The 1,115,912-nt window shown below is 38.9% G+C and overlaps 132 protein-coding genes, 7 long non-coding RNA genes and 2 other non-coding genes across 317 annotated transcripts in view; 72 read left to right on the top strand and 69 right to left on the bottom strand.

The window, feature by feature from the left end:
- LOC135161630 (transducin beta-like protein 2) overlaps nucleotides 1-15,800 on the bottom strand; it is a 42,480-nt gene extending 26,680 nt beyond the window's left edge. Inside the window, exon 1 of one of the 3 annotated variants that reach the window (XM_064119361.1) lies at nucleotides 15,364-15,800. Coding sequence is in view for 2 of the 3 variants with exons in the window: in XM_064119360.1 (XP_063975430.1) it covers nucleotides 6,976-7,096 (121 nt within the window). In the remaining variant the exon portion in view is untranslated. Of the gene's footprint in view, nucleotides 1-6,975; nucleotides 7,909-15,363 lie in introns of those variants that run through there. The other 2 variants (XM_064119360.1, XM_064119363.1) reach the window with 2 other exon arrangements.
- The window catches only part of LOC135161643 (uncharacterized), a 73,085-nt gene extending 21,763 nt beyond the window's left edge, over nucleotides 1-51,322 (top strand). For 2 of the 5 annotated variants that reach the window (XM_064119401.1, XM_064119400.1), the window contains 6 exons: nucleotides 46,883-46,952; nucleotides 47,097-47,289; nucleotides 47,383-47,480; nucleotides 48,082-48,218; nucleotides 48,275-48,631; nucleotides 48,768-51,322. In XM_064119401.1, the coding sequence (XP_063975471.1) occupies nucleotides 46,905-46,952; nucleotides 47,097-47,289; nucleotides 47,383-47,480; nucleotides 48,082-48,218; nucleotides 48,275-48,631; nucleotides 48,768-49,098 (1,164 nt within the window). In that variant the 5' untranslated portion in view covers nucleotides 46,883-46,904 and the 3' untranslated portion in view covers nucleotides 49,099-51,322. Of the gene's footprint in view, nucleotides 1-45,638; nucleotides 45,841-46,335; nucleotides 46,621-46,882; nucleotides 46,953-47,096; nucleotides 47,290-47,382; nucleotides 47,481-48,081; nucleotides 48,219-48,274; nucleotides 48,632-48,767 lie in introns of those variants that run through there. The other 3 variants (XM_064119398.1, XM_064119397.1, XM_064119399.1) reach the window with 3 other exon arrangements.
- Nucleotides 18,939-20,528, top strand: Chchd2 (Coiled-coil-helix-coiled-coil-helix domain containing 2). The gene is made up of 3 exons (XM_064119415.1): nucleotides 18,939-19,281; nucleotides 19,719-20,113; nucleotides 20,364-20,528. Exons 1-3 carry the CDS (start codon nucleotides 19,241-19,243, stop codon nucleotides 20,369-20,371), a joined length of 444 nt encoding a protein of 147 aa, XP_063975485.1. The 5' UTR covers nucleotides 18,939-19,240; the 3' UTR covers nucleotides 20,372-20,528.
- On the bottom strand, nucleotides 20,995-26,740 carry LOC135161631 (mitochondrial Rho GTPase). 4 transcript variants are annotated; one of them, XM_064119365.1, is made up of 10 exons: nucleotides 26,302-26,740; nucleotides 24,601-25,367; nucleotides 24,325-24,445; nucleotides 24,043-24,235; nucleotides 23,336-23,602; nucleotides 23,050-23,262; nucleotides 22,640-22,836; nucleotides 22,293-22,331; nucleotides 21,988-22,059; nucleotides 20,995-21,247 (listed from the first exon to the last, which is right to left on the bottom strand). In XM_064119365.1, exons 2-10 carry the CDS (start codon nucleotides 25,364-25,366, stop codon nucleotides 21,121-21,123), a joined length of 1,995 nt encoding a protein of 664 aa, XP_063975435.1. In that variant the 5' UTR covers nucleotide 25,367; nucleotides 26,302-26,740; the 3' UTR covers nucleotides 20,995-21,120. The 4 variants fall into 4 exon arrangements, with proteins under 4 accessions (XP_063975435.1, XP_063975434.1, XP_063975436.1 ...); XM_064119364.1 differs by having other exon boundaries at nucleotides 24,601-25,657; nucleotides 26,302-26,739; XM_064119366.1 differs by lacking the exon at nucleotides 21,988-22,059 and having other exon boundaries at nucleotides 24,601-25,657; nucleotides 26,302-26,736.
- Nucleotides 28,483-32,141, top strand: LOC135161626 (allergen Cr-PI-like). Of its 2 annotated transcripts, none has more exons than XM_064119348.1 (3): nucleotides 28,483-28,590; nucleotides 29,002-29,618; nucleotides 29,996-32,141. In XM_064119348.1, exons 1-3 carry the CDS (start codon nucleotides 28,515-28,517, stop codon nucleotides 32,024-32,026), a joined length of 2,724 nt encoding a protein of 907 aa, XP_063975418.1. In that variant the 5' UTR covers nucleotides 28,483-28,514; the 3' UTR covers nucleotides 32,027-32,141. The 2 variants fall into 2 exon arrangements, with proteins under 2 accessions (XP_063975418.1, XP_063975417.1); XM_064119347.1 differs by having other exon boundaries at nucleotides 29,993-32,141.
- LOC135161655 (troponin C) lies at nucleotides 32,314-34,138 on the bottom strand. Its single transcript, XM_064119414.1, has 4 exons — nucleotides 34,104-34,138; nucleotides 33,792-33,897; nucleotides 32,706-33,126; nucleotides 32,314-32,593 (listed from the first exon to the last, which is right to left on the bottom strand). The coding sequence occupies exons 2-4, from the start codon at nucleotides 33,792-33,794 to the stop codon at nucleotides 32,565-32,567; spliced, it is 453 nt and encodes a 150-aa protein (XP_063975484.1). The 5' UTR covers nucleotides 33,795-33,897; nucleotides 34,104-34,138; the 3' UTR covers nucleotides 32,314-32,564.
- On the bottom strand, nucleotides 34,139-41,627 carry LOC135161642 (P3 protein). Of its 6 annotated transcripts, none has more exons than XM_064119394.1 (8): nucleotides 40,046-40,218; nucleotides 39,410-39,727; nucleotides 39,071-39,280; nucleotides 38,777-38,951; nucleotides 38,385-38,647; nucleotides 38,140-38,326; nucleotides 37,121-37,208; nucleotides 34,139-34,175 (listed from the first exon to the last, which is right to left on the bottom strand). In XM_064119394.1, the coding sequence occupies exons 1-8, from the start codon at nucleotides 40,058-40,060 to the stop codon at nucleotides 34,154-34,156; spliced, it is 1,278 nt and encodes a 425-aa protein (XP_063975464.1). In that variant the 5' UTR covers nucleotides 40,061-40,218; the 3' UTR covers nucleotides 34,139-34,153. The 6 variants fall into 6 exon arrangements, with proteins under 6 accessions (XP_063975464.1, XP_063975462.1, XP_063975465.1 ...); XM_064119392.1 differs by lacking the exons at nucleotides 34,139-34,175; nucleotides 40,046-40,218 and adding exons at nucleotides 40,345-40,541; nucleotides 40,884-41,373 and having other exon boundaries at nucleotides 36,106-37,208; XM_064119395.1 differs by lacking the exon at nucleotides 34,139-34,175 and adding an exon at nucleotides 36,106-36,527.
- LOC135161628 (uncharacterized) lies at nucleotides 41,915-45,664 on the bottom strand. Its single transcript, XM_064119356.1, has 8 exons — nucleotides 45,544-45,664; nucleotides 45,324-45,457; nucleotides 44,028-45,026; nucleotides 43,552-43,780; nucleotides 42,999-43,471; nucleotides 42,803-42,933; nucleotides 42,407-42,685; nucleotides 41,915-42,102 (listed from the first exon to the last, which is right to left on the bottom strand). The coding sequence occupies exons 2-8, from the start codon at nucleotides 45,429-45,431 to the stop codon at nucleotides 41,997-41,999; spliced, it is 2,325 nt and encodes a 774-aa protein (XP_063975426.1). The 5' UTR covers nucleotides 45,432-45,457; nucleotides 45,544-45,664; the 3' UTR covers nucleotides 41,915-41,996.
- An 87-nt stretch (nucleotides 51,323-51,409) lies between the features above and the next one.
- On the top strand, nucleotides 51,410-55,776 carry LOC135161622 (enolase-phosphatase E1-like). Its single transcript, XM_064119344.1, has 2 exons — nucleotides 51,410-51,505; nucleotides 51,978-55,776. The coding sequence occupies exon 2, from the start codon at nucleotides 52,004-52,006 to the stop codon at nucleotides 55,643-55,645; it is 3,642 nt and encodes a 1,213-aa protein (XP_063975414.1). The 5' UTR covers nucleotides 51,410-51,505; nucleotides 51,978-52,003; the 3' UTR covers nucleotides 55,646-55,776.
- A 278-nt stretch (nucleotides 55,777-56,054) lies between these two features.
- On the bottom strand, nucleotides 56,055-62,757 carry LOC135161618 (transcription elongation factor SPT6). Of its 2 annotated transcripts, XM_064119334.1 has the most exons (6): nucleotides 62,362-62,757; nucleotides 62,226-62,283; nucleotides 61,866-62,141; nucleotides 61,369-61,488; nucleotides 61,268-61,285; nucleotides 56,055-61,100 (listed from the first exon to the last, which is right to left on the bottom strand). In XM_064119334.1, exons 2-6 carry the CDS (start codon nucleotides 62,262-62,264, stop codon nucleotides 56,436-56,438), a joined length of 5,118 nt encoding a protein of 1,705 aa, XP_063975404.1. In that variant the 5' UTR covers nucleotides 62,265-62,283; nucleotides 62,362-62,757; the 3' UTR covers nucleotides 56,055-56,435. The 2 variants fall into 2 exon arrangements, with proteins under 2 accessions (XP_063975404.1, XP_063975405.1); XM_064119335.1 differs by lacking the exon at nucleotides 61,268-61,285 and having other exon boundaries at nucleotides 62,362-62,756.
- A 322-nt stretch (nucleotides 62,758-63,079) lies between these two features.
- LOC135161641 (proton myo-inositol cotransporter-like) lies at nucleotides 63,080-65,683 on the bottom strand. Its single transcript, XM_064119389.1, has 4 exons — nucleotides 65,157-65,683; nucleotides 64,407-64,953; nucleotides 64,115-64,313; nucleotides 63,080-63,913 (listed from the first exon to the last, which is right to left on the bottom strand). Exons 1-4 carry the CDS (start codon nucleotides 65,230-65,232, stop codon nucleotides 63,362-63,364), a joined length of 1,374 nt encoding a protein of 457 aa, XP_063975459.1. The 5' UTR covers nucleotides 65,233-65,683; the 3' UTR covers nucleotides 63,080-63,361.
- Nucleotides 65,684-65,834: 151 nt separating this feature from the next.
- On the bottom strand, nucleotides 65,835-68,045 carry LOC135161649 (progestin and adipoQ receptor family member 3-like). Its single transcript, XM_064119409.1, has 6 exons — nucleotides 67,566-68,045; nucleotides 67,309-67,490; nucleotides 67,039-67,189; nucleotides 66,807-66,959; nucleotides 66,399-66,678; nucleotides 65,835-66,125 (listed from the first exon to the last, which is right to left on the bottom strand). Exons 1-6 carry the CDS (start codon nucleotides 67,629-67,631, stop codon nucleotides 65,992-65,994), a joined length of 966 nt encoding a protein of 321 aa, XP_063975479.1. The 5' UTR covers nucleotides 67,632-68,045; the 3' UTR covers nucleotides 65,835-65,991.
- An 814-nt stretch (nucleotides 68,046-68,859) lies between these two features.
- Nucleotides 68,860-72,927, top strand: LOC135161636 (cytochrome P450 4C1-like). Its single transcript, XM_064119380.1, has 10 exons — nucleotides 68,860-69,434; nucleotides 69,546-69,655; nucleotides 69,934-70,024; nucleotides 70,195-70,389; nucleotides 70,459-70,528; nucleotides 70,764-70,890; nucleotides 71,145-71,223; nucleotides 71,578-71,690; nucleotides 71,771-72,008; nucleotides 72,193-72,927. The coding sequence occupies exons 1-10, from the start codon at nucleotides 69,260-69,262 to the stop codon at nucleotides 72,537-72,539; spliced, it is 1,545 nt and encodes a 514-aa protein (XP_063975450.1). The 5' UTR covers nucleotides 68,860-69,259; the 3' UTR covers nucleotides 72,540-72,927.
- Nucleotides 72,714-79,501, bottom strand: LOC135161648 (progestin and adipoQ receptor family member 3). The gene is made up of 8 exons (XM_064119408.1): nucleotides 79,333-79,501; nucleotides 77,888-78,021; nucleotides 75,473-75,654; nucleotides 75,249-75,405; nucleotides 74,741-74,893; nucleotides 73,887-74,166; nucleotides 73,520-73,684; nucleotides 72,714-73,253 (listed from the first exon to the last, which is right to left on the bottom strand). The coding sequence occupies exons 2-7, from the start codon at nucleotides 78,011-78,013 to the stop codon at nucleotides 73,545-73,547; spliced, it is 1,038 nt and encodes a 345-aa protein (XP_063975478.1). The 5' UTR covers nucleotides 78,014-78,021; nucleotides 79,333-79,501; the 3' UTR covers nucleotides 72,714-73,253; nucleotides 73,520-73,544.
- A 1,778-nt stretch (nucleotides 79,502-81,279) lies between these two features.
- LOC135161657 (ubiquitin-conjugating enzyme E2-17 kDa) lies at nucleotides 81,280-85,480 on the bottom strand. 2 transcript variants are annotated; one of them, XM_064119418.1, is made up of 7 exons: nucleotides 85,384-85,480; nucleotides 85,112-85,246; nucleotides 83,827-83,890; nucleotides 83,272-83,303; nucleotides 83,105-83,182; nucleotides 82,922-83,027; nucleotides 81,280-82,563 (listed from the first exon to the last, which is right to left on the bottom strand). In XM_064119418.1, the coding sequence occupies exons 2-7, from the start codon at nucleotides 85,133-85,135 to the stop codon at nucleotides 82,424-82,426; spliced, it is 444 nt and encodes a 147-aa protein (XP_063975488.1). In that variant the 5' UTR covers nucleotides 85,136-85,246; nucleotides 85,384-85,480; the 3' UTR covers nucleotides 81,280-82,423. The 2 variants fall into 2 exon arrangements, with proteins under 2 accessions (XP_063975488.1, XP_063975486.1); XM_064119416.1 differs by having other exon boundaries at nucleotides 85,112-85,442.
- Nucleotides 85,481-85,565: 85 nt separating this feature from the next.
- LOC135161652 (uncharacterized) lies at nucleotides 85,566-87,235 on the top strand. Its single transcript, XM_064119412.1, has 3 exons — nucleotides 85,566-86,174; nucleotides 86,609-86,959; nucleotides 87,026-87,235. Exons 1-3 carry the CDS (start codon nucleotides 85,835-85,837, stop codon nucleotides 87,052-87,054), a joined length of 720 nt encoding a protein of 239 aa, XP_063975482.1. The 5' UTR covers nucleotides 85,566-85,834; the 3' UTR covers nucleotides 87,055-87,235.
- Nucleotides 87,236-87,801: 566 nt separating this feature from the next.
- Nucleotides 87,802-150,589, top strand: Jvl (javelin-like). Of its 5 annotated transcripts, none has more exons than XR_010298785.1 (6): nucleotides 87,802-88,461; nucleotides 142,539-143,843; nucleotides 143,941-144,039; nucleotides 144,197-144,898; nucleotides 146,017-146,113; nucleotides 148,006-148,147. XR_010298785.1 is itself a non-coding variant. In XM_064119165.1 (6 exons), exons 3-6 carry the CDS (start codon nucleotides 142,590-142,592, stop codon nucleotides 148,312-148,314), a joined length of 2,364 nt encoding a protein of 787 aa, XP_063975235.1. In that variant the 5' UTR covers nucleotides 87,802-88,461; nucleotides 118,858-118,956; nucleotides 142,539-142,589; the 3' UTR covers nucleotides 148,315-150,589. The 5 variants fall into 5 exon arrangements, 3 of the variants coding, with proteins under 3 accessions (XP_063975235.1, XP_063975234.1, XP_063975233.1); XM_064119165.1 differs by lacking the exon at nucleotides 146,017-146,113 and adding an exon at nucleotides 118,858-118,956 and having other exon boundaries at nucleotides 148,006-150,589; XM_064119164.1 differs by lacking the exon at nucleotides 146,017-146,113 and adding an exon at nucleotides 93,589-93,714 and having other exon boundaries at nucleotides 148,006-150,589.
- On the top strand, nucleotides 88,470-116,877 carry LOC135161522 (uncharacterized). 2 transcript variants are annotated; one of them, XM_064119192.1, is made up of 4 exons: nucleotides 88,470-90,973; nucleotides 91,304-91,565; nucleotides 92,006-92,210; nucleotides 115,930-116,877. In XM_064119192.1, the coding sequence occupies exons 1-4, from the start codon at nucleotides 90,875-90,877 to the stop codon at nucleotides 115,961-115,963; spliced, it is 600 nt and encodes a 199-aa protein (XP_063975262.1). In that variant the 5' UTR covers nucleotides 88,470-90,874; the 3' UTR covers nucleotides 115,964-116,877. The 2 variants fall into 2 exon arrangements, with proteins under 2 accessions (XP_063975262.1, XP_063975261.1); XM_064119191.1 differs by lacking the exon at nucleotides 115,930-116,877 and having other exon boundaries at nucleotides 92,006-93,582.
- On the bottom strand, nucleotides 143,195-148,012 carry LOC135161529 (uncharacterized). Its single transcript, XR_010298793.1, has 2 exons — nucleotides 147,743-148,012; nucleotides 143,195-147,486 (listed from the first exon to the last, which is right to left on the bottom strand). It is a non-coding gene; the product is annotated as an uncharacterized LOC135161529 (long non-coding RNA).
- Nucleotides 150,590-153,719: 3,130 nt separating the features above from the next.
- Nucleotides 153,720-162,638, top strand: LOC135161521 (proton-coupled amino acid transporter-like protein pathetic). Its single transcript, XM_064119189.1, has 8 exons — nucleotides 153,720-154,105; nucleotides 155,092-155,220; nucleotides 155,397-155,547; nucleotides 156,630-156,836; nucleotides 158,371-158,813; nucleotides 160,514-160,680; nucleotides 160,799-160,995; nucleotides 161,261-162,638. Exons 1-8 carry the CDS (start codon nucleotides 154,077-154,079, stop codon nucleotides 161,345-161,347), a joined length of 1,410 nt encoding a protein of 469 aa, XP_063975259.1. The 5' UTR covers nucleotides 153,720-154,076; the 3' UTR covers nucleotides 161,348-162,638.
- A 799-nt stretch (nucleotides 162,639-163,437) lies between these two features.
- On the top strand, nucleotides 163,438-176,940 carry LOC135161520 (proton-coupled amino acid transporter-like protein pathetic). 2 transcript variants are annotated; one of them, XM_064119188.1, is made up of 8 exons: nucleotides 163,438-164,256; nucleotides 170,477-170,554; nucleotides 170,985-171,077; nucleotides 171,611-171,968; nucleotides 172,435-172,710; nucleotides 172,813-172,991; nucleotides 173,248-173,417; nucleotides 173,976-176,940. In XM_064119188.1, the coding sequence occupies exons 2-8, from the start codon at nucleotides 170,493-170,495 to the stop codon at nucleotides 174,236-174,238; spliced, it is 1,401 nt and encodes a 466-aa protein (XP_063975258.1). In that variant the 5' UTR covers nucleotides 163,438-164,256; nucleotides 170,477-170,492; the 3' UTR covers nucleotides 174,239-176,940. The 2 variants fall into 2 exon arrangements, with proteins under 2 accessions (XP_063975258.1, XP_063975257.1); XM_064119187.1 differs by lacking the exon at nucleotides 163,438-164,256 and adding an exon at nucleotides 167,140-167,572.
- LOC135161527 (uncharacterized) lies at nucleotides 166,702-170,978 on the bottom strand. Of its 2 annotated transcripts, XR_010298791.1 has the most exons (3): nucleotides 170,231-170,955; nucleotides 169,749-169,938; nucleotides 166,702-167,146 (listed from the first exon to the last, which is right to left on the bottom strand). It is a non-coding gene; the product is annotated as an uncharacterized LOC135161527 (long non-coding RNA). The 2 variants fall into 2 exon arrangements; XR_010298790.1 differs by having other exon boundaries at nucleotides 166,702-169,938; nucleotides 170,231-170,978.
- On the bottom strand, nucleotides 174,753-178,296 carry LOC135161525 (sensory neuron membrane protein 2-like). Its single transcript, XM_064119194.1, has 7 exons — nucleotides 178,064-178,296; nucleotides 177,775-177,926; nucleotides 177,549-177,711; nucleotides 176,915-177,160; nucleotides 176,612-176,823; nucleotides 175,996-176,170; nucleotides 174,753-175,118 (listed from the first exon to the last, which is right to left on the bottom strand). The coding sequence occupies exons 1-7, from the start codon at nucleotides 178,217-178,219 to the stop codon at nucleotides 174,753-174,755; spliced, it is 1,470 nt and encodes a 489-aa protein (XP_063975264.1). The 5' UTR covers nucleotides 178,220-178,296.
- A 749-nt stretch (nucleotides 178,297-179,045) lies between these two features.
- Nucleotides 179,046-184,232, top strand: LOC135161528 (uncharacterized). The gene is made up of 3 exons (XR_010298792.1): nucleotides 179,046-179,771; nucleotides 181,941-182,130; nucleotides 184,095-184,232. It is a non-coding gene; the product is annotated as an uncharacterized LOC135161528 (long non-coding RNA).
- Nucleotides 184,233-185,086: 854 nt separating this feature from the next.
- On the bottom strand, nucleotides 185,087-199,419 carry LOC135161514 (cadherin-23). 2 transcript variants are annotated; one of them, XM_064119161.1, is made up of 7 exons: nucleotides 198,421-199,419; nucleotides 193,537-193,745; nucleotides 193,310-193,461; nucleotides 192,660-193,040; nucleotides 190,942-191,071; nucleotides 185,980-190,699; nucleotides 185,087-185,822 (listed from the first exon to the last, which is right to left on the bottom strand). In XM_064119161.1, the coding sequence occupies exons 2-7, from the start codon at nucleotides 193,727-193,729 to the stop codon at nucleotides 185,705-185,707; spliced, it is 5,694 nt and encodes a 1,897-aa protein (XP_063975231.1). In that variant the 5' UTR covers nucleotides 193,730-193,745; nucleotides 198,421-199,419; the 3' UTR covers nucleotides 185,087-185,704. The 2 variants fall into 2 exon arrangements, with proteins under 2 accessions (XP_063975231.1, XP_063975230.1); XM_064119160.1 differs by having other exon boundaries at nucleotides 185,089-185,825; nucleotides 198,421-198,744.
- A 397-nt stretch (nucleotides 199,420-199,816) lies between these two features.
- Nucleotides 199,817-204,602, top strand: LOC135161519 (sterol O-acyltransferase 1). Of its 19 annotated transcripts, none has more exons than XM_064119179.1 (5): nucleotides 200,296-200,603; nucleotides 201,472-201,730; nucleotides 201,910-201,989; nucleotides 202,250-202,389; nucleotides 202,939-204,602. In XM_064119179.1, exons 2-5 carry the CDS (start codon nucleotides 201,649-201,651, stop codon nucleotides 204,284-204,286), a joined length of 1,650 nt encoding a protein of 549 aa, XP_063975249.1. In that variant the 5' UTR covers nucleotides 200,296-200,603; nucleotides 201,472-201,648; the 3' UTR covers nucleotides 204,287-204,602. The 19 variants fall into 19 exon arrangements, with proteins under 19 accessions (XP_063975255.1, XP_063975249.1, XP_063975246.1 ...); XM_064119176.1 differs by having other exon boundaries at nucleotides 201,417-201,730; XM_064119177.1 differs by having other exon boundaries at nucleotides 200,296-200,680; nucleotides 201,498-201,730.
- Nucleotides 204,603-205,140: 538 nt separating this feature from the next.
- LOC135161515 (mediator of RNA polymerase II transcription subunit 1) lies at nucleotides 205,141-216,488 on the bottom strand. Its single transcript, XM_064119162.1, has 8 exons — nucleotides 216,127-216,488; nucleotides 215,021-215,166; nucleotides 214,787-214,920; nucleotides 214,570-214,711; nucleotides 214,257-214,476; nucleotides 211,644-213,902; nucleotides 207,199-209,382; nucleotides 205,141-206,309 (listed from the first exon to the last, which is right to left on the bottom strand). The coding sequence occupies exons 1-8, from the start codon at nucleotides 216,155-216,157 to the stop codon at nucleotides 206,287-206,289; spliced, it is 5,139 nt and encodes a 1,712-aa protein (XP_063975232.1). The 5' UTR covers nucleotides 216,158-216,488; the 3' UTR covers nucleotides 205,141-206,286.
- A 680-nt stretch (nucleotides 216,489-217,168) lies between these two features.
- Nucleotides 217,169-218,127, top strand: LOC135161524 (MICOS complex subunit MIC10-like). The gene is made up of 3 exons (XM_064119193.1): nucleotides 217,169-217,323; nucleotides 217,415-217,462; nucleotides 217,829-218,127. Exons 1-3 carry the CDS (start codon nucleotides 217,248-217,250, stop codon nucleotides 217,954-217,956), a joined length of 252 nt encoding a protein of 83 aa, XP_063975263.1. The 5' UTR covers nucleotides 217,169-217,247; the 3' UTR covers nucleotides 217,957-218,127.
- A 183-nt stretch (nucleotides 218,128-218,310) lies between these two features.
- Nucleotides 218,311-221,444, top strand: LOC135161518 (pyrethroid hydrolase Ces2a-like). Its single transcript, XM_064119167.1, has 4 exons — nucleotides 218,311-218,587; nucleotides 219,282-219,744; nucleotides 219,937-220,216; nucleotides 220,357-221,444. Exons 1-4 carry the CDS (start codon nucleotides 218,327-218,329, stop codon nucleotides 221,357-221,359), a joined length of 2,007 nt encoding a protein of 668 aa, XP_063975237.1. The 5' UTR covers nucleotides 218,311-218,326; the 3' UTR covers nucleotides 221,360-221,444.
- Nucleotides 221,433-224,943, bottom strand: LOC135161517 (proline-, glutamic acid- and leucine-rich protein 1-like). The gene is made up of 2 exons (XM_064119166.1): nucleotides 223,859-224,943; nucleotides 221,433-223,787 (listed from the first exon to the last, which is right to left on the bottom strand). Exons 1-2 carry the CDS (start codon nucleotides 223,970-223,972, stop codon nucleotides 221,445-221,447), a joined length of 2,457 nt encoding a protein of 818 aa, XP_063975236.1. The 5' UTR covers nucleotides 223,973-224,943; the 3' UTR covers nucleotides 221,433-221,444.
- LOC135161526 (uncharacterized) lies at nucleotides 224,881-226,160 on the top strand. Of its 4 annotated transcripts, none has more exons than XR_010298788.1 (3): nucleotides 224,881-225,006; nucleotides 225,121-225,313; nucleotides 225,748-226,160. It is a non-coding gene; the product is annotated as an uncharacterized LOC135161526 (long non-coding RNA). The 4 variants fall into 4 exon arrangements; XR_010298789.1 differs by having other exon boundaries at nucleotides 224,884-224,901; XR_010298787.1 differs by having other exon boundaries at nucleotides 224,892-225,033.
- A 9,257-nt stretch (nucleotides 226,161-235,417) lies between these two features.
- Nucleotides 235,418-254,407, top strand: LOC135161198 (peroxidase). The gene is made up of 14 exons (XM_064118561.1): nucleotides 235,418-235,675; nucleotides 243,433-243,612; nucleotides 245,960-246,039; nucleotides 246,249-246,342; nucleotides 246,410-246,601; nucleotides 247,015-247,211; nucleotides 247,854-248,106; nucleotides 249,621-249,766; nucleotides 250,170-250,411; nucleotides 250,783-250,915; nucleotides 251,003-251,130; nucleotides 251,370-251,742; nucleotides 252,044-252,152; nucleotides 252,668-254,407. Exons 1-14 carry the CDS (start codon nucleotides 235,665-235,667, stop codon nucleotides 252,798-252,800), a joined length of 2,271 nt encoding a protein of 756 aa, XP_063974631.1. The 5' UTR covers nucleotides 235,418-235,664; the 3' UTR covers nucleotides 252,801-254,407.
- Nucleotides 254,408-254,414: 7 nt separating this feature from the next.
- LOC135161199 (dentin sialophosphoprotein-like) lies at nucleotides 254,415-257,264 on the top strand. Its single transcript, XM_064118563.1, has one exon. It carries the CDS (start codon nucleotides 254,795-254,797, stop codon nucleotides 256,634-256,636), a length of 1,842 nt encoding a protein of 613 aa, XP_063974633.1. The 5' UTR covers nucleotides 254,415-254,794; the 3' UTR covers nucleotides 256,637-257,264.
- Nucleotides 257,265-257,675: 411 nt separating this feature from the next.
- On the top strand, nucleotides 257,676-259,623 carry LOC135161967 (eclosion hormone). Of its 3 annotated transcripts, none has more exons than XM_064120008.1 (3): nucleotides 257,676-257,722; nucleotides 259,216-259,315; nucleotides 259,424-259,623. In XM_064120008.1, exons 2-3 carry the CDS (start codon nucleotides 259,222-259,224, stop codon nucleotides 259,591-259,593), a joined length of 264 nt encoding a protein of 87 aa, XP_063976078.1. In that variant the 5' UTR covers nucleotides 257,676-257,722; nucleotides 259,216-259,221; the 3' UTR covers nucleotides 259,594-259,623. The 3 variants fall into 3 exon arrangements, with proteins under 3 accessions (XP_063976078.1, XP_063976080.1, XP_063976079.1); XM_064120010.1 differs by lacking the exon at nucleotides 257,676-257,722 and adding an exon at nucleotides 257,752-258,682; XM_064120009.1 differs by lacking the exon at nucleotides 257,676-257,722 and adding an exon at nucleotides 257,752-258,690.
- A 125-nt stretch (nucleotides 259,624-259,748) lies between these two features.
- On the bottom strand, nucleotides 259,749-267,907 carry LOC135161965 (centrosomal protein Cep290). The gene is made up of 5 exons (XM_064120006.1): nucleotides 266,939-267,907; nucleotides 265,752-266,800; nucleotides 264,947-265,347; nucleotides 260,041-264,311; nucleotides 259,749-259,960 (listed from the first exon to the last, which is right to left on the bottom strand). The coding sequence occupies exons 1-5, from the start codon at nucleotides 267,116-267,118 to the stop codon at nucleotides 259,895-259,897; spliced, it is 5,967 nt and encodes a 1,988-aa protein (XP_063976076.1). The 5' UTR covers nucleotides 267,119-267,907; the 3' UTR covers nucleotides 259,749-259,894.
- A 51-nt stretch (nucleotides 267,908-267,958) lies between these two features.
- Nucleotides 267,959-273,763, top strand: LOC135161966 (2-oxoisovalerate dehydrogenase subunit beta, mitochondrial). The gene is made up of 8 exons (XM_064120007.1): nucleotides 267,959-268,130; nucleotides 268,205-268,282; nucleotides 268,980-269,182; nucleotides 269,818-269,973; nucleotides 270,716-270,887; nucleotides 271,206-271,351; nucleotides 272,573-272,659; nucleotides 273,027-273,763. The coding sequence occupies exons 1-8, from the start codon at nucleotides 267,986-267,988 to the stop codon at nucleotides 273,165-273,167; spliced, it is 1,128 nt and encodes a 375-aa protein (XP_063976077.1). The 5' UTR covers nucleotides 267,959-267,985; the 3' UTR covers nucleotides 273,168-273,763.
- A 6,625-nt stretch (nucleotides 273,764-280,388) lies between these two features.
- On the top strand, nucleotides 280,389-358,737 carry LOC135161840 (uncharacterized protein). 5 transcript variants are annotated; one of them, XM_064119765.1, is made up of 3 exons: nucleotides 325,362-325,635; nucleotides 325,710-326,215; nucleotides 350,737-358,737. In XM_064119765.1, exon 3 carries the CDS (start codon nucleotides 350,782-350,784, stop codon nucleotides 352,165-352,167), a length of 1,386 nt encoding a protein of 461 aa, XP_063975835.1. In that variant the 5' UTR covers nucleotides 325,362-325,635; nucleotides 325,710-326,215; nucleotides 350,737-350,781; the 3' UTR covers nucleotides 352,168-358,737. The 5 variants fall into 5 exon arrangements, 4 of the variants coding, with proteins under 4 accessions (XP_063975833.1, XP_063975835.1, XP_063975834.1 ...); XM_064119764.1 differs by having other exon boundaries at nucleotides 325,362-325,858; nucleotides 325,985-326,215; XM_064119763.1 differs by lacking the exons at nucleotides 325,362-325,635; nucleotides 325,710-326,215 and adding an exon at nucleotides 280,389-281,224.
- LOC135161333 (uncharacterized) lies at nucleotides 288,657-321,252 on the bottom strand. 2 transcript variants are annotated; one of them, XR_010298764.1, is made up of 4 exons: nucleotides 321,116-321,252; nucleotides 320,844-321,044; nucleotides 289,128-289,449; nucleotides 288,657-288,784 (listed from the first exon to the last, which is right to left on the bottom strand). It is a non-coding gene; the product is annotated as an uncharacterized LOC135161333 (long non-coding RNA). The 2 variants fall into 2 exon arrangements; XR_010298765.1 differs by lacking the exons at nucleotides 320,844-321,044; nucleotides 321,116-321,252 and adding an exon at nucleotides 295,818-296,326.
- A 13,060-nt stretch (nucleotides 358,738-371,797) lies between the features above and the next one.
- Nucleotides 371,798-373,494, bottom strand: LOC135161474 (carnitinyl-CoA dehydratase-like). Its single transcript, XM_064119071.1, has 4 exons — nucleotides 373,224-373,494; nucleotides 372,902-373,152; nucleotides 372,297-372,591; nucleotides 371,798-372,146 (listed from the first exon to the last, which is right to left on the bottom strand). The coding sequence occupies exons 1-4, from the start codon at nucleotides 373,339-373,341 to the stop codon at nucleotides 371,869-371,871; spliced, it is 942 nt and encodes a 313-aa protein (XP_063975141.1). The 5' UTR covers nucleotides 373,342-373,494; the 3' UTR covers nucleotides 371,798-371,868.
- A 47-nt stretch (nucleotides 373,495-373,541) lies between these two features.
- On the bottom strand, nucleotides 373,542-376,185 carry Sec6 (Secretory 6). The gene has a single exon (XM_064119056.1). It carries the CDS (start codon nucleotides 376,058-376,060, stop codon nucleotides 373,793-373,795), a length of 2,268 nt encoding a protein of 755 aa, XP_063975126.1. The 5' UTR covers nucleotides 376,061-376,185; the 3' UTR covers nucleotides 373,542-373,792.
- Nucleotides 376,186-376,232: 47 nt separating this feature from the next.
- On the top strand, nucleotides 376,233-394,146 carry Mv (mauve). Of its 5 annotated transcripts, none has more exons than XM_064119043.1 (10): nucleotides 376,233-376,378; nucleotides 378,209-378,497; nucleotides 379,795-379,880; nucleotides 381,681-384,229; nucleotides 384,624-384,689; nucleotides 385,006-385,190; nucleotides 385,476-385,717; nucleotides 386,244-392,618; nucleotides 392,833-393,108; nucleotides 393,427-394,146. In XM_064119043.1, the coding sequence occupies exons 2-10, from the start codon at nucleotides 378,375-378,377 to the stop codon at nucleotides 393,626-393,628; spliced, it is 10,104 nt and encodes a 3,367-aa protein (XP_063975113.1). In that variant the 5' UTR covers nucleotides 376,233-376,378; nucleotides 378,209-378,374; the 3' UTR covers nucleotides 393,629-394,146. The 5 variants fall into 5 exon arrangements, with proteins under 5 accessions (XP_063975113.1, XP_063975112.1, XP_063975114.1 ...); XM_064119042.1 differs by lacking the exon at nucleotides 376,233-376,378 and adding an exon at nucleotides 377,084-377,761; XM_064119044.1 differs by lacking the exon at nucleotides 376,233-376,378 and adding an exon at nucleotides 377,085-377,730.
- On the bottom strand, nucleotides 393,659-442,770 carry Ankrd49. 6 transcript variants are annotated; one of them, XM_064119078.1, is made up of 6 exons: nucleotides 442,053-442,770; nucleotides 441,419-441,551; nucleotides 418,029-418,280; nucleotides 395,064-395,245; nucleotides 394,630-394,790; nucleotides 393,659-394,549 (listed from the first exon to the last, which is right to left on the bottom strand). In XM_064119078.1, the coding sequence occupies exons 4-6, from the start codon at nucleotides 395,206-395,208 to the stop codon at nucleotides 394,214-394,216; spliced, it is 642 nt and encodes a 213-aa protein (XP_063975148.1). In that variant the 5' UTR covers nucleotides 395,209-395,245; nucleotides 418,029-418,280; nucleotides 441,419-441,551; nucleotides 442,053-442,770; the 3' UTR covers nucleotides 393,659-394,213. The 6 variants fall into 6 exon arrangements, with proteins under 6 accessions (XP_063975148.1, XP_063975150.1, XP_063975149.1 ...); XM_064119080.1 differs by having other exon boundaries at nucleotides 442,545-442,770; XM_064119079.1 differs by lacking the exon at nucleotides 442,053-442,770 and adding an exon at nucleotides 441,631-441,646.
- On the top strand, nucleotides 395,846-397,572 carry LOC135161478 (radial spoke head protein 9 homolog). The gene is made up of 4 exons (XM_064119076.1): nucleotides 395,846-396,075; nucleotides 396,140-396,305; nucleotides 396,565-396,853; nucleotides 397,279-397,572. The coding sequence occupies exons 1-4, from the start codon at nucleotides 395,849-395,851 to the stop codon at nucleotides 397,437-397,439; spliced, it is 843 nt and encodes a 280-aa protein (XP_063975146.1). The 5' UTR covers nucleotides 395,846-395,848; the 3' UTR covers nucleotides 397,440-397,572.
- Nucleotides 398,107-405,703, top strand: LOC135161467 (titin-like). Its single transcript, XM_064119057.1, has 11 exons — nucleotides 398,107-398,290; nucleotides 398,882-398,994; nucleotides 399,066-399,217; nucleotides 399,935-399,998; nucleotides 400,694-400,995; nucleotides 401,838-402,586; nucleotides 402,932-403,234; nucleotides 403,376-403,434; nucleotides 404,413-404,576; nucleotides 405,129-405,291; nucleotides 405,433-405,703. The coding sequence occupies exons 2-11, from the start codon at nucleotides 398,893-398,895 to the stop codon at nucleotides 405,445-405,447; spliced, it is 2,073 nt and encodes a 690-aa protein (XP_063975127.1). The 5' UTR covers nucleotides 398,107-398,290; nucleotides 398,882-398,892; the 3' UTR covers nucleotides 405,448-405,703.
- Nucleotides 408,778-436,970, top strand: Zasp52 (PDZ and LIM domain protein Zasp). 8 transcript variants are annotated; one of them, XM_064119050.1, is made up of 16 exons: nucleotides 408,790-409,327; nucleotides 421,897-422,048; nucleotides 422,288-422,459; nucleotides 422,553-422,692; nucleotides 423,364-423,464; nucleotides 424,627-424,885; nucleotides 425,672-425,857; nucleotides 426,174-426,279; nucleotides 426,606-427,355; nucleotides 427,475-427,528; nucleotides 427,926-428,058; nucleotides 428,933-428,971; nucleotides 434,537-434,672; nucleotides 435,319-435,626; nucleotides 436,119-436,234; nucleotides 436,464-436,970. In XM_064119050.1, exons 1-16 carry the CDS (start codon nucleotides 409,223-409,225, stop codon nucleotides 436,539-436,541), a joined length of 2,835 nt encoding a protein of 944 aa, XP_063975120.1. In that variant the 5' UTR covers nucleotides 408,790-409,222; the 3' UTR covers nucleotides 436,542-436,970. The 8 variants fall into 8 exon arrangements, with proteins under 8 accessions (XP_063975115.1, XP_063975117.1, XP_063975116.1 ...); XM_064119045.1 differs by lacking the exon at nucleotides 428,933-428,971 and having other exon boundaries at nucleotides 408,778-409,327; nucleotides 430,808-434,672; XM_064119047.1 differs by lacking the exon at nucleotides 428,933-428,971 and having other exon boundaries at nucleotides 408,779-409,327; nucleotides 426,606-426,758; nucleotides 430,808-434,672.
- On the top strand, nucleotides 437,587-446,957 carry LOC135161470 (probable tubulin polyglutamylase TTLL2). Of its 5 annotated transcripts, XM_064119062.1 has the most exons (9): nucleotides 439,980-440,198; nucleotides 440,599-440,701; nucleotides 441,524-441,642; nucleotides 443,092-443,324; nucleotides 443,390-443,522; nucleotides 444,029-444,305; nucleotides 445,136-445,611; nucleotides 445,869-446,155; nucleotides 446,430-446,957. In XM_064119062.1, exons 3-9 carry the CDS (start codon nucleotides 441,568-441,570, stop codon nucleotides 446,548-446,550), a joined length of 1,602 nt encoding a protein of 533 aa, XP_063975132.1. In that variant the 5' UTR covers nucleotides 439,980-440,198; nucleotides 440,599-440,701; nucleotides 441,524-441,567; the 3' UTR covers nucleotides 446,551-446,957. The 5 variants fall into 5 exon arrangements, with proteins under 5 accessions (XP_063975131.1, XP_063975132.1, XP_063975134.1 ...); XM_064119061.1 differs by lacking the exons at nucleotides 439,980-440,198; nucleotides 440,599-440,701 and adding an exon at nucleotides 437,587-438,873; XM_064119064.1 differs by lacking the exon at nucleotides 440,599-440,701.
- On the bottom strand, nucleotides 446,765-449,597 carry LOC135161479 (small ribosomal subunit protein eS4). Its single transcript, XM_064119077.1, has 5 exons — nucleotides 449,468-449,597; nucleotides 448,460-448,718; nucleotides 447,828-447,925; nucleotides 447,408-447,709; nucleotides 446,765-446,974 (listed from the first exon to the last, which is right to left on the bottom strand). The coding sequence occupies exons 1-5, from the start codon at nucleotides 449,468-449,470 to the stop codon at nucleotides 446,848-446,850; spliced, it is 789 nt and encodes a 262-aa protein (XP_063975147.1). The 5' UTR covers nucleotides 449,471-449,597; the 3' UTR covers nucleotides 446,765-446,847.
- On the bottom strand, nucleotides 447,234-447,368 carry LOC135161981 (small nucleolar RNA SNORA16B/SNORA16A family). Its single transcript, XR_010298890.1, has one exon. It is a non-coding gene; the product is annotated as a small nucleolar RNA SNORA16B/SNORA16A family (small nucleolar RNA).
- LOC135161979 (small nucleolar RNA SNORA16B/SNORA16A family) lies at nucleotides 448,173-448,307 on the bottom strand. Its single transcript, XR_010298889.1, has one exon. It is a non-coding gene; the product is annotated as a small nucleolar RNA SNORA16B/SNORA16A family (small nucleolar RNA).
- Nucleotides 449,598-449,753: 156 nt separating the features above from the next.
- Nucleotides 449,754-451,141, bottom strand: LOC135161477 (deoxyribose-phosphate aldolase). Its single transcript, XM_064119075.1, has 4 exons — nucleotides 450,814-451,141; nucleotides 450,590-450,716; nucleotides 450,132-450,508; nucleotides 449,754-450,050 (listed from the first exon to the last, which is right to left on the bottom strand). Exons 1-4 carry the CDS (start codon nucleotides 451,021-451,023, stop codon nucleotides 449,886-449,888), a joined length of 879 nt encoding a protein of 292 aa, XP_063975145.1. The 5' UTR covers nucleotides 451,024-451,141; the 3' UTR covers nucleotides 449,754-449,885.
- A 129-nt stretch (nucleotides 451,142-451,270) lies between these two features.
- On the bottom strand, nucleotides 451,271-453,841 carry LOC135161471 (putative ATPase N2B). 3 transcript variants are annotated; one of them, XM_064119067.1, is made up of 7 exons: nucleotides 453,501-453,841; nucleotides 453,013-453,390; nucleotides 452,706-452,891; nucleotides 452,215-452,628; nucleotides 451,795-451,935; nucleotides 451,610-451,729; nucleotides 451,271-451,546 (listed from the first exon to the last, which is right to left on the bottom strand). In XM_064119067.1, the coding sequence occupies exons 2-7, from the start codon at nucleotides 453,385-453,387 to the stop codon at nucleotides 451,424-451,426; spliced, it is 1,359 nt and encodes a 452-aa protein (XP_063975137.1). In that variant the 5' UTR covers nucleotides 453,388-453,390; nucleotides 453,501-453,841; the 3' UTR covers nucleotides 451,271-451,423. The 3 variants fall into 3 exon arrangements, with proteins under 3 accessions (XP_063975137.1, XP_063975136.1, XP_063975138.1); XM_064119066.1 differs by having other exon boundaries at nucleotides 453,583-453,838; XM_064119068.1 differs by lacking the exon at nucleotides 453,501-453,841 and having other exon boundaries at nucleotides 453,054-453,317.
- A 108-nt stretch (nucleotides 453,842-453,949) lies between these two features.
- On the top strand, nucleotides 453,950-456,616 carry LOC135161482 (kxDL motif-containing protein CG10681). The gene is made up of 4 exons (XM_064119084.1): nucleotides 453,950-454,273; nucleotides 454,449-454,648; nucleotides 454,731-454,865; nucleotides 456,237-456,616. The coding sequence occupies exons 1-4, from the start codon at nucleotides 454,125-454,127 to the stop codon at nucleotides 456,359-456,361; spliced, it is 609 nt and encodes a 202-aa protein (XP_063975154.1). The 5' UTR covers nucleotides 453,950-454,124; the 3' UTR covers nucleotides 456,362-456,616.
- Nucleotides 456,617-461,591: 4,975 nt separating this feature from the next.
- Nucleotides 461,592-483,881, top strand: LOC135161465 (protein CBFA2T1). Of its 3 annotated transcripts, none has more exons than XM_064119054.1 (8): nucleotides 461,592-461,971; nucleotides 469,143-469,523; nucleotides 474,158-474,594; nucleotides 475,935-476,081; nucleotides 479,921-480,165; nucleotides 481,201-481,817; nucleotides 482,702-482,961; nucleotides 483,040-483,881. In XM_064119054.1, the coding sequence occupies exons 2-8, from the start codon at nucleotides 469,160-469,162 to the stop codon at nucleotides 483,271-483,273; spliced, it is 2,304 nt and encodes a 767-aa protein (XP_063975124.1). In that variant the 5' UTR covers nucleotides 461,592-461,971; nucleotides 469,143-469,159; the 3' UTR covers nucleotides 483,274-483,881. The 3 variants fall into 3 exon arrangements, with proteins under 3 accessions (XP_063975124.1, XP_063975123.1, XP_063975125.1); XM_064119053.1 differs by having other exon boundaries at nucleotides 461,596-461,971; nucleotides 482,699-482,961; nucleotides 483,040-483,877; XM_064119055.1 differs by lacking the exons at nucleotides 461,592-461,971; nucleotides 469,143-469,523 and adding an exon at nucleotides 470,047-470,165 and having other exon boundaries at nucleotides 482,699-482,961; nucleotides 483,040-483,877.
- An 18-nt stretch (nucleotides 483,882-483,899) lies between these two features.
- Nucleotides 483,900-486,035, bottom strand: LOC135161468 (nucleolar protein 9). Its single transcript, XM_064119058.1, has one exon. The coding sequence runs from the start codon at nucleotides 486,033-486,035 to the stop codon at nucleotides 484,254-484,256; it is 1,782 nt and encodes a 593-aa protein (XP_063975128.1). The 3' UTR covers nucleotides 483,900-484,253.
- A 156-nt stretch (nucleotides 486,036-486,191) lies between these two features.
- LOC135161473 (U11/U12 small nuclear ribonucleoprotein 48 kDa protein-like) lies at nucleotides 486,192-488,033 on the top strand. Of its 2 annotated transcripts, none has more exons than XM_064119070.1 (5): nucleotides 486,192-486,326; nucleotides 486,421-486,589; nucleotides 486,670-486,732; nucleotides 487,157-487,301; nucleotides 487,400-488,033. In XM_064119070.1, the coding sequence occupies exons 1-5, from the start codon at nucleotides 486,231-486,233 to the stop codon at nucleotides 487,926-487,928; spliced, it is 1,002 nt and encodes a 333-aa protein (XP_063975140.1). In that variant the 5' UTR covers nucleotides 486,192-486,230; the 3' UTR covers nucleotides 487,929-488,033. The 2 variants fall into 2 exon arrangements, with proteins under 2 accessions (XP_063975140.1, XP_063975139.1); XM_064119069.1 differs by having other exon boundaries at nucleotides 486,222-486,356.
- Nucleotides 488,024-489,497, bottom strand: LOC135161475 (BRISC and BRCA1-A complex member 1-like). Its single transcript, XM_064119073.1, has one exon. It carries the CDS (start codon nucleotides 489,480-489,482, stop codon nucleotides 488,571-488,573), a length of 912 nt encoding a protein of 303 aa, XP_063975143.1. The 5' UTR covers nucleotides 489,483-489,497; the 3' UTR covers nucleotides 488,024-488,570.
- A 347-nt stretch (nucleotides 489,498-489,844) lies between these two features.
- On the top strand, nucleotides 489,845-492,823 carry LOC135161469 (T-cell immunomodulatory protein). Its single transcript, XM_064119059.1, has 4 exons — nucleotides 489,845-489,986; nucleotides 490,547-491,348; nucleotides 491,545-492,279; nucleotides 492,479-492,823. Exons 2-4 carry the CDS (start codon nucleotides 490,569-490,571, stop codon nucleotides 492,740-492,742), a joined length of 1,779 nt encoding a protein of 592 aa, XP_063975129.1. The 5' UTR covers nucleotides 489,845-489,986; nucleotides 490,547-490,568; the 3' UTR covers nucleotides 492,743-492,823.
- Nucleotides 492,824-492,897: 74 nt separating this feature from the next.
- LOC135161476 (cyclin-dependent kinase 5) lies at nucleotides 492,898-495,334 on the bottom strand. Its single transcript, XM_064119074.1, has 6 exons — nucleotides 495,215-495,334; nucleotides 494,958-495,046; nucleotides 494,347-494,540; nucleotides 493,942-494,201; nucleotides 493,432-493,643; nucleotides 492,898-493,258 (listed from the first exon to the last, which is right to left on the bottom strand). The coding sequence occupies exons 1-6, from the start codon at nucleotides 495,249-495,251 to the stop codon at nucleotides 493,151-493,153; spliced, it is 900 nt and encodes a 299-aa protein (XP_063975144.1). The 5' UTR covers nucleotides 495,252-495,334; the 3' UTR covers nucleotides 492,898-493,150.
- On the top strand, nucleotides 495,326-496,701 carry LOC135161483 (uncharacterized). The gene is made up of 6 exons (XM_064119086.1): nucleotides 495,326-495,406; nucleotides 495,472-495,559; nucleotides 495,619-495,681; nucleotides 495,741-495,818; nucleotides 496,050-496,163; nucleotides 496,538-496,701. Exons 1-6 carry the CDS (start codon nucleotides 495,330-495,332, stop codon nucleotides 496,691-496,693), a joined length of 576 nt encoding a protein of 191 aa, XP_063975156.1. The 5' UTR covers nucleotides 495,326-495,329; the 3' UTR covers nucleotides 496,694-496,701.
- Nucleotides 496,702-496,708: 7 nt separating this feature from the next.
- On the bottom strand, nucleotides 496,709-509,960 carry LOC135161484 (orcokinin peptides-like). Its single transcript, XM_064119087.1, has 4 exons — nucleotides 509,791-509,960; nucleotides 506,926-507,013; nucleotides 501,618-501,729; nucleotides 496,709-498,593 (listed from the first exon to the last, which is right to left on the bottom strand). Exons 1-4 carry the CDS (start codon nucleotides 509,866-509,868, stop codon nucleotides 498,401-498,403), a joined length of 471 nt encoding a protein of 156 aa, XP_063975157.1. The 5' UTR covers nucleotides 509,869-509,960; the 3' UTR covers nucleotides 496,709-498,400.
- Nucleotides 509,961-513,072: 3,112 nt separating this feature from the next.
- LOC135161345 (prothoracicotropic hormone-like) lies at nucleotides 513,073-515,088 on the top strand. Its single transcript, XM_064118824.1, has 4 exons — nucleotides 513,073-513,114; nucleotides 513,566-513,748; nucleotides 513,942-514,118; nucleotides 514,667-515,088. The coding sequence occupies exons 1-4, from the start codon at nucleotides 513,094-513,096 to the stop codon at nucleotides 514,829-514,831; spliced, it is 546 nt and encodes a 181-aa protein (XP_063974894.1). The 5' UTR covers nucleotides 513,073-513,093; the 3' UTR covers nucleotides 514,832-515,088.
- Nucleotides 515,089-520,813: 5,725 nt separating this feature from the next.
- Nucleotides 520,814-547,259, top strand: Dnalig3 (DNA ligase 3). Its single transcript, XM_064119628.1, has 18 exons — nucleotides 520,814-521,083; nucleotides 530,459-530,786; nucleotides 531,011-531,256; nucleotides 538,062-538,300; nucleotides 539,131-539,210; nucleotides 539,288-539,365; nucleotides 539,826-540,006; nucleotides 540,265-540,420; nucleotides 541,705-541,836; nucleotides 542,221-542,300; nucleotides 542,384-542,471; nucleotides 542,533-542,610; nucleotides 543,131-543,472; nucleotides 543,791-544,222; nucleotides 544,402-544,515; nucleotides 544,750-544,841; nucleotides 545,585-545,678; nucleotides 546,734-547,259. The coding sequence occupies exons 2-18, from the start codon at nucleotides 530,471-530,473 to the stop codon at nucleotides 546,872-546,874; spliced, it is 2,889 nt and encodes a 962-aa protein (XP_063975698.1). The 5' UTR covers nucleotides 520,814-521,083; nucleotides 530,459-530,470; the 3' UTR covers nucleotides 546,875-547,259.
- On the bottom strand, nucleotides 521,624-531,675 carry LOC135161761 (uncharacterized). 2 transcript variants are annotated; one of them, XM_064119629.1, is made up of 4 exons: nucleotides 531,366-531,675; nucleotides 525,095-525,261; nucleotides 524,574-524,811; nucleotides 521,624-523,220 (listed from the first exon to the last, which is right to left on the bottom strand). In XM_064119629.1, the coding sequence occupies exons 2-4, from the start codon at nucleotides 525,254-525,256 to the stop codon at nucleotides 523,165-523,167; spliced, it is 456 nt and encodes a 151-aa protein (XP_063975699.1). In that variant the 5' UTR covers nucleotides 525,257-525,261; nucleotides 531,366-531,675; the 3' UTR covers nucleotides 521,624-523,164. The 2 variants fall into 2 exon arrangements, with proteins under 2 accessions (XP_063975699.1, XP_063975700.1); XM_064119630.1 differs by lacking the exon at nucleotides 531,366-531,675 and adding an exon at nucleotides 527,720-528,045.
- Nucleotides 547,260-549,001: 1,742 nt separating the features above from the next.
- Nucleotides 549,002-556,637, bottom strand: LOC135161764 (prohormone-1-like). Its single transcript, XM_064119631.1, has 3 exons — nucleotides 556,509-556,637; nucleotides 553,567-553,681; nucleotides 549,002-550,628 (listed from the first exon to the last, which is right to left on the bottom strand). The coding sequence occupies exons 2-3, from the start codon at nucleotides 553,672-553,674 to the stop codon at nucleotides 550,464-550,466; spliced, it is 273 nt and encodes a 90-aa protein (XP_063975701.1). The 5' UTR covers nucleotides 553,675-553,681; nucleotides 556,509-556,637; the 3' UTR covers nucleotides 549,002-550,463.
- Nucleotides 556,638-561,420: 4,783 nt separating this feature from the next.
- LOC135161759 (uncharacterized) lies at nucleotides 561,421-569,786 on the top strand. 3 transcript variants are annotated; one of them, XM_064119626.1, is made up of 5 exons: nucleotides 561,421-561,494; nucleotides 561,825-561,889; nucleotides 565,239-565,402; nucleotides 569,189-569,356; nucleotides 569,568-569,786. In XM_064119626.1, exons 3-5 carry the CDS (start codon nucleotides 565,253-565,255, stop codon nucleotides 569,652-569,654), a joined length of 405 nt encoding a protein of 134 aa, XP_063975696.1. In that variant the 5' UTR covers nucleotides 561,421-561,494; nucleotides 561,825-561,889; nucleotides 565,239-565,252; the 3' UTR covers nucleotides 569,655-569,786. The 3 variants fall into 3 exon arrangements, with proteins under 3 accessions (XP_063975696.1, XP_063975697.1, XP_063975695.1); XM_064119627.1 differs by lacking the exon at nucleotides 565,239-565,402 and having other exon boundaries at nucleotides 561,427-561,494; XM_064119625.1 differs by lacking the exons at nucleotides 561,421-561,494; nucleotides 561,825-561,889 and adding an exon at nucleotides 564,166-564,635.
- A 992-nt stretch (nucleotides 569,787-570,778) lies between these two features.
- On the top strand, nucleotides 570,779-575,959 carry LOC135161754 (lysosomal alpha-mannosidase-like). Its single transcript, XM_064119614.1, has 10 exons — nucleotides 570,779-570,951; nucleotides 571,039-571,141; nucleotides 571,876-571,957; nucleotides 572,084-572,269; nucleotides 572,338-572,543; nucleotides 573,216-573,352; nucleotides 573,434-573,567; nucleotides 573,658-575,302; nucleotides 575,378-575,527; nucleotides 575,614-575,959. Exons 1-10 carry the CDS (start codon nucleotides 570,829-570,831, stop codon nucleotides 575,830-575,832), a joined length of 2,985 nt encoding a protein of 994 aa, XP_063975684.1. The 5' UTR covers nucleotides 570,779-570,828; the 3' UTR covers nucleotides 575,833-575,959.
- Nucleotides 575,960-576,024: 65 nt separating this feature from the next.
- On the top strand, nucleotides 576,025-579,356 carry LOC135161755 (uncharacterized). The gene is made up of 4 exons (XM_064119615.1): nucleotides 576,025-576,373; nucleotides 576,929-577,723; nucleotides 577,978-578,418; nucleotides 578,745-579,356. Exons 1-4 carry the CDS (start codon nucleotides 576,025-576,027, stop codon nucleotides 579,170-579,172), a joined length of 2,013 nt encoding a protein of 670 aa, XP_063975685.1. The 3' UTR covers nucleotides 579,173-579,356.
- Nucleotides 579,181-587,596, bottom strand: LOC135161757 (sialin-like). Of its 2 annotated transcripts, none has more exons than XM_064119619.1 (7): nucleotides 587,466-587,596; nucleotides 585,811-586,140; nucleotides 583,077-583,288; nucleotides 582,768-582,898; nucleotides 582,512-582,617; nucleotides 582,039-582,123; nucleotides 579,181-581,866 (listed from the first exon to the last, which is right to left on the bottom strand). In XM_064119619.1, the coding sequence occupies exons 2-7, from the start codon at nucleotides 585,854-585,856 to the stop codon at nucleotides 580,893-580,895; spliced, it is 1,554 nt and encodes a 517-aa protein (XP_063975689.1). In that variant the 5' UTR covers nucleotides 585,857-586,140; nucleotides 587,466-587,596; the 3' UTR covers nucleotides 579,181-580,892. The 2 variants fall into 2 exon arrangements, with proteins under 2 accessions (XP_063975689.1, XP_063975691.1); XM_064119621.1 differs by lacking the exon at nucleotides 587,466-587,596 and adding an exon at nucleotides 587,164-587,412.
- Nucleotides 587,461-590,767, top strand: LOC135161758 (uncharacterized). Of its 3 annotated transcripts, XM_064119624.1 has the most exons (8): nucleotides 587,461-587,828; nucleotides 587,898-588,004; nucleotides 588,077-588,380; nucleotides 588,628-588,754; nucleotides 588,839-588,953; nucleotides 589,092-589,150; nucleotides 589,677-589,874; nucleotides 590,082-590,767. In XM_064119624.1, exons 3-8 carry the CDS (start codon nucleotides 588,089-588,091, stop codon nucleotides 590,299-590,301), a joined length of 1,011 nt encoding a protein of 336 aa, XP_063975694.1. In that variant the 5' UTR covers nucleotides 587,461-587,828; nucleotides 587,898-588,004; nucleotides 588,077-588,088; the 3' UTR covers nucleotides 590,302-590,767. The 3 variants fall into 3 exon arrangements, with proteins under 3 accessions (XP_063975694.1, XP_063975692.1, XP_063975693.1); XM_064119622.1 differs by having other exon boundaries at nucleotides 587,461-587,757; nucleotides 587,898-588,380; XM_064119623.1 differs by having other exon boundaries at nucleotides 587,898-588,380.
- On the bottom strand, nucleotides 590,319-608,379 carry LOC135161756 (cuticlin-4). 3 transcript variants are annotated; one of them, XM_064119617.1, is made up of 6 exons: nucleotides 608,163-608,379; nucleotides 600,050-600,129; nucleotides 593,138-593,916; nucleotides 592,613-592,930; nucleotides 591,894-592,209; nucleotides 590,319-591,758 (listed from the first exon to the last, which is right to left on the bottom strand). In XM_064119617.1, the coding sequence occupies exons 2-6, from the start codon at nucleotides 600,107-600,109 to the stop codon at nucleotides 591,348-591,350; spliced, it is 1,884 nt and encodes a 627-aa protein (XP_063975687.1). In that variant the 5' UTR covers nucleotides 600,110-600,129; nucleotides 608,163-608,379; the 3' UTR covers nucleotides 590,319-591,347. The 3 variants fall into 3 exon arrangements, with proteins under 3 accessions (XP_063975687.1, XP_063975686.1, XP_063975688.1); XM_064119616.1 differs by lacking the exon at nucleotides 608,163-608,379 and adding an exon at nucleotides 600,478-600,841; XM_064119618.1 differs by lacking the exon at nucleotides 608,163-608,379 and adding an exon at nucleotides 600,483-600,841.
- Nucleotides 608,380-619,328: 10,949 nt separating this feature from the next.
- On the top strand, nucleotides 619,329-625,338 carry LOC135161241 (5'-nucleotidase domain-containing protein 3). Its single transcript, XM_064118644.1, has 8 exons — nucleotides 619,329-619,765; nucleotides 620,915-621,090; nucleotides 621,195-621,419; nucleotides 622,227-622,367; nucleotides 622,823-622,980; nucleotides 623,123-623,309; nucleotides 623,720-623,860; nucleotides 624,399-625,338. The coding sequence occupies exons 1-8, from the start codon at nucleotides 619,570-619,572 to the stop codon at nucleotides 624,753-624,755; spliced, it is 1,581 nt and encodes a 526-aa protein (XP_063974714.1). The 5' UTR covers nucleotides 619,329-619,569; the 3' UTR covers nucleotides 624,756-625,338.
- A 1,280-nt stretch (nucleotides 625,339-626,618) lies between these two features.
- Nucleotides 626,619-629,450, top strand: LOC135161180 (uncharacterized). Its single transcript, XM_064118524.1, has 4 exons — nucleotides 626,619-626,845; nucleotides 626,918-627,051; nucleotides 627,282-627,872; nucleotides 628,394-629,450. Exons 1-4 carry the CDS (start codon nucleotides 626,828-626,830, stop codon nucleotides 629,250-629,252), a joined length of 1,602 nt encoding a protein of 533 aa, XP_063974594.1. The 5' UTR covers nucleotides 626,619-626,827; the 3' UTR covers nucleotides 629,253-629,450.
- A 296-nt stretch (nucleotides 629,451-629,746) lies between these two features.
- Nucleotides 629,747-635,030, top strand: LOC135161175 (lysosomal alpha-mannosidase). 2 transcript variants are annotated; one of them, XM_064118519.1, is made up of 8 exons: nucleotides 629,747-629,906; nucleotides 629,993-630,095; nucleotides 630,704-630,785; nucleotides 631,018-631,203; nucleotides 631,378-631,583; nucleotides 631,971-632,107; nucleotides 632,566-632,699; nucleotides 632,856-635,030. In XM_064118519.1, the coding sequence occupies exons 1-8, from the start codon at nucleotides 629,796-629,798 to the stop codon at nucleotides 634,900-634,902; spliced, it is 3,006 nt and encodes a 1,001-aa protein (XP_063974589.1). In that variant the 5' UTR covers nucleotides 629,747-629,795; the 3' UTR covers nucleotides 634,903-635,030. The 2 variants fall into 2 exon arrangements, with proteins under 2 accessions (XP_063974589.1, XP_063974588.1); XM_064118518.1 differs by lacking the exon at nucleotides 632,566-632,699 and adding an exon at nucleotides 632,286-632,419.
- Nucleotides 635,031-635,622: 592 nt separating this feature from the next.
- Nucleotides 635,623-638,412, top strand: LOC135161193 (signal recognition particle receptor subunit beta). The gene is made up of 4 exons (XM_064118557.1): nucleotides 635,623-635,794; nucleotides 636,870-637,036; nucleotides 637,355-637,494; nucleotides 637,711-638,412. Exons 1-4 carry the CDS (start codon nucleotides 635,704-635,706, stop codon nucleotides 638,045-638,047), a joined length of 735 nt encoding a protein of 244 aa, XP_063974627.1. The 5' UTR covers nucleotides 635,623-635,703; the 3' UTR covers nucleotides 638,048-638,412.
- LOC135161197 (uncharacterized) lies at nucleotides 637,972-639,199 on the bottom strand. The gene is made up of 2 exons (XR_010298714.1): nucleotides 639,060-639,199; nucleotides 637,972-638,003 (listed from the first exon to the last, which is right to left on the bottom strand). It is a non-coding gene; the product is annotated as an uncharacterized LOC135161197 (long non-coding RNA).
- Nucleotides 639,109-641,203, top strand: LOC135161191 (pyridoxine/pyridoxamine 5'-phosphate oxidase). Of its 3 annotated transcripts, none has more exons than XM_064118552.1 (6): nucleotides 639,109-639,233; nucleotides 639,748-639,904; nucleotides 640,178-640,277; nucleotides 640,407-640,460; nucleotides 640,563-640,762; nucleotides 640,861-641,203. In XM_064118552.1, the coding sequence occupies exons 1-6, from the start codon at nucleotides 639,128-639,130 to the stop codon at nucleotides 641,024-641,026; spliced, it is 783 nt and encodes a 260-aa protein (XP_063974622.1). In that variant the 5' UTR covers nucleotides 639,109-639,127; the 3' UTR covers nucleotides 641,027-641,203. The 3 variants fall into 3 exon arrangements, with proteins under 3 accessions (XP_063974622.1, XP_063974623.1, XP_063974624.1); XM_064118553.1 differs by having other exon boundaries at nucleotides 639,201-639,337; XM_064118554.1 differs by lacking the exon at nucleotides 639,109-639,233 and adding an exon at nucleotides 639,408-639,547.
- On the bottom strand, nucleotides 641,000-642,897 carry LOC135161189 (histidine protein methyltransferase 1 homolog). Its single transcript, XM_064118550.1, has 6 exons — nucleotides 642,739-642,897; nucleotides 642,398-642,637; nucleotides 641,879-642,039; nucleotides 641,515-641,762; nucleotides 641,222-641,337; nucleotides 641,000-641,140 (listed from the first exon to the last, which is right to left on the bottom strand). Exons 1-6 carry the CDS (start codon nucleotides 642,776-642,778, stop codon nucleotides 641,097-641,099), a joined length of 849 nt encoding a protein of 282 aa, XP_063974620.1. The 5' UTR covers nucleotides 642,779-642,897; the 3' UTR covers nucleotides 641,000-641,096.
- A 1,289-nt stretch (nucleotides 642,898-644,186) lies between these two features.
- LOC135161815 (uncharacterized) lies at nucleotides 644,187-648,929 on the top strand. The gene is made up of 7 exons (XM_064119739.1): nucleotides 644,187-644,506; nucleotides 645,133-645,465; nucleotides 646,123-646,408; nucleotides 647,078-647,232; nucleotides 647,649-647,812; nucleotides 648,440-648,602; nucleotides 648,748-648,929. Exons 1-7 carry the CDS (start codon nucleotides 644,407-644,409, stop codon nucleotides 648,927-648,929), a joined length of 1,383 nt encoding a protein of 460 aa, XP_063975809.1. The 5' UTR covers nucleotides 644,187-644,406.
- LOC135161195 (uncharacterized) lies at nucleotides 648,930-651,788 on the bottom strand. Its single transcript, XM_064118559.1, has 4 exons — nucleotides 651,377-651,788; nucleotides 650,914-651,056; nucleotides 650,346-650,471; nucleotides 648,930-650,005 (listed from the first exon to the last, which is right to left on the bottom strand). Exons 1-4 carry the CDS (start codon nucleotides 651,426-651,428, stop codon nucleotides 649,886-649,888), a joined length of 441 nt encoding a protein of 146 aa, XP_063974629.1. The 5' UTR covers nucleotides 651,429-651,788; the 3' UTR covers nucleotides 648,930-649,885.
- Nucleotides 651,789-652,480: 692 nt separating this feature from the next.
- Nucleotides 652,481-669,398, top strand: LOC135161174 (uncharacterized). Of its 6 annotated transcripts, XM_064118515.1 has the most exons (20): nucleotides 652,482-653,164; nucleotides 654,616-654,777; nucleotides 654,855-655,064; nucleotides 655,878-656,079; nucleotides 658,290-658,450; nucleotides 658,822-658,953; nucleotides 659,385-659,564; nucleotides 660,119-660,370; nucleotides 660,610-661,182; nucleotides 661,657-661,866; nucleotides 661,931-662,094; nucleotides 662,575-662,722; nucleotides 663,456-663,570; nucleotides 666,895-666,954; nucleotides 667,027-667,151; nucleotides 667,353-667,514; nucleotides 667,876-668,229; nucleotides 668,431-668,646; nucleotides 669,091-669,192; nucleotides 669,260-669,398. In XM_064118515.1, exons 2-20 carry the CDS (start codon nucleotides 654,625-654,627, stop codon nucleotides 669,341-669,343), a joined length of 3,603 nt encoding a protein of 1,200 aa, XP_063974585.1. In that variant the 5' UTR covers nucleotides 652,482-653,164; nucleotides 654,616-654,624; the 3' UTR covers nucleotides 669,344-669,398. The 6 variants fall into 6 exon arrangements, with proteins under 6 accessions (XP_063974582.1, XP_063974581.1, XP_063974587.1 ...); XM_064118512.1 differs by lacking the exons at nucleotides 666,895-666,954; nucleotides 667,027-667,151; nucleotides 667,353-667,514; ... (2 more) ...; nucleotides 669,091-669,192; nucleotides 669,260-669,398 and adding an exon at nucleotides 664,092-665,782 and having other exon boundaries at nucleotides 652,481-653,164; nucleotides 660,652-661,182; XM_064118511.1 differs by lacking the exons at nucleotides 666,895-666,954; nucleotides 667,027-667,151; nucleotides 667,353-667,514; ... (2 more) ...; nucleotides 669,091-669,192; nucleotides 669,260-669,398 and adding an exon at nucleotides 664,092-665,782 and having other exon boundaries at nucleotides 652,481-653,164.
- A 28-nt stretch (nucleotides 669,399-669,426) lies between these two features.
- LOC135161187 (coiled-coil domain-containing protein 34-like) lies at nucleotides 669,427-671,915 on the bottom strand. Its single transcript, XM_064118537.1, has 5 exons — nucleotides 671,624-671,915; nucleotides 670,970-671,311; nucleotides 669,987-670,402; nucleotides 669,626-669,766; nucleotides 669,427-669,551 (listed from the first exon to the last, which is right to left on the bottom strand). Exons 1-5 carry the CDS (start codon nucleotides 671,677-671,679, stop codon nucleotides 669,427-669,429), a joined length of 1,080 nt encoding a protein of 359 aa, XP_063974607.1. The 5' UTR covers nucleotides 671,680-671,915.
- A 64-nt stretch (nucleotides 671,916-671,979) lies between these two features.
- Nucleotides 671,980-675,769, top strand: Alix (ALG-2 interacting protein X). The gene is made up of 5 exons (XM_064118520.1): nucleotides 671,980-672,392; nucleotides 672,782-672,897; nucleotides 672,970-673,097; nucleotides 673,225-675,121; nucleotides 675,517-675,769. The coding sequence occupies exons 1-5, from the start codon at nucleotides 672,187-672,189 to the stop codon at nucleotides 675,639-675,641; spliced, it is 2,472 nt and encodes an 823-aa protein (XP_063974590.1). The 5' UTR covers nucleotides 671,980-672,186; the 3' UTR covers nucleotides 675,642-675,769.
- Nucleotides 675,770-676,172: 403 nt separating this feature from the next.
- LOC135161181 (uncharacterized) lies at nucleotides 676,173-681,066 on the bottom strand. Of its 2 annotated transcripts, none has more exons than XM_064118525.1 (8): nucleotides 680,898-681,066; nucleotides 680,220-680,522; nucleotides 680,053-680,140; nucleotides 679,358-679,387; nucleotides 678,670-678,815; nucleotides 678,421-678,508; nucleotides 677,242-677,500; nucleotides 676,173-677,013 (listed from the first exon to the last, which is right to left on the bottom strand). In XM_064118525.1, exons 2-8 carry the CDS (start codon nucleotides 680,500-680,502, stop codon nucleotides 676,390-676,392), a joined length of 1,518 nt encoding a protein of 505 aa, XP_063974595.1. In that variant the 5' UTR covers nucleotides 680,503-680,522; nucleotides 680,898-681,066; the 3' UTR covers nucleotides 676,173-676,389. The 2 variants fall into 2 exon arrangements, with proteins under 2 accessions (XP_063974595.1, XP_063974597.1); XM_064118527.1 differs by lacking the exon at nucleotides 680,898-681,066 and adding an exon at nucleotides 680,677-680,843.
- A 121-nt stretch (nucleotides 681,067-681,187) lies between these two features.
- Nucleotides 681,188-689,023, top strand: LOC135161184 (NF-kappa-B inhibitor cactus-like). The gene is made up of 3 exons (XM_064118532.1): nucleotides 681,188-682,016; nucleotides 682,471-682,826; nucleotides 687,039-689,023. The coding sequence occupies exons 1-3, from the start codon at nucleotides 681,586-681,588 to the stop codon at nucleotides 687,437-687,439; spliced, it is 1,188 nt and encodes a 395-aa protein (XP_063974602.1). The 5' UTR covers nucleotides 681,188-681,585; the 3' UTR covers nucleotides 687,440-689,023.
- A 220-nt stretch (nucleotides 689,024-689,243) lies between these two features.
- Nucleotides 689,244-691,874, top strand: LOC135161179 (stress-induced-phosphoprotein 1). The gene is made up of 2 exons (XM_064118523.1): nucleotides 689,244-689,565; nucleotides 690,020-691,874. Exons 1-2 carry the CDS (start codon nucleotides 689,557-689,559, stop codon nucleotides 691,649-691,651), a joined length of 1,641 nt encoding a protein of 546 aa, XP_063974593.1. The 5' UTR covers nucleotides 689,244-689,556; the 3' UTR covers nucleotides 691,652-691,874.
- A 125-nt stretch (nucleotides 691,875-691,999) lies between these two features.
- On the top strand, nucleotides 692,000-704,113 carry LOC135161170 (uncharacterized protein). 7 transcript variants are annotated; one of them, XM_064118497.1, is made up of 17 exons: nucleotides 692,000-692,278; nucleotides 693,064-693,484; nucleotides 693,800-693,826; nucleotides 693,969-694,367; nucleotides 694,518-694,778; nucleotides 695,023-695,211; nucleotides 695,416-695,517; nucleotides 695,594-695,734; nucleotides 695,848-696,086; nucleotides 696,261-696,491; nucleotides 696,692-696,845; nucleotides 696,915-697,022; nucleotides 699,562-699,657; nucleotides 699,846-699,986; nucleotides 700,080-700,094; nucleotides 700,338-701,083; nucleotides 701,184-701,346. In XM_064118497.1, the coding sequence occupies exons 1-17, from the start codon at nucleotides 692,243-692,245 to the stop codon at nucleotides 701,223-701,225; spliced, it is 3,348 nt and encodes a 1,115-aa protein (XP_063974567.1). In that variant the 5' UTR covers nucleotides 692,000-692,242; the 3' UTR covers nucleotides 701,226-701,346. The 7 variants fall into 7 exon arrangements, with proteins under 7 accessions (XP_063974567.1, XP_063974562.1, XP_063974566.1 ...); XM_064118492.1 differs by lacking the exon at nucleotides 701,184-701,346 and adding an exon at nucleotides 701,353-704,113 and having other exon boundaries at nucleotides 692,003-692,278; XM_064118495.1 differs by lacking the exon at nucleotides 701,184-701,346 and adding an exon at nucleotides 701,353-704,113 and having other exon boundaries at nucleotides 692,008-692,102.
- Nucleotides 704,114-704,890: 777 nt separating this feature from the next.
- On the top strand, nucleotides 704,891-725,070 carry LOC135161172 (multidrug resistance-associated protein 1). Of its 12 annotated transcripts, none has more exons than XM_064118505.1 (14): nucleotides 704,891-705,026; nucleotides 707,820-707,922; nucleotides 708,210-708,500; nucleotides 708,577-709,022; nucleotides 709,312-709,332; nucleotides 709,571-711,327; nucleotides 711,913-712,090; nucleotides 712,173-712,299; nucleotides 712,553-712,772; nucleotides 716,816-717,036; nucleotides 720,934-721,114; nucleotides 721,184-721,292; nucleotides 721,434-722,330; nucleotides 722,441-725,070. In XM_064118505.1, the coding sequence occupies exons 2-14, from the start codon at nucleotides 707,878-707,880 to the stop codon at nucleotides 722,553-722,555; spliced, it is 4,608 nt and encodes a 1,535-aa protein (XP_063974575.1). In that variant the 5' UTR covers nucleotides 704,891-705,026; nucleotides 707,820-707,877; the 3' UTR covers nucleotides 722,556-725,070. The 12 variants fall into 12 exon arrangements, with proteins under 12 accessions (XP_063974575.1, XP_063974574.1, XP_063974569.1 ...); XM_064118504.1 differs by lacking the exon at nucleotides 716,816-717,036 and adding an exon at nucleotides 715,621-715,841; XM_064118499.1 differs by lacking the exon at nucleotides 716,816-717,036 and adding an exon at nucleotides 719,184-719,404 and having other exon boundaries at nucleotides 704,892-705,026.
- A 580-nt stretch (nucleotides 725,071-725,650) lies between these two features.
- On the top strand, nucleotides 725,651-727,579 carry LOC135161186 (uncharacterized). Its single transcript, XM_064118536.1, has 4 exons — nucleotides 725,651-726,082; nucleotides 726,261-726,419; nucleotides 726,776-727,148; nucleotides 727,371-727,579. The coding sequence occupies exons 1-4, from the start codon at nucleotides 725,651-725,653 to the stop codon at nucleotides 727,532-727,534; spliced, it is 1,128 nt and encodes a 375-aa protein (XP_063974606.1). The 3' UTR covers nucleotides 727,535-727,579.
- Nucleotides 727,580-728,771: 1,192 nt separating this feature from the next.
- Nucleotides 728,772-731,808, top strand: LOC135161190 (uncharacterized). The gene is made up of 5 exons (XM_064118551.1): nucleotides 728,772-728,998; nucleotides 729,960-730,180; nucleotides 730,510-730,582; nucleotides 730,733-730,819; nucleotides 731,270-731,808. Exons 1-5 carry the CDS (start codon nucleotides 728,772-728,774, stop codon nucleotides 731,463-731,465), a joined length of 804 nt encoding a protein of 267 aa, XP_063974621.1. The 3' UTR covers nucleotides 731,466-731,808.
- LOC135161185 (uncharacterized) lies at nucleotides 730,963-734,403 on the bottom strand. Its single transcript, XM_064118533.1, has 5 exons — nucleotides 733,702-734,403; nucleotides 733,181-733,393; nucleotides 732,469-732,659; nucleotides 731,920-732,308; nucleotides 730,963-731,628 (listed from the first exon to the last, which is right to left on the bottom strand). The coding sequence occupies exons 1-5, from the start codon at nucleotides 733,978-733,980 to the stop codon at nucleotides 731,534-731,536; spliced, it is 1,167 nt and encodes a 388-aa protein (XP_063974603.1). The 5' UTR covers nucleotides 733,981-734,403; the 3' UTR covers nucleotides 730,963-731,533.
- Nucleotides 734,002-737,487, bottom strand: LOC135161183 (meiosis-specific with OB domain-containing protein). 2 transcript variants are annotated; one of them, XM_064118531.1, is made up of 7 exons: nucleotides 736,926-737,487; nucleotides 736,223-736,623; nucleotides 735,607-735,946; nucleotides 735,170-735,335; nucleotides 734,836-735,043; nucleotides 734,448-734,588; nucleotides 734,002-734,135 (listed from the first exon to the last, which is right to left on the bottom strand). In XM_064118531.1, exons 1-7 carry the CDS (start codon nucleotides 737,041-737,043, stop codon nucleotides 734,127-734,129), a joined length of 1,383 nt encoding a protein of 460 aa, XP_063974601.1. In that variant the 5' UTR covers nucleotides 737,044-737,487; the 3' UTR covers nucleotides 734,002-734,126. The 2 variants fall into 2 exon arrangements, with proteins under 2 accessions (XP_063974601.1, XP_063974600.1); XM_064118530.1 differs by lacking the exon at nucleotides 734,002-734,135 and having other exon boundaries at nucleotides 734,436-734,588; nucleotides 736,926-737,064; nucleotides 737,117-737,487.
- A 135-nt stretch (nucleotides 737,488-737,622) lies between these two features.
- On the bottom strand, nucleotides 737,623-755,605 carry Arms (Ankyrin repeat-rich membrane spanning). Of its 8 annotated transcripts, none has more exons than XM_064118485.1 (7): nucleotides 755,411-755,605; nucleotides 754,826-754,906; nucleotides 753,352-753,847; nucleotides 747,324-747,455; nucleotides 743,046-747,077; nucleotides 742,116-742,230; nucleotides 737,623-739,252 (listed from the first exon to the last, which is right to left on the bottom strand). In XM_064118485.1, exons 3-7 carry the CDS (start codon nucleotides 753,409-753,411, stop codon nucleotides 738,447-738,449), a joined length of 5,145 nt encoding a protein of 1,714 aa, XP_063974555.1. In that variant the 5' UTR covers nucleotides 753,412-753,847; nucleotides 754,826-754,906; nucleotides 755,411-755,605; the 3' UTR covers nucleotides 737,623-738,446. The 8 variants fall into 8 exon arrangements, with proteins under 8 accessions (XP_063974555.1, XP_063974556.1, XP_063974560.1 ...); XM_064118486.1 differs by lacking the exon at nucleotides 753,352-753,847 and adding an exon at nucleotides 749,175-749,497; XM_064118490.1 differs by lacking the exon at nucleotides 753,352-753,847.
- A 682-nt stretch (nucleotides 755,606-756,287) lies between these two features.
- LOC135161192 (tRNA (guanine-N(7)-)-methyltransferase) lies at nucleotides 756,288-758,392 on the bottom strand. Its single transcript, XM_064118556.1, has 7 exons — nucleotides 758,129-758,392; nucleotides 757,698-757,837; nucleotides 757,303-757,487; nucleotides 757,013-757,126; nucleotides 756,838-756,939; nucleotides 756,494-756,622; nucleotides 756,288-756,392 (listed from the first exon to the last, which is right to left on the bottom strand). Exons 1-7 carry the CDS (start codon nucleotides 758,218-758,220, stop codon nucleotides 756,384-756,386), a joined length of 771 nt encoding a protein of 256 aa, XP_063974626.1. The 5' UTR covers nucleotides 758,221-758,392; the 3' UTR covers nucleotides 756,288-756,383.
- Nucleotides 758,393-758,702: 310 nt separating this feature from the next.
- On the bottom strand, nucleotides 758,703-764,713 carry LOC135161188 (E3 ubiquitin-protein ligase MARCHF8-like). Of its 11 annotated transcripts, none has more exons than XM_064118548.1 (9): nucleotides 763,731-764,713; nucleotides 762,465-762,627; nucleotides 762,015-762,371; nucleotides 761,585-761,693; nucleotides 761,112-761,143; nucleotides 760,960-761,051; nucleotides 760,587-760,767; nucleotides 759,874-760,139; nucleotides 758,703-759,620 (listed from the first exon to the last, which is right to left on the bottom strand). In XM_064118548.1, exons 4-9 carry the CDS (start codon nucleotides 761,631-761,633, stop codon nucleotides 759,359-759,361), a joined length of 882 nt encoding a protein of 293 aa, XP_063974618.1. In that variant the 5' UTR covers nucleotides 761,634-761,693; nucleotides 762,015-762,371; nucleotides 762,465-762,627; nucleotides 763,731-764,713; the 3' UTR covers nucleotides 758,703-759,358. The 11 variants fall into 11 exon arrangements, with proteins under 11 accessions (XP_063974618.1, XP_063974609.1, XP_063974608.1 ...); XM_064118539.1 differs by lacking the exon at nucleotides 761,585-761,693 and having other exon boundaries at nucleotides 762,164-762,207; nucleotides 762,270-762,371; XM_064118538.1 differs by lacking the exon at nucleotides 761,585-761,693 and having other exon boundaries at nucleotides 762,164-762,207; nucleotides 762,270-762,627.
- A 155-nt stretch (nucleotides 764,714-764,868) lies between these two features.
- Nucleotides 764,869-766,657, bottom strand: LOC135161194 (E3 ubiquitin-protein ligase RNF4-like). The gene is made up of 3 exons (XM_064118558.1): nucleotides 766,389-766,657; nucleotides 765,999-766,288; nucleotides 764,869-765,516 (listed from the first exon to the last, which is right to left on the bottom strand). The coding sequence occupies exons 2-3, from the start codon at nucleotides 766,247-766,249 to the stop codon at nucleotides 765,174-765,176; spliced, it is 594 nt and encodes a 197-aa protein (XP_063974628.1). The 5' UTR covers nucleotides 766,250-766,288; nucleotides 766,389-766,657; the 3' UTR covers nucleotides 764,869-765,173.
- Nucleotides 766,658-767,048: 391 nt separating this feature from the next.
- On the bottom strand, nucleotides 767,049-768,506 carry LOC135161196 (protein dpy-30 homolog). The gene is made up of 3 exons (XM_064118560.1): nucleotides 768,366-768,506; nucleotides 768,163-768,233; nucleotides 767,049-767,605 (listed from the first exon to the last, which is right to left on the bottom strand). Exons 1-3 carry the CDS (start codon nucleotides 768,379-768,381, stop codon nucleotides 767,363-767,365), a joined length of 330 nt encoding a protein of 109 aa, XP_063974630.1. The 5' UTR covers nucleotides 768,382-768,506; the 3' UTR covers nucleotides 767,049-767,362.
- An 84-nt stretch (nucleotides 768,507-768,590) lies between these two features.
- LOC135161182 (E3 ubiquitin-protein ligase parkin) lies at nucleotides 768,591-770,960 on the top strand. Of its 2 annotated transcripts, XM_064118529.1 has the most exons (4): nucleotides 768,591-768,730; nucleotides 768,842-768,918; nucleotides 769,201-769,405; nucleotides 769,631-770,960. In XM_064118529.1, the coding sequence occupies exons 1-4, from the start codon at nucleotides 768,661-768,663 to the stop codon at nucleotides 770,671-770,673; spliced, it is 1,395 nt and encodes a 464-aa protein (XP_063974599.1). In that variant the 5' UTR covers nucleotides 768,591-768,660; the 3' UTR covers nucleotides 770,674-770,960. The 2 variants fall into 2 exon arrangements, with proteins under 2 accessions (XP_063974599.1, XP_063974598.1); XM_064118528.1 differs by having other exon boundaries at nucleotides 768,661-768,918.
- A 2,681-nt stretch (nucleotides 770,961-773,641) lies between these two features.
- On the bottom strand, nucleotides 773,642-778,469 carry LOC135161177 (T-box transcription factor T). 2 transcript variants are annotated; one of them, XM_064118522.1, is made up of 7 exons: nucleotides 778,319-778,469; nucleotides 777,915-778,240; nucleotides 776,999-777,094; nucleotides 776,685-776,928; nucleotides 776,056-776,209; nucleotides 775,793-775,981; nucleotides 773,642-775,092 (listed from the first exon to the last, which is right to left on the bottom strand). In XM_064118522.1, the coding sequence occupies exons 2-7, from the start codon at nucleotides 778,124-778,126 to the stop codon at nucleotides 774,329-774,331; spliced, it is 1,659 nt and encodes a 552-aa protein (XP_063974592.1). In that variant the 5' UTR covers nucleotides 778,127-778,240; nucleotides 778,319-778,469; the 3' UTR covers nucleotides 773,642-774,328. The 2 variants fall into 2 exon arrangements, with proteins under 2 accessions (XP_063974592.1, XP_063974591.1); XM_064118521.1 differs by having other exon boundaries at nucleotides 777,915-778,469.
- A 290-nt stretch (nucleotides 778,470-778,759) lies between these two features.
- On the top strand, nucleotides 778,760-799,323 carry LOC135161938 (dnaJ homolog subfamily B member 13-like). Of its 5 annotated transcripts, none has more exons than XM_064119959.1 (6): nucleotides 778,760-779,004; nucleotides 797,996-798,217; nucleotides 798,294-798,438; nucleotides 798,606-798,783; nucleotides 798,873-799,044; nucleotides 799,105-799,323. In XM_064119959.1, exons 1-6 carry the CDS (start codon nucleotides 778,940-778,942, stop codon nucleotides 799,289-799,291), a joined length of 969 nt encoding a protein of 322 aa, XP_063976029.1. In that variant the 5' UTR covers nucleotides 778,760-778,939; the 3' UTR covers nucleotides 799,292-799,323. The 5 variants fall into 5 exon arrangements, with proteins under 5 accessions (XP_063976029.1, XP_063976027.1, XP_063976026.1 ...); XM_064119957.1 differs by lacking the exon at nucleotides 778,760-779,004 and adding an exon at nucleotides 796,940-797,100 and having other exon boundaries at nucleotides 799,108-799,323; XM_064119956.1 differs by lacking the exon at nucleotides 778,760-779,004 and adding an exon at nucleotides 796,940-797,100.
- LOC135161925 (uncharacterized) lies at nucleotides 779,891-796,648 on the bottom strand. Of its 3 annotated transcripts, none has more exons than XM_064119932.1 (10): nucleotides 796,516-796,648; nucleotides 795,587-795,968; nucleotides 795,424-795,521; nucleotides 788,103-788,419; nucleotides 786,880-787,146; nucleotides 786,628-786,760; nucleotides 786,249-786,418; nucleotides 785,648-785,929; nucleotides 781,096-781,236; nucleotides 780,144-780,485 (listed from the first exon to the last, which is right to left on the bottom strand). In XM_064119932.1, the coding sequence occupies exons 1-10, from the start codon at nucleotides 796,550-796,552 to the stop codon at nucleotides 780,159-780,161; spliced, it is 2,154 nt and encodes a 717-aa protein (XP_063976002.1). In that variant the 5' UTR covers nucleotides 796,553-796,648; the 3' UTR covers nucleotides 780,144-780,158. The 3 variants fall into 3 exon arrangements, with proteins under 3 accessions (XP_063976004.1, XP_063976002.1, XP_063976003.1); XM_064119933.1 differs by having other exon boundaries at nucleotides 786,880-787,143; XM_064119934.1 differs by lacking the exons at nucleotides 795,424-795,521; nucleotides 795,587-795,968; nucleotides 796,516-796,648 and adding an exon at nucleotides 789,641-790,999 and having other exon boundaries at nucleotides 779,891-780,485.
- A 960-nt stretch (nucleotides 799,324-800,283) lies between the features above and the next one.
- Nucleotides 800,284-802,475, top strand: LOC135161934 (dnaJ homolog subfamily C member 1-like). The gene is made up of 4 exons (XM_064119950.1): nucleotides 800,284-800,699; nucleotides 800,912-801,013; nucleotides 801,089-802,066; nucleotides 802,153-802,475. The coding sequence occupies exons 1-4, from the start codon at nucleotides 800,553-800,555 to the stop codon at nucleotides 802,228-802,230; spliced, it is 1,305 nt and encodes a 434-aa protein (XP_063976020.1). The 5' UTR covers nucleotides 800,284-800,552; the 3' UTR covers nucleotides 802,231-802,475.
- A 42-nt stretch (nucleotides 802,476-802,517) lies between these two features.
- Pea (peanuts) lies at nucleotides 802,518-807,485 on the bottom strand. The gene has a single exon (XM_064119916.1). The coding sequence runs from the start codon at nucleotides 806,299-806,301 to the stop codon at nucleotides 802,651-802,653; it is 3,651 nt and encodes a 1,216-aa protein (XP_063975986.1). The 5' UTR covers nucleotides 806,302-807,485; the 3' UTR covers nucleotides 802,518-802,650.
- A 925-nt stretch (nucleotides 807,486-808,410) lies between these two features.
- On the top strand, nucleotides 808,411-813,146 carry LOC135161935 (deoxyribonuclease-2-beta-like). Its single transcript, XM_064119951.1, has 8 exons — nucleotides 808,411-808,543; nucleotides 808,740-808,956; nucleotides 809,428-809,842; nucleotides 810,568-810,672; nucleotides 810,735-810,843; nucleotides 811,857-812,001; nucleotides 812,063-812,122; nucleotides 812,950-813,146. Exons 1-8 carry the CDS (start codon nucleotides 808,416-808,418, stop codon nucleotides 813,013-813,015), a joined length of 1,245 nt encoding a protein of 414 aa, XP_063976021.1. The 5' UTR covers nucleotides 808,411-808,415; the 3' UTR covers nucleotides 813,016-813,146.
- A 269-nt stretch (nucleotides 813,147-813,415) lies between these two features.
- Nucleotides 813,416-824,589, bottom strand: LOC135161913 (GATOR complex protein Iml1). 9 transcript variants are annotated; one of them, XM_064119898.1, is made up of 14 exons: nucleotides 824,013-824,588; nucleotides 823,365-823,828; nucleotides 822,027-823,242; nucleotides 821,700-821,885; nucleotides 821,483-821,611; nucleotides 820,665-820,673; nucleotides 819,368-819,585; nucleotides 818,863-819,056; nucleotides 818,552-818,726; nucleotides 818,134-818,334; nucleotides 817,212-817,307; nucleotides 816,257-816,330; nucleotides 815,199-815,309; nucleotides 813,416-814,949 (listed from the first exon to the last, which is right to left on the bottom strand). In XM_064119898.1, exons 1-14 carry the CDS (start codon nucleotides 824,182-824,184, stop codon nucleotides 813,545-813,547), a joined length of 4,650 nt encoding a protein of 1,549 aa, XP_063975968.1. In that variant the 5' UTR covers nucleotides 824,185-824,588; the 3' UTR covers nucleotides 813,416-813,544. The 9 variants fall into 9 exon arrangements, with proteins under 9 accessions (XP_063975968.1, XP_063975969.1, XP_063975977.1 ...); XM_064119899.1 differs by lacking the exon at nucleotides 816,257-816,330 and adding an exon at nucleotides 815,479-815,546; XM_064119907.1 differs by lacking the exon at nucleotides 820,665-820,673 and having other exon boundaries at nucleotides 821,661-821,885; nucleotides 824,013-824,589.
- An 827-nt stretch (nucleotides 824,590-825,416) lies between these two features.
- On the top strand, nucleotides 825,417-828,750 carry LOC135161939 (caspase-1-like). The gene is made up of 4 exons (XM_064119961.1): nucleotides 825,417-825,812; nucleotides 826,004-826,263; nucleotides 826,801-827,106; nucleotides 827,613-828,750. Exons 1-4 carry the CDS (start codon nucleotides 825,724-825,726, stop codon nucleotides 827,876-827,878), a joined length of 921 nt encoding a protein of 306 aa, XP_063976031.1. The 5' UTR covers nucleotides 825,417-825,723; the 3' UTR covers nucleotides 827,879-828,750.
- On the bottom strand, nucleotides 828,343-837,159 carry LOC135161924 (uncharacterized). 2 transcript variants are annotated; one of them, XM_064119930.1, is made up of 4 exons: nucleotides 836,972-837,159; nucleotides 834,747-834,948; nucleotides 833,505-833,662; nucleotides 828,343-832,971 (listed from the first exon to the last, which is right to left on the bottom strand). In XM_064119930.1, the coding sequence occupies exons 2-4, from the start codon at nucleotides 834,898-834,900 to the stop codon at nucleotides 831,103-831,105; spliced, it is 2,181 nt and encodes a 726-aa protein (XP_063976000.1). In that variant the 5' UTR covers nucleotides 834,901-834,948; nucleotides 836,972-837,159; the 3' UTR covers nucleotides 828,343-831,102. The 2 variants fall into 2 exon arrangements, with proteins under 2 accessions (XP_063976000.1, XP_063976001.1); XM_064119931.1 differs by lacking the exon at nucleotides 836,972-837,159 and adding an exon at nucleotides 835,044-836,139.
- Nucleotides 837,160-837,167: 8 nt separating this feature from the next.
- LOC135161936 (uncharacterized) lies at nucleotides 837,168-843,150 on the top strand. Its single transcript, XM_064119952.1, has 6 exons — nucleotides 837,168-841,060; nucleotides 841,392-841,517; nucleotides 841,570-841,659; nucleotides 841,924-842,212; nucleotides 842,363-842,712; nucleotides 842,894-843,150. The coding sequence occupies exons 1-6, from the start codon at nucleotides 840,741-840,743 to the stop codon at nucleotides 843,018-843,020; spliced, it is 1,302 nt and encodes a 433-aa protein (XP_063976022.1). The 5' UTR covers nucleotides 837,168-840,740; the 3' UTR covers nucleotides 843,021-843,150.
- Nucleotides 843,151-843,290: 140 nt separating this feature from the next.
- LOC135161933 (26S proteasome non-ATPase regulatory subunit 11) lies at nucleotides 843,291-846,185 on the bottom strand. Of its 2 annotated transcripts, none has more exons than XM_064119949.1 (5): nucleotides 846,049-846,185; nucleotides 845,449-845,819; nucleotides 844,524-844,918; nucleotides 843,913-844,237; nucleotides 843,291-843,626 (listed from the first exon to the last, which is right to left on the bottom strand). In XM_064119949.1, exons 2-5 carry the CDS (start codon nucleotides 845,767-845,769, stop codon nucleotides 843,396-843,398), a joined length of 1,272 nt encoding a protein of 423 aa, XP_063976019.1. In that variant the 5' UTR covers nucleotides 845,770-845,819; nucleotides 846,049-846,185; the 3' UTR covers nucleotides 843,291-843,395. The 2 variants fall into 2 exon arrangements, with proteins under 2 accessions (XP_063976019.1, XP_063976018.1); XM_064119948.1 differs by having other exon boundaries at nucleotides 845,881-846,147.
- Nucleotides 846,186-846,542: 357 nt separating this feature from the next.
- Nucleotides 846,543-849,919, bottom strand: LOC135161919 (pre-mRNA-processing factor 6). The gene is made up of 2 exons (XM_064119923.1): nucleotides 849,763-849,919; nucleotides 846,543-849,384 (listed from the first exon to the last, which is right to left on the bottom strand). Exons 1-2 carry the CDS (start codon nucleotides 849,855-849,857, stop codon nucleotides 846,684-846,686), a joined length of 2,796 nt encoding a protein of 931 aa, XP_063975993.1. The 5' UTR covers nucleotides 849,858-849,919; the 3' UTR covers nucleotides 846,543-846,683.
- A 373-nt stretch (nucleotides 849,920-850,292) lies between these two features.
- Nucleotides 850,293-852,320, top strand: LOC135161930 (nucleoporin NDC1). The gene has a single exon (XM_064119943.1). The coding sequence runs from the start codon at nucleotides 850,456-850,458 to the stop codon at nucleotides 852,163-852,165; it is 1,710 nt and encodes a 569-aa protein (XP_063976013.1). The 5' UTR covers nucleotides 850,293-850,455; the 3' UTR covers nucleotides 852,166-852,320.
- LOC135161920 (WD repeat-containing protein 36) lies at nucleotides 852,308-855,575 on the bottom strand. Its single transcript, XM_064119924.1, has 2 exons — nucleotides 855,434-855,575; nucleotides 852,308-855,358 (listed from the first exon to the last, which is right to left on the bottom strand). The coding sequence occupies exon 2, from the start codon at nucleotides 855,113-855,115 to the stop codon at nucleotides 852,437-852,439; it is 2,679 nt and encodes an 892-aa protein (XP_063975994.1). The 5' UTR covers nucleotides 855,116-855,358; nucleotides 855,434-855,575; the 3' UTR covers nucleotides 852,308-852,436.
- A 67-nt stretch (nucleotides 855,576-855,642) lies between these two features.
- On the bottom strand, nucleotides 855,643-858,988 carry LOC135161928 (putative lipid scramblase CLPTM1). The gene is made up of 3 exons (XM_064119939.1): nucleotides 858,341-858,988; nucleotides 856,761-857,820; nucleotides 855,643-856,597 (listed from the first exon to the last, which is right to left on the bottom strand). Exons 1-3 carry the CDS (start codon nucleotides 858,404-858,406, stop codon nucleotides 855,816-855,818), a joined length of 1,908 nt encoding a protein of 635 aa, XP_063976009.1. The 5' UTR covers nucleotides 858,407-858,988; the 3' UTR covers nucleotides 855,643-855,815.
- Nucleotides 858,989-859,549: 561 nt separating this feature from the next.
- On the top strand, nucleotides 859,550-864,627 carry LOC135161931 (protein mothers against dpp-like). The gene is made up of 2 exons (XM_064119944.1): nucleotides 859,550-861,327; nucleotides 861,527-864,627. The coding sequence occupies exons 1-2, from the start codon at nucleotides 860,048-860,050 to the stop codon at nucleotides 861,684-861,686; spliced, it is 1,440 nt and encodes a 479-aa protein (XP_063976014.1). The 5' UTR covers nucleotides 859,550-860,047; the 3' UTR covers nucleotides 861,687-864,627.
- A 138-nt stretch (nucleotides 864,628-864,765) lies between these two features.
- On the top strand, nucleotides 864,766-870,265 carry LOC135161921 (piwi-like protein Siwi). 2 transcript variants are annotated; one of them, XM_064119926.1, is made up of 9 exons: nucleotides 864,766-865,062; nucleotides 865,300-865,508; nucleotides 865,622-866,008; nucleotides 866,098-866,283; nucleotides 866,422-866,878; nucleotides 867,014-867,366; nucleotides 867,462-867,864; nucleotides 868,178-868,513; nucleotides 868,576-868,769. In XM_064119926.1, the coding sequence occupies exons 2-9, from the start codon at nucleotides 865,323-865,325 to the stop codon at nucleotides 868,623-868,625; spliced, it is 2,358 nt and encodes a 785-aa protein (XP_063975996.1). In that variant the 5' UTR covers nucleotides 864,766-865,062; nucleotides 865,300-865,322; the 3' UTR covers nucleotides 868,626-868,769. The 2 variants fall into 2 exon arrangements, with proteins under 2 accessions (XP_063975996.1, XP_063975995.1); XM_064119925.1 differs by having other exon boundaries at nucleotides 868,178-870,265.
- Nucleotides 870,266-871,681: 1,416 nt separating this feature from the next.
- Nucleotides 871,682-877,008, bottom strand: Bel (belle). Its single transcript, XM_064119935.1, has 4 exons — nucleotides 876,733-877,008; nucleotides 876,014-876,092; nucleotides 873,018-874,883; nucleotides 871,682-872,581 (listed from the first exon to the last, which is right to left on the bottom strand). The coding sequence occupies exons 1-4, from the start codon at nucleotides 876,775-876,777 to the stop codon at nucleotides 872,487-872,489; spliced, it is 2,085 nt and encodes a 694-aa protein (XP_063976005.1). The 5' UTR covers nucleotides 876,778-877,008; the 3' UTR covers nucleotides 871,682-872,486.
- A 905-nt stretch (nucleotides 877,009-877,913) lies between these two features.
- On the bottom strand, nucleotides 877,914-879,790 carry Rpl8 (Ribosomal protein L8). Its single transcript, XM_064119962.1, has 5 exons — nucleotides 879,699-879,790; nucleotides 879,224-879,370; nucleotides 878,893-879,034; nucleotides 878,402-878,715; nucleotides 877,914-878,155 (listed from the first exon to the last, which is right to left on the bottom strand). The coding sequence occupies exons 2-5, from the start codon at nucleotides 879,359-879,361 to the stop codon at nucleotides 877,976-877,978; spliced, it is 774 nt and encodes a 257-aa protein (XP_063976032.1). The 5' UTR covers nucleotides 879,362-879,370; nucleotides 879,699-879,790; the 3' UTR covers nucleotides 877,914-877,975.
- Nucleotides 879,791-880,212: 422 nt separating this feature from the next.
- On the bottom strand, nucleotides 880,213-881,566 carry LOC135161941 (RPA-interacting protein-like). Its single transcript, XM_064119964.1, has 3 exons — nucleotides 881,430-881,566; nucleotides 880,911-881,148; nucleotides 880,213-880,795 (listed from the first exon to the last, which is right to left on the bottom strand). The coding sequence occupies exons 1-3, from the start codon at nucleotides 881,553-881,555 to the stop codon at nucleotides 880,458-880,460; spliced, it is 702 nt and encodes a 233-aa protein (XP_063976034.1). The 5' UTR covers nucleotides 881,556-881,566; the 3' UTR covers nucleotides 880,213-880,457.
- A 254-nt stretch (nucleotides 881,567-881,820) lies between these two features.
- Nucleotides 881,821-885,901, top strand: LOC135161923 (GATOR2 complex protein WDR24). The gene is made up of 4 exons (XM_064119929.1): nucleotides 881,821-881,961; nucleotides 882,044-882,160; nucleotides 882,774-883,674; nucleotides 883,909-885,901. Exons 1-4 carry the CDS (start codon nucleotides 881,865-881,867, stop codon nucleotides 885,164-885,166), a joined length of 2,373 nt encoding a protein of 790 aa, XP_063975999.1. The 5' UTR covers nucleotides 881,821-881,864; the 3' UTR covers nucleotides 885,167-885,901.
- Nucleotides 885,902-886,090: 189 nt separating this feature from the next.
- On the bottom strand, nucleotides 886,091-890,695 carry LOC135161943 (ras-related protein Ral-a). Of its 6 annotated transcripts, XM_064119967.1 has the most exons (7): nucleotides 890,542-890,606; nucleotides 890,266-890,358; nucleotides 889,452-889,573; nucleotides 889,165-889,373; nucleotides 888,768-888,942; nucleotides 888,126-888,242; nucleotides 886,091-887,268 (listed from the first exon to the last, which is right to left on the bottom strand). In XM_064119967.1, the coding sequence occupies exons 3-6, from the start codon at nucleotides 889,554-889,556 to the stop codon at nucleotides 888,126-888,128; spliced, it is 606 nt and encodes a 201-aa protein (XP_063976037.1). In that variant the 5' UTR covers nucleotides 889,557-889,573; nucleotides 890,266-890,358; nucleotides 890,542-890,606; the 3' UTR covers nucleotides 886,091-887,268. The 6 variants fall into 6 exon arrangements, with proteins under 6 accessions (XP_063976037.1, XP_063976036.1, XP_063976041.1 ...); XM_064119966.1 differs by lacking the exon at nucleotides 890,266-890,358 and having other exon boundaries at nucleotides 890,542-890,695; XM_064119971.1 differs by lacking the exons at nucleotides 890,266-890,358; nucleotides 890,542-890,606 and adding an exon at nucleotides 890,616-890,639.
- LOC135161942 (protein N-lysine methyltransferase METTL21D-like) lies at nucleotides 890,677-891,905 on the top strand. Its single transcript, XM_064119965.1, has 3 exons — nucleotides 890,677-891,136; nucleotides 891,198-891,384; nucleotides 891,550-891,905. Exons 1-3 carry the CDS (start codon nucleotides 890,895-890,897, stop codon nucleotides 891,778-891,780), a joined length of 660 nt encoding a protein of 219 aa, XP_063976035.1. The 5' UTR covers nucleotides 890,677-890,894; the 3' UTR covers nucleotides 891,781-891,905.
- Nucleotides 891,902-895,105, bottom strand: Cdc5 (Cell division cycle 5). The gene is made up of 2 exons (XM_064119927.1): nucleotides 894,907-895,105; nucleotides 891,902-894,339 (listed from the first exon to the last, which is right to left on the bottom strand). Exons 1-2 carry the CDS (start codon nucleotides 894,949-894,951, stop codon nucleotides 891,994-891,996), a joined length of 2,391 nt encoding a protein of 796 aa, XP_063975997.1. The 5' UTR covers nucleotides 894,952-895,105; the 3' UTR covers nucleotides 891,902-891,993.
- A 207-nt stretch (nucleotides 895,106-895,312) lies between these two features.
- Ap-2mu (Adaptor Protein complex 2, mu subunit) lies at nucleotides 895,313-898,737 on the top strand. 2 transcript variants are annotated; one of them, XM_064119945.1, is made up of 5 exons: nucleotides 895,313-895,464; nucleotides 896,233-896,610; nucleotides 896,692-896,942; nucleotides 897,033-897,286; nucleotides 897,375-898,737. In XM_064119945.1, exons 2-5 carry the CDS (start codon nucleotides 896,271-896,273, stop codon nucleotides 897,853-897,855), a joined length of 1,326 nt encoding a protein of 441 aa, XP_063976015.1. In that variant the 5' UTR covers nucleotides 895,313-895,464; nucleotides 896,233-896,270; the 3' UTR covers nucleotides 897,856-898,737. The 2 variants fall into 2 exon arrangements, with proteins under 2 accessions (XP_063976015.1, XP_063976017.1); XM_064119947.1 differs by having other exon boundaries at nucleotides 895,453-895,593.
- Nucleotides 898,738-899,909: 1,172 nt separating this feature from the next.
- LOC135161946 (uncharacterized) lies at nucleotides 899,910-925,213 on the top strand. Of its 2 annotated transcripts, XR_010298873.1 has the most exons (5): nucleotides 899,910-900,379; nucleotides 900,499-900,718; nucleotides 900,847-900,929; nucleotides 911,677-911,740; nucleotides 924,980-925,213. It is a non-coding gene; the product is annotated as an uncharacterized LOC135161946 (long non-coding RNA). The 2 variants fall into 2 exon arrangements; XR_010298872.1 differs by lacking the exon at nucleotides 924,980-925,213 and having other exon boundaries at nucleotides 911,677-911,747.
- LOC135161918 (uncharacterized) lies at nucleotides 903,155-941,249 on the bottom strand. Of its 5 annotated transcripts, none has more exons than XM_064119919.1 (15): nucleotides 941,167-941,249; nucleotides 936,292-936,484; nucleotides 914,746-914,910; nucleotides 911,648-911,784; nucleotides 910,935-911,223; nucleotides 910,579-910,850; nucleotides 909,653-909,805; nucleotides 908,779-908,973; nucleotides 907,886-908,274; nucleotides 907,085-907,321; nucleotides 906,522-906,701; nucleotides 906,235-906,382; nucleotides 905,846-906,115; nucleotides 905,090-905,427; nucleotides 903,155-904,529 (listed from the first exon to the last, which is right to left on the bottom strand). In XM_064119919.1, exons 2-15 carry the CDS (start codon nucleotides 936,296-936,298, stop codon nucleotides 904,187-904,189), a joined length of 3,123 nt encoding a protein of 1,040 aa, XP_063975989.1. In that variant the 5' UTR covers nucleotides 936,299-936,484; nucleotides 941,167-941,249; the 3' UTR covers nucleotides 903,155-904,186. The 5 variants fall into 5 exon arrangements, with proteins under 5 accessions (XP_063975989.1, XP_063975987.1, XP_063975988.1 ...); XM_064119917.1 differs by lacking the exon at nucleotides 941,167-941,249 and adding an exon at nucleotides 940,782-941,144; XM_064119918.1 differs by lacking the exon at nucleotides 941,167-941,249 and adding an exon at nucleotides 940,824-941,144.
- A 4,669-nt stretch (nucleotides 941,250-945,918) lies between these two features.
- On the bottom strand, nucleotides 945,919-988,856 carry LOC135161937 (fringe glycosyltransferase). 2 transcript variants are annotated; one of them, XM_064119953.1, is made up of 9 exons: nucleotides 987,987-988,856; nucleotides 986,557-986,799; nucleotides 982,759-982,807; nucleotides 979,436-979,538; nucleotides 966,373-966,535; nucleotides 956,645-956,730; nucleotides 949,211-949,376; nucleotides 948,175-948,260; nucleotides 945,919-946,857 (listed from the first exon to the last, which is right to left on the bottom strand). In XM_064119953.1, exons 1-9 carry the CDS (start codon nucleotides 988,275-988,277, stop codon nucleotides 946,800-946,802), a joined length of 1,245 nt encoding a protein of 414 aa, XP_063976023.1. In that variant the 5' UTR covers nucleotides 988,278-988,856; the 3' UTR covers nucleotides 945,919-946,799. The 2 variants fall into 2 exon arrangements, with proteins under 2 accessions (XP_063976023.1, XP_063976025.1); XM_064119955.1 differs by having other exon boundaries at nucleotides 956,645-956,727; nucleotides 987,987-988,855.
- A 518-nt stretch (nucleotides 988,857-989,374) lies between these two features.
- On the bottom strand, nucleotides 989,375-998,812 carry LOC135161915 (lethal(3)malignant brain tumor-like protein 3). Of its 6 annotated transcripts, none has more exons than XM_064119910.1 (14): nucleotides 998,483-998,812; nucleotides 995,382-995,586; nucleotides 994,996-995,305; nucleotides 994,488-994,727; nucleotides 993,414-994,042; nucleotides 993,181-993,331; nucleotides 992,907-993,081; nucleotides 992,422-992,671; nucleotides 992,029-992,227; nucleotides 991,737-991,954; nucleotides 990,594-991,456; nucleotides 990,425-990,499; nucleotides 990,019-990,313; nucleotides 989,375-989,865 (listed from the first exon to the last, which is right to left on the bottom strand). In XM_064119910.1, the coding sequence occupies exons 1-14, from the start codon at nucleotides 998,698-998,700 to the stop codon at nucleotides 989,740-989,742; spliced, it is 3,954 nt and encodes a 1,317-aa protein (XP_063975980.1). In that variant the 5' UTR covers nucleotides 998,701-998,812; the 3' UTR covers nucleotides 989,375-989,739. The 6 variants fall into 6 exon arrangements, with proteins under 6 accessions (XP_063975980.1, XP_063975981.1, XP_063975982.1 ...); XM_064119911.1 differs by having other exon boundaries at nucleotides 994,551-994,727; XM_064119912.1 differs by lacking the exon at nucleotides 998,483-998,812 and adding an exon at nucleotides 996,623-997,236.
- Nucleotides 998,813-999,141: 329 nt separating this feature from the next.
- LOC135161927 (uncharacterized) lies at nucleotides 999,142-1,003,198 on the top strand. Of its 2 annotated transcripts, none has more exons than XM_064119938.1 (5): nucleotides 999,142-999,305; nucleotides 999,470-999,829; nucleotides 1,000,442-1,000,576; nucleotides 1,001,266-1,001,517; nucleotides 1,001,778-1,003,198. In XM_064119938.1, the coding sequence occupies exons 2-5, from the start codon at nucleotides 999,523-999,525 to the stop codon at nucleotides 1,003,094-1,003,096; spliced, it is 2,013 nt and encodes a 670-aa protein (XP_063976008.1). In that variant the 5' UTR covers nucleotides 999,142-999,305; nucleotides 999,470-999,522; the 3' UTR covers nucleotides 1,003,097-1,003,198. The 2 variants fall into 2 exon arrangements, with proteins under 2 accessions (XP_063976008.1, XP_063976006.1); XM_064119936.1 differs by having other exon boundaries at nucleotides 999,145-999,305; nucleotides 999,521-999,829.
- A 1,989-nt stretch (nucleotides 1,003,199-1,005,187) lies between these two features.
- Nucleotides 1,005,188-1,032,556, top strand: LOC135161914 (uncharacterized protein). Of its 2 annotated transcripts, none has more exons than XM_064119908.1 (17): nucleotides 1,005,188-1,005,797; nucleotides 1,009,501-1,010,060; nucleotides 1,010,578-1,010,688; nucleotides 1,010,785-1,010,876; nucleotides 1,010,959-1,011,051; nucleotides 1,011,408-1,011,511; nucleotides 1,023,992-1,024,056; nucleotides 1,024,202-1,024,361; nucleotides 1,024,443-1,024,576; nucleotides 1,024,975-1,025,341; nucleotides 1,026,673-1,026,954; nucleotides 1,027,590-1,028,017; nucleotides 1,028,118-1,028,264; nucleotides 1,028,417-1,028,912; nucleotides 1,030,497-1,031,000; nucleotides 1,031,067-1,031,181; nucleotides 1,031,435-1,032,556. In XM_064119908.1, exons 1-17 carry the CDS (start codon nucleotides 1,005,744-1,005,746, stop codon nucleotides 1,032,130-1,032,132), a joined length of 4,410 nt encoding a protein of 1,469 aa, XP_063975978.1. In that variant the 5' UTR covers nucleotides 1,005,188-1,005,743; the 3' UTR covers nucleotides 1,032,133-1,032,556. The 2 variants fall into 2 exon arrangements, with proteins under 2 accessions (XP_063975978.1, XP_063975979.1); XM_064119909.1 differs by having other exon boundaries at nucleotides 1,005,189-1,005,724.
- Nucleotides 1,021,445-1,023,776, top strand: LOC135161944 (uncharacterized). The gene is made up of 2 exons (XM_064119973.1): nucleotides 1,021,445-1,021,860; nucleotides 1,022,543-1,023,776. Exons 1-2 carry the CDS (start codon nucleotides 1,021,811-1,021,813, stop codon nucleotides 1,022,865-1,022,867), a joined length of 375 nt encoding a protein of 124 aa, XP_063976043.1. The 5' UTR covers nucleotides 1,021,445-1,021,810; the 3' UTR covers nucleotides 1,022,868-1,023,776.
- A 723-nt stretch (nucleotides 1,032,557-1,033,279) lies between the features above and the next one.
- Nucleotides 1,033,280-1,041,507, bottom strand: LOC135161929 (nuclear receptor-binding protein homolog). Of its 3 annotated transcripts, none has more exons than XM_064119940.1 (11): nucleotides 1,040,843-1,041,507; nucleotides 1,039,110-1,039,193; nucleotides 1,037,461-1,037,685; nucleotides 1,037,238-1,037,368; nucleotides 1,037,053-1,037,147; nucleotides 1,036,441-1,036,524; nucleotides 1,035,757-1,036,044; nucleotides 1,035,291-1,035,450; nucleotides 1,034,817-1,035,003; nucleotides 1,034,618-1,034,737; nucleotides 1,033,280-1,034,356 (listed from the first exon to the last, which is right to left on the bottom strand). In XM_064119940.1, exons 1-11 carry the CDS (start codon nucleotides 1,040,969-1,040,971, stop codon nucleotides 1,034,051-1,034,053), a joined length of 1,809 nt encoding a protein of 602 aa, XP_063976010.1. In that variant the 5' UTR covers nucleotides 1,040,972-1,041,507; the 3' UTR covers nucleotides 1,033,280-1,034,050. The 3 variants fall into 3 exon arrangements, with proteins under 3 accessions (XP_063976010.1, XP_063976012.1, XP_063976011.1); XM_064119942.1 differs by lacking the exon at nucleotides 1,040,843-1,041,507 and adding an exon at nucleotides 1,040,429-1,040,588; XM_064119941.1 differs by lacking the exon at nucleotides 1,039,110-1,039,193.
- A 3,257-nt stretch (nucleotides 1,041,508-1,044,764) lies between these two features.
- On the top strand, nucleotides 1,044,765-1,058,400 carry LOC135161310 (CKLF-like MARVEL transmembrane domain-containing protein 8). The gene is made up of 4 exons (XM_064118768.1): nucleotides 1,044,765-1,045,183; nucleotides 1,055,858-1,056,025; nucleotides 1,056,188-1,056,307; nucleotides 1,056,688-1,058,400. Exons 1-4 carry the CDS (start codon nucleotides 1,045,013-1,045,015, stop codon nucleotides 1,056,766-1,056,768), a joined length of 540 nt encoding a protein of 179 aa, XP_063974838.1. The 5' UTR covers nucleotides 1,044,765-1,045,012; the 3' UTR covers nucleotides 1,056,769-1,058,400.
- On the top strand, nucleotides 1,045,220-1,055,936 carry LOC135161296 (dynein axonemal intermediate chain 3-like). Its single transcript, XM_064118742.1, has 2 exons — nucleotides 1,045,220-1,048,545; nucleotides 1,050,737-1,055,936. The coding sequence occupies exon 2, from the start codon at nucleotides 1,052,580-1,052,582 to the stop codon at nucleotides 1,055,520-1,055,522; it is 2,943 nt and encodes a 980-aa protein (XP_063974812.1). The 5' UTR covers nucleotides 1,045,220-1,048,545; nucleotides 1,050,737-1,052,579; the 3' UTR covers nucleotides 1,055,523-1,055,936.
- Nucleotides 1,058,401-1,059,439: 1,039 nt separating the features above from the next.
- Nucleotides 1,059,440-1,062,059, top strand: LOC135161311 (uncharacterized). The gene is made up of 5 exons (XM_064118769.1): nucleotides 1,059,440-1,059,597; nucleotides 1,060,114-1,060,251; nucleotides 1,060,836-1,061,015; nucleotides 1,061,173-1,061,295; nucleotides 1,061,536-1,062,059. Exons 2-5 carry the CDS (start codon nucleotides 1,060,138-1,060,140, stop codon nucleotides 1,061,608-1,061,610), a joined length of 492 nt encoding a protein of 163 aa, XP_063974839.1. The 5' UTR covers nucleotides 1,059,440-1,059,597; nucleotides 1,060,114-1,060,137; the 3' UTR covers nucleotides 1,061,611-1,062,059.
- A 139-nt stretch (nucleotides 1,062,060-1,062,198) lies between these two features.
- Nucleotides 1,062,199-1,064,920, top strand: Sing (singles bar). The gene is made up of 4 exons (XM_064118767.1): nucleotides 1,062,199-1,063,047; nucleotides 1,063,609-1,063,791; nucleotides 1,063,955-1,064,095; nucleotides 1,064,170-1,064,920. The coding sequence occupies exons 1-4, from the start codon at nucleotides 1,062,898-1,062,900 to the stop codon at nucleotides 1,064,242-1,064,244; spliced, it is 549 nt and encodes a 182-aa protein (XP_063974837.1). The 5' UTR covers nucleotides 1,062,199-1,062,897; the 3' UTR covers nucleotides 1,064,245-1,064,920.
- Nucleotides 1,064,921-1,065,202: 282 nt separating this feature from the next.
- LOC135161312 (uncharacterized) lies at nucleotides 1,065,203-1,067,228 on the top strand. Its single transcript, XM_064118770.1, has 3 exons — nucleotides 1,065,203-1,065,464; nucleotides 1,066,804-1,066,942; nucleotides 1,067,027-1,067,228. Exons 1-3 carry the CDS (start codon nucleotides 1,065,413-1,065,415, stop codon nucleotides 1,067,187-1,067,189), a joined length of 354 nt encoding a protein of 117 aa, XP_063974840.1. The 5' UTR covers nucleotides 1,065,203-1,065,412; the 3' UTR covers nucleotides 1,067,190-1,067,228.
- Nucleotides 1,067,229-1,068,144: 916 nt separating this feature from the next.
- Nucleotides 1,068,145-1,083,928, bottom strand: LOC135161292 (multifunctional protein r). Its single transcript, XM_064118728.1, has 11 exons — nucleotides 1,083,773-1,083,928; nucleotides 1,082,411-1,082,826; nucleotides 1,078,454-1,081,927; nucleotides 1,078,256-1,078,360; nucleotides 1,072,820-1,073,074; nucleotides 1,072,326-1,072,577; nucleotides 1,071,951-1,072,115; nucleotides 1,071,438-1,071,771; nucleotides 1,071,244-1,071,359; nucleotides 1,069,907-1,070,671; nucleotides 1,068,145-1,069,138 (listed from the first exon to the last, which is right to left on the bottom strand). Exons 1-11 carry the CDS (start codon nucleotides 1,083,873-1,083,875, stop codon nucleotides 1,068,374-1,068,376), a joined length of 6,750 nt encoding a protein of 2,249 aa, XP_063974798.1. The 5' UTR covers nucleotides 1,083,876-1,083,928; the 3' UTR covers nucleotides 1,068,145-1,068,373.
- LOC135161298 (uncharacterized) lies at nucleotides 1,073,084-1,077,817 on the top strand. The gene is made up of 4 exons (XM_064118745.1): nucleotides 1,073,084-1,074,124; nucleotides 1,074,563-1,074,861; nucleotides 1,075,402-1,076,921; nucleotides 1,077,106-1,077,817. The coding sequence occupies exons 1-4, from the start codon at nucleotides 1,073,865-1,073,867 to the stop codon at nucleotides 1,077,709-1,077,711; spliced, it is 2,685 nt and encodes an 894-aa protein (XP_063974815.1). The 5' UTR covers nucleotides 1,073,084-1,073,864; the 3' UTR covers nucleotides 1,077,712-1,077,817.
- Nucleotides 1,083,929-1,083,989: 61 nt separating the features above from the next.
- LOC135161305 (pyridoxine/pyridoxamine 5'-phosphate oxidase) lies at nucleotides 1,083,990-1,086,729 on the bottom strand. The gene is made up of 8 exons (XM_064118760.1): nucleotides 1,086,615-1,086,729; nucleotides 1,086,330-1,086,545; nucleotides 1,085,817-1,085,941; nucleotides 1,085,512-1,085,611; nucleotides 1,085,363-1,085,440; nucleotides 1,084,664-1,084,866; nucleotides 1,084,343-1,084,449; nucleotides 1,083,990-1,084,155 (listed from the first exon to the last, which is right to left on the bottom strand). The coding sequence occupies exons 1-8, from the start codon at nucleotides 1,086,630-1,086,632 to the stop codon at nucleotides 1,084,046-1,084,048; spliced, it is 957 nt and encodes a 318-aa protein (XP_063974830.1). The 5' UTR covers nucleotides 1,086,633-1,086,729; the 3' UTR covers nucleotides 1,083,990-1,084,045.
- An 852-nt stretch (nucleotides 1,086,730-1,087,581) lies between these two features.
- On the bottom strand, nucleotides 1,087,582-1,100,186 carry LOC135161300 (atrial natriuretic peptide-converting enzyme). The gene is made up of 12 exons (XM_064118752.1): nucleotides 1,099,473-1,100,186; nucleotides 1,093,937-1,094,120; nucleotides 1,091,035-1,091,248; nucleotides 1,090,355-1,090,726; nucleotides 1,090,065-1,090,297; nucleotides 1,089,778-1,089,984; nucleotides 1,089,455-1,089,668; nucleotides 1,089,245-1,089,390; nucleotides 1,088,936-1,089,107; nucleotides 1,088,555-1,088,805; nucleotides 1,088,209-1,088,327; nucleotides 1,087,582-1,087,763 (listed from the first exon to the last, which is right to left on the bottom strand). Exons 1-12 carry the CDS (start codon nucleotides 1,099,518-1,099,520, stop codon nucleotides 1,087,590-1,087,592), a joined length of 2,334 nt encoding a protein of 777 aa, XP_063974822.1. The 5' UTR covers nucleotides 1,099,521-1,100,186; the 3' UTR covers nucleotides 1,087,582-1,087,589.
- Nucleotides 1,100,187-1,101,671: 1,485 nt separating this feature from the next.
- Nucleotides 1,101,672-1,110,067, bottom strand: LOC135161299 (armadillo segment polarity protein). Of its 7 annotated transcripts, none has more exons than XR_010298759.1 (8): nucleotides 1,109,911-1,110,067; nucleotides 1,106,638-1,107,996; nucleotides 1,106,191-1,106,532; nucleotides 1,105,944-1,106,108; nucleotides 1,105,570-1,105,872; nucleotides 1,104,565-1,104,661; nucleotides 1,104,330-1,104,391; nucleotides 1,102,962-1,103,038 (listed from the first exon to the last, which is right to left on the bottom strand). XR_010298759.1 is itself a non-coding variant. In XM_064118746.1 (7 exons), the coding sequence occupies exons 2-7, from the start codon at nucleotides 1,107,967-1,107,969 to the stop codon at nucleotides 1,102,851-1,102,853; spliced, it is 2,427 nt and encodes an 808-aa protein (XP_063974816.1). In that variant the 5' UTR covers nucleotides 1,107,970-1,107,996; nucleotides 1,109,911-1,110,067; the 3' UTR covers nucleotides 1,101,672-1,102,850. The 7 variants fall into 7 exon arrangements, 5 of the variants coding, with proteins under 5 accessions (XP_063974816.1, XP_063974817.1, XP_063974820.1 ...); XR_010298760.1 differs by having other exon boundaries at nucleotides 1,102,963-1,103,038; nucleotides 1,104,330-1,104,388; XM_064118746.1 differs by lacking the exon at nucleotides 1,104,330-1,104,391 and having other exon boundaries at nucleotides 1,101,672-1,103,038.
- Nucleotides 1,110,068-1,112,681: 2,614 nt separating this feature from the next.
- LOC135161954 (ADP-ribosylation factor-like protein 13B) lies at nucleotides 1,112,682-1,115,349 on the bottom strand. Its single transcript, XM_064119983.1, has 7 exons — nucleotides 1,115,150-1,115,349; nucleotides 1,115,021-1,115,091; nucleotides 1,114,611-1,114,744; nucleotides 1,114,397-1,114,512; nucleotides 1,113,720-1,113,896; nucleotides 1,113,229-1,113,443; nucleotides 1,112,682-1,113,099 (listed from the first exon to the last, which is right to left on the bottom strand). Exons 1-7 carry the CDS (start codon nucleotides 1,115,206-1,115,208, stop codon nucleotides 1,112,801-1,112,803), a joined length of 1,071 nt encoding a protein of 356 aa, XP_063976053.1. The 5' UTR covers nucleotides 1,115,209-1,115,349; the 3' UTR covers nucleotides 1,112,682-1,112,800.
- Between the last annotated feature and the right edge of the window lie 563 nt (nucleotides 1,115,350-1,115,912).

Below are 1,115,912 nucleotides of genomic sequence, written 5' to 3'. Positions count from 1 at the left end.
CCTGCCGTAATACCGTAATGCCGGGAAATTAATCCGATACTATTGTTCTTTGGGGGAAATTTTTGAGAGTTGTCATCAGCGGGTGGAATTTTTGGGACAAGTATTCCCCCAAACCTGTCTATGCCAGGATCACGCCATTGACAATTAAACCTGTCCCACCAATTGTATCGATGACCTGCTCTGACAGACGACAACCTGCTTAAGTACCTCTGTACTCAGCTGGTACTTGAGTCAATAACCTGTCAAATGTGGTGCTAATGACTTCTGTCAACGTCCAAGTTTGCAAAGAATTTTCTGTGTCATCCATTCGATATCTCTGGTATTTTATCCTTCTCAAAATTATTTTATAGGCCCCATGAATTGACAGGTCAACGGAAGAACCTCCCAGGTAAAATAATAGATAAGGTCGGCAAAATGTAGGCAACCGGTGGGCGACGAGGGGTGAGGGGTTACAACGGCGTATCAGCAGCGCACAGTGCGCTGCAAATAAATGACCGTAGAAATTATTCAGAGCATTTGGAAATGACCTACATATCGAAGAGAAAAATTCAAACACGTGACCAGTTTTTCCCCCAAATTCTATTTTGAAAGAAAATTATTTCTGTTGATGCGCACAACAAAAATTTGAAGAATATTTTACTGTAAAAACAGTCGAGCGCGTCACGGAGTCTCCAAAAAAAATGGGAATAAAAAATTCAGCGGAGACACAAATGTTATTCTACATTGAATTATGTTTGTAAACAGGCGGCAAAAACACTGCAATTATCTGCGCATTATTCTTAATCATCATTGGCCTGCAGTCGATCACCTTTTGCAACATGTGATAAGTTGATAATGAAAATACCGGACAATGTACAACGTTTACACCTGTCGTAATAAGCCGTGTATTTTCGATGTATGAATTTTCTGACATTTTCGTTTGATAATATTTTTATTTTACTCTGTTTGATGAGAGCAGACATTTGCCTTTCAAAATTTATATACTTTAAATGTTTATGTATTCGGATTCAGCCTCCAATTGATAAATGTCGATGGTGCTAGGGAGTTATCATTTATCAATCCACTTGCGTACGCAGGATAATAAAATTCGCTGTACTGAGGGATAAACAGTAAAGTTCTTGAACAAATACTACTAATGCAAAAAAAATAGTTCAAAATGACCAGAAGGGAATTTTTTATGCCAAACGTGAAGCGCGATTAAAACTTTTTATTCCAAAAAAAGACTTTGTCATTTAAGATTAAATTTCTATCTCCGTGAATGCAAAAGATGAAGTTTTTGAAACAGTTTTATCTTTACGATACGTTCAAGGTTTATTGGAACTTGTAAACAAACTCCAAACATTCTACTGCATTCGGACGTTTTTTTTTTTCAAAATTCAAAAATTAAGATTTGAGCTAGTGCCTTATGAGATAACGAATCCTTCGATTATAATTCAAGTTTAGAATCTAATTGTGTTATCATTAGTTGCGAAAGAATGCAAAGATTTTCCGACATTTCATTAAAAATGATTAATTATTTTTAAGCAAGTTATATCACTTTATATTGAGCAGTAAATATTTTAAGAATATCAATATTTAGCTACTCTAGCGGAAGTAATACTGACCGAGACTATTTAAAAAAAAACCTTTCTCATGTAAATTCGATGAGAAGTACAAAATAGAAAATATTTAATAGTTAAATAAGTGAAAATAGACCGGAGAGTAGAGATACCTCGCGCGACATAAAAAAATTATGCGATAATAATCTTGTGACTTAAGGATAAAATATTCCATACACGTTTGTATTTTGACGAATTTCCCTTTGTAAAACATATTTTTATCCTGAGAAGGCTTTATCTGACATGAATAATCCACCTGTATGTTGGTCTTGTTGAAACCGTAGCAATAATTCATCCTGGAATATTCTAAATCCAAATATAAAATTTTTGTTATTCCGGTAACGATCGAGTACAACGAATTCAATAGGATAAAACTCGAAAATTTTTCCTATTATTTTGTCCCACCAGAGCTACGTGAATTTGCTCCTAAATTACCCCAAGACACAGTTCCCTATTGAGACATGATTGCCTCTTTCACTGACCAGTTCCAAGATCAATGATATCGACCTTCGCAATTGAAGCGACTCATTGATTACCATAAGTGTATCCATGTGCTGTACTTATACGAAGTCGATTACTCGGGCTCAATTAATTTATTATGGGAATTCATTGACAAAGAGCTCACAGAGCGGAAAAATTATTTCTTAAGAAGAGATTTGACGAAAAAAATTTATTAAGTTTGTTCCAGAAATTATTCGGCGTAGTCGATAGAATTAATGATTCCATCGCAGGAATTCATTGATAAAGAAGTCACAGAGAAGGAATATCTCTACTTAAAAATAAATTCTACGAAAAAATTTGATGTGATTTATTTCTGTGATTATTCGAAGAAGTGGGTAAAATTGGGGATAAAACTCTTTTTTTTTTCCAGAACGAAAAATCGTGAAAATGATAATACAATATGTCCATAGTAACGAAAATATTCTTTAATGACCTTGGTAGGATTGTTAGAAGCAAATTCCTCGATAATAAATTCCCATTGAGTGACTAATGGAACGAGCATTTTCGCGAAAATTTATTTGTGATCAATACAATACGAGAACGACTTGAAATGCCTAGAAATCACAAGATCTTGATACGACAACAGTGAATACCAGCAAAATATTTCCGATCTATACTATCTCATTAGCTGAAAAGCATTAATCATTCGAGCAATTTATCGTACGATATGAGAGATTATCCTAATGAATAAACAAGGAAGAACCTCATTTGACTGGAAAAACTTTGTCTGGTACTATAATTTTTTTACTAGGCTCCTTTGTTATTGTAAACCTGTCGGATTAGTTTTACAAATTTGGGCTCTTTAGACAGGTGATAAGTCTGCGACTGGCTCGCCTGATGCAATCAAAAGACACAACCGTTGTCGTGGGCTTAATATCCAAAAAACCTTAGCCGGAAATTGCGATTAAAAACGATACATTTGACAATCATCTTCTACAGTTCAGATGGTCCGTAAAGGTCCCATTGAAATTACGGTAGAGTAGCTGATCATTTAAATGCGAGACTTGAGAAGAGATTAAAAAATGGGGAAAAAATAAGATGATAAAAATTTAAAAAATCGTGCAAAGAAAAATATTATCAGAATGTGATATAAAAAATTGTTTCACTTAGTGGTTTTTCCGGGTCGTGTCTCGCAATGTTTCCTGATTTTTTTTTTCTCCGTCCTGATAACATGCCGTAATAAAAATCACGAAATCAAGATCATTCTTGGAATAAAATAATCACCCCCCATCGTCTAATTTAAACGTAAATGCGATCATTATAACTATCGCTAGAATCATACCATTCAACAACGAAAACCTTGACCTGTTTAGCGATAATAGTAAATGCCGCAAAAAAATAAACTATCGCAAACGCACGCTTTTTCCCCGATTCAAACGCCATTCGCGGGCATGACAGGCATTTTTTTTTCATCGACTACATTAATATCAGCTGCATAATTAAAAAATAGCGGCGGAAAAACTCGAGATGTGATTTTGCGCGGGAATATTATCGGAGGAAGATGGAAATCGTTTTCACGAATGAATGAGGAAAAACCAGATTCACTCAGGATTCCCTCAAGTCCGGTAATTTTTCCGGACTATTTCCGCTGAGGGAAATGAAAACTCATAGGGAAAAATTTATTTTATTGAGGAGCCCCTCCCCTTCTGACCATTACGATAAATAAAATACTTCCCTGTGAACCTGGATAAATGACGTTCCCTATAATGTTGTGTTTGTACTCGAATACTGAATGCGGAAGAAATAAATTCATATTTTCTTTATCGAGATGGTGGGTCAACCCTTTGTTACCTGTGTGTATGTGAGTAAAGGTGTGAGCCATTCTCTATAAAGAGTGACGCATACTTCGGGCTTCATTTCCATAATTTTCTGAGGAGCTCCGTTCAAATGAAAATTATTTGATAAATATAACTCGTCGAACTTTCGCCTTTTTAAACGGAAAAGATGATTTTCGTCGAGAATACGATAACTGATATTTTTTTGTAAACATTAGCGGAAGAAAATATCGTATGTTCAGATCAATCAGTCCCAACCGACCCAAATGCAACTTTAAAGATTAATATTATGTTGAACTGACATAAAGGATTAGTATTCAACAAGTAATCCTGGATGAGGATTCGATAATAATTATTAACATTTGAAATTATTCTGAATTATTTAATTTGGAAAATATGTTCTTCTGTCACGAATATTAATCTTTAGTGGAAATAATTCTCATCTCAGTGTAATCTCATTTTTTTAATTCCTCGTAGTTAATTATCAAGATCTCCAAATTATTCAGTTGCGGTTGAAACGTCAACGCCACTCCAAAATTAGACTATTTACCAGCCGCTATTACGTTTAACACATTTTAAATGTCTTTTCAATAATAATTTTTTTAACGACTTCCTGCGGAAAACAAAATTCTAGTCAAATATAGTTTTCATTTTTTATGACATTAGAGCTGATAAACCTTAATTCCAACCTCGCCTCATTAGACCGGAATTTTCGGTCTCAATAACAAAACATTGTACGTCACATGACGTTAAAAGTTGTGACTCCATAATCCCAGTCTTAAAATTATTCAAAACCCCCATCATTACATCGATCTGCAGATTGTAATTGCATCGAATACCTCAAAAATCAGTCTATTTTTCACCAAAAAAAATTTCAAAAAATTGCAAAATCCTAGGACTGAATTATCCAGTAACATTTCAAGTCATTTTCTGATACTGTAAAGTCATCTTGAAAAATAAGGAAATAACAGACAGCCACGTGGCGGCGCGTCGATCGTTGATACGATTCACTCGAGCTGCAATTCTCTGTCGTGGATTCACGTGCAGTCCAGTTACACGTGTGCGCCAACCATTTTTCTTCCCTTTGCCCCCCCCCCTCACCATGTCCCCCTTCCCCTGCCCACTGAAGAGAACGAGAATGCCTCGGCGCCGGCAGATATATAACAAAACCGTACAAGTTTATTTTTACGCTCAGTGCATTGAGTGCAAGAAAAAGAATAAAAGGAGTCACAAGGAGGGGTAATTCATCGTTCCCCCGGTACATTGCCATCGTCGCCATTTTGTATGAAAAAAATATTCACATATCCTCCAAATATTTGCAAATGCATCCCCAACGAGAAGTACACTCGAAAAAGGGTCTGTTTTTTTTTTCATTGTCTTCGGGTATTTTTCTAAGAATTTGGGGCACCTTTGGGAGTTTGGGTGATTTTTTTCAATGAAAATGGCAAATGCACGTTGTCTCTGGCGTCTTTTCTTCATCGGTAAATTCAACACGTGCAAAATAGTCTCCCTCTCTTTCTGGTGGAAATTCAACTCCACAAACGCCTGGATCATGTCATCCTTGTCTTCCTGTTCTGAAAAGAACTCCAACGAGTACCATGCGGCGCCCCTCGGGCCACAGCTGCCGTCCAAAAAAGCTGCTTAGAAACTTCACGAGACGTTCGATAAACCCGAGTAGACAATTCGCATGATTCATTTATTTCAAGCGCAATTCTGCAATTGTTATCGCAGGATAGAGTCGAATATGAACAAATGAATATTCGGTAATAGTTAACAAATAGCTTCTTGAATTTTTTTTGGCATTGTAATTGTAGTTAAGCCGGATTTATCAAACGTAATGAATGGTTTATAATTGTCGACATAGGTAATTATTAACGAGGCAATTAGTGGCGACCGCAGTAGATGTTTTAATAATGAGTAATCTCGTGGATCAGTTTATGGAATACTTCAATGATTTATTAAACCACGTGGAGTAGTTATTTGAATGTCGTCATGTGTTCGATCAGCCGGAGGAAGTTGGTGATTCATAGGTGAGGGCGCGTGGATTTTTCAATTCCTCACTCATCCGGGAGTTCATCAAGAAACAGTTGCTCTTGCATTTTAATTTTAAACACAAAGTCATTTGTACTTTAGCGCTCATTTCGCGATATTGAATTGTCATTTTACGGTGATGCTAACGATTAAGAGATGTTTCCTCATTGTTCGGTGGATTTTAATGGGTTTTTGATGAAATACTTGCAGTGAGGAAGTTTTTCACTTGTGCAATTGGTAGCTAACGGCTGACTCAATGTCATACACAGCAACAAATTCTCGATTATTTGTTGTCTGAGGCTTCACTCAGTCGTGAGGGAATTGAGTAAGCTAGACTCGATGCCGGGAAGTGCCTTCATCTCCCATTCAAATAACATTGACCATAAATGGATTTTTTAAAAAATAAAATTCTCCCATAAAAATTTATTTTAACTGCGATTGTTAAGACGATGACCATTAATTTTCAATGAGTTACTGCCTGAATTTTAATTCAGAACGTGAATCACCGGGATAAGTGGGCCTTGACTCGTGCCCTTCAACCCCAAATTCACCTAAAAATCTCTCATAAATTCAATTTTTTTTCCATTGAAAATTTTGGGTAGAAAAAAGTTCATATATATTTTATTTTATAGACAAAATTTAGTTGAGATTTTCAAATCGTAGATAACGCCCAATTATCAACTCAATTATCAATACCAAATCTCTCCCAAATCTCTATTAATTACTTTTTGAAAGTGAAATACTTTAGAAAGCGCATTATAAAACTATTCAGTCACGTGCGACTCAAATCACCAGTAAAAAATCAACTTAACAATTGACTTAAATCGATGGCTATCAAAATATTAACCACTACAGTAATTATTACGACAAAATTCGGGTTATCGCGGTAAAAATGACCTCAAATCGGCTATCACCAAAATTCGAAATCATCTAAATCCCTGCAAAAATCCCACTAGACACCAAGTTAAGGGACACCAGCTATCTGGCCCCTATCACACTGCCAATAAAACAGGGCCAACAATTGCCAATTTTCTCCAAACCCCCCATGACGAAATCATAAAGCATCTTACGTTTAGTCCTCGTAGACCCGGTGCGTCGTCCGAAGATGAATCCCACGAGTATGACAAGCGCGCCAAGCACGAGGGACCCCACAACCACGAGGTCGGCACTCCTTATTCCAAAAAATTCCATATCTACTCTAGAACAATAGGCACCTCAGGATCTTCCCGAAATTATCACTTCTCTCCTCCCCTGCACACCCGAATCACTTCGCGTCGCGAAACTCCCCCGAGAAATCAACAGTCCCTCGTGTCCGAATCACACAATCGCGGAATTCAACCGAAGACTCAATTTTCTCACAAGAAAATTTTTTTTTTTGAGAAAAATCTTTCGGTTCGTCTCGACGATTTGGCGCGACGATGCCTCGAGGCAGACGCACGAGACGTGTCTGTGCTTTAGCTAGTTTCTCTTCTCTCTCACTAGCCCCACAGCGAGATTCACTCCGGCTCTTCCCTTCCCCTGAACACCAAAAATCCACCACAGACCAATGGTTTTTGTACGGTATGAAGATGAGGTTGCTAAATAGAAATTTTCGCTAGTCTCTGCGACGATGCGGGCGCACCGAGCGTCGTGACGCCGAAGCTCGACGTACGGATTTACTGCTGATGATACTGATGCTTCTCTTAACACTTTTACTCGATAACACACTGCAATTGCTTTCCACGTAATTATTCAAAAATCCCACAATGTTCATTCTCCACTCGACTCTGATCTCCAATAAATCAATTAAAAGAAAACAAAAGTTATTTTCCCTCGATATTATCGAAGTCAATGATCCGTTGACTACTATTACTACCACCGCGATATTGACCAATATTAATTATTGAACTATTTATTTGTTAATTAACTAAATTGATTCATACGTGGAAACGTGCTTTCACGGGGAAATCCTCCGCGTTTCTGATCGGGTGAGAGCACGAGACACTGGTAGATACCGGCAATGTACCTTCCATGCCGGCACCATGTCGCCCCACCAACGGGGATTTCCCCCTTTTCTCGCTTCCCCCACGCCAGTCCGTACTACTTGCGCGGGCACCTGCCTTTATTACTTGAACTGTGCGGCTTTTTTCCCTTAGGAAACGCGGGGAAGGACGCGCGGAATAAGTGGTGGACGATTTTTTTCTCCTGCGGGCAGGAGAAGGGGTGGACGTTGGCCCAATCGGTGGGGATAACACGGCGACGTGGCCCGCTGAATTCTGAGGAAGTGATCTATCGATTGATTTTGGACGGTTCGTGGAGACAATGCGCAGGTGGTGATGAATTTTTTGGAGCTTTTGGCGCTCGCACGGAGGTGGGGTAAAACTCATTTCGTCTTGATTTTTCTACGTTGAAAATTTTAATTTTCTTAGAAATCTCATAATTCGAATGTTCTACATTTGTTGTAATGAAATGAAAAAAATTTGATGGCTCCAAATTTTTAATGAATTCGCGCCGGGGAAGACCTGATGATACAAAATTAATGAATTTTCCTCTTGAATGAGGAATTCCTAATGTCAATGGTATGCGCCACTTCCGAGAAAATTACGAGTTCTCAGTAGAACGATATCGATGATTCAGCGGGAGTTTCAGTGGCGGATGATGTGGGACGTAGGAGAAGGGGTTATCACATGTGGTTTAGACTGGTGTGATGCTCGATTGCTACAGAACTGGTGTACAACGAGTATGGCAATGAAGTTTTTGATTTCAAAACAGAGATTTCCCCTAATGGCGAAATACGATAAATTATTATCAATCTTAGAAACGACGGATAGCTTGAGGGCGAGTAATGACGTAGGAATATCGGGTGAGACAACTCGGATGAAGCCAGAGATTCTCGTCCTTGAATTGGTGCATTTCACTCGGCGGCAAATCCAGCCATTCAAGAGCTTAATTGTTCCTAATTTCCCCATTGGCCCATCCTCCGTTAGTAATTAACCTCATCCCATTGAGCGAATACAATCGCAGAAATAATTTGCATCGATGATTCATGAAAAATTGATTTTAATCGCCGATTTTTGAATCTCTTGAAATTTTACTTTCATTGAAACGTCACATAATTTTATCGTCGATTTGTCAGTCACTCGGGAAAGAGAAATTCAAGAATTGAATGCAGTAATAGACAGTAATGTCTCATTGGACCCGATGGAATGATAGGAATTCCATTATCACTAATCGATAGTAATACCTCGGGTGATAGAAATGAAAGAGGATCAAACGAAAAGGAGATGGAAAATAAAAGAGAAAGAGACAGTGCATTATATTCGGCTCCGTTACTCGCCCCGTTATTTTTCCTCCTTTGATGCCCACCAACGTCCCCAATACGGGAACGAAGACCAGCAGTAATTTGAATAGCAGTGGCTTCCCCTTGGCCATCCCAACAATCCACAGACACATATGCATATCACTTATGTCTATAATACACATCACCAACCTGTCCATTTGACAAACGTATTATTCCTCAAATGTGTTTCGTGGGTATGTAACGGGACAGCCGGGCAAATGAGCCTTAAACCCCCTATTTCCTCTCCTCGTTCTTTCGATCGTTACCTCTGAAACCTTTGGAATAGACGAATTGGAATCCTCATTTATAGGTCTATTAGGTATATTCTCCCGTTATGCTCTCCAGCTTCTCCGAAAAATTTAAAAAAAGATTATTTCTCTAGTGTGATTTTATTATTGAGATCATGACTTGTCGTCATCTAGGAGTTATACTATTTTGGAGAGAGTACATTTAGTCACTAGGTCGAACAAATTTTTATTTTGGCTCGTGAAGCGGTTACGGGAGGAACCGAGGGGGATCAGAGAGAGGACGAAAAAAATTATATTTCGGTACGAGCGCGGGAAATGCATTTTATGTCAGAGCTTTTATGTGAAAAGCGCGATTTTAATGTGGTTTCATTGAGTGAAATGGCGACTTTTAAGTCTCGCGACATGACATATCGTTAGTTAGTTTTATTCGATTTTTTATGTTGGTAATGCAAAAACAGAAACATAATCCCTCTATCATAATATCGTCAAAAACAAATTACATGTCTCATGAAATTGACTCTAATGAGCCATTATCGATAAGTTATGGATGTTTTAATGAACCCTAAAGTGTTCTCCAGATGGAAAGCTGAATAAAAGACCTACCTCATTTCTTAAAAAATTGAGTTTTAAGTTGTTTCACTGGACGATTTTTTTAATGAACTTTTGATAGACCAAAGTCGATAGATTTTTGTTTAAATTTTTGTTTGAATGGGTTCTGCGAAAGAAAGGCCGAATAGCAGGGAAAATGTTTAAATTGTATTTAAACATGGAACATCTGTTCAATTTCAGTTAAAAATATTTTTCTAAGAGATTTCAGTAGACAAGAAAAATTACACAGAATTCAATGACATTTCCTTTTTTCTTCGACTCTGTGATTGATTATCAAAAAGGCAATTAATTTCGACTTAAAAAATTTATGAACAACTTTCGAAGAATTACATTATTTAATACAATAATTGGCCACTGGCTCATGAGCTTTAACTTCCTATAATTTTCAAAAATAAGGAAGCGGATTTATTTATTTATTCATTTCTCCCGATAATAAAAAATACGTGCCACAACCGAACCGACTGTATCACCCCACATTTTCAAAACAACAAATGACATATGTAATATTTCGAGATAATTTCCACACACCTCAAAGCTTCCAAAGCCAAATGCGTCCAATCAGCATATTCCTTATCAAATTCGATGTTCACAAATATAAACAACGGAATTATTTTCCAAACTTCATTCCATATCGGAGTAACGTCATGAGAAAGAGATGAGTGAGAGAATGACTGCAGACACGCGCGAACGAAATCACGAGATATCGCCTATCGCATATTTACTAATATTGAAACGTGAGTTCGTGTCTTTACGCTTCTCACTATTTTCTCACTTATCAGCGGATTTTTTATTTGCTAACCTCCGTGACCCCATTGTCGAGTAACTTTTTTTTATAAATGTTAATAAACTCGAACTGGGTTAAACATTAATTGACAACCGGTGATTACTATTTTCGCTTAACGGCCCTCACTCAACATCACTTGTAATCTTCTTATCACAGATGGAACATCATGCTCCAGGTGGCCATATTCTGCCATTTGATTATTATAAATTGATGCGATTTTCCTCATTGCTTTGAAAATATTGACTTCCTTCTGTACAGAAAGACTAAATTAATTTATGTCCGGATAAATCTAAAAAATTGTACAAAAAAAACCTCGGGGTTGTAAAAAGCAAAATGTTTTCAACAGTCCGGTAAATAAAACGCGTCAATCCCCGAGATTCTGTAGATCTCCGCATCAACTATATCTCAATAATAATAATCATTGTTATTAACCATTATAAGATCATTTTTATGTCGTAAGTCAATCAAAACAAACGACCAAATGATCGTTGGTTCAAGTACATTTTTCTCGGTAAAACAAATTGTTATGTCAATGCACTCCAGTTTTCTGGAAATAATCGATTATCACTCAGATTCCGATTAAGAGTATTTATAGAGATTAAGAACTCGAAAATATTTATATTTATTTGGTGTTTTAAATTTTTTTTATTCATGACAGCGTGTGGAAAAGGGGTGCTTTGAGCACGCGAGGCTCGCTGGACATGTTATATTATGCCCTAAAGGGGTGAAGTATTTTATGATGCATGTGACGTATATGATATATTATGAATAATAATCAGATGAGGTACAAATTTTATTTACTGTCGTGGTATATCCGACTTTTCAGGCCCCAAAGGCATGAAGTTACAGTTTCCCCCCAAAGAAAAAGGGTAAGAAGGGTAAAGATTACCGGATTGTGGCGCAAAGATTAATGTAAGAGAATTTAACTTGCCTCCTAGTGACTCATCACTTTGGGAACCAAAAATATCGTTAATTTTTCTCTGACGATTTGAGAAATTTTCCAGTTCAAAACGTGGAAATAACTCAGCACGCTCAGAAATTTTTCCTTTTGCAAATGCAATATTTTCAATTTTTTTTAATTATCTAATTTTAGTTCCAGTTTTAATCACATTTTCATGGATTCGGAATTTACATATATGATGTACTGTACGTATTTTCTTTATGGCGTTCATCCAAGTGATCGAAGGAGCGGGGAGAGTTTTATTTCTAAAATTATCGTTTAAGGTCGTCGGCCCCCACGAAGGTTTTTCAAGCATCCAGTTAGCTTGCACTCCCTGGCATTCGCGTTTTCCGCAGCCGACGTTGAACAAAAAAGTGAAAATAGTCCGGTGAACGGTGGGACAAAGGATGACAAAAATAATTTTCCGGAGATTATGAGGCAAATGGACGTTACAGATCTCTTCTTGAATGAAATTCCTTTTTTCTCATGGGTCAAGAGGTTGACGCAGCAAGGCTGATGTTTTGCATTAGAATAATGAACTGCGTACATCTCCCAACAATGACATAAATGCTCACTCCGGCGCATGCACGTGTTTGTTTGGAGTTTCTCGCTTCCTGTCCGTCAACACGTGGTGCCATTAAAGCGCGCGAAACTACGTCATTAAAGGCTCAATATTTCCTGGGTGTAGCACGTCCATGTGAATACGTCAATATTGTGGACTTTAGCATTGTGTACTGTTGTAATTTGTTGTTGGCAAGATGCCCGGTTTTGTTGATGCGCAATTTCAGTTACCGATTCACCTCATCCGCTGGGCAAATTCGATGAATTTCTTTGTCTGTTCATTTTTAAAAAATCTGGGCTGCAGTATATTTTTTTTCAAGAAAAAAATGAGAACAGAAGAAGCTCACAGATGTAATTTTCTGAAAGTGACGACTTGACCGAGGTTATTGACACAACAATTCAATACCAAAATTTGCCAATCCAATTCTTATGAATCGAGTCACTAAATTAACAAAATTCGAACGATTATTTTCCTAATCTGACTGATAAGAAAAACCCAGACATTCATTCCTGTGAAGAATGACTAATCAATAGCTTTACGGAATTAGTCAGCGCCTGAGACCCCTGCCCTCCTCCACCTGATCGCATGCTCTATCGATATTTTTGGTAAATGATTGCCCGGTAAATTCAAATCTTTGAGTACCCGATTTACTTTTATTTAAAAACCGACAAGCTCCTGTTACCCGAACTATTGGAATCGTAAATGCTTTGAATATCTTTTGTCAGTCGTCGTTTACGATGCGAAGAAAGAAAATTCGTATCAGGCGTTTCTCTATCCCCTGCCGTCCATGGCTCCGCAACGTCGCCTTGGAATTTAAGATTCACGACAGTTGAACAATAAAAACTATTTTCTTCCTCGCCCTCATCGAATTGTAGAAGTACTTTGATCCGGAAAAGCTCGGACTACAGTAGATGCCTCTTTCAATATTTCACGTGAAATCCACTGCAGGGATAATGCCTCACTCCCCCGCCCCCACAACCACCCACCCACCCCGCGAATCTCCTAAAATATCCCTTTCGACCCAGTTTTTCCGGCGTCTCGGTGGATCTAGGCCGGATATTTCCTATCGTCCACAAACATCAAAGCAGATATAAAAATCAATAAAAACTTTTGAGAGCGATTAACGAATAATTAGAAAGCAGCACAATACATTTAATGAAGTGAGTCACTAATTCATTGATTTTTCCGACGATTTTTCATCAAAAACATGCGACTTTTTACGGTAGAAAATGATATTAAATTATTGCGGCGAGATTGCAATTTAAGTACATTTTTCATCAATGAAGTTTAGATGAAAATCACAGAAACACAATCTCACTTTCTGATACGTATACGGAGAAGAAAGTTGTGAAAACAGTACCGCGGAAATCACGTAAAAATTACGTTGTCAGACGTAATTGTGATGCATAAATAATACCGCGTAGAAATCACTTGTTATAAAAATTATAATAATTGACAGATGTGAATATTCCTTTCCATTTTCGTATCATGCGTCAAGATCAACAGGAACTTGGAAAATGGTGAGAAACTTCAAAGAAAATGAAGAAATCGTGCGTCACCAAAATTCACTGAAAACCCACTCGAATTATTTATTTCAGGAATAATTATCAGAGACATTTGTCTTGTTATATTTATACGAACAAAAAAAACGAGAAAATGACTAGTGATTCACGGTCATTTATTCAGACTGTCATTAAATTCCTGAGTAACCTCAAATTGTTTTCTCAATTCCAATGAAAAAACTCCAGAAACGCAATTTCACTTTTCATCACGTAAGAATTACGTTGTGCGACGTAATTATGATGCATAAATAATGCTCCCTAGAAATGACTGTTCTCATAATATTCCCAAAACTTGAAGTTGCGCAAGCATGTCTTAAATTTTAAAGGAACGGAAGTTGATAACAACCGAAACATTCTGGTTGAGTTCGTGCTCAATTGACAGACTAGTATTATTCATAATAATCAATTTAGAAGTGGAAAAACAATGGGGAGTCTCTCGTGAGAAAATATATTTGGCAATAAAAATGGAGGAAAAATTGAAAGCAGAAGAAATCCTGAACAATTTAACTTTTATATAATACATTATCAACTATAAATAAATATAGAATTATGAGTATCATTATAGTTAACATATAATTATTATACAATGGTGAAGAACTATGTTTTCCAGCCATTCAAAATTTATTTTAGAATTAATCTCGGTGAATTTCCAAAAAAAATTATCAATCAATCAATTTGTTGTTTCATTAGCCCCTTACTGACTACTTTTTTCTCCAAAAATCGTAAGAATTATTTTCTCATAATAGAAAAGTGGCGGCTAGGGAAGGAGCCGTAACCCCTTTTGGGCTATTCCTCACACGTTGGAAGCCCCTATTTTATTACGAGAACAATCTTACGCTATTAAATTTTTTCTTGTTAACCGACACTTGCACTTGTACTCTCCATATTGTGCATTTAACTTCATCTAAGATTATCTCCCGGCATCCCTCATTCAGCTCAGAAATTCAGGATGAGAGGGAATTTTCTTTAATTATTGCGTAAATCAAAAATTCCGTTCACCTCAATCTGCAAATTATTCCAAGTTTCAATCTCAATTTTCGGAGTAATTTACCACCAGCAAACGGAAAAACGTGTTTGCAAGAAATTTCCCATAAGCAGCAACAATTAATTCATCAGTCGGCATTTCTTCCGCATTTTCAAACTTTCCGAAAGACCATTCCCCTCTCAAACGTTTCGTCACGTAATTATTTCCCGAAGTTTTCCCCCTGCGGTTATCATTGACCCCGATGACCCGAACGAACTCACCCCTTCCCGCCCCAAATAAATCCAGATTAGAAAAACTCCCAAGACCCTGTCAGGTGTGTTTCAACGCCTCATCAGGCGCACGTGTCGTCCACGCGCGACACCCAGTGACAGCTCCGAACAAAGCCCTCGCCTCCGAGTAACTCCCACAGATGATAAAAAAAAAACCGCTAAAACAATAAAGTAACTCACCAACCCCCTGAAACCCCGCGAATTGTCCGCCTATAGCCCGAACTTTTCCACTTCCTCCAGTCTGACGCAACGAATTCCTCTCAGCGAATCATCCCTCCGATTCCGCTGTCCAGTTCTCCCACCAGGAATCCGTATAATCTCCCAACACAAGTCAATCTCCGTTGATTAGCCGCGATTGATCGAAATGCGTCGTAGCCGCAATCACTTCGATAACTGAGCGCAACGCAGTTGACGTACACCGAATGCATCCTTCGTCGACGATAGTGGTTCGCGCGTCTCTTTATCGTGTTAAAAAAATACGAATGAATAAAGAGGGAGAAACAACAATGATGTGGATAGAGCGGAGAAATAAACAATAAGTAAATTAACAGCGCAAGGTAAAAACGTTGACCGCGTGTGTCTCGGGCACACGACGTTGAGTCTCTGTTCGTGTTTTAAAAGCGGCCGCTTGAATTCAAACAGCAAAATGAAGAGAGACGGATAAGAGGGAGAGAGGTGTGTAATGTGTGCGCTATCCCGGTCGAACACTCGCCAATTTGCCTCTGCGAAACCACTCACGCACTCTCTTTCATGACGAACATCTACATCACCAGAGACTTTTTGTTTCTTGTGTCTGTGGGGAGTATTGACACATGCCTGGTCTCATCTTCTCGCTTCTGTTAATGAAGAGGGGGAGAGAGAGAGAGAGGGAGAGAGGGAGAGAGAGGGAGGCGAGAAGACGGAGGCGTTTTAGGGTGCGATAAGGTGTGATAAGGAATGATCCGACAAAAGCTGCTCCATCTGAGGACATATCGGCATTTTTAACATTTTTTTCTCTCCCACTTGGGAATTTTTTTTTTTTTTCGTGCTGGTGGGTGACCTCCACTGGTGCACTGTGGAGGCGGAGGAGAGGGTCATCTCGTTGACGCAGATGGTTTATATGCGGTGAGATACGACTTACTTCGCCGAAGCCACCGAACGATCCGGTGCATTACTCGAGGCGATTGGGGTGAGGTTTCTACGTTGGATTTTTCTCCCTTCGTGACTATCGGCGGTTGTGGATTTTGTTTTCTTTCTTCGGTTCTATCTTGTTCACTTGGCTTGTTCGAGGTGTCAGCGGAGTTCATGATTCGCGGGCAAAAGCACGTGTTTCATGGAGTGATTCGCGGGATGCGTTGGCAGGATTCAATTTGATCGGGGATGTTTGTTTTTTTAAGGTTGAGAATTTTCTTCGTGGGAATAAAAATATTCAATATTGTTGCTGAGGTTAGAATAATGTTATTGATGGAGAATATTTACAGGAGATATTTTCCTGGTTGGGAGCATGATGATGATGATGATGATGATACAATGGGATTTTTTTTTACGACTGTTGTCGCGCGATAGTCTGTAAGAAATGGTCAATCGATTGAATTTTTTTTTTGGGAAATTCACTGATGTATTTTCTTACTCCAAATAATTTTTATTTGCAAAATTATCGAGCAGTTCATTGTTTAATAATTGTAATCAGTTATCCACCATTCGGACAGGTAAATAACTACCAAAATTATTTCTATTTTCTTGTAGGTACTTTATTGTCTTTGTAGCAATAATAGGTGGGAATATGGGGAACGAAAAGACTTCAAGGATTAACTGATAACTTAGTTCCGAAGTTTATCGGTAATTCTATGATCCCGTGGTTTTATTGAAATGCGTAGCGATAGGTTGAGGAAGTGGATACGCTCCGGAGGTTGCCATCGAGGTGAAGAACTCAGAGGCGGAACTCGTATGCCACCTACTCTTGTAGATGAAACAAGGAGGGAATAACAAATAAATCATGACGCTCCCGAACAAAAAGAGTCTCGAGCTGATACCAAATTCGCTAACCGATTTTACTCGCCTCTCAAGGCCCACATCGGAGGCCGAAGACTTTTTTTATTAGCACTTTTTTTTTTATCGCTCTTCGGTACTCCCACTCAATTCAATTCTTTGTCTCTCGGCTGTGCCAAAAATATTTTACGGCTTTTGCCGGCTGCATCGCAATGACTCGACATGTAAAGTCAATTGTTGTGACGTGACCCTGGAGATAATTAGATAATTATTATCGGCGGGTCAATTGCCGGGATTTCGCAGCATTTTCTTTCCATTTTCCGAGTTATATTGAACTCGACTATCGCGGGAGTTGTGATAAATTCTTCAATGCAATTGGAGGTGAATTTTCATCATCCAAAACTGCGCAGAATTCCACGGAGGGAGATTGATTTATTCGAAATGGGGCTGGGGTACGTTTTATAGTTACAAAGAGAAGACAATACAAGATTCTGTCAATCAAATTTGTTTCGGGCAAACGGGTACCCATAATTTTCATACAAAATCTTTTTGAGGATTTTGTTTATAAAAGTGATATTCAATTTAGGTATTAGTGTGAAAATTACAGTAAAATGACGTAAACTTTTTCAAAAAAGGAACCAATTCTCCTCCTGATGTCGTTCCGATTTTTTTTTTCGGTTTCCAAACAAAAACGATTTCAAAAGCAGTTTCGCCGTATCTTTATCCATATATTATTATAATTATTGCTATATCTTTGTCCTCGCCGAAGCTGTCAGTAGTGTAAAAAGGCGCATCAATTAAATTATTCAAACCACTACCTCTCGTCCATTTATAGATGTAATCGCCATTCAGTTTGAGTGTGAAGCAATCGATTCTGAGTACATTAGCTTCATTATAAATTTTGTAATTAGTTTAAAAACTTCTGCAGATTGATTGCCATCTACTGTTGACTCACTAAACTTCTCACTAGTCTTTTCGCTCCTCGTCGATAAATAGTTTCGTCGGGTGAATCAGCAGGCATTATTTGGATCATTGCCCGGGAAATATATTTCTCGGTAAACATACGTCTGTCGCACGTGACTCTTCGTCATAGTGGCGCTATTTTTCAACGCATGACATTGTTCACTGCATGATGAAACTCCGTTCAAAGTGCAGAAACATCTCCGCATTTTACTCAGTTCCCTCTCCACGAGAATTCAACGAATTCGAAAAATAACCTACGCAATTTCAAATACGACGGAAAAGTTACCGCTCGAAGTTGACTGGAAATTTTTCGGTGAAAAGTGCGCAGTCATGGGGGTTAATTATGCTTAATGAAGATAAATTCATCACTTTGTTTTTCATCCAACCTCTCTGGACAACCGTAACGAATTTAAATAATTTTCTTTGATGGAAAATCATCCTTAAATCTAAACCCAATGGGGAGGTCAGTGTAAAAAATTCTTTGGCCACCATAATTATCCATATTCTCATCTGAAATAACTTAATATAATTATACGAATACAATTCAATTAATTAAATCACCATTTGTTCTACTAAAATCGAGTATGACGATCGGAGCTTGTATTTGGTCTATATATTAAAAAAAATCAGAAACTCTAATTACAAATAAGAAATTCGAAAAATCTCAAGTCCAATAATATTCTGACTGAAATTTCCAGAAATTAGAATCGCTGTTTCTGTATTCAAACTAGCCCGCCAGTCGTATTCGAGTAGCATGGCGCTAGTTGTCAAATCTCAAAGCCGAAACATGCGTTCAAAGTCCAAAAAATTTCGATAAATCCTCAGTCCTTTGTAAAATCCATCAACTTCTCTCAATCGTGATATCCAGCAACGTTCAGGCATCGCCTTAGCGGTTTCACAAAAATCAGCAATCATCATTCGCGAAAATTCTAGAGAAGTACCGAGACTTGCGCGTGGTAGGTCTCCCCTTCCTCCGTCGGGGCTTACGCAACGTGACGTTATCGACAAAATCCCTCGTTGCTGTTTTCCTCAGCGCAGTCAGTTCGACTCAGTTCCGAAGTGAATAATCAAGTGAACACACGTGAAATTTTCATCAAGCCCTTTGATTACACCCAAATTACCAAACATGCCACGACGAGGACGTGCATCTGGGCCTCCCCCAAGAACGTAAGTACAATTAACTCATCCCAATCGATAAATTCCCCTCAATATCTCAATTGGTTTTGATTTTACAATTTCACGAAGCCGTTACGTCACGAGCACAAGGTCTAAGACGGTAAACGCGTGACGTAGACGTAAAAAAAAGGGGGATGAAGCTCCTAGACAGTCATTTTTATCGTAATTTCATGAATTCCACCCGCTCAGTTGAGGTAGTCATTGAAGTCGATGTAAATTGATGGATATCTCGAAATTGAATGACAATGGGGCAATTTTTGTAAGGACCATTTCCTCAGAGCTTTTTTTGATCCACAAAAAAGCTCTCCTCAAAGATTTCGAGATTTCTTTTCGTTTCGGAGATATTCACCAAAAACTGATTGAAACCCCTCCGATCGCTCCCTAATTTACTCTGCGAATAGAAACATAACGACCAATTCTCGATTTAGGGTTAGGCCATCAGCTCCAGCTCGTGCTGCCCCCGCAGCTCATCCTCCAGCACCAGTCGCGGCCCCGGCAGCTAGTCCAATGGTGGCAGCGGCGCCCCAGGGTCCTGGACTGATGGGTCAAATGGCAGCCACTGCTGGTGGTGTCGCCATTGGATCCGCAGTCGGGCACACCATTGGACATGCCATGACTGGGCTCTTCAGCGGTGGCTCATCAGAGCCAGCAGCAGCTGCTGCACCAGCTCCAGTGGCACAACAGAGCATGCAAGCTCCTCCTCAAGCTGGGGGGGCCTGCGCCTGGGAGATCAAACAATTCCTCGAGTGCGCTCAGCACCAGTCTGATCTCACACTCTGCGAGGGCTTCAATGAGGCTCTACGACAGTGCAAGAGCGCTAATCGTTAGTATTTTTTTCATGATTTGTCAGGTGCTGAGAGAAAAATAGTTTTTGCCAAATATGAAGTTACTAACAAACAACGCCATTCTCACAAATTGATTCTAATCAGACTCATCTGGCGCAATACGACGTTTAAAAAATATATTGTCTCAAGTAACTGAATATTCGGCAAAATTAACTTTGTTTCAGCTCAACTACGTTCATGTTAATGAAGAGAGCTGTGTTAATGATAACTTTTTCCCTTTTCTTTCAGATATGTAAATCCTTGTGTAGATGATTTCGTAACTTATCCACCATTGAATCCTGTATTTTTCTGTCTTTGCGTTTAAATGTTCGATGAAGTCGACGAAGTATTGATCCAATCAGTTCATGTAATAGAAAATTGAGGGAAGTGAATAAAAAATTAGCTAAATCTAAATACCATTTGTCTCCTTGATTACCTTATTGATCTTACTATTCCCCAGTGTTCGTGAAATATCTCAGAATCTAAGGAACATAGGAAAACGTTCGTCATTATATTTTTTGTGGAGCAAATGGAGGACTACAAAAATGGTAATGACCAAGATTATCCTATCGCTCTTAGAGTTTGAGATATATATTTAACACTGTCCAACAGTGGAGATCGATTTGACCTGTATGGTTTTATAATAACAATTTCGTTTTTGGAAATTTTCCAACGTCGTGCTTACGTTTGTTGACAAAATTTCGCAATTTAAATGAATGGTTTGTTGCACATGGAGGCTTTGGGCGAGGTACAATAGGGATTAATTTTTTTTTGGTATTTCTGCTCTGCAATTAAGATAGTTGGCTATCTAACCATTAATCCTTAGCAAAATTAAATTCCTGTTCATGAAAAATGGATAGGTTTGAATGAACGATAAACATTAAATTTGGGAACAGTGTTTATTAACTTAACGCGTGCTTTACGGTAAGGATATTGTTTTCTTAAACAAGTGGTATAATACGAGGGAGGGGAATAGGAGGAAAAAAATATATATAATATGGTAAGACTATCTTTTGTTCGTATTGAGTACACGCATCATCATAAAACCAGCTACAGTGGCTGCTGCTATTCCAAGGCCGGCTTTCCACCAAACAACCGAATCCCCCTGGACCAGGCCAAACTGCTTCATGTGTCTGAAATCACCAAAATGTCAATTCAAACATTTAGCTGATTATGAATGATGAGTGGAGCATGCTGGACTGTTGATTGACAACATAAAGCCAACGGCCATCTTTGAGCTCGCATTGCAAATGAATTGCCACAGTTACATCAATAAACAGACATGTGCATGTTTGCATTCAACACTGGAAACGGTTTCTATTCGTATTTCTCTTCTTCTTTAATCGTCAAGTTTATAAAAAAAGAGAATTAAAGAGAAATTCGTTACCGCATCATTCAATCCATATTTTCCTTCAATTGTCTAGTGCTGAAAGTTTCCCAATTTTTTTTCTAGCATTTTTGTGTATTCTGTTCTTGCTATTTTGCGAATTTTCTCTGATGGATTCAATAATGCGTTAAAAAGTTTTCATTCAACTCTTTGACTTTGCGAATCAAGTCCTGGTGCCCTTGAGAAGAAAATACCCTTCATTACGACATCGAGGAATTTTCAGTCGCCTAACGTAATATCAACGAAATATTTCTTCAATTTTCTAAATATAAAAAAGGCGTAATCCTTTTTTAAATATGCGCATATCATATGTGGATATAAAATACAACGTTATTCACTTTATTATTACTCATAAAATAAAATAAAAAGCCAGGATTAAATTTAAGCATGAAATAAGAACTCCATGCGCATTCCAAAGCCCTCAAGTATAAACAATAATTAATTGATAAAAAAATCTGATAAAACATGAAAAATACGAAGAGGAACCTTGTGAAACAACTCCACCATTGACTTGGTGAAGGATTGACAAGCAACATGTGGACCATACGCCTCAAAGGGCTGAAACAAGTCGAAAGAATAAATGGATAACTTGTTTCCACGAATATGATCGTTTCTTCTTCAGCAACAATTAATATGCATGTGTAAACACATTATACGGTCCCAGAAGCTTGGTTTTAATTTTCAGCATTTAACATTCAAATTGTGAATGACAAAAAAAAATAGAGCAAATCGTTTCAGCCTATTGACGTGCCTACGATTAAAATTTAAACAGTGAAGAAAATTGAACCAACCTGTGTTTGTAAAATAATACCCACGCTGCTTGAAAGCGGCTAAACACGAAATTGCTTTCTATTAGTTTTTGATTTTTTTTTTTCAACTTGAGAGAAGGTTTTAAAAAACTGTGTCTCAGTGATTTCATGTCGTAATAAAAAATTAAATATATATAAGAGGAGAACTTGCAGGGAATTTCGTAATGAACTTATCGTAAGTCGCAGAATTTCTAATGCAATTGGAATATGAATATTCCTTCAAGCAGACTAGTTCTTGGGTGGCATTCTTTATGCATTGAATAACCCAATGATAAATGTAAAATATCGTTCACTTGTGAATAATATAATTTATCACGAGTTATACTCACGGAAAGGCAGCCATTGTTGCTAGTTTGACGAATATCTCTGGTCGTACAGTACGAGTGATGCTGTATGGTTGCGGGGGCATGAGTTTGTATTTGTTGCAGAAGCTCGGTGGCTGGAGTAGATACTCTTGTTTAACTTCAGCGAGATCACTCTTGTTTGCTACTATTAGTACCGGTATCTTGCTGTCGGCAAAATATTTCTGGAAAACATTAAGAATAATTTAATTAACTGTCATGCAAATTATCCCTCAGTATTTCTTCAATCTTCTTCCAAATGTAAAGCTTCCAATTTGATAAATCTAGATAAAAACAAAATACATTTGCGAGACGTTTGCGTTTAAATTTATAAAACAAAGAAGATCAGCTCATGAAGATGCTTATCAGATAAGCTGATAATACAGACCCATACTTACAATATAAATACGAGCGATATACTCGAATGACTTTGGATCGCTAGTATCGTAAACAAGAGCTGCAGCATCGCACTGTATTTGGGCAGGAGTTAAGGCATCTTGAACATTCAAAATATTAATATCTCTCAATATAATAGTCTTCTCCTGTCCATACACGTGCACTGTATTCGCTGCAATCTGAGCGCTGGTTGGTACATTATTATCCGCCAATTTCTGCGAACAATTAAATGTGACTGGTTCAATGTAAAAACAACTTCGATTATCTAGGGAACAGTGAGTTCATTACCTCCAATTTGGGATCGATAAATGTCCTACATAGAGTAGTTTTTCCACTGCTCTTTCGACCAATTACGTGACAAGTGTAGACATTTCGACTGGACTGTTTTTTTGCGAGATCCAGTTTCTTTTCTCTTGTGACATGTATAGCAGTCGTTTGACACTCGTTGTTAAACATATTGTACCCGAGGTATGCCATGTACTCGAGGGTTTTCCGTACGTTGGTTAGAGCTATTAGGGCCCACTGACACATATATCCTTGATATGTAATCCAACCCTGAAGAATTTATTTGATTAATTACGGAGATATATGGATTGTTTGCAATATGCTGGAGAAAAATGTTGAAAACTTGTTTAGAAATGAATAAGATCATAAGGCCTGACCTTATTGCAATAAATATATTCTACCGAGAAATGGACAAATTGGCAAAATGCCCGACCAGTGGGCTCCCTAATTCTCTTCATATTAGAAAAAAGTTTTTCAGTAAACAGGAACATTTTCGTAATAATCTGTTTCCAGGATTCCAATTTGAATAATGACGGATTTAATGAGGTAGAACAAATTCTTCTAATGATCACAGAATGACGGGAATATCTTTAAAAAACATTCAATTCACTTGTCGTGTTTTATAATTTCTTATATTAAATAATAAAAATCTGTTCTCGGGGCCATCGCTGGCCTCATTTGTCCTAACATATCCTAGTTTCTAAAAATACCTTTTCATTAGTAGGTACGGTGTATTTGTACTCGTCACCCCATGGTGGTGTCACGCAACGCGAAAACAACGATTCCATTTCAGGTGGTGATAAAGCACCATCGCGATCTCTATCGTGCAGCATGAACAGTATTGTCAGGAATTCTTGCCCTTTGTGGGATAACTCTGTTGTGCAACCAGGTGGTACTTTCAATCTAAATGAATGAAAATTCATTAGAATTCAAAATTAATCAAGAAAATCTTAGACCATGATTGATGCTCATGGCAGAGAACGAGTACTTACGGTGGGTGGATGTAATCTTTCGACATCTGGAGCTCGTTGTCGTAGCCAAATTTTCGGAGAACTGCCCACGTAGTTTCATTCCTCCCTCGTTGAATAAATAAACATTGGAGATACATGAAGCCTGGAAGTCAAATCAAGTAATGATTTAACTCTGAGAGTTGCGAGGGGTTCGGGATTTAATAATGGGATTGCAAAAAAAATGTTTAAACAATGCGGAGGCGGGAAGGAATCGGGACGTAAAAGCAAAACAATCCTCAAACAGATCAGTTCGCTCACCTTTCATGGTAACACATCCGTTGCAAGTCCCATCATGAATATTCTTCGAGAGTACAGCCTTGACATCCTCGAGGACTTGGGGCTGCAGAGGAGTATTGAAGCACGACTGTTGAAAATTATTGAGCTCCATATCATTAAGCAGGCCATCATTATCGAGATCACAAATCTTGAATATTCTCTGCAAAGCCGTCTTGCACTCCTCCGTGAGTTCCTGAGTGTCGTAATTGTACAGGGGAGTTGTGGGATGGAGAACTGCTTTTTGGGCGTAATAAAACATCTCCGAGATATTCTGGAGTGTCTTCGCCGAGCACTCGATGCAGCTCTCGATCTCCGAGTACTCCTTCATGATGGGATAGACTGCCTCGATCGTGGAATAATCGACAAGATCGATTTTATTTCCAACGAGCACCACTGGACATCTGTTACTGCTCGAGCACTTTCTCACCAGGGGCAACCAGTAGCTGGCAGCCCGGTCCAATGTGTCCTCATCGTCTACAGAGTACACAACGCAGATAACGTGGGCCTTTTGGATTTCATCTACGAGTTGATCATCGGTCTGCTCAATCGACGAATAATCGACAATGTGTGTGGGCACTTGCTCAGGAGTAACGTCCGCTGGTATCGTTATCTCCTCGGCCTTGGGAGGCACCTCCTCAGCGTACTCTTCACTCACCAAAGACAGAATCAAGGACGTCTTGCCCACACCCTGATCACCGATCAGGAGGATCCTGACGTTACGTCGAGGCACCACCGGTCGCTGCACCATCCTTAATTAGTCAATCAAACTGTTAATTCTACCGGTAATTCCATCCAACAGTTGCATGCACCATTGGGGATTATACACATTTGATACGGTTGGGCACTTGTTGGGGGTTGGAAAAAAATACTGAGTACTGATGAGTCCTTCCATGCACTGGTGTTAGAGGTTAGAGCTTGTGTTGTTCATGTGTGGGGGGGTAATTCTCACGGTACGCCGCAGAACGATGGCGATTGGCTGGGACAGGCGGGCTGTTTCAAATTGTGAGAGTAGTCGACCAATTCGATGAGGGGAGGAGATCTATCAGATAATTTAATTTAGGGTAGGTTATAGGGGCAGGAATGACATTGAGGGCTTTTGGGGGATTCCGGGGGTTAATGAGGAAGCGGTTATGGATGCCGGCAATCGATTTTTCAGGTTATTAAATTTTTTGTAGGGACAACAATTCATTAGCGAAGTGGCAAAACGAGATTAGGCGCTTTTGACTATTGAAAAATCGCTACATACTACAACGTACAGCAAGAAATGTCGTTACGATAAATCTGTTATCTCTCTTAGATTTCTTTCGTGGAAATAATTCGTCCGGTGGCGGGCCATTTGAAATCGTGAGCAATTGTAATTTTGAAACGGAAACGATCGAATTGCGGATTGAATGATTATATTTATGGAGAATGTCACAAATGTCGTCAATCTATTTTTAATCTTCCGATATAGGGAAGTTATTGACATTTTGTTTGAACTTTCTGAATGTAGGATTTCTTGGTTGTCTTGAATTTCCCTCCAAAAGGCAGCAATTACTACGAATCAATAAACATGACATAACGCACGAATAAATTACTTCATTTACTATTTTTATCTCATAAATCGATGGAAATAGACTTTGAACTTTGGAAATGACGAGTAAGAGGGGTGATTTTCATTCACATATTCACACAAGTACTCACTTATTTTTTGTAATGACAATAATCCCTTTGTATAACGCTCCAATCCAGGGCCCCGAACTCGCTCATCTGGTTCACATTTCTCCAGCGTAAATTTTTGAAAGTCATTCACTCAAAAATCCTCATCGGAACTTGAATTTTAACTCGAACTTCTTGCGAAGTTTTTCGGCGCAAGTGGAAATCCTGATGAAGTCTCAGTGAGAGGTTAAAACATCCCCGTGGAGCATGAGAGAATCGTTCCCACACTCAGTTCCCTTCCATTTGCCACTCCACCACGAAAACATGGGCCCTAGTATTTAGTCACTTTTTTGCTGCTTCACGCACATGAAAAGTGCGTATACGCGACACTAGGCGGACATGCGGCTTTTAGGGAGTAAAAACAACCCCACCCGCCGAGAAGAAGCGCTCCGTGGGTGACCGGGTGTACGGGAGGTCGTCGAGGAAATTCAAGGTTGAGGGAGTGAGTGAGATGGATTCGGCGGATTGAAGGGAGATAGGACATCGCGAATCTCAAATGCCCGGCGCTGATTGTGCGCGAGACCATCGATTTATTTCAAGGGGATGATTTTAGGGAGGGTTTCAGGGTTGATAAGACCGCGGTGTCGTCACGTGGGAGCCGGACCATGCGCCTGAGTTGACTGGTTCAAACAAGACGTCTACATACGTGAAATCATGACTGAATTTCACCCCTAAAGGAAAAAATGTATTTGTCTGACATTCAGACAAATTGTAATTTTCCTCAACCGTTTGTTAATGAGAAAAATATTTATCAAAGATTAGTTGAAGTTGATAATAATCTTTATGATAAATTTCAAATCGATTAAAAACCGCGAAAAAATAGTCAACACTTGATTACGTCTGGGATAGTAATATTTTTTTCAATTACATTATTGTTTTGATTGAAAAAATATATTTAAAAATTAGGTTTGAATCGAGGACTTGTGTGCGAAAATTATATAGTACTGATCGATCCAAAACTCATAAAAAATGAGACCTCATAAACAACATCCTCCACTTTGAAAAAAACACATTATTTATTTATAAATATTGGTCAGGAAACTAAACGAAGATTTGAAGAATGTCAATGTGATTTCAATGCTACGGCTGGAAAAAAATATTCAACAAATTTAGCGACACCAAAGGGGATCCGATTTTGAAAATTTTTGTTCAACTGTTGAAGACTTATCTTGTTTTCAGAAGTCACTACTTAGGTTGGGATGTTGCAATGCTCTCGAGATGACGATTGTCACGGATCCGTGGGTGGTTATCGCCGAGTTATCGAAGTATTAGCGTTGATTAGTAACTCGTGACTTATGCACCATTCTAATGCGCTCCATGAGAGCCTAATAAATTTTCCTGGAGTAATGGCCCCTCATATTTTCCGACGTTTTATCTGGGCGTCAAAATTTCATCGCACATTACGAAGGGATGAAATATAAAAAGCGGTGACATAACGTTGATCGAAAAAACATTACTATTTTGCACGATTCCCTCGAACGCACAATATTCACAGATTAAAGAATCATTTCATAATTAATTATTCATTGTTTTTTTCCACAATCGCTTGTCATGCCATAAACAAATGTAACAATTCCAAAATAGCTAATCAACTGCAGGAATGAGACAAAAAAATTTAATGAAATAAAGGAACGAGAGCTGAGGAATTTTTTTTAAAACAAATATATAGAAAAATCAAACGATTGGCAATAAATTTTGTCTTTTTGTCTATGGTCGGTAAAAATATGCAATTCCATTGATGATTTTATAGAATGATTTCTACTGAAAATTTTCTATGAGAAGAATAGTCCCGATTCCGGGAAACCCCAAGAGTCGTTTTACCATTTCATTTTGGATGGAATTTGCTATCGCGTTCACTGAAACTTCTAGGATTTTTTTTCGCGAGTGTATGCCTCTAGGAGACGGTGAAACTATCGCCGAATTATTCAGAGGAATTGCAAAAAATTTCATCACTTCGACATCAAGAATAACATTCTCCACCCAACCGAATTTTTCAACGACCCCTGTGACCCCTTCCGTTCGAATAACACAGGAATATACACGCAATAATCATCGCAATGCAGACATCGCATCTCCGGGATGGTGCAGGGTCAACAGGTCGCTGAAGATACCCCCGAATTTATTGATACCATGGGACTACAAAAGCCGGCTACTGCAAGGTGGAAAGCACAGAACAGGTTTCGTGTTCTCATTGAACAATGCGATTCGCTCTTGTACTCGCGGCCCTAGTGGCCACAGTGGCCGCCATCCCTACGCCCCTCAAGATTCACGCTGGTAAGTGAAGTCAAAAAATACTACTCATATTTTCTATTGGACAGCTTAAAAAAGGTCCAGGATGATAGAGAATACTCTGAAATGTTCTGGTATTCTTCAGGAATTTTTCGATTGAATTAGAAGCTAATGATTGGAAAAATTATGGACAGAAATTTCTACATCAGTTTCGCTAGTATTTTCTAAAATTCCTCGTCTAACTGTGCACTTCAATACAAACACGAGTGAAAGAATTTATTTTTGGAGAAATTCGCGAATTTGCTCGACTATTCCATTGACTTTTTATTCATTTTTACCAGAACTTCATAGAAAAGATATTTCAAATTAATTTGCTAGGTTCTCCCACGATTTTTTTTCGCAACTGGCCAATTTGATGTGGAATAATATTATACAAAATTCGTTCACAATGTTCAGCTGACCAGGACTTACTGAAGAAGCAGCAGGATATCATCAACCTCTTGGACCAGATCCTCCAGCCAATCCCCAACCAACAATACCAGCAACTCGGTCTGAACTACGAAATCGAGCAACACGTCCAGGAATACACTGAACCCGAGCTCGTCAAGTACTACCTGACACTCGTGAAATTGGGTGAGATCCAGCCAAAAGGAACGCCCTTCTCAGTCTCCGTGCAAACCCTCCGCAAAGAAGTTGCCATTCTCACGAGAATTCTCATCGGTGCCAAGAACTACGACACCTTCATCAAGACCGCCGCCTGGGCTCGTGTGACCGTCAATGAGGAGCAATTCGTCAAGGCCTTGATCGCTGCTGTTCTTGTCCGCCCAGACACCCAGGGAATCGTACCACCAGCACTCTACGAAATCCTGCCCCAGCATTACATCGACAGCAGAGTCATCCAGCATGCACAACACGTCGTTAACAACCCACTCACCAAACAATCTGTCATCATCAATGTCAACTACACTGACACCCTGCCAACTGCTGAGCAATACCTGAGCTACTTCACCCACGATATCGGTCTTTCCCTGTACAACGCCTACATTGGTCTCGCTGGATTGATAACTCCAGAAGTAATAGCCGACGAATGGAATATTTTATGGGGTTTTGGCCGATTTTGTTAACGAATTGCAAATCGATTTGGGTCTTACTTTTTGTGGAATATCTCTGAATTTAATGGAGACATCACAATTTTTGTCAAAATGTTTTTGGAGAGTGACTCAGAGCTCCCAACAATACGACAAAAATTTTGCCATTTCCCTCACATTTGGAGATATCCTGGAATTTTTCTGCACAATGTTGTCCATCAAAGATTTCATTCGAAGAAATACCCACATTTTTTTCAAAATCGTCCAAAACTGATAGAAAATTTAAACGATCTTCATTAGAACTCTCTGATATTCGCTCCGATTCTCGGGAATCCTCTAATCATTACCTCTCTCCCCAGCAGAAAATCCACGGCGTCCAGGACGAGCAGACCCACGGTCACATTGGACGTGGTTCAATCTACTACTACCTCAACCGTCAGCTCCTCGGTCACTACAACCTCGCCCGCCTGTCCAACTCTCTCGGCCCCATCAAGGACCTGAACCTCGAGCAGCCAGGAGTCTCCTACCAGCCCCATCTTGTCCACATCAATGGTCTTTCCTACCCAGGTCGCAGCAGCCAGCTCAACCTCCTGCCAAAACAACACCAACTCATCAAGAAGGTCCAGACACTCGAGAAGAGGCTCATCCAAGCCATCGACGCCGGCCACGTAATCACTCCCCAGCAGTCCTTCCTGTCTCTCTACCAGCCCCAGGGTCTCAACATCCTCGGAGAGTTGATCGAGGGTGTCGGCAAGAGCGTCAACCCCAGGTACTACGGTAGCCTCCAGGCAGCAGCTCGTCAACTTCTCGGCAACGTGCCAGACTTCCACAGCATCTGGGATTACACTCCATCAGTTCTCGAGCAGGCCGAGACCGCTGTCCGTGACCCCGTCTTCTTCTCCCTCTGCAAACGCATCATCAACCTCTTCCAGCACTACCAGAACGGTCTTCCAGCATGGCAATACAACGACATTGTCCTTCCAAGTGTCAAGATTGAGAACGTTGTCTTCCCCGACCTTGTCACCTACTTCGAGCAGTACCAAATCAGCTTGAACAATGCCGTTAACCAACCCCGCACAGTCGAGCAACAGAACGTCAACGTCAAAGCCCAAGTACCAAGACTGAACCACAAACCCTACGAATACAAAATCGTCGTGAACGCTGAGCAGGCAATCCAGAACGCCGTTGTCCGCGTCTACCTTGGACCGAAATTGGACAACAACGGAAAAATCGTCGACATCAACACCCACCGCCAGAGCTTCGTAGAACTCGACCAATTTGTTCATCAGCTCCAACAGGGCCAGAACGTCATCGTCAGGGACTCCCAACAGGCACCTCACCTCAGCTACGATTACCCATCAATCAACAACCTGAAGGTACACCTCGAGAGCGCAATCCGCAGCCAGAACCCCTACTACGTCCATGAGCCACACCAGATCTTCGGTTTCCCAGCTAGGCTGTCCATCCCTAAGGGACAATACGGTGGTCTTCCACTCCAGGTCCTCGTGGTCATCACTACTCCTGAACCGACTCAAATCCCATACGGACCCGTCGTCACCCCTGACTTGCAGAACTACCAGACTGTTCACTACAAGGTTGTCAGTGTCAACGAGTACCCACAGGTGATCCAGGAGCACGTACCATTGGGCACCCAACAGACGGTCGATGTCGTACCCGTCCAGACATCTCAGGTTGGATTGAGCGGACAACAGATTGAAAAACTGAAGTACTACTACGGAAACTACCTCTACAAGAAGTACCCCACGAGCTACCCCTTCCCCGCTATGATCCACAAGGGCCAGGCTGGAGTATTGCCCACTGAACAGGTACAGTACTACGGACAACAGACCACCCCATTGGGCGGAGGCATTGGACAGATGACATACGGCCAGGGTAACACAGTCCAGGGACTGCGTCAAGGCGTTCACCAGGGTGTACATCAGACCGGCCTTCACCAGGGCGTCCAGGGTGGAATCCTCGGACAAGGTATCCGCAATGTCTACCCAGGAGTCCAAGGAGTCGAAGGAGTCCAGGGAGTCCAGGGAGTCCAGGGAGTCCAGGGAGTCCAGGGAGTGCAGGGACTCCAAGGAGTACAGGGAGTCCAGGGTGTCTACCAGCAACAGCTGTCACAGGGTGTCTACCAGCAGGAGAACATCCAGAATGTTGAGGGTGTTTACAACCAGCGCCAGCACAATGTCGAATACTTGAAGAAATACTACCAGGGTAAACACATCAGCAACGTCATCGGTGGTGCTGTATCCCTTGACAACAAACCCTTGGGATGGCCCTTGGACAGACCACTCGCCAAGAGTGCTCTCTTCGTACCCAACATCTTCGTCACCGGTGTCATGGTTTACCACGTAGACCAAGTAGACATTCCCTACACGCAATAAGCTATTATGGAATGATTAATTATTTTTCTTTTCATTGATTTCTCTAATGCTGTTTTTGTAATGATGGGACTGTAAAAGTCGAAATATTGAAATTAATAAATTCTCTTCAAGGCAATACATTTGTTTTCTTTATGGTTCATACCGATAAATCAGAAGTATTACTTCAATGATTAACTCTTTCGATTGGTGAAATCATTCGAGAACATAATCCATCATTTCGACTCTTCAATCATAGGAGCACAAGGTAATCGAATCAATAAGATCAGTAAAACTTCAACGACTCATAGTTGAATAGAAAATTTTGTTTATTTAGCGCTTAGTCACTATTGCTAGTCCGTAATTAATTCAATTGAGGGGGAGGAATTTAGTCGAATGATGAGGATCGTCTGGTTTTCTAAATCATCATCACTTCAAGTGATGAGCCGCCTCGATCAATGAATTTAATTGCAACCACAGTGTTGCGATCATCATTCTGAAGATTTCCAATTCTTCTCACTTTATAATTTGACAAATGAGCTCAAACGACAGGAAATGACTTCTACTCTCCAGTCATCATCTCCATGAACTCTGAAATTAGAAGCAAACACGTTAGTCGAGTGTCTAACTTGTCATCTAAAAAAAGCCACCTCATTAGAGATGAGTGATGAGCTGGACCAAGGGGCGAATATTCTCTACGAACCGTCAAAGTCCACTGTGCCAGAGCCGTCGGTGTCGATTTCGGCGATGATGCCATCGAGATCGGAGCTTGTTAGTTTGTCATCCAATGCGGCGAGAATCTCCTTTAGGGTGGCGGTTGTTATGTAACCATTGCCCTCGCGATCGTAGAGTCGGAAGGCTTCCTTGAGCTCCTCCTGCATGGCCTCGGCGTCCTCTTCCTCGAGAAATCGTCCAGCGATTTTGCAGAAGACGTCAAAATTCACTTTGCCAACGTGATCGGGATCATTCTCCTCGATCAGGGCGTTGAGATCGGCATCGTCGAACAGCTGACCCATGGTGTTGAGGATGGTGGAGATCTTCAGGGTGTCGATGAAGCCACTCTTCGTTGTATCGAACATCTGAAAGGCCTTTCGCATCACTGCGGTTTTCTGCTCGTCTTCCTCCTGCGAATTTTAATTTCATTCAGTCGTGAACGAGTCGGAGATTCTTCTATTTGTTATTGATCGATTCTTTGAAAATATGCAATAGAAAAAGTAGATTCGATTGGCTTATTCATTTTTCCTGTTTCCACTGAACCCGATAATAGTTAATCACCATCACTAAGATATTAATTAATGTCATAATTCGGAATTGAAATATGTAAGTTAATAATTTATGATTTTTAAAGGTAAATCAAAATTAGGTAAAAAAATAGAAAAAAATACATAAGATGAACGAAAAAAAAAATTTGTAATAAAAAATATTATCTGCTCCATTTTTTTAAACAGTCTGCATCCATCAGATTGTCGTGAAATAATTTACGATGGATATAAATTATTCTCGGGGATATTTTGTCAAAAATAATGAAGAAAAGTAATAAAAGAAAATTCCGCAAGCACCGAATTGCCAAACCTAATAGGTATTAACTAGCTATTTGTACACCGCAAGTAACACATCACTTTCCGAAAATGATAGATCATACATCATCGCCAAGAGATTCGCCAAGACCTCATAAATAAATCAAAATAATTGACGAACAATATGGAATAATCGAGCAATTGTCACTATTCACAATAGCTCACTCACTCATATAGAAGATAATCACAGTAATCATTAGACAATGTCTTACCATGTTGATGCCTCTGACGACGGATACAGTGTACCTGAAGTGATGTTTGTCTCCACCGGAGGATATAAAGGCCTGGTGGTCAACTGTCGTATCGTAGGAAAACCAGCTAGAAATTTTCGTCTCGTTGGTTTGGGCAAGCAAAAATAGTATCTTTCGTGACACAGACCAACGAAAAATGAAATATGTTATAAGTGCGCGCGTCTAAGGCTCTGGTATGGCAAATGAGGGGAGAAGGACGCTCACGCACTGGTGGATTTTAAGATATATCAAGTAGTCTCATTCTTGAAAATGAGGAGAAAAAATAGTACAAACCGAGTTGAAACATCATGCAATCCATTACAACAGTTATCCTCCTTCACAGCTTAGAGACTCCACCTGTTGCAACTAGAGAAGGTAAAAATATCATCAAAGTTAGTTTTTTTTCATTCTTTTGGCCGGTTAATTCAGGAGAAGAATGCATTCCAGTTGACTAGGTCATGAGCCAGACGGTTTTCAAGTAACGAGGGAGGTGTACTTCGTTAATGAACTTCCTAGATATTGTTTGCCATTCTTTAAAAAGAATAGAAATGAAAAACATCGTAGGGAGGACTGACGCAATTTTTGGGATCGAAATGATCGTAGGAAATGTTTTAGTTTCTTAATCCCAATAATCTTTTTTTTTTTAGACATTCTATTCAGATCTTAACGTTGAAATTTCAGGGCGAAGCTTTCAGTTGAATTGCGTAATTTGTTTTTATCCATATTATTTGATAATTCCACACGAAAGTTGCAGATGTACCACCGAAATCGATGAAAATCCGATCCCATTCCATTTTTCAGCTGAAATTATTCAAGGAAAGCACTAGGTTCCTCTACTAAATTGCGCAATTTGTCTACAACAGCTTCTGTTGAATAAAATTCTCTAAAATTTCCTGAAGCATTGAAACTTAATGGCAAATATCCTCTTGAAATGTCCAATTTTCATTTCTTTGATGTTAATTTAATCGTCAAGTCATTGGATAAATAACCATCTCCACGTGTATCCCAACGACTTATCCTCGATTATGATCTCAATGACAAGTGTATAAGATCCAGCACTAGATTGATATAGAACTTCTAGACATTCACGATTACATCTTCAAGAAAAACTAATACCCGCGCAGAATAAATGGACACACAGTCCTCATGAATTGCCCGTGGTTTCACGGTACATTTGAATCGTCGACGCCTCGTCCCAGGTATATCACACATATCTCTAATGTAACACCCCAACAACTCTGTCTCATCGGTATGGAAATTCGTGCCAAAATAGTTTTTCATTAAAATGGAAGAGGTGATTTTTTTGAATACTGCCCAAACTATCACGGCGCGGATACGACTCGTTAATAAATGAAACTAAGTTCTCAGGAATTTTTGGTATTCGTCATTGGTAATATAGTTGTTTAACAAAATTTGTAGATTTCTCGGGTAATTTCAACGAAAATATTTTGAAGAATTCCAGGGATATTCAGTGTGACTAACCATCTCTCATTGAATGCGATCCGTTTCGCAATCTTTTCTGATTTCCTCTTTTACTTTTATTTTAATCGAAAGGTTTATTTTATTTCTCTTTGTTACTTAACCCAATATTTATAAAATAATATTTTCCGTGCTTATCAAAACCGAATAAAATTGTCCAGCAATTTTCTCATATTTTTCTCTCAAATTTCTCCGTAAATTATAGTCCATTTTGGCAAACAGTCACATTCGTTGGTAAAAAAATTCCATTCCAAAATCCCAATCGAAACGAAATGCCATTCTATTCAACTCATCAATTACTCATCGGCCCGAAATGATGCATAAACTCCTTGAGAGGTTCGTTAGCCTTCTCCGCGTCCAGATTTTCCATTACGCTGACTAAAATGTCCCATTCCCCCTTGCTCCTCGCCCATTATTTATCCACAAGGCTTACTCCATTCCTCCACGTGCAGGTTTCACCTCATAACGTTTTTTTTAAATACCGATACACCTTCCGACACTCTTCAGTATTAACAATCGAGGATAACTCGTCACGCGTCATCACGCCATGTGCCGCAATTCCAAAAATAACTTGGTGAATTTTCGGTGCATGACAGGATACCCAAAAATTTACATAACGCATTGTAAATAAAGCTACCGGAAATTTTCCCCCCGATTGGAACAGACATTATTTTTCCCGGAAGGCTCTCTCTCCAATTTTTTAGATTCTATTGGCGAAGTGGAAGCAGAGACATAGGGTATTTAAAGCTTCGCATAAATTCAGAGATTGTGTAAACACAGCTGGGGAGAGAGATTTATAGGGAGTAATTGCTAAAAGTTTGATCTTTCTACAAACTTTATATAAAAAACAGTTTTTTGTTCAACAAAACAAATACACTATAAATATTATTATAATTTCGATTGTCACATTGGGTGGATGAACTTCAAAATAACAGCCTTAACAGGATTTAACGTTCATCTCAAAACGATTGTTTAAATTATTAACAAAACGGCATTAATTCTAAGGGAAGATGGTGGGTGTTCCTGCACTTTTTCATTTCAGAGTCAATAAAAAACTGAAAAGAATGAGTTCATCTCCCCCCTGTGGTAACTCCAGTTATCCACTGAAAAATATCCAGTTCGAAATTTCTAGGATGGGAATATGATCCACTGATGAATTTTTGAATTCCAAGAAGTCCAGAATTCCAAAATCATATTCTTCATTGATCCGATGACATTTTTCATTTATGTCCCCATGTCCTATCAACAAACGAAATGCTCTTTTTTTATGAGATCTTAGAAAATACGAAGATATTTTTCACTGGATAATATTTCTACACCGTAAATTCCATCGTATATAAAATTTTCTTACATATAATTCTTTTTGTACAAACATGATAGGTTCGTTCAACGTTCAACGCTGGGTAGCCCATCTCAGACTCATCTAGGTTTAATAAATATTGAACTCTCCAATCTCAGAGAAGAATAAACAATAATTTCTCAATTTGAGCCAAATAGGTAATTTTCCCTTTTCGAGTATTACTTTTCCCTGCACAGGGATACGACGATATTTTTCATTGACGCAACTGTTCCATCCCAATGATGGAATGACTCCTAGGGAGGGAAACAACCACCGGTTATAACTACATTCTAATATTCGAACAAAACAACAGGGTCCGATCTTTGCAATGAAATTCAAGGATACCAGGTATCCTTGAGCGTCATTAGCCTCCAATCTGCTGGAAAATTAAGTAGTAAATGCTCGGTATTAATGGCATCAGTTAGAAACTACTGACGAGGGAGTTGTAGCCAGTGGTACCTCGCTTTGTGCTTTTTCCATTGATGGAACGTACTTTTTTTTTCGACGATCCACTACCAATTTTATTAGCCAGAGGATCCCCAGGGGTAGTGGTGTCATCATTGAACAGGCAACTGGAAGTACTGAAACAATTAAATAACATTGTTAATTCATTGATTACTAAAACTAGAGGTTATTGAAGAAGATTTAATCTTTTGAAATTATAAGCCAATAAACGAAAACGAATGTAGAGAAGACTTTAAATCATTCAGTTATCGAAGGGCCGTTTAATTATATAACAAGGGAAAATAGAAAATTCGATTTCTTCCATAATCCCTCATAATTAAATTATTCAGAATCGGGCGCGATCGAAAAATGCGGTAAAGGGTCGAGGGGTGAGGGGTACTCATTGGTTCCTTTTTATAATGTCACGTCCCTATACTGTTAACGACAATTTAGGCACACGGTTGCACTGTCTCTTCAACATTTGCGAACATTTGTCGCAAGTCCATGAACTTGCAACTGTTTATCTTCACTGACCTCGTTGCTCTCTTGCTCAACTTGCTTGTCCATGGGGACGATTACTCACAGTCAAAACATACGAATCCAACTTAATTAAAACATGAATACATACTAATTAATTTTTATAATAAGAGCTACCGCAATATTTTTTCCTCAGATAATGTCTGTTTGTTTGCCGCTTCTAATGCAATTTTACCGCTGCCTTAACTTGTGGGGGATTCGGTCTTGCTTTCTCTTCATTAAGTTTTGTTTGTGCTGTCAGCATTAATCACGGAGAGTATACATTCCTGGCCCCTTTCGCCCGATTCTTTCACCTACATTAATCTTATCTGTCGCTAGAGATTTACCTTTCTGACTCCTCTTCAAGAAAACTCAAGATTTCATACTTCTTCATTACGAAAATCAATCAAAATTATAAACATTGAGTGAAACTAATGTTCTAGTGAATGTCTGAATAGAATGACATAAAATTCAATAGAACTATTCAAAATTATAGACGTCATTAAAATCCTCAGAAGTGGTGACATAACAATGGAAACATGATTCCCTTACCTGTCGTCAAATCCGCTGCAGGTTGTTTCAAGCTGAATCTCAACAGAAAAATCGCAATTCCAGTGTTCTGAATGCCAGTCTCAATGGCAATCGCCCGAACATCGGCTCGCGGTTGTCGGCAAATTGTCATGGCCAACAAACCGCAAATAAAACCCAACCAGGGTAATCCCATACCCGATAATACAATCTGGAACGTAAATATATTTTTATATGGTAAACCACAAAACGGAAAATTAAATCATTACCTGCCACGAGAATAACTCGAATAGATACAAGTTGGTGAATATAGCGAAAACGACGATGAATAGAATCAAAATGACGGAGAATGGCTTCATGATCCGCACCATTATTCTGGATAATCTTGGAAACTTCTTCTGGATAAAGTATCCTATTGCCAGGGGCAACACCAGGCCAACCGCTATGTAGGCTATCCTTTTGTAGGGAACTATGAGATTTCCACTGTCGAATATGTGTTTTCCGAGGGTGAAAATCCAGAATGGTATGGTTGCTAACAGAACATTATTAACGCAATTAAATCACTGCAATTAATTGACTCAGCAGTGACATAATTAGGGACGTTACGCTACCCTCGGGTCTATAGAAACGTTTAGAAATATTTTCTTTATTAGTTTATTACCAAAAGAAGCTAATGTCGATAAAGAAGTCATGGCAATGGAGAGATTAAGATTTCCTCCCAGCAGAACCGTCCAAATATTTGATGCACCACCACTTGGACTGATGCCCGTGAAAAAAATACCAATTTGCATTGGTGGATTGTCGGGGAATAAGACTCGTCCAATGCCAAATGCCAGCTGCAAACAAACAAATATAAATTCATCCCATAAATTGTAGTGGTCGGAATTTGTCAGATTGAACGAAGATTGAGCAGTCCATAGAGATGAATTAATAACGATCGTTTATAATTACTAACGAGTGGCATTATGAGAAATTGGCAAACTCCACCAATGAGTGGACCGATGGGCCGACTCAGGGTCTCCCTGCATACCGACCAATCCATTGCACAGCCAAAATTTATGTACAGAATTGATACTAGTGTCGCTACACTGACTGTGAACAGAGTGTCTATTACACGTTCCGGGCGAATCACTGTCACGGTGAGTCTTTCGGTTGCAGTGACAATCTGGAATTTTATTTGTCATTCAGAAACCTAAGAAAATTCTTGTTCAAAACATGTTTAAATAAAATTTAGATTTTTTCTAAATAATTCGCAAAGTTTGTTGATTTTTTTAATTCCGACAAGAACACTCACATCATCGTCATTCACAACATCGAGCTCAACGGAAGTCAGTCCCAGCAGCCGCCCATTGATCCTGATACTGTCGTTCCAAACGTGTCCTTCAGGTTCACCCCGAGGAACTTCTACTGTCGCTATATTTTTGTCTGCACTTTTTCCAACTATACTAACGACACCATTGTAACTTTCTGGCAATGACAGGGAGAATGGGATAGTGATCGTGTCGTCTACGTGGACCTCCACATCGGTGGTATTCAAAGCTAGATGGAAGTGTTGGGCACTCGTGAGGCTCAGGAGCATCAACAGCCCTAGGTAGATGACTCCCATGGTTTTCTGAAAGAAATTTTTAGTTCAGATCATTTCTTAAGAAACTGACTTGTAATGTTAGAAAAAAATTGATTAATTCCGAAGGTGAAACCCTCGGGTTTATTTTTACGGTTATTCCATTTCCATTTCATATCCTACAATTGGTAGTTTTCCAGTCATGGATTAAAATACATTCCGTCAAACTGAAATGGGGGTAATTATACCCCTCGCATTTTTATTATCCATCAGTCTATTTATAGTCGAACTCTTCGTTACGATTCGTGATCAAATAAATAATATAAAGCTTCATAAAAATGATATGCTACTAATCGAGTTTTCATGGACCTTTTGCTGGGCCATTAATCATGAATTAAGACCAATGTTTAATTAACAAAACCAATTAAGATTGAATCCTCGTCTAAGATCATCCTGTGGCCCGAGAAAGACTCCCAAAAAATACGGAAAGGATCTTTTGGCCGAATGCAGTTCATATTTAGAACTTTAATTGTTATCTCTAGCTCAATGAGCTCTTCATAATAACCGATTACTGACGGATAGAATATAATCGCGAAGGATTTGCGGTGGTGACTTCTGTATTGAAAACTTGTGATTAACTACAGCATTAAATCTGCACACACACACACCTCAATGGTTGTAAATGACTTCGTTGCAATTCACTGTTTGTCTCACACCATCGTGAGTTAGTCAGCAATTTCTTTACTTCTGGCTCGATTAATACGAGTGACAGAATAGTGGGGGAATTACGTCCGCTGATATGAATTGCGATATCAGATACGAGGATCTGTGGTCGATAAGATATTTAATCACCCATCGATCAAGTCTAGGATGAAATAAACACAAGATTATGTAATATTCTCCCAGTCCCACAGCGGAATTAGTTCCATATTAAATTTACAACACAGAGTGGAAATTTCCAGCTTCGAATCACTAAAATGATTACATTTGATTACAATGATTACATTACTATTGAAGTAATTGTGTTTATGTTATATTATTATGTTTATGATTACGTTATTGATGAGCAACATCACAGTTGAAAGTGTTCAAATATCATGTTGAAAAAAATCTATTCATGATGTTATTTTATTTTTCATGTGGCCATTGCCCGAGGGCCCTCAGGCAGTATATAAAAGAATATATGTAATTTTCGCGTTACACTCACATAATGGGCACAAGTAATTTTTTTTCAGTGGCTCAATTTACCAGACATCTCAGCTCACGTGATCCGAGAAAGGTCTCGTGTGTTAAAATATTGTTCTACTAAAGTCACGGGTTTTTAATGCATTTTCAATGATTTTATGTGAACGTATTTATGATGTAATACGACAAGACAAATTCTCATTTATCACTGAAAATAATTTTTTCTCCCAGGTAAATATTGCAGCGATAATTCCCGAAATGAGATGATTATTACTCAACACTGATTGCACAATTTATTGCGACTTATATGTAACCCGGTGACATTAATTTTTAATTGTAAAAGGTATTATTGTTATCCAACAGTTCCTCCGAAGTAATTTCTCATTTCTATTGAGTAAGGTGGGATAAGGAATGATAATACATCATCTAATGTTTAATTCCACTAGTTAACAAAAGTATTATGAAACACTTGTCTGTAAGTTTCGCACGGACTCTGTTACAGTATAAAATGCACTATTTACTCACGTATTACGCACTCCACAACTGGTTTTTCACTGTGATTTATCCTTCTTTGATGCAAATGAAGTTAGCACTACCGGCATATTGGACTGCCAGTGGAGTTCGATTTCCACTTGAACTGGGCACGCAGTGGGGATCACGTAGCACTGAAATATAAACCTGTTCCATATGGTTCAGGTGTATGGGAGGTATGGGACTTAATTACTGATAATCGTGCCCCTAAAGGCCGCCACGAGAGGCATGGGAGGCATGCAACCATTGACCTTGCGTAGAATTGCAATTTGGAAACGCCTGAGAGGTTATGTGGCTCCATCTTTGAAAGATGGTTGGAATGCTACGAGATGGCTCGGTAAAACAGGAGCAAATTATTTTTAGCGAAAATCGACGGTCGCTCCTCCGACCGCCGCGGTCATTACCAATATTGACGTGAGCCTCTATCCTAGTCGATCCTATTTGCAAAAACAGTCACAAGTACCTGCTGACGTCAATTAACAAAGTGACAATTAACAGAAATGTATGGTAGAAGTCTCGACCTATTTTTTCATCGCTTCACTTTATTCTTGAAGTATAAATTCATCCAAATGTTTTCGCATTAAAAAAACGTACAATTAAGCGTCTAAAATTCCAAGAATTCTAGTTCGAAAAGTCTTTTAATCACGTCATCAATTTGAAGCTCTTTGGAGACATCAACTATCAATTCGTCGACCAGTTTATCCGCAATCCTGTAAAAAAATTATAATCGCTAAAATTTTTCAGTCGATATATTTGAGAATCACACAAAGCACTCAATTTATGTTGTGGTCAATTGTCAGAATTCGTCCAACTCGTATATATTTTGAACTGAATATATAAAAATTAAGGACGATATTGAGCATAAGAAATGTCACGAGACTTCATCAAGGATACAATCTAGACAGCTCTTGATTTCTATTAGATTTTTCATAGATTAAAAAATTGATCATTATGTGGATTTATTCTGCTACAGTGCGACCAACGGACTGTTATTTGTATCATGAATTATCTCACCAAGCGACGACCTCCCAAGGTTTGTTGGGACTGTTGCTCGTATACATTGGACTTGACCGGGAGGAGGTGTTGTATTCATCCCGGTAGTTCAGTAACATCTGGGAGGATTCCTCGGAGACGATCAACTCGGTTAAACGACAGTCTTTTCTCTTTGTCAGTCTTGAAGTTTCCTGGGTAGCTTGACACGATGCGTCGGTGTAATTTGACGGTCCTTTATTGTTCTCTTGAGATAAGCAGATCAATTGCATGTTTCGGGGACCACTGGGAGCTTCAGCCAACCTAATTATTCAAGTGAAAATATTAAGAAGAGATACAGGAATGAGGAAAAAAATACCTCTCGTACAAACATGTACAACAGCTGATTTTTCTATTAAGTTTTTGCGCCTAGACTTTTACCTAATATTAGAAGCCGAAGCATCACTCTTCGTTTTATTATCGGAAATTCCCTCCGATTGCTGGACATTTTTAATAATTTCAAGTAAGCTAGCTATCACCGTCGGCTGGCTCTCCTTTTCTCCGTTACTGGGCTAAAATTACGCCAGAAAAAATCATAAAAAGAGCTGGACAAATCCTCCACAAACCCTCTATTCACCTTATTCGCAACCAGACTCATGAGATCAGCAATGACAGGAACCAAATTAGCCAATCGTTCATTCGTATCCTGTCCTTCGCCAGTTCCATTGATACTTATATTGCTCTTCACGGAAGTCTTAGAATTCCTCTCCAAATGTTGTTTGGCACGTCTCTTGATGCTAATCTTACTCTCATTAGAACCAACAGAGTGAAATTTCCTTGACACACTACTCCCCTGATTCATCATTCCAAAATTATCCACATTGCCAAGATCAGTTCTGCTATTTATCGCTGTCACAGAATCACGAGGTATTATATCCATCATGGTGCTGATATCATCACCATGGACTCCATAACGTCTCTTTCTCCTCGTCGAGTCTTTAGATGATTTACGACCGATGGAATTTGTGTAGATCTGCTCGGGAGTTGGTGGGGGATTGTTTAATGACACTCTAGGAATATTTCTGTCTTTTGGATAAACTCCAACTGTAACTGCAGGTGTTTATAAACATACATGTCAGACACCGACTGTACTAATGCCTAATTAGATGCGAATCAGGTATCTTAGTTACCTGGTCTACGTTGTCGCTGGGCCTTTCGATATTTCGAGTCCATAGTGTACATGCTTAAACGATTTTCCAGAGTTTTCAAGCAATCAGGACGATTGGTTTGTCTTTTTACACTGGGGGGAAATTGTCCTGTCATTACTGATTGCCGAGCAGTGAATAATTGGGACTCGTTGTCGGAGTGAAGTCGAAGTTTCGACAGAATTGCATAGCATCGACTCTGCAAGTCATTGCCCTGAAAATAATTAATAAATCTGTCAGTCCGATTGGAAAACCCACTTCAGTACTTTGGACAACAAAGTTTATGGTAGCAACTTAATTGCTTATAAATTCTTTCCAGAAAATATCTTTCAAAAAAGACAATTTCTCAGATATCTCTTCGAGCATCCTTTGGAAATAAAATAGAAGCAGTTGAAGAAATAATTCAGTTAGAATAATTGTAGAAGAAAATACTTCTACAAATTCATGAATCATCAACTTACCAATCCCTGTGATCCAGTGTCACCCCCTCCGACCTCCTCAGCCGTGATATTAATCCTCCCGCAGACGTCCTTCAACTCGACGACGGTCCCCAGAATCTCCTTGAGCTTTCCAGGATGTGCCTGAAGCACTGAGCTCGGTATATGATTGCAATAGGCCGTGAGAGCACAAGTTAGAAGTTGATGTGCAGCACAGAGCTTCTGCTCGAGGGCCTGCATGTGCAGGACAGCTGCACGTCGCCTTCCCTTGCCTTTCAGGATACCCTTGAGGTGCTTCTGAATATCTCCCACTTGTCTGCTAAGCTCGTACAGATAATTTCTCGAGAATCGAATTCCAAATTCCGCGACTCGTTTCTGCCTTCTTTTGAGGTCGTTCTCCCCATCAGGTCGAGGAACTCTGCATAGTCTATAAGATATTTCGTCCAGAAGCTCGGAGATCCTCCCCTGGAGGCCCAGAATCTTCTGGGCGATCACTGGATGTGGTTGGACCGCCAGACACTCCTCATCATCCCCAGATTCGTACTGAGACGTCAGATCAGGACTTGAATTGCACTCCAGTCGATTCAATTTTCGTAATAATCGATTCTTTCGATAGGTGCTGGACCTGATGGTGCTCTCTGAACTCGAGTGCTTGGACTTGACGTCCAGCTTCGAGACTGGCGACCTTTCCAGGGTTGAGACATCGTCGTCGTCGGCATCCTGCAGGAGGAATGTGAGGCTACTCCTTCTGCTGAGGGCTCCGGTATCGGTGGCGTTCAAGTTTTCAGGATTTCTGCTGGATCTGGAGATCCTGTGGGTCTGGGAAACTCCTTCGGGGGGAAAACTTTGGAGGTCTAGATTTATGTCGGAATGATTCGCCCTCAAGGGGTGCTTGAAAGGTTTCAGGGGAATTCCGGTGATTCTCTGGTCCCGATAATTTGTCCAGAGTTTTTCCTCGTTTCTGTGGGTTCTCTCACGTCGCACGTCCTTCAGGATCTGCTTGAATTGGCCCGAGGGGACGTACTGGAATTTTTTGGCCGTGCGACAAGAGGTTGTTAGGCAAAATGAGACGTTTACGGTCAGGGTGGATATTTGGGGGTTCAAAGGGAAGCTGCAGTGATGGTTCCAGCGAAAAGTGATAGATAAAAAAGTTTACGGATTGACCAGAGCTTTAGGTTTGAGAAATATGAATGAAATAGGGCTTGAAAAGAAGGTTTGTTTGTCTTTCATTCCGAAATGTTTATCAAAACGTCAAATCGCAATGAACTGATTCATTAAACCTCCAGATGCACTTTGTACGATGACTCTAGCTCTTCTTACCTTGAAATCAAAGTCATTGTCCTCACCGTCGGAAAAAATGAATTTTTCCAACCCCTTGTTCGTCAGGTAGTCGAATTTTAACGGCTTTACAGGGACCACAGATGACATGTCCAATTTATAGGTTAGAATTTCCTCTAGAACGATTGTTTCACTCTTTACGTATCAGGAAAATCCCTGACGTCCATTGCATGCCATTGTACAATTATTTATAAAAACTTACACTGTATATTAATAGAAAAAATCAACTCCGGGTGTAATTGTGTGTCGGATTTTCACAAACACCGACGAAACGGGGGTGGATAGTTTGTTTGGGGCTGCAAAAAATTCGGAGTGGGAGAGACGTAAACATTGTGCGAGTTCATTGATCGATAACATAGCTCGCATCTGCACGATCTTTTGAAAAAAAATTATAGAATTTGATTTCACAATATATGCAAAAATCCATTAATAAATTGTTCAATTCGTTCCAGAAAAATGATTTTCTTTTGACTTCCGGAAGGAATGACGATTGGAGATGGTAATTCGATTTTATACTTTATTGCAAATGTATTTTAAAAAATAGAGAAAAGTGTTTTGTGCACTTTGCTTTAAAAACAATTTACCCACATGAAATAATACTTAACAAAAAAAAAGTTCTTTATTCAAATTAATTTATTAAATCATTTCTTTCATCATGTGATCTTTCTATCTTCAGTATGAATCATCTCTGCAGTTCTCCCTCACAAAAAACTACCCCCTCTCTCTCCCAGTCCCACCCCCAAATCCAATCACCTCCCCCTCACACCAAATTCCCCTCCAAATTTTCATTCATAAATCCAAACTCAAACAGTCATCGAAAAAAAACCGAACCTCGCATTTTCATAGTCACCGGTCATCGAACCCCTTCATCCCCTCCCCACCCCATCCCCTGCGCACAGGTGTATAATCCACACAAAAAGGTGCGGTCGCAACTACAATCGCAAAATGACCGCCCCTCCATCCTCAGGTGGATCAATACTCCCACCCGGCATCCCTCAATTCCGTGAAAAGCGCCGAAGAATTTCCCTCGTTGCTCCCCATCACGAACCCCCAACGTCTGAGCATTTGGTGCGTCTCCCGCGAACTGTTACCTAAGAATTTTCTGAAGAAAAAAATTAAAAATTACGCGACAAATTCGCCTTCTACCGGGAGTCGAGGCTCCGGTGCCGAGATTGACTACTGGTGGTGAGGGCGTTGATTCCGGTACCAAAAATCCCCGTCTCACCCCCCTCAATCATCCCCCAGTCTCAACGAGTTCCGGTCTTATTCATCATACGACGTAAGCATGAATTTGCAATTTTTAATTGAGTGTGCGCATTTTATGGGGCCCATTATATCGACTTAATCAATTTTTCCGTTTAAATTATCGTCCCTCGATGATTATCCGTGACCTGGGGGTTGTGGATGATTAATGGACGGATGTGGTTCACTTTAATTCGCTGACGCAATTAAGTTCCACTGGATAGACGTTATTATAATTCTACGCAATTTATCAGTGAGGGGTGGTAAACGGGGGTGATAACGGTTGCTTGGGGTTTCAGGGATACCAGTGACATCATCAGCATGACATCCAAGGTTCTCGTTAAGCTGCCAACGGTGCCATTCACCCAGGTCAGTGACTCATGATTTTGTTGGACGATAAGGGGTGAGGGGTGGAGTTGCGGGGTGTAGTTAAAATTAGAGGGATTGATTGCGGTGGGAATGGAGTGCGGAAGATATCCAGAGGGGTCTTAATAATTGATTTTCTTGGAAAAGGGAAAAAAACCGAGTGCTGAATTGGTGACATTGCCAACGAGGAGTGATGGTGCAGCTCAAATCAGATCCCAACAGGGGATCAGTGATCGGGCTGCTCTGTTGGAGCAGAACATGAAGTTTCTCCAGGAGCAACACCAGGCGACACTCATCGCACTCCATCAGGAAGTGGAAATACTACGGCAACGAAATAGAGGTATTAGAATCATTAACCAGGAGTTGACGGTGGTTTGATTAATTGTGAATGTAAAATCAGTAAATTGATGTTGTTGTTTTGTCCCTGGGATAGATTTACAGTTTCAATTGGTATTCACAAAAGGCACCGCATGTGTATCAAGTAGTCCATCATCACCGGAGGACAATTCGAATGGGTTCGTGAAGACGAAGGTATTTGATGATTTTTAATGACTTCTGAATTGCTGAGGTGGAACGAGATAAGTTGACTGTTACTGTGGAAATAGTATCTTTTGATACCCGCGGGAGAAAATTGGATTTTTCTGCACGCACATGTGACACATTTTTTCGTGATATCTGATATTTGTGTCAAAAGTTTTTCACGTCAAGAGACTTTTCAATTGTGCAGTAAGAGATTTTTTTACACTCCTGGTAGTTTTAAACTTGAGATTTTCTTGGTTTAAGTGGGAATTGTTTGAGAACTTTTTTCCCTCAGGGTACCTCAAGGGCCTCCTGGGGAATATCTCTGAATCTAAAAGAGATATCTGAATTTTCATGAGCAACTTTTTTGCGGAGGTTCTGTAAAAACACTTTCAAATAAATTATCCTTGTGAAGAGATCGTTTTTCGGTCGATATATGCAAATTTGGGAGGAACAGTATAATTTTACGAGTTTTTTCTTAGAGCAAAAAAATGTTTTTCAGCAACAAAATTTCTCACGTGCAACAGCACTTATTTCGTTATCACACATGAACAACTAATTTAATGAGTGTATCCGTGACTTCGTTGTTAGATATCTGTGTGTTTGAATACAGGGAAGCCCAGTTAGTGTCAATGTTACTCCTCTACAGATTGAATTACTTGAACGAGACCTGGAGGAACTCAGGGTTTCATTCAACGAGGCGAAAAAGCAAAATCAACAGCTTCAGGATGTCATAGAAGAGCAGAAAATGTGAGTAAGAGCATCGTCTCGTGATCATGCCCTTGTGAACGTTTGATTGTCCTCAGAAAATTGGAGAACACTGAGGAACTACAGGATCAAAATGAAGTCACGGACGTGGGAATTCAGGTGGGGGATGCACAGGATGTTCAGGCTGATCTGGCGGTTCGTCTGGTGGACGCTGAGGCCCTCGTGAAGCGTCTGATACGCCAGAATGCTGATCAGCAGAGGGAAATAGCCTCGATGGAGTCGACATCGGGGAAAAATGGGAACAGAAGTGGTAATGGACGAGGTCGTAGTAATGAGAATGGACATCACAGTCGAGGTGCCTCCGGTGATCCGGGACAGTCTAATCGGCATCGCTACAAGTTCCCACCGCTCGAGGGGGACAGCTACTGGAGAAATACGTCTAGAGGACGTGGCAGGTAAATTAAAATATCGAGGCGTTAATTATTATCAAATTATACTTTACTGTAATTATTCCTATCAAAATAAAAATTTGGGTTGATAGGATGAGTGAAAAATTTTAGAATGTAGAAAAGAAATTATTGCATTCTTCAGTTACGATCACCATTCAGCGCACTATCAGCGTCGAAATCGTCTGGATGATGAAGGAGCAGACGGCGACATGTCGTGTATAGTCCTTCCCGAATTGCGAATCGGTGGTATTAAAAATGAGGCCCCGTGCTATCCTCCGATGTATCGGTCTCAACGGGGCTATCACAACGGTGGCAATTACTACCGAGACAGTGGCAACCGAAAATTTCGAGGACAGGGACGTCACCGTCGAGACCAGGAGTCCCGCGATCATCGTGGGGACTACAAAGACAGAAATCAAAAGGGTCAGCAACAGGGGGACTACAGTGATGCTCAGACACCGAAAAAAAATTAAATCATTGATAAATTTGCATTGATGGGAGATGAAACATGTTCTTAAACAAGTCTGGTTAAAAAAAAAAGGCAAGTTGAAAATTACCAAGACTGAATTGTCTTGAAAAACTATCTAGATTTTTTAAATTCATTTTTAAGGCGAGGAGAAATAAATCTGGAGGAGAATAATTTTAAAAAAGGGTTATTTATTTGTTTATTCATTTTTTGATCTGTCAAATCGATTAAAAATGAACGGCGCTTCAAGAAAAAACCGATAAAGTTTTATCAAGTATTGGCTGAATTTTGCTATTAAGATGATCTGTCTGGGAAATTTTCAACGGACGATTTTTTTTTGGTTTAAAAAAGATTTCTTTGAGAATATATTTTTTTTTGTCAGTGTACCGTGTACGCATGATAATGTTGCTTGCGCGAGCAGACTCTGTGTTTTAGTTGTAAAGTCGGGCTGAGAGGCAAACAAAAAAAATCATTATTCTCCATAATAAAATTTTCAATTTAAATAGACTCTTCAATATGAATACTGAGTGATCCAGATAACATTTTCCTCGTATGTAATTTGTAGCACAGTGGCTAATTATGTAATGGAGCCTTGGCAATTATAATTAGTAATATCTATAGCTGTAATAAAAGCACCACCAAGTGAAGAATAACGAACATGAAGAAACAAATTATTATAAAATATTTAAAATCGTGTTAGACGGATTTATGGAGTATATTATCAGTATTTTATTCATCATAGATTGTGTAACGAGTATTTAAAGGAATAAGAAGGAAGAGGTTTTGGAATATAAATTTGGGAATAGTCAGATTTGTGGAATGTTAGCGAATCAATTTTTCGGTGAATCAATATTTTTTTGAGGGAAGTCATTACTTATGAGTCATCACTTCTTATGATATGAAAAATCATTTGCGATTGCCATTTTTCTCTGTTCGCTTGCGAACAAATTTGAAATTGTTTAAAATTCTTATACAATTGTAATGGGACTGGAACAATTCATGTATGACGTAATATTTTCTTCTCTCATGGAAATATTTATTGGGACAGAAAACCTCGCACCTTAAAATTGAAGATAATAAGGAGAAAGAAGGATTACTAAAAAAATAATCTTATGCCCTGATTTACCAATATCTCCTTTGCATTAATACTCTAGGGTATCGAGTGGCAATATTCAGGTGTCTATACTCAATGGAAGTAATTGAAACGAAAATTGAAATGACTAGTTCAGTAAAGATCAGTGTTATTTGTGCTTTATTCATTTCAGATTATTAGAGTTAATTCCTGAATTATTGAGGCTCACGGAGAAATGATGTATGAGCTATTGAATTGTCGAACAATTGCTTGTAATCACACTGATGAACTGTGCTTTATAAATTATCAAACAGTTGACAGATATTTTATTATCACATTAGTACAGCTCGAATTATTCCCATTTGTTGTTGAATACTTGGAAAGATTACTCAGTATTTTTGTCTTTCGCGTTATTACATATAATGGAGAATTTTATGAAGAAAAAACATTGAGAGAATGTCACTCATGCATTTGCTTGTTAGAGAGTGAAAAGGGGAATTGAGTGGAGTCAGGGAATTATTCCAGTGAGAAAATAAGTCGGTTAATAAGGTTCGTAAATTTAACAGAAATGTCAAGTGAATTGGCTTCACAACTATATTTAATTTTTGTTGATCTTTCCAATTATTTTTGTCTAATTCTATTGAGAAAGTTCGAATGCAGAATATAATTTTCAAAAAAAAATTAATAGGATTCGGTTTGTTTACCCAAGTCATTATCCCAATATTTTTTGTTGAACTTTCTCCCTTCGAATATTTTTTTCCTCGTTCCATTAAATTTTTTCCATCAAGATTTTGATACACATAATTGCTCTTGGTAGAAGCAGTTATTGTCAACTAATAAATATGTGAATCGATATCCTCTCCCTCCACTCAATTTCTGAAAATACTAACGATTTTTCCCCTCAGTGAAGATTTTTCTTTTATTCTACCAGTCATGAAATAAAAACTCTTGAACCGTAAAAAAATGGGAGGCACGAGTCTGCATGAAAAGCTTCCCGACGACATTTTCAGAGATTAAAATATCGATATTATGCGCCTCGTGTTGCAACTAGACTTCAACAACCAATTTAAACATAAAAATCTTTATAATCGTGAGGTACAAGACTTGTGCGGCTTGGATGGGTGATATATACATTAAATAATGAATAATTGCACTTGGAGTCCTGTCTTTCATTTTGACCAGTTCAAATTTTCGTATTTTATTCATTCGTTTGTTCATCACGGAAATCCCCGAGTGTTTGACGATTGTAATGTTTTCCCGCCTTTTCTCTAGTATACGACATTGTAAAAACGATTGGAGAGTCATAACAAATAATTATTGGTCTTGAAAAAGGGTATTTGGTGTAAGTATTCCTGGATTAATCTCAATCATCTGAAATCATTTCTCGCGTAATGAAAATCGTGTTATTGAAACGCAAGTACTGAACGTTGCTTCTACAGTCTGAACTATTTGGTTTTGAGGTTAGGGTTGTCTTGCAATAACAAACAAAATGCAAGAAAAAAAATTAAGAAACTGGAGATGATTGAAGACTGGTGGCAAGCCTGTGATGAATTTTTAATCACAATGGATCGACACATTATTTAAGTTGTTTCTTTATAATTTATTTGATGTTTCGACTCTAGCAATTTTTGTTAATGTCTTCGCTCAGGTTCTCTAAATATATAAAACTTCTGCTCAAGATTTTGCGGAATCTGCACCAGATGCTATAAAAAAATTAAAAGCCCTTAAACCTTTCCAGTAAAATAAAAAGAATAATTGGAAGTCTTATCACGAATATTCTCCAATCTTCCCACTAATCTTTCATTACCCTCAAGGTTCATGCTGTGGGCATCCTCCCACGATGTCGATCCCCTCGGAGAACACCTACGAGAACATTCAGCGAGAGGAGCGTTACAAAAAGCTAGAGCGAGCAGTGAAGCTCCTGAATATGCAGTTGCAAAAGAAGTCCTGTGACATAAATCCCTTGGATCCTCCGTGGCCAAGTGTCTCCAGCATCAACGTTGATCCCCTTGACACAAGCTGCGCAGGATTCTCCTTGCATTCCTCCCGCATGGGCAGTGACGTCCTGGCATCAAGCCGTAACATGCACAAGATGATGCACAATCGCTCGAACCCTCCAAAAATCCCCCAGGGGCTAACGACCTCCAGCATTAAGCAGTCCCCGAGGACAGTCTCCCAAGAAGAGCGAGTTCTGATGCCTCCACCGAAGACAATTGGTATCCTCGCACATTCGTCCCGAAGGAATTCCCTAGCCGGTCCAGGGTACTCAAAATCCACGCTCCAGGGGGCGTTAGGTACACGTCAGGGGTTCTCTGCGCAGAGTGTCATCTCTTCGATAAAAGGCTCTTCTTCGGGACGAGATCTGTACCCAACAGCCTTCGAGAAGGAGAACTGGAGAGACCATCAGCCGGGAGTTGAGGTGAAACCAGACAGGATTTTCTCAAAATGGAAGCCAGTTCTGAACGACAAGGGCCTGCTCATAATCAAGGGTACCCTGGACTGTGGAAAAGTAGCTCGCAGTAAACCAGTAATCCGTAGGCTCTCCTCGGTCACAGTGCAATCAATCTTCAATCACATTTATCACCTGCATGGGAACATCAACGATGAGAGGCACGAACTCCCGGACTATATTCGAGGAAAATTTTACAACGGATTCCCCGATGATTGGGAGAATGTCTACCAGGTCTGGAGTAATTTCGTGGCTGATGGCAGCAGAAAAAGCTTCAGATGGCCCACACCAGTCACCGACAGTGATGACGACCTCCAGAGTGAGGTCTCCGACATCACAATTCACAAGCCGAGGAGACGTTTGAGTCCCAGGAAACAATCAGCATCGATAAAAAATCGAGGAGAGGAATTATCGGAAGCGACATCAAAGATGACAGGAAGTACCAAATTGAGCCCTAGGAAGCGTTTGAACTCGAGCAGAGACAGACGAGATCGGTCCAGTGAAGCAGTACAAGAGGATAAAAAATTGTTGACTCCTAGGGGATGTCTGAATGGCAGCAGAGATTTAGCACCTGGGGGATTATCAGAAAATAAAAGCTGCTGTTGCTCGAGGGAAACGAACTCCAAGAACTGTGAAAGAGAAGAGAACAACGATACTATCGACAATTTCATGGAGAAAATAAAAAACCAGCAGATGAACAGTTCAGCAGCCTCACTGACTCCATCCTCAGCTGGGAAACTGGGGCTGACGTCTCTCAAAGACATCATTCAGGAGGACAAACTGAAGATCATCCTTGAGAACCTGACGACCAGAAGATGTTCGATAGAGTACATAGACAAAATAATTGCAATGTTTGACTGTTTGAAGTACGTTGTGTCGTATCAGTCAGACGACGCGGCTGAAACTCCTCTCCCCCGAGGACCTCAACCCTCGAAGCCATGTGTCCATCGAGATGAGGTACTTAATTCTGACAAGACATCGAATCCCTCCGAAACTTCAGAGACTCATCACCGAAAGCGAAATCCCCCATTGAGAAGAAAACTCTCCCAAGAAGATTACGACAGCTCTGATGGTCTTGACGAGTCTTCTGACAACGACGGAAGACCAAAATTGCCTCTGAGGCTTCGGGAGAAGCCCCTGGATCAGTTGAGATCAACCGAGAAACGACGCAGACCCATTGAGCCCCCAGTCAGCGAGAGTGAAGAAGAGGGGATTTCTCCAGCGAAGAAATTTGCGTCTACACGTCCGCAGGTTAATGGCAAAAAATGCCAGAAGACGGAAACAGTGAAAGCACCAGAACGACCTCTCGTGAATTACGACTCATGCGTGAGTTTGACGGAGGATGAAAGACGGCCTCTGCAACCGCCTCCTCATCTCCTGAGACCCAGAGAAAAAACATTCCTGAGAAATCGAGGTTATCGGGCTGCACCCTACGATTCAAGCGTGAGTTCAACTGACGACGAAGTAGGGGGTGATTCTCATAAGCAAGTGGACACCATGAAACATATGCAGAAAGCTAACACAAAAGCTCTGAAATTGACCGACGCTCCAATGAAGCGAAATTTTCTGAAGGAAAATTATCAAAAGGATCTTCCCACTGTTCCGGAGAAGACGAAAGAGGAGACGCAAAAGGACAGTGAAAACAAGCAGAACCTGAAGGGGTCTAAACCCCTCCACAAGGACGAAGGGATTCCTAAGATTGTTGAGGAAGTCATTGAGGAGGTATCACTAGAGATAACGTCCCCAGAAAAGAAGAAGAAGAAACCGGTTGTGGTTAATGTTGAGAAAGTATCAGTGACCCTTCCTCAATTGTTAACCAAATCATCTTCCCAAGGTTCCAATAAAGACCAGAATACATCCAAAAAGGATCCGAATCGATCGAAGAAGGGTTCCCTCGAGGATTCCGTGGAACTGATACCTGCAGACGTTGAAGATAAGGATTTACGAGTGGAATTGAACGATGTCGTGAAGGAATCCAAAAGGTCGAAATCTAGCAAAGATTCCGTGAAGAAGGGAGCATTCGGCACAGAGACAAATCCAAAAGTTCTCACTACGTGGTTTCCCAAGCTCGTGAAGAAACCAGGTGGAAATTATGGACTGATTTTCGTGGGAAAACTGTTGAATGAAGCTGGACATGTGGCGAGCAGGAGGTTCTCCACGGATTTTGTTCTGAGACGAGTTAATGCACAGGTCATTGAGACTGAGGTCCACCAATTCTATCAGCTGACAGGGGAACTCTGTGATACAAAGCACACTGTCCCGAAAGAGATACAGAAGCAGTGCTTGAAGGGATGTCCTGGGAAGATCAATTACTTCTGCGAGAAGTGGAGGAGACTCATCGAGGAGACGAGTCCTGATAAGAGGGAGACTAGTCACAATACGACTATTGACGTGATTGGAGTGCCAACAAGCTCGAGGGGGAGGAGGATCTTGCCTCCTTTGTGCTATTGGACCGGGGAGAGAGTAACCCTGAAAGGCAATATACCTGTTTACAGTCCTGGAAACAGCCAAGAGTCCTCGATTCCGTCTTCTCTGGAGATATCATTCAGAAAAGACGCGAATGGGAAAGACCTTTCGCAGAACTCCTCGAGGAAGAAAGACACTAGTGCCAAAGACACGTCAGCCAGTTCAACATTGAACAACACTAGTGTCAGGAAGGCCGACAAGAATGGGAAACCTGAGGATCGAGGGGGAAAATCGAAGAACAGTCCAGTGGAGCTGGAACAAGCGACAAAACCCACGAGATCCACCAGTAAGAGACGACTCAGGAGGGATATTAAGGATGATTCTAGTGGTCCTGAGGAAGTGGAGAGGGAGACGAGGGTGAAAAGAAGAAGGGCGCGGAGGGAAGAGGGCAACTCTCCTGAAAAAGGGAAGGAGGTCGTCAAGAGCAGAGGGAGGAGTCGGGAAGACACCAAGGGCAGTCGTCGTGAGGGCCTGAAGAGACAGACTTCGGGACTGACTTGCACCTATCGAACCAATGTGCCTTATCATGATGATGTTCTGTCCGATGACCAGTTATCGACCATATAATTTTTTGAATTTATGTTAATAGTTTGGAATTTAAGGAATACTGTTTGTGACTATGTGCCAATGAAGTTATCAGCTTTCCGTGTTTTGTCATTTTGGATATAATATATGTATAACAGTGATGTTTAAAGGAATTCATGTAATTTATTTCACCCTTTTCAGATAATCCAAGCAATATTTTTAACATATTTATGAGCAGTATGCTTTTTTTACATTTTCTGATTCAATAAGTGAGGAAACTTTTTGCTTCTCCTTGAAAAGCACACTTTCCACTTCCTTCGGATTTTATAACTAATTCCCCATGATTAAAAGTAGAAAATGCAATTAAAATTTCAAGAATCTGAAATAATAAATTGGGCTAAAATGCCTGGTGACTGTTGGAGGGAGTCATAATAAAAAGAAAAATTCGATATTTAGATTGGCTTTCACAGATATTTTGTTAATCTGTATCTTTTATTCATTCATAATTTAAGAAAATAAAAAAAATCGCTTCCAATATTTCCCATCGAATGTACGGATTTCGTCATTCTATTCTATAAAAAAATGAATACACCAGCTGACGCGACTGCTCTTTACGAAACAATCTTTACAAAATAAAACTAATCAAATAAAAATCCATGAGGATCAGCAATGTTAACAAAAATCTTCGCGTTAAATATGACTTTTATTATCATGTCACGTTCATTATACAAAATATAATCATTGTCTAAACCTAAACAAGACAACCTAGAGGGAAAGACGAATTGAATTAGAACCAAAATAAAATTGATTCGATAAATCATGATTAAATTCCCTAGCTCTCATCCCAGAGAGGTGTGCAGTCTCCACTGAGAGACATAGACCTGGGGCTTGAATTGGTCTGGGGTGTTCTGGGGGATTTACTCGAGGGTGTTCTAGATCTCTTTCCATCGTACCTCGGTGTGGTCTTAAGCCTAGCCCAGGCTTCAGCAGCTTTTTTCCAGTCCATGGCATCTTGAGCAGCAGTAGATATCTGGGCAGTGGGTCTGTGGGAGGGAGTAGACCGATGAGGTGGTGCTGGCTGTGTGAACTGATGATTTCTTGGTGTGGCATATGGGGTCATATAGGGTGTCTGTCCAGAGGGTGTGTACGGAGTATTTGGATAGACATAAGCAGCCCCAGCAGCACCAGGAGTGTGTGGAGGATAGTGAGGAGTCTGATTGGCAACTTGGGATAATGAATGAAGCATGTGGCTTGGAAGATTCTGGGCGACCCTGTGAATGGCCTCCTGATTCATGGCAACCCCTGGTGTCGTGTGGTAAGGCGTCCTAGATGTCTGAGCACCCCTGGGAGTGCTGGGTGTATTTTGTCCCGGTATCTGCTCCCTAAAGTGCTCTTTAAACCATCTGAACAGGTCATTGACTCTGCCAAACATCTGTCTCCTGTACTTGAAGCCTTCTGGAGTCACCTGAACATACTCATGAACCACTTTGTCCCTGGGTAAGTAAGACAGGAGAAAAGTTCCTGGGCACTTCTTGACTGCTGACACGATGTAAGGAATTCCCCCAGGATTCTCCTTCTTCTGTCCCTTGAGAATCTCATCAGCCTTATCCTTCAGCCCATTCACTCCTGGTTTATAGTACTTGAAGTCCAGTAGTTCTGAAGCATAAGCTGCCATGGGGTTTACATGCCTCGCAATTATTTCATCCAAATCCTCGAATTCCTCAGACGCTATCCACAGACTCTTTCCCAAGGAGAACTCATTTGCCTTGCCTTCCTCCTTAACGTCTATGTGCTGATAGATGTCGTCAGTCACCTTCCACGTGACAGTCAGGTGATCTGAGCCCTGTCTACTAGGTCTTATGATCGCCTCCCCCTGCTTCATCGTCCTCATGATTTTCTCAGCCTCTGAATAACTGATATTATGGAATGATGGATGGACAATGACTCGTTTCACGTAGGTCTGTGTCTGCTTGACTTTTTTCGTTTCATCCTCGACCTTCATGTCCTTCAATTCAGCCTCATTATCGTAGAAGGGATCCTTCTGTGGCCTCCACTCGTGATTTTTATCAGCGAGATCACTGCTCTTACTGGTACACTCGACACTGAATCTGTCAACTTCAATTTTAATGACTCGGCAGTTGACAGTCTGTCCCATGGCAACTCGCTCCTCAGGATCAGCTACGTGTTTATCAGAAAGATTTTTAATGTGAATGTAACCAGAGATCCCATTGTCCAGACGCAGCTTGATACCAGTAGCCTTTCCAGGACATGCCCCAGCATCAAAATGATTCCAGACTTCAGACAATTCTGGAAAGTCATTTTTGAGGCAGAAGGGACACTGCCAAAGACCAGTCTCGTCGTTCCTCACTGGATTCGCCTGATCCAGCTGCTCACCCTGGGGTTTTCTCCGGCTAATTCCTGTGACTATCGCCTCAATCCTCTTTCCAATGTAAAATGTTTCTGGGGTCTCCTTTGTCAGAATATCGAAGAGCTTCTCGGGACTTGGAGATTGATACGGTGTCCTCAGGTCTTTGTATCTACAGTTGAGCTCTGCTCTGATGTCATAAAGTGTCACACATTTATTACCGAAACCTTGCCTTTCGAGCTCCTCGGCAAAGGCATCCAGATCGAGATCCTTGAGCCTCTCCGGAGACTCGAGAATTTCGTCAACTGCTCCTGCAGGATTGGCGTCCTCATCGTCGTACTCCAGTGCGTCCACCGCCATTTTTCTCGCCCACTCATACGTCTCAGGGTGAACCCTTGAGCCGTCTAGCACCTCGACGTAAGCCTCTGTACTGTCTCCAAGACTGTTTGTATCTATCTTTATAAATCCTGCACAGTTGATGAAGACCTTGGGACCCATGTGACAGGCAGTTACCAACTGTGTTCTGTTCTCCAACCTTTGGTTAGTCTGTTTGAGCGTTTTTATGAGTGCTTGACCCTTCCTTGGACCCAGTCCACAGACAAATTGCACTAGATTGCCAGCGTACGCTTGCTGCACTGCCTTATTCACATCAACACCAACTTCGTTGACTCTGTTGACAAATTCTAGGTAAATGTTCTCCAATAGTTCCTCTTTTGGCAGTTGATCCTGAAGATTATGATACTTGAGACAGAGGATTTCGTCGTCAGCAGTGCATAGCTGGGAGAACTCAACGAGTGGATCCTGGAGACGTCGAGCAAGGGATATGGCTTCTCGAAGAAGACTAGGATAGTCCCTGAATTCGGCAGTTCCTTTGTTGCTGTTGGCATAGATCTTGGCTAGATCATTGTCCCCCACTTCCACACTTATCGCTGGGAACTGTTCCTCCTCAATAAGACCTGTTATACATTCCTTGATGTCACTGACAACCATCAAAGTTTCTCTGGACTCTCCACCAACGACCACAACATGCGGCTTCTTTGTAGCTATAAAATTACGAATGGCCAACAAATCTGCCTCCTTCATGACCTTGTCCTCTTTTCTGAAACTGTTCTTTCGTTTCAGAAGGTGGGGCAGACGTAAGTAGTCCGTGCATTCACCATCCGGAGCAATGAGACAGGCGAAGGCAGCTTGAGAGTAATCAGGTACGTACGAGACTCCCATTACTCTCAGCCCCTTGCTCGTGTCCCACTCATCGTCCTCCTCTTCAGGAAATGAACAGGTGAATGGAGCGACTTTAATCCAATTGTACATTTTTCGACAGCATGCTCTCATCACCGACTCCTTCCCTTCAGAAATAAGATTGGCACGAAGCTCCTTCTTCAGAGCAGGTATCACCATCTCATTCAGCGCCATCTCAACACTTCCAACTCGAATGTTATTCCAGTCCTGAACATTTTTACTAAACTCATCTCTGATATACAACTGCTTCATCTCGTCCACATAATTACTACTAGTATTTCCTTCGATGGTGTTGCTCATCGTGAGAGTAACAAGTTTATCCTCCTCAGCCATCACCAGTCGCAGGAACTGATCGCCCACCAGGTCGCGAACTGGCTTGTCCTTGAGGTACTTCATGGTGTAGATGGGATGAGTTTCATCGATCATCTTGATACCTATCTTGGTCGGTGTGACACTGATTTTCGCCCTCTCCATGTACATCTCCCTTACGCACTTTTTCACCAAGGGCTCTCGAGCCAGCTGAATGGCGACCATCAGCTTGACAGCCTTGAGTACCTCCTCAGGATTCTTGAATTGTGGTCCAACAAAATCTTGTCCAACAACAAGTGGCTCAATGGGCTCCTGATCCACCTCGTGACGTTGATAATTATCTCGCAAATTCTCAGCAAAGTGTTCAGGTGTTAAGCCAAACTTTTTCGCAAATGTATCGAGACCTGCTTTTCTGCAGATAGCATAGGGGCCTGTTCGAACAGCGTGTTTGAGGTTCTCGTCGTTTTCTAGCTCCTCTTCGATCTCTATATCCTCCTCTGGTGGTGGATCCTCACCGTTCTCCTCAGCCTCTAGTAGCTTGTGCTTGCGTTCAGCAATCTTCGCCTGACGTTTAGCCTCCTTCTCCTTTACCCTTACAGCCTCTTGCATAGCTGGAATATCGTGGGAGTAGTACAGCATGAAGTGCTGATGGACATCATTCAATTCTTCACTCGTCTGCACGTTCTTCAACCGCTCTATGTCCTCGTCCTTGATGATACGTACAGAGTCAGGAAGGGGTGCGTCTGGATCTTTCATCAACAGCTCCAACTGGTGGTTCCTCATCTTCTCGAATAGGGTCAAAAGATTTTCCTTGCGTTGACGAAGCTGGCACCATTTGGCGTCAAATTTGTACACCTTCCACAGATCGTTGATATTCAATTCCGGAAGAACGTATTCCTTTCTGTAGAAAGAGATGAAGGGCACCTCGAAGTGCTGGACTCTCATGAAGTCCAGGGCCTTCTTGATTTTCCCAACTGTCTGTGGGCCCTTTCTCGCACGATCCTTAGCCTCGGCATTCAGGTGGGCATCCTGAACGGATATTGTTGGCTTGCAAAAAGCTTGTTTGTAAATCCACTCAGCCTCTTGCTCCAACTCGTCCGATCCCTCTGGTACCGATGTCACTGGCATCGAGCGCAGTTGCATTCGTTCCGGAATGTCTGTAATTCTTATCTCATTGTCCATATCTGTGAAATGGCCACGCTTGAGTTCGCTCGGCTCGTAGATCTCGAAAATGCTCTTTTTCGTTGGTTTTTTCTTGGGGGTTTTCTTAGGGCGCCTGGGACGTTCGCCCTCGCCGTCATCCTCGACGTACTCATCCTCTTCCTCCTCTTCCTCTTCTTCGTAGCCAGCATCGTCGTATTTCCCAAACTCATCGTAGTCGAAGTCCACGCCGAAAATGTCCTGGGCTTCTTGGAGGGCTGCGTCGGAGAAAATGGGCTTCTTTTTTCGTCGGCGCTCGGCTATTGGGCGACCCTCATCGTCCACAATGAAGTCATCGGCATCCGAATACTCACCCTCACTACCCTCCTCATCGAAGGTCTCGGGCTCCTGTCGGTGACTTCTCTCGCTGCGCCGTTCATCCTCCTGTTGGTAATAAATGCCTTTTCTTCTCAACGTGCAGCAAAATATTTTTGAATACTTTATTCTAATCCCATTAGATATTGAATCATATGCTGATAATGAGCGAGCCTAAGAGTGAAAATTACATGTCTCCGGAGTCGTATCAAGTGTGCAGAACAAGCTCTACCTACCACTAGTGCATCCCTCTCCTTAACACGACAGCAGAAACGAATAAGTATATTTAGAAACCAAACATCAATTGGAATGTCCATCTAACTTTTTTTTTACTCACATCCCCAGATCCCCCTTCGAACAGCTCATTAGCGATGGCGTCCCTCTCTTCTCCAGGATGATGCTCCTCCTCATCATCAGACTCTCGATCTTGCACTCGTTTTAGCCTTTTGAATCGTTTCTAAGTCACACAAGATTTTCACGAACTTATACTCCATGTTGTATGGTAGACAAACGAGGTAGTCATTAAGGGGTTAAACAAACTCTTAATTATCCTTAAGAAATTTATAATCTTATTATTTATTGTTTCACAAAGTAGTCGAGAATTGATTTTGGGCAGAGTCAATAATTAAGAAATAATATTCATCAATTGTTTTTCGCCTGGGCTTGTGAAAAAAGGCAACAGCTGTATTTTCTTAGATAAAGATTATGCCATTTCCTTGAGTCATTAGAAATCCAAAAAAGTCTCAGACAAATCTGCGACTGACGGTCGAATTCTTCTAGATTCATGAATTTCGAAAAATAAAAGTATAAATAAACAAATCATCAGGTACTCACCCTCTCAACAGTAATTCCCAGATTTTCCTCAATGAGATCATAATCATCGTCCTCAAGTCGATCATCAAAGTCTTCATCATCACTCTTCTTACGTTTTTTTCCTTCTGAGCCATCACTGTCTTCCCCCTCACTCTCATCAATGGGTCTGTCATCAATAAGATCCTTCAATTCCTCCCTAATCCGATCTTCGTCATCCTCATCGTCCTCATCGCTCTCCTCCATAGCCTTAACCTTTTTCAGTTTCTTTCTCTCATTGTGATCCAACTCTTGCTCTTCCTAAGCCCCAAATCCACGGAATTAATTAATGGACATACAGAGAATAGTGACATTTCTGATGAGATGAATAGAAAAAACATTTACCTCACTCTCCTCGGCCTCCGAATCCAGGAAATCAGCCATTATTTACTCCTAATGGTCTCTGCAACAAACAAGTAGCACAGTGGATTCTTCATTCCATCATTCCAATGTTAGTGACTGATAATCCGTTGAAACTCACCCTTAAGGGCTTAACTACGAACTGCAGCAATATTTATTACGTTGTTATTCACTTTTTGCTGATAACGTTAATTTATAAGAAAATTAATTGCACGTTCACTAATTCAGCGAACTGCAGTGGTCAAAAATGGCCGAAGTAAGGCACACGCCATTGCTTTTACAAAGAACAATTTGTCGTTGCATCCGACAGAGGGCGTAGCTATGTAATTTTGCTCAGGGAATCGGTAATGCGGTAAGGCATTATTACAAAGAACGTGCTTAACTGGACGGGAGGTTTTTGGCTCTAGTAGGCCCAGGAGCCGATAAAAACGCGAAAAAGGAAAAAATCCACTTTAGAATATTCCTGGAGCCCTACAAGAATCACAAATGGGCTGCCGCGAATAGTGTGCCACCTGCCACGTACTCTGTGGTTATGCCTTACTAACAGGCACATCCACCATCGTAGTTCATGCGCCACCGCTACGAAATTTTGCGGTTGAAGCTATTCCATAAGCGTCAGCAATTTTCCCGATAATTAGTAGTATACTTACATACCATTCATAACCTCAATTTGTAGTTTAAAAATTTCTACACTACCACACCATTTTTATTGCTCGCCAAGATTTGACGTTTTCAAAAACAACAGTAAGTTTTAATTTATTAAATAACGATTTTGCATTAAGGCTCCCTAGACAAACCGCCATGTTTCCCCGACTTCAGGGGGATTAAAAAAAATAGTCATTAGTTTGGTGGGAGTCTCCACCAATTGAGAATTTATTAATCAATTCTGTAGTCCAATTTAATAAATGAGGTTCCTTCTTTTTACAATTGTTACTTACTAAAAATGACAGTAAATGAAAAGTATACCTTGATATCACATTACATGACTCAATCAACACTGAATTTCTTCTGAGTGCTAACAAGCACTGAATTTCTTAAAAGTATCTGTATAACTGGAGAGGAACACAGGCTTTGGTTTCATTCTCACTTCCAACTCATCGATAAATCACGTCTATTTGGATTTATTGTTTGTAACCGCTGCGTAATCCACGGGCAATCTCTTCGATGTTACTTCCCTTGGTCTCAGGAACGAAGGCCACAATGAAGACAAAGTAGCATATACACAGTCCAACGTTAATTAAAGCTGCTGTATATGCTGGGATGTCGATGAGGCTGGTAAGCCCCACGAGAAGAAAAAGCACAATCCAGGAGATGGTGACAGACCACATGTAGCCCAATGACAGGACTGCTCGTGGGAATACTTCGGTGGCAATGACCGATGGCAGTGTACCAATACCAGCATAGTAAGCAATTATGGACAGAATTGCTAAAGGAATCAAAATCCACACTGATGCGTGCAAGTTGTAAGGGAGCAATGCAATTGTAACATAAGCTACAAAATAAATGATCGTTCCAATGCACGACACGAACAGCAACTGTCGGCGTCCTCCCCAGCGCATTAGGATTGACGATGCAATCGATCCGAGGATTTGACACGTTAAAAAAATTATCACAGGAATCACTCTCACTTTGTCAGCTGTTATAAGCCCGTGCATGTGCATCCAAATATGCAGCTAAATAAAAAATCAACTCATTAATTGCTCAATTTGCTAGTCAATATATTAAATAATTAACGGGTCAATTACTGTAGCAATCAATTGATTGGGTCATTCGTTGTTTAGTTAATATAGTCATGAATTGACTGTTGTAATTTATAAGAAACACATTTGCGGATAAGTAGAAACGTCTTTCTTTTATGGAAACATTTATCTTACCGCGGTTATCACTTGCCAGACCGATTGTCCACAGAGCAGACCACAAGCTGCGATAAAACCGCGACGTTTTCCTGGGTCTTTGAAGAATTTCCCGAAACAATATGATTTTGAACTGACCATCATTTGGCCATTTTCCCTCATACGAGATAGTTCATAAGTGACACAGGCTTGATTATTGCCTCTCAGTTGCATCAAGGACCTGTTGCATCAGAGAAATGATTTATGAATTAATAGACACTGAAATTTAATTGAACATACAGAAGAACAAATGCCTAAAATAAAAACTACTCACTTCGTAGTGTCTTCTATTCCAGAAGTCCCGTACAAGTAGATCGGCGTTTCGGGCATAAATGCGAACCCCAATCCCAAGAACAAGGGAAAGAACATGACAATGTACGCAGAGTCCCGAAATGCCCGTTTATAAGTAATTAGATAAGCACTTGCCAATCCAATGGTCATGAATATAGCACGAACTGTGCCAAGTCCCCCTCGTATGCCATCGCAGGATATCTCAGCCACATAAATCGGTACCGTGAAGAGACACAGGGCACTTCCAACTCCTCCGAGGGCGAAGGCGATGGTCAGGAGGACCAGGGTGTTCTCCACAACGGAGAGCAGGACGCAACAGAGGGTGAGAGGAATCGCTGCTATGCAGAGGGTGAATTTACGGCCGTAGAGTTCACAGGAAAAACGGGCAATGGGAAAGCCGAGGAGCATTGAGAAAGGGGCTACCACTTGGAAGCTGATGTTATTCTGGGGCCTCAATATCAAGCCAAGTTGATCGTAAGTGCTCACCAGAGTTGCTAGCAAGACGACGGCCATAAAGGTGTACATATTGGCTGGAATTTAATATTTGTAGAGGTCATTAATATATAGGGGGAGAAATTCCTGAGGAAAATCTACGTCTGTAAAAATTATCCAGAAATTCCAAATTTTCCCGAAATTTTACCTTAACAGGTTGCAATTTTTTTTAAGCAAGAGGTTGTGACCAAGTTCACCAGATGTTCCAAATTAACTCTGTAATTTATTTCACGAAACTCACCCATGACAGTGGCAATCAGCTGCCTCGTTTTCCCCGCATTTTTGTTGACATTGTACCTTGCTTCTTCGATTTCCATTTTTGAATCGATTTTTCAAGACAATATTAATGTCCCAATCACTTCCGTTTGGAATTTCTTTCTCGGGATCTTCCGAACTTCTGCTGGCGATGCATTTGAAGAGCTAATGATGATGTTAACGATTCCGTGGTCAATATAACTGATTGGACTCGAGGTATTCGATAATCACTGTTCGATATACTGTTGATGAACTGAGTTCGATGAGTTCTATTGAACGCACCGCGCAGGAGGTTTTCGTCCCTTTCAGGAGCGACCGCTAAAATGCGACAGCGATGGAATTTTGTTTCTATTGAGAATTTTTATTTTGAGGAAAAATTGTAACGTGATTGCGGAACATCCACGATGACCGTGAGGCGATGGTTTTCCTCATGACGCATATCTAATTCTTCTACGCGCAAAGAAATATAAGTTTTCCTAGTCAATCGAGGCCTACCTTTTCCCTGTGATCGCCATCTTAATTGATTTATTCAAATTTATAAAATTAGGAATGATCACATGGGGTAATTGTGGATGAGATCACAGATAAAAAAACGAATGTCTAAATTTCCCACAACTTTTGCAACGATTTTGCTGACCGTAAACACTTCTGAATAAAATCAAAGTCACTTCAATTAATTTATTGTCTTTCAGTATTCAAAGATACCTTAAAGTCATGTGTCATTTTGCTAGCTATTTAAAACAGTGCAACGATAATAGACAGAAGATAAATAAATAAATTAATAATTTGAATTGTAGCAACGAGCGATTCTGCTAGTACTACTATGTAAGTACTATACACCCGTGATTATTGATATACTCAAAATAAAGGAGACCGGTATTACGCCAGTAGAAGAATGCAAACAGTATCAACAAATGCCACCACTGATGGGAAGACCCGACGTAGTCAACAGCACCTGTTTAGGGAATAATGAAAATAAGTCCATGACTACATCGAAAAAAAATTGTCCAATATTTGTTTCCTTCAAAGTGTTTATGTCTGAAAAGTGTATTTTTTCGTTCCGTCACTCCCAAGCGAAGATTACTTAAGTGGAATCATCTCATGATTATTTACTGTTCCTATATTTTTAATTTGTTATATTAATTCATTGTAATGGCGTTTGATCGTGACAAAAATTGAATCAGGAATGACGTTGATATTTTTCTTTGGACGTGAAATGCACAATTACCTGGAAAGAACCGTTCAGGTATCTTAGTCTCGAAGAGGAAAAATGCCAGTGAAGTTATAGCGTACATGCCCATTATCCTGGGAAACAACTGCTGTACCATGGGATGCTGTAATCCACCCATGACTATGATTCCATGAAGCGTCGGTAGAATCCCATAGGCTGCCCAGCCGAAGAGAACTGATATCTTGACGTTAGGACTGAAGTTGTATTGAGGAATTTGCAGTACGATTGCGATTGTGAAAATTAGGAGAACTGTGATCAAGTAGAAAAATCGATGATACTGAAATTGAATCGATGAATTGATTGATTAACAGTTTTCATCTCAGAGAGACGATGTATCAAGTATTTACACAAATAAATAGAATTGAGCATGTCCTGGAACCAATTTACTTCTAAAGAAATTGGTACCTCGTAACACGTGAAAGCGAAATATATTCCCGAGAGATAAATAGCTAATAGACTCAAGGAGATGCCAAACATGTCGACAGCTAGCAGGCAGTCGTAGATTTTGTCATTTCTGCAGGAGAAGATGTGATAAATTGTTGAACTAATCAGGGCAATCTGTGAATAAAATTTTACGATCAATTAAAATTAATAAATTAGTAAATTAATAGGATCCTCGTGGTAAATGCGATTTTACCTGGAAATTTATGCTCGCGAATAGGCCTATAGCTTTTTGTAGATATGACGCGTCTGTAAAGTAGACGTCATAGCATGCCAATACGAAAAAAAAAATAAAACCTAAGACATGACTCCAAATATTGACAGTTTCATTTGTCCACCAAAAAACACTGAAAACGATTAATTAATAACCCATTCAGCACATTTTTTCTCGATGTATTTTTTTCGAATATTCGTACTTTTTTTGTGTCAAATAAATTAAATAAATTAACTAATTAATCCCACGAACCTTTCCACACACAATTTTTTCGTTTTACATCCCCTGTATCCATTCAAAATATACGGATTATGTCTTAGATAATTCGGGGCCTCTTCGATTGTGAGAATTCGCCTCATTTCCTTCTCCTTCTCCTTTTCCAGGGCGTCATCATGCAGTAGACCTTCATCAGATTTTTTTCTATAATTTCTCCCCTGGAAATAAATACCCCAGTAATTAACAAAACACCACAGATTGTCAAAAAAGACGAAGTTTCATTCGTGACTCACGTGATTTACGGTTGAATTTCTCAGTTGATCTGTCAGCCGCGATGCAATTCCAATCTTCCTCGTCATCCTTCAATTAGTTATACAATCAATTTTGCAGATTGTTATTAACATTCGTAAGACGGCATTGAGTTACGATCGACCCCTCGACATTTCAGTTAAACAGCAATAGTCGGTTTTCTTCAAGGAAAGCGCGCTTATCACTCCATGCATTATCATTTTTTCGATGCAGTAACTCGACAACAGTCGACATAGTGATGCATTCATACAGCAAGTTTGCACGTAATAGTAGGGGATAGGAGAGGGGGGAAGTTAATTGCTGGGTTTCCGTGTTTTCACGATAGTGGGAAAATTTCACGTCTAACAACTATTTCGTAGGTGCGCTGGGTGACTTCGCAGTCTTTAGATATTTATGGAATCAATCCGTTTAAAGTCAATGTTTGAATGCCTATTAACACGGTGAATAATGTAGGGGTCTATTACCGATAAGGCAGAGACAATTTTGAAGAGAATTGCAGGAGTTATGCAAAATTTTTTAAGATATCTTAAAAAGTTTAATGGGAAAGGCTGAAATTTTTTGCGGAATTTCTATTTTCACGAACCCAACGTTCAATTAGAACTTCCGAAGGGCATCGGCGGACCTAAAGCACCAGTTTTACGTACAGTGTGCGCAAAATGAATTTTACGGAATTTGATCTGGGACTTGACGGATGTTGAGTGGAAAAAAAATGATTCCATTTGTCTAAATGGGTGGGAACTTCGCTGATGAATCGGTATTCGATCTGAAGAAACATTTATCAACCGCACCTGCGGAAAGGCATGTCATCGTATAGTAATATAATCTATAATACCCTTCATCCTAAAAATACTCGCCAAAGTCACCATTATCTTGTTTCAATTGTAATGATGACTGATTGGAACTGGAAAGATGATGAAGCTGAAAAATTAATGTTTAATCGAAAATTGACGGCTTCTCCTCGTGACGAAGCAGTTCCAGTGTTATTAAGTGTTATAGTGAGCAGTGAGTTGAAAATTATAATCACTTCAAACCCAACTTCACTGTACAGTTACATCACTTCTCCTGTGATTCATCTGATCATAAGTATTTTATGAGTGAGCTCTAGACAGAAAAGCGAAGACTTTCTGCTTTAGGGCGGAAAAATATCTATTCCTTCGTTACTATAGAAGAGATCTCCATTAATTGTCTAATCTGTCGATCCATCGGGGAATTAATTTTAAAAAATCATCTCTCTTTCAATTTTGTAATTTTTTCCAGATTTTTTTGAAGGTGCGTTGTTTTTCGACTTGTTGAGTCGGTTTAAGTATAACCCGATGATAATTAGTATTTGAAAAAAATCGGGAGGATCTTCTTGAGGTAGATTAGTGGTGTGAAAAATCGTGGACCAAATCGGAGAGGTCCAGGTCATGGATTACCCCGATTTCGACTGGCAGATCGAGCCCATCCTCACTGTAGAATCCAGCGATTTCTCTTTGTAATCAGTGAGAAAAAAATTGCGCAGATTGTTATGGCAATTGTATCTTCTCATTCGCTGCAGTAACTGTTAATCCGTTCCTGCTTCCACTTTATCAACACAGAGAGGGGATATTATACGTGGGAGTGATATATACAAACGACGCGGCAAGAGTACACCAGTATGAAATGATAATTCAGCAAGTGTCACACACAAACTGATACAATGGAAACATTGTGGATTACCGTTGTCAGTCTCTCGCTGATAGTTGGTTATAAAATATTCCAAAAAATTTATAACTACTATCTATGGCGGCGAAGAATCAACGAAATGCCGGGCCCCCAAGCACGGTTCCCAATTATCGGTGTGTCGTGGGAAATTATTAATCTCAGGGAAGAAGGTAAATTGATCTATTTATGCATCACATCTTTCAACGATGATTAACGCGACATTTTGAAAAATATTAACTATTATTACGCATTCCGTTGCTTCACTGTGGTACGGAAATTAGATCGCCTCCGATGGTTTCACAAAATATCAAGTCGTTACGAAAATGGAATTTTCAAAATATGGATTGGAGTTGATCCATTGGTCCATATCACAACACCTGAATACGCTGAGGTAATTATGTTATGTTTATTAATAATGCGATGTGATGAGTTAGCATTTTGACCCTCTTGGAGGCAACAGTTCAGTTCAGCAGTTCAGTTTTCAATAATTTCGTAGGAAACTCCAAAATTCCATCACTCATTTTTTTATGAATAAATTATCACCATTTTAGACACGAGTTCCCTTCTTTCCTTAGAGTACGACATCAAGTTATTTAAATAATTTTTTTAGACAAAATTTCAGCTTCTGATAATGCTATCAATAATGACTTCATCTTTCAACATTTTCAGATCATTCTCCGGAGTACAAAACATATCGACAAATCGATGGTGTATGAATACATAGAGCCATGGTTGGGAAAAGGTTTATTGACATCATCAGGTAGATAAAAATTAATATCCAACTTGTTATGTTGCTGACTGACTGGCTCCACAATTATCAAGATTCAATATTAAACGAGATATGAGAGATTAATTTCTCATTATCTGTCATTTTTCATCTGACACGTTGAAGCATCACACGAAAATTCTTCAAAATTGCCCCTATTTCAGGAGAAAAATGGTTTCACGATCGAAAATTGATAACACCGGCTTTTCATTTTGGTATTCTTGAGGATTTCGCTGAGGTGATTGTAGAAAAAGCTGCAATATTAAATAAACGGTTGAGGGAGCAGGTACAATTGCATGGTCAGGAGCCATTCGATGTATTCAATATGACTGGGAAATGTGCACTGGATATTATCTGTGGTGACTCGAAGTTTATTTTTTTATACTGTCTAGATGTAATCAAATGATGACGGATAAAGTTTATTTTAGAAACTGCAATGGGTGTGAACGTCGATGCCCAGAGCCAGGTTGAGAATGAATACAGTCGAGCTGTTGAATGGTATGTTAAAAATTACGACAAATTTAACTCTCAATATGACAATAGCAACTAAATTTCGATACAAATTATTTTATGGAGAAGACAAGACTTGTCTGAAAACTTGTTGAAACCACTAAAAGAAGAGAATACCAGGAATACTAATATAAACCATTGAAATAAAATAATAAAAATAATATTTTATTCTCTATAATAACTATATTTATTCATTTTAATACAATTGTGGCCTTTTTTCCAGTATATCAAAAAACGTGGTGAATCGCATGATGCGGCCCTGGTTGAAACTAGACTGGATTTACTACCGGACAAAGGGGGGGAAACAATTCAAGGCAGCTATCGAAACAACGCATAGGAGAAGTACGCAGGTAATTATTTCTTCACAAATGCTGAGTTTATTCACAACGAGGATAAGCAAAAAAACTAGTAAAAATGATTATCCAAGTTTCCCACACTTTGATTTGCAAATACACGTCTGAATAATTAAGCGAATTAAAATGAAAAGGAATAAAAAATAATTAATTAATTGGAATTTGCCTGAACTGAACAAAATTGGAAGAGTAATTTAGCAGCTGGTAAATGATAGAAGAGGATGAATGAAACATTAAATTTTTGCTCACAGGTGATTGAGCAGAAAAGAGCTGAGAGACAAGAAAAGTCGACAATCGTTGGTGATAATCAGGATGCAAACGAAGAAATAAGTAATAGCTCGTAGAACAAATGGTGTTTATAATCTCCCTAAGTGTCCAGGAAACATCGATTAGTCCCAGTAATATAAGTGACCGATAGTTGATCGATAGTTTTAATTGTCACAGCAATTTAAAAGTCGATTATTCAAACGAGGGGTTGTTATGTCGATTATTGAAACTGTAGGTGTAACTGACGATTTCCGGGATTTTCATTTGAAAAGAAGGGGGGTAAAACGAATTAAGATGATCAGGATTGTCCTGTCACTTCTTTCAAAGTCTTCGGAAAATTATAATCATCGCATTATTATAGAAATAAATGAGTAATTATAAATACAAAAGTAGATGAAGATGTCGTTTGTTTCACAGAAACCAAGAAAAGGCGAGCATTCTTGGATTTATTGCTCGAGGCCAGCGAAAATACCGTAAGACCGTTAACTATCGAAGAAATACGAGAGCAAGTCAACACTTTTATGTTTGCGGTAAGTTATCAAGAGCAGATGATGAATTATATATTTTAAAATTACCACAGTTGATGAATAAGCTGTGGTAAAATTTGCAGGGTCATGACACAACAGGGGCACTCATGAGTTGGGCCTTATTCTGCATCGGAAATGATGAGAAAGTTCAGAGTAAAATTCATGAAGAGTTGGATGAGGTTTTCGGTGACTCGGATGAGCCAGTCACTACGAAACAAGTTCATCAGTTGAAATATCTGGACAGAGTTATAAAAGAAGTCCTGAGAATGTTTCCGAGTGCAACAGCTGTCAGCCGAAGTTTGTCTGAGGATTTACAAATGGGTATATTTGAATTTTTCAACATTTTTTTGTCGAAAATTTACAGTAGTGTTAGGCCTCATTTAATTTATGTTGTAATAACATCGACGATTGACTCAAAATAGCTCTGGGAATCATACAGTAAAATAAACATTCAAAATTTTAATGAAGTTATAATCAATTTTGGTATTAATTCTCATTTAAACAGGTCCCTATACGATACCCGCAGGATGTATACTGACGTTGCAAATTTATCACCTCCATCGTAATCCAAAGCACTGGCCAAACCCAACGCACTTCGATCCTGATCGGTTTCTGCCGGAAAATTCAACAAATCGACATCCGTATAGTTGGATACCTTTCAGTGGTGGTCCACGAAATTGTATTGGTCAGAAATTTGCCTTACTGGAGGCTAAAATTGTGCTGACCGAAATATTCCGAAAATGGAGGGTTGAGAGTCGCGATAATCATGATAATATTAAGTTATATACAGCGATTATATTGAGACCCTGTGATGGCATTTACATGAACTTTTATCCACGAAGTCGTTTGTAGCTATCTCATCCACGTGGGGCTCGAAAATTTAGATTTTTTCAAATGAATTTTGTGTAAACAATTTGGGAAAAATTGTGTAGTTAGAATTAACGAATGATATTTTATTATAAATGAGTAAACAATAGAAGTTGGTTGGGAGGAATTTTCTTAATGTGTTTAATAAAAATTCCTAAAACAATTTATAGACATATTATTAATTAAAAATAAATAGGTTATTGAATACATTATAACAATATCACGTAATAACCAACGCTCTTGGCATCCCTTCCAGGGTTCCAAATTATGAAAATACTCGATTTTCAACGCAAATACTTCAACAACAATTCAAGATAGACGTAGCAACAAATGTATGCGAAAGAATAAATGAGAATAAAATATCTACAAAATATTTTCGTTGAAATCCATTTCCATTTGGTTAACTGCAGTGATGGGGTGCAATTGCTACTGCTATTATTTAATATTAAATAAATGAACTCGTTGGATGGATGACAATGTCTGTTGACTGAGAGATGAATTGCAAACTTGATACTACATTTTACTACCGAGTTTCTCTCGTTCACTGCAATGTTTTCTGTCGAAGTCCGTAGTTCATGTAGGCGGTGAGCGGTTCTACAAAACATACATTTTCCGATTTATCGGCATAGAATGTCTGTTGAAACCAATCGGCCCGCTCTGTAATCAACCCCTGAGAACACGACTGATGGGCAAAAGAGTCTGAAAAGAACAAATTGGAAATTGGTCCATTGAAAAAAAAAAATGTGACAATGTTTCAGAGCATAAATAAGCGAAGAAAAATCGTATTTCATTATTTTCTATTTCGTAAGAACATTCGTTGAAAAATTCTGGGAAAGTATTTATGTCTTTGTAGGGAATAATTTATTTATCTTCCGTGATTTTTACAGTTTTTGAAATAGTAAAATATCTTCAGGGAATTACATACAAAAAGCAATCAAATTTCATTGAATTAGCAAAGTAATTACCTGAGTGACCATCAATGCCCTCATGTCATAATACCATATTGCTGGGACATCCATGATTCATCCTGTACTCCACGTAAAGCATGCCGGTGTTGTGCCAGTAATACAGTGCCAGTACCACAAGGACATGCCACCATTGATGAGAGGAGCCGATATAATCTACTGAGCCTGTTCATAACAAACATTTTCTATCAACACACGATCTTTCGTTATTTTCTAAACCGATTTAAAATTTTTTCAAGCTCCGGCAAAAGACGCAGCAGTCCGGGAAAGTAGGTACGGTCCGTTATGGGTCGGACAAGTGCCCGGGCAACTTAAAAAGGTCGTAAAAAACAATGATCTTAACTTGCAATAATTTTGATCCACTTACCAGGGAACCAACGCTCCGGAATTTTAGTGAGATAAATAGCAAATGCAACACCACTGATGACATACATTCCCAGAACCCTGGGCACTAGCATTTTAACCATGGGATTCTCCATGCCCCCCATGGTGATGCCCCAGTGCAATGTAGGAAGGACTCCATAGATTGCCCATCCGACGAACACCAGGAGTTTCACATTGCCATTGACCTCTAGGCTAGGTATCTGCAGTACCATCGCCAGGACGAATATCAGAAGGACTGTGATCAAGTAAAATTGCTGGAGATCCTGCGATCACAAACATCTCATGTCACAAACAGCGGATTTTTTTATTGTTGAACAAGAAGGTAATTAAATTCATGGCAATTGAAAATTTACAACTTTTAAGATGTTTTTTAATTCAAATGTTACCATGAGAGACATTATTTAGAAATATAAACAGAAAAGTATATTCTTATCTAGTAATTATGAAGAGAAAAATGGTTCTATTTAAAAATAAAAAATAAAAAATGTAAAGTAATTCTGTTTTCCACAATAAAATATTCGATTTAAGAGGCGAATCGTTCCCACACGATAGCGTTCTCCCAGAATAAAAATATCTCTCATAAATTAACTCCAAAATAAGATGTAAAACTGCAAAAGTCGTCTCAATGAATAAATAAATTTCATTTAATTCAGGAATAGTTATTTCAAACGGCAGGATTACTGCTAGAATGTCATCATTATGAGATGTTATTCGCCTCTTATTTCCGCATATCACCTCTTCCTCCCCCTCACCACCCCCTTATGTAATTCTTGAATATCCCCGATCCATATAATCTCCATCTTCTATCTAAAATAGACATTTTTATGTACACATTACCTTGTGGCACCAGAAAGCGTAATAAACCCCGGACATGTAAATCGCCAGTAGACTGAATGCAATACCGAACAAGTCATAACACAGAAAGCACCAGTAGTCCATCTCACTTCTGCAGGAGAATGTGTGGTACACAGACGATAAAATCATGCAGGCCTAATTAAAAAAGAGAAAGAATCACCATTACTTGATTACAGCTTTAATGATTCATGGGGTGAAAGAGAGAAAATTCACTGGGGAGTTACATGCGGTTTACGAACGAACCATAAAATATTTCATATATCTTTATAGCACATTTTCCCCGGGAGGGAAAGACAAAAAACTTTAACGAGCGGATAAATGATGTTTTTAGCGCGTGGGAGATTTACGACTTGAGCCAAAGGTAAAGGTTGCAATTACACCCGTTGAAAGTGTCATTGTCAAATTTGGGCGCAGGTATCTCTCGCAGATGTGCTGGAATATTTTCTTCATTAGTCCGTGAAGTTGATGAGGATATTTTGTGATTATTCACCTGAAAGCAGACGAGGAGAAGGGCCACGATGATTTTATCACCGAAAGGTGCGTGAATATTCAATAAACAGAGGTCGTAGAGGGTCAGCCCGAGGAAGAGCATCCAACCGAAGATGTGACTCCATATGTTGATGGTTTCATTGGTCCACCAGAAAATACTGAAGGAACAAAATGGAGATGAAGGAAAAAGAGACGGAATAATTGTATTTAAGGAGCATTACGAACCTTTCTATACATAATTTTGTAGTTAAATATCCCCGATATCCATGGAGGATGAAGGGATTGTGTGTGAGATACTCTGGAGCTTCTTCAATGGGCAGAAGACGCCGCATTCGTTCCTCATCTTCAAGGGTCACTTCTCCTTTAATTGGGGAGCCCGCTGGCTGTTTCGGTCTCACATGGGTCGCCTGAAATAATCAGAAGCCTCTTCATCACTTCGTCCTCGAAGCATTTATCGAATAATCGAACGTGAACTACTGTCAATCATAATAAAATTACCTCAACAAAATAAAATTCTAATTATGTTGGAAAGATTGTAAAATACTTGCAAATAGTACAGCCAGATAATACCCTAGTCCTGACACCTGTAATAAACTGATCTGAAAACCCAGATGAAGGTCGCGCCTTTTATCGCATTTCACTTGTCGCAAGTAGGTCAAATCGTTTTCTTTTTCATCACTGGGCATCAAACGAGATTAATGACTCCATTCATCAAAAGTACGAACGGAGCAAGAGCATTATTTGGAATTAGTATAAAATTGAGTTAGTAAATTCTTCCAATCGTCTCTTAACGATGGAAATCATTTTGAGTTGTCTAATGTGCATCGAAATGAGGAAAATTGCGTTACAGAGTCGTTGGCATGCACGGCACATCACGGAAATTGAGTGCTCGATCAACACTCATTGCATAACACCTTTTGACCCTCAAAAAGTAAATGTACACTGTCAGCACGTGGATTTACTGGGTCACGTGTTTCAAAATCACTGGGTCATGAAGACAATCGATTGGCTCGACAATTATTTAGATCGACTGAGAACCAAAGGATACAATTTTTAGATTGAAAATTAATTCATCGAGGACAATTTTTAGGTAATCAGAAGCACACTAATTATTCTTGTAGGCATTTTATTCATTTGTCAATCACTCCAGTAATTAAATGATGATTAATACTTGATAAAACATTTTCTAACAAATAAAAATTGCGAAGTGAAGTGGATGCTACATAAATGTGACATAATTACTCAGTGTTGACTAATTAAGTATCAGTCTGGAGTTGGAAGGAAGTCCCGATGTTAAACTACAGATATTAAGTGGGAATTCAATTGCAGGTAAATCACTGAAGTACTTGAATATCCCGAAGTGTTTTAAACACTAATAAAATGTTTCACAGAACACAGGGAAAGTTTCCAGCTGTAGCATAACTTTCTTGCGGTTTTCAAGTGATCCCATTGATTCACGATCCGATGACACTATTTCCGTCATTTTGTGCGGATTCTCATCGTGCAATTTACAACGAATTTTGCATTTCTGTGGTTTCAGAATGGCGAACGAAAAAGCGAGAGGGTTTCAATGGAGGAGGAATAAGGCCCCTGGTCTCTTGCTATTGGGATGCTGATAGGAAAGTAGGAAGTAGGTCACAACGGGACCTGCTTCTCATCTCACTGTGTCGTATCCATGACGCGGAATACATTCTCTCAATAATATCCAGTGAAATTCCCTTCTCATCCATCTTTAACTCGAGAGTTTCGTTGTTTTCGGCGATCATTGTTACGGTCACATTGACACAACGGATGATTATTTTTTACAATTTTTATTCCGTACTTTCGGAGAATGAGCATTAGAAATTGTTCGTAAATAACTGAAATTACTCCATAACCCGGAAAGTAACAGATGCGTGTCCAAGACGGGTTTAGTCTGATGGAAAAGAGTGAGTTGAAAATTGTGGAACTGTTGAAGGGGAATTTATTTCAATGATGTTTTCAAGTAATGATGGTGACGGCGGAGACGGGATTTTTTTTATTCGGTAAATTGGTGAGGAGCTGAGGATCGTAACAGTTGGGAAAATTATTCAGAAAAAATCTCTAAATTATCAGTTCTAGATTCGCTGAGAAAAAAATTAATAGGGAAACGCTGAGCATTTCTTCGGTACATTCTGTTCATTGTTTTGCCGATTTATTGAGCAACGCCAATAGAACGAGAAAGAAATTTTGATTTCTTCAGCGCATGCATATCGTCCAGATTTTTTAAAGCGCTGGCTGTATTTATTTCATTTTTTACTGGAAAATAATCTGGAGTATTCAGGTACTAAAATTCTAGCTGAAAAAAATCGCACGTAAAAAAGTGAAGGGGGGTTCACATCTGCGAATTTTCCTATCAAAATGTATTAAATATGAAGAATAATAAATTTTTATTGATTATCTTTCTATTGAATATATTAAGAAAATAATTTGCAACTTTTTGGTTACTCTATAACAAATTTTTGTGTACCCCCACGTCATTAATTGGACGGCTCCTTAATACCTTTACTACTGATTAAAATCCGATGAGGACTTGCGAAGTTAATGCTTCAATAGGTCTATAATGTCCCCTTTAAGAATAAGTCTCCACAAAATAATTTGTCGGAGTGATTGTTCAATTACCTTATTGTGAAATGGCTTTTTCTCCTCCGATTTATCCACATTATTATTATTTGTCGCTTGGGTGTCGTTTATTTCACTCGTGCCATCCTCGCTAATCTCCTCCACACCGGCCAGTAATTTCATCATTGATGCAGCTGTAGATCATTCAAAATGTTTAATTACTGATATCATCCTCATTATCTTTTTAATTTTATCAGATTGAGGAAATATTCTCAGTAGTTTTATGAAGCAATATTTTTGATAGGATGGGATTAAGTCCTAAAAACCCAGAGAGGAAGGAGAAAATAATTTTTGTTACCGTGCAATAGGACTTTTGAAAATTTACGACAATTTGGTTTCTAGAGTTGTCTGAATTACTCGTTCCGGATACACTTGCGAATACCCAACTCAACTCATTGCCGATCAGCTCATAAAGCAATTCAATCGTTAATGACTTTCACCCCTATCGCATCTCAGTCGCGTGTGGAAAATTTTTGTGAATCAGGAACTCGCGTATTTCCGGAGAAATACATAGTAATGAAACTGGACTTTAAGTTGGAATAAAAATAACTTTCTCTTTATTACAACCAGGAAATTAAGCTGATGGTACTTGAACTATGCGCAACATTAATTTTGACTGGAAATTGTGGCTGATTTTTGGAATTGAACGATTCGGTTTTGGGGAGATCGCCCTTGTGGCCCCATTTACCAGACCCGAAGAAGAGTCCGCATCACTCTCACACGAACCCACATCTCGCGTGGTATCATGTGAAAGTCCAGAGAAATGAAATTGTATTCTACCACATGACGAGAACCTCGGAGTGAACTTTGAACTTGAAATTAATGTGACCAGTCGTACTTGAATAATTCGCGGGTTCAAATGCTGTGTACGCAAAATCGAAAGAACACTCGTAAGTGAAAGAGAATTATGATTTTCGCACGAAAGGGGGACTCATTACGATGATAATTACTCTGTTTACATAACGTAGAGAAAATAAATTTGTTGTTCTCACGGCTCGATTGAATAGTTAGAATTCAATTATTACAAATGTAATTGTTTATGAATTGTTTACTTGACATTAATTGACACGGGAACTTATATTCTCGTTATAGTTATTTAAAGACGTTTTCAACAGATCAAAATTGCGGTTGATATTTGCTCTTGATAAATTAAAATAATAAAATAATGACAACTAACTGAAAGAAAACACAAAATGGAATGAGTTCGCGCGTTAGTTCTCCGCTCGCAATTTGAATGCTCCCGTAAATTAGATAAGCGAATGCACATGTGTATTCTCTCGTACACAGAAAATTAATTCAGACGACTGCGCTAATGTTTAAATAATTTTAAAAAATGATATCACATCCCGAATGACGTGATTTTCGATGGCACGATGCCATGAAAAATGGAGTGCAATTCTCATCAACTTGTAATTCATTTCTCGGGAATAAATTGCATCACTTACGTAAAAAATCCAACTCCCCAGAAATTGAAAAGTAAATGCACTAGAATGGTAACATGTCTTGCACGAGAACATGTACCCAAGCGACAACACTCGTCCCCACGTCACGGACAACTGCTGGTTCGTTGGAAAGAATACCCGTGTGTTTTCAATCAACTGACCCCACAAAACGTCCAAGAGTCCAAGTCCCCTCGAATTTTCCCCCACGTTCATCCTTTCGTCCAGTCTGCACGAACAGGTAGAGGGGACTTGCGTTATTACACTCTCACCAGTCCTATAAAATTCGCTAAACTGAAATTCTCGAACAGGTGATCCGGCAAAAATAATTGACAACATTGAACTTTTCTTGCAAAGTCAGAAAAAAATGAGAAAGTCGCTGACAATGCCATTGAAATTCATGAATAAATTTCATGTAAATATTTTTCATTTTTCATCATCTTTACGATTTATCGTATGTGGACTTTATTATATAAAGGGCTAATGCTATAATGTACACATGATAAGTTATTAAAAATGTTCATTGCATTTTTAAGACAATAATTGTACATGAATTTTTTGTAATTTTTAATTAATGTGAACAATCAGAAATAATTTTTAGAATTTAAATGTCTATCGTGCCGCGCTTACCACATGATTTTTTTTAAATTAATTTTTATATCGCAAGGCTAACGACAATTTTGGAAAACTGAAGGTGCATACATTTGGTTGTAATTTTCGTACATGAAAATTTTATTCTTCAATGTTTATGACTCATTTGGGATGGAGTGGCTGTTTGTTCATCGTGAATACCGGTTTTTTAACTCGAAATGTTGAGCACTGGCTGCACTAGCACTTGTGATTTTTTGTCAAGCGAAAAAAAAAAACTTCCACGCCGACACTGAATTTTGTTTTATGTTGAACTGCTGTAGCTTTATTGAGCGGTCAATGGTCACTGTGCACCACCATTCATTATTTATTTTGCACTATTGTATGCAACAATGAGTCCTCAGGGGGGAGGGGGAGGAGAGAATCTCGTGATGAAGTAGTAGAACCTGAGATCGCGTCGGTTTTTCATTTAATGAAGTAGTGAAATATCTCGCTGGTGAGAAACTTCAGGGGAAAATTTTCAGCCTTTTTTCTGTCAAAGTGGTCTCTTAGTTGTTCATTAATTCTATGTGATAGGTCTGCATTCGCCTGACGCACTCCTTAACTAAAAATATTCACCAGAAATGGTTTCTAGACAAAATCACAAGATTTTTCATTTTCCAGACGCTCTACTGAGATATTTTCTACAAAATTTCCACTGAAATAATTTCTACAGAATTAATTTGGAGAGGAAACTCTCTTGATTTTCTCCGCATTAAATTTTCTATTGAATAATATTGCCATTAGCCAGCGAAAGACTAACAGAATTTTTACGTAGAAACATTTTCACCCTTAAGCTATTAAATCCGAGATAAATGCCCAGTCAGCATGAAAATTGCTAATGTCAACTCAAGTACTTCCACTTCATCACAGAATCCCAACAATTTTCAGTCTCGATTGGGCCCACCGACAGCCACAGGAACTACAACAGTATCAATTGAAAATTTCAAGTAATAAAAATACATTTAATTCATGAACTACACGTTCTGTCTGATACTGAAAAAAAATTGAGATAATTGAATGAAATGTTCCCTCACCGTCGGTATGGATGAAAAGGGCCCAGTCAAGCTGAAGTGAAATCTTGAGAAAAAGCAAAGGATGGCTCGTACAAGTAGACTGAGGAGAGTTAAATTAATGTGATTAACTAGCCGGATGATCGACAAATTATCAACTAGGCGAGTGGCAAAACAAGAGGGCAAGCATTACTGAAAAATAAATGGGCAATTTTACATTCTCATCAATGAATGTTACAAACAACTGAATCAAAGCACAAGCAAAAACAAAAAAATTAACAAGCTACTCTAAACTGACTCCACAATTAATGAATTAAATTTCAATTAAAATATTTTATTAATTAAATACAATTGTTCTTATGCCAAGTGCCCCTAGTCCAATTTGCCGTTCAACCTATGAAATTGTAAATTAACAATTAAATTATGATTTTTTTCCACACCTTCAAAACCGCGTCACAATGATTCTAATTTGTTATTCTAATTATCGTCGACTCCATCTAATTTTATTGAATTAAACTGTGGTGGAAGGAATTTTAATAATTAAACAAAATTGATAGAGTTATAGTAGTATTTATATAGAGCCCAGTCTTACAAAAAAATTGACCGCATCGTTTTCAACGGGACGGGCAGATGATTTAACTGCGAATTATTCAATTTTCATTCATAATTTCTCTCATTGTCTAATTAACGATCGGTGTGATGTCAGGTTCGAAGTTGCTTCATTTTCACTGAAGAAAGTAGGGATATTTACGATATACAATAAGATAAGCACAATCAGTAGAAATTAAATTACTTAAGTTGTTTTTTTTGGGTTCAGTTTTCTTCCATTTTCTGCTTTTTTTATCATCAAATACAAATCCTACTTTCACTCTCCTATGTGTCTGTGTTGTGAATATTGTTGTACCGGTTTTTACTCAGTTTTCAAAATTGTTTCTTAATTCAAATTTGTTTTAATATGAAAAATCAAAGCGAACATTTTTTTTTCATTTTTTATCATTTTTTTTCTTTAATTTATCTCAGTTTTCAGATATATAATGTTTACGTGACCACCTTTTGAAAAGAAGAAAATTGCCAGAGTAGCCATAGAATTCGTCGTCTTAAAGTCCCGCAGGGTATTCAGGACAGAAATAATAAAAAAAAATATGAAAAAAAATCCTCATGATGGTTTTGATTTTAAAAATCGTCGGAATTGAGATAACCGCCCTGAACACTCAACGAAATTGAGAAAGAAAGGGGGGGGGGGGGTAATGGGTGGAGGGGGGTAACAGAGGAGCCCTCGAATAAAATCGAATTGATCATGATTAATTATTTGTTTTTTTTTCTTTTTCTCTCAGTTGGTTTTAAGACAGGACGAGCCACATAGCTACTTCGTAATCGGTGCTGAACGATAAAAGTGGCATTTTAGGCTGGGGCTGCTCGTTGGTGGCGTTCGGATGAGGTCAACGAAAATTGGCGCATCACATGGCATATTTGCGCGTCCATTCACGTGCCAATTCGTTGTACTTCTCACGATCAGTTTTGTATATCCTTGCTATTTCCGGTACAAGTGGATCGTCTGGATTAGGATCACACAGCAGAGAGCATATTGACAGTAACACTGTAAACAAAATATTAAAAATTATGGATCAATGATTAATTTGACAATTTAATCTATTAAATCCAAAATTAAACGAGTCTACATAACATTAACGTTAATGTATAACATTTATTCTATATGTAGTGGCAGATGATTTAATCTATTTTTTAAAAATGTGATTGAATATTTTTGGCAGTAGCACCACCAATAAAATACCCAAAACCCTGTACTAATGATAAATATGGCAATAAAATGCATCATTGACCTATTCATATGGTGCATTGCATTCATTCTGAATGTGGTTAAAAATAATGTGATGATTCGGGGGAAGAAAAATTACTGGATATTTATAACCCTGAATTAGCCATTTTTCTTTTACCTTTTGATATAGTGAGTGCTGGAGACCACTGCGATCTCAAAATATCCAAGCAAATACTTCCGTTACTGTTAATATTGGGATGATAAATTCTGGTCGTGAATGCCACCTGTGCAGAAAAAACATATTGACGATTGAATTTAATGATTTGGCTTGACTAAATACTCAATATTTTATTTGACATACCTTGGGAGGTTTGAATGGATAGTCTGTGGGGAAGTGAATTGTAAGGAAAAATACTCCTCCTTGGTAAGGGCTGTCAGGCTGCAAGAAAAAAATTGAAGCAGTGACAATTAATTGACTTTTATTCTAAAATGATTCTGAGATATAACATTTTAGGAGGGAACACTCACTGGTCCCATAATGGTCGCTTGCCAATGGAATACTGCAAAAAAAAACAACAATTATGTCATTAACAAATTAATAAATACCTCGAGGTAAAAAGTATAAATAAAAAGCCTCGAAAACCACGAAAAATTGACATCGCAATTGCTCAAGGGTGGGTCGATATGGCACTGAAACTTGTGGCCTTGGAAACCTTGTCCCATCGGAAGAAAATTAATCAACAAGAAATTATACATTAACAAAAATACATTCCAAACGAACTCGAAACCCGTTTTATTAATAAATTATGAAGGAAAAAAAAACATTGGCTAATAGGAATGAAAATAAAAATATCTTCGTCAGTGTTACGGTCTATAAATAAACTAGGAAGACTCGTCAGAGGGTAATGCAGTCGTTTTAATATGTAGAAAAGATGATATTCCATAGTCCAAGTAAACATTGAGAATTTAATCATCAGAAGTATTAAATCGTTTTGAAACCCAATTTGGCTAGTGTCCAATCAGATTTCAATAGTTAAAATAAAATACAAGCGTTAAAAATACTTGAAATAATTTTCAACTCACAGTCGTCTCCTACAGGTCCAGCTGAGCATTGTGCAGGGGGATCCCTTCCAAGATCCTGAAGTTCCTGCGGATAAGAGTACAAAAATTACCAACAAACTATTAACAAGCGTTTCCACCCCCTATTGAACTCCACGAGAACGTGGAAATGAATTAATTAAATAAAAAATATCGAAAATTCTAAAAATTTCTCTGATTTACTCCAATTGAGTGCTTTAATTACTCAATTATATACTCCCTCCATAAATCAATACACCTCAAGGGAAATGACAAACGCAGTGATGAGCCTCGTCAACATCCACAACCTCCACGTCCCATCAATTGCATAAATAAAACTCCGATATCAACAATGTGCGTCTTATCTAAGCATCACAGGCTATTTCCACTCTGTATACTAACTAATTCGGCGTCAGTAAGCATCCAATAATTGTCCTCATGACTGCTAAACCCCAGTAGCATTAATCATTTCAATCTCGATCAAAACACTCTCATAGTGATAAACAACAAGCTAATGACAACGCAATTTTCCTCACATTATCCACAATGAATTCCACAACAAGACACGAATAACCAGGAAAAAAAGAGCCATTTAATGTTTTCTCTAACCTGGGCGTCACAATGTTACAGTTATAATGGTTGAACCACAACTCAGAACATCACACACTCCCAGGGAGACATTTGTGACTCAGAAACGACAGGCATGAGCATGATTTGACTCTCCTCTTCATTTTTTCTTACAGCGAGACAAAAAAAAAGTGAAATCTTTTTCTTTATACTTTATCAATCCTCTGTCTCCCCCACCCCCTTTGTTGCATACAATCAACAATATATTTCCCACTGACTTCCGGTTGCTTTGATGCCTCTGATGATGTGAAAAAAATATCACGCTGGGAATAAGTTTATTTATCAAATGAAAATTTCATTTTTTTACTCTGAAAGAATTTCACTGTCACCACGGCCAATGTTCGCCGGTACATATTCGATGACTCATGGATATAAAATATATCCAAAATGTTGATTAATAGTCTCAGTGGTGTGATCATTGAGCTCGATTGTTATCGATGACTGGGTAATTATTGGTTGATACTTAATTAATACAAACGTGAGGCTGATGCCAGCATGATTATTCTCGTAATGCCCCTTCTGGCACTGTTGGCTCACATTGCTTCCCCACTTATTCTTTTTTTGGGACGAAAATCGTTATGGGCGTTCGTACCCATTTAATACACACAACACGTTACAATGGATATTAATTATTATTGTTAACACTCATTGAACATTCACGTACCTTATTAATTCGTTTTAAAGCCATCTGATGAACTGTGTGTTGATATTAACTGGCCGAAAACCAGACAACGAAACCCGCTAGCCAAAGATCTTTGATTAGGGATTGCAAGATGGCTGACTTCTAAACGTCGTTCAACTACGTTGGTCAATAGCGTGATTAATTATTTTTTGATTGTACGGAGAAATGATTTTTAGGAAGATTTATGGGTATTAGGGGGACAGATCATTTTTGATTTTTCTAATTACTGGTCAATATTTTGAGGTTAGAAATACCTGGAGGGAGGTTTTTTTGGATTTTCGGAGAAATTTTTGAGCACTCGGGGACGATGGTGTCTCCACGGATTTCCTTTTATCGGCAACTGGTGTCGTTGCTGGGGTAGTGTAGATAATTGACTGCAGATCGCGACTTGGCGCGGGAATCGCGAGGGATTTCAAGTGATTTGAGAGTAATTTCAAGTCATAATGGAAAATGTCGGTCGCTTAAATACTATTTGAGGTCTTAACCTTTGTGAGTCGGAGATTATCATTGAGGGATGAAACAATGATGTCTATCAACAAATTTTTGGGCTGGAAAATTTGATAAATTAACCTTACAATTGAAGCCAAATACAGAATTTTTTTTTCTGATTTCGATAGACTGAAATTATAAAAATGTTCGGAATAAAATTGAAAAGTGCGGAGGATACGTCTGGAAGAATTGAACGGCATTGAATTACCCGGGGCGATGTATTATGTGTGGGGTAAGCCGTCGATATCAAGGCCAACGCAGACGCGTCCGGCCCAGCAACCGACAGCCAGTGCGAGAAAACGAGAAAAATGCAAGAGAAAACGCCAGAACTTGGTCTGGAGTCCCGAGGAAGAGGTCTGGCACGAGCCTTATATGGTGTGCCTCCACAAAGATTTTTCCGATGCATCAATTCGATGTGACTCGACACTGGAACTCCCCTGGAAGGACATAGCTCTTCCACTGACTGGGATGCGCATCAGACCGGAAGTGCGAGTGCCATTGACTGTTGACGATGAGGAGGGAGATACGGAGAAGATTGAGGAGCCGGAGAAAAAAGGTTTGACGTTTCAATCTACAAAATGCACTTCTTTTTCATTCGCAAACTGGTTTTTCTCAGGTATCAAGAGTTGGGAGAGAAATTGCGAGGGAATTTCGCGCAGAGCGTGCGCAAAATGTCACTTTACACACACTCTAGTGAAAAAGTCTTCGATACACCCTGAGGAAGTGTTATAAATCTCTCACGAGCCCACCCTCATAGCGAAATGTACAATTTTATCGTTTGTGCGTAAAGTGGAGTTTTGCGCACGATTAACGAACAAAAAATACAACAAATTTCATCTCATATCGACATCTCCGTGAATATCTCACTGAATTCCTCAGCAAAAACTCGATGAATATTTTGGTCTAGACCATCGGAAACTAGACCTTTAAATAATTTCCATCATATGATTGTCTTATCAATCAATTATTTTTTTCGAACGATGAAAAAAGAGTCGACTGGCCGCATGGAGCTACCCTGGCACGACCTCCTCGTGTCAGACGTGGTGATGCCCCAGATATCCCCGGACCTCGCCGCCTGTGACTCCAGAGTGGAGATCCCTTGGGGCCAACTATCGTTCGAGGAGCCCCCAGAAATCAAGCCCCCACCAGTCAAGCGTACGTGCTCCGGAGACGCCATAGAGGTGCCCTGGGACGACATCATGATACCCAGGAATATAATCATTGCCACTAAGGCCCGAAAACACCCGTCAAATACGACAAAACGTCGCCCGGAGGGCCCCGAAAAATGCCAGCCCTGCAATCGCAGCCCCAAAGAACAGAAAACCAGTCGAAAAATACCTGGTGAGGTGTCTCGTACTGGTACTTGGAGAGCGATCAATAAAATGTATTTGACGTTTTCGTTTTCAGTCATCAAGTGCCCGGCTGTCAGAAAATAATCGCTGAGTTGAGTCCATCGGTGGAGAAATCAATTTGATTTTTTTTTCATTAATTTTCGAGGACTTTCGAGGCTTTGGGTTGTCCTGAAATGTGGTTTTATGCGGATTTTAATTACCGGGTTTGAAAAATAAAAAGTTATTGGCTATTAAATGCAGCTGCATTGTGACGTCGTAATACAGACGTTTATTTTGGGGAAAATGGGCCTTTTTTATTGATTCACACACATCAAGTCGAAGTTAGAAATTTAAAAGTTTCCTACAGAATTATTCTTCACGTATGAGACTTGAATTTTAATAACTAACATTTAAAAAATAAACGTGAATACGTGGACTCAACATCGTGAACGATAATAGCAAATCCAAAATTACTAGAACAATAAAAAAAATTGTTCTGTTGTTAATAAAATTAAGTTAAACAGCTCTTCATGGAGGAACTCCAATGGGTTCTCCATTACATGCAAAAATGGAATATTAACATTTCACAAGTGGCGGAACAACTGGAGTTTCGTATTGAAAAAAATTTAATTTCATCAAATAGTGTAATTTCCCGGTTATTGTCCAGCAGAAAACAATCGATTAAACAAGACTGTTTATTATTTAAAAGAAATAAAATGAAAAATAGCAAAATTGAAATTTAAAAAATGCAAATCTCCAATACCGACGGAGTCAGTTGGTAGGTTCGCCTCTCGGGGCGCTGCGATCGCACCGAGGCATCGACACCTCAGGCGATCGACGCGAGCCAGTAGGCTTTCAGCCATCACTCGCGAATGGTTAACGTACGTAATCGAGACTCATTCCGCGAGTCAGGTGTGTTATGGGTATATCCCAGTGAAAATGGCGTAGCCCCAGTGCACCAGTGATTCCAAAACCTCCTCAAAGTCGCAAGAAAAGTCCCAAAAAACGTTGAATTCTGCCACAACTCCAGGGTTGAGGCTCACAATTCTCTCCCTCAACAACGCGAATCCAAAACAAAGCAACAGTGAGTGTCGAGTGTAATGATTGGTGCGTCGAGAATTATGAGACAGGGAGGACTGCCCAGTATGATTCAATAACACTATCCTCCAAACGCTAACCTCAAAGTGAAATAATGATCAGTGAATGTGTCTCGTTGTTAGATTGTTATTAATCGGTGTAATAAATAAAGACATCGAACGATGTCGTTCACAAAGCGTCGAAAATACGTCCTCGTGACAGCTTGACGATTTTCATCATAACACAAGATGGCACCACCGGCTTTTTGACATTTAACCACACAGACACACGCCTATCAGCTGGATTAAAAAAACGTGACGACTGTTCAGTTTTTTGTTCTTTGTTTTTATTTTCTTTATTGGGAGTTATAGTGCATCAGCAGAGTGTATTATGAGCAGAGAATTCTACGTACCCTGCACACCATACGCATATCCGGTGAGTAAAAAAAAAATTCATGCACAGTGTAACGTCCTCGATTTATCGATTCTCAACGCCGGGGGCAACGATTAGAAAGTTAAAATGCGCCTTCTCGCGACCTTACAATGTTTTATGATTTTTTAATCAATTTTTTCTTCACACTATTGTCTTCGGGAGATATTGCGAGAGGTTTTGGGGGGATTGGGTTGATGGAGTTGGCGTGGGAGACATTTAGCAAAATTATTTCATGGGGAGAACAAAGAGTTTTTGGTTCAGGGGGTGGGGGTTGTTTTGGAAATGAGGATCAGAGGGTTGGGGAGATTAGGAGGGTCTTTAAAAGGAATTTGGGGTTATTAAATGGTGGTCGGTCTAAGTACATTTTACTCTGGGATTCATTTGCGAAATATGTCGGAGTAATTAGTAGCCTAGTGATGAGGCACTTTTGACTATTCATAAATACCTCGTAATCTAGGGGAGGGAAATACAACAAATGCCATTATAACAATCACGCCAGCTTTATTATATTGGGCTTTATTATTTTGTCCAAAAACTCAATAGAAATTTATTTACTCAAACTCGGTCTCTGTTTTTGTATATTAATCAGGGAATGAATCAAAAATCGAATTGACTGAATTTTGTTGATCCTTTGCTACTGATTTTTTGGATGAAGCTGATGATGTAGAAAATAAGCTTAAATGAGGAGGATGAATGTCTCTATGAAAATATCTGATTCATCATGATGACAGTAAAGTGCTAATGAGGAGCTGGTTGGAAAGAAGGCCCTAATGGACAGAATGATAAAAGTGACATTGAAGCTGTTTGTAATAGACGATTAATTGGGCTAGGGTTTTATTTTGAAAATAGGTTGAAGTTGCGTCAGAGTAATTTGTCAGGAGAGGTTTTTGGAAAATATTTTTTACTATTTTCTTTTACGAAGATGATCGTTTAAAAGATATTGGCGAATTTATGTGGATGATATGGAGAACAGGTATCTTAAATGAGGGTGATGAATGTTTGTCTTTATGAACATATGTGATTCATCATGATGGCGATGAAGTGCTAATGAGGAGTTTATTGGGAAGGTAGTCCTGGTGGACTGAGTGAGACATTTGACACCAGTAGCATTGAAGTTGTGTGGAACGTACGATAAATCCAAGTTGAAATGGACATTTTATTTTCAAAATACCTCTGAAGCGAGGAAATTAAACAAAATTATCAGCAGAAAATTTCATAGCTTAACGGACAGCTATTTTTACATTATTTAATGACGCTACTTATATCAAACATATTTATGAAATAATGTGAATGATATGACGAATAAGTTTCTTAAGTGAGAACGTTGAATGATGATTTTTCTCTGGCATTACCCGATTCATCATGATCGCCATGAGTCGCTAATGACGAAGAGTTGATTGGGAAGAGGGTCCTTGATTATAAGGGAATTGAGATCCTCTGGAACAATAAAAATATGAAAGCACATTGTTGGTAGAAAATTTTATGAACCACAAAAAAATCTTGACATTTTCTTCCAAACTCAAGTAAATACTATACATAAAACTATAGTTATACTTTCAAATAAAAGACAGACCAATAAAATGGTTTAATCCATGAATTTTTAAGATTTCATTTGCTTGAAATGTTTTCTACAGTCGTACGAACAATAGCAATCATTTTTATTACCGAGTTCTCAGAAGTCTGTGCGTAGGGAGTGGATGTTGAGACAAAAGTTATTGCTCTCGAAATTGTTCAACGTCGATAAAATCGAGTAATCGAGAGATCTTGGATTTCCAACCAAAAGTAGAGTACAAAGGAATTATTAATAGTTTCTCGGTGTTTCATAAGTTTTCTGAAAATCCAAATCCCGAGAGACAGCATTTTCCTTCTGATTGTACGCCCTCAATTGCTTCTGGTAATTGAGGTTGTTCATGATTTTTGTATTTATAATCTTTGCGGTTATAATTCTTCTGCTATTGTTCTTATTCTCTCGGTCAAACAATTCATCACATTTTCAGAGATCATCTCGAATGAATTTTTCATTTCCTCTACGATTTATTCAGTTATTGTAGTCTTCAGGATCTCAAAGTCTGGGTGGTGGAGGGTAGGGGGAGAATTATTTTCATAGTCAACCAGTTGATACCGTTTGAATTGAAGTGAAAAATAAATAGGACATTGTACTGTTGATCTTCTCAGTAATCAAAGCACATCGAATTAACTCAGGTGTATTCAATGGGCCATTGATTAACCGTGCAGTTCACGTCAATTAGAATTAGAATAAAAAATATCAACTATTTATTCATGAAGTTGTCTTCGAATGATTTATCACAATGGCTGTCACATTGACACAAATTGAATTTTTGTCTGTTATTATTTCTCACTGTTACTAGAGAAATAAAAATAATTAAATCATGAGTTTTGGGTATGGTAATTAATAATGTCACAGGATCAAGTGGACTCTTCATCGACGGAGAGTTTACCAATAGCTGATGGAAGAATTAACAAGTCATCCATAACGGCGAGACTCTGTGAAATGGTTTGTTTTCGTAACTTTAAGAGGTTCATGTTTACGTTGTCAGGAGGGAATGAGTGAGAAGATATTATTGTGGTGGAAGAGACTGATATTTAAGGTATATCCCTGGATGAGATGGTTTTCTGGTGATTGGTTCCACGTCTCCTCTCGATCATGTTCATTCTAGCCAGTGAAAAACCACTTATAAGGGTAATAATTAGGAGTAGTAGTTAAAAACATTTTTTTTGGTTGTGGAAATCCATTGGGTGTGATTTTTGGGTGGTAGTGTCTCGGGATATACCTTGAGGATTTTTTTTTATTCGTTTCTGCTCATATCACTTTGAAAATGTGTAGATCAGATGGAATCTCCCCAACTTTGGCAATCACTTCAGGCGCTTGATGGGATTGGGAGGTGTGTCTGATGTTGATCAAGAACAGGAAAGTGGAAATGATAAAATTAATGAGATGGGGAGTCATACAGAGTATTCTAATGAGGATTTCTCGGTGCGGGAGTCTAGTTCTGGTGAATCCAATGACTTTACTGTCTCCATTAGACCTGGAAATTTAGCTGAGTTCTTTGGAGGCAATTATCCGTCAACTTCAGATTCTGCTCGAAGTAATTCGAAGACGAATATTCAGTTGTGAAGTGGGAAAATGAGATCTGTTGAAGACGTTCTGGGAATGATGTGCTTTATTTGGTGGATATCTTGGAGAATTTGGGGGGTTGGAGAGAATTCATCGAGGGGAGAACCTTCTAGGGTTTGATATCCTCAATAAAAAGGTCTTGATAATTTTTCTGGACCTTCCAATTCTCAAAATGTTTACTGAATGTAAATTGGGAAGTTTTCGGTGAATTTTTTCGATCCTCAGATTGATTGACTCATTTTTGATTCATTACCCATGGGAAAAATATTTCTTTCAAAAGAAAATTTGCCCACGTCATTAATAATTCAATGAGTCAGCAAAATTTTAGGGGGAGTCGATACTATCAATTTTACGCTATTTGTCCCTAAAATGAAAACAAAATTCTATCCGAATATTTTTCGTTCATCGAAGTTGATGAACACAGTGAAGCAGATCTGAGAGTCTCGACAATTTTATCACCCCTGGACTATTCAACTCGTCTGATGGTCTCAAGTGGTGTCAATACTAGCACCAATGGCATTCATCCGCTAAATATCGCCGATGTGATAAATGAAGATGGTGTTATAATAGCCCAAAATCCAGGAGATTTTGCTGCTGCTCTTCATGCACGAATGGGGTATGTGATTCCTACAATAGGCAACACTAATGGACTTCAGTTGTTCCCTAATTATCTCTCATTATTCACTCATGTTCTAATTATTTGCATCTCCATAACCCATGGGTAGACGTGAGAATAATTGCGAGCAATCATTATTCGTCCATAAAATCACGTTTTTCAAATTTATTATTTCGGTTTTGGTGGCACAAGGTGTGGAACAATTGGGCTTTGATTGGGGTTCTGTTAGAATATTTGTGCATAAGTACTTCATTGTGGACTCTTTTATGGACGGTTGTACTCCGAGTTCGGGAGGGGATCAATCTGAACCACGTGCTGACATTTGAAGAAAGGTTCTTTCCCCTAGAGTCATAAATATGTCCTCAGGTATCTCAATAAAGATTTTAAAAATATTATAATTGTCTCTGGACAATCCCTCGTTGGCCAAGACCGCCCCTTGATGTTAATGAAGAATAGTTTATTAAATTGCTGCTTGAGATTTGGTCAATCACTTGCAGGTATATTGGAATAAAGCCTTGGGCCTAGGGCAATGGGCCTTTCTGTGATTGGGTCAGCAGTCGATTGCCCTTGTGGATTATTAGTGATTTTCAAGACTTCAAAAATTGAAAAATTGTTTTGAACAATTTTTTATCAGTTTTATTTGCTTATTGGCATTTAATTTATTTTATTCTTCATTGCAATTGGACGTAAACGGTGACTGGAAGGGCTGCATATGTGTGACGCGTTATTTCCAATATTTGTGAATGATGAATTAATCATTTAGGACAAAATTAGAGTTGGGAAATGAAAACAAAATTATGCATGTTGCCTATTCAACCTTCAGAAAATGAGTTCTCAGGTCTATTGATCGGTGAGGCCACCACATGGGCTTCGTAGGTGGTTTGTCACACTAGGGTTGATTATCTAGGGCCTCTGGTGACCCCCACCGGGTTGCTCGGACGACTGAGTCAAAACTCACGTGTGTGGTGCTGTAGAGTTAATGGGATTTGTAGAATCATTCAGGGATTTTTTTTATAGCTTCCAGGTGGTGTGAGTCATCAATTTGGGGGATCAATGGAAATGATGAGTCGATCGGGGTTAAGGTCTTGAGACGATAGGTCAAACATTATTTTGAATATTTTGGGGATGGATGAAAGGGCGAATGGGGAATGAGATAAGGGCAGGATTTATTGGTGGATTCATTTGTTCATATCTTTCGGGGGGTAGTGAGGGAGGGGGAGGGGGTGAAGTGATTTATCGAGGGAATTTCTTGGTTTTCCTTCTTCCTTTTTGAAATAATCATATTAAAAAAATCAGAATAAACGATTTTTTTATGGATTAAATTTAGTTTTATTGCATTTGCAATAATTTTAAATTGATATCGTGGTTTTTCAATTAGTAATCAATCGGCCGATGGCTTCGAGACACTCTTCGAGCCCCGTCATGTACCCCTATTCATGCCATCTCATGAAAACAATGATTACACAATGAGCTCAACGACAATTGATTCCAGTTCGTCGTATGGGTAAGCCAAGAAAAAAATATTTCCATTCTTTAATTCAATGATTGGCTCCTACACTGAGGGAAATGTATGAACTGATGGAGTGAACAATCCAATCTTTATCTGGGAAAATAGTCGGGGAATATTTTTTCTAGATGCAAACGTGATGGCCTCTAATATAAAAATATGCCAGATTGATGATGATGAGATGATATTTTTAAAAGCTCGAGGAAAGTCTGCAATAGGCAGATGATGTTATTTCTGTTATTTGAACTCACAGCTATTGAGAGCAAGCAACGGTCATAATTCAGAAATATCTAGAGGTTTTCTTTTGCATGAATTCTGTATTCATTCAATATGAAAGTCCCTGATTCATGAGTCAGTGGATCGAAATTTTGATATTTTTTTTTTATTTCTCGTTCTTGTACATAAATATGATTTTTACAGTCGATTTTTTTTATTCCAATTGTAGTGGTCTTGTCAGTCGTTAAAAAAATGTAGATTCCAAATGTGGCCTGACTTTTCAAACTTCAATTCAGAATTTCAGCTCAACAATTTTAATAATAATTCAGTAAAAGAGCAAATCGCGAATTTTGGGGGATCGTAAGAAATCAGTGGAAATTACCGATCACCGGATTACTAGCTGTATAATTTTATTTTTTTTAAACAGTTATATGTTTGTGATATGTTTGATAAGAAAAATTGGGCCTCTCATGTTGAATGGTTTTCTCTCAGTGTAGTTGTCAAATTCTTGGTATTTTTCCGCCCTTAGTCAAGGTGCATCAAGAATTTCATCGACTGAAACAGTTTACAGGAGACGCCGGACGTGTGCTCTCAAAACTTATTTATAACACATACCTTTCTTTATTTCCTCATCTTCGGGTTTTTTTTTTTATCAAGTCCCAACTAATATTCCCTCCCTCTCGCTTCTCCTCTCATCAGTTACTGCGGTTTAAATCCCCTTTGCCTTATCCCTACTTTGTGGTACCTCGGTTACGTTGAGTCGCGTGTTGACCGCGCTAAAAAAAATCAGTAACGGTATCGCCTTGCGGTCGGTTTACATTCAACTTCTACGCGACACGCACCACAAAACCAATTGAAAATGACCTTTTTTTTAGTTACGACCATCGATTTGTATTGACGCTGAATTAAGTATCCTGCACTCTCACTGCGGGCGAGTATTATTGACTTTTTTGGGGGACATTACTTTCTTTGAAAGAGAAAAGAGAAAATTCCATTATCATTTTTTTTCTGGTATATGAGACTGCTCAGGCTGGCTATTGTTTATTTATCATGGATTTGCGACTTCCACCTAATGATTTTTTCATTTCATATCTAAGTGATGAGATGAATTTGGCAATGAAACATTTTTGCGTTTTTATTTGCGAATAATTGAAGTAATTTTGGGAAATAGTGTCGAATTATAATCGAGGATTGTTGAATACAAATGAAAATCAATACTTTCCTTTTTCCTAGGAAATACGACGTCATCCGGAAGTGAATACGAAGTACTCCAGAATGCGAAAGAAATTATTAAAATTTTTTTTTGTGAAATTTGCGGTGCGTAAAGTCAATTCTCGATAATTTCTCGATCCGAAAGTCTCTTTACATTATCTCTTCCGGGCATTAGGTCTTTCTAAAACTTTAGCAATTTGAAGATATTCCCCATAAATATTGCTGTTGGGATTTTTTCTACTTCGGTTGTTATCAATCCTCGCCTTCGGCTTGAACGTCATCTTCACACGGTTAAAAAAACCTGGGGCACTCTCCAAATATACTAGTTCCGCATGATCTTGAACTTTACGTACTTCGTCCATAAAAACAATCACTGTATCCACTACCCGCCGGAACAGAGAATTCGGCAGGTACCATAATTTCGATTTTTTTTTAACACTAGACCGTGAGAAAGTTTTCTGGTAAATGCGAGGTTGCAGAACGAGCCGACGGCGAGTTCTGTAATTATATGAGCTAGAACAGTTCTTCACGGACGTTTATCAAATACTATTTTTATTATTTACCCGGGATACCGCGATTTAAAGCAGTGAAGCCGCGTTAAAATCGCGGGTTATCGGCCCTAGTAATTTTGTAATATTCAAACCCTAGTAATGTAATAGTTTATTTTAATACGGGGACAGAAACAATATTTTATGACAATTGGGAAGTTGGTAGTGACCCCAAGATCGTCGACAATTTTCTCCGAAGGGTGCGGAAAATTTCACTTTACGTCCGAGTGACAAAAAATGTTCATTATTATCTCACTGATTGAATTTCTCGTCGATACAAATCCAAGATATCTTATTTAACCACATGCCACATGACCCATGAAAATCCTTGATGATTTCAATCGATAGCATCAATTAAATTTTCTCAATTCACTGAACGTCAGAATAATAATGACCTACAATTGTTCAAGGTATAAAAAAATTAAATACTTCTTGAGGTGTTAGTTCTATCGCAATACTCGCAGCATTGCGTACACGTACAGTGAAATCCTACGGTATCGAGTGAGTGCATAAACTTATATTTGTATTGGTGACTGTGACGCCCGGTTACCCAGGTAAACGTGACTCACAGTAAAATTGTCTCTCTCTCTCTCATAATTTTTAAAGAATAATATTTCATACACTCGTGTATCGATCGACTCCAACTATCCCTTTGATTTCGGAGCGAAAGTACCCGGAGTATTCAAGGCCAATATTGACTGATTTAACGCGTTTATGTGGACTTTTACGAAGTACCAAAGACTGATACATGAATTGAAAATCGATAAAATTATGAATAATAATTTTTATCAGTTTGTTTCTGTCATGGTAGTGTCATGTAAATTATTATTTTCAAGCTGTACATGACACCGGGGGGTTGTTGGTGGAAAAGGATAAGAATTGTTAGGGGGAAGTAATGAGAGTATTGAGGCACGACTTGGGACCTCGAAGAGTTGTATTTTCAGTCTACATGGTATATATTTGCGTGGTGATGCCCCGAGGTTGTAACATTCGATCGTGACTCACCAGTATTTATTCAGCTATGGATTGCAATACGTGTCTACATGCGATAACTTCCAGTCTATAACCTACGCAATTGGTCCAGTATTTGATGGGAATTAGAATTGAATTTTAGAGATTTTTTTTTTTTAAACATGGCAGTGCTACTCGTGATAGGGTAAATTTTACATGGCTGGTGATAGTAATTGGGGATTCATGTCGTGAAGGAGTGGCTGGGGGGAAAATGTCGGGGGATTTTCTCAGTGGATGAGATTGTTTTTAACAAAACGGTGTTTTTAATTTTTTTGGGAAGCGAGGGTAGATCATGTGAGAGATTTGAAAGCTCTGCTATGAACTTTACTGATGAATAATTGGGAAACTTGAGAGATAATCCGTGTTTTAATTAATTTTCATATAAACTTTTTTTTTTATGACAGCAATTTTTAAGGAAGAGGTGTAAACAAAATTTTGTGAACAAATTTATATTTGAAGGGTGAAGGGGATAATGTCGTGCCTTTCAATTTACTAATCAACCATTTTTTCAACATAACATTCGTCAATTTTTATCCTTGCGGGATAATTGATATTTTAGAGTGGCTGAAATTTGATGAAAAGTTATAAAAAATACCTTCAGAATGTTCCAAGGCAACGAAAAAAACTTGATATTGTTGGATTGTTAATTCCTTGAAATGTAAGAGGTATTGAAGTTCACGTCTGTTAAGATTAGAGAAATAAATAATCGCTGATATTTTTTACACCTGAAAAGACAAAAAATACTGAGTCTATAGAGAATTGAGTAGAAAGTCTGATATTCATGTAGAACACCATTAGTCAAAAAGAACTTAAGTGGGAAAAAAGTTGAAAATAGTCAAACCTTAATTTACTTTCAACACAATAAAAAAAAATTAACTCACGCTTCATCACTCTCATCCAGACCTGGAAATTTTTTTAATTAATTGGGTCATTTATGTGGTCTAACCGAGGGGAAATGTCTGGAGACTTTTTGTAGCTGACGATATTTGGGGCAGTTCTAGCAAAAAATTGACCCTTCACACTTTCTCTCAAAATCATTCATCAATGAGCTAGATTCATTTTTAACCTGTGAAATTGCATTTGTTATTCAAATTCACAGCTTTAGCATTAAATTTGTAATTTAAATTTTGTACGGAAGAGTCTTCGCTGAAATTTGTTCGTGAAAAATGTTAATTTGAAAAATGTTTGCTCTCTCATTACGAATATTCAAGATTATTTATTTTATTCTCTCGGTTTAGTTAATTTTTTTGTCCTCTTGAGACGGTGTTTCTTTCCTGTTAGTACACTGGTTTCATTTAAAGTTCATGGGCGATGATTCCAGTGTCTAATTACATGTCCGCAGTGAGATGCATAAATCAGCAATGAAGGAGGGTTGAACAGTTGGTGACGGTGGGCTCCTGGCACGGATTATGGATTTGGCTATCCGATATGTTGGGTAGTGAAACGACTGTGGCGTGCCGATAAACCCTTTTGCCAACTTTCAATTCTCGTGAAGACCTCAAAAAGCAATTTCAAATTGAGGTTTTCTTCTACTACTTTAATCAACTCAAAACTGTTGAAGGAAAATGAAAATAAATTCGTTCTATGATTCATTGTCATTCCGGAAGTGTATGAATTTTCCTTCAGCATAAAGCTTAACAAATTTGAACAGAATAAATACTAACTATATAAAAAACCTTTTAACAATCTCATTGTCATTTCCGCCTTGAATTGTAGATGAAATTATTTTTAATATTGGTGGCCTTAGATTCAATTTTTTGCTACCTTCAATCTCAAATTTACTCGACCGTGATATTTATGTGAGGAGTAATGACTGGCGGCAAAAATGATAATGAACTGACGGATTAATAACAGGCCGATGTTTCGGAAGTCAAAGTTTCAATTTAAAAAGTGAAAAAAATATATATTTTGTATTTATGATGAGGAAAATGTAGAATATGAATTAATCTCGTAAATCACTAGGGAGATGTTACATAAATCAATTCGATATTATTCAAGTTGAGAAAATTTAAGCAATTCAATTTTAGAATTGGAATATTATCTGAATTGCATGTGATACCCAACTGGGAAATTCCGTGTGGCCTACGTGACCCCAGAGCAGATTGACTCTCCTCACTCTTAAACTCACTCAACCATGAGATTTATGTTAATGAGTGATGAAAAAATGATAAGAACTGATAAAGAGACAGCTGCGAGAAATAGGTTTTCATTTACATTTGAAAAAAAGAAATCATGAATATACGGAGAAGGCATTCATGGTTTGTCCTCAATCGGGGCCATAAACTGACCCTTTGAATGTCCTCAAAGTCCTGGAGTCTCGGTGAATATGGAATGGTTCATTGATTTTTTATTTATTTATTTATTCTCGAGGTTTCTCGGGAGTTTCATTTTGATCTCGTCGGGATGAGATGAATATATTCAAATTTAGAAACTATTTTATCAAACAATAATAGTTATATAGCGCGTTGGGGGGTGAATGAACAATAAAAATAATCAATATCGATTTATGGGAACTTAATTAATAGTTTTAATTACGTAATGAAAGAATTATTATACAGACAGAGTTATAACATTAGAATTATAATGTTGTAATCCATAATCTATAATGGTTCTCTAATTATATAATTATATAATGCTGTTATGCTGATAACAAAGTAAAATTTCATTTTTTTTTCTTAAATATAAATCAATCTCGATATAATTATCATTAAAATTCCCATATCTTGATATTATATTTAATTTTTTCTGTCATTGGATGCAGTCTCATGTCAACGAGACACAATAATACAATCACAAAGACAAAAGACACGTGTCACGAGCACGATGAGTCTGATCATTGCTGGTTGCATCTCCTGAAATAATAAATCATCACTCCATGTAGTTTTCAAATGGAAATAACCAACTGAGTAGGTGAATAAGAGGTCGTCTGGTTTGTGAACGGTAGTAGTAGGTCGATCCCCCAAGAAAACGAGGATTATTGCGGTCGTGTACCGGTATAAACTTCGTATGTATTATGTCCCTCTAAGTTTTCCGGTGTCTGCGATGGTTTCTCCTCTCTAGGCCGATCTATTGTATCTCGTCGGGCCTCAAGTCACGATGAATCACTCGTGATGTTTCACAATACGTCAGATATATCTCCTCCGCTGTATTTTTTAATAGGCGATATGTTACTTTTTTTGTTTTATTGATTATGCAGCTAGTCAGAATAATGCTTGAATCCATTCAGCTCTGTTGTTTAGCGTTTGCGTGCTGACGGAGATTTTTATGTTTGCAAATAATGCCTCATTTCATTACGCTTGAGAGACAGTATCTATACTTTATGAGTAAGTGATAGGTGGCTTGTGTTATTGCTTACGGGACTGTATCACGCTATTTATTGTCATTATACATCATTTTTTATGATTATTTTTAGATCCTCCGGTTGAAAAAAATGGTGGGACGATAGCAGTTGTTAAATAACAATTTTTCATTTGAAAAATTGCATTCGATACTCCTTTCCCTTTTTTTATTATCATAAATTATAAATAATCAAAACTTAAAATACATTCAAATCAATTTTTCATTATTCGCCGGAATAAAAAAAAATATTTGATAATTAATTTTCAACCAAAAGGTTTCGTTCAGTTCATTTTTTTCTATCAAACACAAATCAATAAGGATTTGCGTCAAATGATTATTTTTTATGGTTATTGATCAGTATCAGGGCAATTATTTAATGATTTAGTCTGGAAAAGGTTTCTTGTTGAAGTTGAGAATTTTTTTTATTGAATTTTTTATATTACTTTTTCTGGAAACATCATATGAGTATCACCCACACATCACAACTGTATTATTGTTGTAAGTCTTTCGGCTCGATGCACGCGAGTACGCACACACGCAGGCCTTTGCTCATTATTTTAGAAAGCAAGAGTATTGTACCGCCAAGCGTCGTCCTACGTCAAGACGTCGCTCATGCAAAGCATACATGGCATATGGCTCCATGTAAAATCACTCGGGATCACCATAGAATTGCCTTTCTTCCGAGGTAGAATTGAAATGAATTTTTAATACCGGTACTTTCAAATTGCCGCATCATCAGCCCACACGTGCGATACCGGTGATGGGTAACCTCGATCTATCGATTATATTCGATATTGTGTTTATGACAAATGTCAGGGGGGAGTGATTGATAAAATGTTGGAGGTGTTTTGCGGACGGAAATTACATCATTTGATTGTTTAATTGGAAAAGTACGAGAAGGGAAATATTGAGGGAAAAATTGTGAAAGTCGAGAATTTTTTGAGGAAAAAGTTCTGGTTCTGGCAATGAACATTTTATTTGTTTAACTGGTGATTATTCCTGAATTTCTGTTAATATTTTCGTGTGTTAGATTTTTAGCCTCTGAAATTTTTTAATCCACGAGTTTCATATCCAGTAGAAATTTTTTCGTTGACCTAGTGACAAAGAGACAGAGGTGAGGGAGATTTTCGCATGGACAATGTGCGTGAAATAGTCCCTTCGCAACCAAAATAACAAAAAGAATCAAATGAGAAGCTCCAATTATCTCTAAATATCCTGATTATTCCATTAAAATAAATTACTCAGCTAAAATTTTTTTTTTTGTGAAAATTTGCCCAAAATTTTCAACTCCATCCTCGAGATAATGATGATTGCCCTATGGTATGATTCAGAGTCCCCGAAAAACTCAATTCCAGTGCGTAGAAAATTTTAAATAAGAGATGAAAATTTTTTGAAGTAGATAACAAAATTTTCTCTCTGATTTTACAGTGACACCACTTGCAAAGTACTGTTATCAATGCGTAACATTTCTTTCTCTGTGTTTAATCACCACAAATACAATTGTATCTTTCACTTTCGTATTCTGTACTCAAGGTCTTCCTTGAACGTTTAATGAGCCCATTATTGCGATGCGCGAATTTTCCGGCAGTCCAGCGGTGCTAACAAGCAAACGGTAATAAGCAAAAGATAAGAAATCTTGCGGTGATTTTAGAGGTGTAGAATGGAAAAGTGAGAGGGAAGGGTTGATTTACTGGTTGAAAATTTAAATAATTATGATTGATATCCAATCGTCATTATTTTCTCAATAACACATTGCTACAGAATTACCAAACTCTTCTAGTAATTTTTATTGAACTTCTATCATCGTGGATTGTCTGAGCGAATGACGTAGAGAGTAAAAATACTACTGTTACTATAATGCCATTACTAATAGCGATACGAGTGATGATGACGAAGAGGAAGCCGACGAATTGGAAATATTGCGGAGAAGGCGGGAGTTCTATGACAATGTTACTATGGGACACACTGTGAGGAAGCAATTTCACAATCTAGATGACGAACCCCCTATATACTGATTTCGAAAGTGAATGGATTGTACTCGACTTAAACGGTAAACTAATTGCATAAAATAATCATGAAAAATCTTTAGATCACCTCCTGAATTTGGAGTGAATTGAAAATTGTTAAATTTACTGTACAAAATGACGGTAATCATTCCAACAAAAAGTGATTATGTAAAATTCAGTAGCTGAATGAAGCAATTCTGACACTAACTGCTATATAATTTAGTATATATATTGTGCAGTTAAAAATTTCTAGGATAATATTTACCAGACATTTTTTACAGCATAATTTCTTTGAAGAGCGAATAGAATGATCAAAAATATAATTTTTTAAATTATGAGCATTTTTCATGAACAATTTATGACAATGAATTCGTTTCAGTTAAAATGAGCTGTTCAGAATCGAAATTGATTTATTTATTTTGTGAATTTTTCATTAAAAATTCTACGAATCAACAAATTAATCATCCAGCTGTAGTCTTTTCTCGAAATCTGTAATTGAATGAACGTCTTCGGTTCAAATTGTTCTTCATTATTGGGGAGCAATGAAAATAATTATCGATAATTTAGTTAAAATTATTTCTCCCTCAGTGAAAACCTCACGATACCAAGTTCAGGGAATTGTAATCGTGTAACAATCGAAATAACAACAGCATGTACATTTAAACCGTAACAAGTAAACGGTTGACCCTCATTGTCGTCTCCTGACCTGTACCAACTAGTCACGAAACAATTTCAAGCTGAATTTACAACTGAAAATTTACCGACAAATCCCTGCAATTGCACTACACAATTCGCCAGTTGTGGGCCAGATGATTATTTCACAACATTACCATGTGAGAGACAGTGTAATTGTTATCTGGCTTGTGAAAATATTATACTTTTTATTTCAAATTCTTCCTACTCTCCCCCTAGATGAGACCCGGAAGCCTCGTCGAGTCAAGTTCCTCTCAGTTGTCTCAAGTTGTCAAGTCTCCTCACCCGGCAATTTCTTCTCCTCTCGTCTTCTCAGCATTAACGATGAATAGAAAATAAACTAAAAATGTCTGACAAAATTTTTTTTATTCGTTGGCGTACGAAAAAAATGTGACTAATTAGTAATTAACGGGTGTGAGGGAGAATTCTTGGGTGGGATTATGAGAAAGAAAATTGTAATTACAGAGTTATTCGGTATGAGCGGAACAATTAGGGCAGATAGTTGTGGCTCTTTGATGAGTAGATGTTTTTTCATCATCGGGGCAATAAGGAACTGCCACCGGAAACTAACGCCATCATTGATAATAAGTGCATCACATGGGTAAATCGCTGGTAAATGTGGTATGGATGAGGTTGATTTTGCGGAAGTCTATTGGTAAAATGCACCTAATGACGAGAAGAAATGGTGAGATTTTTATGATAAAGGGGAACATGAAACAGTTAACGTAACGCAGGAAATCGATTAATAAAAATCAAGTCATGAATCGAAGTCATGAGCAATGTTTCATAATTCTTCTGACGTTTGTTGATAACTGTTTGGGATAATGAGGAGAAAATTGAGTGCAGGTGGTGAAATGTAACGGAATACCTCGGTTTACCACGTCTTCGTGTACATTAAATTATTTCAATGAGTTATTTTTGGGAAAAATATTCGCAATTTGCGTTTGATATTTCTACAGTTATCGAAGGAGTTGTTTTTATAACCAATTTTTTATTGAAGTCTATCGTTTTTAAGAGTATTTTATGGGTTTGGGTGTTAATTATTGGATCATTGTGATGATGAAAGAGTTTAAGAGAAAATATAAAGACTTTTTTTGTTTGACGAATAATAGTAATAGTGTTTCAACAAAAAAATTGACAGTTAATTTTACTGCATCAGTGTTTCTTTATGAACTATTGCAGTACGAGTTCATTTTTTTATTTGAATAAAAAAAAGAAGGCCTCTGAGTCATTAAAAATAATTGTAATATTTGTAATGTATCATTAATTAGTGCAGGAAAAATTGTTCTTTCATCAGGAGAATGTTTTACATTTTCCACAAAATTATTCTGACTTTTTCTCTTCGTGTACGTGACGAAATTAGTTGATAAAACGGATCTTTTGACACTTTCACTTGAAATTATTACACATTAACGAGATAATGACGGGGTTTAACGGGAGATGTCATGAGTTGATGGATTACGTTTTGTTCTTCAGACCTGAATTCATGTGTGACGTTGTGAGTTATTTCTTAAAAATTATTCTGTCATCCATTCATAAGTGGTGAATGTGACAGGAAGACAATTGAATAAAGTAGAGGGAGGTATGGGAGAGACTAACTATAATATGGATGATTGTTAATCATTCAGTTAATTCTCGGGTGATTGTGACAGACACTTTCACCTTAAAGTCCTCATTAACGAAATGATTATTTTATTAAGTCACGAAATGTCACATTTTCTTGATCAAATTTTCAGTATAATATAATCATCAGCATTATGTGAATCGGTTATTATGTTGCGTCATTGCTCGAACATCTAATCTAGTCTTTTCTAATTTATTCAAATTGACAAGCTGATTTTATACGTCAAAACAAGTAGCTGCTTTTCACTTTGAAATAATCGAGGTTTTGCGGGGGGTATATTGTTGCATGGAAGAATAAACACCTTTATTTATTTATCATTTGGTGAGGCAGCTTTTGCACTACTATCTGGTAAATTGATCTGTGACTGGACGGTTCAGTCATTCTGAGGTATTCGTGACTTTCTGCGAGATAGAGGAGTCATTATACCCGGGATATAACGATCACTCACAATCCAGGGGTGATAGTAGGGATAGGACGATTACAAACTCATTATGGATTTCACTTGAGTTTTCGTTGGAATTGGAATAAAATTTTAATTGGATGAAAATATTTTGATATTTTCTCGAGATCGTATAACTTTAATTTTTATTTAACAGAACATCCTGCATTCAGATGTCAAAGCAACTTCATAAACTGAATTTCATGATTTTTTTGAGCTCTTCCAGAGTGTTTTACTGAAATTTACGTCTTCCGGCAATTGATAATCTAATAATCAAAGAGTACGATGAATTCTTGATTCCTCAATAAGCAGATGTTCTGGAATGACAGTAAAAATGTCATTTGATAAACATTTCCGGAATTTAATACGGAAAATTGATACCAAAGTGCTGAACAGGGACGTTGTTTCGTCAGATGTTGGACAAATAAATACGGAAATTTTTGTAATAATTTTTTATGGAGGTCTGATACACTCGACTCCACAAAACCTTAATAATCTAATCTAGATTATGAGATATCCTTCAAAAACTATTGTTCTAAACTTTCAATGTGTCAAACGTCTGGGAAAACTGATTCCACATTAATTTCTGGAGGAGTTTTATCGTTAAAAATTCAGAATTCCCCTGCTAATTAGCTTGTTATTGCTGTCCCAACTGCTAGTTAACGGAGTAGTCAGATATGTGAAGGGCCTTATGAAATTAATATGAAAAATCACGTCTGAATCGGACCGAAGAAGAAGAAATTTTTCTCCAAAACATTTTATTACTTTCACTTCGCCCTATTAAATGCCCCCTTGATAAATTTCGTTGTCTTCCATAAGTTGAAAAACATTCTTCAAAATCTCGTGTGAAAGTACAATTTCTTTATTCCACATTGGTGTGACAAGTTGAGAGTATTTGAGTTAAAAAATGACTGTTTCCTCATCAATAAAAACAGAGAAATAATTTAAACTCTCCAATGAGAAATCTAAACAATCAAAGGAATGGAATGAATCAAATAAATTTCACTCAAAACATTCACAACGAGCAATATTCATTCTGTCAGTTGTACATTGTTAGAAAGTGAGTTACGTGATTATTGCGCTGTATGCCCCAATGCGCTATGCTTGTCAAGCTTGTTCGATGCATCACCGATAACTCATGACAACTCAACGGTGTGATTATCATGTGCTTTCTTTTTATCTCTCATTCAATAACACAGCCGCCTTGCTAGTCCCTCATTTACGATAATTGCAAACTCTTTTAACGTCTCATTACTCAACTCTGGACCAAAAAACATGACTCATGCCAGCAGAATTATTAAAGTCACAAATCAGTTTTAATCGAGAAAAGTGAATTGTGACTCATCATGTGAGAAAGTTTCAATCATTCTGATAGTTGAAAATTTCACTGGCGATTTTCCTTTTCGATCTAGAGTAAAAAACAACGAAAACGACTCCAGAGGAGGATGAAAAGTCGTTTATGCTTCGGATGAATTGATTTTGCAAATTTCTCGGGTGATTTTCATTTTCGAAATAGAAAGGAACATTGAGAACAGCTTGAAGTGAAGATGGAAGAAATTTCATCGTTATTTAAACGTCATTTTACAGATTTCTTTGGTTCTTTTATTTTTGAAAATGAAGAAAAATCGAAGCCAGATGAGGGATTGTTAGGGCTTTAGATAAAGGGGTTTCAATTTATATTCTTTGTCTTATAAGTTGGCTCTAGAATGTGGTAATTGGCCGTCAAAGTCATGATTAAATTGAGAGTGAAGACAATCATAATGATGAAATTGATGAGAATTGTTGTGAAGTGACTTGCGCAGTCCAATCGTTCATTGTTCCATCTGGAGGGACATCAGCCATCCAAACCGGAGTTTCGCTGGGTGGGTTTGTCTGCTGTTGTGTGCCCTTGGGTCTAGAGAGTCCAATCCAGACCATGTTCACAGATAAAATATTCCTCCTAAATTATAAATATTATACGTCATTCACGAACAATGGGGACTCGACTTGGAAACTTGACAATTCGACGATTTTGACGGTTGCGTTGTATCAGTTAAATGACGGGACTCTTTCATTCTGATGAAGAGACACAAATGGGATGAAAATCACTCGACTTAACATTACCTTATTCATAATAATTGATTAAGCTGTTCTATCAGCTCAATAATCTTCCAGAACTTTTTATTTTCGCATCGAATAGAGTTCAATCTCAGTTTTTCTCAGTTCACCCCTTCACTCCTCATATTATGATCTCATTAATTCTAATTCCGGGTTTGTGGACCCACCTATTGCATTATTGACACATTTAATATTTAATATCACCCCTCGGGTTTTATTCGCCTTATGTCTGTGTTATGAATAACGGACTGACAGTACTTCAACATTTTACCTGGTGAATATGTCGTGTACAGGAACTAGACACAGTATCATGATCGCAGGCCCAATCCCCGGATGAATTCCCAGCACGTGGGTCACTCCCATTAGTCACATGTTTAGTAAATAAAAATCTCGGATTACTTTGTGCAGTTGAAAGTCTGGTTTCTTTACAATCCATTCGAAATCTATCACTTTCGTGAAATCTCTCGAGCACGGATGAAGAGCTTCGGGAAAGTCATTTGTATTTCTTTAGAATCTCTTTTTCCATCGATAGAAATCCGAATTTATTCAACGCTAAAAGCTAATACGGGTGAGGGTAATGCGGGTAATTTTGGGACGGTGTGGTAGCTGGTTTAAGCTGACCCAACTCTCGACGGGATTTTCCGGAAATATCTCGTAATCGGAGAGGGGTTAATGACATTTTTGTGAATATCTTTCTTGAATTATTGAGGTTTTGGAGCGCATTAGGGGCCACTGAGGTCGTCAGGACAATTTTCCCTGAATTTTAGGTAGCGTCAGGTATATGAGGCAGGAAAATCGAGTTATTGGATGGAAATTCCAGGCTTTTGAGTCATTTTTTTTATTAAAATAATGTTTAACAGTATTTTTATCTTAACGAAGGGAAACTGGTTCAGAGAAGCGAAGGAATATTTAAATTTCATTAACAATTTAATAAAATTCCACAAATTTGGAATTTTTACCTGAAACTTAAATATTAAATACGAAGTTCAATATAATATTTCATTAATTAAAAAATCAGGAATATATTAACCTTAATTTTTTTGATTTCTATCAATTTTTGGCAGAGAAATTTATGAAAGTTTCAGTCAAACTCTCATTTTATTAAAAATTTCCATAAAATCTACTGGTAAATTCTTCCAAAAATCCCAGCGATCGGGCATTATTGACATGAATTTAACATTTAACTGATTCCCTGAATCTTTGATTGATACCTGGCACATGTTGACACACGTGACCACTGGTATCTCCACTCATAAATAATTGGATTATCAATTTCATCCGGATCATAACAAATCCATTTCAATTTTGATAAATCCCTTGTCACCTCTATCCCTCTCACGTGAGTCAATGTATTCCCTGACAATAACATAATTCTCAATGCTCATATAATAATGAACAAACTGCGTCATTGACCGAATAAAACGACAAGATGTAATCATCAGTGTCTCGTCACGAGACAATTTTCTACCTCTTCATCATCATCATTATCATCACAGGGAGGTGAATCGCTACCTCGGAGATCCTGGAAAGGCTTCTTGGAAATTGTCGAAGGACAAGTGGAAGCCACTGAAAACAGTCTCGGCGTCACGTTGGCCTCACATTTATCTCGCCATTTTTTTTCTTACCCAGAGGGAGGCTTGAGTCATTAGTCTGCATATACACCTGTAAAAAAAAAATAAATTCTGCACATATCCCGAGTGTGTATGAAACTCTGGTGATGTCTCGAGTGAAGGAGAAGTGCCCCATAATTACCAACACCTATGGTCTCTCGGTACACAAGAGCCCATCGTACTTTCGCTTTCACAGGGTGTCACAAACATTCCCGAATGGTCAACAAGTGGATGTAAACGGTGAAAAGACAGACTCACCTTCGTACTTGTACTCTTGACTTATTATCGATAATTTTACTTTGTTTTTTTGCTGGTGGGTCAACAAAGACATTGGTGATGAGAGTTATTCCGTTATTGCTCGATCTAGAATCGATTTCCAGGAGTTTTTTTGTCGAACAGAGAGAATGCGGTTGGATGGGTCATTTTGTACAGTGAAAAAAGACGGAGAAAAATTACTGAACGAGTCGAGTAATCGTGGAACGAAGTCTATTTTCAGTTGTTTTTTATCCGATAGCGGGGAAAAAGTCGGAGACGATTAGTCATTTTTTTTTTTCGTCAAGACGGGAAATTTACTGAACGTGACAAGTCTTTCGTTCTTGGTGATCTGTTTCTTTTAGGACATTGGAAATTTTTTGAAATTTCTTGGAGCATTTGGGGGTAATTCACATGGGAGTGACATTGACAGCCAATTGAAAGGAAAAGTTTTTGCAAATTTTTTGGGAAAAATTCTGAGGAGAATTATATCAGGAATAGTCGGAGCGATAATAATTGACCTGAGAAATTACTTATCTTTCTGGTTTTTAAATTATCCGACCAAACCTCAGGGGAATTTTTTTTTCTTCGAAGATAATATTTTGTGAAATATCGATGGAAATAAAATACCATAAAAATCCCTGCGATTCATGTACAATTAATCTGTCAAGATCGAATGAGTATCGTTAATAGTGAATACGTTTTTCATTGTGCACCTTGAGCTTCAGAAGAACGTTGGGTACCTTTATGCATCACTGGCTGTCCTTGATTCCATTGACAAATAAAACAACTAAGATTTAAATTCTTGATGTGCTCCACTTGTTCCCTTCTCTCTGGTAAAATTTTCAACTCCATTTCCACTGTCAATATACACTAAAAAAATGAAAGCTCCACGACGTGAGATACGAAAAGGGGGATGAGAAATTATACCAATTTTAATGTAACTAAATATTCCCAAACACGACGTGGAATTGTTTATCATTATCTAAACGACGTTCCCCCTAGCGCAGAAATTACCGATAAGACTTTTCTTCAGTTTATCACATAATTGTAATAAACGTGGAGATAACAAATGCGGTAACGATTGTCTACGCATAGCAAATACTCAAGGCGTTGGGTTAAAATACCGGCACAAAGAGCCGCAAAAAATCTACTTCAGAGTAAAGAGACCGCTCGAGTGACTCGAATCATAGCCGATCGATTTTTTTATTATCTCTTATCAAGGATTCCCTTTATTCCGAGTCGGCTTGAGAGTCACGAGAACTAAACCGGTTGATATCGGTTATGAGAGGGGTCAACCATAATCGGACAATATATTGATCGTAAATATTGACATTCAACGACACGTTGTGTGGGTGTGCGGATTTTCCAGTGCAATGGCTGGAGGAGGCTTTGAACCTCTGACATGTAGGAAGAGATGTTGGAGGGCTTGAGGATACAATTTTCCATGTGCCATTGCAATGAGAAAAACAAGACTTTTTTTTTTCCACACGGAGAGAAAAATTCTTGAAAAATTACGCGCCTGTTCCATAATCTGCCAGTCAAACCAGTATTCAGGCAAAATTATGGAACAGTTACGTATTTTTTCACTGAACGTTCTTTACTTTTTCCTAAGAGTTCATTGAAAAAGTGCGTAACTGTACCGTTATTTTTATCGAATATTCTTTTCACTGGAAAGTTACGGAACAGGCACGTAATTTTTCGGGAATTTTTCTCTTCGTGCAGAGATATATGTCTTTATTTATACCACGAAACTCGTGAAGTGTCAATACGACCGGGTTGATTTTTAATCCAAATGACGAGATGTATTCTCGATATAATTTTATTCAATTTTTTAAACTGTCCCGGAGCTGATTATTTCAGTCGATTGAATTCAATTTTATATTGAAGAATGCCGATTCTATATATGCATTACCTCATTAATGAGCTTTAAAAATTGAATGAAATACGAGGAACCTTCTCCGTAATTTATCTTATTAACGTTCCAACTAAATGAATGATGAGGCCAACTAACGCGCCATGAGCGTAAACACCGTAATGAATAATTCAGTAAAAACTCATAATTAATTGAAGTTGATACAGCTACCGTCACGGAATATACTGTAATTTTGTTTTATAACACATCAGTAATGTTGCCCATAGCCCACTCAATTGAGTCAACCCCCACCCAATTAAGAAATTAAGACAATAATGTTAAAAGTCGTTAACAAGGGGGAAATTATATTAACCTGACTGGTTCGACGCGTGTTGGTTTATCTTTATGGCAGTTCACCAGAAAACGGTACTTTTCACCACTACTCAGACAGACTGATTGACCCTTTTGTCCAAAATGAAAGGAAAGCGGAAGTTCCATCTGTCTTACCACCGACCGATAAATTAATGTGCAACAAATCGGATAATTACTGAATGATAAATTTATTTATATTTATTGTGGTAAAAAGTTCATTTATTCATTATGAAACGCACACTTTATCGGTGGAGCGAGACCCAATGGGGTTGGCACGCACGTCTACAATAATTTTCAACGATGTCTGAATGAACTAAAGCTTTCCAGACTCCTGAACAGTAATAACATTTCCGGTTTGATGCACTACTGCCAAGTGACTTCCTAGTTCTCTGGGTAATTGAGATCACTATGTGATTTAAGATTTTCTAGTATTTAGTTGTTAACATTCTTCGCTGTTAAAACCAGTCAATTTTGCGGAGAAATGAAAATCACTTGGCGATTCACGTGGAGATTGCTTTTGCGATTGCATTTAAGATTATGATGACGATATGAGAATTTCCCTCCCGGAGAGAAAAATTGTTTAAAAATTACGTATCTGTTCCGTAATCTGCCAGTGAAAACAATATTCGGTAAAAATGACGGAACAGTTACGCATTTTTTTAGTGAACTCTTAGGACAAAGTCCAGAATGTTCCGTAATTTTTTAATAGTTTTTCCCTCCGTGTTGTGTGATGAGTAATCTCACAATTCGATAATATAGTGATGAAATCATTTATAACACTTCCGGGGAATTAATTTGCAATATTCTGACCTGAGCACTGACAATTAGATTAACAAATTTATGAAAATTATCAATTCGTGCCCAATGAGCTCAGGGAAATTAATAGAAATCAGGAGACCTATCGTAAATAGTCAATTTGTAATTTATTGAAAATTCAACCCATGGAAATCTTCCGGTTAGATAATAATATTGACTCTTGACGATTCATTTATGACCGTTTCATTAAGAATCATTATATTATATTTTAACTGTTACCATTCACGACAAATGAATAAGCTTATGGTCAATTATTTTTATATTTGCGTTTGAAAGAGGGTAACAGTATGCATTAACCTTTTTTATGCATTAACCTTTTTTATTACAAATAAAAAAACCTTGAAAATTATTCCAGAGGCTTTTAGAACATTTTCTAATCACTCCCGAAAGCCCCCCTCCCTGCTGCCTAAAAACACGAGGTTTTCCTATTATCACATGCAAAATTATCAAGGCCTTTCACTCCTCCGTAATTTATTCACGAATACGCAGTTCAATGAAATCTATTAATTTTTTTCCTCAATAAAAATGTGGATATTGTGTAATTATTCAGGAATTCTGTGACTCACTGGTAATGAATTGAAATTCAATGTAGTCGACAGTGGCTCAACATTGTCGGTAGAAAATTGTTGAATCCGTATTGCAAAATTATTTGCTATTTTCTACATTGTCAGAAAGTTAAGAATCAACGGTGGAGAGAAGAAATTATCATCGTTGGTGTTGTTCGTTTTGCTGTACTTTAACGGTCTTCCATGGTTGACTTATCGTACACAACGTTTTTCAAGTTGACTTGCGGGGCCTATTTTACGAGGCACTTAACACTAGCACTGGGCCCAGCCCACCATGGGCTATTAAAACAGCAAAAGTAGAAAGAGATAGAGATGTGTCTGCCATAATTTAAATGTTGGATTGCAGAAAATGTACGTGGTATGACTGTCACCCATGAATTTTCGATAAAATTTACATTTGAATCGAAAATTTTTCACTGTTCTATTCATTTCGTCATCAGGAATATTGAATTTATAGCAGTTACCGAGGATTATTGAATTCACTGAGACAAATTATCATTTTTTTATTCTCTTGACATGATGTTATGAATAAAACTCAACGGAATTGGATTTATATAAAAATTCATGAGATACTTTCACTCAGAATGGTATAAATTTGTGTTGAATTTGAAGAGTATTTGGATTGCTAAGTAAATTTTATGGGGAATTAATGTTTTAAAAGATAGGCGGAAAATATTTTGTATTTCTAGTAGAAATTCATCGATTTGAATATTTCTTCGTATTTGATTTGTGTTGAGCATTAGGAATTTCATAGTTGATGGAATCGATCATCCATTAAATCAACATTACACATAGATTCGTTAAAATTTGTTTCAACCGGAAGTTAAAAACCATTATTAAAGTGATCATTACTGTTCCTTCAATAACGAAACTCTCAATCCAATAATGAATTAAAAAAATTTGAATTAGCAATTAAAATTCCCATGTCTGTGCAATTTAGAAGAACTTAATCCCCTCTAATTCGAATCATAAACAAAATTCAGGGGACTGAGCGTCAGAATCCGTACGATATTAGCAATAAAATCTCCAAAAAACATGAAGACCCTCTATTATGACAACCAGTTTTATCACTCTCAACTGACCATAACCCCTCCCCCTCCCCCTTACTCCACCAAATAGCCCAATAAATCACTTTGATTGCCTCCAAATAGACATTAAATATCATTCTGAATAAATCTTTTTAGTTTTCGATTCTCGTTAAATATATCCACAATTAATTAACATTTGCTGAAGAATTCATCAGCGGTTAATACTCCCTGGTAAACGTATAGCGAATAGAGTGGCTAGAAATCACTGCAGGTCATCGTTGCGACCGCATCAAAGGTTGGACAGTGCGTCGGCAAACGGTGGTAGATCACAGACATTGATAACGTTATAACGAAGCTAATGTATGCGACTCAGGTACTACGAGTTCCTGTTCAACGCCCCGCTATGGCTGACTGTACCCTGACATCGCACGTGGGTATTTATAAAAACAATTGCACAGGGAAAAATATATAATAGAAATTGTTTCAAAGATATTCTATTATTTAACAAAAGCTGGGGGACAACGAGCATATGCCAATATGCCTATCACTGGCGTGGGAGGGGGGGGGGGAGGATAAAAATACTTGAATCAAGTATAACCCTAGTAGGTTCGATTTTCAACTAAAAAAAAAATTTTCATCTATTAGGATAACGTCTATTAATTAAATGAAACACACTGTCACTGAATGGTAATCACCATGAGGAGTGCGAACTTGTTAAAGGTTTATAAAAAAATCCTGGTAATGTTAAATTATATTTGAGGTTTGACACGCTGTGTTAAAAATCTGATGGTGACTTCACGTTCCCGATTTCCGGATTTTTTAGACAATAATTAATTACTGGTAATTTTTTTTACACCGATAAATGCCCACAACTGGTGTTCACTATTCGATTTTTCTCAATATCATTCATTTGAAGCGAGAAATCAGTCTCATGGACTCAGTGTTTTGCGGCAATATTTTTTTACGGAATCTATTCCACAAATGCGGAAACAAACTAGATTAGATTGTCGGTTTTTGCAAGGTCTCCATCAGCGTTCGTCGACCCGATGAAAATCTCAAGTATTTTTCATTAGTCACAGTGAGAATGAGTCCCTTTGAACGAGTAAATATACGAGTCCAATTTCTCAGGTTAATTTTCACGTGACTCTGTGACATACTGGCTTACATAGTACTCGAGTCACTCTTCGTATCCCAAAGGAACATTTTAAATACTTGAGAGGACCACATGTGACCGAGCCCCCACAAGAATGAATGAGAGAACTAAATGAGGCAAGAGTGCGCGTGAATAATGTACTCGTGGTTGTCATTGAAGTTGAAGATTAAAAAAATGCTGGGAGCGAGGCCGAAAGAAACTCCTCACGGACTTTACTATTAAAAATCCGTCGTAGAACATTCACATGAAGTAATAATCAACGAAATTGACGGTAAGAGATCGCATGAAAAAATCAGATTTCATCAAGTCGGAAATTTCAAGAATTTTTCTAGAATTGCAGGGAACATTCTCTTGTCATTGCTTCCAATGTCCATCAAAACCAATAAACCAGTAATTAACCACATCCATCACAATCAAAGTCACAACAATGACAAATTACCATCACCATTATTCTATATAGAACACCCTAACTTTAGATAAATACAGATTGTTAACCGTGTAAAGGTCAGTCTTCGCTCGTAGGGTCACCATTAAATGTACCAATGGGCGCGTGTGTATATCCGCCCTTGTGACAAGTTGATTTATACGACAGGGCAATGAGAAAGGTGCGGCCCACCATTTTCAGACACCACCAAAAGGCAATACACGTACATTAATACGCATTACTAAAACCATTAGTATCCACTGGATTGCCAGCAACAATTAAACTCCGTCTATTCTGTGATTGAATTGTTCAAGGTCGAATGAATGATTATCGAATAATTGTTGAAATATTAAAGAAACAATTGCAACATCACCAAGTGCAACATTACCGAATGCATCTATTACGGAATTACTTATTTTTCTTTGTTGAACAAAAGATATATCCTCCTGCCTCTCACCCCCTCTTATTGTTTTTACTTCCACGAAACCGGATGTTTACTGTTCCCCGATCCCCACCCTCTCTAACACCAGTGCAATTCCACCATCGTTTTCTTAAGGCATTACCATTCTTCTCGCGTGACCGAGTATAGCCGACAAAAAAATCACTGTCCAAAGTATATTCCCTTCGTTTATTTCATCTCTGTCCCTCTCTTGGGTTCCTCCGAAGTGTATTACGGTAACTGAATTCATAAAATTATTGTCCATAAAGGACCAATAAAGTCAGGCTTCATTTTCCTCGATGATGGCGACTTCAATAATGCAAATTGTCGGGAATCAAGTCTTTAAGAGGAGATTGCTGGGAGTTCGAAACATGGTAACCTATGGGGGGTAACATTTCTCACGTATTAAATATTGAATTATAATTTATTATTAAATAAATGGGGACAGCCAGAAAAATAACATCGACAGAACAATTATTCTTAGGATATGTTGAATATATTTATTTTTCCAGGCGAGTTCGGAAGAATTACTTAAAAATTACGTAGCTGTTCCGTAATCCGTAATATTTACTGAATATTATTTTGACTGGCAAATCATGGAACAGGTGCGTAATTTTTGAATTGTTTTTCAATAAAATTAGCCATCAGGAGGTGTATTTTGGAGACGTAATGAGCACGTGTTACAGAACATATTTTTTTACAAATTACAACAACTTTTGGTGCCATAGAAATTACGATCCTGGACCATTTTTGATGTTTTTAGAGCCTGCGACGCTCACACACACTAATTAGTAATTATCAGACATCTGATGGAGCATCAATCGATGATAAATTGTCCTTTAATAGTCTACGATTTTTAAAATTGATTACCCTCTCCCTTCGAATTTTTATTGCAAAATCTCAAGTGTTTTAACAGCAGTTTGATTATCCGCATAACTCTGATGCATGTGAGAGTCATTTGCTGAAGATCCTTTATATATTATTCATCCCAAAAAATAACGGTCAGTGTTTATGACCCCTGCTGTGCACCGCTGGTATTATTACCATTATCCACGTTTAATTTTTTTTTTTTCCTGGTGAATCGAGTCGTGTGTCGTTGGTACTGTTAGTCGTAAATGAGGGCTGATACGTGAAAAAGTAAAACGTTCTACTTATGTTTATTACGGCATGTGAAATGAGAGGACGAGTGGAACAATCACTTTAGGGTATTCATTTGAAAGATGTAATCATTTTCATCGATCTTGGGTATGAGACATGGTTCATAACAAGTAGTGAAGGGAAATTTTTATGATACACATCACAAAGTGAAAAGTTGGTGAGTTTTGTGTTTACGAGAAGTCTTCGTGATTTTTTAAAAATCATTGTTTGGTTGTTTGTTACTTCGAAAATTCAATTGTCACCTGTGAACAGTCGGTATCAATCACCTTTAGAGATTAATGTTTGTGCGGATGTCTGTAAATTGTTAGTGAGGGCAGTGTTTTACTAAAGGGACTTTCTATTTATGTTCAATCAATTGTATGTCAATATTTCCACTCCAAGATGTAATGTAACTAAGGAAAAAGGTTCCTATTGCGTCAGACGAGGCTCTTGCGAGATTTTCAATTCAGTTTGATATTTTTCTGCACCATAATTTTCACTTATGTCAGTTGTATTGTACGGAAAACAGTAAAGTGAATCAAACAATCACTTTGGAATACTTTAAAGTTATAATTATCTTCATTAATATTGAGTACATGACGTCTGGCTTCAAAGAGGTGAAGAAGAATGTTGATGATATACATTACGAAGTGAAAACGTTCATAGTTTATTTGGCCCCAATCAAATAGTCACTATGAATCGCGTTTCTGTTAATTGTAAGTGGCATAGGATTTTTTTGTGGGTCAAAGGTTCTACTTCTGTTTACTCAGCTGCATTTTGCTGTTTTCACTGTGAGAAGAAGCTGAAGATTAGATAAAAAATTCCTCGCGTTGCGTCATTTCAAAAACCTTTGGGTAAAAGTTTTGTGAGAATTCAGATCCTCATCGTTACTTTTTTCATGTCAAACGTTCAACTTATGTTCTTTATGTTGTATGTGAAGGGGAGGTGGGTTAAACAATCACTTCGGTGTACTTCAAAAGTAATTATCTTCATCGACATTGAACGTATGACGTCTAGTGTTGGAGAAGTTGTGAAAGATGTTGATGATATACATTACGAAGTGAAATCTTTGATACTTTTTTATTCAGCTTCGATCTGCAGTTACTTAAGGGCCTCTTTTCGGTACTCTACTCTCGAAAAACTCCATCTCTATAAAATACGAAGTGAAAACTTTGGTATTTGGCCTGGAACAGTAGATATTTTAAACCTTTCTTCCACTTAAAAAACTCGAGTTCTAACGGTGAACAATTGTTATCAAATAGGCCTTCGAAATTGAGGAATGCGCATAATGTTTGTTAATTGCAAATGCGGGGTGATTTTTTGTTCCACCTTTTACTCATTCTATGGCATTCCTTCGTTAAAAATAACCAGCAAAATTACCGCATTTTTTTTACACAAAAAATCTGACTTACGTTTCTCATATTAAAATGTAAAACAAGAGAGCGAATGAATCAGTCACTTTGGAGTGTTCCAAAATTATAGTTATCTACATTAATGTTGGGTACACGACATCTGGCCTCAATCAACAGATAAAAAAAATCCCTTGATGACATGCATCGTACAGTGAAAACTTCGATACTTCGTTATTTACCCCAATTAGCATAAATTTCCGAGAATACCGAGTCTTCTTTATTCTTCAAAAACTGAATTTCCAACGATGAATATTTGCTACCAATCACGAAACAAGATTCAAGCATGTACATAAGAATTAAGCCACAAGTGAGTGGGATCTAGGAAGTAACTCTTGTGGTCTAACCTGGAGATCGCATGATCCATCGGCACTTCCCTCGCTTCGTTAGATCCCCAATGTCTAGTGTTAGTGTGATACAAAAACATCACGGAATAGATGTACATTTTTTCGATCTTGTAAAGCCAAACACCTACACAAACTGATGATTTACCAGCATTATGAATCGGCTAGCTAGTCTACCGAGACATAACCCCAGGCTCTTCCTTGGCTTCGCTCCCTCGGCATATCTCCCTCCTTTTCTTGGGTGGGTGGAGGAGAAAACATGTCAATTTTCGGCCCACACCCTCTTTACATAGACAATCCAACCACCCTTCATTCTATCCATTTTATGATTTTATTGCAAAGGTAAATTACGATGCACTAGACTCAGGGATTATCTGCTCCGTTTATTATGTTACTGGCTCCGGAACAAATACACGATTGTTAAATTATTTTCCATTTGCTGTACGATTTTATCGCCTAGAAATGACCTTGCAATTTTAAATAACTGTAATTATCCTGTACTTGATTTACAAATAACTAATGTTCTTGTTGTTTTTTTTCTATGTTGCAGGTAAGTCATGATTTCTACATCGTGCATGAATCATCGTTGATCGTTCTTGGAGATCAGAGATATTAATTTAGACAATCGAAGGAGAATATCCTCTTACAGGTACATATGAATCAATATTTTCCATACGTTTTGATCGATCAGATAAATTCCCCTCCTCACCCCTCGACTCTTGCACTTCTAAAAATAATTCCAATATTGAATCCCAACTCTCTCTTTCTCTCCTACCTCGAGGAGATCTACGTCTGGGATTCAGCATTGGAGTCACACGGCAAATCAGCCAAGGTAGGAACGAGTTCTGGAACTAGACGACCTCCACAAGGAAAAACCCAGTGGAATTGTGCTCGTTTGCATGCACATGCTACTGACCGTATGCTAAAATGAATTTACCAAGTAGATGTGCTACTGTTGTACTCCATCGTGGAGTAATCCCAGAGCCTCCTAATAAAGCCAACCTATCGGCTATGCTTATTCTATCTCTCAGCCATTTGATTCTCCACTTTCTGATCGTTAGTGTTTATATCCAATTCAAGCCAAATGCCTTCGTGCATTGACTTCTTTAGAGTCAAACACCATTACCATAAATGACAGTACAAGTCAAAGCCAAGTAAATCTCCAACGCACCCAATTTGGATAATCGAGTTTACCTAATGTCGTTTGTGTCCCTCCAATGCAATTATCATCAATCTGGTTTCGAGTCTTTAAATAGAATTTATTATTCTTTTACGTTTTTCAGTCTCATTTAAATAATCACGTGCTATTCTTTCATATATCTTCGGTAAAAAGAATTTTACGGAATTCACGAATTAATTTATTTGTATCAGTTTCGTTATCCGTGAGGAATTTTTTTTTTATTTGAATCATTAGGAGTTAAGGGGATTTTTAGTGATAATTATCAAATATGATTCAAATAAAATTTCCCAACTCATTTGATTTATGAAATTAAAAATCTATAGTAAATCGCAAAATCTTGAAAAGTTTAAATCAAGTTAACTTTGACATATACTTCCATTTAAATGCGACTGTTTTTTATTATTTTTACTGAATAAATTGATCGCGTTTTTCCGTCCTCATTGATGTTTTTAAAAACATGAGAGAAACAAATGGAATATATTATTTTTTAAAACCATTTTCCCCCATTCCAACGGTTTTATCAGTGGGAAAATGTTTGGGATTTAGCACGAAAAATTGTGAACATAATTTCTAATTGTACCGGGTAATCAAACGCTTTCTCTCCATGCGATTATATTCTAGTAATATTTTGGAAAAATACTAGTCCTCTTTACATAAATCAACTACACAATTATAATTTGAAGTGGGCTATGATCTACTTCGAATTCTCCACAAAATTAATGAATACAAACCGACTAACTAGACCGTCTCCTTCGGCTTCCTGAGTTTACTACCTGGAACATGATACAGAACTAAACAACCCACTCACCTACGCATTTGTCCCGCTTCTGCTAGACGTGTCTGGGTTAGTTGATACTTACGATGATCATTGAGAACAATTCAGGAGACAATTAACTGGGCTGGTATGCAGGATAAGTATCACTCGGCTAATGAAAAAGTATAAATCTCTGTAGGTATTCGCCGATTGAGAATCCCAGGGAATTTGGGGTCACGTGCCTAGCGTTGTTGAACCCTGTTTGGAACACACATCCGTCCTTTCTCCGCCCCTCTCCCTCATTCGTAGGGAGAAGTTGGCAATTAATCAGCATTATGCTTGTCTTGAAACTAACTCATTCGCCCACTGTATCGAAGTGATGGATTGACATTGATCTAATGCCTCCATTTGATCCCCCAGTTATCCCAGTTGCATCAACTTTCCAAATGATTTTAAGCGATACCTTCATTTTGTCAGAAAATTCAGACGAAAATGATGCAATACCCCGACAAAATTACGTAACAGTTCCATGAAATTTTCTTACACTCGATGCCACTCCATAATTACGAAAATTATACGTCATTTTTTATTGAATATTGTTCCCCATGTAGTCTATATGAAACCGTGCGTAGACAACTAGTTCTCGTTTCGCCTCAATTTTACGTTGTAACCCAGAACCCCAGTCACCAAGACCATCAGATTACATTGAGTTTACTAAATTAGATGACACATATATAACACAAGAAATTATGAAATTAGAGTTCAGTTTTATGTCCATCAACGGATGGACCAATTCTGTTTTTACTTAGATTCATGTTCCACATTCAGATAAATCGTCAAGCTAGACGTTCTCTGCCTTTTGAAAAATACCTAGAAAATTTTTTATAGTGAAATTATTCGTGTTTACCTGTGTAGTCATAGTATAACGTACCAATAAGCTCATTCAATATCAATTCCTCCTGGTATTCTATTTTTGGATGAATTCATCCAGTCGAGTTGTTCCACTGGCATTTAACAACCTGGCAGTCAAACCGGATCATATGGCTGTGCAACTAATGGCTAAAAGAAAATGACGATTACACATCCTCCGGAAACGGATGTACAGCAACGGTTCGCCAGGTTCTACCAACCCCGTTTGTTTTGGCTTTTGTGTCTGCTGGAAGTGGCGATTCTGAGGCTTTCCGGTCGTGTACGACGGATTGAATTTATTATAGAAAATTGCTATAATCTATCCCTTGAAAAATACTCGGTGCTTGAAATTTTTGCAAATTTAAAACGCTTAACTATGATATCAACGTTCTTGAATGAGAGAAAGAAAAAATAGGTGTAGCTGAAGGGCAGGTTCTTCAGCGCGTGCCACACGTGATTAGCTTTATGTATGGATATGTGCCCGATAGACTAGGCTGCTGAACACGATGGAGTTTGCACCTTCGATCGACAAGTGTGTGGGATGCTACAAGTTATTGGTCGGTATGTACAGTCGCACCAGGAAGCTCGGAGCTATGAATTCCTGGCGCTTCCGAGAGCGTGCCCGAGGATCGTTAGTTATGCGGTAGAATAGTGAGGAAGAAGGTGGATATTATTCCCAAGACAATGTATTAATTATATCGACATTAATTATTTTATAACTCTGTAAGCAGAGAAGCTTGCGTTTCTCCTCTTCGTGATGATAGCCAAAGTGGTTAGAAATTTTTGTTTCAATTTTACAGGGCGAGTCTTGGAAATCTTTTCAATCGTTACTTTAGAAATTCATCATTAAGTTTTTTCCATAATGTTATTCTGGAAATAAGATATCAAGTTTGTTGAATTAATGAGAGGTTAAATTAGGTGAATTGGATTTCGTTGGCAGATTTCATTCTCAGAAGTTGAAAATTGGCTCAAATCCTGATGTTACGCTGTGTCAGTTTTTTTTTGGCTTTCAAAATAGTTCGCCTTTACCTTCGTCAAACTGATGTCGGAGGACATTATATTACTGAACACAAGTAACCCTCCGGCTAGCCAAGAATTTCCTGAACACGAGGTAAAAGATGATCATGTGTTTGACGTTTAACATCAGACGTATCATCAACACTTTTCATGGCACGTTCAATCCAATAATTATCAAGTTTTTTTTTTTGTTATTTCTCTCGTGTAACTGGACTTCGGTGTTTCTATGCAGAATAACATTACCGTAATGGCATTTGACATTGCCAGGATGAGGTGAATTCCCTGAAGTTGGTTTTTCAATTAATCCATCTGCTGTACATATGCCTGAATTTCTCACGTTCTGGGTTTATGTTGAAGTGAGACATTGTGAGGGATCAAAAAGACGGACAAAATACTACGAATGAAGTAGGGAAGAGAGGTTTAAACTCTTGGGATAGGTTGAACGCCCTGGTAACGACTAAGGCCACACAAATGATTGAATCGAGCTGTATAACGCCAGAAGGCATCCTCAGAGCTGCAACTGGCATCTTTTAACCGGATTAGGAAGCCCGACTGGAGGGGTGAATCAAGACCCCGGGTATCTCAAGACCCTCTGTCGATGCTATTCGTGGAGGATAGGATGTCTGCTTTCAGGGGATGTTTCAATAAACCAAGATTAGATAATTTCTATGAAAATGTCATTCACGTGCGGTTAGAAATACATTTTTCCTTCCAAACAACAATTTCCACTGGTGTCTACCATCAATTAGTTTCAATCAACAATTGCCACTAAGTCATCCAGCCAAACCAGTCCAAGGACTCTCAAAATGTCAGTCTATCTTTCTGTTATTTTTGGTTCTTATCTGTGAGGAGTTTGTCATAGCGGGAACGTCTCAACTCCCTTAAAGAGTTCAACGTGTGTGTTGGATGGAGGAGGACCGTTATATTGGGGTATAACAAGACCGTGTCATTATCGTTGAGAGGACAGGATGACTGCTTAGATGCGATGTCACGTGACAAGGAGATAACATGATTTGGATGAAAGTGTAATTCAAGTTCGTTTTCAAAGATATCTTTGTTTGATGATTGAGTGAGTTCTGAGGGCTTCTGGGGGATTTCGGTTGAATCGTGATGTTAATTATGTTGATAGAAAGTTGGAAATGCATTTGGTTGGATAGGTTGTGGTAGTCGACTTGGTTAATCCTGATGTGACAGGATGTTGTCGAATGAGTTCAGGGATTTTGCAGAATATTTTCTAGTTGAGGTTTCTGGATGTCTTTTTCTTGTCGGATCTGTAGGAATATTGTAACGGGCGAATGTCTCAATTTATTTACTGGAGAAATTTCACGTGGGCTTTGATTAAGTGTCTCAGACAGAGACTGCTGGTATGGTTGAAGGGGGAGGGGGTAGGGCGAGGAATGGAGATAACATAATTTTAGCAAAACTGGAATTAAAGTTTATTTTTGGAGATTTTTAGTGTAGGATTGGCACAGTATTCGTACACAACAATTTATAAATTTATTGCGCATTTATCTTGTTTATGGAGTCATCTTGGACTTCTCGAGTTAGTGTTCTCCTCTTGAATGACAGTCTATACCTTCATAGAGTTTCGTTAAACCGAATGTATCAGTGAAATCTTCATGTAACCGAGCTTTAAAAATTATCAAAACAAAAAAATTCTTAATTGCAATGCGGAATGATTCTTACTCTTGTTTTTGATCACCAGTTCATGATAACATGTTCAATACCAAGGGATGTAACGTGGGAAACAGATAACGATGAAAGTGTAATTCAACATTAATTACATCAATAGAAAGTTGGCGATATATTTTATTACACTGATACAACGAAAAGGATACGACTCAATGGCTTCAATAGAACAAAAATCAATGTTTGAGTTGCACACACTTTTGGAGGTATTTTCCAAGCAGTAAAAATTGCAGAATCGATTCCAGAGTAATTTCATTTATAGATTCATATCGAGTTCTTCCATATCTCGAGTTTCCTTCCTCTTCTCCAGTGACGAAGTCACCTGACACATCAATAAAATTACGTAAAATTGCGTCTTACGATGAAATCTTCGTGAATCAGTGTTGGTAGTATAGCAATAAAAAACAAATATATCCCAGCAGGGAAAGTCTTAATTCTCTTGCTGAATGAATCTCACTATTTTTTTCCTTTTTCTCTCTTTTTTGGAAAAGAGGAAGATAGAAAGTTTTCAACACGCGAAATTTATTTCACGATGTTTACCATGAGTGTATAGGAGAGTATCCATTGCGATATGGCGGCTTGATAGTACTCCATTATGTCTAAATAACTGGCTGACGAGATCTACTCACTGGCACTCTGACCATGGATAAAACAACGCACTTTGCCACGCTCTACAAAATTCAGAGTGAAAATTTTCGCTACCAACCGCAGTATCAACTTGTTTTTCCTTTACGATTTCCACAGATGTAACTTTAAAAAATCCACGTGAACTAGAATTTTTCTATTGAATTATCGTTTGTGAAATTAATCAGATTGGAAGTTTATTATGTCGATGGATCGAATTAAATGGGGCAAAAATTCACGTGCAGTAGAATTTTCCATTGACTTAATCGTTTGTGGAATTAATCAGATTGGAAGTTTGTTATGTCGATGGATCGAATTAAATTGGCTGGATTAATTAGACGGGTGAGAGTTGTTGGGATCTTATCGATGAGACCATCCGTGATTCCCTGGTCTCCAATTTATATTATGAATTTCACTTCCATATTGAGGATTTGATATTGGATGGCAAATGAATAACAGTTTCTTGTCATTTTCTCCGGTTTCCATTGAACGCAAGTCCTCCTGGACTTTATTCCTGGCACTGCTGCAATACATCAACGGTGAAATCTGAGATATTTTCAGTTACTTTGGATCTTAACAATATTCTACTATCGTGTTACAGGCTTTGTAATCGGTGAGATTGAATTTTTTTCCTTCCCAACCAGTGGCCATCTGTCATACTGCATGACCACCTGTTCAACATACATATGGGATAACGTGAAGTTGTATCAACCACATGAGTTGTTAATTTGTAGAAACAATGATGATGGTGGACAGGTGGAAGGGAATCTAGGATGTGGGAGAACTCGATAGTTGCGCAGACATTTTATTTATTATTTTATCTGTAATCTTCATTTTAGTCAGTGTTTTAATGAGTGATGATGTACTTGTGGACTGAGAAAAATAAGCCTTCAGTTTCAGGGAGGATTTCAACAATTTTTTAAGACTTTAGGACGGATCTTCGAATTATTCGAGTCGCTACAAATTTTTATTCGAATTTATTTGACATTTTATTACTCTCCATTCGATGAATTTCAATTACTCGATTGAATATTATTTCTGCAATTAATAAAAATTAATTGGGCACAGCAAATTGTGTGCAATTAATTCACTTGATAATTTTTACCCTTGGGAACAATTCTATTAATTATATTCTGAAATTTTTAATTAATTGGAGATTGAACGTACCTCAGCATATGGAATTTGCCACGAAATATCTCATCAAGAAATCATTCTTAATAAATTCTCCATTCACAGTACATCCTTTTCATTCGCAAAACCATTATAGTTTTCTCGGTAGTATTACCGTTACGGCAATTCGTCAAAAAAAAAGATTATGATAATCACAATAATTTCTCAGATTATGAACGCCAACGGAAAAGTACCGGAAAATGAAAACGACGTCAATTTCCTCGCCCCGAGTGAGCAAATCCGCCGACAAAAATTTATTCAACCTGCAGATATCTTCACCGCTGTCCTTGAAACACCTGCCTGGGCAGAGTCGATCGCATTACATAATACCAGATCACGGGAAGTGATACAAATAGACTTCCTCCATTGTTCGCGCCCAATTGTGGTGCTGCGCAGAAACTTCCAGTCTGCGATTAACCGACGAAAAAAAAAAAATAGTTAATTTCCCTCCCGTGGAGTGCAAAAAAGATGAGTCTCGTACAGTAAACAGGATGACTATTCCGTGTCATTGTGCGATTCTTCCTCACCTTATGTGATGCTCCATGACAATTTGGCTTATGAAATAGTCACAGGGTATCGTACCCACGAGATTAATTCCGTAATAAGCGAAAGTAACGATCACTTCCGATGATAGTCCAAAAATCACCATAAAAAGTGAGTGCCGTTATCTCCGGGAATAATAATCCCCAAACCTTGGCCATCAAAATTTTGTGGATGTAATTGACCTCGGAGGGATTATAATTTCATGGACAATTCGGTGGTAATTTGTGAAATGTGAATTTCATTAAAAATTCTGGAGATGAACAAATTCATTTCGTTTCGAAGCCAGTGATGTACTCTGAATTTTACTATTCGTCTTTCTTTGGATAATTTTTAATTATCCTCTTTCTCTTCGTATAAATTTCTCAAAACCAGTGCCACGTTCCTGATAAGGAATTTTTTTTTCACAGCGTTGAAGGGCTATTCAATAAAATTCGTTGAAATGGGGACACATTAACGATTATTTTCCCCATTTCGGGCAACTCTGGGGACCGAAGAAAGTAGCATTCTGACATGGCCTTGCCGCTCGACTCGTTTGATATTGCAACACGTGCGATGATCTTATCGTTTGTTGAGAGAAATATAACATAAAAATTTCAGCACAACATCACGATCAAACGCACTTTATCGACGCGTTAGTAACTGAAATAGCGCCGAGTTTTCTAAGGACATTCATCACACGATCGAATATTCCGATGATAATCAGCGCACGCGGAGAGATAATTCCACGCGTAATTACATAGTTGAGAATTCCTTGATGGTAATTTTTTTTGCCCCCTCCCCCCTTCCCACCGCCGGGGCCTGAATTGATGTGAAAATAGGAAGAAATAGAATGACTGTCGTGGGATGCTCAATTGGAGACTCTTCATCCCGACGATATCATCATAAACGTGGGATAATTACTGCCAATCTTTGTCGAGCATTTCGCTGTGCGTCGACAATGAGTAATATCAGGAGATTATACCTTTCACTGGTAGAAAGTTGAAGAAAAAAAAATATTATGGTGACAAATGACATTCATCGACTATCGAGTGAATTTAAAAAAATCAATTATGATTGAATGCTCATTACATTATCGCAGCCACATCTGATCTCCGATCGGATTGTGTTTAATGATATATATCTGGTCGGTATGTGGATAACACTCGTGTCCTCGCATCTCAGTTTTTTATTTACTGTTTATACATGTATACATGAAAAACAGGGAATTATATAACTCACTGGATCGTGTTCTTGGGGATAGCGATCGGTTCGTGTTTTCCTGTGATTCATAAATCATCGGGCTATGCATCACGAGCTTATGAAATTCGGTTTTATTTATGGGTATCGGGGATTTTGAAAATGTATAGGGAAAATATAAGCATTTGCGGTGATGACGGCTTTGAAAAGGGGAAATTTTTTGGGCCAAATTCATTTATTTTTTGGATGAATAATATCAATCTAACGGGGTTTAATCGGTTTGTTTTTTTCCTCGTGAGCGATTAATTTAGTGGATTTCTTAAGGTATCGTGGGGTCATAGTTTTCAGGGGATAGGGATTGCGTCGGCATTCAAATGTGGGAAAATTTCCAATTAAAGGTGATTCATTGTTGGGAAAATTGAAATTTCATGGGTGGATCAGTACTGGATTTCAAAAGTGCTAGAGATTTCATTGGATTTAGGAGGGAAAGGGACTTGAGAACTTTTAAGTACATGTTATATTGAATTCAAGGGTGTCCAGTACTTCCAAAATACTTTCAAAATAATGCTGAAGTTTTAGAGAAAATCATTTTCAACTTCCAATTCCACAAATCATTCCCTAAAATTAAAAAAAAGGAAATTTTTTCTGTGAAAGGTGCCCACAGACAGAAAAAAAAAACAGCCGAAATTACTGAATAGCTCAGTACAATTTTTTAACTGTTTAACAAAAATTATTTACGTATGAAAATAATTTTTTTTGACAATGGTGAACTGTCCTGGATATTTGAGTAATTTTTTCCCTAACTGCCAAACCGCAAGAGTTGCCCATGGTTTTTTTACGGAAAATTTTCCGCGTATATTGAGACTTTTTCTCTATTAATTAAATTTAATAACTCAAAAAAATAAATATAATTTACGTGGCACTTAACAATGTAGGTGACTGCATGCATAACTAGCCTATTATGATTCAGCTCTATATGACTGTCAATCAGTCGCATCCTGTGACCCCATTTGGTGTCACGTACTCAACTGACTTATGTCAAGTATTCAATCGCACTCGTCACCCATCGCCATTTTTCCAATTGATGTATTTGCCATTTTGCAAATTGCCGAGGAATCCCAGTGGTTTTCGGGTAAAATATTCATTGTAATGGATCTTCTGACGTCACCCTGTCACGCAAAGACCTGTCTCCTGTCATCAGGCCATTTCATTATCTCGTCTTCCTCTAATTTATTATTTTTTCGTGTTTGCTCACCACGACCTTCATCAAGGTAAAGGCGAGGTACATTAGCTTGATAAACCAGTCGTTATCTGTCATCGAGTTGTGCTAACTTATCATGCGAATTGCTGACTGGTCACTTGTTGGTTGTGAACTGGCCATTTGTTGCGGAAGTTGGTGAAAAATTTATGTAAATGAAAAATAGAAATATTCAATGCATCGAGAGCACGCGCGATCTCCAGATACTTCCTGGACGTTGACCCCATGCACTCAGGAATGAATTGTTAACTATTTTTCACTGAACAATGGCACAACTAGGAAGCTTATTTGAGAGTGTTTTACTTTCTCATATGATTGCTTGAGCTTATCAGTGGATAATTACGACGCGGACAATTTTATTTTTCATTGAATAGGAATTTTTGACGTCCGGATATGAAAACACTACACGACACGTGAGGGCTCATTATTTAATTCATTCAGATCGCGGAAAAAGGGGGGATTATTTAATGAGATGATGGAAAAGTGAAATTTCTTGGTTTAGGATCTTCATAAGTCTTAATTTTAATTCGGGAAGTCTTCAGGGGCTTTCAAATGCTTGAAAATGAGATCTTCAGAGTTGAACTTGTTTTTTTTTTGTCGAGGATATTCATTGACATATTAGACATAGAGACCGTGTATTTTTATAAATAATCTTCAATATTCATCATCACATTGTAAAAATTATTCTGAATTAATAGCACTCGGTGCCCATATCAGTTCACACCGTTTTCGGTGTGAAATTTCGGTGTTAACATCACATCATACGATGGAATATTGTTTATAAAATCAATTATTTATTAGAAATTTCTACAAAGTATTTTTTAATGTGCACATGAATTTATTTATCAACAAATAATTTTTTTTCCCAATGTCCATGAATTTGTTCCCTCCCCAAATTTAAAAGTTTAATGAGAAAAAACTCTCAGACCGAAGTTGACGAAAGTTTTAAGAATAAATTGAACCGAAAACTGGGACAAATATATTCGGTGCACATTTACATTGAATTATTTATGCTTCAGTCATCTCCGTACTCGTAGTGTTCTCGTAAAAACAGTTATTCTTGTGGGGCTCAGCCCCCTCGAAAGTAGAAATCCTTGACTGTCATGACGAACCTCAGCAATTCAACGATGGAGATTCCATCGCAGCACGCAGGATTGTTTGATCGATACTAACAAACTTTTCATTTGACACGAAGTGCCCAGATATCTGTTGGACTTTTGGTGCTTAACCTGAGGTACATCGGCATCACAATCTCGGTTATGGTTACCTGCACGTCATGAATATCAGCGTCAGTCACGCTGGCTGGCACCCCCGATGAAATTCATGACATCTCGAGGCAAAATTTACACTGCCAATTGTAAACCCTTTTTTCTGAGTTACTGGGTCAAGGCTATAGTTTACTCTCCAGACGTTCATGTTTTTCAATAATTTGTTGCTTCAAATTACCCTGGATATAAGTATTTCCCGATAATTTGCTAAATTCTGATGTTATTTTGTTTAATTTTTAGTGCATCTTAATTTTCATGAGGTATCGCGGAGTTTCATAGTTAAAAGTTCGAAATTCCATTCATTTTATACGATTTTTTCGTCTTTTAAATTGCATTCCATAGTCGTTTTTGCCTCCAAATTTTTTCTATCACTTTTTCCCCCGAAAACCTCCGTTAATTTCAAACTCAATTACCTCATAAAAAAGTCCTAAATTGCTGGGATCATCTACAATATTTTTTCGGAAAATTTCAACTCAAAAACAATTTAGTTACATCCAATGTTTTTTTTTCCTCTGCACAGTCCTAATGAACGAGTACCGTACACAATTCTCGGGATCTGACACATTGAACTTTGTTTAAAATCCCTAAACACTTTTCTCTCACTTAACTGTATTAACCATCACTAGCGGATTTCGTCGTTTCTCAAGTATAAATTAATGAACACCGTCAGTAAAAAAATTTCAGAATTTAATTTACATCGAACAACACTCAACTGCAATCTCACATGGTGTGTAACATCCGCATCGGAGTTATTTTGCGTATATATGTGATGCGCTCTTGTGCACTCTGTAAACATTCTTCAAGACATCCTGAACACGGGGCAGCTCAGCTAGAAGCGTATACACATGTGGTATGCATACGTTGGGTTTTGAAAAAAAAAAATCCCGTAAGAAAATCACTGACGAGAAGGCGGTATAACCGTATCGTAACAAAAAAAAGCGTTTGTCTTCGTCGGCTGACGATAAATATTTCGTGTTTGCTGACGACGATGATGATCCAACATTTTTAGGGCATCTGGAATGCCTCATTCATGGAGATCAGAATTGTTTCGATCTGCTGGAATGTCTTCTCGCCAAGTGGCAAAAAGGGTGAAAGCAGTTGGCAAATAATATTCTGCTCTTCTTTTATTCATTCGGCCTTTTTTTCCTTCTTGTCAGTTGCGTAAATCCAGTGTGCAATAAGTCCTTGTGGTACGTGGAAAGGGGCCAATTTAATTTCGCAATTGTTACAAAAGGATTACTTTGGAGTATTCGTTAAATGTGGAGTTTTATCGCTGGAAAATTGTGGACGTTTGGGAGGAGATGGACATGCGATGTTTTATGTAATTCCCAGGGGCCTAGACTGATTGATTAATTATTCCACATTTTTTACTCCAATTATTTTTAACGACTGGAGTGTTGATCATTTTTTTTCAGAGTCCAATGCTACGCAGAAAAAAAGGTTCGTTCGTGGTCAATAAAAATTGGATTTATTCAATTTTATTTTACTTTAATTTTTTTTGAGTTGTTTCACTTATTTTCTTGCGAAGGATTTAATTATTCAAAACAATTTATGAATTTCAAAGGGGAAATGTTTGAGTCTGGAGTGTTAATCATCTTGTAAAGGGACAGTTCCACCTGTCTCCGTCAGTTTTTCATCGCTTTCCAAAAAATATCCCGGAAGACTCCCGCATCACTGGCATGTTCAACTCCCTTTGCCTGTCAAAGGAATGAATGTCCTAATCCCACAATTACCCAAGCTTTACTCTCCATATTTATCATCGTTACAAAAGTCACCTATAATCACTCGCCTCCACCGGATGTTGTTTACGTTTGTTACAGGACTTACTCAATCCTTGTGAAATCAATCGAGCGATCCCAATGAATTTCCGCAAACGTACTTTACCATCTCAATAGGAAATTGAAATAGAAACTGAACAGAGAATTGAAACAGACCGTCTCACTGTAAAATCTTCCCATAAAATTTGAAACAACTTTTGATGAATAACCGAGAAATATTACAATCACATTTTCAACTACGACGGAAGTGTCTAAAAAATTACAGTAACAATATATTTTCGAGACTAAATACATTATTAACATAAATAATTGGTAATTACTTAGGACATTCATATCAGACAGTGGCCTTTGATTGGATTGCATTTGTTTTTTGGTGATAATAATTACGAAATAATTTTTGTTTTCAATTTTTTTTTTTCTTAAAAAATTCTTGGAGCGTTGGAATTATTATTAAAATTTTGTTCAGTCATTGTTGGTTAAATTATGGAGACTCTAGCTCTTGGAGCGAGAACACCTACATCACAATGTTCTCGCCTTCAGTGCGCGATGACAGGAAAAATAGGCTCCTGAATTAAAAAAAAACTAATAGATCCATTCAGTCGTAGTAGTTTTCGGTATACGAATGGGAAACTTTCTAGTTGATAAAATCAATTTGTCACATATCGCGGGAACTATTGCGCCAAAACCCATTGCTTTTTCTCAATCAAACGCTGAAAGTACTGATGTCAGAGAAACTGATCCCATCGAGTGCAGCACTGGCAGATAGAAAGTTTATGGGGATTATTTGTTATGTAACGTTCTGTAAATCGTGATGATCGAAATTTAAGGAAGAGAGTCTTCAGTCAATAGCTTCATTTGAGACTTCAAAAAAATCTCAAAGTTATGATTTCGAAAGTGTCATACATTAATAACATTTCAAAGATCCATTGTCAGTCCCTGAAAGTCATCGCAAGGGCGAAAATAATTTTTTTATAACACAGAAATAATTTCTCAGAGGATATTGGGTTGAATTATAATTTATTGATTATTTTTTTAGTTTCAAATGAAAAATATAAAATTATTCAGATTCCCAAAGTGTCTGGGTGGGTTTGAAATGTCGTTTCCTTATTGTTAATTAACAGCCAGTCCCTTTCTATTGATTTTTAATTTTATAGCCATCGGTTTCGTGACACCAGGAGCGTGAGGGTCCCAGTAGATGATGCTGCCCCAGAAAAAAATTTAAAAATGAATAAATAAATTAATGCAGTTGCTCTCTCCCCCCCAAAAAATCATATTCTCTTCACACAAAAATATTTTGTTCTTAAATATTTTAAAGCTACGATGTTCCTGCCGTAAGAACTTTTCAAAAGCCTCCATTGTTCTCAATAGTCAGTGAATTTCCCAAGACTTAAGAAAAATAAATAGCCAGTATTATCCTCTCTTCATCAATTAAGGCCTCCACAAAACTCACTTACCTGAAGCATGAAAAAATTTAATTGCCAACGATGGCCTCAACCGCTGGACTGAGTGAATAATAAGCACATGGCAATGAGAATTGACGACTTAAAAATACCCAGAAAGCACTGAGGTGCGGCAAAATTAGGTCCCGTGACTCCACCCTTATCTCTTTCCATGCCCCCAAGTACTTCCTACAACCCATCACGAAACACCTCCTTCTCCCTTTGCAAAACGATTAATTAAACTATCCGTGAACTATTCACATTATCTCTGTTATTTTTTATTTAGCCCGTCCCCTTGTTTATCATGACAATACGTGTGCGATTTAATTAAAGCACGAGAAGCGATGGCTTCGCGGTTGAACGAATTAACAAACCCACGGGACTGTATCGATATCTCGATACAATCGGGCCACTCTCCATTTCACTTGACTTCCTTTCTCATGAGTTTTTGAATGATTTTATTTTATTTTTCTTCTTTTACGTGTTATCTCTTGATTCTTTTCTCTCGCACTTCCATCCCGTTGACGCAAAATGTCAACTTTCGATTTCGATTTAATTCATCACGAGTTGCATTCGAGAGAAACACGTTACGTTTGTTATTCATTGGAGAGGGAGGGAAATTATTTATTTAAATTACATAAAGGGAAGGAAAAAGAATGATCATTAACGGATGGAGTTGAATAAAATAAAATATTTATGGAAAATTGGTGAATAAATAAACATTTATATTTTAATGGCTCTCAGGGCAATTGCAATCAGTTCAAAGAATGATGAACATGGAAAACTTAATTCTTAAGCGATTAATATTTTTTAATTCCCCTGGTGAAACTTTCGCTGGGGTATTTAAGGAGATATACGTTGAGTTTAATTAAATGAATGATATGTGGCTGAATTAATAATTAATTTTCGTGTACTTGTGGGTTAATTGCAATTACAAGATGATTGTTTGATGAACCGTGAAATGATGGTATGAAGATTGTATTTTATTTTTGATGATTGGAATACTTTCACTGGAATTAATTGGAGTATTCGGATGAATTAGTCACTGGGAGTTTCTTGATCAATGAATTCGTGAAGAATATTATGATCCTTTGATGGGTGATGTTATTTACAACCTCTGAATGGAATTTGATAGTGAACATGTAATGAGGAAATGTTAGGGGGGGTCTTGGTGTTCGGTTCCATCAGTCACGTTTCACCGATTATCGAGGATTAATTGGAATGCTAGTGGATTCATGCGGTGTAGAGACTCGTTACTGACCGATCTTACTTTAAGGATATTCAGGCAGTTCACACTATTTCTTTCTGAGGTAAGGATTAAAAAAAATTAACACACTTTTAAGTTTTTTACCTGAGATTTTCATTCGTGTCATTCTGATTTGCTCGATCTGATCGGATCTGTCTAATCTGGGGGGCCAATATTGATGGATTATCCATGCATACTCACTCCTGTCGGGGATTATTAATTCGATGTAAAGAGGATTTTAGGAGGAATTGGGATCACGGTTGAGTAACGGGTCCATGGCCGATGATCAGTTTGCGATGGCAGCTGGCTGTCGGTTGATCTCTCCTTATATTGATGCTGGAGTCAATAAATTCCATAACAGGATGCAGTTTCCCGTCTTTGGATGATTATGCAAACATGGGGGGGGGGGAGGGCTGTCTGTTGCATGTTGCGTGTGCTCCGTGATAATCGTAACTTTCGCGGATGAGAAAGGGTGCGATGAGGTTCAGGGGATTAGAGTTGATTCGTTGGGAAAATTTTATTTGTGAGAAAGACGATGATGTGTTTGAATATGTAACAGAATAAAATATTTTCCAAACGTTTTTAAACGATTCGGTAGCGAAGTGGCAAAACGCGATAAATTCCCTTATCATTGAATCGCGTTTTTGAGCTGTATCTGGGAATCTGAGAGAGATAGCGAAATTTTTGTAATGACATTTGTTGTAGTACACGAAGTGCTCTACAAAAAAGGTTATGATAAAAAAATTGCTATCTTCCATAGATTCCGAGATATCGATCAGAAAGCTGTCGTACAGTAATGAAAGGAGGAATTGATAATGGTTAGTGGATTATTAATTCAGGGAGCCATGATAAATAATAATGCACGCCGGTAAAAGTTCAAAAATAAAAAAGAGCTTTTCTGCGAAGTAAGCTAAGATCACCAGAAAAATTCTCCCATTCCCGACAATCTCACCGCCTTCCTTAGAACTGCATAAATTTACTCGCAAAGTCGAGTTGATTCATCTTGATTCACCGCACCGACAAAACGATTCAATTGCAGTTAAAGAGGCTTCTTATATACTAACGCCATTCGTTAATACCTAACGAATGACATGAATAGTCGAGAAGTCTCGTTAACACCGCACACCTTTACAAAATTCAATCATATCAAAATTATTAGTAAATAAAAAATTATAACTTTCTCATTTCACGTCAATATTTAATTACCACGAAAAGAAATTAACTTCCCTTAGTTCGACATTCGGCCGGGGATCGGCCAAGGTTGGGGCAGCCTCGGTCTAACGTTGACAAATGCTGGCCCATCCCCGGCCTAATGTCCGCCGGGCGTAGTTCCTGACTATCAGGGCGATATCGCTTTATATAATCGACCCCGAGCTTGGGCCGACCTTTGGCCCAATTTGGCCGTCTTACCTGGGCTTTGTGGGAATCGCCGAGATTCCCTCTCCTGTCACTCGATAAAATTCAACGATGGCATCGAATAACTATGCCAACTCGGTGTGAAAGCCACCGCAAAAGATGTGCTCATAACCACCCGATAGAAAATCGATCTCTGGAAAGTCATCGACAAGTCCTACTTCTTCAGTCCTCCATGTTTGCCCCAGTAAAAAATGATTAAAAAAAATTAATAATCCCACGATTCCGGGGCTGATGCGATGGGTGAGCACAACACGTAGTGAAACCAAGAGACTTTTCATTTGGTTCATGAGCAATCGCAAAGGTCACGGCATCTTGGGTGGGGTCAAGGTGAATCCGCCTCGTTGAAGGATCATCGTCCTGGCATGAGGGGGCGCTCGCAAGCTCTTCCCCCAGAGGCCAACTGGCTTCGTCGGAAAAAATAAAAAAGGGGAAAAAAATTATCAGTGAAAAAACTACACCGGCCTCGTTCATTCTCACTCGAACTAATTACCACCTTCCAGTGAGTTCATAAAAATATGCCCACGCACATCAATTTCCAGGGAGGCTTCGGCCTTTATTCGGAAAAAAAAAAATTTGATTAACGTTCTTTTAGAAAATTAATCTAACCATTCATCCTTGGCCTCGCGCCAGGGTGAGGTTCAATGAACTTGTTTTGTCCCACGTCATTACTGAGTAATTACAGCAGTTTGTGTCGTCAAGGTACTGTGAATAAGGGGAAATGATTGTGATTCAGATGTTATGTAAGGCAATCACGATGTGGGGCTTTGGAGGTAGTTTTTATTGCTGAAGATGATTGGGAATATTTGAGATTAAAATGAGACGAATTTCCAATTTTCCCGGTATTTTCGTCGTCCCACAATTTTTAGGAAATTATTACAAAGACAATGAAGACTCTCAATAAAGTTTCTGAGTAATATCTCGAAATCTACCGAAGATAGCGGAATTTTTGTAATGACATTACTTGTAGAACTCAATTAGCTTCACAAAAAAGGTTCCATTGAAATTTTCCTAGCTTCCTCAGTGTCTGAGATATTCATCGAAAAGTGTTTAGAAAAGTCTGAAATTCGCTGCTGATTTTACCTTCACTACTGTCCAACATCGAGCAATTAATTACGGCAGAATAATCAATCTCATCGATTAATTTCCATGAAGGTCACGGATCGGGGTCCCTTCCGTGAATCCCGGATGAAAAAGATCGATGACCGCCGAGTCATCATAAAAGGCTTCATTTCCGTTGAGGAACGCACGTACAGCCCACACATTATCTCCAACCATATGTCTACCAGCGTCGAGCTGTCTCCCATACTAAAATACTAAAGACATTAATTTCCGCTCAGTTGTGCTGCGATTCGGTGAATCTCCATTGCCCTTGACATCACTCTTATCATGTTTCCATGCTGATAAACCTGGGTGGACGTCAAGAGTGCCAGAGAAAGCCCGAGTTAACTGAAAATCACCCCGAGAGTCAGTGTGTCACTTTCCCAACGGAAGCCACGCCTATCTCCAGCTATTCATCCGTTAAGCGGATGATCAATCAGCTGAAACTTCTGCATATTCAACTTTATAACTCATCCGTTGGGCAAACGTTGTAATAACGAAAATTTTCACTCGTCCAGGTGCCCAGCATCTCAAGAGGGGGAAAAAAAATTGTATCAGTGGATAATCTTGGAGGGAAGAAACCGTTTATCAACTTTTACTCGTAAAAAATAATTACACCAGTTGAGGATTCTTGGAACATTTTATATTCATGTTTACGAGGTTTTATGGGATCTCTTTGAAAGTAAAAAGTCAAATTGTTAAATAGGGAGAAAGGAAAATCGAGGAAAAACGTGAGGTGTATCAATTTTCCTTTCCTTGTGTTCTCTTTCGGTTGTTCACCTACTTATTGCGCAGGAGTGTAGCTCCTGTTTTTATTGCTTTTGGATTTCTAAGACTGGACGTGGGTCGCAGGCCTTGAACCTTGATGGATAGTTTTCTATTGTAGTTCACGATTATTCTGGAGTCTCGGAAGAAATTTATTAGATTTTTTCGCCCATCACATTCTGTCGAAATAATTCTCCAATTTTTTCTACGATCCACAACCCAAAGGATTATGATAAATCAATAATTTTGTGGCTTTCTATTATATATCTTTCAATTTTTCCAAAAATACATGTTCCTACTTCTTTTTGGATCTTGTTTGTCGTAGGATATTTCGCAAATATTCTGTCATTAAAGAAAATCGCTGGAGCTCATCAAAAAATTAAGAAAACCCCAAACATTTCGACATAATTCAGAGACTATTTCGTTGAATCGAATAAAAATATCGCGAACCTTATTTGCAGACCGTGAAATTCTTCGCAAAAAAAAATTCCTGACCTCTTCATCGGCGCCTACTTACTCCCAAGATATTTATAAAAAAAAAAATTGCAAATTCATTCTAATGTTTTTCCATTTATTTCACCGCAACGTTGAGAATTTTTTTTCCGGTTCCGATAATTCGTTTTATTGGTCATTGGCACGTAGACTCGAGCGAGTCATGCAGCGGAGGCGGACAGGATTCCCCATAAGATACTGCCGTTGTGGACAGGAAGAAGGCCGTGGGCATTGCACTAACATTTTCGCCTACCCTCTCAAACGTGATTCAATGCATCAGACAGATCCTTATATGAGGAGACACTCACCCGGTGTAAGTCGAGACATATCATGAAGATTCCTGGATATTCGTTAATGCCCACAATCAGTTGCACTCGCGTGCTTCCCTCAATGTCCGTGACGCATCGTCCACAGGGTTCAACCAGTTACTGAACAGATAACAGATATCTTTGGGAGCGTCAACACGAGTGAATCATCGTTTGTTGACAGTAGCTAATAAAAAACAACAGCTATTGAGGATTGAGGTGTTCGTGTGTGACCTCCTGAGCACGAAAATTGATTGATAACATTTATAATATTCATCTCATTTATCTGATGTTAAGAGAATTGCGAAAAGACTTGACAGTGTTTTACGTATTAAAAGAAACCTTCGTGGAAAAGAGAAAAAAATGGAAAGATCTCATTTTACTCGTCTAGGAAATATTCTAGATTATATATCTTCATAAATAATTAAAAAAACAGAGGATATAATGGACGTACAGGTAATAATATTATGTGATAAATAAAATAACTGTTTGCGTCTCGACTCGAACAATTCAGGAGTATCACTTTATCAATGGGACGACAATCGACATTTTATTATTTTTTTAAACTTTAAACTTTAGGTGCCATTCCAACTCTATATTTCTCCTTCTCGTCTCCATTAGAAACAAAATAAACAACAAAATTTATGGTGCATCAGTAGGTGGTTGTTTGGTCGTTGAAATGGATCGCAAATTACCCCCTGACAGACTATCGTCATTGAGAGTTTTATTATTCCTCCCCAGAGCGAGGCCAATCCATCAAAGAATTTTCTGGCTGATTAAAGAAAGTGTCCTTACCCCCTCTATCATTGACAATTGATTTATTAACGCAAATGGAACTGGATCGATTTTTGTTCATTCCTTATCTCCCATTTCTCATTGCAAATGTCCCCCTGAATATTCAGTCACTGGAAACCGGATCTGTAACTCGATGCCCCGATGACCATACATGTCTTCTGATTCTCATTCTCGATGAAAAAAAGGGGTTCATTTTTTTTTCCTTTCCTCTTTGAACTTTGCTTTTTTTTATCTTCGTCAGTTTTGTCTTCGGGAGTCGTATCACTGGCGAAGGTGGACTGGTGGAACAATGGAATTTCAAAGTCGGATGGAATTTAAGAATTCTGGTGAGCTCTGGCCCCTGGGGCACGTCCCTTGCCTTTCAGAGGGTCCTCAAGGTACTCTCTTGTTACAACTAGCCCTGGAGGAGTTGAATGATCGACAATGGGATTAACATCACTATTAATCGCTCTATTAAAAAATTGTCTAATAGTAACGAATATTTGTAAATTTAAAAAGAATATATTTGCATAAAAAATGATTCATTGGCATTATTTTAAAATTATTCCAGTACCGGAATTAAAACCGAAATCAGAAATTAACAGATCAGATAGAAACAAAATCATAGTATATATTTATACCTATGTTTATACCAATATATAAATATATATATGCATTATATATATTTTTTTCTGAAGAGCTTCGTTTGAAATTCAATTTAACAGATAACAGACATTTTCAAATGACATTGTTAACGTTTTTTCAAAATTCTGACAGTCGATCATTCCACGCAGACTAGTAAGCAACAATAATGTCATCTGCTCTCGAATGAATAGAAAAATTATCTTCGTGCTCTCAATTGAAGGGGAAATTTGGGTTCGTTCTTTGGACACCTCATGGTCATAACTCACCTCAGTCTAGAGTCGTCTAGACCAATCTGCACGTACACCTCGTCCCCTTATTTGTATGTAGATAAACCATGTTCCCAGTGTCTCTAGATTAGTCAAACGAAAGAGGAAAGTGTAGGGAAGAGAAAACTGGGGTTTTGTGTCAAACTCGTTCGTGAAATAATTCATATTGAGACCAAAGAAGATGAAGTGGATTCGTCTCTTGTCTTTCTTTTCCATTCAGGGAACATTGGACGACTGTTAACCGAGACATAATCGTTTGCATCGTCCCTCGGAGGGCAACACGACTGGGGAATATTTTTATTTTGTCTTTTATAGTCTGGTGAAATAAAACCCAGGAAACGATACATTCACTGGGTATAAAAAGTGCAATTGAATTTTTTTTTTCACAGCTAATCGCAGAATTGCGAAACTCGTTGATGCAGGTGTTGAGGTGATGTGGAGAACTGAGAGATAATAAACACGCGATTTTTTTTAACGTTAAATACTTTTTTAACAACATTAAGAGGTTCATCCGGTTTATTTCGGTTAATAGGGTATTTAATTGTTTATGTGGATGAGTCGGGGGTAATTGTTGGAGAAGAAAGTAAGGGGCATAAAAACAACTGTGGAATTAAAATAAATACTGTTCATTTCTCGTGTTTAAAAAATTCTCAAGAACTTTCAATACAGTTGGATATCTTTACAGACTTTTTCTTAGTTTTTATCGGAATTTACAATTTGTTTATGTTTTTTTTTAATATTAAAATTATTGTCACATCGGACAAGAATTTTTCCGATTTGATTTTTTTTAATGTAATTGAAAGATTAATTCTTTACCCCAAGAACCGTCGAGCCCGCATCCTCTCTTATTTATAACAGCTGAAGTACAGCTGCGATTGATTCAATAGTTCTTGTTTATACAAGTGCCCTTTGATGAATTCATTACTCGTTGAATATATTTTATTCATTGCGTAATGGACAGGAAATCACTGAAACGTATGAAGAGATCTCCAACTATTTGAGTCTCGCCTTCAAAAGAGAATCAATTGACTGCAATTATTCCTTGGCACACTGCAATTTAGAACGATGAAATGCAATTTGTTGATTTTTTTTCATTATAAGTTAAATATATTTATTACGCAACTCAAGAGATAAATGAATTTTTTCTCATGGGATACGAATGAGATTTGTTACTGTGTTGATGAACTTTTAGACTCATTCTTCGTTCAAATAGAGGCGAAGACTTTCATTTTTTAATAATGAAAAATAACGTTATTCTTCCTTCTTCCTCGAATTGTCGTTATGGTAAAAAATTGCACTTTCAAATGCAATCAATTACGTGAACTATGATTATGATTTCACGTATGAGAGGAATGCTGTTGGCGTATTACTCATGTAAGAGGCGTTGTAAAACCTGATCTACCGAGAAATTAGATAAATTTAAGACATTTAACATTGCCCAGGGGGGAGTAGATAAATTTATTTATAATAAAACATTGACTACTATAAAATTGAAATAAAATACATAAAGGTACTGATACAGCTCTGGGGCGATTGAATTTTATGATGCGAAGTGAATTTGTAAATAACATTTCATTATATTAGCGTCAAAATGAACCGGGAAATTGGAGAATGATTATACTTGGTACACTTACCCGTGAAGAATAAAACGAGTGAAAACCGTCTACATTAATCCAAGGGAACTTTGAATGTATGCGATTAAGTACTGGTGCTTTACTCGCATGGGAGGTCATAAATTATTTTCACGTGTATATGAAAGTCACTTGATTTCACCCGTCATACTTAGGTACCCATGCCTACTCAGTTGTCATTTCGATGGGGGGGAAAATTAACAGAAGTGTTATTTATTTATTAATTGTCGAAAAGAACCCGACAATAGGACAAATAGTGACATAATTAGATTAAATCAGGTGGGAAACATTCTCACTTTTTTAAAATATCTTGGAAACGAATTCAGGAAAATTGAGAAAACGTATTTATTTTAATTTTTCTTACTCGATAATTAGAAAAACATGTAGTAAAAATTATTTGGCACCCGCTGGTGATGAGAAAATACTACATTTCATAACGACGACAAAACAATTTGAAATCATGAAGATAATGAAGATTCGAACAATAAAGATATCTATTTTTTAGGCCAATGACGATAGCGATCGTATTCGTTTTGTCAAGGTCGTATAATCATAATAATTACACCATTAAGCACAACTTTAATATTTAGACCTGACCATAGATGATCCGAAAGTGCCTATCTTGGACAAATGCTTTCCTCAAAGACATTTTCTTCTGTCAATGCTATCGCTCCTCGGCTAAATAAATTTTTATCTCAGTCTAGTTTACACAACTTACAAAATCAACGTAAATATCTTATACTGATCAATCAACTAATTTTCCTTCGTCATTTTTCTTCATGTTGCAGCAGTGCGGTGGCCCAACCGACGGCGTAGTGGTGAGCAACGATCCCGTGGGTATGGACTGTATGCCCCTTCGGCCCGGACCCTTTCACTACTTGATAAGCGAGCAGGCAAAGTCCCTGGTAGCCCTCCAGGAGCTGCAGAATGAGGTCGGTGCACTACTCGAATTTCGGGACCTCGTTATCGAGACATTCCCAAACCTCAGGCACAAGATGGCAGTGTCGGCAACGGCCTCGGTTTCCGGCTCCGTGATGTCCTCCTCAAATCAATCCTCTCATATACCATTGCCATTATCATCGCCATCGTCTCGGAGAATTGGCGAATGGGAGCCGGGGAAGGTTAGGAGGAGGATAGCACCACGAGATGGTGATACATCGTCATCATCATTACCAAGAAGTCGTAGTAATTCGCACAGCGGTGGTAGTAAGAACAGTGGAACAGTTCAGGACTCGGGTTTCAGTACAGAAACATCGTCAAAGGATAGTGCATCAACGGCAATACCACGTCCAGCATCACCAAAGCCTGTTCTCGATGAAGCTGAGGATGAATTGTGGAATCTTTTGGATGTAATCCATAGAAAAGGAATAAGACTTCGAGAAGAGGTTGAATCACTTCAGGGACGACTTGAAAGTGTTGCACCCGATGAATTAGGTATTACCGATGATGTTTTGGAGGCTGTGAAAAAGGTGACTGATAACCCTGGTGAATTATCCAGAGACGATCTCTACGAGAATGATCACGAAGTGACACTTCTCAAACGAGAGAAGGAACAATTGCTCGATAAGGTTGCAGAATTGGAAGCCGAGACGATCTCCAGTAGGACAAGGGCACAAGAACTTCAACTAGAACTTGCTGCTCTATCAGCTATCAAGAGTGGACTTGAGGATAGACTCCGTGCTGGCCTCGAAGGGGACTCGGAGATCGTGGTGCCTTCGGTGCAGAGAAAACCTGTGGGTATTGTCTCATCTTCTCCACTCACTTCCCCCAAACATTCGGTTAATATTAGAAGTAAATCTTCGGCGTTTGCCTCGGTGGGCTCCAAGGCGCATAAGAATCGCTTCAGAACGAGGACCATTGAGAAGAATGTTCTTGCAAATGGGGCTGTTCTGCCGGGGGGTGAGGATGTCGATCCTGAGGCTGCTGCTCATGCCAGGAGAATCAGACTGGGTGCACTGGATTCGGTTCTCGTGTCTCCTACTAGGATAGCTCATATTAAGAACGTTGATTCCGGAAAAATCGCTGCGATTCTCAGGGAACGCTCGCCTCTGGAACTGCAGAGACATCTTATCACTACTACCGTCCATAATCAGGTACATGAGCAGGGTTTGACTTCGTTACTTCACTATAACTACAATTATGTTTCTTAGACCCATCAATTTCACTTCTAATTAAATCTGGAATTTTCAGTGCCTGCAAAACCGACTAGACGAAGTGAAGAAGAGTACAGAAACCCTATCAGATCGTCTGGACAAGGTTCGAGAGGAGAACGACGAATTGCGATACCAGGTATTTATTTCCTCGTCATATTACAAATTTATGAGCGTAAAATAACAGTCATTACTCGCCTACTTTTTTCCTCACCGCACTCACACACTTTACACATCTTTAATTCTCCCCCAGAGCCCTCTGAAAGTCTCCCCCTAACTCTCTATAATTTTTCCAGCTGGAGGAAAGAAACATCGAGTTGGAGGGTACCCGCGCTCGAGTCCGTGTTCTGGAGAAGCAGCAACAGCGTCCCTCCACGGAGCCACTGAACGATCCTGATTCCTCGGAAGTGGAACCCAGATGTGAGCCAAGCTGTCTAGAGCCAGGAAGCAGTACAGAATCGGCTCGAGATCACCATCAAATTGTGGAAGTGAAGCCCTCCCCCCGACGACGTCCACCAAGTAGAATTCCCCTACCGGGTACCAAGCCAACAGCACCAAGACCCCCCACAAAAAGTGACAGTCGTGAATCCCTAAAGACATCCCTGAAATCATTAACAAAACCTACGAGGGACTCTAGTCGTGAGAGTAATAATGACAGAACAAAATCATCATTGACGAAAAATCGTGACTCGAGTCGTGAATCACTGAGCAAAAGCCTCCCAAAGACTGGCAAGGATACGAGTAGAGAATCCCTGAGTAAATCATTACCCAGGAATAATTCAAGTCGTGATTCACTCAACAAATCATCACTATCACGTGCCAGAGATTCCTTAGAAACGAATAATCATCATTATCAAGGGCTTAATCACAATTATCAGGGAATTAATCATCAGGGAATGATTATGAAAAGTGGTACTGTACCGAGACGACCAGTTGCACCAGCAAGACGATCGCACAGTTTAGCAAGGGCCTCGGTTGATACTGACACTACCGGCAAGGTACGACCAGCTAAACAACACTTTTGGACTGCCTGGATGAAGTAAAACATTCATCGATCATTAATGATAGTATTGAGGGAAATCAAAGTACAGTTGTCGATAATGGGACTAGGGAATGAGGGATCGATGTACCAGAGTATGAAGGGACCTAGGGCCTGACTCTGGACTACGCTCTCCTGTGTTCAATGTTACTTTAACATGTGGAGATTAACATTTTTTTAAGAAGGCCATTCTACATCTAGACGGGTTTCTACTTGTTGATTTCTTTGGATTAATAACATTTATTGGAAGGGCTGGACTGAGGGGCAGCTAATTTTAATTATACCCTGGAGAGCTATTTCGATGTTGCTCTGTGTAGATGTTTTTGTAGAGGGATGTTTTTGAAGGGGAAGAGGAGGGTGGAGAAGGGGAACGGGGTCATGTAATTTCATGATGAGGATTCATTATAAATTTTTTTGGGACGTGCTTGGTAATTTTTGCAAAGTAAATTGGGTGGAAAAGAATTTTGCTTACGAACTTTGTTTATTTAGGTGGATGAGAAGATTTTCATGAAAGAATTGTCAGGAGACTTGTTAACATTTTTTTTTGTAGAATAAATCGAGATTTATGAGGGACGTTTGAACGAAAATTCGTTGTTATCTATTGAATTTAAAAATATTTGTCAAGAATTTGACGGAATTTTCGTAGGAAAATGATACATAGTGAAGTAGATGTAGCAAAAATTCGTGGAAAGACTCATCCTGAAATTATAATTAATTAATTCCCCTTCATCACTCCACTGCACTGCAAGTTCTTGGAGTATTTTCTGGATGAATTCACTCAAAAGAAGGTAATGAAATGGTTTTGCACAGCCATTTATTTTTATTGAGTGAAATTTTGAAGGGAATATCTCTAGAATGAATGACAACTAAAAACTCCATGGGTAAATCTTGCCTGGCTCCTTCAATTTAACGTAGCTACTCATTTTTCACATTAAAAAATTAATCCTACTCCCCAACAGTGACTTTGACAACGGAATTTAATCCAACTGACTCGTCAATTAGATTAAATTTTGAGAAATTACAATAATTTTGTATTTAACAAAAATTAAAAATACCGACTGACTACTCAACCACTAGCGAAATGTCTGAACTGGAGCGCAGGCGAGCGTGCGTTCGACTCCAACCCCGGCTGTTCAATCCGAAAATGGCCCCTTCTCGCGTCCGTCAGTCTATCGTAAGTTATGCTTCTTTTATTATCATTTGCTTTGACGCTTCATTTTTTAGTTTATTATAATGGAATGCAGTGAAGCTTCGCCTACGATAGGATTACTTCTAGTAGCATTCTCCAGTCTCCTGTAGTGAGGTAGTATCTCCTGTTGGTGAATTGATTTTTTTCTTTGTATTCAGCAGCAAAATGGTAAACAGTTTTAAGTCGATTTTGACTATTGGTTGCACTTCCATGAATGTGTCGGAATCCAAGGCTGGTAGCAAAATTGTTGTTGTAAATGGTTTTACCCTTTCGCTGCGGAATCGCAAGTAATGAAAATGTGAAGTGATCTATTTTTCTTTATAAGCAATCGGATTTTTTGAAGAATCAGTTTTTTTTCGATAAATTTAATTTGCTGAGATTCTTCTTGACACAAATTATTGAATCGATATTTTTTTTAATATGTCTACAGGATTTCCTGCATGTCTTATCAAAATATATGGGCGACAAAATCCATAAGTCGTTATAAATAAATAAACTACACTCGAAGATTTGAAAAATGCAAAGTTATTTCACAATTTCATTGCTCTTTGGGTTGGCACTTTCTTGGAATGAGTGCTTAAGAGAATGTTGAATGAATTCTGGGACGATAACTTCAAGTAGAAATGGACAAAATGTCATCAGACCGAAGATCCCATTAGTTTCCTAGATTATGAAACATTAGCTGATTTGGAAAATATTATTTCTTTGGTTTCTACACTTCGATCATTTCAAAGTGAAGTAGATTCTCAAATTAAGTAGGAAACATTTCCTGTAAATTTCAAGGGACTTTTTCGTAAATTACAGCAAATATTTTATTGTTTTTTCCTGTAAATTTATAGCTCCACAAATATCTACGTAATAACAAGTATAAAATCGTCAGTTTTATTTCCTTCATTACAGAATATTTTTTGTCGTCTGCATGATGTTTTGTTATAACTTACCACTTTGTCTTCTTTGTTTGTCCATCCTCGTTGACCACAGCACGAAATTGCTGGATATATCTGTCACTCTTCCCTTCCTAAAAATTCTTAACATCTCTGCCTCTGGTTTTTATTACCTTGCTGATTATTTTCGCTGAATTATGATTTGGTTTGCTGCATTTATCCCCCCAAGAATGCTTGACAATACGGACGTAGAAAAGTGAGATAATTACCGATTTTTTTTTGCACTTGAGGAACAAGAAAATTGAGCAATGTATAACTCTCTTAATCGACCACACGCTTACCTGCTTGGCCTGCGGTTCGTCGAGCAACTATGATTACAATTATTAGGACTTGTCTATATCTCAGACATTTTGCAGTTGAATGAACATATTTCCTCACCTATTCATTCGAATTTATTCTTCAAGATAATGCAATCTTAAATGAGAATGAAAAATGTTAATCAAAGGCGAAAACTCAGAAAATTAATCCACAAGTGTTTCGAGAATAAATAACATAAAATTGTAAATCGAATTCTTTTAAACTATTACAAAATAATGAACTCAATAAATTGCAGATAATTTTTTATTCATGACTGGAATGAAGATTAAATTGATAGCTAATAAGTACTTAAACAATGTGTGTAAAATTTTTCATTCTCGAGATATTCACTAAAGAATCCAAGATCGCTCACCCGATTCTGCAAAATTATTCTTGTAATAAATACATCTGTAATTCTCCATGTTCAAGACCTAAAAAAGCAAAACTAATGAGTATAGACAAAAGAAAAATTATGTGGTAAAACCATGAATTCTCGAGCGTTTCACATTGCGCAAGAAGGTTGAATGCATAAATTAAGCGATAAGAGCCATAAAAAATTGATAATTATGATGATAAATCACTGACACCTGTGTCGATTCATCAACGATGATTAATAGAGTGCAATAACTTTTCTAGGCCCTCACTGATCCCCCAACCTCCTGGTGTTCATCAACCAGTTTCCGTCACAGTGAGTCATCACTCTATCCAGACTCATTGAATCAGGATTCATCCCTCAACGATTCAACAAAAATCGAATTCATAATTGGCTCACCAACAAGGAGATTTCGTCCACCATCCGCCTGGCAAAATTCCTACTTTGATAGCATTGAATCATCAGCAATGGCAGCTGAGAGCCTTTCCACTGGTGAATTTCCACTGAGAGGCGGTGAGGCACTTGCCGAATGCGATTCGCTCGAGTGCCATCCAATTTTCAGCGAAGGATAAAACATCATACAGTGAACGAAATTATCTGCAATCAGCACTTCAACTCAAACACTTACAAAAACATTCTTTTCAACGAATTTGAGAGCTTCCAAGGACAGCCTTGAATTTACCAACGATAATTTCGACAATTAGGTTATTCGTGACAATTCTAATGATATTAACAAATTGACACGTGAGAACACTCAAAATTATCAACAAAAATCTATTTTCATTTGCATTTTTATGAGGTTGGAGTGGAAGAGGGAGGCAATTAATTAATGTAAACCGAAAGTCAAAATAATCGAAATCAATAGGTCCATAGGTTTTCCACGAAAAATTCTCACAAATAAATTAACTTTCCTCCTTCTACCACTTCAATCACAACTGAAATAATAAGACTCATTCAGGAATCAGTTTGCCGCGCAAACTTTGTATTCCTTGACCCCTAAATACCTCGAAATTACTGAAACTCGTTCAGTCTGAATCCACGTGCATTTTGTATCCTAGCTGATAAAAAAAAACACATAACATCATTTTCTATTTCAATCAGGCTGTGTCTGTCTGTGCTTAGTTAAATTTTTTATAATTCAATTAAATTATAAAGTCCTAAGTAAACGATACTTGTAATAACTTGTAAATAATTTTTTCTTTCAATCTAAATGTGCGTAGAAACTGGTGGAAAGCGCCGGGAATCGTTGATTTTTTTTTGTCAGGAGATAATGCAATTTATTGCATTCCAATGAGCATTTGTGATTTATTATCTCATTATTATTTATTATTAATATTTTGATGTAGATGCATTGTTAGGATTGTGACACTTGAGTACAATTGTTTGTTACAATGAGTGAATTATGAATTAATTATCGAGATTAATAGGGGGGAGTCTGGAGGGAATATTTAGAAATATATTTAGTCTTGTACATATCAGAGAAGCCGACAGAGTGAGAAGGAAAGGATAAATCAAGAACATCAAGTCCCAACCACTATCATTTTATGAACTATTTTTCATCTCTGGCAGATAGAAATTATTTTTATGTGTAGGATCATTCCAGGGTCTAAATGGAATGCTAAGAGGCTTCCTGCTTCAAGTATGAAAAGAAAATGATAAAAGTATAAAAATGAATGAGTGCATGTCACCTGAACGTCAGATTTGAAAAATAGCTGGAAATCCATACGCGATAGCAAATTGTTCATTGAAATCTTTTTTGTAGCTCTATTTTTTTCTCAAAGAATGTACTGAAAGATTTCCCCATCTTCATTAGATTTGAAAATATTTATCAAAGAATGAAAGATTCAATGAAAAGTTAAAAGTGTAAAATCTGACGATTTTTGAACTCAGCCGAATATCACAGAGGATTTACCTGTGATCTAGTTTATAATAAATTAAGACTGTGCATACAGTTTGATCAGATCTCACGATGACTCTCGACTTGAAGCTCATTCAGTATCTATTTAAAAAACAATATATAAACATCCCGAAAGACTTGTTAATTTTTTTCTTTTTAAAATGATGTAATCAAGATCAGTTATTGTCTAAATAGGGATTTAGAATATCAATTACAAAGACTCGTGTGAGATTTCTTCAAGCGTCGGTACGTGTACACATGGTCACTAACTTGTGATTAACATAGATAAGCTAATAGGACTGACAGGACATTACTTATTACGTTAGTGCCTGATGAATTTTTTTGTGAAGTGAAATTTTCCTGTAAAATTGAGTGGAATGAAATGAAAAAAAATGACAGATGATAATTGAGTGACTAGAGGGATTAATAATTAATTAGGAAATGCCTAAGGCAGTTAATTCATGATTATAATTTATGATTATGTAATTTTTCTTTATTTCTCTTCCACTCGGTTTTGTTTCGCTAGAGTTACACGTACTGATGACTCTAGCGTTTGCAAATGAAATTCTGTATTGAAGGGGGGAAGGGAGATGTGTCGAAAATTTATTAGCAATTTATTTAACAGATATCTTGACAGTTAGTAGGCGCAGAGGAAAAAACAAATTTTTGCAAGCCATAAAATCATGAAATATTGGCGAAGCATTGTGCGGTTTATTTTGAGACTAATTATTTTACAAATAAATTCGTTTCATCTCTCAATTTTCACCCCTTCAAAACCGAATTCAAAAAAGGTTTTGTTTGCGTTTAATGCCATCGTGTGATGGCTATTGCAACCGGAGTTATGGAAAATATGCTCAGATATTGTAACTACGACGTCTGTCACTGGAGACTATTATTTTTATACGAATATAATTGCAATGAAATGTCGAATGAAATTATCCAAAACTTTTTATGAGATTTATTTTGTTTGTCAACTGAAAATGTTCCCCTCTTTTTTATTTAATATTCTAGGATTTTGAAAAATGCACTCCAGGGATGTGTTAATGAGTGTACGATGAGAGAACAATGTTAAGATAATAACGTTAAATTTCATTGAAATTTAAAATGAAGGATTACTAGGTAACAGTTGTGGATAGTTAACGAATGAATTGTGAGAGTTTTATTTATAAAACTATGATAATCCGTGTACATAAATTATGGAAATACAGAGGAGTACGTGTAAAATGTGCGATAACGTGATAAGTATATTAATAAAATGAATAAAAGTGAATAAAAATGAATAAAAATGAAATTACGTAAATCAAGTGAAGAAAAAATTATGTTTTTGGCATTTATTATTGCTATTTGTCTTCTCATGCAAATTGTTTGTATTTTACACTGTGGTATTATTCTCGTTGCGACTCGAACTGTCTCAGGATCTTTCTTGGAAGTGTCCTCAAACTGCACCAAGGACTCGTTTTATTTAGAGAGGGAGGAATATAAAAAACAATTGTGTGGGATGCTACGAGAATGATGATGACGAAGGTAACATCAGGTGTTCTATTTATCATTTTTTTTATTGCTCCAAACGTATAATCAGTCATTGACGGAATTTCCGCGTTGTTCCGATATCGTGTGGTGTTTGTGGTCACACGTGCACTGATAATAATTAAAACAGGATTTTATATATTTTAGTCTGAATTCATAGTCATATTGGACATTTAGAAGCTGAGAATTTTTATGGGTCCTTTCATTGGAGGCAACATATCGCTTCGAGGAACTTTTTGTTGATCGTTTTGGAATGACAGCACTTCTATTTTCGCCTTTCGTGGAGGACCAAGAGGTACGTCGATAACAGAAGGTTGGAACGTAAAATGAAATTCATATCAATCGAAAAATCCATCATCAAAATATGTCCGAATACAGAAATAAAGAAATAATATCGATTGTAATCTCTTATGCCTGAGAGATAAACAGCCTGAATCGCAGAAGGCGACCAACATCATACGATAGAAATGTCTGAGTAATTCAATTAAAATGATTCAATGACGTAGACGCCAGGAAAAAATTCAATGATTTTACATGAAAGGGGATAAGAATTTTCAGATACTCATCGACAAGTGAATAGGATCCGTTAGGGCCGCACCAAGCATTTCGATTAATTTTTTTCACGTAGAAGATCACTCTTTTGGCAATCGTCCACCGTAAAAACTCAAGAATTTCTCGATCGTTATCGGCCAGAATCTAATCAGCACTAAATCACGTGGAGCGTTTTGGTGAACGTCACCAGCCGCGATGTCAAGCAAATTTCGTTTAAACAAGAAAATGATCCAAACTCTCATGTAAAGGCTTATCGAAAATCAGCATTGTCTGACTTTTTTTCTGTATCTACTAGTTTCGGGGATATTTTTAAAATATTTTCCTTGAGACACTACCGAGGCTGACTATGAATGGGAAACCCACTCCGCAATTATTTCCATAATCATTGAATTCTTAGAAAAAATTCAAAAGACGATTATTCGTTATGCATAAAATTGCATATGAAAAAAAAACGTAGGAGTTACAGAAATATTCGAGAAATAGTTTCTGCGAATAGCGAATGAATCTAGACATGTCAGAAGTTTATTTTCTGAGCACTCCAACTCGTTATCGTTTTACTTATTTTCACAGTAAGTGATATTTTTCTAGTGTAATAAATTAAAAAAATCATTTTCTCAAGACGTCTGACTTTTTCAAGACAATTTTTTATGGAAATAAAATTAATACAATTAAATTAATCCTTCAAACAGTCTCCAAACGTCATTATCGACTATTACCGATTAGTTCAGACTTAAACGAGCTAAACTGAAGGAGGTCACAAGCAATTTAATGCGATGAAAAGCATAATCACGATTTACAATAAAAATCCATCGACAAACCAATCGAAATCACTCAATGACGCATAAACGAGAGTTGCAATCGCGTGGAAAGAATCCAGTGAATTTGTCCTTGCGGAGGAAGAGATATTCTGCCAATATTGACTTTCTCAATTCCTGTGAAAAAAAGGAACAAATTACAAGCCAGAAATGAGTGGAATTTTTTCTACCTTTTCCTCTCGTTTTCCCCTAACTCGAAACGATTCATTTGAACGTCAAGAGTTAATTGACTTCCCGGGGACCTTCCCCGGGTCATCAGCACTGCATCACTCGTTTTATCATGTCATTTGTGTTGTCACTCGTATCTCATGAGAATTCAAATAAATAAACAAGTAACTTTCTGGTACGACCGTGGCCACTTATACGTGTCATATCGATCAAGGCGCCTCGGTAAGTTTGAGGTCAAGTACGATTTCGTAATTTTATTTCACTCCGACACACATGCATTATACCATATTCAGTTTCCTAGCGTCTCCAGGTTTCATTGGCACTTCGTGTCCAGAATTAAATACCAAAACCGCAACCTATTTTTTTTTCCGCATTGCCAACGTCATTAAGGGGATTTGCCACGAGGAAATATGGTTTTTACGATCGCAATCAGAGCTGTTGATGGTGAATAATTCATGGGCTTGAGGACTGGAATGTGCCGACAGTTGGATGAGTTAGAATATTTCAGGGATATTTTCAGGAATTTCTCTGGACGTTGTCTGTTGTCAGGGAAATGTCGATAGAACTTCTTGAAAAATTAATTTTCCCGCAATAGAATTTCATAAATCCTTGGGGTAAAATTCTAGTGGAGATATTTACGTCTTTTCTGATCGACAATGAAAATTGCGTATGGAATTTATAAACAACGGATATATGAGATTTTTAAACTGATAGGCGGGAAACCTTGATGAGGGATTTGCAGGAAACATTGTTACGTTATCTAGTGGATTATAAGATATTCTCACAATGTTTGTTAACATCATCAGCATGAAAATAATTGATAAATTCAGTTCCAGTCATGTGCGCTTTTTTAAACAACTTTGTGGATAATTTTTAAGGGCTCAGACTTAGTCCAAAAATTGTTGAGTCGATGCACTTTCGCTCAGAAATGACCGAAAATAAATTCAAATAAATTATTAAGGCAATTGTTTTCACGAGAGCATTCCATAATGGCGCCAGCTGACGATAAATAATCCGTCACAGAGAAAAAAATCCACAAAAGTCACTTGATAATTAATACCATTTTTGTCTCGAGGTGAAATAACAATATCACCGGAGACTAAAAGGAGATAAATTACGCATTGAGCGAGGTAGGCTCTCAATTACACAAAACGGATATTGGATGAGGCTAGAAAGTGACTATCAGTGACATTAAAAAAGCGTCAAGCAGAATTAATTGTCCTCTGAAACATCCAACGGAATTTACATCACAAGATCTTGATAAAGAGGTTCATGTTCCCAGGATACTCGACACCAATAGCAGAATGTAATTACTCTGCTCGCAAAATATTATGCACTCGGTGACTTAGACGTGAGGGTTGTCAACGAGACCACCATGACTTCGGAGCTTCCATCTTCCTTGGAGTGAGAATTTATTTTTAATTACGAAAAATTCCTCAGTCCAATGCATTTTTCAATTGGGAACTCCACCGACGTTTTTTAAATCGATTTTACAATTCTACTGATTATTTAAATTATCATGACGTTTACGAAAAAAATTTGCAAGAAATGATGTGGGAAATCCTTGAAAAATTTTTATAGAAATCAAAGAAAATTTTCTGCAGATATTTATTTTATGAAAAATGACTCTTGAGAATATTTTCTTGTGATTGAAATGTGCTCGTATACTTATCGTTTGTTCCATCCTTATCAAGGAAATCAAGGAAATTAAACGATTAAAGCGCTTCATTAATTACTCCCCTGGAGACAAATATCATACATTCATGCATTTGCAAGAAAATAAAAAATTGCGATACGTTATGTCTTTCTTCTGATAATATTCTCTTGATTTCATCTTCGTCATTAGCAATCCATCTTCGATTTCCAAGAGATATTTTTTTGATAAGAACTTTTTTCCTATTCATAAATACCTCATAAACATTTCCTGGCTGCTGATATTATTCAGTTGACTAATAACAAATCTGACAATAATAGAAAATATAAAATGATCCTCCTCGTAATATTCAAAATGATCTCTCCATTTCCTCTTCAAGTCCTCAAAACTCCCTCACAGACTTCTTTAACCTCTAGCATTGCCTACCTTTCAAAAAGTCTTAATTTTTTTCCTAATTACCAGAGCAATTGACTTCAATCATCGACAAATCGTACAGTTATCTAAAATTTATTTAATAAAAAACCAAGTAAAATTCCTATCGATTCAAATCAGCAATATCACACGCATTAAAAATTACTTACTTAATTACCTACCTCAATAAAAATTAATATCATTCGATTCGATTTCCTTTTAATGATTAATCAAAATTCTCACGAAAAATATTCTTCAATTTCTCTAAAAATTACTCGTTACCAAATCATTAGATTTCTCATTCCCATATTTTCCCAATCTCTAGCACAATTAATCACGATAATGACGAAGCAGATGCCTCATTAGGGGATGAGTCCCGCGAAATTCCGAAGGCTGACACCGAGGCCGCTAATTACGATCCATGGGCAACACGATCATCGACTCAACGAAATTCGTACGAGAAAAAACTAACAATTGATTCTCAATTCACTCAATTCACTGCAATAGTCCAAGTAAACTCCCCCATTTGTCTCCATGTCCTTGAAAATCGGCGGATTGCGTTGAAAAGCAGCTAAATTGGGGTGACAATAAGTAAGAGGTGAATTATTCGATATATTCATTCGATTGCAGTGACACCGCAGTGTTTATGCACCTGCTGAAGGCCTCGATCGGTAGCGGCATACTTTTTCTCCCACATGCATTCAGAAAAGCTGGATACGCTACCGCCCTTATATGCGCATTTATCACAGGCCTGATAAGCTGCCACACCGCTGTAATCACAGTGAGCGACCAATCCTCCCCCGATTCCATTATCAAACCCAATTATTCCCTCCTCCATTTCACTCTCACTTCATCAATAATCTCAAGGATGTCGGCGTCGCGGAACACCGTTTAATCGCAATCTGCGGGTTTTATTTAATTGAGTCACGAGATTTTTCGTCATTGGGGGGAATAAAAAGGAGCTGAAGAAAGGACCCGCAACATTGGAAATCTACTCGGAGAAAGAACATTTATAGCCTTCAGTGAATATGGTTTTTCATCACAAAATCAATTTCATAATCCAATTTTTTATAAACGAAGTAATCGGTCTGAGAAGGTCTTCACAATTACATTAAAGAAGACGAAAAAAGGGAGGAACTGAAAAATTTGCGTCAAGAAATTTTCCCCCCACAACGAAGACGTGGATTATTAAACCGCCAAAATAAACTCCTCAATTAAGTCCCCGAATTTCTAGAAAATCCTAGAAATATTTTCCCTTAAATAAATCCCAGTCACATCCGACAAACCCTCCCCATTAAAAACCACCCGAGTTGACTTATTTTCTCTGGAAATCGGTCTGACCAAAAACGACTATACTCCTTCCCACAATCACAACAATTGAAAACCATCAGATAATTCAATTAATTACTCCCCCCTCCCGCCCCAAAATCCCAAAAACTTGTCAATCCCCATCAAACAAGAAGGCAAAGTCATTTATTTATTTTAAAAAATCTATTTATTTATTTATTCATTATTTTCCGCGATGCCCTTTCCCGAGACATTCCTCACAACCTTCGAAGCCATTTCCCCCGTCTCCCGCCGTAATGTAGCAACAAAACTAATTGTATTCATATTCTCGTATGCACAATGCTCCCCGTCTACAAAATATCAAGGTAATGTCACGTGAGTCGTTGCATGAGACTCGATTTTATTGTGTATTTCAATCTCGTATGATTTTACGCAACGCCATCCTTTCTTTCTCCACCTCCCTCCCCCCCCCCTCCTCCTCCACTATTCGCCGTCTCCTTTTTATCACCAACTGCTCGTAATCAGTTGTCTCCCTTTCTTTCCCATTCTCCGTATCGTTAACTCGTTTGTCCGCAGGTGCAGTGCACTCAGAACCTATGCACAAGATCACGAAAATCATCGCTGAGTTTCGCCGAAACGGCTCGTGTGTCATTCGAACACGGACCCAACTGCATTCGAAAGTACTCGACGGCATTCGGTGTATTTGTTAATGTACTCGTCTGCTTTGTCCAATACCAGACGAGTGTTGTATACACTCTGTACATTGCCACCTCGAGTCAACAGGTGCGTGGGGTAATCACTTGGGGCATTGGAAAATGACCGGATTACGTCAGGTGCGGGACTTGGGGTCCCAGGAGAGGCAGCGGTCAGCTTTTTTTATTTTATAGTCAGTATATAGATCATTTTTGGTTGCTCAACAATTTTGAATTGCGTAGGGAGTTACTTGGAGATTTATTAAATTATAAAAAATTAGATGAGTTATACAATTTCATTATTTTTAGATTTTTTATTGAAAGATATGAGTAAATATATGATGTGCAATATGTATGATATGTAATATTGAGAGACGTCGGAGTACATCGGTATTTTATGTGTTTTTTTTAATATTTTTATAATTCAAGTTTCTGCAAAGTGAGAGAGAAGAAATTCTCTGCAGTTTTGAGATGAGATTTTTATGAGAATAATTTATTATCATGTACTAATTAGATACTATAAATCTACCGATTTCCGGCTGTATCATTCATATTCAACAATGGGATGGGATAATGAGCAATTTTGAATGGTGTGAGGTACGAAAAAAATTTCCCGTTTTTATGCGACTCGAGTTGAAAATAATTACATAATCAATTGGAGTACTTAATCTCTCGATTGCATTCCACAATTCAGTACAAAATCATGGAAATCAGCAGTTGAGAGAACCTATCACGAGTCATGATCAGTATTCTTAAGTATACTTATATCCCGGAAAAACAGCAAATCACCTCCCACCGTCATTAAATTCTGAATTATTCATAATGATCTCAATATTCCGAGTGAGGTAGATAGATTTTTTCTTGTAATTCATCGCCACTCCCGCTAAATTTCCTCTCACAAATTGATCCTCTGAATGTCACACCGGTGATTCACTCCGACAACGGAAGAATTATGTCGAAAATGTTAAATTATTCTTATGCTTCTCTCTCCCAAATCATCATTTACTAATTCCAGTCCGTTTACATCACCACAGAAAAATATAGCGTTTACAAAAACAGTATTTACCCAGTATTTCAACCGTGAATTGCGATAAGGAAATACACGATTTAGGAATTCATTGAAGGTGACATCAATGTTGTCTGTTTGAATAAACATTTCTGAGTTTAACAAATTCTAAACAGATAAGCAACAAATTTTATTGCGGTAGTAAAAATGTTTACATCACTTCACCTGACATTTTGGTAATTTTTTTCATTGTAATTTCGGATTTTTTTAATTAGTAATTTATTTAATGGGAAATTTCCGATGTTGAGGACGACAATGAACATATATGTGCCCTATAACATATTTGTTCTCAGAGTTGATTATTATTTTTTTAAACTGTTGAATAGACTCGTAACGAGAATATGTCTCAACAAAAATTCGAACGAACCGCCTCAACTTTTTAATTAATTTTTATTGACCGCCGCCTTTTTATAAAATCATCGACAAGGGCGCATGCCTCAATATAAGACAAAAAACAAGTCATTTCCTGTGCCCCGGCTCCATTGTACGCGATAGATCGCCGGAAATTAGATGCACGTGCCGAAGTAATTGTCATCCTAATCAATTCTCCCATTTGCAGATTATCGAATACTTCACAGGAATAAATTTGGACCTTAGGCTGTACATCGCTCTGATATTTCCGATATTATGTGCTCTCGCAATGATTCCAAACTTCAAATATTTAGTCCCGGTTTCCGTGATCGGGACTGTGCTGATGTCCTTGGGGATAATCGGATCATTGATGTACTTTATCAAAGATTTTCCCGACGTCAGGAGACTCGAGCCTTTCACCGACTCCAAGGAAATCCCAATGTTTTCCAGCATTTTTCTATTCGCCATTTACAATATGTCGATTATTCTACCCCTGGAGAACACCATGAAGAATCCCAGGAGGATGGTCAACATACTGACCACTAGTATGATAATAAATATCTTCATTTACGCTGTCTTCGGGTTTCTTGGGTACAACAAATACGAAAACTCGTGTGACACTGTCATCAAGAATTTACCTGTCGAGGAACGGTATGTAGCTTAATATGTAATAACATCAAATTTTATTTCAAATTATTTCAATTTTTAAAAATTATTTTAGCAGACGATCATTCTGACACAAACAAAACTCGTTATTTTTCTCTTATAAAAATAATTATCGCAGTCGTAAAAATATTTTTTATTGGACGAATAGTAATTAATTTTGGTAACAGGTATTTTTAATTTAACAATATTTCACTGAATTTTGTAAATGATTTTTAACGAAATTTGTCGCCCACCCAGTGAGTGGTGGGATATTTCGGAAATAATGGAGACGTAATTTTTGTAATTATCAGATTTTACTGCACCACTTTGTGGCAGATTTGAGTATCTAATCCGCGGTGTTGAGTTCTCTGGCGATAATACGTCCGAGCAATCGCTTGGAATTTGCTGAGCGTGAATTTTTTATTCGATCCATTCACTGATTGCCGGGGTACGGGCGATAGAATCAGTGATTTTGTGGCCCGAAGGATCGAGTAGTGGAGTGTTGGAGTAGATAATTGCCAGTCATTTCAATTATTTAGAAGCTATCGCTGGAGGGAGAAGGTTTATCGAACTCTATCGAAATACTTTCCACGAGTGTAATGAATATCATGTTCTACAAACGTGACATTCACTGCGAAATTGATAGCTTCACGTGTACTCAAGATTCTGTTGAATATTTTTTCAGCTAAAAAATTCACTGTGTTTTTTCGCACAATTTTTATTATTCTCTCATTGGAAAAATTCGAGCAAAAAATATAGGAAATTCAGGTCCAGCAATTTCCATAACAATGAATTAAATGTGTGGAAATAAATATCAGACCTATTAATTTTTTTACATAAATTTACTATTGATTATTTTTATTTCTTCTTAGAAAAATCGAGGAGTAGAATGGCTCGAGTAGATAATTACCAACGATTCCTGTTATTTAGAAGTTATCGTCGGAAGGAGACGGATAAACCTTTTCGCATTGAAATCAAATTATTGCTAAATCAAAATATTCGACATTTTTTTTTATTACTCCCGCACCCCAATTCCCCATTATCCGCATTAAAAAAATCCCAGAAAAAAATGTAGGAAATTTTCTACAGAATTTCCATTTTCATTCAAGTAAACAAAAATCCCTGAAGAATGAACTCCATAAAAAAATCCGAATTATCATTCTTTCACGAAAAAATTCATCAGTGACAAACGATGTAGTTAAAAAACTAATTTCGAGAATAAAGAAAAACCTCTCACTTATCTCTCCGTCCCCAGGACCACCAACCACAGTCTTCCGATGATAAAAAACTCCAAAAAATCCCTCACTTGTCTCCCCGTCCCCAGGACCAACCACAGTCATCCGATAATAAAAAACTCCAAAAAATCCCTCTGTTGTCTCACAATCCTCACTTTTAACCCAGCGCAAATCGCCGAATCAATCTACTCCGGGAAATCATCGGAGCCCTGGGATAATTTTCCGTCTTTCCGGGTCATTATTTCGCGTAATTTACCAATAACATAAACTCCACTTAAAAAATCCTGTTCATCATTTTTTTACAAAAAAATAAGTCAGTGACAAACGTCACACTTATAAAAATTAATTCTCGGTGAAACAAAACCCCCGAAGTATCTCCACTCCCCCAATCCCACCAGACCACAGTCCTCCCATAATAAAAAAAACCACCCAGTAATATCCCTTTCTTGTCTCACAATCCTCACCTTTTAGTGGAGCGCAAATCGTTAAAATCATGGTAACACTGTCGGTGGTATGTACATACGGCCTTCAATATTATGTACCAGTTACCATTCTCTGGCCGATAATTGCGAGAAAAATCGGAAGAAATCATCGAAGCCATGAGATCATATTCCGTCTTCTCGGCGTTACTCTATCATGTAATGTAACAATAAAACAATAATAATCGACATTGAAAACATCTGCACCAATTATGCTAATATCATCCGTGATATATTAACCTCACAATAAAGTTTAATTTATGATTTATAATTGCAGCCCTTCTGGCAGTTGCTGTGCCACAAATGACGCCATTACTCGGTTTATTTACAGCGTTAAGTATAACAACCGTTATGCTACTGATACCGGTGGCAATCGAAGCATCAACAATGTGGAATTACACCGACAATCGAAAGTCCTTCTGCTGTCTACTCATCAAAGACATAATAATTTTCATCGTCTGGTTGTTAATGCTCGTGAGTACACAATCACCCACCTGTGTTCCTTTATTTTCACACTGATAAATTTTTTTTTTCATAATAATTTTGTATTATTCATCGCAATCAATGTGCGTCAGAGCGGAACGGTGTATTCATCACTAATTTCTCTCTATTTATTTGTCATTGAATATTTCATTTTCACATTTTTTCCCCAGTGGGGTAATTAATTAATGTGGAAATGTTTATTCTGAATCAGGTGATGAGTTATCCGATGATTAACGCACTGATTCATGGGTTTTAGGTATTTGGAGTGTCACAGAATCTCGAAGAAATTATTCAAACATATGGAGTTGATGATGAAAATCTGTTCTTTTGTTGGGATGTTTAATTAATATTCGTGGGGGATTGAACAAAATAATTTTGATAAATTATGTACCGATTTCTCATGTATCATTGAATAATTTAAAAATGGGGTAGTAATTTTGTGGGTGTGTTTGACGATCCTTCGAAGGAAACAGTAAAACATTTTTAAAGGTTGATTTATTACTCCGGAGGACAATTCGCCGTCGATAATGGGAAACCTTGACTATAATTGAAGAATAATTAATTATCTCGGTTTATTATCACCATCTTTACGATGACATTTGTGATGACTTGATAATGATGTCGAACGTGATATGACGATAGGTTTAAATGGAGTGGTTTCAGGGAGAGATCTTGACCTCCCATCGTTAAAATCACTTCAGTTTTCATCAGTTGTATTATTAGTATTAATAAACTGATGTAATTTAATGTCACTCCATCATTAATTACTATTTTTAGGCGTGAGACATTGGGCATAATTAAGTGTACGGGGTCATTAACCTTATTATCATTATTTCTACATCGCAGTGATAATGATAAAGGATAGGGCAACTTAATCAATCACGCGATATCGCCGATTCCTTGGTGTAGTGCGTAATATATTCAAGGTCTTTTCTAAGAGAAAAGTGTCTACACAGTTTGGAATTTTCGATTCATTTTTTTAAATGAAAATTTCGGAATTTTTATTTAAAAAATTTTTATTCAAAAAATAATTAAGGAAACTCTGACTCGTTTGGTGATAATTATGAAAAAATTGTCTGTGAATGTAGAACATATATAGGACTATGTAGTGCATAGAAAAGAAATAATTAAACAAAAAATGTATTTTCTAACAACATGCACTAAGAAAAAATGTTAATCGTCCGAGAACTGGTGCGGGAATCACTTTGCAGGTAGAAATACGAAAAACCTCTTTTCGTTGATGAATGAGGTAAAATCTTTTGGGGTCACGATTTTCCCACTTTTCAACGTATCCCGTCGTATATCAAAAGTCGCTCAATGAGGTCCCCACTTCTACCGAAGCCTTTCAAATGTCACCGGGCCCCCCGCAAGAGGTAACGGTCCCCCTCGCATGCCATGAACCGTACCATCGCCCTCGTGCCCACAATTATTCATTTTTGGAAATCTAAGACCTCAGGCAATGGCCAATATGGTAATGCAGTGATTAGTTTTTAGTTTTCAAAAATTAATAACGTGTCTGCACATGCCAGTACCGTTACTACTTAATTGGATGACAGTAAATCATGCATTTGAGTCTGATAATTGAAATATTGTCATTAAACGAAAATCTGAACATTGAAAATTTATGTGAGAATTTAAATCACCTCAAATCCCATTTTTTCAAAAAATTCCCCCCAGACTGACCCCCAAACTTCCAGCTCAGCAGGCGCAGACATTCCGTCGTGATATCCCCACCTCTGCCAATGATTTCATCAAGACTATACTCCCAACCAGATGAGTTCATACCCAGAAAAAAAAACAACCTTCTCCACGAAACAACTCCGAGGTGCTCCACGTCCACCTCCTGAACCCCCTCAACAATTCCCCCAATTTCTGCACAAAATGCAAACGATTAGCTGCATCAGGTCATCAAATACCGAGCGATTCGCCATTAATTTCCCATAAACAATCCTCCGGATCCTTTCGATCATCAACACAACGTACTTTGACCCCATCCCCGCCGCCAATATCCCATCAATGGTCCTTCCAATCCCCTAAACTATCCACAATGATAACAATCCCCAGCGCCGAGAGAGGGAGAAAAAAAAAGTGAAAGGAAGAGCCAGAGTGGGGCCCCTCCACCTGCCCCCGCACTCGTCTCATTCTGCACCGATGTGCAACAAGGATAGTCCCATTGAGCTCACTCAGCCCAAAATGGGACAGCCTCCCAGGACAAAACATTGGGGCACTGGTGGTGGGAAAAACGGGGACAAGAAAAAGTTATTGTATACTAATGAGACCGAGTGAGACAGATCGATGAGAAATGAGGAAAAAAAAAAATCACGAGAATTGTTTCTGTTCTCGTGGTGTCTCATCGTGGTGGGGAAGTCTGAGACACATGGATGAGGAGTGGCGGCTTTTAGTTTGACGAGAGAAAGGGAAATACGAAGTGCAAACTGTAAGGTAACCGGAGTTAATCGTGGTTAACGGCTTCGGGGGCACGGACACAGACTGATCTGCATTACATGTGCTCCTTGTTTATATCACTGGATTATTTTTATTGACGTTCTGACGAGCTGAGGGTCGATCCTCATCGGAAAATATCGGACCCCCCTCGACCTCCCCCCGCTCCACCTGGCTCACGCGGAAAGAGGACGTAAAAAGCATTTTTTTCCCCACCACTCGAATTCACTTTTTCCTGTCATCTCTCATCCTCGGAGTTACTCATGAATTACGAACACTCACGTGTGTACTTATCGGTATATAAACTGGCGTGAGTTGCGGGGAGGCCGCAAATCGATCTTCAATACGTTCGGAGTTATCACAATTATTTTCATCCCCCCAAATTTGTTTATTTACCTCGACTTCGAGGATCTGATTTTGAGGGGAAAAAAAATATCAAACGCCCGTTCAACTCAGTGAAGATTTGATCAATGATTACGGAATTACGGCGAAATATCAATAAGTGAATGATTGTTATCTAATAAATGGGAGCAGTGTGAGACTGATTGATTTTTGTACACTTAATCGATCAGTAGAATTGCCGATGTGATAAGAATTGTTATTTATTTGGTGAACATTCACGTGGAGATTTCAGTCGTCGATCCACTCACGGTTGCAACTGTCAGTGGAAGTCACTGGGTCGTCGTACTCGGTACATTTGAGATTTTTTTTTTATTTATTTACTGTCATCGGGAGATTTTCCATCCGTCGAGGACACCTGTGATTTATTGAACACGAGTCTACGACATTTGATTTCTACTGGAGTTACAAGTACGTAAGATTTATTTATTGCTGGTCGATGCGGAATCGTTGGGAATGAGAACACAGGATTTATCCTTTTTCGAAGGAATTTTCTCTTGGTCGTGTTGGTCTGTTGTTTTTGCTGTCGGGGGAATTGTTTCTTCGATGATAGTTTAGAAGTTGTCGGGAGAGTGATGGCGGTAATTGATCGCAATCGAGTTTGGGGAAAAAATCATGTTATGAAATTATTAAAAATTACACTATCAAATTGTGAATTTTAAATGATGAATTTTCTGGGAATCAGGGGATCGCTGATAAGGAAGAATATAATATATATCGGAATATTTCAAGGGGAAATTTTCAAGTCGGAGAATTGTACGGAATTTTACAGTGCAATAAAAATTATGACGCGATTGTTCATGAAATCGCGCATTTCCTCAACAAAGAGGAAATTTGCAAAGAGTTGAACGCTTCCTATTGAAGTGAATTCATACAAAGAATAATTCCGTTAAAAATTCGACGTCATTAAAAATTCAATCAGGTTTAAATTATTTAAACAATAAAAAGACAAGATTTCCATCAAATACGCCAGTTCCCCCGATTTATATTCATTTTTTCAGTCGTGAAATTTAATTTGTAATTTCTACCAACTTTTCCGCAAACGACAAATTTATAATCATGACATTCCAGTGCAACTATTACTCTAGTATTGAAAATATTTTCCAAGGGAAGTAATTTATCCTTGAAATAAATTCACTGCAGTTCCAATGGACTTTCATTAATTTACGTTAAACCAGAGATTAAAGTGGAAATTAAGTTCGCGAGAGTTAGTCAACTGATTAGACTGCATTTCCGGTCATTATCCGTTACGTCTGTTTATCATTTTTGTTTTTATTTTGGCTGTCGAGTAACGCAGTGTTTACTGTTTATCTTTCACCCACGTGGCGCAAAATCCGAGTGGGATTTGCGGTGGAGAGTGGAAAAAAATCGGTGTAATTAACGAAAGTGAAAAGGTTTATCCACCTGTGACACATATTTGCGTGGAAAATTTATCATCGTAAGAATTTCATAATTTCAAAATATATGATATGACGAATACTGTAATTATTGCGTCGTATCGGGCGATATTTTCCTCTCAATCTCGTTCATCGGGGTAATTTATGCACACACGAGGCACGAGTGAAGGCCCAGGATCATTGGAAATCTATTATCGCGTGACAATTATTCGCGAGAGGCAATGAATCGATGTAAACGCAATGTTTAACTGTCACTTCGCGGAAATTATGTAATTACGGGGTATCGTTTCCGTTCTATTTGATTTGCATCTGAGATTTTTGATTGATTTTTGCGGCGGAGACGTGTGTTACTGTGTGGGCGGCTTGACAATTTCAAAACACCGAATGTTTATCGGTTATCTGACAGTCATTTTCATTACCTCAACTCCTCATTAAATATGCAAATTACGTAAAGTTCTTACTAAAAATAAAAATCGTTACAAATTAGTGGACCCGACGAGGAAAAATTATCATGAAGATCATTTTGTATTAAAAAATTGTCTCGCTGCTGTCTCCATAAATATTTACTGGAGTTCGTCAATTCCGCACTCCGAATTCTTCAGTTATCAAGGCAATACATCTTTCCGCGATTCATTGATAATCTCAGATTCCAGTGACGATGATCTCAAAATCGTATGTGTACACAACTTGATGCGCAAATATTTGACGATCATACCGAGTAATTCTCGTGTTGTCATAGACGAGGTGCTCCCGACACAGTAGAAACGGAGCTCATCCGTGCAGACATTAACTCCATTACCGCTTGTATTAGATTATCGCTCGAAAAGACCGAATTTTCCCGAAAAATGAGAGCGTCTGACTTCTTAAATTGAATTGAAGTTTAAATTGAAAAGTCTCAAAATATATATCGACCCAAATGAAGGGAAATTGTCCAGGAAATGAGCAAAAATTTTCTACATTTTTTTCTGTTCTGTGGAGTCGATGTCAGATCGACCGGTCGACAAAGTACATTAACCTGATTTTTTCGTAATTGGAGATTATTTTCATGGCCGAAAAAATGAATTAACTCTTTCTAATTTGTATCGTACGGTAAAGTACCCGACATTTACAAATCACGCACACAAAGTACGCACTTGAACTAGATGTTGTAATTATGGAACAATTTACAAATGAGATTTGATGACTCGACCATTACATACCCGATGATTCACATAATTTATCAAATGAATAAAGTCAAATGTGTCTTTAATGTTCGCATTGATAAGGCCAAGTCAGCGGGTAGTCTGAATGGCGAAGTTTACCACCACCAAATTGATATCTATCACTCAATTAAATTAAAGCCTGGGGAGTTGTGTTTATCAAACACTTTTCGGTGGTCAATTGATCCGCAATCAGTTGATGTCCGGATAACAAAATAATTGAATATTCGTTGGGTGGAAGTGAGCAGTGAGTTTCGGTATTTATTTCATTGATAAATATTTTTTATTGAAAGTTCTGGTACAACTTTTGGATTTAACTTAAAATTTCAGTAACAATCTCATAATTTTAATTAAAAACATTCACAAAATGTTGTATTCATTTCAAAAATTGATGAAGAGAATTTGTTTTTATTCCTGTTAATTAATCGTTTACATTTCACTGAACGAATGGGAATAAATTTCCAAATTTATTTGTATTTTTGTATTTTTGTATTTTTGAACGTGCTACGATTCACTGAAATATTTCATTAGCATTCCAGTCAAATCATAATTTTTTGCATTTCCTATAAATCCCTTGAAAATTGTCAGTCCAGTGATAAAAAAATTTCCATTTTTTTCGAATACTGTACTATCGCGAGGGTGATAACATGTGGCGTTGCAATGTCACTCATTTTCCTCAGTTGCTTATGGCTAGAGTTGTTGCGGCTGAAATTGAAGTGTTGTGTTGTTAAAATTTTGCGTTTATAGTCCCAGCAATTTGTATCAAATGTTGGGGGGAAGTACCGTCGAACTTGCAAATTAAAAGATTCACTACTCGAAGAAGAATTTTTTTAATTTTTACGAACCGTCCAGTTACCCGCACGCAACAATTATCGTGGAATACCACAAAAGACTAACACAAAACCATTGAATTCCCATAAAATAATTGATAGAAAATTTTATTAAAAATAAAATATTGATCTGAAAAGTCTGGAAAACTCAGAAAATAACGTTTTATTATCTTATACCGAGCGGAAAAAAATTAATATTCAAATTGGACTTTTTCCGTATGTTGGACCACATTATTATGTGGAATTTCAGAAGAATTCGCTACCAAAGGATCAGTCGGAGCGAATGTTTCAAATTTCGAAGGTATCGAGTCCCACTAATTGACATTTTTATTTGTTAGAATCCCCCACATTAAATCAGCCCGATAAAATAATTTTCTTCTCCTGCAATAGATAAAATAATTAGAAAAAAAATTTGTTTCTAAAATAACTTCAGCTTCTTCCATTGGTCTAGTCGATTACTCACAAGTCAATGTTTTCCTCTCGATAAAAATCTCATTTACATGCACTACGGTATTGTAGGAGAGAAGTAATTATTTATCTCCATGTTTTCAATCATTTCTGATGTAATGAATCGTGATTATCTTTTTCTGTGTAAAATTAATCACAAATGGCACCGTGAACTGTCTTTTTTCATCCAACTTCGCACTTACACATTCTTTTTCAGAGCATAAACTTGCTGATTGCATGAGCTGTTCAGTATTTCGTGCATTTTACTCTGATTCGCGGTGTGAACTTACATAAATTTTTGAGTTATTTAATCATAAGTTACATATTTAACGCGGGGAAAAAAATCTAACAAAAATGTCTGTTTAGTACAGGAAAATGGGGGGTAGTTGTGATGGATTTGGAGAATCCAAAGTGATCACAAATGTCATCGTAAAACATCCTCATCTCATCTCGCTTCATAATTATTCATTCCTCTCGAGGCATAAAAGTTGCATAAAAATAACCTTTTGCAGACATTGTTCAGACGTGAAAAAACGTCTGAATGAAATAAAAATTTCTTTGAATCTCAATCATGAGTTACGATGTCCAGGCACCGGTTTGTCTGAAATTCAGATAATTTTTGCATTTACCAGACATTTTTTAGCGCCTGAAAAATGTTAACAGAAGATACGTGAATTTCAGGTATTTGTTTTTACTGTGTATTCTTAGCGCGTTCTGCCAATATTATTTATACCGTCGAGTTGAGTCAATCGACGTTATTTGCATTAAAAATTTACATAGTTTATTTGCTGTTGAACGGCATAGTTTATGCTTTTATTGATTTTCTCTGTTGAATATAATTGATCACGAAAAGGGCTTCTGTACTTTAACATCTGCCTTCGCGACAATTGTCTAGACATTTGTATACATCTGTACAAATTTATTTATATAATTTTTTATGGCATATATGGTTCATTATTCAACCAATCGAATAATTAGAATAATTCGGTAATGAGTCTTCATATTTGAACAGTCAATTCGAGTGAGTGCGAGGTCTCTTGTTATCAATTTATAGATTTTTCAAAATTCCAGGAAAAATTGTGGAGTGAATTTATCTCCATTCATGAAGAAACTTGTCAACATTTAAACCAAGGGCTCTCGAAGTACTAGTTTCCGGTCAATTAAATCACGTCTGTCCTCCAAACTCATACAACTCGACCTCGCACAATACAAATACTCGTCACGGATGGTTTAATCGAGTTAGATCGCAGTTCCGCATTCGATTTGGTGCCAATGACAAAGAGTTTCACTGACACCTCCGGGAAAAGATTCTCGACCTTACGCTGTCTTCAACTGTTGATGAATAGTCTCTCCAATACTTTTTTTTTTTTCTGGAATTTTTCATGACATTTATCGATTCTCATGAATGACACTGCTTATCGCACTATTTTGAAATTATAAGCAGGCAGGACTAGGAAATGTGTGCAGTGTTGAGGATTTTCTGGTTGATCGATGTACGTCGGTTTTGACTAGACAATTTTTGCATCGTTCCAATACTTTTTAGTAATATTTACCGAGTGATAGTTACACTGAAATTTCGAGAGATCTGGGACATTTACACTTCAGTTTTTCATGAAAAAAAATTGAAAATTTTTTATCAATAAAAACTGTTCTTTCAGGTTAGTTTGTTAATAGTTTTTTTCTAATGTTGGACTATTCAGATGACTATATTCTTCAATTTTCTACTGATTACGTTTCTAGGCCGATTTGGTACCGATATTTAAAATTACTTGGAGAACTCTTGTGTTCTAGTCCTCGATATTTTTTCAGTTCCACGTGGAGAGAATTTGTATCGCCTTTTTTCCCAAGGTTACTCCTTTTGTAATTTTAAGGATAGTCTAGTCATCATTTTTGACGAAGGGATTGATTCGAAGAGTAAAGTATGAATAAGTCAGAGGCTCTCATTAATTTAATTCATATTGAAATTGAAAAATTCATAATGTTCAGGCTTTGAATCAATTTCCGCGTCTCTCTTGGAAATTCCTACTAACCAGTTCATGGAATTCGAAATTTTCTTTGGACGTTTCCAATTCCCGTCAAGGCAATGTTCTCTAAATTTTTTACTCCGTGCGCTACAAAAAATGGCATTCCAAGCATAGCCCAGTCGTGATCCTCATTGGAGTGGCATTGGATTGGATTCAAAGGGGAAAAGGCCCACGAACTGCCTGTGTCAGACCCAGCCTGAATGAATTTCAAGTTATAGTTCAAAATTATCTGGCAAAATTGTCGGTCTTAAAAGAAATTCTTCGTTAGTGACGTCTTCATTGAGATAAATAGAAATAAACTGTGAAATATTTCCATTTTTGTTTAAAAAAATCACTGGAAATAGCACGGTTCAATTAAATTAGCTTTTGGTACAAAGGAAATAGTTATTAGTTATTTAATAATAAACAGACGGAGAATTCAAACGAATCTAATTAAATTAAATTAAATTAAATGACCGTCTCCTCAAAGCTACAGCTAAACTACTTACAAACTTCTGTTTTTTTGTGCGAAAAGTGGGGGAATAATGATCCCTTGTGCTCATTATTTATCGCAACCGGTTCTCGTACTAGAGTTATCACGGAAGAATGTTATGATATTATTTATGGATCCAATCCGGCAACAGATTTCATCCGCTGGTTTTTCCCAAGTTAACGACGAAGATCCCCAGTCTCATGATTCTGCAGAAAAACATTTAGTCGATTCATCTCATTCCACTGATTTATTCTTCTTTCAGAAATTGGAAATTCAAAATGTGGAAGAAAACTAGTGAAAAGGAGAATCCTGGCAATCAGATGAAGGAGTTCAGTAGCACGTAAGTGATACCATCATGACAATCGCTATAACAATATCTTCTCTACCACTTCAAACAATGTAAACACTAAGTTGCACTTGGAAAAATACTATCTCAACGATTACTCCTCGATTGTCCCTGAATCTGTTGATTTGGTAAATAAAAAATTGCCAATTTCTTTTTTCACGATATCGAATTCCTTTGTCGATATCATCGTGTGACGTTTCGTCATTGACACAGTCTCGGTGAGATAAAATTTTAATCATGAATTTCTTGTCAAAACGATGGAATCAGACAAGTTATGATTGATCCGTATAAAATTGCGAGACTGACGAATTACTTATTCAAACATTCGTATCCACTCGTATTCATTCGATAATGAAATCTCGTTTGGGGGAATTCCGTGAAATATGAATCGACACAATTAACTGATTATCTTGTGTCATTTTAGGACAAAGATTGCACCGGGACCGATTGGGGAATACCACGAGAAGGATGAACTTTATGACCCCTTTGAGAATCGCGATAAGAAAGATGCGAATTCGTGAGTATTTAATCTTCAGTGATATCTTGACACACGAAAAAATAAATAAAATTGTTCTGTCTTTGAACAAGTTATAGGCAGTTGGAGGAGAGGGATAAAAATATAGAAAATAATTGAGTGTACAGAAATGAAAATTTATAATAATCGTCATGATGATACCATTTAATTAATTGGACAGTCAAAAAGTTCCTCGAGAAAAAAATAATTATTTAATAACGTGAACTTAATTACCAATTAATTAGGAATAAGAAAAAGAGATGAAGTGCAAAATTAATGTTGTTGAGGGAAGTTCTTCGGGAAAAATCACGTCAATAATTTCGGAATTTTTACGGAATATTTATCACTGCGATAAATAATTTCTCCAGCAACTGTCTCTTGAAATTATTCTCTGAACCATTTCTGTCCCAATTCCCCCGTTCCATTTTCATCTGACCCAATTAGACATAAACAAAGGGCGGCCAAAGAAAGTAATATCAATGTCACTTTCACACTTCCCAATGATAATCTCCATTCATAATTTTGTATTCAAACAGTGACTTGGGCTCGCTAGCGCACATGATAAAATCGTCCCTGGGTACGGGCATACTTGCTATGCCCAATGCTGTGAGAAATGGTGGTCTTCTTTTTGGTGGAATTGGTACAGTCATCATTGGCATCGTATGCGCCCACTGTGTTCACATACTTGTGAAATCGTCTCACGTTTTATGCAGGCGAACTAAAACACCGAAGATGACGTACGCCGAGACAGCACAAGCGGCTTTTGCCTCGGGGCCCAAAAGTCTCAGGGGTTTTGCGCCTTCTATGAAAGTACTTGTCGATGCGGCACTTTGTGCCACTTACATCGGAGGCTCTTGCGTCTATGTAGTTTTTATAGCTACGTCTCTTAAACAGGTAACTCACTTAATTGACTGTGTGATTCAATGATTCATCCAATTTTTATTTATTACGTTCGTTTCTACGCGAACAAATAAAATACGAATTCAAGATTTTTTTTTCTGGATTTCACAATCTCCAATTTATAAATTGGATCAGTATAAAATGTAGCAAACACTCCAATTATTAATTATTCTTTTACAACAATTATTTTATTTCATTAGTTTTTTTAATAAAAAAACAGTAACGATTCAATTCAAGGAATTTAATAAAAATATCTGTCATTTCTATCGGGAACTAATCGGGTGCAGCCGAATTCCACCTGAAACTTCCAATTTCTTCGTTTTTTTCCTCAAATCAACTTCAATGTCACCCACATGAAAGTTGTTTCCAGACTGTCCATGACATTTTCCTGCTAACAACCTGCTGCTGTCTCTTCAAAAATGTCGGTTTATTCACCTGTTGAGTTTTCCAAAATTTTCAGGTGGTCGATTTTCACGCGGATATGGACATAAACATAAGGCTCTACATAATAGCACTGACACCAGCGATAGTTCTCCTGGTTCAAATTCGAAATTTGAAGTACCTAGTGCCGTTCTCAATCCTCGCTAATCTCTTCATAATGGCAGGTCTCGCAATGAGCCTTTACTACGTCTTCAGTAACCTCAAGCCCATCAGCAGTGTTAAATATTTCTCCTCGCTTGAGCAGTTGCCCAAGTTCTTTGCCACCGTGATCTTCGCCATTGAAGGAATCGGTGTTGTAAGTCTCAATGATAATTACGCAATTCTATGTTGCAAGAGCATTTCAATAAGAGTTATAAATATGCATGAATATAACTGGTGTGTTTATTTATTAATGCAGGTAATGCCCGTGGAGAACAGCATGCGGAAACCACAGCATTTCCTGGGATGTCCCAGTGTTCTGAATATCACTATGAGTATTGTGATTTTTTTGTATGCTACCATGGGCATCTTCGGTTACTTAAGATATGGGGAGGAAACTGCGTCAATAATTACCCTCAATTTGGATATCAAACAAGTGTGAGTACAATTTAAATATTTTAATAGATAGAATTCCTTTATTTAAAAAAAGTCTAACGTCTTTAGCTGACAATTTATTTCGCACAGGCCAGCATTTCCTTAGAATCTAATGAAACATTTAATTAAAATAAAATATATTGAGAAATAATTATTAATATCATTTTACACATACAATAATATATGCAATAAACATTGCATAAATATTTGACTGTCCACCTAATGACATAAAATTGACTGAGTCCTCTTGAAATTTTAGAATGGCTCAAGTAGTAAAGATCCTCATTGCGCTGGCGATTCTCTTCACGTACGCCCTCCAGTACTTCGTGCCACTGGAGATCATGTGTGCCTCAGTGAGGCCGAGGTTCAGCCACAGATTTGTCGGGATTGGAGAGACCTGCTTCCGAACTTTCATGGGATTAGTCACAAGTAATTACTCGCCTCTTATCACAAATCGAAATCTCGTTTAAAAAAATATCACAACAGAGTTTCGAGAAAACGGTTTCAAGTAAAATATTGAAAACTATTTTTTTATAATTCTGGAGACTGGCTATAAACTTATTTGATGGATACCTGTCAACTGATTGAATGAAAAAAGCCACCGGAAATTTTTGTTGACCCATATAAAGCCATCAAAGACAGCTGGAATTTTTAACCACTTCAAAAACCGGTTTTTACTTTGAAATATCTCAATGTGATTATTAGTTACCGGTAAGAGTCTAATTTTTTATAAAAAGAGAACAGCTACACGTGCTGTACACCTCATCTTCTCACGTGGCAACGCTTCGGTGTCAGTTTCACTTTCACGTTTTTACAGTATGATATGAACATTTTTATTTTCCTTTGAATTTTTCAAATATAATAATCTCTAAAATCTCACAATAATTAAATAAAATAACAATATAATCACAGTGAATCCCCTAAAAAACCGAGGCCCTTCATTGTCTCACAAAAAACGAGCCTAACGTCCCAAATTTCTATCCGTAGTTGCCGTGGCCCTAGCAGTCCCCAACCTGGAGCCCTTCATCTCCCTCGTCGGTGCGATATTCTTCTCCTTCCTCGGTATATCCATTCCAGCAGTCGTCGAAACAATTTCCTGCTGGGAGAGTCATCTCGGCACTTTCTACTGGAGATTAATCAAGAACATCTTCCTCTTCGCATTCTCCCTCTTCGCACTCTTCACCGGCACCTGGGTATCCCTCGTCGACATTATCCACAGTTACTCTGGCAACTCCACCACACACGTGTAATGTCTTCTCGTACAATACGAGTGACGTGTAAACCAGTGAATTGCCACCAGTGTCAACCCCGAGAGTACTCTAAACTCGAGCCATTCAAAGTCTCGGGCGCAATTGCAAGTGATCGACAACTTGTCGATCTGGTTGCCAGGGGGATAATCTCACTGGAATGTCACACCACGTGGATAACGTGGATAAGTGATCTGGTAATACATTTGGTTGTCAATGAGGCAGGCTTTCATTATCAGCCAGATTCCAATGAAAAGTAGTGGCCAACTGAGATACAAACAAATGTTGTGAGCACGATGACAATTTATCACACCTTTCATTTGTTCTACTGTTGTGTCACTCGTCTGGAAATAATGGATTCATTCAGAATGTTATGATTAGAGAAGACGGGATTTTAATACTGATTTCCGTGATACAAAGCCAGAGCATTGCCGACAGTCGGCCGAGGGTGGGCCAACAGTGGGCCGAATCTCGGCCCACTGTTGGCCGTTCTTCATCTCCTACCAGGGGTTGTTGCCTATTCGTGAATCTTAGATTGAGCAATGCTAGATGAGCTAGTGCACAATGAGACGAGGGAAATGGAGGATTTTAGACGTGGAGTTGTGTGAGTAGATATGGACGGAGTGGACGGACTTACCTCCTCAGCCCAGAGAAGTGGAAAGTAACCGTCTGACACGTTTGTAAACCATGGCACCGTTGGGATGCTGGACATCTTCATGTTGAGTTGGATTTTTTTGGAACCTGATATGGGAGCTCCTGTTAACGGATCAAGCACTATGAATGTCTTGTGTTTTTCCTCGCTGGGATGGAGACCTTGAGCGTAGTCGAGAAGCTCCGAGGAGGCGTGGAGGAAGTGGGGCTCGGAGAAAATTACTGGGACCTCCTGGAAAGTGAAAAGGATTTTCGGAGTTGCGTAGTATCTTCGGAGATATTTTTCGGACGGAAAAATCAGATGAGTTCAATTAATATTTCACTGAAGGTCAAGTGTGAGTTAAAATGTTCAGAGGAGTGTAAAAATATATTTTCGGGATTAATGAATGGGTCTGAATGTGCGGAATCCTCGAAGGAGGTGAAGATGTGAGGTTTTTTAGTTCTTTTGCTGTTCATCTCCGTTTTTTCGACTTTTTTTTAGAATGTTTTAGTAGTAAGAGAGGTGTCCAGAATTTTTGGGAGAAAAATTTACTGTGGAAGAACAAAAAAAAATTTTTTACTGCAAAAGTTGGGTGAAATTGTGTCATTGTCGATGAAGAAGATGATCTGTGGAAAATTCTAAATGCAGTCAAGTTTCTCCGCAAAAAAATTATGCAACGGAATGTAAAAGTGATGCGAAATCCTCTTCCGGGAATTTTTACATAAAAAGTCGGAAAAAATAAGTGAAAAATTAATTTTCACTCTTGAGTCCTGAAAATTTTATGGATTGAAACGTAATTTTTACGGGCTCGTACGTAATTATTACATAACACTCCATAAAACTCGTACGGAGACCAGTGATTTCTGCGAATCTGCAACGACACATCGCAATTACCCTAAGAATGTAATTTTCACGTGATTTCCACGATACTTTGTTCGCCACTTTCTTCTCCGTATTGAGTGTACCAATTGTGAGGAGTAGGAGTTGAAGTGATTAAGAGCCCCAGAAGTGTGCGTCCGTCTCAGTCGTTGAGAAGTTGAAGAGTAGAAAAGACAGAGAGAACAGCAGTGCTTTTTTCATAAATTTTCTTGAAAGTATTTTTGCAACTTCATGAATGACCTCCTCATACCTGACACTTGTCGATGTCCATCAGACCGGAGGGTAAACACTCCATTACTTTCTTTTTATTCCTCGGACAGTAGCACTCCATGTCCTTCTGATTCCACACGTCCGCGGTCAATTTATATTGATAGCCCATCAATGTATTCAACATCACTTCTTTCATGAAGGAAAGGTTCAAGGATCTAAGATGAGCAATTCCAATCATGATGATCCGATAGAGGAATTGAATATACAACAGCGGTCACAAATGTTAATTTAAAATCTTCACGACTTTATTTTTAGATTATTTTGCAAATTTTAATTATCTCCATTTAGCAAGAAGCGAAACAGATCAATCTGTCCAAAAATTATCATTTATCAATAGTATTGAGTATTCCTTAAATTATTGGCGCTACAGAGTTACTTGAAACAACAATAATCAATACAAAAGATTTCTTTACATTAGTAATTTCGAAATTGATCCCCCACTGAGTAAAAAATTGATAATTCGTCGGACAAAAAAAAATTTGTTGAGGTCAATCATGTAATAATCACTGTAATTACGGCATACATTACAGATGAATATGGTAAATTACCAAATAATTGTTTGTGTTCTCTCATTATTACATTTTAATTATACATACCGACATAACTGCGGTTCGTAGCCTTGAATCTTTGATAATTTTTTAGGCATTGGCGGCCAAGTAATGGCATCAGTACCCCTGACGACGTTGCAAGTCTCATTGGCCCAGTAATTAGTTACCCTCATGTTCTTGAACGAAGTTGTGTTACCCAAGCTGTAAATATTTTTAATCCCTCGATTGACAGTGAATGGGCCCTGGACTGTCCCATTCACCTGTAATGTATTTTACAATTGTTAGAGCTATGTTAATTAGTTGATAAGAAATTTTTATTTATTACGAATTGTACGTTGACGCAATAAATACCCGGTAGAAGAGACTGTACAAGAAGAGACCAGGTGTGTCGGTTTTTTTCAACAGAGGTGGGGGATTTCCCTTTAGTACATTGCAAATTAAGTTGAGAGCCTTGTCGACATTTGTGCAGTCCAGGGGAAGACCTGAGAAGATGATCTCCCCTGCTTTGGCTGTCAGAAAGGGACTCACTACGCCAGGAAATATTTGGTGGATGATTGGACCTATTTTCTTCAGGAATGTCGCCGCCAAACTTATTATCTGGCCACCAAGGACATTTGAATTCATTTGGTGAGAGTGGAATAATTATGTAAATTTGGGAATTACTTATTTTTTTGGGGTGAATAATTTGGAAAAATTTGGGATTCATTTACTTATCCAATCGTACTTAGAATTAAGATACAAAAATTACCAGCGAAATGCGAAAACACAATGCAGTGCATTGATATGAATTGGTAAAAGTTGGAACAATTTTCAGACGGTAGAAAGACATCAAAAAAATTAATTAACAATTTAGAGCTGAGGAGATACGTTTTCACTTCGTTGTCACATCTAATTTTTGAGATAATTCGAAAATTAAAAATGAACTATGACGAATCGTGATGTTCACATGTCTCTAAAGATTCCATTGAGCCAATTCAACAATTACCTTCTGTATAGTTCCCAAATAAGCGAAATTCAAAACAGTGACGACTGTATCTTCTGTCAAATCCCCAGACTCTTTCTGATTGAAGAAGTACGTTTTAGTGACGGTGAAATTGATCTCGTCAGCAGCCTCGTCGACCCGAATAACATGTTTTTCAATGTGTAAACTGAAATATCGATGAAATTAATTATCTGCCTGGGCTTCAGAATTTTTAAATTAATTATCATACTCATAGACAAATGGTCCAATTTCCCTCAACGACGGATTGTCACCTGCCATCACAGCCTCAGGATTAGTCACCTCGAAGAGCCAAACGCGAAAAAAAACCGTGAGTTTGAGGAACACGCGGTAATTATCATTTTCTTCCCGCAGCTGAACAATCTGATCAGTGAAAGAAAAAAGAAAATTGTTTCAAGACAAAAAATGCGCTTGTTCCCTGCAATTTCCTCAAATTACCGAAGAACTTGGGAATAATTTAGTACTCACAACCCAACAGTTTGCTATGATAATTGACCCACCTCGTGTATTCGATTGGTTATGAAACGGATATGTGGCTGGTCAATCACGATATATAAGCCAAGTGACAGTACCAAGAGACCTGGAAGATATGCCAGGGGCTTGCGGAACTTGTTCAAACCGTTAATTTTCCCCATTCGATTTATTATCGATTTCATGGAGTTATCCTGACTTTATAAAACCATGTAATTTAATTTGATATTATAAAGAATTTTTATTACGACCGGTTTGTTAGGATAATGGAAAACTTTTAGCTCAAGGATTGCGATATTTCATGATACCGGCGAGGAAAACTCAACTCTTTTTTTATTTTCAGTTGCACTTTCGTGATAGCTCTTACATTCTGCATAAAATATTTATGACAATCAATCGATAATGGTCATTGTACATGACCACTGAGTTTCATCGTTAATTATTCATTTCGTTAATTATGAATAACGTGGTAATGAAATAATCGCATGCTGGGTTACTCAGCGTTCAGGGAGATCAATAATTATGCAGACGTTCTTCAACGAATTCGAGGTATGTAAACATTCTCCGGGTGTCGCACACGTAATTCTAGAAAAAAGTGAAAAATTATATTTCAATTAAATGGCAATGCTAGTTCCGCTCGCGGCAGAAAAGTCGATAATTGCAGATACTCCGTCGATATGAGGGTTCCGGCGGTGCTGCACAGAGGTCGATACTTGCATAATTGGTTTAAAAATGAATAAAAAACTAACAGAACATTTTCCCTTCAGTACAAACTAACGCGAATCTAATACAAACGCTAGAATCTATTAATTTTGCGACGTGAAATAACCTGTTGGCTATATTTTGTTGCGGTAGTCGCGCCCCCCACTGTTGGGGTCATTACTAACATTGGGGTGAGCCCCTATTGACTATTCTTTCAATAAATCAATAAATAAAAAAATATATACAATTTGATTGACCTTGAGTATCAATTCCTCATCACATAAGTTATGAATTGGTCGGTTATGAGTTGTAGTAGGCGAAATTGCAGAGTATACTCTGAGTATATAATATACCCTGAGATATGTAATCGAAAATTGAAATAAAATCACTGGAAAAATATTCCAAGAATTGACCGACATTCGACGTGAGAAAATACGTTTCGTGGAAACACCCATGTACTTGAAGGGTGTCAGGATGTAAGGGCGTGAGCTTTACCAGACGTACGCAATTGATCCGAGAAATTGAACAAATTTTCCGTCAGTTAGAACATCAGGTACAATGATTATCGGTATGCGCACAGGTTCAATACGCAACGCGGGAATATGTATTGAACATATCTCTACTGAAACTACCGACGGTATTAGCTGTCGAAAACTGTTGGAACAACGGCATTGGGCGAGTCCCGGCTTACCGACTATAAAAGCTCTCCTGTATATCTTAGAGCACGTCAAACGCTGTTGGTACACGATACCGTTAAAAACTCAATCCTGTGAAACAAAAAGTACAATTACTATGTCCCATTATACGTGTCACCAGATAATGGAAAATGTCAAACATCGTCGCCGCTATTCGTGATAACGAGAAATAAATTTTTCATTCCTAAATCCCAAGCATTTCTTCTTCAGCAATATTTTAAAATAATTTTTCATTGATTGTCAACGCTGTGAAGTGCAAGTGACGAGAATGCTAAGAATTCCCTGTAAATGTAATGAAGTGAAAAAAAATCGTGAAACGTCTAAATGGAAAGCTGTTCCCGTGAGTCTTGAACATTATGTTAAACAATTATGATAGACTTACGGTGGCAGTTCGAGATTGCAGTGACAGTTGGAAATTACCTCTTCAGCTTTTTCGATTCCAATTAATTGAACATTGAAATTAATCAATGGCTGCGATACCACAAAATTCCCGGTACTGCAGGGGAATTATTAGTGGATCGTTACGTCACTGATGAAATAATTTGAAATTTAATATTTAGTCGACGATCATATCTAGTTTCAATCTTCCATTACTTCGAGGGATGATTGAAAATTACTAAAAATTACGGAGACTATTGATTGCGGTACCGAATGATTCTTTTTTGAATCAAATACATTATCTAGCTTCGATAGAATGGTTCGCTCTCATATGTTTCTTTGAATGTCCGGTCATGGAAAATATCAGAAAATATCAGATAATCTGAATTCAATAAGTGAGGGCTTATAAAGAATTCTTAAAGAAATGGTGAATAATTGACTTCTCGTGTGTAGCTAGAAGTAGTTACAGATATTCCATTATACATTCATATAATACATCTCATTGAATTGAAATACTGACCTGTTTGGACCTATACCCACACCCATTTAATGTGTCAATGAAGAATAAGGTGAACAGAAAAACGGCTTAAAACGCTTTACTTCCAATATTCAATTATTGAATGGGCTGGCCACTCGCCGATTTGGGGTTCAAAATTATGGTAGAAAATGACCGCGATGCCTGTCTTTTCTTCCCATTTTTTGAAAGAAATATCTGGTACAATATAGGGGAGCTTCCATGTAATGATGATTGTACATGAACTAAAATGACGTCATAAAGGATCATATTTTCTTAATGACTACTGTGATTTTCGGCTGATTTTGCGTTTTTCCGTTATCCGAGAATCCGAACAGACGGATTCATCAATCGCGGAGGGAGCTCTGTGGTGCCATATTGCAGCAAACATTAACGATTAACAGTTAATGGGTACGATGTTTCGCAAGAAATCAAATTGAATACCCGTGTAGTTGTGATCGTTGAGGATCAGGAGGAGTTTCGACTCGGAGACGAGTTCTCTCTCAACGCAAAACAGTTGGATGCTAATCCTGGTACATTCTGCCCGCGCGAAATGGCTGCCAGACCATAATACTGTGCCTCCACAGGCAGTTGAAGATACTCGGTGGCAGCGCCGATCTCATTTTTCCACGTGCCACGAAGATTATTGAATAGACCACAGGTCAATAAGTGGATGACTGGACCCCAATGATGGGGTGACTGATCCAGAGCTTTTAGAGCGTCAATTGCGTCGGAGATGGAGCAGGTCAAGAAGTTGAGATCGGCGGCGTCGTACATCGTGCAATGGGCATGGAGCCGTACCAGAGGGCCCATTATATGTGCGTTAGGGCCGATAGTCGGCTGAAGAGTTCTGGCGTTTTCCGAGTAATATTGTCTATACATATGTTCCCGGGCTGCCATGTCCCTATTAAAGTGCACCGCGAGGTACCTAACGCTATCCCAGAATTTGATAGCCCCCCTCCCCCCTCCCAATGTTAATTGCGGGTGAACTACCATTCACGACGATTTCTCCGGGTGTTTACGTTTCTTAGTAGACATAGATTGTGTCGGCGGCAGCCTCTTTTGGCGCGGGAAAATCACCTCAGTTTTACACTTGGACAGTTCGAGAGTGGCTGATGAGCCTGACGAGGAGATGTTCAAGCCCTGCTTGACCTTTCCTATCTAATTCTTTGCGCTTGTTACCCGATACGGGTAACACCTACTTGTTATCGTCATCGCGATTGACTTATTTAGGCAGCTCTACTACCACGGCATCCATGGAGCGTCCATGATTGGCGATTTTTTTTAGAGAATTTGGAACTCCTCCCCTTTTTTGAGACGTGTTCGTGCAGGTTTTTCTGCGCGGCACGTCCTTTGAAAAGGACTTCGGCGCGTTGCGGTGCCCTCTGGCGGGAGCGTCTGCTACTTATTCTCACGACTTATTTGTTGTGTAGTTGATTCCATTATGACATGGAATTATTTAAATCTGGAATGATTTTGACATAAACGTTGGCACATTACGTGGTACATAGTTTATACGTAAATGAACATTTGTGTATGCGCCAGTTATCTGGAACGGACAATTCAGTTATTGCAGTTTATTACATTATATTGTGTTCATATGCTTCTTTGTTTCAGAGGGCGTAATTAATTATTTATACAAAGGATGATTCTGGCGAGTTTGTTCATTATGATTACCCTAATGAATTTGGCAAACTCTATGTATAACCACAAGAGGATGGCGGATGAAATGCTTCTGGAAATTTCTTACGTTGCGACAACTTGGGAATCCCATCAGTATGATGGTAACTGCCCAAAAATTACTGAGGTATATTTTAGTCTATTCTGTAGACAGACTACATCTCAATATTACCTACCCACCCCGCTATTTGAATTAAATTTTTGATGATTTAACGACAGGAAAAAAATATAAATCCCTAGTGTGAACGCTCCCACTCCTAACTACGACAGAAGAAGTTATGGTTCATAACGAAATTTTCAATTTCGGCTGGAGAAAACAGGCTAACTTTTCCCCCGTTAGCTTTTTCCCCAAGTCTTCTGAATGATAATGCCTAAAGAGATGGGCGCCAGGCATTATTGACCTCGGCGAACGATCAACTGGAATATCCTCAATGATAAAATACCGCAAAAGAGATCAGGGAATTATTACCAGATTAGTCCTCCTCTCCCTCCCTGCAGTCACAGACCCGCGATTTTTCAGTGAAAGCGCCCGTGTTCTGCCTTTTGATTCGATGGAGGGCGATGGCTGCACCCTCTGTCGTTCCCGGAAAAAAGTCCGTCACCCTAGTAACTCTTGGCAGTGCTTCCTTCTTCGTGAGAAGAGGAAGCTCCCTTCTCATGATATGACGGCAGCCACCGCCCTTCTGACCCAGTCTTTCGATTGGGCATTTGTGCGCGTCACCCACAGCCCCCTGGTCACATTAATGGTCCTGAAAGCCCCGAATTGGACCGCCCTGGTCCCATCCGAACATTCCGTCAACTAACGCCTGCTGAATGTCTTCGGCCTGAGCCTCACGTCAGGACCGGTTCCGTATAGGTGGCTGGCACTATGGCCACGCTGCCACCGCCCTTCATCATCTCCCTGAACGAGGTTGCTCCAAGACCCTCTCTCATCATCAATCACTCAAGCGATCGAACCCAAACACCTATCCAGCCGTTTTCCAGTCAGCTGGTCAAGTATGGCGACGTCTAATACCCTAGGGGTCGTGAAGCCCTTCCGGTGGAAATGCGTCAGGTTGCGCAGTTTGCAAGATTCTTCTTCCAGGGCACTAGTCCGCCATGAGCCCTGTGACCTAGTGGGAGAACCTCTGAACTTGCATCCGGAGCCTAGAGATGTCTTGTCTCCTCAGAACTTCGTTAAAAAAGGAGGGAAATGGTAGCGCTCAGGTATAGATGTACCTGTGTCTGCTAGCGGTCTGTCAATTCGCAGTCCCGAGTGCGGAGGAAAGAATCCCCAGACTATTCCAAGTACATAGTAGAACTAGCGCGGACCGAGCGAGTTGCTTCGAGAGCTAGTCAGGGGAGTTCAATGCTCAAGGCCAAGCGAGACGCAGCGAAGGGCCGAAGATCACAACAGAAGTCTCATTGTAACTGTCTCACAGATCAGGTCATGCGGTTGACGCGGCCGATCTCTGGTGCGGAGCAGTGTCGCGTGACGTAGCGCTAGTAGTTCCGACTACAATGGCACCGAAAGGCCGACGGTCTGAAGTAAGAATTAGGAGCTTAGGAAATGGCGCGAGGGCTACAACGTTTCTTTTTCTCGTTCTTTGCCACTTTCATTCACATTCCAACCGATTTCATTTCAGGGAAATGGTTTATCGTTTGACGGAATTATTTGATGTCATATTTTATTAACCAGAGGCTTCTATAGTCATGTAAGCCAATTTAAATGTTTAAATATTCGGTAAAACTTCAACTGGAAGTGAAGTTGTTGGTTGGATGCGCACCCCTTTATACCCATAATATTGTCGTCATGTGCAGGACAAGATTTTCTAAGAACTTTTCCCATTGTCCACTACTGTAAACGTTGGTCAGTGTGGCGATGTGAGAAACAATCACATGAGCAAAAATGAGATTAACAAAAGGATAAGAAAAATTTATGACATTAAAAACGTGAAACTTTTTAGCTCTAGGACAGCTAATTATTTTCTGTTAACAAATTTTTAACTTGCGTGTGTTCTATGTAATTACTATCATGTTATAGCATTCCAAAATAGTTCCATGAATCCAGTGATCATGAATATAGGAACTAATATATCAACTTTTACGCAGACACAAGTCCCACCAGACCTACGTGCTCATTACGCTAATGGCCGAAGGAAGAGAATCGGCTCGCTCTCAATCACGAATCCCATGGATGTGCTCAAACAACGATTTCTTTTACTATTGGCACGTAGACAACAAATGCAGCAGGAGGAACAAGCTAAGGCTAATCGAGAAATACTCAATGATATTGGAAAGCGCTCGGCTGGATATTATGGGGCAGCTTGTATAAGCATTGAAACATTGAAAGGCCCAGTTCTACGTAATCAAAGGAATCAGTTGTATCCTAATAGTCGCGATTGGAGTCACCAAGGGAAATTGAACTGGCACGATGTGCAAAATTTCAAAGAAAAAAAATTTAATTTTGCGGAATGGAATGGGGTGAGTTGACACCTGATTGTATTGCTGTGTTTAATCTGCAGACGTCGCGTATAAATTTCCATTGTTGCACTATAAATGATCGGTAATCATTGAAGTACATGAGCTGATCGACTGTCTGATATAACGTCAACAGATCCAGTCGCAATTCGGTCGGTTCGATATTTATGTGATATTCGCAAAAAGAAGATTAGAGGGGATAATAATATGTAACCGTTGTGTTATCAATTTACGGAAAATATCGTCATATTTTAGCAACATAACAATTTTCAGATGACGCGACAATAGGTGTTTGACCGCAGTAGGAATCCTACAACTCTAACGAAAAAATTAGTGATTGTCCAGAAAGCGATCTCATCATTACCGCTCTCTCTGTAACCCGATGCATCGGAGAACCAGAAATCCAAACGACTACACTGAACCGCGCGAACAATCAGTAACAGGATCAAACAATTTGCGAAATATTTGGAATGTTATAAACCCAAGCAGTTGGCTTTGAGATAAAGGAATATCACACAGGGATAACTAATAAAAATAAATACATTTAACATCTAATCATTTTTATTCATTTATTTTACTGATCGAAGTTTGGATTCGAGAAGAGAAGTTGTTCGGTTTTCCACTGAATTCTTTCCATGTGCAGACCCAGCCTTTTGATTGAATCAGGGGCCTCTTACCTTTGACTGGTGGGGTACCACATGATGGACTGATGTCACCGAATGTTCCCTTTTTCAAAAAAGGGTCACGTTCACACCTTACTCGGCGTCACCCGTAATCCACGTTTATCTCGTCAGTTCGGCGGAAACCGGAAGGCCCCTCCCTGGGACTGAGACCGGCGTCCCGAGCGACATCAGAGTATTGCAGTTGAAAATGTCCGGCTAAATTGTAGTAATTGAGGATATGCAAAGTGCTTTGTATAGTTCTGAATTTTTTTATGAGAGGATTAAATTTTTTGGCAAATATTTTTTTTATTTACAGCTCAATTATCTCCATTAGATATTCATAAAAATCACGTACAGTAAAATTTGGTATGGTTGATATATGTATAGTTATACACAGAAACGTAGTTCAATATTATCGAGAAACTTGCGGTAATCTTTGCTTTCAATTACAGAAAATGAAATGTAGTATCACTCTTAACAAATAGATGATAAATAGCGTGGAAATTTACATAAATGGTCGGTAATAAATATTACGTAGAATAATTTAATTGAATATTTACAAAATAAGAATGGATCATTCTACAGTTCAGTAGTTTCCACTTTTTTTCCGAGGGGATTGTTGAGTATGGGATTCTGCTGTTGGTATGCTGCAGACTCACGACTGAAGACAGCTTGGTTGTCAGTGACGGTTTCAACACTGCTGTGAACATAAAAATTGGCATCGAAATATTTAAATGGTTATTTTTCTCTTTCGGCTCGTTGGTCTTGTTTGAGGATCATTACAAAAAATGCACAACCGAAAGAAATTCATTGATTTGAACCCGGTTCGATTAAAAATAATGTATGTCGCTTACCTGGAAATTGAAGAAGGTCTGTGTTGCCTCGTCGCACTGTAAGAATTATCGTTCGATTTCTGCCCCGATCTTTCCTCATTCGTTGTCTCCTCATTATTCAGTGCATTTTCATCAAGGGAATCCCTGTCTGAGGTATGACTGAATGATTCATCATTTTTGAACCATTCATTCTCATAAGCATGCATCCATATTGGATTACTTCCTTCAACACTATGTTTATTGGTATTTGGAACTCTCTCTGGGCCCCGAATAAATTCCGAATCTGTTCCACTAAAGGGAGAGGCATTGGCAGCTTTGAGTTGTCTTTGGAATGACGCCCTTTGAGACAAACAGAGGGCAATACAGAGCATTAAGAGGGCTCCCAAAAATATCGTAAGGGCCAATAACCACAGCGTCGTGGCTGTTTGTTCGTATTGTACAATTTGAGAGGACTGGGCTGGTTGAGTATCGAGGACATTGAACTCCTTAAATAAATCATCCAGTTTCTCAATATTTCTGTCAACCAACTCCAGCACTTGTGATACATCAAAAATCGAATTGTCCTGTCGATTGACTAAATGCAAGTAAAGATCTGTCCTCGTACGATCCACCGATCCATCATGATTTTCATGAATTTTGTATTCATCGACATTAACAATTGCTCCCGTGACATTCCCCAAAATTTCTCTGAAAGCGTCGATTCGATTGCGAACTTCAGGTGGATGTTGTCTCAGAACAAATCGGACTCGTTGATCTTCTCGTAGTAAGTAGATGAAAACACGTGCTGTATCCTGAAGACCGTCAGTGTCATTGACAATTACCATGAAATCGAAGTATCCTTTCATCCTAGGTTGAGGATCAAAGTTAAGGATGACGGCTCCTGTCAATTTGTCAATGAGGAAGGGTTGTAAGCTCATGTCGTCTAGGCCTTCGGTCAGTGTCATATGAATTTTACCTTCCTGGTAGTAATTCAATACAGCGTTATCTCCCTCGTCCAGATCGAGCGCCTTCAGGTGCATGAACTGTGTCCCGAAATCTGCTGCTGTTGTCACTCCACCAGTGAAAACCCTATTCAGAAACTTCGGAGGATTATCATTCACATCGCTCACAGTGATGTTGACTTTCAACAGAGTATTATCCGCTTGACTAGCAAAGCTCTGATTCATTGGCAGCGTATTACAATCCTCCGTCGCTTTAATCATCAACAGATACTCTTGCTGCTGTTCCCTGTCCAGTGTCTTGCCAGTAGTCAACTTGTGTGTGATCATATCCAGTCGGAAATATTCATCGTCATTACCGCCAACAATGAAGTAACAGACTTGGGTTGGTGGATCATCAAGATCATCAACTTCATCCTTGTCAATGGTCTCAGGAAGAATCACCGATTCCGCCCCTGGAAACTCCTCCTCGGTGAATGTCACCCTGAATGCATCCACCACAAATTGTGGCTCGTAGTCATTAATGTTCGTGACATAAATTATAAGATCCAGATCTGTGCTGAGGGGAGTGGGAGTCCCAAAATCATGTGCCTCTACCCTAATTTGGTACATTTTTTTTGTCTCACGGTCTAGGGGATGTTTCAATGTTATCACCCCAGTGGTGTCATCAATATGAAATGTCCGCCAGTGACCTGCAACGTCCTGCTTCAAACGATAGTGAACATCTCCATTCAATCCAATATCTGCATCCACAGCTTCAACTTGAATTATCGACGAACCAACAGTGACATTTTCTGGTACTCGTATCGTCGTGTTATGTTGAGGACTCAAGAACACTGGAGGATTATCATTGTAATCACTCACACAAATATGCAAAATTTTCTCATCTACATTTACGGGATTTCCCAAGTCTCGAGCTTCCAAATTAAGTGAGTAGTTTCCAAATTTTCCTCTTAAAGACCCAACCGATTTAATTCGGGCAGTCCAATGGTCAATCTGCTCCAACATGAAGAAAGCCATTTCATTACCTGCTGATATTCTAAAAGTAACCCGACCATTAGGGCTCTCTGGATTATCAGAATCTTTGGCTTTTATCAACGCGACAACGTCTTTGGGATCATGAAATTCAGAAATCATGACACATTCCTCTGGAACGTCAATTATGGGAGTGTTGTCATTAACATCTTCTACTAGAATTTCTATTTGCTTGAATGCGTTTCTAGATTCCCCAGTGGTGTAACCAAATTGATAATTATCCCAAGCCTCGATAATTAAAACATAGCTGCTCTTGACTTCCCAGTCAAGGACATCCACTACGGTTAGCACACCAGTGATTGGATGAATTGCAAATTTTCCCTGTGACGACAGTCGATCTAACAGATACGTTATTTTACCATTATCTCCAGCGTCTGGATCTCTGGCTTCGATCCTCATGATTTCAGTGGAGATTTTTGTGTTCTCCAATACTGTGATATTGGTAATATCAGTGATGAAATACGGGTTATTGTCATTTTCATCCAATATCTGAACGTAAACTTCGGAGAGGCTTGATCTGGGGGGAATCCCCGAGTCTGTGGCGCGAACTGTCATGTTTAACCAGGCGAATATTTCTCGATCTATTTTATTAGCGGCCACCATTTCCCCTGTCTCAAAGTCCAAATGAACCAAATCTGCTATTTGCGAATCACTTTCTAATGAGTAAGTGATAGTGCGGTTCTTATCAGCATCATCAGCAACAACGCTAGCGATGTGCACTCCATTTTTGCTATTCTCGGTTAATGTTCTTCTATAGAACGGTCTTCTAAATCGTGGATTATTGTCGTTCTCATCTTCGATTATGATATTGAGGATTGCTGATGCTGTCTGGACACCCTTGACAGCTGCTAGATCCTCGACGATCAAACCTAATTTTATGGTCTCGACTTTTTCCCTGTCCATGAGCCTTTTCACTCTCAATAAACCGTCAATGGCATTTAATTCAAGGGCAGCTAGGTAATCGTACTCCTGCAGCCTGATCAGAGTTCCTTCTTCATTTCGGGCTTCTGAAGCATTTGAATCTATTCGGTACCGCAGGATTGGGGATATGTCCGGGTCATGTGCTACGATACGATGAATATAAGCTCCGATTTCAGTATTTTCTTTGATAAAAACTGTTCCTGGATCCTTGAAGATTGGGGGTTTATTGTTAACGTCGATAATCGTAATGTTTACTAGAACTTCGGCGGATTTTTGGTTTTCTGTTCCACTGTCTATTCCTACAACATTCAGAAGATAGTTCACAGTCTTGGGGGAAGTTAAATCGGGATCCAGGTTAGAGCCTGGAGCAATTTGAATGATTCCACTTTCAGGATTAATGATAAATTTATCTCCAGCTCCATTTTGAATTCGGTAAACAATTTTGTTATTTGGGGCAGATAAGTCCTTGTCCCAGGCTTTCACCTGTAAAACTGTTGTTCCACCTTCTAAATCTTCAGGAATGTTCTTTTGATAAAGGGAGCGTTCAAACATCGGCTCGTTATCATTAGTGTCCTTCAGATAAATCGTTAAGGGCGCATCTGAACTTAAACTTGGGATTCCCATATCCCTCGCGCGGACAGTGAGTTTCAGGGCTCGAATCGAAGTCTCTTTGTGGCCTTGATTGATTGGTAAATTTTCATAGTCCATTGCAGATGCTGGTTTGATTATTCCTTCTTTAGGATCGATCGTCAGATTCTTTGAAAATTCACTCGCAACGATGGAATATATAATTTGACTGTTTTTCGTACCGTTAAGATCAATATCGAAAGCTTCTATTCTCAATGGTGATTCAAAATTATTTTTATTTTCCAGTAGAACCGCTTCATACTTGTTTTGCAAAAAAATTGGAGGGTTGTCATTGACATCCTCGATGTTCACAATTAGTTGTACGGTATTTCGATTACCTCTGCCAAGATCGTCGCGAGCCTCAACTGTTAGATAATGACGTGAGACTAATTCTCGATCGAATCCAGGTCCAGTGTTTTTGATAGTAATGACTCCAGATGTTGTATTTAATTTTAATGCATATGCTATACTACCCCCTAAGTTGGTATATCTGATCCCTTTGCTACCATAATTTCCACTGTCCGCATCCAGTGCCTGAACCCAAGCTACTGTAGTACCAACTGGACTGTTTTCAGGGATATTGACTTCATAAATATTATGAACAAATTCTGGGTAATTGTCATTCTGGTCTTTGATTAGAACCGTAATCGGAACGACTGTGAATTTCGGTTCAAAGGAAGCAATTTCCTTGGCTATGAGGGTAAAATTTATAACTGAAATTTGCTCGAAGTCTAATTTTTTCGAATTTTTAACGCGAATGAGAAATGGAGCTTCGTTGATGCCTCTGAATGGGGTGATCTCGAAGACACCACCATCTCCCTCAATGTACATTCGAAAGGTACCATTGCTTCCCAAATCGTGATCATAGACTTCGGGGATAGAGCCACCGATGAAGTTGACTGGCGTATTCTGGGGTGCGTTTTCGTTGACCTCTGCTAGGTATCGATCACTGCGAAATCTGGGTGTTTCATCGTTCACGTCAATCAAAATTATAGTCACTTCTGTAGTCACTGATGGCGTAGGGAGTACTTTTGAAATTTCTTTCACAGTTATTTCGAGAATGAAGGTACCATCGTTATTATCTTCAGCTTCACGGTCTAGTTGTCCTCGGGTGAATACTACGCCTGAGGTGGAATCAATGTCGAAGAGGTGTCTGGGGCCCTCGGTGATGCTGTAGGAGACACGGTTATTAATTCCTTTATCTCCGTCGATTGCTCGAACTGTAAATATCGAAGAAATCGTTTTAAAAATGAAGAAGCCAAGTTGTGAGAATGGCCTCCAGGGAACGATATAGAAATATTAATAAGTTCGATTATATTGATTGGAATTGATGAACCAAAGGGACTGGTACATCATCGATACGGAATAAGAGCTCAATTTAATACTTTTGATAAAGGTTTTAGACTCGAAAATGTTTTATTCCTTCGGTGCAAAGCAAGGAAAAGAATGATGTTTAACAAACCATGAAGAACGGATGTTCCGATGTTGGCGTTTTCACTAATTCTTGCAACTGGAGTCATGGCAATGAACTCTGGTGGCTGGTCCTCTACATCTTGGACTTTTACTATAATAGTTGTAGTGCCGGTATTTACCTGTTATCAATGGGACGAAATATTATTCATCATTCATGACATTTTTTACAGCGATTTAATCGATATAATACTCTGATATGAACGGGTATACTAAATTGCTATAGTTAGAGAAGTTCGACTACATCCCAATTTAACACGCGTAAATGTTAATAGACCCCAATTGAAGATAGATATTCCAGACTCCACTGAGAAAAAAAATTGTCTCTTGCCAAATGTATTCAGTTAGTACCAGTGGATCTACATAAATATTTCCATAACAGATGTTAATGTCGCGTAAACAATGTTGTGGTTAATAAATGTTTTTAATGCACGAATTAATTGGTTCGAGAGTAATGTTTTTTCTTAATGTATTTGTAAGCCTTCGAAATTTGTCTAAAAAAAATAGGTAATGTTTGTAAAGTCAATGAGATTTACAAGAAAGTCAGAACTATTGCGCCACCGAATATAGAATTTTTAGGGGGCTGACTACTTTTATGGAACTGACTTATAATTTTTACATTCTACGAGATGTAAATTTCCACGAAGGGACGGTTTATTCCTTCCACGTATTTCATGGGGCGTTTTCAGGCCATCTAGCTAGAGGGAGAAAACGGTTGTTGGGTTTGTTGCTGGGGAAGAGAAAAAACCAATCGTAAAATACGAGAATTGAAGCGCGACTAACGTGATGTTTGAACACGTAAATTATGATTTTAAAAACGTAAATGATGAGGTCTTGGAAAGTTACGTCCAGGTGATTCAGAATCATCTGACACGTAAAGATTTCATATTGGCAAAAAAAGTTTTTTTTTTCGATTGCATTTATAATTTTATGAATTAAGGATTTTTCGTGATTGAAAAATTATAAATTATGTTTCAAATCTCGTATTTTGCCATAAATTTTTCCTCGTGAATGATGTTGTGTGATGTGCCAAGAAAGTATTGATGTTATTAGAAGTTATTAAAGAAGGATTTGCTAATATCTTTTAAAATTCCCGAATCGGGTCAGTGGAATTCTCCCCCGCTGTGAATCACGCATGGATGCCTCATTTTTACGGAACTCGGCGTAAATTTTCTGTGACGGCGACGTAAGACTTCAGGTCTGAGTCATAATTTTTATGGAATTCGACTTCGCTGACCGATTACATTAGTGAACGAAATTTATTTTTTTTGTCTTTTTATTGAATATTTTTCTCGGTGTTCAAAAATCGTCACACTCTTGTAGTACGATGTTCCACAGCAATGTTTTTCTGTGGTAGCGTTTTATGAACTACTAGAAATTTCTTCTCGTGCATAATCCATTTCGTTGTACATAGGGTAATTTAGTTGTTTACACCGGACTGTGTATTTTATCATGTGTTACAATCTCGGCATAAACTGCAATGCAAAGTCTAATGATCAACAAGGAGATCGACGCTAAACAGCTGATGCAACAGGTTCCATGAAGGAGCCCAACCTCGGCAATAATCGGATATCTTCGGCGCTCATCATTAACCAATCAAAATAAATTAACGAAAAATTGCTCGATTTTAGTACCGGACACAGTAATTTTTCTTTCTCCTCTCCATGTCAAAGTAAAAAGAATTAACGAAACTAATGAAAAATGAATTACTTTTCCACTGATTGCTCGATCGACAGCCAGAATTCGCAGTTGATACAAATACTTCTTCTCATAATCCAGTTCACCAACAAGTCGAATGACTCCTTTTCCATTAACAGTGGAGATGGAAAATAGATCATTATCTCCATCGAGTTCCTGTAGATGATAAACCACTTGACCGTGAGGGCCTTCGTCCAAGTCATTAGCCTCAACGGTCGTCAGGACTCCCTGTCCCGAGTCTTCTCTTACCGTCAACGTAGTGGGATGTGGACGAAATATTGGCACGTTGTCATTTATATCTTCTACAAGGAGGAGCAGACTTTGGGTTATGAAGTTCCCCTCTCCCAGTTTGTCGTCGGTTAATGTTAGAACTAATGCATACTCATCTCGAACCTGTTAAACAATTAATCAATGCATGAATGAGTTTAATATCTAGAACTTTAATATCAATTAGATGATCGGTTTGAAGTACGAATTAATCAATTGAGACCCTTTGAACGAATCTTCAAACGCGACAAAGTTACATTCAATAAAAAATGAGTCTAAAGGAGATTAAATACAGTTACATTCGATTATATTTTTCGAAATGATGATGTGATTAGCTGCAATATGATACTGATGTACCTCGAAAATCTATAAAGTTGCATTCAATTTAAAATTACCTCTCTGTCAAGAAGTCTGTTCAGGAATACATTGGCCTCTTGACTACCAAAGTTTTCCACTCGGATCACATCTGCCCCAGGTTGATCCTTGACACCGAAAGTAAGAGCATCTCCATCTACATCAATTCCTCGTAATCTGTATATCAATGTACCTGAAATAAACCAGGAAAGCTGTCATTTTTTCCACAGATGTTACTTTTGTCTCTGTGGAAGGGAATAATACGAACCAACTGGTGTTTCCGGGCCCTCCTTCAGCCTCACCACAATTTCAGTCTGTCCATTAATGAGGAATTGCGGTGGATGATTCCTTGCGCTCGAGAGGGACATTAGACATGCAAACACGCAGATGAACCCAAGGTCTTCTCTGTGACGGACCTTCCTCGATTGTTCAAAGAGACTGCTCGTATCATACCAACGCATTTTCGAATCACGGACACTGGAAAATTGGTTTGATATGAATTAATGGTAAGTGCAGGTCTCCATAGGCTTCATTAAGGTGCTTATGATGTGGTCAGGGAGAATTAGAACAAGTGATTCTGCATTAAAGACTCGTCTTAGGTTTTACTGTTTATAAAGTGCTCGTTCCTTGAATGATTGAGTTCTACCCGAAAGGAATTTTGCAAAAAAAATATTACTATGTTGGCATTGCAGTGGCGGGCCGCCCTTAGATTTAAAGATGTCCTAAAATTGTCTGTTGTCTATTTTATTATTATACGATTAAAAAAAAAAATTTTTACCACCGTGAATTTTAATTTTGTACCTTCTTCATTTTCGTATTTGCTGGTCTATGTGACAAATGATCACCGGAAGTAAACAATTAGCCACTTACAGTTGGTGTCCCTTTACGTCGAGGGCTCCTGAGTCACTGAGTCGAAGCGAATCGACGTAGAGCCTTGTGATTGATCATTAATTTGATAGTAATTATATACTTCGTTGGATAGTTTAATGCACAATGATTTCTTTCTCAGATTTGAACTTTTTACTATTTTGCAATCATTTTTCTTCGCTTTGTCAACTTTGAGTTCGTTTCATTATACCGAGAAAAATATAAAATACATTATCATTATCCACCTGATTACCGGAAAATTATACCCTGATGAAATATCAACAGTTTCCTGTTATTTCACGCAATGTTCGATTTCAGATGGTTACGTCCTCAATCCTGAAGTACCTGAATTATTTAATGCTCTTCGAACACCATCGTGAAGTTAATTTTTCCCGTTAAAATCTGAAGACGCAATTATTTTGTCAGTCTACATTGAACACTCTCGCGGAAAATAATATCCATTGCAAAACGTCACGGTTTGTTGATATTCTGATAACGGTAATTTTTGGTACGGTGAACTGTATTGGTGATGATCTCTATGGTGGATAATAGAAGTTGAATATTGGTGGATTTAATCAGTGATGGAGTAGTTTAAGGACCGCGAGATCGAGAATATCATGATCGATCATACTATAATTTTGGTGTAGTATTATTATTATACAGGTGTCCCATTTAAAACAATCCACTTAAATATCTCCTGAGGGGCACAAGTGGCAGGAGAAGGTTTCAGACATCAGTTGTAGGGTTTCGAGGGAGGGAGATATTTTATGCATGTATTTTGTTCCTCTATACATACATACATACATTGTATATAGCAGAAATTATAATTGATGTTTTTCAAATAACAACTTGTGTGTTGAAAAATGACGAAAATAACGTTTTTAATCTCGTGTTTTATGATTGTTGTTTTCTGTATAAAGTTCAAGAATTAAATAAAATATTGGATTAATTTTCAGGGACTGCTTAGGGGGATTTTTGAAAGGATTCCCCATTAACAATGGTATCCTCCTGAAGTTCAAGTATTTCATCATTTCCCTAGGACGAAACTGTGTCCATCTAACAGTAATAATATTGCCAGTAATTCCTTTTCAATCAATCATCCTTAAACAATCATTCACTTCTCTTGAAAAATAACACCGTTAAGAAAAGTATTTTGCTGACTGTATTGCTTTTTACTGGGTGATGGAATTCAAACACTCAACTCTTACAAACCGGTGAATCTAGACCGTCAGCTAAGGAGAACTCAGGTAAGTAGATTTCAAAGTGAGATACTTTCCTGGACGAGAAAGACACGTCTGAATGTGCACTGAGAGAAAAATATCATTTTGCCAATCAGATTTGTTTGGGCGAACAAATGATCAAAATTTCCATTGGAAAATCCACTTTAAATTCTTGTCAGAACATCAATACAATGTTAAAATATTCGGGTCGTTTTTTTATTTATTACCATAGCAAAATTACGTTCTTCACATTAAACAAAATACTATTTCTGAAATTTTGCATAGTTGATTGCAAAAAATTACTCTGCTCCAAAATAATTGTAGTTTTGCTTTGTTACATAATATTATTGTTGAAAGTATTTGTCTTCATCAATGTTAAACAATTCTCTGTCTGTGTTTATACTGCGAACTAAAACACAGGAAATTTTTAAATTTTTAATTAAATTTTTAAATATGCAATGTTCCATAGTAATTTTTCCTGTAGTAGCATTTTATAAACAACTAAAAATATCTCTCCGTTTAATAACAAAAACGTTCTATACGTGCAATAGTCACACCGGTCTTGAGGAATGCCCTATTTAAGAAATATCATCACATATAATGATTTATAGAAAGTGATGATTGCGCAAGCGATTGCACAGAAGATCCTCTTTGTTTCCGACAATAATGCGGTGTGCGCTTTTCAACGCGATACAGTTTCATTCAGGATAAGTCTAGTTTAGCTGTTTCGCCGAGCGACACCCAATTGGCTTTCACTAAAATATAACCGAGGTAAATACTGTAATTATAGGGACCACAACACACTCTTGACATTGCGGTTCGTGAAGAAAGCGTTGCAGATTTTTAAAGTGATGCTCTTCCTCGTTGAGTTGTGGAAAATTATCAAAGAAAAAAGTCAATTCACTCGTGCGGCAGATAATTCTGTTTTTTCGCTTCCGAATCGAGGCCTTGTATTTGACCGATTTTTCGATTCTCTCATTTCAATTGTAAATTACCCAGAGTTTTATGCCACGCGAAAAAACACTAGTAATAATTCACTAAATATTTTAACCCAAAATTCTTCAAATCTTTAAACCAGTCTCTTCACTATGTGGTATTATACCCACCTTTATTAATCATTCCTGCACTTTATAGCAAACTTGTGGTGAGTGGTAAGAAATAATCATCGAATTAATAATTTAACAACTGAATAAGTCAATCAATCAATAATTTCCTTAATTTTTCGCAACATATTTTACTCTTGATATTATTGGTCAGTTTTTGGTTTATTTCAAATGCAGGGAAATTTTTTTCGATAATGAAATAATCATGCCTCTGCTTCCCACACCTGCCATGCGTGTTTCCGTCAATGATAGTCAAGCCATATGGGATACATTCACGTTTTTGTATTGTGAGCTCACCACTCACCCCCTTACGAACCAGGAAAACAACCGTTGCGTGACGACGCCAAACGCCCCAAACTTCGCTAGGGTGATACATAATGCGCCATTTCTCCGAAATATGTCTTGATTCATTAAAAAAAACATCCAGTCAAAAATAGAAAAGCAAAGTTTTTGAAAATATTGTATTTCGGCCCAGAAATCGATCAAAAATAATCGATTTTCAAATCTCGATATTCGATAATTCCAGAAAATCGCATTTAGCGCCGCGGCCGCGGCGTTGATGCCGGCTTTGCCTTTTCTTCACTAATCGATTATCGACTGTCAAAGAATCGATTACGACAATGACATAATCGATTATCTCCATGAATTATTGACCCGTATCGTCTTTTACGTAGGACTAGTTCCACGGACGGCCGCCTATTTCCTGTGTCGCCTGTCATGTTTCGATTACGCCGGCGATTTTCGATTAATCGATTTCAGATGTCATGTCTCTTTTACATAAGGATGGAGTATTGTATGATGTACGAAAGGACGAAGACAGAGTTCAATCAGTGTCATTAATTTTCTCACCGACGAGCCCTGAACGATTCTTCCTTTTTAATTTCCATGACATATTCATCCTAAATTAGTCCTTCCTCAAACACGGTCCCAATAAAAATGTGGCCTTGTCCTGTTTTACCCCTTCAGTACTGAACTGGAGAACATGCATCAGAGTTATATAAAGATTATTGTTTGGTAAATGCATTTTTGATATTTTTTCCTTCTATATCGGGCAAAATATTACAAATACAATAGCTCGTTATAGTTCCCCGATTATGAGTGTTATTTATTATGTGAAATTCTCGCTTATCGTATCAAACGATCGAAGAAAATAAACATTTCCAGATTTATGCCAACTCTCACCCATTTGCAATTAACTGACAGGAATTAATTAAAAAATTCTTTTATATAAATGAGCAGGTAATTCACGGGGATTAATGTACACAATGAACAGAGGAAATTTGAAATTACCATTTATTATGGTATCACGCATGCCGGTGTGGTAGACATTGGCAAAGTTGTGTGATGGAAAGAGTAATACCAGTATTAATTACATGTCAGCAGAATTTGCGCGGCATCAGTTGAATTTGATGGGCGTTTTAGGAACGAGGGAGGTACTCAAAGCTACTTCCTCTCACTTAAATTTGATAATCGTGCAAAAATTAACGGAGAACATAACAAGTGGATATCGCTTGGTCGAGGAGAGAAAAGTTGCTGAAAAATTACTGTGCCGGGCACGAGACTCGATGTGCAAATTGCTAGAATACTGGAGTGTACTTTATTCACACGTAAAAATTCTTATCAATCCACAGCAATTTTTCGATAACTCCATATCAATACAGTGAATATAGTGAAATTTGGGAAAATGCAATTGTTTTTTTTTATCAATCAACATCGTAAGGTTTCATTTTAGACCGCCGTATAAACACAGACAGAGGCCAATTTAAAATCATAATAATAAAATTTAAAGAGAGAGAAAAATATAATTTATCCAATCATATTTCTTTTGGACAAACGATTCCTCGAATTTTTAATTTGAAAATCGGCTTCAAATTCTCCTCAGTAGAATATTTAATTCGCAAAATTATATTTTTCTCTCAGTCCACTGTTTTCATTCGCAAATAAGAATGGGAAAGCACTCACGAAAATATCCAATTTTCTCGATAATCCAAAATGGGAAATTGCAAATAAGGAACGCATTATTTTCACTGATTCACTACTCAATATGTTGATGACTGCGTGAATTATCCAGTAAGTAAATTAAAGCGTTGGCGGCGAATCGGCGAAATATGCACCTGGCCAGCGGTGCGGTGTAACACAAACTGAAAGTTAACTCGTCTCGTGATATGACGGAGTCAGTCCTCGGAAGCGCTGTTGTTTCCCCGAGTAGCGGCCGGTGGTTTAGTTGGACTGGCATAGGCTGCACACTTCGGTGATCACTGACCGTGTCTCGGAAATAGTAAAGTAATGCACAGTTTTCAAATTTTAATATTTCATTTCCCCTTTTCAAGCCGAAACACGATTTTATCTCATTTTTTTCATATGTATCTCAATTAAACTCAAACTTTTCTATATTTTGTCTAATTTATAACTTTAGAGGGAGACATTGATGAAGATCTAAAGTCCTTGATGAATAAATCTTATTCTCGAGTGATTTCTGTCTGTCTGTCTGTGAATTGGTAGAAATGAAGAAAAATAGCGTCGGTCGCTTGATAGAATCGAAAGGTCGGATCGATCTTCATTCGCGACCAGTCAAGTCCGAGCTGCACTCACTGCATTCCCATTTCCCAAATTGGAATCCACTCATTTTCGTTCTTTAATTTAAACGAGATCTTCTCACTCATTTGTACCTTCATCAAGACTTTCAAAAAAAAAAAAAATTACCTCGTATAACCGGACAAGGACCGCCCTTATGAGACAACGGAATCATCAAAAGCCCTAAACCCAACACTTTTACGTTCGCACTTACATTTCTTATGCTAGGGATCAACATACAAAATAAATTAAACCCAGCGTCTTTGATATTGCTATTTAAACAAATTTTAAAATTAAATCGCTGACATTAATCGCCCTCTGGCTCGTACCTGTCAAAAAATGAAGCAATAAAGCACTCATTCTCTATTTTTTCATCAACCCCACATTGGAGGGTAGATTCTTCGTGAAAATAATCCAAATAAATTAAATAATCCAGATAAATTCCACCCGCATAGAACTCTGGTCCTTTAGTACTGTAGGGGGTATCTTACCGACCGGGTCCCCGGCTAATACGCGACATTTTTTGCCTTATCGATTGCGATAATTATCTATCCGATGAAATTGAGGGTAACAGATTTACAACTACGCTCTTCATGAGCATCTCTTCATGAGGCATGAAGGTAAAACCAATTTTAATATGTAGATCCCTGATAAACGGAATGTAAAGACTTACCATGCGATGATAAGCCATAAAATTACATTTCTACCGCTCCATTTTAACTACAGTAATAATCATGCCTGTAAGAATGACTATAATTAATAAGCATTACTATGTTCCAATAACAATTACTATACATAGTAGGAGCAGTTACCACATGACAGGATGAGACAGACGGTCCCGGCCGTCTGAATGACGACCTTTTTCAACCAAATCCTGCCGCCAACTTGAAAGATTACGGTAATCACAATTTTTCAAATTTCCCTCCGAGAATTACAACACATCTGATGGCATTTTAAGTATATGATTATAATTTGTCAATATTTAGAGGAATGTAATCTAAGAACTTAGTATTAGATTGGCAGTGTAAATAAATCTTTTGTACGGATTTCAACACTTGAAATAATAATAACGACAACAACAACAATAATAATAATAATTCTTCTTATTAATAATAATAATAAGAAGAGGAAGAAGAAGAAGACAAAGTACATTTTCATATCTACAATATAAGTATCTTCCAAATAAATTATAACAAAATATTCGGATTAAAATCAATCATCTCGATTCAGAAAGAAAGTGACAGTGAAATAATAGATAGATAAGGTGTTCACAATGCGGTCGTACTAATCACCCAGTAAAGAAATTCCAGTGACACGTTTCTCTCTACAGAAATGCCTCAAGGGCGATTTAAGACCGCAGACTGGGGGAGATACAATCGCCAATGAGATCAAAGCGTTAAAAGCGACGGGTATTCGCGAGGTCTAACAAGAACAAATAACAATGAATAAATCAGTCAGATCTCAATGACGAGGAAGATAACGTACGAGCTCCCCGATTGCCCAATAGTGATATCTATGGAGCTGTTTTCATCAATTCTGTGTGATCAATCACCACATATTTGAAATACAAAGTACAGTGATTATAGATAGCCAATCGAAGTGATACACTGAAGCCCTCGTGGTTGATTTTCCGGTGATTGAGCACTTGGTTCGTGACGGTGTCCGATAAGATTATTAACGGAGTATGAATAAACTCCACTTGAGTTTTAAAGGATGAGAAAAGTTAATTTGAAGATACAGAACAAGAATCAATTGTTCTGACCATTCTTCCATTAATTCTATTATAGTATGATTGGTTGTTGAAATTTTTGATGAGGGAAGACAACTCGGTGAATTTTTTTATAATTTTTTTTTAATGTTAATGGCCTTTTGTTCGAGTAGGGTGTTACGACATAATTTACTACTTTGACACAGCAGAAATATGAATTATTCAGAATTAAATTGTGACCTTGACCTTAAGGAGATGAAAACTTCATTTAGTTTTCATTCATTATTCGTAAAGTGTTATTTTGTACTTGAGTCATGGGTCCAAAATGACACTTTCCACATATGCGATAAAAAATAGAGTTCGGCAGATCGAGGAAAGCAATTTTCTGATTCTGAAGATTTTTTTTTCACTTCATTTATTTATTTAAAATTTTATAAACCTCCAGGTTTATGCAGGTGTATACAATATGACAAATTATATTGAGAATATAACGAATAAGGCTGATTATATATAATTTTTTTTTACCGATTTAAACTTTAGTGTTATTTTGATGAAAATTGCTCAGTACTTGGATACATTTTTTTTCAATGATTTAACAAATGTACGTGTTTATGGTGCGGGAAATATCCCAGCCATGAGAAGTCCATGAAGCATTGACTCTCTATGTTGATCATAGAGAGGACCTGAAGAGATTTGTCTCTCAATTCTAACTGGAATATATTGAAAAATAGTAAACAACCAGGGAGGGGTGAAACAGAAGTTTTATTTTATGAGTCGGGAAATGGAACGGATGTCGACACGTCAGTCAGTTCTGAAGTGAGTGAATACACACAGTGACCGAGATTGGGCGATAATGACTGACTGATTGTGAGCTCAGTGCGCGTAGAGTTGATGTGAAGAAAGGGAATATGAGTAGTGACAAAGGAATTCGGAGAACTAGACGAGGGGAAATTCCTAGGACGAAAAGTACTGGTGACAAATCACTATTCAGTAATTCAGGACATGATTGATTTGTACTAATTGAAATTAAGATAGAAGAATTAATCAATGAAATTCCCTACCATGTTTTGTTTAGTTGTTATAATTTAACGCTTCGCAATGGTGAATCACCTAAAGACACTGTCTCAAGCGGATTAATAATTTTTTAATTATTTCATGGATTATCCTAGATACTGGGGATGATCATCAGCCGCTGACCAATGAAATGACGGGGAAAATATCTATAGAAGATGTCAGGGAGCGCATGCAGGTGACATTTCACTTGTTATAAATATTACAAAATAATAATAAGAATTTTTCCGAACTGATGTTCATGTTGAATGAGTGATTATCTCGAAATATGAGGTAGATAACTATATATTTTAAATATTGACTGCCGTCGGTTTCTTTACTTAAATAAAGACATTTCGAGTAGATTCGCTTCAAACATCTCAATATCTTCGATTTTCATATCTTCCCACCCAAGTGAATGCATTCTTTGAATTAATTAAACACATTATTATTTTACAGCGGCTGCAACAAGATGTCTTAGCTCAAATTACCAATCGATTGGATGATCTGGTCGCAGAAGTCGTAGAAGGAATAGAAGACATTGCACACTCGGGGGTTAAACGCACTAGGGCAGTAGAAAAATTATACCATGACAAAAAGTAAGTTTGTACCTTTTATTTCATATATACAAAAATAAATTTAACGTAAAAAATTGCTATGTTCGCATTGCAATGATAGACCATACTTGCAATCAGTAAAAGTGCTCAGCGCGATATTGGGAACCCCCGATTCGTGTCTCGCCTGAATTGAAGCGCAATTTTTTTTCTTTATAATTCTAAATTTTCTTCGAATTCTTTTTTGTACGTGGCGTACAACTCCTGGGTTATGTGCGACAGGGTTGAAGAGGAACTCAGTCCAAGATACCTCAAACACACTGTAAAAACCCATATAGTGTATACATGGAATAAATGATTAAGTGATTTACGTACATTGATCATGACGGACTAATATGTACATGTCCTATATACACGTCAATTTTTGCACAGACGCAATGAGTTCATTTGTCACATGACTACCACTGGTCCATTTTGCCCCTCCTTTCCTCAATTTCAGACGCTACAATTTTTTTTCTCAATAGAATAGTACTTTTTTGCTTCATGTAATGTAAAATTACTATTTCCATCCTACCCTGGTCTCGACTTTTGCAGGGACGTTGGAGACTCTGGAAGGCTACCAGAGAAGGAATTTCGAATACGAAATTCCGTCCTCACGGACGTATTCAACGATGTGAAACATGTCCGACCAATCTACAACGTTTGGTTAATGATATTACTATCACTATTCCTTCACACAATTTCAAACGACCTCATCGAGAAGGGAGAAATGAATTTGGGATTTCTCACCATGGCCGCTGGTTTGGCGAAGTTCCCCACCGTCATCAAGCTTTGGAGTCTGATGTTCAAGTCATCTCTCCTCGTTTACATATTTCACAGCTTCTGGGCGCATCAACGACTGAAGTTCCACCCCAAATCATCACTCGTTAAAGTTTGGGACAAATTGTGGTTGTTAATTTTCCTTGGATACCAGTTAACGTTTTTATTCTTACCTGCAAAGGCGGTCATAGCAGCGGAACTACCACCTCCATCCTCATTGATCATTGTTATGGAGCAAGTACGAATGGTCATGAAAATCCACGCTTTTGTGAGGAGCACGAGCCCTAGAGTTACGTCTTATAAAGCACATACAGAGGGTAGAGAATTGAATTATCCAGGATTTTCGAAATTTCTGTACTTCATGTTTGCACCGACACTTATTTATCGAGACAGCTATCCGAGAACGAAAACCATCAGCTGGAGGTTTGTCGTTTGGCACTTCATAGAAGTCGGCTTTGAGATGTTCTTCGTTGCATTCTTCCACGAAAGATTTATCCTCCCGACGTACAAGAATTTTGGAATAGAACCAGTCACAGTGAACAACGTCTTACCACAAATATTCAGTTCATTTCTGCCTGGACTAGGACTCTATCTCTGTGGCTTTTACTGTCTTCTACATTCGTGGATGAACGCTTGGGCTGAACTACTCAAGTTTGGCGATCGTATGTATTACAAAGACTGGTGGAACTCAGTGTCTTATGGCAGCTTTTACCGTAATTGGAACGTCGTAATTCACGATTGGCTGTACACATATATCTACAAAGATTTCTATGAAATTATCTTCCCGAGGAAGAAGGCGATCGCCATGTCTTCGGCGTTCTTCATATCCGCACTATTCCATGAGTACATCCTCAGCATTGGCTTTCGCATGTTTTATCCGATGATGTTTGGAGTTTTCCTGGGAACCGGATACCCTCTGGTGTGGCTGACGCAGAAAAGATCTCATTCCTTCGGAAATGTCTTCCTCTGGTTCTCACTGCTGTTTGGTAATGGAGTACTTCTCAGTGCCTATTCCATGGAGTATTTTGCAAGGATCAACTGTCCTGGATTTGGAAGTGACCTTAAAGATGTGATGTTCCCGAGAAGTTGGATGTGTAACAGTACGAAAGCAGTGAATTCTTGAAGACTAGTTAAATTATTCAAGTAAAAGACATGGGAATCGATGTTAACTTCCTACACGAAGAGAAATAGTTTGTAAACATTACGTATCTGTTCTGTAATCCTGGAGCGACATCTACTGGAGGAAAATTTTACAGTGCTGCAGAGAGAAAAAAATGATCTTAACACACGAGATTTAAAATGTAGAACGAAAATATCACCGTCTTTATATTGCCAGATATTTATGTGGCAAGTTCGCTGTTAAGATATTTCTTGTGAATGTCTACATATAAATGGTCCATTGTTGTTGGTTATTAATTGCATAAACAAATTAAATGTAAGGAATTTTTGTAATTTTGCATGTCCCCAATTCACTGCTTTTACCGAAAATGGACGCAAAAACCGTGGAACTTTGCAAGAACATTCGAAAGAAAAAAAATGAAAGTAAATCGAAATTTTAAGGTACGTTCCTGTTTTAAATCTATCTGTACATGAAGAGTTAACTATTACAGTAATTTTATGCTATTCTAATTATGAAACTAAGTAGAGTACGTCGAAACTACTTCAGATATCGCAATTATAATTTCTAACTTTTAATAAAAATACATATTTACAAGCAAACCAATTTCCAAGAGGTTGAATTCATTTAAACTACTATTTTTCGGCATGTTATGAATCACTACTTGAAGATTAACGTGCAATAGAAAGAAAAAAAACGGAAGGGGTTGATCCGAAGAGAAATGCTGTTGAAGGAGAGAAAGAATACAGAAACAACCAAACAACACAACAACCTTAAGTCTAAATCAGCACTCTCCTGCTCACCCTTAGCTTTATCCTTTAATTACTGTACGTGATCAAATGAATTAAATAACAACTGGATTTTTAAAACAAGGAAATATATTTATTCGCGAGCCTCAGATCATTAATCATAGGTCACCGGAAGAAAAAGATAATACGTCATGATTATGTATATGTACATGTATACACATACCATATGCACATATATATACATGTAAACATACTCACTCCTTCTCTGTATTATTTTTCAATATTCTTTTTGTCGTTTTTTTATACATTAGTTTTCCATTACATTTTACTTTACATGTACTATCGCATTTTGCATACGTAGACACTATAGTTTTTACAAGTTAATGAAATATCTTCTTCTCAGTGCCATCAATTGGGTTGGAAATGTATTTTTCTTTCTCGATTGGGCAGTACATAGTTTAAAAATTTGTTACTTTGAACTTTTATAGTGAACCACATTTTCGTCATTCAAAGCTCTCAATCTCCGTGTCATCGGCAACAATTATTCTACAATTTTTCCATCCCTATCTAAATAATTTATTCCGACAGACTCTTCAGTACTCACAAACACGAGTTTAACTGTTAAAAAAGTGAGAAACGGAGAAATAATGTTATTAGTATTATTACCGTACCCATGGGCGCAGGATCGAGGGAGAAATAATTGTTGTATTATTGTCAAAGGGAAGCACACGACGATTTAAACCGGTTAACATTTACAAACTATTATCGTTGATTGAAGACCTTCATATTATTTAGAAAATCAATATTCACGATCCGGGTGGTAAATGAGTTGCAACAGAAAGTGAAAAAAAAAATTTAGAGGATTCATTTTCAGATTTTTAGTTCATCTCCTGGAAGACTTCAAAAATCAACATAATATTCGAAAATTCTGACAAAACGAGATACTAAAATCCAAGAAAATAAGGCAAATGTTTAAGTCTAAGGCCTAACTGGAGTATTTTTCGAAAATCATCTCGATAGTTTCGTTTGACAGCAATTACAGTAATTGAGGAATCTCTGTAATTTACCTTTGTACACAATGGGCCCAATGGCCAATTCACATATTACCTGCCAGAATGTTTCAGTGAAATGATAATTCCCCTCGGGCTCAAATTCAGAGATATCCACCAATAAATCACCCTGAGATTGAACTTACTCATTCTGTATTAGAACTTCATTTCTGACTTTTTTGACAAATATCTCGGAATTGAAGCGAAGTTACAAAGCATTCGTAGACCTTCCTGCAGAGCAAAGAGAGACACGGAAATTATTTCAATAGAAAATTCGGTATCATAATGCTCCCTTCGACCATTTCTCTTCCCCTAATTCAGTAGCGAAACGTTAAACCGAGAGAAGTTAAGAATATCTCGCGATCTAGGGAAAATGAAGAATAAATAAAAAAAAGCCGGGTGCCGGTGACACTATAATTTTAATTTCGATGTTTATTTACTCAATGGGAGGGGGAGGGGCTTCACCACCATTGCCACCCCCAGTTCCCCTTGAAACACTATCCCCTCGCTACGTTATCGTTGTATCCACTCAACCCAATACATCAACGTGACACTATAACCGAATATTTAAATTATTCCCTAATGAAAATAACCCGATTGATTGGAATCAATCGAGTCAACGGTGTAATCCTTGTTAGGAAAGCACAAGCACATAAATTAAGTTACCCAAGTAAGACATTTGCTAACTTCATGTATAAGACTTTTTCCTCATTGGTCAAAGTATTCGAGACAGGAAACTCGAATACGGCGCACAGCGCGCAGTTTTGTCCCTTTCATAACTCACGTCACCATTGAACCCCATTAGTCTTAAACTCCCACAAACGTTGGGATTCCCCTAAATGTAAATACAAAAATGTCGCTGTCTCCCTCAGATTCCCAGATATTCCCCAAAAGCTCAACTGCGAGACAAATCAACTGATCTCGATTCACCATTTCACTACTGAATTGTTAGATATCAACATTGTGGCCCGTGAAGAATGTCCCATACTATCCCACCCCCACTTGAAATGACATAATTTTTGAAAAATACAAATGTCGAAACGTCGGATAATCTCATTATTTCTACAAATGATTGCCTGCGTTACTGAGAAACGCCGGGCATTCAGTAATCTTCATTTACCTAATCCCACCAGTGCCTCATCCATAAGTTCATCATCAGTAATACAGGGCGATGCTGCTGAATGCGGTGATGGTGGAATGACCCTGGGTGATGGAACTGGACTCTTGAGAATATGCACAGACACTGATGGACTCGGTGGAAATGTTGGCGGTGGTGGAGGTGGAGGTGGAGTATTTCTCCGGACAGGAGTTTGAAGGCTCATCGCTCTTTCAGGAATACTCGACAACGAAACCTTTCCCACATCCTTCGGTGTTGAAAAATCCAACAGCATATCATTCGCATCAGCACTAGGCACTGGAGTCGTTGATTTAACAGGTGCATCTATCGACAATGATGTATTTGAAGACATTGGAAGAACTGATGAAGTTTTCTCTTTACGATCGTCTGATTTGTATTTGCTCAAGGCAGTATCAGCTGGTTTGGTGCACAGATTCAAGCTCTCCGAGGCAGCAGATAATGAGGAATCTGACGGGGGAAAGGTTGATGTCTTTGATGAGACAATAGTGTCCGACGTGTCGGCATGAGGCAGGATGTTATCATCATTTCCATCACCTGTTGGAATATTTTTCAGAAATTGAGGAGTTGAATTCCTAGGGTTCATTGTCAAATCCTTGCAGACATCCCTTGTCTCCACGTCTGGTTGCATCGACAAGTTCGTGGGTACATCGGAGTCATGGGTAACAGGTACATTTGATGATTTTAGAAGAGATCCATCAAGTACGTTGATGCTCATCAGTGGCAAGACAGTCGATGAATTGTCCGACTTATTCTGGGTCACTTCACGTCTCTCCAACAAATCTGAGGATTTCAAGCTCGACATATTCACGTTCTGAATCTTAGAATCGATCTTACTCGTCGACAAACCCTCCAAGAATTTGTTTCCGCCGTGCTCGGAAGCTGGCAGTTTATCACTCGTTGATTTTTTATCACCCGAGTCTGTGTTTCGCGCTGACAACTTTGGTATCTGAAAATTAGTGTCCAATTGCTGTTTGATGAGACCCTCGACCAGCATCTGAGGAGGAACACTGGACATTGATGCGTGTGCAGCAAGAAGTTTGAAGGCCCTTTCCGTTTCACTCTCCTCTCGCAGAGCTGATGGACTGGCCTTTCTATCCGTCGACTTTGATCCAAACAGTCCCCCAGATTTCTCCCCCGACTTTGGCATTCGCGATTTGTCGCGACTTCTGCTCAGATCAGTGGCGCCTGAGCTCGACATTTTCGGTGATCCTGACGATTTTGATGTGATGTTTTTCGTGAGAATCCCACCTCCACTCGATGATCCTGAGGTCGACTTCATTGAGACTTTCTGACCCGGCAAACCGACCTTGTTCGACATACCTGCAGCATTCATGGCTTGTTGACCCTTCAGAGAGGACTGCGACTGAGGCTTCTTCGAAGCCGGTCCGGAGTTGACCCCAGGCTTTAGTCCAGTGTGAGTTTTCGGGGATCCATTTCCCGATGACGACGATCCTGATGAGCTCACTGAGTCTCTCCCTCCACCAGAGGACATCTTCATGTTGCCAGTTTTCGAGTCTTTAGCCCTCGTCTTGTTGATCGTTATCTTCATTCCGTCTGAACTGTGTTTTACCATGTACTCACCAGGATTTTTGCTATCAGTCGACGGACTGTTTTTTCCTGCACTCTTACCCTCGCTGCTCTTCGTTGATGAGGTTGGAGGTCTTTCCTTGGAGTTAGATTCCCCGGATTTACCACTGCCGTTTCCCTCGTCGCTGACGTGTTGAGCGTTCTTCAATTTATCGATCACAGCACTCAGAGAGCCTTTACGGTTCCTCGCTTGTTGCTGGGCCGATGTTGATTTACTTAGGTCGGAGCTACCAGAAGGTGGAGTACTGCTTCCACTACCGGGGAGCGATGATTGGGCCTCTGAGCTCGGAAGAAGATCGATTGACTTCACTTTGCTACTTGAGGATTTTGTCTTTGGACTTTGGTGACCAGAACCACTGAAGGATAATGCCGAAGAGGATGCGGTTTTTCGGTCTTTGTCTCTGAAGGGATCTTTACTCGAGGATTTTGGCTTCGATGAGCTCTGATCGCTGCTCTTGCTCGAGGGAGAGTTGTTGGTTGCTGATTTCAAGGCAGACATGCTTGGCTTCCCGGAACTGGCAGAACTCCCGTGCTTCGGGGATGATGTGCCGTGTTTTGGGCTTACGTTGGCAGATATACCTGTACAGTTAAAAAAATAAAACGTAATGTCAGTGTTTGACCTTTTAACAACTTATTTAAAATATTTACTGTTAAAATATTTTGTCTGAATCTTTCGCCGCGAATTTCGGAAATTTTTATTGGATCGCAATTCCACCGAAATTGTAAAATATCTTTGCATTCAAAAGGTAGAATTTCATAGAAACATCAAACTGAACTGTAAAAGTTCATTTCATATTCTCCAAATGCGATTAAGGTAGAAAAAAAAATTTCGATTTCTCTTAGAATGGAACTTGACACTAGATCTTTGTGTTACGATTATTATGTTATATCCTGGCCCTTTCCGGGTTAATGGGCCCTACCCTGTCTGAACTCTGCAAATGCACCGAATTCGCATCCCTTGAATGGAAAATGTAATTTTCTATAAGAAACCACGTGAACCCCGAGAGGAATTGCCAAGCATTGACAACAGAACGAAGCCTGTCACTTCCTAGCATGGGTCTGATGTCAACCGATGGTGATGTCAATCTAGACCAACGTTATTTTGATAAGGCACCCGGAAGCCCGATAAGTGAACCTAGTTCATAGCCTGGTTCCACCTGATTGCCAGGCTTGGAACTTTCTACAGTGGTGCCCGCTTCAGCCAATGGTCAGACCAATGGAGTCATAAAATTATGAAAAATTGATTGGAGTCGATTATTTATTATTTTTATTAAAAAAATCAACAATTCTCTTATGTTAATGGTTGATGAATTTCAAGTTATAAATGGAAAATAAATTGGAATAAATGTAAATTTCATGTTATAAATGGAAAATAAAATAAATATGCGTTAATTTTGATTCCTAGTCTATTGAATTCCAAGGCCTGGTTGACGCCAGGCTTTGGTTTAGATTAGCTTGGCTCAGGTCTGCTTTAGTCTGATGGGCCTATGTTGGGCCTCACCCTTGGACCAAATCGAACTTCCCAAGCTTGGTCCAATGTTTCACTCCCAGCAGATCCCACGCTGGGTCCAACCGATGACGCCAGCCTACAAAGAGGCCTGGCTTGTCTTGATCCAAAGCTGGTCCAGGAACTCGAACGCGGAATCCATAGATGCGTTCAGTCGATCGTGGGACTTCAGACTCACATGTGTCTTCCCGCCATCGAACCTCCTCCTCGAGTACTGGCTCACCTCAATCAGGGTCGTGTCCAGTAACTCGTGGCGGCCCTCATTTGGGCCAAGACATTCTGACTCTCAAACCTTGAGAGCAGATGCCTGGAGACTCCATGCCCGGTCTCAGACCTCCAGAGCAACTTAGTGGTCCAACGGTGGTGCAGCTCCCGTCGGATTTCGAGCGACGAAATTTCAAAGTTAACCAGTCGAATGTGTTGAATCAACAAAATTATCAAAATTATTGCATTACCCTCTGAATTATGGTCCAGAAAACATGTGATTGTAATTATCATCAAAATCGGATTCAGCGAGAATAGGACTTAACACGTGAGGAAGTCATTTATTCAATCTTCACAAGATTGCAATTTCACAAGAAACCAATAAATTTCCCAGCTACTAACGAGTTCGAGTAAAAAATATTGAATCAGCAACGGAAAAGGCATATGATGACAGGACCACCTATATCACTGCTGCAATACACGGAAAGAAATTCGTAGTAGTTTACAAAATGCTACCACAGTAAAAATTGCAACGTAACATCGCACTACAAGACCATACGTCATTTATTTAGTATTTTATACAATTTTGAAATAGTATTTTGTTTAAAGTGAAGACTTTAATTTTCCTATGGTAATAAGTAGAAAAACGAATCGAGTATTTCAAAACTTTATTGATGTTCTGGTACTTATTTGGGTTATTCGCGTTCTGCAACTGGAAATATTCAGAGTAATTTGACACTTTTAACGCAAATTTTTATTAGTTTAATAAGCGTCTTTCGCAATGGTTTCAAAATTTTTGAAAAAATATCTCTGAAATTCGGGCCCAGATGATTCAGAATCATCTGAAACGTAAAGGTTTCATACTGTACTCGTACTTTACGTCTCTAAAAATCACGTAAATTGCGTTTTAAATATCGTATTTACGATTAGTGTTTTCTGTGCGTAGATCATGTTGAAGTAATAACCAGAGGCAACCTTATGCCTTGAGACAAACAGTTTCAAATTTCGTAGCGTTTTTACAAAATGAAGTCTTCCGTATCGCATGAGCAACTCAATTTATCAATTAATAAACCCGTTATTAATCTATCTATCGATCAATCTACGTATCAAAAATATTCTGTTGCCTCACCTGAGGACGTGTGTTTCGGACTGCTGTAGACCGGTGAATGTTTGGGGCTCGGCAAGGATTTGCTGGAAGTCGAAGAGCTTGACGAGGGTGTGCTGTTTCCCGACGACGAGGACTTAACCCCCGGCGATGACTTCCCAACAAGCGCTAACGGACTCGTATGCGTCGGCGAAGGATTAAACCGCTTAATCGTGGCCGGTGACGATGGCCTCGAAATATTCTGCTGAGGCTCTGGCTTAATACTGACAGAAATTGGTTTGGATAATGGATCCTGCGACTTAATAGGTAGTTTCTCAGGTGGCCCCATGGGACTGTCCTCCTTCTTTCGTTTCCTCCTCTTCTCCATCCTTCCCTTATCGTCACTCTTCTTCCTATCCCTTCTGTCCTCCGGATTCATGGGCTTTATCGTGGCTGGAGCGATCGGAGTGATCGTCACAGAACTGGATAAAGACGTAGATGTTATGGGAATCAACTCAATCCCAGGTCTTCTCTCCAAACTAATCCCAGGTAGCACTGAATTATAACTAGTTGGTGTGATAGTAACGCCACTATTTGTTATCTGTGTTATACTGAGTGACGAAGGCACCAAACTACTTTTCTCATCGAAAACATTCGGGCTCTTCTTCTCCTCTCGATTTTTTCTCGACTTTCTCTCCTTCTTCATGATTTCGTTATAATCATCAGGCAAATCATCAACCTCCATCACCTCAGATCCATTATCTACATCATAATCAGTGGAACTTCTCGTGTCACCACTGACAATATCACTAGTATCAAGATTTGAAAGATCCAATCCAGTGACCAAACTGACAGCTGCTGACGTAGGCGTAGGGGTTCTTGTACCATTAGCATTATCTCTAGATGTTGGTGTACCCAGGGGTGTTGAATCAGAGCTCGAGCTCTCGAGTAAAATTTCTCCTGAATCATCAGTCTTACTCTTGGGGCTTCTCCAAATGCCATCCGCTGCCTTTCTTTTTCTATTTTTCTTCGATCTATCCGACGTTGGTGTTGTCGAGGACATTCCACCAACTGGTGAACTCTTTCCTTGCAGTAGTGCACCCAATTGCAATGGATTTAACATCGTATTTTGTGTATCGGATTGGCCGGAAAACGACGGAAACCCGATACTATTCTCCGTTCCGGCATCTAAAAAAGACTGCTGCTGTTGATTTGTTATTTGCTGTCTCATACCATTACCATTCAATCCAGGCTCAACTTTAATATTACTATCGCCATTTGTAAAATCCATGGGTGTATTACCATCGTGACCGTTCTGGGGTCCCTGTAAATTACCACTGTAATTACCACCATTTGTTGTACCACCACTAGCACCGCTGTTGGTAATATTACTCATTGGAATTGAATTACGTCCTTCCCAAGTGTTGATGAGTGCTCTCATTGTTACTGGTATATTAAGGCACCTTTGCAATACTTTACTTATTACGTCAGCAGTTTTTTCATCATCACTTACACTGACACCGTACAATTTGCATTTAACAGCTGATATATCAGATAAATCGAGTTCAGCTGTTGCCATTGTCTCCTCAAACGGATGCTCGAGGCTTATTGACACATGCTGCCATGACAGGGCACTTATTTCCAACATTGTCGTGTGTTCGAGATCGTGACGTGCCATTGGCCGAACACAACTGGTGAGGAGAGTGTTGAAGAGGGCTTGTTGACGAAGATAACCGAGAATTCGTGGTACGTGAGCTGGATGAGTGAAGGGAATGCTACCCACCAGGACACCCTCCATGCTCTTATTCTCGGTCATGAAGTAGCAGTGCTGTTGGTCAGGAAGGGTTACGTACAATCCACGATTGTTTCTACTGTCCAATTGGCCGAGACTCGAGTGCTGGACGATGAGGCTTAAGAGGGGCTGAGGTGGGGACACATCGATACAATCGAGTTCAGTGACTTTTTGGATTTGATTCAGGAGTTCCACGCACATTGGCATCCTCTTCGCGAGCTTCAGAACGAAGCAAGCTGGCAGCATTGACGAATTTGAACCTGTCAAGGGGGCGTATGATGGGGTATTCTTACCCGTTGCTGAACGATTCACTGTCAGGATACTTGTTGTGGGGAGCTTGTGGGCTGTTGAACCTTCGAGACAAACTGTCACTGAGTGACCAATCTTACGAGTTATCACTGCTTCCGGTGTTAGTTGATCGCTTATGCGATTCTCCAGATCGATCAAGTCGTAAGGCGAGACGAAGTACGTTAACTTCATGGCGTGACCACCTTTTCGCCTCTCGAGGATACCTGGAAGAGAGATCAAAGGGTGAGTGAATGGTTAAGGGGATTCCTGGGAGATCGGGGTGGTATTCCGCCGAGGGGTAAAATCATGATTGCTGGAATCGTAAATGCCATCGAAACAAAAACCCTTACGTCTGAGATGATTCTATAAAGCATCTGAGTACAATTTTCAGACATTTTTTCAAAAGTTTTTCACGGCAATTTTGAATATATTAGGAAGACGCTTATTAAACCAATACAAAATCTGCAAGTATCAAATTACTCTGAGTCTTTGCCGTTACAGGACGCTCATGAAAAATGCGAGCAAAGTGGCGATCAATAGGGCCTTTGAAGTTTTAGTTACGAAGTAAAACCACTTACCAACTGGGCTTTTGTGAACGAGATTGAAAGGTTCCTTCATGAAAGTCTGTAATTGCGCTAAAACCCCCAAATCCGCTTCCAGAGACTGCAAAGCACTGAAAGCTTTACACTTAACTTTCTTATCAGCATTCAGCTGATAAATCGACGCAAGCCCTTCGAGTTGAGCAGTGAAATCTACAAAATCACCTCTCTCGAGACAAGAAACCAGTTCTTCACAGCTCTGAAAATAATTGAAATTCCGTTTTTTAACTATAAATTTTACCGTATCTTTTTATAATTTATAAAACTAATGGATATGAAAAATAGTTGCTACCTGTTGTTCGCTCTTTCCTTCGTGTTGAATTTTCACATCCTTAACGACTCCAGAGGGTTCCAGAAGCACCTCCAGGAAAAACATATCAGATGAGATGAATAATCCTGTCTCAGTTGTACTGGGTACCATAGCAAACTTCAATCTATAAAAAAAGTCAAGATAATCGATTAAGACAGTTACCTTCGAAGGACAATATACAGAATAGCAAGAAGTGTACCCTAATTGCCTGGTGAGACTCTCGAGCCTTTCTACCATTGACTGGAGTGATGTGACTTTGATGGAATGTTGGAGTGTGTCGAGACATTTTTGTAGCTGACCTTTCTCAACGCTGTCGATGGCAAACCTCTTGTCCTTTATGAAAACAGAGAATCCAAGAATGTTATCTTCTAAATATTAGGGAATGATAGAGTTCAAAACTTTAAATTAAAAAACGGTAGAATTCGAAACTTACGAGCATTGCCATTCGTAAGTTCTTAGCAGTTTCCACGAGACTCTTCAGTGCTGATGATTTTGATCGCAATTTCTCCATGAGCAGCTCCATTTGCCACTCTTTATTCTTATCCACACCGGTGGTCCCTCCAGTGGGTGGATGCCCACCTGAATCCCACAGAAATATTATTTAAACAGAGCTTTCAAATTCATCAAATTATTTATTCTTAATGTGAAGCGAAGGCTTTAAGTCATTCCCAATTGCTTCAACTGGCATTACCTGTCAATTGGCGATCAAGAAATTATCGAAAACGAAATGCAAACCTTCTATCGATCAAAACAAAGTTACATCTAATAATCTGGAAGTGATTTGTCCTATTCTACTCTTTCATTATAGGGCTATAATCAAGATAAAGCGCGAAGATGTCATTACATATAACGGTCATTAATAGATACTGATTTTAGAAAAAATTTCATTTCAAGTCTTTGTAAATCTGAAAGTAATTGAAACATAAAAAATTTCATATAGACATTTCTAAACGAAACGAAGTTACAACAAATCCCACGAGAACATTCCCCAATAAAAATCACTTCCCCAACATTTCGTAACATCTGCTCATCTCCAATTAACTAATTTTATTCTACTCCTCCAGCCCCTCATAAAGAGAATATTAAAATCCAATTGAATCCACACCTTTAATTATCGGGTTCATTACAAAAGGATTATAAGGTTCTCGTTGACATGTCGAAGTGGACGACAAATTAATCCAGCGAAATCTTCCAATTAAATACGAAATTAAAAGATAAACAATTGTGACACTATGGACATTCTCGTCCCAATTCAAGGCTCTTCCCCCATTAGCCAAAATCAATAGATCTCGACATAAGAAGTGATTAAAAATTAATTAGTAGAGAAGCAGACCAAGTGAATAACGAGTAAAAACGTTAACCCCCAAACACACACATTGTGATATTTTTTGCTCCAGAATGAATAAAAAATACTTCAAAAAAATCCTACATTGACTCGCCACAATTGTTGCCATCAATCAGCCTTTGAGTCAGTCGCAATTAATTAGTAGATTGTTCTTCCTCAAAGCTAAAAAGATATAAATTAAGTTGTGACCTTACCGAAGGGCTTCTGGCCATTAGTAGCATCCATAGACCCTCTTCAGAGATCCTATGAATGCCTTTTTACCCTGTGAGTCAATCCTTCACGGAAATTAATGACATTAAAATGTCCTGCTACATTATGACAGTAACATCTGCTTCACTGATAGTTTATCGTAGACTCCACCAACACTAGATCTAACCTTTGCACATCTTGAAACAAGTAGTCAAACGGTCGTTCACATAAACTCGAAGCGATTGGAGTTTCGTCGTACGAATACAGTGACAATATTTGATATATATATGTGTATAAATAAATGCCGTGACGACGACGCTTTACCTACTGGTCTGTACGACCTCTCTATAGATATACGAGTGAACTTATAGAGCTTGTGCACCAGAGACAATGATACCAGATGAGGAAGAAATTCCACGCGTGGAATGTTCGTGCGCATCTACTCCACGCAGGGAGGTAGTGCGCATGTCTCTCTTCTTTATCGACTCAAAATAGAGTTTTTTGTATTTTGGTGCGAATATTTTGATCGATATTTTAAAAAATTAAGGCCCGGTTGGAGAGGCCCACGTGATCATAAATCGCGAACATAAATAAACTGTTGAAAAAATGGTTTAATTACCGGAATTACCATAATTACCAGCCGACGGAAACAATAAACGAAAGATAGTCAATGGGTTTGTTAATTATTAAATAATTATTTTATGTCAATTGTCAAATAAGTCCTATCGTGGTCTAAATAGCTAGTAAACTAACTAATGTCGCTTAAGCTCTTCGAACTAATTTATTCTTCCTTTTTAGTCTTCAAATTCTAAAATTCATTAGTTCGGCGACCGTGGCGCCACTAGGATACAGATCAAATATGGCGGCGAGTGCCCGCGAAAAAACGAAATTATTTCATTTCGACATGAAACGAAACTCTGCAAATGTCAGTTCAGGGAAGCAATTTAATGCATTTTCATAAATATTTCTGATTACTGAAATTACCCTTTGAATCTCGATCACTTCCAACGAAATTATTCAGCCAATTAACCTCAACTTCCACCCTTGAATCCATCGATCTCACCAAGTCTCGATAAGCACACACGTGTGACGTAACGGATAGCTGTCCGCTTTTTGGGACAAAAAAATGGCTGGCACCTTGGCTGAAGATGAAATTGGACGAAAATGGGACCGATGTTTCGCGGACGCAGTCATCAAATTTGGTGAGCAACATCTCTCATATGTCCTTGATACATCGAAATATTTCTAAAAGTTGTTATTCCCTATATTCATTAATGTTTTGACATTGACTAGGCGGCGGTATTGTCATCGGTTCTGTTGTCTCCCTGCTGTTTTTTAGGAGTGAGTAACAATCTCTGTCCCATTTAGGGTTAATTATAATTCTTGAACCCAGTTAAGTTAATTCAACTATTCATTTCGGTCAATACTCTGCGATTAAACAATTTTCCTTCACATAACCTCAAAATGTGCCTTATCAAAATCATAGTTTATCCTTGAATATAAAAATAGTTCTTTGAAGAGTCGAATAATTCAATGACTAGAACGTCTTGGGAATTAAAATTAATTATTGATTCAACTGAATGACAATTAGAAAATCAAATGACCTTCTGTCCCAATTTCAATTGATAAATAATAAGAGATAAATGCACAGGGCATAATTTAATTACGAACATCTACATATACAATATTTATGCATTTTCTTTACAGAGAGGTGGCCCATTATAACAGGGGCTGGCTTCGGCCTAGGTATGGCCTACTCAAACTGTGAAAACGACATAAACTCGTCAGTAAGCCAATACAAACCGAAAGGACGAAAGTGTGACGACGCCACATGAGACAATTATCCTTATTTTTTAAATAAAACAATTCAAAATCATGATGTTCAGGCAGCAGGCTATAGAAAATTAATTAATTCAATCGTGAAAGCTCTGCCAGTCTAGTTAAATTTGTAACAATTATAAATATCATAAGATCATTGCTGTGAGAATAAAAATCCATACAGTGTACATATATTTATTATTATCACTGTGCTGTAAATTAAGTTGATGAACAATTGAGAATAAAAATTGAATTTATTTCACGCTGTAGTCAGGAATAAACTTAGTTGAGGGAGACATTTGCACTGATGTATCCCTCCTATTCTTTAATTCTTATCGAAATGTTTGACGTGGAGGGCAGTAGCAAAAAGATTTTTGCATTCGAATAATGGAACTCGTCGTGGAGAGACGTTTCCTCGCTCTCGTCATTTTATTCGTCTTAATTAGTCCTTTCGAGTGTTCGAGTAGAGTCAAACGAATCGTGGGGGGAAATCACGCCGCCAAACCCCCAGAGGATGATCCGGTGGTTTTTGTGAATAGAGACGATCGCGACGCAAGAATTTACGGTTCTCGTGATCCTGACAAAGGATTTTACGTCTTCAAAGGGATCAGATTCGGCGAACCGCCTGTTGGGCGCAGTCGATTTCAGGTAATTAGTGTCCCATAGTTAATTGAGATGAATGTTTTTAACGACTGGAGCTGACAATATTACTGTAATCATGACTTAACTATGTGATAGAAATTTTTAGTCAGCAAAAAAAAATGTCAAGAGTTTTTAAATGAGAAATGTCTATTGAACTGTGATACTCAACAAACCAACAAATCAATCAACAACCCGATAATTTATTTAATAGTTAAGATACCACTGGAGAAAAACCCCACGTCTCGTTTGTGATGATTATTTGGAAGATAATTGCAGTTTTATTTTAGGACTCTTTTATCTCTTTTGAAATGGCTTGAACAGTTTTTATTATCATGTTACATCCTGTTAATTAGCTGGCCAATCAGCATGGCAGATAAAAAAATATATTTTTAGTTCAAATGGCCACAGAATTCCTCGGGATCTCTCCAGACAGGGACAGGTTACCAAGCAATGTAAATTACCCAGATAATATATTGTCAGTGTCAATCGTATTAGAGCAAACTACAATGTAGGAGCATCACTACCCCGGGTTGGAATTATAAATCACCCGGGCTGCTCATGCGGAGCAGAATCTCAGGATTTTGACCACATCCTGTGGTACTTTCCCAATTTCCAAAACAACGAAACAAATTGTTAATTAGCCTAGGGAGGTCTGCCTGCACTCCTCTTGCAACTAATTGCCTTGAAATACCTGATCCAGCGACCAAGAGCTGTGCATTTGAACGGCGAGTACAACGCAACGGCCTGGGGTCCACCGTGCCCCCAGCTCCACAAAGGAAAAGTTGTGGGTTCCGAGGATTGCCTATTCCTGAATGTCTTCACCCCAGCACTTCCGGACTCTGGGGACGGCTATCCCGTCCTCATATGGATCCACGGAGGAGGATTTCGCATTGGTGCAGCCTGTCAATACGAGATGAGGAATTTAATCAAGAAACACATGGTCGTTGTCTCCATCCAGTACCGACTCGGGTCGCTAGGATTCCTGAGTACAGGGACTCGAGATTTACCAGGAAATAACGGAATGTTTGACATGACTCTCGCTGTCAATTGGGTGAAGAAATATATTGGATATTTCGGGGGAAATCCGGAGAGAATTGTCGCCTTTGGACAAGGCACTGGGGCTAGTTCCGCCCTGATGCTTTCTCTGTCGTCCTTGACTAAAAGTGAGTCTCTGAAATCTAGCCTTTTTATTAACAAATTTTCCCTCAAAAATTTTGGCATAAATTTTTACGGTGACTTTGAGGAGACGAATGAAATTACGCAATTTAAATTGATAATAGAGCTGTACAATTGTCACATAAATTAATATTCTACCCGATTCCTGATTCGAAAAAATGATAATTCTTATCCTCTAGATCATTTCAGTGGACTGATTGCAATGTCTGGAACTCTTCTATCCAATTTCGTTTTTGATAGAGACCCCATGCAAACGACAAAGTTCATAGCTTCTTCTCATGGATGTCCTAGTGAGAATGTAACCGAGATGGTACGATGTCTTCAGGAATTACCGGTAGAAAAATTAATTTCAGTGGATGCGAAACTATCGCACATTCGAATGGTGGCTGATGGCTTCATTTCGGAGATATCCGCGCTTTTGGCAGCTGGACCTGTGGTGGAAGGAAGGGATGACGAAAGGTACCACGAAAAATCCTCTCGCGGTCCGACTCAGAAAGCTCAATTAATTAATCTAATTAAAGTTCATAAGTTATTATTCATTGGTCTCTGGAGGCCATTATTTTTCAATAATTCACCCCATCCCTTTTTCTTTTTCAAAGGGCACTTCCAAATTTAATGACTGACACACCCGAAAGCGTCTTAAGTCTCGGGAACTTCCCGAAAATTCCTCTTCTGACTGGAGTCGTCAAAGACGAAACTGGAGGATCCATCGCCGGCGGCTACAGGAGCGAAGTTGATAATAAACTGAAGTCAGTCCCAGACTTTTTGACTAGAGAATTGGTTCCATCTCTTCAGAACACAATTCCATTTTTTGGTAACGGCTCAAGGCAGTTCATTCCCAACGCTTTCAGCGAGTACTTGAAGATCCCCGAGGGTGGGAGTCTACGGGAGAGTCTGACGAAAGTTGCCGAAGCCGTCACCGACGCAATATTCAATGCCCCCGCCCTTCTAACCCTCAACTACTGGAGCAAAAAAGCGAATGCTTATTTCTACAGCTTCGATTACAACAGCACACACTCTCACGGAAAGGACTTTTTGGCTGGACTTCCTCTGGTGGACGCCAAGGACCCGTCACTGGGGTCGACAGGCCACGGAGACGATCTGGGATTTATTTTTGGGCAGAATGACATCTTCGGAGAACAACTACCATCGGTACCATTCTCGGAGAAAGACCAGGGAGTCACTGACACCTTCACAGAAGTCATTTCACAGTTTGCTAGGACAGGACAACCTGGGGGGGATGGACCTAATGGAGTTCTTCCGTCATTCTCCAGTAACGATAACTCCTACATCAGTATAACTGATGAGATAAGACTTATGAACAACTTTAGATTGTGCGAAATGAGTTTATGGACTGGAGATGCAGAGAAACTTGTGTCACCGAGTTGTGACGTACTCAGGGTCACGTCTGAAACTGTCAAGAAAATTGGCAAGGAAACTGGGAAAATTGTTGATTTAGTGTCTCCGAGTGTCGATAAAATAAAAAAACCGATTGATGCGCTAGGAAATGTGGGAGGGAAGGTAGTTCCTGGAGGATTTCCGCCTGTAGCTGTTCCAAAAATCCCCAAAGTTCCAAAAATCCCTCTTTTCGGCTATTTTTAGATAAGACCATTCTAAACGTTGTAATCCCCATGAACTTTTGATTTTTCAGTAATAAATTAGAATATAAAACTCATTATTTTAAAAACTAATCTTTTATTTGATCGCAAAACATACTGAGGATAACCTCGTCATCAGACCCATCGTCCTTACTTCCTGATTTAGTTTCACTCTCAATTATACTAATTTCCTTGGAGAGACTGACCTCCTTGATGATCTCAAGAGGTGGATCTGAACTCGTAGAGGTGTTACCCGAGACCCTCTGAGCATCCTTGATCGTGAAGTAGGCGCTCTCTCCTCGATTGCTGTCATAACTGTCCTGGGAGTATCGTTCAGGCACGTCCTGGCGGATTTCCTCGATGGAGGGACTCTTCATAGGACTGTCGTGGCCCTTTCCGCGGGGTGGAATGCAGATATCCTCGACAATTTGAATCTTCCTCTGCTTCTTTGGAGGCTGATGCCGACTGGCGTCAATCACCTCGATATCATTGTCCTGGACCTCATCCCCTATCACTTCAATTTCATCAAAACTATTATCTCGTTTCCTCCCCGTGCCATTCGTCATCACTTCCTCATTTCGCTCCTTATCATGCTCCTGATTTGAAGACTCACCAGTCCCGGACTGGAGATGATCATTTCTGGAATCATTAATTCGCTTCGCAATATCTCGTATTTTGTCAAGAGCATCGGTGTCTTTAAAGGTCCCAATGATGGAATCGACATCCTGAAAGGTGTCTTCGTGATCCTGGAGGGGAGGAAAGTCGAGAGTATCCGCACTGGGGTGGACAATCTTCTCCAGCTCAGCAAGAGCCACTCTAGCTTCATTCATGACCTCTTCATTGTCATCATTGATCGCCAGCTGGAAGATCTGGATGGAAAACTGGGTCGGAGGTGGTGTCAGTGGATTAGGATTCATCTGGATAGCCCTGAGGGCTCTCAATAAATGAAGTCTACACTCGACGTCCGTCGAATAGAGGCTCTGCTCGTCTTTCTCTAGGTAAACATCCAGGAGCAGAGGGACCACAATTTTTTGAAGAGCCCTGTGCATCACTGGCTCCAACGAGACTCCTGAATTATACAAAATATTCTGCAGAGTAACGAGAGCTTCTCTACACAATTCTCCGTTTGTCAGTGGATTCTTCACGACTTTAGGGCCAGATCCAAGAGCTGGACTATCGTACTGGCTGTCCTTGAACTTCTTGAGGGCCTTTTTGGACATATTCTGGGTTTTCTGAATCGTCAAGAGTACCTGCTCCTTCTCTGGGGTCACATCCGTGATGATGTTTGCCAGAATGTCGTCTGCTATCATGTCAATACCCGACAGACTCCCCAAACACTTCAACCACAACGATAAACTCCTGTAGACTCCAATCCTGATGTTCTTGAAGGGCTTGCTGCCACTCATCGTCTTCTCGCTCACCTCATCAACCTTTCCAGTCCACTTTAACGTCTGTCCGTACAGTTGCAGAATCGTCAAAGCAAAAGGCACGAGTTCTCCCCGAAAACCGTTGATAAAGGCATTCAAGACGTTCAATAAGCTCATTTGCATTTTTGGGAGCATTAAATACAGTATTTCTTTCTTGAAAGAGTCGTCGCTCGACAGACTGTCAGGCGTCACTGCCAGTCCTCTGCAGAGAAGCTTTATTATTGTCTTGCAGGAGACTGAATTCTTTCCTGAACACCCACGAAGGGTTGTGGCCAGGTAGACACACAAATTCTGGAATCTTCGTTCGACGTTCTGGTAGTATTCAACGACATTTCCCTGGGAGAGATTCGGCAGGTCCAGGGATCCCCAGGTATCTGTGGTATTGAGCTCAATGACACCAGTGAAGAGCTCATCCAATATGGTATGGAGATTGTGGCTGATGAGGGCTTGTTGATGAGCAATACAAGTGTAATCAGGGAATTCTCCAGGTGGTTTAAATGATCGTTCAGTCGCTTTTGCGAGCAGTGTGAAACAGTTGGCGCCAGCCTGAACCAAGTTTCTGTGCTTGGAATCGATCAGGGGAATAATTAGCTCCTGAATCGTCGACTGGAGGCGTTCACAGGGCTCTCGATAGTGATACAACAGTGTCGCTATTATGTAAAATACCCCACCTGTTTTTTTGTCATCCTCCATGTTGGAGATGGTGGCTATCAGCTGCTTGACATTCTGCATTGAGATCTGCTTCTGCAGCTCGGGAATATCTTTGCAAGATATTACTAATTTTGAGAGGACTTTGCAGGAGATATCGATAGCTTTTGAGGTGTTCTGGGGGTTCTCCAGGACTTGTGCGGCTTTTCCCACCCAGAGAGGTGCATGTTTTGATAAAATTTCTCGCGAACATCTTGGGAGAATTCTCAAAAGAATGGTTAAACCCTCTTGGCGAGTCCCTGATTGATTCAATCGAGAGTTTATGATACTGATGATTGAATTCTGCAAAGTGGTTACCTGGAGACATGTGCCAATGAGTTAGCGGTCCTGTTTATGGAGAGTTTGAGGTTAGAGAGAGGTTAACTTACTTCTTCGCTGGTTAAGGGCACATCAGAACTGACTGAGAGAAGGTTCTCTATGAATTCGATACACTGATCACTGGTTTGGTCCAGTGATTTATATAAATTCAATATTTTGGACATTATTAGGGACTTTGAAGCGGTCGTTCATATGTTTATTGTTTTCACGTGTTTTGAACTAGATGAGGGGGCCACGTGGGTGCGCAACAGTCGCACGAGACCGGCGGACTTGAAAAGAATGGATGAGGTTATGGGAGTAGAATTTGTTCTCTAGCAAAGGTTTTTTTCTGAACATGCAACAAATGGCTAGAAATTTTTTTTGGATGTGTTCTTCTACTCCTTTAGTATTTATTTATTCCGGGAAACAAATGGAAACAAGCAGGCGACTGACACTATTCGACAGAAGCGATATGACCGATACTTTGCGGGTTTTTCTCTTTCATTTCTAACAATTCGATTGGTAGAGTGCTACCTAATGCGTCCGCGCCGATTCGATTTCGAACATGAAAAGCTAGATATTCGCGACTAGTTCAAATCATAGTTTTTATATCCTCAAAGCTACGATTTGAACCTGCTATTCCAATTTTTCATCAAATTATTGGGAACTATTGGACCGATTGAGCTGAAACGATGCATCAAAGTAAAGATTAATGATAACTATCATAGATTGAAAATTCAGATTTTTAGCTACGAACTTTACCCTTTTTTTAAAAAAATTTTATAGCATAAAAAACATCCTCTCTCGCATTTTATAACATTCAAACTAATTTGCAATTGAAATTAGAGATTGGAAAAATCGGTCAAGTACAAGACTTCCATTCGGAAGCAAAAGCAAATTTTCATTCCTTCTATTTTATTTTTTACCAGAATAATGACTGACAGATAATAAACGATAAGACATTGATTATTGAAACGGCTTCAGTGTATGACAGCTGCTTGAATTTTGCAATATAAAATGAGGTTCGTCGAAGACAAAATATGAATTTTACAATGCGTAAAGTCTTATCAGCAGAATATTCTAGTCCGTCTTAGAATATTCGAAGAAGAACAACGTAAGAGTGAAACTGTTGAAACATCGAGCCTTATTTCTTTTACTCACCAACGTTCCGCACTTAAAAATGATAACCAGTACAAAAGATGAAACTAAACTTTATGATGTTGGTGACCCCAACCCGAATCCTAGAGTATTTTGTTCGCAATTTGGGCCGCACTGGCGTTGCAAATAACAATATCAATTGAATCTCACTATCTATGTTTCAATTTATGCACAGGCACGAGCATTCTACGTCTCCACGTTCCTGTCAGGTATATAATGAAGAGCAGTTGCTCCAGGTCGTCAGTTATTTCAAGTCATCGATCTTCCAGAGTCACTTGTGATCGTCAATATTTGTCTACTCAGTAATGAAGACCACCGGAAACTGTATTTTCCTGCTGATTTTCATGGCGACTCTGGTGATGGCACAAGTGAGTTGAATATAATTTTAAAAGTAATAAATTAATCCTAGACATTATTCGATTATTCCTCGCGAATCCCTAATCTGGGTCTTTTTCCGGTACCCTAACTCCTAGACAACCTCCTCCTCATGTTGATAGGCCAACCCCCAGAGGTCACCTCCAATCACTCCCATTGGGTATTTCTCCCTCCATATCCTCATTCCCAAGTAACACCGACTCAAAGTCGTTATTCTTCAAACTTGACTGACCATATGACTTACTATCAGACTAAAATGTTCAATCCCATTATTTTCTCGAATGAAATGCAACATCCAGAGTATTTAATTTAGTCCTCATTTTGAATAATTATTCCGAGAATAATTGAAAGTCCATCATTTCAATCCGCAATCCAACACATCATTGACGTTATGATTTTTTAATTTTTCTCTTTCTTATTGTCCCAGAGGGTTCCTGGTGACTTCCAAGCACCGAGATTCGGCTTTAATGGTATGGATATTAATACCTGGATGAACAAATTTTGCACACATTTCTGCGATCCCTCGATGTCAGTGGCCCTCAGGACATTCTCCCTGTGTTCTATCAAATGTCCCACCACTACAACAACTGAAAAATCATCTACATCCGATACAAAGGCCACAACTCCCCCAGCTTCTAGCTCGACATCATCAGACGTCCCGGTGACCCCTTCAACGACTATGCCGAGTGTTTTACGAGAATCGAACAATGGAGGTACGGTCATTGTTGTCGATAAGTCGACTCCAAAGGCAGCAAGTAAGACTTAAGATTTTTTGACGATTTTTGGAGGCTCGAGGTTCTATTAGATTCTCAGAAGAAAATAAATTTGTAATGTAAATTATCCGAGATTACTTTTTTAACTTTTTAGTTAAACTAGTGCCTGTTAAAGATAACAAGAACTCTGGTTAATGTTTCGTCAGAACCATATGAAAATTTCCATTTTCACTTGACCCTGAATTTCCCAAGAATTTTCACAGAATTTTTCTATGTAATATTTCGAAAGAAATTTAATTGCTAAAATAATTTCCAAAGTTAGTGTTGGAAAAGAAGTGACGAAAAACTGAAAAAACCACATTTTTTAAATTATGAATTTATTAACAATTAACACGTCTATGTGATAAATCAACCCACATGTTGAAAAGTTTGTCATAAATCGATTTCATGTCCGAAACAATGATTCCGAGACTTTAAATAATTGCAGGTACTGAATTATGAACAACGAATGTTTAGACAACCAATAATACTGAAATGTTAATGATTTTTTACTGTCGACTGAGAACATTATAATTTTTCAACTCCAAGTTTCCGTTTTTATTGTGTGAGGGCAACCAAATATGGTCTAACGAGTTCGATTATGGGGTTGTAGATGACATCAGATATCTCCTAGCTCAGAGGGAACCATTTCCCAGGAATCATGAAAAAAATCTATTGTTAATAAAATCGCATTGTGCTATGCTTCTCAGGGTATCAACAATCCCGATCGAAAAGATTCAACAAAGCAAAGTCCCTAATATCCAATATTCCTCTGGCTATATGATCTGCGATATCACAAGCGTTTCAGGTGAATTGTTCACCCATTAAATCGAGCGATTATAATTATGGGAAATTGAGCAAGATTCCTCGCTGGGGGAATATCGTAGTCCGTGTTATGAGTCCCCAGCCAATGCAGATCGAGAATAAAAGCCACCGGATCAAGTGAGATATGAAAAGAAGGCAAAACCCGTGACTATTCGGGACGATATAAACTGGGTCGCTATGCGCAACTTGTTGATGAGGTACCTGAGTGCGAATCCCTTCCAATAGCCGATTTCTTTCCATTTTAGATATTGCTGTATATCACATAAGACTCGGGTGAACTAAATACGAGTCACGAGATCAACCGGTCCATATTTACTGGGGAATAATGTGTCGCGAGTGATTAATATTGCGAATTTTTTTATTTTCTCAGGATGAAAGTTCATGTCGCACTGAAATAACTAATTAAATCATTGATCGAGGGATTGTTTTTTATTATTGAAAGATTATTTAGGACAGCATTGCGTTAATGTAAAGTTGTAGGGAAGTGATGGAAGGATTTATTGTCGATCCAGTAGTTCTTGTTATATAGCAACATTTGAATGAAAACAGAAGGGAAATTGAAAAAATTCGGAATAGAATTGTTCAAAAATGCGATGAAAATTTTAAAAATAAAAAACAAAACACTTCGATTTTTCCCTTCAATTCACTAGGATTTTTTAAACATGAAATTGAGGAAAAGATCGAAATCAAGGGGAATCGTCGGAATTTTTTTTATGCGCCTGGAGAACCCGATTTGTCCTAATGGAGATACATCATCATCGGCGGGATCAGGTGTGTAATTAATAGACTCGTGATCTAATCTTTCATTAGTTAGTGGCTGTAGTCCAGCCGACCCTGATCACACCATTCGTGGCCTGCATTCTGCTTTGTAAAAGATCAACTTTCGCCTGGTCACATGAGCAACACGCAATCATGCTGCATGTCTTCCATCTCTTTCTGAGTAAGTAGTGAAGCCCCGTGTTGGTTTTCACGTGAAAGAATCATATTTCCGTAGCCAGAAAACGAGAGACAAAAGTCTGGGGAACATCTGGAGTAATTAATCGTGCGAATGTTGCTTTTCAATGAGGTGACACTCCTCTGCGAGCGAAAAAAGTCCTGATCGTTAGGATTTTATGAGCTAGCAAAGTATTAGGTGATGACTAGACGGTGGCGTTGGTATTTTTAAAATATGGTTGTTAATCTTCGATAATGACTTTCCTTAATGACTCAATTTAGAGACGAATATTTTGAAAAAAAAAATTGAATTCATTTATTTATTTCTCCAGAATATTTTTCGTTAAATAGTTAGAACAACTAGAATTCTCCAGCATTCGTTACATTTTCCAAGGAAAGATTTTCATACGGGACGGGAAGTAATCGAAATGAAGAGGATAAAAAATGAAGCTTGACCCAGTTGAAATAGATCACCTCCTTCAGAGGCCTTTCCCTTTTTCCTTCCAGATATCTCCATTTTCCTTTTGTTCTCCCCAACTCACAACGAGTCCTTCGAACGATCCACTTCTCCACGCAAAATAACAGCGCACGGCACCGAGATTAATAACAACGAATTAGCGAGAACGTGCGCGATTACAGGCACGCGCGGCACCAGGGGGTATTAGGGATGATTCACACTAGTCGTGGAAGCCGCCAGGTTTTTTGCAAGGAGTGTGCTCTCAATATTTTTAAAATTATGCGCGATAGTCGGAGACATTGAGCATTTTTTTTCGGGCGATTTGAGTATTAAATTATAAGTCGGTCACAGGTACACATTAACAATTGGATCCGGTCTGGACTAGGCTTGAACCAAGACAAGCCAAGCCTGTTCCTAGACTGACGTCATAGCTTGGACCTAGGGTGAGGTCCTCCAGTATAAACTGGGCCTGATCCAACCTAATCTAAAGCGACGCCTGGCGTCAACCAGGTCTTGATAAAAACTGAAAATTAAAATTAACACAAAATGTTAGAATACTGGAATGTGTTGTGTTTACACATTAAAATTCGCATCAAAACCATCAATTGTGGTGCAATATTTTTATTTGAGTTTAAATGAAAAATTAGTAAATATCTTTCAAAAATTGTTATCCAGATCATTTTATTTTATTGTGTCTTCCTTCATTTTTTACTGTACGACACACCAATTTTCATTAACTCATTTTGATTGGTTAACGATGAACCCCGAATATGTCCGATTATTCCCGACACTGGACTCTGCCATGGGACCTGTTGCATCAGCCGTTTGACGTCGACGTCCTCGTCGCTCATTAGACTTTGAATTTGAAAGAAATTTTACTAGACGACATAGTAATTTTTCTCAGACCTGCAGTTTACCCCGAGATTGTAAAGCAGCACAGTAATTTTTATCGGAATTACACTATAAAAATTCACAGATTTTTCTCTCCGTGTCCCCCCGGCTAGGATATGCTATTTATACTATAATTTAAAGGATGATATTAGTCAAGGTTTGGCGCTCAATATATTACGTTCACACTCCATTGAGGTCACGATACAACAGAGAATGCCAAGGTCTCCGAATTACTGGGGCGGTGGTACCGTTTCCGTCGCCTGGGACTTACTGAACAGCCTTGTCCTGCTACGTCCATTCTTCATGAGGACCAACGATATTTTTTCACTGCAAGTAATGTACGATTACTAACGAAGACCGAAAAAAATCATTTTTGAAGCGATAGCTTTTACGCGCCTTCGGAAATTGTTGCGTTAAACGCTTAACGCTTCAGTGGAGGGGGAATCGCGTTGAACGTCTGACGTGTCAGTGGAGGGGGAAGAGCGTTGAAAGTTTAATAGCGTTCAATTGTTAATTTCCACCTCGGTAATTACCAATTAGTCATGAGTCATCATCGATAGAAACCCCTTCTCGAGGAATACGGAGTATGGAATTCCCTTTTTATACGATAATTCCTTCACTTCATCTCGATGTTTACCCTCACGTCATGTCAAATTATGTCTCACGGGTGGTAAACAAACATCAAGTGAATATCAATGAGGGAATCGACTGAATGAGAGAGATAATACGACTGGAAAAAAGATCAATGTGTGACCAGAAGGCGATCATTGCTCTATCAACTATTGTAAATGCATGTATCGATAACTGTATCAAAACTCTCAATTATTTCACATTCTATCGAATGCACTTACACAGGCGATGATGAAACGAGTGCTCGAGGCCACTGAACGAGTTACCTAATAAAAAATAAACCCTGATTATTCCCACCAGTGTTTGTTCTTCTCACGTCCTCAAAATATCAATTATTGAAAATTTATTTCCACTATTTTTTCCGGAATTTTTTGATTTTTTTGCTTCACTTCCTAATGATTAAAATCTTATGATAAAAGGTGGTGGACCGATTTGTTATACTTTTGACACTTAAAATTGTGGAAATTTAATTATCCCCCTCTGGCTACATCAATTGAAAGTGTGTGATTACAAGTCATGTGATAGGATTCGATGAAATTCGGTCAGTGAGATCGTTATTTTGTCGATTATTTTATGCAACTCAACGTCCTGAAATAAATACGAGCATAAACATGATAAAGTTTGTGATTAAAGAGGAATTATACTCGCTGGAGTTTAATTAATTAAATTCTTCTGACGGTTTTGAGAAATTAAAGATCTTCACGTTTTCTGTTCTAATCATCTTAGTTGTAAATAAAATTCATATTCCATTGTTGTATTTGAAAAGTTGGAATAATCATTAATTATTCCAACTTTGTGCAGAAAGGCTGCCAAGTGGTAATCATTAGCTCTAATAGGATTGATAGTAACTATTATTTTTCTCGAAAGTTTCCAGTTCTCATGCCAAGTCTTAGCAGTGTCCCTGTAAGCCACATATCATTATCATTATCATTATCAGCTCTGGAAGCCACATGTAATTAATCACAAAATGTATTACAAAATTTATGGTATTGACAGCAATTTTTATGTGTGAATAAATCTCATTATGGTATTCTAGCATTTTGCACCTCGATTTTAGTGCCCGTCGTGGTAATTTTTCTGTGACTTTTCTCTCCATGTAGCACAACTGCTAAGAAATTGTTGATAACTATTTTCCAAAACCATTCACTGTGAAGAACAGGAAAGCGTGGTTGCTACTCACATTCGTAAAATGCATCTCATGTTCGGTCATTCGCGTGACCTCAACATGACATCAGACTCCTTTCACGGTGAAAGTTATAAATTCTCGTTTCTTGTTAATCGCAGACTGAAAAACCGCGGAACAATGCAGAAATAAAAATAAAAAAAAAAATGTCAAGTTCGTCAGAGGATGCGGTGCGATATCCTGTGATTGACGCGCCCATTACTCGGTGTTTTCAGTTGGACAACACGCGGTGAGTCTGCGGTTTTGATAAATTAATTGCTCCGCAATGAGATGAAATAAATCGCCGCGAATGGAGAAACAATTTCAGATATTTTCCACGATTTCGTTGCTCATGTGCTGCTAAATGAGGTAAAACACGGATTTAATGGACTCTTTACCTCACAACTGAGGTGTTGATTGCTCTAATTACTTTTTTTGCAGCTGTGAGATATTTAGGTGGGGGTAATGTTCGGGAACTTGATGAATCAAACATCCGCGTGATATAATTCTAGCTCGAGTACTCGTGGAAGCTTTTTTTCCGGTAGATGTTGTTCGTTGGCTGTCGATGCGAAGCCGATATTACATGCAATGGGTTTATTATTTCTGGGCTTTTATTCGAGTCACTTTCATCCTGGAACTTTCACTGAGCGTTTAATGCAGAAAACTTTGTAATAATTGGCTGGAAATTAGATACTTCACACTCGGATTTCCGGTATTGGTTGACATTCAGGTTTTTAGCTACAAATTTTACCGTATTTTCTTTATAATTTTGTCGAAGTTGCGAATTTTCCGGCATATCCACACAGACATGGTATAAAAAACACCGTTTTTTCGCGTTTCATAACATTCTAGATAATTTACAACTGAAATTAGAGAAACGAAAAATCGGTCAAATACAAGGTTTCCATTCGGAAGCAAAAACCATAATAATGAAGAGAATAAAAGTCCTGAAATTATTCATCATAAAATTTTCTATCCACAAATCAAGGACATCCTCATCACGTGGCCTCATTTCCTGCTTTTCCATTCATTTTTTCGCGACTCAAACCTTTACTCGTCTCTGTAATCACAAAAGTGGAACGAAAAACCGGAATCTCTCGAAATTTCGCAGTAAAAATAGTGATTTTGTCAGCGTAATCCACGAGATTAGACAACAGATGGGACAACGACGCTCCGCAATCGGAAATATTCATTTATTTTTATTATCGTTCACCTCTAGTGCACGAGAATAAATTTAAAGAAAAAACTGCTGTGTTAGCAACAGACCTTCTGTGTGCATGTGCTGGAAAGCTCGGAATTTCGAAGATAATTTTTGAGAAAATTATGAAAAAATACGGTAAAATTTGCAGCCAAAAATCTCAATCTAAATTTATGGTACCTATCATTAACCGTTACCTCTCCCTTACTTTTTCACTTTTGTAATACACGAAGTATCGATCACATTACTTCTGTCGAATAGCGTCCACCATCGAATCGACAAGTCATCAACAGCATTTTCATCTCCTTAAGACCACATACGAAAATGGTTTGAAACGATTATCATCTCTGAATTATCTGGTTCATAATTGCCCACCTTATAGGTTCATCCTTTCACCGGAAAGATCCACATACACCGAAACTTTTCTCGCAATCGAAGGAAATACTCCCGTTCAATCGATAAAAAAAATCGACGAGCAAAAAAAAATCACTGCAATCGTATGTTGGTTTTTTTTCTGCCGGCATTTATCGCCACATATCATTGGCGCAGATTTCTGCTCGAATTAGTGATTGCCCCTAATTTGAAGCTATTATTATGCAGTCTTTTAGTATTAATGCGACTGCCGGGAATTCCGAATATCTCCCCATGATAAAAAACATTTTGGCTCAATTCATAAAAATTAATGATTTATCACATTTTATTTTTCCTCGTAAACAGGATAAATTATTGCTAAAAAAAATTGGTCGAGCCAGAATTATGTGGAGTGAGTAAATACGAGAGAAAAATTTCATTTATTTGCACAATCTTGGACAGCAATTCGTTTTGCTGCTACTGTGGATAAAATTATATTTTAAATTCTTTTGGTTGAACGTTTTGGTTCACTTTTTGCAGAGTTTCAAAGTACTCGTGAAAAAGTCCAGGTAACATTCATTTTTTCCAGTCATAAAGAAGAAAAAATTAATTGCGAGCTTTTGTTAATTTTGAATAATTTATAAAATGAATAATAAAAATTACAACCGAGATATTCAAAGGGTGCTAATCGTTTTTGGAGATATTTTCGAAACACCAACATTTGTTGATGTTTTAACACATATTATTCTGAACACGAAATATTTAAAATTAAAATTTTCAAACGAAAAAGGAAAGAATTAATCTCATTCATTATTCCTCTCTCTGCTATTCCCACCGATAGAACCAGCTCGATTTAATATTTTAATTGATCGAATGTTTATAATTTTTTTCCTCAACGCAAACCCAATTATGCAATTTACACCTCATTTCGAACAGCAACACACGAAAAACAAACGTTCACCGAAGAAATGAACAAAGGAGATGGTCGGCGATTGCATCAAGGAGTCAGTTTCCACGAGGTCTTTCATCCGCATCAAGAGCCGTGTCGGCTCGATCATGTGATGCTACTTCACTTTTACTTTAGCCGCCTTTACCGCACTCGTGACTCGAACGTGACTCGTCAACGGGGCTTCCTCTTCCCCACCCCGAGTCATACCATTCCCGTCCTCATCGCCTCGTCCAGTAGACTCTCGCACTTCGTCGTGTTTGTGAGTCTTTCACTTTGAAAATTGGAGCGTAGGTGGATCACAGACGGTGGTAACAGATTATCTCGATGAGGTTTCCAACTGATCCGTGTGCAGATGCCCTGAGAACCCGCGGTTGCTTTCTGATGTCCGGAAGAACTTGCGAGAAATGAGGAGCTTGAACGAGGGGGTGGAATTGGTGGAGGGTGGGGTGTGGATGAATTGAAGTAATGAAATTTTCAACTGAACTATTGTAAATATTTTTGTTATATTAATTTTGTTAGTAATTTGTTTGCTTGATGTTGACAAAATGGGGTCACGATTTTTGTTAAGAATGAAAATAAGTTTTTACATCTGAATTAATAATTTTAGATATTCTGTAAATATTTTTTATAGCAATTTAAAAAAAAACAATCGCATTTTCCCAAATTTAAATTGCAGCACTTTTGAATGTTATCATGTTACACATGAAACGTTCAAATGAATGACGTATGATCTTGTAGTGCGATGCTCTCTAGCAATTTTTACTGTGTCATTTTTACTGTGTATCGTATTTTATAAATTATTAAAAATACCTTTCCATGAATAAAAAATCTATTTATGCATTTGCGGTTGAAAATCCTTCAATTTCACTCCAAAGCCCATCGCCCACGCAATTATCCCACGGACTTATGCGCAATTACAACTCCCAATCCTTTCTTTCGCAAAACAAATATGAAACAGAATGCCCACAGTTAATACAAACGGAATTCATTAGTGGCGTAAAGTTAACGGTTCAAATTACTCAGCGACCAAAGAAAAAAATCTGAAAAGAGCATTAGCCACGTTTCACTAATTATCGTAAAATTTAGTTTTACGTAATTTCATGCAACTCGTGTGTGGATGACATAAGTCGACCAACTTCCAAGATTAAGTGCAGGTACCAGGGTGACCTCGAATTTCCAGAGAAAAAAAAAACTGAGAAATGGGAGAGAGGGATGACGAAGAAAGGGAGACTGTCGGGGAATTGTACAGCAACGTCATTGAAAGCGTGTGCCACTTCTTTATGAATTTGTTACTCAATGATTATCGATCACGAGTCCGATCCTTCGGTATATCCTCGTCTATGAAATGGTGAGGTAATCGGCGATGCACACATGTAGTCGAGGTGCATTCAGCGAATGAAAATCATTACGTGGAGATTCATTTTCGTAATCCCAGGAGAGTTTACGTGATTGTGAGCGTAAAAATTCTGTTCAAAAGTATAAAATTGTGATGAATTTCTAGCAAATTTGGCTGACTCATCGGCCATTTGGCGTCAATCTCCTCGTCGCTCATTAGAATTAATTTTTACGAGGCTAATGCAGAAGTTTCCTGAGTCCATAAGGAAATTTTACTAAACAACAGTAATTTTTCTTAGGTCCGCATTTTGTGCCGAGATTGTAAGACAGCGCAGTATTTTTTATCGGAATCGTACTACAAAAATCCACAGATTTATCTCTCCATTTCGGAAGCACTAGTCCCCGAAAAATCGCAAACATCGAAAACAATTCGAGACAATCTCTCCTGGCGAAAGGAAAGTCACCCGACCAATGCCAAACAAAAATGAAGTCACAGGCAGAACAGTCCCAATTTCTCCCTTCTCAAGTTCCCCGTGTCGGCGCAGAGCTTTCGAGTCCCACCCTGGAGGGGCCCACCGCACACCTACGCCGCGATATCGACGAAGGAAACAATCTCAAAGACAGTGAACAGCTAGGATACGAGTTGTCTGCGATCAGAAGTCGAGGAACAAGCGCCGAGCGAGGTCGGTACCGATCACCTCATTGAGTCCCTCTTCGTGGGCCTCACAACACTGGTCTGACCACTAATCGTCTTCCTCCACTGTTTCGTGATTATCCGTCGCGTGTGCAGTGACACTTCTGCGATAAACAATTGATAAAATAAAGAATTGACAGTGGGAGACTGCGCTGTCGGCCTTCAAGATGATCGATAGGTAAGTGATCGTCTCAATTGAACTGATTTTATTATCCGGTTGTTGCTGATGATCGACGGAAAAGTGAAAGGATCATGTGCTCCTGCTATTTCATCTTGAATTACCACATATCGTTATTTGACAATTTAATCCTGTCTCCAAGGCTTTCGATATTTATCGCGCCGAAATCGATCGTCAGGGGAGGAGAATGCGACTTCTGGATTAATCGAGACAGTCGAGGCAAAAATTTAATTTTGCCAATCGCATTTGTTGTGGACAATTAAATGCCAAAATCCCCATTCAAAATTCACTCTAAATTTTTCTCAAAAAAAATTTTTGTTCGACAAAATTATATTTTTCTCTCAGTGTATTCCACCCTTGAAAAATCCGCGCAAGTTCTCGGCGTAGACTCGTCCCTTTATTTTCCGGGATTATGTCCCACTCGTCAACTCATCAATCATTCTTTCATAACCGAGTCAGAGTGCAGTGAAAATCGTATTGGTTAATTCCACACGCGGGTGGACAGGAATAAACCGTCTCATTAATAAAACCATCCGCTGAATTTTCTGTCCCCACGTTTACGGGTTTAATAATTAAGTCGTTGATTGATGGACTCTTCGGAGTTCATTAAAATGCCCCTTCAAAGAGCTATCAATTCTCGCGGTCTTTAGTAAAGAAAAAAAATTGTCGCGCTCATTAATGAAACAAAAAAAATTCCCGCGTCGTTCAACAAAAAAAATTCTCGCGTCCTTTAACGAAAAAAATTCTCGCGTCCTTTGGACTGTCGCCTACGAGAGGACAATGACCACAACTACTTGGGCATTTGGAAGAAGTGATAATACAGATGTCATTGTCAATAATTGATTACACGATCGCTCCACACTTTCACTTCCTATTTGTTAGTCCTAAAACCGCGGAGTCGTTTGACCGTGAAGCTGAAGCGATCCCTATGTCTCAGGGTAAAGAAAATATCGCGAGAGAATCGGTACTGAGGCTCCATAATGATAACAATGAAAAAATATGTGAAGAAATATCCCAATCAATTTTCTCCAGTCGTTGAGTTATTTTTTTTCAAGTGAAACTTCTTGAGCGACTTCGGAAAAGGTTGCGTTAAACGCTTAACGCGTAAGTAGAGGGAAAATAGCGCTCATTCGCAGTTTCAATTATTCAAATTTCTAAAAATATTTCCCTCAAATAATTTCAAATAATTCCAATGTTTTCTTGATATGACTTTTAATTAATTAATTCATTCGTTTGGAACATTTTATTGTAGTTTTAATCGCACAGTCATAATTATATTTGTGCGAAAATCATTGCAAAAACAATAACGTAAGTGTTGTACCGATAAAAAACCTCAGGAGACACTTGAAAACGGGATCAGAGGATTCAACGACCTATTGTAAGGCTATGCAAATAGGCATTCTAAACTCATACATGACAAGGTCAGCAGTCATTAGACAGGACACTAGCCAGGGGCATTCATAATACCACAAACTATTCACCTGTGATTAACGTAACGAATTCACATTTGCGAAAGGCGCGAGGGGCATAAAAAAGTCCCGCGAATTTACAACTCAATTAAGAGAGACATTAGGATATGTGTTAATACGCTTGTTTGAATTATGAGTTTTTGTTCATTTAACGTAGGGAAATACTTTTCCGCAATTGATTTAAATCGATTGGTAACGATATCTGCGGAATTTTCATTCAAGATCACGACCTGAATATTTTTACTTTTCGCAAAAAATTATGCAGAGGGAAAATTTTAAAAAAATGCATTTTGTTTTGTAATTCCGAAACGAAATTGGTTTTAAGAGGATTTTATTAATGAAAAATAATTTCTGCCTAATGTTATGCAAAAAATAAATTCACGTCAAACTCGCGTTCGTTTGGTAATTTTTCTCTGAATGACAGTTCGTACAAAAATTACCAAAATTTTTATTTAACGTATTGTGGGATATATCGGTAAAGGATTTTCAGTTGAAACACGACACTTCTACACTAATACATTTATTCAATTTAAAACGGTACACTACAGCTTGTTAAAAAGTATGCTACTATTCTCTACAAATTAGCGTCTAATATGGTCTAGTCTTAACTTAACTTCAGCTCTAACTCTAACTCTAAACTCTAACTCTGAATTCTAACTATGAATGCTCGACTCTACCCGCTGACCTTCTCCTCAAGGTCTCTCGACACACTCTAATGTTCTCCCTCCTCATAAGGGTCTATCAGGGTGCCCTACGTCGCCCCCCACTCCGAGGTCAACACGGTCAGTACGGGAAAGGTTTTTCCCCCTGACGTCAGCGGCATGGGCCAACGTGACCACCTCGTGTGCGACGTTCATGGGGAAGTCCCCATGGTCGTCTCTGACCTGGGTCTTCCGACCCGCAATATATCTGGATTGCTCGTCTATGCTTGAGTCCTCGGACCCATCATAAACGAACTACTCCAGCACTTATGGACAAATTACTATTTGTCCTAATCCTAACTTACTATAAACTTACTCTAAACTTAAATTACAAACGCATTTACGATACTACACTCGGCCGTCCTGACAGGAACATTTGCCCTCAAATGTTAATCTACTCATCATCAGAGTAATCAACATCAGGTAGCCATGGCTTCATGTAGTCAGCTGATGTGGATGTCTCTTGTGGACCTTCGTGTTCTCCTACTTTTCTCACAATGTATCGATCATTGCGTAATTTTCTCACTACACGATATGGAGCTAAAAACTTTGGATAGAGCTTCAACCCTGGCCCTAACTGAGTGCGTTTAATAGCAACAAGATCTCCCTCTTTATAATACTTGGCCTCTTTACGTTTTTTATCATAGTTCCTCTGATTTTCGGCCTGAATTTTACAAATTTTTTGCTTCGCGTCTTTTCTAATCTCATTGCGCTCTTCCTCAAACATATGCATCCACTCTTCCTCAATCATCGCGCGAACCTCGACATTTTCTTTTAAACGCATATTCACTCCGAAAAGCAACTGGAATGGCGTTCGACCCGTACTTCTATTTGAGGTCGCATTCAAAAACATCTGCGCTGTGTGAACATGTTTAAACCACTCATCGGGTTTAGGAGCGGACAACTTCGTTAATAATGGGATCAACGTACGGTTTACCCTTTCCACTTGACCATTAGCCCTCGGAAGGCCAGTACATACTAAGGAATGCTGAATATCATTCTCTAGGCAATATTCTTTGAATGCATGTGATGTGAATGCGCTACCTCGATCCGATACGATTCGTCGCGGATTACCAAAAACTACTGATTGCTTAGTTAATCTATCAATTACCTCGGCTGCATCTGTTGACCGAGTAGGATATAACCAAACAGATTTAGAAAAAGCATCTACAACTACAAAAATATGTCTATAGCGTTTCTTTGTAATTGTCATTGGGCCAATATGATCGATATGGTAAGTGTCAAGGGGTTTGTCTCCTTTCTCTATGGGATTAAGAAAACCCTCTTGTTTCCCTTGCTTTCTTTCACTTACTATGCAATTTATACAACCCCGTACAATTCTCTCGATTTTCTCTCGCATTCTCGGAAACCAGTAATCTCTCTTAACAATTTCCTCAGTTTTAGTGATGCCAAAATGGCCCTGCTCATGTGCCTGTCTAATAATTTGCGACTGCAAGACATGAGGTACAACTAGTAAAACATCATCTCTCATTCGCTTATATAATAAATTATTTTGTACAATAAAATCAGTGGTTTCACCATTACACACATTCTCAGTTAAACTTCTAATTTCTTTATCTTCAGTCTGGCATTTTTTAAATCTGGCGATTAAACTGTCATTTTTCTCTTCTATCAAAAGTGCTTCTGGCAAAGGATTTCGACTTAATGCATCTACATGTGACATGCTCTTGCCGGGACGATGCTCAATTTCAAAATTAAACTCCTGTAGGAGTAAAGCCCATCGTGCTACGCGTACACACAAGTCCTGCTTGTTCATTGTCATCGTGAACGCTTGACAATCGGTGACAATCTTAAAAGGAATACCTAATAGGTAGACTCTAAATTTTTTCAAAGATTTAATTATCGCGAGTACTTCTAACTCGTAGCTACTATATTTTTCTTCGGCTTTAGACGTCTTACCGCTCGCGAAATAGATAGGATGGAAAGAATTTTCGTTTTCATCCTTCTGTAAAAGGATAGCACCATAACCGAGCTTTGATGCGTCAGTATGGAGCTCTGTCTCTGCGCCTACACGATATAGCCGTAAAACTGGATGACTAATCAATGCATTTTTGAGGTTAATAAATGCATCTCTCTCTTCATTTTGGAATTTAAATTCTACATCTGCTTTCAACAGATTCGACAAGGGTCTGGCTAAACGTGCATAACCGGGAATGAATTTACGGAAGTATCCGGTTAAACCTAAAAAACTTTGAATATTTTTTACGCATTTTGGCTCTGAGAATCTCACGACCGCCTTGACTTTATTCTCTGAAGGCTTCAGGGTACCATTTTCAATGATATGGCCTAGATACTCGATGCGCGTCTCCAAAAATTTGCACTTTGACCAATTAATTATTAATCCGGCCTCCCGCGATACTCTAATGACAAGTTTTAGTCTATCTAAACCTTCCTGAATGTTGCATGCCGGAATAATAATATCATCCATATAGGTTAAGACGATATCTTTCGATATTAGATCTCTAAACACCGCGTTTATAAATTTCTGAAAAACTGATGGAGAATTACATAATCCGAACGGCATCTTTATAAACTCAAATTGCGCGGTCGGCGTTACAAACGAAGTATATTTACGACTCTGTTTTTCCACATCTACATGAAAAAATCCATTCTCTAAATCAAGGGCTGTAAAAACTCGCGCGCCCTGCAAACGATCTAGCTGGTCTTCAATCAATGGCAACGGGTATCGATCCTTAATGATTTTTTTATTCAATTTCCGAAAATCTACGCAAATTCTCGTTTTCCCGTTTTTTTTCGGAACCAGTACAATAGGGCTTGCAAAATCTGAGTTCGAGCGACAGATAATACCCTCTTCTAGCCATGCATCCGTTTGTCGATCTACTTCCTTTCTCTCGGCGTAAGATAATCGTCTAGGCCGTTGGTGAATCGGTGTTTCATCAGTTAAGATGAGTTTCATCTCTATCCCTACATCTCGCGTCTTCTCGGGCTTATAAGAATCTATTAATGCTTCGATTTCTTCACACACGCTACCATCTTTGATATGGGATAAATCTATACTCTTTTCTTCAATTACATCTATTTTTAATACTTCAGGCAATTCGGCATCGTCTCTAAGCATGTTCTCAGGAATCTTCTTGATAATGACTTTACCCGCGACTGACCGAAAATCTACCAGATTCAAAAAATCGGCACCAATTAGCACGGGATACCTCATCATACTATTATCTACTACGTGAAAATTAATCTTAAAACGTTCGCCATCGACTGTTAAATCGCTCTCAAACGAACCATCGGTACAATTATTTTTCGCGCCTAGTCCATCAAACTCGATTCTATTGCCCAACACTGGCGATCCAATCTTATTATAAGTGTCTCTAGTTATTAAACTTAAATCGCTGCCAGTGTCAATGACAGCGGAATACCTCATATCGATGATTTTTACTTCCTTCAGTTGTTTTCCTTTTGACCCTTGGGATGATGCGTATGAAGAAGTCTTCTCGCTGCTCTTCTTGGTAGGGCACTCAGATGATCGATGACCCCAATCCTTACATTTGAAGCACTTCATGCCCTTCTCCTTGTTGGGACAAAAGCGTCCGATGTGGCCGTTCTCGCCACAGTTGTAACAACCCTTTCCGTCAGGTTTTCCAGCCTTGGACTCTGCTCCGGATCCTGTCTTGAAGTCTGTTCTGAACTCTGCCTTGATGTCGCTCCTCAGAACTTTCTTTTTATCTTCTTGTTTCGGTATTCTGTTCCTCATCTTTGCTTCATTCTTCATGGCTTCGTATTGAAGAAAACGGTCTTTCAGTTCCCGAATTGTCTTGGCTCCATACAACATTGTTTTATTATGTGGCTCATCTGGAATTCCTGTTATGATGTATCTGATGACTGCAGGCGTGTCAACGTCAGCTTGTGCTGCAATCTCCAGCATACTGTAAATGTAGGCTTGGAATTTCTCTTCCGGTTTCTTCTTGCGCTTCGATAGCTCTTGATGAATTTTATAGCTATCCACTGTTTCTGCAAACTCATCCTTCAATGATTTTTTCAGCACTGACCACTTTCTGCACTTTTCAAAATTAACAAATGTCTTTGCTGACCCTCGTAGCAACTGTTTTGCGTAGGCAACTTTCTGAATGTCATTCCAGTGACATGTTTCAGCTACTTCCTCAAAATCATTCAGCCACCTGACAACATTGACATGGTCTTCACCGCTGAACTTTTCAAGCGACGCTTCTACGTCCTTAAATGATAACGTGTACTGATCACGGTGTTTACGCCTTCGCCTGCGTCTACGTTCATCATACTCGTCTTCACTGTCCGATTGACTGGAACTCTCTGCTTCACTCACTTCACTGTTGACTTCTGGCTCTTCTCTGTGCTTCTTCCGATCAGGAGTGTTCTGCTTATTTTTTCTTTGTACACGTCCAGATGGTGGACGTTGTCCTCGTTCCTGTTGCCACACATTTCTCAATCTTATCATGAGCTCATTTTTATTCCCAGTCGTCTTCAGTCTTCTCTGGCGTAGCTCTTCTTTGATCTCTATTAATTTCATGGCTTCTAAGCGTGATTCTAATGTGGCTTCGTCCTCAGTGTCGTTGGCTACAGCTTCTTCTCGTTCTTCTGCGTTTTTCTCGCTGTCACTTATCATTTTGATCGCTGGTTATCACTCACGCACTTCTTAATTACTGAATCCTTTTTTCGATATCCCGGACGAGCCCCCAAAATTATGTGGGATATATCGGTAAAGGATTTTCAGTTGAAACACGACACTTCTACACTAATACATTTATTCAATTTAAAACGGTACACTACAGCTTGTTAAAAAGTATGCTACTATTCTCTACAAATTAGCGTCTAATATGGTCTAGTCTTAACTTAACTTCAGCTCTAACTCTAACTCTAAACTCTAACTCTGAATTCTAACTATGAATGCTCGACTCTACCCGCTGACCTTCTCCTCAAGGTCTCTCGACACACTCTAATGTTCTCCCTCCTCATAAGGGTCTATCAGGGTGCCCTACGTCGCCCCCCACTCCGAGGTCAACACGGTCAGTACGGGAAAGGTTTTTCCCCCTGACGTCAGCGGCATGGGCCAACGTGACCACCTCGTGTGCGACGTTCATGGGGAAGTCCCCATGGTCGTCTCTGACCTGGGTCTTCCGACCCGCAATATATCTGGATTGCTCGTCTATGCTTGAGTCCTCGGACCCATCATAAACGAACTACTCCAGCACTTATGGACAAATTACTATTTGTCCTAATCCTAACTTACTATAAACTTACTCTAAACTTAAATTACAAACGCATTTACGATACTACAGTATTGGACTTTATCTTGTGTAAATATTATTCTCGACTATTTGTCACATTGCGGTCGTTGTCTCCTATCGCGTGATAAATCGCATTGTCAGATTCGTGTTAAAACAATCAGATTCAGACAATGGTGAACAGCAACATCAGACAGTGGATACTGTTAAGAATAATGTACTCGCCGAGGTGAAACGTCAACTCGATAGATTAATCGTGGTGATTAAAACGGCGAATGAAATTCGTGAATTGTTCACGAGGTGAAATTATCATAAACTTTTGGATTGTTGGAATGTTTCAGGTCTGTTACGGTGAGCGTACACTTCGTGGTTTTTTACCTGTTGACCACGTGTTGCTGGGGTGGACTGCAGTTTGACACGTTTGACAGTTACTCCGGTGATGAGGGCTGTGCTCTGATTCTCAATGGCCCAGGGAGGTCTAACGCTTACGATTATACTTATAATTTACTCAGGGGACGAGAGTGAGTATCCGATAATTCCAAACATTATTTATGAAGAAAACATTCACAGGGTGACGTTTTAAAAAATGAGAGCTCGTAGAAGAGTTTTGGGAGGATAAACCGAAAAATTGATATTCATTTATTGGATTATGGATAGGGATTATTAAATAATGTGGGAACGATTTATTTATGAAGTTGAATTCATAAAATTCAATAAATTGGATGTTGATTAATGGACAGTCATTTCAACATCGTAGTTTTTATTTTAGCCTGGCCCTATCGAGGTATATTTCACTTCAAAATGACCTGTCATTAATATTTATGAACTGAGATAATTACCGATTGTTAAAAATAATTTTAGTCGCCTCTGTCTTAATTTTTTTTTTAATTATGCATAAGCAGCTGCGTATTTTCATATTTCAGACAATTTTCCATCGTTTCCAAATAACATTATAAAAACCCAAGATAAACGATTGCAATTCTTCCACTCGGAAGCAAAAGGCAAGGTCACCCTGAATTCTAGTTTTATTCCAAAGTCCCACAATCATTTGTACTTTCAAATCCTGAAATTCCAGCGGTTGTGGCGGCTCAACGGTTAATAAGAAAACTCCTTGCATGTAGACGGAGAGAAAAATCTGTGAATTTTTATAATGCGATTCCGATAAAAAATATTGTGCTGCCTTACAATCTCAGCGCAAGCTGCAGAGCTGAGGAAAATTACTGTATCCCTAGGAAAATTTCTTTCTCGGCTTAGGAAAACTTCTATATCAGTCTCGTAAAAATTCAAAGTCTAATGAGCGACGAGGAGATCGTCGCCAAAGGGCTGATGCAACAGGGCCCAACGTCGGCAGTAATGAGATATATTGGGCGTTCATCGTTAACCAATCAAAATGAACTAACGAAAAATTACTGTGCGACACAATAAAAAATGAAATAAGGCACCATAAAATGAACTGATCTAGATGGGAATTTTTAAAGTTGTTCCATCAATTTTTCAGCTAAACTCAAATAAAAAATAATAAACCTTCAAATTTTATAGTGCTGTTTCGTAAATTGTACGTAGCCACATATCACTAATTACAAAATGTATTACAAAATTTATGGTATTGATAAAAATTCTTATATATGAATAAAACATAGTCCAGTATTCCAGCATTTTTCCCCTCGATTCTAGTGTCCGGCACAGCAATTTTTCTACGACTTTTCTCGCCGCATAGGAAAGGTTATCAGTCGATATGAAGCGTGCACAATGCTCTATTTTTCCCAGTTCAACTCTGCAATTTGTATCCGTACATTCGGATCATATTTTATCCCCCGTCAATTGGCAGTTGCGATCCGGTTCATTCATTCTGGTTCCTCGTTCATGACGCAATTTCCCTTTCATAGTCGTCATACAGTTCCACTTGAATAGTTCAAATCCGGATGAACTATGGAATTCTTCAACTCCTCAACATATAAATTATCTTTTCGCCAGATGTTTCAACGGAGCTGAAGAAATTAATTTTCTCCACAAAACGAAGAATTTCGTCCGGCCGCAGGCACAATCGTCACTAAATAAATCCCCTGATGTCTTATTGAATACTCATGACTTCAGAAATCTTATTAAACGTGAAATGCTCTCGATTGTGCCCTCGAGCTATCGCATGATAGTCGACTATTCGCAATATAATACGAGTGGTCCCCCTTTGATAACTGATCATTCTCGCCAAACTACTGTCTCCACGTGCTGGTGAAAGCGTCAGCAGGAGTACCATTGCCGGATTCGGATCTAATCTGAACCGCACCTACTGCTCGGTTTGTGGTTTCACTTGGTCGAACAGGGGCAATGCAAATAATGTCGGACAAACTCACGTCCACTAAACTTGTCTCCGAAGAAAGTGAATTTTTGCTGGTTCAGTCCAAAAGAAGGACCGAATCGTTGGGTAATGCGAGGTTTCCTTTCGTTGCTCGGTTGTTATTGGATCTCATTACATTAATACCAACATATAAATATCCTAACTCTTCCCTCAGAGAATCTCATTTCATTAATAAAATGAGAAATTAATTATTAATTGATTAATCAATCAATATTCCTATAAATAAATTCTCACGTCTCAATATTGATATAATGAGATGAGGTAATTTTCAATGTTTCACTTCTAAAAAAATGTTGTCTCGATGTACTCGATTGGTTAGAATATGCTATAGCCATTCATATTGATTCCTCGAGATATTCCAATTTTTCTCTTTTGTCCCCAAAAGTTTGTTAGCACTCTAAAGTCACGAGAAATCACTCCTCAACGTATGAAGCGCCCCTGTCCCAGTAAATCCTATTTCACCAGCTCAATGCTGTTCATCAACTCCAATAATCATCCATTACCTGTTCCAGGACACCCTCCGCAGGTTCCCATACCTGCATCACCTACGACGCTGTTAATCGTGCCTATTATGACGCACGAAAGCGAATCAGTGAGTTACATTATTTCTCTCCATTCTCAGGATATAAAAATTATCGTAATAAATAAATAAAGTAAGAGGTACTGGTATCTGAACTGGTATTTTCAAATGGTTCATTAAACTCGCACAAGTGGACTTTTACAGGCCATTATTATCCAACCATAACGATAAATATTAAAATCTTGATACCGAGAATTAATTGTTATTTTTTCTTTATCAAGATGTTGCTCAGCCGCACTCGAAGATCTGGAAACCCGAGGAATTGGCGACCGTTGGAGAACTCCTTCTGGACATTTCCACGACATTAGCACAGGTGTAAGAATTCTTCGGTATAAATCAGGAAATGTAAACCGATTATCTTAATAATTATTTATAATTGTAGATATGGATTGACAAGTGAAGAGATCGAACGGGATCTCCCGAAAATCGACACCTCGAAGACACTCATTCAGGACATCTGTCCAGCTTTCGTCAGTAACGTCGAGTGTCGTCCAGGAAAATACCGCAGATTTGACGGTCTCTGTACCAATCTCGAGAATCCGACCTGGGGATCTTCGCTCTCGCCCTTCACCAGGTACTACCCAATTACCCATTGAAAAAATCACTGAGTACTTTCGATTTTGATATTGTTAACCGCAAGATGTAAATGTCCAGTGGACGTTAGTCCTTTCTCGAATCCTTTCAATTGACCTTCCTTTCCCCATCGACCCAGATCGATGCACTCAATCTTTATTTCGGTGGGACCCAGACATCTTTTTTCTCATTAAGACGTCCGAAATTACCTGTCAATCGCTCCTCCCTTTCCTCAATTCCGTAGCGAAGTGATAAATCGAGATACGTGATTTTTTAAAATAGATTAGTTTTTTATAAATATCTCGAAATCTACACGGAAACAAATTTTTAGTAATTTATAAAATGTTACGACAATAAAAATTTATCGAAAATTGGGTGAGAGATAAATTTTTAATGAACTTTTATGGCGATTAGGATGATGACTCCAGCTTTTGCCGATGGAATGAGTGCCCCAAGAGTATCCGTTACCGGTGGTAAACTTCCTTTGTCGCGTGTTGTGTCCAGGACTATGCACCCTGACGATGGTTTTCACGACCACGCTGGAACAGTCATGGTTATCGCCTGGGGACAATTTATGGATCACGACTACACATTAACTGCAACACCACTCGGTAATTCAGCATTGGTCTTTATAGACGGTGTGATATTTGTTTATAATAATTTTTCCCGGACGGAAGAAATGGTTTAATGAATATTTAAGGTATATTTAAGGACAATCTTGTGTTGGGTCGATTTATAACTCAACAAATATGAAAGATCAGTAGCGAAGAGGTGAATGGAGATAAGTTGCTTCGGACTAATGATCAGTATTTAATTAATATCTTGGAATCTAAGAGAGGTAAACATTTTTTTGTTAGAACCTTTTTTGTGGAGCACATCGCATTCTGTAATAAAGGTAATTATAAAAATTTCGCTATCTTGTATGGATTAAGAGATATTGGTTAAAAAGTCGAGGGGGACATAAGGGAACGAGTCTTGATTTGCCAGTGTCTCCATTGGAAATTTTATTTTGTATTTATTTTGTTTATATTAACATTTGTTGTAGCTCTCCATTAGCTTTGGAAAAAAGGTTTCTATGAAAATTTTGCTCACCCCCTGCGTTTCAAGATATTCATCACAAACGGGTCAATAGTCAAAAGACTTATTTAGTGTTATCACTTCGCTACTGAACTCATTTTTATAGTCACTTTATTCATTTCGTGTCATGTTCCCTTCGAATTCCTTCGCACTGACATTCAATCAATGAATTCCAGACCCCATGAATCGAAACGACCCCGAGGAGTGCTGTTCCCGTCCGCCCCATCGCAAAAATCCGTACTGCAACGAAATTGAAATACCAGAAGACGATTATTTCTACCGATTGTTCAACGTCAGGTGCATTGACTTTGTCAGAGCCTTCCCCGGAGTGAGGGCGGGCTGTCGTCTCGGGTCACGAGTGCCGTTTAATCTTCTCACTGGAGTTCTCGATGGCAATACTGTCTACGGAATTCGCGAGGAATTCGCCCGGTGAGTTACGCGGAAAGAAATTTTTAGTAATTTATAAAATGTTAACACAGTGAATATTGCTAGGGACATTGCACTACAAGACGTCATTTATTTGAAAATTTGATACTTTCAACAATGCTACTGTGTAGAATTCATTTTTGAGAAGAGCGATTTTTTTAAATCAGCTATTTGAAATGAAAAAAAAAATAGTATTTTGTACAAAGTCAAGAATTTAATTTTACTCTGATAATAAGTAGAAAAACAAATCTAGTATTTCAAAACTTTATTGATGTTCTGGTACTTATTTGGTTTATTCTCAGAAAATTTTGAAAAAGATTGTATGGTAGGCAGAAAATTAACATTTACTCTGGTAAAAAGACAACTTAAAAAACACACACAATAAATTAGAGAGGAGACTATGTGATGACGTCTTTAAATCCAAGTATGGTCCACCATTGCAAAGCTAACTTCCCATTTTTTTCTTTAAATTTCTTTCTGCGTATCTTTTTACTGTTTTCATTTCATTTTCAACTCAACTTTCTTGCAACCACCGAATCAACGTACATATGTCTGCATGTTTTTCCGCCAGAGATTATCAATTACTCCACGGTGACTAATAAAATTTAATAGTTGAAGTATTATATCAGTCGACGGTGGGAAAACCGTGGAATTTTTTTTTCCTGATATGTAACGTATAACTTTGCATTAGTCGAGTAATTCGAATGCCCAGTGATGTTGGAGATACGCCTTGGGACGTGGGTTTTTAAATTCTTTTTTTGCTGCATCGGTGCGAACATAAATCAACTATGTCAGTTACCTGTGTTCCATATTTTCTAGACATCGCACTGTGGCTTCCCGACTTTCTATCATATGAATTTACTAGCTGTTGCCTCATTGAAGAGAGTCATTCTCACTCAGTCATGTCTTCTCACGTGCAAGTTGCTTGTAGCTGATGAAATTTTTATGAATGATGGGTCCGTTGGGGAGAATTTATGATACAGAAAAAAACAAATAAAGGCACATAAACACTTCAGAATTATTTTTTAAAGAGGAATTCCAGTGCTAGCAAGAGAACGAAGGCCTATAAAGTAATACCCCGAGGATATTATCAGTATTAACATTGAAAACTTGATGAAATATGTGATTTCTGCTTCCGAATGGAAGCACTGTATTTTACCGATTGTCGATTTTCTAATTTCCCTTGCAAATTATGTAGAATGACATGAAACGCGAAAAAACGAGGTTTTTTAAATCATGTCTGTGTGGATGAATTTTTCCCATACAATTTTGAGAAAATTGTAAACAATACCGTAAAATTTGTATTTAAAAATCTAAATTCTATCAGAACACGTCGCACACACCAAATTTACTATCATTCCAATTACTATTATTCTTTCCTATCATTACCACGACTAAACCCATTATTCCTCAGTCCGGAAAATCATTTATCCGAGAAATATAATCGCAATAATTACTACCATTCCAAAGACCAGTGACAAAATTCCCGAGAATATTTATCTTCCCATCGATTCCAGAAAATTGAGATCAGGCTATGGTGGACAACTCCGGATGAATCCCGTATTCGCTGAGTACGGACTGAAGGATTTATTACCCCTGAAGTTGGACATTCCGGACGAAGGCTGCACCCGTCCCAACAAATCCATGTATTGCTTCGAAGCTGGTGAGTCGATCGTTACCCTGTTAATTCCCAAGAATTTCCCAATTCATCAGCCAATAATTTTTCTCAATCCCTTACACTTCGGTTCGGGAAAAAAAAACTAATGAATAAAAATCGACGAATTGATTAATCGACGGCACCACGCATTCCCCTGCATATTCACCTCCCCCTTCCCCCCTCAATTAGCCCCGGGGTGAACGTGGTGAGGGGGAGGGGAGGTTAATGCTACCACTGGTTAGATCAAATATTACATAACAATTCCCTCCGGACAACATTCTTACCCTTATACGTGTGCATTTTAAGCCATTGAAAATGAAGAATGGCACGAAATGAGAGCATGATTCTCATTTAAGGGGAGACGTTGACTCGGTGAAATTGGTTGTAATGTGGTGATTGAATTTTATAGGTGAAATTAGAGTTAATGAACAGCTTGTGCTCACTTGTATGCACACACTTATGGCCCGTGAGCATAACAGAATAGCGAAGGGACTGGCCCAAGTGAATCCACACTGGGACGATGAGACCCTCTTCCAGGAGTCCAGGCGCATCACCATCGCGCAAATTCAACACGTCACATACAACGAATTCCTTCCTATTCTATTGGGAAAGGAAGTCATGACGAAATTCGGACTTCTCCTGGAGAAAAACGTAGGTCAAGTTCTTCTGGAATTATATGTATGTGAAAAAGATAATCACCAACGAAAATTCCTGTAGCCTGCAGTAAAAATTCTGGTGCTGGCATCAGAAAAAAGTGTCAGACCCAGACTTGGCACCTGGAGCTGGGCAAATTCACGTGCCAGCACCGGAATATTTACTGACTACAAAAAGAATTTCTCATGGAAGATCCGAGAGGACTTTCCACGGTCCCCCATTAAAAATTCTGGTGGTAGCACCAGAATTTTTCTCGGTTAGTTCAAATGAACCCATTTTATCGTGTTGCCACGGTAATTATTGTCGATGTTTTTCTCCGTGTAATGAAGAAAATTGAGCAAATAATTTTCATTAATTAAAATTTCTAGAATTACTGGGACGGCTATGATCCAAGTGTTAATCCTGGAGTAATCGACGCATTCGCCGCGGCGGCCTTCAGGTTCGGTCACTCCCTGCTGCCCACAGCTGTTGAAAGATGGAGCAAAGCGCATAAATTCATCGGCAAGTTTTTTCCACAATTGCCAGTTTATGTTTTATTCATTTGTCATTGCTATGTGATTTATCAATTCACTACGATTATTTCTACAGCTTCTAAGAGGCTGTCCGATCTTATCCGAAGGCCCTATGATCTTTACCGCGCCGGTGTTATCGATGAGTATTTCATGGGACTGATGAATCAAGTGGCGCAAGCTATGGATGACTCCATCACACAAGAGGCGAGTTTCACATTGTGAACATAATTTATTTCCGAGAATTATTTTTTCAATTTCCATTGATTGTTTCTTTAAATAGATGCACCAGAAAATCATGGAAATTATTTCAAGTATTGAATGTAGTGTGTGTAAATTCAAAAATAAAAAAAATTGTAAAATTGCTGCCATTCGAACGCAAAAATATATATTTAAAATATAAATTTGAATAAATGAAATTCATGTTTATTTGTCATCCTCGATAGGTCACGAACCATTTGTTCAAGAAAGTCGGAGCCCGGTTCGGTGCCGACCTCGTCTCCTTTAATATGCAGCGGGGAAGGGAATTCGGTGTCCCCAGTTACATGGAATTCCGGAAATTATGTGGACTCTCGGAGGCGCATAATTTTGAGGACCTCTTTGGCTCGATGTCCAATGAAACGATCAGACGTTACAGTTCGATATTCATGCACCCCAGTGATGTCGACCTGTGGTCAGGAGGTGTCTCAGAACGTCCACTTCCTGGGAGTATGCTGGGGCCAACCTTTGCCTGCATTATCGCGACGCAGTTCAGTAATTCGAGACGAGGCGACCGATTTTGGTATGAACTGCCCAATCAACCGTCGTCATTCACTCTCGGTAAAAATGACAATCTGTTTGGAGAGTTTGGTGGACATTTTTACAGACTGAGAAGAACAATTATTTTTGCCAAATATTTATTTACTTGGGAGAAGGATTTTTTTCACAAAACAATTTCTTATGTTTTATCTTTTTTGCTCGCAAGGGTAACTATGTTGCATATAATTTTGAATGAACTGCGCTAATGACTGTTCACTTCTTCCCACTTTTTTAATTTTTAGAGGAAGAAATTTTGGGAAAAATATTTTTGTTCTCAGTGTTGACATTGATATTTAAACTGACATTTTGTGGTGCTTTACAGGTCAGTTGAATGAAATTCGGAAGGCGCGGTTGGCTAGGCTCATCTGTGACAACACTGATCTCATTGACACGATACAATTGTATCCGATGGTCCTTCCTGATCACGAAATGTAAGTGAAATAATGGGCAGTAAAATAAAAATTTAGAGGAAAATTGGGAAAACTTACACTAGAGAAAAGTGAATGATAGAGATGAGCAAATATAGGAGATTTCACTATAGACGAAGAAAGACCCGTTGGATATTAAGTTTGTATATTTTTGTTGGTGATAATTTGGCTGCGATATTTTTATTTGTGATCATTTGTCTGTGATATTCTCGATTGTAATATTCTTGGTTCATGATATTTTGATTTGTGATTCTTTTACCGCGATTAGTTTGATTATGATAAAAAGACCGTGATCAATTGGCCGGTCACCTAATAATAAGGTACACTGGGACCCTGCACTATCGGTCGACTGTACGGTAGGGGTTTTCCATGGTTTCCCTGTACCCCTGTGGATGCGGTACAGTTGGGCGAAAATTCGATCCCCTGGCACCGCGGGGGAAGGGAACACAATGTAAAGGCTCGAGAGGGTCTTTTGGAAAGAAAATGGAAAATAATCATGAGATATCATTAACTTTCAGAAACCCCCGAGTTGCCTGCAAAAGTGGCGTACTCCCCAGCATTGATTTCAACAAGTGGGCTGAGTATCCAACCAGTCGTGCTGCCCAATACGTGAGTAATCTAGCGGATCAGTATGGGCACTTTGGAAAGTAAGAGAAGGTCCTCCGTCACGAGTTCTGGGTTAATCAGACATATAGAACACTTTGAGAATGGATAATCGTGCGCAGTTGAACACGTAAAATAGCCCCTGCGTTGTTGTTTCCCTTAGGTTCCTAAGAATTTTTCAAGATGAGGTCAAATGGAAACTCTAGACTTTTTTTAGATTCCCATTGAGAAAAAAGTACTTTATTGTCACGGCAGAAAGAAATAAATTAATTATTTATCTGAATGAATTATTAATTATTTATTTTCGAGGAAAAATTGAATAAAGATCTGACGTTTGAATGAAGTTTAGTGTCCATTTTGCCTCATCGTCCCCTAAATTTAAATATTGAGTAGAATATCGCACAAAAGTCACAGGATTTTTATTATTTACTCTTCTGAATAAGATTAAGTTTTTCGAGACTAAAAGGCAGACCGCCTGAGAGTCACAATAACTCGACTATTCCCCTCTAATTGATAAGAACGTTCGTTACATCCAGTCTAACGTAATTCGAATGAAAATTGTTACACAATATTCATGTCGATTGATTGACGCGACGTCATTGAGACTTTCGATTTTTTATCAACACACAGAAAAAACAAGTGGTAAAATACGAGATTTAAAACGTAAATGTAAAATGTAAATTACGTTTTAAAAAAAATTGCGATTTCTAAAACGTAATTTACGTTTTAAAAATCGTAAACTACGTTTTCAAAATTTCGTTTTAAATCTCGTATTTTACGATTAGTTTGTTTTGTGTAAACAACGTCGACAAGGTGTCTATGTGCCATGGTACCGCCGACGGCTAGACAACATCATTTACCATCAACTTCACCCAATAAAATACAAAACATCAAGGATGTAAATAAAAATCAAGCTGTGACTGGTTGAATTGATTCTCTCCAGTTCTTCGGGTTAATAATTACGTGTTCTTACTGCGTAGCATTTACTTTGAGATTAATATATTAAAGAACGAGTTTGTCTTAAGTGTCAGGACGGGCTTAAGTGCAGTTCGTCGAAAAACAATTGGTCGATTGATACTTTATGCAGCAGTAAATTGTAGACCAATTAACATTCGATGAATTATACCAGATCCGTCGGGGTGTTACGCACCGGCTAGTACATAATGTATTTCACTAGAATTTAGGAAATTTAATGTAAATATACCATGTCGGTGGCACGAGAAATTTCGAAAGGTATCCGGAGAGAAAAGTCCCAAAAAAATTACTGTGTTGGGCACTAGAATATTCACGAATAACAACTACTGTCAATATCAAAAATTTTGTAATACATTTTGTAATTAATGATCTGCGGGTTCCTTCAATTTACGAAACAGTAATTTTTATCGGAATCACACTATAAAAATTCACAGATTTTTCTCTCCGCGGAAGACTCAAAGAAAAGAAGGAATTTTCCTCTCATGACGACCCGAATTTTATATTTCAATGAAGTCCCGACCCGAGCCCTTCGTTTTCTAATTCCCATCAGTTGTTTTCTCCCAAACTAATTCCTGCATCCTTACCATACGTAACTGTACAGCATAAACATAGCATAGCATTGTTTATACACGAATTTTTGTACATAGTAATAATGAATAAATAAAGTCTTTGTCACACCAGTGCCATTAAACCAATTTAAAACCCGTCTCTGGAAGGTTTTAATCATCTGGGGAACATCCACGAATGCACAGCAGTAATTTTGGTTTGCAAAAGTCACGTAGACGAAGAAATTGCACAGTAATCAACACAAAAAAACCAGTGGTAAAATACGAGACTTAAAACGTAATTTGCGAGATTTTCAAATTCGTAAATTGACGTCTATAAAAATTACGTAAATTACGTAATCATAATCTACTATTTTACAATTAGTTTTTTCTGTGCGAAGTGAGAAAAGTTCAAAATTTGTGTGAACCCTAAGATCGTATTTTCAGAGAAATAAAATTGGAACCCCCTGGACAGAATTCTATCTCGCAGGTGCGAAGTTTAGGAGACCCCATCTGAACGTGATGGACACCGTTCCATTACCCTCCACGTCCTTCCAATCACTGACCAAGGGCCTGTTTTTTCCCGAGCCCCCGAGAAACACAATAACATCATCATGGAAATTCTCGGAGGTGTTCAAGCCCAGATATCTAAAGCCCAAAATTCCCCCGCGTTTCAAACGATCAACAGACAACCTCCACCCGACTCCAGTTCCCAATCATCCACCCAAATCCAAAATAGGAAAGAGGTATTCGAATCTAGAGTTTGTGGGGGTGAAACCGGACGTCTTATATCGTCACCCGGAATTGAGCCTCGAGGATCAGCCGAAATATCCCAACTTCCAGAGTAAAAAGATCTCCCAAAGGGTCGCAGTACCTAGTGAATCATTCAGGAGAGCGTCGTCAGGACTGAAGGAACCGATCAGAGTTCTGCAACTTCCAAAAGACAGGACGTCACTTCGAGAATCTGCGGAGCCGCTCCCAAAACACGCGGAGGTGCTTCCAAAAGCCGTAAAGTCGCTTCCAAAAGGCCCGATGCCGCTTCCCTACATCAAAGTCATCCAGGACTGCAACGAGACTTCACCAATAGAGATATCAGACCTGAATGCTCCGGTGGATCCGACTAAATTCCTGGGGAGAATCGTCGTCCCGGAAACGGATCCTTCCAACGTTAGCGAAGAGCCTCAGAAGATCAGTCTCGAGACAAAGGAGTCGAACGGCACTTACGTGAGTCTCCAGGATCACCAGGCAGTCATCAATAGCTCTCCACAACAGGACAATCCACCTGACATATCTCCTTACAATCCTGCGAATATTCCGTACGTCGAAGTGCCGGATTACACCGACAGACGGGAGGAGAGTCTGGACGACAACGACCGCCTCTCCAAGGACAAATCCGCCGGTGACAGTGATCTGGACAACGATGCTGTTGACCCTGGAGGGCAGCCACTTGAAGAAGGAGAAGGATCTTCATCGTTTGGTGGGAGGGAAAGTGATGGAGCCCGTGAGGATCTTAGTGTTGGAAAAAAACTGGCCAATGACTCGGCAGATACGTCTCGAGGAAGAAGTGATACCGGAAGGAGTGGTAAGGACAGCGAGTTGACTGTGAGGCCGGAGGAGGAACGACCGATTAAACATTCGAGTCGTGAAGACAAAGGTGAAGAGCCAAGTGGGGCTAATTTTTATTCTAAAAATATCACAGGATCAGCTGAGGAGGAGCCGATTTCGTTCGATATCGAGGACTACGCGAAGCCTTTTGATCTCGACAGATTTATCGATGAGCTGTTTCATCGAGATGGGAGGAAACATAAAGAGTCAAGGGTGAAAGCATCGAGGAGAAAACCTGGTGATGAGGGTGAGGGTGAGGGTGAGAGTGAGGATGAGGTTGACGAGGAGCAATTCAGGGATTTTTATGATTCTGGAGATGATAGCGGGTCTGGACGAAGTGATGAGTCTGAAGGATCTGGAGATGAACGTCAGGAGTCGAAGGCACATACAGGAGGGAACGAGGAGTATCAGGATGAGCTGCAGGACTACTTCGAGTCCGCCGAGACTAGGAACGAAGCTGTCTACGCAGCTGCTGATGATCATCACCGGGATCAGTCTAGTGATGATGTCAATCCCAAATTCCAGACGCGTCAAGTGGACGGAGACAGAGAAGTGAAGGTTGATGGACAGAGAGTGAGAAAGTTCTTATCGAAACTGCCTCAATACGAAGACCAGAGGGATAAGATGAAGGGGAGGGACGAGGGGAATAATCGGGGAAAATACTACAAACACTGGGTCCTGGAGTACAACTTCCCCTCGAGTAAAGGTGAAAAAAATTGGGTGCGTGGAGTTCCGCACGGAACAAATGAAACATCTTAGTGATACTCGAAGAAATCCATGTAATTTAATATAAGATAAAATTTATTAGGAATAAATCTCTCAAAAAAAGATCTCCGGAAAATTGCCCTCCAAAAATTCGAAGAGAAAATTTTGAAAAACATTTTTTTCAAGTGAGATAAATTGCTGTTCTCTTTCCGAGTGGCGTTAGACGTTCAACGCTATTCATCCCCAGTGAAGTGTTGAACGTTTAACACAACCTTTTCCGAAATCGCCTAAGAAATTTCACATTAAAAAATCCAAAGCTCGTAACGGATGATGCGGTGGATTCACAGTCGCAAGGTCTCTTCCTGACTGCTGATAAATTGTTAATAAATACATCGTGATAGCCAATCACTGTTGAGTAATACAATGTTGTTTATAATCTTTATCTAGAGTTAATGCCAACATTTTGATTAATATGGTTGGTGTAAGGGTCACCATTATTTCCGTATTCGACGTGACTAAATTAAAACCCGGAAGTTGGTGATAATTTATTCAATTCATCCAAGGAAATAAATATTCTGCTGTGAATGATCGGTGTGAGAACTGATGGTATGATTCTGGCGGAGAAATAATAAATCGCCCGAAGTAAAAGAATTGGGATAACGGTTCTTCCCAAAAAAAATTCTTCGCAAGAATTCAGTAGCGAAGTGGTAAAACGAGATAAGTCACTTCTGACTGGTGACCAATTTTTGATGAATATCTCGGTATCCGAGGATGCTGGCAAAATTTTTATTATAACCTTTTTTGTGGAGCGAGTTGAGTACTACAATAAATGTTGTAAAAAAAATTCCGCTATCTCTCTTAGATTCGGAGATATTTCTAAAAATCTTGAAGCAAAGATAAGTACTTATCTCGTTTTATCACTTCGGTACTGAATTGTCACTGGAACTTCCTGCCTTCGAGTGCTGGAAATTGAGGGAATTGAATTATCACTGCGATAGGGGGCTGGAGTGAATTCACAGGGGGTTGTTTTGGGGTTGAGATTGTTGGGATATAAAAACAGGGGAGAGTGTCTTCAGTATCACTTCAATCCTTCCAACGAGTCGTTTCCATTGTTAGAAGGAGAATCATTTGAATTATTAGGTAAGTATCCATCACTTTTTGGCATTAATTGGGGCCATTCTTCCTGGAGGGCAATTATCTCTGCATCTCAGCAATTGCAGAACGCTAATAAAAAATTCGAGCATATCATAAAAATATCGTAAAATACGTTTTAAATCTCGTATTTCACCAATAATTTCCCTGTGATCACAGTTTCCTTCCATAAAACAAATTTTTTTCTTATCTATTGATCTTAATTTTGGTCTCACATTTATCTAATTTAGTAGAACGAGCCCCAACGTTCGAGTCCTATAAAACTAAAAATAAAAAAATGTCGTCATTACACCAAACCAATTCGTATTCATCTCATAACAATAAAATTTTATCGAAAACGCGTCGAATCGTGAAACACGAACAGCGTAAAATGCCATTTTTATCGAACCGACGATGACGATGACATTTCAAAAAAGTTTTGACTACTAATCGACTCCTCATTAAACCCAATACCGTTTTCTATCACATTCTAATGACCGAAAACTTCGGGAATCCCCGTGCGATAATCTTCCCGATGAATCCCTCCCCTTCAATCCTGAATCCTGGAATGAGACAATGGATCGTCAAGTATTGAATTCCACAATGGCGAACAGGTAACGCGGAAGTGATGGTGAAGATTCCGGTTATAAAATGTCGGCATAAAAAAGTATCGGTGTTCATTGCTGAAGGTGTGGGACAGGCGCCGGCTTTGGGGGGGAGGTCTCCAAGCGCGAGTGATATATACGAATTATTAATTACCACAAGCCATCGGACTTTTATATATTGCGAGAACTGATGCTGTGGGCCCATACCGCGAGGGAAGATAAGTCGCCTCGGAGTGGGACCTTCGAATAGTACTCGGGCTTTGTGAACAAACCCGCGGTTTATTTCGCGTCATTTCGAAGGGAAATCGAGTGATAATCGGTATCAGAGGGCCGAGTGAACGGGACAATCGATTGAGAAGGAAAAGTAATCAAGTATTGCACGTTTGTATGATAGAAGTGATGATTGACAGGAGAGGAACGGTGGGACGTGAAAATTCCCGAAATTCCATTTACGATTATCATCAAATGTGAGAATCCCGGATTCTGCACTTTCCAACTAGAATTAACGCATTAATTCAAGTCGAAAGTTGGTATAAAAATATTTTTTATTTCGACTTTCTTGAAAGTATGACGTGACCACGTGGTGAGAGCACCCGATTCATAATCGGAAGATTCCGAGTTCGAATCCTGATGTGCGCAGAAAGGAATTTCCTCGACTACTAAAAATTTATTTCCCTGTGATCCTAGTTCTGATCCTTCGGATAATGATAACGAGAATGATCCTTCGGAGGAAGTAATTATTTACTACGAAAAGTTTGGAATAGGGCTGTCCCTCTAACAAGAATTTTGAATCTGGAAACTTAGTCTCATAAATTATGGCATTCGGGGATTTTGACGTATAACCACAAGAACATGTGTCCCAGGCTTCATCAATTCATCAATTATTTCGATATTTAGGAAGCCATGGCGTCCTTCAATCGTCTCGTTCTCCTGGTGCTCGCCGCCCTCGTCATCGTCTACCTGACGACATCAGCAAACGCCACCAAAGACCGAGTCGGTCAGTAAGATTCTCTCTGATAGGAACGGAAGTGGTTGCTTGGGCTTTTTGTTATTATTCATTAAGGATAGATTGACGTTAATTATCCATTTTCATTCTTGATAATAGGTACATGTATCCGGAACTGCGCACAATGCAAGAGAATGTTCGGCGAGTACTTCGAGGGTCAGCGTTGCGCTGAATCCTGCCTCAAGTTCAAGGGGAAATCTATTCCGGATTGCGAGGACATCAACACTATCGAGCAATTTATTCATCGGGTCGACGAGGACGAGGACTAGGGAGGGCCATTTCGAGTCTGGCGCGACTTTTCATTCCATTGAACTTTGGAAATTGGGCATTTGTCACTAATCAATCGTTGATTCATTGTTTCATTTTTTTTTCGCTGGAAGACGAGTGATCTCAGATGACTGCATTGTTTTGTTTTACAATTATTTATTTATCTATGTTCACGTTAATTATTGTATATTTCACGGTAATAAACGTGTGATTGATTCTTTCGACAATGAAACATCACAGCAATTATACAAATAATTATTTACAATGAATTCTGATTATTTAATTTCTGGGACTCGTATCGCTTCATGACGAGGAAGAGTGACATTCGGGTATTGTAGCGAGTGTTTGTCTCATTTCAATTTGATGAATCTGAAAGGGAACAATAATACAATATTGGATATATTCAGAGAAATCATTGAGTGCTTCATCATAATTAATTACTTAATTACCTTCTGGCGAAGGGCTTTCTCGTTAGCAGCAGCTCGCGTCATCAACTGCTTAACCTTATCCAGCAATTCGGATTTATGGGCCAGTTGATGTTTGAGAATGCCGATTTCTCCACAATTTTCCTCCTCACTTCGAGCCTTCTCCAACATGAGAATCCTCTGCTCGGCCAACTGCAAGTCAGTTTCCAGAGCAACTACACGTTTCTTAGCCTGTTCGTATTGAAGTTTTAAAGTTCCATTGCTGTCAGTAGCATTAACTTTCGACGCCGATGACGAATTGAATTTAGTCAGACGATGATGATGTTTGGAGTTCGCTCTCAGCCTCTTGTTCTCACTCTGCAACTTCTCGACGATTCGCTTGAGCACGAAAATGGTTTTCTCCAGTTCCAGGATCGATTTTTTTGACGGGTGCTCTTCGTCTTTCTCGGACGATCGGTCCGAAGAGTCCGAGGACTTCTCGACCTTCAGTATTTTCACATATTTCTCGAGGTGGTCCACTTTTTCACGAAGACGGGGCGTGTCGACGTGCAGCTTCTCGAGATCCATCCGGAGCTCAAAATTCTCACTCTCCAATCGAATATTCGCCTTTTCCAATGTCGCCCTTGCAGTTTCCAACTTTTCCAGTTGATCGACAGTATGAGAATTCCCCTCAGCAACAATTTCTAAAGCCGCAATTCTGCGGTTCTGCTTCTCCAGTTGAAGCAGCAGCTGGTTATTGTCTTCCGACTCCAAGCGATTCGTCAATTCATTAATTCTATCTCTCAATGTTTGGCACTCAATTTGCAGATCTTCAGCAATTTTCAAGTTGAAATCCGAGCGGACTGCGAATCCGCTGCTAATGTTTCCACTCTCGGATTTGATTTTACTTCTCAGGTACCACTTTTCGCGCTCCATGCAGGACACAACTGCTTTCAACTTATCATAACTTGAACTTAACTTTTTGTACTCTTCACATTTCTCCTTCAACTCCTTCTTCAGCTTTTCCGCCATCAGCTGCCACTTCTTCTGCTTCTCCCACAGAGACAATTCCTCAGCTGTCTTCACCCTCTTCGCCTCTTGCACTCTGTACTCATGATCAAGTTGTAGTCTAGCTTTATTCAGCTCTTCCTCCAAGTTCTTCAACTTTCTCTCCAGCTGCAGCTCCCGTTGCGACGCTTTTCGCTCCTCAGTCTTCTCCGCCATGTACCGTCTGCTCAACTGCTGCTTCAAATCCGCAATCTGATCTCTATAAAGTTTCTCCTTCTCGATGACAGATTTGTACTGCCGTCGGAGATGATCCAGCTCCGTCTGTAGATGATTGGACGCCTCGCGGCCATGCAATCCTTCCTGAGTCTTATTCGTTCCCAAACTGTGAACACTCATCGGCTGCGACTGATTCATCTGCTCCATCATATCAATATCGTTTTGAAGTTGTTGATAAGCCACCGTCAACTCTTCAATCTTCGTGTCACGTTCCTGGAGCTCCTTTGACAGTGAAATGTTCCCTTTGGATAGTTTCATCCGATTCTCGGAGAGCTGTTGTCGAAGAGCACTCGTTTCATTTTGCCACTTGTCTAACTCACCTCGATAACTCTCCAACTCGTTCTTATGCTGCGCTTCCAGTTTCTCTCTGATGTCATCCATGTGCTGGAGTCTCTCTTCAGCCAGTCGCCTCCAACGATCGCTCAGTTCTCTCGCGATATGGAGATCTGCCTCGAGAGTGGACACTTGCTCCTCCAGTCTTGCGATCTTCTCTTCGACTTCGACGTCAGGTTGCGATTCTTTTTTGCTCTCTTCCGGCATTTTGGCGTGAGAAGTATCACGCTCAGGCACTTCCTGAAGACTTTTGTCTCTTTTCGTCTCGGTCTCAGTTCTCAAAGTTGATGTCTCCTCCCGGAGGTTCTGTATCTCTTCTTGGAGACGAGCCGCAGCCTTACTGTGCTCGTCTCTATCCTCTTTGAGGAGAGTCTGGTACCTGGTGATGGTCTCGTCTTTCTGAGTTATCAGCTGTTGTAAGCTGTTGATCGTTGACTTCAATGCTGCTTTGCTCGCTTCCTCAACGTCTCCACTGCTATCAAATGACTTCTGGTTTATCAACTTATTTTTCTCAACTAACTCCGAGTCTTTATCAACCAGTGCCTTGTCCAGAGCTCCCAATTTAGCTTTGTATTCTGTGATCTGAGATTCAAATTCAATTAGCTTTGCTGAACGGTCCGACGCTAGTGTCAGTGCCTGCTTCAACTGATCCTCGAGGAATAAGATCTTATTGTCGGTGGCATCAGTGCTCTCTCGTCTGCTCGACATGATCTTCTCGATTGTTTCTATCTGAGGGACTTTAGGAACTTGAGCCATTGGCAGCGGCTCGACAATCGGATCACTCTGTGTTGCCACTGAATTGCTCTCGACTCTGGCTTCTGTGAACACTGAGATCTTCTCCACAACTGGAGGCACTGCCGAGTGAACTGGAGAGACATTCTCGACGATTACCGTCTCGGATCTTGCCTTCCAGATCTTCTGGATGTTCACTAGTTCGTATTCCATTTCGCTGATCGTTGATTCGTACTCAATCAATTTCGAAATTGTCAGCTGGAGTTCACTCTCCAGTTGTGCAATTTGTCTCTTGTATCGATACTCGTTCAAAGTACTTTGCGAATGCTCCGAAAAACTGTGCATCAATGATTGTAGCTCAGGAGTCCCGATCTGCTGTTCCAAAATCCCTTTCAATTGATCGACCAGAGCAAGACGACTAGTCAAAGTGTCTTGATGAAGTTTCGTAGCTTCAGTCAGGTCTTTAGCTTCTTTGAACATCGACGATATTTCTTCTCGGCTTTTATTCAATTTCTGTAGCATATCCCCGTATCTCTGCAATGACGTGATTGATGTACTCCCAGAGTACTGGATCTGCAAGAAATCGACGGTTTCTTGGTAGACTTTGCATTTGATGCTGCAGTGACTGCGAAACTCCTCGAGTCTAGCTTTAGCCTCATCTCGTTTGTTTATCGCCACCTCCAGATTACTTCGCAGTTGAGAAACATCGGATTCCAGTTGAGCTTTTCGTTTGCTCATTTCTATTTCCATAGCTTTGGAATTGTTCAGCTCGAATCCCAAACGAGCGATTGTCTCCTTGTCCTCGGAGATCGCCTGGAGATCCAGGACTTGATGTCGCAAGTTATCAAGCTCCAGAGTCTTCAGTGAATTTATTGTGTAATGCATCTGCGCTTCTTCACGAGAAATCGCCAAAGTTCTCAACAAATTTTCGTTCTCGATTTTTAGAACGCCGATCTCCTCCTGAAGTTCACTGATTTTGTTCTCTTCATCCTGTGAAGGTGGAGCCTGCAAATACTGCGATAAAGTGTTTTGAACTTGGATGAGCTGATCTCTGAGTTCGGAGTTGATTGTTAGGAGATTCTTGATGTTATCTTCTTTCGGTTTGGATCCGGGTGAGTGAATGGCAGAGTCAGATCGATCAGTCGATCCTTTGGAATCCTCGCCAGTGTTCACCCCAAACTGTAGCTCATATGATGTTCTCAAACGCATACTGACTTCATCGTACTTCTCCTTCAGATCATTGTACTCGGTCTTACGGACAGAGTTCAGAAGATTACGCTCTAAAGTCTTGACTTTGTTCTCCAATAAGTTAGAACGTTTATCCACATCAGCGACGATTTTTCTGTAAGTGCTTTCGGCCGCAACAGCGTCTTTCTTCACTTGAAACAGTTTTGCTGACTCTTTACTGAGAAGAGACTCAGCTGCTGAACATTTCCTGGCGACGACGATGAGATTAATTGCCGATTCCGAACATTCTCTGGTTCTTGCGGCCAAAGCTTTCTGAGTCTCTTCTTCACCGGATTCAATCGCCTTCAGGTCTATCTCAAATATCTCCAACTGCGCTGTGGATTTTTCGTTCACTTCCTTGAGCTCTTCGTTCTCTTTTCGAAGAGACTCTCGCTCCTGCTCCCAGTTTTCGAGCTCTTCACGATAGGCAGATTGAAGTCGCTGCATGTCTGATATCATTGTCTTGACGTCTTCATTATCTGATTCAGACACTTCGGCGGAAGATTTTTCGGACTTCGTGTCCCTTCTCGTTGCTAATCTCCGAAGTAAGTCGTCTTTCCTTTGATTTTCCTTTCTCAAGTGCTTTATCTGACCTCTCAATTCGGCGTTGCTTCCTTGAACGACATTCAGACGTTCTTGGAGTCTCATAGCTGGATGATACCACCCAGCTAAGTGTCTCACATCCAGCGCCTCCAGGAGGCGTTCAAGAGTGTTGGATTGAACATCGACTGTTCCTTTTCCTGGAGAAAAGTTGAAAGCAATCTAAATATTTTTAATGCTCCAAATGGAAATTGATGAAGAGAACACATGATAGATGTGGTGTTGTAGATTCCAAAGTGTAGAAAAGAATTTATTCGACAGAAGTCATGTGATTTTTCCTTCATTCCAACGTCTGATGCTTCCATACGATAAAAGTTATGATCATTACAAATTATAACTTGCTGTGGCAAAATGGCAATTTTGAAAAAAAAAAATCTGTTCAGTGGTACATGAGATATTCAAGGTAATACATTCACACAAAAGGTGTAATATCTCGAACCGGCACATACGCATAGACAGAATTTTTAACAACAAAGTTTACGGTATTATGTAGAATTTTCTGAGAAAAAACTTGGAATTTACGAATTTTCGGGCACATACGCATGGACATGAATAAAAAACATCGTGTCTCCGCGTTTCCTAATAGATTGCAATTGAAATTGATTGCTGATTGATTGATTGATATTCTAGATAACTTCCAATTGAAATTAGAGAATCGAAAAATCCGTCGAATACAAGGCTTCCCTTCGAAATTAAGAAAAATGACTGTCAGAGTTGTGGATGATAATAGGAGATTGTGCATTACACCAGTACCATCAAAATCAAGAAAATTCACCATCTTGATCATGAATGCTATCCAGAATCTCATGCAATCCTTTCCTCAACGCCTCGTTTTCCTCAACGATCATTCGTATATTCTCCTGAAGCCCATCCATTTCCGTCTTGTGCTTCAGACTTATGATCTCCTGCTCCGCCACCCAATTAACACTAGCCGACGGATCAGAGCGTAATGATCGTCGCCGAGAGTCAGATGCCTCGCGCGACATAATTATTTTCTCTCCTAATTTATTCAATTTGTATTTCAGAGTTCGTATATCAGCCTTCAGGTCCACATTTTCCTGCTCAAGTCCGGAATTCTTCTGCATCAACTGATTTTTAATTTCAGCTTCTTGCTGATGTCTCGACGTAACACCCTCGATTGACACTTCCTCGTCCTCGGGTAATCCCAACTTTTGCCTACAGTAAAAAAGTAATTAACAAGGAACTCGTCCCAGTTGGATAGATTGAACTATCTGGAGTAGATATTTTTTTTTCTATTCTATGGGAAACTGCGGTGGAGTCCTGGATCAACTAGAGGTCCACAAAAAAAATGAAAATATGTATTTATCTTAGCATATTAATTAAAAATGGTCTGATCATTATTTTGGTTTTTTTGTTACTTTTTTTTCAAAATATTTTCATTTTTTCTGTACATCTCTTCTTGATACAAAACCGCATCAAATCTTTAGATAAAATATAAGAACAAAAACATCTATCTTAAATAGTTCCGTCTATCCAACTGGGCCTGAAGCCCTTTAAACAATAAAAAAAAACAAGGAACGCAATCAGTGCGTAATGAATTCGGGAAGAGACTTGAAAACCTCATCGCTGCGATTTGCATATCCTGATGAGAGCTCAGATTCTCCAGTTTATTGATGACAGTCACCAGATCCTGGATGTGCTGACTCTTCGCCTCCAGCTGCCTCTTCAACTCCTTGACCTCCCCTAGAGCCTCAGCAAGTCCCTGATCCCTGTCCTCGTATCGTCTCAGAGTGTCCAACAGCTCGCAGAGCTGCTCGCTCTTCTGCATTAAATTCTCCTCCGCCACCTTCAGCGATTCCTGGAGTCCAGCAATCCTCTCGTGCGCCTCTTGTGTCTTCCTCAACAAGTCCCTGTGCTCCTTGCGTTTTCCAATCTTCTCCAGCTTTTTATTACTCCTCTTCAGCTCCTCAATGACACCCGCACTCTCGTTCAAGTCTTTTGCCGCCTCCAGGAGTTTTACCTCCAGATCGCCGATGGCGGCGTCTCTCCTCTCAATTTCTTCGTTGAGATAGACAATCTGGGACGTCTGGGGTTCTCTCATCCCCGTGGAGCTGTGAATCCTCGAATGCGACACTTGTTCCTTCAACTGGGCTATCATCGCGTCTTTATCATCCAAAATGTCTTTCCATTCTGACACCCGGATGTCGATGGCCGCCCCGAACTCGTCGATTATTTTGTCTCTGTCGAGCTGCTGCGACGTTATCTCCTCAATCTGGGTCAGCAGAGCTGTCTTCTCCTGCTTCAAATGCTTCAGCTCCTCCTTGGACATCACCTTTTGCCTTCGCAAATCGTCCAGCTCATTGGTCATGTCATTCATGCTCTCGGTGGCGTCCTCCATCTCTTCTTTCAATGTTTCCAATTTTTGTTTCAAGTCAATGTTCTCATTCTCGATTCCCTCCAGTTCCAGCAGCAGAGTCTTTATCTTTTCGTTCTTGGCTTGGAGAGTCTCTTCGTAGTGTTCAACGAGGGAGGAGTCCGGAAGTTTCTGACCGTTGTCGGCTTCCTCAATGCCATCAGTCTCCGGGGGTCTCCGGGTAGTCTTTGATGATGATGAGGCAGTCGCTAATTTTTCTTTTAGTTCGTCACATTCTAATAATAACGATTCCACCTGGAAGCGAGGATAATCAGTGAAAACTGGCTGAAAACGGTTTATTATTTACAGGGAAGGCCCAGTTACACTATTATCCTCCCATTTTGGGTAATAAAATTTAATAGCGCCATTTCAGTAATTGAATTATTTACTTACCTGATTATCCTTGTACTGCAACATCTCCTGCGATAACTTCATGAGAGCACGCAAGTCAGAGATATCATCAACTTCCTCGGTATCGCATTTTATCACCATTGGAAATAAATCCTCGATCTCTTCGTCTGCTAATGATGTGGCTTTGACAGCTCGTATACGAGCCCAATCGATTTGCACCATTTTTAAGATTTTTACGGCAGCTTACAGTCATTTAGACACTACGGATTGACACAACTGGCTGCATCTGACGTTTGTTTCATTGTGGCATTCACCTGGGTTTGTATGAACGCGTACATTTGTTGTCATGGCAACTGAATCGAATACAGCAGTGGGGATAAACACGTGGCAGGCTCGGGCATAGGGGTGGCAACAAAATTCGACATTTAATTCGGAGGGAGGGTGGAAAAAAAATTTTTTTACAATGTTATCTTATTTTTTATTTTTATTTCCACACATATGCACCTTCTCGAGCCTTTACATTTTGTTCCCCCCCCCCCAGTATGAAAAATGTTTCTACGAAACTGGTGGGAAATGGATCCAGTGCCAGACATGTGAAGAATGGGCTGCAAATGTTGAGGCCGATGGGCCTGGGCAATGGCACTGTGACCAGTGGGACTCATGAATAGAAATCTTGTGGATTTTTATTCCTCATTATTTTCACAATTTATTATTGTCATTAATACGCTATTATTATCATTATCAAATTCCGGTGGAATGAATTCAAAATTCACGATTGTCAAGAGATAGAATTTTCAGTACTCGCACGACAATTCCTATGAACAATTTTTCTGTGTACATAATGTTTACTATGATTACAATGAGTAAACTTTGAAATAAAAAAGTTCGTTTTACTCCCCCCATAAAAAAACATTTTTAACGAATTTAAAATGGAAAAAAAAATCATTGCAAAATAAGAATTTGCTGGAATTCTTTAGCTAGTCACCTCACTCGATAATCGACCGCTCGATTGCGACAATGTAAATGACTTATATAAGAGACACCTAAACTACGTTATCATTTCTGCGTGGCGGATAGTATTTATCGAGCATGCTTCTCACCAAGTTGTGTACGGGCTTTCGGCACACGCGATCAAAGCTATCGAATCCAGTGACGATTGTACCACGTGAAAATAACATTTTCTCCAGGAGTTTGCACTTCACATTTGTGCCGGACAAAAAATCGCAAAATGGGGGTAACGCGATTTCTTTATTCCCCGGAAAATCCCGAACTATCGCATTATTACGATCATTCGATATTATCTTATAGGGGAAACCCAAAGGCTGAACATGTTCCAGGCGATAAACGACGGACTAAAATTGGCATTGGCACGAGATCCAACAGCAGGTATATTATGATAATCGATTGTTCTCTAATTTTGATCATTTCTGGATGAGAAAATTAATTCAACTGAGTCTTTGTTGATGCAATGAACTACAATCTTATCTCCTTTGGTGACGACATACCCTAGTGTTTACCCGATTTGGACCACCGTTCGATTTCAACGGACCGACGATTTATTCAAAGTAGAAAGACAAAATTGTAGAGGACATTTTCTGATGAATAGAATTTTTTTAACATAAAATAAAAATAATTATATGAAATAATTAATGAGCCAAGACCACGACCATACGCACATACACACATGGCGCTCACATTTTATATTTATACGTTTCAAAGCTTTCATTCGGAACGAAAAATGGCAAAATTTAAGTCCAGAAATTGTTCAAATAAAAGTCTCGACAGAATTGTTTACTGCTCGAGGGATCTTGATATGCTAAACAATGATATTATTCACATCAGTATGATAGGGAAGTGGATACTCCGAAATGTCACATGAATATGTCATCATAAATTATTTAATTATACTCCGCGATCGAGGGCGGTTAGATACTACTCCGATATCCAGTCAAGCGTCCAGTGTTATTGACCCGCCGTCTATTTCATGATAAAAAATGTAATAAAACACGTTGCATGCAAATTATACGATACGTGATTTATTCACATACTTTTCCCTGACTCAGTTATTTTGATTATTGACTAGTTATTTTCGGCGAGGATGTCGCCTTTGGAGGAGTCTTCCGGTGCACTTTGGGCCTGAAAGATCAATTTGGAGCTGATCGGATATTCAATACCCCATTATGTGAACAAGGTATCGCGGGATTTGGAATTGGTCTTGCCAATCAGGGTGTAACAGCTATCGCGGAAATGCAATTTGCCGATTACACATTTCCGGCTTTTGATCAGGCAAGTTTAATAAAAATAATCGATTTCTTCCTCTGAAACTCTTTTTTGGAAAGATTTTCCCTTCTCCAGACCTCGGGCCTCAAAAAATTAAGAGAATAAAATTGGAGATTGAAATTTTTTCATAAAGAAATTGCAAATTTTCTTTTTTGATTGTCAATTTTCATTACAACTGCTAATTATTTTTCTTACAAAAAAAAACTTGCGGGTTGGGAAGGAACGGTAATTGTCAAACGGATGATGTGCGCCTCCGGTGGTCGTCCACACGACGCACCGTTTATTCTAGCGAGTACTTGGACGAGTGTCGGCTTAGCCGCACCTCTCCCCGTGGGTCTCCCGGCGTCCGTTATAAATGTAGAGATCTACTGTGTTCACCGAGTCAGTGTAACTGATGAACACACTAGGATCCCTGCATTATGGACCGTCGCCTGGCTAGGGTTTTCCGTGGTTTCCCTCAGTACTAACCATGTGGGTTACAGTTGTAAAACTTGTCCCATGGCAATGCAAAAAAGGGAGAGGAGAAGTGGAAGAGGCAATAAGGGCCTTATCGAAATGTAATGATAACAGAAAAAGAGGGGATTCCCTCGGTCTCACTCCGACGTAATGAGAATAATTTAAATTAACATTTATACCACCAGTTGGTTAACGAGGCAGCGAAAATGAGGTACAGAAGTGGCGGGCAGTTTGACTGTGGAAAGTTGACAATTCGCACCCCGTGCGGAGCTGTTGGTCACGGTGGGCTATACCACTCCCAGAGTCCGGAGGCCTATTACGCTCATACCCCAGGATTGAAGGTAAAATTGAAATCTACCACTGGAAAACTTCCTAAACTACTTTGGTTCCTTCCCAAGGGTAAAGAAGATTCCCACGATTGTCACTCAGTCAATATTGACTTCATATAAGCTAGACCTAGTGAACAATTTTTTCTGTTCGTCCACCCGTTCCAATTCTAACAATTTGTACCCAACCAGGATTGACTCCTCTGCCCCGACGCCGTTTACCCAGACACTGTCAAGCTCCTCCTCGTAGGTAAAACAGTAAAGACTCGTCCGACACTCTAGAGCTCGAAGGAAGCGGAATCGCCGCACTTTCCTACGAGCTCCTGCCCTCTACCACCAGTAGCCCCAATCGCTCGAACCCCCCCAATGCCATCCTAGACCCGCAGATGGCAGCATTCATCAGCTCGAAACTTCAAATTCCGCGCTATCAGCATGATATTTAAAGTTCACTCACATCATCCCGCAAATGAGTTCCATTCAACTCGGAATAATTAATGAACAGCTGACACACGAGCTACCAATGATCCTAAAGGTCGTGGCATCATTGTCATTCAATACCAGATTGTATCACTCAACGAACAATAATAACCACAAGCGTTATCAATCGCCCATCATTCCCTCCCATTCTCCAACCTTTCACTCGGGTCCAGCGTATCCTTTCATCCACTTGCAATTTTCATTCGACCCTTTTTTCTCTCTCTCTCTCTCCCTCAATCCTTTTTATTCCTCGTCGAAAGTAAAAACCGATGATTTGCAGATTGTTGTGCCTCGAGGTCCAATTCAGGCGAAAGGCCTGCTGTTGAGTTGTATCGAGGATCCGGATCCATGCATAATATTCGAACCCAAGGCACTTTATCGAGCTGCCGTGGATGACGTACCCACTGGTGAATTCAGAACGCCAATTGGCAAGGCTGAAGTCCTGAGAGAAGGTAAATCATCTTGCGATGCATCGCAAACGTCTCACAGACCATTCCCAATAATTCCAAATAAGGGCTCAACCTCGGTCGCATTGTTAAAATACACAAAGCAATATGAACCGATTGTCACCGTTGGGCAAGTGGGGTGACGTTCCGGACCAAAATTCGTCACTCAGTAAAACAATACAATTTTTTTTCGTACTTACCAGTTATCGGGTCTATAATACGTAAATACCTGGCAGAAGGCCCCCGGGCGCTGGCCAGTAGTTCTTCCAGGAAGTAGCAGCGAATTTCGTTAAAAATAATGAATTCTAACTTTATCATCACCAGGAAATTCCGTGACACTTGTTGGTTGGGGCAGTCAGGTACACGTTTTACTGGAGACTGCTGATATAGTTGATAAGAAACTCAATGCAAGCTGCGAGGTCGTGGACCTCGTATCGATACTCCCCTGGGACATCGAGGCCGTCTGCAAGGTAATCAATTTTCCAATCGATCAATATCGCCCACGATAAATGAGAAAATTAACTGTCGTATCATGATCAGCCAACTGGCTGTTGCATCACATCTTGTTTACCACAAAATCATAAATAAAATAATACAGGAGATAATAATGGACCAGACGTAACAGAAAATTAATAATGAGATAGCGAAGAGTCAAGTGATTGAACCTATTCTGTACATATTTTCGTCACTGCTAATGTCACTGATTTACGCTAATCGATGCCGCTAGTTAATGATACTCCATGAACTGTAAAACTATTGAGAGCAGAGGTAACGGTACTTGTTGGTGGATAATGTTACTGACGTGGTTATAACTTCGTAATTGGAAACTCGTTTCACGTAACTCTGATACGGACAATTTCGCACTGGGTATTTGATATTCTCAAGACAGCGACATTTAGAGATCAACTTTTTTTTTACGGATGAAATTGAGCGCAGGATTCAATGACTCGGTGGTGAAGGCGTCGATGACATGCTCGAATCGTCACTTTAATTGAGATTTCTTAATTGAGAAATGCTGTCTCATTAACGCTTGACGATTGAAAAAAAAAAAGCGAAGACGTCGACTGCACGAGTCTATCGCAATGCGAGTCGAGATGAGTTGGAAGCGAGTGGTTCATTCGACTGTTTGCAGATGAGGATGAATGCAGATATGGATTTAATATCGTGTCAATGTATTGAGGCACTTGTGTGCCAGTGCATGTCCGGGATTGACGATGGGGTTGTGATAGTTGAAACAACTTTCTGCGACGAGCCACTTAACACCACTCGCATAAATAATGGATTTATTATTATGGTAACAATGTGTTATCACGAGAAGACAGTAAATCATTTTTTTTATGTCGAATGTGATTGGAGGAAGCGAAAAAACGTGAGGTCAGCGATATTGACCCTTGAGCCAGTATTAAAAGATAATTTATGAAATTTTAATGGCTAACGCAGAATCATTGATGATATTGTGTTGGCAGGAGTGATCGGGAAAAAATATTGCTTCGTCCCAATATTAGTTTTCCGTCAGTATTTCCGATGATCGACTCGAGAATTATTACTGTTTACACAGAATGAAAAATAAAGGTTTAATTTCTCTTCGTCTCATTTCAAGCACAAGTCCAACACAATTCCTCATTAAATTAGAAAAATTATCATTCCTATATTAATAAAAATTTTCAATTTTCCCGAATGCTGTTTGGCAGTCTGTGAAGAAAACTGGACGACTGGTAATAGCGCACGAGGCACCTATGACTAACGGATTTGGTGGTGAAATTGCGGCTACTGTTCAGGTACTGTTGTCCACATAAATATCCACAATGGCATTCACCCGGTTGATTGAAAATTCACCGATTCTATATCTCACCATTCACCATCGCACGATATGTGAGCGCAGTTCGTGATACGTGAATATATCGGTAACGTTATTCTATTCGATCGTTTCTCTTATCAAGGACATGCAAGGATCACGCACCTTTTCCTTATCCGATTTCTTTCAACCGATCTCCTTTCATCCGATTACCGAGATAACCAAGCGGTATCTTTGTATTGAATCGCAATTTGTTGATGGAAAGGAAAGAGAAAAAATTCATTTCCATCTGTGATAACTTCAGTATAATTTCAGTAAATGGAAAATCAATTAATTTTAAATTATTTCAGGAGGAATGCTTTTTGCATCTCGAGGCACCGATTCAGAGGGTCACCGGGTGGGACACACCCTTTCCGTACATTTTCGAGCCTTTCTATTTGCCAGACAAGTGGCGCTGCTTCGACGCCATCAAGAGAATCTTAAAATACTAGTGTTACATTGAGCCAATGATATTTTTTCGTTTATTTTCTACCTTTGAACCTATTAATACTATTACATGTGTCACGTTTTATTCACGTGCCCGCAACCGGTATCACCTAGCAAGAACATTATTTCAACGTTGAGGCGCATGGCAACCGACTTGCAGGTCCGGTCCAGCCTCCTGTGGGTAATTTTATCTACACATGTGATTTATCGATACCGCAGGATCTCTCAAACCAACAGACAGTTGCATTCGTTATTATTATTTTCATCAATTATTCATTATTATCAGAACTATTGAAATTATTCTTTTCGGGCACTCTTAACTACGCTGCTGTTGCATTTCACAAATAAAATAATTTAATTCAATTGTTTGTAGGAAATGTTTTAAAAGTTTGGGGGACTATTGAAATATTTTCTTTTAAATAATCCTTCCAATCAAGAATGTTTTTAATTATAACTCTTATAACACTTCGAAAAATTCCCTCACGCGTTGAATTATGTCGCTTCATTTTCTAGAAATATTTAATAAGATTAACGACTAGAGCATTAATCTGTATAATATTTGCAGCTGGATTGTGATAAATAAAATACGATGTTTAATGTCTTCCGTCTATTTTATCTATATTTCCATATTTATCTATATTTCTCGCGAATATCGTATAGTCAGACGCCTGTACTTTACTCTCTCTTTCGCACTCTTTCTCTCAATCTTCTCCTCCCGAGTGGCGTTAAACGTTTAACGCAACCTTCGCCGAAGTCGCCTAAGGAGTTTCACGAAGAATAATTTGAAGCTGAAAATGAGTGTTAACTCATCCCAAATAGAAACGTATTTTTGAACATCAGTGAAATTGATTGCGTTCACAAATCTTTTTAAAAATTCACCGAAGGAATTCCGCGAAACGGGTGTAAGCTGCAGATACCTCTGACCCTGGCCCGATTATGGCGGAGGCCACTTCCACCTGAATTATGCCGCCTTCTCTTCTCCTCGAAAAATGGCCGGATGATGCCACTGATTCTCGCCGGCGATCGAGTTTCAACGGTAACTGATAACACGTCTTTCATCGAGCCCGTCCGGGGAAAGGTGAGTGAAAGGAAGACGTAATGGCGAACAAAAAAAGCGAGAGCAAATAAAGGAGATTAAATGAAAATGAAAGGATAATCTGTCGTGCGTCAATAGAGCTTTTATATAAATACGATATTTCAAGATGACATTTATCATCGGAAATTAACGACAATACAAAGACCCAGAGACGTGCGAACAATTATAGCAAGGGGTGATTATCCATTTTACTTTATCTCGGTTATCGTCATATCTGGCGATATAAAAATACACGTTTTGAGTGCGTAAACACTCGCGGATTTCCGGAAAGAAAAAAATTATTTCATTCTCAGGCATTATTGACAACTTCGTCGAGGCATTCGTTCGCACACGACTTCTTATCATTTTTTTCTACCTCGCGAAGTGAGACATGTCGTGCTCCGGGGTGTATTTTGTAATTTGGAAGGGAAACAACATTCTTCAACTTCGTATTATGATACGTGAAAGTTGGCAGCATTGGTGCACATGGAGACACGAAGTGGATAAACGTGTATCAGGGATATGGATAAACGAGCGAATACTCGCGCATAAAAGCGCAGGACATTTGCCATCAACATGAAGAGAGATGAACCGAGAGATTTCTCCAGTTTAGAGTGGCAGTCGGCAATCACTGTAACCCCGTGGTTTAGACTACATCGAAGGTCGCCAAGTTTACTCCTTTGTGTCGATTTCGTCTTCGCGATTTTTCTCGTTTCCTTCCCGATCGCTTTATGAAACTGATTTTTGTCAAATCGAAATTCGTCTGTTGGACATTCTTGCAGAAGTGAAATTAGGTAATATTTCAGTCCCAACATATTCCACGCTAGGCTATGATATTGTTAATATATATATATATATATATATCTATTTCATATTTTTTTTCAAGCGCAAGACAAAATTCTCAAACAACGTAACATAATTTTTTCAAAAGCGAATGCACACAAAGAGTAATTTAGACCGCATCAAACGATTGTTTCAACAACTAATGATTTCCGAGACTTTCCTCAATCGTAACTGCAGAAATAATTCTCATGTACATGTCTAAGTGCTATAACATATGCGCAACAGACTTATCGTTTTTCCTGGAAAATTTCAAAGACACATGGACCTTGAGTGCTAACCACAGCGAAAAGGATTCCATGGACTTGATAAAGTACTACTGATTCTATCTGAACAGCAATGACTTCAAGTCCTTTAGCTCCAATGGTGCACACACACGCACGTCCCTTAATCTGGACGATGTGACAACTAACATCCGTGGGATAGGGTGCGTACAATCTACGAGTGAGACCCGCAGTTCAAAACAAGAAGGTAACGATAAATAAATGGAGTAACAAAACTTAATTGTTCTATTCCTAGGATCATCGTCGGGGCATTGACGTCACAAACCGGTTCACAATTTTATGATCAATTAGTTTTATCATGCGGGAAGAAAAGGAAGTTCTCGGAACGTTCTTATGGTTCCATTTGAATGAGAATTTTTCAAGTGATAAGAGAATATCTGGTTTAAAAATTTCGAGTCTGATGAGGACAATTGATAAATCGAACCACGAGTGGTACAATATTTTCAAGACCGAATGAAACATAAATACGTGAAGAACAATAATAATTCGATGGTGTCATAGAGACAAGAAAATTTCTGATTATTTTTCAGTTGTGTTTTCATAATAATATTGGAATTCTACCATAGAAATAATTACGATATCTTGTTATCCAACGAAGTCATTAAATGAAGTTTAATGCGTGTTGTAAACGAAGAGAAAAACTAAAAATTCGAATCAGCTGTTCGTTAATGCCAAATATTTCATTGTCAAGAGAAAATCGTACGCCAAATTTCAAATTGGTGAAGGAATTTTTTGAAATTTCTCGAATTGCGATGAGAAAATTAAAGTATAACCCGGGCTACTTCACCGATAAATAATCACTTGTTTATGCAAGACCTTGGGCCCGCGGTTATTCCCCTGTCGCCATAACGCGGGTCATAACAATGAAATTAAAATAAAACAAAGATAATTACGGAAGCTCTTACGATTTTTGGAGTCAACAGGTTCGCTCACTAATGAGCCTTGAAACGAATCATTCAGGAGCACAAGTATTTGCGTTTAACCCCTGTCATTTTTCTGAAAAACCATTTGATGACCCTCGTTTGCAATTATTCAAATGATCTCCCGCAATTTATGTCGTTATTAATTGATCAAACTTGATCAATCAATCAAATTCACAGTCTCGTATTCATTAAACATTTCTTTTTCCTCACTCGCTTCGCGGTAATTGACTGTCATTAAAGAAACGCGTTGGTGTACCGTATCTTCATATATTTTTCTGAACAAAAACATATTTTGAGAACTTCGTAATTTTTGATAATCGACTATTAAGGTGCGCGTAGAACAACAGATGTTAGACTTCACGATACGCAGAAGTATTTTTCGTTTATTGACATTGCCAATGACACAGAAACAGCGGCGATCACGTACGTTATCTACACCACGTGCGCCAATGTTCGGTGAAAAACCAACAGTTGCGAATTAAGATATTTGCTTTTGTTACGACGATAAAAATACTGAAGAGGTTTTCTGGTAGTACTTGAGCTGTTGCTTACGAACGGAAATTTTGCATTTGAACGATTTGGCGATTCTCTAATTTCAATCGCAAGTTAGCTAGAATGTTCTGAAAAATTCTAGACAATTCGCAATTGAAGATTAATTTTGAGGAAATAGTAGAAAAAATGCGATGATATTTGTAGCTAAAATCTGAATTTTCAACTTATGGTAGATATAATTATCCTTTACTTTGATGCGTCGCTTTAGCTCGATTGATTCAGTAGTTCCTGTTTTTCCAGTTTTCCCTCACTATCTCAAAAACTACTACCAGGATTTCAACTTTTTTTTCAAAATGCTCGTATCTGTGGATCCTATCTATATCGATCGGAATATTCACGTTTTTCGGGTAAAATGTCGAGATATCGCCGTTCATAGGTTTTATTATCACAAACGTTGTGAACATCATAAATTAACCAAAAATAGAGATAGCGAGTTAAAATTTGTACACTTGTAGCTCTCATAACATAAAAGACTGCTATTTTTGACGGGCACAATCAGCCAGGCGGTATCAGAGTTATTACACCTTTTGCGTACATGTATTTCCTTGAAAGTCTCATGAACCACTCAACAGATTTCAATTTTCTTTTTTCAAAATACTCGTCTCAGTGGCCACCGTACAAAGCTATGAAAATATTTATACCCGATGATGTTTTTTTATATTTTCAGTATTCTGTACTCAATAATTTTTTGAAAAATTGCAATAGCAAGTTAAAATATGGTATGACCGTAGCTTTTATGATCTGAAAGCATCAGATGTGGGATGGGCGCAATCCATTGGGTGGTTCTCGACTTCGGAAGCATATCACCAATCGAATTGGTAGAAATGAAGTAAAAAAAAATCCTGACGCGTGAAGTATGGATCATATCAGTTCTGTCGAATAACACTGATCGCCTGTTTGTTTTGAATTTGAAATGTTATCCTTCTACTTCATCAAACACTCATAAGCGAAACCTTGAATAAATTACGTCAGGTAATTACTTCAGCACTATTAAACTTTCAAAACAGTTAATGGCCAATGGCTGAGAAATTAAGTTAATTCGGTAAATTAATCCATATGTTGATATCATATTTAAAATAAAAATAACAGAGAAAACATTTTATACAAAATTATATCAATAAATCAGCATTAAATCCAGTTACAACAGCTTCAAATATTTGGAAATCGGGAATTAACTCAAGCAATTGAGTAGAATTATCTGGTCTTATCGAATTGAAACTCATGTACGGAAATAATTAATTAGAAACACGTGGAGAAGTCAGACAAAATTAACTGAGAATTTTGGACATTGATGACAAGAAACTTGTATACTTCTCTCCAGACAGTCCGGAGCATCGTCATCTGTTCCTCTCACGATAAACATTTTCATAAACATCGTGTGTAAATCTATTTATATCCGACCCCACCCACATTATGACTAAATTGATAGGAACAGGAACAATTGCGGCAGATTTTGTGGTTGACACTGTGGACTCACTCCAAGAGACAATGAGTGCCGTTTTCTAAATATAAACTCATCGCCCTCGGACTTCAGAATCCGAAGCGCCACGATGGTGTGACGTGTCGAAAATAACCATCCCTAGAATAGATTTGCACTCGACGAATGCCAAATGATGTCCGTAGAAAATTCATCCATCAGTAATGGTTGTGGGAGAAATTGGAGACCATTTCTTTTCTTTAGACTTGACATTTTAATTTTAATCTGTTGACTCTTTACTCAATTCCAACCGGAGAGAAAAGCCCCAGAAAAATTACTGTACCGGGCACCAGAATCGAGGTGCAAAATGCTAGATATTGGAATGTGTTTAAGAGCATAAATTTTGTAGTAAATTTTGCAATTAATGATTTGTAGCTTCCTACAATTTCCGAAACGGCGCTATAAAATTTGAGTCTATCATTTTTTATGAGTTGAAATGAAAAATCCTTAAAAAATTGATATAAATCCTTTAAAAATTTCTGTCTAGATCAGTTTATTTTATTGTGCCTTCCTTCATTTTTTTGAAGAGCAATTTGTCGTTAACTTATTTAAATTGATTAACGATGAACGCCAAATATATCCCATTATTGCCGAAGTTGAATTCTTTCGAGGGACTTGTTGCATCAGCCGTTTGGTGTCGATCTCCTTGTCGCTCTTTTGACTCTGAATTTTTACGAGACTGACATAAAAGTTTTGATAAGCTAGTAAAGAAATTTTAGTGGGTGCAGTGGCATCGATTACCTTAGAGTGTGGAAAAAAAATCTTCGAAGGTAATCTCCGCGGAAATCCCCACTGGATGAATTATTAACGCGGGGTATGACAAGTTCGATGTAAAAATCAAACTGAATTAACTCGAGAATATATGATAGGAAAGAATCGCGAAGGATACAACGTGATGCGAAATTTAAATCTTGACCACAAACTCATTCATCAAGATTGCCCACTAATTTTGACGTGATCTTTTTTGCGAAGTAATTAGCCATATGCTGCGGAGCAATTGCGAATTTTATACATTAAAAAACAATTCTGAAAGTCCAGAAAAGAAGTGGAAACTTCGTGCCAAATTTCAAGTTGATGTTTAAATTTTTTTTTCAAATTGTGAATTTTTACTTTTCCGATTGTTCTACATCATTTCCACCAAAATTAGAAAATCCAAAAATCGACCTTCATTTAAATTTGTAAGTCGATCTCCTTCTCATTAATTATTGAATCAACATCTGCCCAACATTGGACGGACATCCGTCCCGTAGTTGCCATGCATCAACTCTACACAGAGTTATAAATACTCAGGCTCCCAACCCCAAAATTAGTCATGAATCCATGAAAAATTCCTTAAAATCAACCTACTCCAGCGCGTCCATCCGCCCCTAACATATCTCCTATCAACAACACATTAACCAATAAACCCATCGAAGAATTAACCAGCACCACCCCACCCCCTCCCGCAAACTCTAATATGTTATCAAGAACCTCTCGCAAATACCACAAAATCCTGACAAAAAATGAAAAAATTCCACCCTCGAGATCCCTAAATTTCCGCTGACCCCCAGTCTCCCAAAACTGATAATTAACCAATTTTCATCCGCCATTTTTCGATTAGAATAACTCTCCCCCTCCCCCAATCCGCCATAACGATGAAATTAAACTTACATCTGGTTTAATTCCCCTTCCTCTATTGTGTCAAGTTCTATCTTTATCTCCGCAACCTCTATGTCTCGAACGCTGGGAGTCGCATCTTCAGCCGAAGCATTTTAATCAGTTCACTCGCTTGTTCGTTTTCACGACAAGCTGATCACATCTGTCTCCTTCCCCAGGAGCTCATTACCATATTATCTGCGTTAGAAGAAATAAAAGATAACAATTATTGTTGTTCCACACGTCCAAGCATTGATTTAATTGTGAACAGGGGGTACCTTTGCAGCGGGGCACTGTGCGTCTTCCTCGTCAAGGTGAACAACGATCATTGAAAAAATACAGAGACAATAACTAGTTTACGAAACTCGGGCAGTCGACGCACTGCGATCTCCTCCCCGCGCCCTCTCCTGTCGTTGTCGCTCAGTGTGGATTGGACCGTCGCTGCCTAGGCTCGTCTGCCGATGTTTGTTCGCATTTATCCAAGTGTATTCATTTCGTAAATAAAATAAAATAAAGAAAACAGTGGATCGTGGCTGACGAGAATAAAGACGGGGTGTGTGCTTGTGAGGAGCAATAGAATAAAGGACAGAGCGTTCGGCTGTTGGCTGTGTTAATGTATCTTGGCGTTGATCGAACGCCGGTTACTAAGCATTCGATCTTGTGTCGCGCATTCAATATTGTCAAAGTAGTGGACAGTTGATGTTGACCGAGGGACAATTAGTACGACTTTTTTGGTGATCCAACACTGGTTACAAAGTATTCAATAGATTTTCCGGGTTTCTAACGATAATTATCGAGGGGTTAGTGAGAATATTGAAGTTGGTCGAGGGACAACTTGAGCAGCGATTTTTTTAACGGCTTTTTTGATCATCGGACGCCGGTTACGAACTGCTCGGTACGTTTTTCGTACTTTTATTGGTATTTATCGTGGGTTTAATGAGAGAATTTTTGTATCGACTTTTTTGGCGACCGAACGACGCTTTCACACTATTCGATACCTTTTTCGTGGTGTTTCTATAATTATCGAGGGTTGAATAGAAAAATCGAAGTTTTTTGGAGGGACAATCGCGACAAAAATTTTTTCATCGGCGTTTGTGGTGAATTTGAGACGGTGAAACAGTGAAGTTGCTGCAGAATGGCGGGTACCAACCAGGTGATGCAGTCACCACAGCCAAGGAACGAGGAAAACTCGGTGCTGAGCGTCATTGAGACCGGTGGCAAGGTCGAGGAGCCAGGGGAACAGGTGAAGCCCGTTGGAGTCATTCAATTGATGCAGGTAAGAGATGAGTTTAGTGCTTTTTGATTATGTAATCGTTGGGCGACCGTTGGCATTTGCCAGTGCGTCGGGGAGGGGATCGACTTGTGGGATTGCGTTGAGTAATGATGCAGTTGAGGATATCCAAGAGGTCTTTGGTTTTTTTTATTAAGCGAAATGTTTTTACGGTTGGTTTTCAGCAGATGAAATTTGAGGTCTCTTTGATATGAAGTTTCCGGACTTTTTCGAGGTGATATTATTCAAATTTGGATTTTGAAAGTTGACGAAGCATCGGGCAGGTTTCTTTTGCAATCGTCTTGAAAAATTGCATCTGCATGTTGGCAGCTCAATCCTTAGGAGTTGCCTTTAGTTATTCACAAAACAAATGTTTTTCATTTTTTTCTTCTCAGCAATTGGTGAATTCAATAATCGCTCTCAGACTCCCGAAATCTCCCTAATTAGACGTTTCATCGAGGAATTTTCCTCTCTATTTAATCGCCGTAATACATAACATTGATGAATTTAAAAAATACAAATTTTGATATATATATTTAATTAGCATAACAAGTATATGACACGAGCAACTGCTAATCACCCACGTATTGACCAATAGTCAACACCAGAGGAATGTGTTAAGTTGCTGGTTGAAAACTTAGTAAAAATCAATTGACGTGACTGAAATATAGTTATGCTCGGGTATGACATATCGGCAACAAATTTTTTCCTCCACCCATTCTGCAATTTCATTTTATCGTAGTTTTATTTCTACTCATTTTATCTGGTAAACTTTGATTTCGCGTTATCGGAGATAAAGTCCGGTTTTCAAGTGTGTGTTCAGGGGCTACACCAATATTGTTTGTTCAAGATTATCACCTATTTATGATATATCAGTCAGGCATCTGTTTGAAGAGGAAAAGAATATATTGAGTTCTTCGGATTTTATGAGCGAGGGGGGAATATTGGAAATGGAATATTTAAAATAACGAAACTGTGGAATAATTAACTTGAAATACTTTATTTGTTAATCACTCGGAAGACACATCCGCTCGTCACTGATTCGTTACAGGCACTAACATAAATAACAAAGAGGTATTTTGGGTTTTAAAACACGCGAAATTACTTTTTTGATTAATTAAAGTACTTCAAAATATATATCAGAATTTCCCTTCATATGTCGATTCAAGTAATCTTCTCCCCAATCAGGTTTATTGAATCTTAATTAGGATCAATTGCGAAATATTTTTAACCGGATGATTACGTCCCGAGAATTATTCACCAGAGGATTATACCTCGGGAGATTTTCACCGGGTGAAACCGAGGAAAATATAAGACTGATAAACAGACGCAGAATTAGACGTTCCATCTCACTCATCAATACTGAATGAAAAGAGAAGAACAAACCAACTGTGACAACTGTAATGAACCTCTTGCAATTGAACATATATTCCTTAGCAGCCGAGAGCACGATCAAACAAGACGAAAGCTATCAATAGGAAACTACTAACTAAATTCGTTACAGAACTCGCAAGGGGATGCACTCCGCATGCGAGAAAGCAATTAAGTATCTTGAATTAATAAAACTTATCAACAAATCTTGAACATATAAACTCCATTCACAGGTTAAAAAGTCCTTATATTTGCCTAGACTATTATTAATCCACCTACTAGGAACGAAAAATGCTCTTACAATTTAATTCGCAAATTTTGAGACATTCATGACGCCAATAAAATTTCCCAAAGTACGAGACGCCCTGAGTTGGCAATTGCGTCACAAGCCTGACCCGGAATTACGGTGTAATTTCCTGCGCTCGCAAATATCGATTGGTCCTCTCGGCGTGTCGGTGGATACCCCCTGAAACTGCGTGGGATGATATACACCCACGCAACATTTTAAATTACTGCATCCCCTTCGGTTACTATACATTTCTCCCCTCAAGCGTTTAATGAATTCCCGATGAACATCGGATACTAAATATTTATTCTAATCATTTCAGTAGTGATCTAAAATACCTTTTTCATATTCAATTTTACCTGTTATCAAATGGGCAATGTCGGCCGAATGTTGGTTCAATGTCGGCACAAGTTTATATGATAAATTAGTGGCAGTTGAAAAGAACTACTTACTTGTTAATATCACAAATAGTCATCGCAAATCATTAATTTTGATATTTTATTTGGCATTAAGCAAGGTCCATGACGTCGTAAATCCTGGACCCATTGGAGTACACCTGTCATTTTACGAAAAGGTTAAGCACTTCGTTTCATACTATCCATTTCTAATATAGCGCCTTATAAATAAAATACGCAGGGGCTATCGAAATGCCAAATAAACAAAATCTGTCCAGGGGAAATTAATTATGAGGGGATTAATTTTTGTTTTGACCAGGCCGGGATCCAAAATATTATCGGTACGTTAATAGTAATATTTACGCATTATTTATAATAATGAGTATATCATTATTATGTCAGTATATAATTATTATTGTCAGAGTAATAAATGTTTGTAATCCATAATAAGTACTACAACTCGTAAATAGTAATACATAAGTATATAGTACTTAACACCAGTTTGAATTTAATCTATATACGCACATGTACTTGCTTTTTTTCAAAGAAAAGAATTTAAAAATTCAATTGAGAATATGAAGGGGAGGCAAACTCTGGATAAATTGATCGTTACGAGAAGGGCGAGACGGAAACTTGTTGCTTCTTCGCTGAAATTCAACCTTGACCGACTGCCGAGGGCGTCGGGTTCCAAGGCCCACGATTTTATACCTAAAAACATATGTGCCCTTGGAGAAAGGCACTCGGTGAGCGTCTGTAGGTGAATAAATGTATAACGGTTTTTGCAATTGTCCTCTGGCCCTGAGACAGACGATATTATTCCTGAGAAGAGTTTTCATGCAAATGCTGTAGGATAATTCAATTCTATTCAACCATTTGAGTGAGGAAATTACATTTATTATTGAGGTGTCAATATTCAATTAAACGAACGTCTCTGGCCTTCTGGATAAATTCATTTTGGTGCTTTTAGACGCCGTTAAGAGATACATTGGGGATTTTAATAATAAATAAATCTTATCTACAGATTTCAACATTTTAAATGATACAAAAAGAAGGAAAATTCCTCATTCCACTAATAACATTTTTATTTTTCTGCATTTATGTTCAACAGTTTTATCCTAATTAACAACGACACCGATCACTTTTAATTCATGAACTACGACGCTCTTAACGATTTTACCATACCATTCTAATCAGAAATATGATCATTAACGTCATGACGATTTACTATAAATTTGTGCTGTTGAATTAATTTTTTCAGTTCAAATGTCATAATTCAATGCGCTTTTATTATCGTACCTTGAATTCAACGAGCAACAACTATTATTTATTCATTTCTTTTTTAATGTGTAATCTCTCTCACTGATGATCGCAACGAGTAATTAATCATGAAACGACAAATGAAGGAGCGATGACTCATCGGATCGAAAGCCGGAACATTTAATTTCTTTTTTTTTGTGCAATTTCGTTTTTTATCTCGGTGTTTTCGGTCTCTTCATCGATCTCGGTCTCGAGAGTGCGCTCGAGGCTTGTATTACCATCAAATTGACCATTCATCTCGCGATGAGTTAAGTCATCCCACATGATGTCTTTGTAACACTCACCCGCACAACGCATAACACAATTCAGGAGTGAAGTGGTAAAACGAGTTGAGTTGACTCATCTCAGCGTCAAGTTTTTGAGGAGTAACTCATAATGTAAGAGAGATGGCGGAATTTTTGTAATTAAATTTGATGAAGAACCGAGGATTTTCTGTTTTTTGGATCTTCGGGAAATCTAGAATTCTGCTAATGACTTGGATGACTATGTTGATGATTTCCAGGATCATGTACTTAATTCGCTCTAAAAAATCTTCTAATCAAAATTTTCCTGCTCCCTAGATTTTCAGATATTCGTGAAAAACCAATCAATAGTTGAAAGTTACTTATCTCGTTTTACCACTTCGCTACTGAATTTCTTCCGCGTAGAATGCATGCGATGGTACAAGGACGCTCAGATTTTTCGCTGAAAATTCTTGATGCCTTCGTAATGGTCTATTAATACAGCGGGGATTATTCGGGGAGAATTTAGCCTGCGTTTTTATAACTTGTTTAACATTTTTTGACTTCGGATTTCGTAACGGTGGTATTTTTAACCGAAAATTCAGGAAACGACGGGTTTGGCATAATTTTGCGTATTTATTATCTATTTTCGAAGGAATTCGACAATATCCTGAACATGCATTCTATTAGAGTATAATCGTATGGCCCTTTTATTTATAAATATTAACATTGAGATGGTAAAAAGTCGCAAATTTTTTTTAGTTGATTTTAATCATTTGTTTTTCATTTTAAATATTTAATTTACGAAACATCTATGTTATTTTTTTTAATTCACCCAAATTTGGTTATATTGTTTGCCTTTTATCCCAAAGTTCTATAAATCTTCCATTCGCAAGAAAAAATCGCTTGAAGAATCCATCAGTATGAAAATTCAATCTCTAATATCGCATACCAAAGGAACGTAGATTTTTCATTAAATACAACCAACGACGGCAATTGCTGAATATCTGATTGACAAAAGAAGCCATTAATGGAAAATTCATGCATCACGTCCGACTAATTCCCGCTATGAGCACTGACCCCCTTCCCAATACGCCAAATTGAATCGACAATTGATGGATTGATTCGCCCCCCGGGAATCGATCGATATTCCCTGATAGACGCAATAAATTATTGAGATTAATCGCCGGCGATTGGTTGCATTAAAGATCAGTGACGGTACAATACAGAGACGTAAATCCATCGATTGATATAATACCCCGGTTTTTCCAAAAATAAATGCAAACGTCGGAATTGAATGCTCGATAATGTCGTCAATTCCTTTGAAAAAAAAATTTATCGTAGGCCGAGATTTTTACAACTTATTTCCTTTCTTATCGCCCCCCGGTGTGCGCGTATGGTAGACACTGTCCCAACATGACGAACGGTTGATTGTCACGCAGTGACAGACTCGCCCGCGATTCCTCAAATGTACGACAATCATTTACCTCATTATTTCTGCGCCTAATTATCCAGCTTACCCTTTTACTAGTCTAACCCGTGAGCCTTTCCACCCAGAAAATGAATAATTACACTGCAGCCGATGAGGAAAAACACAGGAAAATGAAGATAAGAACAATAATACTAATAAGAGTGATAACACAATTGGTCAACCTGATAGAGATCACACACTGAGAGAAAAATATAGTTTTGCCAATCGCATTAGTTTTGGACAAACGAATGATCGAAATTTCCATTCGAAAATCCGGTTTGAATTCTTGTCGAAAGAATATTTAATTGGCAAAATTATATTTTTGAACTATATATTGAACGACATTTTTGTATCATTTGTTTATTGAAGAAATACAATCCCAGAATGACATTTTAAAAAACCAACAACAAAAGTGGTTTAATCTGTTGGCTTCTCGCCACCGGAAGGTCCTTTTGCTTCCCATGAGCTAAAAAACCCCCTTCTCTCATGATTTTGAATCGATTCCTTCCATCGAATTGTGGGGAAAAAGCAGAGGCTCAGCTCGTTGCTCGAAAAAGGTTTTCCTCCAACGACAATATTACCTATCTGACTCCAAATCCTTCTAGTGACTGAACCGGAGGCGATAAATCGCGGTCGTGTAACGGGGTAAAACAAGATGATTAAAAATTCACGATGACATATGGCGACTTCCTATCGACAGCGCGATACCTTCTTATGTCATCCTGTCGTGTCGCATTAGATCCAACCTTTTTTCCCCGCACATCATCGCGACTATTCGTTTCTATTGTTCCTACTTACCCACTGACCGTCATTCAGTCGCCATAACTGCGAATAAGAGGGACAAAAGTAACTTTCGACTTCGTCGAGAAATGCCGGGTGTGTCGATTTTTTTCCGCAAAGTCTATTGTGAATGAGTTTTTTCCGTCTTACTCGCGAAACAGTGCGTCATAAATTTAACGTCAAAATTTAACATGGGTGGATGATAAACGTGTGCAGTGGATGACGTCGGGATCTTGCAACGCGTCCCAGTTTGTCTTTCTGACGTTCTCTGGGGGCGATCAATGGGTCATTGCACCTGTAGAGGCGGCTGGAATAATTTAGGAATGTTCGATAGAGATCGACTTTTGAATATATCGATTTTGTCGTTCGAAAAGCCATTTTTCAATCGATATTTTCCACTTCGCTATATCAAATGTGGATGTATTGTATGTATGCGTAGGTATATCGATATTCACATTTAAAATCTCTTTATTTTTGTTTTCAATGTTGAACATTCCCAGAATATTTTCAAATTAACAGAAACCTATGACTGATTCATCCAAATTCAACCCAATTTTTTCTCGCCATTTTCAATCGATTCTGAAGTTTTTAACTCGCGCCAAACGTGACAGAAAAAACTAGATGAAGGAATTTCGTGGCGTGGCCTTGAGCCACTCGAACTCGCTATCAATTCTCAACTTCATTTCGCCATCAAAAATACCCAAAACATTTTTTATTAATGAATTCAGTAAAAACAAAACGAAAATATTTAGACATAATGAGAGACAAAAAAATTCATTTTCGATGGAACCAATCTCGGAATGAGAGCAAAAAATATTTGAATGGAGTGAAAAAAAAATTGCTTTTTTTAACGATCATCATTCCCGATCCCGGTCAATTTATTCGGTCACACGAGAGAAGGCCGCACGACTCGATTGCGTGACCAAAGCACCGTCACGAAGTTACCGAAGTGAAAAAGAAAGGTGAAGAAGTGGAGAGGGGAAACTGGGTATATCAGCGGTAGTTGCAGTCACCATCAACGGTCGGATCGTCTTTACTTTTCTTCGCCCCCCTTCCCCAACATCCCTCCCCCCTCCGCCATCGTTTCACCAACCAACGGCTTTATGCACTGGATCTAAGCGCCCTCGTCGGGAATAATTTATGAAGCTAGTTTTCAGCACTGCAAACTGCCAACATGAAGTCATGAGGATCGAGATCGCGATCATTCGATAATCCCGGGTGAGGAGAAGTTTGAAATAAAAAAATGTAACCCATAACCGTGTGATCTCGTTAGTATCGTGGATCGACGGTGATTCCTCGAGGGCGACCGCGGTAGATTAGATTATCCGGGAAAATATGAATTGAATGAACTATTGGAAAAGGGAAAAATGTTGTAAATTTGATCGGTATCGCTTGCGGCTCACTTTCTATAAATTCTCGAGAGTTTCATTTCCTCATTCTGGATTAATTGTTTCTGGATGAATTATGACATCTAGTTTTTATGAAGATGGTCTGCCTCGTACTGGAAAATAAGCAGAAATAAATAATTGAATATTTTTAATCTTGAAGTAACACGATTTAGTAGAAAAATTCGTATAGAACTTCTATACGAATTTTTCTTTTCTTCATTGACCGGGTCCCAGGTAGGAATTGACAATTGGGTGAAGCCTGGACCAGTCTTGGGACCAAGACAAGCCCCGTCTGTTTCTGGACTCGCGTCATAGCTCGGGCCTAGCGTGGCATACGCTGGAAATGAAACATTGAATCGAGCTTGAGAAGTTCAGTTTGGCCCAAGGGTGAGGCCCAACATAGGCCCACCGGTATAAAGCAGGCCTGATCCAAGCTCATCTAATCCGAAGCCTGTCGTCACTCAGGCCTTGGAATTAAATAGACTGAACATCAAAATTGACAAACATCTCTTTTATTTTCTAATTTTATTATACCCTAAAAAACTCAGCAGAAATACACAATTCCCACTCAACAAAAACAAATATGTTATCTCCACATGTTGTATCATTCGACGAGTATTGGCAAGTTCCACTATATTTGCATGCAAAACACAATCTAAATGCAAAGAGTATTGACTCACCCCATCCCTTCGAATATTCACATGGTAAAATAATCTCGTTGGCTGGAGGCTAAAATCATCTGTCACTGGATTCTCTCCCTGACGAGGGACCTGATTTTTTCCCCTGAAAGTGTATTCACTCATTTTGCGACTCTCCACCACTGTTGATAATCCGTGAGTGTTAATTGACATGTCAGTGGTGTGAGGACATGGTGCCGTTGTTTCATTGAGATGTAGTAGGGACAGTTCGACACACAGTCGCTATTTGCGGATCAAGGTTCCCTCTCGAATCACATTCGACTCGATACAACGGGGTATATCTACCTGTCACAGGCAGTCATTCCTGAAAAATCGGATCTTTCATCATCGGTCTTCAGGGGCGAAGAAAGAATGACAAAAGCCAAGCACGACTTTCTTTGTTCGAGGAGAATATTTTCTTATTCTATAGAAAGCAGGAGGCAAAAAAAAATCTGTTCATCATATTACTGAAGGGAAAGACACTCGCGAATTACCGAATGTCGAGGATCGATTATTTTTTGTAATCGATAATCGAGGTGAACTTTGAGACAAACTTAGTACTTAGTAATCCCCGTGATTTGATGAAATTCGACCTTTCTCAGAATAACTTTACTCATTTGTTTTTTTAATTTTCGAAAAGACGGCCAAGATGACCTTGAGCACAGACACATAGGCACATGAAGCTTCTATGCGATTGTGACGTTACCATCAGTCAAAATGAAAAGAGACTGAAATGCTCGATTACTCGATAAATTTGTCAGTCACAGGAACAGCTCTAAATCCGGCGAATATTCCTCATTTCGTAATGACACACGTGTTTTCTAACGTAATCTCTGTGTACGTGCATTCTCTTTCCCAGTACTCTATCACACTTCCGGTCTGGTATTATCACCGTCGCAACGCCTCCGGATTCGCTCCGGTATAAATACATTCGCATAAGTAATGACAACATGTGTTATGGTCCAGGGCTTGAAAACCGTAGGATGTTGTGAATGTTGAAAAAGGTCACACCGATACGTAATCGTCGACTGCACACTGATAAAATTTTTCATAATCAGCTGTTGCGTGTATCTGATATTTGAACTTTTCTTGCTGATCAATAGAATGGAATTGAATAAATAACCAATTACTCAATTTCAATAGTCATTAGGATAATTCAGTAGTTAAGTGGTAAAACGAGATAAGGCACTTTTGACTGGTCACAACTTTTTGATGAATATCTCGAAATCCAAGGGGGATAGCAAAATTTTTATCGGAATCTTTTTTGCGCAGTAAATTGAGCACTACAATAAATGTTCTAATAAAAATTTTGCTATCTCTCTCGGATTCGCAGATATCGCTCAAAAACTCGACTCGGAAATGAGTCAACTTATCTCGTTTTACCACTTCGCTACTGAATTGTGGCATCATTACTCCCCATTCAAAAGCGAAAGTTGCAACAATTACAGTTGCAAATTAATGATAATTCCTCGTACATTGAACTACAAAGTAATGAATTCCCACTATCATTAAATTTTCATTGGAAATAAGCGTTAGATGTGACAAGTTTACTTGTAATATTGGTTGATTGATGGATTTATTGTTGATAAAAATTGTGATAAACAAATCAAATACTTTATGTATCACACGTTAATAAAATTAGAGGTGGAGCAATGGGGATATCACGTGTAGCCACATAACGTAGGTGTTCGGTATCTGGTAGAAAGGCGAGGCCTTGATATTTTGTTATAATCAAACGCAACATTATCTTTGGGAATGGGGAGGGCCGCAGGGAGGGAGGGGGGCTAAGAAGGTGATAGGCCTGTTTTTTTTTAATGTCTAGATGACAAAGTTGCTCACAGAAAGCCAATTGCGAAATAAATTAACAAAATTATGACTCGGTTGAAGATCGAAAAGGCCAAGTGTTTCACTGAAGTTTTGATTTTTGCGTTCACTCAGTCAGCGGATCATTAAAAATATTTATATTTTATTGAATGATGTAGGAAGTTGGTAAGGAGATACTTCCGCTTTCTTATTATTGAAAGAGCTATTGACAGCAAGTCTGTACAATGTAACTGGGTAATTATGGAAAATTACAGAAAATCTAATAACGTCTTTGTCTGGGGGATTGTTACATTGTATTCAGACAGTTGTATGTAGTCAGTATACGTACGAGGATGTGAATATATTAGATAATGGCATTCCATGACTCTCACTTTTCAGAAATTTAGTTTCTCGATTTGAAAACAAAAAGGAACATTATATTTTTGTAATGAATAATTATCGTTATTATTGATAATAATTAATGATTACTCTCAAAGACGTTTTTAAAACTTTATTTCGCATAATTTTATTTTTTTTGTATTTTTCGTCAATTGTTTAAGCAATTGTTGAAAAAAACTTTTCTGTTTAATGCCAGATCGTTCACATCTGTCTGAAAAATGGAGCAAAAAATATCTCAAAAAATTCTCATCATCAATGAACTAATTAGTCCGTTTGATTGCAATAAAAATTGAAATATTGACACTTGTTCAGCTCTCGAAAGAGTCGTTGATCCGTCAATATACTGAGTAATTCGTTACGAGACATTGTTTTTACGATTGTCATCGCGAATTGCAATTTTCTCGTCACACTGACTGTCGTAAATGACACACCGACTGTAGGAGTGACTAGAATATTTCTACGGATACAGGGGAATATGTAGATGAAAAAAAAAATGTACTATTAACGTTCACCGAGTCGACAAATTGATCATTGAACCGAATAACGCCGCGTGTCCCCCACACTAGAATTACGCAATTATCCACACGTACTCGGTGAACCGATAAGTTTCCATATGCCACGCGCTATTAGGATTCTTTCTATCTCCAATATTGCTTCTTTGATACTATGATTATTCATTAACGCGCGGATATTCAATAAATGACGATGACATTTCGCTTGATGGTCAGTAATTATTCAAAATTCCATTGCATTGACGACAGGCCCAAGATTGGTTGGCCTGGCTGATGGTGATGCCAACCTAGGGCCAACGTTACTTCGATAGGTCACCTCGAAGCCCGGTAGTGACCCAAGTTCATAGCCTGGTTCAAGCTTGTTGCCAGGCTTGGAACTTTCTAAGGTGGCTCTGACTTCAGCCAATGGTCATACCAATGGAGTCATAAAATTATGGAAAACTGATTGGAGTCGATTATTTATTGGTTTTATTTAAATAATCAACGGTTGTCTTATGCTAATGGTTGATTAATTAAATAAACATCACTTGCACATTTCGGACAGTTCGGATTAAAACTTTGTTATGTTTAAGTGTTGGATGGAAGATTTTTATAACAATGTTATAAATAGAAAATAAAATAAATATGGGTTAATTTTGATTATCAGTCTGTTTAATTCCAAGGCCACGTTGACGCAAGGCTCTCGTTTAGATTAGCTTGGGTCCAGCCTGCTTTCTGCTGTTGGGCCAACGTTGGGCCTCACCCTTGGGCCAAGCAGAATTTTTTATAATCGCGATTCAACAACGTCAAACACACATGAATAAATAAATATACAATTATGTGGCGTTTAACGTTTTATTGGGATAGACAATTTGAAGAAACTCGTAATTAAAGTGGCCATAAAAGACGAATAAAGTGTAGAAAGTACTTTAGAATAATTTTTCTCTATCGTGAATTTTCATTGTAAATAATATCCATCATTATGCGATTGTAAAATTTCACTTGGTTACAGAAAGAAATTCTAATATTGTCGTCAATTTCAATGCTCTGCGGCCTGTATTTTTCACTCATTAATAACTCCCACAAATTATATTCCAACATACCACTGGTTTTTTATTGCTGGGGGAGATTGCTGCACGACAAGAGTGCAGATTACACAAGGTTAGGGAAAAAATAAACTTTTTCAGGGGAACATTAGCTCATTATTCTGTTCTACGAGTCCAATTAGTCAATTATCTTCGGCGAGTCACCAAAGAACGGATTTTATACTTGCAAATATCTGTTATTCACTTTTTCCTTATTTTTACAAATCAATTTACACTGAATTCACTGGAACTTTCATGAATCTCGGACAAATTTGTAATTCTATATTTTTCAAAAGTAAAATTTGTTAATTAAAATAGTTAGTTAACAAATTGGAGTATTAAAAAAGACCTTTACAGGAATTTACAATTATTGTTACATATTCATTGTTCATAAATTATTCGTAAAAGAACTTTTCTAACTTTCAAAAAATGTAATTTGTTAAATGATTTTTGATAAAGAAATATTTAATATCTTTTTGATAACGTAAAATTCCAATTTCTTTCTCATTAAACAAAAATTTAAGATATACGAAAAGGCGTGATTTTTTTTATGAATAAATAGTTTTTCGTCGATTCAACAAAAACTTTTTCTTCAACAAATTCCTTATGGCCTCAATTGCAATTTGAACGTAAAAACTTCGGGGGGATAACAATTATCGATAATATTCTCGCCAAACTTTCTTTCACACTCGGTTATTACCTCTGTCATTATTGAATTATATTTAATGATCAACGTGATGTAAATAGTTTCCGAAGGATCTGTAGGTGGTGGTTGCATTTGTTTAATCAGCATGACGCCGTGTTTGACACCTAAACATTCGCCTTTTCATTGAGGTTGAGCACCCTCACTCGTTATGCACTCGTGGGCGCAAATGACAGTATTTACAAGTCTCCATAAAGTCCCTGGCTAATTACAGCTCTTAACAATTAAAACGGTTCCACATAAAAATGATGAAGAAAAAACCGAACACATTAAAATTATTTCAATTGAAATTCTTGGCCTGAAATTTTCTGTAATTCCAGATTATTTTGTGAAATTTTTCCTGCCAATGTCTACAAATCTTCAGAAAAATTTGGAACATTTCAATGTAATTATCTTTCGAAAACTGAGAGAGATCTTCCGAAGATCTTTCAATATTTTTTTATGAAGATTTGTGGAATATGTCTCGTAAACAAAAATTGTTCTACGCGGGAGGTAAAGAATGAAAATTCAAAAATCGACTCGTAAATTTCCCCAATGGTTTAATGTCGGAAAAATGTTATCACTAATTGCGCATAAATACATAATAACAGGTTACTCTTGACATTTTTTACTTTATGATCTTCAAATTGCGCAAGGGACATACGTCATCTGGGATCGTCGATGTTTATACTATTTTTTCACGCACACTATCCATCCGAGTTGTATTGGAATTGTGGGGTTTAGCGGGCAGATGATCACCAGGTAGCATTGAAAAAAAAGGCCCAGTGTATTGATGTTGCCCAGGTGGGAATTAACAATTGGACCAAGGCTGGAGGACCAGGCAAGCCTAGTCTGTTTCAACACCAGCACAAGACCATTGTTGATTTTGAAAATAAAAGTAATAAATAATCGACTGCAATCAATTTTCCATAAATTTATGACTCCATTGGTGTGACCATTGGCTGATGCCAGAGCCACTCTAGAAAGTTCCAAGCTGACAAGAAGCTTGAACTAGGCTCACTACCGGGCTTCGGGATGGCCTTTGCAAATAGTGTTGGCTCTAAGTTGGCATCGTCCTCGGTTGAAGGCAGACAGATGGTAGGACATGGCAGGATTGACACTTCAGAGTCAATCGAGCTTGATCCTGTTGTCAATGCTTGTCTGTGTGGATTCTTCGAAGTGAGTACAAAGAAGTTGAGTAGAAGCAACATGAACATACAGGAGCTGTTGTGAGTATCCTGGTGAAAGTCTCACTTCACTGGTGCACAGGATGAATGTATATGTTAATCCATGTGATGCATATGGACTCGGATGTATTTATGGAGTGTTAGAATTTTTTTCAATTTAAGGAATACAGTAGGGAAGAAATTTTGTTTCCCAAATGTTGATTTAGTTCAGAGAAGTATTAGAAATGGGGTTTAATTAAATATAAAATGCAGTGGATTTACGATTATAATTTCTTTTATTTTATAATTGCCACGAGGAGGAAATGTCTGTATGTCTGTAAGAAAATTGATTGATTTCTCATTGATAAATCAATGAAAATTCCGTGTCAACTAAAGGTTTTTTATTAAAAATTTCTGGAGCAATTAAGCTTTAGGTTCTTCCAATAAAAAAAGCTTCATTTTTTCTCGAAATTCCCGGTATTCCCCCGCTGTAAATCTCACTCGCGAAAAGTCCTATCAGCAATATGTTTTCATAATCTGTCAAGTGGTAGGAGACAAATAATATGAGCGAATCCAATGACGTGAATGTCACCGTTGAATGGTGGAACGTCATTGGCATTAGCAGATAACGCAGCTGTTTTCCGGTGATACATGACATGTAATTCCGTCATGTTTTTCCAGTGGAGCACTCCTTTCGTATCGGTTGTTATCAAAAGCGTCATAAATTTTTCATGACTCATTACCTACTCGCGGGGGCATGGAGTGCCATAATAGGAGATGAACAATTGTTTGATTAGTTTGACGCACGAAGGGAAGTTTTCACGAAATATTGCGAAACGCTCGGAAACCCCTGAACTCGCGAAAGTGATACAATTTCAGAAATTTCGGTGAAAACGGACAGTTTCTCTCATTTTTTTTCACGTCTCCAAGAAGATATTGACAATTTCGCACACTTCATGTCAATGTTTTTCAATATTACATCACTGTTCCACGAAATGCGAAATTATTAAAAAATTACGTGTCGGTTCCGTAATCTGCCAGTCAAAACAGTATTCAGTAAAAATTACCGTAATTTAACGCCTTTCCAGCGCGTTCTAGACTTTTTCCCGAAAGTTCACCTGAAAAAATCCGTAACTGTTCCGTAATTTGTTCCATAATTTCCAGAGAATTTTTCTCTCCATGTAAACGGCGAATTTTTTTAGTCTCGTCCGCTGGAACATCTTCTGTCTTTGTACATCATATTTCGGACAGTTCCAGAGCACATGTTCCCAGTCTTCACTGGGATATCTACATTGGCACTGGGGGATATTAATCAATTTTTTTCGTTTGAGGGGCAACACAATAATTAACTCGCCGCAACAAAGCTGCACCGGTGGGGCCCGAGGAGGGGACTCGGACCCAGGACCCGATATCACCTCTTTCCGAGCTATCGTTGCAGTCCACTTTCGAAGTGGCGAGTTACGCCCGCTCGTTACGAAATACCGTTATACCCCGGGAGGCCGTATATAAGTTTCGCTTATACCGATCACGCTACGTGTACCTCCAGGACACTCGCCATCCTGGCGTGTGTGCAATGTGACAGAGCACTGTTGCTCAAAATGTGTCTTAGATAAGCACGGGTGCGCATATATGCAAATCAAGTGTTGTTGCATATCGACACACGGGAGTCTCTTTATGGCCTTTTTTTCCCTTCATTTACCATTTTTTTTATTGGAAATTTTTTTTATTCATTCACTCGAAGATTGCGGAAAATAAGTCTTGTATAAGTGGTGAATGGTAACTCGTGCTCATATTTTTATTCTAATCGTTTTATTCTGCATAAATTTAATTTTGCATATATTTTAGTTTATTCGCTAATACTATCAATGTAATGGGCAACATGCCGAGGTGTTTATCATATTAACGATTACGTAAATGTGGTGAATGCACGGGGGAATTTGACAGGATTGGAGAGAGATTCAACCATTCACTTCGGATATTTATCTTTTTTTTTTTCCTGGATTTTCTTTGTTACGGGTGCAACGACGAAGCACTTTCCTCGTTTCTATTTATAAATCTAATGACTTGTCGATGGTTAAACCAATAATACTGAGGTCGATGTTGAATTGAAACAATGCTATTAGTTATCTTAATTATTTAGGGTTACTTTTGGGTTTTCTAATGAGAGAATTGTTGTCAGGCCTTTTTCATTCGATTTTTTGGTATTGAAAATTCTGAGAGTTGTTTTTTTTAATAATTCAAAAGTCTACAATAATAATTGAAAAATGCAGGAATCTATTTTGCAACTTTAGTAATTTTATTGCATATATTGAAATTTTCTTTCAAATAATTAAGCCACATTTTCCAATTTGGTTAACAGTATCATTGTTATTATTTTTATTGGCCCTTTTTTATGCACAACCGGTTGTCTCTTTTGCGGTTTTAGATCGTCCTCAGCCCTTCAATAAGGTGTTAATAAATGAACTAATTTATCCATTTTTTAATTCTTGTAAAAAAAATTCTAAAATGAACTTTTCAATATTAATCATTAAAAACAAATTAATAAAGATATTTGTGGTAATCGTAGTTTAATTTCGATTTAATGACGTTAAAATGAACATTTGAAGCTATGACTGAAGTTTCTTGAAATATAATTTTCAAAGATCTCCCTAGAATCCAAGTTTTTCTTCTCATATTTTTTTTTTTTCAAAACAAACAAAGTTAGCATACATAATTCAGGGAATTGAACTTCTTTTTTATTGACGTGAAAAAATATATTTTTCTCAAGCACAAAAAGACCAAAAATTCAACAGGTAAATCTATAAAATTTCTCTTTCCTCCAGTTAGTTTAATCGCTTCAATTGAATTCATTTGTGGAAGTCGGTTTGACGTTCCATCGCCTCTCGAAATTAATCGCCAATGAAATTGATTTTTTTTCTGCGCCTCTGTTGTCGTCATCTGCCGCTTATTCCCGGTCTTATCGATTACCCCGCGTTCTGGATGAAAACAAAGGTTCATTGTTCATGCATTTGTCGAGGATAATGAACAACAAAATTGAATTAACCACCTACTTATTTCTCGGACATATTATCAAGTTCCATTAGCCCCCATTCCGGATTTTTCTTTTCACTGTCTCTATGCAGTGGGTTAAATCGATACCGTCGACTGCATAATAATCCAAGTGTTAAGCTCATAAATGAGCTTAATACTTCCTACCCCAGGTAGAAATTGCCAAACACTGACAACAGGGCCCAGCCTGGTTCACTCTAAACGACAATCCTGCCTGGTTTCAACCCATGGTGATGCCAACCTAGGCTCAATGTTATTTTGAAAAAATAACTTTTACCAAAAATTTCTCTCGGAATAAAGTCGCTCGGTGGAGAGATCATCGAGGGTTAAATCAGCAAAATAATTTTACATCCTCCGATCCTCTGGAATGACGAATGAACCTCTCGTGAATGTCGGTCACCAATCGCTCGGTCGCTTCATAATATAGGTTTTAGTATGTGGGCTGATTGCCAAGAGACTGTCGGAAGTGACTGCAGTAATTGAGTCTCGTGATCTCAACATGAGCATAATCCAATACAAATACCAAGGTTCGATGAACCAATTGTCCCAACATTTGGCTTCTACCATCGAGAATATCCTGGCATTTCGATTGTTGCTCCTCAATTATCACAAGAAAGCTATTGTTTACTTTCACCCGGAATGAGTTATTCGATCGGTAGCCGATGAAATTTACCGTAATGACAAATATAAAAATTTCATGATAATGTGAGTCAAGATGTCGTTAACCCGCGTCACTTCTTGTGACATGGGAAAGTGAATGAAAATATTAATGCATACGCGGAAAGACATTTTTAGTAGTTTGTAAAATGCTACCACAGTAAAAATTGATATGGAATATCGCACTGCAAGATCATACGTAACATAATAAAATTCAAAAGTACTACAATTCAAATTTCTTCTACTTATTTGGATGACTCGTAGAAAATTTTGAAAACGATGTTATAACAAGTACAAAATTAAAATCTACTGTGGTAAAAAAAAAACAAAAAACATCACACAATAAAGCAGACAGGCGACTACTTTAGGACGTCTTTAAATGCAATTATGGGGAATTTATATGAATGTGCTGAAGTTATTCGAGGGAGAATTTGAAACTATTAAAGAAAATCAAATTAAATTATCATGGAACTTCCGCGTGAATGGCAAATCCATTTATTTTTTATTATTCTTATTATGCATCTGATGAGATATCATCCGTTACATTGTGACTCTTCCTACTGCGTTTGATGGGAGAAAATGTATATCTCGCATCGGTGGTTCAATCTGGTAATGCGATCTCTCAGCGATTTTGTCGGGTTCTTCCGTGATTCAAAGACATCGAGAGATCGCAACGCTCGTTAACTGGGGGAAGGGGGGAGCTGGGTGCAGATGTGTGGGGGGATGGAATCGTCATCGACAACTGTTTTCCGTATGTTAAGCATCTAATGGATAAACAATTTGGTGAGTCACTTGAGCAAATTTATTCAAAAGTCGATAACAAAGTATTTTTGATTTGACGGGGAGATTTATTGATTCTAAAGATATTTGTAGTAATATTGCTTCGGAGATGGGTAGAATATATGGCGTGGTATTCATTAACGTATTATTTTATTATGTAATTTTACGGGTTTATGAATTTTAATTTTTGATCTGAATGATTTTTTAATGTTTTTTAGAGTTTAAAGGTGATTAAGTGACTTTTAAAATTTGGATTTTTTTTACCGAAGTCTTTAGTTTACAATATTTGCATTTTTTAGTCTGGAATATGATCTTTTAGTCTCTGCTTCTACTTTCGACATCCCATGTGTTAACGATAAGGTACACCATAAATATTCAGGGATTTCCCTGTCCGCGAATTTAATTTTTGAAATGTTATCGAGTGTGAAAACAAAATTCCATTATTTCATTAAACTTGATTGACATTTAATGGATTTGTGCCACCCTTGGGTGGTACACTCGAGCTAACAAATTAATATCACTCGAGGGGTTGAGGTGATTGCTTTTCTCTTCTATTGTTTGATCTATTTTTTAACAATATGGTGCGATCACTGGACGGGGACAAAATTAGGTGAACACTTGAACACTGTGGATTCTGGATGATGGTTGACACTTAAGGTTTTATTTGTATTTTAGGATGGAATAAGAATAATTTAGATACAAGCGAAAGTTTAGATATTCGAAGTACAAAATTGGACACTGTTTGTACTGTCACTATTCTTTTTTGACTGACTTTCTTCCTCCTTCTTATTTTGGTGAGAGTGTCAGGAAGATGGGGGAGCCAATTTTCACCACATGAGAGTTCGCATTTTGATTGGCAGAGAAAGGTTCAACCCTCTACCTGGATCCACCCCTTTTCCGGTGGGAGAAAACTTGAGTGTTTAGCGAGAATTCTTCCTGTTTTTCAGGGCTGTAAGTTTATGGCAAAAAAAGAATTTTCTTTGGGCTACACGGCTGGCGATGGATTAAGTTGTAAAATCCCTGGGAATTGAGTAGTTTTTTCTTTCAATGAGGTCTTAGTCTCGAAGAGAATTGTTTAAAGGGTACTAAAAGTTATATAAAAAATTAAGAACTTTGGGTCCGGTTGGCTCTAAAATGAAACTTAAATTCCCTCGGGTTTTTCCCAAGGGTTGGTAGGGTTGTAAAACATCTGTGGGGCATATTTGAAGAGCTGAGACTCGTTTAATTTCTTGCTATTGTTGACTGATTCTTTTGTCTCGCCCGTCTTCCTAGCACTCTCGTAGATCCAAAATAAATCGATAAAATCTTTTCGTTGAAGACGAAACATCCTCCCCCCGTTGAGCAACTGGTTGCTCGACTTCTGATGGTGATGATTGGACCGCTCATTCTTAGGATCATCCTTCTCCTGCATCCGATGTTTCACTCCAGGTTGAGTCAGGCAATGGGACTACTCTTTTAACGGATCTTTTCAAAATTCCTGATGAGGTTTTCACGGAGATGACTCTGATGATTTCATCCCTGCCTGGGTGTATTTCCACTACTCGCCCAAGTCGCCATTCCATTGAGGGTAGATTGTCATCTCTGAGCAACACCATTGTGCCTATGGTGACGTCGTGTTTCCCTGAACTCCATTTTTGCCTGATATTGAGTTCATTAAGATATTCCTTGTACCAGCGAGCCCAAAAATCTTGACGCATCTTTTGGATATGTTGCCATTGAGAAAGTCGATTTGTGTGAGTATCTTGAAAGTCATGTTCTGGCAAATGTGAGCAACCTTCCCCTGTTAAAAAATGGCCTGGTGTTAATGCTGTTAAATCGTTTGGGTCAGTTGAAAGTGGCCACAACGGTCGTGAATTCAGAATACTCTCTATTTCTGTTGAGAGTGTTGTGAACTGCTCTAATGTGAACAACTGGGTTCCCATAACCCTTCTTAGATGGTGCTTGAAAGATTTCACAGCAGCTTCCCAGATTCCTCCGAAGTGTGGAGATTGAGCAGGTGAGAAGTGCCAATCGATTCCCTTGTCAGCGAGAACAGTAGCAATTTTATGATTGTTTTCTGATGCTCGAAGCGCTGCGACTATTGATCTCAACTCATTATTAGCTCCGACGAAATTGGTCCCATTGTCGGACTGAATAACAGCTGGTCTTCCTCTCCTACTGATGAAACGCCTCAGAGCTCCAATAAAGGCCTCCGTGGTCAGGTCACTCACGACCTCCAGATGCACGGCCTTCACTGCTAGACAAATAAAAACTGCCACATAAACCTTAATGCCTTTACGGTTTCGAAGTTTGGTCTCTTTGACGTGGAAAGGTCCACAGTAATCAACACCGACTTGCTGGAATGGGCGGTTAGTGGCGTTGACTCTGTTAGCTGGTAGACAACCCATAGGGTACGCTGGAGTTGGTGGACGTGCCCTCAGGCATGGTAGACACTGACGAATAATTTTCCGAACCTGCGAACGTCCATCCAGTAGCCAAAACTGACGTCGTAAACCATGCAAGGTGCTTTGAACTCCGGCATGCATCTGCTTCAGGTGTTCTTCATTGATAATGAGTTTGGTGACATGGTGATTTTTCGGCAGGAGAATTGGATGTTTTTGGTCGAATGGAATATCTGCTTGCTGCAATCGGCCTCCGACTCTTAGGATTCCTTCGCAATCATTAAATGGATTCAATGATTTCAATTTTCCAGTGTACTCCTTTGTGCTGGCTCTCAACACATTGATCTCTTCACAGAACGTTTTGCGTTGTATCACCTTGACAATAGCCAACTGTGCAGCTTTCAACTCCGTTGCTGTGATTGGACCCCTTGTGCACGTCTTTCGTTGTAGATATTCGAAGAATCGTCTCCAAACTGCTACGGTTCTTTTCAATTTGGTCCAAGATGAATATCTCGTGAATAAACTAAATTCTTGTGCCACATGAAGACAGGTGGCGACTTTAATTTCTGAGTCTTCTACAGGACGTTGGACTGTGATCCAGGACCAGGTATCCTCTGGGCACTGCAACCACGCTGGTCCTTGGCGCCATAAATGGTCGTTGATCAATTCACTGGGCATTAGACCCCGTGATAGTGCATCTGCTGGGTTGTCTTCAGATTTTACGTGTCTCCACGCTATTCCTGGAGACCCTTCTTGAATGGCTGAGACTCGATTGGCCACGAAAGTTTTGAGTTGATGTGGTGATGTAGTGATCCAATGAAGGGCCACCATTGAGTCTGTCCAAAGGATGACCTTGTCTATGGAGATCTTGATGGCTTCTTGAGTGGCTCTCAAAAGCTGAACAAGTGTGTGGGCCCCACATAGTTCAAGTCTGGGAATCGAGACGGTCTTCAATGGCGAGACTCTTGACCTGGAGCATAGGAGAGCTGCCTGAATGTCACCATCATTGTTACTGGATCTAACGTAGATACATGCTCCATATCCCCTTTCGCTTGCATCGCAAAAACCGTGTAATTGAATCGACGTAGCGTCTGGAACTAAAACATTTCGTGAGAATTGCAAGGTATTAATTTGAGGGAGTTCCTCGCAAAAATCGGACCATAGAGTGTGGATGCTGGTTGGTACAGATTCATCCCACTCCAACTTTTCTGCCCATAATTTTTGGATGAGGCTCTTGGCGAGCAGAATCATAGGCCCAAGGAGACCAAGAGGATCGAACAGTGCAGCCACGTGAGATAAAATCGTTCTCTTCGTGACCGTGCTGCTATTGATAATAGGTTTAACCGAGTAACTGATTTTGTCGGACTGCGAGTTCCAAGAAACTCCAAGTGCCTTCAGTGTTTGATTATTGTCGAGTTGAAGATGTTTATTAATGTCTTCTGCAGGTAGGTGCTGCAGAAGTTTCATTTCGTTTGAAGCCCATTGCCTGATTTTCAGGCCTCCCTTTTGGAGACACTGTATTATCTGAGCCTGAGCCTCCGTAGCTTCTCTTTGGGTTGAGAACCCCGTTAATAAATCGTCAACGTACATATCTCGTTGCAGAATTCGTGCTGCAATAGGATAGTCGCCTGCATTATCTTGAGCTAATTGTTGGAGACTCCTTATAGCCAAGAACGGTGCTGCCGATAGTCCGAATGTTACGGTGTTGAGCTGGTAAGTTGTCACTTGATTGTGATCGTCATACCATAGAATTTTCTGGTATTTCCGATCTTCAGGTCGAACGAGGAACTGCCTGTACATTTTCTCAATGTCTCCAGTTAGTACATATTTGTAGAGTCGGAAGCGAGTGATCAGTGTGAAAATGTCATCTTGAATTGTAGGGCCGACCATTAGAGCTGAATTGAGTGAAGCTCCGCCTGACATGTGAGCTGATCCATCGAATACCACTCTGACCTTGGTAGTCAGGCTAGTCTCTTTAATTACTGCATGGTGAGGCAAGTAGAATCCTTCTCCAGTATCCTCATGGAGCTTCGTCATGTGATTCAGTTCTAAATATTCGGAAAGGACCGCTGAATATTGTTCCTTCAATTCGGGTTGGCGATGAAACTTCCGTACTAGGGATTTCAACCTTTTCTCTGCGATTTCTTTGGAAGAGCTCAATTTTTGTGCTGATTCTTTAAATGGCAAAGCCACAACGTAACGCCCTGCTGAATCTCTATAATGATTATTCACATAATGTTCCTCTGCTGATTGCTCTTCTGGTGATAGAAACTTTTTCTTAGGTATTTCCTCCAATTTCCAGAAATTCTCGAGACTAAACTCTGCGGAGAGGCAGAATGTTTGTTGACCAGAATCATTGATTGATGCTGTACTACTACCCCCAACGATCCAACCTAGTTGCGTTTTCTGTAAGTAGAGATCGGGTGGGATGACGTACTGTCCTACGCAGAGTAGCGCTAGCGTCGGCCCAGATCCCAACAACATTTCAATTGATCCAGGGAGATAGAAAGTGGGATCTGCTAATTTTATGTTTTTCGGTAATTTTAATGTGTCTCGTGACGATGCTTGTGTCGGGACAAAATCGGCGATGTTGGGAATGGTAAGAAATGTTAAGGTTCTTTCATATTTACTTGCCATTGATTTTATCGTTGCAGTTACTTGGTACTTGGTGTACGTGGTGAGTCCATTGATCCCTGTCACAGGAATGGCGTAATTAGTCTTCTCGAGTTTCAATTTGTCGGCGAGTCTTTCCGTTATGAAATTTGTTGTAGAGCAGGTGTCCAACAGCAGTCTGGTGCGAACTAATCCTTTGTTTTTGTTCAATGTGTTAACGATGGCCGTGATGAGCATTTGATTGCTGGCTTGGTTGTTTATTAAAACCACACCTTTTTCTGCGCTCCGTGCTAGTCAGCTTTGGGAGTTGGTTTTGGTGTTCTCTACGTGAATCAAAGTGTTATGGGGCTCTTCACATATCCAGCACATATGTTTAGATGGGCACTCGCCATTGTCATGTGCTTTGCGTAAACAGTTTGGACAGAATGAATGTTGCTTTACAGTTTGGATACGCCCTGTAACTTTCATCGATCTGAAGCGTTTGCACCTATACAGAGGATGCATATCTTGATTACACACTGAACATTTTTCATCTGTCATCGTTATGAATGCCTTGGCGTGTGGTCTCTTCAGCTGTTGCCTTTGAGTACTAATTTCTCCCTTAATTTCTGGCCTTTGTTTAGCACTGTCTCGAATGGCCAATCGTGAAGCTCTTTGGGCAAGAAAGTCCAGCAAAACTTTGGATTTGGGGAATATTCCCTTGGTTAATGTTTCTTCCCAGGCATCCATAGTGGTCGGGTGTAGCGCATTCTCCAGCATCGCTACGATGGTCTCATCATTCACAACGACATCTAGGGTTTTCAACATTTCCATATGTTGCCTAGTGTCGTCGACGAGCTTAGTGAGTCCTGATGTCGTTTCTTGAAGTTGTTTTGGGAGATTTAATAAGAGCTGATAATGTCTTGAGATGAGCACTCGATTGTTGGAGTAAATCTCGTTTATGATGGTCCAAGCTCTTTCATAATTTTCTCCTATTACTGGTAGCATTTTTATCTTGTCGAGAGCAGGGCCTTTCAGGCATCTTCTGAGATAGGATAGTTTCACCACGTTGCTGAGGTCTCCTTGATCATGAATTGCTGCTTGGAATTCTCCTTTGAAAGAGAGCCAATTCTCATATTCCCCTTGAAACATCGGTAAGTCTGGAACTGGAAGTTTGAATTTTCTGTGTCCGCCATGGTGGTTGTCTTGCCGTGAGTTCTCACTACCGAATTCCGACATAGACCTCGGCGGACCTCCTCGTGCGGCGACTAACAACCTCTCGTACTCAGCTATGTTATCGTAGTATTTTCCTTCGATGTCAAATCTCGCTTCCGGGCTATGATGGTGATTTTCCGGATCCAGTTGCTCAAACTCATCGCAAGTTTGGCGGACCTTCGCGAGGTTTTCTTTATACTCATTAATGCGATTAGTGATCTTTGTTACCTCTACTTCCTTGTTTTTATAAATTGAAAGGAATTTCTCAATCAGCATGTTTTCACCCACGAACCTTATGAGCTCTTTTTTCAGCTCCTTTACGCGCCCCTGTCGTTGAGTACGGAGCATCGCCTGTCGCTGAGCCAGCGGTGTATCGTCATCCGGGTTGGCCTCTATGATGGCACGCACTTCTACACTCATCTTGTTCTTAATTCAGTTTCTCACACTAAGTGCACTGTTCTCACTTGTTTTGCTATATTATTTTCCACAACTATTATTTTGATATTTCCGGAATATCCGGCTCGAAGGACCATAAAATGTGCCACCCTTGGGTGGTACACTCGAGCTAACAAATTAATATCACTCGAGGGGTTGAGGTGATTGCTTTTCTCTTCTATTGTTTGATCTATTTTTTAACAATATGGTGCGATCACTGGACGGGGACAAAATTAGGTGAACACTTGAACACTGTGGATTCTGGATGATGGTTGACACTTAAGGTTTTATTTGTATTTTAGGATGGAATAAGAATAATTTAGATACAAGCGAAAGTTTAGATATTCGAAGTACAAAATTGGACACTGTTTGTACTGTCACTATTCTTTTTTGACTGACTTTCTTCCTCCTTCTTATTTTGGTGAGAGTGTCAGGAAGATGGGGGAGCCAATTTTCACCACATGAGAGTTCGCATTTTGATTGGCAGAGAAAGGTTCAACCCTCTACCTGGATCCACCCCTTTTCCGGTGGGAGAAAACTTGAGTGTTTAGCGAGAATTCTTCCTGTTTTTCAGGGCTGTAAGTTTATGGCAAAAAAAGAATTTTCTTTGGGCTACACGGCTGGCGATGGATTAAGTTGTAAAATCCCTGGGAATTGAGTAGTTTTTTCTTTCAATGAGGTCTTAGTCTCGAAGAGAATTGTTTAAAGGGTACTAAAAGTTATATAAAAAATTAAGAACTTTGGGTCCGGTTGGCTCTAAAATGAAACTTAAATTCCCTCGGGTTTTTCCCAAGGGTTGGTAGGGTTGTAAAACATCTGTGGGGCATATTTGAAGAGCTGAGACTCGTTTAATTTCTTGCTATTGTTGACTGATTCTTTTGTCTCGCCCGTCTTCCTAGCACTCTCGTAGATCCAAAATAAATCGATAAAATCTTTTCGTTGAAGACGAAACAGGATTTAAATCTCTAATCTACTAATTATTTAATACCTCTCATGTTCGACAATCAGCCTCTCATTATATACATTTATTTTAGTTCTACTAATTGAAAAATCGTTAGAACAGGAAAAAAAATGAAATTTATAATCAACAAGATAATCGAAACACCACTCAGGTCACTTGTGAACGGACAAGATCCTGATAACCGGCAGATTAGATAAGATGTGAGGGTCCTTGGGTGGATGAGCCATTTGGTAAAGTCCTGAACAACAATTGCCGGTCGAAGAAGGCGCACGGGTGTCCCGGCCTTGATCAACTTGAGGAAGGGAGTACTAATAAAAAGAGGGGAGGTGCTAAGAACATGTTGTGACCCAACCTTGACCAAAGAGTTCACGGATGTTCCGGTCTCCATGGCTACACGACTGAGTTGAAATTGCTGGGAATTAAACTGCTAGAGTAACGAAACGATTTTTCCCAACTTTTCATTGATTTTACATTTTTTAAATTTTAACATCAATTTCCAAAATTACAAAACGCTCAGGAAAAATCCTGTGACTTCATCAGAAAAATATGTCACAATTCCGTAGCATTCCCTCCCCTTAATTACGCGATTACCACAAGCGTACGTAATTAAATAAAATATTTGTCTCACTTCTCGAGGTCGTCGTACGCTAAATCTCTTCTCCAGAGCTTTCGCAGGAAGCTCTTATCAATTTTTTCCTTCATTTCAACTCATGTAAATCCTCTGCTTACTCCGCGAGCGGCTGATCCGTTTCATAAAAGAGATTTTCCCTGAGAATTAGGTTTTAAATGTACCGTCATCTCGTCATTATGCAGACGGCGAAGTGCAAACTGGAAGAGACGAGTTTGCAGCAAAGGTCATGACGTGGGTGTAACAACAAGTGAATTTTATTGCCACTGAAATTCAAATGCGGACCGGAATAGCCTCTTCCACATACCTCTAGCTATGAAACGCATTTTCTACTTTAAAAAAATGAAGAAAAAAAATAGAATGCAAAAACAAATCATAAAAAAATGCAGTTTGTCACTCATATTGCTGTGCCACGCAGGAAAATAAATGGAAAAAAAAAGAAATATGATACGTGGAAACGTAACAGTTCTCACTATCTGTTCCACAATTTTCTCGAGTGTCACGTACAAATGGCAAAGGATGCTGCGTGGGCTGTGGTAACCAACGCAGGCGCAGGTTGCCGAGCAACCGATTGATCCACAAAGGACAATTACTTCCTTCGTCCCTTTGACCAGTTCATCCCCAGTGAATCACGCCCACGAATTCCAACATCTGCGCAACAAAAAAATGTGACTACCCCAATTTTCGTTTCTGTCGATTGAAAAGTGGACAAAGCAAATTACTGATTTCTCTTGAAAACGAGGAAATGTTAAGGATCGAGAAGCCTCCATTCAGAAACATCAATAAAGACCAAGTCAGTAGCACGTGGTTGACACCCCAGTACCACCGGTCAATTGCCCCATTAACTCTAATTCCTCTGGAATCTCAATTTTCCAGTGTCCCGATTGTTGCTTATAAACTAACTAGAAATACTAGATTGGGTAGATACGCAGGCAGATTGGTGGTAAAAATGAAAATAGAGTTGAGAGATAGTTCGGCGAATTGGCGAGTGGGATGTATTGGCCCATTGACAGGGGCTATTCACCCAACCCATTATTCCTTCAACTTGAAGAGAGAATGAACACATTGACCCAATCGATTCCAATTCACTGTCCCGCTTTACAGCACTCGGTCAATTCATCTCGTGAAACGTCTCGAAGGATAAAAAAAAAAATCAGTGAAAGGATGATCGCTCTGTAAATTTACGATCGGGGGGGAATTATTTACCGCATAACGGAGGGAAAGATGTGAGATATTTTCACAATCAGAGTTATTTTATGAATTTATTTTGACGTAGAATTTTTCTGTTCAATCGGTTTTAATGATACCTATACCATGAACGGTATCGTCAAACATATTAACACATATTATACATAATACACATAACACATATTAACATATTAAAACATATTAATGGACTGCAAAGTGAAGGCTATTTTTCACCCTATGAAATTCGCTATTTTCTAAAAACTTTGAAGATAAAGATTATTTTGTTAATTGACTCGGTTCTCATGTAAATTAGATATGGCAGGGTATTGAAGATTTGCGGATATTTTTGTTGAAAAGAAAAATATTTTTTCGTAGCAGGATGAACCAATAGGTTTGAATACTTAAATAGGAACAAATGAAACCTATAAAATGTATCTGTCAGCTGTTAAAAATAATGCAAATGCTCCATCGCTCGTTGTCATTCCTTATACAGACACCTTATTTTCACAATAATACCACAATTGTACATGTGCATTATGTTTCTTCTTGACTGCACTCAGCTCATTCACATTGTTCCCTCTACACTAATTTCGAAATGAAAGAGCGTCGATCTGAAATACCAACGGTATATATAACGGCTGCTCATTGCGAATCGCCAGTATTTTCTCATGAATACGAATTGTTACAAAATACTCGCACATAAATAAAATATAATGATAACAATTGTTTCGATATGTCAGGTAGGAGTTGACAATTGGGCCAAGCCTGATCCAGGCAAGGGGAGGCCCAACATAGGCCCACTAGATTAAAGCGGGCCTGATTCAAGCGAATCAAAACCAAAGTCTGGCATTGGCCAGGCCTTGAAATTAATGAGACTGGCAATCGAAATTAACACATATTTATTTTATTTTCTATTTATAACATTGTTATACAAATCTCCTACCAAATACCTGAGTATAATGTCTAAAAACTTTTGCCGGAACCGTCCGAAATGTGCCGGTAATGTCTATTTAATGAATCAATCATTAACATAAAGCAATTGTTGATTTTTTAAATGAAAATAATAAATAATCGACTGCAATCAATTTACCATAATTTTATGACTCCATTGGTGTGACCATTGGCTGAAGCCAGATCCACTTTAGAAAGTTGCAAGACTGGCAAGAAGCTTGAACTAGGCTCACTACTGGGCTTCGCGGTGGCCTATCGAAGTAACGTTGGCCCTAGGTTGGCATCACTATCGGTGGAAGCCAGGCAGATTTGTTAATTTAGAGTCAACCAAGCTTGGTCCTGTTGTCAATCCTTAGCAATTCCTACCGGAGTTTTTTTTTGGTGTTTGGTATTAACAATAATTTTTAAACAAATGCAACGACACATGCATTAGCAAGAATATTATAGTCAAGCCTTCAATTATGAGTTTATTTGAGGTTGTACAGCGAGAAAGCTAATTGTGACACAGTGGTTGATCTTGACATTACTGCATTCTCTCTAAATTTACATCTGCCATCAGATATAGAAAGTGTTTCTGTGGAAAAAAAATATTTTTCCATTTGTCATTGTGAAAGGTCACGACTCATCTTGGAAATCCGATGCGATGGATTTCTCATGCTATCGAATAATCGAAATAAATTCTATTATGCTAATGATCATCGTCAAAATCCGAACGTGAGCTCTGACCTATGGGAAAATTCCTTTCACGTGTATCGGTAGTTCCGTAGGCCAGAGGACAAATCGAGAGGAAAACGACTGGTTAAACTCATTTTTATCTGCAGTCGATGTTGATAATAAATTAGCGATACGACACCGAGTAAATTCTCTTATTTTGAAATTTTTATCTCACTTTTTCTCTCATTTAAAATTATTGATTATTCGGTGGTTCGAATGGAATTTTTGAGATCGATACCTTTTTCGATCTCGTAATTTTGTTGGGAAATTATGTAGAATGTGATGGAACGTGAAAATCTGACTTTATATCTATTTAAAATTATATTCTGTCTTTAATTATTATATGTTACATATTATTTATAATGTATTGTTTTATAAAATATTTAACACTCCACTGGCGTGTTAAACGTTGAACGCAACCTCTTCCGAAGTCGCCAGAGAAGTTGCACTTAAAAAATTGGAAAAATTTCTTGATTCTCGGAAAACATTAAACTGCACTTGCAATAATGCTCATCAATATTGATTCACGCCTCAGTCACACTTCCCCGTAACGGACTCTTTGACTCTAGTCTCCATTGCATTTAATTCCAAGTGAAAAGAGACCCCGGGGCGGACGAATCGATCGGCCATTATCTCTTCTTGAATAATATCTCGCGTTCTAGAAGGCTTGAAAGGTGGAATGATCGATCAGTGAGTGACGGTAATGTTACGACTCGGCAAATCCTAAGGTATATGACGTTAAATACAGGTGACAGAATCACCGATAATCCCACGAGATGCTTCAAACCATCAATTATTTAGTGCATAACATTTTCCAATAGAGTACACCTATGGGAATTCTAAATCTGACGTTGTGGAATAGTCAAATCATTGCACCAAGAGGAAAGAGAATAAAAAGTACCAGAAGAAAATAATCAAAACAATTTTTTAACATTAGAATCAAATTCAAAATCCGCTCGATGAGACCAGAATTCCCTCTGATCGTTGACTTCTTCGGTAAAAACGACGTCGAGATTATTTATTTATTAATATTGTTTCACTTTCACTCACAGAAAAATTTCCGAAATCAGTGAGAGAAAAGTAACAGACAAATTACTATTCCGGGCACCAGAATCGAGGTGCAAAATACTAGAGTTCTGGAACATGTTTTATTGACACATGAAAACATATTATGCAATTAATAATATGTTCATCATTTTTTATTTGAGTTTAAATGAAAAATTGATGTCAATCCTTTGAAAATTCCTATCTAGATCAGTTTATTTTATTGTGTCTTCCTTCATTTTTTACTGTGCCGCACAGTAATTTTTCGTTACCTCATTTTGATTGGTTAATGAGCGCCGAATAGATCTGATTATTGGTGACGTTGGACCCCGTCATGGTACCTGTTGCATCAGCCGTTTGGTCGATCTCCTTATCGCTCATTAGACTTTGAATTTTTACGAAGCTGATAAAGAAATTTTACTAAGCTACATAGTAATTTTTCCCAGGTCTGCAGTTTACGCCGAAATTCTAAGGCAGCACAGTAATTTTTACCGGAATCACACTATAAAAATATTTTCCCATATTTTTCTTCTCGTGTTGTAATATTCACAGATCACTCTCAGGTCTGAATATTTGGACAACTCGGAGTCACGATAGAGGTAGTTGTTTGCTCCGTGACCTTTACGATGAAGGCAACGACTCACCCTTTCAACATTGTGCAATGTCTCTCACTCTCGCGAATGAAATTGGAACGTCTATCTTCAATCGAAATTTTGCACGTGGGCGTTTCTGCAGTTCACCAACATTATTTCCACTCTAGAGATTTTCGCATTTATCCGGATGACAACCAGAACCCACAGTGGGTTTATGCAATCGAGAGAGACTGAATTTCCGTTGATATTGGTCCATCAGCGTGCAGTTTCACTTTTTTTTTTCTTCTCATTCTCGGTTTATTCTCATGGAATTCTACTTGAAAGCTACTGACGAGTTGATTGACCAGACTCCACCCAGATGATTGTTCATTTCACTAGTATCATTCACGTGTATTTATGACTGTAGAAATTATTGAAGTCAATGTTAGTCGCTGAGGCCGTACGAAATTGACGGGATTATCGGATTTCCTTGAGCCAATCGGGGTTGACTTGTACATTCCGTGATTTTCCGATGGAATAACGTAGGGACAAGAAGATTGTCCACTTGCCGAGATGGAAATTAACAATGGGACCAAGCCTGGGCCAGGCTTAACCCAAGACAAACCAAACCTGTTCCTAGACCGACGTCATAGCTTGGGCCTAGCGCGGCATACGCTGAAAGTGGACCCAACTGGGGAAGTTCAGCTTGGCCCAAGGGTGAGCCTGGCCCAACATATGCCTACCAGTACAAAGCAGCCCCAATCCAAGTTAATCTAACCCGAAGCCTCGTGACACAACAACCTTAGGCCAGAAGTCCCAGAAATCCCTCCCCTAAACGTATCGTCGTTTCGTCGTCTGAGTCGGAATGCAGGTGGGTCCCAGGGCGATATCAGAAGGGCATCAAGGGAAGTTTAGTTTGGAATCGACCGTTGAAGCGACGAGAAACCTAGATAATATGAGACTAACGTGATTCCAACGATTTTAAATAATTAAATGCAATGTAACTTTATTTGGGTTCAGTGTTTGTTATCATTTCCTGCCAGTTGCCTGCCAACGTTATTTTACCCCTACAACAATCCGACGATCCATCATCATTTGGGACTTTGCCCACTATTATTTGGCCGAACATCACTCGTCCAAATGGGGACAGGCGCCTAAATGTGACGCCGAGCCACGTGATAATGTCCACATGCGCGCGACTCTGTCACGCGTCCCAAGCGGCAAACCTAACCTATCATCCCCTCACGTGCATACATTCTTCAGCTTTTTTTAATCACTCCCAACATCGAGGCATTCTCGTTAATCTATACGAACGTCATGACCACTGTTGGGTTTCCTATGACGTTCAGTTACCTACTGCATTAGCGCTCAATGTCAAGGACAGAGTCAGTCGTAATGAGTGCGATTCAATTTGATTAATGAATTTACAGAGGTGAAACGGAATTTCAATTGCCTCGAACACTCGTCTTCAGTATTTTTCTTGTTTTGAAGAACTCTTGAACAAAACTATTTAACACAACTAAATATTATATTAGTGGGAAAATGAACTTTGACTTGGGGAAAGTAAGTTTTTTCTCGAGTTCTTTCAATCTGAATAATTCAGACGTAAAATTCTGAAATATGAATCCAGTCTTTATCTCTTCAGTTCTTCAGCTCGATAGACAGGCAGCCTTGGTGGGGCATTTACAACCAGAACATACTGCTCTATTCTCATTGTTGAATCATTAGGTTTTTTTTCAGTTCAGGGAAATCGCACTGCCATGATTCATCCGGACAGGGTCAAGGCAATTATTTCATTCCCCTGACATTTTTTCAGAGCCATTTATCATTTTTTCAGTGGTTGGAGAGGGCGGAATTAACGGGTTACTTATGTTTTTATTTTTATAACTGTAGAGCGCGTTCGCCGATGTTTTGGTCGAAATAAACGACCTGGCGCTTCTCTACGGAGGTAACCAAATGATACCCAGACTGATTCTTCTCGTATAAAATCTCCCGGGCCATTCCCCCCGCAAAATCTCCCGAGCTGTAATTCTCTGGTAAAAATTTCCTAGACATAATCAGCCGGTTAAAAATATTTCTTATCAAAATCACCCATTTGAAAATTGCGCTGGCTAATTCTCGTTATTTCATTGAGTTATGATTGTGTCACCTGCTTTGTTTATCTTCTTCCTTTGGTGTATTATTTGTTGTGGTTTTGGGTACTCAAATGGGTATCATTGATGTTGATAGCGAGTCGATGAGAAAAACAGAGTGAGTGAATACGAAAGAGAGACTCTTTGAACGTTTCGTTTGTCGAAATGAGAATATACTGGATGCGATAAACTTGCATTTACCACAAATTGTTCCCCATAAATTGTTGTTAAATTGTTGTTGTTTGTAATAGTATTTTTTATCCTATTAATCCACATTCATTTGATCTTGTTCTTTATGTCTTCCAGAATAAATATTCTCTTTCTAGTTATTTCATGTTGTGATTTGGTTGTTCCTTAGTTACGATACCACTTGTTCAGTATTTTGAAAATTTCCTTTGGGATGATGCGGAGAGAAGTTTCTGTTTGAGATATTTTTTCGGGGAGATTTGGTCTCGGAAATTTCGTCCGGGGATTGAGTCCTAGAATCGACCAAATTCGTCGCATCGCAGAGGGTGATCTTAGGGTTAACCCTCACTCGATGAATATTTTCTCTATCACATGCACATTCGAAGAGTAATTTTTATGAGGGAAAGTTGAAGCGTCGTAGCAACAGGTGTGTCGTGTAAGAAGTCGTTTGAAAATAGTGGTACACACGTACGTATCGACCTAAACGTCAAAGTTTACAAGTTTGTTTGGATTAGCACGCTAAACTCTATTGTTTGACCCTCGGGGGAGGGCTGGCCAGCGGATATTTACATCATTTCATTGAAAAAAAAATTGAAGTGGCTTTTTCCAATTGGACTTCGTCGAGACTTGTGCAATTTTAAAAGCCGAGGAAAAATAATCACGACTTCTTGGCAATCCACTGGGGCGGAGAATTTTAAATGATTTTTATCAGCAATATTTCTTGATAAACACGGTACTCAACCATTTTTATATACTCGATCGTGGAAATTCCAGGCAATTGCAACGACAGGTGTTTTACGATTGAAATTTCAGTCGCCTCATCCAACTCATTGAAACACCGGAATGACGGCATCATCCGGATGGCCATGTTCATGCCGCGGTATTATTTTTCGCAATAAATATTTGATTGACAATGATGATTACCTCAGTAAACATTTCCTAGGATTGAAACGTATTCATTATTACAAATACTTTGTAATATTTCACTCAACTATTGGTTTTTATTATTTATCATTGATTTCACCTTCGATGAAATATGCAGATTCATTAAATTATTTCAAGGACGTTGCAGACATTATCGAAGGGAATGCTGTGAGGTATATTATTTAACAACTAAATCAGCTGTTTTATCTGTTCGTTAAATGAATAGTGCGTACATGAATAAATTGTCGTATGTTGAGGAAAAAAATCACGTGAAGAATAAAATAACATTGAGGCTGTTGCGGTTGGATGTACTTGAGGTAATTTTTCTTGTATCACATACCGGAGTGAACGACACAAATTCTCACCATTTTTTCCGCAATTATCCCCGTAACGAACGTGCACTAGTGAATTCTCTTGACATCTTGATTCAATAAAAACTCAAGTACGAACGATAAACTCGGGTTTATCTTCGGGGTCAAACGTGTCACCATTGAAACCGATTCCTCATTTAGTATTGCCTGGAGGCAGAGAGTGACTCGGAGGCATTAATTTGCGAACGCCCATTGGCAACACCATATTGGGAAATTTGTCATACCACCGAGTGGCGTCATATTAATTTACATTTTGAGTCACATTTTCTGCCCTCAAAATTTGCGAAAGATTTTCCGAAATTATCTTTTCGAGAGCTTTCAGTTGCCTCCCGAAGGCCGTCCTCTGACCCTTCAATTCCTCAATTTTCAACTTATGATAGCTATCATGGGCCTCAACTTTGCTGCGTTGTTTCACCTCCATCGGTCCAGTGTCGGGTACCTTCGGTCGCCTCCTTGTTTTTCTACCCATCAATCTCCCTTCGATGAGTCAATTTGAGGTCACGAAACCCGAGTCGCACTGTTGCATCCATCGGAATGTCTCCTTCCCCCATCTTTCCGGCCCGACTCAATGGCTGAAGACAGCCTAGAACAATGAGCTCCTCTTGTTTACCTAGAGTTTAAAATTACATTTACCGCACAATTTTATATAAATTACGGGGATCAACGGAAGCCATGTAATAACCAGAAGTCGTCTCCTTGACCGCAGATAGCTCGACGCTGCAACCAACCTAGCCCTCTCCCCCCCATTACAAATGTTTTGAACCGAGTCATCCGGCTGTGAAGGTCACTCTCGCGAAACGACAAAACAACTCTGCTCTTATTTACTTTATTCATCTATTTTCCTGTGCAAAGCCCTTCGTTTGTTTTCTCTAAGAGCGGATACGGGCGTAGAAGTAATGGATAACATTTTACCAGCAAGAAACATGACCAGTTTCGTAGTCGTACTCAGGGGGGGAAAAAAATGGCAGAATATATCTCTCACCTCCATCCCCTTTTTCGAGGAATTTGCTACGGTGTCCTCGTTGCATCCTTGAAGGTATCAACATACAACCCCTTTGAGCGGACTCAAGCCGACCCTCAACGTGTTCTCCGTTGTTTTTTTTTTCTTTTTTTTTTCACTACCCTGATCGCCCCCCTCATCTCCGCACTCTCCTGACCACCCTCCCTTCCTTGGTCCCCTGAACACCCCCCTGACCGCTCTCCCCGCCTTCTCAGTCCCCTCACCGCAACTATCCCCTGACCACCCCCCACCCCTCATCAGTCCCCTGACCTCCGCTCATCTCGTTTTCTCTCTCCACCTTCATGTTAATTACCTCTCGGCCTGATCACACGATTCCTCGGGGTTTAGAGGCACCTCCAAGGGCCCCAAGTCTTCCCCCCGGGCCCTGGGGCCTCAAGGGGGGCCTCAGGGAACTCACGGAGGCCCTTTGTACACTCGTGCTTGAATTTAAAGAGACGATAACCGCGCGACAGAGGATCGTGAAGTTTGCGCGATGGTCAACGAGCTATCTCGACATTCTAATGCTTTTAAATGAGCAGAATCGTGATTAAGGGATTTCTTTGTGTGTCGTGCCCTTTCGCTGGACACTACGCACTTCGGTGAGATTTGTGGGTCCTTGAGAGGTGAAAGTTGAACAAGTTTTTGGAGGCGAATTAAAAACAGGTGGATAATACAGTCAGAGAAAAATATAATTTTGCTAAGCACATGTCGATACTGACATAAACAAAATTGGATTGAAAGCGATTCGATAGTTTTAGTCGATACGTCGGTCATCCTCACGCAAAAATGTGAAGAGCTAATTTGAAATTATTACGAAGCTTCCGGTTGGGAAGCACAAAAAAAGTTATCGATTCCTGCCCCTTTGATCTCTCGATTCCGAACGACTTTCAATCCAATGTCAACTGCTGCAGCGCTGCAAAAAACCGATAACGGTAGATTAGCGGTTTGAAGAGTATTGGCTTAGCATCCGAGGAATCTCCGTTCATTATTTGTGGAGAGAGATAAATCCTTCCGTGGTCTACCGCCACTGATTGCATGTATCAGCGTTGATTTTCTTTCATCACTCAGTGACGATTGAATATTTGTCGGATTGCGATAATATATCGCTTGCAGTGGTCTCGGAAAATTTTGTCAATGTAGCAGGAAACAACAAGTTGATGAGTTAATTTTTCGCGACGCTACAGGGCTACACCCTTTTTGGATAAAAGAGACAAATTGGAATATCTCGAAAACTTGATACAAATCAGTATCCATATTTTGCTTAATTGCAATGGAGCACATCGAGACGAAAATTTCGAGAGGTTACACATTGAAATTGACTTATATGTTGAAGAAGTGCGAAGGCAATTTATGCAAAAACTTTTTTGGTAGCAGAATAAACCGATAGACTAAATGCATGAAAAAAATAAAAATAAAAAAAATATTTCCAAAGAAAATTGGAAAATCCAATGCCGTAGGATTATAGAGCTTCCATTCGGAAACAAAAATGACAATAATTTCGTAGACAAAGGCACAATAACCGTACCTGATGTCGCATATTCAAAGTAAAAGGTCGGCGTGCCAGCAGTGAAACAAACTATCCCCCTTGATACCTGGAGCACCTTGAATGGCGAGTGTAAAGACAAGCCATTGGTAATATGTTCAAGTCGGGTTATAGCAGTGCAAAAGAAACCATATTGCGCAATATCACGTGCAACCAGTGATTTTTCCAGGCGATTCAATGAACCACGGATACTAATATTTATTTGTCCGTAATAATAAGTTCGAGGAATATATTTCACACCGCTCAAGGACTGTCGTCACATTTATACAATTTAAAAAAATTTTTTTTGCTGTTATATTTTTAAAATTCCTCCGGGTCTTTTTCCTACATCTCTTTTACGATTATTTTCACTGGTAAATGCGAAACGAGTCTCAATACATCGTTGCATTCTGGGGCACACTAAATGAAATGGATTAGTCGACGTTGAAACGGTCGATCGGTCGTACTCGGGTCATTGATTTTTAACCCGCTGCATACAACTGCGCTCCCCGAGGCCATTTTTTTTTCTTCCTTGCTACGCTTTTCTCTTATTAATTGTGGCTGAACTACAGCTCGGGTTAGATTAAAATATAAAAGATTGAATTGTTTTAATTGAGCAAAAATCGATCGATTTTTTACTCAAAAAGATACATCTATTTTCTTTAGAATTTTTGAAGTGCACTATTTTCGAAAAGAATAAATACCGAAATTGCAATAAATCAATAAATAGGGAAATACATAAAAATATGCTCATTAAATATTATATTTATTTAGTTATCACTTTCTCTAATAATAATAATTTCAAATATATTTTTTTAAATATCTTATATTGTTGTTTTTATAGATTATTAGTGATATTTTTAGTTGATAATATTTTTCTGTAAAAGAAAATCTACATCTTCGCACAAAAATAATTTTTCTCCTTTCAATCATCTAACGATTCACGGCCTTCGCATTTTCGTTTTATCAAGATACAACAGCCCGTCAATATGAATAATTATTGTCACAATAAATATCATGACACAAGGATAATTGCAGGTGCAACCGTGCACTTATCGTTATGGGTGTCGTATTGCCGATGGAATCAATTGATTTCAATAGCCCCACATATGAGAGAATGGGCTGTTATGTCCCGAATCAATTTGTTTATCAACTTTTTGAGCTGCGGTTGGGGTCATCAGGACACAGCAGTCGTAAAACGAATAATTGAAACATTTGTGTGGCATCACTCGAGAGAAATGTCATTGTTTACGAGGGAACAATAGGAAAATAGCAATGGGAGATGAAGATGAAAAAAAAAATGAAAACATTTTATTAGTGTACGTCGATGGTGCGCGCGTTAGCAGCTTTGATCGATAACTGGATGGCCTTGATACACATAAATGCCCCCCGAGTTTTCTGAGGCCGAAGTATAAAGTAAAAGTCACTTTGCCTCTCTTACCGGGGAGTAACACATGTGCGTGAGGTGCCCTGTCAAATCCTGCTTCAATTGGCAATTAAAGAGAATGGCCGCCCACGTAGATGAATAACTGGCGTTGGTATATTTTTCAGAAATTTTTGGATGAAGCACTAAACAAATTCTTCCAGAAAGAACATTGACAGCTCCCCAGAAAAGATTTTTGAAGATCTTCAGAAGATATCTTTGAAGATCTTCCGAAGATGTTTTTAAGATCTTCAGGCCACATTTTTTCTTAATTTCAGGAAGACGAAAGACGATTTGAGTCAAACAATTTATTAGTAAAAAAATTTTGGGTTACCAAAAAATATCTTTTGAAGATCTTGACAAAGATCTTCAAAAAATATCTTTTGAAGATCTTGAAGTAGTCCTTCGAAAATATTCGACAAAAAATGTCTTCAGGGGATGTCTTAAAAAATGTCTTCGTAACAATTCTCGAGACATTCTTGCAAATGTTTCTAGTCAATATTTCAAAGACATATTTTGTTGCACTGGAGAGTAGAGGAAATTTTACATTTTCTTAAAAAAGATCTTCATAAAAGAGTCCGGGCATTTACGACAATTTCCGCAATTCCTCCCTCTCACCCGAAACTAAAACAGAATGCGATTCTTAGGTAACGAATGCGACAATTGGAACATGGGTGATGTAAATTATTCCCGTGAAAGACAATAAGCACTCTCACTCGAAAAAATTATTGGAATCCGGTGCTGAGAAGGAAAAAAATTATTCCGCAAAAATGAGGACAAAAAGATTAAATGTTAAAAAAACCGGTTGTAGTATTGAGGATAAAAATCACGACATAGTGAACGTTTGTTTGAGAAGCGTGAGTTAATAAATATTTAATTTACTATTAATAATTTTGAAAGGTTGAAGATTTAATTGAATATCGCGTGGCACGCTAATAACATCCACTGAGAATTCCATAAATCAATATCAAATGCACCATTAATGACCTAAACACTCAATAGAGACAATCGAGTGAATCCCAACAAATTCATTATTACGAAATTCTGAATTGCCTTTATACGCGATGAATAAACCGCTGGAGCATCGAACTTGCGTAAAAAAAAAGCAACTCGCGAATAAATCCATAGGATTATATTTAATTTACGCTACTCGCTCATAAGCGACCGAATGATGGATGTAATGTTGAAATGCCAACGCACAGCCCATCCCTCACTTGGCTTCTCCATCGGCGGGTTAAGTCAATCAGCAGTTGGCGTGTTAAAGTGATGAACGATGGAGTAAGAAGAGTCTCTTGCTCTGCCGTACTGAGCTAGCCGGGCATACGATGGAGTAAGAAATTTAAAGAGAAAATGATAAAAAGTGAATTACATGAGAAGCTAATCCGCCCGGTGATGCGTCGTCATCGGCAAGGCCGTACGAGGCCGAAGCCACTTGGATCTGTCAACGATGGTCGTGTGGCGGCGCTGGCGTTGGCGTTGGCCGTAGAACGTCCTTGACGGCCTCGAGCTCAGGCCGAACGGATCAACAAACACAAGAGGCCACTGGTGCGTTGCGAGGTTGAGCCGTTCCCTGGAAAAGGAAACGCTAAATTTTACCAGGAGATATCACAAGTTGGTGCTTTGTGAGAGTTCCCAGTGTACCTCATACCCTCGGCTCAACTTGCATTTGTTGGCTGGCAACTGTCATTACGTCATCACCACCTTCACTTTATCCCGCGGCGCCGCACTTTGTGAGCGTTTTTCTAGCCTAGACACTTTTTAATTGCCCCCAAGTTGTGTCTCGAGATCCACGGGTGAAAGAGAGAGAGGGAGAGAGTGAGGGCGAGTTGGTGGGAGGGGGGGATGAAGGGGGGAAATTGAGGAGGTGAATTCTACCGTATGAAGGATAGAACCCGCGGTTAAATATAGTGATTAAAGTAATTGAGAGTCAGACCATTCAGATTGCTGGAATTTTTATCACTATTTCAACTAAAAATACATTCACGCCTTGCTGTTTTATCGATAGTTATCGATATTTGCGAGTATTAAGTATTTGGGTTGGCAGTTTTGATTTCATAAAGTTTTATTATGAAATTTTTGGATTAAATTGCTTGGGAACGATTTTTTAAATTGTGATTTAGACAGATTTATTATTGAACATTGATTAGTTATAAATGATGATCAAAAACACTTCGAATATCTAACAGTTGCAATTTTTTAAATTATTTCAATTTTTTGCTGAAAGTATATTTACTGCAAAAACGAACTGCTGGTCAAATTTTTATCTGAGTTTCCTTCGGATTATCATCGTAAATCTCTCCGTGTCCTTGAATATTCTCAATATAATCAGCCGCAAAATTGCTGCGAGGAAAGTAAACAAGACTGGAAAATATGACGAGGGTTCCAAGCCTGAAAATATCCGAGGGTCGACCGCTGAAAATAAACAATGGCAAATGGAAAATGACTGTAGATAGGGCAGAATGAATGGGACGATGTCAACGAAGAGCTGTAATTTTCCCGAAGGATTTTCTTCCACACAGACGAACATTACACCGCTGTAATTTTTAACTTGACAACTTCCATCCCTTCGGATATTACTTTCCCAGTTGGTTATAGACACGAAGTGATTGCTGGGTTGGGAGTGAACCAAGTGGCATTGTAGTGAAACTCCACATCGATAAAACATGTAGAACCGTAATCGTTACCATCGATTACCCTTTCTTTGCATGACTACAGAAACTCTTTTCCCCTCTTCTGTGATTCGCGGATATTACTGTTCTTTTACCATTCTCCCGCTTGCTCCACCCAATTGGAACGCACTAACATAATTATCGGTATGTGCTGCGAGTGGTTTTAAGACAAAATAAAAAGTTCGAGTAAAAATTCCCGAGTTGAGAGAGAAAAAAATATTTTCGTTTTCAACGGGCGAAAGCCTTCTGTTTAATTAATTCCAAGGGATTTGTTGCATTGATTATCGGTTTTATTTTTAATATCAACAACGATTATCGGTAATTTATCGCGAGGGGCGATTAAGCCAACGATAGCTAATTTTAAACACGTCCGAAATGTGATATAATTTAAAAGCCAGTGATGAATATCAGTTTTCTTGAAATTTCACAGCAAAAGAGTGTGTGCATTTTTTAATGTTTGAAAGACTAATTTTGAGTTTTGAAGTCTCCATATAATTGTTTAATTGAATTATATCGACCTTTCCACTCGGCATTTTACATTTTTGGGGTAATCTTGGGGTCACTGACATTTATTATGCTACGGATAAACATACAAAATAAATTTTAAACTTAGATTCTTTATTGTTCCCATGTAAACAAATTCTAAAATTCAATCACTGGCTTCATAGCGCCTTCTCACTCGTACTTGAACAAACAAAGAAGCAACAAAGCACTCATTCTCTATTTTTTCATCGATCCCACAAATATTGTCTTTAGGAATCTAAAACGTGGGCTGAAGTTTTATATAAACAAAAAATAACTCATACGATTCATTTACTCCTTTACCTAGTCACCTTTTTACTTCACCGCGGATCTTTGGAAGACTTTTTTCCGAGAGATATGGTCTATTGGTGAAGTTGTTAGTGTCAACAAGGATCTTCGACATCAGCTTCAAAAAATTCTTCCAAAAATCTCCTAAAGACAGAATTTCTCCTGCGTTGATGTTTTGTCATTTGAAATCGCAAAAATCATTACAACCGGCAAATCAATGATCCAAATAGCGCGATACCAGCAGACATCGTAAAAATCAATTCATCGATAAACATCGGCGTCTGAATAATGTCGGTGCATTGATCGATGGTCCTTGCAATCGTGAAAGCTGAAAATTCCTATCGTGCCGTCCAATTTTCCATCCTCTTCACTTAACCGGTACAATATACGTTGAATAAATTCATCCATTAACATCATCACATTTATCCCACGCACACAAATAACCACCGAATGATCACATCACCTTCGCTCTAGTGCCAAGTATCTCGCATATGAAATCACTGAGTTCTCTAATTACCCGGAAGAAAGCCCTAACGATTGGAATGTACAGATCTAGTTTTCTTTGGATTATGTCGTAAACGATTGGAAGTTGTATTTTGTAATGGCCGAAGTATAATCGTAAGGCCAGCCAACTGGCTTCAATAATTTTTCTCCTCCAGTTTCTGTCATTTGATACATTAAACTTCAGCTAGTAACAACTTCAACAAAGTTTACAACCACATGGGTCTTGGTGGCGGCAGCGTGACTCTTACTTTCGGTTTTTCAGACGTCTAATAAGCCCCGAGAATTCCTCTCCCGCCCCTCGAACGCAGTGAAGTTAATGTTCAGCAACTTTATTGACGGTATTGTGGGGGGGAAAATTCACTATTGCTGAACCATTTGGCATTATCTTGTCGTGCTGAATATTTTATCTACCCCTTAATGCTGGGTTTTATGAGGAAGGTAGGGAGGCCAAGACATTCATAGACATCAACTGAGCTATAAGATGGAAAACGATGTACCCTTGTCACCTGATAATACTGTCCTGATGACGCTGGAGTTTTGTGAGGTACTTCTCCTTTCATGCCGATGTTTCATTGCATTTTTAAACATTTTAGTTGAAGGTTCTGCTGCATTTTTAGGGAGTCTTCATGTTGTTTATTTTTTGCTTGTGGATGGAAGCGGTGGAATCGTTGGATTTTTGGGTTTTTGAGTTTTGTTTGGAAATTATGTAGAATGGGCTGAAACGAAGAAATACAACATTCTCTCCTCAATGAATTCATTCACTTTGAATTGCACAGAAAAGTGAAAAATCATGCGTCGTATGTGGGCGTTGAAAGATGAGTGAGTATCAATTCTCCTCATCCTTCTTCCAACTTCCTCGACTCTGGCTTATCTAGCACGCCACTCCGGAGGCATCGATATATTCCGAACGCTCTGAAAAGCTTCTACAATACTATACACCATTCTGTAATACCGTGGAGTTCTCCAGATTATTCTAGACTTTTTCAACTGTCCAAAGTCTTCCGAAGTTTTCGGTGAATCAGACATATGTTATCTTGCGCTGAGTCTTTCACGAATAAATTATCTTCATAGGAAGATATCTGTCTTTGGGATATGAATCACGAATCATCAGAAGAAGCTGTCTGATATTGTTTGGAAGAGCTTTTTGGGTGAAATTCGTCTCTGCTAAAGATATTCCGGAATTCTCCAGAAAAGTAATCGAAGGATCTTCGGAAGGTTTCCCTAGTGACCAAAAAATCTTCTGAAGATCTTTCAAGGAATATTTTTGACTCATCCGGGAGATCTTCCAAACCCTTTTTTGGATCATCAGGCCGACCCTTTGAAGATCTTCCGAGGAATCATTTTGGGTCATCCGGGAGAGCTTCCGAAGATAGTTCAATTACTCTTCTGAAGATCCCTCAAAGATCTTCAACACACAAAAAATTTTGTACGCCAGAATCTTTCTAAGATTCTTCCAACGATTTCTCAAAGATATTACGAAGAGATATTTTTCTACACGAGCAGCTGGATGGTGAAGATTGCGGTAGGGCAGTGGAACGATCGCGAAATGATGACGCAGTTGTCGGATCGTGAGGCGCGGGAAAGTTTAACGTAGTGTTGGTAAGACACAGTGGGTGGAAAACATGAGGGAAAAGCAAGATATTGGAAAAATGTTGGAGAATAAAACAGAGAATGAAAGAATGAAAATTTTATGCCAAAGACTGGGACAGACTTGTTCACTGTTCCCTTCTATATTCGAGTGTATGGAAGTCGTTGGGTCGGGGACAGGTGGCACTGTGTTAGTGTTTCTCTAGTTAGTGGGATTGTGCCGGGGGGAGGGGGATGGTTGCCGGCTGGCCCGGTGGGGGGGAGGAGGGGGGCCCTTGTAATTCACGGATTAGTGCGGCAACAGTGGGGTATAGACGGTCAGTGGAGACGACGACATTACGAAGCTCTTGTGAACGTTGTGTAGGTAATGGTGAGTGGGTAGTGGGGTAAATTGTAACCGGTGCTTGTGTGCGGATCGCGCAGCCGCGTCAGATCTCTTGTCAGTGTCAGTTGGTTCGTCGCGGCGACTTGTCGTGCCGTTCTGAAGTGAAACCCGATTTGAAAATATAAAATTTTTGTTTTTTTTAAATCGTTACGAAGTACATTTTGAAGAGTTTTTTTTTTCCCAAACGGGGAGTCATTGTTGAGAAGGTGAATTGTCCGATAATTGGTACCGTGATTTAAATGGAAATAGTTTCTGGATTAACTGAGATAAGAATTTCTAGAATTTTCTGGAACTGTCTGCCGAGGGGAATATTCGATTTGTATTTATTCGCCAGTGACTTTGGGTGGAGCGTATTTACGACACGTCCAGTGACTATTAAAAAATCCGAGAGTCAATAGCAAGTGATTTCTGAATAATTTTCACGTTTTTGTAAGAAATTTTTTTTCTGTTCGTTTTTTTTTTTTTTTGAGTTGAGCGACCGGATTTGAGTAATCTTTGAATTAACGGTGGGAATTGTCGTCTTGACGTGTTGAATGATTATTTACGATTCTTCAGTATTCAAGATATAAGAACATATCCCGTGGAAGTACGTAGAGCCGAGGATTGTGTAATTCAGTAAAAATACAACGTAGACACGAGGAGGAGAGAGAGTATTTGCTGAGAGGGAACTTTTTTGATCTTCGGAGAGTGGAGGTACATCAAGTGGAAGAGATAATCAGTGGGTAAAAACTGGAAAAAAACGTGCTGGACGATAGGTTGAAAACATCCGGGAGGATAGAACGAGATGTGAGTATTATTATGTCAGTAGCTGAGCGATTGCGCGTTCTATGGACCTGAGCGACCATATGCTGCGATGTGTCATTCAATGCATTCAATTTTATGCGCTAATAAAAGGCGTATGTAAATGTGGGTTGTATTTCACACGGTAAATAGTGGCCTTGTCATGTTTTCTTTTTTTTTATTATAATTTCATTCAGGTTATTGTCATTTTGGATTCTTCAATGATTTTCTATTATTTCCACGCATTATCGAAGGTTTCTCCTCATTAGGTACTCATTCATGAGGTGAAAGGGTTAAAGAGTAGTGGAATTTACATTTCGAAGTGTTGATCAAAAATTAATCTTCGGTTGGATTGAATAAGTCTTTGGACAGTTTATATTTATTCTGTTCTGGGGTTTCCACTTTACAGGGGAAAAACTTTTTTTTTTTTTAATATTATTATTATTATTACTTCAATGAAGGATTTGAAACTTATTTTAAAGTTTATCAACTATAAATAGAAAATATACAGAATGAATATTGGGGCTGTAGTGATTCTGTAAAATTTGAGTTATCGATCTTTGCGAAATTTATCGATGACATCAATGATAAAGCGTCTAATATCATGTGAAATGTCTAAGATTATTCAGGATAGTGTAGAATATCTAGCGATTTTTAATATCATTCTTTTCCGCTGGTCTTCAAGTAGTGGAAATGCCCACACGATATGATCGATATCGTCTAACACATGACCACATTCACATGAAGAATCTTTTAAGATTCCAGTCCTGGATACTGACGAATTTAAATTATAGTGGTCGGCCGTTCAACGCTATTCCCCCTCCACTGAAGCGTTAAATACTCAACGCAACATTTTTCGAGGTAACTTAAGGAGTTTTACTACAAAAACATTAATTTTGAGTGGAAATTCGGAGAAGTTTGGGGTATAGTGTGTGTGTGTGTGTGTGCTCTGTTTTCATCGGTCTCAACAGAGTTGCGTGAGTGCGATCTTTGTTAGTGTGGGTAATCAGGTCTAGGGTGTTGTGCCCCTTTTGTCGTTTTAGTTTCTGTAAGGAAATGAACCGGAGCGGATGGGCCTTCCCGAGCGCACAAATTTGAATTATCAAAAATACTGCATTTTCAATAAGGAATTTGGAAATTCGCGTAGAGCATTGTCTGACCTTGAAATATACTTCAGAAATCTTTCAATGATCTTTAGGACATAATTTTGGACAATTTTTGGAAGACGTTTTTGTAGATAAAAAAAGCTTTCATTCGGAAGTACAAAAACCTGTCGTCTGAAGATCTTCAAAAATCGAGAGGTATTCCAAAAATATAAAAGGAAAATTCTCATTATTTTCTTAAACTCGTCTAAAAATAAATTGTCTTGATAAAAAATATCTTCCGGATGACTGCCAACGTTGTCTTCTGAAGATTTTTTTGGCCCATTAAAAAACCTGTTTGAAGATTTTTCCAGACGCGTCTGCACCATATGCTAAAAACCGACATTTTTCAACAGGAAAAATATCAGTAAAAATTTTTATATTTTCATTCTTCCCTTTTTTTTCATCAGTTTTTATAAGTTTCATTTTCCATTTACCCCTTGGGAAAATTATAGTGTCTCTACATGAGGGCTCAGTGGGAATTCTCGACTGGTGAGCTCTCTCTGAAGTCTTCAGGGATCATAACTCGGGGTAGAATGGACACGCGATGCGTAATTGCGTTGGATTTCTCGGTGGAGCAAAACATCATAAGCAATCAGCTATTTCTAGTTGTGGTTGTATCATAAAGTTGGAGAATATTTTCGTTATTTATTTTATTTTTTCATTGTGAGTATTTTACACGCGAGCATTTTTGCGGATTTTTTCACGGGATTCGCGTCGACTTCAATTACGAATTCTCGGGAAAATATAATAAAAGACGACACGTGAGAGGAAGTAGGAAAGTGTGTACTTTTACTCCTGCCATTTCTCAGGATCAAGAGGAACCTGGGGGTCTCTTTGTGTGACTTATTCGCCATTCGCTTGACTATCGCCCAACAACATATTTAACATATTTACCGAGAGAAATATAATGTCTATTGGGTTGATTGGAAGCCAGGTTAATAAATATGAAAGCAGTTGAATTATATTTTATTAGGATGTGTTCTTACTTCGAGAGCACTCACACAACTCCAAGAAAAATGACCTCATAATATAATAAATTTAATTTATATTTGTCTGAATCAAGATCGTATTGTTTTTGCTGTTTTCAATAGTATCAATCGCAGTGAGACGGTAGCGCAGAATTAATTTGAATTTTGACATTGATAATTGGAGGAATTAATCTGTCTTACTTAATTAAAAATATCCCCCCTATGTTTTTTTCCGATACTCGAGGTGATACCACTCGGTACGAAGAACGGGGGAGAAATAATTCAAGCGAGAAAAATTATTTATCACACGCGAAAGTGAAAGGATATCTACTTGTTGATCGTGCTCTCGATTATTGTCGCGCTTCCGGTATCTCGGTCGAGAATTTCGTTGATTATCCTGGTTTTATTTCCAAGGTCGACTGGGTTTTTTCACGTCCCGAGAATATCTGAATAATTATTTCGATAATCATTGGAAGCTGAGAGTTGAAAAAGTATTTTTAGCTGAAGGAGAAAATTTAATTTGCCAAAATTGAACAAAAATCTGTAAATCTCAGTGGTTTATTGATAATTAATCACTATAAACTATTGTTAAAAACGTTTAATCATTTATCAGAGAAAAAAATAAATTTTTAGTGCGGAATTCGCTACGTTAAATATTTTTTTATTTCATCAGCGCCATAACTCGAGACCTTTCTGTAAAATTCTATTTTATTTTTTTTCTAATGTTCACCGAGTATTTCTTTTCGAGTTGAGTTCACTCCTCCCGAGTCTGAAAATCTACCGCATCCAAAAATAGTCCCCGCGGTTTATTTTAAAATCCCGGGGTCAATAACAAGAATTTTCATTTAAAATCACTGAAGCAAAAAAGTCAAGCAGTTACACAATTCGTTCAGTAACATCATCAAGACACTGGGAGTTAGTTTACCACGATGATGATCAATGACCTTGGAATGCCTGACCTAATCACCACATGTGACAGCCTGAAACAGCATCAATCGCCCGCAGCGAGACAAAAAATTACTTCAGCAATAAATAGACAACTGCATCGAGTGGTAATTGATTACGCGATGCTGGTCATTGTCCTTTATTATCTGTCCCACAACCTTCGAAATGACGAGGCAATCGTTTATATCCCCACGAGCAAGAGGGAGTGAAAAAAAAAGTAATGAACAGAGCAGTCGAACGTGTTGTTTTATCGCTAGAGTGTTTTTAAATCCAGAGGTCAGATAAAATGACTTCCGTTTTGGTGATAAAATGTAACGTATTTCTTAGACGTGAGCCTCAGATGGACTGTACCTACGAATTCGAAAAAAAAAAATAATTTCCCAATCAAATTTGTTTTGGACGAACAAATGCCCAAAATTTTCGTGACTCATAGACCATATTTTTTCTTAAGGTCGTGATACAAAACATAGTCTTCGAATGGTTTATAAATTTTTGTCCACAAGTAAAGTTTCTATTTTTTTATCTTGAAAGAATATAATATGTTTTTTTTTCAAGTCTTTTTCAGTCGTAACCGAGCCATTTAAATTATTTGAATATTCTGAGAAGTAAAAATAATCATTTTACTTGAAAATAGGACAGTGTTGGTTTTTTTCTATTGTTATACGAAAAACTTTTCCAAATATTAGTCTAATTAATCACATAGTTTCTCTTTCAGTCTGACCAGACTTTTTAATTAAAAATCCAACTTCACCGTGAAAAACTCTCGAAGAAAATTGCCCAGGTCTTATAACCCTGACTGACGTAATAAACATAAAAGTTTTCAGACCCCCTAAATAAACTCACCGCAACATGAATCGCGACAGTAATTGCTTTAAACTTTAATATAAAATGTGTGAAAGAAGCCAGCTTTGGTAATTCTTCTTCATCCACTGAAATTCTTTAGAACAATGAAAAGTAGAACTGGAACATTCCAGGCAGGAATTAACAACTGTACCAAGGCTGGACCAGGCTTGAACCAAGACAACCCAAGCCTGTTTCTAGACTGGTGTCATAGCTTCGGGCTAGCGTGGGATACCCTGGGAGTGAAACATTAGATGAAGCTTGGGAAGTTCAGGTTGGCCCAAGGGTAAAGGCCAGCTGTACAACGCAGGCCTGATCCAAGCTTATCTAACCCAAAGCCTGGCCTCAATCAGGCCCTGGAATTAATGAGATTGGAAATCAAAATTACCGCATATTTATTTTATTTTCCATTTATAACATTGTTATAAAAATCACCTATTAAACACTAAAACATAATATATAAAAATCTCTTTTGCAAACAGTCCGAAATGTGCAGATGATGTCGATTTAATCAATCATCCATTAACATAAGACAACTGTTGATTATTTAAATAAAAACAATAAATAATGGACTCCAATCAATTATCATAATTTTATGACTCCAGTGGCATGACCATTGACTGAAGCCAGAGACAAGAAGCTTGAACCAGGCTCACTACCGGGCTTCGGGGTGATCTATCGAAATAACGTTGGCCCTAGGTTGGCATCGGTCAATCGGGTCCGGTTGATTTCTTTGATCCTATTGTCAATGCTTAGCAATTCTATATGGAACATTCGAGATCCGAAAACTATAACTTTAAACGGTTGTTTTCATAATTATGCACTGAGGAATATTCGAGAGACGTTGGCGGAGTTACAATCGGGTATGTACAGTGATACATAGGTACAATTGAATCGTAGTGGTGGACAGAAGGGTGAGGTGGGTAGGGGGGGAGCGGGGAAACGCGAAAATGCGGGATGCCGTGAATTTATCGATCGACGCTTGCGCGTCTCACTGAGAAAACTAGGTTCTGCCAAAGGACATTAACCCTTGTCTACATGAAGTAGGAATTCTCCGCTGAGATATTTCAATAATGCGCGATAAAAAATGCGAAAGCTCAGTGATTTTTTAGTGCTTTCATGCTTAATAATATTAGTATTGAGTAATCAATGAGAATAAAAAAGTAATAAATTGAAATAATTTTTAATTGATTTATTTTTTGAAGGTAAATTACTAAACATTGCAAGTGTTTACTCATGTAATATATGCAATGTATGTATATATATATAAATGCCTAACGGGAATAAGAAAAATTCAGAAATAAATTCAACTTTGCAATGGAAGTTCCAAAAAATATCATTCAATGGAATTTTTAAAAATCTGTATAACTTTTTTAAAAATTACTTATCACAGGTGAGTAAATTTTCAAAACACCCGAATAATTGTGTAATAATCACTAATAAACCGATCCGTTACATGTCAAATACACGTTTATATTAATGTCGTATCACCTCTACGTGTTTGTAAGGAAAAAAAAATTTTACACGCGATAATCCGTTCACATTTTCACTCGATAGAAATGATTATTTTATCGACTGGATATTTATATTCGCCACGAAACTCATGAATTCGATGAGGAAAAAATTCAGCAGCTGTTAACGAATACGATAATTATAATTTCACGTTTGTTTTTGGTGAGACAAATACGTTGTTATTTAAATTGTTTAATCCGTACGTCAATTTTCCTCGTCCGCAGGGGGGAATGATCTCCTTTCCCCGATTGTATCATCTTTGATCGTCTTTTGAATCTGATTTAATTCTCTGGCATTGTGGGACACTTAGGTACCACTTACATTCCAATTGTTGTTGATATTAGCTATCGCGAAGGTAAACAAAAATTTATGGAGCAATTGGACATTTGGAAAAGCCTCGTGTCAGTTATTACCACGAAAAATCGATCACAGGTATCGCGACGATTGATTGTTGGGAAAATATTCCCGATGGAATATTCGCTTTCGTAATAGAATTTTAAAAGATTTTTGAAAAACTTTTAAAATGAAACAAATTTTTAAAAATTTTAACTGTTGTGAGGTACAATCTTGTAACTGCAATTTTCCCAAATACGTGAAAGTTATTTATCATTTAAAAATTAATTATTTATTTGAAAAAAAAATTGAAGTCCTTGGGTGGGTAAATGTCTAATAGAAAGGCAAATTCTTTAAAATAGTGTCTTCCGAAAATCTAAAAAATTTGTTTGCGCCCTCAGGGAGATTTTTTGAAAGTCTTTCGATGATTTCTCTGAAAATCAATTTTTCTATCAATTTTCTCATCCCAAATCGACTATATTATTAAGTATAAATTATAAATTATAGTATATTATTATAAATATATTATTGCAGTTGTTTGGAGTCCAACAATCGCGTATACTTCAATCCAGTGTAGAATGAAATTGATCTAAGTACATTTTTCCATGCAAATAAATTATAATTCCACAATGATTAAGCGGTCAATTAAACTTTCATCGTAATAGACGTCACTGCATTAACGAGCGAAGGTATTGACCTCATTACGCGTCAAAATCGGGATGTATTAATCGAGGTTTTAGAAATCAAAACGGCATTACCTTCGTACGTGCGTGTGACCAAGTTAACGTATTCGGGGACACGATGAATCCCCAGAATTGCAATAAAACACTAAATGCTAGTTAAAAACACCTAAATGCGCATTAACGTAATTTTCATTGCAAAATCAATGTCCTCTGGATTTATAAACCTACTGTTTATTCTTGGGGAAAGTCGACCTCGTCGTACACATGGGTCCTTCATTTATTCGAACGTTGAGCTCTAGTCGTTTGTTTGCATCGGGGAAAAATACGTCAAATTATTCAATTACCTTTATCATCTCGTATTCGTGACCCGAATAAATGTTTTATTGTATCGAGCAATAGGAACCCGTGAATTTAAGTTAATTGAGCGGAATCCGGGGGCTTCAGAGTGCGAAGAACAATATTTTCTGAAAGTTACGTTTTACAATAATTTTTTTTTTGGATAAAAAGAATTCTTAAATAATGTGAAAGTCATCAGACTGCAAAGTAAATATTTCTCGAACCTTCAATATCTATATGTTTTGTGAATAATTGTGAGGAATAAATATCCAGCTTTGAAGTCAGTAGTAACAGACCAAAAGAAGAAAAGGTCAGACCAAATGTTCTTTTTCTTCTACAAAGAATAATTTATTAATTTTTTTTCCTTCTGCACGATTATATTTTTCTGGAAGAAGATATTGTCGGTTAATAATTACGATCATGAACAATCCTCGGTAATTGTAGTTTTAAAAAACTGATCAAAACTTTTTTTTTGATAACAGTAAAATGATAATTCCTGGAAAAGTTCATCCTGAGTTACTTGGAAGCAATCCTCCAGACAATCATAATTATCATAATTAAAATTTAACTAAAAATAAAGTCCGCTTCTCACGTGACTTGGACTTTAAAAAAATTATCATTCGAAAAAAGAATTCTTCATTTTCGTGACATGAAAAATGAATCGTGAAGTGAAGTAATTAAAGATAATCCATCCGGAAGTAAATTGCAAATTTATTAGGAACAATAGCTGCACTCATTAAAAAATGCAATTATCATTTTTTTTGTTTTATTTTCGCTTTACGACGTAATGTGCAAGTTGATTGAGTTTGATCCATGATTAATGGGCATTGGATTGAAGTTGGAGGAAGTTGTGTATTAGGGACGAAAGGAGCAACATTCTGACACGGATATATCTTTCGCAGCGGTTCCCAACTACTTCCTGTTTATCAAGTGCTCCTCATCAAGTGGTAATGCGTTATTGACGAGTCAAGCAGAAGAGCAGCGGTTCATTCTAATAATATTTGCGATAAATTTATTTGTGCAGAAAATCTAGAGCAGCGAGATTTGAAATGTGGATACGCACCTCTTTTAGTAATTGTTATTAGGATGTCTACCATATAATAGTTTTTTCTTTAAATTTCTTTCCGTTTAATCATTCACACTGATTTAAATAAATAATGAATAATTCTGCGGCGGCAAATAAATACCACAAATCTATTATTATCCGGCATTGTACAGTTTTAAACCGCGAGTACACTGATCTGACCAAATTTGTTATGCAAACAAGGGAAGACAGTCCAAGAAATGCAAAAACACATGAGAAGTGGGAAAAATATTTTTAAAATTCCGCCGGATGTCTCTAGATACGTTTTATCAACTGTTTCAGATATTTCGGACACATCCGCCGTCTTTTTAGGGTATCGTAGGGTTCGGCTACTGTCGTTATATATTTTTATTTTGTTCCGGAAGGTTTGAATTTCGTAAGTCCGCGATACAGGAATTTTACCTTGACTTTTTTTTCTTCACAATTTATTATTTCATAATTGCTCAAGTTGAAGAACTTCCGTCTTTCGAATATATCCCGCGCATAATAAATATCAGTGTGTGGAATGTTTTTTGAAAAACATTTGAATAATTTTTGAAAGATTCCCCCGCAAGGGCTTGTGGTTCCCAATAAGAATTTCAGGAGATAAATGGTTCTGAGGACATTTAATTTTTTGGAGAATCTTCGGACGGCTATTTTCCAAGACTGGCCCAGACTTGGTCCAATTGTTAATTGCTACCTGGGTGATTGGAGTCAGCTGACCGCGTGTGACTGTCGGGGCCTCGGTGCGCCGTCTATGGAAGCGGCGCATAATTAATGGGCTAAACCACCCAAATACGGGGCGTTGGTGGCTTTGCCCTGGGAAAAACAGAGGCAGAATTATAAAATGTACATCTCTCGGTTTTTCTCGTGGCCAATTAGACGCCTCGCTGTCGTGTCATGAGAGTAAAAAAAAAAACTACGGGAGACAGAGTATGACAGAGTGAGAGAGGGAGAGAGAGAACAACATCGTGAGAGTATTGGTGAAATAATTGCGTGAACCACTGCACAAGTTGCCGTTTTTCTACGACGTTTTATTTATATTTTTTTCATTTTTTATTTCACTGTCTTCATCGCAAATATCTCTGTAGCTGTTAAAATCTCCGGAGTATCATTTTCGTGGTGACACTCGGTATGAAAGAACTCTTCAGGATTTTTCTCGCTCCGTTTATTTTTTTTTCACCGGAGATCTTCCAGATGTTTTCATCAGAATCATCAAGGAATCTTCGGTCGATTTGTCTAGTGATCCAGAAAGATGATTTGGAAGATTTTCGGACGATAATGTTTTCTTAGGAGAGATTCGGGTAGATAAAATTTTTTCTGCAGAAGATCTTCAGCAGACATCAATATTTCTATATGAGAAAATTGAGAACAAATTGCAAAAAAAATTGTCTTCCCAAAATCTTCCAAAGAAGACCCTCTGACGATCGTTCCATAATTTTTCTGACTTTTTATGGAAGATCTTCGGCAGACAACAATTTTTCTAGACAGGCAGTCACGCGTGAAGGTGCGTGTCTCAAAACCGTCCTTTTTATGATTCGAAGTGTGTTGCAATATCTCCGGGGAATCGATTGTATCGCGAAGTTGGCTCGACCTACATTAGCTCCAAATTGAAGCACTCAATTATTTTTCTTTATTTTTTTCGTCAAATGTTTTTTCTTCTAAGCGTGGGCATATCCTCTGAGAAATCAATGGAAAATTGAAAGGCATCGCCTGCTCTCCAGTTATTTACTGTTATTATTATTACTTTTTATTATTGACCGAGTACCGTGGAAGGACACGAAATAATGCCGCCGATTTTATCGCCCATATTCTCGGGTAAAAGTCAGGGGAGGTGGATGGAGCTGAAAGAAAATTAAAAAATAATTTAAAGATGATACGACAATGAGATTCGATGTAATGTGACTTTTTATTGGCGCATGAATTTGTCCGACATGACACGTGTTTCGCGTATACACTGAGTTGGTATTCTTATTGTGCCATAAATACCTGTTATCGTGTCCGAGTAAAAGTCTTGGGAGAATCGTCAAACGGTTGAGGCATTGTCACATAAACCGCTGAGGAATTTTCAACAGACGAAGGGGAAATAAAGAGGAAACGTGGGAGTTGGCTCTGTCAAGGTCACTGAATAGTTTCTTATCGACGTTGGGGGATGTAGGGAGGTGAAGATAAAATGGACGCGGAAAGGAAAAAAGTGAAAAAAATGGATTTAAAAAAATTATGACATTGAAACCCAGGTAGGAATTGGCAATTGGACCAAGGCTGGACCAGGCTTGGGCCAGGACAAGCCAAACCTGTTCCTAGACTGACATCATAGCTTGGACCTAGCGTGGGATACGTTGGGAGTGAAAGAACGGAACAAGCTTGGAAAGTTCAGCTTGGCCTAAGGGCCAGGCCCAACATAGGGCCGTTTCAGCAAATTTAAATAAAAAAATTTATTGAGGGGGATAAACGATTTATGATATAAAAAATATTTATGTAACTACTCAGTGGCATGCTCACTGTTAACTCTCCACTATGATATGCTGACAACTTTTGCTTGTTTGTTATTTCCAACGATTATTGGCATTTCCCACACAAAAAAAATGAAAATAATGATTAAGATAATGAGGACATTGTTGAGTTAACGAATGCGGGAATCGACTCGTTCTATCCTCTTTATAATTCCTATTTTCTGAATATTCATATCGACCGCTTCTTTTCCTCGTTGCGATTGCGCAATGAATTGTTATGGTAAAAATATAAAATGTTAATGAAATCAGATAGCGCCTGCTTTATCAAAATTTTCTCAGTACCACTGGCGAATTAATACATTACGACAACGCAAAACTGTGTTTAAGAACAAATAAATGCTATTTTAATCCAACTTTTTCCCGTAAAAATTGCGTAACGATTACAGAGACAAAAATGTCTTACAAAATTTATGGTATTCATGGTAATTTTTACGTGCGAATAAAACCCACTCCAATATTCTAGCATTTTGCACCTCGACTCTGGTGCCCGTCACAGTAATTTTTCTGGGGCTTTTCTCTCCTCGTAGGGAGGACAGGAGTATATTTCTCGGTCCGTTGAATTTCCCCGCCTTTTCGGACGCGTGCTTGTTCCACAACTACGCAAACAATTGGAATTACAAAGAGTTCCGAAAATACCAGACAATGGGGGAGATGACAGAGGAATTGGAATAAAAATCCGGAAATAATTTGCTCCTCTGAAAATAGCTGGATTTGCAAAGACAAAGGATGTTTCTATGAATTCAGTGACACGTTAATGCTTAACAACAGGTATATAACAGCATTATACGTGTGGTACACCCGTGTGTGCGTGATAGTAGTTTTCATTCATAGTCGGGACTGAATAACAGAAATGGGCTTCATAAATGCGATGACGCGGTGCGCCGACACGAAAGGGGGTCGTTACAAAGCGTATGGGTTTGAATTGTTTGCACGTCGGTTATTATTATTTTTTTCCTTCATTTCTACCGATTCGATTGATAATGTGCTACCGAGTGAATCAAAATTAAAATCCAAATGAAAATTGACTGCGGTGAAAAGAAAACTCACGGAATAAAAAAATCACGCAATAAAATAGAGCAGACAATTTTAGGACGCCTTTAAATCCAAGTATGGCCAGCCAATGTAATGCCAACATAACAGTTTTTGCGTTAAATTTCTCTTTACACAGTTGTTCCTCCCAACTTTGGATTAAATTCACCGAAAATATCCGACGTTTCGCCCCCTGAATTACACAACCACCGCAGGTCTCCAGTAGTAGTGTCCCACAATGGTCAGACTCCATTAAACTTCGTAATGAAAATAAAAAAAGAAATGTCACGTATTGTTCGTGATAATTATCTCAACTTTGTCAAACAACGACGCACGACCCCAGATAATTTCTAATCCCGAGTGTCTCGTGGAGTTGTGCAATAACCAGCAATATATTATTCATAGATAACACAGAAATACGTTATAACTCGTTTCTAAAACGACTTTCCCTGGTGTGCGATCTCGTGAACGGCAACAAATCAACGGGTTTAATGATTCGGGGAGGGAATTTATTTTTTCACACTCGCTGAACCAATCTATCTTTCGCCCAACTTGAACCTATAATTGCAACAGTTATGCAAACTGTCGTTGATTACTGGAATCGTTATCAGTTGACTATTTCACATGAGGAAAATACAATTTTTCAGTAAGAAATTCAAATACTTCGATAGTTATTTTCTGGAATTAAATATTTTTATATTTTTGTATTTGATATGTTGCAATTGATTTGATCCCGAGTTCCTGCAGATCTTGCAATAATTTTTACGTCTTGAAGTTTTGCAAAAATATCGGAAAATCTGAAAGAAAAATTGTAAGTTTATTTGTAAAAATTTTAATTGTTGGAAATAACGTTTAAATCGCTTTCATTATTTATTCACTAAACATAACGTTGAAATAACAATAATTTTCTGAGAAATGTTATCTGCATGATACTGAATATTCACAATTTGTCATTAATATATGACGCTATCAGGAATATTGTGAAGTTTAATTAACAAAGACTTTTCATTCTCAATAACAGAAACTGTAATGCAATTTCAATAAAACACAATTAACATTAAACTAAAATTGATAATAAAACACAATTTTCCATGATAAATGATAAATGATTTTCCATGATAAATGATTTTCGAAGAATCAAAAGAATAAAAAATGAAAATCAAAATGACGTACCATTTCGATGCTCCGGAGTTGATAATTGACTTCAGTACTTTCTCGATTAAAAGCCCCAGTGTTTACGGAACGGTTTCCATGTGCGGTAAATATGTGAAATGGGGGCGGTTAAAGACGGAGTCATTGATTTGCGACAATGGGGGAACTACGGCGGTGTATAGGACACCCAGTACCGAGAAGCCAATGAATACCATTTCACTATTACACGATAAATGTAATATTCAGTACTCACGTTGTAAAATGGATTTGAATGGAAATTTTTATTTTCTTGTCAATTGTCTGAGGAAAGAATTTCAGAATAGCGAAACAGCGCGAAATAATATATGAATAATACATATAATATATAATATATTCTTCGAATATGGAATTATGTAGAACAATAAATGAAAAAATATATTTTATATAATTTTTCTATATCAATTTGGAGAATTCCGTTCATCAAATATATAATTTTCAGAACATCGATATTTGATTTGGAAATTCTGGTGAATATTATATTCGCCGGAATTATATGAGATTATTATGTTATTATTATATTATATTTATTATATTTACCATATTCTTACAATATTACAAATAAAAATAGGAAAATTGAATTTACATTTGGAATTTTTGTAGAAAAATTCTCGTGATCGGTAAAATCACGAGAAATTTCGAAAAAGTTCTCGATATCTCCAACATTTCCGCACTAGTACCGGAATTTTTCTTTGAGAAATCTCTCGGCGCATCGAAATTCCTCACTAATAATGCCATTGACGTTTCACTTGATTTTTAAATCTCCTCTTGTTACTGCCAACCGCACGTCAAACCCTAGAAGTGCATTCGTCACTGCGAAATGCCCCGGAGCAAAAGTGCACGTGCACTAATAGTTTATCCTCGACAACAGAAAACTTCAATCATCGGGACTGTCGATGAAATTGTCTGAGAAAAATTGCCAGACATCACTTGACAATAAAATGTTCATCTGATCTTTGAGTTAATTGACAGAAAATTGAATAAATTATTTATTTTATTATGTGACCAAAATAAAAATATTATAAACCGAAGATCCACTCAAATACCCATTACCTAATTAACGTCAATTACTTGTACGAAAATCACGATTATCCACCCGTTTACGATTATCCATAATTTTTGAAGTTCTCAGTAATAGGAATGTGAACCGTGAAATGTTCAATTATCCAATTTGATTAGCACTCGGATAAAGGGGAAGGTGATGCACACCAGATACCTGCAATTATCATGCTAAAGAAATTAGCAATTGCGACACTTCATTCCTTAATGGTCCTTTTTTTTTTATTCACTAGTGTCTCGCGGCTTCGGTAGGCACTCGTTCACGTGCGCGATAACGACTTCGCGAAATGTCTTGTTTCATGGACATTAGCCCAGATCTCGTGACACGGTGAGAGTCAATGACGTGTCCATGGCGCAATTAAAAGACAGGAGTATTTCAAAGATACGTGATTTTTTTTTTCTACAACATTTTTTTGCTCCAATTATTTCCCTCTGTCTTGCTTTTTTTTTCCTCAGCAATTTCTCGTTATTTACTCTCGATGAGGAAAGATATTGTGAAAAAAATGTAAATGAGAATCAATTAATTTTGCTAATTACAAAATTAAATCGATTGGTGTTATTTATTGCAGATAATTCAGAGGTAATGAGACAATATGTCAATCACGGTATCTGTAGTCATTGCAGTTCCGATCAATCATCACTTCACGTTTCTTGGCGTGTGATAAATGCGGTAAAAATACTGGAACAAAGAATAAAATTTAGTCAGCGTTATTATGCGGAAAAGTGAGTGAAAAATGTGTTTTATTTTCCCTGGAATCCGCGCGGAAGCCGTTCATCCCGTCCGCATTGATTTTGTTGAGCAACACGTACCGAAGAGAAATGCAAATGCATTGAAAAAAAAATACCGGTAGATTTTTGCAATTGAAATTAATTTTATAATCGATACCTGACTAATTCCTCTGCAATTAAGATGATAAATTAAAAAAATTATGGGGAGAATTGTCAAATTACGTTCAAACAACTTCGAAGGTGCATTTTTGCAATCAAAATTAATTTGATAATTGACACCTGACTAATTTCTCGACAATTAAAACGGAAAATTAAAAAAAAATCATCAACTGAATTTTCAAATTACTACGAAAGGACTTTCTATCGTTGAACAAATGTTAATTGGAGTGGGGGCGGCGGGGGGAGAGGGGGAGCAGTAGGATGAGTGCAATTACTCGTCGACCTTATCGAGCGTAAATTTCGAAATAGCTAAAGCCAATTCCGGGAAAGTTTTTGCTGAACGAAAAGTCTGACCATTAATACACTATTTTGTTTTATAAAATTTCAAACATTTAAACTTCCTCGGTAGCTTCGTTGTGTACACAGTGAGATTACGGAATGCAGTGTAAAGTATCCTAACAGGGATGTATTTATATTTATTTACACTGAGTTACATGGGAGGCACGTAATTCAGTGGACTTCGTCTTGTAAACAACATCAGACAGTACGAGTCAAGTGAAACAAGTCTGGTGCATTGTGTTACCGGTTTCTACATATTCCTCGGTAGCTTTACTTCCGTATGGACGCTTTGTAATTGTTCGATTTTGGATTTTTTAATTTTGCTTGGAAATTATGTAGAATGGGATGAAACGTAAAAATGCAAAATTTGAACACATGTGTGTGTGGGCGGATGGTCGACTTGATCCACCCTTTTAGAAAATTGAAGGGGGAGATGGGTAAAGTTATTCGGAGAAAGGTCGAATTTCGTCAAATCACACCAAAAGTCATAGCTCCATTGGTCCAACCGTTTTTCATAACTTTCCATTTCGTTCTGAACCGATTTCAATTGATTTCACCTGTCAAAAGACTCGTATCGATGTGCTCCATGTCAATGGAGTCCTTCGAAAGGTCTCTGAACAAATTATGTCTTTCCGACAAAAATTGTCTTTGAAAGATTCTTCTGAAGATTATTCCAAGATAAAATATTTTTCCCTGCGGCTCCTCTCGATCCTAACTTCTAATAGAAAAACAACGTAATTGATCGATTCTCAATTATCATAACCACAAACTCGTCCTCAACTTGCGGAAGAAAGTCCGGAATAAATTACAACGCAATAATTCACTATCGGATAATAAAAAAAAGTGAAAGGACGGCTCGTATGATCCAGAAGGACTCGAGTGAATCTACGCGTTATGAAATACACAATTGGCGAGAAAAAAATACCGGGGGAGAGTAAACTGTTGCCGATGCGGACAAAAGTTTGATATACGTTCGCTTCTGACGTCACACAATGATTGGTCGTAAATAAGAATTCGGTCCACACGAGCTGGCGCGTGGGTGTAGCACCGATGGGTCTGGTTAATGGTGTTAGTTCAGGATGATGGGATTTACATTCCTCGCAAGAAGCTTGAACCAGGCTCGCTACCGAGCTTCGGGGTGCCCTATCGAAGTAACGTCGGTTCTAGGTTGGCAACACCAGCAGTTTGTCAGTTTAGAGTCAATCAAACTTCGTCTTGTTGTCAATCTTTGGCGATTCTTACTGGAGTGACCCGTCAAGTCCGAACTGAACTAATTCCTATTTCTCAAATTTGAGAACAACCATTTTCTTTATTTAATTTAAACGAGCGCTCCTCACTCATTCTGTCTTTATCAATACAATCTTTCTCCCAGAAATGACCTCATATGGCCCGACAAAGACCATCCTTATGGGGCAAAGAATTTTTTTTTTTTTCAATTTTTATCCACTTGAAAATACAAATACAGACGTTATTAGTTCAATCAGTGGAGGAATGGCGTAATGACGAAGTCAGGGGGATGTTACACACACTCTCACGCGCTTTAATGACATTCTTCGGACTACGTGAGCTCGACCGAGTTTGCGATACGTGCGGATCGTTTCAGAGATGCCCAATTGGTCTAGTAGTTTTTTTTTCCTCTTCCATTCTTTTTAATGGGCAGTCTTCTTGTAAACACGAGATACAACGTACGTGCACCTGCTAATTGGGTCATATCAGTGAAGAAGAAAGAAATTCAGGGGAAACAATTTCATTAATATTAATTTCACGTCAAATTTATTCGGTTTTCTCTTCGGTTTCTCGGGGTGTATGCACTGAGAAAAATATATTTTTTAAGAATGTAATACACACAGAGAAATTTTTGTTAAAAATGCGTAGCTAAAAATATCAATTTTCAATTTATAAGAGCCGTCATTAACATTTATTTTGATGCATCGTTACAGCTCGATCGGTTCCGTTGTTCTGGAGATATTAGTTTCGTTTTTATTCAATATCTCAAAAACTACTGCAAAGATTTCACTTTTTTTGAAACCGAATTTGTGCCATTCAGAAGCTCACCACTACATCACATTAAATAAAAATCCTCCCCTACTTTAAACGTCAATATTTTTGGATCTTTCAAGTTCCATTGACTCCACCATTTTCTAAGAAACTTTACTGGACAATTTCAAATGCTACAAATAAGCAATTACTCCGGGAGGAGGAGAATTCCGTCGCACGTCGTGACTGATTTGCGTTAGCACGAGATCAGTTGTGAAGCCCACAAGGGTTCACCTCTCTCAAAGTCGAATGGAACATTTCCTGTACATCGTCGAGTGCCTTTGGGGGTTTCCCCCTTCTTATTAACTCACCCTTCATACCTCCACCCCCGTCATTCAACCCACCTCCCTCCATTCATTTTCCCTGAATTCATCCACTCATTTTTTACTTGTTTTCCGTCACAACTGCCCTCTTATCTTGGGAGCCGTCTACGCCCATTGCTCCTTTCCAATTCGATGGCTTTGACCTCATCCCAGAATGTATAACTGACGGAAGTGACTTGACATCAAAAAAGAAAACGAGACGCGATGACGTGAATGGCGATTAGTTCGATTGTGGCATTGAGATTGCACTGGATTTACTCGATTCGGATTAATTCGTATTTGGTCGTCATACAAACGATCAATCGATTACTCATTTCCATATTTTGCCTATTCAATTTATTCAAATGGGAAACGGAATTTAGCGACGTGAGGATAAGCATTTCTTTCCTCAAAAATTCAAATTAATTTTTGTTACTTTCAATTTCATTGTTTTTCCATCGGTTTTCCCTGTTACGAATAATTGCTCGTATTGCAGAATGCTGATTACGGTGTGTACAAAAATTTAAAAGTTAATGATCGCAACATGACACTGCAAATCACAAGTGAATGAAGCGTCATCGCACTCAGCTGTTGCGCCAGCGCATGAAAGCCGATAGCGAGAAGGTGAAGAGAAAAAAAAAACTGTTGAAATGCATTGCCGTTAGAAATAAGAAATAAAGAATAACCCAGAGACCGGGGAAAATGGATATCGTCATCTGACGTAGGATGCTAGGCGTCAAGGAAAAGCGCTAGTTGCCAACTGTCGGCTACCGACTCTGCTACTATTCGCGAAATACCCGGCGCCACAGCGTCCGCTTCATTAATGTAATTCGCATAATCTCCGCCCGGACGATGATGAGACTGTACCCCGACACTGTATTTTCATTTACGTTGTGCATAAATTTATTTTTCAAGATGAAAATGAAATTTACGTTATCGTGAAATTTACCTTCATTTATATATATATATATATAAAAATATATATATGTATATATTATATTTGTTGTATATAGTTGAAGTCTTTAGTCTTCGAATTAGGATTTTTCCAGTTCGTAGAAGGACACGAAATAAAAAAAATAGTTTTTTCACGTTTCATAACATTCTGAAACTGAAAATTTGCAGATTGATTGCTAACATCCAATTGAAAGTAGGAAATCGAAAAATCTTGCAAATGCAATTCTTTTATGCGGAAGCAAAATATGATTTCGCTTACAAAATATGACCCACATGTTTCTCCTCCATCGCAATGCCACCATTACCATCCTCTTTACGTCTGTGTGTCACAGATGGGCCTCTTTCTCTTCTTGCACGACTCTTACGTCACATTAAAACCGCTCTGAGCCCATACACAAATGTGTTAATATGTCATATACAACGAATAATTCAACTAAACTTTCTGGGGTCCATGAGACTCCCTCAGTCTCGTTCTCTCGAGAGCACGACCAAGTGCGAAACATTAATCGTTTCACAAAAGTGGAGTCTCGGAGGATTATAATTGAATAGAGAGAATTTTTATAGTGTGATAGAAAGGAGTTCTGTCGATTTGTCATTTAACCTCAAATAAAACATGATAGACCTTCAAATTTTATGGTGGTGTTACGGAATTTTTTGAAGGCGCATATCATTAATCACAAAACGTATTAGAGAATTTATGGGATTGATAGGAATTTTTATGTGTGAATAAAACACATTCCAGTATTCCGTCATTTCGCATATCGATTCTAGTGTCCGGCAGAGTAATTTTTCAGACTTTTCTCTTTGTGTTATCTCGTAGATGAATATTGTGCATTGAACCTCGGATGAGTTCAACGAGACCGTTCCATTTTCCCTCTCAATTGCACTTTCATTTTTTCATTCTTTCCTTATTTGAAAATTTAACTCTTTCTTTTTTTCATGGTTCTCTTTTTTTTCACCGCAGGCCAACTTGACGTTTCACTCCGCACATTCATTCACCTTCGCCTTTCACTCTGATCCCACGTGCAAATTTTTCCTTCTTCTTGGACTCTTTGTATTCTTCACCGACGTCAATGCGTGATGCATCGTAATTGCATTTTTTATCGCGACGAATGAGAGGATAAAAAGGACACTCGCAGTTGAAGAGAAAGAAATTTTGTGAAGAGAAATTTATCTGAAGTAATTTATTTACGACATTTAATTGTTGATTTTTGAGTACTTAATTGATGAATTAATGATTCAATTTTATCAGCACAAAACCGTCTTCGGGAGATGTTTCGTTGATTCTTCTAAAAATTACTGGAAGGTCTCTACTTATTTTAAAAATTATTCAAAGTGTTGAAATCTGTACATAAAATTTATTTACACTGTCGATCTACTACTAAATTCTTAACTTACGTTCCTTTAAATATTGACACATTATTTCTATATACTTACAGTCTGTTCCATTAGCAAATTTGTTCGTTGTATAAGGAGAAGTGCAAGCAGACCTCCTGAGTCTAGTTAACAATTTATTTCTTTGGGTTTGGAAATTTGGACAGTACCTCAAAGAGTGAAAGTGATCTCAATTAAAATTCAAAGTATTTGCTGTCTGTTTGTTATGATAGACTATTCCTTTGTTTTAAAATAATTTTGATAATCTGTCATGGGAATGAGGAATTCGTCCCATGAATCGTCCACCGGGTTCGCCGCTGATCTATCAGCAGCTTCATTTCCCTTCATCTCAAGATCTTCACTTGGTAAAAAATTTTCTGCGTAGCCAATGCCTCAGGAAAATGATATTTCCGTAAAAAGATTTTTTTCCCTCAGCACCGGGAGCGAAGCACTTTGAAGAGTCAGACATTTTTTAATCCGAAAATAAAAAACAACGGTGAATGACCTGGGTAAACATGCGTGTGCCATCCTTTTGCTGTTGCTTGTGGTAGTTGGGACGTGCGAGTCAACGAAACCCAGTTTTTCCGGTTCGCGAAACGACAGCAACCGCATCACGTTTTCACTCTTTGGCGCGGGGTAGAGAACGATGCCAAGAAGCTTCCGGAAATTTCTTCCTCGACAAGAAACTTGGGGGGAGATTACACGGAGTGGTATGCGGAAAAAAAATTCCTCGATGCATTGGCAATATTCAAGTATCTTGTACAATTCGGTAGAAATCGAACTATAGATTTATCAATTTTAAAATGGAGAACATCAATAAATTAATTAATTCCCCCGGAAGAATTTGTCTTCTGAAGAGCTTTCTATGCCCTTCCAAAATGATTTCCATGAGACATTTTTAAGATCTTCCAACAAACTGTCTTCGGGAAATCTTGTAAATAAATTCCTCCCGATGATTTTCCGAAGTTGTCCTCCAGAGAGCTTTGAACGATTCCTAGGGGAGAATTTATCTTGAAGATCTATTTGTTTTCTCAAAAAGCTTTTACCAATAATCTTCGAAAGATTCATACTAAGACCTCTGAAGGGCATTTCCAAAGACAGATATTTTTCCACGCGACTTAGATCGGTGAAAATGTAGGCTAAAACCCCTGAATATATTCACTCACCGGCTGCAGGCCCCTCGTCTTCCACCTGAGTATGCACAACCGGGAATCCCCCAACTGGATGCCCCCTAAATAATTCAAACTGCCGATGTTTCATTAATTATTTAATCATCCTCTTCATTTCCCCGCTCCACAGTATGGAAAACTAACTGCGCTGATCTATAGACCACAAGGCAGCTTATAACCCCTATATAAACGCGGCAATATGAGCCGACATACTGTGCAATCAATCTTGCATCTGAACCAATGAAAATAGGTCACTTTAAAAGAATAACATCGAAAGGGAAAAAAAATCCGTGCCAGTGGCCAATACCATTATTAAATTTTTTTTCTCCTCCGCTGCCTTTATTTTTTTTCCCTATTTTTTAATTCATGTAAACATCACGCTACTCACAATCGATGTGACCTTGTGTGGTAGACAATTGACCTTGAATAATCGGATAGAAGAGCCTCTCGATTGATTTTCCTTATATTCTTTTACTGATTAAATATTCAACTGGGGAGAAAAACTTTTCCTCGCGATGTACCTACATCACTTCGATATTCTCGATCATAATAATTATCCTCCAGGTGTTCTACACGGAAATGAACGGTAGAAATTGCTCAGGTTATCTGTGATTTTAGATAATTATGAGTGAAATGATAGTTGAGTCTGTCTGTGTGTGAGAAAACAAGAAAAAAATTGAAGTAAAAAAATTTAATTAGCAATGCTTTGAGAAAAAGCACGTCATGTTTTTTGTCAGTTTTTTTCGGTGAATAGCTAGGCTATAATATTATATATATTATATAGTAATATATATTTAAAAAATATTGACTCCTAGCGATTTTGAAATTGACCAATGGCCGACCCTTTTTCACGTCGTATCTCATTTTATAAAAATTAGTAAATTGAAAATTCATTCTGAACTTCTATTATTTATATCGTTAGTAAATTTAGTTATACTTAATTACCCAGCAATTTATTTAAATTTCCAGTCTAATATATTTTACCCAATCAACAAATTTTCATTTTTGTCAGTCCTCGATCCAAAAATATTCTCAAAAATTTCTCATCCCACGGTTCCCCAAATTTCATTATCCGGCCTCAGTAAATTCGTCTCACTGACATTCGTTCGTGAGTACAAATTTCCTGAATAAATTATCCTCTTGTTAATTACCTGTGAATTAATTCGAAAATTAATTTGAAAATCCGTCTGATCTATTTTTTTTGCTGACTTGCTGCCTGGGAAACGGTTACGCTAAATCATCTAATCCATTGTTACGACAATGTATCCGTAAAAACAAATCTGAAGTAATAACAAAGAATGAAAAATAAAATCATCGTACAGATGGATACGGTGTTATGAATATTTATGTCTGCATAGCGTGATGATTCGTCGACGATATTCTATTTTTGTAATGTCGTAATGGTACAAATGAGGATAGCCACCAGAGTGTTGGATCGTATGCAGACACTTGCCAGGACTAAACAATAAATCCACTGTCAGTTGGGGTTCAGTCTCGCATGGCAATGGTGCACGCAACCAAGATGATACAGTGAGATGTCGGTCATGCAGGCGCCTGTCTATCGTTACCCAGGGGATGACACCTATTTCCAGTTGACTTATTTCACGTAGAATAAATCACTGGAGGATAATAATGAAGTTGCTTTATGCTAAATAGGGTCTTGGGGCTGTAAACAATAATTAAAGGGAAAAAATGTCGTGGGAGGGCCCTCAAGGATATCCGAGTCCATTATTTTTATTTAAATGAATGTGAACGTTCGTATGAAAAGGGCCCATACCTGAAGGGCATACACCTGATTCAATTTCGAACACATTATAATTTAATTACCTTGGACATGTCTGTCTGAATATAAACCATCTTTTGTTAAGATTAAACTATCGAGTTTTCCAGCGAAAAAAAACTGATTCTTTAAGGCAATAAAATAACTATTACGATTTATTTTACTATAAAAAGACGAACACTGGGCTGCGAAATCATTCATTACCCCCTTTTCCAAAATCCATAGAGAAAGTTCTTCAATATGGAAATCATTATTTTTTCGTTACTTCCATAAAGTTATTGATTTGAAACATTTTGTCATCAATTACAAAATGTATTACAAAATTTATCGTATTGATTGAAATTTTTATGTTAGTAAAACACATCACAGTATTCTAGCATTTCGCAGTCATTTTTCCGACTTTTTTCTCTTCGCACACCAAATCATACCTTCCACCCTCCAACTAACGAAATCTCCCGACCATCCCCGATCCAGCAGTCATTCACCCGACGAACCCTCAAACGATTACAAAATCTCTCCGGAGCCACCGATTCCCCGGAAGTCGATAATTCCAGATGATTTACCGGCGACCCAATGACTCGATCGATATCACCCACAACTTGTTACGTCACTCCCTCGTTCCAACCCCCCGGGGAGACATCTGACACATCCAGTCCTGTCAAGTGTTACCCAGATATCGGATGGGAGTGGTTGCTGCGTAAAAATTTTCAATCACCCCTCAGCCAAAGTCTGGTTCAGTCGCCCACGCTGGAAACGTAACCCATCCACCCCTCCCATTGATTCAGTCGCCGTCGCCCACGCGCTTTCCACCCTCCACCCCACCGCCCTTTGAAGCTCATGACGTCACAGAATCGGCTGGAGCGTTCGCGCAAGTGCTCCACCACCCTATCCCCTTCGCCCCCCATTTTCCAGCCTCACTATTTCGTCTCTACATACGTATCTTAAAATAGATGAGGGGATGCACACCCCCAAACGCCCCAGTATATTTTTTTTCGTCGTAATCACCTCCCTTGCTTCCATTTTACAATTCCTCAGTGGACTGGCTCACCAGAACCATCCACAGCCTTCTCTTCTATTCAACCTCCTCCTCCTCCTCTCCCCCCATTCACCAGCCTCCCCCTCCAGCCACCCCCGTTATCTCCATCCTCCTCGCTCCCACGTCCTTCGTGGCAGTGACGGCGGTGCCGTTGAGTCCGGTGTTTGGCTCCCGGGCCTTTCACTCCTTCAGTTCAGCATCAGCTCCCGGAGCACGCGGTACCTCAGTCGATTTGTCTCTCCTATTCTCCATAAAGTTCAAGACATCTTGCGGGACAATATCAGTGCGATAATAATCCTCCGGAGTTGATCGATCATACTGTCACGCAGAAGAAGTTGTGGTGGGTTTTTTTTTCTGTTTCCAAGTAATCGACGTACGGAATTGAGTAATAGCTGGTCGATGACTACTTGTTGGTCGTCGACGTCGGGAGATTCGAGGGGATTTTGTTTAGGGGTTTTGGTTGTTTGTCTGGAGGACGTAAATGTCATGGAGAAAGAATGAATTAGTAGATCTTGGGGGAAGGGTTGGAACCCCTCACCTGTGATTGCCCCCGAGCCTGATGTCACATTTTAGTCGATACATATTCGCGATTTAGATCGACAGAGTAACTCGAGAGTGAAAGTTATTTACACGTTTCGGTATTATTACGTCAGTGGTTGATTGCAAATCGTTGAGAGATAATTTCGCAGCAGTTATTTTTATCAATCCTTTAGCGCGTGGAAAAATAATCTGTGGAATATTGTTTTAGAATGTTTGAGATAATAGTTCTGAGATTGGTTGGAAGGTTTTTCTGAGACTTTTTGGGAGAAATTTTGAAGAAGTTCTCTTCCAGAAACCTTTTAATGTTGTCTGTTGTCAGGAAGATTCGTCCAAAAAAATCGTAAGAATAGACCAATTATTCGAAAAGGGCAGAAAAGGTCGAAATCAAATCCAAAAATTTTTCTACGCGAGGCTCCCATATGTTGTACATAAATAACAAGAGTCCCAGTGTCCTTGTACTTAAGGAGTAATGAATACTTATTTTAATGTTACAGTGTGGCTCCCTGGATATCGGTGAGGAACGTCAACGACGGGTGGCGATGATGGAGTCTCTGTGCCAGATAACTGCCACCAAGAGCACAAAGAACACCACCAATACCAGCAACAAGAGTTCCGTAAAAAATGACAACAACAATAACAACGCAAACAGTGGCATTGGGGGTGGTGGTGAGGGTGGGGGTGGTGGTGGTGGTGTGAACAATAGCAGCAAGTGTAACAAAGACAGTACAGACTGTCAAAATGATGCTCAACAGAGACTGGCTGTACTCAGTTTTGAGCAGGTGCGACGATTGAACGATGTGATGAATGAGGTTGTCAGTATTCATGGTAGGGGTAATTTTCCAACACTCGAGGTGAGACTGAGGGACTTGGTGACTGTTGTGAGGAGTAAATTGGAGGAGGAGCCGAGCAATGGTGGAGCTGGTATGAGGGTGCGAGATATAAGATTGAACGGTGGTGCTGCATCACACGTATTAGCAACTGAATCACAACCCTACAACGATCTTGATCTCATATTTGCGGTTGAATTGGGAAGTGGTCGTAATTATGATAAAGTCAAAGCTGCAGTTTTGGGATCTCTATTTGATCTGCTGCCGGAGGGTGTCAGCCGTAAACGCATAACAACGTGTAGTCTCAAGGAAGCTTATGTCAGTAAAATGGTGAAGGTGAATAATGATGGTGACAGATGGTCCCTGATATCGTTGGGCAATTCACGGGGCCATAGAAATGTCGAGCTGAAATTTGTGGATACGATGAGACGACAGTTTGAATTCTCCGTTGATTCCTTTCAAATTGTCCTGGACTCGTTGCTGCTGTTCTACGAGTGCAGCAAATTACCGATTGGTGAGAATTTTTATCCGACAGTTGTTGGTGAATCGGTTTATGGAGATTTTCAGGAGGCGCTGTATCATCTACATAAGAAGCTGATCTCCACGAGGCATCCGGAGGAGATCAGGGGTGGTGGGCTGCTGAAGTACTGCAATTTACTCGTTAAAATGTACAAACCATCTCAACCGGATTATATTAAGACACTGGAGCGCTACATGTGCTCGAGATTCTTCATAGACTTTCCGGATATTAATCAACAACAAGCAAAACTTGAGAATTATCTGTGGAATCATTTTGTTGGACCCGAGGAGGAGTCGCTCAAGTACCAGTACCTGATGTTGTTGCACAGTGTTGTTGAGGAATCGACTGTTTGTTTGATGGGACATGAGAGAAGGCAGACACTTGCACTTATCGAGAGTCTTGCATTTCAGGTACTTTGTCAGGAACAACAACGAATCAGTAGTCAACAAGCAACACCTGGACCACCAGCAACTTATGTTTATGCTAATGGTTATCCAAATGGTGGATTTTATTATCCAGTTATACCAACAGCTTGCTACACATGCACCTGTACATCATGGATGGCTTGTTCATCGTGATGTGATACCGTTGTCGTAACGACATCAGCATTATGTGATGGAGATATTGGCAGTGCTTTAATCGATGATCAGTCCAATTGCACTGACAATTGTTCGTCAACAGGTACATCAACAGTACGATGCCGTAGACAAGTCAATGGCGTCAGTGATGATCTCAGTGACAGCCATCATCCGCTGCATCATCATTATCATCATCATGTGCATCATTACCATCATTATTACCATAATAATTATCAGAATCATGGAGGCAACGTTGTCGATGATGACGGAGACAAAGACTACGACGACTGCCATCGTTTACCGATACGCAGTTGACACCACTGACTCGCACGCGATTTTTCAAGTTATTCATCGTACGAGATCGACTGAATTTCAAGATTTTTTTTTTTTATTTTTTTTTGTTCCTTTTCCCGGGTTCATTCTTCCCCTCTTGATTCTTCATGGTACGTGAGGGATTCGTGGAGAGGATGGGAAATTCGTCAGGACGACGTTGATGGTCTGCCAGAACTCATGGTCGGATGAGACTTATGATTTTGACGCGTGTGTCGTGTGCCCTCAGACTTTTTTGTTTTTTTTTTCAATTTATACTTTCAAATACGGTGGGAGAATTCTACAATTTTTATGAGGATCTGGGGATGTGCCAGATCATTCATTCGCGATGAGAAAGGAAATTAGTGCTGTGCCTAATTGTTTGAGAGACTCTGGAGTGCCCGATTTGCTGAACAAAAAAAGAAAGTAAGGACCGAAGAATTAGAAAAAATATCTCGATAAGATTTATCAATTACGCCGATGGAGATGTAAATTATTCGTAATTAAATGCGTAGATCGATGTATATTCTCAGATACAATGGAAAACTATCATTCACTAGGGTAAAAATTTCTATTTTTCACGAATGAAATTTGAGGGAATTCGGAACACGTCATTCCGTGTAGCGGTTTGAATAATGATAATAAATGGTTGGCTCGACTGCTCATGCAACAGGCGGCGGTTAATGCAATTCAAATCTCCCGCCAATACGCGTTTCGATGATTGGACCAATAGAGAATTCGCGCGGTTCTGTTTAGCATCCGATGAGGATGTTTTCGTTTCATATAGTAATTATTAAGAAGAGAAATTAATAAATGAAGAAAATGGTGAAAGAAAAATGTAAAAAAATATGGCATTTATTAAATAATTAGATTTTTTAAGGCAAAGTGAAGTAGACCCTTTCCGATGGCGAGGAATTGCTTTACATTATAAATATATCGTACATAGTAATGTGTGGCTGTGATCACATTTCATTTAGGTAAATTATGTTGTAAGATGAACTGAAAAAATGAAAAGATGAGGAAAAAATTATTCATCGTAAACTAACGTAAGTCACGTTCCTCCAACCAAGAGAAAAATTGTAAAAAAAATATTCAAAGCCCCAACTCCAAAAAAGTCTTTCTAAACCACATGGAATCAATTTTTAAATAAATTAACGATATCCTCGCCTCGTGAAACGCTTCCGTCGGTAGCCGTTGCATTGAAAGCACCGCGCAAGTGATAAAAATAGTGCAAAAGTCGGAACACTTACCGTTCACATACAACAAAGAATTCAACGAGAGTATAAACCGTTACGAAAAGAAAAAAAAAATAATGCATTGACGTTTTTCATTGGCCACAGAGACTTTAAATACAATGAAATCCGGTGAGACCGCGTGTGCGTGTGTTAGTCGAGCTATCCTGTAGAGACCCCCCTAGTCTCCTGTAGCAGTGCTTGCATAACTTTGTTTATTAGATACCGTAATTATTTAATACCGAGAGCCGAGAACCAACCGAGCAAGTTCCACAATACAAATGCCTTGGCTAAATAACAAAGAGAAAAAAAACATTTAAAACACTGAGCTGTGTCAGTTTAATTCGATATCTCGAGTGTGGTCTTGGAGGGAGCAGAAGAGGGGGGGGATTGATGTGTGATACGGAGCTTTTGAGTTATACAACCACAAAAACCGCTAATACATTTAATGCAAAAGAGATACTAAAAAAATAGAACTTGTGACCTCCTTTGGGTCAATAAAGGCGAATTTATTTCTCGTAAAAAAGGTATGCAGTCCTCCTAATGTAGTGTTTCTCAATGCTAAGAACATGGCTAATATGAGGACGACATTGGGTCAAGATTGGTCCAGTATCGGGGGAACATTGGCAAGCCAATGTTTCGTGGTTTTCATGGATCCGAAATCCCTGGTGAAGACGAGGAATCTCCAACGGTGGGCCGACACTCGGCCGAGTGTCTCAGGCAATGTTGGCTGACCCTCGGTTGACTGTCGGCGAGACCGCGATTCGAATGAGAGATGGCTCTTGACGCTTGTCTATCAATTTCTATTTTTTTTTATAGTAAAAACAAAATTTGCACCCTTCTCCCCTATTTTTTTGTCAGCCGCTGACTGTCCCCTCCCTCGGGCTTCTCTTGTCACTTTTCCTTTTGTATCAGCGATATGAGCGAAAGGGAAATCCCAATGTGAAGCCAGCAAACTGGTTTTTGCTGTGCGATAATGTTAAAGAGCAAAACGTGATTTTAAATTGTACGCGCGATCGCTCACCTCATTGTACTTATGGGTATCGTAGGCATTGGTGAATTGTTATTGCAAATTTGGCGGGAAAAATTATCGGCCAATCGTACATACGTTATACCGTCCGGAGTGCGGGAGATGCCACTCGGAAGGAAATGTTCAGTTGAAATTACGTAATAATGACCATATTTTTCATAAGCGGTCCATTTTTTTTGTTTAACTTGAATTTTCCGGTATAATTTCACACTCAGTGAACGAACTTTTTGAAAAAATTCTGCAGAAATAAATGAAAAAGATCGTTCATTGATCTGAAGAAAATTTATCACTTCGAATGCTATATTTATGATCAATTTTAGTCGAGTCTTGGAGAGATAAAAAAACATTAATTTAATTTATTAATTAAGAACAAAATTGATTAAAGAATTATTACATCCCGAAACCAAAATCTGTTAAAAACTTCCCAAAAATCATTTTCATTAATATTTTAAAAAGTAACAATTAACAGATGATATTATTTATTTCGAAGTCCGTGATTTTAACTGATCATTTCCGAGTATTGTAAATTCATCACTATTTTGTTTATTTAGTTTTGCACAATTATTCTTTCTACCCGTAGCATATCCTCATAGTTGCGATAGATTTTTCTTAATAAATGAAGAACGTCAGCGGAAACAATCGAATTTATTCAATTAACTACATAGATATTTAATAAACTAATTACCTACGTTTAACGAAAAATCATAGAGACGGTTAATGCTCACCCTCCGATGTACATTAACAATAAAACTCACATATTGATAACCGAGAATAAAAGATCCTCGTGCAGGATTCGAGTATTTTTTAAAAAATTCCAGAAAAAAAAATCAAATAATGTTGTTTATTATATAAAAAAAGAATGATAAAGCGGTGAAGCTCAGGAAATGAAATTTCGACCGTTAGCTAGATTTTTTTTTATTAGGTAATACAGAATTATTTATTCATCACGTACGTGGATCATCGACTGGTGAATTGGCGGTTGACATGCGCGTGCAATTGAAATCATGTTGTGCTGTATTGAGTAGTTACATGAGAATTGTCAGATGGCGTTTTTTTTTAAAAAAACCTTATTGATTTTATACAATCAGAATGAATCGAATGAAGTTTATGAGACGAGGGATTGAAGAGTTTACTATGATGTAGCTTAATCTAAAAAAATCAAAAAAAAATTTTGGGAAATGTCGTCCTATAGTAACCGAGCATGGGAAAGAGCCAACAGTGGGCCAAGGGTCGGCCGACATTGGTCGAAACCATCGGCCGAATGTCGGCCCACTGCTGGCCCTTGCACATGTAGGCCGAGGGTCTCGACCAATGTTGGCCGATACTCGGCCGACTGAGTTGCATTTGAAATAATCACTGACACCTCTGTCTCACTCCCACTATTCTCTATCTCCTCTTCTTATTTATGTAACACACATCCCTTTCCAATCGCCTCTCGTTGAACGACCTTTACAAGGACCCAATGTATTACGTTAGCCATCGACGTTATTACCAGTAGTACGCATGCATACGCCGATATTAAATCATATCCGTGTTTATGTATTTGTATATCGTACTGTTAACGTAACAGAGTTTAATGAGAGAAGAAAAAAAATGATTAATTGAAGACATCACTCGCGATCACACCCACGAAATAATACAAATTATGAAAATGTATGAAAATATAAAGAACAATTTTGAGGAAAATTAATTAAAAAAGTCCTCGACGCTAATGATTATCGATATATTATGTGTAATATCTTACGAATTATTATGTAATACATGGTAATTGATAGTAGAGACAGATGTTTATCGGGAAAGTGAAGAAGAAATGGGAGAGAAAATAGGAAATGATGAAGGGATACTATGGTTTAGAGGCTAAGAAACTCTTTATTGAATGAAAATTTATTGGAAAATTGTAATTTAGAGGGACTAGTGAATTCCAAGTAATTTTCTCGTCCTATGGTCCGAGTAGAGAAATGTCTGTCTTTGGAAGTTCTTGAAGGACTCAAAGATTTTTCCGAAGAGCTTTTTGGCGGTGCAATATTCTTCCAGTAACAGTTCTGAAAGCTCTCCCCGAAGATAATTTTGCAGATTTTGGGGAAACGTTTTTGAAGACCTGTGGAAAATCAAAAATAAAAATTGAGAATTAAAAAATTTAAATACATCTATTTTTAGAATTTCGTCGGAAAATTTGTGGAAGAATTTTTCAAACATTAGGCTGAAGATCTTTTTAGTTCACCAAAAAGTTCTTCAGAATCCAAATCCTTTCAAAGATCATTTTGAAAGCTCCCGGAACGTAATTTTAGAAGATCTTCGTTAAATAAATGCGGATAAAAAATTGTACCCTCGAATAATTTGAGACTCACTAAGTTAACGACGAGACCAAAATTATCTGAAGATTTTCTAAAAATTTACGAAAAAGCTCTTTGGAATACTCTTCAGAAGATTCGTCCAAAGATATCCGACAGACCTTCAAAACCCAAATATTTTCTATCCAACAAAATGACAAAAAACAGTACGAAAATATCTAGACAATTAATAAGCCATTAATAATCGATTAGATTTCAATGTTCCGGTGGTTCCCTCTTGCCATACGAAACTCAGATGCCAAATACCAATTATTAATGATAAAAAACGATAAAAATTGACTGAAATACCATGGAAGACTTGAGAGCACTGAAACTTGCTTTTTTATTGGAAAGTCGAAATAATTTTGAAAAATTTATCGATGAAGCTTCGTAGCTTGCACGAGGGGGCCACGAGTGAGAACCTCGCGTTGCGTCTAGGGCTCCTAATTTAATAATTAAACGTACACATCTGGGCAACGCTCCGTCCGAAAAATCAAAGCTGAATTAAACGCGAAAAAAATATAAATAATTGAGTAACTGAGTGATAAACACAGGGAACATAGTGAGATTATTTAAAATGTATCGAGGAAGAAGAAAAAGTCGAACGAGAACTGTAAAAACGGCAGCGTCGCTCATTATTTGTAGTTCACGTGAGGCTCTCCTGTACTAATACTTAAGAAAAAAATCATGTATTATTATTATTTTTGTTTTTTGAAATATTTGAAATCGATCTAATCGAGTGTTAACATATTATCCGATTTTTTAATTCAACGTGAGACTGCAATTATTCTGTTTTCTTGTGTAGACTATTCTTTCAATTGTAATTAATAGCGAATAAAATGTAAAGAATTGTGAAATGAAAACATAAGAATTTCTGTCTCAATTAATTTTCGTTGGATTTCCATTAGTGATTGATATATATTTAAATAATTTTGAGTGAGTGGCACTAGAAAATTGTTATCGCACGCAAATTTATTTGAACTGATAATTCAATGAATTATTGCGAAAGAGAATGGAAATATGATAATGAAAATACTTGACATGTACACAACAGAGAAATACACGTTTTAAACACAAATGCAGACACAAATGATAATAAACATCTGAGAGATATAAAAAAAGTAAGAACAATTAACACCGCTGCAGTGGAAGTAGTCACACGGACAACGACGCACGCGCATTGCGCGTCACTGAAACTAATGAAAAATATTGAAAAAGTAAAAAAAATGATAAATGAACTATAAAAAATCGTAAAACGATAATTGTTTCATTAACAACTCATGGTTTTAATTGTAATATTAATTATTATTTGTAATATTAATGTTAAATCATAACCCGTTTGTACATTAAGATGATGAAGGAAAATTTTTAAATAATTAATTAAACGTTGAAGAATTATTTACGTATGCTGTGCGCAAGAGAGAGAATAGGATAGAACATGAGAGTTAAGAATGTACGAGGAAGAGAACTGTGTATTTTGAAAGGTCGAGTAATGAGAAAAATAATAGTTGAATGTATCTAATGGGCGTTGATCTGGTTAATTTTTTTTATTCCTCGATGACTTGCCCATTAATATATATTCCAAAATGTATAAAAAAAAACAAATCATGTTGTAATAAATATGCATAAAATAAATATAATGTACACCCCAGATTTTGAACCCTATAAATATTTGTTTATTTATTTTTTTCCCACCTTTCTCGGAGCGGATTCATTTTGGTAAATTGTGAAATATGTGAAAATGGTGAAAATCGAATATTCAAATTTATGTGCGTGGAAGTAAAGAAGACTTCCTAGCTTTCTCAACGTATCCATATATTCCCTCAGTGAGTCCATCAATCGAGACATTCAGAATTGCCGCATCGAGGGAATAAACATGAACACCTCCATTATCACTCTCGACTCATCTAAAAAACTAAGATAGATGCGATTATTTCCGTCCCAAACAAACGTGACAGAAAAATCCCGCAGCATTCCAACGTGAAACGGCGATTTTCAACATCACTTCTACCGAGGGAAAGTTCTAATCTATTATCGGAAATTTTATGTGACCAGTCATTGAAGATAAGAAACAGTGGCGGCGGACAGATTCAGAGTTTATGCTAAATTAAGTTGAAGATTTTGCTGCGAAAATAAAACGTAGAAAAAAATTATTTTCTCTGATAATTTTCTTTCCCTGTACAGAAAGAAATTTAAAGAAAAAACTGCTATGTTGGCATTGCCATGGCGGACCGTTATTGCATTTAAATGCGTCCGAAAATTGTCTCCTCTCCATTTTATTTACCATAGTAAATTTTAATTTACTTTTTTAAAATTTTCTATGAAGAACCCAAATAAGTAGCGGAACATCAATAAAGTTTTGAAATACTCGATTCGCTTTTCTACTTATTATCACCACAAAATTAAATTTTTCGCTTTGTACAAAACACTGTTTCTTCAGTTTTGAATTGTAAGAAAAGTCGCATTTTCTCGAATTGAAATTGTAGCACTCTTGAATTTTACTATATCGTCATTTTTACTGTGAAAACATTATAAATTACTAAAAATTTCTTTCCGTGTGTGAAATCAAAATGACGATTAAGAATACGTTGACCCCACCCGATGGAATATTTAATATCAAACCGATTATTTCTGGAATAAATGTAAATATGAAAAAATAACGTAATCACGAAATATCGTGTGAGCAAACTGTGACCTTTTCGAGGCCACTGGAGATACCCCCCCTCCCCTCCCCCCGTCAGTTGCTCAGCACTTGTTATGACTCTAATTACTCAAACTCACAATTTGCAATAATAATTATGCAAATGCGGGTGTATCACATAGAAACTGAGGGAATTTTAATGGCATCTTAATTTAACTCGTTTATCATTGTTTTCGAGAGGTTTATCATTATCAGTGAATTAATTTGCACAAATAAATTGCCAATGAATTTGTAAAGTGGTGAATGACCTCATATTGTTGGGCAATTTATCGTGAAATTTTTCCTCATAATTTACCACAAATTTTTCAATCTGAGAAAAATCTTCTGATCAATTTTTTTCATCGATATGACAATCAGGGGATGTCATTAATGATGTTAATCATTAATCATGATTGTTAAGCATTAATGTCATTAATTCTTACATTCATTAGGAACATTAATGAAATAATTATAGTATTGATCATCATGAGTAACATTAATCATTAATACCATTAATCCTTTCGATTGAAGTTCTTTGTTAATCGCACAATGGATTGTTAGTTGCGATAAAAGAGGCGAGAAATAGTGGAAAAAATAATTGAAGAATTTCGGTAAATCACAGGCTACGGTTAAATTATTGCGACAGTTTTCAACAGAAAAATTCAGATTGAAGAAGTCGGTTACGCCAGCGAGTTCTCCTCGGTCAGTTGCCTACGGAATGTTCTCCATGCAACAAGCGAAATTCAATATTTCGTGATATTTCGACAGTACAAAAACCTGTCTAACGAAGTCCTGGGTAAAAAGCATAGCCGAATGCCAGAATAAAATTAGAGCGATAACACGTTTTCATCAGAGATACGTCAAACGAATTTAATTGATGAACGATTTTTTTTTTTATTTTCATTCAACACTTCAGTGGCAACAGGAGATAAATCTGAATTTATGAATTATTGATGAGAGAATGTTATTCTCTCAAAATATTCCGTGACTGCAATATTTCTAAATATTGATTCTATACTCGGTGATTGGAGATAATATTTTTTTCGTCAATATTTACACCGCAGACAATTGTTTTGCTTAATTATTATTAAGGGATGAATATTCCTCCACCACTATCAATCAAAAAATAATATTGTTCATCCATTAAAATCCTTTTGAAATTATTATTCGTCACAAAAAAAAATATAAGTCCAATTATATTTATTAACCATTAATATTCTAATAACAGAAATAAAAGGGGGAGGGGGGGGCACATGTAAAATCCCAAGAGGGTGTAAATCTAAAAAAAAAATAAATAAAATGATAGAACTGATTTTTCTAGCGATTTTCATTCACAAATTTCCCCACAAAAGGCCGAATCATGAATTCGCCAATCGCTTCATCATTTCCCCCCAATCGTCCGATTCTGTCGATTGCCATCGCGTCAGAAAAATAATCGCCAACCCCTTGTCAACTCCACCTGGCATTTATTGCATAAAAAATAATAATCACCGACTCCCCAACTCCTAAAAAAAATTCTGAAAAACCATAATTTATAATGTAATATCACGTTTCTAAGGAGTTGTGTGCAATCAGCGTTCGATGATATCTCGAGATAAAAATATAATTGGCTTCTAGTGAGGCCCTCAAGGGGATTCATAGCTGTGTATATGTGCATTGCACTCGTAAGTATTGCACTTGCGCCTGCGCTGCAGCGCAGTTACGACAAATTGTTTGGATCGAAAGAATCCATCGTGTATTTTCTAATGTATACTTTCACTCGGCTGTTCCTTCACTGAGGGTCTCTTCTATATACGACGTTCGATATCAACAAAATGACCCCCTCGCAATATCCCCTCCTCCCCCAGGTGAATCTGCAGAGATAAAAAAATCAAATAGAATAAAATTAGGTAACATTATTTAGAAAAAAATTATGGGAAGGAATGGCCCTGCGGGGCCAGCGCTCGGCAATGATGGGCCTCATGGAGCGACCTACTCAGAGAGAAAAGTCCCAGAAAAATTACTGCACACTCTCCAGGCGCACTGGAATCGAGGTGCAAAATGCAATAATACGGTGATGTTTTTTACTCCCACATAAAAATTCCCATCAATACCATAAATTTTGTGATACATTTTGTAATTAATCAATTTTTGTTTAAAAATTCTAACCCGATACTTCTTTTCCCGGAACTCCTCTGAAAAAATTTCGATTTTTCAAAAAAAAAGTGGAACTGGAAACAATTCGTTTAAACCGAAAGATTAGTGGTAATGGAATAACGAACATGAAACAAGGCCCCGGGTCCATATGGAATGGGCGACCCGTGGGGGAGAGGAAGGGGGGAGGGGCTGTAAAAAGTGTAAAACTATCCAGTGGGAAAGGAAATGAAAAAAATTGTATATTATGTGAAGGAATGAATCGTCCCGCAAAGACCCAGAAGTTGGCAAAAAAAATTATGAGAAGACATTACATTATGTTTAGTACGTGAAAAGTCGTGGAGACGCGTGTGCATTCGGAACCGTCGTTTCCCCTCGTAAATTTGTTCCCGGTCTCCCCCCGCGGCGGAGTATTATTCACCCATAAAATCCTGGGTGAAAGAAAAGTGCGCAAAATACTTGCAACACGGGGTTGCGTCATTTGTCAGTTGGAAAAATTAGAGATTGAAAAAGTAATAGGCGATAGGAATTGCCAAGGATTGACAACAGGTCCGAGCTTGGTTGACTCCAAACTGACAAATCTGGCATTTCCTGGGATGCCAACATAGGGCCAACATTATTTCGATAGGTCACACCGAAGCCCGGTACTGAGCCTAGTTCAAGCCTGTTGCCAGTCTTGGAACTTTCTAGAGTGGCTCTGGCTTCAGCCAATGGTCGTGCCAATGGAGTCATAAAATTATGGAAATTGATTGGAGGCGATTATTTATTGTTTTTATTTAAATAATCAACAGTTGCCTTATGTGAAGGGCTGATTAATTAAATCGACATCATCTATACATTTCGGACAGCTCACAAAAAAGTTTTTTATAACAATGTTTTAAATGGAAAATAAAATAAATGTGTGTTAATTTTGATTTCCAATCTCATTAATTCCAAGGCCTGATTGAGGCCAGGTTTTAATTTAGATGAGTTCGGGTCAGGTCCGTCTCAACCCTTGACCCAACCTGGGTCCGATGTATCACTCCCAGCATGCCCCACGCTAGACCCAACCTACGATACCAGTCTAGAAACAGGCTGGGCCCAACTCTTCATTCCTCCCTGGAAATCCTTCACAGGGTCCCAACAAAACGAAGCATTCTCCTTCTCAAACAAAAAGTCTCCAAAGTACTCAGCTATCCTTAATGAATCTAAAATGAGTACATGCACCGTCCCGTATAAAATCACAGGTATGCACTTGTAATTATCCTCGTAGACTTAATTTCAGGATTATCTAACCGCTTAAACAGAAGGCCTCACTTCAATCATAACTCGGAAAATCCCATCATCTCTTTCACTCTTCCTCAACTTTTTGCCGCATTTATTTTTGCTGTACGACGTTAAGTCCTTTTTTCGCGTCTCTCTCTCTTTTTTTACACTCATCTGGTCTTGATGGTGGCCGACACGATCCTCTCCTTATAGACCATCGAGAGACTTATGTTACAACGAGGTACATACGATGGCAAACGAGACTATTGGATGGATGGGCCCAGTTAAGTTGTTACGAGATTTATAGGGAGCCTCATAAACACGTACACGTGATTGCCAAGACACGGGATCCTAGACGTTTCGATATATTTCCAACCGGGCTCTTAACCCTACAATTTTTCATTATGTAGATGCGCCTGAGCTGATCAACGAGCCGGGGATTAATTGAGCCAACGAACGTTAACCGATTATTATTTATCCTTCGATTTTTTAAATCATCTTTCACTTTTATGAAATCCACAATCTCCGGAGATAAAATACGACGAGGGAAAAAAATTTTAAAAATAGAGGTGATGTGATTGATCGATATCATTAGTCGATTGCTGCAAGGAGAATGTGTCAAGTTACTTTGTCGCATTGAAATCTCCAAGTGGCGCTGTGAATCAATATTTTTCCTACTAGCGATGTTAATAAAGGCGAAGATGCGTTATTGTAGAATTAACGAGGTTCGATTGTTTTTTAATCGATTTATGACGATAACCGATTGTTTTTTAATTGATTTATGGAGATAAGCGATGTGTATCAAGGTCATATCCGGTCAACAACAACATTATTCGATAAATCGATTTTTTCTATCGAAGGATCAGCCCTTTTATTGCGAGACACAAATATCGATACGTCTTCATGAGTACGAAATATTGAAGAGCGAAGCGCACCAGAGGGTTTGATTAAAATCCCAGTGTGTTGCATGCGCCTTCCTTTTTCTTCAATCAAAATTATTTTAATTAAATCAGATGCAATTACGGAAGAAACTCAATTAAGCATTTATTAACTCCATGAAAGTTCTTTTATTAAGTTCATGAAAGTCGAATTGCACTCGAAATAGATGATATAAAGCCCTGCCATTGAATTTAATTAAATTTGGCGCGTTGAAGATTTGATTGAGTCACATTTACTGGAATAAGAAGAATAACAGAATTAATGGAGCTCTCAATCACGCAAAACAATTCTATAATTAAATAAATTTACACTTCCGAGTTTCAATTTCAAATGAAATTCCGCATTTAAACTACTATTTGTACAACAAAAACACAATAGCCTATTTAAATAAAAATATTCGATTAAAAAACAAAAAACTTGTTCTATTCCAAATAAATAAATATGATATATATATAATACATTACAAATATTTGTATTATTATCTCAAAATATTATGTCCCCAAATAAATTCCTGATTTAAACCGGAAAAATCCTTTCAATTTTCACCCCTTCTCAGAAATCTCTTCATTTCCACTGCATAAATTATTCCGAACGTTAAAAACCTGCACTACACCTCGCCATTTACTCAACAATGATAAGTACCCCACCGCATAAACCATCTATTTTATTGATTCTCTTTTTATTTAATTTACTGATACTCAACATTACAATACCCACCGACACCTGAATTAAAATCACTGAAGAACACAAACGAGTCTTATATTTACCCACCGGACGGACTTTCAATGACAATATTAAAGAGATGCAGAATATTCATGGCCGTATATAGTCAGTATGAGGCACTTAACTCGGCCCAACAAGTACAACAGGGGGCGGGGGGGGGGGGGGGGTGAAAAGGGGGGGGAGGAAAATAACAAACTTGCTGAAAGCAGAACATAGATGGATAGCTTCACCGCGAGTGTGTTGGGCTTCCACAGATGTACCTCAAGATCCGGGATTCCGGCTGCCGAGTTTACCTAAGAAATACATATATGCTTCCCACCCCCCCCAGCTCCCTTCGCCCCCTCGCCGCAGCACTTGGTGGTATGGCATTTCTCCTCTTCGGGTTCCCTCGGTTTGCTGGAGCCTTGGTCATAGCCGAAGTCACCTCAACGGTCTTAGACTGGTTTATCAAGGTTCGCTGACGTCACAAAACCCAGGAGTTGACGGAAGAAAAAAAATACTGAGGAAAGAGGAAAGGATGATGATATTCTATTCGCAAACGCTGTGAGGGTACGGAAAAATATTTTTAGTAGTTTATAAAATGCTCCGGCAGTAAAAATTGTTATGGAACATCGCACCACAAGAAGATGAGTCGTTTAGGAAAATTTCATATGTTACATGGGAAAATTGAAAACATATGTAAGCAGATGTGTAAATATTTTTTAAGTATTAGTTGGAGAGGGTCAGGTGATCATAAATCGCGAAGATAAGGAAACTGGTGAAATAATGGTGGAATAATTTATTACAATTAAACAGTTACCAGCCTACGGTAACAATAAACGACAGGGGGTAATTGGATTTGGTAATGATCAAATAATTATTTTGATTGCGATCTGCAATGGGAGTTTGAGGTTGAGGACCGACGATGTATTCAGCATGAACTGCCGAGCTCATCCGCGCGGAAGGAAAATACATGTGGAAATAATATAATATTTTGCATATATCTGAATCATATGACATATAAAACGCTCAAACATGCGGTATGCGAAATACATGAGGACTCTATGTGTCAAAATATAAATCAAGCAGATATATTCCGCATGTTTTTCAATCAGAAAATTATATATTCAAGATATATATGTGACTTATTTTTTGAAATATATGTAAATCGGCCAAAATACTATAGGCCCCATATACCCCATGTATATGCTGCCCCTATGTACGGGTCGCAGGTGCTGTAATGGCGGTTTTAACTGCCATTGCACTCAGGGTGTGACGACCCCGCGGACCCTGAGTGAAATTCCGTATAGGGATGGGGATTCCCTCCTGAGGAAGTTTCAATATCATGCAAGGTATATACATATATGTTACATATGGTGCGATACATGTGTGTAATATATATAACGCATGTGATATTTTTTTTGGCAATATGCGTACATATAATCGTGGTATATATCGCGCTCCGTGCGGGCAGGGTGGCATATGGCGGGCCTCCGTCAGCATAACGCTATAGGCACCGGTATAATACAACTGAGGATAGTGAGGAGGCTCGCCTCGAGCCATGTAACAACCTACATTTCATTTACTGCACTTTTACTCGGCGTACGACCGTACAGGCGGCCTTGCTGCGGCCTGAATACCTTGCTAGTTCGCATCGCTACGACAGCCCTTTCTATTGCCCGGAATTTTTTATTCATCAAAATATTATCATTTCTTTTCGCAGACCCCGAGAGCACCTCTCCCCCATTTCATCCCATTTTGGATTTCGCATGCAAATTTTTTAGTATTTGGATTTGAAAGTCTAATGAAAAATATTGGACGGACATTTTTTGAAAATAACTGATGCTTTTACCCCGCCAGCGAAAGTCTCATTCCCTGGTTTATCTCCCCAACGTGCGTGTACCACTCTTGACTAACAAAAACGTGTGCGAGATTCACTCGCAATGAATCTCATGTAACTCCGCGTCCACATGACTTTTCCCGGTTTCCTCGTTTCGCAATTATTGTTCCCATGATAAATTATTGATCTTCGTTTCCTCATTCTGCGCGGTGAATGGAGTCTTGGAATTTTAATCTCTCGATAACGGATGAGCAGACGGGTAATTCGTGTTACTGATGGAGAAGATGGGAATTTTTGAAGTATCGAATTTCGAGATTTGAAAATCGATTGTTCTGTGTAATCGATTTATTTAAAAAAATCGATTTTTATGAACGTCATATCCGGTCGAACGAGTGGAGTACTCGATCGCTGCGCGCCTTCTTATGCCAGTGAAGAAAGTGAAAACGACAGGAATAGGAACGATCGAGACCTGATCTTCGATATTGGCCGATATCGATCTATCGCACTTTGATAATCGATTTATATCGATATTTGCATATCATGTTCTGCAATATCGATATTCTTCGGCCCGATATATCGCAGATTTTACCGGAGCTCATTATTATCGATTCAACAATATCGATACGTTTTTTAAACACTAAACATTCCTAGAGAAGAAAAAAACGTGACAGAGACCTCGAAGTGGTAACCGGATGCGTTGAAATGACATACGGTCAATCGTGCTCTTAACGAGTTGGCGCACCTTGCTCGCCACCACCTTAAACCTCGTTAAAAAAATATTTTTAATGGTTTTTGCATACACCAGACATACCAGAGGGGGCCGTAGACGGTCAGACGATGGCTGTTAAAATCACCGAGTCGTTTAATCTCTCATCCCCCCCAGTAAGTCGTAATTATATCGGTGGAATTCACTTCGTGCTTTAATTATCCCCACATGCATATTTTACTCGGTAACTTGCGCTCATTGGGCTTGCGCAAGCTCCCCCCCTCGTTCTCACAAGGAGCTGACGCGTGAAAAGGTAAAAAAATAAATTGAAGAATTTCCGACCATTTGGGTGAAAGTTTTGAGGAGCAATTGCTGATTGATTCCCAGGATATTCGATTCGTTTCAGATGAGCGAGAGGAGAGTTGCTGTTGTGATACGTGATTCGTTATGTACGACGTCCAATTATCGTTTATATTCCAAGAAATACCTGGTGATGACGAATTGCATAATTTTTTACGGAAATGATATTCCCTTATTTATTACTGCATTATATTTTGTTATTTCTTTTGCTTCCGAATAGAATTTTTTTTCTTTTTTTATCGTGCATTCTACACTGATAACAAAGTCTTTTGACAAGTATTGATTTAGTTCAGAGAAGTATTTATTTTTGCAATATTATATTTCTCGAATAAAGTCGTCACAACAGCAGTACTCCTCAGGTTTTGAATTATGTTAATTAGATTGCTCCAGAACATGATAATGTTAATTGAATAAATAATATATTCTAGCAAAATTGGAGGTGGAAAATGAAATTATTGTTTATTCTTTCCTTATTTAAAAAAATATATCAATTTTTAAATTTTCCCTAGACACAAAAAAAATTTTTTTTTTGTTCTTCCACAGCTCAAGGCCAAATCTCCAGGATACCTCAAAACTCTCCAAGTCCCCAGAAACTCCAGTGCTTCCTTTTCCCTCCGTCGGCAATATTTTCCACGCTCCACGTACCGCCTTTGTTTCTCATATTGCAGCCTCACCCACTTATCGTTTTTCTCGTTTATGCGCACCTTTGCATTGCGCAGGGTGGAGGGGAGGGTACGGCCCAAGTGGACGTAAAGAAGCAAGAAACAACAATGGCCCGTCAAGTATAGTTCGGGGCCTTGCGGCTATTCGTGAAAGGGCCCCACCACCCCCTCCCGCCTGGCTGCGTGACTGCGTCGCCGTTTTATACCTCAAATGCCATGTATTCGCGCCGATTACAAATACCCGGAGTGGATCATGAAACTGTACTTTCCGATCTATTCACTTTGCGGTGAACGTGAGAAGTGATGAAACAGGATTATCGCACATGAAGCCAATTGGCAATTTTAATCATTTTTTGCTGGATTCATTTGTAGTTTTTGAAGGGGAAAATCAAGTGTTATGGCGGTGGAGAATTCACCGGCGTGGGATCCATCTGAAGATCTAAACCATGTGCTTTACGACTAAAAGTGCTATGACAGAAGAGATCTAAAATTTATGAGAGTCTAATGTCTTTAGGTTCGTTCCCTCGCTCTCAAATCGAATTGTCTTTGTAAGAATATAAACGTATCATTCGAGTGCAGGATCAATTGTAAAATCGATAGTAGATCGATTATAGAAACGTTCGTAGATCAATCGGAAAATCGATTGTGAGTTGACTTGACAATCAATGTAGAGCGATTATAAATTGATTGTGAAATCGAGAATAATGCAGACAATCGAAACATAACCGACTCGACGATCAGGCGATTCGCCCACTACAATTATGGAAACTATAATAAAACGATTAGATTACTCGACGTTTGCTGGTCGATTGACGTGAGAAAGAAGGATAATCGAACCACAATCGACTTAACGATCTCTCGATTCGTTAAGAATAGCTTGGATAATAGTAATGATTGATATTTTCAATGGACGTAATCGGTTAAACTACTAATTACTAATTATAACTAATTTTTTGTATAAATCCATTTTATCAAAATCTTCAAACTCTTTTTTTGCCATAGACATGATGAAATAATTTTTAAAAAATCCGACAAATAGAATATTTTTGCAGTACATTTTTTTTAATTTTTAAATTACATCGCGAGTGTTTAATTTCTCATTTTTCAAATCAATTTGGTAAGGATCCATTGAGAAGATAATTGTACCAATAAAATTGGTGCAAATGAATAGTCGAATAGAGCCCATCGCCTCCTCGTTTTCACACGGAATAATCAATGAGTTAGATGCAATAAAAAAATCAGCTGCATCGTTAGCGTCTCCCTATCTCTCTCGAAGGCGCGATTGACCAGCAAAATATTCTCCCATACCCTGGGGTAATTGAATAACGATTAGAATGACGCAAATTAATTTTACGAGATTGAGAAAGTTTTTTTTTGTTCTCACGTTTTTTTTTTTAATCTGGAATGAGCTAGTGACAGCAAGGATATCACAGCTGCTGGACTGGTGCATTTATTCAGCTCAGCGAGACATTCACCGTGACAGTTTGGTGTTTCAAAGTGGTGATAGAGAGTAAGAAGGTTTTGTGAGACGATTGGTGTTCGTGGATGAAAGCAAAAGGGGGTAAAGAGGCTTGTGCAATTATTTTCTGCCACCTGCACTCATTTCGTCACAATGCTTCGACTGTCACGTCAAAATGCAAGCAATAATGAATGAATTTTTATGAATTCACTGGTACCGTGACGAAATTCCGAATTAAATAATTGTGGACGTCCGCAGGGGAAGGGCCCACTTTGTAGATTTTAGTGTCCGAGATAATCACGGTTCCTTCATTTTGGTTCAAATGAGAACAAAGTTCAAGGTCTTCCTCGCCAAATGGTGCAAATTTCCTGATTTCATCTCGATTAGAAACATTGTTTTCGTTTATTTGAAAAAAAAATGCAAAGGATACCCTCAATTAATACCTTGAACTTTGATTTCCCTTTTCTCCAAGTAAAGTTTTTTGAAGTTTCAACTTTGAAGATCCATAACTCCGCGGGTTTTTGATCTATCGAGACGTGTGACCTCTCAAAATGTTCCAAATTTAATCAGGTATACGCTCATATAGTTGAGCCCGATACTCCCACAGTAGGCATTTTCATACGGCCGTCCTCACGTAAAAAAATCGTGTAGAAAAATCATCCTTGACTTTAAAAAATTCGAAGTGTCCCTTTGAGTCACTTATCCCGGGAATTTTTTTCATCGTGAAGCAGTAGAATTCTTCGCTAAATTCCTGACGGTTCACATGTAATTCCGCAGATATCGTAGCCAACATAAAAATTCACAGCATAACTTTGAATAAGTGGACAGTTACATTTTTAAAAAATGAGTATAATCATCCTGCCCAATAGATTAGTAATTCGGCTTGATTGATGAAAGCAGTGAAGTTCAGTTAATTTTAAGGCCCCCCCAAAAAATACCAATTAATTAATGCCTTTTCAAACTTCAAATTGGTTCCAGTCAATTAAACTGATTTGTTTCACTTGAAATCTGTCGAAATTTCCTATCAGAATCTGCTATAAAACTGGATAATATATTTATCTATTTCTCGTAGTTTATGTACTAATGAAATCCATTCAATAATCCCATAAAAACCATTCCCACTAACATTGTATAAACGATGAACTATTAATCGTCTGTTTCGCTCACTTATTTTTCTCCGCAACCCATAATAAATAGATAATTTAACATGCGATATGTCGCTAGACGCTGTTGCGTCATGTTGGATAAATCGACGATGCATCCCACACTTCGCATTTGTAAAGCAAGTAATGAGACTGAGAAATCTAGATAGATTGATGAGCACTGGGGCCAAATGTCGGTCATGGAATTCAACCCATCTACAGTTCTCTCATAATACGCAATTTAACTCGGTGAAAATCAATGCGACTGAACTCAAACCACTTGTTTCATGACGAAGAACAGCAATTTTTCCCGGTAATTACTCTCTCAAATTCCCCCGTATCTTCAGTCAACGACAGATCGATGAGTATTTTCCGGGGGAAAATGAGGGGAAAAAAATATTACCAGAGGAAATACGTGAGGTACAGACAGATGGGAAAGTAATTTTACGGTTCACGGTTAATTACAGATGTAATGCGCAACGCGGTGCCCCTCATCGAAGACTGGGAGCGCAGCTTCCGGCGTCGAAGAGATACTGATCGATAACAATTATCCCCCAGGAAGTGTAATCAATCGGATTGAAATTGACATGTCAATATGGTGATAACCTGTCTCTTATCCGCGAGGAAATATCTACGACATTAGGGATTTTTTTAGGTATCGATTTTGCCCCACCTGTCTGTATTGCCCAACCCCTCCCCCCATTTAATAATATTTCATATCGTTTAACATTTTGTACGTTCAAATATGTCCAAAATACCCTGCATTTTTGAAAGCTAATGATATAAGACAATCGTTTCAATGTCTTCGATGATTGTGCTTGCAATTGTCAGGGGAAATTGTTCTTAAAAAATCGAAAACAATCAATGTGACAGACTATTGTATTTTAATTGACAAATATTTTAAGAACAAATTTTTTAACATTCAATAATTATTAAACGACCTCGTCTTCGAGCTTTCTGAAACTCGTACGATCGTCGTTAGTGATATTCGTTGATTTTCCATGCCTTCCAAAGCCGTCTACAAACCTCTGGGCGCCCTTGATCCCATCGTCTAGTAAAAAATCAGTCGCATTGTCTCGCTCAAACTCCAGAGCCTCTTCTATCGGCTTTCCACCGAAGGTAGCGTAATTCATGGACGTTCGATCTGCCAGGAGTGCTCCTTGAGGATATTTCAAAATCGATTGAGCCAGGGATATACTCTGGCCAAGAGCTGAAACCGTCAATAACAAATTAAAACAATTTTTTTTAATTCAAAATGATGCTTGTCACATCCAAAAAGATACTTTCTTCTGTAAAAAGTGTCAATTCTCGATTAAAATGATTTTGTTTCTCAACGTAATGAGCAAGGCTATTTCAGTACCTGAGCCACAGGCAACTAATCGAGTTCCTAATCCCCAACTGAAAGCCTCCTCTCCACTGATTTCCCTTCCTGTTAGAATCAGATCCATTGCTCTGGAGTATCCAACCATTGCTGGTAGACGGACAGTACCTCCACACATGACTGGAATGCCGAATCTTCTGTTTAGAAATCCCATTCGCGATTTTTCCTCGAGAATTCTTATGTCACACATCAGGGCAAGCTCAAAGCCAGCTCCAATTGCATATCCAGTTACAGCTGCAATCAGGGGCTTCTTCGATAACTGATTTCGTGTGCACTGTAACAAAGGTGAATTAACAATTCAATAAGTTCAATTTTCGATGTAATTAGTATATATTTTTATATGTTCATGAACGTAGAAATATGTATCACCATTTATAACAAAGCAAAATATAAGAAAAAATCCATTTTCGAGCCAAAAAACTATCGAAATTAATTTTCGACGAGATGAACCATGCGAAGAAGCAAGAATAAAGACAATAGATTTTACTTTATTTTGGATTATGGAGATGAGCCAACATATTTCTGATAATTTTTCTTCATTATTCCACACAACGGAAAATAAAACTAGCTACCACTACACTTACTAATGCCCCAAAGTGTGGTAACCTGTCGGAATCCCCTTCTGATTTGGCTATTTCCTCCAGGTCAAATCCTGAGCAAAAATTCCCCCCAATCCCATGAATGATTCCAACGTTCGTCTCTTCATTCTCATTGAATTCGTCCAGAGCTTCAGCCAACTCTTGAGCTGCTCCACTGTCTAGAGCATTTTTTCTGTCCTGACGATTCAATCCAAACAGCGTGATAGGTCCAGTTCTTGAAACAATAATACTTTTAGCTGGAAAAGAGGAATAAAAACTGAAAATTACTACCGAAAGACAACGATTTACATCGATAATCGCAATTTACCAGCATCTGATTCTTCAATCTGTTCTGGAGTAACAGCAGGTTTTGAGGTTATACACCTCTTGATTGGACCCTTCGCAATATTACGGAGAGACAGCAACAGTCGTCTTGTTGGAAACATTTTTCAGTCTTTTGATATTTTCACATTCAACCCACAATTATTCTACAAATTAAACACTAATTTCAATCAGTCTCGCATATTTTTCTATCAACAATTGTGGAATGACAGGCGCATTGATCGACATGAGCACAAAAAATCGCCATTGACCTCGAAGGGCGCGAATTTCAAACAGAAAGAACAATCTAAACTCCAAACATTAATTAATCATTAACCACATTTTTATTAATTTTGAATTAATAAAAAAAATTAAAATTTTCAAGAAGAAAGTAAACCTAAGAGAATAAAAATTAAATATTCTTTGTTACAACATTTGTTACAAACAACGTGAAATCTTTTCAGTATCACGGATCAATTAATCACATATTTAATCCGTTAAAATATCAATTTTCATAGTTGCTGAAGGCATACGCTGGTAATTTCTCTATTCCCCATTGACCCCCAAGTTCCTGCCTCAAGGCTTCCAACTAAGAAAGCTATCCTGCAGGACAATGTGCTTGAAAATACTATTAGTGATGGTTTGGCTTGTTCGTCTGTTCCTCTGTGTCTCGAGGATATAGCTGATCTTCTCCCTGGCTTCGCTCCTGGAAATGTCACCCCGCAGGCTCAACAGCCTCACCAGATGGTCCTCAGTCATCTCAGGATATTTTTCAGCCAACGAGTGGAGGTCCAGGGATAAAATCTCAGGGTCTTCACACCTCAGTACTTCCGCCAGTCTCTTGATAATCTCGAAAGGAGAATCAAAATTGCCAACTTTGGGGGCTATCCTCACAAAGAATCCCTTCAATTTATCTGATTCAGACATGATTTTGGATGTGCAGGTGAGACACTCGTCGTAAGTCTTCAGAGATATTTTTCTCTGGAGCATTGCAGCAATGTACCTCCTGGCAATTAAATTCTGTGCCTCTGTGATAATATACTCGAAATTCTTGTTCCTGAGATGATTGTAATCTTGAAAATAATCCTCCAGTGTAACGCAAATGGTTTCCACAGGAATCGGTGAATTGAGCCACTTGGGTGTCATCAAATCCGTAAACTGTGGCTCGAGATCCAGAAAGGATTCCTCCAACAAAATGGCAGCAGCTTCGTTTCTCAACTGTTGATAATGACTCAAGAGGCCCTCGAATTTAACAGCAGCATCACCACTGGCATTTGTCACCCAGTATAGCTGTTTCATCTGCTGTGCCAGCTCCACATACTGTAGACAATTATTAACAACAGTGATCATGTGATGAGTGAAATAAGGTACCTGACTTCTGTCCTCGAAATGTTTTGCTTTGAACTCGAGAATGGCCTGACGATACATAACTCCATATTTCGTGACTTGTTCGATACAAACAACAAGAGCTTTGGCTGTTAAATCCGTGCTGATGGTCTTGGTCACCTGGAGATTCTGATCGATCATCTGGAAGATGATAACAGGAGCTGATGTGTGGTAGTAGGTGTCCTGGGTGCTGCTCTCATTCAAGGCACCACTCCACCACTCAACCTTTTCAGTTTCCACAGTTTTCTTCATCCAGTCTTCGTAATTCTGGCACATGTTCCTGAGGTATTTCTCCTGGAGATCGTTCAGTATCTCAGGACTGAGGAGGGGCCCAATGTCGGTCGTGTCGATATTCAGTTCTGGATGCTGCATTAATTCAGGTCCTGTGTAGGTGTTCATAATCCAGGCGAGGAGGGAGACGTATTCGTTCCCCTCCAAGCCCCCAGCGATCAAGTCTTTCAGATGCTGGGACAGGTTTGTGTGGTACATTTTAACGAATTTATTGACAATGTCGTACTTGGGTGGGAAGCAGGGGCCACACAACGTCTTCACGACCCTCAAGTCCTCGAGGATGAGCTGCCTGGTTAACTCCAAGAACCTCACGAGCCACATTTTGTTGGTTTTTCGGTCCTCAGCTTGGGTTCCCTCGATCCTCTCACCCACCGACTTCTCCAGGACCTTCATGGCCATGTCCTTCCACTTTTTCGGCCTTGCTGGTGGCATAAAGCCACTTTGACGATGCCTCTCGGTGGCAAAATGGTCCGCCTTCTCCTCTCGTTCAATTATCCTCAAGGCTGTGACAATCACTGTTGGCTCTTTTCTAACTGTATTCAACGTTCGACTCAGCACCAGCCGAATTTGTTTCTCCATCAGCTGTGACAATGTCTCAACGTCCTCGAAATACGCCTTCAGCATTACTTTGTCAGGTATTGATTGATTCGGAAGTTTGTGGAGCTCGTACAGCAAATCATCACGAGAATTCTCCAAGTCCATCAGACTCTGATGGGCGTGTAGAAGTTTTCCTTCGTTTATCCACTGCTTCGTTTTCTCAACACTCTCGGGAACTGTGAAAATGTGTTTCAGATTTTCCTTCGCTGTTACGTACTGTGAGTGACGCATATTCTCGTCCTGGACAGCCTGGAGTTTGGAGGACAGCTCCAGGGCTGATCCAAACGACTGCCCGATGAGGTCCAGCTCCTCTTTTATTGTCTCAATACTCTCCAGGGAGTTCTGGAGCTGATGGAAACCCACTCTAACACCGTCCAGCTGACTTTGCATTGCTGTTTTCAGCATCGTCTCTACTGATGCTTTTTTACGTCCTATTCGGCGCTTGTACTGCTCAACCTTTTCCAACTGACCTGGACGCTGCAGCATATTTATCACGTGTTTTGTCGCTGTCGCCTTGGCCTCCTCTTCCAATTTTTGGAGATCGTTTATGTTGGCTTTGTTGTCCAACATCCTGAAGCTTTCGCTTTTGACTGTTTGTCGTTCAGAAATCGTTCATTTCTAGGTTAGGATTCGAGTTTTGACAGGTCGAGAGGACGTCCAGTGTTTTCCCAGGAAGTGCTGCCCCCTGGAGTGGTCTCGCTAATCTCATCGGTCTACACATAATTTGCAAGAAACGTTGTGGTTTATTTTGCTGTCGACTGGAGAAATCACTTGGCTCCGGATTCACATTGAGTGCGCAAGAAGTTATTTTTTCACAGAGTTTGAAGTTTTTTAAAGTAGATCATGTGGATGAGGTGGTGATTCCAGTGGTCAGTGAACTACATCAAGGTAGGAAATATTGATTTTCATTTTTTCATCCAGACCGAACGTATAAATAATACTAGGGGGTCAATAACCTGATCAAAATGTCGTATATCATGTTTACATTTGCGGTTGAACATGTTGGACTCCTTTGTGATGACAATGTATTGACATTTTTAGAGATATACTTCATGGGATTTCCATGACACTCGGGTTTATCGAGCAGAAAGATGAATAAGCCATGACAATTATTTTTTCATGACTTGTCAGGATGAAATACGTGAGGTAGCAGTTGATCAACAGAATACAGTTCTGAATGTTGAGGCAATACCAGGAGGTCAACGACTATTATTACAGTCTCAATTTTTTTCTCATTGTTGACGCCGATTTTAATTAATCTTCTGACAATTCACTTTGTGTCAGACCCATTGATAGACGAACTCATGACGAGAACTTGTGATAATCTAATTGCAACAGATGACAACAATTATTGGACGATTATCGGTTGATTTTTCACAATTTCTTGGGGAATAAATAAGCTGGACAATTATGAGGCGAAATGATTAATGTATCTGGCCCCTTTCTCCCTGGATAGTGGAAAATATCCGCAATTTTTTATCCAATCACTATCGACCCATGAAAACAGACAAAAAGGAAAGGTCTTAATGAGATAGTCGAGGAAATTTATGCACCACATGAGCAAGCGTGATCGAGAGTACATGCGATTGAACTGTTATTGTGGTTTAAATTTTCTTGTCTCTCGAGTGACTTCGATTGTTTGCACGTGGTGCATTGTTATTATCAGTGTTGTTGTCTCGGTTCTCTCGGATTTTGAGCCTTGAGAGAAATGTCAATACGTCGAGAATAAGAAAAAGTCTCGCAAAAAACATAAGAAAAAATTGAGCTGCCCCTGAAAAATGCCCTCTTTCCCATTTCTGATGAAAAATTTATTGTTCACTGATTGTTCACAAGAATTTCTCAATCACAGATGCCTGACTCAACCTCCATTCTCCCAACCTAAATAAACAATTTGAATGAAATGTTAAAAAATGACGACAATAATGGCAGAGTCACACCTCAGCACTTGCCAAACACCTGCGATTACCAGAAAACTTCGCATTATCTGTGTTTATTAAATCGTTAATCACCATCTGAATGACTCATGGACCCTTCTCTTCACCCCTCCCCCAGTGAATTCGTCAGGTGACGTCCTCAGGTTTGTCTCCCCCAAAGACCTACCTCGTCCCCATTTTCCCTAATCAGTCGTGAGAGTTTCGCCATCAGTGAAAGATCCACCTCCAGCACGTGCATTCACCCAACACCATCACCATCTCCATCGACGAACATCCCAGAAGTCATTGGCAAAGATTATTAACAATGTATGTGGTGTCAACACCACTGGAAAAATCGGTATAATTGAGTCAAGGAATAATCCGAAAAAATAATCATTTTTATTAAACCCGTGACATCTTCTCGACAATCATTCCATTCGTCCATTCGTCTGTCGTCACATGCTCCTCCCTCGAAGATAAGAGATTGTCCAACGTTGCTCGCCTTATTAACGATAAACATGAAAACATTCTCCCCTTTCTAGAATTTTTTTTCAGCCATTACGTCAGTAAAACTCTCCCTGGAGTGGCTGTTCTCAACGTTAAAAAATAATAATAATTTCTCGGTTATCGGGAATAGTGTTAGGGGTTGAAGTTATTTCTGGGGCTTCTCCGATCACACCGGACAGTGTTACATAATCCGGAACAACAGACGACAGGAGAAATACGAATGATAGAGACAGATGAAGTTGACGAGTGAAACTGCAACTGGGGGCAGACGGTCTCATCAAACCGCTCAATATTTCAGTGGCAGTGCGGCTGGACGACTGGAGATATCCCGGACAATTGGTGGTCGTTCATTGCCGGTGACAGTGGCGAGAAAGCAGGAGGAGGGGTGGACAACCTGGACAGAGGCCACCAGCGATCAGGAGGTGCGTTATGGAACTGATGAGGATGATAATGGGGTGTTCCTGATGGACGAGAGGGAAGAGGCTGTTGCCTCTGAGCTGTCGTTTCTTGCGATGACTCCGGTCGGCTCTGATAGACTTCAAGTCGTCTGGGATAATTTCATTCATGCGGAGCCACAGAGTTACGAGGTAATTCAATTAATTTTATTGGCTTGTTGTGGTCTTTTGGTTTGTGGGTGAAGTCATTCTGGGCTGCCATCGTTGGTAGTCTGGAGAGTTGGAGAGGCTGTATGAGCACTTGCGTGGTGAAGACCTACAAGTGGCGTTTTGGATTTCGTTTCCCTGCGAGAGTTGACGCGAAACGCTATCCGCGAAGCCACTGGTTATTTTTAGCTTCAGGACGAAATTTAGATTCAGCCATTTTTGCTTCCGAATGGAAGTCTTGTATTTGATCGATTTTTCGCAATTCACAATTTTGAAGATTAATTTGGAGAAAATTGTTACAAAAATGCTGCCAAATTTGTAGTTAAAAATCTGAATTTTCGACTTATGATTTGCTATCATTTTAAGCTTTACTCTGATGCGTCGTTTCACCTCAATCGGTCCAGTAGTTCTTGAAATATAGCAACTTTTGTAAATTTTGTTTTTACTCTATATCTCAAAAACTACCGCAACGAGTTCAATTTTTTTTTCCGATGGGTCAGTGGGTCCGATGTACATCGAGTGGAATATTTACTTTCTTTCCGATCTCTCGAGATATCGCCGTTTTTAGGGTATATCATCCTAAACGTTGTGATCACTATAAATAATAACAAATAGCGGTAGCAAGTGGAAATTTCGTACACTTGTAGCTCGCATAGCATAAAAGGCTGCTATTTTGGATGGACGCAATCGTCCAGGTGGTTCCAGAGATATTGCACCTTTTGCATGAATGTATTTCTTTGAATATCTCATGAACCACTCAACGGATCTCAATTTTGGTTTTTTCAAAATACTCGTCTCAGTGGGCGCCATATAAAGCTATGAAAATATGTGTAGCCGTTGGTACAAAAATCGCGAGAAGCGGGAGATAAAATGAGACGTAATTTGAGAAGCGAGCGATTTTCTCTTATTTTACAAGATCACCTTCAACGAGTATCGCTCGATGTATTGCATTACCGATTTATCGCGATTTATCCGTTCAATACCACGTCTTCGGAAATTTTTATTGACACTCACAATTCATTCACAATTACATGAAAAATCGATTTTACGGATAGAATACAAACTTTCAAAATTTTTTAACAATTTCAATGATTTATTTATGCACAACGTTTACATAAACAGTGATTTATACATAAAAATAGCTTTGCCAATCCCACTATACACATGATAAATATTTTAATTGGAATTTGCGTGATGAGTTGAAGAAGTAAAGATTATTCCCCAGTTATAAGAGTATTTTTATTAATTTATATCTCTCATTCCTGAATTTTATTGCTCCCAGAAATCATCGTGGTTCGACATATTCCTCGCAGAATTGCTGGCTCAAGTGCACGAGGGAAGAGACATCAAAGAGATTCTATCATTCTGGTAAATCTTCCACAATTTTTCTCTTGTCTCGGGGAGATTGGGGTAAAACGGACAGTTTTTTATTTTAAAACAAAGAAAACACTAGTGTACAGGTCATAAACATCACTTCATTCGCCTATAAAATGTCTACATAAACATAAAACCCAAAAACATGTATTCACGGAAGTAATTTAATTATTGTCAGAGTAAATGGATAATTTATGGTTCCAACATATCAACTTTTTCTACTGTTCAGTAATAGATAACACGACAAATCAATTTTTTACGCCCTTCGAAGATGTGCTCAATCATTAGCGAATTCTCTGCGGTATTTGTGTATTTTGCGTGATGCGAAGGTCTCATTTATCAGCCTATCAATCCATTCATTAACAAATATCTCATTCATTCATTCATTCATTAAAAAAAATTATGTGTTGAAAGGTATAACCAAAAGTAAAAATTTGAAAATAAATTTTTGACTAAAAATTTATAATTTAGATGTTGATATTTGATTCAAAGTTTATATTTGAAATTTTGATTTTCGATTAAAAATTTGAAAATAAATCGTTCTATTTGTGTCCATTTTACCCCGCGTGTCCGTCTTGCCCCACTCTTCCCTACTCATTATCAATTCGTAGTCTTTTTTCTCAACTATTTTAAAATCTTTTGTTAATGGAGATAACAGCGTAACGAATATTAAACGCAGATAGAAAGTTCGATTGAAATGACTACTAATTGATGCGATGAAAAGTCTCAGAACTGATAAAAAGCCATATCACAGCGGGAGATAACGATTTCGAAGAAACTCTGCGTATGGTAAACGTGTTAAAAATAAATTCGCAGATTGCTATACTTCAGCGCTTACGAATGAATGAAATGATATACATCATTTCACATTGCTGATTTTGTCAAGTAGATAACAAAAAATAAATAAACAGGTATTTTCCGGCATTTGTTGCCTGCGGAATTCAATCACACGCGTGTCAGCTGAATCTCTTAAACGTCAGCTTAAAATTAATAATATTTTTTTAAAGACTTTTCTTTACGTTATGCAGCGAATCGAGGATGATTTAACGATTTCCAAGCGCTGTAAAACTAAATATAAAACAGTGGTGATTGTCCTAGTCCGTTGACGCTCTACTGCTGTGAGATAATAAAAGTTTGCTTTGCGGTGTCCGATAAGAGTCTACGTAACTTTCCACGGTACTTTGACAGAGAAATAGACAATCGTGTTCGTCTAAGCTGTTAGTCGGTTGGAGAATAACTTCTTGTGTAACTGGAGATTAACCGGGTTTCACTTCTTCAAAGATTTATTTTGCCTTCCGAATAAAGAAATAAAAATAAGAATTTTTGTGGCGAGATCTGATTATTTGAAGAATACATAAATGATTTCTTTCAAATATTTATTTTTGTTTTCGAATTAAAAAATCAATATTAAAAGATCTACCTCGAGTACGTGCATTCACCCACCACCATCATCATCTCCATAGACGAACATCCCAGAAGTCATTAGCAAATATTATAAACAATGTACGTGATGTCAACACCACTGAAAAAATCGGTATAATTAAGTCAAAGAATAATCCGAAAAGATAATCATTTTTATTAAACCCGTGACATCTTCTCGACAATCATTCCATGCCTCCACTTGTCTGTCACCACATGCACCAATGAACATTCCCCCTCCCCCCTTCCCAGCCACCTCGAGGGAGAGGTCGTAAATGTGAAGGGAAATCGACGAAACAATTCACTCATCTCCATTAACCATTTTCCTACTGATTTCCCTCCACTTATTAATCCCCAACGACTCCTGGTCCACAGCTCCGTAGGTGGTGGTGGAGTGTCAACCCTGGTAGCCTGTGAGCTTCTCTCGGACGTTCACGATCTCTGCGCAGCCCGGAACGATGGAGGTGAATTAATTGAGCTCCACAAGTACCTGATCCAGGGCCGTGGCTGGCGTTCCCTGTCAGTCCTCCACCTGCTAGGGGTGCGTGGCCTCTCATGTGGTCGGGAGCTGGTGGCCCTTCTCGTGGCGCTCTACCCAGTTTCCTCCGAATCGTCTGTTCAGCCACTGCCTCCCAACCCGTACATTAAATTCCACTGCAATGATGATACTGTTGATACGGTCCAGATCATTCCCCACACGACGAAGAAGAAGAATCGCAGCCGATCGAGTGCCACGAATGAAGCTCAAGTTTCACGGAAACGCCTGCGACGGCACAGTGTTGGGGGAACGAGGGTAACGTCTCAGGTGGTGGGACACGATGTGTCGAAAAGAGACAGCAGTGGATCTGAGGTGCTCACAGATGGAATCGATCAGGCGCGATCTCTGACCTTGAAGATCCGGTTGAATCCGATGGACTTTGAGTACTTCACGTCTGTCGTGAGATCCGATGAAGAAAATCAATGGGGAGGAGCTCTGTATGAGCCACCACTTCGTCCAACGAGGAAAATCCCCCAGGACTTCATCGACGATCGGATAAAGTCAGTCCTGAATACGAAAATCAGTCACTTCGAGACCAGTCTTTTGATAATTCAACTCCTCCAAGGGCTCAGGGATTATGAGACTGTTCCTGCTGAACAGACACCTGCTGTTCAGGTCCTGAAGTTCGCCTTGGACACCCTCTGGTCCCTGCAGTTTGGCATCGATGGTCCCAATCTCACTGGAACAGAATGCGCGACCCTGAAAGCCGCAGCTGCGAGGCTGATGCTGGGAGCTTTGGAACGAGTGCTCAGAGCTGATGAACCCACAACAGCTGTCATCCACAATGGATTACTTCCGATGACCCTGCGACTCCTCGAGGATGCCTGCAGCAAGCCAGTGGTCGCCATGAGCCAGGAAGAGGGATCTCTTCTTCAGGAATTCATATTTGCAACGACTTACGGAATTATCACTTTTCTTTACTGTCTTCTGCATCAGAGAGGAACTGCTGAAAAGCTGAAAGATTTCCTGGAACTGTTTCAACTGTTCACCGAGAGTCAGGATGGCAAATTGGTGGAACGAACAGTTCTAGCAATAGTCGATTTACCGAGTATCGATCCTGACAAGTCAATGACTCGTGCGAGAAAGGTCGTTGACATGGTTGGCGCACTGATAAGTGCCCTGAAACGTGTCAGACAAGAGCTCTGCCACATGGGCCAGTGTCGAAGGTCAAGGCACAGGGGATGTGATAATGTTATTGAGTCTCATCATCATTTTGATATCCTCGGTAGCCCGTATTCACAGCCCAAAGTGACAGCACTGGGCCAGCAGATGTGCTGTATTTCATCCCTCTTCATGACATTGACTGTTTTAACGAAAGACTCGAAGTCTTTTCCTGTTGAATTTGAGGTGAGACTTTTAAAGGTGATCACAGCTGCTGGGACCTGCTGTTGCTTTCCCCCGAAGGCTCTGCTGGCCAACGTCGTGGGCTTCCTCAAGAAGGGGAGCACACAGATTTATGGGGCCTGTACTGCTCTCCTGGAGCGGTGCTTGTTCAGGGAATTGGGGGCCTATCCTGAACATGACACTTGCAACACCTGCGCCAAACCCCTCAACTACTCCTGGGAATTTCTAGAGATGTATTCTGGCCTGCTGGATCCAGCTGATCCTAACCTATGCTATGCCATCATGGGTCATCTTGTTAAGGTGACCCCCAGTGCTGGCTTTCATGTTAGGCGTGAACTCCTGTTCCGGGTGTTCTATCCAACGTTTCTCAACGCCAAGAAGAGCCTGGAGAAGTGTGGGGGCAATGCCAGCACTGAGTTTATCATTCAGTCGTGTTTATGTATGATCTCGAGTCTCGTTGTGAATGGACCCATGTGCGAGAGATTTGGAGAGATCAGGGGATTAGAGGAATCCCTGAAGCTACTGCCTAATCCTTTGTTCACGAGAAATGTTTATGCTTTGTTGGAGGTGTCTGTGATTATGGAGATATGGCTGGCGATTGAGGAGAACGAGGGGGTCAACGAGGGAATTGCACTCAAAGCATTGCTTGATGCACTGGACAAGGAGAGCACTGAATTGCTCGAGGTTTTTGATAGCATCAAGGAGCAGAGCATCGAGGAAGTGCTTGAGGAGTCGGTTCAATGTAACTTTGGGAAACTGAGGAAGGTTCAAGAGAGGGAAAGATCGGGAGAACTGGGGGACAAGAGGACTTTGCTGAAGAGTCAACTGTCCAAGTCTTTGGAGGATATTGTTAGAGGGGGATCACTGGAGGAATTGCAGAAAGTTAGTCTCTTTCAGGCTAGTGCCGCCTGGAGAGCTGCTGCTGGCGTTGCTCTGTGCAGTCCATGCTTTAGGATTGAGTTGTCGAAGAGTCCAGTTGCTGATAAATCGCTGAGGCTTTTTAAAATTCTCGCTGTTTGCATCGCTACTGATCGTATAAAAGGTAAATTGATTCAGATGTATTTTTCAATTTTATTTTTTATGAGAGAATGTTGATAGAAATGAGAAAAAACCGATGGAAGGGGGATAGATTTATTGGAGGTAAATTTATCTCTTTGCTTATTTATTTATGCAAATTGATAAAAGGGAAAATGTGGAACATTAGAAATGTGGACAAGGAAAAATCAAAGTACATCGAAATGATTGTGAAAAGGGTCGACCCAAAGGGGAAAATTTGTTGAGAACGTTTTGTTAGGATACGAAAGTAATTAAATAATTCAAGCTGCCCGCCCTCCCCCCTTAATAAAAATTAATAAAACATTGAAGAAACTAATTCCAGCAGATGAACACAAGTTTACGATGAAGTCTAACAATTCTGATATTTCTACTCTCCTCAGACGCCAGTAAATCAACCCATCGGCTCCTCGAGGCGTTAATCACGTGCTGCTTGACATCTCCGTTGTGTAAGTTGTGTAATCCCTTATTCCATTCTACAATACTAAATTTATGGAACGTACGTAAATGCAAATAATGCCAGGGAGGAGAAGGGAGGGAGATAAATGATTTAAATACACCTCGAGGTATCACCAGCTGTGGATTAGTTTTACAAACGGTGAGCGATCTATTGGTCGCTGTCATCATTGAGAGCAGTTGCCAAAGAAAATTCATGACATACGTGACACTCGTAGATTTTAAAGCTCTTTCAAATTGATTATCCTCTAAACTTATGCATTATATCAGCGTATGTGTGTTGTTATTTAAATTTATGGGATTTGATAGATTATGGAGTTGATATGACTTGTGGTTCAGGTGATTCCGATGTGATAACAGAACTCGGTAAAGCGTTGATGAACGCTGGAATTAAACTGGGAAGAGGAATAGCGATGCTTGTGGAGGCACTTCTTCGAGTCTCGATGTTAAAATCAAGTCGATGCCAAACAATGCCACAACCAACAAGGCCCAGGGTAATTATTTCCGATACAAGAAAATAAACCGAGAAGAGTTAACTCATTTTCTGATTCAGTTTTTAAAAAATATCTTTGAATCTAAGGGCGATGGCGACATTTTTGTCATGACACCTTTAGAAGCTCTGTATCTGTTCCACAAAAAAGATTATGATAAAGATTTCGATAGATCACTTACATTCCGAGATATTCATTGAAAACTGGTCGATAGTCAGAAGTGACTTGATCTCAATTCCACTCCGTTATCGAAATAATCGTCTTACGATTTAAAAAAAAATCCATTAGCTGCCAACAATGACCTTGGAGACGCTGCCGGACTGCGGAGGTGAGGACAGTAGTGCAGGGGAGTACGTAACCGCTGACGATGGCTACGAGGCCGATGTCGAGGTCCAGGGAAAGAGCCCGCAGAATAGTTTGCCGAGGAGGAGTAATTCTCTAGGGCCCGTGGTGGAACCCAGAGGACATGCCAATGCTCATCCAGCACTTTGTTCCCTCGCTGTTGACCTACTGATCCACTTCAGCGAACAGTAAGCTGAATTAATCTTATTATTAATTCGTAATTATATCGGCCAATCTTCGTTGAAGATAGTTGAACAAAATTCCGGAAATGACGGATTAGATGATTTATGAGCTGGGGGAGAGGAAAATAAAAACAGCGAGTTAAAGTTTTGTATACTGGTACGTCTCATGAGCTCAAAGACTGCTATTTTGACTGGTTCCAATGCACTAGGCGGTTCCAGAGATATTACACCTTTTGCGTGAATGTATTTCATTGAATATCTCATGAATCACTCAACAGATTTTTTTCCTTAACCGTTTAAGTGTAAATGTAAGGAGATAGCGAAAAGTTGGTCACAACTTTTTTGATAGAGCAAAGTGTGGGCTACAAAGAAGAAATTCACTTCTGGCCCCTTCACTCCAGGCTTTTTTTTGCAAATAAAACATTTTCCCAAATTCTCTCCCATTCAATGATTTCTATCCCGTCGTTCCCCAACAAGGCGTCTAAAAACAAGACGTAATGCACGTAATTTGAAAGCCATTATTTCTCTCCAGCGGTCTAGACGGCGAAAGAAGTACAATAGTAAGCAGTGGTCTACGCAAAGTCGCAGTGATATGCAGAGAGAGTGCATCGAGTTGTGCAGCACTCGCAGGATCAGGAGTAATAACAAAGCTCCTGACCGGCTTCTCAACAATTCTCACGAGCAAAGACCCAGACCACCAGGACCTCCAGCACGCCGTCCTGGAAGTGTTCACACTCCTCGCAACACAATCGATATCCCCAACTGAATTAGCATCCTACCTCTCCCTCTTCAAAAACGAATCTCCCCCCCTCGTGCCGCTCCTGGAGCCTCTGTACCGTCTCGTGATGGCCTCCAAGCCCCAGCCGAATTTCATCCTCTCATTCCCTATTATCAGCGAGCCCAACAGCCCTAACAAAACCGAAAGGGAGAGCATGAAGAATACCGAAAAGGCTGAGAATCTCGTTCACAACTTCAGAAAGAAACACATATCAGCAGAAATCTGCAGTCCCTGGTCTGTCCACGCGATGTGCCTCCCAGTGGGCCCAGAGCTGTCCTGGCCAGTCTGGTTGCACGGCTGCTCCGTCTCCATGTGGTTGCGAGTCGAGAGAGGCGCCACATCATCAGGAAGAGGAGCGACAGTCTCGGTGTCTCCTCTTCTGGATTCAGACAGTGAGAGTATGTCCGAATGGGGAGTTTTAACGGACAACTGGAGTCGTGAGGTCGTGGCAGGATCAGCCTCACCTCCGGCTCCAGTAACAATAATCCATCTGATGTCAATCGGGTTCGAGTCCCTCGTCCTGGAGTCCTGGCTGGACCTGAAGTCTGATAAACTCATCCTTCGTCTGACTCGTCCCGACGACAAGACCAATCGCACCATCTCCGAGGCGTCCATTAATGGGCTACTTCCCTCGGGAAGGTGGCACCATTTTGCCCTTAACTTCAAGGACACTGTTCTGAATAAAAAGAGTGCAGTGGTGGAAGTGACGATCTGGGTCGATGGCTATCGCGAGGCCAGTGCACAACTTCCTTTCGATGGGCTTCTGGTCCGCAAACCTGGTACCACTTGTGTACTGCTGGGGCAGAATGGACCCACCAGCAGTGGCGCCTGGTATCTGGGGAATCTCATGGTTTTCAGGTGTCCAGTATTCACGAAGGAGAAGGCTCTGTATCTCGCCAGTCTCGGTCCGAACTACACAAACTTGGCTGAATGCGTTCTAAACTCAGTGAAACCTGATTTCTCACCCCTGATAGCATCTGGGGCACTGAATGGTGTCCGAGAGGTGAAGTTCGAGGGCGGAAAGTTCGATACCAGTCGGAGAAAGTCATATGGAGGGACGTTTCTGAGACATATCGTGGAAACGAAGGTGTCGGAGTCGAAGATCGATTGGGACGCTGTCATGGACGCGACGAATTCCCACCTGAGTGACCTTCAGGACAATATTCTGATAAGCTACGAAGCTCAGACTCCAAATTTGCTGCATCTGTATCCGCAGGCGATAGCAAATCCTAACGCAGTCGTGAGGACACTGTTTCCAGGACAGCCGGGATTCAGAGTTATCTCCGCACCAGAGCACAGGGTCTCCCAGCAGCCACCGTTGTCAATTCCACCGATAACATCCTCGAGGCTAGAGTGCCAACAGTACAGAGGATTGATTCCTGCTGCCAGTCTCATCGGTGGAATGCCAGTATTTCTGTATCTCTTCGCCAGAGTTGTCGAGTTGAACTCCTCCGAGGAGGAACAAGCCCTAGCGTTGTCGATCGTCCTTCACCTGTCGAGAAGTGATTCCGAATTACTGAGTCAGTACAGGTCAGAGGGGGGCCCATCACTGCTGCTGCGCGTCCTGGAGAGTCCCAGATGCAACGCAGGAAGGCACATTCTGAAAGCTGTCCTGGACGCAGCCTGTGACACCAGCATTCTCATCAAAGACGTCAGCAGCGGTAATCACGTGATTCTCCAAAACTGCGAGGCTGTTGTGACAGACGCTGAGTTGATAAAAGTGTCGCTGAGTGCCTGGAGAACGTGGGCTAAATCCGATGCTCTGAATCTATTTCTCCAGGGAATTTTGGTGCTTCTGCGGGATCAACACTCCCAGAGGGAGTTCAATGCTGCCCAGTTGAACAGAGTAGGCATTGTGGAGACTATTCTACTTCTCTGCAAGGAGCACTTCATGTACGAAGACTGTTACGAACGAACGCTGATGGATCCGACGTGTGGTACAGCTGTTGTCGAGCTGATTAGAGCACTCATGGGAGCGCCTCCAGAATTTTTCCATCTTGTTGCAATCACGGATTATCTTATTCTAGTTCATCAGGCGTCAGAGACTTACGTCACACACTCGCGTCATAATATCTATTTTCTTTTGTCACCGTTGGATGACAAGAGGTCGTGCCTCAAAGTGAGATTATCCACGACAACAACAGCCACGACGAGTTCGTCGGATGAGTCAGTGAATACATTGGAGGTGAGTAAATTGAATAAAGCACTGGCTAATGTGCAGATTCAACGAGACAGAGCTACGAGGAAGAGGGAGAGAAGGTACGGAACTTCCAAGGAGACCAGCGCTGGTGAAGATTCAGGTATCGCAGCGAGTGATGGCTCACACCATCAAGTGAGTGATAAACACCTATCCTGGAGTGATGAGAAACGCATGTGCCAGGGACTAGTCTGCGAGGGACTGCTTCTGCTTCTGAGAGACGCTGTTAGGGTCCTCCCTGACAGCCAAGTGGGATCAGTCCTCAAGCACGTCCTTAGGGCGGAAATACTCCTCGTGTTGGCTAATAATCCTGACACCAAGGTGCGAACTGCCCTCGTTAAGCTGGTGCAAGCGTATCTGCAGAGAGCCAGTGACGAGGAAATCAACAAATTCATCAAGCAGAAGTACTTCATTCATCTCGCCAATCAGATTGCTCTGTACCCAGCGTCTGAATCACTTGCTGTGGCGCTGGAGAGCTTGGCCACTAGAGGACCAACCCAAGCTGCTATGCCACCTCTCCTGGCGATGCTGGCACGTGCTTCTGCCAGTGATCCCAACATAGCCAGACCCATCGTCTCCTTCGTGACTGACATGATCTCCAAGAATTCTAGTTCCCTGAAATCTCTCCTGGAACAGGGCCTGACGGAGTCTTTAGCCAGATCTCTTGTGGGAGGCGCCCACAAGGGTAATGCAACTTCCCTATTCAATGATATTCATATTCTCCTGGTGGCCATTGCTACGAAGCTCCTGGAATCCCCTGGAAGCCATCATATGCAGGCGATATCCGATCTCCATTTGATTCTGAATCACGTCGAGCTGAACGAGAGACACAAGTGCGGAGCTGAATCGTCTTGTGTGACTGTCGTTCGTGATGCACAGGTTGTTCTCTTCGATGGAGAACTTGATTTCCTGATGGCCAAAGTCTCCAGTCATTCGGGGTTCAGGCTTCGGAGTACTGCCTCATACTTGGCATCAGCTTCGTATCTGACGTCTGTGCTGACGACATCCAGTGAGCAAAGCGATCACGAGTCCCGCTCGTCCAGTTATGGGAGTCTTCATGGGTCCAGCACGTCAGTAAGGGAGCCCGGGAGGGGAGAAATCAACGAGAGGTTCAAGACCATCATCGTGAAGACTGTTGAGTTCCTCACGACAGCTGATCATGCGCCTTCTGGCAGTGAATTACAACTGACTAAGAGGTTGTTCTCTATGTTGCTGCATGGATTGTCGTCCAATTCGTCTGACAGGAAGTACTGGGGCGGCTCGTGGGGTTCCAGACCGACCCTGAGAAAGAACACAGCCAGAGTGATGGTTTGGTTATTGGGGCCACATCAGAGCAACAACACTAGGGTTTATGCTGTCAGATCGCTGATGGAGGAGCCCAAGGGCCGGGAGATTCTCTCGTCATTGTTGGAGATTCATGCACAGGTGGAGCAGAAATTCACGGTCTTCTTTTGGGATCTGCTAGAGAAACGCGACGAAATGCCCAGTGCTGATGCTCGTGTCTGCGCTGAACTGAAGGAGGCACTCGGCATTTGGGATCTCGTGAAAGGAATCGAACGAGCTACACCTGGACTCTGGGGAGAGGAGCTGACACTTCTTCGGCGAGAGTTGATGAGGGACAGGGACATTTGGGTGGAAAGTAATCTATCAGCGATCCAGAGAATTGGGAATAAATTTGATATCCTCGCGAAGCAGCTGACGGAGAGTGCGATGACAATCACGAGAACAGTTGTGGAGGAGCAGAATCGAGAGAGGAAGACGTTGATGGAGAAGCTCAAGCACTCGAGGGCGATGGAGGCGCAAGCGATGGCTCGGTGGAGGGATCTGGCGAGGAGATTGACACACGAGAGGGCTCCCTGGTACTTCTCGAAGTGTTATCCTCAAAGTTGGGAGCTGGATCCGACTGAGGGACCCGCCAGGATCAGAATAAGAATGCAAAGATGTCATCTAAAAATTGATAAACGATTCTTCACGAATGAACATCAGGAGAAACTCGACGCAGCTGATGTTGAATCTCCTCTGTCTTATCTTTTCAACAACGTTCGTCAGGACGCCAATGCCACTGCTCTGATTGAACGTCTTCATACTTCGGAGAGGATCCGAAAAATGTCGCAGGCGAGAGTCGTAACACCTCACGCGGAATTACCGGGTGAAGCTCTTATTGGCGAGTCGTGTCTGTATTTTGTCCCAGACAAACCTGACAGCCCCCTCCACGGTGACATTGCCCTGGGTGGACTGGACCTCGCGATGGTTGGAGGGACTGCTTGGAGGCTGGAGGACATCCGGGAGTTACACAGGAGGAGATATCAGCTTCAGGAACGAGCAATTGAGATATTCCTAGTGACTGGCAGAACATATCTGCTGGCTTTCAACTCTTCCAAGGAGCGAGAGGACTTTGTCGTTGAATTATCGACGTGCAATCTACCCAGAAGAGTCCCTGGGGATGATTTGGGAGAGGCCCTAGCCCTTTGGCGCAGCGGTGCTCTGACGAACTGGGAGTACGTTACATGTTTGAATAAATTAGCTGGAAGATCTTATAACGATCTGATGCAGTATCCGGTCTTTCCGTTTGTTCTGGCTGACTACACCAGCGACAGAATTGACCTCAACAATCCCAAGATCTACCGGAATTTCAAGCGCCCCATGGCAGTTCAGGACAAGAAGAATGAACAGCATTACATATTGAATTACAATTACTTGAAACAGGCATTCGCCGAGGACAATAACTTGGTGGCTCTCAATCAGGGACCCTTTCATTACGGCTCGCACTACAGCAATTCCGGAACCGTTCTTCACTTTCTCGTGCGTCTTCCACCCTTCACCAGCATGTTCCTGTGCTACCAGGACAACAACTTCGACATCCCAGATCGCACCTTTCACGCATTAGCCACCACCTGGAGATTAACGAGCTGCGATTCGACGACAGACGTCAAGGAACTGATCCCGGAGTTCTTCTATCTCCCAGAATTTCTTCTGAACTCCGAGGGCTTCAATTTTGGTGTACGACAGAATGGCCAGCGAGTGGGGGACGTGGAGCTACCCCCGTGGTGTGGAGGAGATGCTAGACTCTTCATCCTGGCGCATCGAGCTGCCCTCGAAGCTGATATTGTCAGGGAAGTCCTGCCCTATTGGATCGATCTGGTGTTTGGGTTTCGACAAACAGGAAGACCAGCTATAGAAGCCATCAATGTTTTTCACCCAGCGACCTATTACGGATTCAACGTCGATCAGATCGAGGATCCGTCGCAGAGGGACGCCTGGGAGACTATGGTCAAGACTTATGGACAGACACCGGCGCAGTTGTTCAGGGCGTCCCATCCCCTGCCCATCCCAGGCGCCTTGAGCTCGATTCCTGCTGGCAGTTTGCCACGAGTGATCGAGGGAGTCGATGGAATCAAGTGGGGAAACTACGTAGGTGCGCCGGGTAATGAGCCTGTCCTCTGCTGGAAAAACAAACATCGAGCTGCAATGGCTTCCTTGGTTCCCCTCTCCACTGGTGAGGTCTTTGGGCTTCCGGTCTGCACGACTCTTCTCCTGAGGTACACGAAGGAGAAGGGAACCAATATGCTGAGTGGTACATCGGTCTTGGGAGCAGCACTGGCGTCCTGGAGTGGTAACGACGGCATCGCCAGGCTCAAGTGCAAGAAGGAACAGCCACCGAGGCCCTTGATCAAGAGCTCTGGGTATGATCCCATCAGCATTCTTGGATCTGCTGCTGATTGTGGACAACTGTGGATTGGGCACCTTTCGGGAAGGATCACTGTGCATTCTTATAATGTCGAAGCCGCTGGGAAAATTGAATTTGGAGTAGGACCAGCATCTGTTTTGTTGGCACATAGGTGTCCTGTCAAAGTCATTGCATTGTCCAGGGCCTTCAGCATCGCTGTCACTGGGGATGATGAGGGGGTTATTGTCATCTGGGATTTGAACAGGTGAGAGATCTTGGAGTTACCGATGGGGAGTTTATCATATTGGCTCGAAAGGCATTTTCGACTTCTCCCATGTCTCGCGACCGCCTATTTTCGGTGTCGCCTGCCCTCTTTCGATTATAGTCACCCCATTTTCGACTAATTGATTTCAAATGTCATATCTTTTTTATATAAGGACCATCAGGCGACTTCCTTAAGTAATATTTAATCCTTCCAGCTTATCTTACGTGAGGTCAATAGTCTGCGAATGTACCCACACCATCAGTCTTCTGTCAATAAGTGAAACCCTCGGGGATATCGCTGTTACTTGTGACTTGAAGCAGAGCAACGAGACTGGGGAGAATCGCTCTGAACTGCGAGTTTATACAATCAATTCTAGAGCTGTTGGATCTGTACTGTCCAGGAGGAGGATAACTGCCCTGTGCTACAGCAATGCTCCTGAGGGAACCTCCGTCAATGTCATTGCTACTGGGCTGGATAACGGAGTGATAAGGTAGTGAACAATTTTCAGATTTCAAGGACTTCTAAACCCCTTTGCGAATGTTCTTGAATGGTTTTTGGTTTAATAAGATCGGGAGAAAGACTCGCAACACGGTCGATAAAAGAGTTGGAGCGGTTTATTAAGAATAATTATCAGAGGGAAGTCAATTTTTCCTTATCTTGAGATAACTCATAGTGACAATAAATAAATTCAAAACCCTCGAAATTGAAGATAAAACAATTAAATGAACAACGATCTAAAGAACGTTCGTGCCAGGAGTACCCAGGTCTTAATCCAATACTCAACTCTCATTTCATTATTCATTATCAGACTTTGGAGCAGTTGGGACTTGAGATTAGTCCGGGAAATCATAAACGGTGGAAAGGGTTGTGGAGCGATAATAGCCCTAGCCTGGGCCCTGGATCAGCATCACCTCTACGCAGCAACTGAAGACTCAACTGTATTAATTTGGGAAGGAATGAGACGTCTCAGCAATGATACACCAAAATTCCGGAATCTCACGTCACTCTGATACGATAACTGGGGCACACAGCAGGAGTCAAAATATCGTGATATATCTGAATGTATAATGATACGTTATTTTATCATTACCGATCTTTCCAGAATTTTACAGACCAACTGATCAATCACATTCAACTCTCCACATATTTTTAAAAGTGACTCGATCACGTACTGATTAATTATTAATATTCATATCCGAATTAAACGCCAAAGTGCCATTTCCAATTGTTGATTATTTTAAATGGTTAATCCGCGTGAGGAACGTGAAAGGAAAATTCAATCAGATATTTTTAAACTGTGAACAAAGATTTCATGTACAATAGTATTATTTTATAATGATTTACTATTCGTCAATACTCGTGATGCTTCTAGTGATAGATTTAATACTCTGATTATATTTTTATACTGTACGATATGTCCATATGTAACAATTGTAACTATTGAACCAGTTTTATTATTACTGCTGATGAAATATTTATCAATACGATTCCAATAAATGAATAAATTGTTTTTTAATTCGATAAAAAATAGCCAGTCACTCTCTTTTATCACATTTTTTTTTGCATTCACCGAGTGAACGAGGGGAAGAGGCACTTTATATTTTGTTCAGACAGGGCTCTATCATCTCAAACACTGGGTAATACTTTCCTGTTCTCGTGGCGATCATTTGTGGGGTATCATCACTGGAATTCACTGATGTTTTGTCGGTATCTGGGTGGAGGAGGAGGAGTTGAAGGGCTGGAGAATTGTGGGAACTCGCTGAGACTAAATGAAGAGGCGATTGGCCTCCGTTCGTCATCGCGTTGACGTTGGCACCGTTGGAGATCAGCATGCTGATGCTGTCCACGTTGTTCCAGCAGCAGGCGGAGTGCAGGGGCTCCCAGCCGTCGATCGTCTTTGCGTCGATTTTAGCGCCTCTCAATAACAGAAGCTGTTCATTAATTGATGAAATTAATTTTAGAGAATTAATTGTTGATTGGAAGTTATTTTCAGGTGGGGAAGAATGCTCACTTCGATTATGTTCACGTGATTCCCGTAGCAGGCACGATGAAGGGGTGTGTAACCATCCTTATCAACGACGCTTATCAGCCCTGGATTTTTGTCCAGGAGAGCGGCCAGCCTCTCGGTGTGGCCCTTTTCTGCTGCCACCAGGATCCCTCGAGCATCGGCATCTGGTGGATAATTACTTTTCTATTTAATTTGTGAGGGGGACTAGATATTGTCTAGAGAGTGATTTTTTTGTTTCACTTTTAGACTTTTGTTTGAGCTTGACTTTGTTATTGAGCTCTTATTCTGTCAATCAGCTAATTTATTTATAAAATGTCGATGTTTTGGAAAATACAAAACTGCCCAATCTCCAAATTCCCGGGTCTCGTATTTATTTACAAAAAAGAAATTAGTTAGGTAATGATGAATTTGAGATTGTTGACAAGGGAAATCCTAACCTGCAGGATTACGTTGTGCATCGATTCCGTCGTTGTCATCCTCCCAGGCGCTGACCTGCATCCTCTCACTCGGAGGCAAACTCATGAACTTGTCACGAATTTTCTCGAGATCTTGGATTTCATCGTTCTCCTCGTCGGAGGACATCTCGTTTATGTTTTAGGGTGAATTATTGTTGTGACAGCTATTGAAGTTGGAGCACGTGCGCCGGTGGTGGGAGAAGGAAACAGAGTGAACCGGATCCATGAGGATGGAGAACGGATAATAGTGAAAAAATGAAAAATAAATTGTTTGTAATGGATTTGGCGTTTGACAGGAATAAAAATATTATGACGAGGCGATTTATTACTCATTAATTTACGCAATAACTTATTAATTACTTATTAATACTCTGTTGCTTTCGTAAAATCGCAATTTTGAAAGTTAATTTTGAGAAAATTGTAAAGAAATATGATAAAATTTGTCGCTAAAAATCTGAATTTTCAACTTATGATAACTATCATTAACCTTTACTTTGTTGCACCGCTCCAGCTCGATCGGTAGAGTAGTTTCTGAGATACAACAACTTTTGCGAATTTCGTTTTTCCTCAATATCTCAAAAATTACCGCAAGGATTTCAATTTTTATTTCAAAATACTCATCTTCATCGATATCACGACTATATTTTACATCTCAGTATTTTTAACAATCAATAACCAATTAATTAGTCTACTGAAAATCGATCGTCTCTTTTTTTCAATCTTCCCATCATTTTCACCCCCTCGCATTATCCTTTAAACCAGAACCTATGGAGTGCACGAGATTACATGAAGTCGTGGAGAGAATGGGGTACATTGGCCTGTCAATTCCAGCAGAGAGGGCCCAACTCCTCCGAAACTCCCTCCTGATACTCCAGAAAGAAAATCACTTTCGAAAAATTTACTACTGGGGTAGAATCAACGGCGTCGGGAATGACTATCACATCGCCTTTGGTTATGCAAAGGATTCTTTGAAGGACAGAAAATTTTTCTACAGGTACCACTGCTAAATTAATTAATTATCTCCGCATTTTTAATTATCTCTGTCATTGCATAAATAGTCTAGATGGTTTGGACTGGTTATTACTGCCAAAACCGACCAAATGTGGAAAGTTCTTGACACCTCTGGCCACAACTCTGTTCGATGGAAATCCATCGATCGTGACAAATGTTTACAGTAAAAATCCAGCATTTCCACCGGATGAAGATGCTGAAGAATTTTATCAAGTAGAATTAACACCAGTTTATTGACAAAAAAATATTGAAAGAAAGAAAATTTTATTCGCGTGGGGAACGAAATGTTTTGGAAAAATTCTTTATTGGAAAGTTTCCTGAATTTTTGTTTCTAAATTATGATATTGTTCATAAATAATTCAACCGACATTCGGCTAAGATTCAGCCAACATTGAATTTTTTACGGATATTCGTATTGTTTATTTTTCAAATTCGCGGTGTGGAATTTTTACATGTTTTTTTTCTCGTTTAGGGGCCAGTGCCCCAATTTTTGAAAGAAGAAGACCGACTATCGGCGACGGTTGAATTTATAACGGAGGAATGTCAAATAATACCCCGAGGGGCCTTGTACAAACACCCAGATGGTTCTATTACCGAAAATATGGTTTTCCAAGGGCTGGATCCAATTGAATCCTTAGATCAAAAATCGTATGTCCACGCGCGCTTCCCCAGGGAGAAATGGACAGCGAATCTCGTGGTCAGGGATGACTACAACTATTCATTGGATTTCCTGGACCCGATTTCGACAGATGTACCAAAAGGTAGAGACCTCGAATAAATTTATTTTCTTTTAACTTCCGAATGGAAGCTCTGTCAGAATTCGATTGGTTTAGCCGTTTTTTATGAATTTTCATTTCGTTTTGAACCCATATTCGCAACTATCGGGGAAACTATCGATCGATTTCACTTTTTCACCTCTCAAAATTTATAACTTGTCGAGATATTTCAATTTTCCTCTTTAACCCGCTTTAACCAGACTTTCGAAAAGTAAATTACAGTCATTTTTCAGTCCTATAAATTTATGGAATAGTATTCGATTTATAGTCGATGTCTGTTTTTGTTGAGCATAAAAATCTAAACGCAGCCCACATTAAATTTTTTCTCCTCGAATTAAACATGCGAAATTTTAATTAGAACAGGAAATAATCAACTTGCTCTCGTGTTTCATACCCAATTATGGCCCTAGAATGTTGGAACGTCCAGAGATATCTCGCTTCTCGCCTAGTGATCCTGCAAAACCTTTATTGGCCCGGAATGACATTCTATCACATCCCGGAATCACCTCATTATGGCTCCTTATACCTTGGCAATGGCATCAAGAATCTAAATATACCATTTATGGTCTAGACATTCAACGGACGTTAAATAAATTCAGCATAAAATTTTCCGAAAAAATATAAGTGTGCAATTGTTTTTCCCTTTTTTTTCTTTATCCCATAAAGCGCCGACACCTATTTATTCGGCCAACATTTCGCCAACATTCCGCCACCATACCAACCATAATGTTTTTGTTGTTGTGAGTGATAAATTAATAAATTAATCAAGTTCTCTTTGTTCTATTTTATTTTGTAAAAAAAATAATCTCATTTTCCCAAAATTAAATTGTAGCACTTTTGCATTCTCCTGTGTCACATATGATATTTTCAAATAAATAACGTATGGTGTTGTAGTGCAATGTTGCATAGTAATTTTTACTGTCGTAACATTTTATAAAGTACTAAAAAAATTTTTTTCCGTGCATGTCACGGGTGTGAATAACGAGATCTAGGCACGATCGTAAATAGAATCGATCAGCAAATAGATCGAGCCATCTACCGTTCTCTCTTTTCCACGGGGTAACGGACGCTGCGATTGTCGGTGATATATTTGGGTCTGATGTCCAAGTGAGACAGACAGATCGTAAGGGCGGTATTGTCTTTGGCAGAGATTATCGTGACACCGTTTTCATCACCGAGTGAAGCGCCACTCAAGCTGTATCGACTTGCTGATCGATCTCAGTGCATCAATTGATTTTGTTTCGCGAACTAACGAGTGTTCCGAGAACAATTGGTCCCAAAGCTATAAAAAAAGAGGGGGGGAGGAGGGGTCAACGGAGGGGTGAATTTGCAAATTTGAGAAATTGACAATTGACATTTGTCGGTGGTCAGATTTATCGATCTCGTGGTCGCTGATAGATGTTGATTAATACGACTTCACTGGCAAGTATATCTTCAATTTCCCCTTCCCTTCAGTTGTGCATAGATATATTAAGATATATTAGGTTGAGGTCGACTGAGATAACATCAACTCAACGATGAGCTGCCGTCTTCCGCGTTTGCGAAAGTATTTTCATAGACAAATGATCCTGTCCCCGGTCGATGACCAATCGATTTATCGGTGATTTATTTTTAACGGTTTATTATTTTCTATTACGTAATCGGGAAGATTTTTGAAGAGTCGAGAGGATTTGTGCTATTTTCGATTGAGTGGTAGTATTTTTAGGGGATTCGAAATTTTTTTTTATCAAAAAAAATGCCTGGAAATTTTTAAAAATCGAGAAAATGGAGGACTAATTCATGTGACCCAAAAGCAGTGGGAAATTTCCTGGGAGAAAGTTAGATTGCAGAGTTTCAGTAGCAACATTATTTAGTTATTGAAAAATGCTCCGCCAAATATTTCCCCAAGTTTTTCCAACGCAAAAAACAGTGACCATCATTTTCCAAAACCGTTCACTCAGAATTTTCTCAAAAACCGGGAAGTTATGTAATGAAAGTGATCGGCCATAATTCGGAAAATGCCGATGATTTTAGATGAAGAAGAGATGTCGCTGATAAACCTAAAATTTTCAAAATTCGATAACACACCATGGGGCTTTCGACTGGTGGGTGGCAGTGATTTCCCCCAGCCGCTGACCGTCATAAGAGTAAGTTTAAAAAAAATTCTCATACCCCAGTAATTGCTGAAGAATATTCCAAGGTCATCGTGTCTTTTTAGGTAGCGGAGGGAAGTCTCGCGGAATGCATGGGCCTGAACGTCGGTGATGTTGTTGTGCGACTGAACGACGACCCCGTGAGCAAACTGACGCACGGTGAGGCCCACGAGTCCCTAGTGCAAGCGGGAAATAATTTCACTCTCGTGGTACACAGGTAAATGATTAGACGAAAAATTTTGATTAAAACACCAACAATCGAGCAACGATATATCGATAATCCCAAATGACGATGTTCCATCGAACATTCTTAGTTTGACTTGGAAATGATCGACATTCACCTGAAATCGATACGTCGATTTATCGATCGCAATAGGAAAAATCGATTATCGAAACACGATACACCGAACTCCTGTCGAAAATTCCGGAGTTCAACTCAACTTTTCTCATTGAATATCGAACCGACTTGTCCCCTCGAGATGAGTCACCAGTCGAACGTTGAAATTTTCTTTCGCCCGCGCATCGCGTTCCGGAGTGGATTTTCCCCTTTTTCTGGTGATTTTTATCAACATTTTTCTCTCCCCGAAGAGATATTTAATGGTTTTGCAATTGCCTTGTTTACCTTGTATCGATTCACAACTACAAAGAGCAATAAACAAGTTTTTAATTGATGAGACAGTCGGTATATATTTAAACAAAATAAATAACAAAGTTATCTCTGGCTTTGTACCTTGAAACGTCCGGCCTTGACCGTAAATATTCAACTTGGCCAATTAGACACCAGATCCAACCAACGCAGAGCCAATAATTACATTTAATAACTCACGTCGACTATCGTCCACTTTAGTTCAATCATTGGGACCAATCGATCAAGACTCTAGGCGATTAAATTGTTCATTTTGATTTCTCATTGAATTATTTTCGTTTTCTTCAGAGGCGAGGAGGCGCGCCAGGTGGCCGAGGCCATTCAGGAGGAAAATATCGTACCTTACAAACCCGTGAGTCTTTCCCACTGCGAAAATAGCGAAAATAACGTTGATAAATGATACCATTGGGTCTAGTAACTATTGATCCGCTGGAAGTGAGAATTTATTGGTGAATATGCAGTCGCGGATTAATAAATCAATTGATTTGAAGATTGTGTTTTTATTTTAGTCGTTATTTTGATGTAATGGTTACTAAACTCAATATATGGGAAGAAAAGTTGGGTAAAAATTGCCAAAGTCACGATATATTTAAGGGGGCGAGGGGTAATCGGGGGATGAAATGTCATTCGATGAAAAATACCGGTTCAACAAAAATATTTATGAAAGCAAAATTATTCTCTGTTGTCGAAAAATTATTTAGGGCATCGGGGAAGGTATTTGCATTCACTGGGATAATTATTGACACATTGTAATGAGTAAATTATATACTTTTCCAGTAAAAATGGAAAAACATTTAAAATCCCAGTTGTTACACTTAGAGAGAAATTTATTCAAAAACTTTTCGGACTGGGAATTCGGCGTTGAAAATTTCATTGAATTAAATACAAATTTTTCTTTAGAAAATTTTCTTTAAAAAATCATCTTTGTCGATAATTCCTGATTCCTTTTGGCAATTTTTCTCCAACGTTTATTTCCGTCTGCCTATGCCCCCCAGATTTCCCGAGTTAATCGATTATTCCTCCCCTCCATAATCAATTATTACGCAGATTGATGAAGTTAAAGCTTTGAAAGCACTCGTTGAAGATTTGAGAGATCCAGAGGAACTGCCACCGCTGGATGGCCCATCCCTTGATTTGAATTCTGACGACGAAGGGGAGAGAAAGAGGCAGTCGCCTGAATTACAAGAGCCGGCGAAAATCGAAGTGATTGAGGATCGATCGCCTCAACCCGCTATCAGAGATCCAAACGTCGAGCCATTGCCCAGAAAAGATCTGACTGAAGAGGAAATTGCCGATTTGATTGTTGAAGAGGAGGAATTACTCGAGGTCGAGGACAAATCTGTATTGGGGTAAGTCCATCTATCTGCGTGTGAATAAATATATTTTATTGGTAATATGGGTCATGAGGGTAATCTAGACATTCAAGGGAATATGAAACGATCAAAAAAAATCAGAAGAAGAAAAAACTGAAAATTCCATTTTTTTACTTGACAATTCATAATTTACTGGAAAAATTAACGAAAACAGATAAATTTCCATCCGAGAAAAAAACATAAAAATTTCGAAAATATGAAAATTATCGCGAAGATATAAAAATATTTTCCTGTAACTATTTTTTTTATTTATGAAGAAACGTCAATGACTCAACGATATTTTCTCACTCGTCATTTGTAATAGTCAATGTTCAAGGGCCCGGGTTCGTTTGGAATTAGATCCACAGCTCACGGCCGTCCGTTAATTTGTGAAGACTTGAAAAAAGCGAAGAAAAAGTAAAAATAGCGGAAAATATTTACTTCGCAATAATTTAACGGAAATTAATCAGTGTCTCATGTCACGTGATTAGTTGCAAATTGTTAGAGAAATTTGCAACGAATTCTCTTGAAAATAAAAATAAATAATAACAGGAAAATATCTCGAAATGAAACATTGCATTTTTTTCTCAAAGATCCATTTTTCAAGAATCTATAATCGATCTAGGATCGATACAGGACATAGGATCTACGATCGATAATTATCCGGGGTCGATTTCCAGCTGCGGTAAAGCGAAAGTTTTTTCACTCTAATTCTAATTCTGTTCGAATCATTTTTCTACCTATCGGGGAATAAAAAAAACAGGATCAACTGACTGGGGAGATCCTCCCGGAGATCCCTTTACCGGACCCTTCGATTTACCCCTCCCACTCACTTTCAGGGTGAATTTCAATAAAATTCGTCCGCGAGCTCCTCTTTTGCGGGAGTCCAAGGTCCTCGAGGAGCTCCAAAAAATCGCCGTGGAGGAGCCACCGCGGGTGCAAGAGCTGAAACACCAGACGACATTTCTCCAGAAGCCAGAGCGACCGATTCCAAAGAAAAAAGACGACAATAACGAAAATCAGTCCGAGGGCTACAAAGTCGTGATAAAAAAACAACCGAAGAAGAGTGTGACAGAGAAACTAGCTCAACGTGGTCTATTAAAAACCCCCGAGCCCTGTAATAAAAATCAATCGAGCGAGCCAGCAATAACCCCAGAACCTCTTGAAATGTCTCGACCAGAGTCATCAGCCTCTGGGCCGCGAATAGTGGAAATTCCAATTGAAGTTGAGGGCCGGCCTTCGTCGAAGGCCTCGAGTCATCCACGAAGTGATGGGCCAAGTGGTGATGAGAAATGTTCATCGCGTTGCGAAAGTTATCGTGAACAAACACCCGAACCCGAACCCGAGCCCGAATCCAAACCTGAGCCACAAGCGCCAATTTTTGACAAGGAGAAGGTCAAGGCACTCGTCTCAACTGAAATCAATTTGGAGAAACAATTGGAAAGTGTTCAGAATCAATTGCTCGCATTGAAACAACTTCCCAGTGAGATTGAAAATCATCTGAGAATTGTTTCGGAACAGTTGCACAAAATTATGGAGCTCAGCGGAGTGCAGAACAGCGAGAGCAGCTCGCGAAGAGGTTCTTCAGGTATTTAAACAATTTTTAGTTAACTATTTCCGGAAATAGCAGTCAATTTTTCGTTATGGATGGGGTGTTTTTTCCTGAAATTTAATTTAAAAATTCTCAAATTTTAACAAAAAAAATGAAAATAAATGATGAATAATAATCATAATGAGTGGAGAATTGCTTTCAATTATATCTATTATGGTGTCAATATGCTCAAATGAACGAGCAATGTGATATACTACTCAGCCGACGTTGGGCCAACATTCAGCCGACATTTCCCAGAATGTCGGCTGGATGTTGGCCCGTCTTTTCCAAGCTAGAATCTGGTCCCAGTAATGTTAGTAATATCGAATTAACGTCACAAAGATGTGGCAAGTCAGGCAGGTCCACGAGAAGAGGACACCGCAACTCGCGAAGAGTGCAAAAATGAGGACGAGGACCATCTTCACGTATCGGAATCAGAGTTCTCCAGATCATCTCCAGCGACAGTGATCAGCGAGACTCCATCTATCATCGAACCCGAATCCGAAATGGAGCAAGTGGGGGAGTCGGAAACCAGTGAAATGGAAGTCACCCTCAAGGATGACGAGCACAGGGTGAAGAAGTACATCGCGTCATACGAAACAAAAGTCTTCAGGTCGCGAGACCCCAGTCCTGCGCCTTCTCACGGTGAGGTTCAATCCACTGATTATTTATTAGGGTAATTTTAATTAGAATGAGGAACCGATGAGATGAAGTGTCAATATTTATTGTCTAGTAGACGATACTGTTTGTTTGATATTGATCGGATATTTTTTTGGAAAAAATCAGGAAGTTACGAACCAGATCCGAATATGTCGCCAAAAGACCAAGTTATACAGGAATTGAAGGTATTGAAAGAATTGAAGGCCGTTGGCCTGAGTATCTAAAAAAGCCCGACCTCGTAACAAATTTACACAGCATCTTCAGATATCTCCATCTGTCGTCTCTAATTCACCGAGAATTATGATATCCCTATAATTATCTCAAACGTACTGTTGTTTTTTGTCAGCATGATTGCACATCTGGTGAACACCATTGTTGACAATGTCAATGAGACTCACAAAAAATATTCGTGATGTTAGGCTCGTTCACTCCTTACACTGATGGAAAAACGTGTTTTTATTGAAATTACTCTCTCTCGAGAAAAGTATTGTCTGTTTAAATCAACTGCCAGTAAATAAAATTTTCCACTACATTTTATCCAAAATTTTATTGCATTTAACCGCGAAACAAAAATTTTTGAATTAATAAAAGATTAATATAAGTGACAATGTTTTCGTTCAGAGTTCATTAGATACCGTATGTAAGAGAATATTAAAAAACCAAAAAGTACGAAACCCATATAATTACAAAATAAATAAATAAATTAGTAAAAAACACTGGAAAAACGTTTAGATCATCACCAGCATTTTTTTTTAAACAAACTAACTTGAAATGATTTAAAAACTCTTCTCCACTAATGTCCCATTTTACCCCGAGTCTCCCCGATGTTAACAAAAAAAAAAATTACATTTCCAGAAAACATGTATTTCCTCAAAATTTAATTTTTTTTTAATAACAATGACTTAACGATTGAGAATGACAGTGTTCTCCAGAAAAATAATTTTTTCTGTCAGTTCCCATGTTCCTACTCGTGTCCACTGACTCTGATATCTTCCTCTCCCCAAATGATAGTGCACGCAATCGTGATCGAGGTTCCATAAAATCTATCAAACAGTCCCTGACATGACAAACCCATTGGGAGTGAAAAATTATAGAAAAATAATCCGGCGAGTGAAATAATTGTGTGATTGACAAGCAATTAAAATGATTTCTCGATCCGGCAGCACAGAGGAGGAAGAAAGCGATCGCACGATCTCTGGCCCCAGGCTAAACAGCTGGAGCTCACTTATGGACGAAGATGGAGGTGTCCAAATGATTTTTTCAATGATGAAATGATAGCTGAGGTATTATCGGGACAGGCGGAAGTCATTCGTGGCAAAGCACTTGGGTAACTACCGTATTTACTGTCTTGTGATTTTTTTTATTGAAAAATTTTTGATTTTTAATTCTTGGCTGTTGTAACAACCGGCTAATTATGTGTTTGTATCAACATAATTAATTATGTTCATTCTTTATCGAAGAAAATCTACTTTTTATTTGTTGCTCGAAGGAACAAGTGGACAATGGGTCTTTTAAAATTAATGAGAAGAATATTGCTGCTAAATTTGCAATTCGGACGTATAATAATTTTTTACGCTAATTATTCTTTTGTAAACTAACCACTTATCAATCTGAGACAAAACATTGGAGATGTAAATTCAAATAGGTCCAAAGGTTTCATCGCAAGCAAAAAAAATGTTCTGACGCAATTAATGAAAAGGGGCCCATTAGCCGAAAGAGGGCAGAAAGGGCTAATTAGCCGAAAGAGGACAGAAGGGGCCAATTAGTCAAAAAAGAGCAGAAAGGGCCGGAGCATGTATTAAAAAAACGAATGGAAAAATTCTACTAAATTTCTGTTTTCTAAATAATAATGACAGGACCTTCTCATTATTCGTTTCAGCGTTAATTTTAAAAAATACGAGAAAGCTTGGCTACCGAATTACGATCACTTAATGAACTCGAGTGTATACAAGATGCTGCATAAGATGGAACGCGAGCCAAAAACTGGAATTCCCGCTCGGCCACCCAAGGTCGTTGCTGCTGAAGACATACTGGAGAGAGTTGTAAGTTTTAAGCGCTAGTATTTCTCCCTTATCTTCACGTTTACCCAGCTCCCTGATAATTATTGATAATAATAATTGATGAAAAAAATAAAGAAACGGATTACAATGAAACCCGATGACTGGAGCGTTGTTCTGTTCCAGAAAACACCGGCCTGAGTCAACAGAGGGGAATTGGGAAAAATCATCACGAAGATATTTCAAACGTCAATATCTTACAGTCGATTAATTTTCATGTACCCTATTTGTACGATAATTTAAGATGTTAATGAAACAACAGGGGAATATCGTCGAAATTAATTGATGAGTGAATTATGTAATGACTCATAGTGACTATGAGTGTGTGATTTTTTTGTAATATTTGATTCAATCTGTTGCAATCTGAAGAGCATTCAATAAAGTGGAATATGTTGAAGTTGAGGGATTTTACTTGTTCATTCGGCGAGATTAATTGATAGTGGCTAATTGGTTTTATACTCATCCAATCAAATTAATTAATTAATCAATTTTCTCCTTCATTATTTGTGAAAATATATCAATTGTAAACATTCACGCGAACTTGCAACAAATTAATCGTTAAAAATAATTTTTTTAAAAGACCACATTCAATCCCTCGTTTTTTTCAATCCCGTTATCAGGTGTCAAGGAATGTTCTCCTGACCATCTTCTCGATAACTCACCCGATGACACACCTTCTCCCCCCTCACCCCACTCTCTGAATATCCCCGATGACGAATGAAAAATCTCCCAACGACCCAGATGATGTATCAACCCAACCACTGGTTGAATCACCCAAACGTCTCCAATCCCACCATCACGTCGGTGGATTCCACTCTCAAAACTCCAAACCAATTCTATATTTCTTCATGTGCCTCTAGGCACACACCAAGAGGAGAGCGTGACGTAGACTCAAAACAATTTATGTAAAGTATTCTAGTCATGATTCACGAACTAGTTCGCGCACTCGTGACTGCCACGGGCGCATTATAATGCAGTTTAATCTTTAATCAAAATATTTTATCCCTCCCCCTCGTCCCCGATGTCAAGCCGGTACTGTATCATCACGTAAGCAAATTGTGCTCCGTTAATTAATTATGGTGAGCGCATTGATTGCCGGAACGTTCGTTGACTTGAGGAATTAAATCCTACGTCACGTGTATTTACATTCTCTGATACAACAAAAGGGGAGACGATGGAATGGAAAAAATTCAGGGTCGATTTAATCGGTGAAGTGATCAATTGATTGAAGTGGATATTTTTGAGATGATGTTTTAGTGAGGATTTAGTAAAAAAAAAAATTGTTTTGCAGAATATTCATTAACTTCGGAGAATTATTTATTTTTTCTATATTATATTTCTCCGGTAAAGTTAGGGCAATAAAAATAGTCGTTATGTTTGAATTATGGTAATTAGATTGTTATAGAACATAATCATGGTGGCAATGACCTTGAGTGGAGTACTTGGATAATTATGAGTAGTAAAAAATTCTTCGAAATTATTCCCTCTGGAGAATCGGAAGTTTAGAAAAATGAAAAATCATTAACGGATTTTGTTTAACGTTCTGGGGAACAGTCATTAATTAGATTAATAAGTTAATTAGATTGCCAGTTGCAAATTCTTGCAGGAACTTGCAACAAATTTTGTTAACAATTAATAAATAATAATTAAATAATTCGTTGACTAACCAATGAAATGATCAAGGCCACGATGTAGTTTTATAATTGAACTTATTAATTGTAGGAGAAATCGTGGGGAATTTTACTAGATTCCTGGTAAAATTTCTGAGAAATTTTTCCCCAAATGCGAGAAAATGTCCCATTAAAAAAATTTTTTTTTTTACAAATTCCGTTCCATGTGATAATAAAAACTCATCGAGACAAAGGGTTTCCGTTTCCCCTTAAAGCTCCTCGATTTTTCCCCCAGCAATTTTTAGGGCCCGGTACCCTCCACCCGGCGCTTTGTTTCGACGAAGCTTCCGCGTCTTGCACCAGGTGTTACTATTCATGATTTCCCACCCGCGGTGCCTCGCGTAATTCATTCGCCTGCATAGCCCTCAGATGATTAACCAAACCCAATGGAATGAAAGAACCTGAAGAGGTACGTTCACATTGCTCACGTGTAAAAGGGAAAGTTGGCTATTTTCCTCGGCCGAGCATCAAAAAGCCGGGTGAAAAGAGATTACACATTTTTTCGAAATGAGGAAAGACCTTGCGACGAGGTCGGAGCAGTCGGAGGGTCCGCTGTTGAGCCTCGTCTTTCACGTTTGAAAGCCAAAGTGAGACGGATGGAACTCGAGAAGATTGGAAAGCCAGTGAAAGGGAAAAGAGAAAAGGAAGAAAAGAGACATCTGTAAACCTTGTACTGCCTCTTGTTTATCTTATTTTTCACTCGAAACTGCGATGGAACATGTGCTCCGGGGGATTAATTTCCTCATTCGCTCATTTTTCTGTATACATATGTGTACACACGAACATGCATAAACGTATACATGTATGTATACATATATATGTGTATCATACACGTATATCATAATACATATGATTTTTCCAAATTTTATATATTATTTTAATAATGTCAAGTAAAGATCAATTTTTTTATCAAAAAATCATTTATAATTTAATATCACTCATCCTTTTAACCCTCACGAACCTTAAAATTTTTTCAGCGTTAGGCAATACTGCCCTGTGACCCTCACCAACCCCTTAACCCTTATGAAAATTCCAATTTTTTTTAATGCTCGACGCCACTACCCCCTGCCCCCTCTGACCGTCATGGCCCTTATAACCGCTGAATTTTTTTTTGCGTCAAACAAAATGACTTTTTTAAATTACATGAAGACATATAAAAAAAAACCAGAGAAAAAAAATTACACCCAATTTTTTTGTGAACAAGAATTTCGAGGTGATTTGTTCGCCTTGAAAAAAAAAATTCTCAAAAATATATTTCTCTCGACTTGGATTACAGGTGGATTTACACCCTGACAATGTAGTATTTACGCTTGATACCCGACAAATAATAAAATCCAAACAGAAGTGTTTCCTACATGAGTCTGCATGAATTTCCCTACCACATGTACACCAACTCGGGTCATACACATTCTGACATTAATATTTATGGGTAAGAGTGCAAATGGCTGACAATGGACCCGTATGGTATCGGCAGAGGGGCTTTAAAACCTTCCTCCAGATCTTTACTGAGGAGGTGGAGCAAAAACGATGACTCCAACCGGAGTGAAAAAGAGAAGAAAACCCTGTGGGGCAGTGGCGGGAGGAGGGGGGGGGGGTTAAAGGAGAGGAAGAGGCGGATGGAGAGGGGAAAAAAGTGAGAAAGCGAGAGGGAAAAAACGAGGAAGAGGAGACGAAGGTAGGGATGGAGTGAAATGTTGAGAATGCCGTGTCTTGCCATCCCGTACCACCACCATATCAACCTCACCAAAGCCCGATACCACCACCATTTTTCCTCCCCACCCCCTTCGGGTTTGAAACAGACGCACGCGCTCTTTCGTAGCGTTTGGGTCGTTTGAAATCGCGTGGAAAAACCTCCAACTGACCAGACAGTTTCAACATTTACTTCGGTTTTTGCGTTTACCCAGTGACTATCGTATTTCAGTGGCCGAATAGACTCGGGAAATTTTTTTAAAAAATTCCTCCTCTTCAGTTACGCCTGTTAATTTTTTTTTTACATTTATTTATAACCACTGGATATTTATATTTGTAACACAACGCGTGAACCAGTGCGTGATACGTTTATTCTGGAGTTACGAACGAGACGAGGAAGACTCGACAATTCGATTATTATTAAATTTGCGATTAAAAGTGCGATTATTAATTGAATTTTTTTTTCCAATTTTTTTTTGTGAGATTGACAAGTGAGAGGAACTGTCCGCCGATCGATTCGATTAATCAAAAATTTTTTACACCGTTTTGTGAGTGATATGGCGCAGCTGATAAGTGTCAAACTGTCGAGATTCGACGGTTCGCCCTGGGGATTTCGTCTGCAGGGGGGCAAGGACTTCGGTACACCCTTGATTGTCCAAAAGGTGAGTCATCCCTCATAGTTGTTCATGTTGTCTACCCGGAAATAAATTCCCTTGACCGGAAGAAAATTCTTGGTGACGAAATACGATAGGGAGAACTGACCAGGCGTTTAGGGGCAGGAAAATTCGTTTTTCCCGCCCCCTCAGGGGTTAGGAATTTCCCGGGCTGTTACTGATTCAACCCCACATTTCCTTCCAACACCCCCCCGACTCCCTCAATGACCCCATGGACATTTGGAATCTAAAAAACAATTACGTAACGACAAAAACGAACGCCAAATTTCACGCGCATCGACAGAAATCGTTGCCAACAACGTTGAAGTGGTGGATTTTCTAAGACGAAATTTGGCATCGAAACGCGACAACTCGACGAGTAATTCGAGATGGGTTGAGACGAAATTTCTCTTTTCTCTTTCATTTATCTGTCATAAGAAAACTACGATAAAGGGATACAATACCCCCCTCACAAGAAATTCAAAGTTATTGAAATTTTTTCTATTGAATTCAATTTATAATTTATACTCGTAAATATGAAATTTTAAAATTTAAATTAACAGTTATTTTGAATGATAAAAAACAAGATATTTATGCAATGTCAATTGATTCTTATTCGCCCTTTGTAGAATAAAAAAAAAATCAAATGTCTTAAACATAAGGGAATATAATTCTTGTGATAATTGTGGATGAGTTGAGACATAATTTCTCTTTTCTCTCTCATTTATCTGTCATAAGGAACCGCTTTCGAAATTTTTTTTGTCTCATCTTCTTTTTTATCTCAAGAGCTTCCTGAATTTATGGGGCATCTGTTCGCCGGTCTATAATGGATAAATAACCCCTGAAATATCGAACATTTGTGTCACGAATGCGCAGTGGACCAGTGATTCACATTTGCACGAGTCTTGGGGACAAGAAGAGGAACTGGTCGAGCGGAACTCGCGTTTTCCCGCCTTTGCAATCGTCGATGCGTTTTTTTTGCTTTTTGGAAATCGGGGGATTTGCGAGTGTGTGTGGGGAGGGGGGATAGAGACGCCGTCACTGGTAATCCGAGGCAAATTATTTGGGTGTTCTATTTCGAGAAGGTGCCTTTGCGAAACCACACGAGAAGCTTCATGAACTACCGGCGAAGCGAATTTACCCGATGGACGGACCGTTTTTCCTCAATTCATAATTTAATGGGAGAAGCGGTTTTCTGGAGGAGAATGTGGGGGGAAGGGAAGGAGGAGGGAGGGACTATTATATTATTAAAAATATGTTCAGAAGAACCTTGAATTGATTCGATATATGTTGGAGAATATATGGAATTTATTTTTTATTTTTTATATGTTTTTATGTATTTATTTACTTTTATAAATTTGTTAGGAATTTGGGGAATTTATGGGGTTGAAATGAACAATAGATTTTTGTGAGGAATTTATTATGAAGGATAGAGGGGATAAAGAGAGTGTCACATCGAAAAAAAAGTTCCTTTTTTGGAGGAACTTTAAAAAATTTTTAAAAACCACTAAGAAACCACCAGGAAGTTTGGAGCACATTATCGTGGGTAAAATATCACTTTACGCGCAGTAAAGTGATCAATCAGTCGAAAATCAATTTTCTCTAATGCGTCCCAAATATGTCAAACACTTGTTTGATTGAAAATGAATACATTTCCAATTTCGGCGATCAGACACAATCTTTATGCACAAAATCACAAAAATCACTCGGAAAATGACACAATGATTTTCTTTTCGAATTGGAAAATTTTTCCAAGTCGACTGTTCCCTCAAATAATCCTGAAGAACCTCAAGTAGGAAAACAACACGCGTATATTTCAATAAATTGCAAACCACATCCACCACATCCGCTGATTTCCGCTATTTCTGTCGATGGATGAGTCGCCAGGTTAAACGCGCAAAAATACTGAGAAAAAAATATGCCACTCGCTCCTGGTATTTTTATTTAACTCGAGGATTATCGATAGACTTGGGGTCTTTTTGAGTAGCTGAGGTGCTTCCCATACATATGCGTGACTTGACGTTTCGTCGACGATAGCAGGGACGAGTCAGTTTTATTATCGGCACCGGACAAGGCCTCATCGACGTATAAATATTGCACTCCGATCGTGTGAAACTTCCTCGCATCGCGATAACGCAGGCATTTTTATGGCTTCTACGTATGGAAAATTTTACATTGACCGGAAAACCACACCACTAGATATATTCAGGAAAAATAAGGGAAGTCTCCAGGTGATTTTTCCCGGAGAAGGAAAATTTACCAGGAAATTGACCATTTATTGTCTGTAAACGCTAAAATTCTTGAACAATTACCAATTATTGATCACTATATTATATATTGTATGGACAATATATATCTTAGTCCGAGGGTAAGGCCCAACATAGGCCCACCAGTATAACGCAAGCCTATTATAATATTTTTGTAAATTCATCGCGAATTCTTAAAATACATTAAATTTCCGAAATACACATTTTTTAATTTATTCTTTAAATAAAAAGCCAAAGCCTTTTCCCAAAAAATTCACCAAAAACCCCCTTTTGATGTACAAGTGGGTACACCCCTCAACCCAGAATTCCATTATCGCTTGAGAAAAAATTCCTCATTTGAAATTCTCTGTCTGGCTCCGGTGATTCCGTCTTTCCCTTGATAATGAAGTGGATACGGTTCCACCTGGATTGGGCCAGAGATATCGCTGTAATCGTCACGCTCATGTGGCCCTGATGTATCTCCCTATGATGATGGGGATTATTTTTTCTCCTTTCGCCGGGGCTTTGTCGAGACGTAAATTGCACTTTCCCGTGCATTAAATGGGAGAGACAGCTCATGCGAATTTCTGCTGAATATCGGCCTAAACCACCCGGAACAAATTTGTATGTGATACTTGGTTGCAACAGGCAATGATCGTGTCTACGGTTGACCACAACACGGAAAGAAAAATCTGTAAATCCGTGGCACAGTAAAAAATGAAGGAAGGTACAATAAAATAAACTAATGTAGACAGAAATTTTTAAAGAACTTCTATCAATTTTTCATTTAAATTCAAATAAAAAATTATGGACCTTTAAATTTTATAGTGCTGTTTCGTATATTTAACGACGGTGCATATCATTAATTACAAAATGTATTACAAAATTTCGAGTATTGATAGGAATTTTTATGTGTGAATAAAACCGATGGTACTAGTCTTGTATTTTGCGCCTCGATTCTAGTGCCCCGTACGATAATTTTTCTGGAAGTTTTCGCTCCGTGAAGGGTATGCACCACGTCCTACGATCGCTATCGCTTTTGATATTTCATGCGCACCATCTCTAACGACAATGCGATACTCCCAACAATTTCCATACGATTTCGATTTAACCTTTTGTTGTTGGCAGTTCCGGGAGATTTGGTTTTTTTATATTTCCCGAATGGTACGTCTCAGGTGAGAGACACTGAGAGAAAAATATAATTTTGTCAGTCATATTTGTTTAGGAGAAACAAATGCCCGAAATTTGGGAAAATCCACTCTAAATTTCTGTCAGAAGAATATTTAATGGCAAAATGATATTTTTCTCTCAGTGAAGGTACCAGGTTGCAGTTCTTTTTAAAAATATCTTATCGATTTTATACTGTCACGATCAATTGCATGGAGTCTACAATGCGAATGATTGACGTTTCTCGACCGACGTGATCGATATCTCATCGAGATTTCGCTGTGATGTTCGTAAGTTTAGAAAAATCATAAGGATTTTTTGAAGTTCGTAGTTTTTCGCGTTACGGATCCATTTGTATTTATTACTGATTATCTATCAACGATATTCGGAGTCCGGAAGTAGTTCGGGGAGAAGGAAAACCCTTATGAGGGGGTGGAAATTTTACTGCTCTGAAAGTTTAAAATGTGAGGATTTAGGATACATTTTTAGTTTTAGTGTCTGTTGAGAATCGGCAGAGTAACGAATATAGAAATAAAAAAAGAATGGGAAATATTTTTGTTTTAATAGCTGATGGAACTCACATTGTAAAGTATTTATAATTTTTATGTCGTAATTTAATACGAGGAAATATAAGAACAGTGAAGATCTATACAAATAAGAAAAATTCATCTAAACCTCAAGTTTTTGGCTGAATTTTCTGAAGAAAAGCCGGAAATTTTTATCACATCAGAAATCTACTGACATTTGAGGACATCTTGGCATGAAAACAAATGGAAAATATGTATTTTCTGTAAACTATTTATATATTGTTTATAAATTTTTTAAATGTATGCAACTGGTCTAAATGACATACTTTAAAAATAGATTTTTCGCGAGGATAAATTTCCACATTTTTATTATCTGCGGATTAATCCCAATTAATTCTAATCACCCTTAATTAATTCTAATCATTGACAACAGGGCCAACCTCGGCTGACTCTAAACTGCCAGACCTGCCATTTCCTAGGATGGGCCTAGCTTCAACCGATGCTGTCGCCAATCTAGGTCCAACACTCGCAAAATTCCGGTTAATTTCATTCCAAGGCCAGGCTTTGGCTCAAATTAGCTTCGATCAGGCCTGCTTGAGACAGGGGGGCCTATGTTGGGCCTCACCCTCGAGCCAACCTGCCCGTCCCCAGCTTGATCCAATGTTTCACTCCCAGCATGTCCCACGCTAGGCCCAACCCTGGTAGGAGATGACGAACGGCCAACAGTGGGCCGAGGCTCGGCCAGTATTGGCCGACACTGGGCCAGTATCGGCCGATTGTCGGCCAGTTCTCATCTCCTACGTGGGAAGCTACGATGCCAGTCTAGAAACAGGTCTGACGTTCCTCGGCCCAAGCCCGGCCCAGCCTTGGTCCCACTGTCATAGGGTCCTACGGTGCCTGTTATTTCTTTCTTCAAAAGAGTCACAGCCAGGCGACAAACGAGCGTCACATGTTCTCTTCCCAAAATATCTCACATTTGATAATCACCAGTTGATAATATATATTCTCACCCCGACCGATGTTTACCATTGGGTAACAGTATAATGACACAACCATTCAAATCCCCGGTAGATTTACCGCTGCCAACATGATCATCATGATGTCTTGAACGCGTCATAGATTGAATTTTATCTCTCAACTTGAAAATACACGTGGGCGTTATTCGGAGCTAGTCATTGGTGCGTCTATCCACGGATTTTAACGACGACATCGCAATGAATGGCCAAGGATCGCACACGCAATGAGGAACTCCCATTTTCATTAAATTCCTCGTCTCAAATTTCATGTTAACCTCCACAAAAAAAGCTCAATTTTTCCCTTTATTTATGAACATTATAAACTTTTCTCGTCAGTTATCAATTGACTCCTCGAAAGCGGACGGAAGCTGATGACTTCGAACGCTCTGTAATCGTCAGTGACATCACAGGGCTGGTCAAAACCTGGGCCAATGGTGGCTCAAGCCAATGGATGACGACAAATGTTCTTTTTTTTATATTTTATCATTTGGCGAACGCAGTTACAAAGATAAACGCGTCAGGTCAGCTGTTATGTGACGGTTATGGAACGGAGATTGACGAGACATTTATGACGGCTGTCATAATTTCCCTTGTTCTCCTGTATTACTGTCAAATTTACCAAAAATATGACGGTAATAATTTGTCAAATTATAATTTTGGAAAATTTTATTTGTATGAATTAAATCTCATTTATTGATTATTTATTTTTATTGGAATTTATTAGCTAAAAAATTATATTATTATATAATATAATTATGTTATTATTATTCTAGGAAACGATTTTGGGACGTCATTAAATCCAAGTACGTTACGTAATTTTTAGGGAGCGTTTCATACTTTTTATTGGAACCGTCGTAATTTTAATTGGCCCTTTGCTTTCACTCGAGAATTAGGGAACTTTCGCGTGATATTTATTGAATAATTACGACAGCGAAACCCGCGCTTTCCGCAACTCCTCCCGTCAATGTCACATTTTGCGCACGGATCCACCGAATGTTGGAATGTCACCTGAATTTTTTCATGAAAAATAATAAAAAAAAAAATGTCCCGTTGTCACTGTTAATAACTCGACCTCTGTGTCCCCTTTGGATCGAAGGACGCGGTCCACACCAACAAATTTTCAGCGATCACTGTGTCAGGGTCAGGTGACAAAATTATTTTGTATTTTTGGATGACGCTAGAGCAATGTAAATAGTTTTCTCATTTACTTCTGGATTTTTTTTTCACTCTGGCCTGGCCTCGAGATGGGGAAGTGCTCGCTGTAATGACTTCCGGGTTAAATGTGTTTGTGGTGGGACCCGATATTATTTTTTGTTTCTTCACTGCTGTATTTCAAATGACAAAACTCATTTTTCCCCTCGAAAGATATCCCTAAAGACCAGGAGTATATGATCCGTCCAAAAGGGATTGCGAGCTAGCGGCTCTCGGGCTCGTGCGGATATTAATAGAGATTGAGGCCCGGTTCCGTTGAGCCGCGTGTAGCACACGCCTGTGGTTATAAAAATATACCGCTTTTATTTTGCGTCTTCGGTTGCCCGAATTCAATTTTTCTCCTTTCGTTTAGTTGGAAGACAATTGGATGGCACTGAAGATGCACATTTTTTAAGGAGAACGGGTCAAATTATCGAATCATATCGAAATCTGGAAGTTGTTTGATAAATCGATTTTTTATCGATCGATATTGCGAAAGGAATATATGTGAAATTCTTGTAGCGCAGAAAAATCGCAAAATGGTACGATAAATCGTTTTCTTTTCTGACGATTTATAAGAATAATCGATACTTATGGATGTCATATTCGAGATAGCTATCGGTACCTATCGATATCTCAAATTGTTTCCAAATATATCGATCGTTATTGACGGAATTACTCAACGGAAACGAACGCAAAATATTTATCAAATTTTTGCAATACCACAAGTGTCGGTAGAACCTGAATTCGGGCAATTCTATCAATCTCAGCACAACTTCAAACAAACTCAAAATTTTTTCGTCTTCAATTCTGAAAATAGAAAATCCGAGTTGTAAAATTGGGGAAAATTTGTTTACTCTGATGTTCATTTTGCAGAGAAACTAAACGGAAAATTGTTTGCTTTCTTCATCGCGTTTCGCGGAATTCCACCCGCCACAACTGCAAAATTGAGTAAAAATAAAATGAATGTTTTAAATTAATTCAATTTGCAGCGAAGAATATGAAATTTTCTCATTTAATTAAAATTACTCTGCACGTCTGAGCATGTCCGGGGATAATCTCCTGCAGCCCATCCGTTTTTCTATTTTTCGAAATAAACTGCTATGTTGGTTTTGCAGTGGCGGACCATACTTGAATTTAAAGACCTCCTGGAATAGTCTCCTCTCTATTTTCTAGTGTCATTTTTTCAAAGTTTTCTTTACCGCACAGTCAATTTTAATTTTGCCCCTTCTATAAAAGCTTTTTAAAAAAAAATCTCTATGAATAACCCAAATAAGCACCAGAACATCAATACACTTTTGAAATATTCAATTCGTTCATCTACTTATTAACATACCAAAATTAAATTCTTCACCTTGTCCAAAATACAATCTTTTAAATTTTGCATAGCGCATTTAAAAAAATCGCTCTGTTCAAAAATAAATTGGCGTTTACTCAATCATAATTTTGCTACACCATATCAATAGTATCATCGAAAGTATTGATCTTCATCGATTTTAAACTGTCCTCTGTCTGTGTTTACACTGCAAACTAAACTAAAAAGTGCGACGTTGAATCGTGAAAAACCCTCGGATTTTCCCAAATTTAAACGGTAGCACTTTTCAATTTTCCTAAGTTACCTATGAAATTTTCAAATAAATGACGTATGCTCTCGTAATGCAATATTCCATAGCAATTTTTACAGTGCTAGCATTTGACAAACTACTAAAATCTTCATTCCGTGTAACGTAGTGAAAATTCCCAGCATCGGTCAGCACACGTAACACGACACCCGACGCGCCTTCATGTGATTTAACGTGCGTGTGGGAAAAGCCCGTGCGCGTGCTCACAATTCCATTACAACCCTCGACGATGCCAAGAATATCCACACACAGCATTCAACATTTTGGCGCCTTACCCCCACACAAGAGATTGATGGACACTAATAACGCGTGTCCCTGAACTTCATCAGTGTGAAGTTTAATGAGGAGAATTATTTCCCAATTACACTGCGCGAAAAATATAATTCTGTCACTCATATTTGCATCGGACAAACGCCCGAAATTTCCATTCGAAAAATATAGAATATTCAATTACCCGGGCCATTGCCGACCGTCTATCGATTATCAAATGATCGATCATATAATCGTCTACGACATAATCGATTATCTCCACGAAATCCGACATGTTCGATTAGTAACTCCTGTTGCTTTTTACATAAAACTCCGGTTACATCGATATTTACTGATCGAATCGATTATTTCCGGTTGCGGTCGATCTATTTAGACTCCTGACCCGGTGCGAGCGCATGCGCTCGGCACGCGTAGCGCGCGCGTTTCAAAAACAATAGATTCTTTAAAAAACATTAAACGCCCGAATGACGCACCATAAAGTGACTCTTCCCCGAGCGTCACCGATTCTCGGTACGAATGAGTCTCCGACTCCTCGCCCGGATATCCTTTCTCTTCCGACGCCCCTTCGATTTCTCCGAATATCGAAGAACTCAATTCATCGAAATCCAAACATAAACATCCATTCAACTCTATCTACTACCATTACTATTGATAAAAGTTGCTGCACTTGCCCATTACACCGGATTGATATCTCTGGATCGATGGGGCGGCTGTTGTTTTGTAGAATAATCCCAAGGTCCAGTCGGCGGCGACCTTCACGGAGAGACTCCTTGTCTCACGTATCTCCGCCTGGGATCCGTGACAACCCCCTTTTCTTCGTCCCCATCTTTTTCTTTCAATGTCTTATGTTGTATCTATGGAAGAATGTGGCACGGCCGGTCGAATCATCATCATCGCTCTCGCGGATGAATCACGTTACGTGCCTGGAAGGTATACAAGGACAGCGTTAGAAAACAAGGAGACGACCGACGCTAGTCGACGCAAGTGATGTGACCGATACTTTACGGGTTATTATTTTTTCCCTTCATATCATTTCGGCCAACTCGATTGGTCGTGTGCTTCCGAATGGATCCCTACCGACTCGATTTCAAAAATGCAAAGGGAAATATTCGCGATGTGAGTGAGTTGTGGTACTGACATTCGCCAGGGGGTTTAGAAAGATATATTTAATCTATTAGCCACATGAACTTCAACAAAATAATCAATTTTGTAACAACCACCCAAGGTCTGATGCTCTCATATCATAAGAGCTATGATTGTACAAAACTTTAACTTGCTGTTTCTATTTTTTGTTAATTGATGATGTGTATTTAAAAACAAAAAGGTATTATAGTGGTTATTATTGTCACAAACATAGGGGAATAGCTTAAGTTGTACTATTTACGAAGTGAATAACAGTGTTTGGTAAACAAAATGTTCAATAAATTTCTAAATTTCACTGAAATTTTATAATTTAATAGAACCTTATTTTTAAAGCGAATCGAGTACTCCAACAAATGTTCTAACAAACATTCCATTATCTCCCTTAGATTCCGAGATTTCCTCAAAAACTGGACCGAGAGGTCCAACTTATCTCAGTTAACCACTTCATTACCACGTCATCAAATTTGATAATAAAATGTAGCAAATTGTGAAATCTGTGTTGAAGTCCACTGAACTTCAATCCATCTTTCACATCCTCGAGAAAATTCTCCGCTTCCCGGAATCGTATTCTCGAGCTCAATGATCCAAACAGTTAACCATGATTTTTGCTTTCTCTTGAGCACTCGTTTATCGCCTTGGCATTCCAACTTGTCTAGCTGGTGTCTGCCGTTTACCCTCATTTTTCTCAGCCCCAGCCAAGTCTATGACATTTAGAATCACCATAAAAGTACTGGCATGTAACGAAACATGTTTACGGAGTCACCAAGAGCTCACGAGTCCTCTTGTAGGAAATAATTTCCTTCTTTGCCCGATGGCAACATGACAATTCAACGGAACCAAATCAAATCCTACGCAATGTACGCGGGCTACGGGACAATGGAGGAGGATACGAGAACGGCCCGTGCATGGCACGCACTGTGCACCAAAATTGCACACGAGCCTCCAAGGTCGCCACATACACGAGTACAATCGACTGCAGAAGTTTTCATCGGAGCATTAAGTCGCTATTGTACAGAGTCCATTAAAGATACGAATAACAAGAAAAAGTCTTCAATTTTTTCGTATTCAGAACGTCGGCGCAATGTTGGCTCAGTGTCGGCTCAATGTTGGCGCGGTAAAAAACTCAGAAAAAAAATTCGTTCAATAATGAGAGTAGAATCAAGTCACAAATGCAACTGAAAGTTTCAAATAATATTCATTTTAATATTGAAAAAAAAATTATTAGAGTAAATGAAAAAAAAAATCCTCTGGTGAAAAGGAGACAATGTACTTGGACATCCTGAAAGGCTGAAGCTCAAACAGAACACGCTGGCCGGCGTAAACGGATGTAAAAAAACCAGAACAACAACAATAACAACAGATAAAAAATGAGAGTGAAGAGAGCCCGCAGGCTCAATACATTCCAGCGTTTGGAAGGTGGGATGGATCCATCTGTGATAACTCGACCATTGGAATGCGTACCTCGCGCGCACTCCTCTTGGTATTCTGCCTTTCTCGTATCCCCACATGAGTTTGGTCCTTTGAGATCAGTAGGAGGAGGGGCCAATGGATATTTTTAGACTGGTCCCCGATTATTTTTAGCCGTTTTCACCGCACGTACACGACCATCAGCAAAATTCAGATGCCTTGGTGCATTTGGTGAGGCCCCCCCATACATCAGGTGCTGTATTATTATCGCATATTTGCGGTAAAAGTCACGTTTACTGGAATTCATCGGCCCGAAGCTTTTGTTCTGCTCTCGCAAAATCGCAATAATTTTTTCCCTAATGGAGTTGGTTTAGGATTCGTCAATGGAAGTTGATATCGACAAGGTTCCATTTACTGATTCCAGTGACCACTACAAGACCATAGGTCATTTATTTGAAAATTTATAGAAAAATGAAACGATGATTTGTAAAAGAAATTCTGTTTTCTTCCCAATGAAATTCTTGGATTTAACGGATAGTTCCAATCTACAATTTTTATTTCCTTCCAAATGAGTTTTTTTCTTGTATTCTGATTTTTCACTCACTTCTGACGGAATAATAATTATAAATAAACAGATATTCATTTGTATAATTATTTTCACGCCCCCGCCAATAATATTTTATCCTCCGGCTAAATCTAGTCTATACAACCTCTCGACTCTTTGATTCTTCCTTTCTCTTAAAATCCACTGGGGTACGAGAAACGCCTGATTGTATGAATGAACCCAGTCTTCTCTCGCTTTTAATATACTCCATTTAAATATATAACGTCTTGGTAGACATATTCACCAAGGCTCACCAACACAAAACGTTTCACGTCCCAGAAGTCAAAAATAGACGGCAAACAGTTAGGGAGTCATGCGCCTAACAACGTTAACTATCAATTAAACTTTGAAGTTTCACACCACCTGTTGAAATTTATTTACATCAATTAAAGTACCGACCTGCGGGGGTGAGACGTAATTCGAAAATTACTTGGGATATCCACAATTTATCATCGAGGAGTTGAACTCCAATTGCAGCCGGAAATTGGAGCTTGATTCAATGTTTCCCTCTTTGGCTCAATGTGGCTATAACCCTGGTCCGAAACGAGACATCGCCGACAGTCAGCCGATGATGGGCCAACAGTCGGCTGATTATTGCCCATTTCTCATCTCCTATCCCAAACATCGTCAGTTCGAATCTCGGTCGTATTAATTCCGTAGATCCTCAGGCGCATAAAATTGGACTCCAATTGGTCCAATTGTAAATAAAATATTCTAAAAATAAAATTCTCCACGAAGAAGCGACCTCACCACTAAATCGGGACCTATTAAATCGACATTTTGGCGTAACCGTCTATTTTTCACGTAACGATTTACGTTTGACTGTCGGTACAAACAGCTAAAGCCCATTTCAAAAGGCCCCATACGACAGGGGTAGAAAAAAAATGCCAGATGAATGTCATAAAACAAATCGGTAAACAAAATAGAAGAATGAAAATAGCCGTTAAATTTGCATGCATTTAAGAGAGGATTCGAATAACGACTGAACGGAAGCATTTTACGGCCACACAAGCAAACGCTCGTATATTCTGGACAATTTGGCGATGCGCCAGAAAAGTTAGTCCACGGGGGTGAGAAATCACGCGAGGAGAATTACGAGGGCAAATGAAAAGCAAAAAAAAAATATATGACGTCTGTTTGTGAAGTAACTGAGCGTTTAGGAAAAAAAAAATTTGACGAGTTGAGTAAAAATGGCGGGGGTTCCGGTCGTTCACCGCAGATCGATCACCTAATGTCTCGATTCATCATCGCATTGTCCTCGATACAATGACAGGTATTTTCACCCCAACGCGAGGAAAGCGGAAATACAAATGAATAGTTGCAAAGTGCTATTTTAGGTTGATAAAAAAAATTTGATTTCTGTTATTCAACTGTCATTTATTCAGGTAAACAATGGATCACCGGCGGAGGCGGCGGGTCTGCGTGCTGGTGATGCTGTCATCAAAGTAAACAACACGGAAATGTTCAATCTGAGACACAAAGACGCTCAGGATGTCATTGTTAGAGCTGGCAACACCTTCGAGGTCACCGTACAGAGGTCGGTTGAATATTGTTTGTTTATTTTGTGAAAAGTTTTTCATAAAAAACTGAAGAAGAGATTATGCTTCAAGTAGATAAAAGTTTTGAGATGTGAAAAATTGAAATCGGTTCGATAGCTTTCGAGATATTTGCGAAAATCCGTTCAGAATAAAATTAAAATTTTTGAAAAATGGCTAGACCAATCGAGCTGAAAAACTTTCTTTATTGGACAACAAAGAAATTTTCTATTTTTCGCAGGGGTGGAAGCACCTGGAGGCCAAGTGTATCACCTGTTACACCCTCGATTCCCTCGCCGCAACCCCATGTGCCCGTTGGAAATGTTTCCCCAGTTACGAAGACATCGCTTGCTGCAAAAAAACCTGAGGGGCCGCTCATTGGTAGTGGCCACAACTTCAGTCCAAAACCATTTGTGAGAGCTAAAATCTTGTTTTCCGCTGCAAGGCGTCACATTGTTTATCACTTGAATACAATTTATTGATACAAATAATCAATATTCCAACAGTTGAATGGAAGCAGTGACGGTGGAGCTATAAAATCAATCGTAAACAAGCAGTACAACAGCCCAGTTGGCATCTACAGCGAGCAGACAATAGCCGAGACTCTTTCAGCGCAAGCTGAAGTGTTGGCAGGTGGTGTTCTTGGGTAAGTCAAATAAATTGGCATGAAAAAATGTTATTCAAGCCCCCGCAGAATGGCCAATGCCGTTGCAATATTTTTTTTTTGAGTGTGTATGCGGATCGTTTCGAAATGCCGAGTTATTCAGAAAAAAGTGCTTATGCAGCGGCGGATTTCATTGGAATTCTGGAGAATTAGCGGAACGATAACCGCGGAATTTATTGGAATTGGAAACAATTGAAGAACTTAAGAAGTTTTTAGGAAATTCTAATGTAATCGACGAGATTTTAGAGAAAGGAATTCCAGAGTCTCTGGGAACTTCAACACGAACTCAAGAAATTTCTAATAAATTTTCAAGAGCTCAAGGAGTCTTAGAAGTTGCCAGGGAATGCAAAGAATTGTTTGAAAATTCCAGAGAATAGAAGGAGTTCCTGACAGAATGTCCAGAGTCTTGGAAGTTCTTAGAAAATTTCAGAAAATTCCGGGAATTTCTGGAAGTCTCAAGGGAATTCACAGAGTTTCGAGAAAGTGCGAGGAAATTTGAAGAGTTGCCAAGAGAATTCCAGAAATTTCTACAAAATCCCAGGGAACGCAGGGAATTCCTAAAGACTTGACGACCGAAGGAAGGGCCAGGAACGTATCCGCCTACAATTACAGCCGTTTCAAACATATATCCACCTCCAATATTTTTATTTCAGCGTGAACTTCAAGAAAAATGAGAAAAACTACAACGCACAGAACAGCGAAGTATTCAAAATGGTACAGGAGGCCGACAAGGAGCCGAGAAGTCCCGAGCCTAGTGAGTAAATTTTCCATGAATTTGCGTGAATAAATGAGCACCTAATCGCTTGCACGTTCAGCATTTTTGATCCGATAATAAAAATATTCTAAACATCAAATAATGCCAAAAATATATTAGCCGAGCCAGTGCAAACTAGTGGCGTTGTGACGCCATCCTCCCCAGCTTTGGCTGGATTGAGGTCGGTGTCCGCCCCAGAGACGAAGCCCCAGCCAACGACACCACAGACTAGCCTCCCACCTGGTCAAAATATTTGCGCCGAGTGTGAGAGACTCATCGTGTAAGAATTCACTATTTTCCATGATCAACTGTGGAAACAATCGAACAATGTTTGACTTTGACTTGGGGGTGATAGTGGGCCAGAGTCGCATTCAATATTTTTGGCTCGAATGCGTTATTATTATTTTCAGGAAAAGAGAATTCGCATAATTTATAGATTTATTTTTAGAGTAATTGGGCGGATTGGGGGTCTCTGCTGATTCACGCGAGTGAACGTAATGAAAGTTGAAAATTTAAGGTTGTTGCATTGATTAGAAAAAAATGAATTCATCACAACGAATAATTTACGGGGAATTTCGCCGGATTTCGGTGATAAATTCGTCAATTTTCTTGAATATGTGACGGAAAATTCTAGGAATTTTTCTTCTGACTTTTCAGCCTCTTGAAAATTCAACACAATGTTATACTTAATTTTCGCAATAGCTGTGACCCATCACGAAAACCGGTATTTTCAAGATGAACCCGCGTTCAAAATCTCAAATCCTGAGAATTCGCCTGCTTTTGCCCCTTAAATATAACAAAAATTGCGCCCCGTCTCGTTGAGTTAGTACTCGGAGGGGTGACCGTTTGGGAACACCGCTCGTTAAAAAAATTGCTGAGCGAAAGGCACGAGTGTAAGAGCACATGACAAACGGGTACATTAGGACCCTGCACGATCGGCCAACGACACACTAGGGGTCTTCCAGGGTTTTTCTCAGTCCCCGTGAAAATACGGTACAATTCGGGAAAATGTCGGTTCCATGGCACCGCAGGGGATGAGAACAAAGACCCAAAATGGTATAACAAAATTTTTAATAAATACCCGACCACTGCACCACCAAACCCCCCTAAAAGACCAATGAAACAATTGACCCAGGAATTTTTCACTGATGAATTGTCGCAGTTCCTTCCCGAACGGAGTTTTACTCATCAGTGAGCAAGGCAATTGGTGGTCATGCGACATCACCCCGTTCACCAACTCCCATTGGTCGTGCAATGGGCTACTGTCATCCAGCCCTATCAGTCGCCTCATCACCCCGTGATGACGTTCACACGACAGATGAACAGCTACGTCTCGAGCAGTCATCGCGTGCATCATCGACATCAGACAAACGTGACAGATACGAGACAACTTTTTGCCACGGCTGCGACTGTCCAATAGTGTAATTATGCGATCACAAAAAAATTCTTCTTCAATGAGCTTTCGAATGACTCAGTATCTGTTATTACTGCTCATCGTGTTAGAGCTTTCGATGGAGTCACAATTTTTTCAATGACTTTCCTCTCTCCTACGCATATGAAGACAGTTGGCTGTTCACCACTGACTCATCATCAATATTTTTCATCGCTTATTTCTCTTATATTTTGTTCGATGTTGTATTTTAATTTTTACCACTATCATCTCGAAATGACTCTCAACGAGCTTCAACCAAAAATCTTTCGATTTTTTTTTACGAAAAAGGCTTATTTTCAATTTAAGACTCGGTTGGACAGACTGAACTATCCGGAAGAAATGATTTGATTTTATATTTTATCTGACTTTGGTGAAGTCGTGCATCAAGCAGAGATAAAATATAAAAACAAAAACTATCTATTTCAAATAGTTCAGTCTATCCAATTAGGCCTTAATACGTTTGAATTTTCAGCAATGACTTCACTGGTACCGACGAAGGAAATTCCATATTCATTCTCTTTTTTTTCACGCTCATAAATTTTTAAACCATTTTTTTTTCATGCTGAATGCCATTTGAATGCGTCACTGGCCTTGTCGCCTCTTATCAATGTTGTACGTCGATTTTTGTTGATAATTCGATGTTATTTTCAAAGCAGCCTTCGGGTGAAACGTTGTTCATTGCTTCGTTACTTTTTTTCTTCTTCTCATTCAGCGAATTTGTAACGTTAAAAAACTTGCACCCATTTGTGACTCATTTAAATATCTGATGATACAGTGGAGTCTTTGTGAGGATCAAGGAGAAGAACCTTCACGTTGAGTGCTTCAAGTGTTCAACATGCGGCACTTCGTTGAAGAACGTGGGCTACTACAACATCAATAATAAGTTGTACTGCGACATACACGCAAAACTCGTTGCTAGACAACAGGCACCAGCTGGTTATGTACCAATTACAGTACCACCGTAAGTTTTCAAACGTCAGAGACAAATATTCGGTAAAAAATTATGTGAATTGGGTCAATAAATTAGGAAATTTCAGAATTTTACGAGCTATTAGTACACGAACAGCATTTTTCTTAGTTAATTGAATTTAAGTTTCAATTAAAAAATGATAAACAATTGATATAAAAATTAATATGTTATTATTTACGTTTCTTCCAAATGAATAATGAATGAAATATTCTACGTATAATTTTAAGAAGGGTTCGTTGTTTTTCAAATTAGTGAGTTAGACGAGATATTCATTAATCCGTTGACGAACTCAATGAAATAATTTCAGAGGTGGAAAAGCTCCAGCGGGAACAATTTCAGCGGCTCTAGGAAATTTGACACCTTGTCCAAAGTCTCCACCACTAAACGGTACCAGCTTGGCACCCGCCCTCTCGGTAAATAAATTTCGAAAATAATCAAATATTTGTGCTTTCAACATTAAAAACTAGCCACTGGCATTTTTTTCATCAGTGAGCAGAGTAGTTGTTGCTAATAAATTAGCAATTTGCTCCCGAATGGATTAAAAAAATTCTCCTTCAGTTCAACTCTAATTTTTAAAATTAATGTGAATAAATATTTCAAACTCCATTCGAAAGCAAAAATATAAAAATAACAAAAAAAATTACTGAACATATTAATCTCAAATCAAAGCTTCGATCGATCTAAATTACTGAATTATTTAACCCAAGTGTGTGGTTTTTGCGACTAATATGAATTCCAGACAATCTGTCGTGGAACTTCGGATCACGGTAAGCCATCAAGAAGCTGCTATCGTCCGATTGAATTTTCACCCCCAACTGGCCCCACCGAGAAGGACATGATCGACGAGAAGACCTTCACAAGCACAATAACAATAATAACCGGAAACGAGGCTGTAAGCAAGGAAGAGTGTTCCGCTAACAATCGAATGAAGACTAACAAAAATCCCCTGGTGACGACTGAGATATCAGGATTGCGAATCGAAGAGAACAAATCACCACCTGTTTTCAATTCTATGATGAACGATGACAAGATTGAAAAAACCAGCGCTGTCCCTCACCCCATCACTAACAATTTCCAAAAATATCAATCTCAACTGACGAAAATCAACCGACAAAACAACGCGAATAATCGCGACAGATCGAATGTCAGGAGCAAGACAAATGTCACTAAGACTGACGTGGACGGAATTGATTACAACATGTACTTGAACAATCACAAACAAAAATTTAGCCAAGTTATATCGGCAATGATAAATGGTGAGGACGATAACAGGACAATGTCAAAGTACACAAATAACGACACACGACTGAAGAATGAGATCAATCACTCATTACCGTTGAACTTCCACACGTCCTCGAGTTCCCTAGCTACCTTTCTTCTTGCCCATCGGACAACTCACCCTGAAACCCTGCCAGCATCACCAACAACCCCCCCAGACTCGTCATCCTCATCGATATCATCGTCTCCAATACCACCAATTACCACAAGGGTGCGATCAATGTTTCACGTATTTATTTTTAATTGCATGATTAATTTTCCTGTTACAAGTTTCGTAATGTTGCTAATTGTGGCTTGATATAAGCATGTGATTGTTGTGTCGTGTTGCAGACCAATCACTTTGGCATTCCGCCCATCGATACACCCAGTTTTCATCTAGTGCAGGTAATACTCCCGTCCGTCTAACATCTCGAGTTTGTTCCGTCTCTACTTGCCTTTTTTTCTAATCGATCAGTTTTAGATTTTTATTCGAAAGAATTTTCTTTCGAACACTAGAGTAAAGACCTTTTCCCGTTCTATTGTGGTGTAGAAAAATGTTCGTCTACAAGAAAGCCTTCAACACTTCTTTGGAAGAAAAAGTCAATAGATAAATAAATAAATAAAAATAAAAATATTAGGCAGTCGAAGACCTTTGAGCGATGGCCAGTCACAAGTTTCTTATAACGAATTGCTTTAAAAATAAAAATAAATAAAAAATCTTCGGCAGACGAACATTTTTCGACGCGGATTGGGTGGATTGAAGTGGTATTAATAGTGGGTATTATGTTTCAACTTGTCTCAGACCCCGTCGAGTAATATTGGAGGTCCCAAGCCCTTCAGTGGAACCAAGGTAGCTCCACCAAATTTCTCAACACCACCGGTCTCCAACTCCGCAGTCAATAATTTCAATCGTCCCCAGAGTCAGACAGTTACTGGTGAGTTTTTCTTCATAAAGATATCAGAATCAGTGTAAATATCATAAGACTTGAAATTTCCATCGCTCTATCTATGAAATATGAATTATTAGTTAAGATGGTGTACGTGGTGCCATCACGACTGTTTATTTTTCTTCGAGGGTGATCGAAGAGGCTTTTGAAGTAGAAAATCTTTGTGAAGTGATAAATTTTTCTTGAACATGTTTGTCTGATAGTTGAAAAAAAGGATTTGAGAACGAGGTACTTCAAAGATTCGCCAATTTTAGGTGAAATTACGAAAGCAATCAGACCAATTTCTTTAGAATGAATTAGAAAAAAGCTCAGGAAAAAATTCTTCCCTATAAAAAAATTACAATTATTTCATTAGTGATTGATTTTGATAAATATAAAAAGATATTGATATTTTCCCAGTCAATTATGTTCAGCTACAACAGCACTTTCATCTTCTTCAAGTCAAGTGCACACATTTTGTATTTGTATTAAATTTTCTGGAAAGTAATTGCCAAATCGAAGTGACCTTATGACACCGAAACCGTTTTTTTACATTTTCTAACTACAATTTTGAACTATAAATCCCCCTCCCCCCTCCGTCCCGAATTCAGTAGTTACAGACCAAAAAATAGAAGATCAGACCCTAAATATTTTCAATCTCAAGAAATACAAAACGAAAGTCCTCATTTAAAAAATCATCGGCTACTAAAAAAAGTCTTCAACTCCCTCCAAGGAAACAATCAGTCGTGAGACACCTCCATAATTCCGCTTTGAGAAAGTAGAACAATCAAGAAATTCTTGATTCTTCGTTACAATCTCCGAACGAATGAAGATCCCACTCGACAAAGTCCATTATTGTTAAACTGGGCTTCTGTGTGATTAGGTCGTTTCTCTGGCCTGCCAAAAGGTTTTCCCTTGAGAGGTACGAGTAGAATAATTGCTTAGCCAATAAAAGTCTCAAAATCCCAAGCACATCATCACCATCATCATCATCATCATAGCAATGATTTTATAACTGATAAAAAATTAATTGCGCATTTTACATTCGGTTATCATTCGGTGACCACCTAAACGCTGGGGACGAAGACGCAACGAGCTCTCTGGGCCCACAAGGAGGCTCAATTATTTATTTAGAATCAATTAGCCAATTTTTCAATCGAACTTGAAAAATTTTCCACGAGAGTCCATAGCATCGACTGGAACAAATAGAGACGACATTCGGTGGGAAAACGAGGAACATTTTGTATTTGAAAAGGAGGACGTTAAATTACTTGTTACTAAATTAAATTATTTCTCATTAACTGGTATTTAACCTCCTTCAAGGACAAGTAATTTAATTATTAGTAATTCAGTAATTTAACCTCCTTCTGTGCAAGACCGAATGTTCTTTAGTCCCCCACCAAGTGGCGTGTCGACTAGTCCCAGCGGACGCTGGGGACCTATCATGAAGAATTTTTCAAGTTCGATTGAGAAATCAGCTAATTAATAATATCCCACAACCCACTGTTCAATGATCAACGAGTTACCTGTCATCTTCGCATAATGCAACCGACTTTTTCTTATCTTTTTTTTTCAGCAGCTCCGTCTTTCAATCCAAAGCCCCGACCCTTTTCCCTGACCCTTGCATGAACGTCTCAGGTAGCTCTCGACGCGATCTCGTCGCCCTCGTCGTCATCGCGCATCAATCACGATGGCCCAAAGTCCTCGTCTCGACAATTTTCACCACTTCGTACTTTACTTTCAATTATTTAAATTATTTCACCTCAAATTTTTATTTTTTTCTTCCTGTGTAATTACGTGAAACTGAGAAAATAAATCAGCATTTTGTGGTCGACGAAGAGGACATTTCCATTAGATTTACTTCATTCGCATTTTATTAGTTTTTTTTTTATAATTTAATGTCAGAAGTTTGACAGGACGTTAGTTTCATCTCAGTGACATTGACCATTCGCTTACTATTAACAGCGGTTTTTCTTGCCAATGGAGTAAATCAGAGTGATTGAAACCGGCGTTTGCGAAATATCTAATTGCTGGAGTATCTTTCCATAAATTAGTGTGACTGTTTTCAGCGTAAATAGATTTTTTTATTGGCAGTAGACTTCCGCTTTAAGGTGGATTAAATTTCCAATTTAAGGTGGATTAAGGGAGATTAAGCAAACAGGGGAATTGAGTTTCGTAATTTTTGAGTCCTGGTAATTCAATATGGATTGAAAAGTCTGAGTAGAAAATTAATAAATAGTATTCGCTTATATGAGTCTAATTTTTTTTTTAATTAAAACAAATTAGTAGGAGTTTGAAATTTTTCTTTACGAGTTTGATCTTTTTTTAAGCCAAAGTTCCTATCAATTGTACTAAAAAAAATTCAATGGATAAAATTCATGTAATCAACCGGTGAATCCAAAAATTACATAATTTCTCTCTTAATTCTCGCAATTGACCTCCGAATTCCCCCAATTGCGCTAATAACAGGAGTCTACTGTACCAAAAATAATGAAATTAATAATGAAGCCAATGAAAAGATGATGTGATTCATAGATGTTAAGCTTTACTGCTATTTCCACTGCTTACTCACAATAAATCTTTATTTTTCTTTCTTCACCCGCACTAATTGCCTCAATCAAACGCAACACTAATAAATCCTCAAAAAATCGACTTGTTCTTGTGACTCGTATTCTCCGTACTCTGGCCAATTAACGCCCCCCCCCCCCATCCCATGAAAACAAATAAACCAAAAAACCTCACTAATCACCATCCAAAGAATCTTACTCCGAGTGCAATTACTACGAGGAGGTGATAGGGGAGCCGCGTTCACGTCAGGAAGAGACCTCAAGGCCGCCATCTTCGGTGAAGGGTAAAACGTTAAATTGGCCACCGGTGAAATCGTTGGAGGACGTGACATATCCAACAGCGAGTCCCATCTGGATTGATCCCAATCCCGTACTTCATCGTCAGCCACGTCAGGCTGTTCGTGAAAAACGCGTTAACCTTCAGCAGTCCTGCTGCAGAAGTCAAAGCGTAAGTCGTAACGAAGATTGCGAGTACGAGAGGGAGTTGGCCTGCTGGGGTGAGGACAGTATGGACAAGGCAAACTGCAATGCCCCTTTTTATCGAAAGACGGAGACGTGCGTGGAGACGCGAAGAGAATGTCGAGCCTCCAGTCTACCCCGTCCTGAATCAGCTGAAAGTACGCGAAGATCATTAACACCAACGAGAATCAATCAGCCGACGCCAAAGCCCTGGACAGCGACTGTCGGCGGAGGTGCTTACTCTCACGTGGAGGCGCCCCAGGTTCCGGATCCACCGGTCTGTACGATATGCACCTGCAGAATAGTCTGCGAAAAGACATCTGGACCATCTGGTCCTGAGCACGAGCAGGAGCATCACTACCATAAGATTGTCTGCGACCTGTGCAAACCGCCAACTCCTGAACTGGAGCCTCAGCCCATCTGTTTATACGAACAAGAAGTTGAGGCGGTTGAGGAAGTTGTCGAGGAAGCCGAAAACGAAACGGTCGATTTGTCGAAACTGGTACCGGAGGACGTGGCGATATGCCCCAAGGGTGTGGAGAGCCAGCACAATATGTACACGGAGACGATGGAGAAGGATGAGGGAAACCTTCACATCAAGAAGACAACGATCTACGAGAAAACAGTCGAAATTGTAACGCCAGAACGAGGCATGTCACCGGCGCCAGATTCAGATGTAGGTAGACAATCGACAACGCCAATGGCGGATCGTGAGGTGGCGGAATTTTCCGGTCGTCAGGAGTGTGTGGAAGCAGCGAGTGTCATCAGTTCGGTAATCGAAACTAATCGTCAGTTGGACGAACTCCGGAAACAGGAGGAGGAGCGACGGAGAATTTACGAGGAAGAGTGTCGACGAGAGGAGGAGAGAATCAGACGACAAGAGGAGGAAGAGAGACGACGTGAGGAGAATCGTTTACGAATATTACGAGAAGAGAAGGAAGCTAAAGCCCAGAGAATAGAAGCGTCGAGAAAGCAAACGGAAAAGTGTTGTCGATTGGAAGAAGAGGAGCGCAAACATGTCAGCTTTTCGGAAACACAAAGACAAGAAGTACAACAGCCGGTGAACTCCTGGGAGCAACAGCAGTACAGACGAGAGGAGAGGAACGATGGAGACAGCAGTATGAGATCTCAAGAATGTTATCGTTCTTTCAAAAAAGAAGTGCAAGTTCAGGACAGCTACAAACAGGTTGAGGAGGAACAGCGTCAGTGCCTGCGAGAGCAAGTGGAGATTCACAAGTCACTTCGTCAACAGCAGCCAGAACGTCAGCCATCTCTTCAGGAGCGCCGCATTCAGAAGCGATTCCGTCCACAATCGGCAGAAGAGATGGCTGCGGTGCAAGAGCCAGTTTGTCAACGGAAACACGTGCAATTTCTTACCGATTCTGATGCTGGAATTTGTTCCCTGCCTCAGACGACGGTGAAAAATACTACACCCAAGGAATACAAAACCCCGATGTGCGACGCCCTGACGACAGCGCCATCACGGCCATTTTCACCGTTTCATCCTGGAGTCGGTAAAACAGAGGAACTGAAGCATTACTCAACGGAGATTCGATATCAGGAGATTTCTCATCAGGCACCGGCACCGCAACCTGAATATTACAAAGGCCCTTACGAAAGGCCCGTTTCGCCGTTTACTGACGCCCTCATCATCGCTCCAGATCGTCCTTACACCCCCCTCGGAGAAGAGGTGAAGGGAGTTTTTCCCGTTGACAAGCCAGACGGAGCCCGCCCTTACACGCCGATAAATCAACAGCAGGAGGGCTACTGTCATCCTGCTGAGATCCTCTACACCGATTCCGTGACACGTCAATCAAGAACCAGAGAGAGAAGTCTCAGAAAAGTGGAGGGTCCGAGGCCCCTACCGACTCCCCCACCGGATTATAGATTGAGGGACTCGTCGATATCTCCGGCGCGGTCTCTCTCACGTCCAACAACACCAGCTGAATGTAAAGTCCGATCCGGGGGACTGAAGAAACCTGACACAATTCCGTTCTACCAGAAGCATCTGGTGGCGGTCGAGCAAGAAGCTGTTGCCAGTGTTCCCTACGTCCCAAGTAGATCGCCAACACCTCATAGAAAATCTCCAGCTCCTGGACCCCCAGATCCTCCCGCATACTACACCCGAGCTCAAGCTCCGAGAATCCGCGAAACGTCTCAACAAGCCTGTCAGCGGAGCAGCCAGCAGGCCTCTTCGTTCTCCGGGCCATATGAGAAAATATCTTATCATATGGAAGAAGACACCCCTCAGGGTCACCGATCATCGGATTTCGTCGGCACTCGTTCGTCTTATCATCAAGATTCGGGGAATGAATCCTACTCATGTCAGTATCAACGACGAGAGGAGGAGAAGCGTTCATGCCAAGAGAAATCTATCGAGGAAAAGCGATCTTACCAAGAGACATCGGAGGATGAAGCAGAGACCTGCGGAATCTCCAAGATCTCCCGCACCCAGCCGTCTCTGCCATGTCCGATAAGTCATTCGGCAATATCCGACAGAATTCAGAGGACAGGAGTTAAAGTCCTCCCAACACCCACCATGAATACCACCTGTCAAATGTCCGAGACCCGGAGAATATGCCATCAGGAACGCAATACAAGTTGTTACAGTTCCCGGAAGGAGGAGAGTACCTGCGCAAACACTGGAGTCACGGTTCTTCCGTGTCGAGCAATCACAGACACTGGATCCAGTAAAGCTGGCGTGGTAATTGTTCCCTGCGCCGAATCCGAAAGCTCCCAGACGTGTCCACGAGCCGGAATTTGTGTCACTCCAACGCCTGACAGATCCGGCCTCTGTGTCTCACCAGCTTTACATGGTAGATCAGCTGCCAAGTGCAGTGGAGAGAAGGGAATTCGCTCCGGAGGTGCCGAAATTGATATCGGAAATTGTCCAGCGTCTGGAGTGCGCGTGGGCACCTGCACAGACGGTTCCGTCTGCATCGCTCCCTGCAAAGTCCCCGGATTCTCTTCCGTTTCCTGCCCGAAGCCGGTGCAGAAGCCAAAATGTCCGCTGAACAAACCCGTTCCCTTTCCTCACATACCCCTTCCCGACGAAGCACAAGTCGACCCCTGCGATGTTTGTCCGCTTAAAAAACAGCTTGACAGCTTTCAACCGATAAAACAGCAGCAACAGCAGCCTCGCACAACTCTCAGCCAGCAGCTTACTTGCATGACTGTTAAACGCGACAAACAAGTTGTTCATTTGTTCAAATCCCAAGCAGAAGCTTCGGAGCAGTGTGACGATGGCCTTCATTGTGAGCCTCGTGAGCCAGAAACGAACAGTTGTTCCGATGGCCTTCATTGTGAGCCACGTAAAAACACCTGCTCCGATGGTAAACACTGCGAACCCGAGACATATCGACCTGAACCAACCCTTTCGCGCGCACCCTATGCCCCTCAACCATTTAGTAAAACCCAGAACTTAGCAGACCCACCAAATTTGTCGTCCCAACCGGATTTAGGTAGCGGTGTTGGTGGAATTGGGCCACAGGGTAGAAAATTCGCTGGAAGCTCAGCTCCCAAACGCGGAAAGGGAATTCTCAATCAGGCAGCCACTGGACGACAGCCCGTCTGTGGACATTGTCAGACATACGTCAGGTAGACAGGCTTGAAGAGTTCTATTGTTTTGTTGTATTCTGCATGATCACGTGTGATGTTTGCCTTCGTGAATTTTCAATCGCAGTTTTAACCGAATGGCTGATTCATCAAACAGAATTTCTTGTCCGCCGAACTTGAACTTTTCACTTTTTCACTGAACTTTTTTATCGTGTCTTTGAGGACTTTACTTTTGACACGAATAATCCTTCGCCGTTAGTTTCAGCCGCACAATTTGCAGAAATTTTGGTGTTTGATTAATTGATGTTGATCGTATCTAACAAGTTATGGCATGTTTTTGACAGTTGGAGATGTTACTAACAGCATTCCGAATGGCCAAAGTCAGAAGCCAATTTGCTGCTGTTGTGATAAAGAAATAACGAGGTATGATGTGAATGTTTTTTATATAAAATAATGTTTATCGCGAGTAGAAATATTCACATTTTTCAAACAGTTTTCAGAAATAAATGAAACAGATCTTTCATGAATCGAATAAGTTCTATTGTTCATTCATTACTGAAAAATCCTTCCAAAATTTTTGAAAAATTATGATATTTCTCCCCCGAATCCTGGATTATTCGCATCTCAGTCAGTTACTCGCGTGTTTATCACATAAATAATCAAAATATTCATTTGAATTAATAATCAGGGGCCCCTTCATCACCGCCCTCGGACAAATTTGGTGTCCCGAGCACTTCGTCTGCGTAAATCCCCAGTGCCGTCGTCACCTCCAGGACATTGGCTTCGTTGAGGAGAAGGGCCAGCTGTACTGCGAATACTGTTTCGAGCGTTTCATCGCCCCTTCGTGCAACAAGTGCAACAACAAGATCAAGGGTGATTGCCTCACTGCGATTGGCAAATCCTATCATCCGGAGTGCTTCAACTGCACTTACTGTGGCAAATTGTTTGGCAACAGTCCGTTCTTCCTTGAGGAGGGTCTACCGTACTGCGAGGCCGGTAAGCAAATAGCAAAACAAATAATCGATATATCGATGGGGGTAGGCGAATTGGTTAAATCGCTCGTCCGGACGACGGATCCATGGTACGGGTTCGAGTTCGGTTCAGGGCAGGGGAATTTTTAATCTTTCGGAAATCGTGGAACGGAAGTCGATACACCGCGAATCATTAGGAAATATTATTTCCCGATGAAGCTTGGTTGGTATCGGCAAGGTTCTCCATGGTTTTCCTTGATCACCAGGAGTCTGTACGTGATGTACAGCTCTTGGGGTGAATGTGACACGGTTGGAGAAGAAGCCGACCCATGATACCACAAATATAATGTAAAAACCCGAGTAGGGTATACATGGAATAAATAAGACAAACAATCGATATATCAATGGGCATATTCGGGTTTATTCCAACCAATATTGCCAACATTGTTTTGTCAATACAAGACAATTTCATATGAATTGGATGTTTATTTCCTTTGGGGGAAACTTCTTCTTCCAGATTGGAACGAACTATTTACGACAAAATGCTACGCCTGTGGCTTCCCCGTTGAGGCTGGGGATCGTTGGGTCGAGGCCTTGAATAATAATTATCACAGCCAGTGCTTCAATTGCACGGTTTGTATATTGTTTCAATTTTTTCAGAGAAAATTTTCCATACAAAACAAAATATGTTTTAAAGAATATATTTCAAAATATTTCAATGGCCAATTTTCAGAAACAAAAGATATCTAAAATATGTGGCTCATATATTTTTAAATATATCCTTCATGGAAAATTTATTTTGGAAATTTTTTTAAATTGTTCATTCAATTTTCGTCTGATGAATCAATGTTTTTTTTTACAGATGTGCAAGAAGAATCTGGAAGGACAGAGTTTCTACGCCAAAGGTGGTCGTCCCTTCTGCAAAAACCACGCACGCTAGGGCACCATAAAACTCCTGCCTCAAATATCGAAAACAGTGAATAATAAAAAAAGCGAAAAATAAAATGAAAACGATAAGATTTACTATGAATAACGCCGATGATAGTACGCTATTTAAATTCATTTTTCTTCGAAATCAATGTGAATTTTCACTAACACAAATGTGCGATTATTACGGGGACTGCACCTCGTTTAATTAAAATTAAATTATGTTTACTGCTTGAGTTCAGCTCAGAAGTATTTCGAAGCGATACTTTGAGGTTTATTTTTGGCTTCAATGACAGAGGACACAATCGAAAACCTCTCATGAAATGTAATGTGAAAGATTAAAATTACGATTGTGAGTCTAAATATTACGGAAATATTATATTACGATAAAATGTTACGAAAAAGATTATGGAACTAAATACAGAATTCAGTTCTTCATTTCCTTGATGTTATTAATTTCTTTATTGTTTTACAGTTGCACCTACCCCCTCCCAGTCTATATATCTCCTCTCCTATTCAGAATATTAACTTTATTAAAAGTTCATTAGGGCCCTTGCAGATAATTTTCGGCCCGTGGTCCTACTTTCGCAAATGTAATATTGTTTATTTGATAAGAATTTACCCGATAATTTTAATTAAAAGCATTTAAAAGGCCTCGGATAATTAGCCGAATAAAGTCAGAAGGCAGACGTAATTAATTATAAATTTATCTGTTCACCACCCCGATAATTCATTAGCACAGTGACTGTATTACGGAAGGACACGCAAAGGTCACAGCTGCAATCGCCCCCTGAAATAGTCCTTTTAAAACGATTTAATTACCAGCAAAAGTCCCCAAGAATTCGCAACTGTAATTACCCGGAAAAATAAAAAGAAAATTGAAACAGTTTAATTAAGACAATTGCACCATAATTTATGCATTCAAAATACGAAACGACAGTGAAATGATTAAATCAAAGGGTCAAGGAGGAATAGGAGTAGTTTTAAACAGTCATTATCCTTCAACTGTGCCAGCAGTTGCGATAACAACAAAATCTATTTTTACAATTAACGTGACTTCTTCATGCGTCGAGTAATTAAATTGTTATCAACGATCCAAAGGGACGAGTCACTATTGAAAAAATATGTATTTAAAGATGTTTTAGATCGGCCAATTTATTTTAAATAATATTTTTCAAATATGTAGAATTGATTTGAGAAAAAAAAATCAAGAACATGGGACATTTAATTGTTTAAAAATCCTCGCGTTAATTGCAGCGAAGACCAATTATTTTAACGAATAAAGTGAACTATAAATACAACAAATAAAGCTGCAGATAATTTTAAAAAATGATTAAATGAAAGGGTAAATCTACAATTGAGAACTGCGAATGAAGAGCACGTGAAGCTATTCATCGTAAATTTTGAAAAAAAAATGTAATCAGAATTTTCTAACAATGATTTGACTGGCGAAATATAAAATTCAAAAATAAATACTTCCCTAAAGTAGATGAAAGAATTTTTTTTTCTCTCTGGATCGAGATAATCGATTTTTTAATTTCGAAAAAAAAAACACCGAACAAAGATGTCTGTAATCACGTACCGTGCCACTTAAAATAAATCAAATAGTCACTCACCACCGGAAATAATTTCATTATCAATCCGAAACCCGACAATTCACGACTTCATATGCAAAATACGAATCGATAAAACAGCAATTTTTCTTGAAAGATAAAAAAAAAGAACACAAATTTGAGGCCATTGCGCCCGACCAATATATCTCCCCCGATCATTGCATTACATGAGTTTATGATCGTCTGGAGTCGCTTGGAATGCGTGTGCATATCGTCGGCTCGAAAAACCGTCAGACGACGGATGTCCTCAGCGAGAGACCCTCATCAGTCTCGCCCACATTCCGTCGGCGGAAGGAAGTGCTTTCGCTCTTTAGCCGTTGGAGAATTTTTTTTTTTTCGCCCTCCCTTCCCCTATTGATCTTTTACCTTTAGCCGTAACCTTGCGCCGCTGGCTTTTTATTTGCCGAAGCGTCATAACGGGGACGTGCAGACACGCAAAAGAATTATTATTCACGATTTTATTTAATCTTTTTTATTTTACGTTGATAATTTTTTTTATTCCTTTGCATTCGGTGGTACCACTTGACGTAATGGGACATTTTACCGGAAAGTGAGATCGCGATTCTTCAATTTGGAATTTTTTAAAAATTTATTTAGTATTTTTTCGCACTCATGATTTGTGTTTTTTTGCGGTTGGATTATTTATTATTATTTTCACATTCGTTTCGATGGAAATTTTCGCGGGTGGGCGACGTTGGTGACGCTTGACGTCGGAGGAAACTTTTCGAAAACGTAAGCTTTAGTTTTTGAATTTATGATTTTGTTAATTATGAAGATTTCTATTGTTATTTATCACAAAAAAATTACATTAATTAATTTTTGTATTCCTTCATTTCGATGAAAATACTCGCGAGTGGATCCTGTTCTCCACAAGCTCTGGTTTCACTAATTACCCATTTATTCAGGACTTGCACTTTTTTACTATTACATTAATTAATTAACTTTCCTTTTTTTTATTTATTCCCATTTCCCTCAACATCATAGAACAATTTCTCCGCAAAATAGCTCTGCTGTCTTCCTGAGTTTCTTCTGAACTTTCAATTCATAATTTATTTCCCCTCAATCATTGACCATTAAACAAAATTATATTAATTAACTTTTATTATTTCTTCTCATTAGTTCCCTTCGCTTAACATCTCAGGACCTCCTCCCCTAAAGCAACTCCAATCTCTCCACTTTAAACTTATCTTTAAAAATTCATAACTCATCCTCCTTTAATTATTCACCACAAAAAAAATGGATTAATTATTTACAATTATTTTTTATTATCCTCCCCTCGAAATAAAAATACCCGTGAGTGGATCCCATTGGTACCGCACGCCACAATATCCCACACACCCCAAAAACCCCTCATATCTTCAACTTCCATTTTTCCCCCCCTTAATAACCCAAATAATTAAACAAACCCGACTGATTTCCATCGACCTCAAGCTTCTCCCCCATCCCCCCACCAAAATTCATCACATTGCCTGCAGTACACAACTCCCCCCGCCAACACTCCCCCGATACTCATCTCCACGCGACATCAGTCCCTAACAAGCGCCGACATTAGCGCATCATGAGATAAATAAACAACCCACCCGTGACTTAAAAAACCAATGAAAATACCTGAATTTCCTGCATGCAAAGGCCCTCATCCCTGACCCACCCCAACCCCTCCCACCCCATTCGAGAGCAATCCGCGATAAGCGCAAACACGATTTGATAAAAAAAAATCTCGTCGACAGAATCGCTAAAAAGTTTGTCAACTGGGCCCCCCTTCGTTTCACCCCCACAAGTCACCAAGAAATCCACCCGCAAACTGACTCACAATCAGACGCTCGACAAAAACCGACCCCGACGGTTTAAAAGCTCCGGGGACTAGACCATTGCGTGTCTGTAAATGCGATGATATTCAACTCGTAAGAGAACAAGAGTGGATAATATCGAGCTTGCAATGTTTCGCGTGTAGTCCGTATTGTCCTCGTTCTGTGTCTCGTCGTATTATTCCTTCATTCTTCACGTAGTGGGGATAGTGAAATGTGCAGTTGAACGGGGGTGAAGTTTATGATCGGAAAGTACGAGATATCTCCCGTCATTTCGAGGGAAATTCGAATTATAGAGAAAAAAATTTCGCTTTAACGCAACCGGGAATCGAACCCGGGTCGCCGACAGTCGGCCGAGGATAAGACAACATTGGCCAAGTGTCGGCCGACTGTCGGCCATTTATACTCTCCTACCAGGATTAGTCCACGAGCATCAAATAATTTTTTTCATCAAAATTTGTGGAAAGGGGGCATTTTAAAAAATTTGCAGTTTACGGCCTAGTCATTAAAACCTCTGTTACTAGTTGAAATAACCAGTGAAATCCCCGTCAATAATCCGCAATTAATTCCCTTATTTTTATGAATGACTGAATAAAAAGGTCAGCACAAAATATTAGAGATAAAAATAATTTCTACTTCTTTTTTCAACAAGATCCACAAGTGTGCACCATTAGAAGTGGCAATTCGCGCGTATTTTCCTCAAAAAGAGCTGTAAATAGCTGAAGAGCACGCGAGAAAGCTTCACGCACGATATCGTACGTATTTTTTCACCTCCTTCTTGAAAAAAAAACCCACAAAATTGTCGATTCACCGGTTATTTACGTTTTTGTTGTTTATCATCTTTAAGAAGGGTAAAAGAAAACGATAAACGATCCCCCTGATCGCATCAATATCACTTGAGACATTTCTTTCTATTTATAGGAGTATAATTCGTGCTGGCTATGAATAGTAACCCTCGATATCCTCCGATCTATCTTTGTGTCACCAGTGACACACGTCAAGGATATAAAAACGTTGGCATTTCACCTCATTATTTTGTTGTTCACTGATTTCTATCTTTTTCGGTTCAGATCGAAAGTTTTGTAATCACATTTTCGTATAAATTTCTACAATTAATGTTAAGCAGCTGATAAATTAGTAATAACTTGGCAAATGAGTTCTCTAGTCTTCTATTTTGAGTTATAACTTCCTTGAAATGGCGATTATTAAAATTAATTAATGTCTTCTTGTCGTACTAGTGCGGGAAAGAGTTTTTTACTCGTGGAAGGGGTCGAACATTAATCGAAGGACAATAAAATAATCCCGCGAGAGAGGAAATTCTGTTCCCACCAGTATCGAATAGTATTTTCCATTCTAACGTGTGGAAAGAGAAATTTGGGGCACGTGCAGTTCGTAAAATTCTATTTTGCTCGGTGTGACGAACAAATAAATAAAAATCTCTAATTAGAAAGCAATAGAATAACAAAACTTACCCAGAAGTGGCCTCCACCTTGACTGACAACAATAACTTCATGTCTTGAAAAAAAAAAACAAGTGTCCAGTTGTTTTCGCTGATGTCAAAGCTCATGGATTTTCAGGTGATTGAGCTGAGGGCTGCGGCTGCGGCTGAAACATCACAAAAATGGAGACATGTTTAGACGGACCATTTGTCTTCAGGCTCAACGACAGTGGAAGTGCACCTCACCTCCTAGTTCAGGTACATTAATTCCACTTTATCCCCCACTGACATTTTTTGGTTATAAAAAAATTCTAAATTCATTCCCTCTCATTAAAAATATAAAAAGCAGTCGATAAATCTACAAAACGATTGATAAGAGCTTTGTTATCAGTACTAATCGTGTCTCGAGGTCGCAAGTTTCTCATTAACGATTTGTATGAAGACTGCAAAGGGGTGAGAGAAGCTTTCGTGATGGGGCAAAGTAGGCTACCGTGATACAACAGTTTACCGATTTAATTGTAATTATATACCGCTGGTATATTCGATAGATATTTAGCATTCTCGTGGCTGATGGGTTTTTACTTCCTTAATGTCACAATGACATGAAAAAAAATATCAAGGACAGAGTGGAAAGCTCGACTTTGCAGTGAAATAGTATATTAACTTACAAGTGTGAAAAAGGAGAAATATTTTTGGGAGCAGTCAAGGACAATTTACAGCTAAACATATATAGTATGAAGCTGCTTTGTCCTGGGACTGCTCCTGAGAATATAAACACTTCTGGCGACTTCATGAACACGTTAAACTCGTCCTGACTTAAATATTTATACACTGAGTCGTCTGTTGTGTTTACACTAAACTTTTCGATCACCCCAACTGATAATGGCCCTTCACTTCAACATTTATTTCGCAAAATACGTTATTGACACAAAAGAACCGAGGACTCGAACGCCTAATGGCGTCCAGTGAAGGAGCCTTACGGCCAATTCATGAACTAATGGCGCTGGCAGTTGAGTCACTCCGAATAGACCCGACATGGACAGCAAATATTCTAGATTAAAGAACACTGGAGAATAGAAACCACGACTTCTAGATTTTAGAAAAATCTCTAATGTAGGGAAAATTCAACATTTTTAGAAAATTAATTCCCCATTTCTAACCTGACACGAAGCCACCAATTGTCCGGCGACTGCTTCTAAGAATATTCACACTTGTCCTGACTCTATGAACACCTTAAACTTGTCCTGATTTTAATATTTATACACTAGGGTTGTCTGTTTTATTTACACTGAACCTTTGGATCACTCTAATTGACAATGGCCCTTCACTCAAACCTTTAGTCCGCAAAATAATTACGTTATTAGCAAGAGAGATCCAAGGACTCCAACGCCTAATGGCGTCTATATTGGCGCCCAGTGGGGGACCGTCACGGCCAATTCATGAACTAATGGCGCTGGAAGTCGTCCTTCCAACGGATCCTCACGGGCAGCGAATATTCTAGAGTAAAACGATTTGAGAATCGAAAAACCGATCAACTATAAGACTTCCCTTCCGAAGTAAAGAGAGAAGAACAGAATCCACAGTTCCGAAATGTTAGAAAAATGTTCAATTTAGGGAAAATTAAAAGTGTTTTAGAGCTAAATTTTTTCCTCTGTGTAATCATACTAACGACAATAATCACAATAAACTCGGAATTCTGGATTTAAGGTATGTACAGAACGGGGCTGGCGAGAATACACTGGTGACACGAATAATGCGTTGAAAGATCGTTGGAATTTGTGGTGGAAGTCAGGAGGATTCCCCACATCGCACTACAAAAGTCTCCTGCCCTGGCAATTCATAAACAGAATACCAAAGGGTAGCTCGATATGCAGAAAAGACAACCTCGTAAGGCATCTCAAGTGTATGCGACAGGTTTATGGATCCATCTATGACATCAGGTATTCCTCGTGTCAACTTGACGTCTTACAATGCGGTGGATATTTATAATACTTTAGTACTTCAGTCCTCCAGGTTACAATCTACCATCGGAGTACACGAAACTAGCAGCTGATTGCAGTCGATGTGAAAAGGATGACAGGGTGTGGATATGCAAGCCTGTGGGACAGAGCCAAGGACGAGGGATTTTTTTATTCAGGGTAAAACACGATTTGACACTAGATGAGAGATATCGAGGTTGGATTGGGTATTTTTAGGGTATTCAAGGGACTGGGGTAGGGGGAGCACAAAGTGACAGTAAAAAACGAGTATGAAACGAAGATGGTCCTTTAGATGTTTTTTTTTTCAATCAAATTTGGAGGTCAAAATGAGGACTTGTGACAGCCTACTCTGGTTTTTGTTATCGTGTTATCTAAAGGAGGTAAGACGATTTTGATGGGGAGTTTGTTTGAAAATCAGCTGTTTAAATTAGTCAAGCTGTCACTGGGTGCAAATTCAAGTCCCAAGTCAAATCAGGGCAGCAAATTTATCGAGCCATTTAATTAAAGAGTAGAATATTAATTCAGAATCTCAGACTGTCAAAGATCTTCCCCATTTCTTCAGACCAAAACCTGATTACCCCAACTGGGTGAATTAGCTGAAAGAGGGCAGGGCCCAAATACTTGAAAAAAACCGATTCATCACAGATTTTTTAATAATATTTCAGAGATTGAGTGATCTGAGTTATGACAGTGCAGCTGTAGTCCAGCGATACATTGAAAAACCCCTTCTGATTGGGGGCTACAAATTCGATTTGCGCCTGTACGTCTGCGTTCCATCATACCGACCACTGACCATCTACCTCTACAAAGAAGGATTGGCAAGATTTGCCACGGAAAAATTCTCCCTCGAGAACTTGGACGATCCATTTCGTCACTTGACAAATTTCGCCCTCAACAAACTCGGGCCCGGTTATTCCCAGAAAAAAGAACGAGTCGGTGCAGGTGAATTTGCTCACACAATTATGATTATCGATATGTTTGGCTTAGCATAGATGTCCCGGGTAGTTTCAGCATTGTGCCGATGTTTCGCCAACATTGTAGTCTACATCTTCAGGGCTATACGCTACGACTGAGCTCTCAGGTGGTGGGTGCGCCTTATATATCTTCTCCTGAGGGTGGGGATGAGCGGGGGGGGGGTCGGCCAATTGTATGAATTCAATTAGTCAGCTGATCAATTTAAGAACAGGAAGACGGTGCTCCGAATGAGGGTGACTTGATATCCACTAGGTCTTTAGAGATTTTGGGGTTTTCGTAGAAGCCAACCATATAATTAAATAAACCAAACATTATGATTACAGTTGACTTACCCTTACTCATAGCGTTTCGGGGTTGGGATTCCCAGAACTGTAAGCTAGGGATTCCCACTTCCATATGCGCTGGGGGTGTGCCTACGCGAGAGAGACGGAAATATAAGCAGAGGGAGAGGAAAATTAGAGAAACTAAAGTGGAGACCCAGGTCTCAGGGGACAGGCGACCGGAACGAATGAGTTGGACCTCGTCCTTCCGATAATACAATTTCCATAAATTTTCAAAAATCCAAAAAACCTTGGAGTAAGCACTACAAAACTAAACCCGCGATGAATCCTGGTTATATCATATCAACTGACGAAAAATTTTCTCTCTCGCGCATGACATCACTCTGATTGAGAAAAACATTCCCCGGCACTGTAGCACACCCCCCGGGTCATAGAATTCATAAGAGCTAAGAGAAGTCAACTGTATCGTTCGGTTAGTTGATTAAAAATTGAAATGTCAACGGATTTATGATCTAGGCTCAAAGTGGAGCTTTCGACAATTGCGAAGATACATGGACCAATCTGGCTTCAACGACTGGTTCCTCTGGCAGAGGATAGCCGCATTAATTACTCTGACTGTTCTAAGTCAAACTACCGGGATACCAAAATCCTCAAATTGCTTCGAATTCTTTGGCTTCGATGTTCTCATCGATGCCAACCTCAAGCCATGGCTTCTCGAAGTCAACGTGAGTCCAGCACTGGGGAACGATTGCGAGGTCGACTCGGAAGTGAAGAAACCACTTCTTCATGATTTGTTCGATCTGCTCGGACTTCCTGTGTGCAATACTGGGCTCTCACTGTTCAAAATTTGGTCGGCATCTAGCCCTATCGTGGGCAACTGCGACGACCATTATTGTGCTTCCAAGTATTACCAACCGCGGTGTTCTAAACGACGCTGCAGAGTCGATGACTCTGTTGGCTTCATCAATTCACGACCAGAAAGTGCAAATACGGTGAGTCGTTTCCTATGTAAAAAGGGCCACGGGTCCCTAGTCGAACCGCGGATTTCATGGATATAAGCGATAGTCATAGTCATAATTGATCATTTGACACTCGATAATCGATTAGTAGTAGTTCGTGCACCAGCGCCACGAAATCTTACGGTTGAAGCCGCCCCATGAGCTTCAGCAATCTCCCCTACAATCTTTATCGAGAAAATTTGAAAGCGAATGAATAATATAATAGCACAATTGCGTTGATGTTGATACAGTTGCGACGTAGAACAGAAGATTTTTCACGCTTCAATTCCCTCTGCGTCGACAAAAATATCCGAAGGGGTTTCAAAGGGATGAATAAATCAGAGCACTCAGGTGGGCTCGTTTGGGACAACGGTAGAGACTGGGGCAATCCGAAGACGAGAGAAGGTGGTTGGATAAGGACTTATCCATTTATGAGTCACAAATCGTTGGATAATATGGAATTTTCGAGTAGATCGAGCCCTGGCGAGCCAAGACCTGTGGAAAAAGAAATTAAGAATAGTGTTCTCTGCATTCAAAAGTGAGTATAACGTTAAACAGACAATTCTGGGGCAAAATGGAATGCTAAAGAAATCGTAACGAGAGTAAATATTGATGACGAAAATTCATGAGATGTTCACAGAGATTTCGTTTAAAGAGAATTTGAATTAGAAGATCGCAACCACTGAATGAATTGAGGTCACGTAACCTCTGGATCAATTTTTTCTTTTCATTCCATGTTGCCCTACCCTCTCCTACAGATTAATTAATAATCCAGATACGAATAATTAAAAGTTATTTGACTATTTCAACAGATTCATAAAAGTCGCTAAAGATATCCAACGAGAATTTGGCAAAGAAGGTGACGTCCGATGCAACGAAATCTTGAGAAGAGAATTGGACCTCACAACTGATGTCTGGCTCCCGGAGAAATGACATGACGTGTACAAACGCACCGTCCGGTGTTCAACTTCACCCAGTGTTTCAAATTTTTGAATATAAAATGTACATAAAAATAATGTATCGAACTCTATCACCTCACATTCCCCTGAAATTGTCATTCTCCCACACTAAATAAATTCAGCTCTTCTGACCTAAATTATTCGACCTTAAGTACAGGATGTGGAGGAAATAAATCAAAACAAACTCGTTTACAAAAAATCCGCCAAAACATTGGTTTATTGGACTTTTGTTTTGTTTTCGTCTTCTTTTTTAGCGTGGTATTATTAAAAATTAGTTGACGCCCTTGGCCGCCAGCCTCTTGTCGCGTTCCTCAGCAATGGAGAGCTTGACTCCCTTGCCCTTTGGCAGACTGATGTATGCCTTAGGACCTTTGCCAATAATGAATACATTGTTCAACCTGTAAAAAAAATAAAAAAATACAAATTTAACTCATAAAATTTCCAAACTAATTCTGATTGATTTTACTAAATTTTCCAAAAATTCCCATAAGAGTTTATAAATCGATAATAATTAATAGCAAAACGAGCAGGCAACCGACCCTATTTGACAGAAAGGATCTGTCCAAATTCTGTTTTAAAAACGAAAATTTGAACATTTGCAATGTGATTTGAAAATTAAAAAAAAACTCGATGTCCCCCTGGCAAATTAATTAGGATAATTGTAATCTCCTTGGGTAATACGGAAAGACCACATGGTCAATCAGTGACCAAAAAGAAGATTAAATTATTCTCGGCCATCATTTGACTGCAATAAATGTGAGATAATTTACAACAGCTTCGAAGAGGCCGGAGATCATAATATTCAATTCGTATGTAGAGATCAATTTTTACCTGGTGGCAAAGGTGTGTCCTTGAGAGTCCTTGATGTGACAAATGTCGAAGGATCCTGGATGACGTTCACGACTGACAACAGTACCAACACGACCCAAATTCCTTCCTCCCGTGATCATGCAGAGATTGCCTGAGTCAAAGCGAATGGAGTCGAGAATTTTGCCAGTGCTAATTTCCAACTGAATGGTGTCATTGACCTTGATAACTGGGTCAGGGTAACGAATTGTTCTTCCATCGTGTGTTACGAGGAATGGTACACCCTTGGGGCCAGTCTGAACGCGCTTCACCTTGCACAATTTGTACTAGAACGAGAGAAAAGATATTTAATTGAAGATGAATCGTCTTTATTAGAAATAAAAATTAATTCAGTCGACTAAGGAAAATTAATTAATTTTCCTTTGTTTCTAAAGTTTTTATTACCTTGGCCTCCTCAGCGGTGATTCTGTGGATGGTGAATCGTCCCTTTACGTCGTAGATCAAACGGAAGAATTCACCAGTTTTCTCGATTTGGACGACATCTGGAATTGAAAAAAAATATTTCCAATTTATGTTTTTGAACAATATCTCCGAAATTGACGGAGATCACGAAATTTTCGTAATTAGTTTTTTTATAGGCCTTAATGCGCTCTACAAAAAATGTATTGATCAAAATTTTGTGATCTGTCTTAGATTGTGAGGTATTCGTTAAAAACCGGTCGATAGTCAGAATGGTTTCAGCACTTCGCGAGTGAATTTATTTGGCAGTTGAAAAATTAATTAATGAATTAATGTATCCTCCTTGGGTAATACTCAGAGAATATGCGATAATTCAATGAGTGACCATTGTAAAGGATTCACTCTCGGCCTAGATATGACTACGACAATCACAATCGAACAATCATAGCTTCGATCAGGCCAATTAAATTTTTTCAACTTCTCAAGAAAAGTTATTCAACGTTTTCTGTGCTTTGTTCACAGCATAGATCAGCCACACGAAAAAACTATTGATTAATTAATAAAACAAATGGCACGAATAAAAAAATGATAGAGGTTAGTAGGAATTAAATGCTCACCCATGAAACCAGCTGGATAGTTGGGATCAGTGCGAACTTTGCCATCAACCTTGATCAAGCGTTGCATGACAATCTTGGTGACCTCGGAGTTGGTCAGAGCGTACTTCAACCTGTTGCGGAGGAAGATGACGAGAGGCAGACACTCTCGGAGTTTGTGTGGCCCGGTGGACGGGCGTGGGGCATAAACACCCCCCAATTTGTCCAACATCCATGCCTTGGGGGCATTGAGACGCTTCAAATGCTTTTTAGGTCCACGGGCCTGAAATAATAAATTATCGTTAGAGGCACAGTAAGAGGACAATTATTCTAGGTTAGTTTACCACCAAACCATCTAAATGAGGTTATGACCAAAAATAAAGTTAATTCAAAGGTGATCTATTCAGTCAGGCCATTATTAAGCTAGATGGACCCTTGAACAAACCCTTCATTACTTATTAATTGAAGATTTTCATCGAGCAAATAGCCTACAGTAAATTTCAAGTGAACAATTGTCAATGGAGTTCATTCAACGTCACATGTAGCATTGTCATATTCTAAAATTCTAATGAATGATAAGAACATTTAGAAAAGCCCTCTCTAATGAAATTAAACGTGTTCAAAAAACTAATTCCTTGACATGAGTAATTTTTTTAAGTACATGAGTGGTGATGCCAACGAGTTTTTGAGGTTACGTCACTGTCGATACAACAATCACAATAATCGTCTTGTACAAGTCATATATCTTTCTGTGCTTCAATTAATGTGATATTGAGGAGCCAAAAGGGATATTATTCTTCTGTTTAACAATTGTTGTTGTTTATTTAACGTATGTCACCGGAAAATCACCACGAGAAACAGGCACCTGGCGGTCACGGATTTCTCGCCAATTTCGAAAACTTTTTGCAAAATACACGTATCAACTTGCACTCGGGGTTTTTAAGATCAATTAACACTCTCTGATTAATCGTATTTTGGTCCTGATATCTGGATGCAATTGGATTTCACAATGACAGGACGAAACAAACTTACCATCTTGGATACCTAAACGGAAAAGAGTCGCGTGAAAGCCTTTAGCGTTGCAGCGCCAGTCGATGGTGGGAAGAAGTGGAACTAAAATAGCGGAAGAGAGAGAATCAGCTGGAGAGCGACAGCTGTACGACGCATGCGCCGACTACTTGAATTTTTTTTTAGTGGGAGTAGTCCTGAACTTCAGGGACGAAGGACTTCAATATTCACCGAATGATTCCTGATTTTTTTTTATGCACAAGGACGTGGAGGAACGGGAACATTCGAAGTAAAATAGCCACCCAAAAAATTGTATAAATCATTTTTTTATCAAATTCGTGTTTATGAAAATGGTTTCACTGGAGAATATAATCGAGAATTAAAAAAACATTACGGCATCTGTAGAAAAATGTCAAAATAATAACTGAAGTGACCGATTCAATCAGGAGTTATCAACAGCTCGAACCAGATCATCCAAAAGACTGGAGGCTCCAATTCTGAATAAACCACTGTCGAGCCAGTCCTCTCCCAGCATTACCCGGACTAAATTCACCCACTGTAACGCCTGATCTGCAGTCTTGATACCCCCAGCTGGCTTCAGCCCCACCTGGAGGTCAGATACAAATATATGAAACAACCAAATCCATTAATTAATGTTCCTCAATCAAGGACAGGCCCTGGACATCACCTTTCGGCCAGTCAGCTTCATAAACTCCTTGATGGCCTCGCACATTACAATTCCCACCTCCAAAGTGGCATTAACAGCTTCTTTACCAGTGGAGGTCTTGATGAACGTGGAGCCAGCGGTCATGGCGACCATCGAGGCTTTGTACACATGATCGATACTGGATAAATCACCAGTGGAGAGAATAGTCTTCATGTGTTTATCCTTACAGGCTCTCCTCATCTCTGAAATCTGCTGGAGCAGTTCCTCCCACTTTTCATTTTCAACCAGAGATCTGTCAATGACGATGTCAACTTCATCAGCATCTGTTTGTGCCGCTGCAATAACATCTTCCAGACGTTGGTCGAAAGGGAGTTTGCCTGCTGGAAAGTCTCCAGCAACTGATGAAAAAATTTTAAAAAGGCAGGTGAGTCATCAGAGAAAAATCCGAATATGTAAATATGATTTTGAAGATTTATCACCTGTTGCAATGGCAATATTTTTGTCTATTAATGCGCGAGTGGCGTCGGGAACTCGTGATTGGAGCACACAAACAGCTGCTGTGTGTAAATCTTCGTTATCTGACGTTCGTCCCAGTGGTTTTATCGCCTATTGAATAATCAAACCATCAAGTTGTTTTAAAAAAACACTAATAAATACGCTAAAGCTAATTATCATTGTCATTTTCCTATTTTTTCTCGGTTACCTTTGAACACAAAACTTGAACAGTTCCTGCTGTATCATCAGCATTCAAAGATGTCAAGTCAATGAAGCTTATTGCCTTCAGGAGCAGTGATTTCTTATCACTCGTTTCAATACTGCAAATTTCAGTCACTCGTTTGTTCACATACTCGTCAGTGAGATATAACGGTTTATCTAACCTCAACATCGAGGACTCTGTCCCTAATTTCTCCATTGTTTGTAAATGAAAAATTTTACAATCAAAGAGCTAATTTATGTGGGGACTGATATTACCAGATCAATTGACTTTCACAACTTCTGACTATGTAATCAGTATATTGATAAGTCCATCCATAATATGAATGATCAAAAAATGGGGGTGTGCCATGCCGCCAAATTCAAACCAAAACAGAGGAAAATGAACAATCAAACTGGTCCCAAACTGCCACAATAATCAAATAGTAATGAGAATAACTCTGAAGCTCGTTTCAATTGTTTATTACAGCCCTATGTACAAGGTAATTCGTTACTTCGTCACTACACTGACAAATAAATACATAAATTAATATTAACCGAATCAGATTGTTCGATTAATCTGATTTTAGTGACACTTTCATGGCTAACGGTCAGTCATACTATCTGTGATGCTCCCATTGATCCCAGTAGTCTTTTGTTTGCATTTCAGCAAGTCTTGAGACTGTTCGATCGAATGCAAAGAGCTCTTCCTCGCCGGTGAACAGATTAGACTTGTGATTGTCCTGAATTAAAAAAAAATCTCAATAAATAATTTATCACGAATTTTGTATTCAGTGTCGACTTACTGAGCCACCAGAAATGGCCAGATCATCCATTAACATTCGTTTTTCGTCGGTATATTCGCCGTCTTCCTCGGCGACAAATAATTTGTTGTGGGGAGCAACTGCAGAAATAACAACTCTAACCTAAAAATTTCGAGAAGAATATTTGTAATTATATATTCGTTAAGTTATTCCGGAGAATAACTTACTCTGTTGTCGTAGAGAGTATCGATCAGTGTGATGAACCTTCTGGCCTGTGACTTGAGCTTCAAATTTAAGTGGGGAACATCTCTAATGATGATCGTGTGAAATGCCTGGGTGAGCTCCAGGTAATCACTGGCTCCAAGAGGCTATTCCAGAACATATAATTAGAAAGAGATGTTGATTTTAGAGTGGAATTACATCGTCTCGTAACTAACAGATTTTTTAATGAGTAGCCTTACTTATTTATTTATTATTGCCTTAATTATTTATGAAATATGAGCGAATAACTGTACGGAGATCATAACATTCGTAACGTGGAAAAATATGATTAAAAAAAATTTACTTTCAATATTTCATTTGATAATCTCTGAGAGAAGATTAAAACAATGGAATTCATGATTTTCATGATTTTTTGGACCACGTACCCTGTCGCACAGCTCCTCAAACGTCGAGTCCATCACTTGTCCACAGGTTTTCTTGAAAGACACATTTCTGCCTTTTATGGAAAGCACTTTAGGCCTCACAATATCGTTCTCCATTGAACACAAATATTTGAACACTTTGTCAACCGCGTCATCAGCATCTTCACCCTTGATAAAGTAAGTGGTCTCTTTACTGGATCCGGCTCTCATCAGTCTGTAATCAATTCCAGAGTCTAGGGATTGCACCACAGAGTGGTCTTTAAGTACTTGAATGAAAGGCACAAAATTTCCTCTCTGCAGTCCATTTTTGTATAAATCGTCAGGAGATCGGTTGCTAGTGGCTATTACAGTGATTCCATTGTCGAAGAGGCAGGTAAATAGTCGTTTGAGAATCATAGCATCTGCCACATCTGTTACCTAATTAAATAAAATGATTCTTGATTATCAATTAAAATTTATTTCAAATGTCAATTACCGTCTCGTAAAAAAATTACCTGAAACTCATCGAAACAGAGGAGCCACGCCCTCTGGGCTATCATCTCAGCCACTGGAGGTATTGGATCGAATGGCTGGAGTTTCGTACTGCTGTGATCCCTTTTAATTGTCTTCTTCACCTGATGAATTTTATTATGCACATCCAGCATGAAGGAGTGAAAATGAACCCTCTGCCTGTCCTCAACCTGAATATAAAATCCAATTATCTGTCATAGACAGCCCGATTGTGCTGATAATCTAATATCTTTCAAATTAATAATGAATCACAGAAAACAAATTGATTTGCCAACAATAATTTCATTTTACCTGACAACAATCATAGAAAAGATCCATCAACATTGTTTTACCTCCCCCAACAGCACCATAGAGGTACAATCCCTTAGGAGGTTTTCTCCTCCTCTTTCCCTTTCCAATCCACTTGCTGAGGAAGCCCGGCTTCTCCGGTTTGTAATCATGCACATGATCAAAAACAGTCTGAAGTTTCTGAGCGATATTCATCTGATGCTCATCATCGACAAGTTCCCCTCTGGATATTCGACCCCTCAATTCGTCGATGGGTCCTACCCTCGTCCTTGGTGGAGCATCAACAAAGTCACGTGTGATTGCAATTTGACAGGTTCGATACAGCCACTGGTTAAGGCTATTAGAGACTGAAGATACTTTCATCAAGTGAAAGGCCATTATCTACACATAAAAATGAAGAAATTAACAGTTAATTTTGTTTTCAAAATTATTTACATATTTTTCGGTCATATTTCAACCGCCCACATCAAGTTAACCTAATACTCTCTTACAATATGGACTTGTCCATTTCTCAGCTGAACAACAACAGGAAAATCGTGCAACAATGAGTAATGAAGGATAAATTATTGTTACCTCAGTGAAAAGTCCACCCCAGAGATAAATTTTCACCAAAGACTGAATTGTCTCACGGTCAAGGTGATTTATTTTGGACCACTCGACTGATTTGGGAAGGCCAGCTATTGACCTTTTACGTAATGATCCTTCAATGATTGTCAACAATTTTTTTTCAACTACCGAGGCACATCATTAATGACTCGATAATTACTTAATGTAACAGTCGTCATGTGACTGAGTGACTTTTCCGCGAAGTCTTTCAATTTTGTTTGCAGTGCGCGCCAAGTTTGGAGCTGCACCGCATGGGTGTTGCATCTTCCGTTTGTGATGCAGCTGCCATTTTTTTTTCGATCAATGGCGGATACCGCGACGTGTGTGTCGTGTGTGTGTGGGAGTTAACCTAAAAAATATTTTGGAGTGAGGAAAATCGATAGTTCCGTGAGGTTTCATGGAGAAAATGTACGAGGCATGGAGATGAGGTTGTGGGGATCTCTGGAGAGAATGATTAAAGTTAAATGATGGAGAATTATTTCTGGTGAGGATAATAAATATCGAGGAACATGGCAGCAGCTCAGGGCACACCGGAGTCCGATGCTGGCAGTTTCGAGTGCTTTCAGAACTACACAGCTCCTGAGGTGTTTATACAGGGACTGGCTGGGATTGTTGATCAGCAGGATGTCGAGTCCATGATAAGAGCACAAAAGCAAATGTGAGTAGCACAACAGAATGATTTATTTATTTATTGGTTGAGGAACAATTTTGAATGTTTTTGCTCGCATTTGTTGAGTGTCATGTGTATATGTTCCTCCGTTTTCTGAATAGAGAAACAACTGTTGATTTAATTATCTAACTGATGATTTTGATCAATTAAACGATTGTTGCAGGCTACAGCGGTTCGAAAAAACCAATGAAATGCTGACAAACTGCAATCAGCTGTCTGTGAATCGGTTGAAATCAGCTGGTACTGAATTCAAGAAGCACACAGCTCTTCTCGTGGAGATGAAGAAGGATTTAGATTATATTTTCAAGAAAATTCGAGTCGTCAGAAACAAGCTCAATCAACAGTATCCCCAGGCAGTCAATGGTAACATATCGACGAGTCTAACCATGGAATATTATTGTTATCAATTTTTGTTGATTGATTGACAACAGTTATGGTGTTGCAGAGGCTGTGAGAAGTAGTCTAGCTGAGGAAGTACTGGTCGAGGACATTGATCAGGGACCCAAACCCCTCGAGCCAGAGATCGTTCCACTACCAACAGCACCAACAACCGATAACGACAGAGACGCTGATTCTGATGGTAATCAACAAGACATAAAATAAATCACTAAATCAATGTCGTATTTCTGAATATTTATTATACAAATAATTTTATCGTTAGTTCAATTGTTAACTCATGATATTGTGAATATCCTCTGCTTGCTGATAGTTTTTAAAAACTCTGCAGTAATACATTCAACAACTGAATAACTAAAAATGCTGTCGCATTACTAATTGCTGATTATTTCAGTGATTTGATAATTAGACGAATAAAGTGCTGAGTTAATAAATATTCTCTGATAGGGGATGAGATAAATTTTTCAGAATTTGTCGAAAATTTCTGATGATTTGGTTGTTTAAATGTGTAAATGTATTTTTACATTAATTAAATATAATCCCTTTAATGAAATTGTTATTGATCTCTATAGTTTCTGGTGAGGATGAAGGATCTAGACATTTTGGGGAAAATAATAAACTGCGTCAATTTATTGGCAATTGTTCATGAAATAAAATCACGAAAATTCAGTATAAAAAATAAATTCGCGTCGCAAAGTCCTCCATTTAGTTAAAAATTTCTTCTTTGAAATGATCAGAATGTTTTGGCATCTCTGGGGGGCCGGGTAACGAGTTAAAACTTCCATTACAAAAAAAATTATTATAAAATTATGAGATTTATGAAACGTTTATTTCCTCTTGTTATTTTTTCCATTTATTGGTACAAAAACGCTCGTAAAAGACATGAAAAAAAGTAGATATTTCATTAAATTTTATGACAATACATTTTTTTATGAACAATAACAAGCGCTCATTCCTTTTTCAATTCAATTGGTGTACGACAGTTTATTGATTTCTCCACATTTCCCACGATCCTCCTGCTTTAACAATCCATTTAATCAAACGCGAGTAATGGATAGTATTTTGTCAGTGGTGCTAATTATTAAGCGAATACTCTTAGATGAATTAAAAAAAATATTCTGTGTTCAAAAAAAATACGCATAATTAAACAAAAATGATTAAGTAGTGATTAATTGAGCGAATGTTGACAATCGTACTGCGTTCGATGTTTCAGCAGCACAACACGTGTACATACCAATGTCGGAGAACATTATTTTCGCAAATTGCTCAAATAAAATATTCCCGAAAATTCTATTTATGTAAAAATCGGCAAAACGATGAAAACACTCTATTACTTTGACATTGGTATAAGTCTATGAAGGTTGTATGACAATTGTGCACTCGTGAATGAAAAAAAAAGAGAAAAAAAATACAAATTATCATTTTGTTTTTCTACACTCGGGCCTATTATTTATTTCCTGTTGAATGCTACTGCCCTAAAAAAAATATTGCAATTCTTTTCATGCATGGATCCCATTTACGATTGAATAATTAGTTTAAAATTGTTGATGTACAGTTCCACTTGAGGAGTTTCAATTCGCAAAGCTGCGCAAACGACGAATTAAGAGTAACCACAGCTCGTCCACGGATAGCAACAACGAGAATAGTAATCTGGAGGAAACGTCGTCAGACACTGGTTAATACGTTATAAAAACCCGATCCAAAGCCTAATTAATAATTAAATAATATATTGCAATAAATTCAAGAAGAAAACATGGAAAATTGAATAACGACGATGTAAGTATGAATTTCGAGCCTATTTTTATCCCACGAGATCTGTCTACGACAATAATTGAAATTGTTAATGTAATGCAATTCATAAGAAAAAAAGTCCGGCTTTGAATGTCAATATCTCAAATAAAACCCTCTTTATACTGAATTCATTTGTTATTCACCGTTTCTTGACTCGATAGAATTCAAAAAACTATTGATTTCTTGAGATAAGGAATTTATGGTATCGCCCTGAAGATCGGTAATTGACTTTTCGTTATATTGTCACGTTTCAAGATGTTCACCGGGCTCAGGGGTTTTCCAGCCTCTTCGAAGAAGGGGTTTGAGTTGTATCGAAGTACTAATTATCGAATTAATTATTTTTTCAACGACGTGGAATTTTTGAATACGGAATTAATTAGTAAATAATCAGAGCCTAAGTACGGACTATCTCCCGTTTTCATAAACTTATTCACATGGAATTTTGCATTGAACGTGAACTAACGCTGCGACTTAGAAAATAAAACCAAAATCAAAAATTGAAAAATCTAGAACATTTGAAAAAAGTTTTTTTATTTTTTTATTTTTTATCTGTTAAAGAAAAAAGTTTGGAACTGATATGAGTGGGGAATATTACAAGATAACGCTCCTAATAGCGCGTGCGCTTTGCCATCGCCCTAGTAATCATAAATGAAAAAAAATCAAACGAAAAAAAAATGCATAAAAGCCTAGAAAAAATGGAGTTTTAGGTGGACCAGACGTCGAAATTGCGAACAGCATTACATATGCGCCACGTGTGTTCATACGCCTGAACATCCCAGTGAAGCGCAGTCGAGAGTGCACACATATTCATTGGTGGATGTACATACATTTGCTGGGAGGCCGTAAGACGTCGGTGGCGAGAGTAAAGGGCGAGAGACGGGGGAGCCCTGGCGATGCCAGAAAACCAGCTGTGCCTCAGCTGTTTTCTATCCATCCACTTCTCTGTATCGTCTCTCAGTTTCTTTCTAATCTCTCTTTCCCTTTGGTATTTTTATTCCAGCTGAAATCTGCAAGTTAAAATCCATCCCAGCAGCTACCGAAATGTTCCCTCGAGTAAATATGTAAAAAAAGTCATGCGAATGATGTTTCTTTGTAAATTTGTTGAGTTCTCAATAAATAAAATTCTTTATTCGAAAATTTATATTTTATTTTGGGTCGAACATGGGATATGCTGAGAGTGAAACATTGGATCAAGCTTGGGAAGTTCGGCTTGACCCAAGGGTGAGGCCCGACATCGGCCCACCAGTGTAAAGCCGGCTTGATCCAAGCTAATCAAAACCAAAGCCTGTCGTCAGCAAGGCTTTGGAATTAAATAGACTGATAATCAAAATTAACACATATTTATTTTATTTTCCATTTATAACATTGTTATAAAAATCTGCTATCAAACACAAATTGAATTTCTGATGCCGCTGACGAGAAATTTCTGAAGAATGTGAAGAGATAATGTAGTTTATTTTTCACTTTTCCGAGGCGACACACGGAAGCAGCTGGCTTGTCGCCTTATCTCTATCACCTGTTCCTCCATTCGATACTTTCGTTTTTTGTTGGTAATCGCGTTGTATGTAGTACGCATATCGAGATGACGGGAGTCTCCTAGACTTCCGTGTGCCCTGGGACGACTATTCATTGTTGCGTCCTGCTGTCCACATGTATGTTTCGGTAATGGAAGAGGGAACACAGAGCAAGAATATTTATTTTTGCCTATTTATTTATTTATTTTTGCTCTATTGAGTCTCAGAAGGCTTTCGATGAATTTTTTCATGTTCATAATTATTGAAGAAATGGTTTTTTACTAAAACATAGTTAAACTCCCCAGTTCATATTCCAAGAGACAAGATTTTTTGCAATGGTCTTTGCGCCGATATTGGGCCAACATTATGCCAACCCCACATACGATTATTATCGAATTTTGAGAAAACAATTATAATAATGAATTGAATTCAGTTTTAGGAGGTCTAAGGTATTTTATTTATTTATTTAATCAACGATTGCTGTTCTGATAATGATGAAAAAAGGTTTTCCTTTCAAATCGTATGGATAATATGTTCTTTAATAGAACAAATGAAGAAATCGCATGTTGGCTGCAAAAATTAATCGGAAAAATTATTAGAGAGTGAAAGAAATATAATATATTTCTAGGGGTAATAAAATAGTGCGGTACGCGGGGAATTCCTTCATCTCATGGGATCACAGTGCTATTGGCATCTCTCTGGTGCTGACGTGCCTTCAAGGCTCTCTCCACAAGCTTTATAAACTCGGTGAATCCCGATCGCGAGGATTTAATCTGCGTCACTTGCAAAGGTCGTCGCAATTTTAAATCGCAGTGAAAATTACGCCAATTGTTGCACAAAAATTAATTAACGATTGTCAACATTTCGACTTTCAGTAATTTTTTCGGCGCCCACGGTACCGTTTACCCAAATCCCCTGCGACAAATTATTAATTAATTTATAATGAAATTCTATCATTCAATTAAATCGAATTGAAATTTTCAATCTTTTGGTGAACGTTCATTCGCAGTCGAAATGTTACTCGTTTATATTTTAAAGAAGATAGCAATTCAACAATCTCGAGATAACCGGAAATAATTGAGTAATTGAATTGAATGTTTCAATTATTTAGCGAATGTTTTTTTTTATTTTTAATGTTATCGGTTATATTTTAAAGGAGATAACAGTTAAAAAATCGTGAAATGACCAAAAATTTCGTCTGATGACTTCAATGGTACCGGTTATAACTCGTAAATCACAAGCGACCGCACACCCGACACCGCAAAATATAATCGATCCCTTCATCGTGCAATTGACGTCCGATATAATTCTGACCGTTCTACATATACGCCCTCGAGGTATTTACACGTGAAGAGGAAGAATTGAAGTGAAAATGGATTTGCCAGAGTCATTTATCCATTTATCTGACCGGTTTTATCATTATCAATTTTATTTTACAATCGAATAACATATCACTGATTTTTTTTTACATTTTTTAAAAGCACTTTATTGTTTTTCTGTTGTAGAGGTGATGATGCGGGTCTCCAATGTGAATCAACAAATTATTTGCACAGGTAGACAGCAGATAAATGTTTTTACTCCCGAGTTTTTATTTATTTGGGTGTCGGTATTGTTGGAAATTAGTTAAATGATAAATGAATTTTGCGATGAATGAATTTAATAAATTCATTCATTTAATAATTCAGTGATTTGATGGATTGGTTTCATTTTGAATTCAAGAAAAATCAGAAGTATTTTCGGATAAATTAAATTTCAAGGGAAGTCCATATGCAAAATTGAATAATCGGTTGGATTAAAATTATTTTTGACTGTAATTAATATTTTTTAAGTTTAAAACTCATTAATATTCACCTCACGAGATTGAATTTCTCTGGTACATGAAAATATCAGTAATTTTCATCAGAAAAATCGTTTAAAAAATGATTTTTCAAAAATAAATTCCCGGACAATTCCCAAGAGTACCTTTGTCGTACAGAATGGAAAGGACAGATGCGCGTGAACGTGCCTATTACGCCTATACACGTATTATTAGCACTTTGTCATGAACCTGTCAACCACATGTACCTACACCTCTTGAATCGCGCGGATGTGTGAATTCGATTTCGCTATTTCATTTTTTTTTATTTTCTTCTTTCTATTTTTATTCATTTATTTATTTATTTTTTCCTCCAGTTATTGAACTCTGGTGGGACGTCAATTAGGATAGTTTGCGAATTTAATTTGTAGTTGCGGTGAGGGTGACAAGGTGACGGGGGGTTGGAGCTGGGGAGGGGGCGCGTGAGAACGAAGCTATTTCTCAGCTTCATCGGCAGAGCCTTTCTTCACGGAAATATATTGACGCGTCAGAAGCACACAGAGCCGTTTACAATCTCCTTGTACATATATTCGAATTTGGCTATATACTTTACACATATATGTAATCATTTTCCTATATATTTACGTCATTTACCTCATTTCGGACCGGAAGAGATGTTGATTGGAATCATTGATCGCCTGTGGGCGGAAATTAAATCAAAATCATTCAATAGGAGAAATTGGGGCAGAATGGGCAGTGGTGAAAAATTAATAATAATTTCAAGGGTTCTTTTAATTGTGATTGTCAATTAAATAAGTGAGTCCAGTGTGAGAAATTATATTTGTATTTATTGAGTTTGTTTTACTAAAAAATATCTCAACCCCGCAATCATCGAATTTCAAACAATTAACAAATGGAATGGACTAGAAGTATATAGAAATAATTAGTCAATATTTGAAGGAATGTGCCCTGCAGGACCAGCTCACGGTAATGATGGGCCGACTCAGCTATGGAAAGCTAAGTAGTGTTGCCCGTGGTCACTAGAAGGATGGGCGACGGCGCGGGAATAATTGTGGAAAAAATTTCGGTTTCTCGCGAAAACGGGGGACTGTGGAAGTTGCAAGATCGGTGACTGGAAAAACAAGGGAAATCATCTGGTGAAACCGAAAGATTCGCGGTAATGGAACAAAAATAATAATAATAATAATAATATTTAAGCGAACATGTGTTATATTCGCTGGAATATCACATTCAATTTTAAAATTCCACAGAGCTGTAAATTCTGTAACTCTGACCTCTAGAAAATGATATTTGCGAATAAATACTTGATGCCAAGGGTTTCTTTATGTAGTTAATTAAATGTCTTTTTGGCAGAATTGGAGTTGACGTAGATGACACTAACACGAAATTTTTATTTATTTATTGATCCTAAAGACACCCTCTCGGGTTTTTACATCTTGTTCCCCTTCCCTCTAGCTCCTTATATAATACATATTATAATACATATCCTGAAATTACAGACTTGTCTTAATGTTAATTTGATATTGGCAAGTGTATCTGCAGGATCACAGATAAAAAATGAATAGAACAAAACAAGTAAAATTGTTAAACCAAATTTGAATGGAAAAGCTCGCGACACTTTTAGTAAAACCTTAACATATATTTTACAAGATAAGTTACAATTGACACACAGGTAATGAGGAATGAAAAGATCTCCGTTGAGATGTTGAAAGAAATCTTATGTGCAGATTTCAACACTTTAAATAATAAAAAAAACCAAGTGGGGGAGGGGGCGTCAGAAGCTCTCTACCCCCCTGGTGCGACGTGCGCCGTCGGGGCAGACACACATCGTCTTCCCTCGAGTTCGGTTTATTCAGTCGGCGGCCGGCTGTCGTTTACACCGCACGTTCTATTTACCTTCCGTGCAATTGATGAAATTAGATCGGTACACAATTTTTCAGACACTATTCATCGATCAAACATTGATAATTCAGCCGTTCGAGGGCTACAGTAACGTTAATAAAGTTGTGAAGACGCGGGGTAGATCGTTGGATTGTTTAAACAATGGAGTAGTGAAGAATGTGTGATGAATTTTGACAGGTGTGCGGGAACAATAATATCGCGGAATACCAATCGCGTAGATTGTTTAATTTTCTACGAATTTTGAGGAATTCAGAGGATCGAATAAAAGTAAGTCCTGAGAATTTATTTATTTAAAGGTTAATAACAGGGAAATTTGTTAAATTGTTTTTTTGGCTTTGGAGTAACGTTTTATTTTATTGCATTCGGGATTTTTGTGATTGAAAATGATTCGATAAATATTAGGACAGATAATAATTTAATGTTAAATAAATCAGTGAAATATAAAAATTTAATTGTTGGAGAAACTCTGGTAGAAGATGAATTTTCCAAATTTTTAAAACAAATTAGCGACTGTGTTTTGCTGATATTTTGATGAATCCAAGCAGATCAATCACTAAAGGATGATGTTGAGATGACTATCAATGTTTTTTAATTTTCAAAAGTGTTAATTATTTTAAGAGAAAAATTGTCAGCGAATTTTGAAGAACCGACGTTTCTCAAGAAAATTTTTTATTTTTATATTTGTTATTTATTTATTTGTTGGATAAAATAGTGAGAACCGAAGGATTTGATCAATTATATAATAATTAATCAATATTAATCGCTTAATGAATATTATATTGTCGTCTTTCACTGGACCAAATCCAGCAAATTGACTCCAATTTTCCAAATTTGCTAAAATAAATCTTTTCTGCTGGAGATTATTCCGATAACAACATCAAAAAACATTAATCTCTCGGCTGCAAGTTGATACCAGAAAAAATATTGATAATTTATTGGAAAAATATTGACTCCTCAAGAAAAAATTGGAAATATTTTAAATTTATTATTCTGTCACCGGTGATAATTATTTATTCGTTATAATACCATTGAATTTTGTTGTCACCTGTTTTCTCGACTGTTGATTGAATATTATTGAAGAGTGTCAGCGACTAAATGAGAGGGGATAAGCAAAACGTAGGTGTGCACGTGACAGGCCCCAACATTGAGCCGTCATGGGTTCTATATACTCAGTGCGTCGTGGTTCCGCACAGCGCATTCATTCCAAAATAACATACCCGGAGAAACCTGTCACTTCCGGTGAATTCCAGAATTTCAGCGGGATAATACGTGAATCGATCCAGTGGATGTAGTTTTGGATTTTATGCTGGGGTGGGGGTGTTTCAAAGAATTGATTCAGAGAGAATTTTGTTTTTTTTACACTAGGAATTTCTTTTGATGTTTTCTCTTCTCGTTTCTATGGAAAATCACGGTTTAAAATGGGGTAGTAGGCGGGTCGATCCAGTAGTTGCAGTTTTGGGTTTTATTATGGGGGTGGGGAGTGCCAGTGAAATATTAAGATAGAATTTTTTTTTTTTAAACAAGAGATTTTTAAAATTTTTCTCTTCATTCTTTTATTGAAAAATATTCATTTAAAAGTGGGATAATACCCCAGGTAGAAATTAATAATTGGATCAAGCTTGTACCATTAGTTCGGGAAGTTGCGCCTGGCCCAAGGATGAGGCCCACTAATCAAAGCCAAAGCCTGACGTCAACCAGACCGTGGAATTCAATAGACTAAAAATCGAAATTAGCACATATTTATTCTGTTTTTCATTTATAATATTATTATAAAAATCTGCTATCAAACACTTAAACATAATATCTAAAAAACTAATGTGGGAACCATTCGAAATGTTCAGGGGATGTCCATTTAATTAATCAACCATTAACATAAGATAATTGTTGATTTTTTAAATAAAAATGATGATATGACCATTGGCTGAAGCCAGAGCCATTTCTACAAAGTTCCTGGCAAGCCTGGCAAGAAGCTTGAACCAGTCTCACTACCGGGCTACGGTGTGACCTATCGAAATAACGTTGGCCCTAGGTTGGCATCACCATCGGTTGAAGCCAGGCCCATCCTAGGAAATACCAGGTTTGTCAGTTACGATGCAACTAAGCTTCGCCCTGTTGTCAATGCTTGGCAATTCCTACCCGCCGAGGGGGTGCCGGTGGAGGGAGGATCCCTGTCCCGAGGGTATATGCTCAAAGTTTTCTTGAGTAAGAAGAACCTCGGGGAGGGGTTGAAAAGGAATTGAGGGGCCACCACTGCAACCAGGAAAACCGTCAGCTGCATACTTTCGCACGATATTCCCTCCAATAATCGTCGGCCTCAAACTCGTCAATCTCCATTTCTTCGGAATGTACACAGACTACTATATTCCCTACGTTTCGTATTGATTGGGTATTTATGTTCGATCGAATCGATCAATTTGTCGTTAGAATAAGGGTCGACCTGGACTTCCAGTGATTTTTTGAAAATAATAACTCACATGAACTTCAATTTTCAGTTTTACTGATTGAATTTCTCATTTTTAAAATTATTATCATTATTATATGGTCTGAAATGAACATTATATTCAACTTCAACACTCCGAATGTTGACTGACTTTCCAATAACAAAATACACAAAACTCAGAGCGATGAACTAATTAAATAAAAAATTCCAAATTTTTCAACTGAAATTCATAATATCCACTTTCGCAGTTCACTCAGTTTTCAATTAATATCTCGAAATCTGTACGAGATAGCAAATTTTTTGTTATAACCTTTTTTATAGCTCTTACACCCCTCAATAATAAAGGTCAGAACGAAAATTTCGCTACGTTCGTTGGATTCGCAGATTTTCTCTGAAAACTCCATCACCTAATTCGCGACTGAATGGACCTGCCAATCAAACATAATTTTAATTCAATTCGTTAATTTGGGCCTCGCGAAATGACCTCGGAAATGGAAGAATACATGTTACATCCGCGATAATATATAAATATACATATACACACATATATACATATATATTATCGATTAACTGTTGGCAACAGAAGAGAAGCGGCAGAAGGGCCTCTGGCATTGGCTTCGCTGTATTATTAATCTTTCCCTCTCACGCGGGACTCTAAAATACCCCCTGGCTGTTCAAGGGGGTATATATACGATTTGAACTTGCCATATATGCGTCCGTCGAGTCAGTCAGGTGTGGCGGGCAGTTTCCCCCACGTTCAAAGAGCATCAAGAGTTCTCCCGGATTCTCGATCTCTTTCGTCCGGAAACTCCTCCGTCCCGCTCATCTCCTACTTACCAGTTGTCTTTTTCTTATTCACTTCTTTTGATGACATGTTCCTGTTGAATATCGAGAATAAAAACTTCTCACCAACTTGAAAATGAATTTTTCCGTGTCTTTTATTGAGATGGAGAGTTTAATTTCAAAGTTAATGGAAAGTTTTTCCGCTGTTTCAGTGGTAAATTTTTGGTGTATAATCCAATTAGTTTTGGAAAGTTTATGCTGGGTACAGTGGATATGACGTTGACATGGGACACGTGGAAATTAAACGCACATAAACTGTCAATAACAGAGACCGGGACTAACGCGATTGACATTCCACTAATTTTCGTGATTAAAAGCTCATTTAAATTCCGATGATTATGAACATTTGATTAATCAAATTGAATTTGGATTTGGGGGTGGTCCATTTATTTGGATTGAGGGGGTCAATTTCAACATCTAAAAAATGCCTTGATCATTAATTATCTGGGAAAAAATCATTCAGCAACCGGGGGCCTTCATTACTGAGGAGGTAAATGCAATTTTGGAAAACAGAATTCATAAATTTTAGAGACTCTCATCATTTTTTGGGTCAGAATGTCTTTAAAGAATATCTCGCTCCTCTAGCGAGCCCAGGAGGGGCCTCCTCCCTCTACCCACCAACTCCAGAGGGGCCTCACCCCCGCTCGCTTCTCCCCCCACCCCGTCTAATCACTAAATACCACCGCGATCCTATCATTAACCTCACCAACCTCAAATGAACCCCTATTTCCCACACACCCCTCTAGTCCACCATTTTTTCCCTAAAAACCATCATTCCCTTCTTCAAATCTCAAACCCTTGATTAAAAATCTGTTCACCTCACCAATTCCCTCAATCATTAAAAAACCCTTTCCCCCAAAAAGCGACTGTGGAGTTATTTACTCAGTTCACGAGATCAAAGTCTCCCTCTGACACTTAATTTTCCCTGTCACTTCCCTTCATTCGTTTGTATCGCTGTACCCCAACTGGACAAGATAGACACGTCGAATGTTCGGCAAAAGACGTTTTTAACCATAACCCAATGGCCCATCCCCTCTTCACAGTACTGTATATATCTATACGAGTTACGTCCGAGGCACACAACGACGAGGCTGTGCGTGACATTTTTGTAATGAAAACCGCGGCAAACGTTAGTCTCATGGGCACAAGTCGCGGTAGACATCTGGCCTGTCTCTCCACTGGTCGTTCTAATATTGGAAATTTCACTAGTGCCACTGTGCGCGCACGCACACTAAAAGCCTTTTACCTTGTGTGTGAGATGGTGACTGTGTGCGATCACCAAACGTACACCATGTGCGGGACATATGTATAAACATAAGCCTCTTCCATTTCTCGGTTCTGGTCTATTTTTTTTTTTTATTTTTTGTTCTATTTTTTTTGTCGGCGATTCCCTGGCAGGAAGGGCCAAGCATTGACAACGGGGCTGAGCTTGGCTGACTCTCAACTGCCAAGGATGACGTTTGGTAGGGTGGGCCTGGCTTCAACCAATGGTGATGCCAGTATAGGGCCAACGTTGTTTCGATAGGTCACGCTGAAGGCTGGCAGTGAGCCTGGTTCAAGCTTCTTGCCAGTTTTGGAGGCTTTTAGAGGGGCTCTGGCGTTAGCCAATGGTCGGGCCAATGGAGTGATATAATTATGGAAATTTATTGGAGTCGATTATTTATTGTTTTTATTTAGATAATCCATAGTTGTCTTATGTTAATGGTTGATTAATTAAATAGACATGATCTGAACATTTCGAACGGTTCGCAGAAAAGTTTTTTATATATTATGTTTAAGTGTATGACAGCAGATTTTTATAACAATTGAATAAATGGAAAATGGAATAAATGTGTGTTAATTTTGATTTTCAATCCATTTAATTGTAAGGCCTGGTTGATATCAGGGTTTAGACTGGTGGGCCTATGTTGGGCCTCATCCTTGGGCCCAGCATATGCCACGCTAGGCCCAAGCTGTGACACCAGTCTAGAAACAGAATCGATGGTCGATTTTTTTGTCAAAAACAAAATCATTATTTTAAGCAAAATGTTTAAATATATAAATCTATATTTTTGGCCCATCCTTGATCCAATTGTTAATTCCCATCCGGCAAGCGGTGTATCGATCTGCGATTATTATTATTCCTCTCTGAATTTTTTTATTTCTCCCCTTCATCCACCGGCTCTCCCTGATTTTTTTTCGCTCGCCATTTTTTTTTCTCTGACGTCTGGGGCTTTTCTCACGAATCTGTCTATCGACTGTCGAATCTCGTTCTGGTGAGGAAGACGCGACGCTCTACTTACCTCACTGGGAGGGGATAACACCTGTAAGTAGTCGGACGCCGGGGCTGACTGTCCCACGAGTTTCACTACTGCAGGGGTTTACGCTCCGGGCTTTGTTATTGGAGGGAAGAAATTTATTCAAATGAGGGGAACTTGAAGGGGAAGAATTACTTGGACGGATGGTGTTTAATGATTTTGGAGCGTGGGGTGGAATCGAATTTGGGGATTTTTTGTTGAGTAAAGGAGTTTTTGGATGCGGAGGGAATATTTAACAAATGAGAAAATTTAGAAATAATTGGGGTTAATGGGAGAATCGATTGTTCATCATGTAACAGAATTTAATGGCGAGTTTTAACGTAGAAACGATCATTTTCCGGAATTTAAAAAAAGGGTAATTCTTAAAAATAATTTTTTGTTTAATGATCAGATATTTAATCTTCCAAAGGATCTTTTTGGATCACTAGCGAGAGCTTTCGAAGATTTTTCGGTGATTCTTCTCAGAATTTCTGGAAGTTATTTGGCAGAAAAATTGGTTTACGAGGGATAAAGATCAATAAAAAAGATTTTTTTATTTTTCTGGAGTTTAAAAACCGATATCTAGATATTTTTTTAATCCCCATAAATAAGATGTAAATCTATCTTTTAATAGAATGAATAGAATAAATAGCTGACATTTACGACATGAGATAGAACGAAATTTAAATAAAATGGAATGAAACAAGATAAAATTATTCGAAGAATTATAATGCAATTATTATTAGTAATATGATAATAATTGCATAGTAATAATAATTATATTGTAAATATTCTTTCCTAGATTTTTGGATGACAATCAATTGCAATTCTCAGCTGTACAAATTAATCCATGTGTTGGACAGTGGTCCGGAACGAATAAAACGTATCGCCTACGTGAGGATGACGTGAAACACAAGTCCGCCAGATGTTGGCAGAGTAATTTTTATTTTTACACATTTTCCTCTCTCGATCCCCCGATTTTTTATTTTTTCAACGATTTAAAAGACATTGGGAATAAAATTATGCATTTTAAAATGAATAATTTATCCCCAGGCTGTCCTGAATTAAAATAATTACCACGTCAGCTGTACATACTTTTTTAACCAAAAAAAAAATTAAAAAACAATCAAACATTGACGAGAATTCTTCTGGTAATTTTTATTAAATTTCTCTCTCCCTACCTACCCCTCCCACACTCTCAGTGATCACCTGTCTAAGAAAATACAGAAAAATGGAGAATAAATTAGTAATTTCTCTGGTTGAAGAGAAACTCGTTTGAAAATTCAATTTCTTGTCTGAGAATTAACTATAAAAAAGTGTCGTGACATAGCCGCTGTCGACACAGCTCTCAGTACACTTTTTAAATCTTAAGCTTGGTAATTGAAAAGGTACAACGCTAAGCGATTACATGAAATAAAGGAACTGATGGGGATGGGGATAAGGGTGAGGGTCTAGGTGGCTCGTGACAGTTTCGTTGCATTTTTAATGATATTTTTCCCCCTTAGAAACTTATTTTCTATATTCAATAGAAATAGATGAAATACCACATTTCACTGCCCACTCTATGAAAATTTCTTTTGCAATTTGTTACACTAGATGTCCTGAATTTTTGCATTAAATGACAAGAATTTAATTGAGAGAAAAACGAAGGAAATGAATAATCTTTCCCCGAATTTTTGGAGAACAGAAGATCTTTAAGGGATTTTTTATCAGAAAATGTTTGGAGTGTCTGTCTACGGTAGATCTTCAGAAGAATCTTTGGAAGATTTTTTTAATCTTCCACTTCTCCCCTCAATTTGCATTTTTTTCTCTGAGAGACCTAAATGCCACAGGCTAATTAACAGATTAATTAAATGAGTTCGTTAATTGTTTTGTTTAGGAGTGAAAATAACGATTATGAAAGCCGAGGGATCGGCTCCATCAATCACAATTCAGCACAAGGTCAAGGTAAAAGAAGAGACGAAAGAATGCAATTATCAGCCGGAAAATTCACCGGTAGAAAGTCAAGTAACAACGACAATGGCTGTACCAGTGGTTGGTGGAAGTACAAACACAATCACAACAACTTCAACAACAAACTCAAACAGCGTAGCCAACCTTTCCAATCATCTACCATCAACAGGCTCAAACTCATCAACGAACGAGGCAACTTCTCCAACAAGTACTCACCAAAATTCAAGTGTCATTTGCCAAGTCCCATCATCCACTAGTTCCCTACACAATAGCGTTGAGCCTGTCGATTTGGATGTCAAAAGTAAGGGTAAGTGGGAATTTAATTTCAGTAATATTCCGTAATATTGACTTATGGACTGTCCAATTTTCCTCACTCCATATTTTTGTTTATTCATCAGCATCAAATAATTTTTCTCTATCGAAAATTTTCGGGAAATTTTCAGAAGATCCTTTGGAAACCTTCGGAAGATTTTTGTTTAAAGATGTGAAGAGTCTTTATGAATCCTTAGAATCTTATGAGGAATATTTCTTAATCATCACGGTGATCTTCCGAAGATTTAACAAATAATTTCTAAATAATATTGCAAAGGAACTTTTTTCCACGCGAATGTGCAGGGATTTTTTTGGATGCAATCGAGTGGAGCCGCTTGCGGGTGATAAGGAGTGAATGAGAATATTATGATGGAGGAGGGGTGAGGGGCGGGGAGGGGTGGGGAGGGGGAGGGCGAGGGACTTTGGTAAATGGAACCTGCGGGCTTCGGGGGACAGATAACCAGATCCAGTATAAATGTAGGCGATTTGAGGAAGAATCGTGTGCCCCGACATTGGGGTATACGGGCGCCGGCATGAAGTGTATTCCACGTGTAAACTGACGTACGATTTCAAGCGTCGCTGGATCGGCCAATGATCAATCCGGCAATCATCTCGCTAGCTGTCTCAGGATGTTTAGGTAGGCGTTAGTAAACATTTTGACTGAGTTTTCTACGGGTTTCGATGATTTTTACAACGAGAAATCGATATGTTTTAAAGTAAAAATAACTGGAATCAAATGTTAAAGTTAGGGTTTGAAAGGGAATACGCGAAACGCGAGCGAAGAGACATTTAATTTGGGAAATGTCTGGATTGTAGGTTTTTATTTGACATTCAGATAAAAAACTAGAAATGTCTGTAAATTTTCCAAAAAAATTTTAGACTTTAGATGAGCGATGATAGCTAAAGCCTTGATGACGATAAATAACATGTGGCTTAACCGAAATTTTACTCTTCCGCACAGCAATTTTTATTTAAATTTTAATAACAATTTTAGGTTTGGTTAGCACATTTTATTCTGTCAGTATACATAGAGGCGAGACACTATGAGAATGGTCGTGAGTTGGGGGAGTGAGGGAACTCGACTCGTACCTAAATTCGAGAGCGAGTGGTTACGGAGCCCGAACCATTCTCATATTGTCGTTAGTATACAATAATTTCTACGCGGAGGAAAAATTCAGGAAAAAGTACGTAAAAAGTTCCATAAAAATTACTGTTTGAAATGTAAATGTGAGGCCAAAGGGGAAATCGGGAAAGGCGCTGCACGAGTAGGAAAATTTACGAATCAGTTCCGTGAAGTTGATTATACTGTTTTTATCGTATCCGACTGAGAACCGAACTCACGACCTCACGAAGATCTTTCCCATAGGCCAGAGCTTTGTGATTGTCACTCTGTCGATCGTCAGTACAATATACTAGCGATGAGTGCTCACGCCTGTTGCGGTTAAGTGTTTAGAACCATAAAAAGTGCGGTTCTGGTCACGTTAAATTTACGACAAATTGAGTAATTTTTACGTTCTCTAACGTACTTTTTGCTTAAAACTCTGTAAGTTTTACGAGTTCAGGAAAAAAACGTGACAGTGCTATAAATTTTTCGAAACCAATCATTAAATTTACTGTTCCCTTCTCATTTTTCCATCATTTTAGCCAAAAATGACTGCAGTTATTCTTCAAGTCGAGTCATTTCTCGAAATCCTTATCACATCGCGAAACCGGAATTTCCCTCGACTTTTAAAATCCTAAATACCATGAAGGGATCAAACACACTTCTGATTTCTCAGCGATGAGAAATTCAAAACCATCACAATAATTTAATAATTCCAAGCTCTTAACAATAATTCTCATCCCTTAAAGCACACCATCTTCCTCCCTTTCTCCCTCATAATCCAACCGATATCATTTACACCCGCTAAAAATTTCCAAAATCCATCATGACCAACCAGAAAGATTAATTTTCACCAAAAATTTCTCTCCATGTACCCTGTGCCCCTAAAGACGACGGTACTATCCGCAATCCAAACGCTGAGATTAAAGTGAAATGAAGGGGATGTAGTGGCGAGAGGGTATTATGTATACGCAAACTAAAGGCAACGAAGCAGTCTGTCAGGCATATGCGAGGGGGACGTTGGGGGTGAGTAAAGGGGGAGGGGGGGGGGGAGAAGTGTTTAGTTGCAACATTTGGCCCCCTTTCGCGCGCCCGTGTATTGCGCTGCTGCCTGACTGCCTGGTCCAGACGCGATAAGGCACGTCCAACACTTCCCACCCAGAATCCCTGGCTCACGGCTGATATCATATCCAGGATATCCTCGAGCCACTGACTACTACCTATTTCACGATACTGCACAGCACCCCTTCCCCCTCCTCGATCCCCTTCACCCCCACTTACTCGAGCTCCCCCACCTCCTTGAGCCTCCCCCCCCCCACCTCTTCAGCCTTCACCCTTTGGCCCCCAACTCCCGTGTGGAATGCGTCGCGCTTGGATATACCAGGTTGAAGGCCTATAGCGGGCGTGCATGCATGACTGCTGTAGACAGTACCCCCTCCCCGCCCCCCTCACCATTCACCGCTAGCTCGATCGCCCGCGTGTTTTAAAGATGTCAGCTTAGCTCGGCTGCCTCCGGGCGATAAAGTGCAGGTTCGTATTAAATCAGGTGAATGAACGACACTTGAGCGATAGAATGAAATTGACGATTTTTTAATGAAGGGTTTTCGATATTTGAACACAGCTTTCATTGTCATACAAAAATGAGTCGTCGTTGATTTTATGATATTGTCGGGTGATAGTTCTTTTAATAATTTTTTTTTTAATTTGTAGGGAAATTTGAAATTCTATTGGCTGGTTCCTGCAAAAATCGAAAAGTTCTTGAATAAAGAATTTGATTTTTGTCGGGGACATTCACTCAATATTTTCTATTATTTCATAATAAAATTAAGGACACGATAGGGACCATTCAGAATTACAGGTAATAGACAGAGAAAATTGGTCCCAACAAAGGGAGCTTCTCAAAACTTGTCCGAGAAAATTGAAATAAGTTGAATAAGTAATTTCTGGGAAATTCTCTATTATTATAAAAGAGTGTTCGCCAAAGAGTCCAAAGTTTTGCTCCTTCACCTTGTCAAACGAATTAGCAGGTTTATACTGGGAACAAGAGGTGAAAAAGGAGAGATGGATAAATTGGAAGAAAGGGAGGGTGGGTGGTGGGAAGGAATTGCGATCAAAGCCATCTGTTGCATTGTCCCAGCAATTAGGAGGCGACAGCTGAGTCCCACCATCGTACTTACTTCCTCTCACAGAGAGTCGCCGTTGTGCCCGTGCGAGAGCACGTGCGACTTATCGATCCTCTCCTGTGTTTCGTTTCACTTTGTACCGCTTGCTCCCATTTTTTCCCTTTTCCGCGTTTTGTCATTGGAATTTTTGTGGACGAAACGCCATTTTCCTTGATTGAAATCAAATAATTGTTGGTATTAAATAGGGGGGGGGGTGAAAATTACCGAGAACATCCCGGGTAATTTTGCGGTGGAAAAGTCCTTGAACCGCGTCCTTGGACCAAGGCTGGACCAGGCTTGGACCAAGGCAAGCCATACCTGTTTCTAGACTGGCGCCCTAGCTTGAGCCAGCGTGGAATATGCTGGGAGTGAAACGTTGGATTAATCTTGGGAAGTTCAGGTTGGCCTCAGGGTGAGGCCCAACATAGCGTTAAGACTGGGCCCAGCTTCCAAGACTGGCAATAAGCTTGAACCAGGCGTGAGGACTTTCTTTTTGTGATTTAATCTCTCGGCGCGATACCGGGCGGCCCGAGTTCGATTCCCAACTGCGTTAAAGTGGAAATTTGTTCTCCCAATTCTAATTCTACACAGAATTTTCGATATTTGTATCGTCAAAGTATTAATTTACCCTATTGTTCATTTTCAATAATCTTATCAGCGAAATATTATTTATCTCTATTTTTCATTTTCAATATTTTTATCGGGAAAATATTGTTTTTCTCCTATCGGTATTTTCCAGACCAATTTTTGCTGATGTGCATTATACCAGTAGATATCACTGAAGCCGGCGGCATTTCTGCACTGACGATAACGCGCACTGTATGGTGGAGAGAATAGTGAACAAGACAAGGTGGATGACACGAGCCGTAATTGCATGTTATCCACCGGATGGAATTGTGTTGGTTAAGGGGGAAGGGGTGGACGAGGGATTGGGGGTAGACGAGAAATATTTCACGCGCGATGAATAAAGACATGTGTGAATCAATGCGTGGGTCACGGTCATTTTTTATTCTTCGGGATTATTGATAAACAATTAGTTGTTAAGCCTCGACGAGAGAATTTTTTCCTTGCCATAAAACTAAAAAATTTTAATTGAAAATTATAAAAAATATTCCCATTGTGATATATACAAATATTAACTGGATAATCTGAAACGAGAATATATCTGTCTCGAGTTTTTCCGCGATATCTACGAATTGAAGAGAAATATCGAAATCATTATAATAACCTTTATTGTAGCCCTTAATTACCCCTACAAAAAAGGTCATTATCAAAATTTTGCCATTCGCCCTAGATTTCCAGATATTCCCCCGAAACCGGTCAGCAGACAAAACTGATTTAGAATCATCGGAATATTGATTGCAGGCGCAGTGTCGGCCCCATCTCGCGATGACAGAGGTAACAATCACTCAACGAAGGAGAATCGTTCATCTCCGCAATGTCAAAAGTCCAAAATCTCTCACACGTCCGCTATCAACGGCCATTCAGAATTTTCCCGACAATTATCCGCCAGCTCCTCGGGAAATGATAGTCCCGTTTCGTCGCACTCAATCAAACCGGAGGACGAGCCAGGCATTGGAAAACACGAGGAACCACCATCTGCACCACCGCAACTATCGACCGAAACGACCACCACCACCACCAATGGAGTAGTTCTGAATGGTGGTGGTCTCAGGTGTATTTCCAGCGTTTTCGCGGGTCACGCTAAGCTCAAGAGGCTCCTCGGCACTCTGGTGCAGTTCGCTAATAATATATCAACGGAGACTGGTGATACAGTGAGGTGCTTCGTGTTTGGCCTCTTGGTAAGATCCGTCTTGAAATTTTTAGGTGAAAAATTATTCACGAAAAATCGAATGGCGAAGGGGACAAGATTTTTTATTGAACACGACCGAAACCCTTGAGACTCCGGCGTCGGTGGCCGAAGTGGATAGGCACTGGCCCAATGTGCGGAAGGTGATGAGTTCAAATTCCAGCGAATGCGAATTTTTCACAACTAGCGCCGCGACGTTGATGCCGGTGTTGCCGTTGCTTCTTCACTAATCGATTATCGATTGTCAAATCATCGATCATGACTGTTACATAATCGGTTGTTGAATTCTCACAGTCGAGAGACCAATGACTCTCGTGACCTTTTACGAATTCATCTAAAATTGGAAATATTAAAATTTTGACACATGACAAAATGTTTTAAAGACGATTTTTTTATTGGACAGAATTGAAGAAACGGCACTTGGTCGCATTTTGTTGGAGAAATAAAGTGCCTTTGATAATATGCAGATAAGGGCGACCCTTAAATTTGAAATTAAAAAATAGAAAAAACTTTTTCGCCCAGAGAATTCACGACAATTTAACTTTTCAAAGTAAAAAATTATTGATTTTGCAATCGGGGTTTGAATTTTTATCCCGTCCTTTATGGCCCTTGTCAGCTATTGTTTGAACAATTCATCCACAATTGGGGGGTACTAGAACATTAAGATTTTGGAAAGTAAAAAATATTTCGAAAGGTCATGAGATCACGAGTATGAAAATTCAATCTGTAGAATCGAATAGCGAAGGGAAGCAGATTTTTTATTGAACACAGCTGAAGACACGGCACTTCGCCGCATTTTGTTGGCGAAACAAAGTGCCTCTTTGAGAATATGTAGACACACGTGCGTTCATGACAGTCTGGGTCAGCCATCAGGCGCCTCACAGGCTGGGGGAGCAAATCACATGGCTATATCTCCTTGGGGAAGGGGGCTCGTGGTTCTGAAGAAAGAAAAAAACTCAAATCTAATGGATATCAAGCCATCGAATTTCCACATTTGTGATTCTCTTGACTCCTTCAAAATCCATCCAAAATCGAACGAACAAAAAAGTGTAGATTTTCGAAAATATGTGAAAAATATCTTGAATTTATTGAAATGAAAACATGTCAATAGTTCAATGCAATAAAAGGTAAAATGTGATCGAGGAATTAATGCCTGACAAATAATTAAGGAATTCGTTAATTAAGTAAGCAAGAAATTAATAAATAATTCTCTTGAGCCGTTAGTAAGACCCCGAGAACAAAAAAAATTGAGTCAACGTGGAGGACAAATCACTAGCTCTGGATCCAATCAGATAATGGAAAATTAATAATTCTGTATTTTTGCTTTTCCAGAGTGGAGCAATGACAGCTGAAGAATTTCACTCGGCCCTCCAAGAAGCCACGAATTTTCCCCTCCGCGATTTCGTTCTCCCATATCTCAGGCACACCCTCCCCTCCCTCAGGCGAAACCTGAATGCAGCAGCTAGAGCTAATAATCAGGTGAGCATGAGACATTCCCTAATCGCACGACTGAAATAATTGCTGAGGAAAAAAATTCCTGACGAATAATATCGTTTCATTATCAGCCAGATTTTTTTTCCAATGTTCTCATCTCACAACAATAATTACACCGCAGGTTAACCCATAAGGCTCTGCATTGTTTATTAGAAACACCCAGCATGGGCTATAAATCTAAGAACCACCACTACAAACCAAAATTACTGGTACCAGCACGAACTTGTCTTCTACATAATACATAAAGCCCAAAACTGCTGTGGTAATTTCGTTATTTCCGACCATAAAATCTCGGTGGTCTCGCATTAAAGAAAACACCCATCTCTTATCACGCTTAACACAAGTGGATAATTAGATTTTTTAATAAATTAAGTCAGTTACTGCGGTTAATCCACGAAAAATATTATCCGAATGGATTTTTTTTTCAACATCAGCGATCTATTATTCTCTTCTTTTATTTTTCATATGAGAATAGTATTATTAATTTAAATGTCAATTATACCTTTAAACCCTCGTGACCCATATTATATTACATAATTTTATTTAAATTTCGTAAATTGTCCGTAAATGTCAGTAAAATTTCCTCCCACCGAACATTTCACTCAGAATTTTCAGAAAACCCCCATAATTTCACTTCAATATTTTCTTCACCGAGATAAAAACTAAAAACTCCCTCAAGAAACGCCCCTTCTCATCACTCCACCCTATACCCTAGCCTCCCACCCACCCTGTTACCCCTCCATCACGACGCTCTGGTCATCCTACCCCGGTTATTTTAATTAATCGATGACAACAGGTAATTGGAAAATTTTGTCATTGAAAGTAGACAGTTGTTGGGTAATATATATTCCCAACGAGTAATGGTGTCCCATAACACCGGGGGATATACGAAGGCACTTCCACCCCATACCTCTTCTACAAGCCGTTTGGTTTATTAGACCGACGAGTACGGTGATAAATCACAGTAAGCGATTGTTGCAGGGCGCGTGGTGCAGCGTGAAAATGGCGCGTAAATACAACTCACACATGTGCAATACACGTGAGAATATAGAAATTTTATTCTCAACATTCGTTGCCAGCACACGGGTGTGCGCCAGAGGTGATGTCGGGGGGGGGGGTTGAAGGGGGATGGCAACGAGAGGTGGAGGGGGGGGGGTGTACCGCGCTATTCGAATTCGACTAGCGGTTTTAAACGAGCGCCAATCCTCGAACATCTGCGTCCTCTCGCACACGGCCCGGATATCCGGCTCGAGAGCCACCGCGGGGGGTGGGGGGGGGCGGAGAGAGGGTAGAGGGGTGCGGGAAGGAGTACGCGCAAGATACGTTAAAGGGAACGAGATCGTACCTTTCAAAAAAAAAAATCATGTCATGGTTTTTTCTTCTGCCAAACGATAGCCTGAAATCTCAGGCTGGGATTTACCTTTGTTTCAACGTTGGTCCAAGCTTGGATCAAGATTAATGTAACTTAGGTCGAAGTTTGACACCACCCACGTAGGAGATGAGAACTGGCCGACAATCGGGCAATACTGGCCCAGTGTCGGCCAATACTGGCCGAGCCTCGGCCCACTGTTGGCGGTTCGTCATCTCCTACCAGGGCAGTACATGTAGATTTATCATTTTTGAAGATCAACATTAAGAGAAAAATGGATGTTTGACGATAGGAAGTTATATCTAAAATGGTTATGGAAAATTCGATTGAGACTCTTCGGGGAATATCGGTGTTCGGATGGGGGTGAATTCCAGTGGTCACGGGGACACCGCTCGGGATTATCTGGTATTTGTATTCCGTGACTGACCATGAGCTTCTTCATTTGGGGTGGGTTTATCTTTATCTAGTGGAGGGGTTTCATTTGGTTTTATCGGGGACGCGCCAGTTTCAGGAGTTTACTTTGAATTTTCGGAGATCGAAGACGTAAGAGATTCATCTAATTTAAATTATTGAGGGGTTTCCTATATTATTATTTTGGATATCGATTTTTCTCCGACTAAATTATTGTGACGAGTGTGTGGCTCTTTCACTGGCATTTTAAAGATTATTTTATCGGGAGTCGAGGAATTTCAGTCATAGATGATGTAGAAGGCAATCCCAAATGCCACATAGAGTATGCGAGAGGAGAAGGGGGTATATAGTATAAGAGAACTGAAGCAAAATCAACAGAGCATGGCCGACCGGCTGGCAGCTTGTTTTAATTTCCCAGAGTGGAGGTGTACCCCCTGTGCACAGCCAGTGCCGCGAGCACACGGCACACACAGTAGAAAATCCGTCTGTTCGCCTTGAAGATGGATGAACGCGCGAGATGCTGAATTCGAATATATATATATACATACATACATATATATATATATATATGTATATTGATGAAATAACCGCTGTTGTAGAATAGAACCGTCAGAAACTATAAATCGCCTGAATACAAAATTGAATAAAAAATGTTTAGCGGAATTTTCAAAATATTTTCCAGTAAATAAATAAATTATCGAGTAATTAGTAGCACTGACGATAATAGCGGGGCGAGAAAGGTGTTGCCCCTGCGCTCTGCATTTTTTAGACTAACTAATTCTCCCAATTATAGACTAGAACATTTATTTCTTCTATTTATTTTTTTATAATAAAAACTACGATACGCTGTTAACAAATAGAATGAAGGAACACCCGCAAGTACTAATTTGACTAGAGAGCTCTTAAGTAGCCTTTAACCATTTTCGACCAATTTAAAAAAACACTTCTTTTTAAATAAATTGTGTTCATTTCAAATACCCAACTCTACACGATTTATTTACAATATCGATTGTTTCTTCAGTCTATCGTATTTACATTGTTTGCATTGTTTGCGGGAATGCCTTCGAGAGAGGCATTTAGGTGGTAGTGATTAGCCCTAGCCCTATTTACCCATATGATTTCATATATGCAAATATGTACATATCTTTTGTAAATAACATAAACACTATTAAACAGAAAAATATATATACATATACATATTTAAAAAATCGGGGTTGAATAGCATATCTCCTATCGGTTACAAATAATTATATAATATTATATATATATATATATATATCTACTAGATGAATTTCTGGGTTATATGCATGTACACCCCTTCACCTAAGACGTTGCCATCTGTCGCGTTGAAGTAAGGAAACGAAACGCCAACTCTCACTATAACGAATTGCAAATTAATAGTATCAATTTGCATTTTCCTAGTTACTCTCCCTCCCCCCATCCCCCTCACCGAGTTCCTCGATCAACTGTCTCAACAACAAAATTTCATAAATACCATAACGGCAACCATTAATCAACGAAAATACAATTTATCGGTCGGATACTGGTTAATTACGGTCCGATTCGCGGATGGAAGGGGATTTCAAAGAAAACAGAGAGTTCTAGAATTGAATTAGCAACGATAAATCGTATTGCTGCCAGAGCGACTTGGCGTTTGTTGAGGGAAAAAAAGTTGAGTTGAGAAAGCCATGAAGGCGAGAAAAAAGGGAGTAGCTCGATAAAGAAACTCCAGGGCGAATATTAAAAATGAAACTGATTGTAATGGGGGAGTGTTAAAAGTCCCCTCTCACCGTCAAATTTTTTTTTCTTACCGACACTTTTCCAATTATCCGAGTAATTAGCAATCGTTGACGGGTTTCATTGTCTGGATTTTCTTGAATATCATCATGGTGTGCTACCTGTACCTGGCTGAGGTATTCGAGGACTGATTACATTTTAGATTCCACAATTTTTAATTATACGGTGTGGTAATTAATTTTTTTTTTCAGTCGTTTTGGTCCCAAGTATTTATTGGTAAAATTGTGGAACTTTCGTTTAATTACAGACTTGCATGCAATATCTTCGGGCGAACGAATCAGCGATTTTGGAGACAGTGAATCTACCTCCGAGCAGTGACACAGCTGAACTCTTCGGTGACCACAGCACCAATGGCACATCATCAACAGCAGCAAACTACAGCTTACGATCCGGCACAACGTCGAGTGTTAGTTCCATATCGCACAGTAGTTCACTTCATCATTACGGTACCGCCACAAATTTGGCAACGAAACGTCGGGCCTCTGACACACCGTGAGTTGTATTTTCAGTTATTTCTTCAAGCATTCGATTCGCGGTTTTTCGGTGATATTGTGCTGAAAAACAAATTATTTCTGCCAAATATCCATTTACTTCAGGAATTTTTTTTTTTTTTTCATTTCTGAAATTCGGGTAATTCCCTGACGATTCCGATCAGATTTGAATGGCGTGAATTATATTGTTCCAGGACATGAACCTGTTAATTATAACGTTGAGTGAACTGCAGTAATTATGAGCATTGAATAATTCATCGAAATTCTCCCCCCAAGAAACCCAGAATTTTAGAAAAACTAAATAATTATTAATGGAATTCATTAAATAAATACGTCTCTGAGGTAAATGGATATTTGGAAAATATATTTTTTTCTCCGTGTGGGGTGAAGAGGCTGGGAGTGAACTTTTATCCGATCACCAGCGATAACTCATGATATTGAACGAACGTAACACACCTGCGGCTACACGAACCCAAAAGCCGCAAAGTGTGCCTCCGGTCCGACCAAATTTTCATATATTTTTTGGCTCAATTAGCGGGTGAAAAATAATCATTTCGGGGAGTACAATTGTGCTGGTATTATAATTTGACAAAATTATTCATTTCTAAGTTAATTAAAAAGTTGGATTCAAAGATATCTCCTCTCCATATTTTCTACAATTTTCTTTCGTTTTCTAATAGAGAATAGAAAAGAAAATTTTCCTTGTTAAAGACTAAGAGACCGTTCCATTCGCCCTTTTCTTCTTTAATCTCAAAAATGAAATCAAAATCAAATTTTTGACGAATAATTATGGAAAAAAATATTTAACTAACATTTGGACTAATGACCGATGGCGCGCGGGTTCGAACATTAAGAACTATTATTTCCCTTGGTCACCAGGAGAGTCTGTACCTGGTGTACGACTCCTAGGGCAAATGCGACACGGTTGGAGAGGAGGTCGGCCCATGATACCGCAAATACACTGTAAAAACCCCGAGTAGGTTATACATAGAATAAATAAAATATTTAAACTAATGAAAACGTGGGATCAATGAAGGTATTACGAGAACGGCAGTGAGGATTCTCCCCTCTACGGAAAGCGTTCCTCAAATATCTGGGGTAGTCACCACCACCCGTCGGCCCAACAGCAGTCGGACCCCTACTGCTGGTACCATCCACTCCACTCCTCAAGCACAACAATTCAGGGTCACTCCCATCACCCCCACGTCCCCCCAAATCTCATCCAGATCAATCAGCTGTCGTCGTTCGGCGCTCCCCATCACCCCCAACAACAACAACAACAACAACAGCAACAGCAGATTAATCACGCACCCGGACAAATGCAAAATGGCTCGAGTTTAGATGACGAATGGAAGAATATTCACGTTATGCTCAATTGTATTCTCGGTATGGTAGAGAAGACAAAACGAGCTCTGGTGATACTCCAGAGACGCGGATGTCCCAGTCCAGCTGGTGCAACACCTGCTTCCGGATTGGTTTGTACCCAGAATGGTACCAGCAATGGTAACAATCTTTCGGGGACAAATGGTGCACAGATCGAGTCGTCTAGTGGAGATCGTGATGGCAATTTGAAACGTTTGTCTGGAGAAATTGTGGCGCAGACTATTAGAGCCACTGAGGATCGGGTGGTTACGGAGGTGAAGCGAAGAGCTGGTGAGTTTTCACAATTTTTTTTGGCAGAAATATTTAATGTTTGAAAAGTTTGAGAATTTTTTATTTCAAGAGGCCCTGTGAGGTACCATCAGCGGACAATTTTCAATTCCATTGTTTTCTGAGGTTTCGAGGGTCTAAGGGATTTATTTTTCAGAAAATAAATCCTTGTGCCCTTAATAATGACCTTAACCAGAGTTTAGCAATTTTTATGGGCTTCAAAACAATCATTTCGCCCGAGAAAATAATGGGATTGAAATTTTTATTCTGATGGTAAGTTACATGGTCACTACTTAGGGTACTTTTAAGTACCAAATATCAACTGCAAGGCACTTATTGTTGTTCTAAGTACTAAGTAGCAGTGTACTTCGAGCTTGGGAGCCGTAAATAAACAATAAGTTACTATTTAGTACTTGGCTATCATCAAACTGTCGAACAAAACACTGATTGCTAATTTGTACTCTGCGTTCAGTCTGAAAGTGCTCAGCCCATATACTAAAGGAAACCATGGGAAGCCCCAGTCATGCCACAGGTCGATAATGCAGGAATTCTACTGTTTCCATCGGTCTGACTCGGTGAAGAGAGTAGATTTCTACATTTATATCAGTCGGCAATACTTCACTACCATTAAAATTATGTTATTAATTAATTAAAATGATCTCCATCATGTGATAATTATGATTATTAATTTAATGCAGTAAATTGTATGATCATTCTAATTACGAACTCAAGTGAACATTCTCAGTAATTACGAACATAAAAACATCAACATCTCCTTCTAAAAAAACGTTTAATTAAAAACGACTAATTAATTTTCTCTTGTATTTCTCCAAATAATTCTTCCAAAAAAATTACTGACAATTCACCTGATTTCTTTCGATCAGAAGAAGCAGTACAAGAAGTCAAACGTACTGCAATGGTGGAGGTACAACGAGCAGTGGCTGCTGCAGTGGCAGAGTCCCGGGCGAGCGAGAGAATGAGGGTTCAGCATCTCCTGGACATTCCACTAGCCCAACGAGGTCACAGCTCCATGAGACAGGGGTCCTTCCTCCGACTCGGGGGTCAGAGCACCTCCGAGACGATCTCCAAGGCCGCCAGCTCCACCGAGGACGAGAAGGAGGGGGTGACTCTGAATGTCATGGGATCCGTGAGTACTCCATTCAATTTGCGGCCCGAAGATGTAGAATTTTTCAGAAAAAAGTCCTTTCTTCGATTGATTCCCCAGAGCTGTTGGAACTGTGGAAGACCGGCCCTGGAGACCTGCGGAGGGTGTGGGATAGCCAGATACTGTGGCTCATTCTGCCAACATCGAGACTGGGAAACTGGTGGGCATCACGCCACCTGCAGAGCCAGTCCCACCCAGGAGCCCAGTCGTTCCTCATCACGAAGTCCACCGAGACCTGGAAACAGCTCCAGTGAGATCGACAGTGCAGCACCGACAGTTGCCAAGGGGAAGTGATTGTACAGGAGAGATTACACGATCCTGGCGCGTTTCAATCGTCCACGGAATTTCTGTCGATGAATTTCCAGTGGAAATAAAAAATAAAAAAAAAGAAAGAGAGAATTCTAATGGCCATAATTGTTTGAAAAAATTGTATTGTTATCACGTTTCATCTCTACGTGAATTAATAATTAATTTCTCGTCAGTTGAAGTCCTAATTAATAGGTATAAAACGATAAAAGACGTTTTAATATCGTAATCGTGCATGTTGAATAAAAAATAAAATCTTTTAATAAGAGTCGAGTCAATTTTCACAGAGAGCACGTAATTATAATAATTTAATAATTAATACTGTTGATATACCTTTGTTATTATTCCAATAATTATTATTTTGTAATAACTGCACCTACCTTTTTATCCTAGTCAATTGAATAGCTACAATTTAATGTATAAATAATAAAATTCATTAATTTGTCTAGTAAATGATAAGCTGTAAAATTAATCGTATATTGTCTAGTCATAAAAGTCAAAATGACCACGAAGCAACTGAAGAAAAAAAATTAATCAGCTCGTGAACATCATTTAGGAAACTGCTCAATCGATTAAAAAATGTACTCAATTCAATCTCAGATTTAACAAGCAAAGATCGACGTGTAATTACGAATAATTGAAATACATAATTCTGCATTATGGGAATTTATTATAATTCAGTAATTGTTCATTGTCCAGGAGATTCATTGGAACGATCAGTTTTTTATTGATAATTTTTTTTATTCAACAGCTGTACACTTGAAAATTCGCACTTTCGACGATTGACCCCGTTTTGGTGAATATCTTGAAATCTAAGGAAGGTAACGAAATTTTGATCATAAACTTTTTTATGGAAAAAATTGAGGGCTACAACAAATGTCATTACAAAAAATCCGGTATCTCTCTTAGATTCGGAGATATTCCTCAAAAACTGCACTGCCTGACATTAATCAACTCTTACTGGGCTTTCACTTCCCAATGATATTGGCAAAAAGTGCTTTGGCCTTCTCCTCCTTTCCCCTCGCCTCACTCCACTCCTTCCTGTTGCGTGCAAACAGAGAAACATTAAGTTTCGTGGAGATGAGTCTCCCTGTTTTCGTTGAATTCATAGCCTCCCCAGCTGCAGCGAGCTCCTCCATGATATGAATCTTCTGATTGTCCTTGGAGTACTGCCAAATTTTGTCGAGACATCTGGAGCCATGTGTACCACAGGCCAGTGTGACCCAGTGTCCCTTGAGCTGTTTGGCTAATTTATCTCTGCTCTTTTCCCCCACAAATTTACTATCCATAAAAGCATCCAATATTCTGCTGCCCTTTGGATCGCTGAAGAGTGCAGCCAGCTCGTTCCCATCTATGGAAAATATGGAGTTGACGATCTTGATGGGCTTGTTGAATTGAAGAATGGCTTGGAGGATCAGACTGCCATGGAGATGCAGAGGTATGGTCCTGCTCTGCTTTCTTGCAGACTCCAACTGCTCAAAGGTAACTAATCTGGAGGCCAAAGGGACAAGGAAGAGCTGCCGTTCCGTTGGCTCATCGCAATGCAATTCCTTCGAAACAACACTGACGAAGGGTCCCTGCTTTGCCTGCAGTCGTAAACAAGCGTTCGCCAGACTCGACAAGACCCCGGTGTGTTGCCTCTCTAGGATATCCGAGAAATACTCCGAGATCTCAGTGAAGATCGTCTCAAAGTCCTCCTTCGTGGGGCAGTGATCCATCAGCCTCTGGACGGTGAAGTTGGCACTTTTCATCAAGGACAATTCCTTCAAGTGCCCAGCGAACAACATTTTGAAGATTTTTCCGTACATTTTGATATCTGCAGAGGCTAAACAGGTTTCCAGGAGTCTCAGAGAACTTTCTGTGTCGAAAATGTTGGATAAACTGTCTTCCGAATTTTCGTTGAAGCATTCGGAAATAATTTTTTTAATTATTGAACGTGTCAGCTTTGCATCCACGTCCTTTAACGTTACAATGTACGTTTGAAGTAAACCTGAGGTTAATTGTTCCTTTCCGAATTCCATGAACTTGGGCCATCGCAGCAGACGATTTCCTGCGTCTGTTAATAAGTCTGTGTAACTCTGGATGACTTCCCTTCGTTGTGTCAGTATCACTGTCTTTTTTTTCTCATCCTCTCTGTCTATCAGACCCCCCAAACAGTGGATTGATGTTCTCAGGATATGATTGGCGTACGGGTCGTCAATAAACTCCTCAATGTTGTTTATCATGTACTTGCTAAGCTTGATAGTTATATCGTTGTACTTTGCCACTTCCTCCACTGCAATTGGCACCTCATCTTTCAGTGGCTCAGACTTGGATTTTCGGTTTCCTCTGTCTGCACAGGTCTGAATAATCCTCTCCAAGACGTGACTGGCAAATCTGTCACTGCATATTGGCCTCAATGTCGGGCTAAAAGCATCGCTGATCCTCTGGATAACCTCCAGACTTGCGTATTTCATGAGTGTGTCCAGGACTAACGAGCCCACCTGGTTCTTGGCGTAAGCCACCTCGTGGTCGATCGTCTGCTCGAAGACATTGTTGACGAACATCAGCTTGTCATCCATAGTGGAAAAATCTGTGCGAAGCACCTCCATTATTCGTACCATGTATTGATAGCTGTCTGAGTCCAGTTCACTGCCATGTCCTGGATCTCGTCTTCGGGCGAGTTTCTTCGCCATCTGATTTGCTGAGCGTTTTTTCTTCCTCTTGAGGCCTTTAGCCTGATTATTTTCAGGATTATCTGTTGCTGACATTGTTTGGACACTCGGGACTCGACTTGTTTACACGACTTGAACTAGTGCAGTTGTGGGAGATAACATAACCTCAATTCGCAAACACGTGTGACTGTGGCACGATAGCCAGGGAGTGGAAACTAGATTACACAATGGTGTATACATTGAGGGGAGCACGCCAATGAGACTCATTACTTTGTTAATTATCAACTGACAATGGAAGACAGTTTGATAAGTCGTGACCAAGAGATCGATCTCCTCACAAATTTCACTACAAATACGAAAAATGAGTTGAATGGAATATTGTTGAAGGTGGGGTGGAGCGAGAGGAGCATTGCAGATGTAGGTTATCTTTATTATTATGAAATCAAGTGAATTTTTTTAACATTGAACACTCTTTTTCTAGATTTCTCCTTCAATAATCTGCCCATTCAACTCCTCGCACCGACTGCATCCTGAAAGCGTAGACAATCATATTGAAAGTTGTCTCTGGAAAGCTGAAGGATACAGCAGAGACGATGTACCTTTATCGACGGCTTCAGTCCCCCCCGATGCACCCACTTGTATAAAATTGGGTAATTAGTAGATTTTAAATTAATTTTAATTAATTAAATAAGCAAAGATGTAAAAAAGTGCTCGTGATGTCCCTTTGCAGATGAAAAAATCATACAGGAAATTCTCCAGGAGACAAAGCCCCCCGGTGCACCTGCCACAGAAGGTAAACTCAGAAATAACTCCACTAGAACATTCCAGATAAATTTCTAAATATTTGGATTTTTTACAGAGGATAGTGATTATGATAATTCTTGCACAGGACTTGCTATATCCTTTTTTTATATCCTTTGAAACTCAAATACTGTTCGTCATTACTTCATGGCAATGCAGCACGTACGAAAAAAAATGTCAGTGAATCCTTGACAACTTATTTTCCCCATAAAAATATTTTCTGTAAATATTCTACTTGAATTCTCAAATATCTTTCCTCGATTCTTTTCAATGACAACAGAAAGGAAAATCAGAGAATATCGAGGATATCTGTTTCATTTTTTAAAATAATTCCTGAACTAATTTTTTTTTTCACGTGAGCATTTGCCCCAGTAATTCCTCTTATTTTGTTGTCTTCATTGAAAAAATTGAAATAGGTGAGGACAGTCGGTTGATTCCACGCACCTCAGACAGACTGTTAAGTGATTTTACCCCCGAGGAACGAAGAATCCTCTACGACTACGTGGTATCCCATACAGAGCCCCCAGATATTGGAGAAGACATTGCTGACCTCAATAGAACGTGAGTGACTATTTACTTTCAGTAATTGATATGTTTTTACTAATAAAATGATTTTATTCGCCATTTTGCCGCGTTAATCTGAACTTTATGGTACGCAGGCATCGAGATGAAGCTGGTAGATCATCCTATCTGGAGCTTTTGGCTCAGGAAAGGAACTTGAAGAGAAGGAGAGTTAAACATCGTGGGGTGCACACGAATAAAAAATCGCAGACTGAGATAATGCGAGAGGTTATACATCAGCAGATGGAGATGCTGTCGGAGTACCTCGTCGAGAAAAATCAGTCTACCGAGGTCTTGTCGAATGCAGGAGATGACAGAGGCCCCAGGAATGGGGTTGAACCCGTGAAGGAGGACAAAAGGGACACGAGGGATCGAAGCCACTCGAGATATGATCGAAAGTCCAGGAATATTAGGAGAGACTCTGATGATTTTATTTCGTCTGAGAGGACAAAACATTCCAAACACTCGAAGTCTTCGAGAAGTCGCCCACATTCACAAGGACGAAAGAAGCATAAAAAACACCAGAGAAGTTGTTCAAGAGATCGGGATAGGCACAAATCGGGATTCAGGAATCGATCGAGGAGTCGAGAGGAGAGACATTCGAGGAAACGAAGGAGAAGCCCATGAAACTGAGGATTTTTTGTAGAAATGTACTGAAAATTTTGAAGACGATGAAGTGTAAAATATTTTCAGGTACAAAAATAAATTAATTTTATGGGTAATTATTTTTAATCATGAAACATATACTATTTATTCATCAATCAGGCTTTCCTCAACTCCTCCATACCCATTAATTATCAATACGTAATACAAATTGTACTGTCTCGGTCGTGGAAACAAATTATTTTCCAATCCACATTTCGTGCCAAGGGAACTGAGGGTTCAACCGGTTGAGCAGTGTAATTTAGTTTTTCAACAACAAATATTTGTTTACGCAATAAACATTACAGAATTATAAAACTAGTGATGAAGTGGGCTAGTTGTCAAATATTTCAAATAATTCTATCGAACAATCCATAATCTTCTGTCCATTCTTTGTTTAAAATCAATTTTTCGAGTTCCTCGAACAGAAGATGGAACTAATTTCAACTGCTGAATCAATAAAAAATTTCTCAATCTTCATGAATAATCCAGCAGAAACTGCTGGTAATCGTCACTGACTGTCCAACATATTGAAGTCTCGAGAAGAGGGCATGGTAAATCCCCACGAAAGCTTCCCAACCCCAAAGTCCACTTCACCACTTCCCCGGACAAAAAATAGTCTCATCTTCAAACATTAGTCTGAATATCTGAAATATCCCCTAAACACTGAGGCACATAACACGTATCATCCTGCTTCGGTCGTTGCAAGGGATGCGCCAGTAGCTTCGCCATGGTGTTGTGAAGATTTGCAGGATTCCTGGCCACTTCGAAAATGAATGAATTCTGTTTAACGTCCAGCTCTCCAAGTTTTGTGTACACCTCCTCGCACTCGTTATCCTCAGTGACTTTCTCGTGAACATAAACAACGTCAGTAAAGAAGTGAGAGTTCTCCATGAGGGTCGTAAAGCACTTGGAGTCAGAGAATTGAGGAATGCAATGAGACCTCGCGTAGATCAGAATAACACGAGTGAGGGATTTGGGTCGTCTGGAGCTCCACTCCACGTCCACTTTTTCGTTGATCAGTCGAAAGCACTCGGTGAGATCGTACCTGGTGGAGTTCTCCTCCACCTGGACCTCTTCAATTCTGTCAAGATGGTTTACGAGGATTTTGGGGTTGTCGGTGAAGTCACAGATCCACTGGCAAGTGTCATCAGACAATTTCATGATTGCGTACTCGTGTTTTTTGTTGATTGACCCCTTGGCACTGATGAACACCTCGACAACGCGTTTTATCATGTGAAGGGGAGGGAACTTGGCTCCAGAGCCTATTTCAAAAGGAGTGCAGTCTGTCTCTCTGACGGTGTCCACAACGAAAATAATTCTCTCTGGAATGTCTCTGTGGGCTTCGTGAGACGATAGGGACGAGACATCTGTGTGTCTCACCTCTTCCTGATGTCTGGATGCCCTCAGGGTCATCCTCGATGGGGAGTCTTCCTCCGGACGATCGTGGGAGTTTGAATTCCTGTCTGTGGTTGATATCGCCTCGAATTTACGTGACATCGAACGAATCTCGTCATTATGCTCTTGTTTATCTGTCATTATTGATGATTTCTCACCCTGAGAAATTTTTTTATTGATCTTACGTGAATTTCACTGAGTTTATTCACGCTTTTTGTTAACTATCACCTGTTATGTGATGTTCAGGCAGAATTTATTCATCGAATTGCTTCTTTTCGTTCGGAATAATGGTTTTTGAACGTGTGGAGATTTGAGGTTAGGAACACTTACTGTTTGCGCGGGTCTGCGCAGTGACGTGCCAGCACCACTTGTAGGTGTTCTTGGAACTGAACAATATCCGTGAAATGTCAGATGTGATGAGCGAAATACATCGGATTTATTGATTTTGAAGTGAAAAAATTTGTTTTGGATTTTTGTACTCTGGATTTTCGGGTGGAAAAGAGGTTGGAAATTCTGGAAGTCGAGGAAGTCGTTTTTTAGGAGGATTGATGGTCATCTGACGTTCGAGTGGGGGTTATTACGTCTCCAGCTGACTCATAAGGTCTGATTGTTTCCTCAGGGCTTGGAGTATTTTCATATCATCAGGTAATTATTGAGAATTGAACCTTCTTGGCGAATTGTTACTTTGGAAATTAAGGCTATCGAGGGTTTTGTAGCGGAAGCCTTATTTGTTGGGAGTTTATAGTGGAATTCGTAGCACTTTGGGACGAAGGAACAATATAATAAAGATGTCAGTTGGATTTTCATGGGCTTTTGTAGGAACAAATGATTAATTCTCATTGAGTGCGATGTTGACATTATTTTTTTCTCGAGGATCGTTATCAACATTTGGAGTGGAACAGAGAATTTTCCTGTGGCACTAGGTTGCTCCACATCTTGAAACAATTTCCACATTTGGCAAATTGCCTTTATTTGTCCGTTAGAAAAAAAAATCTGGAAGAATTCTTCTCTTTTCTTGAAGAACGTTTATCAAATCATTGCAACAGGGTCATTTTTTTGCTCGTGATCTTATAAATGATATTTCAACATTAAATTAGGGATTCCAAGAATCGTTAGTTCAAGTTCAATAAAGAATAGTACTAAAAATGTTCGATTAATACTAAATTATAACAAATTAAAGATAGAAGGATTCCTGGCGTTTCCAGATTATGTGATCCCTCCCCCAAAATGGCGACTCACATTCTGCTGTTCCTCCTCGCCTCCCTCATCTCCTCGACAACGACTTCCGACATAACCAGCGCAGTATTCGGAAATGTTCTCGATGGAATGCCCGCCGCCTTCGGTGATTTCAACTCGGACGAATTGACAGATGTATTCGTCCTGCGAAAGAACGCAACAACTCTGGAGATTCTCCTGGCCTCCGACCAGGAGCCCCTCCTGCGTCCAGCGAACCTCACCTGCACCTTCAAGAACGTTGTGACGAGTGTAGTCCCAGGGGACTACGATGGCGACGTCTTCATGGACATCCTGGTGACCACGTACAGCCGACAGGACGCGCTGACGCACGTCCACGTCATCTGGGGCGGTCCAGGGCCGATGAACTGCTCGAACGAGGAGACGCCGTTACTGAAAATGAAGGGCCAGCCCCTCACCATCGACTACAACCAGGACATGATAATCGATCTATTTGGCTCTGACGAGTCCAACAATCGAACCTTCTGGATCTTCAATCACAATCGAACGAAACCCGAGGCCATCCCCATGATCTCCAATCGCCCCATAGACCTGGAGCCCATTCGCGCTTATCATTCCAACGCTTTTCTAGACCTCAATGGGGACTACTATCCAGATCTCATGATAACGACAGACAACCACTTCGAGATCTGGAATGGTGGAGCCAAGGAGTTCAGGTACTCCAAGGGGGTCGATTGGCCGAAGCAAAAGGGGGAATCGACTTTTGGACACGTGGGACAGGCGCTGTATCTTGATGTCGAGTTGAAGGGACAGGTCTGTTGGCTTATTTTGATAATTCTTCTATTAATTTGAAAGAAAATAATAAATTCAATTGCTCAATATCTGTAATTTTTTAATTACTATATCGTATTATTTTCATAAAATCGTCAGCACTCAAAAAGGGGGAATCAATGAAAAACAATTCAATAATTAATACATTAACAAATCAATAATTTTAAAAAATTGACAGGTTGACCTGATAGTCCCCACCTGTACAGACGACACCTGTAAGAAAAGTTCTATTCTGGTGTACAACGGTGACTGGCAGGACCTCCAGATTGACTTCAGGGACAAGCAGGGTGTCCTCTGGGGCTTTGTCTCCCGTAAATTCAACGCCAGGCGTTACACAGACACAATAACCCTCCGTGGAGGGGATTTCAATATGGACGGCTACCCCGATCTACTCGCTACCCTCCAGTCGGAGAAATCCGAGATAAAGTCCTTCCTGTTGTTGAATACTCCCTGCTCAACTTGTGGAAGAGTCAACAGGACGTTCGAGGTCCACTGGACAGCCCTCAATCCCTTCTACAACGAAACAGTGATGGCGGTGTTCTACGATTTCTATCAGGACGGCATTCTGGACGTTATTCTTGTCAAGTATGACAAGGCAAAGGACGTCTACACTACCGGGGCCTTCAAGAACAGTCTCGACTATGACGCGAATTTCGTGAAGGTCATGGTACTGACGGGTCTGGAGAACAGCAAGTACCCCATCTCCCCGGGGAGCTTGGGGAAGAAGAAGAGGACTTATGGGACCAATTTACCGGGTCCGTCTATTGCTTACAATACGACCACTCAGGATGGCAGCCCGAGGAGTGCCATTGCTGCTCAATTACCCCAGAGCGCACATTTCTCCCTTAATTTGCCGTACACCACCTTCGGACTGGGGAGAACTCCCAATTTTGTTGATCAGCTGACGGTTCGGGTGAGTGGGTTCACGTGAAGAAAACGTGATTTAATAATTGGAATTTTAGGGGATTTATGGGGTTGCCGGGTTTAATTGCTTTTAATAAAATCCATAATCGTAATTGCACTGGACCTCATTAAAGTTTATATTTCCGAAAAATTCCTGAAATTGATTTATCACATGAAAAACATTAATAAAAAATAATTAAACCTTTCAGTTGGCTGGTAAATCCCGCGAGTGGCCCCAGATAATCCCCAATTCCCAGATGGTGGTAATTCCAAATCCAATAAAGGACCCGACGAGGTGGAAGGCGCAGTTATTCGTAACCCCAAGTAAATTAATTCTCCTCAGTGCAGCTGCACTGGCTGCCACGTGTATATTGATATCAGCGATAATAGGTGGACTCTACTGGAAAGAACGACGAGAGGATAAAATCGAGAGGCTGCAAGAGGCACACAGATTCCACTTCGACGCAATGTAGATATTCTCATAACTCTAACTAAAATAATTGTAATTAGACTTAATCGATATTTAATTACTAAATAAAAAAAATTACTCTTCATTCTTTTTTCGTGGTAAACTGGACAATTTTATTGATTAGGTTTGGACAATACGAATTAAGAAATCAACTCTTCGTTTTTTCCTGGTAAAATTGACAATTTTATTGATTAGTTTTGGACAATTGCATATAAAACAAGACTTGCTTTCAATATCTTTAAAATTTGATCGATCCACGTAGACGCGTATAATAAATAATTTGAAGGAGTGTCATTATCATTTTCAAACTTTTTTTTTATCTTCATTATTTTTAATTTTATTCTCTTAAGTATCTTGGTCGCTGCGTCACACACTCGGTGCAATCAGTTGAGCTCTATATGATGGAGTCTCGTTATTGGCATCGATCGTTTTTTATGGCAGGGTTCAAGTCATTAAAGTAGGGATGTGTCATTGCTTCGTCTGCTGATAATCTCAGTGCTGGATTACAAACTAATAATCTCTGAAATAATTCAAATCAATCAAGAACTTTGAGTCATAAAAAATCAGTTTAAAATTCCGGGAATTTATAAAAAAAATTGAATCGAAAATAATCTAGGTGACATGTGCACAGGAGTAAAGGAACTTTTGATTAGTTTTTGAGCTTCAAAACTAATTTGTAAACGATTTATTTACCTGGAGCAAGTCCTTTCCCCTCGTCGGGAGTTTCGGTGTGACGTGGCCTAAGCTCTGTGTCGGGTGATATTGTGGGAATGCTTTGTAATCTGGAAGCAGGGTCAAGTCTGGCCAAGTTTCCTCTGTCGGTGTTCCCAACATTTTAAATATTCTTTTCAATTGATCGTCTGCGTCGGAGCCTGGGAACAGTGGTCTGCCTGCATTCGCCAGTTCTGTCAATTTCAATTAAATTTTTCATTCTATTACCCTTTCATTAAGTCAATTAGTAAGTATTAATAGCATTATTAACCCATAATACGTAATAACAATCATAATTCAATTAATATTAATTAAATCAGCAAATTTTTCCGAGCATTAAAAAATGTCATAAAATTTGCAGTTAATTTAATCGCAGTAATTCAATTAATTAATAATTTATGAATAGACTTTAATCGTTGTCAATTAGCTATCCAAAGAAGGTCCTGACAAAAATTTTCTATCTAATGAAAGTAAGAGCATAAGAATATTTACCTGCGAATATACAGCCAGCGCTCCACATGTCAATAGACGTTGTGTATAATTTGGCACCGAAGAGTACATCAGGTGGACGATACCAGAGTGTGACAACCTCAGCTGAATAACATTTAACTGGAATGCCAAAAGCCCGCGCCAATCCAAAATCAGCCAGTTTCAGCTCACCATTTTTATTAATGAGCAAATTCTGGGGCTTGAGATCTCTGTGGAGTACGTTACGACTGTGGCAGAATGCTAGTCCACGTAATAACTGATATCTGCAATGAATAAGTCAGGAATTCAATAACAATAATACCTGGTCATTTTTGACTGAATGAATGACTACCAATTAGCTACTGACTTAATCGAAGGAAATTGATTGATCGGGTAATTTCGGGAGATTGGGATAACGGGGAGACTTACAAGAATGATGTGACAACATCTAGATCAATTTCTCCATTTAGACTATCAAAATACTTCTTCAGATCCTGATCACAATGTTCAAAGACTAGCGTTAATTTTTTATCACTGTGGAGTACGTCGTAGAGACGTACGATATTTTTATGTTTCAATTCTTTGAGCAGGCAAATTTCACGAAGAGCTGATGATGGGACACCCTGCAATTAGAAGAGTTAATTTTTATTCAGTATTTCATTATGGATTAATTAACTAAATAGCGAGTGATTGACCAGTTTTTTAGCGATATCTTCGATTCTAAGGCAGATAACACAATTTTTGTAGTTACATTTATTGTAGCTCTCAACCAGCTCTACAAAAAGGTCCTAACAGGAATTTTTGTATCTCCCTTAGATGCCAGGATATTCATTAAAAACTAATCAATAGTCACAAGTGACTTTTTTCGATTTCCCACTGTGTTGTTAAAATAATTCACACAAAAAATAAATTCGTCTTTTCAACGTAAAAATTGGAAATTGTTTTTCGATAATCAACGTCAACACTGAACCTCTCCCCTCATAATCGAAATAATAAAATTACACAACAACTGACACAACATAATCAATGAAAAAAATTACCTCATCATCATCATCGAGTCTCACTCTTTTCAGAGCAACAATTTCGTGGGTCTCCCGATTTTTGGCTTTGAAAACAGTGCCATAAGTGCCTGAAACAAGATAATTTATGCATGAAAAACAACATTAAAGCTGCCGACACTGCACTGATGTCCCCCTGATCTTATAAATTTAACGCTCGATACATTTGGCTCAAACGATCCCCACCGATCACCAGAATCCCACTATCACGACAAGAAATTTGTCACAATCATATTTACCTTCTCCTATTTTTTCCAGTTTTTCATACTTTTGCATATTTTTAACCGTTCCACGGGCGGAATACGCACTGTGGTTAGCGCTGCGCTAACAACGGCGACAGCAGGAACTACTCCAATGGCTCCGTTTGCGTGCGCACCTTCGCTCTTGCGCGCCCAGCGTCTCGCTTGCGCGTGCGTGAGCGCGTCAAATCAGTTAAAATTCAATTTGCTCTGTACGCCATTAATCCTCAAAAGGTTATTAATTAATCGTTTTCCAGTGGGAATATGTACATTCTAGTGAGATTCTTCAATAATGTCATCCTCATGCTCATCAACTTTTTAATTGCAATTTATTTTGGACGTCGGGTGCGTACAGGAGCGACCGATCAGCGACGAAGGGAGAATTTATTTTGATTTTTTTGCAGTTCTTCATTGCGATGACGCGACATTACAAGATCGTCAGCGAAATTACGGAGTTCAACGCGATCGTGAGGATTTAATCATTTTGGGAGGTTTTAGGGGGAGGTACAGATTTTGTTGGTTTTAGGTGGGGGAGGCGAGGGATAGCCTGGATTATGTCACGACAAAAATTGCGGCGCTTATGAGAGATGTGAATTATTGTCAGGTTTGAACGAAGGATATTCAAGTTTTTTTAATGATTTTTTAGTACGAAAAGTTGATATCAAATATTGGATTTTTTGGAGACTTCCTGGACTTATTTTTTGGAGATTTTGTTGAATTGTTTATGTAAAAAATTCAATAGCCTAAAAAACATAATTCTTTGAATATCCTTACAATATAATTTTAAGGTTGTTAATTATAATTAGTCATGTTTGAATTTTCCTTTTCAATGCAGATCGAAGGAGATATCGCTGAGGAGCTTCATGTGACTCACAACCTGACAAAATTGAGCTCAAGAACTTCACTTTTGTTGAAAAGATATGGAGAAGTTGAAGAGCGAGTGCTGGAGGTGAAAGACAAAATTAATTTATTGAATAATTTATTAATTTATATATTTTTTTTTCGATGATACTTCATAAAAAAATTGAATAGAAATTCTGTAACCGTTCAATGAACATCAATTTTGTTTTGTTTCGATTTTATTTACAATTTTATTACATTTCCCTTTTTAAGAATTCCAACAAAATTCCTAAATAAAAATCGAGATAAAGAATTGAAAATTAAATTCCATTTACTTTTTTCCCTCTCGAGAAATTTATCAAAATCCATTCACTTTTTTTTTCTTCGATTTAATTAATATAAGCTATTTTATTTCATAACTTTATTGATTTGATCAACATTTTTCTTTGACTTCAGTCCTGTTGTTTATTTAATTAATGTTAGTTTTTCCGAATGAACGAGAACATGGCGAATGTCCAGCTGGAGACCCCGGACGATATAAAGTCGGAGATGAAGCGAACAATAAGAAAAATAAAACAGGACCAACTGGGCCGTTACACAAAAACCGTGACCCCAATTTCGGACAGTGTTCTGACATGACAAACAACTCAGTGCTTCAACTTGACGTATTTATTCGGCGTATATTTTTTACAATAAATCTTACAATTATTTAAAGACAGCGGATGGATAAAACAGGACAAAATTACGACGGATTACAAGCAATTATCGACAGTACAGGTACACGATTACTCGCTTCATTCATTTAAACATTGAGAGTATTTTCATAATGAACAATTGCAATATTAAATTTTGAAACTGCTTGTCCGATTATTATTATTAGGTTTTGTTTAGTTATTTTGACATTTTTCAATTGACAACTACAATAATCGTAGATTATGCTGATGATTGTAACGACGATTCACAAGAATTTTTGTTTCGGATTTATTCCTTCCAGTTCTAGCAATAATTTTGATTTTCGTACACGGAAAGAAATTTTCACTAGTTTATAAAATGCTACCACAGTAAAAATTGTTAAGAAACATGACACTACAAGACCACACGTCCTATATTTGAAAATTTCGAATGGAATAAAGTAAAACTCAAAAGGCTTCAGTCTAAATTTGGGAAAATGCGATTGTTTTTTTTACTATTCAACAGACAGAAGCCAATTTAAAATCAATGTAGACATATATTTTTGACAATACTTCTCTGTAGCATAACATATTCCCCATTGAATAAGCGCCAATGTATTTTTGAGCAGATCGATTTTTCGAAATCAGCTATGGAAAATTAAAGAAATAGCATTTTCTACAAAATACAGAATTTAATTTTGCTCTGGTAATAAGTAGAAAAACGAATTGAGTATTTCAAAACTTTGTTGAGGCTCTGGTAGTTATTTGGGTTCTTCATAGAAAATTTTGAAAACAATTTAATCGAAGGTACAAAATTAAAATTTACTGTGGTAAAATGAAAACTTAAAAAATCACACAATAAAATAGAGAGGAGACTATTTTAGGACGTGCTCAAATCCAAGGATAGTTTTTTATTTAAATTTCTTTCCGTGAATAGTTTAGAACGATTTCATACGCGCGAAATGAAATTAAAAAATTTAACAGAATATAAAATCGAAGAAAGCGTTTTAAAATGAAGAAATAGAATCAAATGAATTTATTGGTAATATTTCATTGAAAACTGAGGAGGTTTTATTTAAAAAATATTTAGAATAAATCGGGAATAACTAATTGCATGGATTTTACCAACTTCTCTTCCATCGTACGTATGGTAATAAATTAATCAAATATTCTACATCATCAGTAGCTAATTTCTCAACTTATTAATTTATCAATTGCAAAATTGGAATCTGTGACTGCAGTTTTGATAATTATAACGTTGTTCTGGATTTATTCAATTGACAATTAAATTAATTGCAGATTATCCTGCAAATTTCCAATGGAAGAATGAGAACCAAGTACGCGAAAATCAAATGAAAATATAATTAACTCTTACATTCGATTAGAAGAAAAATAAAAACCGAGAAAAATTTCTAAAAAAATACTGAAAGCTCCATGATATTTCCTCTTTTATCAAACCCCTTCAACATAAAAACCGCCCCCGGACGTCAATTTCAAATAAAAAAATCACGTTTCATCCTCTCAGATGTCCTGCAATCGTAAATTAATGAACGAGACGCGAGGAGTCCCGATGAAACACGAGAAACATTGAGTATCTTCGAGGTAAAATGTCAGCAGTCGTTAATTTTCTCCCACATTGCAAATCGATCGTTGACTCCAGCTATCGATTAATCAATTAGTGCTGTCTCGATGCTAAATAAGCGTCGACAAAGCGCCGCTTAACGAAACTGTCCCAACCGGCGCGATCGATCTCATCGAAATTTCGCTTCGAAAAACTGTCGAATCCAGCTCGATCGATCTCATCGATATTGCGTTTGATGGCTCCATTGTAAAGTTCCATCGGGCTGAGGTGGGATAGCTCTGGCTTTCTGAAAGGACAAATTCAATGGAAATTATTCGTGAAAATTCTTTGACGTTGTTGCATACCACAGAGATATCATTATGGCGTATCAATGATACCCTCGGTATCTGATTTTCCCGATTGACGTTCGGGCTGAAATGTATCAAAGCGAAGCGACGAGTTTTGTCAGTCGACGTGAGGCGTTTGTATGCGTTTAATATGTCGATAGATATCATACCGTCTCTTGACACGTTTCGAACGACTCCTTAGATTCAAACGTCTGTTGTCCTTTCGTAATTGAATACGTGCGGGTCTGGGAGAAAGAGACAGGGAGTTGACTCAGAATCTTTTTTAATGGAATTTGCCATCACGAACGAGTGGTCATTGACCGATGGTATTAAACAGGGAATTTAAATATTATATGGGATAATTTGATGGTCAATAAACATCTCCGGAAGACCTTAATCCGGGACTTTACATATTATGAATATTTTGATAGTCAATAAGAGAATGAAAAGCGGAAAAATAAATATTTAGATAATTTTTTTTTAAGGAAGTCGTCACCGGAAGCTCCTTAAACCTAACATTTTCGCTCAATTGGTTTTAATAAGAGTTTTTAGGGAAATTAATAAAAATAGATGGAATATATGTAAAATATCAAATGATATTTTTGTACTCGACTCAATCGTTTCATAGGCTGTTAGGAGATATATACTGGAAGAAATTGTTATCAATTAATTCACGGCTCACGCAAAATAGATTCCTCAGGAGAGAGTGAATTGATGGCCTCGGATAGAGGCAGCTGTAACATTTTCTTCATTGCTAAACGAATGCTCGAATTTAATTCACGACGATAAATTCCTTTCAATTGTGGAATTCCACTTGTATTTTGCAAATGCTTGAATGTAAATCTCACGGGGAGAATCATTGTATTTACTAGGGGAAGTAAAAAGTAAAAGGAGAAGTATTTACTTGATGAGAATAATTTATCTGAATATTTTTAACTGGAATGTGTAATACGCTGGATAATTTTCAACTAAAAAATTCAGCATTTAGTTGAGTTAATCCTTATGTAATATATAATATGTAATATATTACTATATAATGGAATATGAATTATATATTATGTTATATAAAAAATATGATTGCATTTTTAATTTAAAAGAATTGAGTTTTTATTGAGTAACTTTCCTCGTGCACAGCCCACCACATGTGCTCGTAGTAATAAAATTCTTAATTGTGGAAATTGTCTGATGTATTTTTCAATGTGAAAAATAAAGTCAAGGAATCCGCGTCGGACGATCCCCCCCCAGGGACTTAACCAAGCTTTCTTCGTCGCCGTTATGGCAGACGGTCCTCATGTTGACAACCAAAACTACTTTCCTGTACCTCAACGAGCCACAAAGGACTCACTTCTTCGTTCTCGATTTTTTTCTATTTTTTTTATCTCCTTTCATACCCGCTTCGTCTATTCACCGTTGAGATTATCGTCACAGTGTCTGCACCCTCATCTCTACTTTAGCTATCCACCAGCACTTACGATGTTGATTGAACTAGCATCAGCCCCTCATCGAATGTCAATTAATTCGACTCATTTGATCACAAGTGGGGGCAGCCCCTGAATGAAATTAATTACACGTTGGGATTTTTTTTATTATTCGAAAAACAAGAGATTAATTTTTTCAGATAATACAAAGTTGAGAACAATAGGGGGAAATTGCTTTCCGGGAAATTTAATCACGCGCCGAGGGTTTTTTCAATGCAAAAAAAATTTATTGGCGACTGCAAGATCTTGAGCTTAAACATGAAATATTATTTATCGAGAGGAATAGGATAATGCGGCTGGGGTATGTATTCAGGGGACCCTCAAATGCGAGAACTTACCCCTGCCCCAGTGCCGAAATCCAACCCCAACAGGACTTAATTTCTCTCACAAAAAAATAGAAAGGGGTTGGCCCTCTATATTTTTCTGAGAGAAATAAAACGTATTTTTAAAAATTCTTTCACGTCTTAGGGCCTTCCTGACATTTAGGGGACCCTCACACCCAAGAAACTACCCCCCTAGTGGCGAAATTTAACCAATGTACCATTCCGCTACTGATTTATTATTTTTTTTAATATAAAAAATGCTGAAAAATCCGAAAAAAATCTCTCAATTCATAATTAGTTAATTAACATCTTACTTCATCTTTAATCATGATTGTTATTCCCATTTTCAGTCGTATCGAATGACTAAAAGTTTTTTCTCCATTACTGTGAATTCAAACATCATCAGAATAACCCACACGTTCAAGTTTAATACGACCAAGTCATCCCCCGCGACAGAAACATCCCCTATTCGAGTTGTTCTCGCATTGTTGCTCACTCCGGCTCGTTGTCACGATTATCTCGTCGTGCATAAGAGAACTCTTGTTATATCGCTGGTGGTCTGAACGCGACGCGAGATGAAACTCAAGCGTTACGAGTTACCGGCAGATTAAAGTGGCACGACAATTTATTATTCAACGGCACTTGTGTAATTTATTTCGCAGGCGAATTACAGGTCTTTAACAGGTGTACGCGTTGGCACATCTCAATCGGTGAATAAATGAGGGCTTAACCCTTGAGCCCTCGGAACTCACCGTCAAACGCGTTCAGTCGCGCGCTGAACGCTCCGCAGTCCGGAAATTTTCGAGTGCGAAATTGTCAAGAATTCGGTAATACCGTGTGCAAAACTTATTTATATTAATTATATATATTAATAATATTTCAATATCACAGGTCAGGATGGACCGATCCATCCGCCATTTTCAGGTGTCAAGCGACAATGGAATTTCCCTGCGGAAATTCACCGCATGAGCGTTGCGTTTGTTTGGGGCGCACTAATTAAAAATTGAATAAAAAAAATATAAAGACAGTTTCCACGGAAGGAGGACATATTAATTGAGGAATTAACCAGTGTGATTAACCAGTTTGTAATTTATAATGAAATAAAAATATCAGGACGAGGGTTGGGACGCAACCGATCGAGGGAGAGAGGTAACGATTTGTTGGGAAAATTTTGTAATTTTACCTTCGGGGGTCGAATCTCTTGCTCTCACCAAATGTCGCGCCGGATAATGAGTCCAGACCTTGGCGGGACTGTCTGGTGATGCGGTAATCTCTGCCCTCATGTGCTCCACCACCTAAATTATGATAAATAAAATTAGATTCGACAGTTGTTGGAGGCTAATTAGTTATTAATTATTAAATGTTAGAATGTACGTAAGAATAAGTGTAGCGGAAGTTCTTGTCACCTCTAGGGGAATCAAGAAATAATTAATAATAATAATTACTAAATATAACTAGTGAGTTGGGAATTAATGAATCAATTGAGAAATTAAGTAAAAAAATGACCATTACCTGAATTATAATAAACAATAGTCAAGATCGACTGTTGTCGTATGGTAATTAATTTTTCATGGTTTTAATAAATTGCATTTGTAATAGATAAAGGAAATTTCAGGGCAATCGCTTCAGACATCACTTATCCCCTAACCGTCAATTAAATAATTGACTGGTAGGGTATAATTAGTTTCCCAAATTCAATTTAATATCAACTAATAATTTACAAAGAAATTAACAGTCAATCGTCCACTAAATCCTAATTTTTGCCTCTTAATCTAATACACAAATAAATCGAAAATCGAAACATAATTTCATTAATTATTCGTGTTATTTATTGTCAATTAACTATCTCCCCTAGTTCAGTACATGAAAATAATTCTGATGCGCATTCAATTTAAATAGAACAACAATTAATAATTATCGTATCGCTGATAGGAGTTCGAGATTGTCACAAACGTGAGTTTATTCTCGATTCATAATTCAGTAGAGCAGTTATCGATTGAACGTCCATTGTAATCGGGAATAATAACGATGCGATTAGTAAGGGATGATTTCCCCGTTGTATCCGCGAACGAAAATTGGCTCGTATGGAACCCCTGGCTTGCGACCCCGCTGAGGAACCCCCAAGTCACGGAGGAGATTACCACCCCCAATGTGATCCAAATTTCGTTGGTGGGGGTTTGAAATTTCCGATCTTGCGTTCCTATTCGTCCATTCTGAAAAAAATCTTATTTTTATCGGGAGAAAACGTCGGAATTTCACGTGTGAAAAAAATTCAGTAGAAAAAGTCAAGGATTTTACTGAGGAATTTGTTTCAATTTTCTCTTTGAAAATGTTTATATCAATTAATCTGACTAAACTGTTTTTTAACTGTAATTTATTCTGTTTGAAATTATACTCTAAAATGCTAAAATTATTTTCCAAGCGAATTTATTATTTGTTCAATTGAAGAAGAAAAAATTGATTGAAAATTGACAGAGAGTTCTCAATGAATCTAATAATTTTTTGTCGTTTTATAAACTGGAAAGTTCTATTGAATATTTTTCAAGGGTGATGTATATTTTCAAGCATCAGGCCGATCGACAACATTGAAGCTCAGCAGACTCGACAGCATGAGGACAATCATGAGGACGTACCTTATGACAAGTCAATCGGATATATGGACGATAACAAAGCGAGTATTGTTGGCTCACAGGGGTTTTGCCAGCAGACAGCCAAATCGATATGGAGTCACGAGTGTTAGGCAGAATTAACTTGATTATAAGTCGATCGTGTCACCTCAATTATCATATTATATTTGTGTTAAACAAAAAAAATAAACCCTTCGTTAATAATAATAATAACAATTATAATCACAATAATGATATATTGCTTTATTATAATTATGGAAATAACAATTATTTCTAATATTAGATTTTTATATTTTTGTTTTATTATTATAACATCATATAAGATGCGGAAAAAATATACATATTATATATTTTTATGGTGGCATGAAAACTTGTAAAAACCGAAAAATATATGATTCAATCGAAAAGCCCAACTCCAAGAAAAAAACGAGAATAGACATTCAATACTCCCAAGAGATCGAGTGAAAAGTCAATAGAACCAGAATGAAAAGTCCACTGAAAATAAAACTCTATCCACCCCCATAACGTCCACCTAAAATTGACTGTTATTCTCCCATTTCTATGGAAAAAAATCCCTAAGATTGTGTGACTTCTGTAACACTGGAGTCACCCCTGTCCCATGGGACGCAGTGGGGGGAAGGGTTCGACTACTTTTGTCATTGTCAAGTGACAATACAGCTCTCACGAATAGTCTGCACGTGGGGGGTAGAAAGGGGTGAACCAAAATGGGCTCTTATGACTTTTTAGAAATTGTAATGACTTTAATGAAATTCAGTGACAGAAAATCATTTGTTAGATTTTATTTGTAAAGTATGAAGTAAAGATATATCAATGATAGGGTGATAATAATATTGATATATAAATATTATATTATATTATGTAATATTAGATTACATTGTAACATAATTATTTTACATCATTGTCATTTAATCGTTTAAATAATTAAAATTACGAAAAGCAAAATTCTAAATTTTATAATTTCAAGTAAAAAAAAAAATCATTAGATAAAAAATTGAATTGAACCCAACATATATCGTATATCATTCAATAGAAATTCAGAACTTTTCATTTTATTTATTCAATACCCCTTAAAAAGTGATATGCAAAAATTGAAGGGCCTTTTCTCTCAAAAATCCGTCAAAAGAATGAAAAATTGAATTTATTCTCCGGAGGGTACGTGGACCGACGGCATTTCTGCAGATTATGCCGTTCTAATGCGAATCATATGTTCCGTCAGCTATCGCAAGAAATATTTGTGGCATATCAACCCGAAAAAACGGCTTTATCATGATTTTAGTGTTCCCTCCATTCATGCTTCATATTTATTTGATTTCTACCAGTGATATCGCAACCCCACTCATTTTATTAGAATCGGGGATGCGGGCTGACGTCAGGTTTTCAAATGCGTCAGGTCTAAAAAATGATGGTCATGTAATGTCAATATTTCTCATGTCAGAATGTTGGCCTCAACCGCTGGTGCTTCAAAGCTATCTAAATAATCATTTTTCGTCGGAGATTTTCCTGATACTCAATAGCTTTTAATTTAATGAAGAAACCTATTTTTTATACAATTTTTTAATACTAAAAAATCGGGGAATAGCTTTGTTAGATATTTCCGGTCTCTAATCAAATGAGTTCAAAGAATTTTTCCTTAATTTAATCAATTAATTTTCAGTTAATTTCATTGATTTGATTTTCTTTCGACTCTTTGGAGTTTTGGAGTTTTTAATGTCTGCTAATATATACAATTTAATGAGATATAACTATTCCAATTTTTTATTGCCTTGGTTCATTATTAATTTGTTAATGAATATTTTTTCCTTGTAAAGATTGTGTTTAAATTGATGAATAAATTTACGCCAATAATCTCATGAAAATATTCCCCTGACAAAATGTTATCAACACTGTCCTCTGCATCCTCTCTCGACGCGGCTTCAATCAATCGATAATAAAATGAATAATCGCTTCATGCCGATACAAAAAGGACTAATGACACAGTAAACTTGACAAAGAAGTTTAAATTATCCATTCTAATTAACGAACTCGCTAATGAAGCTGGAGTTTATAAGTTCTACGCACGCAATACTGTTTCATCACTGCTCTCACATGGTCGAGGCGTAAGTGATGCATTAAAAGGGAATCGATAGTCGAACGGTTCCACGGGGAGTGTGCGAAACAAGGTTAACCATAGATTGGTCACCGTTGGAGGAAAACCCATAGCGCTTCGGTATTTTTTTTTACTATTCACCGGTTGAGTGGAAAAATAGAAGAAAATTTAATTCATCGATCAGAGGCTGTGGAAAATTATTCTAGAAATGGAATAGAATTTTTTTGGTTCTTGGATAATAGATCTGATGGTATGCACAGCCACTTTAGAATTAGGGAGAAATTTGTCCGAGGACAAATTTTAGAAAGAGCTTGGGAGGAAAAAACCGAAAAATTACTGCATTTCCCTTGAGATCTTGAAATTCGAGGAGTGCAACATGCGAATGGTCAGACGTCTCGCAAGAATTTCTAGGAGAGTTTCTCGAAGACCTCTGCGAGATGAAAGGAATAACCGAAGGTGAAAGAGGTCTAGGGGAACTGATGTAATTAATTTGTTTTTGTATCCCGGCCCCTACTGCCCCCTTTCGGCTGATTGCCTCCATTTAATGTAATTAATTTGTACTGTTTTTTCAATAAGATTTGTCCACATTTTCCTGAGGTAATTTGATTCTGGGAAAATACTGCGAGGGGGGGGAGGCATGAGTGCTTCCCGAAAAAGCTGCAACACTCCTGGGAAAGCTGCAATGACAACGGGGTTGCGGTGAACTTCGTAAAAGCTTTGAAATGTGGGCGATTTTTTTGTGAATTTTTTGAAAATTCGAGGAAAATCTAGTTCAGCCGCAGAGTTCGTACCATAAAACTATTTTTCAATAATATTTTTCATCCCTTTTTCGAAATAAATTATCGTTATCATAAATAATAATTATTTCAGTTATTTATTTCTTTGTTAAATTGACAAAAAATAATTATTTATTCTGAATTATTTCTCTATTCAATTTCTTTAATTTATTTATTATTTATTATTATTTATAGAATTCTACCATTTCGATTCAAGCACCCGATCTATTTTGACGATTAAAAATCGTTAATATTTATTATTTATCATAAATGTGAAATGTGCATCGCGATTATTTTTAAATAAAAGAAAATACTAAATTGTTCGATTGTACCGTCGATGGCGTTCTTCAAGAGCCGAGGAAAAGCCTGATCGATCACTCGTGCAGTTACCAATACTATCGGAAGCATTAAACATATCACCCGAGCCCGACACTAATTCCACCACCTTACAATTTCTATTCAGATAAGCTTAATCCAACAGAGCTTTAAGACTGTTTATCTATTAGGCCAAAATGACCGACCGACGAACAAAAAAATTTTAAAAACAATTTAACAATTGTTTTTCCAGAATTTATTTATTGTTTTTCCAAAATTTATTGAAACATAACAAACATATTCACACACATATTTTGTTAACAAACAAATCAAATAAAATTATCAAATATAATTATGATAAGCAACAAAAAATCCGATCATTCCCTTAGATAACTTTTTCGTTAGTTGTTCCAAAGAAATAATTAAATAATTCCAAAACAATACCGTGAAACATGTTTTTTTATTTTTATATTAGCATGAAAAAGCGTTGTTCATCGACGTTTATCCCCCCCCCTCCACCCCTCCCTGCCGTAAAAACACGCGGGAATTTCAATTCCCGAGAGTCGGAATGAAGTGTAACAGATAAACAGCCTCAACTCCCCCCTGGGTTCAAGGTATTTACAGCGCAAATGGTCATCAGGTAAAATATTTAACGGTTTTACTCACCGAGTGCCCCATACGACCTGGCCAATGCCTCCATGAGTTCTGGTTCGGTGTAAACAGCTTCATTCAGTCCCGATGTATCGCCACGCATCTGTAAAAAAAGGTGAGCTAGTAAAAAATTAATGTGAAGCAAATTTACTCGTGAAAGCACGCAATCGTCGAGGCTGACCTCACGCTGACTCAGTTCTCTTTCGCGGGGAATTCTCGAGGGACTGGGGTGTGGATGCGTCGCATATGTATATCGAGAAATCCTAATTATTTAAACAGGAAAATTCTACTTTTGTCAGCTGAGAATGTGAGAATTTGATTGTTTGTTTAATCATTTCTGATTTTTATTGGAATTTTTTTATTTTTAATATATATGATGTATTGTGATATATGAACATATGAAATATAGGAATAAATATATCGAGAGATATAACATATAATAATATGATATATTTCTTTTTTTAAATTCCATTGGAAGAAAAGACAGAAAATTAATGAATTTCGATAAATATTAATATCTAAAATATCATACATTTAATATGTAATATATTATGATATATTGAAATAAAATTAAGAAATGTTAACATTTCTTAAAGATAATAAATACGAACATTTATTAATTTTTCCGAATTTTTTAAAACGTTTTTTAATGAATAAATTTATTAAACTGCCCTTTAATTTTTTATTTCAGATGAGAAAAGTTATTCTTCTTTGTATCGAAAATTTTCCCTCATCGATTGATTGATTCATGAGATTTTTCGATACCTTCCTCACCATTACCACAATTCTCCATCGGATACAGGGGATAAAACTATGCTGGTCAGACATTGCTTCTGATGTTCTGATATAATAACCACATACTGTTATCAGAGTAGCTTCTGCCATTGCAGATAGTTAGGATACATAACATCATTAATGAGGATGACCCGTGAAAATTGAACGTCCGTAATATTTCCCAGTATTCATTGGTTAATTGAGTTGTCAATCAATTAAGGGAGCAGTATCACGACTCGATTCCAAGATAAAATATTGAAATTTGTCTCTGAGGGATGTTAACATCGAGAGGGATGGGGGCCGGAGCTGATGTTCGCGTAATTTGTAAAGTAGAAAATGTTTGTTTTAATCAAATAAAAGGTCCGTTTGGATTTAATTAATTAGTCGTATAAACAGTTTTGCAAAATCAATAGGTGAATTAAATTTTATCAGGAAATTCATAACAGAATTTAATAGCACAATTAACAAAATTTAAATTTATCTATCGCGATTGATTTATTTATTGCAATTGCATTAAAAAATCTCATTATTGTTTATTGCCTCATGAACATAAATTTTTAATACTTAAATAATTGTAGTTTGGAAAATGGACTTCGCGACGGTCTCGTAAAATCGAAGAAGTTATCAAATAAAAATAACGACAACTGAAATATTTGATATCTACTTTGTTATATGGAAATTGTATATTTTTTAAATTCTTAATATTTCAGTCATAAATCAATGTCAAAAACAATGAATTTTGCGGCATGAATAGTGCATAATGCACTCCATAAATAAATAATAAGCCACCGCAAAGTTATGTGAAAATTCACATGGTAATTCACCCTCACTATTGGAATATAACCAGGGTGTAAAATTAAAATATAGTTGTGGGAATATATGCATGCCATCTTGTCAGTTTTTCATCCCCCAGTGCAATGAAGCCCCGGCCCCCCTCAACCCCCATGCACTGAACTTCACTCTCGCATTTATATTAGTATGCATGGGAAAAGTTGTTTCTCGCTGGAGTAAGTTTATATGAAACACATAACCCGGCACCTTATGTGCATGTGTTGAGTGTCATTACATTCATAGGGTGAATTTATACGCCGATAACTTTCGGATACATTCAAATTGATTAATTTGTAATGCGCATTTTTAATGCAGGGTGAGCTGTGGGAATTAAATGATTTTTAGGGGGTGAGAAGAGATATCCGGGGGATGATGCAACAAGTTGGAATGGCGAGGGCTCGGTGGACGGATATCCTCGAAAATGGGCAGAAAGTGAGGAGTTTTTGGAAATTTTGATTTCCATTGGAGACTTTTTCATGTTGAAATAATAAAATAATTAATGAATTAAAGTTTTTGAAAAGTTAAATTAAATATAAGAGTTTTGGAGGTAATATATTTGTGTTAAATTAAATATAAGAGTTTTGGAGGTAATATATTTGTGTTTAAAAATTACAGTTTTAAAAGAAAAATCATGAGATAGTTTTGACATTAAAGGTTTGAAAAATTTCGATTCTGTTTTTAGTAAAATAATTTGGCGTAATTTGTAATAATTTGTCTGGGAATTTTTTTCTACGAAATAATGATTCCTGTAAATGTGTGCACATTTAAATATTTTTTTGCAATAATTTTAGAATTTACTTCTCCATTTTCGAACGATAAAAATTGAAAACAGTTTTTGTATCGCGAGATAATTTAGAAAATCTCAATTTTAACGCTTCAGTTCTTCTAAATAAAATAATTATTTCGCGACTGCAAACTATTCGAATTAATTCTTCAGGACACTTTGAAAAATCGTTAGATGACCCATAGTATGTTTTTCACTTCTCGTTCTGCATAAAAAATCGATTCTCATTTAAAAAGCTCGCTATCTCCGGCTCTTAATCGCGGAGCAATTAAAAAAGCTGAATAATTCAAACCAAAATAAACTAAATACAACCAAATACCGTGAATTCCTTCATTTCACCACAAATTTTTGAGAATTTCCGCAAAATAAAATGCTAAACATAGAAAAATCCCGAAGAATTTCAAACTCAAATAAATAAAGCATCGAATTTAAATAAATAAAGCACCGAATTTAAATAAATAAAATATTGAATTCGGATAAATTTAAATTACCTGCAGAGGAATCGCAGATGCGGAAGTCAAAAAAACGACGAGAAGTCCGGAAAACCGCATGGCCCTTGCAAACCTCATGTCTCACAACTTTTACCTCGAAAATAATCCTCACGAATAATTGTTGGAAGGTCTGAATGGTTGGACCGGTTCTCGGAAAAGCGTGCGGGGCACAATGACTGGTGTTCGTGATACCGTGAAATATATAGAGCGATTCCCGCGGCTCAAGGGGAGGGGGTGATTGGAGGGAAAAAGTCACAAGTGCGCGGGCGCAATAGCCACAATCTCAAGTAACCCTTTCGCGATATACGTCTCACTGAGATATTGCATCGAGTATTACCGAGCTATCAATGAATTTGCAATTTTCATTCAGTCGAATGTTTTTTTTTTTTTTCGCAGGTGACAGCAAAGTTTTGAGATGGGAATTACATTTCCTCTCACATGTGCGTGAGAAAATTCTCAAGACCGGAAGAACCTTATCTGTCAACTTCTTCTTCTCCTTCTGACAACTTCAGACACTTCTGCATTCCAGTTATAAGATCCGATGATAATCAATTCTTGTAACCGAAAGATTCCAGTCCTCGCTATTCGATATTCGCCAATGACGAGTTACCGGAATCTCGGTGGTTCCGAGGGCGTTTTCCATTCTTCGGATACTTTCCGTACTTCGTGTTTCACCCCGTGATAATACTCATTGGGGTATTCTGATTGTAACTTTTCACAGCGAGCTTAGTATTTCCTTTCAGGAAGTAGCGCACCTCAATTTTATTGTATTTGTTATAGTTTTTTTATTTGTTGCAAGTTGGTGATTCCCTTATTCAATTGGAAATCGCATCAGTGCGAGAAAGTTCAAGGGATGAAGGACTCGAACAGAAACATGAGTTTATTAAGTCCTAAATACTCGATAAATAAATAAAATATTGAATGTACCTACTATGTATTTATTTATATATTTATTTTATTTTATTATGAATTAATTGGTTTATTTATTTCGAGCAAAATGATACGGCAAAAATATTCGTTAAAACTTAAAGCTCTAAATCGGTTGTGCCACATAAACGTGCACAATATCCGGTTTTCTTATCTCTCATCTTTATGCGATCGATCGCTCGCTCATTATCGCGGTCACTACACAGTATATTGTATCAACGCATTCATTCTTGCAATTTTATTATTATTTATAAGTATGCACCGCACTTCGTGTCTCGTCGCTAATGAATTCAATCATGAAGACACGACGGTGTTTTCGGAAGCTGTTGGATAAATATAGATATCACTTCTACGAAGACCGAGGATCACTAGACTATAGAGGCAAAAAATAAACAATATGGGGAGTGAAAAAAATCGTGATCGATTATAAATAATGCGCGTGTATAAATAACTAAATAATCTATCTGTAAAAAATTTTAGATTAAAAAAATTGTATTTCTCTTGGAAATTTTCACCGGCAAATGAGATGAATCTTGGCCGACTGTTGGTCTACCCTCGGTCAACTGTTGGCGATGCATAAAATGTTTAGGAATTATGCTGATAAATAATTCTCGGTAAAGGGATTTTTTTCCTAGTAATTTTTGAATCCATAATATTATTTTTCATTCTCATAAATTTTTCCGAGGGAATATTTTTGTTAGTGAGGAAAATAGATGTTTATAAATATAGTGATGACATATACGTATTTATTGTGCATTAATAAATGTATATTTTTGTTGGAAAATAGGAAATAAATTAATTGTGTGGATTTTTTGACCAAAGTCCGGGAAGTTTTTTAATTATATTTTTTATTGCATCTACAGATGTGAAGATTTTTCATTCTTTTTAGGGTACACTATTGAGTTCTCCTATTGGCGCCGGGAAAACCACTAAAGTTGATCATCAGCGGCTTTGCGAGGGCTCTCAGCGGATTAATATTCTAACATGAATCAAAGTGGCATTTTCCAAGAAGACTTACAAATCCCGGAGAAGGGACTGCTCCTTCCCGGAATTATGCATCAAAGAGGTTTTGTCAGTCTATATGACAATTAGGTTTTCATCCCTAAAAAGTATTTCTGGAGCCATCGATTTTTTTTATTAAAAAAAAAAATTCACACTTTTGGTTGCAAATTAAATTCAGTTAGGGATAAATAGTATTTAATTTAATAAAATTAAATAAACAAATAATTACCAACGACTGACGGAAAAATATGTGAAGTCACCATTTGACAGCAAATTTCTAATTTAGTTATTTACAATATAATTATTTTATTTAATCTCCTCATTGGACGCGTGTTCGAAATCCCCGGAAATAATTTCCGCCGAAAGTTGTTGTAGTGTCCTGCGAAATTCGCAGCTGATCAATCAGTGTCGAGGGAACGATTTGATGGATCAATCTCCCGAAAAATTGAATTTGATGTGAAAAAGCCTCAGATTTATTTGAGATTTTTTTCTAATTTCGATTTAATTTTTTTTCCTCTACATTAATTCTGTACGAAATTCACGTGTCTACAGGTGTCCATATGCGATCAGCTGAGCTATGTACCATGACATTTAACGTACCGACCTTCCTCCGAGTTATTTTCACCCCTTCCTGAAGACGACTAGTGACTTTGACACTTTCAAGCAGATCACCAAGACTGCTTTGCCAATAATAAAAGCCTGCAATCGACCTTTTCACATCTGGTGCGGAAGATAATTATCGCGATCATAAAAATCTCCCCGATATCAACATAAAAATAATATTAACCACCGACAAATCGATTTTTTCCGCAATTTTTTCTTCGTTCACTTTCGAATTTCGAATCTCCTTTTCAAATTTTCATATCTCAAAAACGGCTGAGTGAAATTCTTCGATTTTTCTTCAGTTTCAAGGCATCTTAATCGCCTTCAAAATGAGATGTGACACGTTCAAATTACGTCGTCGGTTCCAGAGATATCCACAATTGAATAAAAAATTGAAAAATCGCAAATTAAAGTGAAAGTAGTGAGGGTCAACGGCTGTTCCGACGATGGCCATTGCTGTCCCAGTCCATGAATAACCGTATTAATCAACTATTTATATATCAAATGTAAGAAGAGGTCTCGATATTGGAGACGAGTACTCTCTGCCCCATCAGTATGACCCCTGTTACCTGAATACAATAGTATCGATGACGTTTCTCGCGAAGCTATCGAATGCCGACTAATGGATTCTTTGTTCGGACGCTGCTTCACCTACAACAGGGGTTGCACCTTCATCCCAGCGGGTATATAAGACCTGGATCGTCCAGTCTTCGAGGTACATTCAGTGAGGAAACCCAGGGAATTAAACAAACATCGTTGACGAGTGAAAAAATGAAATATATCGCGGTCTACGTAAGATTTTTTCTGGTGTCTCTCAGTTGAATTTGTGTTTTTTTTTCATTCCAGTGAAGGGGGTAAAATGGGCTGTTATTAATAAATGTGGAATGACTACTCTCGCAGGAGTCGTCATGACTCTGACCACCGCACGAGTTAAACTGTTTTTGGAAATTATTTAATAGATTCACAGCGAAGTGAATAAATTGTTTATTAGGAGATTCCCACGAAGTTTATGTGAATCTATTAAATAATTATTTGGTTTTTTTCTTCATGTGGACTATTCAGGGCACTGCCCTGGCCTAGCGAGGCATCGCCGACAGTCGGCCGAGGGTAAGCCCACAGTCGGCCCACTGTTGGCCATTCCTCATCGCCTGCCAGGGTGGTGGGGTCAGGGGAAACCGTCTGATAATAATTTTCTTTTTCTCTTTCAAAAATGAAAAATCAAAGACAACAAATTGTGTCGCAGATGACGTTAGTGACCCTGGCGATCAGGACCGATGGCCGACAGTTCAGTTACGGCCAGTGGCCCAGGTTCATCGAGCCGGATGACTCCCTTAGCCTTCAGGACGACTGCCTGACGGGACCCTGCGACGAATTGTATCCGGAGAAACGGAGCAGAGGTGTTGAGGACCCGGAGCAAATGCTGCCTGTAATCCTGACATTCACATTCTCTGTTCTTCAGGACGAAGAAGATTTTCATAAAAAAATCTTCTTCGGATCTGACCGGTCCATTAAAGTTGATCATTACCCCGCGTTCGATCATTTCTACCTCGAGAATTACATATATGGAAATAATAAATAAATAGAAAAATATTAAAACCAGTTATTTTGTTTTTTTGCAGTTAGCGAGTTCGTATCACTCCACTAGTGTCTCGTGGCCATGGATGTGCCCTTGTGAGACCCAGTATGGGCTGTTAGATCTTGGACCTGGACACTATCCGCGGTACCTGGCTCGGGCACAGTGCGCCCCGAAGGCCTGTCGCACCAGACTTAATCAGTGCAAGTTGATTAATTATAAGGTAAACAAAAAAGTTTCACTCGGAAGCAAAAAGTAAGACGTTTTCATGATTAGTCGATGGGTTCAAGGCGGGAAATTCAAATAGGACGCCCGAAGCGCGTATTCACTAGCGAGCGGAACTTCACCCTGTCCAGCTCCATGAGCCCCTCATCCAGTTTTTTCGTAGGTTCACGTAGAAAGGCCCTTGTTCGCATGGCCAACCCCCCTCTCCGCCCCTCTTCGGATAATGCCCTTTACAAAGTCTACATATGTGCACGTCCATCAGGTCCAGGCGCGCCCTTTACACACCCTTCTTCGCTAGCCCATCAGCTTTCGAATGTCTGTTAATGTATTTTTCAATATCTTCATTTTTTGGGTCAGGTGACCTTCACAAGATAATCCACCCCGGGCCATATAAAAATTTATTTAATTTGAGTGAAGCATATTCCCCCTCCCAAACCCGAAAATATCGTACCGTCCGCCCCCAGCGTGGACTCTCTCCTCTGAATGGAATATCAATATTCCCCAGTACCCAATTCACCCCATAACCTTCGTACTCTCGAACCCCAGGTGCACATTCTGAGAGAACGAGAACCCACTGACGGCGCCGAGACGAGCGACGAGCCGTACGTTGAGCATTCGGTGTTGCCTGAGCCGTTGCGCGTTAAATGGCAACTCAAGCCAGTGAAGATAGCGGTGGCCTGCGTTGCACTCACCGATGGAAAGAGAAATTGATCGTCCAACTGAAACAAAGAGAACTGAAACATTCTTTAGAGACTCGTGATATGTCTGAAGAGCTCCATCAACTGCATCGTCTATGAAATGAAATAAAAAAAAGTATGGAAAATTATTAGAAAATTATTATTGAAAATTATTAGAAAAAAATTAATTCATTGTTATAGATAACTTACACTCCTTTATAATTGGAGATAGCAATATGGATATTAATTTTTATATTAATTGGATTAGTGATATTGATTATTGATATTATCGATGGGAACGGAGGGGGAAATGATCTATTTGTACGAGAAAATTTTTGGTTGAAATAATATATAAATAAATAGATTGAATTGACGAAGTTGATGTAATTTAGATTAAGTATGTATTGCATAATTATTTTTTAGAAATCATATTTTTTTATTTATTCTGTGGGAATTTAAAAAATTTATGACTTTGACAGGACTCGGTGAGGGGGTAAAATGGAAGGTCTTCCATGACTGACAATTCGGAAACCATCGAGAAAAAATAAATGATTTTTTTTTAATTCTAAAGCTTCAAAATGGAGCTTGAAAATGAAGAAAATTCATCTAATTGAAAAGTGGTTGAAAGTGTTCCATTCTGCTCCACTTTTCTTTATGTATCTTTTAAATAAATTTTTTCATGGGGGCACGAGTGATTAAATACATTTAATAAAAAATATACATAACAATATTTACACAGATAGATAAAGAGCAACAATTTTTAAATTAATTTTGTTTCGTTCTCAAGAGGAATTTTGCGACATTGCCAAATATTTTGCGGTATATTTTCTTTTTTTATTAAAAAACAAGTATAAGAAACTTAATATTCTTCTATAATCCTCTCCGGGTACATAAAGAATATATAAAGAAAAATAAAAGGAACTGAGCTACACGCAAGCTTCCCATTTCCATTCCACGTCCAATTATATTACCCCCATTATCAATTCCAATAGAATAACGACTGCTTCGATCATTGTGAATAACAATTCTGAATAGCAATTGAATAAATTCGAGTAAAAAAAATTTACAAAAGAATGTTTAGAGGAATGAATTACCCCGGGAGTCGTGACAATTTTATCATTCCCCAGATAAACGATGAAAAATTTCTACGTGCGGGGATTTTAGAACTGCAATGATTTAAATTTCAATTTTTACTGGCACTCGGAGAAGTCTCAGCTGGATGGATTTTACGAATTCACAATCGAGATGATGACCTTTCAATTGCCTTCTGCATAACGTATTTCTGGCATTAAAAATTTAATGCGTACATTAAGCGATTTTTAATGATGCACGTGGGTGAGGGGTCGCCATCATTATTCCGGAATTTTTCGGGGGAGTTAGCGTTGAATAATCGGGATTATTGGGACATGTCATTACTGCGGAGGGGGGAGGGGGGGGAGATGCAGCTTTTTTTTTTTTTTGGAAAAATCCTATTGATTTTCTACAATAAAAATGAATCGAATGAAGTCCATTCGGCGAATAATAGAAGTTCTTTAAGTTTTACGTTATCGATTTCTGATTGAGAGTTAACTATGATGTACCCTAATCCAAAAAAAAGAAAAAGAATTTTCGGAAAAAATCATCCTACCGCAGCCCCATTTCAGGGTCTAAAAGCGGATGAAAAAAAAAAATTAAATCATGCAGGGCGAACCATAGTGGTCCTCCCCATCTCAAATACTCCGGCGCTTCCTCCCCATAATATTTTGTCTCCGGCAAATGGGAAGCAGAGACGGGAGGGTCTCGCGCCCGGTTGGAGTTCAAACGGAAGAAGCCTGACCGGGGTTGTTACAAGGAAATCCACTACTATTCTGGGAGTTGCGGAAAAACCGAGTGAGCACGACATCATCCCACGTACAGGTTCATCTACCTAAAGTACATGACCCTTTTTCGCTCAAGTCACTCGCGCCTGACCTTTTACATAGGCAGTGATATTTTTATTCTTATAATAAATAAAATATAATTTATATTATAAAATTAATTCTCTGAAAAAAAATACGAATTTAGCGATAGAATATGTTTCATCAAAGAAGTAAATAAATAAATAAATATCTAAATCAATCCATCAATCAATCGACCCGTCAATCAATGAATAAATCAATCAGTCAATCATCCAATCAGTCAATGAATCAATCAATACAATTTTGTTTTTTTTTTTTCATTTAACCCTCAACACTGATTTTTTTCATAATATTGTGGATTTTAGCTCATTATAAAGGGAAATCAGTAGCTTACTGTTCATCAATAGTGAGAAGATGAATTATGAACCCCATATTATTTATTCAACAGCTGAGAAAAATTAATTCAAACTGTTTCACGAAAAATTACATGTTTTCTAAACCCAAAGATTGATGAGATGTCTGTAGCCATCATTATCCGCATCTAATCTACAAAATTAGGTGGAATAACATTAGTATACGCCCTCGGAATACCCCAACTCGTCATCCGATTCACTCACACAAACAACTACGACACTTGTTCACAAAGATCTCTGGCACGCAAACATGATCTAGGAATTTACCGAGAATTTGGGGAAGGAAGTTGTAGGTATGACCCCAACAATCAAAACTGAAAATTTATTATACCTACACTTCAACGATCTTTAATGGAGGAAAAATCTTCAGTCAACTTTCACAATTATTTATAACATTTCGATTTTAAATTGTGTCTGTGGGAAATTGACGTTATCATTCAACAATTGATTAATGAATCAAAACAACAAACGAAATAAATGATTTTGTTTCTTATGCTTCTTAGTTTTATTTATTTTATTTAAACAATTTTACTAAAGTATTTAAGCTAAGATTAAAAATAATTGCAGACTCAAATAATCCTTTTTTTTTAATAACAAAAAGTGTTCGTTTTTATCAACTTTACCCGAGTGCTTCTGAAAAATGTAATCACGAGGCATAAAAGCTCGTTGAATCTAATCACGAAGGGTTTAAAAAAATTATAAGTAACCACTGACGTACGCCAGTGGATCAAAAGCTCCGGTTCATCTACAACGACAAGTGTTTGCCCAAGATAGGCCCATTGAAAGCCACTCGATGTTGAACGATAGCGCTGAATCGATGGAAAAAAAAACTCGAGAAATAAAATGAGCGAACGCTTTTCACGTGGGTTCCCACAATGCCCGGTTGTTTTTTACTTTCCCATCTCCCAAAGGATTGACTGTATTGCTAACAAGGCGTCGGCCCTTTTTTTTCCCACACACTTCGATTCGAGAAAATTCGATTGGAGAGAGAGATTGAAAGTTCTTGCTCGTGACCTTTCAGGATATTCTTAAAAAATTATTTTTCAGAATCTAAAGTTTTCCGGGTGGGTAATTTTGAATGAATTTTCGAAGGGTCACGACTAGGAAGAATCAGAGCTAATTGTCAATCAATATCTAATTGCCAAATTAATGATCGTTAGTTTGATGGGCTGAATTTTTGTGAATTCTGAAGACGAAAAAAGTTTAAATTGTTATTTAGGGGTCACACGAATTTACAGTACGAAAATACGAATTCGAAAGTTAATTTTACAACTGACATGAAATTATCTTTGACAAAATAATTATTATTCGTCATAATAATTATTAATTTCGTCAATTTTATTTGGCAAAAATACATTTACCTCTTATTCATAATTATTTTACATTCTTTTATTTTAACTTCATGTATTTATTTCCTCTTTTGTTGTTTGAAATACATTTTTTTTATTTTATTGGTTTTAATACCGGAGTTAATCGCGTGATGATGTTCGAGTACAACTGATTCCCCGTTAGTTTTTCAAAAACAAACGGACGGGTAATACTACGAACAAGTAGTTGCACCTCGTTATGCCTATGTATTTGCGCTTCCGAACAGTTGAACATGTTAAATATTAATAAATCCAGCAGAGTGGAGTGCAGCGATTCGGTGAACAGCGCTAATGGCCCGTCATACCATTCAATTTCAAGTGCCGATGGCCCGCTGGAGCTCTGCGAACATCGTAAAGCTCTGATATTGAAACAAATCACGTGTGACGGAATCTATTGAATAGCTGAAGACATCACAAATCCATGGAAATGTTACAAAAATATTTTTAACGATTGTTATCTATTATTTATATTTATATTTCTTTCTGATCAAATTATTGTTCTCCATCGTCTATATAATCTATTTTTTTGTGTGTCAATTATTTAAAATTACGTTCATTAAATAAATAATGTTGTTTCTCCTTCACAATTTTAAAACATTTTTTGTTTAGTAAAAAAAAGTTACTCGTTAAAAATATTACAAATTTGCAACTCGCTGACGCATGAGTCCCCTGGAAGCCCCATATTATTCACCTCTTTTCCCATGTGTACCGTAGGCGCAGATGATTGCACAATTTACTAGTCTCTCTTATGCAGAATTACATCTTTAGAATTTCAGGTACTCACGTTTACTTCTGAGATAATCTCTGTTGAATTACAGCAAATAAACCGCTAATTTTCCATGAATTCCGTTAATTTTCGAATAATAATAAATTATAGCGAGGGTTTTGTAATTCAGTTTGACTGGGTGCGTGAGTGAGATGATGGGGATGAGCATAGATTGGTGGGCGTCGTTAGTGTGACGCAATAGGGCCCTGGGTCATAGACCTAAAGGACCCACTCGCAGCACTTGGGCATTTTGCGAAAATATTTTTCTCACAAAATTAATTTGTAATTAACTCGTCTTAGTAATCTACTTAATAATTAATCAATCAATCAATTTGCGATAGGGCTCATGTTCCCAATAACGTCCAAGGGTCAATGGAGAAGAAGAAATAAGAATAAATAAAAAAACAATGGGAAAAATATTTTATGAAAATATTTTTTTCTTGAAAATTCGTTTCACGAATTAATCATTTGTCCATTGGTGTTCGGGTTTCCAATAGGGCACAGGCGAACGGGAAAAGCTTTTGGTAGTGAAATACTCGAGCACACACGCAGACCAATGAAAATGGAGACGCCTATGAGCTTGCGGGATCAATTGAATTACCCCGCTCCCACCCAAAAGCAACAGATTGTCAATGACCGACCGCTTAGTGCTCTCAGGACACGATACTATGTAACCTCCGAGGACATCCAACACAGTGTTTTTAGCACATAATTATACACATAATTAAGCATTGTGCATGTTACAACCTACATTTGTGTTATTATTCTAATTAGGGGATCGTCTAAAAATATAAACTCACAATATTAAGTATCCTCGAGACCCCCTGCAGGACCTAAAATTTATAGATTTTTTAATACTAGTTTTTAAGTTATGTATATTAGGTACATTAGGAATATTGACTCTTGTTGTTAATAAAACTGGGTGAAAACAAGAAATAAAAAACATCGAACACATTGTGGTGTTGAGAGTTTTCGAGAGCGAGAGATGAATAACAATAATTATGGATCTTGTCAATAATAGGTGATTTAATTAGAGTAAATTATATGCGAGATTTGCAGGTCCGATTGTCGCACCGAGAGGGCAATTCCTGGGGCGGAGGTACATACGTTACACATTTAAATCACATGAATTAAACTGGAGGTCTCATTAACACACATGACACACGTCGTCCACGCAAACATAGCTGACAATTGCTGATGGTTGAATATTAAAACATAATCGATGAGAAACAATTCCATCTCATCATTAAACTTAATTTGATTATTATCGTTTAAATTTTCCCGGGCCAGTTGATCAATTATTTTTTATTCCGACTTTTCTGAATTTTTTTTCATGCGAAAAGGATTTTCCTCTTTTAATTGTTTTTTTCATTATAGCAAAGTCGTTTTCATTGGAAATTATTCTCTCTGATAACAAAAAATCTCTGTCATTCGCTTATGAAAACACAGTTTCATCCCGATGACGATACCGACGGAGGATAGAGAAAATCTCTCGTCACGTGTACCCACGAAGAATTAAAAAATTCAAAAGAATTGTAGTCGCGGCGACGGGAAGATCGCGCTACTACCAAATGTTCTCATTACATGAGTTTTAAATAAATAAATCACCCGAATCCCTCTACTTCTTTTCATCCAAGTAAAAAACTCTCAAACAATCTCCCTAGGCCCTAAAATTTGTTTACTCCTAGGACCCCTTTCTCTTCAACATTTTCACTCCCCCAAGTTCATTCCCAACTTGACGTATCGCGCAACGTGCGCACGAATTCCCGTCCTCTGTCGCCATTTACCCACCGGAATTTGCGCAATCGAACTGATCGTGAAGAAATAGTGATTGTGTGTTGAAGGAGATAAACGACAACAACCGTAAGTCCCAATGTTTTTCAATTTTCAAAATTTCAAAAATGATATTCTAATGAGAGGTTATGTCACATGGTATATTCCTAACTTATACCGTTCCTTAAAAAATACTGTCTACTGATAATCAAGTAATCGTCTTTACCATCAGTCGGTAAATTCACCACTATTTTCATCTCTCAAGCTCTAGAGAGCGCTAACTCTAGTCCCAGGGCAAATTGGAAAACGTGTCAATGAAGTTGAAATAGTAATCGAATCATCATTGAACTCATTAATTATGCCGGCATCCGGTCACACTGAATGACAATTTAAATCGAAAAAAAAAATTAAGGCGCAATATCCCCTTTGACACTATTTCGTAATTCCATCAAGGTTATTTGATAACGAATAGTCGTGACGTAATTCTTTATCAGTGGTTTGCAATTACGACAAGATGTACATTCTGAGTATTCGAATTGTTATAATTCGTCATCTCCATGAATGGATTGATTATCAATAAAATGAAATAATCGCTAAATGTTGTGCTGAGGTAAAGAAGGAAGAAAAATATTTCGAATACATAATTTATTGATGCATTCATCTGCAGGAGTACGTGGTACATGCGTTATACATATGTCAATTCATATCAATAATTAGTCTTTTTTATAATGAATTTTATGGTAGGATTGACGCTCTCCTGGGGATAGCGCCGATGAGGAATATTTTCAGGTACAATAAATTGATTAATTACACCCGCGGTTGATTAATTTTCTTTGGATAATCGTTGGCACGTTTTAAACAAAAAAAATCAATGCATTTGGCTTTTCTAGGTGTAATTATTGAATAAATAATAGAAAATTAAACTAATGAATTTGTACATCTAACGTTAAACTAAGGATGAAAAATATTATAAATAAATTAGCGAAGGGTACAGGCCACTCGTTTTATCACTCGTCGATACGATTTTTTATCACACATTTGAGGATAATGCCCTTTGATAATTTAATTTTTCAATTGATTATTTTTTGAATGAAGTACTTTTTTTATTATTTACTACACTGGAGATTATTCCATAATCATTTCTCTCGTACCTCGCACCCTTCCTTATGATATATTTCTATTGATGAAATAAATACTTCAAATTTCGATGAATCGATGGGCCATTTATCGATGAGAAACATCCGGTGAATACAGTTGCTTTATTATTGGGTCGATTAATTTTGCGTTCGATAACACGCGCAAAAAATTCTGTTAAAAATTCGCCGAAATGGTAGGAAATTCTTCCCGATTGGTTTTGAAAATTCTATTGGTTTTCGGCTGCGATTTTATTGTGCGTTTTTAAGTACGAAATATTCAGTAGAAATCATTTCATAGAAAAAGTCAGAATTAGAAGTTACAATTTCAGATTTTTGTATTACTTTCTTAATTTTTCAATTTTTTCTATTAAAAATCATTTTTATTGCAATTTATTTAATGGTTCCGTTGACGTGTCGGGTATCGAACTTATCGACTTCCTTCAGTCAACGGAATTGAGAAAAAACATTAGAAAATAGGAGTCTCCAAATTTTTAGCTGAAAAACTTTTGCAAAATACATTATATAAATTTATATAAATTATACGTTAACCTCTCTCATTTAATTACTGATTTATTAAAGAGAATTAGCCAAGAACAAATAGAAAGTTCACTAGAATTATCTCCAAAATTCCCTAAATTTTTTATACAAAATTTTCTTGCATGTAAAAGGATAAACTAGATAAAACGAGATACTGTTAAATAGTAAAAGTGAGCACTGAGAGAAAAATATAACTTTTCCAATCATATTTGTTTTCCACTCACAAATGCCCGAAATTTCCATTGGAAAATCCCCGTGAAATTCTTGTCAGAAGAATATTTAATTTCCAAAATGACATTTCTCTCTAGGTGAACATGCCTCGTTTCACGCACTCCCAACTATTTAACCAACACTATTTCAGTACAAAAATAAAGAAGTAACGGAGAAGAAATTCGAAGATTAAATTTTCATTAGCGACGAATGGAACATAAAATTGCTTGGAGGTGGTGACAGCTTGAAAGCTCCAGTAAGAATTTAGAATCATCGGTTTGTGGTGGTTCATGATTGCCGTTTGCGTCCCATGTTGCAGATCTTAAAATGACACAGGGTCATGTCTGCAATGGAAAAATATCACAATTATCGATTGAGATCAAGGCCACAAAATCCAATTTTTATCAGACAATTGGGCCGACGTTTTACGCTATTGATCGTCCATCTTCCATTTTCTCTGATGGTTTAAATATTTTTTTATTTTTTAAAGATCCAAAAATATAAAAAGGCCTTTCAGATCCTATTTCAACTCATATAATTATATTTTTTCTGCAAAATCATTCGTGGAGCTCTCCATGCGCTAATTAAAAAAATTAATCTATCTAAAATTAATTAGAAAAAAAGAATTCATTTTAGAAAATAACTGAACGATTCAGTTTAGATTTCACCATCGAGTTCTTATTCAATCGAGTCCACCAGTGACTGGCGCCGACTGTTAACAATGTAATATAGAATCGATTACCATAATTGTCATCACGCGATTGCGTTAGATCCTGGCACATGGTATTGCAATATTGAACAATCAAATGGCGCTAGTAAAGAGACCTTACGCCATTCTCGTTTATTCGAATGACCGTATGGAGTCAAGTGGTTCAATTACTCTCGAGCTCCTCATTTTCTCGATCATTGAAATCAATGAGACGCGGTGCTCATGTCCTCAAGATCTAATCAAACGTCGTTTTGTTATTTCAAATGATCGTTCGGCAGTTGGTGTTATTGCATTTTTATTTGGACTTATCGAGATTCATATGGGACATAGAACTCGCCATTTTCGCTGTCGGATGCGAATTGAGGTCCTTTGTGACCTTTTTTGTATATCTTCAATTTAATATGTCCTGCAGCAAAAAATTTTTTCAACCACCTCATGACGGTATAAACAATTCGCGAATGGAGGTCCTTCATGAACAATTTGTTAATATTTATTTTCGAAGGGCATCAAGGGAAATTCAGTTTAGTCGAGGTGACAAGAAGATTTAACATAATAGAACACTAATATAATTCCAACCATTTTAAATAATTAAATATATTGTAACTTTATCGAGCTCAGTGTATTTTATTATTTCCTGCTAGTTGCCTGCCACTCCTATTTATCCCTACCCTATTGTACGTCCGCTCATGATAACCTGAATGCCCCGCGAATGCAGCGCCTTTAGAAGTGTGTTTTGGATATTTAATTTTCTCTGAGAAATAATTGGGAACAAAAAAAATGAAAAATGTTTTTGTCCCAAATATTTTCTTCACTACGATCCATCATCATTAGATCATTAGATTCATCGTCAGGCCCTCCGGAGAACCTCAATGGGCATTTATCAACTCCGAGAATTCCCGGCATTTGAGCAGATGGGGCTCAATGATTGATTAATTCATGTAATTCATCCAAAAAAGGAGGAAAGTGGTGGAATAATTAATATACTCACAGGTAGTCCGTTTTCCCGTATTTCCCAGTGGTGCATGATGCACAACCGCACTGGGAATAGGCAACATCTCTGCCTCCTCGTTGGAGGACTCTCTTACGATGGGCTGGACGATCCTCTGATTTCTCATTTTTGCCTCGATAATCGCCTGCACTTCCAGTTCTGCCTCCGTCAGCTCGCGTTCTTCCTCTAGAATCTCGTGTTTCAAGGCGGCAACTTGTTTTAGCCTCTGCAGCAACAGCTGTTGATAAAACAATTGCAATAATTGAATTTTTTTTCTTACAAAAAAATATTTCAACCCCACGATCACTGGATGCTAAGGGAAAGTCTTTTTTTTTCATTTGTTTTTACGGTAGCATTAAAGCTACCTTCGGTTAACACTGGCTCAACATGCCGCCAACATTGAGTTGATATCAATTCCACAACGAATTGTGAGAAAACGAATAGGAAAATTCATATAATGAAGTATTACACCATGTAATTAATCATTTTTTAATTAAAAATTTATGATTTATTCTACTAACGAGATTGTCATTGTCTTCCACGGCATTATCGGCGTAGTACATCGCTGATAGTTGCTGTGGTGCAGTCCAAACGTTGTGTATCGTCGTGAATGAGATAAGGGCAAGGATCCAAAATCTTGAAGTATAACTCGTCCCCTTTCTCTTCATAATTTTCTGCTTCATGACCTCTGGAAGAAAAATACCCCGAGGATAAAAAAAATGGCTGGCTACCCGGGTAGCAGATGAGGGACGGCCAACAGTCGGCCGGGACTCGGCCAGTGTTGGCGAATCGCCGGCTGACTGTCGGTGATGTCGCCCTTCGGATCAAAGTAATGGAGGCTATCCAGTGATCCTTTCAATTACATTTCATGGTTTTCTAGGTAATTTACAGTTCAGAATTACAAAACAAATGGGGGCTAACAAATTTGGCAGAAATTTGTCCAGAGAATTTTCTTTAATTGAACAAGTTCCTCTAAAAATCAGGAATTATTTTTTTTTTGCCGACGAATAATGAGTTTGCAGGTGTTCATAAACCAAAAAATGAATTAATAAATTCATGAATCAAAAAATATTTGGATAAAATAAAACAATAAACAATTGACAAGCCCATGACGTCCTCATATCCAAATTCATGTATCTCCCCTGATCCGCAGGAGATTATCTTCTAATCCATATTGAGGGGGCGAAGAATGAAAATTGGTGGTTGTGCCGAAGGGATCGAGGGGGAGAGGGGGGAACTAGTCAGTGTGATGGTCAATTCCTCTTAATAGAAAAATTAATGGGCAAAATGAATCTTAAGCGAATTTTTTTTCATGTATTTTGGGAAACACCGTCTATGCTTCTTTTTTCCAGCTATTTTTGGGAGGATTAAGAACGTTATTGGGATCAAACTTGTCGGTCACGTAGTCTGGATTTATTTATCCCCCTAGTCATAATTGTTTTGAATACTTTGGCAGTTATATTACGCACGCGATCGTAGGACCACAAAGATTATCATTCATTACAGTGCGGAAATGAGTGAATATTTATGGAAATATGTGATTTTTATTCGTCCGGATGAAATTTGCTGAAAAATTTGGGTCTTTTGAGAATTTGTTTTTTTGGGGGAACAAGTTCTTTAGTTATGTATTTTTAATAATTAGGAGAAGATAGGAAATCGGAAAGTTGATCGAAACAAGTGAACAACAAAATACAAAACGAACTTTTCAATAAAAATAAAAAAACCAAACCAGGGAATATGAAATTTTAAAATGAAGAAGTCATTTGGTTCTTTATAATTATTTGAGAGAAATTGATAATTGGAATGTTGATCACATTGTCTCCATTTGGACACAAAAGAAAGGAAAGAAGTATGACAATAAATAATAAAAGCAAGAGCAATAAAAAATATTAAAAAATATGAATTATATTATTTTAACAAAAAAAAAATTGTTTTGCATCCTTGAATGCTTTTAATTATCAATGAAATCATTATATATGTCGGGATTAATTTTTGTGAAACGATGAAGTGATGGAACGGGAAATAATCGTTACGTATCCGTAATTTAATGCAACCCACGCACTCGATGTGAGGAAATCCCATACGATTATACGAAGATAGGAAACATGAACAACAAAGGAATATTGTTTTCACAAAAGGAATTCATTGGAAATGATCCATTTCTCCGAAAGTTATCAAGTGTTCCTGCGAATTTTTTTTTCGTCTCCAACCTTAATGAATTATTATAAAAATATATAATTATGAACAAAAATACTATCGCTGTAATTTTTAACAATTAAATAATAAAAACCTCATCACCCAAGTTATTCAGTTCTATAAAAGAAATTACATATAGTATCGACTATTTATGAATGAAAAATCATCACTAAGAAAAGATTTCATGTGTAAATAAAATTTTAATTACTTGAAAATGTATTTCCTCTTTTTAGCATTTTTTTTCTCGTAGAGGCAAAGCAAAAAATTCTGATGGTTCACCACAAGAGCAAATACATGCGATTAATTCCGTAACACGAAGAATTTTCCCTTATTTTTCCGCATTTCGTGCCTTCTGAAGTTTTTTTTTATTATTACGAAATATGGAAATAGGAAATAATTACGTGTAAAACTGTTCCAGATCGTCCATGAAACCCCAATCAGTTATAAATAATAATTATAATAATATAGTTATGCGTATAGTTTTTTATAATTCATTAAAAAAACTCATTAAAAAAAAATACGATTCAAAGAAAATCTAAAAGAAAAGGAAATTTCAGCGGATATATTCTATAAAATTTTGCAAAAATTTACACGCCGATTATTAGTTAAATAAAAAATCAGGGTAATAAAATATTAAATATTCATCTTTCAAAAAAAAAACTGGTCTTTCACTGAAATTCAATTTTTCTTTGACAAATCAAATTCCAAATTATTTATTTAATCATTATTTATCATACCTATCTCCCTGACCCATCTAATAATTAATCGTGAGGCTCATCCCCTCAACCCTTCCAGTTAAAACCAAAATATTTCTGACAAAACCGCAAATATTTTTCCATTAAAAATCTCCAAATTTTCTCCCGAAAAAATTGAAAAAAATAATGCCGAGACGAACCGTGTTCACTGGTCTATAAAATAGTTCCGAATATTTGTGCACACGAAGGTCCTACCTTGAAATAGTTATCGGGCTCCTGATATCCAGAGAACAATGCACAACGTCGGTGGAAAATTGTTGTTCACGGTTGGTAAATGTGAACAAACGAAACACCCGAAAACTCGCGGTTATTACATGGAAGAATCGCGCTAGCAGCGATAGAAATGGACGCGACGAGGTCCTTTCTGGGTAAGATGATGGGTGTTCGAGAAATGAAGAGCCAGGACGAGTGATGCCCTGGGTTATATCCCCTGTTCCAACGCATTTCACCCCTCTCCAGCCACCTGTAGCCAGCGCGCAGGAGAGGTCTTCCATTCTGACCACCTACACTCATTCTCATCTCATTCATTCATTCAGGTTCCAATTCGCTTTCATTGAGCTCCGAATTTCCCATTCCAAATTATTTTTCCATTTTTTAACTAAATATTTAATTCAATTCAATTAAGTTTAAGTCCCTTGCTCTTAGAAATGTTTTTTTTTCTATTTTACATCGGCTCTTGCCATTTTTTAATAATTTTTTAGTTGAATTATTTCATGGAGGTGGTGCAAATTATTCGAGGAATGCAAATTATTTTTGAACAAAAGCCGAGAGATCTGAAGAAAGACAAAAATTTTGGTTAAAATTTATCTAATTGAAAGACCAATCTATATTTTATAATTAAAAATTTCCTTCATTATTGTACTACTATTAATTAATGGATGAATTATTATTTAATGACTGTTGATGAATTCAGTGGAATGGAATCTACATTCAAAAAACGATGGAATTGAATAAATTTTATTCTGGAATTTGCGGGAGATATGGGGTATTAAAAGGATATTTAAAGAAACTTCAATGTCGAGCTCAACGTAAGGGAGAAAAAACTTGGTCAGAGGAGTTAGTCCACCGCTTGAAGCTTCTGAGCACAGTCCCTTTATCAGATTTACGGATGGGCTACAACCTACACATAGCAACCGATCGCTAAATGCAACAAAACACTTTGTGTAATACTAGAAACTCATGACATCCGTCGGTAGTCCATGAATATACATCAAAATTTAAATTTATCGAACCGGAAAAGCTTCATTTGAAGCAAATTTTATTCGATATTCATTCGAATCTTGAAGATATTGCAAAATAAGCAATAATTTTCCTTATGCTTCAACATTCACATGGATTATTTATTTATTTATTTATCTATTTATTTATTTATTTAGAGTGAGTAGAATAATTGTTGGGCCTCCAAATCCAATTAAAACAATTGCATTTACTTCGGTGCGAGAATTATTCAAAAGGAAATGAAATATTCGTGAAATGAAGCGAACAATTAAAAATTTAATGGATAATTTAATTATTTGAATTCATTTATTTGAATATCAGCCATTTGGGGTATCGAAAAAACCTCAAAGGAGACTGTAAACCTGAAGGAGTAAGGACGGGGGGTCAATGCTCGACCGTACTCCTTGCTCAAGTGGTGCATTCCGTATGTGATCAGACACCCGAATCTCCCGTTGCATTCGGGCCCTACGGGTGGAGTTTCATGGAGTTCAACATTCTTGAGGAACAGAAACCTGAGGATTCCCCAATTTGTGTAGATTTCCCGGTTAATTTTAGCTAATAATCATAACATTATGAAATAATATAAATGACATTTCCAATTTTCGCGGTTTTTTCATGCAATTCCAGGCCAAGTTGCGTTGAATTCTCGTTTCAAAAAGGGACTTGAGATGATGAGAATTGTTAATACTCAATAATATTCAAGAAAATTGAATGATTTATCGGTAATTAAAAATTTCAAAATTGTGAGTAAGACGATTTGAGTAATATTAATTTTATGTTACAGTCCACACACACTGACAGAAAAATATAATTTTGCCAATCATTTTTGTTTTGGACAAACAACTGTCCGAAATTTCCACTTGATAATCCCCTTAAAATTCTTGTCAGAAGAGTATTTAATTGGCAAAATTATATTTTTTTCTCAGTGCATCCTTAAATTACCTCGATAGCCCGCGATTCCGCAAGACGTTTGTACGGTGATTGACGCACATGGAATGAAGGAGTATAATTTCTGAATATTATCCAATAATGAAGAGGTTCACAGTTCAACGATTGTCGATTGGTTGTAGTTGTCATTGGTCTCGACGAATCTCGTGTTTATGCTGAAGGTTTATCGCTTTCCAAGAATTTACAAACCGGCTGAATGGCTGTGCGCGATAATAAGGAGTTGTAATTACCCGTAATAATCACACTAATGGAGATACGGGCCCATCTTCCGATAGATTATCACCGTGGAAGAGTGACCGCTTGAGTTATTACTTTTATTTTGAGTTCATGACCTCAATGTGACCTTCATCGAAGGTTTGGGCCATCGCGGTCATTCGCGGTTTCTATTTCCATATTAAATTCGATTCTATTATATCATATTATACGGTAATATATTTTTATATCGACATGTGCACCCTCCTTTCGGGCCTTTCCATTTAATTCCCATTCCCTGCGATGCCATGGGACCGACATTTGCCCGGAGGCTGAGGGATATCATGCAGGACCGTAGTGTAGCCTTCGGTCAGTCACACTGACTGGAAGGATACTCTGGGCCTCTTGCCCTCGTGCCTTCCGCTCAGCAATTTTTTGCGCGAGCAAAAATTATTTTATTATTATTTCATGATATATCATATTATGTTATGTTATATGATATTATGTTATAACATATTATGTTAAGTCATTTTATATTAGATATTATTATTTTACGTAGAATACATCAACTTTCAGGCATGAAATATAATGTCGGATGATAATGCAGAGGTGGAAAAGCCGTTCGCTGTCGAACGGGCGAAAACGGGACGTGCGAAGTGCAAAAAATGCAAGTGCCCGATTGATAAAGACACTGTTAGAATCGCTAAACTCATGGCTAATCCCTTTGGCGATGGGAAAATGAAGGCCTGGCACCATGTCGATTGCATCTTCGATATATTCGCGAAACAGCGGGCAACCACGAAGAGAATTGAAGCCCCCGCGGAGGATATCAGCGGGTGGGATGAGCTCGGTGACGATGATCAGAAAGTGATTGTTGAGAAACTACAGGAGTTCGAGGACAATGGTAATCAATATTTTATTGTTTTATGCATAAATAAATGAATTAAAAATGCTATTTTCTCGTCAGATAGTACAACAGATTCGGTTCATTATAAAGCTTTTTTTTCTGGTTCCTAAGAGGAAAAAAAATATTTCAAGAGCTTGGATGAAAAAAAATTGTTTTTGTCATTTGCATGATGATATTATCAACAATATTTATTTGACCCGCAATATTTTCCGTGATTCCAGCTCCATTCAAGGGGAAGCGTCATGGAAGTCCGGCTGAAGTGCAGCCCCCGAACAAAATCCCAAAGAAAACTCCGATTAAAAAACCTCCAACCCCTCAATCCACTTCAAATGAAAAACCATCCCCTTCGAGTCCCGATAATTCTTTTCGCGAATTCCGCAGGATTTGCGCAGACATCGCAAATGTCCCCGCTTACACCGATAAAACAGCTGTCGTCAGGAAAATGTTCACGAAGGGGGCGGATGGGGGTAAGTCACGATTAAATTCTTTTTTCGGAGCAATTTGATGTCTTTCAGTTCCTAATTATTTTTACTTCATTTGAATATTTAAATATCAACGAAAAATAAATTGGCTCACCTTTCGTTCCAACTTGATGTGATAAATGTCCTCCCCTAATTGATATTCGTCCCTCAAATAAATATAATCTGTCAAAATCCCTCGGTCACTCCCTCAAAAAAATGAATTCCAGTCCAGCCCTTGAGAAAATTAGTGAGAAAAAACTTATTTAAAAATTCACCACAAAATCATCGCCACGAAAATATTCCAATGCACTTTGCAATTAATCTCGATGCAACACGTCAATCTGCGAAAACAATTCACAGTATTTAATTTGCAAGTTCCACTATATTAACTGTTTAACGAGTATTGGCTCATCAACTCGAATCGCGTTGACTTATAAGCTGGGTATCCCCACCTCCCACCACAAAACCCGTCGAAATCCATCGGTCTCAGTCGAGTGCGACGAGCCCCTTGTGTGTAATACATTGTTCAGCCAGCTTGGCACCAACATTCCCACCACCATCTGTTGCTTCACCACTATTTTCCATAGTCATCCCTCCCACTCGATTGTTCATTCATTAGGTGATGCAACAGTGGTTGGTTGCTGCATTCATTATTACAGGGAAAAGAAAATCGTCCACTTGGTATTAAGTCGTGAAGTCAGGAATTTAGAGCTTAGCACGTATTTTATTAAAAATATGCGCAATAAAACAATTCACCCAGGGAGGGTTTTATGCGGTTGACCTTGGGCTGCGGATCTGGCTGACACGTGGGGGAAACCCCCGAGTTCGTCTTCCCGGGGGTGGATTTGCCATGCGGAGGGGTTATTGGAGAAGACCCAGAATTCCCTCCCTTAAAAGTATCGCCATTTCTGAGTGGGAGTGGACGTGAGTCCCAGGGTGATGTCCGAAGGGCATCAAGGGAAGTTCAGTGTGAAATTGACCGTCGAGGTGACAGGAAGATTTAACATAATACAAGACTAATGCAATTCCAACCATTTTAAATAATTAAATATATTGTAACTTTATGCGAGTTCACTAGATTTTATTATTTTCTTCAAAGAGGGGTTGATGAATATTACGTACCTTTTGCGAGAGACATTAGATTTTTTTTCTTTTTAATTAAAAATAAATTCATATTTATTCTTTTATATTTTTACAAAATCTGGGATTGTCCTACGATGTCGCCATTCATTGAATTATGAATTACAAAAATTAGAAACTTTACATGATGATTTTGCGTATCGAGCTTCAGATTAATTTTATGGTATAGTAACATATTTATTGTGCATAATAACAATGAATAGAAATAATTATAATATACAATTATTATATACAAGATGTATTTGTATTTGTATGTATATTGTATGCTATATATTTAATTTATGATTTTTTTACACTATCAAAAACGTTGTAGTCAGTGCAATAATTCGTAGAAAGGCACATGGTTTTGCACATCGACTAGCTACACCATATGATAATTGACCTTCAAGCACCCGTTGGGCTCTTCATTGGCCAGACGATGTGAAACATGTTGGATCAGGCCACTAAAAAAATTTATCACCACTTTCTTAACATCCGCTCGCATGATGCAATGCCAAATGTCTCGACCGCCGATAATGAAAAAAGTGGAGATCGTTGAAATTCAGACACGAGGACTTGCGGATTTTCGGGGAAAAAAAAACTTCCGATTAGAATATCTCGCGTGATTGCGTAAGGTCGGATCAAACTCAATGAGATTGGTCGTCACTATTATTTTTTTGAATGTTTGTTACTTGGAACACGTAGACACCTCCGTCAGGGCAGCTTCCCACTATTTTTGTTGCGATGAGGGGAGAAGAGATGAAAATAATTCTCGAAGGGAAACTGAGACAAATCATTTGTCAAATAACGCTGGGATGATTATTGGTCGTAACGGGAGTACAAAATTTAACCGAAAATTTAAATCATTAGTTTGAAATTTTTGGAGCTTTTAGGTTTTATTTACCCATAAGATCATATTTTTTTCAAATTCTTATTGAAGGAAATACATATTTGTCAGACAAATTTTTGTATTTTTGAGTTGATTTATTTGTCTTTTTTGGGTTTAAAAAATTATGAAAAGGTGCGGAAATGGGAATCCAATAAGTTTTAATTTATTTTGACAGATATTTATTCCAATTAAATTTTTCAGGGGAATTATGTAAAGCAAATGTAGGAAATACTCTGGCGAAACGTCGATCGTTGAGAAAATTCTTCAAACGAATCTGAAATAAATTATTCGTATTTAATTTATTATGTTCAACAGAAAGCTTAAAAAATTGGAGACCACGAGATTTGATAAATCTGAAAGATTTTCTATTCAATGGAAATTCTATTTTCGGCTGATTCCGATGAGGAATTACGCAGTTCTACTGCGCGTTTGTTCAAATATCCAATGAAAACACAGAAAAAAATGAGGAGAATTAAATTTTATTAACAACATATTTCGTAGCAGTTTCCCGACATAAATTTTTCAAAAACTATTCACAACAAAAAAAAAATCTCTATTTGTCTCTCCTTTTGATTACAAAAATATCTTAAAAAAAAACTGAGATTTGCGGTCAAAAATTTATACAAATGCAGTGGGATTTCGATTCAATTCACTTTTTATGATCGAATTATTTAACATAAATTCGGAAAATAGTTAAGTAAAATGTGAACTGCTCGGCGGATGGATTTCATTATTTATTACTGACGACCGCAGTCGAATGCATCTCAATGAAGCTATCAGCGCACGCTGAATCCCTCAGATACACAACAGAATAGAAAAATAAATCGTAGTTTGTCTTCGTGGGCATTAAACCTTGACTTGGGAGTCAACGACCTACGTACCATCAAGTTTAGATATGTGCGGAGAAGCACGGAAATATTTCCATATAATACGATATTCGGCACCGATTTCGTCAAGTTCTGATTAGAATGCGGAAGCTGCATGATTCACTCAATTTTTTATCGCTCGTCGAATTCCGTGAATTAGAATTTTTACTACTGCAAAAAGCTTCTTCATTTCATTAAATACATTTTGCAGGATATATTTTTTTTTTACATAAAACTTTGTTCCTAGAGTTGGGCTATTTAACACTTTCCTCAGTTTACATGTTATGTACATCATTTTAGTTTAAAATATTGAGTATTTTTTATTGTTAAATTACAATCTTTCACATTATTACATCTCTCTTTGACGTACTTCCGGTCCCCGCACATCTGCGAATTTTTTTGCGCAGTTGATATCTACGAGCTATTGAATTTCGTTGAATTTTCGTTAATTTTGACCACTTCCCATGGTACCCTTGACAAAGCCCTAGCACCTGCTCGAGACCTTGCATATCTGCCTCACAAGTACAACTAGAATCACTAATTATTCCCACCCTCCTCAAGGACGCGGCAAGACCGTATTCATTAGCTCTGACTCAATTAACAGCGACAAATTACATCAGTCCTTACTAAAATGTAAAATGAATATTTAAAAAGGGAAGAAATTTAATTACGTAAACCATACAAATACGATAGACTAAGACAACATCCGATAATGTAAATAAATCACACAAATTTACGCTCGTTAAATAAATATATATATATAAATTGTTAGAATGCGAAAAGCTTCAATAAATCGACTGAAATAAAAAAAATGAATCTCGCTCTATCAGAAGGATCTAAAATGCATCGAGTGGTGTGACATGTGCATCGTAAAACGTTTTTCGATATATATTACACAATCGTCGGTGGAAATAAATACCCAGGGGGGGTGAGAGGGTGGGAGGGGGAGATTGGGGGGGTAAATCGCGGATGCCACGCAGTCTGTTGAATTATCGTGGACTGCGAAACGACTTACAACGCACACACGAGAAACTTCGTTTCTTATCACTGTGGTGGCCATCGGGGCTTGCACTATGTACACAAGTCTATCCGCCTCCCTTGTCCCCCAACATTTGTCTTTTGAGAATTACGCAGCGCATTGTCCCTGATTCTTGGCGCATATCTCGTGAGTTATGTAAAAAATGTTATAGCATTCTTTAAAGGTTGATAGCGAATGCGACGGACAGTGTCATCAGTTAAATTTGGAAATTTCTTTTTCTTTGGTGTTGGGCTATCAGAGGATGGAGCACGTGGTGATTATTTGGTATTTTTGGGGAGGTGATAAGAATTTTCAAGGGCAATGAAAAAGAAACAAAATTGTTCATGATAATTTTTCAGATATTTCATTGTTTTAATATACATAAATGGATATTAAATAAATGAGTAAATAAATTTATCAGTCAATCAATCAATCCGTACATAACTAAATTAATTAATAAATAAATTCTAATATTTTTCAATGAGTCATTGTTCAAACATCGAAACTCTCATTGCAAATCTACTGCATTAATAATCATTTTGCAGTATCACCGCTTTTCTCGTCATATTTCAGAGCCGATTGATCGTTTCATCGACTCGCTGAACCGAGCGAAAAGCAGCCGACAGGAAGAGCTGACAGAAAAGAAATGATTATTCGTGAAAAAAAAATAATGCGATAATAGTGCAACATTGTTTACATTGCGATGGAAGTCACTGAGAAAGAAGTGTTTTTTTCCACTCGGTAATAAATTTTCCTCTCGAGCCAGTACACAAGAAAATACTTCTCGGGAAAAATATACTCGGGTTTTTGTTTTTCCAATCGGGATTTTGATCGACTAATTTTATATTCCTGGAAAAATTCAATCGATCGGTCTAGTGCTTCAATGTTTTCTCAATTTTGAAAGTTAAAACCCTCATTTTCTAATTAATAAAATATTAAATAGCCAATAGAACGAGAAATGAAAAATAAATAAAAAAATTGAATGATAAAATATAAAAAATTTTAAGGAAAAAACCCAACCTGTTTTTTATTTGTTCAACAAAAGTCAATTAATTGGCACTTCATTTGCATTAATTAGTAATGGAAGCTCATAGGTATTCTGTTAAATAATGATGAATTTATGACGGAAAAAATTGAAAAAACTTCCATGGAAACATTTGTGATTAATATGAATGGAACAACCTCATAATCCGTAAACTTTGACCGCTGATTAATAATCAATTCAGTTTCCATCCACGTGTTTGCAATATGTCATTTCCATTAATACTTATTTTTTACTTGCCTTTCAATTATTAATTCGACGGATTAACAATTGCATTCTAATCCGCATCAATGAGTGACTTATAAACAATTGTCTGAGGGAGATAGGGGCGTGTAAACGGGGTGAATGTTAGTGACCCGATCGGTACAGCTTGGGTTGTTGAAGGTTATGGCAGTTAATGTTGATGTAAGAAGAAATCTTAATAAACAATTATCTTTAAAAAACATTCTGTTTCAGTAGGTTTTTGATATACCAAGTTCCAATAAAATTATTTTTTAAAGTTAATTTTAAAAAATGATTTTGAAAAACCGCATAGAAAATGTTTTAGAATAAATTACAATTTTGTTTTTCTAAGAATAAATAAATTCATATGACAACAAAATCCTCTCCAACTGCACTCGATAAAACGGCAAATGCAACGATAAGATCAGAATCAAAATTATCAAGTCAACTCACCAATTGACTCGGAACCGTAAACACTCCCTAGGTTATCATCTCCTGCACTTCCACACGATGAATAGCAAGCTATACCCCACAAATCCTGACCATGAGTTAGTAGAAAAATATCATCACTGGGGGATGACAAATATTCACTGATCTAGTTTATTGTATATAACCCACCAGTGCGTTATTATCATCGCATTTTTCGATTTATCTTCTTCGTAACTTTCCGCGACGATATACCAAGCACGACCTTTCGCACTTTGTGTATTCGCTGGAATGTGTCTTGCACAATTAAATTTACGAGAACATTCCGCGATTTTTTACTGCAAATTTACCTTCCAGTAAAAAAATTACAAACATATACCACAATTACGAATTAAATAACGAATAATTGTAAATTTGATATATGTAAATTGAACAATTACATTGAACAGTTACAATTGTTTAGAAAGGAAACTTCGAAGAAAAACATGTATATTACATAAAATATATAATATATTATATTATTATAATACATATAACATATTATATATGACAATAATATTTATATAGGATTTAGGCTTTTAGTGAAATAGCGCTTTCCACAGATGTGAGTAAGTGCCATTGGCAACCATCTACTCCATAAATATGGGCCTGTCAACACATATGTATGTATCATTAATGCAAGTGGTCCCGAAGACATCCCCTAAAGTCCAGGATAAAGTCCAGGTCACTGAATCTAGTGCTTAGGTGGTACGGATCCTCTACTGTGACTTCGTATTTCGGGCATGTGGGGTCGTTCCCTCTGCCTATTTTCGCCAGATAAGAGGCCAGAGGCCAATGACCAGCCATGAGTCCCACTAGCGAGTGGAGCTCCACTCTGCCCAGCCCCATCAGCTCCTCAGTCAGCTTTTACGCCCCCAGGCCTCCCCGTTAGGTGCGTCCCTTAGACAACTCTTCGTAGCCATCTCGTTGGCTTTAGTATTGTCGAGGATGCCAGCGTAACCTGGGGTCCAGACCCCCTCTAGCTGATTATGCACAACCACCTCGTCCATCAGCTCCTTGCGGTCATTCACTAGCTGCGAGGAGCTCTTATGCATTTAATAAATAAGATTACATGAGACGAAAAATTTCTGGAATCAAACTAATGAAAACTGCAGAATAAAGAATGTCTAGGGGATGAAGAAGTAATTAATTCAGACATAATTACAACTGATAATTATATGTTAATAAAGGTGGCTTCAAAGGAGATATTGTGCTCTGGTGCAAGATGCTGTTGCCGATGGCAGGTAGACGTATTTACAATCTCCAGAGTAAACAGCTCATCAAACTTTTTGCTCGCATCCTGCGTCAGGATGAGGAACAGATGCTGGAGGATCTGGAGCAAGGGGACGTCGCTGATACAATATCAACATTTTTTGAGAGCAGTACAGCTATCCAGCGAGGCACAAAGAGTCTTCTCACATTGCAAGAGGTTTTATATTTTTTTCTGACATTTCAATTGAATGAAATTGTGCTTAAAGCTTTCGGTTGTTTACCAGATATTTTTAGAAATTAATATTTATTAAGTGGGGTAAATGGTAATGAGCTCCATTCACTCGATCTTACAATTGAAAAATTTAGAAAATTTAGAACATTTTAAAGTTAATTAATTTAATCAAATTTAATTAAGGGAATGGTGAAAATCAAAATGAAACTTCAATTTGAAAAATTGAAAATTGAAAATTTCCCCAATTATTTCTCTCTATTTCCTCGCATTTTTTTATTTAAAATTCATGCAAGTTCTTCATCCTGCACTTGCCGTAAAGATAAAGGAGAATCCTCGGATGTAACTACTGAAAGATGAAGTTTTCCGAAGCTGATGGCTACGTGGGTCGAAAGAAAAAGACAAGTCCGGGCAATTTAATAGGCGGATTAGGGGATCGAGCGTGTACCTGATGACTCGAACGATGAAGGTCAATACAACACTTTAGCATTTAAGAGATAGGAAATTGTCTCTGAAAGTCTGTCTCCCTCTCTCTTAAGTCGGTGGTCGAGAGCTGTTCCCGCGGGAAAAAGCTCCCACTGTGTTTGTAATACTCACGAAAGACTAGAAGGATTTCTGATTAGAGAGGAAAGCGCTCCAACTGGGGAATTCCGCCTCTATTATATAAATCGCAATGTCCACGTGTGTTTCCGGTAAAAACGGAAGTATATATTAAACGGAAGTAGATAAAAGGATATGAATGGATTTGCTATTGTTCATTTTTCGTTATGTAATTTTTTGTTGGAACGTTTTGCAAATTTTCTTCGTTTTTTTCTCAGGTCAATCAATTTTTGGAGCAGCTGGCGAAGATGACGAGGGAAGAAGATCAAGTGTCGCATTTCTTGTCTATGATTGACAGGTAAGAAAGTCCTGAAGGAGAAGGACATCAAGCTGCTTGCGAAAATGATTATATGAACAATATTCTATGATTTTCAGATGTACTGCCAACGATCTTAAGACGATAATACGACTGATTAAACATGATTTGCGGATAAATTGCGGGCCAAAGCACATGTAAGAGGATCATGATTCCCAACATTTGAATGGTTTTTTTGATAAGACATTTGCTTAGTACTTAACTTAGATCCAAGTACAGAGTAAGAAATTGCATAATCTCTATCTATGTAGATGTGTCTAAGCATTGAGTTCTAAGTAGATTGATACTGTAAGTCATCGTCAAAGTACAGAGACTAAACTGCTTTGTCCCTACCTTGTATCTAAGTACAAAGGATCAAAGTACTTAGTGTCTAATTAGCAAGTATTAATCGACTTGGTTGAGACGGTTGCCGCAGGTATTAAGTAGTGATGTACTTAGTACTTAAGGGAGGTTTAAATAAAACGTCAGCTACTGTTTAGTACTTGGTTTTTATAAAAAATATCACATGGGAAAGTCCTTTTTACTTTAGTTAGTTTGAGAGTGTTTTTTCCTGTTTTAGGTACATTTGAATTTAAGCACGTTTATTTACTTTTTCAGTCTCAAAGCCATTGACGCTAATGCCTATCGGGCCTATCAGGTATCTAATAATTTAGAGGCAGTGGTGCTGCGTTTCACCCGAAAGGATCCGGACGCTGAAGCAAGCACTTCTGGTGCCTCTTCCTCGTCCTTGAAAGGGAAAATTGTTTTGTCTTTGATGACACCAGTTCTACCCATGCTGGTAGGTGTTATCTCAATTCATCTACCAACAACTTTAATTTCTCTTTTGCAAATAAACAAAAATGAAGGAGTTCTGTTTTTGAGATATCGGTTATGTAAAATCATTTTTCTTGTTATGATTAAGAAAAAAATATATAGGGATGTGAAGCTGCAACGAGAGACGTAATTGAGCAGCCAAATTGTGTAATAGAATTCGCTAGATTTTTTTGAGGAAATTTTGGTACCCCTTGTCGTTTAAAAAATTAAATATTGTTTTCAGGCGGAAGCTTGCACATCAGTTGAGATGGCGATGAAAAAGTGCCCCCATGGAATGCTGGCTGAGGTTAAATATGATGGTGAAAGGGTCCAAATCCACAAGCGAGGACATGAGTTCAAATATTTCAGTCGAGCTCTCAAACCTGTGGTGCCGCACAAGGTAAGGCATGAGAAGGTCCATCGAAAAATTCATTTTATAACATGAACTGGTTGAGTTAATCGCATCCAAGTGCCTTTTTCCTTCAATCAATAGCCTCATTGATTGAATTATGTAAGAAAAATATTTGTTTATTGATGCGTTATCGAGATAATTAATATTCATAAAGGAACATTTACATGATTCGGTTCAAGAAATGGGGAAAACTTCTGAATTTTATTTTGAAGTGACTTTTCGTTGAATTTCGTTGGAATTTCCAGTCGAAACGTGTTCGTAATTTTTTTACCACACGATAGAGATTAGAATCAGATCGTGCCCCCGAAATATTGCAACTTTATTTCCCCGAATCGTAATTCATCCGATGACGAAAGTACCAGCAATGCTGGCCTTTCACTTCGGTCTATCTCCTCAATTCGCTATCTTCTGATGTCATCCCTGAAGATATTTGCTGTCTACGTGCTTCAGCATGCACGGATTAAACGTAGATCTGACCTAAGGCCCGAGTTTCATCGATAAAGGGAGAAATTAGTGCGATGATCGAGCAGTTTGTGCGTTATCGCTATTACCACGTGGCAAACAAAGTTTAAACGATAATTGCTGTACAATATGAAATAATCGAGGAGCAGATATGTATTACGAGAATTTTTATGTGAAGTGCAACATGAAATGCGAAGTAAAGGATAATTTTTGCAACAATTTTTATGCAATTGTTACTAAATGTAAATAATTTTACAAGAATTTTTAGTTACAGGGGAAAATTGATTAAAACATATCCCAAAAAACGGAACAATTGTGTTTCAGAATAAACTTATGGAAAAATGTGTGGTAAATAAGTTGTTCAGTAATTTGTCCCAACGATTATTCCGTAATTTTATTCCATAACTGAATATAATTAATCTCTCCAGGGAAAATCAATGAATTAAATTCAAGTTTTCTTTACTGCGTTCACTGATTCTTATTTTTCGATCTTGATCAATTAACGCGGCAGTATTTTGATGTGGAAAATTGTACATTCGACGCACTTCCTGAGATTCGTCGCGTAATTGAACGATTTAAACAGACCGCGTCATCCATATGAGTAATTTACTTCTATTCGATGATTCCATTATCAACAGACGTCAAATGTTTTGAAGGTCACAAGACACATTCATGATGCGTATCATGGGGAATTTCCAAAAACAATAATATTTACTTAAATATATCACGCGAATAAAATTTTTCCAGCAAATGACGATAAGTGAGTAATAATTCTATGAATTTTTTGCAACTTTGAAATTGTGTTTTTAGGTCAGCCATTTTCAGGATTACATTCCAAAAGCGTTTCCGGATGGGGATGATTTGATTTTAGATAGCGAAATACTTCTAATTGACATGAAGACAGGGCAGCCATTGCCGTTTGGAACTCTAGGAGTTCACAAGGTTCGTAACAATATTATTTTAAGGGATTTTTTTTTAAGCCTCAATCTGGTTTAGCACAAAACATGTATTCGTAGCATATATGCCATGTGTATGTACTATCTATATTATAGTAACTATTAACAAGAGGTTGAATGCGCGCTTCGCACATCCTATTTAAATTTCCCGCCTCGAGGAGAAGAAAAATGAAGAAATTTTCTTAAATTTCAATGAAGAAAAATGATTAACCATTACGCATGAAGCTAGCACATATCTTAGGTGATTAACTTAATTTATGTGCTTATGCTTTCATAAATAGGACATTCATATGATATAATCAACAATGAATATTAATATAATCATTAATTATAGTGATCAGAATAATTTTTCAAAAATTGATTGTTTCAGAAAGCTCAATTCAAAGATGCGAAAGTCTGCATCTTCGTCTTCGATTGCATGTATTACAATGGCGAGGTACTCATGAACAAGTAAGTTGACATTCATTTGTACTTGAAGTAGGTCGAAGAGTTAATTAATTAGACCCGAACGTTCTGATTGATCTCTTCTTCAGGACGATGAGAGAAAGACGCGAAATACTGAACAAGAGGATGACGGTCATTCCGAATCGCGTGGTACTTTCGGAAGTTGAAGAAGTTAATGTGAGTAATTATTACTGAGAAATCCCAATGGTGGATAATTTATGACGTGTATGACTTTTAGGACTCACGTGATTTGGCGGGGATGATAGCGAAGGTTCTTAAGATGGGATTAGAGGGGTTGGTACTGAAAGACGTGAATGTGAGTAGTCAATGAATCGTCAATATGATGAATATTCATAATTTCGTTTCGCATTTAAAGTGATTTCCAATGTTTCTACGCATCTGATTAATGTTAATCTTAGGAATTACTTGGATTAAGTCCATATAAGTTCCTTTTTCCTCCAAAAGATGAACTATCGAAATGAATTTCCCAAGAAAAATTTGCAACAAGTTGTGGAATGTCAACATAATGAATATTCATAATTTAAATTGGCATTTCAATTAAGGATATCCGGATCCGTTTTTCCTTCAACAAATACGTTGTTCGATCGATCTACGCAAGAACACCTGTTAAAAAATAACGTACTGCCAATATAATTGATATTCACAACTTGATTTCACATCCAAATCTGCTTCTGATGTTTCCACTTAGATTTAAACAACTTCTAAACGCTTTTGACTCCCATTCACTTCATTGTATCACGACAAGTGCTGTCTCAATCATTATAACGTCGATACGATCATATCCTCAACATTATTCCTCCTATTGTTGGTATCAGAGCACTTACGAACCCGGAAAGCGCCACTGGTTAAAGGTAAAGAAGGATTACTTGTTCGACGGAGCAATGGCTGATAGCGCAGATCTCGTCGTGCTTGGTGCATGGTATGGTACCGGTAGCAAAGGTGGAATGATGTCGGTTTTCCTCATGGGTTGCCACGACAAAACCCGGGATAAATGGGTCACAGTGACCAAAGTCCACGGCGGGCACGACGATGCCACCCTAACGCGATTGCAGGACGAACTGGATATGATTAAAATTGGAAAAGACCAGGATTTGGTTCCTAATTGGTTAATTGTCAACAAACCAATGGTCCCAGATCTTATAGCCCGCGATCCTAAGGTAGAATTTCTCTACAAGAAATGTAGAGCATTTTATAGAATATTTTCATTAGAAAAAAAAAATTAGCATAATTTTTTTTTCTTTCTCTATAAATTCAACGCTATTAATGTTAAAATCTATATCAAATTTTCTGTAACATTTTCCACTTTTAAAGCACCTGTGCTTCAATAGTTCAGCATTTTCTTTGATATTATTCAATAATATTATTTCACTCGATAATTCTAAAAAAATTCCGTTAACTCCCCCCTCCGAGTTTTCAGACTCACTGAATATGAAACAGAAACGATACACAATCCAATGAATGTATATTTTGCCCAGAAACAACCGGTGTGGGAAATAACCGGAGCGGAATTTACGAATCAGGGGGTACATACTGCCGAGGGCATAAGTATACGTTTTCCACGCGTGACCAGAATAAGAGATGACAAGGATTGGGCAACAGCAACGTCACTTGATGAACTGCGACAACTTTTCAAAAAAAGCTCTGATTCCATCGATTTCTCTTTATTACTGAGCAATAAACCCGACACTAAAAAGACAGGTAACAAGAGAACCAAGAAGTTGGATAATTATTGTGCAAAAGGAGTGAAAGACGGAGGCAACGAAGGGACGACTGTAAATGAGATTAAGCCTGATGTTGGAATAATAGGTGACGTAAAGAAGAAAAGCGCAGAGGACTGTGAAGAATTTAAAGAAAATGACACTCGGAGCAGTGATGAAGCCTTTTTTTACGCTTTTCTCAATGATGACGTAAGTATACGAAAGGGCAGAGAAATGGGAGAATTTTTTTGAGGGAAATTCCGGCATATGGAAGTTCCAGTTTTTGGTGCCCACCACTGGAATTCTTCTTCGAGTTTTCTCTCTCGTCATTTCTGAATAGAGGAGACCGATCTCCACCAACTTGTCACCTCTATCTTTTTGTTTTTTAGTACATTGAATTTACCGCCGATGGAAGACCTTTGAATTGGATTGAGGGACGGAAACCCACGAAAGGACTTCCTCCAGATGCGAAACCATTGTCGGAGAAGCGCCCTGGTGAAGTGGTAAGTTTTGCCAATGACTTTGGAAACTCGGGCATCAATTTATTCAGAACAATAATTAAATTCAACTCACTTCGCACTTTCGTCAACTTACTGTCCTCATATTTCTTGTATTCGTCTCCAAGTTTGTTGGGGAAAAATAAAGTTTCGCGGATTAGTTATCAATTCAGTCGATCTTGTCAGCTTGGATTGAGTTTCGGGGGGTGACTGGAGGGAATGAAATTTTAAATTTTACAGGCGTCGAGGGGAGTGTTAGGGAGAGTACGCGCTGGGATCAGCAAAAGTGTTCCTGCCAAACGAAGGAGGATATTGGAGCGAACTCTGAAAACGTATCCTTTAGGATATCAAGATAATTTTAATCATAAAGAATCGATAAATTGACGCGAACGGGGAGAACTCAACGGGAGACGTTGCCATAGTCATTTCTCAAGGGGAATTTTTGGATATTAGCATTTTCTTTTTCTTCCTCTTTTATTTGAAAAGTTACACAAAAGTCCGAAAATTGTGAAATGGAATTTCACTTTGTTCTGTTGAATATTTCCTGCGAAAATGTTTAGCAAAATCGGACGAGAATTAATTTTAAAAATCAATGGAAATCTCTTGGAATTTGACCCATGAAAATCCTTTTCTGGTATAGATATTCCAAAATATGAATTTTCAATATTTTTCCCCTCTATCTTTTTCTCTTCTCTCATTTTATAAACAATCAACAAAGACTTGGTAAATTTAATCAATTTGTGTAATGAACGAATGATAGAAATTTCTGTAACAGTAACGAATCGGTTCAATTTATATTGAACATTTTTATCAAATTTATTTGAAGAAAAATATTTAAATGCATTGATTGCAGCCACGTTTTCCCTCCTCCATTCGTTATGTCCTGCGGGCGGACACCCTCCATTTAAAGTCCCCCAGGCCCTGACGCTCATTCACGGGGTTCTTCAAACGTCTTAATGGCCTTCCATTCTCCCCAATTAGAAAAAAAAAATCTGCAAGACGACTCTTCCTCAGGAGAGAAAAATTCCCAACGTCCGAATACCCTCAAGAGATTTTGTTCCTTAACGATTTGCAGTTTGGGAGCCGCAGTCCTGGAGGATGTGGCCAGTAGATGTGAGGTCACTCATGTAATTTACGACAAAATGGAAATAGATGAAGGAGAGCTGAGGGTAAGTCGGAAATTATATGTGTTCTCGGGTCGGTGCTCGTGTTATAATTGAGTGGGATGGAAGAGCTAATGACGACATGCCGCTAATCTCGCGGCTTTTGCGGTCTAAACATCTGAAAAATTCAGTACAGGGACCGGACTAAGAAGGAACACGTTGAGGAAATGTGAAATTCATTTTTCCATTACTTTTTTATTTCACAGGATTGAAAAAAAAATGAAAAATTACAAATTGAAATAAGAATTAGAAATTTGTAGGTCTTATTCTTTAAATAAACTTCATTTAATGAACGAGTGAATGTGATCACCGAGAATTTTCAGTAGAACAAAGTTTCCTCAATTCGGCCATTGTTATAAAAAAGATTTAACATTTTTTTGTCTTATTAATTTTTTGAAAAAAATTCTAGTCTCGTAGAAATAGAATTCCTTACAAAGTTTCTTTGAGAAATCTCAGTTTCACCCCCCAAAATTGCAATTTCTGAATACGTAATTCTCACCTCCAACGACTGCATCCACCCTCCCTAGCCCCCTCACCCCACTCACTGTGATAAACATATTATCATCCACGACCATAATCACGTTTGAACCGTTTACCGAAGTTTAATCTTGTTTGTCGTAAATGTGTCCACGATGGAATTTTCCCCATCGCTATCAGTGGTGGGGGGTTGAAATTCAAGCATACATTACAGCCTCATTACTGGACTCACCCTCAAGCGTGCATTAATAAATGCGAGAAGTCATGAACTGAATTTCTCTTGCAAAAGAAAAAAAAAACAATTCATTGCGTCCTGGGAGACGTGGGTTCGATTCTCACCTCTACATTCTAATTCTCTCATTATTTAATAATTAACGGCAATTAGGCGGTATATAAAGACAATTTAACAACAAATTCCTGTGATTTTCGGTAGTTTAATCGATACGAGTTCTCAGCACATATTCGGGAGACTCGGATTCCATTTCCGGTTGTGAGAAGCGGAAATTTTACTCTCTAAATTCTAATCCTCTCAGAATAATAGTGAATTTTTATTAACACGTCTCTCACATTTTCTGTCATTCCAGGAGTATCCAGGACCCTCAGCCCATCGTGTAAATGAATCTTGGATAGAGTCTGTTGTTTCATCGTGCCGTAACCAAGATGAATTACCGCACGTTGTGACGCTTCTGCCCATTCGCTGTGACTGCTCGTGTACTTACCATTGATGAAAAAACTGGGCCACGATGAAAATCAAATGTCTGTTGGTTTAGAGATCACTTTTTCATTCCACTGGGCGCTTCGTAACTGTCCATTATGTCGCAAAATGCACGTCATTGAATTTAAAAGACCTCTTTAAAGTTTGTAATGAAGACATTGTGAGATGTTAACGAAGAATGTTAAATTTCACAGAGGAAAAATTTAAGGGAGTGAAATATCCGAGTGAAGAGGACATTCCAGTAGTTTTCTATTATTAAATTGTTATGGGATGAAAATCTTCAATAAAAGAACGAGCCATTATTCATTTGTATTTCAGTTTATTTAGAAAAAAAGAGTATTCATTAAGTAATTTAAAATATTGGAAAACAAGATGGGGATTTTTATAAAAAATATGTCACCGCAAAAAATACTAGGAAAATCGCTTTGAGAGAAATGTGAAAGAGAAATGAGGATCGAAATCGTTGAATTAAATATACGATAAAATAGAGAATAATACGATGAATTCCAGAATTAAAAAAAAAATTATATCGATGAGATTTATCGAATAATAAAATTAGGCTTATAATTATAATTATTATTCTCGAGAGTTGAAACATAAATGGATGAGAAAAGAAATCAACAAAAAATTGTTTGTTTCAAAAATGAAATGTGGAATTCGAACTTTTGAATTATTTTTCATCAATTCAATCAAGAGAAATCTATTTCTATTCAAACATTGGTATAGTAGATGAGACCTGTTATTTAACTTCAGCTCCATCTCTAATAATCAATTATATTTACTCAGTGGAGTCTCAGGAAAAAGGAGCTCGTGATTTTTCAAATACGAGTGGGAAATCTTCGACAAATTGTGTGGATGTGGGTGATTTCCTCGGATCTCCAGAGAGTCTCAGCTACATCACATCTCCAGGTGAATTAATGCTAGTTATTACCCCCATAAACTCAAGTTATCGCTTTTTTGTTACAAACAATTTCCCTTTAATGATGAATTAGTCCTGTATTTTGTCAGACCTAATCCAACATTATAGTTTTCTCCTCCAGAGGTAAACGGAAAGAAATTTAAAGATAAAACTGCTCTGTTGGCATTGCAGTGGTGGACCACACTTGGATTTAAAGATGTTCACATATAATACCACAAGTGGTTCAAAATTATCGAATATTTCCCGATAGATTCGTTGCAAACAAATGAAGGAGTCAAGTTTTTCAGGCTAAAAAATCACGAGTGCGAAGCACGAGTGATTTTTCCTGAAAAACTTGACGACTTCATTTGTATGCAGGGAACCTAGAGGGAAATATTCTATAATTTTGAAGCTCGAGTGGTATTCAGGGGATTATTTTTCCTATCCAAATTTCGGCCAAGAGAATTGTGCCATGACATGAAAAGAGGTTTATTTGGTTAAGTGTCGTTTGTTTACCAAAATATTCAAAAAATTATCGCATATAATACCACAAGAGCTCCGAAATTATCGGATATTTCCCGATAGGTTCGTTGCAAACAAATGAACGTGTCAAGTTTTCCAGTTTAAAAATCACGAGCGCGAAGCGCGAGTGATTTTTCTGGAAAACTTGACGAGCTTATTTGTTTGTAGGGAACCTTGAGGGAAATATCAGATAATTTCGAAGTTCGAGTGGTATTCGGGGGATTATTTTTTGCATCCAAATCTTGGCCGATAGAATTGCACCATGAGACATAATTTTCAACGAATTGCCATTAATCTGTCAGATACAATTGAGGGTTACTTCAACATTTGTTTTTTTTTATATATATCAACATGCAAAATTTCCAGTGAAATTTCCAAGAATATCCGCTGAAATACCGTGTTGACTATACAAAATAACGTCGAATGGTGCAATCCTATTGGCCAAGATTTGGATGGGAAAAATAATCGCTGATATTCGAGGTAGGCTATACAAAATATCAACAAATGGTGCAATTCTATTGGCTGAAATTTGGGTGGGAAAAATAATCTAAAATAATCTCCTCTCTCTTTTGTCCTGTGATTTTTTCCTGTGATTAGTAAAGTTTTTGGCAAAGTTATAAATTTTTACTGTGGTAGCATTTTATAAACAACTAAAAATGTCTTCCCGTGTATTTAGCGGGTGGAATAATCTTTTTTCATGAACAATACCCGTTGATGGACAAAGGAAAACAACATTTTGCAGTTGAAATACGATTTATTTCGTAAATTTTTCGTCTTTTTTTTCGTGAGGATAACAATTGAAAAATAAACGTGCTGGTGCCACGCTGATTTTAATCAAATTATGACGATTCACAATGGAATGATCAATCGTACACTTGTTTAACTTTGTTTTTTATCAGTCCTCCATTCCCCCAATATTCTCTATCGATAATTCATTTTCAATTCGTCACCTAGTGCGTGAATTCCCTAAATTGTTGGCTTTCACGACATGAATTGATATACACGAATCTACTGCGATTTTATTTTGCACTGTGACAGGAAAATACTTTATTTATTCAACTCACATTGATTTTCGTCAGGAGATTAAACATTAACACTAATAAAATTTCAATTTTTTATAATTCTCTGTCTCTGAATATAACTATTTTGCACACCTGCACATTTTTAGGGGTACCCATTGACTTAGACTTTTAATTTTACGGATTGTACGGATGGGAAAATTGTCCACTTCATATTAGGACGTGAAGTAAGGAATTTACAGGGGAGAAAGTATTTTATTGAAAATACGTGTGGGTCTGACCCGCACAGGTGGGAAAAACCTAAAATTCGTCTTCGCAGGGGTGGATTTGCTATGCAAAGGGGTTAAGCGAGAAGACCCCGAATTCCCTCCCCTAAAGGTGTCGCCATTTCTGAGGTCGAGTGGACGTGAGTCCCAGGGCGATGTCCGAAGGGCATCAAGGGAAGTTCAGTTTGGAATCGATCGTCAAGGTGACAAGAAATAAATTCCAAAAATTGTCGATAGCTTCGGGAAATCTGTAGAAAATTCTCCCACATTTGGACCTATTATTTTTGCCTCTATTTTATTATTTAATTGAGAAAATAAAAAAGTTGAAGACTTTAAAGAGGACACTGACATTATTTTTTCTTTTACTTTCTTTTGTTCTTTTTATTGGAAAAGGTTTCTGCGTTTAAATTTAATAATGAGACAAGAAAATACAGATATTTATCTGCAAAAAAAAAATCTATGTACCAACCGAACAATAGGCATATTCAGATGATTACACTTCATAATTAAATATATAAATCATCAATGTGTGCACCTAAAAAAGTGCAGGTGCGCCGAACAGTCCTAAATCTAAGAATTTATTCTCATTGATCTTCAAACGTGGATCGAAGAATTCATTGTTGATAGGAAAATTTCCCACTGGAAATTTTTGTTTTACTGGACTTGTTATTGAAGTAATTCAGTGCCTGGAATATTTGTCAGCAAATAGTGATATTAATTCTGAATTGCCTCGGGTATTCTTCGAGCCACGTGCGCACGAATCTTCAATCACATCAATAATAATGCTACATCTAAAATTGGGGGAGGGAAGGGGGTGGTGATGAGACAGGGGGAGAGAGAGGAACGAAAATATCGAAAGGGGGTGCGACGAGGGAGGTTTTCTTGTCTTGAATTTTACTTGCCGAAGCAAGAAACGGCGTTGAAGGCGCATTGCTTCCAGTAGGTGCGTTTACGTTGGAGATCGCCAATGTCAATCTGATTGTGCAGACGTTTCACCATTTGCTTTGTGAACAGGTAGTTTATCAGGGCGGTATCCATGCTACCATCGTCGTCGACGAGCTGAGGAATATCGAAATATCAGTTATACGCGTCCTGTGAAATTATTACAATTTTATTTTTTAATTTTCTTTTGATGAAAAAGTCAGGAAACGAAAGATGTCGTCGATCAATTTCATGTTGACGTTATTAGGTGTTATATTATATTATTAACAATATTATTATTATTTATGATTGTGTAGAATATATAAAGATGAAGAGAAAATATTTTTCTATTTTTTTTTTCAATTTTATATTTTGCCAATCGTTTTTTTAAGGGAAGAAATGCAAAAATATTTTCTTTTCATTTCTATATATTATAAATAATTAATTTGTCCGTAATAATTAGTAGAAACTTTCTAAGAAAAAAATTTCATTTATTGTAATCCTTCATCTGCGAATAATCGTAAATCAACTTCGCCTGACCGAGAACGACTTGTTCCACTGAAAAATTTCCCATCAATACTTTCAGTCTTAATTTCTCCATATTATCGTTTAATTTTTATGTAATTTTTCCACCTCATGAAGACGAAAAGCTCGATAAGATCTTTCATTCAAATTCCACAATTCCCTTGTCCTCAAATAATAAATAAGTTCGGCGAGTGAAGACCGGAAAGTTGGCCGACATTCGATCAAAGTCCCTGCGTTTGTTTGACATTTATCTTTGATCAGTGAGAGATATCTTTATTAAACCATTCAACCGTTATTTCCATCAAAAGCTGAGCTTTCAATGCGACTCCTCCAGCTCCTTTCTCAATTCTACGGAGTTGTTCTTCCGCACTCGTACACGGAAAAACATTTTTGATAAAAATTGGACTTTCAGGGCGAAAGGTACGACGAAATGACCTTCAGCCACTTTTTGAGTCAAATTTTGTCGGAAAAATTGGACTTGAGAGGGTAATTTTAGAGAAATCTACCCTTCATCAATCGTTTCGCACCCTCGAGATTCTAATTTTGAAATAATGAAAATATAATTTTGCCAATCAATAAATATTTGTGGTCAAACACACGCCCAAAATATCCTGTTGAAAATCGGCTTTAAATTCTTGTCAGAAGAATGTTCAATTGGCAAAATTATATCTTTCATGCGGCAAAAGTTTGACTCGTCTGTCATTAGATTTTTATTTTGAAAAAACAGCCCTCAAGGACGCCCTCAAGGGGTCTCTTATCCCGGATATTTTCTTTCTATTAGAGACGTCTCATGCCGTCAGCCCTCAGTTTTCTTTCACTTTGACCGCGTCACGACCACCGACAGGAAAAATACGGGGGTGAGTGTGGTCGGGGGGAGGGGAATAAAAGGAAAATTAAGGGATGTCGTTGGGTGTCGTCGGTTGCTCCCCGTCAAGAATCGTCAATCATGGCTCGAGATCTTTCATTAGATGCGGCAATCAAGATTCAAATTCATCGTTCTCTTGTGTAATTTTCAGTAAAAAATAAATCAAAAAGTTGTCGTTTTTCATTTACAAAAGTCAATAATGGTCAATTTATAGCCCTCGTTAAAATATTTCTGTATATCAAAGGTCTTTTCGACATCTTCAGAAAGAAATCAACAGCGAGGTGGTAAAACGAGAGGTGTGACTTTCAATTCTTGATTAGTTTTTGATGAATATCTTGAAATCTATGGAAGATAACAAAATGTTTAGTTGAACCTTTTTTATTGAGCGAATTGAGTGCTATAATAAATGTTATAACAAAAATTCCGCTATCTCTGTTAGATTTGGAGTTATTGCCAAAAAAACTTGACTCAGACTTGACTTATCTCATTTTATCACTTCGCTAGTGAAATATTATTTTTCAAAAATCTTCTGAAGAATTTTTTTGGATCCCTCGGGGGATCTTCGAAAGATCTTTCGATGATTCTTCTGAAGAATTCTGGAGGATCTTTGGAAGACAATAATTTTTTCCCCAACTATTCATGACTTCTGTCAATAGTCCGATATCCAGAAATTCTCGTGGTGTCGCCGTAAACACGTTCAGAATTTTCAGCAAAAAAATTAAAAAATTACTAACGATTCGCCGGAAGTTAGTTTTCAATAATGACGGATTGTCCTTGAGATGACGAATCCTCTTCAGATGATACCGCTCGATCAACCCCTAGACGTGAGCTGTCACCTTTCGAGGACGCACACGAAATCGATTATTGACCCGTTCTCCCTCCGAACATTGTGTCTTCCAATATTTACAGACAAATGCACATAATTTCGTTGGAAACAAATTCTGGAGCTCCTGGGGGCATGTTCTTCGGGGTGTTATGGCACTCGGCATTTGAATTGCTAAGGTACGCGCCCCAGCAGATGGTGCACCAGTTGATTTCGAGGGTATGTTATGTACCGACTTTTTTTTTATCATAAAAAAGTGTAAAAATGTAAATTTCGTTTTCTCGAGTTAAGTTTCAATTTTATCGCGTTGATGTAGGTGATTTTTAAAATTTTCAGATCTAATTGTCTTATGCTGAATTAAATTTTTGTTTTAAATGGCTGTTCGAAAACTTTAACGTTTCTCATTTTCCTTAATTTTCATGTCAATATTAATGAAGAAAAAATAACTAGCGAGAACGAAGTTTTTCTTGTTGAGACTTTAGTTCGTTGAATAATTTACTTGTTCCACTTGTTTCCTATTATTAAAAGCAGCATCGTCTGTTGCTTTCCCCTCGTGTCTTATTTATTTATTATTCATTTATTACGTTTGTTTTTTATGTTTTTGTTCTTCGCGGTTACCAGATGAGCTTATAATTTCTATTTCTATATTTCTCACGTTGAAAATATTTAAAAATTATATCTAACGACTAAAATTGCAAATATACCAACATCTTTACATTAAATACATAAAACAATATATGTGTACAAATGTATATGTATTGCCTATAATAGTTCATTTTGTCGTTGATTCGTCTTCATTTTTTAATGGAATCAACGAAAGTGCAGTGAAATATAAAATTTTGAAGGATAAACGCAACACTCACGTCAAGCTCTTTGAGAAATCTGTCTTTGTCGGCTGGAAGGGCTGAGGACAGACCGATAACGCAAGCCAATGCTACTGCGATGTACAGCATTTCTCGTGATACCTGCATGCTGAATCTGGCGATGAAAACAGGATTGACGTCAATATATTTTGAATTAAAAAAAAAAATTGATAAACAGTATCTCAGACCACATTAACAATTTCCCAAGCTTGGGCCAGGCTTGGACCAAGACGAGCCACCTCTGTCTCTAGATTGGTGTGATACCTTGAGCCTAACGTGGGACATGGTGGGAGCGAAACATTGGATCAAGCTTGGGAAGCTATTCTGGGCCCAAGGGTTAGACCCAGCAGTATAAAGCATTTATTTTCCATTTATAAGATTATTATAAAAATCTTTTATCAAACAGTTAGACATAATGTATAAAAAAATTTTGTGTGAACTGCCTGGAATATGCAGCTGATGTCTATTTAATTAATCAACCATTAACATAGGACAATTGTTGCTTTTTTAAATAAAAATAGTGAATAATCGACTTGAATCAATTTTCCATAATTTTATGACTCCATTGGTATGACCATTGGCTGAACCCAGAGCCACCCTAGGTAATGCCAAGTTTGTTACTTCACAGTCAATCAAGCTCGGCTCTGTTGTCCATTATTTAACAATAATTCCATAAAATTTGAGACCCGGAAATTTATCGAGTTCCATTTGCCGCAAAAATCATAATTAAATTTTATTTCCCTCGCGGATTATATATCGAATTCCTAATTTTACCGATTTTTATCCGGCAATTTTTCTCGTCGTATCCGCAGAGTTTTAATCCCTCGAAATTGGGAAACTAATCAAATATCATAAGGTAACTGTTATGATTCGACTCCCGGAACGGGAGCAATCGACGATTTCCAGTTAATGTGTCAGCGGATATTACCCCGCCAGGAAAATCGTTAAGCGAATTTCACCCAATATCATAGCCGTCATGGCTCGGATAAACATTAATTTGTTTTGGTAATTTAATCATTGTAAAGCTTGAATGAATGCACCGGCCACGTCATTGTATTCGGTATTGTAAAATGTGTCAGTCATTGCGTAAAACTTAATAGTATACCATATGGCTTTAACGTTTTCTATAGGTGGCGCACGTGGGAGAAATAATTGTGGCTGAGGTAACTTGGATGAACTTTACTGTTTCCGGACGGTCGTAACTTAATTTTTTATATTGAAATTATGATTTTTCATAGTACGACGTCCAGGTGATACATCAAGAGAAAAATTGAGGGAAAATTGACAGAGAAAAACGTAAAAATTGGGTTTTGAAAGGCGAGTGCTGATGGAGTGATTTGTTCAATCCTTAACAAATTTATATATAATTTATAATGTTATCAATTTGCTACGGAATAAATAACAAATAATAATGATAACACATATTCTCATTTATGCCTTTATCGATTCGTGAACTGTTAACGATTGGTAGAGTTGAATATGAACAAATGAATATTCGTTAATACTTAACGAATGTTTGTGAAAGATACATTTGTTAACCATTAAAGGATAAATATTTGCTGAGATTCGTTCGGTTAAGCCTACCAACCATCAAATGACGTCATTTTTACCCAACGATTGGGTAATTCAATGAAATCAAAAATAAAATATCTCAAAAGTTTCATAAAAATTGTTGAACGTTCGGGAAATTTCGCTTCTGGAGTTACAATAAATCGCAAATTTTCTGGCACATTTTACTTCTTCGGAAATAATCACCTGACAAATTTCTTACGGACTCCCAAATTAATTATTTTTTTCCCCATTTTAATCTGACATCCCCATCCCAACTAAAAAAATCATTTTTTATTATTATTCAAGTTAAAAAAAAAATTGTAAGTGAATTATTTCGATGACCGCAGATGTGGAATTTAACGACCAACAACGGAAATTATTCTCTCGTCCATCAGAAAAATATTAATGTCAAATCGAAGGGGGATAATCCTTGTAATGACACAAAGTATGACAATTATAATCCCATGTTACGCGGTAAATACGCTTTTGCTGATTGCATCAACGATCCTCCGTGAACAAACAGATATGACACGATATGAAATAAATACAACGATTCCTCGATATTTATGTAATATAGATGTATTCTCCCGATAAAACCTCGTTATTGACGTTAAAAAGTCGTTTCAACGGATGTTTTATTGCCGAGCCCCATTTTTCGGATAATGTCGGCTATCGCTCATTCATCTTCGAGGAGCTCAGGACGAGCATGAATGGATGGTCTTGCGTTGTTTACCTGTCAGGTTATGCTTGATAATCCCATCGGGGGAGACGTATACTTTCTTGAGTGAAAAGTTTCTCGGAGACTTGTGAATTTCAAGTGCTACCTATTCTTCAAAGGTTTTTTTTTCACCATTTTTTTTAATAAATTGCGAATTTTCTAAACAAAATTTAGGAGAAAAGTAAAGTCATATGGATAGATGGAAAGAATTTAGTTGAATCAAATAAAACTTTTCTTCTAAAGTCAAAATTCATTTTAATGTTTATTCACCTTCAATGAATATTTAAAAAAATATGAGGAGATATTTTTTGAATGCAAATATTAATTTCTTCAAGTAGAATTGAATTTAATATTTATTCTCCCTATTAAAACACCAATGTTCTTCTAAATAACCCCCTGAATCCACTAATTTTCAATAAAAACGTTATTACAAAATAGAAAATATCCTAATGAACAATTTTATCCGATTCAAACCTCTTTATCCCACTAGACAAACTCATTGTCATAAAATAACTAACACAAGACTCCTAAAAATCGATAAAAGTCAACTCCAAAAAAATAATTCAAAAAACAACGAAACAAGAACAAACAACAGAATAAAAGAAAATTAAAAATACCAACAACAATATACAATAAAAAACCGACTAAAAATAGTTAACATGATCGACAGTACCTGATAATCGGGACAAGGAGGACGCAGTTGTCGAACAGGTGGTCGTCAAGTCTGATATTCGCGGACGAATCTACTTGTGCGGTTGACAGAAACGAGGTTGTACTACTTGTTCGAGTCAGCGGCGATGTGACTTTGCTTGGGAGTCGGCGATGACTTTATATCCTCGTGAAGGTACGGGCGACGCATCCCACGGGAGTTTTGGTAGGAGAGAGGGCTGTTGGCCAGCGGTGGTGGGAGCCAATTCTCCCTAAAGCCCTCCCCTCGCGGTTCTACAGATTGCTCGATATTTCGAAGGAGCAACAGGACGATGACGGACACCTCACACGTGTCCACTTGAGTTGTTTGACGTGGGAATACATGAGAAATTGGTGAATTGGAACAATTTTACGTGAATATTGTTGAGTTAAGTATGGATTTTGGTTCCATGAGGAGTCGTAATGCGTCCGGCAAAAATAATAATTAAAAACAAATGAAAAATTCGGTAAAAAATTGAGTCCCCAGGATTAAAGGTTTTTGGGTTTTTTTTTTATCGAGAAAGTAATATTTAATTGATTAATAGATTGATTGATTAATAAATTGATTTATAGATAGATGAATCGGTTAATAGATTCAGAGAGTAATAGACTAAAATTATTAAAAAACAAACTGTATTTTGACTGCGAATTTTGAGTTGAAAAAATCTACTGTCAATCTCCTTATTTTTCAACAAAATTATGCAAGATATCGACAAGGTCAAGTGAATGTCATCAACTGGAGCATATATTCCTTCTCTGAACAGTTGCAATATCACAAAATATTAAACATTTCCCACATTACGTAACCAATAAATCAAATTCTCCTCGTCGCACCCCCCGGGGTCATCCCTGGAAACATTAATTCGCTTTTGCCACTCGATCCTCTCCCAACTGTCCTGAAACGTCTTACCCGCAGGGCCCAGTTTACGTAAGAACCCTTTGCCGATGGATTTATATAATGTCAAGACACGAGAAATGAGGGGGATAAATTATAACTCGTGAATTAATATAAATGCGAGGTTTTCACACCCCCTCACTCTAATTCCCCAGCAGACACAAATTGCTGGGACTCCCTGGTGGACGGGGAGAATGGAATTTCGACGATTGGACATTGTTATGAATATTTTTACGGTCGTCAGGGCCGGAGGAGTCGGCGTGGACTGGAGAATAAGGAAACCCAAGTGCCTCAGGGGGTTTAGAATCTCGGGCTAATGTGGGAATTTTTCAGGGGAGAAAATTCTGATTTTTCCACTCAGGGTTTAGTATACATATAAATTAATAAATAATTGTTAATCATAATTTCGGTGTAATGGCCGACGAATTGAACAACAAATTGAATAAACAATTTTTTTTCAACAGTAATTTGTCAAAGTTATTTTGAAAAATATTAAAAAAGCAAATTCTCAATATGCAACGACCGCCACAACACGCCACGCGTCGAATTCCTCCATTTCGCATTAATTTGGGTGCAGGCGGAAAATTACATTGAGACAGATGTTAGCAGGTAGAGGTATTGGATTCCAATGTTATTTTCATGTCACGTGAGTACACTGACAAATTCCCGGTAATCCCTAAAATGGTAGCCATTAGTACATGTGTCTCCCTAGGGAAACAATTTTCCCGGTGCATTTGAACAATTTAATCCTCAGTGACTACCACCTGCGATATTTGATACGTTGTCCACTGGCATCTCCCAGGAGTTGTGAAACATGATCTGTGATTGCCAGACTACAACACCAGCTCCCGTAATGACTAAGCTAAAGACGAATTTTCTTTAATTCGATTACAATCAGATTTTTTCCGCAATTTTCTCTGCATTAAATCCATTAATACGTGGCAAATGAATAAATGAATAAATGAATAAATAAATCAATTAATCAATCAATCAATCATTCAAGCTATCAATTAAAATGAATGAATAAGCAAATAAATCAGTCCATAAATAAATGTATTAATTAATTCATTCATTGATTAATGAATGTAAAATACAAATTATACTTTTTTTAACGTGAAAAAATGCTGTTCTTTCTGTTCTCTAAAGTAAAAAAATAATAATAAATATTGACAGAAATAAAGACATTTCTGGACGTCTCAGCATTTTTATTTTATTTATTCACGTCTCACTTGGGAAATTAGTCGACGAGATTTCAATTAGAAAATTCGCAATAAATCAAGTTCTATAGAAAATACTCTGGATCTGTTGACATTAAAGCAGTATTGAATTTTTTCTCTCGTGAAATCCGTAGAAAACCAATAGACGCATTCAATGGGAGTTCCTAACGAAAGCGCTGAGATTGTTGATTGAATTTTTTCATGCAGGGGAATTTCCATCCTTGTAATGGTGCCATTGATGAGGCAGAAAGTGCATTTGAAATGAAGACGATTAATGTCAAACCCCGCAGTTGTCGCGGCACAAATGATAAATTAAAAATTCGAGGTATTTTTCTATTTATTCAGTTTAACAAATATGTATTTCCCGATTTATTTACACATGTGAAAACCACCCTGAAATTTATGTATAATTTTAGGCAAATTCAGGCGGAGAATGAGTGGATGAAGGGGGAAGGCATCAAGTGAAAATAAATAATTAACTAATTGCCAAGAATATTTTTTTTATTCGAATAATATACCTCTTTATGTTTTTAACCGCGATAAATCATTGATAGTTATTTATACATCAATCTATATTTATATTAATACCAATATATTAATCAGTGTATTACTATAAATCAGATACCTTACAATAAGGAATTTCAATATTTTTATCAACTAAAAGTTGACTGATAAGAGAAATAAAATTATATTTTGTTCTCAATTATCTTTCGCGTTAGCAAAATTTCTTGCGCAAAAGCGAATAAAAAAACATCCCCCGGGAGATTTTCAATAAAAATGAATCATCAATGAACCAGGTTCATCTCCCCTGAATTAAATATCAGAGAATATTTCAGTCTTCAAATACAAGAGACAATTTGCTCCGGAATCTAGTCGGCCCATTCGTCTAGCTGTACTCCTGCCCCAGTGCTAAAATTTTATAACTACTGACACCCTCGCCTCCTCATCACCTCCCCTCATAAGGGTGAAACCATACACTTAAGACCCATAAGGGTCTGATTTCCCTCGTCCACAGAGTGGAAGAGACTTTGGTATTCCGACTGTGCAATTTCCCATTTTCGTTTCCGGTGCGAAACCCTCGGAAAGTCATTATTTCAATAATATATGAGTGCACACAACGTCCCGAGGGGGAAAACTCGTATGCATACGAAAATTTTCCGCTGGCTTTTATAGTTACAAATTGAGAATCAGTGTTTATACGCCATTGGATTGAATCTCTCGCTGTGGAAAAATAAAAATATATAAATATCCTCGGATAGTGCGTTCGATATCAGAGGAAATGGTGAGTGATAGGGGGTGGAGAGGGGGTTTATGATTTGAGCTTTGAAGAACTCGGTGCGATGGACAACATTTTTGGAATGAAAATTTAAGAGTTAAACCACAAATAGTGAGTTTTTTTTTCTGAAAGTAATTAGGCAATTTCCTCTTCAGATCACATGACGACAAGTTATATCCTCGAATATTTATTTATGTATCAAAGCTGTTACGGTAGTCATACTATTATTATTCCTATTATTATTATTTTTGGTACAATTTTTTTTTCTCCTGAACGGAATTAGAGAACTTTCCTTTGAGACCACAAGACGATAATTTATATCTTCGCATCTTTGTTTATGCACCAAAGCCTTTACACACGGAAAACTATTAATATTTACATTATTATTATTTTTTATATAATTACAATTATAATCTAACAACGTGACCGAACAATAATTTTAAAAGAATCTTAATATTATTTTTCTTAATTTTCTGTAGGCGTAGAAAAATTCCTAGTAAAATTGGAGGATCAAAATGCGATTGAAGATGTGAAAGTAAATGCTTTCACAATAAATTACAATATTTTTCTTTGAGAGAATGTCATTCCAGACCTGTCGTAGTGATGATGACATTTGAGGATAATATTATCCTGGGATTACAGTAGATCCTATTTCCCACAGTGAAATTTATCTGATAAGTCCAGCCCAGCCGGTACGGAGATTAGAATTTTTTTTCGCCCAACCGTCGATAACATCAGCCGCGCATCTACATTTTCCACATGCATTCGTTTGCCACTAATTCTAATATCATTTTCACCCTAGATATCACCCTAGATATTGCCAATAGTACATGATCCATTATTCACAGGTGTATTGACCTCAGAGATTTTATCTGGCGCAATGAAGAGCGAATGATGCTCACATTAATTAATGAATGGAGTACTCCATTGCTTCCGAATGGAAGCGTTGTAATCGTGATGTTAATTGTGCAATTTGTCATTTTTGGACGATTAATTTTGGGCTTCAAAGTCTTTATCGGAAATTTCATTTGAAACACATCAATTTTTAGACGGGCAATTACAGATTGTTGTTATCGACGGTCAATTATCTGTTACAGAACTGAAAAATCAGGTTTTTCAGAAAATTTATTGATGTTGGCCCAATGTCGGCACACGGTTGGCGCTAAGCTGAACCCAGGTTCACCGGATGTTGGCTCGATCTTGATACAAGGGTGGACTAATGACGCCGTAATAACGAAATGTTGGCGCAACGTTGTATGGAAAAATATAATTAGCAAATACAATCATGTGTGAAATCATAATCAATGTGCTATCTATTTATATTCACCGACGTATTACGTATCAAGTCATCTTGATTCAATTAGTCAATCAATCAATCATTTTTTATTGAAGTAATTGAATAAGGGAATTTTTCATGTTTTACGAGATCGCTTGGAAAATTTCCACAATTTGATGACTCAAGTGTTAATGCAGACCGACTTAAATAGGGAAACGATTGGCATTGAAATCATTTTGTGATAATGGGTTGCTCAATAGTGATTAGTGCTTTCCTGATGTCTATATTCGTCATTTCATACAGTCATGGTAGGATTATTATTATTACTACAATAGTAAAATCATTTAAATGATTTTTTTCATGAAAAAAAGAAGGAAAATTTTAGAAAATAGATCAGCAATTTCATTGGAAAAGTTAATAGTAACAGATAATGTGCAATAGAAAATAGTTTCTTAATGATGTAAAGAAATCAAAATGAAGGGCAGAAATTTCTAATTCCTAATCTAATTTCTAATTTCTAATTTGTCATTGATTTCATTTGAATTATAATATTATTGTTATTAATAGTTAAACATTGTCTTTTATAATGATAACTATATAATGGTTTGGCGATAATTTAAAATTATTTATCGATACAGCCCATGTGATCGATCCCCTGTTAAGAAGTCAACACGTTCGTCTTAATTCGATTGCAGCTGATCTGGTAAGTACATTCCGAAATTATTATTAATAATTTCTTATCCCAAACATTTCAATTTTTTAATTACTCAACTAATATATTCCACCTGTAACGACTCATTACGATCTTATGAACAAAAATTTCTATTTAGTTCTCCACATGATCCCCCTTCTCCAGTATTTTAAAAATATTAATCAAATATTTACTTAAAAAAATAAATCAACTGGAAATTTTGATCAACTAATTAACAAAAAATCTTCAATTAATTAATTAACAAAAAAACCCTGTGACGGCGTCTGAAAATATTGTAATTGAATTCTGGGAAACATCAGAAGTAAATCAGTAAATAAATGAACATTGTGATCGAATTGGAAAATCATCCGGAAAATTATTTCGTGAATTTTCATTACTCGTGACATTTCGTAAAAATAATTTCACAAGTAAATAACTTGTTGTTCACACCGGACAAGTTGAAAGGTCAGCAGGGGTCTGAGTGTTACCAGATTACTCCTCATAGTTTCGTTCTACGCGTTATGGACTTCTCTTATGGCCCCCATTATTTCTCACCGTCTTTCGCTTTCTCTCTGCTTCTCTTCCCCCCATTTTGATTGACTTTCAATGTAGTAACAGTCCGGGGTGACTTTTGTTGTACCTCACCGTTGATCCCGCATCGTTAGACTTGAATAATAGTTCTTCTCTCATTTTTCTAGTCCACGTCATTGTATTTATTGAGTCAACACACCGTAAAAATTAATTTTTGTATCTCCATTGGTGATGCAGACGTTCGCTGACATTCGCAAATTTATTGATGAAGTATCGGATAGATCAAAATTTTAATTATAATGTCCGTTACCGGTGAATGAAAAATTAATTTTTTTCAAAAGTTTTCTCGATGGGAAGGAAACAATTTTTTATTTAAAAAAAATTCCATTTTTTGCAGTAGTAAGTTAATTTATTAATTTCGTTCAACAACTTGTTAACAGTTTAACTATCATGTTACAAGTGACGATCGCTCATCAGTTGCATTAGAATATGTGAACATTTCGCATTCTTTTCTCCTTCAATAAAAAAAGTTTGAAATTCCCGCGTGTTTTTCGCGCCTGACTTCACGTAACTCATTGACCAATCGGAATTGAGAATGAGTAACTCGACTGTATCGATATATTTCGATGCAAAGCGACTTCACGAAGTTTTCCCTTTCGTGAATAGTGACAGCTTCTCGGGGACAATTTCTATGACTAATTTTTCTCTGTGTCGGCATTACGGATGAATAATGGATGAATCCATGATAAACGTGGGCTATCAATACATCGAGAATCGAAGCCCTAGACGCTGCCAATAAAAGGGGAAAAATCTCATAGGCAACAGGTGCTGCTATCTCCAGCTCGATTTAATTAAAGAACTTCAAAGTCTCCGTGAAAATCGCGCCGATCACCTACTAAGACACTAATTAGCGACTAAACGTTATATTCAATATATTGTCCTTTGATGAAAAACGACTGTCAGGTACTTCGGTGAATGGCACTGGAGCGTTAATCAGCTTTGTAATGAGTTTCTCGGTGAGTGAAAAGGTCAATTAGAAAAGTAAAATTTTACTTTAGTCATGTACTGTCACTTTTAGAACTCGTGGCTGAGGGTAGGCGTCGAAAAAAAATTGCTTAGATGAATAAAATTATGTTAAATGAGTTAATAGATGGAGGCTTTGCTGTGGTTGTTAAAAATTTTAAGCTTTTTCACTCCATGGAGAGAAATATCGTATTGGGAATTCCTTAGAATTTACAATACGATTTTTTTCATACGACCGAGATGACTGACGAGGTCTGGGCTAGCAGATACGGAATGGCCGAGGGTCGGCCAACTGTTGGCCGACTGTCGGCCTACCCTTCGTGCCTCGTTTCGGAATAGAGTTATAACAACTCCGTGTAAAGAGTCTCCTACATTTTTTTGTTGGATTTCCCTCCTTTCGCGAATTGCGTTTCGATGTGGAATTTCCAGGTTTTCCATTGAATTTTCCTCTCCGTGTTGACATTACATGTCTAATTTTCTAACAGTACAGTTCGTATTTTTTCATGGAGAGAAAACTGAGGTCAATTCAACTCCAGAGAGTGTGACGAACGCTGTTAGCCGCCGGTCATAAGTCTCCGTTAACTAATAAAAGCGTGAGAGTGTCGCAAAAATTTCCTGCTTTCTTCCGTATGTGTTAATTTGTTCGTCAGGGTATCTGCCATCAATTTCCCGGAGGATTCTCAAGAATGAAAAATTATGGCGTCGTTTGGATAATTATTGTCTGTCATGTCGAAATGCTTTTGTAAAAAATGACGTTGAATTTGGGTGGGATCAAAATTGTTGCATCACTATTGAAAGAGAATTCCGTGGAATTCACAGTGAAACCTTGTGATTTGATTCAGTATTCAATCGTTAAAAAAAAAAGTCTTTGGTTTTGAATAGTCGTGGTGGATGTAATAATGACTTTGAGATTTTAAAAACTTCTGAAAATCCAATCTCCCTAAAAACTGTCACTTAAGGGAGGGAATCAGTGAAAAAGAAGGAGGCGCTTGCGCGTATTGCACCCTTGGGGGTCTCACCCCGAAGTATATAGGCTGGGGGTGTTCTACCTCACCCATCACATCGAATCTCAACAATGCTGTTGAAACCTGTGGTCAACTACTCCATGTGAACTTTTAACTAAACCTTAAGCGGGAAAATTTGAAAAATCATTAATTAAAAATCCGAGTTAATTCGTCACGTGAGAATTTCGCAAGATCCTCTGGTGCTTAAATACTTTCCTTAATTTTTTTTCCATTCTATTACAAATATTAGTGAAGTGAAGTTTTTGCAAAATGTATTGGAGGGCACCAAAAACGCCCGAATTTTTACAGAATTTTTTTGTGAAGACGTGTGAATAAATTTGAAAAACAGTTTTTCGAATATTTCATCATTAAAAAGAATATTTTTCAAATTTTGCATTGACTCCTTTTTGGTGAATTGAAAAAACGTTCAGAAGCCAAATTCCTGTGAAGGAAATCTATTTTCTAGATTTTCGAAAGACAATTTTTTAAAATGATCTTAAAGTGAAAAACATCTGTCAAAAATTAGAAAAAAATGCTCTTTCGAAGATTTCCTTTAAATTAAATTGTTGCTAGAAATTTGTCCTTTGAAGGTGTCTTTGGCTTATCTTTCTAACAGATATTTAAAGTCCAGTATTGTTCTACATTCCAATTCTTCCAGAATTTTTTGCTCAAAACACGCGAATAAATGTGTAGAAAGAACTTTGGGAAACTTTTTTAAATTTTGGATTCTGAGATGTTTGAAAAAACTGATCTTCCGGTGGGTCCTTCACTGAATTGTCTTCTTTGTTGATTGGAACACACAGAAATTATTCGCGACATGGGAATGTCGGTGGTGACAGTGATCTTCATGGTCATCCTCGTTGTTACAACAACTGTTGCGCGGGTTCTTCCGAAGAGGAGCTTGGCTGACAATCTTTCCGAGTCGTACGACTACGAAGATTACTCGGGAAAACAGGAGCGACATCCAGTGAGTTTTTACGATTTTTTCTATCGCGTGTGCAAGCACTTTCCCATTTTTTTCAGACTCCAAAAAAAATTGCGATATTTGCAGTGTTTTAAATAATTATTTGATAAAATATTTCTCTGCATAAAATCGTAATGAACTGAAAGGTCAGAGGGGCCTCTTTATACAGAAGCTGCTGTAACTGTGGTCCAAAGCGCGGCATCGCCGACAGTCGGCCGACAATAAGCCAACATTGGCCGACAGTCGGCTCACCCTCGGCCACTCTTCATCATTTACCACATATTATGACATTACCCAAATTACAGTACTCGAAGAAATAAACATTAAAATAAATAATACAAGAGTAAAAAATCGCGAATGCAACTGATCTTACTTCCACTAAAGAAATACATAAAAATCAAATATAATCTACGAAATCAAGTCCTATGTATTTCAATAAATACCTCTCAGGCTTCAGGTAAATACCCGGAGCAAGACCCGGAGGTAAAAATTGGTCTAATCAATATTTTAAATAAATAAAATTAAATAAAAAAAAAACATGTTTCGTGCGATTTTCCATTGATTGCATTCGAACAGCTGGAAACATCTCTCGTAGTACTTCTCCTCTGAAACTCAGATGATGGGATGAATGGGTGAACAATAATTAACCGAACAATCTCTCAAGTGCGCACTATCTTCGCGTGAGATAACGCGAGAACGTAAACTTTGAATAATTGAGAGGAGATGTGAAAAGCAGTTGAACGGAAATGCGGAGTTTGCTGAGGCGGGATTGGCCGGTAAAGTTGTTTACAGCTCCTGGCACACAGTTATATCGTATTTTATTCGGTTGAGGTGAAACACCGGTGAAATGATAGCGGGGAATTTAATATTCCTCGGTATGAGGGGCTCCAGCGGTTCGATAATATGAATTTCACTTTGAAAGTGTGAGTTGTGTTGGTATTAAAAAAAAATTAATTCCTGGTCGGGAGGAACTGGTGGGCCGCGGTTGGACCAGCCTTGGACCAAGATAAACCTAGTCTGTACTGGCGCCATTGCTTGGGCCTGACGTGGAATATGGTGGGGTGAAACAGTGAGGCCCAACCTAGGCCCACCAGTATTAAGCGGGCTTCGGGGCAGTTATCGAAGTAATGTTGGCTCTAGATTGGCATCACCATCGGTCGAAGTCGGGCCCATCCTAGGGAAAGGTTTGTCAGTTTAGAGTCAACAAAGTTTGGCCCTGTCGTCGATGTTTTGCAATTTCTGCCGGGGACTTCGTGTGAAATTCAACCCGAGACGTCTGGCCCCCAGGATTCCATCCCTCCCCCGCGATGACCCCGACGTGATTGCATTTATTAGTCGGATATGCTCCCGGAATGATTCGATGAAAGGATAATTGGCGGAATGGCGCTTACCACCCGCAATCCAATAATATTTTTATGGTCTAGTGGAAATCAGAGTTTAATACTTTTCGGTCAGCAATATCTACTCCGACGATATCCTGTGATGTGCGGTGTATTCATCCGTGAGATCCTCCCACGAAATGAATTCTTTTCAGGATGAGGATCGCCTCCGCTGGCAATAGGCTCCTCTTATCGGCACTTTTTCTCATATCGTGGCCATTGTTATGTTAACGGGGATTACATCCTTCAAAAATATCACGACGTTAGACAGTTGCTTTTTAACTCAATGGATTTTACGGAGAAAATTATGCGCACAGGAAAATTCAGAGGAAATTACTCGGAAAAAAAAATCCAGGTGATTGATTTATTTAATGAATTCCTGAGCTTTCCTTTAATTTTCCAGAACTCCTCGGAATTGTCTGGAATTTTCTTAAAACAATCGCTTCTTCTAGAAAGTTACCTTTATATATCGAACAATCCCTTGAATTTCCTTGAGATTTGAAAATATTCGGAGATTCAGACAAAAACAAATTCCGCGAATTTCCTTAAATTATTTAGAAGTTGAGGATTCTAGACAATCGCGGAATTCCCTTCAACTATTGCAAAACGTGTCAGATGTTCCTAAAAATCTCAAAACACAATTTTTCAATTTACTCGAAATTTATAGAAAATTTCTGGATTCTTCAGGAATTCCAAGAAACTCTTTAAATTTTGCTAGAATTTTTTCGAATCCTTTAGCGGTGACATATTTTTTCTCTAATCCCCTGAATTCCATTGAATTTCCTATTTCTTTGCATTCCCTTAAACATTGGCAATTGCTAAATTTCTCTCCAAACTTTCAATGACTGGAATTTTCTAAAATTCCGATCCATTCGATTCCCTCTCAATCCAACGAACGAATTATTAATCATCGCTTCTTATTACCTCGTAATAAAACGATATTGTAAATAATGCTATGACTCGTTATGTTTACCTTCGATCGCAGACGCGTCCTTCGGGAAATCATAGAACTTGAAAAGCCAATTTGAGAAAACATTAAATAAACTTATTGCTATTTACCGACTGCTCCATTGCCAACGCCGTTATAAATCTCGGGACGATAACTGTGGCCATTCGCCAGATGTTTTATTGACGAACCTACACTTTCCGGTTATACTCATTTCATTTATTCACGTCTTTATTTATTTATGAAATTAATAAACACGGCGAATGAAGTCGTGAAGTGGAATTCATTCACAAGTAAATAAATTTGAATTAAAAATCCCTTTTCTCTGTAAAATTCAATTACTTCAATATTTCAGAGGAATTCTCTGAACATGAAATTTACGAATTCCAGAAATTTGAATTTGCGATTCAAACATTTCATAAAAAACCGTCGGAACTGCGAATGATACTTCGATTATTCTCAAAATATTTATAAATTCTCAGAGAACTTTTTCAAAAATTCCACAACACCAAAATTCCAGAGGAATTCTCTCAACGCAAAATTTTATAATTCGAGAAATTTGAAATTTAGCAAAATCACATGAGCTCCCACTATCTAATATTCTCCATTGACCGGAATAGACCAAACACCCGGTTGCAAAATCATTGCAGTAGGAAATCGCGATTGCAGTCGATAGACCGTCGTCGACCTACGAGATCATTATTTTTATCGTTCATTCATCACTCCCATCGGCCTCTCACAATTATCCCTGTCCTCCCCACCCCCAAACAGCGAGCAAATCACTAGGAAAAATTGAATAAATCGATACGTCGACGGCTCTAAAACGCAAATAGCACCAGATGATGTCCCACCCCGTCGTATCCCTCCTGGAATCACGTGTCTGATGGAAATGGCTTTTTCCACTTACCGCAGTACATCGAGAGTAATTTGACGTCATAAGGGCTCGTTTCGTTTGTTCTGGGAAAAGTTTCGGGGAAACAGGAGGGGCCCACAGCGTACGAAGACTTCATGATTGATATGATTGTCATTAGTCATTAGGAAAAAAAATATTTTCTTTAGCGCTCTCGAAGACGAATCAATTTGTTATATTTGATAATGTCTGACGGTGGCTCTTGGGTTTTATTTAATTAATCATGGAGAAGTTTATTGGTAAATGTTGAAGTTTATCGAGGCACTTACGCCCCTCTTCATTCTGGTAATGGAATTTGTAAGTTTGAAGGATTCAAAGTGTCGAAGTTTGAAATCAATTTCGTTTTTAATCATTAATTTGTGAAGAATATGAGCCGATTATTGGAATGTCAGAGGAGGTGGATTAAATAAATAATTAATCAGTAATAATTGATAATAATAATAACATGTAATTAATAATAATAATAATAACATGTAAGACGGGAACTCGGGAGAGAACGGCTGGAATTTAAAATTAATTGAGACTTGCAAAAATAATTAATTAATGGTTTGCAGGTAGAAGAAAAAAGAGCTGCACTCCTTCTCGACAGATTGATGGTGGCCCTTCAAAAAGCCGTTGACGAACAGGGAATAGGCGATTCGCGAGGTGGAAAGGAACTGCTCAGGACAAAGCCGAGAGTTGGAGCTTTGATCGGACCACAACCTGGAGGGAGCAAAACCGGGGTATGATAGAGTTATCGATCACACAATTATATATAAATATATTGATCAGGTAGACTTCGATTTTACGTCACATGTTCTAGAAATAAAAATTGCAAATGAGTTTGAATTTTTACAATTTTTTTTTTAATTAAGAGATATACGTCAATGATTTTTTTTTTAATTTAAAATTTAAAAAAAAATCGTTAAAATTAAATTAATTTTTCATTTTCAGATGGACCTGCAGAGACGAGGGCCGGCCAACGGTAGCGTCTACTGGCGCTGCTACTTCAACGCGGTAACATGCTTCAAGAGGAAGTGATAAAGTGAAATATAGGTGTCAAACTACGAATTATTTTCTTCATCATAATCGGCTATCTCGTGAAAACTCGATGCAATTATGTCTGACGCGTTTTATAATTTATTTTTGAAAAAATAAAAATGTCCATCCCAAGGGAGCGACTATTATTTATTCTCAACTGCGATACATAAAAATTCATTTCAATTATTTATACAGAAACAGTATTAATTTCGTGGTGACACGATATTAATTCAACGGTCTACTCAATTTACTAATTAATTGACGTTAATAGCACATAAACAAATGGTGAAGTGTCGTGATATCCATAAATGACTGACCACTATTAATACATGTATAATTGGTATATTCTTGAGGAGAAATATGAGCCCAATTATTTACTGCACTGCGGCTGTAATATTTTTTACACACCAAAAATCAATTCTGCCATAAACTGGACATTAAACAAAAAAACGTGCGATCAGAGTTCCACAACCTCCAATTAATAATCTTCAGTTCTTTCTCCATTTTATTTTTAATTAATTGAGCCCTGAAATCCATACACTTTTAAATACTTTCCACTAGGGGGCTGTGCCCCTCATTCGCTCCGATCATTAATTCCCTAAAGGGGGCTGGGCCCCTCGCGCGCTCCGCTCATCAACCGAGGGGGGGGCTCAACCCCCTCGCTGACACAGAGGGGCTTAGCCTCCTCACTCGCTTCGCATATTAACCCAGGGGGGCTTGGCCCCTCTCATCCTAATTAGCAAGTAATATCATCATTTTTTTTTCGCAGACAACGACGTTTACCCCTTCCATCCCCTGAAATTTTTGCATTCCCTGAATCAGCAAAATTGTCCCCTTTATTTTTACCCACTTTCTTTAATCATTTAGAAAAAATACTCATCATATCACGTTACCCTATTCCACATTTCTTACTTTAAAATCTTTCGCTATTCCCCGTTATCACAAATTTTTTATCACTCGCGAGCATCAGATGTTGATCATCAGCGCTCTTCGATAATCTATCGGCAGTATCAGCGCGTTTCGATGACGAAATTCCCACCCATATTCTTCAATTCATGAGTTGTATGTGTACATATACGTTGTTAACGGGTTATACAAACCAGCAACCGTATAAGACCATTAGTTCCCTTATCTCGAAACTCAGTGTCGCTTGTCTCCCGAAGAAGAAGTGATTATGGCTGTGCAGCACAGCCTATTTCGCGTTCTTTTGACGTTGTGTTATGGTTTAGCGGTGATTCAGGGGGGAATTGTGCGGATAAATGACGAGGAAAAACCGGCACTCACCTGCGGATATGCTGTAAGGGGCGATTCCAATTATTAATGATTATCGCGATCGTTAATTCGATTAATGGAATTATTTATTGTATTTATTTGTGCTGCACAGGGCTGTCCGAAAACTCAACCCGATAAATTGAATGTTCATCTTGTCCCACATTCGCATGACGATGTCGGATGGCTGAAGACTATTGATCAATATTTTTATGGATGTAAGATCATTTGTTGTATTTTTTTCGCATTTGTTTATTGAAAAATTGATGAAGAAAAGCTCAAGACGAAAAAAAATTGATGGAAAATTTGTTAGGATTTTTCGGTGGTACCAGCTTTGTTCAAAGATCGTTTATGAACTATGAGTGGATTTTTAATAATTTGTGGTTTTCTATCTTTATCGATAGTATATATCTCTTCTAGGAAAATTATGAATGGAGTTTTCGCTAATCATTTTTTCGCGTTCTATTGAAAGTGAGATTATCTCGTCGATATAGAAGTTCAGGGAAATTCTCAAGGAATTCAGAAGATAAAGTCAACGGTTTTACACAGCACTTTAACCATTTCAATAAAATTTCAGTTACAAATGTAGTTCGATTTTTCAATATATATTGATCAGAGAAGTTTTATAAACTCTACAGAAAACTGAGAGCAACTATTCTCGATAAACGAAATTTTTTCAATTTTTATTTTCAATTTTTCCTCTGAAAAATTTTCCGTGAAAATATTTAATTATAAACCCTCTCATATTACGAATAGAAATCCCCTGGATCTGAATACAATTTCTCATAAACAAATAACTCTGAATCTGCCCTGGAATTAATTTGTTACTTATGAAAAAAAAGAAAAATTTCTGAAATCCAATTATTGCATTTAAATACCCAATAACGATTTACCACACCATCGTTATCTCTTAATGCCAAATACTAAAAGCGCGTGATATGCCTGTTTGAAGCCCGTCAAGAGATCCAGATAGCGAACGTTCAATCAATCATCGATACCGTGATCCAGTCGTTGAGGAAAGACCCCCAAAGAAGGTACAATTCAATCATTATCACTCCCCCCACTCATTCCTCCGCAAACTCTGATTCGTAATCAATGTCATTGGATGAGATACGACCAATCGATCCAACACTTAACGGCATATCATCTCCATTCCCAAGATTTATCTACGTCGAGACCGCATACCTATGGAAATGGTGGAATCTCCAAGATGCAGAGGTCCAGCGAGAAGTGAGAAAATTCATAAATGAAGGTCGTCTGGAGATTATCGGCGGCGCATGGAGCATGAATGACGAGGCAACGACGCATTATCAATCGATCATCGATCAATCCACCTGGGGATTCAGGTATGTGCGACATTAATCTACGATTTCGCGGAATTTTCAAGTCGGAATCATTCATCCATCAATTCCAGACGGCTGAACGACACATTCGGCGAATGCGCGAGACCGAAGATTGGCTGGCAAATTGATTCCTTCGGTCATTCTCGGGAGCAAGCGTCGATCTTCGCTCAGTTCGGCTTCGACGCCATCTTCTTTGCGCGTCTGGATTGGGAGGACAAGGCCCACAGGTTGAACGAGAAAACTGCCGAATTCGTTTGGAAGTCTAGTCCCAATTTAGGTAGATCGATGGCCCTTCTATGGTTTAAGAAAAATTTCCATTACCGTTAACGACCGATAGCTCGATTCCATGTCATAATATCCCGGAGAAAATGTCGTGGAAAAAATTTCCGGAACAAAAACGTTCTGGCAAAATTGTCCTTCAAAATGTCCGAAAAAAATTGTCAGAATCAGACGGTAAATAACGCATATTAGGGGCGGTCACGTGATGATTCCTTGATTGGTGAGGGGGTAGAGAGTGATCGCGTGGGTCCGAAGATCTGGAAGAACCTGAAGGGACTCGAACGTTTGGGACAGTCTCCAGGGATTTATTTACAGGAAAATATTTTAATTGAAAGTCGATTATTGGGAAATATTGTAATGATGTTGGGATTTAGTTCATCAAGATGTTGCGAGTATTATGACGGATATTACGGATTGAGGATAGTCAGGACTTAATAGTGTGTTAAGCTCTAAAAGGAGGCGATTCCTTCGCACTAGTTGAAATTTTGGAGTATTCGATGAATTACATATCTCTCAAAAGGGTGAGATTAAATGGGAGGGCCCGGATTTCCCGTGGCGAGCGCTGTGGGACTCCAAACGTATCAGATAATCGTTAATGGAAATTTTTCTTCACATTAAATCCTACCACTGAAACGTGTATTCTTAATTCACTGGAAATATGTATTACTAGGTGAAAAAGTGAATTTATTCTCAGTGGCATTATATAATCATTATAGTGCACCTTCTGGATTCTGTTTTGATATACTGTGTCGTAACCGCACGTTGGATGATCAATCCGAGAATGGAAGTAAATATACTGAACGCAAGGTATACCAAGTCCTAATCCCTAGATTTTGTGTTTCCTAACACGTCAAAAAACAACAATTGAAATTTTCTCCCATCCGTCAGATTAAAGACTTCTACAGCTACATCCTGAGACAGGCATCGCATTACCAAACTAACAATATAATCCTGACAATGGGAGACGACTTTCATTATCAGCAGGCGGAGAACTACTTCAGTAACATGGACAAGTTGATAAGGTTTGAAATCCGTCCCAAGTCCCTTGTAAAATCCTCTGAAGCACTAAAACTAAAACATTTCTCAAACTAAAACATTTCTCAAACTCGCAGATACACGAATGAACTATACGGTAAAGAGGTCAACGTCTTCTACTCGACCCCGTCGTGCTACGCAAAATCCTTGAACGAGGCCAACAAAACCTGGACCACAAAATCCGACGACTTTTTCCCCTACAGTCACAACGAGCGTTCCTTCTGGACGGGCTACTACACGTCCCGTCCAACTCTCAAGTACTTCGAGCGTCTCGGAAACAACTTCCTCCAGGTGGCGAAGCAGCTGAAGGTCCTGTCCAACCAAACAGACGACGAAGATCTCCAGTTCTTCCGGGAGGTGATGGGTGTCATGCAGCACCACGACGCCATAACAGGAACGGAGAAGCAGCACGTCGCCGACGACTATGCGAAATTTCTGCACGAGGCGATAACCCGAGGAGAGAACATCACGTCAAAGTCGATATCCCAGCTGTCCACCCAAGAACATCCGGGGAAGCAGGAAGCCTTCAAAAGCTGCCTCTTGTTGAACATCAGCGCGTGCGAACCCACGGAAAACTCCACGATCTTCATCCTGACGTTGTACAACCCCCAGAGTCAGCCAACATCAACCTACGTTCGGCTTCCGGTCGTAGGGAAGGGCTACAGCGTCAAAGATCACCTTGGAATCGATGTCCCAAATCAGTTGCTCCCGATTCCAGGTTCAGTTTCGAAAATCCCCGGACGGAACAGCAGCGCATCCAGGGAATTAGTGTTCCGCGCAGCTGACATTCCTCCACTCGGCTACCAATCCTATCATATTTCGGAGAAGGTCGGGGAGAATGTGACTGATGAAGTCACTCCAGCAGCTGAGGTTTCCTCAATCGGAAGGAATCACAACATCTCGGTTCATGATAACGGGAATGTTATCATAGAATGGAAGAACCAAGACTTGAGGATCATCCAGTCGATGAACTATTACGACGGGGGAAAGGTGTTCTTCTCGTCCGGTGCGTACCTCTTCCGGCCGCAGAACTCGACTCTCCACAGCTTCAGCTACAACGGATCCTTCAGATTTTACAAAGGGGCTCTAGTTGAGGAGCTGCATCTAACGATCAACGACTACGTGAGTGAGGTGGTCCGGGTGTATGATCAGGAGGATAAAGTCGAGGTCGAGTGGATGGTTGGACCGATCCCGGTGAACGATGACGTTGCGAAGGAAGTCGTTGTCAAGTACTCGAGCAATCTTGAGTCCAAAGGATGTTTTTATACTGACAGCAATGGAAGGGAGATGCTGAAGAGGGTGAGGAACTCCAGACCCACCTGGAATATCAGCATGCTTTTGGAGCCAGTGGCTGCCAACTACTATCCGGTGACCACGAAGATGTCGTTGGTGGACGAGGGCAGGAAGTTGAGACTGAGTGTGTTGAATGATCGGGCCCAGGGAGGCAGCAGCATCAATGATGGAGAGCTGGAGGTGATGTTGCATAGGAGGTTGCTGCGGGACGATCGGTTGGGGGTCGGCGAAGTGCTGAACGAAGAGGCTTTCGGAGCTGGTCTTGTGGCGAGAGGAGTTCATCATCTTGTCGGAAGTAATCTGACTGATCTTGATGGGGCTGCGGCGAAGGAGAAGTCAGCGGCAAAAGGTCTTGCCATGAGACCTTGGGTCTTCATAACTCCAGTGAACGTGACCTTCGCCGAGTGGAAGAATAACCATCGCATGCAGGTGAGAACAAGATTTTCTGTGTTCGCCGATGGTTCGTTTGGTTGTTTGGAGTTTTAAATTGTCGGAAATTTTCAGTTTAAAGGACTCAACAAGAACTTACCACGTAATGTCCACGTTCTCACGTTGGAGCCGTGGAAGGAGGGTCAGGTTCTTCTGAGGTTGGAACATTTATTCGAAATCGCGGAGGCGAAGGACCTCTCAAAGGCCGTAGAAGTCAATCTTCTGGTAGGTGTTCTTCTTTATATAGGAAGATCAACATTTTGCGTAAAAAATGATTAATATTTATGGCGTCATTTCTGGGATTTTTGCAGGATCTCTTCGCGAATTTGGTCATTAAGGAAGTGAGGGAGACGACTTTAGGGGCTAATCAGTGGATTGAAGACATGCATCGTCTAAAGTGGGTTATTCACACAAACGAAGTTCATGAGGAACTTGAAAAGCAGAACGGAACATTGCCAGTGGTGAATGGAACGATGGTTGTGCTTCTCCGACCGATGGAGATTCGCACCTTTATCATCTCCATTAAGTAGTGCTGCATTACGATAAGGGCCTTAGGCCCTTCCCCTCGACGAAGGATGGAAATAAAAAATATTTATATTGTATTTGCCTGCTCAAATCATTGTAAATAAAGTCAAGAACAGTTGAAAGTCACGTCAATTCCAAATTCATGTTATTCATAACCTTTTGTACTGGACCTCTTCCAAATTCAGCCACCGTCGCCGATGGAAAATGATACATGGGCGCAAACTCTGTTCACCATCACTCCCGAGGAAGATGGATTTCTTCGGGAAATTACAGAGACGACAATTATATCAGCACCGGAGGATTCGCCTCTCATTTTGGACACCGACCACATCGCGCACAGGGAAACTCTGGTGAAAGTAACCCACGACTTCATAGATCCTCGGGAACTGGAGAAGGCGGAATTTCAGGAGACGGAAGTTCAAACGTACATGAAAGGAATTTCAAAGGTTGAGTACGTGATTTCACATCAAGATGAAGCCATTCAAACTCTGTACATCGGGAGAAACTGTCCACCTCCTCCTGGGCAGACAGCTAGGACTGTTGTCAGTGAGTTTGCATTTCCATCTGACCTTTTCTGACCTTTTTCGGAGTTTTTTCGTTGATTTTTTTAAACCTCCGCTTTGTTCGTGAATTTATGATCTGAAAATTACCAAATTAATCGGCTGTCTCGGATCATGACATAACATTCTTAATCCACTTTAAAATGTCAATTTCTTTGGAAAAAAAAAACACTTTTTTTGAGAAGCTCCCATTTTGTCAAAAATCAAAATATTCACTATTCCGCCCGTCATTACATATATTCATCTATCCTAAAAATAAATCCTTCGTTTTTTTTATTTTCGATAATTTAAATCAGAGATATCTCCCTCACCAACTGACACCTTTTGGCGGAGCTCCTCTAGATCGACCACAGGAACAACGGAACCCAATATTTTTGTAAATGCTTCGCGAATTATTAAAGCACCCTAAGCCTGCTATACGCTGTTTTTTTACGTATTTCTTTAATAAAAAGCTTCCTCACAATATATTCAGAAAAAACCCAATTTTGTCTGACCCACCAACGGGTGTCACTCCTTACATCCCAGTTATCTTTCCGACTAGATGTCCTTAACAAGAAGACGCTTCCCAAGCTGAAGACGAGTCAGCTGACTCAGACGATCATCACAGTCCTGGAGGATCTACCTCAGCATGAAATTCTGAAAGGTCTCATGACAGACATCACAGACGACGAGCAGAACGATCCTCAGCTGATGGTGAGCGCCACCGAGGACGAATCCCTGAAGATCGAGACTTCAGATCTCATAAATTTCGTCATTGATCGAACTCTCTGGATGACGGACACCGATCCCGAGGTGATCGTCCAGACAGACGACATGGAAATCCAAACGACTATAAAACACAACAACAGGACGAAGGGATTCATGTTTGACTTCGAAGGACAGACGAGCGTGACCTTGGAGCCGAGTAAATCCACCTCAAAGCTCCTGGATGACTACCTCGAGGTCAAGGGATTCATTGAGGACCTGCTCGAGGGCTCGGTCGATGCTGGAGTTTACAATCGAATGCTCGTTGATGACGTTGTGGATGAAATCGTCGACCGGTGCAGCGAATTCGTTCGGCTCCCGGCGAGAGACGAAGCCATTCAGACTCTGGCGTCTGGTCGTCCATTTGATGCTAAGGACGATGAGATCCTGAAGACCTTGAGGAGATCAGTTATTTCTGATCCCGTGGAGGCTGCTGCCATGGTTCTGCCGATTGTCGATGGGATTTTAAACGCAGTTTCGGAAATCGTTGCAACGGATGCGAGAGACGCCGCGGAGTTCGTTCTTGGTCGCGTTGTCGGGAAGAGTTGCGTTATTGGAAAGAAGTTGGATGATATTCAGAATATTTATCAGGGTAGGTTTAAACAATAGTTGCCCTGGATATTTTGGTTAAATGACGCATTGCCAAACTGCGGCAAACAAATCATCCCACGATTTTTTTTTAATTTAGAAAGAAATTTCTAGACTCAGAAACGACGAAGTTCGGGAACTACGATATCTAAAAGTTTTAAACAATTTTTTTCCCCTTAAAAATTATTAAAAAATTGCTTTAGTTTTGACGCAAGAGATGACAGACTTATTTTGTTTCAATCCTCGTCATTTATTAAGGTCCGCCGATCGACGAAATATTCACCCTGAGAAAGCGAAAGTTGTTGAGGTCGATGCGGAAGAAAAAAGAGACAGAGGACGCGTCGACCCAGACGGGTCTTGCTGGCGTCCCCCAGCTCCGAAAATTCCAAGAGAATAAAGAAGTCGTATGTTGCGTCTGCCCGACGCCGTCCAACTGCCATTGGTGCTTGGCCGAGGAGGTGGAACCTCCGAAGGAGACCAAGGTCCTCCGAACGCAGGATATCCTTTTGGCTTACAAACCGTGTTACGTCGTCATGAATCCTACGGAGGCGACACCCGACGTGAAACGGCCGTGTTCCCTGGAGGAATCAGCTGTTCAAATTAATTCTCCCATCGGGGGTGAAACACCAAGTGAATCTTTGAGTTCATATGAACCATGTCCTTGCCTGGCTGATGTAGAAGAAAAACCGCAAGTTTCAGGTAAATACGACTACCCGAAAGGTTAGAAATATGAGAGAAATAGAAAAACAACGGAGAACAAAAAAAATTGGATAAACAATTGTTCTTGTCGCAGGAATCGCATGAGGTGATTTTAAAGAGAATCGTAGAGGATAAATATTTTTTAGAAATGTTCAAAAATGCGAGGTGGAGGGGTCTCGACGCCAGACATTCGCGTCCGCCATCTTGCGGACACTTCATGTTTTAAAAAAAATTTAGGAGAATCGAAAGTCATTTGTCTACAGGAACTTTCGAAATTATTTTCTCCTACAACGCTTAATATTTATTTATGAATCTATTACCCCCAGAATCGACAAGTGGTTGGTCCCGGGTGGTCGATACAGCTCTAGCCGACGCCTGGGTATTCCCAGAGACTCCCAGCAAAGGCAGTAAGTCCACTACCTCCACAAGACAATCCCAAAGCAACTGCAGACCCTCGAAATCGGAAATTCCCTTACCCAAGAGCACAATTGAGGCCCTCCAAGTCCTCAAGAGTACCTTCTGCACTCAGGAGACGTGTCCTGTCTTCAACATCATTGAGGACCCCAAACACATGTCCCCAGAAATGGTCCCGCAAACTTCTCGCAGACCAAAAAGGGCCTATATTTGCACAGATCACACTCCCCCTGACAGCGACGAGTGCATCTGCGATTTTTTAAATAAACAAATTCAGGAAAAATTGAAGACCCTCTCGATGGAAATGAGAAAGACTCGAACCGCTCCACAGGATAAATAATAAAGAGATTGTTTAATTATGACTATATTTATTATCGCACTGATTTTAAATACATTGACAAACATCACAAAAAAATGACAAAAGTGAATAATCATTCATGACACATTGACTTTAATTTCATCAACGACGAGACACATCTCGTCGATTAAATGCAAATCTATTTTTCGAAAAAATAAAAACCAAATTTTTAGAATGTTTTGTTACTCTTGTGATGCTGCTGCGTAAAAAAAATAGGACGTTTACAAAAAAAGAAAATAGTTAATGTCATTGAGCAGACAATTCCGTTTTTGGCATCAAGTCTTACAGATAAATGACATTTTATTTATTATCAGAACCCTCGAACCGTTGCTTCATAACACAAGCGCCATTTTTTTTATTTCCTTGAAATAAACTAAAACATAAATTCGTCAATTATAATTAATTTTATGTTCCGCAGCGGCATTTTGCCACGCGACGTTGTCACATCTCGAGTTTTTTCAACTTGAAAATAAAAATATCGCGCGGACTGTGCGGTATTGAACTCTGATGTTGAGTTATTATTTATCGATGAGTTATAAATTATTGAACTCTGGGCGTATTTGATTGAAACGAGCTTTGAATTGAGCTCTGCAGAACGCTGTGGCGACCTCGCACTTGACAATACGCGGACGGTGTAGCGCTCCGCACGCAATTGGATAATCTGGTGACGAGGTGCGACGATTCGAGGGTTAAAAAACACATCAGTCGATTTTATAAAAAATCAGTCGACAGATATGAGTAAAAGTTGTTCATAAATACTTTAAAAAATAAGTAGGCATTCGAATGCAGTTAACATGTACGGCATTTTCTGAGAATTTATGTTTTCTCTCGATGAATATCAGCGGTGCTTGTCACAGTGATAATTAATAACATTCATTTATTGATCCTCATTTGTACACGAGTCACGATCTATCTGCAATTTATTATTTACTGACACTCGTAAATTCCAGAAAAATATTTTGAAATTTTCCGAATCCACAGAAAATTATTTTGTACCATATTTATCTGATTATGTTTGATGACATCGAATCATTTTACTTGAGATTCCTTGAATCAGCGGAACACATCTGGAACGAAATTATTTCCACTTAAAAAAGAGAAAACTGCCCCTAACGCTAGATATCATTTGATCGACGATAAATTTCGTTAGTTCGTGGCATCGGCCTCCGATCAAATTAACCTATTACAATAATGCTATTAATTTACCCCTAGAGTATGGCAAAGAGAATTGTTCCAGGAGAATAGGGTCAACCCTGGGATAATCACGCAATACATCATAAATAGCCTATGAGAATCGTAACAATCATTCAATTTTATCAACCCGTCAGTGATACATGTGGTTGAATAGAATATCGATGTATCCCCCGTATCTTAACATTTTCCCTGCATTCCCGGCGGTCAACAAAAGTAGGAAAAATGCCAAAATTACCCTAGATTCATTCGCCTCATGCACAAACGGAAACTTTAGAAATTATTTCCATTGTTTCACTTCTCCTAAGCTATCGTAGGTTGCCTACGTCATTTAAAAAAAATTAAAAAACAGTATTTTAAAAAAAATTGTCGATTTGCTGACATTGTAAAATTTCCTCTGAGCATGTCACCCCAATAATTTTCATCATCAAATATCCACCCCTTCCTCCCCCTCTTAATATCCCGCGATTTCCCCAATTCTTCCCAACTCCCTCGATTAAACTCCTCAGAATCAGAGTTTCTCATTCTCATCCTCAGTTTCACTCTGCACTGGTGCCTTGCTGATATCATTGAGCTGTTTCTCCTCCTCCTTTGTCACCCCATTAGTAGCCACTTCAGGATTGGCATTGAGATCATTCCACCGTTGAATACTGGCGGATCCAAACACCCAGAAGAGAGCAGTCGCCGAGAAGAAGACAACAGCGGAAATCCAGAATATGATTCGCCACTGGTGAACGCCGCTTTGATCGTAGATGAGTGCCCCAACGACTGGTGGAATGATGAATCCGGGGAAGCTTCCAATGGTGTTCATAACTCCGTACAAAGAGCCAGCATAATTGGGAGCAAGATCTTGATGATTTTGGAGACTTGTCTGGCAGGCGGCTCCATTCAAAGCCAGAGCGCCAATGATCATAACGATGGCGGCGTTCTTGTCGCAGCCGACGTACGTGGTGACGAGGAGGGCCAGTCCAGGGCCGACGTGGGAGAAGATCATGAAGAGCTTTCTGATCCAGACGAGCTTGATGATCTCCCTGCGCCGCAGAAAGTCACCTCCAGCGGCGAAGAGGACTCCAGTTCCCAGTCGAGCGATGTAAGGAAGTCCTGTCAAGAAACCGCCCTTCTTCATGTTGAAGCCCAATACCTCGAGGCTGTACTTGGGGCCGTTGGTGGAGATGAAGTAGATCCCCCACATGTTCGCAAAGTGGGCGTAGATGAGCGCGAGGAACGGCAGGGACGTCACCATATGCCTCAAGGGCAGGCTCACCTTCTGCTTACTCACTGATGAGCCGATCTTCTCCTTTATGTAGGATTTTTCTTCCTGGGTTATCGTCGGGTGGTCGTCTGGGGTGTCGTATGCCAGCCACAACCAGAGGACGTAGAACACCAGCGTCAGACCACTCGTTGTGTAGAAGGCCGCCTTCCATCCGAAGGCGGATATCACCGCGCCGCAGAGGGACAGGGTAACGAAGGTGCCGAAGGGTCCGCCTGCAATTCGTTGAAAGAATGAATTTAAATTTTAATAAAATTAACGACGATGAATTGTCGAATAATATGTAATGGTGGAATCTGGAGGTGGGGGGACAGCGGGTAAAAAGAGTTTGTCGTGGGATTTTTAATGACTCGTTCAGTTGAGTTCAATAATTTTCAGATGATTCACCTTGCATTGTCCACACGAACATCCCCTTCTCCTGCGGTGGCACCCATCTGGCAATCATTGCGTGCAGAGCTGGGTAGACAGCGCACTGAAAATAAAAAGCAAATGTTTAGAACTTTATCACGTGATGTGTGCAAGGGTCAGTTAAGTCAACAATATGAACGTCATTGGGCTCAATCCGTTCTGTCCAATGCACTTCTGAAAGTGGAGCACATGAATTGCAGTCACTTTTGTCTCGTTGATATCGATCTATTTGATTTGGGAAATTGAAAGTCTAATGTGTTTGTTGATAACGACATTTGGTAAGTACTACTGTAGAAAGATTCTCACGATTGCTCAATAAAAATTAAACTTACATTATATAACTTTGAATAAAGAAAAACATCAAAAAATTTACATTTTTTGTTGCAAATAAATTTTTTGAAGACGCGATTGATCTCAAGTCACCAACCACGATAAAAAGGAAATCTCCTTACCCCCGAGAATCCCATCAAAAATCGAAGAATCATAACCACCGACCAATGGAGACTCGCCGCCAAAGGTGTCAGCAAATTCAAAACTGCGGGAATTAATGTCGCCCATCTGTCAAAAAAATGTTAATTAATTATTATTTTCTCCCCAAACAATAAAATAATCCTTCGCATGAACTTTGAAAGCGGCGCAGGTGATAATTCAATAATTATCTGTAAACAAACAGTTCATATATTGGTTTTACGAAGAATAAACACTTACGCAACCACTCGTGCACCGCCAAACCGTTCAGCCGCCAGTCCAGCGGGTACACTAGCTAACACAGGACCCACGAAATAAGATGCCAGGATAAATCCTTGTATCCTCTCGTTCCACTCGTATCGCTCTTCCAGCTTCGAATAAAACAATTTAATTTTTTAATTTTTATCTAAATTTTAGAGTTACGAATAGAAAAAAAGAGTTTCCATTTGGAAGCAAAAAGCGAATCGAAGAGTTGCAAATTTGCAGAGCAATTTTTGTGGACTTTGAACCCTATCATAAATTAGAATTAATAACACAGCTGATACTCACGTTTGAAATATTTCTGGGAACATAAGTGATATTACTGGACTGATGAAGCAATTCGGTGCAATAGGCTTCCTTCTTCGGACCTCCCTTGATATTTTTTACCATCGCAACAATAGTGATTGATAGATTTGTGCGCATGAAGTACGAGAACATGCAGGCGAGGAACATGAGAACACCGAGAACAGCCCTCCTGGGTATTTTCACTCGCAGCCATTCTGTATTAGATAAATCAAATATTAAAAATTCACCAAAAAAATTATGTGAATGATTTCATGGTAATGAAGTAGTTGACCGTGAGAAGTGAGAATGATTGAGCGATATACACATTTTTTTAAAACAGATAAAATATTTAAGGACAAATTTGTCAATCAAAACATGTTTTGTTACGATTGTCTGTAGTCATTAAATATAATTGACGAAAGTTTTACTTTGGATTAAAAAAAAATAAATTCAAAGATTCTATAACAATTACCTAAACTGAATTTCAATTACACAAATTAAAAATTGAAAATGAATTAGAAAAGAATAAATTAATGATGACTAAAATCCTCAGAGAACAATAATTTGATCATTTCTTTCACCAACACTCGTCAGTGTTATTCATAATTCCCTGTAATTTAATATAAAATTACCCTGAGTTTGTCTTCCCACGAGTGAATAGCTCAATAAAATATGCCCCATTACGACGAATGAATGAATCCACCGAGAGAATTCCGAAACATTCCATTGAATTACTTCCCTCCGGCGAGAGCATAGAATCGTAATTATTTTTTTTTTCTCTCAATCTCTCAATGAGGGTAAATTGGGTGACACCCAATTTCAATCAGCGCGGTATCCCTCGCAATCCGGAGTGAATTATTCCTCCCAACAAGGGAGGCAATGAATTGTTATCAACATTATCATTCAACAAGTTTTCCTATTCTGAGAATAAATTATGAATAATTAACGGTGCGTCTAGACGGAAATAATCAAAATTAGGGATATATTTACATAATTCGTTGTAAGAAAGTTTTCTGGTGATTTTTACAAGAATGAAAGACAATAAGTTCCCCAATTTTTTAATTAATTTTCCCTTTTCTTTCCTTCGGTTAAAAAAAAAACGAACCAAAGAAGTGGAAAATTACCACCACAAAAATTCCACAAATAAATCAAAAATAAAAATCTCCTGATGTTGTTATCGAACGCTCTCCAATAGAAATTGAATATTGCAATTACACATTCACTCAAGTGCACGACTGCCAATAATTCTCGTTGAAGGTTCGAGTTTCCTCGCATCAAGGCCGAAGTGGTAAACAGATATATTAATCGATTAAAAAGCGACACGAAATCCTGCGCTTGTTTAACGTTGAATCAGATTACTCCTTATCACTTCCCATCGTGGAATCCAGCCCCGAGGATGTGGAATGTGACACAAATTGATAATCGCAAAATTAAAAATAACCGAAAGCCCCCCCGACTATTATCATCCAATCAACCGGTCATTACGTAAATTCAAGGTGTTTCTTGGAGATTCAGGAAGCTGGCGAGATGCAGCTGGTAATGACGTAATTCTCGCGTAATGAACATCGAATTATCGTCCATTGCTAGGGGCCAATGCCAACATCGATAACGAAATATGGTCTTGACAATGATTACGAATAAATTAAATTATAAAATTGATTGGTTTTTTATTACCATAGTTCGATGAAGATCAAAGTTGAGAGGTCAGTAAATTAATGTCAAATGGAGTCTTGTAATTTTTTTTTTTGGGTACTTTGAATTAAATTTGGGACTATTCGCATTTTAGAATTCTATTACACTTTCATTTATAATTTTTCTTATTTGTTTTATTCACTTATTGAATGGAGACAGTTACAAAATGTTGCCTGAATTTTTTCGGGAAAATTCCAGAAATATTTATTGCATCATAATTGCACTGAAACTTTAGTAATGTTTGGAATTAAACAATACTGAATTGCATGAAAAAACAGCTGGAAATCATCCCTCAACATTCGATAATCTTCCGCCAATAGCGCGCGTGATAAAACCTCTTTCATAATTCCCATATCCACGAAATTATCAGCAAGTGCAATGGCTGATAACCGAAAGCAAGTCGACTTAAACTCCAATTTTCCATTCCCACGCGGTAATTTTCATCTTGAAAAATGCCTAAATTACTCTCGAGTGGATCAGCTCATCCCCGTTGACACGAAACAGATCCCTGAATTGAATAAATCCGGCGCGTGTGAATGAAAAGCCATTACTCTTGACTGCTGTCGCATCCTGTCATCACTGCTCTCGCCCGAGTCTCAATGAACCCACGACCCCAGTTTCTCCACGTGATTTTCGTGATCCACATGGCCCCTTGTAGCCCGCCTGACCCCGTGGCCGTTCCTGGCCGTCGTGACAGTTCGTCATTCGTGACCTATGAAGGGTTTCGAGGGCCCGTGGTCCATGAAAGATTATCAGGCCTCATGGGCCCATGAAGGGTTACGAGGGCCCATAGCCTATGATGGGTTACCAGGGCCCATTCCTCATGAAAGGATAGGAGGGCTCATAACCCATGAAAGGTCACGAGTTCGCATTCCTTCTTTTGTCCCACCTCAACATTAATATTTTCCTATTTATTTATATTACCGTATCAGCCGATTTTCTTTCGGCTCTAGGCCCTGGACTAACTGTCACCGATAAGTGGTGCCGCACTAGGCCCATCAAGGGTCCCAAGGGTCAAGACCCGGAAAATTTCTCTGGTACTCACCGTTGAGGGCGATAGGTCCCTTGCAGAGGCAATCGTAGAGCGTCATATCGGCACTTGATCTCGGATAATTCCCCACAAACCAAAAAATCAACGTATCGCAGACTTTGGGTCAGTTTCCCGCCCGGTGCGGGCAACGGTGTTGAGCCGACTGGTGCCTCAATCAGTACGTGATAGCGATGAGCACTCGTTCATTCGTTCGTTGCGTCATACCCTGTACTCGGCTCATCACCAAGTTGTTTCGTAGGCGGGTCTCACACCCCTTTTAATTTTTCTAATTTTTCTTTCTCCTTCGACTGGACGAATTCGCTTGACTCGTGACGTTTTTCACCTCTTCAATATGAAAAATAAATAAAACATTCATTCGAGACGACTAAATTTGAATTTCTATATTTACTAAGCGAGCGGTGATGTTGCGTAATGCCGACGTCACATCGTCAGACACAAAATTCCGAATACTTTTTTTTACCGGCCCTTTCGGCGAACAGGCCCAATGCTTATTGTATTTTAAAAAAATATATTCATTTTGTTTATCTATTTGTTTTTTACTGTATTTTTTTTCCATTGTACTTCTTTTATTTATGTGTTTTTACGCTATTTCCTCGTTCGTAATTGCGGCCCCGTTCTAATGCCGTTGTCCATGGTCGAGGAAAGAATGTCAGGGTCGGGGGGACGTTGGCGTTTACGTGCTCAAAATTACCCTATCGTTCTTTGATTTTGTTGCGAATTGATGCCGATTTTTTATGACCTTCGATTTGCCCGGGTCAAGGACGAATTCATCGGGGAGTTTACCCGGCTTTGGGCTTGTGTTGTGGCATTGGGACGACCCGGATAAAATTACAATTGCACTCGCGGAGCAATTTATGGAAACACATGCACTGGAGGCATTTTTATGCAAGAGATAGACTAACGTGTGTTGAATGACAGTGAATTTATAGATTCGTCGAGGTAAACATTTCATGTTTTCTTCGTGAACGTGTTTTTAACATTTTTGAGCGCAAATTTTTTTATAGAAAATATTTATCTTCTGGTGCAAAAATTCTTGGACAGGAATTTAGTGACGTAAAACATTTTTTCCCACCGGAGCATTAAATGTTCTGAATTTATAAATTTTATAAGAACAAACAATTAACAGCCACTGAATTTATAAATTTTGTGAGGTACAACAGTCAATGTTTTATTTGCCAAATTCAATTAAATATTTCGTTTTATTTATGGAGGCAACCATTGCAAATATGAACTGTCACTGTGCGATAATAATAAATTAATGGATTGACTCTATGTTTATTCTGGTACTTTGTCGTACAATTATGTCCCGGAATAGCGCGGAAGATCCGCGCACGTTGTGAAACTAACCTCAAATAAAATAGGACTACAGGCCAATTCCAATTCCCGGAAATAGGTCAACTGGATGATGGGCTTTCGCGAATTTCTGGGGCATCCGCGAGCACTTGTGATTTATCGAAGCGTCGGGTATTCAAAATTGACACCTGATCCCGCTTTTTTCCTCCCACTACGACGTTCCAGGAATCGTGAGGGTGACTATCGGTCGAACGTTGAATTATGTCCGGGTATTGAGAACCGCTCGCGAATGACGCAAAATACCGATCTTTTAATTAACTCGAAAACTGGAGTAGACTCACTTATCGGGTACTTACGCCTTTTTGTTAATTATTCGCGATCGAATGGTGGAGTATTTATATCGCGCGAGGACGAGGTTCACAACTGTTCTCGCGGAATTCGAAAACGCGACTCGATTCATCGATTTGCTGGCGGTGCTGCCGTCGAGGGAAACTTCGCGGCGTCGGAAAACACTGTAGTGCTGGGTAGTTCTGCTAGATGGCGGGGGGCTGCGGGTAAATGTAGCTCAACTGCTGATTAGGGTACACCAGAGTGATGCCGACGGTGAGAGCCGCCACCGTCGGTTCTAGCGGGTGAATGCGCCGTATGGTAATTCGCTAATTTGCTCATTAAAAAAATTGTATTAATTATCTACGGGACTACAAACAAATTCAGCAGAGGTACAATGATGTACTAATGTTGGACAATCCTGTACATTAATTATTTTTTAATCAGCAAAAATCCTGCAGTTAGCACGACTCGGTTGTCATGGTGACCAGCTCAGGTTTTAAATACAAAAATATAAATTCTGACGGAGATATCCTCGCAAAGGGCGTCGTGACATGTAATAAATCAGGTGACTCTCACTTCGATGTTGACAAAAATAATTGTTAGATCTGATAAAAAAAATTCTGGAAAATTTCCAAAGTCGAAAATCCCGATGAAGCCCCTTCGCACATCATCTCCAAATGTTAATATCATCGAGTACAGACTTTCAAATGAAGAATACGTACAGTCAGGCTGGACGAAGACCCCGAAGACGAGGTCGATGAGAAAAATGATCTTATATGAAACCGAAATTGCAAAGCCCCACCTGCTGTGGCACAAGGATTTACCGTGTCACTTTTACCCGGACGGCGGACTATTCTTCGTCAACGAGGAACGTGGGGGAAAAGTTTATTACCCCAACGGAGATGCGGCGATAAGAATCGAGAAGCCAAAGGACAGAAATTGTAAGCTAACAAAATGTGAAGTCTTCAAATGACGAGACTGTCTTCAACCGTCAAAATCTCCTGACCCAACAGTGCGATTCAGTCGAGTCGCATCTCATTTTGAAGCTCAATAAAAGACCTCAAAATTGAAAAAAAAATCAGGAAATTTCACTCAGCTGTTCTTGAGTTATGACTGATTAAAGACGGTTGATTTCGCTGGTTATTCCTCTCAACTTTTTGGAAGGTTTTTCTGTAATCAATTTTCCAGATGATCTCTACACTATTTTCACTCCCGGTGGTAAAGACGGTTCTGGGGTCCATCGGGACCCCCAGATGATCGCGATCTTCGATACCCTAGGGAATGGACTGGTGCTGAATGAAAACGGAGAAATGAGGTTTGTGAAAAATAAATTCTCGCGAAAGTCCACAAACTTTTGTTCTCGCGAAAGTCAATAAAATCTAGTTAAAATCGTTATCAGTTTATCCTACAATCAAATGGGCGGTATTTATATGAACAATCCAGGCGCAATATTGCCCCTGGTATGGGTCTGGAATCGTCGCAAGACTGCTCCCATAATAGGCTCCACTTACACGGTAAAGACAAGTAGACCGGTAATCGTGAAGCTATGAAAATCCTTTATAGCCTTCAACGCAAGTTATCTTGTCACACTTTTTCTTTATCACTCGAGATTTATGACTCATTACTTCTGCACTCGTTATTTCTCTATTCAGGAGGTGGCTGCAACGAGACTGCTGGAGACCCTGGAGGCAAGTGGACAGACGCAAAAAAGGTAGTCACCAATCGTTGATGAGAAAAAAAAATGATTTTTTCATTTCTTCGTGCGAACAAGTTCCTTTTTCGGTGCCCTCGCCTGAAAAGTCCTTTTTCCACACTGGGATGATCAAGTTTTTAATGAGATGGGTCATATCGCATAATCAGTCACCTCCATTTCATGCTATAACCCCCTGTCAGCCAAAAACTACTTCGTCACTCGTATCGAAATTCACTATTTCGAACCTCAGTGGGAAAATGAGATATTTTGTTACGTGTGCGGAAAAATACTTTTGTCACGAGGGTAGAACGATGTCTTTTGTTACCAGGGGAGGAAGGAACGTTTAAATAAAGGGAGTCGTAAAATTTACTTATTTGTACGGTGTCATAAAATACTACTTTTCGTTATGAGTGCGATTTTTGGGCTCGTCTGAGGTTTCTGGGAATAACATTGGGATAATGATAATGAACCTCATCATATCAATTTATCTCGTAGCTATTGTTGGCCTAACCTTCCTGTTAATCTGATATCTATGTGAATACAGAGTTGCTGGGGGTAACGTACAAAGTCCTGATAACAAATGTGCCATCGATGACGATAAGCTCATGGAAAATAGCGACAGAATTGAGTCGTTGACCGCTGTGAAGACCATTTGCCTCAGATTGAATGAGTTCATGAGCCTCCGGATTTTGGACCGAAGGAATATTAATTTACGGTTCATCTGCGGCCGTAGGACCGTCCGGTAAATAATGATTACATTACGTGAGGAGTGCGGTAATATTTTCTAATGAATCCGAGTAATCCGACTAATTGTTGAGGGCCAATTGTTAGTCGATTGCTAATCGATTGTCGACCTACAATCTGCTAATCGAACCGCCGTGGACTCGTTCTCGACCGAATCCTCAGTTGGATCGTCTATTTTTAACAATTGCTAAATGATAATCCGCAGCTTCCACCTGGGGTTCGACGTAAACTACAAAACCCCCATCTCCTCAGTCTTGAAGGACACAACCAGTGATCCTTTCCTCCACTTGAAGTCCCGAGTCCTCGACGCCTGGGCCTCCCCCAAGACGTCCCCCAGTCTCTCCCAAATTTTCGAGGTATTCCGAGTCATGAAAAAGACCGCGAGCGAGCGCCACCCGTTCGCCAAAAGGATCGGGATTAAATGACAAGACAAACACTGGCATAAATAAAAATTATAATATATTCATATTAATTATCAAAATAATTGTAGTAACACGTTGAATCCGTGTCTCTCCTCCGGACCACATAACTACCATTTTCCAGCATTTCGCACGCTCACCAAATTTTATCGTGCAATCAACACGTACATAAACCGCATCCCCAGCATTTCGGGAATATGCATCATCGTAATGACTTAAATCAAGAGGTGTTTGAAGTAGAGAAGTAGAAATGAAATTGAATGGTGACAGACAGAAAAAAATAAGTTAAGTTATGGTCAATCTCGTAGCGCATTCGTTCCCAAATATCGCGATTCGATTGCATTAGTATCGAAGAATACAGCTGAAGTTGACACATCAAAATGACAAAAAAAAAACCAGCGGGATCGATGTATTTTGGGCCGTCGAGGTAGACCTTCAATTCGTAATCACAAAAAGAATAAATAAATTAAAATTGAATGATACCTCGAAGTTAGCCAAAGTACCCTAGACTGAGAAGGTGAAATGAGGTATGAAGAATCGATAGAAGAGTTACGCAAGTACATAAATAAAAAAATGATTGAGTAATGATTATTTTTGAAGGAATAATAATCAGGTGGCAGGGATAGCCTCGTTGGAGATTCTGGTGGAGTTCTGCTGAGCTGCCCTGCTAATTATATACACTGACTCCACCAGAACGACGCCTGATGCTCATCGACGAGACACCGAGACCCAACGATACAACCGCCGATTAATCGATTATACCGCTGACAGGTGCTTCGTCGATGAGCAAAGCGCACTTGATAATGATCTTCACATTTTTGACTGGATCCTTTCGCTTCGCGCTTTAGATACCACGAGACTCTTCACTAAATCTCGAGATCTTATTTACATGAAGAATTCCTGAAAGGGAAAATTCAACCGCAAGATGATAATTAAATGATTTCAATGAATTATGGGCCAACGATCATGAGGACGATGCACAGGACAATTTGTTCTCAGTCGTAAATTGTCCTCCGTCATCTCTCTCCGAGGCGCTTCGAGGTGATTCGACATTATGATGAGCAATTGGCGACTTTGACGAATTCGGGATTTGGAATGTTGCAGGCGTCCGGTGGGTAAATGGCGTGAGCGTAGGGACTGCTGGCGGCGGCGTTCTTACGATCGACGGCTCGCACTCGGACAAAGAGGAATGCGGCGACGAGGGATGCGACGATGATCACGAGGAGAAGCATCACCAGACCACCGACAAAACCGGGTAACGACATGCAGATCGTCTCCGGATCGGCTGATGAATTGGAAATCACGACTGTTGTGTCGTTGCTTGTGCTCGCTGCACCAAGAGCGAAGTTTACGTCTCCTGGAGCTACTACTTGAATTATTCGCGACGTGTTTACGTCGGTCATCTCTTGGGCTGCGCGTTTGTAAACGTGCGACGAGACCACTGTCATCTCATGGAAGAGACTCTGCGAACAAAGAAAATCGAGAAATTTAGACCATCATTTTCCTGGTTGATTTGGTTCCTGGACAGAAGCTTGGAAGAAGCGTTTTCGTCTACTTCATGTCCTGATTATTAAACCGGCAATAACTGGACCACTTACGGGATCTATCTCGATGATGTCGACGTTCCTCCGTCTCCTGGCCCCTCTCAATTCTGCTGGCATTCCTTCAACCGATCTGGGCCGTCCACCGAGAGTCGCGAGATTGCCTTCGAGTTCATCAGGCCCCACAGTTCCCTTCCTCTTGACTGTTTGGTAAGCTCCTGCAGGATGTCCGGGGAGAGGTGGTGGTGGCAGGTGAATGTTGTCTTGAGGGCTCTGCGGAGAACTGCTGGCTGGGGAGTCTCCTGTCGTTGAACTCGGCGAGGATGAGGAAGTCTGAGCTTGTGGGGCTGGCACTATGTCAGGATTTGGTTCACTGCAAGGATGATAATGATGATATGGTCAATCAGACATAATAATAATATGAAGACCTAACCTTCTCGTATTCGCGACTAAATTAGGCGGAACTCTCTTAACATCTCTGGACGGGATTAATTAGTTCATCAGTATCAATTCTTCGATTCGAGCCGACAGGTCTCTAACATTTCGAAATGACTTGGAAACACTTTAACGAGTAAATAAGGAATAATTTTAAACAATATGGCGTCCCCAAAGTAAACTGTGAGCTTGATAAGTTCCATGATTCGGTCGAGAAGAAGAACTTGGGATTAAGGATCCATAAAACCTCGGAAAAATCATCTCAAGCAAATTCCTTTTACCCCCCGCGCTCAGACAATTTAATGCAAGTTTCTAAGGAACTATCCGATGTTGCCGCTCACCTGTATGCACCAGCGGGTCCACTGGGATGACGAGGGTCAGGGTATGCAGGCGGAACTCCATATTCAGGGACTGGTGGTGCACCGTACTCCGAGCCAAGACCTTGATGCACCGGCGATCCGTATTCTGATGAGATTCCAGCAGCTCCACCCGCGTATTCAAGACCCGGATGTCCGCACTTGGGCTCGGGACAGTTGTACCTGCAGACCTGAATGACACATTGGAAGTGGACGTTCATGCTGTCAGGGAACTTGAACGCCTGGAAGTACGCGAAGCTTACGACGGATGCGCTTGGGCCGAAGTTCTTGATCTTCTGGAATCTGAATTGGAGGAGAATAATGAGAAGTGAGTCAGTCTAGACGTGAGGCCTTGAAGAAACTATGGAACTGAGATCTTCCGTCAGAAGAGTCGCATTCGGAAGCGACGGAAAATTTCCATTTGGAAGCAAAAACGAATATCGAGGAACAGAAATGAATGTCGGTCCTTGAAAATGTCTTAAAGACTAAAATCACTATTCATAACAATACCTTGACATGATCTTGGGCCTGACGACGCAACCGTACTGATCAACAAGCTGAATAGGCGCCCTCTTGCCGTCGTGAGCGACGCAGTTCCTCACCAACATATCAAATTTGTTCTCGTCATCCTTAATAGCCAAGACCATGGTCATAGTCTGGCCGATTTTGACGATGCCGGAGACCTCGGAGGCCCAGGGGCCCTTGCCAACCTGAATCTGCATCCAGCACTGGAGATTGTCCCCGAGGAAGTTGGCAGTGACTGCGTGCAGCATGTCCACCTGGAAGGGCCTGAACGTAACCGCCTTCTCGTAGAAGTCGTACCAAGTGCACCGAAGCTTCCTGGCCTGATCCCAGACTTCCTGAACGTAGGGATCATACTGGATGATGATGGTGTTCTCGACGTAGCTTCCTGACGGCGTTGGGGCGCCGTACGCTGCGACATTGTGATTGGCTGAGCTGCTCATGCCGCAGGAGTTCAGGAAGATCTCGAAGGTGGCGCTCAAGTGTCCTGTTCCCGGCTTCAAGTGGACACAATGGGGGTCCGAGTAGAAGCCCTTGCTGAAGATCATTCCGTAGAACGGACGATCGAACTCGATGTTCACTCGCATGTGGGTCTTCTCGCATTGGACCTGGAGGTGCTTTATTTGCGGAGTGTCGGGTGACGCCAGCGGCCAATTCTCCTCGGCCCCGTGACCAGGGGGACCGTATTGGGCTGATGGGCCGTATACTGATCTGTGCTCAAGTGGCAGGGCGCTACTGTCCACCAATGGCGCCTCGCATTTTACACTCTGAAAGAGGAAAATAAGAACGTGAAGATGAAACTTCATTGCAGATTGGTAAGTCCATTAATTTTATATCGTAGATTCGTCATTTTGGAATTTTTGTTTGTCAAACAAATACTATCCCAATCTGAACAATAAAAGGTCCAAAATAAAATTAACAAATGCAAAAGTACTCAGAACTTTACACAAATTCATTATATAGACAGAACCAAATATATAGTATGTCAACTTCATTGCAATTAAACACTTTGAATAAGTTAAATCACAGAGTAAATAAGTCATGTAGATTTGAGCACTTTAAACAATAAAAAGTAAGTAGATAAATAAAAAAATGAAATTTCTGGTGCAGGGAATTTTATTTCGTGAAAATAAAATGAAATAAATTGACAAATAACAAACTTCTTGTGGAGACGTTCATAAAAAATGAATACGTTTTTTTTCGTAAGAATCTTTGAGGGACTTTCTCTCTCTCTTGTTGTAGATTAATAAAAACCATCAATTTAAAAAAGAAAAGGCGACATGTCAACAGAGGTCAGATGTAGTTCACGCGTGCCTAGAATTCTACCAAAAAATTTCACTTTATTCTTGTGAAATGCTGGAAACAATGTGGACACACGTGGAATTTCGTAACGCTGGAGACAGTTTATAACGGAAAGATGGGCCCACATGCCCACATCAGCGGTGGGGGCCCATCTAGGTGAGTTTTTTTTTCCAGTTTTATCTAACTCGTGTGACACACCTAGAATAACAAATTAAATCCCAGTTATTTTTGGCCAGACAATATATCCGGAATTCCGGCCACGATTGAGACATCGATATGTGGGTAATTGTGTCAATAGTACCGGACGAAGGAGCCATTAGCATTTTGATTAATGCAGCATCTTTCAATCAGTCTAGAATAATCTATCGGTGGAAAATTATTCCTCAATTTTTACTTCTTGTCTCGGGCTTTTTTACCGCGACAAGATTGACCACCGTATGCACTACTGAGAGAGGTTTGTCGCAGTCGCCCTCGGCTAACCGTTCGCATTCTGGGTTACTCTCTACGGGACGACAGGTCGTGGCAGCTGGTTGTTGAGATTCAGAACGGAGTCCTCATTTTACTTGTTGGAATGTTGGAAAATTGGGAGATATGATTCGAGGGATTTGAAGGGACGCTATTCTGTGGCAAAAAAATCCTTTATCGCGGAATTTACCCGCGTCCGAGGGTCAGGTTTAGGTCTTGACGTGATTGCTGGTGCCAGCGCCCGAATTTTTATGCAAATCTCAGTAAATTTCTGGTGTTGGCATGTAAATTTGTTTTAGTTCTAAAAGCATTGACGCATCAATACGGGAATTTTTACTGAGAATTGCAGAAACTCTTGCGGTTTAATCCTAGAAAAATTCTGGTGCTCGGACTTCAATATTTCTGGCTCTAACGAATGAACCTTTTTATCGCGCTGGCACCAGAATTTTTCGCTGATTTTTTCCTCTGGGAAAGTTCTCCGAAATTCTACATAATTTCTTCAGCTTGAATGTTTTAAATGCTTTTTTTTGAAGCAGCACATCCCTTGAGATAAGAAAACAATGAAAATATCTGTAAGGACTTCATCGCAGTCGAGGCGTTTCGCATTTGGAAAGTGAAATTCGCGGTTATCCGGCCTCTCTCGAGATAATGCAATCATAAAACATGAAACAGCCGTTGAGAATTTTATTTACGACTGATGCATTGCGAATCGGGAGTCTCGAAACTGCTGTACGTAAATTTGTCTTCACGAACGAGGTCATTTGTTATCGTAAATGCTAATATGAGTTCTCACTGAAGGCAATTGTGTTTGTCGAGATTATAAAAGCTACCGCCTATGAAGACATAAATTGCGGAGGGATAACATTTCATGCGGTAATTAAAGTGGAATAAAATGTACTTCACTGACATTGTTGTCATTTTACTGTCGAAGTGGAATTTCATGAATAATTCAGCGCTAAAGGGGTGAATTTACGGGAATTTAATTGTCACCGATGGAGAGGAAAATTCGTTGAAAGTTCCTCTAAGAATTTGCAACTGGCCATCCCCCCCGAGGGTCTTCAGCCACACAATATTTTTTATTTTAATATTTACAATATTCTGAGCAATGCGGTAACGAATAACTAAATAACCAGTAAATAAATTTTTGGAAAAAACTATTTTATTTCCCACCGTTCGGGAAATATTATCTTGGAAGAAATAAAAACGGATAAGGAGAAAGAAAAACGTGAGAATGCGGTTGATCCGGGCATTGTGATTAACAGGCCCCGCGTAAATTGAATTTTAATTGAAAAGCGCACTCGTGCGCTCCCAATGATACACGAGAGAATTGTAGCTCTGGTATTAGGACAAGAACAGCTAGACAAGCCACATATTAGGAAAAAGAGTGCACGCCGCTTCTCAACGCACATTTGTCGTCTTTTGATCCAAGTGATATTGCGGGACAGGCGCTTCCGGTTCATTGACATGCGTTTCACATTTTTTTCTGTCATTTTGTGGTAAATATTTAGATATTTCAGGGGGGGGTGATTTAAAGGGTATGAAGTCGACTTTGTGAAGGACGAGTAGTTCTAAGTAGATTGGTACTTTCAGTAGCTGCCAAAATAGTGAGTATCAACTATTTAGTACTTGATTTTTGTGTGAATACTAAGTACCTAATTACTAAGTACTTGACTATTAAATTTATACGGTAATAGAGTGACATCTAATGGCCTTTAATTTATTTATGCGTTGCCTGACGTATAATCTTTCAATTTTTCACACCCCACCTCTTATATTCTCGTCTGGTATTGAAATATCGAATTAGTGGGAGTAAAATATAGGATTGACGGGCGTGACGAGCGGTTGAAAAGACTAGAGTAAACTCGCCGCCTGTGGTCACAACCGCAAGATTGTGGATATCAGGCGCCATCGCTAATAGCACGAAAGTGACTAAGCTTCAACGATTAATTTAACGACCCCCCATTCAATCCTCCCCCTCGGAAACTTATTAAACCCTCTTTACCGAATAACTCACGATGCACATCCCCTTAGACTTCCCCGAAAACAGATTAAAATACCGCGGCCGAGATTAATCCCCCATTACCCTGGGAGGAGATGACGAATGGCCAACAGTCGGCCGAGACTCGGCCAATGTCGGCGCAGCCTCGGCGGACTGTCGGCAATGCCGCGATTCACGGGGTTACAGGGTAAGCACCCAGCAACTTCGAAAAACAAATTCGTAAAATTTCTCAGTCGTTGGGTAAAAATTACGGAAAAATTGCGGTTTGAGCTGTAATTTTGCGTTTTTTTTTGGTGAATTTGATTGAATGTTTCTCTTGGTGAGCGGATTTCCTTTGTTTACGGTTGTGGTGTGACTTTGAGGAGCTGTAAAGGAGCCGCCGACCAATTTTTCCCCAAAGATGGGAAGGAAAGTTGAAGCGCATTAGGAGCAGTCATCCACCTGTAGACATTTCCAACTCCATCACTCCTGACCGTACGCCCCCGCTTCTATTATATGAATTGCCGTCGAAATCCCCCCTTTGTTGTGCGAGAAAGGCCGCGCGGAAAATCATCTCCGAGGAATAGAGGAGTCCTTTCTCCCTAAATCCATTTATTTCTATATTGGTAATTGGAATTTTGAGGGAGTTATTAATCATTGTTAAAAATTTCAGGGTAAAATTTTTAACAATTGGGGATTTGGAGATTAGATGCAGCTGTTACCGACATTTCAAAACAGCCCTAATAACTTACTAAAATGAAATATCTATTTTCATTATTAATTGCGATTTTAAAATATTGTAATTACGACAATAAAAAAAGAACTCAAAAGATCTGCTCTCAAAATACTTAAAAAATAAATTTTGTTGGAGGACACTGGAGACCTACTGAACCAAATTAATTTCACGACTTCAAAATCCCGAATAAATTCTCAATGACCCGACCTACAATACAAAAATCCAATAAACCATAAAAAACCCGGATTATCGACATAATAAATGAAATTTATTCATCAACTTTAATTTATCGCCGAATGAAATAAAAATATTCATGAAATCCGAATGAATTCAAGAATCTCCCCAACGACAATAAATTAATTATTTCCTCATTTCCCTCAATAAATCCATTATTTAGCCCTTAAAATAACCAATTAAACAACTGCCCTATAATCTCCCCAATTCGTCAAAAAAAAATGGTCGTTAAATCGCGATTGAAATAAAAATCTAAAATAACTTTCCGCAAATGTTTGTAAATAAATCATCTCCCCCCCCCCCGACTACATCGAAATAAACCCATAAAAAACCGGCAACTCATGCCGGTCCAATACGGGGCCAGCCCCGGAGACATTTACCAAGAAAGAAAGCTGGAACTTGAAAGAAAACAAGTTGATCCCAATGCCGGACATAACGATTCAAAGGTGTGTCCGTGTTGCCGATATTGCCACCAGTTAACGCACATCACTCCAGTGACATTCTATATCAATTCCAATACTCCATATCCACGAATGGTACATCCCGAGCCAATAGCGGCTGTACGTTGGGTTTAATACGGCTGATGTACCTCGCCAACTCTCTCAAACGCATGAGGAGGGCAATGCGCGTCCGGCGCAGTGACCTACTATCATCGGTTCGGCGGCTATTCACCAGGTCTTTCCTTCTTTCTACCTGCCAGACGCATGTCGCATATCATCGTTTTTTTTTAATTCTCTCAATTAAATTTGCGAATTTTTCCTCTCGTCATCTCATTGTTTACGAGAGTCGCGGGAAGAGGAGGGGGGAATGACGCGAAAATTGTTGACGAAAGTTTTTTTTTGCTCTAAATTTTGGTTTAAAATCTTCGTAAATATTTTCCAAATCAATTAAAAAATAATACTATATGATAAATGGTATATTATATAATAATATATAAGATACTGTTTATTATATGATATCATATAATTTTTTTCTTTGTCCATAATCACTAATAATTTGCGTAAATAACGCAGGAAGTCCCTGAAGTATTTTTGAATATGACAGACGCAATTTTGAGGTTTAATTTATTATAATAATAGTTATTTACGGTTTGTTTTCAACTAAAAAAATCACGCTCCGTAAATCTCCTCGACTGACCGATCGCTGAATTAGAGCCGACTAATGAATAACGGAGATTCATTAGAGAATCATTTAAAAAACTTGCCTGCCCGTAACACCTCCAGCGAGTCATTAATGAGCTCCTTAACAACACGTAGCATCATTAAGTACTCGCGAATTCCACCCGCAAATATTTTGCGATTCGATTCAAAATCGTAATGGATTTTCCCAGCGCACGTGCACTGGGTTCGTCGATTCGCGGTTTATGGGGAGGATGGGGGGCATTAGAGAATGCAGCAAGTCAATAGTCGCATTTCCGGACAGTCGAAGGGGATAAACAAAACCGCAAACATTGGTAATAACGCAAAATTTCATTGCGAAAGTATTTAATTACTCAGGCCAGCCTCCGAGGGAAAATTAAAGTGAAGATAATTGTTCGATAAGTCGACCGCGTTCTCTGGCGAGAATCAAATAATTTGAACAAACGCAAAGTTTTTTTGCAGATTTTTCTCGCGAAATTCGCAAAAAAATTTACTCACGATAGAAATGGCCAGGTTAAAGTGAAAACTCGTGTGAATTGTTCTGTAAATCCTTACAAATTCCTTAGCGTTTATCGCAAAAAATTGACAAATGAATAAAAACGCGAAATTTTGACAATTTTTCAGCAAAATTCACTGCAACAATATGAAACTCACTCATACCAACACGATCAGTAATACTTAACTACAAAGAAATCTCCATAAGCTCTTTCACGTTCTCCAAATAAAAACCACCAATAAAAACAATTTTAAATAAACGCGAAATTTTGTCATGATCTCTCGTCAATTTACAAAAGAAACGTAAAATGAACGGCATTCAAATAGAATTAACTTTCCGTAAACTTCGCCATCTCCGAAAGTGGAAAAAAAATTAAATGCAATTTTTCGCGACTTTTCCGGGAAATTCACTAAAAAATATATTACTCCAACACACGTCAGCACTGACGCTCATAAATCCTGAAAAGCGCTCTCCGTAACCTTCTCCTCGTTCTGCGAGCGAAACAATGAAATAAAATGACGCGAAATTCACTGAAAAGTATTTTACTCACACATGCCAGCAATAGACAACTGAAAATGGCTCGCCATAAACTCCTCCGCGTTATTTCCATGGTGGTTGAGTGTGTGTATTCTGCAAAACAAAAACGTCAAAATTACGTCAAACATCGAGCAAAAACCATTATAATAGTTCCGTCAAGACGCGAAGATATTTTCCACAAGTTTTTCTAATCATTATTAAATTTTCCACCAGTTAGTCACTCGTTCCGGGACATTGAGAGAGTTAAATTCATCGCCAACGGGCCATTGACAACAAAAAAAAAATATTCCGTTTCAATTCATTGCCGTCGTGTGCTTTCATTCATCGCCAACGAGCATGACAATTCGCAAAGACAACAAAAAAACCATAAATTCACCGGCAAAAAATATTAATCACTGCACTCATCTATCTGAAATTAAATAGAAAGAGAACAAAAGGTACCTCACTTGATCACTCGTAAGTTCTCATAAAACGATATCAAGAAAAAAATATATATCACAAGTCGACCCGGATGTCCAGGTCTGCGTTTTGATTTTTTTCCTATTTTTTCCCGGAAGTGATCGCGTTATTTTCTCCTTTTGATACCGACTGTCGGCACTTTTTTTAGCGAAAAAAATTTTTTTTTGGGCCTCTCGTGGGCCCAAATGGTCCCGCGACTTCTGCAGTGGGGATGTGTGACTTGTGGGGCCCGGAGTGGCTGTCCTGGCCGGCGGGGACTGACTGAGCGTGCGAGTGGGCCTCGTTGCGGCTGCGAGCCGCGTCCCAGTGACCTACTGACGCCACTTGGGACTTGCCCCGTTCCGAACCACTGTACGTCTGTGCTTCTTATGTACTCTCAGAGGTGGGGTTAAATCCCCCCAGAAACCATTACTAAATGTATGTGTGTGGGCCCTAGAAGTCCCCCCACCCCCTCCTGTCGCGCTTTTCTTAATGAAATAAAAAAAAATTCTTCATGTTTTTTGTAACCGATTCTCTTCTTCGTGAGCACAGGTGAAAGACACTCGTGCGCTCGAATTTCTGGTAGAGGAGGAGGGGGAGGGGACGATGTGAATGAATTGGGGTGGGGAGAGAGCGATGACACAGTCATCGATTTCACGAAATTTAAAAAATGATATTGAAAATAAATTGACCAGGAAAAATCGAAATATTTTCTTTGTTTTTGATGTCGAAATCTTTTTTAGTTGTCAAAATTTATGGAGAACGAACGATGCGATTTAGCTAAATTTGAGCTCATTTTGAAGTGTTTGAAAAGTTCTTGAAAATCGTGAAAGATTTTTCAAATTTTACTCAGTAGATCTCAACGAATTTTGAATTAAAAATGAACTCATTACCAGCAAAGAGTTAAAGTCCACATTTTTCCATTAAAAAAACGGTAAAAAAATCGTTAAAAATCCTATCTGTTATGAAAATTATGTAATTACATTTCTAAACATTTCAATAATCCCCGCTATTCACACCGTAAAATTCTACGCAAAACCAAATAACGTCGGTCAAAGGCTATCAATGGAAAAATATCGCAAAAAATAAAGTGAACAAAAAAATGAGAGAAAAAAATTCCTGACGATTCTGTTAATACCTCTGATTCGAACCTGTACCCGAGTAGTTCCAACCGATGACAGGATGACCTAGATATTGGTCTTCGCCCGCATGTACACACCGAGGTGACTTCAGACTGGCACTCCTGACCGAATGCGGAAGTCGCGAAGGTGGGGATTGCAGATAATCCGTGAAAGCGCGAGTGAGTTTCTTCCCTCCCATTAATCCTCGCATTTTATTTTTATCGTTCTCGGTAGAAAAAAGTGTGAGAAAGACCACGAGAAACCCCACTATTTTGCTGATATTTTCCTTCCTCCGTGGAATAATCCCCGTGCTCTTAATTTTACGAAAAATATGTCAAACAATATTACATAACAATATATAATACATAATATACAATATATTTTCTATATCACATACTTTTCCATAAGATAAACCCCCTTTTTCCCACTCATCACAAACACTATCTGTTTGATAAATATTTCACTCGAGAAGGGATGAAGTTGACTGATTAGGGTTTGAATGAAATTAACAAAATTCCGTTCGGTAAATGGGAAAACGCCCGGGCTAATTTCCAGGGCATCCCTCCCCCTAGAGAATTCACCTGGACAATTTATCCCGAGGACGTTCATCAAGCGTAATTTTTCCTCCATCAAGGATCGAAAAAATCCCAGGGCTTCTTTTTTTTCCCCGACGTTTTAGAAACCCAAATGCCAAAGCTTAACAGCCGCGGACGAAATTGCTGCAGACCACGACGAATTAACTCGAGAGGATTTTCCGGCTAGTCACGGTGAAGCCTCGACTTTGATATTTTCAGCTATATTATGTGGAGATTGTTACGATCAATCACCCCGCAGTGGTTAGAGGGAAGAATCGGGGAAAATGGAGATGACGATGTTTTGGGGTGTCTGAGGGAGCTTCTCATCGACAGGGTACACACGGGGGGCTGCTAACAATCATTCATTCGATTGTAAATTTTTTTGGAGATCGGCGATAGCTTTTTTGATGTGTTAATCGATCCACAAATTTTTTCTACAATTTTTTAAGGAATTTTCGGAATATTTTTCTCTTGTCGATTTTTTAAATAGTTTTAATGATTTACTTTACAAATATCTTGAAATCTAAGAGAAATAGGACAATTGATGTCATGACCTGTTTTATAGCCAGTAATACGCTTTACAAAAAAGTTTATCATGAAAATTTTATTATTTCCCCCGGATTTGCAGATATTTCCCAAAAACTCAGTTGAAACGCAATCCACGAGGCCCGCTTTACCTCTCATTGATTGCCCCTATCTCCAGACCAAAAGATAAAATTTAAAAAATCAACTTTCATTTTAAAAGTAAAAAAAGGGCTCCAAAATGAAATTGAAAATGAAAAAATAAAAAAAAAATTACTCCCGTCAATTAATTTTCTCGAGTTATCGATGGCCACAGCTCTGCTTTGCCTCGCTCGCGTCTGTTTCTCATTTATCAAATTTAATTTTCATTAGTCCCTTTCAAGACAATCACACACTCCCCAAGGGCAGAATCCCTTCTCTCCTAAATAGAGAAATTCCATCCCCTTGCCGGAAAAATGATTCGATTATAAGTTCCACAGTCCGATAAATCCAGAATTTTCCGGAACGAAAGCAATTGAATTAGTTGAATGGAATAATATATTTCTCACGTTCTTAATCAATGCGATTTGCGCACTGGAGTACCGCCAATTAATTAATTACCATCTCACGAATACTCCGATGGTCAATCGATAATTGAAACAAAATCACCGGTTGTTTTGGGATTCAATCGACGAGGAAATGGTGATTTTTTTTATTGAAAAAGGTGAGGGAGACGGGGTCGCTGGCACTCGGGTGAAAGCGGCCCAAAAAAATTACTCGAGGCTAAAACCAAATCCAAGGCCTTCTCCAGCATTGATCACTCTCTTGTAAACTAACATCCTAGAAAATTTCCGAGACCCAAATCCATCGGATTTTTGGCCACCTCGAGCGTGACGCCAACACTTGTCTAAATTTATTTCAATCCGGAATTTATTCCTCCTTTCATTCGGTCTGATGTGCAATTGAGAGAGGAGAAATGCGTGAAACTATTTGTTGAATTAAGAACACGGTGATTCATCATGATAACAAGCTTTATCAATGGAGCATCAATTTAATGGGGAGCACTAGAAGCTAACAGAATGGAACAAAATATAGGAGATTCATCGCATTTTGAGATGTTTTTAATTATCTATGAGCTTAATTATTTTTTAAAGATTATTAATTTAAAGTGAAAATATTTTTTTTTAATAGTAATTGATGATCTAGAAGATTAATCAATGAGAAATGAAATTAATAGCTCATTTCGACGCGCTAGAATATTTTCTCTCTAAATTAATCTTGATAACATTTTCCCATTAATTTATATTTTTTGATTTATATTGTTGTTGTGTAAAAAGTAATATTTATAATGCAACAATTAATTTTCCTGATACGATCCTTAAGATTAAAAGGATTAATCGGTTGATTAATTAGAGACGGAAAATTTATATTTTTGATTATTGTTCTACACAAAATGTTGTTGAAAAAATCGTCATTATTCAGTAGAAGATGAATTTATCGTTTAAGAGACGACAAATTAGTTCGGAAGTCCCTAATGTCTTGCCCTACTGTTCAGAATAAATTTCCACCATTTTATCTTGATGTATCCGTTTGAGGAGTATCTTAGACACCGTGACTCGTGTTATTTCAATCTTGGGAACAATTGAGGATAAAAAAAATATGTAAGTCACTGTAATTTGGGTGAGAGTTATGTCATCCGAGATAATGCCGTCCAATAATGCGATCGAAATGCTGTCGTTTTAGGCCGAAGGAGCGCTAGAGAGAAAGGACAGGATTCAGGATGTACCAGTGGGACGGACCTCTTATTATAATAAGTGGATTAAATTATGAATTAGCTACAACCATGTGTGCTGCTTAAGTTTGTTTACTTTTTTTTAGAAATTGCACTGCGCGAGAAATGGTTTTTACGAGGAAATTTCTTTTTCAATATTTTCAGTTTTTTTTTTCAATTAAATTTTCGTTATTTATTGACTGATCAATAAGGGGAGTTCAGGAGGATTGTTCAAAGGTTTGTTTATACATTGTTCATAAGTATTTAGTATTCATTAATGTCGTTATAGTGGCATTTGTTGAAAACCCGTTTTTCTTCAAAGGTTTTCATATTAAATAATTAAAATAGGACAATAAATTATGAAATAAATTGATTGTTTGTAAAGTATTTATTGGGAATCTGATGGTTCTGCGAAGTAATCAATTATGCATGTCCCAACTTCAGGAATAAATAATTTCTAGTCAGTAATGAACATAAACCCATTAAATTAAAAAATTATTCTTTCTTCAGATTTCGATTAAAAAAATACTGTCTCGCAATTATTTAACATTCAAATGATATCATTATCACAAGATATTGATTACCATATGTTCAACTCTGCGAACTCAGCTCTATATTATATAAATATTGTTGATGTTATTGGGAATGATTTTCAATAAAAAAACGGAACAAAAATGTTTTTCAGAAATTTCGGAAAAACCTACTTCGATATTATCCGGTTGTGCGAATTGGGATTCTCCACCTGCGATATCACATTGGCTCGCACCATTAATAACATCGAATTTACATAGGGGGGGGAGGGGGTCGGAGGAATAAAAGGAAAGCAGACGCGTGCCTGACAGACTCTGTCGCTGTATAAATTTCTTTAAAATTTCGTTTCGAGGTTTCTCGGGTTTTTTATTGATATAAAGAGTTGGCCCAAATACCGAATGCCCCAGAAATACTCGATTCAGTGAAATACACGAATTATTCATTTATATGAAGGAATGAATAAATGAAACACTGAGAATCAAAAATAATTCTTCGAACTAAGTGGAGAATATATAGAACTATTGGGAAACTCAAATTCATTTTTTTCTGCCTCGTACCAGAAATCGGATTATTTTTTTAGGGATTTTTTTTCATAGTGATAGTTGAAAAATTTGAACTGTATTTTTTTTTATTAATGCAACACTTTAATATCCTAGAAACCCGATTCGGTTTTTTCAAATTTCAAATTTAATTAAAAAATTCTCGAATCATGGGGTTAAGCTCCACACGAATAAAAAAAAATTACTTTAAGTGCCTTTTCTAAATAAACAATTTTTCAACTAATAAAAATATGACGTTTTTAAATTATTTAATAAATATTCTTTTCACAATTTGTTCCTTCAAATCTGTTATAATTAAATCCAATAAATTTAGCAGTTCACACAGAACTCTAACTTTTATTGTTTATGGCACACTTGTTATTAATCATTTTCTTTATGTCACTGCATTATAATTAACTGTCTCCTCGCAGACACCTTAAAGTGAATAATATAAATTTCCCGGGCCTGAGCGAGGCCCTAATCAGTCCCCTCTCTTTAAAAATCAAAAATTTCTTCTGAAATTCCCAATTACCGAAAAAAATGTATTTTCAATTCCCTATTTTTTAATGTACTCTGCAATAAGTGGAACTCGGGCAGAGACAGACCAATAATCCAACGTTTTAGAAACGACTGTTAAAACTGGAAGATCTCCATCAAGATAGATACTGCATTGACCCACTGAAAACATTCCTCAGCCGACGGGAAAGTGCTCCTCCCTCAAATTACACCATAAAATGATCATCAGGGAAAAAAAAATCCCACAGAAAATTAAGACACCGAGTGAAACGGCTTTCCTTCTTCCCGGTGAATTCGCCGGTCATATCTCCAGCAAAAAAATCCAAAGGGTCTCGTATCTTCATTTTTTTTTTACCTTATTGCATGTACCTTCGTCATGCGTGACAGGTGCAATCCGTGACGTAACCCTCCGCCTCCCCCCCCCCCCTCTTCAACCCGGGAAAACACCGTTATGCAGTTCGGACAAAACAAGTACCATATGCGCCAGGTGAAGTCCCAGAACCCGGATGTTCAACGCCCCTTTCTACCTTCAAAATTCATCGCAAAAATTTTTCACGAGTGTGAAAGTGATTCAAGGTAAGAGAAGACGAGAGTACCGTTAGGATATCGCGGACGTATCCAATGAGCAGTCGGTTTCGCGTCAGAATTTCTCGATTTTTTGGGGGAACAAAAAATTTACCGAATTGCGGAGAAATAAAATTAGGGTCTAATGCCGGAGATAAAAAAAATTAAATAATGTGCGATGCAGAATTTGGATTGGAATGTTTAGGATTAGGAATAATGTCTTGAGTCTAAGGTGAATCTAGTTAAGAGAATCGTTAAAATACTGAGGAAAAGGTAGGACACATTGATGATTACTGGGATCACGGAAATGAGCTGACGGGGAAACTTGTTTTGCGTGTTATATGTATCGTTTCATCTTCAACGCGAATGCAGAAAGCGGGAAATTACACCTGTGTTTGAGGTGAATTAGAAAATTGGCGGAGACGGGAAAGTTGGAATTTTGAAATTTTTCTGGTGGTTTTACGAAGGTCTCAATTTATCTGACTTTAAATATTGAATAAACTTTTGTAATTTAGTTTCATGGAAAAAAACTAATTTTATTTATTTTCCGATCATCTCCGAAGCAATAAAACTACTCAATGTAATAAAAAAAATTAGAATTTGAATATTTATTTCATAAAAAAATGCACAGGGAATTTTTTCGAAATTTTTATTAAAGAAAATGTTGTTAATTAAATCCTCGGAGATTTTAAATAAAAAAAACTTTAAATAGTTTCACGTGTGAATAAAGCCCATTTCTTCAGACCTCAATTATTTAAAAAAATATTGAGAATTGTGAAATTATAGGACTAAAATCACGTTAAATAAATTAAATAAACTGGAAAAATGATTTAAAATTCAGTGAAAAATCATTCAAAAGTCTCTACCTGTAATTATTTCGTGTTTGTTGAAACAATTAATTTTTTAATATCCTCAAATGTTGGTGAACCGAATATTAACATTTTTATTATTCCCTTTCTCAATCGCGAGTGATTAATAAAAATTGCAGTCTTTGAATTCAACCTCCCGGGCTCATTACATTCTATCTCAGTGTCCCACACACACCCACACATATATATGTATATATATAATCTCGGCCTTGTTCTCCGCGAAGAAGAGGAGGAAGACGATCAGAGGAAGAGACGTGAGAACGGTTGACACACTGACTCGCTACCCCACATACCCTTTTACCTTTACAAATCCGAGTATACACAAACATTCGGCACACAGATGTTAGTTTCATCTAACAAGGCCCCGTAATTTTTTAACAAAACATTGCCCCTGACCAGACCTGGATATCTCACCTGAAGCCTCGAAATTTTCCTCAAATTTAATATTTATTTTCATTAACCTAAATAAATTATGAAATTTGCAAAAAACAACTGGAAAATTTTCCAATAAAATCGGCTGATCTCTCCATAAAATATAATTTTTTCCGAAATATCATTAATTGTTGTTGCAATTTAGAGCGATTTGACATGGATTCTGCCTCCAGTACGTCTTAATTACCCCCCTAATTACCCCATCACACATAGATTAATTCACTGAGCACTTTACCACAATAATTAAATCGCTGAATAAAATCACAAACCTTTTCTCTTGATTTTAACAATCGCCGGTGGAAATAATCCTATGGCACACACACTTGGCACTGTTTATACTCTCGTTATCTCGATAATTCGGGAAAAATTGGAGTTGTGAACTTATCGCGGTCTGTCTAATGTCTTTAAATAAATAATGAACAACTACTCGTGATGGGGATGTGGGTCTTCAGGTAACTTTGGCGAGTTTGTTCGTTGTGAGCCAGACTGAAATGAAGCACCGGCTATATACTCTCCCCTCTTGATCATTGAAGAGTTTGCTGGCGTCACACACTCTTTCCCTCGGCCCGGCCTCTTCCGGACGGCCACTGGACGCCATCGAACACATGCAGTGGCTTTCACCGAAAAATATGAAACATCATCCCTTTTATGTGTCATATAATATCATATAATATACCATATAGTGTATAATATAATACTGTCACACAATATAGTAACGATTTTTCTCTGTATAAACAATTTCGCACGTCGTACGCGCATTTTTCTTCCTCTTGAGACACATTCGAGGAAAGAAAAAAATATATTATATATTATATATCATAAAATATGATAAGATACAGATAATAATGGTCATAATGAGCATAATCGACCAATAATATCGCTCCCCAATTTTTTCCGCGATAAAAACCTCAAGACGCCGACGGGTGGGGCGCCACCATCTGGCGAAAAGAATTGTGACGATGGCGGCAACTCCACCTCGGGATTTTAAACATTTACTAAAATTATTTATCCGACTCGAATAAATCTGAACGCCCTTCTTTCAGTTTCGTCCGAGTGAACAATTGCGAACCCCATTTTTCGGAGCCAAAAACGCTTCACTTGTGTTTTTGGTTCCGAGATGCAATAACTTCCTGTTGGGGAGTTGGTAAAAAAATGGGGAGATGAAAAAAGGGACACCTGACATTGAAATTTAATCTCCCCATCCCGGAAATACCCAAGATACTCAGCCCAAGTGACTGGACTTTCTCCAGTAAAAATCCCGGCTTCCGGTTTCCGGATGTCCCAGTTTCAGTCCCGCGCGAAAATGAAAAAGAAAATAAAAATCGTTTGGTATTCCACCCGCGCGATCGTGATTCAACCTTGCCCCGCCTTTAGTCCCATTGTGATGATGATTAATAAAAAAGAAAGTTTCCCCGCTCTTTTACGTTGCGGAGAATCTACGGGTCATTCCAATTCATGTATCATCAGGTGAAAAAAATGCTGTAGCAACTTGTGATATAAAAAATGTAATTAACTAAATATAATCTAATATAATCAGTTTAACCTCTAGTCGAAATCCTCACACTTTCGCGGAGGACAAATGGAATATTAATGGAGGTGCCATTATATCGTTATATCGTTATATAATGGCACCTGTATATCATATTGATTTACATAGAAAGAGATTTTTGTACTAAACAAAATAAAATTGAATTATTTTATAATTAATTCTATTTTGATGTAATTAATATGTTGAATATAATTATAATGTAATTCCTCCAGCAAAACGTGAAGAAAAAAAATTCTAAGGAAAAGTTGAAACCCCCATCTTCCGGATATGATTCGTTCCGATCCATTTGTCCCCTAATAGTGCGGTAGCGAGGAGAAAGCTGAGCTATGACGTTAGGGATGCCGATGTTTTGCGTTCGTGATATTTTGTAGGAGTGAAAATTGCGCAATTTTTCCACACTCACCCGACGCTTTGACGTCAGACATTTACAACCATTTATTCTGGCAGTGGAGCTCCGGCTTTCACACGGATCTCGAGGGATTTCATGATAATACCGCAATCATCAGAACAACACGAACGATTCTTAGAATTTATCACAAAAACTCCAAGAATTTTTATTATATTTATTATAACGACAACAAAGACAATCCATACGAGAAATAAATTAATAAAGATTCTCGATGGATCCTGGTAGGAGATGGGGAATGGCCAACAGTGGGCCGACACTCGGCCAATGTTGGCCGACCCTCGGCCGACTGTTGGCGACGTCTCACGTCGAACCAGGAGACATCAGGAATGATGTAAACTCAACGCAAGCCCAAGTGTACTCCATGAATTACCGGACAATCTTCAACTTCCGCTTATGACCTCCACTACGTGCTGACTCGACCACAACCCGGATGTCGCAACTGCCACGGTCTATTATCCTCGAAGACTCTCCTATCCCTCGCTTTCATTGACATTTATTATTCTACCTGGGTATTTAATCGATGATTCCTCCTGCGGTCACGAAAACGAAAGTACTTTTTTGTACTTGTAAACAATCCGCTGGGAAAAAAAATTCGATTCATCGGGCACCTTCGAGATTTCGACACGATAATTTCACACCTTCTCCTTGAGTAATACGGAGCGATAGAAAAAAACGATTTATCACGCAACTTCGATAGTTCGATATGATACGATTATTTTATACTTTTTTATCGTGTAATGTGGGGTAAGAGGATAAAAGACCGATGACGACCGCCGAATTGTTAAATCGCTTGGCCGGACGCCGAGGCTCGTGAGGCGCGGGTTCGAGTCCAGCTCAGAGCTTTGGGAGCTTAATCTATCGGATCCCGTCGAACGGAAGTCTAGACCCTGCAAATCATTAAGAAATATTATTTCCTAATGAAGCTTGATTAATGGACCCCATTTCTGCCCAGGTTTTCCATAGGTTTCCCTGGTTTTCCTTGATCCTGGGGTAAAGTGAAGAGGAAGTCGGCCCAATATACCGCAATTACAATGTAAAAACCAGAGTAGGATATACCTATAATAAATAATTATATTGACTACGGAAACTCGCTCAAATTTCAAATCTCCACACCGTCCAGCTCCCTCCAGGCGTTAAATAATTACATAATTAAATAAACTAAAAATTTATCGATCCTCCGGTAATCCGAGTCAAGTGTCAGTCGGATAACACGATCTTAGTATGTCAGTGTGCCTATATGCTAATCGTCCAGGACGATGAGCGGGTTATGCCACTCGAATTCCCTTGAAATATCCTACACCAACAGCTGACACAGCGATTCTTTCACGAATACAAGCGTCTTGGGACCGCGGTATATTCTTGCGTCTTGATGCGCGTAACGGTATATTCCGTCGGTGGACGGTAGAAAGTAGTTTCATTATTTGGCCTGTAAGGACACACCGCGAGAACTACATGACAGTTGCACGTGAATACGCAGCCCCACCCACGTTTACTCGCATCCTACGAAGAACATTTGCAACAATAAGTAAAACAAATTAAATTTATTACATTAATTTATGCATTTAATTTCCGTAGAAGTTTACTAATATTTATTTTTAAAAATATTCTGAAACATCTCCTCAAGCTCTTGGATGTCTTCAGGATCACTTGCATCAAGGATATATGTGTTGGTAGAAGGACTCCAGGAGGTCGCTCGGAGGGTCAACATGTTGGTACCTAGTAGGGACTAGGCGACTGCCACTGGCAGAGTACAAAATGGCCGGAAGGCTCATTCTCCCCCCGTCACATTTGCGAGGAACGCTATTTCACTAAAAGCCTCAAAAGCTCAAAGTGAAAAAAAAGTCCATTAGAGAGCTCCCAAGATTAAATAATAAAACTGAGTTAGGGGTATCATGGTGCGTATCGGTAAGAAGTACAACTCCATCAGCAGGTGTATATCAACTCACTTGATGCATAATCTCGCCACTTACCTCCGTGGAGCAGTTAATTGCATCTCAGTACATTATGAGCATATGCCGTGTAATCACTCGGATGAACCGGGTTTTCGTGTCTTACCGATTGTTGGAATATCGCTAATGCTCGTATTCATGCCGCTCAATCACGTGTTACACGCTGAGCCTCTGGTTATTCCTACTGGCCTCATTACCTTTATATCATTCTGTGGATTAACCAAGTTTCTTTGATTATCAAAGAAAAAAAAACAATGAAATTATCTGCTCTTTAATTCTCAACCGCATTATTTTTCTTCGGTATTCAGAATTTTAGGACTTGAGACTTTCTAAGAATTAAATATTGTTTAACCATATTTTTACATATTTAGGATTAATTTGTTGATTAATCAAATGTACAATTAAAACTGTATTATTATAAATGGATATGCAATGGAATATCGGAAGAGCAGAAAAAAGTTTTGCGAAATTAAAAGAAAAATTAAGACGAGCAAAACTTTGCGTTGACAATTTTCAGCCAAAAAGAATTGTAAAAAATTGGGGGATGGTTTTAAAAAATTGTTCACATCATATAAACCGGGGGAAATGAACTCGAAATAATTGGAAGCAGTTAAATAATTTAAATAAATGTTTAAAAATGTGAGGTGAAGCCCAGATGGCGCCTCCACGATCACGCAACATCTCAAAAATTTATAGTGCAACATTTTTTCCGCACTTCGGTAGTTTTGTTTACTCCCGAGGCCTTTTAACGGCATCTCCTGCGGCCTTGTCCCAGTCGTTCGGACTCTCAGTGTCATGGTCAATGATTAGCTGCGCCCGCGCGCGTTGTCAACGTGAATTATTTCCTGCGCCTCCGTGCACATGCATGCGCCCATTCCCACGTATTTTATTTCATTCGATTGATAGAATATGAAACTACATCTGCCATTTTTATCGCTGAATGAAAATACTAATCGGGACGATAAGAGGAAAGATAAATGGAACATGGGATTTAATAGATTAATCGGTTGTTCAATGCAGGACGATAGTTTTACGAGGAGAAGGTGATACGTATGGTGCATTGCATGATGATTACCCGCATCAATTTATGAAATTGTGAAAACTCAATTTCGCTAACTGAGCATTTTGCAAGTATTCGAAATTTATCTTTATAGCAATCGTTATCTTTCGCAATTTTCATTCCCGAGAGTTAAATAACGTTCATTTTTATCAATATTAGACAGGCACAGGTGGTTTTTCTGTACCACTTATTTCATTTGCACAGCCATTTCTTATATTACAACGAAAACAAAATTATTTAATTTTTTGAAGGAAAAAATATGTCAGTTAAATTAAAAGAATAATAATTTCCTCAGAAGTCCAATAATAGTGAATTATTATTATTGAGAACAAAAATTAAATTTGACATCTATATTCCAGACTGTACATTAGTAATGACGTGAAATTATTTATTAAAAAAAAACGTTAGAATATTTTCGTTGACCTGATATATCATTAAACCCAAATTTATTTTTTCACGATTAAAACCGGCTTTGAAGCCCTTGACCGCACATTTCCCACGTAATTGTCACGCAATTAATAACGAATGACGCCCCGAATACCGATAAAATTTCATTTCCACTGGTCCTACCACAAAAATCACAAAAAAAACCCGTTCACCGAATATTAGAAAACGGAATAATTTTCATCGACGTCCCGGTTCCACATTAATAACGACTAATGACATAAAATAATCATTCGGAATTAACATTCGGGACGAAATTCCATCAACGTCCCGAATCCTCGATGATTCATTTGTCAACGACAAGAGATGTTTTCTCCACTTCGAAAAATCGCTATTAGAAATTCACCGCGTGTGACGCAAAAGGCGGCGCATGTGGGCCGATACTCCCTTTAAAGTAGACCTCATTCACTTTCACCTACCCACTCGGCGTTTTGACATTGTCTATTTCTCGGTTTAACCGATTATCGGGGAGGGAATAGACGAGGAAAGGACTCTCGATGTTGACCACAAAGCGTGATATTAGTCATCGATTTCTTGTAGTTCCTCTTGTCCTGGTAGCCCACAGCCTTGAGTCACTTTCACCGGGACTAATTCTCCATTTTGTTTCCGGGAAGTATTTTTGTTAGACTATTCAGGCCAATCAAAAAATTAAATGTGCAAACAATTAAACGTGCAAATTACTTTGGCTAATTGTAACTTTCGTTTACACTATGGAGATGAGAATTTTTTTTTCATTCAGCGTCAAAAATGATTAAAACCAATAATTCGTATTTTTCTGGCGCGAGGCTCAAATGAATAAATTCAACCAATAAGCTATCGATATTTAAAGTGTATTGTTTATTACTAGATTGCGATAACTGTGTCATCCGACTGATTACAAAGATTTTACGACTTTTGTATGCGTCGGAGTCCGGTTCAGTTCTGATCCACGCGGACTTAATCGTCTCTTAAATAATACATTGATTGTTTATATTTCATCACTTGGTCAGCATAATCTAATTACCCTGGTAAGTGTCATGCTGACAATGCTGTAAATCCACATATTCAACAATAACGCAATTACCCAAATCTGGGGCATAACAGCTGCGTCCCCGTCGCGAACCCAGGGTAATGCCAAGTTCTGATGAGGCTTGATACCTTTAAAATAAGGTGCGTCACGACACCGTAAACTCACACGAATACCTTCTATAATTTATGCTCAATTAATGAAGTGAGTTTTGAAGGAAAGCGGAGTTGGGTAGTCCCGCCCATCCACGAGATACATAAATGGAACTGGAAATGGAGATCAATTGCGCACTCCGCATATTTGAATTTCCCGCCTCGAATGAACATGTGGAGATTGTAGTGCCCAATGAGTAAAAAGTCTTACGCACGAAGTTAGCAAATATTTCACGTCACTAACTTAATTTATGCGCTTCTGGTTTCATAGTTAAACGGACTTTACCGCGTCCGCTGATGTACCCGCACGTACGTTATATCTCAGAGACTCGGCCAATGGAACGTTCCAAATACTTCGCGTTGCACGTCGCGAGTAATGAGTCCGGGGTCCACTCATGTGCCTCTGACAACACTTTTTCTCCACAATAGTCCTTTTTATTTTTTATCTGATATACCAAATCACTAACAATAATCTCCATTACGATTTGGTCGCTCGGTCGAGGTGGCAGCACATAATCGCGCGGGAATGCGCGCGCAGTCGTTAGGTTAGGATGACCTCGGGCAGACGTTCGACGCCGAATGCGGTATCGTGACGTCACACGTCATTTCGTGCCTCTGCGATATTCCCTCATAATTCATTACGCGTTATTAAACACTTTTTTGGATTTTATGAGCAGAAAAATTTCCAAATCATTGAAGTAAAAAGCAGAAGCTGGTGAACCCCGTTTCCTCTCGGATAATTCAATTGCTCAGAAGCCCGTGGAGAATCGCCGTAACGAATCGTGGATTATTAAGGGACTACCGGATGTTCCACTGACCCCGTGCTTCGAGATATTCTATGCAACCATCTGAGTCTTCTTCCGATGCCCAACAGCTCAAGAGTGTGAGTTTAGAAAGGGCGTATGTGATGTAGAAGTCACCGGGGCGCCTTTCTACCGAAATTATCTCTCATCTAATATGCAGCTACGAACGTCAATCCATTAGAGCAAGACAAATCATTCCACACTCTCACCTACATTTGACAGAAATGAAAATATGTCGAATCATTCAAAATTATTTTATTCGTGTCAATGATAAATCATAAATATTTTCCGGGGAAAGTCTGGGAAAAACCTGTTATGAATGTGTTTGTTAAAAATATGGGAGAATAGTGGCTTTGAGAAAACATTGGATGAAATATATTTGACAGAAAAATTCGGAGTCTGTCAAAGACATTATCGATATTATTGGAACGATTGTGCAGAAAATATATTCGATTGGAAAAAAATCAATATTCCTCGAAGCCATAAATATATTGTTATTCATCCAAATTGAAAATAAAAATCAGTCTCCACAATTTATGACGTACGTCCCCATAAATATCAATCATACCCCTCGTTATTCAGAGGTCAATAGCACCCCCGATAATAATCACTCAACTCATCCGAAAAGAATTCCACGAGAATATCGATCACGTACGATCTCACTTTAAACGATCGTCCCTGTTTTTTTTTTCTCTTTATTTTCTTTACGCATTGAAGGCGAACTCAATTAACTCTGTCTTAACGGAACTCAACGACAGAATGAAAGAGGGCTTTCGCATTGGATTTAGCACCAAAAGCGTATAAAGCACACGTATGGTATTTACCAAGACGTTCACATGAACAAGACAATCACTTTTTTCCCCTTCCCCTGGCTCTTTAATTCTCCACGTTCTTTCCTCTCTTTTTTTTTAGGTTCCCTCTGATTATCATTATCATCATCACCATCATCTCCTGGTAGCCGTGTTGTATGGACCTTGCGAGCGGTCAAAGTCGTGGCCTACTTCACTTCCCTGACTCGGAAACTTTCACCTCGCGCCAACAGGCATTTGTACAACCGTCAGTGAAGGCGGGATACGAGACTATGTGAATATACTTGAAGAAGGAGGGAAGGCTCACGCGCTACATCAACTCGCGAATATCCAGCAACGCTAAGCCACTCGTGGCCGAGTTGGTTAGAAGCCCAGTCGTTCCAATGTTTTTTACAAAATTTTGCACTGCGCCACTCCTCTTCGGCCCTCATACATGAGGTCAAGCCCTATTAGTGAGGTCTAGGAACTACCAAATAATTATTTTGGTTGCAATCTGTAATGGCAGTTTGAGATTGTGCATCGATTTTCAAATAATTCCAACCGGAACTTAAGCATTCGCCTCGGGCCCTCACACCTGGGCCCAAAGACATACCAGTGGTTTGCCACAGCGCTAGCCTCCACCGTGATCAGCGAATCACTATGGGGGGAGGGCAGTAAACCACTGATTGCCAGTGAAATTCACCGTGTCCACTCCACTATCTCCTGTGAAATGTACCCACACATTGCTTGAGTTATTCAGAGGATGAAAAAAATACGAGGATTTTCTAATTCAACGGGGAATCTGGGGTGAGGATGAGTCACTTCCGGTTTTTGCAAATGCAAGGATTGTAATCCGTCATTTTAAGTGGGAATTTTTCATATACGGATGACTAATTTTGCTGTGATATTGACATTAGTCCTCGATACAGAAGTCGGCTGAATGTTGGCCCTACGTTGGCGCGACGTTAGCCCAAGAATAACGTAGGGAATGGCACCTAAATGACCTTTCCAAAACGACCAGCCCTCGGAAAAAGCCACAGTTCCTCGACAATAATTTTGCCAACGATGTAACCGAGACTTTTGGGGGCAAGAAATTCAAACGAAAAATGCCCCGCCGCTCATGAATTTGAAAAAAAAGCGGGGAGAACCCGATTACGTCATCGCTTTCTCTATCACCTGGAGAGGGAAGAATGACCATCTCGCCGGCAGTTAGGAATTAAGGATGACTGGCCGAGAGACCTTGAAATACATTTCGTGATAAAGCCTGTTTATACCCGTCATTGAATGCTATACAGACATCGGCCAGTCATTTCACATTTCCCTCCGTTTCGATCCATTACACTCCAGCGCTCAGTGCGCAGTGTATGCACGTGGCCACACCTGTGGCTTTTGTGCAGTGATTCACTCACTGGGTCAAGGCTGAATATTTGCGATGGTATAAAAAAAAAATATAAAAATGCAAATCTGTGGAGGAGGCTAATTTCTCGCCGCCTGCCCCAGAATGCGGTATTCTCCTATTTGTGAAAGATGAAAGTCTCGCTGACTTCATTTACATCGAAATATATCGAAATTCGGGTCGATGTCAATTCCGATTCGTCAACGGGTCGCGTGAAGTTGGTTACGTCAAAAGCGCGGGGATTTTTAATTTTTGAAAACGATTCAATCTGTCTTTGCAGTATAATTATCAATTTGAAAATGGCGCACGATTTATTGTCAACAATAATCATTTAAATTCGATACTCAGTATTGTTTATGAAGAGACTTGACTTATCTATTTTAATTGTTTCTTCCAGACAATGAACTCAATTGTTTCTTTCAAATGTTGCGAGCTTGAGGGCTCCTTGCTAATGGTACCGTATCCTTAAGCTTTAGACTTTTAGTGATTTAGCATTCCTCACAATGTGAGCAACTGCATGTACCACGTACTATGAGCAATAAATAAATAAATGATGGGAGCGGGAGAAGCCGTGGATTAATCGATTTTCCAAAATTTGCCCTCAACTCGCCGTTTCGCAACGAAAAATACCGATTCCCCGAATATATTTCGGTACATCCCAGTTAAACATCCGTTAAAATAAAAAATTGATAATAAAAAATTTGCAAACGCCTCGGCTGCAGATTTACGTTTATTACCCATTGGCAGTCCCGCCATGCTCGCAAGCCATAAAATTCGCATCAAAGCTGGTGTCCACAATGTTCAAGTGCATTATGTACTCACTAGTAAGAATGAGAAGCCAATGACACGACGCCTCCCCCCCCCGCACACATCTGTTGATACAAACTCACCTATACGCAACACGCCTACTAACTATAGCGAGTGATAATCGTAGAGTAGGTCAACGGAACACTGCCTCTAGCTATCTGCGTTCTTCGGCTTTACCATTTCCACTTCTTCATTCTCTCCTCTTCCGCTCGTTTATTTATCAGGCGGGGGGAGTGTTGTGGACGGTTTGGTATAGGGCACCTGCATCGAGTTTCAATTTTGTTTCAAGTTCCTTATTTATGAATTGTTGAAGACGCGGGGAAAACGTGACCCAGATGATCTCCGAAGGAAACTAGAGAAATTATGGGGGCAATAAAATTTGGTGATAAATATTTAGCATTTTTGTGGTCATTTTTAGTTTTTTTTCAATTGACTCAATCCATATTTTTTAATATACAAAATTAATAATAATGGTTTAAACAATGTTTTATTTCTTTACTTATAGGGTCTCTCTTTATTTATATGGATAAAACATTTATGTTGTCTTTTTGGGTCGGAACTGAGCTGAAGGGAAGTCTTCTTGCAGAACGTAAATTTTGAAAAATGGAGGAATAGAGGAAAGGGAGGAGCGGGAGTTTTTGAAGGCGGTAAATATCTGGGCGCAATATTAGGATGAAGAGTGAGGTGGCAATAAGCAAAATTACATTTTTATATTCTAGTTAGTTTATACTATAAAAATTATAAACCCACAATGTTAACTATCCTTGAGAGCCACTACAGGCCCTCGTTGATCGCAACAAATCGAATAAAAAATCGCCGAAATTCGCAGTGACGTCACAACACCGGAGAGACTCCCATAATCAACTCGACGGTCTTCACGTCATGAGCATCAACAACTAAATTGAAAAAAAATCTATCACAGTTGCATTTGAACCCAATAAGCAATAATGACCCGAGTGCGGAGTATTCCCACTCCTATCGATTACAGAATCATTCCACTGAAATCCACGTACGCGCCCGCGCACCGGGGCATAAAACCCGTAGCCCCGAGCATCTCTCCCTGTTCGCGAATCCCTCTCGCACGTGATTTTCCCGACTGAAATTCTTTCCTCCTCCTCCTCTCCTCCCCCCTGGAGGAGCAATTCCTCAGGTTTTTCGGCTAGTCGGGCAGTGTGACCCGCGCCCTCGTCATCACCACGTGGTAGCACGCTAAATTGTCTAATAATAGTCCCCCTCCCCTCTCTCCTTCTTCCACCCCTCTGTCGCCGAAATAAATTAAAAACTGGTTCAGTTGTTGTTCGCATGCTGCCGTCATGCGTACGTCCCTCGTGCCCTTAGCCGTGAAGGCCCTTAGTCCCAAGGGACTTCAGAATATTATCCTGAGGATCTCCAAAAATGGCGCACCAGATTTCGCCAGGGACTACACCTCGACGATCCATGTCACCGGACGCCGGATCACTCGTGATAAAATGCAACTTCATTATGAAAAAATGAAGGAAAAATGTCAATGTGAGTACACAATACCCATGCGCACATTGTTACAAGGGAGGACGCCATTTTTATTATCAGGAATGTAACCTAATGCGCCCAATTGACAACAATAGAACCTCTGCCTCGAGTCCCATCCCGAGCGTCCGAAAGGCGCGCGAAATTCAAAAGTGAAAATTTACAGACGATTTAAAAAATGTTTAATTGGAGTGAATTTTTTTTTTATGAATCTTGAGCTTTGGTTTTTGACTGCGGAGTGGTGCAGGCGATTTTTTGTGCGCGTACGATACTGTTCGAACGACTGTGCTATTCACACATGCGAACGTCTTTCGAATAAACACGCATGCGCCCCAGCAGTCGCGCGCACATTTGCACATCGGATGGCATCGGACCATAACTCACGTGTTCTCGGGAATTTGAATCAATTGAGGAATTAGTCGGATATCAACGGAGCACGACCTTGAGGGGAGGGGGCAGTTGGAAAATGGTGATAACGGGGAAATTGGTGGGTTAAAATTAGATTTTATTTGAAATCAAGAAACAGACGGATTTATTTAGCCTCGCATTTAAAGAGTTTTTAAATGGTTTTTTATTCTTTGAAAAAAGAGTTGGTCGGTTCATGAGAAGATTCTCCCATAAATTTTTCAAAGAACAAAACGAATTCCACTTGGAGAAAGTTAAGTTTTAGTTGGACTATGGGATATAGTTTTTTTTTCTCGTTGGGTCCTGAAGTGAAAGGCATTCTTATGGAACTGGAGCAATTTGTCTGGATGAGGAATGTTAAATGAAGGGCGAGCTGGTTCGGGTGGAGATTTTTTTTTATTTCACATCCATATGGGAGTAAAATCATCGGATTTATTCTATTGAATTTTTAACATGGAAATATTTTTTGCAGAAATTTCTTGCTTTGAATTCGTTTGAACTAATAGAATATTCAATAGAAGGTCAAGTGTTAGAGTTAGAAATCGATCAATCTATCTTCAAGAAGTTCGCTCTTTAATTCTATAGATCGTTTTAAATAAATAAAGTTTATACAAACAATATCAGTAGAAAAACTCGTAGAAAAAAATGAATTTTCAATCACCAAATTCATTTAAATTCTCCTTCAATCAATATTCAATAGAGCTGTTCACCGAATTCTTCCCATTTATAATCACAATCTTTCACCAGCAAAAAAATTACCTCAAGACGTAAACCCACGAGGTGTATTCGCCTGCAACGAATTGGACCTTAAAGAGGTACAAGTCTACGGATTTGATTATGACTACACTCTAGCCTGCTATAAACCATCCCTGGACTATCTTCTATATAATCTCGGTCGTGATGAACTCATAAAGAAGTACAAGGTAAACGCTCACAATACGAAGTTCCATCTTCAAAGGTCACACTTTCACATCATTCGGCATCACTCCGACTCGTTTCATCCACTCATTCTTTCAATTTGATCCAGTATCCAGAGGAAATCGCTGGATTGGAATACAGAGAGGATTTTGCCGTACGTGGTCTTCACTATGACATTGAAAAAGGCCTCCTGCTGAAGCTCGATAGTTTTCTACAGATCCAACTTGGCACTGTCTATCGTGGACTACATCCGGTTCCGGACGATGAGGTTCTCAGAATATACAAAAACCGGATCATACCGATTGCTTATGTCGAACAACATAAACACTCTCACGTGAGTTACAGCTCGCTTAATGATTTATCGATTCAGTGGGATATTAATAGTGGGCATTGATGGTGTTCACGTGTGAATAAAAAATTATAGACGTTGTGTGTCGCACTTTCTGATGGGAGTCTGATTTTCTGCGAGAGATTGGGATTTGGAAAGGAAATAGTCTTCGCAGAATTTATTTCTATTCCTAGGATACGATTTTTTAAATGTTCACGGTTTGTTTGCAACCGCGATCGATGACTAGTGAGTCTTAATCTATGTTGAGCCGTAATGTAAGAGCTCTTAGATCAGTTACAAACTTTCAGTCAATGATTTATTGATTCAGTGGGATTTTAATAGTTGGCATTAACGGTGTTCATGTGTCATTAAACAATTATAGACGTGTTCCATCGCACTTTCTGATGAGAGTCTGTTTTTCTGCGAGAAATCGGTCTATAAAAAGAAAATAACCGTTACAGAATTTTTTTTTATCCATAGCATACGATTTTTTAACTATTCACATTTTTTATTCTTCGCATGGTCCAGATAAATTCCCCAAATAAATCGTAAAACGCATTTCTCGCATAGATGTTCTCTCACAAGTATGTGGATAATATTTGTGAATGAACCGTTGATGCACTAATTTTGAAAAATCGATCAATCTAATCACTAACTGTGATCTGCTTCCTCCATTCACATGCACCGCCATAATTCATCCGGAATCTTGTGTAGAACAGAGGGTGAGTGGAAACAACTGCAAAAGAATTCACTGTCTCATCTTGAACTCACCATTGCTACGATCTTCGATTTGATCGATAAAATTTCCTCCAGGATGGACCACATCGACAGAAAATGGTGCAGCTAGCCGATCTGTTCTCTGTACCGGAGATGGGCCTCCTCTGCAACGTTACAGAATACTTCATTCGTAATGGCATTGATTATCATCCCGAGATTCTATTCAGGGACGTGAAGGTATGTATTTTCCTCGTAGAAATCTTCCTGATAAAATTTCAATGACGGTTATTTTCAATTCACGGTCAATGATATCAGTTGGAAATTTTTCATCTGGATAATGAATAGTTTTATTAACAAGGGCAGAGAAACTGTCGATTCATCGCATCAATCAAATCCTTTTTTAGCCCAAAAATTGAGAAAAATTTGCGTTGAGGAAAAAAAATGTGAGATGACTTTCAAAAATGGTTCATTCTCTTGGAATCGAATGACGTCACTTGAAATTTATTTAAATAAAATGAATAATTACTAGAAACGTTTAAAAATCCGAGGTGCTACAGACGCCATCTTGGAATTAAATCGTTCAGAAGTGTAAAAAAATGGGTTATTTTTATTGAATATTTCTCCCCGCGTATTAATTTTTTTTGTGCGTGAACTTCTCCTCTTTTCACCACTTCCTATTTCATTTCACCCAGAATTCAGTCCAAGCATGCCACCCAATAATGCACCAAATGGTGTCGAGGGACGTCAGCGAATATTTGGAGCCAAACAAAGACCTCAGAAAATTCTTCGATCGTCTGGTCTCCGCAAAAAAGAAAATGTTCCTCGTAACAAACAGCCCGTTCCACTTTGTGTAAGTATTTTATTGCGATCAGTATCTCTGCAACATCATTCACAGTGTATCAGTGAAAAAAAAGTAATGACGATGGTATCACAACAAAATTATTTACTCATACCTCCTCATCCTGCGTACTTTTCCCCACCTTTTACTGCAGCGATAAAGGCATGAAGTTTCTTGTCGGCGATGACTGGAGGAATTATTTCGACGTTGTGATAGTACAAGCGAGAAAGCCGAGGTTCTTCACGGATGAAACGAGGCCTCTCAGGATATACGACCAGACACAACAGACACTTCTGTGGGATCGTGTTACAAAGTTAGAAAAAGGTGTCGTTTATCTGGAAGTAAGTGAAAAATCATTTCATACGTATTCGTTAGGCTGATCGTACAGAAAATTTCGATTGTCGCCGTTAATTCCCCTCCAATTTTTGTTATTCATATTGTTATTTTGGTTCGCATCTCTCCATTCGACCAGATTTTGAACTGAAAACCTTCCGCGTGTCAGGGAATGAACATACCGACTGTGCTATGCTACCAGGAATTACTATTTACAGATTGAAAAACCGAAAAAAATCTTTTCTGAATGTTCGAACGCGCTAAGTTTTGGATATTATGCTATTTTTAGTCCTTTGGAGTACATTCAGGAAGAAACCGGGCCCGTTTCACCCACAAGAGCCAGCCATTTTAGTACTCATTAATTTGTTTTCGACTTTTTCGTCAACACTTTTTTTTGGAAATTGTTTATGTTCTTTAGGGAACCGTTAAACAGCTGCAAGACATGACTGGTTGGAGAGGACATCAGGTACTTTACTTCGGTGATCATCCGTACAGTGACTTGGCTGATGTGACATTGGAGCACGGATGGAGAACGGGAGCGATAATCAAGGAATTAACAGTGAGTATTTTTTTATGGCCCATAATAAAATTTTTAACGTTTAAACGGAGAGAAAAGGGGGTTTCAATCCCCAAAATTCATGCCCAGACGTCAATAAAAAACAAATAAATGTTGAATAAGATGTTCATACCTGAAAAAAATCTGAAAATATAGTTTTACCAATTGAAAAAGTAATTTTTATCAAAATTTTCTCTCGTTGACGACTGGGTGAGTCATCGTTTATTAAATTTCCCTTCATTCATGGAGTTTCGAATCGCAATTTTCGCATTTTTTTCTGATGACTTTTCTTCAATTTTTCTCTCGGCGTAATGGCCCATGATTTTCCCTCCTCGCGAGAGGCCCCGGTGAAAGTGAGCGTGTGATCTCAACTGATCCACAATCGAAATATATGCAAGGGCGCGGCATCACTATTTGGGTCACTGGATCAATTGCCCGATAACAAAGAGAATACAGAAATCCATAAATAATCATTGAGCGATAAACCCGGAGAAGAAAACAACCAAAAAGTACTTAAAAATATTCGGCTAATTGATTTCAGCACGAGATTGAAAATTTGAATGAGCCATCCTTCAAGGAGAACGCTAATTGGCTGCAAATGCTCACGGCACTGATCGAGGATCATCAGGATTATGACGGGCCCGAGGTCCAGGGGCAGCTCGACGAGTGGATGTGCGAACGGGATCAGATAAGGAACGAGATAAAACGAGTATTCAATCAGCAGTTCGGCTCGGTCTTCAGGACTTATCACAATCCAACTTATTTCTCGAGACGACTCTTCAGGTTCGCGGACATTTATATGAGCTCCATCACAAATCTGCTTTACTACTCGACGACACACACGTTTTATCCGCGACGGGGCGTCATGCCGCACGAGTACATGAGCTACTTCATGTGAATTCGTTCGATTTTTTTTCAATCTCATGAAACAGTAATTTATCCAAGAAAATAAATTATTTTCACTCGGCGATTTCATTCAATTTAATTTTTTTTTTCATTCAATTCATCTTTCGCGTTCGATTGACATGTCAGGTCTTTTTTATTTGTCATGAATAAAATGAGAGGAATCAAGTATTACAACGATGTTTTAGTCAATAGATAATAACTACTGTACGATACTCAATGTTCAAATGTCCGAAGACATTAGAATTGTTCTGTAGTGACTTGAGGAGACTAAATAATCGCACATTAAGATTATAGATAAGCGACTAGAAAATATTCCTAAAAGGGATTACACTGCTGTTGAAGTATTAAAGAGGGGACTAAAAAATTGTATTTTTATTTTTGTCCCTTCAATGTTCATAAATCAATTTCTCAATAATATTGAAGTGCTGGATAACTGAAAAAATATCCTGTATTTTCTGTTCACGTAGTGTGTTCATAAATAACGCAGGGAAGTTAGACAATAACAGAATGATCCGAATGAAATTATGCGGCGACGTGAATGATGAATAAAATTAATGAGAATTTTCAAAACAGAATTTTTATTTCTCCCGAAATTGAAATAAATTTCTCTAAAATTTTTAATGGAAGAACGAAATATTTTATGACATCAGAATTATGTCACTTCGGGGCGGCAAATTTGAACTATCACTCACGTTTGAGTCGGAATCACATTCCGGTTGTATCTCTCATGCTATTTTATTGTTTTTTTGGGCCCTAATGGGCCTTAACATACCTACTGTGGATTCTACACTGCACCACTTTGACACTCCTATAGATCATAGTATTTGGCATGAGCAAAGTGAACTTTTATCAGCCAGTGGAAAAACTCAAAAAATTTTACATTATTCAACGAGACAATCTAGAAAATCACAGAACCATCGGATTGAGAGTATATGACCGTGAGAATGTTGAACAAACTGAACAACAATTTTCGAAACTTCGGAATTATCATTCACCTCCGAATTTCAAATCGATTCCCAGAGTGGAGTACGATTGTTTTCACTATAATTCGTTTGAAAGTCCTTTAAAAAAGGAAAGTTCGTGTTTTTGTTGCTGTGAATAAAGAGTTGCTTTGTTACTACTCATGCAGCAGTTTATCGCTGTAATAAAGAGTAGTTGCTCCGAAAGGCCAGAATTTATTCCTAGGAATTTCCATCTTCGAATAAATCAAGCTGGAAATTAATTCAACAATTTGCAGGCTGTACTAGGCCGGAAAATACGTCCGGAATCCGGTACCCAGATGATTCACACTAAATGCACGGGCTAATCGATGCTGCTATCTGGAACATCAAATTTATTTTTTATATCAGAAAGTGTATATATTATTTTCCAGCGGTCGACATGTGTTCGTGATAAATATTATCAGAAGAACAATTTTTTTACATCTTAATGAACTTAATTTATGTTTCAATTATTTTAATCGGGTGTGTATCATTTTAATAAATAACAATCGTATAAATTATCAATAATTTTCGATTTGACTGCAAATTTCATAATATTATATATTTTTACAAATAATTTTTAAATTAATTACAAACGCTTGGAATATTTTAATAAAATTATTGATTTAAATAATATAAAGAACTACAAGTTTAATGCAAATTGATTCCTCATCTCATTCGGATGTTCACATTAATTAATTCAAATATAACGAATGAACTCACAACAGTTTAGCTATTTTTTAAAAATTCGAGTTTTTGCCGATCTTCTCCTCCAATTATAAACTTTCACCGACGAAACTCTTATAATTATGGAGAACCCACCCCTTGCCAGACACACAGATTTCCAAGAAATGCACAAGAAATTTCTCTCAAAAATTTTTAAATAAAAAAACCCATCGATTTTCCCCCACTCAAAATTCAAACCGAACCGATTTCATTTGTCTCAACGATAAATAACCAAATTAACACCCGATCGATCATGTCTTGGGAGCAGATAAAATCGAAAATATCCATTCCCATATTCTTAGCTATCGCAGCAGCCATGTACTGGGCGGATTTGACCTTGAATAGATGCTGAGGATCAATGGAGCAGATAAAAAATGTGAGTCCTACCCAACCGATCTCGAATTCATTCCGACAATCTGTAGACCATTTGCCTCGATAAACTACACAGGAGGAGGAGATAAAGCTCTCGCGAACGATGGAGACCGGGAAAGTCATGTTCGAGATACCGATAAATCAGACTATCGATCAGAATCATAAATCGTCGATTGCATTCCGAGGAACTACTGAGGATAATCCTGAGGGGTACGATGAGACATACAAAAAAAATCATTAAAAAACTGGTCGTCTTTAATGAATATTCATTAGTAAACAGATGAGGGGGCCCGGCCCCCCTTCAGTAAAAATATCAATCAAAGACCAGAATTTTGTTAATAAATTCTAAGAAAATTCAAATAAACTCATTGCTATGGAATTGAACTATAATTTTTCGACAAAAAGAGATTGTTTATTAATTTTTAATTAATTAATAAAAGCGTTTCTCTACTGGAGGGTACCGTAAAGGTCGAAATTCTACCGAAGACTTCGTCTTCGATTTTGACCCGAACTTCGGCGAAGCCATCGAGACAGAGACTCGGAGACGTCGGACAATACGACGAGGCAACTCTCAAAGAAATCGAAGCTCGAAGGAAGACGATCTTCGCGTCTCGCAGTGATTTATCGCGCGTGTCATCTGTATTTTTCAAAACTACGAAAAAATCAAACGCGAAAGAGGAGAGAAAGGGAATTTCAAATCAACCGAGTGTGGAGCTGTCGAGAAAATCGAGCAGCCGATTGCGACTGTCTGATAACATTCCCGTAAGGAGTATGATCCTGGAGGTGCCCCGGCGGGTAGACCTCACTCCGAAAGAGGCTGATGCCTATGGAGATATCATCGAGAGGGTTCTGAATGAGCTGGAGTTGATAAGGTACAGGATTCCCGCGGAGGTGGAAGAACGGTGGGACGAGGATTATCAGGATCCAGACGAGAAGTTTGACGTCCCTCAAGAACCTGAGGACACCCTGCGGGAGTACCTGGGTCTGCCTGCGGTTATACCGAGTGCTGCTGAGAAACTGCAACGGGACAGGTTCAAAAATAATTTTTGTTTATTGTTTACCAGCCGCTAAAGCGTGAAAACCATTATAAAACTTTTCGTTGCGAACTCGATCGTAACTTTATTGCCGCTTCATTATTAACTGTGTTAATCCCATTTTCCTAAAGGGGGGCTCGGCCCCTCTAGGGCCTCACTCTACGGATTTTCATGGATTTCGATATTTACAATTAAAGCGACATTTTCATTTAAGATCGATATAAATCCATGTCCCCTCCATTATTCCATTTTTATTCATATTTTCCCCCGGGGGGCCACCCCCACCCCCACATTATTATGCACATTTTTCTAATTTTTGTCAACATTTCGTCGGAACCTCCAGATTTATAATTAAAACCTCTACCTCTGTGCTATTTTACCTTCGTCATAACTTAATGTCCTCTCCATCACTTTCTTGTTATTTATACTCTTTCGAGGGGGGCTCGGCCCCCTGGGGGTCCATATCTCGCTTTTATTATAAAAATAACCCCACTTCGTCTAATTTCTCCTCTTCATAGGACATACATCTGTAACGTCTTGAAAGAGATGCTGCAAGAGCTAAGACTCTGCCGCAGGTACGACCGTCTCGAACGCGAAATCGATAAAATATCGAAAGCCGCAGAGGACGAGCATAATTTAGAAGTCAACCACGAGATCTGGACGGAGCAGATGGATCAATTAGTCGCATTGATTCAATCCGAAAGACTCGACAGTGAAATCGAGGTGAAAAAAAGGATCAGCGGAGTGCACGAATCAGCTGCGGATATCGATGACGCCATTTTCCTGAGCAGATCAAAACTGGGTTACGTGAGAAGATGGGAGAGCGCACGCTTGGAGGGTCAGAGATTGCAGTTGGAGATGCAAGAGCAGGTGTACCAGGATCAGCTGAGTGATTACGACTATAAGGAGGCGGCGGAGGAAGTCATCTCCGAGGAGATCAGGGCGTACCTGCAGCAGGACATCAACAAAATGGAGGGAAATTATGAGGAGTGGATGACCCGATTCAATGACGAAATCGATCAGCTTGACGAGGAGATTGAGTACAAGAGGCAGGACATTGAGGAGGCGGAAAGGAACCTGGAGACGAAGACGACATTATCGACTGAGCGGCAGAGGTTCATTGACGATTGCGTCATGCGGAGGACGGCAATGGCCGACGAGAGGGCGTACTGGGACGCGATCCATCGCGCAGCTGCAGTCATTCAGGCTCTGTGGAGGGGATTCATGGTGAGGGGCCAGTTGGGGCCTTATCGGGGCCTCTGGAGGGCGTTGAAGAAGCGGAAGAAAATAGCGGCCAGGAGGAGGAAGAAAATGGAGGCTCGGAGGAGGAAAATGGAGGCGAAAAAGGCAGCTGAAGACGCCAAAAAGCGGAAATAAATTTTGGATTTGAGTGAAGATGTAACAGAATTAAAGAAGAAACGATATTTTTCAAATAAAAAAATTTTAAAATAATAAAAAAACTTGTATTTTTTTACAAGACTTTGTTATGTATTACAAGTTGATTTGATTATTTATAATATTTTCTTTGAAGTCTTAAAAGTTGCAATGAAAATGCTGTTAACGTAAATGGAAAAACTCAACGGAAATTCCTGGAAAAATTATATGCGACAGAACTAGTCAACATCTTTGTCCAGTTACACATAAATATTATGATTACCAACTTGACATGAAATTCTATTTAAATACTGTTATCACGAAAATGTTATCACTCTCATAGCTCCACCAATAGTTATCTCATTCCTTCTGTTTGCTCTACGCCTTTGCATTGGCCGAGAGAGCCAGGCAAACTTGATCATTGCCCGGCGTTACCAATACACTCCCACTGTATTCCCGAGACGATAATCCTCACAAGTATAAGAGGACGGGTTTCATTATCTCATTAGGTAGTATCGTCGTGCGGTCAGCAAATACCAGACGGTCATGTTCGGGCGCATACCGTGCGCCTTCATCGCAATCTCGTGTTTCTTGATTATTGTTCAGGCCGGGGTGTTCAAGAGGAGTTCAAATACAGCGCGAACCTGTGGCTACGAAGTGATTTTATTTCTCATGATTTTTTTTTGTCGTCATCACGAGATTATTTTGACGGTTTTTCATTTGGCGATTTTTGCTGGTTTTAGGGATGTCCGAGAACTAATCCGAAGAAACTTAATGTTCACTTGGTAGCGCATACACATGACGATGTCGGATGGTTAAAAACTGTCGATCAATATTTCTTCGGTGGTGAGATATATTTCAATTAACTCAATTCGCGGATTTAATTTACTACGCGAAGGAAAATTCCATCGAATTTCAGGTCAACTTGATTTGTAAATTCTTGTAAATTATTTTGTAAACAGAATTCAATTAGAATTTCGATTTTTTGTAGAATATTTTCCTTAGAAATTCCTGGACTCATTTTGTTAAATATTCTCAGGCGAAATATCAAATAACAAAGTTAAAAATTGAGGCAGTAATATTGTATAGATAATGAGAAGGCTATTAGCTGATTAATTATAATATTAGTTAGTTAATTAATTCATGAATTATTAAATTGCTGGATACATTTTTTTCTATAGAGAATTTTCCGTTTAGCATTAAAAATCGTGCAAATAAACTGTAGAATTGGTAATACTAATGATGAAGCTCGAAGCAAATAAATTAATTGGCTTTCGAACTAATTAATTCACAATAAAACATTCAAAATTACGTTTGATTAAAACATTTAAATATTCAATGCTTTAAAATGCCAGATTTGCACTGGCCCACTTGGCCTTAATTGTCCACTCATCAATACTATCATAAATTTTTTCATTTGCTGATTCATTAATATTTTCCACGAACTTGTGAAGGACGAAATGACATTCAAAAGGCAGGCGTCGAGTACATTCTCGATACAGTGGTGGACGCACTGCGAAAGGACCCTGACAGGAGGTGAACACCAGTTATACAGATATTATAATTGGACATGGGGGCAAAATAGTTCATCCGCGTGAAAAAAAAAATCTTTATTTTTTATTTTTATTTTTACACCCATTTTATAGGTTTATGATACGCCACAGCTCTTCGTTTATCCAGAAAAATCGTGCTGAATGGTCTATTTTGCCCCACCTTCCCTATCTAGTTTATTTAAATTAGGGTGAAGGGTTGAAATTTAATTTCTCAGATTCATTTATGTGGAGACCGCCTTTTTGTGGAAATGGTGGCTGCGACAGAATGAAAAAATCCGCGAGGAGGTGAGGACTCTTATCAATGAAGGCAGATTAGAGATCATCGGAGGTGCGTGGAGCATGAATGACGAGGCCACAACTCATTATCAGTCTATTGTTGATCAATCAACCTGGGGATTCAGGTGATCACTTCAATTTTATTCATGTTTTTTATTTTTAACAAACTCTTAGAGGAGTTTGAAACGGGCCATGACCCGAGGGCCTTCAGTTAAATTTTATTTATTTATCATCTAAAGATAATGGGTTTTCATTCACTACTTTAATGATTTGGTCTTCATGAATATTTATTATTTCAGGCGGTTGAACGATACGTTTGGGAAATGCGCTCGTCCGAAAATCGGGTGGCAGATCGATCCCTTCGGTCATTCACGCGAACAGGCCTCACTTTTCGCGCAATTTGGATTTGACGGAATGTTTTTTGGACGTCTTGATTGGCAGGATAAGGTGAAACGAATGACCGACAAATCCGCTGAATACATATGGAAAGCGAGCTCGAGTCTCGGTAAAAAAAAATTACAAAAAATAATTATTGTGATGATTCTAGAAACAGAAATGACTCCGATTTGGTTAAATTCCGACGACATTTTCCCAGAATTTTTTACAATACTTTCCAAAAGACCTTTCAAATTCTTCCAAATTTCTAGAACTGTTTGAATTTTAAGGATATTTTTTTGCAAATTTCCACAAAGTTTTTGATTCATTACAAAGAATGGAATAATTTCCCAAAAATTCCACAATTTAGTTGAGTTATCCGAATTATTTTTTCGGTTCATATATCCGCCGCCCCCCCCCCTCCTCCGTATTTCAAATGAAATATTTTATATTTTAAATTGTTATTGAAAAATTATTCCATCCGCTTGTCACTAACCGCGAAATATTTTTATTTAAGGTAAAAAGGCAGAGCTTTTTTCAGTCGCTCTCTTCAACAATTACAGTCCACCCCCGGGATTCTGCTTCGATATCCTGTGCCAGGACGATCCCCTCATCGACGACCCAGAGAGTCCCGATTACAACATCAAATCAAAGGTACATTCGCCCTTTTTCATCCCCCGTTATGATAATTGTTATTATCGTTGTTGTGTGAACTGCGCTTGTGCTTTGAATTTGTAATTTGTTCGTGAATCAGAGTCTGTGTGAAAGTGGAAAGTTCATAAAAGAATTCTCGAAAAACTCCATGGACTGATCAAAAATATTTCCTCACCAGCTCCAAACCTTTTACAATTATACACTGGACCAAAGAAGGCATTACAAATCGAATAACGTAATCCTGACAATGGGCGGTGATTTCACGTATCAACTGGCCGAACAGTATTTCATAAACTTGGACAGATTGATAAGGTACGAACCATCGATTAACGAACTGATTAGACTCTACAGGTGCTGATACTCATTGAGCAAATTACAAAGATTCAAAAAACGTTAATTTCCCAGATTTATTGCTATTAAAATGCAAAAGTGCAATTAAAAGCCATTATTTTCAACAGGTCGCTCTGTTCTTAGCTTTCTGTCAAGTTCAATCGAAAGCTTATGCCACAAATAACGTCATTCTCACAATGGGAGAAGATTTTAATTATCAAGACGCTCATATGTGGTTTACTAATCTGGATAAATTGATAAGGTAATTGATGTTTTGAATCTTTATAACGAGCATGAATGTCACTCTTTGCGCGCTATTTTTGAATTTCCCGCCTCGAATACGAGCAATCAGGCTTACGCATGACATTAGCCTATCTTCATATGAAATCCACGAAGCCCTTATTATTAATCCTCACAGATACACAAACGAGCTCTACGGTGACGAGGTGAACGTCTTCTACTCAACACCCTCGTGCTACCTAAAATCCGTGAACGAAGCTGGCAAGACCTTCCCCACGAAGAGCGACGATCTCTTCCCCTACAGCAGTGATCCCCACGCCTTCTGGACGGGCTACTTCACCTCGCGCCCCACCCTGAAGTACTACGAGCGTCTGGGAAATAACTTCCTCCAGGTCGCGAAGCAGCTCGCAGTCCTGACGAACGCAGGCGACAGTGAAGACCTCGAGAAATACCGGGAAGCGATGGGGGTGATGCAGCACCACGACGCGGTCACCGGAACGGAGAAGCAACAGGTCGCGGAGGACTACGCGCGACTCCTGACAGACGCCATAGTCCGGGGTGAGAAGATCGTCTCCGAGGCGATCGGCAAACTGTCAATCAGAGACAAGCCATCAGCAGCTCGTGATTTCAAGTCTTGCCTTCTGCTGAATGTGAGCTCTTGTCAACCTATCGAGGACTCCAAGACCTTCACCGTGACCCTGTACAATCCTCGAAGTCACCCGGTGTCGACGTACGTTCGGATACCGGTGAAGGGCGCCGGTTACATTGTCAAAGACTACATCGGAACGGAAATCGTGACGCAGCTGATTCCAGTTCCCACTCCTGTATCACAAACCCCTGGACGAACGAGCAAAGCCACGCGGGAGCTGGTGTTCAGGGCCCTGGAGGTCCCACCCCTCGGATACCAAACCTTCTTCATAACTGAGAAGGAAGGCGACGGCAGCTTCGACGAGGTCAGTCGTCCCGACTTCGTCTCCTCCATCGGCGGCGACCTCTACGACATCACCGTTGACTACGCTGGCGACGTTCACGTGCAGTGGAAGAAAATGGATCTGAAGGTCGTCCAGTCTTTCAAGTACTACCAAGGCGCCAAAGGAAACAACTCGGAGTTCAAGAACAGGGCGTCCGGGGCGTACATTTTCCGGCCGAACGGCTCCCTCCACGACTTCAACTACGCCGGATTGTACAAGTTCTACAAAGGCCCTCTCGTCGAGGAGTTGCACCTGACCGTCAACGGCTACGTCAGCCAAGTCGTCCGGATCTACAACGGCGAGGACAGAATTGAGTTCGACTGGGTCGTAGGGCCCATTCCCGTGGCGGATTCCATCGGAAAGGAGATTGTCAGCAAGTTCTCGAGTAATTTGGAGTCGAAAGGAGTGTTCTTCACGGACAGCAATGGACGGGAGATGCTGAAGAGGGTCAGAGACTTCAGGCCGACGTGGAAGCTCAATCTGAGTGAACCCATCGCCGGCAACTACTATCCTGTGACGGCGAAGATCTCGTTGAGAGATGAGGAGAAGCAGCTGAGGATGAGTGTTCTGAATGATAGGGCGCAGGGAGGGAGCAGCATGAGGAACGGAGAGCTGGAGGTCATGATACACCGGCGACTTCTGAATGATGACGCCTTCGGCGTCGGGGAGCCATTGAACGAACTGGCTTTCGGCAAGGGCCTTGTCGCCAGGGGGGTCCACTATCTCGTTGGAAGCAGCTTGATGAATCTTGATGCGGCGGCTTCCAAGGAGAAGTCCCTCGCCTTGTCGCTGGCTCTGAAGCCCTGGGTGCTGGTCACTCCGGTGGAGAATGTGACCTTCGGGCAGTGGCAGAGCCAGTACGTCATGCAGATGAAGGGACTCAGGAAGAGGCTTCCCCCGAATGTTCATATTCTGACCCTCGAACCGTGGAAGGGGGGTCAGGTTCTTCTGAGGCTCGAACATCTTTACGAAATCGGCGAGGCTGGACAGCTGTCCCAACCGGTGGAGGTCAACATAACCGATCTCTTTGCTGATTTTGACGTCGTCGCGGTCCGGGAAACCACCCTGGGAGGGAATCAGTGGATTGAGGACCAGGACCGTCTCCAGTGGACTAGTGAGACTAACGAGGTCCTTCCGGATTTGGAAGATTTTAAGGTACAAGTGGAGGTTCTAGATGGCGCTGTTAACGTCTTACTGAAGCCCATGGAAATTCGAACCTTCGTTGTTAGATTCAAATCTCCTCCGGGCTCTTGAAGGAGATATGGGAAGGGAACTGAAGGACGTGCGTCGTTTTCACTTGTACATGTTAAGAATTATAAAATGTAGAATAAAAATACAAATTTTCAGTTTTATATGAATAAAAAGTTTGATTTTCTTGATAATTTTTTAAAGAACTCAACTTGATTTTCCCATTTTTATGGGAAATAAAATAATCCTATCGTTTGTACTCGGTTTGTACGGAGCTTTGAATACTTTGTTAGTTTCACATTTAGTTTTAAAAAAATAATTGAAAATCAAAATAAATAGGGGCCTCTGTGTGTCACAGATGGAACCCTCATACCTACAGTGCATGTTTGGACGACGGTGCGTACAACAGTCCCATTAGTAAAATAGTTATATGACAAAATGCTTTCGCTCTTACTAATTCAATGAACCATGGAGCGCTAACTTACCGATTGCTATCAACTCCACTATCAATTGGTAATGAAAACACTGCGGCCATCTCGCGCCACATTTAATCGAGGACTCTGGCAACTATTATTCCATTAATAATTGTCCTTTACTGACAGAAAGTACCATTCTAAATGTTACTAATTAAAATAAATAACTCACCAGTCAACTTTCATGTCTTTTTTTGTAATTTTTTTGCGATTTTCGTACCTTTTTCATCTTAAAATCCCCTCCCCATCGCCGGGGACCATCTACTTTGTAGATTTCTCTTTTACCATTACCCAGCGTTCACTGGTGACCTCGTGGTACGTTTGTTTCGATGCCTCAGTCCACTTCACCGTCTGCAATTGTAAACATCTGGTAATAATAGTAAAGCATTGAAGAATGGAAAAACGAGCGGCGCCGCTATTGGAGGAGAATATTTCCCAATTATTTGGGATAATTGTGGCAATTTTTGCCATCGTTTTGACAATCGGTAATTATGTACTTTCCTTATTTTTCTGGATTTTTCGGAAGTAACCTCACCAAGTTTAGGTTCGGATATGATTGATTTTCGGGTCCAATAAGAAAACGTTGTCAAGTTCAACCCAAAATCTTGATTTTTTTGACAACTGCTAATCAGTAACGAAGTCGTAAAAATGATTTTAGTTTTTTCGGACTATTTACCAGTTTTTGATGAATAGCTCAAAATCTAGAGAAGATAGCAGCATTTTGGTCAGGCCCTTTTTTGGGCAGCGAATCGAGTGCTACAACTAATGTAGTTACACAAATTTCGCTATCCCCCTCAGATTCGGAGATATTACTGAAAAATTCGACGCAGAAATGAGGTAATTGACCTCGTTCTACCATTCCGAGTGTTAAATATTCATTTGGCAATGGAAAGATCCTCAATTTATGTTCGGGAAGGTGGTACAAAAATGTAGAGTGAGTTGTGGGACCTGGGAGAGATATAAGAAAATACGGAGACAATAGGAAAAGGATTCGGGAGATAATCAGGGAAAAGGTCTGAGATTTTATGGTGGAAAAGTCTAAAAGCGAACCATCTGCTGTTGGAATTTGTCTGGGATTCGCAACTAACAATTATCTAAAACGAAATATAGTTTTTAATAGATGTTCAATCAATTTCATATGAAATAACAATCGAATTCACGAAAAAAAATGGATTTTCCCAGTTAATTGGATATTAAATTAATTAAACACTGACAGTAAACCAATTACTGAATAATTGGACGAAAAATATCACATAAAAAATGAAATAGTCTCATCCATTCATAATTCCATAAATATATTTAATCTCAACATCAACATGTGCGTTTCCCCCAAAACCTATCTATCACACGACAAAATCTAAATAAATCGTATGTCATTGTACTTACAGTACGTATAATACATTATAAGAATGAGAAAGAAAAAATATCTACACAGTACATTATAATTATAAATGTAGTAAACGAATGGGTCCATCATACCTTCACAACACATGATAACATTATCACACTTTTAATAAAAAAATAAATGCTCGAGGACTTATCGATGAATTATCATTGCAGTTGTATTCATTGTATGGCGGAGAAAAAAAACCATTGGACGAAATGTACTCATCACAGGCCTCTGTGATGCTGGAAAAACACTCCTTTTCACAAGTTTGATTCATGAGATTCACTTCCCAACGTACACATCTGTAAAAGAAAATATCGTCGATATCCCCGTTAACCGCGTGAGTTGAATTGTGAAGATTACCTCTTAAATTCGAGAGTTTGATTTTTTTGTGTTCGAATGGGAGCATTGAGAATGCTCGAAGATGATCAAAAAGTACACTCGAGCAATTAAAAATTGAATGGAATTTTTTTTTCAATTATTTATGAGAATGAGAGCAATTAATCAAATCGACTGAATATCTGAAATAATATTCATTTGAATATTTCATTTGGAATCTGAATAAGTTACATATTTAAATGAATAAAAATTCTCCATTTGAAATGCTTCCACGCTAAATTCATTCGAATTCTCCAGAACAGTGTAATTTTTTTTCTAGATGCTCCTTAAAATAATTGACATCCCCGGCAACGAGAAATTGAGGTACAGAATTTTCGACCAATATAAATCGTCAGCCAGAGGTCTGGCCTTCGTTATTGACTCAGTAACTTTCCAGAAAGACATTCGTGATGTTGCAGAGTAAGTTGGTCCATAAAAATCAATTCCGTCGCTCTGTTTTAAATATTTATTTCTATTTATTCTACTATTTTTTTAACGGAATATCTATTTAAATTGAATTTTGTTATTTGTTTTCTTCTGTCAAATTTTAATTTTTATTGAGAAAAAAGTGAACAATTTTTTGGTAATTTTCTAAAGAGGTTTTTCTGGGATATTTAACTCATGATTTTTCTTCAGGTTCTTGTACACTTTGCTCTGTGACTCGATTGTCCACAAATCCTTCCCCGTCCTCGTTCTCTGCACTAAACAAGACCAAGCATTGGCGAAGAGTTGCACAGTCATCAAGAATCTCCTGGAGAAGGAAATGAATCTCGTTCGAGTGACGAAATCCAGTCAACTGGAAGCCACAGACGCATCTTCAAGGAATACATTCCTCGGTAAACGGGGAAAGGACTTTGAATTTGACGATGTTAGCGAACGAATTGAATTCGGTGAATGCAGTTCCTTCCACAAAACGCCCGGAGTCCCAGCTGAAAATGGACAGTTCTGGGATTGGCTCAAAAGAATTGTGTGAGGAGCAGAAAGACTCAGGACATGTGAAAAACTGCAGTGGATAAATTCAGAAATCAGTTCTACAAATCTCTGATCAAAAATGATTTTTTTCCACTTTTCGAATATTTTTAGACAATATTTTTACAGAAAGTTCGGATTTGTATGACGGGATAACTATTTCAAAAGGTGAATTTTCCACGATTTTCCGCCAAAAACTTGGTGACTGAGAATTAATGAAGTTTCATCTCTGAATTTTTATTCTAAAAATGGGAGAAGAGAATTCAAGGGAAAAATCTACTTCAGTGAAAAGAATGACAATTTTCTCTTAAGGTCCTGGGACTACCCAATTGTCAAAGTAATAAATAAATGGGATAAACAATAAAATAAGGAAGTCAGGGTGTTAATCGCAGTTCTTTCGGTGCTCCAGTGTTTCTCTTTTGGTCTTTCTGAGACTACCACGGGGATAAAAAGCCTTATCCCTGATGGTGAGCCTTCAGGCAATGGCCAGTGCCATCATAAGTCAAAAACAGTTTTGTAGCTCATTCAAAAATGTGCTTAATTGTTAACAAGTTCATCTCTAGGTTAGGTATCTCCCAAAACCCACTACCTCCCTCCCACTTAAACAATAGCATGTCCTGGAGCTCCTAGGTACGTCCGAAATGCCCATTCCCTTTCTCCCAGAGGATAAGAAAGGCCAAAAGGAATTTCCTAAAAAAAAAAGACAAAAAACACGAAACCACTTTCTTAGCAACAGTTTTCTAACCTCAAAATTCCGTTACATTTCCCAATCTTATCCCCCCGAACTCCCTAATCAGTATCTCAGTCGTTCGTTGTCTTCCGATCGCGAATGGTATTTATCGTTTTCCATGATAACCATCAACGATTACGTAATAAGTAGAGGAAATTCCAAAGCGTCAACGGCATATGTTCGAGACAGTGTAACAATTGACATTGTCTCCACGTCTCTGCGACAACGTGAGTATAATCCTCAAACATGGCGATTGTCCAAAATAATGATATCGAATGCAACTTACGCTTTTGATAATTTATCGAAGATGTTTTCATGAACTCATTGATCCTCAGCACGACGCACTAACACTGGATGACAGCGCGTATACGTTTATGGTCGACTGTCAAAGGTATAGGTTCAACAATCATGTCAACGACGAAGGCCTCGCCGAATGCTGCGTACAGCGTTGATCTGGGAGGTCAATAGTTCATATTTTCTAATGAAGGGGAATTTTTTTTTGTTCATTGGGTGATACGAATTAATAGACCATCTTCAGGTTTTCATCGACACTTTTGTACTGAGGTATGCGTCTGGGTGATTGAGGACATTGTCCATAACCTTCTGAAAGAGTTACTGCTAATCTATTGAACTAGTAAAACGTTCGGCCTTGATTTTGGTGAATATCTCGACATGTACAGGGAATGAAACACTTTTGACAAGGACTTTTTGCCATTTTTTGAGGGATTTTTCTTAGGGAAGAAATGAAAACATATTAAGACGAACTTAGAATCCGTGAGTGGACTGAATTCTATAGAAAATGTAGGAGAATAGATTGTGTATGAAAATCTAATTTTTATTTTCATCTGAGCATCTGTATGGAATCAGCTGATAAATAAATAGGATGACTAAGTAAAGAATGACAGGCTCATGTTAGACAAAGCGACAAGCTTTCAAAAGAAGATCTTAACGGATTGAATGAAATTTTTCTTCAGGTATGAGGATCAAATACAAAGATAAGTCTGAGACTTTTACTGAGGATCAACTGGAATGCAAGGAACCCATTGGCCAATTCAAGGCCTGGTTCGATGCTGTATGTAAATTACCCACCATTCAGGAACCTAATGCTATGGTTGTGGCAACCGCTACGAGGTACATCCACTGGAAAAGATTATTTCAACACAAAATAAATTTTTTCGAATCTCGTGAATTCGAAAAAAAAAATATCCTGCATTTCTATTGGCTTTTTGATGAACATTGTTTTGAAAATTTTCACAGTTCTATTGATTTATTTCCGTAGAATAATCTCCAGTCGGTATTCCCTGTCCGCCAGTTCAATTTCAATTTCTCTCAATTTGCCAATAAATGTTTTAATATTAATTAAATCCCACCCATTAATTAAATAATTCCCTGCATTTATTCTAGAGATGGAATTCCCTCGGCGAGACCAGTTCTTCTGAAAGGTTTCAGCACCGAAGGTTTTAAGTTCTACACAAATTACAAGAGCCGAAAGGGTCGTGAGTTGGTGGGTAAATTTTAACGAATCCCATACACTCTAAACGAGCTTTACAATTTCTCAATAAATACCACAAATAAATCCATCGATCTATTAACACTTCGAAGATTAAAATGACTCTCTAAATGAATATTCCAGGCAGACAATCCCAATGCAGCTCTGGTATTTCATTGGGAGCCTCTGAGACGAACGGTAACATTATTATTTAATTTCATTGTTAAAATATTCAGTTTTATGTGACAGAATCAAATACTAGACGAAGAGGGCGTTTTTTATATTTAAATTGACGTTAAGGTGCGGATTGAAGGGAGGGTCGAGAAGACCTCTGAGGAAGACTCGGATATCTACTTCTCGTCGAGACCATTCCCCAGCCAGATTGGCGCACACGCGAGTAAACAGAGTGCACCAATTGCCGGACGCGATACGTTGATGATCAAGGAGAGAGAATTGCTGGCACAGTTCCCAGAGGGCAAAGTACCCAGACCTCCCTGCTGGTATGTTGGATGTTTTTTGTGGAAATGTTAAACAACTAAAAAAATTTTTTTTAATTTCTAATTTTTAATTCATTTTAAGGCAATTTTTTATATTTTAGGGGCGGGTTCATCGTCATTCCAAAATCTGTGGAATTTTGGCAGGGCCAGAGTGATCGTCTTCATGACAGAATTCGCTTTCGTCGACCAGAACCCAACGAAAAAATTGACAATATATTGGTCCATCAGGGGGAAAACGGATGGGTCTTTGAGAGACTCTCTCCTTGACTCTAATGTTCATTTAGTGAATATTTGTTATTAGTTAAATTTATTTATTTGTACGGCCCATAACCAGCAGTCATTGCTTCAGTCTCGTTAACTTCAGTATCTCTCGTTGTAGGCCTAAAAAAATTTACTGGTGTTGGGAATTAAAGAGTTTAGGGGGGTTATTGAAGAATATCAAAAGTGAAATATTATTTTTACCCTGTTCACTGGTCCAGACAGTTTCAGCAACAAATTCACCATCTTGAGAGACTAAAGTCTCAAACTGACGCATGCCTCCACCAACTCCGAAGTAGTAAGTTTTTCCAGCTACATACCTGTTAGAAATGAACAGAATTTACGAGTTATAAGTCTAGACTGTTTTCCCGGATTTTCTGGGAAAAAGGGAAAACTGTCTAGATAATGGTCGGAAAGGAGTAGATCTGGGCTTTAAATCAAAACTATTTCCTATATGAAAAGATTTTCCCACTGATAAAGAAAAAATGCATATTTACCCGACCCCATCCGCTTTCAGACACTTCTTGAACACTTGATACAGCTTCTCATGATTGTCGGAATTATAAATAGTCTCGCTGCTCACTATCACATCGTACTTTCCATCACGCGAAGACTTCTCGGAAAATAAATCCGTAAAAGCCGCCCAATCTCCGGAAAAAAACTTGCACTTTTTCTCAAGTGACTCTTGAGCTGTGGAATTTAGTAGAACGTTTGGAATCGTCACTAGATGAATCACCTCGGAATTCTAAAACAACAGAAATACAGACTCTCAACCGAATTTCAGAACTTCTTAATTAGTAATGAATTTAAATGAATTTTGAATAAATTATCACGCAATTGTGCTGAGAAACTGATACGCACGTAATCCTGAAAATCAACGACAGCTCCTTTCAATAAAGTGATGATCCCAAGAACACCTGCACCGCATCCTAGATCGAGGACTTTTTTGCTCTTCAAATCGATTTGTTGAGCGATTAAATACTGACTCAAATCATTCGTGCATTCCCAGATTTTTAAACCACCTATAAATTGTTTCCATATTTATTTATTATTAATTAAATAACCAGGGATCACAGAAAAACATGATCTGAACAATTTTTTATGCATAAAAATATTCCCTGGAAAATTATGATGCGTCGAAATATCGTCTGAGGAAATATCACTCGCTAAAATATTAATTTATTTCTTTGTTATGAAAAACAGTCACATTTTAGTGTTCACCGAGAACATGAACATTGAAATGTGCTATTATTCAGTGCCATATAAAGAATTATTCAGCATTATTGTTATCCCAATAATTTGTTCATTATATTATATTATATCATATCGCGGATCCTTATCAATTATCTCAATTTTATTAATTGATCTGCTTTATCTTACCTTCATAAATTGCGGGAAGTAAATCCGAATGTTGCGTTTCAGCTTTGATAATATTTTCATGTTCGTCACTGTAGAGATTGAAGGCCACATTATCCGAACGTATGAGCTTCAAGTGAACATCACCGAATGTCGCATTAATCCTCTCATCTGCCTCCGGGAATTTGGAAATTTCTTCGTCCGATATTTGAATTTCCTCGGCCGGGAACCAATCGAGTTTCGCGCTCTCGTTGTTTCCCGCGTCTGAAACAATAATTGTGTTGTTTGGCGGCAAATAGTTGGTTAACCTTAAAATCGAGGGAACTTTAATTTTTTTGCTTTTTCGATTGATGGATTCGAGATACCTTGGGTTGAATGATCGTCGGAAAATCCGAATTTGAACATTTTTAAGCTCAATGAATTTTTGTTTTATGAGGGCGATAAACTTTGGGAGAACCGGAAACTCTCGGATAAACAAATACTGGCCTTCGCACGTGGCTTTCAACACTGATAAAGTAGAAATCTACACAAATCTCTCTGTCATTCGCGTATCGTTTGATAATTTTTATTTGTGATTTTGCTTCAGATTCTTTTTTGGTTTGAAATTGTTTACCACAAATTAAAATGTTAGTTTATCACTTGGAATCCATTAATTTATTCATAATTAATAAATTCTAATTACCATGATAATTCACTAATTATTTATATAATTAATCATTCAGTAATTACCTGAGTTCTACCAAAACTCGCGCAAACAACAAAAACATCATCATAATTATGAAACTCCTAAAAATTCATGAAGTTTATCTCTGTATGAATATGTAAATCTTCCGTTCGTCTTTAACGAGCGAAATTATGTCCCATCGAAAATTCGCGAATATTAAGTAGATAAAAAAGGCAATAGAATTTCCAGAAAATTGGCACAACAAAGTGATTATTCCCTCGTGCATTATAAAAAAATTGAGAAAATTAGAAAATTTACTTGGAGAACATTTATGTCAATTTCAAATCAGACAGAGAATCTCATTTGACCAGTCGGAATAAAATTGATTATTTTCACTTCTTCCTTTCGCGATCGAAAATTCCATTGTTATGATGCCGCAATTATTCCCTAACAACAGGAAGTAACTAAATGTGACCTCGAACGTTAATTTTCCGAGTACTCGGAATACTCATATTCCTTAACTACTATTACTCTCGAGTAATATTTCATTTTTCCTGCAATCGTGATTGCAAACTCAGCACTATTTTATTTATTTGTAATGTAAATAATTTCTCCATTAAATTACGATTTTTAATAACAGGAGAATAATTTCACAATTAATTAATTTATTATAAACAACCATTTATTAATTGATCAATTGGTAATGATACGAAAAAAATCTGATCCACTCGCTGGGTGATTAATAAAAAAATAATTATCGGACAATTGCGTAAAAAATGTTTTTGCAAAAACCAATCGATTTACAATAAAATTCCAATTTCCCGTTAAAATAATAATTGTAAATCCAATGGCTCCATTATTTTTCATCACAAATAGCACAATGGTTTTCTCAGGAGGACCGAAAGGAAGAAAAAAATTAGAGAAAAAATAATAGAATTTTTTAACAATTCTAAGCAATTTATAATCTAATCATAAAAATTCTTATTTTCCTAACTGATAAGATGATAACTCACATCAAGGGTCTCCCCGTCGGTAGCTGGCCAAACCAATCAATCTCATTTATCATCCCATTGACTTTTTCCTCCATTTATTTTCCTACAGTAGCATTATTTATTCCCCCACGAAAAAGAAAACAAAAATTGTCAGTAGGACGCGGAAATCACAGCCACAAACAACTGCATCGTTACGGTGAATTCCTCGGTCGGGACGGGACTGAAAGACTACACGTGTTCGAGTCCGAGTTGCAGAGTGGGAGTTGAACAGCCAAATCGCAGCTCTGGGACTTCCCTGTGCAATCGCAATAATTTTTGCTTAAATACACAAGCGCTTGGGTGGTAGCTCAGTATTGAACAACTGTTGTGATACCACCATGAGAACCACAGTCTCAATTCTTCTGGAGATATCGATCATTTTGCTCATGCAAAAGGTGGCAGAGAGTCTTCCGGTTGATCCAAAAATAATCAATGCTGGTATTTATTCATTTGTCATTCGACAACCCATTGTGAGAGGAAAAAAAATTGAGGAATTTTCGTGAATTCCATTTGTTTGAAAATCAGGAGAGAAAGGGACGAATTTAATATCAATTTGGAAGATTTTTTGCCGATTTTTGATTGAACATTTCATTAATCATTGGGGGCAATAGATTAGAGATAAATTTTTCGATTTTTTACTACTGAATTTTTTGTTTTACTATTAAATTGGTGGGAAACATTTAGGAGTTTGTTTTGCTGAGTCGAGGTAGGAAATAATTAACAGCGATAAGGAAATATTTTTATTGAGCATTTGATAAATGAGAGAAGGGAATCAATTGGACAGAATTTGGTGATTTTTTGCAGTTGAATTTTCTTGTTCATTATAAAGCGAATCAGTTAAAATTCACCAGTTTTTTCTCAATCATTTATTGAACATCCAATCAACAATTAAGGGCAAGAGATCGGGCAAAATTATCAGAGTTTATGAAGCTTATTTTTTTAAGGTAAAATTGAGCCACATTTCAACTTTTCAATTGGCATAATTTCCAAAAAATTGTCCCTGATATTTCCAAAAACTCAGATCCTTATGTTCCTTAACTGAACCGATTTTCTGTCACTTGTAGGACCCATTTGTCCGAGAATAATATCCCGAAATGAGTGGAAAGCGAGGAACGTGAGCGGTTACGAACTCCTGTGGACGTCCCCAACCCCTTACGTGGTGGTTCATCACGGGGGGATCCTCAACTACTGCTACGATCAGCCGGAATGTTCGGCTGTGGTGCGATCCTATCAGGACCTCCACATAGACAAGAATCACTGGATAGACATTGGCTATCAATTCGTCATAGGAGAGGACAGCAACGTCTACGAGGGCCGAGGGTGGGACTACATCGGGGCGCACGCACCGGGATATAATTCCCAGAGCATTGGAATATCAATCATCGGCGATTTCTCTCGTATGTGAATTTAATTTAATTTTTTTCCTCTGCGATCCGGCGATTGGTCAACGCGCGGAAATACGTGTCGCATTCCGTGCGCAACGTTGTCGAATCCACTCTACAGCGAACGAGACGTTTTGCGGGTCTCCGGCAACGTCGCCCCGTGGGTGCTCTCATTTTGCGCGGGAAAAAGTCATTCACGTGTTAGAAATATGTTTATTCCTTAGGAATTAAAAAAAAAATTGGGTTCTGACGGTGCTATAATTTCTTAGAGACTTTAATTGAAAGAGTAAATTTTTTAAATATTTTTTCGATCAACCAATCATACCATTTCGTGAAAAACAACGCGGGGAATCGAGGACTCATGAAAAACGATTTATGAATGTGAAAGTTCGTTGATTTTTGTATTAAATAATTTTTTGTTGGTCTTTCTCTGATTCTACTATTTTTGTATAAAACATTTTACAGTTTTTTCCACAAAAAAACTTTCAAATCGGTTCCCAGAGAATTGCAATTTTATAAATAACAAATAATGTTGTTTATAAGAATTGTCTCCCCACGCAATAATTAAGTGAATTATCAATTTATTTACACACAATCATTAACAAATATATAAATAAATGCATAAAAATCGAGAACATTTTGTTTCTAATTGCAAATACTTTGTTTTTGCAGATTTCCTCCCGAACGACGGAGCACTCAAAGCCTTAAATGATCTAATAGCGTGTGGAGTATCATTAGGCAAAATAAGTCCAGATTACCGAGTAATAGGTCATCGTCAAGTGCGCGATACCGTATGTCCCGGGGAGACATTTTACAAATACGTCATGAAGATGCCGAGGTGGACGGCACATCCCGTACCGGTTTGCATGTCCAACTGCACTTCAACCGCAAGTAGTCACAGTCCTGATGGGCCCAGACCCACGTCCAATGATAGCAACAATGTTGTGACACCTACATAGTTAATGAACTTCAGAAACTCTTTTCTGAGTTAAACCATAAACATGTCATAATTATTCATGACTGAGTTGAGTGACGATGATAATGTGTCATAGCCCATCAGGATGATGTGTCAGAAATCATGTGATCAAATAATTCACTGGTAATTACTTGTTTTCGTGAGAGAATAAATGACGGTGATATTTAAAAAATGAGAGACTTTGTTGTGTTGCATTAATAAAATATTTGCATTTTTTACGTTGAAAATAGTATTTAATAAAATAAGAAATCCATAAAACTGAGAATAATTTTTGTAACGGAAAAAATAAAAATGTAAATTAAAAAAACAATTAAAGATTTGAAAATTCATTTGTGTTGCGTTAATGAACTATTGAGGACCTTCACAACAGTCAAAAATATATAAAAGAGATTCAAAAATTTATCATTGAAGAAAACATTTCGGTGTCAGAAAACGTTGGAGATTTGCCATCTTTTTCTGAATCTTTTATCGATCAATATTAATTAACACGTGATTAAATGAAATTGATTAATCATCGACTTTTAATTTCCTGCGGTTCTATACCGAGTATTGATTAGCGATATCGCGTAGTTTCTCTGTGACACTTAAAGCCTGATCGGGTGTATTGGTGTCATGAGATAAAATAATGAAGGGGAGTCCCGCGTGACTCGATATATCGAGATATATCGCGGTGACTATTATTGTTGGTGAAGTGGCCGAAAAGCGGGTAGTGTATCGCTCTTCAGCGAAGATGAAGGTTCTTGTGGCAATATTTTCGGTGAATCTTCTTTTAACAGTATGGATTTGCCCAACAGCAGGACGCATCGGTATTTATCCATGAATTTGTTGAATATATTTGCATTAGCTTTAGTGCATTTTTTTTGTAAAATGATCATAAATATACTCGCCATAAAAATCTTTAGGCACAAAAAAATATATTGCACACATTTGTTATTTAATTTGTGCAAAAAAGCCAAGTGAAAAATTTTCTAGAATTTTCTATAATTTCTATCGGATATCTATAGACTTTTTGTCGGCTTTAATTGTTTACTTGACCTTGAATTCGATAATAATTCTCACAAAAATTCTATATAAATCCAAAAGAAGTTTTATAAAAATTCTAAAATTCCCATAAGAATCACCAGAAAATTATTTATTATTCCGCATTACGTGAACACCTCCGTCATTTAACGCGATATTTTTCTCTTACGGTAACATTGACGAAAAAATTCTCTCCGTACAGATTATCCAACGATCATAAGCAGATCACGATGGGGTGCAAAGCCCCCCAAGACCACACCTGAAAGACTTGAAATTAATCCACCCCCATTCGTTGTGATCCACCACTCCGACACCGACAGCTGCACGTCCCAAGCGATATGTCAAGCTCGCGTTCGTTCATTCCAGGTAATTAATCACAGTCAAAATAAAAAATAATGGAGCAGTTTGTCAATAAAAATTCATAAAGCCCCTGACGTGAACTACTCGATTTATCCGAGATCATTCATAAAAGTATCGTTTTCTCAATCTTTAAAAACATCTACACATCTTTATAAATAAATAATCAACAATTTTCACCTATACATTAATTTTATCTATATAATAACGACCGGTGATATTAATCCTGATAATGACATTAATTTTCATATTCACATAGATCTGTCTATAATTTTTCTGTTCTATAGATCGATAGTGGAAAATTAATTTTTCCATTTTTCTCTTTTACTGAATATTCCCTCATGATTTTTTCTAAACGAACCTCTATAATATTTTCATAAATAAGGAGCTATAGCTATAGCTATTGAATACTCAAGTGGAAAAAGAGGTCGTGGAAACCATGTACTCACTGAAAATGAATTTGTGTACGTCTGAACCGATTGCCCTCGGTGGCTTAGTAGCTCCTAGTTACAAGTGAGCCAGGGGCAAATGTCACGATAATAGTAGTCGTCAGAGACTTCGTCAATTGATGCGGTGGAGCGATACTACGTCAACACCGAATTTTACCTCTATGCAAAATACGTTATTGTATTCCAGAATTACCATATGGACCATAATGGCTGGGACGACATTGGCTATAATTTCCTCGTAGGGGAGGATGGAAATGTCTACGAGGGACGTGGTTGGGGAATCAGAGGAGCACATTCACCGAATTATAACGTGAAGAGTTTGGGAATTTGTTTCATTGGGAATTTTCAATGTGAGTTAACCAAAGAAATATATTACATAAAATATATTGCTATAGGAATATAACGTAATATAATTCCCAGGAAACAATTAATAAAATACTAGATAAAATACAAAACCATTAATAATCAACTTTAACAAAAAATATGGTATTTCAGCTCGGAGCCCTCAGCCTGCGGCTGTCAACGCTACCATTGATCTTCTAGCATTCGGCGTTGCCAATGGAAAACTTAAAAGTGACTACACTGTATTAGGACATCGTCAAACAAAGTCCACAACCTGTCCTGGTGATAAACTGTACTCTCTGATTCAAACTTGGCCGAATTGGAAAAGATTATGATTTTGTTTGAAAAAATATTTTACCCATCTCATGTATTTTTAAACAGAACTAATGTCGGTTACCACCTCAACTATTTTATACGTAATCAAGGGTATTGCAACTAAGTATAAAGAGGTACTGATTTTCAGCAAATAGCGTTTATTATCTAGCAACCTAAGTACCTTAGTTCTTACATATTTTCAAAAAGCGAATATTCAATGGCTCTTAGCCTCTATCTACGATTTCTCGAATAAATATTCTAATCCGAAGTCTCCTATCTACAATTTTATAAATGAATTTCATTAAATGGAGTACAGGACAGAACATCCCTTAGAAGATAAGTATTTTCGACGAATAATATGTACCCCTGTAACACCCGGAGCATCATCACTCCTATCCTGACCACTCTAGAAGATACTTCTCTAGAATATAGTACTCAGTTGTAACGTGGGTCACTTTTGAAAAATTGTAATACTTTCATTCAAATAAAAGAAGTTTTAGAAAGTAAATTATTTCAGTTGTGGAAAACACTAGTGAACAGAATAAAATATTTTTTCTTTCTCACAGAACATGAAATTCCATTTGTTTCTCTCATTCTAAATATTTTATTGATCGGCTTCGGTGTAACAAGCACTCGTAGCACACGTGATAAAGATATTTAGAAAAATAAAAATGTAAACAAGGCTTTTTATGACATTTCGAGCCAACGCAACGATAAACAAAGTGGTAATTGCTCCCATTACAGACTTTCCTGGTCAGAAACTAAAGTAAAGATGAAGATACGACAATGTCGGGGAACTTCGGAATACAGTTATGGTTTATAGGATAAATCGACAGCTCTTTCCTGTTCACACGGAAAATTATCCAAGTCGTGTTAATGCATGCGATCTAATTGCGTAGAACTGATGGCATTCGTTTATTCTTTCGATAATTATGTGACACAGGAATAATTAATTATGACGGTCGGAGCGGGGAATTTATAAATAAACTGTAACCGGTCGATTCACTGCGATATCGTAACTGTCACTCTCGCTCCTGACGCAGATGTCGACTTGGGAGAAACGTTGGTCCTTCAAATCTATTCCGTAGTCCCGTACCTGTTGAGGAAGTTGGAAGTGGATATTACGTTGTTGCCATTTTATTTGAGTTGTGAAAAATGGAAAATAGGAATTGCTGATTTAATTTTCATTCTCATTTGAATTTTATGAGGAATTCAATGGATTACTTCCAGGCTTTTATTGCAAGTTCTATGAAAATGAATAAAAATTTATTTGTTTAGTCTGTTAATTTTTTTTTAGCAAAAATTTTGGGAAAATTGTAATTTTCAACGAATTTTCATGAAGTTTCCCTAAAATGGAACCTTTGATGGAACTCTGAAAAAGTATGGAATTTTTCATTTATATAATTATATAGAATTATAGCCAAATAAATTTCTACCTCGATTGGAATTTGTCGGCCGAAATGTTCATTCAATTCTGGAATGCACAGACGAGTGCCATATGAAATTTCAGGCACCATATCCATAGCTGCTGTCACGTATTCACACCGTCCGTCCATGAAATCCTAGTTATCATAAAAGTATCCAGATGTTAAATAATAAATTACCCTAATTTTAATCGAAAACATAACCCAGACAAAATCAGCACTGCAGTGGTAAACCGTGACAAGTCACTTTTTACTTTCCCCCAGTCTTTCATGAATATCTCCAAATCGTCGAGATATTATTTAAAAAACAACTCAGAGGTAAATTAATTTAATTTTCCTTCCTCCACTCGGTTAAATCGCACTTCTCGGTCCCAAAGGGACTAAAATATCGTGTGCCCCACAGGACGATAATATTTTCCAACTCATTTAGTTATCAACTCACACGAGTCAGAAAATACTTTACACCCCAGGAGCGCAATATCTTGTTTTAGTATTTTGCTACTGAAATAGTATAAACAATCACTCTCGAAACGATCATCGAGGAAACCTCGCCCTACATTTATCAAAGTGGAAAACATACCTGTAGATTTCTCAGTTTTTTTCCTCTCATGTCCAGATAATCGTATTCATTATCACTCTCGTAATCAGGAAAATATGCAGTCAGTGAAACATTATAGTGAGGATGACCGACGCATTTTAAATCCGATCTATTTAAATTTCTTTCTGTAGAAGAAAATAATTACCCAATTACCTCTTAAAATAATGAATACATAATTATATAAATTATTTCCCAATATAATTAATACAATCACCCCCAATACAACACAATTAATCATAATTAATCAACTCAAAAATAGTCCCTCTAATGATTTTTGTATTGATTCATCGTATTATTTTATTCAAGACGACCATTAGGTCAGGAACACAACGATCCCCCGGTCGTAAATTATTAAAAATTAACGAATGGTTACAAAAATAGTTGCAAGACATTTTTTCAATTCCCAAGTATCACAACTCTTCAATTTAATAAATAAATCACGTACCATTGGCATTGACAAAAATAAAACCCGTTAAAAATAACAAGTACAGTTCCATATTCGCCTTCTGTCCAGTTCACGACTGAACAACTGCCCTCAACAATTCCGAAATATCATGCACCCGACGGAGCTGACGTACCCAAAAATGACATTTCGTAACGCAGAATAAGTGGATTAAAGTACCGACCCTCAATGAAAAGTGACGAAATAAAAATATTATTGACGAATCGGTGGAATTTAACGATCATGTGACACACTTCGTCGGACCTTAGGCTGTAGTTGTGTATGGAATGGGGTCAATGAATTATTCGTTCGATTTGTCCAATGTCGCCCTCATGAAGAGGTCGGTTAATGTGTGGATTATAGATAATAATAGTTTTATAATTATAAGATAGCTTGAGTACTCCTTTGGAGACGTCTTCAAGATCGTAATAGGAAGGGTTCCGATTAAAAAAATAATGATAATAACATCTTGCCTCAAACGTTGATGAAATGTAATGAAAGTTAATTATCTGACATTCGTATGGACGACAGAATTTAAGAAAAAAATCGAATGCGGTTCATTTTTTAAAATTTAATTCTGTAGATTAATATTCGAATAATAAGTTGAATAAAAAAATATATTCTATAGGGCAACACCTGTCTATAGACAGTGCAATGGTTCTATAGAATTTTCCATAGCTCTATAGATCTATAGACGTTATTATGTCTGAATAAGTCTATAGCATTTGATAAACTGCTTTTCTTATAGAAGCTCCAAGTAAAATCCACCAAAAATAAATAGATAATTCAATAGAAATCCTATAAAACTGACCAGCGAAACCTCTAAATTTTCCTAATAATTTTTTTACGACCGGAAACACGAATAAATATTCAATTCCAACACGGGAAATAAGAGAATCCACCCCTACGATTCTGAAAGCACTTGAACAATTTCAAATGTCACAAGCTCTCATGTGCAACTAACGACGTATAATTCAACGAATATTTCACGTGAATACAGTAACCAAAGGGGAGTACAGTAGCAGAAGGTTGTTTTCCACCATTCAGGATCTTGAATAATTAACCAGGAACATGACTACTAGGCCACGTGTAATAGCAGTGCTGCAGTTACACTGCAACGACAGTCTTCAAAGGCCGCAGGTCGTGGAGTGAAAATACCAGTTTCATGGTGCAATAAAATTCCCTGTCAATTAGTTTAAATAATTTTTCATCTTCGGAAATTACTCCCGTCCCTCGTAATTTAATCGAAAACTTTGTAAAACATTTCCTATAAATTGTTGCAAACGCAGATTCAACACGAGTTGTGCGATAAATAAATTCTGACTTCAGAAATTTAGAATAAAATAAATTGAAATAAAATCGAATCAAATCAAATAATATAACATAAAATAAATATAATAAAAATATTGTACAAAGTGTAAGGACAAGAATGACGATTACAAATAATCCAAAATCAATATCTCGGAAAAATAAAATATTTATTCCAACAATTGCGAAGAAATGAAGTAAACAAGTGTAAAAGCTATTTGTGTTTGTGGGGATGGGACTAAAAATTGATACATGCGTTCTGCGTACTATTCATTGAATATAGTTTGAGCAAAGGGGTGTGAACATAGTAGGGGTAGGTGAGCAGGTGGCGTTGGTCTGTCACCCCCAGTGATCCAACTGTTCATTCCATTCCCGACGCTTCATCACCGCGGACTTGTCGGTCGATCGAAACCGGTGGCATTGCTACACATTCGATAATATCAATCGAATGTCTCCATTGTCCATTGGTAACTGGCAAATAAGGTATTTTCATTAAGATGTTGGTGTTCTCGTCTGCACGTTTGCGATCACCATAAAGTGCACATTTGACAGACTGACGGATTCGAAAGAATTGACAATTTGTATAAAAATTTTATTTATTTTGTCGTGACAAATGGTCTGGTATTTCTATAGAATTAGCGTGCGATCTATAGAATTTATGCGGAATTGAATAGAAAAGAGACATAGAATTCCAGATTTCTGTAGAATTACCATACAGTGCCTATAGAATTTCTATAATTCCGTCGAGGTATTTTTTTTTTAATTTGAATTTATTTTAATAAATCGTATGAAAAAAATTTTATGGGGACTCTGACGATACAATCTTTTCTATGTAATATTGTCTATAAAAATTCTTGACAAGGAATTCCTATAGAAAATAATTAAATATAAAAATAGAAATGAGAATTCATCGAAACGCATTCGTTTATCAAATGATAATGCAATATCCGTCAAATAATCGCGAAAGATATTAATCAACAATAAATCCTGTCAATCAGATTGAATCAGTAAGCGATATTTTGTCAATAACAAGTCATTATCTTCCATTCGCATTATCGCAATAATATCTGATGATTCCCCAATTGCAAGATACTTATTACAATAAATGTGTCCTCGATAATGTTCATTGAATTGGTCAACATACCGTAATCGAACATCAGTACAAATAATTATTGATTTTTCTGTAGAAATCGGGACTTCACCGATTTGCGTCTGAGGAGGAAAAGATAAATAAAAATAGTGATTTGCGTATCAATTTCGCAGGCTCATTGGACCGAAAAGACTCACTCAAACTGACTGATGAATGTTTAATGATGTGTGTACACTTGCACGTGTGTAAAGTTGAGTGGTTTGCGTGATCACTTTTAATTCACATTGAGTGTCTATAGACAGTTGACAATGCACGACCTACGGTAATGGATGACTTTGAGTATCTGACGACAGTTTTACGTCAATACCTGTAAAAATATTCTGTTACGTAAAACTGTCTATAGAATCTACATTTCGTACAGTCTCTATAGAAAATTTTTATAGCATTCTAGATAAATTCTCCGTCACGAAATTCTTATCAGAATTTAAACCTCTAAAAGTATGACATACGAAAAAATTTTATAGCTCATCTGCGAAGGAGTTCTGTTGATGTTCTATTGAAAGATTTTCCCATTCTTTCTTACACTTTGGAAATAGATAAGCTCTGGATATAATTTCTATAGATTTTTTTTTTTATAGAAAAAGTATAAAATCTGGAGACACAGGCAATCAGCTATAGAGTCCCAATATATTCTATAGAATATATTTTATATAAAATAAATTCTATAGAAAATTCAATAGACATTCAATAGAACTCTTGAATCAAATCCACCAAATTTAATCGTACGTCAACACGTGGCATGAACTCTAACGAATGCAATTGATGTCACCAACACCTTTGGCAGATATGCAATATGACAGCTTCAACAATTAAAACGTGGTTGACACGTGGAGAGTTTGAAAAGCTTGAACATTATGTGCTGGAGGGAAAGGGGTCGAGATTATTGAATGAACATTCGCCAGATCTGAGAACTCGAGTTTTCCTCAAGGGACTTCCAACCTACCTGGTGAGACTAACAAATCACCGAAGTAGTTAGATCAATTGCCTCATTGATTTGTCCCGCTAACGAGTTGTTTTATCTAGTCAAAAATTAGTCAGGCGCATGAGGCCGTTACCAGAGGTGTTTTGGCGGAACTCCAAAGAATTGTAGGGGATGAACCGAAAAAGAAACTTGCCATTGCTAAAGACGCAGCGGGTATTCCACTGCTTCATAAAGCTGTTTATCACGATCATCAGGAGGTCGTCGAGTGGATTCTCGATAATTATCCGAATACGGCTGGCCAGAAAGATCGGGTAACATTTTTAGATTTTTCCATTTTCAAGAGCTTTCAGGCGACACCAGAGGGCGGAGACAACTTTTTTTATCATTATTTATTTCAGCTGGCGCAGAACGGGGAACCTTAGTAAATGTGTAAATACTTTTAATTTATTTCCCTTTTTTGGGCCTCACATTTTTTATTTAATTCTCCTTCGCTCGGGGGATGAATTTTGAAGTTTAATTTCCGCCTGATTTTTATTTCACTTTTCTCTTCGAATTGTTGAAATATTGAATTTTTCCAAGACTTTTCCCCCGGAAAAAGCTCGGAAAGCTTTTCGGAAGAAATTTCCTGCAAGAAAATTTCCCAAAAAGGAATTCTCAGATGAAACTCTCGATTTTCCCGAAAAACACCTCAATTTCACGGATTTTCAGTTTAAAAAGGGGAAAAAATTTAACGAGAACCAGGTGAAGTGAAAAACAGTGCGACATATTTTATGTCGCCCCCCGAGTGTTGACCAAATTCATGAAAATAGGATTTCTGACGATTTGTGATCGCGTGCGATTCATAATCATCGGATGTAACCACCTGTTCTCTTTTCTATCCCGAAAACCGCTTCCGTGTCTGATGGCTATCTAACAAAATGCTTCCAACTATTTTCACCCGAAAGCCAACAGGGGTGGTGAATCGTAGAGGGAGGGAATGAAGATTCCCAGTTCGAAGGGTGAATATTCGTCGAAACGTGAACTTCCACTCGGCTCAATTCATCCGAGTTGTGGGGACAGTAAATTCGTGATAATTTCAGTGAAATTTTACCACTCCATTCAGAAGTGTAATTTTCTATGTCAAGGAGGGACGAACGGCGCTGCATTATTGCGTTGCCTGCAAGGATCCAGAATCCATCTGGGATCTGTTGATCGAGGGTGGCTGTGACGCCAGTGTCTGTGATAAACGCGGACATCCAGCGGCTTATTATCTTGAACACGCATCGGAGATCGAACTGCCGGACCCGGAAGCTATGGCGACTAAGCCTGGTACAGCCAAGAGTGAGAGTAAGTGACAGTGGAGTTTAATCGAACGTAAAATGATGAAATCGATACGAAGAAATCATAAAAAACGAGTGGAATGCGATCGAAAATTTCATTTCTGTTGAATTACTATTGGATTTCAACGCGATTCCTCTTGAATTTCTATACACAAAAATTGTTTATTGAATTTCGATCGCATTTCTGTTAAATGTTTATTGAATTCCTATTGAAAATCTATTGAATTTTCCATTACTTTCTCTTCTCATTAAAAAAAAAATAGTAAAATTTTCATCGAAATATTTCTACAACATTTTTTAAAATTTCCACTGAACCATAACTTCCACTTCAAATGTCATAATTTTCAACGGAACTCACCTATAAACGAATAAAACTTCAAATGTCAAATAAAATTATAAAGTCCAGGACGAAGTTGTTGAGATATCGACATGTGCTTCGCCTTAAACACCGGTCAAGTTCTGTAATTCTCCTAAAATATTCACATCCGAAAAAATTTCTCCCCATCGGTGTGAGCTCGACCAATAGAATATTCTCGCAATTACGTGTAAACCTAAATAGTTTATAATTGACCTCACGCGAAGATTGTCCTTCACAAATGTCCAGTCTTACCATTCAAATTGACTCAGACTTATGGATTGGAGTTTCTGGCTTTAGGTAAACGCCTAGAAACACGTTTTCCGATGACCCCTGTGTGAAAAAAAAAACGCAATCGATATCGTGGAAATGTTTTATGAGCTGTAAGTTGCGTCGTTCGATAATTCTACGACTAGTTGGGGGGAAAGGGGGCATATCTATTCGGTCTGAAGGGCAGTGGTTCACGATTTTTCGCATTTGGAATTTTTAGTTCAGTTGAGGGCGGAATAAATTCCGGTAAATTATCGCGTAAACTCTGACGCTTTTCTTCGGTAATTGCGGTAATTTTGCGATGTTCATTTTTTTGTTAATAACTTCCGTCGGATGCGCTCGTAAAAATCAAAAGTAGGGAGGAACTTGTTGGGTAAATTCACGACTGGAGGAAATTTAACAGCAAATTATGTTTTTCATTCCTCACGAGAGAGGAATATTCAACAAAAATTAATTCTTTTTCCGGTCATTCAGAATCAAAGTGCGAAATTTTTCCTCAAAGTTCCTTCATTTTTATCTCAATCCTCCGTGAAAAATTACGATAATGTCACATTAAATTCCTCAATCGATTGCGTCGGTAATCGGTAATCGAAAGGCGAGTTCATGAATTTTTACTGATTATTTTTCCCACCCAAATTTCAGCCAATAGAATTGCACCATTTGTTGATATTTTGTATAGCCTACCTCGAATATCAGCGATTATTTTTCCCATCCAAATCTTGGCCAATAGGATTGCACCATTCGACGTTATTTTGTATAGTCAACACGGTATTTCAGCGGATATTCTTGGAAATTTCACTGGAAATTTTGCATGTTGATATATATAAAAAAAAACAAATGTTGAAGTAACCCTCAATTGTATCTGACAGATTAAATGGCAATTCGTTGAAAATTATGTCTCATGGTGCAATTCTATCGGCCAAGATTTGGATGCAAAAAATAATCCCCCGAATACCACTCGAACTTCGAAATTATCTGATATTTCCCTCAAGGTTCCCTGCAAACAAATAAGCTCGTCAAGTTTTCCAGAAAAATCACTCGCGCTTCGCGCTCGTGATTTTTAAACTGGAAAACTTGACACGTTCATTTGTTTGCAACGAACCTATCGGGAAATATCCGATAATTTCGGAGCTCTTGTGGTATTACATGCGATAATTTTTTGAATATTTTGGTAAACAAACGACACTTAACCAAATAAACCTCTTTTCATGTCATGGCACAATTCTCTTGGCCGAAATTTGGATAGGAAAAATAATCCCCTGAATACCACGCGAGCTTCAAAATTATAGAATATTTCCCTCTAGGTTCCCTGCATACAAATGAAGTCGTCAAGTTTTTCAGGAAAAATCACTCGTGCTTCGCACTCGTGATTTTTTAGCCTGAAAAACTTGACTCCTTCATTTGTTTGCAACGAATCTATCGGGAAATATTCGATAATTTTGAACCACTTGTGGTATTATATGTGAATATTTCATTCCTCTCTCTTTCTCTGCGACGTTGGAGACCTCGACATGAAGTCCATTAATTTTTTTTCTATTTATTTAAAATTCTATTAAATAGTGATGCTAATAGCAATTAATTAACGCTTTCAGATTTGGACTTCAAGCCGTCTAACATAAGAATATGGATTCACAATCGTGATATAACAAAGCTACAGCAAGTGCTTTGGGAAGGTCATGGTTCGAAATTAAAATGTGAAATCAGTAATAATCCGAGGGTGAGGAGATTCCTGGAGGCTACGCCATTTATCATGGTAAATTGTCACAAAAAAACCTGATCACGAACTCTACGAAAAATTCAATAGCTGAAGTCTATAAAAAATGTCTAAAATTGAAAAATTAATTGTGAAATTTAAATAACAGATGAAGGTGGAATATTTCACCTGTTGATTGCTATTTCTATAGCTCTATAGCTGATCCCACGTAATTTTCTGTAACCACCAAAGTCTATAGATCAAAATCACATATTAATGTACAGAATATTCTATAGACCGCCAATAGAAATAGCCCATCCAATTGTCTGTCAGCTGTAGAACAATTTCCTTCGGCCACTCATCTTCGCCTTAGAGTTCTCTATATAATTCCTATAGATTTCTATAGAATTTATTTGAGAATCTATTTTCAGGGTACAATCAAGCAAATGCACAGTGCAGTAGTGAAAAATGATATTGATGAATTTCTCGAAAAAATAGCAGACCCCGTGTCGCCGGTTATTCTCTGCAGCAAAGACATGAACGGTCTGAATGTTCTTCACAAGGTATGAGGCCCTCAAGGAAGTTCTACACCCTTTCAACTAAAATACATGTTTTTTTATTTCCCCGGAAACACATCAATATAATTCTTACGAACAAAATAACATTTTTATCTTTTGTCATTATTTAACGGTTCACGAAGTTTCCAGATGGTGCGAACATTTTCCTGCGTTTGTTTTTTAGAATTTTATGATTCAATTTAAAAATTCAGAACAAACTCAGGAAATTGTTCACGCCATCTTCAAACTTCTTGATAAATGTAGTGATGATGATAAATAATGATAAAATGCAGAGACGTTATATTTTTATGTGTAAATGCAATCGTAATTTTGCCAGATAAATAAAAGGAAATATGATTTTTGGCGGAAAGAATGTAGGACGTTCTTCAATTCCCATATGCGTCCAACATCCCTTCATAATTAACCCTTATTCGTAGGCCGCGGGCTTTGGATACCTGGATATTGCCCGTGAAATTCTAGAAAGATATCCTGCAGCAGTTCTCGCTCAAGACAATGACGGAAAGACCCCGTTACATTATGGGGCTGCTGTGAGAGATGGTGGGGCTATGTATGAACTTCTCACTGAATATGGAGCTGATGAGAGTAAACTTGATAATGTGAGTAGTTCATCTCATTTAGAAATAACCAGGCAAAGGGTGAAACCAGAGAAGTCAATTAAAATTACAATTTTTTTAATCGTAGAAAGGAAAATTCTATAGAACAATCAAACCCCAGAGGAATATTCAATCAATATTCCATATTTTCTCGGCTATAAGACCTATAAGGTCTCTTCGAAAATGTCTAGGGTCTATAGTATCTATCGGAATAAATCCTGATAGGTCTGTAAGACCTCCAGGACTTCTTCGAAAATTCTTATAGCCCCTGCAACTTATCAGAGAATTCCTATAGACCAAATCACGATACAAAGACTGGACTGAAAATTCTATAGATTTTTTTCTCCTTTAAACCAAAACTCATTCTTGGATTGAGTAAGATAGAATTCATGGATTCTATGGAATCCGGAGATTTGGGGAATGAAGTAATTGTATAGAATTTTCACGAGAAATCTCAACAATAGAATTATCAGCATAATTAACTACATTATCAAATGACCAAATCCATATAATATTTCCACAATATCTGCCGCAATTATGAACCCCTCAATCAACAGAAAAACAAAGCAGCGGCTTTCTACAAGAACCGTCCCGGCGATATAGACCTGACGAATCTCGTGGTGGTTCCGGAAGCCCCCCGGGTATCCGGTACAAAATACCCAAAGCACTGGGACTGGCGTATTCTCGAGAACGATGGAATGTCCCTCCGAGCTCTGAAGAAACTCGACGCTCAAGTTGATGCTGACAGTGCATTTGGCAGTGCCGAGAGTGCCCTGAAGAGCGCCGAGAGCTCTGACAATGTCTTTGGGGTACGATACAAACACTTGCGAAGCAATAGATTTAGCTGATAAAACAAAAGGGTGTTTAGTTTGTGTGTGTGTCAGGCTTGCTCATTATCTGGTATTTGTCAAAATTACTTGAGTATCATTTGGGGTTGCTCTGATTGCGTTTTAAGTTCATTCGTCGTTGGTCATTATTTTTGGCGTGATACATGTCTGTCTTCGTGTTAGCAATACTCGCAGAGGGTGGAGAGAGTTACGTATTTCAGATGACTGATGAGGAGGGATTAAAGGATGATTTGGTAGGACAGGATGAGCAGCCAGATGAGAAGGAGAATGGGGATGCTGATGATGAGGGAGGTGGCGATGAAGCTGGGGGTGATGAGAATGATGGGGCTGAGGTGGAGGGTGAAGAAACTGCTGTTGATGATGAAGAAGCAGCTGCTGATGATGAAGAAACTGGGGCTGATGAAGATGGAGAGGCTCCTGCAGACGAGGAAGAAGTTGGTGCTGATGATGAAGAAGCAGAAGCTGCTGCTGATGAAGAAGAAGCACCTCCTGATGGTGAGGAAGAAGCTGCCCCAGATGAAGGAGAAGACCCTCCTGATGAAGCGGCTGCACCTGATGAAGAACAAGACGAAACCGCAGCTGATCCTGATGACGGTGATGATGACGCTGAAGTTGAGGCAGGTGATGGCGATGAAGAGAACGATGATGACAAGCCAGATGATGCTGATAGCGGTAACGTTGAAGAGCCCCCTGATGAGAACCAGGAAGAAGAGAAGAATGAACCCAGCACCGGTGATTCTGGTGTTGACGAGTCTCGAGTGGACGACGATCAGGTGCGATGAACATGCACCCGATAAGAATCGCATAGATCCCATTAACAAAAATCAATCCTGAGTTGTTCTAGATATCAAACATATGATATTTATGATAATGAGAATTAATGAAACACAAATTATAGCAATAAAAACGTGTATGAAAAACGTATTATCTGTTAACATGGGATTCCCGAAGAGCATACCCTATCCACATTGGCTCATCATACATGTAGAGACTAGCTGACATATCATCCCCATCAATCGTTATTTTTATCGTTGAGGTTTTCATTTCTTCCCCTATTCTCTCTATTCATATTTTCACGCGACCACGCGAGCACATACGATCGATAATATTCGCATTTACGAGAGATTTCCGACCATGATTAACACCTTTTTTTTCTCACATATTGATCGCTTCGTTTTTTTTTTTCTATTTCGTCCAGTCGTTCATGCGCATTTTTACCTTTACCAATATCCTACGATTGTGCTCAGGTTATCGCTGGTGAGCACGAAGAAGTGATTGAGGCGGATTTGAACGATCCCGACAGCCTCGATGATCCTGAAATTGACGATCTCCTGGTGAACGGTAATATGGAACAACTTGCTTCGGTTGTGCTGAATGGTGAAGGAAGAAGATTGGTCAATCGTCAGTCCTCCAATCCTGAGCTTCAAGCATTCATTGACAACGTACCATCGTACATTGTACTGATCATTTTTATTATTATGATTTATGATTTTTATCATCTCAACATCATGCACTTTTCAGGGAAAAATTCATGCGGTTCATATCGCAGCGAAGGAGGGTAATCTCAAGGATCTTCAGAATTCATTGGATCGACGCAAATTTGCTATCGCCAGAGATGGGGCATCACCACATGGAGCTACTCCACTTCATGTTGCTGTTATTTTTGGACACACTTCGGTTATACGGTGAGTTCAGGCGAAGTCCTCATAAATAAAATAATTCTATTGGTTTTTGGGCTGGATCGATGCTCGCAGGGACGTGGTTAAGTTTAAAGTTCAGACGGGCAGATCAATTTTTGAGGTGCTATCGATGATTCCTGAAGGTGATAAACCACTTTTTCTTCATAAAATATCTATTTATGAGAAATATGTTTCGTTAGTACATTCCAATTATTTATATGTTCGAGTTTGTCGTTCGAATTACGTCCGAGTTTTTATAGCGTCTTCGAAACTAAGACGAATAGCCAGTTTTTAATGAATAGCTTGGAACCAGAATCTGAATTGAGAATTCACAATAAAACCTGATCAGAATTGTGGGGGAACGACTCGATTGAAAGAATAAGTTGTTGGAAAAAAAAATCTTTCAATTGTTAACAAATATTTAGCAAGAATGATTTTTTTTTCTTCCTCAGTGCAGTTTGCTGCATGAATTTGGTAATTTTCCAGGTATTTAGCAGGAAGATTTCCAGAGACGGCACAGGCTGTGGACATTGACGGACGAACTCCTCTGCATTATGCTGCCACTTTGGCGGACAATGGACATTATTACAATCTTCTGCTACATCTGGGAGCGAATCCATTGACGCTGGATAACGTAAGTTGATGATAAATATGTTTAAAATAGTATGGCCGTGATTATGTTGTCCTGGAAAATTGATCTCGTGCCGGCGATTGTCGTAACGGTGACGTTTATGACGGCGTAAAGCTGGCGACAGTTAAACTTTCGGGGAAACAGTCGCTTAATTGCCAGACGTGTGACGTTTGTCGATCCAATCGATGTTGGAAGAACGATGGGAGGGAAGTTTATGGCTGCAACAGTTATCAGGGTCACAAGGGTCAAACGTTTTAGCCAGTAAATTCTCTATTCGATATTTATGACATGTCGTGGCTTATCTTTACAGTTATTTGACCGTCGCGGCCTTTGGGGGCACACGAAACGATTTTTCGTCCTTCTCCTGGTGACATTACGCACATGAATATTAAAAAACAAAGTAGAAAATGTAGATTATTTTATTTTTACTGAATGATTGGATCGTGAATACTAAATTTGAAAGAAAATTCATGATCCGAATCTCTTATTGGGTAATAATGGAACATTTTTAATGTGACTCCGCAACAATAAAACCCTCATGGTGCCTTCCGCCTTAGGACATTTCATTTCATTCTTTTTCTCTTTCAAATTACACCTATGAATATTACATAATTTGGTATGCAGCCAAAATTTTGACACTCCCACTGGATAATTTGACTGGTGGCCATACTACTTTAAACAAAAACTACCACTACCCCCAAAATATTCCAAATAATACCCCCAATGTTCAAATCAGTTTGGCCAGAAAGCCGACTATTACAAGGAGAATCAATCCGACTTGTCCCACAAACAATTGCTCCGCGATTTTGGTGCTCGCGAAGAATTAGCCGACGAAATGTTAACAGACAAAGGTAGAAAATCATCAATTACCAATCTACCACTCATAAAAACACTGAAAAAATTTTTTTGATCGCACCGTTATATTTGAATCAACAGTTACTTCTAATTTTAATCGCTTGAATCTATTCCTAATGTTATCTTTTATTTTGTAAATTGATTGTTATCGCTCGTGTGGAATAATAAATTCACTTGTTATCAACTTTTAAGTTGACATTTGTTTTATTTAGACAACAATTTTCTCTCTTCTGTCATCACCTTCTGAAGCTGACTGCGACAGCAAGGATTCTCTGACAATCCACTTGATTCAAATATTAATTTTCTGTTCATAACTTGCGCCTGATTATTTTGATAAATATACTGCACCGAACCACAGTAAACACGCTTGAATGACATCTTCTCATTTCCAAAAATTGTAGATATTGATTTTGGTCAATGAGTTGTTGACCTCCATCAGCTGAATGTTACCTAAAGTACTAACGATTATTTTTTTAAAATGTAATCATCATTTTACTAATTTCCGCAACGAGCGCAGTGGGTGACGATGACATATATTCAGCACGTCGAGACGTCAATGAAGCCGAGATCCTGTCAACCCTAGAGCGATGTTTCCGGTTGCTGGTGCCAACGCGAAGGGGTTCAGTAATGAGTACAGCCTCAGCAAATGCTGGTACAATACTGGGTCGTTGTCTAAAACGTACCATATTTGACCAAATAAAGCACCGTGTGACACGCATGGACCACAATCTCTTTGACATTATTTGGCCATCAGTTAAAAAATATAGTATCAATCATCCTAACGGTAGCAGCTACACAAGCGCCCCCAGCCGAAGATCCAGCTTACCCGATGTTGATGATGATTTTGCTGCTGTCATTGTCGCCCCCGATTACGAGAGTTACATCGTCTTCGCTGAGTTGTTCGATCCTTTCATCAGGAATTTACACTGCGTAACAGCCACCGGTGATCTTCCGGATCAGCCTTTGTCCTGTTTCTTCACGGAAGACGATACCAAGATCGACGACGAGACTGTGGAGGAGGTAATGTCGACGATATTGACGTACGATATAGATCCGCCGGGAAAGTACGTCCAGGTCACGACCATCGACGCATGCAGAAATCTGGAAAGCTTCACCCTACCACTGACCCTGACCATCAATCAGCTTGAGGAGACCGAGAAGAGGATCACAGGTGTCTTGATGTCCGCGGAGGTGTCGATTATCCTGGCGGAGGGCTCCTCCGAGGACGAGGCAGGTACTTACTACACTCTGAACGAGATCCTGGAGAGACCAAGTGACATCAGGGTGAGACTCGAGGCAGCTGGACTCCTCGGGCCCATCTTGGAGACGGAAATGAGTGACGAAAGACGACTCCATGGTAAGCACTGGCCGTACGGACGCGGCGTTTACGTGGCGTCCGCGGGAGATGTCGCTGTCTGGGTGAATGTTCAGGATCACATAAGGATCATATGCCGCACCCACGAGTCACATCCCGGGGCGATCGGAAGGGCCTATGTCAGAACAGCGAGGATACTGTCTATTTTCGATAGGAAAATGCGATTCAAGAAGGACCGCAAGCTCGGCTTTCTCAGCGCCAGACCCGCCTCCATCGGTAACACCATGAGATTCTGCTGCACAGCGAAGCTCTCCGGTCTTTCGAAGCAGTCGGATAATCTCAAGCAGGTCTGCATCACCAGGGGGTTGAGGGCCACCGAAACCATGCGCAGTGATGTCTTCAAGATCAGCAATTTCCAGTGCCTCACTATTACTGAACTCCAAACACTTCAAGACTTCATTCGCGCTATTCGCAGTGTCTTGGGACTTGAGAAGGAAATGATGCTGACAAATTCGTTGAAAATAGCCACTTTGGTGACGAACATATTCAGAAAACGAAAAAACTCAATATTCAAAGGCTGATTCAAGGAGAGATGGAGATCTAATGTATATTTTTTGTTCGTCTTCAGCGTTGAATTCTTGTTATTTATTTGTAAATCGTCATGAAAAAATTTGGTGTCAGTTGATGTCGTATGGATAGGAGGAGCCAATCAATGGATTACCGAGCTCAGGAATATACGCTTAAATTATTGACGTTACTGTGATAATGAATGAATCTTTTATCGATCGTGAAATTTCATGAATATGTTGTATCAATGTTGTATTGTTGAAACACTTTGGAAAGATGTGTGAACGTTATTTTTCACCTGATTTTGTCTCATGGATTTATTAATGAGACGACTAAATTATGATGAGTACTTACCGACGTTCGATAAGGCTGCAACGAGATGACTGGATTATATATTTGGGTTAGTAAATGAAATGTCAATTTACCACACAGGCAGATGCTTTGCCCCTTCCTCTTTGTGTTTTTCTTTATTATCGATTAATGAAGTCATGAAGTCTATCATTAATTTATGTGAATGAGTCATAAAACCGTTTGTGAACACGGAAACAGCGACATCAAAGGGATCTCATGTCAGCTTTTGGTGCCACACGCACGTGTCAATGTTTCGCATGCGAAAAAAAACGAGGCACATATCTTTCCAAGTGGGAGATTATCTAACGGGGGGTGAGGTGACGCCATTGGTGTGCCAGGGGTCGTCGCCATTTTATTCCAATTTTTTTTTCCATTTTCCATTACAATTCATGAACATCAACTTATAGAATTAATTCTAGGGCTTAAAAATCTATAGACTAGCGTCAGAGCTTTATTCACTTTCTGCAAATTGGATGAATCAAGTTAAGGAGAACCTGGAAAGATTCAAAAATTTCAAAAAATTCTCAAAAATGCGAGATGATTGATAACCGTGACTGCTGCCATCTTATCCAGCCAACTCCTGAAGCTCTCAAAATGGCAGTGCCTCACCTGACATTTTCAAACATCTTTAAAAATTATTTATCATCTTCAGATGTCCTTCAACTTGTTGCATCCGATTTCTATAGAATGAAGAAATATTTTAAGCAATTTTCCTCATTTTTCCATCTCCTTCCGGCGGAAAATTCTTGAGCCAATTTCTTCCTATGGATTCCCTCCACATTTTCAACCAATGGTGCCACCTCGGTCCAACCACTCCATAAATATACGATTACTAATCAATTGTCAAAACAACTGTCGATGACAACCATTCGATCACGCTTTTTGTACGTGTGAAAATTCGTTAGGCAGCACCAGTTGAAGTCTGTAGCGTTTGTTTATCGTAGTCTTCTCACGGTTGCTATCGATCACCAATTTCTCATGACAACGCCATGTCGCTTGGCGGTAGTGAACCGATGCAATTCAAAATCAATTGAATCTCAAGGTGACATGAAGTCTTAAAAGAATTTTCCAATTTATTTATTTCTAGAGGACTCCAACATGGAAACTCCGATATTCAGGGAGGAAGAGGGTCGCTATCTAGCGTCATGTAAGTACAATTGACTTAATTCGTAAATACCTATTGGATTGATTATTCATAGATGTATGACCCAATCGATAGCTGTTGGTGATCCCCTGATTAAAGGCCTGGCTAAGGTCGCCCAAAGTAGACCCAAGGATCCTCTGACATATCTCGCAACTTATTTGTATAATTTCGCCAGAAGGAAATCTGAGGCTTCGATACAGGTACATAAACATTGTACTATACACTAAGTGAATAATAAATTGTTATCTTCAAGAACATGCAAAATAACTTTATGTATATTCTTCCGTTTGTCTCTAGTGATTTATCATAAAAATAGTTGTCCTAACGTTCAAATTATTGCATTTGATAATTATTTAATGCAATTCACTGTCAGGAGCCCTGAAATCACAATTTTATTGCAGAAATCGGACATTTTAATTGTACCTGATCGACCTGAAGAGCAAGTAGATACGGACAGTAGTAGTACCCCCATGGAGGATCCTAATAACACTCCAGATGATGAAGGCTACATGAGAAGTCCGGTGTCAGATATTCCAGAATCAGCATTTGCCCCGACGAATAGGGTAATTTCATGACCTCATAACATCAAGATAAATATCATTTACGAAAATTAATGAGAGAAGCGAATGCTGATAATTTTGCTATTGGAGCTTTCTATCAGAATTCTATCGAACTCTAATCTCGTAAAACCTCGTCCTCTTTCTCGTCAAACAATTTGGGATATAGAAACGCTATAGAATATTCCTCAATTGGATCAACAAAATGAAAAACCAAATTCTATAAATCTGTTCATTAAATATTCTTCATCCAATTCCTCAACATGATCCTCCAAACCCACAAAAAAAATCTATAGTAACCAATAGAATTCAATAGATTCTTTTAGCACTAGATATCATCTATTTTCATCTGTGATATCATCCTCAGGATGAACATGGCCAAAGTATGCTGCACTTCGCTGCCGTTCGTTCCCGCCCCAAGGACGGTCTATTCCACATACTCCAAGAGACACAGATCAACGTAGGCTATAGAGACGAGCTATATCGAACCGCTCGCGACGTCGCTGAAGAGTCCAACTTCCACGACAACGTCATGGGGATAGATCGTTTCGTGGTTTACCTCGCGGCCAGAGGAGAAACTGAAAAACTTGTGGAGCTTCTTCTGGAAGGATATGATCACATTCTGGACACTGAAGACGGGGGTGTTAACATTGTGGACATAACCGCGGAACGAAATCACGATGCTACTATTCAATTTCTCCAGGGCATCCCTACTTACCTAGTACGATACTTTATTCCATAGGCATGCAATTAGTGGAGGGCATTGCCGTCGGTTTCATTGGGGCGAGTCCCTCCAAACAAATACGGAAATATACTGAGCAAGCCTATAATACGGGGGAGGGGGTGGGATTACCCTTGAGGAAGGGCTGCGAGGAATACGAAAGTCTGCGAAGGGAACATGACCGCATGGTTTTTATTCTAGGGCCAGAGGGAGGAGGTCCATCGGGCCATTCGCGGGGGAGATCTCGGTGCCACGAAGGAAATTCTGTCAAGATATGGCGGTGGAGGGACACTATTGGCTGTTGGGAAAAATACTGTTGGACGGTGCTCCATACACATCGCTGTCCTCTGCGAACACGTTGACATTGTTCGATATCTGGCGAATACTTATCCGGAAACTCTCAGGATCGGGGACAATGTAATGAAGATTTCTTGGAGGGGTTTGTTGAGGGGATTGTCGCGGGGTTTTAATGACGTATCACGTGATATGTGGAGAAAGGTCGTATGGACCCTTTTGGTATTTTTGGAGAACGTCGTGTTGGTCTTTTCGGGGTTTTAAAGATAATTTCGATTCGGAAGAAAAAAAGTCCTATTCAGATTTTTGAAGGTTTGAAAGGGGGTCGGGTTGACGGTTTCTGGCATTTTTAGAAAAAAGTCATCTGGACCATTTTGACGTTTTGGAAAAGGATGGTATTGACCGTTTTAACGTATTTAGAAAAAGGTCGTCTTGACTATTTTCAAAACGTAATTATTCAGGACACGTTCAGGGGTTAAACATAAAAAACTTCTGCTTTGATTGATTTCCAAAGGCTGTTTTCCTTCAGAAAGTTCCAAACAAGTAATAACTGATTACAACTTCTAGTTGAATAGAACCGCCCTCCACTACGCCATGGGTGTCCACCAGGTCGAAGCATTAAGCGGAATTCTAATAAAAGCCGGCGCCAAACGAGTACAGAAAGACTTGGTAAGTGTATAATAAATACGATGTTACTTAACTAGAGCACTGTCAATGGTCCCATCGATTTTTCCAGAAATCTAGACAGCCGACCTACTACTTCATGAATAAATCCGATATACAGAGACTCCAAGAGGAGGAGAAAACGATGGTGAAATGATTTGATTGATTGTTCTATGTATGACGAAATAAATGGCATATTTTTTCTCGAGTGAGACGAATTCGTTGATTTTATTCACCGAATCAATGTCGAAATTCATTCCTCATCTTCCTCATGGGGGCGCGAGAATTTTTCGGTGACTCCGAGGTTGCGTCGTCACTGATCCACGGGATGGGGTTCACATACGCTGGTTTTGCTTTCTGATGAGCTTAAAATGAAATCGATATTTTGAAATATTGGATCAAGATGATTCTTAACAAGGACGAAAGGGGCTTAACTGACGTAAGAGTCCCTGCGTCGCTGGTCTCGGAGTGTTCCTCGCCCTTTCTCGCCATTCTTCGAAGGCTTTCACACTCTCCTCCACGCGTTTCTTTTTCTCTTCATCGAGTTGCCTCAATTTTTGCTCTTGTTCTTCTTTTTGGGCTGGAAAAATTTCACAAAATCATTAAAAATCATAATTAATCTTTTTTAAAAAAAACCATCTCTCAGATTTAAAACTTCAAGATCAATTAAAGCTTTTTTACTCTTCAATTCAAGAACCAGCTGATCATTTCAACACCTAATTCATTGACCCTCCCTCCCCCCTCCTCCTCCTCCTCCTGTGACAGAAAATATTAAATTAGTTTTTAAATTAAGAACGTACCTTTCTGGGCCTTATTTTTATTAAGGGACCATTGAAGAAGACATATCTCCTTAGCAATAACTGCTTTCTCCTCGATCTGCTTCAGTTTCTCCGCCAATTCCCGCTCCTTCTCAGCTAGTTTCCTCTTTCTGACCTCCTCCTGATTTTTTCTCCTCGTCCAGACTAGAAAATTCTCGTGCTCCTTACGTTCGCGTTCCTCTCGTTCGCGCAGGAGCCTCTCCTCCTCGGCTTTTTTATTCAGTTCATTTTTCTCGGATTCTTTCTTGAGCCGGAGTGACTCGAGTTTCTTCTTCTGGATCCAGTCCTCATGGGCCAGTTGTCGAGGAAGGGAAATTCTCCTGGAGCATTCACGGGACGAGAGGTTCGAGGTCGATAGGGACCCGCATATCTGGACTCTCTCGCCTGTTGTAGTGTATCTAATGACGCGAAAAAATGCCATTTCTGTAGCCGAAAGTAGGATGTAGAGAAGTCTATAGAAAATTCTATCGCCCGCTCTGGACGTGTCTATGGAAATCCCATAGATAATTCTGGAGACGAGTCTATGGAAAATTCTATAGTGAAGATCATATAAAAAAATCGAGGGGTTGTCCTTCGAAACAATCTTGTTAGAAATTCTATAGGAACAGATCGTTCTATGGGGACTCCTACATCGCATTCTATAGGATTCTCTTAATTTAAATTTTCTGGTATTTTTTGGTTTATTTTTATCTTCGTGGGAAAATCAAATGTTGAGAAATCTTTGAGGGGAAAATGAATTGTAATTGATATAGCTTAAAATCTATATGCATTAACAAAAAATCATGACATTCGATTAATCTGTTGTTTAAATAATCAAAGAAAGTACTGGCAGACAAATTAAGATGAAGAATTGAAAATTGTAACAGAAAATACGGAATCAAATTATGAGGAGCTCCGATTATTGAACCAGATCCATTTAAAAAATCCTATAGCCCATGTCAATAAACTGTACTTATTTACGATACCTTGGGATTGTCTCTGAACTCTCTGAGCCCTCATCATTACCCTCATCAATGACACAACAACGTTCAACCCGGGCTGTCAAATTGTCCTGACTCACGGAAATCAGGGATGGGGTGATCGATGATATTGCCGATAGCGATCGGCAAGTATTCAACATTTGGGGATTATCGTCCAGGGAAAGCCGGGGCAAACCTGGCGAAAGGTCCGCACCGTCTCCACTGGGTTCGCAAATTATTGTCCGACGATTTTTCATGGGTTTCTCTCCATCGATGTTCATTGGTTCCACATAAATCGCCGGATTTATAATTCGTAAGGATTTTGTGGTTGAAATACGATCGTTTGTACTAAAATTTAATGGGGAAAGTTTCAAGTACTAATAGAAATTCAATAAGTAAATAAATAAATAAATAAAGTGGTAAACCGAGATAAGTTGACTTCTCACCGAGTTCAGTTTTTCAGCAATATCTTCAAATCTAAAAGAGATGGCGAAATTTTTGTAATTACATTTATTGTAGTACGTAATTCACTCTACAAAAAAGGTAATAACAAAAATTTTGCCATCTCGCCTAGATCTCGAGTTATTCATCAAAAAGTGGTAAATATTCAAAAGTGCCTCATCTCGATTTACCACTGCGCTATGAAATAATAATAATTACCTTTTTAAAGTCGAGTAATCGCTGTTATAATTACCAAAGTCTCCTGAATAATCCATAGTTGGCCCCCAAAAATGTCGATGCAAACATGAAACCTTACAACTGAAAAACAACTGAACGTCAAACTTATTTAATGTCTCGAGCGTCAGAGCATGTGTTTACATCTATTAAAATTTAAAAAATTAATCCAATATTCACAGTATTTGATTACATAAAGTAAATAAATTCAAATAAATTAAAAAATCCATTTTACAAAGGTCGAAAATTAATGCAAACGAGAAACTGTCATGTTTTGAAAAATTTCCGCCAGTCGCCTTCAAAATGGCGGCGCCAATCAGACGTCGCAGGTGCACACACTTCGAACTAGAGATCTGGAGCACCTCTACAAGATTAACTATCTCTTTCGCGCCCATTAGAAAAGATCCAGAAAAATAAATGAGTCATTCATAAGTACTGCATGACAGCAAAGAGGAGAACAATACAGTGCATCCCACCACGTCAGTGAATTCCCGTGAATTTGAACAGTCGGTAAACGCACCGGAGACGAAAGGAACACACCCGTCAAAATGGCTGAATTAATCGCAATACCGCTGAAGAAACCGTCAGACGTTGATGTTGTCAAGCCGTTGACAAATGTCATCAAATCAACGTACAACTCCGAAACAAATCAGAAGGATTACGGTGAGGCCATCAACGAGTTCAGTAAACTGAGGAACAATGCTCTGTGGCGAGCTTTTGAAAAATACGAGAGCTCTCTGGAGGTTATTTACAGGTATATGAGTCATTTTGTTAATTAACAATCCTTCAGATTAATTATTTGTGATATTGCCAGGTGTTCAAACGTTGGATGATCTAGTAATACTGCCATGACATTTTATTTTGATTTCAACAGTTGAGAACGGAAGTTTTGTCAGTTTCAATTTTTTGACAGAACGTCAATGGATCTTTGCAATTATTTTTATTCAATTGGAAAATTAATTCTCCGCAGGATTGGTCAGTGTTTAAACGTCGGATGACTAGTGACATTGTCAATGACATTGAAGCAATTTTGATTTGATGAATGAAAAAAAAATTCAATTTGTAGACAAAACATCTCAATTGATTTTTTCGAGTCTTTGAAATCCAATTTTTCTGTACTTTATTTTTTTCGTGCTGTTATAGCTATTATGATCAGCTCTGTTCACTGGAAGGAAAAATTCCAATTCACGAATTACAAATTCCATTCAAATGGAAAGATGCCTTCGATCGTACCATATTCGGGGGGAAGTTGAGCCTAAGTATGTTTCTAAAATAATTATCGATGATTTCTCGAGTTTTTTTGTTGTTAACAATCTTGGCGTTTTTTCCAGCTATTAGCACACTTTCGTACGAAAAAATGTGTGTGCTATTCAACATTGCAGCTCTGCAGAGCTCTGTAGCTGCGAGCCAATCAATGGAGAGTGACGAGGGCCTGAAATTGTCTGCCAAATTGTTTCAAGTGAGTCTCAAGAATATTTAGTTTAATTAGTTTCAACATTCTGTTCCTCATGTTTGGACGAGCTTTTTTTTTAAAACCCTCTTCTTTATCCTTTGCTTTGTCTAAACATGTTCCTTCCTGATACCAGCAAGCAGCAGGCATCTTCAACTATCTAAAGGGCAACGTGATGTTGTCAATCCACCAAGAGCCAACACCGGACATGTCTCCAGACACGTTGAGTGCCCTCTCGTCATTGATGCTCGCCCAGGCCCAAGAGATCTTCGTCCACAAAGCCATTCACGACTCCATGAAGGAAGGCGTAATCGCCAAGCTAGCCTCGCAAGCTGAGGAGATGTACGCCGAGACAGCAAAGCTCTTCCAAAAGGACATGTTCCGTTCCTTCTGGGACAAGGACTGGGTGCCCCTGATAACGGGCAAGCAGTCCGGCTACCGAGCAATGGCTGAGCTGTACCAATCAGCCGTCTGCAAGACGAAGAAGGCCATCGGCGAGGAAATAGCTAGGCTGGAGTACGCAGTGGAGCAGTTCAAAGTAGCTAGCCAACGTTCAAACAAGCCGAACCTCTTCGAAGAATACTCAGGACGTGCCCAGCGTCGTCTCACCGAGGTCAAGAAGGACAACGACTTCATCTACCACGAGAGAATTCCAAATGTGAAGAGCCTGGAGCCCATTGGCAAAGCAAACGTAGCGAAGCTCCTCCCCTTGAGCCAGCCAATGAGCTCTGGCTTCAAGGACATCTTCGAGGAGCTGCTGCCGGTGGGCGTTCACCAGGCAATTTCCTCCTACGAGATACGTCGTAACGAACTGGTCAATTGCGAGATATCAAAACTACGAGAGATGACTCAAGTCCTGAACACAGTACTAGCCAGTCTGAATCTTCCAGCAGCTATTGAGGATACCAGTGGCACAGAAATACCTCAGTCCCTTCTGGAGAAGGCGAGCTACGTGAGGTCCGCTGGTGGCATCACAGCCCTGGAAACTGCGATGAACGAACTCCCAGATCTTCTCCAACGAAATAAAGACATTCTAGACGAGACTGAGAAGATGCTAAAGGAGGAACGAGACTCTGATAATCAGCTGAGGGAGCAGTTCAAGGAGCGCTGGACGAGAATCCCCAGTGACAAGTTGACCCAACAGTTCACTGTCAACGCCCAGAAGTACCGAGCCATCATCGACAATGCTGTGGCAGCCGACAGCACTGTTCGACAGAAGTTTGAGGGACACAGAGAGGGGATGGAGATGCTGAGTCTGGATGAAAGCCAGTTGGCATCTGGCATTCCCTCCGGATCTGCTCTGCAGGCTAGCGGTGCTGTCACCCAACTGCAGAGCCTCATGGAGCAGGTGGAGACGTTGAAGGCTGAACGAGATGTCATAGAGAGTGAATTGAAGTCAGCCACAGCTGACATGAAATCTGTTTTCCTAGCTGCTCTGGCTAAGGATGGAGCCATTGATGAGCCCAATCTGTCGGTGGAGAATATTGGGATGACCTACGGAGCCTTCACCAATCAGATACGCGACAGCTCGGCCAGGCAGGAGAGCCTCGTGGCAGCTATTCAGTCTGCACATGCTGAATTCACCAGGGAGCAGAGTGGATGTGGAGGAAATAGGGAGGCCACCCTCAGGAAGCTGGCATCAGCGTACGACGCCTTCAAGGAACTGAAGAATAATCTTCACGAGGGCGCAAAGTTCTACAATGATCTTACCCAGCTGCTGGTCGTCTTTCAGAATAAAATATCTGATTTTTGCTTCGCCAGAAAGACTGAGAAGGACGAACTGATGAAAGATTTAACGACTAATTTGAGCCACAGTGGACCTGCTGTGACACCCAGCATTCCAGCTCATCATTCCGCTCCGGATAGTGGGTATGGGACTGTTGGCGCTCCACAACTCCCTTATCCCACACAGTTCCAGGGAAGCATGCCCATGCCTTATGCCGCCACCACGAGTGCACCTTATCCCACTTATGTGCCACCACCGATGCCTAATACGTATAATCCGTATGCAACTATGCCGTATCCAAATCAAGGTAATCAATCTTGTGTTGTTTCGTGAAGGGATTCTGAGGGGCGAAGAATATTTGAAGGGCGTGTTTGAGCGATATTTGGAGAATGTTGAGTTAAAGACTCAGCTTCTTGAGAACGTTTTTAGAGTCTTCCTGACCACTAAATACCTTAATTGAAAGCACAAACTATTTGTTTACTCATTAGGGAAGGGTTTTAGGGGAAAGAAATTCGAGGACATACGTTTTTCGTCGAGGGAAGAATTTATTTTTTTTAATTTTTTAATTAATTAATTTCTGAGCCCTTGGGTCTTTGATTGCTTTATATTTTTCATTATAAAATCCAAGAAAAGCTTCACTATGATTTTATCCAGTTCCAAATATTATTACATTGCTAATTTAATATTAATAATTGAATGTAGCTCCATACGGGGCTCCAAGCTATCCATACCAGCCTCAGCAAGCCCAGCCGGGATACAATCCTGGCTACGCAACATTTCCACGATATCCCGGTGAGCAGCCACGTCCCGGACAGAACCAGTGGTGAATCTGGGACGCCTCAAAAAATAATTATGTCGATAATGCTCTTGTTACATAAAATTCTAATTCTCTGGAAGCTTGACGCTTGTTTATATTGTTGTCAATAAACTATTAATTCAATTCCTACTATTAAAACTAGTCAAACACAATTATTCAATACTGAAAAATAATTAGATAAGGTTAATCTTTCATTCCTTCATGATTTATTCCTCTCAATACATTGAATTGACATTTCAAATATATTTAGCTATAAATTTCTTTTTCTACAATTGGACATGTTTATAATGTGAAAATGCAAATGAAAACCATTTTTTTTTTCAATTAATGGGGTGGTAATGCAATTCTTGTATTTCATATTGCCTCGAGCGCTGGCAAAACGAATTTCTTATGAATTTGTGGATTACCAACGGCTGACAATGCGGAAAAATATCGAAAGTACCATCGTCGAATTTGAAATGATGTCTACATGGATGCTTTGAAAATTATTTTCATTTTTAAAGTCTCCTTGACTATCCTACAGATACATCAACCAAAATGCTGTGTAATCAAATCCCAAATGTATTTTTCACTGAAAAAAATGTTGCTACACCTTATTTTACAAATTCCTTGACCGGATAGAACAAAAACCTGAAACAACCAAATCTTCCGCTTTTAATTTTCATAATTAATTACCTCGGAATTTTACAATTAATCCTCGCAATTATGACGTGATAAAAATGAATGAGTCCAGTGCAAAAAAAAGTGAAAATAACTCCTCAACGTTTAGAATGACAACTCTCAGAGGAAGGACTACGTGAAGACCTCTTGAATCTCTGTTCCACTCCCCCATGGTCATCACGCTTCTTGGTCTCGTCATTATCCCTCCTGTCATTCCTGCTGCCATGTCTGGAGGAGCTGGGGCTTGTCCTCCTGGACCTCCTGGAGGTGGAGTGCCTGCGTGAGGTATCACTCCGACGACTGCTGTATCTCGATGTCTCCCTACTAATTTCCCCAGACCTGGAGCGCCTCCTGCGACGTCTATCACCACTGGACTGACGCCAGGAGGACCTCCCATTTGCTCGAGCCCTTCCTGACCTACTGTCCGATCTTTCGTAAGGTCTGGTACTGTTAATTCTACTCTGGACACGCCCATGAGTATTGTCCTGATCGTAGGTGGATCTACTGTGATCTGGACTTGTCTCGACTCCTCTAGTTTCACTGGCAGATTTTCCGGATTTTTTTTCATCGTCGTGGGACTCTGTGAATCTCCTGGGACCTCTCTCACCTTCATCTCTGGCCATTCTCTTCAAGTCATCCAGCTTGATCGTTCGTTTCTGCGCCTGCTTCCAGTGAGGGGGCGTCGCACTGCGGGATCTACTCTGAGATGGGGTACGATATCTCTGGAAATGATAGGGACGTGATTAAATGGTAAATATCGATGGGGAGTGAGAATTTGAAATTGGGGGATGGATTAAAAGATTCCATGTAGTGTTAATTAATTTAGAAGATTCTACCTGCACTCAAATGATATCGTAAACTGTCTCAAAAGATAAATAATGAAAAACATTCTTCAAATAAGAATTAAAAAATGCCACTGGAACATGATTTTAAAAAAAATTAATACATACGAATGTTCCTCTCCCTTTGAAAATTCGTCCAGTTTTTCGATAATTCCGAGGAGCCTCTCGATTATAATATTGTTTAAACTCTTTCTGATTGGCGTTAGTGTTAGGTCCAGCGCGATAAAGAAACTTGTTGGCAGGTACTTCCGGTATTTCATCGGGATCGATTTTCGTGATTGACACGAGTGGATGAGGATTTTGATGTTCTTTTCCATTATTCTCGTTCTCACGTTCACTCTCGTCCGATTCAGCTGTTCTCCTGTCGCTGAGGAAAGTCCAACATCGGGTGATAAGTAAATTAAACGATAAATTTAATTAGGTGGAAACCAAGTAAAACAATTATTCACCAAATTTATGATATAGCTCACTAATGAACAATTCAGCCATAACAATTATTTATTTAATAGGCAGGTAATGACTCCGTAATTGCATGGCTCCCAGATCTCTCAGGAGTGAAAAATTGAAATTTCCCGAATAAAAATTTCGGAAAGAACAAAAATCGATTGAAATTTAGCGGAAAATAATTTTTTTCCCCGACTAAAACGGTCGTGAAATCTCTCTGGACTTGTCGTTTCACAAATATTCCATGTGTACTTGTGATGGAGTTCATCTCCTTGTCCTCCAGTTAGCCAATTGTCACGGGTTTTTCCACAAAAACAAGACACAAAAGAGACAAAACACATGTTGATCGAAAAATGGAAATCCCTTTTAAATTCCTAGAATTCCATGTTATTGGGTTTTCAGTGACGCGAATGTTGCAATTGTCGTACGACAAATCAATAGACTTTAATGTCAATGATATAAAGGAAAGAAGGGCAACAGATATCCATTGACTGCTCGTGATTACGAAAGTTCGATAAATTCCAACAAATAAAGATGACTTATCTTCACAAGATTTCTGCCTGAAATTTTATCATTTTTTGTCCTCTTGTTAGTATTGAATTTAAAAAATACTATTAATATGATTTTGGTAGACACGATTCAAGGTAGATGCGGGAAAAATAGGCGTGACTACACTGAATATTATCTACATGATTTTTCGCTTGATTTTTCAATCTATAAAGTCTTGTAATTAAAAAATCAAATGGAAAATCATTTAGATAACGTCGGGAAATGCGTAGATTTAAGGCTTAAAGCGATAATCCTATTCATGAAAGGCTATCAACACGAAAAGAAATTTCTCACTTTTTTTTATGTTTCTTCCTTTTTTTCGAGTGCTTTCCGGAATCAGGAGTGGAGTCTGCCCTCATCTTCTTGCTGCTGCGTGTCTCCTCTAAAATATGAAAAACTTGTGTAACCAAAAAAATGGCAGAGGAATTTACCTAGAAATATTTCTTAAAACTGTTCACGTAATTTCATTCTGAAATCTTCAGACATTTATGAATTTTTCCTACGCCTACAATGTCAATGTCAATTGAAAATAATAATTTTCACCTTTTGATTTAACTTTCAACACAAGTTCTCCACAGTGGACGACTTTGACATCCTGCAATGGCCTTGACATCCTGTCAACAGGCAATCCCTCAATGTGTAAAATACAGTCCTGTCCGGAAACAACCTCTCCAAAAACTACATGGACACTGAGAAAAAAAAATTATCATTAGTAACCACCAGGAATAAATCGTCCAGGTGACGATTATCAAGTTAATTTCCATGTAATTCGGTCGTGAAGTTGTGAATGAAGATGAGTAAACTGATCTCCATCCTTGTTTTCTGATGAATATCTCAAAAACTGCAAAAAATAGCGGAATTTTTACAGTAACCTTTTTTGTATGGGATAAATAAGGGTAAATATATAGAAGATTAACACCCGGGTTACGCTTCGGGTAACACAGCTGTGAGTCGCAGCAACGATCGATAGACTCAATTAAACAATCGAATTGGGGAGTAAAGGGGCTCTACCACAAAATCAATTGCCAGAAATATATTTTAAAAAATCTATCTATAATTAATTCATTTTGAGAAGACCTTTAATTTTAACACAATACGACCTCACATAAAGGTAAGCTCTAATTACTGAAAGAGGTTTTAACAAAACAATTCCAGTGTTTCTGGGTTTTGAGATATTCACAGGCAATTGAAACTTCACAGCAGAATTAAATTTAATACAATGTTTACTCACTTGTCAAGATGGGGTGCGGGTTGCGTTGTACTATAACAACAAAATTACATTAAGATGATAAATGGCGTAGAGAGAGAGAGCTTTTTCAACTTTTCATCGGGTCATTGTGGTGTAGCAATGGTACAGCAAGTCCTCGCTCATGACTACACAAAAACAGTGCTGGTTATTTATTCCCGTGGGGCCATGATCTATTGTATTTTCCACCACAACGGGATTATTTTTCGATTTGGACGTTTTTAATCCTCAGGATGAGGATTAGCATGCACAGTAGTCATCATTCATATGGTTTATTGGCTCTAGTAATGACAATGAATTGTTTTATAAATTCACTAAACTTGGAAAAAATAAATATGAAAACGTGTAGTTGATGGAGTTCATTTCGTCGAGGATTTATTCGCTGTAGTTCTGCCTTTGCAAATATGATTTGGCCGGAGATAAACAAAAAGTGTACAATTAAAAATATTTATATTCTTTAAGAAAAATAAAACTCATTCATTAAGAATTTCAATGCATTAATAATTGAATTGAATAGTAATTCAATGACATATTTATCAGAAAAATATTGGTGACTTAATTCAAGTGTAATTAAATATCCCAAATACCGAACCGCGTTACCAAATAAATAAAAAACGCAAAAAATTATTTCCATTCGTTAAATTTTCTCCAATTACCATAAAACTTCATTAAGTACTCACATAAAAAACTGCGATCCATTAGTATCCTTTCCTCGATTGGCCATGGAAAGCAGAAAAGGCTTCTCATGTTTGAGAGTAAAATTTTCATCTGAAAGATAAACCAAAACAGTCTTCGGATTTCGTTGGGAAAAAAAATAGAAAAAAAATTTAATGACATGATTCAGTACCTGGAAAAGTGCCTCCATAGATGGACTCTCCTCCTGTGCCATTTCCTCCGGAGAAATCACCCCCCTGTATCATGAAATCCTTCACCACTCGATGGAAAATAATTCCCTTGTAATGCAGAGATTTTCCAGTCGTCTTTCCCAGGCCCAATTCCCCAGTACAGAGGGCACGAAAGTTTTCACACGTTTTGGGGCACAAATCGGTGAATAATTCGAATACTACTCGCCCAATGGGAAGACCCCCTATCTCTACATCGAAAAATACTCGAGGGTTCACTTTCCCCATGATGACAGGATTTCTACTCCCTAAAAGTATTTTTTTTTCACAGATCAGTGGAGAATAAAATTGGTCGTCTACTTATCATTCGCTTCCACAATTAAATCAGTTCCATGGATTATTCTGTTAATTATCTTCCAACAAGATAATTATGTATGTCAATTAATAAATATGCGTACTAACCAATAAAAATAAATGAAGGATTTGCCAACACGACATAGTCGGCATAAAAAAACTTTTGTTTCAAATTTTATTACAAAAAATTCAACTCTTGAATTTCATAGATTCCAACGCAACGAGACGATAAAGGAACTTTATTCTGAGTGACAATTATGGCCATATCATCAACGGAAATGCCGTGCCTTAACGATCATAATTTAATGAATCCTTGAAAATAACCTCACCTCAACTGTCCCTTAAACTTCCCGTTCGAAATCCACTTCCTCTGGGGCCAGAAAGATGCCCAAATTTTCCTTGAATTTCCCCTTCCTCAACGTGTAACTCCTTGACAATAAATTGTGATAAATCCACGAGAACAGCTTGGAATCTGGATACGCACGCACTCATCGGCTAATTTGTCCGCCATGTTTTGCCAGCGCCATCTGTCCGCGCCCCCCTTCGCCCCTGGATGGTACTTCGTCATTCACCTGTCTTTTCTGCTGAGTTTTAGGCTTTTAGTCTTCGAGCGGGGTCAGCAGTGTTAACTACTACGCGTCTCAGAAGCTCAAACATCGTCGACCATCACACAACACGCAAAAGTCCCTCTCCTCACAGAAAATCAACACAAGTTCTATCAAAAAAATCGAAAATTCGGGCAATGAACAACGACAGTCTCTTGTTTTACAATCAATTACCCCATAAAATCGTGATATCTGCATGTGGATACCATCACCTCGAGATTGAAATGCCTGTGACCGTGAGAGGTTCATTCGATCTGTGACGATTTGTAATTTTTCTGTCTCCAATTACGTAAAGGACAATCTCTTAACCACAAAAGTGAACTCTAACCTATCAACGAAACATCGAGTGATACAAATCATCACCCTAGATCATCAAAATAACAAGAAATTCAATTAATTGACAATCGTCATCATGTGGCAGCAAGTGATGAGTGACAACGACAAGCAAGTGAGGAAAAATGTGTGCAGTGAAAAACAAAGCGAGGATTCGGGAATTGTGGATTCTGGCTTTCTCTCCGGGAATATTCCCTCTTCGAGAGATATCAGCGAAGATATCGCAGAAGATATAGTGCATTCAAGGATGCCAGAACCACACATTGTCGATAGAGAGAACGCAAGTGTGGACGTATCCATGAGGATTGACAGTGGTGTTGATCTGGGCCTCAGTGAGAGCCTCAACCAGCTGAGCCTCAAAAATGTCGAATTAAATCGACTTGAGGCGACACAGGGTTGTGACAGTGTCCAGCTTGAACCCGAACTCGAGCCCATTGTCGTCAAGGTCCAGGAGGAAAAACGCATCGAACCTTGGCAGTTATATTATATCCAGGATCAGGATGGGGATACGTAAGTTTTTATGACATGATTATAAAGATGGTCCTGAGGGTCATTTAATTTTTAAAATATTTTTCCATAAATATTTCGCCCTTTCTTCTAAATTTAGATTCGTTGTGAGAGAAAAACAGTTTATTGACATTTTTTTCAACCTGACAATGTAGATTTTTATCAGAAAAATCACTCAATTTTTCGTTCTTCTGGAAAAATTGCTTCCTTGAGATTTTTTGAATGAAAATTCTTTAGGTGAAATTTTATGTTTTACGTAATGAACAGCTTAAAAATCTCTCAATTTTGATCCATTCTATCACATAAAAATACGCCATTTTTACGAAAATCCCGGCAAATACCAAAATCAAACAAAAAATCTCCAAAAATTTCTCAATAAATAAACATATTCGACGCACATCCGTTGAACACCCAGCCCACCATCAATGATTAACCCAACCCTTTTATTCCCCCACAGTCAACTTCACATCGCAATAATCCAGGGCTTCCTCGAGGCAGCTGCCTTCAGCCTCATAAAAATGGTTCCACACCCCTGCCTTCTGGACATAGTAAACGACGATGGCCAGGCTCCACTGCACCTCGCCGTCCTCACAAAGCAGTCAAGAATCGTCAGGCGTCTGATCCTCGGAGGGGCCAATCCCTCATTGAGGGACAGCCGTGGTAACACAGCCCTTCACCTCGCCTGTGCCACTAGTGATCTTGCTGCTGCAAGGGCCCTCACAGATCCAGTGGCCTCTATCGAGCGCAATTACTTGGGTTCCCACAAGAAAATTCCGGCTCTACCACAGAATCTAGAACAACTCAACTATCAGGGTGAGTCTCTGGTGCATCCATTTATTCAATCGCTCGTTTTAATTTTACAATTTATCGTTTGACGATCGTTTCGAACTGCTTGCGATATCGATTGATAAATAGAGTTTTGAGTTATATCCTGATGGAAGTCGAGGTATTGTCTCGAGTTTTATTTGGAGGAAATCAGGGAACGTTTGTGGGACCTTTTAATTATGTCGATATGTTTATCGACTAATTTGGACGTATAACGAAGGTTCTAACACCGGTGGGTTGAATTTTTTGGCCTTCTTGGAGATGGGATACCCGGTTAACTGACCCTAAATAATCGTCGGACATCCCGTGGGCGTTACTCAACCGGGGAGTACTCATTTTATTCCGTTAGAAATATTCATCGATAAACAGACGATAGTCAGTGGACTTTACTACATCCACAATCAAGTCAATAATGCTGACATTAAATTTATGGCGCAAGATATGTGGGAATGCCAGGATTCCACTGATGAAACGACTAAATGACAAACTCTCCTCAATGATTCTACATTAATGACGTGTATAAACTGATTCAATACATTTTTGGGAACAATAAGCATTCACATCAACTTAGTCATTATCATTAGTATCATACGATATATTCATGTCAATTACAAACTTGACGAGGAATTACTAATACAACAATTTATGAAATCGCCAGATCACGATTTTTCTGAATATATAGTACGCAATTGATGATTATTAATTATTTTTGGCACTGCTATATGAATGGAGCAATAAAACCATAAATGTTTCCTAAAGCTGAGAACACAAAAGCTTTGGAAGAGTGAATTTTCTACTTGGGGAAAAAGCCCAACATCTATCATTATTGCAAAAAATAATCAACTGAAACAATTGCACCAGTTGAACCTCGACCCAATTACCCCATATCGCGATTACAGCGTGTTATTTGACATTTACGATATTGCTTTTAAAGCACTCCCTATCAGTCTCAAAAACCCATCGCTTATCGAAAAACAAATCACACTGATACACAGGTAGAGTGAGCTTAAAATATGCGAGTGCCGTTCTTTCTATCGCGGGGAAATCCCAGTTCAACACGACTGCTTCAAGAAATTCCTGCTCAGATATAGTCGTGCGCGTATTTTCCCAACTATCCAACGACCACATTGCACGGTTCCCTATGTAGAATGTGTCCTTCCTATTGTCTCAGTTCTTACGCATGTATATGTGTACAAAATAAAAGTCGGCTGAATGCTAGCTGAATGTCGGCAAAATCATCAAAAATTAATTTCTAATGGTTTTTCATTCGTTGATGAGAATCACAAAAAATTAATTGAAAAAATGTTCACTGATTAATGAGAATAAGATTAATACACGACGTCTACGGAATATGTCAAATAGTATTGATTTTAATGTTAAAAAAAAGAATTAGACAGACTAAATAAAGATTATGTTTTTAAAACATTTTTTTATAATAATCAGAATCACTTTTTTGGTATTACATAACATTCATAATTTTTCGCAAACATACTGCATAATTTATCGCTAAAGTTATACAATTTCATTTTTTTATTAACGGGAACATAGAGATAACATTTCACGGCCTCATGATCTTAAAAACATTATTTAAATAGATTATTGAATTGCATTATCGGCTTGAGTCATGAGCCTATGATAAAATTAATGAAGCATGAGAAGTATATTCATAGGAATGGTCAGGGATATTAAATTAGAAACTGGAATTACAATCGGGCTGTCGTTACGATCCACTGAATGTATTTGGGATTGAAGAAGAATCAGTTCAGGAGGGGACGTGAATCGTAACGACTCGAGACTCTCGGGGAAAACCCACACATTGGAACAAGAGTTGTGATTTTCACTTGCCATTATCAGTTCACAATGGACAAAGATAACTTTCCATTGCCAACATTTGAAGATGGGAAATCCCAGGGGCTGTCAGGAAACTTTCGCAGCAATAAATTTCTAATGACCTGCATTTTGGAGAAAACAAATGATAAAATAACTGTTTTTTTACGGATTTGCTGTTCTTCGAGGAGAAATTACATTTCGGTCCTTTCATCACTAATGATGGGGGGGGGGGGTCCCTGAAAATAATGACACTCTTTGGTGTCTTCTATTTATCAATTGTTTTTTAATTGACATTTGTTTTCTTTCATAAAAAACATTATGTGCCTTAATAAGGAATTTAAAAAATAATTTTTAAAAGGAGAAGCCAAATTTGTAATCGAATTCTATCAGAAAATTGTGTTCGGGAAATAATTAATTCGGGTTTTCTCCAATTGTTTTCCTTCACGAATTTTTCCTCCACTCAGTCCTCTGGGGAAATAACACATGATTTACTAATTTCCCAGACAAATCGTTGATAATAATCAAACTAATTATGAAAAAAGCTACTATTTTGCTCCTGTTTTGAACAATTAAACCCCTGTAGATCCGCCCACGGTTTAATTAAAATCAGATCATTTGATTATGAGTCGATAATCATTGAAGAGGCCATTATCAATGTTTTTACCGGTAGATACTCGAAAATCGCCTTGTCCATCTTATCAACCTGTCAATTTCAAAATTATTAATGACTCAAAGCCTCTTTCTCCTGAAAGTAATGGCTATTTTTATTTCCGGGTAATACCCAGTACCTCGATGACGCCATGCGGAAATCCCATCGCCATGAGAATTGTAAAAATAGGCCATCAATACATTTTATTTAATGCTCATCAAGCAAATATGTTGTTTTAAAGAATGTATGGACGCATGATTGTTTTTCATGGGAACATTAATACCGATTACACCAGTACCACTGGGATTCAAAACACTTGACAAATCATTAATTTTAGTTTAACAAAATGATAAAATCGAGGGAGACTGAAATAAATGGGACGAAGTCAATGGCTGATAACTCGAAAACTGCAGAGTGAAATCGAATGATTTTCTACCATTTTAAAGCTCAAAAGCAGAGCTTCAAAACAGGGAAAGAATCATCGAGTTTCCTTCGACTGGTCTTAAGTTATTGATCACTGAACACGCACCGTATTGCCCCACCCTTTCCGATACTTTTGCTGAATATTTTAAACAATAAAAAAAATTGAATAATAAGAAAATCAAATAATTTCATTCCTCAAAATCTTTTGGTTCAAACAACTAATGATTTCCTTTTATTTCTTAAAAATGGTTGAGTTAATAATTAACAAATCATTTATTTGTGCTACGCCAGAAACCTGCGGTATTGACATTGAGAAACTCACAAATTAACGTATAATAGCAACGGCATATTACATCACGCAAGCCACGACACATGTCCGATGTTTTTGATTGTTTTTTTTTAAATACCTGCGGGGTTATTTGCGCCTGCAGTCATCTCTGGGGAAAGCCCGACACCGGCGTAGCCTTCAGGGGACAAATTCCTCGCACCAATGCCCATAAGATTTCCTCGATTCTCTATACATTTGAGTCATACATCAACGGTAATTCCGGCCGATCTGTGGACAGAAGACTTGATTTGTTGATTTTACATGGTCGAGGACAAAAAACACATTTTTATTCGCCATGTTTTGAAATATTTCGGGGGGGAAGGGAGTGATATTTGAGGTTATGTTGCCCTCCGCCAGTGGGGGTTAAATAGCGTGGACTAGTTGGGACAGGGCATGCCAGACTTTAATTTTAGAAAATCACTTTGATCGTTACGATCCTAGTTTGGATCTCGGGAGACTAGCCAAGTCTTGGGCAGTGATTCAGAGTAGCTTCCTACTTGCGTCTGTAATCACTGGAGGCACGTACGATTTTTATTTTTTATAAATAAACTGGGGGTAAAAATGGAGAATTGGCGTTCATTCTTGGCTAAGAATAGAGGGAGTCATGTGGGACATTTCTTGTATAGCCCAGTATTTGTCTTTTTGTAAATCATTTCACTACATTTTTCCACAATAAAGCTATTCTATTAAAATCTGTAGTTCTACAGAAAAAAAAAATCTATTCCCTCTGTCTATATTTTTTAAAGTCAATTTTTTCTGATATTTTCCTTTGTAATTCCTCGACATAAATAAATTTAATGTAAATAAATTTTGTTGAGTTGATTTGCTCTTCTCGTAAAAAAAATTGGAACATTCTAGCCGAGCAATTTCTATAGAAAATGTCTCAATGGTAAAGCCCAGCTTTCTTTTAGTTTCTCTTAAAATGAAACTATTCTTCACTCGAAAGTTTTATTAATTTTTTTCTTTCCAGGAGAAACTTGTTTGCACATCGCAGCGGCTAAGAATCATGTCGACCTGGTTCGTTTATTACTGAGACTCGGGGCAGACTTGGAGGCCAGGGAGGGCCTCTCCGGCAAAACAGTGTTGCACATTGCTATAGAAAATGGATGTCATCAGGTCGTCTCGTTTCTGCTGAAAGAGTGCAGACCCTGTCTCGATACTCCTAATTACGCGGGTCTCACTGCATATCAAATTGCAATCTGTCTAGACAGTCAGCTCGCTAACGATCTCGTTAAATTTGGCGCAACACCTGAACCACTACCAGAGTCGGACTCCGAGGGAAGCGACGTCTCCGATGAAGACGATGTTCACATACCAACGATGTCCAGGCTAGAGCCCAGAATCGGCGTTCGAGTGGGAATTGAGGCATAAAATTTAATGGGAATTTTAATCTTTAGCGGAATCTGGGAGAAAATTCTATTGGATTTTTTTTGCAATTCAGAGACTTCGTCGAGAAATTTTTATTGAATGATTAAAAAAAAAAAGTCTGCTCAGAAATCTTGGTAGAAAATGAATTTCCACGAAAAACTATAATTCCATCGTTCTGTAGAACATTTTCTATTGACACATTTCCTCTAGAATTTCCAAACATAGATTTTATAAATTATTTCCTTCTATCGTTATCATGTTTTCACGAGGAAGAAAAAACGTGAAAAACTGCATCAAGGAAATTCTACAAAAAATATGTCAACAGAATTATGTCAAAAATAGGATGAAATTCGCTTGAATTTCAAAACCATATATTTTCCATTATTAAAATTGTGGAAGTAATAAAATTAAAATAATTAAAATAATTAAAATACAGTGGAAACGTTACAATAAAATTTGTTGTTGTCGTGCTTAGAAAATTATCGATATATTTTTTAAGAGAAGGGATCGCGTGAAATTTCCCTATCGCTGGACGTAATTAAGTAAATACTATCAGACGTGTTCGGTTAAATAACTCTAGACTCCATAAAGAGCCTCTAGAGACTGTATAAAAATTCCGATGAACATTGAAAATGTGAAACTGATGAAATACTTGATTTATTAATTTATTTTACTTCTCGCTCGGACGATCCGTCCAAATTTACTTTATATCAACTATCATTTTATTTTATGATAATCATAACATTTAATTCGAACCGGCTCCGGGCCTCTCTCGATTGGGCGGTCAGGGATAGACTAGAGGTGTGTCATTTCGAAAAATAACACCTCTAGTCTAGTTTCGAATTTTTCGAATTTCAAAAATGACTCTTGCCGATTGAATTTGTACAAATTTAATGGACCTATTCCTCAGAGTTATTTAGACTTCGGTGGAAGCAATTCTCATATTTCATTCGCAAATTTTAATTACCTGAGTATAATTACCCTCATACAAACATATTTCCATATTTTTTATCTCATCAGACATTGTACAAAATCATGCTAAATGGAATGAATCATTCGTGTAATCCAGTAGAATAAGAATAAGAATTAAAGAGTTGGAGATTATGGAGCAATAAGAAACGGTTTTTTATTCACGTATTTGTCTTGAATGTTGAACTGGGGTTTAAGATGGCGTTTTGTTTTTGAAAAGACATAAAATATAAAAAATTGACGGATAATAGATAAATATTTTTTATTATGGAAAATACAAAAAGTCTGGGTGACGTAAAGACCCACTTTTCATGATTTCTAGACACAAAAAAGTATATCTCATATTTTACATTCAAATTTTATACTGAAGACTAGAAATTTCTCATGCCAAATCCTAATTTCATTTTGCCCTCGACAGTGATGTTATTTTCCAAAAAAGTAATTTTTTGTAATTAGTTGTATCAAATGCATCAATTGCCTGAGAATACGTGAGGTCATTCGAAACCGTCGGTCAAACCGGCATTGTAGGCGTAAGGGTTCTGTCTGGCGCGCCCAGAGGCCACTACTTGTGTTAAATGTTTAATTCTTTTGTTCAGAATAAATGAGAAATTAACGAAACATTTTCGGCTCATTACCAATGAGTACAAACATGACAACAAACGATAGAATTAGTAATTACTTTTTGCGAAAAATAATCAGGCCTTACCTACCTCATCGTCAGCGGTCATTGGACAGTCGTCGTTAGATACGACTGAAAACCCACCTTAACGTTACTATGATTATTATTATACCACTGCCAAAACGCTCAGCACAGAACGTGTTCCAATAAGTTTCTGGAGCTTTCTACAGCATTCTGTACACAAATATAAAGACACCGGTGCCAAACCGTGAACACCACTTGTGCAACTGCATTTAAGAGTCTCATTAGTCACAATTTGTTTCTTACATCTCATCGACGAGCCATTATTCACTAAACGATCCCGAATAGAGTGAAAAAAAGTGAAGAGCCCACGGTAAACTGTGAACATCGCAACAGTAGAAGCCACGAGAACCCATCAAAGCACGGAGCAAGACTCCAAAAGTGATTTCTCCAATTTTTCTTTCAAGGTTTTTTTCATTACTGTTGAATACAGCATAACTCAAACGACGTAATGTCACAGGTAAAATTATGCCATTCGATTTCTTCTAATTATTATATTTTCTATAACCTTCCTAACCTCTGAAACAAAATGTCCATCAGTTTATCAGCAAAAGAGGTATTAGATTACACAAAAAATCATTTTTTTACATGAAAATGTGAGGGAAATGTTGGAGCTGAATGCCAGTTTCCGAAACGTCTCCAGGAAAATTTGCCAATGCCATTTCCGCATGGAGACAACGAATGACTAGAATTGATTTCAGTTCCACGATTGCTAACTTTTGAATCAACAGAAGGATGTAGATAAATTTAATCTCATTTTGAAAATGAAAAAAATATCTTGACCATGATCCCAAATTCGGTGAAATTCACTCAGAAGATGTCCTGGTCCTTGCAGACCCATTGGTTCTTTCTAATTTCCTCTTACTACAATTTGTGTCTTACTAAACTCTGTATGGATTTCTCCACAACACCAGGTAACCATACTGAAGGACAAAGGGAATGCCGCACTCCAGGAAAACAAATACGACGACGCGATAAAATATTACACGGAGGCGATAGCCCTCGACAATGACAATCACGTGTTGTACAGCAACCGTTCAGCGGCGTATGCCAAATCGGGTCAGTACGACAAGGCCCTGGAGGACGCAGAGCGTACAGTGTCCCTGAAGAGTGACTGGGCAAAAGGCTATTCGCGAAAAGGGAGTGCCCTGGCATACCTGGGTCGCCTGAAAGAGTCGAGAAAAGCATACGAAACAGGTCTACAACTGGACCCCAATAATGCCCAGTTAAAAGAGAGCCTGAGCGAGGTGATATCGCAGGAATCGTCTTCTTCAAGTCTCCCTAATCCTTTCAACAGTCCAGATCTCCTCCTAAAACTTCGAAATGATCCGCGAACGAGGGACTACCTGGATGATCCAGAATACATGAAACTCCTGCAGGAGTTACGAAGTAATCCACTATCAATGGGAACTAAACTCCAGGAACCAAAAATTCTAACAACCCTGAGTGTTCTCTTGGGTTTTAACATGATGGACGTAGACGGTGATTCAATGGGCTCCTCCATGGACGTAGATCCCCCCAAGCGGGACCCACCACCAGAGGAGAAACCCAAACCCAAAGAGGAAGTTGTCACTCTGACACCTGAGAAACAAGAAGCAGTGGCTGAGAAGCAAAAGGGAAACGACAGCTACAAGAAGAAGGACTTCGAAGCCGCTTTAACTCACTACAGCAAAGCTGTTGAGCTCGATCCAACTGATATAACTTATCTTTTGAACATTGCTGCTGTTTATTTCGAGCAGAAGGAGTACACCAAGTGCATCGAACAGTGTGATAAAGCAATTGAAGTTGGCAGGGAGAACAGGGCTGACTTCAAACTCATTGCCAAGGCCTTTACCAGAATTGGTAATGCCCACAAGAAGATGGGCAACTTGAAACAAGCCAAGACTTTCTATGAGAAGTCAATGTCCGAGCACAGAACACCCGATATCAAGACACTGCTTTCAGACATTGAGCAGAAGATCAAGGAGGAGGAGAAGAAGGCGTATATCGATCCTGCCAAGGCTGAAGAGGAGAAGGAGTTGGGGAATCAGAAGTTCAAGGATGGTGATTATGCATCCGCCGTTAAACACTACTCTGAGGCCATTGCGAGAAATCCAGATGATGCGAAGTACTACAGCAACAGGGCTGCTTGCTACACGAAGCTTGGGGCATTTGATCTGGGATTGAAGGATTGTGAGAAATGTGTGGAGTTGGATCCTAAGTTTGTCAAGGGGTGGGTCAGGAAAGGAAAGATTCTGCAAGGAATGCAACAGCACACGAAGGCACTCAAAGCGTATCAAACTGCTCTGGGACTCGATCCTAATAATGCTGAGGCCAACGAGGGATATCGCAGCTGCTCGGTTTATTATGATTCCAATCCTGAGGAGGTCAGGAAAAGGGCTATGGCCGATCCTGAAGTGCAGAGCATTCTCAGGGATCCCGCCATGAGACTCATCTTGGAACAAATGCAGAATGATCCTAAGGCTTTACAAGATCACCTGAAAAACCCAGCGATCGCTGAGAAACTTCAAAAACTCCTGGAGTCAGGGCTTGTTGCCATCCACTGATAACTCCTCAGAACGATAATCTTCCGAAGGAACTTTAGAACATAACAACGGTCCATAATCATCTCAATTGTTTACACATTGGAAATAAGAGGGGTGTCCTATGGGACAATTCAAATCAAGTCAGCTTTGTTGGGACATGTCCAATAATGCATACTGCACATTCATTAAGGTTTATTTTATCTCCTGTAACTGCTTGTCATTCAAATAAACAAGTATAACAGTGCCTCTAATTTATTTAATTATCATTACCCAGACTTTACTCTAGATTCAAGTGATTTGAACCTTATGACGACAAATAAAATCATCTCCCACCACCGTCTGGCCTAATAGTTCCCCCAAGCACCGTCATGGCGCTGCAGTGATAATGTTCCCTTTCATAACTGAAGCTGGGCTGAAGTGTCAAAAAATAATGTGAAAATTATTTGACACCATCAACAACTCCACTTCACAGGTGTTTTTGATTGTTCGGTTTCAACTGTGGCTTCACGTTACTAATGAGGCTATTAACTAACTTATTGGCCGAGTGTTATTGCAAAATCAGAAAGATTTTATTCATTTGTGGGTGATTACCGTTATAGCTGATTGTAATCTATGAATTTGGGCGTATTTAACAGAGTTAATCTAAAGGTAATGTCACTATTTCATAATTATATAGGTAGATGGATGGGAGGGCAATCACTATAACTGTGCAGCTGTTCCAAAAGTGTTGTGTACATAATTGTTCGAGAGTAATTAATCGTGTGTTCAGCTGGGTGGTGATAAAAATTAATTGTTTGTGAATAATACACGGATATTTGCGTTAAAATGTTGCACTTCTGGGGTGAGGGCAGATTTGATTGTTATTTACCTTCGATTTTGGGATGAGAGAGGAGCAAAAAAGGTAGGAAAGATGATTCAAAAAATTTACAGACAATAATTGGTACCCGGCAAATCGGGCACTTGCAATTCATGTGTAAGAAGTAAACAATGTGAGTTCTTTCCAAGGAAATATTTAATTGGTATCATATTCTAACGGCAAACGGTGTAAAAAATAATCCCTTAAAATTTTTCACGTCAATTTGAAAATACATTTCGAATTATCAATCATTGAAATTATTTGGGCCTTCAATCGCGAATATCTTGGAATCAGTCGAATGAAATTCTACAATTTTTTTTTCATTTCGAAGTTCTGTTTTCACACTTTGAGGTGGCCAAAAATCATTCAAATCGACTCTGCGGTTTCTGCGTTATTGACCTTTGAAGACTATCCGTTTTGCTCCTGTCTCTCTCCTACCTATTTTTTCATTTCGAAAGAAATCAAAATTTACGAAGCTCTAACCGACTTACAAAACGTCAAATGATCCTGAGGATGAATTGATCGACTTTCTTCTCTCACCCTAAAATATTGTCATGTAAAGCTCCAATTTTCTCAGGATTCCGGAGGCGGAATGTATTCCGAATGGGCATCCCTGAGCCACCTGATCCAAAGAGGCTCGGATGAGAGTCGAAGTGTCCTCGAGAAATTTTCCCCAGGGGCTGGTCGTGAAGTCGCCCTGTCGATCGTCAAACAACTAGCTGCGAATCTTGGAATTTCTCAGGCTGCCGAGACCAGTCCCCTGGACACCGACAGGGAGGTCCAGTGGTGCATGGAAGTCATTTGCTTCGGCTTGTCCTTACCCTTATCAGAACATGACACTGTTCGTGACTGTGTCAACGTCTACTGCGAATGGCTCTCTGCACTCTACACATCCCCAAAGATTTCAGTTCCAAAGCCCATCATCGAGGATCCTAATTTCTATGCCAGAAAAATCATTAGCCATTTTCATAATTTATTCGTGCCGAGGAAGGGTGAAGGTGAGGGACCATTAGTCGCTTTTTTGTTTTCAAGGGTTTTTCGTGTGTGATAAAATTGAAGAGGTGAAAGTGGAGAAATATTGTGGGAATGAGACCAGAAAAGTTGATATTTTAATTCTACAAGATAATTATAGTAATGATAATTTTGATTTTTATTAATAATTTAATGAATTATTAAAAGTTGGAAAAGATCTGTTAGACATTTTGATTTGTACTTGCTCTGCAATTTTATCACCCGTACCTTGAAAATTCTCGGATTCTCATTCTGAAAATAATTCTGAAAATTTTGAACTCATTGTGATCATCTTTCCATAGTCTGGCCGTTTTTATATCTGGATATAGGTAACAGAATACTCTATTTGTGTTCCCAAATATCATTTTCTTTTGTGATTATTCAATCGACGAATGATCTCGATCAAACAAAATTAGCACTTTGAATATTCTTCCCTAAGTGCAAATACTACTTTCTTATGATAATTATCAGGTACCGATACGATAAATCGACAAGCTGTGTTGTGCCACCGAGTCCTGAGGACCCTCCAGCAAGTAGCAAGAGGCCCAGCGGCTCTGGATGGCGAGACTTGGGAGAGTCTCCTGCTGTTCCTGATCGGCATCAATGATTCCTTGTTGGCTCCACCAGCAGTTCGAGAGGACGCTGGTGAGCAACTCTGCGAGAGAGTCCTCGGGGTTCTGCTGGAGGTTTGGCTGGTGGCATGCGAGAAAAAATTCCCCTCCCCACCTCTGTGGAGGACCCTGAGAGAATCCTGTCTCCGATGGCGACATCGTCTCGCACTGATCGAACAATGGAATCGCGTTTGTCTTGCTCTGACTGCCAGACTTTTGAATATCATGTACGGACCCATGTTCCCAGGATTGAAAATCAGTACGTTATTCAATCTACTAGTCAAGTGGTCAAACGTCGAAGACAGTTTTTTATTTTTACATTAAAACATCTTTATAATTGTTATAAATTTGGTAAATATGGAAGTGAATATCATCACTCAACAAAATTAATTTCCTGCTATTGAATCAGGCGATGAAGATGCTCAACTCATACCTCCAACCATGTCCGACGAAGCAGTTGCCCAGGCGTGGTATCGACTATTGCGAACAGTTGGTGATCCAGTCGATCTCTGTCGGCCAGGAGTAGTCTCCCAGACTCAAGCTTTCCTGCAGTACGCGATAACGAGTCCCTTTGTCATCGACCCCTGTCAGCACCCTTGTCTTCAAGCACTCCCCCAGATATTTCTGAAGGCAATCAAAGGAATCGCAGGACAAGTCGATGCGTTTCTAGGTGAGTCATCATTTTTTTAAAACCTCTGGAGATTCTCTCTTGTCTATACCAGCACTGGGGGGACTATCATACGTCGGTTCAGACAAATTTTCTCACGCATGGAAAAATTCCATAGAGAATTTTGAGGCTTTTGAGGCAAATATTTAATAGACGACAAATTTTAAAGCCATAGTGAAAAGTCCTCAAATTATCTGTTGAATTCTCGCATGCGTGGATAATCGCACGGTGACTGGAAATATTTCAGGCATTTCCCAAGCTTGTTGCTGGGAAGAATGCTGCGCAACTACTGGACTATCGAGCACTAGTGTTTCTGGAATTGGTGGTGCTGGTGGTGAAAAAATAACCAAGGATCAACCCCAACCCTCACCCACACCCCCAACACAACGCAGACTTGCAAAAAGTTTCAGCGTTACACCATCAGCTGTCACTAAGGGTACAGCACACTTTATTTCTCGTATTTCTAAGACATTTGCACCAGTTTTTATTGCACCGAGTGACTATACTCGAGAGTAATTCAGGGCCAAATGCTTTGTGAAGCGGTTTTTAGTCAGAGAATTCTTCTGATAATTTATTGTGAATATATTTATTTATAACGGAAGGGTTTATCACTATTAGACATATGCTACTTATTACATAGGAATACCAAAAGCATCGCTGATTGGACTGACAACAAGTAGAATATCCAATACGTCCATCAACATAGCCAACTCCGGGCCTTCCTCTACATCGAGTACAATTTGTAAGAGATTTTAAATATTAACGAGGTGTTGTTTTCCTTTGAAAAGGGTTGATTAAGGTGATGGAATGATTTTCAGCTGCCACATCCCTCACTAGTGATATTCGACCCCCGCTGGCGCCGGGACGACCGAAGTGCAATACTGTTTTGCATCTCTTTGGCGAGTGGCTGTTCGAAGCAGCATTTATTGGCACTGATGGCTGGTCCCAGACCCTACCACGTGAGTTTTTTTGCAAGCAACTCCAGGAATCAGGCAGGCTTAGCACACTAGCAAGCTAGCTAACACGCTAAGTAACCAAAATCAAATTTTCATACAATCCAATTAATACGTAGAGCCAGTAGGTGCCTCGAAGCGACCATCATCCGTGCTAGTAGAGGGCCCCAATTCCCTCCAAGAAACGATCAACGAAATCCCAACATCATTGAGCATCGATCGCTATGAGTCAGGGAAAGCCGAAGCCATGGGCGCCCTTTGCAGGATATTCTGCGCGAAAAAGACTGGAGAGGAAATATTCCCGGTGTATTTAGCTAGGTTCTATCAAGCGATGCACCGAGGACTCAGAGTTGATGAGGTGAATAGCTCTCATCAATCACCATCAAGAACTAATCACCGCTTTGTATGAAATTTTAGGGTTTTTGTGGCATTGATTAGTTGATTGATAGAGTAACTCGTGAATTCATTCAATTCATTCACTAGTTTAGCTCGCTTTTTACAGGCCAATTGATTCTTTTTTATATCTTCATAGAGTCGAGAGTGTGGGGAAACTCTAGCCAGTATTTTATCAAACTCAGCCGATCTATTTAGGTTGGATCTGGATGGGGTTGAGATACTCGCACCAGCAGTTCTAACTGCCCTAGAGCTGGTGCTCCCTGATAAAGATCTGAAGCTGAAGTCATCCAACGTTTCGAAGATAGAACTTCGAAGGGCCTCAATTCAAATGCTGATATCAATGCTGGCACTACCCTTACACTTTCAGGTAAATGCATTTTTTTAATATTATAATTATATTTTTTATTAGTGTCAGAATAAACAGTAAATCAATTTTTTCCACTGTTTAACAATACGGCAAATCGACTAGAAACAAACGTCACGTTGTAGTAAAAATTTTACTGTCTTCCCTCGCGTTCGATATATTCATCAAAAAGGCTCAATCCTCAAAAGTAACTTATCTTTCAGAATCTACCAATTCGAGAATTCTCCCTCTCTACAATGGACAATAATTCCGATAAAACTCCTCTGACATTTGGCCAACTGAAGCCCAGACTTATGAATCTCCTGATAAATGCTCTACAAGTGGAATCAGATCCTCTGAATACGCACATGTTATTAGGTACATTATTGCATTATTTTTTTTTTATAAATTCAGACCAATCAACTGAATTCACGATGATTTGTTAAGGTGGTTTACTCCTGAGTGTCCAAGACTCGGCGACCGCCGAAGAAGTGGAACAATCGGCGCCTCTGGATGCAGTGGACAATGACACATCGACGAATCTACTGACTTCTGGTAAATTTTATTTTAATAATCACGTGAGATAGTACTTACATAACACAACGAAACTTCAACAGCTTGAGATCTCTCTTTCTTATTATTTACGTTTTCTTGGAAGTATTTGAACTGCTTTCGTGACTTTGTGGCTCGTATTTCGAAGCTGGCGGATTGTGGAACAAAATGAAATTTGAGAATTTTCATGTTCTTTTTTTAAAATAATGGCCGGATATACTCGTTTACGAATGCTATCTAGATTGTTTTCCGTCCAATTTTTCAAGTTACGAGACCATGTGTTTTAAAATTAACATAAAATAAATTATTTTCATGTAATAAATATTTTTTCCAATGATTTCATATTGCTCCACGTCTCCTCTACACAAAGGAAAAATTCAGTAAAAATTATCTGACGAAAAAAATTCGAAGCAAAATTTTAAAAAAGTATGAGCTAAAATTAACGAGAAGATAATTTTCAATAGAATAGAATGACTGAATTTCACGAGATTTCTTGGTGACGTTAGTAATCTTAAGTAGGTTCACCAGATCCCCCATGGTCAACTGCCCCATTCGTCCATGCCAAAGCATGATATTCAACTCATGCTTTGCACAGCTGGACCGCTCATCACTTTCTCTCTTCTGACAAACACAATATCGATTCCCTATTCTTTCGCCTATTTGCTCAATTAGCCGATTCTTGGGGGCAGGTAATACAGAAGTATCGTTACAACATAAGCATCGGTATCTGTAGTTCTAGCAGCAGAAAGCAGATTAATAGGTAAATCATGGAGGAAAACAAGTATCGTTCAACGTCATATTCTTATGACTTTTATTTGTAATCATGAGAAGTTTTACAGAATGTTCCTTTGAAAGTCATCTCCCCGACCACAGTCCTTCTTCACACCCCATACGTAAACAGTAGATCCGCTGGCAAATGTCCATTTATTTAGTCTTATTTTTTCATTGAGTTCACTCGTAGCGTCCTTGAGTGTTCCATGATCACCAAGATGAGTGTCCTTCTTATCGTTGTCTGACTTGTCCAGCCTCCTGAGACCCTTTTCTTAGTTGTCTACACCGTTGACATCGGGGACGTTTTTCTTATTTAATTTTGGACAGTCGGGTTTTAGGTGGCCTTTTTTGGAACAGTAAAAACAATGGGGTATCTTCTTTGTATTATTGTTACTGGTACCTTTATTCGGGATATTATTGGTATCTTCAACTGCATCTGGTATATTACTGCTACGTTCATCTTGATCATCTGACTTAGAATGACCAGCTTGGTGAATATACGAGTCTGGGCTCCGTTGACCACCACCATTCGCCATCCTCGCTTCATACTGCTTAATAATTTGTAATTTCAATACATCCACTGTAGGGAATTGATCATTTGATTCAACAGCAACGCGAAGCTCGTCATACGACTGGGGTAAACTGTACAACAACATCATTGCCAAAAGATCTCCATCAATTTCTGACCCCATATCTTTCAAGATACTCACACAATTATCAATTTTATCAATGTGGTCACGTGGATCACTGTTCTCTGACATTTTTGACAGAATCAACTGCTTAAACAGTTTTTTCTTGGCTACACCAGTCAATGAATAAATGGAACGCAATTTAAGCCAAATCCCACGGGAAGACGTGATGCCTCGCAGGTGCCTCAGTTGCGAAGGGTGGATCGAAAGAATCAGGTCTGATCGTGCCTTCCTGTTATTCAGTCTCCACTGTTGGACACTTGATTCATGTACAGCAGTGGCTCTTTTATCTGCACCATGAGGTAGAACAGGGCAGGGAGTCTCACCAGTGATATATTCCCATAAATCATTCTTGACCATCAGTGCCTCCATTTGCATACACCAGATATCATAATTGTCCTCGGTCAAGGGTTCAATGGTGATTAAGTTGGTTACACTTTCAGACATCATGAAAATCCACGCGGGGTAATTCGATGTTGCATACGACGCTCTTTATCACCTCACAAAAATTCGGTTACACGAATTATCAGTTCAGATATATCAGTTGCACAAGGTTATAAATAACTGGCAAAGGTTGATACCAATGTATCGTATAATGTATTTTACTTATTTGTTGATAAAGGAATGTAATTGCTTGGTACCTCTCAATCACTCTTTCTTGGTAACAAAACTGGGAATGTGGATTTATTGTGAAAACACGCGGCTTTGTGCAGACTACAGCACAAACTATAAGACCAGATGCATCACAGACGTCCAAAGAGGACAGTTCGCTTGTAGCGCCACTTTTCCCGTGGGGTAGTAACTATTTATTCCGGGGTCGCCCTACTCCACGGATTTGACCCTCTCAGTCTAGCCCTTTGCGTGGTTAAATTCAAATATATTTCTAATCAACATAACTCATTACCTTCATCAAAATTGTTGGAGTACGAGGATTTTTGAGTTGTCAATTGTTTCTTAATTTTTACTGAATACTTTTCACTGTGTGCATTGTGATATCGAGCCATTTTTTTTTCGTTTTATTTTTCATTTTGGTTGCACCTTTGGGCATTCGTCATTGTGATATCATCACGCTGCTTCTATAGTCAGCAGCGATTCGACCAGTCAAATAAGCATTTGCAGTGACCTCCGCTCCCTGGGGGACGACGTGTCCACCGTTCAGGATGATACGCCTGCTTTTGGTAAATACATTGATTTGTGCGCTTACATTGAATTACAGTTGCACTCACGTGCGTTAAGTGTTTTCCAATTCTTCGTGGATGCTATTGCCATTTTAATACGAGATCAACAACAGTACTCGTGTGCCAATTTTTTTTTTAACAATGGACGACGTCTGGATTAGTTGGAGTAATTGATTTGTCTTCTCTAGACTCAGCTCATGCCCTCTTCTTAAGGGCGACCTATCTAGTCTGCCATCGGTTAATATCGTCGTGGAAGACTGATCTGAATATTTCTCTGGCTGCTCTTGAGCTACTGTCAGGCTTGGCGAGGACCAACATACGTGAAACAGGTGAATATTGACACATTTCGTGGACTTTTTTTCATTGAGCCTTAACATGTAAATTATAAAATAATTTATCCCTTGTTTTTACTTACAAATCAGCGAGGAGATTGACAGGTTTGTCATAAACATCTTTTGTTTATGGAATTAATATAGTTATATCTTTATTCAATGGCCGACAATCAGATGTTTGTGGTCAATATTGATGCTTTCTTCCCCTCCTCCATTGAGATATATTTTTTTTTACAATTACAAATGATTAAACAAGTTAACAATCTTTCACGTCACTCAAATTAAACTCAAGTCGCAATGCTCATTCGGGGACATTTCTAAAAAATATTTTCCCCAAATCTTCAACAGATTCCCTCGAATGTAAGCGAGCTGTCAAATGGCTGTGCGACTACATAACTTATCAATGTTGGCGTCCACCGCCAGCGCACTCCAAAGACCTCCATTCGTCGATAGTAGCGGCATTCGGGTGCCTAACGACCTGGCTTACCGCTCATCCCCAGCTCCTCCAGGACAAAGACTGTCTAACTACAGTCCTGGAGGTGGTTGAGCTCGGAGTGTCAGGGACAAAGAGCATTGGAAAGCCCGGTGAACCCATCAAAATGAAAGACGAGAAGGAGTTGAAGCCGGCGTCAATGCGTGTTAGAGATGCGGCAGATGGTCTCCTGGCGATTGTCCTCGAGCAAGTCGGTTATTTTCCGAGTGCCTGTGGCGCTCAGTCCCTCTCGTCCCTTCTGGACGAGGTGTCTCTCCTGGAGCAGAGCCTCAAAGAGAGCCTCTCACGTCCCCAGGCCGTCGAGCGATTCCGCTATTTTGTGGCTGAAAACGCAACTATGCTCGCCATCTTGGAGGGCACCTCGGAGCATTCGGCTAACAGTTGCAAGGATCCTCATCCGACCGTCACCCTCGTCATCAGAGGACCCTTTGGGCGTCACGCCTGGACCATGAACCTGCGACATCTGCCGAGGCACAAGTCCGGAGTCAAGAGCATCAACCCGAACCCCGGCAGACCTCTTCCTTTGGCCGAGACACTACCGCGGACTGATTATAAACCGAGATTCTTTCCTGATAATGTTGACAAGATTCCTCACTGCAAGGTAAGATTTCATGGAGAATTCTGAATAGGCGCACAGATATATGCAGGAAATGGTCGCGGAATTCGTAATGAAAAATTGTTCTTCGTAATTTTTTCCGTAGAAATGGTGGAGAAGAAGACGGAAAAGTTGTCCAGGAAGATAAAATTCCATTCAATATTCAATGAAAATTTTCAAAACAGATGAGCAGGATTGGCATGCTATTAATATTTAGTAACTTTGAATTATGCGCCAGGAATGTCCACCAATAACGAATTGAAAATTCCCCACAGGTGGATGAATCAATCCCGAGTCTCGAGGTAGTGATGAACGACAACGCAACTGTGAAAGAACAGCACGATCTTCTCTCGCAGATCCTTGACTCCCAAATAGCCATTGAATCCCAAATCGATCAGGTGTCGAAGGCGTCTAGTAACGATCGCGAGAACTACCGGGAGTGTCAGCCCCCCACGAATGCGCACGAATTCCAAACGGCGAGGCTCTTCCTCAGCCACTTCGGCTTCATCGGTTTTGACCCAACGACACTGGACGATAACGATCGTTCTCTTGGAATCACAGCGTTGGATCCCTCTATTCCCGGATTCTGCGCTGATCTGGAGAGTCTCGACAACACCAACTCCAGAACATGCGACACCGTTCACATTTTCTACGTCAAGTCCGGCCAAAGGGCGCCAGGTGACATTTTATCGAATGTCGTGAGCAAAGAGAACGTTTCCGATCATTTTCTGGAGTTTCTGAACTCTCTGGGGTGGCCAGTAAAGGTCAGGGATCATGCAGGTTGGACGGGACAGGTGACGACTTCCTGGAGGATCACTCCAAGCGCCAGTTCGTCCCAGAATAATACGATGCCGAGTGTCAGTGAAAACGGGGGTTCCCTGTACAGTGGTGATACGCACGTCCTGTACTGGGCAGATGTCAGTTCGGAAATAGCTTTCATCGTACCCACAGCAACTTCCAGGACAAATAGCAATAGCCAGCAGGTGGCTGACTGCCTTGAGGATCAAGGGATATGCAGCAGTGACTGCAGTACTGGGTATAATTGCACCTATGAAAGGAGTAGTAGCGAACATTCGTCCACCAGGACTGCATCAAGATTGGACAGTGGATATGTCCCTCAGGTCTCGCAGACCACAACCTCCAGGACAATGTCTTTGGATCTTGAGAAACAGCCGTCAAGTCTTACGAGTTCAGGACCACCCAGTGTATCATCAAACTCGGACTATCCGGTGAGATCGAGACGCACCACTAAACACTCATTCCCAGGCCAAATGGAGACGAAGATAATGGTCGTATGGCTGGAGAGTCTGGAAGACTACGCACACTTCCCGGTTGATCAACTACTCCCTTACACGAGTACTGGATTGGAATCCAATTGCCGGACTTCCCAGGCGTCTGACGTACTCCTGATTTATCTTCATTCCTTGTCAAATGGTCTGCTGAGGGTGAAACTCCAGGGCCCGGCCTCCAGAATTAATTTGGCGACTCCCTTGATCGATGGAATGGTTCTGTCCAGAAGAGTTTTGGGTACACTAGTCAGACAGACGGCCATTAATATGGCCAGGAGAAAGAGGCTGGACAACGACAGCTATCATCCACCTCATGTGAGACGAAGACTTAAAGTTCAGGATATTATGCAGAAGTATAAGAGAGATCTGTCACAACCAGAGTTGCTGGCTCTTTTGTTTAATAATCCTGTTGTTCAGTGATCATGAAGTGAAAGATAAATTTACTATCGCATGGAAACATCGGATTCTTCCACTGCTCTTAAGGCCTGGATGAATTATTTTCCTGGTGAATGAGATCACTGAACGATGCTTCGGCTCTCCGACTTCTTTATTATTATTAGTATCATCATTATTATTATTATCGTTGATAGATGATCGCTGGATGACGTTCAAGAGCTCGAATAATTCCACACGAGCCTTAATTGAAGCAGTGGAACAACCGGTGTTTGATTAGCGGTAACTCGAAATCGGCAGAGTGAAATTTGGTGAGTTTGATTTCATTTTGAAGATTATTTTTCGAGCTTTAAAATGAGATGTGACGTGTCCGAATCGTATTATTAGTTTAGAAGATATCGAAGATTTTAATTGATTGATTGGTTTCTAACAAATTTTGCAAATGTGAAGATCTATGCGAAATGATGTTGAAAGTAAGAGTCAAATTAACTCTGACCTATTAAGGGAAATCGAGGTCTTACTTTATAGGGCTCATGACATTTAATACCATTTTCAAGAAAATTTTTAAACCTTTCGAATAAGATCTGATTTATGTAAATCACATGATTGTTTCAAACAATGAAAAAACTCATTTTTTTTATTAAAAATTCAAAAGAATATTATCAACTTCAAGTTCATCTCTAGCATCTAATGAATATCGTTGAATCCCATAACTTCACAACAATTGGATGCTCCAATATTAGACAGCTCTGAGGCAAATGAAAAATTCTGTAAAAAATCCACTTCACCACGTGAATAATGGCTGACAAACGAAGATTATCATAAAAATCGTAAAAATATAAATTACAAAGGAATCAAGATTTTAATGGACGTTTGATTTTTTTCGAGAGTCATGCAATGATAAATAAACTTGTATCATACGTATCTTATCGTTAAATTGATAGACATCACGTAATCAATGATGAGAGAAAAAATGGAAGTGTTGCATTTGTTGACGCAATTGTGTTGAGAGACCTCGTTGTTACACCCAACTATTGTACTTTATGTAAGTAAATAATAAATATTTTTAACACAATTCCATCAAATTCATTTCGTGTCCTGGTTGAACAGTTCATTCACTGATCGAATGGATCAGAATGAAACGTATTTTTAGTCAGGTAATTATGAAGAGGCGTCCAATACAGTGAATTGTTTCGGTGCTCCAATTATTGGCGATTCGATACCAGTTTATCACACTCTTGTATTGACTGTGGGATTTTTCGAAGAGCCAACTCATCTGTCTATCTTTTCTTCGATAAAAGAGGCCCCCATTCGGCGATAAAATACAGGCCGCTATTTCCGGAATTGTGACGGCTCTATTTCTATGATAAAAGTGCAAGTCATGTAGGATTTGGCGGGGGAATATGGGCCTTTCAAGGTATCAGAGACCTAATGAGAGTGGTATTACCTGGCTGAAGAAATTTAATAGGAAATTCTAGCAAACTCAAACAATTTATTGTCGTGAATTTCCAGAACTTTCCCGTTGTAATGGAGCAATTACCATCAACATAAAAATCATATATTTGTCGAACGAAAAAATTTCTTTTAGTGAATAATTTTGTTTCCTAAGTAGATGATTATTTACTTATTGTAAAATCTCGATGAAAATGGCTCAGTTAAATGACTGTACCATATGATATCCGCATGCAGTTGGAGGCGTGAAAACAACGAACGGAGATGAATTTAGCACGTGCGTATACTAGACATAAATGCGTGGGGGCACTTGACCGCAGTCAATTACTCACTTACAGTCCCCAGTAATTCGCGCATTTCTGCCGTTGACCTCTCAGAAGAGATTGACCCTGAGTATTTATTGTCTAGAGTAATTAGGGACGGAAACGAGGAAATGAGTCTGTCCACCGGTTCTTGCGCGCCGAAAATTCAACCAAAAACCCTAGACCAACAGTAGATTAGATTCGCAGATCCGCAGAAATTCCATTGTCCCCGTACTTTCAAGGACTCCACTCCCTCCCCCTCCTCAATAGTCAATAAAAACCCGAGGAATTACGGCATGCAACGCAATGCCTCATTCCCCGAAGTGCTTATCCACAGGGGTGAGGTCTGTCAACATTTTGACACACTTCCTCCCCACCTCCCCTCGACCATTAGTCCCCCACACAGCCGCAAAATGGCGTGGAGTGGGGTTATACCACGACTGGTTGAATCAGTTGACCATAATGATTACTAACCGCTCCAGCAGTAGAGCTCAGTCTTCTCTCAGCACTTAGGTAAGCTCGATTCAGATCCCCTCAGCAGTGGTGATACCCGTTAATCTCCAACGTTTCCCAATTTTACATCCGAATGCTCTATCCCAGTGTCGCAACAAGTTTCGCATCTCAGATAATCGCCGACTCACTGCGACTGATATTCTCGGAATTGGTCGGGGTGAGTCAGTTGTCTAGGGGTAACAAGGGAGTGGAATAGTGTGGCCAATGGTAAAGGATTGTCCTTGGCACTCGTAGTTGTCAATGTTTGATTGCTGGTGACCGGCCTAGCCTTTCCGGCCATTACAACTTCTCATGTAACAATCTATGGAAGTCGAGGAATTTTACTGTCGGAAAGTCCGGTCACCTCAATCGCATCTCGTTTCAAGTGTCTCTGATTACAACCTGTGGTTATGGTGAATTATCCAATAGTCGCGGTGGGAATTATCAGCTGGTGGACTGTCTCGTGGTGTTGGATTTGCTAATTAATCAGTGGAATGTGAGTGATATTAGAGTTCGATAGCTTTTGGTTGGGGTTAGGATGATTTATGTTCTGCTCTGGTGGCTGTGCCAGGAAGGGATGCTACATTCCTACATTGCGGATGACAGAGGGCGAGTCAGATGTGAGATCAAGTTGCCAGGCATGGAGATGATGTGATTCTTCTTTGGGATTTTTTAAACGAATTTTGGGAGTTTATTAGGGGGTGGGAGGGGAGTAGGTGATGTGTCGAGGTTCTGGACGGAGAAAAAATATATTTTTACGGTCGCAAATCATCACCAGGTACTCAACTTCAATTCTAGTGAAGCAATTACATTGAATATGAGATTGTTATGTAGTAAGCAATTCTGGATACATTTCAATAACGGTTATTAACATCTGGGAGAGGAAGTAATTATTTTTGATGATTTTTAAGTTTTTTTTGAAGTTACGATACTGAATGATAATCTTAAATTTGAGATGTATGGAAAATTGTGATGGATGTTTTGTGAAGCTCGTGGATAGTGCTATCACTCAATTCAATCTTGATGGTACCAACTGCAGTCAGATTAACTGGACGTTTTTATCCTTGAAATTTACGTTGGAATAAAATATTGCCTTCTGTCAAGAGTGACAATTCTAAGATGAAATATTGTGTTTTCTCAGTGTAGTGGTGACCTAGAGGAACCAGAGAGTGATGTTGAATCTTAGGATCTCGATTTTCTGGCATTTCATTTTTGCACAATTTTGAGAGGAATTATGGGAAGTGGAATAGAAGGAACTCTTTCAATGAACAGTATCTGGGGATCGGTAGAGTGAAATTCCTGGATTTTTTTTCATTTTAAAGCTCTATTATTGAGCTTTGAACTGCCGAGAGATCATTCGATTTGCCTCGGCAGTTTCCGAGTTTTTGTCCTTTGAAGACGTTGCACTTTGCCCCACTCTCTTTTTTGTTAAAATAAAATATTTTCTTCTGTCAAGTATCTCAATCCTTGGGTGGAGTTTTTTTCTTAGTATTGTGGGGTGACCTATAGGCACTAGAAAGTGGTGTTGAATCTTAGGGTCAGAATTTTCGTGAAATTTTATTTTGTGGCGAGGTTCTAGAGGAAGTTTTGAAATTTTGAAAAGTCCTCAGGAAAATTCCAGACTTTTGCACCGGTCTTCCATTGAAAATTATTTAACTCGTCGCGTGGTTTTTTCAACTGATAGTGAACAGAAATAGGTCAAGAATACTTTCAATTTTCATTCTGCTATCTGAATTATTACCTCAAAATTTTTAGAGGCATTTTTGAAAAATTATCAGCAATAAATTTTTTGTGATTTGAAAATCCATAAGAGAAGCCCTTGGCATTGACTTCATTTTCTTTCTATGAAAAAATAACACACCACAACTAAACTTTAAAACTTTAATTACTTCAAAGAATTTCTACCGAAAATACATCGATAAAACTAATTGTTTTGAAAGTATCTTGACAGACAGAAACGCTTCTCGTAGAAATCATTTTCCTGATAAAATCACAATGAAATTCTCATCCAAACGTTAATAACTGTTTTTCTTAAATATTATTCATTGGAAAGCAGAAATTTCGATGGAATTTCTTTGGGATTCTCTTCGCTAATAAATTTCTAAATTAAAATTTATTTGGATGGTGTCAGGTGGAGTTTCCAGTGATTGTTGGTGGTGTGTCAATAGTATCGTTATCTCGTGTCTTCAGTCTTCTGTTGACTTTATTTGGTCGGTTTCCGTGGGGACTTGTAGTGATAATATAGTAGCTACGTTATCAGTGATAACCAGGGGATTGTAGGTCTAAGGATCGCAAGTTTGTGAATAGTAAAAATTAATAGTGCAATTTATTTTTTTATTCAGCTAAAAGTCCAATTTTTTCCATCTTTTTTGTAGTAGAATAGAATAGTATCGCAATAGAAAAAATGTTGTAAGAAAACAAAATTATACTCGTTTTTGTCTATAAAATTCTCATGGTCTATTTTGTATTTGAAAAAATGCACCGTAATGGTGCAAACATCCTCAATAACATTGCTTGCACAATGAGCTAGGATTTTCCATGGAATTTTTAAAACCATTAGCGACAACCATGATCTGCTATAAATTTATTACTAGGAAATGATTTTCTACATTTTCTTCCGACGTTGTCACTACACTGCTTATTCATCCATTAACAGTAATCTCTGGAGCGTTTGATAGATAATATTGACAAACTCAGTGTATGATACGAGGGAGTACATACATAACGTTCAAAACAATATAAATCCACATTGAATAACAGCTTGTTTTGTATCATTCAATCAGGGATTTAATTCCTTCATTTACGTTCCCACAGAGTGGTTAGCACTTGACCCCATTGGATTCACAATTTAATAGGACAAGTGGCCAACGAAATGGAGGATCACGAGATGGACGAGTTCTGTGGCTCAACTTTTTGGGTAAGTTACCGGAGAACGTTCATGACACGTGCGAGGAAATATTCTTAATGTTGATTTTATTTTTCAAGACTTGTTGATCATTCCATTCCATTTCGGAATGTTATCTAGATTGTTTTATCAGTTAATTTTTCAGATCTATGTACCCATGTAATTTTAAACGGATTTTTAATCACTACGAGATATTGAAAGCGATAAATATCAGTTTACCAATAATTAGAAAAAATGGGAAATAATCTTGAACACGACTTCCAGTAAGTTAATTAATTTAGTTTTAAATAATTTTCCAGGATTATAATCAGTCATGGAACACGACAGATCCAGATTTGAGCTCGTGTTTTCAAAATACAGTGCTAGTTTGGACTCCCTGTGCATTCCTCTGGACATTTTCGTTCTTGGAAGCATATTATTTGATAAACAGTAAACGAAGAGATATACCATATTCATCGAAATTCATCGCCAAAGGTCTACTTACAGCTGTACTTATTGTATTTAGTATTATGGATTTGGGATTGGCTATCCACAGGAACAGTTCCAAAACAGTTGATTATTATACACCAATCATTAAGTTTGCCACATTTGTAAGTATTGACTTCTCTGCCATCATTAAGTAACGTCCATTCAGCACAATAAATCAATATGATGATCATTTTGCAGTCATTGGCGGCAACTCTGTTGCATTACAACAGAAAAATGGGAATGAGAACATCGGGTTTGCTGTTCCTGTTCTGGTCATTCCTCGCATTGTGCGGCATTGTACAGTTTCGACGCATTCTGAGGAATTGGGATCAAGAAGACAGTTATGCGAGGATATCCTATGTGATATATTATCCAGTGGTACTGGTGCTTTTTCTCCTTAATTTTCTGGTTGATGACAAACCCAAGTTCTCTGAATATGCTGAGGTTGATAAACCATGTCCGGAGCAAAGTGCCTCATACCCTTCGAGAATGACATTCGCGTGGTTCGATGCATTGGCATGGAGGGGCTTCAAAAAGCCCCTGGAAACATCGGACCTGTGGTCGATGAATCCCGAGGATACAGCCATGGAGATAGTCCCCAAGTTCGACAAGTATTGGAATAAAACGTTGAAAAAGTACGACAGGTGAGTACAGGATGGTGATTATAACAATGGGGAATTAAATACGAAACGACGATTCAGTAGCGAAATAAATTTGTTTTTCAACCACTTGAAAAATTAAATTCGAATTTGGGAAATTAATTTCTTTGAGTGTTTCAAGACATCAGTTTGAAAATATATAAATAAGTGTATTTATTGTTGTAACATTTATTGTTGTCTACATAATTCACTACTGAATTGCATTACATTTACCAAAAAAATTCAGAGTTTAATCTCATTATTATCGTTGTGTTTCTTCTAATTTGCCAACAAGGCTCATGTGGGATTATTGTAGGTACGTTGATTAAATATTGTCTTTTCATATCACTCGCTTTTGTAAAAAAAATATTTCTCTTTATTTTTCAATTTCGTTGAGTTGTTCTCAGGTACAAGAACATTAATAGAAAAAAAATATTCTATTGATTATGCAACATTCGACATAAATACATTAAATGTTTGGGATGTCAAACAGTATCACTCCATGATTATCAAAAATCCTAACTTAACATCCCTCCTCGACTCTCTTATTCCAGCAATCAATCAGCGAAGGCATCGTTCCGAAAGGGCTCAGGTCAGGTGAATTTCAACAACACTCGCAGGAAAAAAGGTGCCTCAATTTTGATCCCTCTCTGTCGAGCCTTCGGCCCTACCTTCATATTCGGAGCATTCCTCAAGCTCTCGCAGGACATAATGATCTTCATCGGGCCCAAGGTCCTGGAGCTCCTCATAGAATTCATAAAGGGCAACGAGCCCAACTGGAAGGGTTACTTCTATTCAGCCCTGTTGTTCCTCACAGCTGTTCTCCAAACCTTAGTCCTCTCCCAGTACTTCAACCGAATGTTCATCGTTGGCTTGAGAATTCGCACAGCGTTGATAGCCGCGATCTACCGAAAAGCCCTGAGAATGTCCAACTCCGCCAGAAAGGAGTCAACTGTCGGTGAAATAGTGAATCTGATGTCAGTTGACGCCCAAAGATTCATGGACCTGATAGCCTACATCAACATGATCTGGTCGGCTCCATTGCAAATAGCCCTGGCCTTGTACTTCCTCTGGGGAATTTTGGGCCCATCAGTTCTGGCTGGTCTGGCTGTCATGATAATTCTAATTCCTGTGAATGCCCTCATCGCCTCGAAAGTAAAAACCCTTCAAATAAGACAGATGAAGAACAAAGACGAGAGAGTGAAACTCATGAACGAAGTACTTAATGGAATTAAAGTACTTAAACTGTACGCCTGGGAGCCCTCCTTCGAGCAGCAGATCCTCAACATCAGGAACAAGGAGATCAAGGTGTTGAAAGAGGCTGCCTACCTCAATGCTGGCACAAGTTTCATCTGGTCGTGTGCACCGTTTCTGGTGTCTCTAGTGTCATTCGCCACGTACGTTTACATCGACGAGAACAATGTTCTCAACAGCAGCAAAGCCTTCGTGTCTCTCAGTCTCTTCAATATACTCAGGTTTCCACTGTCGATGCTCCCCATGATGATCAGCAATGTCGTTCAGGCATCCGTATCCGTCAAGCGCATCAACATATTCATGAATAACGAAGAACTGGATCCCGATAATGTTCAGCATGATCAGGCTGAGATCGATCCTCTCATCATCGAGAATGGAAGCTTCACTTGGGACTCAGCAGATTCAGTTGAGAAGCCCACTCTCAGGAACATTAATGTCTCTGTCAAGCATGGACAATTGGTTGCCATTGTAGGTACCGTTGGCTCGGGGAAGAGCTCTCTCGTGTCTGCATTCTTTGGAGAGATGTACAGACTCAGTGGAAGGGTCAATACCAGGGGATCCATTGCTTACGTGTCACAACAGGCCTGGATTCAGAATGCAACGATGCAGGATAATATTCTTTTTGGAAGGGCTTTTGATAAGACACTCTACAACAAGGTGATCGAGGCTTGTGCACTTGTTCTCGATATCGAAATGCTTCCGGCTGGAGATCAGACGGAGATTGGGGAAAAGGGGATCAATTTGTCTGGAGGACAGAAGCAAAGGGTCGCCCTGGCTAGGGCTGTCTACAGTGATAGTGATGTGTACTTCTTGGACGATCCTCTCAGTGCTGTTGATTCACACGTCGGGAAGCATATATTTGAGAATGTTATTGGACCCAACGGAATGCTTAAGAAGAAGACCAGGGTCCTGGTTACTCATGGAATCACGTACTTACCGGAGGTTGATAATATTGTGGTACTTAAGGACGGGGAGATCACGGAGAGCGGGACATACAAGCAGTTGATGGAGAAGAGGGGCGCTTTTGCTGATTTTTTGATACAACATTTGCAAGAAGGTAGGGAAATTAATTTTTAGGGGTCGGGAAGAGGCGGTAGGGAGATTTTGAGGGATTAAGGGGCGGGGGAGGGGTCTAGAGGAGGTCTAGGGAGACTCTTGGGTGATTCTGTTGGAAAGCATAAACAACTTGACAGGTTCTTCAATTGAGATGAATTGTTTAGGAAACTTTCCAATGGAAATTATTCTGTTAAAAATTTTTTACTGATAAAATAATTTTCATTGATACTGATATATTTAATAATTACAATTCTAGTCTTACACGTACTTCAATTCCCTTGAACTTCTGTTTTCCTTTCTATTCTTACTCTTTCACCACAAATTCACCTATTTTTATTTTTATGTACGGGGTCAAGTTGGACATTGTAAGTTTACGAAAATATTTCTTTAGTTTTGAAGTAACAGCATTAATCTGAGAGCTTATCCATTTGGTTGACGATATTTCTAATGGCATGGTATTTCAGTAGAGCTAATTTTTATTCTTCCGCAATTGTCATGCCTCTTTATTTTGATTGATTGATTGATTGATTGGTCCATTGAATATTATTCTCCTAAACCTAATGATGTACGTCGTACCCATCAACAGTGAGGGCACAAGACGACGAAGAGACAGACTTGACAGAGATTAAACAACAATTGGAATCGACTATTGGCACAGAAGAGTTCAAACAAAAATTAACGAGATCACGTTCGAAAACATCGATGACTCCCAGTGATTCTGGTTCGGCCGACCAAAGATCCTTGAGTGGTGGATCGCTACGCAGGTGAGCTTCATTAAGAAGTTGAAATCAATTTTCTTAGAATAAAAATTATTTAAAATTTCGATGGAAATAATTTTTGTCTCAGACAACAATCGACTGAGAGCCAGAGATCTGGATCTCTCGCCAAGATCACGAGTTTCAAGGAGAATAAGCCCATTGAAGGAAAGGTCGGTGAGAAGATCATTGAAACGGAGAAAACGGAAACTGGAAGTGTAAGTATTTCGAGTTTAATTGTCTCCCAGTAGAATTTTTCCATTAGAAAAGAGGGGAGTGGTATCGAACGTTTCAAAGATCGATGATTCGAAGGCCGGAGAGTGAAATAGAATGATTTTTGGGACTTTTAAAGCTGAAACACAGCTTCGAATTGTCAACATTCTTCATTATTACATTCTTTCCGTCGTTCCCCCCAACAAATCAGAGTAAATTTCCAATGAAATTTCCTTAATTTCTACTGAAAATTTCCAGGTAAAATTACGTGTGTACGCCCACTACCTGAAATCCATCGGTTGGTTTTTATCGATATCCACGATAATAATGAACGCCGTCTTCCAATCATTCAGCATTGGCTCCAATATATGGATCAGCAAATGGTCTGACGACGATTCGATAGTGGTAGATGGCGTCCAGGATACATCAAAACGCGATATGTACGTCGGTGTCTACGGTGCACTAGGTCTTGGTCAAGGTAAGTTTCACTCTCATTCCACATTCACCAATTTAATTTCCTCAGCTCATTATACTCTACCTTATCGTGCGAGACGTTACAGGAAGCACGATCTCACAAATAATTAATAAAAATTAATTGTGGGCCTTGTGTATCAATCGCCGAGGGGAGATTAACTCCAGGAGATATTCTGTGTTTACGTAAACTAAACACGTGCTAGAACAGCGAGTGTAGTTTGCTGTGTCTTAACATAACGTGTTGATGACTATTTCATATGATTTTCGTTGGATACCCTGAATCAAATTTGACTAAATCCATAAGCATGTTCTTTAGTCCATGATTTTCATTCATGAACAGCTGTATTTTTTATGGCGATAGTCTGCTCAGACGACAAATTATATCGAACTGTGCATGAATTATTCGCTTGATTTATTGGCTGACACTGAGTTGCAAGGAGAGAAAAGCGAAGGCTATTTTTTAATGTGAAATATCTTGAAATTGTAGACTTTTTCTGAACTTCCTGTACATAGAAATGGACGAGAAAAAACGGGGTTCAAAATTCTATAACGCAACTGAAATTATTCGGAGCGCGAAGAATTCCACGAAATTTTTCTAGAGAACTGATTATTCCGATATTTACTGTAGGATATACAATGAATTATATAGTATTGCTCAATAGAATTCGATGAAATAACAATAATAATAACTTTCTATGATATCATTACAACTAATTGCGCAAAAACTACCCTGAAATCGAATGGACATTCAATCTAATTGATTAATCAATTTGTTAGATCATTTTATAAAATATTTTCCAGTCGTGTGGCGAGAAGAATGAACAAAACAAATTCTAGAAGTCTCCAGAGCGAATTTCCCGATTGGACAATTATTTCGTGAATGAAAGGGAGTGAAATTTTCGAGAATCAATAGCAATTTCTACGGAAAAATCGAATTCTCTTGTTTATTTTGGGAAAATTCTCTCAAATTGAAATGAAAGATCAATCAATATCCAACACTGACACACAATCCAATTAAATATTACATTAATTTCAGCAATATTTGTACTACTTGCACAAGTGACAATGGCCTTGGGCTGTCTACAAAGCAGCAAATTGCTGCACGGTCTTATATTATTCGGTATACTGCGTTCACCAATTGGATTCTTTGATACAACACCCCTTGGAAGAATTTTAAATCGTTTTGGAAAGGATGTCGATGTTATCGACAATGCTTTACCACAGATCCTTAGAGCATGGTTAATGTGTCTAGCCGGGGTACGTGCTAGTTATTTTTCGTTTTAGATGAGAGATCACTAGTGATCGAGAGATAATTTTCATTCCTTTATTGCACAATCGGTCATGAAATTCGTGTAAGACTTCAAGTTGGTTACAGCTACAAAGGATTAATCATAATTTAGCTTTTTAGTTGTTGCTGACTTTAAGTCTTTTATGAATTTATTTAACCGACTGTACTCACGTACCACGTGGGTCCATCAATGAGCATAAGTATTTTTTTAGGTCAGTATCACGAATAGATACTATATAGCACTACTTCACGTCCCTGTGTGCGCCAGCGAGCATGTTATCATTTGTCAAATGTTATTCACGGATTATCCATAATTTTTTTTATTTCAGCACTTCTGTTATTCGAATTTTTTGGTATAATAAATTTGTCGCATGATGATGTGGCGAATTAATTTTCACATTTGTTACTAATACTTTGAATTTTTTCATGCTCATTATTGGTAATGATATTGTTTTGACAGAGATTTTGTTCTAAAGTGGTGAAACGTCGTCAGAGATTATAGGGGAGATTGTTGACGATTATGGAGTGCCTTCAACCACAAAGTACGTGGCATGTCATTTGGGGCAGCCCATTTGCAATTGTTCTAGGACTCCAGGAGATTTCTAAATTCGACTTTTTCGTTTTTCGCGTTTTTCTCGGCTCCTGGGCCTCCTAGAGCAAAAAGGGCCCGGATTTAGGATCATACCGTTTTTCGGCCATATCTTTGGAAATATCATAGCTAGGGCAATTTAGCTGGCGCCATTGGATTCGTGAGGCGATTTCCGATTTTTCTAGGGCTCCGGGAATTTTATAAAATCGATTTTTTCGTCTTTCGCGTTTTTCTCGGCTCCTGGGTCTTCTAGAGCGAAAAGCCTCCCAGCCCTGTTAGTAACGTTTGCCGTAGTAATGCCTTACGGCCAAGCACGTTCGCCATCGTAGTTTATGCACCACCGCCACTAAATTCCGCGGTTGTAGCCGCTCCATAAGCGTTAGCAATCTCCTCTATAATCTTTGACGTCGTCGAGAAGATTTTCTTGAGGAATCCCCGATGGAGATCTGGAACTTCTTTACGACTAGAAGTGGCCAATATGAATAAGCGTTCATATTTGACATTCGACTAGCCCTACGTCGTCGTCAGACGTTCTACTGACGTCCCCTAGACGGAACCCAGACCTCAGAGAGTCCTCTCGGCGTTCTGGTTTCACAAAGTGGACGTCTAAACGGCCACCAGATAGTCTAGAATTCGTTGCGTTGGGACGTCCAGTTCACCAGCTCCAGATCGGCTTCGGACGTCCCACCGACGCAACTCAAACTTTAAGACGTTCATCACGTGGAATTTAGTCGCGATAAAGCCCGTTGGACGTCATTTGACGCAGCAGACGTCCATAGTTCCTCCAGGGGTTTCCTCAGAATGTAGAGTATAGAGCAGGAGCATCATCACGTCCCTCACAGATTTCGTCACCATAAATAATAAAGTCCCCAAATTTGCATGATCAATTTGAGGGAATATTTACTGACACTACACAGATTTACTCACAATAACTGTCATAATAATTACTGCTATGCTACAATTATTTATTTCTAGGTATCACAACCCTTTTAGTATCACTTATGTTGGCACTGGGAGCTGTCAAAGCATCCGTGATGATATTTGAAGTTCTTTTAACGAATATACTTCGAGGTCCAATGTCGTTTTTCGATCAAACACCAACTGGTCGTGTGTTGAATCGCTGTGGTAAAGACATCGATGTCGTTGATAACGTCTTACCAATGATACTTCGTACTTTGATCATGTGTTTGTATTCGGTACGATTCACCAGTTATTTTCAGTTTTTTAATTATTTTGAAATTCATTACCTCGTCATTGTCTTCATTTTAACGAATCGAGAGAGCAAAATTTGTCAATGAATTCGTCTTCTGTTCACATTGTCCACTGATTGAGTGAGGAGTATGGTATAACGGATCTGTTATCTTTATCGTACAATGGCTTATGATGCATTGCTTCCTGAGACGTAATGAGCATTCGATTTTTTTTTTCACGTGGTTGCGTTACCGCTGAGATATCAATCATGTTTAATGGATCAGTAGTGGAGTGGGGGAATGACGGGAGGAAGGGTGAAATTTTCTTTTAAATATTTTTAGAAGATTGTACCATTCGGGGGAATGAATGTTCATGGAATTGTGGATTTCACTGGCGGGATAATTGATTGGCATAAAAACAAAAATGGCGGGAAAAACTTTGCATTTTGAATTCTTGGCCGAGGGAAGATGGAAAAATCTAAGAGATGACTTGACAGATTTGTTCATTTTGTTAAAACAAAATGGAGTTAAATCAGGTTCATCCAAAGGAGATGAGTAATTTTGAATAACATTTAAAGGTGTGAGGTGGAGGCGCCGCCATCTTTGAATCCCCTGCGGCCGAGGGGTAGTAAAGAACATGGCGGCGCTCACAGTCTTCGTCCACTTCGTATTTTTGAATATTTCTCAAAATTATTTATCCTCTTCCAATTGCTTCCAACTACTTCTGTCTCATTCCTGATAAATGAACAATTATTTTCGTTGTCAGCCAAGATCTCATGACGCAAAGCATTTCCGGTATTTGAAGCCCCAAATTTTCTCCGAAATCCACAATTTCCTTGTTTTTTCCTAACGTTCACCGGAATAAATGTCTTGAATTTCAAGAAATGTCGGGGGGAGGGAATGTTCAGCATAATTTCGCCCACGACCACGACGTCAATGATTCTCATGATTTCTCTGACGAAGCCAGTATTGTGTTACAGTCTTAAGTGTGTTTTTGGCCGCGCTGTCGGTTAACATTGGTACTCTGAGATCATCCGCTGCATTGCTGCGTCACGCTTTGCAGAATGTATTGCGCGGCCCCATGTCATTCTTCGATACAGTGCCCACTGGTCGTATATTGAGCCGTTTCAGTGCTGATGTAGACATCACGGATTCAAGACTACCTATGTCGCTTGTACAGTGGCTACCCTGTTGTTGTAGGGTAAGCTACTATTCACTCATTTCATTACGCGTCATCATGACATGTTCTCCATTTTTATTTTTTTATTTTATCTTCTCATGTAATTTTTTTTTCCTGATTTGCCTTTTTTTTTTTTGAACCTAGTATCATTTGGGTTGACTATTTGCACACGTGTTCAACGTCTTTGTGAGTCTACTACTGATATTATTAGGACTGTTCGATATCGAAAGGGTATCGATATCACTAACATCGATATGAATATGTTCATGACCCTATTTTGGGTGCCATATCGAACCTTCCTGAATATTATTTGCATGGTTTAATGACCAAGTATGCATGTAAATATGTACATACATAGATTGATGATTATTCAGCTGATGGACGAAGATGTCACTCGATTTGACGGAGACAATTATACGTTATTTAGACTGGGAAAATATGTAATTCTGCCAATTGAATGTTCTTCTGACAAGAATTTAAACCAATTTCTCACAAGAAAATATGCGAACTTTGGCTCGACGAAATTAACACGATTGGCAAAATTAGATTTTACTTCTCGTGGATAGGGTCAACCTGGATTTTCATGAGTTCAGTACATCACACGGTTCGAGAATCATTAGAATGCAGGTTTCATTGGCTAATTAAATGAAATTCTGATCTTCTGAGCAGCTGGAAAATGCCAGTGCTGTGGTTTACTTGACAAAATTTCCGGTGGAAGTAATGCCTGGCATAGAATTCTTAACAATAATAACTCGTAAAGGATAAATCTTTCGCCGAATTATCTCGAAGTCAAAATTTTCAAAACTGGTACACAGGAAAATTCAGTAAAAATTACTAGAGACAACCTGAAGGATCGCTCGATGGTTAGTCGATTGGGCATCCGAGAACGATGAATTTAATTGTTGTTTTCATAATTATGAACTTACTAGGAGATCTTCGCTATCGAGTGATCCATCAGGGGCAGTAAAAATTACACGGAATTATGTCTCAATTTTTGCTTTAATCAGCTTTCGTTCATTTGCTTCTGAAAAATTCTGCTACCGTCACGTGAATTTCTCAAATAAATTTCGTAATTGAACTGTGAAGTCCGTAATTTTTTACTGAAAATATTTCTTTATGTATCGTTTCGCTATCGGGGTCGTAATTTCTCCGATTGTTGCCACAAATTGTTCATTTTCAATTAGAAAATACGTTTCAATCTTCGTGGAGCTTTTGCAATGAAAATTATCAAATGTATTGGAAATTTCAGCGAAATTTTTCAAAAGTGCACTCATCTGAATTGACTTTTTTTTTTAGGTTTTACATATCAATTTTTGCAAGCTATCATTCCTTTGCATACATTTGACGCATGCCACAGCAAACTTCACCCCTCGCCTAGCGTTGTACCCAGTCTATTGAAGAATTCAGGATTGCAATTTGCTTGGCAAATTGGATCGCAAGGATTTTGAAAAGCTTGAGAGATTTATTGATGTGTTGATGGAGATGCTAATACCATGCGATTTGGCTTGAAAATTTTCACAGCTTTGATTTTCACATCACTGATCACTTCTTGATCATCGTGAGGAATCGATGATTGTGGGGGGGTGTGTGAAGGGGGATGAGCATTCGTGGGATTCAAGGGAACAATCGAAATATCCATCTAATTTTATTTTTTATAAAAAAAGCAGTTTTGTCACGTTGTCTTGATTATGCTTTGGCCTTTCTTGATCATTAGAAAAGCGATCCTTTGAATCCATTCAATGTAGTTATTTAAATAAAAAGATACTCATCAATGGAAAAATGATTGTTAGACTCAATTCAATTTATTTATTTGCACAAAAAGATATTAAGTTTGAATGAAATACTGGAGCAACAGATTTTCTATGCAATTTTCAAAATTTTCATTTAGAAAAACAATTGAGCATTTAATATTATTTAAATAATGGAGATCGTTAAAAAATCATTCACTCCCCACGCCGGCTCATCCCCAGCGCTGAATCACGCAACGAGAATGCATCTGTCACATCTGTAAATTGACACTTGTAAAATGTGCAGAGCCCCTCCAAAAGCTGCCTAAATTCCCACGAATCCAGTAAAATCGCAATAAAAAAAATCATCGATTATAAAAAAAAACTCCCACCGGTACTGGCGGTTATCAAATGATCCCCGCTCGTCTCTAATTGTTGTAGCGGTGACGAGTTTTTTCTGCGATTTGGCACCACAGTTGGGCTGCTGGCTGGCCGCGCGCCAGATGCACTTGGTCATGCTTAGCGGGGTGATGCGTGCATCATTGACCTTCTTTGATACAACACCCACAGGTCGAATAATCTCCAGATTCGCTAAAGACGTCGACGTGCTGGATACATCACTCCCCCAACAAATTTCTGATAGCATCTATTGTTTCTTTGAGGTAATCGTCTGGCAACTATACCAATCCCGTATGAAAAAAAAACTTTTTTTACAAATTCCATTCAAAATTCTGTATTTTTTGATTGCCCCATTTCTATTGAAAATTATATCCTTTATAGACACCAGGAAACGATTTTTGGATACAAATTTTCACAAGAAATCGACGAAAATTCCAGGATTGAATAGAATTCAGTTTTAAGACGCCTCGGGAATAAAAAAGATTGAGAAATGCGGAAGAGATGAAAAAATCTGAACATTGTCTTAAAAAATTTGTTCACTCTTCACGAATTATCCGAAACGAGTTGAAATTTATTTGAAAAGACCAAAGAATTCTTATAAATGTTCAAAAATGCAAGGTAGAGGCTCGAAATGGGCCGCCATGTTGAAGCATACCCCTCTACAAGGAGCTTCCAAGATGGCGGCGTCTCCACCTCGCATCTTTAATCATCTATTAAAATTAATTATTCTTTTTGATCAACTTCGACTGGCGTATCTCAGTTTCTACAAAAGTGAACAAATATTCTGAGCTATTTTTTCATTTTTTCATCCCCTCGCCTGAGAATTCATGGCGGACATTATTCCCCGCACTTCCATAGTCTCTGTCACTCCCGAGGGGTCTTGAAGACCTTCATACGTGATGATATCGATCCAAACCAATATTTTACGAACAGAAAAAAAAATTATCCACCATTCCCAGAATTATTATTCGATGCCATTTACACCTGTTAAAGTTTAGTTGTGAATTTTTTCTAAAGCACCAGTTACTGCCTGATTACACTTGAACGAAACTTGATTATGAGATTAGAGCCTGTATAATCGTATCCGTCAAATATCATTAGTAACAACTCGATCATTAATCTATGGTGGGAAAGTAGATATGAGGCTTGCGCTTATCAGCTTTATTTGATTGCTCATCAATTAACAATTACCATTCTGTTGTTCTGTTTAATTCAGGTTTTTTGCATTTAGTGATTTTTTATTTATTTATTTGAAGACACTTTATCTGTTGGTGGACCCATGTGTTGTGTAGATCGTAAGATTATGCTTCTTTATTATTTTTTTTATTAATGATCTCACGATTAAGCTGGTGACTCTTTATCACTGCATGATTATGGTATATGAAATAATGTGTTATCTTTTTTGTGATGAAAAATATTTGCTGTATTTGCTTGAATATTCTCCTGATTATGCACGATATTTTTGGAAGGGATTCTCAATATCGGGAATTGTGTACAAAAAAAATTGAGAGAAAATCTTGTCGCTTTGCGGGAGAAATTCTATTAAATTCTATCAATAAAAATCATTTCTAAAGTTCTCATTTAGGCATAAGCTCAAACGAAACAGTACAATTATTCCTCAAATTTGCATGACAACCACAAGCACTAAAGCTTCTCATCATCGATGGAATTTCAATAGCATTTTACAGACATTCAATAGATATTCAATAGAATTTTGGAAAGCGCTGGGTTTTTCTATCAATTTTTTTTCCCGTAATAAGAGACGTTTGCTAATGTTGTGATGATATTACAGGTAATTGCTACACTCGTAGTCATAAGCATCAGTACACCTGCCTTTATATCGATTATAATACCTATTGGAGTTATCTACTATTTTATACAACGATTTTACGTTGCAACGTCGAGACAATTGAAACGACTGGAGTCCGTCTCGAGATCACCAATTTATTCACACTTTGGTGAATCTGTTACGGGTATGGACGTGATGTTGAAGATATTAATAATCGTTTAATTTTAAATTGTTAATTATAACCGATGTTTAGGTGCACCAACAATCAGAGCTTATGGAGTTCAAGACAGATTCATTCGCGAATCGGAAAACAGAGTTGACTTCAATCAAGTCTGCTATTACCCAAGCATCATTGCGAATAGGTAAGTTAATGAGTATTGTCTGTTTGCTGAATAAATTATTTTATTTTATTGCCGAACATTTAACTTTTCCAGTCGTAACTATTACTAGTTACAATCACTCATAATTATTTTCGTAAGAATAATCATAAAATTCCATGATAGATGGTTGGCCGTACGCTTGGAAATGATCGGCAACCTGATCATCTTATTCTCCGCTCTGTTCGCTGTACTCGGACGAGACACCCTGAGCGCTGGTCTCGTAGGTCTCTCGGTGAGTTACGCCTTGCAAATCACTCAAACCCTCAATTGGCTGGTCAGAATGACCTCAGACGTAGAGACCAACATCGTCGCTGTAGAGAGGATAAAGGAGTACGGTGAGACACCTCAGGAGGCACCCTGGGAAATATCAGATAAAACTCCCCCCAGAGAGTGGCCCTCAGAGGGTCGAGTGGAATTCAGGGACTTTAAGGTTCGTTACCGGGAAGGACTCGATCTTGTCCTGAAAGGAATATCCTTCACTGTCGAGGGCGGAGAGAAAATTGGAATCGTTGGAAGAACTGGCGCTGGTAAATCCTCACTTACACTGGCACTCTTCAGGATAATCGAAGCTGCTGAGGGAAAGATCATCATCGATGACATTGATATTGCCACTTTGGGACTCCACTCGTTGAGATCGAGACTCACCATCATACCTCAGGATCCTGTTCTCTTCTCGGGGAGTCTCAGGCTTAATCTCGATCCCTTTGATCGACACGGCGATGAGGAGGTCTGGAGGGCCTTGGAGCACGCCCATCTCAAGACTTTCGTACAAAGTTTACCGAATGGCCTATCCCATGTAGTATCAGAAGGTGGTGACAATTTAAGCGTAGGTCAGAGACAATTGATATGCTTAGCCAGGGCACTTCTTAGGAAAACAAAAATTCTTATATTGGATGAAGCCACTGCCGCTGTTGATCTAGAAACTGATGATCTCATTCAACGAACAATTAGGGAAGAATTCAAAGAAAGTACTGTGCTCACTATTGCACATAGACTAAACACAATCCTCGATTCTGACAGGTAGACAATATTCAAAAATATATATATTTTCAAGCTTTGAACTTCGCGAGAATTTCAAGGAAATATTTTTAATCCTAGTGAAAACTTAATAATCCAGATTATTCTTTCAGGGTTATTGTCCTAGATAAAGGATACATGGTCGAATTTGAATCACCCCATTCACTCCTTCAAAAAACCACCAGTGCATTCTACAGTATGGCCAAGGATGCTGGACTAGTGGCATAAAAAAAAGTTTCAACTTCAAGTGAAATGAATTCATCTCTTCATCTTGTTTCTGTCACTTTCAAGACGAACATTTGCATTTCATTTCTGTGAGCTTTTTTAAACTTAACATCAACGGATTTATCGTATTCGTCTTCGCGAAAAATATCCTGAATCGGAAGAGAGAAAAATAAAACTAGGATAGAGTAGGGTGAAGTGGAAATGGAATAATTAATGACTCGGAAACCACAGAGTTAAATTCAATGATTTTTTATGCCTCCAAAACTTAACAAGAGAGAGAGAAAATGAAGAAAAAATCGGTGAATTTCACTCTACCGATCTCACAACGAACGCGAAAAATCCATGAAATTAGTTTTTTATTTTTATGCAAGGGCGAACATAAACTGTATTTTCAATTATTCAATTGAATTACTTAAAATACTGCCAGTATACTATAAAAGATTTATTGTTTGATAGCACTGACTCCTTATTGGATGTCAGTCTTATCAATAATCATGGTGCGAGAGCCGCAAAGCCAAGGGTTTATTACGTTTCAAATATTTCATATTTTTTTACCAACTAAATTCACTCGTTGACTAGTTTTGATTTTAGTCTTTCTATTCTAATTATTAATTGTTCTCATAGTTCGGTCAATTCGCGAGATCATTGCAACATCATGATAATAATTTATCCACAATATAATCGCAAATTATTATTCTCTTATTTATTATATTTTCATTTGAATTATTTAAAACGAAGTGACGTGCTGTTTTGTCAATAATTACTCGAGTGTTACCATGTGTTTAGTGTTTTGTGTGTCAACTCCAGGGGCTTGTCATCAAAATCATTGTGAGTTGAGATATTATTTAATGAAACTGTCGCCTTCGAGACGAACGAGAATAATTTCATAGAAAATTTTATTGAATTTTTATTAGCAACTAACTTTTCTTTAGTTCTGTAACAAAATTCTGCACCTTTTTAATTTTTTTGTAGAACAGGTACAAGAGAAAATATTTTACAGAAAAAATCAGTATAAATTCTTCTACGAATCTTGAGAAATATTGGCCACCAGTGAAGATAATTCACTCGTTTTACCACCTGATTTTCATTGATTATTTTTGTAGAAAATTTTCCACTGAACATTTACATTACAGAATGAAAAGCCCGAAACGGAGTAGAACTCCAACAGATCTTCCTCGCGAGTCCAAAAAATTTTCTACGAAATTTTTTCGCACGTAAATTGTCAACTGTGTCAATGATAACTTAAACCTCAATTATAGAAAATTGATAATCGATGTTATTGAACAATCAAAAGAGTGACACATCACCAGCTATCCCAATGCTGTTGATAATTTAATTACGAATTATGGCACTGAATTATCGTATTAATGAGCAGCATCGCTGAAAGGCAGCACTCACCACTGATTAAAAAAGTTAGAGCTACTTGTTTTGTGGATAATTATAGATTATGTTATGGATAATTGTAGGTGTAGATACACGACAGTACAATCACCCTAGTTTAGACACAGTTGCCACAGAATGAAGGGTACTTGTTGATTGTTTGATGTGTTTGTAATTATTTCTCTGTTAACTGCAATTTATGTTGTATAAACAATACCCCACCCTCAAAGGGGTTACAGGTGTGAAAAAATTCTGAAGACGATGAAAGAGCACTTGCTGAGGAATTCCTTCCAATTTTCCCTTAATCCTGAATAGTAAAATCTTATGAAATGAATCTGGAGAGATCATTTGTACTTAAAAAAAAATTGGTGGAATTTTTGCTTCTGAATATTTTCACATTTGAAAATATAAACTGGCATTGTGACTATAATTTTTTGTGTATAAACAATAGTTGAAAATGATGACAAGTGTGAAAAAATTCTAGAGACGATTCAAGAGCTGTTAATGAGGAATTTCTTTCAATTTTCCCTCAATTTGGAATAGTAAAATTTGATGAAATGGATCAGGAAAGAATTATTTGTATTTTCTTAAGTAAAAAAATAAGGAATAAATTTTGTCTTCAGAATTTTTTCATACTCGAAAAAAGTCAAGAATATCAAATTTTTCAATTTTTGTGAAATTGAAGGGAGGTTGACGTTAGGAATGAAAATACGACAAATGATAAATGAACAATTACATATTTTAGATTCATTGTACAGATGATCGATGAAAAAGTGCCTTAATTTTAATGCCCATAGATAAAAGTTATGTATATAATGTAACAGATTCTCCTTTTTGCCTAATCATATTAGAGTTTAAGTATTACCGCGTACATATGCCAATTAATCATAAATTATTGTAGTCCATAAGATTATCGAAAATAACTAGACCTAAGAATTTAAAAAAGTTATTCATTTTTCTAATTAAACTTATTGCTCAGATGTTTCACAGCCTCTCAAATTATTCTCCATTCATTTTCTGGATAATGTATGTTCATATTTGTTACTGTATGCTAGTAGAAAGACGAAAACTTGAGTAACTATTAAAAGTATATTGTAAACAATTGGAAAGGTCAAATATATCTAGACAATTATTATTACCATCGGTGTTTTTAATTATTATCAGTGTTAGCCTGATTTCAGTCAAATTTCATGATTTTCGGGTCCAATTGCTGCTCAAATTTACTTGATACCTTTGGATGCTCTAAACTCCGTATAAATTTACTTAGTGCCTAAGGTTTTCTTGAGTACGAAATACAAGGCACCCACTACCTAAGAGTGGGAGCCCTAAACAAAAGACAAGTTATTACTTAGGACTTGACTATGATCAAATTATCAAATAAACAACCACTCTGTACTTAGTCTGCAAATGCCCATATCAACGACAAGAAGAAGGTCAATTAAAGTGGGCTGTGATAAGTGAGGGTGGGGTAAAATGGACAACTTTTTATCTAAACTGGTGCGTCAGCAATGAACACTATGAGACGATTTCTTAGAATTATAGAGTCACTTTGTGAAGAGCACAATGTATCAATAGAAGTTGTTTAACCCTTATCAGAGTAAATAAAGAATTATTTTCTGTGTGCCCATTTTACCCCCAGTGTCGTCGTGCTCGACTAACTCCTATATACGATCGAATAAGACGAAGTTACCTGTAAGTGAGATGGGAAATTTTAGCGAATGACTTTCCCTGCAGCCAATTTCAAGTCTTTAATGAATTTATTACCGAATAACACACTGAAGTACGTTGCAATCCACAACCGCTACGAATCAGAAACTCAGGTCCCTCAAGTCTTTTCTGAACCTCCATTAAATATTTCGCCAAATGGTACTCGCAAAGAATGCCAACGGGGAGTCGTCCCTATAAAGATGGCGGCTGAGCAAAATGAATCTGGCTGCTCGCTCTACATCTCTGGAATGCTGAATGGCCCCAGTCGGATCGCTCTCCCAAGGTCGGAGCTGAAGAGAGCCATCGTAAAGGCCCAACCTGCAGACCCCTGGAGTCTTCATGAAACAACATATGGGCTTGTCGTGTCTTTCAGTAGAGAAGTCGACGCCGACAAATTAATTGGCTGCACAAATTTCTCTGATATCTTACAGTGTCCAGTGCAGGTAAGTTCATCCAAAAATATGTGCAGTGTAAATATACATTACACATGCCCTCAATCACGAATCGAATCGAAAATGTCAGAGTTCTGTGACGCCTCTACCGCCAGAATTCAATGAAATTTGCAGAGAAAACGTCAGGTTTTTCTAAGAAGTTCTATCACTTAAAATTAACCCTTTTAAGGTGGTTAAATTCCGTGCATGCGGTTCACACTATCAACAATCGATTTTTCTTCATGACGTACCTTGGGCTATACCACTGGAAGATTTGAGTTCTGCTTTGGATAAACAAGGAATCAATTCAGCGACCCTTGATCGATGCCAGTCTCATATTCGAATTAAGGTAAGAATTTTAGGGCACCACAAAAGAGGAATTTTGTCTTGAATTCGTTACTTTTCTATGAAATTTCGTTTAAGTAATTAAATCAATGATTTACATACTATAAAGAGAATTATTCAACATGATTCAACTATTAGGGGAGGGTCAGGCAATGCAGACAGTTTTTTTTAATTCTGATGCTGATGAGTTGAAGACACCCTGGTAGTTTCGTTTCAGGATCACGATTCATTTGAAAATTATATTTAGGGTGTCTCCAGATGATTTGTGAGCCTCAATAGGTAGTTTAAATCAGTCGAAAGCGAGAAGGTTTCACACCAAAGTTCTGAATGGGTTCCATTTATTCCCATTCTCCCCTCTAGATTCTCGAAGTAGCGGACTACGAGAAACTGATTCGTGAGGGACTAAATTTCTTCGGTATCTGTCGGTTCAATGCCCTCCCAGCGTTCACTGATCGCACCCCCGACTTGTACCGGAGAATAACAAACCCCACGAGGAGTCGGAGTGATGTGCAACTATTCCCTGGATCGGGGTGGACCGCAGCTAAGGATTACCCACAACAACCAGGAAAGTCAATCCTCCAGTGTTATCGCTGTCAAGGCTTCTGGCACATGGCCGCCCATTGTCGACAATCTCCGAGATGTGTACGATGTGGTGATGGGCATTACGTTGACTTCTGCCCCAGATCGAGGAATAATCCGATCTGTTGTCATTGCCTGGGCCCACATCATGCCGGTACTGATCCACTTACACGTACATCGTTAGCGAAACGTTACAATTATCAAAGGCTTGGGTTCTTCTTTCCTCTCGTGACAAAAAATAACTCTAGGGATTATCATTCAGCTCACGAAATTTCAGGAATTCATTATTATTCTTGGGGAATGTCTACACGTAATTTTTATTATTCATCTGCATCCTCTACATCTACAATTTTTTTGATTATATTTTCATGAAAAGGCTTTCGACGTTGTCCCGTTCGTCTTCAGCTACTGAATGCCACACCAATCAGCCTTACCCTCAGCACGGATCGTCTAGTCATCGGAGAGGATTCATCGTCTGCTCACAGTAATATGCGAGCTAAAGCCGACAGTCCCCGTCAAAATCAAGGGAAGTTGCAATAAACATCAATTATTGCTCAAGCACACTATAAAAATCTTACAGTAAATCCTCAGCACGCAGGATCGTCTGAACTGGTCTGACTATACAAATGTGGCATTATCTACTTGTTCGGCATTATCTACTTATCCGGCATTTTCTACTGAAGCGGATCCCTGTGTGGATATAAATTTTTAGAATTCTCTAGTCCCGCGACCTTCATATTTCTTTACGATTCATTGTCTCGAACGACAGAAGCAGACGAAAATTATATTTTAGAAAATTTATTATCAGGAATTTGTTTGAGTCTGAGTGAATAATTTCGAGGAATTGACTATTGACCATTTTTTAATGAATATCTCGGAGTCGAAGGAATATGTCAAAATTTATAATAATTTCCCACATGTTCTGCTCATCGCTACATCCTCCAACACCTGATTTCCCAGTTCTTAGAATGACAATCGACGGATAAAACTCGCTGAAGCGGCCAACACCGAAAGAAAGTCGGTCGACCCCCTTTCCTATGCCGCCATGCGAATTGTTGTCCTACTTTCACATGATGTATCATCTACACGTGGATTTTCGAAGGTAAATCACGGGAGCAAAATGCGATAACATGCAATGAAAAAGGAAAACTCGATAATTAAAAATGGTGAATTCCCCAAATTCTCTGGAGTCCTTGTCCTAGTGTTTCCTCCACGGAGTTGCCACTGGACAATCACCTGTGAGCACATCAGGTGACTGTCCAAAGCCGAAGACCGGCTCGGAATTAGTCAGGTAGAGGGGACGGAAGAAATAGAAGGGAACGACTCAACGAAACATCAATATTCAAAGTGAAGAGAAAAGAGACAGGTGTCGATCCTCGACGAATCTCTTCAATTATTTCATTCATTGATTCAATTCCATTAAGTAATATTTTTATTCCGTTACGCGAGCTCTATTCTTTTTATAAAATGACTGCCATATTTTTTTACAGAAGTACATAAGTTAAATTATTCATTAGATTATGAACGACTACATAACTAAATAAACAGTGGTATTTATAAGTGATATAATCGATTGCAGCGAATTTCCAAGTGTTTTTTTTCGTTAACTTGTTGATATATCAGCAGAGCTGTGACGACCGGACGGTTTCAGTAGTTCAAAACTGCTGATCATTAAACAGATTCTTGATAAGATTGTCGAGGAATTTGCGGAAAAATTGATATTTTTTTCTCGTAAAATACGATTCTCGGTATTAGTTGGTGGCCGACCGTTGACGATATGGAGTTGAACTTATTGCTTGTGATATTTTTCACGTTATGCACAAACACTTTGACGGAACCGCTTCTGTCGAGGAGCACCTACAAAGGACTTAAGGGGGTTGTATCCAGTGCAGATATATCGACGAGTGGACTCAGACGAGCAGTTTATTATCATGATCAGGCAGTAGCTATCCTCGATGTCAATGAGAAAAAGGAAATTCAAAATTGTAATATCATTGAGGTTTAGTAAGTGATTGTCGGCGATTAGCCAGAATTTTGTAACGTTTCTCTGTATTTTAACGTTTTTTTTCACTTTACTGATCTTGAACATTTAGCGGTCCCATTCTAATTTTTGGCAATTTTAATCCTATTTTTTTAAACATTTCCCATTATTCCAAGTTTTTTATCAAGACTTTTCACGTTTTGTCCCAGACGTCTGATCCATTTGATTTTATTTTAATTTGTATTTTTTGTGGTACAGCCAAAAAAAAAATTGCAACATATCAAAAAGATTTAGTGCTGTCCCGTGAATTTGACCCTATTAAACATAAATAAAATAAACAAATTTTCCCGTCGTAACGCACACATTTGTCGGTATTTTGTTTTTAAGCGCAGTATAATAAAAAAACGTTTAAAGATCAATTATGAGACCGCGTCTAAATTATGTGTCTTGTAAACACGTCGGAAGGTTTTCCATTAATTGTTCCTTAATGACTGAATTCTCACATACCTGTAAACATTTATCTTTATTTTTGATACTTTCGTGGTAATGAAGATTGATATCATTGGTTTCCGGATGGATACAGTTTTGTTGTGACGTTTCGCCGACGTTTCACAAACATTGCAGTCTGCATTTTCGGGGCTGTGAGCTCCGATTCTGAAACGAAAGCTCTTAGAATCGATTATTTAGTTTTCATTCATAAAGTTAGTGTTATAAGACAATTATTACAGTTAAATAGGTTGATTTGATTTTTATGATAATTTAAAGAAAAAACAAATTTTCCACAAATGTCCCCTGAAGATTGTTTTCTGATGTCTGGGGTCAGTCAATTGGACGTCCCATGAAGGCCAATAAAACATTCAGACATTTATTCGATTTATCCCAAATCCTCGTTTTTGTAATAGTTGACTTGTTAATTTCCCTTATAAAAAAAGTTAATCTTAATTGAGAATTCATTTTCATATGAAAAGTAACAATTTTTTCCAGTGAACCAGAGGAACTAATGGAAGTGTTGGCAAATGTTTCCGAGATAGCACGTCCCGTTGAGGTGTCATTCAGCGACATGACGGGTTTGATGTATCGATGCCAAACATTAGATCGCATGAAAGATGATAACTCCAAAGACGAGAATCAAGCGAAGAGTTCTCTTGATTCCACCAATTTATTTGGCAGCAATGCCTTCTATTTATTGTTCGGGATAGTACCAGGTTAGCAAAATACATATTATTATTTTTCCATCGATAAATGTATAATATAACTTTCTAGAAAGATCCAGTAAATGTTCTCAAATTTGTTATACGATTTCTAGTGAATTTTCCGATAAATTTCGGCCCCTTCTATCGATGACGCGATTCGATCTTATTTATCCATTTTTTTAAAATAGAAATAGTCACTCGAAATCAATCTATTTTGTATAAATGTTCGCAACGTTAGTTTGTTAAAAAATGAACCAAAAAACTCGGGAAAGTCATGTTGAGGATAATAGAATTCCATAGCAATTGTGATCGTGTATAAAACGAATTTATTACTATTTCAGGTACTAAATGGTGTGGTACAGGAGATATAGCGCAATATTATGGCGATTTAGGAGTCAATTCGGTCGTCGATAGGTCAGTAGCCCATGACAAAATTTCATGACAAAACCTTACGCCATAAACATAAACGATAAATTCTTTATCAGATAATTCTATCCATGAACTTGTATTTACAAGAATGGCCATCAATTGTAAAATAATGTCCTTTCAATGAATATATTACAGATGCTGTAGAACCCATGACCTGTGTCCTGTCAAAATTCGTGCTTATCAAACTCGATACAACATCACTAATTTTTCAGCGTACAGCAAGTAAGTGGTCCGACCCTTATTACCTCTATTTATCACAGTCGCCTAATTCTCCGGTACATTTCATTACAAAAAGTCATTATGAGGACAATTCATTACAGTATTTTTTTATCATATGGATAACAGACAATCAATCGACTTATGAATTCAAAGCCAGATGTGTATCTTCTTTTTATTTGTCATTTTCTTTGGATAGAAATGAATGAAATTCACATTATCCTTAACCATCAATTTATTTAACAATAATTCATGTTGATAGAAACATTTCCCATTCACAAATTTCGTAGAAGACCTGTGACATTTTTTAATACAAATAGAAAGATCAATAGAATAAAAAAAATAACAATCGTCTCGCATTTTCTAAAAAGTATCTATGAATTTTATTCATATCCATTTGTTTTGCTACTAAGTACTTAAATTATCCACCAATTCCATCTCATTCTGCTCTAACAGGTCTCATTGCGACTGCGATAACGCTTTCTACAATTGTCTGAAGAGTGTTGGCACAAAAACAGCGAACATCTTGGGAAAAATATATTTCAATGTCATTAAGGTGGGATGTGTAGAGGACTTGCCAAAGAGTGTGAATTCAAAATTATTGTCTACCAACCAAGTGAGAAGATTTGCGTCAACAAAATTGTCTTTCTAATCAAATAGAAATAATACATAGAAATGAATATCTGTGTCGTCGGAACTATCATCCAAGAGTCGATAATTTTATACGGATTCCACGGCCAGAGAGAAATCCAAAGATTCCAGGTGATTCTTCAACAAATTACTCACTCGCAAGGACGAATGATTGTAAAGATTACCTGTTGGAGGACAAACAAAATTAATAAGCAACATACGTTCATTAATTACTGTTCAGTAGCGTACGAGAATGTCTTGCATTTCGCGTACTTTTAATAAGAAAAAATTGAACTGATCAAACAAAATTCAATTTCACCATCAGTTCATGAGCAAATAAAATTATTATTCGATTCCGTTCAAAACCTTTATTTAACAAAATAAACTCTGAATGTTCATGCTGCCCTGAACCCAAATGGAAACGCGACCTCTCTAGAAGACTCAGTTAACTAAAGATTTATATAAAAATATCGTACCTATCAGCCACAGAGTTTCTTTTCTCACAGACACCTGTGGATGTGATAATAATTTATTCAGAATTTTTGGTGAACCGCTTTCTTCAGAGTGTGCATTCGATGCGAGAATCGAATCTGCTACAGTTCCTGATTGTTCAGATACTAAATTCGCTAGAAATCTCACGATAGCAATGACCTCTTTCCCATGACTCTTTGAATCCTCCCGCCCTCGCGTCATAATAGTCCCAAGATGCGAGAGGATCGGGGTGACAAGTGGAGAGAGATTATTTCTACAAGTTTTCGATGTCGACGACAATAAGGCCAGGAGCCAGAGTATGTCGGATGACATGTGATTTTCCTTCAGCAGACGTTCTACTACGATCTGTGTCACCTGAATGAAGTCTGATTCCCTGGAGAGAATGATTATTATATCGTGATTATTCTCTTATTATCATTTTAATGGAAATATCGTCAATACGAGCGACTAAATAAATCAAACATCATAGTGAGAAGAAAATCGAAGAATTCAATTTTTTCTCAATTTTCTTCTTTGTGTGGGTGAAAGCATACCTGACAACTCCTTCAGAAGACTTTCCGAATAAATAGAATTTAAGAGCGTAAGCAATTGATGGCATAATTGTGCTTTGACACGACTTGAATAACGAGCAGAGGCGGTGGAGACATCCTAAATTGTGAAGTTCCTCGAGGATTTCCTTTGACTCGCTGTTACAGAGATTTCCGATCGTCCAGATATTTGCTTCCTTGGAATTCACATATGTCCACATAAATTTTAAGATTACACAGAAAGAGAGAAAGAGTGCGTACGGAAATAATGTGGTAGAGTGTAACAGATTGGGTTCGAAACCATTTGTCAATGCACCATTTGTGATTGCTGATATAAAGCTTTTTTTTAGAAAGTTTAGTTGAATGTGCGAGTGTCCTGTCAATTAATCCCGGCGAACAGGATCCCCATCGTCTTGATCATTTGCGCTCTGCGTTAATTAAATTTTTTATAGTTTTCTAGACGCAAAGTCATTCCCCTGAGGCAGAAAGTCAAGACTTTCCGTCCTTGGCAGCAACTTTCCTCACAGAAAGTACTCATTGACGTAGTTCAAAATTTCTTGTAGCGAATAAATTATTTAAATAGTACCACTTTCGAATGTCATGACACAAACGGACCGTTGAAATAACGTCCATTCATTAGATGAAAATCTCCAGAAATTGTTTTGTACGATTCTGTTAAATTTTACTACAAAATTTCCTAATTACATCGAGTCCTTACCAAAAGGGGATTACTCCGACTCTCCAATTGCGTTATCAGATATGATTCAATATGCTTACACAATGCAACAGAATGTTTTCGATCACTGAGGGCGATATTACAACAACAGTGCATTGCCAACAATTGTATCTCTGGATTTGGGCTGGACAAATCACGAACAATTGCTGGTAGAATTTGCTCGATCGACATGAATTCATTGATATTCTTGTTGTCCTTGAAATAAAAAAAGAGATTTAAATGGGGTTTGAAATTTTATTGGGCTGCAATCGTGTTTTTATCCTAAATTTATAACGTCGTTAAACAATTTAGAAAACTGATTTGTTGCAGAGCCAAATATTTTTTATTTATTTCATAGTAATTAAGGAATTTTTCACGAGTTCATCGCTTTCGGTAATAGTTATGCGTCCGAGACAGACATTGAACAGTTAAAGTATTCATATTACTCAACTCTCCCTAGTTAATGTCAATATTACAACTAATTCAGTGGTTCAGGTGTCTGAATATGCCATCATTTCTGTTACCTGGAGCAGAGCTATTGCCAGTTGTTTATAATCCTCTGCTGACAATGTCTTTCTCTTGAGTTCCTTTCCCTTTTGTACGAGAAACTTCCCTGACCACCCAGACTGTCGTTTATCATTTAAATGCACACCCAGTGCTGTATAACGGAGTTTATTGAACTCTTGGTTTCGATGATACTTCCTATCGTTTTCAGCCTCTCTACGAAGACTGTGACGAATTATGTCCACTGCACTTTCTTTGCTGTCAGCAGTGTCACTTGTGCCTCCAACATTTGGATCCATTTTGTCTTTTATCAGTGAATTTTATTTGTTGATTAAATGAACCTTTGCATTGTCTTTTTTATTTATTCACGAAGTTTTTACTAACGTTTTGACGAGTTCGAGTTATTATTTACATCGTCAGACGACGTTTCAAGGATAGGAGACAATCACCACAACTATGTAAATAATTTTAATTGGTTTTTAGAGAATGAGTGAGGTTAGGATAAATATTTATGGAAAGTGAAACTGACATTTTTCGGAATTTTACTGTTTTATACCACGAGATGTTTGATCTTTAAGGGCTAAGTGGGTCACAACAATTATCAATAACTATTAACGTTAATATTAATTCCAAGTTGTTTGTAGATAATTATTATATTAATTGGATCAGGTAAAGAACTATCTATAACGTTAGTGTTCTCAGTACTTTGGAGTGGTTTGAATGGAGATTAAATGAAATTTTTGAAGAAGAATCACTAATCCTTAACCTCTCTAATACGCTCGAGTGACAGAATGTTGTACAACACACGTGGAAAAGTGGGGGTTGGTCCAAGCACCTGAAGCCTGACGTCACAGTTCTCCAATATCAATTTCCACTTCAATTCCTCTCGTTGAGTTTGTGTCATTGCCTGTAAAGTCATAATAAGAAGTAATTGAATCTTATATAGTTTCTCCATTGATTTTTTAATCTACGAAAGGTAGACAATTGGTAATTAGCTAATTGATAGACTGGCATGTGAGACTTATATTTTGCCCCACCCTCTCCTGGCTTCTAAATTCATATGCACGAGGAGTCCTTGAATGTACTGTTTTTCCACTTCACCACTGAATTATCGAAATAAATGAGCAAGGTCATTAAAGTATGAAGCAATTGACCTTGAATTCATCGACAGAACATGACAGGGCTTGTTCTGCTGGTACTCCAGTCAGTCGGCATCCAATGAGATATCCCGTTTCGTCCTTCAGATTGACTTTCAGATAAAATGTATGAACATTTATTGGAGCACGCCTGCCGTTCCCACAGGGACACTCCAAATTCATACAGGAGTCTTGAGTCACGGGGATGGTGCGTTTGCACAGGGCACTAGAATGTCCCATAAAATTGAAATAAATATTTAATAAAATATTAGGCGAAAATTTACAAAAACAAAAGTTTTGCGATAAGAGGTCTGGGAATTTTGTAATGAGCCACCATCCAATTATGACCTACCATCTTGTAACGAGTATGTCTGACCCTTGAACATTTTCCATATTGATCTCTGTGACTGTAGCATAAAGAATCGTAACGAATTGCATTCTTTCACCGTCTCTCGACTCCTTCTTGTTTAACTTCTCTGATATCTCCTGGATAGTCATGACAGTTTTGATGTTCTCAGCTAAAAACAAAAGGCACCAATGCAAGAACTAAATCCCCTGAGAGATATCTAAATTAATATCCGGAATGAGGTGATTAAACGAGTTTCGTGAAATTTCTAGCGTCAGTTTTGATAAATATCTGGAAATCTAGGAACAATGGAAGAATTATCATTAAGACTTTTTTGTAGAACGTTCTTTTCTCTACAAAAAAGGTTGGAGAGAAGATAACTTGCCTCGTTTTACCCCTTCACTCCTGATATTATGATAATAATAAGGAGCTGTTGTAATTACGTTTAGGTAGAATGAATGGATCATGAGAAGTCGAATCGATGTCAGTCTGACTAATGGAATTTCTCACTTTGTCAGCTTGTGGGACATCAGGGTCTTCTGTGATGACAGTTTTCCTGACGATCATCAGACCCATTTTCTTCTTGAATTTATCCATTGCGACGAGCACATCTGACATGAAGAGAACTGAATGTTTGGGCTGCCAATTGGCAGATCTACGAATCCATTCATTCTCCCAGAGTTTGAATGCAACTGCTTTGGCAGTTGATCCATCATTGACTTCGAAGTCACGACAGACGAGGGCTCGGCCATCTTTTGTTATTAAATTTCGAGAATCACTCACCTAAATGACGAATAGTGCATTGCACGTACGCAACAGTGTCATTAGAAATTGCAGAATTCGAAAAAGTTTTAATAGAGGACAACATTCCATCGTCTCCATTGTCCTTACCAAGGGATCAGTGTCAATGGACGACTTTCTGGTCAAGGGTCAGATTTTGGACAATTTTAATTTTCATTCAACATTCCTCGCTTAATAAAATTAAACATCAAGTGTTGCTGGTTGATTTGTTCGTCCATATAATTGAACTGTCCAATATAAGAGAAAAATGACACTTACGAAGGTCACAGCTGCAAGTATATCCACAAACTGATCCTGCAATGACTCTATATTCATCAAAATATCACTGAGACTTCGAACATTCGTCACATTTTTCATGGGAATACAGAGCAGAGATTCGTAAAGTTCTTTGTTAGGGCTATCATGAAGTTGAATCAGTGCAGTCCCCTCATTAATAACCAAATGATATCGACTACTGGTGGTCGGCATGAATCTCTCGTTCTTTCCATCAGCTGGATAGTCCTGGACTTTGGCATTGATGACTTCAACAACACAGCCAATGGAGAATGATACGTTCAGCTTACTGATGTATGGCTCAGTCCCCCAGACTGTAACATTCACGGTGTCTCGTTCAGAGTCACGAAGAGTGAAGCTCCAGACTGCCCTGCGTCCTGGGCGGTCTGTAATTGTAATGCTTCAGATTTGATATTTCTTTGTCCAGACTACATAGGTGACTATGTAATGGTTGACTATTAAATGATTAACTTTTACGGTCAAGGTAATCGAATGTCTTTAATCGTCAATAATTCGGTATCTCCTGAAGGAAATCGAGTGGTTTTTTAATATTTGGAACCTTAGGAACACACCTTCAAACTGATGAAAAATCATAAAATTTCACTCTACCGATCCCAAGTTATTGGCGATTGATGACGTAATAAAATAATGGACAAAAATGTAGTTGCAATGTGAAACAACCACTTACATTTAGAGTTGACTTCGAAGGTCTTGACATTGCAGCTAGTGATGATGACTCCAACGACCAAAGAATTTTGGAGATTCAGCTGAAGACCACTAATCTTCTGGCGATAAACACTAGCCATTATGGGCTTGATAGGCTCGTTCTAATTATGAATGGTTAATTATTATGAATTACCACTGAAAATTAATGAATACCGGGATGATTTCTGCACGATTCGATGGAGATCGAGCAACGAGTCTTCTGGGATCAAGAACAAAGGGGTATTTGCTTCAAACTGGCCGCCATATTTGATTCCTCCATGTTAGAGAACCACTGGGAATCCCCCAATGGCAACTCGTCAATATCATTTATTAAGAATATCAACAATTACAGAACAAACTGGTGGAGTCAAGTACAATGAATGTTTATTCCTTCAAGTCATTCACGTTCTGTCCAACCATTGGGTGTTATGAGGCAAAATAAATGCTACAATTGTGTAAAAGATAATTCATCATTGGTATTTCAGCCCGTGAGCAATCAATCAATCAATTTATTTCTTTAAACAACAGTCTCCTCTTCACTGGGAATAGATTTCATAATAAATATTAAAATTTTGTTGTTTTTATAATTTTCTACGATTTTTAAAACAGATTTTAATCGTCCAAATTAAAAATATTTAGTGACTATTTAGGAAGCAAAAAAATGTCAACAAATTCATGAATTGAAAGCGTATTTCGACTTTATTAAGGCACTAGTCGTTAAAAATTATAACAATAAAACACGGAATCACAGAATATTTATAAATTTCAATTTCGTCCCTCATAATATAGATGAATACAAGTAGTGCACCTATTTCAGTTTCGGTATCGGTATTCGATGATTAATTAAGTAGATGAGCTATACTAATAATTACTTAATTCCTTAATGTGTGCTTGTCATCACTGTCAATAAAGCTAATGAATAGTCAAATAACACATCTTCGTTGGATATAAAATTATTCCCGCGATTAATAATTCAGTGATGGAGGGCTGGCATAGAATAATCTAATCTTTTTTCAATTAGAATTTAAAAAATGTTGTAATTTTGGTGTTTGAGCTTTGTTGATCCTATGTCTATGTTATGTTTTGTACGTTAAGATTTGCTAAAAAAATTCTGTTGGCTTTCGATTGAACTTGTACTGAACATTCTGTTAGTTTCTTAAAATTAATTCCCGTTAATTATTCTATTAAAAAAATTAAGGTTTTCCACACAATCTCTCTACGAAGTTATCTCTCACGTTCATTGGCACGTGTGGGAATTATCAATGACCTTCATAATTTTTTGTAAGTACGATTGATTCATCACAAACCATTTGATAAATCCAAACGATTACTAAGACCCTCGGCATTCTCTATCACACTCACAACTTCCACATCCTAGAGACCTGTATTATATTCCCCCTGATCACCTAAAGTTATCAACATCTATTTAATTATTGATGAGAGCTACTAACACAACTTCGTGAATCTCTCCGGATTCATTTCAAATTTTAATTGCAACTTTAATTTACACTGGGGTTTCCGGGCTGTCCCAATCCTCTGCGTCTTGTCGGGGCAGTCGTCCATCGAGGGTCTCACGAATAACGAGTTTCACGGCATCATCTTTGTATTTATTAATAAAATTATCGCCATTGTCACTGGTTTGAAGGGTACTTTTGACACCCAGCGCAGAACATGACATTTGGTGACGATTTATATCTGAATATCCACCTGTTTGGAGCTTCGAATTGAAAGACTGAACATTTATCGGTGAGGAAACTTGAGACACAAGTGGAGTCGACTCGTCATCACTTTCGTCGTTCTGCGCATTGAGATCATTAATCACAATAGTCGATAGTTCAGCCGGATCTTGGGGATCTTCCGGTGAAGGAACTGTCACGTTAATCTCGATACTATCCGATTTTTCGTCAATACGAGACATCGAGGGTCTCACGGATCTTCCACTGAGTGAATTGTTACTGGTACTGTTGGTCAGGATACCTTTGGAGATATTTTTCTGGGAAGAATGATCGTCGGTAGATCGTAATCCACGGGATGCCCTTGGTGATGATGGAGGCGATGCCAGTATGGACCGAGGGCGATTTTTAGATTTAGATTTGCGACCTGCTACGTCTGATTCGATACTCTGCTGGGAGATGACACTTCTCTGGGAGTTGGTGCGCTGCAGGTGAACAAGAGAATCGTGGGAGCTTTCGTCAGAGCTTTCTGGATCGTCTGGCACTGGCGCCCAGTGGAATATTGGGGAGGGTTGGAGGAGAACGTAGTCCGTGTCTGGGGCTCGGCTGATGCTGAGGGAACGCGGACGATCGGACCCTAGAACACAATTGTCGATGGTTTTGCTGTGTGGTGCCACGGAATCAGGAGAGGAACATGAAACTATAGCCCGATTGGCGAAAATGGAGAATGTATAAAAGCTTCACAAGACTGTTCCACTCAGAATTACCTCTCTAACTTTCAGTTTTACATGAATTCTAACATAATGTTAATAATATTGACTCTCCAATATCTGAAATTTACTCAATTAAAGGTGGGAAAATATATAGGTCCCACCCCCTCCTTCAATCCAAATCTATTTGTTATTTCATCATATTTATTTACATTAAAATCAGTGCAAATATTTTATCTAAAATTATTACGTTGATATTCACCAGCTGAATGACCTGCCCTGACATCTGAAAAAACATCAAAGAAACGAACGTTTACGTACTACTGGTTATAATCTACATTTCAATTACCGAGTGGTGAGAAGTAATTAAACAGAACCAAACAGAAATAATTAATTCACACGTTCTCAAACGTCATTGAATACCGAATTATCTTTCTTATGAGTGATTTTGAAAAACAACAGTCGAAAGATCATTTGATATAAAATTTAATAATTTCCCTCTGAAGGCACTCATCTTAGGGATAATTCCATAGCCAATAAAAATGGAATACTTGATCTGAAGCTTTACAAGATAATTTTATTTTTGTAGAAAACAATATTTGACTTGCAAAACCAGATCGAGTTTTTCGATCTCCTTATCTCGATAACGAATGATTTCAGGAAAAAATTTCCATCTACTCTTTCATTCACATCTCGTCAATTAGGCGAGAGTGGGGCAAAATGGAACGTCTTCAGTTGCCGATAATTTGGGATTAATAAACTTCAACGATTTTTGTTTATTCTGATGCTTTTCTTTTAACGTTTCAACTGAGACAAATTGATTCCATTTGTCCCCGTGAATTACGAACTATTGACTATTGAAGACGTTCTATTTTTGTCCCACTCTCCCCTCCACGAACAGCCTCCAATATTTTTCCCTAAAACCATTCATTTTCCGGATCAATCTACAATTAACATAAATATAAAAACTGACTCACTGATTCATACGATAAGCTCTACAGAATAAATTGTACAATGTTCATGATTCTTTCAATGTCACCATTTATTGTGAGAATTCAGGTTCAATTGATATAACAATTTTTCCTACTTAATATATTCCTGTATTTAATGATCTTTGGTTTCTTTCTCTATACTGAATAGTATTTACACATTAGTATGAAGTTTACGGCTCCCAAGTGAAACATAACAGGTTCGTGTGGTTTCCAATCGTTCGCATTCACAAATGGAGCTGCACATTATATCAGAGGTTCACACGTGTTATTAAAATTCAGGGGTTGTCATCATTGAGCTGTGATGATTCCATTTTACCTAAAGGTCCTGAGATCATTGATGAGTGAAGTAACTAACGTAACATGTCTAGAATTTTATCCAATCGAAAATTACCCGAGTGGAAATTCTGATCAGGAGCCTGTCAATCACTGATCAGGACTTGCCATCACAATTTGATGAGATATGAAACGCCACCATTTTGGATTTTCCACTGAAGGTATTTAGACTATAGAAAAGTGTCGAGAGGCTTTTTTATGTCTAGGAAAATTCCTACAAATAAATGTATTGTAAAATTTCACTCAAGTAGTGAGGGTTTGACGGAACTGAAGTTTGAAGCTACAGGTGATTAGATTGATTCTGCATCATGACTTTTCATGTAGTTTTCATATTTAATCATCTCATTCATATAAGTCTAGTAAAAATCAAAGTATCATAATCATTGAGCGGTGATGACTGAATTTAACCTGAATATTCTGAGATCATCGATGAGTTGAGTGGCAAAACGTAACGTATCGAGAATTTCATTCAACAGTCAGATAATTACTTGGAATACGTAAAAATGCAAATGGATTCCAATTATACGAGAAATGCGCAGAAAACTTTGCCCATTGTATAAAATGCTTTGCAAAAAATTGACTTCCAAATTTCCCTTCTGTTTTATCGTCATTTCCCTGACTATTTTATCGTCAGACCAGTTAGAGGATTGAATGGCAGACATCGAAACAGTGCTCCATTTTTTAGGAATAATTAAACAATGATTAAGAATATGTGACTGTAAAAATCTGCGGTGATTCCTAATCTAACTTCATACAATCAAAAGACTCCAGGTAAGAGTCCACTCTCCCTGTTGCGCTTTACCACTCCATTCCCTAGATTACATTATTGGCAAGACGATGGTTTTATAATAATACAATAAACATTCGCCAAACCCAGACATTTTCAACTCATTACATCACGCATTTGATAATCCTCGTTCCCCTAATCTAACCTTACTCTTCATTTATATATAATAGAAATGTCTTTCCATACTTGACTGATTTTCATTCATGTATGAGGCAACAGTCAATAAAGAATGTACACGAAACTAGAACACATGGCACATAAATACAGCTGAAAACAACAGATCATGTTTCCAAGTAGTGAATTGGTAAAATAAGGAAGTTGATTTCACAACAAAATCACTTTTCATGAAGACAAGAAATGCGAACAAAAATGTTTTATCAATATTTCGTTCTGTTTTCCAATTTTATGGATAAGATCCAGTCGTCTCATGAATTTTCACCAGTGTACCACTGAATTGAATAGAGACAAGTATTTCAAATATTGGATAATGTCTTCGCAATTGTATTGAACTATTGGTAAAGGAACTTTGGCAATAATTTCAGTATTTTGATAATCAACATGCAATGATTGACTAGGAATGTATTCCGTACTCGATGTCGATGTCAGGGCTTTGGTCAGACTTCGGTGGTTCTTCAACAATAACCAGAGGCAGTGTAAGCGGAACAGAAGTGGGCTCACCTGCTAGTGAGTCTGGCTGGATGGTAGACGGAGAGGGAACGTCCAAAACATCCTCACATGCCTCTTCATTCAGTGTTTGGAGAGCACCGCAGATCATCTGCTCTTCCAAGGTTACCTAATACCATGTTCTCATTTAATTCCATATTAAATTTTTTTTCCTTAATATTATTATCATATCGACAATAATGAAATTAAAATAATTTTATCCTGAAAGCATTCTATTTTGAATGTTCTTGATGGTTCTTCGATGAATTTTGTAAAAATTGTAGACAGAATAAAATACTCTGATGAAAATCTGGGATTTGTTCGGATCATATTTGGAAAAAATCCATGTTTCCATGAGGGTACTAATACGGTTGAAAGAATGCTTCGAAGATCTTAAATGATTGAAAAAAATGGGTTTTAAGCCACATTTCTATCACTAACATACCTGAAACTGTTCAGCGTGCCAGGTGGCAGTGAATGCATATGAAGAAAAGTGTTTATTGTAGTGGAACGTGACAATAAAATACAGAATCAGTCATTATCGGGGGTATTAACGGGATTAAGCCTTCCGTAGAACCAAGGACATATCGAGTGACATTTGGTTAATTGAGCTCATCATTTTCGCGATCTTTCAACATGTGCAATACATTCGAATTCACTCAACAACTCCCTAGAGTTTAGCTTTATAAACCCGTAGGCTAGAGTAAGCTTTGAATAAAAACAAAATTTAACTCCCTACGTCTAACGAGCACGTCTAACCATTCGTCGCTGTTCTATCGGTGCAATGATCATTCGAGATAAATGAATACTCAAATTGGGTAAAATAAGGTCAGGTAGAATTTTTGTGAGTGAGACGACCAGCAGTTTCTTTATCGTCTTTCATCACCAGGACAAAAGGGAAGATACCGGTGGAATCTCATATAAATTACTGAATTAATTTTCTACCTGTTTCTCCATGACGGAGTGCTTGGTTTGATCGCGTCTGGAAGGCCCATCAGTTCTGGTTGTAGACTTCTCCTTATCATTGTGCATCGAACCACGCTGAATATTTCCATGAGTCTCCACTCTCTGATCTTTATGAGAAACGTGTTCATTAGCAACAGTGAAGCGAACACTACGGGAACCCTCCTCGTGAGCTCCAGTCAGCATTTTCAGTTCATTTTCTCGTAGTGTTGTTATCAGCATACGGAAGAGCTCCCAATCGCCGAACGTCATCTTCAACACCTCCTTCAACTCCGACATCTCGCAATGCAGCAACACTTTCCCATTGACATTATTCTCTCGAATTATATTCCTGTAAATGTCCAGATTCCTCGGATTCAACTCTTCAATTCTCCCAAGAAGATTGCAAACATCCTGAACCGATGCTTTGGACAGTCTCACATCCAGCAAATCCGATGGTAACGAGTTACTTGCCGATGGAACCTTCGGCTGATACCCTGGGACCCAGTTATAAACCGGTGGGATAATCGGCCAGTGACTCAAAGCCGAATGATTAGGAATTTGAGGGATAGGCGAATGAAGAATACTAGAACCCTGAAGACTAGGAGCTTTCGTCAGCTTCCCATGACGACTCGCAAGAGTTCCCGAAGTCATAGCACCACTCTGCCAAGGATTATTCAACAATAGTCCTCCATTATTAAGCAAAATACTCTGATGCAGAGGATCCTCCTCGACGCCTTGCTGCTCCTCTTTAATCTTCTTTTTGATGTACGGATCCAAATTAATGGTAAAGGGCAGGAAGATCTTCATATCACTGACCAGAAGACTCGCTCGATGAAACGTCAGAAAGACATCTAGCTTCCTCTCATCCCGATCCATCTCCAATAATGGTTGAGCATCCTTCAACACCGGGATCTGGGGCCTGACTTTATCATAAAGTGTCTTCAGTGACGTAGAATCATCGTAGTTCTCCTCATACATATCGTAGTACCATATCAACCAGGACGTTCTGAACGGCCACTGCTCAGTGATGTTGATCCAACTGGCTAGATGATACCAGTTGAAGTCAATTTGGAATGCCTTCAACAACCTCCCAGTCACATAAACAACATTCATCAACCGCCTCATGCTCCTTGGATTGACATCACTGAAATAATCATCAGTCAGAAGCATCTTATTGAGATCTTGTGCACCTCCCAAACGATTTAAATTACTACCGATGCTGGAAGCTATTGATTCACTGAGACGCATCTTGCGACTGCCTTTTCTACTCGGCGGCTTCAATTTTTCGTTGCTGTTCATAATAACACTAGACTCTGTACTCAATCGCCTGTTGGATATCGAATGCTGAATCGTCGCACTTGTCGTCGCATAATTGTCATCAGCACATGCTGTCTCGTAATTCCAAGAACCACCGGCCTTCTTACTAACGAATTGAGCTGTCTGCTGAGCGACTTTAACCTTCCTCAGGCCACTGTTCTGAAGAAAGAACGGCAAATGTACCATATTTCGAAGGTAGTCATGCCCTCCGATATTCGATTCGGCGAATATGCGACGGCTGTTGAGCTCGACTGCTTTAGCTATTATATGAGGATCTATGGCTAAGATAATAAGGAAGGGGCAGTGATTGTCGCTGAAGAGCGCTTGCATGGCATCGAGAACCAGCAATACCTTGTCCTGTTCACAACTGTCCAGTCCATCGACAATCAGGACTAGCCTGCTCTGCTGGGATGTAAAGCGATCAAGGCATTTGACCATTTCTGTCATCAGATGGACTTCGGATCTCAACGTCTGAATGAATCCTTCGCTCTTCAGGGAATCCAACTTGGCTATGGTTCGATGAAGATGACGTCTTTGAGAGAACAGTAACGAGTGGAAGATTCTACTCCATGTGTAGAGATTAGCGATTATGCTGAAGGCTAGGATGAGGCCAACAGTACCCATTATGATGTACGCCGTCACGGGATCGATGATGGACTCTTCAGGTTTCGGAGGTAGCAGTGGTACCGATTCATTCAGACGTGATGAGTTCGTATTGATGTTGAGTATAGGTCTTGGCCTGTGGTAAGGATCCAACAAGTAAATTGTTAATGTTGATATCCCAACGAGTAGACTTAGGAAGCAGAATTCGAAGATAACGATGTAAGGCAGACAGCAGAGATGCCTCCACGTCCATGAAGTAGTAGATTTGACTGGTTTCGGCCGAAATGCGCGATACAAACGCGTGGCAAGCGATCCAAAATCATTTTCAATAGCATCGTACAACGATCCAACCATCTGAACAACAGCATTTTCACCCGCTGCTGTCGTTCCAACTCTGGTCTGATCAGTGAAATAAAATTTAATAGGTTGGATGGTGGCTGTTATGTCAGATGGATCAGTACTGATTTGCCCGCCCGGTGGATGGCAGAATATGATTTGCAGTAAGAGCTTGAGGGAATTCAAGTTTTTAGTCAAGGCTATAGTGAAATTGTACGGCCAATACCAGTCGTACTTCTTGTGGGCGTACCATACGAGAATCAGGAAAATGTAAACTGTACAGAAGAAAACGCCACCGAAGGTCACACCGACGATCCAAGACTGCAATGCAAGCCCCAACATAACTCCAAAAAACAACGATAAATGACATGTTGAGGAGAACAAGAGGGACGAGAACTGAAAAGTCGGATCAATCCAGTGTTTCGCAAAGTTCTTCATCTCCTCTCGTAATTTGTTCAACAGGAATGACTTGCCAGATCCCCATTTTGCATAGAGGCCCACTGTGATTGGTGTTGATAATGACGGTTCACTGAGAATATCAGCAAGTGCACTGCTGTAAAGATCGTACCCAAGCATATTCTCATTGTCCTCATTAGTATTCAATCGTCTAGCTCCAAAAATTTGTCCTAATATTGTCTTCGGGTGCTTTATATCGATATTGTAAGGTGTCTCGCCTTGGCGATTCGGTCGATATAACAATTGGCTGTTCTTCGGATTCCGCAGAAGGATCTCAACGATGGCTTTGGATCGCGCACGCATTGCGATGTGCAAAACACTATCACCTTTTTTATCAGTTGCCGATACTTTCGCTTTTTTGTCTAGTAGTAGCTGAACCATTTCAGCATTTCTGGATCTCACAGCTCGTAGTAAAGGAGTATCCCCATCCTTTGTGCCAATCTCAAGATCAGGATTGGCATTCAGAAGCATTTTTAGAATTGTTGAATTGCCCTTTTCCACAGCAATATAAGTTGCTGTTTTTTTATCTTTTCCAGCTACGTCAACATCGACGTATTTCTTCAACAAAGCTTCTACAACACTTCGATGACCGCCTTTCACCGCATGAATGAGATTCGTATCTCCATTACGATCCTGAATATTTATGTATGCACCAGCGTTCAACAGAGCGCTGACTATCTCATGATAGCCTTCACGAGAGGCTATCGCCAAAGCTGTATTGCCATCTTTATCGAGAGCATTTACATTTGGTTTGTGTTCTAGAAGGAGCATAACCGTATCAACATAATTCCCTAGAGTTGCGACGGTGAGAGCCGTCCAGGAATACATTCCTGCAGTGTCGACATTAGCTCCAGCTTTCAACAAAACATCAACGATCTCAAGGTTACCTTTACGAGAGGCCCATACAAGCGCTGTGGTTCCGTACTTATCCCCAACATTGACTTTAGCCCCGTACGTGATGAGCTCTTTGACGATGTCTATGTACCCGCGGCCCGACGCCCAAAGCAACGAAGAAATGTGGTAGTTGCCATGAGCATGGACATCAGCACCTCGGGATAATAGAACTTTGACAGTAGCAAGTCTTCCTTTGTAGGTTGCCCACATTAGGGCGCTCCATCCGCCCATATCCCGGTGCTCTAGGTCTGCCCCATGATCCAGCAGTTCCACACATACGTCTGTGTGACCTTCCTTAGCTGCACAGAGGAGAGCAGTCCAATTATCTGCATCTTCAGCGTTGACATCTGCTCCATGGTTGAGAATCTCCCGGACGAATTGGATTTTTCCTTTGGAAGAGGCGTATATGAGGGCTGTACTGCCATTCTGCAAGGTAATGGAAGGCAATGATCAGGACGATCAATCATTTATGGATGATCTCAATCAGAGCTAGGACAGGATGGAACTTGAACAAGTCGAAATGATTTAAGTAAATGTTACTTTGGACTTCAGCATTAAAATGGTGACCTGAGTCAGGTGTCCAAGAAGGTTTCGAGATAATTTCGATATTCGCGATTAGTGGGAGATAATACCTGCAATACCTTCTCTACATAATTACAATAATAAACTGACCTCATCACGATCATCAATGGCAATGCGTTTAATTTCAAGAAATCCTTGAAGGCCTTGAAGATTATCTTCAGCGATGTAAGTGGCAAGAGACCGGTAGCAAAGTGACACCATGGAGTCTGTACGATGTAGTGTCTAAAAATAGATAACATTTCAATAAATTTCTTTTTCATCAACAACAAAAACATACAGCTGCTGGGGTATTATAACTGCGGAAGTAAGCGATCACACAGTTCATCCACGATATTATTAGAGAATACATTGTTCCTGAAGAGTCTACAATATTCGATCACTAGAACCTTTTCGTAACACGAAGACAGTTTGTTCCTCTTCACATCGTCTGCAAATCTCAGCTGTACACTTACTTATAAACGAAATAAGCAACACAGTACAATGAACATCCACACTGATTCGTAAATAAAAAATAAATTGTCACTTGTGTAAACGTTGCTCCAGTGGAGCTGGTTGAATTCGCTGAATGTAATGTCATCAGAAACATATTTTCGATTATTGATATACCTCTGACTGTTTTTACTGTCGGAGTTTATAAATTATTGTAGCCACAGGTCTCTGACAACGTATTCATCTGTAAAATAAACTTAAGATACGGTCGAAAAGATAATTAAACCCTCAGGAACAAATATATCTGAAAATGTCTGAAGTTGGTCTTCATAAAACATTCATTAGTTAATTAATTCACCAGGCATTCCACTCAAGTCAAAGCATTATTCCAAGTCTTCATTCCTGTTAAGACTTCACAGCTTTCGATTATCACATGGTAACAGTGGATCACATTCATCACACATCAGAAATCAATTGTTTCAGTATTTTGATCACCAAAGCCGGCGTTTCTCACAACACAATCGTCATCGGCAATCAGATCAATGTTAGTTTCCATCAATTCATAACGCAATTTTACCCAGGAGTGCGGTTGCGGCATGTGCAGGCGTATGAAGGGTAGCAGAGACTTGCGTCGGCAAGCGAGAAGGCAAAGTTCTTCACGTGCACTCATACTGCATCTAGAGGTATGAAATCTGGTCTGGCAGGGATCGCGGTTCACATCGATTGCCATCAGACTTTTTGCTAAATCAGAGGAGACACCCAGAAGACTCGGAGCCAAACTGGAATCGATGACGGTGTCCGCTATGCTTCTTCTTCGCCTTTGATTCCTATGAGCATTCTTCAAGAACTCAGATGTTGGTGAGAGTGGAGCCAGTGGACTGTCATCATTCCCTTCAGGAGTGGTCTTGAATAGGTTTGAATTGGGTGTTGAGTTTCCATTGATTTCTAGGTGTAGTCGTCTTTCGATTCGAGTGACCTGCACAACTGACGGGGCAGGAACTTTGGAGACAGGATCATCTTGGAACCGAAGTGACTTCAGATGATTAGAGTGTTTTGGTTCGATGGATATTCCCTTCAAGTCAGTAAGTTTAATGCTCGTCGTTCCATTGCGATTGATGATTGAATCATTGCAGGTCTGATTGAAGTAATCGCTTGGCACGACTTCACCAGGTGTTTCATTATCTTCTTTTGTGTTCAATTGGGAAACCGCTGGACGGCTGATGGAGGACTTGTTAGTCATGATGTTGGACGTGGTGTAAGCTGGAGATTTCCCAGACGTTTAGACTAGAGAACCGGTAGGACAGAGAACTAGCGGTAAAGACACTAAGTCGGAAGCTAAATTATATTTTAGAAAATCAATGATTTGCTTTATCGAAGACAGGTAAAACGATTATAATTAAAACCAGAAAATTTCCGCGTTAGTTGCAACCGAGATAATCCTTTAAAGTATTATGTTGTGATGTTTTGGAAATAATTTCGGGATTTCTTTAAATGTAATCAACAAATCATCACCTTGACCTGTCTTCTTAGAGCTCTGATCTTCAATCTTCTCATTTTTAACATGTAAGCAGTTCGGCGACCGTGGTATCATCCAAATATTGATTGAATATCCCTGATAAATATCTGAATCGTCTCAATTAGCAAATTCTGATCATCATCGAATGACGTCTGTCATATGTATCTCAATCGTCCAACGTGTGATGAACGTACTTCAGATATTAATCACAAATCAGTCAATATTACGTCATCAATGGATCGTTGTCAATGTTATCACTGGTTATTTCGCATCTCAATATATCGATGACACCTGTTTCTTCTCCATCAAAACGTCAGCACTGTATTCATAGAAATTGCAAAGACAAACCAAATAGTCTATTACTAGAACTGAATTATTACTAGGACTCTAGGGCTGAAAATTGCGATCTTACTGAAGAAAGTCAGATTAGGATCGCGGTTTCAGTTCCCAGGAGCATAAAATGATATTGCAACCAGAAGATAGTAAATAAAGAATCCTCGTGCTTATCAACCTGGCTCTCAGCTCAGCTGATAATCCTGCATGTGGGAAGGGATTCTTTATTTTACCTTTCGAGGTCAAAAAAATTATTATTCGTTAGAAAAATGTCTGGATTCGAACCCAGGGCTGGATCTTTAGGACACCCCTCCATACGTTTCTCTCTGGTATAGTATAGGGAGCACGCGTGGAGGTACCGTATAAATTAATTTCCTGAATGTCGTGGAGATGCCATCCCAGGTCTAATTCAAGCGGTTTGTTTTTCAAGGCAGGAGTGCTACCAAATAAGTCTACGTTCACTGGTGCAAAGACAATAACTAGTCAAATTTAGGAGGCGAAACGATTGTCTAGACCACTCAGATATTATTCTGCCTAATGGGCAGTAGATTAGATTCCGGTGATTGTTGTATTTTCTTTTGGCTCATGTATTAAATCTGGTCTTAGGTATAATCTAATGTTCGTCGAGCTCGTAACACAATACTGGAATATTATCAGACATTATGGGATCGGCTTTCCATTTCTTCGGATTGAATATCTCCGGTGAAATCCAGTAATTAAGTCGTACATGTAGATAATTATTTAATGACACAAAAAAAATTATCAATGCCTTATCAGCAGACACTAACTAATGCCTGGATATTGTAACATAGAAATTGTTGAACTTTTGGAACTTTTAAATGGAAATTTATCAGTGAAATTATAAAAAATTATATGCCCACTACTGTGTTGCCTCCATGACATTCTATTGGATAAAATTGGATGGGAAAAATTATTAGTTCAGTCATGCACTTCTCCGTTCCACAATTATGTTATAGAAATGTTCGATATGATATCGATAGTGACGAATATCGACCTACTATCGTCCAATAGTAATCTTTATAATCGAAATTTCTTTGTCCATATACTAAGGGCATCAGTATTTACCCATCACCCTCTCCATATAGACATTTTCCAGCCCGATAGACCGATCAATTGATTTACGAGACATGAGACAATTTTTATCTATTCACAATCTCGACGTTTTTCGTGTCGAACATTTCTATTGTACTCCATAACTTCATTCAATCAATGATATGAATAACTAACCCGAGATAAATGTCCAAGTTTCAACATTTTTTGAGACTTCAGTAGATGTTACTTTTAAACAAATCAACATCTAAACAAAAAATTACAATGAATTTTCAAACAAATAATTTATCAGAGTTTATCATCAAGAATACGATTGACGGAGAGCAGAGAAAAAATCTTAGGAGCTGTATTCAGCTGAACTACACTAACACTGACAATCAACTGAGCACAAGAAGAATCGAAGCAAATGAAAACTCCCTATATATACCTATCTCATTCCAGCGATGTGTGATATTCCGAAAGCTAATATTTACTTGAAATAGTATTGCGGTTGTTTCACTGGCGCTTGCTCCATATTGTGGATCAACATTCATACGTTTATAGTCTCGTTTATATTTTTCATTGGCATTGACTTGTGTGCATCCCAAACACAATGTCTTCGTACAAACTGATGATAATGCCTAGAACTGTATCTAATCTGTTGTCAAATGTGTGATGTTTACAATCTGTGCTCTCACGCCTGTGGATTTTAATTGGAGTGTAACACAATTCAATTGATATTGCACTCGGAGGCTGTTGAATACAGTAGTCATGTGGTGATATTCTAACTGGGAACAACGACGTTATTCCTAACAAAGAATGTTGTGATGATTTCAGTAATACAGAGTACACAGACAAATTTTTGATGACAATTACCCTTCAGTTTGGTTAACAGGTGTTTTCCGAAATTTTCGATAGAGTTTTATTATTATTGATGTTATCTCCAAGAGTATTCCTCTTTCCTATTGCGATTTGGCTGCTCTATTTCTTAGCTTTTTGCTTCCCCCACGTCCCCTCACCACTTTTGTAATGAGGGAAACCATGGAAAACCTTAGTCATACCGCCAGTCGATAATGCAGAAGTTCTACTGTGTTTATCAGTCATAGTGACTCGGTGAACAAGGTAGATCCCTGTATTCGTGCCTGAAGTTGGAAGTGTCAGGCGAAGACAGCACATCACGTAAACAATATTCTTGAATAAATAATCTCTCACTCACATCAAATTTTACCCTTCCCCTATCGTAATTTCTATCTAGATATTAGTAGTTGATAGTGTACAGTGAACATCAATAAACTATTGGGGGGATTATATCCCTTCGAGTCTAGAACAAAAATAACCACAAGAGCCCTCCACCCGGGGCATAATAATATAATTAACAACTGAAAAGTCCAAGTACCTGTTTACTTCTATTCCACAGTGATCGTAAAGCATCTTGACAGGCGTGAAGGGATCCATATGAAGTCCAACGACTTGACAAGGGAGAGAACGAGGAAGAGGAACGATCTAGGAGACTAGACGTTTCACTCTTATTAGACGTAGAGTCAGAACCATTGAATTGTTTTATACGCATAGTTCACGATAATCATCACAATAAATACAGAGAGCATTGTTAGGGTTGACATTCCATTGGCAGAATCAGCAGATGCCTCAGGAACGTGAACTAGTCTTGATGGTCAGAGTTAAACTCTTTGTAACGATAATTACTCAAAGGCTATTGACACCAATGCTGATGTGCAATGGCATAAAACACTAGTGACGTGGGACACTGTCTGGTCTACTTCACTTGTTAAATATTTCGCAATACTGGTGAATTCAAGCCACAAGGAACATGTGATGGAATAACTCGTGATGGAGGGAATCTTCCGACAGCCACGGTGACGGCGCTACTGAAAGATATCGGTAGTCACGGGAAGATATACAAAAAAAAAGAATTGGAGAGGAACTTTTTTATTTTAGATAAAGACCCCAGAGATAAAGAAGAGTGCGCTCCAAAGGGACGAGTTAATATTGACAATTTCCGATATTGAATGCAGATCAATGGACACATTTTTTTAAAGTTCAAAGATGAAAAATTTTGACATTTTTTAGGACTGTCCCCTTTGTCCCATGAGACCATCTTGCCTCGCCCTCCTCTGGGTATTTATGGTCACTTGGGCCTGCGATTTTTCTTAGTGGTTTATGGTGGTGAGAAATGGAGCTTGTTTGTTAATTTCCTGAATTTCCTGAATATTTCATCACATGTAGATAGTTCGTATGCAATAAAATATGTTCAATCGAGTAACGATTAATTTTTAAACGAATATGTCATCATCTATGGTCTCCAGGGAATCCTCTGGTTAAATGAATATTTAAAATGTTGAAATAATAAAATTCTACTCTCATAGTAAAGAACATGCCTTCAACAAAATATATTCCGTTGAATCTACAACATTTTTATCTCAGTCCAGGTAAATGTTCGCAACACCTTGAAACGTCGTGAGTCATGAAATAATGACGACATCCAAAACTGTTATATTTTTTCCTGTCAATCTGATCGTAAATTCGGGAGAGAAATGAAACAAATGTTCTCGATGAATTTGTCGCCTGATCTACAATTTTATTGACAATAGACGTGTCTTTTTGTCTTTTAAAATGGTTTCGGTAATCAGTCTAAAGTAAACATTGACGAAAGCTAATATTACTGGGTACAGTAATATTATTTAATGATTACTGCATTAACTGTATCATAACGACCACGATCTCACTCTCGACCACATCATCTCCAATAATTCCCAAAATGTCCATAATTACCGTAATCGCCTCATCATCGGAGAACAACCACGTTCTGGGATCAGGCAGCCAGGCATTCATGACTCTCCAGTTATATTTCAATCACGAAATTTATGAACATCACAACGAAAATTGCCAATGAATACTGGCAACCGAGAACGAACAGACTGACGCATGGACAGCCCATGCGAATTATGTCATTTGCATTCTCCATCTGTGCTCATACATTCACGTCTTGTCTTTTATTCACTCAATTCTTCGGTCTTTCAGGGCCATTAATAAGAGGGGGAGCGAGACCGAAACGTCTTTGATCGTCAATAACTCAATATTGACAGACGAAGTCAACGAATCTTACATCATTTGTACGCAAATTAAAAGGTTCAGGAGAAAACCCTAGTGAAGTCGTCGTTCTGAGTGATGTGCTTTTGAACTTTCCATTGAATTTGTGGGGGAAATTTGTCCGAGAAATCGTAAATGTCTACGGGAAGCTTCAACGTCATTCCGCACATCGATTTGTCTGATGAAAAAAAAAAAGTTGGAATTTGTAAATGTTTTTGGAGATTAAACATTTTCCAACGAGATTAAAGTGCTCAGTCTCATCCTTACACCTGTCCTGCAGGTCTACTACGAAAGTAGTTAAATTGTTTGGAATGTTCTATTCGTTTTTGCGTCAATTTTATGGAAAATTGGATAAAGTGGATGTCTTTTCCAATGAACGTTTCTTCACGAGAAATAATCTGCTGACGACTCAATCGAGAGATACGAGAAATACGAGAGCTAAGACCAAAAATTTCTATAGAAGAATCAACATCTAATCAATGGATTGGATGATAGTTCAATAGAATGCTAACTGACGTCTGGAAAAAATTGTCCCTTTCGTTAAGGTATTTATGACGAGTTCAAGAAAAGTTCAAAAAAGCCAAGAAATTGATCATTCATTGTACATCCATTCTTTGAAGCTTTTGGAAACAGCATACAAAATCTTCGATAGCTTTGGACAATTATAACAACGAAAATGATTTCTAAAGTTGTCAGTTTTTCTTAAAGTTAAATGAGATAGTGGTAATTTCAGTAATCTTCCTACATCGCCGGACATCGATAATGTAGAGAAAATTATAGAATTATCAATGTCCTCCTTCAACCTCGTGAATAATCAATCACTTTAGAATTTTCTATAATTATTGCGATTTGTCTAGGCAACCTGAGATTAATTACGTAACTTTTGTGTACGTTAAAGAACGTAGCAACAAAAAATTGTCAAGATCTTGACTTTTTCTTCTTTCTGTTGACGTCACAAATACCTTAAGACTTTCCATATTTTTTGTTGTCATTTTTCTTCATATTTAGCCCTCGATGAAGCCTTTCCGAATAATTTTATTGATTCAGCAGCTAATGAAGGTTGAGAGACCCGTTCTTGCCTACTTCTAAGCACATGCTCCCTCCGATTCTGTCATCCAGGATAAAGTATTCAATAGATATTTGGTGTAGTACTCACTTTAGTCGATGACAATCAGTGCGGAGTTGATCAGCTGAAGGCCAATGCAATCGATGCTTTTGAGGTTAACTAGTTATGCATCTAGAACAACAAAGGCAATGTCCAGAATATTTTATTTCTGCACAACAAGATTTTCTGTTCAATAAATTAATAGCGTGGACAGAGGGGTAGACTAATAAGGTCGATATTCTAATCACCCAAAACACAAAAATAACTCGAAGAACTCACAGAAAATTAAGCACATCTTTAAATGAGGCAAACAAATCGTTTTTAGGTTATGCTCACAATCTATTTTATCTATTAATTTATGTGCCCACAATTTCCTCAATTGTTCACTAATAGTATATGCGGATTGGTTTGTCAAGGGAATAATTTTCTTACTCGACGAATATTGAAAATTAGAAAAAAATCCCTTTGTTCAATATTCAAGACGTGCTCTTTGTTTACCCGGAGATGTAAAAATGCATTTGATAAATAATTGAGGCACGTCGGTTTTACACACAAAAGGCAGAAAAAATGGGCCGTTTCCTTAGGGGAACCTTAATATGACATTTCTGTCATCGTTTGTCAGTGACAACTACTTACGGAAGAGGAATGGCACGATGTTTGTCTCCAGCGATGATCATTGATCGACGTTTCTGGCGTTGACGAATGTATCATCTAAGTAATCGGCATTTTTGTAAACAATTAGAAAAAAACACTAACAGCCCTTTGTTTCTGTTAACTCCGGTTCACCGTATGATTCACGTGTCTATCAGTGATCAGCTGGCTAACAAGTCTGTGGAGGGATGAACAGTAATCGAATGCAGATAGCCAACAGGTGATTGCGTCTCTCATAATGAACTAATTCTGTCGTTTGTACCACGTTTGTACCCCTTTGTACTGAGCTTAAAATATTTCGTGAGTTTCTCATTGATTTTTAAATAATAATCTGCATACCAATATGTCTGTCACTGCCAGCTGCCAGGATAGACGGTGTCGCCTTCCCCCCCCCCCGGAGGGGTTAGTACTGACATTGGCTATTGTAATAATTTTAATATTTTATTCCCATCGAATGTAGATCAAGGTCAAATCTAGAAATTTGTAAATTGCAGTGGCCAAAGCAGGTGAAGGCCATACTTGATTAATTTTTCTATCCCATATTTTCATGGGTTCTTAAAATTTTTTTCATTCAATGTTTCGCAGTTAAAGAGGTCAGTAAGTTAGACCACATTGACGTCTTAGACGGTAACGGAAAAATTTTCTCTGTCGACCAAGAAAAGGTTCGACCGACGATGGAACAAACGAAGTTAGAATCGTAGATTTCAGACCTCAGAATCATAAAGGCCATTATTCGCTTGATTTGATTCTCTTATACCTTTTCTCTTGAATTTAAAATGTTTTGTCATTTACTCTGCAGTTGGTAGAGTGGTAGTCTATGCATGAAAAGTGGAAAACGTGAGAAAATAATCACAGCCGAATAATTAAACGATATAAACTTTTATTCCATTCTTCCATATCCTGATATGGAAATTATGAATTCGTAAAAAAGATAGACTGGAAGGATGACCACGGCAAATCAGTAGTCCTGCAAAGAGCATGCCCATTAGTTTTCTGAGTTATATACAATTTGGAAATGTAATGACGATCATTTATACGAGTTTAAAGTAGAACTGATGGAAGTCTCACCTTTCTTTCCGCCTTGTGAGGATCCTCAATTCGTCGAAAGACAGCGAGAAATTTGTCACCGTTGTTTCTGGTGACTTTCTGTCCCTCTTCAGTACTTTCGTACAGTTTTGGTACAATAGGATCTGCATTCTGTAGATTCAATATAAGATGAAGAATTAATACCCTTTGAAAAATAACTTTCAATGAACTTCTTTGTGTCTAAGTTCGTCTAGTGAATGTTTCAAGGTGGATCTCAATGAATCCCGTAAAACTGTCTAGAGTTAGCCTCTTTTATATTGACTCGAATCCCTCCTTATTTTCAATCTATTTCCAACTGCTTGTGAAATAACCGCAAATATACTCACAGCCTCCTCATCAGAAATCCTCTCGAATAAAGGGTGTTCAACAAAATGGTGGACCATCCATTCATGAAGATCTTTAACGTCTGTCACTGTATAAACTAGTGCCTGTAACATAACAATGTTTATATTACTTTTTAAAATTTCAACTTCAGTTAGATATTACTGAAACCGTACTGACTTGTTCAGCTAATACGTAGGCATACTCAGCAAGCAGGGTTTTATTGATGATGCGCCATTTGTGTTTCGCTTTCTTGAAGTGGGGGTCCGGATACAGGAAGAATATTTTCTTCAGCTATATTGGAGCAGATCGATTATGAATGATTTATAAGTACCCATGTCTTCATTTTTTAATTCACTGTAGCAAACACTGCAATATTTTCACTCCATTTTTACTTTCTACCCATTCGTAGAAATCTCAAAGGAAAACTGAACTGTAAGCATAGCTAGATATAGTATTTTTCGACGTACCTGTCCTTTTCTAAAGTAATTAGGCAAATACTTCATAGCATTCGTCCTCAAACAAGCGATGTTGTTATACTCTCCAGGATATTGTGATCTCAGGGCGGCAATACGATCCATCACGTAGTCAGAAACCTTTAATCTAATTTCCATTCCCAATATCAGGGTTTTGGGGAACATTTGGGATAACGTCACTGTCGTAAAAAAGAGTTAATGGTTATTGAAGAGAATCCAAGCGAAAATAAGTTATAAAATGAGTTATTTCAGGATATCTGGTGCCAGAAGTTTATTGTAAAAATTGCAAAGATTTAATCCCACAAATTTTTGTAGAAATAATGAAAATAAAATCCATTTCATTTTGATCAAAGAATTCATCTTGATGAAGAATAAATCACAAATATTACCGAGTAATCCACCGTAGCCACATCCGATGTCAGCAAACTCCACTTGTTTTGGTAAAACATCTGTGTTTTCATCATTTTCTTGGTCACTTATGTTGAGTGGATATAATGCGCTCCAGTCGGCCAATTCGGGCTTAATTGGGCTGTAACAATATCAAAATTTTGTAATATGTTCTTTAAAAATTAAATAATGACTGTCAGTCTTAATTTATCAATAATAGTCCACCCAATTTAGGAATGAAGGGGAACCAAATCCCATTTGAAAGTCAACACTATTTTTTCGACACAAGAAAAAGCATTTTTGGTCTTCAGCACTTCGAAATTGACGGACTGAAGATTAAAAATTGCTTGCACAAGATTATTACGTTAAATAGCAGACACAATTCCCATGTTTATATAATTTTTACAATGGAAACTAAAAAATGTGTACTTACTAATCGATGCAATGATCTGCAATGGGGTTCGCGTGGGCTCTTTGTCGGTAATATTTTTTTTGTGGCAACGCCAGTGACTTTGCATCAGCCATAATGATATGATTCCTCTCCGCGTGAATGAACTGATGAAAAACAATCTGTATTTCGTGTTTATTTATTAACTCCAGTTGTAATATTTGTTGACATGCGTGAAGACGAGAATAACCACAACATAACCTCAAAATTACTGAAAGCGAGCCAATGGCAAACTGACGATTATGAAGGTGGCTGACCTGAACCAACGTGGGAGCATCCCCACCACCAGAAATTTCATGAATATTTCTAACGAATGCAGAGATCTGTGAAATGGGGTCACTATGAAAATGGTTTTGTGTTTGAGAAGATCTATTCGTAGCTATTTAAATAAAATAGAAAATATGATCCTGCATTCAGCTCGTTTTTCCTTTATCCACCGGAATCATCGAAGTTACAGCAGACGTAGTCAGGGTTCCTGTAACTCATGTCCTCTGTTTCGTTGTTTAAATGTTGATGTGAGGGATTTTCTTCAAATGTTTTACATCACAATACAATTACATGGAATTTTCTTTCCATATCAGTTTATTGAACTTAATAAAAATCTTAACTATCCATTACTTCATTACGACCTATCATTTAACTTCTAATGTAATTCAATTGTACACAAAAATATTCATTCATCCACGAATCCCTTAGGATTCATAACAATCAGCGCATTATGAGCTCCACATTTAAACCTATTCGATTTATAATTCGACAAAACCATTGAAAAGCAAACGGATAGTTTGAATGTGGTAAAGTTTATTCAATAACATCACAGATATAATAATTATGTACATAATTGTCTGATGGGGAAGAGTACGAAACGTGATTCGTATATATAAACCAACGAAATCACATTCCACTTATTACCCCTCTGCATCTTATTTTATGCCTTTGTCAATTTTATAATCACTGAAGTACTAAGTGTCGAGTAAAAGTGCTTCGAAAGGAGAGTGCTAGACACAAACCTTCAGTTACATCTTTGGAAGCAAATAACTCCATTGAAATTTGTTCTTTTTCACGTTTCTGTCGACTCACTTTGTCTTATTGTAACATCATTCGCACATTAGTGAAATATCAGTTCTGTTTCTTTTGTTTACATTATGACTTGCATGTATGTCTTGTTCATGAAACGATAATCAATGAAAGCCAACTGATAGATACGATTTTTCTTTACAAATTATCCTCCGATGATGATAATTTATCGAAAACGTACAGCTTTAGCTGGGCATCGTGCTTTTGCGCTGGGGTAGTTGATTCTGGCTTGACTGACTCTGATGCACATGATGGATCCAGGGATCGTGGTAACAGAGTGCGATTCAGCTCAGGCATTGAGGCAGTGGGATCTTTCAATGGTAGTGTCACGTCACGAAGGGAATCTGTGGGAGATGGGGGAAGCACCACTTTCTCAGGTGCATTCTGGATGAATATGACTCTGCAATAATGAGACAATTGGATAATGGGATTTTTACGCATGAGTTTCAATAGCCGAGTTGAGAAATTGCCTGCCATTACTACGTATTTGAGTACATGAAGAGTGTTCATAAATGCAAACATTGGGGACGTTTATTTGACGAAACGCAGACACGAGAGTCCATTGGATTGTTAGATTATTAAATAAAATGGCCACTATCGGGACGTGGTACAGCCGTTCCTTAAATGTGTTCCATAATTAATTGAACAATTACCTGTTGAAAGCACGCCATCTCCTGCAGAGTTCAATATACGCTTTGCATTGAATATACATGAATACAAGACCACCAGTAGATCCAATTACGACGACAATCAATTTTGTCCAAAATGGCCAATCGACAAATCCCTTTCGCGCCTCTTCAACCGATCGTTCAACGAGAACATAGAGTGACCAGGCTACACACAGTGCAGCAACAGCATGGAATGCAACGGCGCACCACAATTTGCGTATTTCAGGTGCCGACATTTCGAGCTTCTCCCACTGTAAACACACGATTTTTGAAGATAAAATAAGACATGAGGAAATATCGTATATTGTATTATTTATAGGAGATGTGGGGGCACAACGAACCATGAAGATAAAATAGATCAACTAATTTTCCAAAACTCATCCAATAAATAAGGAGGGGAACTGTTGACGCTAGGGAAGGGGAGAAAAGCTTTCTCTGGTAGAATAGTAGTCTCCAGAATACTCCACCTATTCTTTGTCCTACGCACACACATCATTTATTGCGATGTCTGTCGAATTTAGTGTTCGTTATGATTTTACTTTACGCACTCGATATTCGCTTTACGCACACTGTTGAACTTTATATCTCCAGGAAGAGAAATATATAGTTTGCGTTCACCAAAGTTCCAAGAGTCAACTTGATAGGTATCACGAATAGATAAATATTTTACATTATGAAAAAGTACTGAAAATACCAACCTCGGAAAACGGCTTTGTCTTGGCATGCATTATGAATGTGAATTTACATAATTCACAAGCCCGTGTATCCGATGCTTTTATCCACTGCTGAAGACAGGCCTGGTGTACATACCGTAGACTTCCACTGCAGTAACACGGGGCAAGCAGAGGAGCCCCAATTTCTCCCTCACAATGGCATATCCTGATATTAAACATATCGATTGTTTATGAAACAAAAATGCTTCGAAATGTCAAATGCCAGTATTGTTTACCGAAAAATATAGATCAAAACAAGACACATGACCGCCAACATGTTTCGAATTGGGAAAAAATATCTACCATTAATCTTTATCAATGAATATTTTCAACTGATGCGTAAATTCTTTTTACTCACCGGCAAATGTCATGATTGCTAGATGACAATGTGCTGACGGAAGAATGACAGTGGTTGGGTATAACAGTGACAACCGTTGCATATGCAGATTCCTGAGAAATTGAAATAATTATCAGTCACTTAATTGGTTGAGAAATTATCGATTGACTTACTTGTAGACATAAATATTCAAGCACAATTTTTCCTGTTTGGAGACACTTGACATTAGAAATTATTTCAAACGAGGGTGGGGAAGGGCATGAGTGATATCGGCAATGTGACATTCAGACCTCGAATTGATCACTCGAACGGATTCGATCAACCACGAGAAACAATTTTTAAAAGAGAAAAATAGTCCTTATCTTGTATTGCGTAGCGTTTTTTTTTCATAATAAAGTATTCCCATATTCCTGAATTATCATTGAATACATTGAATATAATTTTCATCGATCATGGAAAATTCGGTATTTTACTTCATTGAATCTAATAAAATTTATTTTCGAATAAATTTGATCAATTCATTTGATAAAATGTTAGGAGAATAGTATTTTCCGGAGTTGATGAGGTGAGATTTTTTTACTTGTGTGACGTTGGTACTACAGACGTCCCCTTCACGATCAACAGAACGTCCAGTTGACTAACCTACCTAGACAGTAGTTGGACGTCTCATATACATCACTCCAACGTGGCGACATTCATGGCACGACATTCAGAAGGGAAAAACTAGTTTTAAGAGCCTGTCAATGAACTACTGCCTATGGACAAGTTAAAAAACCTCTGCAGTTGATTATCGGGGATGAAAATTATGCAGTAAAACCTGTTAATACAAATGATTGATTTGTGCATTTGTGAAATGCATCCTGTACAACTCGGTGGTCACCTGAGATATGTTTATTTATCTCTCACGTTTTTCAGCAATATCTCCAGATCTAAGGCAGATAATGGAATTTTTGTAATGACATTTGTTGCAGTGCTCCATATGCTCCACAAAAAAGTTAAAACAAAAATTTTGCTATCTTCCTTAGGTTCGTTTTTAAAACCCGGTCAATAGTCAGTAGTGAATTATCTCCTTTTACCTCTTCTCTACTGAATTATCATCTCACATATCCACGTGGAGTTATTTTTGCAATACTTGGCTTGAACCAATGTGGATCACGTTGGAATTTATTTTGAGAATGATATGCGTTTACGTTGAACATTGAAAGCATCATTCTTCAGAACTTACGGTAGTGGTTTTCTCTGATAGATATCTTGTCGTGAATCATCCAACTGATAACATGAATACTTCGAGCTTAATAGGAAAGACAGAATTAAATGAATTGTTATCTCACCCTTGGCGACCAGTCCGGCAGGGTTTCACCTGCAGTCGGACTTGTATTATTGGAAGGACTGAGTGATTGTGGTGGCTGCCAATCAGGCGGATTAACATTAATCTGATGAACAGGCATCACTTTGTAGTCATAGGAAAACATTTAAAAAAAAAATCCTTAAAATGGATTTTATTATATAAATCACTAGTCACTGACTTGTTGATAACTCATTTTCGTTAGTTTCTCAGGTCTCCATTAACTCTATGTTCAACTAAAATACCAACAAAAATGAGGGAGGAACAGATAAAATCATGGCGGAGACGTAAATCGAAAGGAACAATCTCTTCGTCAGCTCGTGACACAACTCGCCCATGAAATCCTGAAATGATGAAGAAAATATTATAGATTTTTCGTTGGTTGCCGAGGGGCTATTAATGAGTTAAATCACTGAGTCACTCTGAATTGAAATCACCTCATTCTGATAATTACAATACTTCAATTTGAATTAGAAGTCATTCGAATTCAAATATTCTAAGATATCACGTGAAATCCATTTCAAATCACGTGAAATCAACAATCATTGTGTCATGATATTTGACAACGAATGACCCCTTGTGCTTTGCACTTTGACCAGCAAATTTACTTTCACTGTGTTGAATTGTCTGAGTTTGTGGGACAATGAAATTTCAACAAATGATTTAATCTTGGCACGACAGGGGTTAATAAGTACTCTGTTCGGTCATCAAGTTTTGGTCGACTTGGACTCACAAATTGACAGTAAAATTATCAAACTAACCAATGACAGATGGTTTGCCAATGACGGAGGTTAAAGAGAATTCTCCCCAGTGGACATATTGTCATCACTAATGCCACCAGGCTGGAACGCATTTGGTGTCTAATCTAAATATCTTCGATGACAAGTGAAATAGAAAGGGAAATCGAAATGCCAACTTGTAATGCACAAAAGCCCCCCATGGCCAGTCCCATTTAGTTGATGTCAATAAACTGAAATTAGTCTCATTGTTCTGATAACATCTCAACGTCCACATACGTCACACACGACAACACACTGAACGTCCGACCGTTAGCCACAAGTAAAAATAATTTGATGTTCTACCTTCCTTGTTGTTACTTTCGTAAAATGAAAAAAATTACTTTCACTGTGTGGAATTATACAAGTTCGTGAGACAATGGAAATAAAAAAAGGTAATCTAATCTTGATATGACAGAGACAAATAATTACTCATTTCGATTAACAAATTTTGACTGACCTAAAGAGACAATTGACAGCAAAATTATCAAACTGACCGAAGAGAAATTGTTGGCCAATGATGAAGGTTAAAGAAAATTCTCTTCAGTGGACATATTGTCATCACTAATGGCACTAGGCCTGAACGCATTTGGACGGTAATATAAATATCTCCGATGGTAAACGAAATTTAATGGGAAAATTAAATATGGGTTAGGATTTTCTATATTTACCTCGAGTTATTCCAGACACCATCCACGTCTCTTTTTCAGTTTTTGTTTGGGTGTATTTTTTTTTTCATAGCCTCATATGCACAAGAATGAGGATTTCAACTCAACACTAGACCAGCCATACGAAAACGAATACGATGCATATTTTAGAATCGATATTTTTATTAGAGTTATTTAATATATTTCTTCTCAATCACATTTTGACACATGAAAATTCTCAATAACACGAACTCTTTGCATTTTATGGCTTGCCGTTTTTAATCGATTAGTGGACTCAATTTACAACCCAATTCCACAATTTGCACGTCTCTTCCGATCCATTCATACCGTCATTTATTATTCGTTTAAGAGGGTACATGAGTAAACTGACGTCTTCGTGGGAATAATAAAAGAGTAATGTTCACAATATACTGGCGTTCCTACTCACAAACAGATATGCCCTTATTACTTTATTTTTTTCCTTTCTTTCGTATTAAATTTTTTTCCATCTTGACGCCGAGGTGTTATTTCATTCCTCTGATGCACAATCGTCAAAAATATTATTTTACGCCGATACCTGAAGTTAGCTACGCAACGAAGTTGAGACTGAAATGAATGAACAATCGCATCTCGAAAGCTTTAGTTCATGGTCCCGTGAATTTCGGCAGGTTTTCAATAATGGCGGCGGCAATCTCAAACTTCAATAACAATTATGAATGCAAATATTGAAATATCGTTTGCTAAACTGTGTGAAAAGGGAATATTGAACAATCGAGCATTAAAAAAATCAATCTTGACTGGTTGCTACTTGAAAAAGATATTCTCCACAAAAAACGAAATTATGCAATGTTTGAAATGTTCTGTATAAATTATTATTTATTCCAACTACTCCAACGAATGATAGTATCAACGAACTTACAAGTGATTAAAGAGTGATTGCTGATCAGGAATATGAGTATTTCCATGTCTTTAATAAAGTTGGGCAAAATGGAACGTCTTTAATCGTTAATAACTCGGGATTGGTAGAGCGAAATTCAGCGATTTTTTTTTTCAATTCTCAAACGCTTTTTGAACTTTAAAATGAAATCAAAATCCACTTTTCTGCACGTTTCCTGAATTATTATCGACAGTTCTCCTCACCCCTTGAAAATACTTCGCGTGATTGAGTTCAAGGCATGTATTATTATTATCATTATTATTATTATGATTATATCAAATGATCACTATATGATTTATGGATTGACAATAAAGAAATACAATTTACTATAGATGAATATTTCTCAATAATAAAGATAAACCTAAATGTTTAATGTTTAATCAACAAAGGAAAAGCCAATTGTCGTTCAATAATCAACTACATGTTTGAAAAATGTCTATGCATCTAGCTTCTACAATAGTATGATTAATAAAAATAAAAGTTATCCTGGTAGCAGAAAATATGTATATAAACCAAAAAATTTACAAAAATTAAAAATAAATGCGGTGGCAGGTTTTTCGAGTGATTGAGCCTTTACACTTGGGGCACTTCTTCTGACTGCCGAGAGTGGCAATGAGACATTCCTCACAAAATATGTGACCGCATTTCGTTGACATAGGCTTACGAGATGCTCTTAGATCTTCAAAACAGACTGGACAGGTGAGAACTGTTGGTGAACCATCAACTGAATCATTAATCTGGGGTATGAGTTTATTGTCATCGTCGATTGAGCTCTCTACGTCAATGACTGAGCCATTTTCTAAAGCAGCCGCTGTAGATGTGGCTGGAGATCTCCTTTTGGGCCTGCCAACACGTCGTGGTACTGATGTCCCTCTGAGATGACATGATAATAAAAAGTAAATTTTGTTCATTAGTTACGACAGAAAAAATGGAAGGCCCCGGTATCCCCTGGACCTCGTGGTAAGCAGTCTTAGGATCTTTCAAGAGTTCAGTTCAGCATGATGAACTGATTGAGTTTGTGGCAATGATGGGACATTATTTTTCATTATTAATTCATGACTAATTCAGCACAGAACTACTCATCACAACAGTTGATCCTTAAGAACTTCGATTAATTAATATGATGATTCCTTCAATCTCATAGTTCTAACTGTAAGTTATGTGTATTTAGATATGCTATAATACTGCCCTTGTCATAAAATATTAGAGTATTTGCAAAATTGAGGGTGACGGGCCTGATGTATGTTCTTTTTTCACCGATTGGACTCAAATGATTCTAGAACACCAAATCGTCCACATTTCATAGTCCTCAAGCGAGGTTCATACGACTTGATTTTCGATCAATTTTCAATTACCTAGTAGGTGATGTTTCTGCAGAGTCAATAATGATAGTGTCCATCAGTCGAATGCTCACTCCGACTCGTGAAACTTGTGAATTGCTATCAGTCACTTCATCGCAATTTTGCTCATCTGGTTGATGAGCTCTCCCGCGAGTGTGCCTTGTTGATTGCATTGGAGAATCAGCTGTCAGATCGATATAATGAACTGGCTCGGGGGACGGTGGTTCCGTATGATTGCGACGTCGTCTCTTGGGTATAGTTGACATAATTGTGAATTTACGTAGCGCGTACTCCGACTTTCGAAGCTTTAATAAATAGCAGGTTATGTTATCCATTAATAATATCATTCTGAGGAATTGCTCAATGGAGTTGGCCAAGTCGTGCAATATTTTTCATCAAACTTACAGGTAACGGTTAACCAAATGAGTCGTGTGTTAGTCCGATTAGATCCGTCAATTACTCCAAAAGACCAGAGGCCGAGGAATTTCTTCAAAATGCAAGTTTTGTTCTCACTGTCACTAGAAAAACTTAAATGTTGGGGAGGAATGAGAAAATATTTAATTTAAAAAATAGAATGGTTTTGTTTTACGTTCAGATGTTCGCAAAATAAAGCGTGTTGTTTGCGTTGACTTACGGAGCGTACTCCAAAAAATAAACTACAATGGGGATCAAACCTTGGAATTGAGTGACCTATGGTGAGAGTTAGTACTGGTATGCGGGATGGATGGCGCCATGGTTGATTGTCGGTAAATATTGTCGGAGAGATCTGCAATGTCTTGTAAAAGGATACGACTCTTTGGGGGTATCCTATTGAAGAGTTTACAAGGCATAAATGAAATTCGACGCAGTTTGGAGTCAATATAATCGCCATATGTTCATATTTAAGACGAGCAATTTGTCTTTCGATCTTCGCAATCTACTAGCTATCATTTTCCAATGAAAACGATTCACCTTCTATTCCAACAATAAATCGAACTCTGAATTGAATTAATTGAATCCTCCAAAGAAATGCAAATGCAAATTTATCCTTAACTCCCATCAAGCACAACTGATAAGTAAAGATAATTTCTCACTAACCATTTATATTTATTTCCAATCAGAAAATTATTCAGTAAGTACAAAGTCAGAAATGTGTTCTCATAAAAATTACAAAAAAATTAAATGTCTGCATAGCTGTTTTCATTTATTCTTGATGAGTGAAGAAATCGAGTTATTTGTTTAGTCAATAATTAAGGGATCAGTACATCGAAAATCTTAGTAATAGAAAACAATCAGAATTTTTCATGATGATAGTGTGAAATGAAGAAAGTATTGCATCGTTCGAAATTAATCCATTCCATTCATGGTGGTCCAAAGAATTATTCAGAGCAGGCCAATACTTATTGGCTAACTGGTGGAGATCCACCGTTGTCATACTGATTTTTGTTTTTTAATAGATAGGCTGCTAAAAAACTAATTGGATCTGCTGGTCGTTCTTTAGCGAGACTCGACAATGCTTGCAGCAATATAGGGACTACAGTTTGGTCCAGGTACTGTCTAGTCGGTAATGACTGGATCTCAACCCTAGATTTCTTTGAAGGTACGCCGGAGGCATCAGATTCTTTTTCCATTCCAATGTTTTTCTGTAATGAAATTAAGGAAAGATAATCGATCAAAACATCTCTTAAATTGCCCAAAAAAGTAATTCTGAAGTGAAGTGTTATTTAGAGGAAAATTACTAAATGAACTTGGGTTTTCCCATAAGATCATAATTTTTCTCCAATATCGTGTCAAAAATCTAATTCATTTCGTAATTTTTCGACAAAAAAAATGAAAAATTAATATTTTTCATAACCCAATTTCCATTTTTCATAATGAAAAAATGTACAAATTGACAATAATTTATATAACTGCTAATGTTCACACCGAATTGATCTAAGAAAAGTCTCTCCAATTTCCCAAAAATCTGGAAAATTATTTCTGTGGTAAAAAAACTGATCAATCAGTGGATGTCATCACCAGACTTGAACTAATTAAATTTGCCCTGGAAATACCTTGACAGGGTCTAAGTGAAAAATCAATCAACCGATTGATGCAGAAAAGGCCTGAATAATTATTGTAAAATTCGGCCCGTTTAATACTCTTATTATATCGTTTTAATCACTCATTGATGTCTGATTTTGAGGTTAACTCGACTTACGTGCGCTCCATCACAGGCATTAGCAGCGGGCTGACTTGGCGCCGGTTCGATTCTCTCTTCCGTGGCATTTTCTGAGAAAACAATTCTCTAACATTATTAACACTTAATTTCCCAAGTTGAATTGACATGAGATGTAATTAAACAGTCGATAATGAATGGAATTTTCTCTCAAATTCGACAAGATTATGGACCGTTGTACTTACCACTGCCGGACGCCATCGTGTAAACAAATGCAAACAAATATCGTTGTTAATGACGGCTTGGAACAAGTGACCACCAGCAAGTGCACAAACCACCACTAAATTACTGTGATTATTGTCCTCGGGGTTGGTGGCGCGCTAATGAAAATAAAGAGCTTTTCCACAACTTTTTTTATTTCAAAAATGCCATTGTCCACGAGTAACGTCCACCCAATGCTCTGATTCTAGGTTAATTATGAGTAAAATGTTCTTTCTCGTTGTTGGTGTCCGTCCAAGTTGACAGTGTGAAGGACAAATAATGAATCAGCTGATTGAGCTCATCAGGAGTGCCATTGCAACTATGCTTCAGTTACTTTGGTTCGGTAAACGTAAGATATCGAATACTCTGAGTATTTATATCAAAACCAACACTGGCAATACGTTGTCAGTGGACTTAGATCCAAAATGGGACATAAAGAATGTAAAGGAAGTCGTTGCAGAGAGAATGGGGCTTGCACCAGAGGATATCAAAATTATATTCGCTGGGAAGGAGCTTCATAACTCGACTATTATCGAGGTATTTATGTATTTGATGGTTTTTAACGGATACTGTACTAACCAAAAAATCGTGGTTAGGAAGACCATCTTTTTGTTTTTGAATAGAAGCTTTGTAATTATTCAAAGTTAAATTTTCTTTTTTTTGGATCACGATAGTTACATTCTACCTAAAATGTCTAAGTGACGTCCCGTGGATGTCACGCAAATGTGGAGGCAGTTATTATATGGAATTGGACATCTCGTTCGTCTCATTTAGTGACCATCCAGGGATTTAGATTTTTTATTATGGATTTCTCTGCAGGAATGCGATTTGGGACAGCAGAGCATTCTTCATGCAGTGAAAACACCTCCAAGAAGGCTCAAATCTACTCTGAATAAACAGCGGATCAGTGAATCTCTCACTGAATCGTCGGAGGTGAATGAGAGTGGAAGTAAGCCTCTGAATGAAACTTTGACGGATTTACCTTTGGATGAAGGGGAAAAGGCTGACATTATCGAGTCGTCAGGTCAATAGCAAGGCAGAAAAATAATTTATGTCAAATGATCATATATTCGTTGTCATTCGCACACGACCCCCTTTTCCTTCGTCATCGTCCCCTGGAACCGCTCCAAATGCATTTTAAAAAATCCACACTCAAAGTCCTGTTGCATTTCCTGTAACTTCTTCATGATTTGCATCTTCAAAAATCTTCAACTCAATCGATAATTCCGACCTTTTTTCGAATATCCAGATCGCCGAGGCAAGCGGGCCCACTTCTACGTATATTGCGCGGCTCCTTGCAAATCCATCGAGCCGGGAAAACTCCGAGTCCGCTGTTCGTCCTGCAGCTCGGGAGCAGTGACCGTGGACAGAGACCCGCAGTCCTGGACAGACGTGCTGCTTCCAAACCGCATCACAGTTCATTGTGAGAACGACAGCTGTCACCTCTCATACTCTTCCTCATCGCCGTCAGACTCCCAGGTTCCCTACGCCCATTTCTTTTTCAAATGTGGAAATCATCCCAGTAGAGGAGAAACTGACGAAGCTATTCCTCTGTACCACATCCGCCCAAACTTGAGGAAAGTTCCCTGTCTGGCTTGTACAGAAACAGCTGATGTTGTCCTTGTGTTTCCGTGTGAGGCAGCTCACGTCACGTGTCTCGAATGTTTCAAGGACTACTGTAACGTCAAATTGGGAGAGCGTCAGTTTGAATTCGATGGATCCAATGGATACTACACACTTCCCTGTCCTGCGGGCTGTGCGAACTCTTATATAAGAGAAGTTCATCACTTTCGTCTGCTGGAGCAGCATAAGTATGAGCAGTATCAACGGTTTGGGGCTGAGGAGTATGTTCTTCGGTCTGGGGGACTGTTGTGCCCCCAGCCAGACTGCGGAATGGGAATTATTCCACCGGAGCTGACTAGTGATATGGATGAAGAGACATGTAGGAAGATTCAGTGTGTTGGGGGCTGTGGGTATGTCTTCTGCAGGAGATGCTTGAATGGTTATCATTTGGGGGATTGTGGGCAGGTGGAGCGATCTCTGTTGAGTAGTCAGGGACGTGGAGGCTATTCTGTTGATCCTGACAGAGCCAAGGATGCCAAATGGGATGAGGCTAGCAAAACGGTCATTCGGAAATCTACCAAACCTTGCCCCAAGTGTAGAACGCCCACCGAGAGGGATGGTGGGTGCATGCACATGGTTTGCACAAGGGCAGGATGCGGCTTCCAGTGGTGTTGGGTCTGCCAAACACCGTGGACTAGGGAGTGTATGGGAAATCATTGGTTTGGCTGATTTAATTTATTGCGAAGTTTTATTGCTTTTCATTGTTTCTTATGGCGAAATAAGACAGTTATCAGCTTATGAAATATTTTTTTTTCTTCACGAACATGCGTTTCAGAGTCCTGACACAGTAGCAAAGTCCTATAATTTTCATGCAAATACCCTATTCTGCTGAGAGAAAAAAAATTGTTATTATTTGGTAAAAATCAGGTTGGAAGCTTGTGGAGACTTCCCAAGAATTTATTTATTGTAAATTATTGTTTACATTTTATAAATAAAGAATGAGATGTATATATTCACGTATAATGCAGATTCTTTTTAAAAATGTCCTATCGATTTTATACAGTCGCGATCAATCTAATGAAGTCGATGACCTGAACGAATCATGTTTTTCAGGTGAAATTAATGATATGTCGTTGGGACTTCGTTATGATGGACGCTATCTTAAAAGAGTTAAAGAGAATTTTCATCAAAAACAGCCATCTGGTGGCCTTGATAAATGACGTAGTTGCTGCTCATTAACAAAAAAATAATCATTTTACATTTTATTTTCAAGGCGTCATGAAGTTGATAGCTCAGGTTTGATTCTTTTTCAGCAAGTAAAATAAATTACACATGATTAATTTGAGATAGCGAAAATCGAAAAGAACTACCTCTAACTGTTTGCACAATGTTTATTTAAGATCTGGCAATTGTGGAGAATCTTAATCTGTCCAATATTTATTCAGGTGCAAGAAGAACGAAATTTTTGACATTTTTTCTAAACAATCCACATCAATGAGACCAAATCATTGGAAGTAATTGAACGTTAAACAAAGAATGAAGCCACATGGCTACGGTTTGATTACTTTTTCGTTGATTTTGGAACTAAATTATCTCCCATGATAAAAATGTATCGTTCTTGTATACCCCGAAATTCCAGCACTAGAACCACATTTTTCCTCTCCTTAAAACCTCACTGCCATTAAAAGCAATATCTTAATCCAACATCATTTCAACTTTTTCCTCAATAAACAACCCTCATTTAGAAGAGTTTCCTGCGTCGAGTCCCACTCAAGACCCTTCCTGATCCTCAGACCCAAATGTCCACTCTCTACCCTCACTCCGATCCTCTAATAGTTGTCTCGTGGTCATCCCTCAAATTCTCCCAAGAATATTTTGTAGACTTCACTTTTCCAATCACCTTTGGACACGACTGGGTGTCTCCATAAGTTGTACTCCCAGACAAGGAAATAAAGTTCTTTTATTTTTGTGGATTATTAAAAACGAGTACGTTTGCGCTGGTATCCAACATCGTCAGTGATATAATTACGCGTTAATTTTTGGAAAACGAGCAATCTGTGAGGTATCTGGTTGCAGACTTTGCGAAAAAGTTTATAAAATCTGGGGCTATTCTATATATTCTCCAAATTTTGTGATAGATCTAATGGAAATATAGAAAGTTTACCTGTCTACTTATCTGTGTGGAGGTGGCTTAATTACCTACGTGTCCCTCATGGATCGCTCCATGGCTACTCGATGTTTAGTCGATTAGGCATCGATTGACCGCTATTTGATTGATAGTCGATCCTCAGTCGATCAATTCAGCAGAGATTGACTAGTACTTGACGAGATGCACTAGGATTCGGTCTCTCGCGAACGATAGAAACTCAGGTAAGTACAGAAAATCTCTGTCGGTACAGTCCATAAGACAAAGGTTTGCCTCATTCCTCATGAATTAATCCGAACTCGCAAATAACTGGGATATCGGTCATGGAGAGACTGATAAGAAAATTAGAATGCTACATAAATAATTCCCCAAAACGTCTCACCTTTTCGCAGATCTTGAACAAATGTTGACAATCTCATTCAAATCGAGGGAACGCCGATATAAAATCCAGGTGTGATAATACTTACCTCATTCGAAATTCTCAATTTACGTGAGCAGTTGGTCTGTACAACTTCATTTACGATGAAACTTCTCACAGCTGCGCTGCTGGTGATCGCCCTAGTGCTTTGCTTCGCTGCAGAAGGTAAGTCTCCACTTCATTCATAAATCAACTGATAATCATAATCAATTTCATTCTTTTATGGGCATTCTAACGTTCAGCAGAATATTGTAAATTATGATACACAGATTCAAAATGCAGACAGTCTATTATCTGTCCAACTGCGATGCCATTTGTTATTCATTATTATTAACCATTTTGCCATTTCTGTCTACTTTATTCGGGTTTTTACATATCGCACCCGCGCAGCAAATTATTCGATTGAAAACTCAATCTCAAAAGTGAAAAGAACTTCTTTCTAAGCTTACAAAACCTTGAAATCTACGAAATATTAAATATAATTGAATAATAATTGAATTGACTAATTAGTTTAATTTTAATTTCATTAAATTTTTTAATTACGAATTTCTTTCAAACTGTCATAGCCTCGTTTGGGAGCAGGATACTTTAATATTACCACCGAGAATTTTTAGTCTTTAATTATAAAGAAAATTTTATCTCAATTTTGCTCTATTAATTATTAAGCTACAACAAAATGATGAAATCAATGACTTTTTGTTTAGCTCACAGTTGCGCGACTCATATAGATTGCCTAGCGTTACTTCGCTGTTTCGTGGGACCGTCAAGATGCATCAACCACGAATGTCGGTGTGCCAGCGGAGGTGAATGGGGGAATTATTAACCCCTTCATGCTTATCATTGTTATCCTGCTGTCGTTTGAATAAAAAAAAGTAAAAAATCATTTGTACGTATTAGTAATGTATATTCAAGTAATTGCATAAAATTACCCCCAACCCCTTGTTCCGCGTTCGCCGGAGGACGAGGGAAAGCTTCACCTGGAGGGAAGAACTTCGCGAAGTATAAATGAATTCTTGAAGGCGAACCGAACGTTCCATTTTTTCTTGAGATTCTTTTTTGAAATTACTGTTTAATTGAGCAGCGTAAATAAAGTAAAAAAAACATTGCAATTTTTCAGTGGTAGGACTCTATCATTAATCAGACGGTCTTATTGGTTCTCTTGTAAAATAGTGTATTATTTATCTACTAGAATAATCACTCACTTCCAATATAAGTATTTACAGTGGAATGAAATAAAAAACTAGGACTGCAATGAGTTTATCAATGCATCTGGATATTCACAATTAAATTAAACAATTTCTTCGTAATCTGGACGGAGTTTCTATTACAGCTAATAATAATCTAATTATTATAAACATTAACAGAACGTTCTATTTTTTTTCATAATACATGTCACTTAAACTTCTAAAGTTTGGAAAGTTCCCGAGGCAAAGAAGTCAAGAACAGAAAATTAAATAAATGTTATCTATTGATTTCCTGTTTCATTCCTACCACTTCACTCCCGACTTTCCCACATAAATCGATTCTTAATCGACTTCGAATTAGTTCCACTCAAATTCAATTGAGCCTTCGTTATAATGAACTGGTAATCGGTTCTCATATGAGTCGATTAAAAGTCGATTCTAAAATATTTTCAGCTCGAATAAGCTCTCACTCGGTTTCGAATTAACTCAACTGTAGTTCGATTGATTCACCCCTTCGTTATCATATTCGATCATCGATCGAGTGACAATCGACTAAGTGTAATCACTCGATTCCCCTATCAACAGTCAATAGAATCTGAATCGAGGGGTCGGACAGAATAATCGATGAGACCCACATCAGAGAGCAGTATTTTGGGTGACTGTCGGTGGGGTCAGTGGGGCCCAACCCCCTTGAGTATCAGTGGATGCCGAATTTCTCTGATGACTCGATAATCGATGATCGATAACGCTGCTCCCATATCTCCTCTCATCGTCTCCCGTTTCGCTCTCCTGATTGCGATTTGGCTCCTGATATCCAATGGAGTGATGACTTTTCGTAGGATCATAGTCGCCTGACGGCGACGCTGTACCCTGGGACTGCAGCTGGAGCAGATGACCTTGATGATTCTGATGTTCCCCCGGATCTGTTGTCTGGTGGTAACTTTGAGGATATTCATTGCTGGGGGCGATGGGGCTCTGATTGACGTCGGTCTCCGTTGATTGGAGAACGGAAAGTGCTGGAGTACGTGAGTATGAGGGGATCTGGTGGTGCAGATGGAGATTGAGATTCAAGTATGACTGCTGTTGTTGAACTTGATCTGAGACCGATGGGGGATGCAGCCAAGTGGAGGTTTCTACGATGTGTGGATGATCGTGGGGTGAGGTGTTGCAGGAAGGGGCTGAGGGAATATAGAAGGTGCATGTCGTTGGGGTTGAGGCGGAGGGTCTGCTCAGGGAATAGGAGTGACCTGACGGGGAAGAGGTGGGGGAGGGAAGGGGTGAGGAAGGCCACTCTTGGGGTAGGGGGTTCATTGATAGGGGTTCAGGACTCCGTGACCAGCCGGTTGTGACGTAGGCCGAGTGGAGAAGTGGCACTGAACTGTAGGGATCTACATTTTCATCTGGAATAAATCAGCATAATATTATGTGTTGGATGGGGGGGGGGGGTAGATCGATCGAGGGGTTATTCGATGTCAAATGCCATGACGCATTGATTGATAATTTCAAGTGATTTATTTGAATAGTTATTTCGAATGAGTTGAAGGGGTTGAAACCCCTGTCGATCCCATAATTTCAAATGATTTGATATTTTTCATTGAAATTATCAGAATTAAATCGAATATTGGAATTATTTTTGAGGATCGGAAAATTCCAAGGGTTGAGGAGGAGCAATCGGTGGAGTTCGGGTAATAGTGAGGACATGATGGGATCAACAGAAGGATTTTATTTTTCTTTTCAAATTTAATTGTTGAGTCTGATGGAAAAATCGAATTTCGAAGGTCCGTGGCTCGAAGCGAGGCATTGCCGACAGTTGGCCGAGGGTAGGATTGATTGGCCAACAGTGGGCCGAGTCTCGATCCCTTGCATTGCTCGGTTAAATCGCGAAGGATCTATTAATATATTCCTTCAAATTTTTCATTTCGTATCTGTTTATTTGTTCAAAGTATTGGTACTTGGAATTTTGTTTTTTATGATAAGAAAAAAATAATTTTAATAATTTCAACGAGTACCTTCTTCGCAGAAACTCTCAAGGGTAACAAAATAAATGATTATATAGTGGTGTTACGTGGGTCTTATATATAGTTAACAATATGTATTTACCTTCTTGATGGTATTTATGTCTGACGGGATATGGTGCGGTTCTACATGAACTTTTATGGCTTCCGGAGGATATTGTGCACGTACTCGTGAGATCACTGGATGGATTTGAGACCTGAGACGAAGCGACGGATATGGAAGGGGCGTAGTCATAGGCCATTGCTGGTTGAGGCAAAAACCAGGCACTTGTATCTAGTTATGAATGCAAAAATAAAAATTCCAGAGGAATTTGTTTACGTAATTGTGAGCTTCAATTGGTGACTTACATTGGGGGTAAGTTTGCTGATCGGAGGGACGCTCTTTGGCGTCGAGAAAGGCCTTTGCGAAGGGGTTGTATTTGATCTTCAGGCCGGTTACTTCTTCATTCTGATACGCAGTCACTGCGATAAATTGAGTCTCGGGAAATCTATATGTGAGTACCTGAATTTTTATGAGAGGCTTAATGATTCCAGAGAAGAATGATAATCGATCATAACGTATTTACATTCTGAATTAAATATACCATTAGCATCGAGGATGGGATTCAGCGCGAAATTTTTAATTATTTTCTTATACCGGATTTTCTGTTTTGAAACATTTGAATTTAACCGAGTTTCATCCCGAGGCAAAAGCCCTTGATTTTCGATAAAATCTATGATAACAACTGATACTATCGCTTAAGGGGAGTCTTCCAGAGGGGGTCAATCACCAAATTTATTTTTCAAAATACAGAAAAAAGAAATTTTAATTTTTATGAAGTCCAACTTTTGAGATTAAGTTATGAGCTTCACATGTTGGGACTTGAACTTTTAATTTAAAAAATCTAAAAATTAGGTTGACTGTAATGAGAGACAGTCGGTTTAGTCACGTGATCCGCGCGGAAAACAGCCCCTAATGAAATAATTTGAAAACTCACAGTGCGTTGCTCCTCCGCCCCCACGCGGACGAGATGGACTCTCGGTTCATATTTGTGGAGCGAGTTTAACATAATCTGGCCATTTCCATTCGATTTATTGGTCAATTTGACTTTTGCAAAAGATACTGCTTCCTTCATCCAATGCGCCCCAAAGTTGGGGCTCTCCGGGTGAATGTAGATCGGATTAGGGGGCGCAACCTCGGCTTTACCACCTGGTACCCACTCCCCATTCACGTATTTCCACCTGATAGATTGAAAATAAATAACTTGGTATTATTTAACGAAATATGTCCCATTTATCATTTATCATTCACCTGTGAGGATCAATTTGTACGAACTCCAAGAGAAGAGTATACATCGCGGAAGGTTCTAGTCCTCGCGCCACAACCTTCACAACAGGAAACATCCTCCTGGAACATTCAGACCACGTCAGAAGTGATTCATTTCCGTGACGTCTCTTTCGACCAATTAAATCATAAATTGAGATGAATCAACTCGGCACATGATTTTATAGATCGTTGGGAGTGTAATAAATACTGATTTATTTTGATGGGTAGTTTTTGGAGGTGTGAAAGGAACCGAAAAAGGACGTCTTGAAGGGTCATCACAGCAATCGCTCATCACAATTAATACTTAATTATGAATTTTCAAACACACAAATTAGAATTTAAATTTGTTAATATATGCACAAGGTAAATGAGGACTCGAAATAAAATCATCGCATCCTAAATGTAAATTATAAAGAATGTTAACAATATAATATATTTTTTTTGAATAAAAGTGGGTTTTAGAATTATTTTGCATAGTAAAAACTGCCCGGAACAGTTTTAATGAGAAATTACTAATAAAATTGGACTAATTGTCAACCCTTCGCATCATTCACTTCATTCAATTGATTGTGACCCTATAAAACCAGTGAAATATTAAAAAAAACCGCAATGTATCAATTTTCAAATAAAATTGATGTTGGCATGTTAACATTATTTTATAAAAATTAATTTTTGCGCACCGATCAGCAAAACAACTAATCATTTTGCCGCAGGTTATTTCAGTGAGAAGTTATTATCGTACCAAGTTATTTAAGGACAAATCGTTTTCGCCACGAGTTCCATTTATTCACTTGTTGTATTTATTTATTGACCTTAAAAATATTTAGACTGACTTTGAATTTTCCAACGTAACTGTCCCCCCAAGTCACCCATAATTTCCCAACTCGATCACCCAACTGACCTTCCATTCTTCGTGACAATCATCTCATTAGTGATGCTCTGAAATCTGGTCCACAATTCGCGATCCTCAAGAGAAAGAGACAGGGGTTGTCCACTCAACTGTCTCCTCTCCCTGTCAATCCCCTCATCTTCTCCATTTCTGTGATCAGAGTCACAGCAACCGGTTGATCTCGCAGCATCAAGATCCAACGCTGTCGAGGCATTTGATTGCATCCTTCCTCGTTCCCTCGTCAACGACCAATCGCAAAATTCCTATTCCGTTCTTTTTAGTTTTTTTTCTTCTTCTCTCAAACCACACAGATCACCGTTACTCCTTGATGACGTTTCCTGATGAATTTATCAATTAGAAATGATTTAATCGTCCACCTGACTTTGTGGGGATGACTTTGGCGCGTTGATACTAACACTTGGCTAAACAAAGTAATTACGCGCCTTCAACTGTCTGGTTTATTCCGAATGGTGCCAAGTTATTACAGTGAGAATGTAAAAAAAAAGAGATGTACGTTGGAGATAGATGAGATAGGCGAGGTGAGGATGAACGATTGTAGCACTTGGGCGCGATATTTCACACTAGACTACGAAACAATTCCACTCGACTGGAAGAGAATCAGAAGATGAGCCAACTTGGCTTGAGAAGTTGGACGCCCACTGTTACACCGGTCTACAGGTGATAATTAGGACCTATTAGGATTAGTTAGGTGGTGCAGGTATGGCAGGTCTACAGTTTCATTGGTGGTTGAGGACTTATGAAATTCAGGAAACCGAGCCCATTGGCTGGTGATGCGGTTTTATTCCATCAATGGACACGCCTTCATCACCAAACGCTGGCCAATCTTTGACTGATGGCCTACAATGGTAGAACTGAGTTTTTAATCCGCACAATGTGAATGTTATGTCGGTCAACGAGTCAATGGTACATACGCCCATTGAGGGCTTTGGATTACAAGTTCATCGTGACTATTTGGCACTTACAGGGGATGAGTTTGCAGGGGATTTTGTGCTCATATTTTTGTCAAGTTCGTTGTGATGAGAGTTTTGGATTTTTCGGTAGATTATTTTCAATTGTTGAGTGATCGCTGGACTCCGGGAAGGTGAGTCCAATATTAATGGAAAAATGTAAATGTAAATTTTTAATTTAATGTATAAAACGTCTCTTTGCCGCATGTTGTGATGTAAAAATCGTTCGGAAAGTGTTTTCCCGAATATTCAAAAGGAAAGTGCCCAAAAATTCGATTCAAGGTTTTTCAAAATAATTCATTTTTAGCTCGAAATGAGTTTTACACTAAAATGGAGACTGCGTGCATTTTAAATAGAATCACCGAATTTAGTTGCGCCTGCGGTTAAAAAGTTGAGGAATTGGGAGTGAGGGCAGACAAAGTGAAAACAAAAAAGTATTTGATTTTTTTTCCGGAATGAATTTGTACAACAAAGAGCATCCGTCGGGGGCAATAGGTGTGCAATAAAAATTCTTGGGTTAATCAATGTTTGATGTTAGGACGAAGTAGGAATTTTACAACCACCTGACCGACGCCTGACGGTCTACTCTCGGCTCCTGGTTGATGCCCGAATATGATGGGTGGTCAGCTTCCAGCGGCTTATACATTTCTATTATATTTGAGGGATGCCGACGAGTCGGATATATCGTAAACATTAAACAAATGGTTTCAAATACCACTGTAGTCATCAGTGAGTTAAAACGAAAGAAAAGTATTCAGTTTTCGTGGTTGGAGAAAAAAATGATTCGGGAGAGAAAAAAAATGGAGAGAATGTTGAAAACTTCGTATGATTACATACATATATATATAGTGTATGCATACACTAATGAAAAATAATTGTCAAGAATATCCACCTCAAAAAAAAAAGTTTTATCATTCTGTGTTTTTGGCGCGTGATAAATTCATTTGTTGAATTAAAAATATTGCGATGAATTAAAATAAAAAAATGTGTCGTTTGCGTTGAAAACATTTTTATATTCGCTGAAATAAATAAGATGTCACTTTTAAATTTGCTTCATGGTAAAATAAAATGACTGAAATCCCTGCGCCGGAATAAAACCTTAAGAAAATGTCAAAAAAGCGACTTTCATTTAATTCATCGGAATGAACAATTTATTTGTCAATAAATTCACCAAGACATTAGGTTCATATCGACGAAACGAATGGATTTTATCGAAGAACGCCTCTAATTCAATCGGAGAATAATCTAATAATTTTTCGGAATTCGCTGAATGAAAAAATTGAACATCTCAATCATCATCAACATTAATAAATTGATCGTCTTCCTCTTCCTCCACGTCTTTCTGCTCATCTGACTCTTCACCCTCATTTTTCTCCTGGTCCTCTGAACCCTCGAACGGGCATCTAGAGCCCTCAGTTCTGGAGGTGCTACTCTCATCAGTGGACTGATCTTCCTTGAAGTGGACTCGCTCGGGAACATTAAATCGGGGATAGTTGTCGTGAAAGAAAAACTCGGGTCTTTCCATCATTGGGACGTGGTCTTGGGGCATCATACGCCCCGGAAACATCCAATCGCGATTCATGCGAGGGGGTAACTCCATGTAGGGGGTGCACTTCTGGAAATTTTCAGAATAATTACTGCTTCAAGTAGTAGAGCTGCGGAATTGTTCTGACAAAGTTTGGAAAATACTTCGGGAAATTTCTGAAAAGGAATATTTAACACAATTTCATATTAAAAAAAAAATACTCTAGGGAACTGCACAGAACCGAGTTTTCTAAATCCGAATATTCCTAAATCTCCAGAATTTGTTTATTAAAATTTTTCCAATTAATAATCACAAATACATGAATTTTAAACACTTTTCGGAGTCGTGACGTCAATTCACCGGAAGTAAACTACCCCTTGTTACCACTGGAAGCGCTATTGAATTATTCTGGCCTCTCCCCAACAGCCGGACTTGCGACCAAAACAACTCGAGGGGGTTGTGTAAAACAATAGCTATTAATTATATTAATTTAGGGATTAATAAATGTAGCTAATGAGGAATGAGCATTGGGAACTCGAGAATTTCGTCGATTTTTTGGTGTTTTATTTACGTTTTTTAGTTGTCCGGGGATTTTGACTGAAAATAGGGGCTGAAACTCACCCCCATTATGGAGGATTAATTCTACTATGTTTAAAAAACACTGAGCTATTAATTGATGGAATAGTAGGATCAAAATTACCGAAGGATTCGTCATATTTGCCATCGGAAATCCCACGATGGGTCCAATCCAGTAGCACTCGTTAGGCCCTATCTCCTCGGCCGACGGCTTTTTATGGGGGTAAGGGATAATGGATGGGAAGAAATAACCTTCAGGAATGAGCTGAGAGGAAAGAAGAAATCATTATTATTCATTGATATTATATAAACGTTTATTATTCTGTCTTCTTAATATTCGTCACAGTTTCTCTAAATTTAGGACGAAATGAAAACATCTGATCAATTGCCTCCTTAACTTATCTTTGGCTAAAATAGGTCTCCCCTAGACTTTCCACACATTCACAATTTCCAATCTCATCGTCAATCACAATGACAAATCGATAATCTTATTAATTGGAAGCGATGATTTTTCAAATATTCCATTAAACAATTAAAATTTTACCAAAATTATATCACATCAATGCAAAATTTTGAAGACATTTGTTTCATTTCGTGGCACCAAATTTGTGATTGAAGTTCATCCATCGAATTCATCTGTAAAAATCGACTGTGCTCGTCGATACAATTACATCCTAGATAAAATTTTGAATAAATTTTGATTTTGAGATTCGCTAAAATTTGACGTTACATTATCATCTATGGAAGATCATTGATAATCTCGCGATGCATCATTACTTTCGTTTTTTCTACTACCATTACCGAAATGGGAAATTACGAAATAGTAAATTCACAAAAGAGAGAAACTATAGGACTTAACAGCACCGGCTAGCAATATTGCTAAATGTATAATTCACATTCTTTTCTTATATTCATGGGACACATTGGGTGATGATCACCTTTCACCACATTCAATTGATAGTCTCCAAAAAAAAGAGACCTGTTACAATCACGACGAGAAATTTCGGTTAAACATTACTGTCATTCTATAAAAGTTTATCAAGAGTTATCGTTACCTCATTTACAATAATTATCATTTTTACCAGGACAAAATTTCACTAACTTGGAATACAATTGGCCGTCGTATATTAATTTTTATTAAATGTCAAGATGGAAGATAGAACTTTTATAGAACGATAGGATGATTTTTTTATCGAAAATTCCTCACCGCGTGGAATTTCACGATTTTTAGTTCGTCTCTATTCACAATCTTCGTAATTCGTTAATGCTCACTTAAAAATCCACACTTTACACGGGGTTACGGCGTTTTGAGTCCACTTGATTGGGACAATTGTTGTTATCATCTCAAAACGTCACGTCTTACATTGTACTTTGGGCTCTCGAGTTGAGTCTGATGATATGGGAAGATAGATTTTGTTCACTTAAATAATAATTAGTTGGGGTCATTGAGAAGACTACCTTTTAGTTATCTTTGGTATACCAGTTTCTCCAGACATTTCACATGCAGAGCAACAATTTTTACAAATAAAAACTGATCGATTCAACGATTTTCTCTTCGATCGAGAAAACTCTAATAATAGAACTAGGAAAAGTTGATTTGATTTTGTAGTAAAAAGAATCTTAAAAGATTAACATCCGGTTGGTCACGACACATGTTATCGCAAAAATGCTGAAAACGGCAATGTGAGGCCCATCATGCGACCACTCGAGGGTTAAACCCCAGAATTCTAAGCCCTTTGAATTTTTCAATTTTTTCGCGCCCAATGAATGCGCATCTAAAGACAATAAAAATTACCAATAAATTCCATCTACTCCAGGATAACTATCGTGATTCGTTAACGTCCTTATTGACTTTCTTTTTATAAAAAAAAATTAAAAACAGCGCTTCGTTCCTTGAGCCAGTTCCAGAACTTTAAAATTTCGAACCAGACTCAAACCTCCCAATTACCTCGTTCCCTATTATTTTTCGTGAAGGAAAATAAATATTTTTAAATGCGCACACATTATGATTTATTATTGAATTACGTGCCCTCGTGTTAGCCGTTATTTTTTAAATCTATGTAACGTGACAGACGAAAATAAAAGCTTTGGTCCCATAATAGGTAAAGGATGGGGTTTTTAACGTAATTACTTGCATTCATTAGCTTACGCTCTCTACCTCGGAAACCAACTTGCCATGAACGATATTTTCGTCAATCCAATGTGTGTAAATGTCATAACCCTGCCCCTCCCCCTCCCCTTTTCTAGCACTATGCATGTAACATTTATGTTTTTTTCTTCATTCTATCTTGTTTCTCCTGTCAGCTAAATAATTTTGTATAGATATATTTATCATCTATATAATTTTTAAGTATACTTATATCTATAATTGTATCACATATTTAATTCTTTTGATAATAAATATTAATAACTTATTAACAATAATAAATTATTAACATATACATATATGTTGAATGTTCCATTTTGTTTATTTTTTTTTATATTTTGTTTAAACTTTTGATTATCTTATTGAATGAGACACATGCATCGTTCTCATTTGAATACTCCTTTTCTTCGAGAATTTCTTGTGTCAAGTTGATCATCGTTGATTTTTACTTTGCAGCGAATCTAATTACTCTCATTGGTCGGGAATAAAGTCAATCAGATTAGATATGATCATTCGAGATATAATTGGTGGTTAATAGGGTTAAAGCAATTATTGATAGTTTTATCGTGAAGTAGTAAAGTTGAAGCAAGTCGAAATATTTTATAGAAATTATCGGATCAGTATCTCTCTGTAGATTAACGAGTTCTGTGCCACCAGTGGGGGGGTTTATGACGGCATCAGGGGAGATAAAAAGTCAGGATCTTGATAATTTTGTGGAAGGTAAATCGATTTGTCACTGTTTGAAATGGAGAAATTTCAAGATTACGAAAAATCAATATGAAAATCTCATTCATTGAAAGAAAAATTGAAAAAATTGTCTTTAAGGGTTGGGGAGGGGGGGGGGGGTAATGGGTTCGATACATCGATCTAAACAATACGTATTAAAAATTGCTTTTTCAGCAACGATACATCGATATTGTCAAATGTTGATGTCGTATCGAACATTCGCAGTTGGGAACTTGAAGTTTCGCATGTGACCTGTTTCATTTTACTACTTCACACCTGAATTTAGTTACTTAATTGCGTTAAGATTGATTTATTCCTGTTAAAGTATTGATTCCCACTTGACAGAGAAACGCTCTTTGATTGAAGAATTGTTTATTTAAATATCGCTCTATCCAATCTATCGTTAAATATGTTTTCAACTGCTTGTCCCCCGGAAGAAACTCTCAGAATTGGCAGAGTTAAAATTTTGGCTCTATTCATGGAAAATTTTGATTTTATTCAAAATTCTCTATCATCTAGACATATATATTTCGGACATGAAAATGTTTCCTACACTTTCCGCGTAAATTGATTCATTATTTTTTGAATTTTATTTCTTGCTTTTAAAATCGAGAATAGATTGAAAAAAATTAATCGGACAGACGATACATATTCCCTCTAATTCATTTAATTTTATTTAAATAAAATTTCTATTCACTTGTCTTTCTTAATTATCATTAGTTACTTAATATATCCAGTCCATCGAAAGGCACAATTTTGATAACCAATTACAACAAATTCGAATGTTTTTTTCTTTCATACGCGGACGAAAAAAGAACCGTGCTGGCATTTACCTAATAAATCCCTCTCTTTATCCACATATATATATTTACTTTATCAACGAAACATATATCTATATGTATTATATATAATCTAGTAATTGGAAGTGCTTCTCTCAATTGTTCTTAGATCTGTTAGATTTCTTTTGTACATGAAAAAAATAATTGGACTGAACGCAGACTGCAGTGAGTCGCTGATCTATGAGTTCAACATTTCCATTTTATCCACTAACTTTATGCCGACAAAAAATGAAAGATATTTGTGAAAATTAGGCGTAATTAAATATTCATCATGACAATTATCCCCTGTCAATCCCCCTGTCTGTACGATCGAATCAATGGATTATTTTTTACGAAAATTATCCCTTGATAAATTGTCTAATAAATCGTTTTCTCGATTTACATTTCTTCCTCGATATTATTTGCTTTTTTGAAGGCATACGATTATTCTGTGGAATCTTCATTGGCTCTGACTTCAATGACTCACCGCAGCCTCAGCTCAAGAATATTGAGATTTTTTTAATGAAGTTTTTCCTTTACATTCATGAATCATTAAAGCGATCCAACTGATACATCCAATTCATTGATCTTAATTTTATCCACAAACATGATCTTTAGATTTTTTTATTCCAAAATCAGAGTTTCCTGTGGATTATTCCGCGACAATCAGTCCAGGTGGCTCCTTCACGTTGGCTCAAACCAATGAAATGATAAATATTCAGAAATCACCGAAAATATTTCAATATTCTCAGGCCCAATAATTTTTTTTGCCCAAATAAATTTGATTAAATCTCCCCGGTAATAGCACTGACATACGGACTATGCCACCGAGGTATAGAATTTCTTACACCTTCGCAGTGGGGAGTCAAGCAGAGGCCATTAAAATCACAAGGAGAGTGAAGCAAACCGTTGGGAGCTTCACCGCTGCAGGACGATGAATCAGACGTTCTATGATTACTTTGACTTCTATCGATACATCTACTTACATTTCCATTTTCACTGACCATATTGGCAAAAAATTCAGATCTGGAGAATCTTCCAATTTCTGTGGACCCAAAAGCCTGATGAAAACCAGGTAAAGGTTGTTTCGAGGGCATCTCAGGCTTATCTGTTTCATCATCAGTAAAATCTTTAGTCTCCTCTTTCTTCGGTTGCTTTTGGTTGTCCTCAACATGTGCCTCTGGCTGTTGGGTCATCAAATTGTTCACTGGAGGCTCCGGATTTCCAGATTGCCACCTCGGCGCTCCGTCGAGACCTTTTTCCGCCTCCTGAAGGTAGCGAATATCGATATTAAATAGATTTTCATGAACTCGGTTTAATTTAATCCTAAAACAGTCACTCGGTTAGAGAATTGCTGCAGATTGGAAAAATTTGAAAAAACTGACTTTAGAACCCTATAATAAATTTTCAAAATTGCTGAAAGAAATATTTCCAAAAAGAAACTTTTCCTTTCACGTATCAAATGAAAGTACTCGACATGCGATGTGGTCGGACATTGTAGAGTCGATTCGCCAACGTTTTCATCAAAATAACGAGGGCAGAGGGTGACCAAGCTGGGATTAATGAAATTTCAAAGAGAGACATTACCCGATAAGTCGATTGAGAGTAACCGGGTGGCATTCGTGGGGCCAGATCAATTTTATTGGTGACATAGGGCAGAGGAAGTTCATCAGGGAAACAGTGTCGTTCCTGTTGATTTTGGAGCATTACCATGTGCCTTGGGCTGCGGATTAGCGGACTCTGTGCGGCCATCGGGGCTGAAAAAACAAATCGATTGGACACAACTCTACATTGCCGATCTTAATTAATTAATTCCCCGTCATTATTAGTGGAATAAAAAATATTAAAGATATATTTGTCCCAAGAGATATTTTCTTCTGCTAATACTTCGAAAAGTATCTTCAAAATCATTTCCCAGGGCACTCATTACCCAAATGAAGTGAAACGACAAATTAGTACAACTCACACATCGAGACACCGCAAAATTGATTCCATGGTCCCTGTGCATGTGAATTAATGGTGTTGACATTTTGCATAGCATGACGAGTCGATATTTTTGTCATCGGTCCACTGCGCGAGTGGTAGGTTGTTGGGCCGTTCTAAATACAAACCAATGAACAATAGAGATAGAAAAGGTAAAATGAAAATGTAAAAATAGGAATTAGCGATGTGTGAAGGCAGAGGGAAACCGTGTCAATGCGATCGATTGTAAACTCACCTGGTAAGGATGCCACTTCTGGCCGTCTGTGAATTCCCCAATGCCGCAGTAATCGTTGCTCTCGAGGCCAGTTCCATTGGTACGGGTGTCACTATCAACCGGAGAAATTCTCGACTGCTGAGCGGAACCGTGAAGGGAAAAATCCCCTGGATAACATGATGCCGGGCTTGATGATGGAAAAGCTGTTCCACATTCAGCAATAGACGTCTGGTTCCTCAAAACATCTTTTGCCTTGTCGAAGGTGCGCTGGTGGGCCTGCATCATCTGCTAAATCGATAATCTAATATTACCTGGATGTCCCTCATGAAAATAAGGACGTCCGGTTATCAAATAAAAACGTCCTGGGGATTTTTTCCTCTGAATTGTGTCGAATTAACGTCTGGAGGTTTCAGTGGGGGCCGTGGGATGTCCTGTGCTAGTCTAGGGTTGGAGGAAGGGTTGGAATGGACGTGCCGTCTGAACGAATCCCAGACTCAGTCTGTGGTGTCATTTGGAGGTCGTCTGGATTGGATGTCCACTTTGTTAAACAAGAACGTTCAATGGACCTTCTCAGTTCTCAATTACGTCCATTGAACGTTTCAAGGTCTGAGTGGCAATCATGGGACGTCCAGTACCAGTCTAGTTAGTCAAATGGACGTCCTGACTTTGAGAATTCCAGACTTAGTCTGTTGATCACTTGGAGAACGTTTATGTAGCTTCGGTGCATCGGTTGGACAATAAAAATTACTATTATGTTACTATTCAAATCTTATGGACGATTGATGGACGTTCGTTGGTCGAAAAGTCCAACATATGAATGGAGTAAAAGGCCCAATGGATGTCCCTTGGTTTTGCCCAAAAATAGTTCGAAAAAGTCCCAGATTTGCATCAGCGCAAGTGAATTAAATGCTAAATCGATAAGGTACGATTGCAAATCAAACAATCTCATCATTCATTTTCTTTTTATTCCGAACTAGGGGTAATATCAATTTGTAAAATGGTACCATTAATATTCCATTACAAGATTGTTAGTCTATCATTATTACCTTATCTACAGGTGAACTTCTTATCTACAAGTACTGCATAGCAGAAATAAGATACGACTTGAATAGCGCAAAAATTTTTCTCGCCATGCAAATATTGTTTTTTGGCAGGGTCTTTAGAATTTGAACAAAAAATTGACAAAAATAGTGAATTGATATGGGAATTTTAAAGATAACGAACATATGGAATGGAAAACTCACTCTGTAGGGAATCATCTGTTTCACGTGATCTCCGGGTGTTGCATGACCGATTGGAAACCACGGATTGATCCTCCCAGGATTATAGGACGAACTGCCCGACAAGGACGAACCACTCTGGCCCGGAGGTGCTGGCGATGAACACGTCATTGATAGATTAATAAAATTCGTTGAAACTGGTGTAGAATTACTGCCGGTGTTGTTTGTTGCATTCTCAGGGGTTGAAATTGGCGCAGATAAGACCGACTGCCTCGATAATTCGCGATTCTGCTCGCGCATTGCTTTCCGCAATCGGGCCTCCTTCGGATTGTACACGTAGTCTACACAAATATGTGAAACTTTTGTGTTAATTATCGTGTCCATTGAACTCACAATAATGTTAATTAATAGGGCAAGCGGCGAGACTGTTTTGAAAAATTCAATTGACGTTTTGACCGAAATTTGCAAAAAAAAATATTCTGTGTTGAGCGTTTTCGGCTGGAGCTCCTTTTACTCTTCCAATGGTAAATTTAATTGTTACAATAAATAAATGAATATAACAACGTTTGTGTGATGTAGTCGAACCTGCAAAAAATACTTTGACCCGGAGGTATATTGATTTTGGCTTTGGACGAGCACTAACTCGTTCATCGTAGGCAAAGTGCCAGACATGTACATCATTCTTGCCCTGAACTGCTGTAACATTTGCCGGACTTCTTCGAGAGAGTATAAAATAAACTCATCAAAAAAATAGGTAAACTCAATTCTCCCGAGCGGTTCAATAGGAACCATCAGCAGATGAAATCTAGAAACGCGTCAACGGAAGCCAAATGTCCGCGAAGAGAGAAGTTCAGTAAAAAATTCTGGAGTCGAATCGTTTGAGGAACAGTTACTGAGTGAACTCGAATTTTTGTAGAACCTCAGAGACTAATGGCAGACAGCCACGGAATTTTTACCGAGCGCATCCTCACCGGTCCTGAGGAATTAACTAACCGACGACGGTGGCCGATGTGGTTAAAGCGCTCGGTCGGAGACCGAACCCCGAACATCTTGGGTTGGAGTTCAGCTCGGAGTATTGACATTTTTAATCTTTTGGAAATTGTTAAACAGAAGTCTAGATACCAAAAATCATCGGAGAATATTAGGAGAAACATTTTTCTAGGAAACGCGGGTCTGGACGTTGTGTCGGCTAGGGTTTTCCATGGTTACCCTGGTCACCTCGAGAGTCTGTCATTGGGGTGCAATGTGATATGATGGGAGAGCAACTCCGCAAACACAAGAGCGCAAATATATTAAAAAAAAAAAACAAGAACCTAAACCGAATTTTGAATGGAGATTTTTTGTATTTAATTGCCCGAAATAAATGCAATTGGCAAAATAATTTGTTCCCTCAGAGCATGTAAAATTAAACAACAATACTCCTACTAAGAAATCAACCAGAAAAAAAATGATTTGCCGGAAAGTGTAATTTTCCGTTTACTTTCCTCCTTGAAACCGCACTGGCGAATTAATCGGTTAAAATCCATCCAATTCCCATGCACTGAAATAGAAAATTCAATAACCTGTCGGATAAGCAGCATGTAGCCTCGCATATCGCGCGTTAACTTCGATCGTATCGGCAATCGGAGCTGCACCATAGCCGCCAGCATATCCATTCATGTTGTCATAACAAAAATGTTGCTGATAGAAATGCCCATGTCCGGGATAGGGCTGCACATAATTGCAGCAATCCATCTCTCTCCCCCTCTTGTCAACGAAATTCGTCAAATATAATTAATCAAATCCATGAATCATAAAAAAATTGATTCTCATCGTGTCACGTATCCAGTATATCCCATTAATCAATGATTGATAATTCACATAAACCGGAAGTGTCAGTTTTCACCTAGTTTTAATCAATGGAAGAAATACGAGGAAATTGGCCGCATGAGTGACTGCGTTTATATCTAATGTTTTGGTTCATATATCACGGCTGAGTCGGCTGAGTCGGCTGATTCTGCACTACACCAGTGCAAATGTAAAGGACAGCGTATCGGGGTGGGTTGGAGGAAGACATTAGAATTCCTGGTAATTGCACACTATCTCAGCTGGTGTCTGTGACAGATCGTGAAATTGATCAACTTATTAATTGAAATATTCTACAAGCGTATAATCACGCTGATCCTGTGCATCGACGCGTGACCCAACTGCAAGTCACGTCTCGACATGGCATCGATCCTCTTTCTCCACCTCCTTCCTCCACCTCCTTTGTGACTGGATGCTGCAGGCGACGAGGTCAACATACATCCAATGGATTTTTCATCCCCATTCGCCCCATTAATACATCCCGGGTACCGTAATTCACGTGAATCTATCATTTCACCGCACTATTCCACTGATCTATCATCACTATTCCCCCTATGTTTTGATTATATTCGCGAACCATAAACACTGGCACACGTGGAGTTGTTTTAACCCCCCCTTCACCCAGAAGAAGTCTTCATTAATCACTCATAAGCCATCCGGATCACAATGACGGAAGTAATTCATTGATTTTTCCCAACCATTTAACAATGCAAATTAAACTCTCGTATCCAATCGATTGATGTCTCCACCGATCTATCGATGATACCGCGAGGTCAATAACACCCGGCGAATTCTCGATACTTTGTCGAAATTTAAGATATCCACTGGCACCTCATCGTCGTCCCTCGACAACTCAGACGGCGACGATGAGGCGAGGGTTGAGCTGAAGCAAGTTGGTACTTTTCCTGGCATTTCGCTGGCTTCTGACCCCCCAATGTTCAACTGTATACCAAAAGCCCGCGCACGAGAGCCATGAGTTGAGTGGGTGCTTTCTGTCTTTGTCACCAACTCGATATGCAGTTACAGTAACCGGTGTACAGAGAGCGAGGGACTGGCCGGTTGCTCTGACGGTGGTCTACTCACAGCGTGACAACGATTACCGCTCCAAGTCGCGCACTCCGATATAGTTTGGCGAGTCTATGCGCTCCGGCATCGACGCGACAGAACATTGAGACCAGAGCAGAGGTCTGAACATTTTGTTGCATACCCCGTATCCCGATATTACTTCAAAATTTTCGAAATAAATATTTCCAAGTCCCAATTCACAGCAAATATCGGGCCCAACCCGGCAACACATCAAAATTTGTCAATCTTACGGATTGTAAATACACAAAGTAAATATGGAGATACCTAAAAGACTGTGGAATCCAGGGTTAATCCAAGTAATTTGTAATGAGACTATGTAATCGAATTAATATTGAGTGTTATATGATGGTTTAGTGGCAGAAATCCCTGTCGTCGCAGTGTGTCGTGGGTAAATAGAGCTCGGGAAGGCATTACCATTTGGCTTCTTATTCCCTTTGGCGTGAAGGAGTCATAGAATTTCCGAAACAGAGGTGCGATTATGACTATGAGGACCTCGACTATGTTTTATGGCATTGTCCTGTCTATGATCAACAGAGAGAGTTAATGTTTCATGGAGGTCCGATCCTGGGATATTTGCCACCTTATGGAGCTCGTTTACAATCGTTTACAATTATTGGAAAAAGAATGTATCCAAGAATGAGCAAATTAGTCAATCAAAATAATATTAAAATCTAAATTTGTATAAAACGAGAAAAAAAAACATTCACTATTTGAAACCTCCATTTTCAGATATTTTCTATTTTTTGCTTGTTTCATTATATTCTGAATATAACTTATCATATTGTATATACCTTAAATAAAAAAAAAAGAGTCATACGAAAGTGTAAATAACCTAATATACGGACTTCAGCTCTCTAAAATAAAAAAAATTCTCTGAACAAATGTAGAACCTCTTTAATCACTTTCATAAATTTTATAATTAATATTCAATATTTCTGAAAATCGCGACGAATTGTCTTATTAAAACCCCATTTAAGGACTCCTCGGTACTGATCCAGTATCTAGAGCCCTTAATCCGCTACTTTCTCCCATCCACGACCCACTCATAGTATTAAAGTTGGACTTTGCCGAACCTACGAATCGTCAGACGTCTAATCTGGGAGTTCATACCTAGATCCCTTGCTGGGATATATCTCCTTAATCTCTGCTAACTAACCAATCCCAAGCCTTGAACCCCACTCTCTCCATTTATTCTCAACCTCTACTTTTCACCCTCGAGCACTCCAAGTGATAAAGATCAACCAAGTGGTAAACATCTAAATCCGGAAGATTCACAAATATTTTTGTCTCAATAAGAATTACGGTGTACCTGTAACTACAAATTATTATCTTTCAATCCACAATCCAACAATTTTTTCAACGAGAACGAATCCCAATTCCCTAATGAAGTAGCAAAATTTTGAGCAAAATTTCCGAATCTAAGAATTTTCGTAACGACTTTTGTTCTGTACTAAATTCAAATTAGCCGCCCAGAACAGCCGTGAGCCAATAAGAAATAGGCGAGACAGACATTCGAGATATCGATTATGAACCTACGAGACCGAGCGCGCGCTGTAATGATAAAAATCTTGATTGACAATTTCAAAATTGAATGAATTCCGAATTCAAATAACCCGCTCTACCCAGCTGTCAACCAATCCGGAAACAGCGAGACAGACTTTCCAAATATCGATCGATAGTCTCGATATTTGCCCTTTTCATAAACCAACAAATGTATCTTTCAAACAAAACCCAAAATCCCCAAATTAAATAAATTTAAATTCAAATTAACCGCCCAAAACGGCTGAGAGCCAATGAGAAAGACGAGCGAGTCTTTCGAGATATCGATAGTTATCGACTTTAACCGTAACTCTCCCAAGAAAACGAGCTGTTGCATATATTTTCCCCCCTTTTCATATCGTTTTTAACTCCCTAAATCGTCTCCTCGACTTTCTCATCCCCTCGCTCCCCCTTTTCCCTCATTTTTTCCCCCAAAAAATAATCGATAAATCAATAAATCATTCCACGGACTTCTGCATCATTCCCCGCACATAACATCATCGCACGACGTTAGTCACCAGGCTGATGGTGTGGGGAACCGGGAATGGATTAAGATTGTGCTGACGGAAAATGTGTTAACGCGCTCGCGCGCGCTTTATCGTCCGCGCGCGTCGACCATCGAGCGACCTGTTCTGTTCTGTTGTCGGCATGACCGTAGTCGCGTCGCAATCAATACCCTGGCCCCCACCTCCCTCTCCTCCCCCTCGCCCCCCAGCCCTCCGTCCACTCGTCCCTGACAACCTCCAGTTGAGAATATTTGCCCCATCCCTTCACCTCCTCTCGACTTTATATCAGGAAGAGGGCCGCTAGTTCTTTCTCTCTTTTGACCCCTCTGCGTTATCGCAGCCCTTCGACGATCTGTCTTTATATCACGCGGCTCTCTCACCTACGGAATTTTTTTTTTTTTTTTCGTCGACGCCGATGTGCATACGATGGGCTCAATCGCCACTGTGACGCGCACCCCACCCTCACTCCCTTCGATCTCCCGCTATTCTTGTCCGGAAGACTCGCTAGATGAGAAACACCGCACGCATTTGCGGATGAATTTTTTTTCTTTTGAGGTGAGGAAGATTGGCGGGAGGAAATCGATCCGGGAAATTATTTCTGGAGAATTTTTGGAGGTGTAACACAGGCGGTGAATTCCTGATTGAAATAATGGGAGGGAAAAAATTAATTTTATATTTTTCTGTTGTTTATACTCAGTATTAGCGAATATTTTTAGAGCCTAGAGTTCTGCAAGTGTGGGCGATGATGTTTATGTTTTTTGTTTGTTTAAACAGATTCGAATGGATAAGACCTGTTAGGGCGACGTTACTTAAGGTCCGGGGTGATGTACCTGTTTGTTACTTAGGTCAGTTCCTCTGAGGAATTGGAGACGAGCGGATGGGTCTTCCGAGCGATTAATTGATACAGTATTTTAAGCTAATTAATTCACAGTTTCGTTATTTGAAATATCTCTTTTTTGATAAGAGGTAACTACCGGAATTTTCGACGGATTTCTGTGGTTCCAGGGTGAGGGTGTTGGGGTCTTCTGCGTCTCAGAGTGTCTTCTTCACTTCCGGCGAATTTCTCATTAATAAATTCAAATTTATTGGCGGGCCTATTCCAGATAATTATCGTTTTCAAAAGATTTCAGTTCGATGCGCCCGTGACAACGTTAACACGTCGGGCTAGAAGACAACAGACCTCCCACACTACCTGTCAACGTGTTTCCCTTGATCAACGAACCGTGAGTGGTTTTGTTTTATCAATTTTAAAAATATATTGTTGACAAATTGATGCAGCCGACCCTGATGCTTCAGCTGTAAAGTCGACTGAGAGTACGTGTTTACACGACAAGTAGAGGATTGTCACTTCGCAAAAAAGTAGGACATGGAGAAGGATTGAACGATGGGGCGTGATATTCACGGAGATTTTTTTTTTTTAACGTTTGCCCGGTTGAAGGACTATTGATTTTCCCTTTTTTCCCCGTGCGGTGCTAACGCATTTGGAAAGCATCAGACTAGATGTGCACGGCTGCGGGTCAATGAAAAGACCGATGAAATAAAACGTTTTTAGTCTTGAATATTTTATCGACTGGGGAAAATAATAGGGACATAATGACCCTTGGGCTTGACTTGAGATTAATTTTATCTATAAATAATTGGACATAATGTGTAGTGCAAAATTATACGGTTCATAGTTCAGGCAGTCGGTAGAACCGTGATAACATATGATTTACTGATCTGGTATAATACAGGGAACCATGGAAGACCCTCGCTGTACAGGCGGCCGATTGTGCAGAGCCCTAGTGTACCCTTTTGTCATACTGAGTAGGATGCACTGGGCTCATTCATCCCTAAACTTATATATATAATTGTATATATGTAAGTGGTGAAATGACACGAGTTGATTCATCGTTGCATCTAGTTTTCGAGCCGTATCTCCGAATTTAAAAGAGATAGCGGAATTTTTGTAATAACATTAATTGTAGTGCGCAATTCGCTCCATAAAAAAAGTTCTTATAAAAATTTTGCTATCTTTCATAGATTTCGAGATATCCATTAAAAACCGGGGAATAGTCACAAGTGATTTATCTCACTTCACCACTTAGTTGCTCAATTTTTGGTTGAATTCCGTCGATAAATTTTGAAAAACTAAAATACTCGTTTAAAAAAAAATTAGCTATTATTCAGGGCAGCTTTAAAAATATAAGCATAAATTATATTTCTAGATGAAGAGAGACTCTTTAGTCAACTGTCGACTTTAGAAGAGAGAGTGAAGGAATTTTTCTAATTAAAAAATTTCCTCAACTGCGGGATCAATCCTATCCTCCTAAGCTCTCGTTATTGATATTGTAATGGAATGTTTTAGAATTGAAAATAGAAATTCTCACCCGGATATTTTCGCTTGTGTTCGGCGTCAACCTCACGTGCAAACGCGAAGTACTTCTCCTTCTCGTGTTTTTCCAAGCTTTTCCAGAGCGCGCCCAATCTGTAGGAAAAATATGACAGGATAAAAATGTAGTTCTTTAATTTTTCATCACTTCGAGGACTAGCCTAACGCTGATGTCCTTGTTGGACTCCCTCGGATTGTCCGCCGCCAGTTTTTTCCTCCAGTCGTTGGCGAAGAGCATGAAGGCATTGGCTGGACGGGGTATCTTGGCTTTTCCTACCGACGATTTCCCGCCACGTTTTAGTGCGCTTGCGTTTTCCGTTGAATCCTGTTGATAGTCCAGTGACAGCTGGAGAGGATCACTAGGAATTTCGCGTTTGCGCGAACGACTCGGCTCAACGCGAATTTGCTTCTTCGCGTCCCGACGGGTTGGGCGGGTGTTTTCGTCGGTTGGAGAGTTGATCACCTGGTCTGGGGTCGAGGGGAGAACCATTTCTTCCGTCGATGACGATCGCGAACGGTCTTGGGGCTTAATTCCATTTTGACCTTAATCAAACAAATTTTATTGGAAATATTGTCTATCAACCCTTGTGGTGCCGTCCGAGCACTCGGTTGCCAATCGACGGACGTTTTGCTCAATAATTTCTTTCCAAAAAAATAAAAAATTGACCAAAATATTCTCGAAATCGTTAAGATTTGACCAATTATCATGAGATCAATCCCTTTGTTCCACTTATTTCTCGATAATGATTGAAAAACGATTTGAAAATGTCTCCAATTTTTTCGAACTTTGTAGGAGATGACTAATCAAGTAAATTGATCTATAAATATTTAAGAATAAATGATGTTGTCAAAATACCTCCTTTATATAAATGAAATTGTTGTAAATGCCCCATTTTTGTCAAATTTACTCCAATTTATTCTTTTGCTCCAATTTGCTCAATTTTTATTTACAAAACATCAGATAAATAATTACCTCGATGAGAGGGAATTTTTGTAATTAAAAAAAAATCCGTCAAAATAGTTGTAATTTTTGCTCCAGATTCGGACCTTAATTTTTACTCGCAAAAGAGTATAAATAATCATTCCGTACCTTTCTCGGAAAAAACGATGAATTGGTAGTTGCTCATTGTTTCCGACCACGAAAAATCCCTCCGTCAGAGCCTTCAATAATTCCTCCAGATAACTTTCACCTCCACAATGTAAACTCACGAATAAATAATACGAGAAACAAAATATTAATCCAGAAATTGTTGAGATTATCGTACGGTTGTTGAAATTAAAAAATGAAAACCTGAATTCTCTCTTGACCCGTCAGATTGTTTCGTTGTCAAGTGAGTCTTCTCTGTTTAACGTCGAACGTATCTTTTGTTTTCCCCTGTCTGTGTCAACGAAATAAATGAAAGAAAAAAAAAATTCAAAAAAAATGGGGGAGGTAAATAGGAGGGCACTTTCTGCACATCCGATTGTTCAACAAAGGACTGCCGATTGTCGTTGGACCTGATGCTGCTGCATTCATGTATCTGCCCCTATTTTTGACGTTTGACGGGGCCTTAAAAATCTTTCGATCATGTGCTCGTCATTCTGTAACTCGAAAAAATGCCAGATCGATTACTATGGATTACTGGGACTCACGAGGAATTGTACAGACCTGGAAATTAAAAAAGCGTATTGAGAAGTTACATACTTATGGTTGATTAAAAAATTTATTAATTGACTTTGTGGCACTCCTTCAGTAATTTATGGCAAATAATTTAATTGAGTGGATTAAGAGATCAACTATCCGTTTTTCCGTTGATATACCCAACGATGAATAATTAATTAATTATCATTCCTCTTTTTAAGAGAGCAGAACAATTTGTAATATGGCATTGCATTTTGAATTGGAAATATTTTACGAAAGTCGTGATATTAATTCATTGTAATTGATAATGATAATTGTTAGGAGTATAGAAAAGGTGCTCTCAATTATTTGCAACGATATTGAGTGAAATATGTTGATAATTTAGAAACAATTATAATTGCGATGAGTGACATAAATAAATTTTTGTTGGTGACAACTGGAGAGCGGTTTATCATAAGACTTCTACTTGTTCTTTAACTATTAAGTTGCAAGCATTTTACAATCTTTTATAAATAATATGTTAATATGTAATTTGAAGACTACAAACAACTCCTCTTCAAACAGAAAATAATTGTACGGAGCCAGAAATCCACCAGAAAATTCTATTGAACATTTTAGTGCACATCATTTCAAAATAATTTAACTATCAGTGATAGTAATAACGTAATTATTATTCTCAAATTTTGCTGAAAAATCTCGCAATCTTCCATCGCATTTTTGAGGAGAATGTTTCTGTAATAATTTAGAGCAAGACTCTAGATTTTCATATTATTTCACTTAATTTTTTTAACTGAAAGGAGATGAAAGCTAGATTGAAAAATATAGAGTATTTTCATTAATAATAATTAACGAAAACTGTTAATAGAAGTTTTGTGACAGTTGAATAATAATAATTCTTAATTCTTGGAGAGGAGAATTTTCAATATTTATTATTTCGACAATTCTTCAGTTACAGACGTCTGGCAATCGATTATCATCCTGTGGGGAAAAAGAATGAAGATTATCTGGAAGTTTTTACTTTGGCTGGTGAAGCATACGAGGTCCTTTCAGACCCATTGAAGCGAGCTATCTACGACCAGTACGGTGAGGTGGGCTTGAAAAGCGGCCTACCAGGTCCACACGGACACATTCCACCTTATGTATTTCATGGCGACCCAATGCAAACATACAAGTACTCATTTCTTTATCTACGATGTATTTTGAGAATCGTGTTAATTCGTCGGGTAAATATTTCCCTTGGAAATAAGTGAGTTTTTTGGGACTGAGTCTCCTTACGCCAATTTACTGGACTTCCTGGAGGATGAGGAGTTGTTGGAAAGGATTACTGGAGGTGAAGGAGTCAACAGAAAAAATGATGACGTGCTGATTCCATTAGAATTACAGTTAATCGAGGTAAATTCACTTTACAATCGGTATTCGGGGTAATCTCAACTCAATTTGTTTCTAAATTATTAATAAAAAAAAATGATTGTTCTTATTCAAAGTTGAAAGGTGAATCAGTACTTTAGTCATCAGAATTCTGTTGGTTTTTTGAGATAAATTCATTTCTTCGTCCCCAGATTTTTCGTGGAGCTCTGAAAAAAGTGAAAATTGAAAGATTAGTGTTTGCTGACTCCGAGAAGACATTTACAAAAATGGAAGAAAAAATATTCACCATAACTGTGGATCCCGGATTGAAAACCGGTACAAAAATAATATTCCCAGAGGAAGGAGATAGAAGTCCAAATACAATTCCCGGTATGAGGAATTATCTCTCATCCAATTGGTTTACTCGTTGTCTTTCGTCTCCTTTCAATTATCTCACCAAGAAGTTTTATTTATTTCAGCGGATATCGTCTTCATTACAACGGACACCGCCCACGAAACCTTCCAACGTGAAAACGACGATCTCCTGATGACCAAAGACGTCACCCTCAACGAAGCCCTTACTGGAACAGTAATTAAAATCGATACCTTGGACGCCAGGACTCTGCGCATCCCAATAACGTCAATCATAACGTAAATTAAATTATAAAAAATGAGTTTTCATATTGGAGATTGATAAATGGAATTTCAAAGCAGGCCGAACTATCGAAAAGTGGTTTCGGGAGAGGGACTTCCTATGATGCATGAACCAAGTCAACGTGGAAATCTTATAATAAGTTTTGTCATCGAGTTTCCCATGTATTTGTCAGTGACGAGTAAAAATTATGTGAAAGAAGCTCTGGACGCAAAAAAACTTGATATTATACCCGATTGTAACTGACATTGTTCAATAAATTATTGTGCCCTGATGGAACTATGAACATTGGATTTATCAGAAAAATGTCCCAAACGCTGACTGAAGATCATGAGACGGTCGGCTATATTTTTCAAATATTTCGACGCTCCAATTGTCCTGTCCGAAATCCCCCAAAAAAATTCAAAAAATTGAAAAATATTCGTAGTTTTATGGAATGTCTATTTAACTAATGATATGTGGTATGTGCATCCACAATATTTTTTATGCTTTGAATTAGAAAATGAGTTATTGCCGCGAACTTGAAAAACAGAAATGCAAAATGACCGTCACTGAGAAAATTGACAGCAATGCCATCAGTTGTGACTATAGATATTCTCTAGGCTGACAAAGTGGCGGCCATTCTGAAAAAAAGTTGCTACGTTTCCATTCCAGCAACTGTGAAGGATACGATTAGTGGAGAGATTCAGAATACTATGGGAATTGGACAGGTCTCTCATAAATAAATACATATATGTTGACAGTAAACAACTAATATTTACCTGGTCAAAGGTCTGCTAATAATAATTTATTGTAAAAATACTGGGACGTGAGAACTGTGGTGGTAGAAATTGTTATTAATGTCATAAGGTCTGACGAATGAAATCCTACAGGAGTTTGGCTGACAAATAAGAGACAATTGATATTTCGTGATAGTTTCATTCCACATTGATAAAGAATCGTTTGAAGTTCAACAATTTATTCGCCGAATTATTGATTAGTCGGAAATGTGCGACACAGAGGTCACTAGTTACAGGTACCCTGAACTTATGAGGTTTCCGCCTGTGACACACAGAGGTCACTACTTATATCGGACTTTCAATTAACTATTAAAAAAAATGAATAACTAACGAAACCGTTGAAGCTCAGTACACGGCAAGTGTCCAACCGTAGTTACAGTAGATTTCTATTATCCCATGATAAAGTTCGACATATCTCACTAATGTATTAACGTGCCGTCTCAACTGATTTGTGCTCTTGAATTTTGTCCTCTTCCAGTGCTTATCGCAGCTCAACTCGATTTTCGGGCGATGTGGCACTACAATGCATCGAAATTCACGTTTATAACCTCTCCACATCATCAACAGTCTTCACTGAATAACACCAGTGATCTATTTCACGTGTATTCATCTTCTCTGTGATAAAATAAACTCTAAATTGCTAATAAATAATCTAAAAAGTGTCACACTAGTGTGAACGAATCAAACTGTCAAAATTACAAAGATATGTTTGTGATCAATAACACAAGATGAATGTATTATTAAACATATTTGGTGCTTTATATTTTTTGAGCATTTGCAATTTATCGTCTGCCTGGGACAACGAGGAATTGGAGGTCTTCGATGTCGTCGAGGAGGTCAATCAAAATTTTTATGAACTCCTGGGAGTGTCACAGGTATTGCAAAAAAAATAATCGATATGAACAGATTAACAGCGAAAGAATTATTGAAATTATGCACAAAAATCTTATGTTGATTGATTCATCAACACCGATGAAGTCATTAAGTTCAGACAAAAGAATCAAAAGATCTTTTTGTCACAATTTGACAATTTCGTTCGTGCTTTAATTATTCAAATATATTCTCACAATTTTTTTTGGATTTCTAGGATGCAAATGGCACGACAATCAGAAAAGCATTCCGTCAATTATCTTTACAACTTCATCCAGACAAGAACGATGCAGTGGATGCAGATGTTAAATTTAGAAATGTGAGTAACCCAACTTAAAAACCCAAAATCGACCTGAAATAACTGATTGAAAGAATGTACTTTCCGAAAAACTAGCTCGTGTCTGTCTACGAAGTACTGAAGGATCCAAATCGTAGAAAGCACTATGACAATGTTCTCATCAATGGTCTCCCCAACTGGAGATCAGCTGTGTACTACTACCGTCATGTCCGGAAGATGGGATTGGTGGAGATGAGTGTGATCCTCTTCAGTATCATCACAATCGGCCAATACCTCGTGGCGTGGGCTGCGTACTTTGAAAAGCGTTACACATACGAGCAAGTACTGGGTAGTAAACTCCAGAAACTCCAGAAAAAAAATAAAAAGGGAAAGATGGAGGTGCCAGACTTAGCGGATATTCTCCAGAAAATTCCAACGCCAAGTGTTTACAACACTCTGCCGTTTCAATTACCCTGCTGGACATTTTATTCCATTGTTGGAATTCCTTCAACGATACGAGCAATTAGGGACGTCATTGAGGAGAGAAAACGCAGAAAAAAGGAAGAGGAAGAGGCTGCCCTGGCTGAAGAGGAGGAGTCTGAACCTGAGCCAATCCCAAGGGGTCCAAGAAGACGCAGACAAGGATTTACACCTCAAGAGCACAGTGGTAACGCCACTGAAACAACTAAGAGAGAATCCACGAGGCAAAATCATGTCCAAGAGAAACCCAGAGCCGCTGGGGGTCTTTGGACTGATGATGATCTTCTCGAGTTGATAAAACTTGTCAAGAAATTTCCTGGAGGTACACCAGATCGGTGGGAGAAAATCGCTGATGCCATGAACAGGACCGTCTACGAAGTGACCCACATGGCAAAGAAAGTGAAAGACGAGGGGCTTAAACCTAGTCAGTCTTCTGATGAGCCTCCGATGGATTCCCAGCCAAAGAAAGTCAAGACACGAGCAGAATGTGCTGAGGGAACTGAGTGGAGTCAGGAACAACAGAAGGCACTGGAGTCTGCTTTGCTGAAACATCCGAAAGGAGCCGCCGGGGATAGATGGGAAAAAATTTCCGCCTGTGTCGAAGGAAAAACAAAGGTTTTTCGTCTTTTCTTCCCTTTAAAATTCACCAAATTATTACTTAAATGTGCCCAATTAATTTATACCCATATTCTATTCTTCAGGAGGAGTGCCAATTGAGATATCGACAGTTAGTAGAACTCGTGAAAAAGAAGTCACAGCCGCAGGAGCAGTCCCAATGAATCTCCAAATATCTCCGTATGTAAAAAGCAGCAGACTTTTATTCCAACAAGCTTCCTACGACATTATCACAACTCCCAGGACCAAAAAAAAAAACTCAAAGGATTTTATCTGATTAAAAGTCCATTCAGTCCGAAAGCACTAGAGAATCAATAACCCTTCCCTCCCTCGAAAAGCCCAAAAAATGTTGACGTGTAAATAAACCCCAAAATTTTCATTACCAATAAACAAAATGAATGAAACAAGATGGGAATCTTATTATAATTTTGTTATGAATAATTGTCTTGAATGTATTTATTTAATAAATTTATTGATCAAATACAATTCGTCAATTGATTTTCCATACTGAAAAATATTTACAAAAAATCGTGATTAATTATAATCAATTAGAATTAGATGAAATCAACTATTTACAAATAGCCTTAGTTTCGTCGTCTTCGAACTCTGGATATCCTCCAGGCATTGGGCTCTTCATATTTATTGTACAAAGGTTCGAGGCGTTGATTTTTCTTGAATTTGCTTAGCTTCGTGGGATCACTGAATTTAAAGAAAGCTGGAGCAAACTCCACCAGCCATTTTGGATCAATGGTTGTGACTTCCCTCATGTACTCCTTGGTGGTCTGCACCAGCTCGTGATAAATCACCCACTCGGGTTGTCTATTGAACAAAGCACTGCTGGGATGAATATAAACAACCTGACTATCGACAAGTGTTCGATATCCCTCCTGGGGGTCCTTCTTGGCAGCATTCCTGAAGAATCCCGAGCAGACAGCCTTCTGAATCCTCACCGTATTTTTCGCAGCCGACACAACATCCAACTTGTGTCTGTCCATGATGCCCAACAGCTGTTTTCTGACATCCTGTGCTCGTTTCAAGGTCCTAATCTGCACGAAATTCTCGTAACACCAGGGATTGCTGAATTTATTATTCCTCCACGAGTTATAAACTGCAAGAAGAGTCAAGTGGTCGCCCTCAGTCTGATTGAACTTGGCCTTCTTCTGGTCTGCAAAGGCCTGCTTGTCCTTGGGCCTATAGAAGACATTTTGCACTGACAGCATACTGACAATTGTCAATATCTCATCAGAGCACTGAAGATGAACACTCATGATGAGCATTTTTGAGAGATTAGGTTCCAATGGAAACTCAGCCATTCTCCTTCCCAGTCTCGTCAGCAAGCCCTCGTTATCGAGAGCACTGAGACTGTGCAATGATTCCAGTGCCATGATGAGAGACTCAACAGGTGGAGCATCCATAAAATCAAAATGCAGTAAATCATTGATTCCCATGGTTTTCAACTGCAACACAGTTGTCGCCAGATTTGTTCTCTGAATCTCTGGTACTGGAGTTGGTAACATTTCGTCCCTGTAAGCTCGTTCAGTGTACAGTCGATAGCATTTACCAGGGCCAGTGCGTCCAGCCCTTCCAGCACGCTGTTTGGCAGCTGCCTGACTGATAGGTGTGACAATGAGACTATCCATTCCAGTTTTAGAATTATAAACCTTCTGTTTGACGAAGCCTGGATCGACAACGTAATAAATTCCATCGATTGTCAAACTTGTCTCCGCAATATTCGTAGCTATCACTACTTTTCTCGATCCTGGGGGTGCAGACTCGAAGATTCTCGTCTGCATCTCGGACGGAAGGGCCGAGTAAACAGGCAGTATTATCAATTCAGGGACATCAGGACCCAGTGATTTCATTCTCTCGTACAAAATTTCACAGGCTGTGTCGATCTCCTCCTGACCAGTCAAGAATAGTAGAATATCCCCAGGAGGTTCTCGTAAGTGAATCTGCATGACTGTTATCAGTGCAGCATCGAGATAATCAGTCTCTGGTTCCTTGGTGTACATCACTTCGACCTCAAAAGTTCTCCCAGGAATTGTGAAGATTGGAGCCTCGAAGAAATACTGAGAGAACTTGACAGCATCCAGAGTTGCACTGGTGACGATGAGCTTGAGATCTGGACGGCGGCCCACAGCCTGCTTCAGCAATCCAAAGAGTACATCAGTGTGGATGGTACGTTCGTGTGCCTCATCCAACATGATAACCGAGTACGTCTTAAGATCCAGATCGACAAGACACTCTCGAAGCAACATACCGTCTGTCATGTACTTGATATTAGTTTCAGGACTCGTACAATCTTCAAAACGAATCGTGTACCCCACCTCCTGTCCAAGACGACACCCAAACTCTTCAGCAACTCTCTTCGCAACTGACAGGGCGGCGACCCTTCGGGGCTGAGTGCAGCCAATCTTTCCTCGAGATGTAAATCGAGTTTCAGCCAGATACTGAGTTATCTGTGTGGTTTTCCCAGACCCTGTTTCTCCAATGACGATTAAAATCTGATTGTCAGTGACAGCTTTTATGAGATCATCCCTAAGTTTGTAGATCGGCAGGCTCTGACGTTGTTCCAACAATGTGAGATTTGTCTTCTTACCAAAGGATGATTTTTTACCCCCAATAACGTGTTTCTTCCACTCAGGTAGATCCTGAGTCTGGAGGCCGATTCCCCTCATATTGGAGGTAACCTGACGATTCTCAGCCTCTGGCAGTGGATCGACCCAATTTTTGGTCAGTCCTGCAGGCGCTGAGTCCATTTCCTGTTCTCGTTGAAGCATCTTTTGCTCCCGTCGCTCTTTAGCCAGTGCACTCTGCATCATGGCAGCTTGAGCTAAAGATCCATCGGGATTCTTGACAATTCTCACTGGGCTAAGATCACCCAGGGCACGGCCATGTCCATGGAGAAATGGAGGCTCCTCCTCCACAAGTTCTATTTCCACGTCTTCTTCTTCGTCGTCTTCACGAGGCAAAACTCCAGTCTCCATGTCAAACTCTGGAAGTTCACTCCTGTCAATGCACGAGGCAGCCAGCATCTGCTTAATTTCCCATTTTTCAGGAGATGAAAGACGTTGCACTCGAGGTCGAGAGTATGTCTCGTCCTCGTCGAGATTTCCCTCGAGTTCCAGCAGAGAAGTCGGTCGATCTGGATTTCTCAAGTGTTTTTCGTCCTCTTCAGGTCTGCTGACAGCAATAATTGGGTTCAAATCACGTCCAGTGTCTTGATCAACATCCTTCATGCTCAAGGAGATCTTCTGTCCAGTCACACTAAGGACTTTAACGTAGACCTTCTGACTCTTGGAGACGACGTCACTTGCACTAGCCACCCTTCCCTCTCCCCTCAACTGAGAAATGTGGACTAGACCCTCTGATCTACGTCTGAGACCCTCTAGTTGAACGAAACAGCCAAACTGAACGACATTTGCTACCTTTCCACTGTAGACTTTACCCACCTCTGGATCCACAGGGATAACCTCTTCGTTAGAACGTGAACGATTTCTTCGGTGCGTGTAATGATCGCGAGAGTTGTGCTTGCGGTCGTAGTCTGGGGATCTCCGACGACGTCTGTCCCTGTCTCTTGACCTGGAACGATCACGAGAACGACGCCTGCGTTCTCTGGACCTGGAACGATCTCGAGAACGTTTGTCTCGGTTTCGGTGTGCTGATCGGTCACGAGAACGAGATCTGTGCTTTCTACTTCGTCGAGAGGGACTTCTAGACCTGTGTTTCCTGTCTTTTGAACTATCTCGTGAACGTTCCAGACTGGATGTATCCTTTTTCTTAGGTGATTCACTACGTTTTCGCGTGGGTCCAGCTTCTCCAGGGGGTTGTAACGATGAAGGAGCAAATTCCTCCAAGGACGCCATTGCGTCTTCCACAATGTCCACATCGTCAGCAGGCATCGGGGCCTGATTTGCCACTGCTAACCCTGGAAATTTATGGGCGAGCTCGTCTTGCTTAGTTTTTATCACCGGATCTGATACCAATTTCAGGGGTTTCATGTGCTGGATTATACGCAGAATGTTGGCGATGAAGGAGTCCGAGAATGTGTCTGCTCCATTGTCGATGAGGGCTCTTTTGAAAGTCTCGAAAGTTGTGTTTTTCTTGGAGAGATGGATTATAAATTGGGCGAGAATTTTGTGGTCATCATTCTGACCAAAGTGATTTTCCAACTCTGCACAGATTTTTGATACTAGAGAGAGACGTTCTAGCTCCGCTACCTCGTCGATCTCCATTTTTCAATTGTTTTCTCACTGTTTTATTCACTGCATTTAATTTATCGATTGATCAAAGTTATTGTGAAAGTTATTCACAACTGCACCAATATCAACAATGAAGCAAAACGTTTATAATTTGAGGTTATGTGGCGGAGGTCATAACACGGATGTATAATTAGCAGGTGTATAAGTGTATAATTCATTTCCAAATCAAATCAGGATACATTGTTTGAAAATCATTTGGGATGATTGGAGCTTCAATTTTAGAATTTGGGAGCTAATTTTTTTTTATTTAATGACAATTTCTATTGACAGTGTTAACGGTGGATAGTTACCAAGCGATATAGCTGAATATCAATTGAATTGTCATCAATTAACGCGAAATCATTCGGGAAGTCCAAAAGAACATAATAACTAAGATAGAAAATAAATAACTAAGTTTGTAAATCAATTGTTATTTAAAAAAAATTTTCCATTTGGAAGGGGGAGGGAAGACACTCCACGAGTGCGGGAATATTGGAAATATTTAATGTCTAAACTAGCTATTTAAGCCAAAGTTTAAACAATACCTTACTGCTCGTTTTTTTATGTCTGTAAATGTCGTCCTAACTGAATAAAAACTTTGTTTAAAAAAATATATCTGGTCTTTCTTTGAGTCTAAAAATTAGTTTAATTGTGGAGAAGGTAGGGATTATTAGGAAAGGGCCTCACATTTGATTTTAGAACGGTACAGAAAATACTTTAATTTATCTCAAGTGAAACTAAAATGTCTTCGAGAAAAGTTCTAACAAAAAGCTCTGACAGTAATTAAATATTTCGTTTTTTATATAGTTCTTCTATAACCCGACAAAATCACGTCATCATTCATCAGTTTAAATGTAAAGCTGTCGGTTTAACTCTACCCTCCCTCATTCCATACATATAAAACGGGTATATGGTATATGTATATTGCCAAGAATATATACATATATCCATGGAGGCCGTCAACAAGAAAATTAATAAATGAATTATTTTAGGCGATATGTTCAGACTTAGAACACATAATCGAAAGGAACACACTATTCTACGGAATATGTGATGACCTTGCGGCTCTCTTTATCAGGTAATCCCACCGTCCGCGTGTTTTTTTGATAAATAATCACTAAAAAATTCTCCAACATAAAAATAATGGAATTGCATTTTTCTCTGTCACTTACTCTATTTAGATGTTTTCTACAAATATTCCTACGCTTCAATTTTCCGAATTTGCGTCTTTGATTTTGGAGTTTTTTGATTTATCAACTGATTCCGATCCCTCTCATTGCGGCATTCAGAGAAATGAGGATGCAGAGAAACTGGTCAGGGAGGCCACGTTTGACCTTTCAAATGACTATTGCATGCTATACAGTGCCTTCAGAGAATTTCTTGAAACTGAAGAACACAACAGCACCGGTGAATCGTCAATCAGACGACAATTGTCAAGAAAAAAAAGGTACTGATTATTTCAGCTCTTACGTTAGGAGTGCTGCAAAGCCCTGGTATCAAAATTGTAAACCCAAGAGAGAAGATATTTTCATTATTAATCGAGTCAGAGCTAATCAGTACCATCTTGCTGCCTCTCTGACAAGGGGCAGAATAATTAGCAATTCCAGTTGTCCATGTGGGACAGAAACGCAAGATTTCAATCAGATGCTGTGGAATTGTCCAAGATACCACCGGGAGCATTGAAAATTAACAGCTAGTTTACCAAAATTTAACTGCTCGAAACCATTTGCGAAAAAATTTGCAAATGCCGCTGGCCATAAGTACATCGAAGAGATATGTAAATCTCTAACAGCGTGTAAATAAAAAAATTGAAATACTTAATATTTTGAAGTAAAAGAATGCACATGAATTGCAAAATGAAGATAGTGTAAAATAAAAATAAATTGATTGCTATTTTATCTTGGAAATTCTGGAAGGGGATCTGTATGCCACGAGTCCCATAAAGATGACATGAAATTTCAAGTTATATTGATGTACATTTTTGACGGTTTGGCCAAGATAATAACATTGTTGTATCAATATTCAACTAGTTATTTTTCCTTCTAACGTCAATGCATTTATCGCCGCTCGTTGCTTTAAAATGTCATTTTTTACGGCGTACCATACCAATGTTCATGAGACCTTCAATGATGAACGTAAACTTAATTTTGCTGCTTTCTTTCTCTGTATTGAAAACTGTTAATATTGCTGAATCCAAACTTCAATGTAAAGATGAAAAAGGAAAGGATGTCGATTGGTAAGACACCATGAATCGAACAACTGTGAACCCATAAGGATACTCAAAATTTATGCTAACAATATCCTGAGGACGTCTTTGGGCTCGTTGACGACATGTTGACCCTATGACCACAACGGTCATACCATCTGGCACCACCCAATTTACTGAAAAACATATAGTTATGTCAGAAACATTGAGTACTTTTAATTTACAGGTATTATCTGTATAAGATACCACGTACAAGAGGAGCTGCACGTGGACGGGGAGGTGCACGTGGAAGGGGAGGTGCACGTCCAAGGGAAGCTCTGCCGGACACGAGTTATCTGTATATAACGAGTCAGACTGTGGATAATGGATGGACAAAGGGATCTGAACTAATAAATTCGAGCACATCGATAGTGGGCAGGACACTCGCTCCCCTGTATGACCCGGTAAGTTAGTGTTTTGTTTCCATGTATTAATTCTGCAAATTTGATTAAAAATCATATAGGATAGCTTGAAACGTAAAAATACCAAATTTCGTAGCCACGTCTGCATGTGTCTCTGTTCGCTCTCATTTTCGCAACAGTCAATATTTGCAAAGTAAAAGGCTCATTTTTCTTTTTTTCCTTCCGAATTGAAGCCTTGTGGATTCTTCAATTTTCATTGGAAATAATGTAGCATGAGCTCTAGTCTCCTCCCTTTCTACCACTTTTCTCAAACCAATTTCGAGACAAGCAGCCATTAAGTTGACTACAGAAATCAAATTCAGATGAATGGTTCGTTTCTGTAGATATATTTTTGTACCGGAAAAATATTCACAAGAGTTGTGTGGAATTGACACATGTATCGTGTTTAAAATACTGAAATTTTAAACTTCAATTTTTGGATGGATGAATAAATTGGTGCTTTCAAAATCCCAGGTTTTGTCCAAACAAATTGCGTTTATCTTGTACAATGATGACCCACCATATGGCTACAGCAAGCCAGAACAGGCTCATGCTAAAGGTGTTGGAGTAGGTGATGCAGATGGAGGATTCTGGCTAATTCACAGTGTCCCACGATTTCCTCCCGTACCGGGGGCAGGAATAGTACGACCGCCGACACGAAAATCCAATAGAAGCAGCACGGCACACCCTTCAGCACCTTACGACTATCCAACTAGTGGGACAAAAAATGGACAGAATTTCTTATGTATTTCATTTCGTGATAAATACCGCCAGAGCATTGCTGACGTGCTCCAATACAATTACGTTCATGTTTACGCCTACCATGTGCCTGAGAATTTGACGGAGAAATACCACACCTTCTTAAATTTATCAACGCATAGGAAGCCAGGTAGTTAACACCCCAAAATTAAAAATTCATTAATTTTATTATTCACATCATTTGAAAATTGCATTGTAGAGCACTGTTACTTAATTAATTCGCTTTGACAGTTAATATTAATGTTTTTCTCGTTAGAAATATATAATCCATTATCATTAGTGTATCAATCATTATTTATGGCACATTAATTAATTAAACAATCATATTCGTGTGCGGCCAGACCGCAGCCGCAGAGGCTCTAACGCCATTTGACCGCCACATTTGTTAATGTTAATTTTTAATTTTTAGCGTTTAAATATTCGTTCCATCGACGCAGTTCATTCCCATGATTTTACAAATATGAAATATGAAGTCGTAGGAAGCGGGTTTGAAGAATTTAAAGACAGAAAAGGAGTAATAACTCGTAAAACCTCTCAACGTAGTTCTGGCCATCTAAAATAAAAATTCATTGTAATGTTTTTCTCCTATAGAATTTCAAGTGCAATTCGAGCTTTACATTGAACCATTCGGATCATAAAAGTTTCCCAGAGATAACTTAATTTTCCTCACGAGGAACTAGTAGTTTCTATCCCTCTTTATAAGCCACACGCCAGGCCGGTGGTGATAAAAAAAAATATTAGCTGTAAAAGCGAATTAATTAAGCAACCATGCTTACAATGCATCTTCCAATTATCTGAATTGGAAAATTAATCAATTTTTAATTATATTGTGTTAACTATTTGGCGCTGAAACAGTAAGAGACATAGCAGCAAACTGCACGACAGCCATTCAAAAAGAAATAGTGTCTCGTGGTGGGAGGAAGTTTACAATTTTCGCGAGGAACGTATCAGTAAACGAAGGTATTTATATTCATGAAATCATTGGAATTTATGATTTTTCTTACAAATCTCATTCCATTCAGATATTTATGGAAATATCATGGGTCCAGTTCTGAATGCACCTATGTATGTTCAAACGTGGCAGACTGGTACTCGGAAACGCAATGTGCTTCCGAGCTCCCGGGAAATGCGGTGAGATTTAAATTCATTTTACTCTTCTGATCAAACTAACAGCAACTCCAATAAGTTGGTCACTGGTTAATCAGGCGGCTGAGTGATTATTAGACTGGACAAATTTCGGTAATTAAATACAGCATTCATACCGTCCTCCCAGACACCATTTTCCACTAAAGTTGATCAGTGGGGTGTATATTGACATTGTATGACGTTCGTTTACGTCAAAAAAAAAGAAACTTACCCTAAATACCCGGGAAGACAGACAATAGGAAGCGTTATACCTTCCCCCATTATTCCTCCACACTCACTCCACCGCCTTCTTGCCGGTGTCGGATCTTTTGTACGTTTACCAAAACTTTTGGTGACCACTTCAACGATTACTATTACGGTAAAATTTCGCTAAATGTTGCTCATCGGGACCAATATCAATAAACTGAGGATTAGTGGTAATATGCCTATTGCTACGTTCTGCCAGTCTGGCAACGGGTTTTTTTTATTAGTTCTTAATGAAAATTCAAAACCTTGCAAACGAAAAGAGTTATTATGTACTAGTAAATAAAAAATGCCATGAAATTTGACCACTCACTAAATGGAACATCACTATCAAAGAGTATAGTTCGGATACTAATTGCTGTTCGGATATTAATTGCTGTGATTGACAACTTCACACTTCAATTATTTTATTTTGTTTATCGTATTTTTTTTTTAAGAATTAATAATTCATGTACGTTCCATTGAATTAAGTGAAAAATTCACAGAAATTCTCGTTTTATTCATATATTTTCTTAGTGCCTGAAAAATATTTACAAAAACTACGTAGAATGTATGAATGCGCGCGTATTAATATTTGGGTTTTACCTGATGTTTTAAATAATGTCCGCGGATTTCCGATGTTTTTTGGAATTCATAAGAAAACACAAGCGTAACAAAAAACTACTAAATTTCGAATGATTCCTTTTTTGAGGTCGAACGAATTCTGATTTCCTAAATGGCCAGACATATCACTTATTCAGCATTTGTCCTTGCAGGGTTTATAATATCCAGGAGATCCTCCTGACATATTCCGGCGGAACCATCCCAATCAGAAGTACACAAGATCATTCAAAATGGGCGGTGGCAGAGAATACTAAGGACAAATTGTACTGGGTGTGCATAGGAGACCTTAACAGATCGGTACGGACTATTTGTTTATTATTATTTATTTTGTAATTAACTTACTGTCTTGTTGTTACAGAAGTATAATACGACTAGACCTGGTGGAGCCGTGTGCACACATTCTGAACGACTCTGGAACAGGGTTGGGTAAATCGGTGGGATCTAGGGTTTTTTACGTTACACGTATAATACACGTAAATTATGTAAAAAATGTATAAAATGTATAAAACGTATTTTACGGTTTATTACATTCGACCGGACTTTGAATGTACGTATTTTACGTAAAAAACGTAAAAAACGTATAAAATGTAAAAAATATGTAAATGGCTGTGGAGGTCGAATGTCATGAGGGTGATAAGTAAATGGCTAAATTTCATGAGATTCACTAGGGAGTTATTACATGTTACTAGAGGCGAGCATTAAAAGAATCACAACAATGTACGCCACTGTTTTTCCATTCAATTTTTGACGCTCGAATGCGCCATTCTCCCAAAAATTGTGGAGTCGTCGTCCACCTTTTTTAACCATTCAATTGGATGGATGATTTGACTACAACGAAATGATGTTCTAACTAAATTACAGGACACGGTTTCTTTCATCGGCATTCACATGTCTCAGGGGGAAATGAACAGCTGATTTGGGGGTTATGAATTATGATGTCTCGCCGGGTTACTAGGTTCAGGGCTGGCGCTTGACAGTGTGCGGAACGGGGAAATGAAATACCTAGCATGTCGCGAAAAATATGAAATTGACTTTTCATTGAATATTTTAACTCTCATCAGTGCAAAAACATGTAAATTCCATGCGACACGGCGTGACGTATAATACGTATTTTACGTTGTTGTATAAAATGTATTTTACGTTTTATACGTTTGAAAAAGGTGACGTAAAATACATGGTATAATACGTGTAAAATACTATGTATTTTACGTGACGTATTTTACATGCCCAACCCTGCTCTGGAACCATTACTTTCGGTCTATTGTTCGCTACGAAGAACCACCACAACCTAAGACGCCAGTTAAAGATTGATCCAAAAAAAAGACCGGTAAATAAGACCGTGCTCGATAGGTTCTTTTTCACTCATTTGATGGATTCATTAAATTTTTATTATATGTGGTTGTTCATTGGAATTCAATAAAAATTATTATATTATTTTGTTATGATTTTTTTTTTCTTTTTTTTTGAAATACCGACTTGGAAAAGCCCCTGTTCCGTCAGAGTTTATCAGACGAAAAGTACCACTTTTTAATATAAAATAGCATCACAGCTACAACCAAAAAAGGGATCCTGATGAATCATCTCTACCGGTCAACGTGTGAAAATGACCATTATAACTGTTTCTTACCATCAATCAGCTATCACTTTCCCAGAGAATCAATGTGACAACGATTGCCGATAGGATCAGGAGCAAATGACAGACAAAAGTGGATAGTTTGAAAAATGGTTTAATAATTCGAGTGGTTGCGTAACAGTACGCTTACGTTTACCCCAGAATCATAGAATCAACAACAATAAAAAAATCTATTATTTACAGTTTTCCAGTACAGTATGTTAAAATTCATTTAACATAATTATCACCAGCTTTGGTACAAGTTTTTTCCTTCATCTCCCAACAGGACTCCCAAAAAAGACTCAATCGATTATCCTCATTTGAACAAAAGTGCTTGAAATCCTGAATGATCTTCTTATGAAACAGTTCATCTCCCGTTGAAGGTGACAATGACTTCCACTTCCTGCTGATCATGTGATTCCACGACCAGAGAAAGCCAATGGGCCTGTCCATGCTGAAATCATTGCTCTTGCCACTCACGTGCCTGGTGATGTAAGCCTCATGAGGACTAGGTTGATCAGGATGAACAGGATATCGTTTCTGATTGTTCCTCCTCACGATGTTCGTGCCAGTTCTCTGTCTCGGTCTTGGGCACATTGTAGAGGGCACCAGGATGAAAGAATTACCAGTAAGATGAACATATTGATGATCGTTCTCGTTGCTCTCCACCTGACAGGGAACATATCCAAATCTTTGGAGAATAGCTTCTTGAAACAGGAAAAGCCTTTGAGCATAAGTGTCTTCCCGGAATTCTTCAAAGAGATATCTCCTGTTCGCCATGAGACATTCTGTGTTCAAAGGAATGAAGATTGGGCCCCTCAGGGGATCACTTTTATGGGTGAAGGGAAGGGCTAATAGGTCACTTGGAATGGGGACCAATTGTATTCCACACATTTGGGCCTTACGCTGCCACAGAAGCACTAAGTCTCCTACTATGCTCCCTGATGACGCCACCCACTGCACCACAATCTCATAAGCGTGATCAGCACGAAATATCGATTGATATCTCAGGTGTCCCCACTCAATTCTGTCACTCTTGTTGTTCAAGTCAATGTCCAGGTGGGTGTGCTTGCAGGCAGGTCCTCTCCAATCCTTATCGTCGACACCATTGAACTCCAATTCATCTCGAAGAAATGCTGGAATGTTACTCTCGTCAATAGTGTCACACGTATTAATAGGAATGGGAGAGGAAACTGTGGACGAGGAGACAGAGGAATTTGATGGATTGCACCACCCCTTGGGGGCCTTCATTTCAATCTCTACCCACTCGTTCTCAAAACTCTGGAGATCACCCAATGGGGGAGAGTAATCAAGTGCCTTCTGGCCCTCCTTATCTTGAACTATGTGGTAAAGATAGAAGCCCAGAATAAAGGGCTTGGAGAAGTCCCCAGAGGCATGACTGATCAGTCTCTCAGAGATCATAGTCTGCATTATTTTCATGGCTTTTTTCACAGTGACACCACCTTCTAGGTGATTGTTCAACCACTGGACGGCATCAGCGCTCACAAATGTCTGACTCGGGAGCGATGGATGCTGAGTGAGAAATCCTACTCCGGTTTGAGGGGACTTCATAGATTCCAATATCTCGGAAAGAGAGGCTGTACTCTTCAGTTTTGGAATCTCAGCGTTAGCGCTAAAGAAAGAGTGATAATTTAGTGCAGATTCACATTAAAAAAAAAAAAACCCAATGCACCATAAAAATTTAATGAATACCATTAGTGGGGGCTTTTTGAGGTAGAACATGAATAAATCAATTCCTGTAAGTCATAGGGACTTAATAATAAAGCAATCAGAATTTAATTGAATAAGTTGGCCAACTACTTGTTTCAATTATCATCCAACCCATCAGTCAGAGAATAAATAACAAAAAACTTCAAATTACTTCTCTTCATTAGTTTCGAAATGATCCTGCTGCGGTTGTTCCAAGCTAAGAGGCAGTACAGCTTCACTCGCTGGCGACACTCTTCCCCGATCCATGACTTTCGATCCAGATCTAATTTTCATGTGATTGAAATCATAAAAATCCTCAGTAAATACTTCAGTCCTTCATTACACTGGAGTGATATATATATATATATACGAATGAAAGCATAAACTCATTACAAATATAATCTATAATAGCAGAAGTAAAAACCGAGAATAGTGCAGAGGGACAAACCAACCTGTTTGGCACGAAGCGAGGAGTGTCGAGTAAAGTACGGGCAGCTGCAGTACTCACTACATGCTTATCCTACACAGAAAATCCCGTCACTCACTCACTTATCACCAAAACCATAAAATCAATAGTCTATATTGATTGATGCATTTATAACATTACAAGTCCAAAAACATGAGATGACAAGTTTCATCATCTAGAGTTAATAAAACATAATTAGAGGGGTGAAGTCGACGTCTGAAAAAAGTCAATGGAATGTCCTAGGCCATTCTAATCTCTGTTAGTACTTCGAAAAAGAAATAGTATATTTCCTTCCAAGTGCGATGGGGATGACAGTGCGTGTGGAGTTCACGACCGAACACTTATTCATATGTACGAAATGAATGGACTATCTCTATCCTTGGAACGTTCCTTAAACGGAATTTAGACACGAAGAAGTCCATTAGACGTTTTTGTTTTCCTAACGGACCTCTAATTGAATAAAAATTTGAATAGACTGGTCTACTGAATTAACTGCGAAAGCCCAGGCATTCCATTGAATGTTTCCATACTCGAAAAATCTAAAATAAATAAATTAGACACAAGAATAATTAGCACAGATCCAGCGTCCAGAGGGAGGTGACAAAAGCCCAGTCATTCTATGGAATAAAGCGGACAAGATTCAATTAACACAGGATCTCAAAACCACTTAGAGTCAGCTGAAATGGTAGATAAAAGGGCAAATGATAAACAAAATGCAAGAAGCTATAGATGTTATCAATCAGCCGAGGATAATTTGGTCAAACCTTGGTCTCGGCTTTTCCGGCAGTCTGTTGCTTCCTAGGCGTTCCCTAAATGGCGAACTTCCAACTAGACTTGTCTGCAATGTTGGAATAAGGAAAAAAAGAAAAAACAGTTTAAGATCAATCATCAATCCTCTTGCAATTTTTGTAAGTTTCTAATTGAATGAAAATTATAATCTGAGAACGAAATATACAATTATTGCTGCGATATGAGTGTAAGCATAATTAATATCTAGATAATGATCAAAACAAATGTGAGTAGAGGATAAGGGTAAGGTTTAATCCGAGGGACTGGTCACTTTTTTGAATTCATTATGTATTGTATTTGAATTTCTCGCCTCGAGTCTAAACGTATAGTGATGATGTTCAACAATGAGGCATCAGTCGAACGTTTGAAATTAGTATATATTTCAAGTGACAAAATTAATTAATGTACTTGTGTTTTTACAAATAGGATTAGGAATTATATTCCAAGATTTTTAGTGATTTCTCGTGATTTATCGAGTCGTCCAAGCATTTCTGAGTAACCACTCCCGGATTACACATACGTTGCGGGGATAAACAAGAGTTAATTTCAAATAAACAGACACAGACATTCACAGCAAATTCAAGCAATAATTAATACCGTGTTATATATCTATTGAGGCGTATTTGCTGCCACTGGGGGTTTAATAAGCAATCTATAACCATTCTGAATATTGAGGGCGTAAAACCCCGTGAGGATAATTGTGCCGTATTTCTTATCCTTTTTCGAAACATTCCGATCGTCTGGGAATGATATTCAATCGGGAAAAGCTTGAAATGAGGATTTATTTGGATGAAACAATGTTGACAGAGTGAAATGAAAAATTGGGATCCCCAGACTTGAGATTTATGATGATAATTTTCACCAGCGACAAATATAACATTATGGCGATTAATTTCCATAAGTTTTCCGCAGTTGGGAGGACAATTATACCTGGTTAGTGAGGAATATCAGGCTCGTGCTGTGCCTCCGCCTCGTCAGGTGTGAGGCAGGATCTCTCGGGGGTAATCCGATTAGAGCTGTTGGGCTCTGAAACATACCATGCTCGACACCTATCCCAACTAATTGACGGTTCAACTTAATTAATCGAGAAAATACCGAGCTAAGAATTAATTGTCGTTTCCTTATGTCATTGTTAAACTAAGTCTGTGCATTCTGTTGAAACTATGCTATCAAATTAAATGATTGTTATTGTTATTGTAATTTATAGCCACTAGCAAATACAGGTACTGACATCAATATTTGTACATAAATAAAAACTATTGAGTATGGAAATTATTGAAAAACGTGCAATAGAAAATTGAATACACTAAGTATTTGGTCGAGGAAAAAGTTTCTTTTCGTTTTTCTCCGAAAAGATTTTTTTCGAATGAAAAAAAACTGAAAATATAGAGCACGGGCTTCTTCATTTATATGTAAGGACAATTGCAATAAATAAAAGTTCGGTAATGTCTGATTGTGTGAAGGAGGGGGGAGAGGGGAGGGCTATAAAAGTAAATGCTTTCCTGAGGGGGTGAATTCAGCAATATCAATTCAATTCAGAGTCAAAATGCGAAACAAATTTCTTCCCCACCGCAATAACTGAACAGCGAGCGAGTAGAAAAAACCATTGCACATAGCTAAAATCCAATTAAGAATATTGTCTTCATGCAGAATTTTTTTCTATGCATACTTAAAAATGTAAATAATAATTAAAACAATTTACGGGTTAATGAATTAGTGGCATACGTAATCGTAAACGGTGCATAAAAATTAACTAAAAATTTTTGACTATGGAATTAAGAATTAAGAACCGCTGCATTGATTGAGAAAATAACGTTTGAGTGGAGACAGGAAATTCTTGCTAAATGCTTACCCAGTTTTTGTTGGGATTCGGTCGGCGAATTTTGTTGAGCCAGCCTTCTATGAATCGTAGAAAGCCATCAGTCAATTGGCTCTGCTCGGTGGCACTGAGGAAACTGTAGATATCACATCTGGGGGATCCTTCGAGGATCTTTTTGGTTGCTGTGTTGTGGAGGGGTAGCATAAACATCCTAAATCTCCAGTATTTGAGGGCCTGAAAAATTATTGACAGAGTATTTATGCTGGTGCCTGTGGAAACCCTAGATAGAAAGTAAGTTACTACTTAGTACTTGGCCATGAGCGAAGTATCAAATAGAAAAGTAGTTTGTACTTTGTCTGGAAATGAACATTCGTGCTACGTGTACTAATTTGAGAGTGCTTAGTTGGAGTTCTGTATCAAGAATCAGTTTTACGTAATGCTGAAGTATTACCTCGACCAAAGAAAAATCTGTATCTCCTCTGGTGCAAATATAGTGGTCCAGATAATTCCAATTATAATTCTCCAGTTTTTCGGTTGTGAAAGATACCCACGACACCTCGTACGTCTCGTGATGTGGGGCGTGAAACCGATAACGATAGTGAATGTTGAAGGGTGGATATGGATGTCTGTGAACACCAACAGGTTCATCAGTAATGAAACATCCAACCATTTCAAATAAAAAACTATAGAAATTATAGATAATTCTTCAGAGAGTCGATGTAATCACATTCGATTAAATTTTTTCCACTCGTGCTTTCTCACCTGGGTCGGTATCTGGTGACAGTGATGCAGTTACCGTACAGAGATATTTTGTGAAATATTCTTCCTATACTAAGCAGGTACTCCTCTTTTGGTTCTGATTCAGTCTGTCTTCCTCGGATTACAGAACTCACCCCATTCCCAGATGTGGTTGATTTATTCTTGTCATTTGTGGGTAATAATATCAATTGAAAACCCTGAAGACGAACAAGTATTTTATGGAAAATTAATAAATATATTCCTCGAGGAAAACCGGTAGATGGATTCTGTGGGAAATTTTGTTCGGCAAATTGTTGCATAGAGTTCAGTTTTATGGAAATTTATTAGTGAATTCACTTGGCAATTAACTTTTCGATAAAAATTAATTATCCAGAGGGCGAAGATTAGTTTTATCGCAAAAAAAAAAACTTCCAAGTTTAATTTCTGTCAATAAAATCCCGATAAAAATGAAAAGTTAGAAATTCCTGGGTGTCGTACCTTCCAGATTGATTATTGACAAACAATTTACCTGAGCCAATCTCTGCGAAACAAGCTCTCGAAAAACCTCAGCAGTAGTCAAAGGTTTTTTATAAATAGCTCGCTGCTGTGCAAAATCTGCATTAACATCATCGGGCAGCAGATTGTAATCCGAAACGACGTAATCGTTCTGGAGGCTCCGCTTATCGGGAAAGTAATCAGTGGTGATAGGTAAACACGCTGGAATCGTTAGCGATTTCCAGTCGACCCCTGAAATATCCCAACACGTCAATTTAGTCTCACCTCGATTTAACAAGCTATCGATGAAGAAACCAACTTCTACTCAAGCGATAGAATCCCCTATGCTAGTGACAACAACACTGAGAGAAAATCCAATTTATCATTAACAGACTTTTTCAATTATTTCGCTAGTACCAGATGGCACGTCAACTTCGTTTTTATTTTGTAAACTGATTGACATTAGTTCCACACTGTTTTCTTGTTGTTGTAAAGTGTCGATCATCAGGCCCATTGATAATGCTATTAATGACGGAAATTTCATTAGACAATGTTGAAAATTTAATCCACACGACAACAACCTTAATAGTTTTGCATTTGTAATTTTTTATCTCCAACAGAATTCATTTAATAACATGTGCTTCGTTCCTCTCAGTGTGTTAAGGAAATAGGAGTTCTACCAGACAATTTAATATCCCAATGATCATAGACAGATAGTTGAATAGATCGAGCGAAATATGAAGATGAGCCAGATCATGAGGAGATGGAGATACAAATATTGTGAGTAAGTTGTAAGCGGCGTAAGGAGCATCTACAGCGTGAAAGAAAATGTAAGAACGGAACATGCATCAACGAATCGAGGCAGTATGGTCATAATTATGTTTTGGAGTTTGAGTGGAAATCGTAATTTGCTGAATGAAAAATTTAGCGAGCATTTGGGACCTAAACTACGGAAATGCGCTAAGAAAGCTCATGATAGGGGAACAGGAATGGTACGTCCCCTGATGGAAATCGAGAACTTTTAGGACTGTAAATTGAGAAAATAAATGGACGTCCATAGGACCTCCCATAAGCCCATTACACGTTCTCAGTTGACAAAGAGGGTGTTCATATTTTCATCAGGAGTGTGCCCAGTCCACGTCGACACAGCCATATAAACTCAAGAATTATTTTCGAAATATATTTAATGGATTGTTAACTATTGTGACCATACTTCCAATCGTAGAGGTACACAGGCACTACAATAGGATTTCTACAACTACTGATTTCTACTCTGGTGTTTCTCTACACCATAACCGAATAACCACCTCCGAATAATGTATACCGCTAACCTATGATCGCTGTGTAAATTTGTCGTCATAGATGTACATCAACACACCATGATGTCCAGTGTTGCGTTCCAACGGAATGTATGATTGCATGAAAATAAATATCATCACGATTATTAAACGCACTTGTGGAAAATTTGTTTGTCGTAACCCTAGATTGATCACCAGATGAAAGAAACGTCGCAGGGCCTTTCTTGAAGGCATTTTAATGAAATGACTGATCGAAAAACTTTAAAAAAATGAAATTTTCCAATTCAACGCGGACTGAGTGATAAGAAAATATTTTAGAATTAGAAGATCTATTAAAATTTTAGAGTGGAATACATGTAGAGTATTTTGTACAGAGTCCTGATGTCCTTCAGTTCTAGGAAACGGTTGGAGGGGCAAAAAAATTGTTGGACAACATTTCCGTTATTTTTTTATGAATATGAGTTTTGGGGATGGCATATTTGATGAAAAAAAAATGTTTGACACATGCAAATTTCCTATTCAGACGCATCAGTCAGACTCATGCCTCGACGACATCTCCAAAAAATCCCCAAACATCAATAGACCTTTCCATTGATCATCGCCATCCATGATAATTATGCGGGGGTGGTGTGAGGGACCCATGCACACATTGGCACATGTAAAGGAAACATCTGATTAAAATGACAACGATATGGTCGTTCTCTCCGTCCCTCTGTCTCACATTCTCAGCAGCCGTCTCAGCGATTGCGACAAGTAATCATGAATAATGTGAATCTCACTTGGTCTGAATGACACAATGCATGATGCATTCGATGACTGACAAACACATAAAAACTATTATCATTTCGAACCTGTAGTGAGTGCTGGAGTCCACTCTTGTTCACCAGTGGCACCCCACAATAGAGTTAAACTCTTATTAACGGCTGGCAAAGTGATCTGGCCATTTTTATCGGCTGTCCGTGGATATTTTCCTTTAGCATCTGTTAATTAACTTTATAACCGGTGCATTGCGTCGCCCGATTACGGGACGAGGGGAGTGAATGTAGGAAATTGTTTGTAGGTACTTACGATCCTGGAATCCGATTTGAGAGGCCGAACGTGATATCGTACCGTGGATCGCAAGGGATGAGGAGGTCAGAGCGTACTCCACGGGGGATGAACTCACACCTGAACTAGCGTCGTTCGCCTTGTCGGAACGAGCTTGTGCTGGGATCGCTTGGTAGTGATGTTGTTGAATCAGAACACCTGTTGGACCTGAAAAATATGAGGGGGAAATACTCAGTGAAAACAGTGTCGGTGGGCAGTTCATTAAATGCCAACATCAGCCCAAAGATGTTTATGACAAAATCTTCCGGTTGTCCGTTTCCATATTTTCAGAAATGAAAGTAACCTCACCTTTGGGAAAAATATGAGTCCACCTTCTCCTATTGCTCGTCAATTTGATGGTAACATGGGAAGGGTCAAACGGATTGATGAGGGCCCTTCCAGGTCTGTGCAAACTCGCTGGTGGTATAACCGAGTTATTTGGGCTGCCAGCACTCCCCACAACGGGCCTGAAAGGTGGCGAGATCTCCGAGTCCCCAAACTCACTTTTCACGGAGCTCTTGACCCCCGTACCCTCTCCATTGGCCTCCCTGGGCTCGTCACTCCTGTAGGGAATTGAGATAGCAGCACTTCTCGTGGTCACTGGCACATGGACTTCGCTCGGTGGATGATGAATATCAGGATCTGACATTTTCCGCTTCAGGAGCTTGAGCAGGTGACCGTTATTATGGGTCTCGATGCAAGTGACACTCGTCTTCTTCATCCTCGTGGAGACCTTCGAGGTGTGAATGGTGGGTAATTGAAACACCTGGGCATCATACGCATCGTAATCGAAGAGAGTATTGTGCAAGCACTCCCTGGGATCTTCCTGGATGAGCTTTCCCTTGCAGATCATCTTACCGTTCTCCACAGGCTGTTTGAAGACCTTCTGGGGTAATTTTATTCTTGGAATGAATGTCGAGTATGGAATCTTCTTGTTGGTGGAGTAGAAACTGAGATTTATCCAGTGGGGCATGCTGTAATCGTCAGGTACTTTGACAGATGTATCTTTGTTGTGAAATTTTAGGAGAGGCACTGCGTGGAGGGGCTGCTCACCCACACACACCAGGTCACTGCCCACTCCGTTGTCGATGATCCTTTGCTTGGTGACGTTGGTCAGCTCTCTATCGACCTCAAAGACTCCCACTCCCGGGGTGATAACTACTGAGAGCTGTCCAGTTCTATCAAAACTTCTGTCCAAGTAGTGCTTCTCGAAGACATTAAGCGACATGTTCAGAACTTCTAGGAAATTCCCCTGGGCTGCTGTGGAGTTGGTGGCCTCTGGGATCACGACTCCCTCCTTCTGATGGTACTCGAGGACAATTTTTTGGTAGTCAGTGAATAGCTTGCGCAGCTGTACTAGCACGTTGCTCCAGTCCTCGTACCTCTCATTCTGCACAGCAACTCTGTAGAAGTCCTCGTAGAAACGACCCCTATAGTCCTGCTGTAGACACTGCCTCATGTCATTCGGGAACTCCTCTAAAGTGTTGGCGTTGTAGAAAGTCCTTGAAAAAAGGACTATTGTCACCTGCAATAATATTCCATCTCAATGCTACCTTCCACCTTTCAAATATACATTTTAGAATTCTTGAAGTTTCCTACAAAAATCCAATAGACTTTGTAACAATCAATCCCAATACGTATACACACCTCAGGATTGCTGCCATTTTTCTTCCATTTCTGGAAGAGATCAGCGAGAAACCCGTTGACAGCTTTTTCGAAGTAGAGATCCCCATGGATATCAAAATCCCACATTTCGCAGCTCATTTGGATGAAGAGGTAAACCATACTCGTAGAAGATCGGAAGACAACTTTGGTGTCATCAGTGATGACTCCACAAGCCACTCTGTCCCCCTGCGACCACATCTCGTAGACCTGACATCTGATACTGGACTGACAGAACTCGATCTTCTTGTTCATGTAGACACAAGTGTTGACTAGGGAGTTCTTGAGGCGCCACATCTCACTTCTACCCATGTACTGGTCCTTGAAGGTGAGTTCTATCGAGTCAAGGGCGACGTCCTCTGGGTTCACTATGTTCATGTAGACGTCTGCGAAGGTGCGGAGTTGGAACATTGACGCCACATTGTTCTCAACACTGATTGTCTCTCTACCTGCAGTTATTTATTCAATTTATTAAATTCTGAGGGAAGTTCGGACGTCCGCTATGTCAAATTAAATCGTTCAATGGACTCTTCAAAACTAAATTTCCTGTGGTGAACGTCTCGATGGTCAAATGGACGTCTGATTTCAACGTATACCCTCGGAAACTGATTGTTTAACATCTTAAGGACCTACCTTGCAAGTCCTCTTTGACAGTGACTTGTAGCAAGAGACGGCTGAACTCATCTTCTGGATGATAGATCTCCACGACATCTCCGGGTTTGATCCCCGGACAGTCTTTGGGATTAATTATCAGGTCTGCATCACTGAAGTTCTTCTGGTGAACTATCAACTTAAACAGCTTCATGACGATTTACTGACCCGTGTCAGTTACTTGGAGATGTTCTTCAATGTTGTTGGAACTTCATGGTACCATTCCTTCTGTTTTCAAGAATTGGCGAATTGTTTTAGGTTATAATCAGGGTTTCACGAGCGTACAAAGGGGAATTGGTGTCATCGTGAGAGGGTGACGTGAGGATGATTATTCAGCCACAAGTTTTCCGGGGACGATGAGTCGAGGGATTATCACTTGATTTGGAGGTGATTAATGAACATGACAAAATTTGACAGATGTAATGGACTGATGATCGAGTAAAAGGAGGTGGATAAAAACGGTATCATTATTACCAATCAAACGAGTAGATAAAAAGCAGGGGGAAAAATGGCGAATTATTTTTTGAACCAATTTGTAATTTCGGACGTGTATTGTCTACAAGGATTCTACTGGATAACGTTCCTACTTTATTCCACGCTATATTTCGATTCTCTTGTTGATTCAGACATGACAACGGAGACCAAATAAAGTTGATTCGACAAATTTCATTGAAAAATAATAGAATGTGAGGGTAGGGTTGCACACAGACATTATTTGTATCCAACATTGCCAAACTTTTATCTAGAAACTTAAAATCTTTCGAGGTCCTAGACATAGTTTCAATCCTAAAAAATCCTGAATTGCTCAATTTTCTGAAAATCCATGAGTTTTCCCAAATTCGATCTTTAGAAGAATCCGCTAATAGTTGGGATCTCAGTCCCCTACTTCCAGTCTACCTAATCGCCACTGGGACTGATGCTCTCTTTTCCTAGAGTTAATTCCTTCTTTTGTACTATGACACTACGAGAATGGTCTTGGGTTGGGGGAAACTCGACTTATCAGAACCTCGTCTCGAACGATCAACACTTATTGTAATTGAAATCCAACAGCAGCTGAATCTACTGTTTTGCTAATTCGATGAGAAAGATTATAAACAATTATTACCGAAAAATAGGACGAACATGAATGGTAACAGGAAAAATGGCGCAAGGAAAAGGCCATTGGCATCACGAGAGCAATCCCGATTGCTAATTAATGCTCATTAAGACAAAATATCTGACGATTGATAACAACCTTCGAAATTATTTACAAACATTCACTTGCGAGGACATAATGACCTCACGACTACAGATCAAATGCCAGATGATCGCAGTTATCTGGTCATCTGTGTTCAGATGATTATGAGATCTTGACCACCCCGATGGACGAATCAACTCACAGTATGATTCATCATTGTTGAACGCTTCTGTTCATCTCTGCTCGGCTTTCTGTTGTTCTTTATCGTCAAAGCACTTGAGTCAAGACTGAAGAGAAAAAAGATGCTGCGAGGGTTTTCTTCGTCCAATAGTGACTAGTGGCCTTCAAAGTGCTTTCCCCAGGAAACTACAGGGATCTCTGCAATCTGTAGGATTTTTTTTTCCAGTCGAAACAGGATTTTGTTGATAGAGTGGACATAATCGTCTCCGAAACAGCAACACTGCCAATAACTGTGCCCAGTTTTTATTGCCTTTTTTATTGGAATTAGTTTTGATAATGAGTGTTTCCGCGATGGACAACGGACAGACGGAGGAAAATGATAAGAATCGGAACGAGGACGTGGGGGATGCATTTGGTTATGGCAGGTAAGGATCTCTGCATCTCCATGGAAGGGTTGCATGTCTAAAAACCCAAACACAAAAATTGCACCAAAAAAATACCAGTAATCATGACAAAAACAAAAAGAATATGGAAAAAATATTTCGTTTGTCAGGTGTGTCACGTATTTTCCTCTTTAAGCCTTCAGAATTAAGAAAAAAATGGCTTCATTTTTCAGGAATACTGTCAGCCCTCAGGCTGCACCAATGCAGACAGCTCCTACCGAACGATATGCCAGTCATTACAACATGAGCCATGCCAAGAGGGGACTTGCTCTTATATTCAATCATGAATTCTTTACGGTGAGCCACTTGAAGCCGAGATCGGGAACCAATGTCGATTGCGAACAGTTGGTCAGTACCCTGAAAGATCTGGGGTTCGAGGTAAAGGACTTTCATAATGCCACGCACCGGGATATTGCCAAGAACTTGGAGGCTGGTGAGTCCTATTTTCGTTGATGTGAAATTTTTTTATCGCACCCCAAAGGAGAGGATTTTAGGAGATATTATCCTGGAAATAGCCGTCAGAAAAGAATGCTAGCACATGTCAAAATGGAGAACTCGATGTTTGGATTTCAATTGCAATTTATAGAATCTCTGAAGTTCAATTGCAACAGTTTGGAGTCTCGCGACTTTTCAAGATTCCGAATTGGCGTTTGGTTGTCCGAAAATACTATGATTGACAAAATTAGATTTTTTTCTCTCCGGACAGTTCAGGGTAACGAACTGTTCGACTGTGTGAGTTTGTTTGAATGATAGCCCAGGACTGTGTTAATGAGTAACTTGAGCTTAAATTAATTTACCGCTTCCCAACTGCCATTCGGAAGCAGAAAACCTTCCATCTTCCACAACCTTCACGAACACAAACATCACGACAATCTCACTGTCTCAACACTTACTGTCCGACACTTACAACTCATGAATCCCTGCACTCCGACGAGATTCATACATTCACTCCTCGATTGGTCTTGTGTAGTTGCCGACAAAGATCATTCCAATCACGACTGTCTGGTTGTCGCCGTCCTCAGTCACGGTGAATTGGGTCTTCTCTATGCCCATGACACACCGTACAAGGCCGACACAATCTGGTCGTATTTCACGGCTGACAAGTGCCCAACACTCGCTGGGAAGCCAAAGATTTTCTTCATTCAGGCTTGCCAGGGAGACAGACTCGATGCTGGGGCGACATTGAAAGAAAGGACTGAGACTGATGGGCATCATGCTCCCACATTCAGGATACCCTCTCATGCTGATTTTCTCATTGCATATTCAACGATTCCAGGTGAGAATTTATTTGTTAGAATCATTTAAGGTCTTAGGCATAAATATTGAAATTGATTCCAATCTCGGCATTATCGAGAAGTTACTTGTTGAGAATTACCCATTTATTTCATTGATCATTTGCTATTATCTATTTTGCAACAATTAGCTTTTTTCTATCGAGATAAAACTGAAGAAAGAAATTTTCGGGCATCTTATAAGTATAAAATTAATATAAAATTAGTGCATTGGTCTTGATAAATTGAATTTTTTATGAAGCTTTTAAGGTCAGTGAACCCAGGTGAGCAATCTGAATAGTGTATAGCCTATGACTTTGTAACCTGTGATTCATAAACCTGTGAGTCATGTGAGATACCACTTACTTTTCGATTATTCAATAATAGCGAATCAATGATAGAATGTTGTCCTATTTTTTAGTGTCAATTTTAGTCTCAGACTTTAACACAACTCTGGATCAGAATTGTCGTGTTCATAATTTTATTATAATCTGTTTGTCCTCATGATCAGGCTTCTTCTCTTGGCGCAATACAACTCGTGGTTCATGGTTCATGCAGGCCCTGTGCATCGAGCTCCGTGAGAATGGAACTCGCTACGACCTGTTGACACTCCTCACCTTCGTGTCCCAGCGGGTCGCCCTGGACTTTGAGTCCAACACACCTGATAATATGACCATGCATCAGCAGAAGCAGATTCCCTGCATAACCTCCATGCTCACACGTCTCATCAAGTTCACCCCCAAGAATGGATTGGTCAGTGAGGCAAAAGCCACCTAGACTAGATGATTGAATTTCACGAATGAGAGAGAACGAAAAACCAGTGATTTTCACGGTGATTTGGTCAAATAAGATGTCGCTTTTGACTATTGACCAGTTTTTGATGAATATCTTAAAATCCAAGGGAAATATGAAAATTTTTATTATCAACTTTTTTACGGAGCTTTTTGAGTAGTACACTAAATGTAGTTACGAAATTCCGGGATCTCTCTTAGATTCAGGCAATTAGCAGTGATCATCACGAGAAAATCGTACCTAGGAATGTTCGATATGACACCATTTGGAAATATCGATATATGTTGCTGTAAGAATCTATTTTAATCCATATTTTTCGGAGCGATTTATCGAAGACATCGATATTGAATTTTTTTCGTGAATATTAGACTAAATATGATATGCGTAAACATCAATTATCATCATGAATCAATAGAAATATGATCGATTTATGGTGCGACTTTTAGATGTTGAAAAAAAAAAAATTTTCATGAATAATATTGTCTTATCAATGTTTATCATATCAATACTGTTTGCAATATCGAACATTCCTTGTTCTACCATCGGTGTTTGAATTATTTTTTTCATTTTTGTCAGGTGAATTTAAATCGCGCAACAATCTGTACCGATTGAATTTCTCTCTACATTCTTTCACCCATTTTTCACAGCTCAGAGTATTTCTGAAGGACCAGTTCTGCATTTATTTACATTATATTATTGCTCAAACCAACGATGGTGGTTATCAAGCCTTAAAAATGTCTTTCACAGCATTTAAATGTTAAAATTGTGATAATTGTACCATGACTGCCAACTGCATTATCAATATTGTATCTGTCGGGCAGTATGTAATCATTGGATTAAAAAATTAATGGAAGATATTCTAATCGTCTTTTTATTGTTATGCAAAGCGTTTCATTGTCTTCTAGGAGGTGATTAATTAAATCAAAAAATTCCAGAAATTTATCTACGAACATTTATTTCACACTATTTTGTACAGACATGTTTATACTTCTTCCCCTTCATTCAAAGTTGAGTATGAAGTCAATGTACAGAATGGAAAACACTGATTCTCAGCTTCGCTTGTTCATCCGATCAAAAGATCGTAAGACGCTTTTTTGGAAATTTGAATCGCAGTCACAGAAGTTTAACAAAATAAACAATTAGCTGCCTCCCGTGATATGTTGAAATTCCCATTAAATAAAAAAAACAATAATAAAATTTTTCTTAATCGTAAATACCTCACGGCTAAAGTTACAAACGATCAAAAGTCGTAATATTTAAAACAATGAAAATAACGTGAACGTTTTCAATACAGAGAAAAAAAGTAGATTAACTTTACAAAGATCGTTTGCAACGAATTGACAATATTCGTTGAAGCAAATCCACTTTTTCCCTTTGCAAATAGTTTCCTAAATGTAACAGCAATAGTGATAATGCAACAATGTGTTTTTGAGCGTCCCATGATGACCCGTCATCAAAAAAAAATCACTTCCCAAATCCACAAGACCTCATGGCCATGAAAATATCACTACGGAAACAAATTATCACACTAATTATTAATAAATATGAATAGTAAATGCTTAAAGTGGCAGGACAATCATCATTGCACAGAGTTTGGACGTATTCATTCCCTCTCATCCCCAATACTTTTGCTTAATATCCTATCACGCACTGATCCGTGATTTGATCCTGTCAATTTATCTTTGAGCAAACTCCCTTGGTCAGAGTTATGGCACACCAATACGTATATTTTCGTCGAGAATTCTACCCTGTTAGATTCATCGAATCAACATAAACTCGGAGAATTAAAGTAATTGAAATGATTTCTGGCCTCACCACGTGTGGGAAAATTGAACCTGAAGATTATTTTGTAGTATTCCTCATAATATTTGATGTGGACGAGAAAATAGATATTTTTTTGTATATCAGAATTGCTTCTGTGAGATTCTTTGGACAATTTTTCAGATCAAAAAATTATTGCTTTGGAAGAATTTTGAATTTTAAAATGTGGCGTCCCACCACTAATACTCAAACATTTTGTTTACTTCAAACATAATTAAGTCAAATAAAAAAATGAAAGATAATTTCAAAATATAAAAAAAATTGACCCCCAATCTTCGAATTTTCCCACACGTTTTGAATATTTGATTTTGAATCTACTTCACGAGACATTTAATTCTCTTCCCAAATTCCAAGCTAGAAAGTTCAATATGAACTCGACCATCTCTCAATCTTATGTATCTCACATTCATCGAAAGAAATGAATTATATAAAAATTATTAATTATAGTAATCCGAATGTGTACACATCAACAAATGCATTAGGTACAAGACTTAATATTTCTCCTCCCACACAGTATTGAGTATAAGTCTACACTAGAATGATTACATTTCAATATAATACTTGTTTTTTTTTCATAAATTGTCACTCCCGTCTAGACGCACAATTACATTTGTTTACGAAACCGTTCTCTTCCTTGAAAATATGAAGTTCTCGTGTACTTGGCCGCTACGAATACTATTCAATACTCAATCATGTTTTTGGGCTTTATCATTTATAGTTGCAAGCATCGCCAAAGTCGGGACAAGTATTCAGCTCAGCACTGCATTTGTACAGATTCCGATAATGTGTTATCGATTATTTCCATAATCCCATATTTTTCCGATTAAGACCCGACTAGACTCCTTTCCGAATGGTATCAAGATAGTTTTCTATTTAATTTTTTAATCTACCAAGTCATACCATTTTCACCTGATTAGTCGTCAGTACGAGATGTCCGAAAATGATAAATATCAATTTTTGTAATTAGAAAAAATTGAGGACATGTTCAATAATATATTTTACATCAGGGGTGGAAAGTCATATTTTCCAACTCGAGTTGCACATGTTATTTTTCCACGCGCATGCAAAAAAAATTGTATTTTGCTATCTCAAGATCGAGAGGAAAGTGATTAAGTGGAAACTTTTTGAATCTACAAACTTTCACACTGGAAATACGTATAGGATTTAGCCGATAACCAATCCCAATACTCAGTCAGTAAATGGTCATCAATCGGATTTAAATTCATAAGCAATCCAATAGATATCCCTGAACATAAGGTACCTCTCCGAAACGCCCTCTCGTATGGACCTGATCGACGTATACAGGTAAAAAAAAATCGGAAACTCTTCGAAATAATCCACCAGCCTTCCTCGGAGAGGATAGCCCCCTCCGGAATACCATCCAGGACTTAAAAAATATTTGGCGCTAATTGCAGCTTCCACAAGGACACCGGTCTGGCAAAAACCGTGACTTGTCCTTTCTCCCGTCCGCCGATCAGAAAAACGTAGAGAGGTGCGGGCGTCAGCGGCGTCTGGCTGGCGACAAGCTTCGCCTTCTGTCGTTCAGCTCGTGAAGCACTGACTGCCCTCCGCGAGGGTGACGTCGACCCAAGAGGAAGACTTTTGGGTGGTGCCCTCGGTTGCTTCAGCTCCTGCAGTTCCAGCAACTCCGCAAACGTTTGCGATGCCGAGCGTCCGGGTGCGTCCTCCAGAACACTGTCTGGCGGACTGTTAAGAATCTTCGCGAATTTGGCATCTTCATTGGTCTCCAAGCCAAGATAATTTGGATTGCAGAAGCCGAATTGACCTTCGCGTATCGTCGGGGCCCGATGTTTGCCCGACTTCTTCCTCGAGTCATGTTTCTCCAGGCAAAAGTCATCCAGCGGATCACCAGGACTTCTCGCTTCTATACTGGCATAATCCGAAGTCGACTCCTCACCCTCTTCAAGATCAGCGAAGCGAACTGACGCCGAGGTCGGGAGTCTCGTTGTCGGTGTCTTCGGGCTCTGGACAGCCTCGTACAAATGCGAACTGTAGCTCTCCCCACGAGTCGGCTGACAGGCTTGATGAAGTGTCTCAAAATCCGCCCGTTCCTCCTCAACGTCGATGAGCCTCGTTGAGACATCGAGCTTTCTCGGCTCCTGCCGTCCCTCGCGTTCGTTATCGCTGTCCTCGTCAGGATCCACAAACACCAATCTGGCGGCCTCCACCGGCGTCAGCACCGGAGTTGGAAGAGTTAGGGCTCGAAAATTTGGCACAGATATTGGCTCCCTCGTCATCCTACTACTGCGCTGTTGTGAGTCATAGGAGTCATTGTTGAACGAAGCGCTTGGATTATTGGCGAAGTTTTTCTGTCGTCTCTTGGCCAGTGCATTGGCACTTCTCGACTTTACCATTCGGCTGTTGAGGCTTGTTTCCGCCAGTTCGGCGTCAACTTGCTGGAACGGATAGTAGGTGTTGGCTTCCTGGGAATACTGATTGTGATTGTGCTCGTCTTCATGGTCCTCCTGACCGCTCAGGACGGAGTAGCTGCATTTGTTGGGATGACTCAGCCGGGAGAGATTGATCTGGGAGAGTTTGGAGATCTCCTTGAGGAAGCTTGGTCGTGTGTTATTGCCAGGTGTCTGGCACTCGTCGTTCGCAATTCCCGCGAGGGAAAATCGCGGCTTCCGAGTGCTCTTCGTTCGCTGATTCTCCTGGACTCCATTTCCACGGATCACTAGTTCGGATACCGCTAGGGCGACACTTTCCGCCCGAGGCTGGGGCTTTGGCCCCGGCACCAGGAGGCGCTCCCAGGCTTCTGTGCCAAAGTGAAAACGCCAGAGTTCGTTCGTCGCTAGACCGCCGCTCTCGCCGCCGAAGATGAGCATGCAACTGGGCAGTCGACAAGCTGCGTGACCGTGGAGAGGCCCTGGACCGGGTTTGCTCCTCAACAAGTACCAAGAACTCGCATTCACATCCCATCTCCAGCAGTCGTTACGCTCTTGGAGGTCTGTCATTCCGCCGTAGATGTACATGGCGTCGCAGTGGAGGACCGCTGAGTGTTTGTGACGGGGTGCTGGCCCAGTCTCGCCGGGTTGACAGGCGGATGACGACGACAACAGGTGCCAGGATTCTGTTTCAAAGTGGAAGGCCCACAGCTCGGACGAACTGCCACGGAGGTCCTGGTAGCCACCGTAGACCAGCATTTGTCCGCGATGGACAAGTGCTGTGTGACCTCGACGGCCACGGGGAACTGCACAGCCCCTTTGAGCCCGGATCTTCCGCCAGAAGTTTGTCTAGTTACAGAAAATGATCGGAAATTGAGAATTTCTTTTTCGTCATTTGAAATTGACACTGATTTTTTGGCGTAGATGACGAAATTGACTCTTCGGAATCGAATTTATTACGCGCCAGGAATCCCCGGGGAAATATTCAAAATTCTGGAGGTGAAATGACGTATTTACGAGGTTCCAGATCGGAACAAATTGTTCCAGAGATAAGTGGGGCAAAATGGGAGGTTTCTATTGTTATTTTGTGTCTTTATGATGCAAATTATTTCCAGATTGTTAACCGTAACAGAAAATGATTATGAATTCTAAAAAATATGATAAAGTACGAAGTTAGTCGCATGTTCGAGTGGTAACAGGGGGTGTGCCAAGATGGCGGCATCTCCACCTCGTGTGTTTGAAGACTTTTTAAAATTATTCCCCTCATTCAAATCCCCGCAAATTCGCGTCATTCGATTTCTTCCGAGTGAACTATTTTTTTGGGCCCTTTTTCCTCCCCTTTTTGCCCCTTTAAGACATTATTTAAATCCAGAATTGGGTACCTTGACTGAGTAGACCCAGAGCGGGGTTTCCGTTCCCGCTGAAAATCCCAGTTCTCCCCCAAAGACATATAGGCAGTCCTTGTACGAAACTGCACTGTGTTCCTGGAGGGCCGGAGGCCTCTCTCCACTCGGGTGCAATTCCTCCCATCGGCTTTCAGCTGGGGAAATGAAAGAATGGTAAATGAAAAATGATGCCGGGTGGTGCGTCTCAACTGGAAGAAAGATGAATTTTTCAACGCCTGTTGTATTAAAAGCCAACCGAAGCTCTGTAATTTTTCCTCGATTTTGCTCATCCTATATGAATGCGAGAACGTGCCTCCGAAGCAGCATTTTTTATCAGCTTTGGCCTCCGTCTTGATGTACATAGTACATACTTGTTAAGAATGCATGCTAGAGCACTCCCACTCCATTCTTTCGCTGCTGTAATTTTTTATTGGACGAAGTCATCAAGTTTTATTATCCCGATAAAATTGTTATTTTTAGCTTCGGAGTGGAAGCTTTATATTCTTCTGAAATTAAGTTTGAATTTGGTTTTATTCAGTCGACACTTGTGCGTAAAGTGACATCGCATCGCATAATAAAACTATTCATTAATAATCAAAATGTTTTTTTCATTATTAATTATGAATTGAAATGAATTTCAATGTTCAAAGATCAGTTCATCTCTCAATTCCGGAATAATTTTATATTGATTCCAGTGTATAAAATATATTGAAAATAAAATATATAGATCAATTCAATATATTCTGAGGATGTTTATAAAATTTATCTAAAATATTTGTCCTTTGGCCATTTCTTCGTTACTTTTATTCTATTTCTCAAGCTTATTGTTGTTACATCACTCAAGGACGCTGGGCGTCCTTTAAACCAAAATTAATTTTTTTATTATTTTTCTGACAAATTACCGATCCGATTAACACATAAAAATATCACGATTTTATATTTTGTCATTATTTAACAGCTCACGAAGTCTCGTGATGGTACAATAATTTTCATGCGTTTTTTTCAACTTTCTTCCAGTTTCCCGCCGTTTTTCCGAACCGCTTGATGGCACCACACAAAAATTTCGGATTCCGGTGAACTGACGTCACAGGTATTTGTTGCACATTTGCAAAATTCAATTTTCAAAGTCGAATAAAAAATTATTGGATAATATCTGTCTGGAGAGGATATAGTTGAGGAAAAAGAATGGAAAACGTGTAAATTCCCGAAATCTAAAGAGGATTTCAAAGTAGAACTCACCGAGGCTATATCTCCATAAATCTCTCAAGGGTAGATTTCCATTTCTCCCCCCAAGAAGGTAAACGTGGCCTCCCAAAAGCGTCGCACTGTGTTTACTTCGAGAAGGAGGCGCCGGGCCATTTTCCGTGCCGGCGGCTGTCACCGAACTCCACATGTTTTTTTATTACCTCTGAATTCGATACTTTCTCACATTCAATAAATCCTGAAAAATGAAGATATGATAATTCCCACACAAAGTGGAGTGGAGTTTCATATCCATAAAAAAAAAAGTTAAAATCGATATTTGTGGCTACGAACAGCATTTTCTTTCGCGAATGTTCAATCGATAAACTATTTAGATAAATCCCAGGATTTTTATTCTATAAACACAATCCACGATCCTTGAGCACGAAAACCCATTCCTCCCCCCAATCTGGTAATTCAAGTGATTATTTTCCCACCGTTTCATAACGAGAAATTTTTTTTTTCACAATTCCACGAGGATATTATTGTGGCAATGTCGACGTAATCCTGTAGAAAGTCAGAGGAGCATTTTCTTTAATTCCCCTTCAGCTATTTAATTGTAACTGGGAACGCACAGTCTTTGTTTCCAGTGAAAATAGTCTCTTTCCCTACTTCCTATCATTCGTCACACTCTTCACTCGAGCTTTCAGTCCTCACGTATGTAGATATAGCACGGCGAAGCATTCATTAATGCATGTCAAGGGATAGAGAGACGAGGAAAAAAAAAGTAATGAGTGTAAAGCCCCGCTATATCCTATTAGCCCGTGTAACTCATGACCCACATGTCTCAGGCGGCAGTCATATGAGCTCAAGTAGCTCATTGATTGTTCTCGAGTGCATTGGACATGATCGGAATTATCTATCGCGAAGAGATGCACTTCATAAGCTCCAATAATTTTAGACACAAAAAAATTGGTTGAAACAATTTTTTTTCTCCTTTTTTCTATTAAGCTTTTGAAGCTTTTGCGGGTTCATTCAGTTGGTGAATCAATTGAGATAGTACCATATTATTATTATTATACATTATAAGTCAACGCTGATTGTCCATTAATTTTCCGATGAAACATAAACTTTTATTTTTTATCTTTGCAAATCACCTCATTTCGGTACTTCACAAATTTTCGGATTTTCGTGAATATTTCGGAATCCAATGGAAATACGACCAATTTGGTCATAACATTTTTTCTAGATCGTGAGAAGGACTACAAAAAAGGTTCAGTTCAAAAATTACGTAGCTCTCTCCATTTTTGAGATATTCAGGGAATACTGAAGTGGAAATGGAATGCAAGCAGTGGGAAATGGGTGACTTCTCGCTTCATTGATTTAATTATTCAACGATTGCTTTAATCGACGTGCCAAGTTTACTCTCATGTTTACGTCGTAAATTGTACACCAGACAAATAGTGGATACGAGAAATTAGCGGGAGGACAGTTCGAGAAAATTTTGGAAAAGTGTTGAATATTTAATTCCACGAGTTTTGCAACAACTTGCTGGTTGCAACGTGTCCCGTAGCAGCTATTGTGGGTTGAAACTAGAATACCTGAATATGGAGTGATCCGTGAACGAAACACACGAGACAAGGGACAAGAGAGTAGTTCAGGTCGGCTAAAAAAATGTCACAAATGCTCGAAACTTAATTCTGCAGAAAATTCTATTCCATCTTTTTTCGGAAATTCCGTTGATTTCTCTGGGGATTCTATAAAATAATTACGCAGCTTTGCAATGTTATTGTTTATCGAAAGAGTTCATAACAAAGTATTTTATTTAAAAAATTAGAATTGGTCTGTCTCAAAAAAAATGTTCTATCGAAATATTTTTTATATAAAAATGTCGTGAGGTCACTTTTTATTTTTTGTTTACTTTGAAACGTATTCCTCATTTGTCTGTAGAATTAATTATTCATAGAAATTCTACAGAAAAAAAAATTATACCGTTGCAATTATTGTGTTAAGAGATTTTCCACATGAAAAATATCTGCAAAAGATGCGTGAAACACTAATTTTCGCAGTACCACATTTTTTTAGCCAATTTTCCACCCGCGAATCCCCAGATTTCAACTGATTTTCGAAGTAGCGAAAGTCCCGTCGTGAACTCCGCGAAAATTCGCGAATAAAAAAAAGAAAAAAACCGACTATCCGGGACGTGAACGACCTCGTATCACGCACGCATCACAATATTGACACAAAACTCGGTGATAGGACATTAGTCCTTTGGCACTCACGTTTATCCTGGATTTTCGGATGCTCCGGTTCACCCGAAATTTCGCATAATTGCGCGTCAATCACCAGCTCCCGGCAATGAGCATCGCACCGATCGGCGTTTCTATTCGCTTTGATGAATTTCGAATTATCGGTGAACGAGGGACAACGACAGAGTGCATTCTCCCATCGTAACCAGATTGATTGCTCCCTAGTACTGCGCCCGGGGTCGCCTTACTGGAGGCCCGATGTGGCATGTCATCGTGGACACCAACGCACGCGCACCAACCCCGCAATATCTTCCCTCGAGCAAAAGAATATTGTAGGAATGGTGCGGCTAACATCCACCGTTTCGGGGATTACCCCGTCCCTCTGTCGTCAATGTGACCGATTTTATTCATGAGAACGGTAAATCATCCCGACAAAGTCGCACCGTCATTCGCGTGCTGCCGTGCAGTTTGGGGGACGAAGGTGCCAAGCTCATCATCTAGGCCATACGAATTTTTTTCCACTCGAAGAGAATTATTTCCGTATAATGACGGTAGTATTCCCACTATTGGCGGTAAGAAATTATTTTTCGGAAATTCCTGAGTGAAGGGATGAGAGGAATTTTGAAACATTGAGGGAATTCTCAGGTTCGTCACTGGAGAAGGAAAATTTACCAGAATTTTACAAGTTATTGGATCTTCAAAAGCGAAATTTCTCGAACGTTCAACAAGTTTAAGGTGGTGACTTATTTATATGTTATATTTTATAAATTTTTTTAATTGTTCGAGAAAAGCTACTGAAGCTAATTAAACACTGGAACTTTTTGTTTTTTTTTTCTGGTGATTTTTATTGCATTTTTCACTCCCTTCCTCGGGGCATTTTTCTGCAGGTATTTCTGCACTTGAGGAAATTTTAGACTTTTTTGTAGATCTCATTTTTCCTCGCAAAAAAGGGTACGAGGAAAATCCCGCCCTTTTGCTTATTTTTTGAGATATTCGAAATCAAAGTTGGAGATAAATCAATAGAATTCGTTTCATCCCTTTACCACGGAATTAAATTTTTATAGCCAATAAATTTTGCAGACTAAACTACTATTTATTATAAATACTACTATTTATCTATGAACTTACACCCGCCACCAGAATCATCAACAATATCCTGTAGTTGTCACTTCCAATAACCAGTTGCTTTTTCAATGAATACAAAACCAACGAGTCAATACAATTTTAAAGAAACCAAAAAAATTTCGTTAATCCTACTACAAATCTTAAATTTCGTCATCAGAAAGAAGAAATTAAATCTGCAATTTGCATTTTTCTCCCATAAATTATATTAAAATATTTCTCTATTGAAAAATAAATTAAAAAATGGAAATAGCAATTAATATTTCTCTCAGTGTGAAATAAATAAATCCAAAATACCGAACATCTTATTTCTCTTTTGGCATGAGTAATTGGGGAGATTGCAGGGTACGAGCAAAACTGAATTTCAAGGGGTCCTGAAAAATCAGGGGATAATTGCAATTGTCAACAGACGCATGCGTTCGGCGTCGGTTGCCATGGCTGCAGGATGCGAGAGGCAGCTTCATGTGGTTGCGTATTGATTATCTGGCTATCTCCGGTCTGTCGGCATTCGACAATATCCGTCTTTATCATTTTTGTATCGTTGAGGATATCGCAGGTTGATGCGCGTGAATTTTTCGAGGCCCAGAGCGACTGGGGTTCGGGGATTTAATAACTTTCTTCGTGTTTCTCCTGCCTTTCTCAGGAGTTTTCGGGTATTTGATTTATGGGAGGTGTACTACCTCTTCATTTATGCATCTGGCTCCATAACTGGGCCAGATGCATAAATGGAGCCAGATCCATTGTTGGTTTGAGGGAGACGAGAATATTTTTTTTATTTAAATATTGGTTGTTTTATGTTTCTAATTGTTATTTCAGTTTTTTCATTTTTTATGAGTGCTATTTATTTATTTATTCTAAATGTAGTCTTAACCACTTGTTACAGTTCTCTTATCTTCATTAACGTAACATGATTGAATTTATTTATTTATTAGCAGCTTAGGGCGTTTGGGGGCGAGAGATTTATTTTTTTTCGTGTTTTTCACGTTTCTCAGACTTTCTTGGCGTGCTTGCTTTATGAAAAATATAGCATCTTTTTATTTATGCATCTGGCCCAGTTACGCAGGGTGGTTTGCCTAGGAAAAACAACAAAAGACTTCTGGCGATTCTTATATTCAAAGATTCATTTATTTCCATTGCATTCATTGCTACATTTATATTTCGTAGTAAAAGTCAGATTCTCTCCCTGTCTTGCAATCGATTGATTCAAATAATTAATTTATTTGTCAATCAATTCTGAAGAAAATGAGAAAAAAGAAACGAAATCGCTTTGAAAAAATTAAATTTTTCAATTGACTTTCTCTAATTCCCTTAAGATTATCCCAAAGTGTAAAACCTCATCTGATAAAATCATCTCTCCGCTCATTATTTCAATTTAATTGCCATTCATTCACCGAATTTTCTTTCTGTCAATGAAGTAACACCAAGTGACGATATTCCCACATCAACATCCCAGCGGAACTGATGACAAATAATTTCGTAAACTAGAATATCTGCGGAAGTACATAATTAATTTTCGTTTCGCGTTGTGACAGACTATCGAGGACAAGGACACGATATAAAGGGAAAGAATTTCGCTGCTCACGACTGGCAATTTTGACCGCCAGATTATAAAAGGAAATTTTTTCCCCAGGGGAAATCACACAGGAACATTACAGAATAATTATTGTTCTAATTGAATTTTTTTTTCCCACAAAACACGAGGTTGATTATGATAGAAGGGCTTAATGGCCAGTGGTTGGACTGCAATCCACGGATCGTGTGCTGTAGTTTACGAGAGAGTTTAATTATAATGAGCATGACGAGCCAAAAGTGACACTCTCGTTTTCACTCCATGTCTCCCTGTCACACTCGGTGAATCCGCAATTTTTCAGGTTTTTTTCATCGCTCCAGTGTTCGAATGATACTTTCCATCATTTTTAAGTTTTATTTCACTTCATTTAATTCCATTAACGAGTTTTGAGTTCTAATTAGTTCTATTCCAATCACACTTTCGAGGCTGATGGGGGAAAATACATATTTACACCCCTTAAGCTGTATCACCACCCCCTTATACGGCCTACCTACCCCGTGGGTTCATCTCGACCTTCTTCGGGGGCTCATTTCAACAATTGTCCCTTCCTCCCCTCCACCCCCCACGCCCCCACCCGCTGATACCATCGCTCAGGTTTGCCGCAGGAAATTTTTTAAATCATCTCTTCAGATTGTTTAGACCACATTCAGATACCCTGACAACAAAATTGAAGACTTAATTCTGAACAACAACAATGCTTCCATTCAGAAACAAAACCGAAATGAAAGTTGGACAGCTCCGAAGGGCGAGTGCGACAGCCCCTTGTCACCTGACGTGTGACGCTCCTCTCTTCGTATAAAAACGCAATCCGGAGAAATTGGAGAGCCACTAGTTATTCTCACCTCAGTCGGACAATCGTCCTGGAGCGATCCTTGGCTTAGGTGGTATCACGTCTGCATTAAAAAACCTTCCTCGCCACCGTCCTCGAGCTGGTTCGACCCAGCTCCCGGAAGTTTCTCTCCGATTAACAGCAGTAAAAAATTTCATAAATCGAAAAATTGTAAAATTCTGTCGAAAAGGGTAACGACCGCAACACAAGAGTTCAGTCAGTGCCAAAATAATTAAGGAACTCGCGACAAATGACTTGATGTTCTTCTAATTGTCAGCGAAATGTCTCGGTGCTATCGGTACTACTGTTCGTCCATCATCGTGATGGTCCTTGTGATAGAATCTCAGACAGTTTCAGTGCGACCCGAGGCGGGTGAAAATGAAGCGATGAAGCCCTCTCCCGAGGAGGGGAATCCAAAGACGATAAATGAAAACTTGGAGATAATACTAGATCGCGGTGTCGTCGATAGGACAAATTCTAGTAAAAATAAACGGGCGGATCATGAGGATGTCAAGAGTGATGTGAAATTCGGGAACAGCGTCGATCACAGGGAGAAGGAGATAAGGAAGTTCTCCGGGGCTTATGGTGATACCAGTAAATTGTAATGAGGGATGAGGATAATTTATGAATTTAATTGATTAAAAAGAGGTCATAGTGATTATTTTGGAATTTTGAAGTTAATGAGGTGGAAAAGGGTTGAGTAAATCCAGAGAATATGACATAAAGAAAATTTCGAGTCTCTGGGATCATTTGAACCCACCTTTTGGTGACTTTTCTTGGCGCCTTCAACCCTTTTCCACAAATATGTTTTTAATATTGGAAAGAAGATAAAGAATAAGTTTTATTGTTGAATTTTTATTACGCACAAGAGTCGAGTTATTAATATAATATTAATATAAATATTTTCTCGCCTTTACATTTGATTCCTCAAGTTCGAACTGCTGTGGAGCTAGATTTGAAGTGTCCGATCATCCATCAGAATCCAGCCAGCAAAATCCCCTGAGACCCTCCGACAGTGATCGTTACTCAAATCGCTTCGGAAATCGACCGGACGATCGGTAAGTTGTGTGTAATTAATCTCGTTCATCAGAGGATTAATGATTGGTTAAGGTACGGTTGGCAGAGTACACCTGGACGACCCACTGGAGCCTCGACAACCGGCGGAAGTCTCTACGGCAGCCAAGGAAGTCCACCCAACAGGTTGTAATTAAAATTTAATATAATAGTACACTGATAACAGGATAAGCACACATTCCCCGGAGATTGTAACTTGTCCACTTCTCCTTGAATTAATAACAATTACCCATCTGTTCATTATTCCTCAATTGATAATAATTATCACACAGAAATTTTGATTAATAATATTATTCTCATTAGCATGAGTTGCGCAGAATTTTTCTTTATTTGGTCATTTTTGCGCGAGACGGCTTGACAATTAAAAAAATGTTTTTCGGAAAATCAAAGGTATGGATGGCGTCCTCCCTATGGCTCTGGTCTTGACTCAGAGTACAGCAGACCCCCGGGAACCCGTCCCCCGATTAACCGACCGGGCTACAACTACGGGGACAGTGGAGCCTACGGTACCAGTGGATTCGAAACCAGTCGTCCGGGAGTTCACTTTGTCTCCGGATCGCGACCTACAGGAAGTGGTTACGGAATTCACGGGACCATTGGAGAACAGGATGAATTCCCCGGTGATGCCGGAGCGGCGGATGCTCCGCCACCGATGCCATCCAACATTCACACGCAAAAAGTTAGTCATCTTCATTTTTTATTTATTTAGCCGGGTAAATGAATAAAAATTGTCTTTGAAATTCAAGTCTCCAGTCTGTGCTTAGAATGCGAGCCAAAAGATTTTTTTTTTCATGCAAATAACACAGGTCTTCTCTGATTGTCCTGTCAGGCAGTTGCACTGAAGGCTCTGGCGGGTGTTGCACTTCTCGGTGCAGCAGCTGCCCTGGCAGCCAACCCGGTCCTCTTACCAGTCGGAATCCTCGCAGGACGAAGGAGACGAGCAGTCGAGGGGACATTTCCCTCGGACGATCTCCAATTTCTCAACGGATTCCTCATGGATCATGTCCCTGGGATCGACGGGGAGACCACCAGTGAGGCGTTCTGGAAGGAGCCCCAGTGCATTGCTCGACTCACTTGCGAACTTCAACAGCACTACCTTAGGACCATGAAACATGATGCATCCCTGGTGCAGAAGGCACACATACTGAAAGGACGACTCGAAGAACAGATGCAACAGCTGTGAGTATCAAGATTTATTACTTTTTTCGAGATATCGAAAGGAAAATTACGTCCTGGTCTGTTTGACAAAGTTGTAGAGGGAATTCAACGATCTTTTGCTGCTGAAAATTTACAACTTGATGAAATTGTTAATGGAAATAGTTTCTTGCAAGTGAAATACTGATGCTTCAATGTTTTTCAGCATAAAAAGTGAAATTTTCAGTGCAGAAGGCATCGGTCACAGTCTCCAGCATCTCCTAAGAATCCCCAACAAGAATAATTCCCTCGAGAGCAACTGTACTATTTTCAACTGTAATTTATACGTATAATCAATAATTTAATCAGATTTAATCAGAGCATTTACCAATCGAACTGTATCATAAACAAACGGTGAGATAATCATCATAACTAGACAATAATGTTTATGAAAAAAACCATAAAATTAATTATTACAATCCATGAGAGAATTTATTTCGAATATCGATAAATACCTGTCGATGAGGTTCAATCAATTTTAATTTCCTATTTAATTTTTCCTCGTCCCCTTTCCCCCTTAACAAATGTCCACATGAATTAGTGAGATTATCGAGAAGAAGGTATGTCAATTGGCATTATTTAATGAGTGAAAGTCTCATAATAATTATTAATAAGTAGCAATATATAATAGATTTTGAAATACAAAGTTTTTTTTCGTGTTAAACGGGCTAGGTGAGCTTCTTGGCTTTCTGATAGAGAGTATCCACGACTTTTCCCATACTGTGTATTGTATCAAGAGCAATCTCGTAGGTTTTGTCACGTGGGGTGTCCTCGAAGACGATCAGAACACCCTCGCCCTGATCAAGGACACCCAGCAGCTTTCTGTCGAGAATCATCTGGGAGAGCTTCTTTTCAACTTGAGCAAGTGACAATGCTATGCAGGAAGCTATGTGGGCGACCTGAAAGAACAACGAATTCATTGAAATAAAAAAAAAAATTAATAACAATAAAAGAAAATTTCAACTCAATGGATATGATGAACAGTTGAAGCTGCAATATTAATTTCGTCAATTGTTTAGATTTAAAATACCTCAGACTGGCTTTTCAGCGCTAGAAATTAAATTTAGACTCAGAACTTGAATCGAATTTCTTTCCCTCGATTTTCAAAATGGAAATAGAGCTGAACAACTTCTAATTTCATTTTTTTTTAATGAAAAAAATGAAATTTGTCGATAATTATCGTACCTGTACACGAGAATATGGCTCAACCAATCTGCAAAGATTCTGTTCAAGCATTGTATCGTAAAGTGATCCAAGATGAGCTCTAACAATGACATCCTCCTCGAGTTCCTGACGATAATTTTTAACAGCGCATTGAAAATCAGCGAGCGATCGTTTATGACTAGCCTCTGCAACGGCTTTCATAGCGTCCAAATCTCGTCCGGCGTATTTCACCGCCAGTTTACCGGACATTATCGCCTGGACGTCCTCGGGAGTGCGGAGCATTATCTTCGACAGGAGCATGTATTTAAGAGCTGTCAGCGCCTTGGGACTGTCGACACTGTCGTATCTAGAAATTAATTCAATCTTTAAAGATCCAGTGCAACGACTCTTAAAGTCTCAAGCTGAAACAAAGAGGGTGAACCAAATGGAACGTCTTCAGGGACTAATAATTCGGAAGCGGCACAGGGCAATTACATTCCTTTTAATTAGTCGAGACAAATTGACTGATTTTTCCTCAGTTCAAAGTTCAACAATAGATCTTCAAAATGAAGAAAAAATCATCAAAGGTCACTCTGCCAATTCCAAGATAATGTCCTCCCGATGGGTCCAAAATGCACGAATAAATAAATTACCCTTCAAATGCCTCATAAAAGTACGAATAAGCAGTCTTGAAATCTCGTTCGTCAGCAGCGTGAAGAATACCAGACTGCAGATCAAGAGCGGCTTGCATCTTGGGAGGGCAATAAATAGCATTGGCAGTTGTTCTTGCACTGGTCAACGCAGCCCTGGCCTTAGCCAAATTGCTCAGAGCATGATAAGTCTTAGACTCCAGCAGCTGTACCTCAACGAGAAGCTGCTTGTCGTCCAGCTTCTTGAGCTCCTTGAGGAGGGCCGAGCCCAACTGCAGGGCTTCACTGAACATTCCAGTGTCGAAGTAAAGGGCTATCAACCTAGTCTCCAGGGATTGCCGGAGAAATGTCCTACGCTCCTCTTTCGCCCATTCTATGCACTCTTTGCAGAGTTGAACCTGTATTTGTGCAAAATAAATGAATTTCACTCAGAATTATTCAAATTCGTTACCTTCATTTTTTCGGGGCATTAATTCCTGCAGAGTTGAGCATTAAAGACAGACATTGAAATTGAAAATCATCTGATCAATTAGCTTTCAGTGAAAAATGACAGCAATTTATATCTTCCACAAATGGATAAAAACTCAGCTATTTCTATTTTAGGGAAGACATCTCCGTCTCAATAAAGAATTTCAGTAAAAAATGTCTTCCATTCTTGACAGTCACAGCTGCCAAAAATGGCTACATTCATTTCTCGCTCTTCAACAAAATCCAGTCTTCGATATTTCCCAATTTCTCCTGTCAAGGTTCATAATGAACTAAATCATTTCCACCCACGTCATCCAGACCCCCAAAAAATTCTATTCAAATCCTCGATATACTCCCAAACATCCAGAAAATTTTAGGTTATGGTATGTCTCAATCTCAACTGCTGCGTCATGAACGGTTCGATCACCCCCAGAACTAAAGTCCTCCAGGGGAAACTCACCTCGATACCGATGCCAGCCTCAAGATCCAGGAAGAAATCGACTAAAGACCTCACCAGCTTGGCGGCCTTGGCCTTGCTGATGTGACTCAAAAATGGTCTAGTTGCTTTGATGAGATCAGCGAGCTCCTTGGCCTTTCCCTCCTTCTTGTAGAGCTCTCCCAGCTGGAGAATACCCTGCTCCTTGATGCGAATGCTCTCCTCATCTTCCTCATCGAGGCCAATACTAGGATTCGATACAATTTCATGCAGAAGAGTTATCCCTTCACTGCGATTGGTTATACACGCTGCCTGGGCACGCTCGAACAACATCGCGCCTGCCATTTTACAACTCTTACTCCTGAGTTCGTCGAGGTACTGGAGCTCTTCAAACACTAGAACGATTTTATCAATATTTTTGGGGAACTTTGGGAAATTTTGGGGTTTGATTAGCACTTGTAACCGGCTAGTAGAGTCCTCAGTCGATGGGGCACTCTCAGAGGGTTGCGGATGTCACTGGGGTGTTTCTGGGGCTCTTGGAGGTCGAAGGGATCACTGGACTGGAGAAATTGGAGGTCTTTTTAGGGGCGTTGGGGACACTTCGAGCTGAATGTTCGGTCTTACCGTTTCAGTTCAATACTTTGGGGGATTTCATCAATCAGTCACCATCGTCTGCACTTGGACTGGGTATAAAAGCGTTTAGGCAAAACTCGTGTCATGGCGCTACGTGAGTCAAACGAGAGACTGTGATGGCATGTATGAAGTGAAGTTGTTGTTGCAGACAACTTCGTGATGGACGTTTGTGAAATAAAAATTCTCAAATGAGACGCTTTTTGTTTTATTCCAGTTGATTCGTAATTAAATTTTAATTTGTAATGATCAGTTAGGCTAATGATGTCGGACGTTGGCACAATATTGGGGGCAAATATTTCGCAGAGGATTGGCGAAATGTTGGCGACTGTTTCACCAAGAAATTACATCAAAATAAAATCAACTTAAATATCCTCTTTGTCGTCATCAGAACCTGCAGTAGATGGGGATTAAAAAACTTCTTTTTCCCACATCAAGATAAAAATAAATTCCCTCAAAGTCTAATGCATTCAATAATCCACTCCCAATGCATCAATTCAGAATCCTTCACGCTTTATTGTATAACTTCAATTACTATAGATTTCAATGAATTATTAAATCCAGTCGTTAATTTCCCTACATCAAAAAATATTACAATTTATCCCTTAATTAATTCAACGATCTGATCCTCATATCGGTATCGGCAGCTCCTTAGCAGCCATCACAAGGATCTGATCAATGCTCAGACACCAGTTCTTAATATTCTTGGATGTTTTACACCAGTACTCTCCATGATGTGGCTCAGCAGCTATGCATCTCTTCTTAACATCTTCCTGCTGCTCTTCACTCCCATTGAGTAACTCGAACTTATAAAAATACGCCCACGAGTCTCCAAGATCAGGATCAATCTTAACAGTTCTGTTGAACCAATCCCGACACTTGCTGATCTTGTGTTCACACCAGAACAGTTTGGACACAGCAAGAAGAACATGTGGATCGTGCTCGCACTTCTTCAGAGCATCAACACTCTTGGTCTTTCTCTGAGGTCTGGCCTCCATGAACAACGCCTCTGCCCACAGTAGCCCAGAGTTGGGGCACTCCTGGAGGCCTTTGGCCATGAGAGTATGAGCCATATCCCGCACACCCCCGGGTTTCATCTCATTTCTCACAGCCTCGAGCCACAGTTCAGGATTCTTCGGATTCCTCAGCCTCGCCTTTTCCAAAACCGATCTGGCCTTGGTGATGTGACCATTTCGCCTCTCAAGATCAGCAAGAAGCCTCCAGAGGGGAATAGCCCCAGGACACTTCTTGATCCCCTGATTGTAGGTATCAAGCGCCCTATCGAGTTGTCCCTGTTGCTCCTCGATCTGACCCTTCATCATCCAGAGCTTCTCAAATCCCTCGAAGGTCTTGAGCGCTTCCTTCAACAGGCTAATAGCCACATCAAGATTATCAAGGGCCCACTCAAGTTTAGCACTTTTCATCATGACCCTGGGTGTCGGTGCGGAGGCCCTGGCTTTCGCCAGAAGTCTCCTAGCCCTCTCGTACTCAGAATTCTCTGACTCGAGCTTGACAGCCGCCAACCAGATCTCCTCGGAATTGGGATTCGCTTGGAAAGCCAGTGACAATATGCCCCTGGCAGCTGGTACATCATTGGCCAACCACTTGGACTTGGCCCCCATCAGCCAGAGCACCTCGCTTTTCGGACAGTGAGCCACAGCCCTCTGCAGTAGCGTCTCCAAAGACTCCCTCGTTCCATAAGTCTTCTCGAAATAAGCTGCCCTCAGCCAGATGGACTTCTTACTGGGAAATGTTGCCAGGGCATATGCATAAACAGCTCTTGCGCATTCGAGTGCTCCCTGCTGGGCACAAGTCTCAGCGTCCTCCATCCAGGTGTGCTTTCTGTCCTCCTCCTCGACACCAAATCCAATGATCGCCTTGACAATCACTTGACAGGTGTGAATAGCCCCAGCCTTCTCCGTCTCCATGGCGTCCTTGAACCAGTGCTCCCGGTTGATCTCCACTCCGTTGGCACTCAGCGATGATATCGCCCTATCTATTATCTTATCTACCATGTGCTTGTTGCCATTCGCCTCTTCAAGTTTGGCAGCTGTCGTCCAGATTTGCCTGTCGGTCGGAATGTTCTCTCGAGCCTTGTTCAGGACCTTCCTCGCGTTGTCGTAGGTCTCCAGCCTCGCCAGGGCTAGCCAGAGGTCTACACTCGTAGGACAACACTCTACAGCTCGGCTCAGCAGGATCTTCGCGTCCTCCGGCTCCTCCAGCTCAACAGCCGCCTTCCAGAGTCTCACAGAATTCGGGATATGCTCCAGGGCCTTTCTGTAGACTCGCCTCTTGGCTTTGGCTTCCACTTCCAGGTCTGCTGCCTTTATCCAGATCCTCACAGACGTCGGAATGTGTCGGACGGACTGGGCGATGACGGCTTTTGCTGTGTCTGGTGGCTGGAGCCTCGCCGCCTCCAGCCACAGATCCTCGGATGTTGGATTCACCTCGCAGCCCTTCATTATCAGGTTCCTCGCTGCCTGCACCTTTCCCGTCACCTCCTCCAGCCTGGCTGAGGCTATCCAAGCGGGTGGATGATTGGGATTTGTCTCCCTGACGGACTTTAGAAGCAGTCTGGCTTTCTTGATGTCGTTTATGTCCCCACCGTACGTGGGGATCATACTCTGGAGGTCTGTCAGATAGCCCTTGGGATCGACTACCGTCTGTCCCTCCACGGAATCCGATACTTGATTCAGCTTGACGTTCATCAGAGTGTTTCTGGCCTGACCGATTTTACGAAGGTCCAGGTCACCCGTTGGCGTTAACATCCCCGGTGTCGCGACTCCGGGCATCATCGAGGCGAGACCACTCGAGGGATCAATACTCGAAGTTGACTCGCCTCCCAAGTTCCTCGCAAGAACTGAATCCGGTAGAGGTGTGAACTTTTCCGCTCGTGGATTTCGCTGCTTTCGGTTCCTCGCATCACCCACCTCCGGCACGTTCTTCCATTCGTCCTCACTGACGTTCACCAACTCGCGTTTCAGGTCGGAGAACTGCTGCTGAATCTTCGGGCGTTCCTGACGGTAACGCTCGAGCTCCTCGCGAAGACGCTTTTCACGGTACTCCTTGCGCTTCTCGTCCATTCGCTTGTCAATCGCCTCGTAGATGGCGTCCGCCTCCTCGTCATCCTTGTCGTAAGGGTCTTTGCTGAACAGGGAGCCTCCGTACCCTGAGAACTCGTCGTAGTTGGAGTCGTTCAGGTCTTCCTCCTCCTCTTCCTCCTCATCTTTCTTCTTGGCGCGCTTCGTCGGCGGTGCGTGACGGTCGTCCGAGACATCGTTGGCGTCACGCGCTGGACCGATGTCCGAACGGGTGGTGAAACCTGTTGCTCTGGAGAGAGAATAAAGGGTCAATGGAAAAAATATTTTCTGAGAAGGGTTTTCAGAGTTTAGATTTCCTCATGAAATTTATTCATTCAATTTTTTGTAATGATTTGTCAAAAACTAAAATCACATAAAACCGTACAACGATCTTGAAGAGAAATGATTTTCGAAAATTGTCTTGTTCATTTCCAGAAGACACCAAAGAATTGGTGACAGTATTTTTACCATAAAAAATCATTTTTGTTGTCCGAAAGATGTTTGTTTACATCAGTATGAGAGAAACGTGCTTCCAACGTTCGGAAATCATAACGACCTCGACAGCATGCAATTAAATTTCTCTAATAGACCACAGCTAACAATCCAGGTTAAACACGCAGTAACTTACCCTCTGCCAACACCAGCTACATATCCCAGTGGTGCTGGCACCCCCAAGAAGTGCTTTTTGTTCCTCGTTGACAGTGACGACGATGGCACAGCCATTTTTCAACCATCCACACCAACACATGCATTCACTAACACCGACATAAACTGCTTCAAGAGCTCCCTAGTCGAAATCTAGTGACATAACCTCAAACCACGTCCGCTTTCAATCCCCAGGGTTCCGCCTGTGGCACCCAGATGTCACTATCTATTTTTATGTTAAATTATTTATTTAAAAATCAATAAGAATCTAGCGAATGATTTTGGGCTCAATGCAACCGGTGCAAACCTAGTATAAACGATAGAATTAGTTCATTTTGTTGGATTCCGAATAAAAAATTTATCCACACAGCTTTATATGGGAAGAAACTGATATTTATTATTAAAAACCGTATTGAGACTTATAAGTACGAAAAGCATACGAATGTTGTTCCTCCATTAATTTCAAAAAACAACCCCCCCACCCGGTTATCTCAGCCCCCCACTAGAGGGCCAACTTTTCCCGGCATTTTAAGCTTACGAGGTTATGTACAGTTCAAATCCACCTGGTGTTTGCCCGTGTCCTAGTCATCCCATAACAATGCAAAACCCGGTGATCGAGAGAGGAATAAATTGCGGCTAAATCCTCATTAAAAAGTGTTAAAATCAAACCCTAACCATGTCTCAAACACCTCACTCCGGTTGGAAGGACCTCCTTTTCCAGCGCATGCTGATGTCAGTGATCTCCAGCATAATGGTCCAGTGCATGGTGATGTCTCTTGTGATTCTCCTGATGCACCTCTCCCCAACGAAGCCCCTCTCCTGGCTGGAGGAGACCCTCAGTCTAATCACCTCCCTTCGCACCTGGTGTTACTACCTCATTCTGTCAACAGTCATAGTCCTTCAAGGTGTTGTCTGCAGCAAGAATTACCTCACCTCGCCTCCCATGGCCGATACAAGATTCACAGCCCTCTGCAACACCTTCACCGCTCACAATCTAACAGCGATCACCCTACACCTGACGATAGGAGTGATCCTGGTGTGGCTTCACCTGTCCTTCGAGAGCTCCATAACTTTACGAAAAAAGTGTGAAAACACATCTGGCAACTGTCTCACAGAGGAGTACATTTACCTGCTGTTGTCAGGGCTGTTCACAGGGATCCACTACTTCCTCAAGAGCAATTTCTTCCAAATGAGACGCCTAGAATTCCCAGTGATACCACAGAGTAAGTTCACACAAGTGAGACGAGAGATGTCTCGACTGATACCCAGTGCAATGACAAGTGCAGTCTGGCCTGGAATGTACTTCATGGCCTTCTATTACACCCTCGGTGGATGCCTCAGGGGCCTGATCAGCTCAGTGTTCTTTCTGAACGTTGAGGACGAGCCCCTGGACAGTGTTTCTCGACTCCTCAACGTTCACCTCATGTTCAGAGTCTGGTTGTACATTGGACTGTTCTCGTTGACGATGGAGTCCATGCACCTGCTCTTCCAGGTGCACTTGACAGAGTGGATGCAGTTTGACATTGGCCAGAGTGTCTACAGTGACGATCAAGGCATGATGAGCCTCTCGGAGGCACTGGCCATGGAGGATGTCCCCATCATTCAGCATCTTGGATACTTGGACCTCGTGACGTTGGCGGAGAAGCAGAAGAACAGGAGACAAATCATTTTTTCATTGAGCCAGCCTGGAGGACATCCCTACAACTGGAATTGCATTGTGGACAAGTGTCTAGGGATGATCAGGGGGTACTCGAAGAGGGTCGAAGAAGTGTGTGCTGTGAAGCAAGAAGTTATTGCCCCTATGAAGCCCATTGCCATGAGCCTAGAGAGACCTTACTCCTTTCACATGAGGAATCTCGCAAGGGTTGAGAGCCCTGAGAAGACCCAGGGGAGTTGTCCCAAGCCTGTGCCATCGACTGGAGAGCTGATCATGGAGTTCTTCAATAGCAGGAAACAGAGGATTGTGGACTACATCATGTCCAAATCGTTAGTCTTCTACTTTTTTGGGGTTAGAAATGACAGCAAAATTCGACATCTTTTGATGAAGGGACAGCCAGTGATTTGGGCTGTCGAGGCTATTTCATCGCTGGCTGTTATTTCTTTAAAGGAGGATCCTTACGGCATTGTCCAGAAGGATCTGCCGGCCATGATTGAGGCCCTGTTGGGGCTCAAGCAGGCCCTGGACAAGCTGCATAAAATGAACCTGTTGAACAGGAAGCCACAGCAGGACGACAAGGAAGTCAGGCATTTGTTGGGGGTATTGAGGACTGCTGATAAGAGGGGGATCTACAAGATCGTTGTCGCCTTCAGAGACTACTTTGATGATCTTGCTCTTGAACAGGGAATCAAGGATCAGCTCCAGGGATTTTTTTCGTTTAGAGAATGAATGTTTACTTTATGTAATTGGCTACTGCCTTCTCTGTTAAAATTAGTATTAATAGGATATTTTTGATATTCTTGAATATTATAAGGGCTCATTCTCAAGTGTATTTGTACCTCGTTGGTTTCTATGAAATAAAGTCTCTTAATTTTTCTGTAAAACTTCGTTCTTAACATTTTTATTTCTCCATTATTGTCCAACATATGAGCAAATAATTAATTCTTCATGAATTCGATCCACATATTTATTAAACAAAAATCGAATATCAAATCTCTTTTTACATTCTCTTAACATGCTGCACAACACTCAGATTATAATACAATTTGTCCCTGATTGTACTCCACATTTTCAACTGAACACTCTGAAGTTCGTCCAAATACCTCCACAACTCCTTCTCCTCCTGGATTTTCGTTCCATGGATCTTAAGAAAAACCGCTAAATACGCCTGCGCCAGTTCGAAGTCTTTCTTGCTCTCCATCATCCACTTGATCATCTTCATGAACTGCAGCATGACTAAAGTCGAACAAGAAGGATCCAATGATAGTGACTGGATTTCAAAGTCGACAGAGCTGGGCCCAAGTTTTTTAAGCCTTGAGACAACTTCAGAGAACTCATCGCTCTCAGCTGTCCCCTTTAATAATCTCCCAAAACCCGTGAGGTTGCTGAAATCAGAGGGAATCAGTAATTTGCTGTTCTCGGCGTCCTTCGGTGTCTCAGACAAATCAAATTGAATATCTAGGGATGGAATCGTTGGAAGGAAGAATGGCGCTGCCTCTGGTGCCTTGGGTGGTTCCTTAGGCTTGTTCCTCTTCTTCACCACATCGATGTTCAATAAATTCTGCCACTTGGAATTCGCCAATGACGACATTGTGATGAGATTGGCATTCAACTGCTCGGGGGATGTGTATTCGTCGTCCTCTTGCTCTGGTGAATCCACTTCGACCGACTCGATGTTGTCGTTCTGCTCTGAGGACGAGCCTGGCAGAGTTATCACAGGAATCGATGAGTTTGGAGTGATTGCTCTTAGGGAAACGTGGGTGAAGAGAGTCTTGTTGGACCAGAGGTAGACCCCAAGATTGCTGATGTGCGAGGTGACGAGGTAATCACCCGTCGCTGAGAAATCTAGGGATGTACAGGCTTCTGGTACTTGAAAGACGTCGACAAGTTTAGCAGAAGGAATATCCCAAGTTCTGATAGTAGCATCCATGGAGGCTGTCACGAGCCACCTGGAGTCCGGACTAAAGGTAGCATCGGTGAGATGTCCAGTGTGGCCCCTGAAGTGCCTGACAACTCGTCTCGTCTCAAAGTCAATCAGTATCAAACTGAAATCGTCAAGAGCCAGGGCTATCAGGGAACTCTCTCTGTGTGTCCTCAGCCACTTCACAGGTTCACTCAGTGTTACTACCATTTTCGGTACTTGCCCCTTTCCAGACTGGAATCCCCAGAACTTTATTTTACCATCTCTCCCAGCAGTCACCACTTCCTGGTTGAGAGGATCCACCATGATTCCCTTCACTGGGCCCTCATGTGCCCCCTTCTCTCCCCCATACGTCATTCTGTGAATTCCACTCTGAATATTGAACCTCTCCACGTGTCCAGTGTTGTACCCAACCAGCAGGAAGTTTCCACAGTGGGTGAGGAACAAACTTGTCGCATTGGCTTGATAATTCTTCTTGAATCTCGTCGGTAGAATCTTGTGCTCCCCCATCTTCAATTTGTCATACGACCAAGTAGTGACAACCCCAAGCCCGAGATGAGCAGCAGCAATATTATCCCAGTCCTTCTCCCTCGTCATCTCCATGGCAATTTCAGTGATGGCAGGCATGATTAGATTATCATCAACATTTCTCCCCTTTTTCTTGGACGCCTTCCTATTAAATGAAGCCCTCCCGAGGCTCTTATTGAAGGTCTCAGTGATGGTAGAAAAAATCCTCAGAGAGGAGTCTCCCCCAGCTGACAGAATATTGTGCCCATCCAGTCCATAAAACCTAACAAAAGTCGGCGGTTCCGAATGTCCCTCCCTGATCCTCAACAGTCTGGCAGCACCATCAGCCAAATCGAATATCCACAGCTTCAGAGAATTATCAGATGAGTTGGTCACCATCAGTGGCTCATTGGAGAGACACTGAACCCCAGCAACAGCTGCATAATGAGCGTTCAGCACCTGACTTTCCACCTTTCTCTCCTCAAGATTCCAGAGTACAACGTGACCCTGAGGGCTACCCGTTGCCATCACAGGATTGTCGTCACTTCTGAAGGATATCGACGTCACCATTCCCCAGTCCTGTATCACCTCAAATAAGGTGACATCTAATTTAATGTTGTGCATTTTTATTTTGCCATTCGCAAGACCAATTGCCATCACATCGATGGCCGGTGCCTGCTCCAGGGCTGTCACTGGTGAGTTCCAACCATTGAACGTGTAGATCATCTTTATGGTCTTGAGATTCCACAGCTGGAGATGACCCTGGTCACTCCCCAGGAGAACTTTATTGATGTACGTGTTGGGGTGAACTATTTTCGTGATTTTAAAGACATTGTTGGAGAAGGTTAAGGAGAGAACTTCCTCCTCAGTTTTTATCGAGAATAATTTTAAAGTACTCTCTTCGTCGATGGAGATGATATGGGGGCCGAAGGGGAGGATCAGATGAACAGGCTGGCTGTGGCCTTTGTAGGTGTGTTTTAATTCGTTACCTCGTCTCCAGGCATAGATTGTTGTTTCACTCGCTGTGTAGACGTGGTAGGCGTCCCCGGAGAGACATGTTATGTCGTCGGGGTGCTGTCCGGAGACACTCAGAAGGGTGAAATGTGCACACCCGTACGTGTGGAAGGCTCGACCCACTGATGTCACTATCAGGTTTTCCTTTCGACGATGGATGTACCGGGTCAATAAGGGAATGTGGTTACTCACGTAACCGAGGGCACGATTGCGGGAGAATATCTTGCTTTCAGGCATTTTTATGATTTACAACTGTGTACTGGGGTTCGGAGGCACTTTGTGGAACATTATCTTGGAGACTAATCGGTGTCTAGAGCACACGGCACACGTGGGTTGTTGTTGTTATTACTTAGAGGTTATGTACTGATTTTTTATGGAAGTTTTTGAAACGTGGGTTATGGGTGGTGGACGAGAGGGCAGCACAATAGAACTCTCTATAGACATGTCTGTTTTACCGACTGAGACGTGAGCTTCCCCGCTCTGAAGGTAAGAGTCGGATATCATAATTAGAATTTATTTGTCGAGACATTCAAAAGCCTGAATAGAAATACTCACGTCTCACATGTTCATAATTAGCCGATTCTTGATGGGCTCAGGCCAAGTTAATTTATTAGCTGTATTGATTCTTTGCCGTAGAGATCGATCTATTTAGAGTTCTATGTGGGGGATCCCCGAATGATTGATTCGATTACTGAAATCAATGTTTTGGTGATCGAGTCATTCTATCACAAATTGGTTTAGGAAAAAAAAAGGAAAAACCCACATGAGGTGAACAGCAAATTCTATATTACGACAGTTCTTTTTGTACTTTGGTACAGTTAACCTCATTCACATTCCAAATAATTAACTTAATAGCATAATTACAATACGAATATAACAAATTCATCTACATGAAATTAGGAGAAATTTATTTATAATGAAATTCGCTCACTCAAAATTAATCGTCCTTCTTGCTGCCTTCGATAGCTTTAGCAGGGCCACTGCCCCCTCCATTATCAACAGATTTCTTTGTCTTGTCCTGGGAGGCCTGAGCCTCCATTTCTCCCGAGTATCCGAACTCATTGACCCTCGAGTGATCAGTTTTGTATATCCAGCGTTGATACAAAAATATAAAGAACACAATATCATCGCGGAAACAGCCGAGTCGATAAAGTGTCGGCATTTTAATGACAAAAGCGAATATATCGTCGATAAATGTATTCAAGAATTTGTAGGACATCATTCTCCATGGCAGATGTGCAACACTCTTGAGTTTGTAATTAATAAATAGCTGTGGTGTCATCATGATAAATCCAAACGTCAGTAAAAACCCATAAAGCATGTTTAAAACCCATGAGTACCAGCCTTTATGCTCCAAATACATGAGTGAGTAAATGGCATAACCACCGAGAAGTGGATAAAGTGCCCAGGACAGATATTTAAATGCTAATCTGTCATATTCTTTAGTGGAAGACTCGACGTACGAACCTTTGTCGCGGAATGTCACACATGGAACTACTCCCATCAACTTGGGACGCGATCGGTCAATGCTTATGTCAACTACCTTATTTATCTTCCATATCTCGATGCACAGACCTATCCCACAGCTTATACGAACTAGGGTATTTGTTTCGTTATCTAAGACGTATAGAAGCACTACTAGCGATTGAAAGACGTTGAAGAAGACTGATCGGACTGATAGCCCTTCCAGAGATTTCCGGTTGTTCCAAAATTGAATATCTGAAAAATGATAGAGAATTAAGGCACGAGTGTCAAGAACTTTAAGAAAATACGTTCAGAGTTTCAAAGTATATATGAAAAAACATAAATCTCTCGGCTTTCTAAAAAAGAAACCTTAGATTCCATAAAAATGGAAATTCCTACATTTTGTCTGATGACTCACCATTTTTAAACGCCAGGAATTCAAAAATACTATGCAGAATAGACACAAAAATGGTCATCCCCAGTAACACGGGATTCGTCTCCAAAATGGTTTCCTTCAATGTATCCTGATCACTGTCCTCCTCATCAGCAGAATCCCCAATCAGCGAGGAGGTCCACTTGTTCCTCATGGACTGGGCGGAGTAAATTTGCCACTTGAAGAGCGACAGTGGCTGATAAGTGAGATGAAGCTCCAACGTCTTGACAGTATCATTCAGAGGTTGATAATCCCTCTGCATGTTCCAGAAGTCATTGAGATGGATAACGGGCTTGTAGGCACTGCCTCCCTTGATGAATTGGATGGATTCGTCCAGTGGTGGAGGCACGTGTCCGTGAACCCAGTTGGTCTGATCAGTTACGAGATTGATAGTGAGGTTAGGATGCCAGTGGGAAACAATCTCCTGGTCCATTATCTCAGCTTTTTTTATCTCCTCAGCTGTTGCTGTCGTCTCGCCGGTCAGCAGATTGTGCCTCTTCAGGTACCGAATTTTCTTAAACTTGTTGAGCATTCTCTTCGTGTAACAGTAGGTGTTGTTGTTGCCACGAAAATCGCTGCTTTCATCTATCGTCTCAGAAGATTTTCTCTTGGTCGCGTAGACGTGAATGTAGATCGATCCATTGTTGAGGAGTCCTTTTGAGGGTTCGAATGTGTAGTCCATCGTTCGGATGCCATCGCTACTGGGGCCTGAATACCAGTCCCCGTAGATGAGATTCCTTTCGTGCCAAACGAGATGATCCAACGCATGATCGTCCTGGGAGCTGAAGTGCTCGGACTCCGAGAGGAACACCCAGAGGTCGAAGGCTGTTCCGTTCTCAAAGAGATTTACTGCGGGGAGTCGAGCTCCTGGGGAGGACACTCCGAGGTTAGATGAGGTCGAATCCGCTGGGGAACGTCTGAAGAACGAGGTGACGAAGTAGATTATCAGGGACCTTATTATGAGCGACTTTGCCACTGCGAAGAACGACTCCCAGCGGCTGGGCTGGTTGTTTGGACGGGCTAAAGTGTCGCCATCGTTCACCACCTGTTGGCAGATTTTTTAAGGAATTAGGGACCGATTAGTTTACGTTCTTTTTAATGCATTTTAATCCGGTTTCATCAATCATTTAACAATGAGAACAAAAATCCAACTTTTCTCAATTATTGAACCGAAATGGGTCGAGGTCTTATGAAGGAATCTACAGAACCTGAAGACCATCTAGTATTTCGATAATTAAATTCGAACAGAAACATGCTATGGCTCTTTTTCAATTATCAGAACGATCTTCTGAACATGCACAGTGCAATGTCGCCGCTTTGGGAGTTCGTATTGGAAAGAATTTTAAACATTGCCATGGAGACAGGAATCCTGTCTCAGGTAAAATTAAATTCCAACTGTTTGCATTGGCGTCACCAATGGCGGGGAGGGCCTTCTCCTCAAGCACGTGATCATTACCATCAGTCAAGTTGAATCCCCACCACTGTGAAAAAAACCCTCAAAAGGCACGAAAGACATGACTTAAAATTCATATTTTCTTCTCGTCAAATCAATGAAAAACTCTCACCTGATTTTCGCCATTATTGTCATTATCTTGGGCGAGTAATTGGCCATTGTCACGTTGATCCGCCATGGAAATGTAGCTCGTGACAGTTTCATCAACTTCACGATGGCTATTCACCACCCAAAGTTATCTCAAGAATCTTCACCTGAAATTCCCTGATCCCCGGACGATCTACGGATCGTTATTTCGAGGGCACCTGGACCTCTAAACGTGATGAAGAGGCTTCGACGATCACGGGGAGTGACGATGACTCCCCAATTTCGTTCCCCGAATTTTCCGTGATGATGAAATACCACTGATTGGGCAAAAGAAGAATTGAGCCTCCGAGATGGTTATTCACGACAAATTCAGAATTCCGTGGGAGAGAATTCTTATGACACCAGAAGGGAGTTCCTCGGGTGATGAAGGGAATTCAGTCTGACGTAAAAATGTCAGGGGATTTTTTGATCAATTCCACGTGGAGCTTGATAAACTCGGGAGAGTCACTTTCTCGTGATTGTCACAGGCCCAACAGTAAAATACGAGGAAAACTTGAAGCACTCGAGACTCAATCACAGTCGGCTCGATCACAGTTGAGTATATTTCGTGTTTTTTTAGCCCGAGTGCTCTGACAACCACTCGATATGCAGAAGAGAAAGACAGCATCTATTATAGCCAAGGATACTTACTACAGACCGCCACCCTGCGAAATCATGAACTCCCTAGGAATTTTTGGGTGACGTAACAGTACCACCCGTTTTTGAAATACCGTCCTGTCCCGCCAAAAATGAGTCGTGTAACGAACTCGCTTCCTAACCTCAAATGATGAGCACAAATGGTTTTAAGCGAATTATTGTCTAATTATTTTGTTAGATACATAAAGGCGAACGTGATAAATTTATAATTGTTATGGTCATGAATAAATTATCTCGAAGTAGGAAAAACGACTGTAATACGGTAGTTCTAATTTTTCATGAAAATGGTCATAAATTTAAATTTCAAACCAATCAGACAGCTTAAGAAAAATGCAGAAATTAAAACTAAAACAACGATTGCGAGAAATTTTTATATGATTTTGACGACAATAAACTAAGGAATCTATTTTTCTCCGAAAAATCCTCCATTCAAATATTCCCGCCTCAAAAAAAATCCCCACATGTATCATCTAGGGATTTTCTTCCAGCCTCTACGTCACACACCTATAGTATAGTCCCCATTCACACAGATAATCTCCAACACATCTCCAACTGTAACGCTACGCCATAGTTCATGCATAATGGTGATGCCAAGCAGTGCCAAGGAAAACCTTTTAGAAACCCCCGGAAATACCGAGTATTTACCCACAACAAAAATTGTCTCAGCTGTGCCCCTGGCAGTGCACCCTTTCACCCTCCAAATTCTCCCTAAACCCTCAAACCTACGATAAACTTCCCCTCCCCTTCCCCCAAAAATAATCGATAAACAGTGAAAAAACAATTTCCCCCGTGGTGAGCCCCTGTTCGCCCCCCCACAAGCCCTTAAATCCTCACAAACAAAGTTGCAAATCATCAATAAGTGAACCTCCCCCATTGTTTGTAAACATAATTTTGTATCGACTGCAGCCCCTCCCTCCCCCCGTTGAAAGTTCGGTTTGATTAGAAAAGTTGAAGAATTAAGCCACTGAAGTGATTGTGACAAGAACATAATTAAAAAAAAAATCTCAGCATATAAAAATCGTGTAATTTCGATAAAATGGACGACGAGGAGGGCTCATCGAGTTCAGGACCAATGTCATCCCTCAACAGTCTGTTCTCTTTCACCTCCCCAGCAGTAAAAAAACTCCTGGGCTGGAAGCAGGGTGACGAGGAGGAGAAATGGGCAGAGAAGGCAGTGGACTCCCTTGTAAAAAAACTGAAAAAACGAAAGGGAGCAATTGAAGAGCTGGAGAGAGCCCTGAGCTGTCCAGGCACCCCCAGCAAGTGTGTGACAATTCCCAGAAGTCTTGATGGCAGACTTCAAGTTTCCCATCGTAAGGGCCTACCCCACGTGATCTACTGCCGAGTGTGGAGATGGCCGGACCTCCAGAGCCATCATGAGCTCAAACCACTGGAACTGTGCCAGTATCCATTCTCAGCCAAGCAGAAGGAGGTCTGCATCAATCCCTACCATTACAAACGCGTTGAGAGCCCAGTATTGCCACCAGTTCTTGTCCCAAGGCACTCTGAATTCGCTCCTGGCCACTCTCTGCTGCCATTTCAGCAGCTACCTGAGCCCACAATGCCTCACAATGTCTCCTATTCGTCGAATGGCTTCAACAATCAGGCTGGATCTCCAACAGCTGTAGGGACAACTGGAAATAGCAACAGTCTGGGGCCAACTTCACCCATGTCCTCGGTGACGTCAGTGGCCAGTCCTGGGGGAACAAATTCACCCAATCCCCAGAGCCCTTATGGCACTAATGGACTACCAGAGACACCTCCACCTGCCTACTCACCACCTGAGGATGGCTCACAGACTGGACAATCACCACCACCAGATCCCAATGCTATGGATACTGGTGGATCAACTGAGGTTGCTCCTGTTTGTTATCAGGAACCACCTTATTGGGCTTCTATCGCTTATTATGAACTCAACTGCAGAGTTGGAGAGGTGTTTCATTGCCAATCCCATTCCATCATCGTTGATGGCTTCACCAATCCCAGCAACAATTCCGATAGATTCTGCCTTGGACAGCTGTCCAATGTCAACAGAAATTCAACAATCGAGAACACCAGGAGGCATATTGGAAAAGGGGTTCATCTTTATTATGTTGGGGGAGAGGTATATGCTGAGTGCTTATCTGATTCCGCCATTTTTGTACAGTCCAGAAACTGTAATCATCATCATGGCTTTCATCCAAGCACTGTCTGCAAAATTCCTCCTGGATGCTCACTCAAGATCTTTAACAATCAAGAGTTTGCACAGTTACTGTCGCAGAGTGTCAATCATGGATTTGAGGCTGTCTATGAGCTGACAAAGATGTGTACCATCAGGTGAGTGAGGTTTATGAGTCTGGATGAATGAGCACTAGGTTCTTTTGTTGTTCGTCAATTACTCTGTGAATGTTGAACTGAGAACATCAGGAGGATGTGATATTTATCGGGAATTTTCGCACTCGATTTTTAAAAAGTGTTTAAAATGACTAGATTGTTTAATGCCCTTCTAACTCATTTAATTATTGATTCATTTCAGGATGTCATTCGTAAAGGGCTGGGGTGCCGAGTACCACAGACAGGACGTGACTTCCACTCCCTGCTGGATAGAAGCTCACCTACATGGACCACTGCAATGGCTGGACAAAGTCCTCACGCAAATGGGGTCGCCACACAACGCCATAAGTTCTGTTTCATAGACTCTTTGAGGGAAGGAACTTGTTACATGTTTGTTCAATGAGGAAAAACTATAGATTAGCCACGTAGATGCACGCTACAGCGTAACTCACGATATACGTAAGGGAATTTATCGTTAACTTGTGAGAGATGATAACAATTTTCAGTTGAGGATTCGTGTCATTTCGGTTTTTGGAGGGAAAGGGCCTAATGAGTGAAAATGATGACTTAGCAGAGATGAAAAATGAAGAGGAATTGCAAAGTAAAATAGTTTGGGAAGAAATAATATTTTTAATACCATTAGAAGTATAAAAATCCACATAAAGTAGAATGGAACAGAATGGGATGTCATTAATCTTTGATATTTTGAGATTGGTACAGTAAAAAATGAGGGTTCTTTTTCATTTTGAAGATCTGTTTTTAAGCTTTGAAATGACTGAAAATTATTCAATTTCGCTCGGCCATTGCTGAGGTATTGATCATCGAAGACGTTCAACGAAGTCAATCGCAAATATCGTAAGACTACGGTTTCCAAATTATTGGACATTAATGAAGGCCCATGCTGCTCTGCTGTCCACTGTTACGATTATTAACTGTTCATTAAGAAAACCAACACATGAAAGGTCTCAAAAATCCAAATCACGACTTCGGTTAAAATTTGATTCCTCAAACTAAAATATAAACTGCACAATATTCCACTCTCACGAGTTGACGTACCCCATGAATCTAGTGTTATAAGTGACGAGACTGAAATGTCACGTAAACGTGAATGGCGAAAAGTTGACGAACTCCATTGGTAAAACTAATCACGAGTGACAGTTGCCTGCATAAAAAATGGTTGTCGTAAGCTTGAGCCAGTGCTACGCAATATTAAAATAAAGAATAAAGGAATGATATGCAGATAAAAGTATCTCCAGAGTGAAAATGTCCAGAGATAAATGATTTAATGAAATAACGAATTGTAGTCAATACTGTTAAGTGAAAATAATTAATCGTTCTGGAGATTATCTCGAGAAAATATTTTTCAAATTTTATGAATAACGACAGTACAGTCAGTTGAAAAAGTTCGTGAATGAGCTGAAGTTGATTGCAAATGGTGGTTCTATGAAATGCACAATCGGTCAAATAAGTTTATAAAAGACTTGAAGTTGACCCCACATTAAAAAGCGAAACTGGACTCAGTGCTTTCAGCTGCAGTTAACTTCAAATCGTGTGTCAATTCGTTTGGCCCATTACGTTTAACGTGTCTGTTAGCAACTTCCGTTCATTTACGAACTATTTTTGACAGTGTAATAAATTCGTAGAACACTTGAAGGTGGCTGTAAGAGGCAATCGAATCAAAGGCCAAGGCTTTCAGAGGCAGCCAACTTCAAGACATCCACAAATTTATTTGGCTGACTGCATTCCACGTTGTCAAACATTAATGTGCAATGACTAATCGTTCAAAATTTACGAATTGTTTTTTGTAGAAAAACAATTAATGTTATGATAGTGTCTTAATGTGAAGAAAGTGTCTTAATGAAAGTATTAAGAATGTAATTGGCAAATGATACTTATGTTGATCCGTGAATCTCACTGTAATATTTCATCGAGTGTATCGACAAGTGATTGAACCATTTCGAAGCATTTGGTATGTCCGATGTCCATTGATTTTCCAACAATTGTTTACTGATATTTTTTAGCTTGACTCGTGTGAAAGGAAATTACCAGAAAAACCTAGCAAATTTGATAAGGGAATTTTCACTTTTTCGTGCCGCTCTGAGAATTCTGTCAATATTTCCCATTGTTTCATGCCAATAGATTTTTTTCTTCAGACATTATTGAACGTAAATTGTCATTTTTTTCTAGTTTTTTTACATAAAAAATACATAGAAATGAAACTGGGAACAGGTTTTCCTGGTGAATTTTTTTGATACATTGACCGTCCATAATTGAAGACAGTTTTACAGAAACTTGATACATCTTATTGATAACTGCTTGATAACAATTTTGACAATATGTACATGCGCCTTTGACATACGTCACACTGATACCATTTTAATCTACGATTTATATTTTGGGTTCTTTGATAGAATTTACTGTATAAGAATAAATACAATATATTTACAAATATTTACAGATATAAATGAGGGAATTGTGGATGTCACGGGGGTTCAGTGAAATATCATCGGAATATTTCCCAAAAGCACAAAATTGAGTGAGTAAAGAAGAATTAAGGGTGAAAAAGGAAAGTGTCAAGGGGATTTTGACATTATTTTTTTATTGTTTAGTGGTTAGGTCTTGCCTGTGACATCCTCAACATTCGCAGCGAATATTTTCAAAATACTATTAATGAAGAAAAAAAATGATAAAAGAAAGGGAGAGTGGGGCAAATTGGAGCGTCGATATCTTGGGATCGGCTGAGTGAAATGCAATAAATTTCCTCCATTTTAAAGGTCTGTTTGTAGGCTTTGAACTGAAAAAAAAATCATTCGAATTCTCTCAGTAGATTTCAAGATATGAACCTTTGAAGATCTCCCATTGTGTCCCTCTCTCCTCTAAATAAATAAAGCCTGATCTCATGGTGGTCCTAAAATTAATTGATTTAATTGCACTGGAGGTGCAGAATTATGTGGAGAAAACGATAGTGCCGTTAATTACGACCAGTCAACTGTTGCAATAAATGCTGTGCAATTGCTGGTGAGAGTAATTACCTGTGAATAATGCCTTGCTTTATGTATATTACAAGTACATGCCAAAATTGGCAAGTTAGTGTACGAACATGAGTGTCTATGCTGGTATGCAATGTATGACTCGATGTGGAGAAGAGTTGAGGAATGAAGGGTGTTTTTTCAAGGAGTGAGTGTTCAGGAAGATGAGGGAATTGTTTACCTTTAGGTATGATTATTAGTCGGGTCTACAAGTGGGTTCAGTGGAACATTTCCTATTTACTCGTAATAAAAATTATGGATTAAGTATCAATAATGGGTGATTATTTATTGCAATTACCCAACTTACCCCTTATACCTTCCTAATTAATCAATCTAGCTATCAAGTGGCTAATTTTGACAGGTGATGTGCGGTCGGTGAAACAATATGGCGATCATTGCATTGTCTTCTCTTCATTTTGTTATATTGTTTCCTTTGTTCCCACCACCCCTTTGTGTACGAATTCTAGGAATTTGATAGATGCAGGGGAAGAAAAAAATGGTTGGGGGGGTGGATTCAACTAGGCCAATGACCATCCTTGTTGTTTAGCTTTTTACCCCCCAAGTTTACCCCTCTTGGTCATCTTCTTGTAGAGAGACGCTCGTTACTGGCATAAACGTGGAGAACTTCGTGCTGTGCAGTTACTGTTCAGTTCGTGGAGAAATGAACGCCATTTTCCACTGAAATATTTGCATTTTCCACACATAATTCGTAAGTTATTACAGATATATTATTCACAAAATGTTTGGATGGTTTTTTTAATAAGAAAAAAAATGGAAAATCCAGATTTGTCTGATGATTAATTATTCTTTGGGAGAACTTTAACTGCTCTATTTGTAATTGAAAGGGAAATATTTCAATAGAGAATCACGTGGAGATATTTAATTGGTTAAAAATTCAGATTGCAATTTAAAAAAAAATTTTTCTATTGCAAAAATATTCTACAAGGAGAATCCAAAAGCTGGAATAATATGGAGGGAAGGCCAATGGGAAGAAGTCGCGGACGTGCTCGAGGCATTCCAGTGGTTGTGACGCCACCAAATCCAGCTCTAAGTGCTTTTGGTCGTCCAGTAGCTGTTAGCCCTCCGGTTCCAACGTCACCCCTAGCGAGCCCAACTCCAAGTGGTCTACTGACCCCTGTACCATCAGGCTCCCAGGTAAAATTCACTCTTCATCTGCAACTGTTACAACATTTCGCAACACTATTATTTTGCCAGACTTCTACACATTTGTCAGGGTGGATTTATTTCTTTCTCCAATAATTATCTAGTCTATGAGCGACACAATCAGAGCAGCAGCGATTGCTCACGTTCTTCCTCCAGCCGTGGAGCTGCTCCCAAGCGAAATTGCCGCAAGTTTGGGGAGGGGTGCCCTCAGAGGGCGAAGGATGATCAATCCTGACATCCTGAGCACTCGTCCCAAACACGTCCGGGACTGCAAAAAGGGCTCTTCTGGGTATCCAATCACCCTCCAGGCGAATTACTTCAAGGTCCTGGAGCATGCCGATTGGTGCCTGTACCAGTACCGGGTGGACTTCGAACCCGAGGAGGACCACACGATGATAAAAAAAGGACTCGTTCGACAGTGCCGAGAGCAGCTCGGATCGTACATCTTCGATGGTACTGTTCTCTACACAGCCAATAAATTCAGCCCTGAGGTACGTCAAATTCTGCAGATTTTCTGAGAATTGGGAACAGCTTTCTCAGATTTCCTCTTCAATAATGATTTTGGAATTTTTTTTTGCAGAACACGAACTTGCAAGCTGTACGTCAGCACGACAATCAGCAAATGCGGATCACCCTGAAGCTCGTTGGGGACATGAGCAGGGGGGATCCACACTATCTCCAGTTCTACAACATTCTGACCAGAAAGTGTCTGGAGATCTTGAAGCTTCAACTGGTCGGGAGGAACTATTTTGATCCAAATGCTAAGGTGAAAGATTTTCTTTTTTTTTTAGTACCAGTGAGGATACGATTTCATTAAATCATCACGATGACTGCATTCTTTTAACGGATATTCAGAACTTAATTTTTTTATTCACTAAAAAAATTGACTGAACGAAATTTACAGGTGGAAATTGCAGAGTACCAGTTTGAGCTATGGCCGGGTTACATAACATCAATTCGTCAGCACGAGAATGACATTCTCATGTGCACAGATATCAACCACAAAATCATGAGGCAGGAGACAATCCTCCACATCCTGGAGAAAATAAGAGCCCTCAAGCCATCTGATTACCAGAATGCATTCAAGTTAGAAGTCATTGGCATAATGATCTTGACGGGCTACAACAACAACACATATCGCATCGACGACGTCGACTTCAGTCAGAGTCCTGAGGGAACTTTCGTGAACAGGAGGGACCCCAGTAAGCCCATTTGTTACATCGACTACTACAAGAGTAAATATGGAATTACTATCAAGGTACCAAGGCAGCCACTTTTGGTCAGTAGATCTTCAGCTCGTGATCGTCGTGCTGGGAAAGACGAGATCATCTATCTGGTTCCTGAGTTGTGCAAAGCAACAGGTAATCAAATTTTGACCGCTACCTTTACTCCTTCAACCCTCAACAGGCCATATTTCCCATGACCGATAAAATGGTGGACAATGACGGAGATCTCTCCTGGATCATTTCTCGTCTCAACTGGATTTTATCTCGCAGGTCTCACCAATGATATGAGAAATGATTTCCGTCTAATGTCTGCACTGGCTGAACACACCAGAGTTGAACCTCGCAAACGAATTGATAAACTCCTGGCCTTCAATCGTCGACTGCACAATGAGCCAACGATCCAACAAGAGTTTCAAAATTGGAACTTGAAGCTCGACACAAAGCTCCTTCAAGTGCCCGGAAGGCTGTTGCCAAAAGAAAACGTGTACTTTGGTGACAATCAAAAAGTTGAGGCTGGAATCAATGGGGATTGGACCAGGAGCATCAATGACAGCTTGTATATTACAGCGGAGCTGAAGAGCTGGGTTGTCGTGGTACCAGAGAGACTCGTGCGCGAGGCTAAGGTGAGTAAAAAAAAAGATAAAAAATGAAAAAAGCATAGGAGAGCGTTTTGTACAACAGACTATTGAATGAAAATATGACACCTGACTATCTTCAGAACTTCGTGGCGGTCATGATGCGCTCAGCCAAGAACTTTCTCATAAGCGAGCCCCAGTACAGAACGATTTCCAGCGACCGTTCTGAATCTTACACAGCCTGTCTCGAAAGGATAATGAGTACAGTGAATCCCCAGCTTGTCATGTGCATTCTAATGAAACATCGTGCTGACACATATTCAGCGATCAAAAAGAAACTCTGCATTGATCGACCAGTGCCGAGCCAAGTGGTGACTGCTCGATGCCTGAATAACAAAGGAATTACATCCATTGCAACAAAAGTTGTTATTCAGATGAACTGCAAAATCGGCGGTATACCCTGGACGGTTCACATTCCCGTGAGTGGACTCATGGTGGTTGGATACGACGTGTGTCGCGATATAAGCAAACGAGGAACAGACTTCGGTGGGTTGGGACGTTTTTTAATTTTTATGTCAATGACGTAGAAATATTTCCATAACTGCATTCCTAGGTTGTAAATGCAAAAGGGAACGTCCTTAATAGTCGATAAGTCAGAAACTGCAGAGTGAAATTGAATGATTGTTTTTTCACTTCAAAGCTGGGAAACAGAGGTTCAGAAGAAGAAAAAATCATTGAATTCCACTCCATCGATCCAAAGTTATTGATGATTGAAGACATATCGTTTCCTCCCACTCTTTTCTATATTAAATATAATAATAATAATGTTGGGTATCGACTATTTATTCGCCCTTTCCAGGAGCAATGGTAGCTTCTCTGGACAAGAAACTGAGCCGTTACTTCTCGACAGTCTCAGCTCACACATCTGGCGAGGAGCTGTCTAGCCATTTAGCAGCCAACATGGTGAAAGCCCTCGCAAAGTACCAGGAGGTGAACAAAGCCCTTCCATCAACAATAGTCATCTACAGAGACGGTGTTGGTGAGGGACAGATCCCATTTGTGGTGGATCACGAGGTGATGAACGTCAAGAGAGCCACTGAAAAGATCTATCGAGGACCAGTCAAACTGGGTTATATTCTCGTCAACAATGGCACCAATACGAGGCTCTTTCAGGGCACACGAAACCCTCTGCCAGGTACAGTGGTCGACGATGTTATCACCAACCCCATGAAATACGACTTCTTCTTGGTTTCTCAGGGGGTGAAGCAAGGCACTGTGACACCCACGTCGTACAGCGTTATTTATGACAATCTGTCACTCAGCCCTGACAAAATACAACTGCTGACGTACAAGATGACGCACATCTATTACAATTGCTCAACCACAATGAAGGCACCTGCACCGGTGAAATTCGCACATAAACTTGCTTTCCTTGTGTCACAATCGATACACACAGCTCCAACCAATCAACATCTGGAGACTCTTCTGTACTTCCTATAGGAGGTACTCGAGGGTCTTCAAAGTGCTTCTGTCTGAGAGATCTCAGGAACATGAGCAAAGTCGATTCGCGTCGAAATCTTCCGATAACGAGTTAGACTCATTTCTCATTTGTCAATATGACCCCCATCCCTTTATGTTCGAAAGGGGAGAAAATATCTGTCTCATCGTTTTTATTATTTTTGGGAGGGGAGTTTTTGTGATAAGTAAGCTACTTCATTGGCTGTTTTAGTTTCATCAAATCCTGTTCACATCATTTTGCTTTTCTTTTGAAGAAAACCTAATCAGTGCTCAATCAAGTCAATCAATCAAGATTAGACGAGAGTCGAAACTTCCGAAACCGAAAATTTTGATGAATTTTTGTTGTTGTTGTTGTTATTTATTATAAATCTAATAATTACTGTAAAATTGAGAAATGAGAAGAGAACAGAATATGGCTTCTTGAAGGAGTATCCCTACTTTGAATTAATACAAAAATGGGAATAAACATAATTGTATAAACAAATTATTGTCAATAAGCCCCAGGCAATTAAACGAATTAATCTAAATTCCAAGTGGACAATTTGTCAGTTTATTAATCAACTCTTTCCTCTGAATTTTTTCTTTCATTACACATCAAACTCTTCAGCATTGGGAATCCGTCAGTAATGGGATGAATAACAAAGGCATAATTTCCTCTTGACAATACAGTTTCTTATTCAGCAAGATATTCCATTGAATCGAGGCGTATTGAATGAATGAACTAATAAATAAATCGAACATGTGACAACATAATTACATTTACAAATTGTATACCTCATCTAGAAGCGACTGGGCAGGATGTACTGAATATTCTCGACGTCAGCTCCCATTTTCGAAATAAAACTAATTTTTCCGTAAAATTTTCGAATCAATTGACTGACACTCAGAATTTGTTTTTTCTCTCACAGATATCTCCCTCAATTCTCTCGAATTAATTCAGATCAATGATCTGATTTTCATGAATAATTCGTTGCGATTTTCTCTGGGGTAAAACTAACTTCAAATCATCAATCTCTCCAAAATTTTCTCGACAAATGAATAATCCATATTTTATTTCCATTAGAAGTTTTTAATGTTGTTTATTTAATATATAAAACCAAGAGAACGAAAGAAAAATGAATTTGTACTTTTTCACACAGATCAGATAATAATCTGGCGTATGATTTTTTTGATACAGCAACATCCTATGCACACGAATATCTACCCCGAAAAATGTCGTTAGAATGTAATTGTTCATTTCTAAAAACGTGTGACGTCACATACGTATTTTAATCCAGGTTGTTTTTTTTTTTCATTTTTATTTTGTTCTTGCTAATTTCAACTATCTAATTTTTCGCTATTATTAAGTATAAACAATGCCCCAGGGACGCCTAACAAGATCATTGCAGTGATAGAGGGTTCAGAGGCGTGAGGAAAGTCCAAAGAAAATTCTGGTCGTCCATTGAAATATCCCCTGAACAATTTTTTCTCCAAAAAAGCAAAAATTCCATTTGTTTATCAGGCAAAACAGGATTTCAATAGAATTGTAAAATATTCTCATAAATTGTTTGGACTGCCACAATATTGTCAAACAGTCAATGGAATTTCAACAAAATTCCCAGGACTTTTCATTGAATCTCTCACACATGCAATCCCTTGAAAAAAAAAATGGCGAACTGACAACAGTCACGTTCCCCTGTTACCGTATTAATCATCATAACGACTCTAATATTCATTTGTTAGCTCGAGTACAATCAATGTCGAGCTAAATCACGTCCTCGACATTCAATATAAGCGATAGATTAAAATGAGATTCTCATTGAATTAGTTAATCGCTTGTTGTCTGGCCTCGTTCACTTGATAAATCCATCAATCTGTTATCTATCATTTCACGTGGAAATTGAATGTCTCAAGATCGGTTAATATCACAGTCGTTGTTCAATTATTTTAGTTATGTATTCTTACGAATATCACGTTGCCTCGTTTGCTTTAGTTACAAAGTATCATCGGTACTGACAAATACATTTTATGAAATATTACTGAATGCATCCCGATGCCAGTTAATGCAGAAAAGCATCTGCTTTTTCTACTCGTGTTGGAGATCGAAGGGATCCCTATCCCTTCAGTTCAATCGCCATTTTTTTATTGTAAATATCAGTTTTTATTCCATCAGTAGCAACTCTTTCTGTCACTGCAATCGTCATCTTCATCTTGATATATTGATTGTATTCTTTTTTAAAAAAATTGAAAATGAATGAATTTTTAGGTTCAGCAATTGATGTGATAAGTTGGACAAAATCATCGATTCACATCCAATATCCTGTTATTCGTTATCCAATTATTCAATTTTCAAAACCTTCAATTTACGATGTTGAATTGACGAGTGGTGGCGCTGAAGATTGCAAGATGGCTGACATAAAAATTTTTCAATTGAAAATGAAAAAATTCACACTTTCACATTCTGAGGATTATTTTTAAAAAATTAAGACCCAGTCTTTTGGTTAAATCAATCATGATTAACTCGCTCGGTTAACGATGAGGTTAGATTTCTTATTGGTGGGAATCAGTAGGAGAGTGAGTTCGCCATAATTAACATGGCCCAAAAACCGGCCCCAAGGACATTGACTAAGTGAAGAATTCATTTTCTCCAGAGGAACATATTTTATTCAATTCGAGAAAAGTCTCAATGATGTAGCTAATACGAAGTTTCCTCTAACCTCACTTATGTTGATTTCATTCAAAAGGTTTTACGTCAGTCATATCGAAGTCACGTTCACCAAGACCACAAAAATAAGACAAAAACACTCGACGATGTACTAAATTTGGGAAATCAGTATGTGAAGGTGTAAAAAATACCCGTTTAATGTGGAGGTATGATCGACATCATGTATTTTTTTTTTTCAAATTCATCGTAAATATTTCGTTTTGTCCTCATTAAATGCAAAAATCCTGTACTTTACAAGAAAAAAGAAAACCCACAAAGGCTCAGTGAGAATCATACCACAAAACTGAATCATTATCACGAAAAAAAAAATTAGCACACCTTGCAGAATCATAAATTAATTGAAATGTGATAATGACAATTGATTAATAAGAATAATAGAGCCACAACGAGTCTTGAAGTCTCAAGGTATGTCCCTAGAAAATTGAACTAAATTTTCATCTACTACACATTGATCGTTATTAATCGACAGTAACGATCAGTGATATTTTTTTTTTATCTATAATAATGAAAAGATGAATGATTACTCTATTTGTAATTTGTATTGTGTTGCACTTTCACTACTCATGAAATTGATTTTTCAAAACAACAAAAGTAATAGCGATTTAATTGGTCATTGAATATTCATATTTCATGAGATAAACCAAATCTACGAGTGGCAACGAGAGCCACTATTACCCAAATAATTAATTTTTGTTTTGTCAATCATCAGTTTGTACAGCATAACACTCGATGATCTATCTTGTCACCCATTACGTTATGATTTGTTACGTTGTTACTTTTTTTCTTTAAATATCGATTTTATCATTTTTTTCGCATTTATTATTTTCCTGCCTTCTTACCATTCGTACTATATTTTTTAATATAATTAAATTTGCATGTAGAGTAATGTAATAAAGGTATTGAAATAGGAGATAGCCACGAAAAATGGTTGTTTGTCAGAGTTAATTTACTTTCCCCACCAGTCTGGACCACCGCCACCACCGTTGTTGGTAGAGTTGTATGATGAGTTGTAGTTACCACCGTAGCCTCCCCCATAACCACCTGAAATTATATGAAAAATAACCTGAAAAATCGTGTACAATGGCCGTTTAGGTTAGTTTTCCGGAATTTATTTATTCCTTTGTGAATGACAAACGAATCCGAAACGATTTCATTCATCGCCCATTAACTCTACTTCGACCTTGGTATTAGTCAAGACACACAAGCTAAAACAATATAATTGTTTAAGTTAGAGATTCGTAAATAAATTCCGGTATTTTCTTAAAATGTCTTTTGCGTCGTATGTGGCAAATATCAAATATCATTCCTCAGGCCTTATGCTGCCAAAAAAATATTATGATGGTGTGAAAATATTCCCAAGTAATATCCTAAATTCATAATGAAATTGTTTGAACTCCCTTCCTCTTAAAATTGGTACTGTGAAAAATTTATACATCTTATCGAAACCAATGGGTAATCAAAAGGCTTATTTAAATACCTCCAAAACCACCTGGACGTGAAGAAGGCCCATTGCTCCTAGGCATACCCGAGTTGGGTGTCTGTCGATAATCCCTGGCCCCAAAACCACTGCTGAACCTTCCTCCACTACTTTTGGTACCGCCACCAAGTCTCCTAGCTCCCCCGGAATTTCTCGCCTCCGAGTACATACTTTCCAGCCAGGGGGGAAGCTCCTGATTGGCTTCCGCCAACAGTGAAACCAAATCTCTCACCAAATTATGATTCTTGCTATTGAAGAAAGAAGTTGCCAGCCCCAAATTTCCCATTCTCCCAGTACGCCCAATCCTGTGGACATACTCCTCGACATCCCCAGGCAGATCAAAATTAATGACATGCTTAACATGAGGAATATCAAGACCCCTGGCAGCAACAGCTGTGGCAACAAGAATTGGTGCTTTGCCAGCCCTGAAACGCTTGAGAGCATCCTCCCTCTCCCTCTGCGTTCTGTCGCCATGAATACTGGTGACAGGATAGCCCACCTGATGGAGAAATTCCTCAAGCATGTCAGCTCCCTTCTTGGTCTCCACAAAAACAAGTGTCAGGGCCTCATTGGGATCAACATAATTATTAGAGGTGAGCAAATCAAGCAAGTAGGATCGTTTCTCATGCTCCTCTACCCAGACAATCTTCTGGGTTATGTTTTCAGAAGTCGATCCCACTCTTCCCACCGCCAAGAAGATGTAATTGCTGAGAAAATCTCTAGCTAGCATCTGAATTTCCTTGGGAAATGTCGCTGAAAACATGAGAGTCTGTCTCTCACCAGTGGGTGGCATCGTGTCCTCCTCAACAATACGCCTGATCTGAGGCTCAAAACCCATGTCCAACATGCGATCAGCCTCATCCAGGACCAAAAATCGGCAGTTATGAAGGCCAATCTTGCCCCTACCAAGCATATCAACAAGCCTACCTGGTGTAGCAACCAGCAAATGACAGCCACGATCAAGTTCTCGCATTTGTTCACCAATATTGGAGCCACCATAGACAACAGCTGGACGCATGCGTGAACGATAAGCAAATTTTCTCGCTTCATCATAAATCTGTGTTGCTAATTCTCTGGTTGGTGCCAATACAAGACCAAGTGGATACTGCTTGCGTCTACCAGTGCCAGCTGATGGTGGTGGTGGACGTGGTCCACTCTCATAAATCTGATTAAGTATTGGCACTAAAAAGGCAGCTGTTTTACCAGAGCCCGTTTGAGCGCATGCCATAACATCACGACGACTTATTATTATTGGTATTGCGTATTTTTGTACTGGCGTTGGTGTATCGTAACCAGCCAAGCTTATGCTATTCTTTATTATTTCTGTCAGCTTGACTTCATCGAATGATGTGATGTGTGATGGGATGTTATCACCAGTTGCCTCGACAGGTATATCCTCATATTTGCTAAAATTAATGCCTGTATTACCACTGCCAAAGAGCTCAAGCTCAAGACGTTCGTCTTTTGCTGTGGGAATTGTCCAATCAACCTCTCCTCTGCCCCCTCGTGAACCACCCCGATCTGATTCGTCCTTCCATCTACTGCCTCCACCGCCCATTCCCCGGTTATCATTTCTATTGTCCTGCCAGCGATCATTGCGCTGGGGCTGGGGCTGATCGGACCAACGGTCATTGCCGTAATCACGACGTGAATAATCACGACCGTTCTCCTGTGAACGCCTGTTTCTACCACCAAAATTACCGAAATCAACGTCACGATTGTTTCGGCTATCCCTGTAGGAGCCTCGATCGCGATCGTTTCGATCGTTGCTATCTAAATCACGACCCCCACCACGATCACGCTCAGAGTAGGATCGTGAGTCCAACGGGGTTGTGTTTTCACCACTCACAGGTGCTGGCCCGTTGCCTGTAATTATTTGGGGTTATGTTTAAAAAACATTGACGGTGCTTATCTAGCGAGAAAATGACGATATCGATATGTGATATTTTATCTTAATTGTTTGTCGCAAATTGGCCTGGAATAAAATAACCTATTCGATTTTGGAAGGATATCGTCATTTCCTTGCAATATATTAAGTATTAAATTTTTTTCCGATTGAAATTGGTAAACGTTAATACAGAATGATTTGGAATATTCAACAGTGAAACAATTCCAATTCTCTCGTATGAATTTTGAATCCTGTTCATTTAATCGTTGTAATGAAAACTCGACGATGAGTCATCCTCAGCCCAATGACTCATGGCATTATGAAAAACCAGTGGAGCAACAGATGCTCAATGTTCCGATCTTCGTTACTTATGTATGAGAATAAGCTAACCTATCATACCTCACTATCAGACCAAATTTTCAATAGAATACTTCCTTAGGGTAAAATTAATCACTCAACCCACGTACCCTTCCCTTGAATGATAGTAAAAGGAATCTATTTATACATTTATCCGTTTTGTTCTTTCCCTCAGATGAAATTACACTCCCTTAAGGCGGCTACGCAATTTATGAATCAAAAAACTGTGTAGACGACATTAAACCTAACGAGCAAATAATCCGATAATAACTTTAATTATAACTCTCTTAAATTCACTATTTGGATGATAGACCTCTTCCCTTCGACACTCAATTAATCGATTTCAACTGCATGCTACACCATGGTTAATCAATCGACAAGGTTATCAATAAATTTCCATAAATGCAAATGCTCGATGTTGAAAACACTATAAAAGACCAAATGACTGTCTTTAACTCTTCTAGAATGTGTGCCGAATGTGAAAAATGGCAGTGACTGGGTCACTGGCAGCTGAAAAACATTCAGGCAAGTTCTAAGAATTTCTTATTCGATTTGTTGAGCCTTAACAGGTCGTCATAACCTCAAATTCTATCGACCCCCTTCTAAATAGAAATTCCAAAACCTGATACAAGACAATTCTAGTCAACCTAACCTCTCTTTCACCCCAAAAATCCTAAAAAATTACACTCCAATCCCCCTGCGACTCACAGTCCCCCTCCCTATCCCCATTCATCCCCCTCGTTATACTTACTGGGCTTATTGCGTAAATGTGGTGGTATGTAGCGAGCCCCACTCGGTTGGCGGGAGCCCTGCAAGTCCAGACCAGCTAACTGTAAAAAAAAATCCAAATTAATGTCTCTCCAACCTCCACTCCAGCAATAACTGCACAGCAGTCCTAGCCCCAGGTCCCCAACCCCAAAAAAAAACCTTGTACAACCCGAAAGGGCAGTTGTAACCCCAAAAACCACGAGTGGCCCTCGAAAAACAAGAGACAAAAATGACACATCAGTGAAAAAATCGTTAATGAATACCTCAGGAAAGAATCAAACGTTTCACGAATGATAATACACATGAAGCGTGTTCACCTTTTCTACGAATTGATCGCCGCCATTTTAAGTTAGAGGAATGGACGTCACGGAAATTTTGACTGACTCAATTCCGATGATTTTACGGTGTTTTTTCATCGACAAAAGCCACTGCCACGAACAAAAAAACCTGGATTACCCTGGGACCGATGACGAGTCAATTGTCCCGGGGTTCCTGGTCCTCAGGGGACTAATGAAAATTGTGGGAATGATTGGATGGGGGAGACAGCGTGCTGTCCCACGGATTGGAACAGCGGAGGAATGGCGGATGATTGTGTGACCGTTAGCAATTGGCGTTGGAAGCATTTTTTTTTCCCCCGAAATAAAAAAGCCCACCACGAATGGCTAATTGTAGTGAATTGCTACTCTCCATGATGATGCATACCTGCTGCTCTAGACCTGATCCATTTTGGTTGGCTGCATTACTCATATTACTCCGCCTCGGTGCGTAGATTTATAACTTTTTTTCTGAACTATCGTAGCTCTTTTGTCGATTAGTGTTAATTCAATTCGTTTGTTTGAAATGTCTGTTGATTATGTGGGATACAAAGTTTTCTGATGCACGACAAATTAAATTGCTGGTGCGGTTTATATTATTTTTTTTAATCACTTGTAACACACACTCACTTCCTCACCCTTCGGCAAGCTCGCCGCCAGTGCTGACACAAAGGAACCGCGAGGTGATCGGAGGTGCACGCTAGCGAGGGAATAGTTGGGGAATGAGCCTGTGTTGGTGGCTTGGGCGTGCATATGCAGGAGGTCAGTGCCTCTGGTGGGCGGATGATGAGGCTCGAGAAGAGGACACGCACGCTCTCGCAACGTTCGCTGGGGGAGGGGGTGTTTCCGAATGGAAACTTCGTAATTGGTCGGCCATGTTGGATGACAGTTACCCTCTGAGTAATAATTGCAAATTTCAAGGCATTTTTTCCCCGAGATGACATCGATATGAAGCAAGAAGACTTTGTTCTTAGGTTCCTAGGGCGTGAAAGCCACGATACAACTGGCTGAAGTGAGGTTAGAATCGCAGTTTTCAGGTCTCACGGTACAAAAAATTGTATGCAACAGGGCAGTAAAAGTATTTATGCTCCTAGGGCTTGAAAATTATAATTTAATCGCACGACCTGAGATACGTGAATATTTAGAGGTTAGAAAGAAGGGAAAATCGAAAGAAAAATGTGGAAAGAGTTGATTAAAATCAAAGAAAAAAATAAGCCTACGCTATAGATTATCGTTACCATCAAACTTTTGTTGTAAATAATTTCTGGAAGGTAATATGAATCTATACTGTGCTAGTCAAACGAGCAACTGTCATTCAAGAGAAATAATTGCAGAAAATTTGATAGTTTATTTTTCCACTCGTTAAAGCTAGCATCCCTGGAATCATATGTATCAATGATAAATATTTCTTTAGTCTTCCAAATTGATTTTTTTGTTTCTCATACCTAACCTCAAAACAATCGCCAACAAATCATCATTGAAATCTAATCGTGCAAACTTGTGGAATTTTCTCCAGGACAAAGATAATTAATCCCCAAGGTAGAAATAAAATTGAAAAATGACTAGGGATTTCGTGTTTTTGTATGATTTTATTACACAATAGAATACACAATAACAAATTAATGTGCAATCTAGTCTTCCTTCTTGCTGTCTGTCTTTCCTCCTCGAATTCTTCCGGTACGACGAGCAGCAATGAGACCAATTTTCCGACCGGCGCTCGTGCCACGCTTGACAGTGGAGGCTTTACCAATGTGCTGGTGATTACCACCTCCGTGAGGATGTTCAACGGGGTTCATAGCAACACCACGAACCTGCGGGCAGAATAATTAGTTAAGAAAAATCCCCAAAACGACAGTAACCCAGCTTATAAACAAAATTGATCATCAGTCGAGAGTGTTGTCCCCATGGAAATGCGGATTTCAAATGTCATACCATCATGTGAGAGAGAATTAATTCATGAGAGCTAATTAATAAAAAAGAGTGAATATATATCTCATGAGGGTTTTTTCTAAAAGAGAGAAAATTAATGAAGCGATGATAAATAAAATGATAATGACCTTAGGCCAGCAGTTCCTCTTGGCCTTGTACTTGTGATAGGCACGTCCGGCCTTGAGGATGGGCTTGTCGATACGACCACCACCAGCAACAATGCCGACCATGGCCCTGTTGTTGGATGGAATAACTTTTTTAGCTCCCGAGGGCAACTTAACCCTGGTCTTCTTGCTGTCGGGATTGTGGGCAATGACGGTGGCGTAGTTGCCAGAGGCACGAGCCAGACGACCCCTGTCACCAGTTTTCTCCTCCAGGTTGCAGACAATTGTACCCTCAGGCATTGTGCCAACGGGCATTACATTGCCAATTTGGAGAGTGGCTGCAAGAAACAAAATCCTTTTGTTAATTAGAGAATTGGATTTATTTTATTGGAGAAATGGAAGGAAAACGTTCAACAAAAATCCCTATTTTGGATAAATTCAATCTGAACAAACCGACGGTCCACATAACTTCCTCACCTATCTCCTCAAACTAATTGTTAATGAGCTGTTCTTACCTTTCTTTCCACAGTACAGGAACTGTCCAGTGTACATGCCCTCAGGGGCAATGAAGAGTTCCTTCCGTGTCTTGAACTTGTATGGGTCACGGAAGTGAACAACTGCGAGTGGTGCACCACGACCAGGATCGTGGATGATATCCTATGAGCAGAATTAAATAATTCCACATGTGTTCTATCGATAGAGTTACAAAATTGTTCGAATGACTTTAATCTTCAGAAAGAGCCTCTAAAATAATCTTCACGTGTTCTTCAGAGGTTAGGTATTTAGAAATCATCATAGAACTTTTCAAGTAATTGTCTTTTTAAGCCCTTTTCGAGCTTTAATTACCTTGACGACACCCTTGATGTAGCCATGCCTCTCAGAGAAATCGAGAGAACGCAATTTTGGAGCTCCCTTCCTCCTTTTGGTGTGGGATCGGAAGACTGATCCAGCTCCCTTACGTTGAGCACGAATTACTCGACCCATGGCTCAGACCTGAAAAAGAAAAATAATTATTCATAACTACCTGTGACCTTATTTTAATTACTCCAATGATTATCCACATCCTCATGAATCGTCAGTTATTCATTCCAATCCAACAAAGTGTCACAACAACAGGCGTTTGCCCTGACGACACGGGTTAACCTCAAAATGCCAAGAAACACTTTAAAATTAGTGGAAAAGATTTTTTGTAAAAATATTGGGAAAATGAATTGCTCTGGGCTGTGATAATTGCAATTCAGGTAATGACAATTGTGGATGGGGATTCATTGGAACAATATTCACGGATTTTTAATGGAGAAAATCGACGATATCCACGTACCGCTTGAGCCTTTCACAAATAGAGGAAGTTCGCAAGAAACAAGATGGCGACTTCGACGTTGAATTCCGACATCTGTTGGTGATGAATGTTTTATCTACTCATGGTAATCTTGCAGTATGCAGGCGGGCATTTTGAAAATGTTGAATTTTTGTAGGATGATAATTGTTTGAGTCTAACGGGTGATCTATGTGAATATAGGTATTGTCTGTTGTTTTCAAAATATCTCCGAATGTAGGAGAGATAGCGAAATTTTCGTAATAACCGTTCTTGTAGACCAGATTGCGGGCGACAAACAAGGTTCTGGCAATAATTTACGTATCTCTCTTAAATTATAATAAATTTATGATACCAAGACATCCTAAATCGACTCGATTCGTTGGAACCATTCGCTATTGAGTTTTTAAATAAATTGATTCTATTCAAATGAATTCTTTCCTACGGGTCATTTTGTTTATCAGGGAAAAGTCGGTCTCCAACTCCTTCTGCATCATAAACCACGAGAGAAATGCGCAGATAAAGAAATAGAAATCATTTATTGAAATTTGCAAAGTCGAGTGGTACATGTTAATAAACTTAATCTAATCTAAACTAAAAGGTTGAACACTCACTCTTTGTCTATAAATCACATAGTGGTGTCACTCCACATTAAGAGACACCATTCCGAATACTTTTTTCATACAACTGATCAACAGAAATGTTTGTCATGATTTTTAAAAATAACCAAAGTATACAAAATTCATCATTAGTCGTTTTTTATTGTTATAAAATGAGAGAGAAGCACTGGCAGACCTCACAGGTAAGGTACAGCGAGAGAGTATGGTTCTCTGGAAGAGTCATGAACGAAGTCCGACCGAAACAGACTGCGGAGTGGGCATCAAGCTGGCCCTGAATGACACTAGCTAGTTGGGACAGGCTGCACTTCGGTGGAAGGCACATGTTGCAAGCTGGACAGATCAGCCCCCCAGGGGTTTCGTTCAGTCCTGATTTCTCACACATTGGACAGACAACAATGTCCTTGAGACTCTCCTCCACGTATATATTCAATAAGTTTTCGTCATCCTCGAGGAATTTTTCGTATTCTTTCAAAATCCACTGCTCTGGAAGCAGTAATCATATAAAGCCATAAAATCTCTAGCCACAAATAAGTAGGAATCGACTGCAAATCATCAAGAAAAAGCATGAATGAATGAATTAATTAAACCCCTATTATACCTTCGTCAGCCAAAATTTCTGCCTCAAGTTGAAATATCTCTTCCTCACTAAGGGGTTCGCTGAAGACATTGGCAACCCTGGGGTCTTGATCGACGCTCATTGTCGTCAAATCACTGAACTCTTGGCGAACAATCTCTGTCAAACTATCCTGGATCCCCTCAGCATCGCCAAGAGGTAAACCAGTTCTTTTTGTGTTGAAAATCTCACGACGTTTCTGTCTCATTCTGTCACGACATCTCTAAACAAAGGGAGAATTATTTTGGTTTTCCTATTGCACAGCAGCTATCAGGGTATTCAGGAGGATCATCGCTCTATCACAAAGTTGAAATTAATGTCAAAGTTTTGCTGAGCGATTCTGAACCACCTGAGGCTTATTTTCAGAGACAATCTTTGTTATTTCGTTTAAAAAGGGGAAAAAAATAATAGAACAAAAGCTAGAATTAATAGTACACACATTGTTGTCGTATAAATCTCAAGATATTCAGCAATTATCTTCAATAAACAATGGGTCTGTCTAACCTGTCTCAACACCTCTTGGAACTTTGGACTCCCAGACCTGATCTTGTTGACAGTCTCTTTCGTTTTCATTTTGAGGAGGAAATTTGAACGTCCCGTGACATCTGCCATATTCTCGAATTTATTCATTTCACGATTATTTATTTATCTTCTTAAAGTCTCTAACAGTGTTTTGTTCGTTGTCGTTACGCTAAATATCTCTCACCGGAGTGTTCATTTGGCGGTTGAAAGCATCAGCTGTTTGGCTGCGCCACCATTGCTCGATGGAGTGCCGACCAACCTCAAAATTGTTTGTATATTGTTCCTTTGACAAATGTAAACATGAACAAATGGGAATCATGAAGCTCTGGGTGTTCAGTGATCACATACAATTGTGTGAACCATGAGATATGTTGTGAGAATAATTAGACAAAGAGGACGATTAAAATTGCCGAAAAAATGACGGCAAAAACCGTGTTTCTAACGCAAGAGAGTCCAGCTAATGCACTAGCACTCAACAAGGACAATTCGCAGGTTGTCATTGCTGGAAGAAATGGTGAGGCTGTTTCTTCTTGGTGATACTGTTGATGATTGCATTTTTGTTGCTAATGTAGATATCGATTTTTTTTATTGTTTAGTCTTTAAAATATTCACCCTCCTGGAGGACAAATTCGAGGAGGCTCACAATTTGCGAGTTGGGAAGAACCTGAATCTTAACTTTTCGTGCAACGATGTTGCCTGGAATCTCACTGACGGTATTCAATACAGTTTTATTTTCATTTGGCGGTGGTTGCTGAAATAAAGAAGGCACATTTTTTCGCCAAACGAAGCGTTATAATTTAACCTCAAATTTGGAAGAAATAATTGCAAAAATAATTTCATGCGTCGATTTCTTCTACTCATCAAATTTAGATTTAATTATTCTAAATTTTTTTTTCTACAATCATTCATTCATCTCCTCTCAGCTGACAGTACAGTAGTGAAGTTGTAAAACGAGATAAGTCATTTTTGGCTGTTGATTACTTTTTCATGAATATCTCGACATCTAGGGAAGATAGCCAACTTTTTATTATAACCTTTTAGACCTTTTCTGTGGGGCAAATGGAGTACCACAATAAATGTAATCGTAGAAGTTCCCCTATCTTCCTTAGATTCGGAGATATTGCTCGGAAACTCAACCCAGACATAAGTCATGTTATCTCGTTTCACTACGGCGTCACTAAATTTGCCTCAGAAATTGTTGTTTGGGGGTACGCTGACCGGGAAGAAAATTTCCTAGACTCGGGCGAGATGATGAATGATGAACGATGAACAAACACCCCAGAAGACTCTCTCCCGTGGCCTCTAATAACTGAAAAATGCCCGCAGACCACGTGCTGGCAACGGCCGCGACGAACGGTGCAGTGGTCGTTTGGAACTTGAACAAAGCCTCCCGCTCGAAGCAGGACCACGTCTTTGCTGACCACAAGCGAACAGTGAACAAGGTAAGCTTCCACATGACCGAGCCGACGTGTCTGATATCAGGCTCACAGGACGGTACGATGAAGTACTTCGATCTGCGAACAAAGGAAGCCACAAAAACCTTCTACAGCAACACCGAGTCAGTCCGAGATGTCCAGTTCTCCCCTCACCAGGCGCACACCTTCGCCGCAGTCTCCGAAAACGGTCACGTCCAGCAGTGGGACCTGCGTCGATCAGACCGCTACTTCCAGCACTTCACAGCCCACAGCGGCCCCATTTTCGCCTGCGACTGGCACCCGGAGGAGTCCACCTGGCTGGCAACAGCCTCACGAGACAAGACCATCAAGGTATGGGATCTGTCGGTAAAGCCAACTTGTGAGTACACGATAAACACCATCGCCTCGGTGGGGAGAATCCGCTGGAGGCCACAGAGGAAGTACCACATTGCCAGCTGTGCCCTCGTCGTCGACTGCAGCATCAACATTTGGGATATACGACGCCCCTATATTCCCTTCGCGAGCTTCAACGAGCACAGGGATGTGCCGACTGGTGTGGCATGGCGAGGAGATCCCCAGTCCTTCCTGTCGACCAGTCGTGACTGCACACTGTATCATCACGTATTCAGGGATGCAACGAGACCGGCGAGCAAGGCCAACCCTCAGGGGATTGCCCTCAATGTGAGGGGGGACGTGGCATACGCCTGTAAGGTCACCGCCAATGTTCCACCTGCTACCAAGGTCAGCAACATGATGAGGAAAATTCCAGCCAGCAACGACACCTTCTGCTTGGCTTCCAGCGTCATGCACAGGTTAGGCATTTTTTGGTACTTTCGATAGCTTTTTCGACTTAACTTCGGTGCAAATAGCTAATTCGTACTTTGGATTGTTCGTCAGTTTTTCAGATTTGTTCAAATTGTACCAAGTACTCCTTATTAATATCTATCACTTCCATTAATAGTAACAAATGTCAGTCAGTCGGTCTGTGTAAATAATAAAATAGAATAAGTAGCAACGAAGAATAATATCCTCTCGTACAACTGCAGGTTCACTCGGCTGATCTCCACCGTCTGCGAGACAAAGGAGCACGAGCCCAAGTGTTTTAGGCATTGCGCCGAGGGTTACATTCTCCAGGGAAAACTCAACGAGATTTGCGACCACAATGCAATTGTGGCCACGAAATGTGGTAGACCTGACATCAGCAGTGTCTGGCGCATTGTCAAGACCCTGTACGCTAATCAGAATGGGAACATCCTGAAGAGTGCCCAGAGCACCAAGGACGATCCCTTACCCTCCAACTTGAACCTAACGCAGCTGACGTTGTCCTCTGTGATCGACTCCCAGGGGAGTCAGACAGCTCACGCCCATGAGAACGACGTCAGATCACTCCAGGGGGACCTCAGAGACGGCTTTGGGGGCATCAGTGGTGGGGACGACGAGACCGAGACTGACGACACCCCGGAGAATCATAACTACCTGCATGCTGGGGCCATTGGGGCCATTCCTGACTACAGGAAGTTGGTAAATGGGAGGAAGAAGCCCAGGGGGGACTTCTGCTTTGGAGAGGGCGAGCTAGAGACTGAGAATATTTCTATGGACTATCCTGGGGACTACCTGGAGAACATTCTGAATAGTGAGAACGATTGGACACTTCCAAAGGAAGCTTTCCCACTAAGGCACGAGATCCAGGATAGGTCACCTCCTCCTGAACAATTTCCAAATAATTCTCCTGATATTAATGATGACACTGGCTCGGTTACCGTCGAGGATCAGCCATGTCAGCTCATCGTCACTGCTGTTCCAAAACCCATGTTCTGGAATCCAGCTTGTCTGGTCGAGGAGACACTCAAGCATCACGCTGCTGTCAGGGACGTTCAAACAGCTGCTTCCGTTCTGATTGCCCTTGGAGAACGACGGAGGGATCTCAATATCGAGGCTGCCATTCAGGAGCACTGGCTACTCGAGTACATCGATATGCTGGGGAGGTTTAAGCTTTATGATGTCATCACGCAGATCATACAGCTGGCTTGGATACCCTCGGTGGCGCAGCTCAATCAGCAGTCCACTACTGTTCATGCTTGTTGTACTGCTTGCACCAAGCCTCTGCAGAGGGCTGCCTGGCTGTGTGACAGGTGCCACACTTCCAAGCACGCTCTCTGTTCCATTTGCCACCAGGTTGTCAAAGGGGTCTATGCCTGGTGTCAGGGATGCACTCATGGAGGTCATGTCGTTCATATGAGAGAGTGGTTCGGGGGAAATAGACAGTGCCCCACGGGGTGCGGACATTTGTGTGAATATACTTAAGGGGGAGTGGGGTTTTTTTTTGGAGATGTGGTGAACCTCCCGTACCTCCATGCGTAACTGGTCATGATGATAACTAAGGTTTATTTAGAGGAGCACTTGAGGTAAAGTGGATCTGCAGGGTTTAGATGAATTTTAAGAATTGTGATTTCGTGTGGTCAAGTATTACTTTTTATTCGTGAAATTCATTGATTTTAAAATGCAATCGTCGAGTCTATAAAGCAGTTTGCTAGGTATGAATTTTAGGAAAAAAAAATTATTCAAGGCGATATAGACGAACAATTTCCACTAGTCTTTGAGAAAAAGTGGTCAGAAAAATCTACTTAATTGTTGCATTTGGAAAGCAGAAATTCCATAAGCAGTGACTATTTCTAAATTCTTAAATTTTTTTCTTGCCTCTTTACCACGTTTCATTTAAAATAATAAGTGGAAAATCTGAAATATTTAGACCGTGAAATTTCTGTCAAACGAAATCACAGCCAAATAATTTCTGTAAGTCTATCAACAGCAGTCCTTCTTTTACTTGTAATTAAAAAAATCTCAGTCACTTTCCTCTCTCCATGTTGCCTCCAAAAGTTGTAAATTTTTTAAGGTTACGTTAATTTACATATTATTGATGAGTTTGTAAATATGTATGTAAAAATGATGATTGTTCCTGACATCCAGTGGATTCTGAAATATTTTCACTTGTACAAAATCATCAATTGACTTTCTGTAAAAATAAATTCATTGAATGTATCTGCGATACTTTATTTATATTCACAGGGGTATTTTTGGAGTCAATTCAACGGAATCGCCATGAATTATTTGTCGAGGTGTTTTAAAGCATTTGAAATTATTCAGGTGCGCTGTCTTACCTGAGCCACTTTGTGACTCATCATCATCATCATTCGTAAAGAATAAATGGAAAATATTGTCCAAGAAAAATTCTCTTATTGCTGTGGCCATTTATTTATTTAATTGTGTATTAAAGACATACAAAATATATACAAAAACGAGAAGTTAGCTAAATTCACAAGCTTTACAACGAAAAGGTGAGTATTTGTGAAGTGTTTTCTTCAGTGACACGAAAAGGCAGAATTTGCGGATAACGCTTGGTAATAATAGGCACATGAATGTTGACTGCTTCATGGTATTTATTATTTCTCCATCGTATAATAGTCACGTCACTTCTTCACACATTGCGCGCGAATAAATTTCCTCGAAAAACCTCGGGAATGCGGTTGAAATTATTATTGGACTTTTACAAGAAAAATTTCCGTATAGAAACGCCCAAAAAGTTGCAGAAAATTCAATGTAAATCTTATAGAAGTCTATAGCTCTTTCCGTAGATTGCGGTGCCAGTTTTATAGCCCTTTCACTGCGATCCGAACATTTAATCAAATTATTACCGGAAAATACCTCTAAAAACGTCGGACAACTAACAGAAAATTCAATAGAAAACATACAAAAATCAATAGCTCTTTCCGTAGATTTGCCTGTGGATTTTAAAATGCAGCGAATGTATCTAGTAATTCATATGAAATTTTACAAAAAAATTACTTGATAGAATCGTCCAAAAACTGGTAGAAAATCTAATAGAAAATTCTACAGAATAATTTTTCCCGAATTCCGTAACTTTGAAAAATAATATTTTGTTTAACGTAATGCAGTCAACCATCTACAGGCATCAATGTCAAATATATCAGAAAGCAAGTGAATTTTGAACAGCAAATCTCGAATAAATCGTTCGGTCCCTCGTGTATATTTGGACATGAGGATCAACTCACCGTAAATAATTGCAAATACCTGTTCGCAGGTGCATCCGAGTGGACACTCACTCATTCTTTCACACACACTCATCTCTCACACGTACAGAATTGAATAGAATGAAGATGTTTAATCAATGTTCACTTTTTTTTCTTTAAATAATATGAAAAAAATATATATATTTATATGCATGTATATGTAATTTAACGTAGTTTGTCTGAAACGATAATAAAAGCTTATTCTGGGTGTTGTTAGAGGAGAATGCAACAACGTTTATTATTTTTACGTTCAGCCCCCTCAATTTGATTTTCACGCGCTTTGCGCGCAGCGATTGAACCAATTAAATCAAAGAATACCTGAAATATAATTATTGTTATCAGACACTTCAATAGTTCATTTTTATATCGAATAGAATTTTTAGAGGAATTTGTTTATCATTGAAAAATGAAACTACGTATGAAAATATTCTATTTAAAATTCTCAGGGTAAAATTTTGGTAAATAAATGGATGCTGATATTTTATTTGTTAATATACTATAAAATAATATGTAACCTGATGGAAAATAGGGAATGGCAAATTGTTATAGGGAATTTAGAATGTAAATCGACCAAACAGTGGGAGAATTACAACAGAAGTTTTTCATATACGCAGATTTTTCAACGTGTATAACATTTTTCATTACACCACATGTAAAAACATTATTTACACTGAGAAGCATGAATAAAGCTTCATTTTACACATGATGTGATGATGGACAATAACAATTGAGCAGCGAAGTGGAAAAACGTAATGTAGCCGAAAAGAACAATTTTTTTTTACATCATAAGAGCTATAAAATTATTTTAAAGAGAAATCAAATGAAACAATGATTTTAAGAAAATAAAAAAAATCTTTGATGTTTTTCCTCTAAGATAATTAATTTTGAAAATGATTTTATGATTAAAGGAATTTATCGAGTGAATGAATCCAACAGAAATTTAATAGATAACAAAACAAATGTTTCTAAAATGGTTTTGTACAACAAAACTGTTCAGATTCTTTTCAGACAGCGACAAATTTTTAAAAACTCATGTTGAGAGTGGCAAAAGCATTTCTACATAATAATAAATATTATTAAAAATGGAAAAATTGCGTTTCAACACTTCTGGACTACCGAGCGTATGCTAATAAAAATATTAAAATAAGCATGTAAAAAAAATATAAGCAGCGAACCTATAGAACAATGCACTTCTTTTTCTTCCTTTTAGCACGATCTTTTCCCCGACCGTTACTCGCGGATTTATCTTCAATCTTACGTGATCTTATTTCGCGCATCAAATCGAAAAACACCTGGAAAAATAGTGCAAAGTGATGCCATCACAAATAAAAAAAATTAAATGTTCAGTTGGATGAATGTTGCAGTGAATTAAGCAGAGTACAAAACAATTTAAAATATTAATGGCATCCCCAGAACGGATTTTAAAAAATCAAGACCTTGATGATATTTTTTTAAAGACGTTCCTTGCTGCATCCAAAACCCACGCAATGAATCTTGGACCGCCTGCGATAATCATAAGAATTATAATAATTTCTGAGGTGGTTTGTTATGCATGTGGTTGAATGGGATATTGATCATCCTACCATATTATCCACATTATCGATTGTCGACGACGGAGCAGAAATACTGAAATTATGTCTCATTCGAGCCTCTGTATAAGTGAAAGCTCTGGAAATTATTCCTATTATTATAATACTCCTAGGCTAACGCAAAGAATGTCTTTATGAAAGTCATCAGCTGTTCAATTTTTTAAATTCCCTCTGAGAACAACGAAACTACCTTAATTATTGAGAATGGGATTCATTAACTTTCATTACCTTGTCCACATTTTCTTTAGTCTTTGCACTTGTTTCGACGTACGGTACCCCCCACTGTTGCGATCTAGCTTGAGCTTCCGCTAGACTGACTTTTCGCTTCTCCTCGAGATCACTCTTGTTACCGACTAATAAAAAGGGAATGTTTTCATCGTTTTTTACTCTCAGAATTTGTTCCCTGCGACAAGAAAAAAATACCAGATCATTAACAATTCCTTATCTATTAGACCATAATTGTTATTATCTCAAAAATATTTCTAAAAACGTTGTTTTAATGAGTTTTACGAAAAGAACATGATTATAGAAAGACTATGATAAATGCAGCTCAAACAATACTAGAAAAAATGGCTGACTCGATTTCCCGCAGCCTCTTATCTCAATAATTTAATAAAAAAATCACCTAAACTCTTGAGTCGCCTGAAAACTGTCATCCTCAGTAATGGAGAAAACGCAGAGAAAGCCCTCTCCACTGCGAAAGTAATTGTCCCTTATAGCAGCATAGTCCTCTTGTCCAGCAGTGTCTAGTATATCAATTTGTACTTCCTCTCCATCAAGGACAACTTTCTTCCTGTATGAATCGGCTTTTGTTGGCTCGTAGTCCTCTATAAACTTCATTAAATTGAGATTAATTTCATTGTCATTTAACACTCTAAATTAATCTAAATTAATTGTTCTCAATTCACATACCTCATCGTACATGAACTGAAGTGTTAAGGCTGACTTTCCCACGCCTCCACTGCCAACCATTATTACTTTGTGGAGAGCCGGAATTGGTCCTGGCTTTTTCGCCATGTTTATTCACTGAAAATCTGAAGTCAAAGGATTATTTTAATCGTCAATCGACGAGAATTTCGCATGAAACAGTTTCCTGATTTACGAATCTACATTTTTTACACACAAGATTATTATTATTTTGTAAGACACCCGGACACCAAAACGAGGTAATCGAGATATATGCCCTGCCCTATCGATTGATTAACCGTGGTTTGCAATTACGACTGTTAATATATTAATATATTTCGCCAGCTGCTATATAAATAATCAATGACTGATGGGAAGAAATGGAGATAAGGCTTAATCGATAAAAGAGTATCTAGCAATGTCTATTATGATTAATTCAGGGGCGAGGTGATGATAGCGGATGAGTCAGACAAACTTCACGTTTGGTTTTTGACAAATAACACTGTAAATAAGGCAAATAGCGATTTTGTCGTCCTAACCTCTTTTGAAGAGCGACAGTAAATCTGCGAAAAAGGTTCTTACAAAAAATTAACTAGTCCCCTTATTTGCAAAGATAATCGTCAAAAACGTCTTGTCGTCTGTCATTACCTCGCCCATGAATCCCTGAGAACAGTCGGGCAAAGTCATTACTGGATAATCTTCTAGCCTTGAAGCCTCACCTCCTCGTCCCACCAGTGATTCATTATTTACCTATCACCTGTCAGAATAATTCCCAACATTTGTCCTCAGCTAAGGCCCTTGATCTCCCAATTCTCCTCACCTTCGTCACTATGTCCCACAACAATTAGTCGAAACTCCCCCGATACTGTCGTAATTTCTCCACAAAATACTCTGTCCCAAACACCAAAAAGAGCTGAAATAAAATTACGATAAAGAAACCCACTATCAGGGCGTATACGACTATCAGCTCTGTATGAATAATGAAAAGGCGGTGTCGCGGGTGGTCGTATTGTCGGTGAAAAAGACTAAGGTAATCACTACAAATACCCAACAAAAACAATTAAATAATCAGAGGTAGGCAATGAAATTCTCTTACCGGACACCAGTGATCAATGAGAAACACAAATCACATGTGATTAATGGATTAGATTAGTGAATATGACTGAATACCTTAAAAAAATATTGGAATATAACTGTAAAAACTATGGCGACCTCTAGGGTTGATACTTCCGAGGGCATTAGAAGTCAAACAAGCCACAGCAATGTTAGTAACGACCCTGGCGGTGTGCTGCGCCACCATCGACCCCGGCAGCTGGCAGCGCAAAACATATTCGTGTGTAGATAGCCAATAGATTATTTATTGTTCCAAAATGAACTAATTTTATTCAGAAAAAATTCTCAAAATCTGAAACTCCTTTCGACAAATGTGTCTTCAAATGTCATTCAACAATGGAAAATGGCATATTCACTCGTCTTTTTGACGTCGAAAAGAAGGAACGAACCCTGACAATTTACCAACAACAAGTTGGAGACGTTAGCTGTGTCGTTTGGGATGCAGCACTGGTCCTGGCCAAGTACCTGGACCACAAGTGTAATGACGAAGATACAGCAGTGTCTTTCCTGGATGGACAGAACGTTCTGGAGCTGGGGGCTGGGACTGGATGTGTAGGAATGACCGCAGCCTGCCTAGGGTTCGTCTTTCAATTAATTTTATTCACTTTCCTCCACCAATTCCCCAATATCACATTACAGGGGCAATGTGGTGATGACAGACCTCCGGAGTACCATGCCGATACTCCAGAAAAATATATCGCTGAATCAGGACCAATGGAGAGATTTTGGAACTGCTAGAGCTGAAGTCCTAGACTGGAAGAATAATTATGAATTGGATTTCGTTCCTGACATTGTTGTGTTGGCTGATTGTGTTTATTACGAAAAAGTAAGTGATCTCAGATGATAATTGGACAGAAATATATCGAATGAATGATTAGAAATCACTCCCAATCAATCTGTAATAATTTACTCGACTTGTTTCGAATGAATTGTTGGAATAGTATAGTATGTAGAATAGTATAGATGAATTTTGTTTAATTTTTAATTCCAGTCTATTCACCCATTGATAAAAACCCTGGAACACTTATGCAGGACGAACCCCAGGACTTATATCATCCTCGCCCAAGAGGAGCGAGACACCCCGGTGCAAATACAAGTCTGGAAAGACTTTCTGATGCATTTGAAAACAATATTTGAGCTGAGGTATATTCCCTTGGAAGAACAGCATCCAACATATTTCAGTAGAGACATTCATTTAATTGAATTAAGGCTGTTGAGGTGATGTCTAACTCCTGACGTATTTATTGGAATAACAAAGGGAAAACAATGAATAAAAGGATGAATTATTTCATAAATTCCCCACCAAATGATTACTTTTTTGAATTACAACATTAATCAGTCAATAATCTTGAATTTTTATATTTATCATCCTTCTCAATACAAAACAATCTCCCATTACAATCGAACGAAATAATTCCATAAATTACACAAAAAATCAATCCTGGCTGACCCTTGCCAGCTGCAGCTGCTCCATCAGCTCAGCATACCTCTGCTGCAGACTCCTCTCCCTTTCGATTTGCCTATTGACATCCTCAGTCAATGCACTCTGTCTCCTCTCGAGTGCCACCTTCTCCTGCTTTTCAAGAAACTTAAAAGTCGAGAGCTGCAACTGCTCCTGCTCAATCTGTTCACACGTGTCGTGAAGCTGTTTCGTGAGTACCTGATCCCTCGTCTGATACCCCCCAGTCATAATTTTAAGTTTCTTCTCCTTCTTGGCAGCAAGTTTTGCGGCACCAGTCATGTGCCCCCTATTTTCCTCCAGAATCCTCTCAGCAGCTTCGATTTTCTCCTTCTTCGAGGCAACATTGGCCCTGGTGAACTTCTTCTGGCCCTCCAAGAACAGAATCTGCGATGAGCATTCCTCCCACACAGTGGTGTAGGCCTCTAGACTGAGCTCCCCATGTCCCATTCCCTTCTTCACCACCTCCATTTCATCAGTGATGAGGTTTCTAGCCACATCGAGCTGATCCTTATCAAAATCGTCGTACGGATGCTGATCCAGGTAACTCTGTGCCAACGAGACAAGAGCATTTCCACGCTTTGAATTACTCATCGTGGGATTCTGGACAGTATCGTACTGTAGCATGCTCAGCATTTCCCTCTTGATGAGTTCTTCAGCTATTTGCTGATCCGTCAGACCTGAATCTTTCGCTGGCTTCAGGCTCCTCAGGCTAACGTCCACTGGTTTAAGGATGTTCACATTGACTTCCGTGGGCCTCGGCAGACCCCTCTGGATTACCTGTGACCTCTTCGCTATTTCCCTTGCCCTCTGCTCCAGCAACTCCTGCTGTTTCCTGGCGTCCACGTCAGCCTGGTCCTCCACACCGAGATCAAGTTGATTGGTAGAACCGTCGTCCTGGGACTCGTTCTCAGGGATCACTATCTGAAAATCGTTCTTTGGCGCTGGGAGGGCACTCAGGCCCAGCTTCAACTGTTCTTTCGTCTGTTTCTGTAAGGCTGGGGTCTCCGAGCCATCCAGACCTGCGTCTGGGTTGATATTCAATTTATCACGTACTGGGGTTGGCGCCAAGACGCCGTTCGGGGTCCGCGCTGAGGCTGGAGTGGAGAAACCAGAGTTCAGAGGCGTACCGTCACTCCTTGTGGACCTGAAGGGAGTCGCGAGGACGGTGTTGGGAGTGGCAATGGCAGTGGACGAGGGAACGACACTGGTGAAGTCGACGTTGTGGAGTGGAGTGTTGAGGCCTCCTTTCAGAGGTGTGTCGACATGGGTGAGTGCCATGACGTTCTGAGCCTCCTGGAGAACGCGGTCGGTAACCGCTGGAGTGCGTGGGGTCACTGCTGCACTTGGAGTGAGGGAGTAGTCCGCGAGGAGGCTGTCTGAGAGGGTTATTCCACTCTCGGTGGCTACTTCTCTTGCTACTTCCGAGGCACGACCTAGTTTGACAACCTGCTGCAGTTCCTGATCTGATATCTGTGGCTCAGGCAGCACGAGCTTACTCCTCTTCTTCACAGGCTCCTCATTATTGAGCATCCCCATGGGAATATCATTCTCCTTCCTCTGTTTGAGTTTCTGCTTGTCCTTCTTCCTGTCCTGCTCTTCTTTATCAGCCCTGAGTTCTCCATCCAAATGCTGCTGCCTCATCCTCGAGAAGTCAGCAGCCAGTGGATCAATGTGTTCACTGCTGGTGTCGTAAAATCCAATAGCTGGACGTTTCTCAAATGGAATTTCCGTGTTGTAGTTAACCCCCCGTTTTCGTTTATTCTTCTGATTGACAGTGATCCCCGCAGCTCTGAGTTCCCTCCTCTTCTGGAGTGCAGCCAGTCTCCTGGCCTCCTCGAGCTGTTTCTCCCTGGCCTTTCTTTTCGCCTTCTTCCCCTGGGTATTGGCGAGCCTTGCACGCGCCTCCGACAGCATCTCTAGCTCATCCTCGTCCATATCTTTGGGATCCGGACGTGCGGGCTTTGTCTCGGGATTGGGATCAATCTCACCTGGCTTCAGCTTCCTGGGGTCGTCCGAGCCATCCTCACCTTCCTCCTTCTTCTGGGCCTGGTCCAGGAGGCATTCGTACCGCTCCAGGCATTGAGCTGCTGTACGACCAATTATTGGGGCAATCGTTCTCCACTGCGTTGGCATGAGCTTCGCAAGATGCAACAGCTTCTCGTCCTCCTCGCGACTCCATTCTGTCTTCTTTATGCTTGGGTCCAGCCACTCGAACCACCGGGCTTTGCATTGTTTCGCGGATTTACGGTGCAGGAGGGAGGCTATTCTACTCCACTGATTCTTGCCATATTTCATCACCGCGGCTTTGAGAATCTCATCCTGAGGGGGGAAAGCAATAGTTATGGATTGTAAGTCAAATTAGCAAAATAGACGGCATTTTTGTTGGATATTTATTCAATTTAATACGAAACGAACTCCACAAGCTCTCAAACATTCATTTACAACAGCAGAACAATCGGAATTATACACTACAACTGCATTAAACTACATTGTGAAAATTGAAAAGTCTAGAAGACACTTGTCCTTTTCGCGAATAAAAGATCATAAGAAAATAAACAAAAATGTTCAATGATTTCCTCAGTGTCTACAGAGTATTATTGAAGTCTTCAAGGATAATTATTTAGACCCGAAATCTATGACAAATTCTTCTTGATTGTTTCACAAAAAGTGAAGAGGTGTAAAAGCCCAAAAAGATCGAATCAGAGGAAAACTTCGGAACATGTCCTGGACATTCTTCAAGTCCACAGAGAACCCTTGGATACCAATAAGGCGAGGAGGCATTGAAGGATGATTTTTTAAAATTGAAATTCAATGTTAAAAATGATAAAAATCACTACAGGAAATGTTTTATAGGTTATGTTTGATTGTATTTGGATAAAAACATACTTCTGTATTCCTCCAAACTCCTCCTTTTATCATAATTCTCGGCATGATGAAGAATCGCTTGTATTCAACGCACAAGGGAAATTAAATAACTGTTAATTAATCAGGATACATGAATTAAATATGGAATATTGTCGGCGTATTTAGCACTCCGAATTATCTCCACTAAAAGGCGTCTCAAGGGCTCCAGCGCCCCCTGACCAATGACAGGCGGGAGATACTTTTGGCTGACCAATTGACGTCGTCCATTCACTTTCTGTTCCTCTATGTCTCGAACAGAAATAATCGATTAATGAATTCGTCTGGAATCAATAAAAATTTCGGAAAAATTTCAGGTGATCTCCATTTCCTTCTCGTCCAACGAGTTTATTGGGGAAAATAATAACATGAGACTGAAATAACTCGAATGTTTGTTATCATTTTGACTAAAGTTGTACCGGAAGTGGGTGTTAGTCCATCATTGGGGAGATTACCGTTTCTCCCCTCGGACCTTTTGTCACCGGGAGGATTTTTATTGGGTCACAACACGTCTGCGGATTACATTTCGGAGTAGTGAAATGCGTAAGTACAGGCCTTCCTGATGGTCCTTCCTAAATCATTAACAAATGGCTTATCTACCGTTAATTGGTGACATTGGAGGTTTCGGACTGTGGGAAACTGTGAGTAGTGGATCGATAACAGGGACCATTGGTGAGTGGCTTTGAAATGTCATTCATTAAACGGGGCGTTATCGTGGGGTGCTGGGCCTCAATGTCACAATGACAAGAGTATTGTTAATAAAATTTGTTCCAAAATCCTTTGTCAAGGAGATTAGTAGGCGAACGTCTTCAGTGGTCGATAACTCCGGATTGACAGAGTGAGGTTTCACTAGGTATATGTCATTTCCTAGGAGGTTTATTGAGCTTTAACTGAGTTTTGATTGATCGTAATCACTGCATTAGATCAGGAGATATTCACAATTGAAAGTGGAGGTCCTGAATTTTTAGGTTTTAATTTTTGGGTTTTGTTTTTTTTGGCCACTGTCCAGCTATTCTAGACTGTCATTTGTACCGGAGTAGGGGTATCGTCGGCTTCTGGAGCCCAATCATTTCATAGTCACAAAATAATTTTCATTATATTTTTTTCCAGTGCTTCATTAAATCTAGTTAACTGTTGTAAAACAATTTGTAATAACTCGAGAATGGCTGAGTGAAATCTCCCCATCTTTATCTCATTTTGAAGATTATATTTCAAGCTTCAAATTGAGTCTTGATAAATTGAAATTGCACCATTTGATCATAAGATATACATTTTTAAAAATGGCTCAAATTTTTCGAATACTTTCGTCAGTTATAGAGTAGCAGAGGCCTAAGTCATCCTCAATCAAGATGATCGGAGGCCTCTTCGTGTATAACCACAAAGGAGAGGTGCTGATCTCGCGGGTCTACCGTGATGACATCGGTAGAAACGCTGTGGATGCATTTCGAGTGAATGTCATCCACGCGAGACAGCAAGTTAGATCGCCAGTGACGAATATCGCTAGAACATCGTTCTTCCACATAAAAAGGGCTAATATATGGCTGGCAGCTGTCACCAAGCAGAATGTGAACGCTGCCATGGTCTTCGAGTTCTTACTGAAGATCAATGATGTCATGCAGTCCTATTTTGGCAAGATATCGGAAGAGAACATCAAGAACAACTTCGTGTTGATTTATGAGTTACTCGATGGTGAGTGCATCCTGAGAACGATTTAATTTACACATTTTGTCCCTGATAATGATTAATTAAATTATTTAATACTTGTTGCAGAGATTTTGGACTTCGGGTATCCCCAGAATTGTGACACTGGAGTCCTGAAGACGTTCATCACCCAGCAGGGGGTAAAATCAGCTACTAAGGAAGAACAAGCCCAAATAACGTCTCAAGTGACTGGGCAAATTGGTTGGCGCAGGGAGGGGATTAAATATCGTCGTAACGAGCTCTTCCTCGATGTTCTTGAGTATGTCAACCTGCTGATGAGCCCTCAAGGGCAAGTCTTGAGCGCACACGTAGCGGGAAAGGTGATTTATTGAAACTATTCATAAACTGGCCTCCTTGTAAGCTCCTTATTGTGAAATCGATTGTATTTCGTTTTAAAATTTTGTCAACAGGTTGTTATGAAGTCATATCTGTCAGGAATGCCAGAGTGTAAATTTGGTATCAACGACAAGATCGTTATGGAGGCTAGGGGAATGAAAGGTGCAGGGAGTCTAGGAGGTGGTGACGATCCAACTGGCGCTAGATCTGGCAAACCAGTGGTCGTTATTGATGATTGTCAATTTCATCAGTGTGTCAAGCTATCGAAATTCGAAACTGAACATTCCATTAGCTTCATACCACCCGATGGTGAATTTGAATTGATGAGGTAAGAACTAGAGATTCGGACCTTCATTCGGTCAGTAAATCAATTACATGCGTTATCTTTAACTAATCGTCTGGTATTCTCCACCCAGATATCGCACAACGAAGGATATATCACTGCCATTTCGCTTGATTCCCCTGGTTCGCGAGGTCGGACGTACAAAAATGGAGGTCAAAGCTGTACTAAAATCCAACTTCAAGCCCTCCCTCCTGGGCCAGAAGATCGAGGTGCGCGTGCCAACGCCCCTGAATACAGCTGGTGTCCAACTGATCTGTCTGAAGGGCAAAGCAAAGTACAAAGCGTCTGAGAACGCCATTGTCTGGAAGATAAAACGAATGGCGGGCATGAAGGAGACTCAGCTGTCAGCTGAAATTGATCTTCTCGAGACTGACACCAAGAAAAAATGGACACGACCACCAATTTCCATGAACTTCGAGGTACCCTTTGCGCCGTCTGGCTTTAAAGTTCGCTATTTGAAGGTGTTTGAATCGAAACTCAATTACTCCGATCACGATGTCATTAAATGGGTTAGATACATTGGACGCAGTGGCCTCTACGAGACGAGATGCTAATGAATGAGTTAATTATTGGAAAATAATTGATTCATTTTGCTGGTCAAGGGAAGTAATTAGTTGCAGATAACAACAATTTGGTAATTGATTCATTAATCAGTTCATTGATTGAAGGATTTAATATTAATTGATTGATTAATTTTTGTTTAATCTGAACAATTGGGCACAAAAGTTATCTCTATTCGCAAATATTCGGACAATTATAGAAATATTTCTACCATTCAAGAAATCCAATTAATCGCGGGAAACATCAAGTTGTTTGTTGATTAATTCATTCATTGATCAATTTATCAATTAAAACCCAAATTAATAGATCGATTGTTCTTAAGATAAAAATTGGTCAGTCATTTTTTAATTTGTGAATGAATGAATTAATTGATCAGTTAATTCATCAATGTAACATGGAAATCAATTGATTAATGAGTTGGTTAATTGGGATTGATCAGCTAGAAGGGATCTTGATGAAAATAAGCATTCTTCAGAATAACTCGATGCCAAAGAGTTTATCATTTACTAAAATTAATGAATATCCCAGGGCAGAGCCAGTGCTGATTCTGCTGTGTTAACATAATGAGAGGAGGTTAATGGATAATGCAAGGGGGTTACCATGACAAGTCTCTTAACATCTTTTTGTTTTTTTAAACTGAATGCAACTCTTTGGTACCAGTGTTACTGGATTACTATTGACGAATAATTGTTGGGGTTTACTTGGAGAAGATGAGAGTAATTGTGGATAATGTAATGAAAATCGTAGATACTATGATTGATGTTGATATTCATTGTATTAAAATGGCGGATGAAATTATTGATGAATTATTGATTTTGTCTGTACGCTTCGAATCACATATTGAATCTCGAAATATATGTATAAATGAGAAATAACGTTTATCGTATTCTTCCATCATTATGGACATGAAATTCTGGAGAGCCATCTGTAGGAAATTCTATGGAGAATTTTCTATGGAATTGTTCCTATCGATATCGAAATGAGTGAAAAAAATAATCGCCCAACAATTTCCTGTCTTCATCCTAATTTTGAAATACCTCCCGAAAATGCTTTTTCCGGCCATAAAGACCACACAGGTTTTTCCGGGAGATCGTCTATTTTTTCTATCACTATTTAATGGATTAGAAATTATGTAACTCTGGCATAATGTCGGGTATAGACAGCTCATGTGGATAAAAAAGGTTTTTTCCATTTACCCCCTATGATAGAGAGATTATGGTTGCATTAAATATGTTTGACTGTCCAATCCAGCCCCACGATCAAGATCTGAGGCTCCCAGTACGTCGATCACTTTGAGGTACAGTATATTTATCAATACATTTCCCTTTTGCAATAACACCATGTGATGTCGAATGATTGAGACATTACAAATACATTTAAAATGATTTATTAGTGCTCTTAAGATGGCTTCCACTTTTCTCCATAAAATTATCAATTCACACAACCGTCATTCGTAATAATATTACTCTCGCCACTCTCTCACTGATTCTGCGAAACATGTTCAATATTTCGTGGCTTATCGATACACATCGGTGACATGTTCAGCCTTTCTCCATAAAAAATGACAACGAAAAGTGAACCGTTCGAAGATTAATTCCAATCGTAAGTTTGATTAGAAAAGAACATGATAATTTTTATTTTTTCTTCCGAATTGTGACGAAAGTAATTTCCTACTTGTTTTCTTTTATCGAACACCACGATTGATTATTGTTATTTGATAAATTACAAGATGTACGGCAGTCTTGAGTATGTCTTTATCATTTTCTGACGGTGAGAAAACGGGTGAAGTCGGTTAACCCTTAGAGTGGTCGCGTTTTTCCACCTAGTGTATTCCACCAATGTTGTGATAAACATCTTGAAAAAACTCATTTTTCTTTTGACAAGTCATTTTAAACACTCAATAACAAGACAATGAGCATCTTAAAGGAGGTCAATGCCTAATTAATCCTAGAATTACCGTCAATTAAAAAAAAATCTTTAAATTTTGAGGTTAATTTAAAAAAACTGTAAATTTGTTCGATTTCCAAGGTCAGTAAAACAGTAAACGCGGAGTTCCCCTAGTCAGGATGTTAAATCCACAGACGATAGAATAAAGTAGATGCTCAGATACCGGAGGTCGGGCGACCCCACGCCGACGCTAGTGATTATCCCGGCCGTGGGACGCGCCGCCGTCAATTCTGGCAGCTGAGTATATTGCCCGAACATTCGGCTCTTCATTAAAAAATCCTCTCTGTCCCTAATAAATATTAAGGAATGGAATCAACGCCTTTCGAGAGACAATTAAATTCCCCTCGATCGGGTCAAGTTTCATCCCTTAATATTTATTAGGAATGGAGACATCATTTTTTAATGCACAGGCGTCCCCACGCCGCCAGAATCAACGGTGGCGCGCCCTAGCGGCGAAGTAATTACTGGCGTCTCGGCGTGGGGTTCGATCCCCCCGATCTGTGCCACTGCTTCAGTCCATCCGAAGAGTCGTCGGCGACTGATGACGCCGAGGTTCACAAAATGGCTGAGGTAAAATTTCAATTAATATTCACATACTACTAGATGAACTGAGTAACGAACCCATTCGTTATGGGAATATTCAATAAATAAATAAAACATGCACGATATTTTATTGAATTATGTACAAGACTCTATTGTGGGTCTCATATGTCCGAAGCGTCCTCCACTCCCACTCTTTACCGTTGCAGTGCATGATGGGACGCTTCATGTCAGCCATCTTGTGGCATCAGTCGCTTCCCGCCTAAAGCCCGGAAGGCCGGCTTTGGACGTAACGTAGTCAGAGCTCATCATCAACTAATTAAATAAAATCACAACTAACACGACCACTCAAGAGTTAATTGAGTAAAGGTGAGTGAGGCAGAGTTAATCCTGTAATAACGAGGGTTGTCCACTCACCCCCCCTTTCTTCATATTTTCTCCAACTTCACCGTACGAGTCAGTCTCAGTATTAATGTAAAATTTGTTTGCACCAACAGCAACATCATTCACTCTGGATAAAAAGCGTCACTCAACTCTTAATCGCTGAAACGAATTCACCAGTACTCCATTGAATTCACAGGTAAATGGTTTAACCTATGATTCTCATTACAAACAAATCTGAGTCAAGAATTTTCCATATTATGAACTATCAATTCACTCACTCCACACTTTATTGTATTGTTTTTTTTTTAATCGAAGAGCCTCAACGCGTCGTAGATATGATTTCACATCGTTTAATAGTGATTATAATTATACCAGATTACGTCTAGATTTTTCTAATTTTCTCGTCATCAATTTTCTAACGTACACCTCGATCTCTACGAGATAACCATCTATTTCATACGCTGAGATATTTACAGTTACCAACAGGAACATTTTCTCAATCAAGGTTCATTTATTGTATACATGGTGACAATGTCAGACCCGATCCTCGTGACTAGGCCAAATAAATAGAACAAAAAGTGGTGTGAAAAAATGATTGACATTTCAGTGGTGAAGTGGTTAAACGTTTCCGGTGGGCTCAGCCATTGGCTTTTTCCAAAAATATCTCTGAATCTACGAGGGATTGCAAAAGTTGTGTTATGACCTTTTTTTTGGAGTGAATTGTGGGCTACAAAAACAGTTATGAGGAAAGTTTTGCCATCTCTCTCAGATTTCGAGATATTCACGTAGATGGCAGGTACTACTTCAATCGTTTTATCGGCTCGCCACTGATTTGTGATTCACATTCTCTGGAAAAGTTTAGTCTGGGGCATTCATCTGGCAGTTGACTCGTCAACAAAGCTGGTGAGACACTCAATTATCCAATTATAAAAGTAAAAAAAGAAGGGAAACAAATTACGAAGAAATTTTGTGGTGGTTCTTCTGGCGATAAATTGGTCCCGAAAAGTAAAAGACATACAAATAATGGAGAAACAATTGTCTTCTCTCGATTAAAACCCATAATAATCAATGATGAAACAATATCTTTGCTCGTGATTAAACAAATTATCACAAAGATTGTCTCTTAACGGTGTAAATCCCCTCGGTTGAACAATAATGGGCGGTGATAATGGCAGAGATTCAGGTATATTAATTCTTACATTAAAATTTTTCTTCGTTATGAAGTCGTTGACAACGGTATCGTGAGTTTTATCCATCAAAATAATAAATTTTCTATATCATTCCCCTTTTAATTTTATCAAATTTTCGTGGGTCAAGTGCCTGCTGAAAGTTTATATTTATTAATTAACGATAAGAAGCACTCCATCAGCCTTTGAGAGCAGCCATGCTCAAGGTTTTCAATCGACAATAACTCAAAAATGGCAGAGTAAAATTTTTGATTTTTCAATTAATTTTAAGATGCTTTATCACTGTTTGAAAGAAGATCTGAATCATTCAAATCGCATCATTAGATCGAGAGATATCCGTAATTGAAAACAGTTTGTCGAAATTTAATTTCTCGGAGTGAACAGAGACAAAATTTGTTTTTCAATTTTCAATTAACAATAACTCGAGAACGGTAGAGTAGAATTTCAAAATTTTTAACTATTTTCAAGACGAGTTTCAAATTTGTTAAATGACACTTGGCTCGTTCACATCACATCGTGCCCTCCCAAGATATTGACGATTGAAGATCGTTTGATTTATTCCACATCCTTCGAACAAAGTTACCCCTCGCTGTTTTATTTTCAAAATATACGAAAAATTAATGAATATCTGCTTTCAAAGGCTGATAATTAATATTGAAGATATTAAAATTGCTCTCGTATGTACATTTTATAAACAAAGTTTTACATGAGCCGAGAAACAGCATCATTGAAATATTAAACTTGCATTTTTTTCGCTTGCTGAAATAATTATACCCATTTTCGCGAAATCCTCTATCATGGCTGTCTTCTCGTGCTCTAACCTCGGCGTAACAATTTTTTCCCCTCAATTTCGAAGCACAGCTCCGAATGAAAACAGCATTATATCACATGATTTCTGGCTAACCACTGCTACATTAAATGATTTATTAATCTCATCTAAGTTCCCCTGTAAATGTCTAACCACCGAATTTCGGGATTTCTCCTCCCTGGGAAATCCCAATTTTCTCATTTTTATTTCTTGGTCGTTACCTAATTATTTTTCACTAATGCATAATCACAAAACTACTTTTTGTATTGCTTACTCATTTATTTATTTTCATAAGAAAAATTTACTCCCGGCACTCGTTGAAATGAACATTTTCATGAATATATTTATTCCTATCTTTTCCTGCTTTTTTTTACATTATTCTGATTTTCCGGACGTGAACAAATGTTATAACAATATTCTATAGGAATTCCTATAGAATGGGTTATAGATTTTTTATAAAATAATCTATTGAATTTTTCATACGATTTCCTGGAGAATTCCTTGTAATATTTTCCATAGGATTTTCTCCATGACTTCCTATAAGAAATCTTATATCATTTTTTCATACGTCCGACGGTGGTAGTATCCGCAGAGCCTCTGGATAATAACTTACATCGTTAAATATCTAATTCCATGGAAGTTTATTGTCATTGCGAAACGAAAGAGTTCGAAAAATCCCGAGTATCTTGAAGAAATACTCTATTTCTAGAAGTAAATCTTGCATATCTTCAATCGATGATGAAATCGTGGAAATCAAGAGACACTGCGGACGGGGAAAATAATAATTTGTCTGAGAAATTCGATAATTACGTCGTGCATTGCTGCCTCAATGATAATTCTCATGTTCATTTTTCATTCGCATTTTACTTCCGATCTTTCAAGTAAAAAAATGAATGAGTAAATAAATAAATACAGTAATATGAGGGAAGAGGGAAATCACATGTTGCTCTAGTGACCAACACGGTTGGTTAACGAAAAAGAAATAATAATAAGATCTTCGATCAAGCAAATTAACAAAGTTGGATTAACGAGACAATTGTTGCAAAAACGCCCGACGTAATTGTCGCGGATTGATTGATTTATCTGCAAGATCCCCCAGAGACCTCCGAAAAAAAACGTAGCACAATTGAAACATTTCACTGCACTCATCTCAGTCCTCTCGAAAAATGGAAAATTCACTAATCGTAAAATGTCACACCTGCGTCCACTCACAATGTTCAATGTATTGATAACAGTTCTGGGCGTTACGTTCAGACGTCATTTATCCACTCAAATTTACTAAAAAATATTTCATCAAAAATTACGGGAATTATTACAAAAAATTTTGTTGGGCAGTGATGACAAAATGGCTCTGCAATAATTATCCCATTTTTTAAATGTCGAGTATACGAATGGAAATGTACGTCACACAGTTGTAACACGATCAATTTCAACGTATCGCACAGAACTGTCGCTTTGTCAGCATATCACTTCTTTTCCATCGATTATCGCTGTCTCCGATGAGATGCTCTTCAAGCGATGCTGCGATATTGAGCGATTTGTTTTACGCCGTAGTACGCGCCACGAGACGAAGAAAATAGCGCCAATAACTGATATTATTAGAAGGGCACCAACGGCTAGATGAAGAGGTGGCAATCGAAGGAGCATTGAGCAGTGGGTCAATGCTTCGTCGTAGCCAGAGGGACAGTGAGAGGTACCGTCACACCAGAGGGATGCATTTATGCAGGCGTCCAACTCTGGACAGCGTTGCTCACAGTCTCGGGGCATCTGGAGACCTTCCGGGGGAGTCTTCGGGGCTGGCCTGTTAGGGATTTATCCACTTCTGAATCGATTTATTCATTGAAAGAAATTGAAGTATTGGAAAAAAAATTGGTTTTGAGTTTTGGCTTCATAAATTTTTATAGGATCACTTGGATGGCGTCTTGGGAATATTTTCTATCGATTTTTCTATAGAGTCTATATATTCTAGTACTAGATTATTACCTTTATAAAGATATTCTTTAAACAGGTAATTTTCTACAGAATTTTGGATGAAATTTCGTCATGAGGTACAGAGTTTTTGTAGGAGTTTCTATTGGATTGGATTTATTGGAAGATGGTGTATAGTACTGGCTATAGGATTTTCTATTGAATTTTTTATAGAATTTCCCATTGACTTCTTCGGTTCCTATGAAAAATCTCAAGATTTTGAATATTTTCTACAGCATTTTCTATAGAAATTTCGGTAGAATTGTCTGCAGGAGTGTCGTTACTTAGACATGAGTTCTGAGAAATATTTTACGATCTCTCAACTGAAAATGTAAATTGGCAAAATGACATTCTCCAATAGCAATACATTTGACATTAAATCAATGCCCTCACCTCCTCGTCATCTCAAGCCACGTGACAGTGTGAATGTCTGGCTCGTTAACGATAAATTCAACAGCAATGCTCCTCATTGGATCGAAGCTTGGAGCAATGAGCATAGTTGCGTAATTCTGAGTGGTCCAGCCCTTGCTAAAAACACCAACAACTTGGTGTCTCGAGTCACTCTCAGGTCTTGGACAGACAGCTACGTTGAGGGTTCCCCCTGTGTGCAGAATTACTCTGTTCTTCGTCAGGCATTTTGTGTTATTCTTCATGATCCTTCCGTGGGTTTGCACGTAGAGGTATTGATTCGGGCCTGGGTCTATCAGCCAGGGATGATTCCGGCAGTAGCTCTGATAAAAATATTTAAATTATTTACCAGCGAACGATAGAATTCGGTTGAAATATCTAGAGAATTCCATGGATTTTCTACTGAAGTCCTGGTAATTTTTAATTATTCTAAATATCAATTCAATTGAATTTCCAAAAAGTTTGATCCCATTTATTATTATTAATTTGTATTCGAATTTTTATGCTGAAAAAAAAATCACTAAAAAATTGAAAAAAATCATTCAGTAGAAATCCAATGGAATTTTTTAGTGAAACCATTCGATGTTTTTGTTATTTTTATTCATATTTGCCATAAATAAAAAATGAATCGGTGACTATATGAAAACAAAAATAAATAGATAAAACAATAATTGAATCAGGGTATATTTTCATCAGTGGAATTGGTTCCTTTCACAAGATTATAGATTTTCGATGACAAACCTCCTCCTCCTCAGCGATCGGTGACTCGTACTTGATTTCACCGGACGGCCCTCTAACCCGTCGCTTTTGGAGGCAGGGTACGGCTTTGACAAAATCCCAAACAGCCTCGAAGAACAGATTATTGTAGTCGTCGAGGGAGCTCATAGAGTGCACGACAAAATGTACCTCAACGATATTGGATAACGACTTAACTGTGATCGGCAATGATCGATTCGAGCACAGACAGTCTCGTTGAATTGGCGAGCCGTTAGGCCACGGCAAATCCATTACCTAATAATAATATTAACACGATGAGACCAGGAATGAGATCAGAGGATCTAGAAATTAGTTTGAAATTGTACTGTGAGAATTGTGTCAACGAATGGCAATTGATGCAATCCAGGATTTACCTTTAGGGAAAAATTACTCTGTCCAACGCACAGTAATCTGTTGTAATCGACACTAGACACACTTTTGCAGGAGTGATTACCATTCAGCAATTTGTTGAACCTCAGTTTCACTATTTCATCGGGTTCCCCTTCGAAACGGTACACACAGCTGTGGGGAAGATGTTTCATTATTCAAGGGGAAGAATTTTTCGATAAAAGATGGGGAATAATGTGCGAATATCACTAGATCAATTGATTTGAATAATTTTATGGTTCAATAAATTGAATTATTCACTTAAATTCATCACCTTAAATTTTTTGCTCCACCTCTACCGTACAAGAAGATGTCCCTCGGGGCTTGAAATCGCCTGTCCGCATATTGATCGCGATTTCTACTGTAAAAAATTCTGGAACACGGTCCTGCCCCGTAAGGATCTCCATCCTGATGGAGATCCACGAATTCGTAGAGTGCGCGAAAATTCACTGGCCTTGAAAAGAAAATAAGTTATCCCCATTTACTTTTATAAATAGTGATAAGTGGCAAAGATCGATTCATTGCGCAACTTCGAGTTTTCGATAGGATTCGATTATTTACCACATTTTACCGTAGTAATATGGATTATCGTACAGTTAAAATCACTAGTAACATTGTTCTCGGTGTCAGGCGACACCGGCAATAGCGAATGAATTAATGAATGGCTAGACTAATGAAGATAATAGTGATAACTACGACAACTGCGACAGAATGAGATTAATTAATCCCTTTAACTCATTAAATGCTACCAAATTCGTCTCTACTCAACAATTTAAAGGGATTTGCTTAAACTCAATAGAGGAAGGTGTTCACTCATGATTTTTCAATGACAATTACCTGAGGGCTGTGGACTCGGTCATGCGAATTTCAATAGTCATACTGTTCCCCGAGGAAATGAAACTTTCCCCTAATGTACACGGTCTGCTCGTATTCTGCAAAATCAAGTGATCACACGTTTTCGGCAGTTTGTCCTTGCAGTATCTAGCCAGCAGGGTTGTATTTGCTGCTGGTCTACCTCCACTCTGTGGTATTAAATCCCCGGTTCTGTCCATATATCTCTGTCTCTCCTTTCCACTGTAAATAATGGGCCAGAGTTGCGTGAACAAATTCCCTATTTTTTGTCAAGTCTATTATGGGAATTACGTGAATTTATTTTGAACTTGGGGTTTTCATTTGGTGAATTTTTGTGGAGTGGGACGTCCACGGAAATTGAACGCGATTAGAATCGTTATCATCATGTTTGTGGTTATAGATAAACAAAGAGGGCAATTATTTTTAAATCTTTGTTTGAGTGTTTTTAATAATGAAACGTCTTCGAAGAAATACTCAAAGGGGAAAAATTTTCCGGGAATTTTTCAGACATTTCAATTTATGAAATCACTTTTTGGTGAAATAGTTTTTCCAGTCAATACGATTTTCATCACTAAAAATAAAAAAAAATAATCTAACAAGTAAAATTCGTCTGGATATAATAAAAACCATTGCAAATTAAAAATAAAATTTATTCACATCTCAGGACGAATAAATAAATCGATGAATAAATAATAACGTGACGATAAATAGCAATAAGTCGCGAAAAATACGATAAATCATTTTTTAATGAAAACAAAATGAAATTTACGGTTAATTGATCTTTACCAAGATATATCATTGCACTCGGATAGTGGAAAAATATCTCCGTCCCAAACGAGCATTGTAGTACTGCAGTCATCGTCATTGGTAGTGGGAATATTTCCCACGTGAAATTTAAGAATTGACATCCAAATGCGAAACTGCGGTTGTGCGGGTTTTGGCGCAGGTTTCCTCCAGACAGTGCCAGGCCTAGTTTCCGGAAATTTTGGCAGTGGTCTTGGTGGTGTGGGACTGGGCATTACTGGCCCAGCACCCCGGAGGTGATACAGACAAGTTGTATTTCGTGGCAAGGTGTGACGTGGAGATGCTAGGACACCTCCACTGTTACCCTTCAGCCAAAATTCACAGCGTTTGTTTTTTGCATATTCGGGGGACTCGGCGTCTACGAATTTCACCTGTTTAAATTGATTTATTGTTGGTCAGTTGTTATTAATTTGAGAAGACGTTGATGGAGCTGGACCTGAAGAATTTCAAAGAAATTCGTCAAGTCTGAAAGAATTGAGGGGATAATAACGAGTTAATTGATTAATTGAGTGGAATAATTATTCTCTGATGCTATTTTAATAGTTTTACTTCTGTAATCAATCCATTATTAATTACTTAACTAGTATGTGACAGAAAAATAAAATTCTCTTCTTTTAGTTTTGCAAAAGAATTTCAATTTGAATTTTCTATAAAATAAAATGTAAAAATTAATTCAATACAATATTACGGAATGTTGTGAGTGCGTGGCTGTTTGAAATTATGAAATTGTAATTATTCGTGAGCTCAGTGTCGTCTATTTCACATTTGATCGCACATGATTAATAATCGGGAGGCAAAACTAGAGCGTAAACTTGGGAATATATTCACCCCTCAATTCAATAGAAGGAAGTAATACACAGACTAGAATATTTCACCTGGACTTCAAGTTGAAAGCCATGGAGTGAGTGGGGTGGCGTGGGGTGGAGAAAAGTTCCATAGGGTGATGTGGTAAACTCAACGAGAATTTCTGCCTCGCTGCTCGTTGCCTCAGGCACAGGTTCACCACCGCCACAAAACTTGAGGATCACTGGGTCTCGAGTGGTGTAGCCATCGTACACCGTTACGTAGTCCTGAAATTTTTTTTTCCTTTCGTTTGAGAATGTGTCCATATTGATTCAGCCGCGAGGGAAATTTATTCTGGAATGGGGGAGAGTGAGGAAAAATGGTACACGTCCACTGATAACAACAGTTTTCTTGTGTCAAGTAAAATATCTTGTAGTTGGTGTGGTTTATGTAAATTTAAATGGGAAAGCTCCGGCAATTTGGTAATAGAAGCTCTGATGTAAGAGGGCACGACTAGGAACGCATTCTCGCCGAAGAAAATTATTGTTTAGAAATTGTCTTTCTAAAAAGACTCACAATTTATAAAATATGCAATTTTTCAATGATTTCATGAATCGTCTTTCAAAGCTCTTTTATGTCCGTCAGATTTTGAAAATATTTTTTAACCTTTCAATGTTAAAAATCAATTCCAAGCTCGTAAACTTTAAACAATAAAATAATCGTAAAAGCTCCACAAGCTGAGGATCAAATGGGGTTCAAATGAAAGCTCTGATGTGAGACTGCAAAAGTAGAAAAGCATTTCGCCAGAGAAAAATCGCCAGAATACCTGGAAATCCGTAAACCAGAACTGTGGGAAAGCTTTCTTTCGTGCTTTTTTTCTGTATTTTTTTAATGGTTCTCCCCTCTTTTTTTTCTCTCTCTCGCAATTCCCCCTGAGCGATAGAACACGAGATTGACTTGACCTACCTGAACGATATCGCAGTCCTGCCACAATTTAAGCTCTCTCGGTGGTGGCTCAGCTTGATTAGCTGGTCTAGCACGCACAGCAATAAGTTGACCCCTCGGTTGGCGAACGGTTATGAGTGCGTGCTTACCCGGCGGCACTTCGTGCTGTCGTACCTGAGGAGTTTATCAATTTCAGTTAGTTTGACTGACTGAGATGTCTCTTAACAACTACCCCAACTACCTAAGTTTCAATTCAGGGATCGAATTCCAATTTCTCGTCGTGTCCTAGGGGTGGTGAATTAGTTCAGTCAGACGGTAGTAATAGTTGTACTTGGTAGAACTGAGCAAAATTTTGCAGAACTTGAGTTTAGTCGCTCGATCGGGTGATATAGTCGCACATCTGAATACTGAACATTTTCATTGTGATTGTGTCCCAATTACATAATTCAAGACAATAATTTCCCAATTTTTAATAATTCTAAAAATTTTTCAAACATCTGTAGGTGTTTTTTTCCTGCCTGGGACCTAAAAGCCCCTCTCATCACCTCCACAGGGGCCTTGCTCCCCTCGATCACTCACTCCTGTTTTCCTCAGAATGTTCATTTTTAATTAGGCTCTTGTGATGTAAAATAATATAAACAAATTGTGAAATACCGCAATTGTCTCACATAATCGAGGATAATAATAACATAATTGTGAATAATTTTAATCATTTTTACAGTAACTTTGAATGGGGTCTTTCTGGATGTGGGGGGGGGGCTTGCCCCCCTCCCTCCCCCTCAATACCTTTGAATATATTTTTTTTTTGGCGAGTAAGGGGCCTTAGCTTCTCACAGGGGGTTTAGCCCCCTCTATCTCTATCGGGAGTTTCGCCTGGTGTGCAATTTACCGCACTCATTGCGTAATTTATTATATTTTCTCAATTGTGATACGAAATTGGGACTCACCGCATAGTAACACGTGAGATTACGTGGATAAAGACCAGGAAAATTGGGCGACTGTAGCCGACACTTCCTCTTGTCACAGTCACTGAATATCCTCGAACAATAAGTCCCCGAAATAAGGTCCCCGAGGTATTGTTGCTCGGGGGTGGCTACAGTTGGCTTCAGCTTCTCGGTTATTTTTACCGATGAACTTATGCTCGTGTTCGTGTACTCGATGGGGTATGTTATGGCGGTGGTGGGTCTCTGCGTTGTTTTTGTGAAATACGAAGCGAACTCTGTGATGCGAATAAAATATTTAACGAAATTGACGTCACGAAATGAGATACTTGATGACATTAATGATTTGATGGCTGTCTCACCGACAAATGGATTTCCGTATCTGACAACTGCATCAGATCTCTTGATCATCTTGTATGCCATGCGAAAATCGAAGTTGAAGCCCGTTTGATCCTGACTGAGCCTCAGGAGCTTCAGGGATATCGTAACAACGGGAGTTTCGCTGTAGTAAATAGCGGGACCCCATGAGGTACCACACCATACGCCACCGACATCTGGTCTCTGAGCTTCCGATATTTGCAATGATCCATCGGGACATCCCTCCACCGTAAAGGACACGAATTTCCCGAGGGTGAAACTGTCGAAGGTCAACTGGAGTGCAACAGATCGCAGTTTTTATTGGGTGGAGAAAAGTTTTTCAGAAATATTCAGGGGTTGAGGACCATAAGGGAATCACCATGCATTGATTTTAAAAAAGGGTCGAGGACTGCCAGAATTGCAAATACATTTCCAGAACCAGAATTTGGTGCATCTGAAATTTTTTCAGTTGAACAGTAATTTTTGGGGCAACGGAATGTTTTTTTCAAATGAACTAATTTTTACTTCTTAATGTTTTTAGTGTTGGGTAGGGCCAGGTAAATTGTCCTACGACGATGAATAATAATTTTGATTGTCTAAACGAGATTTTAAATAGCTCGTCAATTAGTGAAAGGCCAACGGGCCTTGATATGCGAAAAATTAAGGAACTTTTATGAGGAATTGTTACTTATTTTAGTCATTCAAAAATTATACATACCTGAACTATATCGCCAAATTCTTTTCCAGGGGCATTGAACGTCAGCTTGCAGAAGTAAGGCACCTTGTCCTCCTTCGGTCGATGCAACTCAAGGTAGTAAGTTTTTCCTATATCCCCATAGTACGTCTTATTGCATGCTAAAAAACGTAAACAACCGCCGTAAAAACTCATTACACTGGTAGAAAATTACTTCTGTAATTTTCAGTAATAGTGTGTTGTGACATTATGTCGTAACGAATTTTTCTTTCGGAGAAAATTATCGGACCATTCGAAAAATAACCAAAAAATCAACATCCTTTGATTGCTTGTTAAAAGGTATTTGTAAATGCGCACAAGTGTTAGTTGCCGAGGCTATTTAATTTATAAAATTGATTTATGAGAAAATGATTACAAAAGTTCCATCAAAATTACCAAAAAAAGTTTGCTAATTCTGGAGTAAACTGTCGTTCAGAGAATAATTACCAAACAAATTTCAATCTTAACGTAACTTTGAAGAGACTTTGACTAATTTTTCCCCAATATCATCCAAAAATTCAAGTTCATAAAGCAATTTTTCTCTGAGCAACAATTCTCTGAAAATTACCGAACTTTTTTGATAGTTTTTATTGAACTTTTCATCCGTCCAGGAACTCATTGACTTAAATCTAAATTCAAATTCAGACCACTGGGAATTTATCAGTATTTACTGTACAATTTTCAAAAAATACCCAACACAATATCACTGACAAATCCGATTGATAATTGATGCACTGAATCGGCCATTGTGTTCTCCGGTGTACATTAACAAATCCTCATCCTCTCCCTCCAGTGGTAACTAATAAAACGACCATTATCTCCGATGTATCACGTCCCATGGGATCGCGATAATTTCCGCCGATTGAAAATGACCAACTCTCCCTGACCTATCAGTGCAAACAGAAGATGTATTGTGCTGAGTCGTCCATTCAGCCCTCTTGAACCAACATATAGCCGCAATGCACGGAACCCCATTCTCTTTCACCCCCTTCCCCGAGTTTCCACCTTCAGCCCTCTTGGACTCCCTCGTCATACATCCCCGATGAGCCCTTGAAGCCGTACAATGAATCCTGTATAACCACCGGGTGTTCACTCCACTACCGCTAACTTTCCAAAAGTCATGTGGCTACGTGCCACATGAAGCCAACAAATTTGTTTCTTTCTTCATTGTTCATCAAGTGGATGAATTCAGCACATTCATTCACACGCATAGAAAAATTCAATTCAAATTGCCGGAAAAAATTGAAATAGATTTTTGAAAGGTCATCGTTGACGCAAGTGAAATTCAGTCAAAAATGTGAATTTGGAAGTTAAATTTCGGTTGTTAAACGAATTTTTTTTTTATTTTTTCAGGTCATAAAACGGTAATTTTTTGGAAAATTCCTCTTCTTCTGGATAAATTACGGGAGAATTTCATTTTTTCTTTTGCGATAAATTTGAAAATTCCTCCAACGCTTTAGATTTCCCTATTTTTTACTGAGTATTTCTCAAAATTAACGCAATTACCGACACGATCTGGTCTTCGAAAAATAAACAATACTTTCACCATTACTTCACCATTCCTTCGTGCCAATTCAGTAGTAATTGTCTCCTCGCTAAATCTCGAATTACCGTCGAATTATTTCACCCCAATCCTCCGATTTTATTCGCCGACTGATTTATCGCTCTCGCGAAACAATACCATTTCGCTAAACTGAACAAAAGGTCCCTCGAAAAGGTCAAAGTGAGATTACGTTCAAGGAGAATGTCTTAAAAATAGATTTACCATCGATTTTACCCTGGGAAAATCTAAACAAAGTGATTGGGGAGTTACTTTTTTTTTTATTCTGTCGTTGAATGGAGAGACAGAGCGAACGAAAGGGGATGCATTAAAGCCCCAGCCACAGACTTCATGAAAAGGATATCCACGATGTTTTTTTATCTCACAACTTGTGGTGCTCTCGACTTCTTCTCCTCCAGACCCTCTTTCAGTTCATCGACAGAGGACTAGAGTGAAAAGCGATGGGGCCTAGCACTCATTTCCTTTTTACAAATTGCGCGAATACGTAAAGGAATACAATCATCCCTTAAGACTTGCTTTTTCAATTTTGAAACGAGAATGAGAATTTAAAAATGCCCAGAATATTTAGGGATTTATTACTCTACCCTATCTAGCAATTTATCGTTCCCTTTTTTGAACACTTCGTGAAACCAAAAACAAAATTAATCGATCAATAATCAATCAAAGATCGACCATCAAGAAGAAAATGCATTTTTTTTCACTTTATAGCTGTCTATTTGCCCCTAATTATCTGTATTGCCCTACGCTCTCCGGTTTTTTGGAGATAATAGTGGAATATGGATTAATAGCACACGAAAATATATACAATGTTAATCGAAAATTTATCAGAAGGCCCGGGAAATAACGAGAAATGGCATGGGAGAGAGATCTGGTGAGGACGGGTGAGTGTAGTGCGACAGATTTGACCCAAATGCTGGCCGTCGGTTGGCGCACGGCCAGTTGGCTATGTTCATTACTTCAATATCTACAGATACACAGCGGAATAAAATAATTAGATGTATTTTTTTTTGTGGGTAATCCTGTCAATTTTTTGGAGGACTTAATGAAAGATCGTGAATAGATTTTTTTTCCAGGGATTAATTAGCTCGATAGTGATGAGGTCAGGGAAATGAATTGTCTCTTCGTTTTAGTTGTGTCGGTCAGTCGGAAATTCAGAAAACGTCAATGGAAATGGCCGGACTGGTCCAGTTTCATTTCATTACAGCGGGATGTTGGTACATTCCTCACGTTCTGGGGTCGCAGCGATTTTTCCATGAAACGACAGTTTTTTCGAATTTTTTGTCTCTCTACCGTCATCTGGGAAATTCAGATGAGTTCGTGGGGACAGGGGACATTTGATTGTAGAATTAACTAGAGATAATTTTTGTTTTCCGATTACGATAATATTTTCGGAAAATTCGGTGAATATTTTTTAACGACGAAGGGTGGCAAGTATTAAAAAGTTAAGACGGAAAATTAGTTTTGACGTGCAATTTTTTCTAGTTTACACACTGCCACACTGGCATATGACATTTTTACTCACGTGAGCAGGCTCGTTGCTCATCACTGCCATCCCCACAGTCATCTAGCGCATTGCAGACTTTATTGAGGGATACACAGCGTCCGTTTCCGCACTGGTATTCACTTTGACGACAGCACAGTACAGCAGTTACCGTTAACACGGAAAGACAGAAAAGCCAGCGCATGTCTGTAATCATGAAAGAGACGGGTGAATATTAGATTTTTGGCGCAGGTGTAGATGTCAAAGGAGCGTGACATCACAGGGAGCAAATATCAAGGGACTATTTCATCATGAAATTCAAAACAGGGGTGAGACACTGCTCTCAGTTAAATTTACTAATTATGTTTCGATCGAGGTGGTTCGTTTGGGTTTCTCCAAGGGGAGAGAAAAGTAACGAGCCTCCAATAGGGAAATTATTGTGAACCCAAGAATCAATAATTGATTGATCATCAGATTTTGGCATGTGAGGGTCTCTGCAGAATTATTAAATCAGTCCTGCAGATCTCCGACTTTTTCCAAAAATCATAGAGTAAAATTTTTTGCGGTAATCTATGATAAATGGGGAACACGAAGGAACTAATTAATGATGCGATCGAAGTAATTCTAATTGCAATTAGATCTCGCAGAGAATTCGTCCGGAAGTTCTCCAATTTAAAGAAAAAATTTCAACGATTTCTTCAACGCATCTTCATAAAACTTATTCCGGATTATCTTTGAGATAAAATCGGTTCAGTAGTTCTCCAGTTCTCCCCCTGGAAATATCGGGAAGAAATTGAGCCAACGATTTGTCGTGGATAGAAAAGGCGATCGAGGTCGTCGACGACGCAATTGAATCGTCTTCATGCAACGTAGACCTGATTGAATTGGATGAAATCGGTCCGGTCGTTTCATTCTTATCATATTTTTAGTCGTCTCTATTGGCCCGAATACGTTGGAATGAAGGGATTTTTGGCGCATTCTCATGTTAATAAATAACTAAAAATCAAACGATAGGAAATTCCACGATTTTTCGCAGTAATAATTCATCGTTTCATCTTCATCTTGTAAAATATTTTATCCGATTTATCTTTCATCCGAAAGTGCAAACATTCAATAGAAAACTCAATCGAATGCCTCGTCAGGAGGAGCTCAGGAGCGACGGAGGAGCTGCATGAGGGCTCTTCCCCTTCCGGCATAACAACAGAAACGCAAAACACTCGGGTTCTATAAAAAACTGGAGACTATCTCTCCCCGATACTCCGTGAAATAGTGAAATATTCTCGTTGGTGTAGCTTGCGCGCGCTCGTGGAGACTGGTGAATCGAATTCCCGTCGTTTCCTGGGGAAAAGACAAGCGCAGTTGTTCACGGCATGCCGTCTGCGCATTGAGCCATTCTGGTGACTGAAAGACACATCACACTTGAGCCGAGAGCCTCCAATATTTACATTTTCAAACGGTTCACGGCCTTCCGCAATTATCTGCCCACTCTGTCTAGCTGAAGTCTAGGGTACGTTTATATGAACGTCGTGTGCGAGGTCACAGCTTCAATTCATCAGTTTTTCTTTCGGTGAATAGAGGTTTATTGATCGAAGGTTTGATTGGGGAATCAATATGCTTCGTGCAGTTTTTACTTTTGAAGTTATGAGCAGATCATACACATAAAAAGATTCAATTTCAACATGAGACTCTCGATCTTAAATCAGGACTTATGAAAGTCTCAAGCTCTGCATTCAAAAAATCCAATTTCACCTTGAAACTTATGATCTTCAATCAGGAATTATCAGGATTTAGTGGGGGATTTTGAGACTTTGGAGATCGAACGGAGAAAAATTATTGTTCTTCGAAGATTGTCCAGATATATCGGACATAATTGTTAAATGAAATTTATTCCGTAATAGAAAACTGTCGGGAGTCTCGCTCTCTCGTGGTGGGGCATCAGAATTTGATCTGGAGTACCGAAATTTTTCTGGTACTACGCATTAGAATTCTGGTGCCCCGGATCTTTGGTCTGTTGGAGACCAGAATTTTTATCCAGAGCACGAGATTTTTTTGACAGCAGAATTCTTCTGCTAGATGCAAAAATGTATAGAAATTCTGTCATCTCACACCGGAATAATTCTGGTGCAACCCCTGAAAATTCTGGTGCTCCGCATCGAAATATTTCCGGTGCTACCAATAAAAATTCTGAAATCACCCCTGAACAATTATTTTAATATTTCGTGGGGAATTTGAAAGAAATATTTTTTGCAAATATGAGCACCCGTTTTAATAGAAAATCGCGTAAAAGGTGAAAAAAATCAAAGTGTCCCCCATTTTCCTATAATCGTCAAGGCATAAAAGTGCCCTCGAGAGTTGTCTGAATGCAGCAAAGCTCTCGTGCCAAGTGAACCATACCCCATGGAAAATGTAGATGCTTTGTTGTTGGTAGAAATTCGAAGAATTTTCGCTCTCCAGGGGAGACCCTGGGCTGTGAGATGATAGGCCAAATGTGCTCGAGCGCAAAGATGTCTCGAATACTATGCGTCTGACTCGGCTCCCGGGATTTCAAACTCCACTAAGACGAGTCTTTGAAACTTACTGGCGAGATTACCCGAGCGGTTTAATGTGTCCCTTTTCGATTTTGGAAAATCGATGAAACCAGAGATGGAATCCAGACGACAGTCGTCATCGGGGGAAATTCCGATGCCTCGAGGAAATCTAACAATAGTATTTAATGCACTGATACATGCACATGTTATCTCCCTCGAAACATCTGTTTCCCGGATATTACAGCCCTCAGTGTGTATTTAATCCATCCGATTTCAGTGGACGCCTCCATCAGAAACCATTTCTGTACTTCACACCGCTGAATTCGCTTTCCAACCGGCAATAGTCCGGGATTTCGAGTTAATCCATAAATTCACCCCACCAACCGGGCTTTCATATTGTGCAATATTGTATAAAATACGTGTAATAACATCGGTTAGGGGTGATAAGTTAAAACCCAGGGTTAGGTCTCACCCGGGATTAGTTGATATGAAAATGCCCGCGCGTTCAGAAGTGCCAAGTTCATATTTTTATGGAGTAATACACGAGGAGAAAAATTCTGTATAGATTACCGTACCCTTTGGTAATCGTCGGCTGATTGTTCGCGGAAAATTACCGCAGCACGTGGTTAAATTTGTCGGGTACTTAGGGAAAGTTGGGGAATTTTTCTCGAATGTTTAGATCACTGTCACTAAGCAGTTGACAATTTTTCCCACACGCTATAGTAATTTTTCGCGTGAGGTAATTTTTGATAATTTTTTTGGGGCATTTTGATGGTGAGATGTTTGTACATGAACATTTTGTGTAAATGGTACAGTACGAGTAATTAATGTTCTTCGAGGAAGTAAAATTTATTGGAAGAATTTTCGATTCTGTCTCCAAAATCAAAAATATTTCAAGATTCAACAATTTTAATGAATCTCGTGAGTTCGGAAGGATTTTCAGGTTCTTCATCGAAGAAAGTACTAAATGGTCGGATAATTATTCCCGAAAAAATGAAATTACCAGAAAAAATCCCGATTTACTGTCTCTAAAATGAAAAATTTTTAAACGGTCAACAATTTTTATGGAGCTCGTGATTTATTTCTACTTTCTGTTTCGTAAAATTTCTCAATCGTCGGTAAAAAACGGCTGAACAACTTGTTTTCTCCACAGCGGTGAATCCCCAGACGGCTGGTTAAATTTAACGGAACAAATCGTAGAATTTACGTGGCGATTCATACAAGTTCACTTGCGACTCACATTTTTTATCGAATTTCCCTTCGCTCGCGACACACTTTTTGAACCGTAATTTTCGCGTTTTTTATGCTCGTGATTTTTATTGAATGCCTCTTCGTGTACAAATCACAAGGTGAAGACTTGTGTCGAGGAAAATAGTTGGTCAACAATAAATTTCTCTTCTGGGGGATATTTGTAGTTTCAATGGACCACGGGCGCGGAAGTAAATCGTGTTACCCTGAGTTTTCCACTTTCTGTGGCATGTTTACTATTTTTGGTGTTTTTTTTTTCTTCCCCGACCAGACGGAGAGGTGTGGTCAAGCTTTTCAAAGAGCAAACCTCCGAGAATTTTCCAGCCAATGGGATAATGGATGCTCTGTGCATTGGACCGTTAAAAGTACTTTAGTGTTGGGCAATATACATGGCTTGTACGTGAAACAACTTTTTCTGAGTCCATTTGTTTCATTCTTGTGTATGTGTGTGTGTGTCATTTATTATTTCTCAAAGAACTTTTAAAGTTGGATGAATACACTACATTGGAGTGGCTGAGTGAAATGAAAAATACATTCAAAGAGCACAAAAATATTCATCAAGAATAGGAATATTCAAAAATACATCATTCGTGCCAGTGAAACAAATTGTTGTTTAACTAAATAACTAAAGAGACAATTTCAGGATGATTTTTGTTCTTTATTTGAACATTTACTTTTTATTGATTACATATTTATGCGGTAAGATGATTTCACTTGGGCAGAGCCAAAAAAATGGCGTGCGAGCATCAGAATTTTTTTCGAAATTCCTGTCACCGTACAGTAAAAATTCTAGTGTCTCGGCATGTGAGTGTGAGTGCTGGTGGATTAAAAAGAATCACTTGCCAGCACCGGAATACTGCTGACAAATATGAATAGTCCACAGTAAAAATTCCGGTGCTGGCACCAAAAACAAGTTTTAAATTTGGAAAATCCCACTGGCTGCTATACGATTTTTCCGCAATGGGAAAAAATTTCCAGAACCCTCAACAGAAACTTCTGTGCTACGTAATTTTTTTTTGGCTAGTCCGTTAGCACGGTAATTATTCCCAAAATTTTTCTCTCCATATGGTTGCAAAGGTAAATTTTGACGAGCATTTCTTTTCATGTGGATCAGTATTAAATTATTAAAACTTCATCGCCTCATCGGCACGTCGATCGCTTACAAAAGGGGAAACAAGAATCAAACTCGCTGGAAATTGCCCATTCACACATGTAAATATACCATGCTATAGTCGAGAATGCGTCGGAATTGTGAAAACGATTTCAAGTTTTCATGCAAAATAAATGAGTTCGGAAACCTGTGAAAGTTATTCCATTTTATGTAACTACCATTGAAGCTAAACTGGATCGTGAAATTTTAGAATAAAACGGTCCAACAAAATCGAATAAAAATGAAGAGAGTTGTTACGATAGTGGTGGTATATGTAGAGCGATTTCCGGACAAAATGGGTGGGTTGAAAAAATATTGTTCATGTTTTTACGGTGGAAAAGTTCATCTAATTTGGGGAATTGTGGTACATGTGAGCGTAGGGGGTGTGGAAGCACAAAGAAATTTATAAATAATAAAATTGACGTTTCAACCGATTGATTAATAACGCACTCGGTCGATCGTTGCTTGATCGCTGGATCGTTGATGAGTCGCCTGATGATCGATTCACTAATTGGGGCGATTGTCAGACGATCGATAATCAATAGATAAGGAACTCCAGCGATTCCCCAAGAATCGAGTCCATTTCAAATTAATTGGTCTAATTTCATGACCGTTTGGAAGCTGGAGGATTGAAATGATGGAAAACTCCAGCAATGATGGAGAAAAAAGAGAGGAAAGAGCTTTATAGTGAGACCTGAAAGACGGAAAAGTTTAATAGCAAAGTTGGAAATGAATCTTGAGAGCCGAGGGACTTCTTTCCAATCGAATCCACTTCCTCCAGGTATCTCTCTTGATGCCACTCGTACCTTCCGCCTCCACTGAGTCTCATTATTCATTTTGCTTGGCATGACCCTCGACTATCGCTTGAAAATAATATAACAGCGAGGGATATTGTTAAAAAATAACTTCAAGTACTACGAACATGACTCGAGTTGCCATTTTAATTAAAAAAAATTCTTCATAGGCCCTTTTCGTGTCAATAAAACGTTCTTCAATGGAGATGAATTTTTCACTAAGGATCTGCTATTTGTTTAATAAAAATTTGATACAATTTGAAGCAATAGAATTTCGCTGGGGAAAATTTGACTTTTTCGGGCTTTATTTAATCTTTGTTTCCTCTAAAAAACCAACACTCTGAGTCTGGAATTCTTGGTCCTGTACGTCCTGTAAATAACGAACTGGCTGAGTCTATGATTAGGTGAAGCGGGACGTCTATTAGACCCATCCTGGACCGGCCCAAGACGCCCTATGGACACTACTCTGACCTTGAGACGTTCATCATCTGGAGTTTAGACAGGGGAGAGTCCACAGGACGTTTTTTAACGAAGTAGATGCCCAATACAGACGTCCTCTAAGCAACCAACAGATTGAGGATGGAATCCTTGAGGATGGAAAGTCCAGCTGACCAACCCTAGGCCCTTATTGGACTGTGGGACTGTGAGAAAATCCACTGGACCTTCTCTGAATGACCAACAGACTAAATCTGAGATTCGTTGAGATGAGACGTCCACTTGAAAGACGCTAGACCGGCGCTGGACGTCCCGTGGACGCTACTCAAACCTTCAGAAGTTCATTAGACGAAATTTAGACATGAAATTTCATTGTACAATTGTTGTTTGACAACTCAGATGTTTTTATTTCCAGTAGGATTGTTCTCCAAAATCGACCAGACTTTATTACGACAAATCAAAGTCGACAATGGCAGTTATTGACACACTGAAAGTCGGTAATTTAGCATCCAACCAATCTCTGACGATGATCCCATATTACTGTCAATAATCGAAATGCAACTGACAGAATATTCGCATGGACGATCGTCAAACCGTACATGATTCATAATTACATCATATCATTACGTGAGGTACAATGCACGCACGATATGCTCCACGAGCTTTCATCGGCTCTCGGCCCGGACCGGGTCGAGCGGAAAATTCTCCAATTAAGACGGCTTTTGACCCCTGAAGGATAAGCTCAGCATTTTCTTCTCTGACGGCACCCACAATTAGCGAAGGAGACTAGTGAAAGGATGGGAGTGGGGGGATGGACTTGATTGCGCAACAAACAACAACTATTGGGGTTGAGTTAAATATATGGTGCGGGATACCGCGGGGGAGAGACACTGATTGCTTTTAATGAATTATATGGGGGACAAATAATTATTGTTGAAGATCATTCTTTTTTATATCTTCAGTAGTAGCGATGCGATTTTTATGAGCTTTAAAGCATTTTGACGAGTGAAGAATTATCTAGAAAATGAAAAAAAAATTGACAATTTTCACTCTGTCATTGTTGTGATATTGATAATGTCAATTCGGTGATTGAAGCATCTTTATTTTAGGAGTCAGGGCTGCATTGAGATCTTGATATTTTCTGAACTAATGATTCGATGTTGATAAGTCAAAGTTCATGTTGAAGGTTAATAGAGTAGCTTAAAAATGAATATAAACATCAGATATTTTTACTCTACCCTTTTTACAATATTGATAAGTCCACTTTAACTGATTTATAATGATCAATAACTTTTGAACTAATGATGCTATTTTTATTAATCAAAGCTGATCTTGAAGTTTAATGAAATCTCTTTGAAATGAGACAAAAAATCGGAAATTTTCACTCTTTCGGTTATTTTCATTTTTAGTCAGATGAAATAAAAATGAAAATGAAATTTTTTTAATTACCTAAAGTTGATTCTTTGCATTGGAATAAATTATAAGATTATTAATCTCCAAAAGTAAGATCTGCCGTTTTAAAAAATCTATTCACCAGATTAAAACGTCATTTGAACTGCAAATTCGCACATAAAATGCGTGACGGTTTTTCCGCAGTCGTGCATAATCACAGCTCCCCTCCATTCACCCCCTAAGAATTTACATTCTTCTCTAATTGGTATTCATCCACAAACAAGAAATGAGGGATGAATATTTTTCTCGAGTGTTAGCGAGAGAATATTTTATTCAAATGTATTCCGCATAATTGCAGCACGGATGTGTGGTATGTTCCGGCGAGTGGTTGTGGTCCACGTTTGGTCGGACATTGGGCTAAAAGTGCTAACTTATCGAGTCGTTTGAAAATATATGGGGTATGGGTGGGTATAGGCTATCGACTATCGATATTCCGATCTCTGTTCTCATAATTATTCATAGACGATGGAGTAATTTTATTTGAAGGGGCTGGGGCTAAGCTTCCGGTAGACATCTGGGATTGACGATTGAGTTTATAATCGAATGATGGTATTTTGCATAATTTTTTAGGGGGATGGGTGCTATCCTCTCTCGGTTTTTGTTCCGGAACGATTATTTTCAGTGAAAATGTTGATGGGGATTTTTTAAAATAAAAATGGCTTTTCGATTTTATTTGTGGAAGCGACTAGACCCATTCAAAATTCCACATTTCCCAGAAAATTCCAATAAAAATTTTTCTTCGCTGACAAAAAATTCCGTAACTTCCCCTGGAAATTCTCTTTAACCACATTTCCCTCCAGAATTACGTAAAAGCTTCGCAACCCCTATTAAATATTTCTTTCCTCGCGTACAACCCGGGGAAAGTTTCTCCCCACGCACATCCCCCAGCCCCTAATCAACAACCGTCATTCCCCGGATGCTGTCAACTCATGATGAACATCATGACAGTCTCCGAACTCTCGTCCAATGCTCCTCCCTCCCTCACCCCTTCGCTAAGATGTTCTAAACGATTTATTCGAAACTCGTTACTGGATCCATTGGCATCGTCCGGGGGAAAGACAATGGTAGCCTCCGAGGACGATGCGCCGATGTCTGGTTGTGCCAAAAATCGGGTGGGGTTTGAATGGTGAAACTTGAAGAGGCTGTGGGGGTTGAAGGGGGAGGGGGAGGTGGAGGTGGAGGTAGGGTGGCTTGGGGCTTGTGGGGGGTCTTGGGAAGAGGGGTTTGGGGCTTGAGGGCGGCGGGGGTTCTGGGGTTTCAGGGAAGGGGAGGGGGGAGGGTGGAGGGCTAGAATTCTGATAAAGTGTGCACGCTGGTGGTACACGGTCCACGCGGGGCTGCTGGCCCAGGCGAGCTCCTCAGGCATGCCTCGATCAATACAACCCACCCTATTCAACTTTACAAGTATTCTGTGTAGGAACACTCTTGGACGCGTCTTTCGGTTGTAAAACCCCGTCTCTTTATCGTGTAGACAACATAGGAGCGTTTATTTATTCAGGGACGTAATCAGGGAAGGGCTTAGGATGACATGCGAGCAGCTGGTGGAGGAGGAGACCCTGTCGGATTTGAGATTGTTATGAGGGGTGAATCAATTCACCAGAACGATGGGAATTAACTAAAAAATTGTTTCATAAGAGGTTTAGTGGAATACGAGGGTAGGGGATGTACGAGGAGGGAATTTTTTAGGAAAATTTCATTTTTATCAGTAGGTTGTTCTTGTTAAATTATATCGAGATAATCCTGATCTTTTGGGACGTCATGAAGTGGGGAGAGTTATATAAATGTCCAGTATTTTGTGGACAAAAAATCAATCTTTCGGTTGGGAAAGTAGCGAATGCTGTTGATGTGAAAGTTCGGGGGACTTTTGGTCAAATTTCTGAGGATTTCAGAAAAATATTTACGAAAGTTTAGGGAAATTTCACGGTTATGGCAATTTTCCGTGTCAACACTAGGATTTTTTGTGGGCATCACTTTGCGTCTCTTTTTCCGGATTAGCATCAGATTTATTTTCTAAAATTCCTCTTAGTGTAGGAAACGGTCCACTAGAGGGTCGACGTTTCAATGGACATTATATTAATATTCTCCGAAAATTTGAATATGCGTTAGACTTGTGCAAGTGAGAGGTATTTAATCCTCGCGTGTGACAAAGAGCGATGAATTTACCGATGTCCACTCGTCTCACTGCACGTTTTCGTAGCTCCCTGTGTATGTGTGGATGTGGGTGTGTGGTTGCATCGCGCGTCACTACACAAGGGGTGGGAAAGGGGGGATGACTGAAAGTGGAGGTTTGCATCGGGAGGAATGATTTGTTTGGATGAAATGTAGGAGTTTATTTGAGTTGAAATGAAAAACGCGACAATTTTTTTATGCAAACTAACGTACGGATCGCGTTATATTTGTGGAAAAAGTAACTGAAAGCAATTTGCAGTTGTGAATTGCGAGAATAGTTCTATAGGAAGAGAAATGTTCACTGGAAATTACTGGTTGTACATAAATTATTGAATGTCTAAGTTTTTAGTATTTACAGGAGATCGAGTTACCTATTAAATATTGAAGTATTTAATATTCTTTTAATTTTTTAATGACTAAACAAATTGATGATTAATATTCTGATAAGTATTCTAACGAACAGATTAATATTTAATCTTTTTTACTCATAATATTTTCAGTAATTCTTCCACCGGAAATTGCCAAATTACCAAATGCTCGTAAAAACTTTGCGGACTTTAATTCCACTTACGAAAGCACAAGCTCATCCAATCGATTCGTCACGTAAAATATTTGCTAACTTCATGCGAAAGACTGATTCCTCATTGGTCAATACAATCGCCATATGTTCCCATTGAGAGCGGGAAATTCAAATAGCAAAGGGAAGCACAATCGGTCTCGTAAAAATTATATGACAGTTCCCTCATGTTTTTTTATTGGTTTATAGGGATGAAACCTATGCATGTGGTTATTTATTACTTTCATATAAATAATTTCATTCAAAAAAAAACGTGCAGTCGTACAGTTTTTTATTTTTATTCGAATTTTACAGCCTTCAAGACAATTGTTCAGCGGTAAAGGGCTCAGAACGTCTCGATTTTTTCAGTCTAACCCGAGAGAAAAATTAGTAGAAATTATCCGATCGTTTGGTACTGATGTGTACGGAGTTTTATAACGAAAAAAAAATGTAAGAGAAAGGGGAGACTGACATGACTATTCCAGTCTCAATGCATCCCCTCAGAAAGTCTAAATAAGAAATTCTTTGTGAGATCATTCATCCCTGGGAAGCCACGATGTCAATCCTCATCTTTTTCTCCTCCATTTGCTCCCGCATTCATTGGCTCTCGTGAGCGCTGCGTACGTGAGCCTTTGGAAAATTAAAGTCTAGAGGGTGAGTGTGTCTCGCACCATTGGCACCTTCGTCTGCTCCGAGAATGAAGTGAAAAAAAAAATTATGAGTATCGGCGAGTGAAAGAGTACGCTGTGTCAGCGCTCGTTGTCATATCGCCTGTATACTTTATAACATTCTGAGAGTGGGAGAGAACCAAGTGGCAGAGGGAAAGAATACAGGGGTGGATAGAATCACTTATTCTTGTTCTGGCCCTTTCCTATTATCGGCTGATGGGAGTACGTGAGCTTTTGCGAAAAAAAATATTCGAAGGCCATGATTTATTCATATTCTGTTGTATTATTCACCTTCGGAAATACTGATATTCAATTTGGCAGTGAAAAACGAATTCTATAAACGACCTAGTTTTTTAAATTAAAAAATAAACCGAAAATTAAGTTGTGCAGCTGAAGGCTTTTCCTTTCCACATTATTTATAATATTTTTCGCGATATCTTTTGAACTAGCGATGCTATTTCCACTAGTCACATCTCATTTTGAAAGTTGATTAACCAGTTTGTTGGTGAATAAAAATCGATAATTTTCACTCTGTCATTCTCCAGATATATCCAATTTAATTATTCCTCATTTAAATTATGTTATTTCCCGTTATTTTTTATTACCCTAAAGAGGAAATTTATAGTCTGCCTTTGCTGATATACAAATAGGGCAAAAACCAGGCGAAATGTAACTCAATCACATTATTTCCCCTGCATATATCGAACACCTGAAAATTGGCCAATAACGTACAGCAGTAGCCAACGGTCCTACATATCCCGTAATGACAAGGGTCCACACACACGTACGAACGTTTGTTCTGCACATCAACTTTTCCATGGGTGAATGTGCGGGCACGTATGGATTTACATAGTGAGCCGCCCCCCCCCTCTCCCTCCCCCTCGGTTTGCAACTCGTATCCACTTATCGGTGTTATCGGTGCTTGTGCACATGCGGGTTTACCCTCGGACATCTCTCCTACACATAACCCCGGGAAAACTCACACCGGGAATTCTGTACGAGTTTCTGATTAAATCCCACTGGGTTAAACACACGCACACGGGTGGCTTATTGACATTCCCGGAGGGAAAATGTTATTACACCGAGTGAAAATGTCTGAAGGAATACTTGCAGGTGGATATACATTATTTTCATTACATTGATCGGGTTAACAAATAATTTGAAATTATTTTGAAATCCCGTTGACCCTCGTTGTAGTCTCGTGCATTCACGGGACGAATGGGGGGGAAAGGGAATTCGGGGAACGCGACTGTATTTTGCTGCACTACCATGCGCACACGCGAGCCGAGATTTATGGAAATGGGGGCTGTAAAGTGGAAATTCTAAGAATTTAATTTTCGTTTCACTATGGGCTAAAGTCATGAGAAAAAAAGTCGTTGACTCCCAGTGTTATTATGGAGCTCTGGAGAATTTTAATGTTTTCGAGAAGAATTGAGTTCTGAGGAGCGTGACTGGAGCTTTGGGGTGTTTTAAGTTGAAGTATTCAAGTCTCAAGTTGAGACATTCGAAAGAATCAATTCGTGATTTATATAAGTCCCAGGTTTGGACGTTGATAAGTCTCCAGCTCAGAGTTTCAAGTCTCGAGCAACAATTTTCTGACAAGACTCCTCAAAGTCTCAAGTCAGGACTTCTCAAGTTTCACATCACGACTTTCGAAGGTCCCAACTTGAAACTTAAAGTCCTCCCCTCCTGATCTTCAAGTCTTTCAAGCTAAACATTTAAGTCGCAAGTTGAAACAGTCGAAAGGTTCACTCAAGACTTCTAAAAGTCTCAACTTGAGACTTTCCAAATCCTCAAGTTAAGATCTTTGAAATGAAGACCCTCGAAAGTCCTTATTTGGCACCTAAGTCCCTCAATTTGATCCCTTTTTTCTAATTTAAGCTCCCAAGTCTCCAACTGAACCGAATTTTTTTCATCCACTCATAAAATAACAGCTCGATAATTCTGTAATCACCTATCACGTGATAAAAAAAAACCTTCCAATACCTGTTGCAGTTCACAAAATGCCCATCACCGATAACAAGTCATCACGCGGTCATAACGAATCAGCCCACATTCAGCTATATTCAATCAAACCGATCAATTCCCCGAATAAATCCGATCATCGCGGATCCTCGTTGAGGGATCGAACACACCCCTAAACCTACGAAATGGTATAAGCACATGTTCTAAGCGCCTGTGTGTGCCGAACAGATCATCGAAGGGTGATGAATATCGGAGCGGGTGTATGGTTTAGTGCCTTCAGACCGCGATAGACTGGTTATCGGTGGATGCTATATACTGATACCTCAACATGTACGGATTTACGCGAGACTCAATGTTGCGTTGTTAATGCAATTTGAATAACATTCTCCTGGAAGACCACCCCCATGTTCGTTCACCCTCTTATCAACCCCGTGCGCTGACGTGCTTCTACTTTATTACTCAACCTGTCAGCCTCTGCCGTGCATCGGCCATGCATCCCTGCTAATTGGAACTTATATAACGCTTCTTTGTTTCGTAGTTTGCTTTTCTCGAGGCTCGTGCAGTTCGCGGGTTCATTCGGCTCGTAAAAGAGCTGTGTAAACCGTGTAATCGCTTACACCCTCTTTACTAAAATACGAGATTAATCGCCCGACGTGTATCGCATTTAAATTTGCCGCGTCGCTAGCAAATACATAATGATTATATTGGCCAACAAGGAACCAGTCTTACGCATCAAGTTGGTGACTACCTTCGTTGATGTACCTGTGCTTTCTTGGATCTTGGAGTAGGACAACCCCGTGGATTCTTCGTCAGTTCGTCGGAAAGCACTCGCAAGTCCATCAACATCGATGGCAAAGTGCAAATCGAGATAAGTTGGCTCACAGACTGTCGTAGCACCAAATTTGGTCCAGCCAACAGGTGATGAGCATTTGCTTCTTCTTAGAGTCCAAGATGTTCAACGAAAGCTGGACAACAGACAGAGGCGACTCATCTTGACTCACCACTTTGCTGCTGATGCGATCAAAGCGGTTCGAGGTTGATTTCAAATCCACATGTGATTCATGATTTTACGTAGAATAGATGTTCCTCTTGGCTCCGTGATTATGATCCTACCATCGTAACCCTTTTCTATCCACTTTCATTCTTATCTCAACTTCGATGATACATCGCTGGCCCCCGAAACGATCGTCTCCACTATGACTGACCGGCTGCTGAAGATTATCTATCGGAGCTCCTCCGAGTTTCCGTAAATCGCCAGCAGCTGTGAGTTATACAGTTGGTAGTTGAAGATGGTAGATATCGTGAGGGATGTACGTCTCGAAAAAGGGATGGAATGGTGTAAGGAGTAAAAGTGCCCCGAAGGCATTTCCAGGAATGTGGTATGCTAATAAAACTCAAGTACGAGAAAAGTGAGGACTGATCCTACCGTCCGACAAAAATCCGATTCACGATGAGGTGAAGTGAAAAATGCCAAATCATCGACAGGACACGAGAATTTCAAGTCAACATGTAACTTTTCTCATCAACTTTTTGCATTCCGTGTACATAAGCACGTGAACATGCAAGCGAAGAGTTAGCGGGTGAAAAAATGGGGGAAAGGCGGCTGAAAGAATCGATAGTACATGAACCGCGAAGGGTTATGCTAGACTTGGCAAGTAAACCTTTGATGATGATGAAAATAGATGTGAAGGAGATACTGGAAAAGGGTGTAATGTGCGAGCGAAGGGTGGCGGACGAAATAGGACGAGACGCCGAGATGGTGGTTCGTGGTGTTGAAGATTTGAGAATCAAAATGTGAGAAGGCTTCAGTTAGTTGTCCTACTTGGGAGGATATTGAGCCCATTGGGCCCTGGAGCCGTCCAACTTTGTTCATGTCCACATCGACATTTCCCTGGTACTGGGCAACTGCGTCGGAGCCAACCATCATCATTTTCCAGCCGCCTTCGCTTGGATTGGAAGGACCAAGAGTGTCAGCTGCTCTGGGAGAAGGGAAAGTCACATTCTTCATTATATACTATCTCACAGTTTTCATGATGACCAAGATAGGTTTGATGGTCCTTGCAATCTTTGCCTCCGGAAGATGTCGAGATGCAGCTGACCTCAAATATGTAAAGAAGGGCGAGGAGGGTGGGGTAGAATGGGACTAATAACCTCAGCTCTTCCTGCGAGGAAACTCCTAATTTGATTATATCTCATGGTACCGTCCTAACGACGACCAAGATATAATGACTGAATGGTCCTCGTAGTCTTTGCCTCCAGGAACTTTGCGGACTCAACTGACCTGAACTATGTAAACCAAGTAAGAGGTACGGGTCAATATAGACCGGTGGAATAAAATGGACACAACAACAATGGGAGCTGGAGGTGGTTAATCTGGACCCACATAAATTTACCAAAGTATTTGCAAGTCATTGGTATCTACATTAAAGATCCCCATCCCCTCAGCCTCACCCCTATACAAGGAAGACAAAGGGAAAATGAGATACCTCTGAATTTCCCAACTTTCCTCGTCTCTATTTTTCTCGCAAAAAACACTAATAAACTTGCCCTCCAATTTCTCACCAGAAAAACCCTCTCCGAGAAAATCCGCAAATACATTTTGATTTATGTAGTCTCCATCCGTCGAAATCTTCAGGCGGAAGTAGCTCCAGACGCCGATGTCTTCCCTTACATAACCTCCACCAAGATAATGCCTGGCAAAACACGTGAGCGCAGTTTTCAGCTTCAAAACATAATATATATGCCATCTCTGAATCAATACTCCTTTTCTAGTTTCCAACTTTTCGGGAGGGGGAGGGGTCGAAGTCGTTGGGTCTCGCCCGACGAACCTTTTCCTCCCCCTCAGCCCAAGCGACTGAAACCACAGACTGAGAGACGAGACAAACTGGGCCAACGCCTTTGAATCTCTTCGCAATTTTTCTTCAATTCTTATTTTCCTTTATCTTCTCTTGGTCCCCCCTCCACCCCCCTTCCACCCCTCCGTTCACCCGCCAGTCTTTCCTTTTTCCTTTATCTCTTGGCGGTTCTGGTCTAATGAAAGATAATGTCACGCCGGTGTAAAAAAAATTTCATTCCACTGAGGGATTCTTCAACCCCTAGACTATCGCATACTTCGCTCTCGCTTCTGGTGGAGATTGTGTCAATTATAATATCAAATGAATGTCGATGGTAACGTGGTATTTTCAATTCGGTAAGGGGACCAGGAATTCCGTGAGTGGTTGTCAGTAATTTGCAAAACCGAGAGGAATTTCAGGGGTTTCTTTTACTCGTAACGGAATGCATAATTTTACTGCTGGCGGAGTGTAATTGCTTTTCTCGGGTGATGTACCATTACCTCGGAGAATATTAATACTGCGACAAGATGAATGGGTTTAGACACGGGATAGTATCTTCTGGGGAGTAATTTCATTGAGGGAAGTGGGACGCGGTGAAGTTTTGGATTTATTTTGTTAAAAAAATGGAAAAACAGCGGGCGGTTTTCATTTTTTTTTTTTGGACGAGCCACGAGGGCTGGGTGAATAGTGACGAATTGGCGGGAGAGAAAAATTATCCGGTAATTTTACCCGGTCGGGTGTTCTATGTTGTAACTGGACGAAATTGCCGAAGAATTAATCCCTCGGAGTTCTCGGGAATGAGGAAATACTAATGAGTGATCAACCGGAGAAATCAACGTGCTGTCGAGATCGGGAGAATATGGAAAGGTAAATAATGAAAAACGTCGATTAATCCACGCGACCCGGGATCTCTCTCGCTGTCATAGACACACACTCCCACCTGGATATTCCCCGGGATCACAGACATAAATTCGTTGGGGACAGACCAAGTAAGTTTAACTTACAACACAATTAATTTTTTTTCTGATAAAATAAAGGTCTATTATAAAACGGAAATTGCCCCTCGAGGCTCGGTGCACTTTCAAAGGTTGGCAAGCAGAGCTGTGGAAGGTTGAGCAGGGCTGTAGTGATTACTAAGTGGATGGGTTTACGAGTGTGGTTGGTAAGTGGATGAGTGACCGCGTGAGGAAAAAGGGAACAGTCTCGGAACATGAAAATGGAATGAAAACTCGGCTAGAGTTTTACCGGAGTGCAAACAGCGAATAGTCAGACGGTGTCTGTGGTAGGAGACTTTTTCTAGTAAAAATTACTGGGTTCAGTGGTAATGGTGGGGTATTTTATTCGCTCGGGGAAAAATTACGTAATCGCTTGAGGCAATTCAACATGAAACAAAAATTTACTTGATAATTTTTTTTTTAATTACGAAAATTTCGCGGTAAACGTGAAGCAAAAAATAGGGTAAAAGCTAAGGCGATGATAGGGAATTTTTGTTATAAAAAAAATTCACATATTTGTTTTGGACAACCAAATACCCGAAATTTCCATTGGAAAATCCGTTCTAAATTGTTGTTAGAAGAATATTTAATTGGCCAAATTATATGTTTCTTTCAGTGTGAGGAAAATTAATGAAGATATTTGTTCTCAAACGTAATTTTGAATTTCATCTTCATCCATCAATTTTCCAAGCGCATAAAACCCTAAGATGTATTCATTGGTGAAAATTTGAAAAATGAAACTCTCAAATGATTCACGATAATTCAGGAGAATCGATTGCTACCCAGGAATTACCCGGAATATTTATCAAAAATGTCAGTGGACCCTTAATTCATGCCAATACCATGGGCCCCAGCCAAGCATTTTCTGAATAATGATCATAGTTGGCTGGATGCGTTGAAAGTAGGACGAACGAGAGATATATGCCTCTCAGTGCTGCAGCAAAGTTTCGACTTTTCGTTTAAACCTGAATAATCCTCTCCACCTCTCATATCCCGTTATTCATCGCGATATCAAATTGCATACAGCTATTTTTATCCTCATTTCGGCGCTAATGAGGGATAGGAAAAAAAAATTGAGGGAAAAATTACCAAACAAGTGGAGTAATTTGAATTAGGTAAATGATATATTGCTAAAGATCAATCAGAATTTTTTTAACGAGTTTGTCACTTTTATTTTCCATCCCACCGTCCATAAAGTGGGATTTTGCGCACGCTCAGCGTCTCTACTACTTCTATTGAGGGGAAATAGGTGAGTGAGCTTTTTTTTACTGAAATATAATTCCATTTCATAATTTTGTTAAAGTAAATATTAACAATCGGAATGTGCTGCATCCTTTGAATAATTATTACGTTTACCAATTCTTTAAAATTTACGAGAGGATATGAATTTACCATTTCACATCGTGACAACATTTCCAACGAGAAATAAAGTTTCGTAAATTTCTGCAAAAAAGTAAAACGAACAGAGAAATTTTCTCCCTACGAGAAAAAAAATGATATGGTCTGAATGAAAAACGGGTACCTCTCCACAAATTAATGGGGCAAAATGAAGGCACAGGGTCTGTTAATGAATTAGTCGGGGCAGATCGACCCCAACACATCAACACCACCCAGAAAATTCACTATACAGAAAAATCTACACTCCTCGAGTCTCGTGTTTCGCCTCGGGAGTTCATTGTTCCCCTAGTAATTTTCACGCCAGCGTAGTTATATATACCGTGAATTTTTCATTCCTCGAGTTCCACCGGGAAATTTTAAAGAGGATGTAATATTTCCCATTTATCTTAATGGAAATCCACATGAAAAGTTGCTGGACACGTGCTATTTCCCGACCAGTCTGCAGGCCTGCTAAATTAGAGAAATAATTATTCAAAAAATCTTTGTTGATTTTACTGGTCAGACAAAATCCTACAGAATCGTCTCTACACTCAATAAAAGTCCCATGAACGTCTCCTAGATCGAAGGGATATCGAAATATATCGAACCCACCTGATCCCCAATCCTCACTGTTGATTGGTTCCCGTGAATTCCGTGAAGTAGGTCGCGAGAAATGCGCGGGATTTTCAAAATTTTCAAATTGTGAAAATATTATGGACGGAACTCAATGATTTCTCTTGCATTCAAAGAAGTTTTTCGATAAAAATTCTAGCAAAATTGAAGTAAAAATCGTCCGACCGATGGGATATTTTTTAATAAAAAAATCTCTCCACATGAATTCCCATTTGGCAAATGAATTTCTCTTTACTTTTGTCCTGAATCCCATATATTCACGAAAAATCTCAGTACATGTGATACCAGATTCCATGTGAAAGCCCTGAGGAGCGTGCATTCAGTCATCTGGTCATCCCTGAATGAGACCACATGACGCTATCCACAACCTTCATTGATTGAAGTACCCAATCGATTCCCGCACCCCCCAATTATCCCCGGAATTTTCACCAATGGTGTCCACGTGTATGGTTAACGGACTGATATGCACATATTGATACAGTCACTGTGAGTGCTTGTCATCTCTCTCCCGAATACAGGGGATAGAGGTCCACCGTTGGCACTCACCCACCCTCTCGTCCAATTTTCCATCAAACATATTTTTTTTCACTCACTGATAGGGAACAAAACGAGGAAGAAAACGGTATTTCATCCCTTTGTTGATTGACCACAATAGAGAGTATATCGCCTGTGTATCGCAGTTTGATACTTGCATGCGGTTCCATGACTACATTGGTGTAGACAATGATGGAAAGGTGGTCTATATGTGGACAATTGCGGTGAAAAAGTGGTTCTCCAGTGGCGTTTCAATTATGATATTAATTACCGGATTGTTGCGGAATCATCCCATATTGAAAACTACCCGAGACTGATTGCGCTTCGCATCGTGTGATATGGCGATTTGAATTTCCCACTTCAAATGTGAACGTATGGCGATTATACAGCGATTCGAGATATTTCGATTCGGGCGAACTTCATTTATGATGTCTTTACCTTCGTAAATGGCACATTAAAACGTGTCCACCTCTTGAGGATCCAATCGATTAGTTTTCATATCGATATTCAAACAATCGATACCTCGCTTCCCTCACCAAGTGGCTGGACATTAAAAGTGTCAAGTTAAATATGACGTAAATCGATTATTTTCATGAATCGAAGAAACATAATCGATTCTCGAACTATTATTGTAACTAGCATCACAATGCGCAGTTCGCGTGGTCAGCGTCTTAGGGGTTCCACCAGGTGTGACGTGCAAATACATCGATTTTTAAAAATCGATTAATCTCGATACTTTGAAATTTCGACATGCTCTGCCAGTAATCTAGCCCTCCCAAATCTGGAGTCGAATCGAGTATCGAAATCCTGCCCCACCGCTTCCTCATTGATTCCCATTTGGCGCGAAATTCAAAGCTAGTAGAGCTTCCCAGCGCGTGATGGCGCATCGATCGTGTTCTCCTTCAGTAGTAAAATCCTTATTTTTCAGCGTTTCATTTTCATTTATTTATCATGACAATTCCGATGCGGAAAGTGTCACATTGATTCAGCCATACCCATGCCAATAGCGATGGATGAATATAAATATGATAAAACTGAAATCGCCGGAGTGATTCTCCATCACGTCCCAAGGTACACGTGCCATTACCCACCCCTCAGACCACTCAACCCCAAGTACTCCCCAACATTATGACAATCGGATGACTAAGAGATTCATGAGTTAATACGCACACAATGAATATACTATAATCGAGCCACCGAAGCATTGAATGGGAAATTGCTTTCGGATTCCTCATCCCCAGAGTCCAACATATATGGACGAATGTACAAGTACGTGTGGATGGTTAATTAGCTCATGCAAAACAGCTGTTACGTCATACCAGTAGAACTGATATTTTCCTCTCTCTCAGCCCCGCCCTCTGGTGGTGGCGTCGGTGTGAACACTTTGGTGTTAATACACCGAGATAATTTAACCCATTTTGATGAACTCTTTCGACCATTCGTTATTTTTCATTGTTTCCCACAGCCCTTTCTTTCCACGAGTAATCGCGTTATCGCTTCCCCAGTCGATCCCAAATTTTCTGAATCGAGGGATGGATTCACTACCCTTCGTATGCCCTGTCGCAATATATTATGGGATTCTCACATGTGCCTGGGGGAAATTGTTCATTCGGATTTAATAAATTTTAGTTGAATCGGATGAATAGGCTATTTTGAATACTCGTTCATGGAGATTTTCATATCGATGTTTTTTTTCGACTCACAGAGGGAATAATGCCAGAATAATTATTGGGTTTGTACAGGAAAGTGGAGGCAGATGGTTTTGCGGGGGTAAATGTACCGAGAAGAGGGGTAGCAGCGGTGATTGGGTCAGTAATTTTTGGGGAGAATTCCGGAAATATTCTACGGAACTGTAAAATTTTTATGAGAAATTGGAGAACAATTGGATGGAAATTTTTGCTTAAATTTTCATATAAAAATTCTGTAATTAGTTTATTTAGGGATTAAAATAAATGCAGATATTGAATAAATTGATTTTTATGAATTAGGTTCCCATTGATAGTAAAATAATGGAAACAAATTATTCGATAAAAAATTGCTGATTTAATAGGACCAATACTGCAAGTTGTATAATTATTTTTCCAACTTTTATAAAGTATCATTAATCAGGAGGTATTATCCCTCGGTTTTATGTTCGAAATAAAGTTTTGTCAAGATTAATACGTTCACGATAAATTTTTCAGGCTTAAATAACGTCTACTCGTACTAATACTAACATATGTATTTTTAATCAAAAGTTGTATGACTCACCCTTCATTCCGTGCAATTATAATCTCCTCAGTGAGAGGACGCAACTCTCTGGAGACTTCCTTCGGCCCAAAGTTGACAGTGTTGGCTGTGGGGGTAATTGGTGGTGGTAACAAGTGTACTTTCAGTTATCGATGGGGAAAAAAAAATTTAATGATGGCTCATCAAACGAGGCGATGCCGAGTCCCAGGACTTTCTGGAAAATAAGAGAGGGAAGAATCACACGTTAGTGAAGCCCTAACATTCCATTCAATTGCAGAACTGATTTTTTACTTTTAACACAATCTTCAATAGAAAACATTTCGTGTAAAAATATTTGTCATCGTTTTCCCGTTCGCACTTTTATCAACTTGGTTTTGACCAGGTCTAGTGGATGAATATTTATAATTTTTCACCACTTGAAAGAGCAAGAGCCGTTGATTACTTAAAAATTCTCCTCCTTGATTTTTATAACTCCGGCCAACTTTCACCATCATAGTCGTTACTTTGAGCTTAATCTTCTGAAAATGGACGGACCATTTGCGTTAATATTCATGGAAATCTATGAGAATGGAAGGGACGATGATAGCGGGTTAAAAATTTACGGCAACGTGATAACGGAACTCTGATTTTGTTGATCCTAGGGCTCAGGGAATTATTGATTCGTTGTTGACGCGGGCGTATTCACGTGAAAAAAGGATTTTCCTAAACGATTCTTTAAATACTAGAATATTACGTGAGTATATCATGATCTTGGGGCCCCAACAGACTATCTCCGGAAGAAAATGAAACATTACCCTCATTTTTCGTAGCATCGAGTGTATTTTTAAATAATTTCTGATGTAAAGGACTTACTCTTGATGATTCGATGAATAATTTTGATCTAAATGAAGATTATGAGTTATAAATTCTCGAGGTTTCCAAATCGCAAAGAAAAATATAGATAAGCAATAGAGTTTATCAGTGGAATGGAACAAGACTAATCGTAGTTTGATAAAATTCAATAGAATTTATCGTTCAATTCACGACTATCTTCTAAAAAATGACGTACGAAAAATCTCCACTCTCTCCTCAGAATATTAAAATGAAAATATCCTTTATCTCGCAATAGGAGAAGCAGTCTCTAGTGACTTCCGACGATATTTACGATTGCTTCCGCGGTCATCTCACCGATCTCTGGACGCAGCGTAAGCCGCATCGTAAATTTGTGTCCCAAGAGGAAGCTAACTCGAAGGAGAGAGAAAGCGGGCAAGACCTGCAATGCATAACGTCCTAGCTCCCCAGGTGCATTTATATCATCCTTTGTTTTTCTCACTCAAATTCAACGAGGTACGAAATTCTCGGGCGTATCCGCTGATCCTCGAATGAGTTACACTCCGTCTTCTCCGTCTCTGAGCGAAGTCACTCTTTTCCGAGAAGATGACGTGAGCCCCAACGACAGTCGTCCTTTTGGCGACGATGGAAAACCCTGAGCCCCGTTAATTTCATAATTAATTCTCCTGACTCCTGATTCTAGGACACCGAAAAAATAAGAGAAAAATTTCTGATGATGTGGAAGAAACAGACGGCATTTCTCCCAAAAAATTTTGATTTTTACTTCGTTATCCTGACTTGGGGCCCGAAGGACCTTAAGTAAATTCAGGGGTCTCGTGGAAACTAATCTTTCCATTCGCTGCAATTCCGATTTCATCAGAGACGTTGAAAAGCTACCCTCTCCTCCCGTGAATAAAATTCTCCACTCAATAAGGCTGCTTGCAGGCAATATCTTTCCCAAACGACGTGCACTTTATCTCAGAGAGAAAACAGATCTAGGACCCGGAGAAAGCATAAACCTGGATACATCTTATATTATTAAACCTTTAGGCGGCGATAAAGATAAAGAGTGCATTTGATGTTCAAATATTGTCAGAGGACGCGTTTTTTTTTTTACCTCACATACATGTATACGATTGATGCCCATTCATAAGACGGCGGGAAGTCACGTACATAAACTGCTTGAGTCGTGTTAAGACAGGAGGATGAATTTCGCTGTACAAACGTTGAAGATGAAAATCTACAATCCTATTATGTGAGATTGTCTGGGGAATGAAAATACGATGTGTCTAGGCGAAAGCCGAAAGGTAATGTGACGTTGGTGAGTGAGGGTGGCACGTACGAAGGTGGTCGTTATCCTTCTCACCCCTCATTCTTTCACGGAAAGTACCTTCGAAGCGCTCAATCCTCGTCCCCCTGATCAGAATGCTGTCTTCAGAGCAACATAAACGCATCTTCATTTAAAGGAGACAGGTTCGATTCCCCACGTCATCTGGAGTCGCTCAAGGAATCATCAAATCTCGACCGGAAGGTCATTTCTCCCCGGTTTTTGATGACTTCTAGCTGAGGGATTTTAATAGCGAGGGGCTCATTAATGAAGGCAGGATCTCTTGGGAGAAATTAAGAGAGAATTAGAATTTAGAGCGAGAGAATCCAGCGCTGTCTAGACAGAACTCGAACTCGAGTCTGATTGGGAAAGGTCGGACGATAAAAACGAGAGCTGATCGTTCCTTCATCGAAAGTGATTTCGAAGGGCACAATCCTAATCCCTTTGATTAGAATCCTGACTTGGCAGGATCATAGAAGATCTTCGCACGATGGAAACAGTCCAATTACGTCATTTGCGAAATTCAAAGTGAATTGGAGTTTATAGGGCCGAAATTCTGGACTGCCGAGTCTGGTAAGGAAAGAGAAACAACAGACGTCAATTCTGGGAGGTGATATGTGCTCCAAATAAGTACCTTCCGGATGTCCAATCCTCATTCATCTCATCAGAAGAATGTCTACAAACCTGAAACGATCTTCCCACGAAGGAAACATTCCAAATGCATCATTTGGTTTCAGTTTCCTACGTGATGATCCCCAAAGTCGCTCGAGGAATGGTCCAATCTCGGCCAGAAGTTCACTTCCCCCTCGCTCTTGATGATATTCCAAATCGGAAAGCTCCGCATCGAAGTCACGAAAGTCTATTAATGAAATCACGACCCCTTCGTTGGCTCAAAGATCAGATGACAATCGCCGGAGAAGGCGGCACGTATCAAGGTGGTCGTTATATCACCCCTCCTTCCATCGAATGTGCCATCGACCCAGTCAACGTTCATCCCTTCCATCAGGATTGTCTCCAAAACACCATGAAAGGATCTTCGCCCTAACAGAACACTCAACTGCGTCATCGAAGCTCAGTTCCTCCCGTCATGATCCGCAGTCACTCAAGAGACTCTGAAGACCAGACAGAAGTTCAATGTTTCGCAACTCCTGGTGACTTCAGGGAAAACCCCTTCATCAAAGCCACAAAAGATTGTAATAACGAAAGCATAACTTCTTTCATAAAGAAAAAAAAAATTCATGGTCAAGGGTTGAAGTTGTGTAAACCCTTGAAGTCGAGAGAAAAAGAAAATATTTGCGAGGAGAGGAAAGTCGAGAGGGTGATAGTGCTCAGAGGGGACAAGGTTGAAAACCGGAGGGCGACCTCGACCTACCACCGAAAAAACAGTCTGATATAAAACCAGTCCCACGAGGGCTTTTCATTTCCATCCTCTCTCCTTTCTAAATTCAACTTTTGAAGACGCGTTCACGGAAGATGATTCGGTTTCAAAAAGATCACAGTTAAATAAACTGTGATGTGCAAACTTTCCAGACATTTATCACACTGTGATATAATAAAATACTCCGAATTCATCTGAATTATTGAAATTTATATTTGCAGAGCCTCCTATCAGTATCTGCTGAATGGCATTATTAACCCGAAAGGAGTATAAATGTCTCGCGCAAATAATGACGACTACGAACAATGAATTTTACCCAAAATCACCGCTGAACGCGGGCAATTTTTGGTACGGTATTCACGAATTAATATTCATCGAAAAATTGCTCACCATGAATTATAATAGGGGAGGCCGGGGTGAAATTGAATATTTATCCCCATCAATAATTTCTCATAGTGCGGACTATATTTACTCTAAAAGCACGTAAACATCTCTCTCCAACAATGACTTTTTTGTCTCCAAAAGAATTAATTTAAAAAAACAAAACGCTTGTTACCACAACAGACCCTATCGGAAAATCACCCTATTTTAACGGAAGAAACTTAAAATTTTTTCCAACGACCGCCAACGAAATCTCAGTCGTGATCTTCACTGACGAGTCAGTCGGTCTTTCCGGATCATCAAAAAGCTCTTCGGAATCTCCTATAAAAGCTACTCCCGCGGCCGCCTCCAACAAACATCATCACCGTCCAAAACCAGATCCGAAGGCCACATCCTCACCAAATAATTCCCCCTATCTCCCTCCCCCTGTCTAACTTCCCCAAGCAATCCTCAAAAAGGATTCCCAGGGTGACCTCGACCTCGTAATCGACGTAACTGCGCCACTGTCTCCCCCGAGAGCGCAATCATTCCATTCGCATTCAGCCTGCACCCGTTGCGCAATCCAAAAGCCCTTCACACCAATAATCATGCAGCGGTAAATAAACACAGAAATACCATAATGTGTGATAAATCCATTCATCCAGTGGTGTCACTCACCCCCATGCGAAAAAGCATCGCTACAAAAACCCTGGATTCAACCATATAAATGAATTGTGTAAAGCCCGGCGGGTGCGTCACTGGCCGACGTCAAGCCGATACTCGAAAAAAATATATATATATATATATGTATATATATATTAGGGAGCGATAGGTCGTTCCTGCACGGCCGGCTGCGATGCGACTGCAAATAGCGAGCCGTGCAGAAAGCGGGCTTGACCTAGTTAGAAAAAGCACGGGTTGGGCGAGGGGAGGAGAAATGGCCCGAGTGCGCGTTAATGTTGACGCGATGACGACGCGGCTATCACTGAGCCTAGCTTTCACAACGAAAGCCCGCACGTACCCTCAAAATCGTGGTAGCCAGAGCAGAGAGGGGATGATGCTTTTGCACAGCGGACTCTGCGCGCCATCGGGATTTCAAAAGCTCCCTCTGCTTCAACCCCTGGCTGGAGTAAGCCCACATGTACGTGTAGCACTTTTCTCCAGCTCCCTCATCCCCCTTTCACTCCCACCCTCTCGGTCGCCAGCAGCCGCACTCCACTCTACCCCTACTCTATCCATCCCTCCCTGGAGCCCGCGACGCCGAAGCGAAACCCCGCGCCATTCGACTGAGCGAACTCCCCTCCCCCCTACCCACCCCACCATATCGATCACGCGACGCTGGAGAATCCACAGTGTCGCATCCATACGACTTGCGATTAACTGTCAACATACCTGTGACCGCATGCAATTTTTATCGTTTTGAGGCCTTGCGGAGGGCGCCGGCAGGACGCGGAGGCTCTCGTGAGGACTTCGGGAGATCTCGGGATCTGCATGCGGAGCTCTCCGGTGTTAGGGAGAGGGACGAGTGCACGTGGGGGAGGGGGATTTTTTTAAAGCGGAAGGGTTGGAAGGGAGCGTAAGGGATTTGCACAACAGGAGGGCTTAAAAAATTGGTGCGTAATGCATTTTTAGTCTTTATATGGTTTTTTTTATTAAGCGGATGGAGTCTGGCAGAAGATGAAGTTGGAATTCGAAGCGATGTATCGATTTGAAAAGTTTTGAGAGACAGGGAAACATTATTTTTTTTATTTCTTTCCGGCTGTGTTATTTTGCATTTTGTTCGCTTCTTGTAGTTGAAATGGCTTCATAAAACATGGAAATATTCATGTGCTTTGCATATTTAAAGAGACAACAGTGATTGCAAGGTGCCACAGACGGAATTACAAATGAAAAAAGAGTAATTTTTTCATTCGTTGAACGATAATCTCCTTTGAAAAAATTAATATTTTCAATTTGTTAGTTCTACTAGTCAGAGTTATGACATGATATTCCCATTGACTAGTCTCCTGACTCATAAACCGAATAGTTTGAATTAAAATGTCTTGTGCATACATTCAACTTCCAGATGTACGTTGCCATTTCGATATTCGACTAGTGAGTTGAGCCGATTTCCGATGGGGCCCGACTGCACAAACGTGTTTACAACGACTATATCTACTGATTTGCAGTACACTGACCGCTTTGTGCATTATTACGATGCACTCACGAATATTGACTTGACAATAACGGATGGGATGGCGAAATATATAATGCAATGGCCTCCCTGAGGAAAGTATGGTAACACGTGTACGTCAGGTCGTCAGTTATACATAAGTTGACGACTCGAATAAGCGCATTTGGTTTAGAAATTCAGAGAAAGTCGGCAGATGGAGGTGAAGCAAAGAAGTTTAATATAAAAATTTTATCTGACGGATTTTCCCGCCGAGAGATTATCGACAATAACTTAACAATGTTTCAACCCTTAAATTATATCTCACCTGAAATATTAATATTTAATGAAAAATTGTAAATTGCCTTTAACGTTTTTACGACGATCTATTTTCAACTTATTTTCAAAGAGATGATTTCAGGACGATATCACCTGAATATTGACAATATCATTTCAACCTCAGCACTCAACATTACCTCCACATTGCTGCAACATTGGCTCCATATATTTTCCTCTGAAAATTAAATGAAATATGCTTTTGTTCCCACCAGAAGCAGTTGTTTTACGGTACCCCGGTAGCACAGAAAATAAAATTTCACTTTCGTCCAACAGATAAAGACGTTGAGCCAGATCTGAAAACAAGAAGCCAGAGAAGGGTGAAATGGTGGTAAAAAAGTGTGCTCCAGGCAGAATGACGTATTTTTCATTCTTCCATCCTTCTGACGCTCATTGCAAGGGGCCTGCGCGTGCTCCGTCATACAGAATCTGCTGCTGAGTTCAATCGAGAAGTCCTTCATGGGACGACGATTCTTTTTCAAGAGTCTCACCTATACACCAACGCGTGAGTTTTTCCCTTTATTTCCCTTCATTTTTATATGTGCAAACTTCCGTGCTGTAGAGACCTCTCAAGGCCTATACATCGGGCTCTCGGATTTCATTGACGATATCACAATTAAAGGTCTGTGGGTGGTTTTGTATTGAAATGGGCTCGCGTCAATGGACGTCGTGAGACGATTGTTCAGTCATTGAGGAATAATTCATGAAAATTCTCAGGTCCATGTATCCATTGGATCTTCATCTTTATATTGATTTAGAATTATTTTCTGGGTGCGTACCCTTTCGGTCTTTGACGATTTGTACCCATCCCACCCCCACCCCTGTCTACCCTATTCGACGAAGGAAACATCACTGGGAGGGAAAACCTCAGTGCAGTCGTCGCTGTGACGAGATTACCACTCGGCAGTGAAACTGAGATTAAATAAAGCGCTACAGATTTTTGACTCCCGTCACCGGGAGTCGAACCCATATCCGTAGCATACTAGTCTAGCACTCTAACCGTACCGGCCACATTAATAATTTTGGTGATTTAATTTCACCGAATTTGGTGGATCTTACCACGTTAATAATTTATTGTTTCGTTTGCGAGCGCGAAAAAATGTCCTTTAATTTTTAGGCGGTGCGCAAAATCTTCCTTTACGCATAGACTAATGAAAGTTTGAAAAATAAGTGTCAGCCACTGACCAAATACAAAAAAATATTAACAAAAAAAAATAATAACTACATATGAAATAAATTAGCTATTTGTTGATGAAAGCAATTTTCTATTTATTCATTTTCAATTCAAGATGTCACTCAATGCTGCTATAAGTTGTACACTTGTAGCCCCTCACCGTCGTACAACTTGAAATGCAATTCAACTGTCAAGTACTTAAAAAGTAAATTCGTAATTGCGAGTGTAAAACAAACAAAAAAAACGCGAGAACACAGAAGGCAAAAATGCATGTAAAAAAAAAAGTGGAGCAGTGAACATTACAGCATAGAGTGACGCAGCGTGCGAGTAGAAAGAAGAATGAAAGAAAAAGAAGGAGGTATCTTATAAATGGGTCACATTGTCGGTGGCACGACCTCGTTTTAGTTGAGCGCATCGCCGAGCCAAACTTTTACTAAAAACCAATGTACGATTCGGCTCTGCCGTCTGTCGTCCTTTCGCTTGTTCTCTTTATGGAACGAAACCGCATCACTCGGGCCAGGTTACAAATTCCCAAGTGGATTAGCACTTGCTGCTGTCATTGTCAGGCTAATTCCCGTCGGCTTACCGCAATTGATTCTCGGGGATCATTTCTAATTGTTCAGGACAATGCCCGATTCCTTATCCTTATTAATGATAACAGCTGAGGATTCAGTACAGATGGGACTTTCCGTTTTTTAACGTAAATAATCCTCGTTATTGTTGAGGTTAGAACTCATTCTCACGTGACTAATTCAGGTGAAAACTAGCGCCGCAATGATGACGATAATTTATCGTGCCTTTCCTGCAATTTGTTTTCCTTTTATGTTTTTAATTTGCATACGATTATTCATCAAGATTTTTTGTAATTTCTCGGGTTTTTTTTTTTTATTAAAATTTTTTCCTTTCCGGAAAAATTAACGTCGTTAAATTTGATGGAACAATTCGTAGAATTAACGTGGCGATTCGTCCAATTGTAGTTTCAACTGACATTTTTTATTCAGTTTCCCTTCGTTCGCGAATTATCTCTCGAAACGTAATTTTCACATTTTTTTCTGACGGTTTTTATTGAATTTTTGTCTCTTTCATTCCGTACCGTCGGTGAATTATTCCGTTGGTACTATTGAAAAGCGCTGACCGTTTCGGTCAAACAATAATCCTTCCGTTTTACTACATTTTTCCGTCAGTGTCCTGAGCTGCCGATGAATTTCTAATGATTTCCTAAAGGCACAGATAAAAAAATCTTGATTCGCTTCACGTCGCTATGAAAATATTCTGCAAATGCCACCATCAAACCGACTGAAATTCTCATTTTTAGATAAAGTTGCTCATCATATCTTTTCCTACATACACACGAGTAAACAACTCAGGCGTGATGCAATATATGCAGCTGGATGTGCTATTTGAATGTGCAATATGCCTGAGAATTTTTATGGAAAACTGCATCCAAGTATGAAGCCCTGTTATTTATTTTTTTCTTCCACAACTTTTGTAGAGGACACGTCTATGAGTTCATGCGTTAAATCATATTTTTTATCCGATTTGCATTAAAGAAATGTTATCTTAAATTAAAACCTTTATTTGAATTTTTTTACTCAAAAGTAATTTTCCTTCATTCAATTTAAAATAATTTTTTAAATTTGCCATTTCTTAAATTTATAATGAAATTTCCTTCTTTTCTAATTTTAACTACACAAACAAACTAATAAACTCAATTCTCATTGAATGACAATAAAAACCAAAAAATACAATTTTACAATTTTTAATGCAAAAAATTCAATTAAACTAAATGAAAAAAATTAGATCGTAAACGTTTAAATTGTTTAAAAACTATATACAGCAGATACCTTCCTTACCTTTCACGATTCCGGCGGTTCGTGAATACGCTAGTAGATGGGGGTCCATTATCGATTAATTCTTTCGACTCCCTTCGCTTCAGAAACCTAATAACATGACGAAACAGAGTTTGAAACGTGTGTTTCAGTCCGGAAGATCGTTTCATGTTAATGAAGAGTTGAAAATTGCATTCGAATATGGAAGAACGATGTCAGCGACATATTTTTCTGAAGAGATTAGTCAAAATAAAGTAGTTCACATACGGGGAAAATAATAGCCAATTTTATTACTAAATAATTCTTTATATATCATTATCATTGAGTTACTTTACAATTCGTCGTTCAACAATCATTAATTACAAAATAAGATTCTCTCATCTACTCTCAACAAACGAAATTAATAAGAAAAAATATATATATTAATGGAATAAGATAATATATATTATTAGTACATAATATATACACACACATTTACATATATACATATATATTATTGGTACATAATGTATATATATCTCACGCCGGATATTTCAATGAATCGGCCTCAAATATTTCCCATTTTAATCGATTCTATCGAGAGTAAAATTGAATTTTGAAAATCACATCGATAATCTTGTCTGAAAGCAACTGTTACATATTGCACACCCAAATGGGTCTTCCCATTGTCAATCACACAGGTGAAAAGAAAATCCCGTAGGTAAAAGAAATATCAAAGAACATATGAAAAAATCTGAAATAAAGAGAATAAAAATATCGTACAATCAGGTATTCCCTCACAGACTAAGATATCACATCGTAGAGCTGTCTGCTTCAATAATGAGACTAGTTCGGAGTTCGTATTTTTAAAAAACATAAATAATCAAACTGTTAACATTGGAACTCTGACAGTATGATAACTCATCCTCACTCAATAAATTTATATAAATATTCTCTTGAAATTCTCCTCGCACTTCTCTCATCAATATTTACAAGTATCACGATTTCACGATGAGAAAATACGAGTATTTTTCTGGTGTAAAATTACAATATTTACAGGACCAAAGAGTTGTTTAACAATAATTAAAAATATCAAAATAATCTAGATATTTTAGTTGATTCGGATATCAGTGAGATATTGTATTAATTGTCCTCTTTGGATGCTATCGATAAATAATGAGCCCTGATCATCTCCTTGGGCAGTCAGTCTCGTGGGGGAATAATCGACAGTGGATTGATCTGAATCTGAAACATAAATTTCAGTAAATTAAGACTCTTATTGTTTATAAAATTAAATAAAGTAACTATTTATTCGATTGCGTGAATTTATCGCATCGATAAATCGATTTTTGCCTGTCGATTTGTGGCAACAATCGATACCGATGTACGTTCACTTGGGTATTTGATACGGCAATGCATTCCCGAATATGAATCGCTGTTAATTATGGGACGATACTGTGAATACAATCGATTAAAAGTCATAGAGCTAAAATCGATCGTGACACTCGTTCTGAAAAACTTATGCATGTGCCACGTGTGTGAATTCTCTCATCCCACACCTCTTGCACCTCTCACTTGTCACTTTTCCCTTTGTTTTACTTCTCATCATACAGCGACCTTCTTCTGGGACATCGCGAGCTTCGCAATTCAAATAATTGACGCCTTCAGCGAATAGAAAGGGGCTGGCGGAGAAACAATTATTCAGGATAGAGTAATGAGAACTTCAAGTTTTTCATTTGTCGAACGTATTCGATAGTTTGCAGAATAGAAAGGATGCGGTAGTGCATCGCGCCAAGTGCACGACCGGGCCTCCAATGGCGTCGAATAAATGATTTGCTAATTAGATCCCCTTTTTCTTTTAAAAATATGGTTTTATTATTTTAAAATTAGGGGAGAGATATTACGGTATGAACAAAGCAGCCGCGTGTCAACATAACCTGAAGGAAATAATGGGAAATGAAACCTCAGGGGCTTCTGGGCGACTCCTTTCTGTTTTCACCTTCGAGCATTGTTTGCACCTCATGTCTGCCTTTGACAATTCTCCTCGGGTTTTTTTTCGTGCGGTCACTCCTCCACTTAATCATCACCCTCGCGTTATTTAATTTAAGTCTTGGAGATACACGAGACGCAACACTTCGCCTGAATTAAATGAGCAAGCTTAATTCAATATCTCGGAAAGAAACTTCAGATCTCGACTTGATTAAATATTTGTCATTAAAAAAACATAATTCTCTTTGTGGGAATTAAATTTCATTAATTAGAAAATAAATAACCGCCTAAACGACGACGAGAAGTCTTTCATTCACGAATTACCTCACTCGGATCAATAATTATTTCGAAATTGACTCGTGAAGTTAATTTACTAATTAATTAATTTCCATTCGCGGGAGGAGAAATAATTCCTGACGAGTTCAATCTCCATTTGCGAGAGAAAAAAATATTCTCGAGGAGTTATTGCACCCGAATTTCTCAAAATGATTTAAAATTATCGAAAACCTGTTTCGGAACTTTCGGGAAGGAAGAGGGAGGGCTAGAAGAGGAATAAAAAAAAAGTGAAATTACCTATTAGGATCATCCTTGAGACGGAAACCATCGATTTTAACAACGTTCCACTCGTCTCGTGGATCCTTCGAGTAGCTGAACGATACCTGAAATCCAATGAAAACATAAATTCATTTATTATTATTTTTTAAATTTATTGTTGGTCAAAATTACCCTTTTTTAAAAATATGTTTAATATTTTTTATTAAAAAAAATTTTTTTCTCCACTTCTTTCTTTTCCATTGGTCATATGAACCTGCTACTTTCGATCTCATCGAAGTAAAAAAACACTTCTAGTTAATTACCCCTCAAAATCGCGTTATTTATAGTACAATAAAATCCCAAAATTAGTTATTAACAAAAATATTGGGGGGAAAAATTGACCGACTAACGCACATTGAATAGTTAAGGTATAAAAAATTGTAAGTGATGTGTACGTATAACTCATAAAAATTTTATTCTTCATTATACGCGTAGAGCACTGCATGAATGCTAAAGCCAAAGAGCGGTGAGACACCTGGCGCGAGACACGCCACTTGAGTAACGATGAGATCGCTCGAAGGTCTTTACCTACAAGGTACTAGTGTACAACCCGTCGAGTTGTCGTTCATCATAAACTACGGGAATAAAAACGGTTGGCAATTTTATTATTATCTTTCGAGTACCACAAATGAGCTGAATTATGCAATTTTTAATTTTTTGCTGACAGATTCACCACATTTTCCAGAATTTAGCTGTTGACAATTTCGAATTATTTTTGTTTCAAATTTGACGATAACCAGATAATTATAAAATGGTTAAGATGGTAATTTCATGGTGGGAGAGCGAACGGATATTAATAACAATCAAAAACTTTAGTGAATGTTCTGGGTTTCAATTCATGAGAAAAATAACGAGTTGGAAAATTTATTTGGTATTTCCACAACTAGAAATACGAATAGAAATTATGATAGAAAATCATAACTGGAAAATAAAGAGTTAATAAATAAATACAGTAGTGAATGGTTAACCGAACAAATAACTACGACTAAAATTAATTAATTCACCAATTATTTACCTGCTCATGGAAGGTATCCTCATTAAGAAACTTCATCGGTTCCAAGTGCGAATGAAACTGCTCAACCACAGTCAATTGTTTCTTCAACAAATGCTCAATAATGTACCCCATTGTGACGTCATCGGGCAGTCGAATTCTGTCGCCAACAGTTATGAATTTTCCGCCTCTGCAAAAAAAAATACGCGACCGTTAAAAAAAGTCATTCGAGAGTAATTGAACAAATGAATTTGTAATAACTCTACAAATGTTCCGCCCGTTCCTAGATGAAATATTCATTTCACGGGCAATATTTTCCCCTCAACATGCATAGAATTATTCAGTAACAATGAAGGCAGTATTTACGCAAACCGCAATAAAAAATAACTCGACAAATTAAGCGGTACGCGTGGTCCGAGATCAAATATTTATTTCACGAGTGATATTTTCCACTCAACGGGGAGGGAAATATTCAGTAAAAATTGCGGAAGTATTTTCCGAGGAATTTGCGAAATATAGTTGACATTCAGTCAGTCCTAAATTCCTTTAATTTAACACAAATTTTTTTTTCGGGCACGAATATTCCAAAGAGATTGATTTTCTTCAACCCGCCTCATTATCAAAATCAAACAAAAGTTGAAAAATCGCCAGATTAAAGGTAAATTAGAGTAAACCCAGTAAACATGCAAATACCAGCTGTTCACCCTTGCAGCGGCCATTTTTATTAGTTGATGAAGTCGCCACGAAGTATCGCATTCTTACTGAACGTTGTCTCTTTCAAAATAATTTTGAAAAAATATTTAACATTTTATCTCTCAATTTCTTACACTAAACGTCTCCACTAGCTCTTCAGCTCATAACTCACGACAATTTCTACACCGGTGGCCCCCTCCCCCCCATTAATTTGGCAACATTCCACAGCAATGGAGATTAGACAGGTCTCTTTGACACTCAGCACCTGCATCCCTCCAGTCCTTCCGTTTTACTAATTATTTCCCTCTCCCCTGATTCGCCTCCTTTAATGTGAACGTCAGGCAGGCGAATGTATCGGTTAAACCTCGATACGAATTATTCACTCATACGCACCCAGTCTTGTATTGATTAATTCAGCTGAGCCAGTTGCCGCACGGATGTATCTGTCTATGGCTTTATCCCCCATGACCATCAGGCATTCGTTAATTTTCCATTTTATTTCATTTAAACCGTGAGTTGTTTTTTATTGAAAATTAACAAGGGCTCTGCATTTTGCATTTATCGCCACGTATCCAAGAATATCGAGTGATCCCCGGGAATGCCTTGACCATGCCGACGGCATTTCCAGGTGTGGTGTGAAGAATTAAAAAAATATTTATTCCGCACAGTCATTATCCACTAACTGCACTCGCATTTTTCACGGCTGTTCATTTTTCCTTGCATTCATGGCGAAAAAAAATTACCACCTGTGGTATTAAATAAAAATAGCCAGAAAAAAATACGAAAATTGGCGTTTGAAATGTTATGCGCGAGCAAAAGAACGTTCAATAAAAAAAAAGGGACTAATGGAATTGTAGGAGGGTTAATTTGATTTTTCAAAAAAGTCCTGAGAGAATTAGAATTCAGAGAGAACTAAATTTCACGTCAATTTTACGATTTGTTCCGCGAAATTTAACGAGCCGTAGAAATAACTCATGAGGTTCATGGAAATTGTTGAAACGTTCAAGAATTTTTGGCTATGGAAACGATAAATCAGTGATTTTCGGGGAAATTTTAGCGCTTCGGAAAATATTACGCGAAAATTTGGGTTTTATTTAGTGATGAACCTGAAAATTCACTCAACGTCGCCGATTTCTTCTGCTGATTTCCACTAACAGGTGCACGATAGCTTCAGCCAAAATTAACTTGGCCGAGACACTATCGAACATCGGAATTCCCCGCGGAATTCGCAGCACGACTTCATGACCTTCAAATTGATTTTTTAGTTATAAAATACATAAGAATTCCGCGTTAATGTCTTACAAAATCTAAGACATTTGGAAATACAAAGGATTTTACTGCTGATTTCGATTGAAATTTCCAATCACTCTGTCGAGCTTCAATCGAGTCAACATTTACCATTCAGAAACCGTTAATGGTTATTTAAATGACTCCAGGATCCCGACTATAAATCCTTCAGACTAATGAAAAAATGGAAGGGTTCAAATGAGAGAACATTGTCATGTAAGAATATCGGGCCGGGGTTAATTGGATTCTTTTTCCCGGGCATATTGGAGGGTATCTTCAATCTTGGCCCTCCGGTGGTAAAACCAATTTGGAATTCCATCGGATGAGTTCCTCAGCCGATCTATTAGCAATTTCTTTTCAACTAGTTTTACGGTGTTCTTTATTCATTAATCACTGACCCATCGATCGTGGCATTTATATTTGAAATTGAATTAATCCACCGAGATCGACTGAAACAATCGATTATTGCCTACTCCCAATCGATCCCTTCATAATCCATTAATGGAAACCCGAGGAATTTTCACGATTAAAAATACAGGCAAAGCACCAATCAACATCGCGGCCGCGATCGCCCCACCAAAAGACATATCCAAAATCGATTAATCAAACTGGCAGCTATTATCGAAACATGACAGCGGAAATTGAAAGTGACATCGCCGCAACTATAACCAGTCTCCTGAAATTCCTCAAGATTGGCGATCGATTAGAATAATTGGAGTCGAAAAATCGTCTCGCCCTTCGTCTCATTAATCTCGAATATCCCTGGAATTCTCGAGTTCCCCTTTCGCATCGGCCATCAAAGCCATTACTTAGTGTGTTTCTCGATGCAATCACGGGTCAGCCAAGAGTCACTGTCTCCCAAACCTCATAAAAAAAAATCACCAGTAGGAAAAGGGCCGACTGCACAGGGATGAAGGGAGAATAGAGGTAAAAATGCAAAAAGAAATGAAAGACGCGGGACTCTGTCTCACCCACTTAACCCCGAAATTTCGATTTCGACAGCTGGTATTTTAACGAGGCCGATATTCTCGCGAATTTGCTCAGAACCTCCTGACATTTTTTTTTTCATCCACCCCCACCCCACTCCGCCCTGTTCCTTTGATTTTATTATTTCACTCGGTGTCGGCGCTGTTGGCAAACCGAAAGCCCCAAGAATGATACGGGTTTTGGAGGGGGGGAAAAAAAAAAAAAGAAAGTGAAAAACGATTGTGAAATCATGGCAATGGGAGATGAATTTTGGCCCAACTAATCTGGCCAATTAAAAAGCGTCCGGAGGTAAACCTAAATGTTTACGGAGGACTACGAAACGACGTTTCGGTCAGGGGGTGGAAGATTGAGGTGATGGGAGGGGGAGGGGGGGGGGAATTCGACCTGTGGTATTCACTAATGAGTCCGTCCCTCTTTCGGGATGAAGGGGAGACGCGCCCCTCCGCCCGTCGCTGTCCAATCGAAAACAGAAAATGTTAATTAAGCACTCGCTAGTCTAGTTATTTTCTTATCCACTTTTAATTGGATACGACAAAATTTTTCGAAGGGGTATGAAATATTCGGCTTGATGTCGCCGGCCGGTGCAGTTGAGATTATGTTGACTTTAGTTTTGAGGGGGAAATGGTTTAGTGAAGATGAGATTTAATTCAGTCGTTCAGGTGCGGTTTAAAAATTTATTTTTAGATTTTCTTTCGGAGGAAAGGTGAGATACTGGGGAGTTGTATTGAGTGAGAGATTTTAATTGGACAACGCCGGAAAAATTCACATGCTGGTACTGGAATTATTTTCAAATTTACAGTGGAAAATTTCTGTAGTGTCCAGAACAACTGGTAGAGCCTAATGGAAGAAATTCTGGTGATGACACCAGGAAGAAGCTCTAAACCTGGCTCTGCACCGGGATAAATGCAAATGCCAGTACGGGAATTCGTTGCGATGGTCCGAGAAAATAAAAAATCCCACGTTTTGACAAAACACTAAGCAACAATAAAAATAGTTGGTCAGTAGGACCATTTTTGTGTTAATTTATCACTTTTTGTAGATAAGTTTGAATGAAGTCCTGGAGTTGCACCAGAAAAATTCCCAGTGTCTCAATTTCGTAAAAAACTTTCATCTCTTCGCCAGAATTAATTTTTTTCTTGATGTGCACAAGTGACTCGCCAACGTTATCCACAAAATCAAAAAAATATGATAATGAAAGAAAGTCACATTTATTGAAGACCTCCGTTCCGGACGTGGCGTTTCCTTACACCGGCAATTATCGCAGTCAGCGAGGCCCATTCTTTAGCTACCAGATGGGTAGGAGGCGCGTTCTCACGTTGAGACCCCTCGCGACGGTACCTTCTGCGGTAGTTACAGAAGACATCGACCGTTCCACTCGGTGCTCCCCAGTATCGCCTTGAGAATAACAACATAAACTTCATGTTCTGGCTTATTTTTTCCCCCCCGTCTAATTTTTTTTTTCGCAAACGAATCGTCGACTCGATCGTACTATCTGTCACTCAGAGCTGGACTGAGGGATGGAGGCGCATTGGGAGTGACTCTGGAGTCTTAATTAACCCTTGATAAGCAGGAAAAAGACGAGTCGTGACAGCCATTGGAGAGGTCTGCAAAACAAAACCCTTGATTGCCGCCCACGCATGCAATCTGACTCGGTCGTTGGGCATCACTCGGTGAAGGACACGTCCCTTTTTTATATTCATTTTTATCATAATATCCTTTTAAAAATGCATCGCACACCAAAGCAAACATTTTCTAAGACAAGTCCTGGTGATAATTCGGGTAAAGCCACATAAAATGGTGCCCAAAAAAAAAATCTGGTGCGATCACCAGAAATTTTATTGGCTAAATCGCGAATTTTTCTTGATTATTTTTTTCATCCCAATTTCAACCAATCAAATGGTGGCATTTCCCGTCACGTGGTACAAGTGAACGGTTTTACTTCGGATATTTTTCGGATATTTCCCTGTTTGTTGCTAAGCAATGAAAATATCCGATAAACAATTTATACGCGTTTAAAACCTGAAAACTGTCATTAGAAAACATCAAGTTCAACGATTTTATCTCGACATGAGCAGATTTGGGGGAGAATCTTTGGAGATTATTGATCAAAGAATTAAAAAAAATCTTCCCATCAATACGGTGAAGACAAAAGCCACAATTTGGAAACAATTCTCTGCATTTTGTGCAGACAGAAAATATACGCTGGAAGCCACAACAACGAGTGAAAAATTATGTGATATTTTAAAAGATTGGGCTTATAATATGAAAAAAACTAATGGTGAGGATTATAAAGAAAATGTAGTAAAAACCATGTGGAATCAGACCGCAAAAATGGTTCAAGAAAAGTACTCCAAGGAGTTTGAGAGAGAGATCGATCCCTTCAAGAGTACAGTATTCCAATCAGCTCGGGACGCCAGGAATGCTAAGAGACGTGTACTCCAGTCTAATCCTGATAAAAGAACAACTAGTGCAACAGCTTTTAATAAAAGTGACCTTGAAGCTATGATGAATGTTTGGGATGAAGATACACCAGAAGGATTGCAGAGGAAAGTTTTTATTATTATTTCGGTGGAATTGGCTTGGAGAGGGGGTGAAGGAGTATCAAGTATGGTGCATCATTTCAGAGAGGAGCTAAAGAACGATGGTTCACTCACAGGGCGGATTGAGTATAATCCTGTCTTTACGAAAACAACCCAAGGTGGAGACAAAAAATGCGCCAATAGCAAGTGGCTAATCCAAAATAAGGATAATCCTCAAAATTGTCCAGTCAGATTGCTGAGGAAACTTTTTTCAAAAAGAGGAGGTAATAAAACCACTGACAGATTATTTTTGACAGCAAACCACAATTGGGAGGAAGAATCAAACACGAGGTGGTATAAAGACGTGCCTGTTGGAAAAAATTTGATTGGAAAATGGATTAATGATTCAGCTAAAAGAGCAGGACTTGATATCGACCACAAAAAAATCACAAATCACTCCAGTAGAGCAACTGCTGTATCCACTTTGGCAAAGTCGGGCATTGGAGAACAGCAGATCATCAAAATAACTGGTCATTCAAATGCTAACTCCATAAAACCATATCTGCAACTCGATCAAGAGCACCATGAAAATATTTTGAATAAAATGAGACAAGATCCACCCAGAGTCCATCCCACGCCATTCGCAGACTCGACCAATCCCCACCTTCTAACTAAATCTAATCCCCTCGGACCCAATATCGTGTATAATAATTGCACTTTTAATTGCACGAATTATCATGCTAGTTCATAAGATATTCTGGTTGTAAAAATTGAAACTTGAGATTTCCTAATAAAACCGTTTTACTTATACCATATGACGTGAAATGCCACACATTTAATTGCTTGAAATTAGAATGAAAAAAATAATCCAGCCAAATACCCCTCGACCTTCAAAATTAATCGGATATTTCCCTCCAGTTTCCCTGCGTAGCACCGATCGGGATAAGTTTCGCAGAAAAACCCTCGCGCTTCGCGCTCGGGTTTTTTAACCTGCGAAACGTATCCCTCTCGTTGCTACGCAACGAAACTCTCGGGAAATATCCGATAATTTTGAAGGTCTTGGGGTATTACTACTGAAAAATTTTCTTCGTGCGAAAATTTTCCTAAAATCCCCAGAAATAGCACCAGAAATCCTGAGAAATTTAATCTTAACAGTACTACATTTTTTCCCTGTCGAGGGGGAGGGTGTGATTTTTCTAGTCTTTGTATTAGGATTTTTAAAGACAATATCTCTCTGTGCAGTGGGTAGATTAAAAGGAAGTCACATGCTGTATGGGTGAAAAACGCGAGGGGAAGCAAGAGAACTAAGAGAGTACTAAAAACAATACCGTAGAGGGAGCTCTCGGTGAAGACGTGATGGGATTGCCCAACTGAATTTTAACTCAACTTCATGAATGAATCTTTCATAATTTTTTGCCCCTGCGTCCATCGATTCATCTACATTCCCTCCCCCCCTCCTGCCCTTTTCCCGTGAAGTAATTAACGATCGAGATAAATTGCAATGACTCAATATTGAAATTGAATACATGAATTTCACTCAGATTGACAATATTACTGAGTTTAATTGCGAAAGTTGGAATTTATTATTGAGATTTTCTAATTTGACTTCAAGAGCAGGGGATAAAGGATGTATTGGCACCAGAAATTGTCATGTGTTGACACATGTCACTTGACTTCTGGTGCCTGGAGCCAGCAACTTTTGTTTTCATAAACAGCACATCATTCCAACTGCACCAGAATTTCTCCACAAAAATTCTGACTTTCACTAGTAAAAATATATCATCTGAGGGACCTATTAAGGGCCAACTCTCTCATTAATTAAAACTTCGTTAATGATAAAATATTTCTTTGTCATTGAAATTCTATCACCGGGAAATTCCTGAAATAACTGGCGTAATAACGTGAAATTGACTTGATTTAAAAGTCCCAGAGTTACTCAATCACCTGAAGAATAATTAAAATGCACACTCACCCAGCCACCGGTACCATCTTGAGTGCCAGCGCCCTGCTGATACAGAAACCAGCGCCCCCCGTGGCGAACCAAAATTTCACCTTCTGCTGGAACAAAAGAGTCATTTTCATCGATTTAGTTTATTTTCATAACGACGTATTGATGAGTGAATGAGAATACCAAATTGTTGTGGGTATCGTACGATGTAATATAGTGTATCTGGATATATTCAAACCGCCCTCGGTGGTTGTGATTATCGAACGGTTAAAAGAGGACGAGCCGGTGATTAATCTTCGTCGGGGGAAATTGATCGATTCATCGGCGAGGCAAAGGCGATGATTCGGTGCCTTCATGCCGGATTTTTTTAAGAGTTCATTAGGGGAATGAATTCATTGCTTCCGATTGGAAATCCCTTTTTTATTAATATAATGTATGAGGTGGGGTTTCTCGAATCAGAATCGATTGTCTTGGAGATCGATTCGCCAATAACCGATTTCTCTCTTCTCAAATTCATTCTGTCGGGCCACTTTATTGATTAAAGCAATCCCATTTCATCGAGATCGATTCTTTAATATCGATCTTCTTTGATCGATTTTTATATCGATTTATTTGGTCGATTTTTTATATCGATTTATTTAGTATATCGATTTTTTCTTGTACAGATTTATCTGTTCAGGGACTTCTCTTAGGAATTTCGATCTTGCCTCCTGAGTCTCCATTCAATCCAAAATCGATCCTAAACAAATCGATGCAATCGATTCAAGAAATCGATTTTTTTTCCAATCGCGGAACCCCGTGGTACTGATCCCCTTCAATTTATAAACCAATTATTTCGGTTTTTCTTTTGATTCTCCACATCCGTTCATTTCTTCTCGTTTTATTTTCAAAATTTATTTCCTCACACGTTGAAAAATGAAAAAGAAAAAATTCCCTCCCCGGATCGTTCTCTTTGACACGCAACATCTCTTCCGCTGAATGTTGCTGGAGTAATTCTGGCAAAGTGCTACCTTTACTCACGTCAACGGCGTACGAACTCGTTACCCCTGGTATGCTGCGCAATCCAGACTGTCCGAGTCATGTCCTGTGCTATCCCTACAATTGCACCTTCATCTCTCTCGATGCCATACCCATCCCCCATCAGCTTCACGCAAACATTCTATTTTGTATCTTTGTGGAAGATGCATACATACTGTACTTGTTACCAAGTACGCATATACTTAGATGTTGAGTATACTTTGAGACTCGTAATTGGATCGCTTGTTGGTAAATTAATGCCTCGGTAAAATTGTAACGATGCCATGTGGCTTTCCAACAATTCTACCTTCGTGGGACATTATATCTCGTTAACAATTACACAGAGAGATAATTTTCATTCAATTGAATATTTCATTACATTAACTGTACTTGAGCTTTTATTTATTAAGGCTTCAGTTAATAATTTTGTATAATTTTTTTCATTTCTAATTTTTTCAAATTAAAAGACCATCTGATAATACAATTCATATTAATTATTCCATCAATACCTTTTGTAATTGTGAATTAATTAACAATTTGAGTGAATGAAGACTTTTTCGCTCAAATAATTTATACCCTGCGATGGCCTTCACTCGCCAATAATTATGATTTCATTGGAAATTTGCTGAATAGCATCGACTACATGAAATCAAATCGACATGTACGAACATCTGGCGCGTACTTGTCGATCCCATTCACAGCTCTTCGCTAACTGAATTTCAATCGTAGTAGTTATGTGAATGTCTAAGCGGAATGAATTCATTTCTCCAACAAAATGCTATCCTTACTTGACGCATTAAACGGGCATTCATGGCTCGCAATGAAGAGTCGAGGGACGTGAAGGACAATATCAGGAATCCTGATCGCTTCATTAGACCTAATATACCGGGTAGCCACCCAGTCTCGATCAGATTATGATCCCTTATGCCATTGGATGCCGGTAAAACCGACGAGGCCTTCTCATCATGCTCAATTGTCAGCCAGACTATTCGTTCGCCGATTCCCGAATTTATCAACAGAAGAGGATCGCGATAATGAGTAAATGAACTCGATCAGTGACCTGAGCTGAGAAAAAATTCAAAGAAATGGTAATTTTATGATCGATCCAAATCGATCGAGTAATCCCGAACAAAAATGTTATTCCTAACGTTGTATCGTATCGAAATCCCCGAGTTGCGCGATAAATCGATTTTTCTATCGATTAAAATCATCAAATCACCGAAGACCCCAATCGATTATTTTTTCGTCCATTTATGAACATAATCGATGTCTAACCCCACGTCATATCCGATCTAACTTTCTAAACGCTTGGGGAAAGCTAGTCCCATCTCAAGTACATCTTCCGGATCTCGAATCGAATCGAAAATATCGATTTATCGGGCCCATTCCTCATTTAAACCTGAGCACATTACGCCCGTCAATTTTTTAGCTTAACATAAGAAATGAGGCCCAAATCATCGATCAAGGTCATCATTATTTGCCCCTAGCTTTTCGCTAGACCGCCTAGACAAAGCCCCTGGCGGTGTCTAGCACTATCTATCAAGAAAAAATGGACTACCGACCATTGCGAATGATTTTCGTGTGTGTGTGTGTGTGCAGCCGGATGCCTCTGGCGGTCAGGGCAATACAAAGATGGTAACCGTTGATACGTATGGACCAAGTGAAGCGGTGTGGGGCGAGTGTGCAGGTATAATAATATCAAAGTAATGGAGGTAGCCTACGTGGTTGGTTTGTAATCGGGAATACAGTGGAGGAGATCTCTGTGGAAAGGGACGTGGCAATGGAATATCCATCCCGTTTCGCATTTATATAGGCTTGGGGATGTTGAGATGGGGATAGGTAAGTACACTGGTGAGGAAGGGTGGGAAGGGGGGAAAGGTGAGGTTTCGTCATGGGTCATGAGCATGGGGAGTCTCCAGCACACCGTGATTGTCTTTTATTCACGGGCGAACTACACCCACTGGCCCTCATTCCACTCGCTCTTACATCAGCGCAAGATTTATTTTGCGATCCACAAGACTGAGAGAAGAAATCCAAGGAATATAAATTCTCTGATTGATCTAAACGGTTTATTGATGGAATATTGGACTCACGCAGAATGTAGCCAAAGATTGAAAGCTTTTGTTGACATACGATGCCAGCGCTACCTTGCGGTGGCGTCCCTGAATCGCCGTAGATTGTCAAACCTCCGAAAAGTTTCCTTAGGATCTAAACCAGATAGTCCTGACTAAAATAGTCCACCTAATAATTGTATTGATCGATCGAAAAATAAATTGCCTCTCAGACTGCCGGAGAATTTGATGAATAAAATTGCTATCTCAATGGTAAATTCTCACAAGTGATAAACTTGACATTGGCATTTTCCCGGAGCCCACGATTCCCCACGTTCAATAGTTTAAACAGTCCAATTCCAGATAAACCACCGAAAGTCGAAACGATTATCTCAACCGGATGCCTCTCGATTAATTCGATAGTGCCCTCGCCGATAAACCTTAGCTTTTAATGAAACTCGAGACTACTCGAGCGACAGAGAGAGGAAATCCAGGATCAGTGCGTCTGCACTGGTTCCATGTGATTGTCGTAACTTTCATTTACGAGGGGCCATGAATACCATGCAGACCTTCACCGCTCCCCTCCCTCCTCACCGTACCCAACTGCGTATATTTTCTCGTACCTGTTACGTCGAGCCACTCGTCGACGGGTTTTTTTTTCCACCGGGGGGACCAGCGAAGTGGTACTCCTACCAATTTACCATCGGATTTAATTACACGTGAGGGCAATTCACCCAACTTCGTTGATGGTAGACCTCCCCTCGCCCCGGTAATGTAAAGATCGTACAGATTCCTCCGAAACAAACGGAATGGCGAAATGACGCGTAAGTCTCTTCAGGCAAATTTACGCAGGGAGAAAGGGAAAGTTTTCGCAAATGTGTGTCATTTGTCGTAAGGAGCTTGCTCATGATCATCGGTAATCAGCAATTATGAGGTTATTAGTGCCAAGCACACTTGAAGTCAAACGAATTTTATTAGCATTTCGCGATTCGAGAATTCCGACCGAGCAAAAGATCTGGGCGTGGAATTTTATATAATAAACCATGTGATAGTGCAATGTCATTTTGATACCGCAATTTCACACCGAAAAATTGCAAAATAATATTTTTGTCACAGTACAAGTACAGGTTAATATCATACACAACTTCCATCAACGTTAACTTGGCCGATGCGCTACCGCGTGCCACGACCGATGCAATATGTCCAATATTTTTTTTCCACGTCTTGGGAAAAATTTATATAGACGTACTGGTGACAAGTAAATAGTATTCCATATTCAGTTCATTTTCTTCGATCTTGTAAATATTTTTTTTTGTTTTACATCATCTCCTGCCAGTCTCTCTCTGATTCTCCTCCCTCAGTATAATTGTTATAACCAGTATCACGTGCTAACCTGTGTTTATCTCATAAACGTAAGTTTCCATTCTATCTTTCTTCGTTAGCGTACAGAGGTGGGGTCGGTGGTAAGTAAATATATTCGCCAAGGAATATTTCTCCCTCCATCCAAATGGATTTCCTACATGACAACCCCTGTCAGAATGAACTTGGCCGATGCACTACCGCGTACCAAGATGGATGCAATTATCTGCACGATATTTTTTTCTCTTCACGAAACACGACTGTCTCTTCCTGCGGCTGAACAAAGTTTTGATGGAAATAATATCCGTCTCTGACAGCTAAGATAACCGTCAATGATGGAATTATAATCGTCGAGCGTAATCTTGAGAATCGGAAGTCAGTTCGGGTGATTCTCGGCGAATGGTTGGTGCATTCTTCTCGCGACATTAGGTGTTATCAGATGAATGAGGGGACACTAGAATGGCCGATCCAAGGTGGTTGATCTTTTTCATGTCCTAATGTGTACGGCTGTAGGTGGGCATCTCAATGGGACACACAGCTGGGGGTAGGGGCCTGCAGAACCGAGTGCGACGCTATTAATCATTTTTTAGCTGAATGGCAGGGGAGAATGTGGGTATCCAACAGTCGCACTCCGGCTCTGATGAATTTTTACTTCTGTTAATGTGCTTTAGAGCGGGAGATTTATTCTCGGCAATGGAGATATTTCATGGTAATGCTGTCCTTACGAAAATACTGAAATTAGTGAGGGATTCTTGATGAACAAAGACTGGTGAATATTTTCTTCGATGTACGACTCGAGATGAATGAGTTGCAGAGTGATGATGGGAGACTGTTGATTAATGGGAAAGTGCTCGTCGGTGGTGAGGGGAGAAGGGAAGTTCTAAGGGAACGATGAGATGTGGGTAAAACTGATTAATAGAGTAATTAATTGAGTAGTTTAAAGCTTTTAGCTACTCATTTTGAGATGATTAGGAAACTAATTCATTGTGATATTAAGAAAATAAGTTCGAGTTAATTCATTGGCAATTGATAATTTATATCACAATCAGGGCAGCGAAATCTTCAGTTACGAGGAATTTTGATATTTTTCAGTGCCAGAATTTTTACAAAAAAAAAAATTCTCCGTATGAATATTCCTCAGAATAATTTCTTTAGACTTCAGCTCCTCCAAACCTTCGCCGAAAATTAATGCACGAAAACAATTTAACTGCATATCCGGGTGTGCGCCACATGTGCCACCGCCGTTTGCTTTATTTTTCCACCTTCCATGCCACCACATCTTCTATTTTTCATCCTCACCACTGGACTCCGTACAAATGTGATGCCCCAGGAATTCACCGCCACTGTATATTGGAAAGAACCCGGGGAATGACGACTCGGGTGTAATAACATCGAAAAACCACCCCGAAATGAATTTTCAGTTCGCGATAACTCGAATTTTTTAGCAATTTTTCCTAACCCTTTTCTCCCCCCCACACAGTGGCATGCGGCATTTACTCCACCCGCGGTGCCCTCACCAGAAGCATTCTCTTCAGCCATTAAAAGAAACCACCGGGCGAGTTCAGAAATAAACATCAAGTTTTATCTGACCAGGGCAAAATAGCGGTTTTACGGTTACTCAACGGGTTATCTGGGCGATGGTATCCTACTGGAGCAAATGAGCATTGAGGAGTCATATTGCGACTGGCTATCGGACATTTTCCCCTCTCTGAGGAGCACATCGGGGGCCTTTCACCCAAGGCGTGGTGCAATACTCGTCCAATTATCCTCGTACAATGGACGAAGAGAAAAGTCGTACTTTAATCCAACGGAAAATATAAATTATAAATCAATACGAAATTTGCCGTCAATTTTGCTGTAAGAAATTGCGAGAAAAATTGCCACGAAAAGTAAACATTCTAAATGAATATGATATTTTGACGTCATCACGTCCTTTTTTCCAAATAATCGCGAGAAAAATTCTCAACAAGAATGAAAATTCTAAATCAGCGAGAAATTTTTGCGTAATCTCGTCAATTTTCCCGAAGAAGTGCGAGAAAAATTCCACATCGAGCGGCAGAAAATTTCCCAGTGTATCAATTTCATGGGAAATTTCCTAGAAAACTCTGGGAAACCCTTCACTAATTCTTGGAAACACTAGAAATTTTTATCTTTCTGGCTATCGTCGTGCGGGTCCGACGGATATCGGCAGCGTTCGTCACGCCGAGGTGAGCCGAACAGCTGCGCTCGGGCGACCCGAGGTGTGCCTTACAAATGGCGTCTCCGTGTCAGCGTCGGATAACCTTCGCGTGTTCTGCAGAATTATGTGATGATCATGGATTATTGGATTTATCTTTCTGTGGAAGTGTAATAAATCAAATCCTATCAGAATTACCTGCAGAAGAAAATATGTAAAAGCAACTTGTTGTGGAACCTATTAGAAGTGAGTGACGGTAGTACATTCGTTTAAATACTAACACATGAAGTTATTAACAAGTAATTAAGGAAAAAAGGAAATTTCCTCCGGAAAAATGTTCAGATCTAGACACAATGCACCTCAATTTTAATCCAGCGCAGGAATTATTTTTCAACTTCTCTCTCTTCTCTCTCTCGATGGGGGTAAAAACATAATAACGACTGCTCACTCAATCCACATCCATTATCCGGAGGTTAATTTCTCGCGCAACAATCTACCAAATTAGTTCTCCGACTTGTGAGAAGTCATTCGTCAAAAACGAGGAGAAATCGAGGAAATAATTTCCCCGACAAGTTCATGGCCAGAATGAGGATGAAGTGGCGTGAGTTGAGGAGGAAACGTGAAAGGGGGGGAAAAAATGGCTAGAATCCATATAGTGTATACGAGGGCATGTACACAGGACGTTGGACGTTAACTATAATCGCGACGTGCCGGTGCGGAACGGAGTACCACACCCACGGGGGGTCGAAAACACACGGGGCCCTTCTATCACGTTCCTCTCTTTCCATGGAGAAATGAAGGAAGTTGTGGCACACCAGGGACCACTGCTGAACGGAGATGGACGCCTTTCAATCGACGTCGTGCTGCTTGCGTTATAAACTTCTTTTTTTCCCGTCATTTTTGCACCACTCCGAAACTTTATTCCAACTTTTCTCTGTCATTAATCGGCAATAAATCGAGAGTCATTCACTGAAATTATTTATTTTCGCTTCTGAATGGAAGAATGTAACCGTCAATTTCCTCTTTTGGATTCTGTACTGGGCAGAGACAAAAAATCGGGAGAAATTACCGGTCTAGCACGATAAAACGGTACCGTTTGAATATAAATTAAAATAATTGAACTTTCGTCGAAAAATAATCGATAATCGACATCTTGGATTAATTTGCGATGTAATTGCACCAGAATTGCAATTTTTCCCAGGCTCCTAACCAGAATTGAACTAGAAAAAATCCCACCGTCTGATTACTCTGATGGAAAGTTCATTTTTAAGACTCAATGACCTGGTAATTTCCCGCAATATTTCCCTCCCCGACAACAACGACGCAACAATTTCTCTGTACGTCACACCACCCTCCACTATTAATCACCAAAAAACTAATATTCCTAAACCCCCAATACTAAGTGACTTATCTCCCCGTATTAATACTAAATAGATACCTCAAGTCCTAGGCCGTAAAAAAAATCGTAATCCCCAGGCGTAAAATAAATTCGACGTACCGTCTCGTAAAATGAGATTTTACGGCTCAAACAGAGTTCGTAAAATGGTACTTTACGGAAACGTGTTGGGGAACATCATGTGACGGTCATTCCCAACCGTTGATTTCATTAAAAACAAATATGACGAGTTTAATAGTGCGGTAAAATGGTACAGTACCAACGGACAACGGGTTAAATCAGCGAACGTAAAGGCGGGAGTAGAGTGAGGGAAGGGCGGAGGGAGGAGATCGATATGGCATGAAGACAAGAAATAAGGGGATAAGAGGATGAGGAAGAGTCGATAGTCTTTCACGACGCACAGGTTCCTGTCTCCTGACAAACGGTTTTTCTCTCTTCATCCGCGAGTCCCTCTTTCTCTCCAGCTCTCCAGTATGTTCAATATAATACTGGTTGGACCGGATCGTTCCAGCGAACTTGAATGAAGAGTATCGATGAAAAACACAGTCTTGGAAATCCCTCCAAGACATTCGACTGGCTTGAGAATTTACTGGCTCTCCATGTTATTTACTTTTTCTTGAGTTAAAGTCTATCGATCGGACAATCTCGTTCGATCTGAGCGCCGAAGGTGGATCGATCGCTCTGAATTTGATGCATCTGAGGTTTTGTTGACGAGGAGAATCAGGATCGAGGGTCGAGTGGAAGAGTATGACGGATAGGTCTGGTGGATGTTGATCCAGCAGAAATGATTCAATTTGGAAATCATCAAATGGAAAATCTCGAAAATTATTTGTTATGAAAATTATTAGCAAAGCAACTAACCATTTGTGGGGAGGAGCTACACATTAGCATTTCTACACCAAGAGTATTCAGCAACAATAAAATGACAATATCGAACGGCGAATTCATGATCAATGGCAAATGAATGAATAAATGATCGATCAAGTTTTTCAAAGTCTTATTTTACCAAAGGGCTTATCCCATTTTTAATTCAATTTTACTGGCGATCGAGCAAAGGAGAATACGGAATTCAGAGTGGTGCGGCTGGATGACAGACACTCGACACAGCGATAAGATCATTGGTTCTCTCAAAGCCCCAGAGGACCGACTATGGTGTGCGTTATACGCACATATCGAACGATTAAATCGCGATGATATCTCACGCGCAGGGCTCTTGCTTGACCATGTTTCATGCGTCCTCCAATTTATGATTATCAAGGCACACACACGTGGGCTTGTTTCCCCTTCTCAAGGTCCCAAATGTCTTGTACTTCTGCATTTATTCATTAACGTTTGTCAGCCTTTTTTTATCCGAGCATTAGTCACTTGTCTAAAAGAAAGGATCTGCGGATAATTGCGGCAGTTTAGAGTGACCGGAACCATCATTTAGTCGGTTAAATATTCTGGATATTTTGCAATTGGCAGAATATTATTTTTTATCATTAAATGATGTGAAATCATGGAACAAGTGCGAACGCTTAAAGCTTTAAACAACGACAGAGTTTTATGGAACTAGAGAAATTTCACCTGAATAATTTGCTGGTGAAAATTTAAAGATAAATTGCGTGAAATTTGAAGAGTAATTTTCCAAGTGTACCTTCTCCGAGGGCACAAGTAAATGACTTGGCCAACAACACCATGAAACCGCGATAAAACGCTGAAATTAGTGAACTCGGCATGCAGTGTGCTTACTGTACATACAAGTTTAACTCACAGGTCGTTTCGACGACTCAGCACCTTGTTGTCTCATGATCTCCAAGGGTGCTGGTATCGACGGCCTGCCGAGATACCAGTCCTCACGGGGATTGTAATTGTCCAACAGCTTAAGCAGACGAGGTACATTCACGTAATTGTCGTCATCAAAATGGCAAAACCATCTGCAAAATAAGATAAAGAGAATCGTAAATAAATTTTCCACGTTCATAAAGAGAAAGGTTCAGTAAAAATTACTAAACTCCCAATTCATTTACCTTTCATGACATGGAATCGGAATATTTAAGAGATGACATCATATCTTTACGGAAATATTCTGTGATTTTGAATTGTGGAATAATTCTCGAAAATTTCCTGCGATTTTTATTTAATATTTTACCGCATATTTAGGATGATCAGTACCAGAATAATCGAAAACGTTTTAACGAACAATAATTAATCCCACGATATACTCACTGGCAACTCATACTCATCTGCAATTGTTCGATGGAATTTATTTTTGTGTCTGGCACCAGAATTTCTCTCTGGAATTTTTCTGGTGCTCGAGGACTGTACCCACTGTATCAGAAATGACTCTGTCATTTTCCCCTGTATTTCCCTCAGAAAAATTCTGCAATTTTTTCCTGCCCACAGAAACTTCCAAAATCCTTCACATCACCCTAATCGATCCCGAAGACATTTATAAATTTTGCGAACCCCTTGGAGCGTGCGAAAATAAAAAAAAAATTAATATAATTCACCTGATTCATTAATCAATTGAATCATTTACCCCAGCAGTTATGGGGATGATTAATGTCCACCGGGGTCGGTAAATCCGAATAATTGATGAAGGGATAAATCGGCCAAACAACTCGGTATCACTGCTTCATCAATTCTTCGGAGCGATACATGTGCTAAAAACAATAATAATGACTCGAGCATTGAATGAGAAATATCCGGAGATGCCCTAATGCTCATGAACATCGACAGCTATTGATCTTCCTCGAGTCAGATGATGGTTACTACCTCTCGTGAGAAGTATCCGCCTCAGTGGACCTAAAAATAGTCTTACGAATTACCGGCACGCGTGCAAACGACCAACATTGAGGGGTTGCAACTATCCCCAGGTCTTTGACAACTTTTTGTTAGAATTGGGGGAGTTGCTGGTGCACGTGGCGGCAGTGGGAAGGACTGTCAATGAGGGTAGGGAGTTACTGGTCTGTGTGATTAGTTGGCCTTTTTGTATTAAGTATGGGAAAGTCGATTTTCGTCATTCCCAAGTGGTGATTATAATGGGGGATTATAGGGAGGTTATTTTTCATAAATAGTAATGGGTAAATGTGTCAACAACAGCCGGTGTGAGATCGATGAATTATTTTATTATTTAATGGTTGATAGTTGAAGTTTTTTATACTGCAAAAAAATTCCTTTCTCTCTCTATCGAATATTTTTAATTTTGGACATTTTTTCATTTGTCCATTTAATTAATTGAGGGCCTTTTGGGCCCGCAAATCGATTCTAAAAAATATTTACAGCCGCGTATTTATTATATTTATTATATTTATAATAGTGTCATTAATTTCTTCTACGTTTATAACAATATCCTTTAATCTTTTTCCCAATCGAAGAAAAATTGTTTCAAAAAAATTAATAACATGTGTGTGCTATATATCCCACAGATACATTTCTAGAATATCAATGAGAGAACGAAAAGCAACGAATTTCTGTTGTTCTTATATACCCCACAATCTTGGCTTTTTTCTCACCCCATGAAACGTGGAAACATTTATAACGATGGAATGATAGCCCACGAAATGAAAGCATTATCAATATTTTCGAGTTCACCCGGTAACAAATGAATCCGATCAATATCCAGGGGAAGAGGAGATCAGCAATTTGCAATGACTGATCGAAATACCTCTACTACCTTCTACGAGATGAAGAAACGATAAGGACGAGGGGGGAGGGCTAGAGCGTCCAGGCTCTTGAGATTCCGTGTCGAAGATACTGAATTGAACATGAGTCCGTGTGGATGTACGGGAAAACTCGATCAGACAAGTGTGGGGAGAGCGAGAGAATTTCACAGTTGAGGGATAGATGGCGATCGGGGGATGCGTCATTCCAGCCACCGATCGTGTGTTGGTGATAATGCCGTTAGGTTTCACGATATCGTTTCGAGTACAAGCTGTTGTAGACGGGATTATGATCGGGAGGGGAAGGGTAAATATTGATTGATTGGGATCTTGATTTTATTGAATCGTAAATTCATCGGGAATATTGATTTTGGGGAGCGTTGACAGCATATCATTACACGGAGAGCATCTAGGATGAGAAAAGTGTTACCACATTGGTCTCTGGTCCGTAGCGAGCCATCGCCAACAGTCCGCCGAGGTTAGGCCAACAGTTGGGCGAATGCCGGCTGAGTGTCGGCTCACGGTTGGGTCATTCCTCCTCCCCTATCAGAGGTACTTCACTTATATGAAGGGAATCCGGACTTTAAAGTATTGAGGGGGATCTAGTCTCTAGTTTATAATTAGTTAGTTCGATTAATTAAGCTAATTAAGGGCTTTTATGTATTATGCATTCGGCGGGGCAAGACTTGAAAGTAAGTCTGCATTATTTGCGTTATTTTTACTCTGTTGTCGTGGTATTTGAGTAAATTTAAAAGCAGTGAAAAATTTCCTGTTCATCTCGCCTTTTTCACCTCGATATAGAATGCAAACGACCCAGAAACAAATTCCTCTACTCGATTAGTTGCCTTGTTTGGTAATTTTTCTTCCCCTTTTTTTCAAAGTGTAATTAAACCTTGTTCAAGGGTTTTGTGATGCTTTGGTCTGCCTTTCGCATCGTTAACCACGGGAGGCGCCTCCTAGAGACGTTGATAGAACGGAATTCGAGGAATTTTTTATCTCATTGGTTATGCCGTACAAAATGAATGTAAAGTTTGAGGAATAATCAAGCCGCGGCTTATGATAATTCCGATTGATGAGCGCTGATGAAGGTGGAACTAATCAATCCTGAGGTTGAGAAATCTTCGTCGTTTCATTAATACCCCTGAGTATATTCGAGTCACTCGGTTGGAAATATAATCACGCTGAACGGGATCTTTTGACAGCCGTTGTTTCCTTTGAGAATTAATTATTTATTCGTTGGTAGTTGGGAATACGATGTTGGAAGTCTTCCGAATAATTGCGTCAGGCGCGTTTTAATTTTGGTCATTAAAAAAAATACTTCTGTTTCGATGGAGGACATAGTCATTTCCTAGAAATTTATCCAAATTTCTAGATCTTCAAGAAGATGGAAATTATCTGCAGCGAATGGAAAAAAGTGTTAATTAACTCTTAGAAATTTCCCAGAAATTCTTCAAGTATTTTATACGGAAAGACTTCTAGATTTTTCGTCGGTTTTCTAGACTTTTTCAGAAAATCATTGAACATTTTTGTTTTGAATGTCACATTTTCAATCACAATTTTTATCATTTCAAAGCACGCCGTTGATTTCTCCCAAAAAATTGCAACTCTCATCTCGTGATATCACCAGTTCACATTTTCAAAAATCACAGATCTCAAATTTATCGAATACAATGCATTCATTCAGCAGAAAAATACAACCAATCCCTCTTTCATCCACCCTTACCCTCGAATTCTCGGCACGACAATATATTTTATTATCAGAGAAAGTGGTTTCAGTGCACGTACTGACCCGAAATATCCCGACCGACATGCTCGACTGGTCAATAATTTCCCGATTGATCTACGGCCACGATTCCGTGCACGTGTAGCCACACGGCGTTCACCTCAATCGCCAACTCCATGTTTTTCAACAGCCTCCCCTCCCTCCCCCCTCCTGCTCCCGATGAACACTGGAATTATTGATCATTATTAAAACACTACCGAGTCAAGTACTGATACGTGTGTATCGTTTCGGTGCATTTCCACCGAAAAGGGCCTCGCAGTTCTCCGCTCTATAATTTATTGCGAAATGTCTTTTGCATATGAATGTTATTTTTCACTGGTCATTAAAAACCAGAGATACGTAGGAAAAAAAAAATACGAATAAATAAAAACGCTTATCCAACAGCATTCTTGTGACGTTTAACGCTCGCCACTGTGCGCATAGCATAAATTAAGTTGGACACTGGTATAACCACTGTCGGGGGGAAGACTCAACAAACTCAAAACCACTACAAGGTGCCTCGGCGTTGTTCGTGGAGCGAGAGAATTATGAGCCCAACCCTAAGAATTAACTATGAACCTTGTAGGGATTGTGTTAAACGTCTTGCTAATGGTTGATACTCAAATTTCAATTTAATTGGCCGATCTCGCTGCTCCTTTATTTATTTATTTGTTTATTTATTCCATGTGTATCCTACTCGGGTTTTTACATTGTATTCTGCGGTATGTACACTCCCTTGGTGACCAAGAAAAACCATGGAAAAACCCTGGCCAGCATGGCGTCCATCTTCATCGGAAAATAATATTTCTTGATGACTTCTGGTGTCTCTAAACTTCCGTTCGACGGTTTCCGGAAGATTCAAATTTCAATCCCCTGAGCCGGACTCGAACCCGCGCCTCACGCGTCCGTTGTCTGGAAGAGCGATTCAACCAATTCGGCCACCGTCGTCGGTTTCGCTGTTACTCGTATTTATTTATTTATTCCACTCGGGATAAATTGGATAATTCACTCAACGTTTCACACTTTTTCTCAACTTCAATAAAAATCCGCGGAAAATATTTCCATATTTTTTACCGAATATTTCTCTTCGTGTAAACTCGTCTCCAAAAAATTGAATCCACTTGTTCCAGTAATTTTTTCTCCTCCTGTCCCCCGAAGACCCCCCCCCCCTCCGCCATGTTACGAAGGGTTTTCTCAATAGATTCCATTCATCCGAACCCATGTGGGAGACGAAAAATCAGATCGAAGTGTTTATACTGGTAATTGACAGAGATTGAACCCTCGAGATGTCGTGTCTCTTGAGGGTCATACCCTTGGAGAGGCATTTACCAGACGACTGCGAGAAAAAAAAAAGAAAATCATGAATTTTTTCACACACGTCTCAGGGGCAATTTCTGCTATCAATGTTGTATTCTGCAGTGCACATTTACTCGGCTGAGTCTCCCCGGAAGAGGCTCGTTGACGGATCACCGCGCTGTTCATTGCTACATCCGCCGCGATGCCGACATACACAAGATATAAACCTGCATGTAAACGAGAAAATTCGAGGTGATGGCCATCAATTTTCGTGACAGTCGCGTCATTTCACCGCACCGGCGTACGATAAATGAGTTTTTTTACAATGAAGGGGTTGGAACTTTGAATAAGGAACACTGCGGTAAAATGGAAACTCGAGGGGTTAATTGACTGTCGAAACTGTTGACGGAAATTGGAATTTTCTTTCATTTTGAATGTTGTATTTTTTAATCAGCTTTATTTAACACGTGATGGATAATATATAATATAATAAATGTTCAGGGAAAAATATTATTGAAAAACTTTCAACTGACGTCAACAAATGTTTTTTAACAACGAAACCGTATAATTTTGCGTAGAAAGAATTATGTAAAATGGAAGTTGATGAATGTTAATAACCATCGCCTTGGACTCGTATTCTCCATGTGTGTAACCGAATATCTCGTTTTTGGTGGCATAAAAAATCTCGCGGTCAATATCACTTCATTAGGTATCGTGTGACAGAGAAAAACATTTGGTGAGAAGCGATTCCCTTCGTTTCCACTTTATCACCGGATAAATATTGCAGGTCTTGTTATTTGATAGCCCTCAGCGGGGAGCAATAATAATCTAATGAATGTCCATCGGTGGTGTGCAATATCCCGAAGAAATGCATTTAAATTAACCCCAGATTGATCACCTGATTAAGTAAAACGTAAATTTACAAAATTACTGGTGGAAAAAAATTATTTCTGCCAGCGTTTGACTTCTTGTCATGTTGAACGCAAGTCCAGGAGATGCGACGTTGCCGGAAGCGCACTGAGCGCACTCGACCATTGTAGAGTCCATTTGGCAACATCGCCGCGGAATAACGCGCGTGGCGGTTCCTTGCGGACGGACAAATCGTCGTAACGCGGAAATTTTTGGTAAAAATTACTCAAATTTGTAAACGTGGGAATTTTATCTTTTCAGCCCAGAAAATTTACTTTAAGTTTCAAGAGCGGGAAAAATTATTAATCTGATCTGAAGGTACTGTCATAACAGGTTTTTTGTGACATTTTTCATTAATAGTAAAAACTGATATAGATAAATTCAATTTTCTTAAAAAGTGGATTAGTATTAAAACTTCAGTTTTGAGTGCGGTAAATTCATCGTTTTCTTCCCAAAAATGATAATTTTTGACATTTTTATGGGATTACCGATAACAACTGCAATGAAAAAAACCAGGGATATAATATTAATAATTCCGTCCCCAGCATTATGTCCTTTTATTTTGCGTGATACGGGTGGTTGCGTGAGCGGGGCTATTTGCAGATTTTCGCCCGGTGCGGTTTCGTGGCTGCGTCGCTTGGGGAACAGGTTTGCACCTGATACCAGCCTTGCGATCGGATGACGCCTTTCAATCCTCGGTTTTTGCGTTCACCCTTCCTCTCCAGTATTTTTTTTTCACATATTTTTTTTTTTCGTATTCTTCCCCTGCTTTGAAGCTTCCCCGTTCTTCACTCCAGTCTCAGTTAAACTATAGCAAGCATTATCGTTTGGTCATACAATAAATATTTCAGTCAACATCCAAAACCCTCGCGACTCCACCATTATGCGGTGTCCAGTGTCTCATGAACATATCTCATTTATTTATACTTGTCTCCTGTTACACATTGTACACAAGAGCTTCTTTACGATAATATGAATTAAAGATGGAGGAATTTTTGCTGATATTGATACCAACCACGTCCGTACATTTTTGAGCCCATGAAAAATTTTTAAAAAAATTTTCACAAAAAAAAAATTGTCGTCAAGGAATTAAAAAATTTCAGGCGCAGTAAATTGAAAAACCGAGTTTCAAATTCAGTGGGCTCTAAATCTTTATTTATCTCCATCAATCATTACCAGGAGTCAAAGCCATTGACGTGAGCCATTTCTCGGAGCTCGTCGTTCTGACGTCTCCTGAGAAAAGGCGATAACAAGGCTAACGCAAATCGAGGAAAATCATCCACTTAGTGCACCATAACTCGAGTACTTTGAAAAATCAGAGAAGACAATGCTGTAAAAGTGGAATATCAAAAAGCAAGTGGAGAATACGTCATGCTCGGGAAGCGTGAAAATGATGCACATGATTTCTGAGAGAGGCTTGTTTCCGCACAGTGGATCGTAAACCACTGGGCATTTGCCAGTTGGCGATGATGATGCGATCGTTACAAACGCCGTTCAGATTGACTTCCATAGATCTTCATGAGATTGGGACTATTGGAAAGAGCAAAATAATTTATTTATTTCTTGGAAAATAGCATGTACAGATGAGCTGCATAAATCCAGATTCGTATTGACCAGTTTTTGGTGAATATCCGAGGATGTAAGGGGGATAGCAAAATTTTTGTCATAACCTTTTTTGTGGAGCCAATTGAGTACTACAAAAAATGTAACGACAAAAATTTCGCTATGTCTATTAGATCCGGAGATATTGCCCAAAAACTGTGCTCAGAAATGAAGATCAACTCATCTGGTTTGACCACTTCGCTACTGATTTTCATAAAAAAAAAATTTGCTTAATTTCCGTGCCCAAAATATACGGAAAAATATCCATATGGAGTCGCACTAGAGCCAACTGAGATGAATGAACCAACGTCAGAAGACTCAAGTGAAAAATCTAAAGTCAGAGATTAAATTCCGCCGTAAAATTGACTCTCAGACTATCGGAAGCGGGGAAAAGAATCGAGGAGGTGGAGTTGTGGATAAACGATGACGCAGCTTACGAAAGAGAAAAAAAAATGCCGAAGGGACAAGGAGGGAGGGAATAAAAAAATGAGTGGCACGGGTCCGGAGAGCTGACTCGACGAAAAAACATGCCCGCTCGAAAGAGAATGAAAAAGAAGGAGAAGAAATGGCGGGGGGAATGATAACGAAGGGAAAGGTAGTATTCACTGAATGCCTTTCGGTCGTCGTCTAAACGCTTATTACGCCGCATTACCATGCAACAGTTCGTACGGAGTATATGCACTATAAGGGCGAGTCACGCGAGAACTGGCACTGGGGTAAGGGAAGAGGAGAGTAACCACCTTGCCATCGCCAGGAGGGAGACAAGTTTCATTTTATTTTCGATGTACTGGAGTTCCTTGATATTTTGCTCCTGAATGGGCTCTTTGTTTTCTTTGAAATCTGGGCCTTTGGTGGTGAGGGACACGGGAGAATAAAGACTTTCGGTCATGTTGAATTCTGGACTTGAAAATGTCCAGTTTATCTCAACAATTTAACGCCACGAAAAACGTGAAGCTCGTGAATATCTATGAATCTATAAGTGATAAAGGGCGAAGTGTTAATTAAACTATTACGTGATCATAAGGTGCTACTGAATGTAAACCGCTCAATCAATTTCCTCGATCCGATGTCCACCGCTCACACCCAAAATATCGAGAGATCATCACAGAGAGACCTCACAGGACAACCCTTCGACAATGAATATCCAAACGCCAAAACTCCTCTCAATTTTCTCCTCCTTGGAGGCACCCCATAATGAGCAAATGGTTGAAGACTAAAAGCTCCCGCGCCATAAGCCGCAAAATTAAGGGGAGCTCGCGTGAGACGACTCCATAAAACATGCGTTTCGAATGTAACAAGGAGAATACCCAGGTAGGAAATGCCAATGTCCACGAAACGGGCCAGGTCTGGCACGAGACTGGCTTGCCAGATCTGGGCCACCAAGCTTGGCCCGAGGCATGGCCAGACCGGCAAAGAGCATGGCTTGCCAGGCTTGGGTCACTAAGCTTGGCCCGTGGTATGGCCAGACTGGCAAAGAGCACGGTTTGCCGGGCTTGGGCAACCACGCTTGACCCGAGGTATGGCCAGACTGGTAAAGAGCATGGCTTGCCAGGCTTGGGTCACCAAGCTTGCCCCGAGACATGGCCAGGCAGACAAGGGGCATGGTTTGCCAGGCTTGGGTCCCATATGGAACAGCATTCCAAAAATTGAATTCTCATGGGGAATGTTCCTTCACTAAATTTTTCGTCCTTTGATTCTCCTTCTTCCGAAGGTACCATTATTTCTTCTGAACATACTATTTCAGGGGAAAATATGCGTGGATATCACCGTATACCACACATTCTATGACAACAGCCCGTAAGATGGCGTGTTGAGTAGTCTGATTGTGGCAGTAGACATGAGTGTCGTGTGCGGCAATTTATTATTTTAATATTACTCTTTTACTATTGTAATATGTCTCAGAGTTCATATTCACGGGTTAAAAAATACAGACATTTTCATCAACTGAAGAAAAAAGAATCTGTAAACGTAGAAGGCGCTAAAGAAAAAACTCCGGATTACAGTGAACGCAATAATGCCGATGAGGAAGAGGTTAGTTTGCCAACAGCCAATGAAATAACTATCCGTAGTGGATCTATTGTGGATCAAATTAGTGGAGATGTCGATGTTCGACATCTCGATGATAATGCTAGTGCTTGTGGTGATAGTTGGTCGGGTGGTGATGGTGATTGTGGCTCGTATAAGCATCTTAATGATTGCATCAGTGAATCCAATAGCAGCGTTGGAGACAGGGATGAACCAATTCTTGGGGGCTCAGGTTGTGATGGTGATTCAGATGACATTGACAATGATTTCAACAAAGTATTCACTGACAGCATTGGAGACAAGAATACACAAACTCTGGACAAATTGGAACCGCGGGGAATGGAGCAAAAAATTAATCAATGGGCAGTGAAATTCAGAAAAGCTACAACAGCAGAAGCAATCGATGAATTGTTAGCCATTTTAAGAAGTGAAGGTTACACATCAATACCCAAGACTACACGGCAGCTTTTGCAAACTCCCCATTGCAGACACCTAACAACCATGGGAGGAAAATAACATTGGTGCGTTATTTTGTTGGATATTTTGTTAATACAATCTTCGAATTCTGAAGACTGACTGCTAATATTATTAGATTGTAAGAGAGAGTTTATTAAGACTTAATATGGTATGTCGTATTAAATTTCGGATTCAAATGATCTACGTAGATTATTTATTTTAAAAGCGGATGAAAATAATCCACAAAAGATTTTTCTACAATTTATACCTGCAATCATTTTTTTGAGTTTTCATATTCTGTTCGCGGAAAAATCTCATAGTTGTGATTATCTTTCATGAAAATTGGAGATACAAACACTGCATATCTTTAACTGTTCAACCAAAATCGGATGAAAACATGTACTATGTCGATAGGAGGAAAAAAGTTTTTGATTGGCTGAGTTTTTTTGTCAATAGATTTAATAAATTTAAATATAAGTTTTGTCACATAATAAAACTGTTTTCTGTATAATGTTGAAGGTAATAAATACATGTCTGCTTATCAGATATACCGTTCATATATTTATTGGTGATTCTGAACCCAATACAGGCAACGGTTGGAGCCTGGCCACAGCTCTGGTCGTAAATCTGGGCCAATTTCGGGCCGAATGGTCAGCCCAGAATGCGGCCAAAGTTCGGCAATAGGTCTGGGCCAATTTCGGGCCGAATGGTAAGCCCAGAGTGCGGCCAAAGTTCGGCAACAGGCCTGGGCCAATTTCGGGCCGAATGGTAAGCCCAGAGTGCGGCCAAAGTACGGCGACCGAAGTCTGGCCAAAGTTCGGTCCCAGGCCTGGCCCCGTGTTATCATCCCAGGGTCTAGCCAAGTTCGGCGCGAGTTTGGCTGGAGCCCGGGTGCCGAGCTACGGCAGCTCGGCGGCCGTGCTTGTACCAAGGTTGGCCCATTCGTTTTTTCCTACCTGGGTAGTTGGTTTGAGCGCGGGCTTTCTCGGAATATTTCCATCAACCGAGAGAGAGAAAACACTGGTGCGTCCCACACGCCCTTACACCATTGCTCTTATTCTGCACTTTTAATTCACGGGCAAACGTGGTCGTTAAATAGAAATTAGCCCGACTAATGAGCCGCCGCGTCTCCATCTCTGGGACACACGTTCCATTGAGGCATTCCGTCAACTGGGGGAGCCTTTATAGGCGCCCGTCATATTATGATACCTATATTTTTACTTTTTTTTCACTGGCTTAATGACGCAAATGCTGCGAGACTCGCTCATTTTACCGGCATCAAGTGGTTTTATTTGCGTCGCCGGGGAATATTTTGAATAATAAATTTTCATTGGATGGGACAATCTCCACTTGAGTGGTTTTTTACCCCTTAATTTTTATTGATTGTGGGATTTACCCCGGAAAAAGGTGCGTCATCCTCTCACGAGACGGATTAATAGCGCGAGACAGTAAATTTCATCGCACTGTTGCGTGCTATATAATTATTTGAAGGTCTATTTCGGTTAAAAAACTATTTTTTCCCTTAATTTCTTCGGTGAAAAGGAGTAGAGATCACAGAGATGATTTTTTTCTAGTGGGGGGGCTAGGCCCCTCCCCAGGGGGCTCGGCCCCCTCTGGACTCTTGCTCCGGAGCTTCATCCCCTGTTGCCACCCCAACCAACGCACTATTAACTGACTATTTCAGACGCTTGAAGTCTTTTTTTCAATTTCCAGAGGAAAATACTATTCCAGACTCGTGAAAAAATTCGATTTTCACTGATGGAATCGCACCAGTTACCTTTACCCTCTGTTATGCTCCTCGTATGGCCCAAAAACTACTCTCTCCCTTCATATAAAAATATAGTATTTCTTCACAGAGTGCGGGAAAGTAGCTTTTGCCACACGCGACGTAAAATGACGTCATAAAGTGGCAGTTACTCAATATTGTCACCCAATAATGATTTAAAATTAATCAGAGGATGAATATTTTCCTGATTCTCTCCTCGCTACTCCCTTCCCCCCATATTTACCTGGGTCAATCAAACCACAAAAACTCCCAGGGGATATTTGCCTCCCTCTCGAGCGAAAGCCCCCGAAAATAATGGGCAAATACTCAGCAGTCGAGTCTAAACACACTCGTATAAAAAAAATTCGTAGACTTGAGACCTATGTTAAATTTTCTTCCTTGAATCTGTCAAGAGGATGAACAGAAGCCACACGAAGGGTAATGAAAGAACAAGAGGCCCTGGGTTGGGGAAAGAGGATGCGACAGCTGGTCGGTGCTGAACGATTCAATCTTCTTCGGTATCTCACTGGAGAAGGATGAGATTCAAAACAGGGGGCTGAGTGTTCTCGAGTGTCTATGCGGGTATGAGTGTGTGGGGTCAGGTCCCATTGGCTAATGAAATTGTCAAGTTTCCGAGAAACTAATCTCAATTCATATTTCAAGGTCAATTGAAGTTCCACGAGAGTAAAATGTTCGGTGGGAGTTACGCAAACTGCGAAAAAAAAAATTATTAGTTCTCTTTATTCTAATATTAAAGGGACATTTGTAAAGAGAGATCACATGTGTCAGACAAAATGCCCTCGAAAATGGGATTTAAATGATTCTAAAGAGGCCATAGTTTCGGATCTCGTGTTCCCTAGGGAGGGGTGGGACTATTTTCCAATTTACGTATCTGAAAATACAAAAATAGTCAATAGAAAAAGGCTAATGTTTTTCCCAACAGCGCGTGATATGATCGAGGGGAAAATTCGAGAGCTCGACTGAGCGAAAGCGATTAACAAATCGAAAGCGCAGTGTCCGGTTTTTATTAATTCTTTTTTTCCCCCGTCAGTGGCCAATTGGTGTTTGTAAATGCACGCGAATGAGAACGAAGCCATCAGGCAGTTGAGGCCACATAGCTCACTGTAACCTGTCAATCCTCACTGGTAATTGCAATAACACTGTTTTTACCATTCGCTTAATTAATTTCGATGTCCATCGCTCCTCAAGCGCAATTATTTTTTTCAAATGTTTGATGAGGGAGATGTCGTTCTTAATTCCCGTTTTTTCCAATTAAGGGACGATATGGTTCTGAATGAGACTTTCTTCGGTTAATGAGATTTTTTTTTATTGCATTCCGAATTGAATTTTTACTCACTTTCTTCCGGACTCGAGAAACCTGTCGAATTCTACACTCATCTTGCAGCACAATGCACGACGATTGTGGGAGGATGAGCACTTTGTGTTGACTATGTGTCCATCTGAAAATTAAACAGATTGCAATGAGACAGTGTGGAAAATATTTTTTTCTGTTATAATAACTTTATATCAGAAACTGAAGGCTCATAACCTAATGAGACATTCCAGAAAAAAAATTTCCGACGGTTTTCGATACCTTCGAAGTGAATACTTTACGCCCTCGGGTGGAAAGTTGCTCACAAGGGCGAACAGACAAAACTTTTTGGAAGAATATCAAGGACAAGGCGACACGATCAGACTTTCCGTTCTTGTCTCGGGCGGGAAAACCTGACGTTTCGCCCTCGACGAAAACTAGTATATTTCAACCCGAGTGCGGAAAGTAGTTTTCTATCACCTACAAGGTCTACATCACGAGACAAAAGCGATTTATATCATCTTCCCACATAATAAAACATTCTCCAATAACTACCCCACAATATTTTTCATTACAAAACCTGAAAAAGTGAATTTCGCGCACTTGGGGCGTACGTAAAACCCCACTTTACGTACAGCGTCACAAGACCTGCTCCAATCGCCCTAAAAATTCCCACCTTCAATTATACCTCCCCCTCATTGCCAATGAAATCACGTAATCACCCCTCCCCCTCTTTTCTCCGTTGGTAATCAGCCCCCAGAGGACGCGGTAAAAAGTGAGACTAAAAAACGAGGTGAAAGGAGAAATAACAATAAAAGGACAGTAAAACCGAAGGAGCAATAAGGTGCAGTGCGCGTGTTCAGGTCAAATGTCGGCCGGTGGCCGCAGGGCTCGCGTGCGGCTCATCCCCACCCTATTTCTGTCCACCGGCTCCTCTTCGACCTCCCCCCTCCCCCTACCCGTTCCCTCTTTTCTGTCGGTATTTTCTTATTTTCGGTGCATTACCGGACGCGGCGCGGGGCCTTTCATCACCGCTGCGGTCAGCATTAATTCGGATCGATTAATTGATCACAGGGGAATGATAAATTGCAGTTGATAATTAACTGAATCGAGAGAAATGGGGAAACGTAATGAGTCGAAAAAAATGACGGTATGAATTTTTTTCACGTGATATTCATAACTTATGCCACAGTACGGGCTTTTTCATAGTGATTTTATCGTTTCTCGGTCCCCGGGGGGTTTAGCAACTCATATAACCCATGCATAACACACCCTCTAACACATGCACAAGAACACTTGGGAGTGGTATTACGTACTCTATGGCAGCACGAATATCCCGCAAGCAAATTTACCGTTGCGCGGTACTATTTCAATCTCAGATATGTCGATGAAAAATAAATTAAGTGTAGAGTAATCAGAATTCTTGGTGTTTCAGGGTGTAATGTAGCAACAGCGGATCTCCTCGATTTTTCGTATTTTCAATATTTTTTTTTTTCTATTAAAAAAAGGGAAACGTTTCTCCCTATCGAGCTACTTCGACTAGTTTAGACTTAGAATTACATTAGAATAGCAGGAATTGAACCCCTATTACATCGATTATTCGATTCAATTCTTCTCTTTTTTTATTAATATATATAGGTAAATAAATAAGATATTGTTGTTATATTCGGAGAAAGACACATAACACAATTTCTCTATTTATGAAAGCACAAGCACATAAATTGAATAAGCCACATAGGCCATCGGCTAACTTCATGTGCGTAAGACTTTTTTCTAATTGGTCGATGCGTTCGAGGTGGGAAATTCAAATCGGGCGGAAGGAGCGCGCATTCGGTATCGTTAACAAAATGATTGGGATGATTGCTTAATAATAATAATCAGGAGCCAGTTAACAGACAAATTGGTTGTGTTCCTTGACATTTTTCAGACGAAATATAGTTTAAAGGGTTTGAGGGGGACACGTAACAGTATAATATATCTGCGGATATATATAACTTCATATCTAGTAAAATTCATGTTAAATAATTGTTCCATCAAACCGAAGAAACTTCTTCAAATTTCCGGGAAATTCCAATTTTAACTTCCAATACAGCAAATCCTCTCCAATTTAATAACAATTTTCGTTTGGCGAGTCGTAAATTGAAAAAAAAAAAATCTGTTCTACCCCACGTTAGTCCAGCAACTGTACAGTGTACACAGCATCAGATAAATTCTGACTAGGGACGGTAAAACGTGGAATGCTGAGTTTTCATTACGATCTCCACATAATATTCTGACCGACCACGCTCTCGTTCATCCGATAATTGCGAAAAGGCAGCAAGAAAATATGAACCCAGCGATAGACAGAGATACTGAATAATGGGTGAAAAACAGTGTAAACACGTGGAGAAACTTCGTCTCTACTGGCTAAAGCCAATCGTAAATACGGAAGTGGTTGCCCATGAGGAGGTCGTCAATCATTTTGAAGATTTCCAAGTTCATTGATTGTATATCCCCAGCCGTAGTTACTAGACGTTCAAACGATTTACGGTAATGACGGTCTTGTGCAATAAAATTCAGGAGAGGGGGACTGTGTGATATATATATATATATCTATATGGGTGTGTGTGTTGGCTCTTGCGAGCCGGATAATTCAATGAAAATATTCTCCTCCCGGGGATATTGAAACCAAAAATCCCTCGGCGTTACGTAATCGCTGGGTAAATATGGATTGGGACTTTGCTGGCTCCAGTATGCAATGAATATTCTAGCGAGATGCCGGAGGCAGGCGGTATATCGACTATCGGAGACTCGATTCCAATGTTGCCGGAATTTTGTCTCTGGGGGACATTTTAGTTGCGAGTTAGCGCCCTTCATGAAACACTGTGTTAACAGTATTTGGGGGATAATTTACGAGAGATTTGTACCGGTTGCGACTTAATTATGTATTCAGATTCAATGATATTGGGGGAGTATGCTTACATTATGAGAGGGAAGTGCAAAAAAATTATAAACAATTTTTTCCACGAAGGTTCTATGTGCAGTGAATTTTTGGGAATCTAGAAAATTCTAGGGTTTTTCTGAGGCTGAGGAATTCTTGGGAGGAGAGATTTTAGTTTCGAGGCTTTCGGGGTCAGAACATTGCAGTTTGCTCCGTTTTTTAACTCCCATGACTGGAGGTTGTCCCTATGCCTTACCCTGTGAAGGGCGGGTTAGACAATCAGATGTTTTAGTTGATCTGCTGGTCAATTAAAAAATTGCAGGGGATGATGAATAAAATAAAATTAATTCAGTGAAATGCGCTATTGTCAGTGGCAAATTATCATTTTGCCGGAGTCTTCCTATAATTTATAACGTCAATTCTCTAAAAAATTATTAAAGCCACTTACTGGTTCGATTTTGCAGGTACTGGTCGTCCTTATCAGTGAAAAACCACGTCTGAAACAGAAAAAGTGAAAATTCATTAAATTCATTCGCCCATTATTCCACGTTCAATGCACATGTCTGTATGAAGGGCAATGGACCCGTACAAATACATTCCCCCGAGCGACTATTTTTAGCTCCCACCACATCTCAATAAGTACCGTGTATACATTATCCGTAAGCTTCGGGGATTTTTATGGTAGTCACCGAGTAGACTGATGACTACCAAAACACGAGTGAAGACACTCAGCATTGCTCCCCCCGTGGATTAGAATGCAGCCCATCTTTCCTCGATATTTGTCATCGTTCATAGGTTGCCTGTCGACGGGAGCTGAATACAGCAGTGAGAATAACATTCATTATTGGGGAGCAGTAATGCAACTCTCAAACGTGAGACAATATATTGTGTGGAGAATTATTGAGGAAAGGTGAATGAACAAAAAATCGATTTCACGAATGAAGAATTCTGTGATTAATTTACAATCGATTACTCTTAAGTCAAGACCCAAAACAGATCCATCTCCACGAGAAATCGATCCAACCAATTAATCGATCGATTAGAATCGATTTCAAAAATACAGAATCGAGATTTTTCAATCGGCATTTCAAATTTCGTCGATAAAAATCGCTGGAAAGCGATTCCTTCCTACAAATTACGTGAATATTTTCAGAATTCTTGCAGAATATTTCCATCCACATTAAAAAATCGAAAATGACTAGAATGATTACAAGAATTGATGGCTCGAATTGAAGCAGTTACAATAGAACCTCTAGATATGCAAAGATCACTCCCGCAAAAAAACCGAAAGCCAACGCGATGACATCACCTTCGCATCACTATTTATCGCATTAATCATTAATGACTTCCTCCTCAGCGACTCAAATTGAGCCACTTGAAACTCCCCTTAGTCTCCAACACCGAAATTCCCGAATGAAGTTTTTTTTTTTTGCGATGCGCTATTGTTGCCAAAAACGTGACTAGTCAGAGACAAATTCCCTTGATTGAACTAATTGAAAAACCGGATGATTTCACGTCTGGTCTGACCCTCGGCTGTTCCTTCAATTCACGCTGGTGAAAATTCGAGAGCATTCAAGGCCTCAACGATTTGCGCCCCTTGTTATCTCAAAGACTGTTGAATTAATCCGCAAGATTAGAATTGTTTACATAGAAATTCCGAGTACTTCTGAAGAGTTAACGATAAATATCGTATCGAGTGTCGTGATTCGGTTGAATGGAGTCTTTGAGTCGTTGAAAAACGAGTCGTAGACTCAATATTCACGACTGCTATGATGAATACGCAAATTTTGATGAACGTCAGGCGCCTCAGACGTATTTGTGTTCAACTGTCTACTAAAAATATTAAATAGTTATCCTTTTCTCGTGTCTCTTCCTGAGATCCTCCCCCAGGACTTGCACTGAATTTAAGGCCAGAATATTAAATGTAATAACCCTGGTGCGACCCTCCAAATCCCTTATCATGAATAAATAAACCAGGACTCTGTAATACCAACTGACGGTACGTCCAGGGATTCCCCATGGTTTGGTCGAAAATATCAACATGATTAACAATGTCTTTCAACACTCATCAGATGTCAATGCGTGCTAATAATGCAGATCAAGTCACTGAACTTGATCCCACAATTTGGAAAAACCTATCAAGTAAATATGTCGGCAAGAATTTAATGGATTACAATTTTACTTTCAGCTGTCGCATGATCTGTACGAGATTTAAATACTCAATATTAAATTCAACATTGTAGTTCCAGCCTCTCGAGTCATTATCACGGATAAATACAGCAGATGCCTGCTATATCGACGGGTTATACGACCAGAGCTACCCCATGGTTTCTCGCACGATGACAGCCCGAAGGGAATGTAGCTGATAAAAGTAATAGAATTCATGGCAACGCTGATAAATAGAAAGAAAGGAACGAGGAAAGACATAAAGGTAAGCGAAATGAGAGCTCTATAAAACGGTAACGGTACTAAAAAGAAAATAAAATGGGCACAAAAAATTAATGACAAACGGAACTAGACCTTAGATTTTCGTTTAATAACAGTTTAAATAATAATATTGAAACGCGCGAGGAATTCAGTATTGGAATAATTCATTTGAAATGACCCAAATCTATTTGGTAAAAAGAAGGCAATTTTGGGGTTGAAAAAGAAAATAAAATCGAGGAATTTATACCGCAAATGTCGTCGTGGTCAGCTCGACAAAGTCAAAGTTCCATTGAACTCATACAACTGGATGAAATCGTGCAGTTGGTCCTCCAATTATCCCCCGGGTACCTCGTATACCCGAAAGCGGGCTCTGGCTCGTGAGAAAATTGAGGGGTTTGCGGTTATTCGAACCGAGTCACTCAAGATAATAGCGATGATGAGAAAACTTGACGGAGAAGTCGTCTCAGAAACAGCGGATATCCTTGAAGAAAATTGTCAGTCGACAATATCTATAAAAGATATTATCGTGACACCATAATTTATATAAAAATTAATAAAAAACCATGACTCAGTTATTCATTCGTCAGGTGAGTCCATCGCACCCTGCAATCAACGCCTGATTACCTTGAATTCACTAAATTCACTCGTAAAATTAATCACCTCGAGAAAATCATGATCAATTAATTTTGATGAGCAGCAGTATCGTTTTTGTTCAACGATTTAACTCATGATTTTCTTATGAACGAGTTAATAATCGGTTAATATTTAATCATTAGTCAGTGAGCCTCATTAGAAGGTAAAAAACCTCGTGAAAAGGAAGCGAAGTCGCATGAGAACAGAATAATTCCTGTGAATGAAAATCCTGGTCTAACATTTGAATAGACGATTCCCATGTTTTTCTTGAAATTAAAATCCATTGGCTGCACGCAATGCAGGTGAATCAAATGCCTGGATTTTAAAAATCAACGGTTAAACAAAGAATCGGTTGAATAACGCGCTTCCCACGTCAAAGTCACAACAATGATTAGCTTTACATACAAAACCTGCGATAATATCTCCAAACAGACAATCGATTCAATCGAGATATTTATTTCATCTTCCGGTCGCATCTGTCTTTGATAGAATTGATGGAATTGTCTCAGATTATGTAGAAGAGGAGAGAGGATTGAATTTTTCGATCCCAAAAGAATCCATTTCTTTAGGATTATTATTTAAAAAACTATCCAACTAATTAGCCGACCTACGAGAATCAATTAAAAGATCGGTAATCGATCGTTGAAGAATCGAACTCTGAAACAATCGATTGTGCATCGAGAAGCCGTCGAGTCGTTACGATATTTTTTTTTGTTCTTCATGTTCCATCACAACAGGAACTTTTGGTGACAGAAATTGCTCAGAATTTTCTCATTAAATGTTCACAATTCGATGAGAAAAATCAATGGAAAATATTAATGCCTATTCGATTCTTCCGCAAATGAGTAAAGATAAAAAATTCTTTAAATTCGCGAATCTGGTCCCGATTTACCTCTAAAACTGCGAATATTCCCAACTGTAAAGCTATCCCCAGCTGACAGAATAGTTCCAAGACGGTTCTTTGAACTCCTGAACATGTACATAGTATTACCAACGGTGAGAAGCTCATAATGCGAACAATTAGTCCGTACCCGTGAGAGATAATATCGTGGGGTAAATTTCCGACATGAAGAGAAGAAGATAATTAAAACGTAGAATTTTTAAAAATTTATTTTAATTATCCTCACCACCACCGTCGGGAAGAATTCCTGGTGGATTTCTTGGTATGTGATAATTATCAACGTACCTGATCCTTGGCGTATTGGAACCACGTGTCGATAATCGAAGGGAGCCGTGAATGATGATAGTGACGTGTTGTCTTGACGCTGATGAAGACGTCGTTGAGATCGGTGGAAAAAGGGGCCATTGTTGCTGTTGCAACTGGCGGCGTAACTGCTGTCTCCTCAACATTGATTTTCTGCATTGCCGAAATTTCGATGTGTCCATCCGATAGTGCGGGATTTAGGACCACTACAGACTCCTCTGGCCACTGGAAAAATCGTTTCGCAGCTCCACATTACACCACCGAATAAACAAATTCATCACATGAAGCGAAAATTAATTTACTGTGACTTTAACTTGAACTTTTTTCATTATTTATTTTTATAATTTTATCTCTGATAGAAAACTTCAATTCCGAACATTAGGACCGATACCGATACATATCGATTTGTTTTGAATATCGTGGAATGCGATCGAGACGTTTCATCTTAATTATGTTGGGTATACATTCGCTGATCGAGGATCTGTGTCAACGATTGATTCTCTGATTGTCAACGATTGGAAGTGATTTCATATAAAATCATTTGAAACCATTGGAATCACATGACTTCTGATTTCCGGGGGTTTCCAATGATTTCACATGATATCGGGACCGAGTTTATGTGATTTTCATTCAGAATGACTCAGTCATTTCACCAATGAACAGTCTCTCGCTTTCGACAATACGTTTATCGCTTTTGATAATCGCTCAGTGACCCGAGAAAGACAGTCAACAATTTTAATTGCCACTACATCAATTTAAATAAAAAGCTGTTCATACTATCGGTAACCGGTTTAAGTATCGGGTAAAAAACGTGTATTCTAAAAGGCCCAATTGTGAATAAATCCAAGGTAAATAGGTGCGCTAACATTCAAAGCCAGTCTCAATATATTACAGTCTAATAAATATTGTAATATAACTATATCGAAATCAACTGCGCTCATTGGAATAATTTGCTAATTCATTCGGCAACAGTCTCAGAATTACCGCTTTACTGTGGCTGATTGTGTAAATTTAGTATAACACTAAATATAATATTGTTTATTTATATTTTCTCCTCGATTATATCTTTTTCTGTCAATGTCAGATGGATTTAAAGCCTAAATTTCTCGGAAAGTGGATTACTATGTCATCTATCGCCTTTACGAACCTCTGAACTATGCAATGCTTTTTGTAAACCTAATTTTTTTTGCAAAAAACAATAATTATTTGATTTCAGGCGCTTGTCCCCCTGATTTATTTGCAATTGGATATTTTTATTATCGAGGTACTTCATTGGAGATTCATTAAGAAATTTATCACAAAATATTTAATCGTCAAAACCCATATTACCCCGCCTACTCCCAACCCTAAGATACCCAAAAGCCGTGATACGCCCCAGGTGTATTGACGCCAAAAGTATTCAACTCCCTCACCTGACGTGGTGCAACAGCCTGATAAATCAGAACTGTGGCATAAGCAGTCGCGAGTACGAGGGCGAGTGCCTGTAATCCACGTCTGGTTGGTAATGCCCGAGGCATCATCGGGTTGGCGGTTATACCAGCGGTGAAATTGCTCCCGCCAACCACTGGATCCGGAATTTGGGCCTGTGGCCCAAGTGTATCAGTGCACCAGGCTTTATCGTACACCGAGTGTTTCTCAACAGTGTCGATAGTCAACAGCCACTCAACATCATCACTCCTGGTGGCCGTGGAAAACACGGTCATAACAATTGCAAATTAATAACACCCGTTGCAATTTCACTGATTAACGGTCAATTGCACAATTCAGTGTCTCCACTCCTGGAGTCCTGGTGATGGCAGATTCAATGAGTTTCAATGATCCCGTGAGCTCTCAATTCGCCAACTAAAATCTCTTTAGACCCTCACACAGACACAGACACCAGAAGCAAAAATGGAATCGAGACTGGAGCTGTTGGCTCCTGGAGATGACTTTTTGTTTCACACGATTTAAAAATTACATTTCTCCTCATTCAACTCGGTGACCGGCTCGGAGTATCGATCAGTCGAATTCATCAGGCTCCGAAAAATCATTATTTACATCACGAAACTGATTTACAATCACCACCAACACACAGCCACTTGTCTTGGATCGATGGGAATTAAAATATCGGGATGTCGTCGTGTCACGTATCGACTCGGCACAGCAGAACGTTCTCGTTGAATACGAAAATTCAACTGTTGATTTATTTGCTTTTGGAGCTTTTGGTTTATTCAATATCACGAGAAGTTACTCGATGGCCAACGGTACCGGCGCCCGACAGCAACCGACTGAACACATGGACCCGTCTCCCTGACTACAGTGTAAACATTGCTCCGGTTTATACCCTGGAGTGGGGAGGAGGGACGTCTCTCGCTCTGTTGAACGTACGGCCGTGAAAAAGGAGAAGGGGTGGGCGACGATATCAGGGACCTCGTTCCGCCTCGTCGGCAGAATTATCAGGGGTTTGCTCGTTGTAATTTGGCATTGGTGGGGTTCTTGATGTTTCAGGAATTTTTATTCGGATAAGTTGATGACACTGATACGAAATTGTATAAGGGCTCAGCGATTTTGTGTGTTTATTTTGTTAAATATCAGCCTATTCTGGGGATATGTTTGTATGACTAGTTCAATTTCGTGTATAGAACGTCCCAGGGGTTGGCGCCTGTGGAATTTCGGTGCGGGCAATTAGGGTTGGCCGAAGGGACGCTCCATCTCGAGGAATAAAAGACTGTTTGTTGTCTGGGATTCCTTGTCCACTTTATCAAACAAGAACGTCCACATTCGGCAATCTCCAAATCCAATTGAAAAAAATGAGTAAGACTTGTAATTAAAAAAATCTTTTTTTATTTTCATGAAATTTTACCAATATATCTACAGTTATCATAACAGCTAGCTATATACATTTTGTACAGTCCAATGTACTTTCTCCATAAGAATTCATAAATATTTAAGGATTGAATTTTGAAGTACTTTATCGTCCTCATGCTCGGCATGTTGAAATGAATCATTAATATTAATCTTGGACTCAACTCTCGCGAAGAAAAAAAAGCCCATGAAGTACAGTGGTAATCTACCACTCGCTAATGAGCTTAATTGCCGGCCTCTCCCGGCCAGAATGAAAGAGAATAATGGTGAAAATTACAATGAACATGATCAGTTGGTGGGTGTTAAAATGTTGAGCACGTTTCATGTGGCACGTCGACGTAGAAGTACAATACTGTTGTACAGTTTTATAGCCGGTCCGAGACGAAGGCCCAGAAGCGATACCAAATCTTCTTGAGTCAACATTAAAAATGCTTCACCGTCAATATTCTAAAAATCCAAAAATAGAGGTGATGAAAATAAATATGGCAGTGGATAAAAGAAATTAGATGAGAGAGTTATTGTTTGACGAAAAAATCATCATGTGCAATAGTTTCATCCACTTCTATTTTTATTTTTGGAGTAAATGATAAATATACTCACATGCTTCCTAAAAATGCTGGCCACCTCCTTGCAATTAGGCACACTCTGTATAAACTTGATGACTTCCTCATTAGACCATCTCCTGGGATTGCTGTTCTGTTTGGTAACAACACGATTCAGTGCATTGCTGTGCTTTGCCCATACATGTGGTGCATCAGGCATTGGACTGTATCCAGGATCGTAAACAGATTGATAGAGCTCGGTACGTAGTTGTTTGTCCGGAATATTTGGTGCATAGGTGACTGTGTCGAATCCTGAGTTCGAAGGGCAGAGAGGCTCCTCGGATATGTGACGTCTAGATGAAAATTTACATTATTTATTGGGAATGTATTATATTTTTTATAAAATTTCAAGTCTAGTCGATTGACTATGGATTTCCAACTACTTTTTTGTCAATTTTACTCACCTTTTTCTACGTTTTCTTGACGTATTCTCCTCCTCATCAGTATTCCCATCACTGTGCTGCTGTTTTCTACTCGTTCTGCGGAATTTAGAGGAATAATAGGTGAATATTGTTTACTTGACGTTATCGTCCCTCACATTTAATAAACTTTGATTTTATTAACACAACCCACCTTTCCGTTGCTTCCTCGAAGTCCTCCGGCTCGACTTTGACGTCCTTTTCGCTCTTGACATGTTTATCCTGGCACTTATCCCTCATCCTCCACAAGCTGCTATCACCCTTCCCCCTGTCGAGCGAGTCCTCATCGTAGTCACAGATTTCGTGTTTGACATTGAGCCTGTCGGTGGTCAATCTAATTTTATGAAGGTTCTGATGGGAGTAAGGACATCCCGAGGGTGAGTTATGAGTGGCGAACTTGGGTCCCTTGATGTGTCCAATCCCCCGACAGCCCGGGGTTCCGCACTCAGTCTTATCGGTGACAATTTCCGGTGTAAGGGGTGGCTCCAAGGGATGCCCAGTCTTATTGCACCAGCCAACAGGATGAATATCAGGAGAGTCATCGTCCAACCAATAGGCGTGACTCTCCGGCCATCCATCAAACCGTATTTTTATCATGTGATCCTTGACATCCTCGATGGTAGCAACTCGAATCAACTGGGGGACTCGTTTGTCCACAGCCTCGAACTTCATTCCCCTTTTGAAACCGCAGGGTGGTCTCTGCTTAAAGGCTCGAGCTGGGGCGCCGACTGATCTCGTCTCTCGGAAATAGGCGTCCCAGGTGAAGGACTTGGCGTCCTTGTAGTTGTTGGGTGGCGTCAGACTGTGGCCGTTGTGGTAGCACCAGCCCACTGGATGAATGTATGGGGAACTGGCGTCGGCCCAGTAGTCGTAGACCTCGTCCCACGAGTCAAAGTGCACCAGAATCCGAGAGTCCATGAGGCCTGCTATACTGGCAACACACACCAGGGACGAGTGCTTACGGTCCACTGCTTCCAACTTCATGCCGATACGAAAACTCGTCGGGGGAAAAACAGCCTGATGAGCAATTATGGATTATACTTAGTATTTTTATCATTAAGGCTTGATATAAAATGTTTAATGGCTACATGTGGAGAAAAACAATCATAGTAATGGTATTAGCAGAAATAATAGCAACAATAAAACCACAATCGATAAAAACATGGCTTCGTCGATTAAGAAATCAAATGAAAAACAATTTTCCCCATATATTTGTGTTACTTAAGGATGAATTGCTATTTGTATTATTTCCACTAGACAAAAACCCTCAACCCTCAAAATATGCCCAATAACTCACACTCTTGCTTGAAAATGCTGTCTTGGGGGCTGGGGTAGCCTTGCAAGTCTTCAAATACGCATTCCAACTGAAATTAGTCGGCACGTAACCCTTGGGTGGATCCAATTTGTGTCCATTCTTTTCAGACCATCCAACCGGAAAAACATCCATTGAATCCGCATTCACCCAGAAGTCGAAGTTCTCAGGATATCCATCAAAATGCAAACGTATTCTGTAGCCTGAAATTCACTTCCATTAAATTTATGGAACATACAACTCTAGGATTATTTATTTAAAAATTTCATGGCTTTACCAACTACTTCAAATACAGTCAGAACGCAGTAGCGCGAAGGATGTTCAGGATCAATGCCCTCGAGTTTCATCCCAACTTTGAATAAATTTTTTCCGTATGGAAACGGATCTTTAAATAGTTTAACCGGTGCTGCCTTTGATTTGCAATGTTCAAGGTACTTGGACCATGAAAATCCATGTTTTCCGGTTTGCCAGGGATACTAGAAAAAATATTATTCATTAATTAAATGAAAATCAATCAATTAAAGTAGTTAAATAACAAGTGGACTAGGATCAATTGAATTCATCTCTCACGAGGAACTTGTTAATAAATGGTCTGCTCCACGTATTGAAATAAAAATTTAGATTGCACATTAATGGAAACACGTTGATCAAATGAATCTCTTTTCAGTACCTTGGGTTCTATTTTGTCACTCTGGCTTTCCTCATCCATATTAGTCGTTGAAGTATCTCTCGACTCGTCGTCACTTTCATATTTCATGCGCTCCTCCTTCTGAATTTTCTCCCTCGCCTTTGGTTTTTCCCTTTCAATGTCTCTCTCCTCTTTTTCATCATTCTCGACTTCAGGTGGTTTATCGGTGGGTTCTTTTGAATTTTGCTCTTGCATCAGGAGTTTTTTGCGCTTTCGTTTCGCCCGCAACTCTCTGTAGTTGGAAACAAATTATTTATAATAGATTGGAGATGAGTCAGAAATCTTTGACATTTCGTTTGAAATCATAGAAGGCTAGAAGGTTCTTGACCAGAGCAGACAAAAACCCTTTTGTCATTCTTACTAAGTTTCGAGATAAACTGCTGATTTAAAAAAAATATTAAATCAGTGGGACAATTAATTAAATTAAGTAATCAACGATTGGGGATTGAATCAACGTTATTAATTACCTCGCTTCCTTTTCCTTCTTTATAGCAATTTGTTTTTTCATTCCAATCATCTCAGTGCAAGCTGGACTACATGATATTGGACTTTCAAATTCAGCAGCCATTCCGTAACATCCACAGCTCTCACAGCAATACAATGTATCTGCACTGACTGATTGTCGTGATTTTTTGTCTTCATCTAGAATTTAAAGCAATGATGAATCAGTTTGATCAGCAATCCATTAATGATTGACGAAGGTTATTTGGATAATTGAAAATCATTGAGAATTCTACTTACTTTTCTTATCGCTGCTCGTTGTCACGGGAGTCGATTTGCTTGTATTTCGTGAGAGACAGACGTTCTCTTTATCTCCACTGTTGTGCTTGTCCTGTTTGGAGTTGTCGTCCTCATCGACGACTTCCATCATTCCAAATTCATTGATGCGAAACTGGAAATTGTAAATTCATTTTCATTTCTGTTGAGTATGTATTTTTTTTTTATGTAAATTATCGAGTGAATTTTTCAATTACCTTCAAACTACTGCCAGGTAGTGAGCCAACTCCATCCTTCCAATCCAAAGCCTTAGTAGCATCGAAGTTAGGATCGCTGTGATTGCCATGAATGATCTCGTTGATATCCTCGCAATTTCCATTGCCATTTGCCTTCTCATTCTTCCTATCCTGCCTGTCAGTCCCTGAAGCCGCGCTCCCACTGTTGGTGGGAGCCTTGACAACCTCGATTTTGATGTCATCATCAATGGACGATTTTCTTCTAGTCTTGTCCTCCCCCTGGACGACTTTGATCAGAGTGATCTCGTCATCATTGGACCTCTTCCCACTGTCCTGATCTCCCTCAGGGCTGCTCACTGAATAGCTCATGTCCATACTGTCCTGACTCTTCGGGAAGGTCTGCTTCTTGGGTCTCTTCTCCGTAGAGCCCCGGAGAATATTGCTAATCGTTTTCTTTCGTTTCTCCGACCCCATTGCTTCCTCTTTCTTTGGAATCGGCGTTATCACAGCCGAGTCTGGATTCTCAGTTATTTTTATACTGTCCGAGCTGTTGTTGGGATTCTTGGTGACATTCAGCAGACTCATCTTTGTTATTGGATGCAGTGGAGGTGGGTAGGACGTGGCGTTAGTGGATTTTGACTCTCGCAGCACTAGAAACCCAGAAGAATTTTGTAATTTCCATAGTGGCAAAGGAAATGGCTGATTGAAAGACTCACAGGGGGAAGAAAATGAAATGATACTCTTGATAGCATAGCAACCATTGGGGATAGCACAGCAGGACATTTCTGGTGGAATTGAAGGAGGAAACTTCCTTAATTTTATGTAAAGACGTGAAGACAAATCGAAAAACAACAATAGACCTGATGCCCTTAAGTCCCAGATATGACTTCAATTAATTAATTATCCAACGAAATAATAGTTAAATCCGATGATCCAATAGAGAAACCTCAAAATTTCATGCAAAAAAGATCAAAAAAGAAGGGAAAAAGGGGGAAAAAAAGAAGAAGCGTAAAAATCTGCCTTAACCAAACTCCACTGGGAAATGTCCCCTTGAAAATCCCCAACATCATCACCATGATCTGATTATCGACTCACCTGTGAAGGTTCCTTTGCTATCAGTACTAATTTGACCATTGCTGAAATGTAGGTTCAACGTACTTTGTTTGCTGGCTCCTGTTGACTGGCCAATTGACACTGGTAAAATCAAATTAGCCATGTGCTTTTGGGGTTGAGTTTGCGATACTGGTGTCGTACTGCTTGATGTCTGACTAATGGCAGGGATCATCGGTGTAATCACTAGCTTTGATTTCTGTATCTGAGGTGCAGGAATTGCCCCTGAAACATTACGAGTTTCAATTACAGTCCAAATGTCGCTTGTGAAGAATTTTACGAAAAAGACAGACCCGTCTTTAATACTCAATATCTCGAGACCCAACGATGCGATTCCACTGAATCAGAGGTCATTTTTTAAATTGAAAACGCATCTTGAAAATGAGTCCAGAGTTTAAAAAATCGACTCTGCCGTTCTCGAGTGATTGACGATTAGATATCATGCATTTCACTTCATTTCTTAGAATGTATCAGGATAATGTCAGTATTTTACCTGCAGGAATCACCACAGAATCCCTGTTTTTATTGGGCTTGATGAGTGTCCCCAGATAAGCAAATGCGTGCTTACCACCTGGTGAACCAGCTGGAGCAACAGCTCCAGGTGTTGCATTGGTCAGTGGTAAAATCTGGGCATTTGATGTGTTTGGTCCCCTCAGAAGTATGTGCTTTTGTCCTTGACTCTGTGTCGTAGCATTGACATTTCCTATCACATTAGGATGTCTTATTACAATATGTTGTTTACTCTGGGGTAAAGCTCCCGAACTGGGGCTCTGGAAAAAAACTTTATTCTGGTTCCCTACGAGCTGAATAGAAACACAATTAATGAATGACACAATTCCTTGGAGTTAAACTAGGCAGACTGACGAATGAAAAACTCACTGGGCTGTTTATAGGATTGATTATCGCTGTAAGTGGTGACTGATTGCTCCCCAACAGGGCCTGATTCGTCGTAGGTGACTGGCTACTGGCTAATTTATTCGGCTGAATATACAGTAGTGGCATAACGTGCGCACTGTGGTCATCAGCTGGCGGTACCTCGACACTACTGCTCTGTCTGTCCTCGACGACAATCTCCTCACTCATTCTGTTGAGAATGGAAAGCATTTCGGTATTTTTTAATTAATTGTTGGAACGAGAATTCCTGATGAAGCATTTGTCTTCGTTGAGCTTCATCGAATTATGAGAATGCATTATCAATTATGGCAATAACACGTGAGACAATTAGAGATGTGGAGTCGTAGACCTATACCCCTGGAGTCCTGGGGTACGGTGTTGAGAAAAAATCTTTCATTATTAACCACAGTTTCCGCATTGGCAATTTTCTTAGGTGAAATATTTCAGAATAATTCCAAATGGTAATAATCGTTATTGTATTTTTATCGAAGGTCATTTGTTGAATAATAATCGCATAGTTCACGATAATTCTCACGCCTGGACTTGCATTTGTTTCACCTGGGATTTACTGGGCTGAAGATGCGTTCCAAATAGATTGATGCTAAAAATTCCCGGAATTTCTTAAAAAAAAATGGAGACGCCTCCTGAATTTCCTCGATATTTCTGATGTTTTTTAAGTTGAAATTATCATGGAAATAGCCCAAGTCAATTTTTTAGAGAAAAATTAAGAGCTTAAAAAAAATTGTGCCAAAGAAGAGTAAATTGTCCCCATGAATGATAATTTCAATCATAACGACATTAAATTAATGAAAATTCGAGTGAAATAGAATTAAAAGGTTCTTCTTTTCACACTAAAAATCAAAAGTTCACCAAAATCTTCGACAAAAGTAAACCTCCTTCGATCTAAAAGCAACTAATTCTTCTCATTAAAAATAAATAGAAACATGATGAACTTGACTGACTAAAATTAGACTAAGAGAACTAATCTACCATTTTCGGAAATATTCACAACAACAGAACTTTAATTCGACCAAACTCTCATCCACAACTCAACTAAACCCCTCAATTCGTTTGACAAAAAAACTTCACCTCATTGACAAGAAATTAAAAACTCCAGACAATCTAAATCAATAATAAAATGCATCACAGAGAGGGAGCTTCAGCCAGTCGAAATTATCACCTCTCGGCAAACAAAAAACTAAGAAAAAAAAATAAATGAAACGTACCATGAGTTCCACACCATCAAATTACCTCTAATCTCGAAAATTTCCTGTGCCCTCGAGTGCCAAATAACCGCCGGTAATTAGTCCACAAATGGTGAAAAAAAAATATTTTCGAAAGGCCCGCCAACAGACAATCCCAACGAACAATAATAACGCATTGAGGCCCTCAGTCCCGGGTGAACAAAAAACGTCTCCGCCAGATGCAAAATCACTTTAATCCACTCGCACGACAATTCGATTACATAAAAATAAATACTGAGTTGACCCGGCGATAAGATTGTCCCACGTAGACCGTAGACAAGTCTCTATGTACTAAAATCATTGGTGGTCGGGTACCTGAAGCCCTCGAGACAGTCCCTGTCCCACGATTACTTCACTTTATTTTACAGCCCTAAAATGGCCGACAGAATTCGTTGCATTAAAATCCCTCGGACGAATGAAGTTCAATGGATCGACGAAAATTGCAAACACATTATATTAACGACAAAACACTAAGTTAAAGGTAAAACTTTAAGACACCATTTGAGCATTCGAGTTCTTGCTGCCTAACATTTAAGTCCCGTTTTCACTGACTACATGAGGTACGACTGGCGAGCTGACGCCTTTCCGAGGCGGCACATCTTCGGCGATTAATTTCATCCCCATCGGGGATGAAAATTATCCTCTCGAACGAACCGATAAATCGAATCTACAATCGTCTCGTGAAATATTTATTGCCGATTTACCGGCAATAAATTTTGTCGGAAAATGTTGACCGAGATGTTCTATACGGACCCGCCCTAATCCATTCACTGCCCACGTCCACCAATGGAAGCAGTGTCTCTGGTGTGACGTCTCACTGATGTGGAAATCCCATTGGTCGAGGGGATTTTCAGGAGCCGGAGACTGACGCCGTGATCTTTAAAATGTTTTTCTGTTAAACTCCGAGTTGTCTGCGGTTATTTACATTTTTTGAGGAATTTCGATCGATTTTATCCGCCGATTTCTTCGCATTTTGTATGACAGTCGCAGCGATGTTGATCGACCTCCACGACGGATCGTTCGCGAGTGGCGGGTAATTCGGATACACTTTAACCTCCAAAGCCCGAACCGACAATACAATTTCCGGGTAATAAACAATTCCAAGAAAATTAACGGAATAAAACATTAGAAATAGTTAACGAGATTTTCGTTCCTTTTGAATCGCGAGTAAATTGTCCGATTACGATAATCCGAAATCGATATTTATCGACAGTGGAGGCGACATAAACATTAAAACCAGGATTACTTGAATAATTACAGGAGCTAATCCACCATAAACTAATTTTCCGATTAGCTCGAGACAAGAAAGGGGAAAACATTTTCGCCATTAATCGCAAAGACTCCACACTCGCAACGTTGCCAGCCACATCGATAGTTTATTATGCATAATTAATATAAATAATAAAATTTGTCAATTGCATACTACAATTGTTCCATTGGCATTCGAGTGGTGACGATGTGGCCTCGAGGTATTTTTTGTTTTCGTAATTTCGTCGTTTTCATCAGAACGAAAATAAATACTATCGTCCAACATTGTCGATGGACGCCAATTAAGTAATGACTCATTTCGCATAATAATGCACTATTCCAGGTACGAAACGAGTCCTGCGTTTATGTTCGGAAGGGCAAAAGATATATAAGCTGACGGCATATAGTCTCCCTCTCCGGGAACGACTCAATCGAATTTCGGTCGACAATTACCACAGTAATTAATGAGTTAAGGGGCATAACTATTATTTCCCTCGACTCTTTGGTAAATATTCTAGTTGTCACGGTTGTTATCAAGCCTTCTATGTATCTCAAATGCTATATATAGTGTGAATAATATATTGAAGAACTCACGTTTTGAAGTTACCAGTCGCCATCATCCGAGTGCAGAAACAATACAATAAGTGCGCAGGCGCGACACTTGAGAGACGGCCATCGAAATTTAAGGGCCGATTCACACGAAATCCTGTGCGTGATAACTGTGCCAATTGGGTGGACGATTGGATTCGTAGGTACATAGCCGATAGGTCAACACAGACGTAACCCTCATTGGTGCGTACACCAATACCCATGCACCATGCGTCCTGCTAATTTTTTTTAAAAACAAGTGGTGACCTCTGTGTGTCAGGGGCGGACGCCTCATGCCAACGCTTTCAACCATAACCATAATAACAACCGTAATTTCTGTACCGATGGAGTTGCATAGCGCCTGCGCACAACGACGTGAAAATTTGCCGAAAAGATTGTGCCCCATTCTCCAAAAACAACAACAACAAGCGTTCTATCCATTAAAAATCTCATCAGCAATTAATCTTCCGCGAGTGTCGAATATTCCGGAACAAAAAATCCAATTACCAAAATGGCTGACAAACCCGGGGAGACATGATATTTATTGGTTATTCCGGTGCCCTACGCAGTGGCGTCAACTTCAAATAACTGGAATTAATGTATCCCCCTCCTCTCCGGGTGATACACACACGTATCATTGCCTCTGTTTATCAAAAATAAAGCGAAAGCAGTTGTATTCAAATGTCAACGGCGGTGGACAACGTCGTATTGCTCTCCTCCATCAGAATCGTCGAATCGTCCCAATACGCACCAACAAGAATTGAGAATTTTAATTGCGTGACAGTGTGAAAATCGTTGTTTCGAGGACTTCTGGTGGCTGTCCAAATCGGTAGGCAAACTATATTTAAGACTCAATAATAATGAAGAAAGAAAATGTCTCTCATTCACGGGATGTCGAAGGGAATGGACTCCAGTGGAGCGAAAATTTGGTGATCCATTTTACCCCTCGGCTATGTTGATTTATTTGTTATTTACTTGTGGTTTATCTACAAGACATAATCGTCCACTAGAAGTGCATAAAGCCACCGCTCTTGAATGTTCCAGAGATGGGTAATGCCGTCAGTGGTGGCGAGAATAATGATGACCTGGTGGACATATTGCGTCTGCGGCGGTACATAAAAACGAAAAAAGTTGAGAGGGTTTTTCGGGCTGTGGACAGGGGAGATTATGTCCTCGATTCGGACAGGGATCGGGCTTACAGCGATGTATCGTGGAAAGTTGGCAATCTTCATCTCTCTGCACCTTGTGTCTACGCCAAGGTCATGGAAGGATTGTCACTGGAGGCTGGATTGAGCTTTCTGAATGTTGGCTCTGGCACTGGCTATTTCAGCACCATGGCAGGACTAATTCTCGGTGAGTTTGTTGGGGCTCCAGAATGTTCAGGGCATTTTATGTTTATGACATTAATGACATTTTATTTGTGATAATTATTTGGAATTTAGGGGAATAATCAGGACATTCCCTCAAAATTATGTTGAATTGTGAGTGTTGAAAGGAGTTTAAAAATTCTGGAATCTAGTTATCAGAATTGTTATGATTTTTACTGATTCTTAGAACATTATTGGACTTCAATCTAGAGCTTCCGTTGAGGTTTCTTATGAAATTTTATAGTTCAGAAGTTTTTTTTAGAGGAATAATATGGAACATAAATTTTTTATTTTCGGAACACCGCAAGGGAATAATAAACATTTAAGCACCAGGAAGTAAAACGTTTCTAATTTTTTTCGATGTCTGAATAAACATAAATAACACATACACATAAATACACCTGCACTCGTAGTAGTCATTTTTAAATGATAATAATTCAAACAGAATTTTGAATCCCAAATTTTTCATTTATTTTCATTCATCCTCGTGGAATTTAAATTTTAACTCCTAGGCGATTTAAAATCTATAAAAAGTTTTATGATTTTTTAAGTTTTAGCGTTAGTCTTGCGTGAGTTGATGAGAATTTTTTGGTTGCAGGTCATTCTGGAACGAACCATGGCATCGAGTTGAATAAGGACTGCATAGAGTACGCTTACGAGAGACTGGCGGAGTTTAAACAAAAATCGCAGGCGGTGAATGAGTTTGATTTTTGTGAGCCAGTTTTCAGCAATGGTGAGTGCCTCCATTTATTGATACTGATAAAATTAAGCTTTCGGTCTTTTAATTCGATAGGGATGTTCAATGACCCCTAAAAATATTATATCAAGAGTGGAGGAAATTAAACGTTGCACGTTGATTTTTTATTGAATTCAAGGTCGAACATTGATAAGAAAAAATTTGAATGCTGTGAAATATTTTATGATAACTTTTCATCAAGAATTATTTTTTCTTGAAATAAATGCGAAGGTAGTTCATTAGAGTTTCTCGATCTCCAAAAAAGGCGGAATCGAATCAATCTATCGGGGATTGATAGAGATTGAATGGAATCTTTTTTGAATCAACCCGTTTATGATCGCCCCAACAACACAAAAATGTTTTCAGAAGTATAAAATAACTGTCAAAAGATAAAACTTACATTCACACACTCACAATATCATTGAAGAATCGACACCCAGAACACTCGATTCTGGATCGAAAATTCTAAATCAAAAGACTCAACAAAGCGATCCAACCAATAACTCCATCTAACAGGATCGAACCCTAAACAGACCGAACCCTAAACAGATCGACCTCCCCGAGAAAAAATAAATCCAACCGATTAATCGACCTATCAGCAATAACTAAAACATGAAGACTCGGTTATTAAAAAAACCGATTCTGGATCGCGGAACCCTAGATCTCACTGACATTTACGTCTGCAGGAAATTTTTTGAGAGTTATACCAAACAGACAGTATGACAGAGTGTACTGTGGGGCAGCGTGCCCGGAATCACAGGAAGCCTTCATAAAGCAGTTCGTCAAAGTGGGTGGCATCCTGGTGATGCCATACAAGGACCACTTACTGCGGATTGTACGAGTTGACACAGACACATGGAGGCACAAAGCAATGCTTCCTGTGGCATTTGCTGCCTTAGATGTCCCAAAGGACGAGAACCAAACCATCATTCAATTACGTAAGTTATCCATCCGTATAATTTTACCTCATTAAAAAAATAGTAATGAATTTTTAGCATTGCAATCAACATATAAATGAACAGAAATATTGATTGAATGTTTTTATAAATGTCCCCTTTTTCAATTTTCTAAACATGTAAATATTTACTTGATCTGAAAAGAATGAATTATTGAAGCACATGACGAGAGTAATGAATTCTTCATAATTTTTGTCATACAAAATCGCAGGATAAAAAACCCTAATAATTTTTTTTTTCAGCTTTCTCAGAGGCGCTAACCCTGCAAGACTTGTGCAGATGTTCCATCCGTTCTTACCTGCGGAAATTGATCTGGCAGAAGCACCCGGAACTGGAATCAAAGACTCCAATAACCTCAGACCCTAGCAGAAATCGTTCTCACCCCAGCATCGCCCTGAGCAATCAGTCCATGTACCAGGGTTCAGTCACCAGGATATCCGTGGAGGACGAGGAGGATGATGATAGCTCCACCACGACTCGCCTTCTTGTCTGCATGAATTCTCCCTCCCACAGCAGCCTCCACCACTTGGTCAGATCCCTGGCACCATTGAGGCCCCTCTCAGACCCGGAGGATAGCGGCACCGACGAGGAAGTGGAACCAGTGATGAGTAAAGAAATCCCCATCGACTCCATGCTCTCATCCTCCTCGTCCTCCCTGTCTTCTCTGGGTGATCCCCTCAGTAGTTCCAACTGCCCAAAGAATGGAAGAAACAATGCAGAAGACGAGCCAATGCTCGTCGATGAACCAGAATCTAGTGCAACTCCAAATGATGAGGAAACAAATCCATTTAGTGATGAAAATAATGTGTGCCACGAGCCATCGAGCACTGGACATCATCCTCAAATGAACCATGCAATGAGATTAGTGAGCGATGGGTCAAATGTCAATAGTGATAAGAGTAATTCGTCGCAATCAGAAAGCAACTGCACATCAGCAAAAAACGGAGTGTCTCTGGTCGCTGAGAAGTCCTTCAAGAGAGATAACGATAACACATCAACCACTTGCAAAGATTCTGGGGAGGGAACGAGCTCTGAAAGGGACGACTTTCGAAGCCCAGCGATGAAGAAAAAGCTGAGAAAACTTCTGCCCAAGAGGGAGATCGATGAGGACTGGAGCGCTAATCGTCTTGGGGATGGAAGCGCTGATGGCAACCAGGAGACATCTCCGAATCTCTGGAACTTCGAAGACTCCAGTGATGAAGCCTGCGGTCCCAGCAAGTTTGGGACACCAAAGTGGAACACCCTGACGGGCTCCAGCGGCGAGGATGACGAGGACTCAGGTAACGAGAGGAGTAAGGATCCTGACGTCAGTGGAATCAACGATTTCAGGTGGAATATGATCTGGGATTCCCTCTTTGATTTGGATCCTCGAATGAATGGTAATGATGGCTCGTCGACTCAGGTTCGGGGCTCCTCCGATGCCCCCAGGAATAGATCTTCACAAGTATTTGCGCACAACGTTCACGCTGATAACTTGGCGGAGGAGATGCACAGGACAATCCAGGCATTACCGTTACCCACTTCCCTGCAGCTGTACATAAACTACAACAGACCCTTGTAGACTTACCATTCACAATGTTACGGATGTGAAACACCAAGTTTATATGATAGATAATAAGGATTACTGTACAAATTTGAGAAAATAAAAATACTATGCCATTCACGTTTTCGTCGGCTCTTACAGAATTCAAGAAGACCTTCAGTCAATAGAAACCAAGTCATACTGTGTTGAATGGGTAGTTTGATGTCCGGATAATGTTTTGAGTAGATTTCCAATGGAGAATTCGAACCTTAAAAATCGAGCTGCTCCTGACATGACCCGGAAGCATCTCGTGGGGGCGGCTGTTCAAGGTTCCCAACAAGTTGGTAATTGGGAGTGTCTTTCCACTAGAGGGACCTTCCATTGTGGACCGAATTTTCCGAATAATTTTGAATGTATGGGGGCTTTACAATCTATGAACCTCTGCAGAGTAAAAAGTTCATCGAAAAGTAGTTTTTGGGTATTTGGTAATCAGCAATTGATGATACATCAGTTTTAAACACTTTTTTCAGTGTCATGACGTCAGCTCACCGGAAAAAAACTTCCCGTTGGTTCCACTGGGAGCGCTACTGAATTATTCTACCCCTTCTTCAAGGGCGAAACTGGTTTCTTAGACTTTTTAGGATCGAAAACATCTGGACTCTTTTGTGCAGCGCCACTCGAATATTTCGAGCTCCGGTGAGGTGACGTCACAGGGGTTTGAAAAATTGAATTTTGATAGACGAACGATAAATAATTCATTTTAAGTTATTTCCCTGTCGAATATGGGTTCTGAAAATCATATATTTGAGGAAAAAATATTTCAAAACATGAAAATTTCTTATTCCCAAGTTTCTTGTTACTCGCAAGAAAAATGGATTCGGATGGAAAATGCCGCTCCTACTCCGTTCTATCTCGTTATGCACTTTAAATCTGTCGCGGTCTCTTCACACCGCATATGGTATGAAAAACGGAATGACGAAGCGGAATCATTTTCGATGGAATAAATTTATTATTTACCAATCCGTTTTTATTTCTCTTTTATCTCTCACTAAAAAGTTTTTATTTTTACGTGGAATAAAAATCCATTGCGTCTGCATAAAACGGGCATTTAGGCAATTAAAGCGATCCTTTACTCTCTTTCAATTGAAAAATAAAAATTATACTCGAAAAAAAACATTACAATCTCATTAATTGGATGAATGAGTTTATCCTCGATTTCCTTATCAATTATCGCTGCCCTCGTGGTTCATCACTCAAATATGCAGACGTTCACTGACCCCGAAAAATCGTATCACCCGAGTCTATCAACGATACTTTTATAAAAAGAAATGATGAAAAAAAAAATTAAATAAAAAACGGAAAGTTCAGAGAACAAAATGGTGGATCACAGAGGGATATTGCAGGCAGTTCGATCTATGAATAGTTTTTAATTTATAATAATTATATTCTAAAGAATGAATTTTCAAGTTTTTAATTTTTTTTTAATTTGTAGTGGTTAAAAATACAAAAATTATAAACAGTCGCGTGTGGATCACGACCTCAGCTTCTCGGAATACAACTTTTTGGCATCACTAGGAGCGCTATTGAATTATGCTAGCCCCTCTCCAAGGGTGGCCATTTCGACTAGAATAAATCCAAGAGCTTACACCTGCAACAATTGTTCAAAGTGGATAAAAAAATATACTGCCGGTAACAAATGAAGTTTGTGCCGCAAGATGCTTTTCAAACTCCATAAGTACAAGATACTTTGTCCAGGATCCTCGAATCCACAAGTTCTACCAAACCGTTAGAAAAAATTTAATTAAAAAAAACAGGTAACATAATATTGGTCAACATTTCAGGTGTTTCTCTACCGAATGTGGCTTCTGAGTACATATTCGACAAAACAAAAACATTTTTCCAACCCGCAAGTTTCCGATTTTTATTCCTCCGAGAAATTGAAAAAATTTCATTGAATTTTCTCTGAAACTCAAATCAATTGTCCTCCCCATGGTGAAAAAAAATTATCGGGTAAGACCCGAAGACAACAAATGAACCTCAAACAACTCATCTAATTGCAATAAATCCCTCCTAATGCACCTGGGCTCCCCTCCTCAGCATCCCTCCGACACAGCGTGTGATGTATCCCGGCGCGATTGGGGTTGCGCGAAGGGAGACTGCCGGTGTGGAAAGCTAACGCCCAACCACAAAGCCCAGTCGGTGTGTACACCATCCAGGTGCACATCATCATTATCTGTCTCATTTCTCCACCCGCACTCGCACGAGAGAAATAAAAATACTGTTTCGCGCTCCAAGGGGCAGGAGGGGAGAACAAAAGTCATTCCTGATCACCCCTTAATCCCTATTATTTATCATTAAACAGTTGTCTCATCCAATTTGTCGAGTTGAGCGGGAGAAAATAAAAAAATTATTCCAATAGACCTGGAGAATAACAACATGCACTGGACTGCATGCACTACGGATGTACTTGAATAATAAATAGTGGGGGTGGAGGGGGAGGATTATTTGATGATGCATTTAATCCGGATCGCGGATCCACCGTGTTATTTTCAAAGGAAAACAAAACGTTGCGTTGACGCGACTTGATCAGAAAAGACTCATGTGTTGTACATTTCTCAGCAGATATGCAAGACTGAATGTTCAGCCAGTGGAATGATGAATGGAAATGTAAGTAGTGGATATTTTAATGAGCATGTCTCGGGGTAATTGCTCTCGGCTGGGATTATGCATTCTGCTTTTGGTGAGTCGCAACTCAGTCATAATGAATATGTGTAATTAGTAGGGGTTTGGATTTTGGGGGGAAAAGGGGGAGGTGATTTTGGGGCTTTTGCCTTTACACATTAACGACACAAATGGACAGTTCGAGGGTCATTACAAAGTGTTAATTTTGTAAGGGGTTTCTTTCATTCTGATTTTTGTTGAGGGAAAGTGATGAACAAATTGGAATAACAGAGGGCTTTTGGTATTTGATTTTTTTATTGAAATAGAACAGAATTTTTGAATGTTTTTTTAGCTTTTTTGGGGTTTTAATTCGGGTGGTGGTTTTGGAAATTATATTTTTGGTGGTTTCGTGGGGTAATGGGGGGATTACGGCGATTTTGCATTAAACAATCAACAATGAGAATGAATAATTCAGTGGTAAATGGGTAGCGTGAATTTTTTAAGAGTTTTCTATATTTTTGATCATCATAACAAATATTATTACATGAAAAAATGTTATTAAGGGATTTTGATAAATAATCGTGAGACACAACAAGTTGTGCCGAATAATTATATCGTTTTTGATACTCGAAATTTTCCAGTTACATTTGGACTCGAGTTGTTGACAATTATTTGTTTGAATTGTTTTTCGTAAATTTCATCTATTATTGCACTTCAATATATTTTTTGCAAAGTATTTTGACGTTTTGGAGATTATTGCATTTTTTATTGATTTTTTTTTTGTTTTTATTGACTGACCCGGGAATTTCTCCTTATTTTTGAGAGTTTATTCCCACTGAGTTTTTTAAAAATCACATTTTTCGGGCTTGGTCCGGACGATGTACTATTTGCAGTTGACGCGGATTCTGGTGAATAAATATTGAGATTAAGGGCGATGGCGTGGGGTGTGGAAAATTATGTTGTTGGGATTTTGTTATGAGAAAGGAAATAAATTTCACGGATGAATGTAGCGAGAAAGAAGTTCATCCGGGCGATGAATTTTAATTGTGATTCGTTGAGATGACAAATTACTAGTCATAATTCAGGCTTTAAATGTCTTTCGCGGGGTATCCCGATGTTTTCTAATCTTTATCGAGTCACTGGCGGCTTTTTCCACTCGTTTTTGCGGTTTTATTCCGATGGCAGTATTTGATATTCATGAGACGAAATGGCTTTTTGAAAATTATATTCTTCTGTTATGAGAGAGAATAAATTTCACGGGTGAATGTAATGAAACAGAAGTTCATCGGGGTGAGGCATTTTAATTGCGATTCGTTGAGACGCGAAAATACTAGTAATAAGTTTGCACATTTTTTTCGAGGTCTGTTGCAACGTAATGAGATCATTTTATTTGTTGAAATATTTTTTATTGAGGTACTTTACGATCTCCCCAATTGTTTTTATGTTTTTCATTTTAATGAGAAGTATTCGCTGCTAATTAATGAGGAAATTAAATTGAAATCTAGTGAAAAATTACTTCACAGAAGTTCGACAGCCGCAATCTCCGAGAATACACAGTAAAAAAATTGATTCTGTTGAAAATATAGTTAAAATAAATAATTCGTTGCCTCAATTGCACTTAAAAAAATGATTGATCATTCAAAAAATGATAGAATCATTTTTTTTACTGGAGAATTATTTTTTCATGGGAAATGGCAATTTTGAGACAAGAAAATTTTCTACAGGTGAACATCCATCTTTTCGATAGAGTTAATATTTTTTTCTCAGTGTATTTAACGCTGTCAATAATTCACGATTGATGTTGGTTCAATCGATTCTCAGTCACGTTACATTCAACTACCTCTGTGACAGAATATCTCGTCTGGTGATTCGATGGGGAATTCGTTAAATATTCAGCGAGAACCAATTTAGATGGAATTTTAAGAGATTTTTTGATAGCATCGACCCCATCGGTTATTCCGTGTAAAAATTTAATTCAATCCCATTTTTTATTGCTAGAAGATAAACATTTTTTAGTCATCTCGGAACTCATTGTTTTCCCTGAATTTACGATTGCGTCACTGAACAATTACTCCTCTTTATTTCTCTATTTTATTCTCTTATTAATATTTTACAACACAAACTGAATGAAGAAAATTATCCCAAGTTCATTGAAATTAGCTGGAAAGTCTGACTGAAGAAATATTTACGGACAGAATCCCTCGGCATATTTAACACGAATACGATTTATCGGAGAAAGTTCAAACAATTTTATTCAAGTTAATAAAATTGTTAATTTCAACTTGATGGAATGAAAATCCTGGAGATCATCGTCGTCGCCAATACTCCGTGGAATTAAAATTCAATCCAACGAAATTTAATATTCCTGCAAGAGAAAGATCTTCGCACACGCTTCCGGGCTCATTTTATTCGTTCAAATATTTATTATCAAGTCACTCAACGATTTTTCTATCTTATTTCATTCTACTTTCACAGTATTTTCATTTGAAGTAATGAAATTAATGAGAGAATTAACCCAAAGTCCTTTAAAATCACATGGCAAGAGCAGCTGAACAAATGTTTTCGAAAGGAATCTCCACGAATATTTATTATTATTTATTTTATTCTTTTTATTTCCCTCGACAGCTCACGACTGATGTCGGCACGATCGATCATTCTGAGTTGCGGTGCATTCAACTACTGCCAGAACATTTCACCTTAAATTTCACAGGGGAATGGTTGAATTATCCATTAAAAACTGATTCATACAAAATTTCAAAATATTTTCTGCTTGACAAGTTATTCTTTCTCTTTCATTATAGCTTCCACACTCTTTAGAAGATGCATGCATACATTATTATAGCACATATACACACATACACATATATACATGTATTATTATTACTTTATTTTTATATCATTTAATTGAAATCGTGGAATAGCTCTCCGATGACGTACAACTCCTAAAAAAGTGTCTCTTCCTTTGGAGACTACTTATCAAACTTCATTAAAAAATCATGAACATGTAACATTTGACCGAACATATTCTTCAATTTTTAACGAAGGAAAAATCCAATGAAATGCAACTCTCATTTCCACAATGAATTCCAAAACTCCAGGATATCATAGAAGCTCCCACACTCGTTGAATACGAAGAAAACTCAATTTCCTCGAATGGTGAATATAAATCAGAAGTTCATGGATAATTGGATCTGAAATCCAATCCAAAGTTCACAGCATTGCAAATTGGCATGTGACTGTCAATTGAATTTCAGGAAATTTCCAACGGCGAGACCTTGGTGCATCCCAGCCGAGTAATATGTGCTATTTGTTGCATTAATTAGCTTCAAGAAATGTTGTAATCACATTTGAATATAGATGACTCCCCATCTCTGTAAAAAAATTAGATTTTCCGTTGATTCCTCTTTGATAGGAAAAATCAGAGAAATTCCTATTTTCCATACGAGATTTATTTATTGATCTACTTATGCATTTGTTATGTAGTACGGTCCTTAGTCCATGGTGCCATTATGCAGGAGAGTTCCCGTATAATCAGACATATATATAAATATAATTTATTTAGAGGCTTTTTGCAAAGATTAATCATTCAGATCCAATGATTTCATTAAAAAAAAAAATTTTGTAATGATAGAAACGAATTTTTACTCTCCAGAATGTCAACTCATCAGGAAGTGTCAAGTCAGTAGAATAATTTAATCCGTTAAAAATCTAATGACGAATGAACTCCGTGAAAATATCCCCGAAGTCCCGGTACATTAATTCGATTCTCATTAACGTTTCAGGCAAACACTAGAATGACCAGTCCCTGGATCAATTATCCCATCTTGATAGTAACTTTCTCAGTTCTGGCGAGTCCTACGGACGTTGAATTCTGCGGTGGTCATTTAATGTCGCCAAGGGGAATAATTCAAACGCCAAACTTTCCTGGACCATTTTCCGTGCCCATTAAGTGTCGCTGGGTGATAGACGCATCGGACATACCATTTGGCAACAGTTCCATTGTTATTTATCTCACCCAGTTGTACGTTTACAAGGGCTTAAAATTCACCGAGTACGCTTATTACGAGTCTGACAGTACAAATTTTGGCGCCACACTCATAAAAAAAGTAACGGAGAGAAATGTTTTTGAATATCGTTGGCTGAAAACGTACAGGCCATATCTTGTTATTGACTTTAAACTGGACCGACTTGAGGGAAATCACGTACGAGTACTTCATGATCTTCTCGATGTTTATGGCTTCAATGTCACGTACGAAGTGACGGAGGCAGATGCCAAGTCAAATTCTTGCACGGTTAGGGACTGCTCTTTTGCGGGAAATTGCATACTCGATCCTACCTACGAGTAAGTATCTGAATTATTCAAGTTTTTGTGGGTTTGATGTCTCGCCAGGAAAATTACAGACGCAAGAATAAAATGCCCCTAGCGCGTGTTCTATTCTTTTTATTTTTTATCCTTTTTTTTTTTCATTCAGAGTGTGAAAATTTACATAGAAATTTGTATACGCTATCAGTTGGCTTGTCTCAATCTGCACTGGGAGATTTCCACTTTCAGAGAATTGAATCTCAGTATTGAATTGTTGAATAATTCTTGGACTATCTGAGAATATTTCTGTATCTTGAGTATTTTTAAAAAACAACATTTCCTTTTCCGTGATATCGTGTGGAATAAATCCATCTGTCAGCACTGATAGAAATATCGATGTTGTTGGTGTCAAAAAAGTCCCAGATTTCCATCTTCTGGTGTGAAAGTGAGACGTTCTAACACTCGAGGTTACACAGTGATAGAGACCGACAGTATATGGTCTCGAACATCCCTTATTCTTGTTAACAACAACCCCGTACATCTCAATTATCTCCAGGTCATTTAGTTGTCAGTGCTTCGAGAAATTCAGCGGTGAAAAATGCTCTCACGGACCACTTTGCATAGATGATAAACGAGAGAACATGTGTAGAAATGGTGGTACCTGCAAGTATGTAATTGCTCCATTATCAACAATACTCACTGTTCCATAATCGATCGATGAGACACATGACTTATTGTTTGTCGTTGGTGATGTGATACACAGGCATATTGGAGCAGAAGCTGTGAGATGCCTCTGCAGTCCTGGTTACACTGGAAACAGTTGTGAAATACCGGTTTTAAACGATACACAGGGAGGTGAATATTTGCATTATTTTGAATATTTCCATCTATTTGCAAATTCAATAAATACTCTCCTAACAACTCGTTTTTCATTCAGATTGCCAGGATCCTACCTGCATCCACCAATGCCCGTACTCACCGGAGGCTCAAAAACCGTGTGGGTGCACTGATCGGATACCTGTGTACGATAGTAAGTTCTTTTTAATTTTTTAATAAATATACAGGTAGATACATAACATAGATATATAACACATACTGAACATGCACTTAAAATCGATAATTATCGAATATTTTGAATGTCTGTCTCCCACGAGTAGCTCAAAGTCCTTTTTGGCGGGTCATTTGAATCCAGAATTCACTGAATTTTGAGATTTTCAATCCTAATTTTTTATAATTGTCGCGCACTGTAGCGCCTCTTCGGTCTTGTGTAGAGAAAAATTTCCTCCCTTAGCTGAAGGAATTATATCCGCGATATTCAGTCGCTCATTCGCCTACTGCAATTATGCAAAAATTGGGTTTCATGAATTTTTTATATTCTGTCGACAGAGCGGGCGAGATACGAATGCCGCATAAAATTAGCCAACTTCACGGCTTTCCGGAATGGAACCAACACACAGGCAGATTCTACTGAGGCATTATTGCGGAAGCAAGTGAGTAGAAAAATGACTATCGAAAAATGTATTGAATTCCTTTTTTGCGGTCGAATGCTTTTTTATTGTACGAGGGACATTTTGATGGGCGATCGAACGCATTATTTTTTTTTATGACTGTAATAAATGGTGGCTATAAGAGATGTTGACGTTTATGGACGTGCCATATACATGATATTTTCAGTCTTGGGCGAGTCAATTTTTGGTTTTATTTTTACGACCCTCGAATATAGGTGGATAAGCGAGATTTGAGTGCTTGTCAATTTCGGGAACATGAAATTTATACCGAGCCCTTATGCGCATAAAACAGAAACGTGAGATATTGGCAAAATTTTAAGACTTTTAGATAGCAAAAAACTGCTAGAAACCAAAGCAAACAGTCCCTCATGAATTTTCAGCTAAAAAATTACTGAAAAATTTGGAAAGCGGCTTTAAAAGATGTTTAGTAGGGACGTGACCATGATTGCGACTTCCGGCAGTAGGGGAGGGGTAGCAAGATGGCGGTGGGCAAACAAGTTACCCACCTCGCATTTTCAAATACTCGGAATAATTGTTTATCTTCTTCAAATCTGATCAACATTATTTTACTCGATTTCGAAAAAGTGAAGCAATACCTCGAGCTATTGTTCATACTTTTTTCTACTCCTTTCGACCGAGAATAAATACTTCGTGATCCGTAAAGAGGAGCAATTATCATCGTAACCTTTACACCTAGACATTCCTCCCCATCCTCCACTTTACTTGATCCATTAAAATTTTTTTATCACCCGAGTAGGCATGCACTTTTATACCCGATCGAACACACAACGTTTCGCCGCATTTTTTCCTGAAATTTTCTCGCTACAATAGAACCAGCCATTCGCTATTCCACAAGTACCAAGCACTCTCATCCAAACACACATTTTTTTTTACACCCTCTCATGAAAAAATGATAGCAAGCGGTTTTCCTCCCCTTTCTTGGATTAAATCTTAAACGGAAATGAGTTGTATTCTTCCTCGCTATTTCCATTACCCCCCATATCTCTGGAGGATGCATATAGTATTCTCAGCGACAAATGCGATGCAAGGAGAGAGAAAAAAAAATTGTTCAGTAATAAAAGGGAATGATATTCCGAATATTTCAGAGTTGCATTTCACAGCGCTGGAATAAATAAATTTCAATGCTATTAAAACTTTCTGTCGGGAGGAAGTACAATCGGTTTACTTGAACAAAAAAGTACATTCCCTCGTAATTATTTTTGTTGATATTTTTTTTTCACGGAGTCAGTACTGGCGAAATGGGGAATTAGTCCGTGTGTACGAATGAAACAAATAGGATTATTGTTGCACAGACGGGAAGGAAGTTTTATTTTTCGGGAGCAATTACTTATTTTCAGGGAGTTGCATTCAATTAAACAAGTTTTTCCCGCGATTGTCAGAGGAACGATACAGTATTGTGCGTCGAATTACGTGTGATTTTGATCCTCATAAGGGTCAAATAAATTTATTTAAATTTGTTTGAAGGGGCGTACAATCACCTGTTTGTGATTTTAACGCTCACATTTGATCCTCGGGAACGTCAAGTGTCATTTAACTCTTGCGAAGGTCTCTCCTGAACCTCAACTCTGATTTTAATAATCAAGAGGGTCAAAATCAGATATCCAAATTTATTTGATCCATCACATTCATCAGCTTCATTTCAGAGCAGTGAAACAAGTAGAATGACGTGGCTCCAGGAAGGGATCCTGCTGCACATGTCCTTCTGATATAAAATAGTAATCGCTGTGAACTCGAAGGTCTAATATAATTGAAATTAAATGATATATTCAAAATTATGAACAACTGAATCAAACTTGAACCTTAATCATCTGGAAGTGAGAACCTTGGCCCTAGCAGGGGTCAATTAGGTTCTAAACCCTCACGTGTGACTCCCTTGACCCACAGAATTAGCCCTAATAGCTACCTATTACTCCGCCCAATCGATTATATTTTTTCTATAATATTTTTTCGCCGGAAAAACACTGTCACTTAACAAAATGATCAATGCATCTTATATCCAATCGCATAAGTCTAATTACGAAAAAACAAGACGTCATGTAATTGTACAATCTCTATGAACTTGACCGTATCCTTCATTATGTCATCGATCTGGCGGCCGTAGGCGTCACTCCACCACATTTCTGTGTCAATGACCTTGCTCCCCAGCTCCCACAATGAACGTTTGTGGGCCAATGTTTGCACACCGATAATTGCCCGGAAATCAATTTCATGAATAACCCAGTTACATCAATTTAGAAATGCTAACAGCTGAGACTTGGTCAACGTGATCTCAGTCGCGTGGCAATCAAGGACGGGTTGATCTAGCTTCGGAGATAGCTCAGTGACTGGTGAAAGCACTGATACGTGACACGACAGTTTCTCAACTCCAGACAGGTTTTTTTTATTGAGTCGTGAATTATCGCCGATGTTGGGTAATGAAATTCGATGAGTCATTTGGCTTTGAAAGAGATCACGTATGAAAAAATTTCACTGACAAAAACTGACATATTTGGCAGACGGTTTTAGTGTGAATTTTTTGGTGGAAAATGTCCAACTTTGGGAGTGAAACGTTTCCGGTTGAAATTGGCATAAATTTTTCATTTTTTTCCTCCTCTACTTTATGTTTTATCGAAGACACTCATTAAATTTTTTTTTAATTGTGAATTTTCAGTTTGAAAATTCTCTATTGGACTCAAAGTTAATTATTACATAATCATTCCTTAATGATATGAAATATTGTATTGTAAATGTATTTTTTTTTCTAAATAAAATTGAATGGTATTGAGAAATAATTAAAAATGATGGAAAATTTGAAATTATTTGAGCGAATTGAAAAAATTCAAGTACAGTTCGAAAAAATTAAATAAAACGACGGAATTTCCACTGATCTCTCCAAAACAAACCCCCTTCACCCCCTTGAAAATCGACTCCTCCGAGAATATTCCAAATTTTTTAGAGTGCCTCCCAAGTTATGAATACAGCAAGTGCTCTTCATTATCATTTCCATCATTATTATCACATTTTTCCCGCCGTCATTATACAACCGGTTAATGGTCATACGGATAAAAGCTCGCGAGTCCACTCCAATTTACAATTCAGATGAATTCTGATGGGCAAAAAAAAAGTTACACTGCGCACGAGCGACTAGCAAAGAGTCCTGGATTATTGATTGTTTTTGTAGTTTTTTTTAAGATGAAGAAATTAATCGAGAAAATTCCGAGTGAAATGTGGCATTTTTTTTATTCTTCCCGCCCCTCCACGATTCGTACTCCATTGATTCTCGGGGTAAATTGAAATTGATTAAAAGGGGGCCCGGGAATTCAGGTCGAATAAGAGGGTAATGTAATTTACTGAGAACTGTTCTACATGGACCACCTTTCACTGACGCACGCCTGTGGAATCCCATTGCATGCCCTTTACTCGGGAATCCCCCCGAGTGCAATATAGCTCGTGAGTGGTAATTGCTTATGTAGAGGGTGACTTTTCATAAGCGTTCAGGCGCGTAAGTGTTATGCATGTATAATATTCTGATTTTAGAGTGGAAACGTTATTGGGGGGCTCAGTTTCATTGAGAGTTTTCCTACTCAACAGGGAAAATGCCTATTACACAATAATTTTTACCTCTCTGACTGCTAATTATTTGGTAAATTGTTCATTGTGAGGGGTTTGACGTCTAGTGAAGCTTCAGCTTCAGCATTAACTCCAATAGGTCACCGTATTCGCTGTCAGAAAAAAAAACTATGGAATTTGATGGACAGTTTTTATATTTTATTTATGTAAAATTTGGAATTCGAAGATTGCTTTAAATTGCAGACTTTAAAAGTATTTAAATGTCTTTTCGAGGGAGTTGGGTCAGCAACATCTGCATTTTTTTTCCTAGTAGATGGTTTCCAGCAATTGAGTTTCGTGAGGTTGTCCGTCATAGGCAGTTGACTATCAATTTTCAAGGGAGTGGTAGTGAATGCGATTTACACGGAGGGAAAAACCGGGAAAAAATGCCGTCAGCAGGATAAAATTGATTCATTTGATTAGCATTGATCCAGAAAAATTTATTGTGAAATTCAAGGGTTAAATTAATACCAGGGAAAATAATTCTCAAGACAATTCCATCTCAACTCTCGTCTGTCTTTGAACACCCAAGACGTCAGGTAAATGTTCATTTGTAGCTGTCCGACTGTCAATTATTCGTAAAATTTCTCATTATCCTCTCACTCTCCTGGTATGACGTCCACCAAATGCATCACTCGGAATTTTCCCGGAATTCTGAAGACAATTCCAATGAAATAGCGAGAGTCTTCTCTCAACACTGTCCTCCCAGTTTATCTGAGGGAAGTGATGCTAATCCAGCTTTTGATGAATTAATAATTTCCTCAATTGCCGAGATCTACTGTCAAGTTATTCTTCCAGCTCACGCGCAGAGACTCTTCTCGACGCTCCTCATAATGAGAAATAAATCACCCGAGTAGTTGACCTTTAGCTCGATAAATCCTCCTGATCGGTTTATCCAGACTATTCTTCACGTGTTCTACTCCCTCGACAGTCTCGCTCAGACTGTCATCAATAATGGGTGCATGATGCAGGGGCCAATCTGGCGCTGCTCGATAGAGCAATAGCAGGATGAAATGCCCAGTCATTCCAATATTTTTCACAATACTTTGGTTTATACATTTGTCGTGCCATGTCACTGGCATTTTCACAGTGGAAAGACATTTTTATTTCTCGACGACGGGAAATTTATAAAGAAATAATAAACAAAATGATTTCTTCGTTAAAAAAAAAACAAATATCGCCCTTTAATTTTCCAATTCAGTAGCAAAGTGCTAAATCCCGATAACTTCACTCTTATTCCAGTCAGGATTTTTCGGAATATCTCCGAATCTAAGCGAGATAGGGGAATTTTTATTATGACATTTGTTGTAGTGCTCAATTCGCCCCACAAAAAAGGTAATGACAAAAATTTTGCTATTCCCCTTAGATTCCACGATATTCATCATTTTTACGAGAACATTTTGGCTTTTGGTGTTGATCCAACAGTTGCGATCTCTCACGCTCATACTATGGACAGTGCCAGCGCCAATTATTATTATTATTGTTATTGTTATTGCTATGGGATTGGAAAAAATTTTGTGAAAAAAGATAATAGTTGAAAAGAATTCCGTTAGTGCGTTTGCACTCGGAAAAACATGTACAACGCAGACGTTAGCAAAAGTAATTTTTAACGAATGTGATTACAGACCTCGCTTTCGGCTCGGAAAACCTCACATTCGTCAAAAATCCAATTTCCCAATTTGCGTAAACTCGGGTGAACTCTCCTGTTGTGACCTCTTGTTTCGCCACGGTCTGAGATAAATTCATTCGTTTTTTCCATTCACAAGCAACTTTTTTCGGTTGAGAATAGTGAGAGTTAGAGAATAATTGAAATTTCACGCAGTGAAATCCGGTTATGACTGTAATTACGGCTATAATTAATTCAGTCCGAGCTTTTCATCGCTAATTGATCCGCATGCCGAAGTGGAATTCCCAGGAATATTCCATAATTTCAAAGGGCATTTGTACTTTATTTTCTTGTATTTACATTCCTCAATCGATCTCGTTGAGACGGCTTTCGTTTGATGGGGTTTTCCCGTTAAAGGTAGGAAAAAAAAAGAAATAGCCAATAGAGAAAAAATAAATTCATCTATCTCAACGTCCTCGCATTAAATTCATCGCAAAACCAGAGATTACACCGTAAAATCTCCTTTCCTTCTATTTAATCCCCTGAAAGCATTTCAAGATATTCACATTCACTCGACATTTTTAGTTTTTACCCGCAAAAACCATTGAAAATGTCGAGGACTTTCCGAGCACCTCGTGACGCTCGTTATCCTTCAAAAGAAACAATCATACGCATTGTTGTTTTCCCCTGCTATTCTGAATATGAAAGAAAATATACAATAGTTGACAGAGGAAAAAACATTGCATTCGCCAAATGGTAAAAATCTGAAGAATCCTGTGAAGTGGGAAATATCGTCATCATTTTCCTCGTTGAGAATGCATTTGACAATTTATTTCTACAATTGTCATTCAAAGAATGTCCCATTTCCACATCACTGCGAATGTCAGAGACAAAAATGAAAAAAATTTATGCGTTATTTCGCAAAATTCTTGATCGAATGGCGATCTTCCAATTGAAGAAGATCGTGGTAGTGCAAATAAACCAATAAAATGATTTCGACGACTTTAAATACTTTTGGAAAACACTCGAATTAGGATTTTTTCAGATAAAAAATTGAATAAAACGCTCTGTTAATTGCTGAGAGCAAGAGAATTGGTGCCCAAAGATCGGGGTATTTGAGATTCCCCGGAGCATATCGAGAGATATTAATTAAATGAAACCGATAATTTTTTTAATAGGAAGCTCCCCTGAATATGAAAATAAAATCACCGAAGGTCGATGTAGAGGAAAAACGCGAACTCATCAACCGGTAAAAAGCCGAATAATGCTATGATGAGGGAAATATTTTAATTGTTTTCCTCGTTGAGAATCTACTTCAAAATTTATCTCTCCATTTATCATTCGAAAAATGTTCAATCGCTACAAATGTCAAAGATAAAAGCGAAAAAAATTAATGTTTCGCAATTCTCCACACATTTGTTAATTTTTGTTTATATTAATACAGAATCTCATTTTAGTGGATAAACCCCTCATCGGATCGGGCGTACCCCATTACTTCGGTAGTGACGTGGTCAAACGACATAAATCACATTTGACTATCGACCAGTTTTTAACGCATATCTCGGTATCTAGGGGAGATAGAAAAATTTTCATTATGACCTTTTTTATGGAGAAAATTAAGTACTACAATAAGTGTTATAACAAAAATTCCGCTATCTCTCTTAAATTTGAAGATATTGCTAAAAAACGACTCAGAGACAAGTCATCTCTTCCTACCACTTCACTGCTACATTCATTAAACAAAAAAAATAAAATTTGAATAGAAATAAGTAAAATTTATATTTTATAAATTATAACCGGAATTATTGATCTTATTGAATGTTCCTCAGTGGCTTATCCCCAGAAAACCCGCGTTCGAACACATTTTCTGTTAAAATGGCAAAAGGTGAAGGCCATTTCCGCTGTGAAACTCCGAGTATTCGCGGAAACTCAGACTACGAGGAAGTGGAATGCAAAAACACGCGAATATTGGATTTCCCGGGTAAAGCTACAGCTCCACTACACATACGTCTATACATATACGATAGTATTTAATATCCTCCGCCTTCATTTCGAGATAATCGAGTTTGCGTTCGGCCATACGGTTGACGGAGTCTCTTGACCCCGTTTCAAATGTGTGAATTCCCCCATTGGATAGAAAAATTTTTCATCGTGCGTCAACAGGTGAATGGAAATGCGATAAGGAAATCGTGATTAACCAATTATGTAACGGATATTCTTTCGATTCATGGCGCTATTTTTATTAGTTTTCTGGACTCTACGTCAGCAAATGTATTTCCTCGTACAATTTCATTAAAAATAGACTGCAAGATATTTTATCATTCATTGAGTTTTTTTCAGATATGATAAAATTATTTATTAACGATTACACAGGAAACGAAAGATTTAGTTAAAATTTATTTGAGAATGTCTGGAATATTTCTAGCGCTACAAAATTATTATTTGAATTTTCAATTTAATGAAACAAAAGTTCTGATAGACTTTGGCTGTTGTATTTTCGTAAAAAAAATTCCACCGGTTTTTTCAATTAAAAAAAATACTGAAATGATACATCATTTTTTTAAAGATAATAATAATAACGTGATGTAGTACATCACGATAATAATAACAACTTTATGTAGAAACTCTTCATTCATTAATTCACTTTTCAATTTCATCCACTCGAATCGCTGCAACACATGCCCTTGGAGGGTTGTCAGTTGCTGCTTACTCTGGGCAAATGAAATTGATCGGTCATGAGTGTTTTTCAATCGCTAATATCATCACTTGAATAGCATGATGAAACGTCAAATAGACCTTTCTCATCGGCTTTTTCTCACGTGCAGTCGCAGACATTGACTGTCAGACCCTCTATTTTTTCATTATTTTTATGTCTGATGTTTATGGATGATTTTATAATTTTAATCACTTGGATAGTGCGTCATTGATACCTGGTGAGCAGGCCCGTATTAAGAGATGACTTTTTCCTGTTGCTGTTCAAGAATTTTTTTCGTGAGACATCCGGGGGATTTTATGCTCTACGCGACGTTTCGGGATTTTTTTTTCCGGAGAAATAATGAGTTTTATTCATGAGATTGAGCAGTGCTCTGATTAAGATTAATTGAGATGATTTTTCAGACTGGTTTAATAGTACATTAATTTGATTTAGGGGTCTGGGGGTTTATGAACTTTTATTTTTAATTGATAAATGGAGAGAATTTTTCAATTTCAAAATCTTTGTACTGAAAAATTGTCAATTTCTCCCAGTGAATTACAACGAAATTCTCTATTTCGCTTCTTGAATTGTGAATTTTCGGTGATGAAATTCCCCAAAAAATGACGTCGAGCCTGACCCGGATAAAAAAAACATGCCCCCTCACAACACGGCTATTCCCCTCGGAATTCCCATTACTCGCAGACACCCGAAAACCTGTTGCCCGCGAGCTATTGCGTGCTATTGTGAAATCCCCTGAGTATCTCAAAAACACGAAAAAAGTCGACAAAAGAGACCCTTCCACGCGCAATCAATTACCGATTACAATTGACGAGCTACCGCATTCGATAACGAAGGCAATTCCCGTCCCGGGGCGACGAGAAAATTCCTCAAACGTTCGTTCGATTCATCTCACCAATTCAATTCGTCCAGCGTATTTGCTCCACTGGAGAAATGTCTCAAAGCATTCCTCGACATTGAACGAAATTCCTTCCGAATTTCCATCTTCACTCTTTCTCGGATGAGAAACAATTGGCGAAGTTGAGACTAGTGGAATACTAGCCGGCGGAAAACTCAATTTCCGGAATGAAAGTTCAAGGGTTCGTAATTAACAAAAAGAAATTGATTAGTTTCTTTTACGCAAAATTAGTTTTATACCTCGTTAAAACTTGAATTATCTCGGTAATAACTGGCTTTACGAGGAAAAGTGATATATGATTTTTTAGAAAGAACTTCATTCTGCATAAAAAAATATTATGCAATTTTTCCCTAAATCCACTCATTAAGGAGATAATGGGGTACTTAACAAAGTAATTGAGAAGTCCATTTTTTTCCAGTAGATTTTTCTACCTTTCGATAAATGTGGAAATATCTAGACCCTGATGAGTTTTCAGAGAAAATGCGACAGGAACTTTATTCTGGAAAATTTAATTCTCTACAAAAAATGTTCAATAGCGTTTTTTCGTGTATCCAGTCCTTACTGAGATAATTGAGTTACTAATAAAGAGCAATCAGTGATCATTTGCACGAGTGAAGTTTTCGTACTTGTTTAATGATAAATTATCTGAGTAACGAGTGTTTTCCCGAACAAATGTGATAAAACATTTTTTGTAGGAAATTACATTCTCTTCAAAAAAGTCTGATGACTTTTCCTCTTAATCCCCTTCGTTATCGAGATAATTAGCAAATTAACTACCATTTTTTTATACATGTGCCTAGCTGTGTAATCAACAGGTTTGTATTTAAATAAACAATGAAGTAGAATAATTAATTGATAGAATTAAGGAGTTTGCATCACCTCGAATTTGATGCGAACCAGGAAAATTCAATTTCGTACTTTTTTTTTATCGGAAAATGTAACTTGAACTTCATATAAAATTGAGCAGATGTAAGTGCTAGGGAAATACCGCCTCCGAGATTATTCATACTGTTTGATATTACAACATGCTCTTTCCGAGAAGCCGCGGTGCTTGTGGTGGGGATAGTATCGATATAAGCCGCGAGTTAAACTCGGCGAACGACATTTCTCGAGCCACGAGCAAAACGAATTGAGTGAATAGAGTCTCTTCGATAAAAATTCGAGAGCCAGAGGACGTTGACGTTCAAGTGATAGAGTGAAAAATAAATACATAAATAAATAAATAAACAAGTTGGACTCTATTTTGTCCTGTTTACAATTTCAAATTTTACGCCAAGCACAACTGCAAGTGGATTATAAATCGGCATCGACACGTGATTTACGTGCTGCGCACAAACTCGTCGGGTGTTATTCAGGAAAATTTCCCGCAAAAGCAGGAAAATTCAACCCACGTTCAGTGAAGTGTGCAAGGGTGCTCCTGGTGTTGAGAGAATAAATAAGGAATTATCTGAGATCATGGCCTGTGAGAGTCTGCAAACTGTACCGATGATTGGAATCACGGAGAGGTAAGAATATTGGCACTATTTCACAATGAGATCTTCATAGTTTTGTAATGGTGAAGTTATCGCGAAGGGAAGAGCCCTGGGAAGGAAATGCTATTAGACAAATTTTTAGGAAATTTAAGTCCCTATAAACAAAGTGTCATGGCCTTTTGCTGTAAATCTACTCGTTGCCGAGATAATTGCGTAATTAGCGAGAAGGAAGTGATAAGTCTTTGCACAACTATATTTTTGATAATTTGTTAAACAGTGAAGTATTTAGGTAATTACTGTTTGTACGAAAAAAAGTGATGAACCTTTTTTTTAGGAAATTCAATTCCCTACAAAAAAAGTCCTATGAACTTTTCCCCCAATTCCCTTCGTTACGGAGATAATTGCCCAATTAAAATGTCACAGCCATCTTTCCAAGGAAATTCAATTCTGAAAAACAGCACCGAGCTAATTGCATAGCAGACAGAACCCGAGAGCTCCCTTGCATTTTGAAAATGGCAATTCATCGTGGATTTTGCATCGAGAGAGTGCGTGATAAGAGATAACACCTTGTGTTCACAAAAAATCCTTAAAAACCGTGACTCATTATTGTAAAAATACCGTCGAAAAAAATTTTTTTTAAAACTCGGGATAAGATAGGCTATTTGATAAGTTGTGATGAGGAAAAAAAAAATTGATAAGCAATTTTTATCGGCAGGAAATCAACTGGACAATTACCACCGGAGGACATGCCATACTGGCGCGATAACCCCCACATTACCTGTGGAATGCTTCCAACATTGCGTGTACTGTCGTCACGGGGCTGCGAGTGCCAGAGAAGCGTCTGCCTCGTGCCAATAGACGCCAATACAGATTCCGCAAGTCATCTGCAGATGACCCTGTTGGAGGCGTATTGCCGAGAAATTGGTATTCAAGTTCTACGAGTGCGTGAGAACGATCTGCGAATGGCCATAGGACCGGAGCATCGTGACATATCGTGTGTACTGCTCACGAGGGAACACTTTCTCGAATCACCTGAATGATTCATCGGCAATTGAACTGGGAAATTGAATCATCTTATCTGGACGGATACGATATCAGTCACAGCGGCATACCCCGACCTGGGAGGAGGTGGGAAGGAAATTTACCCGACTGACGACAGTTCAATCATGTGACTAATTGAGAGATGCTCTCAATTTATTGATTTAGGAGCGACTGTTGTGCCCCGTATTTGTGGTGATCAAGGGAGAGTGGGGGGAAATTGTTAAAAGACATTTTTGTAGAAAATTTAACCTCTGAAGAAAAATCATATGACTTTTTGCTGTAAATTAACTAGGTACTGAGATTGTTACTTTAATAAAGGAACAAACGGTAATGGATTCTTTTGACACAAGTAGATTTGTGTCTTGTTAAATAATTAATTCTCTGGGTAATTTTCTCTTTTACGAGGAAATGTGATAGGACGTTTTTGGAGAAAATGAAACTGGTACAAAAAAAAGGTTTCTGACTTTTTGTTGTATATTTACTCGGTACTTAGATTGTTGTATCATTAACCAAAGCAGAGAATGAATTCCTTTGAGATAATTTTTGCGTTTCATTTTAGTAAGCAGTAAATTCTGTGGATCATCTCTGATTTTGGGAGTAAATGTGATACAATATTTTTGATAGATAATTCAATTCTGGACAAAACAATTTTGCGACATTTCGGTGTAAATTCGTTAGTTCCAACGATTGTTTGATAATTAACGACAACGGATTAATAACTCCAACGAGGATATTTTGATCCAATTGCGAGATATTCTCACTGATTTTTTTCATTGCGCCTGTGGTGCAAAAACAGTTCTACACGTATTGTAAGTAAGCGATTAAATGATACGTCTGTGACAGAAATAAAATGTGGAATGCAAAAAAAGAATTTCTGAATAAAAGATCTGATTTCAGCAAAAAAAAAATGTGTTGTTCATTCCCTAAAAAAATCACCTGGGTTTCGGTGAGTCAACACCCTCAACAGATTCCCTCGCCCCTTCGAGAAACAATCGATCAAATTAATAAATCCATCCAACTCAATCGATAAAAATGAAATTGCGTTAATTAGAGGACATTAATCGAACTTTTCTATGAATCTCTGGCATATTAAATTTTCTGTCATCCTTTCTTGCATTCACAGTTGGCGAGATACCTCCGCAATGCGAATGTATCAACAGTGGAGGACCTCAAAATTCTGAATGTGACGTGAGTAGGTAGACTCGTCTATTAATCCCATCCCTCCCTCTCCCCCATCCCTCGCCAGAAAGTCGAAACTCTCGTTGATTGCAGTCTCCACCTAGAGAAGTCCAAATCCACCATTACGAAAATAATTATCACCGTTATTAAACAGGCCGTCGGCGGAAGTTACGTTTCACTTCTTCGGTGTCTCCGACGATGGGGACAGAATAAGAGAAGCCCTGAATCGTCTTCTTCAGCGGAAACGTCTCAGTGACTTCACATTGGAGTCAACACACTTTACGTTCCAGCAAAAACCTTCATTAAGACTCCAGGTTTGGATGCATCTGTGCTGATGAGGTTGTGTCTTGCTCCTGTACCTGATAAATTTGCAGTAATTTTTTTTTTGTTGACAGACCTTGCGGGTCGATGAGCACGAGGTGCGATTGGGGGATCAGTTTGTGCTGTCGTGCATCGCTCAGGGGAGCGAGGGGATTAAATTCAGCTGGTACAAGGATAACATGCTCGTCAATATCAGCAAATCCACGAGGTGAATTTATTTTTAATCGTGGTGATAATTGCAAAAATATTCGAATGAATGAATTTTTAATATCGTCATATCGAGGCCAGATAATGGGATTTTCTAATCGATCATTGTCGTCCCGACATATCGGCAGATCGATTTTACACGATACATTTTTATCAACTGAAAATATCAACAGTAAAATACTTTTTTCTAATATCGAGGGCCCATTAATTTAGGAATTTCTTAGTAGCCTTTTTATTGTTCCTAATATTTTAGTGTATATAAAAAAAATAATAAAAATGACGGTGTCGCACCATCACGCGACGAACCGCGGGTTAAAAAAGCGTGAAATGGTGTATCCTAAACCCAAATCGATTTACCCTGTATCCATCTGTATTCACGAGGTGCATTAATCCTGCCAGAGAAATATGGCACCGAGAACTGCCAGATGACGGCTCAGACGTGCATACATCACTCTTGACAATCGACAAAGCGACTCTATTAGACGCGGGTCAATACACGTGTCGAGTGGCTGATTGGGGAATGGAGCAGTGCAAGAATATTCATATCGATGTCAGAGACGAGCCCGACGTCAAAGTCGTCCCCATGAGTGCCACCATCGAGAGAGGAAGTAATCTTCAATTACTGTGTATCACACCGAATATGAGGAGTCTTGGGATAGGCTTTGGGTGGACGAAAAATCGTGCACTGCTGAAGCTGGAGCCAGGACGCCAGTTCTGGGAGGATCTATATCCTGCTGGGAGCATTCTCAAGATCATCAACGCTCAGGTAGGCACTTTGATATTATTTTCATGGCGATGGAAGCGTTAATTTACTTTCAATAAATCGAAAACGTATTTGCTCAGTCGTTTTTCGATTTTTAAATGAAATTAAAAAATCAGTTAATTACAGAATAATTTTTGTGAGTTTTCGTGTGCAACATAATACGTTGTAAAAATGTACTCGTAAAGAGAGACGATACAAGACAATCAATGTTATATGACGAACGAATAATAACAATCATTAATCATTAATTGATATAATTAACACCATAATTAACATCATCGCTATAATTATCGCCTGCGTGGCCCACTCAAACAAACAAATATCAATATCTCTACACATGAAAACTCTGAACTCGTTGGAGTCGATGGATATCAACTTTATACGTAATTACACAATTTTGTATTACCGGGATAATTATTGATTGGGAAACATAATCCTGTGAACGAATGAAACGAAAGAGTTACACTCATTAAAACATCCGCATAGCTAATGCCATCTCTAAGGTACTTTATTGAATTGTTGTTGATTCTATAGGAGTTCTATTAGAGTTTTATTAATTATAATTGTTGTTTACTCTACTAATTAAAGATTTTCGCAATAAAACTTTGACGAAGGAGGCTTCAAAAAATCATGTCCAAGAGTTTTTGCCTACAAAACTGACTGGGAAGGGTTATTCGCAAAAAATTAAGATTGTTAAATATTTATTTATCACCAAATATCGTTTGAAAAAAGATCTTTACATCCCATAATTTCCAAATGAACTTGGTATTAGAAACAAATTGCCCTTTTTTAGGGATATCGTAATAGATTTCCTACAGTTCCAATAAATATTCAACAGGATTTTGGGAGAAAAATTATTACTTGTTGGCGTTGAATCGAAAATAAATTACAAAATAAATTTGTCCATGTCCTTAAAATATTCTGCAATGTCTGTACGAAGGCTGCACAGATCCTCTTGATTAAAACGTAAACCCGAAGGAATTGATCATATTAGTTTCGAGTTTAATATTTATCAGAGTTATGGAAATTCTTCAATACTTTGCCAACTTTATCATGCGGTTTTGGCCACTTCCTATGGAGATTTACCAAATCTCTCGGGATTTCGTTCAACTTTCAGAAATATGCATGAGTCTCCGTGAAATATCCTCCCAATTTCATGGATCTCACTCCGAAAGTTGAATGATGGAAAATTTTGTTTGACTTTTTAAATCTCTGAAAATGTAAAAATCACTGACAATCGGGCTTTGTCAATTCGTCAACTGCTTTCGCTGCTGTTCCGTGTCCTGACCAAATGCCTCGGTGATCTGTGAACTCTTTTCGTCATGTCATTTCAGAAATCAGCGATCTACACTTGCAACGTAGCTCAGCGTTCGATGTCAGTTAGAGTCGAAGTGGTGAACCGCACGTTGATACCGATATGCCCTCGTGATAATTCTTGGGGTTTGATCTGGCCCGAGACTGGTCCCAACTCAGAGGCCCTTTTGGACTGCCCCAAGGGCTTCATTGGGCCCAGAGTGTCGAGGCTCTGCTCCATGAGGGACGCAACGACGTCCGTTTGGCAGTTACCTGACTTCTCAGAGTGTTCATATCAACCGTTCATAGTACCTTATTCCAATGTAATTATCATACTTCTAACGAATGGCCTTGATGGAAATCTGGGCATTTAATTTGTTGCGCAAAAACGTCCCATGAATTCGTTTACGTCTAAATTCCATCTGATGAACGTCTGAAGGTTTAAGTGGCGTTCATGAGCTATCCAGTGCTGATCCAGTAAAATGGATGTCCCATCTCCACGAATACTTACTCTCTTGGTCGTTAAGAAAACGTCGAAATTTGACGTCGGCTTTACCAACGTCAGAACAACGTCCCCTAGATTGTCTCACGTCTGAGTTCCGTCTAATGAACGTATACACGTTTATGCGTCGTCTATAGGACGTCCTACGACGATCTCAGGTCACTCTGTTGATCGTGCAGAGGACGTCTATTTATAAATGTCGATTGCATTCCCAACGACTACGACTATATTTCTATAAAATTCGATCTAGCGGCAATTTGTGGGCGTCCACGGTGGGTTCAACTTTATAAAAAATCCTCTGGACGTCCACTAATTTAGTCCAAATATAATCTGAAAAAGCCCCCAGATTTCCATCAACGTGGCAAGATTTTTTTCTATGAATTTTTCATTTTGTTGAATTCAAATCATTAACTCCGCAATTTTTAAAATCCAGTCTCATGAATCTTTATTTTCCAGTTTCGAAGTTTAACTTTAGGCTATCAAAACACAACAGGCTCAAAGACAATCATCTCACTGTGGGAGGCACTGAGATCCCGAAAATTACCCCTATACCCAGGGGAAGGTGATAGACTCCTAGGTATAATCGCGATGATCGAGGACTATCAAAGCTCAATAAACAACCTCGATGACTTGTACAATTCTGCCGAAGTGTTAACAAGAATAGTTAATAGGATACTGACCGATGAGAACTCGATATTGACGCGTGACAAGCAGCTCCTCGTCCAGCAACTCAACCTGAGGAATTTGGAATATTGGGCGAGACTTTTAATTTATCCTTATAAGCACTTGGTACTTTCGTCTGTTGTCGTCGATATCCAGGCGCTGCACGGGACTGGAGATGACTGGAGGGAGCATCTGCTGCGGGTGCCGGTGGACGATTACATGTAAGTGGTAGGGGACAGTGGGGCAAAACAGAGTGATAGATAGTTTAGAGCATTATTAAATCTCCTTCCTCTTTAATCAAATTTATTTGGATTTTTGCAGGTATCCCCATTGGTACAGTGATAGGATCACAATTCGCCTCTTGGAGTCAGAGATTGATACCAATAACAATAGAACCTTCGGGGGAATTGTCATTGTTTATAAAAATATTACAAAATTTCTGCCGAATATGTACGTCAAGGAACTTGAGTAAGTAATAATTTCACTGTCAGTTTCCTTTTTCATTTGCATAAGGCGAGTAAAAAAATGTTATAATTTCTGCAAAAATGAGAATTATGTTGGCATTCACTTAATTAATGAGATAAAAAAGTATTGTAATCACGAGAAAATCAATGATGCAGGGATGGAACGGACTTGGAATACCGTTTTCACTCTCGTCTAGTAACCGTAGCCCTATTCCCCGGCCTCGATGACCGCAGCGATTCGAAAATTCAGATAGAACTTCGAATGCGATATCTGCAGAATATCACTGGCTCGTGGAATGTATCCTGTGGCGTTGAAGACCACAGTGGGTCCTGGGATTTGAACTCGTGTTCAGCAACATTAATCAGGGATGAAAGCTCCACCCAGTGTCTGTGCACAAAGCCAGGAACTTTCGCGGTATTTCTGACTGCCCGAGCAACGAAAGATCCGCTGGTGCACGATAACCAGACCACGTTCATAGTTCTTCTGGGGTGTGAACTGTGTCTACTGGAGAGCACGATATCATCTTTTATTCTCGTATTTCATCTGTGGAAAAACCGTACGTGGTTGAATTTTTTGAAGCTACAGTGCGCAGCGGCACTCGTCGGGGCAATGGGAATCTTCATTTATGCCATTCAGAGCTCATTGGCTGAGGTAATTATTCACCAGTTTTAATTTACATTTTATTCTATTGTAGGTACATTATTTTTGCCTGTGAATGGAGGTATTGTATTCGTAAAATTTGAAATTTCGAGTTTTTTGCGGAACGATAACTGATTACGCCTCAGGACATGCGGGAGTTTTAAATATGGAATTTCATGTGAATGATCATTTCTCGATAATAATTGAAAAAAAATTCAATTACTGCAGCAGTTTAATGCAAATTTTTAGGACAATATTCAAAAAATTTCTCTCAATGTTATTTTCGGGGCAATATTTAGGGAAAGTTTGTCAACAATAGGGCAGTGTTAGACCATTTTTTCATTATCATCATTGACAGATTGACGGCTGTTATATTATGAGCTAAGATATCTACTGATTACATTGCCGGCGCTCCCTCCCAAACAGTGACATTGGACTCCCCTTAAAAAATAAATTTCCAACTATCACACCCCCATAACTCAAAAAATAACCCGAGATAGGTGAATAAAAGTTGTTCGTAGATTTTTCTTCCCTAATCTGAAATATTCATATGCTAATTTCGTGCATACAAATTCAATGAATGTTCCTCTCATGCCTCTACACAAATAGCAAACCCTATAAAACCACCGATCTTAATAAAAACTCGGGTGCACCTAGCCTGCAAGTGGTATTTGCGAAGACTTTGTAACTACTTGCTTCAGAAACTACTCGGGTGGAGGACAAAGGAGCCGCGCTAAACTGTGCACCGGTACAATGCGACGAAAAGTCTCGATTTAATCAGTACAGTAAGCGGGCCAGAAAGGGGAGTAGCGAAGGAGGCGGCTGGAAAAACATTTTTCCAACTTTTCACTTTTGAAAGAGAAAAAGGAAACGAAAAAAGTTTATAATGTCTTGAGTATACCTGGGTGTGATAACCCGACGAGTGAGCATTAGCAGTAAAACAAGTTCAACGAGATTTCTAAGAATAAAGATTTCCTCCAGCTGTTTCATGATGAGTTGAACATTGTTTGTCTCCAAACAATTTCCATTCTTCAATATTTGTCCAGAAGTTTAGGAGAACGTTAAGGATATCCAATTACATTCCAGGGCTTTGGCAATGTGTCAAATGGGATGAATTTGAGTTGCAGTACTTTTAACGAGGAAAAGTTGGTCCAACGGGGGACATTGATTTTTTATTGGTGCTGAGATAGGGGTGAGCGGGGCAAAACAGAACGGGGAAAAAATCTAATATGGAGGGAGAGTCAGACAGTTTTTCCTCATCAAATTTGAGCTCAATCTGAGGGTTTTTTTTATCGAGTCAGGAATAAAAGTTTATCTTAATAATAGTTCATTTAGATTTCAACCCTCGCTATCACGTAATCTAAGGGAGATAAAGGAATTTTGATGGGGACCTTTTCTACCGAGAATTTTAAAGACTATAAAAAAGGTCATTATAGGAATTTGGCTATCTTGATTGGATTTCATGATATTCGACAGATAATGACAATTTATTCGGATGCTGATCTCGTATCACTTTATCTTGTTCTCTCACAATACGTTCTCCATTTTACCCCACCCTCTCCCCCGTAATTAAAAAAACATTTGACTAATTTGCAGAGTTCATATGCAATTGTCGCGGTGACGTTGGAGGCATTTCTCCTGATGGCGATGTCATCCCCAATATCTCAAGCTTTAATAATCTACGCTGATCTGACACAAGTCCGTCCGAGTCAGCAATTTCAGCCTACTGTGATAGCCGTGATAACCGGCCTCCCAATTATCTGCATTTTAACAACTGAATTGACCCACAAGAGCACCGGTTGGCGACACGAGTCCTGGTGGTTGATTTTTGGCACTGGGGTTTTTAATATTTTTATCAGCTGTGTTGCCACAATGCTCTTAATTTTTCTCCTGCTGTACAGTGGAATTCTGTGCAAAGCTCACGTCCTCATGGATCAGAGAGCTGTCAAGAAGAAGAGCATTGATGGAAAAATTGGATTACTCCATCGAGCTGCACTCACTATTTGTGGGCTCATCGTAATGGAAGCCGCCTCCATTTTGTATGTCAACTCATCAGCGATTATTTATCATTATTTTTTTGGATGTATCTCCTGTCTTCTGGTGAGTAGATTAGGTGGAACGATTCATTTTTGATTTCGAATGGAATTAAGTGTTTCTGGCTTTCAGGGGTTTGTCATACTTTTTTCCTACATTGGAGGAGGAGAAATTAAGCTATTCGTTCCCATCCTAAGGAGGTTGAGATTTGCTGACGATGTGGAGATCAAATCTAATTCAATTAAAGGTAATTATGGAGCCGTGAAGAAAAAGGTTCAAATTTTATTCTGGATGTGCCTTAATTTGTCTTTCTTCGAGTAAAAGAGAAAATGTCTATTTCATTTCTAAACCCACCAGTTGTTGTCATCTACATTTTTCTTTAATCCGAATTTGTAGAAGATTCGATAGGAAATCTATTTCTCTCATAAAGCCCTTAAATTCTCTTTCTTGACCCATCAATTAATTTCTCTCTGAGAATGTTCTTTTCTTCGCCTCTCCAGCTTCATCAAAACCACCTGATCTGGACAACGAAATGACCCCCCAATCCACAACAATTCTGAACGGTCGAGCCTGCCGACCACCACGTGAGCCGACATTGAGCTCCACCGCAATACGCTACACCACGGAAATACCCCTGTCACACCAAAAATCCTCACGAATGGCTCGACGACCCGATGCCCGAATTTCCCACACCGACGACATAAACCTCGAGAACTACAGCACAAGCCCACGAAAGTACCACGAGTCGAGGAAATACGACAAAACAAATACTCCCCAGCAGAATCAATACTGCCAGCGAGATATCTACGATGTCAATGCCAGAATAATTCAGCCCCACGAGCCAACGAAACACGCGAATTCCAGGGATATTCAAACGTCAACCTATGCCGATTCCATAACTGCCGAATGCTCAACAACGGTATTATGTAGTGCCGATATTGAAACTAGAATGGGCTTAAGTGCCCTGCCAGATGTTACTCTGGCAACTAAAAGTGACACTGAACATTCAAATGTTGAATTAATCCCTCGCGAGGTTGTAAATGTTATTCCGGATATCGCCAGCACTGGGGGACGACGGCAGCCCGATGGTGAGGAAAAGAGCGAGGATATTGAAAATTGTGAAAATACCGCTGGAATGCTAGATCGGATTTCACATGATCTAGATTATTTGTTGAATCGCACCGGCGAGGAAGCATGAATTATTTATTCAACGGAATTCCCAGGGTATTGACAGGTGCACACGAAAATTTTGGACTCCGACGAGGTGTCGTCGCAGGCGTTTGAAACCTATTGGATGTTTCAGTTATTTGTCTATCGAAGATGGGTCCTAAGGTGCATATACTTGAGGAAAAAAATTTAAAAACATGCACATTTCCTATTGATCTAAATCGATTAAACTTTACTGTTTTCGATTGAAAAATAATGAGACCAGTCATGTAAACCTTTTTTTGTTACTATCACTTTTCAGTGCATTGTCATCAGGGTTCGAAAATCAAAATACTATTTATACTATTTATTCATAATTTTATTTCAACAAATCAAAAAATGCCATACTCATGTTCTCGACCTTCATTATTCGTACCGATAATTTAAAAATAAAGATGATACTTTTTATAATCGGTCTTATTTAAAATATTGGACATCCCAGGCGTGTGTGTTGTGCTATTTATTCAATTATTTTCTCTGTTTACTGCCATTTTATTTTTGTATTTGTGTGGAACCGAAGGGTTGTGTCAATTTACATTCATCTAATTTTTAAAACTTACCTCTTTGAATGACCACCCAAACCGACTTATGGAGGTTCGCAGGCGCCGGAGTAATCAGTTTAGGACCGGAAAATTTTGAACATCAGATTTTAATTTTTTGTGTCCAAGAAATGAAGTAATTTTAGGAATTTGGGGTAATTTAGAGGTATTTTTTTGGAGAAGTTTTCACGGTTTCTGGAGAGAATTTATTAGGCAGGGGTGTAACAGAGAATCTGTGGAGATTCATCAGCAATGGGTACGTATGCATGAATTCAATGCAAAATCCAAACGCCTTTTTCACGAATTTCCGTTCTAAATATCTACCGAATGGCAAAGTTCTATTAAAATTTGATTAAAAAAATTGACTCCTTCCTTAGATCTGTTCTGGTGGACATCAGAAGTTTTTCTGTGATTTTATTTAAAAATATTTCGTAGAAGAAATGATTGGATTCGATTTGCCTATAGAAATCCTTGAACTCATTGTTTTTTTTTCTATAGATTTTCTTTCTATGAAATGCTTTATAAAAAAGGCTCCCACAGTTATTTTATTTCTCAATTATCTATCCCACATTTCTTGAAGACAATTTATTAAAAATCAGGTTTGAGTTTTTGGTAAATATCTGTATTAACAGTTTCGAATTTTCATTTTTCATACAGTTGTTGCATTCGATTTAATTGAGTTGCCGTATTTTCACGGTGTAATTCATTTGATTTGTATCAATATGTATAATCAGTATGGATTAATTTAGATGGTCCTGCGGAGATAGTTCACATGAATTCAGTGGTGAAGCGGTGAGACGAGATAGAATGACTTAATCTTAACGTCTCAATTACCAGTAAATTATCTCAGAGATGAGTGAAATCCGAGGAAAATGTAAAAAGACATTTTTTGTCGACAATCTAAGGAGTAAAAAAAATATCTAATGACTCTTTCCCCGGAACTACCTCAGAACAAAGATAATTGCAGCTAAACAATTTGACATTAAATTCGATAATTTGTGGCTCTCAAAGATGTGAAAGTAAATCGAATATTATAAAAATGGTGATATCTCGTGTCACCAATGCTCCACTGAATTCGGAAAAATTCCCCTCTCTAATGTAAAAAAAACCAATTGTCACGAGTCATGAAATATCGCAATGTCAGAATAAATTAAAAACAGAGGAGGAAAAAATACAGATATAACAATTTAATATAAAAAAATACGAGAACCTCAGCCACGGCACCACTATCATCAAATAACTCCCATTCCCCATCACTTCCACTCGTCTTTCAATCGCAAATTACTTAAAAATATAAAAATACATAGCCAGTCTATACATCGAGCGTGCAATGTGGCACAGGGAAATGATCTTACTGAGTATCATGGATGGTTAACTGCCACTATCAGCAATCGTAGGTGGTTCAGTATTATCAGTATTTGTGCATGATCTAATTGTTGAATTGGAAAGCCCTGTTAATTTTGGCGTTGAATTAATTACACTGTCGTTGATTGGTGGTACGGTGTTACCTACGGAATTATCCAGATTCTGTATGCATTGAAGTTCTGGATCTGGTAATAACAGTGTCGTTTGACTAGGTAAATTAGTCAGTGATACCATTCCTGGATTCATCAGTTGTTTGCTGAAACAACTTCGCAGTGCTTCCTCTATTAAATTTCCTATTTTATCACGATCGTCCTAAAAATATTGGTATATGTCAATATGGGAAGTAATTAATGCAAGCAATTATTATAAAGTAGAAAAAAAATAATAATTGATTTTATTTTTGTTTTCATATTATCAAAAAGTAATTCTGAATGTACAAAAATACGACGAGATTAAGAGTGAATTGATAAATTAATTTCAATATCATTGATTATTGAGAGAATTTTTTTCTATCAGTTTTCTTTATTGCACCAGTATCAGGCCAATATTGAACCGGCATTTATGAATTCTTACCTCATTGATAAATCCAAAATGTACGAGCTCTTGTGCGAGAAGCATTGAGGTGTCCGTTTGTGAGACAGGGCACGTCAATTGTCTGTTCATCTTATCATCCATCCGTAACAATATCGTCATCTGGACATAGTTATCATTAATGTATTTATGAAATTATCATAATTAATGGATCAAAGGAGGAGAGGCAGACTGTACTTACAAGCAACTCACAACTCTCTTCTCTTGGCTTAACATTACACATCATATTCACTACTCTACGCGTCTCTACGTCAACTGGCTCTGGTGTTACGGATTTAACGGACTCGGTCACTTCAGGTGATATCGCTCGTGGACCAACTGGAGGCGGCGTTTTGGCTATGAACGCTGTTAATGGATAAATACCGTATCTGTAAATTAAAGAAAATTGTAAATATAAAATTGCATGATACATTGACTTGTAGAAAAATGTGGCGAGAAATTTATTCGATTATCTTCGTAGTGGATGCATTTAAGAGAAAATGTCCTATGAAAGTTTTTTCGGAGAATTTTCTGTGCTATAAAATAATGAGTGGTTTTGTGTGATTTTAGAGTAAAATATAAAAAACATTAAATGTAAGGACTTTTGCCCTCTGTAGAATGTCTGAAATATTTCCCTCAATCGATCCCATATAATCCAACAGCAACAAAAACTCACTTGACATCTTCCACAAATTTTTCCAATTTCTCAGCAACCGGTATATCACTCATTCGTATTTGGTGTGGGGGTCGACCTTGATATCTAATTTCAGCAAGTACAGTGTCCGGTCCATATAACCTCTGCAGTACCTCGTCCGTAATTGTTTCCGATATATTTGCTGTGCATAAATAAAAGATTAATACTGATTTGGCTCATTACGTAAGTAATGTACAGAAAAAATTTAGAACATAAATTAATTTTAGAAGTTCTAGGGAATTTTAGTCAATTTTGATTAAAATTCTGTGAAGATTCCCGAAGTTCTGTTAGAATTAGATAAGAAAATTATGTTAGTCTTTCGTGGCGCTATTATTAACAATTGTATTGTTTTTACGCCAATGATTCATTATCTTCCATTGAATTGAGGTGAAAATAAATTTGCATAAATTACTCAATCCACCCAAAAATAAAAATCAGTAAAACTCACTGGCAGAATTGACGAGGGCATGTGCTGCGAGTAATTTGAGCGAATGTACTTCGAACAATACTGGATGGAACAACAATTCACGTGCACTGGGTCGACTGTGTGGATCAACCTGTAGACATTTGCTTATGAAATCCTTCTGTTGAGCATCGTCCAGTGATTCTATTGTCTTCCTAATATTATCCTCAGTTACGACTGTACCGCTATCACCATTCCCTTGGATCTCAAGGGCAGCCATTTCAAGAGCACACATGCCAAATGAGTACATGTCAACAGCAGGTGTTAACGAGTCTGTTGATGAGAAAAAAATTCGAAAATCAATGAGTATCTAGATAACTTGACGATCGTGTCTTGTGAAATTTTTTCAAATGGAGGAGCTCCAGACAACTTGTAATTATTTTATTACATCACTGGAGAGTTTAGTTTTTAGCATCTGATTAAATATTAATTATCTCCATAATGACTTAATTGAATTAGAGAAGTCACAAGATTTCTTTTCATAAAAATTCTACGCCATTATAACAACGATATTCTAATATTTTTAATAAAAGACAATTTGTTCACGAGATGAACAATTAAATCTTCGAATTGAAGAGTTTTGAAAATTCATATACTTATCAATTGACAATAATTACTAATAAAAATTAATGAATATCGAGAAAAAATTAATTAAATTGAGACACGTACTTCCATACTCCGGTGGGACAAAGTGCATATTTTTGACATTAGCTCTGCAGGTCTTGACTCTGTGATGAATAGCCTCCGGAGCAACTGTAAACACAAAATATTTAACTCTAAAAATAGGATCACCAGCATCAATTGAATGATTGCCGGTCCATTTAGCGTACATCTCCACAAAACACCGCACGTAATACCCTGATTGGGCAATTTCATGTGCCTAGCCTACAGTGAATTTATATGTTAATCTGCTAACGTCAATCTCGACACTAACAAAAAAACATTGGCCTTGTTGGCCCCAGGTTGGTCTAATGTCGGCTGATTGTCGGTCCACCGTTGGGTCAAGGTTAGTCAAGTGTTAGTCCAGAACAATTTAGGAGTTTATTGCCAATCTCTTAGTAAAAATGGACATACCTTATGATAAAAAAAACAATATCCCACCATTTTTTGCTTCAACAAAGTTGAAACAACCAATCATATACTTTATTTGTTTATCTTATATTTATTTCTCTCTCAGTGTGGATAAGAACCCACGAAAGCCAAAAGCAATCTGTCTAAAATAATGAAAATGAAATGAAAAAAAAATGAAACTAAAAGATAACAATATAAATATTGACAAACCTGAGCCTATTTTGACGAGACCATTGTGTTGAATAAATATTGTATCACATGTGAGGTTTCCATGAACAATGGGAGGTGAGCAGGAATGCAGATAGCTGAAATAAAATATAGAGTATCGCGTTAAAATTGTCAATAAATTCGTCACTTGAGTTGGAAAAAATCGATTATTGTCGTTGCATTTTTACCTGAGTGCTGAGAGAATTTGCGTGCACCATCTTTTCCATGCTTGAAGTGGTAGCTTCTTGACATTTCGTTTTGTGCGTTTCAGGAACTGTTTCAAAGATCCTGACGACATGTACTCTGTTATAAATATGACCTGAAATAACATACCGATTAATTAGAATTTTCAATCGTCTCTATGATTGTGGACATTAATGATTCTTCTTTTACAACTGATGATGAACTTACCCTTGGTTTGTCATTATGAGTGTCCGTCCAGTACCTATGAAACTTGACGATATTGGGATGTTCAAGTTGCGTCAAATTTTCAAAGACCAGTTGAATCTTCTCCTCCTGTGCTTTGAAATTTTTTCTCTCGGAGAATTGCACTTCATTCCAGACAACCTCAACCCCCTCCTCAGTGTCCATAGCCAGGTAGGCACAGTCAATTCCCGGAACTTCTCGTTGTCCAACCTAAAATTAAAATAACAATATCTACTGGACGGATATCAACATAACACTAACGATTTATCAACAATTGTCTGCCCATAAAAAACATAACAATCGTCATACCGTAACCGAATACCAGACAGTCATTCGATTTATCATTATAATTATTATTATTACTGTGTTGGCATGAAACAAAACGATTGAACAAAATAGATTAGTCGAGTTATTCGCAGTTGGAGCTGATTTTCATGCGCCTCTGTCATTACATGGATGTGGCCTTGCCAAGAATTTAAGAAGATGATGAGTGGGGAAGAGCTGATAGGTGACATGGGCTCCCAGAGGGGAGGGAACAGTCCAACCATTACCGATGTGACTTATTATCCGACAGGCATTTACATTCGTTGATGTACAGAAATGCCATGACGTTTCAGCTACAATAATGCTTTGAATAAAGGGAGGAAAATCGATGGACTAAAAATATAAATCTACAAGTTCAATTCATGCACCCCGAAGTTCGTGGCTCTGCATTTCAGGATGTTTGTGGAATAGTTAGGAATTTAGGTTGAACTGGTGGATTCGTCGAATCGAGTGGAGCATTCATTTTTCAGCTTTTCTTTCTGTATTTTTTGGGATTGATTTTTTTATATTCGGCTGTTTTTTTTATCAATAGATCAAATGAGTTCGTCAGGCTTAAAGTTGATTGTAATTAAAAATCGTACCTAGTTAATGTCGTATAATCGTCAAAATATGTTTCACGTCTCTCCATTTAAATTTTACATAATCTAATCATTAGCTTTACGAACTGGCAGAAGTTTCATTGACAATTGTATAGATCTAAGGGAAACTGTCAAGTCACTATTAAGAGAGTGTTATCTTTGGATTTTCTTCACAGGAATTATCACCACGATGAGGTGTTTTATCAGTGGTTCCTCAGGGTTTCCATAACGACTCGGTTCAGAGACGTATTGAAATCGATTTAATGTTAATGCGGTACATATTTTTATATAAGGTTTATATTTATCTACCATAAAGTAAGCTCGAGACATAATATTGATAGAAATTTAAAGTTCGTCTTATCAAACAAAAACGTCTAATTGACTCTCTCATGCTGAGTTCCGTCTAATGAACGTCCCCACATTTGAGTAAAGTCCATGGGACGTCTACTAACTGTCTAAGATCAGTCAACCGAACGTTTCATCTTCAAAAACTCTAAACTCATTAAAAGGACATCTTTGTGAAACATCCACTCTATCAAAAAAGAATTTCCAATGGACTTTTTCCCGTTTAAATTTTTTCTAATGAACGTTTCAAGGTTCTAGTGGCGTCCGTGGGACGTCCGGTGTCGGTCTAGGGTTCAAGGTTTAAAAATGCTTAATAAAAAAATCAATAAATAATATTCTTCAAGCCCATAAAATTCATCCTTTACAAGAAAGTCAGCCGAACCATACCTCCATCTCAGAAACGTCGTTATCACTCCTGAGCCCTCCAAAATTCGTACCATCAGCCAGTGTTGACTTGGATCCCACATAGACCTGACAAAAAACACAAACTCATTTACGCATGAACAAACCCATCATCCGAATCGGAAACACAATAATGATGTCACGACTCCCGATGATGCCAAAAATTCATCCATGCTGCCTATTCTTAGTCCGAAATTGAAAAACAGCCGATAGCCGGCGAATCTGCAGCCTGCCAGAACAAAATATTTTTGGCAGAATGCAATAAACCCCGTAAATACCTCCGCTAAAATCGCGTTATCACGAAATCTCTGGTTATACCACGATTTCCCATCTGCCACGTTGGTACGTTCGATTTAACTCAATGAAAATTGCACGTTGGATTTGATAACCGTGGCCGGTAATGATTAGAAATAGAGCAGGGTCAACTCTGCATATATCAGTTGTTTTGGATTGTGGTTAGACCGCAATGGGACTTCTAATGGACGAACTAGTTAATCAAACCAGGTTTGGACTAAATATCGAAAGAGGGACCGATGGATGGACTAAGGGTATCCGGGTGCACTTCAAAGTCCCCGGAAAAACTGAAAAATATTAAATAATCATTTTTTAAAATCGTTGATCAGTTAGTCCATCGGCCCAGAGATAGTCAGAATTAAAACGAGAGTTTTTAAAGTCTTAAATTTCTTATCGTCTGGTGATTTACTTGAAGTAAATCAAATTTTAAGTTCAATTCCAGAAAAAACTTGAAAAATAAAAAATAAAAAAATGTCGAATTAGGATTTTCCAAGAAAGGTCAACGACGTAAAATCTCAATTAATTTCTAATTCTACATTCAAATTTTATGGAATGAAATTATTTTTCAAAATCTTTAAAAGCCATTCAAATATGGAACAATTTTTTTTTACTCGTTGACAGTTTATTCGGTCTATTCCAGACGTATTCAGAATCAAAACATCATTTATAGAAGCCGTAAATATCACTTAATAAACAGCCCTATTTTGACAAATAAAATTTCATTTTCAGCCTCCGAAAATTCCCCAAAACTCGCCCTAAAAATATTAAAATGTCTTTAGACTAGCATTAAATTGAACCCATTAAATGTCATTAAGGTATTGGGCATTCGAGAATCCCCAAAAACCATTGAAGACGAAAGAAGAATTGTTAGCTCGTTAATTGCTAGTTCAATTGGCATCCAGACATGCAGAATTAACCCGTAATTTCCAAACCCTTAAATATTCTCCGACCCGATAGTTCCATGTCGCCGAATGTCATTTTCTATCTAATGACAATCCCTCAAAACTCACCCAAAAAGTCTCCTAATGTCCCTCACCCGGCTTACAAAATTGTCCCACTGAAAGTCTCGCCGGAAAATGAATCTGATTCCAGCCTAATGACGCCGCAAATGAGAGCTAAAGCCCAGACAATTCCAAAATACCGTAACCATATTAATGCGATTATCCCGAGGTAAGTCAATACTAACTCCAGTCGGATGGGATAATCACACATCGGGCTGAATTTTCAAGGTAAGTACAAAGGTATGACTCACAGGTATTGGCCCCGGCTGTTATGAATTACCCCGAGTACCCTACCACCCCCCCCTCTCCCTCCACCCCAGTCTAACGTTTCCCCATCCCCCAAAAACGTAGAGAATTTCTTGGTCAATAAAAATAGCCCGAATGATTCCTCTAAAAAATAATTACTATAAAAAATATAATTACCTCTTCCCTTCGCTTCAGCCACCGCCCGCAGGGACTTTCTTCCAATATCTCACTCTCATCTTCAGAATCTTCACCACTTTCCCGCGGTGATTTGTGTTCTGGGTCGGTACTGGATCGACTCCCAGGCATCACACACGCGCTTATTAAAAAATCACCACCAAAATTATCGACTTGTTAAAGCATATTTGTAAATTGCAAAAGGTCCGTAATCACTTGTTCACAAAATACAAAAGTCCATGAATTCACAGTTGACACTGAATAAGCCGACAATTGAGCAGGACAGCAACTGTTCAGGAGTCTAACGATTGGTGCTGCTGATCGTGTTGGAGGTGTTGAGCGATCTGCCAGGAAATAAAAATTCCCAGTGTGCTTTTGCAAAAGTGACACATGCAGAGAGAGAGAGGGGAGGGGGGCAAGGGAGGGGGGAACCTGTTCCTGCACCACTCGGTTATCAATATTACTGATGTTACACGGCCCAGCCGTTTTAATGCTCGTTAACAATATACCTCAGGTATTGTTTGTTCAATCGTACATCACGGCTACGACACACTATTCTTACTGTCAAAATAAAAACCAGTGTTATGAATGGAATAACTTGGATGTGACACACACTCTGGCAATCATTTTCACTACGTCTTCGGTCACGTTAGCCCGAGTATGGCAATCGCCAATACCGCACCCATTTGGGGGAACGTGAGTGCCCTCTGGTGAGACAAAGGAGAGACTTTAGGTTACCGATGGTGGCGCTGTTACTCATTTAAGATGGCGGCGTTGCCAGCGGGCTTTTCGAACTATGATATGCGGTGGGGCAAACGACAAGTAGTGGAATGATATAAATTACTCTTGACTATTAATGATATTCGTATGTAGGGAGCCAGGTGATTTATACTAGGTTTGCACTCGTCTGTACTGAGCTTCAAGTACTTCCTCCGTTTGTCATTGATTTTTAAATAAATAATTAAAAATTTAACATGAATTCGACCGACAGATTAGGAAGAATGGACTCAGCGCCACATATAAAGCTTAGCTTTTTGTCTCCACAGTTGAATCCCTGCACAGTGGTGCTCTCACCATTTGAAAATTCTCTGTACAGTTGATCATTTGTACAATTGAGAAAGTACAAACGGAGCCCTCCCCTCATGCTGGACTTGTACTGCTGTCGGTCAAATAGACACTGTCGGTATGAAGATTCGGTCTGTGGCACATAGAGGTCACTCTTTATTTTGATTTTTAATTATTCATTTAAAACTAAATGAGAACCTAACTAAACATTTTGAGCTTAGTACAAAAGGGTATAAACCCTATACAAACCATAGAAGCAGGTTATTTTGCGACAAGACATAACTTGTCGGCTACCCATATACAAATACTTTTGTCGCCGTCGGCTGCCAGAATAGATGGTGGCGCCTCACACTGTCGGGGTCATTACTAACATTTGCGTGGGTCCCCTGACTATTGAGAGCATTGGTCAATCCTCTTTATGAAACCACTGAACAAGTCCCTTGTGACGCCGAGAGCGGCGCTGTGTACCGCCTGGAGACAAAATGGCCGCGCTTGTTTACAGTGCTCCACATAACCTCAATCAAGACAATTTCGCGGGATTTGTTGTGGAAGATCGCTGTGAATGTCATCAGAATAAATTTTCGTAGTTTTATGGGATAATTTATCCCATTGTTGAGTGGAATATGGCAGAAAATAATGTGAATCTTCTGGAGATATTTAGTGAAGGATCCCAGGATCCCTTGCTAGGATGGAGTGAAATGTTATTAAAAGAATACTGTGAATCATGAAAAGTCATCTTCATCATTGGAGAATGATAGATTCAAAGATGAAAAGGAGAAACCTTCCAGCAACCACGAGTCTCTGAAAAAACGACTTCAGAGTCCACGTTGAACTGAGAGAATGGTAATCGCATCAAGAGACAAAAGAAAAAGTTACGAAAGACGAAAAGAAATAGGAAGGTTCACTCCTAGAAGACCAGAAGCAGTTGATCAAGATTTTCCTCCTCGAAATACCAGAGGATTTTATGCGGTCTACGAATTTTGTCGTTCGTTGTCTTCTGGAGCTCCAGTATGAGGTAATTATCTAGAGTCATTGGGATTTATTTACGTCAATTAATGGAGGTTAATACTCAACGTGCAATATTTTTTTATTAATTTCCAGACAATTTCGAGAGATAATGACACAAAAGGATGGCTTTTTGATTGTGGGAGAGATGGAGACGTTATATTTCCAACTTTTATGATTAAAAATCCAGAAAACGTCGAATGCAAAATTGCACCCGCCACTGAGACAATCTTCGGCGCTGTCTCACGGGTGAATGAATTATATTTAGTAACTCCTAGCTTTCGGTCTATTGGAGATATCAACAACCAAGAGAATGTTAATCAACACAACATATGCCACGGCTTTATTAGGAATCATAATAAACATTCTACGTCCAATAAATAGAATATGAATGCACTTTTTCTCACAAAAACAGAAAATAAAGCCTTCATTTATGACAGCGGCTGAAAAACTTCTCCAATTACCCGACAAATTACGAAGATTATGTTGAATTGGTCTTGAGTAAAGAATGAAAGTCCACAAACGGGTCATATTAATATCCCGTATTATGTTCACGCATGAATAAACCCAGTGAAGCGTCTCATTAGGGAGCGCTCGAGTAATATCTTCACATTAATATTAATAGCGCACGTCTGGCTCGTGCGCCTCACAGACAAAATCGTAAACCTCATTTCCATGTATAGGCGAGACAGGAGTAAAATGGGCCTCTGTTGATTTTACTTTATTGAGGGATAGTTTTCTTTTTTGCATACGAATGGAGACGGTAATTGTTCATGTAGAAGATCATCTAATTTGGTCGAGAGATAGGTATTTCATGAAACGTGAAGATAAGATATTTTCAAAAAACCAGAATTATTTATTCTCTTTGCTGTTACCTTGTTGCCAGTGCCCCGACTGGAAAGAAATTTCTCTCTGTATGTCAATGAAATTAGTGGAGAAAGAAAGAACCAAAAAGATTAATAATGAAGAAAGTAACGGTCATATGGCTTCCGCCGAATAGCTCTTGACTGCTCGTTTTATCTTCCATCACCCGAATAAAATTTACCGTTTTTTTTTCTTTTACAAGGTTTTTTCGTTATTTTGAAAAGTGGATCAGAGTTATTAAAGTCATATCATTTGGTAATTAACTATGCGTGATAGAATGAATGGAAAAATCGATTGACTAGACCGTCATTAATGGATAATTTAAGACTGAAATTCACACATTTTGTGTTGTTCTCAAGGTTTTTTCACAAATTTAAAATGAAATTAGGGCATGAACGTATCGTTCATTAATACTGGCTTGAACCCGTTTTTAATACGAATTTCAGTGGCTTTTAATTTTCATTTAATGCTCAATAAGTTAAGCTCAACAGAGTGAAATCCACCGATATTTTTCCATTCCCAAATTTTTCGTGGCCTTAAAAGTGGAATGACATTTATTCATGCGATAATTTCGTCTAAAAAATAATCGAAAAACCTTGTCATATGCAAAACGTGCGTAAAGTTTAAGTCTCTTCCGTAAAATGGATTTTCGAAACGGCTTAGCGTGCGTAAAGTGCTTGGTTTCCTACGGAGTCCGTAAAATTTTCAGGATCCATCGCATGAATTTTCAAGACTGTTTAGCGTGCGTAAAGTGCTTGTTTTCCTACGAAGTGCGTAAACTTTTCGAGGTGCGTAAAGTAAAATTTGCTGATGAAAACGACCAAATTGAATATTAAAAAAAGAGATAAAAAAATTTAAAATATCCAATTTTCCCTCGAAACACTCGAAAACCACAACTGCCTCCCTCCCCACTTTCTTCCACGTGAATTGCCACCGGTCAGGAGGGGCAGTGGATGTGGTGGGAGTATAGCGGCTTCAGGGAATGACGAGGATAATGTTTTTCAGTTGGTGTGGCCGCCTCGCGGGCCGTAGTGAATTAACAGGTGTTTCATACGATTTTAATATCCCGATATCGAGAGAAACTGGTGTTTATTGGCCCCGTTATTCCACTCCGGATGTTTAATAAATCGTCAAACCTTCGGAATTATTTTACATCGTCACCAGGGATTTACTATTGACTGATCGATTGATCGATCGTGATATCGTTATTCTTATAATTGTTGGAATCGTGAGAGTATCATGATGTCAGAGACCGTTGTGACAGTCCAGGATGGTTCCAACAACGCCAACAATCCACGTCAAGGGCCAACAGTCAAGACAGAACCAGGTCAGACGAGTGTCATCGGTGGGATAACGTTAAATATACCTTATTTCAAGTCGATACCGGGTATCGTGAAACTCGTTCAAGTGGTGAGTCCATTATACCTGGGTAGAGGTGGGTGGGGCAAAATGGAGACAGGATATTTGTTGGAAAATCGAAAATGGAAAGAAAAAATCGGTTGACCGAGCTCGTGTGCTCCGTCGAGGAGAAATTCATGAACAATGAAAAAGTTATTAACAATTGCAGAGTATTTTAACGACTGAAGTAAATTTCTAGTGCCCATTTTGCCCCATGGTCTGTTCTATTATGATTTATTCAACAATTTGTTCGTGAATTGATGAAATGCTGGTGAATAGAGGGTTTTGCGCACCTCAATCGCGATCTACCGAGGCTTTGGACTGCAGACGTTGTCGGCAAATGCTCGTATTGGATTCAAGTTTTGTCACGGTCGTGTGTATACTTCCAAGTTTACATATATAGTCCACATAACGATAGTGTTACAGTGGACGATTGCCAAGACATCTTTGACGAGCGCCATTCTACTTTTTGATAGATCGAATGAGCTCGATCGGCAATACCTCGGGATTGGCTGAGTGAATTTTGAAGAGCTTTACTTCATTTTGAAGGTTTTTCGGGGGGTTTATTATGAGGTTTCAGCCGGTACAATGGTAGCGCTGGGTCAAGATATATTTGAGGTTCCAAAAATCTTGTTTTCGTCCCACAGAAGTAGGTTAATACTATGCGTGACGAAACTAGCTGTATCTGGGAAACTAGTGGGTTTATTGAAAAAAGTCATAAATACTTTTTTACAGCCCGTGAAATTCCTCAAAAAGGAAGTCTCTTGGGTTTTCTTGATTAATCCAATCGTGTTCGAGATATTAGAGATTTTCAGCTTTTGACAACTTTTTTTATACGCTGAGTTCTTAGGTTTGATAAACCTCGCGATAGCTTCAAAAGTACTACATTTATCATAAAATATTATAGCATCTTTTTTATAGCTTTTGAAATTCCCCATAAACAAAGTCATTCAACATTTTTCAATTAAACCAACGGTTCAGGAGATAGTAACCATTTTGGGGATAAAAAACCCAGTGAAGTCTTTTTCCGACTCGTGGTTTCTGGACAAATTTAGATCAGCTAATTGACTATTTCATCTCATTTCAGGTTATTAGTGCATAACTGGAAGTTTTATTTACTCGCGTTTATTTTAATATATGAGTCAGTGTCGACTTGATACCTCGCGACATTGACGTGCGACAGAATGGAATTGAAGAATGATTTTTTTAGTTATGTAATGAGGCGCTACATCTACCAGTCACGTATGCAGTTTAAAGCGCTCGTTTTTCGTTGGTAAATATTGCCGCGCAGTAGGCTAAACAGGGCTGTATTTTTGTGTTTTGTCAAATTCTATTGATTCAAAATTTGCGGATATAAGATTTCTAGGGCCCATTGGCCTGTCGAAAGGTACAAAAATATGGCAAAAGGAACAAATAAAATTTTCAAAACGAAAAAAGGAACAACATTTGCGATTACATGTGTACGTTATTTTTGTTTTTTGTTATTTTTTGTTTGATGTCAGTCAAGACAATACTCTCTCGCATCAGCACTTGAATGGTAACGGTATGGGAATCCTCGTCACAGTTCGCATCCTTCATAGATGGATGACCTCGGAATATTTTCCCATGCTGAATCCTTTACGTTTTTTTCTATTTTTTTCAATTGATTTTTTTCGGGACTTTAAATGGATTTTTTCTCGTTATTTGGTCATGTCCATTTTTGCAAAAAACCAAATATACCATCCGTACTCCCGCATTAGCCCAAATTGGTCACCGTCCGCAAATCCAACGATTTTATTTACGGTCTTTAAAAAATTTCCTTCCTACTCCGAGGATTATGTGCAATGAACCTTACGATATCTCGAATACTACTAGGTCTATCGAAAAAAGTCATAAGATCTTTTTCATAGCCCTTGTTATTTCCAACAAAAAAGGTATTGTGTAACTTTTCAATCCACCCAGAAGTTTACGAGATATTATCATAAAACGTCATTTTTTCCCCGTACGAATAATTATCCTCTTCTAAATCTCGTAATATCTCCCAAACTTTCGGTTTAATTGAAAAATATCACAGGACCTTTATCGTAGCCCTCGAAATTTTCCACAGAAAAAGTTCTGAGGCTTTTTTCGATAAAACCAACAGGTGTGAAGATATCAAATATTCAATTTCTGAAGAAAATTAAATTGATTTTTGCTCTACCCTCGACTGTGATTACCATAATATTATTAACAAAAAAAAATGACGGAATCCTCGACGATGAGGGATTGACTTAATAGGTTTTGCTAGGCATGCTTAGGTGCGCTGAGCGATTCATAAGTCTCCCTAACGTTCTTACAATGTCCAGTATTGCGTCAACAGGTATAAAGAAATCTCAACCGGTTTTCCTCGCTCTTTTCTTTCCTCATTTTCTCGACTAGCTTGAATGGCTGGCAGTGCCCTTTTACGCTGAAATTTCTCTAAAAAAATTCTTCTTCGGGCCATCGAGGGCGTCGATATGCGCTTTACACAGCTAGAAATGCTGTGGCCATGGCCCAAGGACACGTTGAATTATTAATGAAATTGTTTCGATACCGTTGTCGACTTTAGTCTGACTACGCTCTGCTCGTTTGAGTATATGAGGACGAGTATGTGGGACGCCACGTTTATGTTTGTGAGGAATAGGCATTTATGGACATCGCGGGAGACTGTGAATCGATGTGGACCTGTTGATGACTAGTTCAATGAATGTATTTCCTTGGGCAACTGTGTGATTCGTACTAGTCTCATTTCAGAGATCGGAAAATTTTATTTGCGACGTTGAAACCGAGACACTATCGTTTTTTACTATTAACCCTATTTTAATAAATATCTCGGAATCTAGAGGCGCTGCCAAATTTTTTTTTATCAATTTAGTATAAAAAGGATTTCGAAAAATATTTGATAACTTCGAAACCGTGGGATTTATTCAAAATCGCTGGATATGCTCACGCTTTTGTAAGTACCTGAATGAGCCCGTAAATTAACGATTTCCAGATTGTTTTTCAGTATCGACATTGCAGGGCATGAAAAAAACTACATGTAGAATTTGTCAAGATACTTAATCTTTCAATAAAACGCACACTCTGAGGTCACCCGCAATGATCGCATCGCCAATTCGATATTTCCCGTCGTTGAAGATAAATCCTCTCCATATTTCGTGATAGTTTCATTAAACCGGAAGTCCAAAACACCTTGAGGATGGAATTCACTTGCTCACCCACGCAGCATCAGTTGGAGCCCACCTAGTTTTATAAATTACGCAATACCAAATATGTGCAAATGTAGGGGACAACCCCGGGGAAGTTGATGTATTGTGTCATCGTGGCGACCATTGCGTGCTGGTATATGCCAGCTAATAATAATAGTGAAACAAGCGGTATGTTTTATAAATTCGCAAGGACGCACAGCAACTTTATTTACAACGATTTAATAAGATGTGGGTAAATGCATAAAACGACTGGCGTTCAACCACTAGTATATCACGATTCGGTGGAGCGATCTATTAAAAAATTTATTTAATGAAGAAGTAATAATAAGTCAGAATTAAAATTCCCATGAACTTTTTAATGAGGGGAAAAGATTTTTTTTTCAATGTTCACTATTTTTTACAGGAAATAATTTGGCTAAATTAAAGTTCATTTTCAATTAAAGTCATTTTGTAGACCAGGAAATGTTTTTTCAAATCGATAAAAAATTATTTAATTACTGTCAGCCAATAGCTAGCTATTTCGTGACCTCATCAGCCACTGATTCTATTTATTCTTTCATCGGAGAGTGACAATTACGTATGACTCAGCAGGCGCTACCATTATACTCTCTTCGCTGCGATACATGTTCAGACTATCGCTAGTTCCATGATAAGTCTGGAATAATACGTGTGAAAATAGCAATACGCGATTTTTTTTTTCTCATTCCCCAGAACCTACAGAGGCGTGGGATAAATTTCACATAAATGTATGAGGAATTCTCCTGAGAATGAGAGTTATATTAGTGATAGTATTGTACAACGAAGAATAGGTGTTGTGGCTGCGAAACGTCAGCTTTTCTGGTGCTTCACGAGGTCATTCTGATGGAAATTAGATTAACGTAATCGTTAAGTGGTGGAGGTTTTGTCACAACCGAAATGCATTTACTTTTTTATTTATATTTCTGGTGATGACATCCCTAATCTTTTATTTATATTTCAGTTTAGTCTATGAATACCGTATTTTCAATAGGTCAATGGAAACGGGGAAATAGGTTTTTTTTTCTTTTTATAAATAAAGAATTGACGTTCGAAGAACTTAATTGAAAAAATCAGAAGAGTTTTACCCAATTGCATTGCATTTACTGTTTGTTATTTGCCTGATTCTATTGGAAATTCCTATAAGTTTTTATTGAATGCATATTTTCCATAAAAGTCTATAGAATTTCTTGGGCTGGAATTGTTAATATGTCTTATGTACATTCCATATATTCCATAAAATAGTTTCTATCAGACCTATGGAATGATAATATACAATGAAATAAATAAAATATCGAACTTACAATCGATTATGAATAGAAATGAAATACGACTTTTGTTGAACTCGCCAGATCTTTCTACAAAAAATACAATTTGTTTTGTTAATTCAGATGATTATTCGTGGTTTATTATCTTCATCGCCATATAATAACCTCGCCCTCATTATGCACTCAGTGTGGTTTTTCCCGCTGAAGATGGCCGGTGTTTACTCATGGTGTTGGGCCATTTCCTGGCGGACTTCCAACGTAAACCAAAGGGGATTGGTTGCCAATAGATTCTTCACTTCCTGTGTAACTTTTGATTCTCAGATCCCAATGCACCTTGTTATGGATCGAGACTTGTACATCGGTGATTCTCTTGTCTGAGCTATTTTGGGAATAAGTCGGGGGATTTTGAACTCAAACAACACGAGGTTGTGAAATTCACCGCTTATCGGGAGATAATTCAAAGTCAGATAAAATATTGGAGAATTATTTTGGATTTTTTCACAAATACTGAATGAGATGGAGGTCATTCTTAGGCTCATGTTGACCGATTTCTTCATTTTTCGAAACTCTTCAAAATCGAAACTTTAATTTTTATAAGAATTCTTTTCACTTAACTATTTATTGAATATTAAAAGTTTTAGTAGATCGAGCAGGAGGAAAATATTTCTCTTGTTGAATTTCCTGGATGAACAAGGGATTACACAACAGCTTTGATGTAAAGTTGAATTCAAGTTCGCAACATTAGAAATTCAATGCAGTTGTGACGTAAATTTAAAAAATTCTAACGTATAATCCAACTGATTCTATACGTCTTTCTTGGGAATTATGTGATTATTCTATCTCTCTCGCAATTCATCGATAGAAACTTGGAATCCTTGACTGGGTAAACCAAAAACCGAATGAAATTAAATTTTAAAAAGTAATAAAATTGAATTTTCAGCAAAGAATTCCTGTGGATTCCCATTTATTTTTTTTTGGAGGAGTGCCGCAGTTCAACTTCATGGTTTTTCGTCCTAAAAATCCCAATCCTCTTCCACATTACGACAGAATTTAACATAATTTGTCTATCCACACAGAAGTCGCATAAAAATCAGTGTCGAATTTCATTCTCATGGTGTTGGTGTCACCTTTGGCTCTGGAGGAGGAAGGAAGCCTCAAGAACCGCACCCTGTATACATTTTGAGGAGTTGTATGCGCCAGGGAGCTCAGGCCATGAACGACCAACCCGTTTGTCTGTCTACTTTCTGGGTTTCCTCACTCGATCGCGCCTATACTCGGTTATAGTGGATGCTACCCGGACAGTTACCGAGCCGTGACTGCATTTGGGTCATTGGTGAGGCATGTGTACGTTCATTGAACCGTGTTCAACTGTATAGCTACCGGCTATCGGTTCTCCTAGTACATCGTGACTAATTTAAACGCACAGACTGGTAAAAATCTTCACGTGACACCTGGTGCTTAACGCACCAAGAAAACTTGTGAATTCGATAGAAAATTCTACTGAATTCCCATCAAATCTCTATTAAAAATTCCCTCAATTTTTTTATTCCTATTAAATATGTATTAAAGACTCATTTAGGTCTTGAATTTCTAGAGAAACTTTTGTTAGTTTTTTTTCAATGGATTAGCTGTACTCCAGCTATGCTATGGGTTAAAAATGTGCAATAGAAATTATTTTTTAGAGAAGAAGTGCAAAATTCAATTTTTCGACTCTCTCTGCGTATCTTTTCACATTCTCCTGTGGATCGGGCGTTGGTTGCGAATATCCACTTCACCGTTCCCCAGTCGCACACAATTTCGATGTGATAAGCCATCCATATCACCGGAAATATGATTATGAGCCTATTTCTGCGCATAACACCACTCAACTCCTATTCCAGCGAAGAAAAATCTTCAAACTGTAAAATATTTAATCATCGATATGTCCGGACTTCGATTGGGTCGAGGCACGCATTATTTTTAAACTGTCAAAAAATTCTTGACATTGAAAACAAAATCACCAGGATTCACTCCGCCAATTTTGAGTTACTCGCGTTTAAATGTAATCGAATTTCCAAGATCGTTTGTGGCATTCGGTGAGTTAATTTTTGTTTTACGCAACAGAAAGGCATAAATAATCTCAGCGTTTTCCTGCTCGTACTATGACCTCCAGGACAACTCGCCTAGAATTTAATCATCGATAACCCAACCCAACGACTGGTATTGCGTTCTCCTAACGATTTCTCGCAGTGCGACGTCTTTATTGTGAAGAGGCATTAAGTGGACGCGAACTCGTTCCTCTCTCTATTTTTAGCGGTAATTCCTCGAATGAAAATTTGCCGTTAGACAACCACCGCTGAATGATATTCATCAACACCCGATTGTCTCCTTGCACCAGCAATCGTTATTCCAAGCAGTCACAATTGCATGCGAAATGAAAAACCCTTATTACTCTATTTTGCTGTGGTAAGATAGTTTATACAACTCCAACGTCATTCTACAACAAGTGAAAGTGAAAAATATCGGGTTCGCTGATTGTGCTTTCCACATCGCACCCGGTTATAATATTATCGGTCCGATGGAAAAGTTGAGTAAACGATAGAACAGGAGAATTCAATGAATTCCTTCCAGATATTTGTAAATTGAAAAGAAATGCTGGTAAAATCATTCAACTTTAACGTTAGAAATAAAAACTGGGTACATTCACATGATTTTTCGTTACACATAATGTTCTAGAACATAAAATTGAATCAACAATTAAAACAAGTAAAATAGATAAATTAAAATACAAAGGAGGAACATTGAGATAAATTTTCATGTCATCTAGATATTTATCTAGGCAATAATCCTCATAGAGACGACGAGGGATACGTTTAATCGATAAGCGTTGTACACACCTCGAGTTCGTCATCACTTAGTCTTTGCGTTTGACCAGAAGAAATGCCGACGAATAGTCCGGATTGGCCGTCCAGTTGGTCCCCCCCGTCCAAAAATATCGCGAACCTCGTCGCCATCGAGTTGCCCCACGCGAAACAACTCGAATTAAATTGCGCCAGTAACGAATCCGTCTTCCTGGAATATCCCTGGGCATATGTGCCGCGGGAAGTTCTGTTAAAAATCTCCCAAGAAGCAGACTCCACCCTGGAGTCCCACAGGGCCCAGATCGAGGCATACAAACCGCAAATGCTTTTGCTCGGTTACGCCTCCAGCGAGCTCTGCTCCACGCAGTACGTCCTCTGCTTGACGGAGGAGGTCCGCGACGAGATGGTGAATCGAAATCGTCAGATAACACGAACCATCCACGATCGAGTCTCCAAGATGATGAGGAAAGCGCCCCTCAAGTGTCCAGGCATCTTCGAGGACAACTTAGACCACGACGACACCTTCTTCAGAAGCACAAGATCCCTCTTCGAGATCGAGATCAGCCGCAAGTCGCTAGCCTCCAAGGACTCTCCAAACTTGTCAGACAGACCCAGTGAGTCCACCAGAGACGGCTATTTGGATATCCTCCTGCCCTCCACCTCGCGATTCTCAAACGTCCGGATGAAGCTGGTGACGAAATCCCTGCAGACGAACCTTCCACCGGCTACGACAGGCGTGCAAACCTACCTAGGCTATCCGAAGACCAAGTGGACTCAATACGACGACGCATCGTCACCCGGAGAAAGCAAGAAGCCAGAGGTTGAGAAATCCCGAGAGGAAAGTAGTCTAACAGGTCACTCGGAGGTCATAACTTCGACGGAGGAGAAGACGACACACCAAATGCCGAGTGTTAATGAGACTCTGGAGAAGCAGGCCGAGTCCTTGAACCTCTTCTTCGAAGCGAGTCTTCCGGATATCACAGACTGTATCAGATATAACTCGGAAATAAACATGCACTCCGATGACATCGAGAGCCTTGCCAACTGCGACGGCGGTCCGGAAGCATCAAGAGTGATTGATTATAATCTGCACGAGAGCTGTTCTCTAGTGGATTTCAGGGCCACCAGGGCCAGGGTCATTTCCGACGTCGCTTGGCACCCAAGTCGTCCAGATTACGTCGCTATATGTTACGCTAAAGCCGACAGCTGCGGTGACGATTTTTCGTGTATCTTCACCGACCAAATGGACATCGCAGCGGTGTTGTGGTCATTGACAGACCCGTTGAAGCCCAAGATGTTCCTGGGGGACTGTAAGGATGTAAACGTGATGAGTTTCTGTCCATCTAAGGACTCCGTTCTCGTTGGAGGATCAACAAGCGGACAAATCGTTATGTGGGAGTTGGGTAACATCGACAGCATCACTGAAAGATCAACAAGGGGCTGCCACCGAGTGGATTCATGTGCCTCGTCAGACCCGGGAGATTCTCATCTGCTCCCCATCAGGGCCATTCACTGGCTGCCGACTTGCTGTCGACTCGAGCCCAATGGAAAGATGAACAAGATTCCGGATAACATGAGTATGCAATTCATGACGACTTCCGAGGATGGTACAATCGCCTTCTGGGATCTTCTTTGGCAGCCGAACATGGCGACGACTGCCAAGAATCTGCTGAATATCGTGGCAGCTAAGATGTCGTTGACCGAAGGCTTGGAGAGATTGGACAACATCTTCCGTCCGCACTATCGATTGCATATTGTTCCAGCTAAGGAGACATCCAGCCTCACGGTTTTAGATCTTTCTCCTGCATCTCCGGAGAGTTACGACAGCATTCAGGCTGATACGATTGATCCAGACGCCAATGAGGCGTCCAGGAGATTGTGGGTCAGCACACCTCAGGGGGAACTCCTCTTATGTACCTGGAGGGGGCAGGAATTTGAGGACATCTGTCACGAAAATGTTGATATCACTGATAGATCCGTCTTGATTCATGACGGTCCGCTCGTTAAGATTGTACGATCTCATCACATTAGTGATGTTCTGCTGACAATCGGGGGAAGTGTCTTTGCCATCTGGAAGGACGACTACCTCAGAAGACCCCTCATCTGGAGAAAAGGTAATTGCTTGTACACCAGCTGCTGCTGGTGTGACAAGCCCGGGGTCTTCTGTGTAGCTAGAAATGACGGTGACCTTGAAACATGGGACATATGCCGGAAGACTGGTGAACCGGTCCACGTACAGACTATTTCTGGAAAGTTGATAACGGGACTGCACAGGGGCTCTTTTGATTCGCGGTTTATCGGTGTTTGCGATTACAGCGGTGCTTTTAGAATATTCAAGGAAGTGTGCGACGCCGAGTCCAGTGGATCTGAGAGAATTGAATGGCTGAGGAAGTTTGTTGATCGTGAAGTGGAGAGGAGTGAGGAGTTTTATGGCTGGCAGGACGATTATCTCGAAAATAATGAGGTGGCTGTGATGAGGAGGGAGGCTAGGGCCGCTGAGGAGGCGAGGCGACGCCATGAAGAAGCCAGAGAAAAGTTTATGAAGGATCAGGAGGCGATGATCAGACTCAAAGCCGAACGTCGAGCCCTCAAAATCCCTAAATCCAAGGATACTATTCTGAGGCTGGAGAATATCGAAAGAATGAAGACTGTTTTGTTGCAGAAGAAGGGTTTTGACCCTTGTAAGCTCGATGACGCGAGGTCCCCGATGGTTCAACAACAGGAAGAGAAGATGATGAGGATGATTAAGGTGCAGGAAAAAGTTGCTCATAGAGACAGTTATTTCACGCAAGCGTTGGCGGTTGAATTTCCGGATGCTTGTGCGGACGCCCACGAGGGAGAAAATGTCAAGACTTGTGATGGGCTCGGGAACGTGATGAGAGTTTTGAACGATGAAGATGAATATGGACGGGTGAGGGGGGAAGCGATGGAGGTTCTTAAGAAGAATCCGACGATTCCTGGGTTTGATTGGAATGTCGTGATGAGGGACAGCCAGCGGAGGAAGGGCTCTCTGAAGAAGTAATTAGCGGTACATGGAGAGGAATAATCGTTAACAATTATCCTATGGTTCTGTGAAACTTTGTCATGAGTCATCCCCATGTCATTACTGCCCGAAATCTAGCAAAAATTAATCTATGATAAGCAGATTTTATTCTAGGTCAGGGAAACCTTGTTCTGCTAAGAATAACAACTTCTGTGCCCGTAGAGTAAAAATTACTGTAGGGTAAAATTGATCAAAAGTACATGTTTTTCTCAGACAAATGGATTCCCAGAAAAAAATTTTCTCATCGTATTTTCTGATTCATTATATTGTTTAAGTTGTGGAATTATCGTCAATTTTATTGTTTGTGGTTTCAGGTCCTAGGAATTATTTGCATGGCGTGTGCCTCACCGTCTTGGAATGGCGCAGCAAGTTGGTTTTTATTCGTAGCAATAACGTCTTTCATTGCTACTCTACTCTGGTGCTTCATTTATCTACTGGGTATTCGTGAAGCTCTGAAACTACCCATCAACTGGCTGCTAACAGTAATGCATTTTTACTCAATCAATAGTCAATTAATTCAATGGAGAAACATCCGAGTGAATTGAACCACCCTGATTCAATTCTCTTGTGTGTAATATTGCTTGTAAAACTGTTTTTCATACGATGAAACAATCCGACTAAAGATATTAATTCAATATTTTCAGGAATTATACAATACTGGTGTCATTGTAATTCTCTACACAATTGCATTCATTGTTCAACTTGCTGTCTGGGGGGGATATACATATCATTGGCCAGCTAGATCAGCGAATATTGCAGCTGGTGTAAGTACTATTGCAAGTCACTATAAAATATTACGAGTTAATTTTTTTCTCGTTACTTTTTTAGAGCAAGACTCCGTAGAACTCCACGTTCCCATTGAACTTTTTAAAGTAGAAATGCATCGATATAAATTTGATAACAAAAAATTCCCCTGATTTTTCAATCTCTCGTCAATAAAAAAAATTATTTAAAGAAATCTCCTAACTTCTTTCATTAATGAGTTTTCTTACTATTTGGACGAATTCTCTTGAGTATTATTATGTAGGTTTGCTTTCCCTTTTTAAATAAAAGTAATAAACTATTTTCTTCGTAGATATGATAACAAAAAATGAAAACAAATGGAACAAGACGTGATAAACAATTCAATGTTTATGATTTCCAGGTGTTTGGAGTTTTCAATACATTAGCGTATGCTGCTGGTACATATTTCCTCTACTACGAGTTCAAGAGTGGTTCACAGTGAGAATGCAACTGGAGTACCTGAGAGTTGCGTCAGCACCCAATCACACAGGATTTAACCTGCCGTCTTCGAGCAGGCCATATTGGCCAAAAAAAATCTTTATTTTTCACGACTCGTATCTCCTTATATATATTTATATACATTTATTAAACTAGACCTATTCATGTAAGATTAATTGACATTTCTGTATTCATACTGAAATAGGGAACTTGCCTCCAGCCCAATATTCCAATATTTTCAGATTTATGGAACCCTTACAGTCTATCAACTACTGCAGCGTTAAAAGTTGTTCGAAAAGTCGTTGGGGTGTTTTGCAATAAATTATTAAAAATATATAAATTTCAAACACTTATTTGGGGATCTTGACGTCAACTGACCGGAACTAAACCCCTCTCCAAGGGCCGCAGGTTTGAGCAAAACCAATGGAGACGATTACATGTGCAACAATTATTCAAAGGGGATAAAAACATATATTCGTATGAGTTGACATCACAGGGGTCTTTAGGACATTTGAAAAATTAAAGTTTGAGAGGCGAATAACTAATTATTGGATAATATTTAAATTGTTTGTGCCCCGTATGTGGCTTTTGCAGAGTATAAATGTGAATAAAAAAGAATTTTCAAAACATGCAAGTTCCTTATTTCACGCAAATGTTTTCTCAATTTAAGTTTCTGCGATGAAAACATAATTATCGGGTCTCGAAATGTATTGAGCTATCGTTAATCCTTCGGTGAAATGGAGTACAAATATGTCTCATGTATTTTGATAACATGAAATAATATATGAAATTTAAATTTCTTGTTCTATGCTTCGGTAATTTATGTCACGAGATCATTGAAAATTCTATCACTATCTTCCCCAGGAATCATGCGAAGGTGCCCCAGCGAATCATAGTAGATACGTATATTTTCTCATGTATATAAAATTCTATTATACACAATGTATTTCTTACTAATATATACTGTGGAATTCCTGCCGATATGGAGAATTATATTGTATGTAATTACATCGTAATTGCGTCGCATGAAATAACTGAGAATTTGACAAAATTCTTTAAAGTTTTGAATCATTCTCGTCGCCTCCGACGAAAATCACGATCTGCAGGAGCTATAACGAATTTTGAATGCCTAATAATGCTACTTAACATTGGTACAAATTATAATTAATATATCAACCCATGTATATCGAAATGTAGAATCAAATAACTATGAAATTGTCACAGCGAAGTCGAGAGTACTTCATTACCGAAGTACATCTGTATTTTAACCCGAAAGAGAAATATATTTACACAAATGAACATCGACAACTGCATTTATCCAATTGTTGTAGGGACTTTCTATTTGTAAAGAGCAAGTTGAGAAGCCTGAAATACTATGTACGATGAAAAAGTAGTTAGTAAGTCACGCCCAAATGGAGAAACAGACGTCCTCATTGATCCTGAACGTTTTTAAGTGCAAAAAGTACGAAAAATTAACGAGAGAATATTTTTCCCTTTGGGCGTTGTTGCAGATTCGGCAGTTTTTCGTTTCATTCTCTTCATTTATTTTGTAATCCGGATATTTTTTGAAATTTTAATCACTTGTATCAGGCCATAGATCAATAAAGTTTAATGTTGAATATTTTTGCACACCATATGAACAAACTATTTTGAATGCTGAGTGAATATTTAAAAAATTCAATCCTTCTACGGAGAGAAAGTTTCAATAGCAGTTACTCAAGAGCTTTGGTAATTCTGATGTCCAAAAAGTCTGGTAAAATGTACCAAACAGTTTTGAATTTTTTTATAACGTGCGGAAGAAAAATTTTGGGCCCATTGCGGTGTCAGGATTAATATTCATTTAGGTCCGGTTTTTAATTAAGCTACGAAGCCAATATCAAGTCGGAAAATATTTAGAGTTATCGACATGTTGATAAGATTGATAACAGACACGTCACCCCCCAAGAATTGTGTTGAGATCATGCCGAAGTGCAAAGTATACATTTTTATTTCGATTTTGTAGCAGTCGCCACGTAATTTTAGCCATGACGTGATTTTCTACTCTAGTATTGACGTTTCCCTCTGTTTCCCACATTTCAGAAACTCAGCATTAAAGAATAGATGAAAATAAAACGTATTCAGTCCCTAATGATTTCCATCTTCCGAACCAGCTCATTTTCTGTGTTTGCCTACCAAAATTTTTGAAATAATTCCGCCCTTCTCTGAGGAAATAAAAAATTCCAAATAACTTTTCCCTAACAATTTTAATTTTCGATTTTCACCAACGTGAAAGACATTTCCCGGTACATTTTATGACGCCAAAAATCAGCATTAGAAACCGATAAAAATAAAACGATTCAATTCTCGAAAATTTTATTTAAATAAAATTTCCAAAGTTAAAGTCCTTGTTGACTAATCCCATAATTTTTCACGTGTGAAATGCTCAATTCGACCCCGCCCTATTGATTTTCCCTCCCGACCCCGTGAAAGTGAAATTCCCCAGTAAATTTTCTCCTCATAAACTTTGTATTTTGATTAGTTCAACGGACGAAAAAAAATTCAGTTGATTTCCAACAAAAAAAATTTAAAACCTCTCCACAACAATTTAAACTTTTCAATCCAAAAACATCAGTCCACAACTTCTGCGTCTGAAATTTTCCGACCTTGAGCAGTCCAGGGGTAGGGAGTATCGTGTGTATCCTATCCTTTTCTCAATGTGTTGGCTACAAGTCGCGGTGTGTGATATCACCGATGACGTCCACCCGCGGAATGGCGACGCGAGTCATAAGGTAAACACGCACCTCCAGTCGATCGTGGCCACCCGACGGACAACAATCTATATCTAGGTGATAAGGTAAGTTCTGTGCGCTCATTTATTCTCGTCCCTTTAAATACGTGAACATCAGTTGACAGGTGTCATCCACTAATTCTATAGACTATTTCCAATTGAATTTCATTCACTGAATGTGTGTCAACTTTTTTCCCTTTCTCGTATTACGAAATCGCAATTTATAAATAGACATTCCGTTTTGTTATGAAAAAAATGAATGTATATCTAGCTTCTACATTCAACATAAATGATAATTATTTAATAAACATTTTAATTTATGAAATGATGAGAAAAGTTATAAAAATTAGATCTCCATTGAATAACTTATGTTTTTTTTTAATGATATTCGTCAATGCATAGTATCAACGCTATTTTCATATTGTAATATATCAGCGTATGTGTGCGTCATTTCTGTATGTGGAACGACCCACGAAAACACGGCCTTGTCCCGCTTTCACGATTCCTAAGGGAACTGAAGACGATGGGAGATTAGGAAAAAACACAGAAAGGACTTTTTTCAACTTTCATTTCGATTTTTAGGGAGCGCAGAACAATTACATCGTAATGTCGCACACTGTGACTGTGAGGACCGCAACGGTCACCACCAGCACCTCCAGCATCCTCATCAACACGGGATTCATGAAGACTTATCGAGGAATTCTCAAAGTTCTCGAGTTTGTCAGTATTTTGATTTCCTTCTACTTCGCATTAAATATTCTCGGAGAGAAATAATCGATATAAATTACGCTCACCGATTGAGTAATCGAATCGAAAAGTTTGGGTGACGGTGATAGTGATTTTTCGCAGGCGATTCAAATATAAAAATTGCTCCGGATAATTAAATTTCAGTCTGATACTAACGGAAATGATACGCAATTTTTATTAAAAATTTCTCTCTGTTCAATTGGGGCCTCCGCTTTTATTTTTTATGAGACAAACTAACATTATTTTGCAGTCGTTGTCCCTTTAATTTTGCAATATTTATTGTAGTATTGATGAATGAATATTAGAAGGTGTGCATCAGTGGATAAAAAATAGGTCGACGATCTAAATAAACTGAATCATGAAATGTAGATTCTATAAACGATAATAAATACAGAGCACGAAAATAGACAAATGGGGAGAGAAATAGGGGATGAAAAACGATGTCGATCATGTCGGACTCTACAACAATCGATAATGTAGTCTTCGTCAATCGCATGTGTATGATTTGCTAGTACAAAACAGTGGAATTTGAGTGACGGATAAAATAATTGTTTTAGATACTGGGAATCATCTGCGCCGGAATCATGGGATATTTATTCGATTACAGCGTTGCTATATCACCCGGGAGTTTGTTCTTCTTCCTCATGGTGACAACTTTCATGATCGGAACTTTCATTCTGGTCATGAGCGCATTGTTTTCGCTATCTTCTGAAGCGATGATCTCCAAAACTCTTTATGTGAGTGAATTATTGTCTTCAAAAAATTTAAGTTCTGTTATTTATACTTCGATTGCCTCCAGAGTCAATCTGCTGAAATGGCTGACGAACTTTGAGTTATGAAGCCTCAATCGAACGGTCTTATTACTGTCTAATTAGTGATATTTCTGATTATCAGGAGGTATTGTACCACGCTATTGCATTTGGTTTGTTGCTCGCCGCATCGATAAACTATATGATGTTGGTAAACGATGAAAGACGAGGGGTTACGAGAAATTATAATCTTCATGTAGCTGCCGGGGTAAGTGTCATCCCACCAAATACACGAAGAGAAAAATTCAGTAGAAATTACCCACCTGTTTCATAATCATGTTTTGTTTCGGGAAAAATTCGAGAGAAATTACTCGAGAGTTGATTCATTTTTCTCCATCGGCTTAATAATTTAGCAGTTAGTAAATTGTAATTTACAATAAATTGCTAATTTCTACTGGATTGTGAATTTAAGATTTTTTAATCCAACAATATTTTTCTCGTTTTGCAGAGTATGGGATTAGTGAATACCGTACTATACCTTCTCAGTACGATATTCGGAATTCGATCGTACAGAGGGCTGTAAAGTGTTCAAGCTTCTTCACGATTGACGGAAGTTGCGTAAAGCCAGGAGATTCTCATTCTCTGCAGATGTCGGATGTAATCGCAGAATTTTGCAATTATTTTTGGAGCAAATATACACTTGAGCATCGATATGTACAGGAAGCTCACGAAGTCTGACTGTTGAAAACACTATACGCTTAAACCAAACCGCCAATTCTAACTCGGTTGTATTTTTTCAAATCTAGTTCACACATAGATTGCACTCTATTATTTACGAGATTTTTTGACTAATGATTGTGATTCATTTTTCTTGAGAAAAATGAAGGCGCCTCGCAGCTGACCATTGAAGCTGACGAATTTGTAACAAATTTACAGTTTATACGATTTATAATTTACGATGTGTGTTGAATGCCTTTAAATATTTATACTGAATGTCCTAAATAATTGAATAAACTATTGTACGTGATGAAAGATTCCCTGGTCTTTTAAGTAAAATTTTAATAGAACTTTCTAACAAATTCGCAGAGCGCTCCAATTAAATTCCTTTCCAAGCTCAAGTCATTAATTATTTATTAATTCTTATGGTATATGGAGGCAGAATTAGGATCTAGAAGGTTATTATGAGTTCATTGGTATCGACCTAGAAAAATTAATGTGCCAGCACAGAAATTTTTACCGTACGCTATAGGAATTTTTGCAAAATAAACGTAAAAAATTCTTGATGAATACAGCTAATTTCCGCGAGCAACACGTGCATTTTTCTAGCCCCAAAGCAACAGCAATTTTCTAAAGTAAATCCGCGAAAAATTCCGCTGCTGTTGTAGAATTTTTTTGGACCTGTCCAAATCAATGGATTTTATTCTGAAGAGAATAATTTTTTTGTGAGATCCACTTTTATGATGATTACCCTCGGTATGTGGCCGCACGTACATCACATATGTATATTGTGGCGCGTGCCTAAAATAGATGCCTTTTCCACGGATGTTGTCTCGACAACGATGCAGGGGGTGCAACGACACGCGTGCTCAATGACTACCCGTGAGAATCCCCTTGTTTCAGTCCCCATCCGAAAGTCACTCTTTAAACATTAAAAATTTCATTGCTCTATTCAATATTTCGCCTCGACCCATTGCAACTGCACGTGAACCCCAAAATTAAATAACTAACGCGTAAAATAAATTGAGAGAGTAAATGAAATCGGTTTAAATGAGAGTAGAAGTCATCGGTTTAAATTAGAATCGACTGCTAGAGGCAGAAGTACAAGTTGGTCAGATAAGTTTTGTAAAAAATTAAGCCGACACACGGAATAATGAAGACCAGTGGAAGACCGATTATTAGAATGGCTCCGGAGGCGACTTATGGAGCCGGTGGAATAGAGTGCTGCTTCTGTCGGTGCTGCACTTGTATTCACATAGAATTCTTCAAGACTTTTCCTGGGGCTGTCAAAGTAGCTGAGACGGTGAGTAATTGCAAATTTTATGGAGAAATGTAGACTAAGATGAGTACGAAAATGGAGATTTTTTAGGAAAATTAACAAAGACATGGCCTTGAATGCATAAATTTTTACCTCATCGTCCACGAATTCTACATTTTTTAAATGTTTATCTAGTCCATGATTTTAAAAATCGTGACAAAAATTTTAACGTTGTTTTTTCATCATAAAGTTGTTTCTAATAAATTGACTCGCCAGTCCCGGGGAGAGGTGGGTTCATCGAGTTAAACTTCCATTCTTTACGACTAATAAACAATTATTGAGCAATATTTTAGGGGGTTCCTTCGCATAGGGTTCTGGAGAATATATATCTAAGGAAAGACAACGATTTAAATATACAACTTTTCTATTTTTTCATCCTTCTAATCGATGGGCTAAAATTAGGAGGAAAATTTGAAATTGAAGTCTTCCTCAGTGTAATTTCCCCACTTATCTATAAAATCCTCCATAGGATTCAATATATATAGGTGGGATCCTCTATAGGATCTCTCAGTGAGGCATGAAGTATAATTATCTTTTACTTCTCAGGTAATAAGCGGCCTGATCCAGAGCCTATTGATAAATTACGGCCTCCGGTACAGTGCGACCATTGGTTCAGCCTTCGAAGGATCATTGACAACGTCATCGGCCTGTTTTCTGACGTCATCTGTCCTCCTGGCGTGCTACATAATTTCTAAGAAATCTTATGGACTCATTCGTGCATCACTATTTGTGCGTATTTAAATAAAATATCAATAATATAAATTATTGTGAATAATGATAAGACCAAAATCGAATTCGAATTCTGCCAATCAAATATTGATCTGACAAGATATTGAATTCGTTCTTATTGTTCCCCAATTATTTACAAAATAATTCAATTTATGATTTTCAGGAAATGATGTTCAATGCTCTCGCGTGCTTCCTGTACATAACTTCCGCCTCTTATCTCGGTTTTTCGACAAAAATGTTCTTGTGGCCCCAGTACTACATCACCCCAGGGTTCGACGTGTATCCGGCGATGACTGCGGCATATGTGAGTAAACGAAACAAATACCCTAAACGCTCAAATATTTTTTAGGGAATTTATTTGTTCTATTTATGATCCAGATGCTGAGTGTCGTCGTGGGGTGTTTGCACGGGGCGGACGCGTACTTCTCCTTCCGGGACTACAAGAGAAGATAATCGTCACCTCCCGCGAACTTTAGAATAATCGATGTATTATGTTGATTAACCCTAGATGGATTGCCCTATGGGGTAACCGCAACGCATCGTTTTTCATAAATTACGAGACCGAACGCGCACTGTTATCACAAACATAATGATGGAAAATGTCAAAATTGAATGAACCAATGAGGAATAAGCGTGACAGACTTTTGAGATATCGATAGTCTCGATGTTTGTCGAGTTGACGGACTCTAGACGTTTGGACGTCCCCCGATACCAGTCGAACGTGTAGACGTTCATTAGACGGAACTCAGACGTGAGAGACTCCATGAGACGTTCTTGTGTGACAGAGTGGACGTCCTTTGAACGACCAACAGATTAATTCTAGAATAGAGATGGGATGATCTAGCCCTAGATGGGATGTCCATCTAACCCTAATTATTAACTGTAGATCGGCACAGGACGTCCCGTTAATCTTGGGAGGTCTCTTAAACGAAATTAAGACGTGAAAAAATTCATTGGACTGAAAGTTTTTACTGAAGTCACTTCCATGACACTAAAACTATGTAATGTTTTTAATGTATTATATTCTCGATTTATTTTTAATGTTAATAGCTAATAAGTTGTATTTTTTGTATAATTTTCGTCACAGAATAAAAATCTGGGTCAATAAAATAAATAAACTGGTCTTTTATCCTTTGACAATTCACTGACTCCGGAACTAACAACGCAAATGAGATAAAATTTATCTCATTTTCAAATGCAGAGCAGGATGGTTTTTCGAGGGCGTCTATGCAACCCTGGGGAATAGTTGATGTGTAATTATCATGAGTACATTGGAGAAATGTATAGAGAGAAAAAAATATAGAATGAAAGTAAATATAAAACAAAAGCCCCGCGATGGAAAAATCCCATTCTGTCCGTCTGGAGAAGGAACCTTCCGCCGTTTTTTCTCACACGCGATTTGTACGTGCTCACGACAGTCTGCCGGCATTCTAACACTTGATGTCGGCTGAAAGAAAAGCCAGCTGTATGCGCCAAACCTCACGTTCGACAGCTCAGTTTCTTCCAGAATTTCGAACCGGTCGCAACGCTAGTCGTTCTCCGCTTCCGTTCAGTGATTTTTGGGATTCAGTGGGGGAGTTCGAAGGGCTCATATTCCCAGGTCGTTTCGATTTTGGGGAAAATGGAGACCAATTTCCATGGAAATTTAACGGGGGAGAAAAATTCGGTGGGAGGTAATGAATTATATTTAATTTTCATTAGTTTCTCATAAGAAAAATTCCAAAACTCGTAATTGGCGAAAATGGTATGAAATTAAGTCGAGGAAACAAAAAGCAGAAAGGATTCGACACGTGACAAATTTATTCGCAACGATGTTATATTGGTTCAAGCTTTCAGTGGAATGATAAATATTTCCTATCGATTTCATTTTCCCACTCGATATGTTTTATATATAAATTCTTCTGTTTAATGAAAAAACATTGCGTGCAAAGAATCCGCTTCACAGTACGAAAATTAACGCTCAGTAATTCCCCGAAAATATTACCACAATGAAGTGTCCATCGCAACTTCAATTGAAACAATATTTTTACACTCGGAAAGAGAAATAAATTCTCGTCCTTCAGCTTTAACGAATCCTTTCGCTGCCAGTGATGTGTAAATTCCATTGACTCATAGAATGTCAGAGATATATCAACTTGTGCCTGGTACAGCAAGCATTGAACATTGCTTGATTGCCATGACGTAAAAGCATTAAACGGCGTTTCTCCAGTGAAAGCTGATAGTCCAAATACATCACAATCAGCAAAAAAAACGGTGTCGAGTAATTCGACACGTTTTTTTTACAAAATGGATTTTAATTGCGAATTGAGTACATGCTTCCTCCCAACTGCACAACACGGATACAATGTTTATCAGAAAAATTCTAGTGATAGGACAGAAATAAAGGGACAACGTGACGGTGAGGCGAAAATTCCAGCGCTGGAACTGCAAATGTTATTGGCAAAAATTTCTCAGAAATTCCCAGAAATTTTAAGAGAAAGTCCAAGACATTTTCTTCAATTTTTTGTGTCCACTCTTTAAAATTTATTCTTATTTCACGATCTAAATAGCGTAAAATATAAATTTTTTTGTATTCAATCTTTAATCACCGAATCCTAATAGTGCGTACGTGCATTTAACCACGTGAAACACCTGGGAATCTCCCTGAAGGATCCGGGCCATAGGCGCATTGACGTCAATGTCAATGGGAATTTACGATCGAGGCCCAAAGATATGACGTGCATTCTTATTAGATAAAGACATTGACCTGATATGATCAAAATAAATTAAATACTTCCTCCGATGAAAGTTACAGGTGCACCAGTCCGTGAATGTATCGCCCTATTCACTAATAAATTAAGTATATACTTCCGAATAATTCCGAATTCCGTATAATATATGATTATCCACGATATTAAACATGTTATATTAGGTCGCCGACGTTCCTCCAACATCGGGCCAGCATTGACCCGATTTGGAGTAATAATACAGTTTTATGAATCTCTGTAAATAACGTCTGCATCTGCGCTACAGGTCACGAATGGACAACATCACCTCCACTGACACCAGAAGAAGAAGATGCAGTAGTGACTCTCGTTATCATAGTCCTCGGCGTAGTTATAGCGATTATCGTACTTTTTTCAATGGGGGTTTTCCTCGACTGCAAACACCAGTAAGAAAGTCGATCTAAACCATTCTGATATTCCGATATATCGGTGTAACATTGAACAATCATATAAATTCTTGTATCTTCCAGAAGGCATGATTCAAGGAGAAAGAAAACACGGTTGAGGATGAAGATGCCTCTGTCTCCTCTGAGGAAAGACCCGGAAGATGGTAAAGCCCTCGCGTCGGACATGTATCTCGGTGGAACGACACAATTCGGGGCGATAAAAATGACAGAAGACGCAGCCGTTTGACATCAGTAATCCCAGAATCCAATAGACCGATAAATAACACTTCCCTAAAGTTGTTCAATCGTTATCTTATACTAAAATAGCCTACGACGGTCTCTCAGTTGCTGATGATGACACGGAGACTGAGAAAGTTTATAGATCGTCCGGTGGAATGAGTGATAAGAGATCTGAAAAATGGGAGAAATATCTGTCTGTGATATAAATGAATTTCCGTCCATCAATAGACCTCGAAATACTTTGAACACTTTAAAATACTCTAAACGAATTTCTATAATTTTGCGAACTGATGGAGTGAAATGGTAATGACCGCTGACCTCACTAATTTCACTTCGAATCCCCATTTACCTCAATCATTGATCTCACATTGATCGGAAAAAAATTCTGCCAATCTCATCCCATATTCCTTTTCTTCCTATCGTTCCATTTTACCCCACCTTCCCGTAAGTACTAGGACATTCACCGCGTGCTCTCGATTCTCGTAGTAGAAAAAATTAATTGCGTCATGCATAACTTAGTGTAAAAGATCTTTATCACTCGTTTAACTGACCTGTATAGCCTGCACATCAGCTATGATGTGACATCGATCTAATCCCTCACGCTAGATTTATTAATAATGTAGTTCTTCATCGAGTTATTCACGTCCTCAGATTATCTGAGGTTTATGACGAAGAACGTCATTCGCAACTTAACGCCGACCGAGTAGCCATCGAAAATCAATACAAAAATCAATTAATCGTATAACATCAATACTTCGAGACCCTACAATAATTTTCCACATCCTCGCGATATTTTTATATTGAATTTGTTTAATATCAATATTCTTCGGCGCGATGTATCGGTAAATCGATCTCCCAGGAGAAAATTTTTATCCACTAACAAAATCGATAGGTTTACCAAGGATGCAATCCATCCAGAATTATGTAGATTATTTACTAATACCAAAGAGAAAATTCAACCATCAAAATGGAAATTTCGATACTTTATTTATTGTACATAATATATGTAATCACACTTTCACCAGAGATGAGTTTCTGTATAAAAATATTTTGATGTATGTACCATAAAAAAAATCATTGTCAGTTATTTCGATCGAAAGAATTTCAATCAGCAAACAAAATCAATCAAAAGTTCTTTCCCCCTATTGACCCTTACTCACAAGACCCTTAAACTTACAATGGCGCCCCCAATCAACATCTTCCCAAGACAATGGCAAGCAGAGCCATCCTGACGTAGACCCCGCACTCTGCCTGCCTGAAATACGCAGCCCTAGGATCCACATCGAACTCTGGACTAATCTCAAAGTTCCTGGGTAGAGGATGCATCACCACCATCCGCCTCTTAGCTCTTGTCATCAGCTGAGGTGTAATAACAAAATGACCGCAGGCATTGTCATACTCTTCCTGACTCTGGAATCTCTCTCTCTGAATTCTCGTTACATACAGGACATCAGTGTCGGGCAGGACGTGCGCAAGGCTCGAGAATTTCTCTTGTGGTACCCCCCTCTCAGCCACATATTTGACCACATGATCAGGCATGCCAAGACTGGGTGGACTGACGTATCGGAGGTTAACGTTGTAGAGGGTGAGGAGCCTAGCCAGGGAATGAACGGTTCTGCCATGTTTAAGGTCACCAACCATTGTGATGGTCAGGCCATTAACAGTTCCAATCTCCTCACGAATCGTGAAGACATCCAACAAAGCTTGTGTTGGATGCTCCCCGACTCCATCCCCAGCATTGATAATGGGTTTTCGACAATGCTGGGCAGCCCTGGCGACAGCACCAGGTTCTGGGTGTCGAAGGACTAGAGTATCCGCATAACTCGCCATTATGGTTATGGAATCCTCCAATGTTTCCCCCTTTTTCACTGAGGAAGTGGTCTCATCCATGTGGATGACTTTTCCGCCTAATCGCTGCATAGCTGCGTCAAAACTACAGGACGTTCTGGTACTAACCTGGAGATCGACGGTTTTTTGGTATTTTAATCCTGAGCTAGTAAGTATGAGTGTCGATGGAGGTGAATGTGGTTGAAGTGCCGGACGGTTTAATCCATTACGGGATTAAATGTGAAGGACAATGCGGTTTTAGTAGATGATGTAGTTCGTAAGAGGATTGGTGAGGCTCGTGAGGGTTGAGTTTGCATATGGCTCTTCCATCTTAGGTTGAATGTGAATTAGTTTCGTAAGGATCGGTGGTCGAAGTGCATATGGTTTGGTTCGTTTGAAGGTCTAATGTGCGCGTCAGTGAGGTTTTCAGGTTCAATAGGTGATTTGGTTGTTATAGGAAACGATGAGGCTCCTGAGGGTTGATTTTGTAAATCATTTGATCCCTATACGAGTTAATTTGATTCTACTTTTTAGTAGATTTGGTAGTTATATGGGTCAATGTCTATAAAAGACACGCGTTCAGGGTCAAATGTACAGGGGATTCGACCCATTCGAGGGTGAAATGGAAAGTTTAATAATTTTTTGGAATCTTTAAGTTTAATTTGTTCCACCATTTCGGCGGTGGAATGTGAAAATTACTCAATTTTCCTTTCATTTGTAACATTGATGTGATCCTCATCGGATTGGATAGGTGTGATAAGGATTATGAACATCGTTTTTCGGATAATTCAAACTTTTCAGTCAGTGAAAGTCAATGAGGATTTCATGAGGATGCAATGAGGTTTAAGTAAAAGCCAATTACTTATTCATGACCAGTAAAAAGTATTTGGTACTCACCTCGTAGAAGATGGACGCCATAACCTTTCCCCGTAGAATATTATCAACGGGCCGATCCTTCAGAACATCTATTCGAAGTGTCTGGGCAAGATTGAAGATATCGTTGAGCTGTTCCTTGCTGAACATGTCAGCGGTGAGAATGTGATGGCCAGCAAGACCGTGATGAGGTGATGGATGTCTTACGGCTGTTGAGGTCTGCAGAAGGCAGTTGGGATCGGTCTTGATCCTTCCCAGGAGAGGGGACAACGGTCTCTGGGGGATTTTCGAGGAATCTCGAGCCTCAACGTCTGACCCGAAGTGGACGCCACCCTTGAATGGGACCGGCTGAAGAAGGTGAGTGTAGCCATCGCTAGGCTCGTCAGATTGTGAGACTGATATACCATGTGCGGGCAGGAGAATTCCTTTCTCGTAGTTGGGAGATATGAGTTTATTGTCCAGAGCAGAACTAGGACGACTGGTGGTGTCACCTGCTACGTGGAGGATTGGCTGAACTTTCTGGTTTCGTTGGATCTCACGAATATCCTGACCGAAGCCGGGGGGTACCAGCACCTGGCCCTCGACATAGGCCACTTCCCCACGGAGGACAACGCGATGGACTGAGCCACGAATTTTCATCCCCGCGAAGGGCGTCCATTTGGACTTTGTGAAGGGCAGAGCTTTTGGAATTGTCCACTCCTCGTCGAGGTCCACTTCGACGTAGGTGTTAGGCTGGGATGGAATGTTGAAAATTCGCTTGGGATTTGTGTGGAACTTTTCCACTATGTCCTGAAAACAATAGTGAGGATTTTTGATGGTTTCTTTGAAAATATTTCTTGGAAAAATTTAACGGCAATTACCAGGAGGGGCGGAGCAATAGGGAAATTAGTTTTGAACGTTCATACCAATGACGTGCAAATGTTTAATTTAAAAAAAAAAACTCCCATTTTTTTTCTCTCAAAAATTGAAACAAGATTTTCAAGCACAAAGAAATAAACTGCAGCACTTGCACTTTTAAGATGACAAAACTATCGAGATTACCCGGGGAATCACCATTAGCTCGAGTGATAATTTATCACAGCCCCCACTTGCTCGAGGCACTAAAACTCTTGTAGGAAATGCGATAAATCGTAGTGCCTCCCAGCGGCTTTACAATCGTTTTTCTCCGATACTTTTCATTGGGATGAGAATAAAAATGTCTGGATGACCATCGTTTCGTTTCAACGTTCAAGATTAAATCGCGGATTAAAACGATTAAACCCACTGGTATGTAACTGATAAGATCAGTCAGCAAAAATACGAGTGACGTAAGACTAGCCTGGGGTGTCATCGGATATCAAAGAAAAGTGTGTTATCATTACCTCGATTGTAAGTCTGCCTTCGTGGACAGCATTTAAGAGGAGTGGAAGAATTGTCTCCAAACCAGGGTAACCAGGAGGTGCTTTCTCCCCGTCTTTCTCTTCGACTGCATGGGGTGCTGATGAGTAAAAACGAAAGGAACCATTAAAATATGAATTAATAGATAAATAAAGAAATAAATAAATTGTAGCATTACCATGATCAGTAGCGAAGCAATCGATGATACCGATATTGTCCCAGAGTGCTTGTTGATCCTCTGGAGTACCTAGAACAGGTCTCACCTCACCCCTGGCAGCTCCAATCTTCTCCAGATCATTCTGGGTTAGAAACAGATGGTGGGGGCTCACTTCGCATGTTACATTGAGGCCACTTTCTTTGGCTGCGCGAATTATCTCGATCTCCTCTTTTCGTGCAACGTGACAAATGTGAACAGGTCGGTCGTATCGACTTGCTAGAATTAATACAGTGGCCGTGATGTGACCTTCAGCGTGAACGCAGAGGGGATATTTCTTTGGCCAATTTTCGAAATGCTGTAATTGAGACAAGATTCCGATTATCAATGATTTAGATAATCATGATAATAATCGATTATAATACACCTTATAATATTATTGTAAAGTACAATTTAATATCGTTCAATCATTTATCTGTTTGTTAAAATAATTTACATTTTTAGAGTAAGTGGAGGTATTCAGTAATGGATACATACCTTCACCCAATCGCTGACATTCTTCATTTTTAATGTCGTGAAGGTGTCGTTCAGGTACATTTTTAGAGCTGCCGCGACCGGTGCAATCTTGGGGATTGTTGTGTAATTACTCGAAGATGCACCGACGAAGAGAGCGTAGTCACAACGAGCACCCGCACTGGCACACTGTCAATCAGTATTCACTACAGAAATTGCATTGATTGCAAGTGACAAACAAAAATTTCTACCAATAAACAAGAAGTTGTACTGAATTTTTGTAGTTTTTTCAATTTTTTAAACGATTGATTCTGTGGAAATTCGTCCGATAAAATTCAGTATATCATTTCTGTTCCTCTACGTTCACTTTTCACTTCCACAATCAGTGAAATCACATACCTCTTTGGCGATGGAAAAGGACTGGTGATCGACAATCGCAGGATTGGTGTTTGGCATTGCAAATATCATGGTGACACCGCCAGCTAGTGCAGCTGCTGTGCAGGAAGCAAAATCCTCCTTGTGAGTGGCACCTGGATCACGAGTGTGGACGTGCACATCGATGAAGCCAGGGAGCCTGAGGATCCTTCGGGAGGACATGCAGTCGGTGTGGGTTTTCATTCGTGGTGCTCGTCCTCCCAGTTTGTTGATCGCCTGATAAAATGCGAATGAGAGGAGATTAACGTCATGATGGGAATGAATAAGAGAACCAACTAGATGAATTGAACGTGTAATGAACGGATATTACGCAGTAAGGAAGCAGTTGTTGAAATTGTTTCGGTTCTGTTTTGATAGAAGTTATTGTATTCGCGCATTTATTTAGTTATTTATTCATTCATTCATTCATTTATCAAACAGCTCAGGTTATGAGCCATAAGCACTAAAATGTTACTTACGTCCACCAGCATTTTTGCACACTTGACATCGGTCACCAGCGGTATCGAGTAATCGACAGCAAGTCTTCGAGTACGGTAGCCATGGGTCATAAAGCTGGAGACCCTTCGGGCTCCTCCATTACACATTGGTAGATTTATCACGAGATCGAAGTGTTTCTTTGAGAGAAAGTCAGCCAAGCGATGAAGTTCGTGTGACCCTGTTCGAGATTGTTTCTTCAAGTCCATGTCCTCGAAGGTCCATTGTACTGGCTCTACCTGAAGTCACACCAGATTTTAACTCATACTTTGAAATTGTAATGAAAAAAGGAACGACATATATTATCTATAATAATAGAGTGAGAAGACCATGTCGTTAGAATAATTGATGTTGGATATTTTTTATAAAGTAGTAAATCTTTATGCTAAAATAGCGAAAACCAAAAAAAAACAAAGAATGATATAAATAAAATTATTAAGCAATTAATTAAGACCAATTGAGATAAAAACAATCAGTCGGATTCTTCCCAAAAATCCTGACAATATCGATAACTTCGTTGTGAATGTGGTTCCAAACCTCACAATGGGCTAAAAGTAATCGGTAAGTCACCGATTAATCTCGCAAATAATCTCCATCAAGAAATGAATTTTAAGATAACGGGAAAATGTTTGAACTAATAGTCTGCTTTTCATTTTCTTCCGCAAGATTCTCAACTCGCTATTATCAGAGTTTTTCCGAAGGCATTGTTCAACGAATTTTTCGTCTAAAACTATTTTTTTCAATTTTTTATTTTTATCAATATCTGATAAATAACTGGCCAATCGCCGGTACAGTGAATGACTCGATAACGTGATGGTTATTTATCGCACGGTATCTATCACGATTAATGCTACGAAATGAGCTTTAGTGTCCGACGAACGACCGTGACTAGTTCAGTCGGTTGTTCACGTTCAATTTGAGTTCATTAAACTGTTTTAAGATATTACCAATGATCTGTGAATATTTAAATTATGTTGGACTCTGGCGAGGGCTAATTGACTAATTAGTTGAGGGCACGATAAACAACGGATGACAGATATAATCGGGAATTTAGTGAAAATAGGAATGGGAAACAGAACTTCCAAACGGAAGAATGGAAATGCCGGAAAAATTCCTCCGACGAGGGACTCTAGTGATTCGGGGGATGATGACTATTTCAATGAGATTCATCAACAGTGGGAGAACGACGCCGAACTGAGGATCATGAGGAGACATATTGTGCGGGACTCCGAGGTCTTCATCCTCAATAATCTCATGATGTCCGTCCAATTCTTCGAGAATTTCGATGAGTAAGAACATTTTACCGCAGGTGGTGGTGGGTGGTGGGTTTCCCGATTTAAAGAGAGCATAACTCATTCGTACCGTTTGCACAAAATGCTATAAATTTTTGTAATAATTTTGTTTACATACAATTGCTATTTTCAGTGATGAGTCTCTGGCTTAATTATGATTCATAAATTCTTTCGCTACATCCGATTTTTACATTCGATATCAGATAAAATCAGTCAGATAGATCCATCGGGAATGAATAATAAATCAGAGCGATTTTTCAAATCCCATTATATCTTTTTTTTATATCTAATCAAAAAAAGAAGAATTGAATTATCAATTTTCGGAGAAGCTATCAGATTGATGCGTGAGAGTCGATACTGTGACCTAAATTACACCTCCACCAGAAGAAATTCTGGATAGAAATTATCCTACCGATTTTTCAAAAATTCTTTCAGAGAAATGTCGGAAATTCAAAAGACATCAGTGTCTGTTCGCGAAGCGGAAGTGAACTTGCTCCTGCCGACGCAGAAGCACGCCCTCATACCGGATGTACTCCAGGACCAAGTGGCGAAGAAAGTTGACTTTATCTACGAGAGACCAAGTCTGATTTTTTCAGTTGAGCCTCTCCAACCAGTTCGGCTCTATATTGTGTTCAATAATATTGAAATTACAGAGGAGAATTTTGCGTCTCCATACAGTACTGTTGATGAGACGGAGACATATAGTATGCAGTTAAAGCAGAGTAAACACAAAGGTGACATATTGATTCCGATGAAGATAAGATTTATAATAATTACACGTTTCAATTTTCATTAAAAAGCCAGCGCAGCCACAGGACATTTTAGTTACCTTTTCTACAGCTTTTCTACAGACTTTTTTCGGCGCAATTTTTTTTAGTTCATTCTCTTTTTTTTATCAACGAAGTCACACGAAAAAAAATGGGAAATTTGTATTTGTATTTGTAATTAAACATTTTAAGAGAATTCATCAAAGAACAATGGAAAATTTCACAGTAATCGTCTAGGGAATTCGCCAGGTTTTTGCGCGAAATCCTAGTGTACTGGATTTTTTTTCGTAAAATGACTCATCACCGAGATAATTCGAAATCACAAAGATGGTATAGATTACATTAAACGAGACTATCTGCACATGCTACACACGTAACTTCTCACCTCGTTACATCCTTTTATACAACTTTTCCTACAGAGAAATTCCACCTAAAAAAATTCCACAGAATGAGCTACAATGATCTACCGAATGTCATCATCTCAACTAAACAAAGAATTCTCCCCAGGTTACGCCCTCCTCCAACGTCTCGAGGTGCACCCCTCCCGGAGGAAGGCAGACCCGCCCGAGGAGCCGGCTGACAGTGACGTAGAAAGCCTCTATGATACCAACGGCGACCTCCCAAAGTCCCACGACAAACGATCCCCCTTTAAGTCTTCCCCCTCCCCAAGCTCAGAGAGCTATTACGATCCCCAGAGCTCCAAAAAATCCCAAACCCACCAATCACCGCACATTCGCTCCAAAATCTTCACATCATCCTCAGCGAGTCCAGCGGAGAGCACCAGTTCTGGCTACCGATCTGGCCACTATACGGTCGACAGCGACAGTGACACAGGCTACAGTGCTGGCTACCCTAAATCTTCAAGATCAACCTCAGAACTACCAAAGACCTGCTTCACCTACACCACCGATGACCACATCTATGGGACGAGAAAGGAGCGACGGCAAAAGCTGAATCAAAAAGACCGAGTCATCAGAGGTGTCATTCACAGTCAAATCTACGAGGTCTGGTACCTGAATTCTCGTAAATTCATGGAACACTTCTACCACCATTTCACAAACGACCTTGCCGACCTAATGGGCTTTGACTCGAAGATTCAGGACGAAGCTCAGGGGGCGATAATCTATCGAGATAAACTTGAGCTATTAGACTCGACGACTTGTTTGAAGGACGAGCAGTTTGCAATCACTCCTTGTGTCTGGTCAGCCTGGCCGGAGATGGCGCATGAGTGGCTTGAGCGACCTCGTGGTGACTGGCCAGAATACGAGATGCTGGAGAAGATCAAGGAGAGCGGCTGTCACCTGATACCCCAAGGATATAGCTCAGAAAGATCTAATAACGATTCACAGAGTCTTGAGTGGGAGGTGATATTTCCCGCTGCGGAGAGGTACCTCGAGACCTGCATGAATCATGCACAGGTGAAGGTGTACGTGATGGCGTTGATGCTGCAGAAGACGTTCTTCAGGCCGATTGAGTCGGTCGTTGGGCTTGGGGGGATGCACATACGGAATCAGCTGTTCTGGCTGATCGAGGAGGATGAGAGATTGGTTAGATGGCTGGAGAGCAGATCTGGGGAGAATATGTTGAAGCTTCTCAGCTCCTTGTACAAAGCGATCAGTCAGGATGAGCCGGTTCTACCAGATTATTTCCTCAGGGACAAAAACCTCTTCCAAGGAAAGATCTATCTACTGAGGACCCAAAAACAGTTGAAGCGGATCATAGAGAATCCAGTGATGTATGTTTTGCATGCGATGCAGAATATCAGGCACAGTAGGAGGTTTTTTCCTGTGATGGATACAGCCAAGTTGTTTAGGATTCTAACGGAGGATGTGCTGACGATCATCAATCCTAAGATCGCAGCGAATGGCAGCGGCCCCCAGGAGAATGGAGAACCAGTGTATGGACCGGGTTATGGGTTATGGAATAATGAGAGGAAGAAGGAGAGAAAGGTGTACGGAACGAGAACCGTAGCGAAAAAGAGTCTGATTGAAGCGAAATCATCGGCTGATCAAGTTGTGGAGATCGAGGTAAGTTGATCCAGGGGGTTTTCGAGAAGTACATTTCTTTTAACATACACGAAATAAATATTCAGTAGAAATTACCGAAGAGTTTACGTAGTTGTCAATGGGGAGTCGTTTTTCGGAATTTTTTTCGTAAGAATCAGAGAGAAAAATGGCGAACTATCGAGTATTAACCAATTCCTATTAATAGGTTCGATGTGCGGATATGGATCAGCATAGACTCGGTCTCGTCCTGAACTTCTTCATTCCGCACTTCATAAAAGTGGCCGAATGCTACCACGAGTACCGAGCCAACAGCCAGAAGACGACCTACATAGAACACGCAGAGAGACTCTGCGTTTTATTATCAGAACACTCCAGGCATCGAGGCACAGCTAGAACTTATCTGGATAAACTCAAATCCCTGAAACGAAAAGTCATGAGTTCAAAATTACAGGACGATCCGCCAGCGACACCCCAGAGAAACAGTGATCGACCAATCTTCACAGCCCCTCTAAACGAACGTTATGAATCCCCACCAATTCCTGGTGAATCTCAATCAATACTTCGCACTCCCACCCCCGCAGGAGCTTTCGATCAGAAAAATGATGAATCAGCGAGTACCTACGAGCCTGAAATACCCTCGGGGGCTCGCAAACGAGTGACTATGGCGGTTGTGCATGAAGGTGATTCTGGAGATGACGATGGGGAATTGAGAGGTGTTCAAGGACACCAGGGGAAGTCGAAGACCAACAGGGTCGTATCGCTCACGGAGAGTGAAAAGGCTTTATCCGCGGCGGAAGACACTTACATTTAGTGAATAATTATACTATTTCGTGAATTTTTTAACTAATAATTAAATTATGCTCTTATGGTAATGATTGTTCAGACCTTTTCATTAAAGGTTTTCAAGTTCTTCTTGATCATTTGATAAGATTTACAATTCTAGTCATGTAGTTTCTTTATCAGGGGATACCATTGATCGATCTTTAAACCAGAGATTGTAGGGGAGTTTGCTGACGCTTATGAAACCCAGGAGTCGAGAAAAATGCGAAAAACGTATCGACTTTAGAGAATTCCCGGAGCCTTAGAAAAATGGCAAATCGGCTCACAACTCGAATACCGTTGGATTTATTGCGCTATCTATATTATTTGCCAAGATATCCTCGAAAAACTGGGTCATTCAAAATTTCGGCCCTTTTTGCTCTAGGAGGCCCAGGAGCCGGGAAAAATACGAAAAACGTGGACTAAAACGACTTTAGAGAATTCTCGGACCCTGAGAACGTTCGCAAATAGCCTCACTGTAGTTCACTGACAAATATATGTGTAAAAAAATGACATAAACAAATTACTAAGCTCACCTCAACTCCATGCTCAGTATAAAAATCTGCAGTTCCCATGCTAGCGTAGAGCTTGTACCCCATCTTCTTCAAACTTCTAATAGACGATAACAACTCCACTTTGTGCTGAAAACAGTAGATTGACCTGATAATTACTAGTTTGTTAATGAAAAATATGGTCGTACTGATTAAAAATATATCTTATTCTCGAAAACTTACCTTGAAACTCCCAATTGACAGCAGAATCCCCTTCTGCGGTATATAGAACCCAGTGCTCATCATGCTCTTGAGATAGGCCTCATACCGATCATCGCCGAAACAAGCGACCTCGCCTGTAGACGCCATTTCGACGCCGAGAGTGACATCGGCCCCCGCGAGCCTGGAGAATGAGAACTGGGGGACCTTCACCCCGACTTTCCCGCATCCCGCGAGAATATCTACGGGATCCACAGTCTCACCCACCATAATCTTCGTGGCCATCGCCACAAAATCATGATCCAATGTCTTTGAAACGAATGGGAACGACCTCGATACCCTGACATTGCACTCAATGACCTTCAACTCATTGTCCTTAGCGATGAGCTGCATATTGAACGGTCCCGTGACCTCCAATGAAGCAGCGATAGCCTTGGAAATGACCTTGATTTTCGCTAGGGTTTCCGGATTAATATCCTGAGGAGGTGTCACCAGAGTGGCGTCCCCTGAGTGGACCCCGGCGTTCTCCACGTGTTCCGAAACCGCCATGCAGAGGATAACACCATCATACGCCACAGCGTCGACATCAATTTCCTTCGCGTCGAGTATAAACTTGGAGATGACGACGGGGTGTTCCTTGGAAACAGCACTGGCATTTTTCAGGTACGACTCGAGATCCTGATGAGAGTGAGCGACATTCATAGCGGCTCCACTGAGAACGTAGGACGGCCGGACGAGACAGGGATAGCCCACCTCCTCGCAGAATTCAATGGCGGAGGTGAGGTTGGTCAGTTCCTTCCATCGAGGCTGGGATATTCCGATTCTATCAAGCATCCTCGAGAACTTGAAACGATTCTCAGCACCATCCACTGACACCGGAGACGTGCCCAGGATTCTTGCTTGCTGCCTGTGTAAATCCATAGCGATATTATTCGGTAACTGGCCACCCATAGAGAGGATCACTCCCTCGGGATCCTCGTAATCGTAGATATCCATAACAACTTCGAACGATATCTCCTCGAAGTACAGTCTGTCAGACATATCGTAATCGGTGCTGACAGTCTCAGGGTTGTAATTAATCATGATTGTTTTCCTCCCAAGATTTCGAAGCTCCCGAAGACAACTGACTGCACACCAGTCGAATTCCACTGAACTTCCGATCCTGTAGACCCCTGATCCTATAACCATGGTGTAACCTCCTGGGAAGTCAATGTCATGAGTTGATCCGTTGTACGTCAGATAGAGGTAGTTTGTGGTGGCCGGCCACTCGGCGGCCACCGTGTCGATCTGCTTGACGAATGGCCGAATGTTGAACTCCTTTCGCTGCTTTCGAACAGCCAGCTCAGCGCTCCCGGTAATGACGGCAATCTGCTTGTCGGAGAAGCCGAGCTTTTTAGCTCCTAGAAGAATCGAGTGGGAAAGTTTCTCGGGACCGATTGACCGGAGTAACTGATGATACTTGATTATGTTTTGCATTTTATGAAGGAACCAGCGGTCGATCTTCGTGAGTTCGTAAAGACGATCGATGGAGTAGCCCATCTTCAAGGAAGTTGCGATTACGAACATACGTTTATCCGTGGGCTTCTCGAGTTCCTCATCGTCCAGAGTCCTCATATGCGGTTGGAAGCCATTGACGTGTTCATCGACCATCCTCAGGGCTTTCTGGAAAGCCTCCTCAAACGTCCTTCCAATGGCCATCACCTCTCCCACGCTCTTCATCGATGATCCGATCTTAGTGCTGACTCGCTGAAACTTACTGAGATCCCATCTCGGGATCTTCACCACGCAGTAATCAAGACTTGGCTCGAAGCAAGCTGTCGTTTTTCCTGTGACCGAGTTATGTATTTCAGGAAGTGGAATCCCCAAAGCCAACTTCGCAGCGACATAAGCCAGAGGATAGCCAGTGGCTTTGCTGGCAAGAGCGGAACTCCTAGACAACCTTGCATTCACTTCGATGATATAGTATTCTTCAGAGAGTGGATTGAGGGCGTACTGAATGTTGCATTCGCCTACGATCCCGAAGTGCCTGATTACTTTAACAGCCACCGTTCTCAGCATATTATACTCTCGGTTAGACAGGGTCTGGCTAGGAGCTACGACGATTGACTCCCCAGTGTGGATCCCCAAAGGATCAACGTTCTCCATGTTACAGACTGTTATACAGTTGTCAAAAGCATCTCTCACGACTTCGTACTCGACTTCCTTCCACCCTTTTAGGGATTTGTCGATTATCAGCTGGCTGGAGTGAGCCAGCGCCTGTGTTGCAAGAGTCTTCAGCTCTTCCTTTGTATTTGCAAATCCTGAGCCGAGTCCTCCTAAGGAGAAGGCAGCCCTAGCCATCACGGGGTAACCGAGTTTTTCAGCCGCTTCGAGGGCTTCTTCGATAGAGTAGACAGCCACACTTGGTGCTACTTTCTCCTGAATCATACTGATTTGGTCGGAAAAGATTTTTCTGTCCTCAGTATCGATAATCGATTTGATGGGAGTTCCGAGAATTTTAATTCCATATTTTTCAAAGACACCCGCTTTCTCCAGTTCAACGCCGCAATTCAATGCTGTTTGACCACCGAATGTCAGAAGAACCCCGTCAGGACGTTCTGAGCGTATCACCTGCTCGACGTACTGAGGAATTATCGGCAGGAAATAGATCTTGTCAGACATTCCTTTTGATGTTTGTACGGTGGCGATGTTGGGGTTGATCAAAACAGTTTGAATGTTTTCTTCTTTCAAAGCTTTCACGGCTTGTGATCCCGAGTAATCGAACTCTCCCGCCTGACCGATGGACAGGCCCCCCGAGCCCAGTATGAGGACCTTCCTGGGCCTCGTTATGCCATCTGTCTCGGGCGGAATGTATTTCAGTTTTTTTGTCAGGGCTTCTTTCAGATAGCCTGGAGCAACTGCACCCTTTTCCATTGATTCCTTCGTCGTTTCTATGAAAACGTCGAAGAGGCATTCGAGGTCTTCAGGACCTGCCGTGTGTTCCGGATGAAACTGTACTGAGAAATAAGGGAGTGTCTCGTGGAGGATGCCCTCGTTGGAGCCGTCATTGGCGTTTGTGAAGAGGACCTCCCAGCCTTTTGGTAGTCTATCGGTAGCAACTGCGAAACCGTGATTCTGGGAGGTCATGTAGCACCGGTTGGTGCCGTTGTGGATGACGGGCTGATTATGTCCACGGTTACCGTAGGGCATCTTGTAGATTTTGCAACCGGCTGCCAAGGAGAGCATTTGGTGGCCCATGCAGATGCCGAAGATGGGAGTGGTAGGGTTCTTAGAGAGAAACGATCGGAGATGTTTGATAGATGGCTGACATGTACGGGGATCACCGGGACCATTGCTCAGGAACAGGCCGTCAAAAGTGACGTCAGAAAGGTCATTCTTCCAGGGGACCACAGTTACCGAGGCCCCGCGGTTTAGGAGACAGCGGATTTGGTTGTATTTCAGACCGTAATCCACCACGCATATCTTGGGAGTACCTTCAGGGTTGTACGTTCTTGTGCTCTGGGGAAGACGGAAACTTATGTAGTGTTCGCGTTCTATTCGCTAACCGAACCAACGGCGCGTTATAGCAAAATTTTGCAAATTAAATGAAGTTAATCATAAGTTTAAGAGCCGTTGGTCGTAAGGACGGATATTATTACACAGTAAATTCACAGGTAAATCCACAGGAAAAACAGCAGCAAAGTATCTGATAAAATGCGAGCATTTTGTGAGTATTTTTTGCCGAGATTCTTTGTGCTCCAATTTTGGCAAATGTTTTGCAGATAAATTGGATGATACTCTGATGGCCTATCACTCCAAAATTATAACGAAAATTTTCACTGAACGTCGATAATTTGGAAGACGATTACGTGGTTAGATTTTAAAAATTTTTCCCAACATTTCGTCGACTATACAGCCGTCAATATTCAGGTGCTATGCTGACAATTTTCTGGCAAATTCTCAGTCAGGAACATACGATCTACTCATAAATCTCCTACTTACCGATGACACCGCGGCAACCAAATTGTTGCAGTTGGGGTCGTCTATTTTCCGCCTAATTATATCCTGTGAAGGTGGCTCATATATGATCCTCCCCAGAATACTCCCCTTTTCCCTGATGATCTTCGTGAGGGCTCGAGTGTCAATCCCATGGATTCCTGGAATGTTTTGCTCCTTCATCCAGTCTGGGAGGGACCTTGTCTGTCTCCAGTGGCTCGGGGTGTCGCAAATTTCCCCGACGATGAGGCCAGCCGCCCATATCTTGGAGGATTCAAACCAATAAGGTAGTCCATGCTCGTCCTTTTCGTCACCAGGTACTCCGTAGTTTCCAATCAGTGGATACGTCAGAACCAGTATTTGTCTGTGATATGATGGATCCGTCAGGGACTCAGAGTATCCAACCATACCCGTTTGAAAAACTACGGAAATTAAAATAACCGATAATAAAGATAATGAAAACAGCAGGTCATCTATCTCTCCGTTTGAATGAATTGTGGAAAATCTTTTGGTCGTTATTATCAGCTCACTGATATGATTTTTTGGTACGTAGAGGAGGTCATGTTGTGCTGAAGGATTTTCCAATAAGGTAAATACACCGGCGGGACAATTGAAGAGAAAAATCTTAAAAAATTACTTCAAAATTATATTGGATTTGCATTGAATATTGGATTAGTTTTGGGATTCCCACCTTCCTTATTTTCTACTCAAGGCCATAGATCGACCAGTTCAAAAGCATTATTATGTGAGAATCAACGTTCTTATAATGCTATTGTCAAATGTAAAATGCCAGTAAATTGTCCTTGCATCGAAAAATCGGTTTTTTAAATCTCTGTATTTACAAGAACTTGATAAAAATTTATGACAACCCCTTCAGCAGCTTTGATTATTTACAACAGAAAGGTCTTGGTGAAAATGAAACATCTCAAAAGTCGACTCAATCAGTATGGAAGTGGCAAACAGACAGGTTGTGACTGTTGTACCCGTTTTAAATGAATATCTCGGAATCTAAAGAAGATAGCAAAATAGTCATCATAACCTTTTTTGTGGAGCGACTTAATTGCTACAACAAATGTTATCACCCAAATTTCGTTATCTCCCACAGATTCGGAGATATTGCTAACAAAACGCGAGTGAGACATAAGTTGACTTATTCCAATTGCCACCTCCCCAACTGAAATCTGATGATCTCTTAAAACAATTAGAGAAAATTGTTGAAATCAATCAGCTCATTAATTAGTGGCGAGTGTCCTCGGTAGCTGATAGAATTTCAATTCATCGGATGGACGCTAAAATGGAGTGCGACCACGTGTTGAGCCCGCCATCGCTCTCCGCAAAATATCAAGATAATAATTGCATGACACTGACCAACTTCTCCATCAACTGGAGCGATCGCCCCAAAACTCCGTCCAGGAAAGACACTGCCATCCTTGAGAACTAAATAACAATTGTTTTTTTCTTCAGTGAACATGATTTTCACATGCACGTGTCAATCGCCGGAACGACAATCATCCACTGTTCTATCGCCAACGACCGGTTGCGCATGCCAGTGATCACGGTCCAGACGATTGCGCAGGTACGTTAATTTATCGGGTCGTACCGCGAGATTCAAACCGCTGCAGCTTTTGCGGGTAGCGGGTTTTACGATAACTTCTCTACCAATTTCCTTGAGGGAGTATATGTGATCGAGCTGTGCGAAAAACTAGCTATTATGCCCCGAGGGGGATAAAATATTTCTGACTCAAATATCACTGTAAAAAATATTAAATATTAAATAGATTTGTTTAAATATCACTTCAGTACGATATATGGATTTACTTAGTTATTAATAAAGCGAACAAATTCCATCACATAGAATAGACCGTATAAATTCATAGGCAGTAATAAAAAAATGACTATATGAATAAATAAATAATCATGCAGCGATTCTCTGATTACTCCATTTGCCGTTGGAATCTCTAACAAATACAAATCGATCCGCGATAAAGTTGCTATTGTCTGCAGCGTAGAATTCCATCCAATTAGGCACCAACTTGTATCCGACACTGGAATTATCCACAATGTAATTGAGTTACAAGGGATCCATTAGGACGAATAATTACGATCTAACAATCCGTAAAAGTCTAATGATTTGTTCAACAAATTGAGCCAGATAATGAGAACGTTGAAAAAAATCCAACAGATTTTTGTACGGTATTCTCGAGATTTTTAAGTAAATTTTGTCGTCGGAGATATGTTTATCATAACGCGAACACTTACAAATGATCAGGCATGGGGAGAGCAGAATTGTTCATTTTCCCCTCTCTGAGCAACTCGTCATGCCGTTTTTTCAATTGCTCCCAATCAACGGGAGCATCTTGATGGCAGAGATGTGCTCGAATTTTGCAATAAAGTGGATCCGCATTATAAAGTTCTTCAACTGTGTCTCTGGGGCAAACCTCCACCGTTCCTTCGATTCGTGCCTGGAGCAGCACATGACAAAAATTGGTTCAACCCTTGAAAATGTCTATTGTTTTTTACATAAAAAATATTTTCTACAATTTATGGAGTTGACGTCATGAAAAACAGGATAATAAATTCCTGACTGTTGTTTTTGTTTGTCTTGTAACAAAATTAACTGAGCGCAGATTCGAGCTACTAATACTTGACAATCGGAATTAGTTAATTGAGTTAATGAAGATTTTTATCAAGAGAGAAATTTCTTTATTTATTCACTACTGTGAGGTAACAAGGCAAGAGCTATTTAACGGGTGATCAAAAGAGTAGGGATATGACAGTGGTAGTGGGAGTAGTAACAAACTGGCGCGAAGTATAAATTGAAATTCTTTAGTTTTTTCAGTTATATTGTTACTGCAGAATAAATTCGTAAAAAATTAGACAAATTTTCTTATGAATGGTCTTGATTTTTTTTCATAGTAAATGGTAAAAACTAAATTAAATGGTTGTGAAATACTGTACCTGTCTCAGAACAAAATTCTTGTCACGGTCTTGGTTCATCCAGTAGATACATATAGCAGCGCGCATTTCGTTTTCATTCTGAAATCCAAGGATAACCGGAAATCACTCAATTACACATGTTGCATTCGATATGTTCTGAAATGCAATACCAATTCTTGGGCTTTGCGGCTTCTGCTATCGGTGACAAAAACGAATCCGCTTTTGTCATATTTTTTTAACATGACGTGTCTCGAGTGAGGTTTATTGTCACTGAAAAACACACCAATTTTTTCTACATTAGGTGTCATTATAAAAGTTCATATTCTGCCTGTCGCACTTGTCCAAAACATGGAAAACTTACATTTGCGCTATTATAATGCTTTCATTTGGAAGAAAGGAATATAGAAAATCTGTAAATCTAGGAAATTTCTGGCCAGTTCATGAAAACCTGAAATTGTTACTGAAATATACTCACGCCGAGCTAGTAGACAAACAAATAATTCGTTTCTCGGATTCGGTCTGCCACTGGATAAAGAGATCAAACGGATCATCAGAATTCAAGTCAATCTTCGAAAGTCCCGACTCGGCCGAGTTTGTTTCCTTGAAAATAAATGAAGATGTATAAAATCCATGTGATTGCCAGCTGAATGAAAGTCATTATCATGTTTACATACGCGAACGACTCGCACTCAATCGTTTAAAACCCACGAATTCAGCAGCGAAGTGGTAAAACGAGATAAGTGACTTTTGACTATTGACCAGTTTTGCTGAATAGCTCGAAATCTAGGAAAGATAGTAAAATTTTTGTGGAGCGAATCGAGTACTACAACATATGTCCCAACAAAAATTTTGCTATCTCTCTTAGATTCGGAAAAATTTATGGAAAACTCGAGTCAATTTAACTCAACTTATCTCGTTTTACTATTTCGCTGTTGATTGACATAGTAACCAGTAAAAAAATTCTAAAAATTAATTAGATGTGTCTTGCCTTCGCCATTCTGTCTTCTTCAGTGACTTCAGTGCGAGATTTATCTTCTAGTTTCAGAGATTCACGGGGGAGTTTTGTACAACAGCCGTTGATATGCTTAAGTCGATAGAACTGTACTTGCGCGAATGCTTCCGCTCTCGTCCGTAGTTCCCACTCGACTGTCTCGACTCTGGGTATTTCAAAGTGCAGTTCCCCTTGCAACGTTAGTATTCGAATCTAAAAAAAGACAATCCTCGCGGGGCCAATGAGACCATAAAATATGAAAATAATTATTGTAATTATTACGTGCTTCAATGCCTCCATTATTACATTTCACTGCGGCCACTGTTGATAAAACCAATTAATGGATAACGAGATTGTACTTTATTTATCTCCATAAAAATACAATAATTGTATAAAACTATTAAAATATCTTAACAACCGGCAGTGATTTTTAATCAGGTCCACTGCATCCTCACAATTATTTACAGCTGTAGATCTAGTTTATAAATATTCACGTTGAGTTTTTTGCTTTTATAAAAATATTTTTTCTCTCGTATGAATGAACTTCATTGCTATAGAAATCAAATTTGATTTGTCAATTTTAGATTTCGTTGTCGACTACAGTACAAATCAAATGTCCCCTCTCACCTGTGGATCTTTATTCTCAGGAATAAATTTATTTTTGAAACAGTTAAACATTCTGTTGGCGACTTTTGGTAACGATAGTAATTTGTTATCAGTGCATGTTTGAAAAAATTAGAAAATTTAACGCTGAAGGAAGTCCAGTATTTTTTCTGCAATATTTCTGGAGAAAATCTCATAAACTCCACCAAAAATCCAATAGCATTTCAAAAAAAGCGTCACGTATTGTAATAAATTTGTATCATGAATGTGATTATGATTGTAGGCAGTGATTGGCTTCCAGTGTATCGCTTTTGAACCGTAAAAATGATTAATCACCAAAATAAAGTCAATTCGTCCCCGAGTCCATAACGACTGGGCGGTCTTCAAGGATACTCAGATCAACATTTCAGTAACAAAAGGAACTAAAGTCACGTATTCCCGATGCCCATACGCCCCTCTGCTACCGAGATCCACCTTTAGTTATCACTGCTCTTCAGCAGTGGTTTCTCAACTGAATGACAACACTTGAGGTTTCCCCTCTAGATCCACAAAACCACATCCCGAAATTCGCAAAACGTCCGATGAAATCAACAAATCACCTCAAACATAACCTCAAACCGAACATTTATGACGGCAGAGACACTATAATTATTTTCAATCAATCGTAGATTTAATCCAGGCGATGTTCGAAGAAACATTGTCATAGAGTCGTGGTCTTTCATGGCCAGGCTTAGAACAGGCGATTCGCCAACTGCTCACTCCAGTAAGGGCCCAACGTCGTCCATCAGACTGTAGACAGAGCATGGGACTTCCGGCTAATTCCTCCTCCTTGACGTGACAAGAGAGGAAATAACAAGTGAAGAAACCGAATGAGAAGTTAGAACTAACTTTCGGTTAGTCACTCTATCTGTTAGACTGTTCGTTTTCCCCCGTTTTAAGATAATCGTCATAGATTAAATCGAACTAGGGGAGAGTGGGACAAAATTAAAGTCTTCAGTAGTCAATAACTTGGAAACCGCAGAGTGAAATCAAGTGGGTTTTGGTCATATCAAAGCTGATAAACAGAGCTTCAAAATCAGCAAAAAATGTTGAATTTCACTCATTTTTTAATAACTTAGAAACCACACAAAGAAATCAAATGATTTTTGCTCATTTCACTCTACTAATGCCAAGATATCGATCCTTAAAAACATTTCATTCTATCCCACTCGCCCCTAGATGACATATTTCATTAATGATAATTTAATTTGTCGAACTGGATGAATTTACTCACGTTGCAGTCTTCGGTGGAATACGCGGCTTCCGTGCAGATACCGTTGACCGATGAAATGCTGATATTATTACACTTCTCCATCGCTGTCTGTCTTAATTGGACTCGTTGTAACAGATCGCCTACATTTGGAATTAAAAAAGGACCTTAACATGTATTCAATTCTCCTAAAGTAAAATTTTAGTCGTAGTCTGTTTTGTGGAGCGAATTAAGTACTACAACAAATGTCCTGACAATATTTCGCCATCTCTCTTAGATATTGCTCAACAACTGGACTCAGAGATCAGTCAACTTAAATCGGTTTACCACTTAACTACTGATTTAACTTGTCTAACAAATTAATACTGACGATTTCTAGCCCATCCAAGGGTATTGCAGTAGGAGCTGTTCATTAGCACCGGTTCTTGAGTTGATGGTAGACAAACAGGTCGCACAAAGTCCGAGTAAGCAGTGATGGGTCGATCCAATTTCAGGAGGACCATGGTACTGCCTTCCACCGGTGACTTTACCATTCCAACGATCCTCCGCTCCTGCTGCCATGGTGATGTGCTGGAGAGCCTCACTGTGCCGAGTCTGGCGGACCACTCAGCCCTTGGTTGACTGAAAAGTGTTTCAATACTCCTTGTTAAGATGTGTATACATCGTAAATAAACATGTGAATATTCAATAAAATGTGGATAGTGAAAAAAACTATTGTTTTTATTAATGCTAATGAAATTCGTGAATTTACCCTTGGAAACATGAAGCAGTGGCCAGGAGCCAATTAGAAGAAACGAGAGTTGCGTCGCAGACGTGGATTTCTTCCTTGAACAGAGCCACGTGCCAGGGCCAATCACCCGGGTCAGATATTTTGTTCAGAGCTTTTGTCGGATTTTTCCTTCTCAGCGACTGAATTCCACATTCTGAAATTGAGGAAATTTTATTGAAAAATGATGCGTTTTTTTATGACAGGAGACATTACTCAAAAACGCGATAAGTCAACAGAGAAACAGCTTATTTTGTTTTGTCACTTCGCGACCGAATTATCGTCCATCCTTACCTAATGCTCCACAACGAGCATACATGACTTGTCTACTGGGACAAGCTCCTCTGACAAAAGTAATCTCCGACGCCGACGGGTCTTCCATATGCACATACTCCACGTTGTCTTCATCATCGGCCTTCACTTCCACGGAAAGTACTCCACTGGAAAAGCACACAGTCAGCATGATAAGGCAATAGTAAATTTGTACCTTCACTACTCTATTACCTGTACGTGAGGAGAGAGCAGAGCGAAGCACCTGCTGTTTGAAGGACAGTGCCCATTTCCGTGGGGGGCAGAGTGACATTTAGATTCTCTGTACAGAGTTTTCCTACTGTCCCTTTCTCGTTGAAGACCACGTAGCCCTCGAGAGTATATCTCGCTGGAAGGACAGTGCCCATCGTCTGGGATTTCACGGACTCCAGACTTTTGGCCAGTGATACTGATAACAAACGAATAAATTATTTACATCATGTTTCATACTATTTTACCTCGTCTTTCCTGTCAATACCATTCAATTCCGTTCAATCCACTGCACGTTCAATACTCACAACAGTCCTTCTCGTCGTATCCATTAGGACAATCTGGTCTTCCATCACATCTTTTATTCACTGGAATGCAAGATCTGCCGATCCCACAGTGAATGTGACCTTCCGGGCAATAAGCGCAATTCTTCTCGTCCGAGGAATCCGCGCAGTCCAGAACCCCGTCGCATATTCTGGGGGACAGGGCTTTGTTCTGTAAATCCTTTACGCATCCTGTGGTTAACGATAAAATTATGGGAAGAGGATTAATATTCAAATTGTCATTACATCGACCACATGATGAAAATCCTCACCTGGTTTTGGTCTGCAACTGCCCTCGTCGATGTATTCGGGAAAGCCTCCGCAATCCAAAGCTTTCCTGAGACGTTCTGGTAACCGATTTCCACATCCCGACGAAAACTCTCGGCAGAAGCTTTGACAAGGCATTTGGAGTGAAGCCTCCCATTGTCCATTAATACATTTTGGCTGGAGAACCTGACAGATGAAGTCGTAAGCTAGTCGGTAGCATTCGGCGTCCACTAGTTCCCTGGAGAACATTCAATGTTTAACATTTAATATTAAATAAATATTCAATACTTGTTACCTGAAAGCAATAAGATCCTCCTCAACTTCCTTCGCCCCCCGATGACCAAAAATATTGGGATAAGTAGTAGAATTGTACGGCAGATGTTGGCAGTACGAGATGATGTGCTTCGTACAACTTCTTGGAGGCGATGGAGTCGTGGTGGAAGGATCTGTCGACATCGTCGTCTGCATTGCCACCTGTGCATTGAGAGCTGCGATGCTCTCCTGCACCTCCAGACTCTTGGGGTCAATGGTCAAATTAGCGAGGTATTTAGCGGTTTCCGGATTTATCTCATGTGACAATATCGCCATCACGTCGTCGGCGGTTATCGTCTGATAACGAGGGTCGAACCGGACGTCAAAGTGGATCACTAGGTCGCTACCTTCCACTCTGCAATTCAATATCAAATCGTTTATGGGTATTTTATGTTGCATATGTATATGTAATGGCGTTCCATAAGGAGATACAGTCAGATTAATCACAAGGGGGTAAAGAAATTGTTGGTCAGACAAGTGTCTCTAAATTAGCTCTTGCAGAAAATACAAATTTTTTTTTACAAAAATTATTACTCGTATTAAAAGTATTTTGGCCTGCCTTAGGTCAATGAATAAATGATATTAATTATAACAATGAGTGATACTTTTTGTTTTTTAATTAGAGACAAATTTTATTGTTTATCAAAGGAGGTGATTACTCACCCGTCGAGTGCCAGTATTTCGCAGACGATGAAGGATAATCGGAGACTGCTGCGTCTGAATGCAAGAGTCAAACGATCTCGATACTCCCTCACACGTATCCTGAAGGCTTCTGTCGAGGGATCAGCGAGATCAGCCGCGAATGAATCACCAGAGGTGACGCGAAACGTTGCGAGAAATACCTGATCGCTCGGGGGATCAGACACCAGAAATGTATCTGTAACAGAAGGGGAGAAGGGGGGAGAATGAAGACAATATTGTTAATAGATTAGGAAGACTTGTCGGTCATTGACTTCAGGGTCTTTCCTGTGATCGAAGTTGAATTTCACTCTAGATTCGACATCTTCCAACGCAATCGGACGACTAAGTCGTCTTGGCGGGAAAGCGACGGATGTTTTATTCGATCAAAAAAGCTTACGAATGCATTCTAGGTATATAGTTTCCTCCGATGATTCAAGGGAAATTCCCGACGAATTCGCTCCAAAGTAATGTTACCTTGAAGTGAAAAAGCAAAACAGTGAACTAAACAGAGATAAATGTAACACGAAATTCAGGTCTCTGAGTCAACATTAATACGATAATCGAGTTTATAATATATTCTCACATTCTTGGCCTTCAAAACCAGATTCGTTATCATTACACTATTGATTTTTGACACATACGTTATCGAAACAAGAATTTCAACGTTAGCGGTTAGGGGAATTGGATTCAGTAGCGGAACGTATCAATGGTTTCATGAATTTTAATTTATCTCGGTGATGACTGAGTCTACGAGAAAATATAATTGACCACTTGTCCGGGTGATTAATTAAACTCCAGAAATGAATCTCTTCAGGAATTCTCAACCATTTTTTATTCCAAATTTCAAGGTCTTAATTAACCTTAATCCACAAACGCTGTGAATTTCTGTTAATGCTAACGATGAAAATTTATTGGAATGGTTGATAAAAGTGCTGAAGATGGTCGTGAGGAGGTCATCCCCCACGTGAAATCGAATATCTCCTGCAGAAAATAATCGCAAGGCCGTGTCTCCCCACTCCAAAGGTCGTGTATTCCTCGAACCTAATGGATCGAGAGAGATTCGTGGGTTGTTTCTCGGTAACGCGGTCAGACCGTTAGATACATAATAGAGTTAGCTACTTCTCATATGTGAGAACACCTCCAGCAATGAATCACGTCAGAATAACAATGATAACTTCCATAGAAAAATTTATAAAAAATATTTCCGCGCTTGGCCTAAATTTATGTAAAATATAATTTGGGCCAGTCCGGAGGTCCTTCAAATTTCCAGGGTATCCTCGCTCCTCTATTAAAAAATCTGTTTCCTCTAGATTATACATCAACTTGGACTTAACATTAGAACATAAAAAATTGAATTAACTCAAAATTTAATTAGTCATTCTTCAATTATTAATTTATGTCATAATATATGAAATATATTATGACACGTATATTATGACATGTATAATATATGAAATATAAAAAAATATATAACCGATATATTTTCTATATATATTGTTTCCGCATCGGAACTGTTCCTTTTCGAAATTGCAATTACGAAAAATTTTATAATGCAGTAAAGTGTTTATAAATTTAAATAACGATAGAAAGAATGTTTTCGATTGCTATCAATGGAGTGGGAAAAAATCTCAGTGGTGGAGTCAATGATTAATCCGCCCCGAAAACCAGTAACTTATCGCTGAGGAAGTTTACGCGTCTCGCTCACGTACTCCGTAAACTCGGTCAGACCGTTAGTTTACACGCGTTGGAAAAGACCTCAATGGGCTTTGTGCCGCATCAATATGCATTGCCTCTCTACCAATTTCATTGGTCTTGTTTTATTCAGTTATTCCTCTCACTAGCATGCAGAGTGGAAATTTTTATTCGTTCACGTGCATAACAGAGGCGCATTTCCAGTAAAATTTATAAATGAAAATGTCAAGGGTTTCAATTTTCATTTACTAGCTGCATTACGAGTCGTTAATGGACATGATGTGAGGCAATCCAACGATTTCTAAGTGATTATACTTTTGCGAAATAAAAATGTGGCAGTTGGGTGTATGGAGACACAACAATAACTTGCGGTTGTAGATTAAAAGCTATTTATATCAATTCGAAAGATTGGCTTCCCTCAGAAATTTCGTGAGGGACAATGACACAAATATGTTTGCGCTCGAATAGTAAAACCGCTGAATTTAAGATTCACATCGCATTGCGACTCAGGCAAAAAAAACAAGACACACGGAACGAAAATTCTAATGAAAATTATCCTATCCATCTATAAAAGTGTACATGACTCATCCTTTCCTCATACCTGTCTCGAACTTTAATGAAAAATTATTTATGACGATTAATTTTGATTCTAGGTTAGAGAAATTTAATTCTAACGAGGGATAAATTTCACTCTTTTGGTCCAATAATTTTTATGGTGATAACAAAAATTCTAGAACGTCTGGTTAATCTGATCCTAGCGGTGATTTTATGTCTCAATTTGATGTAAATAGTTAAGCAGCTTTTAATCCTACACACGACATAGTCAGCATAGCATTGACATCTCTCGAAAATGAACATGCGCTCTAGTGATAAGGTTTCTCGATCAAGAATTGATTGAATTGAATCGATGTCGGTCGGTCAATTTTAGGTTCGATGGATTCTTTCTCGTGTCTATCGAATAATTTAGGATTTTGAGTCGTCCAAACCCGGTGTATAAAAAAACCCGGTCATTAATTGCGTTAATTAATCGAAATGTCTGATTAAACTAAAAGTTCTACCTCTCACTCGATAGTTTACAGCCTCACTTCTGAACAAATTGATTCAATTCGATTCAAGAAAGTGATTTTTTTGAAAAAACCTTAGCTCCTTGTACTTGGAATGGACTACTTCACGCAACTGTAAATGTACTCACATCCGAGATATATAGACACCCCCGAGAACAACAGGAACAACAAAAAAGCAGCGAGAACACAGCATCCGCAGCGATACTGTCCCCCCAGTTTTCTCGTAAATCGAATATCGCTGTCCGATGATATGATCGAGGATGGCGTGCCAGCTCGGCTGAATCTCCTGGTGCTCACGGTGCTGACGGAAATCTGAAATAGAGACAACACCACCAATTAGTCCACCAACATCCAGATCAATAAAAAACAGGGAGTACCATTAATTGAAAGAAATATAATTATCGCACTAGAATCGCGTGAATTTTCCCTCTCATTTCACTGAGTCATCTGCTAGGGTTTCTCGCTGCACCCATATTAAGCATCACCTGGTGTTTTCTCAGATTGCGAAAGGAAGATTGGCGAATCGCTATTAAATGGGAAAGGCAGTGGGCGTCACCCTCTGCCTTAATAGAATCTTCAACTTTGAGCGTTACATGATCTTTCTATTGTTTCCACTTTGTTTTCTTCGATTTCGTTTTCATTCTTGAGGTAATGACACGATTTGTGAATATTCTGTGGGAATAAGACAGAATCATCCCGGAAGTTATCATTATAATTGACAATTCTTTGCTCGAGATCGATTTTAGGGAAGAGTTCCTTCTTCTTATTTTATTGTCCGGTCTGGATTATTTTATCGGTAAACTTTTCTTGTGAAATTGATTCTAGTTCTTGTCCTACAGTGAGAGAAAAATGTTGTAAAAAGGACGGATTAATTATTGATGCGGAATAAGTCTCTGATGACCCAAAATAAGGGCTCCAAACAGAAATCTCATGATTTTATCACATGATAATTCAAATCTATCGTATATTCCTTTGGATCCCTGAATATTTCATCACATTTAAATAGTTGTACAGTCGATTTGAAAACTCATTGTGGGCGGCATCAATGGAATCGTATGCAATAAGATCTTTCCAAAGGAATAATTACAAATTTTCAAACGAATCTCATTATATTTACATTCTATAGGGAATCCACTGGTAAAATGGAATCCAACAAAATATATTCCGCAGAACCTACGATATTTTTCTATCAGTGGATACAATCCGTAAATCCAGTCCTTCCGAAGCGAAAATTAGAGAATGCTAAAAAATGATGAATAATTTTTCGTGTAATTTTTAAACTGAAAAATACTCATCACTCGTGTGTAAGCATCCGTGTAAGCGACCCTGTACAGGTATTTCCGTGTGCGCACAGCCGTGTAATACCACCAGCATCATTGTAAAATAGGGAATGAGCATATTGTGAGTAAGTGAGAGCGTACAAATACAAAGGATCCACGCCCTCGTTGAAATGTTACGCGTGGCTCACGCTCCAAGGAGCGCGCAAGGATTACACCTTGCCTCACTTTCGGGGCATGACAGTGGCATTAATATTGTTTATAAATGCCAAAGAAGCGTCAAAGGGCGCACCTTGAAAAGCCCGATCTGAAACAAAGAATCGAGTCATCCAGGGAGAATCGAAATTACGAATTAACGCGATTCTTTGTTGTTGGGGCCACAATGTAGATGAATTACTGGCTCCATTTGGATCCGAGGGAATTACGTAAATCGTTGAACGGTATTGGCAACAAAAGCCGCTTGAGGGGGCAATATTACGAAAGTTGTGGCTGACTGCGTTCAATACAAATCTCCTCGTTTACACGGGTCAGTTCAATAACCTTTCATACACCGTGATTTTTAGCCTCTGTATACCTTGGCAGAAAAAAAAAGGTGAAAAGAAAATTGTTGAAAGGGGCATTTCGAGAGATTGATGCTCGTATTGGCCACCGTAGAATGGATTTTACAACAGACAATTCGTTTTGTTCCAGTATTTTTTTTATTTAATTTGCCTCTTTAACCAACATTAATTCAGTTCAATTATGTTTTTTAAACTATTTTTTTGGCGCAAACAATACCCGTGCATGTAGATAATGGGTGTATTATGCAATTATGTACGTAATAATTCGTCGCCCACGGGAAAAGGCTCTCGAAAAGCTGGCAAAATAGCTGTCAAGAATGTCAGCGTATATCGACGAAACAGTGACTGGTCAATCCGGGAATTCTATTGAGGAAAGGGTATTTTTCTCCAATAGAGACAGAGAAGACAGAGTGAACCCTATTTGGAAAACTGTCCCCCAGATTTTTAAATTGATCAGCTGATTAATAAAAAATATGTGAGTGTCTGTCTCCCCCTTCTTATCTTAGATATTTTGTCAATATTCAAAAGAATTTAACCTGAAAATTTGACATTATATCGATATTGTAAATAAATTTTACTAAAAAATGCGATCACTTGAGATAACGATACGAGAAAATTCTGAACGGTATTCCGTCGTGACTTGAAAATTTGAATGAATAATTTAAAAAGTTTATTGCGTACTCTGGACCCTCGTTTTCCAGTTACTCTTAATGATCCCCCGTCATTATCTTTCTCATTTCGCGTGCCTTCAAAATAATCTCAGTTCACTCGTGCAGAGCCTTATGATCCCACCAACTTGCAGAACCCCTTGGAATAAAATCAATGATGTTTCCGGTCAATTTACCAATGGGAATTTACCATTTTCCGTTGTAAACCCTCAACGATTAGAAAGTTTACGTCAATGTCAGTAAGTGCAACTGCCTGTAATTACCCCATCCACGAGAATTTTATATCGTTAAAAACAGCTGTATCAGAACAATGGCGCTGATCTTGTTATGATCGATCGCAATCTAGACTCGTTCAGATTGATGATTACTAATTGCTACTTCCGGTGAAAACTGTTCTCGATGATCCAACCATGACGGTTAGCCTTGAAGAACAAAATGAACAAAGTTAGAGAGTATTTTTCTAATCAAAATGTCGGTCAATGTGATGGCGCCATTTGATGTCACATAAAATTCGTTACCATTTGAATAATATTAATAACAAAATCCCACAAAATTGACAGTGACGAATCTATCGTTGACCGACATGTCAACATTAACAGATTTCGAGCTAAATTCCACCATAATATTCTCTCTCCCTTTTCCTAGATGCATTTCAACGTTAAAATTATCAACTTTCAAGCGCAAAGTGTACATTATGTGACGTTGACATTAAATGCAACCCTCGATTGGCCAATATCCTCCTCCCAACCTGCAAAACTTGACAGTCTCATTCGTTCGTAACGCAGCTATCGAGAGATAGTGGACCGTTTGGGCGCCGTCGATTTTTTACTACTGAAAATAAAAAAAAAATGAGTCAACAGATAAACACGGATATAGGTTAACAGCCAATCTGAATGACGTGGAATACCCCTGGATTTGTGAGCAAGAATATAACGGTATCGCATTTAACGTTGGCAGATGTCGAGGAACCCAACCCAGAAGAGAGCGTCGAGCGCGCCATTCCGGTCAGCCTAGTTCTTCGTAAAATGTCTTTTTTTTTCTTCGTTGCCTTTTTTTTCTACCTGTTGTGTGCGTTAATACTCCTGTGTACGATGCGTACCGAAAGGAGTAGGTGGGGGACACCGTAAGACATGGGGTCAGGAACAAGGTCGACCACCGCTGCCTGATCCCAAGAAGAGAACGGATTTTTCGTTTATGTCTTTTGTCCCGTGTCGAGGCGCTTTTTCCTCTATTCGGTTACTAAAGACTTCATTACTCGGAGAAAAGGAACTAGGTTTTTCAGAATAAGCCAATAGATTTTGAAACGCACGAAGATTTGAAGAGCTTTTTTTGTCGAATGAGCAATTGTTTGGAGAAAAAAATTTGACAGCACAATTTTAGAAATTGAGCATTAAAAAGTTATTTATTTCTAGTGAGAGATGTGTAGTTGAGAATTTTAATTATATGACGTACCACCGAGTTGGACGATTGATAGATATATTAAAGGAAATTTTAAATAACCGAAATTCTGCGATTGATTGGAATTATGGCTCGTGAAAAGTCGCGAAAAATGCGATTACAAAACGATTCTATTTTTGATTTTTCCCTTTTTTCAGGAATTTTGGGGGACTAAGAGCATAATTTGGATATTTTAATTTAAATATCCTATACTAGAAAAAGTGGAGCCCGGAATAGAGAACAGTATTCCCATATCAGTCGAAAACACTCGCAATTACTTGAATTCCTTACCCCCAACGTAGTATTTGCGGTGTAAACCCATCCAATTTGTCCCATAAACGCCATTGAATTGCGTAAATACCGGCTTCCCATCGTTCCGAAGCCCAAAGAAAGCGTCCTGGCATTTTCGGTTACGTACACCGGGTATTAGAACCACTATTTTCCCACTTAACCGGTCCCTTTGCGGAAGCATTCGTCCGCGGTTTCACGAGTTAAATCCTCTTATTCGTTATCATCTCAGAACCGCAGAATTAATAACTTCCTTCATTGAAAGGTGAAGACAACGAAGGAAATTATTTCACTCCCGCTTCAATCATTTTCCTGAAGAGCTTTGTTTCATTTCGCTTGTCTGACGCCTCACGGGGTGTTTCTACTGAGAGATATTTTTTCTGAAAAAAATTCTCGTGGTCAGGAAATAGATGTGTTCGTTGCATCGGAAATTTTTCCATCGCATCGCATCGGAAATCAAATAAATCTGTCATTTTTTCCATCAGAAAAAATACGAGACATTTCTCTTGTATCGATTGCAGAAAGACTTGTGTTATTACAAAAGATCTTGTTGTTTGAGAAATTGCCTGTGTTTGACGCAAGACATTCTGAAATGTCGAACTTTAATTATAACAAAAAAATGATCCCACAGTAAAAAACAATCTGCAATTACTCTTAATTCGATTGAAATTTCCATTTCCCATATCCTTTCATCAGAAAAAACCGCGAGATCTCCCTCGTTGGATTGAGGTATGTGAAATTTCTCGAAACGTCTGAAATTGGCTCACCGCATATGTGAAATAAATCCTGAAACATTAGTCTAATGCAGACTCCTGGGACTTTCACCGGAGTCTCCGAGGCTATTGAAGGGTGACTAGTCTTAATCTTCCACAGCGACTTTCAGGATGATTTCAAGCCTGACATTTCGATTTCCCACAGCGTAAAATTGAAAATCAGTCCGTGAAGCCCAATAAACACTCCACACTGAGAGAAAAATATAATTTAGCCAATCATATTTGTTTTGGAAGAACAAATGCCCGAAATTTAATTAGTAAAATTATATTTTTCCCTCAGTGCATCACAAGATTTATAAACCTTCAGAATATTATTTACTAGACTTGATAAAACTCGAAATTTCTTCATAAAACTTGATTTACATGAAAAGATAGCTCTTTTCATTAAAAAAAAAATTAAATTGATTGGCATGTGTCCCTCATTTACTATAAAATTTTTTAATTATTCGAAAAGTACTGGGTGTGAACTAACATCATTCGGTGTCCAGATAAATCCCCTGTTTCCGGTCGCAATCGCAGTGTTAAAATTACACGGTACCGTAGGACATTGTACATAAAATCTATTGTCAATTCAACACCGACTGGTGCCTGATTGGGGAAATTAAAATTACCCCAAACATGCAGATCAAACATACAGATCAATTAGAAAGTTTCGATATACCTTCGAGTCCCACGAGGTTTTCCGCTTGTGCTCCATCGAGACCGTCATGATCAGCTTACGTATCGATTAAAAATCACTTGATTCACTTCTGAATGCACAATCAAATCACTCCCATCACGCTCACAAATGAACTCAGAGTCTAATCGAGTTCAAAAACCTTTCGGACTAAACACTATAATTACACAATAACGCGCCAGATAAATTTCATTAATTCATAAATCACCGAAGTTCCAGATCAATGACAAAAGGCTCAATATATCTCGGAAAAAAATGGAGACTTATTTTCTTCTGACACTGTCAAGAGGCACTGGAACCCCAGATCCCCACCTTCATACCGAAAAATCGCCGAAATAATTTTCGTCTCTTTTTTCTCATTCACTTGAATCGTAATTCACTATTGGGTTTGTTGTAACAGGTGTCCAGGAACATCTGTCCCTCTGTCGTTGACCCCGACGCCCGAGCTGTCCGGGATGATCAAAAAATCCCGATGAATCGAATTTAATTCGACGAATGACGAGGAAGGCAGTGGTGAACGAACCGCACAGCACCTCGGCCAGATGAATACTCTGATTGCCGCGGCGTTCACCAGCTCGAAACACCGGCGAGAGAGACGGGCAATTTCTCCGGAGCACGCGAATGGCACGTCGGAGAGAACTCCAGGTAAAACGTTTTGTGGGGGATTGTGTCGTGGGTCGAGGAGACAGGAATTGTTCATGTGTGTGCCCGTGCACTTTCACGTATTACGGGCTTTTTGACGAATACACGGTTCAGTCATTGTGGGTCATCTTGATTTATCAGTGAGTAAATGACAAGGTCAGCAACAATTTTCTTGATTATGAGAAAAAAATACGAGGAGTTTAAGTAAATGAGGAGTGAAATATACTCGGAGAAATTGCGCAATTATTTAAAATAAAACACTTCGTTTTACTATTGCGTCGGTTTGATTGTTTTTGCGCAATTACTCAACGTATATATTATTGCTATAATAATGGGTCAATTATTAACGTAAATAATTGTTTTGTGTTTTGTTCCGGTTGAATTACATATCTGAAACTACAGATATTTTTTATATTTAACGAACTGCTTAATTAGAATTTGTTCCTGTCGAACATATAGGCTAATTTGTTAAACAAAAACGACCAATGGACTTTCTCACGTTTAACTGCCGCCTAATGAACGTCTGAATGATTAAGGGATGTCCACGAGGCCGAGGATTAATCAAATGAACGTCTCGTCTCAACGAATCTCAGACTTGGTCTGCTGAACGTGTGGGGACGTCGACTTTATCGAATAAGACAATAAATTATATCGCATAAATAACGTTATTGAACGTCCACTCCCTCAAATAAAATTGTTCAACGAATCTCCTGGGGTAAAAATCATAGCAATTTATCGTGATATTATAATTATTATTGTGTGACTATCTTGTAATGTTGATGTTGCACCAGATGCATGAATCATGATAACAATTCTTTGGGACACGTTAGATAGAAGCAGAAGTGTCGATTTCAACGAGTGTATAGGGTGTCGTTTGACGCGTTTGTCTGGGATTACAGAGGAGTCAAGAGTATTTGTCATTCAATAGCCTACTTCTCGAATAACGTTTCTAATAGAGTTGAGATGGCTGTGGGGGTGGGGTCGGAATGCCTGTATTGAATTTATTAGACACAGTTTTTGTCAACAAAAGGCTGATGAAATTTTTGCGCGAGGAATGGAGGAGTTCGAGGATAAATCATCCGATAGATAGAAAATGGTAAATTGTTTAAAATATCGTGCGGTCGATTTTCGATAAGTTAGAGTTTTCGGGGCTAATTATTATTAGAATTAATTCGCAGGACGGATGGATTTGGGAATTTAGAGTAGTTGGTATTTAGGGATGAATCATAAATGGGAATAGTTTGGTTTTTAAACATAAAATTAGTATAAAGAAATAAATATGCAACAAATTGTGGCATATAAAAAATTGTCAGTGGTGATTTGTTTACAGGTGAAAAAGCAGAAGAAAATCATCACTTAAGTGGAGGTGTGTTAAATGCTGGAAATATTAAAGATTATGTACATGTTATTAAAAATTGTTAAACAATAAAATTCGGTTTATTGTTTAGTGTTTGTTGACGGGTGTAGTGTCGTCGAGTGTTAATCACATATGTGAAAAAAATAATACTTCTTTTGCACGTGTGATTAAATGCAACAGTTAAATGGATTTTTTACGTTTTTATTTTATTCGTATTGACAAGTAAACGATACATATACCTGTACGAATTACATATTCCATTTTTTATTTGTTTTGTCGTTAAATCTAATTTACATTGACGACGCACGGATTTTCGAACAGTTGTTCCAAAAAATCCGCTCGGTGCAATTTTACCTACGTATTAATTAATGATAAATGAAATTAATATATATTTAATTTTAATTCATCTTGATTTGTGTTTTCTCCATTACTACCCTGTAAAATGTATAATGCGAAAAATCCATTGATATAATTATGTTTAATACGTGATTGTAATTAATTTAATTAATAGTCGAGCTGCACTAACACTTCAGGGGGACGAAAAATTGTATAAATAGTTTATCTTCATTTTCTCAAATTTCACGTGAAAACAGAATTATTTATTCTTATGGCCTGTGAATCTCCGTTTTTGTTAATGATTATCAAATGATTACTCATTTCAGTGTCGAATGATTTCTCGATAAAACAGTATCCAATTCTTACAATGCTATGATACGAAGATTTTTTCATTAACGGGATTATAGACAAATAAAAAATACACGAGACGTAATTTCTTTTTCCTCACTTTGTATAACAAATATTCTCTTATTTCAGTCGATTCTTTATCAATTGCAAAAGAAAATTCAACGAAAGATTGAATAAGAGCCTCACTTGTAGGCGTATCCTGCCCATTACACGAGAATTGGGTATATAATATATAATATAAAAATTAAAATACATAGAAAAAAATAATAGATTTTATCAGCCATTGGCTAAAGTAAAGAGTAATTCGTCGTTTTGTTGATGAATAAAATAACGATTTTTCATTGGGATATCTCAATTACATTTTAATTAATACTCGGGACAAATTGTTGAGAGTACACTTGACGTGTAAATTTACGGCTGAATGGAAATATGGAACCGTTGAATAATGAATGAGAGAATGCATTTCCCTTTGTTTAAAAAAAAACACTCTCGAAGTCAAGTGAAAATTATTTCTGTGTCTCAATCGATGATTTTTTATTCATGAACGTCATGCCAAATGAATTCAATAAAAAATACTATTTCACCCGGCCTTACCCCCCATTAATTTCGAGGAGAGCCCCCAACGCTGCCTGTGTCCACAGACATTTAAAGAGAGCTCTCCTTTTTGAATGGGGCTTTTTTTACAAGTCTGTGTCGTACCAGGCTGCGACTTGATTGTTGTCTTGCGGCGGCGCTGGAAGCTCAGCCAGATGATCAAAGCTCAAGTCACCCTCATGTGCCACATCCATAGCGTCCATAGCGCCATACGTTGAACCACCCCCTATTTCTAATCCTTGCATTGAGTCTATTGGTATCTGGTCATAACCGGCTAAGAAAAAAGAACAGAAAATTGTTGTTCATTATTTATTTAATCCATTTAATTTATGAAAGTATGAAATATAAATTTTTTTAACGGTAAAAGAGAGAATTTTCAATATGATAAAAGAAAAATTTGAAATTTAATGTAGATTATGAATACCTCAGAATCTTAAGAAGATACCGAACTTTCTAGTGAAAGCTCCTTTGTTAGTGTCAAAGTACTTCCCAAAATTTTTTTTTCTTGGTAATATTCTGAGATATTCCTCCTATAAGAAAGGGTGAAGCACGACGGACAGATGGGATGAGGATAGCCCAAAATTGAAGTTTCAGAGGCGTAAAACAAACAACTAAAAAGTGACACAAATATCGTAATGGACCGTCTTTAATGATCAATAATTCAGAACCTGTCCAGAGGAGTCTATTTTCTTTTTCATTCCAAAGCTTGAAAACAGAGTTTCGAAATGAAAAAAAAAATCTACGAATTTCACTCTGCACATCCGAAATGATTAATCATTGAAGACGATCTATTCAGTAAAATCGATAATCGATCGCGTTGAGTTGGGATTGCATTCTCCAAACTGCCATGAGAAAATCTCAAATCATTATTTTTCGAAAATTCATATTTCCCAGGGATTCTCAACCTCCTTTGCTTATTCACAGAAAGATCATATATCCCTCTTAGCTGGACTATAAAAAACCCTTTTCACATGGCAGTCGCAATCTTCAGGAGTTGCAGCCTGAAGATGAGCCAGAGGTAATGGTCCATTTTAAAGTGAAGCTTTATTGATTTTTTAGCTTCAACGAACATCTGACAGGTTGAAGGATGGGAGGGGAGGATTGGGGGCTTGAAAAAAGGGGGGAAGGGGAGATGGAGAGAAAGATGAAAGGCATGACGAACTACAAGCTCCACGTTTTGCAGTCTGTTGATTGCTCTTTCTGTGCGAGGGCTTTCGCCGGCCCTCAATCGGCTTTTGAAATTTCCTTTCCTTCGCATATTTATTTTCTCGATGGAAAGCACAAAAATTAAAGGATGACTGGTCCCTCCCGCCCCTCAATCCAAATTATTAATGTACCACATCAGCAGTCAAACACACATGCAGTGCAAGACAATTCTCATTGAAATAAAAAAATATTCAATAAATGAACAAATGACATTGAGCAATTAAAACTTGCGGAATTCACTAATTATTGCATGGATCGAATATTGTTGAAAATAAGCAACTGTCCACACTAAGATGACAAAAATACAAAAAAAATGTCAAGCATAAAAAAACACATTAGAAATTCAATTGATATTTCACCTATGATTCTCTTTAAGCTCTCGTTGCCATTTATTTTAGTATAAATTCCGTGGGTTATGCTGCTGTCAAAATAACACAATGTTAAATATATCCATGAGCATTGTTATTCAGCCGATGATTTGTTAGAATTTAATGAGGATTAGGTATGTTAAACGAGTCGATTTAATGTACAATTGGAAATTATTGATGTTCAATGAAATTATGTACAGCTCGATGAGATGGATATTTTCCTTACCTTGCGGCTGATAACCACGTCCACCGTGACTGCTGTGAACACTAGGAGGTCCCTGTCCATACATACCATCATAGCCTTGGTCAGGGCCGAGCATGTCCTGGAGATGATGTTGTAAAGGATAAAAAAAACTGAATATTCAACGAAAGTAAATACAACAAAGTCCGTCATTTACGCTCGTCTCAAAATTAATAAACAATAACATTCAAACTGATTAATTACGACGATCGATTAGGATTTCTCGATTGAGTGTATTGGAGATTGATTTGCAAAGATGATTCTTCATTTTCTAATAGATAGATAGATTTGATTCCAGATGCTTGATATGACTGGTGCTATTGTTTCTGATGGAAGTTTTTTCTTGTATCAGTATGTTCATTATGTTATACTTCTATATGTATCATACATGAACTGACTGAACAAATGCTTTTTTTTTTAATAAATCGAGAAACCCTACGCTGGATTAAGGCATGATTTAATAAACACGACAATGATGATGATTTGTTTGAACGATTAAAACGTTTGGAATGAAAAAATAAGCTATTCGGGCATGTTCGGAAAAGAGTAAACAGACTGAGAAATCGTGAATCCTTAACCATTTATGGACTGTTGGAAGCACATATAAGAACGATAAGGCATTCAATGAAACTTAGTGGTGATTGAATAATTTTGTTATCAACCCCTACCTTCAATTTCGTTGATTAAAAAATCTACTCTACAAACATTTAATTGAATTTCTACGTACAAGATAAGCTAAAAGATGTTCAGAATAAAATAAACTGGCACGAGATTTACCTACTGATATATTACGCTGGTGGAAAGCAAAATTTATATATTGAAAAATATTTCGATTAATCTTTAATATTTACTAGACAAATCTTCTTTTTCCATCAGTGTAATTCACCTAAATATACCATTCATAAGAACATTCCTCGAGCATAATGATAACAGCAGAATAATTACTCATAAGAAAGGAAGAATCAATTTAGGATGAATGTAATTCCTCACCTGTAGATCTGGACCCATTCCAAAGTCAGTGTTATTCCACATATTCGTGTCCTCACGGAATAATGAATTAGTCAACTCTAGGGAGAGACGTTTCTTGTAGTCCTGAGGCTTGTCCTCACTCATACGAAACAGGACAGCTGCTGCGTAGGTTGCGACACCCTCATTGCGAGAGTGAAGGAGTTCTGTGAGTGGTGCTGTTGCACCTTCTTGCTCTATCATTTCTGCCCCTTCCTTGTCATTGGCCAGTTCGCAGAGCACTCCAGCTGCCACACGTTGAATGTTCTCGATTTCATTGAACAGCAACTATTAAACAATATTAAAGCAATGAAAAATAATGTGACAGACTTCGTATATTCAAACAAAGTGAAACTTACCTGAACAAAGATTGGAATGACACTCTGAGCTCTTATAATAGCCCTATTATGTGATTCTCTGGCAAGAATATGAAGTGCGCCAACAGTCCCTTCAACGATCTCCTCCATACGAACACCATCGGCGTAAGCTTGCTGGCTTCCCATGCCCGTCACAGAGGCTCTTTGCTGTAAATCGATTAAACTCATGAAAATGTCCCCTGGCAGAGCATCAAAGCCCTATCAGTATAAATCGAAATAACCGAATTACCCTTTCTGTATCTTGGAATGCTCGACCAAGAAGCCTGACGAGATGATGAATGGCCCCATGTTCACGCAGGGGTGCGTGATTGGCTGGACACAGCGCCAGATTGCGAATCAATCCAATGACAGCTTTGACGAGTGGCCAGCGTGATGGTGGGTGAAGGAGCTTCACTATCACCTGAATGCCGTAATTAAGACGTACAGCATTCTGTGCCATTTCTGCCTCGACGTGACGTGAGGTCAGGTGGCGTAGGGCACAGACTGCTGGCTCTGTGATCTCCTCACGATCACCAGCGTTCACAATTGTACGCACGAGGGCATCAACACCCCCAACATTGCAAACTGTCGCCTAGAGGATTAGAGGAAAAAACAAAGAAGTTAAAGAAATTTTTGGAAGCTCGATTTTTGAAAACATAATTAGAAGAAAGTTCATCAATTTTCTGTAAATAATTACCTTGTTACGTTGATTATTGCACGTGAGATTGGAGAGAATTCCAGCTGCACAGGTAACGACATTGACGTCGTTGGAGGCAAGAACCTGGACTAATCCTTGGAGCAATCCCTCGAGTCCATCGACCTTGGTCCCGGCGTCTGAGAGATTTCGCAGGGTCCAGAGACAATTTTGCACGAGCCTCTGACTGGCATTACCCAGGTGCATGGCAAGTGCCTGCATGCCACCTGCATCGACAATGGCTGGTTTATTGCTGGAGCACACTGACAATACTTTCAATACCCTGGAAGTAGTCCAGAGAAGTTTCTCATAGTCATAAGATCTCATGATCCTCACAAGTTCTATGGGTCCCTGTGAAGCGAGAATAATGAGTTTGCTCTCCTGATTCCCATAGGCGAGAATCTGCAAACAATCTGTGACAATAGCCAGAAACTTGACATTATTACGTTGCAGCAATGCAACCATTTTCTGAAGTCCCCCAGCGAGGCGAACAGCCATTTTGGACCCATCCTGATGAAGCAGAAGATTATGAAGTGTGGTGATGGCGTAGAAAAGCACCGATTCGACACCGGAGCTGAGTAATTTCACGAGTGCAGGAATACCCCCACTCTTGAATATGGCGAGCAGTCCTTGTCTGTGATGAGATAAATTATGAAGTGTTCCCACAGCAGCTTTCGTCGACTCAAGATCATCGCTGTTGGAGATGGCTCTGACCAAGGCAGCCACCATCTGTGAGCTGTTCATGATGGCGTGACGAGAGGCCTCCTTCTTCGACAGCTGATGAACCATCATGGCTGCCTGTGACACCACCACCTGATCCTCATCGTTGAGGAGCTTGATGAGCTCGGGAATGGCACGCGTTGCCAGATCAGCGTCGTCCTGATAGTTTATCAGATTGACAACGGCGTGTTTGAGCATCTGGCTGGGCTCGGCGAGTCGTTGAACAGCTGTTGGCTGAGCAGGATCGAACTGCGTCGAGGGAATTTCAATGCCCTCTTCAAGAGTCTCGGGGAACATTGCTGCTCGCACACGCTGAGAACGTGTGTGGCTCAACTGTTGATTGACCTCGTCTATCTGGTCCTGGGTGAGGTTCTGGGTGAAGCCCTGGTCCAGGTCGAACATCAACTGGTCCCCCTCCATCTCGTCATCCTCCTTTCCGGAGAGTGAGGGGGCCTGGGTGGCTGCCCCAGAGTGAATTCCTGAATCACCCATGTAGGAATTCTGCTGCCACATGAGGGTTTGCTCTTTTGAGGAGCCCATCGGAAGGTCACAGGGACCCTGGTAATTACCGTGGGACACTGGTCGCGACTGATTCGATGAGATTGGGTAAGACATTGCTCCAACGGGTGACTCTGTCCACACCTGGAATTTTATATGGCTAGAGGACAAGCCCAACGTGGGGATCACGTTAGGGAGAATTTTTGGTTATTTCGCGGGGGCTTTTGGAAATTTTATTTATTTATTGGATATTAATAAATGAATATGGATATTTGTCAATATTTTATTGTAATATTATTTTTTTTAATCATCTAAATTCATTCAATTGCAGTCCATTTAATTTAAAGATGTTTTTAATAAAAATTAAATATGCATTTGGTTAGTTTAACATAGAGTTATGTTTTTCAAAAAAAATATCCGCCAAGCAGCCAAAAAATCTCCGAAAAGGGAAGTACTTCATAAAAAGTGGGAAACGTGTTTTACAGAACATTGTTTTTGTAAAAAAAATTCAAGAGTTACTTATCTGTTTAAAAAATCATTCATCTTCTAAAAATTCAGTCATCTTCCATAACCAACTAAAAAATTCTTTCACCAGCTTTAACTTAAAAAAACTAATAAAAATAATTTCAAAAAATAATTTCTCCCGCATTTAATAACGAAAGCACGCGACAATGATTCCATAGAAATTTTATGTTCAAAAATTCATCTCAGTAGTTGAATCAGATTGAATTTTATATAAAAATCTGGAAGTTCATGTTATTCAAAACTGTTTTCATAATGACTTTTTCATAGCCTTCACTGTGCTCCAAAAAAAGCATAAAAAATTCATCGTCTGTCCTCACTCATCAAAAACCGATTACAACCTGAATGTCGGACTTTTTTCCGTTTAATAACCGAAAAAAATGATAACGATTAGATAAAAAGATCGAATAAAATCTACGATCTGGTTAATCGTTATTACAACTGAATTTTCAAAGTTATTCTCAAGACATTGAACAGAACGAAAGTAACATTCAACCAAAATTCATAACTTAAAAAAAATTGTGATTAAAAAGGAAATAAAAATTCATAACAAAACAAAATTATTCACAAAATTAAAGTTAGCATGCCCATATTGGATTAATTTATTTATTGTTTAATTATTGGAAATGGGTTCTTTCAAATAAAAGATTAGTCCACATAAATCAAAGCTTTTGGCACATGCACACACTTCAAGTTCCTCGGAAGAACTAGCCCCAGAAACAAAAATTCCGAAGTCTGAGACTTTAACAGGAACCTATAAGGTATCTATTAATTAAACAATGTCTAGACTAAAATCAAATGTCCAAACACCGCTCGTCGCTGGTTTCCGAATAAATCGATACCGATTAGATAAAAAATTCCGCACGAACCGTAGCGAAATCAATGAACCCATCACGAGAGCCACGCAATTACGTACCCTGGAACCTCAGCTAATCCTCCCCCGAAGCCCACAAAGGTTAATACCTCAAACAATAAACACTTCCTCAGGCGTTCCTCCGACTTCCCATGCTGGCTGGCTCTCTAGCTCGCGTCCAGACGACGACCTGACACTCGTTCTAACCCTCCACCACTGCCAGCGAAAATATTGCACTAGGTCCGCGAATGTTTCCCAAAAAATCGAGTTAAAGTGAAAATAAAAAAAAAATGGGAAAACCTCGCGCATGAACCGACGCTAGTCTGTTTTATTTTCCCCTCCAGTGTCCGGAAAAGGGAAGAAAATAGACTGCAGAGACCACTGAACCCTTGACGAGGCAGTGGGACACACCACCCCGAATAAAATTTATTTATCACTGTATCCCGAATGAAAGAGACGCGTAACAGTTATGTATGAGGACAATAAAGGGCCTGGAAGTGTAATGCATCACCATTTTCTGACAATCCCTGGGCGCTGGCGTCAGAGCTCAAGAGTCTCATGGTACAATAGGGAAGCGAGCAGGGGGATACGATAGCACTTTGACACACCCCAAGCGTAAACACAGCTTCAAAATACCCAGAGATGCCAAAATTATCAACATTCCATCCGTTAATATGACTCACCGTTTTAACTCGTATTGAACTATTCCCTTTTTCTGATAACTCGATTGTGAGATGCGGTGGAATGAGTCACAAGCACTAGCACAACACGTATCCGATCAACTTTCGCCTACTGCGTCCACGGCATTTCACGGGGATTCGTCAACTAAAAGATGGCGGATGAGAGTCACTTCGGGGGGAACCACGACCCGACGCCACTCGCGGAGCGGCGAGAAAGTTTTTTAGTTAATGCGCGGTCATTGCGCGTGGGGGAGGCAGCACTTATCGAGGTGAGGGAGACACCTGTTGGGCAATGATGAGCTTCGGGTCTAGTCGGTCTAACTCGGGAGGCTCGGCACCTTCCCCCCCGTCGCACATGCGCGTTAACCCTTTTTTTGGCGCTCTAACTGTTGCACGCCATGTTTGTCGCTCCTCCACCGCTGCGAAGTAGTGCTATTGTGCCAGTGTTTTTTTATCGAGTTCAACAGACAAACATCGAGTGATTATTAGTGTAATTAGTGCGGTTCATTCGCCAGTTATCTAGTCACTTTGTTCCTTGATATATTAGAGTCAAAAGTGAACCAAATTGTGCTGTTGTGTCGTCAGTTCAGTGCATTTTTATTCCGACTAATTTACAGTGCGTCATTTGTTGTTGTTGTTCCTTTGTTCGACATCAGGAATCGTCTGAGATCGGGGTAAGTACAGAATTGTTTTGTATTTAAGGTATTTGTTGACAATTGGCATCATCCCGGTGTTATTTACGTTACAACGGCGAAATGCTGGACTCTCGATTTCGGGACATATTCGCCGTTAATAAATTAAGAAATTAATATGCCGCGACGCCGCGGCAGCCATGCATCCACAGGACTATTGTCTCTATGCAAAATGGCTATTCTTTACGACTAAATAAGTCATAACAAAGGGGGTTCTTTCAGAGGAGTCGCTAAGCCAAAGTGATTCTTTTAATTACAAGCAAAATAATTTTTTGATACCGGTGAAATCCATTTTCGACATGTGGGCATCGTAAGTGCACACAATTTGCTTTTTATCGTAAATAAAATTATTTTTACTGCAAGTAGAAAAATCCGTGGGGTCACGTGACACCTCTGGAAGACTCCCTTGAGTTATGTGGGATGAATAAAGTATTAAAACTTGGGTTATCTGGGATAAATAAATTATTAAAAATAATTGGGGATAAGTGGGGTAAAATAGAACGTCTTGAATTGTCAATAACTCGGAATTCACGTGTTATGAATTCCATATTATCCATTATTACAGATTACATTTACCAACCTTTTCGTATACAGACTCAAAATTTGTACATATTCAAATATATTTGAAATATCCGCGTGCGGAGGGATACATTATGTACCGAACACGCTTGCGCGACCAGTGGAGAGGATCCTCGGGACCCGGGGGAGAGATTATAGGGGAGATTGCTGACGCTTGTGGAGTGGCTTCAACCGCAAAATTTCGTAGCGGTGGCGCATGAACTAGGGTGGTGAACGTGCCTGTTGGTAAGGCATTACCACGGAGTACGTGGGGTTCTTCCAGGGCAATTCCAAAATCGATTTATCCGTTTTTCGCGGCTCCTAGACCTCCCAGAGCAAAAAGGCCCGGATTTTGCATCATACCGTTTTTCGTCTATATCTTTGGAAATAGTATAGTTAGGGCAATTTGGCCGACGCCATTCGATTCGTGAAACGATTACCGATTTTTCAAGGACTCCGGGAGTTTTCTACATCCCGTTTTGACGGTTTTCACATTTTCTTTGCCAAAAGCCTCCCACCCACCCAGTTATCTCTTTTTTATTTGTGAAATATGAGGATCGCGATTACAATAGCCAATTATTAAAAGGAAAAATAACAGACCTGATTAGTTTGAAATGGAGTCCTTTCTCATAAGAATAAACTAGTTCGACCAAAGATCCATAAAATTGATCAAATAGAAAATTCAAAACGTTAAAAAAATCCAAACATTCATAATAGAGAATTAATGCGCCCAGTACTTGATCATTTTGCTGTATGTTAACTATATTTTTGCAACATAAATTATTGTCACCCAGTGAAACGAGCTTGCGTGGGTGTCGATATCCCGTCGATATATTTTCCCAGTCAACTAAAATCATAAAATGCTTCTCCGTTCGATGATTTTCACTCGCTGTCTCCCACAAAAGCATTCGCATAATTATATGTCTGTTAACGAATGAACTATCACCACAGCCAAGTAGGTACACGTGATTTATGTGATGTTCTCTTATTTGAGAGGGGTATGGAGCATACTTACGAGTGTGCACACGCCCGTATTTCTGATAAGTGTCTCCGATAATATGCTAATAATGATTTGTGGTTGACACACAACTTCCGCGTTAATCCAATTAAATGGCTAAAGCCGATTTTCTACGAATTATTTTATGATTCCGGAATTCGGAATATTAAATATAAATTGAAAATCGGGTAAATAAATCATGAAATGTCTGTTCAGCACGTGGCGCTGAAACTGACTGGGGAATGCTGCACTTCTTATAAAAATAATATATTATTTTACACGCGAGAAAAGGGGATATACTGTTATATCGAGGAATTAATTACTGACAGGAGTAGATCGTTGTTCTAGTTTTCAAGATAATTATAATTCATCAAGATTTAGATTTCCAAAGCAACAAAAGACAGCTCCCTCAAAAAGAGATTAATATTCGAACTGATTAATCTCGTTTTCGTTTTACTTAATAGACTTATTCAGTTTCTTTAATTGAGGATTGGAAGGGTGATACGTAATAATATTAATACGAGCGGAGTAACGTTTTTTTGTTCAATAAATTACCATATTTGGAAGAATACATTATTTATCGATGAAGTAGATACACTCTTAACAGGTACAAACGATAGTTGATCAGTATAAAAGACTGGTATTGTCACTGGGGCACTTGACCGGGTATGTTTTGTACAAGTGTGATGCCATTGGTCTTTGCTGGGGCCGTAAAGGGTCGAGGATGCTTCTGTCGGTTGATTTGTTGAGTCATTAGGGCTAGGGGATCCAGCGTCACAAGGGCCACTTGGTCATTGTTTCCGTTCACAGGGAAGACCTCAACGTTCTCAATCTCCCGATGATTCAGTACAACTTCCGATCGACTCTTCGGTTGATCTGGGGGCATCGGTGCTGTTTTGTTCTTGGGTAGAAATTTTTTTAGCTTTTTCGGTGGCTTTTCAATCTCTGCAAAACCAAATTATGTCGCTAAGTGGGTGATAGTTGATGTTTGGAATTTTTCGATTGATAGGCAAAGGACATAAAGGGAAAATTTGATTTAGAGAGTTATTGTTAATTACTGAGTATGTTACTCACGATTAGTATGATTTACTGAAACTGATTTGCTGCTCTGCGCATTCGCCACAAGCTGGCCGATCGGCTTGAATGGATTTGATCGGATCGAAGCTCTTGATGGGGTCATTGAGATTATGGAGGGCCTGGGATGATTATTTACAGGTGGAGGAGTTTGAGATATCTTCACACGATCATCGAGGACGGAATAGTTTTTCGATATCGTATCCAAAAGCCATCTAAAAATAAATAGTATCCGTTTTATCGTCTCATCGGTGTCACAAGCGTAATTCGATTTACTTCAATCACTTGTTCAATTTACGAATCGGCAGAATATATTTTAACGATTGAAAATTCCATCAAATAACTTCGTGAAAGCCTTAAAACTTTTCAAAAAATCGTTATCAATAATCTAAAGGTCTCAATTTCAGTCGCGAATAAATATTGTACGCGATCGAAGAGCGATACTCACTTTTTTTTAATGCAAATATAATTGGAAAATATAAATTTCTCACTTGTAACCGTTTGCGATTCCCATTGTATAACCGAGCTTGGGATCTTCGGGAAGAGTGGAAGTACATATTTCCACTCTCGTTGGACATTTCATGGCGTTGGCAGCGTGTTCCACGTCCAGATTTTCGACGACGTCTAGTTCGTCAATGGCACCGGGGACGTCTTGTTTATTCGCCAGTCTAAAAATTTAAATTCATATCAGACATTCATGTCCATTTGTAATAATTCAGTAGCAGTAAAACGAGATGAGTCGATTTTGGTGATTGACCAGTCTTTGAGAAATATCTCAGAAACTAAGGAACTTAGCAAAATTTTTACTGAAACCTTTTTTGTGGAGCGGATGGAGTGCTACAACAAATGTAATAACAATAATTTTGCTATCTCCCTTAGATTCAGAGCTATTGTTCGTAAACAAGTTATCTCGGTTGACAATTTTGTTACTGAATTATAACGTGAGAACTTGATGAAGCTGAGTACCAGTGCCTTTCCTTATTTCATTTTCAAAATTTATAATAATTATCAGAAAAGCATTTCCTTGATTCCAACAACATTCACTTGTTGAATTAGATTGGTGCGTACAAGAGAAAATAGTTTTAGTGACTTTGCGATGCTATCACTCAGTGCAAGTGTTTCAAACAAAATATATTAACATGGAAAATGTTACGGTAAGTAATCTCACAATAATATTGGCTTTCCCGCAATATGCTCGTTGGCTATTAATTCACCAAATACTATTTTACTTTCGCTTAGTCTGGATATGTCACTAGCATCCACCACATAAATTAGACCATGAATCTAGAAGAAAATGCATTCAAAGGCTCATGAAGATTTATCAATGATGAGCATAAAATACTTGCGATGAAGATTAAATTATTGAATATGCGTTTACTCACGTCATGATAGTATCTTTTCCAAATGGCCCTGATCTGTGCTGCCCCACCGATGTCATAAACCCTGATTATGAATGATTTATGCCTCAGGGACACGACTCTGAAGCCCATTGTGGGCATGACATTGGGATCGAACTCTGGAAAGTTGAATCGATTAATTCGCACGGTTTCGCGAGTCAATATATTTCTCACAGTAATTCCGACAAAACATCTTCTTGATAAAATAAGTTTGTGACAAAAAAAAAATTATTTTTTTTGTAACAAAATGACAAGGGAATAATTACTTGAAGTCAGGGAATTTTTTGGGAAAATAATTCGGAAAATTATTTTGCTGGAATATTTTGTGGAATTTTATTATCATTATAGGAGCGATCGATTTGTAGTGATGTTTCTATAGAAAATTGGGAATTTACCGTTGCTCAGGCGATTCAGGACTGTTGTTTTACCCGCATTGTCCAGTCCGCTCATCATCAATACAATGCTCCTGGGAAAGGGAAACAATTTAAATAATTGGAAATTTGGTGCATTTAATTTACTGTTACTTTCTGTTGCTGCCTCTGTGTGTTAATTTATCCATTAAAAATCTCAGACAGTTTCCCATTTTCACACTTTGTCACACTACATCACTGCGGACTTATGTTTGTAAGCAATGATCCGCCATGTTGTACACAAATATTTGACAAGCGAGCAGTGACGTTTCGTGGATAATTGTAGTCTAATACCGACGGGAGATAATTTACTCGCTGAATATTGATCTCTCGTGAAGTTTCATCGCGGGGCACGGAGGTGGCAGCACGCGGTGCATTCACGGCTTGCGAAAAATTTGGATAAAAAAATTACGAGTACATTTACGGGTATAATGGAGTGCTACATTGTTTTAAAATTTGGGTGATAAATATTTCGCATAAATTTCAGAATATCTGAGGGAAAATTTCAAGATCAGAGTAAAAATTTTCCTAAAATGAAGTAAATTTCCTCACAAATAAAATCGAATTTATTTTTTTCTGTAATTTTCCCTTTGATAACTGAACAAGATAATCACAAAAGCATCTCTACTCCTTTACTCACCTTTAATTAATTGATTAATTCTGTTCATATGTTTCTCGTGTTTTCACCGGTTGGGCGTTGAATTGCTGAATTATTAAATCCTCTGTTCATGAGTAATATTTTACAGAATACTACCGATTTATTATACTTTCAAAAGCAAAAATTGCTGGATGTTCACCAATTCTTCATGAAACTTTGTTGACAACACAATTTTCGCTGTTTTTCTTCGTAAATTGCATTAAAACTTTCCTTCTAAAT

Source organism: Diachasmimorpha longicaudata, chromosome 4, assembly GCF_034640455.1.
Source record: "Diachasmimorpha longicaudata isolate KC_UGA_2023 chromosome 4, iyDiaLong2, whole genome shotgun sequence".
NCBI lineage: Eukaryota > Metazoa > Arthropoda > Insecta > Hymenoptera > Braconidae > Diachasmimorpha > Diachasmimorpha longicaudata.
This window is presented reverse-complemented; position numbering and strand designations above follow the sequence as displayed.

Coding starts and splice junctions, on each gene's coding strand:
- Chchd2 (XM_064119415.1), top strand. CDS start 19,241: ATGCCACGACGAGGACGTGCATCTGGGCCTCCCCCAAGAAC. Junction 19,282..19,718: donor TCTGGGCCTCCCCCAAGAAC/GTAAGTACAATT, acceptor TTCTCGATTTAG/GGTTAGGCCATCAGCTCCAG.
- LOC135161631 (XM_064119365.1), bottom strand. CDS start 25,366: ATGGTGCAGCGACCGGTGGTGCCTCGACGTAACGTCAGGATCCTCCTG. Junction 23,263..23,335: donor TTATCGATCCCAAATTGGAG/GTAATGAACTCA, acceptor AATTGTTCGCAG/AAATTGGCGGATAATAATGT. Junction 22,837..23,049: donor ATATCGCTCGTATTTATATT/GTAAGTATGGGT, acceptor AATGTTTTCCAG/AAATATTTTGCCGACAGCAA.
- LOC135161626 (XM_064119347.1), top strand. CDS start 28,515: ATGCGATTCGCTCTTGTACTCGCGGCCCTAGTGGCCACAGTGGCCGCC. Junction 28,591..29,001: donor GCCCCTCAAGATTCACGCTG/GTAAGTGAAGTC, acceptor CACAATGTTCAG/CTGACCAGGACTTACTGAAG. Junction 29,619..29,992: donor CTGGATTGATAACTCCAGAA/GTAATAGCCGAC, acceptor CTCTCTCCCCAG/CAGAAAATCCACGGCGTCCA.
- LOC135161655 (XM_064119414.1), bottom strand. Junction 32,594..32,705: donor TGGCACAGTGGACTTTGACG/GTTCGTAGAGAA, acceptor TTCTAATTTCAG/AGTTCATGGAGATGATGACT.
- LOC135161642 (XM_064119390.1), bottom strand. Junction 39,281..39,409: donor ATGTTGTGAATGACGATGAT/GTGAGTGTTCTT, acceptor ATAAAATTCCAG/ATTGTCACTGCAACCGAAAG. Junction 38,952..39,070: donor AATTTCTCATAATGCCACTC/GTTAGTAATTAT, acceptor GTTTGTTTGCAG/CTGGCATTTGGCATTGGACG.
- LOC135161628 (XM_064119356.1), bottom strand. CDS start 45,431: ATGTCATCTGTGGTCCCTGTAAAGCCGTTAAAATTCGACTACCTGACG. Junction 45,027..45,323: donor ACAATGACTTTGATTTCAAG/GTAAGAAGAGCT, acceptor AAAAAATTCCAG/TACGTCCCCTCGGGCCAATT. Junction 42,934..42,998: donor TGAGTCTGGTTGCGAATAAG/GTGAATAGAGGG, acceptor GCGTAATTTTAG/CCCAGTAACGGAGAAAAGGA.
- LOC135161622 (XM_064119344.1), top strand. CDS start 52,004: ATGTCGATCCCCTCGGAGAACACCTACGAGAACATTCAGCGAGAGGAG.
- LOC135161618 (XM_064119334.1), bottom strand. CDS start 62,264: ATGGCTGATTTCCTGGATTCGGAGGCCGAGGAGAGTGAG. Junction 62,142..62,225: donor CGGAGGCCGAGGAGAGTGAG/GTAAATGTTTTT, acceptor TTTGGGGCTTAG/GAAGAGCAAGAGTTGGATCA. Junction 61,489..61,865: donor TGGGAATTACTGTTGAGAGG/GTGAGTACCTGA, acceptor TGTGTGACTTAG/AAACGATTCAAAAGGCTAAA.
- LOC135161641 (XM_064119389.1), bottom strand. CDS start 65,232: ATGGAAATCGAAGAAGCAAGGTACAATGTCAACAAAAATGCGGGGAAA. Junction 64,954..65,156: donor GCTGATTGCCACTGTCATGG/GTGAGTTTCGTG, acceptor ATTAAATTCCAG/CCAATATGTACACCTTTATG. Junction 63,914..64,114: donor TCTGGCAAGTGATAACCGCG/GTAAGATAAATG, acceptor TTTTTTATTTAG/CTGCATATTTGGATGCACAT.
- LOC135161649 (XM_064119409.1), bottom strand. CDS start 67,631: ATGACGAGGAAGATTGGAATTGCATCGCGGCTGACAGATCAACTGAGA. Junction 67,190..67,308: donor AAAAAATTGTGTGTGGAAAG/GTTCGTGGGATT, acceptor AATCGTTTTCAG/TGTTTTTTGGTGGACAAATG. Junction 66,960..67,038: donor TCGCGAGCATAAATTTCCAG/GTAAAATCGCAT, acceptor TTTTATTCACAG/ATTGCCCTGATTAGTTCAAC.
- LOC135161636 (XM_064119380.1), top strand. CDS start 69,260: ATGGAAACATTGTGGATTACCGTTGTCAGTCTCTCGCTGATAGTTGGT. Junction 70,891..71,144: donor CGCATAGGAGAAGTACGCAG/GTAATTATTTCT, acceptor TTTTGCTCACAG/GTGATTGAGCAGAAAAGAGC. Junction 71,224..71,577: donor GGATGCAAACGAAGAAATAA/GTAATAGCTCGT, acceptor TTTGTTTCACAG/AAACCAAGAAAAGGCGAGCA.
- LOC135161648 (XM_064119408.1), bottom strand. CDS start 78,013: ATGATGAAATTACTGGCCGGTGTGGAGGAGATTAGCGAGGATGGCACG. Junction 74,894..75,248: donor TTCTCCTCGTCTGCTTTCAG/GTGAATAATCAC, acceptor TTTTTTAATTAG/GCCTGCATGATTTTATCGTC. Junction 74,167..74,740: donor ACGCTTTCTGGTGCCACAAG/GTAATGTGTACA, acceptor TTGTGATCGCAG/GATCTCCAGCAATTTTACTT.
- LOC135161657 (XM_064119418.1), bottom strand. CDS start 85,135: ATGGCTTTAAAACGAATTAATAAG. Junction 83,304..83,826: donor TGGACCTGTAGGAGACGACT/GTGAGTTGAAAA, acceptor TTTTTTTTGCAG/TATTCCATTGGCAAGCGACC. Junction 83,183..83,271: donor AAGCGACCATTATGGGACCA/GTGAGTGTTCCC, acceptor TTTTTCTTGCAG/CCTGACAGCCCTTACCAAGG.
- LOC135161652 (XM_064119412.1), top strand. CDS start 85,835: ATGTATTATGTGTGGGGTAAGCCGTCGATATCAAGGCCAACGCAGACG. Junction 86,175..86,608: donor TGAGGAGCCGGAGAAAAAAG/GTTTGACGTTTC, acceptor CGATGAAAAAAG/AGTCGACTGGCCGCATGGAG. Junction 86,960..87,025: donor AACCAGTCGAAAAATACCTG/GTGAGGTGTCTC, acceptor TTTCGTTTTCAG/TCATCAAGTGCCCGGCTGTC.
- Jvl (XM_064119163.1), top strand. CDS start 88,417: ATGAGCAGAGAATTCTACGTACCCTGCACACCATACGCATATCCG. Junction 88,462..142,538: donor GCACACCATACGCATATCCG/GTGAGTAAAAAA, acceptor TTCATGTTGCAG/CAGTGCGGTGGCCCAACCGA. Junction 144,899..148,005: donor ATACTGACACTACCGGCAAG/GTACGACCAGCT, acceptor TAACTTTTCTAG/GCCCTCACTGATCCCCCAAC.
- LOC135161522 (XM_064119191.1), top strand. CDS start 90,875: ATGTCACAGGATCAAGTGGACTCTTCATCGACGGAGAGTTTACCAATA. Junction 90,974..91,303: donor CGGCGAGACTCTGTGAAATG/GTTTGTTTTCGT, acceptor GAAAATGTGTAG/ATCAGATGGAATCTCCCCAA. Junction 91,566..92,005: donor AACTTCAGATTCTGCTCGAA/GTAATTCGAAGA, acceptor CGTTCATCGAAG/TTGATGAACACAGTGAAGCA.
- LOC135161521 (XM_064119189.1), top strand. CDS start 154,077: ATGACTTCGGAGCTTCCATCTTCCTTGGA. Junction 155,221..155,396: donor TCATCGACTCAACGAAATTC/GTACGAGAAAAA, acceptor ATTCGATTGCAG/TGACACCGCAGTGTTTATGC. Junction 155,548..156,629: donor GCCACACCGCTGTAATCACA/GTGAGCGACCAA, acceptor GTTTGTCCGCAG/GTGCAGTGCACTCAGAACCT.
- LOC135161520 (XM_064119187.1), top strand. CDS start 167,490: ATGTTGGACCACATTATTATGTGGAATTTCAGAAGAATTCGCTACCAA. Junction 167,573..170,476: donor GAATGTTTCAAATTTCGAAG/GTATCGAGTCCC, acceptor TTCTTCTTTCAG/AAATTGGAAATTCAAAATGT. Junction 173,418..173,975: donor TTTCATGGGATTAGTCACAA/GTAATTACTCGC, acceptor TTCTATCCGTAG/TTGCCGTGGCCCTAGCAGTC.
- LOC135161525 (XM_064119194.1), bottom strand. CDS start 178,219: ATGAAATCGATAATAAATCGAATGGGGAAAATTAACGGTTTGAACAAG. Junction 176,824..176,914: donor TGTACAGTCTCTTCTACCGG/GTATTTATTGCG, acceptor AATACATTACAG/GTGAATGGGACAGTCCAGGG. Junction 175,119..175,995: donor TGGACATCGACAAGTGTCAG/GTATGAGGAGGT, acceptor TTCACTTTCCAG/GAGGTCCCAGTAATTTTCTC.
- LOC135161514 (XM_064119160.1), bottom strand. CDS start 193,729: ATGCGTTGGTATGATACGAGCAGTCTCTTTGAACAATCGAGGAAGGTC. Junction 193,041..193,309: donor ACAGACTTCTTGACAGAGAG/GTAATTTTAAAT, acceptor ATTGTTTAACAG/GTTCGAGATGAGTATGCATT. Junction 185,826..185,979: donor AGACCTTCTTCAATTTCCAG/GTAAGCGACATA, acceptor TTATGTTCACAG/CAGTGTTGAAACCGTCACTG.
- LOC135161519 (XM_064119179.1), top strand. CDS start 201,649: ATGAGTAGTGACAAAGGAATTCGGAGAACTAGACGAGGGGAAATTCCT. Junction 201,731..201,909: donor TGGTGACAAATCACTATTCA/GTAATTCAGGAC, acceptor GGATTATCCTAG/ATACTGGGGATGATCATCAG. Junction 201,990..202,249: donor ATGTCAGGGAGCGCATGCAG/GTGACATTTCAC, acceptor ATTATTTTACAG/CGGCTGCAACAAGATGTCTT.
- LOC135161515 (XM_064119162.1), bottom strand. CDS start 216,157: ATGGATGCTACTAATGGCCAGAAGCCCTTCG. Junction 214,477..214,569: donor AAGGAAAGAGCGAACAACAG/GTAGCAACTATT, acceptor AATTATTTTCAG/AGCTGTGAAGAACTGGTTTC. Junction 213,903..214,256: donor CGTTCACAAAAGCCCAGTTG/GTAAGTGGTTTT, acceptor TCTCTCTTCCAG/GTATCCTCGAGAGGCGAAAA.
- LOC135161524 (XM_064119193.1), top strand. CDS start 217,248: ATGGCTGGCACCTTGGCTGAAGATGAAATTGGACGAAAATGGGACCGA. Junction 217,324..217,414: donor GGACGCAGTCATCAAATTTG/GTGAGCAACATC, acceptor GACATTGACTAG/GCGGCGGTATTGTCATCGGT. Junction 217,463..217,828: donor CTCCCTGCTGTTTTTTAGGA/GTGAGTAACAAT, acceptor TTTTCTTTACAG/AGAGGTGGCCCATTATAACA.
- LOC135161518 (XM_064119167.1), top strand. CDS start 218,327: ATGGAACTCGTCGTGGAGAGACGTTTCCTCGCTCTCGTCATTTTATTC. Junction 219,745..219,936: donor TCTGTCGTCCTTGACTAAAA/GTGAGTCTCTGA, acceptor CTTATCCTCTAG/ATCATTTCAGTGGACTGATT. Junction 220,217..220,356: donor GAAGGAAGGGATGACGAAAG/GTACCACGAAAA, acceptor TCTTTTTCAAAG/GGCACTTCCAAATTTAATGA.
- LOC135161517 (XM_064119166.1), bottom strand. CDS start 223,972: ATGTCCAAAATATTGAATTTATATAAATCACTGGACCAAACCAGTGAT. Junction 223,788..223,858: donor TGCCCTTAACCAGCGAAGAA/GTAAGTTAACCT, acceptor ACATGTCTCCAG/GTAACCACTTTGCAGAATTC.
- LOC135161198 (XM_064118561.1), top strand. Junction 246,040..246,248: donor TGACGCACGAAAGCGAATCA/GTGAGTTACATT, acceptor TTCTTTATCAAG/ATGTTGCTCAGCCGCACTCG. Junction 246,602..247,014: donor TCGCTCTCGCCCTTCACCAG/GTACTACCCAAT, acceptor TATGGCGATTAG/GATGATGACTCCAGCTTTTG.
- LOC135161199 (XM_064118563.1), top strand. CDS start 254,795: ATGGACACCGTTCCATTACCCTCCACGTCCTTCCAATCACTGACCAAG.
- LOC135161967 (XM_064120008.1), top strand. CDS start 259,222: ATGGCGTCCTTCAATCGTCTCGTTCTCCTGGTGCTCGCCGCCCTCGTC. Junction 259,316..259,423: donor CGCCACCAAAGACCGAGTCG/GTCAGTAAGATT, acceptor TCTTGATAATAG/GTACATGTATCCGGAACTGC.
- LOC135161965 (XM_064120006.1), bottom strand. CDS start 267,118: ATGGTGCAAATCGATTGGGCTCGTATACGAGCTGTCAAAGCCACATCA. Junction 265,348..265,751: donor ATGCAAATCGCAGCGATGAG/GTTTTCAAGTCT, acceptor TTTTTACTGTAG/GCAAAAGTTGGGATTACCCG. Junction 264,312..264,946: donor TAGCATTCATGATCAAGATG/GTGAATTTTCTT, acceptor ACTTTTCTCCAG/GAAAAGGAACAGTCGATGTT.
- LOC135161966 (XM_064120007.1), top strand. CDS start 267,986: ATGCTTCTCACCAAGTTGTGTACGGGCTTTCGGCACACGCGATCAAAG. Junction 268,131..268,204: donor CAAAAAATCGCAAAATGGGG/GTAACGCGATTT, acceptor ATTATCTTATAG/GGGAAACCCAAAGGCTGAAC. Junction 269,183..269,817: donor CATTTCCGGCTTTTGATCAG/GCAAGTTTAATA, acceptor TTATACCACCAG/TTGGTTAACGAGGCAGCGAA.
- LOC135161840 (XM_064119763.1), top strand. CDS start 281,084: ATGGCGGGTACCAACCAGGTGATGCAGTCACCACAGCCAAGGAACGAG. Junction 281,225..350,736: donor GAGTCATTCAATTGATGCAG/GTAAGAGATGAG, acceptor TTAATGTTACAG/TGTGGCTCCCTGGATATCGG.
- LOC135161474 (XM_064119071.1), bottom strand. CDS start 373,341: ATGTTTCCAACAAGACGACTGTTGCTGTCTCTCCGTAATATTGCGAAG. Junction 372,592..372,901: donor TACCACACTTTGGGGCATTA/GTAAGTGTAGTG, acceptor CCTTTGTTACAG/TGCACACGAAATCAGTTATC. Junction 372,147..372,296: donor ATTAGTTGCCTGTGGCTCAG/GTACTGAAATAG, acceptor TGACGGTTTCAG/CTCTTGGCCAGAGTATATCC.
- Sec6 (XM_064119056.1), bottom strand. CDS start 376,060: ATGTTGGACAACAAAGCCAACATAAACGATCTCCAAAAATTGGAAGAG.
- Mv (XM_064119040.1), top strand. CDS start 378,144: ATGAAGTTGACGAGTGAAACTGCAACTGGGGGCAGACGGTCTCATCAA. Junction 384,230..384,623: donor CGCTACTGATCGTATAAAAG/GTAAATTGATTC, acceptor TACTCTCCTCAG/ACGCCAGTAAATCAACCCAT. Junction 385,718..386,243: donor CTGATCCACTTCAGCGAACA/GTAAGCTGAATT, acceptor ATTTCTCTCCAG/CGGTCTAGACGGCGAAAGAA.
- Ankrd49 (XM_064119078.1), bottom strand. CDS start 395,208: ATGTCCTCCGACGAGGAGAACGATGAAATCCAAGATCTCGAGAAAATT. Junction 394,791..395,063: donor TGCACAACGTAATCCTGCAG/GTTAGGATTTCC, acceptor ATTATCCACCAG/ATGCCGATGCTCGAGGGATC. Junction 394,550..394,629: donor ATCACGTGAACATAATCGAA/GTGAGCATTCTT, acceptor ATTAATGAACAG/CTTCTGTTATTGAGAGGCGC.
- LOC135161478 (XM_064119076.1), top strand. CDS start 395,849: ATGGAGTGCACGAGATTACATGAAGTCGTGGAGAGAATGGGGTACATT. Junction 396,076..396,139: donor GACAGAAAATTTTTCTACAG/GTACCACTGCTA, acceptor TTGCATAAATAG/TCTAGATGGTTTGGACTGGT. Junction 396,306..396,564: donor ATGCTGAAGAATTTTATCAA/GTAGAATTAACA, acceptor TTTCTCGTTTAG/GGGCCAGTGCCCCAATTTTT.
- LOC135161467 (XM_064119057.1), top strand. CDS start 398,893: ATGTCGCTGATAAACCTAAAATTTTCAAAATTCGATAACACACCATGG. Junction 399,218..399,934: donor TTCACTCTCGTGGTACACAG/GTAAATGATTAG, acceptor CGTTTTCTTCAG/AGGCGAGGAGGCGCGCCAGG. Junction 402,587..402,931: donor CTCGCGAAGAGGTTCTTCAG/GTATTTAAACAA, acceptor AACGTCACAAAG/ATGTGGCAAGTCAGGCAGGT.
- Zasp52 (XM_064119045.1), top strand. CDS start 409,223: ATGGCGCAGCTGATAAGTGTCAAACTGTCGAGATTCGACGGTTCGCCC. Junction 422,049..422,287: donor TTCGAGGTCACCGTACAGAG/GTCGGTTGAATA, acceptor TATTTTTCGCAG/GGGTGGAAGCACCTGGAGGC. Junction 426,280..426,605: donor GCTTGGCACCCGCCCTCTCG/GTAAATAAATTT, acceptor TATGAATTCCAG/ACAATCTGTCGTGGAACTTC.
- LOC135161470 (XM_064119061.1), top strand. CDS start 441,568: ATGGAGACATGTTTAGACGGACCATTTGTCTTCAGGCTCAACGACAGT. Junction 443,325..443,389: donor GGATCCATCTATGACATCAG/GTATTCCTCGTG, acceptor TTAGTACTTCAG/TCCTCCAGGTTACAATCTAC. Junction 445,612..445,868: donor GACCAGAAAGTGCAAATACG/GTGAGTCGTTTC, acceptor ATGTTGATACAG/TTGCGACGTAGAACAGAAGA.
- LOC135161479 (XM_064119077.1), bottom strand. Junction 447,710..447,827: donor TCACCGCTGAGGAGGCCAAG/GTAATAAAAACT, acceptor CTCTCGTTCTAG/TACAAATTGTGCAAGGTGAA. Junction 446,975..447,407: donor GGACACACCTTTGCCACCAG/GTAAAAATTGAT, acceptor TTTTTTTTACAG/GTTGAACAATGTATTCATTA.
- LOC135161477 (XM_064119075.1), bottom strand. CDS start 451,023: ATGGAGAAATTAGGGACAGAGTCCTCGATGTTGAGGTTAGATAAACCG. Junction 450,509..450,589: donor AAATATTGCCATTGCAACAG/GTGATAAATCTT, acceptor TTTTTTCATCAG/TTGCTGGAGACTTTCCAGCA. Junction 450,051..450,131: donor TGAAGCTGACTGGCCGAAAG/GTGATGTCCAGG, acceptor TCTGACCTCCAG/GTGGGGCTGAAGCCAGCTGG.
- LOC135161471 (XM_064119067.1), bottom strand. CDS start 453,387: ATGGCCTTTCACTTGATGAAAGTATCTTCAGTCTCTAATAGCCTTAAC. Junction 452,892..453,012: donor TTTTCTATGATTGTTGTCAG/GTAAAATGAAAT, acceptor TTTTATATTCAG/GTTGAGGACAGGCAGAGGGT. Junction 451,730..451,794: donor ATACTCTCTACGACAACAGA/GTAAGTTATTCT, acceptor CGAAATTTTTAG/GTTAGAGTTGTTATTTCTGC.
- LOC135161482 (XM_064119084.1), top strand. CDS start 454,125: ATGGCAGCAGCTCAGGGCACACCGGAGTCCGATGCTGGCAGTTTCGAG. Junction 454,649..454,730: donor GTATCCCCAGGCAGTCAATG/GTAACATATCGA, acceptor ATGGTGTTGCAG/AGGCTGTGAGAAGTAGTCTA. Junction 454,866..456,236: donor CAGAGACGCTGATTCTGATG/GTAATCAACAAG, acceptor GTTGATGTACAG/TTCCACTTGAGGAGTTTCAA.
- LOC135161465 (XM_064119053.1), top strand. CDS start 469,160: ATGAAAGCCGAGGGATCGGCTCCATCAATCACAATTCAGCACAAGGTC. Junction 474,595..475,934: donor GCTTCGTGTTTGGCCTCTTG/GTAAGATCCGTC, acceptor TTGCTTTTCCAG/AGTGGAGCAATGACAGCTGA. Junction 482,962..483,039: donor CTCTGAATGTCATGGGATCC/GTGAGTACTCCA, acceptor TTGATTCCCCAG/AGCTGTTGGAACTGTGGAAG.
- LOC135161468 (XM_064119058.1), bottom strand. CDS start 486,035: ATGTCAGCAACAGATAATCCTGAAAATAATCAGGCTAAAGGCCTCAAG.
- LOC135161473 (XM_064119069.1), top strand. CDS start 486,231: ATGGAAGACAGTTTGATAAGTCGTGACCAAGAGATCGATCTCCTCACA. Junction 486,357..486,420: donor GCGAGAGGAGCATTGCAGAT/GTAGGTTATCTT, acceptor CTCTTTTTCTAG/ATTTCTCCTTCAATAATCTG. Junction 487,302..487,399: donor ATTGCTGACCTCAATAGAAC/GTGAGTGACTAT, acceptor TATGGTACGCAG/GCATCGAGATGAAGCTGGTA.
- LOC135161475 (XM_064119073.1), bottom strand. CDS start 489,482: ATGACAGATAAACAAGAGCATAATGACGAGATTCGTTCGATGTCACGT.
- LOC135161469 (XM_064119059.1), top strand. CDS start 490,569: ATGGCGACTCACATTCTGCTGTTCCTCCTCGCCTCCCTCATCTCCTCG. Junction 491,349..491,544: donor ATGTCGAGTTGAAGGGACAG/GTCTGTTGGCTT, acceptor AAAAATTGACAG/GTTGACCTGATAGTCCCCAC. Junction 492,280..492,478: donor TTGATCAGCTGACGGTTCGG/GTGAGTGGGTTC, acceptor TAAACCTTTCAG/TTGGCTGGTAAATCCCGCGA.
- LOC135161476 (XM_064119074.1), bottom strand. CDS start 495,251: ATGCAAAAGTATGAAAAACTGGAAAAAATAGGAGAAG. Junction 494,202..494,346: donor GATGTTGTCACATCATTCTT/GTAAGTCTCCCC, acceptor TATTCATTGCAG/ATATCAGTTATTACGTGGAC. Junction 493,259..493,431: donor GGGGAAAGGACTTGCTCCAG/GTAAATAAATCG, acceptor GAATTATTTCAG/AGATTATTAGTTTGTAATCC.
- LOC135161483 (XM_064119086.1), top strand. CDS start 495,330: ATGGCTCCGTTTGCGTGCGCACCTTCGCTCTTGCGCGCCCAGCGTCTC. Junction 495,407..495,471: donor TGCGTGAGCGCGTCAAATCA/GTTAAAATTCAA, acceptor ATCGTTTTCCAG/TGGGAATATGTACATTCTAG. Junction 495,819..496,049: donor GAGATGTGAATTATTGTCAG/GTTTGAACGAAG, acceptor TTTTCAATGCAG/ATCGAAGGAGATATCGCTGA.
- LOC135161484 (XM_064119087.1), bottom strand. CDS start 509,868: ATGAGGTTTGCAAGGGCCATGCGGTTTTCCGGACTTCTCGTCGTTTTT. Junction 507,014..509,790: donor CATCTGCGATTCCTCTGCAG/GTAATTTAAATT, acceptor CTTTTTTTACAG/ATGCGTGGCGATACATCGGG. Junction 501,730..506,925: donor CAGGTCGTATGGGGCACTCG/GTGAGTAAAACC, acceptor ATCATAATTTAG/GTGGTGGAGCACATGAGGGC.
- LOC135161345 (XM_064118824.1), top strand. CDS start 513,094: ATGAAATATATCGCGGTCTAC. Junction 513,749..513,941: donor ACCCGGAGCAAATGCTGCCT/GTAATCCTGACA, acceptor GTTTTTTTGCAG/TTAGCGAGTTCGTATCACTC. Junction 514,119..514,666: donor GCAAGTTGATTAATTATAAG/GTAAACAAAAAA, acceptor CTCGAACCCCAG/GTGCACATTCTGAGAGAACG.
- LOC135161761 (XM_064119629.1), bottom strand. CDS start 525,256: ATGAAGCAGAAAATTATGAAGAGAAAGGGGACGAGTTATACTTCAAGA. Junction 524,812..525,094: donor TGGAAGACAATGACAATCTC/GTTAGTAGAATA, acceptor TTTTATCAACAG/CTGTTGCTGCAGAGGCTAAA. Junction 523,221..524,573: donor TACGGGAAAACGGACTACCT/GTGAGTATATTA, acceptor TTTCCATTGCAG/ACATGACCCTGTGTCATTTT.
- Dnalig3 (XM_064119628.1), top strand. CDS start 530,471: ATGTCGGATGATAATGCAGAGGTGGAAAAGCCGTTCGCTGTCGAACGG. Junction 540,007..540,264: donor CACCAGTTCTACCCATGCTG/GTAGGTGTTATC, acceptor TATTGTTTTCAG/GCGGAAGCTTGCACATCAGT. Junction 542,301..542,383: donor GGCGAGGTACTCATGAACAA/GTAAGTTGACAT, acceptor TCTCTTCTTCAG/GACGATGAGAGAAAGACGCG.
- LOC135161764 (XM_064119631.1), bottom strand. CDS start 553,674: ATGCAGGTATCACGAGAAATGCTGTACATCGCAGTAGCATTGGCTTGC. Junction 550,629..553,566: donor GATTTCTCAAAGAGCTTGAC/GTGAGTGTTGCG, acceptor GATATTCCTCAG/CTCGTCGACGACGATGGTAG.
- LOC135161759 (XM_064119626.1), top strand. CDS start 565,253: ATGGGAATGTCGGTGGTGACAGTGATCTTCATGGTCATCCTCGTTGTT. Junction 565,403..569,188: donor GAAAACAGGAGCGACATCCA/GTGAGTTTTTAC, acceptor AATGGTTTGCAG/GTAGAAGAAAAAAGAGCTGC. Junction 569,357..569,567: donor CTGGAGGGAGCAAAACCGGG/GTATGATAGAGT, acceptor TTTCATTTTCAG/ATGGACCTGCAGAGACGAGG.
- LOC135161754 (XM_064119614.1), top strand. CDS start 570,829: ATGGCTGTGCAGCACAGCCTATTTCGCGTTCTTTTGACGTTGTGTTAT. Junction 570,952..571,038: donor CACTCACCTGCGGATATGCT/GTAAGGGGCGAT, acceptor TGTGCTGCACAG/GGCTGTCCGAAAACTCAACC. Junction 573,568..573,657: donor AACATGGACAAGTTGATAAG/GTTTGAAATCCG, acceptor TCAAACTCGCAG/ATACACGAATGAACTATACG.
- LOC135161755 (XM_064119615.1), top strand. CDS start 576,025: ATGGAAAATGATACATGGGCGCAAACTCTGTTCACCATCACTCCCGAG. Junction 576,374..576,928: donor GACAGCTAGGACTGTTGTCA/GTGAGTTTGCAT, acceptor CTTTCCGACTAG/ATGTCCTTAACAAGAAGACG. Junction 578,419..578,744: donor AGAAAAACCGCAAGTTTCAG/GTAAATACGACT, acceptor TATTACCCCCAG/AATCGACAAGTGGTTGGTCC.
- LOC135161757 (XM_064119619.1), bottom strand. CDS start 585,856: ATGACGCTCTACGATTGCCTCTGCAAGGGACCTATCGCCCTCAACG. Junction 582,899..583,076: donor TTCCCAGAAATATTTCAAAC/GTGAGTATCAGC, acceptor TTTTATTCGAAG/CTGGAAGAGCGATACGAGTG. Junction 582,618..582,767: donor GGCGGTGCACGAGTGGTTGC/GTAAGTGTTTAT, acceptor TTTTTTTGACAG/ATGGGCGACATTAATTCCCG.
- LOC135161758 (XM_064119622.1), top strand. CDS start 588,020: ATGTTGACAAAAATAATTGTTAGATCTGATAAAAAAAATTCTGGAAAA. Junction 588,755..588,838: donor AATGAAAACGGAGAAATGAG/GTTTGTGAAAAA, acceptor AATCGTTATCAG/TTTATCCTACAATCAAATGG. Junction 589,151..589,676: donor AGTGGACAGACGCAAAAAAG/GTAGTCACCAAT, acceptor ATGTGAATACAG/AGTTGCTGGGGGTAACGTAC.
- LOC135161756 (XM_064119617.1), bottom strand. CDS start 600,109: ATGGAAATAACGCGGAGGAGTTTATGGCGAGCCATTTTCAGTTGTCTA. Junction 592,210..592,612: donor GGACCCGCTGGTGCATACAG/GTGAGCGGCAAC, acceptor TCATCCTTGCAG/TGAACCAAATCCTGACATAG. Junction 591,759..591,893: donor ACATCATCGAGATAGATCCC/GTAAGTGGTCCA, acceptor CTTTGTTCGCAG/AGTCTCTTCCATGAGATGAC.
- LOC135161241 (XM_064118644.1), top strand. CDS start 619,570: ATGCGTACGTCCCTCGTGCCCTTAGCCGTGAAGGCCCTTAGTCCCAAG. Junction 619,766..620,914: donor AATGAAGGAAAAATGTCAAT/GTGAGTACACAA, acceptor ATCTTTCACCAG/CAAAAAAATTACCTCAAGAC. Junction 622,368..622,822: donor TTCTATTCAGGGACGTGAAG/GTATGTATTTTC, acceptor CATTTCACCCAG/AATTCAGTCCAAGCATGCCA.
- LOC135161180 (XM_064118524.1), top strand. Junction 627,052..627,281: donor ACTGAGGATAATCCTGAGGG/GTACGATGAGAC, acceptor AATTAATAAAAG/CGTTTCTCTACTGGAGGGTA. Junction 627,873..628,393: donor GAGAAACTGCAACGGGACAG/GTTCAAAAATAA, acceptor TCCTCTTCATAG/GACATACATCTGTAACGTCT.
- LOC135161175 (XM_064118519.1), top strand. CDS start 629,796: ATGTTCGGGCGCATACCGTGCGCCTTCATCGCAATCTCGTGTTTCTTG. Junction 629,907..629,992: donor CGCGAACCTGTGGCTACGAA/GTGATTTTATTT, acceptor TGCTGGTTTTAG/GGATGTCCGAGAACTAATCC. Junction 632,700..632,855: donor AATCTGGATAAATTGATAAG/GTAATTGATGTT, acceptor TAATCCTCACAG/ATACACAAACGAGCTCTACG.
- LOC135161193 (XM_064118557.1), top strand. CDS start 635,704: ATGGAAAAACGAGCGGCGCCGCTATTGGAGGAGAATATTTCCCAATTA. Junction 635,795..636,869: donor TGCCATCGTTTTGACAATCG/GTAATTATGTAC, acceptor TTATCATTGCAG/TTGTATTCATTGTATGGCGG. Junction 637,037..637,354: donor TCGATATCCCCGTTAACCGC/GTGAGTTGAATT, acceptor TTTTTTTTCTAG/ATGCTCCTTAAAATAATTGA.
- LOC135161191 (XM_064118552.1), top strand. CDS start 639,128: ATGACAGCGCGTATACGTTTATGGTCGACTGTCAAAGGTATAGGTTCA. Junction 640,461..640,562: donor GGGAGCCTCTGAGACGAACG/GTAACATTATTA, acceptor ATTGACGTTAAG/GTGCGGATTGAAGGGAGGGT. Junction 640,763..640,860: donor GTACCCAGACCTCCCTGCTG/GTATGTTGGATG, acceptor TTTATATTTTAG/GGGCGGGTTCATCGTCATTC.
- LOC135161189 (XM_064118550.1), bottom strand. CDS start 642,778: ATGTTCAAATTCGGATTTTCCGACGATCATTCAACCCAAG. Junction 641,763..641,878: donor TCGTTGATTTTCAGGATTAC/GTGCGTATCAGT, acceptor CTGTTGTTTTAG/AATTCCGAGGTGATTCATCT. Junction 641,338..641,514: donor CTGAAAGCGGATGGGGTCGG/GTAAATATGCAT, acceptor CATTTCTAACAG/GTATGTAGCTGGAAAAACTT.
- LOC135161815 (XM_064119739.1), top strand. CDS start 644,407: ATGAGAACCACAGTCTCAATTCTTCTGGAGATATCGATCATTTTGCTC. Junction 644,507..645,132: donor TCCAAAAATAATCAATGCTG/GTATTTATTCAT, acceptor TGTCACTTGTAG/GACCCATTTGTCCGAGAATA. Junction 645,466..646,122: donor AATCATCGGCGATTTCTCTC/GTATGTGAATTT, acceptor TTGTTTTTGCAG/ATTTCCTCCCGAACGACGGA.
- LOC135161195 (XM_064118559.1), bottom strand. CDS start 651,428: ATGGAACTGTACTTGTTATTTTTAACGGGTTTTATTTTTGTCAATGCC. Junction 650,472..650,913: donor AAAAACTGAGAAATCTACAG/GTATGTTTTCCA, acceptor TATGATAACTAG/GATTTCATGGACGGACGGTG. Junction 650,006..650,345: donor GCCGACAAATTCCAATCGAG/GTAGAAATTTAT, acceptor CTTCCTCAACAG/GTACGGGACTACGGAATAGA.
- LOC135161174 (XM_064118511.1), top strand. CDS start 654,625: ATGACAGCTTCAACAATTAAAACGTGGTTGACACGTGGAGAGTTTGAA. Junction 659,565..660,118: donor ATGAGAGTAAACTTGATAAT/GTGAGTAGTTCA, acceptor CTCAATCAACAG/AAAAACAAAGCAGCGGCTTT. Junction 661,183..661,656: donor CTCGAGTGGACGACGATCAG/GTGCGATGAACA, acceptor GATTGTGCTCAG/GTTATCGCTGGTGAGCACGA.
- LOC135161187 (XM_064118537.1), bottom strand. CDS start 671,679: ATGGATTATTCAGGAGACTTTGGTAATTATAACAGCGATTACTCGACT. Junction 670,403..670,969: donor AGTTCAGAGACAATCCCAAG/GTATCGTAAATA, acceptor TCGCGTCATTAG/ATACACTACAACAGGCGAGA. Junction 669,767..669,986: donor TAAAAATAAGGCCCAGAAAG/GTACGTTCTTAA, acceptor AAATTTTTCCAG/CCCAAAAAGAAGAACAAGAG.
- Alix (XM_064118520.1), top strand. CDS start 672,187: ATGGCTGAATTAATCGCAATACCGCTGAAGAAACCGTCAGACGTTGAT. Junction 672,393..672,781: donor TCTCTGGAGGTTATTTACAG/GTATATGAGTCA, acceptor GTGCTGTTATAG/CTATTATGATCAGCTCTGTT. Junction 672,898..672,969: donor CGGGGGGAAGTTGAGCCTAA/GTATGTTTCTAA, acceptor CGTTTTTTCCAG/CTATTAGCACACTTTCGTAC.
- LOC135161181 (XM_064118525.1), bottom strand. CDS start 680,502: ATGGGGAAAGTGAACCCTCGAGTATTTTTCGATGTAGAGATAGGGGGT. Junction 679,388..680,052: donor AATGGATCGCAGTTTTTTAT/GTGAGTACTTAA, acceptor TTGTTGTTATAG/TACAACGCAACCCGCACCCC. Junction 677,014..677,241: donor TCAAAGGGAGAGGAACATTC/GTATGTATTAAT, acceptor TATCATTTCCAG/AGATATCGTACCCCATCTCA.
- LOC135161184 (XM_064118532.1), top strand. CDS start 681,586: ATGTGGCAGCAAGTGATGAGTGACAACGACAAGCAAGTGAGGAAAAAT. Junction 682,017..682,470: donor CAGGATCAGGATGGGGATAC/GTAAGTTTTTAT, acceptor ATTCCCCCACAG/TCAACTTCACATCGCAATAA. Junction 682,827..687,038: donor AGAACAACTCAACTATCAGG/GTGAGTCTCTGG, acceptor TTTTCTTTCCAG/GAGAAACTTGTTTGCACATC.
- LOC135161170 (XM_064118492.1), top strand. CDS start 692,243: ATGAATTTGGGCGTATTTAACAGAGTTAATCTAAAG. Junction 693,485..693,799: donor CGTGCCGAGGAAGGGTGAAG/GTGAGGGACCAT, acceptor ATCTTTCCATAG/TCTGGCCGTTTTTATATCTG. Junction 693,827..693,968: donor GTTTTTATATCTGGATATAG/GTAACAGAATAC, acceptor GATAATTATCAG/GTACCGATACGATAAATCGA.
- LOC135161172 (XM_064118508.1), top strand. CDS start 707,878: ATGGAGGATCACGAGATGGACGAGTTCTGTGGCTCAACTTTTTGG. Junction 707,923..708,209: donor TCTGTGGCTCAACTTTTTGG/GTAAGTTACCGG, acceptor ATAATTTTCCAG/GATTATAATCAGTCATGGAA. Junction 721,115..721,183: donor CTTTGGTGAATCTGTTACGG/GTATGGACGTGA, acceptor ACCGATGTTTAG/GTGCACCAACAATCAGAGCT.
- LOC135161186 (XM_064118536.1), top strand. CDS start 725,651: ATGACTTTCCCTGCAGCCAATTTCAAGTCTTTAATGAATTTATTACCG. Junction 726,083..726,260: donor TCTTACAGTGTCCAGTGCAG/GTAAGTTCATCC, acceptor AACCCTTTTAAG/GTGGTTAAATTCCGTGCATG. Junction 726,420..726,775: donor AGTCTCATATTCGAATTAAG/GTAAGAATTTTA, acceptor TCTCCCCTCTAG/ATTCTCGAAGTAGCGGACTA.
- LOC135161190 (XM_064118551.1), top strand. CDS start 728,772: ATGGAGTTGAACTTATTGCTTGTGATATTTTTCACGTTATGCACAAAC. Junction 730,583..730,732: donor GTCAATTCGGTCGTCGATAG/GTCAGTAGCCCA, acceptor AATATATTACAG/ATGCTGTAGAACCCATGACC. Junction 730,820..731,269: donor AATTTTTCAGCGTACAGCAA/GTAAGTGGTCCG, acceptor CTGCTCTAACAG/GTCTCATTGCGACTGCGATA.
- LOC135161185 (XM_064118533.1), bottom strand. CDS start 733,980: ATGGATCCAAATGTTGGAGGCACAAGTGACACTGCTGACAGCAAAGAA. Junction 733,394..733,701: donor TGGCAATAGCTCTGCTCCAG/GTAACAGAAATG, acceptor TTTTATTTCAAG/GACAACAAGAATATCAATGA. Junction 731,629..731,919: donor AGAAACTCTGTGGCTGATAG/GTACGATATTTT, acceptor GTCCTCCAACAG/GTAATCTTTACAATCATTCG.
- LOC135161183 (XM_064118530.1), bottom strand. CDS start 737,043: ATGGCTAGTGTTTATCGCCAGAAGATTAGTGGTCTTCAGCTGAATCTC. Junction 735,044..735,169: donor GACATACTCGTTACAAGATG/GTAGGTCATAAT, acceptor GGGACATTCTAG/TGCCCTGTGCAAACGCACCA. Junction 734,589..734,835: donor GTTCTGTCGATGAATTCAAG/GTCAATTGCTTC, acceptor ATGACTTTACAG/GCAATGACACAAACTCAACG.
- Arms (XM_064118484.1), bottom strand. CDS start 752,131: ATGCGTATAAAACAATTCAATGGTTCTGACTCTACGTCTAATAAGAGT. Junction 747,456..751,957: donor TGTGGAATAGAAGTAAACAG/GTACTTGGACTT, acceptor ATCTATTTTTAG/ACACTACATCGTACAGACTC. Junction 739,253..742,115: donor CCAGCCAGACTCACTAGCAG/GTGAGCCCACTT, acceptor ATTGTGTTCTAG/GGTCCGATCGTCCGCGTTCC.
- LOC135161192 (XM_064118556.1), bottom strand. CDS start 758,220: ATGGCTGATGCAAAGTCACTGGCGTTGCCACAAAAAAAATATTACCGA. Junction 757,838..758,128: donor GCAGATCATTGCATCGATTA/GTAAGTACACAT, acceptor ATATTGTTACAG/CCCAATTAAGCCCGAATTGG. Junction 756,940..757,012: donor CCTACGTATTAGCTGAACAA/GTCAGTACGGTT, acceptor GTTATGTTACAG/GCACTAGTTTATACAGTGAC.
- LOC135161188 (XM_064118538.1), bottom strand. CDS start 762,367: ATGTTAATCCGCCTGATTGGCAGCCACCACAATCACTCAGTCCTTCCA. Junction 761,052..761,111: donor TTGAATATTTATGTCTACAA/GTAAGTCAATCG, acceptor TCAATTTCTCAG/GAATCTGCATATGCAACGGT. Junction 760,140..760,586: donor AGACAAAGCCGTTTTCCGAG/GTTGGTATTTTC, acceptor GTGTGTTTACAG/TGGGAGAAGCTCGAAATGTC.
- LOC135161194 (XM_064118558.1), bottom strand. CDS start 766,249: ATGTCAACTATACCCAAGAGACGACGTCGCAATCATACGGAACCACCG. Junction 765,517..765,998: donor GCAGAAACATCACCTACTAG/GTAATTGAAAAT, acceptor ATGTCATCTCAG/AGGGACATCAGTACCACGAC.
- LOC135161196 (XM_064118560.1), bottom strand. Junction 767,606..768,162: donor ATGCCTGTGATGGAGCGCAC/GTAAGTCGAGTT, acceptor ATTTCATTACAG/AAAAACATTGGAATGGAAAA.
- LOC135161182 (XM_064118528.1), top strand. CDS start 768,661: ATGAATCAGCTGATTGAGCTCATCAGGAGTGCCATTGCAACTATGCTT. Junction 768,919..769,200: donor ATAACTCGACTATTATCGAG/GTATTTATGTAT, acceptor ATTTCTCTGCAG/GAATGCGATTTGGGACAGCA. Junction 769,406..769,630: donor TGACATTATCGAGTCGTCAG/GTCAATAGCAAG, acceptor TCGAATATCCAG/ATCGCCGAGGCAAGCGGGCC.
- LOC135161177 (XM_064118521.1), bottom strand. CDS start 778,126: ATGCAATCAAATGCCTCGACAGCGTTGGATCTTGATGCTGCGAGATCA. Junction 777,095..777,914: donor ATTGTCACGAAGAATGGAAG/GTCAGTTGGGTG, acceptor TGAATGTTCCAG/GAGGATGTTTCCTGTTGTGA. Junction 775,982..776,055: donor TCAGCAAACTTACCCCCAAT/GTAAGTCACCAA, acceptor ATTCATAACTAG/ATACAAGTGCCTGGTTTTTG.
- LOC135161925 (XM_064119932.1), bottom strand. CDS start 796,552: ATGAGCAACTACCAATTCATCGTTTTTTCCGAGAAAG. Junction 795,522..795,586: donor AACAAGGACATCAGCGTTAG/GCTAGTCCTCGA, acceptor TTTTTCCTACAG/ATTGGGCGCGCTCTGGAAAA. Junction 786,761..786,879: donor AGAAGTGGCATCCTTACCAG/GTGAGTTTACAA, acceptor GTTTGTATTTAG/AACGGCCCAACAACCTACCA.
- LOC135161938 (XM_064119956.1), top strand. CDS start 796,940: ATGTATCTGCCCCTATTTTTGACGTTTGACGGGGCCTTAAAAATCTTT. Junction 798,218..798,293: donor GACCCAATGCAAACATACAA/GTACTCATTTCT, acceptor CTTGGAAATAAG/TGAGTTTTTTGGGACTGAGT. Junction 798,439..798,605: donor TAGAATTACAGTTAATCGAG/GTAAATTCACTT, acceptor CTTCGTCCCCAG/ATTTTTCGTGGAGCTCTGAA.
- LOC135161934 (XM_064119950.1), top strand. CDS start 800,553: ATGAATGTATTATTAAACATATTTGGTGCTTTATATTTTTTGAGCATT. Junction 800,700..800,911: donor AACTCCTGGGAGTGTCACAG/GTATTGCAAAAA, acceptor TTGGATTTCTAG/GATGCAAATGGCACGACAAT. Junction 801,014..801,088: donor CAGATGTTAAATTTAGAAAT/GTGAGTAACCCA, acceptor CCGAAAAACTAG/CTCGTGTCTGTCTACGAAGT.
- Pea (XM_064119916.1), bottom strand. CDS start 806,301: ATGGAGATCGACGAGGTAGCGGAGCTAGAACGTCTCTCTCTAGTATCA.
- LOC135161935 (XM_064119951.1), top strand. CDS start 808,416: ATGTTCATGAGACCTTCAATGATGAACGTAAACTTAATTTTGCTGCTT. Junction 809,843..810,567: donor ATCAACGCATAGGAAGCCAG/GTAGTTAACACC, acceptor GCGCTGAAACAG/TAAGAGACATAGCAGCAAAC. Junction 812,123..812,949: donor ATTCTGAACGACTCTGGAAC/AGGGTTGGGTAA, acceptor CTGCTCTGGAAC/CATTACTTTCGGTCTATTGT.
- LOC135161913 (XM_064119907.1), bottom strand. CDS start 824,184: ATGAAGCTGTTTAAGTTGATAGTTCACCAGAAGAACTTCAGTGATGCA. Junction 819,057..819,367: donor TTTCGCAGAGATTGGCTCAG/GTAAATTGTTTG, acceptor GTTCGTCTTCAG/GGTTTTCAATTGATATTATT. Junction 816,331..817,211: donor TGATATTCCTCACTAACCAG/GTATAATTGTCC, acceptor CCAACATTGCAG/ACAAGTCTAGTTGGAAGTTC.
- LOC135161939 (XM_064119961.1), top strand. CDS start 825,724: ATGAGTGTTTCCGCGATGGACAACGGACAGACGGAGGAAAATGATAAG. Junction 825,813..826,003: donor GATGCATTTGGTTATGGCAG/GTAAGGATCTCT, acceptor TTCATTTTTCAG/GAATACTGTCAGCCCTCAGG. Junction 827,107..827,612: donor TGCATATTCAACGATTCCAG/GTGAGAATTTAT, acceptor CCTCATGATCAG/GCTTCTTCTCTTGGCGCAAT.
- LOC135161924 (XM_064119930.1), bottom strand. CDS start 834,900: ATGTGGAGTTCGGTGACAGCCGCCGGCACGGAAAATGGCCCGGCGCCT. Junction 833,663..834,746: donor TTTATGGAGATATAGCCTCG/GTGAGTTCTACT, acceptor TCATTTCCCCAG/CTGAAAGCCGATGGGAGGAA. Junction 832,972..833,504: donor TCTGGGTCTACTCAGTCAAG/GTACCCAATTCT, acceptor TTCTGTAACTAG/ACAAACTTCTGGCGGAAGAT.
- LOC135161936 (XM_064119952.1), top strand. CDS start 840,741: ATGTCTCGGTGCTATCGGTACTACTGTTCGTCCATCATCGTGATGGTC. Junction 841,518..841,569: donor GGAAATCGACCGGACGATCG/GTAAGTTGTGTG, acceptor TGATTGGTTAAG/GTACGGTTGGCAGAGTACAC. Junction 842,213..842,362: donor CCAACATTCACACGCAAAAA/GTTAGTCATCTT, acceptor TTGTCCTGTCAG/GCAGTTGCACTGAAGGCTCT.
- LOC135161933 (XM_064119948.1), bottom strand. Junction 844,919..845,448: donor AGGCTGGCATCGGTATCGAG/GTGAGTTTCCCC, acceptor GCACAAATACAG/GTTCAACTCTGCAAAGAGTG. Junction 843,627..843,912: donor AGCCATATTCTCGTGTACAG/GTACGATAATTA, acceptor TTGTTCTTTCAG/GTCGCCCACATAGCTTCCTG.
- LOC135161919 (XM_064119923.1), bottom strand. CDS start 849,857: ATGGCTGTGCCATCGTCGTCACTGTCAACGAGGAACAAAAAGCACTTC. Junction 849,385..849,762: donor GTAGCTGGTGTTGGCAGAGG/GTAAGTTACTGC, acceptor TTCTCTCTCCAG/AGCAACAGGTTTCACCACCC.
- LOC135161930 (XM_064119943.1), top strand. CDS start 850,456: ATGTCTCAAACACCTCACTCCGGTTGGAAGGACCTCCTTTTCCAGCGC.
- LOC135161920 (XM_064119924.1), bottom strand. CDS start 855,115: ATGCCTGAAAGCAAGATATTCTCCCGCAATCGTGCCCTCGGTTACGTG.
- LOC135161928 (XM_064119939.1), bottom strand. CDS start 858,406: ATGGCGGATCAACGTGACAATGGCCAATTACTCGCCCAAGATAATGAC. Junction 857,821..858,340: donor ACAATAATGGCGAAAATCAG/GTGAGAGTTTTT, acceptor ATCTGCCAACAG/GTGGTGAACGATGGCGACAC. Junction 856,598..856,760: donor ATTCCTGGCGTTTAAAAATG/GTGAGTCATCAG, acceptor ATCATTTTTCAG/ATATTCAATTTTGGAACAAC.
- LOC135161931 (XM_064119944.1), top strand. CDS start 860,048: ATGGACGACGAGGAGGGCTCATCGAGTTCAGGACCAATGTCATCCCTC. Junction 861,328..861,526: donor ACAAAGATGTGTACCATCAG/GTGAGTGAGGTT, acceptor GATTCATTTCAG/GATGTCATTCGTAAAGGGCT.
- LOC135161921 (XM_064119925.1), top strand. CDS start 865,323: ATGGAGGGAAGGCCAATGGGAAGAAGTCGCGGACGTGCTCGAGGCATT. Junction 865,509..865,621: donor CTGTACCATCAGGCTCCCAG/GTAAAATTCACT, acceptor ATAATTATCTAG/TCTATGAGCGACACAATCAG. Junction 866,879..867,013: donor TGAGTTGTGCAAAGCAACAG/GTAATCAAATTT, acceptor TTTATCTCGCAG/GTCTCACCAATGATATGAGA.
- Bel (XM_064119935.1), bottom strand. CDS start 876,777: ATGAGTAATGCAGCCAACCAAAATGGATCAGGTCTAGAGCAGCAG. Junction 876,093..876,732: donor GATCAGGTCTAGAGCAGCAG/GTATGCATCATC, acceptor TTTTTTTTACAG/TTAGCTGGTCTGGACTTGCA. Junction 874,884..876,013: donor ACATTTACGCAATAAGCCCA/GTAAGTATAACG, acceptor AAATAATTACAG/GCAACGGGCCAGCACCTGTG.
- Rpl8 (XM_064119962.1), bottom strand. CDS start 879,361: ATGGGTCGAGTAATTCGTGCTCAACGTAAGGGAGCTGGATCAGTCTTC. Junction 879,035..879,223: donor ACATCAAGGGTGTCGTCAAG/GTAATTAAAGCT, acceptor TTCTGCTCATAG/GATATCATCCACGATCCTGG. Junction 878,156..878,401: donor AGAGGAACTGCTGGCCTAAG/GTCATTATCATT, acceptor TTCTGCCCGCAG/GTTCGTGGTGTTGCTATGAA.
- LOC135161941 (XM_064119964.1), bottom strand. CDS start 881,555: ATGAATAAATTCGAGAATATGGCAGATGTCACGGGACGTTCAAATTTC. Junction 881,149..881,429: donor TCCAAGAGGTGTTGAGACAG/GTTAGACAGACC, acceptor CCCTTTGTTTAG/AGATGTCGTGACAGAATGAG. Junction 880,796..880,910: donor AGAAATTTTGGCTGACGAAG/GTATAATAGGGG, acceptor TACTGCTTCCAG/AGCAGTGGATTTTGAAAGAA.
- LOC135161923 (XM_064119929.1), top strand. CDS start 881,865: ATGACGGCAAAAACCGTGTTTCTAACGCAAGAGAGTCCAGCTAATGCA. Junction 881,962..882,043: donor TGTCATTGCTGGAAGAAATG/GTGAGGCTGTTT, acceptor TTTATTGTTTAG/TCTTTAAAATATTCACCCTC. Junction 882,161..882,773: donor TGCCTGGAATCTCACTGACG/GTATTCAATACA, acceptor AAATGCCCGCAG/ACCACGTGCTGGCAACGGCC.
- LOC135161943 (XM_064119966.1), bottom strand. CDS start 889,556: ATGGCGAAAAAGCCAGGACCAATTCCGGCTCTCCACAAAGTAATAATG. Junction 889,374..889,451: donor TTCAGTTCATGTACGATGAG/GTATGTGAATTG, acceptor AATTTAATGAAG/TTTATAGAGGACTACGAGCC. Junction 888,943..889,164: donor CAGGCGACTCAAGAGTTTAG/GTGATTTTTTTA, acceptor TTCTTGTCGCAG/GGAACAAATTCTGAGAGTAA.
- LOC135161942 (XM_064119965.1), top strand. CDS start 890,895: ATGGAAAATGGCATATTCACTCGTCTTTTTGACGTCGAAAAGAAGGAA. Junction 891,137..891,197: donor ATGACCGCAGCCTGCCTAGG/GTTCGTCTTTCA, acceptor ATCACATTACAG/GGGCAATGTGGTGATGACAG. Junction 891,385..891,549: donor ATTGTGTTTATTACGAAAAA/GTAAGTGATCTC, acceptor TTTTAATTCCAG/TCTATTCACCCATTGATAAA.
- Cdc5 (XM_064119927.1), bottom strand. CDS start 894,951: ATGCCGAGAATTATGATAAAAGGAGGAGTTTGGAGGAATACAGAA. Junction 894,340..894,906: donor GAGTTTGGAGGAATACAGAA/GTATGTTTTTAT, acceptor TTCCCCCCTCAG/GATGAGATTCTCAAAGCCGC.
- Ap-2mu (XM_064119945.1), top strand. CDS start 896,271: ATGATCGGAGGCCTCTTCGTGTATAACCACAAAGGAGAGGTGCTGATC. Junction 896,943..897,032: donor GCGCACACGTAGCGGGAAAG/GTGATTTATTGA, acceptor TTTTGTCAACAG/GTTGTTATGAAGTCATATCT. Junction 897,287..897,374: donor GGTGAATTTGAATTGATGAG/GTAAGAACTAGA, acceptor TTCTCCACCCAG/ATATCGCACAACGAAGGATA.
- LOC135161918 (XM_064119919.1), bottom strand. Junction 910,851..910,934: donor ATACGGAAATCCATTTGTCG/GTGAGACAGCCA, acceptor TTCGCATCACAG/AGTTCGCTTCGTATTTCACA. Junction 906,383..906,521: donor GGTGGAGCAAAAAATTTAAG/GTGATGAATTTA, acceptor TCTTCCCCACAG/CTGTGTGTACCGTTTCGAAG.
- LOC135161937 (XM_064119953.1), bottom strand. CDS start 988,277: ATGACCGTGTTTTCCACGGCCACCAGGAGTGATGATGTTGAGTGGCTG. Junction 986,800..987,986: donor AGGCTGTTGCACCACGTCAG/GTGAGGGAGTTG, acceptor CGATTTTTCCAG/TGGCCAGAGGAGTCTGTAGT. Junction 949,377..956,644: donor AAGATGGTACCGGTGGCTGG/GTGAGTGTGCAT, acceptor TTTTTTTTGCAG/AGGCGGAAAATTCATAACTG.
- LOC135161915 (XM_064119910.1), bottom strand. CDS start 998,700: ATGGGTATTGGTGTACGCACCAATGAGGGTTACGTCTGTGTTGACCTA. Junction 995,306..995,381: donor TCAATCCTATAAACAGCCCA/GTGAGTTTTTCA, acceptor GTTTCTATTCAG/CTCGTAGGGAACCAGAATAA. Junction 990,500..990,593: donor TTCGAGGAAGCAACGGAAAG/GTGGGTTGTGTT, acceptor TAAATTCCGCAG/AACGAGTAGAAAACAGCAGC.
- LOC135161927 (XM_064119938.1), top strand. CDS start 999,523: ATGGGTAATGCCGTCAGTGGTGGCGAGAATAATGATGACCTGGTGGAC. Junction 999,830..1,000,441: donor CATGGCAGGACTAATTCTCG/GTGAGTTTGTTG, acceptor TTTTGGTTGCAG/GTCATTCTGGAACGAACCAT. Junction 1,001,518..1,001,777: donor CCAAACCATCATTCAATTAC/GTAAGTTATCCA, acceptor TTTTTTTTTCAG/CTTTCTCAGAGGCGCTAACC.
- LOC135161914 (XM_064119908.1), top strand. CDS start 1,005,744: ATGAGCATGTCTCGGGGTAATTGCTCTCGGCTGGGATTATGCATTCTG. Junction 1,005,798..1,009,500: donor GATTATGCATTCTGCTTTTG/GTGAGTCGCAAC, acceptor TTAACGTTTCAG/GCAAACACTAGAATGACCAG. Junction 1,011,512..1,023,991: donor AGGCATTATTGCGGAAGCAA/GTGAGTAGAAAA, acceptor TTGCATTCACAG/TTGGCGAGATACCTCCGCAA.
- LOC135161944 (XM_064119973.1), top strand. CDS start 1,021,811: ATGGCCTGTGAGAGTCTGCAAACTGTACCGATGATTGGAATCACGGAG. Junction 1,021,861..1,022,542: donor ATGATTGGAATCACGGAGAG/GTAAGAATATTG, acceptor TTTTATCGGCAG/GAAATCAACTGGACAATTAC.
- LOC135161929 (XM_064119940.1), bottom strand. CDS start 1,040,971: ATGCCTGGGAGTCGATCCAGTACCGACCCAGAACACAAATCACCGCGG. Junction 1,037,369..1,037,460: donor CTCATAATGACAAACCAAGG/GTAAGTTCATCA, acceptor ATGTTATTTCAG/GTCATATTTATAACAGAGTA. Junction 1,037,148..1,037,237: donor CAAATTCTCTCAGCACTCAG/GTAAAAATGCAA, acceptor ATTTTATTTCAG/CTATCTGCATTCCTGCTCAC.
- LOC135161310 (XM_064118768.1), top strand. CDS start 1,045,013: ATGATGTCAGAGACCGTTGTGACAGTCCAGGATGGTTCCAACAACGCC. Junction 1,045,184..1,055,857: donor TCGTGAAACTCGTTCAAGTG/GTGAGTCCATTA, acceptor TTGTGGTTTCAG/GTCCTAGGAATTATTTGCAT. Junction 1,056,308..1,056,687: donor CAGCGAATATTGCAGCTGGT/GTAAGTACTATT, acceptor TATGATTTCCAG/GTGTTTGGAGTTTTCAATAC.
- LOC135161296 (XM_064118742.1), top strand. CDS start 1,052,580: ATGCCGACGAATAGTCCGGATTGGCCGTCCAGTTGGTCCCCCCCGTCC.
- LOC135161311 (XM_064118769.1), top strand. CDS start 1,060,138: ATGTCGCACACTGTGACTGTGAGGACCGCAACGGTCACCACCAGCACC. Junction 1,061,016..1,061,172: donor TGATCTCCAAAACTCTTTAT/GTGAGTGAATTA, acceptor TCTGATTATCAG/GAGGTATTGTACCACGCTAT. Junction 1,061,296..1,061,535: donor ATCTTCATGTAGCTGCCGGG/GTAAGTGTCATC, acceptor CTCGTTTTGCAG/AGTATGGGATTAGTGAATAC.
- Sing (XM_064118767.1), top strand. CDS start 1,062,898: ATGAAGACCAGTGGAAGACCGATTATTAGAATGGCTCCGGAGGCGACT. Junction 1,063,048..1,063,608: donor CTGTCAAAGTAGCTGAGACG/GTGAGTAATTGC, acceptor TTTACTTCTCAG/GTAATAAGCGGCCTGATCCA. Junction 1,064,096..1,064,169: donor CGGCGATGACTGCGGCATAT/GTGAGTAAACGA, acceptor TTTATGATCCAG/ATGCTGAGTGTCGTCGTGGG.
- LOC135161312 (XM_064118770.1), top strand. CDS start 1,065,413: ATGGAGACCAATTTCCATGGAAATTTAACGGGGGAGAAAAATTCGGTG. Junction 1,065,465..1,066,803: donor GGAGAAAAATTCGGTGGGAG/GTAATGAATTAT, acceptor TCTGCGCTACAG/GTCACGAATGGACAACATCA. Junction 1,066,943..1,067,026: donor TTCCTCGACTGCAAACACCA/GTAAGAAAGTCG, acceptor TGTATCTTCCAG/AAGGCATGATTCAAGGAGAA.
- LOC135161298 (XM_064118745.1), top strand. CDS start 1,073,865: ATGACAGATATAATCGGGAATTTAGTGAAAATAGGAATGGGAAACAGA. Junction 1,074,125..1,074,562: donor TTCTTCGAGAATTTCGATGA/GTAAGAACATTT, acceptor AAATTCTTTCAG/AGAAATGTCGGAAATTCAAA. Junction 1,076,922..1,077,105: donor ATCAAGTTGTGGAGATCGAG/GTAAGTTGATCC, acceptor TCCTATTAATAG/GTTCGATGTGCGGATATGGA.
- LOC135161292 (XM_064118728.1), bottom strand. CDS start 1,083,875: ATGTTCACTGAAGAAAAAAACAATTGTTATTTAGTTCTCAAGGATGGC. Junction 1,081,928..1,082,410: donor TGGTTGCCGCGGTGTCATCG/GTAAGTAGGAGA, acceptor CGTCTTCCCCAG/AGCACAAGAACGTACAACCC. Junction 1,069,139..1,069,906: donor TGGCGTCCATCTTCTACGAG/GTGAGTACCAAA, acceptor GTCGATCTCCAG/GTTAGTACCAGAACGTCCTG.
- LOC135161305 (XM_064118760.1), bottom strand. Junction 1,084,450..1,084,663: donor CTCCCCATGCCTGATCATTT/GTAAGTGTTCGC, acceptor GGATAATTCCAG/TGTCGGATACAAGTTGGTGC. Junction 1,084,156..1,084,342: donor AGATTCCAACGGCAAATGGA/GTAATCAGAGAA, acceptor TATTTTTTACAG/TGATATTTGAGTCAGAAATA.
- LOC135161300 (XM_064118752.1), bottom strand. CDS start 1,099,520: ATGACGGTCTCGATGGAGCACAAGCGGAAAACCTCGTGGGACTCGAAG. Junction 1,094,121..1,099,472: donor AAACCTCGTGGGACTCGAAG/GTATATCGAAAC, acceptor TCTCTATTTCAG/ATTTCCGTCAGCACCGTGAG. Junction 1,089,669..1,089,777: donor ATACGACGAGAAGGACTGTT/GTGAGTATTGAA, acceptor GTTTGTTATCAG/TATCACTGGCCAAAAGTCTG.
- LOC135161299 (XM_064118746.1), bottom strand. CDS start 1,107,969: ATGTCTTACCCAATCTCATCGAATCAGTCGCGACCAGTGTCCCACGGT. Junction 1,106,109..1,106,190: donor CATTCCAAGATACAGAAAGG/GTAATTCGGTTA, acceptor ATCGATTTACAG/CAAAGAGCCTCTGTGACGGG. Junction 1,105,873..1,105,943: donor TCATTCCAATCTTTGTTCAG/GTAAGTTTCACT, acceptor ATTGTTTAATAG/TTGCTGTTCAATGAAATCGA.
- LOC135161954 (XM_064119983.1), bottom strand. CDS start 1,115,208: ATGGGAAACTGTCTGAGATTTTTAATGGATAAATTAACACACAGAGGC. Junction 1,114,513..1,114,610: donor GGAAAAGATACTATCATGAC/GTGAGTAAACGC, acceptor ATTTTCTTCTAG/ATTCATGGTCTAATTTATGT. Junction 1,113,100..1,113,228: donor TTCAGTAAATCATACTAATC/GTGAGTAACATA, acceptor TTGGTTTTGCAG/AGATTGAAAAGCCACCGAAA.